This window comes from Lithobates pipiens, unplaced genomic scaffold (genome assembly GCF_037356315.1).
Source record: "Lithobates pipiens isolate NorthernLeopardFrog02 unplaced genomic scaffold, aLitPip1_a1.2 Scaffold_19, whole genome shotgun sequence".
NCBI lineage: Eukaryota > Metazoa > Chordata > Amphibia > Anura > Ranidae > Lithobates > Lithobates pipiens.
Window position 1 is genome coordinate 177,790,963 of NW_027507764.1, and position 1,153,433 is coordinate 178,944,395.

General features: G+C 43.1%; 2 protein-coding genes across 3 annotated transcripts; both read right to left on the reverse strand.

Moving 5' to 3' along the window:
* Window positions 1–31,692: 31,692 nt before the first annotated feature.
* Window positions 31,693–190,927, reverse strand: MRPL3 (mitochondrial ribosomal protein L3). The gene is made up of 10 exons (XM_077491510.1): window positions 190,755–190,927; window positions 181,473–181,654; window positions 162,017–162,108; window positions 150,749–150,847; window positions 138,170–138,269; window positions 130,328–130,388; window positions 77,573–77,681; window positions 74,466–74,543; window positions 68,518–68,595; window positions 31,693–32,138 (listed from the first exon to the last, which is right to left on the reverse strand). Exons 1-10 carry the CDS (start codon window positions 190,814–190,816, stop codon window positions 31,989–31,991), a joined length of 1,011 nt encoding a protein of 336 aa, XP_077347636.1. The 5' UTR covers window positions 190,817–190,927; the 3' UTR covers window positions 31,693–31,988.
* Window positions 190,928–283,198: 92,271 nt separating this feature from the next.
* Window positions 283,199–943,771, reverse strand: CPNE4 (copine 4). 2 transcript variants are annotated; one of them, XM_077491511.1, is made up of 17 exons: window positions 943,408–943,771; window positions 734,325–734,518; window positions 531,178–531,357; window positions 530,554–530,625; window positions 515,244–515,318; window positions 511,071–511,154; window positions 501,517–501,606; window positions 427,903–428,001; window positions 417,805–417,891; window positions 400,327–400,386; window positions 368,099–368,232; window positions 351,984–352,038; window positions 351,560–351,592; window positions 331,554–331,605; window positions 318,264–318,397; window positions 312,569–312,805; window positions 283,199–292,014 (listed from the first exon to the last, which is right to left on the reverse strand). In XM_077491511.1, exons 2-17 carry the CDS (start codon window positions 734,493–734,495, stop codon window positions 291,883–291,885), a joined length of 1,695 nt encoding a protein of 564 aa, XP_077347637.1. In that variant the 5' UTR covers window positions 734,496–734,518; window positions 943,408–943,771; the 3' UTR covers window positions 283,199–291,882. The 2 variants fall into 2 exon arrangements, with proteins under 2 accessions (XP_077347637.1, XP_077347638.1); XM_077491512.1 differs by lacking the exon at window positions 351,560–351,592 and having other exon boundaries at window positions 943,408–943,770.
* Between the last annotated feature and the right edge of the window lie 209,662 nt (window positions 943,772–1,153,433).

Consider the following 1,153,433-nt stretch of genomic DNA (forward strand, 5'->3'; position numbering starts at 1 on the left):
TTTGGGGGTGGGGGCAGATCACAGTGTATGCCCTGACCAGATAAGGGCTTCCTTTTTTTCTGTGTCTAGTATGCAGAACCTCTCTGGAATACAATTTTTTTTTGCCAAATACCAAAGCTGCCAGATTGCCAGACTGGGTATGTCAGATAGAAGCCTTAAAGTAGTACTGAACCAAAAAATGTACATGTTATATATTACAGCTTACCATTTCTTAAATCTGGTGGCTGCAAGAATTGGTAAGCTGCAATATGGGGTTTAATGCCATATTAAGAATTATTAAAGCATACCTTCAGACGTCAAAGTAAGCATTTCATCAAGTCCCCTCACCTACACCTGGACATTGGACACGTTTTATTTATCTTAAAGTGGTTGTAAACCCTCACATATTCAGTGAAGTGAACAGCCCCAAATGATAGAACAGAGATGAAACAAATCCTCCTGCATACGTTTTACTTGTTTACCTGCAGTCTACTCTTGTCTACACCCCTTCAAAAGGGCAGATCATGTTACAGTGTGTAAGAGTTGATTGGAGGAAAATAACACACCCCCCTGCACACATCAGAAGAATGTGACTAGAAAAGCTCTGTTCTGAGCTCTCCCCCCAACACAAATTTATCTCATGTGTAGGGTAAACTTCTCAGAAGTGATTCATGCTGATAACAGAGGAACGAAGCACCAGAGATAAAGGACACTTAGAGCTTTGGAGAGAGATAAGTAAAAACTACAGATATATGTGCTTTGTTAACGTGGTTGTGAATAGTTACACCATTTTTACCTACAGGTAAGCCTATAATAAGGCTTACCTGGAGGTACTGGAAATATCTCCTAAACCTGCATGGTTTAGGAGATATTTACCATATACACTTGTGCCAACATCATCGGCGCATGCACACTGAAGAAAGGGCATGTTCGGGCCGTTTCTAAAGGGCTCGTGCCGTGGCCGGCTGCTCCCGAGCAGGATTGGCGTCAAGCGACTCTGACCAATCACAGAGCTGGAGTCTACAGCCCCAGAAGGAAGAGGGGTGAAGATGGATGCGGCCACCAGCGGGCTTTGTTTGCAGGTAAGTGCAACATAATGGGCTAGTATGTGATGCATACTAGCCCATTATGCTTCAACTTTGCAGTTGAAAAGAGAGGAAGTAAAACCCATCAGGGTTTACTTCCTCCTTAAGATTCCATGCGTGAGATTTATAGCCACTTTAAATTTCAAGCAAAATATTCTCTTTATAGTAACGTAAAGCAGCGGTCACAGGACTGCTCCAGTCCTATTCTTCTCCTTCCTGTGGTACGGTGGTAGGCAGAGAGCAGTGGCGAACCAAGGACCACAAATCCCAGAAGTCTTCGCATTTCAAGCTGCTGTGGGCATGGCTGTGCTACTGTTTGGATCAATAATAAAGACAACTGGCTGCAGTGGTTGCATCAACACATTAATTTTGTAGTACTAAGAACTACAAGGGACTTATTGTCCCTTGTAGTTCTTAGTACTACAAAATTAATGTGTTGATGCAACCACTGCAGCCAGCTGATGCTTTTGATTGCACAGCGGAAAGTTTCCCCAAAGCTATTGATGGTGGAAAGTACATAAATGTGCCCTGCATGCAGAACATGGAGTTGTAATACATAGGGTAAAAAGTGGTGAAGTCAGGATCCCCTCTCCAGCAAAAATATGTTTAAAAAAAATCTGTTTTGCTTTAAAGCGGTAGTAAACCGCACCCCCCTTTAGCGTTATGTCATATGTCATTTGCTAGTATACACCACATACTATCACATTATGACAGACTTACCTGCACATGGACCCCTCCAGCACATTGCTGGAACTTCCATCTTCATCCGGTCTTCCTTCTGGATTCGCAGGCTCCAGCTATATGAATGTAGACAAAAACTCACCCAAGCTCTACCGCATGTTTATAGGATGGTGAGCTGAATAACGGTGCTCAGGTCATTGTGTCCCATACACCAAAATTGCAAAAAGAATTCCGGCAACTCAATTGCTTCTTCTTAAATCTTTATTGAGCACAAACAGCAGTGCTACATCAAATCGCTAACATATTTCGGCAAAAGCCTTCCTCATAGCATATGAATGGCCGTGGCTGCGATGATGTCACTCCCGTGGATGCATGTAGAAGCCCCAGCACGGAGCTCTGAAGGAACTGCATGGGTATGCCATCCCTTTAGAGTGTATAGGCTAGTGACATCACTGGCTGCATCCCGTGTGAATATCTCCTAAACAGTGCAAGTTCAGGAGATATTTACTGTACCTACAGGTAAGACTTATAGACCTGCCTGTAGGTAAAAATGTAAAATACTTTACTTCCACTTTCATCTGTTTACCCTTCTCTAGCTCAATCCTCAAACGATTCTGGAAGCTGAAGAACGTTTCTTCACCGAGCAAGGTTTTGCATTAAACATTCAGGAGAGTGAGAAACAAATGTCAGCATGTTAGGCAGATCCTACGGTTATCACACAAGTATGTTATGTATTATGACACCGCTGACCCACTTATGAGAATACATGTTACATTCAGATAATTGGTATTGAAATGAGATATAACAATGTTCTTACATTCAAAGAGCGAAAAGCACTTTCATCAAAGCTTGCCTAAGTGTGACTTACGTTTGCTTAGTTACTAATCTTCAACAGGTAGAATAAACTGCAGCCCTCCTTTCCTTGATGTTTCAGGTTTATTTTATTAGTGGTTTACTTTTTATGTTTTTCAAGAATGCAATGAATCTGACAACAAAGACATATATCCTGCTAATTAAGGCATTGTGAGATTCCTTTTAGGTCAGCGAATCTCTATGGACATCCTTTCCACTACATGCATACCATACATTTGTTAATAGGTGAATAATATATTGCCGTTGTACCTTCAACTACAACTTCTCTTGGTATAATGATCATAAATTAGAACACAAGATGTGAGATTTTGGGGAAATAGGGAATGTACGGAAAGTATTTAGGTCATATTACCTAAAGCAGTGACGGGACAAGGTCATCCGGGGTCCTGGGCAAAGGTGTCAAACTACGGCATCTGTCTCCACCTTGCGAAGCATGTTCGAAGATTTCCCTATTAACCAGAGCTGGAAAATAGTGCAGATGTTTTGCTTGCAATATTTGCACACTAATCTATATTTATTTATCCAGATTTTTATTTCAAAGCATTCTAAGCAAGAATGAGTTCAGGGATGTTCAGAGAGGAGTCCAAATCTGCCTGAGCTATTCCACCAGGAAGCTGTCAAAGAGAACATCCAGCCATAGGTGGCGGAGGCATTCCCAAGCCCGCAGTCACATGTATACATGCCCTTTGTATGGCCCTGCCACCTATAATTGGCTTTTTTTCATTGACAGTTTCCTGGCAAGATAGCTCAGTCAGCTTTGGACTTCAAACCAACCTGAGCTCATTCGTAATTCTCACCTCTCTTTAATATGTGCTCAGACTAGGCACACCGGAGTATTTGCATATGCTGAAAAGGCAGTAAATCCATTTTAATGGCTCGTTAACACACGCCTTAACCCAAATTCATTACTACCACACCGCAATCATATACATTGCACGCGGTTGTGTGGCTGTTGTGGCGTGGCCCTATTAACTTTCACTGGTCATGTTTGGAAGCAGCAACGTCTGCCAAATGAGATATGCTGCTTAATTTTTGCTGCAGCATGTGTACAGCCCTAAGCAGTTGCATGCCCAGGTTCAGGTGAGAAGGCAATAAAACTCACCCTAGATTTACCAAACCCTATCCACATATGTGAACAAAGCCTACAACAAACCCCTTTTCACCTCTGTAGCTTCAGGCATTTTGGAAAAAAATGTCCTTAAAAACCACATCAGCCCCGGAAGATTTTACCCCTTAATGACCAAAGCATTTTTTGTGATACGGCACTGCGTCGCTTTAACTGACAATTGCGCAGTCATGCAAAGCTGTACCCAAACATAATTGATGTCGTTTTTTTCCAACAGATAGAGCTTTCTTTTGGTGGTATTTGATCACCTCTGCAATTTTTTTTTCTTTTGCTCTATAAACCGACAATTTTGAAAAAAATAACTTTTTTTTACATTCTGCTATAATAAATATCTCCCAAAAATATATAAAAAAACTAATTTCTTCCTCAGTGTAGGCCAATATGTATTCTTCTACATATTTTTAGTAAAAAAAAGCAATAAGTGTACCGTATATACTCGAGTATAAGCCGAGATTTTCAGCCTCTTTTTTGAGGCTGAAAGTGCCCCCCTCGGCTTATACTCGAGTCATCGCTGTCTGCCTGCTCGATCAGCGTATCGAGCAGACAGACAGCGGCCATTCTAACATTCAAACGCCGCGCCTCCGCCTTCGCCTGTGATAGGCGGAACACTGAATTTCCCAGCAGCCTGTGTTCCGCCTATCACGGACATCGTCTCATCCTCGTACTACGGACGAGGATGAGACGATGTCCGTGATAGGCGGAACACAGGCTGCTGGGAAATTGAGTGTTCCGCCTATCACGGACATCCGATAGGCGGAACACTCAATTTCCCAGCAGTCAGTGGGAAATTGAGTGTTCCGCCTATCACCGACGGAGGCGCGGCTTTTGAATCCTAGAATGGCCGCCGACGAAGAGCTGAAGGACGGAGGCTCGGCTCGGGACGGGACGGGCCCGGACGCAGGCTGGACGGGACGCAGGCTGGACGGGACGCAGGCTGGACGGACACAGGCTGGACGGACACAGGCAGGCTGGACACAGGTAGGCTGCACGGACACACACACACACACACACACACACACACACACACACACACACACACACACACACACACACACGGATGCATGGACACACACACACACACACACACACACACACACGGATGCATGGACACACACACACACACACACGGATGGATGGACACACACACAGGGATGGATGGACACACAGGGATGGACGGACACACAGGGATGGACAGGCATGTCTCACCCTCGGCTTATACACGAGTCAATAATTTTTTCCAGTTTTTTGGGGGTAAATTGGGGGCCTCGGCTTATATTCGGGTTGGCCTATACTCGAGTATATACGGTATATTGATTGGTTTGCACAAAAGTTATAGCATCTAAAAAATAGGGGATAGATTTATGGCATTTTTATTTACTTTTTTTTCATTAGTAATGGTGGTGATCTGTGATTTTTATCGGTACTGCGACACTGTAGTCCCGATCGGACACTTTTAACACTATTTTGGGACCATTGACATTTATACAGTGATCAGAGCTAAAAATAGCCACTGATTACTGTATAAATATCACTGGCAGGGAAGGGGTTAGACACTAGGGAGTGATCAAGGAGTTAAGTGTGTTCCCTCAGCGTGTTCTAACTGTGGGGGGGGGGGGGGGTGGGCTACCATTGACATGACAGAGATCACTGTTCCCAATGACAGGGAACAGAAGATCTCTGTCATGTCACTAGGCCGAACAGGGAAATGCCTTGTTTATTCCTTGATTCCTCACCACAATCCTGGGCCGCCAGCGGACACTGTGTCCTCAAGCACACTGCCATGTGCCCTCTATCCTGCTTTTGCGGACCGACGTACTACGTCAGTTTGCGCAGGAGTGCCATTCTGCCGGCGTATATCGGCGTGAGCTGGTCGGCAAGTGGTTAAATTTCACAGCAGAGGCATTAAAAATTCAGATTCTTTCCCCTTTATTTTCTGTGGAGAGCAGAATTTTGGCACCCTGACAATTTTTTACTCTATGGGCACAATAAACTGCATAGGCTAAAGCCAGTTTAGGTATCCGAGGACGACTTCTTGTAGTTAGAGGTCCGGTTGCATGTCAGATTAGAAACTGATAGGGAGTGACTTAAGTGCAGTGTAGATGCCTGACTCTGTGCTCCAGTGCCACAGCACAGTTTCTGCATGTGAGAAGCTGTGTTCCAGGCTGGTTGGACAGTAGTTGAAGGATCTCCCCATCATTGTTAATCTGGTCTTCGGGTATCTGACACAAAAACAGATACCGCCTTGTATATATGCACAATTCTGCCAAGACTTTTGTTGGGCCCTTTGCTGATATCCATTTGTCCACTGCCTGTATTTATGATTATAATTCTTTTCTTATAAAAAAAACTTGTATTATTTCCATACTGGTATGCAGCTATATACCTATGGTTAATGTTTAATGCTGGTTGCAGTATTTCCTTTGATCCCAAGTGCTTTGATTAGATTACTGGCTAATTTCCCAGGAAGGAAATCTCCTCTGTTCTGATTGGAAGTGCTGCAAACTTTATTATTAAACCCATGCCTCCACTAAGTGAAGGTTCTGGTTCTCCTGTTCACCGTCAAGTTTGCCAAAATATTCTGTTTGGCGCAGGACATTTCTCCTAATCCCCACCAGAAAAGAGGTATACCCAACTCCCAACTGTCACTCATTTGGAGAAACAGTCCTTTTTTGGAACCAAATCCCAATGTCCCTTTTTTGTCCTTAGTTGTCTCTCATTTTGGACAGATGTGTAGGCCTCTATACAGTGGTGTATTATGGTTTTGTGCTGCCCTAGGCAAGACTAAAATTGGGTGCCCCCCCATCTAAATTTGCCCCACCCCTTCATGCTTAAGATCCACCTCTTCACCTGTAAACCCCACCCCTTCCTCTTTAGGCGCAGCTCCTTCCTATTAGAGTCCCACCTCAGGAGTTGGTTAGAGAGTGCAGACATGATACAGGAGATGGTTAGAGACTGTGGACATGACTCACCATGGTCATCATGGGGAATAGAAAAGTCTCCAGCCATTCACTGTAATCACAGTGGAGAACAGCTTAAGTTCTAAAACATGACAACTAAGATAAGTTACAGAATCTTCTGTAACATGATCACCGCCCTTCCTCTTCTAATAAATTTGCCTATTACCATTAACTCACTGTAACTGTGCCATCCGCCCAAGACCGTTCGCACCCCCCTGCTTGAGCCCAGCAGAGCCGAACCATGCCCCCGCCCAAGCCGAGACCGCCGCCCCTGTCCGAGCCGAGACCACCCCTCTGCTTGAGCCCAGCCGAGCGTGGAGACCACCCCCTGCCAGTCACTTTATGAGCTTTATGGGAGTGCCATTCCCCACCCTGGCCAAGTACGCCCCATAAAGGGCACCAGTTCCTGCCCAGAATGCCCCATAAGCAGCGGCGACTGTATTTGTGCAAGAGCCAGGAGGAGGTGGGGGGCTTTTTTTGCTGCCCCCCGCAAAGTGCCACCCTAGGCCTGGGCCTTGTCGGCCTAATCCAAGACACAGAGCTGCCTTTATAATAATATAATAAATGCAATAGTTAAGTACCAAAAGTGTTACCATAAACCTTTAACACAAACCTTTTAATTATCACATTTAAAAAGCCAGTATAAAGGAAATCTAGTGGTGACATTTTTTTGGGGTTTAGACCAGACCTGGGCAAACTGCAGCCCACAGGCCACATCTGGCCCTTCGCCTCTCTCTGTCCAGCCTACGATGATTCCACTGTCAGCATCCCTCTCTCAGCCTATTAGCCAAATGTTTGCAGCTGCACATTCAGTCTCCCCCCCCCCAGGGGCAGCAGTGTTACATCCCAGCCTGCCATTGTACATACAGGAAGGAGCCAGTCAATTAATATTATTTTGCGCCCCCCCCCCCCCCCCCACAATAGTCCAGCTTCTCATGTGACCTCTAGGAGTAAATAATTGCCCACCACTGGTTTAGGCAATTATTTTTTGCTTATTAATATTTCATGGGCTACATAATGGGGGGCAGCGTGTCCTTTGCCTACATGCTTTGTACTAAAGGTTGTCCCTGTTTCCCAATGCAGAAGGTTGGGGTATAGAGTTCGTTTAAAAATAGTATTATTATAGATAAAGGCATACATTGTAAATTACACTAAAATTGTGATTCTGGTACAAAGGCTTGCAAAGTTATTTACAAATGAAAAAGAAGCTCTTAAAAAAAAGGGAACAAAACTTATAAAAAATAAAATAAAGTAATTAATAAAAATTGACATTTTTCATGGAAGGTCTGCTTTATTAGCAGGAAAGTTAGTTCTGTATCCGGTTGTTTTCACACAAATTATTAGGAAAGGTTTGTTATTGTCACACACTTGGTAAGTCACATCTCCTAGTGCCAGCCCTGACAGCACTAACTGAATAATGAGATGCTATGTGATGGATGACTCTGTTTAATGCACTCTTGCTCCCTATTGGGCTTTGCCAGGAGAATCCGTAACAAAGTTCCTTGCACAGCGGCTGACTGAGATGCTGAATCTAACTCTTTGTTCATGCTTTCAAGACACAATATCAGCATCAGAGGACCACCTAAATGTGTTTGCTAGAAATGCATACCTTCTCAATGCTTAAAGTAATATTAACCCCTCAGTTTTTTTTAAGCACTTTCAATAACTGATTGAATCACTTTATCTGTTATTGCTTACCTACAGTACTGTATATTTCTGGAGGAAAAAGCTATTACCCCAATTGCACTCTTTATCCCACCTATGCACATAGTTTACATTGTTCCCTTTCAACATTCCATTCTTTTTTTCACACAGATCCCAATATGGGGTCCTACACTAGGATCACTCCATGGACACACACTTTGGATGCTGTCCTGTTTTGGTTGCTGTCGTAATGCACACCTCCACAGTTCCCAGAAATTATGTCCTCGGTTGGCTCACAATCTTCAATGCTGCGCTATCAACACACAGTTATTTCAGTAAGTTAAACAAAGTTTATCCCTTACCTATATATAATTTTTTTTTTTTTTTTTTGTTTTTTCCATTCAAATTTTTTATTGAACATACTTGAAAATACAGATCATTAAGGTACAACCTTATAGACAAAAAGAATATAATGATGGATATACAAGCATGTCATACATATGCCAGAAATAGAGTCAGTACATAAAAATACTCTAACAATAATAACCATGTGCTGTAAACGATCTAAAGCAAGATTGACATGAAAGCTCTTTATAACAGACCTTAGATAGTGTTTGTAAATACAGTGCACCAGGGATTGTCTGCTTTCGTGCTCCTATAATCGTGCGTGTAAGTCACCCCATTCTCGACACAAAGTCTTATGTATAAACATACAACACAACAATCAGCAATGCACGGTTCGAGAATTAGGACGTGTAAGTGTCCATCCGGGTGACCCGCTAACGTCATGTATATCTTTGGGGTCGTAAGTATTTTAGAAGTTATTAGATAACCAGACCAGCTGGTTTCTGTAGTTGTACCTACTAGAGGGGGATATGGGAATAGGATTAGGAAGGGGGAGGGGAAAGGGAGGGGAAAAAAAAAAAAAAAGGGTTTGGAAAACAGTGTGTATGGGGAATCTGTTACACTTGAGATTCGAATTTGTAAGGGGGTATATATAATTTTTATTTTTTTTATTTTGTCAGATTAGTTATGTATACTGTTCATTCATAGATGTGTACTACGGTCTTGCTCCTGAGGAGTGGCTAAAAGCCACGAAACACGTCAAGATATTAACTACCGTATTTTATATCAATCATGGGCTGACAAGATTTTTCATAACATTTTGCTTATTTAATATATGTTTATTTTCTATGTAATTTTTGACATCATACTCAATTTTCTTTATTCATATTGACAGAAATCAATAAATTTAACAGGCCGCATAGGTACTAACTGCATATGTGTACATATGATGTTTTATTGGATTGTAAATTATGTAATGCTATTATTATTATTATAAAAAAAAGTGCTTAAATTTTACATTATGAATTAACAAATACATTTTTTTCACCAATTTGTTCTATTTGCTACCATGTGCTTCATATAAAGTCCTGCTCCTCAATTTTCCCCCAATATTGATAGGGATGTAGGCATTGGACCATCAGGCCATTGCCTCATTTAAAGTCCCAAAAAAAACCTTCCCTTTGTAATACAGTATATTTCTTTTTAAGCTAGTGCCATGACTGCTGCCCCAGGTTTCCCATTTCTCTTGCAGCATCCCATGAAGCAACCTTTGCATACAGGGTCTAGAGTTGCATGTCCCTACACTGTGTGTATCAATAGAAACACAGTCCCCTAGCCTAGGATGGCAAGGCATTGCTTTGCTTCCCTTTCCTGCTCCCACTCTCTTCTACAAGCTAACATGCTGGCTGGAGACTGCATTGGTCAATATTAACCTGGCAGAAAAGGCTAATTATAACTATTCTAAAAATGTCTAACTTGTATACAAAAGATGTGTGTACTGCCTACATTTTTATATATCCTGCAGCTCTGGTCCCCCTGTGTCAGTGGTCGGTGGCTGCATTGGAGAGGAGGAAGCGTTGACAAGAGCTGGGTCATAGGAGCCTATGGGTGACATCACAGGTCCAGCAATTCACAGCCATTGTCAAGTGCTCCCTTACACAGAGTTGCAGGATCGATCACATGACTGGACTGGAGCAGATTGAAAATAGTTCAAAACAGGTATGGGAAGGAGGTCAGCAGCAATTATCAAAAGTAACGTACTAATATCCCTAATAATGATAAGGCACAAAGATTTGAGGAACTGGGATTTTAAAGGTACACCATATACACAAACAGACAACAATGTAAAAAAAACAATATATAAATCATTTATTAAACATAAACAAGATAAAAGTAAGGACCACAGTTACAGTCAACATTCTGGGTATAACACACATCTCAACCCTAACTGCTGAGAGAACTGGGGTCACATACAGGTTTATTCTCTTGTCCTACTATTTCAACATGTTTCGCCTGGCCGGCTTCATCAGGAAAAGGAGGAAAATATCCAATAGACATAAAATTACAAGATATGCAAATCCTTAGGTGTGTAGAAGGAAAAAATTAAGAGAAAAGCATAACAATTAGCGAATAACAATTCAAATATTAAATACAATAAATGTACAAATATGGCCTACAGCAATACAAAAAAAAAAAAGAAAGAAAGAAAAGGAGAAGAAAGGAGGAAAATTCAGATTGAAAATAGACACACACTTTTTTTTATACAGATTAGGTAGGAAGGGAGTGGGAACTTTTTGTTTTAATTAGTTAGGGTTTTCTTCCTCTTTAACTCTTTCCTGTGAAACCAGAAATTCAGGGAAGCCCCACTGAGAGACCAAGAGCCAGCTGCAGGGAACACTGTAAACTGCAAGTGATGGGATAAATATTTTAACACTTTGTTCTGCCCCACTTATGTCTTTTTCCTGTGTTGCATTGAACTGCTACAGGTTATTATTGTGCTGTGGTATGCTGACATCTAGCGATGGTTTTGAGCCACCACAACTTGTTTACTTATGTGATTTAGTGTCTACCTCTGTACACTCCTCCTGTTTAGTACTAGTTAGTTCAGTTCTAGCCTCTGTTTCTTCTTGTTCCCTCAGTCAAGGTTAATATTTTGCAGATACAAGGTCTAGGAAAGTCATTGTTTTTCTATATTTAATAAATGACTGTAAAAATCCTCTGTGTTGCAATTAACGGAAGCAAAGACGTGTGTGATTAAACTTCTGTGTCCTATTGAAAAGTTAAGCTGCCTCTGGATAGTATCAAGTCAGCAGGTGACCATGCTCTCCAAACAGACTGGGTCTAAGGATGTATGTGAATGCATAAAGTGGCATTTAAAAGAGAACACAACTAGTTTACCGGGGCATGTTAATTTTATTGTGCTCAGTGTGTTCAACTAACTAAGAAACACTGAGGGTAATTGTTACAAAAACAAGCCTTGGATTATGCAATGTTATTTCCTTCAACCCTGGGTTGAAGGAAAGAAAATCACTTAAAAAGTGTTACTAAACCTACAACAGTAAAATCAGTCTGTCAGTCAGTCGAGTGGAGGACGAGCCGCTCGCAGTGCGGGGAGACATCGCTGGATCAGGGGGATAAGGTAAGTAAGCTCATCCTGGATCCAGCGATGGAGTCTGGCTCGGGGTTACCGCTAATGGTACTGAATTTTTACCCCGAGCCAAACTCGGGAATACCGCCAGGGGGGTTAAGAGCTATAGGCGGAAGTGACTTTTTGACATTGCTTATGCCCTGCAATGTCAGGGAGACGGGTGGGGGCCATCTTCCCCTCACTTGTCTCCATGCCCAGCTAGTGATAGCATCGGATTGCCTCCTCTGCTGCCAGCGGTTCCGGTAAGCGGCGGGGGGCCCCCTCCCGCCACCGATAAAATAATCTCATGCCAAATTATCTTGAGGCAGACCGCCGACCGAACAAGAGAACAACGATACCCCCCTATAAAAGTATATCGGCGTGCGGCGGTCCGGAAGTGGTTATGTATTTTCCACCTGGATCTATCCTGACATTTAGAAGTTGGAAGGGAAGGGATCCGTTGACCAGAATGCTCACACCCCCTAGAGTAGCTAGCATGATAATGACAGCTCACCCAAGCTTTTTTAAGACCAAGGACTTGGGAACCCACAAGGCTTAACAGCTGAATTCAGTCTCCGGACATTCCAGGAGAGTACTGAAAAATTTGCCATAAGGGGTAAGAATAAAGCATGGACACCGGAGAGCAGCATGGTAGCCCCAAATCACAAGGAGCTCAAAACTTATCTGGGCGGAAGACCACTTTGCAGTATAAACAGTACCATATAAAGCAAAGAGCTTGGAGATGTATACGTTGAGAACCAATTAGTAAACATTGGGGAATAATGTGAGAAAAAAAATGTGAAAAATAAATCCAAAACTAAAGCAAAAAAAAAAAGTCAGCAACTGGAATCATGCATATTTCCCCAAACCAGTCTCTTAGAGTAACCAAACCTGGGAGACGTGTGCCAATCAGCAGGGGACAGCAAATTACCCCTCTTCATCTGACTCACAGAGGGGGGACTGCAACCCTGATTGAAAAGGAGCGTGCATCAACATCAATAAGGAGCCTTATTGTTGTCATGTGTTTGATCGGCTATGTTTTTTGCTGCATTAACATAAGATAAATTTATACAACGCGCATGTATTCCTGTTTGGTAATCAGGTTGCTTTACCTCCAAGTCACAAATCCTGAAAATTTGCTGACTATAGACCGGTTGCTACCAAAAAGAAGACTACAGTAGCTTTATATAGCGAACTACCCATTATCAGAAACAGGCATAAAAGGTAAATTAAAACGGCATAATCAAACAAATCTTTCTTTTTATTTACCATGCATATATATCCAGAGGTTTGGGGACCTCTACCTACGCACCTACAGTATCTCACAAAAGTGAGTACACCCCTCACATTTTTTTAACTATTTTATTATATCTTTTCATGTGCTAACACTGAAGAAATTACACTTTTCTACAATGTAAAGTAGTGAGTGTACAGTTTGTATTACTGTAAATTTGCTGTCCCCTCAAAATAACTCAACACACAGCCATTAATGTTTAAACCGCCGGTAAAAAAAAGTGAGTACACCCCTAGGTGAAAATGTTCAAATTGGTCCCAAAGTGTCAATATTTTGTGTGGCCATTATTTTCCAGCACTGCCTCAACCCTCTGGGGCATAGAGTTCACCAGAGCTTCACAGGTTGCCACTGGAGTCCTCTTCCACTCCTACATGACAACATCATGGAGCTGGTGGATGTTAAAGACCTTGCGCTCCTCTACCTTACATTTGAGGATGTCCCAAATATGCTCAATAGAGTTTAGGTCTGAAGACATGCTTGGCCAGTCCATCACCTTTACACTCGGCTTCTTTAGCAAGGCAGTGGTAGTCTTGGAGGTGTGTTTGGGGTCATTATCATGTTGGAATACTGCCCTGCAGCCCAGTCTCTGAAGGGAGGGAATCATGCTCTGCTTCAGTATGTCACAGTACATGTTGCCATTCATGGTTCCCTCAATGAATTGTAGCTCCCCAGTACCGGCAGCACTCATGCAGCCCCAGACCATGACAATTTTGCCACTATGCTTAACTGTAGGAAAGACACACTTGTCTTTGTACTACTCACCTGGTTGCCGTCACACACGCTTGACACCATCTGAACCAAATATGTTTATCTTGGTCTCATCAGACCACAGGACATGGTTCCAGTAATCCATGTCCTTAGTCTGCTTGTCTTGTGCATCATCTTTAGAAGAGGCTTCCTTATGGGATGACAGCCATGCAGACCAATCTGATGCAGTGTGTGGAGTATGGTCTTAGCACTGACAGTCTGACTCCCCACCCGTTCAACCTCTGCAGCAATGCTGGCAGCACTCATACATCTATTTTCTAAAGACAACCCCTGGATATGATGCCGAGCACATGCACTCAACTTCTTTGGTCAACCATGGCGAGGCCTGTTCTGAGATGAACCTGTCCTGTTAAACTGTTGTATGGTCTTGGCCACAGTGCTGAAGCTCAGTTTCAGGGTCTTGGAAATCTTCTTGTAGTCTAGGCCATCTTTATGTAGAGCAACAATTCTTTTTTTTAGATCCTCAGAGAGTTCTTTGCCATGAGGTGCCATGTTGAACTTCCAGTGACCAGTAAGAGAGAGTGAGAGTGATAACACCAACTTTAACACACCTGCTCTACATTCACACCTGAGACCTTGTAACACTAATGAGTCACATGACACAGGGGAGGGAAAATGGGTAATTGGGCCCAATTTGGACATTTTCACTTAGGGGAGTACTCACTTTTGTTGCCAGTGGTTTAGACAGTAATGGCTGTGTGTTGAGTTTTTTTTAGTGGACAGCAAATTTACACTGTTTTACAAGCTGTACACTGACTACTTTACATTATAGCAAAGTGTCATTTCTTCAGTGTTGTCACATGAAAAGATATAATAAAATATTTACAAAAATGTGAGGGGTGCCTTTTGTGAGATACTGTATATGAGCTTGTTGGACAACCCATTCCAAAGCCATGGGCATTAATATTTAGTTGCCACTACCTCTTTTGTGGCTATAATAACCTTCATTCTTCTGTTAAAACTTTTTACAAGATTGTGGAGTGTGTTTGTGGGAATTTGTGCTTATTCAGACAAAAAAAACAAAACAAAAAAAAACAGGTCTGGTACTAATGTTGGACATGAAGATCCACCTTGCATTTGGCATTTGGTTCATCCTAAAGGTGTTCATTAGAATTGAGGTCCAGACTCAAGCCATGACCTTGTGGACCTGGCATTGTACATAGGGACACAGCTGTAAACAACTGAAAATAGATGAAACTGAAAATAGATGAAACAGAAAATAGCTTTTCCCAAAACTGTTGCCACTATGTTGGAAGCGCACATTTGTCCGAAAGGTCTCTCAGCACCATTTACTGGAAATATCCTAACTCAATAATTTAGAGACATCTCATCATTTTGACCATATAATTTACACACCTTTCTGTAAAGCACAGTGGCTGTTTATTACAGCTTTTTTTTACACACTTTGTCTTCAAGAATATTGCGGCATGGATCTTAACATTCCTTTTTTTCAGGTGGACGCATTCAGGGTATGAGTAATGAATCATTGCAATTAGTGGAAAAAACAAAGCTTAGCAGTTGTTTCACGAATGTTGTACAGGTGCTGGTGATAAATGGACATTTTAATTGGAAGGGAACATTTGTTTCTAGGTATATTTGTTTTCTGACTCATTGCTTTTAAAATATGTGCACACCATGGACAAGAAAAAATACTGACAATTAAACCTCATATGTATCTGTTACAAATAACTTCTCTGATTTAAAAAAAAGCAAAAAAACAAATATCCATGCCGTGTTCACTAAACAGAACAAAGGGTATGTTTTTAAAGGCATTCACCACATGTATTGGCAAGTGAGTATTACATTTAAAAAGCACATTTGCCATATAATTTTGCCAATATTGTTTTTTTTCAATGGGGAATGGTACTAACATTACTCATTATCCACTTTAAAAACCAACAACTGTCACAAACACTGCATTCTTGCTTCACATTCACCGAAAACCTTTACCTCCGAAGTAGCAAATACCCAAACTTTAAAATGCAAATGAAATGGGGTTGATAATGCTCTTACACGAGCTGAAGCTTGTGTAAACGTTGAACATCCAATCATGTCTGCGGGAAGATTAAATGATTGGTTGATTAAAGTAAACATAGTCTACCTACAACCGAATTTACTAAGCTCCGTTAACATTGAATTTACTAAGTGGGCAGCTTCTACTCCTTTAGGCCTTGTTTACACATGCTTTAGTTCAGTATGTACAGCAAGATTTTACAAAGCAGTTGCAGAGCTTTCAGCAAGCTTTGCTGAATACCATTTGGCTCCAGTTTGGAAATTTTAAGCACAGATCTTTATGGGAGTGCTGACTGTCACTTTAAAAAAAAATATTACTAGCAGCCTTCAGTAAGCTTCAGCATTGCATCACGTTTGTTGAAAGGCTGCACAAGCCTGTTTAATGTGACATCGATCATATTATGATCTGTGTTGGAACAACATGTAACATTTGGGTGTAACATGTTCTAGCTCTTGTACTGCTCACCCCTTCCATGTGACAGTAGGTGGGGGATCCTCTCCCCTGCAGCCATTGTCACATTTTAATATCTGTGTGGCTGTGCAGGGCTTGACCCACACTGCTGCTTTATTCATTCACTGGGATCGGTGAATGAATAATGAATGAATGGATCGCCGGTGCAATGCCCGGCTCCTGCACACACTGCCTGGAGCTCTGTTGCCTGTACCTCTGTACAGGCTTTTTAGTTACAGAGCTATAGACAGTGTGAATGGATTGCGAGCATGCTGATCGGCATGCTCCTGGTCCATTGAACTACAAGCCATCTACGGCGGTGAATGAATGATGAGGCTGTGTGGCCACATCTTTTTTTAAATGTGACAGAGTGTGCAGGTAGAGGATCCTCCCAACCAAGATATGGATGGAACATGCTCCAACAGGTGAACTTATCCTTTAATAATAGTCAGATCAGGGGATAGTCATTACTATTTATCTCCAAATGAAGGCCAAATTTGTCCAGAGGAAAAAAAAAGACACAAACTTCGGATTGCGAGTAACGTGGTTTACAAGTGTTTTTCGCAATACAAGCTGTTTTTTTTTTTTTTTAATCCTGATTCGATTTGCGAGCTTTGTCTCGCAAGATGAGCAAGATTCAAGTCTCTGGGGTGTGCAGTACCGCAAGTGGCCAGAGGTGGGCGGAGGGGGCACCAGAGACACTCAGAACCAAGTGTCTCAGAGTATCTCTGAGTGGTCTATGAGTGTTTCCAAGTGTCTGCGGCACCCCCTACCTCTGGTCACATGCGGTACTGCATACCCTAGCAGTGACACTGGAACAAATTATCTGAGTTTCCTTTGATTTCTTTGGGGAAACTCGCTTTTATATATGAGTGCTTTGGATTACAAGCATGCTTCTGGAACTAATTATGCTCGTAATCCAAGATAATACTGTATAAATCACTTGGATACACAAAGTAGCTTCCAAGATATGTACAGTTTTATTACAATAAGCCAAAGTTACAAAACTGGATTCAAGCTTTAAGATTTGTTTGGGCCTTTGTTCTTAAGAGGTTAAACATTCCCAATTGGAAATGAAGAGTTCTTGCTTCAAAAAGCACTTTCCGACAGTATTCCAAATGCTTTACAAACACTTGCTGTACACAATGCTTTGAACAAAGCTTAGTAGAGCAACCCCTCAATGACTTAAAGCCTAACTCCAGCTTTCTGTCACATTAAAATAGTTTGGACCAAGCTTTTGCAAACAAACTATTACATTCACTAACAGATGTGCCTGCGGCGAGCACTGTGAAAACTTTATGCCGTCAGCTACATACAGTTTTGTGTTCTGGCATTGGAAGGAGGACTTTCCATTCCAATCTTCAAACAAAATTGAGTCAGACTGAGCGCTGCTCAGCCATTCACATGAATTCAAGTCTTCCTCTGATTGGGTGAGATGGAGAGGCTGCCAGAAAATGTCCCGATCTTCACATCAGCCAATCAGAGGAAGCCTTGTATTTATTCCGAAAATACAAAGCTTCCAGAGAATGGCTGAGCAGTGCGCAACCCGAGCAGGATGAGAACATTTAAAAAAAAAAAAAAATGAATTTGTAGTGATTGTGGTTTGGTAAATCCCATTCGTTCCAAAAATCGATTGTTAAAAGCAAATACAATTCAAAAGTGCTTTCAAATGACATTCATCAAGAACTTGCTGAGAATTGTCGGACAAACGTTTATATGAATGTTTGTCTAAAAATCTACTAGTGTATAGCCACCTTTACTATCTTTGGTGCTGATCATGGTGCACAAATTAGAATGTGAGTTGGCAAGCAGTCGATCACGATCTACTTGTCGACCTCGGGCAGCCGACGGGTAGATCACAAAGACAGAGGACTTTTCTGATCCTCAACGCCCCCCCCCGCGCGCTCTCATCTTTACTGCAGAGTGGAGAGCGGGAGGCAGCACAGTACTGGATGGAGGGCAGGAGAGGAGCGGGAGCTGCCTCAGTTAATGTTTTGAGTTAGCAAGTAGGTGATTGGTTGATAGGAAGCCGGGAGATCCTCACAACCAACCAATCACCAGCTTTTTAAAAAGAAAAGTTAACTCCAGCAGCTCCTGCTGCCTTCCACTCTTTGCTGTACACCTGTGTAAGATAAGAAAGTGCTACCTACAGTGTTTCTGTGTGTGTGGGGGGGGGGGGGGGGGTGATGTGAAGGAACACTGTTTGGGGGGGGAGGAGGAAAAGAACACTACAATGTTGGGAATGGAGGGTTTGAAGGGGGATGGGAGGCAGATGGGCAAAGGACACTACGGGGGGGGGGGGGGGGGGGTGATGTGATGGGAAGGAGAGGACACTACTGTAAGGGGGGAGGGTGATGTGAAGGGGACAGAGGACACTACTGAGGCACACTGGGGAAGATGTACTAAAACTGGAGCACATAGAATATGGTGCAGCTGTGGGGTAGCCAATCGGCTTCTAACTGCAACTTGTTCAATGATGTTTTGACAATAAAACCTGGAAGCTAATTGGTTTCTATGCAAAGCAGCACCAGATTTTCACATGCTCCAGTTTTGGTAAATCTGTGCCGCTGTGTTCTTCATGTGGCCTATTTATTGGGGGCTTAGATAGTTATTATTTCAAGAGCGATACCACCCCCACTTCCCAGGGATCTTTGATTTCTTCCATGTTGTCAGGGAGATCCTAAACCCCTGAATGGTTGCTTGATTTAGAGCATGGGTCTTCAAACTATGGCCCTCCAGTTGTTCAGGAACTACAATTCCCATCATGCCTAGTCATGTCTGTGAATGTCAGAGTTTTACAATGCCTCGTGGGATGTGTAGTTTCGCAACAGCTGGAGGGCCGTAGTTTGAGGATCCATGATTTAGAGCGTATTTTTTTTTTTTGCTTTAAAACTTTTTCTTAAAAACAATGCAAAACTCTGAATTTATCCCCTATGATTGAGGCCTCTGCCCCTCTATGTGAAGTTATATATATATTATAACTGACCATTGCCCCTAGGATTTTACTAATATAATATAAAAAAAAATCATCTTTTATGACATGCTGTTTTTTCCACTTATTGAATTTATTAATTGAAAATATGAATTGAAAGATGTAAAACTTAAAAATGACATATCCCCTTGTAGACACTACAAGACCACCACACATGTAGTCGCATATCACCCCTTGGCAAGAATAGAGCAAGTAAGCAGCCCCCTGACTTGATATCAGTGAGCATGGGAAAAAAGAAAAAGAAAAACGCCTGTTTAGTAAATTGCCTTCCTTGTACAGTAGATTTATCCTCTTTTGTAGCCCATGTGATGTGCTATATTAATGTCATTCTTTCCTTGTCATCTTGTCTGAAAATCATCAGCCAGACAGTATGTTAAGTATTGGAAGAGAGACCAAAGCATTTATCCATGTGATCAATTTCAATTGAATCTGTATTCACTGCCAATTGATTACAGCAGCAAATGTTGCCATTGCTACCACTGTTCATCACTTCATGACAAGTCAACAGTGCATTGGTGAAGTTTTAACAAGGTCTAATATATTACCAATCAGAAAAGAGCTAAGGGTTAGCATCATTCTAAAACATAAATAAGCTGAATCAGAAATATATCATTTGGATTCACATCTTTGTGCTTTTTGTTGGCACATTTTTTTTTTTCTCAAATAAATTGAAACAAATCAAAGCGCATGTCAGTGCACTGTAAAGTGCAAGTGTTGACATGTGTTTTAATCATTTTAATAGAAAGTGTGTCATAAAATGTGCACCAATAAGCAAAGGCGTAATGTAGCCTAAGGCTCGAATCACACTAAATGCGTTTCTTGATGCTGTTTGCATTTCGCAGAAATGCAGGAATTTTTTTTTATTTTATTTTTTTAACATGGGTTCCAATGTTTTCTTTACATTCACTGTATATAGCCGTTTGCTACGGAGTGGGCCGGGAAACCACCGCGTCTTTAACAACTTAGTCATCAGCTGTCAGCGGGCTTCCCCACTGACAGCTGAATGTAAAAATAAATACATATCTTCATTTTAAATATAAATAAAAAAACAGCATGGGGTCCCCCCCAAAGACCAAACCAGACCGAAGGGTCTAGTTTGGATTAGGAGGGGACACAGCCCCACGCCAAAAAAAAAAAAAAAAACCATACCACTCTTATCCGAGCATGCAGCCCGGTAAGTCAGAAAAGGGTAACGACACAAGGGCCAGGCTCTCCGGGTGACATCATTGGATGGCCATGCCCAATAGCTATATAAGAGATGTCAGACAGTGGGGGATGTCACAAAGGAGAAAGACAGCCTCAGGACAAGAGTGGCCTTTTTGTTTTTTAGCAGGTAACCGGCGACGAGGATGAAGACAGGGACGGCGGCATAGGAGAGACAGCAGTGGGAGAAGACAGCTCAGAGACATTTTTTTTAAAATAAAGGACTTGTCAAATACCGGCTCTCGTTTTTTTTCTTTACATTTCACCAATTTTTTTAATGAATGGGTAGGGGTACGATGTACCGGATTCCCATTCACATAGGGAGGGGGGGAGGGATCTGGGGGTCCCCTTGTTAAAGGAGGCTTCCATATTCTGATCCTGACCATCAGCCAAGGTTGTCAGGAACAGGGCCCTTGTCCCCATCAACATGGGGGGCAGGGTTCTTTGGGGTGGGGGTATGGTTCAGGAGGGGGGGTCCCTTTTTCTTTTTTTTACATTCAGCTGATAACGCATCGGTTCACTGCTTCAGCCACTGAAGATTTGGCTGCTGAATGACCAGGCCATTTTTTGCTATTCAGCACTGCGTCGCTTTAACTGACAAATGTGCGGTCGTGCGACGTTGCACCCAAACAAAATTGACATCCTTTTTTCCCCCACAAATAGAGCTTTCTTTTGGTGGTATTTGATCATATCTGCGGTTATTTTGTACTTTCTGCTATAATAAATATCCCCCTTTTTTTTTTAAAGCTAATTTTTCTTCAGTCTAGTCCAATATGTATTCTTCTAGATATTTTTGGTAAAAATAAAAATGTTAATAAGCGTATATTGGTGGGTTTGTACAAAAGTTATAGCGTCTACAAAATAGGGCATTTTTATAGTTTTTTTCACTAGTAATGGTGGCGATCTGCGATTTCTATCGGGACTACAACATGGCGGACACATTTTTTGGACCATTGGCATTTATACAGTGATCAGTGCTATAAAAACGCACTGATTACTGTAAAAAATGTCACTGGCAGGGTAGGGTTTAACTAGGGGGCGATCAAGGGGTTAAATATGTTCCCTGGTGTGTGTTCTAACTGAAGGGGAGATGGGACTGTCTAGGGGAGATGACAGATAGCTGTGCATATTTTGTATGAACACACAATCTGTCTTCTCCCCTGGGTTACTATTTGTAATGGAGCATATTAATGACTGTGTAAAGTGAAGGAAGCAAAAGTATTTATTCTCAACTTTGTTCGGGTCATCAGCAGCCCACAAAAACATAATAGGGCTTAGGAGTGTTGGGACTTCATTTCCATAACAGGGAAGGGCAGTAGTAATATTGGAGAGTTCTGATGGTGCTGTCTGCAAAGTTGTTTTTTCCCCCAATAATGATGCTTGAATAGAGCTCTCAGCTATGAAAGGTGCATCCGATGGCAGTACCAATTGCACTGCAGAAGCTTTTTGTTTTAGCTAATAATCGATGAGGGCACTTAAACAGAGCTCAGCTTTTGCTGGTGGAGCCCACTGTATCATTTGTAGATGAACCACTTGCCTACTGTCCACTTTTACCCCCTTCGTGGCAAGGCCAATTTACAGCGCTGTCACAATTTGAATGACAATTGTGAGGCCATGCAACACACTACCCATTTGACATTTTTATCATTTATTTCACAAATAGAGCTTTCTTTTAATGGTATTTAATCACCACTGTTTTTTTTATTTTTTTTGCTAAACAAAAAAAGACCAATAATTTAGGAAAAAAAAAAAAAAAACTTTATTATTATACAGGATTTATATAGCGCAAACAGTTTGCGCAGTGCTTTACAACATGAGGGCAGACGGTACAGGTACAAAACAATTCAATACAGGAGGAATCAGAGGGCCCTGCTCACTAGAGCTTACAATTTAGGAGGGAGGGTCAAGTGATACAAAAGGTAATAGCATTGGAGGAGGAGGTGATGGAGAAAATTAAAGTAAAGTACAGTTGTTAGGTTGGGGAAGGATAGGCTTCTCTAAAGAGATGGGTTTTTAGGGATCATCTAAAATTATGGAGCTTCATAGGATGGGAGAGACTCTGGAAAAGTCCTGAAGACGAGTGGGAAGAGGTGAAATTTTATAAAATTTTGCAAACAGGTAATTTTTCTCTTTCCCTGATGTGCGCTGAGGCGGCTGCACTGATGGGGACTGATGAGGAGGCACTAACTGGCACTATTGGGACTGCAATGATAATCAGTGCCCTAATTATCAGTGTATATGTCCCTTTTACACAAGCGGGTTAGCGGCTCTCCTGTCCTCACAGTGTGAGGAAAGGAATGCTGATATCCGGCTTGTGTTTACATCGTGATCAGCTGCGATTGGATACATGGTAAAAGCCACTGATTGGCTCTTTACCCTGTGTCCCTGATGAAGTCACGTGTGTTGTGAAGCAACGCTGACGTCAACCCACATGTCACGGCCGGATGGGGAGTTTTCCTTGCAGTGGAATACATCGTATCACACTTTGCTGATTATCCTTATTGGTGAATGCGAGTGTTACTTTTCAGTAAATAAATGATGGTTTTACACTATGGAAGGCTCTTCCATCCTTATATGACCTTAGCTGTGAGGTAATTGGCGAGGAGTTCCTGAAGAAAAGACATATGGCTAGAGATCCAGTGATATCAGCATGGAAGAGAGGTGCGCTAACAAGCGTGCTTGATCTATATGAAAATATAGATCAAGCTTAGAGGTGACTTGCGACCCTCACAATATATATTTCAACTAGTGGGGGATATTGCCGGTGTCCTGTTGGATAGTGTCCCCCGTAGGATAGTGTCTGCCTTTTACTGTGCATGCACAGTACACAGGACAAAGTTATACACCAACAATATTGCGCAAATGAAAAAATTAAAGAGAAAATCGAAAAATATGGAAATATATAAGTGATGAGCTGCCAACACGCTAAAATTAGGGATTTTTTAGCTGGAGAACATGTCAAAAATATAGTGTAAGCGCTCAACTTGTATATATTTCTTATAGTGCTACAAAATGATATGTGCTCAAATGTATATATAAGGTTACCCAAAGGAAGAAGGTTAATACTCTATTATAAAAATAGAAAACATATAGAAATATAAAAAGTGACTTATACATATATATACATAAACCAAAAAATGGTGACTAGTAGGATGTTTTATCCCAAAGGAGAAAACGGTGACTGTAGATTTATATAGGAAATAATCACAGTGATAAAGTCCATAAATGGATATATAGTCCAAAACAATCGTGCAAAGTGTCAATAACAGCCAGGGTTCTGTGATGTTATGACCGAAGAAAACAATATTACACCATGTGACGATCCCAACACCGTATAGGGTACAGGCTTACCGGATCTATATGACCCTAGCAGACATACGCCTCAGGGGTCAATCAAAGCTTGTGATCCCAGCCAAAATGGTCTCAAGGATTGGATGTATCAGTCATGGCATATACGATCCCAACAAATGACTAGATGTGGTCACTATTCCTCATGTGCATATACAAGTCCAACAACGACTCAGGCATGGAAGATGAAGAAACAAAGCCAACATGGCATAATAACGTTTTTAAAAAAACTTTAATAAAAAATTTTTATTTGCTAAAACTCACATTTCCAAGATGAACAATCAAGCATGTCAGAGAGAAAAAAATGGCAGTAGCGGAGTCCTCCCGACGCGTTTCGACCCACCGGTCATCATCTGGGGTGGACTCACACTACTAACCTACTGCCTTATATAGGTACTCACACAGTAAAGTGATGGCATTCCCCCATGTGTTGTAATTGTGCCCACTTCCGGTATACCCAAGATGGCGGACGGGCGTGCGTTCCACGCCTCGGTTAATATGCGTTCCACCCATATGTCAAAACCATTTGAGCCCAAAAATCATAATTGGAAGTGATAATAATTCTACTTCCGGTATCCGAAAAAATGGCGGCCTGGCGTGCGTTCCACGCCTCGCAACGGGTGCGTTCCACCTATTCATGTTAATGTATAGAGAAAAAGGGGGTGTGGAAACGGACCTGTTTCATATAGTAAATATGCAAGAAGGACCTATATGAGACTTTAATTGTTTTGGGCTTACAAATAGACATAAAAATATGTCCAGAACCCTTTTACGAGTGGTGACCAGGAACCGGAAGTGCGCATCTACAAACACCGGAACCGGAAGTGAATGTACGTCACTTCCGGAACGGAATGGGGATGTAAACAAGACATGAGTGCAAGAAGATCATTGTCTATTCTCTAATACTCATAAGAAGGTGGCGCTAATGACACCTAGTGGCCACTAGTAAAATTACAACTTGATAATACAGAAACTATACAAACAATACATCACGCTGTACCCAATATAAATCACATGCTATGGGATAGTGACTTTATGATCTAAATAATTATCTTACCATAAAACATAAAAATAAATGGATATATATATATATGCAATGAATAAAATCATTCAAAAATGATAAAAATGAAAATATAAAATATAAAATAGAAGCTACTTAATGAATTGTGCCCACAAATGCCAGACTGCACATCGCTAATATTGCGAGAAGGTCCTATGAATCGTCTATGAAAGCATTAATGTCCCACTCCACATTCATACCGAATGGGGAGTGGGACTGAAGCTCATATATCCAGAAAGTCTCAAGCCTGGAGACCCCACGAGTGAGGGGCCCCCCTCTCCATGGTGGGATGTATTTATCTATCGCGATAAATTGTGTGCCACGTAGATCATTATTATGGCATTGCCTATAGTGTTTCGGCACCGTGTGCTTGGATAATTTACTTCTAATCAGGGAAATATGTTCGCCGACCCTCGTGGAAAAAGGTCTAGTGGTACGGCCAACATATTGCTTTCCACAGGGGCAGGTTATTAAATAAACCACATATTTAGTTTTACAGGTGCAAAAGCATTTAATTGAATATCTTTTTCCAGTTACTGTAGATGTAAATTCTGAAATTTTTCGTTGTGTTAGTGCATTGTGCTGACATACACTGCATTTTTTGCACGGGAAGTAACCTACCATGTTATGAAAAAAAGTGGGCTCTATTGGAGGATTAATGATGTTGGGGGCAATTTTGCTTTGCAGAGTCGGAGCCCCTCTAAATAGGACATTCGCTCTTTCAGGAAGATTAGGACCAAGCACAGGATCCTTTCTCAAAACCTCCCAATGTTTACTAAAAATCTTTTTTACTTGCCTATGTTGCATATTGAAGGTGGTTATAAAGGACCACTTAAATTTCTCACTATCATTCCGAGGGGTTTTTACCTGCAGGAGGGTGTCCCTGTTTATATTCGAGACTTCCTGTAGTTGTTTTTCCAAAGTAGGTGCATGATACCCCTTATCTAAGAACCGTTGTTTTAAGCAGTTTGCCTGATCCACAAAAGTATGATCATCAGTACAATTACGACGCAGTCTAATGAATTGACTGCGTGGAACGGAGGTAAGCCAACTTTTATGGTGGCAGCTATCAATGGCAATATAGCTGTTACGGTCAGTGGACTTAAAGTGGGTTTTGAAACTGAAACCCCCTGATGTAATTCCAATCTCCAAATCTAGAAATTGTATTTTATCAGTGCTGGTCTGGTAGGTTAATGAAATTCCCCTGTCATTATTATTCAAACCCCTAAAAAATTCAAAAAGGGCATCGGGGGTGCCCCCCCATAGGAGGAGGATGTCGTCTATGTATCGGACCCACAAAATCAATGATGGGCTCCGCTGAGCATAGACGACATCCTCCTCCCATTTGGCCATGAAAAGATTGGCCAGACTGGGCGCAAATTTGGCCCCCATGGCCACACCCCTTTGTTGTGAGTAATACTGACCATCAAACCAGAAATAGCTATGGCTGGTGGCAAATTCCAATAATTCTATAATGTAATTACGTTGACAAGGGACTAGCGTATGTTCCTGATCGAGGAAGAAACGTACCGCTTCTATTCCTTTATCCTGTGGGATACAGGTGTATAGGGATGCAACGTCCGCGGTAGCTATAATGCATTGTCCTTGGAACTGTATACCTTCCAATTTTCTGATGGTATCCCCAGTGTCCTGTATGTATGAGGGCATCTTTCTCACGAGTGGTTGAAGATAAAAATCTATGTACCTACCTATGCGTGCTGTAACAGAATTGATGCCACTCACAATAGGTCTACCGGGGGGGGCTGTCAAGCTCTTGTGGATTTTGGGCAGATAATAGATGGTAGGTATTCTGGGGGATGCCGGGACCAAGAAGGCTTTTTCTTTTTTATTCAAGATTTTTTGTTCGTAACCCTTGTCAATAAGGGCTTTTAGTTGTTTTTTGTAAACATTGGTGGGGTTGTTAGGTAATTTCTGATATGTGTCTGGCTCACTCAAAATATTTGCCATTTCCTCCTCATACTGGATCTTGTCAAGTACAACTATGCCCCCTCCCTTATCAGCTGGGCGTATTATAACTTGCTTTTGATCACAGAGAGACCTCAATGCGACTTTAGGCAAAGAAGTGGAGTGATAATTTTTAACTGGTAATTTGGCTAAGTCGCTGAGTACTAAATCCCTAAAAATTTTCACTGCGGGAGCAGTGGGTACTGGAGGAGAAAAGAGGGAGGGATTAGATAACCCTGAGTGGACAGTGCCTGACGTGCTGGCATGGTAGTCTGTGCGATACGGATTGGATGTGAGATATCTTTGAATATTCATCTTCCGTGTGAATTTATGTATATCTATGAATGTGGAAAATTTGTTGAGTTTGTTAGGAGGACAAGCAGATTCCGAAAATAGCCAAAGATGAATGCCGCCTGAGCCGTGAGTCTAGGTTCTAGCCCCACCATCCAAGTGGACATAGAGAGAGTTAGAATAAAAAAAGCCGAGCGAAGCGTGGCCATGCCTGAAGAGTGGCGAGCGAAGCGATCCTGCGAGGGGCCCTCTAATATGTGCAGCCCTATGTCCACTTGGATGGTGGGGCTTGCACCTGGACTCACAGCGCAGACGCCGTTCATCTTCAGAGATTTTCCGAATCTCCTTCTGCTCCGTACTGCACAATCGCTGCGCCTGACTGTATATGTCACAACACCGGCATTGGATTTAATGAGTGATACATTAATGTTAAGTGGAAAAAAAAAAAAAAAAAACAGCATTTGAACAAACTGTAGCATGTTTGAGGACTACCTTAGGACCGTTTAGATATCTATAGAACGGACAAAACGAATTGGACATTCAATTTCCCTTCTATATATTAGTGTGATCACATTAAGCAGCCAGCTCAGTGCATATATTTTTAACATTAACACAGAAAGCGTTATTTATGTTTAGATGCACTATCACCTGGCTGATTCATATGAATGTATATTTATGATTTTAGCAGCACCTTATCTTACATGAATTAGCACAGAGTGCACTTTATATATTGGAAGCACGGTAGATGCATTTATATTTTATGCGTTTTTACTATAGAGCAAGAAGAGTATTTTATATACAGTGCCTTGCGAAAGTATTCGGCCCCCTTGAATTTTTCAACCTTTTGCCACATTTCAGGCTTCAAACATAAAGATATAAAATTTACATTTTTTGTGAAGAATCACCAACAAGTGGGACACAATTGTGAAGTGGAACAAAATCTATTGGATTTTTTAAACTTTTTGAACTAATAAAAAAATTAAAAGTGGGGCGTGCAAAATTATTCGGCCCCCTTGCGTTAATACTTTGTAGAGCCACCTTTTGCTGCGATTACAGCTGCAAGTCGCTTGGGGTATGTCTATCAGTTTTGCACATCGAGAGACTGAAATTCTTGCCCATTCTTCCTTGCAAAACAGCTCGAGCTCAGTGAGGTTGGATGGAGAGCGTTTGTGAACAGCAGTTTTCAGCTCTTTCCACAGATTCTCGATTGGATTCAGGTCTGGACTTTGACTTGGCCATTCTAACACCTGGATACGTTTATTTGTGAACCATTCCTTTGTAGATTTTGCTGTATGTTTGGGATCATTGTCTTGTTGGAAGATAAATCTCCGTCCCAGTTTCAGGTCTTTTGCAGACTCCAACAGGTTTTCATCCAGAATGGTACTGTATTTGGCTGCATCCATCTTCCCCTCAATTTTAACCATCTTCCCTGTCCCTGCTGAATAAAAGCAGGCCCAAACCATGATGCTGCCACCACCAGGTTTGACAGTGGGGACGGTGTGTTGAGGGTGATGAGCTGTGTTGCTTTTACGCCAAACATATCTTTTTTTATTGTGGGCAATAAGTTCGATTTTGGTTTCATCTGATCAGAGCACCTTCTTCCACATGTTTGGTGTGTCTCCCAGGTGGCTTGTGGCAAACTTTAGACGAGACTTTTTATGGATATCTTTGAGAAATGGCTTTCTTCTTGCCACTCTTCCATAAAGGCCAGATTTGTGCAGTGTACGACTGATTGTTGTCCTATGGACAGACTCTCCCACCTCAGCTGTAGTTCTCTGCAGTTCATTCAGAGTGATCATGGGCCTCTTGGCTGCATCTCTGATCAGTCTTCTCCTTGTCCGAGCTGAAAGTTTAGAGGGACGGCCAGGTCTTGGTAGATTTGCAGTGGTCTGATACTCCTTCCATTTCAAAATGATCGCTTGCACAGTGCTCTTTGGGATGTTTAAAGCTTGGGAAATCTTTTTTTATCCAAATCCGGCTTTAAACTTCTCCACAACAGTATTACGGACCTGCCTGGTGTGTTCCTTGGTCTTCATGATGCTCTCTGCGCTTTCAACAGAACCCTGGGACTATCACAGAGCAGGTGCATTTATACAGAGACTTGATTACACACAGGTGGATTCTATTTATCACCATCAGTCATTTAGGACAACATTGGATCATTCAGAGATCCTCGCTGAACTTCTGGAGTGAGTTTGCTGCACTGAAAGTAAAGGGGCCGAATAATTTTGCACGCACCACTTTTCAGTTTTTTATTTGCTAAAAAAGTTTAAAATATCCAATAGATTTCGTTCCACTTCACAATTGTGTCCCACTTGTTGGTTATTCTTCACAAAAAATTTAAATTTTATATCTTTATGTTTGAAGCCCGAAATGTGGCAAAAGGTTGAAAAGTTCAAGGGGGCCGAATACTTTCGCAAGGCACTGTATTAAAGAGGAAGTAAACCCTTCCAAACAACTTGGACCTATAGGTAAGCCTAGATTAAGGCTTACCTGTAGGTCCAAGCAATATCTCCTAAACCTATATGGTTTAGGAGATATTTGCCCGAAAATGGGCACCGCTGTCTACGGCGCATGCGCCGTAGACAGCGGCGCGCATGCGCACTAAATGCGGCAAATCCAAGAATGGATTTGCCAAATTTGTCGACTCCCGTGCGCATGCGTGGGAGTGACGTCATCGCGGCTTCGCCGTATGACAGCGGCGGAGCTGCGAGGCGCGACTCCCGTGCGCATGCGCGGGAGTGACGTCATCGCGGTTGCGCCGCTGTGATTCGTCGGAGCTGCGAGACGCCACAAGCAACATGGATGCGGCGGACTACAGGGGACAGCGGCGACTTCGCTGGCTCCTGTGTCAGGTAAGTGACACATAATGAGCTACTATGCGATGCATAGTAGTCCATTATGCTTTACCTTTGCAGGGAAAAAAAGAGGAAGTAAACCCATCAGGGTTTACTTCCTCTTTAAGCACGGTATATGGATTTATATTGAGTTGAACACACACATTGGTATTTCACTTGTTGATAGATATATTCCTTTTATTTATTTAGACACACATTTCATCTTGATTTTTTTTTTTTTTAACTACACGGAATTAAATAATGTAAATAATGACGTAAATAGCAAAGCGCTACATCATTTAATAGCATCGATCACAGGAGGATGTCTTAGGACACCCTTCCAGAACTGGCCAGCCACGCTGTAGGTTGAATGGTGGTTGTGATATGAAGAGGTTATAACTTCACTATTCCCCTATAAATTAAGTAAAATATAAAACAAGTTAAAGATGATCTGTGTCTGGTATCAGTATGTGCCAATTATATTTTTCCAGAAGTACACCCAATTCAATTCTTATTAACTTTGAATGTTTAAGCTAAATATACAAGACTTAAGTCAGCCATAAATGTTTCAAATCTTGGCTGGTTCAGCAGGAAACAGCTGAGATTCGGTCCATCTATGGGCAGGCTGAGTTGATCCATTAATGGACTTGGGTACAACCAGCATGCAATTATGGGAATTGAGCGATTTAGCAGGAAAGAAAATTGTATAATCTATGGTCTGCCTTAAATATTTTTTTTCTGCTAGTCACCATGTTTAATGGTCGAGCCACTCCACCCCATGCAAGCAGGACTGTGACACCATTACTATTCTTTGTAGGTTGTTTCACCTGCCTTGTCACTAGACCATCAAAGTGCATCCCTTGAGATGTTAACATCCTCACAGAAAACATAATGGTTGAGAAGACCTGAGCAATGCAATAGAGACCGATATACTTACATCGTATCTATGATTTTTCGCTCTACAATTCTAGTATGTGGGAGATTGTCAAAGAATAGGATAATGGCAAGTTGTAGGTGGTTAGTTGCATTTTAAACCGAACCCATGCTTTTCCCAAATATCTCCAAGGTGAGAAAGACTGGTGACTGGCTGTTCATACACCAAATACTGCATTATGAGAAGGGGAGAAAGCCACAAGTATTAGGGGGCTGCTGCACACAGAAGGTTTTTTTTTTTTTTATCTTAATGCATAGAATGCACATGTACAACCACTTTAATATGGTTGGATGCTGGAAAGGCATTTGTTTTGACAACAACTGTAGTTCCACTAAAGGATGAACCAAATGATTAAAAGATTAGAAATCTGCTGTCCAATAGTAGCTTCCTTATTTCCTTCCCCCACCCTCATTTCCCTATGTTGACAGGAACCTAATTGAAAGCTATGAAAAATTGGAGAGCAGAGTTATTTCAGAAACTAAATAAATGAGTTAGTATAGGATCACAAGGAGATTAAAAGGTGTAATACTTCAGTCAGGCTTCTATTTTTTTTATCAGAACCACCATTAGCTTAGTTTGAGAAGGAATATAATTATGTCTGCAGATACTAATTAAAACTACAACTTGGATCTCCTGACTTATTAATAAAATTAGAAACATAATTGGAGTATCTTCTCCAGTAGGCAAGCAAACAAGCTATTTAATGAATAAAGTCCAAAAATGGTTAAACAAGTCTTTATTTCAAAAAAACATGTCATACCGGATAATGTTAAGTCATGACACAAGTGATTTAGAAAAGCCCTGTGGATCCACAAGATCCATAACAATATAAAGCAAATTGTAGGTACAGAAACCATTGTAGTTGCGTTCAATATGAAAAACATGTTTATGCCCTTGTGTCTTTCAGGATAAGACTGGCGGCAATGGGAGGGAATCCTTTCTGTAACCTGGGCACCTTATTCAGTAAGCACTGTGATTGATGACAACACCTATAGGAATGGAGATGTCAGAAATGCTAAGAGTATTCGACAGAGGGTTCATTGAACTGGAACACTTCATCATCATAAAGGTCTTCTGGCAACTCTTCATCTCCATCAGCGAAAAAAGTAGGAAATGGAAGGTTTTCAAAGCCTTTTTGTTTGACAAAGAGTTTTGTGTCAGTGACCTAGAAAATAGGATGGGAAAGGATGACATTTGATTATCAACCAAATAAATGTCTTTATTTTACACATAAGTTGACCAAACCTCTGCATCTGTTTTGGATAATTTACAGCCATAATTAACTGGGTTTAATAATCTATAAAAGAAAGGCATGCAACCTTAAAAACAATTAAGGTTTTGTACAATATTACTTAAATTTAAAACTTCAGCTTCTTTAGTTAAGATACAAAAATGAAAGATAGACGCTGACTGGTAGCTATGCACATTTCTCCTCATTAAATTGGGGGCAAAATTTGAAAGGTGAAGCCTGCATGAAATCATAGCAACTGAATGCCAATAGTCATTTTTTTCTAGCACAAATTAGAAAACAAATTGATGTGTCTGTGGGCAAAAAATCTATTTCCTAATGTTATTGACATGGACAAGCCTACTGGAGAGTAATGCACAGCAAAGAGCAGGGCTCCTGTGCAAAGTACCCATAGTAGCCAGATTATAGTTTACCGTAGTCAGCTTAACCACTTCCCGACCGACGTACATTCTGCCGATGTACGTCGGCAGAATGGCACGGGCAGGCAAATGGGCGTACCTGTACGTCCCTTTAAATTTGCTGCCCTGCCATCGCGAGCGTGCCGTCGGCGGCGACTGTCTTTCCGACTGACTTTCGGCAGAGTTCCGACGGACTTTCCAAATGAACGGACTTGGTCACACACAATCACACCAAAGTCCGACGGATTCAAACGTGATGACATACGACCGGACTAGAATAAGGAAGTTCATATCCAGTAGCCAATAGCTGCCCTAGCGTCGGTTTTTGTCCGTCGGACTAGCATACACGCGAATGGATTTCTCAGTCCCGCTGAGTTCCGGTGGAAAAATTTAAAACATGTTTTATTTCTAAAGTCCGCCGGATTTTTGGCAAGCAAAGGTCCGATGGAGCCCACACAAGATCGAATTGTCCAACGGACTTGTTCCGTTGGACCTTTGCTGTCAAAAAGTCCAGTCGTGTGTACGTGGCATTAGACTAACTGCTAGGAAATCTCTTATTCTTCTGTGTCTAAAGCGGACCTGCATCCGTGTATGTTAACCCCCGGTAGGGAAAAGGCTCTCTATTAAAGCTGGAGTAGAATTAGATACTTATAGTATATTATATATATATTTAATTGTATTAATGTATATTGTCATGGATTGCATAGGAAATCTATTTGTTTTACATTTTCGAATATAATGGACATTTGCACTTTTTCCAAGTTGTGCTATATTGCACTAAAATGTATTTCTTTGAAGCTATAAGAGACATCCGTGTCACCTTATACTTTAATGAATCACATTACATTGCACTGTTAAAGGAATTAGTAGAATTTAGCACTGCACTTGATATAGTTTGAGATTTAGGTTATATAACATTATAGTACAGGCAGTTCCCGAGTTATGAACGTCCCGACTCCTACTTACGAACGGGACGTCTCTGACGTTCTGCACATGCACAGCCACTTTTTGACATCAGAAAATGATGTCTGCGCATGTGCGGCTACTTGAAAGAACATCGAAAAACATCGGAAAATGTCTCTGCTGTTCTGCGCATGCACGTTCGACTTACGAACATTTTCGACTTAAGAACAAACCGGCAGTCCCTATCCTGTTCGTAATCTGGGGACTGCCTGTAGTTGCAAGCTTATTTTAGGGTACAATTTTATAAGGAGCGTGCAAATGCTTTATTATTTGCAGATATACAAAGGTCAGTAAAGAAATATTTGTGCAGCTGAGTACGGAGTGTGATAGACATACAAAACCTGTAAAAAAAGGATGCAAATTATTTTAGTGGGGAAATGCAGTTTTATGAAGGGCATCACAAAACCTTAGACTCAAACATGTACTTATCAGTGGCAGTTTGTCTGATTCTAAGCAGTGGCCACAAATACAAGTACGTTTTATCTGTGGAGATGGTCTCTGAACTCTGATTTGTATTCCAGGCTTCGTTTTTCTTTTTTTTTTTACTACAGGAGATGGAAGGCTTTCTGAACAATACTTTAAGCTGGATTACTTGTATACCTAAATCCTGCTCTGGGCATTTCCTTAGCCTCACATTTCCTTTGTTGTATGTCGCAGTGCTCTGCTGCTGGAATCGTGCCCTGTGAATCATTTGAGAAGCTTTTTGTCTCCTTTAGTGAGATTTCCTAAAGTATTGCACACTGTGCTTCTATGGCCTCTTCAGAAATTCTACAGCAGAGCAGAAGATGTTACTGCATACGTCTTTTATAAATGAGATGTGGGGATTGCAAAGGAATAGGGGGCTTGAAATATTGAATATACCTAGAAGAATATAAGCAAATAAGCTAGGCCTGGGTAAGAGAACATTAAGAAAAAATATTATGGTACAGCAGAATGCTCTCAGAGTAATATTAGTTCTCCCCGAGGCCTTAAGAACTAAGCACAACAAAATTACCACAATTAGATATCTACATTAAATTCCTTCCTCAGCTGTCCTTATCTGCACTCCAAAGACATAAAGAGGCTGCACAAGCAAAAGATGACTAATGGACTGATAGAGGTTAGTGGACTAATGCCGCGTACACACGTAGCAGACTATCTGGCGGACTTTCCGAAGGAGCTACTTGCCCACACACAGCACTTTTTCAGCGGACTAATACGGCGTACTAAGTCCGCCAGACTATCCGCCCTACTTTTGAAATGAACGGACTCGCCCACACACGTGGAGGAAAGTCCACTCACTTTGAGCGCGTCTCCAGGTAGCCGGGGCCAGCGAAGGAGGCGTCGCTGGCCCCGTCACCTGGTATGGACTTAAAGGGGAACCCCTACGCCGAAAAAACGGCATGGGGTCCCCCCTAGGACCATATCAGACCCTTATCCGAGCACGCTACCCAGCCGGCCAGGAAAGAGGGTGAGGCCGCGCGGCCCCTCCCACCCCAAAGCACCTTGCCCTCATGTTGATGAGGACAAGGGCCTCTTCCCGACAACCCTGGCCGTTGGGTTGTCGGGGTCTGCGGGGGGCTTATCGAAATCCGGGAGCCCCCTTTAATAAGGGGGCCCCCGGATACCGGCCCCCCACCCTATGTGAATGAGTATGGGGTACAATGTACCCCTACCCATTCACCTGTGAAAAAAAAGTAAAAAAAAAAAAACACAACACACAAGGGTTAAAATAGTTTATTGCACAGCTCCGGGGGTCTTCTGTCCGTCTTCGGGGGTCTTCTCGCTGGACTCCTCCGCTATCTTCTGCTAGCTCTTTTACTAGCGGAGGAGCCCGGCTTTCGCTGCCGCCCTCTTCTTCCGACTTCGGGGGTCTTGTCCCCCTCTTCGGTTCTTCTTGCCGGGCCACTGCGCCTTCTTCTAGCTCTTTTACAAGCGGTGGCCCGGTCTTCTGTCACCGTCTTTTGTTCTTTCCTTCTCTTCAAATGTTGCCTCGTCGCTGCCTCCGCTCACAATGGCAGGGACACGGGGCGCGGTAACTTATATAGGGATGTCGCCGGATGATATCCCCGCCCATTATGATGTCACGGTCCCAGCATCCTCTGGGACTGTGACATCATAATGGGCGGGGACATCATCCGGTGATGTCCCTATATAAGTCGCCGCGCCCCTGCCATTGTGAGCGGAGGCAACATCTGAAGAGAAGAAAAGAAGAGCAGAACAGAAGACGGCGACAGAAGACCGGGACAAGACCAATGTACCCCTACCCATTCACCTGTGGAAAAAAAAAAGTAAAAAAAAAAACACAACACACAAGGGTTAAAATAGTTTATTGCACAGCTCCAGGGGTCTTCTGTCCGTCTTCGGGGGTCTTCTCACCGGACTCCTCCATTATCTTCTGCTAGCTCGTTTACTAGCAGAGGAGCCCGGCTTTCTTCTTCGCCGCCGCCCTCTTCTTCCGACTTCGGGGGTCTTGTCCCCCTCTTTGGGGGTCTTGTCCCCCTCTTCGGTTCTTCTTGCCGGTGCCTTCTTCTAGCTCTTTTACAAGCGGTGGCCCGGCAAGAACCAAAGAGGGGGACAAGACCCCCGAAGAGGGGGACAAGACCCCCAAAGTCGGAAGAAGAGGGCGACGGCAAAGAAGAAAGCCAGGCTCCTCCGCTAGTAAAAGAGCTAGCAGAAGATAGCGGAGGAGTCCGGCGAGAAGACCCCCGAAGGACAGAAGACCCTCGGAGCTGTGCAATAAACTATTTTAACCCTTGTGTGTTGTGTTTTTTTTTTACTTTTTTTCCACAGGTGAATGGGTAGGAGTACATTGTACCCCATACTCATTCACATAGGGTGGGGGACCGGTATCCGGGGGCCCCCTTATTAAAGGGGGCTCCCGGATTCCGATAAGCCCCCTGCCCGCAGACCCCGACAACCAGGGTTGTCGGGAAGAGGCCCTTGTCCTCATCAACATGGGGACGAGGTGCTTTGGGGTGGGGGAGGCGGCGCGGCACCCCCCATGTTGAGGGCACGCGGCCTGGTACGGCTCAGGAGGGGGGGCGCTCGCTCGTCCCCACCCCCTTTCCTGGCCGGCCGGGTAGCGTGCTCGGATAAGGGTCTGATATGATAGGTTCCCCTTTAAGTCCATACCAGGTGACGAGGCCAGCGACGCCTCCTTCGCTGGCCCCGGCTACCTGGAGACGCACTCAAAATGAGCGGACTTTTCTCCGGGCGGGAAAAGTCAGTTCATTTCAAAAGTACGGTGGACTGGCACACACACGGCCGGATTGTGCGCGAAATGCGAGTCCGGCGGACAGATTGGAGTGCAAAAATACTTTTAGTCCGCCAGACTTTTGGGTAAAAAAAAGTCTGCCGGAGCCCACACACGATTGTCCGGTGGACTTGAGTCCGCCGGACTTTTCCACCGGATTGTTTGATCGTGTGTACGAGGCATAAGCACACCTTTGTTTTTAGCTTAGGTGTGTTTTTAACCACTTGCCGACTCAACAGAATTCTGTCAAACTTATACATGTCTTTCTCACTGTGACGCATACAATCCCTATGTCCTGGAAAGAACAGACCATTCCTTTCAAGAAACCTATATCCCCACTAACCTTGGCATGCCTGTTGAGAAACCCGCTGCCCAAACTCAAAATCTGGGATACCTGGATCACATGCACTACTTAATAATGGATTTTGATTGCTTACTCTTCACAATGTGAGCCCACCATTCTTTGAACTATGTGGTTTCCGCGAGCTGGCAGTGAAGCCCCCAGCCCCTCATCCATCATTATTTTCTGCTCTTCATCTTGTTAATTCTCTCTCCCTCCACTTGCCAGATACCCATTTCCCTAGATGTCCAGAGGATTACTATTCTTCGTTTAAAACATGGATCTTAAAACAGGACATATACACATAGTACTGTAGTTTTAGGCAGGTGGGAAGAAATGCAGTAAGAATGCTTTAAATAAGATATACTTTGGTTCTTTTTTTTTATAATTTACAAAATGGAAAAGTGAGAGAACAGAACATGAATCCAAATCAAATCAACATTTAGTGTGGCCACTCTTTTGGCTTCAAAACAGCATAAATTCTTCTAGGTACACTGATGCCGCGTACACACGGTTGGCATTTCGGCCGGCAAAAGAACAATGAGAGCTTTTCGTCGGAAAGTGCGACCATGTGTATGCTCCATCGGAATTTTGTTGGCTGAATTTCCGCCAGCAAAAGATTAAGAGCAGGTTCTCGGAAATTTCCGATCCTGTGTATGCAATTCCAAAGCGCAAAAACTCACGCATGCTCAGATTAAACTACGAGAAAGAAGATATTGGCTACTGGCTATTGAACTTCCTTTTTCTAGTCCCGTCGTATGTGTTGTACATCACTGCGTTCTTGACAGTCGGCATTTGGTGTGACCGCTTGTATGCAAGACAGCTTGAGCAAAATCCCATCGGAATTTTGTCGGGAAAACCATTAGAGCTTTTTCCAACCAAAATTCTGATCGTGTGTACGGGACATTACAGTTTTTGAAGGAACTCGGCAGGTAGGTTGTTCTAAACATCTTGGAGAACTAACCACAGATCTTCTGTTCACTTTTCTTTTTTTAGTTCATTGCAATTGATAAAAAATAAACTATTAACAATTCTATTTCTAAAAGCTTTCTTAATTCACAGCATTTTGAAAACGTATATATTTTTGTTAACTTGCTTGAAAACCTAAAAAAACTAAATAAAATAAAAAATAAAAAACACTTTTCTAAAGATACACTTTAGTTTAAATAAGCCTGTCACTACAGTAATCTTAGCAGTATCACAGCAATAATTTATATTCAACAGCTTTATGTTCTGTTGGAGGATTAGCACATTCCATAGAGGAAAATCTGAACAAAAGCAGTTTTTTTTGTATTGTTACAATCCACAGCAATCTCTACAGCTGTGTCTCTTTGCAGCTCCCAAGACCCGACTGCCTAGAATGCAACAGCAAAGGGAAGCCACTTTTCCCAGCTGCCAGAGGTCAGGTCAGGAACTTTCATATGCTTGTGAATGCAACAAATGTATTTCTCTATAAGGCACGATGACAACTACAGAACCCTGGAAGGCTAAAAATAATGCCATGCAAACACTGCAACAAACAGCACACCAAATGATCACAAACATACAAGAATTGCCTACAGAAATGGTTCAATCCGTGTGTGTGTGTGTGTGTGTGTGTGTGTGTGTGTGTGTGTGTGTGTGTGTGTGTGTGTGTGTGTGTGTGTGTGTGTGTGTGTGTATATATATATATAAAATATAAAACACATATAAAGTAGATGATTGTGGTGAAAACCTTCAGATGTGTTCTGACTGATCTAAGGAAGGGCGCAAACAAATCAGCCCGAAACTTAATCTTTGTCTGAACAGATGATTGTAACGATTTTGTCTGGAATGACTCTACTTGCTTTGTAATCTTTTTCCAAAGAGTTGATGGAATAAAGCAACAAATTTTTAAGTGCAGCAACCTGCACACACATATATATATATATATATATATATATATATATATATATATTACACACACACACACACATATATAAATAATATGGTCCCAGTGGAGACTGGGGTGCTTTAAAATCGTGCATATTTATAATCGCCAATGTTGCCTCAAGCAGTACACGACCGGACTTTCTGGGAGACTAGGTCCAACGGTCTTCCCAACGGACTTTCCAAACGGACTTGGACACACACGAATGGACTAAGTCTGTTCGAAAGTCCGTTCGCTTTGAACATGATGACGTAAAGCGGGACCAAAAAACAAAGTTCAATAGCCAGTAGCCAATAGCTTCCCTTGCGTCGTGTTTGGTTCATCGGACTAGTACACAGACGAACGGTTTTCCTGATAGGAATTGAGTCAGTCGGACAGATTTGAAACATGTTTTATTTCTAGGTCCGTTTGATTTCTTTTAATGAAAAATGATTGGATTAGCCCACACACGATCAGATTGTCCAACGGACTGATTCCGTTGGATCTAGTCTGCCGTCCGGTCGTGTACGCGCCATAAGGCCTCATGTTCACAGGGTAGTTAAAAATCTCCTCTGAACGCTGGAAACTGACAACTGAGTTTAGCAGCAGTTGAGGTTAGAAGCTTTTTTAAATATAACCTCAGGAGACCCTCCCAAATGTTCACAATGCAGGAAAAACAAGTAGTATTAACTATTTCAGCTATTCTGTGACAGAAGAGAATGCCTGTCTCTCTCGCTCTGTGTACCTGTTTCTCTGCCTGCCTCTCTCTCTTTGTGCCTGTCTCTCTCTCCCTCTCTCACCACTATAAAGTAACCTGTGTACATGTACTGATAACATAAAACAGAGGAGAGTTCAAGGGCAGCTGAAAAAAATACCCAACTGCTTCTGAACGTCCATTTACAAGCAGCAGTGTACATGAGGCCTAAGGCAGAGAGACACTGGCAGAGAGAGAGAGAGAGGACGGCAGAGAGAGACTGTCAGAGAGAGAAAGAGAGAGAGAGAGACTTTCAGAGAGAGAGAGAAAGAGAGAGAGAGAGAGAGAGAGAGAGAGGGGGGGGCTGTCAGAGAGAGAGAGAGAGAGAGAGAGAGAGAGGGGGGGGCTGTCAGAGAGAGAGAGAGAGAGAGAGAGAGGGGGGCTGTCAGAGAGAGAGAGAGAGAGAGAGAGAGAGAGAGAGAGAGAGGGGGGGCTGTCAGAGAAAGAGAGAGAGAGAGAGAGAGAGAGAGAGGGGGGCTGTCAGAGAAGAGAGAGAGAGGGAGAGAGAGAGAGGGGGGGGGCTGTGAGAGAGAGAGGGGGGGGGCTGTGAGAGAGAGAGAGGGGGGGGCTGTGAGAGAGAGAGAGGGGGGGGGGCTGTGAGAGAGAGAGGGGGGCTGTCAGAGAGAGAGGGGGGCTGTCAGAGAGAGAGGGGGGCTGTCAGAGAGAGAGGGGGATGAGAGAGAGAGAGGGGGGCTGTCAGAGAGAGAGAGAAAGAGAGAGGGGGGCTGTGAGAGAGGGGGCTGTCAGAGAGAGAGAGAGAGAGAGAGAGAGAGAGAGAGAGACAGAGAGAGAGACTGTCAGAGAGAGAGACAGAGAGAGAGACTGTCAGAGAGAGAGACAGACTGTCAGAGAGAGAGACAGAGAGAGAGACTGTCAGAGAGAGAGAGACAGAGAGAGAGACTGTCAGAGAGAGAGACAGAGAGAGAGACTGTCAGAGAGAGAGAGACAGAGAGAGAGACTGTCAGAGAGAGAGAGAGACTGTCAGAGAGAGAGAGAGAGAGACTGTCAGAGAGAGAGAGAAGAGAAGAGGAGAGAGACTGTCAGAAGAGAGAGAGAGAGACTGTCAGAGAGAGAGAGAGAGAGAGACTGTCAGGAGAGAGAGAGAGAGAGAGACGGTCAAGAGAGAGAGAGAGAGAGAGAGAGAGAGAGAGAGAGAGAGACTGTCAGAGAGAGAGAGACAGAGAGAGAGACAGAGAGAGAGAGGAGAGAGAGAGAGAGAGAGAGAGAGAGAGAGAGAGAGGAGAGAGAGAGAGAGAGAGAGAGAGAGAGACTGTCAGAGAGAGAGAGAGAGAGACTGTCAGAGAGAGAGAGAGAGAGACTGTCAGAGAGAGAGAGAGAGAGACTGTCAGAGAGAGAGAGAGAGAGACTGTGTCAGAGAGAGAGAGAGAGAGAGAGACTGTCAGAGAGAGAGAGAGAGAGAGAGAGACTGTCAGAGAGAGAGAGAGAGAGAGAGAGAGACTGTCAGAGAGAGAGAGAGAGAGAGAGACTGTCAGAGAGAGAGAGAGAGAGAGAGAGAGAGAGAGAGACTGTCAGAGAGAGAGAGAGAGAGAGAGAGAGACTGTCAGAGAGAGAGAGAGAGAGAGAGAGACTGTCAGAGAGAGAGAGAGAGAGAGAGAGAGAGAGACTGTCAGAGAGAGAGAGAGAGAGAGAGACTGTCAGAGAGAGAGAGAGAGAGAGAGAGAGAGAGAGAGACTGTCAGAGAGAGAGAGAGAGAGAGAGAGAGAGAGAGAGAGACTGTGAGAGAGAGAGAGAGAGAGAGAGACTGTCAGAGAGAGAGAGAGAGAGAGAGAGAACTGTCAGAGAGAGAGAGAGAGACAGAGAGACAGACAGAGAGACAGAGACAGAGACAGAGACAGAGAGAGAGAGACACACACATTTGGGTGGGTCCCCGGAGGTTAGATTTAAAAAGCTTCTAAACCCAGAATGTAAAAGCTGTTAAACTGAGGTTTTTCACTGTAGTTTATCAGCTGTCAGTTTTCAGCATTCAGAGAAGATTTTCAACTGCCCTGTGTACATGAGGCCTTTAAGTCAAAAGTTTTTTTTTTATCTGAATGCATTCTATGCATAAAGATAAAAAAACTTCTGTGTGCAACAGACCCCTCAGCCCCCCCAATACTTACTTGAGCCCCATCTCTATCCATCGATGTTGTAGGATTGTCTCGGTTGCCCGGGACTCCCCTGCTCAATGGCTGAAACAGCAGCATGGTGCCACTGGCTCCCGCTGCTGTCAAAGTCAGTCATCCAAAGAGGAGAGAATGGTAGGCTGCACCGGTGGGCAATAGTAGGCTGCATTGGTGGGCAATGGTAGGCTGCACTGGTGGGAAATAATACACTGCATTGATGAGGCAGACCTGATAAGCTGCACTACTGGGTGTAGCTCCTGACGGACAGCACAGTGATGTAGTGGCTAGCACTTTCACCTAGCAGCAAAAAGGGTCGCTGGTTTGAATCCTGACTACGACACCATCTGCCTGGAGTTTGCATGTTCTCCCTGTACCTGCATGGCTTTCCTCCGGGTACTCCAGTTTCCTCCCACTCTCTATAAAGACATTAGGTTAATCGGATATGGTCTAAACTGGCCCTAGTATGTATGAATGCGTGTTAGGGACCGTAGCTTGTAAGCTCCTTGAGGGTAGGGACTGATGTGAATGTATAAAGTATATGTAAAACACTGCGTAAGTACCTGAAATAAATAAAAATAAATACACCGATAAGGCTGCACTGATGCGTACTGATATGCTTTATGTTAATATTGTTAAAGAAATTGTTAGTTCATGAGATAATTTAAGAGAGCGTGTTTAGGGGCGGACCTAGGGGCGGGGCAGGGTAGGGTAGGGGCAACTGTTGGCGACTGGGGAGTAACTCTTAAGGTCTGGCTAGTGGCTCAGGACTAGAAATTTTGAGCCCTGTGTTTATTATTTTTAATAAAAAAACAAGACTTTACAATCACTTTAAACTGCCTTTATTTGAGAACAGAACAAGCAACTATATCACCAGAGAGTCTGGTTCAAGTGACTTTATTCTACCAACTAAAGCAATTTTGTAGTCAAGCTGGGAAATGTTCCTCAACCAAAAAAAATTACAAAAAAATCTCTTCAGCTACTGGGCTTAGTGATGGGCGCCAGCTGGGCACTAAGAGAACCCCCAAGTCCTGGTGCTGTCTTAAAATGGCACTGGGCCGAATCGCCCCTGTCCTTGGATTCAAGTGGTTTGCAGATCAACAACTTGATGTCTTAAAAAACACATCACCGGGTTGCTGCTCCTCCACTAGTTCTAGGTTATAGGAGAATTCCAACTGAAAGTATGCCGTTTTTATACAGAACACCGTGGGGTCCATTTTTAAATGAAAGTTTGCTGGACATTCATACAGTATCCAGGTACCATTTTCAAGTATTTGTCTATCAGCATACAAGATGATAGAACAATTCCATTTACAAACAAGATTAACCTGTCATAATTAAAATTAAACAAGATTTGCTTATCCGCATACGCATACAGCATAATAGAGATTCACCCATCACATTTAAATTTAAACACATTTTGGCCAATAAAATGCACCAATTACTTACAGACCAAATCTTAATATGAAATTGAAATGATATTCGAATGCCATAAAACGCAGATGGATAATATCCGGCAAACATTTACACAGTGAATCCTTTATAATTAGGGCCTTACTCCTTTTTTCAGTTAGTGCAAAAATACAAAATAAATTCCACTTTAAAAGACTCAGTATCAAAATTTGAGGGGTCCTGAAAACGGAACATTCCTTTAAAGGGAAAATGTAACTTTTTATTATGATTTATTTTAGATACATATGAAATGCAAAAGAGGTCAGTTTAAAGTAAAAATGGGGGGATAAAAAAAAAAAAAAAAAAAAAAAGACACTTGCTGTAATCTGTTAAGGACTGACAGCTAAATTTTAAATGTAAAAAAAAATACAAAAACCCAAAATCGATACCAGACCCTTATACAAGTCTGCAGCCATACAGGTCAGGAAAGGGAGGGGGCTAGTGAGAGCAAGAACCATACCTGGCCTAGCAGGGACTTTCCATGCTGACTTACCTGAACTAATGATGTCCCTGTGTCTACAATCAGATTGTGTCGTCCTCCATGGAGACATGAATATGTAGGCTGGAGGATGACACAAGCTGTAACTCCCAGGACCTCATAGGTGACCTAGATGGCCTCCACTTAACACTGGCATCCATCATGATTACACACACACACAAAGGGCCATATGCTAGATGCCCCTTTTACTCATGACGTGGAAGTTTTCAATGTTAAAGCACATGAGGTGGGGTGGTCAGACCATAGTCTGGTCACCTTTAACCTCTTGGATTTTTCACCAATAAAAATCTCCAAAGGAAATTGTATGACAAAATCTGCTCCATTTCGGAAACTAACAAATATAACAGTCGAAGACTTTAAAACATGCTATGACTACCATCAGGGACAGCCACTCCTAGTAAATGAAGAGAGAGAAATCGGAATTCTGGCTTTAGAAACCTAGATGAATTTGAGTTAAGAATCAAGGCCTTGGTGCTGCTGGACCTCTCCGCAGTCTTTGACTATTGATCATCAAATTCTGGAAGACCGCATGAAATAACTTTTTGGATGTAGTGGCACTGTCCTCCGTTGGATTAACTCCTCTCTCACTGTCAGGACCCATCAAGTGCAGATGAACGCATGCAGCTCGCCAATTGAACCACTTCTCTATGGAGTCCAGCAGGGCTCGGCATTGTCTCCCCTGCTATTCAACTTCTATATGCGCCCACTCGCTGACATCATTGCTACAAACTAGCATGCCAGATCTACGCAGATTCTGGCTGATGCGGACGATTGGCCAAATATGCACCTACAACTGAGAAATGGACTCTTTCACATTTAAAAATGGATGGCCGATAACAAGCTAGGCCTTAATGAAGCAAAGACCAAGGTGATGCTGGTGGGCCCTCAATCAACCACCAATTTTCTCTTGGCCTGGCCCACTTCATTCTACCCCATCCCAACGCCGGCAATAACTCCAACTTATATATACAGAGACTCCGGAAAATTAAAGATCTGTTTTCACACAAAAACCGGCTAACTCTTGTACAACCCTTGTGCATTTCTGGTTGGATTGCTTCGACATCTTTTTTTTGGACTTCCATTGAGCTGGCAAAGAAAATTGTAAGCAATTCAGAATCAAACTGCTCGCCTGGTCTCCAGATGTGCCAGAACAGACCAGATCTCTCCCGTTCTGGAAAAACTGCACTGGCTTCCTAGCGCCAAGCGAGTACTATTCAAGGCAATGTGCTATATGTATAGGGCACACCAGAAACTGGGCCCAATTTATCTGTCTGAATGGGCCTCTCACTATGTACCGTCAAAACCACTCCGATCGGCCAACTTACTTCTCACAGAACCGACAATCAGCAGACTAAAATTTACTAGTAACAGGCCCCTGCTTACAAAGGGCAATGAGCTGTGGAACTCCCTTCCAACATCTCTAAGGATTTTACTGTCCCTCCTTAGTTTCAGGAAGGGTTTAAAACCTTCGTCTTTATCCAGGCCTACAGATAATCTGATGAAGAATAGGAATCGTATAAAGAACATGGATTTTGTATGCTCTTTTTCCTCCCCCACCTGGAGGGTTAGCCCCCCCCCCCCCCCCCCCGGTTTATCTCCGTTTTACTTTACCGCTTTCATTCTTTCATATTGGGTACCCTAGGCTTTTTTTAATGTTCTATTGGAAATCTCAACTTGATTTTAGGGTCTCTGTGCGCCTAGATGCGCATTCGGCGCAGTACAAATCCCATATCAAATCAAATACTAGGCAGTATGCATTATAACATGACATGAGGGAGGGGTGCTTTGGCGTAGGGGGGGGGGCTCTGCGCCTCCCCCATGCTAAAGCATCTTGCACAGATGTTGACAAGGGTCTATTCCCGACAACCCTGACTGGTGGTTGTCATGGTCTGCGGGTGGGGCGCTTATCGGAATCAAGGAGCCCTAAGATCCCGGGCCCCCCCATATGAATGAGTATCAGGTACATACTACCCCCACCCATTCACCAAAAAGGCAGTGAAATGCTTTAATAAAAAAAAAAAAAAAAAAAGGAACAGGTTTTTGACAATTTCTTTATTACTAGCTCCTTCTCTTCCTCTCTCCACTGGCATCTCTCCCGATGCCTTCTCTCACACTACCGCCATTTTCTTACTCGCCAACGCCGAATACCTGCTAAAAAAGCCGCTGTTCTTCTCTTGCCCTCTTCCTTTGCTGTGTTGTTGTCTGCTGTCTGGCATCTGTTATATAGCCATGGCGTTGCTATCCGATGATGTCACCCGGAGGGCATGCCCTTGTGACACACGGGAGGGGGCACTCCAGGTGACGTTATCTGATGGCCACACCCCATGGCTATATAACAGATGCCAGACAGCCTATGACAACACAACAGAGGAAGACAGCAACAGAAGAAAAGCGGCCTTTTAATTTTTTTAGTGGGTAACCAGCGGCGGGAGAAGGCACTGGGAGTGATGGCGGCGGAGAGGCACTGGGAGAAGACAGAGCGAATAATAAAGGAATTGTCAAAAAACTGCTTTTTTAAAAAAAATATTTCACTGCCTTTTCAGTGAATGGGTAGGGTAGTATGTACACAATACACATTCTGATAAGCTCCCTGCCCACAGACCCCCGACAACCCTGGCCATCAACATGGGGGCATGGTTTTTTGGAGTGGGGAGGTGCAGAGCCCCCCCTGCCCTAAAGAACCCACCCCCTATGTTGGGGGCATGCGGCCTGATATGGTACAGGGGGGCCTTGCTCATCCCCTCCCTTTCCTGTCCTGCCTAGCTGCATGCTCGGATAAGGGTCTGGTATGGACCTGGGGAGGGGGGATCCCACTCCATTTTTTTTTCGCAAATTTTCTTTTGCCGGAAATGTCTTCTATTTTTTTTTACATTTAGCTGTCAGCGGGAAACCCTGCTTACAGCTGATGACTCATCAATTATTAGGGATGTGGCGACTGGCTTCCTGGGCCCCCTCCTTAGCAACCAGCTATATACAGTGTGTTTAATGAGGGGGAAAAAAAGGGTTTAAAAACAGATGTCAGTGGACAGGATGTAAGCAGATCATCCACTAACAAATATTTTTTGTCCGTTACATTTTTGTTTACGGATAAAAGAAAAAGGTTTTCCTTCTGTCATAAAAAAAACAGACCTTCCGATCTTTCGCTATCCCATAGAGATACATGTGTATCCATTTTTCATCTGTCAATGGATGGATGAAAAACGGACATATGGAACACCCGTGTGAAAGGGGCCTAAGGGTCAAAGATATTTCTTCTTGCAGCAGGTTGTGTTTTTGGTTCCATAAACTTCAAAGGAAATGCATCAAAAATCCAGTGCTTGAGCTTTTGAAGCATTTCTGCTGTGTTTTTGCATCTCCCATAAGATAACAGACACCTCACAAAAATGCAAACATCAAAAATGCACTAAAAACACGTGTGGAAAGAAATGCAACACGGACCGGGAAAATGCATCAACTGCAACCCGTGTGAACCAGGCCTAACACATTAGTATAGATATTTTTCAAAGATCCACCTGAAAATGTTTATTTTTACCTGCCGATTTTGCCAGTAGATTGGTTGGACTTCAACTTCCTGTAATACAATGACAAAACTATTCTGCACTGAAATCACAGCGGCCCTGTAATCCTGTGGACAGGGTAGTCTTAGATGTAGATTTAGACTCTGGCCCATTCACCCTAGGTACCTTGGGAATGCACTGGGCAAAGAAAAGCAAAAAAAAAAAAAAGCCTTACCACTGCACTACATAAAAAAGTACTACTTTGTTTTTCATTTAGAAAGAAAGAACTAGATTGGTTTGCTGAAAAAAAAATGATTTGGTGAGACCCACATGTAGTCAGGTTGACTTGTAAAGTTTGAATTTTAATGATAAAAGAAAAAGTGCAGGAATATAAAATAAAAAAACATTTATACTCACCTAGATGGTCAAAGCATGGATCCGATGGTGCAGCTGTCCTCCGCTGGCTCTACACTGAGAACTGAACGATAAAAGGCCGCTGATCGCTCAGTTCTTAGTCTTCAGTGAGCATGAAGCCAGTGGCTGTCAATCACTGCTCTGTGCACTGGAGCGCTAGGCTGTGGAGGGGGTGGGATCGGTTGGCTCAAGCTCTAAGCGGCTTGCTGAGAGCCTGAGCAAGCTGCCAATCAAGCATCTGAGTGCATCCCGACATTGTTGGACTGGTTCTGTGAGGTCAGCCGACATCGCAATCTAGCCTGTGGTTGGCTCAATCTGGGTCACAGGAGAGCAGAACTAAGTGCACTTCTGTGGCCTACCGGAGAGAGCTTAGAACTTACTTCTCCTTTAAAATTGCAGGTACAAAATCTTCTCTAATGCAGTATATTTAAGTATTAACTGGTAAAAGAGCAATTTTAAAAAGAAATGCAGGTCTACCTGGTGTAAGTGATAATCTAAAAATACATTTAAAACATATGCTTTCACTACACTGGTAGCAGTGAGAAGGTTGGGAGGTCAACAGACATACTGTACTAACGATACATAGGTTGGCTTCATTCTCACAGGCAGGAAAGTAAAATCAATTCATCATCCCCATCAAATAGCAAAGCTCAACATATCACAGAATGGAGAGAAGAGAAATTCTGCCTGTATGAAGAATCAAAAGAAGGGGAATTTTCTTACAGAACGCATCTTCTGACGACACATAGTCTCCAATAACCGGAAGAGTCCTGAACTGTCACTCACAAAGCGAAGGTCTGACGGGAGATTGACAGCTTTGTATTCATGACATGCGTCTGAATAGAATGCGGTACTCCGGCACAGCTATCAATTTATACACTTCAACATTCAACATTTACCAGCTCTAGCAGATGGAACGGTATCAAAACAATGAAGGTGTGCAATCTGTACACAGGCTGGCCTGATTTATAGATTTAAACAGAGGATATTTTTAGGAGAGCGGTCAGTTATTCTGACATATATATTTTTCATTACAAGCCTGTTTCAATATTTCCCAGGTTCTCTGATCCACAAGCAGACAAGTACACAATACCCATGAAATGTATGCCCTGGCACAGAAACAGAAACATTCTCTAAGGCTGACTTAAAATAAATGTTTGCAAAGGGAAAAAATAGGACAATTGCCCATCGTAACCAATCAGGTGAAATCTCTCACGTCATTAAATGGAAAAGTTGATTAGGTATCTTTTCGACTAGAAACAGCATCTCTAGTTTAAAATTAGTAGGATTCATTAGTGGAGTGACTGATCCAGCAAATTAATCTGGCTGGGAAAGAATTATTTTTCCTACTGTGAGGACACTTTGGAAGATATTTTGCTTTGCCTCCTTTACCACTCAAATTAAATTCAAACACATGCTGAACTTGATTTAGCCCCTCTAACGCCTGGTATACACGATGAGATTATCGAACGAATGATCGTCCGTTTTGTTTTGCATGCAAATCTCAGATCGAATCTGATGAGTTTAGTAAAGTCACAAAAATTTGTGTACGACAGAATAAAAATTCAGAAGTGATATCATGTGTTGTAATGCATTTTTAAACAGCTGTACTGATTAAGCGAAAATTGTACTAAAAAAAAAAATTGTGCTTCTCGATCGGATAATATCAGATGAATTCTGCTGATCAGCTCTCAAAAGCTCTGTACGAACGATCAACTTATCCCACAACTGCTTCGAAATCTGTATTCTTGGTACGATTTTACGATCGTATGTACCGGGCATTAGGCTGGCCATAGATGGATTGTGTTTTTTTTTTATTTTTTTTTTATTTAGCCAGTCGGCTGAATGAAAAACAAAAAGACAGAAATAAACAAAATGAATCCCCCATGGAACAGGTCCTTCATCAATCCACAAACCAGGTGGATAGAGGAACCCTCCTCGCTGAGCAGAGTGGATAAAAATCAATGATTTAAAAAAATAAAAAAAAAAAGAAGATTAGTGTGGTTTAAATCAGATTTTTTTTTATTTAAATCAAATTTATTTTAATAAAATGCTTTTGGAGTAAAAATAGATCCAAAAGATAGTTTTCTATTTAAGATACATTAATAATTTAGTTTTATTCAGCATGAACGAAAGCTTGGCTATATAGCATGAGGCTGTATATTCCGCAATATTTACATTTTTTGTAAACTCATTAAATAAATCCAAGCTCTGCAAGCTGAGATAACATGCACTGCATTAATGCATTCACACAATTTCACAGTAAGCTGGAGATAAAACAAAGCTCAGGAATATTCCTTTATCCCATTGTTTTGCAAATCTATGTACACTACAAACTTTATGATTGAATCGGTTTTGATATTGCTGTTTTACTAATCTGACAGATTATTATTCTAAATAGGAAGCCTTCATTTTGTTTGCAAATATTAAAGATTCTAACTACCAGCAAGAATAAGTCCTTACATTTAAAGAGCACCTGTAATTTCAGATCCATCATGGCAGCACCTGTTAGTGGGCATCCACTCACCTGCTGCCACCACCTCCCTCATCTTGTTGTGTCATTACTTTTTACTATAATAAATATCCCCCCAAAAAATATAAAAAAAACATTTTTTTCCCTCAGTTTAGGCCGATACGTATTCTACATATTTTTGGTAAAAAACAAAACAAAAACGCAATTAGCGATTATTGATTGGTTTGCGCAAAAGTTATAGCGTTTACAAAATAGGGGATAGTTTTATAGCATTTTTATTAATATTTTTTTTACTAGTAATGGCGACGATCAGCGATTTTTATTGTGACTGCGACATTATGGCGGACACATTGGAGATTTTTGACAAATTTTTGGGACCATTGTCATTTATACAGCAATCAGTGCTATTTAAATGCACTGATTCCTGTGTAGATGACACTGGCAGTGAAGGAGTTAACCACTAGGGGGCGGTGTAGGCGTTATGTATGACGTTATGTTTTTTTTTATTGTAGAGGGCGTGGCCTGGCATGTGATGTCACTGATCGTCTTTCCCTATAAAAGGGAACAGTCGATCGGTGACAGCCACACTAGGAAGCACGGGGAGAGGTTTGTTTACACAGACCTCTCCTCGTTCTTCAGCTCTGTGACCCGATCACGGGACACCAGCGGAGATCGGGTCCGCTGGTCCCGCGGCCACCATCACGGAGCTCAGCACCGGGCGGTGCGCTCCCGGCCCACGGCTGGGCACTTGAAGAGCCATGTACAGGTACGCGATTGTGCCCAGCCGTGCCATTCTGCATATCGGCGTGAGGCGAGGGCCCATAATTCATAACAAACAAAACCAAAGAAAATGCTATACTCAACTTACCGACCAGTCTAAAACCAAATTAACCTAACAGTATGCGTTTAGTTTGCACACATTTGCAAATACATGCAAAATCTGCAGAGCCACTTAACGGCGCCCCAATATTTTCTGCAGTCCTAACGCTAACTTGTGAGAGCCTTAACAGTGAAAGCACATGCATTATAATGGATAGGCAGAGGGCAGGTGAGCTGGGAGGGAGCCCACCCGGACAGGGGCACACTGGACAACCAGCACATAGCACAATGGCAGTGAAGCTGTCCAGTGCATCCCCTCACCAGTATTCCAACAGTAAAAACGCACTGGATACCATTGTACTATATGCTGGGTGACCAGTGTGCCCCTGTGCCTTTGAGGGGTGGACTTCCCCCATCCTCGCCTGCTCTCTGCCTATCCATTATAATGCATGTGCTTCCACTGTGGAGGCTGTCAAAATGTACAGTTAGGATAATATTGAGTTGCCATGAAGTGGCTCTGCAGGTTACACGCGTTTTTACAAATGTGTGCAAACTAAACCCCTGCTTTTTAACACATAATTTGGTTGGTTGCAGACTGGTTGGTAAGTTGAGCTGGGAATTTTCTTTGGTTTTGTTTGACATGTGTCACCCCTCCATGTGCTCCTTGCTGTAAAGGCCATTTATAGGTGGGGGCAGTGGCCATTTGTTTGTTCCATAATTCATAACACTGATGCATTCAAAGGCGGGCAATTATAACTCATTTATGTCTTATTTTATTTATCTAAAAATCAGACAGCTGCCTCATCCAGTTACAATGCTCCAGTTACAAAAAGTCCCCTATGTGATGATTTTTTGGTGACAGGTTCTCTTTGACCTTCCGGATCAGGAACAAGATGGGGAGGAGAGCGGATGTCCACTCTCCACCCTCCCCCTTTAACTCTGTGGCGCCCATTGTTCCAGATGGGCAAGCAGAGCCTGGAATACATAGTGAGGGGGGGGGGGGGGGGTGTTAATTGTAGAAATAAAAATAAATAAATACCTGCCCAGCGGCCTGAACTGCATGTCTCGGGCATCAGGCGACACAAATTGTGCATCCCTAAGAAAGTGAATGGACTGACAAGAGCCCATACACCAGACCAGGACGCAATTTCTAGTTGCTATGGCGACCCGGCACCTGGGATTTGTCGAACCCTGCTATAGTAATCTGAATGGACAGTTTTTTATTTTTTATTTTACACTTATGTATTTTATTTTACAACTATATTAGCCTTACTGTTAGCATTCCTTATACTGAACAGGGATAATAAAGCAAGGCTGTTTCCTTTTTAATGCACTTTCAACCCATCTGCCTGAAACAGTTAAAAATGTACCTGCAACGAACTTATAAAGAGGGTTATCCAAGAACACTGATGTAAAGCCAGGTCTCAGTGCAAAATATTAATTGAGGTCAGGTAATATTTTATTATGACATATCTCACACACTCAATGCCTCACATAATAGAACATAAAAAGAAAAAAAATGCTATTCCTTGAGCTACACCACTGCAAATGCTAGATGCCCACTTATCAAATTCTAAAGTGCTTTCTAAAGGGAAAATAAATTTGCAGATAAAAGACCTTTGACTTTACGTGCTGCATGCTTGTTCCAGGTGAGTAACTCAACGTTTTAAAGACCGAGATAGCCAAACGGCTAGCATTTTCAGAAATGGGTCAGCAAACTACATATTTCTCTTAGCATGAGTTTTGTTTCTTATTTTTATTTTCTCCTTTGTAGCTCTGAGATAAAGCTCATGGCATTGATTATTTTCCTCCTGATCTTGATAGGTTCTTAATGTAAATGTATCAAACAATGTGGATTTGAATTAATCTGCATTGTTGCCTGTTTTTAGCAGACATCATGACCGCCATGATCTGTTGAAGTGCATCATGTGTGTTGACAGCAATGCGGGTGAGGGTTTGTTTCCAGGGCCACTCATCCCCATGGCTGTCAAATTGGGACCAGCCGCTGTGTCTGTGTAGCTGGTGCGCCCCCAACAGAGTTGACTGGGCTTCTTCCACACAGCATCTGACAGCTGAAGTTGCATAAACAAGGCGCTCATTCACAAGCGATGGGTGTCAGCACACATCTGAATGAGGCTTTAGTTCTTCTGGCCACATAGGCAGGAATTTTACGTCAAAGGCATTCTCCGCCTACTTTTGCTTCTCAATTACACTAACTGTGTAATCAGAGGGTTGATCAGGAAGAGCTGACTGGTGATAGCATAGGAGCTGCTTCATTGCTGATGACAAAATGGGCTTAGGCAAACGTGTAGATAGGCAATGTTTATGAAGGAGCTATATCATTCACAACTGACTATCTCACACTGTTTGGAGTTTTAACTCCAGTAACCTTATTCTTCAGTTTAAATCTATATGCAGACTGAATTAATGCAAAGTAAAATATGTAGATTTGGGTGTAAAGATTATTTTTCGCCACCACACTCTGGAAGCGCTTATGGGATACAAATTAGTGACTCTCCGCACATCTAACAGATTTTGTGTCCGCGACACTTGTGCTTGTGTCAGCAGCTCAACAGAACACACCGGAGAAAGCAGGGAGGCCTGCTCTTTGTAAAATCTGGTATCAGCAAGATTTCTACAGACACATACCATATTTACTTATATAGATTCAGCATTGACAGCTAGAAAATGTGCAATAGGCAGTCCTTGAGAAGGTAAAAATGTAAAAGTATAGGGGGAAAAAAAAAAAACACTAAGGAAAGAATAGGGAGGAAAATATTCAGTCGTCGGTCGCTCAAGATGACACGTGGCCACCCAATTAAATTTTTGAAGCTCAATTGGTGGTATCCTCGGGAAGTATTGATAATTTCAAAAAGCTTTTAGATGGGCATCTCATTGAACACTATATACAGGGATATGGAAAGCGGTAAAGCCAAAAATACACACAAACCCACACTGGTTGAAGTGGATGAACTGGTGTTTTTATTCCCCCTCATCAACTGTGAAACAATGTAACTATGCAACCCCCAACTGCACCAGATGTTAGGGTGTGTCTGATGACTTTACATATGTTATGGAAGTGCCCTTAACTATACTGTATAGGTACTGGAAGCTACTTGTAAATGCTATAAATAATATTATTGGGATTACGATTACTCTAAACCTATAATTTGTATTTTGGGGGCAACAGATGATGAGGCACATCCCCCAGAAATACTGGTATCAATATGTATTTTGTGGCCCAAAAGCAGATAACTCTGAAATGGACATCCCTTAATTACATGTTTTTACCAATTATTAATTTCTTTGTTAATATCATACAGCTGCCTTCTTTATTTTGTTTCTTGGGTCATTAATAGTACAGTCTTATTTACACTGAAGTGCTGTGTAATAAGTGCCTGAGTAACCAAACCAGGTGTAGACAAATGTGGGTCCCATAATATTAATTTAGGTTCACCATTCTTCAAAGGTGGGCAGATTAAAAGCATTTTATGTAGTTCTTGAAATGGGTAATTTATAGTTAGTAGGTAGTCTTCTTCAAAAAACACATACACTAATTATACAGGTTGGTCTGGAAGGACTATTATCTTTATTCAACCTTACCAACTATGAAACTAGAAAAAAGGTGGCGATACCAATAGATTTGCATGAAACCTTGGTAGAAAAGACCAATCTCCTAATTTATATATACAGTAAACTGTACTATGACAATTGGATTTGAACATGTCACTGTGGACATGTTGTAATATGCTACGATAACTAGCAAATTTGTGGACCCTTACTAGAATGTTTCTTTACCGTAACGAGGTTTGCAAAACCATGTGCTGTTTGTAGATTGTGAATGTTAATTGTGTAAAGCCCGATAAATAGTATTTGATATTGATGATGAACTGTTTTTTTTTTAATGTGCCAAGGAAGACAACCAGGAGTACAACCTCTCAAAATGTAAATGTCCCTATGGCCCCTGGGGAATTGGGAACAGTGTCACCAGCTATAAACTCATGCATGATGTGTTATTTATTGGATAGACAGATGACGAATGTCTCGAAAGAAAAAGGTGGAAGCTATAGACCAGTAGTGTCCAACGTAAAGGACCCAAGGGCCACATTTGTATGCAAGTCATGTGGAGGGCTGCATCTACAGCAAAACATGAGCCTGTATAAAAACTCATAGTAGTGCTGAGACAAGCTCCTCTGACAAGGCGAGGATGCTAAAGGGCCCCTGAACTTTTTATTTCAGGGCCACTATTTTTTTTTTTTTAATACATACGTGAAAAAAAAAAAAAAAAAAAAAAAAAAGGATTTTTGACTTACCGAAAAATCTGTCTCTCTGAGCTCATTGACAGACACAGCGCTTCCTTATTCAGAACCATAGGGTTATATTGCCCACTACATGAGTAGGACACTAGGCAGAAAAAAGACTTGGCTACGCTTATGGGCAGTCCTAGGTAATATACACCCCCCTCTCTGCTTTAGGCCTTCAGTTTGGTCCCAAGCAGTATCAGAAGCATTACATACTCCATAAAGGGGTGGGTGCTGTGTCTGTCAATGAACTCAGAGAAATGGATTTTACGGTAAGTCAAAAATCCTATTTTCTCATTCGTTCATTGACAGACACAGCGGTTCCTTATTCAGAATCATAGGGACGTCCCAAAGCAGTGCCAAACATGGGTGGGACAACGAAATATCCCAAGGCTAACACAAGAGCCAACCGGGTAACAGGAGCTCAACACAGAAACAAATTGGAGCCCAACCTGAACAATACCCCTTCAAGAGGGAATAGACCCGCTAAACAGCAGCCTGTAACACCTTGTTATCAAAACAAGAATCCTCAGATGCTAGCATAGCCATGTTGTAGAATTTTGTGAAAGTGTACACCGACTACCAAGTAGCCGCCTTGCAAACCAGCACAGCCCCAGAAGCAATACACAGCCAACTAGAATGCGCCCTAACAGGTAAAGGAGGAACCCAACCCCTGATAGACCAGAATCATCGTCTCTCTGAGCCATCTAGAAAGGTCACAGAAGAAGCAGACAGTCCCCTTTCTGGCCCATCCGTGATCACAAACAGCAAGTCTGATCTCTGAAAAGGCCCTGTGACTGCCAAATACACCCGAATCGGCTGAACACATCCAGGGCATGAAAGGTAAATCTTTTAGGACATTTTGACCTGGGACACAGTGAAGGTAATACAACGCCCTTAATCAAAAGGAATCAGAGGAGGGAACCACAGACAAGGGCAAAGAACCACTTCCTCTTTATCTGCAAGCATAGGTGATAGCAACCAAAAAAGCCACCTTCTGGGACACAGCAAGCAGAAGAACCTTTTGAATATTTTCAGGAAGGCTCCCGTAGAAACGGATGCACCAAGAGTAGATCCCACGGTGGTAGAAGCGACAGCACCGGTGGAGGCAGGTGTCGAACCCCTTGATTAAGAGTATGCACTAGGGAGTGCAAGATCAAGGGACACCGTGGGTACTCAAGGCCAAGTTCTGCTGCTCAACCCCCCCGTGAAGAAAAGTCAAAATCCGAGCCACCAAGGAAAAAGTAGCCTCATCCCAGGATATGTTTGCTATCCATGTCCGGTGGTAAATCTTCCCAGAGGAAGGCTTCCTAGCCATCAGCAGCGTCGTAACTTTAACACCTGGCTCATAACAGCTAGGCCTTCAAAAGCCAGTGACTGAAGGAGGATGGAAGATCGGCCCTTGGGACAGTAGAACCTCCCCAAGAGGCAATCGCCAAGGGACGTCAGTGACCAAGTGTACCAGGTCGGTGTACCAGGACCGACATGACCATCCGGGCCCACTAGAATGACCAGAATCCCTTCGGCCTCAATCCTGCGCACAAGCTGCGGCAAAATTTTGAGAGGAGGAGAGGCGCAGATCCGACTATATTGGCCCCACCAGAGTGTCTGCAGTGTCGACCAGAGGAGACCGTGACCTTGCCAGAAATCTCAGTACCATTCTGTTAAGCCAGGATGCCAACAGGTCTACCTTGGGAGTGCCCCACTGGAGACATATCTGATGAAACATGTCCTGGTAGAAGGACAAACACTAGCCGACTGAGGCAACCGTCTGCCATTTTTACACTCCAAGAAAAAGTACAGCGGAGAGTGCCGGAACAAGGTGTTCTGCCCACTGGAGGATGCTGGCTACTGTCAGGGCTGCCAACATACTCTTCGTTCCACCCTGGTGATTGACATAGACCACCGCCGTGGCATTATTCGAATGGATCCATACACGAAGCCACCAAAGTCCCAGGATAATCGATTGGCAGTCCGGATTCCTTCAGCATGACCCAAAGCAGAATTCTCTCCCAGGACACCATCCCACCTAGACAGACTGGCATTGGTGGTGATCACTGTCCAATACAAGGGGAGAAAGGATGTGCCCTGTCCAAATCTCGGAGAGCGAAGCCACCAGACCAGCCCCCCCCCCCCCCCCCCCCATTTGCAGCCTCACCGAATCTGATAGCTCAGAGACCTCGGCACTTTGCGTCAGGATCTGACTTGAAAGGATCTTGTATGTAATTGTGCAAACTAAGCACCACTGCAGAAACAGAGAGCTTAGCAACCTAGGGAACTGCGTCCAAGAACTCAAACTGCAGCCCCCAGACCAACTGGTCCACCAACTCCGTGAAAGCAGTGGGAATCTACTCCCGTTCCAGATATGTCATCCGGATTCTTAAAAGCAGTTTATGGGTGCCAAGGATACCGGCACCCCCGCAGCAGCATCCTCCATCTTTAAAGTTTCCTGCACATATATAATAAGGGCGACAACCAGCACATTGTTGTCCGCCATTGCAGTTGTGGAGGAACAACCTCAATGACAGGACAGGGAGTGTGGCCAAAAACCCCACAAGGTGGGCCACATCCACGACAGCATAGGAGACATAAGATCAGTTGAGACCGATGAGGCAGGGGAGAGGGGGGAATGGCGCAATTTACTAGCCTATATGTCCAAGCGCCACCTGTGAAAATGCAAAGAACACAGGGGGGAGCCAACTGAGACCTCCACCGCCTTAGGCCACCCGCACAGGGGCGTCACGAGGTCCCACACAGGGGACGTCAACCGAGGCCCCGCACAGTGGGCGCTGACCCAGGCTCCTCACAAGGAGCACCGTCCGAGACCCTGCACTGGGGTGCCTACTGATACCCCGCACAAGGGGGCAACATTGGACCCCTCACAGGGAGCACTGGCTGAGACCCCACACAAGGGGCACCGGCTGAGACACCGCACAACGGGCACCTAAGGAAACCCCGCACAGGGGACACTGGCTGAGGCCCCTCATGGGGGGACATCCACCAAGGCCCCTCACAGGGGGCTCCTATGGAGGGCCCACTTAACCCCCCTAAAAGGGGTCACCCTCAGAGCCCCCACAGCACCGTCCCTCTGGAAGAAGGCATCCGGAGTGGCTGTGCAGAGTAGCAGGCCATGGGCTAAATTTTCGTCTGCCCGCAAGTGCACAGGACTGAGGGGGAGCCGGATCAGGCTAGAGCCGAGGAAGGAGGGCAGATGCCTGCAACGGAAAGTGGCAGGGATATGTATTAGTTATGCTAGTGTATTTGTAGAATAAATTACCTGTGTAGGTACAGCTTACATTTCAAACTGATCCTGAAACAAGCACACACAATACATCTGAGTTATTATCTTGATCCATCCATATTAGCTGGCTGTATGCATAATAAAAAACACAATTTTGAACAATAAAATCTTCTTTGTGCTTTTGGTTATATAAGGATGTTTGCAACCATATGGAGGACAGGAAATTAGCAACATCGTAAATAATGCTGCTCATTTTCCATCCGCCACATGATTGCAAATATCCTTGTATATCCAAAAACAGCATAATGAAGATTATATCATTACAAATCCAGCATATTTTCTTATGTGAACTGTCACTCAACATGAAAATGAACAAAGTTATTACCCAGATATATTATGAATTACTACCAATTAATACACAGTATATACAGCTGCACTCAGCTTGCCAACATATGCCAAGATAAGGATATTGTTTATGGGGTATTGGAGTAGAAATTAGCCCTAACTGGGGTTTTACCTGCCAAAACATTTGTTTTTATGTCAATTAAGTTCTGTCCTGATTTCCTCTGCTGCAGTTTACTAACACAGGTCTTGTCCCAAGCTAAGCCTGTGACTGGACTGTGAAAGGAGAAGCAGTAGACCGATGATAAAAAGAAAAAACTGTAAGCGCAAATATTAGTGTACTTGAAGTAATACAGAAGGCAATAAGAGAGCAATAACAGCTCAATAGTCCACACAGCAACAGTTCTTAGGGTGAGGTGGCAGGAGGCAGCTATCCTCATAGAAAAGCCAGCTCTGTAAGCAGATTGTGTAAGAGGGAGACACACAGGAATCGCCAACCTGAGTGTAGTATATTAGATATGATTTATCAGCAAAGTAAGTAATGCACTTACAGGGACTAACATAAAAACAGACTCATCCATAAACGGTGATGTCTGCGTCTGTAGATTTGCATCCACGGATCCGGCAGATGACTGGGGGAGCCTCAATCTGTACTGTGGCCACCAGGAAGTCGGTCTAGGCCGCCGTGGAGTGCAGGGAGATGATGTCACCAGGAAGCAGAGACACACCAGGGGAGAAACAACTGGATAAACGAGGTCGCGGCAGCCTAAACCAACTTCCTGGTGGCCACAGAACAGACTGAGGCTCACCCAGTCATCTGCCAGATCCATGGAGGCTCGTTTTGGATGCCGATTTACACCTGCAGACACCACCATTTACAGATTACCCTGTTTTTATGTTATTTCCTGTAAGTGCATTAATTAGGAGAAGGGATCTCACCGTTCCAGGAGCACACATGAAGGCTGTAAACTGTCTCTTCAGCTGGGAAGCCACAGGTGCGCTGGCTATTACCACTAGCAACAGACGAAAAACAAGCTCTGGACTGCCGCACTCTTCAGAAGACCACTTTCTTTTATTGGAAAATCACATCAAAGCTCAATAAACATAGCGAACAAGGAAAAATTGCTGATGTTTCCCACTAGCTGTAGTGCTTATTCATAGCACATAAGCACTACAGCTAGTGCGAAATGTCAGCAATTTTTCCTTGTTCGCTATGTTTGTTGAGCTGTGATGTGATTTTCCAATAAAAGAAAGTGGTCTTCTGAAGAGTGCGGCAGTCCAGAGCTTGTTTTTCATCTGTTGCAAGTGCATTACTTACTAATAAATCGTATCTAATATACTACACTCAGGTTGGCGCTTCCTGTCTCTCCCTAGTAGACTGATGAGCTCATCACTCTGCCCTCTCCTCCTATCTGAATGTTACTTTTAAGAACACAGGCAATACAGCACAACTGGTTTGTGCCTTGTGCTGCTTCTCTCTCTCCCAGTATTGTGCTCTGCTGTACAAAAAACACTGCACAAGGCTAATACAAGAGCAAATTCAAATAAATGCACTGCTTGCATTTAATTAAAATACATTGTCTATATATTACATCTGCTTGGTGTCTAGCTTTAGGAAGATTAACAAATGTAATTTTTCCCATAACATATGGTTTTCACATTTTTTTTTTTGTCCATCTTAGTGCTGATGAGCCTCTTTAACTACTTGCGGACTTGTCCACTATACATTTACTGTCCTCCAGGAACCAAGCTCCTGTAATCGTGCCTGCATGCGCAGTGTCTTGTGATCTTGCTGTGATTGGGCACAGCGGATCACAGGCAAAAACTGGGTCACATGCTCTCACTGGGTCTGTACCAGTTGATCAATGTAACCAATCACAGAAAGTAAACAAAGGCTGCCATTAGCAGCCATGTCTCACTTCCTGGCTGGTGATCAGGAAGCATTCTTTACACTCACACACCGATTGATGTGTGAGCAGAAAGAAAACCACCTGCCCAGTACCAGTGTAATCCAGTAACAGCACCAACACTATTAAAACCTACCCCTCTACTGTCATTCATCCCACTACAATATACTGTATGTCAGCCTTATCCTGGCTCTGATCTGACCTGTATAATAAACCCCCCCTTAACCTATATAACGGTACATTATCACCTTCATCGCCATCTTTCCACTATATGTTACTTGTACATTAACCTCCCTGGCAGTAATCCTGATAGCGTCTCGGGGTTAAATTTCAGTACCATTAGCGGTAGCCCCCGAGACACACTCTGGATTGCACTGCAGTATCCTAGTACAGGTTACTTACCTTGTCTCCAGGATCCTGCGATGTCCCCCCGCTGTGCCTGGTGGACGAATCCTCCGCCTGATGTACTGTGTTCCGGGCTCCACTCCCTGCGAGCGTCTCAACGCATTGGGACAGAGCCGGCGGGAATTTCAAAACATTTAAAAAAAAAACATAACACAACACATACAGTACTCTGTAATCATACAGATTACATTACTGTATCAAATCATTTCACCTCCCTTTTGTCCCAAGTGCTTTGTCCAGTGCCCTGCATGCAGTTTTATATTATATATACTGTTCTTTCTGCCTGGAAACTTGAGAATGTCCATGGCAAACAAAAAGCGACCCTTTATGTGATAAGCGGTTTTAGACCAGCTAGAAAACAGTGATAGTAAATTAGAATCACTTGCAGAATTCAGCTATAGTGATTAGTGGGGAAATCCGTCACCAGACACTGAAAGTAACGACAGCGACAATTCTGCGACTGAGCAAATTTCAGTGTTTTTGATTTGATATTATTGAATAAAATGTATTATTTTATTTTTTCTTTAACAACAAGCGTGTTATACTTCTTGGGTCCCCTGTTGAAGCTCCTAACTTGTCCTCTTCTAGGTGTGCCACCATAGAAAGCCGCTTCCCGTTGTAGCACACCTGCAGGCTCGATCCCGAGGTGCGAAGTCTGCATCCATCGACACAGACAGTAAGGCTCAGCCCTACCAGACCACAGAATTTAATTGACAGCAGCGGGAGCCACTGGCTTCTGCTGCTATCAATCTTGCCCTGGGAGGAAAGAGCACAAGCTCTGCTCTTATGCACAGCACTGGATCTTGAATGGGGTCAGGCAAGTATGAGGAGGGCTGGGGAAGCTGCAAAAAGAAGGATTTTTAACTTAATGCATAGAATATATTACAATTAAAAAAAAAAACTTCTACCTTTACAATCACTTTAAAATTAAGTAAGTGAGGCAGTGCTTATTTGTTTGGGAGGCCATGATTCTACTTTAAGCCACTTCTTGTGCACAATATCCTGTTCTAACATCAGTTGCACATGATTGTTCTGCACTGGCTTTCTAACCACCAGAGCAATGTGTGTCAACATGATTGCTTAAAACCTCAGCTAGTGGCACACACAACAGGACGACAACACACAATCACAACTGGGTGACAGTTGTCACCCACATAACAGAAAATGCCTGAAAAAGGGCTATCAAGGTATACTCACCAAGTATTATTTTAATAAAAGGTGCAATTGAAAAAAAACTGAAAATACATTGTTAAAATTATATTAACATGTTAAAGTTCTTATGACATTTTAGTGATTAAACTTGATTTACATACATTTTATAAATAAAGTTGAATGTGTGTAATACCTGTCGGACATTTTCGAGTTTCTTTACCCAATGATTGATTGATGCGTAATAGTGGTATAGGAAAATCAATTTAAGATAAATTCACAGAGAATGCTTTGGTATTTATATAGCCATATAAATCTCCACAAATATATTAATGTACCAAAATACTGTAGATGTTTCACTTTGCAGAGGATGGTTAAATATAGTCAGTGATCAGCCTCTAAGCCCCATTTGGCTTGGCATGCTGCCTACAAGAGTGAATAACCTACTTGCCCAAGTGACATCCTTCTGTGGAAATGTAAAACTTTGTAACTTTTTTCTATAAGCCAAGCTGCTGCAGAACATGCCCGGTCCACATTATTGTGAAATCTTAAAACAATGTACAGGGATGGCAAAGCAGATTTTAGCATCAACAACAGAAATATCCTAACATTGGAGCTTCAAAAGACTAAAGTGGTCCACCCTGAGAAATGAATTCTGCATTTTAAGATGCGCGGTCATTGTCACAGAATGTAAAAGTATAAAGCTACAATAACTAATAACCAATTAAATAGTCAGGTTCAAAAAGAGTCAAGTCTATCTAGTTCAAGCATTAAAAAAAATAAAAATAAAAAAATATATATCATACAGTCCCATATACCCAATCCTATACCCACAGTTGATCCAGAGAAGGCGAAATAAAAATAAAAATACATATAACAGTTCGTTTTTTTGGCCATATTATAGTGAGGCTGCATTGATCTCCTGTAGCATGCCCCAGTCTCTGACCATCTCCTGTAGCATGTGCCCAGTCTCTGACCATCTCCTGTAGCATGTGCCCAGTCTCTGACCATCTCCTGTACCATTTTCCCTAGTCTCTGACCATTTCCTGTAGCATGTGCCCAGTCTCTGACTATCTCCTGTAGCATGTGCCCAGTCTCTGACCATCTCCTGTAGCATGTGCCCAGTCTCTGACCATCTCCTGTACCATTTTCCCTAGTCTCTGACCATTTCCTGTAGCATGTGCCCAGTCTCTGACTATCTCCTGTAGCATGTGCCCAGTCTCTGACCATCTCCTGTAGCATGTGCCCAGTCTCTGACCATCTCCTGTAGCATGTGCCCAGTCTCTGACCATCTCCTGTAGCATGTGCCCAGTCTCTGACCATCTCCAAGTCTATCTAGTTCAAGCATAAAAAAAATAAAAAAAATATATATATCATACAATGACCCCCCCCCCTCAGAAAAGCAGGATCCAATTTTCTACAGCAGTGGAAAAAAATTCCTAGCTTATCCCAGAGAGGCAATCAGATTTCCCCTGGATCAACTTTACCAATTAGAATTTATTTTCCTCTGCTCTCGCTACAAAAACAGAATGGTTAGTATGGGATGCCACTTTTAATTGCTCTATTGCACCATCCTCACACAGAGAAGAAAACGGATTCAAATTATTTAAAAACACAAATGTTATTTTCCAGTCTTTAGAAATAAAATACATATAACAGTTACAGTTTTTTTTTTGCCACATTATCCTCTCGCTCTCTTTTCAAGTGAGATCAGGTTTCTATACCATATGTATATCCAGTTCCCAGAACACAAACAGTAAGCATTTATGAGGTCCTTGAAAAGGCAAAGATACTCCCCTTCAGCAAAACCGCATGTGAGGAAGGAGATTTGCTGAGCTGAACCTCGTTAAAGCGGACCTTGTACTAAAATGCAAGGTTCGCATATGTGGCTGCCGCCCACCCCCCCTGCTCACAAAACACTGCACTACGGAAAAGGAAAAAAAAAAAAAAAAACACATTGGAAGAAAGTGCATTAAAATACTCTCCTTGCTTCAGATTCCTGTCACTGGGCATCACAGAGGGATCCTGGGAAAGCTCAGCAACCCAAGTCTTGGAAGAGGACACTACAGTAGTGTGTTCTTGCAGGATATGGGACCCTTATATTTTTCATTATCCCACGAGAATTCCCACTTGCATCACCTGACCTAGGCAAGCCCACCGGAAGCCTGAGAGTAAGGCAAGTCTTTGTTTTTGATTCCCCCCTCCCCTCCCCCGGTGTTTTTTTTTAAAAATTACTGTAATACAGCATTTTGACAGCAGGGAAGGGCAGCACATAAGTGTACCTTGAATTTTACTGCAAGGTCAATGCAGAATTACATTACAGTTTGGGATGCACCAAAATTCCAGCTACCGAAACATATCAGCTAAAAATGGCCCTTTCGGCAAAAAGCCGAAAGAGAATTTTTGCGGATGCCGGCGCTGAAATGGGGCAGGGCCTGCTGGGCTTGGCCCCGCCCCTGATGCTGCCCATCAAGGGGGTGTCATTCTGGAGTGTCCATCTTTACTCTCTCCTTCTCCCCTCCCTCCTCACCCATGCTGCAGGCGGCACGTGGAGTCTAGGTGTAAAGTCCCCCCCTCCCCAGCGGTGGCTGCATATGGATCCTCAGCCGATGTGTAAATCGGCTGTGCAGGAGCTCAGTCACGCTGTTTACTGTAAAAGTGAAAGCAAGGGAGAGATGTCTAGCAGTGTGTGCTGTGCTCTCTGCCTCCCCCTACAGTGCAGTATCCAGCATGGAGATTGAAGGTACAGTGCTGCAGCTGCCAAAAGACTGTCTATATATATGTTTGTATGCATGTGTGTGTGCTTGTGTGTGTGCTTATATGTGTGCATGTGAGTTATGCGTGTGTGTGCGTGCGTGTGTGTTTTATGTGTGCATGTGTGTTATATGTGTGTGTGTATGTTATTATGTGTGCATGATATGTGTATGTTTATATGTGTGCATGTGTGTGTTATATGTGTGTATGCTCGTGTGTTTTTTTAGGTGTATGTTTATATGCACTGGTGAGGCACAGGCAGGCTACATGACGGGCACTGGTAGGGTGCTGGGCACAGTGAGGTTGCATTGATCTCCTGTAGCATGTCTGCAGTCTCTGATCATCTCCTGTACTATCTACGCAGTCTCTGACCATCTCCTTTACCATGTCCCCAGTCTCTGGGGACATGGTAAAGGAGATGGTCAGAGACTGGGGACATGGTAAAGGAGATGGTCAGAGACTGACCATCTCCTTTATCATGTCCCCAGTCTCTGACCATCTCCTTTACCATTTCCCCAGTCTGACCATCTCCTTTACCATGTCCCCAGTCTCTGACCATCTCCTTTACCATTTCCCCAGTCTCTGACCATCTCCTTTACCATGACCCCAGTCTCTGACCATCTCCTTTACCATGACCCCAGTCTCTGACCATCTCCTTTACCATGACCCCAGTCTCTGACCATCTCCTTTACCATGACCCCAGTCTCTGACCATCTCCTGTAGCATGTTCCCAGTCTCTGACCATCTCATATAGCATGTCCCCAATCCCTGACCATCTCCTGTACCATGTCTGCGGACTCTGATCATCTCCTGTACTATGTCCGCAGTCCCTGACCATCTCCTGTACTATGTCCGCAGTCCCTGACCATCTCCTGTAGCATGTCTCCAGTCTCTGACCATCTCCTGTAGCATGTGCCCAGTCTCTGACCATCTCCTGTATAAAAATATTTTTTTTAAAACAGTCAATTTCGGTATCGGTGCTGTTTCAGTATTGCTTTCGGTACCAAAAAACCCATTCGGTCCATCCCTAATTACAGTGTATGGTCAGCTGAAAAGAGAAGTATAGTCAACGCCTTTTGGGACACAGGAGTGCACATAGTTCTGCACTCTTGCGATCTAGATTCAGGCAATAGAGGGCTAAAGTCCGTTGTTAGCAGACATCACAAAGGTGGTCCAGGCTCTGCAGGGATCCACCTAGATGCCTGACTGGCAGCTGGCTCAGCCCCTCAGTTTACTGCCGAGAGCCTGAGCCAGCTGCTCCCGCCCCCTCCCAGTTAGTACAGGAGGGGTAGAGGAGAGAGCTGGTGACTGACAGTCAACGCTCTCCACTTCGTGAAGAACTGAGCGACCAGCAGCCATGTGATCACTCAGTTTTTAGCCTTAGAGCTGACACTGGAACAGCTGCAGCCATAAAGGTGAGGATGTGTGTTATTTTTTGCTATCCCACAATTCTCTATTAAAGTCCCATACACACTATCAGATTTTCTGCTGATTTTTTTCCTTCAGATTTACCAAAACCTTATAATATGAGGTCAAGCCTTGGGAGTTTCAATTTGTATGCAATCAGGCAGGCCCTTGCACTACATGGTTTTTGTAAATCTGAAGACAAAAATAAACATAAAATCCGATAGTGTGTATGGGGCTTTGGATGCAAATTTCCAGAGGGCTGGAGTCCGATGCCACCTATATACCGCAGTTTGGGAGTACAGTATCTTACAAAAGTGAGTACACCCCTCACATTTTTGTAAATATTTTATTATATCTTTTCATGTGACAACAATGAACAAATGACACTTTGCTATCATGTAAACGTAGTGAGTGCACAGCTTGTATAATACTGTAAATTTTGATGTCCCCTCAAAATAACTCAACACACAGCCATTAATGTCTAAACTGCTGGTAACAAAAGTACACCCCTAAAGTGAAAATGTCCAAATTGGGCCCAAAGTGTCAATATTTTGTGTGGCCACCATTATTTTCCAGCACCGCCTTAACCCTCTTGGGTATGGAGTTCACCATAGCTTCACAAATTGCCACTAGAGTCCACTTCCACTCCTCCATGACAACATCATAGAGCTGCTGGATGTTAGAGACCTTGCGCTCCTCCACATTCCGTTTCAGGATGCCCCACAGATGCTCATTAGGGTTTAGGTCTATAAACATGCTTGGCCAGTCTATTACCTTTACCCTCATCTTGTTTAGCCAGGCAGTGGTTGTCTTGGAGGTGTGTGTGGGGTCGTTATGTTGGAATACTGCCCTGCGGCCCAGTCTTCGGAGAGAGGGGATCATGCTCTGCTTCGGTTTGTCACAGTACATATTGACATTCATGGTTCCCTCAATGAACTGTAGCTCCCCAGTGCCGGCAACACTCATGCAGACCCAGACTATGACACTCCCACCACCATGCTTGACTGTAAACCATACACACTCATCTTTGTACTCCTCACCTGGTTGCCGCAACATACGCTTGACACCATCTGAACCAAATAAGTTTATCTTGGTCTCATCAGACCACAGGATACGGTTGCAGTAATCCATAACCTTAGTCTGCTTATCTTCAGCAAACGGTTTGTGGGTTTTTTTGTGCATCATCTTTAGAAGAGGCTTCCTCCTGAGATGATAGTCATGCAGAACAATTTGATGCAGTGCGTGGCGTATGGTCTAAGCACTGACAGGCTGACCCCCCCCCCCCCCCAACCCTTCAACCTCTGCATTACATTGTAGCAAAGCGTAATTTTCTTCAGTGTTGTCACATTAAAAGATATAATAAAATATTTACAAAAATGTGAGGGGTGTACTTACCTTTAAAAGATAATGTATGTGCAGGTTCAAACTGGCTATAGAGGCCTGCTGTGTACTTAGAAGAGAAGGTGTAACCTCTCCTATAGAACAATGTTTTGCAAAATTGTTCCTCCTTACCATTGGCAGAGGCAAGTACTTTTTCTATCTTGTAGGTTTCGGAAATTTTGCATAACCACACACACACACCAGGGGTGGGCTTGTCTGCTGCCAGTACAAAGGAATGCATGCCTTCTCTTGCATTCAGAAAGTGCTTTACAAGTGATCATTTGTACCAATTGGATGACACGGGAGCCAGATGGTAAGCTGTTGGATCCTCTCCTAGTTCTTCCATAATAATTCTACTGATCTTAAATATTGATCTGTGGTTTCACTAGGGAAAACCGAATATACATATTCCTCATATACATGTACATACTAAAAAATATATAAACATATTAGATAATGGGTATGAATATATTACATAATGGGTATGTCTAATGGCATTTTTCATAATGGACTGCAAATTACAATCTCTGGTAATTCTGGTGAAGATGAACACTTACCTTAACTAAACAGTTGCTGTGCCCAGGAACAGAGCCATTCACATAAATTATGTTTTGTTTTGTATTTATTCTCCACACCTGTTATGAACATATAGCATTACTAAACAAAAATGTGGCATATTGAACAATGGCAATGTGCAAAGTACAGTAACCCACAGCAAAGACATGCAAAAAGACAGCAGATTCCAGCAGATATAGATTGAGTCTCGGATAACAATAATTGCAAATACAATTTTCTTCAAGTATAAATAGCAAGTCTAATAAAAAAAAGAAGTTTGGGAATTCTGAAAAACAAACCTACATACTCACGTTGATGGCTGCAGCATCGATCCAATGGTGTAGTTGTCCCTTGCCAGCTCTACACCGAGAACTGAGTGATCAAAGATGATTGTTGAGTTCTTTAGGTATGCTCTGAGCACAGATCAGTGACTGTCAGTAACTGCTCTGCCCTCCAGCACTCACTGGAGTGCCGGACGGTGGAGGGGGCGGGAGCAGCTGGATCAGGCTATCAGTGCGTCACTGAGACAGCTACTGCTTAGGCATCTGGGCGAGATTTTGACACTATTGCCGGAATCCCTGTGCAGCCTCGACCTGTTCTGTGACGTCAGCCGACAGCGGACTTTAGCCTGCTGTCAGCTGAATCTGGGTCACAGAAGTGCAGAATGAAGTGCACTCCTATGACTTACGGGGGAAGAACAGCCAAAACAGCTAAAGCCATACTTCTCCTTTAACTACCAGAGGCTCAATCATGCCCCCATATTGTGACAGATAACTGATAACCTGGTGTTTATGCACTGACCCACAGGAACTACATTTCAGATTCCTGTAGAATAGTTAAGATTACTGAATAAGAATTGCTTGTAGGTCATTGTTGGTTTGTGTCTGGTGAGCCAAATCTGGCACAGATAAGATTTTGCCAAAACCTGTTAATAACCTAATGTTCAAAATAAAACAAATTCTGGTTCTCATGATAGGTGCTAGTGAACAGAATAACATTCCAATAAAACAACTGTAAAGTCTTAATTAAATAGGTTGCATTTTGATGGCTGCAACGCCACCAAGGTATGATGCGGTTCTCAAAACAAAAAGTATTAAAAACGAAATTAACGGTGTAGAGATGGCGATGGACACGTGAGGACGTGATGTTCCTTGCGGAGGGAGAGACCTGACCGTGCAGCCGAGGAGGGAGCACGACGTGACCGGGGAAGAGCAGAGGGGGACATGCAGTGTGAGAGGCTGGGGTGTCTAGGTGGATAATGACCGTGAACTCATTTGGTACTCGAAAATTAGCGGTCAGTCAGCGTAAAAGGTGGGAGACTGACGAACGATGGACCGCCGGAAGAGTGAGACATTTTGCTTCCCCCCTCATCCTGCCAGTACACGTGAACAGATGATCTGAAATAAGTGGCAGTTGCAGAGAAACTGTGTGGAGGATACCCGGGGTGTCCTGGCGGGAGAGAGATGAGGCGGACGGCTGAGCTAGCTGATGGAGGTGAAAGTAAGGAAAAGTAGGACGAAGAGGATGCGGCAAATAAAGAGGTATTACTACACTCTAATTTGTACATGAATCGTATAAGAGTCTGGGCTTGCATACACCTGCTTGCCTGCATCCCTGCTTAAATGCACATTTGCCAGCCAAAGCCCTGAGCCAGTGAACTAATCATACACCCAAGAATGTTACCATTCGATATCCCCTTAGAACTGTGTGTGGAGCTACAGGCAATTTAATCTGTTCTTGGATCGTATTAGAGCATGCATATGTATAAACCTATTAGTCTGCATCTCCGTACTGCTGCACTTCTACTATATTGAACTGTACTGTGTCGGCCCCTGCATATACCAGCTTATCTACATCCATGCTCAATTGTATATCTACCAGCTGATACCTTGAGTAAGTAAACTAACCATAGGCTTGGGACTATTATTTGCTATCCCTCGAGTACTGAAGTGTGGAGCTATTGCAACTTAACCTGTCTCTAAACTAAAATAGAGCCTGTATATGCATAGGTTTGCTAGTTTGGATCTCAGTTTCACTGCATTTTTTTCCACACCGAAGTGTATTAGAGCTTGCTTATGCATATACCTGCTTATCTACATTCCCAACTACACTCCTGTTCAACTGCACATTAGCTGATGATCTGAGTAACTGATCTAGCTACATAGCCAGGACTGTGATTTTGGCTACCCTGCTAGTGCTGAGTGTGGAGCCACTGCAGCTTAATTTGCTCCTGAACTGTATATGAGCATGTTTAGGTGTAAAACTGTTAGTCGGCATACCTGCTCTGCTGCTCTTATATCATACTGGGCTGTATTAGAGACTGTATAAAGGAACTAACCATACACTTGGAGGTGTTACTCTTGCTATTCCCCGAGTACTTTGTGAGGAGCTATTGTAATTTAATCTGTTCTTGGACTGTACTTGAGCTTGTTTAAACATAAACCTGCTAGGTTGTATAATTGCCCAGTTGCACTTTTTCTACACTGAACTGAATCAGTCTGATTTTGCAAATAAATAAACTGCTTGCTTACATTTCTGCTTAACTATACAAGTACCAGCCGAGGCCCTGAGATACTGAACAAACTATAAACCTGGGACTGCAACATTGGCGACCCTCTTAGGGTTGACCACAGAGCTATTGTAACTTACCCTGTTACGGAATTATATTAGAGCCCGCTTTACTTTAGCACTTCAAGTACTTAATGAATTGGCAGAGAAAAAAAAGTACCCCTGTTCTGCTATTTTGTTTTCTCTTAGCCGATTCATTAAGAACTTGAATCTACTAGAAACTTGGGACGGCTTATTCTGGTACCCCTAATTGGGCTGGGTGAGGTACTATTGCAATTTGATCTATACCTGAACGGTATAAGTTTGTTTGGGTATACTTTAACTGCTTGCATCCCTGCTCAGTGTACTAACACTTGATGAATTTGTGGGTACCTGAACTAGCTGGATACTTTTTTTTATTTTTTTATTTTATCTAATAAGGGAATATAATTTGCTCCATATATTTTCCCTAAGGACGTCGCTAGCCGAATCCCCAAATATTTTACCTCCTTCCTCCATGGGAATTGGAAGTCCTTTGGCAGGTTCTGTTCTTCCTGTTTACTTATATTTATATTGAGTATCTCCGATTTTGTAAGATTTATTTAAAAAGTTTGACAACTCTCCATATTGTTTTAGTGTTTTTATAAGATTTGGCATTGTCGTCCTAGGGTTCAATACATAGAACAGCACATCATCGGAAAATGCTGCCAGTTTATGTTCTTCCTCCCCTGTATTAATACCTTTTATATCTGAGTTACTTCGGATCATAGCAAGGCGAGGTTCTAAGGACAGCTCCAAAAAGTGGAGATGGGGGACATCCCTTTCTTATCCTATTTCTTGTTTCGAAGGAGGGGGGTGGCATCCCGTTGATGTTTACTGTCGCAGTTGGTTGTTTATACAGTACTTTTATCCATTGGATCATTCTTGGGCTCACTCCCATAGATTCCAGTGTTTCTATCATGAATCCCCAGTCTACCCTGTTGAAAGCCTTTTCGGCGTCCATCTTCAGGAATAGAACTGGGGAGCCCCCTTTTTCTATTTTCTGGAGGAGAAGCAACGTTCTCACTCCGTTGTCTCTCCCCTCCCTCCCTGAAATGAGCCCCACCTGGCCCGGGTGCACCAGGTTATTCGTTGAATCCTTCATCCTTGTTGCTAATACTTTAGCATGCAATTTTGTATCAGCATTTAACAAGGATATTGGCCGGTAGTTAGAACAAAGCGTGCCCTCTTTCCCCTCCTTCAAAATGACTGTTATTGAGGTCGCCAGGGCTTCACCACTCATCCCTAATTCTGTCCCCAAGCCATACATATAATGACATAGCTTGGGGACTAAAATCTCTTTACACTTTTTTAAATAAAGTCGTAAAACCGCCCGGTCCTGGACTTTTACCCAATGGCGATTAATTCCCTGACCTTAAAAAATATTATAATGCAGTGGTGCCATCATGAGTAGTTAAATGGGTAAAAGTTAAAAATGATAAAAGATAGGTTAATTTAGAGAATATATGTGGTGCACAACTAAGAAGTATATTATGGAACCCCCCACAATGCAAGGCACTGGATGTTAACACGTATGAAATGACACCTAACGCACTTAAAATTTGGGATTTGATTCACAAGCAAAATAAATGGACGTACAATTCACCATTAATTTAGTTGAAAGAAAATTATTAATTTTAAACCGGTTAAAAGGATAATAGGCAGGAACTGGATAATAAGGGATAATGCACAACTAAGACATATAATAAGAAAGGGGAAAATAAGCACATTTCAAGAGGTGCAAAACAGCACTGATAAATAAATGTTGCTACCTCCAGCTGAAGCACTTTATAGAAAACTTGCCTCAACCAATAAGAACAGGAGAAGAACTAACGCCACTGGAACGGTTATGTACAGAGATGAATAAAATAAACAATATCTCTAAGATTTATAAAATCCTAATAGAAGGGGAGGAACTGGAGGTCCCGTCATGCGTTAATAAAATGGGAAAAAGAATTGAGGATATGGAGTAAGAAACATAATATTGGAACAATTTTAACACTAAGACATAGCTCCGCTGTAGATAAAAGGACAGCCAAAATTAATTATAAATGCCTGGTGAGGTGGTACGCAACTCCAAATAAAACATGCAAATTTCAACTGGGAAAATCCCTGAAGTGTTGGTGAGGATGTAAGGCAGTAGGAACGATGGTCCACCTGTGGTGGGAGTACCCTAGATCAAAAAATATTGCAAAGAGGTTTTACATCTCCAGGGTTTTTTTTATTTAGCAGCAGAGAATTTGTATAAAAACGGTTGATGTAAAAAAAAATGTAATTTATTTAACAGACAATAGTAATTTCAAATGAACAATAATAAATCATCCATATAGGTAGTGCGACACAAAAACAAACATGGAACATCACTCGTAGCAAAAAACACTATGTACAAGCATGGTTTGCCAATTGTATTTGTAACATACGTATCCACATGAAGTTCCTAGAATACAAATCCCCCTGAAGAGACCAGAAATCGCAAGGGTCAAAATGCATCAGGGTTTTTCATGTGGATACATATGTTACAAATACAATTGGCAAACAATGCTTGTACATAGAGTGTTTTTTGCTATGAGTGATGTTCCATGTTTGTTTTTGTGTCGCGCCACCTATATGGATGATTCATTATTGTTCATTTGAAATTACTATTGTCTGTTAAATAAATGATTTTTTTTTTTTACATCAACCGTTTTTATACAAAATTCTCTGCTGCTAAAAAACCCCTGGGGAAATTTCTTGTGTTTTTTGTATATTTATGGGTTATGCAGCTTTGGGGGCTCCCTTATTGTGCTTTCCTTTTTATATAGAGGTTTTACATCTAATAATGGAAATTACTAAAAAAATAAATCCCGGAAGAACCGTGGATATGTTTATTCCAGAAGGCTCAGTAAAAAACTACAAAGAGTCAATACCCCACCTGTTGAATGCCGCAAAAAGCCTTATACCCAAAAAGTGACAAGAAGTAGAAGGCCCTAGGATCTGGGAATGGACAAATGCTATAGAAGATACATATAACATGGAGCAATTGGGAAATAGCCGGGAGGAAAAAAGTGACGAGGTGATTGGTAAATCAGAAAGCTGCAAAGAGTTCAAGACGACGTGGAAATATGTGGAGGTAATAAGTAGGAGAGAGGGAGGAGTCCTGCTCTAACAGCTTAAACAAAATGGAATCAGTGTGGTCAGAGGCGGAAGGGAGGGGAGGGTGTGGAGGTGGTGAGAGGGGGAAGGGCGAGGAGGGTGTGGAGGTTGGGAGATGGGGGTGGTTGGGGAGAGGGAAATTGGTATATATTCAGATGTAAAGTACGATGCAGAATGTACATTGTATGGTTTTTTTTTTTATGTAAAAAAATAAATAAATTAACCAACAAACCTTGAGAGCATATTCTGTCCTGTAGAAGTTCCCCAAAGGTCCGGGCAGTTTTGTTCCTGGAAACACTCGCGCTGGATTCTATTTCAAAACATTAATATATAAACTTCTTGAGTAACTTATTAGTAAAGAATTAACTGCAATACAGTTTTGCAATCCATTTTTTTAAATTATTTTCAAAAGGAAACCTCTAGAAAAAAGAAGCACTTTTTTTTTTTACTGTGAACCAAAAGAAGTTATGTGCAATCCTTTGTCCCCATTGTTACCCTTCCTCCGGTGTGAATGGGCCGAATGTTTGTAAACACAGCTGGAAGGAGGATTGGTAGATTTAGGCGGGGTTCACACCATTGCCGCAACAGTTGCACAGCAGGGGTCGGGTGCATACCCGTTCACTGTTTCAGGTCCGATTTCAGCACGAAATTTGGGCCGAATTCATACCCGAGAACGGACCAAAAAAGGTACACATTTTTTCGTGCAAAAAGCACCAGACTTTCTGCGGAGATATGTGAACCAGCTCCATAGAGAGCCAGTCACATTCTCCTGATATGCAAATCGGATGCATCCAATTCGGAGAGGTGTGAACACAGCCTGAAGGTGAAAGTTGGGGGGGGGGGGATCTTATAGTACCCCCGACCACTAATGATGGCCTTTTTTTTCTTTTTTTAATTAACCACTCAGCCTCTGGAAGGTTTTACCCCCTCCATGACCAGGGCATTTTTTTTCTATTCAGCACTGTGCTATTTTAACTGGCAATTGCACGGTCATGGAACACTGTACGTAAATTTAATTAACATAATTTTTTTCACACAAGCCCTGAGCTGTGTGGTCATGTGACCACTAGGAAACAAGGGGTTGATTTACTAAAACGTGAGCACACAGAATCTGGTGCAGCTCTGCATAGAAACCAATCAGCTTCTATTGTCCAAGCATAATAGAACAAGCTGAAGTAAGAAGCTGATTGGTTACTATGCACAGATGCACCAGATTCTGTGTGTTCCAGTTTTAACAAAAATGGCTAGAGTAAAAAATACTCAATTAAAACAATCCTTTAACATTTTTTTTTTTTTAGTTTTTAATTGGGAGAATGAGAAAAGATTACAATCTCTAGCAGTTCCTTAGTCTACTTGGGGAGATTTAACATTTCTCTGCGAGTACCCTTTTTTGGCACTTGTACCTACAGGTAATCCTACAAAAAGGTGAATAATACAGTGAACATCTCCTAAATCTGCGCGGTTTAGGTTATATTTACACTGCATTCAGCTGGTGACATCACTGGCGAATGCGCTCTGAAGGGACGGCATACCTGTGCTGTGCCTTCAGAGCTCCATGCTGCGGTTCGTGACTCGGGAGCAAAGTCATTGCGGCGCAGCCAACTAGACGGCTGGAGGACACAAACCTGGAAGGAAGACTGGGTGAAGATGGAAGCATCTTCAGCAGTAACAGAGCAGAGCTGGAGGGCTTAGTTCTAAGGTAAGTACCTCATAATGTGCTAGTATGCAATGCACACTAGCACATTATGCCTTTACTTTGCAGGGTTTGAAAAATAAAAATAAAAAATAAAATAAAAAAAAGTATAGGTGTGATTTCCTAACACTTTAAAGCTGAACTCCAGCTTTACCTTTAGTCTTGCACAGAGCTATATTCCTGTACTTAAGTTGCTTACTCTGATTTCACTGTACACTGTGGCTTCTCAAGGTCTGCATTAGAAGCTGCAGAAATTCAAATAGAGACAGCTCCACTTCCTTGCTGGAGAACATCTAGCATAATCCAGCGCTTTACTCCCAGTCCTTCTGTCCCTGGCCTGTGCCTTTCATTCATGGGATTTCAGTTGTCAATCATTGAGGCACTACCTAGGGTGGTCTGCATGCCAATGCAGTCTGCCTAGAAACAGCCAATTTCTGCAGACTGACATCCACCCATCAAGGTATTTCTGATATTTGCATAACCCCTTCCAGGAGTCAGCCCACTGCATGCATCTGGGGTGACAGTTTGGTAGATGAGTACTGTGGCAGGTTGATGTGATATGATTTGAAGCTAATTACAGTACTCTTCCGGTACTTCCCACCAGCCATAATCTGCCTGCATTGCATATACTGAACAATTAAATGGTTTTATTAAACATTTCCTTATTATATTGATGAACGGGGAAATGAAGAACCAAGGAAGGCAAAATATAAACAGGCTAAAGGTCAACTGCAACACTGACAGGCTCAGCTTACCCAAAACTGACAGATCAATGATGAAAGAGGAAAGCCTTGTGTCTTATTTCTTAGTTCTATTTATCTTCAACGGACATGCAAACCAGGGTCATATTTACACGGGTCTCTATTTTAAAATATGGAAATATTTAAAAAAAAGGAGCAACACTCCACCCTTGCTTGGCTTTTTAGGACTGACCATAGATTAAAAGCTGGAGTCCGCCGGGAATCCGCGTATTTTTTTTTTTTTTTTTTTAAAAGCCAGCAGCTACAAATACTGCAGCGGCTGACTTTTAAAATAGTGATACTTACCTGTCCAGAGCGCCCGCGATGTCGGCACCTGAAGCCGATCTCTAGATCGTCTCTCGGGTGCTGCCGCCGCTATCTTGGGTATGGGAATCAGGAAATGGAGCCTTTCGGCTTCATTTCCCGGTTCCCTACTGCGCATGCGTGAGTCGCGCTGCGCAATAAGGACGGTCCCCGCTGCCTCTGGGATCTGTGTGTTTCCCAGCAGGCAGCGGGGCACTTGCGGAAAGGGGCGTAATCTACGCCCCTTTCCGCAGAGAGCTATCCCGGAAGTGGGTGCAGATACCTGTACTGTACAGGTATCTGCACCCCCCTCCCCCCTGAAAGGTGCCAATTGTGGCGCCGGAGGGGGGGAGGGTTCCGATGAGCGGAAGGTCCACTTTAGGGTGGACCTCCGCTTTACACTGGCGATGAGAAATAAAAGCTAGCCTCGAAAACGACATGTTAGCGATGGAACTCACAAATGCCCACTCATAACTGAAATATCAGTTTGGAATGAACTTAACTTTCACAAGCTTAGAGAAAGCACTACTGAAACATTACTGGTATATAATTGGTTGTTCTCAGTATGAAATGTAAAAAGGATAAAGCAAATGCTTTACTTACTCCACCAGCAATAGCACCAGGCCTACGATGTGTTTTGGTTTGTCCATGCGATGCTGGTTGTCCACTAAATCCCCATCTTTTCATCACTCCTTGAAATCCTTTACCAATCCTGCAATAAAAACAGACACAAAAATTAATAAAAAAGCACAAAAAAATTAAATAAAAAACATCTCTCTACAACTTCCCTTTTAAAATAATGGCTCAAGTTAAACAGATATTCCAGGCAATCTTTATAAAATGCTGATGGCTAGAGTAATGGAAAAACAAATAGATATTTTAAAAATGCAAATTTTTTTGACTGCGCTTTACAATATTCCATTTGCACAAATACAAAACAGATAAAGTTAAAGGGTGATGCCCACTTTTATGGATTACTCTTTAACACCAATTAATTACGTTCAAATGTATTTAAAAAGATCAGGTTTCGGAACAGGCAAAAGGTTTAGCTTAACTTTATAGTTTGATGCTTAATGCGACCATCATTAAATTCAAAGCTTACATAAAAGATCTCTCTGCAAAGATAGTAGATACAGTAGGTGCCGCCGATATTGTGTTTCTAGTGCGATCCCGTCGCGCTGGTTCTCGGTGACAGACTTCTCTAACCAGTGCAACCCCGTTGCACTGGTTCTCACGCTGGTTGCAATAGGAAAAGGTCACATTTTCCTATAGCAGCAAGCGCGAGAAATTTCGCCTCTCTAATGAGACCTGCATGCCTTCAGGGGCATACCAGGCCCTTAGGTCTGGTAGAGATTTTAAGGGGAACCCCCCTACACCGAAAAAAGGCATGGGGTCCCCCCAAAATCCATTCCAGACCCCTATCTGAGCATGCAGCCCGGCCGGCAAGGGGGTGGGGACGAGCGAGCACCCCCCCTCCTGAGCCGTACCAGGCCGCATGCCCTCAACATGGGGGGGTGGGTGCTTTGGGGAAGGGGGCACCCTACGGCCCCCCCCACCCCAATGTACCCTGTCCCCATGTTGATGAGCACAAGGGCCTCTTCCCGACAACCCTGGCCGTTGGTTGTCGAGGTCTGCGGATGGGGGCCTATTGGAATCCGGGAGCTCCCTTTAATAAGGGGGCCCCCAGATCCCAGCCCCCCCACCCTATGTGAATGAGTATGGGGTACATGGTACCCCTACCCATTCACCTGGGGAAAAAGCATTAATAAAAAAAAAACACACACAACACAGGTTTTCAAAGTAATTCATTAGGGAGCTCCGGGGGTCTTTTACCGCTCTTTTGCTAGCGGAGGAGCCCAGCTTTATCCTTTGTCGTTGTCGCCGTCCGGGGGTCTTCTTCTGATTCCTTCGCGCTTTCCGGCGTCTTCTCCTGGGCTCCGCCGCTATCTTCGCCCAGCTCTTACTAGCGGAGGAGCCCGGTCTACTTCGTCCTTCTTCCCTCTTCTTTCGATGTCGACACGACACTCTCTTCCACTGTAAAGCCGTGTGAGCGCTGCGCGATCACTTATATAGGCATGGGGTGTGGTCACTGGGTGATGGCACATGATGGCCCCACCCCTTATGACATCATAGTCCCAGCATGCCCCGGGACCTGACGTCATAAGGGGTGGGACCATCGTGTGACATCACCCAGTGACCACGGCCCATGCCTATATAAGTGATCGTGCAGCGATCACACGGCATTACAGTGGGAGAGAGCGTTGTGTCAACATCGGAAGAAGGACGGAGGAGACTGGGCTCCTCCGCTAGTAAAAGATCTGGAAGAAGATAGTGGGAGGAGCCTGGGAGAAGACGTCAGAGAGTGGGAGAAGACGCCGGAGAGCGCGGAGAAGAACCGGAGAGCGCGGAGAAGAACCGGAGAGCGCAAAGGAGTCGGAAGAAGACCCCCGGACGGCGATGAAGGAGAAAGCCGGGCTCCTCCAGTAGCAAAAGAGCGGCAAAAGAACAGAAGATAGCAGGGGAGCCCAGCGAGAAGACCCCTGAAGTCAGAAAAAGTCCCCCGGAGCTGCCTAATAAATTACTTTGAAAACCTGTGTTGTGTGTGTTTTTTTATTAACACTTTTTCCCCCAGGTGAATGGGTAGGGGTACCATGTACCCCATACTCATTCACATAGGGTGGGGGGCTGGGATCTGGGGGCCCCCTTATTAAAGGGAGCTCCCGGATTCCGATAAGTCCCCCGCCCGCAGACCCTGACAACCAACGGCCAGGGTTGTCGTGAAGATGCCCTTGTCCTCATCAACGTCGGGACAAGGTGCTTTGGGGTGGGGGGGCCGCAGGGCGCCCCCCTTCACCAAAGCACCCACCCCCCATGTTGAGGGCATGCGGCCTGACCGGCCGGGCTGTGTGCTCGGATAAGGGTCTGGTATGGATTTTGGGGTAACCTCCACACCGTTTTTTCGGCGTAGGGGGGTTCCCCTTAAAATCCCTACCAGACCTAAGGGCCTGGTATGCCTCTGAAGGGGGAACCCATGCCTGTTTTTTATTTAAAATCTGGCGTGGAGTTCTCCCTTAAGACTCATACTAAATGCAGTGCCTGGTATTGGCGGGAATCCAATTCCATTACCCGCAGCAGTGTGAATCCAGCCTCAATGTCAGCGATGCTTGTCACTCATCGTGAAAGGAAAATACATTTTTTTCCTTTCATGATGCGAGCCAGCTGGTTCCCGCGACGGGGCTCGCAGGGTGTCAATCTCGCTGATAAAAGTGTTGAGATTGACACAATATCGCGGGCACCTACTGTATGTACCTCTCTTGCTGCCTGCACCACACAACTTCGGTGTAATGCACAAAATGTAGAGTTTATGTTGTGGAACCACTGAGGTCTGAGATTTTAGTATTTGAGGTCAGCCACCTCAAGGTTCCTACAAATGCCTTTTTGTCTCCATAATCAGTTTTTGCACCCTCTGGGCACACCCAAACCAAGAAAAATCTAAATTTACATATCAAGTCTTAAGTCAGCCATTAATGGTTTGAATCTCAGCCAGTTCAGCACGGCCGGCCCAGATCTGATGCATCTTTGGGCAGGCTCATTGATCAATCGACTTGGGTACAACCAGCACTTGCAGGTTTCTAGCATTTGATTATTGCCAGCTATGGCTGCTAGCAATAATCGAGGGGCTCCCTGAGCCCCCCTGCCGGGACAACACAATAGCTCCACGGGGGATTCCCCCAACAACACTAACTGTGTAATTATCTTGTATGTAGTATTTATCTTGTAACTTACAACAAAGCATGCACCTCTCTGCCTCCCAACAAGACTTACAGAGCAACAGGCATTATGAGATGCTCAACTTGATCTGCATTCCTGACATGATCTACAAGTCAGTATTTGAGCTCAGTAAATGTTGACTTCCCTAGAAGTCGATATTTGCACTCATTTTAGGATTGCTTGAAAAGTGCAGGAAGAGAAAACAGTAAAGTCTTCTCAGGGTGCCATATAACAAACTATAGTGCACTGTATTTAGAAAGGGAATCCAAATATACAGCACCATCTAATGTGTTTTTTTTTCCTTTTTAATAAATTCATAAATATTATACTATATTTAAAAAGAAATCCAAATGTATAGCACCATATAATTAAACACAAGATTCATTTATTTTTATTTTGTTAGCTAAAGCCTGACATCTTATTTGTGCAATTAGCTCTTTGCACTGGTGTCCCTGGGGATCATGGTAAAAAATAAGTAGCTGCTTACACGCATTTCCTTTATCAAAAATAATACAAGTTCACGCAACAAATTGCACATACATTTCTCAGGTGTAGCGACGCTAGTATCAGGTGTCAGAAATTAGGTCAATGCCAAAAAATGCAATCAATAAAATGCTCATTGCATCATCATAAATGTGTTGTCAAATGAACTTTATCCTCTGGCTGGCACTGAACTGGAACAGTCCTGGGCAGCAGAAAACTGGCAATTAAGAGACTCACTGGCCATGGTAGTTAGCAGCTGCTTCCTAAAATTTATGGATGCGTTTTAGCAGGCATGATGCCCAGTGGGACAGCTCACCTGATGATGCCAACCTAAGCAAAAAGTACATGCTTTTTTATGTAATATTACAAACATATCAAGTGGAAAGTAGGTTACCAAACAGCACTTGTCACCACTTAATTGGATCTCTCAGTGGCTTTGTTCTTAAAGTCTCTGCTGAAATGTTCACGTGTATTAGGCTTTGGTTCATGGCCTTTTTTAAAGATAACCTTGCAATACAACCGCATGAAAATGCTTTCAACTTATGTAACTTCCCTAAAATTCCACTAAAACTGAACCCTGGGCTGGAGCATACCACCCTAACCCGCACGCACTGCAATGGTTAAATGCTGGTTATAGCTAGAGCTGCCAGAATAAGGAAAGTTGTCTCGTAGGCTCCCATATGTCTAAGTGGAAAACTGACCTGGGGAAAACTTTGGACCTAATCTCCTGGAATCGAATTTGGCTGATCTCTTCTAAATGCTCCAGGAACGTTTCTGCTCAAGAGAATCCCTACAAGCTAGTTTCCAGTTGGTATATGACCCCAGTGCAAGTGGCCAAGTTTGTTCCCTCTGCATCCCACTTCTGTTTAGAGGGTTGCAGGGGGCCAGGCACCCTTCTCCACACCTGGTGGTCCGGTCTGAAAGCTTTACGATTTTGGACCTAGGTCTACTCCATGATTATATCTGTTCTACATATCACATTAACATGCGATCTCTGGGAAGCCTTGTTGCCTAGTCTATCCCATCCTTGACTAAAGCCCAGAGGAAGCTGTCAGAGTTTGGCTTGTTGGCAGCATGGCAGACCATAGCCAAGGCCTGGCATCAACCGTCCCTTCACTTTGCTCAGGGTAAACAGTGCCTTATGGGAACCATAGTGCACAAAACGCTCACGTTCTTTCTCACCAACACCCATTTCAAAATACCTGAAGGTAAGGGACCTTGGCTCACGGATAATGACAGTCTGGGCCTGGACCGCTCCCTGTTATCGATTTGATTGCAATAGATTGCACCTTTCCTCCTGATTATTTCTCCCCCTTCTTTCTCGGGGCTCTTCTTTACCCCACTCCTTCTCCTTGGCCTTCAGTTCCATTGCCAGGACTTATCGCCTTGGTCCCTTCCCTCACTTTCCTTAAAGTGTTATTAAACCCACAACAGTAAAATCAGTCTGTATATGCAGTAAAGCATGCTTGTTATATCCCCCGGGGAACCTAAGGGGTTAACCCTCTGCATTTTGTAAAAGGGCTGCTTGGTCCTGCCTTCTTTGTTCCTGCCCTTCTTCCACTGTCCCCAATCCATTTCCTGATAGAACAGAGGCTAGGGGACAAGCTGCACATACTCACGTTTGGTGTATATTGCTAGAGTTTTTTTTTTTCCTTGGGAGAGATCATGTGATCAGCACAGGCTCAATCAACACTATCTGGACAGAGGGTCAGGCGTCCTGAATGCTTATAGGACAATCATGGGATAATAAAAACTCCTCCTACAAGATTTAACCAGAAACTGCTAGAAGTCACAAGACTGCTATATACTGCTGATGAGAAAGGGTATTTAGCAGTTTATAGTTACTAAAATTTTTGCATTTCCATATTCTGTGTACTGTGGGAGACCAGATATAGTGAATGCAGGGTCCTGGGTTTAGTAACACTTTAAGGTGTACATTTTCATTGGCAATAAATTTCCCCATCTACAGTAGCTGCCACCAATATCGTGTCAATTTCGCCGTTAACAGCGGCGAGATTGACACCTGCGAGTCCCGTTGCGGGAGCCAGCACCTATGGATATGCGGCATCTCGTGGGGGCGGCGAGCGTGAGAAGCCCAGCCTCGCAGCAGTGATTTCCAGCGCGATCCCATCGAGCTGGAAACACAATATTGGCGGCAGGCACTGTATGTGCCTTGAAAGACATAATGCTGCTGCTTACAATTTCAAAGCCCATTTTCAGTCTGTGAAGAGCTCTTGTATACTTATGTTTACATGGGCCAGTTGGAATGTACATGTTACAATTTATGAGTTTTGGTTTTCCTATGACTGCAAATGTGCTAATTGGTGTTCAGTCTTTTGTACCTTGCTATAAAACTTTGAAAAACCCAATAAAATCTTTGTAAGGTAGAATAAGGAGAATTACCTTAGTCTGTGTTCCAGCACGCTCCCTCTATCTGTGTGACTAGTCCAGCACTGCCACCTCTCTGAGTTGTCCCCCTTTACGTATAAAGCAGGGTTAATAGCTCTGAAATTGTATGAGATGATACCTCCCAGGCTGGAGCTTCAGGGATAAGTGGTGAACGCTGGAATCTTACAGTAATGCCTTGCAGTAATGGGGACTGTATTGCAAGGGGACATTTTCTTTCCAAGCCCAGAGTTCAGCTTTAAGAGTTGGTAGTGACACTGTCTGGTCCACAATCTCCTTACATTACATGTACAATAAAACCTTGGATTGAGAGTAACTTGGTTTGAGAGAGTTTTGCAAGACAAGCAAAATGTTTAAATAAATTTTGACTTGATATACAAGTAGCGTCATGTCACAACTGATTATAAAACCAAACAAAGGCGCCTCTAAGTGTAGCAATATGGTTACATTTAGCAACTCACATGGATGATGATTAAAACAGGCACATGCAAGTATGCAGGCATCCAGAGTAAAGATGTCCATATAGATCATCCTCCACACCACTATCGACACCATCCCTTCCACCCTGTGCTCCATGAGTGATTCAAGCCTCACTTTTAAATCCCTCTACTGCAGGGTAGTCTTCCCAGTCACGATTGCAGACTGATAGTGGTGAGAGCTGGTGGTGTGGAGGATGGTCTATGTGGACAGCTTAACCCCTGATACCTGCATACTTAGATGTGCCTCTTTTAATCATCAACCATGTAAGTTGCTAAATGTTGCACCTTCATTAAATGTAACCATATAGCTACACTTAGAGGCGCCTCTCTTCTCTTTTACATTCTGTAGCTCCTGTTGCTTCTAATCCCCTTGTGGAAGCTTCCATTTGTGGATGGACATTTTATGGTTACACAACCTGGCCACATCACTACAATCTTTTTAAATGGACTATAAACTGAAGGACTTCTGAATAAATGGTTGTGGAACGAATCATCAGAGTTTCCATTATTTCTTATGGGGAAACGCGCTTTGATATACAAATGTTGTTGATTACAAGCATGTTTCTGGAACAAATTATGCTTGCAAACCAAGGTTTTACTGTATACATTTATTATGGAACAGTCACATTTGAACATACACAAAGAGCATAGTTTCCTCTCTCCTTTTATGTGCCCTCCCTGTTCTGAAATTCCAATAATCCGCAGACAGAGACATCAAGTAGAAACACTAATGGAGATCACATGTCACATGATAGGCAAAGAAAATTGCTGCAAATAGGTTGTTTTAACAGTTTGCCATTTAGGCCAGATTCACAAAGTTGTACTGCAGTAATGCATTGCATGTTATGCATTTTGAAGCAGCATGGCACCTCAACACACCTCAACAACCTGCATCGCTTAAAAAAAGTGTAAGTATCTTTTTTTAGTGCAAAAATAAATTTAAATGAAATACATAAATGGGCTATTTATCTGAGCGCAACTTCTGGCAGATTTAACCACTTGACAACTGGGCACTTAAACCCTCCTTGTGACCAGACCAATTTTCAGCTTTCGGTGCTCTCACACTTTGAATGACAATTCCTCAGTCATGTAACACTGTACCCAAATGAATTTTTTGTCATACAAATAGAGCTTCCTTTTGGTGGTATTTGATCACCTCTGGGTTTTTTATTTTTTGCACTATAAATGAAAAAAGACCGAAAATTTTGAAAAAAAAACAACAACAAATTTTTCTTTGTTTCTGTGATAAAATTTTGCAAATTATAAATTTTTCTTCATAAATGTTGGCCACAATTTATACTGCTACATATATTTGGTAAAAATAACCCAAATTAGTGGATATTATTTGGTCTTTGTGAAAGTTAGAGAGTCTACAAGCTGTGGTGCAAATCATAACAAAATGATCAGACCTGATGTACTGGTGGCCTATCTCATTTCTTGCGACCCGAACAAGCCAGGAAAGTACAAATACCCCCCAATGATCCATTTTTTGAAAGTAGACATTCCAAGGTATTTAGTAAGAGGCATGGTGAGCTTTTTGATGTTGTTGTTTTTTCCCCACAATTCTTTGAAAAATTAAGATCCCCCCCCCACAAAATTGTCATTATAATAGGTTATTTCTCTCACATGGCATGTGTATACCACAAATGACATCCCAAAATACATTCTGCTACTCCTCCTGAGTATTACGATACCACATGTGTGGGCACTTTATTTTTATTTTTTTTACACTCACTGCTGCAGCCATTTCGTCTCTCCCTCCTCACACGCAGTCTCTGTGTGAGGAGGGACAGCCAGCGATGAGAGATGATCTCATGTTTACATATGAGATCATCTCATTGGAAGCTCTGATAGCACTGTAAACGGCCGCTGTGATTGGCCATTTATAGTGATCTGTGACTGGCTGTGTCCAAGGGACACGGCCAACACAGAATTTCCCCAATGCGCGCTCATGGAAGTGCGCATCGCAGAAGTAAACAGGAGGACGTCCAGGGACGCCCTCCCGGCAATTGGCGTCTGCGCTGTAGCCGTCTTTCGGCTATAGCGTGGGCGCCTAGTGGTTAAAAAATGAAATCAATAACTATGTACACATTAAATATGGCTCAATGTAATTTTACACATAACCAAGAACCCAAACCCGTCTTAAAATTGACCCCCTGTAATCCTTCACATGGGCACTAACATTGGCAGAGGGAAGGGCTTCCTTCTGAGACAATCAAGGATCTACTGCCTTGTACAGGTCTGTCTGTGGAACGTACAGGGCCATAAAAAAGTATTCATACCCCTTGAAATTTTCCACATTTTGTAATGTTACAACCAAAAACATAAATGTATTTTATTGGGATTTTATGTGATAAGACCAACACAAAGTGGCACATAATTGTGAAGTGGAAGGAAAATGATTAATGGTTTTCATTTTTTTTTCCAAATAAATATGTGAAAAGTGTAGCATGCATTTGTATGCAGCCCCCCTGAATCAATACTTTGTAGAATCACCTTTTGCTGCAATTAAAGCTGCATCTTTTTTGGTATGTCTCTACCAGCTTTACACAAAATGTACCCGAACAGGCAGCACAGCCCTGCCAAAGCTCGGAGCCCCCCCCAGAGGACCCCCGGCCTAGGTACATACACCACACCTCGTGCTCACTTACCCAGCATCCCCTGCAGGGGGAGAAGGGAATGAGGGATAGGGAGAGAGGAAAGGGAGAGTGAGAGACCCCCTAGTCAACCTCCCAAGGAATGTCCAGCTGCTCTATACTGCCAAGGCACTCACACTTTCTGTCGGGATTGCTAGACGCATTCCACCACAGACCCATCACCCGAGCAGTATGGGGTGGCTGCTGGCCACGGCACACTGTGACATGGATAGCAGTAGCCCGGTCATATGTGCGTCCCGGAGCATATAGCTCACCGGCCTACCCTGGAGCAGAAGGGGCATGTCGTGGCCGACCCAGCGCATAGATAGGGTCTGCTCACGCTCGATGGCCAGGCTGGGGAGATGGGGAGACTACAAGGATCTATATTATCCAGCCTGTCACCCAGCTGGCTGTTGATAGTAGATTACAGGATCAAATTTTTTTTAGAAAAAAATTTAAAAAATCCCAGGACCAATGGTCCCCTTAGGGAGCCAGTGGTCCTTCTACACTAGGCAGAAAAAAACTGAGCTGCAGGAAGCAGGGTGAGGGGTTATAGCCAGAGGGATCACCACCCTGGGCGGTGCTGTGCAGTCTTGCTGTTTTTACATGTGTTACATGTTCTGCCTAGTCCTCTCCTGAAGTGGCATGATAACCCGAAGGTCAAGAATTAAAGGAGCTGTGTCCGTCAATGAACGAAAGAGAAAGTTAAATTTTGGTCTCATCTGAGCAGAGCACCTTCTTCCACGTTTGCTGTGTTCCCCACATGGCTTCTCGCAAACTGCAAACGTGCTTTCTTTCAATAAATGGCTTTCCTTTTTGCCACTCTTGCATAAAGGCCAGATTTGTGGAGTACACGAATAATAGCTGTCCTGTGGAGAGATTCTCCCAGCTGAGCTGTGGATCTCTGCATGTCTTGGTAGGTTTGCAGTTGTGCCATACTCTCTTCATTTTCAGATGATAAACTGAACAGTGCTCCATGAGATGTTAAAAGCTTGGGATATTTTTTTTATAACCTAACCCTGCTTTAAACATCTCCACAACTTTATCCCTGAACTGTCTGGTGTGTTTCGAGGCCTTCATTATGCAGTTTGTTGACTAAGGTTCTCTACCAATCCTCTGAGGGCTTCACAGAACAGCTGTATTTATACTCAGATTAAGTTATACACAGGTGGACTCTATTTACTAATCAGGGGACTTCTGAAGGCAACTGGTTCCACTACATTTTAGTTAGGCCTCTTTCACATGAACGATCCGTTCAGGTCCGCCTGTCAGTTTTTTAGGCGGACAAACGGATGCTCCATAGACCTCTATGGAGCGTCGGATGTCAGTGGTGACATGTCCGCTGACATCCAAACCGCTTCAATCCAAAAAAAGTGTGATGGTGGAAAAACCTACTTTTCCATCCGTCATCGGATCGGGTGACGACGGACTCTGCAGTCCGTCATCACCCGATCTCCCATGAGGAAGAGTGGCACTCTGACAGGTCCATCCCTACACAGTGTGCAGAGACGGACCTGTCATCTTCCTTCTCAGCGGGGATCGACGGAGCGATCCCCGCTGAGCAAGCGGATGTTCATGGGGTGGATCATCACGTATCCGTCCCGTGTGAAAGAGGCCTTAGGGGTATCAGAGTAAAAGGGAATGAATACAAATACACACCACACTTTTCATATATTCGTAAAAAAAATATATATCATTTTCCTTCCACTTAACAATTATGTGCCACTTTGTGTTGGTCTATCACATAAAATCCCAATTAAATATAATACATTTGCATTTTTGGTTGTAACTTTACAAAATGTGGGAAATTTCAAGGGGTATGAATACTTTTTCAGGCACTGTACAACAGGGGATAACAGATAATTTGAGTAGTTCTGCTGCTCCTTAATTATTCAAGCACCAGAGTGGGGCCGGTCACTCAATGTTAGGTCCTGTTCCTGTGTTGATTTCCGTTGGGACTGCATGGGCTTCAATCTTCAATTATGTAGAGCAGTGGTCTCCAACCTTTTTGGCACTGGGGACCGGCTGCGTGGAAGAAAATTGTGCCAAGGCCGGTTGGGGGGGGGGGGGGGGGATTAGAATTAGTGGGAGCCCTGAGTGTGTCACTTGCCACCTCGCCTGCCACCAGATGCGGAATATCACTTGGCACTACCTGCCACCAGATGTGGATTGTCACTTGCCACGTCACCTGCCAAGTTGCCTGTCACCAGATGCGGAATGTCACTTGCCACGCTGCCTGCAACTGCATTGGTGGCAGCACCGGTCCCCCCATCTCTTGCTCATAAATACATTTTTACAATATAAAAGTACACCAGCAAGTTGTGGTAAATGAACAAACATGTATCCAAGAGGGGTGCAACTATTTCTTTCAGAGCGTTGTACCCCAAATTCATTTTAAGTGCAATTATGTAATAAAAAAAATGTTGCTTTTATAAATATGTGTTCGCTGTAAGTTCATTCTGTGAGAGGGATTTAACACCTTAGGGCCCTTTCAAGAGGGCTGTCCGATCAGGTCTGCCTGTCAGTTTTTCAGGCGGACCTGATCGGACCCTCTGGTCTCCCCTATGGAGTGGCAGATGTCAGCGGACAAATGTCCGCTGACATCCACCACCATCCAATTCAGTTTTGCCTGCAAAAACCAGACGAACGATGGTCCAATTTTCCATCCGTCCGGGGGATTGGATGGAAACGGACAGGCGGGACTGTGTCTGCTCTGCACAGCAGAACAGACGTGGCCCTTTCATCTGCCTGTTCAGGGGGACCAGCAGAGTGATCCTACAGAGGCACCCGTGTAAAAGGGGCCTAAAAAATCCAATTTTCTTTGGTTTTTCTAAATATTTTTGGGATGTGGCGTTGACCAATTCAACTGAACTGATTATCGGTTTTGTTCATATGTAGAGAGCATTGCTCTCTGCATCATTACACTGTAAGTGCCAGGTGCTTAGGAAATGCCCCCTCAGGGGATGAATCCATGGTGCACTGCACTTACAGTATGTTCTCAGTCTTCTGGGTTGAATGATGTCTGGCTTCATTTCACAAGGAAAACTAAGCACATCTCGTAGTGAAAAATAACTACTTCAAAAGACATCTTCAAATTGAATGTAAGAATTGCAGAATGAGCTAGGACCCTTTTAATAGATTAATAAAATGACCACAAATGAGTTTAGCTTTAATAACCTAGGACTAGAGGTAAATAAGCAATCTGAAGCAAAATAAACCCCCAAAAAACACTTTGTCCATTTTGTTTGTTGGAGTTGAGCAGCTCACACATGAGTTTTGGTCCTTCGAACAGAAGGTTTAAGGAAAAAAAAAAAAAAAGACTCGACTCCCCCACCCACTCACTATTTGGATACTCTCCACTGAGCTACTGTATTCTGACAGCAGGGAAAACTCCCCGCTTTCAGAATACATTGATCAGCTTTACAGGCCATAGCTGGCAATGCTGATCGAGCAGCAAAAACTCTGACAGGGAGGTTGCACAGGTTGTTAACCTCCCTGGCCATACATGGATTGAAATTTCCCTAGTCCCTCTTCAAACAGCCAAATTTCGATCCATGTATGGCCAGCTTTATAGTTCTAGTAGGTTAGGAAAGACCTACTAGACCAGCCTAACTTTATTTGAGGTTAATCAGAGGCACTTTAAATGACGACAGGTGTGTACTGACTATTTAACATGAGTTTGAATGCAATTGCTTAATTCTGATCACAGCTACATCCCCGGTTATAAGAGGGTGTGCGCACTTATGCAACCACATTATTAAAGTGTTTTACTTTTTCTCCCCCCCCCCCCCATTTTAGTTTGTTTTTCAATTAAGTTGTACAGTTTATAGGTCACATTAAAAGGTGGAAACATTTCTGAAATGATTTATCTTTGTCTCATTTTTTTACATCACAGAAACCTGACATTTTAACAGGGGTGTGTAGACTTTTTATATCCACTGTATGTATAGGCGTATATATATATATATATACACACACACACACACACACACACACACACACATATACATATATATATATATATATATATATATATATATATATATATATATACATATACATATATATACACACACACACACACACACACTATATATATATACACACACACACACACGTGATTTTGTACTTCCGCCTAGCAAATCTGATCTGCGGGTGCTGAGCACTGGATGTCCACTGGCACCCACCGATGGTTGGGCAGAGACACAAAACGGAGCTCTACTGTAAAGTTCTTATGCGCTGCGTGTGAATGATATAGAGTAAAATGTTTATAGGGAAACTGCTGCACCATTAACAGTGTAACTCCTGCCACTCAAAAAGCATTAATAAAAAATAAAAAAAGGAATAGTGCGCTGTTCAACAAAGGAAAAACAAAAAAAACAAAAGCATAGAATACTTTTATGGATCCCTTATATAGATCCCACAAACAATATAAAGCGCTGGTGTAGACATATACACTGAAAAGAGGATTATATCTAAATAGAACATCCAATGATCAAATTAAAAAAAAATGTCCACTTCAAAAAAAAAAAAAAAAGACTTCAAAAGTGAAAAATGTGACATGTTATATCCATCCATGCAAAGACAGCTATGTGTCAAATGCCTTCACCAAACACCTTTGCCAATGCCTGCTCACCTCACTCTATGATCTACCACAAGCCATGCTGCGCCTTTTGACAGATTTTGAGTTGTTAGCGTAATATGCCTCCAGATAGATGACCTTTCTTGTATTCTGCCCTTTTGGTTATGCAAAACTCCACTAGGGATTGGGTGCTCAGAATACACAAAGGAATAGTCTCATAGCGTATTATGCTTTCTAAATACACTATATATATATATATATATATTATATATATATATAACAAACACACAGACCTTTCTTGCCATGAGAATTTAAGACACTCACTCGGGTATCAGAAACATTGGAAGTGACATCACTGGCTCCACCCGATGCATTGCGTCACTGGTCACGACTTCCTCAGGGTAGGGCTATGTAAGGTAAGGCTATAGGCTTTGTAAACAAGGCAGATCTCCGACCTAACAGGGGGTGTAAGGGATGGATCTTGTGTGCCTACAAAGCAGGGATTTAAATCACTTCCTTGAGTAAAAGCCGCATACGTACTACAGTAAAACACTGGCTAGGCACACAGGTAACCCTTTGATTAACCCTTTTCCAGCCAGTGTCATTAGTACAGTGACAATACATATTTTTAGCACTGATCACTGTAGTGTCACTGGCTCCCAAAGTGTCAAAAGTGTCAGTGTCCAACTGCCCGCCGCAATATTGCAGTCCTGCTATATGTCGCTGATCGCCCCCATTACTAATATATAAAAAAAAAAAATATTACAGTATATATACATATAAGGATTAACAAGTCTCCATTTTGTTATACTGTCATCCATTTTAAAACTTTGTATGACCAAGCTAGAATTCTAACTACTTTTGACATAGATGCTTGCTATTTGGAAAACATGCTGTTTTCTTTGAATGCCCTTGGCCGCGAGAGTTTGTACAGAGAAAGCCAAGATATGCAACTATCTTATATCGTCTATGACCTAGAACGTCTGGACCACAGACTATTAGCACAATATTGTTGAATATTGTTAAATATCGTAGTCTTATTCTTATCTCGTGTGAAGGTTAATGACGTGCTTTGCCGTGAAGACAATTTCTGCTTATTTTGCTTGTTCTGTCAATAAACCTGTTACTAGGAAAAGCTTGGTGTATAGCTACGAGCGGGTCCCTGATTGGCTACTCCACAGGGCGCCACCCCAACTGTTTCAGCATATAACCTGTTGTATTCAAAACATTAAATTGTAATCATTATTTGCATACATCTCGTGTATGAGTTTTGGTTATCTCACCAGTGAATGGGACTCCTAAGTACATCCAGACCACGGCCTAGGAAAGATAGGAAGAGGGATATCGAGCACCTAACAGAGCAAGGACCTACCTTTACAGCTGGTACCAGAAGTGGGGTCATCGATTCGGCAGGTGAGTGACTACTGATTTATTTACCTTATTGGTGAGGATCTTTTGGTGTCACTCATACTGCCGCGGTGACCGCCACGTGCGGGACCTGTATTGCTGCTGTGCCTCCGCGGTGGGCTAGGCTGGCCCATCGGGAGAAGTAGAGGGCTCGTACCTAAAAAAAAGAGAGTCCGGCTAGGTTGGCCTGACTTAAAACTATTAAGTAAAATAGATTAAAGAGGAACATTACAGGGAAGGGAAGCAATAGATTGCGCCCTCCCCAAATAAGGTCGGATGTTCAAGGGACGCCCGAAGGGTAATTTGATCAAATCAAACACAGTGCACATTTTATCTAGTCATGTAAAACGATTGTATGTGATTTAGTTGTTCATATTTTTCATTTTATCTGGTCATGTAAAACGATTGTATGTGATTTAGTTGTTCATGTTTTTCTTTCCAGGTTACGTAAGTATTTCAAACTTGCCTTTTCAATAGTTTTTTTGTATTTTGCTGTTCTTTCAATGTCGTTACCTTGTGATCCAGATTGCTGTGAAATTGTTAACCCTTGCCCTCACTGTACTGTTGGTTTATTGTTTCTTAAACAAATTGATATCCTGATATTGATAGCCACTCGCCCAGGGGGATATTCCACTAGACTAGGAGAACGTCCCGTGTACCCCCAGGACGAAATTTCTCCCATTGTCCCGCTAGTCAGAATAAACCTGCATAGCCCAGTCAGTGAAACCCACCTCCTTGCTGAATCTTCCCTGGAAGAAGTTCAACAACAGGTGATTCGTGCCACTGGCTGCTATCACCTCTGCCCCCTTACCAAGCATCTCCTAACACCCCCCCATAATGGGAAATACTGTAGGCAAAGACGGGACCCCTCATGAACAACCTACTCCCTATCAGTATGTGCAGACTATAGTGCCCGGTCCCTATGTAGAACCATTTTGGAGTCAGGTTAGGGAAAGGTGCCAGCAATTAGGGATCCATGATATAGGTCCCGCGGGCCCCTGCAACACAGAAGATTGGCATGTAGTAAAAAAGATTTGTCAGTTACATAAGCACTCATACCCCCCCGGGAAGTGGGATGTAGATTACATGAAAAAATCTTGCAAGATATGGGAAGCCCCTCTAAAAATTTATAAAAAAAACATGCCAAAAATCATGCCCTCACAGAAGGAAAACCAATACCCTCGGCCCCTATAACTACACCCCTGAATGCCCCAGAAATACCCCCTCCTTATGTCCTTGTCAAAACTGACGAGGGCGAGGTTGCCCAGGCCTTGGCCATCTACCCCAGCCTTGGGGTAGACATGGCTGCCATATCCGCTGCACTGTACAACGCCTCCACCCCGCACCAAAGACAACTATGGGACAGGGAATCCCAAGCCAAAAGTGGTGGAATGGACGGAGGAAATGTTACACTCGTTTAACACCCTCCTCACCTCCCTTGCCTCCGCCCCGGCCTTAGGACTAGTGGACTACAGGAAAAATTTTTATCTATATTGTGTAGTTAATGGATCTGCCTTTGCAGCAGTTCTTGCCCAAGAGCACGGTAATTCTTACCGACGGCGGCTTTCCTTTCAAAGAAACTCCCACTTCAGGTCCAGGGCATGCCTGCTTGCCTCCAGAACATGGCCGCATGTGCCATGGCCATCCAAGAAGCCAACAAGCTAGTTCTGGGACACCCCCTAACTGTATACACCACCCACTCAGTCACTCACCTTATACAAAACCTCAATACACAACATATGACCACCCAAAGAGCCAGCGGGTATGAAATCATTCTTCTAAACACCTCCAATCTGACCATCAAACACACCTCTGACACCTCCCCCATCCTCAGGCTATTACATTCTCTGCTCAAACTCATGAATTATGGTGAACCATCCAAAATGCATGACTGCACAAAAGTGTTGGACCAAGTCACCTCCCCACGTAAGGACTTAACAGACGTACCTCTGGCCGGTGCAGAGGAAGTTTTTGTGGACGGCAGTTGCTCGCGCCCTTCGGATTCCACTTTCCTGACAGGATACGCGGTAGTACAACTCCCAGATCTGGTTCTGGAGGCTAAGCCACTTCCGCCTTCCTCGGCACAGGTCGCGGAACTGGTAGCCCTCACCAGAGCATGTATCCTGTTCACAAATAGGGATGTCAATATTTACACTGACAGTCGATACGCCTTCGGCGTGGTTCACGATTTCGGGGTGATCTGGGCTAACAGGGGGTTTAGAACGGCTGACAACTAAATTATAGCCAACAAGGAGCATATCCTGGCCCTTCTCCAGGCTATACTACTGCCCAAACATTTGGCGATTATTAAAGTCAAGGCTCACACCACCACTGGTAGCTACATTGCCCGAGGCAACGCCCTTGCGGATAGATGCGCTCGAGCGGCGGCAAATTCCTCCACACATCCACCCGCCCCTACCACGATATTTTTCCAACAAGATTTTTCAGCGCCAGATTTCCCCTCAGTTGCAGCCCAAATCCAATCCATGGCCACAGACGCTGATGTCCTTTTCTGGGTCCAGCAAGGATTGTCCAAAGACCAAAGAGGCCTTTGGACAAATGGAGGGGTCATTGGGATCCCTGAAGCCAGCTCGGCCCTCATCCTTTCCTACCTGCATGGTCCCGGACATATAGGGTCCCAACCCTTGCAACAGCTGTATGAAAAAACTTTCTGCACAGTTAATCTAAAGAACCATGCAAAGACCCTAACAAAGTCATGCCTCACATGCGCTCAAAACAACACGCAGGGTAAGCGACATGGTATACACGGCCAGTTGCCCCCACCCCTAGGCCCACTACAGGAACGTTAAAAAACTGGATAGATTTCCTTCCAGGAATATTGTTCCAAATCAGAACCACCCCCCACTCTAGGACACGTTTGTCACCATTCGAAATCCTAATGGGTGTCCCAGCACAAACACAACTAAAAGCATTAGATGCACAGACTGACATTAACCTATATTCTTTACAGGAAGAGTACGTGAAACATCTGGTAAGTACAATAGAAGAACATAATGAACAAGTTGCTGTCACCTTTTCTCCTCTTCCAACAGAACCTACTCACCCCTTCATCCCTGGGGATAAAGTGTTGATCAAGCAGCTTGCCCAACGGAAGCACGTGGGGCCCATCTACTCCGGTCCATGGAACGTGGAGAAGGTCTCCAGGACTGCTGTCCTCACAGACTACACCCCTCAGTGGATCCATGCCAGCAGACTAAAAAAATGCCCCGAACCTCCACCGACTCCAGAACACCCCCAGAGGACACTTGCCCAAGACCAACAGGAGGACGCCACCACCAAAGGGACCCCAGAGACAAACCTACAGACCCTCCAGGAACAGTTTGTCAGAATCTCCCTGGACTTTCCTCCTCCTCCCACCAGCTCGGACTGAAGTCTTTGCAAAAAGAAAGAGACAGGGGCTTAGAAGATCAGTATGTACTACACACCATTTTGCTCTGGTCGATAGTATTGACTTTTGTGGTTTTTTCTATAGTCATGATGACATGTATCATGACAGGGTCGTGTGGGTTTACAAGAAGCCCAAAAGGTACTGAGAACCGATCACTAGACAGAAGAGCATTAGTTCCAAGGCCCAGTAATAATAATAATAATAATAATAATAATAACAACAAAGGTTTAGGAGTAATGGTAGCACGGAACGAACTACCCCCCCAGGACAGTAAAACGTTTTCTTTAGCCCCAACAATACCACATCATTTTTTATGGCAATACGCGTTTGGTCAAGTAATGGGAAAAGGGGCATCCTGTTGGGTGTGCTCCCACATGGGAACGGGTAGGAATCAAATCCCAGTAGTGGGAATCCCCCTCCCAGTAGAGGACCTGTTTAACGAGACGACACAAGACCATATGGCCAATATAACGACCAGACCCTCCCCCCTTATTTTCTCTGGTTTCACACAACCCCCATCCTTCTGTTTCCTAAATGGAGCTTGGAAAGAAAACGGGGAAATCCCCAATGGCCAATTCTGTAGAAACACACTAGTAAATCTTACCCTTAGAGACTTAGGGACGTTTCTGCGGGATGGGACGTTTGACATCCAGGGGTTGAATACTTCCACCATTGGAGATAGTGACGAAAGGATAGGGAACATGTCTTTATATAACATAATGGACTGTGTACTATCATCAGAAACATTTGACGATACTGACCTAAAAGACTGGTTAGAGTCCTACCACATGAATGATACTTTACTAGAGTACAGTAGCACCGCGAGTTTAGGAGATTGGTTATGCCTAGTTGGACTCAGGTCAGGCATATCCCAACCCCCTGATATAATACCAGCACCTCATCTGCCTCATGGATGGATGGTGTGTTGCGGTCTAATATGTCACACCACCATACCTTACCCTCTAGATTCCTCTACAGGTGGTTGGTGCACCATTGCCAGGATGGTACCATATATGGGTATAGCCTCTGACAATCAGTACATCAAAATGACCCCTGCCCATGGGCATTTAGAGTTTGGGAGGGCTAAGAGACAAGTAACATCATGGTGGGAAAAATTAGCCGCCTCCATTGGAAGCCCGGGAATGTGGAATGCCCTAGATAAAATAGATCTTTTTGCTGAAATAATCTCTGGGGTAGTGAACTCTACTTCCAGAGATGTTTCTCTGCTAAACGAAGAAACTCGGAAGATCCGAACTGTGCAGGAACTGATAAAAATGAGGCAGGAACAACTTTTGGCCGCCATCACTGGGATTTGTAACCTCATGGCCAATTCGGAGATGTGTTGCACCTTCATACACAACTTCACCGTTCCTGTGGAAAGTCTGTCGGTACCCGATTATTACGATATTATCAAAAGCCATTCAGCCCAAAGACAGACCCTCCTACAGAAAGCAAAAAACTTGGGAGATGATTGGAACCTTTTCTCGGGTACAGGAGGGTGGTTTGGAGGTATTTGGGGGGGCATACTGGGATTTTTCAAGAAAATATTTCTCGTATTAGTGATGATAGTGTTGTTGATAGTAATGTTCTATGTGATCGCCAAATGCTGCTGCATAGCAGCCTCCAAGGTTTCCCATCCAACAATAGCAACCAAGCCCAATGACGAAGAGAAAGCACTTATGGCTTTTTCCAAGAATGTCTGGTATAGAGGATGATCGATAACTTTGTGCCAAAGTTATGATCACAGGAGGGATTATAAGGATTAACAAGTCTCCATTTTGTTATACTGTCATCCATTTTAAAACTTTGTATGACCAAGCTAGAATTCTAACTACTTTTGACATAGATGCTTGCTATTTGGAAAACATGCTGTTTTCTTTGAATGCCCTTGGCCGCGAGAGTTTGTACAGAGAAAGCCAAGATATGCAACTATCTTATATCGTCTATGACCTAGAACGTCTGGACCACAGACTATTAGCACAATATTGTTGAATATTGTTAAATATCGTAGTCTTATTCTTATCTCGTGTGAAGGTTAATGACGTGCTTTGCCGTGAAGACAATTTCTGCTTATTTTGCTTGTTCTGTCAATAAACCTGTTACTAGGAAAAGCTTGGTGTATAGCTACGAGCGGGTCCCTGATTGGCTACTCTACAGGGCGCCACCCCAACTGTTTCAGCATATAACCTGTTGTATTCAAAACATTAAATTGTAATCATTATTCGCATACATCTCGTGTATGAGTTTTGGTTTATTATCGATGCACCTAACAGAGCAAGGACCTACCTTTACAATACACACCATATTTTGCGGATGCTATAACTTTTGCGCAAACCAAATCGATAGATGCTTATTGGGATTTTGTTTTACAAAAAATATGTAGCAGAATACATATTGGCCTACGGTTATAAAGAAATTCATTTTTTTTTAATCATTGGATATGTTTTATAGCAGAAAGTAAAAAATTGTTGTTTTTCTAAAAAAAATTTGTTTTGCGCTATAAACAAAAACATAAACGGTGATCAAATACCACCAAAGGAAAGCTCTATTTTTGGGGAAAAAAAATTACATTTTTCTTGAGTACAGTGTTGCATGACCGCGCAATTGTCAGTAATACTAATGCAGTGCCATTGCACAAAAAAATGGCCTGGTCATGAAGGGGGGTATTATCTTCCAGAGGTAAAGTGGTTCACACAGGGAGTCGCCCGACTCTGAAGTCGCCCTGTACAGCACGACTTTAGCGCAGCTTGCAAAACGACGACTCCTGTATAGAAGTCAATGCAAGCCTCTCTGAAGTCATCAAAATGTAGTGCAGGAACCTTTTTCTAAGTTGGAGTGACTTGAGTCACTCCTATTCGAATGGTTCCATTGTTCAGAATGGAGCGTGACTTGTCAGTCGGCCAAGTCGCCTGACAGGTCACCCCTGTGTGAACCGGGTCTTAGGCGTTTAGTATTTTATTAGCATTTTTACAGTACATAAAAAAAACCTCTACAAAAAATGCTTTCTGCTCCTAGACACTGAAGCTCAGAAAATACTAATAGCCCAAAGTAGTGTGCATGGACACAATAACATACTAGGATAACACTATTTAGCTTCTAGGAGCAGAACAAATACTAATAGCTTGCAGGAGCTTAAAAAAACACACTAGTGTGCATTTTGCAAATGGAGAACAGGGACGCAGAGTTCCCAATCTTCTTACCCCTGTAAAAGTGCATTCACAGTAAAAGAACTAATTTAATTAGTTCCAATGGACCAAATGTATTGTAATAACATTAAGAATTACAATTATATGCCATTGGATTGCTTATTTAATATAAACTGCATACCCGATTACAAAGAAAAAATATGCTCTAAAAGCCTTGGAGTTTATGTAAATCATTTTTTTTCCACGGCATCACCAAAAAGATAGTATAACCCTTAGACACAGCAATCTCAAAGCTTTCAATACAGTATATACAATACATATCAGAGAGATTATGTCCTTGCTGCAAAGATCCACCAGGGAAATAATTTGCTGTTCCAGAAAAATTCCCCAACGTTTCTCAGCGATGGGTCCAAAATGGTCCTTAATCAGAAATGAATTTATCAGTGAGAAGTTATTACTGACGCTTTGATCTGAATCCCCAGCCAATCACACCACCAGACTGCAAGAACTTGACATTGCCACAAAGTGGGAATCTGTGCCTCAGTAACATATAGTAGAACTAAACTCTCATTATAAAAAAAAAATAAAAAATGTAAATGTGTGTATATATATATATATATTATATATACACACACACATATACACACACATTTATCTATATCTATATCTCATACAATACTGCACTTCCAATACATTGGTTCAGCTTTTTTCCCCAATAAAGCATCCTGGGGGTCTCAAAAACCGGGGGTGCTCAATTAAAAAAAAAAAAAAAAAAAAAAGCCAGAGGTTTCTACTATACAAATTAACCTGTACGGTTTAGGAGATATTTTTTATTTTTTTTTGGGCACACAACCACTTTAACTGGGAAGGCTATGCTGGCCTCAATCTCTCTCACCCGTCACTTAGTTAAGCTGGCCATACATTAGTAGAATTTTTTGTATTAGGAGGTTTTCATCTGAGAAATTACATTCATTCAAAAATTTAAATTTTTGTGCCGGCTTCTGGTGTATTGGTACTTTAAAATGTGATCTTCAAAAATACTTTTATTCAAGTACAGAACCTCCACTTTCTAACTGCTATACCAACTACCATTCGAATTTGAGCTTGTCTACTTTTTGTTTTGATTAAAGTGTCTTCTCTTGTGTCTAGAGTGGTTCTAAGCATTAAAAAATACAATTCATATTTGCAAATCAAGCTTCCTGTGGTTACAGCAGTCCAAAATGTGATGCGATTAATTTTCTTTTTTTTTTATATCACAGACAAATGATGGCCCAGCCAGACATCTACTGAGTTTTGTATTTTGTCTCTGTTTAACAATAAAAGTTGTGTTTCTTTTGCTATTCAGCAGCTCTTTACGTTTATATGATGTTTATAGGTATAGTAGGTATATGAATAGCTATGGTCTAGGACAAGGGGTCTCCAAACTGCGGAACAAGGGCCAGGTGCGGTCCTTGTTTTTATCTGGCCCTTGGGGCGCTAGTTCATCCACTCATACCAATAATGGGGCATAATTCCCCTCACTGACACAAATGAAGGGTGTACATTTCCTTCCAATGACACCAATGATGGGCCACAATTCTTCCCAATGACATCAATGATGGGGCACATTTCCTCCCACTTACACCATTTATGGGGCACAATTAATTTCACTGAAACAAACAATGGGACATAATTTTTTTCCCCACCGACGTTGGGTCAGAGGGTCAGAGAGGGCTGCACACATCTATAGGTAGAGTAGAATACCAGGTAATATAGAATATCAATAAAAGGTAACAGCGTACACCGCATATTCTCTTAGGACCCACAATCCAACTACCAGTGGTTGCAGCCTTTGCATATGTGCAGTGTTGTTCTGTTTAGCAATTCCAAATTATAGAACAGAGGTAGGCAACCTTTGAAAGGTGGAGATCTGCCTGAACAACATAAAAAAGATCCCCGGGGTGCGCTTTTTTACACATTTTTTAGAGAAAAAAAAATTACTAGCAAGATCCCAATAAACTAAAGCATTGTGTCCACAGCATATGTACACCCCCGGTCGCTGCCTTTGCAGCTAAAGGATGAGTGGTTGGGAGGTGGTATAACTGTGGGTCAGCTGAGGGGTTTTACTGCCCCTCAACTGCTAGTGTTAACGAGCCCTAACACATAGACCACCAAAGGCTTTGTTTAGACTTGCGGTTTGAAGGCAGCAAAAATATGCTGCTGAGACATGTTTTTGCCTCCCGCCAAGCCCCCCCCCCTTAAGCTACAGTAGGCAGCGGATGGACACGTTTACATGCTGCGGATGCAAAGCTCAAAGTTCGACGTTCACCAAACATGTGGCTCGCCGCCCGCCAAATGCTACACATTCAAGTCAACAGGGAAGGGCTGCAAATACCTTACAACTGCGCGCAATGCATGTGGTTGCGGTACTTTTGTCGGCAGAAATGTTTCGTGCATTACACAGCACTAGAAAAGCTTTGCCAGCCCCAGCACCTCCACATCTGCTGATTCTTCTCCCCTGCTGCCCCAGCTATAGAAGAACATTGTGAACCCTCATGTACATGTGAAACAGGATTCTCCATGTTAAATGGATACATTTTCACAAATGCATTTAAACATTATGTGTAAAGTGCTGCGTAAATTGACAGCTCAATACAAGTACCTGTAGTAAATAAATAAAACAAAAATAAAAAAAAAAGAGTTTAGCCAGCCCAGAACACAGTCAGAAATATTTTGCAGTATAGCCACTTAGTGAGAGATCGTCTGCAGCTCAAAGAGAATTATGTTACGTACAGTAGTAGAGACCACTGGATTTTTTCACACAAATCAACACCATCCCTAATGCAAAAAAGATCAGTCTATGGCCACCAAGCACAATGCTGGCCAAACCTCAAGTTAACATCTCCAATGCCAAAGGAAATATTGCGCTTGACATTTGAACTAAAAACCACAAGGCCTGTAAATAAATGGATTACTTAAATTAATGTAGCAAACACTTGTATCAGATTTGAGTGCCACTTGAGTCTAAAGCTCCAGGAAACAGAAAGCCACTAATTTGCAACATATCTCAAGATGATCTTTTGATGGATTTGGGAGGACTCCATGCACAAACGTTAATAGCAACTAATGTTATCTATTAGACAGTACACAGAATGCACATCTGCTCTGCTCTGAGTGTACGTTGTTTTTTTTTGTTTTTTTAATATAATTTTTTTTTTACAATGTTCCTAACCCTAGAAATTAGTGAATGCAAACAGAGCATATTTTCCAAATAAAAAAAATTATATACCTAAAAAAAAAAAAAAAAACATATCCACAAGTATCAGCCTTCAGGCAAACACTATGTATACCTACCCTTCAAGGCCACGTGATGTGTTCCCTTGTCTCCACAAAGACTCCACACATAGTATCCCACTCTCCCATTACCAACACCGGTTAGAAACTGGTTTATCTTGGTATGGATTAACACATGTCACTACCCCCTGCTTTCCCAAAGTGCAGTGCCTTAGTGGTCAAATGAGATGATGGCTGTTACATGGAAAGGGGTCTACTATGTTAATCCAGGGTTTGTCATCCAGGGTTCCTCCAGAGATTGCTAGGGGTTCTTAAGGTCATAGTCCGCATTTTTATTCCTTCAAACACAGCGAGTCCCCCTCAAGAAGGCACACGTCATTCCAATGAACATATAAGGATTGGGAGAAAGTGCTGTGGTCAGATGAGATCAAAATTGAGCTCCTTTCTGTGAGGACGGGGCAGAGACACCTACAGTATATCGTGTAGGGTCCATGTTATGTTCCCCACCCATGCAGTAGTTCAAGTAGAGCTGATAAAGGAGGCGTGGCTGTGTCTCTGAAATGCGTTCGGATTGACCTACCACATCAGTAGGCGGAGCCCGTGTCTGAGAGCTCCGAACTTCCGTACGGAACTACCCGGCCGTCATCCTCCCGAGTTCCCTCGAGGCTGCGGTTCCCGCTGCTAGATGGCGCCTGTGGATCCTTTGATCTTCCATCCCAGGCATTCAAATGGCAGTGTGTCATCTTGATAGACCGGAAAGCTTCCACCCACTGAGCACTATAAGTGCATTTTATACTGGAATTGCCTTTTATAATAAATGATGTTGCACAAGGACCGGCCTGGCGCTTCTCTCCTTCCCCCCCCCCCCCCCCTTTCTCATATAGTAATTCAATACCTGCTAGCTAGTGTTTTTCTTTGTTTTTCTGGTATGTTCATGACTATTGAGTTTCAATATTTGTTTTCTGCCACACTACAAGACCGGATACGGGATATATTTTTTATAGAGGCTACTGCCCACAGTTTACAGATATTCTATATTGTAATAGTGGAACCTTGTCTGTTATTTTTTTGATATCCATTTATACCTGTTGTGGTTGTATTGTTGTTTACATTTGGATTTCATTGACCGTGATTGGTCATGTCATACTGTTATGTCCTACTGCATACCTTAACCACTTCAGCTCCGGAAGGATTTACCCCCTTAATGACCAGGAAATTTTTTCGTGATATGGCACTGAGTCACTTTAACTGACAATTGCACGCTGCAACCAAACAAAATAGAGGTCCTTTTTTTCCCACTAATAGAGCTTTAGTTTGATGGTATTTGATCACTGTTGCAGTTTTTATTTTTTACGCTATAAACAAAAAAAGACCGACATTTTATAAACAATATTTGTTTACTTTTTGCTATAATAAATATTCCCCATTTTTTTTAAACAAAATTTCTTCATCAGTTTAGGTCAATAGGCCAATATGTATTCTCCATATTTATGGTAAAAAAAAATAAAAAATCACAATAAGCAATATTGATTGGTTTGCGCAAAAAGTGCCTACAAAATAGGGGATATATTTATGTCATTTTTCTTTACTAGTAATGGCAGTGATCATTGATTTTTAGCAGAACTGCGACATTGCAGCGGACAGATCAGACACTTCTGAAACTTTTTTGGGACCAGTGATATTATTACAGTGATCAGAGCTAAAAATAGCCACTGATCGCTGTATAAATGACATTGGCAGGGAAGGGGATAAAACTAGGGGGCGATCAAGGTGTTCCCTAGGGAGGTCTAACTGTGGGGGGAGTGGACTGACTGGGAGTAGAGAGAGATCGCTGTTCCTAATCATTAGGGACAGACTATCTCACTATCCTCCCGTGACAGAATGGGGATCTGTGTGTGTTTACATTGACAGATCCACAGGAATGGCGATTTATGTAGCCAAGCCATTCTGCCCCGGTATAACTGCGGTGGCTGGTGAGCAAGCAGTTAAATATAGATTTTTTTTTAAATGGAGCTCTTTGGCATTAACTGGACACGCCGTGTTTGGAGGAATCAAAATGCAGACTATGCCCCAAGAACACCATCCCTGCAGTCAAGCACGGAAGTGGAAACATTATGCTTTGGGGCTGTTTCTCTGTCAAAGGTACATGCCGACTTTGCTACATTGAGGGGCCAATGGACATGGCCATGTATTGCAAAAATCTTGGATGAGAACCTTCTCCCAGAACACTGAAGATGGGTCATAGATGGGTCTTCCAGCATGACAATGATCCAAAATATACCACCAAGGCAACAAAAGAGTGGCTCAAGAAGAAGCACATTAAGGTCATGGAGTGGCCTAGTCAGTCTGCAGACCTTAATCCTATAGAAAATTTATGGAGGGAGCTGAAACTTCGAGTTGCCAAGAGACAGCAAAGAGACCTTAAGGATTTAGAGAAGATCTGTAAAGAGTGGACCAAAATCCCTCCTGAGAGGTGTGCAAACCTGGTAACCAACTACAAGAAACGTCTTACCTCTGTGCTTACCGACAAGGCTTTCACCGCCAAGTACTAAGTCATGTTTTACTTATTTTACTCACTAAACTGCAACTTAAAGAGGGATTCCACCTAAAAAAATAAAATAAAAGCCAGCAGCTATAAATACTACAGCTGCTGACTTTTAATAAATGGACACTCACCTGTCCCGGGTTCCAGCGATGCCGGCAGCCGAGGCTGATCGATCGCTCGGCTCTCGGCTGCTGCCGTCACCATTCTAGGTGAGGGAATCACGAAGTGAAGCGAATCGGCTTCACTTCCCGGTTCCCTACTGCGCATGCGCGAGTCGCGCAGCGCAATAGGAATTGTCCGCGCTGTCACTGGGGCCCGCGTGTGTCCCAGCAGACAGCGCGGCAGGACAGGAAATGACATAGACTCCCACGGGAGTCTATGTCCGGAAGTGGGTGTAAATACCTGTCTTTGACAGGTATCTCCACCCCCCTCCCCCCTGTAAGGTGCCAATTGTGACACCGGAGGGGGGGAGGGTTCCGATCAGCGGAAGTTCCACTTTAGGGTGGAACCCCACTTTAATTTATAGTATTTGTTTTATGTATTTTTTTTTGTTGATATTCTGTCTCGATCATTTAAAATACACCTATAATAAAAATTATAAACCTTTGGTGTCTTTGTAAGTGGGCAAACATTCTAAATCTGCAGAGGGATCAAATATTTTTTTCCACTGTACCTACTTTCAGCCCACGCTGCTGCCCTCACATGATCTGGACCCCATGTCATGCTGGCTACAAGGGAAAGGAGGAAGCGTCAACAACAGATAAGCCATTGAAGCCTATGGGTGATGTCACACTCCTAGGCATTACAAGTCATTGTCGGAGCGTTCTTGCCTTTTTCTGCAGCCACTGTTGGCTGAGAGATTATGTGACCGGACTGAAGTGGCCTTAAAATAAGTATATACTGTACATCTTTCTTACACAGGTAAGTCAGAATAGATGTTAGGGGGGGTTGGGTAAGAGACAGTTTATGGTTAGAGTTTGCCTGGAATTCTACTTTAAGAAGTGTCAGTAATCAGTTTTGATATTATGGCTCACTGTACACAATTTTCTCAAGCAAATCATTTTTGTGATTTGTTACATAGCTTTTTACCGGAAGATCCTGCCAGTAACAGCGTTTCCTGCTGCAGACTAACAACTTCCAGTAGCAGCCCTGCAAATAGCAGAAGTGTTGTCAGCCTGCGGCACTCAATCCTTTGGCTGGCCGATGGGCTTCAAAGGCCAACAAAGACCACACAAGGCACATGAGTCAGTGTTATGCAGTTAGGTTTCTGCTGAAATTCTACTAAGATAAACACATTTCTGCTAGACCTGGTTTAGCATTATTTCTTCCTAGGTCAGCTTTACTTCTTCCTAGGTCAGCTCCTTGTTTACTGAAAAGAGGTGATGATGCCGATTCGCTGTGCAGGTGGAGAGGTGACATAGGAAGCTGCATTGCTGAAGTAGGAAGATGAATTGCTTAATCAATGACTATGTGTGTCATCAATTCGGCTTTTGCAATGTGGAAGAAGTGTGTCTAGATTCACTTTTAGTTAGAAGTACTACATAAAATCATGTTACAAAGCAGAATCAACATTTTTAACTTGTTAAAGGTATTGCAATTTGCACTTATGCAATCTATAAAATGATATACAGCATAAAGAATTGTGCACATCTATACGAAAAGAAAAGAATGCATAATTTGGAGTGTATATTAGCATTCTATCACTCTGTCAGCTAGACATATATTATATGATATTTCAAGGAAACCAGGGTTGTTATACAAATTGCTGACAGGTCCACTTAAAGTGCAGAATGTTAAATTTGTAAAAATCCATATACTTGATATAACCTGGGAGAACACAACAGCCTAATCAATTACTGTCAAGCTTTTTTTTTTTCCCTCCCCATGAGACAGGCTAAATAGGCTCCCCAGGGCACTAAATGCATTTAGATTTAAACTTAAACTAACCAGACCTTTAGACAAAATGCACTGACAGCTATATGGTACACGCTGAATCGTTGGGGCCAACTTTAAATTAAGTGGAGGAAATTACACCGCAGAGTACAAAACCATGTATAATATGCATTGAAGTGATTGTAACCCCTTCCATATAACCAATGAAGTGACTGGCCTCAGGTGATACACAGAGATTAAACAAATCCTCCTACATTAATTGTATCTGTTTATCTACAGCCGTCTTTCCCCTAAAGGCCCACATCCATTTAAAGTGCAGAATGTATGCAGGATCTTTCAGCTCTGAAAAGCAGGGGGCGGAGAGATAAAGTTACTTCAGTGAGAGCTCTGGTAGCTGATTGGAGGGAAGGGGCACCCCCAACCCACAACATAGCAACAGAGCTGGGGCTGTCAATCAGCTGGATTTCCCTCCCCTGTCACCATTTTTCTCTTGGTGTCAGGAAAACTTGTCAGAAATGACTCATGCAGATACCAGCAGTTGTTATTAGTAGGATATTCTTACTTGCTATAGCTGTAGACTACTATCAGAAAGAAACAAAAGGCTGTAATGTACTAGTTTCTGATACCACTATATTTTAACCCAGGTCCAAGGTAAAAACTACTGTTTGACTGTAAACTATTAAAAAAAAAAAAAAAAATTATATATATATATATATATATATATATATATATATATATATATATATATATATATATATATATATATATACATATACACACACACATACACACACACACACATATATATATATATATATATATTTGTCATACAAAACATGACCATAAATCGTTCCAATAACCCATTTTGTTGTCCACAGTGAGGTTTTGTCGTTTATTGCGTACACATAGGCACAGTTGGCTGATTTATGGCTGTGTATTGTAAATATTGTCAATTTGCTGCCTACATATCGTAAGAGGTGGCCGATTGTTCCCTGTATAATGTACACGATCGCCCATTTGGGCACCCAGTCAGGATAGCAATTGTTTGCCAACACAAGTGAAGTTAATGCTGTCACTTTCAAAGCATGCCGTTATTATATAGATGTTTTGCCATAATGCACAACATTCACCACTTTTAAGCCTACATCAGAGGTTCTTTACCGAGAACGGTGATGTGGTGTGTCAGACTGACACACCACACCAACGATCGCCACGCTGCGTTCCCCTGCGGGTGCATGAGCATGGCTTATCCTGCTGGACGTCCTATGAAGTCCAGTCAGGATAACTTAACCACTTTGCGCACATCATTCTGTTATATGGCGGGCTGGAAGTGGTTAACTGCTGCTTACCCATGTATCTTCCAGCTACCTATATAATCATGTGCAGGTTGTATAGCGTTGGCTCCTCGTTCCTACATGCGAATTGCCCAGACATAAACTAAAGTATATAGTATATGTAAGGCCAGAACACTCACTTTTTAATAGAATGGGAATGGTTAAATCTTATTTTTTTATTGCTAATGTGTGTGCGCCATTGAAAACATTTCTATTCATAGTCTGTTCTGAAAACACAAGACATTTACATTTAGAACTCTTTGCCACCAGTCCCTATGTTATACTTTATGATTCAGCACTGATACAGAATATACCACCTTTTCACTTTTAGTGGCATTAGTATTTTTGGCTTTTTCATTTACCTTTTAGTCTGGGTTTTTTTGATTATATTGTGACAGTACAGTTCCCTGTCCTAGTGACTGTCACCCAGGATTCTCAAATAGGCAGGTTGAGAGGCTCCAGTTAGGAGCCTGGAGATTTCATAGCGATCTGGGTGGGATGGAATCTCCAATCCTGGGCCCAGAACAGCCAAGAGTCTGGCTTGTTGATTGCACAGGTGAGTCCTGGGCTAATAGAGTCAGGACCAGGGTTCTGGGTTCCACCCTCCCGCGGAGTTCAGGTGTGCAAGGCAGAAGCGTGCCTGTCAGCACAGGATAGTCCGACAGAGCAGAAGGAGGGCCCAAGCTGGTGGGCCGTAGCAGCAAGGAAGCTGTAAAAGTGCCAGCAGGGGTACAGAGTAGGGACCAAACAGGGATACAGTTACAGGGTCAAGAGGGCCGAGGTCAACACCTGAACAGCAGTACTGACCAGAGAGCCAGGTGGCTCGGTATTTTCCATTTGTTATTACATTATTGCTTTGAAGTTGAAACCCCTGCGTGGGAATTCTGGATGGACATTTTCTTTCTTTAATAAAGGTGGGCCAGCAAGTCCGGCATATCTAGTGTGGACTACGCTCACTGGTAGGCTATACATACATACACACATACATACACATATATACTATTTTGTTTTAATTCTTTTGCACAGGCATTGGTCAAACCTAATTTACTGGATGTGTGGTGGTGTTATTTGTGCTAGCGAACTTTGTAATTTTGTATTATCACATCTATGCATATATTTTATTAGGCATGGGCTTGTTAAAATGAGCCTCGCCCTCTGAAGAGAGTTTTGCAGAAGATCGCTTTTCAGATGTGGTTTGACAGTGATTAGGCGGTATGTTGTCTTCTCAATGCCTGTACCACAATTGTGTCCATTGTTGCGGATCACTTTTGCAGTGCCATAAAGCACTGTTTCATTTGTACGACCCCCCCGTCTGCTGCCTTTGCATCTCAAAAAGGGAGTGATTGGGGGAAATAAACACTCACTCTCTCTCTCTAATGAAAGCTCAAATTGATCAAATCTTTTTATTTCTATATCTGCTTGAATTTCAGCTTTCACGCATGGGGCATTAGATATTTGCTTGTGTCAAAGTAGCAGTGCTCCACATTAATGTCCAAGCCAAGCATCTGCAAAGTTACAACAGTTAATTAACAATTACAATAAGGCCATGGATGGGTTAAGAGTGAGGAGTGCTCTGCAAAGCCAGCATCTTTGAGTGCTTTGCAAGTAATTTGTGTTGAGATGGAAATGGGTGAATTATTAAAAACTCTTACAAAGCAATTCTCATCAAGCGATTTTTCTTCTGCTTAAGTGGCTAGCAATTCATTGTTCTAAAATACTGCTTGCTTATCCATTTCATGCCCCTCCATCTCTTCAGTATTTAGCAATAATGGCCACTACAGATATTTTTCATTGGGGACTGGAGGGCTTAGCTACAGCGATTCACCAATTTGGTTCTCTGTAAGACTGTTTTTTAGAATTACTCATAAATTGTACATTACAATATTCTCAACTATATCCTTTATATAAAAAGGGATTATTGTCTCTCTTATATGAAATATTATAAATATATATTATATTATATTATATTATATTATAAGGATCCTGCTGTCATAGCCCTTGCTCCACAGATTTGCGCTGCCATGATGGGTCGCAATCAACCCCAACCATAACAATAGAGAGCCCCTCAAGAATTACTATATGTAAAGCCTTAAAAAACAAAACAAAAAAAAAAAAACACACTCATAAAACATAATTCAACAATACCAATTGAACTAAATATGCTGTGAAAAGTGTCCTATGCATTCAAACATTTATTTTTTTTAGCTTTTCAAACACAGCAATCACAAAAGAGATCATAATTTCATCGCTTTCTTGCCCAGACCTATTTTCAGCTTTCAGTGCGGTCGCCTTTTGAACGACAATTACGTGACCATGCAACACTGTACCTAAACTAAATTTAAAAACATTTTTTTATTTTTTTTTTATTTATTTTTTTTAGACAGAGCTTTCTTTTGGTGGTATTTAATCATCCCTGGGTTTTTTTTTTTTTTTTGCTAAGAAAACTAAAAGACTGAAAATGTTGAAGAAAAAAAAATGTATTATAAAAGTTGGCAAATAAGTAATTTTTCTTCTTCACGGATGTGCGCTGATGAGGCGGTACTGATTGGGATGCAGAAATAATCTGATAATAAACCAGTGATCAGTGCCTTGATTATCTGTGTACATGCCCCTGTGACACCGGCCGCTTACCAGTTCTCTCCTCACACTGTAACCGGCATTTCTGTTTACATGTGATCAGCTGTGATTGGACACGGCTGATCACATGGTAAAGGGCCACTGTGATTGGCCTTTTAACCCAATCTGCGATCAGCTATGTCCGAAGGACACAGTGATCACAGAGCACGCTGGATGTATGCCACAGGGGGCATGTGTGGTTCTGGGAAGACATCCATGGATGCCCCCCCAGAATGAGAGAACCACGCTGTAGCCATCTTTCAGCTATAGCGCAGGTCTTAAGTGGTTGAAATGTATCTAAACCCAAAACCAAAAATGTAAAATATTGCAGCTTACTAATCCTTTGTGTGCTGGCTGCATTCGTTGTTTTTTCCAGCATTTCTTCAAGCTTCTTTTGCTTTATATTCACCTTCAAAACACATGTCCACTCCCTGGGCGGTTACTCCTACACTGCATCTATGGAGGGAGCCATGGTTGTCATGCCTTCCTGTTTTTATGATATAAACTGTAAACATACAACTTTCTCTTCATGACCATTATATGGGGGGCAGGGTAATTGGTAGATTACAGAAGATGGTTCGGAAGGGAGAAACTCACCAGAAGTGACAAGGACACCCCATTCTAACCAGCATTTTCTCTGTTTGCTGAAAATGTTCTTATCTTGGAAAAAAAATAAGGCAGACAGCACATCCAAGGTCTGTATGTTGCAATATAATGCATTTTTTGTTTGTATGTGTTTAGTAATTCTTTAAAGTGTCACTAAACCCACAACAAAACTATCAACAAATGCTGTATTAAATGCCGTTCATACGGACTTAGTCACTATGAGATTCATATTTTGTATTCTGCACAAAACATGGTTGATCCCCCTCCTCTCTATCTGCACCTTCTGTTCATGTCCCCAATTCAGCTAGGGATTTTGCAGAGTAGTGTTGGCAGCTCTGCACATGCTCAGTTTTCAGCGAGTTTCTATGCCGAGCATCTCCTGCCTATCACATTTAAGCAGCCCATGTGACTACAGAGTCACACATATGGGTGTATACACAGTGGTAAATGACAGCCCACACCCTCCCTCCTCCTCCATGCCCACTAACTAGCTAAACATAACAGGGGTGGGATATTACATGTCAATTGATAGAGGGTTCGCCTCCATCTTATTCTAAGACACAGGCTGGAGGACCTGTGACTGGCAAAAATCTGCCCGCACTATATTATTGCCAAAAAATAATAAAGGTTTGATCTCAAATTATATTTATATGACAATTTAACACCGTTGATAATATTTATTTTACTCTGTATTCCAAAGGCTGTTTTTTGGAACATGTGACCAGCAGCACAGGACTAGAAGCTCCTCCTGCTTATGTTTCCCTGCAGACAGGCTGGGAAAGATCAGGGTCATGTGCCAGTTGTATATGGATTAGGAAATTGTTTTTTTTTCATTAAAACAATTACAGTGCCATCATCCACATACACAAATAGAAATGACAATGTAATTGAAACAGTGCGTGTTTCGTATCACTCCTGGATATTAGGGCTCTGTGTGCTTTATATTTTGTAGTTGCCCAAAAAGAACATATATTGCTCAAATTTACTGAAAGTAATGTCAGCAAAACAGTCTCCAGTAGCATAATAAGCAATTCCTAAAGTATTGACCTCCCAAAGAACATCTCTCTGCATTCTGTCAGTACTTCAGTCCACAGTATATGATCCTTAATCAGATATAAAAAATACAAGTTTTTACCCTCCAGCTACTTTGACAAAGTTGTTTACAAGATTCATGCAAGTAAACAACTCCAGCAGTGGCACGCAGGGACAGTGATCTTCTGTGCTGCTGTACATCAAAGATGTTACCTGCTAAATGTCACTTCAGTGCTATCACAATGTTTCCAAGCACGGCATGAAGCTGGCACAATCACACTCGCCCAGAAAGAAAGAACCACCACAGGGATATGACCTTTCTGTTTTATGCCTTCGCTGTAAATAAACATCTGCTACATAGAAAGGAAATGAGCAAAAGAAGTATGCACATTTATAAATGTAAAAAATATATATATATATATATATATATATATATATATATATATATATATATATATTCATCAATAACAAACATTTTTTACGTTATATATTTAAAAATGGATGCTTTATTTGTATTTTTACTATTTATGGAAAATTCTTTTAAGAAATAAAAAAACAGTCATGGTGTATGACAGGATTCACATAGTATTGCTTTTTTTATTTTTTATTTTTTTTTATTATTTTTTTTTTTTAATGAGAGATTGGCACAGAAGTAGTTCACTTTCAGGCACCCTGTCACCTATTCAGACTTGATGCTGGACTGGGCTGAAGAGTGTGGAGTTAAGCAACTACTCTGCCTGAACTTTGCATGTAAAATTCAGCTAGAGGTACACAGGTTTTTTTGTTTTTTTTCCTATAGGTACAACTTTTTCTTGTACCTTTCTTTTTCAGCAGAGATTGAAATCAATGCCCACTGGACTGGACAAGAGACGCACACATTCCCCTCCCTCCTTACTGGATTTAACTGGCAGCAGCATGAGCCAATGGTCCCTGTGTGAAAGGGAGAGGGAGGAGAGAACACTGTTACTTTAATTTTTTTTTTTAATCACTTTTATTCCTATTACAAGGAATGTAAACAACCCTTGAAATAGACATAAAAATGGAATGTCTTCTTTATGGTGAGATCTGGGATCAAAAAAAAAAAAAAACATTTTTTTTTTATATTTTGTTTAAAAAAATAAAATAAAAATGCTTTACTTCCGCCCTGGACCAGAACGACAATGCTCCGGTCCTCCAAGGCCACAGAGGTGATCAGAGATGATCTGGTCTCAGGTAGCAACTGACTAGCCGGTCACACCGTTGGATGGTTTCTCAGGCACGCCAGTGAAAACTCTAAGCCTGAGAAACACCGGCGAGCAGCGGGAGGGGGTATTGTGGGGCCTAACTTCTGTAATTCTTGCCTAGCTAAGAAATGCAGAAATGGGAGCTGGTACCTTCTCTCAGAAAAAATAAATAAATAAAAATCTGTCAATAATGGTAGAGGAGAGGAAAGGAGGATAGGTGGAAGTTTCACATTTCTAGTACCATCGATTGCTAGTAAGGATTGGCTCCACGCTGGGAAAAATACAAGAATAAACATTGTGAACATGTAGAATCAAACAGTAACCCCAACATGGTGGGCTGGTTGATAGATGGGTAGTAAAAATCGTACAGATGATGGTACACAGCAACATACTGTACAATTTAACCACTTGTCGACCAGCGCACGCCGATATACATCCTAACTTTGAGGACGGATATAGTTTTGGCAGCAGCTAGCTGCCATAACCTCGGTATCCTCGTATTCGGCGGGCGGTCTGCAACAGGATAAAAGTGGTCTCTGTGGCAGATTTTCCATGAGACCACTTAACGGTGGCGGGAGAGGGGCCCCTCACCTTCCCGCCGCACTCTGGTGCCCTCCGCTGCTTACTGGAGCAGTCGGCTACAGCGGAGGCGGTCCAGTCTTTCTCCTGGCTGGGCATGAAGACGAGTGAGGGGAAGATAGGCCCTACCCATCTCCACAACATTGCAGGGCGGAAGCGTTGTCAAAATGTCACTTCCGCCCATAGCTCTTAAAGGGACAGTTTTTTAAATGGCAATTTGTTTTTATTGCATTTTAGTGTAAATATGAGATCTGAGGTCTTTTTGAACCCAGATCTGATATTTAAGAGGTCCTGTCTTATTTTCTATTACAAGGGATGTTTACATTCCTTGTAATAGGAATAAAAGTGACATATTTTCTTTTTTTTTAAAGTGTGAAAATAAAAAAGGTAACAAATAAGAAAAATCTTTTTTTTTTTTTTAAACTCGCCCCGTCCCAACGAGCTTGCGCGCAAAAGCGAATGCATATGTGAGTAGCGCCCGCATATGAAAACGGTGTTCAAACCACACATGTAGAGCGAGAACAATAATTCTAGCCCCAGACCTTCTCTGTAACATGCAACCTGTGGAATTTTTGAAACGTCGCCTATGGAGAATTTTGAGGGTAAAAAAATTGCGCCCGCTCATGGAATAGCTATTCCATGAGCAGGCGGAATTTTGCAGCATGACATGTTGGGGTATCAATTTACTCAGCGTAACATTATCTATCACAATATAAAAAATATTGGGCTAACGTATTTTTTAATTTAAAAAAAAAAAGTGTATTTTTTCAAAAAAAAAGCGCGCTTGTAAGACCGCTACGCAAATACAGTGTGACAAAGTATTACAATGACCGCCATTTTATTCTCTAGGGTGTTAGAAACATTTTTTATAATGTTTGGGGGTTCTAAGCAATTTTCTAGCAAAATAAAACAGTTTTTAACTTGTAAACAAAACTCAGAAAGAGGCTCGTCCTCCAGTGGTTAAAGATAACGGAAGCTAGAAAGCAGACAATGGAATGGTCCACCCCAGCCATGACCCTCAGAATAGTGGGGAGCAGGCAATGTCGACAATATATGCAGCAAAGCTCAAGTCAATAAAAGAGGGGGGGGGGTAGAAAGATAGGAAGAAAAAAAGGGGGGCGGGGTTAAGGAAAGGAAATTACTCCAGAGGCTGAACCAGCAACGGTCCAAATAACGCAATCAAAAATGCTAAGTCAATTAAGGCTCCATAACGGAGGTGACAATATAGGAGGTAAATAGTCGTCAACCCAAGGTTGCCAAATTTTAGTGTACCGTTTCACCCAGTCCTGAAGCGTTGCCTCAATCTTGGCATGCATCATTGCCTGAGTGACATGATTCTTTGCAGCTACTATGCAATCTTGGAACTTTCAATTTTAACTGAAGTTCCGCTTTAATATGTTAAACCTTCTATGAGATTGTAGTAATTGTGTGGGATAAGAGTATCAAACTGTAAATGTTTAGTAGAATGGGTTTTAGAAACAGTTAGGGCACTTTCACACTGGGGTTAAGTGCCGCTAGGTTAAACGTGCCCCGCTAGTGGCCAAAAAAGGGTTAAAATCACCTGCAAAGTGCCACTGCCAAAGCGCTTTGCAGGCACTTAGGCAGCGCTGGCCACTGATTTCAATGGCAGGAGCAGTGTATTCACTGCTCCTGCAACGCCCCAAAAGATGCTGCTTGCAGGACTTTTTTCTCCCCATCCTGCAAGCGCACAACTCCAGTGTGAACGCACTCAGGCTTTCACACTGGGATGGCAGGGGAGGCGTTTTTCAGGCGCTTTACAATCGCTATTTTTAGCCCTTTAGCGCCTGAAAAATTCCTCAGTGTGAAAGTAGCCTTATGCACATTTCCAATAGCTGGGAGACAAGAAGTCTCATGAATACTTGATGCCTAACAAACAAATGGATCTTTCCACTGCAGTCCTGTAGTGTGACGGATACGAAAGAAGCCACGATATTTTCTTCTCACTGGTTTATACCATGCATTTAATCCAACAATAAGGAATATCAAATGAATTACTACATATACACATAGTTAGACAAACATATCTGCAAAGCTTTTTGAATGAAAATCAAATTCCTTTGGGCTCAGATCTTCCTGAACCATCTTTACTGTGTGATTTGTCTGGTTCGCTTAAGAAAAAAAAAAACTCTGTAAGACTGAAAACCTTCATAAAATAGAAATGATCTGCCAGACTCAATCAATCACCAGACCCTGCTTACTGCTGCTCTCGTCCTGTGTGATTCAGGGATAATAATCAAGGAAACAGCACGGAGCCAAGAATATTCCAAGAACCGGTGATAAAATGTTCACATCAGAAATTAAGGCGGATTTTGGATAAAAAAATAAATGTTTTTTCCTTTTGAATTATAGCAGACGTATCTGAAATTGTAACTGCATTAAAGCAGAACTTAAAGCGGACCTTCAGTCATTTTTTCATCTTTCCATCTATTAAATATTTTGCCCTTGTTGTTTTAACTTTGGACAGTAAAATATATTTTTTCTGCCAGTAAATACCCTATACAGCCCCACTACCTGTTTCTTGTCTGGTCAGTAGCCTAGGCTTATGACATCATGCACAGTTCTCTCTTGTGAGAGTTTGCTAGGAAGGGAGGGGGGGGGGGGGGGGGGAGAGTCATAAGAAGGCCAATGAGAGCTGCATAGCTGGGGGTGTGCCTCTGTGTGTCTGTGTAAATCCAAGACCTGAACAGGCAGCAGCTTCAGCTGCCCTCAGTTAAGATAGTTGCAGCCAGACTCAGTGGAGGGAGATTTCTGCAGCATATCTGCAGCATATTTGGCAAGTACAGAATCACAGTATATATAAAATATGTAAAGTGGTTGGAGGGAAGCTTCACAATGGCACAGATGTTTTTATTACAAATTATGTGAGTAGACTGCAGTTATTCCAAGTCTGCAAATATCTCTGTTGGAGCAATGCAATGTCAGCAAGCTACCTTGCCAACGCCGACATCCACTACCTGGCTCCTTCCAGGTGTGGGGTCTTCGGCTGTCTTGATTGGCATGCACACAGGGTTAATTCATCTATGCGCCTGGCAGATGCCAGAATGGCATACTGTGTAAAGAGGATTGCGAAGAGGAAGCTATGAAGTCTTTATTGCAGAAGAGACCTGATATGTCTCTTCTGTAATAAATTTCCTTCCTGCTAGCCATGTTTGTTTTAAGGCCATAGTTGTGCTTTAACAAACAAACGCAAAGGGCTCAGTCCTGTGCATTAAAGTGTTAGCTTGCCTTTTCAGAAAAAATGAAGAAGTGAACGCCATATCCTCCCCCTTTCCCCAGGTCCCCACTGAACTTTCCTTTTTTCGGAATGCCGAGCTACACAGCAGTCCGAGGATTTTAAATCCCTGCTCTTCTCCCTCTTTTCTATGCAACACTGGTCAGCACAGGCAGGGATCCATCCCAGGAGGCAGTGGGATTTCAAACCCCCAGTCCGCTGGATTGGCTGAGTGGGCACTTGTCGGGAGGTACGTTAACCTGTATGGCACGCGTGTCCGGAGTGACACCTAGGAAGGTGATAGAGTGTTGCCGGGCCTTCCACGTTATGCTCGGCTATGGGCACATTGAGATTGCTATTCTCAACCTGTCTAGATCTGCTGGTGGTGTGATTGGTAGTTCGATGAGCAGGAAGTCATCGAGGTGGTGGATAACCATCTGATGGTGGGCCTGGTGTGACATTCCCTGAAATGAACTGGCTCACACCTGTCATGCGACTTACCCTGGTGAAGATGTGAACTATACGTTCTTCCCCTCTTTTTTTTTTTTACCTGTGGAGATAAAGTCCAACGTGGTGCCAGATGGAAACCTGAACTAACCTCAGGGAGAAAGACAGAGAAAAGATGAGTGGTCCACGTGCCACTGGAGATGAATGGCCAACTGGGTGCCGCTGTGTGTTTGTGTGGCTGATTGTTTGCCACTGAGCAAGTTAGTTTTTATGTAGATTTGCACATAGATGCGTGGCGTGAAGTGTTTTATACTACTGGAGACTAAATTGCGTGGTTGCAAGGGTGTCAGGTTGCTGGGACAATATTGAGTGGTTGCAGGGGTCTCGTTCAGTATGAAGGTTTGTTTTTGAGACAACATTGCATGGTTGCAAGGGTCCCAGTCTGCTTTGCTAAGACGATATTGCGTGGTCGCAAGGGTCTCAGTCAGGTTGCTTAGATGTTATTGCGTGGTTGCAAGGGTCTCACTGAGTGCCAGGTTGCCGAGACGATACTGCATTATTGCAAGGGTCTCAATGAGTATGAGTTTTTTTTGTTTTTTCCTTTATGACGATATTGCGTGGTTGCAAGGGCCTTGACGAGTGAGGGGTTGCTGAGACAATATTGCATTTTGCAAGGGTCTCAATTGAGTGTCAGGCTGCTGAGACGAGATTGCGTGGTCGCAAAGGTCTTAGGCGAGAGTGAGGTTGCCGAGACGATATTGCGTTTTGCAAAGGTCTCAAATGAGTGTCAGGCTGCTGAGACAATATTGCATGACTGCAAGGGTCTTAATGGGTGTCGGGTTTGCAGAGACAATATTACGTTTGCAAGATTCTCGATGAGTGTGAGCCTTCTGAGACGACATTGCGTTCGCAAGGGTCAACCAGTGTCAGGCTGCTAAGACAATTTGGCTGGTTGTAAGGGTCTCAACGAATGTAAGGGTCTCAACGAATGTAAGGTTGCTGGGGCGGGATCGAGTGGTCACAAAGGTATTGATGAATGGGAGGTTGCTCTAGACGGTATTGTGTGGTTGCAAGAACTCGATGAGTGTTAGGCTGCTGAGACGGTATTGCGTTTGCAAGGGTCTCAACAAGGGCGTCAGGCTGCTGAGACAATTTTGCATGGTTGCAAGGGTCTCAACAGGTGTCAGTTTGCTGGGATGCCGAGATGACAAAGGAGGGAGCTTTACTAAGTAAGAGTGAGTGAGCCAGGAGGCTGAAGTTTTCTGTTGTACAATGATGTGAAGTTTGTTTTGTTTAAATAAAATTGGGCTACCACTCCCTAACGAATTGATAGGACATAAAGAATGTGGTAACAAATCTTACTTGCGACAGAGGGCCATGCGACTGAGTTTGCGGTGTACTGTGGCTGGAGTGCAACATATCAGGAAGGTGTGGCGTGATAACGTGCATGAGGCAAAACAACAAGGTTTGGTGTAGAAAATAGAATATGAGAAGTGCGTACAAAAGACTTGCGAGTTTCACTGCGGGAACCGAACACACAGCAACACAGCAAGTGGCCACAAATTTTGACATGACTAACACAGTAACGAATCCTACCTGTGACAGTATGCGTGCGGACTGGAGCGGGTGTGAAACACATCCAAAGAGTGTGGGTGGCGCCATGCATGACGCACAGAAAATAACTTTGGTTTGGTAAATAAAAGAGAAGAACCATGTACAAATGATTCGTAAGTTCCGCTGCGGAAACTAAAACACACGCTCATGGGGGAAACAACGAATGGCAACGGTAGAAAGTATGCAATGAATCTGATACGAATCGGTTGTAGAATGTATGAAATTAATCCGATATGAACCGGTAGCAAGGAGTATTAAATTAATCTGATCTGAACTGGTTTTAGAGTAAGGATGAGCTCAGGCGTGTTCGCACAGCCCACGTGCAGAGCCTGCCAGGAAGTTGGCACTGCGCTAATGACAGGCAGTGAGACATTTCCTGATCTCCGCAGCCAGACAACGTCTCACTGCCTGTGATTAGCACAGTGCAGTGCCGACTTCCTGGCAGGCTCTACATGTGGACTGTGCGAACACGCCTGAGCTCATCCTTATTGTAGAGTGTATGCCACCCCTTGCTCTGAAACTGAATACCTATACACCACCCACCCCCCCAGGCTAATCAAGTGCAGACAGGGCACCAGTGGGTCTAATTACCACCTCAGTCAGCCACAGAACAAATACAAACAATACAAGTTAATCTCTAAATGGACGAGACGGCAACCCCATGGACAGTGAATCTTATAACTAGTGAAGCCTATGACGAGTGATATCGGACAACGACAAACAGCAGCTTGGAGGCTTGGATTTACAAATGAATCGTATGTTTGGCAGAAGGAACTTATGAATGTATGACGCCTGTGTCCAATGATGTTGTGACATGAGCGACAACAACTCGGAGGTAGGTGGCAGCCATCAGTGCCGCCTTTCAGTGCCACCCATAAGTACCCATCACTGCAGCCATTCAGTGCCCAGTGTAGCCTATCAGTGCCCACCAATACCATCTATGAGTGCCCATCAGTGCTGCATATCAGTGCCATCTCATTGGTGCCGCCTTATCAGTGCAGCTTATCAGTGCCCATCAGTGAAGGAGAAAACTTACTTATTTACAGCATTTTATAACAAAAACAAAGAAAACCTTTTTTTTTCCCCAACATTTTTGGTCTTTTTTTATTTGTTTAGCAAAAAATAAAAACCGCAGAGGTGATCAAATACCACCAAAAGGCGGCTATATTTGTGGGAACAAAATGATAAAAATGTAGTTTGGGTACAGTGTAGCACGTCCGCGCAATTGTCATTTAAAATGCGACAGCGCTGAAAATTGGCCTGGGCAGGAAGGTGTGAAAGCGCCCTGTATTGAAGTGGTTAAATACCCTCCGGGCTCCTCCCATAAATTCAGGCCACCATACTGGCCTTCCTATATATACCGACATAGCTGTCATTAGTCATATAGGAAGACACATATGATGTCTCTATAGCACAGGAAATGAAGATACATGGGTGAAAAAAATTATCTGCAGTATGCAGCTAACAGCCCTCATTTATCTAATTAGAATGGACACGTCATAATCAGCAGAATATACAGTAATAAATGGCTCTCCTTTTCAATGTTAAATAAATGTTAAGCTGGTTAATTATCAACATTGTGGGCCTGGCAGGAAGATTTATATTGAGAACACTAATAGACAGAGACATTTAAACAACAAGGGAAAGGTGGAAACCTTTGGATTCTGGAAACAAGGTGGTATATTTTTGTCTTGTATTTCTTAAAACATCTTTCAACACTATTGATTTTAGAATATCAGCAACCTTCAAAAACTGTTGGAATTTCATCAGTTTAAGGGCAAAGAGACATGAAAATCTATATTGCAGCTTCAGAAAGAATATGACTCCAATAAACTATAGTAAATCACTGAGCAACTTAACCAAGATAAATGTGACGTTCAGACCTACCTTAGAATAATACACAGAAATAAGGGCATAGGAGTTGATTTACTAAAGACAAATAGACTGTGCACTTTACAAGTGCAGTTGCACTTATTTTCCCCAAAGCTTAGTTAATGTAGTGAAGCTCCTCTTTGAAAAAATACCCAATCAGGTGCCAGGAAAAACAACAAAACAGCACGATTGGAGGATGGAAATCACCACATTTACTAAACTCTGGGGGAAATGAGTGCAACTGCACTTGCAAAGTGCACAGTCTATTTGCCTTTAGTAAAATTGAGCCAAAAGCAACATGAGGTTTAATTGCTGTTGCAAAGCATTGTAGCCATGGCATGCGTACTCTCCCAACTGCTGCCTCTGCAGCTAAAGGGGGTAGCACTTTCTTGGCAGTAAAAGTATGGATCAACCATGTGATTTAACAGCGACCCAAATGCTAGTGTGACCCCTTACAAGTATTTATACAGAGACAACAATTGCACATTACATATATTATACAGTGGGTTAAAAGTATTGAGCATGCCACCATTTTTCTAGGTAAATATTTCTCTAAAGGTGCTATTGACAAGAAATTTTCACCACGTCAGTAACAACCCATGCAATCCATATATACAAAGAAACTAAAACAAATAAAGTTCAGAAATTAAAGTTGTGTAATTAAGTATTATGTGTAATAAAAATGAAATAACACAGGGAAAAAAGTATTGAACACATTAAGACCCCTTTCACACTGCCGTGCCCATAGCGTCAGCGGTAAAACGCCACTATTTTTTGCGGCGTTTTACCATCGGATTTTCAGCGCATTTCGGCCTCTAGCGGGGAGCTTTTACCCCCGCTAGTGGCCGAAAAAGGGTTAAAACCGCCCGCAATATGCCAGCGGTATTGCAGCGCTGCTCCATTGATGTCAATGGTGAGCAGCAGTGGAGGAGTGGTAAACACACCGCTCCTAAGAAGCTGCTGGCAGGACTTTTCCGGACGTCCTGCCAGCGCACCGCTCCTGAGTGAAAGCCCTCGGGCTTTCACACTGGAGACAATGGTGCAGCAGTTTGAGGGCGGATTGCAGGCGCTATTTCTAACGCTATAGCGCTGAAAAACGCCCTCGGTTTGAAAGGGTGGTGCAAAAAGGCATGGAAAGCCATGACACCAACTGGAATCTATCAGTAATTAGAAAGCAATCCTGTCCCTTGTCAGTGCAAATAATATCAGCTGGTTCAGTCTCAACTGATAGCCTAAAAAAAGTGTCTCATTACCATTTATTGACAGAAATATCTCATGATGAGTAAAAGCAATAAAAGTATTATTGCAAAGCATACTAATGGCATTCGTTACAGAAGGATTTCTAAACTTCTGAATGCTCCAGTGAGCACTGTTGGGGCCATAAACCAGAAGTGGAAAACAATTTTACCATAAACTGGCCACAACCAGGTACTCCTCGCAAGATTTCTGACAGAGGCGTGAAAAGAATCACAAGAGTTGTCCAAAAGCGAAGGACCACTTTTGGAGAGCTTCAGAAAGACCTGGAATTAGCAGGTACAATCATTTAAAAAAAAAAAAAAATTAAGTAATGCACTCATCTGCCGTGGCCTGTATGCAAGCTCACCACCCAAGACTCCGTTGCTGAATAAAAAGCTGTCGAAGCTTGTTTAAAGTTTGCTGCACAACATTTAGACAAGCCTGTGAAATACTGGGAGGCTATAGTCTGGCCAGATGAGACCAAAACTGACTGTTTGGAGGTCAAATGGCATTGCACATCACCCCAAAAACACCCCCATACCAACAGTGAAGTTTGGAGGGGGGGAAATCATGGTGTGTGGCTGTTTTTCAGCAAACTTCACGTAGCGCCCTAGGGTTTAGTCAGGAAGCTCCTCACTAAATTCCTTGTCAGTGGTAGCTACCATAATTAAATTGTTAGAGATCAATTGATTTCTCCCTAAGTTTGGTCTTGTTGTCCTTTTCTCTTCTACCACTAGGTGGCCAGGCACTTGATGGTACTAGATATGAGATGGGCAACCCAAGGTCAGGTTATGGGTATGTGGGTGTCCCAGCCAATGGGAAGGGGTTTTCTTTAAATCTTTGGCCTGCTGGGAGAGCCTATATATTCAGATGAGATCAGGTGGTTTGTGTTCTGTGCCATCCAGGTGGAGTTATGTCATCTGCCCAAGGCTGCTAGGCCAGAGATTTGGCCTATCCCAGGGGTATCTACCTGCCAGGCTGTGTGAGGGCCTATCCTGAAGTAAGAGGGCAGCACAGGGTTGGGACTGCTGTTTGCAGTCCAACCAAAAGTGATGGTTTTCTTGGCTGGAAGAACCTGTCAGTGGTCGGAGGTAGAAGGGAAGCTGTTGCCACAAAGGGACCAATCGCCTTTACCAGGGACCACAGTGAGTAAGGGGCATGGTGGAGAATCGGGAATCTTCAGGTGATGATCAAGTCAGAGACCCAACCAGCGGGGGAGACTCTTGCAGAGCAGCCTTGTGTGTCAAGCCAGAGACCGAGCCGATTAGCAGGGGTGAAGTTTGAGGAGTGTCTGGCGTGCCAAGCTAGGGACCCAGCAGAGAAGCGTGGGTGACACTCGAGGGGATACCACGTCTACTCAAATGTACGGGACGCCTTTAAAGCATACACTCGAGGACAATATATATCTACCATTAAGGCTGTTAATAGGGCTCAGAGCATGAAGACTTACTTTGATACTTTGAAGGCTTTAGTGGAAGAACAAATAGCTCAATATGTAATGGATCCATCAGAGATCAATTTTAATGGTCTATTACATGCAAAACGAGCTCTACATCTTCATATGACAGAGTACGAGGATGGATCTTTATAAAAGATAAATAGAGGTCCTTTGAGCAGGGGGACAGAAATGGTAGTTTTTTGCGATGATGACCCAACATGAGCTTTCTACTACTTTAATTTCTCTTCGGGGGATATAGCTTCCTCACAATCCAATATCCTAGAGGCTTTCCGCCAATACTATCAGACATTGTATACATCCCAGCTGACTCCAGATTTTTTTGCCCAAAGATATGGCGGTTTAGTTGGATATGGTAGCACTTGCCTGGTTGTCGGACATGGAGAGAGAGGCCTTAGTAAGGCCTATAATACCAGAGGAAGTTCTCCTAATTATTGGTTCTTTCCCTATAGGGAAGTCACACAGGGACAGAATGGTCTCCCTTTTTTCATTTTTAAGGCTCATGGAGACCTTCTTGCCCCTTTTCTTGCTTCTTTATACTCCCATTGTTTGAAGGAGGGGGCACTGCCGGGTTGAAAGAGCCATGTACATATAGTTTTGATTGATAAATTACAAAAAAATCCATCCTTTTGCGCATCTTATAGACCTATTGCTCTCCTGAATACCAACTTTAAGATGCTGACAAAAACGTATTGCCCGATGACTACAGCCTATTTCGCCCACAATTATTGATTCGGACGAGACTGGGTTTATGGCAGGGAGGTCCACAGATGTGAATTTACGTGGGTTATATACTAACATCCAGGCTTAACAACTTAATATGGGCACCAGGGTTGTGGCCTCCTTAGACATAGAGAAGGCCTTTGACACTGTTGAGTGGCCTTTTCTGTGGGAGGTACTTTCCTAGGATGGGTTTTCCACTGGTATTTATCAAGTGAATACAGGTCCTATATAGATATTCTACAGCTGCAGTAAGACTGCCATCTTTGTTTTCTTTATATAGGGGTACTTGGCAGGGCTGCCCTCTATCCCTGGCCCTCTTTTCCATTGCGATGGAGTCGGTGGCAGAGGCTCTTAAAATATCTCCAAATATTAAGGGACTGAGAACTGGTTGGCTGGAGGAGAGGGTAGTCTTTTATGCAGCTGTCCTCCTATTGTTCCTAAATGATGCTGGACCTTACCTACAGGGGGCTTTACAGATATTACTTCTCATTCATTACAGGGTTGGCTGGACAAAATCTTTGCTATTGCCAATAGATATAGAAGCTCAGAATAGAGCTCCTTCTGACATTCCATTACAATGGGTAGAGAATTTTAAGCATCTTGGAGTGGTGATATCTAGACAGGCTTCAGAGTTAATTTCTCAGAATTTGACCCCAGTCTTGAGGGATATGCGGCTGAAATTGAAAGCATGGAAATCTTTACCATTATCCTTATTGGGATGAATCAATCTTTTAAAAATGAAAATTATTTCAAAATTCACATATTTCTTTAGACATTCTCCTCGGTGGATCCCTAGCTCATTCTTTGTAAGACTCGATCAATTACTTTGCTCCTTTTTTATGGGGCCCAAAAAAACCTAGCTATAAACTGACAACTTTGATGCGCCCCTGTAATCAGGGTGGTCTAGCTTTTCCAGATCTTTATAAATATTTTTTAGCTACTCAGCTGGTGACGGCCGCATGGTGGTTATGCTCAGATTTATCAAATCCTTCCACTTGGTTGGAAGCAGCAGAGGTGAAGTCTACAGAAGCTCTTAAGTTTTTATTATTCAGAGGCTCTCAGGCACCCTATTATTTGACCCTCTCAGTGCTTACCACTATCCGAGCTTGTGGGGCTGGGCTTAGATGTGAGAACTATCCCAGAGCAGCAATCTCTCCAAATGCCACTTTATGGCTGAATCCTACTCTACCCCAGTTCTAATAACTACCGGAAACGATTGTATGGACGAAGTATAGTGTTAAGTTGGTTCCTAAGGTTGTAAGTAATCAGAAGTTATCCTCTTTTTCTTTACTTACATTAAATTTTCATGTACGGTACCTAGTTCCCATTTGTTTAGATATTATCAGCTTACTCATGTCTTCAATGCCCAGTACCCACAAACTAATCCAATGAATGAACAATCTATTTTGGAAATGGTACTCCGGTCTGAGTGTTTGGTGAAACCTACTTCTAGATTGTATTCTCATTTTATCACAGTTTCTCTCCTGGTGTTAGAGGGACTTAGGGTGAGATGGCTGTGGGACATTCCTGATTTAGACAACGATGACTGGGATTAAGTGTGGGATTCTCCTTTTTGATCTTTGATCTCATTAAGAGACCGTTTGATTCAATTTAAATTGGTACATAGAGTTTATTTTATGCCACATCGACTTCACAGGATGAACCCTACATACTCTCCTGACTGTTGGCGGTGTGGTGCGGCTCTGGGAGATTTCACACACATCTTCTGGACTTGTCCCTATATTTCAGGATTTTGGATGAAGGTGGTGGCTTTGTTAAACTCTATTTTATACGTTCACATGCCAGTCTCCATGTCAGTGTGTTTGTTGGGCCTGGTTAAGGATATTCGTTAATATTACTTTGTTTTATGCAAGAAAAGCTATTGCCCTGTATTGGAAGAACCTTTCCTGCCCACATTAGTACAACTGGTTAATAACAGTGTACATATATATATATATATAGAGAGAGATAGAGATATATATATATATATATATGAACAAAGGCTGTCCTTGTAAATACAAAAAAATTTGGGCTAAGTGGTTGGAGGAGACCTGTATTGCATCCCCCAACAATATACATTTTTAATTTTCAATATAAAATTTCAGATATGATACTGACACATATATTGCTATAGATGATATGGTTTATTTGTGAAATGATTTACCAAGGATATTGTGGCAGCGGAGGGGTTTTAGGTATTAAATAATAATTTTTCTACTTATTAGAAGAGAGAGAAGGAAAAGGGGGGGAAAAAAATTATATTGTGATCCGATGAGGATCCCAATGAGGAATGTATACTTTGACAAAAGTGTATTTTTTTTGTGTGTGTATTGTGTTTTTGTAGTGTGTACTGTATTTGTGCTAGTGTTGTTGATTTAAAAAAAAAAAAAAAAAAAGATTTACAAGAAAAAAAAAAAACAAAAATGAAGCAAGGGAAAACTACTTGCAAGAACATTAAGAGGACAACAATCCACGACATCTATAGTAAAGATCTTAAAGATAAACGGGGAAATAACATATGATCCAACCGAAATTGTAAAAACATTTCAAGAATACTATGATAAACTATATAATATAGAAATACAACAGGAAAATAAAAAAGAGGAAAGGGCAGAAAAAATTAGAAAATATATTAACGAAACAGCGTTACCAAGATTTCCTAAAGAAATAACTGAGAAAATGGAAGAAGAAATTACAACAGAAGAGATCCAACAGGCAATTGCCGAACTGGCCCTGGGAAAGAGCCCAGGACCAGACGGTTATACAACAAGGTTCTATAAACGGTTTCAAGAACTAATCATACCCATACTTAAAAAAACATATAACTCTATAACGAAAATACAGACCTTTGCACCACAGAGTACAGAAGCTCACATTGTATTAATCCCCAAACCAGAAAAAGATCATACATTAAGTAAAAATTACCGCCCTATTTCATTAACAAACATAGATATTAGACTATATTCAAAAATTATTTCTAATAGATTAACCCCTATTTTGCCAGAATATATAAAGCTGGACCAAACGGGTTTTACAAAGGGGCGGGAAACTAGGGATAATATAATGAAGACCTGTACTCTGTTGGAATATGCCCAGAGAGCCGCCATCCCGGCCTGCTTATTAACCATAGACGCTGAGAAAGCTTTTGATAGGGTGGGATGGCGGTTCTTAGTGGAGGCACTAATACAGTTAGGATTAGGCCCAAAAATGTTAGGTTGGATTATGGCACTATATGCCAATTCAAGAGCCAAGGTAAGAATAAACGGAATACTATCAGAATACATAAAGATATCGAATGGTACCCGCCAAGGTTGCCCCTTATCCCCTTTATTATATATAATAGTGATGGAACATCTAATCAATGCAATTCGGAAAAATAAAGATATACAAGGGATTAAAATTAAGGATAAAGATTATAAATTGGCCGTATACGCGGACGATCTATTATTATATATAACAAATCCAATCATAACAATTCCTAATATAATAAAAGAATTAGATCGATTTGGGGAACTAAGCAATTTTAAGGTAAACTATGAGAAATCGGAAATGATGAACATCACAATAAAAGAAGAATTACAGATACTCTTGCAGGAGGATTTTCCGTTCAGATGGCAAAAAGAGGCAATCAAGTACTTGGGAGTCATGATTCCGAAGGATTTGAAACAAATACAAGAATTAAATCATAATACGATCATACGTAAAATAATAAAACAAATGCAAAAATACGAAAAAATAACATATTCTTGGTTGGGTAGAATAAATATAGTAAAAATGGAGATACTGCCAAAGATATTATACATATTCCAAACATTACCTATTGTTCCATCTAGGAAAATAATGATAGATTTAAGGAAAGCTATAAGTAGCTTTGTATGGGCAAAAAAAAACTGCCGAATAAAAAGAGAAACATTAACTAGAACAAAAGAAGATGGAGGGCTCGCATTGCCCGATTTTGTAAAATATATGCAAGCTGCATCACTGGTTAGAATTATAAATTGGCAACATGATAAAGAAAAAAAACAATGGGTAACGTTGGAAGAGACAATTACGGGAATACAACTTAGATTTTTACCTTGGATAAAACCTGAATTAAGAACAAATAAAAAGGAAATGCCAATTTTCGTGAGAGCTACTCTAAAAATTTGGGACGCAATGCTGAAGAAGGGAAAGCTATCCTCCAGAACTGGACCATTGACTCCATTGATGTCCAACCCAGAATTTAAGCCAGCTTTGGAAGGGGCAAGATATTTAAATTGGAATAAGATGGAGAATGTAAGACTAGTACAGATTCTGGTGGATGGAAAAATGCCAAGTTTAATTGATCTCGGATTGGAAGTCAAAAATGATTGGTTGCAACATTATCAATTAGAAAAATTTATTGAGCTAAATAAAAATTTAATAATTAGACCATTAACTAAATTTGAACAAATAATATTAAAGGACCAAAACCATAAGAACAAACTATCTAAAATATATGAACTATTGCTACCCACGGGGGACATTAAAGACCTAATAGAAATTAGAAAATGGGAGGAAGAATTAGGAGAGACAATTACAGAAAAAGAATGGAAAAAAGTTTTAGGGATAATACATAAAACCTCAACGGCATTAAAACATCAAGAAAGAAATTATAAAGTGGCATTGAGATGGTATTGGAGCCCAGTTGCGCTAAAAATAGTAAATAAAGGAAACACAGATAAGTGCTGGAGGTGTGGGATAGAAAAAGGAACACTGGAACATATTTGGTATAGATGTACAAAAGTGAGAAATTTTTGGTTAAAAATTTTTGAGATATACCAAAAAGTGACGGGAAAAGAATTAATCCCAGACGTAAAGGTAGCATTGTTTTCTCTTACGATAGATACACTGGATAGTATGAAAAATGGGATAATTCAACATATGACAACAGCAGCCAGAACAATAATAGCACGTAAATGGAAAGAAACAACTAGTCCAACAATATCAGAATGGATATGCGAAATGAACGAGATATGTTTTATGGAAAAACAAACAAGAGAAGAAGGCTATGTAAAAAAACATACCAATAGTGTGGAAGAAATGGGAAGAATTTCGGTCCTCAAAAGGAATGGTAGAATATTTATAATTTAAAGAAAAGGGGAAGGAGGGAGAGGAGGGGGGAGGGGAGGGAGAAAGGGAGGATTATTGTTTTCTTGTTTTTTTTTTTTTTTTTTTTTTTTTTTTTTGTGATAAATGATGAGTAAAGTGTTTTGTGTTTTGGGAATAATGGTGTATGATGTTGTTGTAAATGGATATGTTTGGTTAATGTTTATTATAAAAATAATAAAGAATGGATTTGAAACAAAAATGAAGCAAGGAAGCTAGAGGAAGACTTACGTTTTGGCGGTGACATCCACGTACTGACCAGGACGGAAATGTGCCGCATAAAGGGGAGTACCTGAAAGTAAGAGACGAAGAGGAAGAATTTGATCACTAAATCCTTTGAAAAACACTGTCACTGTAATTTTGGCATGGATGAAGACTTGATTAAGTGTACGTAACTCTGATCACTAAAAATTCCATATACAGTAAGCTTAAAGGAAAAGTCCAGCCTAAGCTCGTTTGGCTGGTCTTCTCCTCTGGGTCACAAGAGTGCAATTCGTTTTGCACTCCTCTGACCCATTTTCAGCAGAGAGCAGTCTGAAGTCCGCTCTCTGCTGATGTCACGCAGATCAGTGCAGGCACTGCGTCATCCTGTCCTGAGAGTCTGGATCCACCAGGTGCCTGGATTAATAACCCTCTCAGCAAGATGCTGAGACGACCGCCATCTGCCCCTCCACAGCTCAGCGCTCCAATGAGCATGGAGGAGCAGATAGGAGAGCTGCTGTTTAAAGGCAGCAGCTCTCTGCTCGGGGAGCCGAGAGAACTGAGCCATCAGCGATGTTCGATCGCTCGGTTTTCAGTGCACAGATGCAAGGGGACCGATGCTGCATCCACCTAGGTACGTATGATGGCAGAAAAAAAACATCAAACTTGCACTTCTCTTTTAGACACAATAATATAATTGTAAACAGAAGAAAACCATGCTGAATGCCCAAAGAAAAACTGTAATATACAACTGCTGCCACAATACCCTAATACAAGGCATACATAAAATAAAACACAATTGTGCAGTGCTCATGAATTATAATACATATAGGAATTGAATATAGTACTTAAACTATACAAAAAGCTAAAACATAAATGTAAATGTATCAGTGCTTAAAATTTTACTGAACCCAGAACAGTAAAATTAGTCTGTATGTGCAGTAAAGCATGCTTGTTATACTCACTGTGGAAACTAAAGGGTTGATCCTCTGCATTGTGTAAAAATGCTGTTTGCTCCTGTCTTCTCCAATCATCCAATCAGTTTTATTTTTTTTCTTGTAAGAGTGAATGTGATCAGCACAGGGCTAATCAGCACTAACCAGAAAGGGAGTTAGGGGTCCTGCAGCCTCATAGGACAGTCAGGGGAGAATGAAATCTCCTCCTACAAGTTTTAACTAGTGCTCTGCTGGACACTGATAGAAGTCACAAGACTGCTCTAACTGCTGATGAGAAAAGGTATTTAGAAGTTTATATTTACAAACATAATTGCATTTCCATGTTTGAATAGTGAATGGAGGGTCCTGGGTTTAGTAACACTTTAAATACAAACAAAATGCGTAAACAAGAATATGCAAAGTCCCACAATAAAAACCAAAAGCTGTCAATAGTGATTTCTTGTGTATATAACAGATAAAGAGGTGCATTCCAAGGGAAAACGTCTGAATTCCAGTTGTTAGAGCCGCTCTATGAGTCACCCCAGTGCGTGAGGAGTGGGGAGTTACCGGATTCCAATGACCTTCATTTAAGGTCACAATGCATTTTTGTATATGCTTTGGCTCCACAGAACCTCAGATCATATCACTGGGATCTCATCAAGGCAGTTAAATCAAACTTTCGGAGAGATCGGTGCATGGAGTTTCAGGCTGGGTTCACACTGTTGTGATGTCAGACATCGCATGTGATTCGCACCACACATGCTGTGCAAATCACATGCAATGTCTGTGCGATGCAAATTCAGCCATACAGATTTTATGGCTGAATTTGCATCACATTCGGACCAAAGCTGTGCAAGACCCTTTTTGGTCCGCACCAGAATCCTATTGCATGGGCGTTCATGCTCTGTGACATGGCAACAAGCTATACATATAGTTTCCTGGTTTATGATCGAAAAGATAGAAGCGTGGAGCCTCGTGACTGCCCAGACTATATAGGGAGCAGCAGCAAGATTGTTTGGGTACGGGGTCACCCTTGTTTGGAAAGGGGTACCATTTATACAAGCATGCAACTTTTTAGACACCACCTTTAATTAGGAATTGTCTCATCTGCCAGCTTGCGATCTAATCGCCGGGGCTTCCCCCAACGGCTTGTAGATACTCAACTTAAATGGGGGAGGGGGGCTGCATGAGATCCAATGAATTGCTTGCAGTTCGTTCTGTCTTCCATTCATGCAGACAAGTCAGTCCAAATTACTACGGTGACTAGTGTTGTTGGGAAGCCCCTCTGTGTCCACAAATACAACCTTAAAATGGGAGGGCCAGATGACCAGATGAAGGCACTGTATTTAATTGCCTGTAAGGTCAGACGCTGGTACAAAAAAAGTGTCTGTATACCTATTCCAATTGGCTCTGTTCAACGGCTTCTGGATGAACTGGATCCTTCATAAAATTCCAGGAAGAAATCACAGCCCTTCTGTATCCAGAAGGTGCTGTGGCCCAATTTCCCAATCCAAATGCAGTGAGCCCGCGGCATGAGAGGCATTCTCCGGATCTCGTCCCTGGTACCCCTACACAAAGAAGATGTGGTTGGGTCTGTAAAAAATGTGGACATAGGCGTGACACCTGCTATTACTGTCCCTCCTGTTCTGACCAACCTGTCTCTGCAGCGAAGACTGTTTCCATCGCCCAATACTAATCGGAGTATTAGCATAGGGTACAGCATGGCACAGTCCTAGGCCACACTTTTCACAGATGGACAGACATTTTGAGAGACCCTAACCCGGGAACCTTTACAGTTACAAATAAAAGTGTAAAAAAAATAAAATAAAAAAGTAATAATTATATTATATATATATATATATATATATATATATATATATATATATATATATATATATATATATATATATATATATATATATATATACACACACACACACACACACACACACACACACACATATATATATCCAAAAATAGTTGGTTTTATTATTTGACTGTCTTACTGTATTTTATGCTATACTGTAATGTTTTATTGTGTTTGCTTTGCAGGTATGTCATTCTGTTTTACTGTACTGTTACTGTTTTATTGTTAACCATTGTTTGCTTTGCAGGTACGCCATTCAGCTGCAGCACAGATTTGTTTATTTTGACAGCAACAGGGTTTGCTCTCACGCTATGCAAATCAGCGATTTCAGCGCTGTAGGAGGTGATTTCACCACCACAGTTAAAAAAAAAGAGCATGTATGCCGAAGCATAGGCGCAGGAGAGGACATAGGGGCACATCGCCCCTATGCTTTGGCATATATTTTTATTTACTTTCCTTGGCAGAGAGTAGGTGGATGCAAGGTGGTATTCTAATGGTGGGCATCCCACTGATTAATCAATGTGAATGGAGGAATCTGTTGTTCTTTATTCATTTAACCCACAGGCTGCATGAAAAAAAACATTACAATATATGCCCAACAAGGACCAGTGATCACCACCGGGGAACCCCTGAATGCAGCCAGTGGTTACGCCAACTGACCATAGAGCTCCAATCATCTCTATGGCCTAAGAAACCAAAAGCTATGAGCATATCATGACTTCGGTTTTGCAGATATAAACAGTGCCATTGGGAAAGCATCTTATCACACCAATCTTAGAATCTAATAGACCCCAAAGTAAAAAATAAATAACAAGCGTATCTGCCACTACCTATTGCTACCATAGGGGGTATTTACATTCCCTGTGATAGCAATAAAAATGCAAAAAAAAAAAATGCAAATAAATTAAAGGAACAGTGTAAAAAAAAAAAGAAAAAAAAAAAAAAAAAAAGGAAAATAAACGATAACAAAAAATAAATAAAAATGAAAGCACCCCCCCCCCCGCCGTGTTCACGCGCAAAGGCAAATGCATGTATTGGTCATGTGTCATACAGTCATGGCTCAGAATTTTTTTCCAGAAAATCAAGTATTTCTCACAGAAAAGTATTGCAGTAACACATATTTTGCTATACACGTTTATTCCTTGTGTGTATTGGAACAAAACAAAAAAAAGGGAGGAAAAAAAGCAAATTGGACATGTCACACAAAAAAATGCCCTGGTCAAAATTCTTTGCACCCTTAACTTAATATTTGGTTGCACATCCTTTGGAAACAATAACTGAAATCAGTTACTTCCTATAACCATCAATAAGCTTCTTACACCTCTCATCCGGAATTTTGTACCACTCTTCCTTTGCAAACTGCTCCAGGTTTCTCTTATTGGAAGGGCGCCTTTTCCCAACAGAAATTTTAAGATCTCTCTACAGGTGTTCAATGGGATTTAGATCTGGACTCATTGCTGGCCACTTTAGAACTCTCCAGCGTTTTGTTGCCATCCATTTCTGGGTGCTTTTTGACTTATGTTTGGGGTCATTGTCCTGCTGGAAGACCCAAGACACAAACCCAGCTTTCGGACACTGGGCTCTACAGTGCGACCCAAAATCCTTTGGTAATCCTCAGATTTCATGATGCCTTGCACACATTCAAGGCAACCAGTGCCAGAGGCAGCAAAACAACTCCAAAACATCATTGAACTTCCATCATATTTCACTGTGGGTACTGTGTTCTTTTCTTTGTAGGCCTCATTCGGTTTTCGGTAAACAGTAGAATAAATATGCTTTACCAAAAAGCTCTACCTTGGTCTCATCTGTCCACAAGGCATTTTTCCCAGAAGGATTTTGGCTTACTCAAGTACATTTTGGCAAACTGTAGTCTTGCTTTATGTCTCTGTATCAGCAGTCCTCCTGGGTCTCCTGCCATAGGGTTTCATTTCATTTAAATGTTGACGGATAGTTCGCGCTGACACTGCTGCTCCCTAAGCCTACAGGACAGCTTGAATTTCTTTGAAACTTGTTTAGGGCTGCTTATCCACCATATGGACTATCCTGCATTGCAACCTTTCATCAATTTTTCTCTTCCGTCCACGCCCAGAGAGATTAGCTACAGTGCCATGGGTTGTAAACTTCTTGATTATGTTGCGCACTGTGGACAAAGGCCAATCTAGATCTCTGGAGATGGACTTGTAACCTTGAGATTCTTGATATTTTTCCACAATTTTGGTTCTCAAGTCCTCAAAGAGTTCTCTTCTCCTCTTTCTGTTGTCCATGAACTTCTCTCCTTTTTATCTGCTTTCAGGTGTGATTTTTATATTGCCCACACCTGTTACTTCCCCCAGGTGAGTTTAAAGCGGGATTCCACCCTAAAGTGGAACCTCCGCTGATCGGAACCCCCCCCCCTCCGGTGTCACAATTGACACCTTTCAGGGGGGAGGGGGGTGGAGATACCTGTCAAAGACAGGTATTTTCACCCATTTCCGGGCATAGACTCCCACGGGAGTCTACGCCATTTTCTGCCCTGCCGCGCTGTCTGCTGGGACACACACGGGTCCCAGTGACAGCGCGGAGATTTCCTATTGCGCGGCGCAACTCGCGCATGCGCAGTAGGGAACCGGGAAGTGAAGCCGAATCGCTTCACTTCCTGATTCCCTCACCTAGAATGGCGGCGGCAGCAGCCGAGGCCCGATCGGTCGATCGGCCTCGGCTACCGGCATCACTGGAACCCGGGACAGGTGAGTGTCCATTTATTAAAAGTCAGCAGCTGTAGTATTTATAGCTGCTGGCTTTTAATTTTTTTTTTTTGGCGGAATCCCTCTTTAAAGTAGCATCACATGCTTGAAACAATCTTATTTATTCACAATTTTGAAAGGGTGGCAAGAATTTTGACCAGCCCATTTTTGGAATTTTGTGTGACATTATGTCCAATTTGCTTTTTTCCTCCTTTTTTTGTTTTGATTTTCTGGAAAAATTTCTGGGGTGCCAACAATTTCGGCCATGACTATATGTAAACAGCAATTGCATCCTGCATGTGAGGTATCACTGTGAACGTCAGATTTAGGGCAGTAATTCTAGCAGTAGACCTCCTCTGTAAATTTAAAGTGGTAACCTGTAAAGGCTTGTAAAAATGTATGTAGTTTGTCACCGCTGCATGGGTGTGCATAATTTTAAAGCATGTCTGGTATCTATGTACTCAACATGAGATCATTTTTTTTTTTAACCAAACATTTGGCAATATAGTGTGTTTTTGTTCATTAAAATCCCAAAAAAGATATTGCAACACCTATCATTTTAATCTGTAGCGCCCCGGCTTTAAAAAAAACACATATATAATGTTTGGGGGTTCAAAGTAATTTTCTAACAAAAATAAATACATTTTTTCATGCAAAGTGTCAGAAAGGACTTGGTGGTTCAAGTGGTTAGAAGAGTGGGTGAGGTGTGGCATACGCTTATAATGTTGGGCATAAAATGCCAGGACAGTTCAAACCCCCCAAATTACCCCATTTCGGAAAGCAGACACAAGCTATTTGCTGAGAGGTACATGGAATATTTTAGATTTTGCTACAAGTTTCGGGATAATTACAATATATTTTTTTTTTTTTTACACCAAGTTGTCACTTCAATGATATATTGCTCAAACATACCATGGGTATATGTGAAATTACACCCAAAAATACATTCTGATGCTTCTCCCGAGTATGGGAATACCACAAGTGAGACTTTTTGGCAGTCTAGCCGCATACAGGGCACTGAAAACCCACCGCTTTCAGGCTTCCAAAAGGCGTAAATTGTTGATTTCACACATCACTACCTATGACAGTTTCGGAGGCCATAAAATGCCAAGACAGCACAAAACTCCCCCAAATTACCCCTTTTCGGAAAGTAGATACCCCAAGGTATTTGCTAAGAGGCATGGGGAGTATTTTGCAGCTGGAAAATTAGGAAAGAAAAGGAAAATTTCTTTTTTACATTTTCAAAACTTTGTGATAAAAAGCGAGAACTGAAAAATACTCAACATGCCTCACAGCAAATTGCTTGAGGTGTCTACTTTCTGAAAAAGAGTAATGGGTGGGGGGGGGGGTTGTGCTATATTGGCCTTTTTATGCCCTCCGAAACGGTGGTAGGTAGTGAGGAGTAAAATCACCATTTTACACCTAGAAAGCCTGAATGTGGTGATTGGTTTTCAGGGTCCTGTACTCAGCTAGGCTCCCAAAAAGTTCCACATGTGGTATCCCCATACTCGGGTGAAGCAGCAGCATGTATTTTGGGGTATAATTTCACATATACCCCATGGCATGTGTGAGCAATATATAATTTCAGTGACAACTTTGTGTAAAAAAATTTTTTTTTTAAATCTCAATTTTCAATCACCGGTGACAAAAAAATTAAAACATTCAATGGGCTCAACATGCCTCTCAGCAATTTCCTTGGGGTATCTACTTTCCAAAATAGGGTCATTTGGGGGGTTTGTACTGCCCTGCCATGTTAGCACCTCAAGAAATTAGATAGGCAGTCATAAATTAAAAGCTGTGTAAATTCCAGAAAATGTACCATAGTTTGTAGACACTATAACTTTTGCACAAATTCAAAAATATACTACACTTAAGGTTTTTTTTTTACCCAAGACATGTGACTGAATAAATGTTGGCCTAAATGTATTGAGTTTATTGGATTTTTTAAAATAAAGTTGAAATGATAAATTGTTTCAAAACTGTGGGTCTTTTTTCGCCATCACAAAAAAAAAAAATCCCAGAGGTGATCGAAAATATCACCAAAATAAAGCTCTATTTGTGGGGAAAAAAAAGGAGCAAATTTTGTGTACAGCATTGCATGACCACGCAATAACCAGTTAAAGCAGCGCAGTGCCAAATTGCAAAAAGTGCTCTGGTCATGAAGGGGGTGAAACCTTCCGGGCCTGAAGTGGTTAATACATGAATCCAAAAGTGTCAACAAAATCGATTTTAGATAAGACTGTATTTAGGTTATCTGAACCTATCTGTATCTGAAATCACAAAAGCATTCCTAGTTGAGGGTAAAAAGTAATTTTCAAGATGAAAACGGCAGTAAGTTGGATAATACCTGGCTTTAGTATGGCATTGTCCGAAACCTTGAATTCACTGATTTTCTGCTTTGGTGGTACCGCAGCTTCCCTGTAGAACTCCATAAAACTTTCTGGTTTCTGCAAGATAAAAAAAAACAACTGAGTGGGAAGTTCAACAATGTGGAGCACTGAGTGTGCATATGGCAACCCAATATACAGTAGGTACTGACACTTACAGTATCTCACAAAAGTGAGTGCACCCCTCACATTTTTTTGATTTTTTTTTTATATCTTTCCGTGTGACAACACTGAAGAAATGGTACTTTGTTACAATGTAAAGTAGTGAGTGTACAGCTTGTATAACAATGTAAATTTGCTGTCCACTCAAAATATCTCAACACAGCCATTAATGTCTAAACCACTGGCAACAAAAGTAAGTACACCCCTAAGTTAAAATGTTCACATTATGAATATAGCCAATTACTTTACATGCAAAATATATATTGTTCTATTGAGGGTTTAGTACTATGCTAAACTTCCACAGTGAGTTATTGAGCCCATGTATCCGGAATTGGAAGCAGAGCAATCCTAATCTTACAGAAAGCAATTTAGTGGGCCGTCTGTAAAGTCACACTTGGATAATCCCATTTATTAGGTGAGGTCACAAAAAAGAAAATCCCATTTTATTTCTGCAAGACCATTTTAAGACATAATAGAACTTGTTTATAAAACTGAAAGCCAAGAAAACATAAGCCATTTCCCATAGCAACAAATTAAATTCTAGCTATACCTAGTTGTAGATTTTCAGTGCAGGTTAGAAAATGAATTTGAACACTTGAACAGCCTCATTATTTTTCCTTTGCAAAATGTCTAATAAATGACGTCAAAAAACATTTATGGAGCAATTACATTGCGGAAGCAAACATGGCGACAAAATAGTAAAAACAATAATATTATAAAAACTGTAAAAGTGCCATGCTATTTTACAAAGAACTTAAACAGTGTGAATTTTTTTTTTCTTTATATTTTTATTAGGTTTCTTTTTCACAATTACAAAACAATCCATTCTTTCATTCACTTGTGTTTTAAGATAGGAAAACGACAAAAATAAATACATTTATATATATATATATATATATATATATATAAAAAATTATATATCACATAGGGAGAAAACAAAGAGAACCCTACAAAAAGGAGGGAGATTATGCAACTTCAAATAACTCTATATCCCAATCTTTACCCTCTACCCTTTCTATTCCAATAATCCCTCATCTCACATATTTACATATTACCTAACCCTTTTTCTCTCTACACCACTCTCCCTCACATTCATTCTTTACTATTCTCCTTTAATTTAACAGCCCTTTTGCTTTTATATATTGCTATTTTCCCCCCTTTTTTTTCTAACCCCACCTTTTCCAAATCTTATTGAATTTCTTGTCTAATATATGATGTCCTTTCTTTAAGAATAATCACACTCATATTTTGTTCCCATTCCCTACTAAGAGGGAAGAAGATTGCCACTTCTGGGCTATAAGTTTCCTAGCCTGCAAGAGGCATCTCAAAATTGCTACGTTGATATCTTTTGGGTTACCCTCTCCCTCTACCCACCCCAGTATACATACCATGGGGTCCATATCGATGGATACCTCAAACACCTAAACTATATTATCTACTACTTCCCTCCAGTATCGAAATAGCTTGGGACATCGCCAAATCATATGGATTAAATCTCCCTCTGTCTTACCACATCTTGGACATTTAGCGTCATGTCTTCTACCAAACCTAAACAGTTTTTGCGGGGATAGAGAAACCCACGTTGCCAATTCAAGGATCCTTGCCCATTGTAGTTCTGATATATTTCCCACGTCCTTTTCCCATTTCTGCCTATGCGATCCTTTCTTTATTTCCTTCCGACTCCCTTTATGTAGATGTGGGTAGGTTTTGGAGATTAGGCCTTTCAATGATTTGGCTCTAAAAATGTGTTGTAAAAACAGAATAGTACACCATTCTATTGTCTTCTCTCTAAATTTTTCTGCCATTGCATGTCTAATTTGTAGATATCTAAAAGAGGATCTCTTTCAAAAATTGCAAAATCTTCCCTTAGTTCTTGAAAAGACTTGAACTTTCCATTTTGGAATAGCTGATAAATATACTTTATACCCAGTCTTTCCCATTCCCTAATTGGCCCCATTTGTTTGCAGCTCTACCAACTTGTTGTTTTCCCATAGGGGGGAGTATTCTGTGAATCCCCTATAGTCCAAAATTCCCTTTGTCACTTCCCACACTCTTGTCATTAAGTCAAGAGTGGAGAGTCCGGTAAATGGGTCCCTGATTCCACAGCCTCTACCACCGAATTACTGTATGTAAAAAACTCTGTAAGAGTCCCATTTTCTTCTCTTCCCCCCTCCGGCTGGCAACCACTCATATGTTGAAGCTGTGCCGCTAGAAAATAACGAACGTGATGTGGAAGAGCAACTCCTCCTTCCTTAATTGGGAGTTGTAAAGTACTTAAACTAATACGTGCTGATCTCCCTTTCCAAATTAATTTCCTGAAAATGGTATCTATCTTATTAGAACCATTTCTTGTGGATCCAAACCGGCGAGTTATGCAAAACATATAAAAGTTATGGTAAAAATATAATTTTAATTAAATTGCAATGACCTGCCATGGATAGAGGGAGTTTTTTTCCAGATTTTGACTTTTCCCTTAAATTTAATTAATAGTGGTTCCAAATTATCAGCTATATATTGACTAGGGTCAATCTAGCGGGTCTACTGGTAATGAGATGGATTTTTCCCAGTTCATCCTGAGACCAGAAAACCAACCAAAGTTACTAATTGTACACAGTCTCCTTCAATGATTGTTGTACATCCCCTAAGTGTATAAGGAGATCGTCCGCGAACAGTAATACCTTTTCTTCCTCCACCCCTCTTTTATAACCTTTAATCCCTAAGGAAAACCTAAGAGATACAGCCAGGGGTTTGATCGCGAGGGCGAAGAGAAGAGGGGGACAAAGGACACCCCTGTCTCGTCCCCCTACGCAATCGAAACCTGGCAGAATGTTCATTATTCACTCTTACCCTTGCTTCTGGTGAAGCATATATAAGCTTCACCCATTTAATGAAGGTCGGCCAATCTGAAATTCTCTCAGAACCCTCCAGAGATATCCTCACTCCAGGGTATCAAAGGCCTTGGCGGCGTCCGAGAGTATAGCTCTATGACCATCTTCATCAGAGGATACTTAAAGATTTAAATAAACCCATCGTATATTTATACTGGTAGACCTACCAGGAATAAATCCTGATTGATCAGGGTGAACAAGTTTCTCTATAACTCTATTTAGTCTGGCCACCAAGACCTTTGCTAAGATCTTTATATCTGAGTTCAATAAGGAAATGGGTCTATATGAAGAGGGGTCAAGCAAATCTTTGTTTTCTTTAGGAATCACTATTATGGTAGATTCTGTCATAGAACGCGGAAGTTCACCTTTCATTGCCGCCCCAATTAAGAACCTTCAACAGTTCAGGAAGTAGCACCCCTCCATAGCGACGATAAATCTCAACGGGCAAACCATCTGGGCCTGGGGACTTCTGTCCTAACATTTCCTGCACGATCCATTGGATCTCCACTAGCGTTATCGGGCTGTCCAATACAGCCCTATCCTCCCCGGAGAGACAAGGGATGGTCAGATCATCAAAGAAACCATCCATTATTTCCCCCATCTACTCCTTTCCAGAGCTATATAGATCTGTATAATAATCTCTAAACCTATCTACTATTTCCGGTGTATATGTAGATGTCCTGCCCTCCCTTATGGTGATCATTGGCACAACTGAGGATGGGGAATTCGTTCTAGCTAAATGAGCCAGCATTCGGCCTATACTTTCCCCCTCACCGAAGGCTATTTGTTTTTGAAAGATAAATTTGTTCTCAGCTTTGCTTAGCATTATCAACTGGTAAATCTGCTGCGCCTCCAACCAAACTCCCAGGTTGCCTGGTGTCAAATCATTGACATATTGTTCTTCCGTATATGTCACTCTTTCTGATGCCCGTTGTTCCCTATCCTTAGGCTGTTTCTTGATTTTCGATATTTGCTGGATCAGAAGTCCTCTAGGGAAAGCTTTCAGTGTATCCCACACTACGCCCTGTGGAGCTGTGCCAGTATTCAAATCTATACACATTCTCTAAGTGCAATCAAAACCTCCTGTGAATCTCCCATGAGTTCCAGCCAGGAGGGACTAATTTTCCACTCCCGAAGGTATTCTCCCTCCCCTATTTCCAATGAGGCTATCCTTGGGGAGTGGTCCGAGAGGCCTCTTGGCATATATTTCAGACCGCTCACCATCGTAATCGCCTCATTGTTCCCCAGTATCAGATCAATCCTTGATAAAGTGGAGTGTGACCTGGAAAAACAGGAGAAACTCAGAGTTTCTGGGTTCTGTAGACTCCAAATGTCTTTCAGGCCCACCTCTTCCATGAACTGGGATAGTCGACCATCTACTATACCTCCCCGTTGTATCCTCTCGGGGAACCTGTCCAAAGTCTGGTCAATATTAAAGTCCCCTACAACCAATAATGGAACTCCTGGCTTGTCCAATATAAACTCTACCAACTCATACAAAAACAGTGTGAATTAACCGCTACAAAAACGTGGGTTAAAAGTGCAAACACCAAGAAAAAGCTTGAGGAGTTCATTCATTATCCTCATAAGGACTCAAGTGATGAGTGATGTCAAACAAACCAGAAAAATCCTCATTGACCACACATAGCCGCTTACCAGATACCCATGACCACTACAAAGAAAGCGGTCAACAACCGCAGTAGATATCAGTGATTGGGATTGGCGTTTTGTCTTATGACGCCCCCGACGACATCTTATGATGGTGAAACAGTTGGGTGGAGCCACAATGTAGGACATTGTCACGTACCGGAATAGACTGCGGCCATCTTATTGGTCATCTTTTTTGGTTTAAAACAAAAGCTATATCAATATGTTGGGCTTCTTTTATCCTATGAAAGTGCAATACTTTAAATAAGTGTTTCTCAACCTTTTTACCTTGGAGGAACCCCTGGCAAAAAGTTTGAGATCTCAAGGAACCCCTGAAATAATGTTTACATCTACAGCCCACGGAACATTGGTATGATCAGCGAGCTGTTAATAACAAAACATATTTGTAGAAATAGCATTAAATAAAAGAATAAATATTAAAACGTACTTATTTAACGTGAAACTCGTGCTTTCTTTTCCTGCAGAGCCGATCCATTCAGAGCACATTACAGGGGACATTACATGGGACAGGGGACATGACAGGGGACATTGCATGGGGCAGGGCACATTGCATGGGGCAGGGCCCATGACAGGGCACATTACATGGGACAGGGCACATTACATGGGCCAGGGCACATGACAAGGCACATTGCATGGGGCAGAGCACATGACAGGGCACATTGCATGGGGCAGGGCACATTGCATGGGGCAGGGCACATTACTGGGCACATTACATGGGACAGGGGACATTACATGGGTCATACTTCACAAGCTCTAGCAGCAGGTCTGTCCTCACTCTGGTGCAAACAGACAGGCTCAGACTAAGTCCAGCAGACATTAACCTTCATAGACATACATGTTGCAGTGCTCCGGTAAGGACTACCATTCTCATAATCCTCCTCGTCTGCATGCAAGTCCTCTCTGCTACCCCTCTCTTGGTCTTTTATCCTCTGATTTGATCAGATTCTTAACTGCCAGGACTCAGAGGGTGGGGGAGAGCAGAGAGTGACCAGACCATGGCTTTTGCTGCAGGATGTGACAAAGAAAAATATCAGGAAAGACCTACTAGAACAGCTGAACTTTATTTGGGGTTAATCAGAGGCACTTTAAATCATGGCTCGACAAACCCTAGGCACCAGGTCGCCAATGCGACCAGAAAACGAAACCTGGCGCCTACGCTGCCACCAGCCCACTCACCATTGATGCCCCAGACATGCAGCGCATTAACACTGACTGCTGTCCTCCTCCCTCCTCCACACTCAGCGACTCTGGCAAGCATCAAGCGCTAATCAACTGAGAGAGGAGAGAGGAGGATCTGTCAGATTTCAGCTTGATGTCGGGGTGGGCGGGACCCGGCCGGAGAGGGCGGGATCCAGCAGCTATCAAACACCAGCCAATGGGATCTGGGCGGGCCGCTACTTGTATGTGGCCCGCCTCTTTTCTTAAGCAGCCCAATCGTTGGCTGATGTTTGATAGCTGCTGAGTCCTGCCCACCGCGGCCGGACCCCACCCACCCTGACATTAAGCTCAAATCTGACAGATCTGCCTCTCTGTTACTTGTCAGTTTCACACCCAGGCTGGGTCGCGCCCACCCTCAACATTAAGCTCAATTCTGACAGCTCCTCTGTTACTTTTCAGTAACAGAGTGCTCAGTGTGCCACCTGCCAGAGCCACCGCCAACCAGCGCCACCTGCCAGTGCCACCTGCCAGTTCCACCTGCCAATGCGTAGTGTCTCTGCCAATCAGTGCCACCTGCCAGTGCCAAGCAGTGCCACCGCCGAATGCCATCCCCAATCAGTGCCACCTGCCACCACCTGCCAGTGCCGATCAGTGCCACCTGCCACCGCTAATCAGTGCCAACCAGTGCCACTGCCAATCAATGCCACCTGCAACCGTCTACCAGTGCCACCTGCCAATCAGTGTCACCTGCCACTACGAGTGCCACCTGCCACTACCAATCAGTGCCACCTGCTACCACCTGCCAGTGCCACTGCCAATCAGTGCCACCTGCCAGTGTCACCGCCAACCAGTGCCACTGCCAATCAGTGCCACCTGCCACCAACCAGTGGCATCTGCCGCCACCAACCAGTGGCACATGTCAGTGCCAACCAGCGTCACCTGCCACCACCAACCAATGCCACTGCCAATCAATGCCACCCGCAACCACCAACCAGTGCCACCTGCCACCACCAACCAGTGCCACCAGCAATTAGTGCCACCTGCCAGTGCCCCCTGCTACCAACCAGTGCCACCGCCAATCAGTGCCACCTGCTAGTGCCATCCAGTGTCCCTGCCAATCAGTGCCACCTGCCAGTGCCGTGTGCCACCGCCAACCAGTGCCACCGCCAATCAGTGCCACCTGCCAGTGCCAACCAGTGCCACCTGCCACCACCAACCAGTGCCACCACCAATTAGTGCCACCTGCCAGTGCCCCCTGCTACCCACCAGTGCCACCGCCAATCAGTGCCACCTGCTAGTGCCATCCAGTGTCCCTGCCAATCAGTGCCACCTGCCAGTGCCGTGTGCCACCACCAACCAGTACCACCGCCAATCAGTGCCACCTGCCAGTGCCAACCAGTGCCACCGCCAACCAGTGCCACCTGCTAACGCCAACCAGTGTCACCTGCCAGTGACAACTAGTGCCACCGCCAACAAGGACCCCCTGCCAGTTCCAAACCAGTGCCACCTGCCAATCTCCTGCCAGTGCTAATCAGTGATACGTGCCAGCGCCACCTGCCAGTGTCAATCAATGTCACCTGCCAGTGCCATCTGGCAGTTCCACGTGCCTGCCAGTGGCAACCAGTACCATCTGTCAGTCCCAAACCAGTGCCACCTGCCAGTGCCACCTGCCTAAGCCAACCAGTTCCATCTTTTGCCAGCCTTACTCTTTCTGGTCCGCCCATAACCCTGATGTAACAGCTTAACATTGGAGTTATTGACTGGGTGCTCCGTTGTGAGTTAGGGATAGGGGGTGAAAATGGCTGGCCTTATCCCGGGAGCTGACAATCCATACCACTCTTAAAAAAAAAAAAAAAAAAAAAGAAACTGGCTCCTTAATTCAAAGCAAATTTGTCAACCCCTGCTTTAAATGATGACAGGTGTGTACTGACTCCTATTTACCATGAGTTTGAATGTGATTGCCTAACTCTAAACACAGCTACATCCCCAGTTATAAGAGGGTGTGCACACTTATGCAACCTAATTATTTTTGTTTTTTATTTTTACCCCCCCCCCCTTCCTCAAAGATTTCAGTTGGTTTTGTACAGTTTATCGGTCACATTAAGGGTGGAAAAAGTTCTGAGATTATTCATCTTTGGCTCATTGTTTTACATCACAGAACCCTGACATTTTAACAGGGGTGTGTAGACTTTTTATATTCACTGTACAGTGCATCCTGAAAGTATTCACATCGCTTCACTTTTTCCACATTTTGTTATGTTACAGCCTTATTCCGCAATGGATTCAATGACAACGTGAAAGAAGTTTGTTTGAAATCTTTTAAAAAAAATAAAATAAATCACATGTACATAAGTATTCACAGCTTTTGCCATGATACTCAAAATTGAGCTCATGTTTTCAAACAAAATTTCAAACAAAATTCTTTCATTCAGCGAATGTACAAAGATTTTTCGTCTGAATATTCTCATCTGAAAATGGATCTGTGTGACAAACATAAGGCTTGGTGCACACCTATGCAGTTTTCTTTTGATCTGTTTCTGCCGTGCTTTTTGCTGTATGTTTTGATTTTTGCGCACATGATTATACTGCAATTTGCTTTTCTTTAGGCAAATTGCTGCAAAAACGCATTACATGCTTTTCTGCAGCTTCTTCTTTGAAGTACATTGAACCAGTAAAGCACCATTTTGCGTTAAAAGTCCCTGAACCTTTCAGATGTGAACGTGTGCCATAGGAAACCATGTAAATGAACTGTAGTGCATTCCTGAAAAAAGCACCAATAAACACATAGATGTGTTTAAGAATAAGTATGCACAATTAAAAGATATTATTAACCCCTTCCCGCTGAGCATACGCAGATGTGCATACTCAGCTTCCGGGGGTTATACCGGGATGATGCCCGCACCTGCAGCCATCATCCCGGTACAGTTGTTTTTTTATAGCGGACGATTGGCTATCCAGCCATAACAACCAATGCGGCTAAAAGCCACTCTGCTGTTATGCCGGAGGAGCGGGAGGGGGCTCCCCCCCCCCCTTCCGACGGTGTTAACGGTGCTCCCGCTCAATCGGGAGCACCGATTCACGATCCGCCACTTCTGACTGCTGGGCAGGGACTGAAATGAAGCATTAAGCGGCTTCATTACAGTCTCCTAATAGTGAACACGGAAGCGACGTCATGACGTCACTTCCTGTTTACTCGGCTGCCAATGGCGCCAGTTTTAAAAAAAATATACACTATTCAGAATCGCCCTTTTCGGTGATCTGAATACATTGAAATGTAAAGGAGGGATCGGGGGTCTTTCAGACCCCCGATCCCTCCATAGAGAGTACCTGTCACCACCTATTACTGTCACAAGGGATGTTTACATTCCTTGTGACAGCAATAAAAGTGATCAATTATTTTTATTTTTTTAAACAATTTATTCATTTTAAAATAAATATATATAAAAAAAATTGTAAGCGCCCACCGTCCCCGCAAGCTCGCGAAGCTAAGAAAACGTAGAAGGAAATCGCACCCGCACATGCAAACGGTGTTCAAATCTCGCATGTGAGGTATCGCCGCGATCATCAGAGCGAGAGCAATAATTCTAGACCTCCTCTGTAACGCTAACCTGGTAACCGTAAAAAAAAATTAAAGCGTCGCCTATTGAGATTTTTTGGTACCATACTTTGTCGTCATTCCACGAGTGCGTGCAATTATAAAGTGTGACATATTTGGTATCTATTTACTGGGCGTAACATTATCTTTCACATTATGCAAAAAATTGGGCTAATTTTACTGTTTCGTTTTTTAAAATTCATGAAAGTGTCCCTTTTCCCAAAAAGTTGCGCTTATAACACCACTGCGCAAATACCGTGTGACGTAAAATATTGCAACAATCGCCGTTTTTTTCTCTAGAGTCTCTGCTAAAAAAATATATATGTTTGGGGGTTCCAAGTAATTGTCTAGCAAAAAATATGGATTTTAACTTGTAAACACCAAATGCCAAAAATAGGCTTAGTCATGAAAGGGTTAATAAAGGCAAAATTTGTACGTCTCAGGAACTAAAGATGAAAAAAAGAGGTGTTAGATACAGTGGTGTGAAAAAGTGTTTGCCCCCTTCCTCATTTCCTGTTCCTTTGCATGTTTGTCACACTTAAGTGTTTCGGAACATCAAACCAATTTAAACAATAGTCAAGGACAACACAAGTAAACACAAAATGCAATTTGTAAATGAAGGTGTTTATTATTAAAGGTGAAAAAAAATCCAAACCATCATGGCCCTGTGTGAAAAAGTGATTGCCCCCTAAACCTAATAACTGGTTGGGCCACCCTTAGCAGCAACAACTGCAACCAAGCGTTTGCGATAACGTGCAATGAGGCTTTTACAGCGTCCTGGAGGAATTTTGGCCCACTCATCTTTGCAGAATTGTCCTAATTCAGTTACATTAGAGGGTTTTCGAGCATGAACGGCCTTTTTAAGGTCATACCACAACATCTCAATAGGATTCAGGTCAGGACTTTGGCTAGGCCACTCCAAAGTCTTCATTTTGTTTTTCTTCAGCCATTCGGTGGTGGACTTGCTGGTGTGTTTAGGATCATTGTCCTGCTGCAGAACCCAAGTTCGTTTCAGCTTGAGTACACGAACAGAGGGTCGGACATTCTCCTTCAGGATCTCTTGGTAGACAGCAGAATTCATAGTTCCTTTTATCACGGCAAGTCTTCCAGGTCCTGAAGCAGCAAAACAGCCCCAGACCATCACACTACCACCACCATATTTTACTGTTGGTATAATGTTCTTTTTATGAAATGCAGTGTTCCTTCTACGCCAGATATACTTGGACACACACCTTCCAAAGAGTTCCACTTTTGTCTCATCGGTCCACAGAATGTTGTCCCAAAAGTCTTGGGGATCATCAAGATGTGTTGTGGAGAAACTGAGACGAGCTTTGATGTTCTTTTTGCTCAGCAGTGGTTTTCTCCTTGGAACTCTGCCATGCAGGCCATTTTTGCCCAGTCTTTTCCTGATGGTGGAGGCATGAACACTGACCTTAACTGAGGCAAGTGAGGCCTGCAGTTCCTTGGACGTTGTTGTGGGGTCTTTTGTGACCTCTTGGATGAGTCGTCGCTGCGCTCTTGGGGTAATTTTGGGTGGCCGGCCACTCCTGGGAAGGTTCACCACTGTTCCATGTCTTCGCCATTTGTGGATAATGGCTCTCACTGTGGTTCGCTGGATTCCCAAAGCTTTGGAAATGGCTTTATAACCCTTTCCAGACTGATAGATCTCAATTACTTTCTTTCTCAATTGTTCCTGAATTTCTTTGGGTCTCGGCATGATGTGTAGCTTTTAAGGATCTTCTGGTGGACCTTACTGTGTCAAGCAGCTCCTATTTAAGTGATGCCTTGATTGTGAACAGGTGTGGCAATAATCAGGCCTGGGTGTGGCTAGAGAAATTGAACTCAGGTGTGGACAACCACAGTTATAGTATGTTTTAACAAGGGGGGCAATCACTTTTTCACACAGGGCCATGATGGTTTGGATTTTTTTCACCTTTAATAATAAACACCTTCATTTACAAATTGCATTTTGTGTTTACTTGTGTTGTCCTTGACTATTGTTTAAATTGGTTTGATGTTCCGAAACACTTAAGTGTGACAAACATGCAAAGGAACAGGAAATGAGGAAGGGGGCAAACACTTTTTCACACCACTGTATAAACTGGTGTAGGTATGCTCAGTTGAAACATAGGATAATATTTTGTATACACATGTACATTGTGAGAACACTTGTTTTTAGCCCAAGGGGCAAAAAAAATAAAAACCCCACATTTATGTAATAGATAATGCTACAATGATGATGAAATGAGATGGGACTACGATAAAAAGGTAGAGTTGATTTAAGTCTCTCGAAAGTGCTCACTGATGTGGCAAAAAAAGAAGGAAGAAAAAAAAAAAACCACATAGATGTGAACCAGGTCTAAGACGTTTAGTAACATAATGGGGTTAAAAAAACTAAAATTAGCCCTTTATAGTACAAAACAAAAAGCAGATAATCACTACTGTAAGGGGTTCATTTTTTTACAGTAGAAAAGTGAAAGTAATATTTACAGTAGCGATTATTTGCTCTTTTTGTACTATAAAGGGCTCATTTTAGTTTTATTTTAACCCCATTATGTTACTGGCCGATTAATCGATTATGAAAATAGCATTCATTCGATTCATTTGATAATCGATTAGTTGTCTGTAAAATCAATTAGTTGTTTCAGCCCTAATGAAAACCCTGTCCACAGCGCTCTGAACCTCAGATCGGGGCGGAGGTTCATCTTCCAACAGGCCAACGACCTTAAACACACAGCCAAGATAATAAAGCAGTGCCTAAGGGACAACTCTGTGAATGTCCTTGAGTGGCCCAGCCAGAGCCCAAATTTGAACCCGATTGAACATCTCTGGAAAGATTTGAAAATGGCTGTACATCGACGCTCCCCATCCAACCTGATGAAGCTTGAGAAGTCCTGCACAGAATGGGAGAAACTACCCACAAATAGGTGTGTCAAGCTTGTAGCATCATACTTAAAAGACTTGAGCCTGTAATTGGTGCCAAAAGGTGCTACAACAAAGTATTGAGCAAAGGCTGCGACTACTTATAGACATGTGATAAAAACTAAAACGCACATGTTTAGACTTACATAGAATGGGGATACATTTTTCCCTCCAACTGTAAGTCTGGCATTTCTACCACCAGCCTCTTCTTTTGGCGTATACTTAATCACATGGCAGTCTCGAACCTGAAAAAAATAAATAAATAAAACACACAAAGATGAGATGTACTTCACTGTTATCAGTAAGTATTGTAGACAAGACACAGAGAAATGTTATTTTACTCCAATTACAGCCGTGGCCAAAAGTTTTGAGAATGACACAAATATTAATTTTCACAGTCTGCTGCTTCCATGTTTTTTAGATTCTTTTTGTTAGATGTTACTATGACACACTGAAGTATAATTACAAGCATTTTATAAGAATCAAATGGCTTTTATTGACAATTATATTAAGTTTATGCAAAGAGTCAATATTTACAGTGTTGACCCTTCTTTTTTAAGACCTTGGCCATTTGTCCTGACATGCTGTCAATCAACTTCTGGGCCACATCCTGACTGGCGGCAGCCTTATGGCAAGGTGCTCTATCATGCTGGAAAAGGCATTGTTCATCACCGAACTGTTCTTGGATGGTTGGGAGAAGTTGCTCTCAGATGAGGTTTTTGTACCATTATTTATGGCTGTTTTCTTAGTTAAAATTGTGAGTGAGCCCACTCCCTTGGTTGAGAAGCAACCCCACACATGAATGGTCTCAGGATGCTTTACTGTTGGCATGACACAGGACTGATGGTAGCGCTCACCTTTTCTTCTCCAGACAAGGTTATTTCTGGATGTCCCAAACAATTGAAAAGGTTATTCATCAGAGAAAATAACTTTAACCCAGTCCTCAGCAGTCCAATCCCTGTACCTTTTGCAGAATATTAGTCTGTCCCTGATGTTTTTTCCTGGAGAGAAGTGGCATCTTTACTGCCCTTCTTGACACCAGGCCATCCTCCAAAAGTCTTTGTCTCAATGTGCGTACAGATGCACTCACACCTGCCTGCTGCCATTTCTGAGCAAGCTCTGCCCTGTAGGTGACCTGATCCTGCAGCTGAATCAACTGTAGGAGACGGTCCTGGCACTTGCTGGACTTTCTTGGGCGCCCTGAGGCTTTCATAACAACTAAATCTCTCTCCTTGACGTTCTTGATGATCTGATAAATGGCTGATTTGGGTGCAATCTTAGTAGCCGCAATATCCTTGCCGGTGAATCCCTTTTTGTGCAAAGCAATGACTGCATGCGTTTCCTTGCAGGTAACCATGGTTAACAGAGGAAGAACAATGATTTTAAGCTCCACCCTCCATATTCTAACTTAAAGCGGAGGTCCACCCTAAAGTGGACCTTCCGCTCATTGGAACCCTCCCCCCCTCCGGCGCCACAATTGGCACCTTTCAGGGGGGAGGGGGGTGCAGGTACCTGTACAGTACAGGTATCTGCACCCACTTCCGGCGTAGATTCTGCAGAAGGAACGCCCCTTTCCGAAGGTCCCCCGCTGCCTGCTGGGAAACACACGGATCCCAGAGACAGCGGGGACCATCCTTATTGCGCAGCGCGACTTGTGCATTCGCAGTAGGGAACCGGGAAATGAAGCTGAAAGGCTCCACTTCCTGATTCCCATACCCAAGATGGCGGCGGCAGCACCCGAGAGACGATCGAAAGATCGGCTTCGGGTGCCGACATCGCGGGCGAGCTGGGCGGGTAAGTGTCATTATTTTAAAAGTCAGCAGCTGCAGGCTTTAAAAAAAAAAAAAAATACGGCGGACTCCCGCTTTAATCAGCATTACAGAGTGATTTCCAGCCTTGTCAACACTGACAAATGTATTAACGAGAGCATCCCTGACACCATGTCAGCTGGTCCTTTTGTGGCAGGGCTAAAATGCAGTGGAAAGGTTTTTTTTTCTTGGGATTGGGTTAATTTTCATGGCAAAGAGGGACTTTTCAATTAATTGCAATTCATTTGATCACTCTTCATAACATTCTGGAGTATATGTATATTGACGTCATAAAAACCGAGGCAGCAAACTTTGTAAAAATTAATATTTGTATAATTTTCAAAACTTTTGGCCACGGCTGTAAATTTGGTCTCTAGATCTAGGTATAACTTCTTGACTGGTTAAAACCTTTTAATACATCTCATAGTTACTGTACCCTCCCCCCCCCCCCCCCCCTTAAATCTACAGTTATGCAGATGCTACTCCTTGGTACACATTTTATCTCCCTTACATCTACAGTCCAGACATTCCAGAGTTTTGCCTAAGGCATAATATGGACAAATGGATTTTGAGAGTACTAGCGTATCTGTATTATCCTTTAAAAAAAAAAAAAAAAGATTCTGTAGTACTTTACAATGCTCTGAGGCGTCATTAAAAAAAAAAAGCTTACAAAAAAAATAAAAAAAATAAAAAAACAATAATAATGTTGCCACTTCTCGTTGCCAGAAAAGAAGAAATGACACATTATATAAAAAAATGTTTTTAAAGGTTATATAGTCATACAAGGGCCAAGGCATAGAAGTAGTTTTAAATCTCAGGTACCGGTGTCAAACATTTGCTAGTATAGGCAATATACAGCTCATTATTTGTAAGAAATCCAAACAATTACTTTTTACTTAATTACTTGCAACAATATGCAAAAGCAGAACTATGCCTCAAAATGAAAAAAAATAAATGCACTGTATTACTGTACTATGTATCTTCTACAATAAAACCTTCTTACCTGCCTGTACACAATCTTCTTTAGAACGTACATTGAGCTGCACAAGTTCAAGATGACCCATGGGAGCGGGGGATGTGTATTGTTCTTTTTTAAAGAACTATAATCCAAGTTAATTTGAGCACTTGTAAAGTTCCTGGAAAATCTTAGTTATTGCACTTTTTTTTTTTTTTTTTAATAATCGTACCTGTACATCACACTGGTAATATCTGAATGCTGAGGTTATGATAGTACCACAGTCTGAGTGAGGATTGCTAGTTATGTCACTTTCTAGAATTTTCAGTAATTGGTCTGCCTTGTTTGACCTTGCCTGCAGTAGTCCAACCGTGCCAGCAGAAGAGCAATAGTGAGAAAAGAAATTATCCTTTAACCACTTCTGGAGTGCCCACTGTTGTTTTACAGGATGACTTTGAAGGAGGATATCGTTATGGCAGCAGCTAGCTGCCATAACTCCGGTATCCTCCTTTTCAGTGGGCGGTCCGCTACAAGATAAAAGTGGTCTTTGCGGCAGATTCGCCCCAAGATCACTTTTATTGGTGGCGGGAGAAGGCCCCCCCCCCCCCCCGCAGCGATCCGGTGCTCTTTTTAAATGACATTTTTTTTATTTTTTTTTATTGCATTCTTTTTGACCCCAGATCTCATATTTAAGAGGTCCTGTCATGCTTTTTTTTCTATTACAAGGGATGTTTACATATACTTTTTTGTGGACCAATATGACTGCAACGTACTAAACTATGCCCATGTCGAGGGATAGGCCCAGAAAGGTCTTAAATTCGGAAACCGCAATTGGTTTCCAATCTCTGCCAAGGGATGACTGGGGATTAGCGGCAATGTATTGACCAGCATACAATTTACTTTGGTCCACAATAGAGATCTTCGGTGAAAAACAGCGAATAAAAATCAAGTGACGTAAAATCAACTGTTTGCATCTGAATGCCGGGTTGGCCAGTGAATGGGGAAGTACAGGTGCTGCAGAAGTGTTGGGTTCCCAATTAGGATTGGTGAATGCAGCAGGAAGGGCACTATTGGCTCGACGGGCCTGTCTTTGTCTTCTCTTCACTATCTGTCATGCTCAGAAATGTGTAGGCCTCTTCACTAGTGTACCTTCGATTTGCCATTTTGGGCTTTAAAGGTACTGGTACACTAGAAGCTCCTAGGCTGTCAGCAACTTTAACAAACGATACCAAAAAAAAAAACTGTTAGCAATCGCAGGGTTTAGGCCTGACTCTGCGAACACTGCAGTTATATGTGATGTGTTTTGTAAGTGACAGTGATCGATCAATACTACACTTGGGTGGGATGGGGTGGGATGGGGTGGGCTGGGCGCGGAGGGGCAAAACACAGGTGCAAGCAGGTATCTGGGCTGATCCCGCTAACACTGCATTTTTGGGAACCCTAAACTGCTGGGAACGCTAGTATAAATCTGATCAGATCAGATATTGATCTGTTCAGATACTATACCACTAAGGGAGGTGTATGCTGCGTGCGTGGGCGTTAGCAGTACTGGCACTAATCTGACACTGCCTGGGGTGACGCAGACCCTAAAACCTAACTTACAACTGATATCACCCGCCGGGCAATCGGGAAGTTAAACCTTTACTGGGTAATAAACGGCGGGTATAAAAAAAAACTAACCAGTGTCACCTGTAACACTTATAAGGTGATCACTGGTGAAAGGGTTAACTAGGGGTAAATTAGGGGGTTAAAACCTTTATTAGGTAGTATATGGGGGTACCTGACGCTCTAAAAAGTTGACAGTGAACCTAAATACCTATCTGGCTAACTAGTGTCACCTGTGACACTAACACGGAGATCAGAAAAATAGATTGCTTTGTGACACTGGAGACAGGGGATGAAAGGGTTAACGGGGGTGATAAAGGGGTTAAACCTTTATTAGGGAGGGTTAGGGGGTACCCTAGACCTAAAGGGGCCTACCACTAACTGTCCTAACACTTATAACAGTCACAAATGACACCAATGCAAATAAAAACTGCAATTGGTGTCACTGACGGGGTGACAGGGGGTGTGATGGGGGTTTGTGTGCCTATGTGTACTAGTGTTAGTGTAGTGTTGGTGCAGACTCACTGTAGATGTATGCTCTCCTCAGAAGCCGTAAGGAAAAGGAGAGGTTTCATCACTTCCTCTGCTTCTGTTTACAGTACATAAGCAGGGGAAGATGCTCATTTGCCAGGAATGATCATGAGGGAGAGGCCATGAATCAGTGGCCTCCCCCTCAGGAAAGATCCTTCCTGGAACGATGCCGACCACCTCGGGCACCCGGGGGAGGAGTAACATACCCCTACGTTGCTCTGCCTGCCCATGCCATTCTAGTATATCTGCGCAAGGCGGTCGGTAAGTGGTTAAGAAGTTGTCACAGGAACACCCACCCCCCCCCCCCACCATTCGAAGATTTTCCTTAACCACCTCCATACCACCGAACATCATATGATGTCCTCGGCTTTCAGTGGAGATATCTGAATGATGCCTGAAGCTATAGGCATCATCCAGATATTGTTTTTTTAGAGCTGGCGATTCTAAGCACAATAAGAACAATCATTGTGGCTCAGCGACTTGATCATTCCAAGCAGCAATGGGAGGCGACGTCCATCCCCCCTCCCCCCCGGGCTCTCCCATGCGATTGGGGACTCCGAGAATGAATCTACCACCGGAAGAGAGGCAGAGAGATTTCCAAGGAATAGGTGGTCCCCAACAATCTCTATGATCCTCGGAGGCCCGGGCACAATGTTATGACATCATGTCCGGGCTGCACAAGTAAACAATTCCGAGATCTCGGCTGGAGAAGCATCAGATCGTCAGTTTTTTTTTTTTGATCTGATGCTTTCCAGCCTGGAGGAGAGATGTGGAGTCTTATAGACACCACATCTCTCTATAAAGAGGATCTGTCACGCACCATTCCTATTACAAGGGATGTTTACATTCCTTGTAATAGGAATAAAAGCGATCAAAAAAATAAAATTTGTTACAGGGAAATTGTAATTTTTTTTTAAATAGAACAAACAATAAAAAAAAAAAAAATTAAAGCGCCCCCGCCCCTGCGAGCTAGCATGCATACATAAGTCACACACGCCTATGTAAACGACGTCTTAACCACACAAGTGAGGAATCACCGTGAAGGTTAGAGCGAGCATAATATTCTAGCACTAGACCGCCTCTGTAACTTTAAACAGGAAACCTGTAAAAAATGTTAAATTGTCGCCTATGGAGATTTTTAAGCACCGAAGTTTGGCGCCATACCACGAATGTGCGCAATTTTAAAGCGTGACATGTGTTAGGGTCCTTTCACACAGGGCGGATCAGTGCTGATCCGCCCCGTGGATATTCACTTGCTCAGCGGGGATCGCCGGAGCGATCTTCCCTGAGCAGGAAGATGACAGGTGTGTCTCTGCACACTGCGCAGGGAAGGACCTGTCACAGCGCAGCTCTCCCCTATGGGAGATCGGGTGACGATGGACCCGATCCGATGACGGATGGAAAAATAGCTTTTTCCTCCGTCAAAATTTTTCAGATCGGCTCGGCTCAGATGTCAGCGGACATGTCAACGCTGACATCCAGCGCTCCATAGAGCTCTATGGAGCATCCGTTCAGGTCCGCCTGAAAAGCTGACAGGCGGACCTGAATGGATTGTCCATGTGAAAGGGGCCTTACTCAGCGTAACATCACCTGTCACCTGTTTGGCGCCATACCACGAATGTGCGCAATTTTAAAGCGTGACATGTGTTACTCAGCGTAACATCATCTGTCACATTATACGAAAAAAAAAAAAAACAGGCTAACTTTACTTTTTTTTTTTATTCATGAAAATTTATTTTACCCAAAAAATTGCGGTTAAAAAAATTACCGCGCAGATACCGTGTGACATAAAAAGTTGCAATGACTGCCATTTTATTCCCTAGGGCTGCCTGGAAATTTTTATATATATATATATATATATATATATATATATATATATATATATATATATATATATATATATATATATATATATATATATATATATATATATACCGTATATATACCGTATATACTCGAGTATAGGCCGACCCGAATATAAGCCGAGGCCCCCAATTTACCCCCAAAAAAACTGGCAAACTTATTGACTCGTGTATAAGCCGAGGGTGAGACATGCCTGTCCATCCCTGTGTGTGTGTCCGTCCATCCCTGTGTGTCCGTCCATCCCTGTGTGTCCGTCCATCCCTGTGTGTCCGTCCATCCCTGTGTGTCCGTCCATCCATCCCTGTGTGTGTGTGTGTCCATCCATCCATCCATCCATCCCTGTGTGTGTGTGTGTCTCCATCCATCCATCCATCCATCCCTGTGTGTGTGTGTGTCTCCATCCATCCATCCATCCATCCCTGTGTGTGTGTGTCTCCATCCATCCATCCATCCCTGTGTGTGTCTCCATCCATCCGTGTGTGTGTGTGTGTGTGTGTGTGTGTGTGTGTGTGTGTGTGTGTGTGTGTGTGTGTGTGTGTGTGTGTGTGTGTGTGTGTGTGTGTGTGTGTGTGTGTGTGTGTGTGTGTGTGTGTGTGTGTGTGTGTCCAGCCTACCTTTGTCCCGAGCCTCCGTCCCGTGCCTTGCCTCCTTGCCTCCGTCCCGTGCCGTGCCTTGCCTTGCATCCGTCCCGTGTCGTGCCTTGCCTTGCCCCCGTCCCGTCCCGTCCCGTGCCGTGCCTTGCCTTGCCTCCGTCCCGTGCCCTCTTCGTCGGCGGCCATTGTAAAATTCAAAAGCTGCGCCGCCGCCTTCGCCTGTGATAGGCGGAACACTGAATTTCCCAGCAGCCTGTGTTCCGCCTATCACAGACGTCGTATCATCCTCGTCCGTAGTACGAGGATGATACGATGTCCGTGATAGGCGGAACACAGGCTGCTGGGAAATTCAGTGTTCCGCCTATCACAGGCGAAGGCGGAGCCGGAGGCGCGGCTTTTGAATAGAATGGCCGCTGTCTGTCTGCTCGACACGCTGATCGAGCGGGCAGACAGCGATGACTCGAGTATAAGCCGAGGGGGGCACTTTCAGCCTCAAAAAAGAGGCTGAAAATCTCGGCTTATACTCGAGTATATACGGTATATATATATATATATATATATATATATATATATATATATATTATATATACACATACACACACACACACACACACCGTATAGTATATATACGTAATGTTTGGGGGTACGGAGTAAATTTTCTAGCAAAAAAAGGATGATTTTTACATAGGACGTACATAAAAGACAAAAGTGTCAGAATTTGTGCGGTATTGAAGTGGTTAAAGTAATTATAAAGGTTGTGTGTTTTTATTTTTTACTTTTTTTTTCCAACAACATGTTATACTTAGAAGTATTTGGAAGGGCTGTTTTTTTTACCATAAAGCATAGAATGCAATAAAAAGGTAAAAAAAAACCTTGTGCCTTTAGAACCTCTTTACCCTCTGGTGACAATTCAAAACTTTTGTATCATCGCTTTCTTCTGGCTCAGTGACAATGTTCATGAAGCCAAACAGAGACGTGAATTTTCCCAGCAGCAACAAAGACAGCAATAAAAACCTGAAAGAGGGTCTGACCCTTCTCCACTCTATACAAAAAAAATGATTGCCCTTACATACAGAGAATTCTGGTTCAGTCCCCTGACTCACTGTAACAAAGCCATGAGAAAGGATAAAAGCTCTGGAGCATATATCATAGAAAGAAGTCAGCACTGGCATCCCCAAAATTCCATCCTGAGATGTTCTTTCTACCAAGAATGTCTGCTCTGTTCTGCAATTAAACTCCTGATGATTTTTCTGACCACCATCTATGTCCACTGAGGCTCCAGGAACACAATAAGCGAAAAAAATTGCTAAAAAAAATAAAAAAAAATAAAAAAAAATAAAAAGAGATGCTCATGATAGTGATTTTGTGCCAGCTATTAGCAGCAGTTACGCGCAGTCCCCATTTTTATCTGCTGGCAAATAGCTCCCAAAAACATAAAAACAGTCATTTTTCTGCTCCTAGAAGCGAAAGTTTCAAAAACACTTCTAGACTAAAATAATATGGATGGACACATATGATAACAGTATTTGCTTTTAATAGAAAAAAAATAAATAAATAAAAAAAACACGTTCAAAAGCTGCTGCTAGGAGTGTCTTCTAAAACAAAAGTAAGACTTTCCACTGAAAAACCAACCCGGGTAACAATGCAAAGTCACACTTGTAACAGTGTAGGAACAAAATAGCATGTTATAGTTAAGCTCACATTCAGGCCTTTTACTAACAGTAAAGCAGCATTCAAATAATTTTTCACATAAACATTTATTTTAGAACCAGTTCTGAACACAGATCATACAGGTAGGGGGCGCTGCTGCTATATATACCAGTATATATATATATATTGTTAGATGTCTCTGAATTAAAACAAAATGTGACAAAGCCAGATTACCATTAAAGTAACTTTGAATTCAATTTTGAATAAAAAAATTTTTTTTTATATTTTACACAGTGTGTACGTGAACACAACTAATAAAAACAGACTGCCACTCATATTCAGTAAGTGGCATGCATTGAAACAGTTATTTAGTCTTGCAGTAAACAAACTTGTCATCTTTAATTATTGTTTATCATAGTCAAGCCTTCAAAAATGTATTTTACTGGTTTTTAAGGCATACCTTATCAAATAACCAGGATAATCAATGAATAAATGAATGGTTCTCCAATTCAACATCTGTTTCCATGGTGAAATTACAGACCTACTCCTTCTATGCTTATTACAAATGGCAGCAAAAACAGCCAATAAAAGAATAGCATGAAATACACAAATTATGAAAAATGTACTATGGCGAAAGAAGCAAGAAACAACTCAAGCTGGCCATACTGTACATGGATTAAACTTCTGCTGGTTCTGCTGGGAAGGGACACATTTTGACCCCTGTATGGGCACCCGGGTTGTACAAAAGTCGATCTACTTCTATACAACCAACCTGTCAGGTTTTTCCAGTTTGATCAATGCCGCTGGCTATAGCCGGCAGCACTGATCATTGTATTCTGATGGCGGGGAAGGCTTCATACAAAAGCACAATGAGAGGGAACACATTTGAGGTGGATAGGGGAAATATGATTTTTTTATTTTTTTATTCTATGGGCTGCCTCAGTTTGGGCAATGGTGCGCTTTGGATTCAAGCGATTGTCCTTAAAGTTTGAGCAAACTTATTAAACTAACACCACATTATTTAAATTTAATAGGAATATGACACACTGTGCCAGCCCCAGCAAATGCTCCTGTAAAGTCGCATCGATTTGAACAGTTTCACTGCCTACAATAGGGTGCTACTTGTCATGCGATTTGACCTGTCAAAGTCGCATCGGTGTGAACGGGGATTAAAGGCTTAAAACAAACCATTTACAACTGACAGGGATGTTTACAATGGTCAACTGTAATTCATTTGGGTAAAACCTTTATCCAAAAAGTAAAAAAATACACACACAATACTGTAACTGCTTAAAAGTGTCAGTTTTAATTTGTTAGTCCTTTATGTGAAGTCCATCTAAATCTACTAATCCATCTAACCCTACCCTCTTCAGACAATGCTGTGCCAGAGTATCTCCATTGCTCATCCACAGATATAGACACCCTAAGACTGGAAATGTGTTACTGGCCAGATGAAAAAAAAAAAAGAAATAAAAGCCAAAAATTTGTGAGTGTGTGTGGGGCATGCGACTTGGGTCAAGCAAGCACAGTGATATGAAACAGAGGGTGACATCATCACTTCCTCTAGGTTCTGACACCAGGCGACACTGGTAATTTTGGTGCCTAGCTGTGACAGATAAAAGTGGAACCCAAATGGGTTTTGCATTTACATAAGCAGCCTTGAATTAAATCACTGCTGTTTCTCAGATCGAGCCATTTTAAAGCAATTTTTACAATCAGACTCAGAGCTGCAATACTCACGTACTGCTAGTGTGTGAAATAGGATCGCGATTAGTAACAATTTCCTGCTTCTAAGGTTCCTTTCACACTGGGGCGGGAGCGGTATTGGCGGTAAAACGGTGCTATTTTTAGCACCGCTTTACCGTTATTTTAGCAGCGGTAATCAGCCACTAGCGGGGGGGGGGTAAGGGTTAAAACCACCACAAAGCGCTGCTACAGCAGCGCTTTGCCGGCGGTATAGCCACGTTGCCCCATTGATTTCAATTGGCAGGAGCGGTGTATACACCGCTTTTTCACCACTCCAAAGATGCTGCTAGCAGAACTTTTTTTTACCATCCTGCTAGCGCACTGCTCCAGTGTGAATGCCCTCGGGGCTTTCACATTGGAGAAATATCAGCAGCTGTTTCAGGTCGGTTTGCAGGCGCTATTTTTAGCATAATATCGCCTGCAAAATGACCCAGTGTGAAAGGGGTCTAAGCAATGTGGACCTTCTTGAGCGGCCCATCCACTAACATATGTGGCGAAAAAGTAATCACTGGAGTGTCCGCTAGCAGAAACAAACAAGCATCTTTCAGCATGTGAAATACTTATTTTTTTAATTAAAAAGTTCAAGGCTGGATAATTCCACTGCTAAAAGAGAAAATCCCTATCAAGGAAAAAAAAACACAAACACCTTGACCAAAACTTTACCTGCAACATGGTAACAGCACGTTTTTGACCTGATTTGGTCCACAGAGGTACCATTCCAATCTTAACTGCTATTAGACCAACCCGGTTTGAGCCTAGAAGAAAAGACACCGAAAACGCGTGTGTTATAAATTGTCAGTATATATACACGTACAACACAGTAATAAAATACTACATATACATCAGCACGAAAAAAAAAACTGCAAAAAAAAAAAAAAAAATGCAAAAACGGTGCAAGAATTGTTCTAATCATACCATTTAAAATGATGCCATAATATATGTGAATGAGGATTATATTTTATTTTTCAGTTGGCCATATAAAAAAACTGAAAAATGTATGGAAATCTTAAAAAAACAAATTAAAAAAAAGTGTTTTTATGCATTCTATAGAAGAAACATTCTTTTTTTCAGAAACAGTTGTACAGTCACTGTCCATATATGACAAAATGAAAGGTCGGGTTCTGGTAAAGGGTGCAAAGGAAATCACGAAAGCAGTTTTGTATTTATAGATGGCCTTTGGGGATTGTTATTTTTTCCCCCCATTTTCAAAATGTTCTTATTGAAAGAATTTGAAGAACATTAACATACCGTAGTCAGAGAGTTAAACAGTCATAAATTTGATAATAGTTCCGTGCCAATGACCAGGTCGTTAAACGAGGAGCCACAAGTAATCAATATCAGTATTCCTAACTACTGTACTGTATTGCGGAAAAACAAAAAAACAAACAAAAATAAAACCCCACAAAACTCCAGCTCAATAATGTTTTCAATTTGCATAAGTACATAAACAGAAAATTCTGTACTGTACAATACAATGACGTTCCGGTGGGGAGAGCCGGTCCTAAGTCCAAGTGGTCGTTAACCACTTCGCGCCCGCTCTATAGCCAAAAGACGGCTACAGAGCGGACGCCATCTGCCGGAAGGCCAACCCTGGACGTCCTCCCATTTACTTCCCCTCTGCGCACCGCCGCGGGCGTACATCGGGGAAGTTCTGTGTTGGCCGTGTCCCTCGGACACAGCCAATCACAGATCGTGCTAAATGGCCAATCACAGCATGTAAACATATGAGATCATCTCTCATCGCCGGCTCCCCTCCTCACACAGAGACAGCTTGTGAGGAGGGAGAGCTTCTGTGCTGCAGCTGCAACGCCAGTGAGTAAAACACACACACACACACACACACACACACACACACACAGTGAGTAAAACACACACATACAGTGAAAACACACACACACACACACATGCCCACCTGTCCCCAGTGCCACCTATCAGTGCCATCTTTCCCCAGTGCCACCTATCAATGACACCTGTCCCCAGTGCCACCTAACAGTGTCATCTGTTCCCAGTACCACCTGTCCCCAGTGCCACCTATCCATGCCACCTGTCCCCAGTGCCACCTGTCAGTGTCACATGTCATCAGTGCCACGTATTAGTGTCATCTGTCATCAGTGTCACATGCCATCAGTGCCATGTATCAGTGCCATCTGCCATCAGTGCCATGTCAGTGTCCTGGTGCTCCAGGGCCTTCAAAAGTGTAATAGGTAGTCAACAAGTTAGATGTGTAATTTATGCTCCTAGAACACGTGACAGCGCTCCCTGCATGTTGGGTCTCTCCAAGTGGCCAGGCTGTGAAAAAGTACCAGACATGTGGTATCAAAATACTCAGGAGTATCAGAATTTATTTTGGGGTGGCATTTGTGGGGTATACGCATGCCATGTGAGAGAAATAACCTATTACAATGACAATTTTGAGGGAAAAAAAATAAACAAAAAAAAATCTTAATTTTGCAAAGAATTGTGGGAAAAAATGACAACACCAAAAACCTAACTATGCCTCTAACTAAATACCTTGGAATGTCTACTTTCCAAAAAGGGGTCATTTGGGGGGTATTTGTACTTTCCTGACTTGTTCGGGACTCAAGAAGAGAGATAGGCCACCAGTACATCAGATGTGATCAATTTTGTATGATTCGCACCACAGCTTGTAGACTCTCTAACTTTCACAAAGGCCAAATAATATCCACCAATTTGGGTTATTTTTACCAAAGATATGTAGCAGTTTAAATTATGGCCAAAATATATGAAGAAAAATTTATAATTTGCAAATTTGTATCACAGAAATACCGAAAAATTTGTTTTTTTCCAAAATATTCGGTCTTTTTTCATTTATAGCGCAAAAAATAAAAAAACCCAGAGTTGATCAAATACCACCAAAAGAAAGCTCTATTTGTGGGAAAAAAGGACAAAAAATTTATTTGGGTACAGTGCTGCATGACTGAGTAATTGTCAAATTGTGAGAGCATCGAAAGCTGAAAATTGGCTGGGCAGGAAGGGTGTTTAAGTGCCCAGTAGGCAAGTGGTTAAACGAGGAGTATCTGTATGATTAATATGGGGACATTCTTATAGTTGTAGTAACATGTCTCTTAAAAGCTTGGGAACCCAGCAGTCAAAGAATGAGTATAAAAAAAAGGTACAAAAAAAGTATATAGGAAAGAATAGGGTTGCGGGTTGGTGTGATAGAGAGTTGTATTTCTTCAGAAAACAAATAGAGAAGGTAAATCTCTTTAGCAGTAAATACATCTCAGTACATATTATTCATAAATTCTACTATTTTAAGCCACACTTTACTAGTTATTTGATATGATTTTTGTACGCAATGTTAAATCTTTTTTGTGGCCTGCACATAAGGACAAAGACACTGTCAAACAAAGACTGTAGGCAAGCTCAAGAAAACGGCTACTACTACCACTACCAGCATGCCTTAGTTTGTAGCAAAGCAGTACCCACATCGTGATTACAAACAAAGAGGGATGTATCCCTCAATGGACTCCAAGAAAAGGATTTTACAGCGAGTACAAAGATCCTTTATTTTTTTCCATTCTGTGAATTTAGGGACATAGGAAAACAAAGCCATTAAGATTACACTGGATGTCAGAGGCAAGAATCAGCAGTTTTTTGTGGCTGGGATCATAGGTGTATGAACAGTGGCACTCGCTCGGCCAATTGCCAGCTCCCATCTCTCTCCACAGTTACTAAGCTGTTGATGATCCTGCTCGTCAGTCCTGCCTACTTAAGCCATCCAGCCCAGAGGAGCTCTGCCTTCGCCTTGGTCACATCACAAGAAACTATCTCCTGCGTTCCTGTTGAAAGAGTGGCTTTGCTGACATCCCTTTTGGCTTGGCTGACTATCCATTCTGGTTACTGAAATTTGGCTATGTTTTGACTATGTTTGTTCTTTTTACTTTCATTACTAAATAACTGTGATTTAACTGTACTTCTGTCTCGGTCTGATTTCATGGTTTCTGACACGGAGACAGGCAGAGGGATAGAAGAACATTGCCTTGATTGGAGTAAAAGGCAGAAACCACCTTAGGAAGTAAAGAATTTCTGTTCCTCAATAACAACTTGCCCCTATGCAAGACCAAAAAAATGGTTCTGTGCAGGGTAAGGGCACCAGAGAGATGATAGTTATAATGAAAAAACCTTATGGGTGTTAAAGTGTGAGAGAGGATTGGATTCAAATGGTGGCTTTTGAAATGCATAGAGACCTAGATTCAGATCCCAGAGAGTCACTTGGAAATGAATGGGGGGTGGGCACATTGGATATCACCTGTACAAAAGGCATAATACAAAAAGAGTAAGCAGCCAACAGTCACTGAAATAAAATGCAAAGGGCAGAAACCTGACCCTTGCTAGTGCCAGACGCGGATCCAGGCCCAGCTGCAGGAAGGGTAGGGATTCAAGAGGATTAATCCCACGGAGAAGCTCCTGGAGTGAATGTACTTAGAGTCGCACCAAGTGAAGCAAGCCTTCCACATCTGATGACAGATCTTGTGGGAAGTATAATTCCTAGCCTTAAGCATCGTGGGATTTACAAAATACCACTGTCCCCTAGAGCTTGGGCTTCAGCAGTCATGCCATTAAAGCCAGCAACTTTGAAACAGGTAGGCAAATCAGTACTAAGGACCACTCTCCTGGGTCCAGGCACTGACAGCTGAAATAGTCAGCCTGCCATTTGTCTACGCCTGGAATATGCAAGGTTGGAATGTTCAGTTTTGCCCTGGACATTATTGATTCTGCCTCCTATGTCAGATTTCTGGTTCCTTTTGGATGCTGACTCCGCCAACGTGGCATTGTTTAATTGAATCTGGACTGGATAACCCTTCGACAGTGTCCAGCTCTGAAAACAAAAAACTGAAAAACAAAGAAAAGGCACCTCTAAGTGTATAGATAAAAGCTGTTTAATTTCCCCAAAAAGGGTTAAAAACACTTACAAGATATGTAGACTGGCAGAGCATATCATTAATATCCATGTTGGTGGTCCGGCATGAATGCAGTGGTCACTGGCATATACCAGTTCTTTAGGCTGTGTGTGTCCAGTAGTAGGGAGGTCCAGGGGATGCCAACGGGAAAAACAGCATGGAGCTCCAAGAGAACTGACAGGCCAGCCCGCAATCACAGTCTCAAAACACGAGGATGCCGGAAGTGATGTCAGCAGCAGGAGAAAATAACCAGCAACCAGCGTGGACCACAAACAGGAAACAGTCATCAAAGAGGGACGCGTTTCGGAATATCTCATTGGTTCCTTTATCAACCTGATGACTGTGTGTGTATGGGACTAATTTATACTACCTGGGTGGACCTTAGGGGCGGGAATATGTAAATGGAGCGTTATCACAATATAAAAGGTATAGGACAGGAGGAGAAACAGAAACAAAATCCCTATCCAAACAAAAAAATATTTATGATTTCATACAGAACAACAACCAATAAGCGACATTTAAAAATAAACATAAAATGAAAATGAGAATATTTTTACACAATCTCCAATAATGTTTAAGATTAGGCATATAATTATATATATATATATATATATATATATATATATATATATATATATATATATATATATATATATATATATATATATATAAATATAAATATATAAATAAAAGACTGAAGGGGAGGGAGTAGGCAAAAGAAGAATGGGAATAAAGGGGCAAAGAGAAGATATTTTGAAAAATATCTAGGGAAAAAATATTTTAAAAAAAATATATAGCTAAGGCAAAAAATATGTATAAATATATTATCTAAACATATTTTAAAAATTTAATATTGATATATATATATATATATATATATATATATATATATATATATATATATATATATATATATATATATATATATATATATATATATATATATATATATATATATATATATATATATATATATATATATCAAAATGGTTACAATTATTTAAAAATATTTACCATATTTAAAATAATATACTAATAGAAAATGATATACTAATAAAAAAATCCTGCACGAATATATTAGGAAAGGAGGAATCTAGAGAATGGCACTAGTTTCAAAGTCCTCGTTCAACCCTCCAGGGGCAAGAACATTTAAAGTAAAAATGCAAAACATTTCTCTATGACAGAGTTTTCAGAAAACTGGTAGTCATGTTCCCTGTATTGCCTTTTTTTATTACGTGATCACGTTTTTATTCAATCTTTTTATTTTGCATTTGCTGATTTTATGCCAATAAACAGCTACCTTTATATTTTCATCTACACTATGGGAAGCTGTTTTTCTTTTTTGTCTCATATGTGATCCCCTGTGTGAGTTTGGCCTCGTTTGTCACCCCGTTTTTTTTTGGTTGGAGTTGGTTCTTCTCGTCCATTCCATCGGGACCTTTGAGGAATTGGAATTTCGTGGATAATACAGACTTCTTCTTTGACCAGAGGACCCACAGTAATTCCAGTGGAGGATAGACCTGCAGGGATTCATCTATCCATACATGCGTGCATGACCTTGTGTACATACACAGGTCCGGTGGTTTCGGTAAGAGTACCCATCTTCTTTTTACCTACCTAGATGTCACTGATGTTAGATGTCTCCAAGACCACTTTCTAGTTCTTACGCCATGTGAAACACCACATTTCGTATCCTTCAAGGACTATTGTATTCACTTAATATTTGGACTTTACTAGTCTCTTCTTCTTTTTAAAGTTTTTACTACACGTATTTTCACAGCACTTTTTCTAGCGCTACATTATATTGTTTAGTTTATTTATGAATTTGGTCATATTCGTATGTAGCTGCTTGTTTTCACTTTATTGGTTAGTGCAATATTTTTCCTTTTTATTAATTTTATTCAGAAGACCTAAGAGTTCAATGGAGATCTGCTTGTCCACAAGGAGATAACCCTGGACATCACCCGCACCCAAGCATCTGGAATACAAGCGGTCATTATACATGTCTAACATGCTGCAAGAGACAGTTAAAGAAGTCCTAAAATACACGCTATCAGGCCATTCAGCCCTACCTACTAGCAGTAACAAATAAAAAAAAAAAAAAAAAATGCTCCCTGACAGTAATTTCCCCTATGATGACGTTTCCTGGTCTATGCCCAAGCAGTCAGCGAACGTCAGGACCCAGTGATATAGTGAAACGAATTAGGAGGGGCACAAAAAAGCCTTTTTAGATAATAAGGTAATAGCAAGCAGTATCTGGAGTTTAACCACTTAAGGACCAAGCCTATTTTTTACACTTGGCGTTTTGTTTTCCAAGTTAAAATCTTTTTTCTTTGCTAAAAAATTACTTAGAACCCCCAAACATATTTTATATTAAAACATAATATTATACAATATCTCCCCCCCCCCCCCCCCGACACCCTAGAGAATAAAATGGCAGGCGTTGCAATACTCTATGTCACACCGTATTTGTGCAGCAGTCTTACAAACACAATTTTTTGGGGGAAAAATAAACGTATTTTTTTAAATGAAAGAAAATCAGTAAAAGTTAGCCCTTTTTTTTTTATATTTTAAAAGATAATGTTGTTACCGCAAGTAAATTGATACCAAACATGTCATGCTTCAAAATTGTGCCCACTCATGGAATGGCAACAAACTTTGACCCTTAGTCTCCAAAGGCGACAGATTACAGAGGTGGTCTTTTGCTAGAATTATTGCTCTCGCTCTAACGATCGCGGCCACACCTCACATATGTGGTTTGAACACAGTTTACATATGCATGCGCAACTAACATAAGCATTCAATTCTGCGTTGAGCACGGAGGGATGGGGCGTTTTGAAATAATGAAAAAAATCATGACAGTGCCTCATTAAATTTGAGATCTGGGGTCAAAAAGACCTTTCTTTGAAATTCAACACCAGTCTTCTGGTGAATCACATCTAAAAATGGTGAAAGGTGAAAGGGTGAAAGGTGAATCACATCTAAAAAGGGATGAAGACCCTGCAATTTTCCTCAGAGCCCTGCAGGTGCAGCAGCCAAATTATACTTATAGAACCACTCCCATAGATTCACATGGACACAAACAAAAAGCAGTTTCTCTAGAAAAACAAAAAGGTAGGAATCTAAAACACAAATTTTTTTAAACCCCTTGCAATGTACATTGATACAGGGGGGAATATTTTTTTCCCCCCAACAAAATTGGAGTTACTCCTTCAATTTTAGGCTAATGTAGTAGCTGGCTGTATTCTCAAGAATTACCAGCAATCTATGTGTCAGGTATTTCCCTTCACCCCCACAAGCTGAAAGGAGCAAACTAAAAGACGACTGGTAAGTAAAAAAAAAAAAAAGAAAAAGTAAAGGGTCACTTAACCTAGTTTAGCTCTTTGGATGTGTCTGGTACGCCCATAGGGTTACTAAGCTAATAGGATAAACATTCTGTTTTAAATCAGCGGGCTTTGGGCCTTTACTGTAAAAAACTGTCCTGGGTAGCTGTGGTGCTGCTTGCTTATTTTTAAGTAGGTCACGGCTGCCCATCCTCCCTTCAGTGGCACTTCCCGGTCAGTGGTTCCCAGGCTCTTCTGTTCCTCCCAGGACCACAAAAAATACTGTCAGGATGGTGAGTGTGAGGAGCCTGATCACTTCTGCAGAAGTGTAATGCAGAAGCGATTAGATCTGGGCACTTACAGTTCATAGCTGCCTGAATCCCAGCTAGAAAGCTGATGTTTAATCGATCCACGATGCCTATATAAAGAGAGCCTGTCACCTGCCCAATGCAATAACATTGGGGGGGCTTGTTAGCATCCTTGTAATAAAGAGAAACGTAAAAAATAAAAGTGTAAAAATTGTTAAAGTGCAAGTTCACCATTACAGAAAATCTGTAAGGTGAACTTGCATTAGACTCCTTTCCCATCACACTCGGTTCCCTTTAACCTGAAGAGTAATAATCATCCATTCCGACATCTCGTATCACCTCTTTAACAGTCAGTGGATTTGAAAACCTTGCGGCTTTCTCTCTTCTTCGCCTGCGGCGACAGGACGGGCTACGCAGGTTCTAATTGGTCAGCACCGCCCATGTGACGGCACCTTCCAATCAGAATGCTCCTAAATGTACCTCCCGACGAGATACGTTTTGGAGATTAAGCCGAGGGGATTTCTAACCCCCGGACCGGTGATGCAGCTATACGAGGTGTCAGAAAGGGTGATCACCGCACTCCAGGTCAGCAGGACCAGGGGGTTGAGGAGGGGGTCCTGTGTAAGTTCACCTTACAGATGTTTCTGTAGAGGTAAACTTACCCTTTAAAGATATAACAAATAAAAAACAAAGTTTCCAAATACCCACTTCTTTACTTTTCAGGACTTGCTTTCAAATAATAAATATGTAATATTATATTATATTATATTTATATATATATATATATATATATATATATATATATATATATATATATATATATATATATATATATATATATATATATATATACACATATACATACACATATACATATATATACACACACACACACACACACACACATACATATACACACACACACATACATACATACAGGGGGCAAAATAAGCCCTGAATACATCACCATTTTTCTAGGTAAATAACATTTATAGCACATGTCAGTTACAACCCATGCAATCCATACATACAAAGAAGCCAAAACAAAGAAGTTCAGAAATGAAGTTATGTGTAATAAAATGGAATGGCACAGGGAAAAAGTATTGAACATGCCAACTGAAATGTATTTAATATTTCGTACAAAATCCTTTGTTGGAGATGACAGCTTCAAGATGCCTCCAATATGGAGAAACTAGTGGCATGCAATGCTCAGATGTGGTTTTGGCCCTTGTTCTACACAGTCTTCAAATCTTGAAGGTTCTGTGGGCCTCTTCTATAAACTCTGATCTTTAGTTCTATAGATTTATATAGAGTCCATAGATTTCTATTGGATTCAAAATCAGGTGATAGGCTGGGTCATTCTAGAAGCTTTATTTTCTTTGAAATCAATTGAGAGTTTCCTTGGCATTGTGTTTGGCATCATTGTCTTGCTGAAATGTCCACCCTCATTTCGTCTTCATCATCCTGGTAGATGGCAGCAGATTTTTATGAAGAATGTCTTTGTACATTTTTCCATTCATTCTTCCTTCAATGACAAGAATTTTGCCAGTACCGTATGCTGAAAAACAGCTCCACACAATGATGTTTCCACCTCCTTCACTGTTGGTATGGCGTTTTTGGGGTGATGTGCAATGCCATGTGACCTCCAAATATGTATATTTGGGCATCCAAAGAGTTCAATTTTGGTCTCATCTGACCAAACTATATTCTCCCAAGTATGTCACAGGCTTGTCTTAATGTTGTGCAGCAAACTTTAAACAAGCTTCAACATGCTTTTTCTTCAGCAATGTTGTCCTGTGTGACGAGCGTTCATACAGGCCATGGCGGTTGAGTGTAATACTTATTGTTTTCTTTTAAACAATTGTACCTGCTGCTAATTCCAGGTCTTTCTGAAGCTCTGCACAAGTGGTCCCTGGCTCTTGGACAACTCTTCTGATAATTCTTTTCATTCCTGTCAGAAATCTGGCCGTGGCCGGTTTAAGTTGAAATTATGTCATTCCACTTTCAGTTTATGGCCCCAACAGTGCTCACTGGAACATCCAGAAGTTTATAAATCCTTCTATAACAAATGCCATCAGTATGTTTTTCAACAATACGGTTGTCAAGGTATTGACAGAGCTCTTTGCTTTTATCCATCATGAGAGGTTTCTTGTGAGACACCTTTTTATAGGCCATCAGTTGAGACTGAACCAGCTGATATTACTTTGCACTGACAAGGAGCAATATTGCTTTCCAATTGATAGATTTCAGCTGGTGCCTTGGCTTTTCATACCTCCCAAGTCATTCCATTTTAATACACATAACTTAATTTCTGAACAAATTTGTTTTGGTTCCTTTGTATGTATGGGTCGTTGCCAACATTTACCTAGAAAAATGGTGACATGTTGATAGATGCACATGCGTCTGTGCATATATAATATTCGAGGAGGTTTAAATAATTATCTAGTCAAAAAGGAAGATTTTAATGTCTGTGAAAAAAGGAATTCATTGCTTTAGAGGGGAAGTGGTTAAAGGATATGCATTTTTATGGTACACATCAAAATCACGTATACACCGCTCCTCCACCGCCTGAAATATGCTGCTTGCAGGACTTTTTCTAAAGTCCTGCAAGCGCACTGCTCCAATGTGAAAGTATGCAGGCTTTCACACTGGGGCTGCGGGGAAGGTGTTTTTCAGGGGCTATTTTTAGCCCTTAAGTGCCTGAAAAACACCTCACGGTGAAAATAGGATTTTTTGTACTCACCGTAAAATCCTTTTCTCTGTAATTCACCGACTGACACAGCTCCTCTCTTAGCCATTGGGTTGTTACGACACCTTTAGCAGTAGACTAGGCATAACATGTTATGAAAAACACAGAACTTTTAGTTCTGCACAAGGGGTGGTCCCTTAGGCAACAACCCCCCCAGCCTGCCATGTAGCCATCAGTACCTCAACAAGCAGTATAACGTAAATAAAATTAGGAGGAGGGGCGGGTGCTGTGTCAGTTGGTGAATTACAGAGAAAAGGATTTTACGGTGAGTACAAAATTTTTTTATTTTCTCTTATATTCACCGACTGACACAGCTCCTCTCTTAGCCATTGGAATGTCCCCAAGCAGTGACAAAACAAGGGATGGGAAAACAGCATAAAAACTTCATCCACCATGGCAAGTGGGAACTAGTATGAACTTTACCCACAAAGCGACAGTGTATGACAAAAACACCACAAAAACCAGGGCGCTCCTCAACAGAGACCCTACCTTCAAACCGCACCAAAAACTGCGGTAACAAATGCAACAGCGCATTAACTTAAAAGGTACTGCGTTTTTACCCCCAAAAAAAAAAAAAAACAGGAAAAAAAGGAAAAATTGCATATGCAATTGCAACTATACAGCCGCCTGCAAAACTTTGCAACCAAAGCAGGCATCCGCCGATGCACTGACATCTACCTTGTATAAATTTTATTTTGTAAATGTGAGAACAGAAGACCAGGTCACCGCCTTACACACTTGAGCGGCAGGCGCTTGATGTCGGAAGGCCCAAAACGTTCCGACTGCCCTCGTGGAGTGGGCCGTGTCCGGAAAGGGGGGCACCTACCCCTTCAAGGTATAGGCTTGTACTACAATATGCCTGATCCACCTGGAAATGGTGGCCGACAAGATCGCCATGCGTTTCTTTGGACCAGCCACCGAAACAAACAGTGAGTCTGACTTCTGGAAGGGAGCCGTGGCAGAAAAATACACCTTCAGAGCCAGAACCACGTTCAGGGCATGAAGGGCCTCCTCCTTAAGATGTGTCGGCTTAGGACACAGAGATGGCAACACAATGTCTTCAATGATGTGAAACGCCGAGACCACCTTCGGCAGAAAAGGTGGTTGCGGACGCAACACCACCTTATCCGTGTGGATAACCAGATAGGGCGACTTGCAGGACAAGGCCGCCAGTTACAAAACCCTCCTGGTCGATGTAATGCCCACTAGAAAGACCACTTTCTGGGAAAGAGTCAACAGAGGGATCTCTCTGATATTTTCAAATGGCAGTTTTTGCAGCGCCGATAACACCAGGTTCAGATCCCACGGGGGTAATTGTGGACGCACTGGAGGAACTACATGTCGGACCCCTTGGACAAAAGTGCTCACTAGAAAGCGAGACGCCAGGGGTCACTGAAAAAGGACAGCCAAAGCTGATATTTGTCCTTTAATGGTGCTCAAAGTCAATATCTGGTCTATTCCTTGCAGGACCCTGGATATAGAAAAGGAGTGCGGATGCCATCCTTTCTCCTCACACATGGAGATGTAGGCCTTTCAGGTACAATGATATATCTTTCGAGAAGAGGAATTACATGCTCTCAGCATAGTTGGGATCACCGAGTCCGAAAGACCCCGGTTCCTCAACACCAGGCTCTCAATAGCCATGCCGTTAAAACCAGCGATGGTAAAGCAGGATGGAGAATCGGACCTCGAGACAGAAGGTCTTCTCATAACGGCAGCCGCCAGGGAGTGTCTGCCACCAGGCGCACTAGGTCTGCGTACCAGGGACGCTGGGGCCAATCTGGGGCAATCAGTATTACTGGGATTCCCTCGGCCTCCACTCTGCTTAGCAGACGTAAGTGTTTCAGTGGAGGAAAGGCATAGATCACCTGGTACTGATCCCATGGAGCCACCAGCGCGTCTGCCCGCGGATCTCTTGTCCTGGACACGAATCTCGCAACCTTCCGATTGAGACGGGAGGCCAGAAGATCCACGTCTGGTGTGCCCCACCGCAGGCACAGTAGCCTGAACACCTCCGGATGCAACGCCCATTCTCCGGGGTCCAGCATCTGGCGACTTAGATAGTCCGCCTGCCAGTTCTCCACTCTCGGGATGTAAATGGCCGGCAGGGCCGGTACATGTCGCTCTGCCCACCGCAGTATGTGAGCAACCTCCCGTGAGGCAGCCTAGCTTCTTGTTCCTCCTTGGTGATTGACGTATGCCACAGCCGTGGCGTTGTCTGACTGGATCCTGATCAGATGCCCTTGCAGTCTTATCGACCATGTGGAGAGGCATAGCCTGATCGCTCTCAGTTCGAGCAGATTGATCGGCAACTTGGATTCCTCCGTCGGCCAGAGTCCCTGGGTCAACTGAACTCCCATTACTCCACCCCAGTGATCACTGTCCATTTCAGGAGGTAGGAACGACTTCCCGGACTGAAGTGTCGGGGACCTCAGCCACCAGAGCAGGGAATCTCTGACTAACTGGCTCGTCTGAATCTGCCAATCCAGGGACAACGGAGATTTGTCCCATTTTGTCAAAATCTCCTTCTGCAGGACTCTGGTATGGAACTGGGCATATGGTACTGCCTCGAAGGAGGCCACCATGAGTCCCAGGGCTCGCATGCAGAAGCGTAGCGATGAGCCGATGACCACTGGCGGTTCATCAGCAGTTTCACCTCGGCTCTGAGAGTCTGCAGCTTGTCTGAAGGGAGAAACACTCTCGCTTTCATGGAGTCCAGCAGTAAGCCTGGGTACACCAAATGCTGAGTCAGCGCGATCACCAACTTCTTTAGGTTCAACAGCCACCCAAATTCCTGCAGAGTCTGCATGGTGATCGCTGCATCCTCCTCTAACTCTGAGGCAGAAGATGCTCTCAGGAGGAGATCGTCTAGGTATCCCACTATCGCGACCCCATGTTGCTGTAGCAACACCAAAACAGGAGCCAATACCTTAATAAATACTCGGGGGGCTGATGCCAAACCAAAAGGGAGAGCCACAAACTGGCAGTGGGCTTCCCCGACTGCAGAATCGCAGAAACTTCTGATGCCGGAGGCATATGGGTATGTGCAGGTACGCATCCTGGATGTCTAAGGAAGCCAGGGAGTCCCCTTCATGGAGTGCAGCAACTATTGAGCAAACTGATTCCATTCTGAACCTCTGTACTTTCACAAAGTAATTGAGGGCTTTTAGATCCAAGATTGGACGTACCCCTTCCTTCTTGGGGACTACAAACAGGTTTGGAAGAATCTGTTTTGCGGCCAAGAGAGGAACTCTATCTTGTAGCCGGAGGAAATCAGATCGCAGACCTATAGGTCGGATAGCCAAGAAGTTCACCGGGCTGCAAACTCCCAAAGGTGACCCGCCACCCAAGTTGCGGGTGGGGGCAAACCTTTATGCTGTAGCACTTTAGCTTGTAGGCGTGCGGTTCCAGGGACACTTTGGTCCTTCAGAGGTCGTCCTGTCAGGCTGGGGACGCTTGGCTGAAGCTCCGGGCGGATGAAAAAGCAGTTTGAGCGAAAAAATGAGGGCCCTTGCCTACGGCGTGGCTCCTTAGCCTTCCTGGCCTGTGGGAGTAGTGTACTCTTCCCACCTGTGGCATTTTTAATAATGTCATCCAAAGAGCCGGTCGCCAAGGAAGGGCAGATCCGTCAGGGCTTTCTTAGATGCCTGGTCAGCAGACCAGCATTTTAACCAAATCAGGCGCCTCAGCACCACTGCTGACACTAAAACCCTTGATAACAGGGGAAGAGTATCCAGGGCCACATCACAAACGTACTTAAAGCCTTGCACTAGTTGGTCTGCTAGTTCCACGCAGACAGGAGATGCCTGTTTTTCTTCCAATTCACGGTGCAACAGTTTTGCCCACTCAGTTAGTGTCTGCAACACAAGTGCGGATGCTAGTACTGGTCGCATGGTTGACCCCACAACCGTAAACAAGGAACTAGCCACTGCCTCGGCCTTACTGTCTGTGGGATCCTTAAATGCAGGAGCCCCCTCTACCGGGATCGTGGTTACTTTGTTTAACCTGGATACTGTGGGGTCCACGACCAGAGGCACCCACCGAGGCAAGGAGAGCTGTACTTATCAGTCCTGAAGAGCTGGGAGACATTCCATCAAAGACCCATTCTCCGATCAGTACGGGGTGGCTGTTGGCCTCGGCACACTGTGACGCAGACATCAGTAGCCTAGTCATATGTGCGCCCCGGAGAATAAAAGTTCACTGACCACCTCTGGAGCTCAGGTATATCGTGGCCAGCCCATCGCGTTGCTCTGACCTGCGCAGGCTTGCTGGCCAGGCTGGGGAGACTACAAGGATAAGGGTATCCAGCCTGTGATCTGTTGATAACAGATCACAGGATCTTTCATCTTGCGCAAAAAGCAAAGCTTCTGCAGAAAAAACACAGAACGATGGGCCCGTCAGGGTTCCTAGGTCTTTCTCCTTCACTAGGCAAAATAAAACTGATGGCTGCATGGCAGGCTGGGGGGGATTGTTGCCCAAGGGACCGCCCCTTGGGCGGAACTAAAAGTTTTGTATTTTTCATAACATGTTATGCCTAGTCTTCTCCTAAAGGTGGCGTAACAACCCAATGGCTAAGAGAGGAGCTGTGTCAGTCGGTGAATATAAGAGAAAGTAGTCTTAAATGGAGAAAAGTAGTCACTCTGCTGTTTAGTATCAGTGTGTGCATCACTTTGAACATGCACCAGAAAAAGTAATGGACAGAGTTGCCTAAGGAGATCAGAAAGACAATTATAGACCAGCATGACAGAAGTAAAGGCTATGAGACCAATTCCAAGCAGCTTCATGTTCCCTATGGCTAGAATTGCAAATAAAGCCGCGTACACACGGGCGGACTGTCTGGCCAACTTAGTCCGTCGAAACACATTTCAGCGGACAGTCCGCTCGTGTGTGGGCTTCAGCGGACTTTTTCAGCGTGCAGTCTGGCGGACTAAGTATTTCGGAATTTCCGTAATATTGTCCGTCATACTTTGGTTTCAGCGGACAATCCGCTCGTGAGTAGGCTAGTTCGACGGACTAAGTATGGCGCATGCTCAGAAAGGATTTACACGGCGAAAGGTTGCATTGCTGTGTATTGGACTTCCTATTTCTAGTCCCGTCGTACGTGCTGTACACGTCATCGTGCAAGCTTTCGACGGACTGTTTGTGCATCCGTGTGTGGTCAAGTCCGTTCATTTGAAAGTAGGACGGACTGTCCATCGGATTGTCTGACGGACTAAGTTGGCCATACAGTCCGCCCGTGTGTACGCGGCTTAAGAATTTTAAAGTCCATAAAGTGTAGCCAACCACCCTGGACTTATGCACAAGAGGAAAAACAACCCCAGGTTGGATAGGATAATGTGAATGGTAGACAAGTAGCCAAGGAAAGCTTTCAAAGAAATACCAACTGAAATGCAAGGTCAAGGTAAATCAGTGCGATTCTACCATCTGTTGCTTTTTGAGAGAGTGTGCTTAAAGAAAGAAGACCCAGGAGGTCTTTACTGTTGAAGGAAAAACATAAAAGCCAGAGCGTAATTTGCATACTGACAAGCTACGATGCTTCTGGGAAATGTCCTTTGGACAGATCAGACAACACAAGCTTTTTTGGCAAGGTACATCAGCTCTATGTTTACAGATGAAAAAAAATAAGCTTTCAAAGAAAAGAACATTGTTCCTACTTTGAAACACGGAGGCAGCTTGGTCAAGGTTTGGGGCAGCAATGCTGCATCTGACACGGGGTGCCTTGTATCTGTGCAGGCACAATAAAATCTCAAGACTGCCAAGAATTTCTGGAGTGAAACATACTGCCTAGTGTCAGGATGCTGTGTTTCAGTCCCAGGTCAAGTGTTTTCCCACAGGATAAAGGGGTTGATTTACTAAAACTGGGGAGGGTGCTAAATCTAGTGCAGATCTGAACAGAAACCAGTCAGCTTCCAAGTTTTTTTTTGTTTTTTTTTTGTCTTAGGCTTAATTGAATAAGCTGATGTTAGAAGTCGATTGGCTACCATGCACGGCTTCATCGGATTTTGCACTCTCCGTTTGTAGCAAATAAACCCAAAAAGTCGAAACACAGCCAAGAATGGCTAAGAACCACAACACTGGACTATTCTGAAGCAGTCTTCTATGAGCCATAATCTGAATCAACCATGGAAAGAGCTGAATCATGCAGTCTGGAGAAGGCACCCTTCAAACCTGAGAAAGCTGGACAGTTTGTCTAGGTTCCATTAATTTTTGTTCATCCCATTTTAATTTAAGACAGAGCCTCGTTTCGAGATTTGGCGTTTACTGGAAAATTACTTTGAACCCCCAAACACCATATATATGTGTGTTTTCTAACACTCTAGAGAATAAAATGGGGGGCCTTGGCAATACTTTCTGTCACACGTATTTGCGCAGCGGTCTTACAAGCGCACTTTTTAAAGGCAAAAATATTTTTTTAATTAAAAAAAGTGTAAAGGTGTAAAAAAATACTGAGCTGTGAAAAGATGTGTTCTACCCAGCTGCCAACACTACTGAAGACTACACAGTAACATGCAAAAATTAAAACAAAAAAGTGTGGCGCTTAGGTGGCAACAAACCACATGAACCAGTAAGGCACTAATTCAAGCAAAGAAAATTACATACACTTCAAAAAAAGAAAATATGTGTAAATTCCGTTGTATATCAAGAGATCCATCTTCCAGGTGGAAGAGTGCATGAACCTCATGCACACAAAAGGTTAAGGTAAATAAGATTAATTTAACATATACAGTCCATCAAGTGAACGTCTAACAGTCCTTGAAATGTGTAATATCAATCACAATTCCAAACTTGAGGTGCCTTACTGGTTCATGTGGTTTGTTGCCACCTAAGCGCCACACTTTTTTGTTTTAATTAATTAAAAAATAAGACAACAGTAAAGTTAGCCCAATTTTTTTTTATATTGTGAGATGATGTTACACCGAGTAAATTGATACCGAACATGTCACGCATCAAAATTGCGCTTGCTCATGGAGTGGGGACAAACGTTTACCCTTAAAAATCTCCATAGGCGATGTTTAAAAAAATTCTACAGGTTGCATGTTTTGAGTTACAGAGGAGGTCTCAGGCTAAAATTATTGCTCTCGCTCTAACAAATGCGGCAATACCTCACATGTATGGTTTGTGGGCGCTACTCACATATGCGCTCACTTCTGTGCACAAGCTTGGCGGGACAGGGCGTGTTAAAAAACATTTATTTTTTCTTTAAGAAAATGGTTAAATACAGGCAGTCCCCGAGTTACGAACAGGTTTGTTCTGAAGTCAGATTTGTTCATAATCCAGACGCGCATACGCAGAATGGCATTTCCGATCTTTTCCCACGTTGTTTTCCGCTGTGCCCGCCGACGCCGCCTGCCGTCCGTAAGTAGGATGTTCGTAACTCGGGGACTCCCTGTAACAATTTGTCACTTTTATTCCTATTACAAGGAACATCCCTTGTAATAGAAAAAGAGCATGACATGACCTCTTAAATATGAGATCTGGGGTCAAAAAGACCTCAGATCTCATATTTACACTAAAATGCAATAAAAAAAAAAAGTTTTCTTTTCAAATGTCCCTTTAAGAGCTATGGGCATAAGTGATGTTTTGATGTCATTTCCACCCTGCAATGGTATGGAGCTAGGTGGGGGCTATCTTCCCCTCCCTCAGCTCCATACCACACACGGAAAAGGATCCGATCGGCTCCGGTAAGTGGTGGAGGGCACTCTCCTGCCACTGACAAAAGTGATCTCGTGGCAAATTCTGAAAGTCGACCGCCCACTCTTGAAGAAGATACCGGGGCTAGCTGCTGCCATAACGATATTGCTCTTCAAACATCTGACGTATAACAGCGGGCAGGCGGTAAATGGTTAAAATATTCTATTGAATCAAAGTCAACATCAGTTTTTTATTTTATTGAACATGGAAAATGATGGATGCCAATTACTTGTCCGTTTCAAGTTATTTCAGAGAATATTGTGGGTTCTAATTTAATGGAGGGGGTACCAAAAAAAAAAAAAAAAAAGAAAGGATCCCTTGACATTGTTTTAACAGAAATCTATTTCCTTTACCTTAAAAAGTGTTTCGAAGAAGAGCACTCAACCTTACAACACACCCTGTAGGCATGCAGATAAAGTTAAGATTTCTACTTGAAATGCATTTTCATATGGTAAAATGCATGAGTTTTGCTGCATGGAAATGAAGAAATTTAAAAAAGGTCCTTAAATTGCTGGTCACATGACCAAAACTAGAGGAATTCTGGGACAGCAAAATACCCTGGAAGTATTTGAGCTTCTATTCATCTCCTAGCAAGACTGTTAAAAGTTTTAAAATAAGAATGGAGTATACATCTACCTCAAGCTAAACATTTATTTCATCCATCAGTATATACAACGAACGGTAACATGTCTAACATGCCTTCAGTAAAGTTGTGAGGAAAATTACACACCATCTTTTGCACCTCCTATGGTAAAATATTTGTCAATTCCCCTTTACCCTTGTCGCTGTTAAAATTCTCAATAAGCCTGTGCTGCTGCACGCCTGGCCCTGGGCTACCATCTTTCTATCTTTGTGATGTCATTGAGAGTCGGCTAATTTTGTTTTCAGATTCGTGCAGCTGGCCAACTGATGTTGGGATGCAGGATGTGAAGTTTACACAATGAAATGGTGTTGGCAAAGTCAGTGTGATCCCATGTAATGACACTTTGGCTGTAACTAGTAAATGCAATTTTCATAAAAAAATGATGCAATAGTACACTAAGCAAGCCGCTAAGAATGAAATTTGTTATATTTATTAAAATATTTGTTTCATTAACATAGTTATCACTTCTCCAAACTTACCAGGCTCCCATGGTTTAATAGGCCAAGGCTCATCTTTGAGGGGGTTCAGTTTGCTAGCAGTCATGGCATTATATTCCTGTCCTGCTGCACGTTTTAGATCGTCTTTGTTTTCCTCAGTAAGGTGTTCATCCCACCATGTGGCAGTCTGTTTGCATCGTACAAACACCACAGTGGGCATACGGCTGTTGGCAAACAGGAAAGATCAATTTTAAATGAAGGCTTATTTAATGAAGTAGCACAAAAGAGGTACATTAATGCATGTAACAGTGACCTAAAACATGCAGTAGGATTCAATGCTTCACCAGCCTAGATTAAATAGATGTAACTTAAAACAGATTGTGAAAAATCCTAAAGTCATAAGCATACCAGGCACTATAGTAGATGAAGCCACTTCTTGCCTAAGGCGTAAGAGCCCAGCTACCAGCATTCCTACGCACATTTCTTTTTTTTGAAAATATATTTATAAAATTAGTGCAGCACATTCCAAGCCACAATGAGAATATACAATATCAGTATAAAATCAATTCAGACGCTATAAAGGTGTCTGTATTGAGCTAGCACTTATAGGGAAACAAAACATAAAAACATAATAAAAAGAACCCAGAAGAGAAAGTTAAAAGAGGAAGCACATTCTTACTCAAAGAGCATCCTCACACATAGCATGTAAGGCGTCATGTTCTGCTGCTAAACGGACGTTTAGACCTCATGTACACTGCTGCTGGTAAACGGACTTTCAGAGGCAGTTGGATGCTTTTTTCAACTGCCCCTGAACTCATCCAATGTCATCTTATGTGTACATGTACACAGGTTCATTTAAAGTCGATTTTAGGCAGTTGCGTTTATAGGCTTTTCTTTGAAGGCAAAAGCAATTAGTTCAGACGTCAAAGTTTCAGATGTTTTAGATGCCAAACACGGCTAAACGTGGTAACTCACATTTAGCCGCATTTCGTTTCCAGGCGTTTTTCATTTTTGGCTATTTAAAAAAAAAAAGTGGCAAAACTGACGTTTTAAACGTGGGTTACTATCTGTCAAGTTAAATTGTTCAGGAGAGGTTGTAAAAACGTCCCATGTACATTAAAATTAAGGAGCAGTTGGGCATTTTTTTGAACTGCTCCTGAACTCTCCTCTATGTTATCTTATCAGTACATGTACACAGGGTCCTTTAAAATCGTTTCTAGGCAGTTGAGTTTAGAGGCTTTTTTTGGAAAGCAAAAAAATGGGTTCGGAAGCTGCGTTTAGAGACATTTCAAGGAAAATAAAGAAAGAAAAATACGGCGCCGTGACAATCAAATTTCAAATATAGAAAGCAGCAAACATTACCGTAAGACAAAACGGTTAAATATAAAGCGCATATAACACTTTTGTGCACTTTATTATAATTTTGGCAGTTTATTGAGATTTTACTACTAAGTCAGTCTATGTTATACTTAATAAGTCAATAGGCACTGATGCACTTTATTATAGAGATCTTTTGTCAATAAGTTGACACAAGTCACTGCAATATTTGTTAGCGCAACATTTTTCTTTTTTCATAGAGACATTTCAAGCACCAAATACTTCTAAACACGGTAATTCATGTTTAGCCGAGTTTCGTTTACAGGGTTTTTTTTTGGGTTTTTTACACGCTTCTAAACTTGGCAAAACGGACATTTTAAAACGTGGTTTACTATCTGTCAAGTTAAATCGTTCAGGAGAGGTTGTAAAAACGTCCCGTGTACATGAAGCCTAAAACTGATATAAAGTAGTAGAAGTGTGGATGAATGTATTTTAGAGCTGCCACGACGAGTCAACGTAAATCGATTACGTCGACTACAAAAATACGTCGACGTGCGTGCAGGGCATCGATGCGTCACAGTGGTGGCAGTGCTTAGTATCTACCGCTGCCCTCCGTGCAGCCGCCCCCCTCTCTTCTCCCACTCTGTGCTGCCTTCCCCTCTCTTCTCCCCTTCCGTGCCGCCATCCCTAGGGGTGCAACAAATTGTCACCGATCCGAGTGCACATGCCGCGATCCACGGAGCGCTCCGCGGTCTCGGCCTTAGGAGAGGACGCGGTTTCGGCCTAGCTCCGAAGCAGCGGCCATCTTTCTACACCCAGGCGTTTACAATGTGATCGCTCCGACGGAGCGATCACTTGTAAACAAACCATGACGCCAGTTTCTCTCTCCCCTCTCTGTACTGATCTGTGCAGTGGAGGGGAGAGGTCGGATGAAGCAGCCATCCCTCCATACCCAGCCAATACTCTGCCATCCCGATACTCTGCCAGCCAATGCAATACAATGAATACTCTGCCAGCCAATGCAGTACAATGAATACTCTGCCAGCCAATGCAGTACAATGAATACTCTGCCAGCCAATGCAGTACAATACTCTGCCCGCCAATACTCTGCCCGCCAATACAATACTCTGCAATACAATTCAATACTCTGCAATACAATTCAATACTCTGCAATACAATTCAATACTCTGCAATACAATTCAATACTCTGCAATACAATTCAATACTCTGCAATACAATTCAATACTCTGCAATACAATTCAATACTCTGCAATACAATTCAATACTCTGCAATACAATTCAATACTCTGCAATACAATTCAATACTCTGCAATACAATTCAATACTCTGCAATACAATTCAATACTCTGCAATACAATTCAATACTCTGCAATACAATTCAATACTCTCAAGGTTATCCAAAGGATTAATTAGCTAATCAAAAAACAAACACTAGATTCATTAAAAAATAAAAATAATCGGATAGTCATTGACTAATCGAAAAAATAATCGATAGATTAGTCGACAGACAAATTAATCGTTAGTTGCAGCTCTAATGTATTTTAGTTTTAAAAAAGGGAGAGAAGTTGTATATAAATAAACAACCATTATCGACTGACTCCTAGGGTAATTCTGAATATCTAGATAGATGCTAATAAGGGGCTGAATTACTAAAACTGGGGAGCGCAAAATCTGGTGCAGCTGTACATGGTAGCCACGTTCAGCTACGAACTTCAGCTTGTTCAATTAAGCTGTTGACAAAAAAAAACCTTGAAGCAAATTGGATTTTGCACTCTCCAGGTTTTAGTAAATCAACTCCCAAGTGTCTTTCTCGAAATCTAAGATAAAATGTGACCAGACATCTAAGCAGTATCAGGGATCTTTAGCCTACCCAAAGAATTTGTTAAAACAGCCTTCAGATACCATTCAGTATATTGAAATGACTGCATGAGCAATTTCTCAGGATGAAAAGGTATGATCGATAAATTGCCTACAATGAGTAAAGAAGCACTTGACAGGCCCATAATTTTGGACAATGCTGTCAAGTTTCTCAAAGAAGCAAATTCAGCTCTGTTTTTATGGCCGATACAGTTGGAAGAGATACAGAAGTCCAGGATTTAAAAATAACATAGAGAACAGTGAGTAGACACAGATGTGTCCATTGTGGTAATCTTCTGGCTGGAGAGGGTGACGGGGAAGAGGGTCGTTCATCGTGGCTAAATAGGCATTGACAGGGAACTTTAGGAAGTTGTATGGAGGGAACACCATAAATGTAATTGAGAACCAGGTCCCAGCAAACAGAAATTTGACTGCACATCCAAAAATGATGATACAGTGAGGGACGAGGAAAGCCACACCAAGAGCACTCGGATGTAGCAGGATTCACTTCATCATTTAGAAATGGGAGATAGGTTTTATGTATCAGTTTAAACCAGTGATGGTGAACCATGGCACCCCAGATGTTTTGAAACTACATTTCCTATGATGCTCATGCACTCTGCGGTGTAGTTCAGCATCATGGGAAATGTAGACCCAAAACATCTGGGGTGCGTTTGCCATCACTGATTTAATCTATGTTTCCCTCCCATGTCTCATTTTCAATGAGTTTGTGAATCCTGAAGTAGCCCTCAACAAAAACTTATTTGCAACCTTTGCAACTGGAAGGTCCTTCAACAAAGCTTTGAATAAAGTCAGTGGACAAGCCTTTGTCAGTTGAAGAACCAGTTGTGAGTAAAGACCTGAGATAGAGTAAACCCCATGGCGTATTGTCGAATAAATAATTAAACTTTAAAGAGGATCCTTCTGGTGGTGATAACATGACTTGGCATAACCTTCCATCTGATAATGAAAAATATGGTGGAGAAGTAGGTGATACTCCTTCGATAAATCAGAGAAGGAATTAATCATTCCGGGTCAAGAAGTAAACAGAGAGGGCAATATTTTTAACCTAGAAGTTTTTTTTTTTTTTATATATAAAATGTTGGTATTCTCACAGCTTGTGCTTAACAATATAGGTCAATTATGCACTAAGCATTGAATTGTAGGACTGGATGTGCTTTTTGTATCTATTTTCAAACGTTTAAGTTTTCTCCAGTGGTCCACAGCTTGTCACTATTTAAATAATGTTACCCCAACATTTCATATTCCTGATACATGTCTGCTGTACCATGTACTTGTATGGCAAAGTTCTCTTTATATATCTTTTTTGTGTGAAATCCCTGGCGTTCCTGCCAGTTCCTCTTGCTTTATCATTAAAAACTGACCACATAATCCATGAGAAAAGTGTGTTCAGTTTTACGGCTGTGCTGGGAACTCAGCCTATTTTCCTCCAATGATTAGACTTCTGCTTACACACCCAACACAAAGCTTGTTCACAGCTCCACCCTCTACCTCTGCAAGCCCCCTTTTCAGCTGAAAACAGAGGGAATGTGATCCCCTTTAAAAAAAAAAAAAGGGGGGGGGGGGGGGTACTGTATTTATAATTTTTTTTTTATATCTATACACAAATATTTTGCCTTTCATCTCAATTTTAACCACTTCAATACCGTGCCATATCCGAAAGATGGGTACAGTGTGGCTCTCTAGTTCTGGAAGAGTGTCTATGGATGTCATCCCAGAACACTCCCCACATGCTCTGTGACCGCTGTGTCCTTTAGACACAGCTGATCACAAATTGAGGTAAAGGGTCAATCACAGTGGCTCTTTACCGTGTGATCAGCTATGTCCAATCAAAGCTGATCTCATGTAAACAAACTTGCAGGTTATCAGCATTCCTTTCCTCACGCACTGTCACTGTGTGAGGAAAGGAGCGCTGATAAATGGCAAGACTGACAAGGCACATTTACACTGATTAGCAGTGCAGCCTCATCAGTGCCTCCTTGTCAGTTCCTCATCAGCACAGCCTCATCAGCACCAATAAATCTTATAACAGAAATGAAGAGAAAACATTTTTATTTCAAAACGTTCTGTCTATTTTCATTTGTTTAGCAAAAAAAATAAAAATAAAAACCCAGTGGTGAATAAATACCACCAAATGAAAGCTTGGCTTAAAAAAAAAAAAAAAAAAGCTAAAAAAATTAATTTGGGTACCATTTTGCGTGACCGCAATTGTCAATGTGCAACAACTCTGAAACCTGGGCAGGAAGGGGGAGAAAGTGCCCAGTATTGAAGTGGTTAAACTGAGTAGTTTTACAAGGTGAAGGTTCACATATACTTCCTTTGACCAAGAAGTTTTCTATTATTTCCAAATTTCGAAATGTCAGGAAGACATTGGAGTTTATTTACGAAAGGCAAATGTACTTTGCAGTACAAGTGCACTAGGAAGTGCTTTCGCTGTAGATCTGTGGGTGACATGCAAGGAAAAAAAACAGTATTTCAGCTTCAACACGATTTTATGATAAAATCAGCAAAGCTTCCCCTCATTTCAGATCAGCACTCTCCATCCTTAGTAAATCAACCCCACAGTTTCTCTGTGGAAACAAGCTGTGCTCCTTTTTTTTCCCCGGTATTTCAGAGGCAAGGATGAGCTCCGGCGTGTTCGCACACCCCACGTGCAGAGCCCGCCAGGAAGTTGACATTGTCCTGATGCGAGGCTGCAGAAATCGGGAAATGTCTCACTGCCTGTGATTAAGGCAGCGCAGTGCCGACTTCCTGGCGGGCTCTGCACGTGGGGTGTGCGAATAAGATGGAGCTCATCCTTTTTCAGAGGATTCATACAGAAGAACAGAGCAGCAGGTGAGCATAGCTAAAGTAAGTATCAATGGGTAGGTACCTTCACAAGAGAACGTATCCTTCACCCTAAATCAGGGATATGCAATTGGGGGACCTCCAGCTGTTGCAAAACTACAAGCCCCATCATGCCTTGGCCTTTGGGTGTCATGCTTGTGGCTGTCAGAGTCTTGCTATGCCTCATAGGACTTGTAGTTCTGCAAAAGCTGGAGGGCCGCTAATTGCATATCCCTGCCCTAAATGGTAAAGTGACAGATTTTGCAGCAGATTAGAAGAAAAAAAAAAAAAGCACAAAATTAGCACAAGGGATATTACAATTGATACCATGTGTCCCTTGTGCTTCCGTCTACTCTTTTAATAGATATCCTCCTACTTCAATTCCCATCACTGCCCCCACAATCCTTCTGGTGCAGCATTAATGGAGCTGATGGAACTGTGATAGGCACTTCAATGAATGAAATACAATCTATAAATAAAGGATGAGTAGATGACTGAAATGTCTATTTCCTCCATTCGTAGATCATGTAATACAATACGTAATGTAATACAGCTTCTATGAATGTAGAAGGGGGTCAGAAAGGGCAGACACACTTGGGTACTCTTGTTGAGTGCCTGTCACAGCTTCATGCACTCCAATAATCCCAATACCCCAAAATTTACAGACGCGGGGGTGGGAAGAAATTAAGAGTTAAGATTTATTTTAAAGATTTATAAAGGCAGAAGGTTTTTTTTTTTATCTTAATGCCTTCTATGAGTACCCGAGCTTCTTCTCTCTTCAGCGATGTCCACGAATGTCTAAGCTGTCCTGATTGGCTGAGACACAGCAGCAGCGCAATTGGCTCCCGCAGCAGTTAAAGTCAGTCAGCCAATCAGGGGAGAGAGGGGGCAGGGCCAGGTTGGGGCTCCGTGTCTGAATGGACACATAGAGCTGTGACTGGGCTCCAGTGGCCCTATAGCAAGCTGCTGTTCCCCACGTCAGAGTTTAACTGATAGCAGTGGGAGCCAATGGCTCCCGCTGTTATCAATCTGCCCAGTGAGAAGGGGGACACCCAAGTGAGCTGCTGAATCGAGATGGGTCTCAGGTAAGCATAATGGGGGGGGGGGGGGCTGGGGGGGTGGGCTTTGCCACACAGAATGTTTTTTACCTTAATGCATAAAATGCATTAAGGTGGTAGTAAACTCTGTTATACCACTTATACCTAGAGGTAAACCTATAATAAGGCTTACCCATAGGTACTGTGAATATCTCCTAAACTTGCATTTAGGATAGAGCAAGGGAGGGGTTATAACCCGTCAAGATTTTTTTTTTCCATCTGTGTCCCATTGTGCAGATTTCCCTTCACTTCCTGTCCCATAGCCAAACAGGAAGTGAGAGTAAATTCCTGCAAATTAAGGGAATTCCTTAGGAACTCCCCCATGTCACCAGAACTAGTGTCCCCATTTGAAAATGTCCCCTCTATTACATTTCCGGGGAACAACCCAAAATTTGGGATTTTCTTTTACTTTCAATGGTAGACAGAACAAATAGAGAGAATTTTCTTAACGGATGAATAGACAGCAATAAAAACTGACAGGTGTTCTAATCCATCTCCACTCTATCTAAAACAATGGGCCGGCATGTCTGCCACTTGACACAGGAAGCAACTCAGCAATGGCAGCTTACTTTAAAGTGACCCTGTCACTGAACACAGGAACAATCATGCTGCCTGGAAAAGAAGCTGTATAATGCTTAAAGCGGATCTCCACCCAAAAGGGGAGTTCCACTTTAAGGACTCGTCCCCTGCTCCTCTTGCACAATTGGCACTTTTGGGGAGCGAGGGGGTAGAGCAGGTACCCGATTTTGACAGGTACCTGCTTCCCACTTCTGTTCCAAGGGCCGCTCCCTCCCTTCTGCAGTCTTCTGGGACACCGACAGGTCCCAGAAGACTGCATCCACCTATCAAAAAGTTGTAAAGCCGCAAGATGTCAGCGAGTACACCGCTGGATCGTGGGACAGGTGAGTGACTGTTTTGTTTTTTTGTTTTGTTTTTTACAAGTTAGCAGCTTGTTTCAGTAGCTGCTGCCTTTTTTTCCTACAGATAGCTGAAACTCCTCTTTAAAGCGAGAGTTCGGCCGTTTTTATTTACTTTTTTAAGTCAGCAGCTACAAATACTGCAGCTGCTGACTTTTAAAATGTGGACACTTACCTGTCCAGCGCGCCCACGATGTCGCTACCCAAGGCAGATCAGCTCTTGGGTGCTGCTGCCACCAACTTCGGTATGGGAATCAGGAAGTGAAGCCTTCACTTCCCGCTTCCCTACTGCGCATGCGTGAGTCGCTCTGCGCAATACGGATGGTCCCTGCTGTCTCAGGGATCCATGTGTTTCCCAGCAGACAGCGGGGGATGACAGGAAGCTAGCCGCAGAATCTGTGGCTATCTATGCCCGGAAGTGGGTGCAGATACTTGTATTATACAGGTATCTGCCACCCCCTCCCCCTGAAAGGTGCCAATTGTGGCACCGGAGGGGGGAGGGTTCTGATGAGGGGAAGTTCCACTTTAGGGTGGAGCTCCGCTTTAAGCCCCCGTTCGCATGACAGGTCGCAGCCTATTTCCGGCAATTGAACTATTCAAATTGTGCAACTCTGATTTTAAAAAGTAGTTCCTGTACTACTTTTGGGTACGGCTTGCATAAACATCTGTGCATAAAGCCACACAGATGTCTTCCAAATGGCATACGAAGTCCCACTGACATGCGGTTTCGAAATTGTGCGATTTCAGATGAAGTCGCAGTCAATTGGAACAGGGGCTAAATGGTCTGCCTTGTAAGGATGAGCTTCGGCGTGTTTGCACAGCCCATGTGCAGAGCCCGCCAGGAAGTGAGCGCAGTGCTGCGCTAATCACAGGCAGTGAGACATTTCCCGATCTCTGCAGCCGCAAAGCGGGACAACGTTTCACTGCCTGTGATTAGCGCAGTGCAGCACTGACTTCCTGGCGGGCTCCGCACGTGAAGTGTGCGAACATGCCTGAGCTCATCCTTAGCCATAAGCGTGCATATTGTGTGTGGTGGGGCACACACTGTCACAGGAGGGAGCAGTCTGGGGTGGGGGTCTGATCTGCACCATGCTACATCCTAAATATGTGTGTAACATGGTCTAAAAGGTGGAGCTAGCCTTTAAGACACCTCTAGCATTCTCTGTAAAATGTAAACATCACAGTGGATGTGACAGCAAAGCATGCATCTATATACAGCAGGACACACCTATCCCTCCATACCCGGGCAGAGCCGAGCACTCACCCACCTGTCAGTCACAGGGAAGCCCCGGACAACACACACCAACCTCCGACCCAGCACTGCAGCCATGATCACCCGATACACAGGTACAGCGCAGCCCTCCACTGACAGCACTCAGAATTGTCCTCTGCACAAGCATGAGAATGTCACTAAGCACTTCCTGTACGCAGCTAAAACTTCCCTCCGGAAACATTCAGTGTAACAAGAGTTCCGAGTTCCGGGGAGCTCAGCGTACTGAGAACGCTCCCACTGTGTAACTACTATAGAAGCTGTCCTAAAGTCAGTTCTGCTCATATAGCGACGTTCCAATTTAATGTTTTCATCTTTTATTTTTATTTTTTTAGACAAAACGTGGTTAGTTGCTACTGGCAACAACTTCAGCTTTGAGGTCTTTTCACTAGTTTTTTTTTAACCACTTCAGCTCGGTAAGGTTTACCCCCCTTCCTGACCAGGCCATTTAGTGCAATGAGGCACTGTGTTACTTTAACCACTTTCAGACCGGACCATTTTGCTGGTAAATGACCAGAGGTCTTTTTACACTTTGGCACTGCGCTGCTTTAACTGGTAATTGCGCGGTCATGCAATGTTGTACCCAAACAAAATTTGCGTCCTTTTCTTCCCACAAATAGAGCTTTCTTTTGATGGTATTTGATTGCCTCTGCGATTTTTATTTTTTGCGATATAAACGTAAAAAGACCGCAAATTTTGAAAAAAAATGATATTTTCTACTTTTTGTTATTAGAAAAATCCAATAAACTCAATTTTAGTCATACATTTAGGACAAAATGTATTCAGCCACATGTCTTTGGTAAAAAAAAAGTCAATAATTGTATATTTATTGGTTTGCGCAAAAGTTGTCACATCTACAAACTAAGGTACGTTTTCTGGAATTTACGCAGCTTTTAGTTTACGACTGCCTATCTCATTTCTTGAGGTGCTAAAATGACAGGGCAGTACAAAACCCCCCCAAATGACCCCATTTTGGAAAGTAGACCCCCTAAGGAAATTGATAAGAGGCATGTTGAGCCCATTGAATATTTTATTTTTTTGCCTCAAGCGATTGAATAATGACAAAAAAAAAATTTTTTTTTTTTTTTTACACAAAGTTGTCACTAAATGATATATTGCTCACACATGCTATGGGCGTATGTGAAATGACACCCCAAAATAAATTCTGCTGCTTCTCCTGAGTACGGGGATACCACATATGTGGGACTTTTTGGGAGCCTAGCCGCGTACAGGGCCCCGAAAACCAAGCACCGCCTTCAGGCTTTCTAAGGGCGTAAATTTTTGATTTCACGCCTCACTACCTATTACAGTTTTGAAGGCCATAAAATGCCAAGATGGCACAAAACCCCCACAAATGACCCCATTTTAGAAAGTAGACACCCCAAGCTATTTGCTGAGAGGCATGTTGAGTCCATGGAATATTTTATATTTTGCCACAAGTTGCGGGAAAATTACAAACTTTTTTTTTTTTTTTTTTTTTTTCACAAAGTTGTCACTAAATGATATATTGCTCATGCATGCCATGGGCATATGTGAAATGACACCCCAAAATAAATTCTGCTGCTTCTCCTGAGTACGGGGATACCACATATGTGGGACTTTTTGGGAGCCTAGCCGCGTACGGGGCCCCGAAAACCAAGCACCGCCTTCAGGCTTTCTAAGGGCGTAATTTTTTGAGTTCACTTCTCACTACCTATTACAGTTTTGAAGGCCATAAAATGCCAAGATGGCACAAAACCCCCACAAATGACCCCATTTTAGAAAGTAGACACCCCAAGCTATTTGCTGAGAGGCATGTTGAGTCCATGGAATATTTTATATTTTGCCACAAGTTGCGGGAAAATTACAAACTTTTTTTTTTTTTCACAAAGTTGTCACTAAATGATATATTGCTCACGCATGCCATGGGCATATGTGAAATGACACCCCAAAATAAATTCTGCTGCTTCTCCTGAGTACGGGGATACCACATATGTGGGACTTTTTGGGAGCCTAGCCGCGTACGGGGCCCCAAAAACCAAGCACCGCCTTCAGGCTTTCTAAGGGCGTTACAGTTTTGAAGGCCATAAAATGCCAAGATGGCACAAACCCCCCCCCCCAAATGACCCCATTTTAGAAAGTAGACACCCCTAAATTTAGGGGTACACTAGTGAGACTAGGTAATAAATGGCGGGTGCCCTGAAACTATAAAAAAATAACTAACCAACCAGCGTCACCTGTAACAGTTATATGGTGATCACTGGTGAAAGGGTTAACTAGGGGGCAATCAGGGGGCTTTATGCGGTAGTATATGGGGGTCCCTGGCGCTATAAAAAGCTGCGGCGAACCTAAATACCTACCTGCCTAACTAGCGTCACCTGTGACACTAATACAGCGATCAGAAAAACGATCGCTTATTAGGCTGGGTTCACACTGGAGCGATGCGGGAACGCCACGAATGCGCGGCGGGTTCCCGCATCGCATGCCTCCCGGCGGCAGTTCACACTGCCCTATGCGAACTGCTGGGAGTGTCAGTGAAATGTTAATGACACCCCCAGATCAGTTCGCATATCGCAGTGCGATCTGCAAACTTGGATCGCATGGTGTGAACACCCATGCGATCCGATTCTGCTGCGGACCAAAAAAAGGGTCCCGTGCGAGTTTGCGGCGGGTGCGGCGGGTGCGACACGAATTCAGCCATACTATCTGTATAGCTGAACTCGAATCGCACAGAGATCGGATGTGATTTGCACTGCAGTGCGGTGCGAATCACATCCGTTCTCATAAACCGCTGCAATGTGAACCCAGCCTTAGTGACACTGGCGACGGGGGGTGATCACGGGGTTAAACCTTTATTGGGGGGGTTAGGGGGGTACCTTAGAACTAAAGGGGGCTAACCCTAACTGCCCTAACAGTTATTAGTCACAAATGACACCTGCCGGGTGATCAGGGGGTTAAACCTTTATTAGGTAATAAATGGCGGGTGCCCTGAAACTATAAAAAAATAACTAACCAACCAGCGTCACCTGTAACAGTTATATGGTGATCACTGGTGAAAGGGTTAACTAGGGGGCAATCAGGGGGCTTTATGCGGTAGTATATGGGGGTCCCTAGCGCTATAAAAAGCTGCGGCGAACCTAAATACCTACCTGCCTAACTAGCGTCACCTGTGACACTAATACGGCGATCAGAAAAATGATCGCTTATTAGGCTGGGTTCACACTGGAGCGATGCGGAAACGCCGCGAATCCGCGGCGGGTTCCCGCATCGCATGCCTCCCGGCGGCAGTTCACACTGCCCTATGCGAACTGCTGGGAGTGTCAGTGAAATGTTACTGACACCCCCAGATCAGTTCGCATATCGCAGTGCGATCTGCAAACTCGGATCGCATGGTGTGAACACCCATGCGATCCGATTCTGCTGCGGGCCAAAAAAAGGGTCCCGTGCGAATTTGCGGCGGGTGCGGCGGGTGTGGCGGGTGCGGCGGGTGCGGCGAATGGCTGAACTCGAATCGCACAGAGATCGGATGTGATTTGCACTGCAGTGCGGTGCGAATCACATTCGTTCTCATAAACCGCTGCAATGTGAACCCAGCCTTAGTGACACTGGCGACGGGGGGTGATCATGGGGTTAAACCTTTATTGGGGGGGTTAGGGGGGTACATTAGAACTAAAGGGGGCTAACCCTAACTGCCCTAACAGTTATTACAGTCACAAATGACACCAATGCAAAAAAAAAAAAAAAAAAAAAAAAAATGACATTGGTGTCACTGTGACTGGGGGGCAGGGGTAATTGGGGGGGTGATCGGGGGGTAAAGGGGGGGTGTGAGTGTGCCTGGCATGTTCTACTGTGTGTGGGATGTGTTGGTGCAACTCACTGATCCGCTCTCCTCCGTGTCGGAACGAAAAATACCGACACGGAGGAGAGAATACATCACTTCCTCTCCTGTGTTTACATTACAGGAGAGGAAGTGATGTCACCGGGGATTTCCATTCGTCGGGAGCGATCGCGAGGGGGTGGCCATGAATGAATGGCCGTCCCCTCGTCCGGGATCGCTCCCGAACGAAAACCGACCGCCGCAGGCACCGGGCGGGGGCCCGATCGGGCCCCCGACCCGCGGGAGGCAAAACACGTACATCTACGTGCTTATGCCTGCCCGTGCCATTCTGATGACGTAGATCGGCGTTAGGCGGTCGGCAAGTGGTTAACTGACAATGGAGCAGTTGTACCCAAATTAAATGTCCTTTTTTTCCCCACAATAAGAGCCCTTTCACACTGAATTAATATGTTTAGCGCCATTTTAGCGGCGTTATTCGGTTTTAACCCCCGCTAGCGGCCGAAAAAGAGTTGAAACTGGTAGGGGTGGTATAAGAGCGTTGTATTCAGAGCGTGCCCCAGATCCGGAAGTGCCAGACCATGTACTAGGTAGATGATCTGGTGTAGAGCGGCCGTCCTATAAATCTATGGTGGGTGATCCACAACTAGGTAATCTAAGCTCTAAGAGAAAAATGCAATATATTGCAGCTTACCATTCCTAAGATGTGGTGGCTGTGTTTGTTTTCTTTTTACAGGCCTTTTGCCCTTTGATTTCATCTGGTGATTTTGTAAATAATACCGCACCTCCCAACTTTAGAATTTGAGGTTGTTGCTTGGTTTGTACAGGAAACTGAGGCCCCTTTGGGCATCCCAAAGAGAGTGACAATAGGTAGCAGGCATTGGGTGTGGCCAAGCTGGTAACAGTGGGAGGGGCCTAAGGGCATGTATAAACAAAACCTGGGCTGCATTATGCCTAAAAATATATTTTTAAAGCTGTGCATAGCTCCCAACTGTCCCACTCCTGCGTTCATTGGCCCCGCCCTTCTCCCGTGACTAATTTGATTGACAGCAGAGGAAGCCAATGGCTCCTGCTGCTATCAATATGTTCAATGAGGAGAGTGACAGCAGCTGGAGCCGCTGTGCTAGTGCACATCGCTGGATCGAATCGGGCTCAGGTAAGAAAAAAAGGGGGGGGCTGCAGCACAGAAGGTTTTTGCATAGCGTAGGGTGTGCAGAGTGAGAGCTCAGGCTAACAATATCTCCTTCATATTATCCTGGGGGGTAATCCTGCCTCTTCTACACAGACAGGCTGTCCATAACACCCTACACTAAGCTGGACAAATTCCACCGAGAGAAACGTGACATGACGGAGGAAGATGGCATCGCTCCCTCTCCAGAGGTGGGGGAACCGCTTATGTAGGAAACCGCCAAAATCCTAGAAGCAGTCTTACTATGCCAGACAACCCTCACCTCTAAAATAGAGGAGGTAAAGATCGAAAATATCCGTCATTCATCAGGATATCGACAAGCTGAGGGAGAGAGTGACTGAGACGAGGTGCAGAATCGGACACGTGGAAGATGAAATGCCGCTGCTGCAGGTAACCACCGATTGGCTACAGTATCAACTCAATGCTGTCCTAAGTAAGCAGGGTGACATGGAAAACAGGCTCCTTAGATGCAGCCTACGGTTTGTGGGTCTGCCTGAGAGGGCTGAAGGCTCAGAACCCCCCAGATTTCTTGAGAACCTGCTCATCAAAACCTTCAGCAGAGAGGCCTTCTCGTCTACATGTGTGGTGGAGTGCGCTCATTGTCTGGCTGAGCCCCCTCGAGCACCTTCATAGCCAAGCTCCTGAATTATCGTGACTGGGACACCATCTTATGCCTCAACCGCGAGAAAGGCAATATCCTTTTTGGCAACATCCATGTCACATTATTTCCAGACTTCTCCGCCAAAGTAAAAAAAAAGGGCACAGTTCACGAGGCAAAATGGCAGTTGCGCACCCACCACCTGGCATATGCTATGCTGGTCCCAGCGCGACAATACGTAATTCGGGATGGTAAAGCCCACTCCTTCAAAGGTCCCTCTGCTGTCCTGTCCTTGCTAGAGCACCATGACGAGGCTGGCCCTGTGCCCGCCTAACCCTTCTGTGGACATCAATCTTACTTTCCTATGTGAACGGATCCCCCTGGCCTAGGCCGTACAGATTGTGGAGTGGTCACTCTCTTTTGAAACGTTAGTCAGATTTTCTTTCCTTTCCCTCCTGTGCTTACTTTGATATACCCAGATCAGCTCCCGAGTTACCTACACCCCTTGTCTCCGCTCCCCCCAATCGGATCAACCTCCCGATATCCTATTTTTATTTTAATTTCTATTTTTTTTACTTTCATCCTTTACTGCCCCCCACCCAAATGACCCCAACCGCTCTCGGACTAATGTCTGCACCCCCTTGAACTGCTGGCCGTTTTTCTACTTCGCATCATTGTGCGCTTTTCAGTTACTGATCTTCCCCCCCGAGACCAGTGAGGGTACACCTGGACATATGGTACTTTTTCCCCTTTTTTTTCCTTTTTTATTCTGGCTGGCGTACATTGCTGATTTTTCAAGATATGTTTCCCTGGCCAGCTGCTGCGTCCACGGCTGTGGCGGGCTGCTATTTGTTCACTCTGCCAAGCTGGTCCAATGTAGGCAAAGTTTATGTGTGATGCCGTGTACACACAGTCAGACTTTCTGGCAGAAAAAGTCAGACGAAATCATTTCATCGGATATTCCGATCGTGTGTGGGCAATTCTGACAGACCTAGAAATGGAACATGTTTTAAATATTTCAGACGGAATCAATTCCTATTGAGAAAACGATTCATCTGTATGCTATTCCGATGGACCAAAAACAACGCAAGGGCAGCTATTGGCTACTGGCTATTGAACTTCCCTTTTCTAGTCCCGTCGTACGTCATTACGCTCTAAACTAACAGACTTTGGTGTGATCGTGTGTAGGCAAGTCCATTTCAGCGGAACTCCATTGGAACTCCGTCGGAAAGACTGTCAGAGTTTATTCTGACGGAAAAAATGGTTGTGTGTACACGATATTATGTGTATTGGTACAGTATACCTTTGCTTGACTTTCCTCATACTTCAACTTGTTTACTTCCATTGGATGCTATAGATTCATGGTCATTTGTCCTTCTCTCTGGCTGCCTGTGTGACCAGTGCTTGCACACTGCTGAGCCCCACAGCCTGCTCACACAGACCTGCCATATATCTCTATGTTATGTTTTCATTGAAATGCATACTGCCCTGTACTGTGTCTGAGATGTTTACATGTGCTACTGGAGGCTGCTCCCTGCTGGTCCGACTGCGAACTTCTATACCCCCAACAATGTCATGGCCTAGAGGCGATTCAGTTCGCATTGTGCGATATACAAGTATTTCATTCATTCAAATTAGTCACATGGAATGCGCGCGGGTTACGAGCCAAACCTAAATGTGTGGCTGTCCTTTCCCACCCCAAATCTCTGCGCGCAGACGTCTTTGGTCTCGTGGAAACTCATGTCACAGGGCATATGCAAATGGCGATAAAAAAACCTTGGGTCAGTTGGTTATATCAAGCCCCCTATACTTCTAGCTCCCATGGTGTTGCTATCATAATTGCTAAATCAGTACAATTTACACTCCACCATCTGCAGTCGGACCCGCAGGGTTTGTACCCGTTCCTCCGCGCCGCCATCGGTGGCCTGGAGGATCTCCTTATGGCTTTTTATATTCCACCACTGTTTCAATTTTCTGTCCTACAGGAATGTGTGACCTTTATGATCCAGCACCCTGTAGTGCCTGCTATCTGGATGGGGGACTTCAACATGACGGTTGAACCTACCCCCGATGGACTCCACTCCCCTGCTCCTGCTCACCAGATTTGGGAGGTTCCTTTTAGAGTTTGCCATGATAGATACTTGGAGACACAAGTACCCGACCACAATTGCTTACTCATGCTTTACCCCCTCACAGTCTGCTATATCCCATATTGACATGACTATGATCACCCCTACCCTGGTGCCTGACCTCCTTGATGGGGGGTTCGGCGTCAGGGTCCTCTCTGATCATTCACCCTACTGGATGACCCTGCAATTGCCCTCAGTCCCTCCGACCCTCATGTGGCGGCTGAACCCATTTTGGTTCACCATCATGCCGAACATAGAGACTATCCAGCGAGAATGGGCCAATTTCTTCCACTCCAATTTAGGGTCGACTTCTGTAGGGGCGGTATGGGAGGCTTTCAAGCTGCATGCCCGCATAATTCTCTCTAAACGCATCAACAGACACAAAGCCTCCTCTAAACTTGTCCTACAACAACCTGAGGACCGACTGAGTTCTCTTGAACAAGTGTTCCTCTATGACCCATCCGGGAATAACTCTGCCCAGCTGCACCTACAATATAGACTCATTGACCAGCTATACTTTGAGAAAGCCAAACAGGGAATTTTTTTTTTCAGTAAAATATTAATCTTTGAACACGGTGAACATGTGGGCAAACTATTAGCATATATAACTCACTTGGATCATAGGCCCCCAGTGGTGGTCCAGCTACAATCAGCATCTGGAGCCATTGTCACAGATACGGTCAAGGTGGCGGATGAGTTTAAGTGGTTTTACTCTGACCGTTACACCTCTACTGCTAGTCGCTCCCAGGACAAACTGACTTTATTCCTTCAAGATGTTACCTTCCCCACCCTTACTCAATTTCAAGTCAATCAACTGGAAGCGCCCGTTACCATACAATGCATAGCAGAGGCACTGGCAAGTCTCCCGCCCTCAAAGGCCCCTGGCTCCGATGGCCACCCCCTAGAATTCTGTACTCAGTTCCAAGAGGTCCTCATTTCTAAGCTGCAGGCATTATACTTGCACATCTTTGACCCTGCTGCACTGCCATGGGTCTTCCCAGAATCATACCGTCCAATATCCCTCCTACAATTAGACGTTAAGATTCTTTCTAAAATTCTTGCCCTGCAGCTTAATAAGGTTATACTCAGTCTTATACATGCGGATCAAACGGGATTTATGTCCAACAAGAATACAGCATTCAACCTCTGGAAACTCCTCATGAATCTCCAGGCTACACATGACAACATTGGATCCAGGGTAGTGGTCAGTAGTGATGGACGAACGTTTCGCCCGGCGGTCGTTTCGCGGCGAATTTCCGACATTCGCGGTCCGCACGTTCGAACGCCTTTTTCCGTCGTTCGCCGCGGCGGACTTACGTGTTTAATGTATACAAGAACTTTAACCTTTGGTGACACGTTTATCATGTGATACAGGACAGCCAATTGAGACATGACAGCACATGGACACTTGGACATTCCCCCTAACCTATAAATACACCCGATCCGGTGGCCATTTTACATTCTTTCTTCTGTTACGATAGGGACAGGTTCCTGTGTGGAGTAGGGAGAGATAAACCACTAGCTATTTGGTACACAAAAGTTCTTTTCAGGACTGGTATAGGTGTTAGGTGTTGATAGGTTTGCTGTGCTGCTGATTCTTGCAGCAGCCTGAGTGTCTTTTGTTAGTTTAGAGAAAGGGAAAGGACGGTGTATGCTACAGGGACAGCCAGATTAGTCTTTCATCATCATCATCATCATCATCATCATTAGCTGTTACTATCAAGGTCCACAAAAGAGCTGTTCCAGTAACCACTAATCGTTCTCTTTTTTTGCCAATTTGTATAGGGACAGGAAGGAAGCAGTGTTGTCAGGCAGTGAGGGTAATTTTAAAGACTTGCTGTTATTATTAGTTCCACAAAGGTTCTTTTCAGGACTGGTATCAGTGGTACAGTAATAGGCTTGTACATGTATAATATTCTTTCTTCCAAATATAGAAAGGATATTATACTTGACTGCTGCCCTTCTGCTGCAGTCTGCTAAACATTCACAACTCACTTGTTCCACAAAAGTTCTTATAAGGACTGGTAACTTGGTATAGGGTGCTACGGTACATAGGCTTGAGTGCGGTACAGTCTGCTGTTCTGTAAGGACCGCTATCGGTCCACAATAGATAGGGTTGACGTGCACCACTGCTGACCGCTGCCCTATACTGCAGCAGTCCTTCAGCGGTATAGGGACTGACGTACAGTCTGCTAATCACTAACACACAACCTGCTTGTTCCACAAAAGTTCTTATAAGGACTGGTAACTTGGTATAGGGTGCTACGGTACATAGGCTTGAGTGCGGTACAGTCTGCTGTTCTGTAAGGACCGCTATCGGTCCACAATAGATAGGGTTGACGTGCACCACTGCTGACCGCTGCCCTATACTGCAGCAGTCCTTCAGCGGTATAGGGACTGACGTACAGTCTGCTAAACACTAATACACAACCTGCTTGGTCCACAAAAGTTCTTATAAGGACTGGTAACTTGGTATAGGGTGCTACGGTACATAGGCTTGAGTGCGGTACAGTCTGCTGTTCTGTAAGGACCGCTATAGGTCCACAATAGATAGGGTTGACGTGCACCACTGCTGACCGCTCACCTATACTGCAGCAGTCCTTCAGCGGTATAGGGACTGACGTACAGTCTGCTAATCACTAACACACAACCTGCTTGTTCCACAAAAGTTCTTATAAGGACTGGTAACTTGGTATAGGGTGCTACGGTACATAGGCTTGAGTGCGGTACAGTCTGCTGTTCTGTAAGGACCGCTATCGGTCCACAATAGATAGGGTTGACGTGCACCACTGCTGACCGCTGCCCTATACTGCAGCAGTCCTTCAGCGGTATAGGGACTGACGTACAGTCTGCTAAACACTAATACACAACCTGCTTGGTCCACAAAAGTTCTTATAAGGACTGGTAACTTGGTATAGGGTGCTACGGTACATAGGCTTGAGTGCGGTACAGTCTGCTGTTCTGTAAGGACCGCTATCGGTCCACAATAGATAGGGTTGACGTGCACCACTGCTGACCGCTGCCCTATACTGCAGCAGTCCTTCAGCGGTATAGGGACTGACGTACAGTCTGCTAAACACTAATACACAACCTGCTTGGTCCACAAAAGTTCTTATAAGGACTGGTAACTTGGTATAGGGTGCTACGGTACATAGGCTTGAGTGCGGTACAGTCTGCTGTTCTGTAAGGACCGCTATAGGTCCACAATAGATAGGGTTGACGTGCACCACTGCTGACCGCTCACCTATACTGCAGCAGTCCTTCAGCGGTATAGGGACTGACGTACAGTCTGCTAATCACTAACACACAACCTGCTTGTTCCACAAAAGTTCTTATAAGGACTGGTAACTTGGTATAGGGTGCTACGGTACATAGGCTTGAGTGCGGTACAGTCTGCTGTTCTGTAAGGACCGCTATCGGTCCACAATAGATAGGGTTGACGTGCACCACTGCTGACCGCTGCCCTATACTGCAGCAGTCCTTCAGCGGTATAGGGACTGACGTACAGTCTGCTAAACACTAATACACAACCTGCTTGGTCCACAAAAGTTCTTATAAGGACTGGTAACTTGGTATAGGGTGCTACGGTACATAGGCTTGAGTGCGGTACAGTCTGCTGTTCTGTAAGGACCGCTATCGGTCCACAATAGATAGGGTTGACGTGCACCACTGCTGACCGCTCACCTATACTGCAGCAGTCCTTCAGCGGTATAGGGACTGACGTACAGTCTGCTAATCACTAACACACAACCTGCTTGTTCCACAAAAGTTCTTATAAGGACTGGTAACTTGGTATAGGGTGCTACGGTACATAGGCTTGAGTGCGGTACAGTCTGCTGTTCTGTAAGGACCGCTATCGGTCCACAATAGATAGGGTTGACGTGCACCACTGCTGACCGCTGCCCTATACTGCAGCAGTCCTTCAGCGGTATAGGGACTGACGTACAGTCTGCTAAACACTAATACACAACCTGCTTGGTCCACAAAAGTTCTTATAAGGACTGGTAACTTGGTATAGGGTGCTACGGTACATAGGCTTGAGTGCGGTACAGTCTGCTGTTCTGTAAGGACCGCTATAGGTCCACAATAGATAGGGTTGACGTGCACCACTGCTGACCGCTCACCTATACTGCAGCAGTCCTTCAGCGGTATAGGGACTGACGTACAGTCTGCTAATCACTAACACACAACCTGCTTGTTCCACAAAAGTTCTTATAAGGACTGGTAACTTGGTATAGGGTGCTACGGTACATAGGCTTGAGTGCGGTACAGTCTGCTGTTCTGTAAGGACCGCTATCGGTCCACAATAGATAGGGTTGACGTGCACCACTGCTGACCGCTGCCCTATACTGCAGCAGTCCTTCAGCGGTATAGGGACTGACGTACAGTCTGCTAAACACTAATACACAACCTGCTTGGTCCACAAAAGTTCTTATAAGGACTGGTAACTTGGTATAGGGTGCTACGGTACATAGGCTTGAGTGCGGTACAGTCTGCTGTTCTGTAAGGACCGCTATCGGTCCACAATAGATAGGGTTGACGTGCACCACTGCTGACCGCTGCCCTATACTGCAGCAGTCCTTCATCGGTATAGGGACTAAGAGTTTTGTCACAGGGTCATTTAAAAAATGACAGGCAGAGGAAGAGGCAGGCCCTTCCGCAGGGGTGGTAGGGGTAGGGCAGGAGCAACAGGCTTGAGCCAAAGTGGGAAGTTGCAGAAGGTGCGTTCAATTACTTTAAAGGATGCACCAGACTTGGTTGAGTGGCTCGCTCAGCCTTACTCTTCTGCACCCTCCTCATCCTCTCGATCTGCACCCTCTTCTTCACTCTCTGCTATGTGCACCCCCAAAGACACTACCACCAACAACACGACCACCACCACCACCACCACATACCTTCCGCTTGAGTCACTGGAATTATTTTCCGATCCATATCAAGAGGACATTTCTGATGCGCAGCCACTCTTGGTATTGGATCAGGAAGAGGAGGTAGCAACAAGCGCTACTCAGCAGTCTGACGCCAGTACCCAGATCAGCCCAAGGAGGAGGTTGGTCCCCGGTGTTGCTGCCTACTCCGAGATCTCTACTTATAGCGGTGGGGAAGGTGACGTTGATGATGACGTGTCTAGTGATGTCACGTGGGTGCCCACAAGAGAGGAAGAGGAGGGGAGTTCAGAGGGAGATATGGACCAGCAGATAGGGAGGAGAAGCAGCAATGACTTACATTGCACAGCAGGGACAAAGCAGACTGCAAATGTATCAGGAGCGAGTCATCGACCATGTACGGTCACATCTGGCGCTCCCAGGACACCGGCACATGGCTCCGCAGTGTGGGCTTTTTTTAACGTGTCCGCTGCTGACAATAGCGTTGCCATCTGCAATCTTTGCAGTCAACGCGTTAGTCGCGGTAAGCCCAATACTCACCTAGGGACGACCGCCTTAAGAAGGCACATGAGCAGCCATCACCGAGCCCAGTGGGAGCAACGGAACACACAAAGCCACACTGCAGGCTCTCACCGTCCAGCCTCGTCTTCTACTTCTCCTTCTCCTCTCTCCTCACAATTGTCCTCCACTCCACCTTCCATCACGCCAAGCTCACATTTTTCTGCAAAAAGGCAGGCTTCCGTGGGCCTAATGTTTGAGCGTAAAAAAATGATGACGCCGGATAACCCTCTTGCCCAACGGTTGGCGGCTGGCTTGTCAGAACTCATAGCCCGCCAACTACTGCCATATAAACTGGTGGACTCGGAGGCCTTTCGCAAATTTGTGGCCATTGGAACACCACAATGGAAGGTCCCAGGAAGGAAGTATTTCTCAGAGAAGGGCATCCCAGAGCTATATGGCCATGTTCAGCGGCAAGTGAATGTATCTCTGGCACACAGTGTCGGTGCCAAGATACATCTGACCACAGACACGTGGTCTAGCAAACACGGGCAGGGAAGGTATATCAGTTTTACTGCCCACTGGGTGAACCTTCTGACGGCCGTCAAGCATGTAACCCGTGGCACCCGTGTAGATTTGGTTTTACCGCCACGGATTGCATGCAGGCCTGACTCTTCTTCTCCTCCTCCTACTCCATCCTCCTCCCTCTCCTCCTCAGCTGCCTCCTCCTTTTCCGCTGCTAGCGTCTCTTCCACTGCACCGCCCAAGCTCCCCAGAACCTATTCCACATGCCAGGTGAGACGTTGCCATGCCGTGCTGCGTCTGTTGTGCCTGGAAGCAAAGAGCCACACTGGCCCGGCACTCCTTTCAGCTTTGCGTTCACAGGCAGATGAGTGGCTAACACCGCTCAATTTGACAGTTGGTAAAGTGGTGTGTGACAACGGTGCCAATCTGCTTAGCGCATTGAAACAGGGCAAAATCACGCACGTGCCGTGCATGGCACACGTCTTAAACTTGGTCGTGCAGCGATTCCTTGTCAAATACCCTGGGGTCCAGGACATCTTGCGGCAGGCAAGGAAAATCTCGGCCCATTTCAGAAGATCTTACACGGCCATGGCTCGCCTTGCTGACATTCAGCGGCGACACCATCTGCCGGTCAGACGTCTTATTTGCGATTGCCCGACGCGATGGAACTCAACCTTCTATATGCTTGATAGGCTGCTCCAGCAGAAACGTGCAGTTAACGTCTACCTGTATGAACTCTGCGAAAGAAACGGTTCTGGGGAGCTGGGTTTTTTTTCACCGCGCCAGTGGCTGCTCATGCGCGACACATGCAGACTTCTGCGGCCATTTGAGGAGATCACCAAACTGGTCAGTCGCAGCCATGGCGCCATCAGTGACATGGTACCTTATGCCTTCTTTCTGGAGCGTGCATTGCGTCGTGTCATTGATCAGGCTGTGGAGGAGCAGGAGCGGGAAGATGAGGAAGTCGCAATGCTGGATGAATTCCCAGGGGGGGCTACTCTATCTGAGACAAGTCAACAACAGGAGTCTGATGAGGAGTCAGAGGAGGATGGTGCCGGGGCGGATGAGCAGGAGCAAGAAGAGCATGCTTTAAACCTTTCTGGGATCCCTGTTGTGCGAGGATGGGGAGAGGAGAATGAAGAGGACGACATTATCCTGGATGATGAGCAGGAGCCAGGCCACCACACCGCTTCCACTTTAGTGCAAATGGGGGCCTTCATGCTCCAGTGTTTTAATAGGGACCCCCGTATAAAAAGCATGAGGGTCAAGGACCAGTACTGGGTGGCAACGTACTTAGACCCCCGGTACAAACACAAAATGGCGGAAATGTTACCGCCGTCGCAGAGGGCTGTCAGAATGCAGCACTTCCAGGCCTTGCTTCGAGAAATGCTGCATTCTGCTTTTGCGTGCGCTGGCAGAGGAGCAATTCCCACTCCCAGAGAAGGATTTGCGGGTACCAATCCAACAGCGCCTGCAAGAAGAGGCCGGTTTGAAGATGTGTTGGTGACTTCGGATATGAGGTCATTCTTTCAGCCGACCCATCGACAGGTGTCATCCGGATCCAGCATCAGGGAACGCCTAGACCGTCAGGTGTCCGACTACATTGGGTTAACGGCCGATGTGGACGCTCTGAGGAGTGATGAACCCCTAGACTACTGGGTGGGCAGGCTTGACCTCTGGCCAGAGCTTGCCCAATTTGCAATCGAACTGTTGGCTTGCCCCTCATCCAGTGTCCTGTCCGAAAGGACGTTCAGCGCAGCAGGGGGGATTGTGACCGATAAGCGTACTCGCCTAGCTCACCACAGTGTTAACTACCTCACATTTCTAAAAATGAATGAGGCATGGATCTCGGAGGAATTCAACACATGTGACCAGTAGACCATGTATATGTCTATAAACTATTTTTTTAATCAAGCACACAGACCTTCTTAATTCATTTGGCTCACTTCCTTGACCCAAAAAAGCACACCGTACTATATGCCCCTACCCTCCTCTTTGAAGAGGTTGAGCGGTGTCATATTTCTACTGGGGCTGCTTATGATATCCCTGTGCTGTGCTGACTTCCTCCTGGGGGTTCTTATTATGAAGGGATCACACTATCCCTGTGCTGTGCTGACTTCCTCCTGGGGGTTCTTATTATGAGGGGATCACACCATCCCTGTGCTGTGCTGACTTCCTCCTGGGGCTGCTTACGGTGCTGCTGTCAGTGCTGTATGTCACGGTGCTGCTGTCAGCGCTGTATGTCACGGTGCTGCTGTCAGCGCTGTATGTCACGGTGCTGCTGTCAGCGCTGTATGTCACGGTGCTGCTGTCAGCGCTGTATGTCACGGTGCTGCTGTCAGCGCTGTATGTCACGGTGCTGCTGTCAGCGCTGTATGTCACGGTGCTGCTGTCAGCGCTGTATGTCACGGTGCTGCTGTCAGCGCTGTATGTCACGGTGCTGCTGTCAGCGCTGTATGTCACGGTGCTGCTGTCAGCGCTGTATGTCACGGTGCTGCTGTCAGTGCTCTGTATTACGGTGCTGCTGTCAGATGCCTCTATCACGGTGCATGTGTCATTCCGGTATGTCACGCTGCTGGTGATCATCTCCTGCACCCTCTTCTTTGCCTACCCTGGTCCCTGACCTTCCCTCTCCTCCATTGCCTTCATTAGCTCCATAGTCCTGAATTGTTAGAACAATTTCCCAAATAAAATAAAAATGCTTGTAGTTATCGATCCCAAATTCACCTCATACATGTATTATGTCATTGTCCAGATGGTGGGACTACGTTTTACCCCCTAATAATTACCACGTGGCCGCAAATTCGACATGAAGGTTTGCAAAGTTCGCCTCCCATTGAAGTCAATGGGGCCCGCGGCGAACGTTCGGTTTCGCGAACGTTTGGGTCCGTTCGCATTTCGCTTTCGCGAAACGTCCCGTCGGAAGTTCGTCCATCACTAGTGGTCAGCCTGGACACCGCTAAGGCATTTGATTCTGTGGAATGGAGCTATTGTGTGAGTGTCTCCGCAGGTTCAGCTTTGGCTCCAAACTCATTAAGTGGCTTCAACTCCTCTACCAGGCTCCCACTGCCCGGATCCAAGTCAACGGTAAGATATCGGACTCCTTCTCATTGTCCCAGAGTACCTGCTATATTCCCTTTACTGTATGCATTAGCTGTGGAGCCTGTGGCCATTGCCATCAGGGCACATCCCAACATCAGGGGCCTCTGCAGGGGACGCGTGATCGAGGTCCTCAGTCTATATGCAGATGATAGGCTCTTATATTTGGAGGACGCCGACCCCTTTCTGATGGCAGCTCTGCAGTTAATAAAACAGTTTGGAGCCTTTTCGGGACTACAGATCAAATGGTCCAAATCTTAAATTCTCCCAATATATGTCACTGTCTCTACAGCTGACCAAGCAGCACTGCCTTTGGTATGAGCGATCAAGATCAAATATCTATGTGTGCAATGCTCCAGAACCCTTATCGACTATATAGACTTGAACCTAGAACCCCTCTAAACCAAAACCCAAGTCTGGTCCAGGCTACCCCTTGGAGTCATGGGCCGCATAAACTTGGTAAAAATGATTCTCCTTCCCAAGTTGCTCTATCTATTTTGGCATGCTCCCTTATATATTCCTGCCCGTATCTTCAAAATCTATGGAGTCCATACTCAACACTTTTATATGGGGCCCCTCCTGTCATAAACTGTTGTGGCGAACTCTGAAATGGGTGGGACCTTGTTCGCTGCTAGTGTTGAAACTATAGGTTAAATATATCTCAGCTGCTGACACTTCCCACACCTCCCTACCATGTGAATGACTGAAACCTGAATGTATTATACACCTGTGTGTGTACACATATGTATAGAGTGTAGCACGACACTCTATACATATGTGTACACACACAGGTGTATAATACATTCAGAACTCTGAAATGCCCTATCCACCTGGGAGGTACTGCCTTACCAGATCTTGCATTTTACTACATTGCCTCACAACTGTGCCATCTCTTCTATTTTAATCAGTAGGATAGGGTTAAGTATTCCATTCTGTTATGCTCCTCTTTTGCCAATGTGGTGGCCCATTCTTTCCAGATCCTGTTTTGTAGTATCTGTGGGTCTTCACATATTGGCAACAGACATCATATGCTGTTCCATCACTGCCCTCCACACCCACACATCATTGTGGGTCAACCCCCATCTGCCCGAACTGCTGAACGTTCCTGATTACAACCTATGGGTTGACAGGGGTATCATATTCCCGTCACAATTTATTGCCAACGGCACAGTCAGATCATTCCAAGTCCTCAAAGATGACTCTGGCCTACCTAACCACATGCTATTCCGCTACCTCCAGGTCCAGCAAGCTCTCCACTCCCACTTCAGCGACTCTATTCCTAGACTGGAGTCGATGTCCCTTGTTGATGTGGTCTTTAGCCAGGACCCCAAGAGATTGATCTCCTTCCTATACAAGCACCTTACAAGCTCCCTGGCCACCACCCATGCTTACCAACTAAAAGCCAAATGGCAGATGGACCTGGGGGATGTTGATGATAAAGAATGGGATGAGGTGCTGGCATCCTGTAAAAAGGTATCCCCTAAACTGTCAGATCGCCTTACACACCTTTTATATCCTTCATAGGTCCTACCTTAACCCAATTCGCCTCTCCAAATATAACCAGACCGTAGCTCGGCCTGTCCAATATGTGTGACCCCCAGAGGTACATTCTATTATCTACTTTTGTCCTGCCCTCCCCTCCCCTCCAAGAGTATTGGTCACAGGTGATTACATTTCTCCATGATTGCATGGGCTCCCCCCTGACACTGTGCCCTCGTCAGTGTCTACTGGGCCTTTTCCCTATCCCAGAGAAGGAACAACTTCTAATTGTATTCCTGCAAGAAACTGTGTTCACGGCTAGAATGCAGATAGCCCGGTCGTGGATCAAAGAGTCGCCCCCCCCACTATTCAACAATGGATTAGGACAGTGAATGCTACAATCCCTTATAAAAAGTATTGTACTCACATAGGGCATGGGATAGATGAATGGAAGACTCCTCTACTTGCACAGATGAGGAATAACCTCCATATAACAAACGGTCCTTGATATATCCCGTGCCACTGCCCCCCACTTTCCTCTTATTTTAAGTAATTGTTTGTTCTCTCTGTATCACACTTTGTTATTTCTCCCATCACACTCACACAGCCGGAGATTAACTCCACATATAGACGCATTTGATCCTGCCAGATCGATCTCTGACCTTATATAGACAATATGACCTGTTATACTTCACACTTATGGTTTTGTCACATGCTTGTTGCACTTTACATTTGAATGTATACCCTGTTTTTTTTTTTATGCTCAAAAAACTTTACTCTGATTAAAAAAAAAAAAAACTGTACAATGTTTACATTTTGAGTTCAGGGCCACTTTAAATCCCCCTTAAAGCCCCGTACACATGATCGGACTGTCCGATGGGAAATGTTGGATGCCAAGCTGTTGGCGGAAAATCTGACCGTGTGTATGCTCCATCAGACAATTGTTGTCGGACTTTCCGCCAACAAATATTGGCTAGCATGTCTTCAAATTTTAAGCTAACAAATGTGTGTTGTCGGATTTTCCGATCGTGTGCACACAAGTCCGTCAGACAAAAGTCCAAAGTACAAACACGCATGCTCGGAAGCAGAATCGGGTGCTCTTGTAAACTAGCGTTTGTAAAGGAGAATTAACATTTGTGACGTGGCAAATTCTGAAATCTCCAAATGCATTGCACAATTCTCTTCTCTAACCACTTAACAACCGGCCCATAGCCGAATGACGGCTACAGGGCGGTTGTTTAACTCTGGGAGGCCGTCATATGACGTCCTCCCAGAATTCCGCTTTCGCGCGCCCCCTGGGACGCGCACTCGAGAGCATCCGTGACCGCCGGGTCCACAGGACCCAGTGCATCACGGATCATGGTAAACGGCCGCTCATCGCTCCGTCAAATGACGGAGTGATCACTTGTAAACAAACCGGCGTCATAACATGACCTCCCTCCCCCTCTCTGTACCGATCGGTACAGCGGAGGGGGAAGAGATCAGTGTCAGCAGCGATGTGGGCTGCATCTGCAGTGCCCACATCGCTGCTCACCGAAAATGAACTCCTCAATTCCCTGCCAATACTCTGCAATACCCTGCAATACTCTGCAATACCCTGCAATACTCTGCAATGCCAGCTAATACTCTGCAATACCCTGCCATTACCCTGCAATACTCTGCAATACCCTGCAACACTCTGCAATACCCTGCAACACTCTGCAATACCCTGCCATTACTCTGCAATACCCTGCAACACTCTGCAACACTCTGCAATACCCTGCAACACTCTGCAATGCTCTGCAACACCCGCCAATACCCTGCAACACTCTGCATTAGCCTGCAACACTCTGCAATGCTCTGCAACACCCGCCATTACCCTGCAACACTCTGCAATGCGCTGCAATGCTCTGCAACACTCTGCAATGCTCTGCAACACCCGCCAATACCCTGCAACACTCTGCAATACCCTGCAACACTCTGCAATACTCTGCAATACCCTGCAACACTCTGCAATGCTCTGCAACACCCGCCAATACCCTGCAACACTCTGCAATACCCTGCAACACTCTGCAATGCTCTGCAACATCCGCCAATACCCTGCAACACTCTGCAATGCTCTGCAACACCCGCCATTACCCTGCAACACTCTGCAATGCTCTGCAACACTCTGCAATGCTCTGCAACACCCGCCAATACCCTGCAACACTCTGCAACACTCTGCAATGCTCTGCAACACCCGCCAATACCCTGCAACACTCTGCAATGCTCTGCAACACCCGCCAATACCCTGCAACACTCTGCAATGCTCTGCAACACTCTGCAATGCCCTGCAACACTCTGCAATGCTCTGCAACACCCGCCAATACCCTGCAACACTCTGCAATGCTCTGCAACACCCGCCAATACCCTGCAACACTCTGCAATGCTCTGCAACACCCGCCAATGCCCTGCAACACTCTGCAATGCTCTGCAACACCCGCCAATACCCTGAAATGCTCTGCAACGCAATACTCTGCAACGCCATACTCTGAGATACCCAGCCATACTCTGAGATACCCTGCAATATCCAGCCATAGACATCCCGCCGCCCTCCGGTGCTTCTACCGACTCACCAATACGATCAAAGCCAGAATCTTTTTTTTTTTTTCAGGCTTCCCAGCTTAGAGGTGAGATGTGGGGTCTTATTGACCCCATATCTCACTGTAAAGAGGACCTGTCATGCCATATTCCTATTACAAGGGATGGTTCCTTGTAATAGGAATAAAAGTGATCAAAAAATTTATTTTTGGGGAAAAAAATGTCAAACTAAAATAAATAAAGTAAAATGAACAATAAAAAAAAAAAATTTTTTTAAAGCGCCCCTTTCCCCATGTGCTCGCATGCAGAAGCGAACGAATACGTAAGTCCCGCCCACATATGAAAACGGTGTTCAAACCACACATGTGAGGTATCGCTGCGAACGTTAGAGCGAGAGCAATAATTCTAGCCCTAGACCTCCTCTGTAACTCAAAACATATAACCAGTGAAAAAAAATTTAATCGTTGCCTTTGGGGATTTTTAAGTAGCGACGTTTGGCGCCATTCCACAAGCGTGTGCAATTTTGAAGAGTGACATGTTAGGTATCGATTTACTCGGTGTAACTTCATCTTTCACATTATGCAAAAATTGGGCTAACTTTACTGTGTTTTTTTTTTAAGCACAAAACTGTTTTTTTTCCAAAAAAAAGCATTCGAAAAATTGCTGCGCAAATACCGTGCGAGATAAAAAGTTGCAACGACCACCATTGTATTCTCCAGGGTGTTTGCTAAAAAAACATATATAATGTTTTGGGGTTCTATGTAATTTTCTAGCAAATAAATGATGATTTTTACATGTAGGAGAGAAATGTCAGAATTGTCCTGGGTGCTCCAGAACGCCTGATGGCGCTCCCTGCATGTTGGGCCTCTGTATGTGGCAATGCGTATGTGTGTAAAAGTCTCACACATGTGGTATCGCCGTACTCTGGAGTAATAGCAGAATGTGTTTTGGGGTGTAATTTGTGGTATGCATATGCTGTGTGTGAGAAATAAACTGATAATATGACAATTTTGTGAAAAAAAAAAAGTAAAAAAATTTTGATTTTGCAAAGAATTGTGGGAAAAAATTACAACTTCAAAAAACTCATCATGCCTCTTACTAAATACCTTGGAATGTCTTCTTTCCAAAAAGGGGTCATTTGGGGGGTATTTGTACTTTTCTGGCATGTTAGGGTCTCAAGAATTGAAATAGGCCGTCAGTACTTCAGGTGTGATCAATTTTCAGATATTGGCACCATAGCTTGTGGACTCTATAACTTTCACAAAGACCAAATAATATCCACCAATTTGTACTTATTTTTACCAAAGATATGTAGTAGTATAAATTTTGGCCAAAATTTATGAAGAAAAAATTACTAATCTGCTAAATTTTATAACAGAAACAAAGAAAAATTCATTTTTTTTACAGAATTTTCGGTATTTTTTCTTTTATAGCACAAAAAATAAAAAAACGAGCAGTGATTAACCACTACAATACAGGGCACTTTCTCCCCCTTCCTTCCCAGCCCAATTTTCAGCTTTCATCGCTCTAGCGCTTTCAGTGACAATTGCGCGGTCATGCTACACTGTACCCAAATTAAATTTTTATCATTTTGTTCGCACAAATAGAGCTTTATTTTGGTGGTATTTATTCACGACTCCGTTTTTTATTTTTTGCGATATAAGCGCAAAAAAGCGGAAATTTGGAAAAAAAACTATATTTTCTTTTTTCTATTTTAAAAGAAATCCAATAAAATCAAATTTTGTCATAAATTTAAGCCAAAATGTTTTCTGCTACATGTTTTTGGTAAAAAAAATTCCGTTAAGTGTATAATAATTGGTTTGTGTGATCACGGACATTTGTACGCAAATGATCATGTACATATGTGTGCAGGTGATCACGTACATATGTGTGCACATAATTATTGGGACAAGTGATTTTAGTGGGACATATGTGGGGGACATGTTTTTATTATTAGGGACATGTGTTTTTATTTTTTGGGGACATGTATGTTTTGGGGACATGTGTGTTATGGGGACATATGTGGGGACTGTGTTTACACTGTGTGGTGTGTTGTGTGGTGACACTAGACTGAAGATCAGTGAGTAAAAAGCTGTAAAAAACAGCTCATACTCACTGATCATCAGCCGGCTGCAGCAATCTGCTCTCCTCTCCTCAGCGATGACTTCTGTGTGAGGAGAGGAGGAGCCGATTGCCTAGCAACCGGCTGTTTGTTTACATCACATGACGGCCGTGATTGGACACGGCCGTCATGTGATCAGGAGGGCCAATCACAGAGCCCTCCTGCCGATCTGAGATGCGCCGTATCCGGGTGACACGGGCACATCGGGATCGCACCGATGCGCGGGCACGCGCGCGATCCCGCTCCTCCTGATGGACGTTCCTGAACGTCCTATCAGGAGTAGACGGCTCCCACCCGGCCGTATATGTGCATTGGCCGGGTGGGAAGTGGTTAAATACCACCAAAAAGCTCAATTTGTGTGAAAAAAGGACAAAAATTTCTTATATGTCCAGTGTTGCATGACTGAGTAATTGTCATTCAAAATGTGAGAGCACCGAAAGCTGAAAATTGGTCTGGTTATTAAGGGTGTTTAAGTGCCCAGTGGTCAAGTGGTTAATGGGATAATAATGAAGCTGCTTTGCTAGTGATACCAATGCAGTTTTATTTTTTGTTTTTTTTGTGATATCAAGAATAATATTATTATGTTTTTTATTTTTTTATTTGTGCAAGTCACCACAACATCATTATCTCCCAGTTTTTAAGATCAAAGATACAACTATGTTGGTGTCCCTTGTCAATTTTACATTGTATTTTTTAACCACTTTCAGACCGGACCATTTTGCTGGTAAATGACCAGAGGTCTTTTTACACTTTGGCACTGCGCTGCTTTAACTGGTAATTGCGCGGTCATGCAATGTTGTACCCAAACAAAATTTGCGTCCTTTTCTTCCCACAAATAGAGCTTTCTTTTGATGGTATTTGATTGCCTCTGCGATTTTTATTTTTTGCGATATAAACGTAAAAAGACCGCAAATTTTGAAAAAAAATGATATTTTCTACTTTTTGTTATTAGAAAAATCCAATAAACTCAATTTTAGTCATACATTTAGGCCAAAATGTATTCAGCCACATGTCTTTGGTAAAAAAAAAGTCAATAATTGTATATTTATTGGTTTGCGCAAAAGTTGTCACATCTACAAACTAAGGTACGTTTTCTGGAATTTACGCAGCTTTTAGTTTACGACTGTCTATCTCATTTCTTGAGGTGCTAAAATGACAGGGCAGTACAAAACCCCCCCAAATGACCCCATTTTGGAAAGTAGACCCCCTAAGGAAATTGATAAGAGGCATGTTGAGCCCATTGAATATTTTATTTTTTTGCCTCAAGCGATTGAATAATGACAAAAAAAAAATTTTTTTTTTTTTTTTACACAAAGTTGTCACTAAATGATATATTGCTCACACATGCTATGGGCGTATGTGAAATGACACCCCAAAATAAATTCTGCTGCTTCTCCTGAGTACGGGGATACCACATATGTGGGACTTTTTGGGAGCCTAGCCGCGTACAGGGCCCCGAAAACCAAGCACCGCCTTCAGGCTTTCTAAGGGCGTAAATTTTTGATTTCACGCCTCACTACCTATTACAGTTTTGAAGGCCATAAAATGCCAAGATGGCACAAAACCCCCACAAATGACCCCATTTTAGAAAGTAGACACCCCAAGCTATTTGCTGAGAGGCATGTTGAGTCCATGGAATATTTTATATTTTGCCACAAGTTGCGGGAAAATTACAAACTTTTTTTTTTTTTTTTTTTTTTTCACAAAGTTGTCACTAAATGATATATTGCTCATGCATGCCATGGGCATATGTGAAATGACACCCCAAAATAAATTCTGCTGCTTCTCCTGAGTACGGGGATACCACATATGTGGGACTTTTTGGGAGCCTAGCCGCGTACGGGGCCCCAAAAACCAAGCACCGCCTTCAGGCTTTCTAAGGGCGTTACAGTTTTGAAGGCCATAAAATGCCAAGATGGCACAAACCCCCCCCCCCCAAATGACCCCATTTTAGAAAGTAGACACCCCTAAATTTAGGGGTACACTAGTGAGACTAGGTAATAAATGGCGGGTGCCCTGAAACTATAAAAAAATAACTAACCAACCAGCGTCACCTGTAACAGTTATATGGTGATCACTGGTGAAAGGGTTAACTAGGGGGCAATCAGGGGGCTTTATGCGGTAGTATATGGGGGTCCCTAGCGCTATAAAAAGCTGCGGCGAACCTAAATACCTACCTGCCTAACTAGCGTCACCTGTGACACTAATACGGCGATCAGAAAAATGATCGCTTATTAGGCTGGGTTCACACTGGAGCGATGCGGAAACGCCGCGAATCCGCGGCGGGTTCCCGCATCGCATGCCTCCCGGCGGCAGTTCACACTGCCCTATGCGAACTGCTGGGAGTGTCAGTGAAATGTTACTGACACCCCCAGATCAGTTCGCATATCGCAGTGCGATCTGCAAACTCGGATCGCATGGTGTGAACACCCATGCGATCCGATTCTGCTGCGGGCCAAAAAAAGGGTCCCGTGCGAATTTGCGGCGGGTGCGGCGGGTGTGGCGGGTGCGGCGGGTGCGGCGAATGGCTGAACTCGAATCGCACAGAGATCGGATGTGATTTGCACTGCAGTGCGGTGCGAATCACATTCGTTCTCATAAACCGCTGCAATGTGAACCCAGCCTTAGTGACACTGGCGACGGGGGGTGATCACGGGGTTAAACCTTTATTGGGGGGGTTAGGGGGGTACATTAGAACTAAAGGGGGCTAACCCTAACTGCCCTAACAGTTATTACAGTCACAAATGACACCAATGCAAAAAAAAAAAAAAAAAAAAAAAAAAAATGACATTGGTGTCACTGTGACTGGGGGGCAGGGGTAATTGGGGGGGTGATCGGGGGGTAAAGGGGGGGTGTGAGTGTGCCTGGCATGTTCTACTGTGTGTGGGATGTGTTGGTGCAACTCACTGATCCGCTCTCCTCCGTGTCGGAACGAAAAATACCGACACGGAGGAGAGAATACATCACTTCCTCTCCTGTGTTTACATTACAGGAGAGGAAGTGATGTCACCGGGGATTTCCATTCGTCGGGAGCGATCGCGAGGGGGTGGCCATGAATGAATGGCCGTCCCCTCGTCCGGGATCGCTCCCGAACGAAAACCGACCGCCGCAGGCACCGGGCGGGGGCCCGATCGGGCCCCCGACCCGCGGGAGGCAAAGCACGTACATGTACGTGCTTATGCCTGCCCGTGCCATTCTGCCGACGTACATCGGCGTGAGGCGGTCGGCAAGTGGTTAAAATGTAACTGCCTACTCCCAAACTGTCATTTGAAGTAAAACACATAGCTAAGTATTATTCTACACAATTTTTTTATTATGCATTTAAAAAAAAAATTAGACATGCTATCCACCAATAACTTAACCAAAAAGTGCATTCTATGCATCCAAAAATATAGAAAATATACCAAATCAAATCATTATTCAACCAAAAACATAATGTTAAAGCAATAACTCCAAGGCCAATAATAAATAACACTTTTGTTGGCCAACAATCCGATCGTGTGTATGAGGCATTAGCCTCATACACACAATCGGATTGTTGGCCAACAAAAGTGTGGAATTTTGTCCGAAGGGTGTTGGCTCAAACTTGTCTTGCCTACACATGGTCACACAAATGTTGGCCAACAATTACGAGTGTAGTGATGTATTAAGCCGCGTACACACGGGCGGACTGTCTGGCCAACTAAGTCCGTCAGACAATCCGACAGACAGTCCATCCTACTTTTGAATGAACGGACTTGACCACACACGATGAACAGTCCGTTGAAAGCTTGCGCGATGACGTGTACAGCACGTACGACGGGACTAGAAATACGACGTCCAATACACTGCAACCTTCGGCCGTGTAAATCCTTTCTGAGCATGCGCCATACTTAGTCCGTCCAACTTGCCTACTCACGAGCGGACTGTCCGCTGAAACCAAAGTTGGACGGACAATATTACGGAAATTCCGAAAGACTTAGTCCGCCAGACTGTCCGCTGAAAAAGTCCGCTGAAGCCCACACACGAGCGGACTGTCCGCTGAAATGTGTTTCAGCGGACTAAGTTGGACAGACAGTCCGCCCGTGTGTACGCGGCCTTAGACGTACTACATGGTTTTTAGACGTACTACACGGGCTGTTGTCCAAAGGGCGTTGAAGGTCTTTTATGACAAAGCTCACCGTGATGGGTGAAGATTAGACTCCTGTTATGTTCAGAGTGCTGCAGCAGGAATGGTAAGTCTGCATTTATTTGCAGTCTTTGCTTAAACACATGCTAGCATGATTTCATTTGTATTGCATACCTATATTTATTACATTAAACTGTATACATATGTACTTGTTTTTCTGGGACTATTTGTATTTATTTTACATAGGACTACATGCATATAGGCCTGGGTGCCTGGGTGCTTGTTTGCCTGAGGGTACAAACCAACATCTTTTAGGCCTGCATCCTTGGAGGACTGTTTATTACCTGTTATACCATTTAAATTGTTCCAGAAAAAAGAGGCAGCTGAGGGAAGCAGGAGTGCTGCTCTCAGCTTCAGGAATCTGGCGGTATCCACATTCTCCGATTGACAGTGGTTTCGGGTGCATCTGAGCCACTGTGGTGTTTGGCATTGCAGTGTGTCCTGGCGCATACATTTTTTTAACAGACTGCGGCCACATCACCTTGATCATGCCTGATCTTGGTTGGTTGAAACCTAAGCAGGATCAAGCCTGGTTAGTATACGGATGGAAGATTGCCCGGGAATACGAGATGCTGTAAGTTTTCCCCACTGGGGTGAAGGAAGCATCTGAGACTGCTAGTTTTCCACACTGGGGTGAAGGAATCATCTGAGACTGCTGGGTTTTGAGTGTATTTCAGACCAGTAAGACTTATGCCGCGTACATACGACCGGACTTTCCGTCGGAATGAACTCTGACAGACTTTTCGACTGACTTTTTGATGGAGTTCCGCTGAAACAGGCTTGCCTACACACGATCACACCAAAGTCTGATCGTTTAACGCGATGATGTACGACGGGACTAGAAAAAGGATGTTCAATAGCCAGTAGCCAATAGCTGCCCTCGCGTCGTTGTTGGTCTGTCGGACCTGCATACAGACGAGTGGTTTTCTCGATAGGATCTGGTTCTTTGCTGTCAAAGTCCGGTCCAGTGTACACTACATTAAGGTAGTCTCTGAGGTGATTTGTTCCATCTTTTTTGCCGGCAAAAGACCTGGTAAGTTAAGTGTGCCTCTTCGGACTGACTGGGTCTCTCAAAGAGTTGTCAATCTTTGCCTTACATCTACTCTTGGAGCAGTTATGGGCTCATTATTGAGAGACAATTAAATGGTGGCCCCAAATTCAAATAGGAACATCACGTCTATCTTAAAGTCTCAACCCACTGAACATCCTTCTGTTTTCAGATAGGTTAGATGGTTCAGGGATGACCTCTCTGCAAGAGGTAGATTTGAGGGTCCATAATCATCTATAAAGGTTTGTCTCCAGGTTCATCAAATGTTTCTGTAATTGCACTGGAAAGCCAGTTTTGAATCTTCCCTTTGGGTTGACCACAGCTCAGGAGGATTCTTAAAGCATCTCCCAGTGCTGGGCTTGCTGAAGACACCTCATTAGTCTTTACCTCAAACTCAATCTTGGCTCAAGAAGCAGTCAATTCCAGGGGTTCTTTCGATATATTTCTACAGGAGGAAGATTTGTTTAGGTCAAAGCACATTCTCTACGTACAGCCCTACTCCAGGTCTTGGTAGAGGTTCATTCTCTGTCGGGAACTTGAGGAGCCAGGCATTGCATTGCCGGAAGGCTCTGTTTCCGGGATGTTGCAGATTAACCACTTGGGATCCGCGCTATTGCCAAATGACGGCATTAGCGCGGACCTACTATTCCGGGACTACGTCTATTGACGTCGTCCCGTGCACGAGCGGCCTGCGCCGCGAGGCTCGCCTGATCACCGATCCGAGCAAGGGGTCGATCCCGACCCCTTATCACGTGATCAGCTGTCAGCCAATGACAGCTGATCATGTGATAGAACGGAGCCGGTAATCGGCTATTATTCCTCCTCGCGCTGACAGCGCGAGGAGAGAAAAAAAGAGCCGATCACCGGTGGCCGTGATCGGGACATCAGTCCCGATCATGGCCAGCCCTGCTAGTGCCCACCTGCCCCCTGCCAGTGCCCACCTGCCCCACCTGCCCACCAACATTAATAAAATGTTAGTGCCACCCAGCAGTGCCCACAGTGCCACCCAGCAGTGCCCACAGTGCCACCCAGCAGTGCCCACAATCTGCCTCAACAAAGGTGCTGCACCCCAGTGCCACATATCCGTGCCCATCAGTGTCATCTACCAGTGCCCATCAGTGCTGCCCAGCAGTGCCACCTATCAGAGCCACCTATCAGTGCCCATCAGTCCCATCTATCCGTGCCACCCATCCGTGCCACCCATCTGTGCCACCCATCCGTGCCATCTTATCTGTGCCCATCTTTGCCCATCAGTGCCGCCTTATCTGTGCCTATTAGTGCCGCCTTAACTATGCCTATCAGTGCCCACCAGTGCAGCCTATCAGTGCCCACCAATGCAGCCTATCAGTGCCCACCAGTGCAGCCTATCAGTGCCGCCTCATCAGCGCACTTCAATGAAGGAGAAAAATGACCTGTTTGCAAAATTTTATAACAAACTATTAAACATGATTTTTTTTTTTTTTTTGCATCTTTTTTTGTTTGTTTAGCAAAAAATAAAACTCCGAGCTGTAATTAAATACCACCAAAAGAAAGCTCTATTTGTGGGAAAAAAATGATAAAAATTTAATTTGGGTACAGTGTTGTATGCCCGCGCAATTGTCATTCAAAGTGCATCAGCGCTGAAAGCTGAAAATTGGTCTGGGACTGAGGGGGGTTTAAGTGCCCAGTAAGCACGTGGTTAAAGATTGGTGCATGATATTCTTCCTTTTCAGGAAATTGGAAAACAACCACTGATGCCAGTCTCTCTAAGCTGACTTAAGGCTGACTACAGTTCAGTGGGCTTGGTCTCCACAAGTCTCCATCCGTGCTGCCTATCATTGCCCATCTGTGCCACCTATCAGTGCCCATCAGTGCTGCCTATCAGTGCCCATCCATGCTGCCTATCGATGCCCATCCGTGCTGCATTTCAGTGCCACCTATCAGTGACATTATGGTGAACACATCGGACATTTTTGACACATTTTTGGGACCATTGTCATTTATACAGCTACACAAATGCACTGATTCCTGTATAAATGACACTGGCAGTGAAGGGGTTAACCAGGGGGTGGCAGTGTAGTGGTTAAGTGTGTCCCAGGGGCGTGTTACTAACTGTTGGGGGCATGGCTGTGTGTTAGTGAACACTAATCTCTGCTCCAATCACAGGGAGTAGAGATCAGTGTCACTTGTTGCTAGACAGAACGGGGAGATGCTGTTTACTTCCGCATCTCCCCATTCAGCCTCCTCGTGAGACGAACGCGGGTATCCCCATGTCGATCGAGTCCGCGGGACCCGCGACCAGACTCACGGATGTCCCGACCGGCATGCATGTGCGCTGCCGGCGGCACGCACGTGATGGCAGGGCGGCAATTTCAAATGGACGTACCTGTACGCCAATTTGCCTGACCGTGCCATTCTATTGATGTACATCGTCGTGCGCCGGTCGGGAAGTGGTTAAAGGCTTATATGCATTGTATTGTCATAGAAAGTGTTTGGGGACCTGGGTCCTGCCCCAGGGGACATGTATCAATGCAAAAAAAAGTTTTAAAAATGTCTGTTTTTTCGGGAGAAGTGATTTTAATAATACTTAAAGTGAAACAATAAAAGTGTAATATTCCTTTAAATTTCATACCTGGGGGGTGTCTATAGTGTGCCTGTAAAGTGGCGCATGTTTCCCGTGTCAGTCTGACAGGAAAATTAAATTTCGAAAGGAAAAAAAAGTCATTTAAAACTATTTGTGGCTTTAATGATTTGTCGGTCCGGCATTACACATAATAGTTCATTGATAAAAATGCCATGGGATTCCCCCACAGGGGAACCCCGAACCAAAATTAAAAAATAAAAATGCGTGGGGGTCCCCCCAAATTCCATACCAGGCCCTTCAGGTCTGGTATGGATATTAAGGGGAACCTTGCGGCAAAATAAAAAAATAAAAATGGCGTATGTATTTAAGGGGAACCCCGTGCCAAAAATTAAAAAGAAATGTCGTGGGGTCGCCCCGAAAATCAATACTAGACCCTTATCCGAACACGCAACCTGACAGGCTGCAGGAAAAGGGGGGGGATGAGAGAGCACTCCCCTCCTGAACCATACCAGGCCACATGCCCTCAACATTGGGAGGGTGCTTTGGGGTAGTGGCCCCCCCAGAGCACTTTGTCCCCATGTTGATTGGGAGAAGGGACCAAAAAAGAAAAAAAAGCCACAAGTCGCCCTAAGAGCTGCCTCCATGGGAGGCACCCACCATAATGACGGGCCACTCTCAGGTGACAGTTCTTTTTTAACTGAGGGCGGGGCCACACAATGACATCACCTGAGAGCGGCCCGTCATTATGGCGGGTGCCTCCCATGGAGGCAGATCGTAGGCAGCTTGTGGCTTTTTTTTTTCTTTTTCGGTCCGTCGGAGTGCGAGAAGAAGAAGAAGACTCCGTAGGACAGTTTTATTTTTTATTTTCTTAATAAAGGACTTGTCCCAAGGTGTGTAGTGTCTTTTTTTTTTTTACCATTTTCACACATTTTTTTGTGAAATGGTAGGGGTACATTTGTACCCCGTTACCATTTCACACGGGTGGGGTGGGATCTGGGGTTCCCCTTTGTTAAAGGGGGCTTCCAGATTCCGATAAGACCCCTGCCCGCAGACCCCCACAACCACCAGGCAAGGGTTGTGAGGATGAGGCCCTTCTCCCCATCAACATGGGGACAATGTGCTTTGAGGGGGCCGCTACCCCAAAGCACCCTCCCAATGTTGAGGGCTTGTGGCTTGGTACAGTTCAGGCGGGGGGGCACTCTCTCGTCCTCCCGTCTTTTCCTGCGGCCTGCCAGGTTGTGTGCTCGGATAAGGGCCTGCCAGGTTGTGTGCTCGGATAAGGGTATGGATTTTTGGGGGACCCCACGCCGTTTTTTTTTCTAATTTTGGTTCGGGGTACCCCTGTGGGGGAATCTCATGCCGTTTTTATCAATGAACTTTTATGTGTATTGCTGGACTGACAATTCATTATAGCCACGAGTGGTTTTAAATTACTTTTTTTCCTTTAGTAATGTAATTTTGCTGTCAGACTGTTCAAAAATGCGCCAATTTACAGACATACTATAGACACCCCCAGGTACGAAATTTAAAGGAATATTAAACTTTTACTTTCAATACATTTTTATTGAGTATACATAGAAGCAAACAGAATACCAAGAACATTGCCAAGATTAACAGACAGTATTACACAGGTCACCTCCATATCGCTCCAACTCTCTATAGAAACTTGCATACTGGGCCTGATAGACCATCTAATTCCCACTGTGGCTCGGCGCACCCTAGCTGGGCTACTTCTCTTCTATGCCCGCAAGGCCATTGCACTCAGCTGACGTAAGCCCACTCCTCCTCCTCTCTCCCTGTGGAAAAAATTGGTGAACGAAAGCCTGCCTCTCTACAAGGACTGCTATGTTAATAGGGGTTGCCCGCAAAAATATGACAAGGTCTGGTCCAGCTGGCTGGTGGATGCCTCCACGGCCTTGGACCCACAGCCTACTTAACGCATTATCGTTTGTTAATGAATAGAAATATGCACTAGTGTAAATGTTGTATATCTGAGTAGCATGGTTTAGTTCCGAGTCGTCCTACTGCACATGGAGATGGCTCTCTGTGGCCGTTGAGATGCCTTGAATTCTCTGACATGTTTTGTATGTAACACACTGTCTTATATTGCAATTCTATACACGTCACGCCTGTAACACTAATTGTGACCGATGTATGTGTTTTTGTTTTTGTTTGTTTTGTTTTGCTTTTGGTTGCTTGTTTACTGGCTAAGGGCCGGTTCACACAGGGGGCGACACGAGGCGACACTACTTGTGAAGCCAAGTCGGATACGACTTGTATCCGACTTAACAGCGCGACTTGGGGCGACTTACAAGTCGCCTCCAGGACAGGGAACTGTACAAGTGAGCTTTCACCCCTTGTGACATCATTCCTGTTCCTGTCTTCTTCCTTGTTCCTGTTTTTGCCAGTTGTTCTGTGTCCAAAATGCTCTCTGTGCGTTACCTTATGTCAGCTGTCCTAACAGCTGGTTTGGCAGTACTGATGGAAGAGGAAGAAGAAGAAATGAAGCGGAGGAGGAGGATGGGAAGAAGACGTCGCTACTGGATCCATCCAATCATTGCCAATCGACATAACAGAGGGCAGTTCTGGGCTATGTATGAGAACTTGCGTAGTTTTGATGACAAGTTTTTCAAGTATACACGGATGTCGATCACAAGGCAAGTACATATGCTGTATGTCATTGTCCACTTTCCACGTCACTTGCCATACAGACTTGGCATACAGACACCTTCTCTCCCGAACAAAGCGTATGAGGGACTCATTGTCCACTGGTTCTCTCCTGTTCATAGCAGACATTTTGCAGGACTGAGCTCTTGGTCTGTGTGAGTTCAAGATAACCAGGAAAACGAAACTAATGTGTATGGAAAGGAGGGGCTGCCTGCAGTGGGGGCTGGGTGACTTCCTGTCAAGTAGCCTGCAAGTAGCCTACAGATGAACAGGAGAGGCGACTTACATTGACATGAATGGGTACAAGTCGCCTAGAAGTCGTTTCCAAGTAGTACAGGAACCTTTTTTAAAAGTCGGAGCTACTGCAGTAGTGTATATTAAGACAGCTCCATTGACTATCATTGTTTTTAATGCAGCGCGACCTGGAGGCGACTTGAGGCGACCTAGACCGACCTGAAGTCGGATCGCAGTCGCCCGCAGTGTGAACCGGCCCTGAATCCCAATAAACAGATTTGCAAAAAAAAAAAAAGATTAACAGACAGTGGTACAATGTTATCCACAAACATTTGCTGTCCCAGAGACCAAAAGTAGTAGTCAGGGAAAACAGAGGACCAAGAGAAAAAAATAACAAGTAATGATATTCCCCCCTCCTCTCAATTGTGGGCTGCTGGGTCTAGGCATCTAACAAACAGTAAAACTGCGAATAGGAGCACTAAGCATCTGAACTAATCTACCCCAAACCGATCTGAATCAGGCTAGGGGGCAAGTTCCCAAGTCCCGACACCGCTAATGGGAGCTAACTGTGCCGGGAACCCAAGAACCCCACCCCCCACTTCAGAAACCCTCATAGAGCACCATAAATCATCATCATCTGGAGAGGGTGTTAGTGTTCAGAGCTGCAGAAGTGGCTAGCGTTAATATGTGGTAAACCATGAAGAGGAGAGGGAGAGTCAAGAACTTGTTGTTAGTGAAACAGTTTTGATAAACTAGACCTCTCAAAAACCAGTGTGGTAACATAGTGAACCTGAGGTAAGCAATGTTGATTAAAAGAGACCTAGAATAGGGAAACAACAGAAAATAGGGAGAAGAAAAGATATAGAAAGAAGAAGCAAAAGAAGGGAGCTGCAGCAAAGCTGCTGATGAAGTGGTTCTCTCTCATCCGCTATCAGACTGGTGGCGCGGCAGCTTGTGTAGACCCCATAAGGTATCTAGACCAGGGAGCCCACACTGCATCATGTCTGTCTACTGTGTCCAAGAGGATACTGACCGTTTTTTCTTGGGCCATAATCCAGGATATCTTCTGCTTGACCTGCCGCAAGGATACTGTGGGTTGCTTCCAAGCCCTCGCAATGGTCAGTTTGGTTCCGAGTAGAATGAAACGAATGAGATCTTGCATTAGTTTCGGAATGCCTGGTTGGGGGAAATTAAGCAAGGCATACTGGGGTGATTTTGGGATGGGTATGGGTGCGATCTTGCAAATAATGTGGAAGACTGAATATTAAACTTTTATTGTTTCACTCAGCCACAGTAAGACATTTGAATGGTGTAAACTTTTCAAAGATGGGGAAGGCTAGTATTTTATGAATCGCATCATTACATGTGACGAAACCTGGGTACATCATTTCACTCCAGCATCAAAACGAGCATCAAAGCAGTGGAAACATGCGGGCTCACCACCACCAAAAAAAAATTCAAACAATTGTGTCTGCAGGTAAAGTGATGGCAAGTGTTTTCTGGGACTAACATGGCGTTATTCATGTGATTTTTCTACCCTGTGGTGCCACAGCCTGGTTTGATCACTAAGGGCATCCTGTTCCTCGAGGACAATGTACAAGCTCATACTGCTACGTGCACAGTACAGAAACTCGGCTGGAAGGTATTGTCATTAGGGATGAGCCGAACACCCCCCGGTTGTGATCTTGTGATCCCTAGATCACAAGAACTTTCGAACGGACCCCACGTTCGTTACGAACGTTAGAACCCAATTGAAGTCTATGGGACTCGAACGTTCGAAATGGAAAGTGATAATTTTAACGGCTAATATGCAAGATACTGTCCTAAAAAGGGTTTGGGGACCTGACTCCTGCCTCAGGGGACATGGGTCAATGCAAAAAAAGTTTTAAAAACGGCCGTTTTGGCGGGAGCACTGATTTTAATGACGATTAAAGTGAAAAAAAAAGTGAAATATTCCTTTAAATATGGTGCCTGGGGGTGTCTGTAGTATGCCTGTGAAGTGCCACGTGTTTCCCGTGTTTAGAACAGTCCCTGCACAAAATGACATTAAACGGAAATAACACCATTTAAAACTGCTTGCGGTTTTAATGTTATATCTGGTTCCTGCAATATGGTTGAAAATCATTGAGAAAAATGGCATGGGTAGCCCTCCCTGCCCATTACCAGCCTATTTGGGTCTTGTACGCATATTAAGGGGAACCCTGTACCCATATTAAAAAAAGGAAATGCGTGTGGCCCCCAGGCCCTATATACTCAGAACAGCAGTATACAGGCGGTGCAAACAAGACAGGGACTGTGTAGGTTTGTTGTGTTAAGTTGAATCTGTTTGTAATTTTCAACTGGTACATTTTTAAAGTGTAGCTCCAGTCAAAAAAACTATTTTTAAGCTTTTTGGAAAACATAGGGAAGGGTTATCACCCCTGTATAATTTGTTTTGTCGTCCATCTTTTTTCATCTCACTTGCTGCTGTCTGATGTTTGTAAGTTGGATGTTTGAAAGTAGGGGCCTGCCCTATATGCTCTGCAGAAACGGCGGAACAAGGTGTTGGTTTTGCCACAACATTGTAAGCCCTCAAAGTGACTCTTGGTGGGCGCTGGAGCGCCCTGCTGTGAACGATTATATCAAGAATTGTAATTACATGCCATTGTTGAACAGTGGTAGAAAAATTGACCTTTGGTGGTTGTGGTGCTGGTGCCACAACACTATAAGTCCTCACCGTTACTCTGGGTGGGCACAGGAAGGGGCCCTCCTGTGAAATATTATATCAAGAATTGTAATTACATGTCCCTGTTAAACAGGGGCAGAAAAATTTGGCCTTAGGCACTGCTGCTGCCACCACACTGCAACCTCTTCCATATACTCTAGTTTTTTTGCTGGAATTAGCCCTGCTGCAAAGCATTGCATCAAAAATTGTACTTAAACGCCCCTGTTAAACAGGGGCAGAAAAATTGGGCCTTAGGCTGAGGTGAATATCGCGGTGTATACTGCGGTCAGGGCACGCAGACAATAACCAGAAAACAGCAGCGATAAAGGGGTATATACAGATGTATACTGTGCTGTGCTGGAGGCACACACAACTTCCAATAACTCCTGCAGATGGCAATTGGGCTCAAATAGAGAACAGCTATGTAGGTGGATTATAGCGGTATGTACTGGGTACAGAGCACGCAAACAGCACGCACTATCTCCTAACACTACTGACTGCAAGCTCTATTATTAAAGATGGATCACTAGCTATATAGGTGAGGTGAATATCACGGTGTATACTGCGGTCAGGGCACGCAGACAATAACAAGAAAACAGCAGAGATAAAGGGGTATATACAGATGTATACTGTGCTGTGCTGGAGGCACACACAACTTCCAATAACTCCTGCAGATGGCAATTGGGCTCAAATAGAGAACAGCTATGTAGGTGGATTATAGCGGTATGTACTGGGTACAGAGCACGCAGACAGCACGCACTATCTCCTAACACTACTGACTGCAAGCTCTATTATTAAAGATAGATCACTAGCTATATAGGTGAGGTGAATATAGTGGTGTATACTGCGGTCAGGGCACAGACAATAACCACTACACAAGAGCAAGATAGGAAATCAGCCAAAAACGATCGGTGTGTAACTGTGTTGAAGGTACACAGAACACCCACTGCTTCAGATGCCAACACACTACACGAGGCCGCCTCAAAGGCGGCCTTATATAGTGTGGGGCGTGCACTACACAGCCTGAGCTATGATTGGCCACAGGCATCCTGCCTGTGGCCAATCATGGCTCTCCTCGCTGCTGGCGCTGCGATTGGCCAAGCATGCGGGGTCACAGTGCATGCTTGGCCAATCATGAGCCAGCAATGCACTGCGCCATCGCAGTGCATTGTGGGCCGTGCGCGCCACACGAATTTTGACGCGAACGGACCAAGAGTTCGGATTTCGCCGAACGGACGAACAGCCAATGTTCGAGTCGAACGTACGTTCGACTCGAACACGAAGCTCATCCCTAATTGTCATATTCGCCTTACAGCTCGGACCTGGCGCCAAGTGATTTCCACCTGTTTGGACCAATAAAAGAGTTCCCTCGGAGGTCAGAATTTCAGCACTGATGACGAAGTGAAGCAGGTTGTCCTAGGATGGTTCAGGCATACTGACAAGTCTTTCTATGCCTAAGCTTTCCAGGCATTAGTTAAACACTGGGACAAGTGTATAAATGTAGCAGGGGAGTATGTCAATAAATAAATGCAGTTTCAAATCCTTGAAATATATTCTTTGATTATAAAAACACTAGTCCTAGTTTGACTTGAACTCCCCTTGAAAAGTAACACACATACATGTGTAGCACTGACCCCCGAAGGAGCTGCTGGTTTGATTTGGCTTATCGTTACCTTCTTGACCTCGTCTCTGTCTAGGGTTTCCCGTGGTAGATGGTCCAAAGAAATGCAGAAACTGACACTGGATCTTCTTTTGGGTTATTTATTTAGAAGATAAAACGGTCTCTTAATGAAGGGTAGAGGGTAAGGAAGAAGTTCAGGTACTTTTGGACTGTCTCTTATAGAAGAAATCCAGAGAATACCCATTTCACAGCTGGATTCCCACAACCTCTGGATAGACCTCCTCCCACTAGGCCTAGCAGCCCGTAGGGTGTTAAGTAAAGCAAAGTCTCTGCCACAGACTTGGATGTGAATTACTTGAGAAAAGTCTCTGCCACAGACTTATGCGTAACTGAGGGTCATAGACTAATTTAGAAAACTATCATACGGTACCAGTATCTCTCAGCCAGTCTAGTGATACCGTAAGATTGTAAGTCCATGACGTGTCCTTCAACTGAGCCTCCAGGCTCCTTCAGAGAAACCAGCCTTGTGCATGGCCTTCTCCTGAAGAGTCCTCCCCTGGATGCTTCTCCAGTTGCTGGGCCTCACTGGTCCACCTTTGAATCCTCAGACCTCGACATCCTTTCAGGCCTTTCCCTGCAGCTACTTCGCCTTAGGCTTTACAGCCCGAGACTTGGATTTGTATGGATTAGCTCCCCGGGCCAAGAGGGCCATGGGGGCTGGTCAGGAGGACCAGGACCAAACAGACAGAAAATATCTTCTGGACCGGAACCCTGAAGCACGTGATGTCAGTACCTTAAATACCACCTCCCAGAGTGCACAGCAGGAGAACACTCCCACTGGGCTGGTTTCCGAGAAAACGTGGCACTCAATACACCCAGCTAAACTGCGTTCTACCACTTGCCGGCAGTGACAGCGACACCTGCGGTCCAGGAGAACTCAGTGCAATCCAGCTAGACTCGTAATGAAACCATAATTTAGCAAAATTGGCCCTAAAACCCAACTGGGGTTTTAGGAATATTAATTTTCAAAACATATAGCGCATGCTTGTCAGGAGCCGGCGCTACACACGTGAAGGATTAAAAACTGACTCTAGAGAGGACAGAGCAACTATGTGCTTTTCTTCTTCTTTTCAGGGTGTTATATGCTGAATATAACTTACATATGTTAGAGACACACACCAACAAACATTCATATATATATATAATACATAATGTATTCTTCATCTAAGCCCATCAGTGTATCTCTTCTTTGCAAGGTAATAATCTTTTCACAAAGTAGGTCAGTGAGACATATGTGTCGGGTTTCAGGCAAGCTGCAGGCAGCGTACGTAAATTTGCGGGTACAGATAAAAATATATTTTCTCTGTATTTTCACCTCCTGTTACAAGTCAGTTCATCTGGTGTGGAATTAATTGTAATATGCTCTTGTTTCAGAAATGATTTTTATAAAACTAACACCTCCTGCATAATTTTTGTTTCCCCGCCAAATGTTCCCATTGCAGAAAATATGTATATTTCAAACTCATAGCTGACTTTGTCTTAACCAACTTAATCTTCATAAGTAATAATTTGAATAATCTAAATGACAGAAAAATAAAGTAAGACATTATATAGTCATTTTCTTTTCTTTTTTGTTAGATGAAAATCAACTACACAAGAGTTCTTACACTTGGTCCAAGATCTCTTGTCTATTGAAATGCTATATGGCCTATACCTTGTGAATATTCTTGGCAGATGTCAAATGAAATCTTGTGATGTCTGTAACAACTCATCTATTATTCTAGTAATCATGCCAACTTTACTTGTTCCAGGTTAATGCCTCAGAAAGTATTGAAGGCTTTAGACCAGCATTAGCCGACCCCCTACTTTCTCAGAATGTTTTTCTTTACAATATTTAACATTAATAATCATAATAGGTTAAACTGATTGATGGGTCTTATTATCACATGCCAATAACATGAGTATCAACAAGATTAGGACATTATGAGGGACTTCACCGATACCAGAAAAGGAACACTATATAATTTTCCAAAATATTTTTTATTACAAATACGTTACAAAAAGAGATTATAAAAAATATTAGCACAAGATAAAAGCAAGAAAATGTAAGCTCTTATTGATATAACCACATAATGTAAATATCACATTGGATCCATATTACTGTTGAGTCAAAGAGGGCGACGTTTTGCTTTATGCTTCCTCAGGACCTTATTTCCTTGACTGTAAAAAAGGGGATTCTGCATAGAAAATAGAGGAGGGAAACATCATATTCCAATCAGATGAGAAATGCATCATAACATTTAAATAATATAATCCCCATATATAATATGGAGATCAATGTACTAGGAGTGCCACTCACAAGTCATAGAGAGCCCTCATATGTGTAACATGCCATGTGCTATCCAGAAGCGGTTAGATCAGTGATATCATCCCTAGATCAATCAGCCAATAGACCAAAAGGCCCCATTCTGAAAGGAACAAGAGGAAAATCAGCCTCTAAAGAAATATAAGCATAATATTTACTAGCCATAATGGGCAGAACTACACTGGGATACAAATCAACTGCCAGTTCACAATATCATTCAATCTGGCTACTTTATCCAATTAGCTCCTAAAGAAAGTATGAGACACATGGAATGATCGGTATTACAGATAGCAGAAACCCCCCTTGCCTAACAATAGACGTCAATAGAATCAAATAAAACAAAACCATAAATACCTTGATGGTATTCAGATAAAAATCAAGTAGTTTATTGGAACTTTAAGTATCCTCCAGAAAAAGACATTAGATAAGGTGAAATCAAGAAATATAGATCATAATGTGTTATCAGATAAACCATGTTAATCACCCACCACGTAATTGCAGATTAAAAAACTGTTCCACTAAGGGGCAGCAATGAGCTGCAAACTTAAGAACAGATCAGTGTTAGAAGTCAACATCAATTACCATGCATTGCATAGCCACTGATGTTCTCACATCCACTAGTGACAGCTTCAGACAGATAGTCTAAGTAATGTAAATATAGATGCAGATAGGCTTCAGTTACACAACACACTTCAACAGCGCTGATAAAAATCATCATCATCATGGATAACTCACACAGACTCACCTAACAGTTCTTCCCCTGAATAACACCACAGTAGCAATTGCTGCCAACACAATCAGCCTTAAATAGGAGGAAATAGTGGCGCCAAAAACCTGCCAATTACTTAGCCTGACTTAAATCAGCTGTGAGGAGATACACACAAGGGGCCGAGACAAGGGGCCCCACCCTGTGTAATGTATCAGAATACCCATACAGTGCAGATGAGCAGCTCCGCAGCATGCCGCGCATGCGCCGTAAGGACATCGGAGCCTGCATCAGAATTGAAAGTGCATGCATGCGCAAGGGCTAGCAGCAGGTATTCAGAGAAAATGTAGAGTGACAAACCTCCGATAATAACGGTCCTACACAGATCTGAAATAGCAGAGGTGCTTCTACCCCAATACAATTACCGCATCACCATTTAAACCTACTTGCAGGGGGTTAGAATGGACACAAGCACAGAAACCTATTGTTATTAAATAATAAAATATATACAATAAATGTTCATGGGGGGATTTCCCCCTGCTCCAACCAACGCAACACCACCACCATGGACATGCAGGGGCCATAGATAAGCCAACCTGCTTCCAGATTTTTGCCATGCAGGGAATCACCCTAGCATATGAAGAGAAAGAACACCTGATCAAAACTGCATAGAGGAAGCTCCATGGCATGTCACAAAAGTGTACACTTAAGATAGATCTTCAAAAACAAAAGGAAAAGACAAACTTATCCCATGTATAGAATTAACCACTTCAATACAGGGCACTTTCGCCCCCTTCCTTCCAAGCCCAATTTTCAGCTTTCATCGCTCTCGCACTTTCAGTGACAATTGCGCGGTCATGCTACGCTGTACCCAAATTACATTTTTATCATTTTGTTCGCACAAATAGATCTTTATTTTGGTGGTATTTATTCACGACTCCGTTTTTTATTTTTTTGCGATATAAGCGCAAAAAAAGCGGAAATTTGGAAAAAAAACAATATTTTCTTTTTTCTATTTTAAAAGAAATCCAATAAAATCAAATTTTGTCATAAATTTAAGCCAAAATGTATTCTGCTACATGTTTTTGGTAAAAAAAATTCTGTTAAGTGTATAATAATTGGTTTGTGTGATCACGGACATATGTACGCAAATGATCATGTACATGTGTGTGCAGGTGATGACGGATAGTGATGGACAAACTTCCGACAGGACGTTTCACGAACGCGGACCGCGAACGCGGGCAATAGTTCACGAACCAGAACGTTCGCGGCGGGCCCCATTGACTTCAATGGGAGGCGAACGTCGCAAACCTACAGGTCAAATTTGCAGCCACAAAATAATTAATAGCTGTGCAAACATAGTCCCACCACATGGCCAATGACATAACACATGTATGAGGTGATCGACAACTACAAGCATTCTTTTTTTATATGGGAAATTGTTGTGACAATACAGGACTGTGGAGCACATGAAGGCAATGGAGGAGAGGGAAGGTCAGGGACCAGGGTAGGCAAAGAAGAGGGTGCAGGAGATGATCACCAGCAGCGTGACATACAGCAATGACACCTGCACCGTGATAGAGTCATCTGACAGCAGCACCGTGATAGAGAGCACTGACATCAGCAGCGTGACATAAAGCACTCACACCAGCACCGTGATATACAGCACTGACAGTTCAGACTGTACCTCACTCAACCCTATGTACTGTAGCACCCTAGACAGACCAAATTACCAGTCCTTATAAGGACTTTTGTGGACCAAGTAGGTTGTGTGTGAGTGATTAGCAGACTGTACGTCAGTCCCTATACCGATGAAGGACTGCTGCAGTATAGGGCAGCGGTCAGCAGTAGTGCACCTCAACCCTATGTATTGTGGACCGATACCAGTCCTTATGGAATGGCAGACTGTACCTCACTCAACCCTATGTACTGTAGTACCCTATACCTTACCAGTCCTTATAAGGACCTTTGTGGACCAAGTAGGTTGTGTGTGAGTGATTAGCAGACTGTACGTCAGTCCCTATACCAATGAAGGACTGCTGCAGTATAGGGCAGCGGTCAGCAGTAGTGCACCTCAACCCTATGTATTGTGGACCTATACCAGTCTTTATAGAATGGCAGACTGTACCTCACTCAACCCTATGTACTGTAGCACCCTAGACAGACCAAGTTACCAGTCCTTATAAGGACTTTTGTGGACCAAGTAGGTTGTGTGTGAGTGATTAGCAGACTGTACGTCAGTCCCTATACCGATGAAGGACTGCTGAAGTATAGGGCAGCGGTCAGCAGTAGTGCACCTCAACCCTATGTATTGTGGACCGATACCAGTCCTTATAGAATGGCAGACTGTACCTCACTCAACCCTATTTACTGTAGCACTCTAGACAGACCAAGTTACAGTCCTTATAGGGAGCTTTGTGGAACAAGTGGGTTGTGAATGATTAGCAGACTGCAGCAGAAGGGCAGCAGTCAAGTATAATATTCTTTCTATATTTGGAAGAAAGAATATTATACATGTACAAGCCTATTACCATACCACTGATACCAGTCCTGAAAAGAACCTTTGTGGAACTAATAGTAACAGCTACTGATTAAACTGACCCTCTCTGCCTCACACACTGCTTCCTGCCTGTCCCTATATAAACTGACAAAACAGAGGCTACTGGAACAATAACTGGAATAGCACTTTTGTGGACCTGATAGTAACAGCTAATGATGATGACTAAACTGACTGTCCCTACAGCAGACACAGCGTCCTGTCCCTTTCTCTAAACTGACAAAAGACACTCAGGCTGCTGCAACAATCACTAGCACAGCACTGCCTATCCTGAACTACACCTAACACCTATACCAGTCCTGAAAATAACTTTTGTGTACCAAATAGCTAGCGATTTGGGTCACTGTAATCTCTCCCTGCCCCACACAGCAACCTCTCCCTATAGTGACAGAAGAAAGAATGTAAAATGGCTGCCGGATCGGGTGTATTTATAAGTTAGGGGGAATGTCCAAGTGTCCATGTGCTGTAATGTCTCAATTGGCTGTCCTGTACCCCATGATGGATGTGTCATCATAGGTCAAAGTTCTTTTACACAGTAAACACGGAAGTCCGCCGGGCGAATGGCGCCAATAGTCCGCCGAACGGGCGGACCGCGAACAGCCGAAATTCGCCGCGAAACGACCGCCGGGCGAACCGTTCGGCCATCACTAACGATGGACATATGTGTACAGATAATCATTGGGACATGTGATTTTAGTGGGACATATGTGGGGGACATGTTTTTATTATTAGGGACATGTATGTTTTGGGGACATGTGTGTTTTGGGGACATGTGTGGGGACTGTGTTTATACTGTGTGGTGTGTTGTGTGTTTACACTAGGCTGGTGATCAGTGAGTAAAAAGCTGTAAAAAACAGCTCATACTCACTGATCATCAGCCGGCTGCAGCGATCTGCTCTCCTCGGCGATGACTTCTGTGTGAGGAGAGGAGGAGCCGATTGCCTAGCAACCGGCTGTTTGTTTACATCACAGGACGGCCGTGATTGGACACGGTCATCATGTGATCAGGAGGGCCAATCACAGAGCCCTCCTGCCGATCCGAGATGCGCCGTGTCCGGGTGACACGAGCACATCGGGATTGCGCCGCTGCGTGGGCACGCGCGCGCGATCCCCCTCCTTCTGAAGGACGTTCCCGAACGTGAGGAGCAATCTGCTTGTTGGGCTGATCCTGAATGGGAGGAAACAATTGAAAATCCTTCTCCTTTATACTCTTCGAGATAGCCCCCGGGTTAATGGGAATATTAGTATATACTTGCGTAGATGTTTGAGGGATCATGGGAGTACGATTATCTGAACCAGTGGCACCTCTGCCATTCAACTATTCACCACCATCTCCCATTCAACTATTCACCACCACGTGACCCATCACTAACCATATTATCAGTGCCTACATATGATTCAGAATATTTATCATAAGTGTGTTCCTTTGTTTTCTTTCCCTTACCACCATCATTATGATCATCAGACCGTGTTGTGTCTTTTTCTATGATTTCTATGATTTTCTATTATGTTCTCTATTTTAAGATTTCACCTTGTCTAATGTCCTTTTGTGGCGGATACCTAAAGTTCCAATATACTACTTCATCATTGATTTCTACCTGAATACCATCAAGGTATTTATGCTTTTGTTTTATTTGATTCTATTGACTTCTATTGTTAGGCAAGGGGGGCTTCTGCCATCTGCAATATTGATCATTCCATGTGCCCCATACTTTCTTTAGGAGCTAATTGGATAAAGTAGCCAGATTGAATGATATTGTGAACTGGCAGTTGATTTGCATCCCAGTTTAGTTACTCTGGGGTTTTTTTTTCTGTCCAGTAAGTAGAAAATTATTATGGCCAGTAAATGTTATGCTTATATTTCTTTAGAGGCTGATTTTCCTCTTGTCCCTTTCAGAATGGGGCCTTTTGGTCTACTGGCTGATTGATCTAGGGATGATATCGCTGATCTAACCACTTCTGGATAGCACATATGAGGGCTCTCTATGACTTGTGAGTGGCACTCCTAGTACATTGATCTCCATATTATATATGGGGATTATATTATTTTAAATGTTATGCTGCATTTCTCATCCGATTGGAATATGATGCTTCCTATCTCTTCTATACAGAATCCCCTGTTTTACAGTTAAGGAAATATGGTCTTGAGGAAGCATAAAGCGAAACGTTGATCTCTTTGACTCAACAGTAATTGGGATCCAATGTGATATTTACATTATGTGGTTATATCGATGAGAACAATAGAATATTGGCATGTATTAAAAAGGGAATTAACTCCAGAGACAAAACGATAATTCTCCCAATCTACAAGACTCTGGTCCAGCCGCACATGGAGTATGCTGTCCAGTTCTGGGCTCCAGTCCTCAGGAAGGATGTGCTGGAAATGGAGAGGGTACAGAGAAGGGCAACAAAGCTAGTTAAGGGAGTGGAGGATATTAGTTATGAGGAAAGATTACAAGCACTGAACTTATTCTCTCTGAAGAAGAGACGATCAAGAGGGGATATGATTTAAATGTACTGGTGATCCCACAATAGGGATAAAACTTTTCCGCTAAAGGGAATTTAAAAAGACTCAATTCACTAAAATGAGAGGAAAAGCGATTAAACCGGAAACAGCACAGAGGGTTCTTTACGGTAAGAGCAGTAAGAATTCTCTTCCAAAAGTTGTGGTTTCAGCAGGGAGCATAGATAATTCCAAAAAAATATTAGATAGGCACCTAAACGACCACAACATACAGGGATATACAATGCAATATTGACATAAAAGCACACACACACACAAATGGGTTGGACTTGTCTCTTTTTTCAACCTTACCAACTATGTAACTATATGTAATATGTAATTAAGATCTTACACTTTAAAATATTTTTCTGTGGTCACAGATACCCCAGACTGTGTTTTTGTCTGTCCTTTAATTAAGCTGTTTTGGGGTGATGTCACCATATATATTGTTGTGTCTACAGAGGTAGGACTGGTTACTAAATGCACCCCCATTTGGTCCAATGGTCTTGATTTTAAATTATCTGATATGTAAAAAATAAATAAATAAAATAAGGGTTTTGTGGCCAATAAAAAAGTAGATTTTTTTTTATAATTATTATTATTATTTCTCTGCTGCTTGCACTTTTTGGCACTCTAGGGCTTATTTACACTTGCTTCAACTTTAACCACTTTCAGACCGGACCATTTTGCTGGTAAATGACCAGAGGTCTTTTTACAATTTGGCACTGCGCTGCTTTAACTGGTAATTGCGCGGTCATGCAATGTTGTACCCAAACAAAATTTGCGTCCTTTTCTTCCCACAAATAGAGCTTTCTTTTGATGGTATTTGATTGCCTCTGCGATTTTTATTTTTTGCGATATAAATGGAAAAAGACCGCAAATTTTGAAAAAAAATGATATTTTCTACTTTTTGTTATTAGAAAAATCCAATAAATTCAATTTTAGTCATACATTTAGGCCAAAATGTATTCAGCCACATGTCTTTGGTAAAAAAAAAGTCAATAACTGTATATTTATTGGTTTGCGCAAAAGTTGTCACATCTACAAACTAAGGTACGTTTTCTGGAATTTACGCAGCTTTTAGTTTACGACTGCCTATCTCAGTTCTTGAGGTGCTAAAATGGCAGGGAAGTACAAACCCTCCCCAAATGACCCCATTTTGGAAAGTAGACCCCCTAAGGAAATTGATAAGTGGCATGTTGAGCCCATCGAATATTTTATTTTTTTGCCTCAAGCGATTGAATAATGACAAAAAAAAATATATTTTTTTTTTTTACACAAAGTTGTCACTAAATGATATATTGCTCACACATGCTATGGGCATATGTGAAATGACACCCCAAAATAAATTCTGCTGTTTCTCCTGAGTACGGGGATACCACACGTGTGGGATTTTTTGGGAGCCTAGCCGCGTACGGGGCCCTGAAAGCCAAGAACCGCCTTCAGGTTTTCTAAGGGCGTAAATATTTGACTTCACTCCTCACTACCTATTACAGTTTTGAAGGCCATAAAATGCCAAGATGGCACAAAACCCCCACAAATGACCCCATTTTAGAAAGTAGACACCCCAAGCTATTTGCTGAGAGGCATGTTGAGTCCATGGAATATTTTATATTTTGCCACAAGTTGCGGGAAAATTACAAACTTTAATTTTTTTTTATTTTTTTTTCACAAAGTTGTCACTAAATGATATATTGCTCACACATGCCATGGGCATATGTGAAATGACACCCCAAAATAAATTCTGCTGCTTCTCCTGAGTACGGAGATACCACATGTGTGGGATTTTTTGGGAGCCTAGCCGCGTACGGGGCCCCGAAAGCCAAGAACCGCCTTCAGGTTTTCTAAGGGCGTAAATATTTGACTTCACTCCTCACTACCTATTACAGTTTTGAAGGCCATAAAATGCCAAGATGGCACAAAACCCCCACAAATGACCCCATTTTAGAAAGTAGACACCCCAAGCTATTTGCTGAGAGGCATGTTGAGTCCATGGAATATTTTATATTTTGCCACAAGTTGCGGGAAAATTACAAACTTTTTTTTTAATTTATTTTTTTCACAAAGTTGTCACTAAATGATATATTGCTCACGCATGCCATGGGCATATGTGAAATGACACCCCAAAATAAATTCTGCTGCTTCTCCTGAGTACGGGGATACCACATATGTGGGACTTTTTGGGAGCCTAGCCGCGTACGGGGCCCCGAAAACCAAGCACCGCCTTCAGGCTTTCTAAGGGCGTTACAGTTTTGAAGGCCATACAATGCCAAGATGGCACAAACCCCCCCCAAATGACCCCATTTTGGAAAGTAGACACCCCTAAATTTAGGGGTACACTAGTGAGACTAGGTAATAAATGGCGGGTGCCCTGAAACTATAAAAAAATAACTAACCAACCAGCGTCACCTGTAACAGTTATATGGTGATCACTGGTGAAAGGGTTAACTAGGGGGCAATCAAGGGGCTTTATGCGGTAGTATATGGGGGTCCCTGGCGCTATAAAAAGTTGCGGCGAACCTAAATACCTACCTGCCTAACTAGCGTCACCTGAGACACTAATACAGCGATCAGAAAAATGATCGCTTATTAGGCTGGGTTCACACTGGAGCGATGCGGGAACGCCACGAATCCGCGGCGGGTTCCCGCATCGCATGCCTCCCGGCGGCAGTTCACACTGCCCTATGCGAACTGCTGGGAGTGTCAGTGAAATGTTAATGACACCCCCAGATCAGTTCGCATATCGCAGTGCGATCTGCAAACTCGGATCGCATGGTGTGAACACCCATGCGATCCGATTCTGCTGCGGACCAAAAAAAGGGTCCCGTGCGAGGGTGCGGCGGGTGCGACACGAATTCAGCCATACTATCTGTATGGCTGAACTCGAATCGCACAGAGATCGGATGTGATTTGCACTGCAGTGCGGTGCGAATCACATCCGTTCTCAAACCGCTGCAATGTGAACCCAGCCTTAGTGACACTGGCGACGGGGGGTGATCACGGGGTTAAACCTTTATTGGGGGGGTTAGGGGGGTACCTTAGAACTAAAGGTAGCTAACCCTAACTGCCCTAACAGTTATTACAGTCACAAATGACACCAATGCAAAAAAAAAAAAAAAAAGCAATTGGTGTCACTGTGACTGGGGGGGGGGGGGCAGGGGTAATTGGGGGTAAAGGGGGGGGTGTGAGTGTGCCTGGCATGTTCTACTGTATGTGTGGTGTGTTGGTGCAACTCACCGAACCTCTCTCCTTGGTGCCGGAACGAAAAATACCGACACGGAGGAGAGAATACATCACTTCCTCTCCTGTGTTTACATTACAGGAGAGGAAGTGATGTCACGAAGGATTTCCATTCGTCGAGAGCGATCGCGAGGGGGTGGCCATGAATGAATGGCCGCCCCCTCATCCCGGATCGCTCTCGAAGGAATGCCGACCGCCGCAGGCACCGGGGGGGGCCCGATCGGGCCCCCCACCCGCGGGCAGGCAGGGACTTATATATACGCCCATATGCCTGCCCGTGCCATTCTGCCGACGTATATCGTCGTGCGGCGGTCGGCAAGTGGTTAACACACATTATGGGCCCTTTAACACTTGCATTAAATTTTAAAGCAGCCTAAATGTGTTGTACAGGCGTTCATGTTGTGTTAGGCAACACCTCTCAAACATCCTATGTTTTGTTTTTATTTTTTTTTCTAGGGTGAAAATAATCACTTTTGAGGCTTTGCAACTGCACAGTAAACTCACTGTAAAAACCGTAGGCACATTTACAATGTGTTTAAGGTGTGGTTGTGGTGTGTTTCAATAGCGGTGAATGGAGGTATCATGTTTCCCCGAAAATAAGACCTAGCGTGGTTGTCGACGATGGCTGCAATATAAGCCCTACCTCCCCAAATAAGCCCTAGTTGAAGTCCTTTTGGGTCTTATTTTCAGGGTAGGGCTTATTATTGGGGAAACAGGGTAGGGCTTATATTGCAGCCATCACCAACAATCATGCTAGGTCTTATTTTCGGGGAAACAGGGTAGTGGCAAAGTCTCAACGCCTGCCAAACTCTACAAGCAGTGTTATTTTTACTTCTCAGCATTGCGAAGCAACGCTTACGTTGCAGTGTGAACATCCTTCATCCGCTCCCTATTGTAACAATTTTGAGTGCCATTGATAGGCCTTCAGGAAGAGTTAAAAACCTTAACTTAATCGCTTATTTTCAATGCGTGTGTGAAAAAGCCCTAAAGTGCCTATCGCTTCAAATTGCTTTTTCGATGTGTTTTTAATGCTTCTGTAATACTTCAGTTATGCTTTGATGATGCTTCAAAGATGCTTTGGTGGTGCGTTGTTGCAGCTTTAATGAAACTTGGCAAATGCCCTGTGTGTGTTGATTTTCAATTTGTTTTAAAGGAGCCCAGTAGAACCTCAGCTCAGCAGTAACCCCAATCAGCAGATCCCCAGCTTATTAGTACCCCTGTTCAGCAGATCCCCAGCTCATTGGTATCCTCGTTCAGCAGGTCCCCTGCTCAGTAGTACCCCCAGCTCTGCTGATCCCCTGCTCAGTATTAACCCCCAGCTGTGCTGATCCCCTGCTCAGTATTAACCCCCAGCTCTGCTGATCCCCTGGTTTGCTGATCTTATTCTCTCTCTCTGCTCCCCGCTCACCTCCCACTATATTGCTCCCATGCTGCGCACAATGTGTAAAATTTCTAGTTTCTTCTGCTCCAGTCCCCAGCTCTGCTTAGCCTCTGCCAATCAGTCCTCTCTCTCTCTCCGGTCTCCACTCACCTTCTGCTATAGTTTTCACATGTTGCACACCATGTGTGCTGTCTGCTAGTTGCTCTGCTCCAGTCTGGACCCCGCTCACCTTCCTGCTGCTCCACGCAGCACACCAGATGTGACATCTGCACCAGATACTGCCAGAATATATACACATGAAGCGGAAGTGACTGGTGATGTCATCTTTCCCGTTCGCTTGTTAGTTTACCAGTGCATTCTGGGATATCTCATATCTGCAATACCTACAAAACAAAGCTTAGCTAAAGCTGATAAAAACCTTTCAAAAGCTGTAGGTGCCGTAAGTGAGCATTGTTATAAATTTCTATGGAGACTTTGAAGATGCTTTGAAGGTGCTTTGAAGGCGCTTTGAAGCACCAAGAAAGCGACATGGGGTATAATTTTTGTAAGCAAAGCAAACACACAGTGTAAACAGGACTGTACAATTTTTTTGTGACCCTCCACCATCATAGGACAAATGATTTTATAGACTTTATTATAAGCTGCATTAACCACCCTGGTAGTATGATTATGCCAGATTTTTGCATCTCAAAGCGGTACATTGTTTTGCGTAGAAATTTGGCGTTTTATATTGTAGGCCTGTAATTCTTAGTAATGTAGCACTGACCCCCGAAGGAGCTTCTGGTTTTACTGGGCTTACCGTTACCTTCTTAAGGGCTTCTCTGTCTAGGGTTTCCCGTGGTAAATGGCCCAAAGAAATGTGGAAACTGACACTGAATCTTCTTTTGAGTTATTTATTTGAAGTAGAAACAGATTCTCTTAGTTTAGGGTAGAGGGTTATAAATAAGTTCCAGTAGTTTGGACAGCAAAAATAGGAAGTCTCTTATAAAAAAAATCCAGAGAATAGTAACCGTTTCACAGCTGGGTTTCACAACCCCCGGATAGACCTCCTCTCACTAGGCCTAGCAGCCCGTAGGGTGCTAAGGAAAAGTCTCTGCCACAGACTTGAGTGTAGAATACTTGAGTAAAAGTCTCTGCCACAGACTTAGGTGTAGATAGGGTTGCCACCTTTTCTTCAAGCCAAACCCGAACATTTTCACGGCGCACGGCAATTTTTTTGTAGTACACGCTATGGGATTGTAAAATACCTTGGGTTACCCAAAAAGAGTAGTAATGAAGTGTGCTACACAGAACAGTTGCTATAGCCAAATTGCATTAACAGTGGAGGGACTTAAATGGGCATGATTAAATAAAACAAAAGCATTTAGTGTACCCATAAAATATGATTCGATTAATAAAAGAAATGTCAGTGACAATAGCCTACCTTAAAATTGGACACTGTCAGCCAGCAGGGCAGTGGACAGTGTCAGTAGGGCAGTAAATGGTGTCAGTAGAGCAGTAAATGGTGTCAGTAGGACAGTGTACAGTGTCAGTAGGACAGTGTACAGTGTCAGTAGGGCAGTGGACAGTGTCAGTAGGGCAGTACATGGTGTCATTAGGGCAGTAAATTGTGTCATTAGGGCAGTAAATGGTGTCAGTAGATCAGTGGACAGTGTCAGTAGAGCAGTAAATGGTGTCAGTAGGGTAGTAAATTGTGTCAGTAGATCAGTGGACAGTGTCAGTAGAGCAGTAAATGGTGTCAGTATGGCAGTAAATGGTGTCAGTATGGCAGTAAATGGTGTCAGTAGGGCAGTAAATGGTGTCAGTAGGGCAGTAAATGGTGTCAGTAGAGCAGTGGACAGTGTCAGTAGGGCAGTGTACAGTGTCAGTAGAGCAGTAAATTGTGTCAGTAGGGCAGTAAATGGTGTCAGTAGGGCAGTGGACAGTGTCAGTAGAGCAGTAAATGGTATCAGTAGGGCAGTGGACAGTGTCAGTAGGGCAGTACATGGTGTCAGTAGGGCAGTAAATGGTGTCAGTAGGGCAGTAAATGGTGTCAGTAGGGCAGTGGACAGTGTCAGTAGGGCAGTGTACAGTGTCAGTAGAGCAGTAAATTGTGTCAGTAGGGCAGTAAATGGTGTCAGTAGAGCAGTAAATGGTATCAGTAGGGCAGTGGACAGTGTCAGTAGGGCAGTACATGGTGTCAGTAGGGCAGTACATGGTGTCAGTAGGGCAGTAAATGGTGTCAGTAGGGCAGTAAATGGTGTCAGTAGAGCAGTGGACAGTGTCAGTAGAGCAGTAAATGGTGTCAGTAGGGCAGTGGACAGTGTCAGTAAAGCAGTAAATGGTGTCAGTAGGGCAGTGGACAGTGTCAGTAGGGCAGTGGACAGTGTCAGTAGGGCACTAAATTGTGTCAGTAGGGTAGTAAATTGTGTCAGTAGAGCAGTTGACAGTGTCAGTAGAGCAGTAAATGGTGTCAGTAGGGCAGTGCGGTGCGGTGTGACAAGAGGGGGTGCGGTGTGACAGGAGGTGGTGCTGCGGTGTGACAGGAGGTGGTGCTGCGGTGTGACAGGAGGTGGTGCTGCGGTGTGACAGGAGGGGATGCGGTGTGACAGGAGGTGGTGCAGAGTGTGACAGGAGGTGGTGCAGAGTGTGACAGGAGGTGGTGCAGAGTGTGACAGGAGGTGGTGCAGAGTGTGACAGGAGGGGGTGCGATGTGACAGGATGGGGTGCAGAATGTGACAGGAGGGGGTGCAGAGTGTGACAGGAGGGGGTGCAGAGTGACAGGAGGGGGTGCAGAGTGACAGGAGGGGGTGCGGTATGACAGGAGGGGCCCGTGCAAATACAGAGGAGGGGTGCAATTACAGAGAAATGAGGGACAATTACAGATGAAAGGGGTGCAAATACAGAGGAGAGGGGAAATTACAGAGGAGGGGGGGCAGTTACAGAGGGGGTGGCAAACACAGAAGGGTCAAAACATAAGGGAGAGAGAGGCGACAGGCAGCTGCTGGTGCAGAAGTTTTTAATAAAATAAATGCTTAAAAGCAAACAATCCACTCACTCTGCATGTCAGAGCTGTATATGTCAGTCTGTGAAGTTGGCTGTCCCATCCTCCCCTCCGCTCCACGCTGCTCTTATCACTGAATCGGGAAACTCATGTGAACTCATGTGAACTGTCAGCCTCTGATGATGGAGGCGTGGTTAAGCCTCCGGAATGCTCCGATTGGTCACAGCATCCCAGGCTGGCAGCTCACTGCAGTCTCCCCGCAGCTCTGTATCCTCGGCTTCCTCCAGCGATTCAGTGATAAGAGCAGATCGGAGGGGGGGATGGGACGTCCAACTTCACAGACTGACATATACAGCTCTGACATGGAGAGTGAGTGGATTGTTTGCTTTTAAGCATTTATTTTATTAAAACCTTCCGCACCAGCAGCTGTCTGTCGCCTCTCTCTCCCATATGTTTTGATTGCTCTGTAATTGCTCCCCCCGCCCGCCGCTCCGATGCCCCTGCTGTCCAGGTCCCCCTGTGTGCTGGGGCTTGTAAAAGGAGGCCCCATGGTACCCCTGTCAGCTGTCCGGGTGTGAGGCAGAGGGAAACCCGGGCACAGCCTCCTAAACCCGTACTGTCCGGGTCAAAACCGGACAGGTGGCAACCCTAGGTGTAGAATACTTGAGTAAAAGTCTCTGCCACAGACTTGCGTGTAACTGAGGGACATATTATATATTATATATGTAACTGAGGGACATATTATATATTATTATATATGTAACTGAGGGACATATTATACAAATTTAAAGAGCTATCATACGGTACCAGTATCTCTCAGCCGATCCAGCGATACCGAATGAGCGAGATCCATGAAGTGTCCTTTAACTGAGCCTCCAGGCTCCTTCAGAGAAGCCAGCCTTGCGCACAGCCTTCTCCTGAAGAGTCCTCCCCTGGAGTTTCTCCAGTTACTGGGCCTCTCCCTTAGATGACATGGCACCGGACCACCTTTTAATCAATAGGCCCCAAGATCCATTCAGTCCTGTCCCTGCAGTTACATTGCCTCGCGCTAGCCAGCCCGAGACTTGGAAATGCATGGTTCCGCACCCCAGGCCAGGAGGGCCATGGGGCTGGTCAGGAGGACCAGAACCAAACAGACAGAAAATATTCTCCGGAACAGACCCAGAACCACGTGATGTCTGTACCTTAAATACCACCTCCCAGAATGCACAGCAGGAGGACACTCCCACTGGGCTGGTTCCAAAAGGAACGTGACATTCAATCCACCCAGCTAGACTGCGTTCTTACTCTTGCCGACAGTGACAGTGACACCTGCGGACAAGGAGAACCCAATGCAACCCAGCTGGACTAGCACTGAAACCATGAATTTAGTAAATTAGCCCCAAAACCAAACTGTGGTTTCAGGAAGTTTAACTTTGGAAAAAAAACATAGCGCCTGCTCATCAGGAGCCAGCGCTATAGTAATTACACACTTAAATATGTACAAACAAGAATCTAGTAGACGTCCCCGGTATGATAAAGTTTGAAACACAAAATCATAATTATAATATAATAAATAAATATAAAAAATTATAAAATATAATAATAATAAAATGAATTTCCTCACGATTCACTATCGCTGTTTTCTAGCTGGTCTAAAATCACTTTTTGTTTTAGACCAATATAAAACTGCATGCAGGGCACTAGACAAAGCATTACCGTATACCTGTCAAAGGGGAACATGGAGACTTCCATCCTTTAGCCTTCTATGTGAATACCTATTAAACTCAAATCAAACTTTTATTTTATTGCAGCTTACCAATGCTTAGATGTGATGGCTGCATTTGTTTTCTTTTTTTAAGCTTTCTTCTTTTTTCATTTGGTGATCTGGCCAGTAGGTCTGTTGTTCAACAGAAAAACAGTTACAGATTTGAGACAGACTATTCATCACTAGAAGGGGTTGCTTAACCTCCCTGGCCATATGATTATGTCAGATGTTTAAGTTTCAAAGCGGTACATTGTTTTGCATTGAAATTTGGTGTTTTATATTGTAGGCCTGTAATTCTTAGGAATTACTCACTTCAATCTGTCCAAACAAGAGTCTGGTAAACACCCTCGGTATGATAAAGTCTGAAACCCTAAATCATAAATTATAATATATAATATAATTATTAAAAATAATAATAATAAAATGTATTCAATAATGTAATCAAATCAAATACACTGAAATTTGCTCAGTCGCAGAATTGACGCTGTCATCACTTTCAGTATCTGATGACAAATTTCCCCACAAATCACTGTCGCTCAATTCTGCAAGGGATTTTTATTTATTATGGCTGTTTTCTAGCTCGAAAACTGCTTTTGACGTAAAGGAACACTTTTTGGTTGCCATGGACATTTTCAAGTTTCCAGGCAGAAAGAATGGCATATATAATATAAAAGTGTATGCAGGGCACTGGACAAAGCATTAGGGACAAAAGGGATGTGAAATGATTTGATACAGTAATGTAATCTGAAAGATTACAGTGTACTAGACATGTGCATGAGTTTTCGTCCGAATGCATTTTCGTCCGAATTTCAGCTATTTTCATTTTCGTTTTGACAAACAATAACGAAAGCACAGAATCCGAAAAACAAAAGATCCGACATAAATAAATGCTTTATTTTCGTTTTAGTTGTTACAACAGTTCGATATAGAATAGGAGATTCGACGTGACTCTGACAATAACAATCTGTGTCTATAGAACCTGTGGTTCGAATGTGCCTAACCTTACCTCTATTAGTCCAAGATTATATAGAGAAAATATTCGACAGAGAAAAAAGATTTGACAGAGAGAAAAGATTCAACAAGTTACTGTCCTAAAAAGTGTTTGGGGACCCGGGTCCTGCCCCAGGGGACATGTATCAATGCAAAAAAAGTTTTAAAAATGGCCGTTTTTTGGGGAGCAGTGATTTTAATAATGATTAAAGTGAAACAATAAAAGTATAATATTCCTTTAAATTTCGTAGGGGGGGGGGGGGGGTGGTGTCTATAATATGCCTGTGAAGGAGCGCATGTTTCTGGTACTTAGAACTGTCCCTGCAGAAAGTGTCATTTATGCAGGAAAAAAAGTCCTTTAAAATCACTCGCAGCTATTATGAATTGTCAGCTCCGTAATACAGAGAACACTCATTGAAAGTCATTGATAAAAAAAAAACGTGGGAGTCCCCCAAATCAGGTCTGGTATGGATATTAAGGGGAACCCTGCGTCAAATTAAATAAAAAATTTGACGTGGGGTTCTCCCTAAATATCCCCCTAAATATCCATATCAGACCCTTCAGGTCTGGTATGGATATTAAGGGGAACCCCGCGTCAAATAAAAAAAAAAATTTACGTGGGGTCCCCCTAAAAATCCACACCAGACCCTTTATCCGAGCACGCAACCTGGCAGGCCGCAGGAAAAGATGGGGGGACGACGAGAGCGGCCCCCTCCCTCCTGAACCATACCAGGCCACATGCCCTCAACATTGGGAGGATGCTTTGGGGGTCTGTGACCCCTCAAAGCACCTTGTCCCCATGTTGATGCGGAGAAGGGCCTCATCCCCACAACCGTGGCCGGTGGTTGTGGGGGTCTGCGGGCGGGGGGATTATCAGAATCTGGAAGCCCCCTTTAACAAGCGGACCCCCAGATCCCGCCCCCCCCCCGTTTGAAATGGTAAGGGGGTATAAAAGAACCCCTACCATTTCACAAAGAAAGTGTAAAAAATTGTTAAATAAGACAAACACACTTTTGAAAAATTCCTTTATTAAAAATAAAAAAAATAAAAAAAAGATTCCAGCGGTGGTAATCCACTCTTGCTATCCAGCGACGGATCTCCAGGGTCCAGCGATGGATGATCTGATCCAGCACAGCGAATCCATCCATCTTCTGTCTCCACGGAGGAGACACTGCGGGGATTCCGGCGGCCTGACGTTTGTTATATGTGGAGGACGGGGCCACCCGTCACCTGACCCCGCCCCCCTCTGACGCAAGGGGAAACCCGGGTTTCCCCGTGACGTATGGGTGACCCCGCCCCCCTGTGATGTAACGGAAACCTGCCTGTGTTACATCAGAGGGGGACGGGGTCACCATACGTCACGGGGAAACCCGGGTTTCCCCTTGCGTCAGAGGGGGGCGGAGTCAGGTGACGGCTGGCCCCGCCCTCCGCATATAACAAACGTCAGGCCGCCGGGATCCCGCAGTGTCTCCTCCGTGGAGACAGAAGATGGATGGATTCGCTGCGCTGATTCAGATCAGCCGTCGCTGGACCCCGGAGAGATGATCGTCCGTCGCTGGATAGCAAGAGTGGATTGCCACCGCTGGAATCTTTTTTTTATTTTTTTTTATTTTTAATAAAGGAATTTTTCAAAAGTGTGTTTGTCTTATTTATTTTTTACACTTTCTTTGTGAAATGGTAGGGGTACTTTTGTACCCCCTTACCATTTCAAACAGGGGGGGGGCTGGGATCTGGGTGTCCCCTTGTTAAAGGGGGCTTCCAGATTCTGATAAGCCCCCTGCCCGCAGACCCCCACAACCACCGGCCACAGTTGTGGGGATGAAGCCCTTCTCCACATCAACATGGGGACAAGGTGCTTTGAAGGGTCACAGACCCCCAAAGCATCCTGCCAATGTTGAGGGCATGTGGCCTGGTATGGTTTAGGAGGGAGGGGGGCCGCTCTCGTCGTCCCCCCCTCTTTTCCTGCAGCCTGCCAGGTTGCGTGCTCAGATAAAGGGTCTGGTATGGATTTTTAGGGGACCCCCACGTCAATTTTTTTTTTATTTGATGCGGGGTTCCCCTTAATATCCATACCAGACCTGAAGGGTCTGGTATGGATATTTAGGGGGAACCCCACGTCAATTTTTTTTAAATTTGACGCAGGGTTCCCCTTAATATCCATACCAGACCTGAAGGGCCTGGTAATTGAATTTGGGGGACCCCCATGATTTATTTATTTATTTATTTTTTTATTTTTTTATCAGTGATTTTCAATGAGTGTTCTCTGTATTACGGAGCCGACAATTCATAATAGCTGCGAGTGATTTTAAAGGACTTTTTTCCCTGCATAAATGACACTTTGTGCAGGGACAGTTCTAAGCACCAGAAACATGCGTCCCTTCACAGGCATACTATAGACACCCCCCCCCCCCCCCCTGTACGAAATTTAAAGGAATATTACACTTTTATTGTTTCACTTTAATCATTATTAAAATCACTGCTCCCCAAAAAACGGCCGTTTTTAGAACTTTTTTTTGCATTGACCCGGGTCACCAAACACTTTTTAGGACAGTAACTTCCATATTAGCCTTTAAAATTAGTACTTTCGATTTTGAACATTGGAGTCCCATAGACTTTAATAGGGTTCTAAAGGTCACACGAAGTATGCTATATACTAGCTCCGTCGAATCTTCTTTATACATTCGACAGACACCATAAGCCTTCAAAGAGAGATTCGACCGCAATTCATGTGGATTTTCGGACGAATGCAATTTTTGAACAAAAAACAAAATAAATAAAAACGAATTTCGGGGGTAACTAAATAAATTAATTTTTCGAACGAAAGCGAAATTACGAAACAAAATATTTTACTCTGCACATGTCTACAGTGTACTGTATGTGTATTTTTTTTTCACTTATTGCTACCAGGCTCCGCCCCCATGCCTTGCGACACTCACAGGGAACGGAGCCCGGCACACAGTACATCGGGCGGAGAACACAGTCCATAGACACAGAGGGAGGACATTGCAGGATCCCGGGGACAAGGTAAGTAATTATGCCTGGATCCTACCTGGATCCTGCCTGGATCCTGTGATGCAATCCCGAGTGTGGCTCGGGGTTGCCGCTTTTGGTTGTGAAAATGCACCCTGAGCCACACTTGGGAATACTGCTAGGAAGGTTAAAATGATCAGCTGTTATATACTTACATAAAACTTTTATTCCAAATAGAAAAAAAATGTTTGCTGTAATTGCTTATAACATGTTAGCTGTAGTTCAGCTTGAATTTGTTAGTGGATTTAAATCTGCTAATAAATTTAACACTCCCCTCCTCCAAGACTGACAATGCTGCTATCCAAATCTGCCACCTGTGCTCCTTCATCCAGAGTGTAGGCACTCTTAATACAGGAGGTTGGATCATCTGTGATCACCGATCTCCTTTGTATAGATTTTTAGCCTGCCAGCTAAAAAGCTATACAGGGAGATTGGTGATCACAGCTTTCCCTCCAGCAGCACCGATCATCCCCACCTGCTCTGTGTGCTCCTCCCAGGCCACCTCCATTTTCTTCTCTGCCTCTGTTCTCCTCCCAGGCCACCTCCATTTCCTTCTCTGCCCCTGTTCTCCGGCTCCCTCCATGTCCTTCTCAGCCCCCGTTCTCCTCCGGCCCCCTCCATGTCCTTCTCCACCCCCGTTCTCCTCCGGCTCCCTCCATGCCTTCTCTGCCCCGTTCTCCTCCGGCCCCCTCCATGTCCTTCTCCCCCCCGTTCTCCTCCGGCCCCCTCCATATACTTCTCTGCCCCCCTGTTCTCCCCCGCGACTGGCTCCCCTCCTCCCTTCTCCCACCAGCTGTGGGGGAGCTAGTCAATGGACACAGCGAGCGAGATCGCTCCTGTGTCCTGTGATAAATGAGCAGAGTAAACTGTGTTTACTCTGCTCAGTTTATGCATGGACAGGGGCCTCTCTCATTCTCCTCCGGCCCCCTCCATGTCCTTCTCCACTCCCGTTCTCCTCCGGCCCCCTCCATGTCCTTCTCTGCCCCTCTCTGTTCACCCCCGTGGCTGGCTCCCCTCGTCCCTTCTACCGCCGGCTATGGGGGGGCTAGTCAATGGACACAGCGACACTGCTCAGTTTATGAATGGACAGGAGCCTCTCTTATCTTTTTTTTTTTTGAAAATGTTTTTTATTGAGTTTTAGACAGACAAACGAACATTCAACAAAAAACAAAAACAGTGACATGCCACATTGTTATGGTTAGACCCACGCAGGGGTCGTCAAGTGATTCCAACAGAATAATCGACACCTGTAGCACATCCACAACAACAATCACTAACTTAGTGCTAGGTTGGCTCCCGCTCCATATAACAACTTAGGACCAATTTCTGTAGTCGGGCCGCAAGGGGCACCAGAATAAGTGAACTAGGCACATAGGATTGGTTACACTAAAAAACCTAAGACATTGATGTGGAGCAATGCCAGGGGGCCCTCCCCAACCACACTCTCATCTTCCCTCAGGATGACATCCCGGACATGTTAATCTGTAGTCACTGTGGAGGCATCAGCCAACCACTTAGACCACACTTTCATGTATTTTTTGGGGCAACCCCTGTTATGATACGTTTCCTTATAATGTGGTAAGACTTTATTGACATGGGATTTCCACAGTTGTAATGACGGCGGGGCCTGCTTTTTCCAGCATAAGGTGATCATTTTCCTGGCATAAAAGAGTAGAAGTCCTATCAGGGTTCTGTCTGCTATCCTGGGGGCCACCCCTTCCACCAATCCCAGAAGGCATATCCGCGGGGTCTGGGCTACATCTATTCCTACCACTTCATGAATTATGGACAGTACCTATGACCAGTAACGCTGAATTACCGGGCAGGACCAGAAGATGTGTATAAAGTCACCCGGATCCCCAGTACATCTCCAGCATTCCGAGGACAGGGAGGTTCTCATTTTATGTAATCTACACGGGGTAATATATGCCCGGTGTAGAATTTTGTATTGTATGAGGCGGTCACGAAGGGATACCAGGATGGTGAAGGGACAGTCCCACATGTCCTCCCAGTCCTCGGAATCCAGATCCGATATGTCTTGAGTCCATCTCTGCCGGAGCTTTGACAGATCTGGAAAAGAGACCCTAATAAGGTGCGCATACAGGACCGAAGTCGGCTTCCTAGTACATTCAGATCTTGTAATCTTTTCCAGGGCGGATTGCACAATTTGCGTGGTATTGGGTACCACTTGAGCATGGGATAGCTGCATATAGCGGAATAGATGCGAGGGGGGTACATTATTGCGAGATACCAGGTGATTAAAGGGGTGTATAGTCGTACCGGACGTGAGGTCAGATAAGAGTTTTATGCCACATCTGGCCCAAATTTTGGGGTCTGGTAGTGAGTAGAGGTGGGGTAAGGTAGGATTATTCCATAGGGGGGTGTGTGGGGAGATTGCAGTCCCCGGAAACCCCTCCAGTCCCAGTCCCGCCCGCCAGGCCCTTAGAGTTGTGTGCATAGAGGGTGTCAGGTCATAGGGGGCCCTGGGACCCCGCAGGGGTAAGTGTGTCAGGGCCTCCACGGATCGGACCACCGCAGCCTCCAGAACCACCGCAGTGTTGGACAGGTCTGGTGTCATCCACCAGACTACCGTGACCAACTGTGCTGCCAGAAAATATTTCTGGCAGTCAGGAAACGCCAACCCCCCCCGCAGCACCGGACGCATCAGCGTGGATAGTTTAAACCTATGGGGGCCGGAGCCCCAGAGGAAGGAAGAGAACAAACGATTCAATTTCGTAAAAAATGAGGAAGGAATCCATTGTGGGGAGTTACGGAATAGATAGGTAAATTTAGGGATTATCTTCATTTTGATGAGGTTAATGCGGCCTAAGAGGGATAGGGGAAGGTTTTCCCAGGCTTTCAACCTAGCCCTGACATTTTGAACCACCGGATCTAGATTAAGGGGGATAAAGCTGGATACGTCTCTCGAGACCCTCACTCCCAGGTACACCATGTCATCTACCCATTGCAGTTGGATATTTGGCGGGGCTAGTCGTTTTGCCTCAGGGTCAATAGCAAGTAACTGGGACTTCGTCCAGTTCACCCGCAGTCCAGTTATCCTAGAAAAGTCAGTCAGTACTCGCAGCGCTCCCCTAAGAGAAGGGCCTGCGTCATTCAGAAAAAGCAGGAGGTCGTCAGCATACAGTGCCACCCTCTCCTCCAGCCAGGCCATTTTCAGTCCCTTTATATGGGGCGAGACCCGCAATGCTTCCGCCACCGGTTCCATAGCAATGGCGAAAAGTGCTGGAGAGAGAGGGCAGCCCTGCCTGGTACCCCTGGACAACGGGAAGGGAGCAGAAACATCCCCCGCCAGCCTAATGGCTGCCTTTGGGGATCTGTACATAGTCTGCAGCCACCCAATAAAAACCAACGGAAACCCCATCCTCCGCAGAACCTCCCAGAGATAAGGCCACTCAATCGAATCGAATGCCTTCTCGATATCAAAGGAGGCAACCGTTCTAGTGCCCACATTATCATGTTTGGCATGGAGATTGGTGAAAAGTCTGCGGAGGTTGATGTCCGTCGATTTCTGGGCCATGAACCCTGTCTGGTCAGGGTCTATAACGGAGGGCAGAAGGGGGTTAAGTCTAACCGTGATTAATTTAGATAAAATTTTAAAGTCAGTGTTAAGAAGAGCAATGGGTCTATAGGAGGCGCATTGTTTGGGATCTTTATTGGGTTTGAGAATTAGAATGACATGGGCATCTGCCATGGAGGGTGGGAGCGCTCCCCCTTCCAGACACTGGGTATACAGGTCAGCCAGTAGAGGGGCCAGGAGATCCGCGTGGGATCGGTAGAACTCGACGGGCAGACCGTCCGGGCCCGGGGCCCTCCCAGCTGCGAGCGAGTTAATAACAGCATGCACTTCCTCCGCAGTAATAGGTCGGACCAGATGGGACCCCTCCTCATCTGAGAGCCACCCCAAGGCCAGGGGGTCCAGGAGAGGCGCCATCCCGCCCGGATCCACAACAGGAGGGAGCGTGGAAGTGTATAATGTCTGATAGAAGGCCCGAAACTCCCTTAGGATGTCCTCCCGGGATGTAAGAGAGTCCCTGGTAGGAGAAACCAATTCGGGAACCAGGGTCATAGGGGTATCATGGTGAGACATCATTGCCAGTAGCCTACCATTCCTATCACCCTGCTCAAAAAACTTTTGTTTAGAGTGAAAAACCTCCAACCGGGTAATCTCAGAGAGGTGGAGGTGGAGACACCGTTTTGTGGAATGAAGCCGATCGAAATTGGAGACCGAGGGGTCAGACCCATAGGCAGCAGCTGCCTCCTCAATCTCTCCCTCCAACTGGGTTTTTGTGACCTGCTGAGTTACCTGGACCGCCTTAATTTCTGACATATATTGCCCTCTAGTGTATGCCTTAAAGGCATCCCAAACTGTGGGAGGAGAGGATGACCCCGCATTAAGTTCCCAGTATTCTCGCAGTGCATGTGGGATTCGCCCCGCTATCTCTTCATGGGAGATCCACTGCACCCCAAGGCGCCATAGGGATCTGTTGCGACGCTCCGTCGCCCGCATAGTAATTTTGAGGGGGGAATGATCAGATAGCCCACTAGGCAGGTATGTCGCCTCTACCACGTCCGATAACATATGTTGATTTGCGAACGCATAATCTATTCTAGAGGAGGTTTTGTAGGATGTAGAGAAGCACGAGTAAGCCTTAGTACGTGGGTGCAGCCATCTCCACACCTCCGTAACCCCCGCCGCGTCTGTCCACCCCATCAGGTCTCCCCTAGAGGATTGCGACGGAGTGGGCCTATCAAGATCAGGGGAGAGGGTGTTATTAAAGTCTCCCAGGATTAGTAATTTAGCTGGACAATACGGGGTAATCCTCTCCAAAATAGTGTACAACACTTCCGGTCTAAAAGGTGGCGGAATATATACCCCCACCAAAATATACCTTTGTTGCCAGGCCGTGAGTACCACAATTACATATTTGCCATGAGGGTCCGTGTGAACAGCTTCCACTGTACACATAAAGGATTTGTTTATCAGAATGGAGACCCCCCTGGCATATGAGGAATACGTGGCATGAAAAGTCTTCTGAACCCAATGTTTTTTCAGAGTCAACAACTTACTCCCCATCAGGTGGGTCTCCTGTAGGACCAATATGTGTGGGTTGTGCGTCTTGATATACTGGAACATCAGTGCCCTTTTAAACTTAGAGTTTAGGCCCCTAACATTCCAGGACACCACCGACCAAGTACCCAGATCATGTGACGCCATGATTCCAGGGGGGAGAGTTTAGCAATCGGATGATTGAGTCCCACCTGAGACCCACCCGACAAGCAGCGAAAGAGCACGAGCCAACCGCACATAACATATACAAACTACAAAAAACTTTACAACTTCCCAAGCACTGGGTGCTTTTCCTACCGGTACCCGGTGCCCCCCAAAAACACTGGGGGTGGACCAGGAACCGGTCTATACCCAAAACTAGCCGTAACATTGTGGAGTGTGAGCCCAAACTCTAGGCCACACTACAGTCTTCCGCAGAACCGCGGATTCAACCTTTGAGGCGTGTATTCGGTACCAACACACTGATGTTCCCTTGAACCATGGAAGTCCGCCGAAGGGCCTGAACCGCCCCCCTTGGTATACAGAGGCCCCCTAACGTGGGGTGGGGGGGGGAGTAATATCCTTCCACGGCAAAAGGGTTCAATGAGAATGCCTCCAAGGGAGTGGAGAGCAGTTAGTTCCCAACTTCGTGTAGATGAACCCAATCGTAGGGGGTTCAGTGGGGGGTCACCTATTCAAGTACCTGTGAAGTGGCTCCGGTATTAAGAGGAGCTTGCGCCAAGAAAAACAAGCCAGGTCCAGGGTCACACAGTGATCGTCTCAAGGATAGGCCATCATTCTGTTTATACATCAATGCAAGGTGGTCAGCCAGGCGTCCGCGTCCGCTGGGTTATCAAAGAATCTGAGTGTTCCATCATGTTGGACCCGCAGGCGGCTAGGGTAAAGCATACTATACTTTATGTTCTTGTCCCGGAGCCGTCTACGAACATCATTGAATGTTTTCCTCTTCCGCTGCAAGTCAGCCGAGAAGTCAGGGAAAAGATGAATGGATGCGTTTCCATATGTGAGAGTAGGATGCTTGCGGGCCTCCGATAGAATTCTGTCTCTGTCTCGATAATTGAGGAAGCGGACCAGGAAAGGCCTGGGTTGGTTCCCAGGGATGGCACGTCCGGAGGGCCCCCGATGGGCTCTTTCCACCACATAGGTAGGAGGGACCTCGGTGAGATCCAGGAGATCTTTAAAGAACCCTTCCGCGAAGACAGCCGGGTGATCCCCTTCCTCTTTCTCAGGCAGCCCCAGGACTCTAACATTGTTCCGTCTGAGCCGGTTTTCGGCGTCATCTGACTTCGCGACAAGGGACTGTACTGTGCGCTGCAGCTCAGCAATGGAGGAGGTATGTGCAGCAGTAAGATCCTCCGTGGCGGAGACTCTGGTCTCAGTTTCAGTCATTCTCCCTCTGATTTTATCAAGATCATTCCTGATAAAGTTGCACTCCTCTGCCAGGTGGTCAATACGCACAAGCAGTGACATTCTGCTCTGCTCGATTGCAGCAAGGATGGTGGCCGTGCTGTCCTGCGGCGGGGGGCCGACCCCGTGGCTGCCGGTGCCTCCGTAGTGCCCATCTCCATCTCAGACAACAAGGCCCGGAGTCTCCCCACAATCAAATGGTCCGGCTGGCTAGGATCAGGAGATAGTGGAGGCAGGCGGGGTGGGGAGTCAGTCTCCACATCCTTGAAGTGCTTTTTCCCTTTTTTGGAGGGGGGTGATATCTGACGGGACACAAAAAGGGGGGGGGACCCCAACACAGGAGCACGGGGGATCACCGCTCACAGCCCAGGGGAGCACGAGGTACCCAGCCAGGGGGGGGGGGATGTCACAGTCCAGGCAGGCAGATAACAGTCCCTTGCAACCCCCCCACAGCAAACACCAGAGCAGAGGCAGATGGAGATGGAGATATAGCTGTTAGAATGGTCAGAGAAGGCCGCAGGCGGGGGGGGGTAGAATGGACGCTGGGGAGGGAGACACCAGGCCACAGTGCACACCCTGCAGCCCCCACAGCAGCCCCCTCCGCTCAGCACACTCAGTCACTACAGGAAGGCAAGTGGAGGAGAAGGTAGATGCAGGCCGGAGGATCCCCGAGCTCAATTTAGGGCTTGGCCGGCCGCGACACACTTCCGCGGGGCAGCCGTGCAGGAAACAGCGGTGTCCGGCGGGTCTCACTAGGCCGCAGTAGGCCGCAGCCGCCACGAGCGCGTCCAGCGGCCCAGGAGGTCCGCGATTTCGGCAGACGGGCGAAGGGGCAGGCAGGAGGGGGAGAGGGGCACCGGTAACTGGATGGATGGCAGTCTCTTACCCCAGGCCTGGAGCGGTTCGATGCAGGAGATCCGCAAGATGGCGGCGGTTGCAGGCCCGAGCGGTGCGCGGTCCCCCTCGACCAAAATTCCTCCCAATTTCACCTCAGGGCTCTGGAGGGGACAGAGAGGAGCAGTTTGCAGAGTCGGAGCAGTGTTTTAGGGCCAGTAAAAGCCGGGATGGCAAAGGATGGAGTGCAGGATTCCAGGAGCTCTTCACAAACACGTCTGTCGCCTCTCACATCCGGCCACGCCCCGCCTCTCTTATCTTTAGTGTCGAGTAAGGGACTGGGGAATATGTGTCCTCAATCCCTTTGTCTGTTTAGACCCCTGACACCTTACCAAAGCCCCCCATAAAATATAAAAAAAAAAATTCTAAAAAAAAAGAATGAGAAAGTGTAAAAAAAAAAAGAAAAGAAAAAACTACTGACACCACTCTCCCCTGCCCTACCAACACTGTCCATTGCCCCCTCCCCCCAAAAAGCATTGCGAAAAAAAAAATTTAATTGTAAAAAGAAATCAATTATTAAAAAAAAAAAAAAAACACTGACACCGTGCACATACCACCCACCCCCACCCCCTTCCCCAGAAGCACTGCAAAAAATTCTTGAAAAAGTGGTTTAACCACTTCCCGACCAGCACACGCTGATGTACATTGGCAGAATGGCACGGGCAGGCATATTGGCATACAGGTACATCCAATCTTTAATGCCGCCCTGCCATCGAGAGCGCGCCGCCGGCGGCGTACCCACGTGCTGGTTGGGACCCCCGCAGACTAGATCGGCGCGGGCATACCCGCGATCGTCTCACGGGGGCAGCTGAACGGAGACATGCCTTTGTAAACAGCATCTCCCCATTCTGCCTAGCAACAAGTGACGCTGATCTCTGCTCCATGTGATTGGAGCAGAGATCAGTGTTCACTAAAAGAAAGCCCAGCTACCAAAACAGTAAGTAACACACCCCTAGGAACACTTAACCCCTACACTGCCACCCACTGGTTAACCCCTTCACTGCCAGTGTCACTTACACAGGAATCACTGCATTTGTATAGCAGTGATTGCTGTATAAATGACAATGGTCCCAAAAATGTGTCAAAAATGTCCGATGTGTCTGCCATAATATCGCAGTCACAATAAAAATCGCTGAATCGCCGCCATTACTAGTAAAAAAAAATTATTAATAAAAATGCCATAAAACTATCCCCTATTTTGTAAACGCTATAACTTTTGCGCAAAACAATCAATAATTGCTTATTGCGATTTTTTTTACCAAAAATATGTATCGGCCTAAACTGAGGGAAAAAATATTTTTTTTATTTTATTTTTGGGGATATTTATTATAACAAAAAGTAAAAAATGCGTTTTTTTCAAAATTGTCGCTCTACTTTTGTTTATAGCGCAAAAAATAAAAACCGCGGGGGTGATCAAATATCACCAAAAGAAAGCTCTATTTGTGGGAAAAAAGGACGTCAATTTTGTTTGGGAGCCACGTCGCACGACCACGCAATTGTCAGTTAAAGTGACGCAGTGCCGAATCGAAAAAAGTGGTCTGGTCTTTGGCCAGCAAAATGGTCCGGGGCTGAAGTGGTTAAGTAATATTTTACATGTGGGGGTGGGGGGGGGGGGGCGTTTGCAGGCACAAAGTGCCACCTCCCTGAAATTAGTTTCTGCAGGTTGAGTTGTCTAACAGAGGGAAAAAGGAAATGAATGCAGCCACCACATCTAATGATTGGGTAAATTGCAATATATAAAATTTTTTGGGGGGGATTTATTACTGCTTTAAGCTGAATGGTAGTTTCTTTTCCCATTAAAACATTCAGATACTGGCCCAGAATAGGGAATATTGACAGAATCTCCAAACTTGTTCTGAGACTGCAAAAAGTATTAACCCTACGGCAGTGTTGCCAACCTCCTGCAGCATTTTTACTGACAAAATATGGAAATTTACTGACAGAGCACATTTTTATTGACAACTTGAAAAATGACAGAAGTCTTATTAAGAACTAAGACAATGGATTTTTAAACAGTATAAACACAATATGGTAACACTGACAATACCCATAACAAGTAATTTGCTTGGTTTACACTTAAAAAGTCAACACAGCACGACGAATTATCAGATTTTTACAAAGTGTCCGTAAATTTACTGACAGTTGGCAACCCTGCCCAAAGCTATCAGCATAACAGCCAGACAGCTAGCATTTCCATAATGGCAGCACTAATATTTCTGTTATGAAATATTACCTTAAAGCAAGCATATTCCAGAATAGGGATGAGCCGAACACCCCCCGGTTCGGTTCGCACCAGAACTTTCGAACGGACCGAAAATACGAACTTTAGAACCCCTTTGAAGTCTATGGGACTCGAACGTTCGAAATAAAAAGTGCTAATTTTAATGGCTAATATGCAAGATACTGTCCTAAAAAGGGTTTGGGGACCTGGCTCCTGCCCCAGGGGACATGGGCCAATGCCTAAAATGTTTTTAAAAATGGCCGTTTTGGCGGGAGCACTGATTTTAATGACGATTAAAGTGGAAAAAAGTGAAATATTCCTTTAAATATCGTGCCTGGGGGTGTCTATAGTATGCCTGTGAAGTGCCATGTGTTTCCCATGTTTAGAACAGTCCCTGCACAAAATTACATTTAACGGAAACTGCTTGCGTTTTTAATTTAATATCTGGTTCCGGCAATATGGATGAAAATCATTGAGAAAAATGGCATGGGTAGCCCCCCTGCCCATTACCAGCCCCTTTGGGTCTTGTACGGATATTAAGGGGAACACCGTACCCATATTAAAACAAGGTAAGATGTGGGGCCCCCAGGCCCTATATACTCAGAACAGCAGTATACAGGCGGTTCAAACAAGACAGGGACTGTGTAGGTTTGCTGTGTTAAGTAGAATCTGTTTGTAATTTTGAACTGGTACATTTTTAAAGTGTAGCTCCAGTCAAAAAATCTATTTTTAAGCTTTTTGGAAAACATAGGGAAGGGTTATCACCCCTGTATAATTTGAGACGTTTGTAAGTTGGATGTTTGAAAGTAGGGGCCTGCCCTATATGCTCTGCAGAAATGGCAGAACAAGGTGTTGGTGTTGCCACAACATTGTAAGCCCTCAAAGTGACTCTTGGTGGGCGCTGGAGCGCCCTGCTGTGAACGATTATAACAAGAATTGTAATTACATGCCATTGTTGAACAGTGGTAGAAAATTTACCTTTGGTGGTTGTGGTGCTGGTGCTGGTGCCACAACACTATAAGTCCTCACAGTTACTCTGGGTGGGCACAGGAACGGGCCCTCCTGTGAAATATTATATCAAGAATTGTAATTACATGCCCCTGTTAAACAGGGGCTGAAAAATTGGGCTGCTGGCACTGGTGCTGGTGCCCCGATACTGCAACCTCTCCCATATACTCTAGTTGTGGTGCAGGAATGAGCCCTGCTGCAAAGCATTGCATCAAAAATTGTAATTAAACGCCCCTGTTAAACAGGGGCTGAAAAATTGGGCCTTAGGCACTGCTGCTGGTGCCACGACACTTCAACCTCTCCCAGATACTCTAGTTGTGGTGCAGGAATGAGCCATGCTGCAAAGCATTGCATCAAAAATTGTAATTAAACACCCCTGTTAAACAGAGGCTGAAAAATTGGGCCTTAGGCACTGGTGCTGGTGCCACGACACTGCAACCTCTCCCATATACTCTAGTTGTGGTGCAGGAATGAGCCCTGCTGCAAAGCATTGCATCACAAATTGTAATTAAACGCCCCTGTTAAACAGGGGCTGAAAAATTGGGCCTTAGGCACTGGTGCTGGTGCCACGACACTGCAACCTCTCCCATATACTCTAGTTGTGGTGCAGGAATCAGCCCTGCTGCAAAGCATTGCATCAAAAATTGTAATTAAACGCCCCTGTTAAACAGAGGCTGAAAAATTGGGCTGGTGGCATCACCCAGAACCAAAAATGTTCTTCCAACATATCAGCGGAGGAGGAAGAGGATAGACAATCAACATAACATGACAGTCACTCAGCATCAGCATAGGCAGTCTTGAAGGGATGTGATATTTAAAAAAAAAAATTATTCGGTTACATCAGCTTCAGGTGCTTGGTAGCTGTGGGTGATCCAAGACTGATTCATCTTTATGAAGGTCAGTCGAACAACCGAGTCGGTGGACAGGCGCACCCTGTGATCGGTAACAAAGCCACCAGCAGCACTGAAGGTGCGTTCCGAAAGAACGCTGGATGCAGGACAGGCCAGTAGCTCAATTGCATACTGTGCAAGCTCTGGCCAGTGATCCATCCTCAAGACCCAGTAAGCCAGAGGATTTTCGGTGGGAAAGGTGTCCAAGTCTGACCTTGCCCCTAGGTATTCCTGCACCATGTAAATCAGACGCTGGCGATGGTTGCTGGAACCGATCATACTTTGGGGCTTTGGACTAAAAAATTGTCTGAACGCATCGGTCAGATGGCCACCTTCTCCACCGCTCCTTCTGACCGATGCCTCAGCAACACGTTGTCCAGGACCAGGAGTTTGTAACCTCCCAGTCTCTGGGAACACGTTGCACAGACCTTTCTGCAAGGCCTCCCAGAGATGTCTCATCCTCTGCTCCCTCTGCGATGGCAAGATAAGGTCGGCAACCTTACCCTTGTACCGTGGATCAAGGAGAGTGGCCAGCCAGTAATGGTCCCTCTCCTTGATCCGAAGAATACAAGGATGCTTCCGCAGGCTTTGCAGGATCAGGGAAGCCATGCAGCGTAGGTTAGCTGAGGCATTCGGTCCGGAGTCCTCTGGGTCACTAAGGACAACATGATCCGCAGCTACCTCCTCCCAGCCACGTACAAGTCCACGGGTTTCTTGGGACTGTAAATCATCACTACAAGACTGCTGCTGCTGCTGCTGATGCTGAGTGCCAGCCTCCACCTCCAGGCTGACACAATCATCCTCCTCCTCCTCCTCCTCCTCATCCTCTTCCTGTGTGATGAGTGGGACAGCAGGAACACTGTCTAGATAAAGGGGGCCTTGAGAGGCAAGGAAGTCCTCCTCTTCCTGCCTCTGTTCTGCCTCAAGTGCCCGGTCCATTATTCCACGCAGCGTATGCTCCAACAGGTGGACAAGAGGTACAGTGTCACTGATGCATGCACTGTCACTGCTCACCATCCTTGTGGCCTCCTCAAACGGTGACAGGACAGTGCATGCATCCCTGATTATGCCCCACTGGCATGGTGAGAAAAAACCAAGCTCCCCTGACCCTGTCCTGGTGCCGTAGTCACACAGGTACTCATTGATGGCCCTCTGCTGCGTGTGCAGCCGCTGCAGCATGGCCAACGTTGAGTTCCACCTGGTGGGCATGTCACATATAAGGCGGTTCTTGGGCAGGTTCAACTCCTTTTGGAGCTCAGCCAGCCGAGCACAGGCATTAAATGATCGGCTGAAATGCACACAAACTTTCCTGGCCTGCTTCAGGACATCCTTTAAGCCTGGGTACCTGCCCAAGAACCGCTGCACCACCAGGTTAAGGACGTGAGCCACACAGGGCACATGGGTCAGTTGTCCCTGTCAGAGGGCGGAGAGGAGGTTGGTGCCATTGTCGCAAACCACCATTCCTGGCTTAACCTGGCGTGGCGTCAACCACCTCTCGGCCTGCCCCTGCAGAGCTGACAAAATATCTGCCCCAGTGTGGCTCCTGTCCCCCAAACAAACCAGCGCAAGCACGGCAGGGCATCATTTTGCCTGCGTACTTGCGTAGCCCCTTGAACGCCTACGGAGCACCGCTGGTTCTGAGGACAGAGCACTGGAAGAGGCCATGGAGGAAGAAGAAGAGGAGGGGGTGGAGGAGAGAGGTGTGTCACAACCAATAGTAGCATTTTGGAGGCGTGGTGGCGGAACAACCTCCAACACTACTGCACCTTGTCCTGCATCCTTCCCAGCTGCCAGAAGAGTGACCCAATGGGCCGTAAAAGACAGGTAACGTCCCTGTCCATGCCTGCTGGACCATGAGCCAGCGGTAATATGCACCTACGCTGACCGCCTTGTCCAGCAAGGCAAGGACATTGCCTTCCACATGCCGGTAGAGAGCCGGAATCGCCTTCCGTGAGAAAAAGTGGCGTTTGGGGACCTGCCACTGAGGAACCGCACATTGTACAAACTCACGGAAGGGGGCCGAGTCTACCAACTGAAAAGGCAGCAGTTGAAGTGCTAGCAATTTAGCCAAGCTAGCATTCAACCGCTGGGCATGTGGATGGCTGGGAGAGAACTTCTTTCGACGTTCCAGCAGCTGGGGCAGGGAAATGTGCCTGCTATAATCAGACGTGGGTGTACTGCTAGCAGAGTGCCTGGAAGCACTTGGTTGTGACACACCTAATTCTATACCTTCATTCCTCTCAGAGCAGGTTTCAGAGAGGACTGAAGGTCTAGTGGGGTTGGAGATCCCAGCTGATGAGGAGCAAGGAGAGGTCCGCTTTGTTCTTTGGTGTGGGTCTTTGAGGTACGCTTGCCAACAAGCTGCATGGCAGGTCAACATATGTCTGGTCAAGCATGTGGTGCCCAAGCGGCTGATGTTTTGGCCATGTGAGATACGCTAGAGACATATATTGCAAATAGCAGCGGTGCGATCTGATGCACTCGTCTCAAAAAAGGCCCACACCAAAGAACTTTTAGAATAGAAGGCAGCGCCCTGTACAGGCGGAGCTCTGCGGTGTGATTCAGTCGGTGTGCTGCCCCTAAGCTGGCCCTGGGAGGGCATCCTGCCTTGTTGGACATGTGCCTCCTCCTCCTCCTCTCTCCTACCAGGCACCCACGTGGAGTCAGTGCCCTCATCATCCCCTCCCTCTTAATCGCTGGAGCAAACCTGGCAGTATGCTGCAGCTTGTGGAACATGACTGCCAGATTGCTGTCCTTCTTGAGCATCCCCTCTCTCTGCGCTCACACTACTGCCTTCCTCTAGCTGAGTATCATCATCAGAGCCTACAAAACACTGGGCATCCTCCTGGAGCATGTACCCAACACTGTGCTCAAAGAGTTCAGGAGACTCCTCAGGAGGACGTAGTGGGTCTAGGGAAGGAGTCACTGATGATGACATCGAGAGGAGGGAAGACGATGCGTTGGCAGCTGCTTTGCTAGTACCCTGAGCATGGGTGAGAGAGGATGAGGAGGATGAAGAGGGCTTGGTCATCCACTCTACCAAGTCTTCGGCATGATGCGGCTCAACATGTCCAGCTGCCGAAAAGAAGGACAAGCGTGTCCCATGGCCACGTGCTGATGATGACGATGCACCGCGTCCACGACCAGCACTGTTGTCTCTAGACACAGAGTCTACTTGTAGTCAGAGTCTTCAAGCGGGAAATGCGATACTCCTAAGAAACAAGGCCTGAGGTGTGCCTTGGCCTAGCTGGTCAGTATGCCTGAGAAGAGGGCATACCCTGAATGTAAGAATAAGAACAAAATACTATGAGAATGTATGAAACTGGGGAACGGGCGGGTGGGAACTCAGAAACCCTAAAGACACTGGCCCTGACAGAGGAGGAGGTTTAAATAGCCCTCTCAGGCTCCTCCTACAAATACAGGCTGGCCTGCGGCCAGCCTTCAACTTGTAGTCAGAGTCTTCAAGCGGGAAATGCGATACTCCTAAGAAACAAGGCCTGAGGTGTGCCTTGGCCTAGCTGGTCAGTATGCCTGAGAAGAGGGCAAAAAGACACAAAATTTAGGTGAAGAATGGAAGGTACAGAACCATCAAGGATAAAGGTGTGCTCCCGGACGGCAGCAGTACGTATCCAGCAAGTAACATGAAAGTGTTCGCAATGGCAAAAGAACACACCGACTCCTGACTTGGCGATGAGAAGGAACTCCCTATCGAACCTGTGACACTACCCTGACCCCAACTGAACATCCCCTTGAATTGAGCCGGATGCCCGTGACACCCAGACCCGAGAATGAACTGCTTGTGAAATGAGAGGATACGAGAGGGGAAAGGAACAAGGCCTGGCCCAAGGAAACCCCTGCAAAAGATGGCGAAATACCCCAATGAACACCAGTGAAATAGCCCAGAGACATACCCCCCCAAGAGGGTGAGTGGCAAAAAGACCACTAGCAGGAGTGTGAAAAGCTGGAAACCTGATGGATGTGATGGAGTAAGCGGATAAGGCCCATGCACCATGGCAATAATACTGTCAACCTGGAGAAAATAAACCGGACGCAGGACCCAGGTCCCACCGGATACGATCGGGTCATGCTACAGCCTGAACCCAACAGCTGGGACAGAAATCTGAACCACGGAGGGCCAAACTGCCTCCTGCGGAAATAGTCCCCATGGCATAATAGACATACCAAGCCCCCCCTACTTGGAACCAGCTGGGGATCGGAAAAGACGACTGGACTGATGTCCCTAAGTGGAACTCCAGGCAATAAGTTCAAACAAGATCAGAGCCAAGAGTGGAACCCAAAACCATTATGATAACTGCCAAACCTACCCCCCAAGGACTGTCACGGGACATGGCTAACAAATACCCTGAGAGAGACTATACACTCCTGGGCAGTAACCAGGGCCTCAACACAACAGGACATCAACTGAAGGAACATTTTCGACTGCTTCTGACCCAAGGGTGAGCCCAGTGGTGACAAGACACCAGCACCAATCAACTAGCCCCCCAACAACGGCCGGGCTGAAGGAAGTGATAGCAAGCATGGATGATATAGGTATGGATGCCAAGACGGCCCAACCTGACACACAAACTAGAGAAATGACAGACGACCAGACATGAGAACAACAATACCCCCTACCTAACTAAGAATGAAACATGAGCAGAAAAGTCAAGACCACTGCGCGTAAAAGAACCTGACAGACGGACCCCCCCCCCCACCCACATGTAAGTGGTAAGTGAGCCCGATTAACCTGCAGTGCAGAGACAGGTAACTAACTGAAACTCAGGGCTAGTGTACCCACAGGCAATGGTGGGTAGTCGTATATATGTGGTGGATGAACATGCAACGTATGACGTATGGTATACGGACGAGAAGATTGCGGACAACAATCAATTAATAAACGAAACCTCAGCCCGTATGGATCTGTAGACGTGACAGATCCTGACGTGAGAGCCCTAGCTACCTGACCCAGATACAAAACATGACACAGACACAATGGGACATGACAATCAACAAGGACGAACGACTACCAGAGTATGCCATGAGTGAACAACTCCCCTCTGAGAAACTCCGAGACTGAACACCAAGTCTGAAATACCATGACAGGCATGCTGGCAGCAACACAAAGACAGGAAAACGCTGAGACAGAAAAACGCTGAGACAGGAAAACGCTAAGACAGGAAAATGCTAAGACAGGAAAACGCTGAGACAGGAAAACGCTGAGACAGAAACACAACATGCCATGAAGAAAACCATGACAGAAAACGCTGACAGCAACAACCAAGACTGAAACGCTGAGGCATGAATGAAAAGCCAGAAATCCTGGTTCAGAACGCCACGACAGCAATCCTGGTCCAAAACGCCACAGGAGTCCAGGGGCAGCACACTATCCAGCAGTCCAGGGTCAGAACGCTATGACAGCAGTCCTTGGACAGAAAGCTACGACAGACATGCCGGGGCCGAACGCTATGACAGGCATCCAGGGGCAGAAATGCTATGCCAGACATGCTGGACATAAACGCTATGACTGAAAAGCTGGACAGACTGTTATGACGGTAATGCTGCACAGCATGCCGTGACAATAATGCTGCACAGAACGCCTTGATGGAAATGCAGCACAGAACGCTGTGACGGAAATGCAGCACAGAGCGTTGTGACGGAAATGCAGCACAGAGCGTTGTGACGGAAATGCAGCACAGAAACGCTGTGACGGAAATGCAGCACAGAAACGCTGTGACGGAAAAGCCGCACAGAAACGCTGTGACGGAAAAGCCGCACAGAAACGCTGTGACGGAAAAGCCGCACAGAAACGCTGTGACGGAAATGCAGGACAGAACACTTGAGACAGCACCGCTGAGACAGAAATGCTAGACTGAGCGCTGTGACAGAAATGTCACGTGGAGCTCAGGCGGGTGGGGAGACCCGCCACGTGGAGCTCAGGCGGGTGGGGGGGGAGGAAACCCACCACATGGAGCATGGGGGGGGGGGCCACCACGTGGAGCTCAGGAGGCCCACCAGGTGGAGCTCGGGAGGGGGGAGACCCGCCACGTGGAGCTCAGGCGGGTGGGGAGACCCGCCACGTGGAGCTCAGGCGGGTGGGGAGACCCGCCACGTGGAGCTCAGGCGGGTGGGGAGACCCGCCACGTGGAGCTCAGGCGGGTGGGGAGGAGGAAACCCACCACATGGAACCCAGGCGGGGGGGGGGGGGCCCACCACGTGGAGCTCAGGAGGCCCACCAGGTGGAGCTCAGGAGGGGGGGGACCAACCACGAGGAGCTCAGGAGGGGGAGAAACCCACCATGTGGAGCTCAGGAGGGGACCCAATGAAAATGTATAGAAAATGCATTACACAAACCCCCCCAAACATGTTATATTTTGAAAGGTAAAAACCCATTTAGCCTCCATTATGCCTGTGCCTATGAAAATAGCAAAAGGACCAATACCCCAAATTGTCCATACGTGACACTTTATAACGCCCCAATTAGGAGTTAACCATGAATGAGGATCCTAAAACAATTTCTCTCATTCATGCATGGTGTAGTGAACTGTTACTGTATGCAAAAAACGCCCACTAGAGATCATTGCCCTTCACAAATCAGCAGAGTCCTCCCTGTGTATGCTCCATACAGTATACTTTAAACCGGCATTTCCATAAAGACTGCAGGCTCCCACAACGACTGTCTGGCTGTGCCAGTATTTTGCAGGTAGCAGGAAACAAGCTTTCATTCTGCAACTCTCGCTGTTTAGTAGGATGCAGTTAAAGAATTAAAAGTCCTTTAAAGTCTATAGATAGCTTTTTCCATTGGCTTGTTTGTGCCCGTTGGATTATGCTAGATTTCATAGCAGAACTTTGACTGGACATAAAATATGGGGGGGGGGGGGTCCTGTTGCCTATAGCTGCAGCATAACCATGTTCCGTTTTTCTTTAATCCAGCATGCAAATTGGAAGTTAGAAGGATTTGATTAGTTGTGCCTATGTGAGGGGGGGGGGAGCCGGCGCGGCCGAATACCTCCCCCTCCCCTCGTCAGAGAATCGGCGGTTACCCTGCATATGTGAGGGGGGAGGGGGAGCCAGCACGGCCGATCACCTCCCCCTCCACGAGCAGAAACGGCGGGCGCTCCGTACCCGCGAGGGGAGAAAGGGAGCCAGCGGCAGCTGACTACCTCCCCTCACCAGGAGAATCGGCGGCCGCCCTGCCGATCACCCCCTCCCCCGCCGCCACGTGAACAAGGGAAGAGAGGATCTAGCGGCCGCCGAACACCAGAGGGGCTCTTAGCAGCTCCTGAAGATGGCCGTGTATGGGAGCGAAGCCAGCGGCGGCCGATCGCCCCCTCCCCCTCACACAGGGAGAATCAGACGGCCGCCACGCGGGTTTGTGGAGAGAGGAGCTGGCGGCCGGCTCTAAAAGCATGAGGAGTGGGCTGGCAGGGACAGATGCACCCCCGCTCCCCCCTGACATGAACGCGGGCGGCATGCTATTCAGAGGGAGCGCAGGGTGGTAAAGGATGGCTGGACTGCCGCCCCCCCCCCTCACCAACCGCGCAGCTGGAACATGGGCTGCAAATACCCCCCCTGGCAGCCGGCAGAGCGGCCTCCACCCAGGTGAACGCAGAGATGGGGGGGGGGGGGGGGGGGCGTCGCTCCAACCCAGAAACCGCCAATCCCCAGACAGACTCTTCTGCTGCCGCCCGCTCAGAAACCCTAAAGACACTGGCCCTGACAGAGGAGGAGGTTTAAATAGCCCTCTCAGGCTCCTCCTACAAATACAGGCTGGCCTGCGGCCAGCCTTCAACTTGTCCTCTTTTATCGGCTCGCGCCTGTCTGCCTCTCTTTGTTGGCCTTCCAGACATTGTAATGGCCTGAAGGGAGATGGGAAAACCAGCAATTGGGTAGTGTATATTGTGCTGGAGGCACACACAACACCCACTAACTCCTGCAGATGGCAGATGGCTCTAGAGAGAAGAGAAGAGCTATATAGGTGGATATAACGGTGAATAACGGTGTATACTGCGGTCAGGGCACGCAGACAACAGGCACAATCTCCTACAACTGACTGCAAGCTCTATTACAAAAGAGCAATATAGCTAGCTATGTAGGTGGATATAACAGTGTATACTGCGGTCAGGGCACGCAGACAACAGGCACAATCACCTACAACTGACTGCAAGCTTTTTTACAAAAGAGCAATATAGCTAGCTATGTAGGTAGATATAACGGTGTATACTGCGGTCAGGGCGCGCAGACAGCACGCACAATCTCCTACAACTGACTGCAAGCTCTATTACAAAAGAGCAATATAGCTAGCTATGTAGGTGGATATAACGGTGTATACTGCGGTCAGGGCACGCAGACAGCACGCACAATCTCCTACAACTGACTGCAAGCTCTATTACAAAAGAGCAATATAGCTAACGATGTAGGTGGATATAACGGTGTATACTGCAGTCGGGCACGCAGACAACAGGCACAATCTCCTACAACTGACTGCAAGCTCTATTACAAAAGAGCAATATAGCTAGCTATGTAGGTGGATATAATGGTGTATACTGCGGTCAGGGCACGCAGACAGCACGCACAATCTCCTACAACTGACTGCAAGCTCTATTACAAAAGAGCAATATAGCTAGCTATGTAGGTGGATATAACGGTGTATACTGCGGTCAGGGCATGCAGACAGCACGCACAAACTCCTGCAGATTGCTAACAGCTCAATTACAGAAGAGCAAGAACGCAAAATCGGCCGATAATGAACGGTGTATACTGTGTTGAAGGTACACAGAGAACACCCACTAACTCCTACAAACGCCAACACACTACACAAGGCTGCCGTGCTGGCGGCCTTATATAGTGTGGGGCGTGTACTACACAGCCTGAGCATCCTGCCTGTGGCCAATCATGGCTCTCCTCGCTGCCGGCGCTGTGCTTGTCCAAGCATGCGGGGTCACAGTGCATGCTTGGCCAATCATGAGCCAGCAATGCACTGCGATGGTGCAGTGCATTGTGGGCCCTGAGCGCCACACGAATTTGGTGCGAACGACCCATGACATTCGGTATTCGCCGAACGGACGAACAGGCGATGTTCGAGTCGAACGTATGTTCGACTCGAACACGAAGCTCATCCCTATTCCAGAAACCAGACTGAAATACAGAAATTGCTGGTATAAGGCTGTCAGAGAAAAATTATGCTTGATAATTCTTCTTGTCTGACTCACACTGTTGCCATGCATTAATAAATTCATCAAAAAAAGAAGGAAAAAAAGAACATTTATATGCTGACAAGACATATTGGCCCTAATTCATCAAGCTGCAATATCACAGCAGCTATTTGTCCCAGCACAGTTTTAAAAAAAGAATCGTGACTCTGTGGCTTCCTTGGCTCTCAGCAAATATTAGCACTGAAATTGCAGAGTCCAGTGACAACCGGGGTTCAGCATTAAGCCCAGAAGCTCAAGCTCAAACAATTAGCTCCATGGCTTCATTCGTAACAGCGCTCTGTAGCAGAAGGAGCATTGTGTTTACCTGTGTCCAATGACTTCTTCCATTCTCCACATAGGATATATACTGTGCATATATATATATATATATATATATATATATATACATACACATATTATATAGTATATAGTATATACACTATATTGTCAAAAGTATTGTGGCGGCTGACTTCACACTCACATTAACTTTTTATGGACCTTGCTTTGCGCACTGGTCCAAATCATTTGGTGGGGCGGGATATGTGTAGGATTGATTTTCAGGGGTTGGGCTTGGCCCCTTAGTTCCAGTGAAGAAAACTCTTAAGGCATCAGCATGCCAAGACATTTTGGATGATTTCATGCTCCTAACTTTGTGGGAACAGTTTAGGGATGGCCCCTTCCAACATGACTGTGCACCAGCGCACAAAGCAAGGTCTATAAAGACATGAATGAATGAGTTTGGGGTGGAGGAACTTGAATGGCCTGACCTCATCCCGATGGAACACCATTGGGAGGAATCAGAGCAGAGACTGCGAGCCAGGCCTTCTTGTCCAACATCAGGGCCTAACTTCACAAATATGCTTCTGGAAGAATGGTCAAACATTCCCAGAGACACACTCCTTAACCTTGTGGACAGCCTTCCCAGAAGAGTTGAAGCTGTTATAGCTGCAAAGGGTGGGCCAACTCAATATTGAACCCTACGGACTAAGGCTGGGATGCTATTAAAGTTCATGTGCGTGGAAAGGCAGGAGTCCCAATACTTTTGACAATATAGTCTATATATTATAAAAATAAAAAATGTAAAATATGTTATCCCATTCCCAGCTTAATGTCTAGTTTCCAGCAATTACAGCAGATGATCTGGTAGGTATTTATGTTTACTGTTAGCATTGAATGCTCGCCTAAGTAAATGCTCATTATTTCAGAGGTGGCACACCTATGAAAATGTTGCCAGTGTAATAATATGTGTGCTCCCCAACCTGATGGATCTTATCTTGATATGATACTAATAATTTGTGTGAACTGATTTATTGTTTTTTTTTTGCAAGAAAAAAAAGTTGTTCAACCAACTCTAAAAATGTTTTTTTTTTAGGTCTCCTACAATGTCCTTTAGTTTTGATCAACAAATAAACTCAACCATACATGGTCCCTATAAGGTGCTAAATTATTGACACCTACCTAATGGGAAGCTGCATTTTAACCACACCTTCTGCATCATTCTGCCAAGAGATGCTTCAAGCAGTTATGGTCTCTATTTCAAAACCCAGTAAGGACTATACTTTCCCCAGCAATTTCAGATTGATATTGTGCTTAAGGCTGCTTTCACACTGGGGCGGGAGCAGCGTCGGCGGTAAAGCGCCGCTATTTTTAGCGGCGCTTTACCGTCGTTTTAGCGGCGGTGTGCGGGCGCTAGCAGGGTGGTTTTAACCCCCGCTAGCGGCCGAAAAGGGGTTAAACCCGCCCGCAAAGCGCCGCTGCAGCGGCGCTTTGCCGGCGGTATTGCCGCGGTGTCCCATTGATTTCAATGGGTAGGAGCGGTTTAGGAGCGGTGAATACACCGCTCCTTCACCGCTGCAAAGATGCGGCTAGCAGGACTTTTTTCACCGTCCTGCCAGCGCATCGCTCCAGTGTGAAAGCCCTCCAGCTTTCACACTGGAGTTAAAGGGGCCGGTTTTTTTCAGGCGTTACACAGACGCTATTTTTAGCGCTGTAACGCCTGAATACCGCCCCAGTGTGAAAGCAGCCTAAATGTAGACATGAAGATTTATGTCAAAGCCTTTTCACAGAGACTTATAACCATATAACCTACTGCTATCATTTCTGACCAGGTGGGATTTATCAAAGGTTGACAATCCTCTGATGCTACCTGCACATTAAATTGTATTGTTAAATTTACTAGGCTTAGTAAAATGTTTGATCCTTGCTCAGAGAAGGCTTTCCATGGTGTACATTGGAAATTCTGAGGAAATACAAAAAAAATCAGCCTATCGGGATAGATGGATCAGCTTTTATGTCCCTCTGCTCACCCACTCAGCCATAGTATATACCTCAGGTATAATCACCAAAGAACTTGAAGAATGTAATGGTAGTAGGCAGGGTTGTCTCCTATCCCCATCTATACTTATAATGGTCATGGAACCCTTACTGAGAGTAGATAGGAAACCATCCCATCTTATAAAAACATCCTTTTCACAGTTTATGTAATACTACTCACAACAAACTCTTCACAATCTCTGCAAGCCATTCAGCAATAAAATATTGCCTTCAGTTCAGTCTACTATTATGAAATAAACATGACCAAATCACAACTTATAGGCATCAATATGCCGGGTGAACTAAACAACTCCTCTAACTATGCTTTCTATACAAATGACCCTCTAAATCTATTTCGTATCTAGACATCAATATACTGTATGTTCCAGCATATCCCAACTATATAAACTGAACTACAAAATGTTCCTTTTGAGTATTCCCTCAGGAAATTAAAAGTCTCTCATTCTCAATAGGAAGAAAAACTTATTTTTGAAGAAAGTTACACTTCCTAAGCTACTATATTTATTCCCAGCTGTCGCTATCCCCTGCCACATACCTTTCTTAAATCAAATACATTTGGTGAAATAAAAATCCAGATATAGACTTAAAGAAAAAGAACACCTTTTCGAGCAGATTTTTAGAAGTGTTTTCCAATTCCATTTCTGGCCCAGCCATCCCAATGTGCTTTTCTCTCACTTATCTTATCCACAGGAGGTTTAAAATCCTGTCAGTTTATTTGTATTTTTAAAATGATTTTCAGATTATATCACTTCCTGTAGATCATCTCTCAGTATTAATTTCCTGTAGGTCAGGTGGGTCCTCCGATTCAATAACTCTGGTAAATATGAAGAAAATTGTATGGAGATTATACAAACAGATTGCATAGTGCATGGCCATCTTACATAGTTCATAGAAGGCGGTGGACGGAGACACTCAGTTGTCAGGCCGCATTCACATCTCACGTAGTAAAAACTCAAATTGTGAAATTTCACATCTCACGTAGTGAAAACTCAAACTCAAAGTGTTTTTTTGGATGTTTTGGTGTATTTTCACTCATCGTGCATAGGGCAGTCCATTTACTTGAATGGGCTATCCTAGGCATGAGAATTGCCTCAGAGAACCTTCAGAACTTTTTTTGGAGCAGAGCATGGTGCACTGCAGATTTGGGTGTTTGCTCCACTTAGCAAGCCTTTAACATGTAATGACAACACAAACATGACTTACATTTTCAGCGTTTTGAATACGCATGGCAAAGCGTGCATTTTCTATTTGGTTTGCCATGCATTTGGACATACACAGTTGTGAATGGAGCCTCATTGTTCTTGTGTAAATGCACCAATTGCACTTTGAGGCTCCAGTAGTGGGAAGGCAAATTGTTTGGCTCATTTTTTCAGGGACACACATAGGGTAGCCCATTGGTGTTACTGCGCTGTGCTGCACATGGCAAAGTAGCTCATGGGACATTTTGGCTTGGTTCACTGCATTTGTCACCTGTTTTTTCATGTGGCATAATGTATGTCTGCTTCTGTGTTTGATGTACTATTAACAAATAATGACACTGGGAGTGCAATTCGTTTTTTTTAGGTGTATAAATGTGGCCATATGCTATCCAATCTGATTGTACACTCGCCATACAATCTCCTTTAGATTTACCAATGCTATATAATAGGAGGAATCACCATCTATCCAATCATTCTATATCCAATCAGGCAGGCCCTTGCACTGCATCTTGGGTGTCCCGTGGGCTGCCTGCGGCCCCAGGGAGTTCTGCATGTGGCCTGAGCTGGAGGGAAGATGGGGAAGCCCGGCAAATGCATGCATGGAGAGATGTTGGAGATTCTGTGCAAACATAGTTGATGGGTGAAGGGTGTGTGTGCTAATAAGGTCAGCTGGTAAACTCCTTCCTGTGTCTGATTGGTTTCTTTGTCACAAATCGACATAACAGCAAGTGATGAAGCTTTCTAAGAAATACACCAAGGGCTAAGGTAAGGCCTTGTTCTCAAATCAAAGAAAGGTTTTCTTTTTCTGCAATCGAGGTAAATGAACGGTATATTGGTACATAGGGGAGCTGGATTAAAAAAAAAAAAAAACTGAACTTAGCCTTTAACTTTATGTCAAACAATAAACTTACAGGAGGTATGAGCCTTCCAAATGTAGAACACTACTAATTTTTATTTACTGTACTAAACCAACTATAATATTGTAAGAGACCAGCCACTGACAAACTATAGGCTTCAACCCTTTGAGAGAATCATCCCCAAATATTATTAATAAGCACTTACACTGGATGCACCTCCTTCACCAATGCGTTATGAAACTATCTGAGCCACGCTGAACATGTGGAATAAATTTGACTGTACATCCACACATATATTTGCCTAAAAAAATACACCTACAAACACTGGACTACTTCTAGAATATTTCTAATTTCAACATTAAAACATGAGAAAGGTTTGGGATTACTAAACTTCTAATTTTTTTTTCCTCTTTTTTAGGTAATTTTTTCTCATTAATTTAATTTGAATTTTTGAGCATTTTCTAAATATTTTTTGTTGAATTATTGTTAAAGGCACTTGACTATATTAGATGTGTAATGATTTTGTCTCATCACTAGTGCTGGCTATAAATAATAATTTTTTCTAAAACATTTTTTTATAAAATGAAAAAATAATTAATTCTGCTGATTGCAGACTGTAATAGTTTGAATAATGTCGGTTTTGATATTCTTTTGGCTGACAGCATTATGCCGTGTCTCTTTTAACAAGCCTGTACGGGCTCTCAGGGGCACCCGAGGTGATCATCTCACTAATCCATTGAGTGCCCTAATGGTTTGGCCCCTCTCTGTGGCTCCTCTTTTGGCTCTTCTCGATTCTTGCTGAGTCTTGTCCTTACTTTAAGGGGTCAGGTGGGATGTCTGTCCTTTTGTTTTGGTCCATGCCCTCTCCTGTTTTTAGGTGTGGGCATGAGGACTTTCCAAGATGGCCACTGGGCTCTGATGACGCATGAAGCGTCATCGGCACATGCGCGGATTATATTCTGGGGAGCTCCACACACGACGGAGCCTCTCAGCTGCGCCCGCGGCTCGGCGGTGACGCCAGACGCCGCCGAGCCAGAGAGGGCTATAAATTACAGCCAGTTTTATGTGTTTCCCTGCATTTGACGGGTGAAATTGAATACGAAGGGACAGCACACATTTTTATTTATTTTTTATTCTGGATTGCTTTGCTGCATGGGATTACCTACTCTCAGAGAGGTAAAATGAAATTGTAGAAGCTGCTTAAACTATGCACTCTCTCTTATTCTGTTTAAGGAATCCAGAGCACTTGAGTATAATCTCATGAGATTTTCTCTGCTTCTGTGTATTCCTTCTATATAATTTAAATAATTAAAGCAATCTCGTTCGTTTTATTTTTTTGCCAGGTGCTTGTGGCTGTTGTGGACTTGGCTGGCAATATAGACCCTGACACTATCTTTTGCTGCATTGCATTCAAGCAATCATTTATGAGCAAATTCAGCTACTTATGATTGATTCTATTATTAATTATATCATCATTCAGGTATTTCCCCTTTTTCTTTATCTTTTTCTTTTTTTGATTATTGACAGGCTTTCCTCTTTCCTTAGAGAAAAACCTGTCAACACACCAAAATTTTGAGGATTGAATCTTTTCCTCTTTTTTTTGATTATAATTACTTATTGTCCCTCTCTACAGGCTTGAGTGGATGCGTCATTTTGCGGCGGCTGAACTATTCTTATTTTTTCAATTTCACCCTCAATATAAATTTCTGGTGTTTTTTACCAGCTTTATCATTATCATTGGAATCTAGTCATTGGAATCTAGTCTTATGTGGTGAGATTTGTTCTTTGCTACTCCTGGTCATGTGCCTTCTACATGCTTGTATTTATTACATTATCGATTGTTGTTTGTTTGAATATTCTTTTCTTCTGTGCATTTAAATAGACGTTTTCTAACTTGAATTTGTTATTTCAGCATATACAACAAGCTGCACCACCAATCTCCTGAGGAAGCTCGAACTAGCAAAACATGTTGAGAGTGGTAGCATTCTATAAATCCATGTTTTGAATAATGCATATATCTATTGTTATGTATTAATGTTTCTTATGTTTTATGATTTTTACTCTGTAAAAATAAAATAAAATTTTTATACTGTAATATTTTGACTTAATTAATTTGATACCGTTTAAAGTCCCGAGGTTGGTTACCTTCCAGCCTCTGTTTTCTCCCCCAGTTCTGGTTCTGAATATAATTCTCAATTTACAGACTTCAGTTGACTTCTCTCTTACAAAAACATGTCCAATAAAACCACAACCACAACAAGAATACCCACATTTGCCACTACGGTGAAAATACCTTGTCAACACTTTCTTTTCCATAGACTCAACTATCTTTCAATTTCTAATCAAATTTGCCCACCCACAAATTCTACCAAAGTGTAGGCAACAAAATACTATTTGCTACAATGCCAACTATGTTTAGGGAAAACTGGGAAACTGAAAATCCTTTAAACCCCTTTCACACTGAGGCAGTTTTCAGGCATTTTAGTGCTAAAAATAGCACCTGTAAAGCACCCGAAAACTGCCTCTCATGCCACCCCAGTGTGAAAGCCCGAGTTATTTCCCACTGGGGTGGTGCACTTGCAGGATGGGAAAAAAGTCCTGCAAGCAGCATCTTTGGGGTGGTGTGTACACCGCTCTCACACCACCCCTGCCCATTGGAATGAATCAGCACCGCTTTTGAATTGCCTGAAAAATGATTCGGAAGCTCCGCATCCCTGGCGCTTTTAAGCCCTTTTTAACCCCTTCTTGGTGCATTAATAGCACCCACTACCTTCCTAAAAGCGCCGGCAAAGACGTCGCTATAACAGCAGTAAGGCACCGCTAAAACAGCGTTACTTTACCGCTAATTCCGGCACCGCCCCAGTGTGAAAGAAGCCTTAGTAAAGCCCAGTGGAGGAGAGCTATTCAAATATCCTGAAAAGCTTTCCAATGCTCTAACCAAGTGAGTCATAGTTGGCACATGGGGGACATTTACTAAAGGCAAATCTACTGTTCCCTTCCAAGTGCACTGCATGTGCACTTGGAAGTGCAGTCACTGTAGATCAGGGGTCTCAAACTGGCAGTCCTCCAGCTTCTGCAAAACTACAAGTCCCATCAAACCTCTGTTTGTGGGAGTCATGCTTGTAACTGTCAGCCTTGCAATGCCTCATGGGAATTGTCGTTTTGCAACTGTAGGGCCGCCAATTTGAGTCCCCTGCTATAGATAAATAACCACTTGAGTCCCGGAGCCATTTTTTCATGCAAAAACTGACTGTTTGTTTTTTTACATCGATTTTTTTGTTAGTTTTTTGGGACTCAAGGTAAATAAAAAACAGCATTTTTGTTTGCACATGATTGGATGATCAAATCAGCAGAACTTCCCCTCATTTTGGATCTTTCCCTCATTTTGGATCTTCCCTTCAGATCTACAGCGACTACACTTCCAAGTGCACTTGTATTGCAGAATGGATTTGTCTTTAGTAAATCAACCCCATAACACCATACAAACTATCAAAGTTTTCATCTGCAAGCTCCCCTTGTTGTTGCATTGCAAATCCATAACTTCTGAATGAAATCAAGTATTTAAATTCCTATCTGAGATCTCTGGCACTTGTAAAACCCCTTCTTTGGAATTAGACAGCTTTCTTACAAAAGAATAACTATCCTTATACATTTTATTTCAGCAGCCAAGCTCAACATCATGAATAACTGGTATAATATCTCTCCACCAAGTCACATGGAGGTAATAAAAAATAAATCCTTCAACAAAAAATGGCAATTGGAAAGGATGATGGCACTTTAAAATGATAAGGCTAAATCGTATCATGATTGGACAAGATGGATTGAAAACCCTTGATGTTATATCTAAAAGGCAATCATATTCCTTTACTCACTAGTAAAGACTGATACTTTTCTCTTGTGGGCCTACAACAATGTTTCTAGTATGATCTTTTTTCTCAAACCTGTATTACTGTACTTATGACAATCATAATTTGACTATTGTCAAATGCAATGTTAACTTGATAGAATTTGACTGTTTTTAAAATATCATCAGACTTTTTGAATAATAATAAGGAAAACTGCATTTAAGAAGAATCATACTTATGAGATATCCTCTTAATCAGAATAATTGTTGGTTATATGTTCGGGTAAATATTTGGGGCTGTAAATATAATGTAAATTGTGCGTTAGAAAAATTTACAACAAGACTATATTTCGCTGAATCCTAGGAAATTTAAATGTATGTACGGTATAAATCTCTTTTTTTATCAAAATGATGCCATATTTCCTCAGAGAAAATAATGCATAATATTAGGGTAGACTCCAAAGATAATAGATATAAAGTGTGGTACATAGACATCTCCGAGACTAAAAGAATGCTCTGGGACTCAAGGGAAGTATAGTGAAAAAGGCTCAGTGGGCACAAGTGGCTGCAAAGTGCTAAATATGCCTTAAAGCAGCATTAAACTCCAAACTAAAAATTCAATACTGTATATTGCAGCTTACTAATCATTAGATGTGGTGGCTGCATTGGTTTCCTTTTTTTAGGATTTTTTCCCCTTTATTTTACCTGGTGATTCTGCCAGTAACACACTTCCTGTCCTCGGGTGTCTGCATTCTGGATGAAGTAGTAAGTTACACACCTTTGGACAGCAGCATTGTCAGTCTGGGGAGAGGATAGTGTTAGACTAGCAGATGACTAGAATAGATGGACTTTACTAACAAAGTGACACTGATCTCCAGATAATGCTTTATAAGCAATACTTGCTAATAAGAATTCTCAAGTGAAAACTAGAGGTTCTGTAACTTGCATGCATGTGCAAAAGTATTCTCAAGTGACGACTAGGGATTCCTGCCTCGCTAACGCATCTACACAAGTGCGCATGTGCATTAGCTTGAGCATGCGTGGATACTTGGTGCTCTCTTGCCTATTTAAACTGGCTCCATAGACCAGAAGTTTGCTGAATGGTTGTCAGCTTCTACCGTCTGTGATCTGAACCTGTGCTTGTTCCTGTGTTTACCTGGCCTATTTGACTCTGCTCGTTCCTGATACCTGATTGCTGACCCAACTCTGCCTTTTGCCTTCTGTTCTGGTGCCTTTTCTGCGCGATTGATACCAGCCTTGGCTTATCCCTAATTCTTCTCTGGATCTGATTCGGTACCTCTGCTGCTTGGCTGTTATTGACTTCTACCTGCCTGACCACCCGAGACCCTGCTTCCACCTGCTCTCCAGCTTGGTTGCTGTCTGCTGTCCTGAACATGCTGCTGTGTACCTGCACCTGCCAGTCCACCAGTCTGCTTGCTGTCCTGCACCTGTTGGCGTGTATCTGCACTGGCCAGTCCACAAACCTGCTTGGCACCTGCTGCAAGTACCTTCTGTCAAGGATCTCCAACCAGACACCCTTGCCACTCTGTGCCTTGTTATTTCCTGTCACCACATTCAGGAGAGACAGGACAGTAGATGTAAGGGAAAGCCCTCCCGTCAGCTTTGCCTCAAACGGGTAGGTGATAGCTATTTTATCTGGACAGCTTGGTCGGACAAAAAACAGATGTAAACAAACAGTCAATTTTTGCATGAAAAAACGGTGCCGGGACTCAAGTGGTTAACTGGAGGATGTAAAAAAACTGATTGAAAAATGGATGAAAAACTGATATAGACTTCATCCATTTTTCTTGTTAAAAAAAACTTTACAGAACTGATGAAAAAACAAATGGTCCCGATGTGTGAAAAGGGCCTTAGCGTCTGTATTGACAGGCTTTGGATTTGTCATATGGGATCAGTTTCACACCAGTTTTAAATGCTTTTGAGATCATTCAGAATTTATTGAAAGGTTTATTTGACTTACCTCTGAACTGTGATCCACCTGCTTCAAGCAGGTGTTGCATTCTCATAGGCTTCTATGAAAATGCAAACCTGCTTGAAGTGAACAAAAGCCATTGTCACAATTCCTAAGTCTGCAAAAAAATGTGAAGCATTCTTAGATAAAGTTTTTTTTTCCCCCAAAAGAATTTGATGCTGGAAGACTTTTCATTGCTGGGTGTTGTAATCATAGGTCTATATAGGAAGCAGATAGCTATATAAAGCTCAGCAAGTGTCACTGACGGTCCAACTCTAAGCAATGTCTGAATCATGAAATATCCCCACTTAAAGTGTTTGTTACCCCAACAATTCCTATTCCTGATATGTGCCTGCCGTACCATGTTTTCTTTATGAGAAATTCCTGGGTGTCCCTGCTAGTCCCCTTGCTTTCCTATTAAAACTGACCACATTAAGCAGGAGAGCACATATAGCAGGAGAGCACTGTATGTGGGGACGAGAGAGGCTTCTCTGAAGAGGAGGATTTCCAGGGATTGTCTAAAAGCAAACAGGAGATAATTGGACAGAATGGGGTACAGAGTTCCATAGGATGGGAGAGGCTCAGTTAAAATCTGAAGGCTAGCATGGGAGGAGGTGATGAGGGAAGAGCAGGATGTCTTGGGGGGAACCAAGAGAAAGAGTTGGTTAATCTAGGATAGTGATGTACCTGGCGGTCAAGTTGTGGATGGCTTTATACTTGGTATTTTGAATGCAATTGTGTGAGTGGAAGCCAGTGGAGAGATTAACAGAGAGTAGTAGCATTCACTGTAAGGTAGATGAGCCTGGCAGCAGCATTCATGATGTTGTGGTCAGTTCTATAGTTGTACTGGGAACTTGGCCTGCTCTCCTCCAATGACAAGACTTGTCCTGACACAGCCCTGCACAACTTTTCATTGGCAAGCTCAGTGTGCTGTTGCTTCTCCTCCCCTCAAATTTAATGCAGCTGAGAACAGAGGGAATGTGATCATTTATAAAAAAAGGAAAATAATATATTTATAATGTTTTTGATTTTATATCTATACAAAAATGTTTTGCCTTTCATTTTGTATTTTAAACTGAATGGGTTGTTTTACAAGGTGATTATTTGCAATCACTTTAACCTCCCTGGCGGTATGATTATTTCGGATTTTAGGTAAAAGCGGTACAATTATTTTGCATGAAAATTTGGCGTTTTATATTGTAGTCCTGTAATTCTTAGCAATAACTCACTTAAATCTGTCCAAACCAGAGTCTAGCAGACACCCCGGGTATGATAAAGTTTGAAAAATGAAATCATAAATTATAATATAATAAATAATTATAAATAATTGTACCAAATAATAATATAACAATAATAAAAATTATTCAATAGCGTAATCAAATCAAAAACACCGACATTTGCTCAGTTGGAGAATTGTCATTACTTTTCAGTATTTGATGACGGATCTCCCCACAAATCACTATCGCTCAATTCTGCGAGTGATTCCAATTTATTATCACTGTTTTCTAGCTGGTCTAAAACCATTTTTGATGTAAAGGGACAGTTTTGGTTGCAATGGACAATTTCCAGTTTCCAGGCAGAAAGAACAGTTTTCATAATATAAAACTGCATGCAGGGCACTGGGCAGACCACTAGGGACAAAGGGGATGTGAAATAATTACATACAGCAATGTAATCTGTATGATTACATTATACTGTATGTATACTGTGTGTTTTACTTTTTGAATTTGGCGCCGATCTCCGTCCCCGTGCGTCGCAACGCTCGCAGGGAACGGAGATCGGCTCCGTGATAGATCCGACGGAGGACGAGCCGCTCGTACAGTGCGGGGACATGGCTGGATCCGAGGGAGAAGGTAAGTAAACCTCCTCCTGGATTCAGCGATGCGGTCCCGAGTCTGGCTCAGGGTTACCGCTTTTCGTATAAAAATTCCACCCCGAGCCAGACTCGGGAATACCGCCAGGGGGGTTAAGTCCATCAACCCAACATATGTTAGTCATACTGGCCCAGGTGGCAAATGCCCTTCTGCCCTCTACCCTGTCCTCTCCTGCAGAGGTGATCCAAGTCATGCATGTTTTAAGATGAATTAATGACAGATCAGACCACAATCTAATGAAAGACACAACACCAACAGAATAACAGGCGTTTCATTTATTCATAAAATCCAACAATGGAAAATTATTGTAAATCTTTGTCACAGTATTATATCACCCCTAAATTTTACAGTACCCTCAAATGTGCTTTAACAGCCATCCCACTGATATGAAGATCCCATACATAGTTATTCATAAAATAAATATAGAAAAGAAAAAAATAAATAGTCAACATTTGCTTGAGACAAATACTCAAGCCAAAAATCACATTGTATTATAGAATTTTTAAATATATTCATACAACTCTTTTCTTTCATTATATAAGTTTTATTTACATGAAAAAGCATAGGCAGTTCAATAACCTCACAAAAATATTCCATGCCAAAATTCATCAAGGTATTGTTTCATGCAAAACTGTAATTGGATCAAAGCCACAAAAAAAGGATACAAATTTGTTGTTCACAGAACTTGACAACAGACTGCGATACATTCAAAGTAACCTACGTATTAGGGACCCATAAACCTATCAGGACCAACTTAAATCCAGGAGAAATTGTAAACTTGCTGGTCCTGTTTCTGGTCCAAACTAGTATCAAGGTGCGATTTAAGAGTCACTTTATACAGAAGTACCTTTATCTTATACCTCTCTTCTGTTTGGCAAACCAATGTGTTCGGCTAAAGGGCTCATTTATTCAATAGACACCATGCTAAACCATTGAAACATTTTTATTTTTTGCATGCAGGGCTTTTGTTAAAATCGATTTTTGCTGGTTTTCTAATTGGCTTACAGCTGCATGAGAATGGATAAGGAACTGGTGGACCAAGCTGTATGTTTAAAAATTATTGTGGAAACTCCTCCTATTATGTAATCATTCAGTGTACAGTACATTACTAACTACTTGTGCCAGCTATTGAAGGCAGGGTTTACTCAATAAATGTGAGCAAGATCGGTGCAAGTACAACATAACATAATGGATATGGGTTATATATACTATATGTAGTATTGTTCACTATTTGGAGGTAATATTTAAATAATTTCATCCAGAAACTTTTAATGTTGCATTGGGTTAAGGGTTATTAGAGCAACTGTTGCGTGAAATTGTACAGTGGTGAAGACCTGTCACCAGGAAGCCTTTTGTTGAATCTCTCCCTTGATGCTTACCCTTCCCATGCTTGTCAAATTAGTGTATCAATTCTACTGACATTAAAGGGACATTTTCATGTGCACAGATAAACTCAGCAAAGAGAGCAACAGAGAAAGGAAACTGACAGAAGAACTTTGATGAAGCTAATATACAATGACAATTTTAAACACCAGTTGTTCAAATACTTGTGTGGCCAAAGCCAAATTTATTTTTTCTATAGTGTTCTCGTTCAAAGCAGAAAGAGGTGAACCTCTGGTTTCCTATTCTAAATTAAAGATTAAATTAAATTAAATATTGCCTGGTGTTGGGGTGTAAAGCAAGCCTGAACTTCCACTTAACTCTTTTGAACTGAGCTTCTTCCTGCATACTAGGCAACATGAGCTACCAAATGGGAACACGTAATGACTGCCCCATAGCAGATTTACTGCTACAGGGCCGCCGTTCTGTGCAGAATCACGTATATCACGTATATACATGTGATTCTGCGGTTCCCCATGAGGAGACAAACCTTACAACCTGGATGTTGAGTTAGGCTGCTTTCACACTGGGGCGGTATTCAGGCGTTACAGCGCTAAAAATAGCGCCTGTGTAGCGCCTGAAAAAAAACGGCCCCTTTTTCTCCAGTGTGAAAGCCGGAGGGCTTTCACACTGGAGCGATGCGCTGGCAGGACGGTGAAAAAAGTCCTGCTAGCCGCATCTTTGGAGCGGTGAAGGAGCGGTGTATTCACCGCTCCTAAACCGCTCCTACCCATTGAAATCAATGGGACACCGCGGCAATACCGCCGGCAAAGCGCCGCTGCAGCGGCGCTTTGCGGGCGGGTTTAACCCTTTTTCGGCTGCTAGCGGGGGTTAAAACCACCCCGCTAGCGCCCGCAGACCACCGCTAAAACGACGGTAAAGCGCCGCTAAAAATAGCGGCACTTTACCGCCGACGCCGCTCCCGCTGCAGTATGAAAGCAGCCATATTTCAGAATTACCATTTGGCCAATATACTCTCTAGAATCCAGGGGGATACATTATTGTATTTACATGTACCATCTTACTATGCATTTATTATGATCTTGTGTGTAGAGATTACTTGCTTTTTTTCCAGAATTTCCTTATTTTATGTAAAAATAGATCTATCTGGTTCTTTAAAATGTTTGCCCTACAGTTTTGAATGGAGGATAATGCTAACAAAAAGGAACACACTATGGATCAGATTGCCTGACCAATTTTTTGTGGTTGGGTGTGCACATTTAGAGACATAACATATAAAGCCTTCTTGTAGGATATTGGATATGGAGATTAAATAGGTTGGCTTAGATAAGTCAAAGAGGTTGTAGGGAAAATATAAAAACAAATACATCTCAAAACACTCTTAGGGTTTAACATTGTGGCAAGTGATTAGAACACATAGTTCATGTCATTTGATAATTAACATAGCCCTTTACATCTGGCTATCATATTTTGTTAAGGTTTCTTCCATCAATGCCACCATGTATCACAGCCACCAGTGAGACAAGCTACAATGATTTTCCAATCTACGTGCAAAGAGTCACACAGAGAGCAGCAGTGGACTCTAAGATTAGATAACATGTAGCCTGAAAGAAAAATAAACCTCCAAAAAATAAATGATTCCGTCAGGACTAATATACTATTTTAACAGTATATAGGCACTCACTATCAGATGATGTCACATTTTGCATTTATTGTCTCATTATAAAATTCTGACAAAACATGTATTTGTCTGTTGGATCTACACTTTTCATCAATACTTTACTGTTTTTTGTTTTTACTTATCAGAGCTTTTAGAAGTCACTTATGTCATAATGACTTTAAATGTTATTTATTCCACACACTAACCCTTGGCAGCATCACTATTGTAATATTTTTTTTTTCTTCTTCATCAAAAAAAAAAAAAAAAAAAAAAAAAGACTAAGCCTATACTGAAATGGAAAAAAAAGTGTCACTAACAAAAAATAGGAGAATTTAAAGTGAAGCCTCACATTTGTTGAGTGAAAAAATATATTCCTCTACGTGTCCATTATGCACTATTCAAGGATTTAAGAAAACGTCATCGGTGATTCCTCCCTGCTTCTGTTCTGTGGACACTGAAACACAGGCTATTACACTTACTTCAAAAACTAAAGAAACTGTAATTGCAAAGTGGAAAGGCTTTCCTGCTATAATCAAATGATCAATCCCAGTGTTGTAATACAAAAAAAACTGCTGGGAAATGAAACAAGCCAATCAAATAAGGCGAAAATGAGATTTCTGATAGTGTTCTGTACACAAATAATGCATGGAACATCCCCATGTTGTCATGGTAGCCATGGCTCCAAGGAGACAACAGTTGATATTTTTTGGCAGTTATAGAACATCGTAGCTGGCTGCAGATTAAAACAGAAAGGTCATCTTTAATAACATTAAATTACAAAGTTAGGCAGCAATTATATCTGCAAATCCATATTTAACGGTGTAGTGGTTATTTTCAAAAGATTATACTCCTTCAGGTGTCTACCTGTTTAGCTTTGAAGGGATCAGCCTGTAGATAAAGTTATATTTTTTTTATTTCAGCCCTAATGTCAAAAATTTTGCACTACAAATTTTCTTCACTGATCTTTTACCCTTTGTACACTACCTACTGGAAGAATTTGGTGTCATCGCCATCATCTTCAAAGATACAGCTATGTACAGCAATAGAGGGACTTGATAGATTAAATCCAACAGTGCTATGTTTTGCACCGGGGCTTCTGATATGAATTTACACAAAGATTGGCTCCATCAAATTCCATTCAAAGCAAAATTAGTTTCTGGTAGAAGTGTTTTTTAACCATTCTTGCTTTGTAAGCCTATAAACACTGACTAATAGATAAACAACTTTTTACATTTCCATCAGAATATAGACCAATGGGGATATGGTCAAAATATATTAGATATTAGATCTACTTCTATATAACTAAAAGTCCTTCTAGACTTCTTTCCATTCTTGTTTTTCACCAGCTGGTCGTCTGCATAGTTCACCACATAAAATAATACTATGGTAAGCTTTCTTAAAAATCTGGAGCAGTAGAGTAGAAAAGCCTAAAATAGTGCAATATTAATATAAAACATATAAATCCAGCATGCTAAAATAAATAAAGTAAGTACAAACACACATAGCTGCATACAGATTTACCTTACATGTAATCATAATCCTATTGTTAGGAAAGGAAACATCTCGTACATTTCTGATATACGGGGAGGCAGTAGGGTACTAGTTGCAAAATAATAAAAAGTGATTTCAATGATAATGTTTACCTCCATCTAGTGAACAGGGATCTAGCAGAAGTGCTTACCTATTTACGGTCTTTAGTAAATAAGTATCTGATCTATTATTGCAGTGCAGATGTCACAAACCCAAAAAGAAAATAAGAAAAAGCAGCCTCGATGTTGTAGGCTCCTGTTGTGCATGTTTATGTAATCAGAATAAAAATGCTTTGAAGGATTAAAGTCTATGCACAGCCAAATTGTATTTAGTTTTGGATAGAGTGAGGAAGAGTTGATCCCCCTGGCAGGGCGTTTTTTTTGTCAGTGTACAACAGAGGAAGTTTTCCTTTACCTTCTGTCTCAGATATGCAACAGGAATTTAGAGGAAATTTACCAAAGTGAGGGGATGAGTTTATGATGTAATAGCCCATAGAAACCAGGTTGCTTTATTATTTTATACATTACTCTGATTGGTAAATATAGATGATTGCACTTTGTATATGGTTCATCATCGTATTGAATACTGAATATTTCAGTATTTAAATTTCTAACACAATTGTTATTTGTACATTCAACATTCTTTTAAGAATGCCACATCTAAACTTATTATATTCAATTTACTGATTATCCTCTTTGGGTCCCTTCACCTAAAGCTTAGCCTTGGGGTAGGAAGTCATATAGCTGCTGTTAGCCTTTTGTAAAAGGGAAATGACAGCCAATTAGAAGCTCAATGCTTTGTGCAGGTCTATCCCTTTCACCGTAGCCAAATGGCTCCCTGCTGCAGGTGTGATCTGCTTCTAGCCACTGAACAAAAGCCCAAAGCAACTAACAGGTAAGTATGATATAACTTTTAGCTTAGTTTATTTTTTTGTTAATTTCACCCTAAACAGGACAACGAGCTGTACATAGGTTATTTTTATCTTATCGAAACCACAAACCAAAAATGTAATATATTGCAGCTTACCAGTCCTCAGATATGGTGGCTGCATTAGTTATTTTTCAGGCTAAAAACATTTTTAGAAAGTACAGAAAATATCTGATCTTGCCAGAAAAAGCGTCCATGTCACTTCCTGGGAACTTAAAAGAAGCCCAAAGAACCATATCTGTAAACTACAAGTCCCATTAATCTCCCATGTAATGAAAATACACAAAGGCAGATATATTTGAAGTCCAGTTTGTGTGACAACCATGACTGCCACCAAAAGTGCAGTTGAGAAGTGAGTGTAGTCATGAAGGTTCAGAAAGTGTATGACTACCAAGTGAAAATAAAAGCCACAACATCTCATGTGTTGGGGCTTAGATAAGATTTAAGACTCACTAGGAAGTATAAATGTCCTTTAAAAGGTGCATTGTCTCTTGGTTTTGAATGAAAATATACATATTATACAAAGAGATAACAGAATGTTAAAATTGAGGAGACAGATAACAAATGCCTTTTTATTTTGAGGCCATGATTGATTGCCATGGCTTAAATTTTATCTGTAAGGTAACTAAAAGGAGCTATATTGGAAGCAAATCTGGCCAACCAACAATTTAAATTAATAAATAACTATATTTTACTACCTGTGATTTGCTTTCTTAGCTTTTTTCATTTTAGAATGATGAAATAAAAAAAGACCTAAAATTGTACAACTAATTCATCTTTCCATCATTTTATATGGAATTACCTATTCAATTGATGGAAAAAGTCAGAGGGCCAAAAGTCCATGACTTTGATTATAAATGTCAACAGATTGCAGCTGTGTACATTGCAAGTAATGGTGACAGGAGAAATTACTCATAATTTAAAGGTAATGAAAGGTAACTGGATTTACTGATGCATTTCCATTTTCAATATTCTATTGAGCATGGCAGGAAAAATGAATTTGCAATATAAACTTGTCTTTTGAAGTTCACTATAAAACAGCAGTAAACTTCAACTGACCTCTTCTGTGCTTTTTCTTTTTTTGTCTTGTGCTAAAATTACATTTTAAATACAGTATAATACAGATTGAATGTGCTACAGTGTGCTTGGGTATCAGGAAAATGATATATTTCACACAATCAGTAAAGGATCTACCAAAGAAAGAACTGTGGCAGAACATTTATAAGTATTGGCCTGGGGGCAGGACAGAGAGAGCTGCTGCATACAGCTGCTAATCAGATCATGGTTTTAATTTTCTGGTGCAGATTAGTAAACCTGATTGGTTGCAATTAACAACACCTCCAGTTTCCTCCAGTGTTTATGGTTTTATATCTATAGGTTTCCTTGTCATTTCAGTTTCGCTGAAATAATTCACTCAAAGTCCTGACGTTATTATCAAAATTGATAGCCAACACTTGTATTTCTTTTTGCCTGGTCTGGGTAGTTACAGTTCACTCTTTTATATAGTTTGTACAAATACCCTAATGGTAGTATTGACAGCAGTATACCTGCTAGGAAGTGCTGTAACTTTACAGTCATTCAGGTGCCACTGGATTGCGCATCTGCAGAAATATATTTGGAGTCTGTAGTAAACTTTAGAGATGGAAAAAAAAGCAAGTCCAGAAAAATTCACCTAGTATAACGTACATTAAATATGAAATTGATCACAACAATTATAGAAATATTACTTTAAACACTACCCGACAATTACCATAGGTCAATTAACCCTAGTGTCGAGACTAAATTTATTAGTGTAAAAACTTTCAAACCAATTGGCTTACCAAAATCATTTTTACATTGTTTTAGGTGCATATATGGATTTTATGGATGTTAATCAACTCCTTGCGTATATTTTACTATAAGCTGTCAAATTAATAAAAATCTTTAAAAAACCTCTTGCACTGAATAACTTATTGTAATAATTAAAACATATTTAATAAATTAATTTGTTTTTTGCTGTTCGTATTTCACTTTTACAGCTGAAGGCTGTGAGGTACAATTGCAGTTGAGACATATTGATAGTGACAGTTGAAACAAACCAATATGATCACTATGATTAGCTGTCAGTGGGAACAATATCTTAAAGCATTCAGAAAGATAACCAATCATTAGTGTCAGATCAATGCTGTTAGTGCATTTCCGAACTACTGCAGGCTCTTTAATCCAAGGCGCTTTAATCTATGAAATGCTGGCGTAAATAGTTAAGGATTGGTGTCTCAAAATGTATTTTATTTTTGACAACTGTATAGAGTTAGCACAAATAAAGAGAGTATTCAGTATATAGATTCTTTACATATTATAGCATGTGGTGACCCAGGAAACTGATACATGTGACTCACTAAACAGTAATAATTACTGATTATTATTGAGTACTTTTAAGAAAAAACTGTAATATCATTGTTTTCACTTTAATTGTATTACTATGAATATTAAAGACATTAATAAGTTAAGAAGTATGCGTTCCAAATAAAAGCAATGTTGGGCATCTTGACCACTCTCATTCTGTTGGTTGAAACAGGTGTGGTCTCAGTTGTACCTTTTCAAAGTGGAATAGCAGTTATCCTAAAATTCCCTGATCCTAACATCTCCCTTTTTCTTTAATATGACTTATTATATTGTCAATTTGATTTCTAGCAAATGCTAATTATAAATTAGGGATGAATACCTCTAAAAAGTAAGAGGGTATTTAACTGGGCATTTATATTAACACAGTGCAACATGTCTATTGGAATATGAGGTAATACATTTTTTTTGTGGAATACATATATACAAAATGTTAACCTAGTAAATTGAGTTAATTTTTAATATACAAACACTCCCAGGTTCTGTGTTTTTCTCTAACATATCAAGGTAGATAAAAAATACCTAGTGTACTAATACAAATATTCACTGCCATTAATGTAGACTTCTGGACTTGCTGTTAGAAAGCTTAATTGAAAAACCATCTTTTTCTTTCATTTTAAGTTGGATACAAAATTTAAAGTAGGTCACTAGCAGAGGTAATTTACTACGTATTACAAAAAAAAAAAATATCAATATAATTTCTGACATGCCACATACCAAGTGCATGCACCTGCCATCGAAACAGAAAAATAATTATTTTTTCTATTTTGTTTCCCAGCAGATAAAACTACATTTACCATTACCTTTCATAACATATTTTAAAAGATTTTAAAGTGTAAATGTGATTAGAAATTTAGCAAAATTTGAACAAATATGTATAAAAAAAAACATTAACAGATAACCCTTTTCTCCAAGATGACATGCTGTAATTTTTTGTTCCCATAAAAAGTCTTTAACAATACAACTGATATGCTGATTCAAGCTTTCAGCTATACATGCAAGAAGAAAATATAATGTTAGGTTAAAAATCACTAAAACGTGCTATATAGAATTATTGTAATTATTATTGTTTTGAGACTTTTTTTTTAAAGTGTGTGAAGAAGTTCAAGGTCCTACTGTCCTGGAAGACTCATAGTCTGACACACATTTTGGTTTGATCCCTTTGCCATTGTAATAGTCCACAACCTGGTTTGGAACTTCAGCCAGAACACTTTTTGCAAGGGCAGCTGGTGAGGCCTATGAAAGAAAAATATATGAATAAAGACATATATACACAAATGTTTTCTTGCATTATTTGATCAGAATACACTTGATTCATAAGCTACAAGGATTTTTATTTGGTTTGTACATACTGTATTTAATTTTATATTTGCTAAAATCAGAGCTAAAATAAATATTTCATTTTTTTAGTCGGTCAAATATGAAATGTTACTTATAGATATCGGGTTGTATTATAACCATCCAGCAGGTGGAGCTGTAGACTTATTTTCACACAATCTTTTGTATCTTTGACTACTTTGGTGTAAAAAAACAAAACAAAAAAAACTGTATTTTACACAGCTCAATAGTTCAAGCGGAAATTTGATAACACAAATAAAGTAAGTCAAAGGGGTAGCTCATTCATTATTGGATGGCTCTGTCCAGAGTTTCAATTAGACAGGGCAAGCATGAAGAGTACAAAATCTGTTGTACTCTCTCTTTTAACCACCTCCCGCCCACCCTATAGCCGAATGACGGCCGTAGAGCAGGTGGGTTCCTTCGAGCGGTCGTCCCTGGACGTCCTTGTGTTTACTTCCGCAATGCGCGCCGCCGGGGGCGCGCATCGCGGAAGTTTTGTATTCGCCGTGTCTCCCGGAGACAGGCAAACATAGATCGCCGTGAACGGCCAATCAAAGTGGCCGTTCACAGCGCGATCGCAGCTGCCAATGGGAGATGATCTCAAATGTAAACATATGAGATCATCTCCCATTGCCGTGTCTCTCCCTCCTCACACAGAGACAGCGTGTGAGGAGGGAGAGGATCTGTGAGTGACATATTTTTACCTTGACTAAAATCTGTCAGCCCCAGTGCCAACTGTCAGCCCCAGTGCCATCTGTCAGCCCCAGTGCCATCTGTCAGCCCCAGTGCCAGTGCCATCTGTCAGCCCAGTGCCATCTGCCAGTAGTGCCATCTGCCACTAGTGCCAGTGCCACCTGCCAGCGCCAGTGCCACCTGCCAGCGCCAGTGTCACCTGCCAGCGCCAGTGCCATCCGTCAGCCCCAGTGCCGTCAGCCCCAGTGCCGCCAGTGCCACCAGTGCCAGTGCCGCCAGTGCCAGTGCCGCCAGTGCCAGTGCCACCTGCCAGCACCAGTGCCACCTGCCAGCGCCAGTGCCACCTGCCAGCGCCAGTGCCATTCGTCAGCCCCAGTGCCGTCAGCCCCAGTGCCGCCGGTGCCAGTGCCACCAGTGCCACGTGCCAGTGCCACCTGCCAGTGCCAGTGCCACCTGCCAGTGCCAGTGCCACCTGCCAGCACCAGTGCCATCTGTCAGCCCCAGTGCCGTCAGCCCCAGTGCCGCCAGTGCCAGTGCCACGTGCCAGTGCCACCTGCCAGTGCCAGTGCCACCTGCCAGTGCCAGTGCCACCTGCCAGCGCCAGTGCCACCTGCCAGTGCCATCCGTCAGCCCCAGTGCCGTCAGCCCCAGTGCCGTCAGTGCCAATGCCGCCAGTGCCAGTGCCACCTGCCAGTGCCAGTGCCACCTGCCAGTGCCACCTGCCAGCGCCAGTGCCATCTGCCAGCCGCAGTGCCATCTGCCAGCCCCATTTGCCAGAGCAATTAGCCAGAGCAAATAGCCAGCACCATCTGCCAGTGCGCCTCTGTATGTGGCCAGGATGTGTAAAAGTCTCACACATTTGGTATCGTTATACTCAGGAGGAGTAGTAGAACGTATTTTGGGGTGTCATTTTTGCTATGTACATGCTATGTGTTGGAAATATCTTATAAATGAACAACTTTGCGTAAAAAAAATGCGTTTTCATTTTTTTTCCACATTTTCCCAAAACTTCTGGAAAAAAAATGAACCATTCAAACGACTCAATATGCCTCATAGATTATACGTTGGGGTGTTAGCTTTCCAAAATGGGGTCACTTTGTGGGCATTTCCATTGTCCTGGTGCTCCAGGGCCTTCAAAAATGTAATAGGTGGTTGAGAAATGAAATGTGTAATTTATGCTCCTAGAACGCCTGATGGTGCTATTTCAATATTGGGCCTCTGTATGTGGCCAGGCTGTGTAAAAGTCTCACACATTTGGTATAGTAATACTCAGAAGGAGTAGCAGAACGTATTTTGGGGTGTCATTTGTGGTATTCACATGCCATGTGAGAGAAATAACCTATTACATTGAAAATTTTGTGAGAAAAAAAAAAATCTTCATTTTGCAAAGAATTGTGGGAAAAAGATGACAACATCAAAAACCTCACCATGCATCTTAGTAAATACCTTGGAATGTCTACTTTCAAAAAAGGGGTCATTTGGGGAGTATTTGTACTTTCCTGACTTGTTCGGGTCGCAAGAAATTAGATAGGCCACCAGTACGTCAGGTGTGATCAATTTTTTATGATTCGCACCACAGCTTGTAGACTCTCTAACTTTCACAAAGACCAAATAATATCCACTAATTTGGGTTATTTTTACCAAAGACATGTAGCAGTATAAATTGTGGCCAAAATTTATGAAAAAAAAATTATAATTTGCAAAATTTTATCACAGAAACAAAGAAAAATGCGTTTTTTTTCAAAATTTTCGGTCTTTTTTCATTTATAGCGCAAAAAATAAAAACCCCAGAGGTGATCAAAAACCACCAAAAGAAAGCTCTATTTGTGGGAAAAAAAGGACACAAAATTCATTTGGGTACAGTGTTGCATGACTGAGTAATTGTCATTCAAAGTGTGAGAGCACCAAAAGCTGAAAATTGGTCTGGGCAGGAAGGGTGTTTAAGTGCCCAGTAAGCAAGTGGTTAATAATCCCTTGTCATGTATTAAATGTTTGTTGTGTCTATTTAGTAAAACAAATTGCATAAAATAAAAATGTATACATAAATGTATTTAAAAAATAATAAAGAGATAGATAAGTAAATAATTAAAATTAACCCCTAAAGGTTTCTTGGCTGTATATGTTTTATGGATTATTTGTCAGACTAATTAAATTGCCTTCAGGATTGTTTTACACAGTTCTGGAATCAGGGCAAAGACTTAAAATGATTGTAAAGTCTTGTTTTTTTTCTGTAAAAATAACATACATGTTATACTTACCTGCTCTGTGTAATGGTTTTGCACAAGGCAGCCCAGATTCAACTCTTCTCGGGTCCCTCTTTGGCTCTCCTGGCTCCTTCCTCCTGTCAAGTCCCCCCACAGCAAGCAGCTTGCTATGGGGGCATCCGATTCAAGTCACAGCTCTCCGTGTCTATTCAGACATGGATCCCCCCGTTTAGCCCCCACCCCCTCTCTCTCCTGATTGGCTAACTGACTTTGATTGACAGCAGCGGGAGCCAATGGTGCCACTGCTTCTTCTAAGCCACCCAGGGGAAGAGTCCCGAATGGCTGAGGCATTCGTTGACATTGCTGGAGAGAGATGGGGCTCGTGTAAGTATTAGGGGATGCTGGCACTGGCTGCTGCACACATAAGGTTTTTATCTTAACCTCCCTGGTAGTATTTCCGAGTGTGGCTCGGGGTAAATTTTCATTACCAAAAACGGTAATCCCAAGCCACACTCGGGATTGCATTGCAGTATCCTGGCAAAGTTACTTACCTTGTCCCAAGGATCCTGTCATATCCCCCCGCTGTGTCCGTGGGCTGTGTACACCACTTGATTCATCACTGTGACGGGGTCTGTTCCCTGCGAACGCTGCAATGCACAGGGGCGGAGCCCGGCGGCAAATTCAAAATAGTGAAAAATACAAAACACATACAGTACAATACTGTATCAAATCATTTCACCGCCCTTTTGTCCCTAGTGCTTTTTCCAGTGCCCTGCATGCAGTTTTTTATTATATAGTCTGTTATTTCTGACTGGAAACCTGAGATTGTCCATGACAACCAAAAAGCGTCCCTTGTGTTGATGTTATTTATTCTTTATTTTGGGGCAGGACTCAAAAGGAATGTTACAAGGTATTTATATTGCTTTATGCATGTATATTACCTGATTTTGTAATAATCAAACCTAAAAGGGACAGGGCTTCTTTTATAATAAAAGAAAAAAAAAAGCTGCCCCTCTCTGCCAATCCCTTCACTGGCTTCCCCTACCCCACCGTGTAAAATTCAAAATGCTAACCATAACATACAAGGCTATCCACAACCTCGCCCCCATCTACATCACCAACCTCATCTGCAGATATCACCCAAATCGCCCCCTCCGCTCCTCTGAGGAGATCCTGCTTTCTAGCTCCCTTGTTACCTCCTCTCATTTCCTCGCCTTCAAGACTTCTCCAGAACCTATCCCATCCTCTGGAACTCCCTGCCCCAGTCTGTCCGCTCAGCCCCTACTCTGTCCACCTTTAAGAGTTCCCTGAAAAATCATTTATTCAGGGAAGCCTATCCCACACCCACCTAACTGTCCCCGAGCCACCCCCATCAAATCATTCTCTGCAGCTATTACCTTTTGTACCACCACCCCCTCCCTTTAGAATGTAAGCTCTACGAGCAGGGCCCTCCTGTACCTTTTGTATTGTACTGTAATTGTGTTGTCCCCCCTATACATTGTAAAGCGCTGCGTAAACTGTTGGCGCTATATAAATTTATAATAATAATAATAATAACAGCTTCATTTGGCTACTTGGAAACCCTTGTTTTTTGATGCAATACTATTGTCGTCTGGTGATGAGTTTCTGTTTTCATGGACAAGGACCTTGGACCTTTTTAGCTAGTTTAGATTTACTGTTTTGTTAAAGCAAAGAGCTGGCTGAACATTTTAGCAATCCCCCAATAAAATTGGTACTATCAAAACTATGAGAAATCAATGCTGTCAGTTGCTGAAATTTTAAATTGCTCTTTGCCTCATTAAATACAGGCCAAAGCGAGACAGGGTGTTACATAAAAACCTTTTAAAATAAAAATTTTCAGGGTATGAAATGCAGTTATCTATAACGAATTATGAAATCTTCATGGATGTGTCAAGATAAACAGAAAATTAATTGGAAGGTTATGAGACCATTTTAATTAAGGCTCTTTAGTGACTGTTTAATTTCATATATTCAATGAGCAGATCTGAAAGTAAAGTGTACATTATGTGCTATTAAACAAGGAAATATCAAATTAGACATGTTTTTTTTTTTTTTTTTTCAAAAGAAGAATGTCTAATTGAATTACCCTGGTAATAATTAATTAAGCATGATAATTTGGCCTTGAAAATGCAAGTTTATACAATATGAATATACATGGGAGTACATATAGTGTCACAGCGGTAATATTCTGAGCCATTGCTCCACTACCTATCAATTTTCCATATGGAAACAACCAAATTCTAATACAGGTACAGCAATGTCTTATCTATCATACGGCAGTCATGGGCTAATGCCTATGGCTACAGGGTTAAGGAAACCAATAATAAAATATATTACATGTTTTCATTTTTTTCTCACATCTAGCCTGTTCTGAATTCTTCTGAATGAATCCAACAACAGATCTGTTAAGATGGTCTGCTGAAAAGAGATACAAAATTCTCTAAAGCTCTAGTAAGAAATGGCCATTTCTTTACTTCTGCTGTTTCCTGAATGCTGCACAATACACTAGCTTTGCACTTAAAAACATGCCATTTTTAATTATCTTTGCAGATAAACATTTAAATGTTTAATGCAAATGATCTTTTATAAAAAATTTATGTTTTAGAACTCCTGTTCCTATGCATAATTTGTCATTTTATATTTACAAGGGATAGCCATAGTTGCTCATTCTAAATTGAGGCTCCGCTTTCTGCCTTGCAGTGATACATATTGGTTTATTTCTCCTTTTTACAATGAAAGTCTATGAGTCGGCTGACACTTGAAAAACAATGCACTGCCTGTGTAGGTGATATTTTGGGGTTGATTCACCAAAATACAAGTATGTTTTTTACTTTTTCCCTTAGCTTAGTGAATGTGGTTAAAATTCACTTTGCAAAGAACACCTAATCTCACGTGCAGGGATTTTTTTTTTTTAAAAAAGGTAATTTTGCTTGCACACGATTGGATGATGGAAGCCAACAAATCTTTTTTATCTCATTCACTAAGCCGAGGGTAACTTCCTTTGCAAAGTAAACATTCCATTTACCTTTAGTAAATGAACCCCTTTATCTCAACAGTAAAAGAGTAACTACGCTAAGACACCCTTTTTGTTTTTAAATTTCCTACTTCTGATTATATTAAAGTGATCGTAAGGGTTCGTTTTTTTTTAAGCAATAAACATATCATACTTACCTCCACTGTGCAGCTTGTTTTGCAAAGAGTGGCCCTGAACATTGGCTTCTGGGGTCCCTCGTCGGCTCCTCCCGGCTCTTCCTCACATCAGATAACACCCTAGAAGAAGAGTTCTCCCAAAGGGGTTATCTTGCAGGCACACTCCCGAGTCCAACATTCGGCGTCCATACCCACCGAATGTATGAATTGCCCCCCCCCCCCAGCACCCATGCTATTGGATTTGGTTGACAGCAGTGAGAGCTAATGGCCATGCTGCTATCAATCTATCCAATCAAGAGCCGAGAACCCTGGGCAGAGAGACAGCGCATCCTCGTGGGTCAAGTTCCAGGGCTCAGGTAAGTAAAACAGGGGGGGGGGGGCTGGGGGGCCGGTCACTGTCAGGTGTTTTTTCACCTTAATGCATAGGATGCATTAGGGTGAAAAAACACAAAGGTTTACAAGACATCTCCAGCATGCTAGGTCTCATATTTTTGGTCACAGAGGGATTTGCCTTTGATACTGCCGTAAAAATATCAACTTTACCTTTAATCCTCTTGCTGCCACAGACATATAGTAAGTACTATATTCATAGCAGTACAGCCCTGTAAAATGTTGTTACTTATTGGTTAGAGGGGAGGTGGATTAGACCACCCGTCAGTTTTTATTGCTGTCTATGCCCTCGTTAGGGAGTTTCACCCTCTCTATTTACTCTGTTTACCATTATCATTGAAAGTGAAAGTAAATTCCAAATTTTGGGTTGTCCCCAGAAAAGAAATAGAAGGGAAATCTTCCAATGAGGACACTAGTTCTGGTGACCTGGGGACCCCCCAAGGAATTCCCTTAATTTGCAGAGATTTCCTCTCACTTCCTGTTTGGCTATGGGACAGGAAGTGAAGGAAAATCTTCTTAATAGGACACAGATGGTGAAAAAAAAAGCTCTGACAAAGGTTATAACCCTCCCTTGCTCTATCCAAAATGAAAATAAAAATGTGCCTATAGTTCTACATTAAGGTAAGAACATCCCACCAACTGTTTCCGCTACTGCCACCCCTCTCCCTCAAGCACTTACCTAAGCCTGTCAGCAATCCAGCACAGTTATCAGCTGCAGATCTTCTCCCTTAACTTCCTGGCCTCACAGGAGAATCAGGCAGCAGCAGGATCTTGCTGCTGTCAGTCAACTCCTGTGAGGAGGGAGTAGGGGGCATGTCCAAGTCTTGATGTATGTGTCTATGGATGGACACAGTCTGACTCAGGACTGTGCTTGCATGGGTTCCCCAAAGCGCACGGCTTGTTATGGGGGGCACTTGCAGGAAAGAAGACAGTGCCGGCAGGGGACTCGAGAAGAAAAGGTAAGGGACCACTCTGTGCAATATCACTGCACAGTGTATAATGTTTTTATTTTAGGGGAAAAAATTGCTTTAGAAGAACCTAAAGTGAAAAAACTAAAAAAAATTAGGTTTACCATAAATCATAAAAAAGAACACCACCCAACCACCCATGAACACATATGAATGTAAAGACATACGTCACACCTATTAGGTATCATGCAAATGTTGGATCGAGAGAAATAATGCTAGGATTATCATTCACAAGTAACTTTATTCTGATGACCTGTAAGGGCCATTAAAGGTCAGCTATGGTCAATTTGGGTTCCCAAAGTTTGCCGCCACCTCATGGATATATGCAATTTTAAAGCTTGACATGTTTTGTATTTATGCCACATAACCTTGTCATTTACACTTATCAACCACTTTATTAGATACACATTGAAGTCATTGCCATGTTCAAGAAACCAGTTTGAGATGATTTGAGCTTTGTGACATGATGTATTATCCTGCTGGAAGTAGCCATCAGAAGATGGGTACACTGTAGTCATAAAGGATGGGACATGGTCAGCAACAATCATAGACCATTGCATTTAAACGATGCTCAATCGGTACTAAGGGGCCTAAAGTGTGCTAAGAAAATATCCTTCACGTCATTACACCACCACCAGCCTCAACCATTAATACACCAAATTCTGACCCTACCATCTGAATGTCACAGCTGGAATCAAGACTCATCAGACCAGGCAACATTTTTCCAATCTTTCTATTATCTTTCTATCCAATTTTTCTATTGTCCAATTTTGGTGAGCCTGTGTGGATTGTAGCCTCAGTTTTCTGTTCTTAGCTGACAGGAGTGGCACCCAGTGTGGTCTTCTGCTGCTGTAGCCCATTTGCGTCAAGGTTGGGTAGGCTGTGCATTCAGAGATGGTATTCTGCATACATTGGTTGTAATAAGTGGTTATTTGAGTTACTGTTGTCTTTCTGTCATCTCAAACCAGTCTGCCCATTCTCCTCTGACCTATGACATCAAGGAGGCATTTTCGTCCACACAACTGCCACTCTTTTCAGACCATTCTCTATAAACCCTAGAGATGATTGTGCGTAAAAATTCTAGTAGATCAGCAGTTTTTGAAATACTCAGACCAGCCCATCTGGTACCAACAGCAATGCTATGCTCAAAGTCACTTAACCTCACTGGCGGTATGATTATGTCAGATTTATGCGTCTCAAAGCAGTACACTGTTTTGCATTGAAATTTGTTGTTTTATATTGTTTGCCACAAAATCATAAATTATAATATAATAAATGACTATAAATAATTATCAAAAATAATAATATAATAATAAAATGTATTCAATAATGTAATCAAATCAAAAACACTGAAATTTTCTCAGTTGCAGAATTGTCGCTGTCGTTACTTTCAGTGTTTGACAAATTGACAAATTTCCCTACAAATCACTATCTGTCAATTTTGCAAGTGATTCCTATTTACTATCACTGTTTTGGAGCTGGTCAAAAAAACGCTTTTGACGTAAAGGGATGCTTTTTGGATGCCATGGACATTCTCAAGTTTCCCTGCAGAAAGAACAGTATATGTAATATAAAACTGCATTTAGGGCACTGGACAAAGCATTAGGGACAAAAGGGATGTGAAATGATTTGATACAGTGATGTAATCTGTAAGATTACAGTGTACTTTATGCGTTTATGTCTTTTGCACTTTTTGAATTTGCCGTCGCAATGCTTGCAGGGAATTTGAACAATTGAACAGGTGTACCTAATAAAGTGGCTGGTGAATTATTTTGCCAAAAAGTGGACATATTAAGGCTAATTTACTAAAACCGAGAGGGCAAAATCTGGTACAACTCTGAATAGAAACCATCAGCTTCCAAGTGTACTTGTCAAAGCTTAATTCAACAAGCTAAAGTTAGAAGCTGATTGGCTACCACGCACAACTGAACCAGATTTTGAATTTTCCAGTTATAATAAATCAACCCCTTTATGTTTATGTGCTTTAAAATTAACACTTTCATATTTTATTAAAAATATGTTTTTTTTATAAATAATTTGTTCTGATATTGCATGACATATATTGTGACTACCACAATTTTATTCTCCAGGGTCTCTGCTTTCAGAAAAATTATAATGGGGTTTTAACTAAACTTCAGGCCTTAAAAATGCATTTTTACTATGTGTGCAAAAAAAAAAAAAAAATTATATATATATATATATATATATATATACCCACTATAATTTAGTATGGAAGCATACTGCATATACCTCCTGAAACCTTGGAGGCCACACACAATTGACCACAGGAATATTCTTTCTCTCTGTAAGCTGCAGTGAAAAAAAAGACAGCTTTCTTTTCTTTTTTTTTTCTTTAATTGTGTTTCACAGAATAAAAAGGGCACACAATATTATCACTAATACAAAACTTCTGCTGTATTAAAAAAAATGAAAACCATTAGTAGAAAATGTATATGAAAAAATAACCTTTTGCTAACTGAACATTTGCAACTTTTTAGCATAACAACCCCACAGAGTTGATGAATGGTAACGTTTGTGCTCATTCAGTAGTATACGACGGCTATTTTCCCTGCTAGCAATCCCTTCATCATGCAGCCTTTAAATACCTCAGGGAGATATTATCTGCACATAAAGAGGCAGACATTGGATTATGGATAACAGAGAACATCGATTTTCCACTGGTTGTCTCTGAAACACAAGAGACTTAAAGAGGGCTTCACATCGATGTTTAGGATAACGGATTATGAAGGAAAATATTGCAGTTCTCATTAGATAGGCATGAAATGTATGTCATTTATGAAAAGCTTCTGGCACATTTACAATACAGTTAGAGTCAATCAATGGGAATTTACTAGATGGCATGAACTCTGTCCATGGTGCTGATTTTAAAATACTGTTTACTTGTGCAAATAAATATAATCAAGTACACACAGCTGTGCGCGTACGTATACGTAAATAGGCATATGAAATACAATCAGAGGAGGCAAAATAACTGTTTATCTAAAATGGATTTTTATTCCTGGTCCCATTAAATGGAAACCTACATTTTACTTTCTTATTTTAAGGCTATGATGCATTAAAATATATATATATTATTACATTCAAGCTAATGTTTTTACATCTTTAATAAATATGCACACTTTCAGACAAAGTGTACTTATTCACTTATCCTTTTTGCCCCTATGATCTGACCTAAACCATCTCACCCTCCACAAATCTGTATTTACTGATATCTGTTGTCCATGACCAATGAGGATAGTTTACGTAGGGCTATCATCCTGGCTTGAAGATGGCATTGAATGAGCCAGCCAGGAGATGGAGTCCCGTGGCACAAGATGTAAACAATCCCCAAAGACCATCATAGCCAATGGATCTTGGAAAGTGGAAGGTTGAGGCACATGGGCAAAAAGAGTAAGTGCAATTTGTCTTAAAGTGAATTTCTTCTTTAAAGATTATATTGTTCACACTACACCCAGAGCAGACTAATACCCCACCCTAGTTAATGTCACTCCATCTGGTAGTGCACACTTTGAAATCCATTCACTAAGGGACTGTGTCAATGTTTTTTTTTTTTTGTTTCACGTAGTATATGGGAAAGTAAAACCCCATTAAAGCAGGTCAAAGCAAGTCAAAAAGAGGACAACTGAAGGTTAAGTGCACCTGTCAATGAGTTCTGAATGATCTCAGAAGCATCTCAAACTGATGTCAAACTAATGCCATCAACAAAAGCCCAATGCCCCTTAACAAAGGCCCTAGTATTGGTAAGTTCAAACACAAATTATTCATCAGCAAAGCTAGTACTATCGATGTCCACTTGCCGACCAGCGTCATACCTATACGTCACTGGACTTCAAACAGTTATACAGGGATGATGCCCACAGCTGCAGGTATCACCCAGGTACCCTTTTTTTTAGAGCTGGCGGTCGGCTCTAAAACAGTGATCACTCCACACATGTGAGGTATCACCATAAATGTCAGAGCATGGGCAGTAATCCTAGCACTATACCTTCTCTGTAAATCTAAAGCGGTAACCTGTAAAGGCTTTTAAAGCATTGCCTATGTATATTAAAACCTATGTTATTTGTTGCTGATAAACGGGCATGCACAATTTTAATGCATGACATGTTTGCTTTCTATTCAATGCAACATCATCTTTTATACAAAAACTGCTGCGCAAATACAGTGTGACGTAAAAAAATTCAAAACCCACAATTTTATTCTCTAGGGCCTCTACTTTAAACAGAATATATACCATATTTATCGGCATATAAAATGCACTTTTTCCCCCTTAAAATCAGGGGAAAATCGTGGGTGTGTGTTATACACCGAACTGCTGCTTCGGAGGGGAAGGAGGGAATGAGCGCCAACGAAATAGACAGAGCCGAGTGTACTGTGTACTCAGCTAGGCTCGGCTCTGCACACAGCCATGCCCAGTCCCGCCTCCTAGCATTTATGTCCCACCATTGGACCAGTGACTGCGAGAGGAGCTGAGTACACAGTACATCTGGCTCTGTCTATCTCGGCTCTCGTTCCCTCCTCGGCAGGCAAGAGGAAAGTTTATGTGTTGTTCACAGCAGCTAGAGTTATCTGCCTATTCTAACTAAAACACTTCACGATGCAAAGTGAAAAATTGAGTAACAATTTAAAACCCATCATTGATCATGCCGCAATTTTGGCAAGGCTGCAGATGGACACTGATAAGCCTGCATTGATGGGCATTTAAAATGTAAGTTTTTTTTTCCTTAAACTTCCCTCCTAAAAGTTTTTTCTTAAACTTCCCTCCTAAACTTGAGGTGCGTGTTATACGCTGGCACGTGTTATATCTAGTTCAACCATAGAGAAAAAAAATAGAAAATCTTCGTATACTATCCTATATCCACAGTTGTCTATTGGTCAAAAGTGGTCTATTCCACATTTTCAGCTGTTGCTGTGAAGAAGCTTTTCTGTATGTGGAGGTTGGATCTCTTTTCGTCCAGAAATAAAGAGTGCCCCCTTGTCCTCTGTAATGACGTGAAAGTGAATAACACTACAGCAAGTTCACTATATGGACCACTTATGTATTTTTTTACATCTTGATCATATCCCCCCTTAATCACTCCTTCTCAGGAGAAAATAAATTCAGTTCAGCCAATCTTTTCTCACAGTCAAGCTCCTCCATACCTCTTATCAGTTTGGTTGCCCTTCTCTGCACTTTCTCCAGTTCCCCGATATCCTTTTCGTGAATTGGTGCCCAAAACTGAACTGAATATTCCAGATAAAGTTTTACTAATGATTTGTACAGGGGCAAAAAACAAGAAAGTATTTTCCTAACTTCATAAACTTCAGCTTAGCATTACATGCCATTATTAAGTTGATGGTCTACTAGAACACCTAGATCCTTCGTGATCATTAAATCCCCCTAAAACAAAATCAGGTACAGGTATGTGGTTCACACTGAAGGGCCACCCTGCTGCAGTAAATATACGTGGGGCAGTCCAGAAGCAGTTAAACCATATTTGCCACAAAGTTGCCCAATTAAACAGTGCATTGAGGTCGGTTTGTAAGTTGGAGACATCTTGAAAGGACGTTATTCCACTGTATAGCTTGGTGTCATCTACAAACACTGAAATGGTACTTTTAATCTCAAACACTATATATCATTTATAAAGAGGGTCCCAACACTGAACCTTGGTGTGCACTGATAATAAACTTAGACTTTTTATATTATTACTAACCAATATATGATTAATCATGTCATTAATCACTACTCTCTGAATATGGTATTTTCTAGACTTGTGCACAACGGAAAATTTTGTTTCGTTTCAGTTCGTTGTCATTCGTAAAATACATCATTTTGTTCTGTTATATTCATTATGGTACGTTAATAAGTTTTTGGATAATTTGTTATTATTCGTAGAATGTCGAATTCATTCGTTCGTATTCGTTGAAATTCGTTATTTATGTATGTATAGACATTCGTGATAATGATTTGTAGTTTGGAAAGTCATTTGTTTATTGAATCTTTTAACACACACAATGACAACGTCTCTTCTCCTCAGCTCAAATACAATACAACACCCTTCTAACTCAGTTCTCAGGAATGCACTTTGCCAGTAATCCATCCTGCGGCACAAAATTAATTATCTGATTGGACTATAAGATTTACTTTGAGCTGACTTTTTGTTTCATTAGATCTTTAAAGAATTACCAAATCATGTCGAGTTCATTCGAATTCATTTGTTATATTTCTTTTGTATTCGTTGTTATTCGTTATTTTTTTATTCGGACATTCGGATGCATCCATATGTCCAAAAGATGCAAAATTCGGCCGAATTTCGATTCGCTACGAAACGAATTGCACAAGCCTAGTATTTTCTATCCATTAGCACATTTAATTTTCTATGACTGTAGGCATATACCGCGTACAAGCGACCAGACTTTCTGGCAGAAAAGGTCAGACGGTCTTCCTGATGGACTTTCGACGGAGTTAGAGTGACTTTCGAACGAACAGACTTGCCCACACGAACGGACTAAAGTCTCTTCAAAAGTCCGTTCATTTTGAATGTGATGATGTGCAATGGGACTAGAAAAGGAAGTTCAATAGCCAGTAGCCAATAGCTTGCGTCGTATTTGGTCCGTCGGATCAGCATACAGACAAACGGTTTTCCCGATAGGAATTGAGTCCGTCAGACAGATTTGAAACATGTTCTATTTCTAGGTCCGTCTGAATTTTTTAAAGACAAACAATTGGACTATCCCACACACGATCGGACTATCCAACGGAATGATTCCGTTGGACCTATTCTGCCGGAAAGTCCTGTCGTGTGTACGTGGCATTAGTTTACTTGTCAGCTGTGTGTGTGGGGAACTGTGTCAAACGCTTTGCAAAATCCATTATATTCCTCAAAATATTTACTTTCCAATAGATAAAACAAATAAAATGACTAATAATATTGAAATAGAAATGCATCAGATACTGTATGTATACCAAGGGGTCAGTTTTTAAAGTGGCAATCAGGTTGCTAATCATCGCTTCTTATTTGCTGCTAAATGCCCTTAGGATTTTGTAAAGAAAATATAAAGCACATTCATCTCCTGCATTTATTAGATTGGCCTGCATTCTTCTCACATATAGATTTCCAATACTTCAATAGGAATTTAGCCCTCATTGTTATTTGATGTATTTATAAGACTGGGATAACAGCAGTCAAATTAATTACACTACCACTCCCTAATGTTTCAATACCTACAGTATCAGTCCACTAAGAGTCCTGTTTATGAAGCTGGCTAAATCAAGCACATTCACCACGTAGATTCACTTGTGTTTACTGCACATTCACTGACAAAAATCATCCACTTTATCAGGCAGAAATGGTTCCTTTTTATTTTGAACTTAATATGATAAATGTCTTCATACCTCTCTTTAAAAATATCTAACAATCTTTATCTTACAATGCTATATTGTAAAACTGTTAATTCAGTTATATCAAGTTCAGTTTAATTAATGTTCATACTATTTAGTACATTTTTAGTATTCTTACTACTTTATTTCACCTATTTTCTAATATGAATTACATAGGAAACGTAATTAATTGGAATTCAGTTTCTCAACAGCCGTAATATTATAGTGAATACCAAGGTGACATCAGCATGTTTTGCCAAATGGCAGCGAGCTACTGAGAACGTGAGCCAGAAGCTCCTGCCCCCTCCACAGCCCAGTGCTCCAGTGAGTGCTGGAGGGAGCTCAGGGAGCTCTGAGAACTGAGCGATCGGTGGTGTAGAGCTAGCGGGGAAGAGAAGCAACATCGGACTGATGCTGCGTCCACCTAGGTAAGTATGATTCTAGAATGTTACAAAAAATACCATACTTCTCTTTTAAGGTAATTTCTAATGCTCTTAAATATATTTTATTTATTTATTTATTATGGTCTGGACTAAAAAATAAAAATAATAAAAAATAAAAAGTAGCATATTCAATACAAAAAATGTTCATGTGAATATTTTTTATCTTTCTTTCAAGCCAGCAGGTGGATCTCTGCACTGCTTTTCACGTGTTTATCTATGTATTCATTGCTGCTTTTTTGGAAAAAATCATGCTGCTTACAAAGCTCAGTAACCTGAATTTACATAGAGAGTTAAATAAGTAAAAGGCATGCGTTATCCATCTTTCATCTCCTCCCTTTCTACTCTGTCCTGAAAAAGCCATACAGAATTTCAATGAGAGAGAGAGAAAGAGACTGAAGGCAAACAGATTTTGTTGCACTGTTTCTTTAGAAGTCCCACAGACTCTGTGAAATTATTCTCATAGGTGCTCACTGTATGTAATGTTTAAATGAAATTCTCTCTCTCTCTCTCTCTCTCTCTCTCTCTCTCTCTCTCTCTCTCTCTCTCTCTCTCTCTCTCTATATATATATATATATATATATATATATATATATATATTATCTCACAAAAGTGAGTACACCCCTCACATTTTTGTAAATATTTTAACTTTTCATGTGACAACACTGAAAAATGACACTTTGCTACAATGTAAAGTAGTGAGTGTACAGCTTGTATAACAGTGTAAATTTGCTGTCCCCTCAAAATAACTCAACACACAGCCATTAATGTCTAAACTGCTGGTAACAAAAGTGAGTACACCCCTAAGTGAAAATGTCCAAATTGTGCCAAAAGTGTTAATATTTTGTGTGGCCACCATTATTTTCCAGCACTGCTTTAACTCTCTTGGGCATGGAGTTCACCAGAGCTTCAAAGGTTTCCACTGGAGTCCTCGTTCACTCCTCCATGATGACATCATGGGGCTGGTGGATGTTAGAGACCTTGCGCTCCTCCACCTTCCATTTGAGGATGCCTCACAGATGCTCAATAAGGTTTAGGTCTGGAGACATGCTTGGCCAGTCCATCACCTTTACCCTCAGCTTCTTTAGCAAGGCAGTGGTCATCTTGGAGGTGTGTTTGGGGACCAGGTGAGGAGTACAAAGACAAGTGTGTCTTGCCTACAGTTAAGCATGGTGGTGGGAGTGTCATGGTCTGGGGCTGTATGAGTGCTACCGGCACCGGAGAGCTACAGTTCATTGAGGGAACCATGAATGCCAACATGTACTGTGACATACTGAAGCAGAGCCTGATCACCTCCCTTTGGAGACTGGGTCGCAGGGCAGCATTACAACATGATAACGACCCCAAACACACCTCCAAGACGACCATGGAGGAGTGGAAGAGGACTTCAGTGGCAACCTGTGAAGCTCTGGTGAACTCCATGCCCAAGAGGGTTAAAGCAGTGCTGTAAAATAACGGTGGCCACACTAAATATTGACACTTTTGGTACAATTTGGACATTTTCCCTTGTGTGTGACAACACTCCAAAAAATGATACTTTGCTGCAATGTAAAGTAGTAAGCGTATGGCTTGTATAACAGTGTAAATTTGCTGTCCCCTCAGAATAACTCAACACACAGTCATTAATGTCTAAATCGCTGGCAACAAAAGTGAGTACACTCCTAAGTGAAAATGTCCAAATTGCGATGAAAGTGTAAATATTGTGTGTGGCCACCATTGTTTTCCAGCACTGATTTAACCCTCTTGTTGCTAGTGGTTTAGACATTAATGGCTGTGTATTGAATTATTTTGAGGAGACAGCAAATTTACACTGTTATACAAGCTGTACACTCACTACTTTACATTGTAGCAAAGTGTAAAGTTTTGTCACATGAAAAGATATAATAAAATCTTTACAAAAATGGGAGAGGTGTACTCACTTTTGTGAGATACTGTATATAAATATATAGAAAAGACATCTATAAAATATCATATACAGTAAAACCTTAGTTTGAGAGCATTTTGCAAGAAAAGCAAAATTGTTTAATACATTTTTACTTGATATACAAGTAGCGTCACGTCACAGCTGAGTATAAAAGACAAGAGAGGTGCCTGTAAGTGTAGCAATATGGTTACATTTAATGAAGGTACAACATTTAGCAACTCATATGGTTGATGATTAAAACAGGCACATCTAAGTATGCAGGCATCCAGGGTAAAGCTGTCCATATAGACCATCCGTCCCTTCTATGCTGCGCTCCAGAGGTTCAATCCCTCTACTGCAGGGTAGGCTTCCCGGTCATGATTGCAGACTGACAGTGGTGAGAGCCGGCGATGTGGAGAATATTCTATGTGGACAGCTTTACTTAGATGTGCCTCTTTTAATCATCAACCATGTGATTTGCTAAATGTTGTACCTTCATTAAATATAACCATATTGTTTCACTTAGAGGCACCTCTTTTCACTTTTATACTCTGTAGCTCCTGCTGGATTTTGCTTCTAATCATGCTTCTTGTGGAGTCTGCCATTTCTGGACGCCACGTGCCACATCACGTGACATCCGTGTGACGTCGAGGTGACGGAAGTGTGGCCTGCCTCGGCCGCATAATGCGTCTGGGGGCGAGCCTCCTCCTTCTCATCCCGGCCGCTGCCTGTGTGCGAAATCAGTCCTCCACATATGGGAGGAGATTTCCCATGCAGCAAAGTGAGGTGGATTGGCGTAGCTCTTTAGTGAGCTTATGCCTGTCCAAAAGAGTGATTAGGACTACGAGATTGTGGGATCCTTAGTGTATGAACCATGGAGTCATATTGCCATGAATACAGCGAACGTGCACTTCTCCCTCCCCCTTGGGTCACGGGATCTCCTGATTCTTGCCGGTCATGTGACTGTTGTGGGAGGTGAGAGCCTCGTAATTATAATGTATTCCGTGACACAGTCCCTCTTCCTTTTTACTATAGTGCTCATTTACTATAGCGCTCATTTATAGCGCTCATACGCTCCATATATATTTATATCTTCCATCGCTATAGGTTTATATATCCTTACAAGGTGCCTTTGGTATTCTGGCTTGTGATGATATCTAATCCAGTCACCCCGGAAGTATATCCTCAAACTTAGTTTTCAGTTGGGGACACAGTGGATAAAGGTTACAAGTTGAAGTATCTACATTGCTCAGGTTGAATATTTAATGCCATTTTTTTGTTTCTGTTGTGATCTTTGCCTACGTTTGGACCAGGTGATTGATTGTATTTGAAGGTTTACTTGCAGATATGGACATGCATTTGCCTTGACTGAAACAAGTTTATAAATGGGTAGTTCCATGCATATGTTTTATATCAGCATTTAATTAATTCCAATTTCCTGTCCCGTCCATTTCAGGGTGGACCAGGTTCAGAGTAATGCATTTATAGAGTAGCAATGTGGGGGGACAGAGTAAGCCCCTGTTGATGACCACTTGCGTGGAAACGCATCGGGCAGCATTATTTGCACCCCATATTGCTTTTTTCTTATCCTATTTGTCTTTCTCCTTTGTATTTGTCATCTCCTTGTGATCACTTTTTATATTTGTATAATATGTATTTTTTATTAAAACCTATCGTTTTTTTTTTACCTACACCATCCGGAGCCTTTTCTTTTTTCTTTTCTCCTGTTATACATGCCATCTGCACGAACCCTTGAAATTGGAGTTGGGACATATTGGGTCCCAGAGGTATCACCGCCCTCGAGTGTGGGAAACATCGGTTGGTAACTATCGGGCCCACTCACCTCCATCTGGGATCTTGGACGCCCATAAGAGGATTCTACACCGTGAATTTTTTCATCAGAAGTTGGAGTGCAATCCTCCGGGATTACAAGCTCTTTAGACCCACTGTCGTAGGGCATGTGGGTCCAACTTTTCTGGTAAGAGTATCCATCTTACATCTATAGAGTGTTGCATCCTCAGATATTTCTACAGACAAATAGATTATCGTGGTTTGTCTCCTTGCTGCCTTGATCCAAGGTCTACATGAGAAGATTGGTCAATCTTTTTCCAGACAAGAGGACTTTTGTACAGATTGATGAACTGATAATAGTTTATCCTTCAGGATTCACGTTATGTGATCCCACTGTTATTATATTGTTTATGCACTGCTGTATTTATATAGCACCAGTGTTTACACCTTGCACATAATGTTGTTTACACTTGTTTTATAATAAGTGCAAAATTTCCCCTTTTTTCTAGCACGGGTTACTCATACTCACTTAAAATTTGCCTTCAGGTTTCTGAGTATATTTTTTAGCGCTACATTTATTGTCCTCACATTTATTATAACTTTGTTTGAGTGTTAGCTGCTAATCTCATCCTAAGTAGCGCAGTGTTTTGCTTTTTTGTTACATTTCTGGATGGACATTTTATGGTTACTCAACCTATCACATTGCTATGATCTTTTTATATTGACTTTAAACTGAAGGACTTATGAATAAATGGTTGTGGAACGAATCATTTTAGTTTCCATTATTTCCTATGGGGACATTCACTTTGATATACAAGTGCTTTGGATTACAAGCATGTTTCTGGAACAAATTATGCTCGTAATCCAAGGTTTTACTGTATACTTCAAAATTAAAATTGACCCAAAGCTATTATTCCCACATTTACTACTTTAGTTTAGTGAATGTTTATTTAGTTTGGTAAATAAGGTGAATGTGTTCATTTAATGATCCAATCTTTCTCTTGCACATGATTTGGTATCCAAAGTGAGCACAACTTCACTTTATTTACTAATCTCAGTGAGCACACAAATTAATGAGTCAACAGCCTTTAATTGCTTTAATAAATCATTCCCCTTATCTCAGCCTACAATTTCACACTAGCCTACACTTATACCAATGAATGGTCTGCAGTTTCAAACTATACAAATATTATTTAAGCATCTACTACATGTCGCCAGACATTAGTCTCTCGCTAAAAGCAAGCTCATTTTATTTAGAGGAAGGTTTTGTATCACATGCAATCAATGCAGGATGACATTTCTGTACAGAATTGAGAATTATAGTAAGAGTAATATTAAAAATGGCAGTGTTAACATTTAGCATGCTACTGAATGTAGCATACAGTTTAAATATACATCATATATCTCATATGCTCAAAACATTCATTACTATTTCTGGAAATGTCACTGGATGACAAATAACTTCCTATAGCTGTCAGGTCTTGGAAGCTGTATATTTGAAAGATACGTACGTGTTTGAAATTCCTGAATGGCACAAACTGAACGATGTCCCGAAGCACCGGCTCTCCCTTAGGTGACCTCAGTATTCCATCATCTCCATCCAGCATCTGCATGTCACTGAAATCTGCATTGCCAACTCCGACAATAATGACTGACATGGGAAGATGTGAGGCATGAACTATAGCTTCTCTGGTGTCAGCCATGTCTGTGATTACGCCATCCGTTAAGATGAGAAGAATAAAGTATTGCTACAAACAAAAATAAAAAAAATGCTATCATATATGTCAGTATGGCATACCATATTCACAATGCATATGCTTCTGTCACAACATATTATTCCAACTGCCTAACTTAAAGTGATTTAAAAAAAAAAAAAAAACAACAAACATGTTATACTTACCTCCTCTGTGCAGTTGGTTTTGCACAGAGAAGCCCAGATCCTCCTCTTCTCGGGTCCTTCTTTACTGCTTCTGGCCCCTCCCTCCTATCAAATGCCCCCACAGTCAGCAGCTTCCTATGTGGGCACTGGAGCCGAGTCACAGCTCCGTGTATCCTTCCAGACATGGAGCCTGGACCCAGACATGCCCCTCTCCCCTGATTGGCTGACTGACTTTGATTGATAGCCACAGGAGCCAATGGCGCCGCTGCTGTGTCTCAGAGGAAGGTTCTGGATGGCGTATAAACTTGTGGGCATTGCTGGAGAGAGAGTAACCTTATTTAAGTAATTAGGAGGTGCTAGGGAGACTACTACACATAGAAGTTTTTTTTTATCTTAATGCATAGAATGCATTAAGATAAAAAACCTTCTGCCTTTACAACTCCTTTAAAGTGATATTAAACCTTAGTTTTTTTTAAATTAAAGTAAAAAAGATGTAAAGGAAATGCAAGGATATTTTGGTCCCCCCACAACTGCTGTCCGGTCCTCCTTTTCTCTGAATGCCCCCTAAGCAAGCTATGTGCTGAGGGGGCACTCATGCGGGTGCACTTCTGAGTCGGGCTGTGTGCGTCCATAGGTACACACAGTGTGGCTCGATCACGCCCCCTGCTCTCTCCTCATAGGATATGTTTTTTGCTCCTGCTGCTCTTTGAAGCCTGTGAATCCATGCAGAGAGAGCGCTGTGGTGCTTCAGACAGGCACAGAACTGGATCGAGAAAGAACTAAGGCAAGTATTTAGAGGGGGGGCGGAACAGTTAGTGGGGTCTTTTTAACCTTAAAGCAGGGAATGCTATACCTGCCTAGTCCCTGTGGAAGTGGAGAATCACTGTAGTAGCTACTGTTACTACACAGATTTCCACCGTCTTCAGAGACCCATAGGCAAATGCTCGGCACGAGTCCTGGAAAACAGTGGAAGGAAGTGTCATTGTTTGTCCCAACTCCTGTAACTTTCACTTTTGCTGGACAGCTGGGAATGTAAATTTAGCGATAAATATATACAGCAAAGGAAATTAAAAAGCAAATCATGTGGTGCATACTATAATTTCAAACTGTATGCTAAATGCATAGTTATAGGAGATCATTATTTTTTATGATGATGGTCTGTTTAAAATAATCTGTTAAAGGGCAACCTCTAGCAATAACAAAACAATCATCTTTCACTTTTTTAAAGCTTTCGACTGGTAAAATCCAATAGATTTTCGACAGTTGCAGAAAACTGTTGGTCTTGCAGTGCTTTATTAAAGTAGTTGTAACAATAGAACATTTTTTACCTTAATGCTCTGCATTAAGATAAAAAACCTTCCACAAGTTGCTCACCCAAAGCTCCCCCTGATATCACTTGAGCCCGATCTCAATCCAGCAATGTGCATGAGAGCAGCAGCTCTCTCGGCTCTCTGCCTCCTCATTGGCTCACGGACAGCAGCTGGAGCCATTGGCTCCTGCTGCTGTCAATCACAGCCAGTGAGGAGAGAGGGGTGTCAATGGACACGTAATGCGGGACTCCGGAGCAAGCAGGCACAAATGCCTATATAGTAAACAGGTTGCTATGAAGTGGGAGGGAGGACCCAGGACTGCCGGCAGGGAACCCAAGAAGAGCCGTATCGGGGAGGCTCTGTGAAATAGTTTGAAAATGTCTGCCCTACGCAAGGCAGAGTTTAGTTAAAGTGGTTGTAAACCCTTACAACACACTTTAGCCTACAGGTAAGCCTAGATTAAGGCTTACCTGTAGGTGCTGCAAATATCTTGTAAACCTACATGGTTTAGGAGATATTTACAATTCCCCATACGAAGACATTGACGGATGCACACTTAAGAAGGGTCACGGCGTGCCGTTTTTATTAAACGACATGCCAGGACTTGCGGCACGCGCGAGAGTGACGTCACGTGACTCCGGCCAGTCACAGAACCAGAGTCCGTGACCCCGGAAGGAGGATGGACTCTTCCAGCCGGTGAGGAAATCGGGGACATCACAGGCTCCTGTGTCAGGTAAGTGACACATAATGGGCTACTATGCGATGCATAGTAGCCCATTATGCTTTGCCTTTGCAGGTAAACAAAGAGGAAGTAAACCCATCAGGGTATAATTTTCTGTGATTGCTCATTCCCCATGCATCATCAATTTAGCTACTGAAAAAAGGCAAAGTAACTGTATTATATAAAAATATCTTACATTTGTCTCTATTTTAAATCAATTATTCAGGACAAAAAATGCCAGTCATTTAATGCTTTATATGTTTCTGATATGTCCTTTTATGAGCATTTATATCATTTTAATTAAATAAAAATGTGTTTCCAGCATCTACATTGCTTTGCAATCATCTGTACCCGAGTATGTACATTTCTGGGTCACATAACACATTTAGCAGGACAATTGATTTTCACAATTTCCACAGACAACTTTAAATGCCAAGGTTTGTCAAGAGTACTCTTTTAGGCCATATACACACTGTTATGGCAGCCAAACAACAGTGAAATATAACATTGAGATCCTTCTGTATTTGTTACGTCTACTGTAATCATTTCCCTGTCAAGATCTACTCTGTGCAATATATGAATAATTTAGGATAGATAATGAATGTTCGTAATGGGAATTAGCCACCAGAATGATTGATAATGGCTCCAAAACGAGCACAGAGACAATGAAACACAAGAAATGACAAACTCAGCTGGCAGCTCCGTGTGCAGTTGATGAATACATGGCACAATACAAGTACATTTCCCTTGTGACAATTTCCTAAAGCTCAATTAAACAATCCGTTTAAATTAGCTTAATGTATTCCATATATTAACTGTTAGACTTTGAACACCTTTTGTTTTCAAAAGCCTAACAGTCGGCTTTCTTAGAAAGCAGCCACAGCCAGAGTAGAAAAGCCTGTCACCTGCCAAGCATGCTGTAGCAAAAAAGATCCTTGCTTTCTGTGTGGAAGCAGTGGAATCTCTGTAAAGCTCCAACATGCCCTCTGCTGAGTCAGACCTATAGCTCTGCAACAAGTAACGCTCAAGCCTTCTGCAGATTAGAGAGTTTTAACTTTGAATCAGCAGGGGGCATGCTGGATCTCTGCAGGGAGCCAACTGCTTCCACGATGGCAGTGGACAAGTTTTTCTTCTCAGGCTGTGGCTTCTTTCCAAAGAAAATGCAAACCCTTAGTTTGAATGAACCTGGAATGTATTTAGCTGATTTAAACTGAAAGTTCAGTTGGGCTTTAAGCTGGCCACAAATGTTACAATCTGAATGTATAAGCTTTTTAAGAATTACCAGCAACTGTGTAGTATGAAGGTCTACCAGAATGGTTATAAACTGAATGAACTGTTTAGTTAGGCTTTGACACTACATCATTGTCGGCACAGTAAATTTAAAACTGTCAATACGTGGTTCCATCTAATTGTAGTTACCATAGGCCAGTGATGGGGAACCTTGGCACCCCAGATGTTTGGGAACTACATTTCCCATGATGATCATGCACTCTGTAGTGTAATTGAGCCTCATGGGAAATGTAGTTCCAAAACATCTGGAGTGCCAATGTTTGCCATCACTGCCATAGGCCATATACTTTATTAACCTCCCTGGTGGTATTCCCGAGTCTGGCTCGGAGTGGAATTTCAGTACCATTAGCGGTAACCCCGAGCCAGACTCGTGACTGCAATGCAGGATACAAGGAAAATTACTTTCCTTGTCCCCTGGATCCTGCAATGTCTCCCCGCTGTGTGTGTGAGCTGTCTCCTTACTCGATTCACACAGTGCCGAGTTCCGCCGGGCTCTGTTCCCTGCGACGCACGGGGACGGAGAATGGCGCCAAATTCAAAAAAGTAAAAGCACAGTACACATACAGTACACTGTAATCTTACAGATTACAGTACTGTATAAAAAAAAAAATACACATCCCCTTTGTCCCTAGTGGTCTGTCCAGTGCCCTGCATGCACTTTATATTATAAATACTGTTTTTTCTGCCTGGAATTTGGAGATTGTCCATGGCAACCAAAAAGTGTCCCTTTATGTCAAAAATGGTTTTAGACCAGCTAGAAAACAGCGATAATAAATTAGAATCACTTGCAGAATTGAGCGATAGCGATTTATGGGGAAATTCCTTATCAAACACTAAATCTAATGACAGTGACAATTCTGCAACTGAGCAAATTTCAGTGTTTTTGATTTGATTACATTATTGAATAATTTTTATTATTATTATATTATTATTTGTTATAATTATTTATAGTTATTTATTATATTATAATTTATGATTTTGTGTTTCAAACTTTATCATACCTGGGATGTCTACTAGACTCTGGTTTGGACAGATTTAAGTGAGTTATTCCTAAGAATTACAGGCCTACAATATAAAACACCAAATTTCCATGCAAAATAATTGTACCGCTTTCAGCGCCTAAAATCAGAAATAATCATACCGCCAGGGAGGTCAAAGCATGGCAAAGAGCTGTGTTGATGCGTCAAGTGCAGTAAACCTTAAAGTATAACTAAAGGTAAAACTTTTTTTTTACGTTTTGGATAGAGTGGAGAGGAATTAGAAAGCTTCTCAGTTTGTATTGCTGTCTTCGTCCCCTTTAAGCTAATTCATCCTATTTTTCCTGTTTATCATTATCATTGAAAGTGAAAAGAAAATCCCACATTTTGCATTGTCCCCAGAAAAGTAATAGGGGGGACACTAGTTCTAGTGACCTGGGGGCCCCCCAAGGAATTCACTTAATTTGCAGGGATTTCCTCTCACTTCCTGTTTGGCTATGGACAGGAAGTGAAGTGAAATGTCCATAATGAGCCACAGATTGCATTTTAAAATTAAAAATCTGACAGGGCTTATAACCCTCCCTTGCTCTATCCAAAATGAATAGCCTATAGTTTTACTTTAAATGTGCCAATAAGAATATAACTTACCGATGTCAAATCACTGAATGAGGATTTGAGGTTGCTGTACATATTTCCTTACTAATAATTCCTAAATTGTCATTTTCAGCACAATATTGGGCTGCTAAATATTAGAATACAAAGGTTTGGTCATATTTTACAGGCGCATAGTTGTAAACTTTATTTTGGAAATATTATTTTCAGCGAAGACACTCACTTGACAGCTGCAAATAGGAGGTCAAATGAGCTGGAGGGGAAGCAAATATTTGCTCAGCAGGCATTCATTTTTGTACTTCGACAATATAGCTAAGATACTGTATTATAGCGTGCACACATCTTAAATTCTCATTCCAGCCTAATCTCCTAAACTACCAAGTCCTCATCCTAGGAAAAATAAGCTCTTTGCCTTACCGTGGATTCCATAGTGTGGGTCTCCTCTGAGGCAGACTTGGCCACTTTCTGGATAATGGGAGCAATGTTGGTTGGTCCATAGAGCTGTAACTTAGGAAGGCAATTCTGATAGGCTTCCACTACACCTTGTATACCTGAAATAAACAATATGTAATAGCAAGGACATGTTATCTACTAGCAATGCATTTTTTTTTTCATATGTTGAAACTTGGTAAAATTCTGTATTTATTGTCTTCTTGCATATTTTATATCTAATAATCACCGTTTTGAAGTCAACTATTTATTGGGTTATTTACACTCAAACAAGCCAGTATAAGCAACCATAACCCCTTAATTTTAATGCATGTGCAAAGAACGTTGGGTCCTGCTACACAAACAGGTTTAGCTTTGTTCAGACTTTGACCTCTTGAGACCATTTTAGGTACCCACATACTTCATCTATTCACTTTATAATTCTGTTACATAATTACATAGTAGGTGAGGTTGAAAAAAGACACAAGTCCATGAAGTCCAACCTATGTGTGTGATTATATGTCAGTATTACATTGTATATCCCTGTATGTTGCGGTCGTTCAGGTGCTTATCTAATAGTTTCTTGCCCCCCGCTGAGACCACCACCTGTGGAAGGGAATTCCACATCCTTGCTGCTCATACAGTAAAGAACCCTCTACGTAGTTTAAGGTTAAACCTCTTTTCTTCTAATTTTAATGAGTGGCCACGAGTCTTGTTAAACTCCCTTTTGTAAAAACTTTTTTATCCCTATTGTGGGGTCACCAGTATGGTATTTGTATATTGAAATCATATCCCCTCACAAGCATCTCTTTTCTAGAGAGAATAAGTTCAGTACTTGCAACCTTTCTTCATAACTAATATCCTCCAGACCCTTCATCAGCTAATATAATATTAGTTAATATTGTAAATAAGTATGACAAATGTTAGCAGTTCCTAACAGGAGGGAAATCAATATGAAGGGTGCCTTATGTGTTATGCATGCAGGAATTGTATTGTATTGTATTATATGCAACTATTAAAAATAGTCGGCTTATTTTGGAGGTAACTCATCCATCTTTTTTTGTAGAATTTCATATTATACTGGGGGCTTAACTCTTTTTAAAGAGGTATTAAACCTAAAAGAAAACATTTACTGTATTACAGCTTGCCAATTCTTATATGTGATTGCTGCATTTGTTTTCTTTTTTAGGTTTTCTTTCTCTTAGTTTCATCCGATGATCTGGCCAGTGAGTCTGTTGTTATTCAAAAGAACAAGCTCTCTTGCAGATGCATCAGTTACAGGGATAAGGCAAACCATTCAACACTGACAGGGGTGCTTATAATGACCAGTTTTATTTTTTAATGTAAAACCTTTTTCTCAAAAGAATGGAAAAAAAAGCCAAAAAAAAAAAGAAAAAGAAAATGAATGCAGCCACTGCATGTAATTATTGGTAATTTTTGGTTTTAATCCAGCCTTTTAGGGAAAGCTATTTTTATTTTTCAGCGTTTGACCTTCCCACTCTCTGGGATGAGCAGTGTGACATAATAAATAAAGTTACATAAGGATAGTGTGTCTATGTAATTCAGAAGGCATTCATCCACTTTCCTTTGTTATGTGTATTGATTTTAAAACTCGTGTGATTAACTATATTACTTGCTGTTCCCTGTAGCAGATGGGGCCTGATTATATTTCATCAGCTACAGGAAAGGACAGATATTATACAATAAGCATAAATATGCCTATATTAAAGTGGTTGTTCCCCCTAATAAAACCCCCTTTGTGTGCCCACTGCTTACATGAAGGTAAAGTGCACTGTGGGTATATTTTGTTAAAAAACACTTGCCTCTGCTGGAAACTGCAGGTCACGTAATCGCTGTCTGCTCCACAGCAATCATGGACCTGCTGGTGGGCATTACATCAGAACCGGAAGTGACATTGCCATCAAGTTTCTGTGTAATGGAACACAATCAGACTCTGCAGTAAATGTCCCTCCCACCCATTTTTCTCATCCGAGAGCGGGGATTGGAGGAGCTGCACACTGACCACGGGAGATACAGAAGCAAGGGCAGTTTGGAGTGATGACACAAGATGTAGACTGCTTGGATCGGCTGCCATGCTACCGTAATCAGTTTACTTGTAGGTGGAGCAGCACAGGCAGGATCAACCAGGTATATTTCATGTTTGCATAGCATGAAATGCAGTGCAAGAATGATGACATTTATTTAATTTGAAGAGACAGTGCATTTTTTTTTTGACATTACAAACACTTTAACCTCCCTGGTGATATTCCCGAGTGTGGCTCGGGGTGAATTTTCATTACCAAAAGCGGTAACCCAGAGCCACACTCAGGGTCGCCTTGCAGGATCCAGGCAAAGTTACTTACCTTGTCCCCAGGATCCTGCGATGTCCTCCCACTGTGTGTGCGACCCGTGTACTCCGTTCAATCTATCACAGTGCCGGACTCCGTTCCCTGCGATCGTCACAACACATGGGACGGAGCACGGCGCCAAATTCGAAAAGTTAAAAACACATAATACATACAGTACACTTTAATGCTACAGATTACATTACTGTATCAAATTATTTCACATCCCTTTTTTTATGCTTTGTCCAGTGCCCTGCATGCAGTTTTATATTATATATACTGTTCTTTCTGCCTGGAAACTTGAGACTGTCCATGGCAACCAAAAAGCGTCCCTTTATGTCAAAAGTGGTTTTAGACCAGCTAGAAAACAGCAATAATAAATTAGAATCACTCGCAGAATGGAGTGATAGTGATTTGTGGGGAAATTCGTCATCAAACACTGAAAGTAATGACAGTGACAATTCTGCAACTGAGCAAATTTCAGTGTTTTTGATATGATTACATTATGAATACATTTTATTATTATTATTATTATATTTATTATTTGTTATAATTATTTCTAGTTATTTATTACATTATAATTTATGATTTTGTGTTTTTATCATACTCAGGATGTCTACTAGACTCTTTGTTTGGACAGATTTAAGTGTGTTATTCCTAAGAATTCCAGGCCTACAAAATAAAATGCCAAATTTCCATGCAAAACAATGTACAGCTTTCAGCATCAAAAATCTGACATAATCATACCGCCAGGGAGGTTAAAGAAATCTATGTTTTTGGTTTTTCTTTTCAAATGCATACTTACCTAGGTGGATGCAGCATCGTTCCGATGTTGCATCTGTCTACCGACGTCTCTAACATGAGAACTGAGCAACAGACATCGCCGATTGCTAGGTTCTCACAGCTCCGTAAGCAGAAAGCTGGTGACTATCAGTCAGCAGCTCTCTACTCTGTCTCCCCACTCTCACCAGAGCACTGGACTGTGGAGGGGGCAGGAGCGGTCGGTTCAGGCTCTTATCGATTTGTTTAGAAGTTGAGCCGGGTGGGCATGTGGGCGGATCCCGACTCCACTGTCACAGTCTTGCCCGAGCTCTGTGACGTCAGCCGCTATCCGCTAAAAACCAGTCACAGGAGTGCAGAACAAACTGCACTCCTGTGATCCATGGGAGAAATACAGCCAAACAAGCTTGGCTGTTCTTCTCCTTTAAGTATTCATGCAATGAGATTAAGCAGCTCACTCTAAATCATGGCTGCTCAACCTGTAGCCCTCCAGCTGTTCCCATCATGCCTCAGAGTTTGGGAGTCATGCTTGTAACTGTCAGTGGCTTGCAATGCCTCATGGGACTTGTAGTTTTTCAGCAGCTGGAGGGCCACAGGTTGAGCACCCATGCTCTAAACAAACGGACTGTCAAATCACCTCACCACACAAACACAGATCTTGTGCATTTTATTTGGCACAGGGCAATGCCATGCACAGTTCTGATGCATTACAGGCATACCCCACTTTTAAGTACACAATGGGGTTTGTTTACTAAAGCTATAAAGTGCAAAATCAGGCTCACTTCTGCATAGAAACCAATGAGCTTCTAACCCCAGCTTGTTCAATTAAGCTTTAGTAATAAAACCTGGAAGCTCATTGGTTTCTATGCAGAAGTGAGCCTGATTTTGCACTTTTCAGCTTTAGTAAACAAACCCCATTGTGTACTTAAAAGTTGGGTATGCCTGTATAATGTTGGCACATTGCAGTGTACTGTAGACGTGTGCTGAGGTGCAATTAACTTTTGCATTGCAAAGCACAGCAACACACATCCACTGTGCTTTGCATTATACTGAGTCACAAGGTCATAACAGGTGCTGGGTTGTGAAAGAGCCCTTAAGCCAGTTCAGGTGCGATTCAGGTCTGAATTTTTGCCTGAATTCACACTTGAACCAGACCCAAACATGCACAGGACCCTTCTGCAATCTGGACCGTGGCTGCCCCGGACCTGTGTGAAGAGGCTCCATTAAGAGCCGGTCATGCGAATTGGATGCGGTGAAACCGCATCCAATTTGCATATATGTGAACCCAGCCTTAATTTGAAAAAATAAAATAAAAAATGGAAGCACTTAGAAGGTATGCTGTGTTCCCTATATGCATCTTAAAGGGGAGGTTCACACAAAAATGTAACCTCTGCTTTTCGAAACCCTCCCCCCCTCCGGTGTCACATTTAGCATCTTTCAGGGGGGAGGGGGGTGCAGATACCTGTCTAAGACAGGTATCTGCACCCACTTCCAGGCATAGACTCCCATGGATTCCCTCTTCCTGCCCCGCCACGCTGTCTGCTGGGACACACACGGGTCCCAGAGACAGCGGGGACCATTCGGGTTGAGCTGCGCGAGTCGCACATGCACAGTAGGGAACCGGGAAGTGAAGCCGCGAGGCTCCATTTCCTGATGGCAGCATCCGAGGACCGAGGGACGGTTCGGCCTCGGGTGCCGACATCGCCGGACCCCCGGACCACCCCCATCAAATCATTCTTTACAGCTATTACCTTTTGTACCACCATCCCCTCCCTTTAGAATGTAAGCTCTACAAGGAGGGCCCTCCTGTACTTTTTGTATTGAACTGTACTTTAATTGTGTTGTCCCCCCCCTAGACATTGTAAAGCGCTGCGTAAACCGTTGGCGCTATATAAATCGTATATAATAATAATAATAATAATAATAATAATATATAAAAAAAAAATGCAAATACAGTAAAACAAATAGAAAAAAATTAAATAAAATCCCCTCCACCCCAGGCACACACACAAGCACAAATAAGCATGTAGTGTGCACAAGTTTGTCAATGACGACTGCGAAACACTTACTGGCCATCGATACATTGAGTCAGAGAAAAAAATCTAGGTCCCTCATTTATGGTTAACTCCAAACGAATGAACTGTACTGGCATTTAAATAAAGTGTTGCCTATCGGTCATTTTGGGTATGGTTGATTTTCATTGTTCTTTGGGGCATGCACATTTTTGATGTCTGGCATACTTGGTATTTATTTATTCGACAGACTCTTATCTTTTATTTTGTACTGAAAAATTGAGATTATTGTTTGTGTGCACTAAAATTACTTTTAGCTTATTTTTTACTGAAAATGTAGAATTGATAAACATATCGTGCAGCATAAAATATTGCAACTACCATATTTTTGTTCTGTAAGAAATATACAGGATTCATTATGTTTTGGAGGTTTTAATTTAGTCAAGAATGCAAAAATATGTACGTACACAAAATTGCTTTAGTGAAAGGGTAAATGCTAACTGCTAAGTTCGTTGATTAGCACTTCATTATTGAAAGGATTTGAATGCCAGGAGCAGTGAGAAAAAGACAGTATCTCTGTTTTCTGTTATTTTATCAGAATATTATAAAAACTGTTTTAGACGCAGTGGGGTTTATTTACTAAAACTGGAGGGTGCAAAATCTGGTGCAGCTGTGTGCAGTAGCCAATCAGCTTCCAACTTCAGCTGGTTCAGTTAAGGTTTAACAAAAAGCCTGGAAGCTGATTGGTTTCTATGCAGAGCTGCACCAGATTTTGCACTCTCCCGTTTTAGTAAATTAATCACACAGCTTCAGATTTTGGAACAATTCCAAGCAACCTACATACAACCAAAAAATGACTATTGTCCTTCCATCTGAACTATGCAGCATTTTTTTTTTTTTTTACTAAATGAGGATGTTAACCACTTCAGCCCTGAAAGATTTTACCCCCTTCCTAACCAGAGCACTTTTTACAATTTGGCACTGCATCGCTTTAACTGACAATTGCGCGGTCGTGCAATGCTGTACCCAAACAAAATTTTACCCAACAAAAGGAAAATCCACTTTGCACTACTAGTGCACTTGGAAATAAAGTCGCTGTAGATACCAGGGGGACATGCAAGGAAAATAAAAAACAGCATTTTAGCTTGCACATGATTGGATGATAAAATCAGCAGAGCTTCCCCTCATTTCAGATCTACCCCTTAGATTTAGAGCCACTGTACTTCCAAGTGCACTTGCAGTGCAAAGTGGATTTGCTTTTTGTAAATAACCCCCATTATCTTTTACTGTTTGCTATAATAAATATTCCACATTTTTTATCAGAAAAAAAAAATGTCCTCAGTTTAGACCGATATGTATAAAAAAAACAAAATAAGCGTATATTGATTGGTTTACGCAACAGTTATAGCGCGAACAAAATAGGGGATAGGTTTATGACATTTTTTTTTTTTTTTACTAGTAATGGTGGCGATCTGCAATTTTTATCGGGACTGTGATATTGCAGTGGACATATCGGACACTTTTGACATATTTTTAGGACCATTGACAATTATACAGCGATCAGTGCTATAAAAATTCATTGATTACAGTATAAATGTCACTGGCAGATAGGGGCTAAACACTAGGAGGCAATCAAGGGGTTAAGTGTGGACCGACTATTTTGAAAAAAATTTTTTTTTTTTACTTTCTGCTATAATAGATATCCACAAAAAATATATTTAAAAAAAGTCTTCCTCAGTTTAGGCCAATATGTATTCTTCTACATATTGGTAAAAAAAAAAAAAAATCGCAATAAGTATATATTGATTGGTTTGCGAAAAAGTTATAGCATCAACAAAATAGGGGATAGATTTATGGCATTTTTATTTATTAGTAATGGCGGTGATCTGCGAGTTTTATCGGGACTGTGACATTGCGGCGGACAGATCGAACACTTTTGACACTATTTTGGGACCATTTACATTTATATAGTGATCAGAGTTAAAAATAGCCATTGACTACTGATCGCGGGCCGTCGGTGGACATCAAGTGCGCAGGACCCACGGGCATACTCCCACGGCTGGTGGTGCCCACGTGCCCGCTATCTTGTTTTTGCGGACTGACGTACAGGTACGTCAGTTTGCGCAGGTGTGCCATTCTGCCGACGTATATCGGCGTGAGCCGGTCGGCAAGCAGTTAAGATTGCAGTCACATCTGTAAAATTCCAAGATTTATTCTACCATATTTTATTTTATCCGGTATTCCTAAGAGACTGATTGTATTCACTGAGCTCAGTGGGATCATTTTTACAGCTGCCAGGTGGCATTAGAGGAAGCATAAACGAATCAATATCTAATTAAAATTGAGAGGGCAATAAACTTTGTAATTTAGTACCTGTGACAAAAATGCAATAATCGTTTCTTTTCTAACTGCTTAACAGACCAAGGTGGTACAAAAGTTTTTGGGGAAAAAGCTTGAGAGCAAATAAGCCATATAAGTTTACAAAATGTTTGGGATATTAAAGCTGAACTCCAGGAACAAACAAATTCAATTAAATGTATCCATAAAAAAGTCACACAGGATGTAAATCCATGTTGTGTGCACGGAATGGCTTTGCAAACACAGATATTACCTGGTACATGTAGCGGTGACAACACCGCTGTAAAGCACATAGACTGTGTAGAGAAAAGAACTATTATTGGGGTAAGTCCTCCCCCTACTGGCTGCCTGCAGAAAACCACAGGGGTGGAAACAAGACCAGTAACTCTCCACAAAGAGAGAGAGCACAAGTGACTGGTCTTCGTTACAGGGAACCCCTGCAGAGAAGCAAAGTGCAGGATGAGTTTCATGTTGGATTATGGCACAGATCTGGAAGAAATACATAAAGCACAACAAGATTCAAAGAAGAATAAACATGCCTCTGTATTTAGAGATAATTGTTTAGAGTGGATTTTGGCTTTAAATGTTTCAGTTGTGGATGAGTCTTAACACCCCCAAGTAGGGACTCGCTCATAGTGCTCACTAATGCCTGCATTTACAGGCTGAGGCTGCTGTCACATGAAATTATCGTCAGGGCAGCACTCTGTCTTAGGAAATAGCATATTCCACTGGCATAGTTAAACCTTTGTGTATGTTTCACTTCTCGACTTTCCTTTAGCTTCTCCTAATGGATGCAGCAAGTGAGTACCGCAGAGCCTGTACCCCAGGGCCGTAGATAATTCATAAAGAAAAGGATTAACTATGGCGGTTATTTACTAAAGGAAAATCCACTTTGCACTGCAAGTGCACTTGGAGGTAAAGTTGCTGTAGATCTGAGGGGGGCATGCAAGTAAAATAAAAAACAACATTTTAGCTTGCACATGATTGGATGATAAAATCAGCAGAGCTTCCACTCATTTCAGATCTACCCCTTAGATTTAGAGCGACTGCACTTCCAAGTGCACTTGCAGTGCAAAGTGGATTTGCCTTTCATAAATACCCCCCTTTGTGTTGCTCATAGTAAGCAATCACATCCTTCATTCTATTTTATCAGGTCCTCTTGAAAATTGAACCAGATTTCAGTTTTGCCTTCTTCCAGCTTTTACGAATGTTGCCCAGTGAGGTTGGCTGTTGTCCAGTCTAAAGCCCAGTACATACTGCATGCAGTGTCAGTACAGCGATCTCCCCCGCTGTGATTGTGTGTTCTGACAGGGGGACTGCCCCCCCACCAGAACACACTGGTCAGTGCTCTCAGCCATTGGACTGCCTACCAGGGCCGCTGATAGGCCAGTACATCTGGCCCTGCTGTACCGGGCCTGACCAGCAGGGGGCCCGGGCAACCTGAACTGCAAAAAATTCTATGAATAAGAAAAAAAAAAAAAGTTCCTCCTCCACCGATCAGTGATCGCCCCATAAATAAAGCTATCAGCAGATAACATCCAGCCGAACAACATCGCGCCCACCCTATCCCCAGCCAACCCACCCCCCCCCCCCCCCCCCCGGTTCGGTACAGTTTTTTTTTTTTTTCAGATGTGCCCGACGCTTTGTATGCGGCTGTAGTGGGGAGGACTCTTTCTTCTATTTCGGGCGCGGAGGAATACATATTCTGCACCCGCTCCGCACACCGCACAGCTTTAGCATTGAAAGGTTACGTGACTACACGTGACTAACAAGGAGCAGAGAGAGCAGGGGCCGGGCGATCGAGTCCAGATCTTGAAGTTGTGGTGGACAAGGTGAGGGGTGTATTCATGAGGCATAAAAGATGACACAAACTGGACTGACCTGCTTTTGTGTCATACTTATAGTGATTAGAATCCTGTATTTTAAAAATCTTAAGCAATTTTGTACTTTAAGGCTGGGTTCACACTGCTGCGGCTAGGAGACCCGGATGTGATTTGCACCGCACTGCAGTGCAAATCACATGCGATCTCTGTGCGATGCGAGTTCAGCCATACAGATAGTATGGCTGAATTCGCATCGCACCCGGCCCACACTCGCACAGGACCCTTTTTTTGTTCCGCAGCAGAATCGGATCGCATGGGTGTTCACACCATGCGATCCGATTCCTGTCCGAGTTTGCAGATCGCACTGCGATATGCAAACTGATCTGGGGGTGTCATTAACATTTCACTGACACTCCCAGCAGTTCGCATAGGGCCGTGTGAACTGCCGCCGGGAGGTATGCGATGCGGGAACCCGCCGCGGATTCGTGGCGTTCCCGCATCGCTGCAGTGTGGACCCAGCCTTTTGAAACATAATTTTAATAATTGCACTTTAGGCTTGGTTCACACTGCAGTGATGCGGGAACGCCGCGAATCCGCGGCGGGTTCCTGCATCGCATACCTCCCGGCGGCAGTTCACACTGCCCTATGCGAACTGCTGGGAGTGTCAGTGAAATGTTAATGACACCCCCAGATTAGTTCGCATATCGCGGTGTGATCTGCAAACTCGAACACCCATGCGATCCGATTCTGCTACGGACCAAAAAAAGGGTCCTGTGCGAGTTTGGGCCGGGTGTGATGCGAATTCAGCCATACTATCTGTATGGCTGAACTCGCATCGCACAGAGATCGCATGTGATTTGCACTGCAGTGCGGTGCGAATCACATCCGGTTCTCGTAGCCGCAGCAGTGTGAACCCAGCCTTAATGAATTCTAGCACATGTAAACACAAAAGAATACCCATTTTTTTTTGTTAAATATAAAAGATGTTGCACCGAGTAAATAGATACCAAACATAGCATGCTTTAAAACGATGCCCACCTGTGGAATGGCAGCACACTACGGTAAATTTATATTATCCATAGACGGCGCTTTAAAAGCCTTTAGGCTGGGTTCACACTGCAGCGATGCGGGCACGCCGGGGTCTGGGGAGGGGCAATGGGTGGGGCCAGGGGTGGGGCTGGAGGAGGGACTAGGGGCGGGGCCAGGGTGGAGCTGAAGGGGGCCCCGTCAGGTGGGCTGTACGGGGCCCCATGATTTCTATCAGCGGCCCTGCTGCCTACTACAGGGTGGTGCACTGTAATAGCCAATCTTACTGGGCAGGTGCAAAGGGCACCATCTTGTGGACCACATCACACTCAGAGTCCATACATAAAGAACATACCTCCCAACTTTTGAGCTTGAGAATGAGGCATATGACAGGGAGATAGTGACCTATACACGTATAAACCTCAAAAGTCACTAAGGCACATGGAAGGCAGGGAGGAAGGATCACTATGGCACATAGAAGGCAGGAAGGATCATTATGGAACACGGAAGGCAGGAAGGATCACTATGGCCAATGGAAGGCAGGTGGGAAGGATTATTATGGCACATAGAAGGCAGTGAAGAGGGTTCACTATGGTACTTGGAAGGCAGGAAGGAAGGATCACTATGGCACATGAAAGGCAGGACTAGATGTAAGGAAGAGAGAGGGGAGAGTTCACTCACCCAAGGCTGGTTGCTCTCCACAATCTCAGGCAGTGATTGGCTACATGCTGGTAGATGTTGGTGAGCACAGGGGGACATGGGGAGGAGGTGGAGATGACCTAGCCTCCCTTCTCTCCCATTCGTATGGGTTGTAAAGTGGGCTGGCGAGCTGGCAGATGGATGAGTGGGAGGTGGGGGAGCTGTGCAGGCAGAACATTGAACGAGGCTCAGCGTTGACAGCTGAAGTACAGCATGGACTAGTAAAGTCAAGTGCCGTAACTTGTTCCGGAACTGGGCTCCACTGCAGGATTAAGCCCAGATTCATGAAAAAAACGTGATTTACTTAAAAACTCAGGATTGTCCTGAAGAATCTGAGATGGTTAGGAGGTATGGTACAGGGTAAGAACCAGTGGTGGCTGGTGCTCAAAATGTTGAGGGGGGGGGGGGAGGGCGCACACAAACTGCAAAATTCAGAAAAAAAACATCAGCTAAAGTCTCTCTGTGCCCATCAAATGCAGCCACTGTGCCCATCACACGTAGCCACTGTGCCCATCAAACTCAGCCACTGTGCCATCAAATGCTGCCATTGTTCCATCAAATGCAGCCACTGTGCCCCATCAAATGCTGCCACTGTGCCCATCAAATACCGCCACTGTGCCCATCAAATACCGCCACTGTGCCCATCAAATACCACCACTGTGACCCCCCCCCCCCCCTGTTTTTTTTGCCATGCAGATGATTTTCGACAGGATGCTTTGGGGGGGGGGGGGGGGTAAAACCCCCCTGCGCCCCCTTATCTATGTCCCTGCCTGTATCACACTCCACCAGCACAGTCCGACATGTCACCTCAGTTCCAGTGACATTATGCGACTTCTCTCTGATACTAAGAAGTCATGACTTCACATGTTCCCAAGCTTCTTCATCCCAAAGTGTCACACTCTCTCTACTCTTCTTCCATGACACGTCAGGCTAGAAACATGGGACACCCTGTGTTGCAATGTCGGTCCCTGTAACTTCTTCTCCTTCCACTGTACATTAGACCTTTATAATATATCTTCACTAATCTCTCTATGCGTGTACCCCTTTTAGTAACTTCAGACCTGGTACCTTGTTGAAACTTCAGAACATTTACTTGAAAACTTGTGCGGTTACAAGTCAGTATAAAACAGTCTCTCACAGATTTCCTCCATATGTGACTCTAGTTCCTCCTAACTTCAGGCTGCCCCAGGCCATACATTATAAATAGTACAAAGTCCATAGAATAAAGTCCATGAATCCACCTTTGGTACCCTGTCTGGGTACCAACCAAAGGCGAATCCAAAAAGTGAGAACAGAGTTGCGGCAGCAGTCCCCCAAACAATTTCCCATCCAAGGAACCAGCAAGGTTGCATCTCCTTGTATTCACAGCTGCCACAATAGGGCAGAGCCATGAGCATGAGGGAGTTGGCAGCATTACCCCTTTCTAACCTCTGGGCAGTTTGATAGCAATTTACAGCATAGGCATTTAACCAGTAAAAAGGCAGTACAAAATTAATAAGATGAGGTAGAGAATAGCCATTATTCTCCCCAAGTAGGCACCTGCCTACTCACTGACATGTAGTCCTTGTACTGGGGAAAAAAGCCTTCATTTTTATTTAAAAAAAATTCTTGACAAGAAATATAATATTCTTTATTGCCAAACGTTTCTCTAGGTACTACATATTTAAAGCAAGAGTCTAGTGAATCCATCAAATGTAGTGTTTTTCCTAATAAACATCATTGTCAAGTCCCTATTGGGCACTGAATCTGCCCAGCACAAAGAGGAGTTATGAAGATAAAGAAGGGACAGGGAGATGAGGAGAGGTCTATGTTTTGTGTAATATATCAGAAATTGGTGCAGGCTGACAACACATGTTTAGATATTAAAAAACAAAAATACACTGGGGGTTATTTACTAAAGGAAAAGCCCCTTTGCACTGCAAGTGCACTTGGAAGTAAAAGATTGGATGATAAAAACAGCAGAGCTTCCAATCATTTCAGATCTACCCCTCAGATCTACAGCGACTGTACTTCCAAGTGCACTTGCAGTGCAAAGTGGATTTTGTAAATAACCCCCAATGTGTTGTTAAAGAAAAAGATAGAATACTATATTTCTGGCATATCAACAGTTATTTTTCTACACTTTCAACATGTTTAAGGCGAAAATAATTTGAAAAATGTGCGTATATTGCAGAGATGTACTAAATGTATAGTAGATATACTATATTTTTGCCTTGATATATGCTTTAATATTACCTGCACATTCTGGGTTGTCTTCATTAAAATTTATTGCAAAGTCATGTGAAACCTTAATGAAAAAAGAGGAACAAAGCAGATATACAATAGTCATTACATTGTAAAAAAATGACTTTGTAAAAAATAATAATCCTATATTAAATTAAATACATTGAGTTGCTGCACAGAAAACTCAATAAACAGTAAAACCAACATGATAATCAAATTACAGAAAACATTAGAATCAACAATTTAGAGTTTATCACCAGTTAGTCTCTCCTAAGTTCTAACCATTGCTCATTATATAATACTGTATATATATCAGTGTTTGCCATTAACAATAGCCAAGGTGGCATTAACAGAAAAACTAAACGTTACTGCACTGAACATTCAAAATTAAATACAATGAGAAAAAGTTCATAGAGTGAAACAATTCATGCTGTTGTCCATAGTGACAAAATGATAACGGAAAATCTGAAACTCTCGTGTTATGTATCCAAAGTGAATGAATAAGGTAAATGGATATACTGATCACCCAGGTGCACCTCCACCATTTATTGCATAAATTGCCTTCTTACCGGAAACCTTCGACTCAAAATGGCACTGCTCACAAACCCACAAGGTCCAATCCCCCTCCTCTGTTATGGTAGTGAGGGTAATGTCATGGCTGATGAGGATCACTCTGTCACAATGACCATGGGAAACCGACAGAGAATGCCCACATAGTGTAAAATTGTAAAATGTAATAATACTAATAACTCACACTGTTCCAGATATGATCCAGCATGTAAACAACAGTAAAACATTCCCAGGAACCGATCCACATGTATTGTAACCTTGGCGTGAGTGGTGACATCATCGACATGGACTCCACCCTATACATTTTGTCAGAGTTGACGTCATCAGAGGCATCAGCTTCATCATCAGCCATGACATTACCCTCACTATCATAAGAGAGGTGAAGGTTTGGACCTTGTGGGCTTGTGAACAGCGCCTTTTTGACTCTAAGGCCGCGTACACACGGGCGGACTGTCTGGCCAACTAAGTCCGTCAGACAATCCGACAGACAGTCCGTCCTACTTTTGAATGAACGGACTTGACCACACACGATGAACAGACAGTCCGCTGAAAGCTTGCGCGATGAAGTGTACAGCACGTACGACGGGACTAGAAATACAACGTTCAATACACTGCAATGCAACCTTCGGCCGTGTAAATCCTTTCTGAGCATGCGCCATACTTAGTCCGTCCAACTTGCCTACTCACGAGCGGACTGTCCGCTGAAACCAAAGTTGGACGGACAATATTACGGAAATTCCGAAAGACTTAGTCCGCCAGACTGTCCGCTGAAAAAGTCCGCTGAAGCCCACACACGAGCGGACTGTCCGCTGAAACACGTTTCAGCGGACCAAGTCCGTCAGACAGTCCGCCCGTGTGTACGCGGCCTAAGGTTTTTGGTATGGAGGCAATTTACACAAGTTATAGTGGAGGTACACCTGGGTGATCGGTATATCCACTTACCTTATTCATTCACATTGGATACATATCACGAGAGTTTCAGATTTTGGATTATCATTTTGTCAATATGGAGAACAGCATGAATTGTTTCACTATATGGACTTTTTCTCATTATATTTCATTTTGAATGTTCAGCGTTGCAACTTTTATTTTTCTCTGTTATTTCACAATTTGTCCTATTGTGTTGTTGCCAGCAGCCTATATTACTATTTATATACCTGCACAATAGTGTGTTTCTAATAATTTTTAGAATGCAAGTGAACCTAAGGAATTAATAAAATGTATCCCCCTTCATAAAGTAAAAGGGTATTTATCTTAAATATGCTGGAACGGTAGTGTGTATTTTTTTGCTTCTACAGTGTTTGCCAAACCAACATTTGACAGGGGTTCTAGCCCTCCATCAACCTTTTAAAGATTTTTATTTCTGTATCCCTCTCTTCCTGTTTGGTAAAATGTTGTAAAAAGGACAGGATGTGGGGGGAAATCTTTCCAACAGAACACCACACTATCCAAAGCTAAGAGGTGCAGAAAGTGCTATGACGGCCATTTTAGAAGTGGTTACAAGGCGTTTTGTCATGGAATGTGTGCAAATGCATAGGTTTGAACAAATATATGATTTTATAGAGATTTACTGCACTATGGTCTTTGCATGATATTTTTGAATGGGAACCCTGAGGAGATGCTGGGGACTATTGGAAGTGGATGATTTTTGTGGAAAGTGATTTAAGGAGCGCCGATCTAGTGAGGTGTATGGAGTGATACTATTACACATTTGCGGGATTTGGAAAACTTAAAGGGATATGGGATATGCACTTTTTTTGGTGATAATGAAATGTGAGTGTTTTGAAATTTATTTTAGGTGTTATGTATAAGTGATATTACACTATATTAGTATTTTTAATTCTGGGGATTACTTGCACAAGTCATGCTGAAGAGCAGCAAAAAGAAGGAGTGGCGGTTTATTATTCACTCATCAACCCCCCTAGAGCAGTTTTAGTGCTACAGGGCAGACTCGTTGTGCAGGATCACGTATATATACGTGATTCTGCACTTCCCGGTATGGGGCCCGAGTGCGCATTGCTGCCGGCTTGCTCCTACTGTGATTCTACACAGCAGGAGCTGACCAGTGGGTCCCTCGGCTCCAATCTCTGCCGTCACTCGCTGATCACTCGGTACACAGGCTGAACAATGATCTTCCTATGTAAACAAGGCGGATCGCCATTCTGTCCATAAGGAAGGCATGGATCCTGTGTTCCTGCTAAGCAGGAACACAGGATCCATGCCTTCCCCTAGTAAAAGCACCTCTTCCTCACACTACAGTAACTCAACAGCTAGGCTCACAGTTAACCCTTTGATTGCCCGTGATGTTAACCCCTTCCCAGCCAGTGTCATTAGTACAGTGACAGTGCATATTTTTAGCACTGATCACTGTATTAGTGTCCCTGGTACCCAAAATAATGCAAAAGTGTCAGTTAGTGTCCAGTTTGTTTGCCACAATATCACAGTCTTGCTAAATCACCATTACTGGTAAAATAAATAAATAAAAATCCCATAAATATATGCCACATATATCCTGCAGACGCTATAACTTTTGCGCAAACCAATCAATATGCGCTCATTATATATATATATATATATATATATATATATATATATATATATATATATATATATATATATTGTGGCAGCACGCAGGTAAAATCACCTGGTTGTATTCAGGATGGGAAATATGTGTGTCCTAGATTCAGGCTTTATGCAGACTTTTACAATTAGAGGGGAAGAGTTAATGAGCCCAGCTGAAGTAAGTGGGCTCATTAAGACCTCTACAAAAAACCCCAGCATGCATAGGGAGATGCTCCATCCTGGAACCAGTTTTGTGTGTATAGACTGGGGAGTCTGAGATCTGTTCTGTGCGGTGAGTTAACGCCTGTGTGGAAAACCCTACAATAGAGACAGGGACTGGGGCAGCACAAGGCTGCACCCAGTTGTTAGACAGGGAGTCTACGTGTGTAGTTAGAGGTCAAGCTGACCAGGATTTATTTTCTTGTTTTATTTTGTTTGGCTGTTATATGTATCACTGCATGTAGCCTAAATAAACCGGACCTTTTGTTTTTTGCACCTACACCGCTGTCTGCTGTGCCTGACTTTGTGTTGTGAACCCATCCAGGGGGTCACACACACCCGCTACCGAGCGAACCCCCTCACAGTTGGTGGAGAATTTTGGCAGTTTTTTTTTTTTTTTTTTGTTAAGGCCAGCATGGAGGAGATACTGAGACAGCTGGCTCTAGCAAATGCAAACCAGCAGCAAGCAAATGCAAATCAGCAGCAAACAAATGCAGCTTTACAAAAGAGCCTTGCAGCTCAACAACAAGCCCAGCAGCAGGCAAATGCAAATCAGCAGCAGACAAATGCAACTTTGCAGCAGAGTTTGGAAGCCCAGCAGCAGGCAAATGCAAATCAGCAGCAGACAAATGCAACTTTGCAGCAGAGTTTGGAAGCTCAGCAACAAGCCCAGCAGCGATCTGAAGCCCGCTTCATAGACCTGTTGCAGAAGCAAGAGCAGAATTTTCAACAGCAAATAGAGACATTGATACAGCAACGTCCGCAGACCAATGAAACAAGTGGGTACAATAATACCGCAACCTTTGGTGTGAGCCGTTTACTGACAAAAATGACTGGAGAGGATGATCCGGAGGTGTTTTTGACCACATTTGAAAGGACTGCTGAAAGGGAAAAGTGGCCTAAGGAGCAATGGGCTGGACTGGTGGCCCCTCTGTTAACTGGGGAATCGCAGAAAGCTTATTATGACCTAGAGCCTGACCAAGCAAAAGACTATGTGGTACTAAAAACAGAAATATTGGCACGGCTGGGTGTCACCCTGGCAGTCCGGGCTCAGCGTGTGCATAACTGGACTTTTCAGGTTGGAAAACCTCCCAGGTCTCAAATGTATGATCTCATTCACCTGAGCAGGAAGTGGCTGCAGCCAGAGATTTTGACCGCACCAAACATTGTGGAACGTGTGGTTATGGATCGTTTCCTGAGAGCTCTTCCTACTGCCATCCAAAAATGGGTAAGCCATGGAGACCCAGAAAATGCAGATAAACTTGTGGATCTGGTTGAGAGGTACTTGGCTACAGAGAACTTGACCACCTCTTCCAGGGACTCACGGACTTTCCCCCCTAAGACCAGATCATCCCCAGTGGCGGGTAAGATGACTCCAAGGGGTGAGGGTGGAGAGAGTGAGAGGGTGGGAGTTCTACCTAAGGTCTGGCGGGAGCAGCCCAGGAAGCCCATGCTGCAAGAGGCAGCGAGAAAAATTATTTGCTACCGCTGCCGGCAAGAGGGACATATTGCAGCCAATTGCCCAGTTGTGGATGAGCCTATGCAATGTGACTTTATAAGGGAGAGACGTCAGTCGCTGTTTGCGACAGTTGTATGCACTGCCATTCGGGGACCTGAGAAACATTTATGTAAAATGTGTATTAATGGTAGACATGTTGATGTGTTGCTAGATTCAGGTAGCCTGGTAACATTGATAAAAGCTGAATTAGTTACTACAGAGGTCTCTGGGAAGAACAGGGTGGCTGTTATTTGTGTGCATGGGGACACCCGAGAGTATCCTGTAACTTCAGTGTTTTTTGAGACCCCCAAAGGTAACCTCTCTCATCAGGTGGGGTTAGTGTCTCAGTTACCACATGATGCTATTGTGGGAAGGGATTTTCCAAAATTCTGGGAACTCTGGGATTGTCCTGAGGCCCCCATTGGTGCCCCTATAAACCAGGAAGATGACCAGAATTCCTCTGGGAGTGGTGAGGACTCTCCTGAATTTCCCTTGTCGGTATTGGCGGGGGAAACTCGAGAAACTGGGGAGGAGCCAACATCCTCAGATGAAAACATGCCGTCTGTGGAGTTTTCGGATCTTGAGGTTCACAGGGAAAATTTTGCCACAGAACAGTTAAAAGACCCCACCCTAATAAAGGCACGGGAAAATGTGGTGAAAATAGATGGCGAGTTAGTGAACCCAGATAAGACTTGCCCTTATCCTTACTTCACTATGGAAAGGGACCTGCTATATCGAGTGGCTCAAAGGGCAGAAGAAACCATTGAGCAACTTGTAGTGCCCAAACCTTACAGGAAGTTGGTGTTAGAATTGGCTCATGGACACATTCTGGGAGGTCATCTGGGGACAGAGAAAACCAGAGAGAGGGTATTGCAGAGATTCTATTGGCCTGGGGTCATGAAGGAAATAGAAAATTATTGTTCCTCCTGCCCTGTGTGTCAGAAGTCGGCACCTATGCCACATTTCCGTAACCCACTGGTACCTCTTCCTATCATTGAGGTCCCCTTTGAGAGGATCGCAATGGATTTGGTAGGTCCGATAATGAAGTCTGCTAGGGGGCATCAGTACATTTTGGTTATATTGGACTATGCCACCCATTATCCGGAAGCAATTCCTCTCCGAAATACCTCGGCCAAAACCATAGCCAAAGAGCTATCCCTTGTTTTTAGCCGCGTGGGTATTTGTAAGGAACTGCTTACGGACCAAGGTACACCCTTTATGTCCCGGGTTATGAAAGAATTATGCAAGTTGTACAAAGTGAAGCAATTGCGTACATCTGTGTATCACCCCCAAACAGATGGGTTGGTTGAAAGATTCAACAAAACCCTAAAACAAATGTTAAAGAAGGTGGTGGATAGAGATGGAAAGAATTGGGATTGTCTAATACCCTATCTGATGTTTGCCATTAGGGAGGTACCCCAATCCTCTACGGGTTTCTCACCCTTCGAGTTGCTCTATGGGAGACACCCAAGAGGGCTGCTGGATATCGCCAAGGAAACTTGGGAAAATGAGAGTTCTCCTCACAGGAGTGTGATTGAGCATGTCGCCCTGATGCAAGATAGAATTGCACAGGTAATGCCAATTGTAAAGGAACATTTAACCCAAGCGCAGTTAGCACAGCAGAGAGTGTACAACCGTGGGGCCAAGACACGTACTTTTTCCCCGGGGGATAGGGTCTTGGTGCTAGTCCCTACGGTTGAAAGCAAATTTCTGGCCAAATGGCAAGGTCCATATGAAGTAATTGAAAAAATTAGTGAGGTGAACTACAGGGTTAGACAGCCAGGAAGGCGAAAGCCGGAGCAGATCTATCACGTCAATCTGCTGAAAGCCTGGAGGGATAGGGAATCCCTAGTCGCAGAGACTTTGTCACAAGTACAGCCTGATTGCTTAGTTCCTGAGGTTGGAATAGCAGACACCTTATCGAAACCCCAACAACAGGAGGTTAAAGAGTTTGTACTTCGTAACAAAGAGATTTTCTCTGAGCTTCCGGGACAAACATCTGGCGTAGAGCATGACATTATCACCCCGCCAGGAGAAAGGGTAAAACTAAAACCTTATAGAATACCAGAGGCCCGACGGGAGGCAATACGTGGGGAGGTTCAAAGGATGCTGGAATTGGGTGTGATAGAGGAGTCCCAGAGTGACTGGTCCAGTCCTATTGTACTAGTGCCCAAACCTGATGGGAGCTGGCGGTTTTGTAACGATTTTAGACAATTAAATAAAGTTCCAAAATTTGACACCTACCCCATGCCACGTATAGATGAGTTGGTTGACCGGCTGGGAATAGCCCGATATATGACAACTCTTGATCTCACCAAATGTATTGGCAAATTCCCCTGGCCGAGTCGGCCAAGGAGAAAACTGCGTTTGTAACCCCAGATGGGGCATTCCAATATAAGAGAATGCCGTTTGGGTTACAGAATGCACCGGCAACATTCCAGCGGAAAATGGATAAGATTCTGAGGCCCCATCATAAATATGCTGCAGCTTACCTGGATGATGTGATTATCCATAGCACAGACTGGGTCTCACATTTGCCAAAAGTACAAGCAGTCCTAGACTCTATCCGGGAAGCTGGGTTTATGGCCAATCCAAAGAAGTGTACCATTGGACAGGAGGAGGCCAAATATCTTGGGTACACTATTGGGAGGGGGGTGATAAAACCCCAAGTTAATAAAGTCGAGGCCATACAGAGTTGGCCACGTCCCAACAGCAAGAAACAGGTACGAGCCTTTCTGGGAATCGCTGGCTATTATCGACGATTCATTCCCCATTTTGCTTCTCAGGCTGTGCCCCTCACCAACCTGACAAAAGGGAAAGAGTCGGTTATGGTTAAATGGTCCCCAGAGGCTGAGGAAGCATTTCAGTCCTTAAAAACAGCCTTATGTAGCCAGCCAGTGTTGTACTCACCAGACTTCTCTAAGGACTTTGTTGTACAAACTGATGCATCAGACGTTGGGTTAGGAGCAGTGTTATCCCAGGTCTGGAACGGGGAAGAGCACCCAGTCATTTACCTCAGCAGGAAGTTGAAGTCCCATGAGGTAAATTACTCCACGATTGAGAAGGAATGTTTAGCAGTGAAGTGGGCTCTAGATTCCCTTCGGTACTATCTGCTAGGTAGGCACTTTGACCTGGTGACTGATCACGCTCCTTTAAAGTGGATGGCTCAAAACAAGGAGACCAATAGAAGGGTAAATAGGTGGTTCCTGGCCCTACAGGAATTTAACTTTACAGTTAAGCATCGCCCTGGTGTTAAAATGGGGAATGTGGATGCTTTGTCTCGGATACATGCGTGTCTGGCTGCTTGTGTTACAACCCCAAGGTTGAAACAAGAGGGGGGGGTATGTGGCAGCACGCAGGTAAAATCACCTGGTTGTATTCAGGATGGGAAATATGTGTGTCCTAGATTCAGGCTTTATGCAGACTTTTACAATTAGAGGGGAAGAGTTAATGAGCCCAGCTGAAGTAAGTGGGCTCATTAAGACCTCTACAAAAAACCCCAGCATGCATAGGGAGATGCTCCATCCTGGAACCAGTTTTGTGTGTATAGACTGGGGAGTCTGAGATCTGTTCTGTGCGGTGAGTTAACGCCTGTGTGGAAAACCCCTACAATAGAGACAGGGACTGGGGCAGCACAAGGCTGCACCCAGTTGTTAGACAGGGAGTCTACGTGTGTAGTTAGAGGTCAAGCTGACCAGGATTTATTTTCTTGTTTTATTTTGTTTGGCTGTTATATGTATCACTGCATGTAGCCTAAATAAACCGGACCTTTTGTTTTTTGCACCTACACCGCTGTCTGCTGTGCCTGACTTTGTGTTGTGAACCCATCCAGGGGGTCACACACACCCGGTACCGAGCGAACCCCCTCACAATAGATATATATATTTTTTTTTTTTTACCAAAAATATGTAGCAGAATACATATTGGCCTAAATTGATAAAGAAATTCTATGTTTTTAAATTTTTTTATTGGCTATGTTTTATAGTAGAAAGCAAAATATATATATATTTTTTTAAATTGTCATTTTTTGTTTATAGTGCATAAAATAAAAAACGCAGAGGCGATGAAATACCACCAAAAGAAAGCTCTATTTGGGGGGGGGGGGATTATTTGGGTACAATTGCCAATTAAAATAAAGCAGTGCCATATAGCAAAAAAAATGGCATGTTAAAGAGGTGTTCCCAGTTAAAAAAAAATAATAATTAAAAGTCAGCAGCTACAAATACTGCAGCTGCTGACTTTTAATAATCGGAAACTTACCTTTCCCAGGGTCCAGCGATGCGGGGGATGGTAGCCCCACTCATCTCCCCCTCCGTTCAGCGGCGCCGGCATTGTAACTGTGGGCGCCAGACTGTGAACCTGTCACGTGTCCCAGATGATTGACTAGAGGGAGGGAGCAGAGCTGAGCCCTTTCTGCACTGAGGGGAAGTGATTTACCATTTAGAGGTGAGTAAAAAAAAAAATTTAATTTTTTTTTTTAAGGCACATTCATGCATTTTTTTTTTGGGTGTAACTGGAACTGAAGTTGTTATAGCACATATTTTTGGAAGTCTAGAGTGTCTATGCTGAGGTGACTTACTTGGTGGAATTTTTCTATGGGTGTTAATAGGAAATGCACAGCTAATATATTATATCATTTTTGGAAAACAATATTGCACTATATTGGTATTTTTATTTTTGGGGAATCCGGTTGGATCGCTGCACGGTGGCTGTTGAAGCACAGACAGAAGGAGGCACAGAGTTGAGTAGAATCTGAAAGCTATTGATTGAACATACACTAAGTATATGAAGGGTAAGTGCCCGTTCACATAGGGGCGACACGACTTGCAGCACGACTCACAGACGCGACCTGCACACCACTTCAGCGGCGACTTGCAAGACGACTACTGTATAGAAGTCAATGCAAGTCGCCTGAAGTCACCCCAAAAATAGTACAGGAACCTTTTTCTAAGTCGGAGCGACTTGAGTCACTCCTATTAGAACGGTTCCATAGTACAGAACGGAGCGCGACTTGTCAGGCGGCTAAGTCGCCTGACAAGTCGCGGTAGTGTGAACGGGCACAAATACACATATGGTTATTTATTGACACATCATTTTATTGATAAGATTTGAGGCATGGTAGGTTGAGTATACTACACTATATTATATTACTTTTTTTTGAGATCACTGTAAAGGAAGATTGCATTCGGAGGAAGGGTAAGGAGAGCAATAACAGGAAGAATTCTATGGACATATGACAACTGATCTTTGGCTATACAGAGACACTATTGAACTAGTTATATTGGAGTTTGAGAGTGCTGGTTTTTATTAAAGAAAACATTTTGGCTTGACATAAACTTTACATTTAGGAAGTGAAGTCCGCAGAGATGTGAATGGGGCTTGACAGCTGAGTGTTTCCATTCACTCCCTCCTATCTACTTGTATAAAACTGGCCATACATGTTGCAATCTGATTGTACAATTTCCTTTAGATCTACCATCAGCTATGTAGTGCAAGGGTAGCGAGTGATAGGTGTCCCAGGACCCCCACATCAAGTCAAAGCCTGCTGTGTAATTGTGAATGGCAGTCTCAGCCTTGACCCCCGCCAGACAACACCCACAACGTGTTTCACTCCACCCACCGGAGCTTACTCATGGGGATCACTCTCTACCATTACTTGGAAGATAGACAAGCTCTCTTCCTGGCCAGCACTCACACCGGTGGGCACAGGACTTCATTCCCATATAGCATGAGTGGCTCACACACATATCCTGGTTAGCTATGTAGTGCAAGGGCCTGCCAGGTTGGATACAGAGTGAATGGATATATAAGTGGGTCCTCCTGATCCATAGTTCTGGCAAAGCTAAAGGAAATTATACAGATATTGTACAATCAGATTGCATAGTGTATGCCCAGTTTTATACAAGTACATATGAGGGAGTGGATGGAGGCACTCAGCTGTTAAGCCCCAGTCACATGACTGAGTACCTGAAACTCACATTCCTGCATGCGTTATTTTTTTTTTTTTGAGGGGGGGGGGGCATTTTTGAGTGCTTTCACTCATTACACATAGGGCAGCTCTCTCAATGCTAGTCAAAGCTCCTGTCACTAAATAAAATGGTTAGCTTAAAGTCCTGTTTACACCTTGCTTTTGCTTTGCTTCGGCTTCTTTTCAAAAATTATACCCCATGTAGCTTCAGTAGTGCTTCAAAGAGTCTTCAAAGCCTCCATAGAAGTCTATGGCAAAGCTCGCTTGAAGTGAATAATATAAAATTTAAACTTGTACTGAATAGTGAAAAAACGGTGAAACAGAAAACTAAAGCAGCTGCTATACACAAAGTGCTACTCACTCACTAGAAATGTAAAATTATGAAAATGTGGGCTCGCAAATGTTAATAAACATGTGTAACCAAGTGTAGATGAGTGCAGATGTGAATATACAAAGCAAAAAACAATGTAAATAAAGTCCAAATACATTTTCAGAACAATCAGCAAATTTATTTGGACTTTATTTACATGTTTTTTGCTTTGTATATTCACATCTGCACTCATCTACACTTGGTTACACATGTTTATTAACATTTGCGAGCGCCACATTTTCATAATTTTACAAAGCTCGCTTGAAGCCCCACCGAAGCCTCATCAGAGCCCCACGAAGCCTCACCGAAGCCCCACCAAAGCCTCATCGAAGCCCCACTGAAGCCTCATTGAATCACCAAGCAAAAGCAAGGTGTAAACAGGACTGTAAGCTAACCATTTTATTTAGTGACAGGGGCTTTGACTGGCGTTCAGAGAGCTTTAACAAAGCATGTCCGAAGCCATGTTTTGAAGCAAGTGTAAACTAGCCCTTAGTGTTGTGGGAGTTCATTTTTTTGGTGCATTTTACCCATGACATGCATGAAATCAATGGGCGGCGCTACAGGTGGCAAAGTACCTCATGGGACATTTTGGTGTGTTGTGGGTTGCACGTTTTTTACTGTGCATTTTGCTGTGTTTTTGTCTAGTTTTTTGTTCACGTGGCAAAACGTGTGCTTGCTTCTGTGTTTGGTGTGCCATTAACAATTAATGCCACTAAAAGTGCATTTTAGGTGCATCCATGCCACACTAGTGCTCATCCGTGCCACATCAAATGCCACATCAGTGCTCATCCATGCCACATCAGTGCTCTTCCGTGCCACATCCATGCCACATCAGTGCTCATCCGTGTCACATCCGCGCTACATCAGTTTTCATCTGTGCTAAACCCATGTCACATCAATGCTTATAAATGCCTCATCAATGCCACATCAGTTTTCATCCGTGCCACATCCATGCCACATCAGTGCTCATCCATGCCACATCAGTGCTCATCCTTGCCACATTCATGCCACATCAGTGCTCATTTGTGCCACATTCATGCAACATCAGTGTTCATCCATGTCACACCAGTGGTCATCTGTGTCACATCCATGCCACATCAGTGCTCATCTGTGCCTCATCCATGCCACATCAGTGCTCATCCGTGCCTCATCCATGCCACATCAGTGCTCATCCATGCATCATCCATGCCACACCAGTGCTCATCCATGCCACATCAATGCCACATTAGTGAATGAATGAAATACTTGTATAGCGCACAATGCGAACTGAATCGCCTCTAGTGCACATCCATGCCACATCAGTGCTCATCCGTGCCACATCAGTGCTCATCTGTGTTACATCCATGCCACATCAGTACTCATCCATGCCACATCAGTGGTTATCCATGCCTCATATGTGCCACATCAGTGCTCACCCACGTCTCATCCATGCCATGTTAGTGCTCGTCCATGCCTCATCCCTGCCACATCAGTGCTCATCTCTGCCACATCAGTGCTCATCCATATATCATCCATGCCACATCAGTTCTCATCCATGCCACATTCATGCCACATCAGTTTCCATCCATGCCACATCCATGCCAGATAAGTGCTCATCCTCGCCTCATCCATGTTACATCAGCGCTCATCCATGCCACATCAGTGATTATCCATGCCTCATTCATACCACATCACTGCTCATCTGTGCCACATCAATGCCACATCAGTGCTCACCCATGCCTCATCAATGCCCCGTCAGTGTTCATCTATGCCTCATCTGTGCCATATCAGTCCTCATCTGTGCCACATCAGTGCTTATCCATGCCCCATCAGTGCTCATCCATGCCACATCCATGCCACATCAGTGCTCATCTGTGCCACATCAATGCCACATCAGAGGTCATCCATGCCACATCAGTGCTTATCCGTTCCACATCCATGCCACATCAGTGCTCATCCATGCCACACCTATGCCACATCAATGCTCATCTGTGCCTCATCCATGCCACATCAGGGCTCATATGTGCCACATTAATGCCACCTCAGTGCTCATCCATGCCTCATTCATGCCACATCAATGCCACATAAGTGCTCAGCCATGCTACATCAGTTCTACACACATATGTATATAGTAATAATATTTCAACCAAAGTTATAAACAGCACTACTATATTAACAGTGCTAATAATTAATCTAATAATCCGCAAATATATATAATAAAACCTTTTAAATAAAAGTTTTAAAAAGGAGACAAAAAGTCCATAAAGTCCCCAAGCTGGTAATTCATAAAGTGCGAAAGTGCTCAACAGAGTCCCCAGATGGAAAGAAAAAAAATCCTTTCAGTAGGTTCACCACACAGCAAACATGTAGAAGAAACCTCGTGCTCTGTGTCTCCATGCCACATTAGTGCTCATCCGTGCCACATCAGTGCTCATCTGTGCCACATCAGTGCTCATCCGTGCCACATCCATGTCACATCAGTGCTCATCCATGCCACATCAGTGATTATCCATGCCTCATCTGTGCCACACCAGTGCTCACCCACGTCTCATCCATGCCACATGAGTGCTCGTCCATGCCTCATCCCTGCACATCAGTGCTCATCTGTGCCACATCAGTGCTCATCCATACCTCATCCATGCCACATTATTTCTCATCCATGCCACATTCATGCCACATCAGTTTCCATCCATGCCACATCCATGCCACATCAGTGCTCATCCATGCCTCACCCATGTCACATCAGTGCTCAATTATGCCACATCAGTGATTATACATGCCACATTCGTGCCACATCAGTGCTCATCTGTGCCACATCTATGCCACATCAGTGCTCACCTATGCCTCATCCGTGCCAAATCAGTACTCCTCTGTGCCACATCAGTGCTTATCCATGACTCATCCATGCCACATCAGTGCTCATCCGTGCCTCATCCCTGCTACATCAGAGCTCATCCGTGCCTCATCCATGGCACATCAGGGCTCATCTGTGGCACATTAATGCCACATCAGTACTCATCTGTGCCTCATCCATGCCACATCAATGCCACATAAGTGCTCATCCATGCCACATCAGTGATCATCCGTGCCGCATCCATACCACATCAGTGCTCATCCATGCCACATCAGTGCTCATCCGTGCCCCATCCATACCACATCAGTGCTCATCTGTGCCACATCAGTGCTCATCCATTCCACATCCACGCCACATCAGTGCTCATCTGTGCCACATCAGTGCTTATTTATGCCACATCCATGGCCCATCAGTGCTCATCCATGCCACATCAATGCCACAACAGTGCTCATCCATGCCACATCAATGTCACAACAGTGCTCATCCATGCCACATCAATGCCACAACAGTGCTCATCTGTTCCTCATCCATGCCACATCAGTGCTCATCCATGCCAAATTCATATCACATCAGTGCTTATCCGTGCCACATCAGTGCTCATACATGCCACACCAGTGCTCATCTGTGCCATATCCATGCCACATCAGTGATTATCCATGCCTCATCTGTGCCACATCAGTGCTCATCCATGCTATATCAGTGCTCACCCATGCCTCATCCATGCCACGTCAGTGCTCATCAATGCCTCATCCGTGCTACATCAGTTCTTATCCATGCCTCATCCATGCCACATCAGTGCTCATCCATGCCACATCAGTGATCATCCGTGCCACATCCATGCTACATCAGAGCTCATCCATGTCACATCAGTGCTCATCCATACCACATCAGTACTCATCCGTACCACATCCTTACCACATCAGTACTCATCTGTGCCATATCAGTTCTCATCCATGCCACATCAGTGCTCATCTGTGCCACATCCATGGCCCCATTAGTGCTTACCCATGCCTCATCCATGCCACATCAGTATTTATCTGTGCCTCATCCATACCACATCAGTGCTCATCCATGCCACATCAATGCCACATCAGTGCTCATTCATTCCTCATCCATGCCCTATCATTTCTCATCCATGCCACATTAATGCCACATCAGTGCTTATCCGTGCCACATTAGTGCTCATACATGCCACACCAGTGTTCATCTGTGCCACATACATGCCACATCAGTGCTCATCCATGCCTCATCCATGCCACATCAGTGCTCATCCATGCTACATCAGTGATTATCCATGCCTCATCCGTGCTACATCAGTGCTCATTTATGCCACATCCATGCCACATCAGTGCTCACCCATGCCTCATCCATGCCACATCAGTGCTCATCAATGCCTCATCCGTGCTACATCAGTGCTCATCTGTGCCACATCAGTTCTTATCCATTTCTCATCCATGCCACATCAGTGCTCATCCATGCCACATCAGTGCTCATCCATGCCTCATCCGTGCCACATCAGTGCTTATCCATGCCACATCAGTGCTCATCTGTGCCACCACAGTGCCCATCAGTGTCACTACACTGCCCATCTATGCCACTAACGTGCTCACCAGTGCCATCAGTGCCCTACAGTGACTTACAAAAGTGTAAAAGGTAGGTAGGGAATTAGATGTGTAATTTATGTCCTTCAAACACCTGACGGTGCTCCCTGCATGTTAGGCCTCTGTATGTGGCCAGGCTGTGTAAAAGTCCCACACATGTGGTATCGCCATACTCAAGAGGAGTAGTAGAATGTATTTTGGGGTGTCATTTTTTTCTATGTACATGCTATGTGTTAGAAAAATGTGTGTTGACAACAACACCTGTGTAAAAAAAAAATGCGTTTTTATTTTCTTTCCACATTTTTTCCAAAAACTTGTGGAAAAAATGATGAGTTCAAAAGACTCATTATGCCTCCTAGATTATGTGTTGGGTTTTTGCTTTGCAATATGGGGTCAAAATGGGATCATTTTTGGGCGTTTACATTGTCCTGGTGCTTCAGGGTCTTCAAAAGTGTAATAGGTAGTCAAGAAATGTGTAATTTATGTCCCTACAACACCTGATGGTGCTCCCTGAATGTTGGGCCTCTGTATGTGGCCAGGCTGTGAAAAAGTCTCACACATGTGGTATGACATACTCAGGAGGGGTATCAGAATGTATTTTGGGGTGTAATTTGTGGTATGCATATGACATATGATTGAAATAGCCTGTTAATATGTAACCTGTCTACTTTCCAAAATGGGGTCATTTGGGGGGTATTTGTACTATCCTGGCTTGTTACTGTCTCATGAAATGAGGGTAGGCCGTCAGTACATCAGGTGTGATACATTTTCTGTGATTGGCACCATAGCTTATAGACTGTATAACTTTCACAAAGACCAAATATTATACACTGATTTTGGTTATTTTTACCAAAGATATGTAGCAATATCAATTTTGGCCATGAAGAAAAATTACTAATTTGCATTTTTTCCAAAATTTTTGGTCTTTTTAAAAAAAAAATTATAGCGCAAAAATGAAAAACCCTGTGGTGACTAAATACTACCAAAAGAAAGCTCTATTTCTGTGAAAAAAGGACAAATATTTCATATGGGTACCTGTGCATGACTGAGTAATTGTCATTAAAAATGTGAGCGCACTAAAAGCTGAAAATTGGCCTTGTTAGGAAGGGGGTATAAGTGCCTTCAGGTTTGGTATGGATTTTAAGGGGAACCCCATGCCAAAATAAAAAAAAAACGGCATGGGGTTCTCCCCAAAATCCATACCAGACCCTTATCCAGGCATGCAGCCTGGCAGGTCAAGTCATACTCATTCACATAGGAGGGGGCAGGATATGGAGATACTGATAAGCCCCCTGCTCACAGACCCTGACAACCACAGCCCAGAGTTGTCGGGAAGAGACAGAGCCCCCCTGCACAAAGCACTCCCACCCATGTTGAGGGCATGTGGCCTGGTATAGTTCAGGGAGAGGGGCACTCGCTCACCCCCCTTTGTGACCTGCCAGGCTGCATGCCCGGATAAGGGTCTGGTATGTGTTTTGGGGGAGACCCCTTAAAACACATACTAGACCCAATGGGTCTGGTATGGATGGGGGGGACCCCACACCGTTTTTTTCTTATACTTTTTAATAACGGGTGCCAGTAATTGCAACCACAAGTAATTTTAAATGTGATTTGACTCATTTGTTTTTTCTTTGGAAATGTAATTTTTGCTGCAGTATGGTATATATATGTTACAGATGCGCCACTTTACAGGCAGAGGAAGGGGACCCCCCAGGCACTATATTTATTTATTTATATTAACAGGAACCTTTTTTTTTTATTTAGGTGTCAATCAGGAAACCCATTGACAGCTGATAACTCATCAGTTGTTAAGGATGCTGCAGCTGGCTTTCCGGCCGTGCTTCTTAAAAACCAGCTTATATTGCACCCTGATTGAGCAAAGCTTTGCCCAATCAGGGTGCAGAATGCACTGCGCAGCATGCAGTGCATTGCAGGGTATTTGGCAGGGTGGACACCCTGCAAATTCTGGTGTTCGGTGAATGATCAACCAGGCAAATGTTCAGCCTGAACTCATGCCCTGGCCAAATCGTTTGCCCAACACTATTCACTGATTACATTGGGAATGGAGACATTTTTTATACAGCCAGCTGGACACTGAGGTAAGGGGTGTGTAAGATAAATAGAAAGCAGTTTTTTTTTTTTTTTTTTTGTGAAAGTACATTAATGGTATATTGTTACATAGGGGAGCTGGAATTTAGAAAAAAAAGTGCACTTATCCTTTAAAAGTGTAAGTCAAATCAATCTGTTTGGTATCCTGATTCATCTGATCCTGTCTGCTCATTTATACCAACAAGCCTAACAAAATTGGTTTGCAGGGGTGTCCAAACTTTTTCAAAGAGGGCCAGATTTGATGAAGTGAACATGTGTGAGGGCCGACCATTTTGCCTGACATTCTTTGGACCATTAAAATTCGGTCATTCGAGCACTCATACCTGGCCCAACAAGAATTCTCTTGCCTTTGCCGTGCTCGTTTGCCCGACACACAGACGAATGCTCTGCTCTTTAGGGGTACCGTTAAGTCTTAATGGTACCCCACACATTGGAAACATGGGGTGCTTTTGGTGCAGTGCAATTTAAAAAAAAAAAAAAAGCTCTGGGACTTCTTTCCCTGCATTTGTGTGGGTAGGGAAGCCCATTGAAATGCATGGGCTGCCCTACACGCAGCATGCAGCCATGCAGATGTGAACCAAGGGCTTATTGGAGGGGCAGTAAAACTACATGGTTAAGCTGTTTTTACCACCCCCAACTTCTCCCCCTTTAGCTGCAGAGGGAGCAGCTGGAGGTGTACACATGCTGTGGCTGCAGCTGGAGGTATGCCCAGGGCCTGCACTGCAACTACCCCGCAACTATGTGGACTGCACAGTTGCGGTATAGTGATGCAACATTTACGGGCTTAAAACAGGTGGTGAGGAGGCAACATAATGCCTCTTTACCACCTTTCAAATTCCTCTGAAAAGTGATCTGTGTATGGATTGCTTTTCAGAGTAGCAGCAGTCCTGGCTGCTATCACACACACAAGCCCCACAAAAGCAGTTCTGATGGTACAAGAATGGGGGGGGGGGGGTCTAGATTAAAAGTAACACACAGACACATACACACATGCACACACATACAGACACATGCATACACATACACACAGACATGCACACATACAGACACATGCATACACATACAGACACATACATACATACAGACACATGCATATACTTACATACATACAGACACATGCACACACACACATACAGACACAAGCATACACATACATACAGACACATGCATACACATACAGACATATGCACACACATAGATACAGACACATGCACACACATACATACAGACACATGCATACATATACATACAGACACATGCATACACGTACATACATACATACAGGCACATACATACATACAGACATACACGCACATACATACAGACATACATGCACACACACACACACACACAGACATACACACACACACACACACACACACACACACATACACATACATGCACACACATACATACATACAGACAGACACGCATGTTGCACACAAATACAGACACACATACATGCACACACATACAGACAGACACACACGCACATACATACAGACACACATGCACACACACATACATACATACAGACATACATGGACACACACACATGCAATCACACATGCACATACAGACACACATGCACACACACACACACACACACATACAGACACACATGCACACACATACATACAGACAGTTATGCACACACATACATACAGACACACATGCACACAGACACATATAGACACACATGCACACACACACACACATACATACAGACAGACATGCACACACATACATACATACACACACATGCACAGACAAACATACATACAGACACACATACATACATACAGACACACATACACACACATACATACATACAGACACACATGCACACATACATACAGACAGACATGCACACACATACATACATACATACATACAGACACACATGCACACACATACATACATACAGACACACATGCACACACATACATACAGCCACACATGCACACACATACATCCAGACACACATGCACACACCCACATACAGACAGACATGCACACACACACATACAGACAGACATGCACACACACACATACAGACACACATGCACACACATACATACATACAGACAGACATGCACACACATACATACATACACACAGACACACATGCACACACATACAGACACACATGCACACACACACATACATACATACATACAGATACACATGCACACACATACATACATACAGATACACATGCACACACACACACATACAGACACATAAATAAAGCCTTTTTAAAACAAATCTAGCTTGTAGTACAGTACCTTTCCAGCTTCCTCATTCAGCCGGGTACTGCACTGTAGGGGGAAGCAGAGAGCACATCACAGTTCCCTGCATTTTACTTTCACTTTTGAAGCCGACGGAGCTTCACACAGTGCAGGGGATCGGCTCATCTGACAGCCCTGATCCCGCAGCACACCAGGCGGGCCGTTCAAAACCGGCCAATCGCGGGCCCGCGGGCCAGACTTTGGACATGCCTGACTTACAGGATAAAACCAAGATATGCAAAACATTAATTTATAATGAATTATAATATATATGTATATATATATATATATATATATATATATATATATATATATATATATATATATATATATATATATGTTTAGATTAGTTTTCAGAATTATTATTTTAAATCCAGCATACAGTAAATACAGTTCAACCATGAAAATATTAATGTTTTACCTTGTAATCTGGAGGTATTCTGGCACCAAAACCAAAAGCAGGGAACATTTTGTCACTAGGAAACAGGGAAAATGTAAAAATAAATTATTAGGTTAAAATGTTAAAGGTTAAAATTTAGATGAGCTTTAACAAAAAAAAGTAACAAAAAAAAGCTGGCAGTCATGGTACATTTGATTGTATGTGTTATGGTTCAGGCTATAACTGTCAACCATTTTATGTTGAACAATCACACAATTTATGACTATATTTTGAGTATTGCCTGATGACTTAATGACATTTTAAAAGAACCATGCTAACAGTCCTACCTGAAGAGGGATGGAAGACAGCACTGCTATGGTTACTAGAGAATTAGATTGAGAACTCTAAACACTATAGTAATATACAGTGCCTTGAAAAAAATATTCACGTAAATGTATTTTATAGGCATTTTATGTGATAGACTAACACAAAGTGGCAAATAATTGTAAAGTGAAAAGAACATGATAAATGTTTTTCAACATTTTTTGCAAATAAATATCTGAAAAGTGGGGCGTGCATTTGTATTCAGCCCCCTTTACTCTGATACCCCTAACTAAAATCTAGTGGAACCAACCACCTTCAGAAGTCACTTAATTAGTAAATATAGTCCACCTGTGTGCAATTTAATCTCAGTATAAATACAGCTGTTTTGTGAAGCCCTCGGAGGTCTGTTAGAGAACCTTAGTGAACAAACAGCATAATGAAGGCCAAGGAACACACCAGAAATGTCAGGGATAAAGTTGTGGGGAAGTTTAAAGCAGGGCTAGGTTATAAAAAAAATATTCAAAGCTTTGAACATCTCACAGAGCACTGTTCAATCCATCATCCGAAAAGGGAAAGAGTATGGCATAACTGCAAACCTACCAAGACATGGACATGCACTAAAATAACAAGCCAGACAAGGAGAGCATTAATTACAGAAGCAGCCTTGGTAACTCTGGAGGAGCTGCAGAGATCCAAAGCTCAGGTGGGAGAATTTGTGAACTACACAAATCTGGCCTTTAACCACTACAATACAGGGCACTTTCGCCCCCTTCCTTCCCAGCCCAATTTTCAGCTTTCATCGCTCTCGCGCTTTCAGTGACAATTGCGCGGTCGTGCTACACTGTAGCCAAATTACATTTTTATCATTTTGTTCGCACAAATAGAGCTTTATTTTGGTGGTATTTATTCACGACTCCGTTTTTTATTTTTTGCGATATAAGCGCAAAAAAGCGGAAATTTGGAAAAAAAAAAATATTTTCTTTTTTCTATTTTAAAAGAAATCCAATAAAATCAAATTTTGTCATAAATTTAAGCCAAAATGTATTCTGCTACATGTTTTTGGTAAAAAAAATTCTGTTAAGTGTATAATAATTGGTTTGTTTGATCACGGACATATGTACGCAAATGATCATGTACATATGTGTGCAGGTGATCACGTACATATGTGTGCACATAATCATTGGGGCAAGTGATTTTAGTGGGACATATGTGGGGGACATGTTTTTATTATTAGGGACATGTGTTTTTATTTTTTGGGGACATGTATGTTTTGGGGACATGTGTGTTATGGGGACATATGTGGGGACTGTGTTTACACTGTGTGGTGTGTTGTGTGTTTACACTAGACTGAAGATCAGTGAGTAAAAAGCTGTAAAAAACAGCTCATACTCACTGATCATCAGCCGACTGCAGCAATCTGCTCTCCTCTCCTCAGCGATGACTTCTGTGTGAGGAGAGGAGGAGCCGATTGCCTAGCAACCGGCTGTTTGTTCACATCACATGACGGCCGTGATTGGACACGACCGTCATGTGATCAGGAGGGCCAATCACAGAGCCCTCCTGCCGATCTGAGATGCGCCGTGTCCCGGTGACACGGGCGCATCGGGATCGCGCCGCTGCGCGGGCACGCGCGCGCGCGCGATCCTGCTCCTCCTGATGGACGTTCCTGAACGTCCTATCAGGAGTAGACGGCTCCCACCCGGCCGTATATGTGCATTGGCCGGGTGGGAAGTGGTTAAAGAGGAAGTAAACCATTACAAACCACTTTGACCTACAGGTAAGCCTAGATTAAGGCTTACCTGTAGGTCCAAGAAATATCTCCTAAACCTATATGGTTTAGGAGATATTTGCCCGAAAACGGGCACCGCTGTCTACGGCGCATGCGCTGTAGACAGCGGCGCGCAGGCGCACTAAACGCGGCAGTTCCAAGAATGGAGCTGCCGCATTTGTCGACTCCCGTGCGCATGCGCGGGAGTGACGTCATCGCGGCGTTGCCGAATGACAGCGGCGGAGCTGCGAGACGCCACTCCCATGCGCATGCGCGGGAGTGACGTCATCGCGGCTTCGCCGCTGTCATTCGGCGGAGCTGCGAGACGCCACAAGCAAGATGGATGTGGCGGACTACAGGGGACAGCGGCGACTTCGCTGGCTCCTGTGTCAGGTAAGTGACACATAATGGGCTACTATGCGATGCATAGTAGTCCATTATGCTTTACCTTTGCAGGGAAAAAAAGAGGAAGTAAACTCATCAGGGTTTACTTCCTCTTTAAGGAAGAGTGGCAAGAAGAAAGCCATTGTTGAAAGAATGCCATAAGAAGTCCCATTTGCAGTTTGTGAGACGCCATGTGGGGGACACAGCAAACATGTGGAAGAGGGTGCTGGTCAGATGCCAGAGTTGATGGGAAGATGGATGAAGCCAAATGGAGGGCAATCTTAGAAGAAAACCTGTTATACCCCGTATACACGACCACTTTCCCCTGTCGGAATAAACGCTGAAGGTTTTTCTGATGGAGTTCCGATGGAATTCCGTTGAAACTGTCTTGCATACACACGATCACACCAAAGTCCGATTTTCAAGAACGTGGTGACACACAGCACGTACAACGGGACTAGAAAAAGGAAGTTCAATAGCCAGTAGCCAATAGCTTCCGTCTCGTACTTGCTTCAGAGCATGCGTCATTTTTGGTCCATCGGAACAGATACAGACGAGTAGTTTTCCCGATAGGAATTGGTTCAGTCGGAAATATTTAGAACATGTTCTATTTCTAGGTCCATAAGATTTTTTTTTTTTAAAAAGTCCAATGAGGCATATACACGATGGGAATATATGATGAAAAGCTTCCTTCTGACTTTTTCTGTCGGACATTTCGCTCGTGTGTACGCAGCATTAGAGTCTGCAAAAAACTTGAGACTGGGGTGGAGGGTCACCTTCAGGCAGTACAACAACCCTAAACCTACAGCCAGAGCTACAATGGAGTGGTTTAGATCAAAGCAGTAGCAGAGCTACCAGGGTCACACCAGTCGCACTTGTAACTGGGCCCTGGTATTCTACCACTATGGGGGGGCCCGCTGCCAGAAGCTTTTTCTGCTAGTTACCCAGAGGCAATAATGGGAGAGTGTACTATCACTGCACAGCGGACTGATCACCCAGCCTCTCTGTCCACTGAGTTCGCAGCTGCACTGTGTACAGTATTATCCTTGCCACAGTAACTGCACAGTGGATTGCTCACCATGAGCCACTGAGTTTGCAGCTGCAAGCCCCCATAGCCACCGGGAGGAAGAAATGGGATACTTTTGTCAGCTGACCAAGTAGAGTGAAGGGGAAGGGGCTGGAGGAGGTCACATCTTAGGATAGTGACCTGGAGACATGTGGAGGGAGCCGGAGCATACACGCAACATGGATCATAGAGTCTTACGCTGACAATGGGAGAGCGAGTGAGTACCATAGATTCCAACCCCCACCAATGCTGCTACTGATCCCATCACCCTCCAGCACTGCCAGTTCCCCCATTACCCCAAACAACACTGGCACTGCTCCCATCCTACCACCACTGTCACACTGATCCCTTCCCCCAAACCAACATTGCTACTGATCCCACCCCCCCAGCACTGCCACTGATCCCATTCCCCCCCCAACACTGCTACTGATTCAATCCCCCCAGCACTGCCACTGATCCCATATCCCTCAGCATCTGCCACTGATCCAACCCGCCCCCCCATCTGCCACTGATTCCACCCCCACAGCATCTGCCAGTGATCCCACCCCAGCATCTGTCAGTGATCCCAACCCCCCAGCATCTGCCAGTGATTAGTCCACCGCCTCCCTCCCAGCACTGCCCTTGATCAATCCCTCTTCCCCAGAATTACCACTGATCACATTATCAACAGCACTGCTACTGATCCGTTTCCCCCCCCCCAGCAGAACTGCCACTGTCCCATCTCCCACACAGCACTGCCACCAGGGGCGTAACTATATGGGCCACAGTTGTGACCTGGCTCCATGCTCTAGGGGGCCCATGCTCCAATGTACACTTGGATAGGAGGAGCGGCATATAGAGGAACTGATCCCCTCCATTTTCCATGTAGAAAAATGGAGAGATTGATTCCTCTATATGCCTCCCCCTCCGTTCCTCCTATCCAGCTTCTTTCTGCTGCCCCTGTCCTCTCTCCGTGCCCCCCTCCGCTCCTTCAGCATTTCCGGAGGATTTGTTGGGATGGAGAGCAGGGAAAGTGCTGATAAATATGTAATTTAACGGCCCCTTCTTTGTCTGAATGGACAGAGTCAGTGATCTGTACCGAGGTAAATTAAATAAATAATAATAGTAATAAAAAATGACTGACACAAGTGGTGAAACTTCCAGGGTTGCAAAGGTCACACTTGTGACTGAGCCCTGATGTTCCACCACCAGGCTTTGGGGGAAGGGAAGGGTCCCAGGCCAATGAGAAAGAGCCCTGTCTGGGGGGTCGGGGGGCCCTTCATGGTTTCTTGCACCGGGACCCTGAAGGTTCTAGTTACACCTCTGGATCAAAGCATATTCATGCGTTAGAATGGCCCAGTCAAAGTCCAGACCTAAATCCAATTGAGAATCTGTGGCAAGACTTGAAAATTGCTGTTCACAGATGCTCTCCATCCAATCTGACAGTGCTTTAGCTATTTTGCAAAGAAGAATGGGCAAAAATGTAACTTTCTAGGTGGTAGAGATATACCCAAAAACACTTGCAGCTGTAATTGCAGCGAAAGGTGGTTATCCAAAGTTTTGACCCGGGGAGCTGATTATAAATGCACGCCACACTTTTCACAGATTTATTTGTAAAAAAAATTTGAAAACCATTTATCATTTTCCTTCCACTTCACAATTATGTGCTACTTTGTGTTTGGTCTATCACAAAAAATCCCAATAAAAATAAATTTACGTTTTTGGATGTAACATGACAAAATGTGGAAAATTTCAAGGGGTGTGCATACTTTTTCAAGGCACTGTAGTAATTAAAATAATACAATAAAACTGCCTTCATTAGTTTTATGGTCATCCTGCCAATATTTTTAGTTTTTTTTTAGTTACATTTTTAATATAGGCAGCATTTCTCAGCCAGGATTACATTGAACCCTATCTTTTTATTTATAGGTTTATAGGGGTTTGAATGATCCACTTCTGCCTGTTAGAGCAGTTTCCACTAACCCTTTAAGGGGGATTCTTCCCAGTGACCAAAAAATTTAAGGAGCATTCATCCCTGTGACTATGACACTAATGTACCCTGAGCTTTAGAAATGGAAATTATTAACAGGGGTTCCCAGAGATTGAAAGGTCATTTTATTGGCACGTATACACGACCAGACTTTCTGGCAGAAAAGGTCCGACGATCTTCCAGACAGAGTTCCGACGGACTCTTGATGGAGTTACGACGGACTTCCGACTGAATGGACTTGCCCACACACGAACTGACCAAAGTCCATTTGTTTTGAACGTGATGATGTATGACGGGACTAGAAAAGGAAGTTCAATAGCCAGTAGCCAATAGCTGCCCTCGCATCGTATTTGGTCCGCCGGACTAGCATACAGACGAACAGTTTTCCCGATAGAAATTGATTCCGTCAGACAGATTTGAAACATGTTCTATTTCTAGGTCCGTCTGAATTTTTGAAGAAAAAAGTTTGATGAAGCCCACACACAATCGCAATATCCGATGGAATGATTCCGTCGGACATTTTCTGATGGAAAGTCCGGTCGTGTGTATGCGGCATAAGTGCTCCTCCATGTTTAAAAGGTTGAGAAAGGATGGTTTTATCAGGCAGTTCTAATTAATATTCTGCACACAAAGGTACCTAATAAAATCAAGGTCTTTCATAGGATGTCAAATCTAATATTCAGCCATGAGTAGCTAAACAGGTGTAATGTCTTTTGGTGTTTTCTACCTGAACAACACAGAATGATTTTCCCTATGGTCAAAATGCTGTCAGTCGTCTTTGCTATGTGCTCTTGTGAAGCCATTATAATATCTATTATTGCTACTTCAGCTAATTTAATGTATGCTTCTCACAGCTTTTGCTCTGCGTATGGATGTCCTGTGGGGATCCAGTTCCTTTTATTTTGGTCACTGACAGATGCTTGGAACTCAGGATGAAGGATTTGTTATTTGTGACAGTGTTTGAACAAAATATGACTGAAACTGAGAATATCTAGGATGACCTTGCTGCTCCTGGAAGCCAAAGGAAGCATTTCTGCTTAATCAATACATGTCCTTGCTGTTTAATATGATCCTCTGGCAGATAGCCAAGGTTTATAGGAGAGAATTGTGATATGTAAAATGAAATGAAAGATGTTCTCTGTTTGAAATTCTGGTTTATGACCTGTAACACAGCCGGACATTTTTCTTCCTTACGAGAAAAAAAGTTACAAACAGAAAGCATAACAATAGCACATACAGTACATATGCAATTATAGAAGTAGAGACAGTGAAGCAAACATTCATGTATTTTCACCATCTTTTTGTCTCGTCCACTCATTGAACAAACAAACAGTAGGACATTTAAAGCTGAACTCCAGGCAAAAAGCTAAATATACAGATTAAATAGATTAATAAAATCTATTTTCTCTGCAAAGGATTTATATTTCTGTCTATTCCATCATGGGATTACATCTGCCAGAAACCATAGCCAGACTAGAGACCTGACTTTTCTTTGCTGCAGTATAGCAATAAATCTAGGTTTTGTCCCTGCCCTCAGCTAGTGATTGAACAATGATGGAGAAGCAACATACTGATGAGCTCATCTCTTGATCACTCTGCTTCATACTCCTATCATCATGTTCTTGATGATAGGGGTATGTCTACACCTGATTTTAGGAAGAAGAGACACACATGTGACTCTAAGACCCATTTCACACTGCGCCGCCCATATCGTCAGCTGTAAAACACTACTATTTTTAGCGGCGTTTTACTGTCAGATTTGCGGCGCATTTCGGCCTCTAGCGGGGCGCTTTTAACCCCTGCTAGCTGCTGAGAAATGGTTAAAACTGCCCGCAATGTGCCGTAATAACAGCGTTTTGGCAGTGATATAACTGCGCTGCCCTATTATTTTCAATGGGAAGCAGCGGTGGAGGAGTGGTAAACACACCGCTCCTTCACCGCTTCAAAGACATCCTGACGTCCTGCCAGCGCACCGCTCCGGTGTGAAAGCCCCGGGCTTTCACACTGGAGACAATGGTGCAGCTGTTTGAGGGCGGATTGCAGGCACTATTTTTACCGCTATAGTGCCTGCAAAACGCCCTTGGTGTGAAAGAGGTCCCATCTAATTACCGGCATCAGTAAAATACTGGGAATGGGCCAGGTTCTGGAGATGATATAACTCCTGTGCACAAACAATAGCCAAAGAGGATGCCTGAGAATCTGGAACTAGCAGAAGTGGAGATGGCAGCAGCAGGGAACATTGAAGGGTTGAGGGTGTCTGCTGTTAGTAAACCTTTACTTTTTTTATGTAAACCTGAAATAACCGTTTAAGGACAGTAGCGACGGCAAGTACGACCCTTATGCCGCGTACACACGATCAAACAAGCGGGTGGAAAAGTCCGGCAAACTCAAGTCCGCCAAACAATCCCCCCGTGTGTAGCCTCCGGCATACTTTTTTGACCCGAAAGTACGACGGACTTAGAATGCCGTGTTGCACTCCAATCTTCCCGCCGGACTCGCATTTCGGCGGACAATCTGGCCGTGTGTATGCCAGTCCGCCGTACTTTTGAAATGAGCGGACTTTTCCCGCCCGGAGAAAAGTCCGCTCATTTCGAGCGCGTCTCCAGGTAGGCGGGGCCCGCGAAGGAGACTTCGCTGGCCCCGCCGCCTGGTATGGACTTAAAAGGGAACCCCAACGCCGAAAAAAATCGGCGTGGGGGTCCCCCCCCCCAAGTCCACAACAGACCCTTGTCCGAGCACGCTACCCGGCCGGCCAGAAAGGGGGGCGAGCGAGCGCCCCCCCTCCTGAGCCGTACCAGGCCGCGTGCCCTCAACATGGGGGGTGCCTTGTAGGTTGATGTCACATGGCGACAGTCCCAGCATCCTCCGGGACTGTGACATCGTAAGGGGGCGGGGTCACCATGTGACACCAACCCATGTGACATAAACCCATGTGACACCGCCCCTTGTCCCTATATAAGTGGCAGCGCAGCGCATCCCTGGCATTGCGGCCGGAGAGATCGTCGAGTCAACATCTCCTGGAGAAGAAGAAGAAGAAGAAGAACGGAAGGCGGCGGCGGCGACAGATGACCGGGCCACCGCCTGTAAAAGTGCTATAAGAAGACGCGGCAGAAGAACCGAAGAGTGGGACAAGACCCCCGAAGTCGGAAGAAGAGGCCGCGGCGACGAAGAAGAATGCCGGGCTCCTCCGCTAGTAAAAGAGCTACAAGAAGATAGCGGAGGTGTCCGGCGAGAAGACCCCCGAAGACGGAAGACCCCCGGAGCTGTGCAATAAATTATTTTATCTTGTGTGTTGTGTTTTTTTGTACTGTATTTTACAGGTGATTGGGTAGGGGTACATTGTACCCCATACTCATTCACATAGGGTGGGGGGCCAGTATCCGGGGGCCCCCTTATTAAAGGGGGCTCCCGGATTCCGATAAGCCCCCCGCCCGCAGACCCCGACAACCAACGGCCAGGGTTGTCGGGAAGAGGCCCTTGTCCTCATCAACATGGGGACAAGGTGCTTTGGGGTGGGGGGCCGCGCGGCCCCCCTTCCCCAAGGCACCCCCCATGTTGAGGGCACGTGGCCTGGTACGGCTCAGGAGGGGGGGCGCTCGCTCGCCCCCCTTTCCTGGCCGGCCGGGTAGCGTGCTCGGACAAGGGTCTGTTGTGGACTTGGTGGGGACCCCCACGCCGATTTTTTTCGGCGTTGGGGTTTCCCTTTAAGTCCATACCAGGCGGCGGGGCCAGCGAAGTCTCCTTCGTGGGCCCCGCCTACCTGGAGACGCGCTCGAAATGAGCTGACTTTCCTCCGCGTGTGTGGGCGAGTCCGTTCATTTCAAAAGTAGGGCGGATAGTACGGCGGATTTAGTACGCCGTATTAGTCCGCTCAAAAAGTGCCGTGTGTGGGCAAGTAGCCCGTTCGGAAAGTCCGACGGACAGTCTGGCGGGAAGTCCGCCAGACTAAGTACGTCGGACATACCGCTACGTGTGTACGCGGCTTTACTGTCAATTTGGGAATTCTCTGACATTTATGGACCTGTGTAATCTTCTGTCTAAGTATTAATGATAAAAACTTACTAGCCCTTTAGACTTCTAGGGAAGTCCCCAATGGTAGATATTTGGCTGCAATGCAAATAGAAAAAATTGCTTGCAGTGACTAAAGAGTAGGTATGAGCAGTTTGGTTCAAGCAGTTTGGTTTGTTTGGATCAAGCCACTTGATCCAGGTGCTTTGTTCACTTCTATTTTGACTAAATATTTCTGGACCATATCAATTTTGTTAAGTTGCCAATACTATTCCCATTCTGGTCTTGAGCTCCCCTATTTTCCTTTGTAAACACAGAGAAGGAGAAGAAGTTTTTAATAAATTTGCCTTATCTTTGTCCCCAGTAACCAACTCATAATTATCTTGTAAAGGGCCTACATGCTCAGACCCAACATTTTTTACTGTTAATTTATTTTTCTACTCTCTTTTGCAACCTGTCATTCGTTTTGAATTTTTCGCTTTTGATTTCTCCTCTACACATTCTATTTTATTATTTGTAACCTTTTAAAAGATGATAGTGTTATTTTATTACTATATTTTTGAATGCTCTTTTCTTATTTATAGCTTTGGACATGAGCCACATAAGGCTTATTTTTAGCCTTTAACTTATTACCTATATATTTTGTTGTTTTGAATCAATCCCATTTCTATTCTATGTTCCTCAATAACAAAATCCCCGTCATGTCTAAATCTTGGAGAGCAGCCCCCCACCTTGGAAAATGTAGTGTTTTTATCTTTCCAGTATGTGCTTGTTGTTTTCAGCTAACATTACATGAAATCATAATAAAAAAGAAAAAGGCGATGACACCCGGACTCATCCAGTCTTGTCCAGATCGATAGGGTTATAAGGGATTAGACCACTCAACCACCCAGTCAAGCGATCTGTTCACACCGTCAGCTGGGGGCTATCAGTGTCAAACCAATAAACACCCCCCCCCCCCCCCCCCCAGGGTTGTAATTCACTGAACGAAAGCATATATTAGGAACAACAGGAAAAAGCTCCAAAAGATATTCTTCAAAGAGGATATACCGGATACAACAAGATTTTACTGATAACTATTCACGCCACAGATTAATTGTATAAATACATGTATAAATATAAAGTACCCCCTCAAAAACAAACCCATTGAAATTAAGAAAGTATCAAAAATGAATTAGTCGTTATAAAAAAATTCAATTGATTTGTCAATTAACCGGTTCCCAACCAGCGCACGCCGATGTACATCGGCAGAATGGCACGGGCAGGCATATTGGCGTACAGGTACGTCCAATCTTCAATGCCGCCCTGCCATCGCGAGCGCGCCTGCGGCGGCACGCTCGCATGCCGGTCGGGACCCCGTGAGTCCAGTCGCGGGTCCCACAGACTCGATCGCTGCGGGGATACCCGCGATCGTCTCACGGGACGGCCGAATGGAGAAATGCCGTTGTAAACAGCATTTCTCCATTCTGCCTAGCAACTAGTGACGCTGATCTCTGCTCCATGTGATTGGAGCAGAGATCAGTGTTCACTAAATGAAAGCCAAACCCCCCACAGTTAGTAACACACCCCTAGGAACACTTAACCCCTACATTGCCACTCACTGGTTAACCCCTTCACTGCCGGTGTCATTTACACAGGAATCACTGCATTTATATAGCAGTGATTGCTGTATAACTGACATTGGTCCCAAAAATGTGTCAAACATGTCCGATGTGTCCGCCATAATGTCGCAGTCACAATAAAAATCGCTGATCGCTGCCATTGCTAGTAAAAAAAAAAATAATAAAAAATTATTAATAAAAATGTCATAAAACTATCCCTATTTTGTAAACGCTATAACTTTTGCGCAAACCAATCAATAATCGCTTATAAATCTTATTAATCGCATACCAAAAATATGTAAACAATACGTATCGGCCTAAACTGAGGGAAAAAAAAAATTTAAATATATTTTTGGGGGATATTTATTATAACAAAAAATAAAAAATAATGCGTTTTTTTCAAAATTGTCGCTCTATTTTTGTTTATAGCGCAAAAAATAAAAACCACAGGGGTGATCAAATACCACCAAAAGAAAGCTCTATTTGTGGGAAAAAATGGACGTCAATTTTGTTTGGGAGCCACGTCGCACGACCGCGCAATTGTCAGTTAAAGCGAAACACTGCCGAATCGCAAAAAGTGGTCTGGTCTTTGACCAGCAAAATGGTCCGGTCTGTAAGTGGTTAACTCCAAAAAAAAGGAAAGTAAGGAGATGTTGCTGCAAGTGTCCTATTAATTTCCATTTAGGATTGAGGTAACTATACCCAGAGAATTTCTAATCCTAGTATATGAGAGAACCCCTGGTAAGGTTTCGTGGAGGCTAGTCTTCAGTAACAGATTTGACCAAGTATCGGTGAAGCAATAAACAAGGAAACAAACAGCTTCTCCTAGTGAACAGTCCTTTCATTTGTTATTACAAATACAACTCACCGTTTGATGTTTTGTTTCATACTTTGTTTCTTTTGCTTCCTTAACAATTTCCGTTCCTTGTACAGACAGCCACACCACATGTAGATTACAGCATAGATACCGACTTTGAATGAATGTCCAAATGGGTCAGGGTTCTATAATCTCAAAGCTTGGATAGTTGCCAGCAAATTTAATTACATTGTAACATTGTATGAAGACACCAGCCTTGCAATATTCTCCAGTCAGTGCAGATGATAAACATTAGTGGAGTCACGGAATGAAGGAACTATAGCGCTAAAAGAGTGAAAATGCCGGTTCTCACATCACACAAATGTAGTGATGTCTCGTTATGCTTACATGTTTCGCTTGTAACCAAGCTTCCTCAGAGCATGCTCTAACTGGAGAATATTGCAAGACTGGCATCTTTATACAATGACACAATGTGATTAAATTTGCTGGCAACTATCCAAGCTTCGAGATTATAGAACCCTGACCCATTTGGACATTCATTCCAAGTCGGTATCTATGCTGTAATCTACATGTGGTGTGGCTGTCTGTACAAGGAACGGAAATCTTTAAGGAAGCAAAAAAATCTAAGTATGAAACAAGATGTCAAATGGTGAGTTGTATTTGTAATAACAAATGAAAGGACTGTTCATTCAGAGCTATAGCCATTTGTTTCCTTGTTTATTGCTTCACTGATACTTGGTCAAATCTGTTACTGAAGACTAGCCACGGAATCTTACCAGGGGTTCTTTCATATACTTGGATTAGAAATTCTCTGGGTATAGTTACCTCAATCCTAAATGCAAATTAGTAGGACACTTGCAGCAACATCTCCTTACTTTCGTTTTTTGGAGTTAATTGATAAAGACTAATTAATTTTTGATACTGATTTATATATTTTTTTTCAGTACCATGCATGGTTTACATTTTTTCAAATAGATTTGGTGTGTATGGACTGAATGGAAGGTGTGGATGAGTGCTCATGATAGACACCGGTGTCTCATTAAGACCTTGTCTTAATTTAAATGGATTTGTTTTGGAGGGGGTACTTTATATTTATACATGTATTTATACAATTAATCTGTGGTGTGCATAGTTATCAATAAAATCTTGTTGTATCCGGTATATCCTCTTTGAAGAATATCTTTTGGAGTTTCCTGTTTTTCCTATTAAATGAAATCATGTTATGGTCACTCCTACCCTATATGGACATTAGTAAGGTAATCTTTACAATGTTTGAGATTAACAGGTCCAGCAGAGCATCTTTTCTAGTTTTAGGCTTCTATAAACCATGCCATACAATTATCTTGAAATAGATTTCTAAATTTCCACCCTGTTACTGTTCCAGCAGTGCCATTACTCTATTCAATTCAGGATAATTAAAATCAAAGTCTCAGCCCTCACAGTCATTTCTATCTGTGCAAGGAACTGAGTCTCCACCTCCTCATTAGCACTGGGTGGCCTGTAACAAACTCCAATAATTAACGTTGAAGTATGCACACCCATATGCAGCACAACCCATAATGCTTCAGCACCCTCACCATCAACAAAGCCCTCTTTCACACTCGCATTGAGATCACTTCTCACATTAGAGACAGACACTGACAATGTTTCATTTCACCCTGTCTCTCCAAAAGAAAGCATAGCCAGGAATTGTAGGAATCTATTCGTGTGAAGAATGAAGCCAGGATTTAGCAATACCAATAAATTAATATTTCTCTTCATGCACCAAAGCGTACAAATCTCACATTTTGCTTGGCAAACTTCTGCCATTGAACAAACACTTTAATTAATTCTCACATTTTGCACTTCTGTTTTGCATATCTTTATTACTGTAATTTACTTTACTAACTGTAATTGCCAATGGTTGTTTGTAACATGGGAAACTTCTTACCACATGCCAAATCCCTCCTCCAATCTTCCTATATTCCACCCTCCTTTAGTGTCTGACCCCTTTCTGACTTGTCTGCCTCATTATATTCTAATTCTCCCTCCACCCTATAAACTAGTTTAACTACCCATCTTTCCTATAAACCTCTCACCAAGCACAGTAGACCCCCTTCCTAATTAGGTGCAAACCATCTTTAGAATATGGGTTGTACCCCTATGAAAAGTCAGCCAATTGCTCTAGAAGCCCAAATCCTTCCCTTTTACACCAGGCTTTTAGCCATGCATTCAGTTCTCTATGTTCCCCCTGCCTCTACTGTATTGTACATGGCACAGGCAATATTTCATAGAATATTACCTTGGAGGTCCTTTCCTTCAACCAAAACAATAAGCCCATAGGTTTTTGGTGCTATTTGAAGGAAGCTATTTGTTGGTCAAAAAGGTACTGGATATTTTAAAATTGTATCTCAAAATGATCACTAGATACTGATACATACAGGTATGCAGCTAAGGTTACATGTAAATGCAAAGTTTTCCATTAAAAGTCATATGATATGCGGTTTTACAATCTCCCTATTCCAATGCTTCTTAGCATTTCATATGAAAGTCAGGATTATTCTTGCTCATCATAACTCCTATATCTCTTTGTTGATCATTAAGACCATCACATTAGCAGAAGGCATGAAAAAAAGTAAGTGAGAGAAGTGAAATTCTCAAAACAAGAAAAAGGTATCTGTGACTAAAGTCTGTCCCGTATAGACATAAATGGATCCTATATTAAACAGACTTGAGTTGCAGATACCACTTACTTGTTTTATAAACCAATCATTTGTTACCGAAGGTACTGAAAGTACTGTAGGTTTTTGCTATGTACCGGTATTTACTTTTTGTATGATATTTGGACATAATATGTCTCACTGCATGTACGTATTACAGATAAACCAACAGATTTTGTATGCACACATTATCAATGACCCAGTCCTGGGGAAGCAGCAATAGACCGCAAAATGCATTGAATAAGGGGTTTTTATACACATATCACTTTTGAATCTGTATTAGTATAAGTATGATGTAACTGACTATTGAGTTGTGAATGATTATACATGTATTTACTGTATATTTTATGAATGGAATAATTAAAACAATAGATTTGTCAGTTGTCACATTGTAATTTTGAGTTATAGTCTTTTTCTTGAGTAAATCTAGGAAGAAGAGACATACACATGGCTCTCATCTAATTACCAGCATCAGTAAAATACTGGGAATGGGCCAGGTTCTGGACATGATATAACTCCTGTGCACATACAATAGCCAAAGAGGATGCCTGAGAATCTGGAACTAGCAGCAGTAGAGATGGCAGCAGCAGGGAACATTGAAGGGTTGAGGGTGTCTGCTGTTAGTACACCCTTAGATTTTTAATGTAAACCTGAAATAACCGTTTAAGGACAGTAGCGATGGCAAGTACGACCCTTACTGGCAATTTGGAAATTCTCTGACATTTATGGACCTGTGTAATGTTCTAAGTATTAATGATACAGCAAAACTCACTAGCCCTCTATACTTCTAGGGAAGTCCCAATGGTAAATCTAAAGTTCTCCATTCCTTTACCTAAAAAATAATCCTTTGATTCTACATCATATTACCAACCTGAATTTACAGGAAAAAATTGGCACGCATATGTTAGAATATAACTTTAGCTGCCTATAACACTAGCCTTACTGATCATTGTAGCATACAGTTTTCACTGAAGGTTGATTTCAGTAGATACAGCAACTGCAACTAACCACAAGTATAATAAGTACATTTAATTATCAGACGCACCAATAGTTTAATTTAGTAAGTAATCATGGGAAGAATTCACAAATAAATTCCATGTTTTTACTGAATCCTGTAAATGTTTTGCCCATATATTATATTTTAACAGTCCTCTTAAAAATAGTGAATAGTAGTTAATATTATGTAAAAACAGTAAAACTGCTACTCTCAGGAGAGATCTTCACCCCCTGCATGCCGAGACTGTTATCAACTATAAGTTACGCAACATCAATGGATAGTAAATGTACTGGAGTTAGAGGAATAAGTATGCAGGCTGTTTTACGTTTTATGTAAACAGCTCAGTTAAATCTACGGGGACTAACTGTACAAGTACCAATGTGGATAAACATCTTGTTGCCTCAAGACTCTTGAAAATAATTACAAGGTAATCGACAAGCCAGTCATCAGAACCTGGTAAACAATTACAGAAAGACATATAATAGCATCCCCTGAGAACTGAGATGCCATAAACAGTATGTTACCTGTCATAATCTTGGCAAATTTCCCCAACAGCCACAAGTGCTTTTAGATACTCATTGGGCTGGTAAGGATGGATGTAGTGCAGAGAGCAGCTGTTCCGTGGGTCTCCATTAGATGCTGTGAAGTCAATTGCTACCTAGAATTAAGTGGAAAGGTATTATTATCCTTTAATTATATGGCATGCACATGCTCTGCAGTTCTAAACCATATCAGTACCTGTCACATTATATGTTTTGTTATTGTAAACATACACACGTATTCTGGGGACCAGTTTATTTGAAAATAAGTTAACTACATGAAGACTTAAGATATATGGTGTATGTCCTAAAACACTTTAATCAAATACCATGGCTGTGTGGTATATGCCCTGTTCCTCTTTCCACAGCTGCCGCTAGTGCTGTCAAATGCCTGCTGTCAAAACAATTGGGACTTACTTTGTAGCACAGAAGGGGTGGCAGCTGCTGCTAAGTAAAATTAAACTTTGAAGCAGTGTTTAAAACTGCACCTCTGTTAACTTATTGCTGTCTGGGTATCTGTTGCAGTGATTTGGACCTAACAGAAACAAAGAGCGATAAAGCGTTTTTTTTTTTTTAATAGAGACACTACTCATTCAATGTTATCCTATGTGACCATGTACACAGTCTCGTTTTTTGGCGTTTTTAGGCAGTTGCGTTTAACCTCATTTTTCCAGAAGCAAAAAAATGGGTTCAGACACAAACGTTTTCCACGTTTCAGATGCCAAATGTGGCAAAACGCTGGTACCGCATCTAGTCGCATTTTTGTTTATAAGCGTTTTTAAAGGTGCCCTATTTTTTTGACATTAAATATCTCAAAATTTATGGCAAATGATGAAAACCCATTAAAAAATATTGTAATTGCTTGCAATGATTCATAGACCATTTATATACCCTAAGGAGCCCTTGATCCAATCCAATACACCACTAGCATTGCTGTTATCCGAAGTATAATTGGAATTTGACCCATATGTTGTTAGATTTGAACAAGCAACTAGTGGCAAGTGACGTGGAAAGTGGACAATCCACAGCTTGTGGCAGGTGACATGGCAAGTGACGTAGCAAGTGACGTAGCAAGTGACGTAGCAAGTGACATGGCAGGTGGACAATCCACAACTTTTGGCAAGTGACGTGACACATGGACAATCCACAACTTGTGGCAGGTGACATGGCAAGTGACGTGGCAAGTGAACAATCCACAACTTGTGGCAAGTGACGTGGCAAGTGGACAATCAACAACTTGTGGCAGGTGACGTGGCAAGTGACATGCTAAATACAAGTACACTGCTGCTCTCACAGCTGTTCCTACTCACTCTGGTCTCACAAAATGGCCAAAATAGTTAAATAATACTATTTTTTGAGCTTGGGGGGGTCTCATGAGGTTATCTTATAAACGCTTCTAGACGCAAACGTGGTAAAACGCTGCTAAACGCAGCTAAACACGGCATGCAAACGCAGGCAAACGGGCGTTTATAAACGCCGGTTTCAGTTTTTTAAACCGTGCGTTCAGCAGAGTTTGCACCAGCGTCTCATGTGCATGGGGCCTAAGGGTTACTCTTATCTTAATGCTGTATTGAACCCAGCTGAAGATTTCTACAGGAAGAGTGGAGAGGGAGAATAGAGGTACAGACAGCAATTGAATATTGAATCCTTCCAACTCTATTCGAATCTGATCAAGAAAATGTTTTGACTTAGAACATACAAAAACCTACAGTCTAATTGTTAAAACTATAATTGGTCAATTATTAAAAAACCCAACCATAACAGGGAATAAAATGGCAATTGTTGCAATATTTATGGAAAAAAATGAATAAATGATAGTGTGGGCTAGTGACATACTAAATAGCGGCACCAACATCCCTGAATAAAGCATATACATATTGCAATCTTTTATGTTACACAATATTTGTGCAAAGGTTTTTCAAACACAATTTTTTGGGAACAAAAAAAACACTTTAATGAAGTAAAAAAAAACTTTAAAAAAATTGCGCACGCTAGTGCGACAAACTACGGTTCTTAAAAATCTCCATAGGTGACGCTTTAACATTTTTTACAGGTTACCTGTTTAGTGTTACAGAGGACATCTAGTGCTAGAATTATTGCTCTCGCCATTTACATATGCGTGCATGACCTACGTATGTGTTCATTTTTGCGTGCGAGCATGGAGGGAAGGGGAGCTTTTTTGTTTATTTTAACTGTCCCTTTAATTTTTTTGATTACTTTTTTTCTTATTACAAAAAAATGTAAATATCCCTTGTGATAGAAATAAGGATGATAGGTCCTCTTTTTGGATAGATCTGGAGCCAAAAAGACCCAAAATCTCTCCTTTACTTTTAAAAGCAAAAGCCCAAAAAAAAAAAAGTTTGATCTTTTTTCTTAAAAAAATAAAAATAAAAAATGTCTGATCTTTTTCCTTAAAAAATAAATAAATAAAAATGTTTACTTCTACCCTGGACTCTCCAAGGCCATAGACACAATCAAAGACGATCTGTGACCAGCCGTCTGCATCAGTCCCTGCCGATAGCTTCAGCCATAACCCCCCGGTAAACCACTTGCAAACCGCAAAGTAAATATAAGTGATTAAGCATCACTCCCCAAAAAGAGACAAAACATTTTTACACACACGAAATCCTAAGCCCTTGTACAGTGTTGTCGGATAATCCGACTGTGTGTGGTATGCATCTGACTGATTCCGTCTGAATATCCGTCGGACCCAATCTTCCAACATGTTGGAAATATTTCCCGACCAACTGGTTCGATCGGACATACTCCGATCATGTGTAGAGAATTTTGATTGGACCAAGTGCCACACATGCTCAGATCAAATTCCTACATCAAAGCTATTGGCTACTAGCCTGAACGTAGTCCCATCGTAACGAAATTACGTCATCACCTTCTGAATGATCGGATTTTTCGACAACTTAGTCCGACCGTGTGTATGCAACAGTTTCGGACAAGATCCGACGGACAAAATCCGAGGGGATTTGGTTGTCGAAATCTCTGACCGTGTGTACAGGGGCTAACAGGTATATATACCCCAGTAGGGGGCATAGTCCATGTGAACTATATGATTATATCATATGAAAAAGACCTCTCCTCCATATTAGCATCCACATATAGACCATTTCATATGGCTATATGGTGAATTCTTATCATTTAATGTATTGTAGATGCAACCCACATATGGACAGTGTAGAACCAGAGTAAATTATGGCAAATATATCAGAAATCACTGGAAAATTCCCAGGGCGGAGGTGCCCATATCAACACAAAAAATCCCATATATACTGTATGATCCTGATCAATTATAGTTTTACCAATTAGACAGTAGGTTTTTGTATGTTCTAATTTTTTTAATACAGAATTACTTTTATTCTAATACTTTTTATATGTGTCAAGCGATTAGATGGGTCTCTCAGTTATCTAGGGATACATTATGGATTTTGATACATTGAGGTTACACTTGAGTCTGGTTTTTACTACCCTTTTTTCTATGTATATGTATACCGAAAGTTCCCTTATGACATACAACAGTTGTGGGTTTTTTTTCTCTTCTTTTTTGAGATCTTGGGGACACATTTTATGTTAGTTTCCTGATTTATAGGTGACTACTACTGTGCCACCATTCCAACTAAGCTACCATGCTCTCAGAGGTTTTCCACTTGTTCTCCTGCAGAGGAAAATATCCATAGAATTCTGACACATAATATTTTTTTATAAACACACCAATTTGTACTGGATAACTAGTTTTTAATGTTGTTACTGGTAACTAATTAGATATGAAAATGTGTCGAATTGTACAGAAATTACAATACCAATGTCATAAAATCACAAAGATAATTAACAATTTAGTCATACTGACCATTCAAAAAATTGGCATATCAGTTCAAAGTATAACAGGCAAAAACACAACTATATTGTATGAGCCAACATTCCAAATCTACTTATAAATATGGCTGTATAAGCTGTTTCTGGCTATGATCACTATGATATGTAAAAGTATCAAGATTACCAAATTATGAATTAGGGAATAAGCATGGTAGACCCTTTGCACGGTTAATAAATCCAAGAACAAATCTGACATATATATCTCAAATATGGACTTCTGAGGGTAGCCAGGTTCATGACCCCTCTTCTTAACCATGAAGTTATTTTATGTAAAACCATTTATGATCTTCAAAATTATGATAGGAAAGCTCTTTTGTGGTTCGGAGAATCAATACATTGAAAATGGATGTTATTCTGAGATCTTTTATATGTTTTCCAAACGGTTCAATTACATATATCCCAGCCTCCTTTTTCTGTAAATTGAAGAGGGCCTTTACAGTTTTCATATGGGAATCGAAATGTCCCCGATTGAATCATAAGGTGCTTTCTTTGCCCAAGAATAAAGGAGGCATAAATGCCCCTGATGCAGCTTTGCATTATCAAGCATCCATTCTATAAAGGATTCTAGACTTGTTTCACCTTCGCCAAGGGAAACTGTGGGTTTGGCTCAAACAATTCTTATCGTCGTTGGATCTACAAGCTCTCTCCTGGATTCCACCCCCTAAGAGGAAGGATATTTGTACCCTCCCAGTGCTCACTAAACAGACACTGGGCTTATAGGACACCCGATAGAGCGTCTTCATATTTCTGCTCATATTGGCCCTATGACACCTCTATTTGATAATCCTTCTTTTTCCATAGGAGTACATGGTCACACCCTAGAACTGTGGATTAAATTGATACATCGTTGTTTGGCCTAATTCTTGTCGACAGCTCTTTTCCCAAATTCCATGGTTTCATATGGAACAGAAAATTGGTTTCTGCAACAACAGGCAAATTCATTTCTTGCCTCAATTGCTGACAAACAGAAACTTATTTCTCATCCTACTTCATTTGAAGATTTACTACTCAATGATTCAGCCCAAGGCAAGTACCGTATTTATCGGCGTATAACACGCACTGGTGTATAACACGCACATTCATTTTAAGAGGGAAGTTTCAGGCAAAAACTAAAATTTTTGTATTGGCGTATAACACGCACACGCTATTTGCACCCGATTTTCATGGTGAAAAAGTGAGTGTTATACGCCAATAAATACTGTAATTTCCTGAATTTATTCTATCCTGTTTATTCTTTCTCATCCAAATATTCCAGCTTATACTCTCAAGTGGGAGAAGGAACTAAAAACTCAAATTAGTGAGAAATATTTGGAGAAAGCATTTGTACTCTTTTTCACAAGCTCTCTTTAGCCAGTGCAGCACAAGAGAAAAACTTTAAAATGTTGACATGGCACAGGTGTGCAGATACTTTACATTGTCAATACCCCTCCTCATCTAATTTGTGTTGGTGGTGTGGGAGCCAAGAGGGTAATATGCTTCATATATGGGCTGAGTGCCCCCCCCCCCCCGATGAAGAGGTTTTGACCCTATTTTCTACAACTCTATTGTAAAGCGACAGGGACCTTCATCCCCAATATGCCTCAGATTATCATATTGCCAAGTTCAATTAGAAAAGCAAAATGTGACATACTTTGCCAATTTTTGATAGCGTAATAATCCCTAGACATTGGAAATTTACAGTGGTACCTACTTTGGGTGATTGGGTACTGGAAATGGATTTGCTCATGGATCTGGAATATTTACTAGCAGTGGAACATGACAGTCTGGATAAACATGTTGCGACCTGGGCTACTTTGATTACTTTTTGCAACACGCAAGGGTTTAGATCCATCTAGTTCTCCTTGAAGCTTAGTTAAGTTCATTAGTTGTTTATTACATTTTTAGGATATTTTGGGATCTGTACGGATATCATGGGGTACCTGGGTACCCTACTATCTATAATTATAAATTCAGAGATTAGGGGATCATTTTGTATATGTTAGGTTATGGGAGCTCTCCCAAAATCTCTATACCTTAATATGCAATTAATTTTCCTGTACTTGTTTGTCTTAATAAATAAGATTAAACACAAAAAAGATTATCAATGTACATAAACAAGAGAAGAAAAAGTAAAAAAAAAAGAAGTAGTAAGAGAATACAGCTTGGACAGAGTATAATTCAGAATATAATTCAGTTCATTTTCTGTAATTATGGTATCATTAATTTGTATTGTCACTATCCAAAGACTAGGGTAGGTGGCCTAATAAACCTTTTTGTAAGTCAATGCTTTAATCTGGTGCTCAGTTACTAGATTTACCAAATGGTAAATTCACAAGATTTACTATTTGGCTACTTCACCATCCAGGGAACTGAGTGACTCTCCCCAGCACCTGCTTGGTATATGGTATGTGGACCCAGCCTTTCTTTATATACCATTTGGGACAATGGCAATTCTGTTACTGACAATATTGTACATCAGTCTGTTTTAAACACGATTTTTAAACAAACTGTTTTATGTTTTTTTGCTTGACCATTATATTTTATATGATTACATAATTTTTTGGTCATCCATCTGTGTATCATTTGTATAGCTCCTGAATATTTAGTTTCTTGTGTAATTTCTTGCCCTCTGTATATATATATATATTTTTTTTTTTTTCAGGCCACCATACTGGCCTTCTTATTTATGGTTTAGAGCCCTATGGCCGATACGGATAAGGATGACATACAGGGTTAACATAAACTTACCACTTGAAATGGACCTGAAAATGTGCCTTGGTCTAATGTACGGTATACCAAAATAAGGGGGCAAAAACATTCAGGTAGGGATTGTTTTTTATTGACTTAAGCTTAGTCACTGTGTGAGTTTGACAAAGGCCTGGGCCATCTCCACTTGTGGATTGGGAATGTAGCGGGCAAAGCAGGCGGACTTCCATCTGTCTAGCTTATTGATTACGTGGTCCGGGACCCCTTGGCGGGAGGCTGTTGAGCCTCGATACGGAATGAGTGTCCGGAGTACTGCGTAGGGTTGAGATGAAGGATACGTACAAGTATCCTAATGTGTTCCATGAACCGAGCATTCAGGGGCTTGGTATGGAACGGTAGGAGTGGACTAGAGTCTGGTTGTTCGGGCAGTAATGACAACAGCCGAGTGAGAGTGGTGACTGGACACCAGCTGTTATTGGTTTTATAGTAATGGATATCCGTACCGGAGCCAACCTGCTGCGTTTTAAAGACTGCTAAATGTAAGATGAAATGGTCTTTGCAGCGGACCAGGTGGCGTTTGCGAAGCATGCGGTCTGTGGGACTGTTACAGGTGAATTCTCCTGGTCGTAAGAACCCGTAGAAGGCCAGATGCATGGCCGCCTGTAAGACCATGCTAGGGAGAATACCGAAAGGTGACGTGGCCAGGATATCTGACATACTCCTAAAGATATCTCCTGTAATGGGCAGGCGTTTGTTGCTGACCACTGGCTAGCGCTTCTGGACGCCACGTAAGACGGCCCGTACGGCATGGAACGTAAACAATGAGGGTTCCGTAGGGTCCTAGAGGGACGAGAAATGTTGGACCCCGGCTAAATACAGCCAGATGGTATTGTGGGACAGCGCAAGCTCCAAATGGCGGTAGGAGACAAAGGCCAGCACTTGTTTGATACGGAATGTCTCTCTGCCGTGACGTGTCAGGAATTTGTTGAAGGCCCTCCAGGCTGTCTGGTAGGCCTTGAGGGTGTTGCACGAGACAGAGGAGTTGATGAGCTGGGTTGCTGCTTGAAGGTGTGGGGCTAGTCCAGGGTCAGCTGAGACCAGGCTGGGATAGCTGCTGACATCGGTTCGGCTCCAGGCATCTGTTCGAAAAAAGAGACAAAATTAAATCGGGAGAGGGCATCTGCTGCAAGATTCCGCTTGCCAGGGATAAAGGAACAGTAGACATTAAACTGTAACTGTAATGACAGCTGAACCAGCCTACGTAGGAAGGACATCACCACAAGGGACTTGGACCTGCCTTTGTTAATGATCTCTGCTGTGGCCAGGTTATCCGTAGTAAAGGCCACGGTTTGGCCCGTCCAGCTGTGGCCCCAGAGGTGTGCTGCTGCTATGATAGGGTACAGTTCAAAAAGGGAAGACGTGTCAGAGAAGCCGGGTATTGCCAATATCTGAGGTGGCCAAGGAGCTGCGAACCAAAGGTGGCCAAAAATTGCCACGAAGCCTGTGGAGGCAGCTGCGTCTGTCACTACCTGGGGTAAAAGGGAAGACACAGTGGGAATGAACAAGGATAAGCCATTCCAGGACGAAAGGAACTCCTCCCACATAGAGAGGTCCACTATTGCTGCGGAGTCGAGGCTGAGGACCTGCTCGGATCCTGCTTGTGGGACAGGAACACCAGTAGGCGGGACACGAAGGAGCGACCCTGGGGGATGATACGCATCGCAAAGTTGAGCATCCCGAGAAGGGATTGCAGTTGCTTCTTGGTGCACCCTCTGGAGTGGGTGAAGTCTCGCAGAACTGCCCTGATGCAGGCCAATTTATCTGGGGGGAGTCTGGCCTGCATGGCGCAGGTGTCCAGGTTAACCCCCGAGGAAGGTGATGGGCTGAGCTGGACCATCGACTTTGTGTTCTGCGATAGGGACATTGAGATTCCTGAACACCACCCTTAACTTATCAAGGTCCCCGGGGGGTGAGCCGGGTGGCTCTATCAAAAGGAAGTCATGACCACTTGGCACTGGGCTTTGTGTAGGAGGATCCACGTAAGCGACTGCGCAAACGTGTCGAAAAGCCAGGGGCTGCTTGGTGGCAAAGTAATATAGCTCCCTCCATTTGATGCCATGCCAGCACCAAAGAGACGGGTGGATGGGAAGGAGCTTAAAGGCATCTGAGATATCGGCCTTGGAGAGCCAGGTGCCCATGCCCGTTTTGAGTATGGCCTGGATGGCCATGTCTACAGAGGCATACTTGAGTCAGCGCCTAGAGGCGATTCAGTTCGCATTGTGCGCTATACAAGTATTTCATTCATTCATTCATTCACTTGAGAGAAAACTCTTCGGAAGGGATAAGAGAATTCAGACTGGGGATGGTAGATGAATGAGGCGCTGACAAATCGTACACCAGACGCAATTTATTGGAGAACTTGCCCTTGACAAGCCCAATAGGGCTGACTCTCCAGGTGTTGAAGGGGGGCTGGGTGAATGGGCCTATCATGAAGTCCCAATCTAACTCCACTTGCAGGAGCTGGTCTATGGCCTGTTCGTCGGTGGCCGCCGACCGCAGGTTCCGGCATTCATGTGTCACGTGAGGTGTCACGTGAGGTAGAGAAATGAGACCCGTGTGGAAGCCTTCCGTAAAACCTTGCACGAGGTAGGTGGCCAGAGAGAGAGTGGGGTGTGAGTAAAGGTAGAAGTCGAGCCATGTGACGTTGACCCGGCTTAGTCACGCCTTTTTCAGCTGCTTGACCTCACACAGGAGCCTGGGGTGAGCCCTTTGGCAAAGGGTACAAATATGCAGCAGACGGCATTGGCTGAAGTTGCAGGAGCCGTAATTATAGTTATTGCAGATTGCTGCTCCTCCTACGGTCCGGACTGGGCACCCAAATTTGTCTAACTGAGGCAGGCGTGCAGGGGCCTGGTAGCCCTGAACTGCACCAGAGGTAGAGGACCTTTCTGAGGGATGGGCTGATGTCGAGTTGGCGCACCAAGTGGCAGTGTGGGTGGCCACCAGGTCATGGACGGAGATGAGCAGGGAGGCAAGGTTGACGTCCTTGCCCTCCAGGATGTCCTTCCTGACATTGGCTGGGACCAAATGGGAAGGGTACACCACGGAACTCCACCCTGTGGTACCTGCAGGAGGAGTAGCCACTGCCTGGGCTACCGCAGGGTCGGCAGGAGAAATGGGTGGGCGGGTCTCCAAGAGGGCCACTCTATTCTGGACTAAAACTTGTTGAACGTTCCAAATATCTGTCACAAACAACAGACTAAAATGGTGACTTTAATGGGGGGTAGTGAGTTTGAAATGAAATGAAATGAGACAAACAATGAAATGTTGCCTTAAATGAAACAAGCATCTGCCATGACAGAGGCGTGACTCGGTCATGTTGCAGATGCAGCTGACAACGAACCGGACTCTGGAGCATGTACTGAAATGAGGCAATTGGTGAAATAAGGCCAATGAGCAAGGCTCCCGGGGATGAATCGGAACATTGAAAAACAACTGGATTTGAACCGGGGTGCAGTACGTGACAATGAAATGAATGATTCTGCCATGACAGAGGCCTGGATCGCCATGCCGTAACTTGCGACTGAGCACAAAACGGACTCTGGAGCATGTATTGAAATGAGGCTTGTCCTGGGGCATGCCAGGACGAATTTATTGCATAGGTGTGACTATATTCATATCGGAGCGTGATAGGTGACAAAGAAATGATACCCATGACAAAGACAAAAATCAGAGAGTAAGCCCGTGATTGACAAATGACTCCTGTCTCTGGAGCATGTACTGAAATGAGGCCAAACAACTGGGCACACCGGAACGAATCGGTGCATCTATAAATGTGACAGGATTCGAATCAGAGCGTAATAAGTGACCAGAAACGATATGCCAGGACTGAGACAAGAATCAGCAACTGAACCAACGATTTGACAAAAGAATCCGTCTCTGGAGCATGTACAGAAATGAGGCCAAACAACTGGGCACACCAGAGAGAATCGGTGCATTCCTGAAATGCGACTGGATTCATATCAGAGCGTAATACGTGACAAGAAATGATATGCCATGGCAAAGACAAGAATCAGTGACTGAACCTGAACATGCGAGTGACTCTGTCTCTGGAGCGTGTACTAAAATGAGGCCGAAAACTGGGGCACACCGGAACGAATCGGTGCATCGGAGATGCAACTGGATTAGAATCGGAGCGCGGTACGTGACAGAAATGAATAAAATGATTAGCAATGATTTGCGAGCTTTTGGAATTGTTTCAAAATGATCCGGACTGATTAGAACGTGCTGACATGATAAACAAAGAACCAGTGACTTTAGAAATGATTCGAGCAATTCGAAATGTTTAGAAATGATTAGGGGTTGTACGAATAAATGACATGTTTGCGAAATGAACGCCTGAAGTGGCATTGACCGATGTGTCATGAACGAGTGACTACGAATCATTCGTGAAACAAAAAAAGGGGGCGACCAATGTTTTGGTAACGAATGCGTGCGGCATGATCGAAGCACGTTTTTGAGAAATGCTTGAGAAATGCTTGTGAGTAGTACAGTACAGGATATTGCAGTTTAGTGACATAATAAAAATGCATGAAATGAGAAATGGGAGTCGAAGCCCTACCTGTGACAGCCGGACCAGGTACGTTGTACGACAACGGCGAATCGAGTGTTGCAAAAACTCGGATAGCGACACTACACGAACGCTCAACTCATGGACACGAAGACAGACTCGTAACACAAACTCGCGAAGACGGGACTAACAAATATGGGAACTCACGAACACAGAACTCACAACGTATAATCTCGAATAGTCGGCCCTAGATCTCTGACGTAACAGATATCGTGCACAGGAACCAACAACACAGCCGAACGGGCGGATTAAATACCCCTCCGGGCACCTCCCATAAATTCAGGCCACCATACTGGCCTTCTTATATATATGACGGATCTCGGATACCCCTGCTGCGCATCTCCGCCAGACCTGTGTCTCCTGTCCTCCGCAACCTGCAGACGCTCCAAAACCAGTCCTTAACCCCTCAATCACGAGACAAGCCACAGGTGTTGAGGGTTAAACATCCAGAGCATAAACTGTTTATTAAAAACCAAACATGCACCTTTAAACACAGTTAGGGACACTCCTCTTAGCCTTGTCATAGAGGGGGTAGGGGACAAGGAAGAACCAATGGAAACTCAAAACTTGTATATTCAAACAACTACAGTTGAAACACATGAAGAGATTATTATAAGCAGGCAGCCCCTCCTTACACATCCTTTGCTGTGAGGTGTCTCCAGACCTTTGTCTACATGCCATGACCGAACACAATTAACACAGCAACAAGGGGGGAGGGAGGATGGGGAAGAAAGAATGTAGCATTAAATTACATTATCTCAATGCCGTTTTGTCCCCAAGTCTTGGAGCCCCACACTTTCGGAATACCGCCATCTTGTATATGCCTTTATCAGCTAAAAGCACATTGTGGAATAAAAGTATATATTTAGCCCAGCCTGGCCAATAGGTTTAGGTAGCCATAAACAACTCCAGGAGCTCTGCCACAGATACCACGTTTACCCGGTTCCGATGAACCGGCGACCGCAGACACAAATGTCTGGAGGTGGCATCTTCTCCAGGTGGTGGGAGATGGCAAATAGCCCTCCAAATCTCACATTCTCTGCTTGGCCATAGGCTGTGGGTAGGAGGCGAGCCCAAAGCCCCCTCCAAAACACACAGTGACAGTGGGTTCTGTCGTCACAATATATATATATATATATATATATATATATATATATATATATTGTGAGGGGTTAGCTCGGCAGCGGGTGTGTGTGACCCCCTGGATGGGTTCACAACACAAAGTCAGGCACAGCAGACAGCGGTGTAGGTTCAAAAAACAAAAGATCCGGTTTATTTAGGCTACATGCAGTGATACATATAACAGCCAAACAAAATAAAACAAGAAAATAAATCCTGGTCAGCTTGACCTCTAACTACACACGTAGACTCCCTGTCTAACAACTGAGAGCAGCCTTGTGCTGCCCCAGTCCCTGTCCCTGTTGTAGAAATTTGCCACACAGGCGTTAACTCACCGCACAGAACAGGTGTCACACTCCCCAGTCTATACAACACAAAAACTGGTTCCAGGATGGAGCATCTCCCTAAGCATGCTGGGGTTTTTTGTAGAGGTCTTAATGAGCCCACTTACTTCAGCTGGGCTCATTAACTCTTCCCCTCTAATTGTAAAAGTCTGCATACAGCCTGAATCTAGGACACACATATTTACCATCCTGGATACAACCAGGTGACTTTACCTGCTTGCTGCCACATACCCCCCCCCCCCCCTCTTGTTTCAACCTTGGGGTTGTAACACCAGCAGTCAGACACGCATGTATCCGAGACAAAGCATCCACATTCCCCATTTTAACACCAGGGCGATGCTTAACTGTAAAGTTAAATTCCTGTAGGGCCAGGAACCACCTATTTACCCTTCTATTGGTCTCCTTGTTCTGAGCCATCCACTTTAAAGGAGCGTGATCAGTCACCAGGTCAAAGTGCCTACCTAGCAGATAGTACCGAAGGGAATCTAGAGCCCACTTCACTGCTAAACATTCCTTCTCAATCGTGGAGTAATTTACCTCATGGGACTTTAACTTCCTGCTGAGGTAAATGACTGGGTGCTCTTCCCCGTTCCAGACCTGGGATAACACTGCTCCTAACCCAACGTCTGATGCATCAGTTTGTACAACAAAGTCCTTAGAGAAGTCTGGTGAGTACAACACTGGCTGGCTACATAAGGCTGTTTTTAAGGACTGAAATGCTTCCTCAGCCTCTGGGGACCATTTAACCATAACCGACTCTTTCCCTTTTGTCAGGTTGGTGAGGGGCACAGCCTGAGAAGCAAAATGGGGAATAAATCGTCGATAATAGCCAGCGATTCCCAGAAAGGCTCGTACCTGTTTCTTGCTGTTGGGACGTGGCCAACTCTGTATGGCCTCGACTTTATTGACTTGGGGTTTTATTACCCCCCTCCCAATAGTGTACCCAAGATATTTGGCCTCCTCCTGTCCAATGGTACACTTCTTTGGATTGGCCGTAAACCCAGCTTCCCGGGTAGAGTCTAGGACTGCTTGTACTTTTGGCAAATGTGAGACCCAGTCTGTGCTATGGATAATCACATCATCCAGGTAAGCTGCAGCATATTTCTGATGGGGCCTCAGAATCTTATCCATTTTCCGCTGGAATGTTGCCGGTGCATTCTGTAACCCAAACGGCATTCTCTTATATTGGAATGCCCCATCTGGGGTTACAAACGCAGTTTTCTCCTTGGCCGACTCGGCCAGGGGAATTTGCCAATACCCTTTGGTGAGATCAAGAGTTGTCATATATCGGGCTGTTCCTAGCTGGTCAATCAACTCATCTATACGCGGCATGGGGTAGGTGTCAAATTTTGTAACTTTATTTAATTGTCGAAAATCGTTACAAAACCGCCAGCTCCCATCAGGTTTGGGCACTAGTACGATAGGACTGGACCAGTCACTCTGGGACTCCTCTATCACACCCAAATCCAACATCCTTTGAACCTCCCCAGGTATTGCCTCCCGTCGGGCCTCTGGTATTCTATAAGGTTTTAGTTTTACCCTTTCTCCTGGCGGGGTGATAATGTCATGCTCTACGCCAGATGTTTGTCCCGGAAGCTCAGAGAAAATCTCTTTGTTACGAAGTACAAACTCTTTAACCTCCTGTTGTTGGGCTTTCGATAAGGTGTCTGCTATTCCAACCTCAGGAACTAAGCAATCAGGCTGTACTTGTGACAAAGTCTCTGCGACTAGGGATTCCCTATCCCTCCAGGCTTTCAGCAGATTGACGTGATAGATTTGCTCCGGCTTTCGCCTTCCTGGCTGTCTAACCCTGTAGTTCACCTCACTAATTTTTTCAATTACTTCATATGGACCTTGCCATTTGGCCAGAAATTTGCTTTCAACCGTAGGGACTAGCACCAAGACCCTATCCCCCGGGGAAAAAGTACGTGTCTTGGCCCCACGGTTGTACACTCTCTGCTGTGCTAACTGCGCTTGGGTTAAATGTTCCTTTACAATTGGCATTACCTGTGCAATTCTATCTTGCATCAGGGCAACATGCTCAATCACACTCCTGTGAGGAGAACTCTCATTTTCCCAAGTTTCCTTGGCGATATCCAGCAGCCCTCTTGGGTGTCTCCCATAGAGCAACTCGAAGGGTGAGAAACCCGTAGAGGATTGGGGTACCTCCCTAATGGCAAACATCAGATAGGGTATTAGACAATCCCAATTCTTTCCATCTCTATCCACCACCTTCTTTAACATTTGTGTTAGGGTTTTGTTGAATCTTTCAACCAACCTATCTGTTTGGGGGTGATACACAGATGTACGCAATTGCTTCACTTTGTACAACTTGCATAATTCTTTCATAACCCGGGACATAAAGGGTGTACCTTGGTCCGTAAGCAGTTCCTTACAAATACCCACGCGGCTAAAAACAAGAGATAGCTCTTTGGCTATGGTTTTGGCCGAGGTATTTCGAAGAGGAATTGCTTCCGGATAACGGGTGGCATAGTCCAATATAACCAAAATGTACTGATGCCCCCTAGCGGACTTCATTATCGGACCTACCAAATCCATTGCGATCCTTTCAAAGGGTACCTCAATGATAGGAAGAGGTACCAGCGGGTTACGGAAATGTGGCATAGGTGCCGACTTCTGACACACAGGGCAGGAGGAACAATAATTTTCTGTTTCCTTCATGACCCCAGGCCAATAGAATCTCTGCAGTACCCTCTCTCTGGTTTTTTCGGTCCCCAGATGACCTCCCAGAATGTGCCCATGGGCCAATTCTAACACCAACTTCCTGTAAGGTTTGGGCACCACAAGTTGCTCAATGGTTTCTTCTGCCCTTTGAGCCACTCGATACAGCAGGTCCCTTTCCACAGTGAAGTACGGGTAAGTGCAAGTCTTATCTGGGTTCACTAACTCGCCATCTATTTTCACCACATTTTCCCGTGCCTTTATTAGGGTGGGGTCTTTTAACTGTTCTGTGGCAAAATTTTCCCTGTGAACCTCAAGGTCCGAAAACTCCACAGACGGCATGTTTTCAACTGAGGATGTTGGCTCCTCCCCAGTTTCTCGAGTTTCCCCCGCCAATACCGACAAGGGAAATTCAGGAGAGTCCTCACCACTCCCAGAGGAATTCTGGTCATCTTCCTGGTCTATAGGGGCACCAGTGGGGGGCTCAGGACAATCCCAGAGTTCCCAGAATTTTGGAAAATCCCTTCCCACAATAGCATCATGTGGTAAGTGAGACACTAACCCCACCTGATGAGAGAGGTTACCTTTGGGGGTCTCAAAAAACACTGAAGTTACAGGATACTCTCGGGGTGTCCCCATGCACACAAATAACAGCCACCCTGTTCTTCCCAGAGACCTCTGTAGTAACTAATTCAGCTTTTATCAATGTTACCAGGCTACCTGAATCTAGCAACACATCAACATGCCTACCATTAATACACATTTTACATAAATGTCTCTCAGGTCCCTGAATGGCAGTGCATGCAACTGTCGCAAACAGCGACTGACGTCTCTCCCTTATAAAGTCACATTGCATAGGCTCATCCACAACTGGGCAATTGGCTGCAATATGTCCCTCTTGCCGGCAGCGGTAGCAAATAATCTTTTTCGCTGCCTCTTGCAGCATGGGCTTCCTGGGCTGCTCCCGCCAGACCTTAGGTAGAACTCCCACCCTCTCACTCTCTCCACCCTCACCCCTTGGAGTCATCTTACCCGTCACTGGGGATGATCTGGTCTTAGGGGGGAAAGTCCGTGAGTCCCTGGAAGAGGTGGTCAGGTTCTCTGTAGCCAAGTACCTCTCAACCAGATCCACAAGTTTATCTGCATTTTCTGGGTCTCCATGGCTTACCCATTTTTGGATGGCAGTAGGAAGAGCTCTCAGGAAACGATCCATAACAACACGTTCCATAATGTTTGGTGCGGTCAAAATCTCTGGCTGCAGCCACTTCCTGCTCAGGTGAATGAGATCATACATTTGAGACCTGGGGGGTTTTCCAACCTGAAAAGTCCAATTATGCACACGCTGAGCCCGGACGGCCAGGGTGACACCCAGCCGTGCCAATATTTCTGTTTTTAGCACCACATAGTCTTTTGCTTGGTCAGGCTCTAGGTCATAATAAGCTTTCTGCGATTCCCCAGTTAACAGAGGGGCCACCAGTCCAGCCCACTGCTCCTTAGGCCACTTTTCCCTTTCAGCAGTCCTTTCAAATGTGGTCAAAAACACCTCCGGATCATCCTCTCCAGTCATTTTTGTCAGTAAACGGCTCACACCAAAGGATGCGGTATTAGTGTAACCACTTGCCTCATTGGTCTGTGGACGTTGCTGTATTAATGTCTCTATTTGCTGTTGAAAACTCTGCTCTTGCTTCTGTAACAGGTCTATGAAGCGGGCTTCAGATCGCTGCTGGGCTTGTTGCTGAGCTTCCAGACTCTCCAGGTGAGCTTTCCGCTGAGTTTCCAGACTCTGCTGCAAAGTTGCATTTGTCTGCTGCTGGGCTGCAAGGCTCTTTTGTAAACCTGCATTTGTTTGCTGCTGATTTGCATTTGCTAGAGCCAGCTGTCTCAGTATCTCTTCCATGCTGGCCTTAAAAAAAAAACTGCCAAAATTTTCCACCAACTGTGATGGGGTTAGCTCGGCAGCGGGTGTGTGTGACCCCCTGGATGGGTTCACAACACAAAGTCAGGCACAGCAGACAGCGGTGTAGGTTCAAAAAACAAAAGATCCGGTTTATTTAGGCTACATGCAGTGATACATATAACAGCCAAACAAAATAAAACAAGTAAATAAATCCTGGTCAGCTTGACCTCTAACTACACACGTAGACTCCCTGTCTAACAACTGAGAGCAGCCTTGTGCTGCCCCAGTCCCTGTCCCTGTTGTAGAGATTTGCCACACAGGCGTTAACTCACCGCACAGAACAGGTGTCACACTCCCCAGTCTATACAACACAAAAACTGGTTCCAGGATGGAGCATCTCCCTAAGCATGCTGGGGTTTTTTGTAGAGGTCTTAATGAGCCCACTTACTTCAGCTGGGCTCATTAACTCTTCCCCTCTAATTGTAAAAGTCTGCATACAGCCTGAATCTAGGACACACATATTTACCATCCTGGATACAACCAGGTGACTTTACCTGCTTGCTGCCACAATATATATATATATATATGGTAATATATTTACCTTTGTGTTGAAATCTGTGTTTTAAAGAGCCTATATCAGCCACCATCAAATCACGTTTCTTCTATATCAAGCGTATTGCAAACATTAAACACTTAAGTCTGGGTGAGAATATCACAGAATAAATTTGTGAATTTGTATCCACATATCTAGACTATTTTCGAGCTCTGTGCCAAAGCTTTTCCTAGAAAGAGTTTATATTGATTGCAGGTGGCAGAGGATGCAGCTGCCAGGCTGCTATGCAATCCATCACACTACATTACCATTTTACAAGGATTCTTCTCAGGGTACGTTGTTTGCCTGTAAAATTTGTAAAATGGGAAGGAGGATCATTCAACCTTCTCACCTTAAGGCTGCTTTCACACTGGGGCGGTATTCAGGCGTTACAGCGCTAAAAATAGCGCCTGTGTAACGCCTGAAAAAAACCGGCCCCTTTAACTCCAGTGTGAAAGCCGGAGGGCTTTCACACTGGAGCGATGCGCTGGCAGGACGGTGAAAAAAGTCCTGCTAGCCGCATCTTTGCAGCGGTGAAGGAGCGGTGTATTCACCGCTCCTATACCGCTCCTACCCATTGAAATCAATGGGACACCGCGGCAATACCGCCGGCAAAGCGCCGCTGCAGCGGCGCTTTGCGGGCGGGTTTAACCCCTTTTCGGCCGCTAGCGGGGGTTAAAACCACCCCACTAGCGCCCGCACACCGCCGCTAAAACGACGGTAAAGCGCCGCTAAAAATAGCGGCGCTTTACCGCCGACGCTGCTCCCGCCCCAGTGTGAAAACAGCCTTAGAAAGCTACACAATCTGACCCAAGTTATTTAAGAGATCTCATGGGACCTTATAGCCCTTAGATACTAAACCGAATGCAAGGGGAGAAAGAAGTTTAAATGCAGAATTTATCTGAATATTACAAGAAAGTTATATGGATTGCCACTAATTGGAGACTGCTGAATGTAGCAGAATCCTCCTGGCCAATTTTAAGTGTTTAGATAGGGAATAAACAGTTCACGGGACTGTTCACAAGAGTAGTTTACAGTGTTGGGGAGTACTCTTAGCTAAAGAGTTTTCTGAGGTTGAAAGTAGCTCAGGAGCAACCTACAGGAGCCAGGTTGCCCCCAAATGCCCTATTCATTTTTTATATCCAGCTTTGACTGCAAAGAATGAATGAATGCTAATATGATGATGCAACAGTTTCACTCTGTTTTGCTCTCCCACTGAGAGAGATTGAAGGACATATAACCTGTGAGAAATGTCAGCTTATTACCACGTACAGGAGATGAAAGTCAGCTAATGATACATGTTAAAGTGGATCCCCAGTCAAGACTTTTTGCTTTAGTATTTGATACCATGGGGAAGGGTTGGAACCCTTTGTTAAGTTTGTATTGCTGTATTTGTGTCTCTACTGAGGAGATTCCCTCTCTCTGTTTATCCTGGTCACTGTTGTCATTAGGACAGAAACTGATGGGAAACCAAGTTTTTTTCAGTTGCCACTGGAGCAGAAACGTTTTCTTCCGAGTGCACCCTCAGGAAGCTGGGTGCTAAGGGGGCATCTATGCAGGCACATTCCCAAACCAGGGTGTCTGCATCCATACAGTGCCTTGAATTTTTTGTCACGCTCCAGCGGTCGTCCCTTCAGAGCGGAACACTTCCATCCACTCCAGCGAGTGAGGCGACCAGCCGTATTCCCTGCAGGTGATCGCGGTCATCCCAGCTGGAGACTCTGACTGTTTAAGATACTCAGTGATGTTGTGGACTGATCCAGGAACCCTTACCTCCCCGGAGCTTGTTACCCCTTACCCCATATGCTATTATATGTTCTGTATGGAAAATGATAAATGGTTTTCAATTTTTTTTACAAATAAATATCTGAAAATTGTGGCGTGCATTTGTATTGAAATTGCCTAATTAGTAAATAGAGTCCACCTGTGTGTAATTTAATCTCAATATAAATACAGCTGTCCTGTGAAGCCCTCAGAGGTTTGTTAAACAATCTTAGTGAACAAACAGTATCATGAAGGCCAAAGAACACACCAGACAGGTCAGGGTATAAAGTTGTGGAGAAGTTTAAAGCAGGGTTAGGTTATAAAAAAATCCTAAGCTTTGAACATCTCTCGGAGCACTGTTCAATCCATCATGGCAAAAATGGAAAGAGTAGGGCACAACTGCAAACCTACCAAGACATGGCTGTCCACCTAAACTGACAGGCTGGGAAAGGAGAGTATTAATCAGAGAAGCAGCCAAGAGGCCCATGGTATAGGAGCTGCAAAGATCAGGTGGGAGAATCTGTCCACAGGACAATTATTAGTCAAGCACTCCACAAATCTGGCCTTTATGCAAGAGTGGCAAGAGTGGCAAGAAGAAAGCTATTGTTGAAAGAAAGCCATAAGAAGTCCAGTTTGTAGTTTGTGAGAAGCCATGTAGGGGGCACAGGAAACACGTGTAAGAAAGTATTCTGGTCAGATGAAGCCAAAAATGAACATTTCGGCCTAAAAGCAAAATGCTATGTGTGGTGGAAAACTAACACTGCACATCACCATGGACACACCATCCCCACCGTGAAACACTGTGGTGGCAGCATAATGTTGTGGGGAAGCTTTTCTTCAGCAGGGTCAGGGAAGCTGGTCAAAGTTGATGGGAAAATGCATGAAGCCAAATGCAGGGCAATCTTAGAAGAAAACCTATTATGCCCGATACAGTTTTTCTGATGAGTTTTTCCTTCAGATTTACCAAAACCATATAATATGAGGTCAAACCTTAGGAGTTTCAATTTGTATGCAATCAGGCAGGCCCTTCTACTACATGGTTTTGGTAAACCTGAAGGAAAAACTCAGCAGAAAAACTGATAGTGTGTATGGGGCTTTAGAGTCTGCAAAAGACTTGAGACTGGGGCGGAGGTTCATCTTCCATCAGGACAATGACCCTTAACACACAGCCAGAGCCACAATGGAATGGTTTAGAACAAAGCTAATTCATGTGTTAGAATGGCCCAGTCAAAGACCAGACCTAAATCCAATTGAGAATCTGTGGCAAGTTTTGAAAATTGCTGTTCACAGATGCTTTCCATCCAATCTGAATGGGCAAAAGTTTTACTCTCTAGATGTGCAAAGCTGGTAGAGACATCCCCAAAAAGACTTGCAGCTGTAATTGCAGTGAAAGGTGGTTCTACAAAGTATTGACTCGGGGGGGCTGAATACAAATGCACGCCATACTTTTCAGATATTTATTTGGAAAAAAAATTGGAAAACCATTTATCATTTTCCTTCCACTTCTCAAATATGTGCAACTTTGTGTTGGTCTATCACATAAAATCCCAATAATGCACATTTACGTTTTTGGTTGTAACATGACAAAATGTGGAAAATGTCAAGGGGTATGAATACTTTTTCAAGGCACTGTAGACACACACAGAGCCAGTAAGCCACGCATCCACGCCGTCTTCACAGAAGTTTGACTGACAGCAGCAGGAGCTTATGGCTCGTGCTGCGCTTAGTGTCTCCTGTGAGACCAGGAACTGAGAAGAGCAGTGCTGCAGCTGGGAAGATGCTGGAATGGTGAGAAGAGTCAGGTAAGTGTTTAGGAATGGGCTGGGGGTTGCAGGAAAAGCTTGTGTATTTTTTTTTACCTTAATGACCACTTGAACTGAAAGTATATAATGTCTCTCTTCTGTTGATAAATAGCTCAGTTGGGGAAGAGAAAACTCAGTTTCTGAGGGAAGTTTAGGGAAGGTGCTCTTTAGAGGAAGTGTGTAAGAGGCTCCAAAATTCATGGCAAGTACAAAAGATAAACAACACTATTACTTTATTGTATAAGGCAGAATACATAAAGCCCTTGAACTCTGTGCATTGCAAAAGATTAAGATAAAAGCACACAGTTTCCTGAAAACATCACAGCACCCTGCCTTCCAAAAGCTCTTAGCCCTAATACAAGCAGTTGGCTGGCTTTTGGGAAGAGTTATTAAAGAGTTATTAATTATCAAAATAAGAGGCTGAACATCCTCCAGCCAAGAAACGAGGCGGGTTCTACTCATAAAGCAACTTCCACCTATGCAGGTATGATTAAGCCCCACATGGATAAAATGCATTTGGGGGTTCCTCCAACTGAAGCCAGTTCTCATGTTTTATTATCTTAACTTTATAGTTTTCTGATCATGTGTGTGGCCAGGTGTCATTTTCCTGTAGTCTCAGGACCTGATGATCTTCACAAGAAATATGTTAAAAGCTAACTCCACCTTTAAGACCCTGTTACATGTTACTTACATATTTAGGGTAGAAAAGTACATGTAAGGCGGTGAAAACTGGACTAACCAGAAGTACTAATCTACAACACAGGGAGAGCAGACAAGCAGATTCCTGGAAAACACACCTCAGCAGCACTTCAAAATAGGGAAGCAAATCTCCGTTAGGGAATAAACACAAACAGTATTATAAGGTTATTTTATTGCCTAAAAGGTTAAAAACACCTAATAGAAGTGAAAGATAAATAAGCTTATCAAACATCAAGTCCTGCGGTCTCAGCCCCAGACAGGTGTCTCAGCATGGATGGCAGTGCTGAATAAGGGACCCCGGCCAGCAGGGCCGCTGATAGGGCAGTACAACCAGCCCTGTTGTACCGGGCCTGGCCAGCAGGGGGGGGGGGGCCCAAGCAGCTTTCAACTTCTAGCTAAAAAAAAAACAAAAAACGAAATAACTATATTAACCCGCACCCACTTGATTACTAAGGTATATAAGGAATATATATTCATTTCCTGGGCCCCATCAGGTTACCAGAGGGGCCCAGGAGGTGAAAGCAGAAGAGGGACTTTTTTTCCATTTTCAGGTGCAGGGATACAATTCAGTGCAGCATGCTGCTCTCAGTATACCTGCACAAACTAAAGTTCTCCCTGCTCACTGTATGCCTCTCCGGCGGATGGATATTGCTGTTATACGGTTCCCTTCATTCAGTAAGTGCTGCAGCTTGAGGGACTTATCACTGAGGCGGCTGAGACAGACAGAGCAGCAGGAGTAATCTGGTCAACGGCAGTGGTGCACAGGCAAGCAGTCCCCTGCACATACTGTGTGCTCATGGTTATTATCATTATGATGATCAGGGCACAGTAGGTGCTGTATGGCTCTGTCAGTGTAACATGGCTGTTGGGTGCTGACTTTTCTGATATATGGCTGTACTGTGGGTTACAGACAATAACTCAACACAGCCATAACAAAGTCAGCACCACACAGTCATGTTACACTGACAGAGCCATACAGCACCTGCTGTGCCCTGATCATCATAATGATAATGACTATGAGCACATAGTGAGATGCTACTTTTACACATGTGATGGGGGGAAGGGACAGTAAAAACACACAGCCAAGCTGCATTTTTACCACCCCCAAACCACTCCCCTTTGATAACCTTTCACCCAAGCTTTGCAATTAGGTCCTTTTTCATGCAGACCTGATTGAAAGCTCCATGTAGGTTTACAGGTATGAACTGACTTGTGTGCATTTAGATCCACCTTCCTCCGTGTCCATTCAGGTGGGGAAAAAAAATGGAAAAGAATATCCTTTTCTATTTTTCCAGACCTAAATCTGACAGATCAGAGGTAGCCTGATGTAAATGGACACAAGTCTGTGGTGTATGAAGACACAAACTGAAAGGGCACAGATGTCAAAACACTGACATCTCTCCTATTCAGATGCAGATATGATTGGTGAGGCGCCATAAATGTTACATGTTCCAGCTCCTGCCTCCAGGCGCCCCCCCCCCCCCTCCCCACCATGACAGTGTGGAGGCAGGGGCGGAACGAGGGGGCGGAGCCAGGGTGGGTTGTGGGCGGGGCCAAGGGGGCCCCATGATTTCTAACAGCGGCCCTGCCGGCCAGCCATGGAAAGCTGTGTGCATAGTGTTTCAGAGCATGCGTGAGAGCCCTTTCTTCATGCCGACAGCATAAGGAAGGAGCACTCACGCATGCTCCAAAATGTGTCCCCCCGACTCTGACATCATTACTGAGTCCCTGCGTTCAACACTGGTCCTGACAGTACCACTGACCTTTCTGGAACAATACCATATGGCTTTCCACCGCTGGCTAGGATCCTTTATTCAGCGCTGCCATCCTTGCTGAGACACCTGTCTGGGACTGAGACTGCAGGACCTGATGTTTCATGAGTTAATTTCTTTCACTTCTAGGAAGAGTTTTTAACCTTTTAGGCAATAAAATATCCTGATAATACTGCACTTAGAGACGCCTTCTGTTTTTTTGTTTTACATATTTAGGGTGTAGCATGGTCCCAAGCAGATCTCCACCACCCCCAAATGGCCCCCTCTCTGACAGCCTGCAGGGGTTGTTCTCCCCAACAGAAGTTAGATTTGAATTTGGCACAGCTATATGGGACTCCAACTGCACAGCCACGTCATTCCTTCACAGAGATCTGTGAATGAATAAACTACAAGTCTCATCTGTACCGCAGGAGATTTGTAGCTCTCAATGGAACACACGTGCTTTGATCACCACACAGAGTCCATTGACACTTCCTTCAGCTTTCCAGCTAAAAGCCTGCACATTGGTATAGTAAAGGAGCTGCAGGAATAATCTAGTAGACATGGGCGCCGTCAATAAATTCGTTTCGTTCCGTTCCGTTCCGATTCATGTTAGAATTAATTCGTACTTCGTATTTCGTGTCCGAAATTCAATTTCAATTCGTACGGAATACGAATTGTCGTTAGGTTCGTTAACTTGTACGAACGTTCTTTACGATGAATTTAAAGGAAAAAATATATACCTCAATATGACAATATGTCCAAATTTCGTTACTACGGAAACAACACGTGACTTGGTTGACCAATCAGAGGTTTTCTTCTGCTGCTGAGGCCTACAGGGCAGGCCCGATCATGTGACTTCCCTTTGTGGGTTAGTAGTGTAGTGGAGCAGATCACACGATTATTTGTCTGTGCATCTGAGCGAATATCTTTGAAATCCTTAGCTTTTCATTGTTCATTTTAGTTTATATCAGTTGTAGTTTGCAAGTGTATCATCTCTTAGTGTTTAGTTTCTGGTTTTATTCATTTTTTGGTTGGTTTTGAGAGATCATTTTTTTTTTTCATTTCTTGTTTCATTTAGTTAATATTTTGTTATTTTCTGTTGGTATAATATTTTTTTTGTACATTTGGTAATTTTGGTGTTAGTTTGCTGCAATCAAAATCATATTTTTTTTTGTCTACATTTTTCTAACTTTTAATGGAAAAATGAGCAGCAAACAAGGCCAAAAAATCAGTAAGAGTGCTGCTGGGAGAGGGAGAGCTATGAGTACTATGTGTACATGAGCAGCAGGTGGGACGTTCTGTCTCTGCGCCCTCTGAGCTCAGCTCACCTCCCATAAAGCTGAGGCGACTGGGAGTGAAGACTGCTGGTGGTAAAGAGCCTGGCAAACAGCAGACATTTGCATGTCGCCAGCTGTTCCAGGATTTACCTCCTAGAACGTGTGCCCGATGTGCCCCAATGTGCTCCAATATGCCCTGATGTGCCCCAATGTGCTCCAATATGCCCTGATGTGCCCCGATGTGCCCTGATGTGCCCCAATGTGCTCCAATATGCCCTGATGTGCCCCAATATGCCCTGATGTGCTCCAATGTGCCCTGATGTGCCCCAATGTGCCCTGATGTTCCCCAGTGTGTCCCAATGTGCTCCAATATGCCCTGATGTGCCCCAATGTGCTCCAATATGCCCTGATGTGCCCCGATGTGCCCTGATGTGCCCCAATGTGCTCCAATATGCCCTGATGTGCTCCAATGTGCCCTGATGTGCTCCAATGTGCCCTGATGTGCCCCCACCATTCTTCTCATTTATACATATGACTGCTAGAACAGATAAAAAGACATTTAGGGAAATTGATCAAGCTTGAAGCGAACAGAATCTGGAGCAGTTGCCCATGGCAACCAATCAGCTTCTCTTCAGTTTGTTCCGTTAAGATTTGAAAATACAAGAGAGAAGCGGATTGTCTGCCATGCATCGCAGGTCTAGTTTTCGCCTGATCACCCCACACTGTTTGGGGTCACCGGGGATGTGCGGAGAGCACATGCTTGGTAACACCAAACAATTTCCAGTGACCCCGCATATCCCCACTGACCCCGTACAGTGCGGGGTATAAAAACTAAAGCAGCTGTGCATGGCAGCCATGTGCTCATTATGAGGGACTCCCACCATCTTTGTGCTGTGCTGACTTCCTCCTGGGGCTGTACCCCTGCTATGCTCAGTATGTCAGCACAGGAATGGTGGAAACCCCTCATAATGAGCACAGCAGAGGTACAGACCCAGGAGGAAGTCAGCATAGCACAAGGATGGTGGGAGCCCCTCATAATAAGCAAAATGACTGAGTCGTCGATGCGACAACAACTGATCCGAAATTCGTAAACAAAAGTTCGTATTGCGTACAAAATTCAGACGCATGGCAATTCGTATTCCGGATCCTCCCGAACGTACAAATTTAGGGAAATTCGTACGAATTTGCGATTCGTACGAAACTAATCGCACATATCTATAATCTAGAGTAACCTGAAATTGCACCTGCAACCCTCTAATCACAGTTGCAATGCTTTGCAGCCTTATTTGCAAAATAAATACACACACCTTTTATAGTAAATATACTGTTTGTGATTTTTTTATTTATTTTTTTAAATGTAGGCTAAGCCTTTAATGAACTGATCAGCAGGACTGATCAGCAGATCACTCAGCAAGAGATTTTGCAAGAGTGTATGGTTCACATTCCATAGAGAGGTAGAATGTTACCAGCCTACTACCTTCATCATACAGCCCAGACTTAGCACCCTAAAATTTTTAACAAAACTGAAAGAAAACCTTAGTGGACATCACTATGCACCCAACAAAGAATTTAAGAACGCTGAGGAATGTTTCAGAAGAAGAGTCTAGATGTTTACCATGATGGCTTTCCAAAATGTGTTCGTTGCTGGCAAAAATGTATAGTTGTCAGGTGACCATTTAGATTTAGATTGTACTGGTACAGTTTGTGGTAATAATACCTAACCATTAACCACTTCCTGACCACCTACTGCAGACGTTTTGCGTCAGGTCGGCTCTATTGCGTGAAATGACATACCTGTACCTCATTTTGTGCAACAGACACTAGGGGCACGCAGCTGATTGGACAGAGGGGGAGCATATTAGCGGGTCTGGCGAATGGAGAACTTGTGTTTCTGATAAGCACTTCCTCCAGTTAAGCCACCCCCCACACAGTTAGTAATCACTCCCTAGGAACACAATTAACCCTTTGATCGACCCTGATGTTAACCCCTTCCCTGCCAGTATCATTAGTACAGTAAGAGTTCATTTTTTAGCACTGATCACTGTATTAGTGTCATTGGTCCCCAAAAAATGTCACTTAGGCCTCTTTCACACTGGGGCGCTTTACAGGTGTTTTAGCGCTAAAAAGAGCACCTGTAAAGCGCCTAAAAAGCCACCCCAGTGTGAAAGTCCGAGTGCTTTCACACTGGGGCGGTAGGCTTGCAGGATGGGAGCAAAAAGTCCTGTAAGCACCATCTTTGGGGCGATGCGGGAGCGGTGTATACAAAGCTGGCTTGGTCATTAAGGGGGTAAAATCTTCCAGGGCTAAAGTGGTTAAATACATCACAAATGATTATACTGTATATTGTAAGAATTCAAATTATTAGTAGGCATAGAGGTATTACTTTTCATTCAACCCTTGAAATGTACAGTGTTGAGTGCATCATCTCACAAAAGCCATAAACTGGCCATATGCTAGTAGATTTTTGAGTTAACGTTTCTACGAACATTAGTATGCAAATTCTCAGTACTTCTAATGACTTGACAGATATCGTTCAAAAGTACTTAAACATTTAATTTGCTTTTAACATTAAATTTAGAAACAAGTGGACTCTGTTAGAAATTTGTTTGAGAAAAAAAATGATTTGACCCCACTAATGATTAGAAAATCAAACCAACCTTCTTCAAATTAAAAATTTCAAACAAAATTCTACTAGTGTCTGGCCAGCTTTACACTTTTTCCTATCAATAAAAACAGAATCCACACTTCCGATTCCCCTTATAGTTCTTATCTCAATACCCATATTAGACAAATGTGCTTTCTTTGTTTGTATACAATTTATAATCTATTTTTCAGGTTTGCTGTTCACCAGAAATATTCCTTTTAATCAAGGCGTCTCAAGTTTTGCAAGCAACAAGAAAAAAAAGTAGCCGGTTTCTGTGTTGTTATATAGCACATTGCACACAGCTGGAGACCCTTCACTAGGATGAAAACATCCATTAATGGCTAGGATCTGGAATGTCTCTGGAATCACTAATATTGATCAAATTCTTTTTAACATAAAAGCTTTAGGAAGACTCCTGAAACAAAATGGGCACATTAGTGGTGTGCTTAATAGTTAGTTATTATTACCGCAAACTGTACGCGCACAATAGAGCAACTGGAGAGCACAGCATGACAGTGAAGAAGTTCTCATTAATGCTTTAAATTAGCGGGAATGTCTTTACAGGCTCTTCAGAAACCTTTGCTTATCACCCTAGTTATTTTTCTCATCAAACGCCCTGTTCTGCGCAGCTGCTTCTTCTTCTATTACCATACAACTGTGCCGTTCCTTAACAGTAAAATTTTAAATAAATTGTCTATGCAAGCAATGTGCTACAAAGAAGAATTCAATGCTCTCACAGTGCAATTTTATCTGCAAATATAGCTACTTTTCAGATATCTCCATTCATTAGGGTAACTTCCTGCACAGTCATTTATAGTAATATCTGAACAGCTATTTGAATTACAGTGATTTAGTCTAAAACACAGTAGACCATTTTGCAAAGACTCTTTGAAGCAGACCTAGCATTAGACATACCTCCCAACATTTTGAGATGGGAATGAGGGACATCTACTAACGAATGTATATAGGCATAGGACATGCCCCCTGCCACACCCCCTTACAGGAGAATACATTTAAAAAAAAGGTTAATTAAATCCTCAAGGACTTTTTTTTACCACTATTATTCCTTTATATTGGCTTTTAAAATGTACAAATGCAGCAATCTAGAACTTGGATGAAAGGTTTAGCGCTGGGGAACACTTTTTGAAAGATAAAAAGTGCATTTTATATACAACTATATAGATCTGCTCAAAATGAGGGACAAATGAGGAGGAAAGAGGGACAGAGGGACATTGCTCGAAATCAGGGACAGTCCCTTGAAATCAGGGAGAGTTGAGAGCTATGCCTTATGCCCCGTACACACGGTCGGAAAATGTTTGATGGGAGCTTTTTGTCGGAAATTCTGACCGTGTAGGCTCCATCGGACATTTTCCATTGGAAATTCAATCGCACAAAATTTAAGATCTGGTTCTCAAACTTTCTGAAGTTCAACGCATGCTCGGTATCAAGCAGGAGAGCCACACTGGCTATTGAACTTCATTTTTCTTGGCTCGTCGTATGCGTTGTACGTCACCGCATTTTTGACGTTCGCAATTTCCGATCAACTTTGTGTGACCGTGTGTATGCAAGACAAGTTTGAGTCAACATCCGTCGGAAAAAATCCATGGGTTTTGTTGTCTCCACCCGCCTCCTCCTGTGTAGTAGGTGGGCCTGTTGGGTCCCTCCCACAGCTCTGCTCTCTGCACCAGTTATGTATAGCATATCTTTTAAAAGTTTTTTTTTTTTTTTATTGGTTTTGCAAATGCATTATATGCACACAAAATGGAATTATACCCATTGTGGCTATTTAGAAATATATGCAAATTAAAGCTTTTGTGGCTGGAGGTAGCCACTTGTCAACCGCTGCACGCCGATATACGTCTGCACAGTGACAATGGTGGGCAAATGGGCGTACCTGTACGTCCCCTTTTAGAAGGCGGGGAGAGCAGGCGCAAATGCGCTGCGTACAGCATGGCTGTGCCCACGGGACCAGCAGACTCGATGACCTCCAGTCTCCCGGTGATCATGTCACAGAGCCGCAGACCGGAGAAGTGCCTATGTAAACAAGGCATTTCCACGTTCAGCCTTGTGTCATGACAGAGATCACTGCTCCCTGTCATCGGAGTTGAAGCCCACCCCCCATAGTTAGAATCACTCCCTAAGACACCCTTAACCCCTTAATCACCCCTTAGTGGTTAATCCCTTCCCTGCCGGATCGCACTGATCGCCGTATAAATGACAATAGTCCCAAAATAGTGTCATAATGTCGCAGTCCTGATAAAAATCACAGATCACCGCCATTACTAATAAAAAAAAATAATAATAAAAATGCTATAAAACTATCCCCTATTTTGTAGACGCTTTAACTTTTGCGCACACCAATCAATATGCGCTTATTTTACCAAATATATATCGAAGAATTGCACAACCACACAATTGTCATTTAAAGCAACACAGTGCTGAATCGCAAAAAGTGCTCTTGTCAGGAAGGGGGTAAAATCTTTCAGGGCTGAAGCGGTTAAGCATTAATTTGACTACCTAAATACCTAAATCGTTTTTTGTGCACCCAGAGAGAGGCACAGTCACAGCTACAGCTCGCAGGTTCATTTGTGAACAAATGTCATGCCATCCCCATGTCTGGCTGTCATGGTTACCATATAAGAGGAGACCCCGCTGAGACCACCAGCTATCGGTGACCACTCTCAGAACTTGGAGTGTGCGCAATAGAATGAAGGGGACCATTTTCTCAGCTCAAGGCACCTTACAGATTGGAGTCATGTAGATATTAAATTACTTTAGAGGGCAATCATATGTATCCATTTAAGTGCTCTGAGGGTGAGGTGAGTTTAAAAGAAATTCTGTTTTATTATATTGTTATGCAGCACAATGCACCTTCCATCTGTATGAACAGTAGTACATGTATGATGCAGCTAAAGCACACTGCACCTAAAATACACAGGTATGAATGTAACCTTATAGATGTTGCAGTCAAAAATCCATGCGGCCAATAATTATAGCCCAAACTGGGCAACTAAAAAATGTTCCATTGCAGTGAGGCTGTGCCTGTACTGCAAATAGTTACTTGCTTATTTTGGTTTAGGGGAACAAAAAACAATTACTTACCTCTGAACCGCCACTTCTCGGTGCAGCTAGACCGTTCCTTGCAGCTTCTTCTCCTCCACGCTCCAGTGGTCTAGGGTCCTGACATCATTAAGACCAAAGCAGGGTCCATAGCCTTGCTTTAGATGTGATTACGCCAAGGGACAGTCCACCACCGGAGCATGGGAGAGCACCATCTGTAGGGGGAGTGGAGGATCAGGTATATAAAACTCTTCTCCTCTCCCCTAGACAAAAACCAAGCAGCTCCTCTGCAAGGGGATCATTTTCCCAGAGTTGGGCTTTAATTCACTGCAATACTGCATATGACTTAAAAGGGTTCTAAAAGCTTAAGGATTTTTACCCTAATATGTTCATTCTGAGTGCAGCTCCCTTACTCAGCCCCCCCTCCCCGACTTATACTTACCTAAACCCAATCTTGATCCAGCACTGTACACGAGAGCAGTGGCTCTCTCCCTCCTCATGGGTTCAGAGTGATTCACAGCCAGTGAGGAGGGAGCGGGGGGGTGGGGCCAAGATGCGATTTGTATGTATATGGACACACAGAGTTGGCTCAGAACGAGTGACCCCATAAAACTTAGTTTGCTATAGTGGGCATTTTGCGCGGAGGGGGGTAGGAGCCAGGAGCGGCAGCAAGGGACCCAAGAAGAGGAGGATCGGGCTGCTCTCTGCAAATCCATTACTCAACAGGTAAGTATAACATGTATAGTGGAATGGATCACCACTACTCCCAACCTGCCCAGGTGAATAAATGCTAAGGAGCAGCCTCAGTCTACATATCTCCACCAAACCACACACCCTGATGCATTTCACCCCACCCACCAGTGCTTAGTCATGGGGCATGGCCGGGAGAAGCAGTGACCCTTTCCTCTGTACATTTACCAGCCCTCTGAATTAGTATCAGGACAAGCCTGCACCCTATGCTCTGGGTCACAGGAATATGCGTTCACCTCTACTTTGAGCGGAGCGCAAATATAACAGGTCAATATAACATGTTTATTATTTTTTTTAAAAAATAATTATGGGTTTACAATCACTTTAATTTATATTTGATTTATTTATAGATATAATTAATAATATAAATGCTACAATTCGATCAGGTAAACCTGATAGCTACTTAACAAATATTCCAGCATGTACTTTGCAGAAAGCAAAAATAACTTCTTTCTATTCTAGGGATAGGGAATATGTTTAAAATTTAGCAAACAGAATTCCACATTTATATCCCCACTTCTGATTAAACCATATGTATGTCAAAACCACTTTATAATATTTTTACTGACAGTTTTTACTCCCTGGTTTGTCATTTATGCTAAACATTAAAAAAGAAAAACACAACTTACTGTAAACTGGATTTGACATCCACCCATGATATAGTCTAAAAATGAATGCATTTTGTGAATCTGGAAGAAAATGAAATAAATGCTAATCAAATGAGAATATCTAATTTTCATTTACATAATTAATTATGTAAAAACAGAAGCTAAATAGAGAATAAAGTGACAGTGGGACATAAAAATTACATAAAAACAGGCAGCAATAGTGCTATTATCAGTTCTCATCTATGAATTCTATTTACTAGATAAATTATAATTTGAGAAGAGAGTAAATTCTACAACAAAAGGATAACTAATTTCTATCAGAAATGCTGCACTTAATGCTGCACACAAAAAAAATGATTAAAATTCCTAAAAAAAAAAGCATTTGGATTTTTTTTTTAACTTACCTCTAAATGCCTATTGCTAGGGGGTCCCTCGTAGTCTGCCTCCTTTAGTGCCTGGGCTGGTGACATCACTTTCTCTCGGCACAGGAAGGGCTCAGCTCTGCCCCCTCCCTCCTGTCAGTCATCTGGGACACGTGACAGGTCCCAGATGACTGTGTGGCCAATCACGGCGCGTGACGCCGCTCGTGCATGCGCAGTGGGTGCCCACAGTTGCAATGCCGGTGCAGCCGAGCAGAAGAGGGGACGAGCGGAGCTTTGACCGCCCACGTCGATGGACCCTGGAACAGGTAAGTGTCCGATTATTAAAAGTCAGCAGCTGCAGTATTTGTAATTTTTTTTTCACATGGAAACTCCTCTTTAAAATGTGTTTTAAAATGATCCTGTTTTTAAAGAAATCATCCTTATTATTGTAAATTAACCAATAAGGGGCATCCCTTCAAGTGGACATTTCTCCCCTTTCACAGAACATAGCTCTGCATGCTGATATGAAATCATCTTACATTTATTAGTTGCTTTAACTTACAATTACTGGTTTTCCAAATCCTGGTTTCTTTAAGGCACTGGTGATGTTACCCTGGCCTTACATCTGCATCCTAGAAACTTCCTTTCACATATTCCAGGATGCAGAGCCAGAGTTCTAGGAAGACTTTAAGGAAGTAACGGGAGATGTAGTCATCTGCCCTTAGTAAAAATGGCCACAATGAGAATAATGTGAAGGAAAAGATAACTCAGTTATTCAATTATTTTTATGTTTCTGTTTGTGGATTTGTATATAGAATACTTGTGCGCTGCTATGTATGTAGTGAGTGATACGATTGCTCCTAAATTAGTGTTAAATTGAAACAGCTGCAACCTTTGAGTAGTGATCTCACACCAAAAAAATTGAACAAATTGTCAGATAATGTACTTCTCCACGACAGTATTACGGACCTGCCTGGTGTGTTCCTTGGTCTTCATGATGCTCTCTGCGCTTTCAACAGAACCCTGAGACTATCACAGAGCAGGTGCATTTATACAGAGACTTGATTACACACAGGTGGATTCTATTTATCACCATCAGTCATTTAGGACAACATTGGATATTTCAGAGATCCTCGCTGCTGCACTGAAAGTAAAGGGGCCGAATAATTTTGCACGCACCACTTTTCAGTTTTTTATTTGCTAGAAAAGTTTAAATAATCCGATAGATTTCGTTCCACTTCACAATTGTGTCCCACTTGTTGGTGATTCTTCACAAAAAAATACAATTTTATATCTTTATGTTTGAAGCCTGAAATGTGGCAAAAGGTTGAAAAGTTCAAGGGGGCCGAATACTTTCGCAAGGCACTATATATATATATATATATATATATATATATATATATATATATATATTAAACTAAATCGCACTCATATGCAGACCTGCCCCTGCTGGCACCGCAGCATAATATTATGGGAAACATATAATATAGTGTAAATCACACCCTAATATGAAAACAAAACTTTGGAAAACACAGTCCAGGTGATAGAGTCCCAAAGATATATAATAAAGCTGAAAGACTATTCTGTGGAAAGAACTTGCTCCAATGTGTGCCACACAGCAATTAATAAACAGTGATTTAAAAACCACTGCCACATCTAGGTGAATTGCCTGCTCACCTCAGGAAAAGACCCAATGGGTCAAATCATGCCTTTGGTACATAGATCTTCAACCCTCATGAGAAAAGACAACCGTCGTATCCTTTGTCCTCTGCAGTCCCCCTTGCATACAATGGAAACGGCCCCTTTAGAAGTTCAGAGCATAAGAGCGGAATTCATAGCGCAATATTGTTTAAATGTAGGCATTTTTATTTAACATATGTGAAATGCCCACTCGCATTACCAACATCTTGTAACATTGCTTAAAATAAGTTGTAAACCAAGAGCTTGTCTCGTCACCACTTCTTCTGGGTATACGAGACACCGGAAGTTACGCTATTGTCTCCGACTGACGCGTTGCATCGGGTGAAGCCATTGACGTCACTTCGGGTGTCTCGTATACCTGGATGAAGCATTGAGGAGGCAAGCTCTTGGTATACAATTTATTTTAAGTGATGTTACAAAATGTAGATAAGGTGAATGGGCATTTTCACATATGTTAAATAAAAACGTATATATTCAAGCAAAATTACGCTATGAATTCCTGTCTTATGCTCTTAGCAACTTCTAAGGAGTAGTTTCCATTGTATGCAAGGAGGACTGCAGAGGGCCCAGGATACAGCAGTTGTCTCTTCTCACGATTATTAAAGATCTATGTACCAAAGGCGTGAAAGGTCCTTTCCTGTGGTAAGCAGGCAATTCACCTAGAGGTGGTGGTGGTATTAAATCACGGTTTATTAATTGCTGTGTGGCACACATTGGAGCAACTTATTTCCACAGAAGAGTTTTTCAACTTTATTATATATTTTTGGGACTCTATCACATGGACTGTTTTATCACAGTTTTGTTTACATATTAGGGTGTGATTTCCACTATATTATATGTTTTCCACGCCTTCATAATACTATGCTGAGGTACCAGCAGAGGCAGGTCTGCATATGAGTGTGCGATTTAGTTGGTCTGTTTGTGTATTGCCATTACTAAACATTTTTAAAGGTGCCTTGTCATTTTTTATAATAAGGGGAAGTTCCTCTTTAAACTCCAAACTTTTGGAAGCTGGAAGCTGCTGTAAACACAATGCAGTGATGCATTGGTGAGAAACATTGTTTTATCACATTATTTTATGGTCCACATAGTTTTATTTTATATAAAGTAACAGAGGATGACAATAAAGAAATATAGATGTATTGTTCTCCACAGCAAAAAATAAAAAATAAAAACATGACATTGAAATAAAGGGAATGGAACAGATGATAACCTAAATATGATTCTTCTACTTCATAAACAACCTAATCTGATTTTGCTTTGTGATACAATTGACTATGGTTTTGCCAGATGATCTTGTTTTAAGCAACATGAAATCTCTATATATTATAGCAATATATATTCAGGTTCATAAATATTGGGACATCGACACAATGCTAATCTTTTTGGCTCAATACACCGCCACAATGGATTTGAAATGAAACAAACAAGATGTGCTTTAACATCAGACTTTCAGCTTTAATTTACATCCAAATCAGGTGAACAGTGTAGGAATTACAACAGTTTGTATATGTGCCTTCCACTTTTTAAGGGACCAAAAGTAATGGTACAGATTAACAATCATCCATCAAACTTTCACTTTTTAATACTTAGTTGAAAATCCTTTGCAGACAATTACAGCCTGAAGTCTGAAACGCATAGACATCACCAGACACTGGGTTTCATCCCTGGTGATGCTCTGCCAGGCCTCTACTGAAACTGTCTTCAGTTCCTGCTTGTTATTGGGGCATTTCCCTCGAGTTTTGTCTTCCGCAAGTGCAATGCATGCTCAATCGGATTCAGGTCAGGTGATTGACTTGGCCATTGCATAACATTCCACTTCTTTCACTTAAAAAACTCTTTGGTTGCTTTCGTTGTATGCTTCAGGTCATTGTCCGTCTGAACTGTGAAGAGCCATCCAATGAGTTCTGAAGCATTTTGCTGAATATGAGCAGATAATATTGCCCGAAACACTTCAGAATTCATCCTGCTGCTTTTGTGAACAGTCACATCATCAATAAATACAAAAGAACCAGTTCCATTGGCAGCCATACATGCCCACGCCATGACACTACCAAGACCATGCTTCACTGATGAGGTGGTATGCTTTGGATCATGAGCAGTTTCTTTCCTTCTCCATACTCTTCTCTTCCCATCACTCTGGTACAAGTTCATCTTGGTCTCATTTGTCTATAGGATGTTGTTCCAGAACTGTGAAGGCTTGTTTAGATGTTGTTTGGCAAACTCTAACCTGGCAAAGTCTTCTCTTGATTGTTGACTTTGACACACATACACCTACCTCCTGGAGAGTGTTCTTGATCTGGCCAACTGTTGTGATGGGTGTTTTCTTCACCAGGGAAAGAATTCTTCGGTCATCCACCACAGTTGTTTTCTGTGGTCTTCCGAGTCCTTTGGTGTTGCTGAGCTCACCAGTGCATTATTTCTTTTTAAGGATGTTCCAAACAGTTGATTTGGCCACACCTAATGTTTTTTCTTTCTACATGATGTGTTTTTTTTTTCAGCCTAATGATGGCTTTCTTCACTGATAGTGACCGCTCTTTGGGTCTCATATTGAGAGTTGACAGCAACAGATTCCAAATGCAAATAGCACACTTAAAATGAACTCTGGACCTTTTATATGCTCCTTGTAAATGGGATAATGAGGGAAAAACACACACCTGGCCATGGAATAGCTGAGTAGCCAATTGTCCCATTACTTTTGGTCCCTTAAAAAGTGGGAGGCACATATACATACTGTTGTAATTCCTACACCGTTCACCTGATTTGGATGTAAATACCCTCAAATTAAAGCTGAAAGTCTGCAGTTAAAGCACATCTTCTTTGCATCATTTCAATCCATTGTGGTGGTGTATAGAGCCATAAATATTAGAATTGATGTTGATGTCCCAATATTTATTGATCTGACTGTATACTGTATTATAGCAGCAGCTTATCCCAAAATACTAGAAAACCCAAGTGGTTCCTACCGGAGTGTTTTGGGTTGAAAGCCTTAATGACATCATGAAAATGGAACAAGTCACGATAGAACAGAAAATGTTAATGCCATATGGACTGCTCATTTTATATCTAAGAACCCTTCCAAATTTACAGCTGACTTCCCAACTTGGCCTTCTACCTTTGTGGAAGGAGGAAAAAAACAACGCATTTTAGTCAAATAACTATGTTTATTTTTCTTCTTGAATGAAGCTGTAACATTATATAACTTAAGTCGCACCTAGAACTACCTGTGTTTAATATTAAATAGCTTTGTCCTTCTGCCTAGAAGCCTTAACCACTTGCCATCCAGCTTATGCCGATATATGTCGGCAAAGTGGCACATGTGCGCAAAACCACGTACCCATACATCACCTTGTCATCAGTGGCGCGCACGCCGTGGGAGTGTGCCTGCGGACTTGTTGTCTGCCGGTGGCACACGATCGTGGCACTGAGAGGCAGAATGGGGAGATGCCTATGTAACCAAGTCATTTCCTTGTTCTGCCTAGCAACATGACAGGAAACTACTGCTCCCAGTGATCGGGAGCAGCGATCTATGTCATGTTCTAGTGATCCCATTCCCACTACATTTAGAACATGCCGAGGGAACACAGTTAACCCCTTGATCGCCCCCTAGTGCTTAACCCCTTCCCAGCCAATTATATTTACACAGTAATCAGTGGATATTTTTAGCAGTGATCGCTGTATAAATGTCAATGGTCCCAAAATAGTGTCAGAAGTGTCCGATCTGTCCACCGCAATGTCGCAACCATGATAAAAATCGCAGAGAACCGCCATTACTAATAAAAAATGATTATAATTAAAAAATGGCATGAATCTAGCCCCTATTTTGTAGACGCGATAACTTTTGAGCAAACCAATCAATATACTGTATGCTTATTTTTATTTTATTTTTTACCAAAAATATGTAGAATATATATTGGCCTAAACTGAGGAAAAAATTATTTTTTTTATATTTTTTTGGGGTATATTTATTATAGCAAAAATTACATATTTTTTTTCCAAATTGTCGCTCTTTTTTTGTTTATAGCACAAAAAATAAAAAACGCAGAGGTGATCAAATACTACCAAAAGAAAGCTCAATTTGTGGGGAAAAAAGGACGTCAATTTTGTTCGGGTACAATGTCGCATTACCGAGCAATTGTCAGTTAAAGCGTTGCAGTGCCGTATTGCAAAAAAGGGCTTGCTCAGGAAGGGGGTAAATCCTTCCAGGGCTGAAGTGGTTAAAATGTATAAAGCTACACACTTTTCTAGCACCAACTGTTTTTTTTTTCAATTTTTGTGTAGGATACCAAACGTTGCTCTGTAGTTCAGCTCTAAATATTTCAGTTTACCCTGGAATTGTTGGCATTATATTTTCACTTTTCACCTTTTATTTAGAAACCTACAACAAATGCACCTTCAGAAATGTTTGAAAATGGCAATTTACAATCAGATACTTACAGGCTTTTTATTCCTTACAAAACTTATTTTTCTTTTCTTCTCTGTTCTTCTCATGGGGCTGTTTTCATGAAGGGCAGATAATTATATAACCTCTTAATTCCTGGAACTCTGGGTCTGCCCCATGGAATAAGTGACAGTGCACAGATTTTGAAGTTAACAGACAAGATTTCCCAGGAAGTTTCTGGTGATGTCGTTTTTCCAGGATGTAAGATGATTTCATATCAGCATCCTTATGTGATTTTATTTTGTGAAAGGGGGAAAGGTCTATTTTGGGTATGCCGTGTACAGAGAGGGGGCAGATTAATAAACCTGGTCATCTTTAACATGTATTGCAATGTAAATAAACCAAAAATTCCTGTTATAGGCAAAACATTATTTTTTTTTTGGATAGAGTAAGGGAGGGTTATAACCTCTGTCAGTTTTTTTTGCCATCTGTGTCCCATCTGGGAGATTTTAATAATAAAAAAAAACTAATAGGTGTTCTAAAAAAAGTTTTGTCTTAAGTTATGTATTAATGCAAAGCATGTTAGAACAGTGTAATTATTTTTGTATGTAGTTTATTTGCATCTGAACTAATTAACCAGTACCTCTCAGTATACCGATTGGTAGGTCATCCACTTTTAGTTACGTTATGCTACAGCTGCGATATAAACGAATAGGTTGATTTACTAAAAGCAAATAGGCTGTTCACGTTGCAAGTGACGTTGCACATGGCATGGTAATTTTCACCAAAACTTAGTGAATGTGATGAAATTTCCATCTGAAAAGAAAACCCAATCATATGCAAGGCATGCAAAAAAAACAGAAAATGTATTATCAATACTTACGATAATTTTCCTTTCCTGATGGACTCCATGGCAGACTATGTGCGGGTTAACCCCGCCTTCTCTCCAATGCTATAAGACTCCACTTCCATAAATTTGAGCTCACCACTAGAGACTGCATTCCATAACTAGCAACTCTTTGACCAATGGCTGGGAACTCCGTTTGCTATATAATCCATCAGGAAAGGAAAATTACGGTAAGTATTGATAATACATTTTCCATTCTCCTGACAGACTCCATGGCAGACTAGCCAGTCCACACAGGTGGGTATGCTGATCAAAAGAAATTTAATTTAGCCCATCAACTGACAGGATTCTTAAACCAAATCTCACAGAAGATAGAGACACAGGCTCTATGTAAAAATTGTGACATAAAGGTATTAATGGAGGCTCAAGAGGCCAATTTACAGATGTCTGGAGCCGCATGCCGGGCTGTTGCCCACAAGGCCACCATACCCCTGGTGGAATGTGCCATCACCGCCTCTGAAAGGAGCCAAGCCTTTAGCTCTATAAGCTTGCTGGATGGACTGGACGATCCAGACCGCAATTTTATGAACGAAGCTCGCTTTCCTCTGTTATTGCCTGAGTGCAAGATAAACAGGTAGTCGGAGCATCTAAAGGAGGAAGTAACTTGAAGGTATTCCTTCAGTATTTCTCTCACATCCAGAGGATGAACTTCAGAGGACCCCGGGGTCCTGAATGTAGGTAGGACAATTTCTTGGTTCCCATGGAAAACTGACGTAACTTTCTGGTTTGAGCCGAGCATAGAGCTGAGGACTACCCTGCCTGGAAAGAAAGTCAGGAAAGGTTCATCATGACCCAAGGACCCGATCTCCGAAAACCCTTTTGACCAAAGTAATGGCAACTAGGAAGGCAACTTTGCAGAAAAATCTTTGATAGAAAGCGGAGCAGATCCTGCGGTACTGGGACCAGTCAGCGAGCCAAAAACAAGAGAAGGATCCCATTTGGGGATTCTAGGTCTTCTTTGTTGCCTGAGTTTTGTCGCCCCATGAAAGAACTGCCAGATTAAAGGGTGGATGGCCCATGATGTTCCAGAGAAGGCTGACAGAGCTGAGACTTGAACTTGAGAGCTGATGGATAGAGACAGATCTAGGCCGGATTGGAGGAAACCAAGGATATCCTGGACTCCTGTATACCTGAACGATCTGCCCATAGAGGATGAGGATTCAATGAACTTGGCCCATATCCTCTCAGACTTTATTTATGCTCGATTTTCTCAAGCTCATGAGGGTGGAAATCACTCTTGAAGTGCACCTGAAAAATTACAGCCTTTGCCTCTCAAGAACCAGACCATCAGTCTTAGTGATGCCGGACACGGGGGCAGATCTGCCCTTGAGAAAGAAGGTCCAGCCTGGGAGGAAGAGGCACTGGGTCCCGGAAGTTGAGCTGGGTCAGGAGGGGAAACCATGGCCTGTTCGGCTTGGAGTCGGCTGCCCATAGTGACTCATGAAAAGAAGGCAATGGAGTGGCAGGGGAGCAGAATTCTGTGTTAAAGTCACCAGAAGAGGTTGTTTCTCATCATTGAGGTTAAGTGAATGGACTGATTGCCGTCCCCTGAGCACCACTGACAGAGAAACCCTGTCTGGAAAGGGCATAACCTCCACAGGGGACCATTTGATTATGAGGGTCATAGAGACCATTGTGCCGATAATTTTTCTATGGCACTGTGAGGCCTTTATGTGTGAGGGGCTCAAAGCCTGTGAGATTCTCCATCGGGTGAATGGGATCTTCTTCACTGGGAGAGAGATGGTGGTTTCCACCAGGTCAAACTGGGCCTCTAGGTATACCAGGCACTGAACTGGTTCCAGATGGCATTTCTCTAAGTTTAGGAGCCAACCAAGCTCGAGCAGTGTGGTAATAACCTGCTCTCTGTTGATCAATAGCTGCTTCTTGTAATAGGACAGTAGCAGGAGGTCGTTGAGATAGTGGTACAACCGTATCCCTTTTGTTCCGATGAGGGCCACTACAGCCAGAAGAACTTTTGAAAAGACTCAGGGTGAGGTTGTCAACCCAATAGGAAGGCAAGTGAACTGTAGATGTTCTTGCCCAACCCTGAATCAGAGGTATTTAGTATCTTCTGCCACAGGCACATGAAAAAAAGGCATCTTTTAAGTCAATTGAGATTAGCCAATAGCCTGGCTGCACAGCTTGTTGGACGGTAGATAAAGTCTCCATTTTGAATCTTTCGTATTTTATAAACTTGTTTAGGTAAGTTAAGTCTATCACAGGGCGCCATGAACCGTTTTTCTTCTGCACCAGAAAGAGAGGGGAGTATACCCCCTTAAACTCTTCACCTGTCAGGACAGGCACCACGGCTCTTTGTACTATCAGTGAATCCACATAGGTCCGTAACACCTGCTTTATTCTTTCTGACCATGGAAGCAGGGTGGAGATAAAGTTGAGAGGAGGTGTACTGGTGAAGAACCATGTGTGGCCTATGGAGACCGTCTTGAAGGTCCAGTAGTCCGAGACTGAGGCCACCCGGACGTGCCGGAAGAGAAGCAGATGCTCTCCCGATCCACCTGGGCAGGCCCAATCTCAAAAAGACTTAGCCGGCTCTCGTCCACTGGATGCCTGGCTTTTAGCAGACTTTTGGAAGGATGTCTGACCTCTGATCCAATTCCTTCTGAAATCTCAACTGGGCTCCCCTTGAATGCTCAGTACTGCATCTTCTGCGCTGAGGCTTCTTTTGACCTAACAAACACCTATCCTGGGGCAGGAAACCCGATTTCCCATCCATGGCTCGGGCTATGGCGCTATCCAGCCTGTTACCAAACAATAAGGGCCCTTCAAAGGGGATCCTACACAGGCCTGCTTAGATGCTGGATCAGAGAAGGGAGCAACCATTAGGCCTGCTTAGCTGTGACCAAGGATAGCATAGTCTGGGACAACAGGTGGATCAGATCGATAGAAGCTTCCCCCAGGAAGGCCGCTGCCGGTTTCAATTCCTGGACTGCTGAGCCCCTGGCCAGATCTTCTGAAACGCCCTTGAGCACGGAGTCTACATTTTTTGTCCAGGCTCCCATAGCCTTGGACGTAGCCGCCAGGGCAAGGCAGGTTTGCAAGTCATACCAGCTAGCTCATAAATTCTGTTGAGGTATTGGTCTATCCTCCTCTTAAGCCTGTCCTTGAAGGATACAGTGTCCTCTAAAGGAAGAGTGACGTGTTTGGTCAGTCGCATCAATGCTGCATCTACAAGAGGTGCATTTTCCAGATATTTCACTTCCTCTGCCTTGAAGGGTATAATCTGGAGGTTTTACTTGACATAGAAGTCTTCTTGTCTATCTTAATCCACTCCTCGTCAATGATATCCTTCAATTCAGAAAGGAACCGGAAGACGGAACGTTCCTTCCCCAGGTGCTTAAAGAACTTTCTTTGCTTAGCCAGAGCAATGGAAGGATCATCCCACTTAAGGACCTGTTTGACCCCCTTAATTAGTGGGGAAACAAGGGTGAAGCCAAATGCCACCGACAAAATCATCTCCCTCCAATTCGCTATCTGAAGAGCTGGGGGAGGCATTATAAGGCTGGAATGGTCTCGGATCCTCCTGAGCAGTCAGCCAGGGAGCCAGATAGAGCAGTAGACTGGCTCTGTGTGCGGGTTTTATCCCACTCCTAGGGATTGCTGCACCACCCAATCAACAAGAGCCTCCATTTGTTGGTATTCCGTCTCTTTTTCCCCAACTGACTGGGCATAACATGAATCACACATTGACTTGCCCTCCGGGACTCGTGTCTCACATCCCCAGCAGGCTCTGTGATCAGTGCGGCTGTCATAGCAGTGGGTGTGGTGTCTGGAGGAGGAATTGGAACATCTTCTCTGTCTGGAGGAGGAATGGGAACATCTCCTCTGTCTGGAGGAGGAATGGGAACATCTCCTCTGCTGGTGGGTCCTAGATGGAGAATCACGTCTAGACCTGGATCAGGAAGGTTGATGTTGCGGCCTGGCTAGGTCCCTGTTGTTTCTGACAGTAAACTAACTGTCTGACCTGGAAGGGCTAAAAGAGAAGCAAATAAAACAGGACTTTAGCGGTGTGGACATGACATACCAGTGTGGACGTGGCCCCCCCTTCTCACACCTCACGTACCTAGAGCATGTGGGTTGGCCGCATGAGGCAGTGACTGGTCCATAGCAACCTGGCGGATGAATAGGTGATGATCCTGCAGCTTTGTAGGAACGCTTACTTGTCCTAGAAGAAAGAAATGCAAATGCAGTGTAGCTTCCCCTTTAAGAGCCATCTCAGACCACTCCTCACCCTGCACCATAGTCCCAGGATGGAGCTTACCTTCATCTGGAAGCCTGGTGCATGGAGGAGCTGTAGCAAGTTGCCCACAGGAATCCCCAATATGACAGGAGCTGACAGGGATTTAAATTTCCTGCGGTAATGACATCACCACTGTGCCCCATCCGCACCTGCGCATAAACGGTTTTGCCCAAGGATCGCGCAGTGCACTGGGCCGCAACCCAGAAGAGGAAGCTGTGTCCTGGAACGCACCTTGCAGAACCAAAAGCAAAAGAAAAAATTTGCAGGAAAGAGGGGACGTGAGGGGGAGACAGAAGATCACATACAAAAAATTTCTGCCATGGAGGAAAGATAAATCTTCAGACCTGACAGCCGATCCACTGCTTCCTTGCCTGGGCATACAAAAGGCCATCCCCAACACTGGACATAGGGGCCTGGAGCCGCACACCCGCTCATGGCTGGGCCCTGGGCTATCTTCACACCACTAAGACATATGCCCGGCAACAACTTCGATCGATTTGGACGTCTGAAAAACGTAAGTGCATTGTTTGTAGGTTCAAAGAGGAGGACAAAAAAGGAATGCAGTCTCTAGTGGTGAGCTCAAATTTATGGGAGTGGGGTCCTATAGCATTGGAGAGAAGGCGGGGTTAACCCACACGTAGTCTGCCATGGAGTCTGTCAGGAAAGGCATTTTTGTTTAAGCATAACTGGATGAAGCAAGTCGGCAGGGCTTCACCGCATTCACTAAGTTTTGAGGAAACTTATTTAAAGTAAAACTCTCCTAGAAAGTGAACAATCTATTTCCTTTTGGTAAATCAATCCATATGTACCGCTGTCTAGCGACTATAATCCATGACAAGCCAGATTCAAGAGTCTGCTCACTACTATACAAGAGAAGCAAAATCAAAAGAAGAGGTATATACATAGGGGTTGATTTACTGAAGGCAAACAGACTGTACACTTCGCAATGGAAGTTGTTCTTTGCCAGAGAAATTTCCCCCAGATCCCAATCAATGTGGTGAAGCTCTGCTGACTTCCATAATCAAATCAATTGTGAGCAAAAATGCATTGTTTTAATTGGGTATGCTTTGCAAAGTGAAACTTTATCACTTATACTAAGCTCTGGTGCAAAGTACAACTTCACTTCCAAAATGAACAGGGTATTTACCTTTCATAAATCAACCCACGTGAGCTGCATAAAAATATAAATTCTCCAATAACTTTTAATTCTATCTTTAACTCTCAAGAAGGCAATGAGTAAAGCTGCAAGTACAGTAAAAAGAAAAACAAAATCCCCAAATGCATTGATTTTGGAGCAGATCCATGCCAGCTGGCATTTTGGCTGGCTTCTATAAGTATATAACATATAGTTATATATAATAGTTGGAGTCTGATTGGTTGCTACAGACAGCACATCTGCTTTTCACTTCTTTCAATTCATAGCAAATCCCTATTACTGTCAGTCTTTAGTTAACAAAGATTTACTTATGCTTCAAATAGTAAGGAACAGTTCAATGAATTCTACATCCATACTTTGTACAGCATAGTCTACAGTAATATGAAATCCAATGTACAGTCATGAAGTTAGTGAACTGTTTTATTATATTTAACCCTACGAGACTACCATATTAAATTCTACCACATCACTGGGAATTGAAGAATATTTTTTCTAGGTCAGGCCAAAGAAGGGTTACATATATATTTATAGACTGTCTGAAAGATTAATGAGAACATTAATTGTGGCCTATAAATCCATAACTGTCATATCTCTTGGAAAAAAAAAATGGCGTTGAAATAAAAATGGTAAATACGATTGCAAAATGATCAGAGGCGATTTAGAAGTGTTTCTTTAAGACATAATTTCCCATAGAGCAAAGAATACAATAGAAAGCCCCACTCTTTATATGGGAGGAACAGCTGTATTGAAGAAAAAGGACATTAAGATTTTGTCAAGACAGTAACATGAGTCTAACAAATGACTCTACTCTACATTATTTCCTACTAGTGAAAATTTAATTGCTCTATAAAAGAGTGCTTGCTAGAGCATATTTGTTATCTTTGGGCATGTTTTTTAGAATCTCACAAGCATACTGTACTGCACTTAGATAACCAAGTCCCGAGTGTATACCATCTGTAAGCTGCCAATCTACTTGATTCTACATTTACAGGTAGTGCAGATGTAAGGAATAAAACTAATCATATGATGTCTCATAACTTTAATTATGAACTTTCGCAGTTAGTTTAGTATTAAAAGCAGGGGCTGCCCGTCCATTAGGAGTGCTGCACCCCCTATCCTCATCGCCCCTTATATGTATAATGGATAGATTCATGCATAGCATAAATCTATCCACTGCTGCCATGGCCACCCACTATTTAAGTGTTCGCCCCCCTTTTGGGACACCAGGCATATGAATTACAGCGGCCAGGGGTTTTTTTTTTTAAGCACTGATAGGCTTCAAAATAGGGTGGGTTCGGGATACTGAGCATTGTGTCTGGAGCCCACACAGGTGTATTTACACTGATCCTCCTCCCGGCCAATTGGGAAGCAAGTATGAAACCTGTTTGCCGATTGGCCAAAACAACTGGCAATTGGATACCTAGTGCCGAGAGGAGGAGAGAGGAGACACCGCGGAAGCTGCTCCAGGAGAGGACAGCTTTCCCTGAGCCCGCTACGCTCTCACTGCTCGCATCCAAGGTAAGGACAGCGGGTGGGGGAGTGTGTTAGTGCTGTGGGGGGGGGAGTAGTGCCGCTCCATTTTGGGGGGGGGGGCTGCCACCCCCCCCCAAAAAAAACAACAACAGCCACCACTGATTAAATTACACCATGAAAACACTAATGAATAGGAAAATAGCTTGACGAGACATGAAATAGGCTTCATGCACAAAGATGGCACAAATGTAATCCCAAAGTTAGCATTTCACCAGTCCACATCAAAAGATACCTTCATAGGTACCACAACTAAAGATTGCCTTTACATCTGTTTGATATGCTTTCTTAAACACATTATAACAATAAAAAAAACAGCATATATGTTCTACAGAGAGCTTCTTGTATTCAGAATTTTAGAAGCAAGCCCCGGGGCGACACGTCGGCGGCCTGAGGGGGAAGCGAGGATGGCTGCGGGGGATTCGTTCTCAAGTAAGTAATTCATAATGAGCTAGTATGCTATGCCACCAAAACAGAAGCAGAATGAACGCTAAAAACCTAAAAATGCGAAACAAGCTTCCTATTTTTAAAAGACACATGGGGTTGATTTACTAAACCCAAATACAATGTTCATTTTGCAAGGGAATTTTCCTAGAGCTTAGTGAATGAGATGAAGCTCTCTCTGCTGACTTTAATTAAAATTGCAAAAATGCATTTATTTTAAATTTTCCTTACATGTGATTTGGTATTCTTTGCAAAGTGAAACTTCACCACATTCACTAAGCTCTGCAGCCAATTCTCTTGCAAAGTCCACCTTACCTTGCAAAGTGAACATTCTATTTCCATTTAGAAAATCAATCTCGTGGGAACAGATATAAACACCTTTCTTGTGAGTTCCGCAAAGGCATTAAGCGAAGATGTCAACCTTACAGTTTGGTGACACTTTCTTAGATTCCTAATGTCCATAGTTTTTCCATCATTTGTACCTGTTTCTGCATATGTGCTAAACTTAACCACCTTCTTACAACAAATTACTTTGTTGTTCAGGATATAGAGTAGCTGCAAGTTCATACTTGTTATAAGTTGTTTTAGAATTGTTGAAAGCTGGTGTTCACACCTGAGAGTTCAAGTCTCATACCTTTAAACTCCTTATGGACCAGAGCAATTTTTACATTTCCACTAGGGGCCTGTCTATTTGGCAATAACTTTCTCATTACTTAAGATAACAAAGTAATATATGCTAAGGGAGAGAACAGAATTGGGACTTTAAATGAAGCACACATCAGTAAAGGAGTAAGTCAAGTGACTATGATATTTATTTTATAAAGTCCATGATATGTTATACAAACATTTTGAGCATCAACCTCTAAAATGCTCTGGGCATACAGCCTCCACACAATAACTCATGGACTAATATTACACGGTAAATTACAATCCAATACACATTCGCATAAAACACAAAAAGCAGTAAATGCAAGTATAAACGTATCCTACTGTGGTTGAACCCAAAATGGACAGGATAACCATGGTAAGTGAATAATAGATTCAAAAATCGATAAACAATGCGTAAATAATAAATGATAAAACGGAGAGAATCATATAAATCTTGATATTCCAAGGTTGAGATAAAGGATAATGGCTAACGGCTCTACGCGTTTCGCGGTATTCCAACCGCTCATCAGGAGCATGCAACATGGAATAATTCTGCAAATCATATATAAATATAAAAATATGATGAATTGAATTATTAGATAAAAATTGACAAGGTAATTTGATTATTATAATTAATTTCAAGGCTGGGCGTCCAACTCACGTCTGCATCTGCGGGCCAGTAAAACAGCATCTGGGTCCGCAAAAAGATCTTTTTGCGGACCCAGATGCTGTTTTACTGGCCCGCTGATGCAGACGTGAGTTGGACGCCCAGCCTTGAAATTAATTATAATAATCAAATTACCTTGTCAATTTTTATCTAATAATTCAATTCATCATTTTTTTATTTTTATATATGATTTGCAGAATTATTCCATGTTGCATGCTCCTGATGAGCGGTTGGAATACCGCGAAACGCGTAGAGCCGTTAACCATTATCCTTTATCTCAACCTTGGAATATCAAGATTTATATGATTCTCTCCGTTTTATCATTTATTACTTACGCATTGTTTATCGATTTTTGAATCTATTATTCACTTACCATGGTTATCCTGGCCATTTTGGGTTCAACCACAGTAGGATACGTTTATACATGCATTTACTGCTTTTTGTGTTTTATGCGAATGTGTATTGGATTGTAATTTACCGTGTAATATTAGTCCATGAGTTATTGTGTGGAGGCTGTATGCCCAGAGCATTTTAGAGGTTGATGCCCAAAATGTTTGTATAACATATCATGGACTTTATAAAATAAATATCATAGTCACTTGACTTACTCCTTTACTGATGTGTGCTTCATTTAAAGTCCCAATTCTGTTCTCTCCCTTAACATATTATTGATAGGGATGGAGGCAGGCATTCCTTTAGTGCCAGCCTCATTTAAAGTCCAGAAAACTTTTTCTTTTTTATTATTAAAGTTATATATGCATTTGGGTAAATGTTGTAAAACTGGAGCTGAGACTAACCAGAGCAGCTATGCATAGTAACCAATCAGCTTCTAGCCTCAGCTTGTTCAGTTAATTTTTAGGCGAAAACTAGGCATTCTTTTGGCAATACTCTTTTGAAAAAATAATTTCATGTTCTATGGAATCTATAGACAAAAAGAAATAAACAAATAAAAATTTGGACCAGTGTTAGTTTTTTTTTGTTTTGTTTTTAATAAAGTAGTTTTATCGTAAATAGAAACAATGCATTTTATTCTATAATGTGCCCCTTTTAAAATTGCACTAAAATAATGTTCTTGTAAAAAACATGGCAAAGTTATTTGCAAACAAAAGAAAGGCTTTTTTGCCTATTTTTTTGCAACAAGCAAAACTAATGAAAAAAACATTGGTACAAAGTAAAAATAAATAAATATATAGAAAATCAACCAAAAATGACTAGCTACAGGGAGAAAGGAAGGATGTATTAAATTAGGACTAACTCTGGGTTAATAATGGGAAGAAAAAAAATTGGATCTACATATGACTGAAATAGTAAATACAAACAGTAACTTGAATAGTAGATACAAATAAACAATATATTGCTTGCTACAAGCAATAAAAATAGCAATTCATACTAAATCAGTTTTGAGACCCAATGTGCTCTTAATATTTTTGCAGCTACAACCTTACCTTACACTGATTAAGGATTACAATGCCAGAATTTTTGTAGTTTTTCTTTTTCATTCTGTACTTTGGATTTATGCATTCCCATTGCACCTATAATGAAAGCAGACAATTATAAGATACTTACTAAATCAAAAAGCTTTTTGTATGTTTTATCAGTATCAAAACATTGCATCAAAATATTTTATTAACCTTGATGTGCTTTTTACTTAACCTCCCTGTCGGTATGCTTAGTTCTGGTTTTAGGTGCTGAAAGCGGTACAATTATTTTGCATGGAAATTTGGCGTTTTATATTGTAGTCCTGTAATTCTTAGGAATAACTCTCTTAAATCTGTTCAAACCAGAGTCTAGCAGACATCCCGGGTATGATAGAGTTTATAATATAATAAATAATATGAAAAATTATTCAATAATGTAATCAAATCCTAAAACACTGAAAAAGGGACACTTTTTGGTTGCTATGGACAATCTCCAAATTCCAGGCAGAAATAACTGTATTTATAATATAAAAGTGCATGCAGGGCACTGCACAGACCACTAGGGACAAAAGGGGGTGTGTAATGTTTTTATACAGTACTGTAATCTGTAAGATTGCAGTACTGTGTGTGTTTTTACTTTTTTGAATTTGGCGCCGATCTCCGCTCTTGTGCGCCGTAACGTCGCAGGGAACGGAGCTCGGCGGCATACGGGCACTGTGTGAATTGAGCGGAGGACAGCTCGATCACACAGCGCGGAGGACATCGCTGGATCCAGGGGACAAGGTAAGTAACTTCTCCCTGTGTCCTCCCTGTATCCAGCGATGCAATCCCGAGTCTGGTTCGGGGTTACCGCTCGTGGAACTAAAATCCCAACCCGAGCCAGACTCGGGATCACCGCTAGGGAGGTTAATTATGAATGGCGCGTGGGCTGCTTCCAGTTAGGTTTGCATTTTAGATGCAACAAAAATGGTACACAATCTCTAACAATATTATAAGCTAAATAAATACTATCAAACCTATAAAAATATAAAGTGGATGTAAACCCTTGCATACTGTATACCCAGTGAAATATCAGATAATACAAAGGTACGAAACAAATCCTCCTACATACGTTTAACATGTATATCTGCTGTCTTCAGCTTGCTATATTCTTTAGAAAGTGAACATTATGTTTGAATTTTTTCTTCCTGTTCCAGCAGTGGGAGTGGAATCTTGGCATACACTGTGTGACAGCTGATTAGAGGAAAGGCACACACCCCTCCTTCATATAAGCAGAGGAACGATGATACTTGCAAAGCTGTGATGTGAATAGACCAGTCCTCTGCTAATTTATCTCTATGCACCCACCTGACACAAATTTCCAGCTGCTTTTATCTCCTGTGTCGGAGAACTTGTCAGAAGTTGCCATGCTGATAACAGAAGAATGGAGCAGTAGAAAGACACAGGACTTAGGGCTTTGGAGAGAGAGAGATAAACATTACAGATACAGTTGCAAAAAAAGTATGTGAACCATTTTGGAATGATATGGATTTCTGCACAAATTGGTCATAAAATGTGATCTTATCTTCATGTAAGTCACAACAATAGACAATCACAGTCTGCTTAAACTAATAACACACAACAAATTAAATGTTACCCTGTTTTTATTGAACACACCATGTAAACATTCACAGTGCAGGTGGAAAAAGTATGTGCACCTTTGGATTTAATAACTGGTTGAACCTCTTTTAGCAGCAATAACTTAAACCAAACGTTTTCTGTAGTTGCAGATCAGAAGTGCACAACGGTCAGGTGTAATTCTTGACCGTTCCTCTTTACAGAACTATTTCAGTTCAGCCATATTCTTGGGATGTCTGGTGTGAATCGTTTTCTTGAGGTCATGCCACAGCATCTCAATCAGGCTGAGGTCAGGACTCTGATGTATTTTCTTCTGTTTAAGCCATTCTGTTGTTGATTTACTTCTATGCTTTGGGTCGTTGTCCTGTTGCAACACCCATCTTCTGTTGAGCTTCAGCTGGTGGACAGATGGCCTTAAGTTCTCCTGCAAAATGTCTGGATAAACTTGGGAATTCATTTTTCCTTCGATGATAGCAATCTGTCCAGGCCCTGATGCATCAAAGCAGCCCCAAACCATGATGCCTCAACCACACTTCACAGTTGGGATGAGGTTTTGATGTTTGTGTGCTGTGCCTCTTTTTCTCTACACATAGTGTTGTGTGTTTCTTCCAAACAACTCAACTTTGGTTTCAGCTGTCCATAGAATATTTTGCCAGTACTGCTATGGAACATCCAGGTGCTCTTGTGCAAACTGTAAACGTGCAGCAATGTTTTTTTTGGACAGCAGTGGCTTCCTCTGTGGTATCCTCCCATGAAATCCATTCTTGTTTAGTGTATATGCCAGAGACTTTTGTAAGTCTTTAGCTGACACTCTAGGATTCTTCTTCACCTCATTGAGCAGTCTGCGCTGTGCTCTTGCAGTCATCTTTACAGGACACCCACTCCTGGGGAGAGTAGCAGCAGTGCTGAACTTTCTCCATTTATAGACAATTTGTCTTAACATGGACTGATGAACAGCAAGGCTTTTGGAGATACTTTTATAACCCTTTCCAGCTTTATGCAAGTCAACAATTCTTAATCGTAGGTCTTCTGAGAGCTCTTTTGTGTGAGGCATCATTCACATCAGGCAATGCTTCTTATGAAAAGCAAACCCAGAACTGGTGTGTGTTTTTTATAGGGCAGGGCAGCTGTAACCAACACCTCCAATCCCATCTCATTGATTGGACTCCAGTTGGCTGACACTTCACTCCAATTAGCTCTTGGAGATCTCATTAGTCTAGGGGTTCACATACTTTTCCCACCTGCACTGTGAATGTTTACATGGTGTGTTCAATAAAAACATGGTAACATTTAATTCTTTGTGTGTTATTAGTTTAGGCAGACTGTGATTGTCTATTGTTGTGACTTAGATGAAGATCATATCATATTTTATGACCAATTTGTGCAGAAATCCATATCATTCCAAAAGGGTTCACATACTTTTTTTTGCAACTGTATATGTGCCCAGGTCAAATTTCATGAATCGGGTTTACATCCACTTTAAGGTACAATGTAGGCCCTACGCTAGGAAATAGGCAGATCATGGTCAAAATAGCACGTTTTTTATTTTTTAAGACTGCTCTTAGTACCTATGGAACTTTATATATGTATAAAGAATGCATTCCATAACAAAACAGGCTGTTTATTATATCTGGATCAAAAAAATTACTGTTATGAAACTGTCGAATAAAACTGGAATGCTTCAGTGGTTTAGGATGCAGGTGCAGCAGTAGCTGGACTGCAGATAGAGCTTAGACTGGGGTGCAGTAGAGGCTTAAGTTGTGAGTACAGTGGTTGGAGACAGGGATGTGCCCAACACCCCCCCCCCCCCCCCCGTTCGGTTCGCAACAGAACATGCGAAGAGGCAAAAAATTTGGCAAAACACACAAACACCGTTAAAGTCTATGGAACACGAACATGAATAATCAAAAGTGCTAATTTTAAAGGCTTATTTGCAAGTTATTGTCATAAAAAGTGTTTGGGGACCTGGGTCCTGCCCCAGGGGTCATGTATCCAATGCAAAACATTTTTTTTAAAACGGCTGTTTTTTTTTGCGGGAGCGGTGATTTTTTCAATAAAAGAAATATTCCTTTAAATATCATGCCTGGGGGGTGTCTATAGTATGCCTGCAAAATGGCACAGTTTTCCCATGTTTAGAACAGTACCACAGCAAAATTACATTTCTAAAGGAAAAATTGTCATTTAAAACTGATCGAGATTGTAAGGAATTGTCGAGTCTCGGCAATATGGATAAAACTCACTGAAAAAAAGAGCATGGGTCCCCCCCCAGCCCATTACCAGGCCCTTTGGGTCTGGTATGAATATTAAGGGGAACCCTGAACCAAAATGTAAAAAAAAATTGCGTGGGGGTCCCCCTAAAATCCATACCAGGCCTTCAGGTCTGGAATGGAAATTAAGGGGAACCCTGCTACAAATGTAAAAAAAAATGACGTAGGGTCCCCTCCAAAATCCATACCAGACCTGGGTCTGGTATGGATTTTAAGGGGAACCCTGCGCCAGAATAAAAAAAATAAAAGTAAAATCCATACCAGACCCTTATCCGAGCACGCAACCTAGCAGGCCGCAGGAAGAGAGGGGGATGAGAGAGTTCCCCCCTTCTGAACTGTACCAGGCCACATTCCCTCAACATGGGGAGGGTGCTTTGGGGTCTGACCCCAAAGCACCTTGTAACAAGGGGACCCCCAGATCCCGGCCTCCCCTCTGTGTGAATTGGTAATAGGGTACACCGTACCCCTACCATTTCACAAAAATGTGTAAAAAATTGTAAAAAAGACCAGAGATGCTTGGGACAAGTCCTTTATTCAAAAATAAAAAAATAAAAATGTCCCTGTTCACATCGAATCAAAGCACCCTCTCCATGCTGAGGACATGTGGCCTGGTACGGTTCGGTGGGGGGGGTTGTTCTCTCATCCCCCCTCTTTTCCTGTTACCTGCCAGGTAGCATGCTTAGATAAGGGTCTAGTATGGATTTTGGGGGGACCCCTACGCCATTTTTTAAAAATTTGGTGCAGGGTTCCCCTTAATTTCCATACCAGACCTGAAGGGCCTGGTATGGATTTTTAGAGGGAACTCCACTCGATTTTTTTTTTAAATTTTGGTTGGGGTTCCCCTTAATATTCATACCAGACCCAAAGGGCTTGGTAATGGTCTGGGGGGGGGGGGGGTGGTGGTACCCGACAATTCATTACAGCTGGGATCAGTTTTAAATTTTTCCTTTATAAATGTAATTTTGCTGTGGTACTGTTCTAAACATGGGATAAATGTGTCACTTTGCAGGCATACTATAGACACCCCCCAGACATGATATTTAAAGGAATATTTAATTTTTATTGTTTCACTTTAACCACTTCAGCCCCGGACGAATTTACCCCCTTCTTTACCACAGCACTTTTTGCGATTCGGCACTGCGTCGCTTTAACTGACAATTGTGCGCTCATACGACGTGGCTCCCAAACAAAATTGACATTCTTTTTTTCCCAAAAATAGAGCTTTCTTTTGGTGGTATTTGATTACCTCTGCCATTTTTATTTTTTGTGCTATAAACAAAAAAATAGCGACAATTTTGTTATAATAAATATCCCCAAAAAATATTTAAAATTTTTATTTCCCCTCAGTTTAGGCCGATACGCATTCTTCTTCTGTAAAAATTGCAATAAGTGTTTATCGATTGGTTTGCGTAAAAGTTTTAGCGCCTATAAAATAGGGGATAGTTTTATGGCATTTTTATAGATTTTTTTTTTTACTAGTAATGGTGGTGATCAGCGATTTTTATCATGACTGCGACATTATGGTGGTTACATCGGACAATTTTGACAAATTTTTTGGACCACTGGCATTAATACAGCGATCAATGCTAAAAAATTGCATTGATTACTGTAAAAATGTCACTGGCAGTGAAGGGGTTAACCACTAGGTGGCGATGTAGGGGTTAAGTGTGTCCTAGGGAATTTAAATGAAAGAATGTGTATCTATCACAGGGTGATGTCTGTGGATACACTGAAAAGTTTAAACAGAATGCCACGTCCTGGTTATCACTTTATAAATGTAAGCATTAACAGGGAAAAGGGAATTGGGGAGAAAAATAAAAATAAATAAAAAATATGAATAAAAGAATATGTTTTATATGTTTTTTGTATTTTATATACATGTATGTTTTCTTTTTATTTATTTATTCTTTCTCCTTACAATATAGAACACTGGAGCTGTTATCATCTCCTGAAGAAGCGTCATTTCCAGACGCGAAACATATAGAGCACCAGAATATATGTAACTGTTGACTGTATGGTTGATATCCTTGATTCTATATTCATATAGATATGTATTTTGTTTTTTTCCCTTTTGGAAATTTGAAGTGAATTTTACTACCTTTGATAGGATGTCAATTAGGTCTTAAATGTGTAGTTATAAGGAGGAAATATTTCTTTTTTTGTAAAAAGAAAAAAAAAAATTATTTATTGTTTCTACTTTTGTCTCAATAATAAATAGAAATAATCCCTTTTTGAATATATTGGTTGTGTTCACAACTTCTTTTATGCCTAAAAAGTCCAACTGAACCCACAATTTTTCTTTTGAGTGTCCTAGGGAATGATTCTAACTGTGGGGGGGCTGTGTGTGACACGTCACTGATCAGCGCTCCCGATTACAGGGAGAGCTGATCAGTGACACTGTCACTAGGCAGCACGGGGAGATGCTTGTTTACATTAGCATCTCCCCGTTCTTCTTCACCGTGAGACGATCGCAGGTATCCCCGCGGACATCGGGTCCGCGGGACCCGCGATCGCAGTCACAAAGCTCCCGGAAGGCGTGCACACGCCTGCGAGCCGCCTCTTAAAGGGCAACGTACAGGTATGTTAATCTGCCTGTATGTGCCCCTCTGCCGCAGTATATCTGTGTGAGGCGGTCAGGAAGCTGCTCCCAAAAAAACAGGGTGCAGCAGAGGCTTGGCTGTGGATGCAGCAGAGGTTTGGTTATGGGTGCAGGAGGGACTGGCCTGCAGATGCAGCATAGACCAGGCTGAAGTGCAGCAAATCCAGTATTCAAAAAACGACAGTAGCTCAGGGAGTGTATATTCGGATGATGACTGTGTGTCTTTTTTGAGTTTCAATAGAGGTAACTGTTATGTGACACATTGGAGTTGATTTATTAAAACTGGAGTGTGAAAAATATGGTGCAGCTCTGCATATAAATCAGTTTTTTTGTCAAAGCTTGATTGAACAAGCCAGAAGTTAGAAACTGATTGGCTACCATGCACAGCAGCACCAGATTTTGCTCTCTCCAGTTTTATTAAATAAACTTCATTGTATGTCACAGCTAAGACACTCCAAACCTGGAAGTGCCCATGGCCCCTGAAGGGGAACAAGGAGATGCTTGATTTGAAGTGTAGAAGGTAAATGACACTACCCCATCCCTCTGTCTTCAGCTCAGAGCAGACTGGGGTGCAGAAATGGTTTAGTCCAGTGGTGACTGGGCTGTGGATGCAGTGATGATCAGGCATGAAAGCAGACGAGGCTCAGGCTGTGAGTGCAGCAGCGGTTGGACTGCAGATGCGTAGAGGCCAAACTTGGGTGCAGAAGTGCCTTAGGCTATAGGGGCAACAGTGGTTGGGCTGCAGATACAGTGGAGACCAGGCTTGAATGCAGCAGAGGCTTGGCATGGGGTGCAGCAGTAGCTGGGCTGCAATTATATAGTGGAGACTAGGTGGGGGGTACAGCAGAGGTTACACTGCAGGTGCTCCAGTGACTGGGCTGCAATTATATAGTGGAGACTAGGTGGGGGGTGCAGCAGAGGTTACGCTGCAGGTGCTCCAGTGACTGAGCTGCAATTATATAGTGGAGACTAGGTGGGGGTGCAGCAGAGGTTACGCTGCAGGTGCTCCAGTGACTGGGCTGCAATTATATAGTGGAGACTAGGTGGGGGGTGCAGCAGAGGTTACGCTGCAGGTGCTCCAGTGACTGAGCTGCAATTATATAGTGGAGACTAGGTGGGGGTGCAGCAGAGGTTACGCTGCAGGTGCTCCAGTGACTGAGCTTCAAATGCAGTGGACACTAGGCCTGGGTGCAGAAAATAATTCTCTTGGGTAGTGACAACATGTTCAGCTCGAATTTAAATGGAGACTATTGTCATGTGACACATGGTGTAATGTGTGACTTGACTCGGCTGCAACACTTTGAAGCATGATAGGTAGGTAACTGTGACCCACACTGTCCATTGTATTGCTTGCCACATATAGCATGGCTAGTATCATATAAAATTCTAATAGTGATATTTACAATGCTAATTAATGACTCAAGTGAATATATAAGAAATAACATTCCTCCTTACTCCAAATTGTTAAAAACGTTTCAAATGATTTCATAGATTCATATTAGTGATTTGATATGTACTGTATGGTCTGGGATTCCCTTGCTACACCTGGCATGCTGAAAGTCAATTAGTTTTGAAAAAGGACATTTTGTCCTACATTACTTCTTCACAAACCACAGCTGCCAATTTCCCCTTTTGCCCCAAAGCTCAATTATCGGTCTTGTGTAATGGATTTTCTGACTGAGGTAGCAGACAGACATGACAAACATGTATCAGGGAAATTCTCAGCCAGCTGTTCCTTTACCTCTAGAGAGGATCCCTCTACCTTCAGAATACCATGTACTTATTGAGTGCGATAAACCACATTGCCACATTGTCAATGTTATCTGCAACTTAACAGATTGAAGCTCACTTAATTTACTGAATAAAGTGAGGTTGTGCCCATTTCTTTTATCCAATAAAGTGCAAGACAAATCCCCCTTTTTTTTAATCTTATGAAAATGTTTGTATATTCAAAGTGAACACAGCTTCTCTTTAGCAAATGAGCAAAGTGAATGGGATTACTAGACCTTAATGCTGCTTAACCTCCCTGGCGGTATGATTCAGTCTGGAATAAGGTGCTGAAAGCGGTACAATTATTTTGCATGGAAATCTGGCGTTTTATTTTGTAGTCCTGTAATTCTTAGCAATAACGTTCTTAAATCTGTTCAAACCAGAGTCTAGCAGACATCCCAGGTATGATGACGTTTATAATATAATAAAGAATAATAAAAAATATTCAATAATGTAATCAAATCCTAAAACACTGAAAAAGGGACAAGTTTTGGTTGCTATGGACAATCTCCAAATTCCAGGCAGAAAAAACAGTATTTATAATATAAAAGTGCATGCAGGGCACTGCACAGACCACTAGGGACAAAGGGGGTGTGTCATTTTTAATACAGCACTGTAATCTGTAAGATTACAGTGCTGTGTGTGTTTTGTGTACATTTACTTTTTTGAATTTGCCGCCGTTCTCCGCTCCCGTGCGCCATAACGTCGCAGGGAATGGAGCTCGGCGGCATTTGGCACTGTGAATCGAGCGGAGGACAGCTCGCACACACAGCGCGGCGGACATCGCTGGATCCAGGGGACAAGGTAAGTAACTCTCCCTGTGTCCTCCCCTGCATTGAGCGATGCGATCCCGAGTCTGGCTCGGGGTTACCGCTCCTGTAATTAAAATCCCAACCCGAGCCAGACTCGGGATTACCGCTAGGGAGGTTAAAGAGTTTTTAACCCTATCATTTCATATTCCTGATAGGCAGGGCCTTTTTCTATCACAGAATAACAGTGGGAGGATTCTAAAGGGCATTAAACAACAGGAGTATGCTACTGTATGTGCAAAGTTCAGGTATGCACTACATACAGAGTGCAGAGTTTCGGGGTGCCATGAACAGAGTGCAGAGTTCAGAAGTGCGCTACATGTAGAGTGCAGGTTTCAGGATTGCGCTATGTACAGAGTGCAGAGTTCAGAGGTGTGCTATGTACAGAGTGAAGGTTTTAGAGGTGCACTACATACAGAGTGCAGGGTTCAGGAGTGTGCTACATGCAGAGTGCAGAGTTCAGGGGTCTGCTATGTACAGAGTGCAGGGTTCAGGATTGCTCTACGTACAGAGTGCAGGTTTCAAGGGTGTGCGACATACAGAGTGCAGGGTTTAGGGTTGTACTACATATCGAGTGCAGGGTATGGGGTGTGCTATGTGCTATGTGCAGAGTGCAGGGTTGAGGGGTGCACTACATACAGAGTACAGGGTTCAGGAGTGCACTATGTACAGAGTGCAGATTTCAGGGGTTAACTACATACAGTGTGCAGGTTTCAGGGCTGCGCTATGTTTAGAGTTTAGGGTTCAGGGGTGCACTAAATACAGAGTGCAGGATTCAAGGGTGTGCTTCGTACAGAGTGCAGAGTTAAGAAGTGCGCTATATGCAGAGTGCAGGTTTCAGTATTGCACTACATACAAAGTACAGAGTTCAGGGGTGTGCTATGTACAGAGTGCAGGGTTTTAGGGGTGCGCTACATACAGAGTGCAAGGTTCAGAAGTATGCTACATGCAGAGTGCAGAGTTCAGGGGTCTGCTATGTACAGAGTGCAAGGCTCAGGATTGTGCCATGTACAGAGTGCTTGCAACATTATAGTGACTACATCTTAACATATGGTTATCCTACCTGCCTTCCTTCCATGGCTCCTCTCATTTCTTTAAACGTTGAAGTGAACTCTCCAATGAAGTCATGTTTTCCATTAGAATCCCAGTCCCAGACTATACACTAAAGAGAATAAATATTAACATTAATACTCATGACACAGTAGTATACAATGTACATACATAAATTAATTACAAGCTGTAACTTCATAAGTTCAAGTAGCAAACAACAGTCCAAACCGGGTTCTACCTCTAGGAGAACTACAGTGAGGTTAATGTAGGATATAGATTTATGTACTGTGAGTATACACACCCACTTTCAGTAAAACTAGCTTTCTATGGACAGGAAAGGAAGGGTTAGACACAGAAATGCACATAATATAAAGTTATGTTACAATGTACTGTTCATATAGTATGGGGTTAAACAATCTGCTAGGTTATTTCATTTTTTGTCATCTGTGTACCATTGGGGGGAATTTGACTTCACTTCCTGTATCAGAAAAGCAACAGAAAGTTATAGAAAATCTCTCAGTACAGGGACTCCCATTTTAGACAGTTGTCCCTGGAACAAATGTCCATGTTGGAGGTTCCACCTTTTGTTCCGGGGAAAAAAGTCACCAGTACAAACAGAGATGTGCATCTCCCCAATAAGTGCATTGACAGCAATAAAAAAACTTTTACAAAAGTAACAACTTTCCAAATGTACCAAACAACAATGGCAGTCACCAGGGCCGTCTTTAACGCAGGGCAAACGGGACACCTGGGTCCAATCTTTGTTGGGGGGCCCAAAGCATTGAGCCTGTGCTACCTGCAAATTGGGGCCCCCGATGATGGCTTTTCAGAGGACACAGGAGCTGTATTCCCAAGCTAGCCAGCAGAGGAGGGGGCGGGGCTGGGAGCTCCACTGATGCTCTTACCCCGCCCCATGCAGCCTGTATGCTCGGAACAGAGCGGCTGCAGTGAGAGAAGTAATCAGTGTGGGAGCGTCCGTGGAGCTCCTGGCCCCACCCCCTCTATACTGGCTGGGGAATACAGGGAGCTCCACTGATGATCTAACCCACCCAATGCCTGTATACTCAGGGGAGAGCAGTTGTAGTGACTGAGACAAAGTGGAAACCCCACTCCTGGACCTTATTCAACTGTAAAGCTGTGCATTGCTGAAAGTTCTCTGACTATCTCCTGTATAATGTCTGCAGTCTCTTATTGTCACCTGTAGCATGTCCGCAGTCTCTGATAGTCTCTTGTAGCATGTCTGCAGTCTCTGATAGTCTCCTGTAGCATGTCCGTAGCCTCTGATTGTCACCTGTAGCATTTTCGCAGTCTGATTGTCTTCTGTAGCATGTCTGCAGTCTCTGATTGTCACCTGTAGTATGTTTGCAGTCTCTGATTGTCACTTGTAGCATGTCTGCAGTCTCTGATTGTCTCCAGTAGCATGTCCGCAGTCTTTGATGCTTTCCTGCAGTATATTTGCAGGCTCTGACTCGCACCTGTAATATGTGTAATTATGTGCCACTTTACTTGCTCAATTGTTTGGGATTGCTCCAGTGCTCAGTGAGTGGTAATGATGTGCATTAACCTGTAGCAACCAATTAGTGAACAGTAATAATCTGCTGTAATCTATAGCAACCAATCAGTGAGTGGTAATGATGTGCTGTAACCCCTAGCAACCAATAAGTGAGCACTAGTAATGTGCAGTAACCTCTAGCAACCAGTCAGCAAGCAGAAATGATGTGTTGTAACCTCTAGCAACCAGTCAGTTAATGGTAAGGATAGGCTGTAACCTCTGGCAACCAATTGCAATCGCTGTGTGATCTGCTGCAGTAAACTGAGTCCACCTGCTATTTTTTGTATGTCTCAGAATGGGGGGGGGCAAGAAAATGTTTGCCCAGGGCCCACTCAATATCAAAGATGGCCCTGCCAGTCGCAGTTATTCTATGAGCACCCATAAAACATACATCCACATAGTCTAATAGGTCTGTCCTTACCATCAGTTCCAGACAGACATTAGACTGACCCCAGAATTTAACTTGGGGGCATAGTCCATAAAGCAACATCAATTGCTGGCAAAGTCAAAACCACCAATAAAGCTGTGCAAAATATCACAACAGGCGAGAGGGTGGGCAACTCTTGTGACAGCTGAATCTCCTCAGAGCAGTTTTTCCTAGAGTTCAGACTCCACCCAGTTACCGCAGGTCTTTTTAGCAAATCCTAAGGGAGCTACAGATCTTCCCTTTAAGGTTCACGCTAGGGTTGCACTGATACCACTTTTTAAGTACAAGCGCCAATACTTTTTTTCAAGTCCTCGCAGATACCGATACCAATTCTTTTTTTAATGTTGTGTGACAGTGGCACATATACGCAGCACTGATGGACACTGATGAGGTGTGGACTGTGCCAGTATTTAATTTTTTTTTTACAATTTAGTTTTATAATTTTTTACAATTTATATATATATTTTTATTTTTTTTGTGCAATGTTTTCTTCTTTTGGGGGGGGGGGGAGGCTAGTGTCAGTTTCCTTCCTCTGCTCTCTATCCTGACAGATCCAGGACAACGGGGACCGGAGGAGCACAATGGGGGACCAGAGCAGTACCCTGGCTGGGAGCCAGAGGGGGACCCGGGGATCCAGCGGAGGACACAGGGGACAGCCGGGATGATCGTGCGGGCAGTTACAGGCATTGATCTCCCTGTATAACTTCCAATAAAGCAGCTGACAGCCGCAGGAGGGAGAGGAAGAGAGGCACCTGTCAGCTGCTTTATTGAAAGGTTAGCGCAGCCCCCCTGGGGACTGCTGAGAATTACCTGCTCATCTGCATGGCCATGACCAAGTGAACCTTCCAACCCACCTGACACTCTGGGTTCAGACATTCTGTTAACACTATGAAGTAAGAATCAAACAACTTAGTAATATAAGGTTCTGAAATATTTACTTGAACCCAAATTGGAAAAGTTATTTCACAAATAGAAGGAATAGATCCGCTGAGCTGGGATAACAGCACCAACTCAGCAAACAGATTCTTCCCGAAGACACAGCAATGTTTAAACAATGGATAATGCTATATACACAAGTGTAGACTATATTCAGATCCAAAGTCAACTCCTGGTGGATGTTTTAGTTAACTACATATGTGGCCAAACTTAGATGTAATATAGACAGACTATGCTATTCTTATGAGAGAGCTAATCTCCCGCTGGTGTTTAATGGCAATAGAGTTCATGTTGCAGATCTGTTATTCTTCGCTAGCTAGTTGGAGCTCATTAACTGTAATCCATTTGGTTGTAGATGAAACAATAGGTTCCAAATGGTGAAGGCCTTAGGCATCTGAGCACAGTGTTCCAGCAATGCAGTAAAGTGTTCTTGGGTAGGGATGTGTGTGTGTGTGTGCACAGTGTTCTGTGCTGGTGGTAGTGAATAGATATCAAATCGATCTGAGGTCTTCTAGATAGCAACACAGATGGATCCTCTGTCTCAGCCATCTGTAGGGACTTTCCCCACACTTCTGCACTGTTGGGTAGGCACTGTAAGTGATGTTAGTAACAGGATGTCCGACAGCAGGTAAAAGGAGTAGGCCTCTTAGGCCTTGTGGTGGGAGTAGCGTCCCACATGGTAGGCCGCGACCTCTCTCTCTCTCACTATCATACAGAGAGGTCCATCTTTCATCAGCCCCAGGAGGAAGAGACTGTGCGCAGGCTTCTCAGCTCCTTTTATCATGTCTCCCAGAAAGCTTCAAGTCCCTGGGATTTATAGTCTTAGGTTACATGGATGGATAGCAGCAGATTCAAAGATACGCCCCATAACTTACTCTGTTGGCACACACATATGAGGTCACTGGCTGCATGAATAATCACAGGGACAAAGTTTAGAACACTGAAAGGTACGAAGCTTTCTGGTAAAAGTCCAAATCGTTACAAAAGCCACACTGGGAGACTGGTGTTTGTAACTGTCCACTCTGATCATCTGTGAGGCTGTCCAGTCCCCCCCTGCTATGCTGATGACACAGGTATTGGTTAAAGCATCAGAGCATTTTCACAAATACAAGTACTCATGCAAATGCTCTGTATTGGCACCAATACTAATACTGGTATTGGTGCAACCCTAGTTCACACCCACAGTGATGCCATGCTTCCAGCAGTCAAGGCTCCTTTTCCCCAAAGGAGAGTCAAGGGGCCTTCATTGTTTTCAGTCTGATACCCTAATGAAGTGGGTGTTTATGGGATCCCAAAACATGTTGGATACTCTTGGGTGTGTGTCCCTGACATTTATCGGAATAAAATAGTATCTGGACCTTTTAGCAGTGGTGAATTACATTCAAAAGAATGGGCTGCCTTAATGCAATGCACTTTAGCACATGGGATAATACGCACTAAGGCTGAGACTTATCTTGTTCTATCCACCTTTCTAAATGAATGAAATGCCGTAACATTCAACCTCAGGGATGATGCCTGGTGGGTGCCTATGTAGTTATACTGTACTCCATTCAGACCTTTATTAGTGTGGCCCATTGATGCAAAAACAACACATCCAATTGCTGCTGTCTAGTGTAAACAAAGAGTAGACTTAAGAAGCCTTTCACTACTCCCTTCCTCTGCTGGGCTTTGGCTGATGACACCATCTAATGCAGAGCCAGGCAGAGGAAGCTTTAGTAAATAAACCCCATTGTGTACTTAATAGTGGGGTATGCCTGTATATCCTTTTTTGAGAGAAGGGTTTGGGGGGGGGGGGGGGGTATCAAGGTGTTTGATGTAATTTTCCTGCAATATTTCTTCAGTTTTTCATTTAGACCAAAATACTGTATGTACTTAGAGGAAATTTTTTCCCAAGTTTTGAACAGTGATTGTTTTAAGACAAATAGTGTTACTGTAGATGCAAACCTAATATTTAATTCTGCATTTTTGGCCTGTTTATAAGGGCACTGCTAATTTTCACTATGCAAGTCAAGTCTAGGTGCCCAAATTTATAAGAGGAAATTAGTAAGAGTACAGTAACAATTGCAATGAAATTCATAGCCGTGCTTGTATTGCAGGCTCACATGAGTGTGCTGATGTTCATACACTGTGTAAGCTTGATCCCTTGAGCTCATCTGTTAAAGCTTACAATGCATACAGTACAACCCTTGTTTACACTGGGTAATGAATATGGGAATAATGTTTTGGTACTTTATATGCAGATAAGGTGAACTAAGTAACGTGCATACTAAGATTTTGCTGTAAATAAGCAAACTTATATGACATGTGCCAAAATGTATCAATAAAGTATGCATAATGCAAAAGGGGTAGCACCAAATAACTTTATGCTGTGCTCTTATAGAAAATAAGGCATATACATTTGGGTATTCATCATTACCTTTTGCATTATTAAACCACAGTAATTACATTTTACACCTGTTTGCCAAAGCATGCGTGTATGCATTTGCACTAGCATCCATGAAGCACGGACTATGGCCTGACTAGAAGTCCCCAAAGATTTTTAAATGTGTACAGTATACAGTTTTGTGTATATATATATATATATATATATATATATATATATATATATATAGTTCTGAAATTTTCCACTCGCCTACAGTGAGGGCTTGAGAGGAGCTTGGCTGCCTGGGAGAGGGGGTGTAAGCACCGCTGGTGGAAAGGGTTGATCGAAAGCCATTCTCCCAGCGATCACCCTGGGGGAACAGAGCATGGAGGAAGAGGAAAAAAGTGGGATTACAGAGCGCGGATAGCCTGCTATAACAGTTTACATTACAATTGCCTCCGCTCTGCTTGCCATCACATATAGCCCTGCCTCCTCCTGACCCCGCACCCGGTATAGACAGATTGCCAGTCCAATGCTGGGAAATGCGTTCTGTCTATCACAGGCGCAGGGTCAGGAGGAGGCAGGGCTGTGTGTGACGGCGAGTAAAGCGGAGGCAATTGTTCCACTGTTCCACTGTTCCAGTGTGCTATCCTGCTCTGTGATCCCGCAGCTTTCCTCTTCCTCCAGTTATGATCCAGCCATCCTCTTTCTTCCTTTGCCCAGGCGAGGCTACAATGGTGGGGACAGTGATGCTGCAATGGTGGGCGCAGTGAGGCTGCAATAGTCGCCACAGTGAGGCTACAATGATGGGCACAGTGAAGCTGCAATGATGGGAACAGTGAAGCTGCAATGATGGGCACAGTGAGGATGCAATGGTAGGCACAGTGAGGCTGCAATGGTGGGCACAGTGAGGCTGCAATGATGGGCACAGTGAGGCTCCAATGGTGGGCACAGTGAGGCTGCAATGGTGGGCACAGTGAGGCTGCAATGGTGGGCACAGTGAGGCTGCAATGGTAGGCACAGTGAGGTTGCAATGGTAGGCACAGTGAGGTTGCAATGGTGGGCACAGCGAGGCTGCAATGGTGGGCATAGTGAGGCTGCAATGATGGGCACAGTTACATAGTTAGTCAGGTTGAAAAAAGACACAAGTCCATCTAGTTCAACCACACACAAAAAAAAATAATAATAATAATATCATACTGTTAGAAAAGTTTTAAATGTTTATTGTGTGACTATTAGAAAAACAATAGTCCTGAGACTGATTTGTTAAAAAGCTTACTTCTGAACACATTATTGTATTAACTCATTGTATTGTTTTATCTTAATTAACTCCATAGCAAGTTGTAGAATCATTAGATTTAACTAAATATGATAGCCTAAGAATGTTCCCTCAGCCAATAGAAGCATAGAGATGTTATTCTTGTGGGGTATGTGAAGGCGGGACACTTTCTTTTGGGAGACATCTTTCTTCAGCTTTTGTTCTGTAAGCATGTCTCTCTTTTGTGGGCCACATCAGAAATAAATTGTCTGCTTCTCAACACATCTAGAGTTTTGACTGATCACAAGGGAAGTTCCTAACACATACAATCCCATATACCCAATTCTATATCCACAGTTGATCCAGAGGAAGGCAAAAAACCCCAGCAGAGCATAATCCAATTTGCTAAAGCAGGAGAAAAAAATTCCTTCCTGATGCCCCGAGAGGCAATCGGATTTTCCCTGGATCAACTTTACCTATAAATGTTAGTACCCAGTTATATTATGTACACTTAGGAAATAATCCAGGCCTTTCTTAAAGCAATCTACTGAGCTGGCCAGAACCACCTCTGCAGGGAGTCTATTCCACATTTTCACAGCTCTTATTGTGAAGAAACCTTTCCATATTTGGAGATGAAATCTCTTTTCCTCTAGACGTAAAGAGTGCCCCCTTGTCCTCTTTGTTGACCGTAAAGTGAATAATTCAACACCAATTTCACTATATGGACCCCTTATATATTTGTACATGTTGATCATATCCCCCTTAATCTCCTCTTATCAAGAGTGAATAAATTCAGTTCCTCTAATCTTTCCCCATAGCTGAGCTCCTCCATGCCTCTTATCAGTTTGGTTGCCCTTCTCTGCACTTTCTCCAGTTTCCCAATATCCTTTTTGAGAACTGGTGCCCAAAACTGAACTGCATATTCCAGATGAGGTCTTACTAATGATTTGAACAGGGACAAAATAATATCTCTCTCTCTAGAGTCCATACCTCTCTTAATACAAGAAAGGACTTTGCTCCCTTTGGAAACCACAGCTTGGCATTGCATGCTATTATTGAGCTTATGATCTACCAAACCCCCCAGATCCTTCTCCACTATGGAGAAGTGAGGCTGCATTGGTGGACACAGGTCATGCTGCAATGATGAGCACAGGTCACGCTGCATTGATGGGCACTGATGAGGCTGCTCATTAATAGGCACTGGTGAGGCTGTGCTGAGAGGCACTGATAATTGATAAAGTTGCTGTTAATATTTATTTTTGTAACTTAATTCTGCATAAAACATTTAAGTGCCATTTCATGAGATAATTTATGAGGGCATGTTTCTTTTCATTTCTTCCTGAATATTTGGGATGTAGGTGGCAAAGCAAGCAGACTTCCATCCGCCTAGTTTTTTTGATTATGTACTCTGGTACTTCTGTGAAGCTGTGCACTAGGAATATGGCCAGTGAGAGAGTGGGGTGTGTAGAGGTAGAACCCCAACCATCTGACATATATGCGGCCTAGTCAGGACTTACCCTCCTGTTTGACTTGACAGGTGGTGCTCGGATGAGCTTTATGGCATGCTGTGAAAATATGGAGTAGCCTGCACTGGTTATGGAAGCATCCGCCGTGATTAAAATTGTTGCAAATGGGGGCTTCTCCTAGACAAAAGATGCTGGTCGTGATTGACCGGGGGCCAGGAGGCCTGACTGGTGCCGGAGGAGAAAGGAGGGTAGAAGGGGTGAGTCACTTCAGAGCACCAATTCGCCATGTGGGTAGTGGACTGGCAAATGGTGCACAGCGGTGAGCAGAGGCCTGCGAAATGGCGTCAGAATAGCTCCGTGTCAGAAATGCTCCAGTTTGTCTTGACCTGGAGCTGGCTGACCTTGGCGGTTGCCTTGGCCGAAAATGAGCGGTGGTAGTCATAAAAGGTGTGCCATCCATACTTGTACCCTAGGTCTGTGACTGAATGGAGATATAGGTCCAGCTCATCCCTCCTGTGGGGGGCGGCTGAGCAGACAACATCCCTGAACATCCCAAAAGCCAAAACAAATTTGGTGACTGTAAATTTACAGGTAAGCCTGGGGTCTTTCGACTTAATGACCACCGAGACGTCCCCCCCAGGCATATGCTCTGTTGTCAGCCACATCGTGCACCGAAATCAGCAGACATGATACATATATCGTATATATATATATATATATATATATATATATATATATATATATATACGGTATATGTATAATATATATACACATTCTGAAACAAGAAAGAATAAATATCACTCCACAAGATCGCAATATTCTTGTTTTTTGATTTTATTGCAAACATATGCAAGCCAAGTCCCATGGCTTTTGACAGCACTAATCACATGTTATATATCAAGCTTAATAACATAGCTAACCATTCCACTTGATCACTAGAACCAATCAAAAAACCCAGAACTACTTTTACATACATTAAACAAAAAATGATATTCCATTAAATTGTATCAAACAATCCCTAAGATTTGTATCATATTTCTTCCAAATCAGACCTTTGTTAAATTATTTATTATACCTCTCATCACATCATATGAAATTCTTTTCAGCCTAGAAAATTGTAATAGCACGAGACAGAATACCTTTTTATTATGTTAAATATAAAAAATGATTATTTTACAATCAAATTAGACCATAGAAATAAAAGTGCACCATAGTTTAAAGTTAACTCCTTGGGGTGTAGGCATTGGACACGAATAATCTAATATACCCGCAACAGCTTCATTTTGAGTATTCTGTACCCTCACATTTAGGGACTATAATATGTTCCAATACATAAAACAAACTTGACTAAGGGAACATTCTTTTTCTGTAAAATATCTAGGCACAGTCAATTCTTTTCATTTTCTTGATAACAAGGTGTAGGATATAATATGACTTCCATGACCCCTAAAAACATGTTTTTTTTTTTTTTTATAATAATTTTTATTAGGAAAAAGAAAATACATAGACTCATGTTAAGGCACATTCATTACAGAAGAGGTACATATCCAGGTCAATCCCTGGGGCAAAAGAGAACCGTGAGTCATTGAAACGTTCAAAGACAGTGAAATTATGGAAACCGAGGGCAATAATGACCAGACTGGATGGATCAGCGACTGTTTTGAACCTTAAATAGAGCAGGCGATAAAACCGGCTCCCCAAGGGCCAAATGCCTAAAATTATTTTTAATATGTGCCACATTTTTAGAATATTTATCATTGTTTATGCCGAGTTCTATGTAATCTACAACTTTTTTTTAATTTAAAGTAGTTTCTAAACTATGCATTTTTGTAGAATACGTTTATCAGCCAGTTTCTATGTCATCTATCAATCTAAATTATTAATGGATTGCCTACTATCCTACTTTGCTGATGGATGACTACTGGAAATATAATATATTAAAGTGCAACTAAACTCTTCAATCAACATTAACTATTTGTAATTCTTATGCTGCTAGCATTAGTAAATAGATAAGAAAGTATATGTAAAGAAATAAGGAATGGGGCAGGGGGGATTTTTTAAACGGTACACATTGTAACAATATAATACGATAAGATAATAAGATAATAAGATAAGAAAGTATATTATATTTATTGTTTGAATTTTTTTTACATATCTCTACTTGCTTCTTGGTTCAAAATGATATCATACATCCCATGAGTCTTCATGGGCATTTTATTTTCTTTCATCTGGAGGAAAGGAGGGGATGAGAGGCTTTCTCAGCTAAGCACACTTTCCTGCCTGCATGCATGAGCTAAGGGCAGATGGATTCCATTATGCTACAATAATCATCTGCTCTTCCTCAAGATGGCCATGGCTAGAAATGGGAGCTGTTTTTTAAAGTAATTTCTCAACAAAATAAAGCATGGAGACATGAATGGATGGGTGAGTTTGCTTTAAATATAAATAATTTATAAAAATAGCATTTTCAGTTTGTGGGGCTCAGACACAATTAAGTTTCACTTTAATAACAAATTATCATTTACTTTAACAAGTGCATTACAAAAGAGCACCAGTTTTGTTCTACACTGATTCTAGGTCTAACCGTAATAGGTAATCTGTCCTAGTATAAGGTAAAGAATTAAATGTTGTCTATCGATTTGGCAAATATTTCATCTATAAACTGCCACCATGCAAGAAGTCTCCCATTCAGTCCAGGAGGTGGTAAAGGTGTGCACCCAAGAATAGCGGGTCTAACCTGAATGAACAAAACTGGTTATAAGGACTAGCTGCATGAACCCAAAGTCCAGCAACTGCTCATTTTTTGTATCAGAGGTTAAATGTCAAATTGAATGAGACACAAAATCCAGCTGCAAAAGTGCCATAGTCCCTGACACCTGAAACATAAAAGATAGGTGGAAGGAACTCTAACACCAGTTTAACATATCAAGAGCCCTTATCTTGATAAAATATTTGTGTGATGGATTCGGTACACAGGGTTGTGTACTGCGCAGAGGAAAATTCAGGAAACAAACCCTGAATTTCCTGTCTTTAACAATGACCCTCAACCACCAACAGACCCTAAATGTTGCCCTGCCTAACACCTGTGTGTGTGACAATAGAAATCATTCCATGATGGTCTGATGAGCTGATTTAAGTCAAATGTCCAGGTTTAGTGATGACACAATTCCTCCCAATAAGACACATAGAGGAGAGGATGGAAAGTCATGCCACACATGACTAAAGGTCAGCAAAAGTGGTGCCATGCCAGGCGCCACTAAAGGTCAGCAGAAGTGGTGCCATGCCAGACACCACTAAAGGTCAGCAGACTTGGTGCCATGCCAGATACTACTAAAAGTCATCAGAAGTGGTGCCATGCCAGATACTCCTAAAAATCAGGAGAAGTGGTGCCATGCCAGATACTACTAAAAGTCAGCAGAAGTGGTGCCATGCCAGATACTACTAAAAGTCAGCAGAAGTGGTGCCATGCCAGACACCACTAAAGGTCAGTGGAAGCTATAAATTAACACTATTTTTGAAGATTTCCAAACTGTGGAAAACAGCATAAGCTGGTTTAAATCCAATCCAGTTGATTTATTACCTTTCTTTATATTTTTGTTTGAGACAACAATAACCACCTACGTAATTTATCATAAACATTCAAGTGTTAAGGCAATACAAAGACATATCATTAATATGCAGTCACAGTGCATGAGGAAAAGCAGCTATCGCCCCATGTTGTAGAAGAATCTATCAACTTCAGTTAGACATCTATAGACTTAGACAGGATAAAAAATACTGTTACGAGTACAACAGGGACGCATTTTGGTTTACTCCAGAAAGCTGAACGGATTTGATCTATTATGTGTTGTTAACAAGGCATGAAGGGCATAATTCTTACCTGCACATTATTTCCTGTGTTTTTAATGCAGATCTTGAAAAGGTTAAGTCAGAATTATATGCTCATCCTCATTTATTAAGTGCAAATCATTCCCTCTTGCATGAATAATTTTTTTTTATATGCACATGAAAAGGGGGCTATTTTTAATCAGAACCATCTGGACAGCCTCACACACCTGTACACATAAAATCACAAATTCCCCAGAGATAATTTTTCTTTCTCTCATTAGTAAAAACAGAGAACAGCTGTACAGAGACAGCTCACAGTTGGTACAATGACTGCAAGCTAACATAATGTCATAGGCAATGAAATATAGGTAGACCATCAGTCAGAGCTACTAAGCATCACTGGTCATCTTAAATAGATGGTCTGTTCATAGGAAATGTTTTATCTGTTTTGAATTTTAGTTTGCTGGTTAGTATAAGACAACTATGTACCATACTGTTTTAGGATTACAAACTTTTTTAAGGGTTCAGTTGGTTGGTATTTTACTTTTGCTCCATTTGCTTAGATTGAATGGATCTCAAACTGGGTAGTTTGTAGGCTTCTTGGACCTCAAAAGGGGCACACCACTATGCACAGAACCTCCAGTATGATCTACTTAGGACCAGAATGCCTGACTTCTAAACTATTGACTGCCTACTGATTCAAGTCATCTGGGCTTAGTCAGTTAATTTTTGTGATAGGTTTTGCTGTGTTACACTGGGGGGGGGGTTTCTCTTCACTTCCTGTCCTGAGTTGCAGTTGGAAGAGCAAATTTCTGCAAAGTAAGGGAAATGCCCCTCTAAGAGCAGGTGTTCACATTGAAATATATTTACTCTCAGCTCATGTCCTGGTGACAACTTTAAAATGTGGGATTTCCTATCACTTTCTATTTTGGAGAAATTGATCGGCAGGGCAATTCGAAAAAGGGAATCTATCTAGCGGACATACAGACATCAATAACATACTGGCAAGAGTTCCCGCTTCCCTACCCTATCCAAATAATAAAAAAAAAAAGGTTTTACCTATACATATTTTTTAATTTATTTTCAATATTTCTTTATTAGTATTTTCAATAAAGTGAACAAGAAATACGTTTGTTACAACATGTCGGATGTTCCGACTGCAGCAAATTGAACCAGAAAAAAAGTAAGTAGTTTAAATGAAGCATAGTCAGTCTTGCAAAATTAACTAGACAGAGGTAAGTCATGCAAGATAGGTAGGCATGTTTGCTGTGTCGTAGCATGAGGTTGAGTAGAGGGTAAAAAAGAAAAGAGGAGATCTGAAAATGGGAAGAAGTTGTAGTATAGGGAGAGCATCAGATAATTACATACATATTTTTTAATGATGAAATCCAGACTAAACAAGTATTGTTCAAATTCTAAAGCCACATGTGTATTTAAATCTGAGTATGCTTTTGGTATTACAGACTATCCGGTGGACCAGAGTCCACTGGACAATTCGCCCGTGTGTGGGCTCCGGCTGACTTTTTCTTCCCAAAAGTCTGGCGGACTTAGAAAGAAATTTTGACTAAAAATTGTCCGTTGGACTCGGCAGTCTGGCAGACAATCTGTGTGCTAGTCCGCTGGACTTTTAAAATGAACGGACTTGCCCACACACACGTGCCCTGCGGGCCCCCCACCCCAAAGCACATTGTCCCCATGTTGATGAGGACAAGGGCCTCTTCCCGACAACCCTGGCCGTTGGTTGTCAGGGTCTGCGGGTGGGGGGCTTATTGGAATCAGGGAGCCCCCTTTAATAAGGGGGCCCCCAGATCCCGGCCCCCAACCCCTTGTGAATGAGTACGGGGTACATCGTACCCCTACCCATTCACCTGGGGGAAAAAGTGTCAATTAAAAAAACACAACACAGGTTTTTAAAGTTGTTTATTAGACAGCTCCGGTGGTCTTCTTCTGACTTCAGGGGTCTTCTCACGGGGCTCCTCCACTATCTTCTGCTCTTTTACCACTATTTTACTAGTGGAGGAGCCCGGCTTTCTCCTTTGTCGTCGCTGCTGTCCGGGGGTCTTCTTCCGACTTCGGGGGTCTTGTCCTGCCATTTGGTTCTTCTCCCGGGCCTCTGCTATCTTCTTCCAGCTCTTTTACTAGCGTTGACACCTTCTTCTCATTCGTCGCTGCCGCCTTCTTCTTCTTCTTCTCTTCTTCTTCCTTCCAATGTTGACACGACGTTCTCTCTGGCCGTAATGCCAGGGACGCGTTGCATGGCGATTTATATAGGCCTAAGGGGCGGGGTCACCGGGTGATGTCACATGGTGACCCCGGTCCTTATGATGAAGATGCCCCCCTTCACCAAAGCACCCACCCCCCCATGTTGAGGGCACGCGGCCTGATACGGTTCAGGAAGGGGAGGGCGCTCGCTTGTCCGGTCGTGTGTGGAGGTGTGTGGGCAAGTCCACTCGTTTGGAAAGTCTGGCGGACCTCCACTGGAAAGTCCGGCGGATTGTCCACCGGATAGTCTGATCATGTGTACGCGGCATTACAGATAATACATGCCAGTCAGTGCTATTCTCTCTTTTTGTGCGGAGTGATTTGTGTAGCCCCATCCCCCCACCTCCCCAATAGCTTTCCTGTTTATCTGAAGTCTTCTCTTCTCTACATCCCTTGGGAGAGGGAATGGACACCCCCCTCCACACAGAACACAGGAACAGAGCTGAGGCTGTCAATCAGGTGAAGCTTCCTCCCCTGTCACCTTTTTTCTTTTGGTGTCAGGAAAACTTTTCAGAAGTGCTGATAGCAGGGGAATGAAGCAGCAGACATAAATGACACTTAGTGCTCCCAATTAAGACAAGTACACACTATAGAGGAATATGCTTTGTTCATATTTCATGTCTGAGGTTTACAACCACTTTAAATTAAACCTTTTGTGCCTGGAGCTTAGCTTTAATTTGACTACCTAAATAGTTTTTTGTGCACCCACAGAGAGGCACAGTGACAACTACTTTAACAATATCTGGGTTATCAAACTGGTGCATACAAATTTGATGTATATCCATTGATTTTGGATTAAAGAAAGGCAGCTTTAGTTTAAAGTAAACCACATACAATACTGACATTTTAGAGTGCTTGCCATTTTGAATTACAGTACCCATTTTCTATCATGGGGACTCAAGTGGTAAACTATCTTCACCAGACTTCTTGGATCTGACTTACCATTCCGATTTATGTTTTAGACATTTATTAAGGAACAAAAAAAGCATAATAATTGTCTTATGATGGTGTGAAGATACAGCTAACCACTACTATGGAGAGCTTTCACTATTATTATTATTATTGTTTATGCAGCACTTTACAACATTAGGGCAGACATTACAATTACAATACAATTCAATACAGGAGTAATCAGAAAGCCCTGTTCATTAGAGCTTACAATCTAGTAGAGAGAGTCAAGTTATATAAAAGGGTAATAGCTGTGGGGGATGAGCTAATGGAGAAAATAGTGCAGTTGTTAGATGGAGGTAGGGTAGGCTTCTCTGAAAAGGAAAGTTTTCAGGGATCGCCTAAAAGCGGATACATGTGGAGACAGTCTGACAGATTGGGGTAGTGAGTTCCAGAGGATGGGCGAGGCTCGGGAGAAGTCCTGGAGGCAGATATGGGAGGAGGTGATGAGGGAGCTAGAGAATAGGAAGTCTTGGGAGGAATGAAGAGGGTGATTATTTTGGTATTTTGAGACTAGGCTAGTGATGTAGCTGGGGGCAGAGTTCTGTAACTTATTGTTAGTATTTTGAATTTAATTTGTTGGGCGAGTGGCAGCCAATGGAGGGATTGGCAGAGAGGGGTAGCAGACACTGTGTGGTTTGTAAGGTGGATGAGTCTGACAGCAGCATTCATGATTGACTGAAGGGGGGATAGTCTATTTAAATGTAAGCCAATGAGGAGGGAGTTGCAGTAGTCAAGGTGAGAGATAACCAGGGAGTGAATCAGGAGTTTTGTGGTTTCATTGGTTAGAACGGGATGTAGTTTAGAAAAGTTGTGGAAGTTGGGGCGGCAAGCTTTGCAGAGTGATTGGATGTGGGACCGAAAGGAGAGTTCAGAGTCCAGGATAACACTTAGCACACTGACATGTGGGGATGGATGGATGGTTGTGCCACTGCTCTTGGCAGATAAGTCAGGGGAAGGGGCATGTGAGGGAGGAAATATTATAAACTTGGTTTTGGACAAGTTGAGTTTGAGGAAGTGGTGTGACATCCATACAGATATGTCTGTTAATAAGTTACTGATGCATGAGGAGACTGATGGAGTGAGTTGAGGGGTGGAGTGGTAGATTTGTGTGTCTTCAGCGTAGAAATGATATTGAAAGCCATGAGAGGCTATCAGCTGACCCAGGAAAGAGGTGTAGATTGAAAATAAAAGAGGTCCAAGAACAGAACCTTGCGGGACCCCGACGGAGAAGGGAAGAGGAGTGGCGGAAGTAGAATTGTAAGTGACATTGAAGGTGCATTGGGATAGGTAGGATGAGAGCCACTGAAGAGCACAGTCAAGGAGACCAAGGAAGTAACGTTTTTTGAGGAGGAGGGGGTGGTCAACCGTGTCAAAGGCAGCTGAAAGGTCCAGAATAGTGTATGTTGGTTTTTGCAGTTAGTAGGTAATTTGTACGTTTTAAAAGAGCAGTTTCTGTGGTGTGTTGAGGGCAAAATCCAGATTGAAGGGGATCAAGAAGGTTATTCTTAATGAGGTGGTAACTCAGTTGGTTGTAAACCAGGCATTCAACCTGGTTTACAAACCAGAGGAAAAGGTGAGGAAGAAGATAGGTCATAGGTTGTTAAGATTGGTAGGGTCCAATGACTGCTTTTTAAGTATGGGGGTGACCAGGGCATGTTTTAGAGCATTAGGGAAGATGCCAGAGGTGAGAAAGAGATTGAAGATGTGGGTTAGAGAGTGTAGGATGGAGTCAGAGGGCGACCGTAGCATTTGAGAGGGAATAGGGTCCAGGTGACAGGTGGTTAGGTGGGCAATAGAAAGGAGTTTAGCAACTTTGTCTGTAGTAGCAGATTTGAATAAGGGGAGTGTCAGTTGTACCTGTTGACTGGGGGAGATACTTGTAGAGTGGAGATTTCATCACAGATTATATCAATCTTGTTTTTGAAGTGATTAGCAATCTCCTGGGCAGTGCGTGAGCCAGTGGGTGGAGGCGGTGGAGGACAAAGTAGAGAGTTGAAGGTAAAGAAGAGTTTACGGGACTGAATGAGAAGATGTTAATAAGAGTTGTAAAATAGGTCTGCTTGGCAGTGTGGAGGAAAGAATAGTATTTTTGGAGGGCAGATTTGTATCGGTTGAAGTCTTTGAGAGACTGTCTTGTGCCACAGACGCTCAAGAGCGCAACTACATTTTTTGAGAATTTTAGTGTCATCTGTTTGCCAGGGTTGTAGGGGTCGAGGCCTGATTCTGCATGTAATGAGGGGAGCAAGCTAGTCCAGGGTGGAGGACAGGGATTTATTGTTGATGGATGTGGCTTGGTTGGGGCAGGACAGGGCAGAGATTTTGTCATAGGGGTGGTCAATAACAGAATAGAGGAGAGAGGAGTTGAAGTTGCGAAAGTTTCTACGGGAGATGGTTAGGCGATTGGAGGGAAAGGTGGTGGAAGGCAGGGGGAGAGAGAAACTAATAAGGTGATGGTCGGAGAGAGGAAAAGGATTGTTTGAGAAGTTGTATGGGGTGCATAGGTAGGAGAATACAAGGTCGAGGGTGTTGACCTTGTAGTGTGAGTAGAAGCGGTTAGACTAAGAAGTATAGAAGTAGCAGTTTGTATTAGCAGGGATGTTGAAATCACCAAGAAGGATTGTGGGGATTTCCAAAGAGAGAAAGTAGGGCAGCCAGGCAGAAAACTCATCAAGGAAAGTCGATAATGGTCCAGGGGGCTGGTAGATCCCAGCAATTCTTAGTGAAGTTGGCGAGAATAGACATATACAGTGGGCTTCAAATGATGAGAGGGAAAAAGAGGGAGGAGAGTGAATAACCTGGAAGGTTCTCTGGGGGTATAGGAGGAATCCCACTCCACCTCCCTTGTGTCCATTAGGCTTAGGGAGTGAGTCCAGTGAAGGCCACCCTGGGAAAGGGAAGCAGGAGAAGGGGTGTCAGATTAGGGGAGCCAGGTTTCAGTGACAGCAAGTAGATTAAAGGAATTAGTGACAAAGAGGTCATGAACAGCGTTGAGTTTGTTGCAGACAGAGCGGGCGTTCCAGAGAGCACAGGAGAAGGCACTATGAAAGCTATATCATTTAGCCAGCTATCAGCCATCTAAAATGGAAATAATCATTTTTGTATTAAATCAGCTTGTAACTTAATTGAAACATGCACAATGTTATATCTACCTGGAAATGAATGTGTTATACTAAATAAAAAGGAAAAGGTTACTATAATAGTATTTGTTTTCAGTAGTTACACAGGGCAATCAGATGACAAATGGCTAATCATCAGTATTGCTTGTGATGTCCCTGCAGCTTTTTCCCTATTCACACTGTGTTTGTGTGGAAGTGGCCATCTTGGTAGATAAGCAGTGTTTTGCTGCCTCACATCAAAGCTGCTCCCTGATAATTGGTGATCTGATCTGGTGGGGGAATATTCAAGGAACAGTGGGAGAGGTGCAGAAACCATAGATCCACAAAATAAATGCAACAGAAACAGAGAGATCCCTGCACTGCAGGTCCTTAGCTTTCTGTTCATCATGAACTGTGTCAGAATTCATCATGAACATGTCAGAATTGTGAGCAGCACAATAATGACATCTCCAAATCTGGTGAGACTACCAGCCACAGGCAGCAGAGCCTGTCACATAGTGGATATACAGCTATGCCTACAGCCCGTAGGCACAGGAGAGCCTAGGTTAACCTCACGTACCAATAAATCCAAAACAATATGGTGTAGCACTTATCAATACTCTTATTCATTTTCCACATAAATACAAAACCATGCAAAGACTCCCGTGTGCCAAAAGGTCTCTATGCTTCTTCCCTTTAACACTGTTGTGGACAAATTATACTTTCATAAAATTTATATTATATTTCTATATTTATATTTCTGCCTTCCTTTCTTTCACCTTGGTGTATCACCACCACCAGTTGTGCTCTCACCTTCAGGATATGACCCACATATACACTATGTTATCAAAATTATTGGGACACCTGCCTTTACACACACATGAACTTTAATGTTCAATATTGAGTTACTGATGTTGGAAAAGAAGGCTTGGCTTGCAGTCTTCGCTCTAATTCATCCCAAATGAGTTCTATCGGGCTGAGGTCAGGACTCGGCAAGTTCCTCCACCCCAAACTCACTCATCCACTTCTTTATGAACCTTGCTTTGTGCATTGGTGTGCAGTCATGTTGGAACAGGAAGGGGCACTGCCCCAAACTGTTCTCACAAAGTTGGGAGTATGAAATGTCCAAAATGTCGTGGTATGCTGATGCCCTAAGAACTCCCTTCACTGGAACTAAGGGGCCAAGCCAAACCCCTGAAAACCAACCCCACACCATAATTCCCCCTTCACCAAATGATTTGGAGGGATGGCCTCCAATACTTTTGGCGATTTAGTGTGAACTTGACTGGCCTGCACAGAGTCCTGACCTCAACCCGATAGAACACCTTTGGGATGAATTAGAGCAGAGACTGGGAGTCAAGCCTTCTAGTCCAACATCAGTGCCTGACCTCACAAATGTGCTTCTGGAAGAATGGCCAAACATTTCCATAAACACACTCCTAAACCTTGTCAGTAGACTTCCCAGAAGAGTTAAAGCTGTTATAGCTGTAAAGGGTGGGCCAACGCAATATTGAACCCTATGGACCAAGATTGGGATGCCATTAAAGTTCATGTGCGTGTAAAGGCAGGGATCCAAATACTTTTGACAATATAGTACCGTGTTTCCCCGAAAGTAAGACACCCCCGATTGTAAGACGTATCGGGAGTTTCAGAGGGGTCGGCTAATATAAGCCGTACCCCGAAAGTAAGACGTATGTCTTACTTTCGGGGAAACACGGGGGTATTGCTGCCTCCAGTGGCGTACTAAGAGTGGGACGGGGGGTGCGGGCCGCACCGGGTGCCACACCCTGGGGGGGGTGCCAGGCCAGCGCCCTCCCCCTCCGACTGAAGAGACAGCGCCGTTCTGATCAGTCTCGGGCAGCAGCTGTCACTCACAGCCGAGCAGAGTGAAGCCGCCTCCCCCTCCTCTTGTATGGCTACACAGTGCTGTCCATAAAGGAGAAGGAGGGGGAGGCGGCTTCACTGAAGCCGCCTCCCCCTCCTCCTCCTCCTCCATACACAGCACTGTGTAGCCATACAAGAGGAGGGGGAGGCGGCTTCACTCTGCTCGGCTGTGAGTGACAGCTGCTGCCCGAGACTGATCAGAACGGCGCGACGCAACCACAGAGAAGGGGATTATTGCGCCAGGTCCCGGATCACTGACAACAGGTGTCACTGGCTCTGTGTCCTCCCGGTACAGGTCAGTGCTGATACAGAGAGAGACCAAGGAGGGGGAGGGGGAGGGGGGGTGTGAAGAGATTCTCTGCAGCTCTTACGGTATTACCGGTATGTAACCGCAAGATGCATCTGAGGAGGACTACAAGTCCCAACATACCGGGCTGTGTGGGCTTACAGTTCTCCTCTGCTGAGCATAGCAGCTTTGTATGCTTGGACTTGTAGTCCTCCATAGTGCAGCCTTGCATGCTGGGACTTGTAGTCCTCTGTAATGCAGTGCAGCCTTGCTTGCTGGGACTTGTAGTGAGGTGTTTTTACATTTTAAGGTGGGGGGGGGGGGGGGGTGCCAGGCATAGGATGTTAATTTTATGGTTAAAACAAAAAATTCGACAATTTTTTTCCAATATAAGACATACCCCGAAAGTAAGACATAGTGGGGCTTTTGGGGATAAAAAGAAAGTAAGACACTGTCTTACTTTCGGGGAAACACGGTATATATGTAAGGTTAAAAGGCTTGTGCCTCCTTTAAAGCAAATCCCTCTACCTCCAGTGAGATATGGACCTTTACACTCAACACCTCCACAACTGGTGGTGGTGATACATGGAGCTGAAAGGAAAGAAGAAAGAAATGTATTCATTTTATGAAAAAAGTATAATTTGTCCACAACAATGTTAAAGGGAAGAAGCATAGAGACTTTTGGCACATGGGACTCTTGAATTGAATGTCATTACTGTGTTTTAAATTAGGTTCTATGCTACAATTCCACTTCCATACAGCTGCCAAAAGCAGTCAAATTACTAAGCAAGCTGATTACTGGAACATTTACAGGATGGGTTTTACTTTCGCTTTTGCTCCCTGCAAACCCTGCAAATTAAAAGCATATTATATTATGTGACACTTACCTGCAAACTAAGCTTGCGATGTCCCCTGTGCAGGCCGCGTCCATCTTCACCTCTCTTCCTTCTGGGGCCGCGGACTCTGGCTCTGTGACTAGCTGGAGCCGCCTGGCATCACCTGCGCATGTGCGCGGGAGCCGCCAATCACCGCACGCGCCAGGGAAAAAACAGCACGGAGGTCCGTTTCTTCATAGCGCATGCGCAGATGACAACATTGGCGCACTACAAGTGAAATGTCTCTTAACCAGTTGCCGACCGCCGCACGCCGATGTACGTCGGTACAATGGCACGGGCAGGCATAAGGACATACATGTACGTCCCTTGCCTCCCGCGGGTCGGGGGCCCGATCGGGCCCCCGCCCGGTGCCTGCGGCGGTCGGTATTCGTTCGGGAGCGATCCCGGACGAGGGGACGGCCATTCATTCATGGCCACCCCCTCGCGATCGCTCCCGACGAATAGAAATCCCCGGTGACATCACTTCCTCTCCTGTAATGTAAACACAGGAGAGGAAGTGATGTATTCTCTCCTCCGTGTCGGTATTTTTCGTTCCGACACGGAGGAGAGCGGATCAGTAAGTTGCACCAACACTCACACACACAGTAGAACATGCCAGGCACACTCACACCCCCCCTTTACCCCCCGATCACCCCCCCAATTACCCCTGCCCCCCAGTCACAGTGACACCAATGTCATTTTTTTTTTTTTTTTTTTTGCATTGGTGTCATTTGTGACTGTAATAACTGTTAGGGCAGTTAGAGTTAGCCCCCTTTAGTTCTAATGTACCCCCCTAACCCCCCCAATAAAGGTTTAACCCCGTGATCACCCCCCGTCGCCAGTGTCACTAAGGCTGGGTTCACATTGCAGCGGTTTATGAGAACGGATGTGATTCGCACCGCACTGCAGTGCAAATCACATCCGATCTCTGTGCGATTCGAGTTCAGCCATTCGCCGCACCCGCCGCACCCGCCGCACCCGCCACACCCGCCGCACCCGCCGCAAATTCGCACGGGACCCTTTTTTTGGCCCGCAGCAGAATCGGATCGCATGGGTGTTCACACCATGCGATCCGAGTTTGCAGATCGCACTGCGATATGCGAACTGATCTGGGGGTGTCAGTAACATTTCACTGACACTCCCAGCAGTTCGCATAGGGCAGTGTGAACTGCCGCCGGGAGGCATGCGATGCGGGAACCCGCCGCGGATTCGCGGCGTTTCCGCATCGCTCCAGTGTGAACCCAGCCTAATAAGCGATCATTTTTCTGATCGCCGTATTAGTGTCACAGGTGACGCTAGTTAGGCAGGTAGGTATTTAGGTTCGCCGCAGCTTTTTATAGCGCCAGGGACCCCCATATACTACCGCATAAAGCCCCCTGATTGCCCCCTAGTTAACCCTTTCACCAGTGATCACCATATAACTGTTACAGGTGACGCTGGTTGGTTAGTTATTTTTTTATAGTTTCAGGGCACCCGCCATTTATTACCTAATAAAGGTTTAACCCCCTGATCACCCGGCGGGTGTCATTTGTGACTAATAACTGTTAGGGCAGTTAGGGTTAGCCCCCTTTAGTTCTAAGGTACCCCCCTAACCCCCCCAATAAAGGTTTAACCCCGTGATCACCCCCCGTCGCCAGTGTCACTAAGGCTGGGTTCACATTGCAGCGGTTTATGAGAACGGATGTGATTCGCACCGCACTGCAGTGCAAATCACATCCGATCTCTGTGCGATTCGAGTTCAGCCATTCGCCGCACCCGCCGCACCCGCCGCAAATTCGCACGGGACCCTTTTTTTGGCCCGCAGCAGAATCGGATCGCATGGGTGTTCACACCATGCGATCCGAGTTTGCAGATCGCACTGCGATATGCGAACTGATCTGGGGGTGTCAGTAACATTTCACTGACACTCCCAGCAGTTCGCATAGGGCAGTGTGAACTGCCGCCGGGAGGCATGCGATGCGGGAACCCGCCGCGCATTCGTGGCGTTCCCGCATCGCTCCAGTGTGAACCCAGCCTAATAAGCGATCGTTTTTCTGATCGCTGTATTAGTGTCACAGGTGACGCTAGTTAGGCAGGTAGGTATTTAGGTTCGCTGCAGCTTTTTATAGCGCCAGGGACCCCCATATACTACCGCATAAAGCCCCCTAATTGCCCCCTAGTTAACCCTTTCACCAGTGATCACCATATAACTGTTACAGGTGACGCTGGTTGGTTAGTTATTTTTTTATAGTTTCAGGGCACCCGCCATTTATTACCTAGTCTCACTAGTGTACCCCTAAATTTAGGGGTGTCTACTTTCCAAAATGGGGTCATTTGGGGGGGGTTTGTGCCATCTTGGCATTTTATGGCCTTCAAAACTGTAACGCCCTTAGAAAGCCTGAAGGCGGTGCTTGGTTTTCGGGGCCCCGTACGCGGCTAGGCTCCCAAAAAGTCCCACATATGTGGTATCCCCATACTCAGGAGAAGCAGCAGAATTTATTTTGGGGTGTCATTTCACATATGCCCATGGCATGCGTGAGCAATATATCATTTAGTGACAACTTTGTGAAAAAAAAAAAAAAAAAAAAAAGTTTGTAATTTTCCCGCAACTTGTGGCAAAATATAAAATATTCCATGGACTCAACATGCCTCTCAGAAAATAGCTTGGGGTGTCTACTTTCTAAAATGGGGTCATTTGTGGGGGTTTTGTGCCATCTTGGCATTTTATGGCCTTCAAAACTGTAATAGGTAGTGAGGAGTGAAATCAAAAAATTACGCCCTTAGAAAGCCTGAAGGCGGTGCTTGGTTTTCGGGGCCCCGTACGCGGCTAGGCTCCCAAAAAGTCCCACATATGTGGTATCCCCGTACTCAGGAGAAGCAGCAGAATTTATTTTGGGGTGTCATTTCACATATGCCCATGGCATGCATGAGCAATATATCATTTAGTGACAACTTTGTTAAAAAAAAAAAAAAAAAAAAAAAGTTTGTAATTTTCCCGCAACTTGTGGCAAAATATAAAATATTCCATGAACTCAACATGCCTCTCAGCAAATAGCTTGGGGTGTCTACTTTCTAAAATGGGGTCATTTGTGGGGGTTTTGTGCCATCTTGGCATTTTATGGCCTTCAAAACTGTAATAGGTAGTGAGAAGTGAACTCAAAAATTTACGCCCTTAGAAAGCCTGAAGGCGGTGCTTGGTTTTCGGGGCCCCGTACGCGGCTAGGCTCCCAAAAAGTCCCACATATGTGGTATCCCCATACTCAGGAGAAGCAGCAGAATTTATTTTGGGGTGTCATTTCACATACGCCCATAGCATGTGTGAGCAATATATGATTTAGTGACAACTTTGTGTAAAAAAAAAAAAAAATTTTTTTTTTTGTCATTATTCAATCGCTTGAGGCAAAAAAATAAAATATTCAATGGGCTCAACATGCCTCTTATCAATTTCCTTAGGGGGTCTACTTTCCAAAATGGGGTCATTTGGGGGGGTTTTGTACTGCCCTGCCATTTTAGCACCTCAAGAAATGAGATAGGCAGTCGTAAACTAAAAGCTGCGTAAATTCCAGAAAACGTACCTTAGTTTGTAGATGTGACAACTTTTGCGCAAACCAATAAATATACAATTATTGACTTTTTTTTTTACCAAAGACATGTGGCTGAATACATTTTGGCCTAAATGTATGACTAAAATTGAGTTTATTGGATTTTTCTAATAACAAAAAGTAGAAAATATCATTTTTTTTCAAAATTTGCGGTCTTTTTACGTTTATATCGCAAAAAATAAAAATCGCAGAGGCAATCAAATACCATCAAAAGAAAGCTCTATTTGTGGGAAGAAAAGGACGCAAATTTTGTTTGGGTACAACATTGCATGACCGCGCAATTACCAGTTAAAGCAGCGCAGTGCCAAAGTGTAAAAAGACCTCTGGTCATTTACCAGCAAAATGGTCCGGTCTGAAAGTGGTTAAATGGCACATGTTTAGGAGATATTTCTAATATCTATAAGTAAGCCTTATTCTAGGCTTACCTATAGGTAGAAGACAAACAAAACAGTTTGCAACCACTTTAAGTCCCCCTGACACTTATCTGTAGTAAAACAAATGCTTTGTCTGACTTGTGTACAAAATATCTGATATACTACTACTGTACACTCTAGATAAGGGGCTGATATAGAACAGAGGTATATAGCAGGAATTTTCGAAATTACAAATGAGACTCAATTCTTAAAGCCTTACACAAGGATAATGATGTTTATTTCAGTCACTGAAATGTTCAAATCTCATTTGTAGTTTAATTGGCTGTTGTCTAAATTGACCCGGGCATGTGTGTGGGGGTCTAAAAATCTCAACTGTAGACTCTTATGGCAGAACCTGGTAATACTTTGTTGAATGGCTAATACTGCTCTGGTACCCATTACAGGCATAGAACCTCAGAAAGACGAAGGTTCCAAGGTTAGAAGTGCACCAAAGCTCAGTCATGGTAGTAAAGGAAGGGATGAAATGGGATGAGCCTAGCTCTGAGGAAGGGGGTGCACCCCCGAAACGCATTAGCTGTAACACGTGTTCTGTGCATGTCCATGCACTGTGTTTATGGCCTTTTGTCAGTAGCATTTTGTGAGTACCCACTTTTATACAAAAATGTATTATTATGAAATTATCTTTGCTAATGCACTAGGTGTGCGCGCCTTCCATTTCTGTTTTTCTTGTAGTTTCTTTCGGATTACCCCATCTGAGGAAGGCAACATCTACCTAGTTTTGGGATACCCTATATTCCTTTCACACCATCATTTTATCTGACATCTGTCAGGCCCCTTGCACACTGGGGCGGGAGCAGCGTCCACGGTAAAACATCGCTATTTTTAGCCCCGCTTTACCGTCGTTTTAGCAGCGGTATTTGGCTGGCGCGAAAGGGTTAAAACCACCGAAAAGTGCTGCTACAGCAGCGTTTTGCTGGTGGTATAGCCGTGCTGCCCCATTGATTTCAATAGGCAGGAGCGGTGAAGGAGCGATATACACCCCACTCCTTCACCGGTCCAAAGATGTCAAAGATACCATCCTGCTAGAGCACCGATCCAGTGTGAAAGCCCTCGGGGATTTCACAATGCAGAGACAGCAGTGGCTGTTTCAGGTCGGATTGCAGGCACTATTTTTAGCGTAGTAGCGCCTGCAAAACGTCTTAGTGTCAAAGGAGTCTTATGCCACGTACACGCAATCGGAAATTCGGCCAGCAAAAGACCGATGAGAGCTTTTCATCGGAAAATGCGACCTTGTGTATGCTCCATCGGAATTTTGCTGTCCGAATTTCCACCAGCAAAAGATTGAAAGCATGTTCTCAATTTTTCCAATGGGAAAAGTTTTGATCGGAAACAATTCAACGCATTCTTGGAAGCATTGAACTTAATTTTCTCGGCTCATCGTAGTGTTGAACATCACCGTGTTCTTGACGGTCGAAAGTTCAACAAACTTGTGTGTGACCGTGTGTATGCAATGCAACTTTGAGCGGAATTCCGTCGGAGAAACCATCATAGCTTTTTTTGACGAGAATTCCAAACGTGTGTACATGGCATCAAGACCTATTTGTGCTGGAAGTGACTGTGTTTTTTGTATCTCTAGGATGGGAAAGGATAAGACTCAGCTGAAAATTAATCAATTTTGTAAAAATAAGGTTAATTATCCTAGTGTTTTAGTATTGTGAATTGAGCCAAATTCTCAGTTCAAAGTGAAACCAAATGTTTCCACAGAAAGCTATAGTTCTAAAAAAAGCTATTACTGACTTAGAAATTAAAGAAGACATAATAACTTTATTCAAGCATTGCTAGACAAACTGCTAGAAAAGTTAGATATGCAACTCTTTGACCAGAGTTCAATAAATTTGACAACCACATAAGAGAACCACATGAGAATTTCCTACAGGACACACAAAGCTGAAATTAACAGTTTCTCTCGCTAATTGCTTTGAATTAGAATATTAAACAGAGCTGAGATGACTGAACACAGGGCAGAATTTTAATTGCTAATGATCAAAGTCGTAGTAATTCTAATGAGTTGAACAAAAGAGGGGTCATTCAGTGCTTGTATTTCATTTAAAAGGTCTACTAACTGTATCTTGTTAAAATACATATGTTTCTAGACCTCATTATCGCCAGATTAAAATACTCTTCTAAAGCATGCATGTCTGTAGTGGCATGTGTTTAAAGCTGAACTCCGGGCACAAAAACCTTCATTTAAATATATTCCCCAAGGACATAAAACCTCAGATTTGAACTAAAATCTAAAAGTAGCAGTGACACCGCCACTGTGCTGTATATTGTTTGTGCAAAGACAGGAGCTGTGGGAGGGACCAAGTAGAACTATTATGCCACGTACACGCGACCCGACTTTCCAGCAGAAGAGGTCAGACCGTCTTCCCGACGGAGTTCCGACAGTATTCCCTACCGAACAAATTTGCCCACACATGATCACACCAAAGTCCGTTCATTTCGAACTCTATGACATACAACGGGACTAGAAAAGGAAGTTCAATAACCAGTAGCCAATAGCTGCCCTTGCATCGTATTTGGTCTGTCGGAACAGCATACAGACGAACGGTTTTCCCGATAGAATTTGATTCCGTTGGAAAGATTTGAAACATGTTCTATTTCTAGGTCCGTCTGAATTTTTAAAGAAAAGCCCACACATGATCGGAATTTTCGACGGAATGATTCCGTCTGACCTTTTCTGCCAGAAAGTCCAGCCGTGTGTACGCGGCATTACACTACAGGCTGCTTGCAGGAAAAACTGTCTAAACAAAGTCTTAATAAAGTCTAAACATATTGTACTTTAATGCATTCTTTGCATTAAGATAAAAAATATTTGGACATCAGTATCCTCCCCACCCCCCTTTTACTTACAGTGCCTTGAAAATGTTTTCCACATTTTGTTATGTTGCAATCAAACATGCAAATGTATTTTATTGCGATTTTAGGTGATAGACCAACACAAAGTGGCACATAATTGTGAAGTGGAAGGGAAATGATAAATGGGTTTCCACATTTTTATAAAAATAAATATGTGAAACGTGTGGCATGCATTTGTATTCAGCCTCCTTTAATCTGGTACCCCTAACTAAAATCTGATGATACCAATTGTCTTCAGAAGTCACCTAATTAGTAAATAGAGTCCACCTGTGTGTAATTTATTCTCAGTATAAATACAGCTGTTCTGTGAAGCCCGCAAAGGTTTGTTAGAGAACCTTAATAAACAAACAACAGCTTGAAGGCCAAGGAACACACCAGACAGGTCAGGGATAAAGTTGTGGAGAAGTTTAAAGCAGGGTTAGGTTATAAAAAAATATTCCAAGCTTTGAACATCTAACGGAGCACTGTACAATACATCATACATCATAAGGGATGCCTGCCTTTACACGAACATGAACTTTAATGGCATCCCAGTCTTAGTCCATAGGGTTCAATATTGGGTTGGCCCACCCTTTGCAGCTATAACAGCTTCAACTCTGTGAAGTCCAGTAAGTTCCTCCACCCTTAACTAGCTCATCCATCCATTTATGGACCTTGCTGTGTGCACTGGTCCAAATATTTTGCTGGAGAGGGGATTATGTTGTGGGGTTGTTTTCCAGGGGCTTAGCTTGGCCTCTTAGTTTCAGTAAAGGGAACTGTTAAGCCTCGTACACAAGATCAGATTTTTGTCTGGGAATTGTGTGATGACAGACTGTTTGCCTAAAATCTGACCGTTAGTACGCTCCATCAGACAATTGTTGGCCAACTTTGCGCCAACAAATGTTGGATGGCAGACTAGTACATTTTCGGCGGACAGCGGTTTGTTGTCAGATTTTTCTATCGCGTGTACACAAGTCCATCATACAAAAGTCCAAAGTACAAACACGCATGCGCGGAAGCAAGGATGAGCCAGAAGCGGTCGGTAAACTAGCATTTTTAATGGAGAATTAACATTTGTGACGCGGCAAATTATGAAATCTCGAAATGCAGCACACATTCTCTTCTTCTTTAATGGGATAATAATGAAGCGGCTTTGCTGGTGATACTGATGGAGTTATGGCAGACATATTTTCAAAGGCTTTTTTCTTCTAGTGATATCAAGAATAATATTATTAAGCTTGTTATTTTTTTGTTGGCGCAAGTTACCACAACACCATTATCCCATAGTTTTTAACCACTTAATAACCGCCCTATAGCCGAATGACGGGGCGCGCACTCGAGAGCATCCTGTGGACCCGGCGCATCACGGATGACGGTAAACGGCCGCTCGTCGCGGCCGTTTACCACGTGATCGCTCCGTCAAATGACGGAGTGATCACTTGTAAACAAACCGGCGTCATGTTATGACGCCGGTTCCTCCCTCCCCCTCTCTGTACCGATCGGAACAGCGGAGGGGGAAGAGATCGGTGTCAGCAGCGATGTGGGCTGCATCTGCAGTGCCCACATCGCTGCTCACTGAAAATTAACCCCTCAATTCCCTGCAAATACTCTGCAATACCCTGCCATTACTCTGCATTACTCTGCATTACTCTGCAATACCCTGCAATACCCTGCAATACTCTGCATTACTCTGCAATACCCTGCAATACCCTGCAATACTCTGCAATAGTCTGCATTACACTGCAATACTCTGCATTACCCTGCCATTACTCTGCAATACCCTGCCATTACTCTGCATTACTCTGCATTACTCTGCATTACCCTGCATTACTCTGCAATACCCTGCAATACCCTGCAATACTCTGCAATACCCTGCAATACCCTGCAATACCCTGCAATACTCTGCAATACCCTGCAATACTCTGCAATACCCTGCAATACTCTGCAATACTCTGCATTACCCTGCAATACTCTGCAATACCCTGAAACGCTCTGCAACACCCGCCAATACCCTGCAACACTCTGCAATGCTCTGCAACACTCTGCAATGCTCTGCAACACCCACCAATACCCTGCAACACTCTGCAATGCTCTGCAACACCCGCCAATACCGTGCAACACTCTGCAATGCTCTGCAACACCCTCCAATATCCTGCAATACTCTGCAACGCAATACTCTGCAATGCCATACTCTGAGATACCCAGCCATACTCTGATATACCCAGCCATACCCAGCCATAGTCGGTGATACCCTGCAATACCCAGCCATAGACACCCCCCCCTCCCGCCGCCCTCCGGTGCTTCTACCGACTCGCCAATACTATCAAATCCAGAATCTTTTTTTTTTTTTTCAGGCTTCCCAGCTTAGAGGTGAGATGCGGGGTCTTATTGACCCCACATCTCACTGTAAAGAGGACCTGTCATGCCATATTCCTATTACAAGGGATGTTTACATTCCTTGTAATAGGAATAAAAGTGATCAAAAAATTTATTTTTGGGGAAAAAAATGTCAAACTAAAATAAATAAAGTAAAATGAACAATACATTTTTTTATTTTTTTTTAAAGCGCCCCTGTCCCCATGTGCTCGCACGCAGAAGCGAACGCATACGTAAGTCCCGCCCACATATGAAAACGGTGTTCAAACCACACATGTGAGGTATCGCTGCGTACGTTGGAGCGAGAGCAATAATTCTAGCCCTAGACCTCCTCTGTAACTCAAAACATATAACCAGTAAAAAAAAAAATTAAATCGTCGCCTATGGGGATTTTTAAATAGCTATGTTTGGCGCCATTCCACGAGCCTGTGCAATTTTGAAGAGTGACATGTTAGGTATCGATTTACTCGGTGTAACTTCATCTTTCACATTATGCAAAAATTGGGCTAACTTTACTGTGTTTTTTTTTTTTTTAAGCACAAAACTGTTTTTTTTCAAAAAAAAAGCATTCGAAAAATTGCTGCGCAAATACCGTGCAAAATAAAAAGTTGCAACGACCACCATTGTATTCTCCAGGGTGTTTGCTAAAAAAACATATATAATGTTTTGGGATTCGATGTAATTTTCTAGCAAATAAATGATGATTTTTACATGTAGGAGAGAAATGTCAGAATTGTCCTGGGTGCTCCAGAACGCCTGATGGCGCTCCCTGCATGTTGGGCCTCTGTATGTGGCCGCACTGTGTAAAAGTCTCACACATGTAGTATCGCCGTACACGGGAGTAATAGCAGAATGTGTTTTGGGGTGTAATTTGTGGTATGCATATGCTGTGTGAGAAATAAACTGATAATATAACAATTTTGTGAAAAAATCTTGATTTTGCAAAGAATTGTGGGAAAAAATTACAACTTCAAAAAACTCATCATGCCTCTTACTAAATACCTTGGAATGTCTTCTTTCCAAAAAGGGGTCATTTGGGGGGTATTTGTACTTTTCTGGCATGTTAGGGTCTCAAGAATTGAAATAGGCCGTCAGTACTTCAGGTGTGATCAATTTTCAGATATTGGCACCACAGCTTGTGGACTCTATATCTTTCACAAAGACCAAATAATATCCACCAATTGTACTTATTTTTACCAAAGATATGTAGTGGTATACATTTTGGCCAAAATTTATGAAGAAAAAATTACTAATCTGCTAAATTTTATAACAGAAATGAAGAAAAATTCATTTTTTTACAGAATTTTATGTATTTTTTCTTTTATAGCACAAAAAATAAAAAACCCAGCGGTGATTAAATACCACCAAAAGAAAGCTCCATTTGTGTGAAAAAAAGGACAAAAAATACATATAGGTCCAGTGTTGCATAACTGAGTAATTGTCATTCAAAATGTGAGAGCACCGAAAGCTGAAAATTGGTCTGGTTATTAAGGGTGTTTAAGTGCCCAGTGGTCAAGTGGTTAAGATCAAAGATACAACTATGTTGGTGTCCCTTGTTAATTTTACATTGTATTTTTTTAAATGTAACTGCCTACTTCCAAACTGTCATTTGAAGTAAAACACATAGCCAAGAATTATTTTACAATTTTTTTTTTATTGTGCATTTAAAAAAGAAAACAAATAAAATTAGACTAATTTGCTATCTGCCAATAGAACTTTAACCAAAAAGTGCATTCTATGCATCCAAAAATATAGAAAATATATCAAATCAAATCTTTATTCAACCAAAAAATAAAATAAAAGCCTCATGCATGTGTCCTGTGCATGTGTCCTGCTTCTTAATATAGAGGGTCAACAATGCCAAGAGTTGGTGAAAGCAGGGGTCCGTCATCTGGAGATGATTCCAAAAATCATCTCCTGGATTATTCTCCTGGAGCTCCCGCAGCAAAGGCACATGATATAGTTGTTCACGATTAATAAAGCAACCCATTTTTGGTCCAAGAAATCCTCCTCCTGTTCCTGGACTGGACTTGGGTCAAAGCAATATCTCCAAGCCCAATAATAACACGTTATCTCCTCCGATTCCGCAACATGGCTGGTTGGCGAACGGCCGTTCAGAAACTAACTGAAAAGCACCACTGTTATACCAGTTAAATGGTTCGACAAAAGAGAGGCAGCCAGGGGAGAAAGGTGTATCGCTCTCAGGTTCAGTGATCTGATGGTGTCCACATCTCCCAATGGACAGTGGTGTCAGGTACATCTGAGTTACTGTGGTTTTTGGCATTGCTGTGTTTCCTGACACATTAATTTTTCGTCAGATGGACTGGGGCCGCATCACCTTGATCATGCCTAATCTCTGTTGATCGAAGCCTAAGCAGGATCAATGTGCATATACACATACATATATAAATAGTGCCGCGCTTTTTATATATGTATGTGTATAGGCACATATATATATATATATATATATATATATATATATATATATATATATACATAACATATACAGTTTTCAGTTTTTTCAGATTGTGGGAAGGTGTGGGAAGTGCCAGCAGTTTTTAGTCTTAGTTTTAGTTTTTAGCTTTGGCAGCACACAAGGTTTCACCCACTTCTAAGCAGGATCAAGCCTGGTTGGTATATGGATGGGAGACTGCCTGGGAATACCAGATGCTGTAAGCTTTTCCCCACCTGTATGAGGGAGACATCTGAGGTGGCTGTGTTTTGAGAGTATCTCAGACCAGAAGATTTTAGGGCAGTCTCTGAGGTGGTTTGCTCCATCTTTAGCAGGCAGAAATCTGGTAGGTTAAGTACTGCGCTTGGGGATGTCTAGGTCTGCCACAGAGTCATCAAGCTTTTGTCTCGCATTGGCTTTTGAAACATCAATTATGGGCTCATTATTGTAAAACAAGTAAATAATAATGGTTCCAAAACCAAATAGGGATATGAGGTCTATCTTGAGATCTCAAGCCACTGGGCATCCTTTTGTTTCAGATAGGCTCAGCCTGTTCAGTGATGACCTCTCATTAAGAGGTAGATTTCGGGGTCCATAATCATTAGTAAACACATATATTCATGTGCCGGTTTGTTTCCAGGCTCATCAAAGATTTCTGTAATTGCAGTGGAAAGTTGTGATTTTTCTTTTTTTTGTGAATCTGCCTTTTGGGCTGGCCACAGGTCCTAAGGCTTCACAAAGCTCTTAGCCCTTGGGCTGGATTTGCTGAAGACACAGGGGGTGTCAATCTCTGTACACCTCAGTAATCTTTGCCAAGAAGCAGTTCATTCCAGTGTTTCCTTTGATAAATTTATGCAGAAATGTATCTAGGTCAAAACATGTTCCCTATGTACAGTCCTACTCCAGGCTTTTTTTTAGAGGATCATTCTCTCTGTCTGGAACTTGAATATCCAGGCATTGGATTGCCAGAGGACTCTGTTCCTGGAGTATCACAGAGATAAAATTAGTGGTTGATTGCTAGAAATTCTTCCTTTCAGGGGTTTGGAAGACAACCACTGATGCCAGTCTCTCCATTTGGTTTGAAGTGGCAATTGTTCAGAAGACATGGTCTCCACAGGAGAGAATACTGCCCCTCAATATCTTGGAACCTTTGACCAGTATGTCTTGCTCCGGATTAGGGGACAAACCAGTTGTAGATTCAATCCGGAAATGCCGGCACCAGAAGTCATGTGGCTCAGGACGATAATCCGCATTCTGTCTGGAACAGTACAACAAGCGCTGTCTCTAGAAACTGTCCATAGGGGGCTGCCAGTTCCAAGTATAAATGTAAAAAGTGCTCTGAAAAAGACAAATAGAAGAGGAACGGCACCTTCTAAGTGCAGTAAAAGGGTAAATTTTAATAAAATTTTAAAAATCAATATACTCACAAAAGTGGTTCATAGATGGGCATTGTAATAATTTCAGCATCCGCTATTCGCCATCAGAGAGGAGAGGCCATCAGCTGTAAATCCGGCAGAGGAATACGATGTTTCCGGTGGTTGTGGAGCGCAAACACTAGGCACCAGCAATGGTGGGATTGGCGTCACTTCCGGGTTAGTGGGGAAGAGCTCGCGTTCGGGACATGCGTGTCCCTTCTTCAGGCTTTATATCTCAGCACTGTTGAGACCTTGGAAGCCAGCTTCGGGGAACTTCAGTTACAGGGCTGGGAAATATTTTATGCCTGGGGTGAAGCCAAGAAGTGGCATCCACAGAAATATGTGAGTGGGAAATTATTTTTGTTCTCCAATCGGTAGGGGAAAGGAGATTGGTCTTAAATACTGTTAAGGGTAAGAGTTCATCCCTATCCATTTTTTTCCAGAGGCCGTTGTTTCTCACTTCTCGAATCAGACTTCTTACAGCATGTAACGTAGACAGCCCCGCCTGTCAGGCCACTCTTGTGTCCTTGGGACTTGAATTTGCTCTTGACTGTCCTTGCAGAGGCCACGTTTTGAACCAAATGGGAGACTCTTGTCCTTTATCTCAGAAGGTGGCTTCTTTGGTTGCTATCACTTCACTCAAGTGGAGTGTCAGAGCTGATAGCTCTTCCATGCAAGAAGCTGTTCTTGGTCCCGCACCATGATAAGGTGATGTTGCGTCCTCATCCATCTTTATTGCCTAGAGTTGTTTCTAGTTTTCCCTTGAATCGGGACAGTGTCTTGCCCTTTATTTTTCTTCTAATCCACAGTCGGCAGGAGAAAGATGGCTTCACACTCTAGAGGTAGTTTAGGTGCTCAGGATCTACTTCAGTTGTTGGCACAGCTCAAGAATCCTGATTTGTGCTACCAGAAGAGCCCAGGAAGGACAGGTGGCATCCAGGTCAAATATTTATCAGTGGATCTGTTTATCATTGTAGCCTAAGGTTTAAAGGGCAAAATCCCATTTCTTTCTGGGGAGAGATTTTGTACAAGGTGTGTGCCATTTTGGGCCATCCGCCATCCACCATCAAGTGTCAGTGGCCCAGGTGTGCAAGACCACTATTTGGTCTTTGGTTTATACATCTACAGGGTTCTTACCAGGTGGATGTCAAAAACATGGAGGATACTGCCTTTGGGCTCAGCGTATTACAAACAGCAGAGTAGGTCCTTCTCTGGTGGCAGTTTCTGTGATGGTGTCTCCCTCTCCTCAAGGGCATTGCTTTGGGACATCCCACATAGTAATGGCTGCTTCCCTCTGTCCCATGATGTACGATAAAGAAAATTGTATTTTTAATACAGCTTACCAGTAAAATCCTTTTCTTGGGAGTACCTCATGGGACACAGCGGTCCCTCCCCTCTTTTTTGGGATATTTATTGCTTTGCGTCAAAACTTCCTGTGTAGGAGGGGTTATATAGGGGAGGACCTCCTGTTTTCATTCACCTATAGGTGGTGTATAACCCACATAGTAATGGCTACTCGGTGTCCTGTGATGTACTCCAAGAAAAGGATTTTACAGGTAAGCTGTAAGAAACATCCAATTTTTTTCTACCACTTTTCTTTTCATTTTTGTAACGGCGTTTCAAATTTTGGCTTTCATCAACATATTTACATTGCCTGTATTTAGAATGTTAACATGATGTACTGTATTAAGGAAATATTACATAAATTCTTTACATTTCTGCAAATATACAAATCCTTATTGACAATGATAACTAGTCCTGGTATCATTATTCATTTTCTAAACAACTATTTATACTATATGTCAATCCGCATAGCATTACCAAGCTCTTGCCACACCCACAGCTTACAGATTTACATGCCTGGGGTATTGCCCAAGTACTGGCTGTTATGCTGCGTACACAAGACAGGACTTTCTGCAGACTTCCGACAGACTTTCAGAATGTACGGACTTGGCCACACACAATCACGCCAAAGTCAGATGGATTCGACCGTGATGACATACGACCGGACTACAATAAGGAAGTTCATAGCCAGTAGCCAATAGCTGCCCTAGTGTTGGTTTTCGTCTGTTGGACTAGCATACAGATGAACAGATATTTTAACTGGACTCGAGTTCATCAGAAAAATTTGAAACATATTCTAAATCTAAAGTCCATCTGATTTTTTAACAGCAAAGGTCAGATCAAGCCCACACACTATCGAATTGTCCGGCGGATTCGTTCCGTCAGACCTTTGCTGTCGAAAAGTCCAGCCGTGTGTACATGACATTATACAACTTACCCAACTTACCCATTTTGAAGGCACCCTTGATTGATCAAACTAGCTGTATCTGGCACCATCTTGCATTCCCACGGCCCCCAGCCGTAAATTACGCCAGCTTTGGGACAATTGTTTGCCAAATTCACCAGCCAATAAAGCCAACTATTACTTCCACCCTTATTAGGGCAGGTACACCCATACTAGAGATGTGCCCAACCCATTGTTCACCAAAGAACTTAACCATCCCCGCCTTCAAAAACCCTATGACCTCTGCCTGCTGCTACGACACCATGCAATGACGACCATGATGACACTGACAGAACGGAACTAAATAAACATACCACTGCCCACCTATCACAATGGGGCGGAAGGACAGGAGAATCTTGTCAGTTGCTGTCCTACAGCCCAAGTGATACTAGAAGAACACCTCCCACCTAGCAACCCCTTAGGACCACCCTGTCCACACCCTGCCCCACCCTAATATCCTCAAATGATGTAACGCTAGTAATTATCCCTCCCTAATTATTATCCCTCCTATTAACTGACCTTATTTTTCAAACCCCCACCTTACTATAGCCTTTCTGTACAAATCCCATCATGTAGGCCCTACGCTTATGCTGCGCCTGAGCTCCTGGCTAATATCAGTGGCAATCCTCTTTTGCTAAAGGCCATTCCTATATCTCCTTTAAATGAATACTAAATGCACTTACTTAACATAAAAATCTATTAGCAGACAGCTTGAGGTTGGTGATCTTTCTGCAGTCAATAGAGAGGTTCCACTTCATTTTTGTGGCAGAAGAGCATTTTAAATGTTTGCTGTGCAGAAGAGGTATTTCATCTGCAAATATGCTGTTAACAGAATATACTTAATATGTGTCCATCTTGAGCCAAGCAATTAAAAGGTCATTAATGTGTAATGATATGCTCCAGCAAGCAAGCTATTTTCTTCTAATTAATATCTGTTGTTTTCTGGCTGCGAAATGACACATACTTTATAATGCCTTATGGTTTATGTGGTTTATGAAGTACAGGATCAATAACATTTTTAGGCAGGGGGTAATTACCTAGCAATGCGGCACTTATCAATTACACACAAAACAGCAGAGACTGCCAAATAAAATCATCTTAGAACTTGTTTGTAAATGTACCAAATGCAGGTAAATCCCAAATTCAATAACTAAAGCGTAACTAAAGTGTAACTAAATCCAAAAACAATAGTAATATATTGCAGCTTACTAGTCCATAGGTGTAGTGGCTGAATTTGTTTTCTGTTTTCAGGCTAAGAACATTTTCAGCAAATACACCTGTTATCTTACCAGAAATACAGTGCCCTAGTCGCTTCCTGTAAGCTGAACAGAAAGTACAAATAAGTTTATCTTTGTTGTGTGAACTACTAGTGCCATCAGCCATTATGTAATGACGAAGAACAAAGGCAGGATGTCCAGCCTGGGTGACTAAAATGGCTCCTTCAATAGACACACTGAAGGAGTAAATGTAGCCACCCAGGGACAGGAATTGTGTTATTTACAGGATTATAAATGGAAGCTTTGTGCCCTGCTCACTGCTCTATGCCAGCCTGGTTCATGGTGAAGTCCTCATAGGCAGTTCTTAAGCCAATAACTAGTTCTATTATTATGCAGAGCAACAGGCAGGGGACCACACTTGCCAGGAGTTGTAAATTAAAAGTGTAATTGAAGTAGTTACACAATAGACCAGTGATGGCAAACTTAGACACCCCAGATGTTTTAGAACTACATTGCCCATGGTGCTTATGCACTCTGCAGTGTAATTGAGTATCATGGGAAATGTAGTTCCAAAACATCTGGGGTGCCAAGGTCCGCCATCACTGTGGGCATATACTTACTGATGCAGAGGTTTTTTTTTTTTTTTTTACCAGACGTATTATTTAATTGTGGAAACTTCACCTGTGGTTTACTTACTGATTATGCTTATGCACATGTTGACTGTACAATCTTTTCTATCATCTCCAGTATGAACCTAAATTGGACATAGACATACCTGCTGCCACTTCCCAGCTCAATTACACATCTCAGACACAGCAAGAAATTCACCTCGATAATGTTATGCATATACATTATATTATGTTTTTTTGTCAGCATCAAAAGCAGTATAAAGTCATATAATTTTAAAACTCATTATAGAAAAGCTAAATACCACACTAAAACTTTAAATAAAATTCCTACTAACTTAATTCATGCATATAAAGACTGTACATTTAACAACAGTCCACAAAGTACTGATGTCTATATAGACTGTAAGCCATTAATGTACACAACCTTACACTATATGCTGTTACCTCGAAAAACAAAATTAGGCTAAAAGTATTGCAATATCCCAAAATTATTATTTGGTAAAAAAAAGTGCAGAAGGTATGGAAGAGCCCTGGGGCCATCAAAAAAAAAAATACAGAATGACGTTTTTGAAAAAAAATTTTTTTCAGAATTCTGAGTTCGAAAGTCAGAATTCTGACTTTAAATCTCAGAATTCTGACTTTGAAAGTCAGAATTCTGACGTTTAATCTCAGAATTCTGTAAAAAAAAAAAATTTAAATTTACAATTCTGTTTGAAAGTCAGAATTCTGAGATTAAAAGTCAGAATTCTGAGTTTGAAAGTCAGAATTCTGAGATTAAAAGTCAGAATTCTGAGATTTAAAAGTCAGAATTCTGAGATTAAAAGTCAGAATTCTGAGATTAAAAGTCAGAATTCTGAGTTTTGAAAGTCAGAATTCTGAGTTTGAAAGTCAGAATTCTGAGTTTGAAAGTCAGAATTCTGACTTTCAAACTCAGAATTCTGACTTTTAATCTCAGAATTCTGACTTTCAAACTCAGAATTGTAAATTTAAATTTTTTTTTTTTTACAGAATTCTGAGATTAAAAGTCAGAATTCTGAGTTTTAAAGTCATAATTCTGAGATTTAAAGTCAGAATTCTGATTTTCAAACTCAGAATTCTGAATTTTTTTTTTTTTTTAAAACGTCATTCTGTATTTTTTTTTTTATGGCCCCAGGGCTCTTCCATAAGAAGGTTTACAAGCATGACACACTAAAAAACAGATCTAACACCAAAACTGCTGCTCATTGAGCTGTAAGCATTTCAGTTGCTTCAACTGACCCTTGTTGTATTTGCATTGGAGGAACACACGGTAGCAATAAACTCTACAATCTTAGAAGAAAAGACTTCAGATCCCACCAAATGTGTGTAGTATAGCTATAAATTGCTTAACCATCCCACAAATGCAGTGTTATGCCTTGTACACACGGTTGGACATTCCGACGACAAAATCCGTCTGATTTTTTCTGTCGCATGTTGGCCAAAATTTGTCTTGCATACACACAGTTGCACAAAATTGTTGGAAAATACGATGGTTCAGAACGAGGTGACGTAAAACAAGTACGTCAAGACTATAAATGGGCCAGTAGCCAATAGCTTTTGCCTCGTAATTTATTCTGAGTATGCGTGGCACTTTGTGCGTAGGATTTGTCTACACACGATCAGAATTTAAACGATCGGATTTGTTGTCGGAAAATTTTAGATCCAGCTCTCAAACTGTGTGTGTCAGAAATTCCGACGGAAAAAGTCAGATGGAACACGATTGGAATTTCCGACAACATGATCCGATCACACATTTTCTGTCAGAAAGTGTGACCGTGTGTACAGGGCATAACAATATTAAGAGAAGGATGTACAGTATAAGAGTACAGTGCTTCCAAGGAACGATCCCTTTTCATCAGATATACCTGCATCCGGCACTTGTGAGGGGTTGCTACTAGAGATGGGCCCGATGTGAACATCAGGTGTTCATTTGCTCATAGAACAAACGAACATATGGGGCGCTCGCGGGACGTTCACCCTCTGCGATGCAGCCCATAGTGCACTACGAGATCGCTGTGCATTGAAGGCTGCTGATTTCCCAAATCATGCACCTGATCTGTATGCTTTGGCCAATCACAGCGCAATGTGCTGTAAGAGCCATGATTGGCCAAAGAAATTATGGCTCAGGGACTAAGTCCATGCCCCATACTATATAAGGCTGCTTGCACGGCAGCGTGTATAGTTTTCATGAATGGAGAGAGATTAGGCAGGTTAGTTAGTGGATTGAGCTGGCAGTCAGTGTAGTGTATATAATCATACAGTGTAGAGAATATAGTGAGTGCAGTCAATGTAGAATATATAATACAGTGCAGTCAGTGTAGTGTATATAACACAGTGCAGAGTATATAGTACAGTCAGTGTAGTGTATATAACGCAGTGCAAAGTATATAGTGCGGTCAGTGTAGGGTATATAATGCAGTGCACAGTATATAGTGGTCAGTGTAGTGTATATAACGCAGTGCAGAGTTTATAATGCAGTCAGTGTAGTGTATATAACACAGTACAGAGTATACAGTGCAGCACAGAGTATATAATCCAGTGTATTGAAGTGGTTAAGTGGAACCCTATGACAGAATTAAGAAAAAAAACAGCATGGGGTCCCCCCAAAATCCATACCAGGCTCTTGGGTCTGGTATAGATTTTAAGGGGAACTCCATGCCAACATTATTTATTAATTAAAAGCCAATAAAGGGTGTTGTTGGAATATTCCTTTCAGAGTTTCATCCTCTGTTATAATGGGTTAATGGGTCAAAGATTTACAACCCATTATAACAGAGGATGAAACTCTGAAAGGAATATTCCAACAACCCCCATTATTGGCTTTCAGACAACCACCCAACCTCAGACACAAATTAATCAGCAGGAAACTTCACTCTGATTATGAAGTCACAAAAAAGGAAGCAAACCGTGCAATAAAAAATGCTGCAAACTATGCAACCAGATCAATCTATATAAAAGTGTCACACACACAAATGGGACCTTCAATATCATGGGATATTACAACTGTACCTCCAGTAATGTTGTGTACCTCATCCAATGCAAAAGGTGCAGCAAAGGATCTTTTTATGTTGGTGAAACAGGACAGAAGTTGCAAGCAAGGATGAATTTACACAGACATACCATCAAGGAACATAAAGAAGACAGTTTATGCACACCTGTGGGACATCACTTCTCACAACCGGACCACACTATAGAAGACCTCAATGTTTTCATTCTTAAAGGCAATTTCGGAACTATCCAGGAAAGGAAAACTAAGGCCGCGTACACATGGGCGGACTATCCGTCCAACTAAGTCCGTCAGACAATCCGACAGACAGTCCGTCCTACTTTTGAATGAACGGACTTGACCACACACGATGAACAGACAGTCCGCTGAAAGCTTGCGCGATGACGTGTACAGCACGTACGACGGGACTAGAAATACGACGTCCAATACACTGCAATGCAACCTTCGGCCGTGTAAATCCTTTCTGAGCATGCGCCATACTTAGTCCGTCCAACTTGCCTACACACGAGCGGACTGTCCGCTGAAACCAAAGTTGGACGGACAATATTACGGAAATTCCGAAAGACTTAGTCCGCCAGACTGTCCGCTGAAAAAGTCCGCTGAAGCCCACACACGAGCGGATTGTCCGCTGAAACACGTTTCAGTGGACCAAGTCCGTCAGACAGTCCGCCCGTGTGTACGCGGCCTAAGAATGATAATTCTTTTTGACACAAAAAATAATGGCCTGAATTTAAATATAGGTTTCCTTACCCATTATACTAAAGTTTTACGACCCCCTCTGTGACTAGCATCCCCCCTCTATTCTATAGATCTCACTAACTCTGCTGCTATCTTTATTACCATTGATTTGTATGTGTTTTTTTTTTCTCTCTTTTCAGTCAGAGATGTGTTTTTTTTTGTTTTTACATTCTACTAAAAAATGTGTAAATCATACTGCTTGGACCTTGAAAAAGGGGACATACCCCAAAGGCTTGTCCTGAAAAATTGTATGTTAGTGCAAATAAAAAAAGTATCACGGACAGTACTCAGTTTTCTCTGTCACAATATTAACAAAACATTCTGGTCTGATAAGGCATTGAGTGTATTTTATAAGCCCATTTAATAAGAGTACTGAAATTAAATTGCATGTTTTTCTGGATTTCATTGGGATGATTTACAATTTTTTGAAAACCCCCCATTTATAGTACAGATTTTACCATCTTCCAAATACATAATTTAACAAGAATGCCCACTATTTCCCTTGCTGTTTCCCTTATTGTTTAAAGGACTTCTTGGAGGATTTTACTATGGGTTCTTGTGAAACAAAGTTTTTGGAATTTGATGTATGGCTTCCTATTTGCAACCCCAATATAGCACACCCCAATTATAATAAGGATTACAGATATTTTCTAAAAAGATCATTGGTGGCACTATAATTATGATAAACTGTAAAATTCTGCTAGGTTTTTGTAATAGTTGGGGGATACATTTCCTTTCAAGTGGAAAGAGAATTTATTACATAGCTTGGCATTTCCTTTTCAGACAGAGCAGGCAAGATTTATACACCTATCACGACCCCATGATCCAGACAATTGTGCAAGATGTTTCTGGATGTTTTCTAATAAAAATGATAAGCTTTTCTTAACTTTGATATTCTTTCATAAACTACTTATTCTTTAAAAAAAAAAAAAAAAAACTTAACCAATAGAATCTTTGGAATGTCCTAACTGATTAAACCATAGAACCTATGAACTGCACTCCCCTGTTACAGTCATGAATGTGCAAAATTTTACAGTTGTGAATATTGAAACTAAAGCAATGTTTTTACACTCTGTGATACACATACATTATATTGCCAAAAGTATTGTGATGCCTGCCTTTACACTACCATGAAGTGTGGGGATGGCCCCTCCCTGTTCCAACATGACTGCGCACCAGTGCACAAAGTAAGGTCCATAAAGACATGGATGAGCAGGTTTGGAGTGAAGGAACTTGACTGGCCTACACAGAGTACCGACCTCAGCCCGATAGAACACCTTTGAGATTAATTAGAGGGGAGACTGCGAGCCAGGCCTTCTCTCCAACATCAGTGCCTGACCTCACAAATAGGCTTCTGGAAGAATGGTCAAACATTCCCATAGACACACTCTGAAACCATGTGGATAGCTTTCCCAGAAGAGTTAAAGCTGTTATAGCTGCAAAGGGTGGGCCAACTCAATAGTGAACCCTACAGACTAAGACTGGGATGCCATTAGAGTTCATGTTTGTGTAAAGGTAGGTGTAACAATACTTTTGGCAATATAGTATATATGCTGCCACTCCATATGCATTTTATTAATACAGTTGCTCAATTAAAGTGACTTTCATATTGGCATTATAGAGCAAGTCACACAAGTAATATTTTACATGTAGATGGAGCTTTGTAGTTAGAGTCAGCCCTTGTCTTGTTCTATGTTTCGTATAATCCTATCCACATGGGAGGTTTGGATGTCCCCACCGCCTCTGCTAGTTTTTGCAAATTCTGTTGTATTTATCATATTGTTAAATACATAAAATATCCAATAGAGAAGGTAGGAACTTTTTCCACTGGCCACAGCTGGTGTGCAGACTCCAGAACCAATATATTCCCGACACACCAATACAATCCCCCGGGTGGTTCAGTTCACCAGTCTGTGCTCAAACCTAAAATATTGGTTTAAGGCTGAATATCTAAGACTCCCTGCTTCCAGAACGCAGAAGCAACACATTCATTGATTAGTTTAGCTCCAGTTGGTTGCTCTTATGCAACTGATTTAAAAAAAAAAAAGAACATGGTAGTATAATAAACTCTGTTCTTATTTTAAGTTATGCTATAAAAGTCAAGTTGAGTATTCCTTTGAAAGATTTATACTTGGCTCTCAAGCATAAATTATTCTAAAAGTATAGTAACTAGTCAAACCTACATTTCAATGAAGTAGAATCTATTGGCCCTGCAAAATGATTAAATAACTCTGCCCTAACTATGATTTTAAAATAACTTTTTCTAACAAATGCAAAATTAACAAATGCTACCATATATTAGTAACCAGAATATGTTAATCAAAAAGCATACATTATCGCACAGATACAATATAAAATGTCAACCTACTTATCTTTTCTATGTGCAAAATGTCAGCTGAAAGAAGAATATATTTTTCACTGTCAGTAAGCATGATCTACAATTAACTTATTAGGGGGAAAAGTTCATAAACATCTAGATGAATTTTATTTTATTCCAGAAAAGGTGTCACATTTTCATATATATGAATGTGTTTTTACAGTGAGGCAGCAACTTGAAAGAATTTCTTACACTGGTGGAATCAGTGAATACCTAAACTAAAGAACAAAAATTCAATAACTGCAGATTAGCAGTCATTGGATGTGGCAGCTACTTTAGTTTTCTTATTCAGGCTAAGAACATTTTCAGAAAGTACAGAAAATATCTATTGACCTTACTGGAAATGCAGTTTTCTTGTATATTCCTGTATCCAGTTTAATGGTGTACAATACCTTCAACTTGTGTATCTTGAGGTGAAGAAAAGTGATCCAATGAAATGCTCCAAGATCAGCCACCACACACCAGTGAAATGAACACTCACATCAACGGATGGCTGCTGTTACAGCAGCAAACGTGCATTTGGTAGGTATCGGTAATCCCATAAAATGGGCTGCCCAGTGGCATTCCTCAACAGAATAAGGCTAAGATAAATAAATCTCGCCAGGAGCCAGATAAAATCCTCATAGTGTAGTAGCTTTATTTCAGTTGCATCCACATCAAAAGCCAAACAATCCGTATATTCGTTGCCACTGCCGACCCGGAGTTGGACAGCGGTGTGACCTTAGCACTAGACTCTCCTCCTCAACGTGTTTTGTCCAATAGGATGTTATCAAGGGGTCCTCTAGTGTCAGACGTCGGACATGGTTATGAAGCTCTGAAACTACACAAACATGTCCAACGTCTGACACTATAGGACCCCTTGATAACGTCCTATTGGATGAAACACGTCGGGGAGGAGATTCTAGTGCTGACATCACGCCACTGTTCTCTAGTGTCAGACATCGGACATGTTTATGTAGCTGTGAAGCTACATAAACTTGTCTGATGTCTGACACTAGAGGACCCCTTGATTACATCCTATTGGATGAAACGTGGCAGTAAGGAGATTCTAGTGCTGAAGTCACACAGCTGTCCGATTCCAGGTTGGCAGCGGCACCGAATGTAAGGATTGTTTACTACATTCTGGCTTTTGATATGGATGCCATTGAAATAAAGCTACCACACTATGATGAGGATTCCTGGCAAGCTTTATTTATCTTATGCCGCATACCCATGATCGAAAATTCGGCCAGCAAAAGACCGATGAGAGCTTTTTGTCAGGAAATGCTCCATCGGACTTTTGCTGGCCGAATTCCTGCCAGCAAAAGGTTGAGAGCAGGTTCTCAATCTTTCAATCGGAAAAAATTTGGTTTGGGAATTCCGATCATCTGTAGCAATTCCAAAGCACAAAATTCCTACACATGCTCGGAAACAATTCGACGCATGCTCGGAAGCATTGAACTTAATTTTCTTGGCTCATCATAGTGTTGTATGTCACCGCGTTCTTGACAGTCGAAAGTTCAGCAAACTTTTGTATGACCGTGTGTATGCAAGCCAAGCTTGAGCGGAATTCCGTTGGAAAAACCATCCAAGATTTTTCCAACAGAAAATCCACTTGTGTGTACGGGGCATTAGCCTTATCCAGTTGAGGATTGTTGCTGGACAGCCCATTTTACTGGATCACCGATATTTACAGAATGTGTGTTTGCTGCTGTATCGGCAGCCATCCTTTCTGGTGAATGTTCATTTCACTGGGGTGTGGTGGCTGATCTTGAAGAACTTCATTGGATCACTTTCCTTCACCTCAAGGTACACCAATTGCTGTTATTGTACACCAATACACTGGATTTGCTTTCACATTTTTTTATCCTTTCATGAGGATTCTGTACATGAGCGTTTATGGTTCTGCTAAAAGGACTTTTTTGGACTTTATTTTTTTGACAGTTTGTCAAATATGTAATTGTTTGGTGCTACACATTTTTTTAAATCTAGTTTGATGTCTGCAAAGGGAAATGGGGTATTGGGAGTAAGGGTTAATGATCTTATCTTATATACCAATTTTGTAAAAAAAATGTTTTGGTTTTTCTGCCACATCAGTGATCTTATGCAGGAGACTTCATTCACCTTGCAGCTCATTTATGTCTCTTCACGGTTCTACATCATCGTGGCGTATTTATTTACATAGCTTTTTCTTTTTTTTCTTTTTTTTTCCCTTTTAATTTATACAAAGATTTCTTGTGATCACATAGAAAATTCATAACATTTACAAAAGGAAGAGAATAAAATAAACGGAAACCTCAACACCATTTAGCGTTCTCTAGATAGTCTCAATGGCTATTCCTAGTGCCCTGACACCTAATACCTATATTTTGTTTTCCTCCCCCTTCTCCCTACTCAATAACCCCCCCCACCCCCCCATCATCGCCATAGGATCATATCATATACCTAATTTAAGTCTAGCCTTCCTCTCCCCCCCTCTCCAGCTCTCTAGCAATCTCATTCGCTGATTATCAGAAGAATCATGGGGAGGCCAAAGGAAGAACCTTAGAAGAGAGGAAAACCAACCCAACACATAAAAAGAAAGGCGGAAGAGAAGAAAAAAAAAAAAAAAAAAAAGGAAAGACAAGGAACAAATGGGAAGAAGCTGTTATCTGTAGAAGAAACTATTACAGCCCGTCTACTTATAGGGGATTCCCCAACTTCCGCAACCAAGATCCCCATAACCTCGTAAACTTCTTGTTGTTACCTTGTTTAATAAAAGAGACCCTCTCATTACAAATTGTTGTTTTTATACTTGCTAGCCAAGTTTCAACTGACGGGCCCGAGTGTGACTGCCATTGTTGAGCAATTAGCTTCCTTGCTTGAAAGAGACATCTTATAACTGGTATAATAGTATCTTTAGAAATTGTGTGTCCCTCAGGTATAGCCAAAAGGCAGGTCCTGGCCGTTGCTTCTAATGTTAAATTAAAGATTCTATTGATCTGATCTATAACCTGTGTCCAGTACCTAAATAATTTCGGACACTTCCAAAGCATATGGATAAAGTCTCCAGTTAAGCCGCATCTAGGACACTGGTCGTTATCTCTCCAGCCCAGTTTAAACAATTTCTTAGGGGTATGATATACCCGGTAGAAAAAGAAAAGTTGAGAAGCTTTCTGGGAAGGGGAAATTGAAACACTAGTTCCCTGTTCAATTATCTGATCCCAGTCGGGGTTGGACAGTGGGCCCACGTCACTCTCCCATCTTTTTCTATTTTTAAGCAGGCCTTCGCGATATAACATTTTATCCCCAAATCTGGCATACAGATAAGAAATCAGTCCCTTGAGCGAATCAAAGGACATCATTTGTGAGAGCACAGGAATCTGGATCCACTGCACCCTTTGAGATCCAAATTGTGACTGTATTGCATGTCTGACCTGAAGATATTTGTAGAACGAACGGTTCGACAGCGAAAATTTCAACTTTAAATTGGCAAATGATTTAATGTCTGGACCTTGAAATATTTGAATTAGTTGGTTTATCCCTTGGTTCGCCCATTCCCTACATCTTTCAACTTTAGCTAGCTCAGCTTAGTTTCTATTATCCCATAAGGAGGTCAATACAGATACCCCCTGGTATCCTAGTGAGGCCTTTACTGTTTTCCAAAGTTTAACAATCTGATTTATCGTTGGACAACGTATGTCAAACGAGTTTGCCTCGGGGGCCTCATTGAGTGTGTTATGTGGGCATCCTAACATCATCAAACTATGGCGAGGCATACCCTCGTTTGATACTCCTCCCCCTGCTAAATGCTGCAACTGTGCCGCTAAGTAATAAAGTCTGGGATGTGGAACCGCAATCCCCCCTTCCTCCAGCGGCAGCTGCAACGTCCGTAAGCTAATCCTAGGCGGCCCCTTTCTCCATATTAAAGCTCTAAACAGAGATTCTATTCTCTTAAACCACCTCGAACCTATCCATATTGGCGAGTTGTGGAGGAGATATAGAATTTAGGAGAGCCATACCATCTTGACCAAATTAAAACGTCCCGCCATCGACAGGGGGAGGCGGCTCCAGATATCCGCCTTATGTTTTAGCTTCAGCAGGAGAGGGGCTAAGTTATCTTCCAAGTATAGATTTACATCCCTTGCAATCCAAACCCCCAAGTACTTAAATTTCTCCACCACCTTCAAGTTAGAGATATCCTGTGCTATATGGGTAACCCTAGTATCTATCGGAAGTAATGCGGATTTATCCCAAATGATAGTCAATCCAGACATTTGGCCAAATTCACTAACCGTTCCCATCGCCGCTTTTAACGAGGTTTAGATATCTCCTAGGAAAAGCAAAATATCGTCAGCAAAAAAATGCTTATATTTAGCTGACATGCCAATCACATTTTTTTAATTAAAAAAAAGGGTTAGGGCAGTGTTATGGCTAGGATTAGGGTACGTTTTTGGGTTGGCTTTATCAGCATTGTAATGGTAATCACGTGGATTTTTTTTTTAGAAAGCAGTCCATTTAAGCAGGTAAGTGGTAAAATATGAAGCTAGTTTTGATAAAAGTTTGAAGAACTAAAATCAGTCATTTTGATTCAAAATCACTTCACTGTCTACCTAAAGTACATCCTAAGAATACATGCACCTTGTCAATGAAACTTCCCTTTATAAATAGTTTATTATTTACCCAATCTGTGTAAACCTATCCTGAAAAAATATAAAGGCTGCCATTGATGACTTTTTATTCCGAAATTGCTAGATGCATGGCCTTCATGTTGAACTAATGGCTTCAAGGTTCTTCTGGTCTCTGATTCAGAAAAAGCATGCAAATCAGGAGATCCAGCTTAATTTTGATTTTCTAAATTGCTTGCCTCTGTCAAGGTAGTGAAATTAATAAAGACAGAGACGGTCAGGTAGCAAAGACAGAGACAGCCAGGCAACAAGAATTTATAAAATAATGTTAGGAATAGCAGCCTCTACATTTCTCTAAGAGCTGTTTCACACTGAGGTGGTTTTCAGGCATTTTAGCGCTAGAAATAGCCTCTAAATAACGCCTGAAAACTGCCTTCCATTAATTTCAGTGTGACTTTTAACACTGGGGCAGTGTGCTAGCGAACGTTAGGAAAAGTCCTGCAAGCGACATCCTTGGGACGGTTTGGGAGTGATCTTTGCCCATTGAAATGAATGGGCAGCACTTCCAAAGCACCTAAAAAGTGCTTCGGGAATTGCCGCAACATGGGTGCTTTTAACCCCTTCTTTGGGGTTAAAAGCACCCTGCTAGTGGCCAAAAAAGTGCAGCTTAAACAGCGCTAAATCGCCTCTAAAATGAGCGGCACTTTAGCGCTAACACGGCCCGGCTCAGTGTGAAAGGGGTCTTAGTGAAGATTTTCTTCAAATTGTCACTCTTCATAGTATAACAGCTGTGTGAATTAACCCACGTTAAATGTCACACTAGTACCCTCTTATATCTCAGGATTGTAAGTTTCAGGGAGACAGAATAATGAGGTTTTTAAACACTAACTCAATCTACACTACACTGCATTTTTTTCTGAATTAGATTAATTAGTTTGACCTTAGATGGCATGCCATATTTCATCTAATTAAAAAAGTGGTAGCCTGACTACATTATGCAATTTGAAAAATTGCTTGGTATGCTACACAGTGCAGAGCAAAAGTAAAGTCTGCTTTATGGAATATTTACCATTAATTACAGAACTGGAGAAAGATGTTATGCTATATGATTGACAAAATAGTTAAGAAGTTTTTTGAAAAGACAATTGAGTTTTATTAAATTATGCTAAAGACAATATTTTTTTTGGACAACATCATGCTTATAAAGATCGGTTATAGAGTATTTGTTTTTATGACAACTCTATTTAGCATGTATCCTAGTTTGTTGCGGTGTAGTAAATACAAGGAAATTGTTACAAAAAATGTAAAGAATCTGGGCCAATGGGCCTAGGTTTAGTATATGTATTTATTTATTGTTTATTTCAGGTACTTATATAGCGCAGTCAATTTAGGCAGCACTTATGGTAGCACTTACTTACTATACACATATAGTCTACATTCACATCAGTCCCTGTCCTCAAGAAGCTTACAATCTAAGGTTCCTAACTCACATTCATACATACACATACTACGGCCAATTTGGACAGGAGCAAATTAACCTACCAGCATGTCTTTGGAATGTGGAAGGAAACCGGAGTACCCGGAGGAAATTCACACAGTCACAGGGAGATACAATATGTCAATATGATAACTTCAGTATTACATTCAATATATTTACATTAGTGCTGACAAAAAAAAATGTATATAGTCAATATCCTATATCTATATTAATACCAGAGCTATAGTCTTAGAGCTTAAATTAGCATCAGAGTCAATATAACTTTACCCAACACTGTGACACTAGTAAAGTTGCATACATGTCACTGTAGGCAATACCATTTTATATCAGAGTGAAACATCACCAATGTTCAACTTGATTGCAGTGGGGAGTACACACTGCAGTGATCTGTAGTGTTGGGTATGCTGGGTCTTTTAGGAATAGGAGTTAGCACCTGCTAGTTAATGGTCCAGATGTGGGGTGCGGGTACCCTAGACAACATGCTATAGAAGCTGTTAATAAACAAGAAACTGAGCATGCTAAATGATGGGGTTCTCGTTAGTTTATCAGATGTGTTCTGGTACTCCCTTTTATTCCTTTATTCTGTCCAGCATGGGTGGGGTTCTAATCGCTCTAAGACGTCTTCAGAATGATGTAGAATTGTATAAACAAAATACAGTCAATGAGTATAGCGGGACCTAGCAGCTTCTCAGTTAGGAGGTACATTAATACCTCGTAGAAATTACCAATGATTTTCATCCCACTTGAAGGACACACTTTGCTACTTATGTGCTCACTGCTGCATGCAGGAACTGTAGAAGCCTTTACTTGTGTTTTTTTTCCCCTTCCATTAAGGGCATGCAGGCGCCGCCCCCCGTCCATCACCGCCTCCCCTATCCAATGCGCCCAACCCCTTTCAGGCCACCGGATGGATTCCAATGCAGAGGGGCTGTTTTTTTGAAGCACCAGTCAGAGGCTCTAATAGGCTTCAATTTAGGGTGGGCTCGGGTCACAGAGAATGCGCTCCAAGCCCACCCAGGTGTGTTACAACAGTGAATCAATATTCGCTGTTGTAACACTGATCCTCTTCCCTGCCATTTAGAAAGTGGGGCTTGACACCAGTCACCTGATTATAAACAAAGAAAATGCGGCGCACAAAGCAAAAAAATTATATATAAACACATTTAAAGTAACACATTCATGTGTAAAAGTCCAAAACAGGTAGTGAAAGTTCAGTGAAATCACAATAGATCTCCCTCCACCTCATTCAGCAGAGATAAGGATAGTAGGGGTCCCATCACCGTCACCCAACATGACAGATCCTTACCATCAGTGCAACGATAATGCACAAATAGAAAAACCACTCTGCTCCACTATTCCTCACAAGCAGTACGCTGGAACCAGATATTTAGATTCCCATGCAGTTCAGCAGTCATGTGGATAGAGAAAAATAACAACGCTCATTGCGCAAATATCTTAAGAAACGATGCCCAATTTATTAAGGAAAAACAGTTCCACTCACATTTAAGTTAATTAAAACAGGCAAACAACTGAAGCGTCCAGCGCTTCAGTGATAGTCGCTGTAGTGCAGTCTGTCCAGGTCCCACGTTAAGCCAGGCTCTGCCCAACGTTTCGTCACTCAAAGTGCATCATCAGGGGAATGATTGGCTGAAAGGACAGGCGATCGTACTGGACGCCTAGGAGGAGGAGGGGAGGAGCTGGAAGCCACCATGGAGGAGAGGACACTTGGAGCCAAGCCGCTGCACCATGCTACCTGCCACCCACCACTCACCACTATGGGGTAACTCATGTCTAAATTCTAATTCTTCTAATGGCTTATTAGCTCTTAACCTAGCTCCTCAAACTAAATTTCAGCCATTAATGTAACCATTAAAATTACCTATAAAACATTCCTAACCCATAATCACTTACAATTTGTTTTGGTTAAAATAGGAGATGTATAATCTCTTTATGGTTGTTTTTTTCTGTCTGTGTCCTCAACATTTTGATCTCATGTCTCATCCTGTCTCAGTGACCACAGAGAAAGAGCGATTAAAATATGACAGAGGTTTTAATCCTTCACCAATGTGAAATTTAAAACACTTTGGCTGTAGTTGGACCTTAGCCTAAATCCAAAGTATCCAGTATTTATTTTTTAAAACTGTTGTGTTCTCCCTCCTATTTGAAGAAAAAAGTTCTGAATGCACTTCTTTCTCCATACTCCATGCTTCAGCACTGCCCTTCATACCAATGAGGGCCATTTAACTTTTGGGCTGAATGACACCCAGTGCCATTCAACTACTTCATTCTAACCCAGGCTGTGGACTCCCAATACAAAAGAATTGACTTGAAAACAGTATTAGCCCAATGGAACCATGATTGACAGATTTCCTCCTCTGGTAGATGAGATTTTTTTTATGCAAATCTGTGCTGATCTGGCATCTATATTTAATGTTTGTAAAATGTTTACTATTAAATTAGCTTGTCTTGACTTACTCATTTAACCTTGACCGCCACTGCAGCCATTATCTTAAGCTGCAGATCGAGTGGCTTTTATACGACAGGGCAGTTAAACAGATGTTAATCAGTAGACTCCAGTGGCCAAACATGGATACATTTTTTTCCCGTCCCCTGCTGAAATCGGCAAATTTTGATCCAGCTATAGCCATTTTAAGCATACTTTTGTCTAATGCCGCGTACCCACGATCGGACTTTTGATCATGTGTGGGCTCCAGCGGACTTTTTCTTCCCAAAAGTCCGGCAGACCTAGAAATAAGACTGGCTTCAAATTTGTCCGCCGGTCTCGGCTTTTAGCGGACAATCCGTTTTGTGTGCTAGTAAAACCGACACTAGGGCAGCTATTGGCTACTGGCTATGAACTTCCTTATTCTATGTCATCACGTTCGAATCCGTCTGACTTTTGGAGAGATCGTGTGTGGTCAAGTCCGTTCATTTGAAAGTTCGGCGGACCTAGGCTGCAAAGTCCGTTGGATTGTCCGCCGGACCAAGTCCATCGAAAAGTCTGGTCGTGTGTACGTGGCATAAGCTGAACTGTAAGTTAGTAACACACAGAGAATTGATATAGTGAAAGGTATTATACTACAGAAGTATCATACAATGAAGTAACCTTTTACAAGACACTGTAACCACTAATATGTAGAAAGATTACAGTGTGCATATATTAATTCCTACGCTTTTTTCTGAATCAGGTCTATTGTCCTTTAACCACTCTGTGAACATTTTCTTACACATATGTCTCTGTATAGTCTCATGTAATTCATCTTCTATGTCAAATTCTAAATTATTTGAGCCATTATTAGTATTAAGAATTTACATAATATATTTAACGTGTATATAAACCCTAACAATGAAATGGTATTTGCTCACTTTTGGTCTGTTAAATATACCATTGAAAGTGTTTTGTGATGAGCTGGCAAGATGGCTGCTTAAAGAAATATAAATTTGAGCTTGTTTCTTTATCTTACATGTTCACTTGCATATTTGGCATATGGCATAAATAATCTGAGGACTACTGAAACATATAATTTATATTTGGAGAGCCCGTGACAAGGCAAGTTCCTGAAAACTCAACCAGATGGTCGTCTGGTGAATGATATCCAAAAAACTACAAACAATAAACATCCTTTGATGGTGACTTCTCAATGAACCATGATCACAAGACGATTAACTCTATGCTTGCAGTAGATCTTACTAATCTTTAATTGGTTAAACTATACAGTATCTCGACACAACCTACCTTTACATACTTAATTTACTGTATTTAGTCTGAAGCGCCAAAAATTAAAGCAGACCAACTGATTCAAATGTTTTGATTCTGTCTTGTCTCTATTTTGCTACATGTCACCCTTGAATTTGGTATCAATGACTAACAGGTTGTCAGGTATCTGTACCTTAACTGCAAGATTCCACCACAGTTAGATTTGTTTTAAAAGTGTAGAAAAATTGTTGATTTTTTTTTTCAGAAATTCGGAGCTCTTCCCTATCCTCTGCACATTTTCTCTGTTGTCTCAAAAGATCTCCTAGTTAACATCTTGGACTACAGAATGAGTAGTTTTTATGTTATAGAGATCTGAGAATGGGAGTGGTTAAGTAGCTTAGCAAAAGACCCTGGGAGAACTGACACAATTCAATCAGAAGCGGCTGGTCCTACAAGTTTTTATTTTAAAGCACATGATTAGAGCCCGAGGCTCTAATTGTCTTCAAAAAAGTTGTGCTTCGGGCGCAGAGCACTGCGCCCTGAGCCCAATCACTTGTGACATTAGCAAATCAACATTCGCTATTATCTTCGGCTTATCCTCCTGGCCAACCAGGACTGGAAGCGGGTGAAGAGGAGAAGCCAGGGAAGCCACCTGCGACCTGGATGGGGAAAGTACAGACCTGGCGAGGGCGGGGGGGATTGTTTGCCGCTCCCCCCCCCCAAAAAAAAAATAAAGCCACTGCATTTTATACACAAAATGCTGTGTGTTGCCAACCCACAATAAAGCTTAGGATCCGAGTGCATTTCTGATAAATCTGGTAGATCAACAGTTATTTTTATCAACAGGGTCTTCTAAGGCATAAAAAAATGGGTAAATGTACATGTATTACAGAGATGTACTGCATGATTTTTCGCCTTGACATATTATTTAACATATTATTTAACAGCTATTAAATCCTTATTATTATATTACGCTGCATAACTATTATTTAGGAATACATTTCTGAATATTAATCATTATTTTCTATAAACCAACGTATAATTTAGGTTGATAAGTCCTTTTATTCTCAATATAGCAAAAGTGTCAGTTTAGTAGACTTCCATACAAATGGATAATACTATCAAAATGACTTCTTGTAAGGGATAAGTGTTTTAATGATATTATAATTAAAGCACAAGGCTCCAACCTGCTTTATCTGCTTTTCTGAAAAGTTATGGAAGTAGAAACCTTTCCAGATGTTGTTTAGAACCTTCATTCAGTTAATTAAAAAGGCATCATTCCAGCAGCACTGGAATATGAAATGATGAATTGTCAAACAGTGAAAGGTAAATGTCGAGAATGGATAATTATGGTCCTGCTACAAAATTATCTACAGCACACAGGCATTTCACAGCATTCATCTAGGAAAAGCATTTCAGAAATTCCTTATTTCAAATCAGCTAATGTGTTCATTTTAAGAGTTATTATTTCTATTTACTCTTTTGAGTGGGAATAATTCATCAGTACTTTCTGACTATTCTCTTTAGATAAATTAAAGCTCCATTTCTGAGAAATATTTTTGTTGATTTTAGATTAGAGTGGGGAATAGTTAGAGCCTCTATCGGGGTTCTATTGCATTTGAGAAATATGGACGTGTAAAGCACTGGTTCAATACGTTTAGGTGAAAATCTCAATGGAGTGACATTCTTACATAGGAGGCAAAAATTTTTGTTTTTGTCCAGTGGTGGTTCATTTTAAATTTTGCATTCTCTAAGGAGCCAACATTTTTTAGGGGTTCAAAAGATCCCCTTCATCGGGGCTTACAAAATGTTAGTTTTCTGGGCAATGTATTTTTTTTCACATTTCTATACCTCTCCATAAAGAATCATACCATTCAAACCATAAAGAAAGTTGAGAATATTTGTGATAAACATAACCTTAATCAGTGGCACATAAATAAATAAATTAAATTGTTTATTTTTACACATAAAAAAGAGAACTGTCAAATATTCCCCCTTATTAAAAACGATGTGAAATAGTTACATGCCAAACATCATAGATCCTCTTGCGTATAATGTTTTTTATCATATGCATTTTTTTGTAACAAATACATTGTTTTAAGGATACATTTGCAATTGAAATAACAGAGATATTCTTTGTCTAAAGATAGATAAATACATTTGACCAATGCCACATGTATAACACTTACTACTATAATACTGATAACTTATTTGCAAGTTATCTGTGCCAGATCTTCAAATACAGATCTTATGCAATGGATCATAAACAATATAATTAATAGCACACCTCTGTACACAGGAAACATGTCTTCCAATGTATCTAAAGTTCCCCCTGAGTGAGGGCATATAAGGATGAAGGACCTTGAAAAAGGGGATAAAACAAGATTATACATTTTCTAACAAAAGACGGAAAGATGGCTGGTAAGGATTCCCAAATTTGGTAAAAGCCTTTAATATATGCCCCACAATGATACTAAGTCGCTAGCATGCCCCACATTAGGAAGGAGAAACTTAGGGTAGGGTGGGAGGCCATCACAGAGGACCAACCCACCCCTTTACTTTCACTTTCCAAGGTTAAGGGACAGTACAGCCATACACCTTTCTCTTTTTATCTTCAACCGGAAACCTTGGGCAACCATTTTTCTTTTTTTTTTTCCAGTTACCCTCTTTTTAAAATTGGCCTCCATTCTGACGTGTCCTCTTCGGAGGTTGATATTCATATATTTGGCCAATGACCTTTGGACATTTTTTTCAATGTATATGCATGTCCTACAATGTGTGTCACTAGCCTGTGTATATCATGACTACCCTGATTTTCTTTATGGATTGAATGACTTTATAACAAAGTCAGATTAAAGAACATCCCAGTTGGCAGTTTTGCCTTCACCTACTATGCTGCTATAAACAGTCAGAAAAAGATAAACACTGTCCTGTTTATATATTGTATAAGATAGAAAACATTTTGGCACTGGACTATGGTTGTAGATGACATATTAGTCATACTGGAGTAGCATCACTGTAAGAGAAAGGTGCTAAAGTTGTCTCCTGAAGAGGTACTTTTAGGCAAAGGTAGTGGGTGAATCTGCTATGGCTGAGCAGCTCAAAACCTATGCCACAATTACTGAGAAATACACTTATTTTCCATGGATTCTTCTAGAAATCTAGTTTTGTCAATAATTCTATTAATAAAAAAGGGAAGACGTTACAGTCAAACTTCAGACAGTTTTAATATTTTTGTCAAGACTTCCTTAGACATGTTCCCGCCCTAGGCAATATTCAGACTGTATGTAGAACATGCATTATTTTATAATGCATGTATCTAGTGGCTTCTGAGTATTACCTTGCTCCTCTAGATAATGTCTTCCAGGGAACAGAGAGTACTTGAGTTAATTATTGTTTCCAGGTGACATGGTTAATTGCACAGAGAATGTAATGCATGGCCAACACTGATCAATGAATTCAATATTTGCAGAAAATTACAAAGCTGTTTGAACTGTAGGCGAAAAATATTTACATATGGCAAAAGTAACTCATAAAACAGCAATTTACTTTTATAAATTGTAAAAATTATTTCATAGTTTATGAAAACGACTGAGGAAACCTGTCAGAATATATTAGAACAGATTATGGCAGATGCAACTTTCAACTTGCTTTTGAAGGTACAAACTTCAGTTTTTTTTTTGAACCATACTTACAGTACCTATATCATGAGTTCCTGACCAAGTAACTAGCCAATGAACTGTGGACTCGTACAATAGATCAAGGTCAATGGCTCACTAACTACTGAAATGAGGATGACAAACCAGGAATTGGCAAATTAAAAACAGACTAGTTATGACAAATATCATATCTGTACTTTAATAAATTTGACTTTTAGTCCAAATGGAACCCCCACAAATATAACCTGTTTTTCATGTTTATGTTTTTAAAGTCAGAATAAGTTGATAATTCTACATAAGCTATATCATATATATACCAACCATATATTGTAGTGTGTCTACCTAGAGGTAATGCAATGGATGGATTTCAAAATATTCAACACAGGTCATAGTTTAGGAAGGCTGTGTAGTGGCGTACAGCTATTCAGAAATCATTTTACTGACAGGAACGTATACTTCTGTATAATAGATCCTAGGCAGAAGCCTTGCCTGCCAGTGCAATCACCTGGGTCCTTATGGTTGCTGCCCCTGTATAGTGGAATTGTGTGCTTTTAGTCTATTCACTTTGGGAATGTACACCTTGAATTGACTTGTTAGCAGAGTGGCAGTGCCTCAATTTTCTAATGGTGTGATACTTATTAGTGTGATACTAAGGCTATCCAGTGAGATAGATGGGTAGCTATGCTATGCTGTTAAATGTCTGTTGCCATATCCTTTTAAACTTTTCTATATAATTGGTGATTCATTTTTACCTCCTTTTGCCTTTAGTAATCAAAATAATCAATTACCTTTCACGACTTTGGCCTGTGTCTGTGCCTGGTCTGTTTTTTTTTTTTTTTTTGTTGACAATCTCCTCTTCCATTCAAGTGTCTCAAATCAGATCCTAATTTTGATCAATTGACAAATGCTTGCCTGCTTCATCTTCCTATAAATTTAGAGCAGCTTATGGGGAAGTCACAGACAGGGGTCAGTGGCATGTTTCTCTTCTGAGGGTTTCTTTAATGAGCGCTATAGCAGTTTGAACAAAGCAGTTTAACGACTACAACAAGAACTCTGCTCCACTCTTGAAAGACGGCAAGCAAACCAACATTTGATATTTCATTTATTTTGAAGTCTGATTTTCACTCTCTTCCCACTAATATCCTCCCTCTACTCTTCCTTCTCACATTAGTGTTTCCTGTCCTCAAACTGTCCTTACTTGACCCCTCCTCTCTACCTCACAGCTTACAAATATCACCCTTACTCCTACCCTCTCCTTATTACTGCACCCATCACCTCCTGCAAATACTAAACCCATGTGCTGACCTAAACTCCAGGGCAATGAGTATGTGCGCTCATATATATATATATATATATATATATATATATATATATATAGCTCCCATCTTATTTTCCTCACCCTCCTTTTTCTCCTAATCTCTGGAGATAGTTCCCCCAATCCTGCCCTCCGTTTTGTAACTGCAACCCCCATATCCCCACCCTTCCCAACAGCCACAATCTGCTTAGTTTAATTTTTATCCCCCTGCTTCCAAAAACCAGCCCCCCAATCTCATGTGTCCTGTGGAATGCCCATTATTTTCCGTAACAAACTAATATCTGTGCATGACCTTTTTATCTCCTATTGCTTTATCATACTTGCCATTACTGAAACATGGCTTCAAGTTTCTGACTCTCTTGCTTCTCTTGCTGCCCTCTCACATGGTGGCCTCCCCCAGTGGATGGAAAGGAGGTGGAGTTGGATTCCTTCTATCCCCACAGAGCACCTTTCAAGTCCTTCCTAACCTTCCCTCTCTTTCCCTCTCTTCTTTTGAGACTCACTGTATTTGTCTGTTTTCTCCAATTTCTCAGAGGATTGCAGTGATTTATTGTCCTCCTGGACCTGTATTGCACTTTTTTGATGACATCTGTGCCTGGCTACCCTACTTTCTCTCCTCTGAAATACCCTCTATTATTCTTGGTTCTTTAATATCCCCATGATTAACAGCCCGGGTACAGTTCAACTTCTCAACTTATCCTCATCTTTTGATCACTTCACACAATGGACACGCACTTCAACTCACTCTGATGGTAATACCCTTGACCTTGTTTTCTCCCATCTCTGCACTTCTGCCAACCTTGCCAACACATCCTTTCCTCTTTCTGATCACAACCTCATCACTTTCACAGTATCCTTGTTTTCAATCACCACTCCTTCCAAGCAGCAAATGATTACTTGTAGAAACCTTTGCCACTTTAACCCTTCTTTTCTCTATTCTTCTACTGTCCACCTCTATGACAAAATCTCTCCCCTTTCCTATATTAACCTGGGTACTAGGTATAATCCTAAACTCTGACCTGTCCTTTCAGCTCATTGCTGTCATAAGCTTGTAGACTTCACCTCCGTAACATCTCTAAAATTTGCCCCTTTTTACTTAATGAAACCACAAAGCTACTCATTCATTCCCTTGTTATCTCTCACCTTGACTACTGCAACTTCCTTCTCATAGGGCTACTTCTATGCTTCAGTCTATCATGAATGCTGCTGTGAGACTTATCTACCTTACCAACCCTCTGTGCCAATACCTCTACTGGCTTCCAATTGCCCAGCGAATTAAATTCAAAATACTAACAACAACATACAAAGCCATTCACTCCCTGAGTTACATCACCCAAATCGTCCTGCCGTCTCCTCTGAAGACCTTCTGCTATCAAGCTCCCTTGTCTCCTCCTCCCATGCTCGCCTCCAGGACTTCTCCAGAGCCTCTCCTACTGCCTGGAACTCTATGCCTCAATCTGTCTGGGTATCTCCTACTCTGGCTGCCTTTAGGCAATCCCTGAGAACGCATCCTTACAGGGAAGCCTATCATGCCTCCAACTAACTGAACTTTTATCACTTCCATCCGCTTTAGTTATAAACTTTTGTACCACTTGCCCGATCCTAATAAATTGTAAGCTTTTATGAGCAGGGCCCTCTTAACCTTCTTGTACGTTATTGTATTGTAACAGTACTGTCTCCCTTAAAACTTTCACTTCCAGGTCCGTACGTTGTACAGACCTAAAAATTGCCTGCAGGTGGCCAAGTCCATACACCGTACGGACCTCCTTTCTCCCTCTACTTTAAGCTTATGGTCACTTTATTTTTTTTATTTTTTTCACAATCAAAGGTTTTATTAAGAATAAAGTCAGGTTTACAATTAACATAAGATTATAAATGTAGTCAACAATGGTATGTATACATACATTGGTACAGATAGATAGCATTTGTGTTGTAACCAAATAGCACAATTAGAACAAAAGATAAAGTATTATCCAATAGCTAAAGTGATAACTAAAGATACCACTGGGTAAATTGTGTATTAGAAGGAGGGTGAAAGAGGGTACAAGGTAAAGGGGGATGGAAGTCGAGGGGGGGGAGGGGAGGGGTACCATCGCACTGGGATTCAATTCCTTAAGGTAAGTGTACATCTAATAGAGGCATGTGTAGCTCAATCATTCTGTTTCTCCTTTCTATTTCCTGTTCTTCTGAGAATAATGGGGAAGGGAAGTTCAGCCCATAAGGGATTGGTAATCTGAAGAGAGGGTAAAAGCCAGCCAAGGTTGCCAAGTTTTGTTAAAGGAAGTGCTATTCTCTTTTTTCATTGCCACTATTTCCTCCATTTTATAAATATATTGCACTCTATTTAACCAGTCCCTAACTCCTGGGACTCTGGGGGTTTTCCAATAGATGGGTATGAGTGTTTTAGCAGCCACAAGTAAATGTCGAGAGAGTGATTTTTTGTAGCGGCTCAAGGTAATTGGGACAAGATTAATCAGGCACGCTGCTGCGTCTAGCTCGAGATTAGTTTCTGTTATATGTTTTATCCAGGTCCTAATTTCGTCCCAGTAGGTGCGGATGAGAGGGCATTCCCACCAGATATGTATAAAGGAGCCTACACAAGTTTTACATCTCCAGCAATCATCCGAGGCTGAATGAGACCATCTCCCGGTCTTTTGCGGTGTCAGATACCACTGGGTGAGGACCTTATAGGATATCTCCTGATATTTGGAGCTTAATGAGCATTTATGTGTCAAAATACACACCTTTTCCCATTGCTTCTCAGAAATTTTCAGTTTAAGGTCAAGTTCCCATTTCTTCTTGTGGTTATTATTATCCATGTGTGGCGTACTTATCAGCCATGAGTATGCAAGGGACGTGGTGTGTGCTACCGGTGATCTTTTTAAGCATATAGATTCCAGCTGTGTCAACGGGAGGCTAAATTTAGATTTATGCTTACTGTTCACCACAAAGTCCCGTAATTGCATGTAAAACCACAGACCAGGAAATGTCTCACCCACCTCGGAGCTAAGAGCTTCAAATGTTTTGATTTTCGAGTTTGCTATACAGTGGTAAATGAGGAGATCATGTGGTAGTTTATGGTGCATACCCGGTGGGAAAGCAGGATTATTGGTGAGCGGTGTCAGCGGACCCGGGACGGATGCGATTTTGTAAAGACTCGCTACTTTGTGCCAGATATTGATTGTGTTTTCAATCAGTGGGTGTCCTATCTGTTTGTCCTTCTTGGAGTGTATAGACCATGGATAGTAAAGTGTTTTATGTAGGGTTAGATTGCTTTCTAGTTGGACCCAGTCTTTGTTTGGGCCATGACAGTGCCAATCTATGAGTCTGGTGATATGTGCAGCCTGAAAGTATTTTTTGAAGTCAGGAAGACCCATGCCTCCTTCACTTTTGGGAAGCGTTAATAGAGTGAAACTAATTCTGGGTTTTCTATCTGCCCAAAGGAAGGCTCTCTGTGCTTTAAGGAGAGTGCTAAAAAAGGTTTCCGGAATTTTTATGGGTAGAGCATTAAATAGGTACAATAGTCTAGGCAGTATCGTCATCTTCAAGATGGACGCTCTGCCAAACCATGAGAATTTCTTTGGTTTCCATCTCATCAGGTCTTTAGTTATTGTAGATAATAAAGGTTTAAAGTTGTAGCGGTATAGAGTGTCAAGGCTGTTAGTTAAGTTTATTCCCAGGTATTTGAGTGTGGTCTGTTCCCATTTATAAGGGTAGTTGTCTTTCAGCCTCTTAAATTGATCAGGTGATAATGTAAGGTTGAGTGCTTCAGATTTCGACTGATTCACTTTAAAATTGGAGATGAACCCGAAGGTTTGAAACACTTTTTGAAGATTTGGTAAAGATATATGTGGGTTGGTGATGAAGAGTAAAAGGTCATCCGCATATGCGGCTATTTTGTATTCTCTATGGTTTACTACGAAGCCCTGGATATCTCTGTGTAGGTTAATTGTTCTTATTAGGGGTTCTAAAGTGATAATAAAGAGAAGTGGTGATAGGGGGCATCCTTGGCGTGTTCCATTGTGGATCGAGATGGGGTCTGAGAGTATGTTATTTACTTTAATTTGGGCCTGGGGATTTCGATAGAGGGCTGAGATCCATGATAGCATGTTCTCTTTTAGTCCAATGTGGGCACAAGTGTCCATCATGTAGTCCCAGGAGACCCTATCGAAAGCCTTCTCTGCGTCAGTGGAGAGCAAGATGCCGGCTGTTTTGGAGGTTTGAGCAAAGTGGATAAGATTCAGTGCCTTAGTGGTATTGTCACGGGCTTCCCTACCTGGCATGAATCCTACCTGCTCAGGGCCTACGATCTTTGCCAAGAGGGGTTTCAATCTATTGGCAAGTATCTTGGCCAAAATCTTGAGATCAACATTTAGGAGTGATATGGGCCTAAAATTTGCGCAGTCAGAGTGGTCTTTGTTAGGTTTCGGGATAACAGCTATGTGTGCCATTAAGAATGAGTTGGAGTTGTTTCTGTGTTTTGCTAGGAAGGTAAAGGCTGCCTGTAAAGGTTTTAGAAGGGAAATTACGTAAGTCTTATAATATTGGGACGTGAAGCCATCCGGTCCAGGGCTTTTACCTGTGTTTAGATCAAATATTGCATCTGAGATCTCTGATATAGCTATAGGGTCATCCAATTTGTTTGCCTCGTCACTTGCCAGAGAAGGCAAGTTACTGTTTTCCAGGAAGTCTTTAATTGCTTCTTGTTTTGTCTGAGTTATGTGGGACGGTTTGTGTTGGGCTGGTAGGTTGTATAATTTGGCATAGTAATCGTGGAACAGGTCTGCCATTTCTTTAGATTTGTATTGCAGTGTCCCCTTTTTGTCCTTTATAGCATGGATATGACTAGATAATGTTGCTTCCTTCAGGGCCTTAGCTAGTTGTTTCCCACTTTTGTCCCCATGTTCATAAAAAATATTTTTCCTGAAAAAGAGTGATCTTTTGATTTTGAGATCCAGCAGGAGGCGTAGTGCCTTTCTGCGTTCAGTCAGTTGCTCTTCTACCTGGAGAGATTGGGATTGTTTATGTTGTAGTTCCAAGTTAGAAATTTGTTGGGATAGTTTTGTAATTTCACCCTCTCTCTCCCTTTTCTTCCTGGCGCCCCATTTTATCAGTTCACCCCTCACCACTGACTTGTGGGCTTCCCAATTGTTTAGTGGGTTTGTATCAGCGTCAATGTTATTGCAAAAGTATGTATTAATAGTGTTTTGAATGTCATCTCTCACTATTTGGTCAGTAAGGAGTGTAGGGTTAAGTCTCCAATTAAATGCGGGTTTGCGGTGTGCACCCAGTTCAACTGAGATAGCCGTGGGTGCGTGGTCAGAAAGAGCAATAATGCCGATCTCAGCTGCAAGTAAGTTACCCAAGTCTCTTTGTGAGACAAAGATCATGTCAATTCTGGAGTATCGTTTGTGAGGTGCGGAGTAAAAGGTGAAGTCCTTCTCCGATGGGTGCATGGATCTCCACGCATCCACCAGAGTCAATGACTGCAGTAGTGTTTTCATTTGTTTAAGGAGCCTGTAACTGACATGGGTGTGTCCAGAAGAGGTGTCCTTCAGGGGTGAAAGAGGTATGTTGAAATCCCCACCTAGAAGAACACAACCCTCCGCAAACCATTTAAGTTCCTCGATTATTTTGCCACAGAATGGCACATGGGAGGTGTTCGGGAAGTACACATTAGCAAGTGTTATAGGGGATCCCTCCCAGGTGCCCTTCAGGAACAAATATCGTCCCTCAGGGTCAATAAGTTGGTGTTTTAGTTCAAAGGGTGCGTCTTTGTTCAGTAGGATGGACACTCCTTTCGTTTTGGCAAGGGGATTGGTTGAATGATAAGCTTTGGTGTATATGTTGTCAGTGAGTTTAGGAATATTTTTGTCCTTGAAGTGGGTTTCTTGTAGAAATACCACAGAGGGACGCACTTTCTTAAGTTCTCTTAGCAATCTAGACCGTTTCTCAGGGATATTCAGGCCATTCACATTATGTGAGACAAGAGTTGGCTTTTTCCCTAGAAAAGCATATGCCATCTTGACCGTTGGTATAGGATGGATGGGTTCTAAAAAAGCTACTTCCGTGAATGAATGTCACAGGAGTTGTAGGTGGTATAGCGTGGTAGGGTAGGGTGCTGTGGGTTAGAAGAGGAGAGTGCGTATGTGCGTGAGGTACGGAGGGGGAGTGGGGGAAGGGGGTGGGGGTGTAAGGTAAGAGGAGAGAGGGGGATGAAAGACTTAAGAATGTAAGGTATATAAAAAAAAAAAAAGAAAAATATAAGTACCCACCAGACACTAGTCGGTGGTGGGTCTGTTTGGGATTCAACCAATATGCGTTTGCGTTGGTATTTTCCCTTTGGGGGTTAGTGGGAGGTGATCAACAAGCAGTCAAACTGTGACTGTTTCTTTGGACTGCTCTGTGGCAGCGGTGTAGGTGACCAGAGGTGGGGCCCAGCGTAGTGCATTGTGTCTAATCCTCAACAAGAGGACATCTGTAAGTAAGGTATCTGAGACCAGTCAGTAGCATCTATAGTAGGCTATAGTGTATTTGAGTGATGGGGGAGGAGGGAGATGTACAAGTTATCATTAATCGGTTTGCTAGAAAGGTTAACAATATAAACACTTTATAAACCATTCAAAAGAAGCTAAGGCCTAGGCACCAAGCTGTAGAACGAAAACTTTCAGAGAAAAAGGAAAAACCCACCACACAAAAAAAAAAAAAAAAAAAAAAAAAAAAAATTATTTAACCCAAAGCCTAAGTGAGAAAGTGTTCAACTGTCAACTCTTCCGGATTGCATTACTAGGTCCAGGCATCTCCGTGTATTCTAGGGGTAGCCTAGTCCCTCGGCTGTTAGCCCCAACTATGCGGAAGGGGGCCTAGTCCAGATGGACTAAATAATGTCCACAGGGTCAGCCTGTTATTGCTTTCTGCTGCTAGTTGCAAGGGTATACTATCCCCCATGTTATGTTGGGGGGGGAATATACAGTAATGGGTCATGCAATGTAACTCACTGTTCTGTAGTCAGGTAAGATACACCATCTCTGGAGATGTAGGGGAGCATCTCATGCACCCATAGCGATATTTAGGTGCTTAGCCCTTTGCCCTTCTCAGAGCCTAAATAAAAGACAAAAGTTAAAGCATAACAGAATAAAAGTCAACGTTGTTGCTGCAGAATGTTATATTCTCTCCGCAGAGAACTGAAGTCTAACCATGTTAGGGGAGGGGGAGGTGAAAAGGGGGAGCCTCCAGCTTTTAGAGTTGTGTGCCGCTCTATTGCAACAGGATAGTGACAACTGAATAGTGGGTGAGTTTTCCATAAACAAAACAAAACAAGGTGGGTTGTTCCAGTTCATGATGCCGTACTAGAAAGCTGGTAGAAACTTGCATCAGGACAGGAATTATGTTGTGGAGGGTTCGGTCATTTCAGTAGCCTCTTGATTCTCTCCCTCTCAGGCTTCTAGCACTTTTGGAGGAGGCTGGGGACTCTAAATTGTGTCTGTCAGCGCTTCTGCGGTGTTTGCCTAGCTGATAAGGCGATTGTGCCTGGGTGAGACCTGCTGAGAATTGTGGGTTGTTGATCGCCGGCGGCACGAGGAATTCTGCATACCACTCCGGGAGTTCCACCGGTGTAATCTGTAGCTCCTCACAGAATTTTTGGAGGTCTTCAGGTACTTTTAGCATATGCTGTTTCCCCAGAAAGTTTGCTTGTAGTGCGAACGGGAACTTCCATCTGTAGTTGATTCCTTTTTGCTTCAGTACTTCTAGAAGCGGGCGTAACGCTCTTCTATTTTTAAGCGTAATGGGCGACAGGTCTTGAAAAAGTTGGATCTCAGCTTCTTCATGCACTATCCTTTCCTTCATCCGTGCTTTGTGGAGGATGTCTTCCTTCAGGCTGAAGTTCGATAGGCAACAGATGATGTCCCTCGGGGGTAGCCCATCTTGCGCTCTGGGTCTGAGAGCCCTATGCGCCCTGTCAAATTCAATGGGCGATTGCTCCGGCCGTTCGATGAGAGTGTTAAAGATGGCAGTTAGGGCTGGTCTGATCTGATCTGGGGGTACCGATTCAGGCACTCCTCTGACTCTGATATTGTTTCGTCTGCCTCGATTGTCCAGGTCTTCAATCTGCCTGTTCATAGCGATCAAATGTTGGGAATGCGAGTTAGTGATGTCGTCCAGCCTGATCAGTGCCCTGTCCCTCCGTTTCCCAGCTCTATCCGTGATTGCCATTTGCTCAGATAGTCTCATTAGCTCGGTTTTAATATCAGTAATTGCTGCAGCAAAGGAGCTTTTGATATCAGCGGCAATGTCTGTCATAGCTGCGTAGGTAAGGAGCTGGTCTGTCTTGCCATGTCCTGCGGTTGAGTCTTCAGATGCCGATAGGGAGACTTCATCATCTTCCATATCTTCCGCAATACTGTTTCTTCGTGACATTGCCATTTTAGAGCTTTTGCTCTCTCCACAATATTTAAATTTGCTAAGGTTTGCTGGCGAATTCTTTTTCTTCTTCTGGGGTGTCCCCACAGAGCGGAGAATATGGCTGTGTGTGCTTCTCTTTGATTGTGTGGACATATTCGTGTCAGGTCCGTTTTCAGTGCACAGGCCCTTCTGGTCACCAGGGTTTCTCTACATTACAGTCATGTGTGATGTTCACCAGGCCACTGCCCCTATGGTAGAGTTAGGCAGTTCTTGGGTAGGAGAACTGTATTGTCGGTGGGGTGTGCACCTGTGCTGGGGTTATGCTGAGGAGGGGTTGGGTGAGTTCAGTCCAAGCTGAGCTAGTTAGTTAGAGAGGTACAGGGTGTACTTGGAGTAGCAAGATGGCCGCCGTCTGCAGTAAATAGGCCTGAACCACAGGTTTTCCCTGCTCTGATGGACCTAGCTTCCTGAGCCCCCAAGGTCTGCCCCCAGATCTGTTTGTGGTACAGGTTCCCACTAAGAATGGTGGAATTAGTCCGCTGTGGGGGGGGGGGGGGATGCTGTACTGGTACTCACTGCGGCCTGGTGGAGATGGAGGCCGGATCCAGGGCCTGGATGGTCGCTCCGGGAGACCGCCGGACACTGTACTCTGCTGACCAGGCCGTGCTGTGTCCGGTTGGGCAGGGATGTACGTCCGCTGGGCAGGCTCCACACTCCGGCGGCGTGATGGCAAATGCTGGCGTGGTCCTGCGTTTCTGTAGGCCGCAATATGGCGCCCGGAGCTCTGCAATGCGGTCGGATGGAAGTATACCGCTCAGGATGGTTATTTTTCCGCCGGCAGCCTCCGGGAGACAGCCCCCCAGACCCCAGGTATGTTGTGGGTGGATTCCAGGGGTGGGTAGCGGTGGATGGCTGGCGTTCTTTGTCCGGGCTTCGCAGGCCCCAAGATGGCGGCGCCGCGTCCTCGAGTGGCGGCCTGCCACGGCCCAGGGGTCGGCGTTTGCGGCGGTTTCGGAGGACAATACTGGTATCAGGTTGTGCCCCGCACCAGCGACTACCCCGATGGGCGGTGGGGAACCGCGGAGAAGTTCGTCGGGCTCGGATGGCCAGCGATTACTAGGAGGCCTCGGCGGAGCTCCTCGGATTCGCGTCCGCTTACTTCCGCTTCCGGACACGCCCCTGGTCACTTTAATGACCATAAGCTTATATCTGAATTGTTTAGCAGACTCTGCTGAACAATTCTATAACTCTGAACAGCGGATTACAACCCACTAATAAGAGTTATTAATCCCTAATGTGTCCCCCCCACCCACGCTCCCTGTCCCCTGCCTCTCCACCTCCCACTGCTAACTTCCACTTATAACTACTCCCCCCACTCTCCTCTCTCACACCCTTCACCCCCTTCTTCTATCCCAACATTAATTATCCCCCTTCCACCCGATCCAACCCCCAAATAAACCCGCTCCCCCATAGCCACCATCATTAGCTGGCATCACTCTTCTGCCACTCCTGCCGGCTTCAGGTGGTTCATGGGGCCTGGGAGGGGGTCCAGATGTTTCCCCCAATACATCTGATCATCCTCACAAATGCCCCTGTGCCCCCGATCCACGGCTGCTCCGAGTGGCATCTCTCCTTCCCTCCTGCCACCTGCAGCTTCTCCCTGAGCTGTCAGGCTGGAGATCGCAGTGGGAGGAGGGGGGGATCGGTGCAGGTGGAGGTTAAGTTGTGGCTTGGGGGGCTTGGTATACATGTGTATACCAAACCCCCCTCCCTATACAATGGATATAGGCAGCGATCACTGCTATATACACTGACAGCCGATCATTGTAACCAGGAGTGTTACAATGTATCAGACTGTCATTTTATGAATGGATGGAATCATACAAACACGCCTGCACCCCTAATGCACCAAGCAGATCCACCTACTCATCTGGGAATCTGTCTGCTGATCCCCGCTGAGCAGGCGGCTGAAATGTCAGTGTCTGCTCCTTTGATGCAGAGCAGACATAGACACGGACACCGCCCGCTGTTCTCTACGGTGCCGTCGGATGGAAATGGACCAACTGTCCATTTCCATCTGATACCATCCGATCTGATCTGCTATATGGATGGGAAATAGAATTCCCATCCATCTGTTTTTAGTGGACTGGATCGGATGCAATTGGGTGTAAATGGACACATGTACATTTACATTAGCCTCTCCATAGAGAACACTGGGTGGTCCAGTTGGGCCTGCCTAAAAAATGGACAGGCAGACCCAATCGGTCTGCTTGTGTGAAAGGGGCCTAAGGCCTTGTTCACACAGGTAACACACAGCGTACCTTTACAGAGATGCACAGATGTTCCGTGCATCTCTGTCAAAGCAGTCCCATTGATGTAATTTGGGATGTAGCACCTGCACAAACAGAGCCATTGCTCCTAATTTTACATCCATGTAGGTCCGCATGCATGTCCCTGAGCTCACATTGTCTGCGTTTGGCATTGTGTACACACCCACACGAATGTCAGATTGGGAACAACAGCTATGCCTGTGCAGCTGTTGCATCCCAATTGACATAAATTAGACTACCTGTACAGGGATGCAGGGAACACCTGTGCATCCCTGTGCAAGTAAACATCGCCCCCCATGGCCCTCCATGGGCATACACTTTAGAATGCCATATGTGAACAATGTTTTAGTAGCAATATCACGCTACCTTAAAAATCAGAAGCACCTTCTTTTTACTCTACTTGCCATGTGCTTTCAGAAAATGTATGGTATGGTGGGTCTTTTACAAATTCTGAAAGCTGTAAGTGAAAAATTAAAACCTCCAGATTGTTAGAGAAAATTTTGAGTATGTTCAATTTTCACCATTTTGCAAAAAGGCGCAACTTAAAACTTACAAATATTTGTTATTTATTAACTCCATACAGGTTAAGCTTTTATATTTAGTAGGGATTTAGCAGGAATTTTATAAAATTTGCTGTGTTTTTGTCTGCTAATAATGGTTTTAGTGTATTTCTTGCAAATATATTGGTTTGATAAACATTTGCGCAAATACCGCAGGGTCTAAAAAATCTGTAGCACCTTATTTGAATTCTAGAGATAATAGGCTTTAAGAAAATATATGCTTTTGGGGGTCTTTCACAAATTCTGAAAGCTGTAAGGGAAAAATGAAAACCTTCAGATTGTTAGAGAAAATTGATATTTGCATTTTTGCGTACGTTTGATTTTCCCCATTTTGCAAAAAGGTGCATGTGAACATTTTTTTTTTGTTATTTATTAACTCCATACAGGTTAAGCTTTTATATTTAGTAGGGATTTAGCAGGAACTTTATAAAATTTGCTGTTTTTCTATCTGCTAATAATGATTTTAGTGTATTTTTTGCAAACATATTGGTTTTATAAACATCTGCACAAATACCACAGGGTCTAAAAAAACAGTAGCACCTTCTTTTTATTCTAGAGGTCATATGCTTTCGGAAAATATATGGTTTTGGGGGTCTTTCACAAATTCTGAAAGCTGTAAGGGAAAAATGAAAACCTTCAAATTTTTAGAGAAATTTTCACCATTTTGCAAAGAGGTGCAATGTAAAACTTACAAATATTTGTTATTTATTAATTCAATACAGGTTAAGCTTTTATATTTAGTAGGACTTTTATAAAATTTGCTGTGTATTTATCTGCTAATTGTGATTTTATTGGATTTTTACTAAAAATATTGATTTGATAAACATTTGCGCAAATATCATGGGACCTTAGAAATCGGTAGCATCTTATTTTTATTCTACTGGTCATGTACTTTCAGAAAATATATGGTTTGGGGGGTCTTTTTCAAACTTTGAAAGCTATAAGTGAAAAATAAAAAAGCAAAGGAAAAATAGCAAAAATGGTCTGGCCACCTGAGGGTAAAAATGGAGCACAGGCCTGGCAGCGTAAGGGTGAATATTGTAAAGTGCTGTTGACGATATATAAATCCTGTATTATAATAATAATAATAATAATAATAATAATAATAATACAAGACATTTGGCATGGGGGAGGATATAAATCCAGAACTGGATTCATCACCTGTTTTGTTCATTCTTGATCAAGTGTACAGGATGACAGAACATGTGTATTCTCCCATAATCCCTACATTTAAAACAGTGTATCTGCAGTGGCACTATTTAAAGCGGGATTCCACCCTAAAGTGGAACCTCCGCTGATCGGATCCCTCCCCCCCTCCGGTGTCACAATTGACACCTTTCAGGGGGGAGGGGGGTGGAGATACCTGTCAAAGACAGGTATTTACACCCACTTCCAGGCATAGACTCCCGTGGGAGTCTACGCCATTTCCTGCCCTGCCGCGCTGTCTGCTGGGACACACACGGGTCCCAGTGACAGCGCGGAGATTTCCTATTGCGCGGCGCGGCTCGCGCATGTGCAGTAGGGAACCGGGAAGTGAAGCCGATTCGCTTCACTTCCTGATTCCCTCACCTAGAATGGTGACTACAGCAGCCGAGAGCCGAGCGATCGATCGGCCTCGGCTGCTGGCATCGCTGGAACCCGGGACAGGTGAGTGTCCATTTATTAAAAGTCAGCAGCTGTAGTATTTTTATAGCTGCTGGCTTTTAATATTTTTTTTTTGGGTGGAATCCCTCTTTAAGGAGACAGTCAACTGAAAAACTAAGGAAAGACTAAATAGTCACATTGAAAGTGCTAGCTTGAATGAGTACTTAGTCCATTAGATAATCAGCAGTAAAGGCCAATTCTGAAATCTCTTTAAATAACCACTAGTATAAGGTGTACTGTTGCAAGCATGATAGCAGAACAACAGCAAATGGAAATCTAGCAGTTCAAAAACCTTCCTGGAATGCTTTAATGGCTTTAAACGATTACATTAAAAACATATATGTCAACGAACTCTAATCAACACAGCTGCACTTCCTTCTTATAATTTATTTTCTTCCCATTCCACAGCGCCACACCAGACTCTGAAGTACTGTTCAACGTTACAAATACCAAATCTCTATATTTGGATTTTTGACATTTTGAAAGTACACTCATACTGTAATAAGTATGAAACCAAAGTAGGCTTATGGATTTTTTTTTCCTTTTTAATGTAAGTTATGCTTAAATAAATGCAAAAAAGTTTAAGAAACAGTCATATATTCTGTATTAAGCTATCTACACAGTACTGTAATAAAGGATGGGCACTAATGGAGCTATTGCCCTAGACCTTCACCAGCAGCAGACTGGACCGATGAGGTATCTGCCCTCCAGGCCATGTTTGATTTCTATGGTGATTTAGTAGCTCCCTCCATTTACTGACCACTAGACCAATGATGGCGAACCTTGGCATCCCCAGATGTTTTGGAACTACATTTCCCATGATGCTAACCTACACTGCAGAGTGCATGAGCATCATGGGAAATGTAGTTCCAAAACATCTGGGGTGCCAAGGTTCACCATCACTGCACTAGACCTTGGATACTCTGGTAATAAGCAGCAAAATTAAATGATCATCCATCCATTCAGGCAAAGCAACAGCCTCACCCCCCACTTTTTCGCAGCAAACAGTTACTTTTCCTTTGGTATCCCATTTATCCAATCAGCGTTCAGAGATAAAGGAAATACTTGGTATTTCTGGTATGAAGAGCATATGATTCCTAAAAATATGGACTGATGTGTTGGCTGAGTCATGACTTACACAGGGCCATAGCCTACTTATGTAACACCACTGTTACATAAGTAGGCTATGGCCTTGTGTATGTCATGACTCAGCCAACTCATTGCTTATAGGATTCTTTCTCTTCACTCCTGGAGGCTGAACAGAGCAGCGGGGGAGAGAAAAGAAGATTGGGAGGGGTAATTATAGTGCCTCACATGGACAAAGCACAGGTTCACTTTACATTAAAAGTAAAATAAAATCAGACTAAAATATGTATAGTCCTACCTTTAGCTTTCGGTCATGATCACCACTGCACAGGGAGTTTACTGAGACTTTAAACGTTTTCCAGGCTGGGTTTAAATTATTCATGACAACCTACAATGAAATAATGAGAAAGATGGAAAAGTTTGTTTTATGAAACACTTTTACAATATAAGATCAATACAAGAAGTGTAATGTTTGTACTGACTGTTGATAAACCAAACACATGGTCAATGTAGACCAGTTTAGCGAAGTAGACAAGTTTAAGTTGTTTTTCTTTTACTCATGAAAACAATAATGGTGTGGATATATTCCTAAAAGTAGTAGGATTTATATTTTTTTTTGTATTAGTCACGTATTGTTTTCCTATTATTAAAAGGAGCAGTCATCTTAAAAGATAAGTATGGCTTTTTCTAAAAATAAACAATCATACTCACCTAGATGGCTGCAGCACCAATCCCACCTGCAGCTGTTCCACATCGCCTCTAAAGCCTTGTACACACGGTTGGAGAATCAGTCGGAATGCGTCTTATCGGACCGTGTCGTCAGATAATCCGACTGTGTGTGGTATGCATCGGACTAATTCTGTCCGAATCTCCGTCGGACCCAATTTTCCAACATGTTGGAAATATTTCCCGACCAACTGGGCCGGTCGGACCTAATCCGATCATGTGTAGTGAATTTTGATCGGACCAAGTGCCATGCATGCTCAGATCAAATTCCTACATCAAAGCTATTGGCTACTAGCCTGAATGTAGTCCCATCGTAATGAAATTACATCATCACATTCTGAAAGATCGGACTTTTCGACAACTTAGTCCGACCGTGTGTATGCAACAGTTTCGGACACGACGGATTTGGTTGGCAGAATCTCTGACCGTGGGTACAGGGGCTAAGACTGAGAATGGATCAATTAAACACATCTGATCGCTCAGTTCTCGGCCTTCAACTCTGCCCCTCTAGTGCTAACTGGTGCACTGGGCTGTGAAGGGGGCAGGAACAGCTGGTTTAGGCTATTAGTGGCTGAGTCAGGATCTTTCCTGAGCCTGGACTAGTTGAGCGACGTCAGCCAACAGCAGCCTTTAGCCCACTGTTGGCTAAAAATGGGTCACAGATGTGCAGAACAAACTGCACTCCTGTGATCTATAGGAGAAGCATAGCCAAAATAGCTTTGGCTATACTTCTCCTTTAACTGCTGTACCCAAATAAAATTGATGTCCTTTTTTCCCACAAATAGAGCTTTCTTTTGGTGGTTCTTGATCACCTACGTGTTTTTTATTTTTTGCGCTATAAACAAAAAAAGACTGATAATTTTGAAAAATAAAATAATATTTTTTACTTTCTCCTATAAAAAAACATCCAATAAAAAATGTAAAAAATTAAATGTCTTCATAAATTTAGGCCAATACAGTATGTATTCTGCCACATGTTTTTGGTAAAAAAATCAAAATAAGCGTATATTGATTGGTTTGCGTAAAAGTTATAGCGACTACAAACTATGGGATATTTTTATGGAATTTTTATTTATTTATTTATTTATTTATTACTATTAATGGCGGCAATCAGTTACATATATTAACATAAGGGGCTATCAAAGGGTTAAATGTGTCCCTAGGGGATGCTTGCTAACTGTGTGTGTGTGTGTGTGGGGGGGGGGGGTGCTTTAACTGTGGGAAGACAAGGATCTCTATCTTCCCTTTTAACAGAATGGTGATCTGCCTTGTTTACATAGGCAGACAACCGTTCTGCCTGTTGGGAACGATCGGTGGGTCTCGGCAGACATCGGGCCGCTGATTGGCTCCCGCTGTGTCTAATCACAGTGGGAGCGGGTTGCCGGTGGTGCATGTGCACGCCACAGATCCAGAAGTGCAGAATCACGTACCTGTATGTAATTCTGTGCACAAGAGCCGCTGTCCCGCAGTATATGTACGTGGTATGGTCGGCAAGGGGTTTAATAACATTTTAATAATATTCTAACCCTGGTTAAGACCAGAAAAAAGTAAATGTTTTGGCAACAGAGGTAATCATAAAGGGTTGTTACTTAGAGTGCCAAAAGTTGTGTGCCTGCAGAGTCCATTGATGGAAATCCAGCCCGGTTACTGTATATCAGGTAAAAATATCTTTCATGCCGCCGTATAACTTTTAGATAAAATGTAGAGAACAGAGTTTTAGTACAGTGGGGAAAGATTTGAACCTATTTCCAGTTTTTACTGTTTATGTTCCTATTGGGGAAATGCCTTCCTTTCTTCCTCTCTGTTTATCCAAGAGAACAGGAAGTGAAGAAATATCACTTCAAGGGAGACACACCACCAACTAACCACCAACAAAGTCTTGACAGAGTTTTTAAGCCTTTCGAGTGTCATTTACATACCTCAGCTGGAGCTGAGCTACAAAGCATTATTTAAAGCAGTATTAAATTCAAAAGCAAACATTTATTATATTACAGCTTACCAATTCTTAGATGTGGTGGCTGCATTTGTTTTCTTTTTTAGGCTTTCTTTCCTTAATTTTGATCTAGTGATACAGCTTGTAAGTCTGTTGTTTTTCAACAGTAAAGGTGTCCTGCAAATGTAGCAGCTAGAGTGTTGAGACAAACCATTTACCACTAACAGGGGTGCTTAAATGATCAGCTTTTATTTATTCATGTAAAACCTTTATCCCTAAAGGAAAACAAATAATGTGTAAAGGCAGTGTGAGCTGAAGTTTGGCATCAATTTTATAGTGTATCTTAATTTGCTAGTACATCTGATACTCCTCTCCCCCCAGAATAACATAGCTGCTTCCCAAAGGTGCCCCCCGTGCTCTTTCATCCAGAGTGGGGGCACTCTAATACAGGAGGTGTTACTGGCCAGACCACCAGGTGAAAACAGAAGGGAAAAAAAGCCATTACATCTAATGATTTAGTAAGCAGCAATATAGTAGATTTGTGGTTTGGGGTGCATAAAATATCAGCATTTGATAGATGCATAAAATATCAATTAGCATTGAAAAAATTATTTGCAGGTTCTCACAGCAACAAATGTTCCAAATAGACAATAAACTGTAATAGAACTATGAGCTGCACCATCACAAGCACAACATTTACATACTGATGAGAATTCGGAGATCTCAGTGGAAACAATCTGCCTATCAGTACGCCTGAGAAGGAAGTTGCTTTCTAATTTTATTTATTTCATAGTGTGAAGCCTAGTGTATATAATTGATGTATAAACTATTTGCTTTGATGTGAGTAATGAAAAGTGTAGAAAAAGAAGAGTGGGTGAGACGTTTCAGGAGGTGTCACTGAAAGATGTTTTGACAGTGAATCATTTCATCAGTACAATAACCATTCGAGATGTTCTAAAAATATTGTTGGGTCTTTCACACAAGAAATGCTAATACACAAATTCTAAATGATATTAAATATGTGCTACTTTACAGTATATGTACAATAACAGCTATAATCATGTAAGAATATTTAAAGTGAACCTGTGGTCAGACTATGAACATTCAAGTATTTACATACTCTTATGCCGCATACACAGGACTGGACTTTGACGGACTTGGTCCGGCGGACAATCCGACGGACTTTGCAGCTGAGGTCCGCTGGACTTTCAAATGAACGGACTTGGCCACACGCGATCACTCCAAAAGTCTGATGGATTCGAACATGATGACGTAGAATAAGGAGTTCATAGCCAGTAGCCAATAGCTGCCCTAGCGTCGGTTTTAGTCCGTCGGACTAGCACACAGACGACTGGATTTTTGGACCGGACTCGAGTCCATCAGAAAGATTTGAAACAAATTTTATTTCTAGGTCCGCCGGACTTTTGGGAAGAAAAAGTCCACTGGAGCCCACACACAATCGAATTGTCTGACGGATACCAAGTCCGTCGAAAAGTCCAGTCGTGTGTACGCGGCATAACACATAGTAAAATAATCTTTTAGAGGTCCCCACTGACTGCCATACCTCCAGGCACTGTGGACCAATTGAGCCTCGAAAATCACAATAGATACAGGTAAAGTATGAAGTAAAACTCTTTTCTTAGTTTTGGGTAGAGTGAAGAGGGATCAGATCAACTGTCAAGTTTTAATTGGTGTCTTGGTCTCTGTTAGGAAGATGTACCCTCTATTTGTACTGTTGATCATTATTATTGAGAGTGAAAGTGAAAGTGCATCCCAAATGTTGAGTTGTTGAATTGTCAACAGAACTGAGGCCCCATTCGCACCTGTGCATATCGTTTTCAGGCAGAAAATCGTGCGGTTTTACTGCGATTTTGCAGGGGTTTTTGCAGTGGTTTTTACAGCGATTTTGCAGCGGTTTTTTACCATGTTTTGCCACAATTTTGTGCAGGGAAAAAAGGTCACCAATGTAAAAGGAAGAAAAACACCCAAATCTGCTCGATTCGAGCGACAAAAGGGTCCAGAACTTGTTTGAGCTTCAGGCGTTCGGCTTCAGGCGACTTAGAGTGGAGATGTGAACCATCTCCATTGAGAATAATAGATTTTTTCCCCTCCAGCGTTTTGTAGCTTCAAGCTACAAAACGCTCAGGTGTGAATGGGGCCTGAAATAGAGGGCACATTTTGCAGTGGGAGGACCAGTTTTGGGGACCCTGGAACTAATCAGAGATTTCCTTCACTTTAAACAATTTCCTTTCACCTTCCTGTTGTGGCTATGGGACGGGAGGTGAAGGAAAATCTAAGACACAAAAGCAAGAAGAGTAATAAGGAACAGATACAAAAATACAAGCGTTTATTGAAATACATGATACACAGTTAATGCATTTACTTAAATAAAAACTCCTGCCAACCTCAGTAAAGGGAAATCTTCATAATGGGACACAGATGGCAAAAAAACTGATAGGGTATATATCCTTCCCTTGTGTGGGAAAGTTTAAAAATGTTTTTGCTTTAGTTCTACTTTAAGTCATTCCAGTCTTAATACTCTGCTGTCTCGCCTCCCAAAGCACATTCTCAAAGTTTACATTAGAGACTGACTGCCACGTAACCACTGAAAAGGGAGAAATGTATGAGTTGAGCTGCTAAAAATAAAGGTATTTTAGCTGCAGAGGTTGAGGATGAATTACAGCACAGTGCCTGTAGCTAAAAAGGTCAGTGAGCTCATCTTCTGCTTTTTAGGGATAATCAAATATGTAAATATCCATAGGCTGACCACATTTTCAAACGTATGAACCCAAGAAAGTGTTAAAATGTTTCTTCACCAATGCCAGAAGTATGCCAAGCAAAATAGGTAAGTTGGAGTCTTTGGTGCATGCAGAGAACTATGATTTAATTGGTATTGCCGAATCTTGGCTTCATTCTTCACATAATTCGGCTATTAATATTCCTGGCTATGCTGTCTTTTGGAGAGACAGGGTAAAACAGAAAGGTGGGGGTGTCTGTCTCTATGTGAGAAGTGATCTCAAATATAGTGTGAGAGAGGACCTAGTTGATGGAGAGTGTGATGAGGCTGAAGCATTATGGGTGGAACTGCATATGGATCTGCGTAGTACATTAGTTATTGGAGTTTGTTATAGGCCACCCAGTGTTAATGAGAATGTGGAGACTCAGCTCCTTGCACAGTGGAAAGGGTTGAAAGAGCTGGCACAGTGATAAAAATGGTGGATTTTAACTACCTAGAGAAATGGCACACTGCTGGAACGGCTAAAGGGCAAAACTGTATAAACCTACTACAAGACAATTCTATGGTACAGTTCATAGAGGCCCCAACTAGGAATGATGCTCTTCTGGACCTGGTAATCTCTAAGTATGCGTATTACTAATGTTCATATAAAACAACATCTGGGTACAGGTGACTATAACATGATTTCATTTGATGTTAGCTGTAAGCAACAAACACATACAGAAAATATAAAAACACTGAACTTTAGGAGAGCACAGTTTCCAAGGAATAGGGCTGCTCTTCAAGACTTAGACTGGGAAGCAGGACAAACCCAAAACTCTTCAAGTAAAGTTAATTGATAGTAAAAAGGTCAGGTCTGAGCATTTAGGTCCTTTACAAAATAATCTGGAGTGGGTGACTGGAGACAATGAGAAAGCTAATTTAATAAATACTTTCTTCAGCTCTATGTATACAAAAGAGCACAGGGGAGCTCATGCCCATAATGGGGATTATATTGAAACAGCCCCAAATGAACCACTATGTCTCAAAAATGGGTATGGTCCAAAAATATTTAGACAGAATAAAGGTGAATAAGGCTTTTATAGCTGGGAAGATACTGGAGTGCCTATGTAAACTAGGCATTTCCCTGTTCTGCCTAGTGACATGACATGGATCTACTGCTCCCTGTAATCGGATGCAGTGATCTCGATTAAATTAGGGGGTGCACGAGTTTAGTCAGGCTTAGGACAGCACAAAACCTAAAAACACCACTGAGTACACTGAGCTTGTGAATGAACAAAGGTAAAGGTGTTGGCGCTATAAAACATTATGAATGAATAGATAAGAATTGGTATGAATATACCATGTGCAAAAAACAAACGAATAAAGCCCAAAATGGGATGGTTCCCCCAAGGTTTTTTTTTTTAGCAGCAAAGTATTCCAATCAAAAAAAGCTATTTGATTAATTAAAATATTTTATTATACAATGTGAGATTCAAATATAGTGATAGAGTTTAAAATATGAGCTCTGGTTACAGACATGCATGAACATGTTCCATTAAGGCTAGCGAATATCACACAGTGGAACTATCAGTTGACAATCCATTAAATAATTGCCATACACATGAACACCCCTCCGAGCTCCGCTCATCCCTTCTGGGTCTTCTATGTGACATCCATCTTTCCAGTATGTCCAGAATTATTGGATCACATGCCACCGCAATTTCGATATACCAACCCACACATGCTGTAGACACCTTAGTGCTGGGCATAGCACAGTCACATGCGAGTGCAATCTTTGTAAATTTTTAAACCATTTTTAATAAGACCTACTACACTACAAGAGATCTTCTTCGTGTCCTTGGAGAAGTTTGTTCTCTTATCCTCAGCCCATCTTGGAGGTGGTCCCATAGCAGAGAGATGTCTAGTTGTCTACCTAGGATCCATTTGGGCCATTCAATCAAAGTGCAATTTGACCTACTGTAAAAAGTGGTGAAACACCTCTGGTGAGTTGGCATTCACCTCATGAGCACTAGTGGTGAAGCTTCTATAATATCCAATGATTGGTAAGCTGTAATATAATACATTTTTGGTTTTGGGTTTATTACTGCTAACCCCTTCCTGCCTAAGCCTTTTTCAGGCACTTGTTGCTTACAAGTTAAAATCAGTATTTTTTGCTGGGAAATTACTTAAAACCCCCAAACATTATATATATATTTTTTAGCAGAGACCCTAGAGAATAAAATGGCGATTGTTGCAATATTTTATGTCACATTATATAGCGCAGCAGCCTTTCAAATGCAATTTTTTTGTAAGAAATACACTTTCATGAAAAAAAATAAAAAAAGTAAAGTTAGCCCAATATATTTATATAATGGGAAAGATGATGTCATACTGAGTAAATAGATATCTAACATGTTACGATTTAAAATTGCGCACACTCGTGGAATGGCGAAATACTACGGTACCTAAAAATCTCCATGACGCTTTTATCATTTCTACAGGTTACCTATTTAGAGCTACAGAGGAGCTCTTGCACTAGAATTATTGCTCTCGCTCTAATGATTGTGTCGATTGCTCTCATGTGTGGTTTGAACACTGTTTACATTTTTGGGTGTGACTTACGTATGCGTTTGCTTCTGCATGCAAGCACGGAGGGATGGGGCACTTTAAACAATTATTTATTTTTAATTTTTTTACACTGTCCCTTTAGATTATTTATTTTTTTTGGATCACTTGCTGTTACAAGGAATGTAAACATTCCTTGTGACAGTAATAGGTAGTGACAGGTACTCTTAATGGATGGATCTGGGGTCTATAAGACCCCAGATCACTCCTTTGCACTTAAAAGCATTCAAAATGCCAAGTTTGGGTGTTTTGAATGCTTTAATTTTTTTTAAATCTGGCGTCTTTAAGTCTTCAGTAAAGTGGAAGTGATGCCATGACATCGCTTCCGGGTTACTAGATGGGAGACACAATCAAAGCCAATACCGGCATTGTTTGGGTCTCTGGCCAGCCAGTGGACATGCAGGCTGGTCGCTCGGGCCTTCCGGTGGGAGAGCCTGTGCAAGCCACGGGAAGGGGGGGGGGGTGGGGGATGTCCTCTCTCACTGTTTGTAATAACACCCGAGCAGCTGTTTAGCCACATTGGTTGTTATTACATGCGAGCCGACCGTCCGCTCTAAAAAACGGTGGACCGCCTAATTTCGTTACATTAGCGTGAAGTGGTTAAAGCGGAGTTCAAACGTCAAATAATTTTTTTTTTAGCAATTTTCAAGTTCATACAATCTAAATTTACCACTCACTTGTTTTTTCCAATATATCCCCCGATGTCCTGTTTCTTATAAAAAAACAAACTCATATAATATGTTGTTGGCAGTTGTCATCTTGCCTGTGGGCATGTGAAGCCCACAAGCAGACATTTCCGGGATATGGTGATGCTGAGCTACCAGCACGCACTGCCCGTTCCTGAGCATGCGCACTATGTACTGTGTGCAGCAACGTAAGCTTCAGACATTGCCATCACAATGGGCAGCGTCAGCGGAAGTGCCCGCCCCATTGTGATGGCAATGAAGATAAACAAAAGCACGCAGATGAATGAAGGTGTAAGAAACGCATCTAAGACATGCTGGCGTCATCGCATCACTTCCAGTTTTGGAAGATTGCGAAAATTTGCGGTGGCTAGCCACACTGACTCCTGGGAATATTGATTCCTAGCTCCCAGTAGAGAGTGTGCCACCCCAGAAGACAATGCGCAGCCGGATATGACAGCGATACCCATGGGTGGCTGAGACAGGAAACGCCACAACAATAAAGGCTAAAAAGGTAACCCTTTGGCAAAAAAACTAAAAACTATTTCCATTTGTTAATAATGTATATAATGCCAGCATGTTAATAAGATGAACTTTGGAAATTGTGTGGAACTCCACTTTAAGTAGTGGATGTGTATGGATTACTTTTGGAGAATAAGGATAATGTTTCGTGTTCCTTTGAGTAGCAATAACCTATTAGATAATCTTTGTGAACCAAATTTTACAGTCAAAATATCTAAAACAATTGATGCAATCGTGTGTTTGGGAAATTCAGCTTATTACTGTATTTCAAAAAATCTATTCATGGTTGAAAAATAAAAGCAATAAGGCAAGGTAATAACGGCGCTCCATGCGTAATGCTTTTGTGAAGTGAGCCTCTGATGTGGGGGTGTCAGGAATACAGCACACACTGAGTTTCAGCTTTGTTTCGGGACTAAAAATGATCGTAAATCTTTGCACATTTGACAAGTTACAAACAGATGCTAAGTTATGTAAATGAGAGAACAAAGGAGTTCATTTATTATACCTTATGTTTCTGACAATGCAAATAATTAAACATAACCGACATCAAACATTTGTTTCAAAACCATCATAAAACATTGACAAACAAAGACTCATGGAGCCATACTACATAATCCTGATGCATAATGACTGTAGGAGCCTACCTCGGTCCTGTGAACCAGCTGTTGTGTACCATCATCGTTCATTCTGAAAGCTTCCAAGAACGGGTCAGATTTGCTGAAAAAGTCCTGAAATATAATGTTATTCAATTTAGAAGTCTGGCAGATTCCATTTGGTCCCTTTGCTTCTATTGTGTGTGCATTGATAAAAGCGGTAGATTCAATCTTTGTTAGGTTTATTATACTGTCATCCTTCTTATAATATACGGTTTTGTTCAATTTCACTTTGCTCCGTGGGTATGGTTTCCAGATCTGAAAATGTGATAGCCTAACAATGTCTGGTTTATCATACACATTCATTTTAGGTACTCACACAAAAGATACATCTTTCTCTTTATCATTTTTAATCATGTAATGATCCGCTATTGTTGCTGCTTAAAAAGAAGAGCAGAGTAATAAAATCTCTTGATTTGACGGATAATCCTTCCATGCACTTGGCATGCCACAGGCAATAATTGTTTTGACACATTCAGACAATAACTAGGCAATGCATAGTGGGTATAAATGACGGCGAGGGAAAATTTTGAGATACCATCATTGCTTTGTATCAGTTAAGACCTAAGCAATACTTTGTAGTTCAGAGTCTATACTACTGACATATATGTGTGCCAGGTTCTTTTCTTCTCTAGTGATGATAGCTAGCTATCATCTATGGGTATTTGTACCGTGGTGAGATTCTGTCAGTCCTTTGTACAGAATAATGATCCCACTACTGTTTCTCTGCCTCTGTGGTTCCAGATTTGGTCTGATTCAAGCAGAGTACTATAATCATAATCCAATTAGAATAGAAGATTTATACAACCCTCTTGGCTTGGCATCAAGCCACAACTAGATTAGTCCAGGCAGAGGATCAAGTATAGACTTGCAATGCCCCTTAGTGATGCCAGAGGGTTGTAGTGCTTCTTTTTCTACATATGTAAAACACAATTACCTGCATGAAATAAACTAAATCCCAACACAGACTTGTCATTGCAGAGTGAACAAATTCTTTGAATGCATTTGCAGTTTCCTTCCTAAAGTCTAACAATAAAATTAGATCATCTAGCTTGTGACAGTGTAATGCCACGTACACACGACCAGACTTTTTCACAGCAAAGGTCCGATGGAACAAATCCGTCAGACAATTCGATCGTGTGTGGGCTCCATCGGACCTTTGCTGTCCAAAAATCCGGCGGACTTTAGAAAACACAACATGTTTTACATTTTCCCGCCGGAACTCCGCCGGACCCAGTTCCTAGTAGGAAACCTGTTTGTCTGTATGCTGGTCCGACAGACCAACCAAATACGATGCAAGGGCAGCTACAGCACCTGCCCGTGAGAATGTTTCAGGCGTGATCCTGGTTCTCAGCTGCAGGGTACTGTATACCTCGCACTCGCTGCAATAGGAAAAACACATTTTCCTTTTGCAGTGAGCGTGAGAGACAGGCGACAATGTCCCTTTTAGGTCTGGTATGGATTTTAAGGGGAAGCCCCTACCCCGAAAAAAACGGCGTGGGAGTCCCCCCAAAATCCATACCAGACCTTTATCCAAGCACGCAGCCCAGCTGGTCAGGAAAGGGGGTGGGGACGAGCGAGCGCCCCCGCCTCTTGAGCTGTACCAGGCCGCAGAAGAAGGAAGAAGAAGAAGACGACGACGAAGGAGAAAACCGGGCCACCGCTAGCAAAAGAGCAGCAAAAGAGCAGAAGATAGCGGAGGAGCCCGGGAGAGGAACCGTAAAGCGCGGAGAAGTCGGAAGAGGCCCCCGAAGTCGGAAGAAGACCCCGGAGCTGCCTAATAAATTACTTTTTTATTGACACTTTTTCCACCAGGTGAATGGGAAGTCCGGCAGGAAGTCCGTCGGACCTAGTCTGCTAGAAAGTCCAGTCGATAAAAGCGGCGATATTGACTTCCTTTTCTAGTCACGTCGTAACTCATCACGTTCAAAACGAACAGACTTTAGTCCGTGTGTCGGCAAGTCCGCCGGACATAGTCCACTGGAAAGTCCGGTCATGTGTGGGCAAGTCCGCTCATTCGGAAAAAGTCAGTCGGAACTCCGCCGGAAGTCTGGCGGGAAGTCCGTCAGACCTAGTCTGCTGGAAAGTGTACAGTGTCATGTGTACAGGGCATTAGGCTCTGCCACTATGGAAATGGATACAGGAATCACACAGGGTTTGCAGAGGGGAGCTGAGAAAACTATATATCTAGAGGCCAGGAGTGGGCCCATGCAGCAAGGTGCTGTAACTAAGGCTGAATGAGCCTGAGACCCCCTGGTCTGAGAGACCAGAGATGATAGCAGCACTGCTGCTGACAGGAGAGCCAGGTGTATTAGTATTTTTTGGTTGATTGTTTTGCTGGAGAAAATCCCCTGCGTGGGCAACTTTGTTTGGACTCCTCTTTCTTTTCCAATAAAAGTGGGCCAAAAAACCCTTAAACCACAGTTCAGACTGACACAACTCAATAAAAACGACGTACATTGGCGTGAGGCGGTCCTTAAGTGGTTAATAGAACATGTAAAAAAGCACTCACAAAGTTAAAAAGGGCCTCAGCATGACAGTCAGTTAGCCTCTGGGACAGAGAATGGACAGGCAAACAGGATGTCTTGCCTTGGCTGCTGGCAAGGAAGCAGACATGAAATGGAAGCAGGGAACCGCTGTCACTGCAGAGACAAATCTGTGGTTGGAGCACAGGGTCCAGAATTTGAAGCCACCTTCTGTTATTGGAGAATGCTGGAGATGGAACAGGAATGCGTTTCAAAGCAACCTTGCTTCTTCTTCAGCCTCTGGCCCTCTTAAGGGCCAGAAAGCCCTTAAACCACAGTTTGGACTGGCACAACTCATTAAAAATGCTCACCACTACTAAGTGTAATCACCTCTTTTTTTTTTTTAAACTCACCTATATCAAAACTGAAAAAGTGATTATTTTTTTTTTGTTACAGTCAAACTACATATGCTATGCAATGCCTATCTATTTTGTAAACTGGTCAATTAAACTAATAAATTATAGAAAAGGATCACTGAAATATTTACTTTTATTGCCAAACCATTGTTATAGGCTGCTTCTAGAACAGGTCATAAGGCCATATGTCTGAGTAGTAGTCACATAATTGCTGCTGAACCATCAGATCAGAGTACCAGCAGAGCTGCTTATTGGCAGTCTGTGCCTGAACTTCGGTCTCTTAAGACACAGCGCCAATTTCTGACAGAAAGGCAAATATTTAAAAAGGTTCTGTTATTATTTATTAGTTTAATAGACCCTCTACACAGGGCTGCATACAATGTGTTTCATTTTACAAAAAGTGAAAATGTGAATTGAGGTTAAAAAAAAAAAAAAACATTCTGAAACAAATTATTTTCTAGTATGTAATCGAAAAAGGCAGATGGAATTATATTGGTTGCTAGAGAAAGCATACACAGTTTTAGGAGGTATGTGTTGCATTTTGCTCTGCTGCTAGCTCTCAAACCTAAATCAGGTTCCCACTGACAATCACGAACCAATGAGAGTGGATCCCGATTATGTGATCACAATGTGCGCTTTGATGTACTGATCACATGCAGGCTGGAGGGTTTAGCCTTTACCTTTCAGATGCCACTCCATCAAAAAGGTGGCAGTGTACATCAGTTTAATACTATAATTCTTAATTGCAATTACTATAATAAAAACAGTTAAGCATTAATTTTTGTGCATCTTCAGCTTATAACAATTTTGTTTTGTTTTTTTGGTGTGGGTTTGTTTGGTATGTAATAGTCTTGTTGTTAATTGTTATTAAATCCTCTTAATAAAAAATTATTTGATTAAAAAAATAAAAATAAAAATCCTAGCATGTTCATATTAAATTTATTATGTTTGCTAATTAGTTATAGCGTTTTGTCAAGTTAACTGAGCAGTAAAGCTTCAATTACCTTCAGTAATGATAGAATGAAGGCATTCGTATTGCATTTCAACACATGGAAAAAGCACAGGTTGCTATCAGTGTTCTCTACAATAATGCTGTTTTACCTTATTTTTAGCCTATACATATACAGTTGTATTCAAATTTAATGGAAGAAAAAAACAATACAATGTAAACTTTTTTTTATTTTTATTCTCCGACCTACAACATAAAACTAAGCACCTTTAAAAAGAGATCTTACAGTTACTTATTCACGTATTCTATTGCATATTTCATTAAACAAATGTACCTTGTCATCTAATTTTCGGGCACTGAAGGACAGTTCAACATAGTCATCATTTCCAGATAACTCTTCAGCAATCACCTGTAATGAAAAGGAACATGTTTAATTTAGTTTATTATCTTAATGTAAGCTTGATAGCTGAAAATTGAGTAACTTTAATGGCTATTTCAAACGATCCCTTCGTACATCCCCTCAAATTTACATAGAACTCAGAACACATGGTTATGGCTTCCTGCTCCTGCAGTATAATTTTAGAGTCAGATTAGATGTGAGTTCACATAAGACAAGATATAACAATTTATTGTTTTGGATAAGTGATAAAGCTCCCTTCAAAATGTTTAAGAAGTTTTGAATGGAGTTTTGGAGAATTGTCACTCTTGTTTTGTTTATAACGCAAAAAATAAAAACCGCAGAGGTGATCAAATACCACCAAAAGAAAGCTCTATTTGTGGGGGAAAAAACATAAAATTCATTTGGTACAGTGTTGCATGACCGCGCAATTGTCATTCAAAGTGCTGAAAACTAAAAATTGGTCTGGACAATTGGTCTGGGCAGGAAGGGGGTGAAAATGCCCTGCATTGAAGCGGTTAAACATGCACAGGGAAGACCATGAAAAAACCGAAAGTCATACAAACAGAACCCACAAAGTCTTGTGGCCATTGGATGGTATAAAAAAGCAGGCTAATGCCTTGTACACACACGGTCTGACTTTCCGGCAGAAAAAGTCAGACGGAATCATTTGATCAGTTAATCTGATCCTGTGTGGGCTTCATCTGACTTCTTTCTAGTCCTGTTGTACGTTATCACGTTCTAAACGATTGGACGTTGGTGTGATTGCGTGTAGGCAAGTCCATTTCAGCAGAACTCCATCGGAACTCCGTTGGAAAGACCATCAGAGATTATTCTGATGGAAAAAACGATCGTGTGTACATGACATTAGAGGGCATATTGGTAAAATCAAACACTTCACATCTATTGGCAACGGAGATATTGAATATAAATAAAGCTTTCCCTGCAAGTGTCTATAACTATTTCAGTTGATGTATAACAGTGGTACTCTTCCTATAAACATTCAACATATGTATGTATGGAAAATACTAACCTGCTGATTGTTTCAAGGTGGTATTGGAGTTATATTCTTGTAATATTGATTTTGACAAAGTTTTTGTTCTTTTGTTTTTCTTAAATTGTATCAATGATCAATAATACATTATAAGTGCATCTCTTAGTCCCTCTGCAAAGATATCAGTTGAGTAGGGATGAGCCGATACCCACCGGTTCGGTTCGCACCAGAACCTTCGAACAGACCTAAAATTCGTACGAACTTTAGAACCCTATTAAAGTCTATGGGACTCGAACATTTGAAATCAAAAGTGCTAATTTTAAAGGCTAATATGCAAGATATGCAACAGACAACACCAGCAATAAGGGGTATCTTTAGGTGTATACTGTGCTGGAGGCACACAATGCCCACTTTAACTCCTGCAGATGCTTGTATTAGAGAACACCAGCAAAAAAGGGTAGATACAGGTGTATATTGTGCTGGAGGCACACAACACCCACTAACTCCTGCAGTTGCTTTTATTATGGGACACCAGCAATAAAGGGTAGATACAGGTGTATACTGTGCTGGAGGCATACAACACCCACTAACTCCTGCAGATGCCTTAATTAGAGAAAAACAGCAATAAATGGTAGATACAGGTGTATACTGTGCTGGAGGCACACAACATCACTTTAACTTTAAGATGCCTGAGAAAAGAACACACTGTCCCTGCCTATCTAGCTCTTTCCCTGCACGCCGGAACACACTACACAAGGCCGCCGTGCTGGCAGCCTTATATTGTGTACTAAACCCCCTGAGCTATAATTGGCCACAGGCATCCTGCCTGTGGCAAATTATGGCTCTCCTCGCTGCCGGCGCTGTGATTGGCCTGCAGAGTCACAGTGCATGCTTGGCCAATCATAAGCCAGCAATGCACTGCGGTGGCGTAGTGCATTGTGGGCCATTTGTGCCACACGAATTTGGTGCGAACGGTCCACAAAGTTCTGAATTTGCAGAACAGACGAACGGCCGATGTTCGAGTGGGACATGCGTTCGAGTCGAACACCGAGCTCATCCCTACTGTTGAGCCTGCTACTGATGTCCACCTAATAGAACTGTCTATGATGGTGTGGCAACCATGCTGCATTGCTCCTGGGTTTACAGCAGAGTTGCCACTCTCATATAGGCTGTGCTTGCTTGCACTACAGTGAGTGAAAACATTTTGCAGGGGATGCAGCTATCAACATTATTTCTGGTGATTCACAAGTATGTACAGTAGCTTGTCAAAAAGCACTTGGCAAAACCTAGTCCTGCCCACTGCTTTCTGGATTGACATCACTGCCTCTGTTGCAGTTAGGGAAAGTAAAGAAAGTATTCTGTTTACCTTAAAAGAGGTATGGGAATTGTTTTTATTTTAGAATCATACTTATCTAGGTGGATGCAGCATTGGTCTGATGCTGCGTCTTTAGTTGTACTTTATGTCGAAATGTTAATTGCTAGAAAATTCTGAATAGACAAACTTCATACCTAAATGAAAGTTGGCTGACTATACTTGTTCAACGACCAGTATATCTGTTTTTTCGCTCCAAACAGTGCTTAACTTGTGATATATCAATATCAAGTGATTCAGGAATGTAGAGGAAGCTGTCATGTGCTGGAAGCTAAATGAACAGATTGCTCTTGTGCTGTCAGGGTCAAGTGCTATGATTCAGTCCAGCTCCTCTTCATGTTGTCTAGAATAAACCCAACTGACATAAAGCAGAACTAATAAAGAAATGGACAGTAAAGCCTCTACTCCTTTTTGTAAATGCTTTATTTGCTGGCTGTTAGAAAGGACTTAACATTTTCAGTGTTATTACCAAAAGAGATGTCTCTTACACTGCATAGCAAAACAAAGTACACCAAAGAACATATTTCTTCTGGCAGTAACAAAATAGGAACATTCTCATTCTTCTACACGTTAATCTATTTTTCCTCCTCTCTTGTTTAAATTTTAACTCCAGGCTAGCAGCTAAATATGCAGTTAAAATACATACACAGTATCTCACAATAGTGAATACACCTCTTACACTTTTGTAAATATTTTATTCTATCTTTTCATGTGACAACACTGAAGAAATGACACTTTACTACAATGTTAAGTAGTGAGTGTCCAGCTTGTATAATAGTGTAAATTTGCTGTCCCCTCAAAATAACTCAACACACAGCCATCAATGTCTAAACCACTGGCAACAAAAGTGAGTACACCCCTAAGGGAAAATGTCCAAATTGGGCCCAAAGTGTCAATATTTTGTGTGGCCACCTTTATTTTCCCAGCACTGCCTTAACCCTCTTGGCCAATGGAGTTCACCAGAGCTTCACAGGTTGCCACTGGAGTCCTCTTCTACTCCTCCATAATGACATCAGGGAGCTGGTGGATGTTAGAGACCTTGCACTCCTCCACCTTCCGTTTGAGGATGCCCACAAATGCTCAATAGGGTTTAGGTCTGGAGACATGCTTGGCCAGTCCATCACCTATACTCTCTGCTTCTTTAGCAAGGCAGTGGTCATCTTGGAGGCGTGTTTGGGGTCGCTATCATGTTGAAATACTGTTCCTGTGGCCCAGTCTATGGAGGGGGGATCATGCTCTGCTACCGTATGTCACAGTACATGTTGGCATTCATGGTTCCCCCAATAAACTATAGCTCCCCAGTGCCGGCAGGACTCATACAGCCCCAGACCATGACACTCCCACCACCATGCTTGACCATAGGCAAGACACACTTTCTTTGTATTCCTCACCTGGTTGCTGCTACACACGCTCGACACCATCTGAACCAAATACGTTTATCTTGGTCTCATCAGACCACAGGACATGGTTCCAGTAATCCATGTCCTTTAGTCGGCTTGTCTTCACAAACTGTCTGTGGGCTTTCTTGTGCCTCATCTTTAGAAGAGGCTTCCTTCTGGGACTACAGCCACGCAGACCAATTTGATGCAGTGTGCGGCATATGGTCTGAGCACTGACAGGCTGGACCCCCACCCCTTCAACTTCTGCAGCAATGCTGGCAGCACTCATACATCTATTTCTCAAAGACAATCTCTGCATATGAAGCTGAGCACGTGTACTCAACTTCTTTGGTCGACCATGGTGAGGCCTGTTCTGAGTGGAACCTGTCCTGATATACCTGTATGGTATAACATCGCTGTATGGTCTTGGCCATCATGCTGCAGCTCAGTTTGAGGGTCTTGGCAATCTTCTTATAGCCTAGGCCAGTGATGGCGAACCTTGGCACCCCAGATGTTTTGGAACTACATTTCCCATGATGCTCTGGCACTCTGCGGTGTAGTGGAGCATAATGGGAAATGTAGTTCCAAAACATCTGGGGTGCCAAGGTTCGCCATCACTGGCCTAGGCCATCTTCATGTAGAGCAACAATTCTTTTTTCAGATACTCAGAGAGTTCTTTGCCATGAGCTGTCATGTTGAACTTCCAATGACCAGTATGAGAGTGAGAGCGATAACATCAAAATTCACACACATGCTCCCATGACACAGGGGAGGGAAAATGACTAATGGGGCCCAATTTGGACATTTTCACTTAGGGGTGTACTCACTTTCGTTGCCAGTGGTTTAGATATTGATAGCTGTGTGTTGAGTTATTTTGAGAGGACAGCAAGTTTACACTGTTATACAAGCTGTACACTCACTACTTTACATTGTAGCAAAGTGCCAATTCTTCAGTGTTGTCACAAGAACAGATATGATAAAACATTTACAAACATGTGAAGGGTGTACTAACTTTTGTGAGATACTGTATGTCTACTATAATACTTGCCAAAGGACTTCTAATTTTGGCCTGTCAGGATGATACATTTTCTAATTTCTAATAATAGAAAGGTACATCGCTGAATCATGAAATAAGTGCATTGCCCACATGGCTGCACAATTTGACAGAGGTTTGTAAATTTTAAGATTGGCTAAATGGAATTACAAATGATATAACAGGTAAAATAGAGAGCAAATACAGAATGTATTTCACCTGTGTACTAAACTATTTACTTGGGGCATTACTTTAAAGTTGAACTTCACACAGATATTAAAGACACAAAAGGATACAGGTCTGTATTTCTTATTAAATTGTTAATGTTTAATTGCAGTAAGTAGCTGCGTTTAACTTTGTACCAGGGTCATGCAATTTCCTGTACAACAGTACTCAGAGAGGGAGGGGCAAACCAATATTCCAATAAGGTGTGCTACATGCAAATATGTTGACAATTAACATGCTGATAGAGGGATAGTACAGGTTAAGCAATGGGGTGATCTTATCACTGTCTAGTCATAACTTTGGGGGTGAAGAGAGGACATCTATCTAGCTGTTCTATGTATTACTGGCAGCAATGCTTCCAGCATATTATAGGTTAAAATGACATTTCACTGAGCTTTAAAGTGATTCTAAAGGCTGAAGTTTTTTTTTACCTTCATGCATTCTATGCCCCCAGCGATCAAGCAAAGTGCATGAAAGCAGAAGCTCCCCCAGTTCTTTGCCTCCTCATTGGCTGAGAAATAGCAATGGGAGCCATTGGCCAAGGGGGACGGGCAAAGTCATGCTCTGTGTGTTTCATAGAGCAATCAGCTTGCCATGGGGGCACTCAACGAGGGGGGGCAGGATCACAAACAGGATTCAGGAAGAGGAGGATCAGGGTTGCTATGTGCAAAACCAGCAAGTATTACCTGTATGTTAGTATAAAAAAAATAGGATTTTTTGTACTCACCGTAAAATCCTTTTCTCTGTAATTCACCGACTGACACAGCTTCTTCTCTTTAGACCGTTGGGTTGTTATGCCACCTTCAGGAGAAGACTAGGCATTACATGTTAACATGTGATAATAAAACTAGAACTTTCTAGTTCTGCCCAAGGGGCAGCCCCTTAGCTAACAACCCCTCAGCATGCTACTGCAGCCTCAGTACGTCAACAAGCAGTATAACGTAAAGAAAAATATGAGGGGGCGGGTGCTGTGTCAGTCAGTGAATTATAGAAAAAAGGATTTTATGGTGAGTACAAAAAATCCTATTTTCACTTAGATTCACAGACTGACACAGCTTCTTCTCTTTAGACCATTGGGACGTCCCCAAGCAGTGCCAAAACGAGGGGTGGGAAAACAGCATAAAACTTCATCCACCATGGCATGTGGGAGCTAGTACAAACTTTACCCACAAAGAAACTACAGTGTGTGGAAAAACCACCACAAAAAAACAGGGTGCTCCTCAATGGAGAAGCACTACCCTCAAACCAAAACAAAACTGCGGTAACGAATGCAACAGTGCATTAACTTAAAGGTACTGCGTTTTTACTCAAAAAAACAGGAAAAAGGGAAAAAATTCCATATGCAATTGCATCTATACAACCGCCTGCAAAACTTTGCAACCAACTTCGTAAACAGATGACCAGGTCGCCACTTTACACAACAGACGCCTGATATCGGAAGGTCCAAGACATTCCAATTGCCCTCATAGAGTGGGCCGTGACTGGAAAGGGGGGCACCTGGCCGTTCAAGGCATAGGCTTGTACTACAATCTGTCTGATCCACCTGGAAATGGTGGCCGACGAGACCGTCATGCCTTTCTGTGGACCATCCACCGAAACATACAGTTAGTCTGACTTCCGGAAGGGAACCGTGGCAGACAAATACACCTTCAGAGCGCGAACAACGTCCAGAGCATGAAGGGCCACCTCCTTAGGACGTGTCGGCTTAGGACACAGAGATGGTACACAATGTCCTCATTGATGTGAAAATGCTGAGATTACCTTCGGCAGGAAAGATGGTTGCGGACGCAACACCACCTTATCCTTGTGGATAACCAGATAGGGCGACTTGAAGGACAAAGCCGCCAGTTCCGAAACCCTCCTGGCCGATGTAATGGCCACTAGAAAGACCACTTTCTAATACCAGGTTCAGATCCCACAGGGTTAACTGTGGACACACCGGAGGGACTACATGCCACACCCCTTGAGCAAAAGTACTCACTATAGAGTGAGACGCCAGGGGTCACTGAAAAAGGACAGCCAAGCTGATATTTGTCCTTTAATGGTGCTTAACGCCAATTTCTGATCCACCCTTTGCTGAAGAAACAGCAGGATCCTGGATATAGAAAAGGAGCGCGGATGCCATCCTTTCTCCTCACACATGGAGATGCAGGCCTTCCAGGTACGAAGATATATCTTCAGAGAAGAAGATTTCCGTGCTCTCAACATAGTTGGGATCACTGAGTCCGTCAGACACCGGTTCCTCAACACCTGGCTCTCAATAGCCATGCCGTTAAAGCCAGCGATGGTAAAGCAGAATGGAGAATCGGACCTTGAAACAGAAGGTCCTCTCGCAATGGCAGTCGCCAGGGAGCGTATGCCACCAGGCACACTAGGTCTGCGTACCAAGGATGCTGAGGCCAATCTGGGACAACCAGTATTACTGGGATCCCCTCGGCTTTCACTCTGCAAAGCAGATGTGGTAACAGTTTCAGTGGAAGAAAGGCGTAGATCAGCTGGTACTGATCCCACGGAGCTACCAGCGCGTCTGACGCGTCTGCCCACGGATCTCTTGTTCTGGACACAAATCTCGGCACCTTCCAATTGAGACGGGAGGCCAGAAGATCCACGTCTGGTGTGCCCCACCACAGGCGGTGGCCAAGCTTCTTGTTCCTCCTTGGTGATTGACATATTCCACAGCAGTGGCGTTGTCTGACTGGATCCTGATCGGAAGCCCTTGCAGTCTCATTGACCATGTGGAGAGGCATAGCCTGATCGCTCTCAGTTCGAGCAGATTGATCGGCAACTTGGATTCCTCCGTCGACCAGAGACCCTGAGACGACTGAACTCCCATCACTCCACCCCAGCCGAATAGGCTGGCGTCCGTTGCGATCAACGTCCATTTCAGAGGTAGGAATGACTTCCCAGACTGAAGCACCGGGGACCTCAGCCACCAGATCAGGGAACCCCTGACTAACTGGCTCACCTGGATCTGTCGATCCAGGGACAACGGAGATCTGTCCCACTTTGTCAAGATCTCCTTCTGCAGGACTCTGGTGTGGAGCTGGGCATATGGTACTGCCTCGAAGGAGGCCACCATGAGTCCCAGGACTCGCATGCAGAAGCGCAGTAACGACAACTTGCGGTTCATCAGCAGTTTTACCGCGGCTCTGAGAGTCTGTAGCTTGTCTGAAGGGAGAAATACTCATGCTTCCCTGGAGTCCAGCAGCAAGCCTAGGTACTCCAAACGCTAAGTCGGTACTATCACTGACTTTTTTAGGTTCAACAGCCACCCAAATTATTGCAGGGTCTGCATGGTGATCGCCACATCCTCTTCTAACTCTGAGGTGAAAGAAGCTGTCAGGAGGAGATCATATAGGTAACCCACGATCGCGATCCCGCGTTGCTGTAGCAATGCCAACACAGGAGCCAATACCTTGGTAAAGACTCGGGGGGCTGATACCAAACCAAAAGGGAGAGCCACAAACTGGTAGTGGGCTTCCCCGGCTGCAATCGCAGAAACTTTTGATGCCGGAGGCATATGGGTATGTGCACGTACACATCCTGGATGTCTAAGGATGCCAGGGAGTCCCCTTGATGGAGTGCAGCGACTACTGAGCGAACTGATTCCATTCTGAACCTCTGCACTTTCACAGTGATTGAGGGCTTTTAGATCCAAGATTGAATGTACCCCTTTCCTTCTTGGGAACTACAAACAGGTTTGAGTAGAACCCCTGGAAACGTGCCGATTCCGGAACAGGTACAATCACCCCGCGATTCAGCAGGTCCCCTACTGCCCCCAGAGGGCCTCCCGGCGAGCCAGGAGAATGGGTATGCTGGAGGGGAAGAATCTGTTTTGCGGCCAAGAGAGAAAATCTATCTTGTAGCCATAGGAAATCAGATCGCAGACCCATTGGTTGGACAGTCAAGAGGACCACCGGGCTGTAAACTCCCGAAGGCGACCCCCCACCCAAGTCATGGGTGAGGGCAAACTTTCATGCGGTAGCACTTTTGTTCGCAGGCTTGTTAGGCCTGCGGCCCCAGGGATGTTTCTGCCCCTCCATGGTCGTCCTGTTGGGCTGGGGACATTTAGCCGAAGCTCCGGGCGGACGAAAAAGCCACTTGTGTGTGGAAAAAGAGGGCCCTTGCTTACGGCGTGGCTCCTTAGCCTTTCTGGCCTGTGGGAGTAGAGTACTCTTACCACCTGTGGCATTCTTAATAATATCATCCAAAGAGGCTCCAAAGAGCCGGTTGCCAAGGAAGGGAAGATTCGTCAGGGCTTTTTTGGATGCCTGGTCAGCAGACCAGCATTTCAACCAAATCAGGCCCCTCAGCACCACTGCTGACACTGAAGCCCTCGATAACAGGGGGAGGGTATCCAGGGCCGCGTCACAAACGTACTTAAGGCCATGCAGTAGTTTGTCTGCTAGTTCCACGCAGACAGGAGAAGGCTGCTGTTCTCCCAATTTGCAGTGCAACAGTTTTGCCCACTCAGTTAGTGTCTGCGACACAAGTGCAGATGCCAGTACTGGTCGCATGGTTGACCCCACAACTGTAAACAAGGAACGAGCCACTGCCTCAACCTTCCTGTCCGTGGGATCTGCTAGCTCCTGAATCTTCAGGGTATAACGCACAGCTGTGATAAGTGCTCCAACAAGCGTTTTGTCATGTATGGACCCGGATTTCAAATAAATAAAGTGTAAGACCAGTGAAGGTGCGTCCTTTAGGGCGTACTGGCGCCGCCCCCTCTTTCCAGTCACCCCCCTCTATCACCAATAGATAAATTCATGCATTGTATGAATCTATCCATGGCTGCCACTACCACCCCCTGTTCAGGCTCCTGGCCCCTTTTTGGGCGTGGGGCACCTGAATTACAGTGGTGGTGGGGGGGGGGGGGGTTTAAGCGCATAATTAGAGCCATAGGGTCTAATAGATGTCATAAAAGGTAAACAATGCTCGCAGTTCACCCAGCTGTGTTAGAAAAGCTAATGAATATTCGCTTTCCTAACACTGATCCACCTCTCCGCCAATCAGGTGCTCAGGTCTGTTACCTGTCACCTGATTTGTTGAAACGACAGGCGCTGTGATTGGAGGGAGCATTGGCAGCATTTGATGGCACAGTGGGAGCATTTGATGGCACAGTGGGAGAATTTGATGGGCACAGTGGCAGCATTTGATGGCACAGTAGCAGGATTTGATGGCACAGTGGGGGCATTTGATTGCACAGTAGCAGCATTTGATGGGCACAGTGGCAGCATTTTTTGGGCACAGTGGCAGCATTTGATGAGCACAGCGGCAGTGTTTGATGGAACAGTGGCAGCGTTTGATGGGCACAGTGGCATCGTTTGGTAGGCACAGTGGCAGTGTTTTATGGGCACAGTGGCTGCGTTTGATGGGCACAGTAGTGGCGTTTGATAGCACAGTGGCCGCGTTTGGGCTGGGGGGGGCAGTGACAGCATTCAATGGGCACAGTGGGAGCATTCAATGGCACAGTGGGAGCATTTGATGGGCACAGTGGCAGCATTTGATGGCACAGTGGGAGAATTTGATGGGCACGGTGGCAGCATTTGATGGCACAGAAGCAGGATTTGATGGCACAGTGGGGGCATTTGATTGCACAGTAGCAGCATTTGATGGGCACAGTGGCAGCATTTAATGGCACAGTGGCAGCATTTGATGGGCACAGTGGCAGCATTTGATGAGCACAGTGGCAGTGTTTGATGGCACAGTGGCAGCGTTTGATGGGCACAGTGGCAGAGTTTGATAGGAACAGTGGCAGCGTTTTATGGGCACAGTGGTGGCATTTAATGGCACAGTGGCCGCAATTGATGGGGTTTTTTTGAGTTTGTTTGCCCCAAAATTGTGAGCACCAGCTGCCACTGTGTAGGACGATGGGGTTGATATACTCAAGGTAGACTGTGCACTTTGCAAGTGCAGTTGCACTCATTCTCATTAGTAAATGTAGTGTGGTAATTCTTCACTTTGTAAAGACTACCCAATCAGGTTCAAGAAAAATTTAAAAAAGCATTTTTGCTTGCTCATGATTGGATGATGTAGATCAGCAGAGCTTCTGCTCATTTACTAAGCTCTGAGGAAAATGGGTGCAAGTGCCATTTGCAGAGTGCACAGTCTACGTGCCTTTAGTAAACCCATCCCAAAGTGTAGCCTTTTATCAACCTAGGAGTAAACTGCATACCTTAAAAATCAAATTAATAAGCTTTTATTGTGCTAAAATATACACAAAAATTCCAAGAGAGAGAGTGTGCATTCTATCATATATGTTAGTGTTAACCATATATGTGAAGTGCTTGATTTTGCTGGCTTTTTAACTGCTAGATAGCAGTGTGTGATTACAACCTTAATGTTTATCTGCTGGAAAGCAGGACTTTTTTTTACTATAAAAGCTGGTATAAGACCGGTTTGTGTTGAAATGCATTGCTGCTACTGCCTATCCAGCGCTCGCTTTCAGCAGGAGCCAGAGTATTGTATATACAGCCGGAGGAGGATAAATGTCACCATGGATTTCCAGGAAGGGCTGATATTTAGATAAGACTAAGCACTTTTTTATGTATTTTGCAGCTGGGTTTTGCATATATAGGATCCAAGTTATAAGCTGCTGGAATAGTGAAGTACTGGCTAGATTGTATAATCACTGGCTCAAACATGAGGAAATAATTATGTGTATAACTGGGATATTATGCTGAGCATATCAGAGCACACGCTGAGCATTGAGTACTTTAGGTGTAAGTAAAAGACTAATTAATATATGTGGCTTGAACTACTTGAGTCTTAGTTATGGACAAAATATGTATACCACAGTTTAAATGTTTTCGTTTATATACCAATAAAGTAAGAAGTCATTTTTGATATACAATTATGCTTATTTTTAAAACATTGTTAGGAGACACCTAATGAATTATAAGCTTTTGCCATAATGGTGCTAGACTTTTTGACTCGAATAGTCATGATTGTGAGTCTCCTGCAAGCCTATAACTTGTCAGTGGTTGCCTATGTTCTAAGAATACCAAACCTGGTGCACTATGCTGAATATGAATACATTCTGCAATTTCTGAATCAAATAATCTTGTTTTTTGTGTTCTGAATCTGATCAGATCATGGTCATCATTTCCTATTTATTAAAATGTAAAATGTGACAAACTCACATGCATTTTTTATTATTATTATTTTTTTTTTGTTTCATGTCATCTTCAATAACACTCTATTGCAAATAAACCCCAACTACTTAAAGTGGTTGTAAACCCTTACAACCAACTTTGACCTACAGGTAAGCCTAGATTAAGGCTTACCTGTAGGTCCAAGAAATATCTCCTAAACCTATACGGTTTAGGAGATATTTACCTGAAGACAGTAACCGCTGTCTACGGCACATGCGCTGTAGACAGGGGTGCGCAGGCGCACTGGGCAGGCCGCAGATCGTGGCGATATCGCGGCTCTGACGAATCACAGCGCCGGAGAAGCAAGTCGCTCCGGGATACATGGCAGCGCCGAAGAGGAAGACAGAGGACTGCTTTGGGGGCTTCGTTCTCAGGTAAGTTATTCATAATGAGCTAGTATGCTGTGCATACTAGCTCATTATGCCTTTGCCTTACAGGGTGTGTTTTTTTTTTTTTGCCTTTACTTCCTCTTTAAAGTGGGCACTAAACTCTAGCTAAAAAAAATAATTTCAAGTATGTATTCTTAATTTAAAAAGTACTTTCTATTGCTCTCAGCCTCCAAATCAGCAAATTCCCTTTTCTTGCTGCTATGATCTGACTTAGTGCTCTTTTAGACAGGTGGCTGGAGGGAGGTAAAAACACACGGCAGAACCGTCGTCCATCGTCTGCTCATCTGAGCTGTCCCAATACCGCCAGATGGGGCTGTACAGATGCCACAGCCATGAAGCAAAGACATTTTCAACTCAGGATGGTACCACCTGTGAAACTCCCCCATTAAATTTAAATAGGGCTATGCTGCAACTGTGTTCAATGCACACGATTGCAGCTTGGTAGTGTGGCAATATAGGCATACATCAGGCTGTGAGGAGGCATTATAGGGCCTCCTCAACCCCTGTTAAAAGAGATCTGAATTTGGATCGTTCTTCAGAGAGCACCACAGGGCACAGACCTTACTAACAGAGGGTGGCTACATTCATTCTTCACGGTTCCACTGTATGTAGGAGCTTAGCTACCCTCTCTTACTTGCTCCTGTAATTGATTATGGACTATGGAATTTGCAGTGTGCATACAGCAGTGTACATGACTGAACTAACGCACAGAAATGTAACTGAGGGAGAAAAGGAAAGGTCTGGGAATTTACTGAGGATGTCAGACAGAGGCAAAAAAACTGTAAGAAATTATTTAACTGCTTGCCAACCGCCTCACGCCGATATACATCGGCAGAAGGGTTCGTACAGGCAAACTAACGTACCTGTATGTGGCTCTTTAAGAGGCGCGCACCCACGCAAGCTCCGTGGGTCGGGTCACGGGTCCAGCAGACTTGATCGCTGCGGGGATACCTGTGATCGTCTAACGGGGAGGAAGAACGGGGAGATGCTAATGTAAACAAGCATCTTCCCGTTCTGCCTAGTGACAATGTCACTGATCTCTGTTCCTTGTGATCGGAAGCAGAGATCAGTGATGTGTCACACATACCCACACTCCCTACATTTAGGAACACTCCCCAGGACACACTTAACCCCTACACTGCCCCCTAGTGGTTAAACCCTTCACTGCCAGTGTCATTTACACAAGAATCAGTGCATCTGTATAGCACTGATTGCTGTATAAATGACAATGGTCCCAAAAATGTGTCAAAAATGTCCCAAGTGTCCGCCATAATGTCACAGTCATGATAATAATTGCTAAATTATTAATAAAAATGCCATAAGATATACCTTTGGCACAGAGTGTGCTCATCAATGCCTGGGAGACTGCAATCATGTGAAGAATCTAGCATTAGGGCTGCTCCCAGACTTAGAGATGAGCCTTCACTGTGTGCAGTAATTAAAGTACACAGTTCCTCTGAAAAGTGCTGTCCCATGTCAATACACGGTAAATGAAGTATGTTGCATTAGGGGGGATGTGCCGAGCCTGCACCCACTCCACCAGTCCAGTGTGCCTCTGTTATCTCACTCCCAGTAACAGAATGGGATCCTGCTGAGCAGACCTCATGCAGGCTTATATTAACTCATTAACTTCCGTACCCATATGATCAGGTCATGGATCTCCATAATGCATGTTCAGTTCCAGTTGCTCCTGGAAATCAACCACTAGGGAAATCCTCACTACCGGAGAACCTGTCCTCTTTACCAGGTACTACGCCTAATGACTGGTTGCTTGGTGTCTTGGACTTGTGCTTGGTTACATTTAGCAACTTCATTCCTTCTCCTTGACTTGCAGAGTTAACCCTTTTGTAGTAGCTGTGCTTCATACCCCTCTACGCATTACAGACCCTGATTCTTTAGATATGCCAGAACCCACATGCACCCCTTTGAACAACTTTAGACCAGGCTTGGAACAGTTAATGTAACTTTACAGGAGGAACTTCAGCCTTATAGTCCAATGTGAACAAGTCCAATTCCTATCCTAACTATAGTTGTGTGGCTGCCAAGGCATACCTCCATGAGGTGGTAGTCTATGCTGGTTTTCTCCATTGCTTGGATGTCCTCCAAAATCCCCCATGGTTTCTGTGTACTGCAAGGTGCAGCATTCCCAGTACCACAAACCAAGAGCAGGAATAGTAACCAGGAAGAAGCACCTGGACCTCAGCCTTCCCGATTTTTAAAGCACTGGTGGACTGGACTGTGAAGGACCAAAAAGCCTGGAAACTGACCACACATAACTTACCTCTTTACCCCAGCCTGGATCAGCTGCTAAATCACTAAATTAGCATTAACTCAACCTGCTTGAACGGTGATTGTGCCCAGGATGCTACACATCAGAGGAACCAAACTCAACCATTGATTATACCTTCTAAAAGGGGATAAGGGAAGTTTCTGACTTCAGTATACTGACAAGAAAAGCAATAGCAACTCACTTACTTCTAGAGTTTTTTCTATCTGGTAGATCTTTCACAAGTATTTATGTTAAGAACTTAGCAGCTCTGTTGTAGATCATTTTTTTTTTTTTATAAAAGTGTAACCCAGAATGTTATTTGTAGGCACCTGCCCACGGCACATGAAAGCAGAAGCATCAGACATACTATAGAATAGAAGATATAAATAGGATCAGTCATTGAGAAGGTGTGAAATTCTCCAGAAGATATACCGTTATAGATGATTTCCCTGCTGTGTTTCCATGCTTCAGCAACGATTTTGACAGCTTCCTTTGTGATACAATCTGCACAGACACCGAGCAAAATAAGAACAGATTACTCATGTAAAAGAAGCATGTACTCATCATTTCAAAATAAATCATTGTGTCTTCATAAGATTTGTCATAACAGAATAAAAAATACTTTTTTGTCAATGCTTAGTAATTCAACATGAAAATGATCTGTAATGCTATATATTTGAGGCTTGGGGTGGCACATAATATACAATATAAAAAAATGGAAAATATGTATCCTAATGTATTCATCTATGTAATCTCAACACATTCAATACCACCTTACAAAATATATAGTGCATTAATATTACTGTTTTTAGAGAAAGGAACTTGATATTCCTATCCTAACCACAAAAATACATAATACTCACAAGCCATAATTTAAGCGAAAGGCAACTAACCAAAAGCAGTTACGAAAACAAATGATCTCAGAAACAAGTTAAACATGGGTAGAATCAAAGTCCTCCAACCTCCTCTTACCCAAAGGAACAAATATGGTTAAGTTGCAAAGTTTTTTTTTTTTTTTTACACTTACATAGAAATTCAAAAATGTTTGTTTCTTACTTGCCCCAAAGTGCACTCCATACCACCCAGGAAGTCGGCATCTTTCAGGCCATTGTGATTACTGCTTATGTCATGCACCTCAAAACGTAGGCGTTGAACTTCCTCAAAATAAAAGTCAACTGTGAAAATCTTTGAGAAAATAGGGTTGATGCATGTTCTGATGATTTCTGTTCGGTCTACCTGTGAGGAGAAAAAAAAAACAGGAAAAATTTTGTTGACTAACCATTTCAATTTAAAATACAGTTGAAAAAACAAAAAATAAATCAACTTTGCCACGAATCTAAAATGGCTTACTCCATTGATAATGCACTTTCCTTAGACTGACACATGCAACAGAACATTCTTGCAGAAATATAATAACAGTTAAACCACTTTTTAAGATTTTGTAAAGAAAACTTTTCAAAGAAGTAATTTTGTGGCTACCATTGCTAACCACTTATATTAAAAATGCTGGTTACTGAAGTGTATGCGTGCATTGGGACTGAGCTGAGGTCTGATGTCTATGCGTACATTTGGGTTGATCTGAAGTCGGAAGATACAGAAATTAGGTCTGATGTGAGATCTTTATGTGATGCTGTAGGGTTGTGTACAATAATTAATAAGTTTAACTTTTCATTAGCAGTAAAACTTGAACAAGGCAGTATAACAAAAAATGTTAAGCTAATGAAGACTACAGAGGGTTATTGATCATTGGCACACTGGCAGTCAGTGTCATTGGGGGCAGCCTGTCAGTGCTCAGACCATATGCCGCACACTGCATCAAATTGGTCTGCATGGCTGTTGTCCCAGAAGGAAGCCACTTCTAAAGATGATGCACAAGAAAGCTCGCAGTTTGCTGAAGACAAGCAGGCTAAGGACATGGATTACTGGAACCATGTCCTGTGGATCAAGATAAACTTATTTGGTTCAGATGGTGTCAAGTGTGTGTGGAGGAAACCAGGTGAGGAGTACTAAGACAAGTGTGTCTTGCCTACAGTCAAGCATGGTGGTGGGAGTGTCATGGTCTGGGGCTGCATGAGTGCTGCCGACACTGGGGAGCTACAATTCATTGAAGGAACCATGAATGCCAACATGACCCCCTCCCTTCGGAGACTGGTCCGCAGGACAGTATTCCAACATGATAACGACCCCAAACACGCCTCCAAGATGACCACTGCCTTGCTAAAGAAGCTGAAGGTAAAGGTGATGGACTGGCCAAGCATGTCTCCAGACCTAAACCCTATTGAGCATCTGTGGGGCATCCTCAAATGGAAGGTGGAGGAGCGCAAGGTCTCTAACATACACCAGCTCCGTGATGTCATCATCACGGAGCTCCGTGATGTCAACCTGTGAAGCTCTGGTGAAGAGGGTTAAGGCAGTGCTGGAAAATAATGGTGGCCACTCAAAATATTAACACTTTGAGCCCAATTTGGACATTTTCACTTAGGGGTGTACTCACTTTTGTTGACAGCGGTTTAGACATTAATGGCTGTGTGTTGAGTTATTTTGAGGGGACATCAAATTTACACTGTTATACAAACTGTACACTCACTACTTTACATTGTAGCAAAGTATCATTTCTTCAGTGTTGTCACATGAAAAGATATAATAAAATATTTACAATGTGAGGAGTGTACAAACATTTGTGAGATACTGTACATGGTTTTGAGCACATTGTATAACTTTGACTGCACTATAAAAGCTGCATACTATTACATTTTACTATTACTAATATACTATTATACTATTATAATACTAATGGCTACACTATTTACGCATTATTATTATGTTAAGGTGGTGTGGAATCACTTTTTTTGTGTACACTTGCAACCCACATCTGAGAGGTTAGTGACTGCGTGGATTGTTTTTTAGTTAATATGTCAGAATACAGTAGCTCAGCTGGGAGATGTGTCCATCTGAGTTGTATAGTGTGGATGGAGGAATCTGCAGACTGAACTAAATAAATCTATCAGTGTATGGCTAGCCTTAATGGTAATTTTTGTATATGTTGCCAAACAACAGGGTTGTTTGAAGTTCACACAGCCTGATATTTTATACAGTTAAAACTAATTGTTATGCTCATAGAGTTTTACTTTCATTTATATTCATGAAAAAAAGTCTTCCTTGACAAAATATGTTTTTTTACGGTCAATGCAAAATAGAGTGTAGGATAACTACAGCAGCATTGCTAAAGCACTAACCTATCTTAGTTCTGCATAAAGAATATACAAAGTATCCTGTACAGCAGAACTTCATTTCAACATACACATCTGAACCTTGCAATTATTCTGCTTTCTAGTTTGAAGTGGACACTATATCATTACAAGAGTGCTTGAGGTATGATTAGCTACATATAAAATATTGATATTTTCATATTGACAGCAAAGGCAAGTTGTTATGTTCACTCAGGACATACATGTGAAATTGTATAACTATAATTCATTGTTTCATCCACATCTTAAGTGTTCAACGTGAAAAGAAATCTCTTCAAGATAATATATTGCAATACGTTTTAGTGATTTTATTCAGGTAGAACATAAAGGACAGCAGGCTCTTTGTTTTAAAAAATGATATCATAATGAGCCCAGCACACTAAATAAACTAGCAATATAAATGTTATTTATACATGCTTCCACATAAACTAAGATTTTGTCATGCTCAGCCTAAGGACTTTATGGTGGCTGCTTCCATCATTACTAAGCGGTGGCTCCTTCCATCATTACCAAGTGGTGACTCCTTCCATCATTACCAAGTGGTGACTCCTTCCATCATTACCAAGTGGTGACTCCTTCCATCATTACCAAGTGGTGGCTCCTTCCATCATTACCAAGCGGTGGCTCCTTCCATCATTATTAAGTGGTGACTCCTTCCATCATTACCAAGTGGTGACTCCTTCCATCATTACTAAGTGGTGACTCCTTCCATCATTACCAAGAGGTGGCTCCTTCCATCATTACTAAGTGGTAGCTGCTTCCATCATTACTAAGCGGTGGCTCCTTCCATCATTACCAAGTGGTGACTCCTTCCATCATTACCAAGTGGTGACTCCTTCCATCATTACCAAGTGGTGACTCCTTCCATCATTACCAAGTGGTGGCTCCTTCCATCATTACCAAGCAGTGGCTCCTTCCATCATTATTAAGTGGTGACTCCTTCCATCATTACCAAGTGGTGACTCCTTCCATCATTACCAAGTGGTGACTCCTTCCATCATTACCAAGTGGTGACTCCTTCCATCATTACCAAGAGGTGGCTCCTTCCATCATTACTAAGTGGTAGCTGCTTCCATCATTACTAAGCGGTGGCTCCTTCCATCATTACCAAGTGGTGACTCCTTCCATCATTACCAAGTGGTGACTCCTTCCATCATTACCAAGTGGTGACTCCTTCCATCATTACCAAGTGGTGGCTCCTTCCATCATTACCAAGCGGTGGCTCCTTCCATCATTATTAAGTGGTGACTCCTTCCATCATTACCAAGTGGTGACTCCTTCCATCATTACCAAGTGGTGACTCCTTCCATCATTACCAAGTGGTGGCTCCTTCCATCATTACCAAGCGGTGGCTCCTTCCATCATTACTAAGTGGTGACTCCTTCCATCATTACCAAGTGGTGACTCCTTCCATCATTACTAAGGGGTGACTCCTTCCATCATTACCAATCGGTGGCTCCTTCCATCATTACCAAGCGGTGGCTCCTTCCATCATTATTAAGTGGTGACTCCTTCCATCATTATTAAGTGGTGACTCCTTCCATCATTACCAAGTGGTGACTCCTTCCATCATTACTAAGTGGTGACTCCTTCCATCATTACCAATCGGTGGCTCCTTCCATCATTACTAAGTGGTAGCTGCTTCCATCATTACTAAGTGGTGGCTCCTTCCATCATTACCAAGTGGTGACTCCTTCCATCATTACCAAGTGGTGACTCCTTCCATCATTACCAAGAGGTGGCTCCTTCCATCATTACCAAGTGGTGGCTACTTCCATCATTACCAAGCGGTGTCTCCTTCCATCGTTATTAAGTGGTGGCTCCTTCAATCAATACCAAGTGGGGGCTCCTTCCATCATTACCAAGCGGTTGCTCCTTCCATCATTACCAAGTGGTGGCTCCTTCCATCATTACCAAGCGGTGTCTCCTTCCATCGTTATTAAGTGGTGGCTCCTTCCATCATTACCAAGTGGTGGCTCCTTCCATCAATACCAAGTGGTTGCTCCTTCCATCATTACCAAGTGGTGGCTCCTTCCATCATTACCAAGTGGTGTCTCCTTCCATCATTATTAAGTGGTGGCTCCGTCCATCATTACCAAGTGGTGGCTCCTTCCATCATTACCAAGTGGTTGCTCCTTCCATCATTACCAAGTGGTGGCTCCTTCCATCATTACCAAGTGGGGCTCCTTCCATCATTACTAAGCGGTAGCTGCTTCCATCATTACTAAGTGGTAGCTCTTCCATCATTACCAAGTGGTGACTCCTTCCATCATTACCAAGTGGTGACTCCTTCCATCATTACCAAGTGGTGGCTCCTTCCATCATTACCAAGCGGTGGCTCCTTCCATCATTACTAAGTGGTGACTCCTTCCATCATTACCAAGTGGTGACTCCTTCCATCATTACTAAGTGGTGACTCCTTCCATCATTACCAATCGGTGGCTCCTTCCATCATTACCAAGCGGTGGCTCCTTCCATCATTATTAAGTGGTGACTCCTTCCATCATTATTAAGTGGTGACTCCTTCCATCATTACCAAGTGGTGACTCCTTCCATCATTACTAAGTGGTGACTCCTTCCATCATTACCAATCGGTGGCTCCTTCCATCATTACTAAGTGGTAGCTGCTTCCATCATTACTAAGTGGTGGCTCCTTCCATCATTACCAAGTGGTGACTCCTTCCATCATTACCAAGTGGTGACTCCTTCCATCATTACCAAGAGGTGGCTCCTTCCATCATTACCAAGTGGTGGCTACTTCCATCATTACCAAGCGGTGTCTCCTTCCATCGTTATTAAGTGGTGGCTCCTTCCATCAATACCAAGTGGGGGCTCCTTCCATCATTACCAAGCGGTTGCTCCTTCCATCATTACCAAGTGGTGGCTCCTTCCATCATTACCAAGCGGTGTCTCCTTCCATCGTTATTAAGTGGTGGCTCCTTCCATCATTACCAAGTGGTGGCTCCTTCCATCATTACCAAGTGGTTGCTCCTTCCATCATTACCAAGTGGTGGCTCCTTCCATCATTACCAAGTGGTGTCTCCTTCCATCATTATTAAGTGGTGGCTCCTTCCATCATTACCAAGTGGTGGCTCCTTCCATCATTACCAAGTGGTTGCTCCTTCCATCATTACCAAGTGGTGGCTCCTTCCATCATTACCAAGTGGGGCTCCTTCCATCATTACTAAGCGGTAGCTGCTTCCATCATTACTAAGTGGTAGCTCTTCCATCATTACCAAGTGGTGGCTCTTTCCATCATTACCAAGTGGTGACTCCTTCCATCATTGCTAAGTGGTGGCTGCTTCCATCATTACTAAGTGGTGGCTGCTTCCATCATTACTGACTATTCCATTTCTTGTGGAAGAATGAGTACCTAGGAATCACTATACAATTCGCAACATTCAATATACCCGAGGGTTGCTGTTAGAAATCACAGGGCTACATACAGCCTACCTGACAGGGCCCCCCACCCAACATATAACAATATTTTCGCAAAAAAATACACTAAAATCATTATTAGCAGACACAAACACAACATAACTTAAACAATTCTTGCTAAATCTAAAAGATAAAACTGTATTCAGTTAATAAACAAAGCTCTGCGTGTGAATGAGGTATTGGGGCTTATTCATGTGAGCACAGAGGTGCGTACAGTGTGGATCATTGTTTTTTTTTTTTTTATGTGGTTTGAGCTGTGTGTAGGCAGGCTATGTTACCCTATGAGGATGCAGCAGCTGTACAAACACAACCCCAGTTCCTAATCTGACAGGCACGTGGATACAGGTGTAGGGTCTAAACACAGACAGTGTGCATTTGGGCCAGTCACATACACCTGCACACCTGTCAAATTAGGACCTGTGGCTGTGTTCATAAAGCCGCTGGAACCTCATAGAGTAACAGAAGTCTCCAACCACACAAACCACTCCTTCACACTGTTTGGGCTAGAGAACCCATGTAAATGAGCTCTTAATTTTGTTATTTTATACTTTTTTTTTTTTACAATTTTTATTATGTTTTTACATTTTGTTTACTATATTTCATTTCTATTTTTCATAATGTTGTTGGGGTGCATCTTCAGAGATCTAAACAGATCCCTAATATCAAATTTTTGAGACACAGAAATGGGCCGACTAACATAAATTCCTCCGTCCCTTTCTCTGCAGCCTCACCTGCACAGTGAATAAACAGAAAGCAATATACAGATGCTCCTGTTCAATCACAAACTGAAGCATAGTAAACACATTTTCTATGTTTCAGTTATGAATGAAAAAGGGGAGTGATTGGTACAGATCGCTCACTGTGTTCCTTCTGGAAAGGAAGGGGCTTGTAAATATAACATATTTATCAGCTTCTTTCCCTGCTTCCCAACCCCGAAACATCCCCCTGTGTGCCTGTAGCAGCTGGTAGGAGACAAGACGAGAGGAGGGAAGCTATGGGGGAAGGGGAGAGTGTTATACAGGGGCCTAGGCAGCAGAGGGAAGAGGATCATCTACAGGTAGGGTAATTGGCACGGCGGCGGGGCGATTACTGGAACACATTCCCTATTTGGCTCTCCCTGCAGCACCTGAAAGGGAGGGAGGAGCCGACTTTCAGTTGCTGCAAAGAGCCATACAGGGGATGGGTTCCAGTAATTGCCCCCACACCGATCACCCTCCCCTATGCACCATCCTTTTTCCCCTGCTGGCCCAGGCCTTGTACAGGAGAACCAGTGGTACCCCTTTATCAGCAGCCCAGCCTTCTAGCTGATTGGTGGACATGCAATGAACAGAATAGTGATGCACCAATCTCTCACATTACACACTGAAGCTGACAACACCCAGTAAGTAAGCATGAATTTGTTAATGTTCAGCTAACAGGTGGATGGGGCGAGCAATAGGGAAGTCGACTGGTTGAAGCAGTTCTGACCCTTTTGGGTTACAACTATGTTTGTGGTCTAATTGGGATTTTGTGACCCAACTCACAGCAGAGGCTATGATTAATCTCTGGAATGAAAGGACTTTGTGAAGTCCCTGGTATTTGCAGATACCACACAAAGGGTAGCAGTTCCCGCCTAACCAAACAGTATTCACCAAGGAACAGCTGAAACTCCTGGTAAGAGAAGCAGTTCAACCACTGCAGGAAAGCATAAACATGTGCCCCAGTCACTAAAATTGGACTACTTTAATCTGATACTTGCAAACTAAATATAGTGTAGCGCATCCAAAAAGCAATAAATCAAGTCCACAAATTATAAAAATTCCACCGTGGTGCAACTTTCAGTGACAGTTCTTCATATCCTGTGACTCCAGTAACCACCACCTCTAGCTGGAATGCCTGCTCACCTCCAACAGTTGACGACCCCACTACAGAGTCACACAAACCTGGTTTTATATCTCTCAGGAAAACAAATCCTCCTCCTGGTGTTCCTGGACAGCACAGACCTCCTTGTGGGTTCTCCCAATGTAGACCCCATTACAGAGTCACACACATGCCTAGTATTATATCTCTCAGTATACCTTAGGAACACAAATCCTCCTCCTAGTGCCCCTGGACAGCTCACGTTATGCTCTCTGATGAGCTTCTTCAGCCGGTCAAGCTCATCAGAGAGCATAACGCATACTGGTGTGAGGTGTCGCCATTCAGGGCATTTTTCCCTATTTACATCAATGTTGATGATATGCATGTTTTACACATTTTTATGTGAGTATTTTAATCCCTTAGTTTTAAATAAACATTATTAGCAGAGAGCACTATGGTCTGCCTTTGTCATTATATGTCCACACATGACTGAGATCCCAGGAGGAGGTCTGAGCTGCCCAGGGGCACTAGGAGAGATATAACACCAGGCGTTTGTGACTCTGTAGTGGGGTCTACATTGGGAGAACCCGTGAGGAGCCTGGTCTGTGCTGTCCAGGAACATCAGAAGGAGGATTTGTTTTCCTCAGGTATCCTGGGAGATATAATACCAGGTGTGTGTGACTCTGTAGTGGGGTCTACATTGGGAGAACCCGTGAGGAGCCTGGTCTGTGCTGTCCAGGAACATCAGAAGGAGGATTTGTTTTCCTCAGGTATTCTGAGAGATATAATACCAGGTGTGTGTGACTCTGTAGTGGGGTCAACTGTTGGAGGTGAGCAGGCATTCCAGCTAGAGGTGGTGGTCAGTGAAGTCACTGGATTTTAAGAACTGTCACTGAAAGCTGTACAATGGTAGAATTATTTAAATATGTGGACTTGATTTATTGCTTTTTGGTTGTGCTACACTATATTTTGTTTGAAAGTATTTTATTGAGAGTCACATGTGGATACACTCCGAGAGGTGTTGGCAGCAATCACGTTAAGCCTATCAATAGGCTAATACACCGTATATTAAATGTATTTGATTGATTCATATTATTTTTGTATTGGCTGATTATAACTTTTTCATACTTTAATCAGATGTCCATGGCCACCGTTATTTAACACACATTGATTGAGGTTTGTTCAGTTAAAATTGCATGGCATGACCAACAGAGATTACCAGACTCAATATGTCATAGTGTTTTATCAGCAAGATGATCAACAAGATCTTAAATTAAAGTACATATGTGAACTTTGAGATAATCCCTTTTCACTTACACTTTTGGAGATTATAAGATATAAGGTCCATGATGTACAGTTTCTTTAATAAGAGATATGTTATGATAGGGCGCCTCATCTTCTACCTTCTGCAGAATAGCTACTGACCTCAATCAATAACAGAGCATCCCGTCTAACTGGCACAGCAAAAGAATGTAATGACTGATATAAGAGATAGAAGACACAGACTCAAAATGAATTACCCTGCCAGGCCTTTTCTCAGTGACAAAACTTTATTGGATGATGATGCAAACCAAGAAAAATAAAAGGGCAGAATGAATTCTGAGGACCTTGTTAACATTCAAATAATGTTTAAAGGAAACCTATCAAGAGACAACAAAGGAACCTGCCAATTCTGACCAACTGCACCTGAAAATGCTACTTTCCAGACCTTTTCTGAACATCTATCTTCAATTGGATGCAGGGTCAGGGGTGTTGCTAAATGTATGAAACTAGGGATGAGCTGAACAGCCTCCTGTTCGGTTCACAGAAGAACATGCAAACAGGCAAACAATTCAGCAGAACACACAAACACTGTTAAAACCTATGGGACACAAACACGAATAATATGCAAGTTATTATCATAAAAAGTGTTTGGGGACCTGGGTCCTGTCGCAGGGGACATGTATCAATGCAAAAAAATGTTTTAATAACAGATGTTAAATATGGTGCCTGGGGGATGTCTATAGTATATCTGTAAAGTGGCACATTTTCCCGTGTTTAGAACAGTAGCACAGCAAAATTACATTTCTAAAGGAAAAATTGTCACTTAAAACTGATTGCGGCTGTAATGAATTGTCGGGTCTCTGCAATATAGATACAGATAACTGAAAAAAAAGAGCATAGGATCACCGCTCCCTCCCCCCAGTCCATTACCAGGCCCTTTGGGTCTGTTATGAATATTAAGGGGAACCTTCGGGTCTGATATGGAAATTTAGGGAAAACCTGCACCAAATTTAAAAAAAGAAATGGCGTAGGGGACCCCCCAAAATCCATACTAGACCCTTATCTGAGCACGCAACCTGGCAGGCCACAGGAAAAGAGGGGGGATGAAAGAGTGGCCCCCCTCCTGAACTGTACCAGGCCACATGCCTTCAACATGGGAAGGGTGCTTTGGTGTAGCCCCCCAAAGCACCTTGTCCCCATGTTGATGGGGACAAGGGCCTCATCCCCACAACCCTTGCCTGGTGGTTGTGGGGATCTGCTGATGGGGGGCTTATCGGAATCTGGAAGCCCCCTTTAATGGCTTCCATGGCTTCCCCATGGTGTCATGGGGCACGGAGTCACCCGGTTACGTCACTGGGTGGCCCTGCCCTCTGTTATATAAGAGCTGCCACAGCAAAGATGCGTCAGATGGCAGGAGCCTCCCATGGAGGCGGGTCGGTTGCATTTTTTTTTCTTTCTTTTTGGTTCCGTCAGGCGGCGTGAACTTACACCATGGGACATTTTTATTTTTTTATTTTTTTTAATAAAGCACTTGTCCCAAGCTGTCTCTTGTCTTTTTTACCATTTTACAAAGTTTTTGTGAAATGGTAGGGGTACATGGTTCCCTGTTACCAATTCACACAAGGGGAGGCCGGGATCTGGGGGTTCCCTTGTTAAAGGGAGCTTCCAGAATCCAATAAGCCTCCCACCCGCAGACCCCCCACAACCACCGGGCAAGGGTTGTGAGAATGAGGCCCTTGTCCCCATCAGCATGGGGACAAGGTGCTTTGGGGGGCTACCCCAAAGCACCCTCCCAATGTTGAGGGCATGTGGCCTGGTATGGTTCAGGAGGGGGGCGCCCCCTCTTTTCCTGTGGCCTGCCAGGTTGCGTGCTCAGATAAGGGTCTGGTATGGATTTTGGGGGGACCCCTATGCCATTTTTTAAAAATTTTTGGCACAGTGTTCCCCTTAATTTCCATATCAGACCCGAAGGTCCTGGTATGGATTTTAGGGGGACCTCTACGCAATTTTTTTTCTAATTTTGATTCGGGATTCCCCTTAATATTCATACCAGACCCAAAGGGCCTGGTAATAGACGGGGGGGGATCCCATGCTCTTTTTTTCAATTATCTGTATCTACATTGCAGGGACCCGATTCATTACAGCCGCGATCAGTTTTGAATGACAATTTTTCTTTTAGAAATGTAATTTTGCTATGGTACTGTTCTAGACACGGGAAAAATGCGCCATTTTACAGGCATACTATAGACACCCCCCGTGCACGATATTTAAAGGAATATTTCATTTTTATTGGTTCACTTTAAGCGTTTAAAAAAAAAAAATTTGGATTGATACATGTCCCCTGGGTCAGGACCCAGGTCCCCAAACACTTTTTATGACAATAACTTGCGTATAAGCCTTTAAAATTTAGATTTTTCATGTTAGTGTCCCATAGACTTTAACGGTGTTCCGGAAGCTTTCGAAAGACCCGATGCATATGTGGGCACCCAGAGGAGAAGAATGGTGTGTGGCCAAATTTAAGTAACAGTGGGAGGAACATCAGGGTGCATGGTTAAATAAAACCTGAGTCTACTCACTGTACTGTATGCTTGGCACAAACACTGTATGCCACAGTCCTTTTGCCCACAAATAATGCTTCAGTTACTATTTCCCAAGTGAGAGTATAACAGACAAACCTTTAATAAACTAAACAAACCTCGTCCGTTACAAATGCTTTTCTGCACACAGCTACCACCCAAAAGAAGAAGTTCTGGAGTATGTAATGTACTTAAGAGTGCAGTGGTCAGGCGTAGTCATAAAAAAGCCCAGCATACAGAGTGCAGAGGTCAGTATGAAATGTACAACAAAGTTTATATAGGGATTGATTTACTAAAGGCAAATAGACTGTGTACTTTGCAAAGTGCAGTTGCTCCAGAGCTTAGTAAATGAGGTAAAGCTTCACTTAATCACATGCAATAAAAATGTAGGAGCAACTGCTCTTACAGGGGGTCATTTACTATAGCGCTAATATGCAATAGCGCCTCTAAATACTCTCAAAATATCGCTAATACACTAAGTAGCACTCAAATGAAATTCACTATAGCGCTGGTGAGAAAATATTCTCAAAATTGAAATCACTATAGCTCCCAGACAACAGATAGCACCCAATTGCTTACTCTGGTAGAACCTGGAGTAATGCACATGTTTAGAGCACGATATGATCGCCTAAATGGTACTTAAATATGTGGTATATTGTTTAACGATAATCTGCCTTTAAACTTCTTTGAAAAGTGATATATACACTGAAATATCTTTAAAAGTCTGAGAAGAGATAAATTCCCCCTCTCTTTACAACGATGAGCCAGCACAACTGAGCATGTTCAGACATGCAAACCACTCTCATTTTAAGTCTCATGCCTTTTTTACCAAGAGTTATAGTAAGGCTTCATGTACAATACTGCTGGTAAACTGACACTTAGGAGCAGTTGGGCAATTTTTTCAGCTGCTCCTGAACTCCCCTCTATGTTATCTTATCAGTGCATGTACACAGGGTCCTATATAGTCATTTCTAGGCAGTGCGTTCAGAAGCATTTTTGGAAAGCAAAAAATGTGTTTTAGGACAGATGTGCGGAGGCATTTGAAACAGCTTGTAAACGCGTTTAAATGTGGTAACTCGCGGTTAGCCGTGTTTTGTTTACAGGCATTTTTACTTTTTGACTATTTGGAAAAAAAATGCTTCTAAACGTAAACGTGACTAAACGCAGCTAAACGTGGCATGTAAATGCAGCAAAACTGACAAATGAGAGTTATGTAGCCCAATGGAAGTTTTAGCCATTGATTTAATGGTACAATTGTAACTTTCCCAAATAAATACTTTTAATGTTGAGATCAACTGTATCTTTGTCTGAAAAAAACAATGTTGCTTCTTCTTCATCTTTTTTGTTTTTAAGAATGCTAGAATGTAGAATGTTTTCATTATTTCGTAAAATATAATTTTCAGTGTCTGTCTCACTTGTTGCTGTCCATCTCACAAAAATATTTACCCAAACTCACACAGGTGTCTTTACAAACCACAAAAAAATACCATTACTGATGCAAATTTAAAATGAGTCACATTTGTGTGTGTTGCTTAGTATTTCCAAATTATCATAATTTGAGCCCAAAAAATGTGATATGTGTACCAACATCAGAAATAAAAATATCCTTCCCAAAATTCAGAGGGTAACATCACTATTCTACACTCACACACCAAGAACCACCAAATATCACAGAATAAATCAAGAAGAATAACTCCTGACTAATGTAACTCTACCACCTATATGTCCAAAGAAATGTAGTATATATGAGTATTTCTATATAGGCAGGTCCCTCATGTGGCAACACATTGGCTAACAAGTTAGCACTTCTGCCTAGCAGTTCTTGGTTTGAATCCCAAACATGCCAGCTCATGTAGAGAAGTTGTGCGTGCTCCCTATGTTGTTAAATGTAGGTTCTTACATAAATTATGTCTAAATGTAGTATTTATGTTTAGGAGGGTTCCACCACCATTGCAAATCGTGTCATATGTTTTCCATGGGCAAGGACTATAATCATCTTTAACATTTCCCCATCAGCACTAATTGCAGCCTGGGACTTAGGACTGTGACACCACAGAGATGCAGCCTACATACATGTGGAAGCATAGTGGCTAACTGATTAGCCCTTCTTCCTAGTAGCACCGAGGTGCTCGGTTCAAATCCTGCTACCTGGCTAGAGGTTTGTATCTTCTTCCTCTGCTGTGGTGTTAAAGTTTCTTTTTCACCAGTGATTACAGTTTTGATGGGTTTCACATAATGGAACCCCAAGAAATAACCTTACAAATCAAGAAAGTGTGGGTTTGCACCAAATCTAGAACTATGGTGTTTTGGACCACACATGGATGTATAAGTTTGATGTGATTCTGCACACATATTTTAATGCTGATGAACGACGAAGGTGCTTTGTCACCAATTTGTGAGAAGCAGCCCTCACAAAGTTGTCATTTCCTGTTTTGTACCATCCATATGCCCAACAACATACATGTTTCATTTGGAGATATTTGGGATCACTCATCATGGCTAGAGCCTTGGACATTTGTTATTTTGAGGTTTACCCTGCACAGATATCTATGCTGATGCATTCTTTTAAGAGTGTGCATTTCTGATAAACAGGTTTGAGCACTTGAGGCATACATGAAGAGACAGAAATAATTACACTGGTGGGTGTGTCCTTTACTGGGTGGGTCTAGGTGGGTGTGCTAGCAAACATAGCTAGGTTATTTAAGGCCTGCATTTGTGGCATGTGTTTGGCCTAAGAACATTGAGTTAAAAATAAATATGTTTTTAGTGGGTTTTTTTTTTTTGGGGGGGTGCATAATTCCCGACCCACAACCCTACTAAGGCTGTGTAATGGTTCCTGCTAATTCATTCCAGCTGTGTGTGTCAATGTAGTTTGTGCGCTGCCTTTTTGTCTGGTTTTGCTTATGATAATCCTGCCATGTAATGTTTTTGGGGTTTGGGGCGAGGACTTTTCATCACCAAAAATGTTATTCATGCTTGTTTTTAGCTTGATTTGTATCCCAGCTTTTTTAATGTGATTTTTTATTGTGTCCAATTTTTAGCGTCCAACCCTTGTAGACTGTAAGCTCTTTTGAGCAGGGCCTTTCTAACTATATTGTCAAATGCTGCAACATCTTTTCCATGCCTTTTATGTTTTTTGCCCAAGTACATTCATGGACCAAATGTTTATACTAACAGTGAAATAAAAAGTAGATTTTTTTTGCTTTGTTTGACTTTTTCAGCCTATAAATACATCTTTTCTAAGTGCAAACTATTTATACCCCTTGCAAACTGTATTAAATCTAGTTGCAAAAGTATTTGGTTGTGCACACATGCAAGTCCTTGAGTAGAAAGTGTAATGGGGGGAGGGGGAAGAAAACCCCCAACAAAAACTAAAAAAAACAACAAAAAATCCCTGCTCTAATGCTGAATTTCGTTTGTGGACTAATTCTTTTGTGAACAAGGTAAACCATGAAATATATCAACTAAATTAGAATTTTCTCTAAGCACCAAATTAAGAAACAAATACCCCAAAACTATTTTTTTTTAACAAAATTTGGCACGGGGTCACTGCCAAAATTGATACCAGGCCCTTAGGGTCTGGCATAGATTTTAAGGGGAACTCAACGCCAACATTTTAAAAAAAATTGGCGTAGGGTCCCCCCCCAAAATCCATACCAGGCCCTTTGGGTCTAGCATAGATTTTAAGGGGAACTCCACCCCAGAATGTAAAAAAAAAAATTGGCGTGAGGTCCCCCCAAAATCCATACCCTTATCAGAGCATGCAGCCTGGAGGTCAGGCTAGGGGGGGGACTAGCGAGCGCCCCTCTCCTGAACCATGCCAGGCCATATGTCCTCAACCTGGGGAGTGTGCTTTGGGGTCCCAAAGCACCTTGTTCCCATGTTAATGTGGACAAGGGCCTCTTGCCAACAACCCTGGCCGGTGGCTGTCGAGGTCTGCGGGCGGGGGGCTTATCAGAATCTGGAAGCCTTAAGTTTTCAGATTCCGAAAAGCTTTAACAAGGAAGCCCCCAGATCCCCCCCAGATCCAGATCCCGGCCCCCAGACCCTTATTCGAGCATGCAGCCTGGCAGGTCATAAAAAGGGGAGAGAAGAGGAAGCATTAGGGGGTTATTCCTGCGCCTAATCAGGGAAGAGAACAAGGATCTAATCTTGTACTGCTGCATACACTGGAAATGGGGTACTTGAACCCTTTTTACAGGAAAAATATATAAGAAGTAGTGTTGCGCAGTACTGGGTTGGGTGATATTATCCTGAGAGGTTAGTAAATTCTGTCCACATCACAATAATTAAAGTTAGATGTGTTATCGCCCAGACTAAAAGGGGATATATGGGCGGCTAAAATTGGCGAAATAATATGAAAAAAAAATTTTTCCCTGATGAAGTCACGTGACCGTGACGAACACGCGTCGGGACGCTACCGGAAGTGACGTAATCGAGCTCGAGGCTCGTTTTTACATTGCAAAGAAATCTCTATATGTTTGTGAGTATTTTATCCACTATATTTAAATAAAACTTAAATCTTGTTCAAAATTACTACACTATGGGGCTCCCCTTTTTATCTGCTTAACCCTCACATAACAACCACCGCTGAGGCAACCTAACAACCCCCCCCCCCTATGCTGAGTACCGCTGAACGTCCACTTAAGGAGACCAACACGGTGTAATAGGCAGGAGACGCCAGTTTCTGGGGCCATAAGGATAGGACCTCGAGGGATAAAAGACCACCAGGAAGCCTGAGGATACACATGTCAAACGCTGTTACCTTACAGCTGTAAGGTAAGGGGACATCCATACCCTGAGTACACAGGACCACGCGGGATATAGTCACCATCACTAATACCATCACTGTTTGCAACGTTACTTTACAGTGCACACAAAAATCTGATACCAGCACTTTATGCGTTTTTTGTTGCATGCGATTTTGAATATAATCGCCACCAGTTATCGCACATCTTGAATGGACACAAACCTGATATATGTGATTGTGCAATCTTTTTATCTATTGGTTGATATAGTTTTTTAAATCACTGTGCACATTTACTGAGAATATTTTTACAGAGATCCTTTTCTTATGTGTTGTTTTTTTTGACACGATTTTGTGTATGTCACATGATTTTACGTGTTCACCGTATTTACACAATTTAGCACATGGTATAAAGATATTTATACGCATTTATTTATAATAATTTTCGGCACTGGCACTTTATGCGATTTCCTAGCCACTAGCAAACCTGTTTCACATAATTCTTGTGTTTTTTAATGACTTTTTTATGCACATTGGTTTTTAGTTATGGTGTAGTTGATATTTCTATAGATTTATTCACTATCTAGCACTGGCACTTCTTATGCGATTTTGTTAATCGCATTAAGAATCACTATTTATTTTGCTTACCATTGGATATACTATGCTATTCACATTGTGACGTAGAAGTCACCCACTCATATTCGTTCACACTTGAGCATCATTTTTTTTCATATTATTTCGCCAATTTTAGCCGCCCATATATCCCCTTTTAGTCTGGGCGATAACACATCTAACTTTAATTATTGTGATGTGGACAGAATTTACTAACCTCTCAGGATAATATCACCCAACCCAGTACTGCGCAACACTACTTCTTATATAGAGAAGAGGAAGCGCCCCTTCCCTCCTGAACTGTACCAGGCCACATGCCCTCAACATGGGGGAGTGAGTGCTTTGGGGTGGGAGGACTCTGCACCAGCCCACCCCAAAGCACCTTGTCCCCATGTTGATGGGGACAAGGGCCTCTTCCCGATAACCCTGACCGGTGGTTGTTGGGATCTGCGGGCAGGGGGCTTATCGGAATCTGGTAGCACCTTTTATAAGGAGGCCCCCAGATCCTGCCCCCCATGTGAATGTGTATCAGGTACATTGTACCCCTCACTTCAAATTTAGATAACATATAGGGGGCGCTAGTTAGCAAACGATTATTATCAACGTGAATAGTTCCCCTCTTATTAATATTCAATATTCCCCCCTGAAGACGTTATACTAATGAAGCGTACATCGGAGGCAGTGCAAGGTCATGCAGGACATTCGGTCCTTCTGGCTAAAGGCGCGAGTGTGTGGAACGTACGAGATCTGCAGTGGATAGTGTGGACACTCTGTATCGCAGCTCGCCCCAGAATAAAGCCAGCAGCCCCAGTGCCGGGGGAAAGGCACTATTACAAGTAAGGAGCCATTTGGCTGAGTATTATTTTTAATTTTTTTAATAAAATTGAATTATGATATGGAGCCTCTCTATGCCCTTGTATACACGGTCGGAGATTCCGACAACCAAATCCGTCGGATCTTGTCCGTCAGATTTTGTCTGTCGGATCTTGCCGAAACTGTTGCATACACACGGTCGGACAAAGTTGTTGGAAAATCCGATCTTTCAGAACGTGATGACGTAATTTCATTACGATGGGACTACGTTCAGGCTAGTAGCCAATAGCTTTGATGTAGGAATTTGATCTGAGCATGCGTGGCACTTTGTCCGATCGGAATTCTCTACACATGATCGGAGTATGTCCGATCGGAGCATTTTGTCGGAAAATATTTCCGGCAAGTTGGAAAAGTTGGTCCAACGGATATTCCGACGGAAACAGTCCGATGCAGACCACACACAGTCCAAATATCCAACAAAACGCTCCGATCGGACACATTCCATCGGAATCTCCGATCGTGTGTAAAAGGGCTATCTGTTTTCTACATACTGCCCTTACCGTACTTGTCTGTGAGGAGGAAGGTTGAAACTATCTACAGGTTAAAAGCATGTGAGCAGGCACAACCCTGCAGAGGCGAATACTGACTAACTTTTTCAATAAAGTGGTCAATAAAATCTGGTAAGCTGAATCACATTACAATCACTTTTTGGGTGTGGATTATCAAGGCTGTGGTGAAGGATCACGTGGAAGGTTGTGGCTACTTTTTTTTTACACAAAAGATCTGTCATCACCTTGTGTGTGGCAATCACATCACGTTTTAAAGGAACTTTTAATTGGAACAGTTTAAATCACAATGACTTTTATACACTAGTTGTTGCAATAATTGATGTCATCGTGATATGTGTGATTTGTAAAATAATTTTTTTACGTATATATATGGTGAATTTACTATGAGTAGTTGCACATATGATATTTGTTGAAGAGTGGCAGAATATTTAATATTAATGAGAGGGGAACTATTCACGTTGATAATAATCTTTTGCTAACTAGCGCCCCCTATATGTTATCTAAATTTGAAGTGAGGAGCGTAGTCCTCTCTTTTTCAGGGGAGCAGCATTAGAATAATAATTTTTTAGGTCTATAGATTTTATTTTGTGGAGCGGAGTTATTTTGTAATTTTTCACATTGTACCCCTACCCATTCGCCAAAAAAGTGTCAAAAAGTAAAACCACAAGAGACAGTTTTTTGACAAACCCTTTATTATTATTATTTTAAAAAAGTCCAGCGATGTAAATCCATTGTCAATCATGCCGCCCAACGGACCTGAAAAATAGCAAAAATATGAAACGCTCCGCCTCCATGGGAGGCCTCCCACCGACTGCTGTCTCTGCATTTTGACAGCTCTTATATAGGCAAGCGCAGGGCCACCTGGTGACGTAACCAGGTGACTCTGGCCCATCTGACATCATGTGAGGTCATATTTTTTAGCCTGTTTTTTTAGCCAAAGGAGTGAATGTTGCTGTTTGCCTGGCCACTGCTACACAGAAGGAAACAAACCTAGGACACAGATCAGCAGCTCCTGTGGGCGTAGTGCTACACCTGTCAGAATATTTACCTGTTCTAAAAAGATTTGATAACCACTGGAATTCCTTTTCATGGGAAATGATGTTTTAATGAAATATGCCATATTTATAAGGCATCAAATATTACAGAATATACTGGTAACATTCACCACTTGGAACTAAGTTGACTTAAATTTTTTGATTATATTTTATGGTGACGTGTAGTGCTTTTTTTTCCTGACCACATTCAATGAAGATGTTTCCTGAAACCTTAAAGTAGATCTAAAGCCAAAACTTTTAAGCTTGTGTTTAATTTATTTTTTTGCTATCTGTTTCTCAATAGGGAGAATTCCATTCACCGTCTGTCCTTTGTGCCCAAAAGGAAGGGAGAGGAAATCTCTTCAAAGTGAGACGAATCCCCTCTTAGCACAAAACTATTATCCCCACTGAAAGATTTCCTCTTTTTGCTCTGGGTGACAACTTAAAAGTTGGGATTTTCCCCAACTTTCTGTCCACATGGCAAAGTCTCCAGGACTAGTGGGTTTCTCTAGTGTGGACACAGAGAGCAGTAAAAACATGACAGAGGTTCTAACACTAAAACAAAAAAGTTGCGCTTTTTTGTAAACTGTACAATTACACAACAGACGCACATTGCAGTCTGCTTTACAGGTTTGTAGTAGACACATGTAAGCAAACATGGTCAAATCTTGTTAGGCATATGTGCCTAGATCCACCCATCTCCTATAAATCGATCCCAGTGTGTTCTATGCTTTTAAAAGCTGCAGGATATGCACAACACAGGTGAGTGATGTGAAATGTACCTGACATCTGATGTTTGTTTTTATCTCCTATTAATTTTGTCACTTGAAAATATTCATGACCTAAATAAGGCAGCTGCTGCTCATTAAATAGCATTTAGTACTACTCAGAATGACATCAGTGTCATATTATAGAAATATTGCTATAATTTGATTATACACTAAATATACAAATCACTGGGGTAAAATAATAATTATTTTCCATAATAAACATGCTTTTTATGACGTACCATTTATGGCATGCATTAGCAAAATGATCTAACTTATGTAACCTGTGTTACTATCAGTAGAACTACAATCCTAACAGCCTGTTGAGCTTGTGGACACAGTGAGGTGGTGGAAGGTTATGTGATTCAGAGTGATACATGACTTTTTTTTGTGAGTGTAAGGTCTTAGAATGTCTATGTATCAATTTATATTTTAGTCCTTGAGAGCTGGATTTCAAATAAAAAAGGCCATTTTCCTACATATTGTATATTCTCAGATTACTATTAATTGCAAATTGAAATCTGTTTCCTATGTGAGTATGAAAGAGTCCTTCACAGAGATGAAACCAATCCTCCTACATAGGTTTTATCTGTGGTCTACTTCTCTCTAAACACTTTCCAAACCGCAGATCATTTTAATTTTTTTTATACATCTCTCAGCAGCACAGAGGAGGGGGCGGAGAGACTGCAGTTACAGTGTGTGAGAGCTTATTGGACGAAAGGAACACACCCCCTCCACATAGCAAAAGAACTGTGTTGTGAATAGAAAAACTCTGTTCTAAGCCCCCCCGATGCAAATGTATCTCATGTGTCGATAAAACTTCTCAGAAGTGACTCATGCTGGTAACAGAGGAAGGAAGCACCTGAGCGAAACTACACTTAGAGTTTTGGAGAGAGATAAGTAAAACTGCAGATATATGTGCTTTGCTCAGAATTAATGACTGAGGTTTACAACCACTTTCAATGGGAAGTGGGGGGTTTAAGAGCATCCCTCAACATCACCAAAGGGCTGCAAATAAAATTCAGTGAATCTTCATTATCACATAACACAATATAGTCAAAGACTATGAGCATCATACAAGAGACGGTAAGAGACTGTAGACATGTGTGTACATGGTAGAGGAGATCGTCAGAGCTTGCAGACATAATGAAAAATATAATCAGAGACTGCAAGCATAATATAAAGATGGTCAGAGACTGTGGGCATGCTTCAGAAGACTGTCAGAGACTGTAAACATGCAATCTGACTGGAGACATGTTACATAAGCCTGCTATAACAGGGCGATAGGGAAACACAGATTAGTGTCTGCAAGGGGCTTGAGCCACATAAAAAATAAGGGCTGCAGATTGGGCATCAGTTGTCTAAAACTTATCACGTGAAAAGAGAGAGAGAAAAAAAATGAAATAAATGTTGTTAAATGAGAAAAGACTGTTTTCACTTAGCAAAGTGATTGAATGTTAACTGAGCTTAGCTAATTAGGTGAAGCTGTCCAGTCCAATTCAATCACCCAATCCTGTCCTAGCAAAAACACAGTCAAATGGGCAGTGCCGCAAAAACTACAGTAAAGCGGCGACGCCAACGCCTGGGTGCTGGCAGTGTGAAAGGGCTCTTAAGCTTTGACAATAAAACCTGGAAGCTGATTGTTTTCTATGTAGAGCTGCACCAGATTTTGTATGTTCTAGTTCTAGTAAATCTTTCCCAATATGTCAGATGAAAGCTCCTATTTGTTTAGTAAATTAATACAAATATGTTTTACTCTTCTGAAAAACTGTGGGGCTCAGTTTATAAATGAATACAAATCAATCACTTAGTAAAGTAAATGATAGTTTCACAGTTTATAATTAAAGTGAAGCTATGTTCACTCTGAAAACACAATCAGATGTATGAAAATCTTAAAAAATTTATTCTGAATTAGTTTGGGGAAAAAGCATATTGTATACTTTCCACCAGCATTTTATTTTCTGTTTTTGTGTCTCCTGTTACATGTCCGTGTATCTTTGCTGTATAACTAGTCTTCCAATGAAATAAAACAGAACAATGCAACCTGGCATTGATGACTTGTTTTGTAAAGGACAGACCCCAATTTTTAAGCACAAATAGTGGAAATCACCTAAATTTTAAAATTCGCTGTGTCAAGTAAACATAATCAATATACAGTGTTTATAAAATGAATTAAATACACTCCCACCATTCAACATATAAGAATAACTGACTCAGTATACAGTATATGCAATGGGGTTGATTTACTAAAAGCTGTTCATTTTGCTTGGGAAGTTGCACTTTGCAAGGTGATTTGCCCCAGAGCTTAGTGTATGAGATGAAGCTCTGCTGACTTCCATCATCCGATCGTGTACTAGCAAAAATGCTGTTTTTTCATTTTCCTTGCACGTGATTGGGTATCATTTCCAAAGTTCACCTCTTTCACAAGGCTCTGTGGCAAATTCCTCTGCAAAGTGCAACTTTTCTTTGCAAGGTGAAAAGTTTATTTGCCTTTAGTAAATCAACCCGGATTTGTCTACAAACATCATCAATGAAAAAAGCAACGTTGTTTGCAGGTTTCCTTGATCTTCCAAATATTATCACCAAACTCCAAACCAAATGTGTTTCCCACATTAAAGAGGAAGTAAACCCTGATGGGTTTACTTCCTCTTTGATTCCCTGCAAAGGTAAAGCATAATGGACTACTATACATCGCATAGTAGTCCATTATATGTCACTTACCTGACACAGGAGCCAGCGAAGTCACCGATGTCACCTGTAGTCCGGAGCGTCCATCTTCTCGGTGGGTCTCGCTGCTCCGCCGCTGTCATTTGGCGAAGCCGCGATGATGTCACTCCCGCGCATGCGCACAGGAGCCACCACTCGCGGCATATCGCTGTTGACAGCGGCACGCTCAGTGCGCCTGCGCGCCACTGTCTACGGCGCAAGCGCCGTAGACAGCGGTGCCTGTCTTTCGGCAAATATCTTCTAAACCATGTAGGTTTAAGAGATATTTCTTGGACCTACAGGTAAGCCTTAATCTAGGCTTACCTGTAGGTCAAAGTTGGTTGTAAGGGTTTACAACCACTTTAATGTGTTATCCTAGATCACTCACCAGAGTTATTGACCTTTACCTTCATAAAGTCTGGACACGCTTGTTATTATGTACAAGGAGGGAAAAAAATATTTGATCCCCTGCTGATTTTGTACATTTGCCCACTGACAAAGAAATGATCAGTCTATAATTTTAATGGTAGGTTTATTTTAACAGTGAGAAACAGAATAACAACAAAAATATCCAGAAAAATGCATTTAAAAAAGTTATAAATTGATTTACATTTTAATGAGTGAAATAAGTATTCTATCCCCTATCGATCAGCCAGATTTCTGGCTCACAGGTGTCTTCTATACAGGTAACAAGCTGAGATTAGGAGCACTCTCTTAAAGGAAGTGCTCCTAATCTCAGCTTGTTACCTGTATAAAAAACACCTGTCCACAGAAGCAATCAATCAGATTCCAATCTCTCCACCATGGCGAAAAACAAAGAGCTGTCCAAGGATTTCAGGGAAAAGATTGTAGACCTACACAGGGCTGGAATGGGCTACAAGACCATCGCCAAGCAGCTTGGTGAGAGGGTGTCAACAGTTGGTGTGATTAATTGCAAATGGAAGAAACACAAAATAACTGTCAATCTCCCTTGGTCTGGGGCTCCATGCAAGATCTCATTTTGTGGGAGATTCAATGTGGGAGATTCAATGATCATAGTCACGAAGAAAACAATTGGTAACACACTACACCGTTAAGGACTAAAATCCTGCAATGCCCCGCAAGGTCCCCCTGCTCAAGAAAGCACATGTGCAGTTCCATCTCAAATTTGCTAATGACCTATGAATGATTCAAAGGAGAACTGGGTGAAAGTGTTGTAGTCAGATGAGACCAAAATCAAGCTCTTTGGCATCAACTCAACTCGCCGTGTTTGGAGGAGGAAGAATGCTGCTTATGACTCCAAGAACACCATCCCCTACTGTCAAACATGGAGGTGGAAACATTATGCTTTGGGGGTGTTTTTCTTCTAAGAAGACAGGACAACTGTACCACATTACATGGATGATGGATGGGGCCATGTACCATCAAATCATGGATGATCAGCCAGGGAATTGAAATTGGGTCGTGGATAGGTATTTCAGCATGACAATGACACAAAACACAGGGCTAAGGCAACAAAGTGGCACAAGAAGAAGCACATTAAGGTCCTGGAGTGGCCTAGCCAGTCTCCAGACCTTAATCCCTTACAAAATAAGTGGAGGGTGCTGAATGTTCGAGTTACCAAACGTCAGCCTCGAAACCTTAATGACTTGGAGAGGATCTGCAAAGAGGAGTGAGACAAAATCCCTCATGAGAGGTGTGCAAACCTTCAAGAAATGTCTGACCTCTGTGACTGCCACCAAGAGTTTTGATACCAAGTACTAAGTCATATTTTGCTGAGGGTTTAAATACTTATTTCACTCATTAAAATGCAAATAAACTTATAACTTTTTTTGAAATGAGTTTTTCTGAATTTTTTTGTTGCTATTCCATCTCTCACTGTTAAAATAAACCTACCATTAAAATTATAGACTGATCATTTCTTTGTCAGGGGGAAAACGTACAACATCAGCAGGGGATCAAATACTTTTTTCCTTCACTGTATCAGACCTCTCCCTTGGAGCCATCTTCACACATACATCAACTTCTTCCATAAATGCCAAAATATCTAAATAATTCCAAATAGTGTTTTATGCCGCGTACACACGATCGGAATTCTCGTCGGCAAAAGCTCTGATGGTTTTTCCGACGGAATTCCGATGGAGTTCGGCTCAAGCTGTCTTGCCTACACACGGTCACACCAAATTCCAATCATTTATAACGCGGTGACGTACAACACGTACGATGGGACTAGAAAAAGGAAGTCCAATAGTCAGTAGCCAATAGCTTCTATCTCGTAGTTCAATCTGAGAATGCGTGATTTTTGGCATGTTGGAATTGCATATACACGATCGGAATTTCCGATAGAAAGTTTTTCCGTTGGGAAAATTGAGAACATGATCTCAATTTTTGGCTGGCGGAAATTCGGACAGCTAAATTCCGATGGAGCATACACATGGTCGCATTTTCCGATGAAAAGCTCTCATCAGTCTTTTTCTGGCCGGAATTCCGATCGTGTGTATTACTGTTTTTTAAACTTTTATTAAAATTCAAATTCAAAGTTAAAACAATTTCACTCACATTTTATAGTGCTGTATCAGTACACCATTTATTGTATCACCACCTCTCATATACACTGCTTGGTCTGGGAACCACTGCTCCACCTCTGTCACATATCTGTGCTTCACCAGTTAAATTCCTACTCAATCAGCTGGGTATGCAAGCCATGCATAAAATCAATACTCCCCACTACCAGATAACACAGCCGCTACTTCATGTTTTTCCTCTGCTCATAACCCATGACTCTGTGCACCGGTAAGTAATGCACAAAGTGCAGGGGTCAGAATAAGGAAGATGTGGGGGACCCAAGGACCTGGATGAGGAAGCTGTGGGGGACTCAAGAGACACACACCCTCCAAAACAGAGCCATTACACAACATTCCCCATCTTGTTCAAAACAGATTGATAAAACGTTGGAGGCAATTGGACCATTTTGCCTCAACCAGGTATTTTCTTGGTGCATATCTTTGTAAAGAGAACTGTAAAAAGAGACTAAAAAGCTCTGTGAAATGATGCTAAACAACATCCAACCAAACCAATTGAGAACAGCCAAGTATAGCTGAGAATACTCCAAACACCAAGATAAACTGAGAGAGACCTGGGAACTATTTCAATTATTACAGTTGAGGACAGGGATATTGAGTTGTCACCCTATAACAGATAGAGCCAATACAAAGACCTTAATGGCAAAATCAGATAAGTTTAATACACTGCAAATTGAAATGTAAAACTATAGCATTCTCCCTCAAAGGAGCCACTGGTGATTGGGTTCCCACTCCTGCACAGCCAGGCAACAAGTATTCTTCACACTTTCTCCAGACTCAAGAAACAGTCTTTGGCTTGGTTTTTAGGTTTTATTAGGGGTAATATCTTGGATGGGGAATAGGAATTATGGGATGCCCAACTTATAGAAACAAATCCCAGGGACAACTTTCTCCCTATGTACACATTCTAGAGCTGTCTTTCTTCTTGAACACTGACAGTCTCTGATATAAAAGTCTTATGTCCAATTCACAAACAGACCAGAGTAAAAAAAAATTTGATATTTACCACCAGGGTTTTTGTTGGCGGTATCACATGCGGTATTTGTCAAGGGCCTGGTATGGACTTGTTTATTTAAACATTTTTCTATTGCTGACTAATGACTATGGTATTGTATTGCCAACAAGTTAAATGTCAAATGTAATTTCATTCTTTTGTTTTCATTAGAAATGTCAGATAGTATGGGGGGGGAGGGTAACCCGCTGACAGCTGATGAGTTATCCATTGTTATGGATGTGACAGCCGATTTCCCGGCCTGCGCCTTAGCAACCAGATCATTGCGATAAATTAACACATTAAATAATGCAGTAATTACCGATAAATCAAACAAGTACCACATTCAGTATTTTAAAAAAATTCTTAGTGAATTGCACTTTTAAAACTGATTTACTGCAGTCGTTATTTTACCGCATTTTTTTGGCCATTATTTAACTCTTAATGAATGACTCCAATGACTCCTATTTTGGGAAATGCTTTGGGGTCAATTAAAATTTTACAGTTTTAAACAAATTTTTGTAAAATATTTTATAAAGGGTGTGTGTGTATACAATATATATATATATATATATATATATATATATATATATATATATATATATATATATATATATATATATATATATATATATATATATATATATATATATATACACATACACACACAGTGCTGGGACAAAGCCATTTGGTGTCCAGGGCAAAGATGGCAAACTGCGCCCCCCCCCCCTCCCCTGTATTTAAGAAAGAATCAATGTCATTTCAAAACAAGAATATGCTTAAAACAATACAAATTCAATTAGGTTTAATGCAATAGAAACAGAGTTCACTCACATTTTAATTATATGTATTTTTATCGGAGGCACTTGGAAATAATAATACAACAAATGTGCAATATATATGCACATATTTTTGCCAATAAAAAATTTGGATTTGTTATTTTTTAAAACATTAGCCTACAAAGTATTGCACCCATGATCAGCAGACTGCTTGTGCAATGTTGGGCTCCTGCCTAACGCTCTGTGCCATCAGCCCCATAACGAAACCAGCACTGGGTCCTAATGTGCTGCTGCCATAGAGACAGAGACCAGCGCTGTCAATAGCCGGGACACCACAACAACCCTGATAGTTCTGCCGCTTGCTGGTCCACAGTGGGAGGATTCCTGCATCCACCTGGAATGTGTGGATGGGGGAATTGGAACATTCTTTTTTTTTTTCATTCAACCTAATAGTAGAATGAAAAAGTGATCAATGTATGGGCTGCCTAAGAACTAAGATCAGCCATAGATGGTTTAAATCTCATCTGGTTCTACAGGAACTGGCTGAGATTTGAACCATTAATGTGCAGGCCGAATGTACCAAGTTGATCGATCAAATTGGGTACAACCAGCCTGCCAGATTCTCTTATGATTTTCACTAGCGGTTGCTATATCTGCTATTGGTAATCACTCTTTGTCGGGAGAATACAATTTCTCAGCAGAAGGGATTCATGAAAATTTCTTTCCTGCAATCTGTGGACGCTGGAAAGACATTTGTACCATCTATTACCTGCCTAACTAGAAGTGAAAGTTAGAGAATGTCTTGAAAGAACATGGGGGTGGGGGGGAGACAGATGGGGGAGAGAAGGGAGGGGGATGGAGATAAGGACAGTTCAGTGATCACAGTGTAATGCAGTGTGCACGCTCATCCACAGGTCCGGGCTGGAAGATCATGCATCTTTGGCACACAGAGGAATCTGCAGCTGCTGTTTTCATATTTACCGCCCCCTCATCCCCTTTCTTCAGATACAGCTGCACACCGGGGATAGTGTGGGCGGGGCGGGAAGTCACTGGAGGAGCAGAGGTGGGAGGAGCTGTATTCCTTTCTGATCTCCCGTAAGTGGGGGGGGGGGGGGGGTGGTGTGTTCGCTGGGCTGTGTAAGTGTCACAGACACTCTTAGAGAGCTGCAGGCACCAGTCTCCAAATTTACTGACTGATTCTCCTGTCCTATGGACTGGAGAAATCAGTCTGTTTTTTTGACGGTTATTGAGATAATGGGAGGCTTGTCCGCCCCCCCACTGGTTCAGTCCTTCCCGAAAGTCACTCTCCTCCCTGTCAATGAGGATGCCGCGGGAGGGAGCAGATCGAGCGGCCGTGACAATGCAAGCAATCAGTGTCAGCGAGCAGAAGGATAGGGAGAAATCCGTCCCCTCTCACACTCCGCCCAGGGCACCCTCCCCTCCTGCCCACCCCTTGTACCGGCTCTGTATAAACATATATATTAAAAACCCCTCAACCCCTCCTCTTTGACTCTTCTATTCTGCAGAGAGCAGAAAGTGTGATGATGTTGACGCTGTTTTCTGCAAATACATTACACTGTGAATGCAGGGCACTGAGGAAACTCCCCCTAGGATCACCGGGAGGCCCCGCCCTCAGTTATATAAGAACTGTCAGAAGAACAGAAGCATCACACAGCGGGAACATCCCATGGATGCGGATCATCTGGAGAAGGAAGCAGGGAAGAAGACGCCAGAGGAAGATGTGGAAAAGAAGACCGAAGGAAGAAGCAGAGGATCGGAGGAAGAAGAGGAAGAAGCGGGGAAGAACAAGATGCAGGAAGAAAACCGAATGAAGACCAGAAGAAGATGGAAGAAGAAGCGGGGAAAGAAGAAAACATTAATAAAGGAATTGTCAAAAACCGCCTCTTGTCTTTTTTAACATTTTTGACACTTTTTTGTGAAATGGTAGGGGTACATTTGTACCCCATTACCATTTCACACAGGGGGAGTGGGATCTGGGGGTCCCCTTGTGAAAGGAGGGCTTCCAGATTCTGATAAGCCCCCCGCCCACAAACCCACACAACCAATAGGCCAGGGTTGTGGGGATGAGGCCCTTCCCCCATCAACATGGTGACAAGGTGCTTTGGGGGGGGCCGCTACCCCAAAGCACCCTCCTTATGTTGAGGGCATGTGACCTGGTATGGTTCAGGAGGGGGGTGCTCTCTCGTCCCCCCTCTTTTCCTGCAGCCTGCCAGGTTGCATGATCGAATAATGGTCTGGTATGGATTCTGAGGGGGACCCCCACTCCATTCGAAAAAAAAATTGGTGCGGGGTTCCCCTTAATATTCATACCAGACCTGAAGGGCCTGATATCGAATTTGGGGGGACCCCCACACATTTTTCTTTAAAATATTGGTTCGGGGTTCCCCTGTGGGGGAATCCCATGCCATTTTTATCAATGAACTTTTATAGGTATTGCCAGACCAACAATTCATTATTGCCGCGAGTAGTTTTAAATTACTTTTTTTTCCTTTATAAATGTAATTTTGCTGTCAGGAAACACGGGACACATGCACCACTTTACAGGTATACTATAGACACCCCCCGGTATGAAATTTAAAGGAATATTACACTTTTATTGTTTCACTAAGCATTATTAAAATCACTGCTCCTGAAAAAACATCAGTTTTTAAAACTTTTTTTGCATTGATACTTGTCCCCTGGTGTAGGACCCAGGACCCCAAACACTTTTTAAGACAATACCATGCATATAAGCCTTTAAAATGAGCACTTTTGATTTTTCATGTTCGTGTCCCTTAGACTTTAATGGTGTTTGCATGTTCAAACACATTTTTTGTGCAAACCTAACGGGGGGATTCGGCCCATCCCTAGTAAAGAGCACTGAACTGAGCTGATGTAACGGAAACCTGCCTGTGTTACATCAGAGGGGTGCGGGGTCACCCATACGTCACGGGGAACCCCGGGTTTCCCCTTGCGTCAGAGGGGGGCGGGGTCAGGTGACGGGTGGCCCCGCCCTCCGAATATAACAAACGTCAGGCCGCCGGAATCCCTGCAGTGTCTCCTCCGTGGAGACAGAAGATGGATGGATTCGCTGCGCTGATTCAGATGAGCCATCGCTGGACCCTGGAGAGATGATCGTCCGTCGCTGGATAGCAAGAGTGGATTACCACCGCTGGAATCTTTTTTTTATTTTTTTTATTTTTAATAAAGGAATTTTTCAAAAGTGTGTTTGTCTTATTTAACTATTTTTTACACTTTCTTTGTGAAATGGTAGGGGTACTTTTGTACCCCCTTACCATTTCAAACAGGGGGGGTGGGATCTGGGGGTCCCCTTGTTAAAGGGGGCTTCCAGATTCTGATAAGTCCCCCTCCCGCAGACCCCCACAACCACCGGCCAGGGTTGTGGGGATGAGGCCCTTCTCCACATCAACATAGGGACAAGGTGCTTTGAGGGGTCACAGACCCCCAAAGCATCCTCCCAATGTTGAGGGCATGTGGCCTGGTACGGTTCAGGAGGGAGGGGGGGCCGCTCTCTCGCCCCCCCTCTTTTCCTGTGGCCTGCCAGGTTGCGTGCTCGGATAAAGGGTCTGGTATGGATTTTTAGGGGGACCCCCACGTCAATTTTTTTTTCATTTGACGCGGGGATCCCCTTAATATCCATACCAGACCTGAAGAGTCTGGTATGGATATTTAGGGGGAACCCCACGTCAATTTTTTTTTTAAGTTTGACGCAGGGTTCCCCTTAATATCCATACCAGACCTGAAGGGCCTGGTAATTGAATTTGGGGGACCCCCTCGCTTTTTTTTTTTTTTTTTAATCAATGACTTTCAATGAGTGTTCTCTGTATTACGGAGCCGACAATTCATAATAGCTGCGAGTGATTTTAAAGGACTTTTTTTACTGCATAAATGACACTTTGTGCAGGGACAGTTCTAATCACCAGAAACATGCGCCCCTTCACAGGCATACTATAGACACCCCCCCATACGAAATTTAAAGGAATATTACACTTTTATTGTTTCACTTTAATCATTATTAAAATCACTGCTCCCGAAAAAACGGCCATTTTTAAAACTTTTTTTTGCATTGATACATGTCCCCTGGGGCAGGACCTGGGTCCCCAAACACTTTTTAGGACAGTAACTTGCAAATTAGCCTTTAAAATTAGCACTTTAGATTTTGAACGTTGGAGTCCCATAGACTTAAATAGGGTTCTAAAGTTCACACGAAGTATGCTATATACTAGCTCCGTCGAATCGTCTTTATACATTCGACAGACACCATAAGCCTTCTAAGACAGAATCGACCGTAATTCATGTGGATTTTCGGACGAATGCAATTTTTTAATGAAAAACAAAATAAATAAAAACAAATTCCGGGAGTAACTAAATAAATTAATTTTTCGAACGAAAACGAAATTCCGAAACAAAATATTTTACTCTGCACATGTCTAGTATCCAACGGTATCTTCATTGTTCCTATAGTGGAGTAGACACACTCTAAGGCAGGAACTGGCTGGATCACCAGGTGAAAATGAAGGGAAAAAAAAGAAAACACATGCAGCCACCATTTTTAAGATTTGGTAGGCTGCAAAATTATACATTTTTTAACCGTGTGCCGACCTTCTCACATAGATATTCTGTGGCAGAATGGCATGGCTGGGTGAGACGGCGCGTGCGCTCACTGCACAGTGGGGGACCCGATGCGTGTGGCCGGCAGGTGCGATCGCCGATGGCCACACGTGATCGTGTGCATGAGAGCCAGCACAGGAATATGTGTGTGTAAACACACAAATCCCTATTCTGTCAGGGGAGAGGAGACTTATTGTTTGTTTCTAATAAGTAGGAACAACTATATGTCCCCCCCCCCCAGTCAGTCCTATCCATGTACAGTTACAACACATCTAGGGATCACACATTTAACCCCTTCATCGCCCCCTAGTGTTAACCCCTTCTCTGCCAGTGACATTTACACAGTACTCGGTGCATATTTATAGCACTGATCGGTGAATAAATGTCAATGTGTAAAAAAAAAAAAAATTTGGCAAAAGTGTCTGATCTGTCCATCACAATGATGCAGTACCGCTAAAAATTGCAGATCACCATCATTACTAGTAAAAAAATAAATAAATAATAAAAATACCATAAAAATGCCATAAATCTTTCCCATAGTTTGTAGACACTATAACTTTTGCACAAACCAATCAATATACACTTATCGTGATATTTTTTTTACCAAAAATATGTATAAGAATATATATTGGCCTAAACTGATTAAGAAATTTGTTTTTTAAAAACATTTTTGGGGATATTTATTTATTATAGCAAAAAAGTAAAAAATATTTAATTTTTTCTCAAAATTGTCACTGTTTTTTTTGTTTATGGCACAAACAATAAAAACCGCAGAGGTGATCAAATACCACCAAAAGAAAGATCGATTTGTAGGAAAAAAGGAAGCAATTTCCTTTGGGTACAGCATTGCATGACTGTGCGATTGTCAGTTAAAGCGACTGGGGCTGAAGTGGTTAAAATGCAAAGAAAATAGACTCAACAAACAAAGTTTTAAGGAAAATCAATAATACCTGCCAGTATAATCTAGTAATACGTTTGCTTGGTATATTAAGCTGATTCTAAAACACGTTTGCAATTGATTTTAGAGAAGAATTATGCATTATTAGTCATGCCAGCAATTGACGTATGTAAAATTCGCTACTATCCCACAAAAGAAAATGAGCACACCATTTGCACTTTGCTGTCATTTCTTGGAACTAGAAATACAGCAAGTAATTATTGTAATATAACTAGGACTTGTGCAATACTCTTTTTTTTTTTCTTTTATCCTTTTGAAAATTATTTCAAAATAAAAGCTAGATGCATTATTGCTCACTTACATTCCATTCCAGTTAACTCTTGAAGCAAATGGCTATTTATCTTAATGACGAGTAAACATTTTAATTATCTAGTTATGATAAATGCTTTATGAAGGTTCATTTAACAGCTTCAGCCCTGGAAGATTTTACCCTCCGCCTGACCAGAGCACTTTTTGCGATTCAGCACTGCGTCACTTTAACTGACAATTGCGCGGTTGTGCGACGTTGCACCCAAACAAAATTTACATCTTTTTTTTCCCACAAATAAAACTTTCTTTTAGTGGTATTTGATCACCTCTGAGGTTTTTATTTTTTGCTCTATAAACAAAACAGTCATTGTATCCACAAAATATGCTTTAATTACTGTGCCACAAGCAACAGTCTAACAGACAGATATAAACCTCAGCACAATAATTTGTATCATATAGTGACTACTGAGCAACCAGCAACTGTTGTATAAAATAAAGGGTGCCATGGTCAACAGTATGTTATTTACAACCCTGTATATAAGGTGCAGTGGTCATGATTATACAGAACAGCATACACAGTGTAGTGGTCCAGATACAGAATGTAGTAGTCAGTGAAGTGGTCATGAGTATTTCTTAAACAGCCCCACTTACAGAACACAGTGGTAAGAATTATGTCATATACAGCTCAGCTTTCATAGTGCAGTGGTTATGAGTATGTCATTTCCAGCCAAGGGTATTGAATACAGTGATCTAGAGTATGTCATATAGAGCCCTGCATTCAGAGCTCAGTGGTCAGGATTATGTTATATATAGCCCAGGGTACAAAGTGCATTGGTAAAGAGCATGCCATATACAGGCAACGAGTGCAGAGTGCAGTAATCAGGAGCATGGTACAGTCAGCCCAGGATACATTGTACAGTGGTCAGAACTCGGAGCATGTCATATATTGCCAAGGATGCAGTGTGCAGTGGTCAGGAACATGTCATACACAGCCCTGTGTACTGCGTGCAGTGGTAAGGAGCGTGTCATAGAAAGTTATAATAAACGTAGCACAATATGCACATGCCAGAAATAACCTTGCAAGTACTATAGTCCTAGTATTCATATAAAATATCCATTAGGTGAAATCAAGGAATCAAGGAAACATGGAAGAATCAAAAAATCAAGGAAACGTGGAAGGACCAGATGTATTAAAACTGAAAAAAATTAATAAAACAGCAATGTTCACTTACAGTTGGGATAACAACAAAAATAGATACAGGGTATTCACAGTGTGAAGAAGCCATGGCACCCCAAGATTTGAAAGGGAAATCCCAAGGGTCCATGGCTCCATCACACTGTGAAAATCATGTGCCTGTTGATGTTTATTCTAATGTAAGTAAGAATTGTTGCTTTATTCATTAGAATCTTCAGTTTTAGCACAACTTTGCCATCCATGTTCTTCTCTTCCTTTACATGGAAGATTTTAATACACAAACCACCCTGTATTGCTGCTCTCCCTCCAGACCCTCTGGGATTTTGTCCTTCCTGCACAGCACAGCTAACTGTGTGCCTCTCATTGCTTCTCTTCCTGTACAGCAGATTTATCTCCTTTCCCCTTTCCCACCAAGGGCGTTTTGCAGGCGCTATAGCGTTAGAAATAGCGCCTGCAATTCGCCCTAAAAAAAGCTGCACCATTGTCTGTAGTGTGAAAGCCCTCGGGCTTTCACACTACAGCGGTGCGCTGGCAGGACGTCAGGAAAAGTCCTGTCAGCAGCTTCTTTGGAGCAGTGAAGGAGCGGTGTGTTTACCGCTCCTCCACCGCTGCTCTACATTGAAATCAATGGGGCAGTGCTGTAATACCGCCGGCAAAACGCCGCAATTGCGGCGTATTTCCAGCGGTTTTAACCCTTTCTCGGCCGCTAGCGGGGGCTAAAAATAGCAGCGTTTTATCGCCGACACTATGGGCGGCGTGGTGGGAAAGGGGTCTTAGGCTCCCTGCATAATGCACTGTGTGTCCAGTGGGCGGGGCTAAACATACAGCCATTCATACAGTCAATCAGGTTTCTCGTCTCCGTTCTCCCAGCCGAACTGTCCAACCAAGGCCTGAGGGAGGAGAAAAAAATGGAAGCTTGGCATATAGAGATAGAGGACTGACTTTGGCTGTTTGAGAATTCCTATGTCCCCAATGTATTTATTTCAATTATGAAAAGTATTAAGCTCTGCCCATCTTTGTGTTAACGAGGATGAAAAGATTTTATTCCGAGTCTTGGCTTTGTGGTGCTGATGCTGCTCTGATCTGTATGCAAAGCAATTTAGACTTTGCATAGTTATAACTGAGCAGTACTTTTCATCTGCTTCATCTCCAGTATAGAACAAATGCTAGAAAACTGGCCACAATGCTAAATTCTATATTCTTTCTGACTTTTTTGTGAAATCCCAAATTTTGTTTATTATATTTCAGGCATATACAAAACAAAATATGAAAGGACAAATTAAAACAAATGACCATTTTCAATTTCCTGGTAGATTTAATGATTAATAAAAAAAAAAACTTTATTAACTAAAAAAAATGGATTTTTACAAATAGAATTTTTATTGTTGGTTATGGAGTAAATTCTTATTTTGTATTTCCCCCTGTATTTTAAACAGTTTCTAGCATAGATGATGCAAGTAAGTTTTAACATGTAACCAGCCAAGTATTCAATGTATGTATACCATTAAAAACATACAAATCCTTTTAATAACATGCTTGGGGGATGCTCTAAAGCTGCATGTGGTGTTATAGAACAGTATGATTTTCAGGGACAGTATTTAAAAAAGAAAAAAATCATAATTAAATGGTGTGGGATTCTTCTTAGAATGCCACCCAGATTGTAAAAGCTGATCCACAATAGCAGTTTATTTTTTTCCGTTTAATCCAGCTGGCTGAACGGAAAACAACGGAACAGCTCGGGGAGGAGCAGTTGTATTGATAATCTGATGCTACTGTGCCACCCCCCCCCCCCCCCCCAAGCTGAACAGACTGGCATACTTATTTCTGTCATGGAGTAATATGTGGGGACCCTCAGATAGAGACTAACTGTCTCTATGTGCCACAGAAAGATATTCCAAGGATTCAGAGAATAATAATTTGTTCCAATAAAATCTTTATGCAAAGTCAATCTAGCAAGTGAACCTGTTATTTTTTGAAGAACTTAACACGATAAGAACTTACTAATGATCTTATTCATTATAAAGTATATGATAGCTATTTTTTATCTATTTACATTTAACTTCTGGCTGGCAGCACTAGGGTTGTTGGTTCTAATCCCAACTGTGGTCCTACCTGCACAAAGATTGCATGTTCTCCCTGTGCCTGCATGGGTTTCCTCCCACACTCCAATAACACGCTGGTAGTTAAATTGCCACTAGTAGGTGTATGTATGAATGTGAGTTAGGGACCTTCAATTTTATGCTCCTTGAGTCCAAGGACTGATGTAAAAGTACAATATATATGAAAAACAATGCATAAATTTATGGTGCTATATAAGTACCTATAATAAATAAAACGTGCCCCTGTACTAATTCTATTAGGAGTGAATGAAGGTCAACCTATTATAAAGGGGGATTCCAGATTCCTCTATATGTACCCCATGCCCAGTGGCATCGAGAGGGGGGGCTGAATGGGGCTATAGCCCCGAGTGGGCCCCCAAAAAGCCCTGGGTCTGATATTGGTCCTTTAAAAATATTAATCCCGAGTCCCAAGGCCTGGGTTGGCCAGGAACTTGGGGCTATATGAGGCCGGTGTCCTGACTACCCAGTGCATCCCAGTGACATAGGAAGTCCGCCTCCAGTGGACCATGGCTCCTATGATGGACCTAACACTGGTCCAATGCCAGGATGTGTGACGTCCATCATAGGAGCAGCCTTACCGTGACGTCCATCATAGGAGCATCCTTACCTGTGCATTGATGGGCACAGGTAAGGCTGCATTGATGGGCACTGGTGAGGCTGCATTGATGGGCACAGGTAAGGCTGCATTGATGGGCACTGATGAGGCTGCATTGATAGGCACTGGTGAGGCTGCATTGATGGGCACTGCTGAGGCTGCATTGATGGGCACTAGTGAGGCTGCATTGATGAACATCTGTGAAGCTGACCTTAAGACACTGATAAGGCTGCACTGATGGGCACTGGTGATGCTGCATTGATGGGCACTGATGAGCCAGCTCAAGTGAGCCCTAAGCTCAGACTCAGTGTGCTGTCACTGGGGCCCGCCGGACAGCACTGAAACGGGCCGCAGCCCAGTCAGGTTGTAACCAGCAAGTGAGCCTAAACCCAATTATGGAAGGCTTGGGCTGGACTTACTTTAAAATGTGAGAAGGGTTATTAAATTTACCTTCGGGCTGAAGCCCTTGGTCTTTTTCCCACCTAGCAACACCCCTGCCCACGCCCCTGCTTCTCAGGGCATCAGAGATAAAGAATAGGCTCTTGTATAGGTACATCTGCGCAAGAATGCCTTGCATGATGTGGAGGAGATTTTGCTGCATGCCTGAATAAGGGTCTGAGGGAGAATTATATGGAACTCCACACTGTTTTGTTGCCATTTTTTGTGTACTATCACTTTAATTCTTAAACATTATTTAACTCTGGGATTCAATTTTATACTTGTTTACACTTTTAAAGTGGAAGTAAACCCATAGATTTAAACAGTTAAAAAAAAAGGCATGCCAGGAATGCTAACTGCACATTGGCTGTGCTCTCAGCCAAACTATCAAACCATCCAATGGCTGGTGTCATAACGAATCACATGTGCAGCACCATAGCAGTTGAAGATTAAATAGAGGCAAAGATGGCAGCTTCCTTGGCTGAAAACGATAGGGGAGTTTACTTCCACTTTAATACACATTACTATAGGGGTCCAGGGGGTTTCAAACTGTCACTAAAAAGTAAGAGTGTGCATATAATAAAGCATAGTACTGGCCAGCAGCATAAGAAAAAAATAATTAACCCCTATGTACAACAGTGAAAATTGGTCAGCAGCAGGACAGTTTTATTCAGCAATATTAGGCCTAACTGGAGTATGCCTACCTTTTTTTAAAATATATATAGGGTTAGAGGATGTGTTGTATGTGAGTGATATAATCTGAATTGTTTTAGGTGCACAGTGTTTTTCCTCATAGTTTTCTTTTTCTTTTAAATGATGCAGAGGTATGCTGCGAACAAAAGGCAAAAGTCAGCTACAAGAACAGATGGTCAGGATCAAATGAATAATGTGCCATGAGCATCCTGTAATTAAAATAAGGCCTTATCAACATAATATAAAAATCAAGAGATGCCCAAAAGAAATGAAATCCACATAACACAACCAACCCCTGAAACAAAAGCCCCCCTCTTTCTTTTTTTTTAAAAAAAGGATACCTTGCAGTTTAACCTAAAAATTCCCAACCAACTTACATTAAAAACCATTGCATATTTAAAATAAAATCACCTACAAAAAAACACTTTGGAGTTGATTTACTAAAACTGGAGAGTGCAAAATCTGGTGCAGCTGCGCATAGTAGACATGGCAGCCGCTCCATTAGGGGCGCAGGGGCAATGCCCCCTAATCCATCCGCCCGGCCCCTAATTTACATGCAGGGCGCCTTACGCATTGATTTCAATGTGAGTTTTTTTTTTTTGGAAGCATATGATTAGAGCCTGAAGCTCTAATTGGCTACAAAAAAGGGTGGGCACTGCGCCCCGAGCCCACCCAGTTGTGTGACAATAGCTAATTAATATTTGCTGTTGTTGTCCTGATTCAGGAAGCCCTGAGACCCAATTGGCCGAGAGGAGAAGCGACCGTATTGGCCGCCGAGGAGGAGACCCAGTACGAAGATGCCAAGGGGGAGACCCGGGGGAAGCCGCCAAAGCTGCTCACAACCTAGATGCGGTAAGTGCAGGGCTGGTGGGCAGACGGGTGAGCGACAGGGGGGTTGTATGTTGTATTGACGATCAACCGAGCGTGGGGGGATGGGGGATTATGGCTGACAGACCAAGGAACAGACCGAATGGAGGGGGATGAGGGTTTGACTGACTGACCGAATGGGGTGGGGAGTGGTTGTGTGGTATGTTTCCCCCCCCCAAAAAAAAATGGAGCACCAGCTGACACTGTATGGTAAGCAATCAGCTTCTAACTTCAGCTTGTTCAATTAGGCTTTAAAAAAAAATGAACATGATTGGTTTCTATGCAGAGCTGCACCAGATTTTGCACTCTCCAACTTTAGTAAATAATACCCCATGGCTGTTCCATCCCCCCTTACAGCGGCAGGGCGGCCCGGCTGCGCAAAATCACATACCTATATGTGATTTTGTGCACAATATATGGGGCACACGCACCCACTGTGATTGGACATGGCAGGAGCCAATCAGCAGATCCTGTGGTCGCAGTGGCTGCCGGGACCCACCGATCACTCCGAGGAGAGGCAGAATGGGGGTCTGGCTATGTAAACAAGGCAGACCACCGTGCTCAGAAGAACAGAGGAAAATTGAGTCATGAAGGGGGGTGGGTAAACCTTTTGGAGCTGAAGTAATTAAATAGTAAAGGGGCTGGCAAATAAAGCTGCTATCATTGACTCGTTAACCAAAGTTCAAAGGCCCTTGTAGAACATTATCTTTACAGCATATTATGGTGGGTCAATTGGAGCATTATATTAACACATAGGCAAAATAGGCAAAAAAAAAAAGACAAATACTTTGTCCTATTAACAGGACTAGGCTGAGATACCCCTATAGTGTGTGTGTGGGGCATGCCATGTCTTTTTACTGGTGTAGTCTCCAAGGTCCAGCCTTCTGGTTCACAGCCACATGCTGCTCTGGTTTTTTAATTTATCTAGGTCCTATTCTTGTATCAGGAAAACTGACACTGAGGCCCCTTTCACATGTGCGGATCCATTTTCAGACATCCGCCAGATGGATGGAAAATATGGAAAATAGGGTTTCCATCCATCTGGATTTTGCAGACCAGATCGGATCAGGGTGGATCGGATGTCAGCGGACATGTCACCGCTGACACCCGTTGCAGAGATGTATGGAGCGACCGTTCAGGTCCGCCTGAAAAAACTGACAGGCGGATCTGATTGGTCCGCACCTGTGAAAGGGCCACTCCTGTGTAAATCAAGGCTTAATTTATAAATACATTGTAACAATATTGGTATGATGTATTTTAGTAACAGGCAATATGGATGAAAGTGGGGTTCTAGTCCCCCAATTAATTTTCTTTTAATAATCCGCTGTAATTGGGTCCACTTCAAATGTGACATTTAGATTCAGTATCATTAATGTATCATTTTTTATTTATGTTTAAATCTAAATGGATCTCAGAAGCATGGTCCATCTCTGCTATAGGCATCTGAAGCCCTCTTGTATCTATTTCCGGGATTCGGTTCAGCTGGCTACCCTGCATGCACCTCCTGATCTTGCGCTTGGGCAGTAATACCACTGCGCAGTGCTCCTTTTTCCTGGCACATTGCCATTGCAATGGCGGCATTGGTGGAAGTTCCTGCCCAGGTCGCTATAACAACCTCACATTTGCATCATTTTCAAACGGCAAATAGCTTGAGATTTTTTTATATTAGGCGACTCCCATGGACTCCTAGGATAGATGACGACGATATCCCAGGAGTCCATGGGAAACGCCTATTTACGTCATTGCCTAGGTGGCCAGAGCTGAAAGTGCTCCAGAAAATAAAGGAATAAAGGTATTTAAAAAATATATATTTTGCCATTCAACATAGAAATGAAGATGGACATTGGATTTATTGAAACAATAAACAGTGTTTGCATGTTTCCTTCAAAATACAATGTACCAGTGTTGTTGCACTGCATTTTGGTTAGTTCTAGCAAACCTACAAAACAAAAAAGTTGCTTCTATTTAACACTTATTGCCATTTAGTTACTTTCCTTAGCATTTTTCTGCAGTTTTAATTATTTATTTAGTTTATATTGTAATTGAAAAATATATTTTGTAAACACAGACAGCCAAATCTTGGCAAATCACACAACTGCTAAGGAGCCCAGAACTGTCAAGTTACACGGTGATTTATACAGGTAGTAACACAATTTGGTATATAAGCCTGGACCTCTTTACAACTGCAAAGCATTAGAAGCTTTTTAGATAGCAGCTGTAAGTCCTTGTACACACGGCCGGACATTCCGTCAACCAAATCTGTCGGATTTTGTCCGACGGATTTTGTCCGACGGATTTTGTCCGACGGATTTTGTCCGACGGATTTTGTCCGAAACTGTTGCATACACACGGTCCGACAAAGTTGTCAGAAAATCCGATTGTACATAACGTGATGACGTTATTTTGTTACGATGGGACTACGTTCAGGCTAGTAGCCAATAGCTTTGATCTAGGAATTTGATCTGAGCATGCGTGCCACTTTGTCCGAGCGGAATTCTCTACACATGATCGGAGTATGTCCGATCGAATCATGTTGTCGGAAAATTTTAAAGCCCAGCTGGAAAACTTGGTCCATCGGATACTCCGACGGAAACAGCCCGATGAAGCCCACACACTGTCGGATTATCCGTCAACACGGTCCTATCGGACATTGTCCATTTGGATGTCCGACCGTGTGTACAAGGGCTAAGAGTGCCTCTTAAAGCGGAACTCTAAGCAAACAGCTAAATACACATAGGAAGTACATATATGTGAGTTCTTTTAGCTGCCAAAGTATTTCAAAGTAAAATAAATCAATAAATGTAATAAATAAATGTATTTAATTTTTCTTTAAAGGAAACCATTTATTGGGATGGGGGGGGGGGGGTGATGAGGGGGGGGTTCCCCCTTATAGTGAATGTAAATGTTATTGGTTGACCTCCAGAAACCCATGCCTGGACCTGAAGTTAAGAGCCCCTGATCTATAGCATGTAGTTGTGCAAACATAAAGGAAAAAAGACAGAAAATAAATATTATTTATAAAACTGACAATTTCCTGACTCGAATTCAGCATTAAATAACTGATGAATTTGGGCTTTAAACATTCTTCTTATTTATTTAAGACAAATGGTAAATACACAGAAGTACATCTGTCGCAAGTGAAATAAAGAAACTTCAACTTCTGATTTTGTTCTGAAATTGCTAGCTGCCTGGATGCTATGCTAACCCCGTAGCTTCAGTTATTGAGCTGGAGAAGGTATGTGGATCACGATAGACAAGGAAAATTCTGGCAAACCTATCTATATTGTTGTTCTATGTTATAACTCAAACTATTGATGATAGAGAGTCAGTGTGGCGGCCAGGTTTTTCTCATTTGTAAAGGAGATGTCTACATTGGCAGCCTCCATATTTGCCTCTTCCATTAAATATGTAAAATCTCTGGTTGCTGGCAAAATAGGGTAAATACATATGTGAAACCCATTAGCTCTTATAAAAGATAACTTTTTTTTATAGCACATTAGATATTTTAAAATATCTAAGGAGACCAAGCAAGTTTGAAAATGAAAGAAAGCAGGTCAAGCCCAGTGTAAGCTATGCTTGTTTACAATTATTTCGCACACATTTTGAACCGTGTAGAGTGTAACATATCTGCAAACCTAGGATTGCAAGCAACAATAAAGCTCCATACCTGGAGCCATGAATTATTGTATTGTGCACTGCACTTATGTAATCACTAGAGATACAAACCACAAATTGCTGGAAGAATGAAGGCCTGCAAAAAAGCTTAACTAGGTCCTTGCCACTTGTCCTCCCATGCGATTCCAGACAGGCTTATAGAAAGCAGAATGTATATAGCGGAAACACTAATACCTTAATTGGTTTAGATGTGATGGTAGTACACAAATGAAAAAAAGAGTCATAAGTAGATAAGCTTTTGGATGAATTGAAAGACCATGTGTACTTTGCAGACTATTTGCCCTTTCCTTATCTGAACGCTGCGATCTTTAGCCCAGGCCAATATAAACATTGCTTTGTTTTCATACAGCCTATTTTTATAAGGCTTCATGTACACCCTGCCTACATTTACTGAGGCCACGGGAAAGTGCAAAATGCTACAAAATCGCAAAAATGTTGCTTCTGTTTTGATGCATTTTGCATTTTCCCACGGCCAGCTGTCAAAAAGGTTCCTATCCTGATTTTGATTCTTCTCCATTCAGGAGAGGGAGGTTGAACCTCATTGTACATTGACACATAGGCTTTTATGGAGTTGAGTTAATGGAGTTGGCAAAAAAACACCAACAGCTCCTACATTCAAGTTTAGGAGCTGCTAGTGTACGTGAAACCGCATACTTTCTAGCAGAAAAGGTCCGACGGTCTTCCCGGTGGAGTTACATCGGACTTCTGAATGAACGGATTTGCCTACATATGAAAGGACTAAAGTCTGAAAGTCCAATCATTTTGAACGCGATGACATATGACGGGACTAGAAAAGGAAATTCAATAGCCAGTAGCCAATAGCTGCCCTGGCATTGGATTTGGTTCATCGGACCAGCATACAGACGAATGGTTTTTCCAGATAGGAATTGAGTCAGTCGGACAGATTTGAGACATGTTCTATTTCTAGGTCTGTCTGAATTTTTTTAGAAAAACAATCGGATTATCCCACACACGATCGGAATATCCGACGGAATGATTCCGTCTGACCTATCCTGCCAGAAAGTCCGGTTGTGTGTACGTGGCATTACACTAGCATTCTACACAAAAAATGTATGCACAAAAGGGCTGAGGGCAATAATGGGGAGCTTTAGGAATATTTTTTAGAAGTAGATGTGAATAGGGAATGCGAATAGGGATGAGTCTTAGCTTTCAAAGCTCTAGTTGGAATTTGCTTAATTGAACACCCAACACCCAAAGGTAAGGGGGTTCCAATGTGCTCTATAAGAAAACTAAAGCCCGGTTTAGACACCTAAATGAAGACACTGCATGTTCAGTTTAACTCTATTCATTGTAGACTCAGTCTAGTCTATACACTCTATACATCCTCTAAAACATTTCCATTCTAAATATGCTCACCCATAGCTATTCAGAAGGACGTTATTTACATCACTAATCTGTTCACTCTGCAGGCTCCTTGTGTAATTGGCAATAGGCTGCAGTCCTGGCTACAGGAACATCAAGTCCTGTTCATTTTTATTACTAGGAATAACGGGAAAAGAAACATTTTGTATACCGTCTGATGTGCACATGGTGGTAAAAATGTTTTAATCGTATATAAGTGAGCTACTGAATGATATTATTATATATTTCCTAAATAAATCATTTAAATAAAAGCAAAAAAGATGGAATTTTAATTAAAAAGACCAAACTCTTATGAGCTACACCATATACAACAATATTGAATAAAACTAAAAATGGGGGTAAAATGATCAGAAATATTTCTTTGTATGACTCACCACAGACACCTTAAACAGGCTCACCAAAATAGAACAAAGCCATTTTATCCCATAGAGATACGGTGCAAAGTCTATATTAATTATGTGAAAAATAGCACATTGCACAGTGTGAATAATATTACTGTCACATGAGCTGTAGAGCTTATATGATGATAAATGAAAGGATGGGTTTGTACACTTGGGTGTTTATTTATGCAGGAACATTACTGTAACATAATAGTTTTAATTATTTTCATTCTACAGTTCTGCATTTTAAGAACAGTGTACTATATAGTCTAATGGCTTTAATTTTATTCAGACTGCTTTAGCTGTGTAACCAAAGCAGACTGCAGTAACAAATAAGATAATATAGCATGACAGAGCTATTTCCATGAGTCCCTTTAAAAAAAATTTATCAGAAAACAGTGAACACATGGCAGCTTTGCCATAACATGGAGCTAAAAATAATATGCAGCCATATAAATACTTTGCTATTGGGCTTAATGGAAAAAATCCCATATTATTCATTGCTGAATACCTATATTATACATGTATAATAACAAGTTCTTAGAAGAAAGCTACATTACAGATGTTACACAACTAACAAATGATAGTAGTGATAATGTATAGCTGTGATCAAAGCCCATATCAAGATTCTAACTTCTATATATGTTACCTAATTAGAAAAAGATCAATAAAACTATTTATACCGTTAACTAGAATTAAGTACCAATTGACTGAATTTTTTTTTTTTTTTTCAATTGTAATTTTTATTGAGAGAATTTTTTTTTACAGAAAATGAAAAGATACAGAACTGACAATATTCAAAGAAAATCTGGAGCATATCTTATTGGAGAGACTGATATAACCTCATGGTGACTACAGATATACAGTAGCAATGGAAGGATAAAAATAGATAACTAAAAGAAAACAAAGCAAAATAAAATGCAGAAAGGAAATAAACAACAGAAAAGTATTACGTAAAACCTTATTAAAATAAAAAGGCTTAGAGACAACACATATGTCGTAATGCAGGGGTTGGGGTCTTGAGCAGGTGCTTCAATAACGTGACTGATATCTGTCAAAAGAGGGCTACATACCACTATAAATTTCCTCAGGAGGTAAGGTAAGCTTCAAATGGCCGTTGGGCCAGCAGAAACAGACTTGAAGTACCGACAAGATACACAACATCGGGGAGTGAGAAGGTCAGGGAACACTAGGGGACGGACACCGACCGGGTGGCTAGGGGTACCAAGGGCACCTGTGGGAGCCCAAAAATTGAGGCATCCCAGGGGGCCCAAATCACGCCAAACCGGTCAATCCCATCCTCCACCATAGCCGTCAAATGTTCCATCCTGCGTATGTCCCCGACGGTTTGTATCAGCTGAGTCTGGGTTGGGGGCAGAGTAAACAACTAATTAGAGGGGATAGCTCTTTTAGCAGCAAGCAGCACATAGGAAGCTAATTTATTAGCTGCCTTCCCCAACTCCGGGAAGGGAAGGCCTAGGAGAAGGTGGACAGGATCCAATGGAATGGGGGTGTCAAAAATTTGCTGGAGCATGTGAGATACCATGGACCAGAAAGGAGTAATTAGAGCGCATTGCCAAAAGATATGATAATGCGTTCCCTTGGTCCTCCCACACCTCCAGCACATGGGAGAGAGAGAGGCGTCATACCGATGAATAACCTTGGGGGTCCTATACCAGAACAGTAGGACTTTATATGCTGTCTCTCTCTGTGCCACACATCTGGAAATTTTAGAGGTGGAGGACCAAATTCTGGACCATTGCGGGAGAGTGATTTGTTGATTAAGGAGCTGCGTCCATTTGTCCATGTAGGAGTGGGATAGGGCAGTGAGAGAGGACCTCTGCTGGAGTATATGGTAAATACTAGAGATAAGCTTTGCTTGGTAGGGGCCCTGGGAGCAGAGCAGCTCAAAAGGCGTCGGTGTGGAGAGGGAGAGAGAGGGGGAAAGAGTTGAAAAGTAGTGAGTTATCTGGAGGTATGAATACCGCATGTGGTTTGGGAGTTGACTGTCGGTTTGGAGGGCCGAAAAGGGCTTAAGTTTACGCGTGACAGGGTGAACGAAGTGGCAGAGTTGGAACAATCCCTCTTTAGCCCAGGGAAACATACGAACATGCGATAGACTGTCAGGAACTAAAGGATTAAACAGCACATTAGAGAGGGGGGGACAGGGTGATGACAATGCAAATTTGGAAGAGCAGGAACGCCACAGTCTAAGCGTGAACAACATGGGACCCAGGCATAGATCCAGAAGCCCGGGGTCCCTCATTGTCCCTGGCGACCACGCCAAGGAGCAAGAATGGGTCGGATATAGGGAACCCATCTCAATCTCTGTCCAGCGATTCGGAGGTCTCAGGCAAGACCAAGACACTATCGGGCGCAAATGAGATGCCAGATAGTATTTGTAGACGTCCGGTGCACCCATGCCCCCCTGATCTTTGGGGGCAAAAACCACCGAACCAGCCACTCTATGGGCCCTGCCATTCCAAATAAATTTCAAGAACCAGCGCTTAAGCAACTTAATCTGTGACATCAGGATGGGGACAGGCAAGGTTTCAAAATAATATAACAGTTTTGGCATGATGGACATTTTCAGCACATTAATTCGGCCTATCCAGGACAGGGGAAGGGAAGTCCATCGAGATAACATACTGTTGATAGACTTAAACAGAGGGATGTAATTGGTCGGGTAAAGGGCGGAGTAGGAAGTCGTTAGCTGAACCCCAAGATATTTGAGGGACGATGTGCACCATCGGTAGGGGAATGTATTTTGTAGACGCAGAAGTTCCTCCGGGGGAACATGGAGGGGGGGGGCCTCCGTCTTTGCCGTATTGACCTTATAGCCCGACAGGGAACTAAATTGAGTGAGTAGGGCATGCAGGGAAGGGAGGGAAATGTGGGGACTGGTTAGAGTAAGGAGGACGTCATCCGCAAATAAAGATAATTTATACTCCCTTTGCCGCATGGGCACCCCCTTGATATCAGGGTGAGATCTGATAGCCTCTGCCAGGGGCTCTAGGCAGAGTATAAAGAGGAGCGGGGAGAGAGGGCAACCCTGTCTCGTCCCGTTTGTCATAGGGAATGAGTGGGAGGTGAAGGACACTAATCGGACCTGGGAAGAGGGGTTGGAGTTTAGGGATTGTAGCGCGGAGAGAAAGGGTCCCCGCAAGCCAAATCTAGTGAGGGTCGCGAACATGTAGGGCCAGCTTAACCGGTCAAACGCCTTTTGGGCGTCCAGACTGAGAATCAGGGCGGGGCGACGAACCCTGTTCAGCATGTCAATTAGGTCTATAGTTCGCCGGGTGTTGTCACCCGCATGCCTGGTTGGAACGAAGCCCACCTGGTCTCTGTCTATGAGCTTCGTCAGGAATTGGGACAAACGGTTTGCAAGGATTTTTGTAAATAGTTTGTAGTCTGAATTTAAAAGGGCTATAGGTCTGTAGTTGTCTGGTAGGGTCGGGTCCTTGTCCTGTTTAGGAATGACCGTGATGAAGGAGTGAAGAAAATGTTGGTGAGGTGACTTACCTAGAAGCAGCGAGTTATACAGGGTCACTAGATGAGGCGACAGGATGGGGAGGAAATGTTTGTAATAGGAGTATGGGAGGCCATCCGGACCTGGGGCTTTGTGGGAGGGGAGAGCCTTAACAGTGTTATCCACCTCATCCTCTGTAAGGGGTGCGTTTAGTATATGCAGATCCGAATCTGACAACTGGGGGAGCTTCAGGCCCGACATGAACTCCTCAAAAGCAGCCAAATCAAAAGTTGGATGTTGTGCGGGGGTTAGGCAATTATAGAGTTTGTTATAGAAGTCGCCAAACACCTGGGTCATTGTCTGGGGGCAGAAAGTGGGGGACCCGTCAGGGAGTTTTATGTGGTCCGGGAAGGCGTGATAAGGCCTAGGGTTAAGTCTAGAAACCAACATCCTGTGGGGCTTATTCGAGTACTCATAGAACTTCTGTTTAGCCCACAGGATTGATTTGTCTACGTGAGACATGTCTAGGGATTTAATATGGTTCCGCATGCCCGTGACCGTGCGCAGCCGATCCACCGTGGGGGAGCGCAACAGAGCCCTTTCTGCTCTGTGAAGTTCTAGAAGCAAGGAAGTTTTCAAGAGAGCTGCATCTTTTTTCCTTCGAGAACCGAGAGCAATACATTGCCTCCGGAAGAAGGCCTTGTGGGCCTCCCAGAGGGTGGATGGGCTGGGCACGGAGCCCTTGTTCAGGAGAAATTATTCGGTCAGGGCCGCCTCGAGTTTAGCATTGGTTTCAGGGTGCTTGAGCAGGGACTCGTTGAGTCTCCAGTGACATTTCTTGGGGAAAGCAGCAGATAGGCATAAATCTAGAGTCAAGGGGGCATGGTCCGACCAGGTTATCGCACCCAGGTCAGAGGACACTGCGTGAGATATCAAGGGGGCCGTAATAAAAAAATAATCCAAGCGAGAGAACATCTTGTGATGAGGGGAGTAAAATGAGTATTGCCTACCCGAGGGATGTTTCAGCCGCCAAGCGTCGAACAAGTGGTGTGTACGAATAAGTTTCCTAAAGGAGGTAGCCAGGGTGTGAGAGGCCGGGGGGGGGGGAGTGAGATTAAATAGAGATCGTCTGTCCCGGGCGGGAGAGAGCACAGCATTAAAGTCCCCCCCTAGAACTGTAAAGGGAGTGGAAAGCTTATGCAGACGTGCCAAGGCATCTGTGAGAAATTTCACCTGGCCTGAATTGGGGGCGTAGACGTTCATGATCGTCACAGGATTAGAGAGATAGGAGCCCTGCAAAATAATATAACGACCATGAGGATCCACTTGAGAGGACCTAACCTGGAAAGGACATGAGTTTTTTATTAACAATTGACTGAATTTTAATGATTCTCAGATACATTAGAATAAAAGGATCCCACACATACACACACTTTATGAGTCAGATTATTGACTCCCAAAGGTTGTTAATTTTTTTTTTAAAGGGCCTATGTTATGTGGACAATTTCTATGCAAAACACGACTTAGGCCGCGTACACACGCGGGGACTGTTCGCTCAACTTTGTCCGTCAAACAGTTTCAGCGGACAGTCCGCTCAAAATTAGCATGGACGGACTTGCCCACACACGACGAACGAACAGTCCGCTGAAACCGTGCGCGATGACGTGAACGGCACGTACGACGGGACGAAAAATATGACGTCCTATACACTGCAATGCAAACTTCGGCGTGTAAATCCTTTCTGAGCATGCGCGGAACTTAGTTTGACGAACAAGCCTACACACGAGGGGACTGTTCGCTGAAACAAAGTTTCAGCGGACAGTTTTTCGGAATTTCCGAAAAACTTTGTTCAGCAGACTGTCCGCTGAAACTGTCCGCTGAAAGCCCACACACGAGCGGACTGTCCGCCGAAACACTGTTCAGCGGACAAAGTTGAGCGAACAGTCCCCGCGTGTGTACGCGGCCTTAAGAAACAGCTATATACATTGGTGAAATGGACAGTTACAAACTGCGACTTCTAACTAGTGATGAGCCAAACTGCCCTGGATTTGGTTTGGCGAAGCTCATATCCTAACTTGAACCCCATTTAAATTAATGTAAACTGATGCCCAATTTGTGGCCTAATAGGCAAGGGGGTGTCAAGAAATAGCACTAACAAACATAAAAACAAAAAACAAGAAGACTCTACACACCAATCTGAGTTAACTACAAATTTATTGATCAGTAGGCTCAAAAAGTATTCAAGCATATATGAAACCTAAATATCCCCATGTACTCCTAAAAGCCACCTGTATCCCCCTATAACTCCGTCCAGACTGGAACCATGACCACCCTCATATATATAGAGAGGGATGAGGATGCAGTACCAAATAGAGCTGAGCCCATCCTTCCCTAAACAAACCTCCCCCCACATACACCAATAAAGGGGAGCCTGACCCACCCCACCAAAAACCAAGAGTTACACTCGTGTCCACTGAGTGCGGTGTTCCACCTTAGAGCCACGATGGGCGAATGAAACACCCACACTAAATGGGTCAGAAATACAAGCCCAACCAAAGTGGCAGCTAGCCATGAACACACATAACCAAGTAATAGCATGGGGGTTGGGCACTGCCTTAGGAATAACATGTACCAATGAAACGGAAAAAGAAATAGTAAAACATTACACGTAGCAGGGAGCAGTGATTTTTCTTAGCGCTAACATATACAAAAGGAAAAAAGTTTTGAAACTGCTGGCAAATGACCGTCAGCTGACATTGACAGTTTCCATGCATCTCTGCGATGTACAGAAAGTGCTGCAGAAAAGTTGACATTTACAAAGGAAGAAAATGTTTAAAATTGCCGGCAAATTACATTCTATTCCTGGCTACAAAAAAAATAGCACACAGACCCCGTTATGTATTTTGGGAAACATTTGGAGGGATTTGTGTGCTTTTTTTTTTTTTTTTTTATAAAGAGGCTGGCAATTAAAGTGGTTGTAAACCTCTGACATGAAATATGAAGAAAACTAATTACAATAAATTACCCTACAGTGAGTACTTGTCATAATCCAGAACTGGTGCACGCAGAATCTGGTACAGCTGTGCATAGTAATCAGATTCTAGGTTTTATTGTCAAAGCTTATTTGAACAAGCTAGAAGCTTATTCTGTGTGCACTAGTTTTAGTAAATCTTCCCCTAAATGTGTAATTTCTGGTGCCTCATTCCTCTGCTATCACTTCTGCTCTGAGTCACTTCTGGCAAGCTTTCCTGACACCAAGAGGTAAAATGGTGACAGGGGAAGGAGCTCCAGCATACAGCATGTGATTGACAGCCTCAGCTCTGTTAGTGTGTGCTGTGTGAAGTGGGGTGTTTCCCTTCCCTCCAATCAGCACTCACTGAGCTCTGCAGAGTGTAACCTCAGCTCCCCGCCACCCGATTTCTGAAAGCTCTGAAAAGCTATATACATGTTGCACTTTGAATGGCTGTAGAGAAGAGGAGGCTGCAGATAAATAGATACAACTTATGTAGGGGGATCTGTTTCATCCCTGCGTATTACCTGAGGCTAGTCACTGGGTATATGTAAGGGTTTACAACCACTTTAATGGTTGTGCAATTTAATGTAATTTGCTAGCAATTTAAACTTAAATTTTTTTTTTCTTTGGAATTTTTACTGTAGCACATCCTACAGCAAGAATGAAAAAAAAAAGCATAGACTCCCCACCAAAATGCACAGTAGACCCTTGGAGTCTGGTATGAATTTGAAGGGGGTACCTCACAAAAAAATGTATTAAAAAAAGCAAGAGTTCCTCCAGGAAATTCATACCATACCCATTGAATCTCATACAGATTTTAGGTGAACTCCACATCAAACCCCCACCCCCCAAAAAAAAATTAAAGCATGAAGTCCCCCTAAAAATCCATACCAGACCCTTAATCCAGGCATGCAGCCTGGCTGGCAAGAAAATGGGGGGGGGGGGGGTTAGCGTGTGACCCCCCCACCCTTAAACCATACCAGGCTACATGCCCTCAACATGGGAGAGACTTAATATTGATGAGGACAAGGGCCTTTTCCCCACAATCCTTGCCTAGTAGTTTTCAGAGTCTACAGGCCTATCCGAATCTGAAAGTCCCCTTTAAAAACAATGGGAGCCCCAGATACCAACTCCCCTATATGAATGAGTATGGGATACAGAGTGATGCTTCTTTTAGAAGTGGAGGCTGGTGATCCAGCATCACAATTTGTGCCAGCTGTCAACCAACCCCTCATCTTGATGTCATTAGGCCACTGAAGTCTTCTGTGGTAGTGATGAGCTGAATACCTGTGGTTCATATTTGAGGTACGTTTGCAAACTTAACAAAAGTTTAGTTATCAGGTCCATTGAGGTCAATAGGAGCCAAATGTAAAAAAAAACATAATGTCCATTTTCTACGGTAATAGGCAAGGGATGATCAAACAAATGGCAGCTGGGCTGGGTACTGCTCTGGGAACATACCAAAGGAAAATTAATTCTGTTTAGTGGGAAGCAGTGATTTTTTAATGCATAAACAGCAACATTAAAAAAATGCAAAGTTCCCAAATAAACATGCTTGAGGGATACCCTGAACCTGCCAGTGAAGTGGCACATATGTAAAATGTATAAAACCTACAGAAAAACTGACACCTACAAAAAAAAAAGAAGTTTAACCTGCCAGTAAATGCTCCTGGCAGGTTACTTCTGTTAGTAAAGAAACAGCTAGGGATTCCCTTTATCTATGCCAGATTCTTCTGGATGAGGATCTGTTAACGGAGGCCCCCCCAAAAAAAATGGTGTTGAGTTCTTCCTAAAAAATACACACAAGATCCTTATTCTTCATGAAAGCCTGATATGGATTTCAAGGGCTACCCCACACACACACAAAAAAATGCAGATGCCCTGAGCAAAAAGCTGTTATGTTTAGCAGCAGTGGTAATATTGATGCTAAATACTTCACTTCCCGCTGCAGCTGGATTCCTATTTTGAAGCCTGGGAGGACTTTAACACGGGAAAACCAGTAGGAAGTATCCATTTCACCCAAGCCTTTCTTTGAGCAATTGGAGATTGAATTGCCCCACAGTGCCTGCAGCTTCAGAGATCAGAATGGGCTTTATTTAAGCTCATTAACTGCTTGTCCACAATGTAAATAGTTGAATGTCCGTAGCCTGGGTATATTTTACGTTTAACCGTACACTTAAGCCTCGTTCACACGATTGGATTGTTGTCCAACAAAACCGCGGACTTTTGTCCGAAGGGCGTTGGCCCAAACTTGTCTTGCATACAAACGGCAAGGAATTGTCGGCCAACAAATACGAACGTAGTGACGTACTATGTTGTTTTTCAGCTCTTTAGCACCACCCTTTGAGCTCCTTCTGCTAATTTCGTGTTAGTATTAGTAGAAGTTTGGTGAGTGTTGATTCGTGCTTTTCATTTCGCACTTTTCATTTCACACTTTTCAGTTGGTTTCTGAACAGTCGTTCGTCAACCAGTCATGTTGAGGAATTGGAGGAGATAATGTGTTATTTATTATTGGCCATGGAGTTATTGCTTTGACATTATTTTTTTGGTTGAATAATGATTTGATTTGGTATATTTTCTATATTTTTGGATGTATAGAATGTACTTTTTGGTTAAGTTCTATTGGCAGATAGCATGTATAATTGTATTTGTTTTCTTTTTTTAATGCACAATAAAAAAATTGTGTAGAATAATACTTGGCTATATGTTTTACTCCAAAACACAGATTGGAAGTAGGTAGTTACATTTTAAAAAATACAATGTAAAATTGCCAAGGGACACCAACATAGTTGTATATTTGATCTTAAAAACTACAAGATAATGGTGTTGTGGTAACTTGCCCCCCCCCCCAAAAAAAAAAAAAAGCATAATAATATTATTCTTGATATCACTAGAAAAAAAAGCCTTTGAAAATGCAGTTTGCAATAACTCCATCAGTATCACCAGCAAAACAGCTTCATTATTATCCCATTAAAGAAGAAGAGAATTGTGCACTGCATTTTGAGATTTCATAATTTGCCACGTCACAAATGTCAATTCTCCATTATGAATGCTAGTTTTACAACACCAACCGGTTCTGGCTCTTTCTTGCTTCCAAGCATGTGTGTTTGTACTTGACTTTTGTCTGACGGACTTGTGTAAACACGCTCGAAAAATCCGACAACACACATTTATCCATGGAACATTTTAAAACATGCTAGCCAACATTTGTCTGTGGAAAATCCGAGAACAATTGTCCGATGGATTGTATACACGGTCGGATTTACCGCCAACAGCCTGTCATCACACATTTCCCATCAGAAAGTCCGATCGTGTGTACGAGGCTTTAGCCTCCCCATAGTCGAGACCTAGACTATTCCCGGATCTAATCCCAGTGTTGCCCATAGGTCTAATTTCAACCCACAACTGTTGGAAAACAAACAAAAACTACCTTTAGAACAGCAGATGCCATGCCTGTTATCAATACTGTTCATGGAAGCTTGATAGGAACAGGAATATAAACACACAGAGCCTGGAAAGCACCCTTATTGTAGTTTTAAAAATGAATTAATACATTTGGTAGCAACCACAATCTTCAAAGTACTGTGTGCCATAGCAACCAATCATATCTTAATTTACGGTATTCATTTCAGGAAAATACGAGTTGTGATTGGTTTCTATGGATTACTGAAAATATCTTTTAGCCTAGGCATTCGGTTTTGCAGTTTGCTGTAAACGAATCAGCATTTTAGTTATGTTTACTCAGGTTCAGGATCTAGACTGTTGCTACACTAATAAGCATATTCAATAAGGTTAATGGTTTTTGCTCTGCTAACAGCAGCTTTGATACATCTCACTAATCTTTTTTTAATTGTTTGCTAATCCAAGAAAATGTCAGCATATAATTAGGTTGCATTTTTACCCCACCAACAGTGAACTGGGAATTTCATGACCTAGTAAAAAGATTCTGTGCTACAGATTTACCATGATTTATTAATATAAATATCAATAACATTAATAACATATTACATGATTGATATAATATGCAGAATCAGATAATAAATGCTTGTATGCATTTGTCATTGTTATAACATTACCTTGTGAATAAAAAACACAAAACAATGTTTTCTACTGACATTCTTTCTGTGCAATGTGTGCATATCTGTAATACCACTAACCTTTGTGGGCTTTCAAAGAAGGTAAAACTAAAATTAGCTGTAAAATGTCTAAAGGCTACTAAGTAGGTCCTGGAGCTAAATTTCTTCCCATGGGGGAGGAAGACTGACATTATCACAAAATAAAAAGTCTGATACTAAGTATTACCCCTTGTTGGCAGTGGTAGTGATGGCAGGATCTCTCTAAGCCCTTGTACACACGGTCGGACATTCCGACAAGCAAATCCGTCTGATTTTGTCCGACGGATTTTGTCCGAAACTGTTGCATACACACGGTCGGACAAAGTTGTCGCAAAATCTGATCGTTCAGAACGTGATGACGTTATTTCGTTACGAAGGGACTACGTTCATGCTAGTAGCCAGTAGCTTTGATGTAGAAATTGGATCTGAGCATGCGTGGAACTTTGTCCGATCGGAATGCTCTACACATGATCGGAGTATGTCCGATCGGAGCATTTTGTTGGAAAATTTTACGGGCAAGTTGGAAAACTTGGTCCGTCGGATACTCCGACGGAAACAGTCAGATGAACACCACACACAGTCGGAATATCCGACAAAACGGTCCGATCTGACACATTCCGTCGGAATCTCCGACCGTGTGTACAAGGGCTTAAAGTGGAACTGGACTCTCCCATCCTCTTATTCATGGAGAAGAGTGACATCTTAGCATCTATTGAGTTCTTCACTTGCCATGGTGCTGAACACATGAACCAGTTATGACTCAAGCCATTTTAGGGCTTAAATGTTCAGTTGAGAGCTGATCTGAGCATAATAGCTGCTATCCAACCCCGCATTTTAGCACGGTGTTCGATTATACTTTTGTAAAGTGTGGCCTCTTGCTCCCATACTACCAGGGCGATATCCAGCAGTCCCAGGGGACAACTATCATACAAAATTTCAAACAGGGAGAACACTTTTGTCTACACCTTCCAGGGTTCTAGAGATCCATTCTACCAAACCATTATTTTTGGGGTGGTACACGGAGGTGCATAGGTGAGAAATTTTCAACAACCAGCACAGCTTTTTGGTTACATTTAGAATGGAAGGGGTTCCCTGATCTGTAAAGTTTCCTTAGGAATACCCATATGAAGAAACATGTGGACAGACCTTTCCCAAAAACCTTAAAGGACGTGTTTCTGAGAGGGTTTGCTTCTGGATAACGTGTAGCATAGTTGGGATTAGCAATAAGTGCAGGTGCTACTGGTGGACTTCAACAGTGGCCTGACCAGTTTCATAGCGCCCCTTTCAAAAAATAAAAAAAATAAAGGCAAGGGTACTAGAGGACTTTAAAAATTCGGATGGGGTGCAATAATGTGACACTCAGAGGGAAGATTTACAATAGGCCTAAAAGGTCTTGGAAATATGAGGCAATAGACTGCTCAATACACCAGCAGGAAGTTGTTATCTGTGGCATAGGTATATTCAGGTAAAATAGTATGATCATTTACTTCAGACACATTTCCAGAAATGGTTATGATTTTTTTCCCCTCACTGTTCCTAAAACTGAGGTAAATCACAGCCCAGTATAAGTTTTCAACCACTCTCATGACATGCTTTTAAAGCTCCACTAGGCATCTCCACCAAGAGCACTGTTGTTAGGGAGTCTTTAGCATCTCTATGTATATAGAGTACTTCAAGTTCAAGTTCAGTTTGAGCTAAGCTAGACAAGGTCCACCTGGGCTTTTGGTGTCTAACAATGCCTTCACTAGGTCTCCTTCTATAGTAATAGGACATATGTGCCTTCCAATTACAGTTGCTAGGTGTGATGCATGGACAGGCTTGATAAAAAAGTGACAGCTACTGTCCCAGGTCACATTCCATAGACTCATGTAAAATAGGGCAATTGGCAGCCACATATCCCAGTCCTTAACACCAGCATTTATTAACCACTTAAGGACCCGGGCTCTTTTTTAGATGTGTTGTTTACAAGTTAAAAACTGTTTTTTTTGCTAGAAAATTACTTAGAACCCCCAGACATTATACTTTTTCCATTCTAACACCCTTGAGAATAAAATGGCGGTTGTTGCAATACTTTCTGTCACAACGTATTTGCGCAGCGGTCTTAAAACGCACTTTTTAAAAAAAAAAATACACTTTTTTGAATTAAATTTTTGAATTAAAAAATAAGACAGTAAAGTTAGCCCATTTTTTTTATATTGTGTTATTAAATTGATACCCAACATGTGCAAGTTTCAAAATTGCACCCACTCGTGGAATAGCGACAAACTTTTACCCTTAATGATCTACATAGGCGACACTTAAAAAATTCTACAGGTTGTATGTTTTACGTTACAGAGGAAAGTCTAGCTAAAATTATTGCTCTCGCTTTACCAGTCGTGGCGTTACCTCACATGTGTGGTTTGAACACCGTTTTCATATGCAGGCGCTACTCACGTATGCGTTTGCTTCTGCATGCGAGCTGGCGGGAGGGGGCACGTTTACATTTTTTTTCTTATTTATTTTACCTTTTATTTTTACACTGTTTTAAACATCCCTTGTAATAGTAAAAAAGCATGACAGGACCTCTTAAATATGAGATCTGGGGTCAAAAAGACCTCAGATCTCATATTTGCATTAAAATACAATTAAAAAAAAAGTTGTCATTTAAAAAAATGAAAAAAAAGGGCCCTTTAAGAGCTATGGGCAGAAGTGAAATTTTGACGTTGATTCCACCCTGTAGTGTCACTCATCTCCATGCCCAGCCACGGGAAGGATCGGAGGGCCCTCTCCCGCCGCTGATAAAAGTATTCTCCCGGCGAATCCGCCGCAGAGACCACTTTTATCTTGTACCGGGCCAAACACGGAGATACCAGGGTTTTGGAAGTTCGCTGCTGCCATAACAACGATATCCGTCCTCAAAGTGAGGATGTACATCGGCGTGCGGCAGTCCAGAAGTGGTTAAGCAGTATTTTCCTAAAAAAAAGAGACCCCTTTTGTGCAGGAACCCATTAATGCCTGGCATCTAAAGATGTAGAGTAGTGATGGACGAACTTCCGACGGGACGTTTCGCGAACGCGAAACGCGAACGGACACAAACGTTCGCGAAAACGACCGTTCGCCGCGGGCTCCATTGACTTCAATGGGAGGCGAATTTCGCAAACCTTTAGGTCGAATTTGCGGCCACGGGGTAATTATTAGGGGGTAGCACGTAGTCCCACCACCTGGACAATAGCATAATACATGTATGAGGTGAATTTGGGATCGATAACTACAAGCATTTTTTTTTTATTTGGGAAATTGTTCTGACAATTCAGGACTATGGAGCTAATGAAGGCAATGGAGGAGAGGGAAGGTCAGGGACCAGGGTAGGCAAACAAGAGGGTGCAGGAGATACAGAGCACTGACAGCAGCACCGTAATACAGAGCACTGACATCAGCACCGTGACATACAGCGCTGACAGCAGCTCCGTGACATACAGCGCTGACAGCAGCTCCGTGACATACAGCGCTGACAGCAGCTCCGTGACATACAGCGCTGACAGCAGCTCCGTGACATACAGCGCTGACAGCAGCTCCGTGACATACAGCGCTGACAGCAGCACCGTGACATACAGCGCTGACAGCAGCTCCGTGACATACAGCGCTGACAGCAGCTCCGTGACATACAGCGCTGACAGCAGCTCCGTGACATACAGCACTGACAGCAGCTCCGTGACATACAGCGCTGACAGCAGCTCCGTGACATACAGCGCTGACAGCAGCTCCGTGACATACAGCGCTGACAGCAGCTCCGTGACATACAGCACTGACAGCAGCTCCGTGACATACAGCGCTGACAGCAGCTCCGTGACATACAGCGCTGACAGCAGCACCGTGACATACAGCGCTGACAGCAGCTCCGTGACATACAGCGCTGACAGCAGCTCCGTGACATACAGCGCTGACAGCAGCTCCGTGACATACAGCGCTGACAGCAGCTCCGTGACATACAGCGCTGACAGCAGCTCCGTGACATACAGCGCTGACAGCAGCTCCGTGACATACAGCGCTGACAGCAGCTCCGTGACATACAGCGCTGACAGCAGCACCGTAAGCAGCCCCAGGAGGAAGTCAGCACAGCACAGGGATGGTGTGATCCCCTCATAATAAGAACCCCCAGGAGGAAGTCAGCACAGCACAGGGATGGTGGGAGCCCCTCATAATAAGAACCCCCAGGAGGAAGTCAGCACAGCACAGGGATGGTGGGAACCCCTCATAATAAGCAGCCCCAGTAGAAATATGACACCGCTCAACCTCTTCAAAGAGGAGGGTAGGGGCATATAGTACGGTGTGCTTTTTTGGGTCAGGGAAGTGAGCCAAATGAATTAAGAAGGTCTGTGTGCTTGATTCCAAAAATTGTTTATAGACATATACATGGTCTACTGATCACATGTGTTGAATTCCTCCGAGATCCATGCCTCATTCATTTTTAGAAATGTGAGGTAGTTAACACTGTCGTGAGCTAGGCGAGTACGCTTATCGGTCACAATCCCCCCTGCTGCGCTGAACGTCCTTTCGGACAGGACACTGGATGAGGGGCAAGCCAACAGTTCGATTGCAAATTGGGCAAGCTCTGGCCAGAGGTCAAGCCTGCCCACCCAGTAGTCTAGGGGTTCATCACTCCTCAGAGCGTCCACATCGGCCGTTAACCCAATGTAGTCGGACACCTGACGGTCTAGGCGTTCCCTGATGCTGGATCCGGATGACACCTGTCGATGGGTCGGCTGAAAGAATGACCTCATATCCGAAGTCACCAACACATCTTCAAACCGGCCTCTTCTTGCAGGCGCTGTTGGATTGGTACCCGCAAATCCTTCTCTGGGAGTGGGAATTGCTCCTCTGCCAGCGCACGCAAAAGCAGAATGCAGCATTTCTCGAAGCAAGGCCTGGAAGTGCTGCATTCTGACAGCCCTCTGCGACGGCGGTAACATTTCCGCCATTTTGTGTTTGTACCGGGGATCTAAGTACGTTGCCACCCAGTACTGGTCCTTGACCCTCATGCTTTTTATACGGGGGTCCCTATTAAAACACTGGAGCATGAAGGCCCCCATTTGCACTCAAGCGGAAGGTATGTGGTGGTGGTGGTGTTGTTGGTGGTAGTGTCTTTGGGGGTGCACATAGCAGAGAGTGAAGAAGAGGGTGCAGATCGAGAGGATGAGGAGGGTGCAGAAGAATAAGGCTGAGTGAGCCACTCAACCAAGTCTGGTGCGTCCTTTAAAGTAATTGAACGCACCTTCTGCAACTTCCCACTTTGGCTCAAGGCTGTTGCTCCTGCCCTACCCCTACCACCCCTGCGGAAGGGCCTGCCTCTTCCTCTGCCTGTCATTTTTTAAATCACCCTGTGACAAAACTCTTAGTCCCTATACCGCTGAAGGACTGCTGCAGTATAGGGCAGCGGTCAGCAGTAGTGCACGTCAACCCTATGTATTGTGGACCGATAGCGGTCCTTACAGAACAGCAGACTGTACTGCACTCAGGCCTATGTACCGTAGCACCCTATACCAAGTTACCAGTCCTTATAAAAACTTTTGTGGACCAAGCAGGTTGTGTGTTAGTGTTTAGCAGACTGTGCGTCAGTCCCTATACCGCTGAAGGACTGCTGCAGTATAGGGCAGCGGTCAGCAGTAGTGCACGGCAACCCTATGTATTGTGGACCGATAGCGGTCCTTACAGAACAGCAGACTGTACTGCACTCAGGCCTATGTACCGTAGCACCCTATACCAAGTTACCAGTCCTTATAAAAACTTTTGTGGACCAAGCAGGTTGTGTGTTAGTGTTTAGCAGACTGTGCGTCAGTCCCTATACCGCTGAAGGACTGCTGCAGTATAGGGCAGCGGTCAGCAGTAGTGCACGTCAACCCTATGTATTGTGGACCGATAGCAGTCCTTACAGAACAGCAGACTGTACTGCACTCAGGCCTATGTACCGTAGCACCCTATACCAAGTTACCAGTCCTTATAAAAACTTTTGTGGACCAAGCAGGTTGTGTGTTAGTGTTTAGCAGACTGTGCGTCAGTCCCTATACCGCTGAAGGACTGCTGCAGTATAGGGCAGCGGTCAGCAGTAGTGCACGTCAACCCTATGTATTGTGGACCGATAGCGGTCCTTACAGAACAGCAGACTGTAACGCACTCAGGCCTATGTACCGTAGCACCCTATACCAAGTTACCAGTCCTTATAAGAACTTTTGTGGACCAAGCAGGTTGTGTATTAGTGTTTAGCAGACTGTGCGTCAGTCCCTATACCGCTGAAGGACTGCTGCAGTATAGGGCAGCGGTCAGCAGTAGTGCACGTCAACCCTATGTATTGTGGACCGATAGCGGTCCTTACAGAACAGCAGACTGTAACGCACTCAGGCCTATGTACCGTAGCACCCTATACCAAGTTACCAGTCCTTATAAGAACTTTTGTGGACCAAGCAGGTTGTGTATTAGTGTTTAGCAGACTGTGCGTCAGTCCCTATACCGCTGAAGGACTGCTGCAGTATAGGGCAGCGGTCAGCAGTAGTGCACGGCAACCCTATGTATTGTGGACCGATAGCAGTCCTTACAGAACAGCAGACTGTACTGCACTCAGGCCTATGTACCGTAGCACCCTATACCAAGTTACCAGTCCTTATAAAAACTTTTGTGGACCAAGCAGGTTGTGTGTTAGTGTTTAGCAGACTGTGCGTCAGTCCCTATACCGCTGAAGGACTGCTGCAGTATAGGGCAGCGGTCAGCAGTAGTGCACGTCAACCCTATGTATTGTGGACCGATAGCGGTCCTTACAGAACAGCAGACTGTAACGCACTCAGGCCTATGTACCGTAGCACCCTATACCAAGTTACCAGTCCTTATAAGAACTTTTGTGGACCAAGCAGGTTGTGTATTAGTGTTTAGCAGACTGTGCGTCAGTCCCTATACCGCTGAAGGACTGCTGCAGTATAGGGCAGCGGTCAGCAGTAGTGCACGGCAACCCTATGTATTGTGGACCGATAGCGGTCCTTACAGAACAGCAGACTGTACCGCACCCAAGCCTATGTACCGTAGCACCCTAGACAGACCAAGTTACCAGTCCTGATAAAGAGCTTTGTGGAACAAGTGAGTTGTGAATGATTAGCAGACTGCAGCAGAAGGGCAGCAGTCAAGTATAATATTCTTTCTATATTTGGAAGAAAGAATATTATACGTGTACAAGCCTATTACCGTACCACTGATACCAGTCCTGAAAAGAACCTTTGTGGAACTAATAGTAACAGCAAGTCTTTAAAATTATCCTCACTGCCTGACACACTGCTTCCTGCCTGTCCCTATACAAATTGGCAAAAAAGAGTAGGCTGGAACGATTAGCTGGAATAGCTCTTTTGTGGACCTGATAGTAACAGCTAATGATGATGATGATGATGATGATGAAGAAAGACTAATCTGGCTGAGCTGTCCCTAAAATAGCAGCATACAGCGCTCTGTCCCTTTATCTAAACTGACAAAAGAAACTCAGGCTGCTGACCTAACACCTATACCAGTCCTGAAAAGAACTTTTGTGTACCAAATAGCTAGCGTTTTCTCTGTCCCTACTCCACACAGGATCCTTTCCCTACAGTGACAGAAGAAAGAATGTAAAATGGCCACCGGATCGGGTGTATTTATAGGTTAGGGGGAATGTCCAAGTGTCCATGAGCTGTCATGTCTCAATTGGTTGTCCTGTAACACATGATAAACGTGTCACGAAAGGTTAAAGTTCTTGTATACATTAAACACGTAAGTCCGCCGGGGCGAACGACGGAAAAAGGCGTTCGAACCCGCGGACGGCGAAAGTCGGAAATTCGCCGCGAAACGACCGCCGGGCGAAACGTTCATCCATCACTAATGTAGAGACTCCAGGGTTTGCATCTCTAGAGTCTGATGACATTCACATATAAGACCGGAGAGCATCCAGGAGGTGGATCAAAATACAAGAAAATAGAAAAACACAGGGTAGCGCACAATATAGTACAGGTAAACAAAAAAATTAATGAAATAAAATACAAATCAATTGCACTCAGGGGAGGGTCCCCCTTTTTCAGTTCAAGAGACTTGAGGAAGTTTCTTGTTGTCCTCAGCCTGTCAGCACACACTGGGTTGGATGATGGCGTGAGTGTCCTTTCTCCAACTATCGTCAGTGTCCTTTATCCAACAAAGTGTTTCCTTGTGATGACAACATGTGAGTGCAAGTCATTTGGATTTTTATAATTAATTTTATTAATGTGTTTAACTGCTCTACATTGTGCACGTCACTGTGATTTCTCGGTGCATTCCCTATACTGGGATAACTACAGAAGATCGATGTATGGTACTTTTTATGTGAGATTTGGGACTCTATCTTTGGATTATTGATGGGAGCTCTCTTAAAGGCACAAAGCGTGGTTGATGTTAAGTGTCTATTTATTAGAAGGGAATCAGAATCAGAATTTGTATACCTGCTTTCAAATGTTTACCTACATGTAAGCCCTTGTACACACGGTCGGACATTCCAACGGAAAATGTCCGATTGGACCGTGTTGTCGGATAATGCTACTGTGTGTGGGCTCCATCGGACTGTTTCCGTCTGAATATCCGACGGACAAAGTTTTAGAGCTGGGCTATAAAACTTTCCGACATCATGATCCGATCGGACTTTGTTCTATTGTGTGTAGAGAATTCCAATCAGACAAAGTGCCACACATGCTCAGATCAAATTCCTAGACCAAAGCTATTGGCTACTAGCCTGAACGTAGTCCCGTCGTAACGAAATAACGTCATCACGTTACGTACGATCGGATTTTCCGACAACTTTGTCCGACCGTGTGTATGCAACACAAGTTTTGGACAAAATTCAACGGATTTTGTTGTCGGAATGTCGGACCGTGTGTACAAGGGCTAAGGCTTACCCGTAGGTAAAATTATGATATTCACCTTGCATGCAGCCGCTGACGTCAGTGACACATGCGCTCTGAAGGTCCGGTGGATCCTGCCGAAAAATCTGAGCTCCTTGCGCACGGGAGTGACGTGATCGCGGCTCCGGCCACCCGTAGCTCCAAAGCCACACCGGAGCCACACCAGAGATGCGAACCCGGAAGAAACACCAAGGGAACTATGCCGTTGCTGCATTCTAAGATAATTATTTCATTATGAGCTAGTGTGCGGTGCATACCAATTCATTATGCCATTGCCTTACAGGTTTTATTTTTGCGGGCATACAACCGCTTTAAGGGTCTGAAATATGTGTTTCATTCTTCTCCTTCTTGTATTGTGCAGCTTTAGAGCAACAAATGTGAATGAATTGTAAACATGGGTGCATTGCTTCACAAATCTTTTTGGGAGTTGAAACATTTCCTACAAGGAATACTGATTCAAAATTGTATTTGGCTGTTTGGCTAGAGTTGCGCTTAAAACTGCAGCATACCATTTATTTATATCATTAAAAATTAAACACCTGATGAAGCATTTCAGTGAGCAACCATAAAAAACACATATCCAGTCAGCCTTACATACAGTCTAACAACCGAGTTACAAGAGTAGGTTATAAAAGCAATCAAAATCTATTTCTTCGTTCCGGAGTGTCATTATAATGGTGCTTATCCTCACTTGCTGGGGGCACCTGACTCACGCATTTTACAATGCTGTCTTCTATCTCCCTTCTTTTGAAAATTGCTTTCCTTCCTGGTCCACTGCTCGGCTAAGGATTGTAAAACCCTGAGGTGTACATTATCACAACATTGAAAAGACTAGTCACCACAAAAGCCTGCTTTCAACCAGCTTCTAACATTGTATTGCTGCCAAATACAGCTACTTAGGATTGAAAAATGTTTACAGCAGATTTCATTTATCACAAACTGGATCCATTCTGTTCTGCTGTTTGTTTATACTTGATTTTGTATTAACGATACTTAATAATTATTATTTATTAATAACATTAATTTAACATTAATTTAGCATTTAGCCCTTTATTTATTTTTTGTATTTATTGATCTATTTACATCCATGGTCAAGGTACATTGGGGTGCAATTTAGAATGATGGCAGTGCAGCACACCAACATGCAAAATGAGTTGCGGCACTATAAATAACTCAATATGTTTATTGAAGATTTACAAGAAACCAATGCGCTTTTGGGATGGGGACGGGGGTGTTTGGGGGTTAGTCTGCTGTGTCCCCTTCTTCAAAACGTTTACAACATAAACATATTCTGTGACTAGTTAGACCATTGGGGGACAGGGTAAGTTGACATGGGGGGGGGGGGGCAAAATGAGGTTTCACCTGGGGTGTCAAAAATATTTGCACCATCCCTGACTGTAGACTAGGTTGTCTCCTATGATAGGGTCTACGATCTGGGCAGCCATCTTGGAGGGGTTGGTATCTCTTATTGGATGCCAAAAGAGTACAAGACATGGACGCTCATTTTTAAGACAAAAGTGCTTAAATAGAATTCTCTTTTTCATTAAGTGCACTTTCAGTGTAGGAATCCAAAAAATGGTGCTCTGGCTCGGATGTTCTCCAACCATCAGTAGTATTTGAAACAAATTATAGAGTCAGCAACTCCAAAATCCATATACATTTCTTTATTGCTTACATGATGTAGAGTATAAAAAGGGCTAAAGCGCTTTGGCAAATAGGCTTTTGCCGAAATGTATTAGCCCTCTTTATACTCATGTAAGTGTAGCACCCTCTACCAGAAGGTAGGTGCTAGTAAGGGTTGTTTTACTAGGTTTGTTCAGCACAGGCAAATTTAGGTAGGCATATGCTGCAAGTTAGGCCTGTCTGTTTTGATCTGGGGCTGGGAGTGGTTAGAGTAGCAGTGGGTGTGATCACCTGCATTTCAGTTCTGAGGCGCCTTCCCTGCTTCCAGGGAGAATGTTCTGGAAGAGGAGGCTGGGCCTAGAGCTGGAGTGGCAAGCAGCACATGTGGGAGCCCTGACCAATCCCTAACTGCCATTGGCAGGGGGTGGGATTCCTATATATGCTGAGGTCACATGCTGCTAGGGAGGAGAAGTCGACTGGGTGACATGAGGAATGGAGTGCAAGACAGCCGCAGGATTACACCCCCATCTGGGGGGGGGGGGTGTGGAATCACAGGAGGAGGCCCAGGAAGAACTGTGAAGGAACATTGTCTTTACACGGTCACTGTCAATGTCTCTGTCAACACAGAGACATCGTCACCACAGAGTGGCAGGAGTTCCCTGCCACTCTGTCACCACAGAGTGGCAAGGAACTCCTGGAGCAGAGGGGCAAGGAGAAGCTGTCGGAATGCATGGTCCGGGAAAGTTTGGCATCAAGAACTCAGGGCTGGAAGGTTGGAAGGTCGGTGAGTGTTACCACACATGGCTGGAGGTGCCAGGCATTCTGTAAGGGAACTCTGCTTCTACACGGTCACTAGCAGAGTCTTTATCATGCACACGTGGATGGTGAAGAGTCCTGGATCAGAGAAGAGACTGTGGGGATGTGTGTGTCAAATCAGTGTGGCCGGGGAACACATGATTTGCAAGTCAAAATGGCTGGGAGCAGTAGTCAATTTCCTAGAAGATAGACTTTAACCTACTGGGCCTCCGGGGAAAGGTTCTGCAGGCCTCAGGCCTCAGGCCTAGTAGCAGCAAGTCACCAGAGCCAGTAGAAGGAAGAGGATGTGTTATACCCTAATGTAATTACAAGTTGTACAGGAGGAAACAAAGTGTGCAAGGAGAAGCAAGTTTGGGCAGGTGGCGAAGATAACTTAGACCATTACTTTTACACTGTCAAAATTGATGTTTCTGTCCCTCACACGTTGATGGATGGAGAACTCTAATGCCTCGTACATGACGCGTACATGCGATCGGACTATCCGACGGACTTAGTCCGGCAAACCAGATTCCGATAAGCCCCCCACCCACAGACCCCAACAACCAATGGCCAGGTTTGTTGGGAAAAGGCCCTTGTTCTCATCAACATTGGGACAAGGTGTTTTGGGATGGGGGGCCGCAGGGCGCCCCACATCCCCAAAGCACCCCACCATGTTGAGAGCATGCGGCCTGGTATGGTTCAGGAGGGGGGGCTCACTCGTCCCCACCCCTTTCCTGACTGACCGGGCTGCATGCTCAGATAAGGGTCTGGTATGGACATTGGGTTGACCCCACGCCGTTTTTCGGCGTAGGGGTTACCCTTAAAACCCATGCCAGGCGACGGGGCTCGCAAGGTGTCAATCTTGCCGATGGAAGCAGCGTCATTGACTTCCTTCTCTAGTCCCGTCGTACCTGAAGTCACAGTCAAAATGAACGGACTTTAGTCTGTGTGTGTGCAAGTCCGCTCGTTCGAAAAGTCTGGCGGACCTACGCTGCAAAGTTCGTCGGATAGTCCGATCATGTGTACATGGCATTAGTAACAGCAGTCTGCGTGGAAATTGCAGAGGGAGCAATAGCATGCATGGAGATGCAGAGGGAGTAACAGTGCAGCGAGCCGCAGGCGAAGATTTCTACTTAGTCAAGTGGACACAGTCAATCTTCAGGCTCTAAATATGATTAAAGTATACTGTATTTGAAAACTGTAAATATGATGGCAGTGATTAATTTTATGGGCATCCCGTATCCCAATCCCTATCCAAGTTGTACCCCCCAACAAAATTAAAGCTTGCAAATGACTGTTAATTGTCTCTGGAAAGGATGCATGAAGTCTGGAAGGGGGGTGATTTGGTGGATTGCTTGTCAGTACTGCTAACGCAATGGCTACATAAGTAATAAGGAAATTCATATGGATTTCGGAGTTGCAGGCTCTATCATTCATTTCAAATGCAACCTGTCATATTCCAGTTGTAATTCAATTTCTATATCATAAATCTTTACACATCAATGTGGTGTTTACTGCTCCAATTAATTTTGGGGTGCACTTGGCAAGCCCCACTGACAACCATATATCAGTATATATCAGCAAATAAATATTTTGAAGCATTGACTGGCGGGATTATAGATTGTGCATATGAGTCACCTAGATTTCTTACGAACACATGATGAGGGGCTTCAGGACTTGTGCATTTTGGTTTTCTCAGATCTTAACAAGTTTTGTCTGGGTCCTGGAGGCTTTGAAGGGCTTTGGATGAGATATAGCCTACATTCCTAGGCCCACAACATGTTAGCCAGATCCAATTAATTAGTCACTGCTGTCCACAGGGCTTTAAAATAATACCTGGTGATCTTGCCGCAAAAGTGCTTGTTCAGAAACTTCTAGTTATAGGGTGACACCACTCTATTCCTATCTCTCAAATGTGTTCTTCCTTCGTTACCCTGTCATAAATTCTTCTGATGGGGGCTAAAAGTGGCTATTTCAATTTTCGTAAACGTGGTACACTGCTGTCACCATTGGGAAACCTGCCCTGCAAAAATGCCATGTAGTCATCATTGGCGTGCATGCATATTGACAGGAAGCAGCTTAAAAACTTAGCAGGATATCAGGAGCGCTGAGATACAACAGATAAAAAGGCAAAAACAATTTTTATTAAAAAAAAGAAAATGGCAACTGTTTATAATACACAATGCATTGGCAAACTAAGTATCACAGACTGCATAATACATTAAATTAGTATTTTGAAATATTACTCCTTCTACTATACTATCTTCAGCTTAATTATAAAAGTTTTTTCTAATTACATCCTGACGCTATTAAACATCTTCTTATATAACCAAACTTACAATGTTCTTTTCCATTCCTCTTCCAAAATGATGGGGAACCAGTTCTAATTTATACTGTAGAAAAAGATGAAGCGCTGTCTGTATGTGCATACTTCGATAACGCGTGCTAAGAACTAAATAAAAAATATAATTCATTTAAGTATAAAGTGCAAAGTGCTTCAAAATCACTATATAAATAATTCAAATGTGTCCATGTCATTGACCACCAATTACTCCCTGCAGTTATACAAAGTGCAATGTGCCACAAACAGTAAAGTGATAAAGGTCCGTAATTAGAAAAAGTGATGTTTCACTCAAATATCCATAATGACATCCATGTTGTGTCACCATAAATGTGCCATGCTCCCACAGGTGAGAATAAGCTCCTTACCAGAAATATGCAACCTTTGCAAGTCAGAACCGCATCGATGGATACATATCCCCAAAGGAATGATGCTGTTGTTACTGAATTCTTGTAATCTTACTGTTCTTTTGAGTAATAAATTGTTGATATCAATCATTGTGCAATGGCGTTTGCCCTTACTCTTTTTGAGGGTACTATGCTCCATTTGCACCTCTGAAAATACCATTGGGTCACATTACTGTGGAGAGGAGGACATTGTATTCAAGAGGTTGACCTTCACATTGATTTTCCTGCTGAGAGCCATTCCTTTGGGGATATGTATCCTTTGATGGGCTTCTGACCACGGGTCGCATATTTCTGGTAAGGAGCCTATTCTCACCTGTAGAAGCAGAGCACATTTCTAGTGACAGAGCATGGATGTCATTATGGATATTTGACTGGAACTTCACTTTTCCTATTTACGGACATTGGAACTGATATCAGTTTACTGTTTGTGGCACATTGCACTTTGCATGACTGCATGGAGGAATTAGTGGTCAATGATATGAACATATTTGAAAGATTTATATAGTGGTTCTGAAGCTCTTTCCACTTTATGCTTATATGAATTATATTTTTTATTTAGTTCTTAGCACGCTTTATCTAAGTATGCACATATAGACAGCACAACATCTTTTTCTACAGTGTTTAGTTAATATTGGTGTGTGCAAAATTGTGAGTGCAGCTGCCAACTATATTGATTATCAGCATTATCATCACTTAGTGTGTAATTTATTCAGTTCTTATTTATGCCTTAATTATGTGCATGAAGTACAAATCCATGAAATCTATCAAAGTCACATTTGTATATATCGCCTTTTATGTACAGCAAACATTAAAAAAAGTCTGAGAGATGCATAAGAAGTAAATAAGAGCAATGGACTTGTAAAAAGAGGATTGGAAGCATATCCATACCCACATCTACAAAGGGACAACCAACATTTCCGCACAGGATAATAGATATAAAATCTACTTAAGGCGGTATAGGACCCCAGATAAAATTCATAAATATCATCCCAGTGTCTCTCCGCTGTGTTGGAGATGCAGCACGGCCCAAGGTTCCATGCTCCACATGGTGGGAATGTCCATTGTTACAATCTTACTGGAAATAAATAAACTGCCTCACCTCCCATATAATAACCTACTCCCCAGACTTCACCCCAGCACAATACCTACTCCATCACACATCCATACCCCAATCGGCCTACAAAAGATCTCACATCCTCCATCTCATCAATGCAGCCAAAATGTGTTTACCCTTACATTGGAAAGATAGCACCCCACTAACATCTCAGAGTGTCTCCAACAAAGAGGGAGGATTGCCGAAATGAAAGACCTAATACACCAGGCAAGAGAGACTCCAGCAAAATTCCATAAAGTCTGGGCTTGCTGAATACACTTCACAAAAACTGATGAAATCTGCAGTCTATCAAACATAACACCATAGTTTGGCCTGGGGAACACCCACAAGGTACCAGATGACCAATCTAGAAAATCCAATTACACATGTTCTCTTCCCCTCCCCCCTTACCCAGCTTTGCCCTTACCCTTCCCTCCCCCCAAAACAGAAACAATGGTTCCTCATCAAGCCTTAGAGCTACACCAGACAAACGGCATTCTAATCCACTTCAATATGATGCTAGGCACTTTCCCCTTGAAGTATATCTAAGACACCAAGGACCGATATACAAGCTTATAGAAATGTAGAGACTTGGCTACAACCCCCCGCAGAAACGGATAGATAATTAGACAAGTATCGATTACAAGTTCCCCCATCCACTCACAGTTTGAGCCCAATAGGGATGTTTGGGTGTTATGGTGGCAGACCCGGTTTCTCTGTAAGCTCATCATATAGCCCATCTTATGTTTTACCTTACTACCCTTTGGGTCCGACCCATTAGAATGTATTCAAAAGCTTTAGCTTGTTTATTAGGATATTGCTAAAGTAATCTTTATCCTTACAATAAGTGGAATTTAACATTTATGTACAACTGTAATGTGCTCTTTATTGTTATTCTTGTGCATTGAAAAACCTTAATAAAAACATTGAAAAAGAAATAAATAAATAAGAATTTAAACTGATGTGTTACAGTTTTATTAAGTGTAAATATGCCTTTTGGCAATAGCAGCTCTCTTTTCAGGCAGTGTCATATCTTAATCAGACTATACACTAGGGCCACATATATTATAAATGCTGAGGAGTTTGGAAATTTTATACTTGTGCTGTCGGATAAAATAGATTTCCATTGAGAGTGCTGTCTTGTTTTGGATTATCAGAAAACATTTCACAATAAAATGCAGAAATGAACGTCTTCAGCCATTCAAGATTCTGGGCTGACATGGGCATTTCATTTGCAGCATTTTACAATTGGAAATACCCCTCACAACAAAAAGTATCTAATGAAGTTAAGCCAAAAAAGATGCCTGGTGGTACAGTTGGATGAGACACAGCATCCCAGGGCAAAAAGAGGGAATATGGCAAAATATCTGCATCCATAGCTGTGAATCCATCCTTGTATGGATGTAAATAAATAAGAAATTGGCCCCTTTGCAAAACATCACTTAGTACTTGGTAGCAAAATCCTTCTTGGCAATCACAGAGGTCAAACGTTTGTTGTAGTTGGCCACCAGTTTTGCACACATGTCAGGAGGGATTTTGTATCACTCCTCTTTGTAGATTCCCTCCAAGTCATTAAGGTTTCAAGGCTAACGTCTGGTAACTCGAACCTTCAGCTCCCTCCACATATTTTCTATGGGATTAAGGTCTGAAGACTGGCTAAGGCCCCTCCAGGAACTTAATGTGCTTCTTCTTCAGTCACTCATTTTTCCCCTTGGCCATATATTTTGAGTCATTGTCATGCTGGAATACCCATCCACGATTCAATACTGTGGCTGAAGGAAGGATGTTCTCACCCAGGATTTGATGGTACATGGCCCTGTCCATTGTCCCTTTTATGCAGTGAGGTTGTCCTGTCCCCTTAGCAGAAAAAAACCCCCCAAAACATAATGTTTCCAACTCCATGTTTGACGGTGGGGATGGTTTTCTTGGGGTCATAAACAGCAATAGCCAAAGAGCTCGATTTTGGTCTCTACTGACCTCACCCACTTTCACCCAGTTCTCCCCTGAGTTCATTAGAAAACTTCAGAGGGGCCTGTACATGTGCTTTCTTGAGCAGGGGGACCTTGCAGGCACTGCAGGATTTCAGTCCTTCATGGCGTAGTATGTTACCAATTGTTTTCTTGGCTACCATGGTCCCAGCTGCCTTGAGACCATTGACAAGATTCTCCGTGTAGTTCGGGGCTGATTCCTCACCATTTTCAAGATCATTGAAACTCCACAATGTGAGATCTTGCATGGAGGCCCAAACCGAGGGAGATTGACAGTTATTTTGTGTTTCTTCCATTTGCGAATAATTGTACCAACTGTTTTTACCAATTTTTTTAATTATTTTTTTTGACTGCCTGGCTATGGACGGGCCACCACTGGTATTCAGACCCTTTGCTCAGTATTTAGTAGAAGCACCCTTTTGATCCAATACAGCCATGAGTCTTTTTAGGAAAGATGCAACATGTTTTTCACTCCTGGATTTGGGGATCCTCTGCCATTGCTCCTTGCAGATCCTCTGCCATTCCTCCTTGCAGATCCTCTCCAATTTTGTCAGGTTGGATGGTAAACGTTGGTGGACAGCCATTTTTAGGTCTCTCCAGAGATGCTCAATTGGGTTTAAGTCAGGGCTCTGGCTGGGCCATTCAAGAATAGTCACGGAGTTATTGAAAAGTCACTCCTTTGTTATTTCAGCTGTGTGCTTAGAGTCATTGACTTGTTGGAAGGTAAACCTTCGGCCCAGGCTGAGGTCCTGAGCACTCTGGAGAAGGTTTTCATCCAGGATATCCCTGTACTTGGCCGCATTCATCTTTGCCTCAATTGCAACCAGTCGTCCTGTCCCTGCAGCTGAAAAACACCTCAACAGCATGATGCTGCCACCACCATCATGCTTCACTGTTGGGACTGTATTGGACAGGTAATGAGCAGTGCTTGGTGTTCTCCACACATACCGCTTAGAATTAAAGCCAACAAGTTCTATCTTGGTCTCATCAGACCAAAAAATCGTATTTCTCACCATCTTGGAGTCCTTCAGGTGCTTTTTTAGCAAACTCCATGCGGGCTTTCACGTGTCTTGCACTGAGGATAGGCTTCTATTGGGCCACTCTGTCATAAAGCCACTACTGGTGGAGGGCTGCCATGATGGTTGACTCTCTACAACTTTCTCCCATCTCCCGAATGCATCTCTGGAGCTCAGCCACAGTGATCTTTGGGTTCTTCTTTACCTCTCTCACCGAGGCTCTTCTCTCCCTATAGCTCAGTTTGGCAGGACAGCCAGCTCTAGGAAGGGTTCTAGTCATCCGAAACGTCTTCCAGGATTATGGAGGCCACTGTGCTCTTAGGAACCTTAAGTGCAGCAGAAATTTTTTGTAACCATGGCCAGATCTGTGCCTTGCCACAATTCTGTCTCTGAGCTCTTCAGACAGTTCCTTTGACCACATGATTCTCATTTGCTCTGACATGCACTGTAAGGTCTTATATAGACAGGCGTGTGGCTTTCCTAATCAAGTCCAATCAGTATAATCAAACACAGCTGGACTCAAATGAAAGTGTAGAACCATCTCAAGGATGATCACAAGAAATGGACAGCACTTGAGTTAAATATATGAGTGTCACAGCAAAGGGTCTGAATACTTAGGACCATGAGATATTCCAGTTTTTCTTTTTTAATAAATCTGCAAAAATGTCAACAATTCTGTGTTTTTCTGTCAATATGGGGTGCTGGGTGTAGATTAATGAGGGAAAAAAATGAACTGAAATGATTTTAGCAAATGGCTGCAATATAACAAAGAGTGATACATTTAAGGGGGTCCCCACTATATATATATATATATATATATTTCTAATTATATTTATGTACATGATGAGTAAACCTTTAACAACAAAGCACATTCTAAAGTTATAAGGATAATCAGAGTCAGCACTCACTGGTAGTATTGATAATTAGGAGACCTCACAGCTTTCATCCCCAGTCTTTAATGAATCAGCATAGCTACTTAGGAGAACACAAATGCGCTTCATGCTAGCCATGGACTCATTTGTATTATATTTGTCTTTTAATACCATTATAAAACAGTAACCTTGGCATGCATCTTCACTTTAAATAGTCAATACTTTACAATTACTGTATTATAAATGGTCAGTGTTGTAAGCCCAAGTGAAAAAACATACTAGTATTACTTATTACATGTTTACTGGCATAAAGCAGAACTGCAGAGGAATGGCTAACTCTGACCCAAAGGGGTGATAAAAACCCATTAAGATGCAGTGTAAGTTTGAAGTATAGCTCCAATTTTTATGTAAATATTGTACATATATCACAGGTTGCACATGGATGCATTATAAAATTCCGTTTTACTTTTTGTGGCTCTATTGCTGTGCCAGATGAATAATAACTTAAAAATATTAATTTAAGCACTGTATTGTTTTCAGTCATTCTGAGCAGACTTTATAGTAGACCAAAAGTAAAAAAAAGGTCCTGAAACACTTATCGGTTTGCTCTAAAGAAGTAAATATTTCAGGATTCTTTGTACTTGTAGAGAATAGAGATGAGCAAACCAAGCAAAACTCGATTCAAAAGATGCTTGGCAAACCCAGTGGGAAATCTGCGAAGCCCAAACATAGCACCTGAACTTTATTGATCTCTATGGGAGGTGAATCTTGTTATTTTTCTCTGCCTTTTTTTAAACTCTATTTTTCAGGCTTTTGTTAAAAAAAAAGGCCATGGGCAGCTGAGCACTGCCTTATGGGACAAGGCAGTGCAATACAAAAACCTTTGGGTTGAAGCCATGTTCAAAACTCATCCCTGTCATGGAGCATCTAAAGGAAGCAGTGCACCTAAAGCCAGTTTTCAACTTTGGATCCATTTTAAGGCTTACACTGGGGGAAGAACAGTCAAGAAAAAAAAAAAAAACACTGTAAAGAGGAACTCCTTGTGTATTTATCATGGTAATCTATTTAAAGTTAAAGAATAGCCATTCAATTTTTGTAACCATCTATACCCTGTGTTTAGGATCCTAACTTTACTTGTTGCATAGTAAAGTCCCCCACACACGTCGGACATTTCGAACACAAAATCCGTTGGATTTTTTCCCACAGATTTTGGCCAAAGCACGGTCGCACAAAGTTGTCGGAAAATCAGATCGTTCAGAACGAGGTGATGTACAAAACGTACGGCGTGACTACATAGAGGCCAGTAGCCAATAGCTTTCGTCTCCAGATTTTTCAGACAGGCGGCTGGCTTTCAGATAACAGTGGTCCCAGTAGCGGATTCAGGCAGATAAACAGGATTTTTTTTTTTTTAAAGGCATAATTATTTTATTTTTTTGCTTTTAAAGGTAAATGAAAGATCTGAGGTCTTTTTGACCCCATATCCCCCAATAAAGAGAACCTGACAGGCTTATTTCTATTACAAGGTATGTTTACATTGCTTGCAATAGGAATGAAAGTGATTAAAAAAAAAATATTAAAAGGGACAGTGTAAAAATAAAAAAGTAAAATAAGTAAGACTTTTTTTTTAAGCACCCCATCCCTCTGAGCTATAGTACGCTATATGCTATATGCACCAACATAATGACAGAGAAGTCAAAGCTAGCATTCCATTCAAACCTAAATGTTTTAGTACTTTATTGCATAGCCTTGGTGGGCTCTATGTCACTTCTAAGGTGGTGTCTCTGGCTCCAGCACCACTTACCTCACTCCTACTTTCACAGGGAAAACTGAAGGCAACAGAGCCATAGGCTCCTGTCTGCATCAATCAAACTCCTGTGATAAGGAAGTGGAGGCATGGCTTACTAGCGCTGTGTGTGGATCTATGGATGCACACAGCCTAGCTTGGTAGCGAAGCATGCATGCACGAATACCTCCTTAGCATCCAGTTTGCTACAGGAGGCACTCAAAGGTGGGAGGAGCTGACTGGACTGCCATAACAGGAGGAATGTGGCATTTCTGTGCAATATTGTTGCACAGGGCTGGAACATATAACCTTTTCTTTTATTGAGTTCTGTGTGTGAACACAGTTCACTATGCGTCTGATATGAATAAACACAATACCTATCACTCACTGTATTCATTCATAAAAGGAAGGGGATGGTAAATGAAATGTTAACCAGCCCCTTCCATGGCACCCAATCCTAAACAAACCCACCCCCATGATTCCACAGAAGCCAGCTGGAGAGGGAAGCTGGCAGCATGGGTGGGGCACACAGCAGTGGAAATTAGATATGGGCAGGGCAGAGATTATAATATGTCTGGCGGGGGTGCCATTACAGTAACGATGCCCTGTGTGTCTCTCCCTGCAGCAGCTGAAAGCAGGCTAGAGGAGGGGAAAAAGTCTTTCAGCTGCTGCAGGGAGAGATACAAAGGGCATTGTTCCTGTAATTGCACACCCCCACCGCACCGATCAGCTTCCTAGTCTTGCCCGCATCTGATTTCCCCTGCTGCCAGGGTCCTCCTGTGTGCCCAGGCCACGTACAAGAGGACTGGCGGTACCCCTTTATCAGCAGATTGTGGTTCCTTCTGCCAGCTAATACATCCTGTAATAACTTACAGGAAAAACACTGCCTGAGGTGGGGAAGCAGTTATTTCACTCACCCAAAAATGTAGAATACATGCAGCAACCTGGGAGCCACCCGAAAGCTAAGTAATTGACTCTCTCTTTTACAGGTTTGGGTTTGTATAGTCATATTAAATTACAAGATACTTTTTCTAAGTGAAAAGTAATTTTGATGTTTCACAGAAAATGTAGTTGAAATACTAATAAAAATAGATGGCCTGAAATTTTCAGCTCCTCAAATAGAAACATTTGTGATATAACCTTCTGTTTGGACACTTATGTCAACCCATTTCAGCTAGTGGGGGTTAGCCTTTTAAGATTTTGTATAATTGGAGTCATTAAATGGACTTCCCGATCAAGCAATTGACTGTCGAAGTGATCCCAAAATTGGGAGCCCGCCCTACGGGCTTGCCACTACCCCCTTCAGGGTATCTTTTCAATGTTGTGGGCTTGATATGGTACATGAGTGGGGAAGGGGGTCCACGCCTGAATAAAAGTATTTTATGGATTGCTGGGGGCAGAGTGGAGGACATTATACTGCCCTACAACTTAAGGCATTCCCTAAGCCTGTTATTTAAAGGATTTGTGTGTTTTTTCTTTTATTCTTTTATTTATTTTTTGCCATCTGTGTCTCATTAGGAAGATTTCCCCTCTATTCCTGTTCTGCAACTCAACATTGTGGATTTAACCTCACTATAATACTCAGTGACAATGGTGATCAGGTCAGAGCAATAAAACCTGTCAGGGGGTCCAAACCCACACCACTCACTTTATCTCAAAAGTTGTGCCCTTAGTTAACAAAATCTCACAAACTGAACTTTGTGGGTTTTGGAACTATGTTCGGGTTTAGCGGATTTTTTCCTTGGTTCACCAAACCTCCTGTGCCTTCATGTCTTGTTAACAACTTCTCTACTATTTCTTGTTCTGGTGACATAGAAACTGATAGTAAAGGAAGATCCTCCAAACGGCTTTACAAGGATAAAAAAAAAACTGACAGCATTGATAACTATTCTCTACTCTATCCATGTAATCACAATACTGCTTTGTGGTGATGCATGCACTACCATGCACCATACCACAACATGTGTTATCGCATGCAACATACGTTTCTGTGCCATTCATTTTTAATTACATCCCAACACACCTGCATTGTATGCTACAAAGCATGGCAATGCAAAGTAGTGCTTTGCCATGGATTGCATTACAATAAAAGGGTTTGTGCAATTTTAGGGTGCGTTGGCAGCTCATTCAATTTCAAAAGGCTGCTTTAACATAACGCATGCGAATGTGCAACATAATGCATCACAACACGCACCACAAATAAATCCATGGGCCCTAAAATAAATAAAAATACAAATATAGTATAACCTACACTGTAAATGAAAAGATTACAACTTTATAAATTAAGAGGCTAATTATTACGCATAATCAGCTACTGTACATAGGGCAAAATGTGGACTTTGGGTATAACAATACAACTTAACTAAATATATTTAAAAACCAACAGGAAACAACATCTCTGTTTTCAAAGTCTGCCTAGAAGCAGGCTGATTCAAATGATCTAACAATTCCATGATTTTAATGACTTGCAGCATTCAAATGATTTAGTTTCCATAGATACAACAGGGAAGATAAATGCCACACTTCTGTTTTTTGTAGTGCAGTTAAGGAAATCCTGCTTGATACTTCCCTGCATCAGGTATGAAAATCAAGGTGCCTGGAGGTGGTCTTCAATGGAGCAGAAGGTACCCTTACATTAAGGATGGGAGGATTCCGACAAGTTTACATATGAAGAGCATACAAGCTTGCAGTCCAAGTAGGAACAATATTTACAAAATGCAATAACCTGTAGAGTCCAAACAGATGTCACCCTTCCTCATTTTAGAGCACCAGAATAGTTAAACTGATTCCGAATTGGTCATTATTAGGGTGTGCAAATCTTCCTTTGCTTGATTTGTTAAGGGGTTGTGATATGTTCTGGCCATTTTAAGGATTAATAGGCAAACTACTGTCAAATAGGGTATAGGAAGCTAGGTACTGCCATTGGGATTAAAAAAACACCTACACCAGAGAGGGCAACTTTAAAGATATACACATTCTTTAAATAACATGCCTGGGTTTTTATTTTGTTTTGTTTTTTATTTGTTACTTTAGTATGCAAAACAAATGATTTTCTTGTTATCACATAAGGAGCCAATAGCCCCTATTTGATAGCATTTTTCTGATGACAGGTCCTTTTTTAGGAGACACCAGCCTTTATGACCCTTTATGTTATTTAAGGACCCCAATGAAGCTAATCAAGCACAGATTGACAATTTTCTATAAAACTTTTAGAATTAAGAAGCGGCAGAGAATTCCAGACTGTATTATTGGCAACAGGACTGGCCAAAATGTACACAAGAGATAGAGTACAGGCAGGTATTTTATTATATACATTTAGAAATCACAGAGGATACAGAGGACACATCAGTGTAAAATTGGCCAGCAGAAGGTCAGTTTTAATGAATAAGGCTAAACCCAAATTTACAACACAGGCTGGGGATTTAGTAGGATATTAAGATATATTAAGAATTAAGATACTGCAGGGGATACATCAATGGAAAGTTGGACAGTAAAAAGGCCCTTTCGCAGTGATGGCAAACCTTGGCACCCCAGATGTTTTGGAACTACATTTCCCATGATACTTATGCACTCTGCAGTGTAGTTGAGCATCATGGAAAATGTAGTTCCTAAACATCTGGGGTGCCAAGGTTCGCCATCACTGCCCTATTGACATAAAATTTAAACCTTTAAATAAAATAAAAGCTCCAATATAGCATCCCTAAAACAAAATCTGATATTTCTTATAAAGGGAAGCCAGTTATTTAATAAACAGTTTATAAACCCCAAAAATAAATAAACACCCCAAAATATTACCATTTGAGTAAACAAGTCTACTTATTTTTTAGGGAAATCCTTGATGAAAAAAAAGTTTAACCGTAAATATGGGCCATATGAACATAAAACAAAAGATAGTATACTGTACCCCCAAAATGTATGGAACACCCAAAACACCACTCCAGCCCCCCTCCCCCCGCTTCACATACAGTAAGTAGGCCAGGACAGCGAATCTCCAACCCACAGATTCCAAACCTAATCCCTGGTCATTATTCATTATTACATTCATCATTGCTACATACACTACATACACTAGTGTCTTATTCTATAACCTTCATAACGCATGATATGCCTTTGTATAAAACACATTTTTGTTCTAATCCTTTCTTTAACAAAAACACTTTCTAAGCACTTTTTGCAGAATTTTCTAAATGTTCACTAATTTCCCCATAAAAAGAAATCAATTTGTTTTCACTAATGTGTGTCTGGAAGCTATACTCTGCCATCTCATGCTTGTAATATATATCTGATGGTTCTTCAGCAATGTGCTAACTTGGGACTAAATAACATATCCTCGTGGCAGCTTTCTCAAGCTCATGCCAGCGTTAAATTTAAAAAATGTTGGGAGAGAATATTAATATCAGGTAATATGGCATTGCTGAACAGACAGACCTTAAGTCTAATCAATGTAAAAAACAAAGACTTACAGATTGCAACAAACATGTAACCATTCTCAAAAAGAGAACAAATTATTTTAAATGAATAAAAATAGCTTTTGTTCTTTGTGAATACCTATTTGGCAGCAACAGTGAAAATCTAACCTCACTAAATATAGCACACATTGTAGAGGAAACGTGTGTGGTTTCATAAGAATTACTACATGTCAGCATAATAAAACTAGACTATTCATCAAGCTCCAGTTACTGAAGCAGTGAAGCACTACTCTTGGCTTCAGAGGTATCAACAAGATACTATTTTTAATGGAAGGGAAATGACATTTGTAAGATGAATGTTTACTAGAGTATTATACAGAAAAGGCTTCTAGGCTTGCAAAAAAAAAAATGAGCCTGCAATACAAGTTAGAATTATTGTGCAACGTCCATGCTTATAACGATTAAAGGGCTGGTCCTTCCAAAATAGAATAATTTATTTATCGGTTAAATCTGGTGGGCTAAGTCAGTCTTTGGCTTCTTGTATGTCTTGAATAATCTGACAGCAAGATCTCCCTGCAATAATTCCTGACTATGTTCCTGTCTCCGTGGAAGTATTGGGTGTTTCCACAAAACTTTACACCAGGGGTGTCCAACCTGTGGCCCAAGGGCCACATGCGGTGCAAGATGGCTATGGATGTGTCCCAACACAAAATCGTAAACTTACTTGAAAATGTTGATTTTTTTAGTGGGGAGAGGGTTTTGTAAAAATGCGTTTACACTTAGCAAACACATGCGGCCGAGGAAAAATGTGACAGTGTCTCTTTACTGGACTTTTAAAATGTTATCTTATCGAAGAAAAATATCCCACTCTTCACAATCCCACCTTATTCATGCCATCAGTTTTTGGCAGAACTTATGTTTGTGAAAAACAATTTTCAAGGATAAAGCACACAAAGGGCGAAATTAGAACCAAAATATCTGATGAGCACCTTGAGAAGTCATTGAGAATTGCTACTACAGCCGTCAAACCAGATACTGATGCGTTAGTTTATCAAAAGCAATGTCAAACGTTGCACTAGTTTTATGTTGCACTCTTTTACTTTTATAACAAAAAATATTACAAAAAAATGCAGTATTATTACTCAGATAAGTACTATATATATATATATATATATATATATATATATATATATATATATATATATATCTCAATGATCGTTAGCTTGTAATCTGCATGACATTTTCTACTCATCAGCTATCCTTATTGTTAGTGTATTTTATGTGTCGCCCAAGAAAATTCTTCCTATTGCAATTTAGACCAGAAAGGTCAAAAGGTTGGACAACCCTGCTTTACATGTTAATGTACCTCCTGTTGCATTCTGCACATTAGGTATTAACACTCTCTGTCTCAGGGAAGGGCTCTAAAAACCTCAGAAAGAGAAAGTGAAGAGAGAGGCAGAAAAATTTGCCACATGGCCCTATACACACAGGGGCTATTACTGCTGCTGCATTTTCACCCATACCAGAAGAAGAGACCAGAAGAAGAGAAAAGTATTCCAATTCCAATTCCAATTGTCTAACTGCACCTGCCCATAGCTCCTTGAGTGTATATCTGAATCCTTGTGACAGATGCATCTCTGTCCTATTGTTATTATCTCACATGCACAGTGCCAGATAGCTAGGGCTGTGCAATCATATACAGTATCTCACAAATGTGAGTACACCCCTCATATTTTTGTAAATATTTTATTACATCTTTTCATGTGACAATGCTGAAGAAATAACACTTTGCTACAATGTAAATTAAGGAGTATACAACTTGTATAACAGTGTAAATTTTCTGTCCCCTCAAAATAACTCAACACACAGCCATTAATGTCTAAACCGCTGGCAACAAAAGTGAGTACACCTCCAAGTGAAAATGCCCACATTGGGGCCAAAGTCTCAATATTTTGTGTGGCCACCATTATTTTCCAGCACTGCCTTAATCTTCTTGGGCATGGAGTTCACCAGAGCTTCACAGGTTGCCACTGGAGTCCTCTTCCACGCCTCATGATGACATCACAGAGCTGCAGGATGTTAGAGACCTTGCACTCCTCCACCTTCTGTTTGAGGATGCCCCACAGATGCTCAATAGTGTTTAGGTCTGGAGACATGCTTGTCTGCGGCCCACTCTCCAAAGGTAGGGGATCATGTTCTGCTTCAATCACAGTACATGTTGGCATTCATGGTTCCCACAGCAAACTGTAGCTCCCCAGTGCCGGAAGCACTCATGCAGCCCCAGACCATGACACTCCCACCAACATGCTTGACTGTAGGTAAGAAACACTTGTCTTTGTACTCCTCATGTTGCCGCCACACACGCTTGACACCATCTGAACCAAATAAGTTTATCTTGGTCTCATCAGACCACGGGGCATGGTTCCAGTAATTAATGTCTTTGGCCGCGTACACACGGGCGGACTGTCTGACGGACTTGGTCCGCTGAAACGTGTTTCAGCGGACAATCCGCTCGTGTGTGGGCTTCAGCGGACTTTTTCAGCGGACAGTCTGGCGGACTAAGTCTTTCGGAATTTCCGTAATATTGTCCGTCCAACTTTGGTTTCAGCGGACAGTCCGCTCGTGTGTAGGCAAGTTGGACGGACTAAGTATGGCGCATGCTCAGAAAGGATTTACACGGCCGAAGGTTGCATTGCAGTGTATTGGACGTCGTATTTCTAATCCCGTCGTACGTGCTGTACACGTCATCGCGCAAGCTTTCAGCGGACTGTCTGTTCATCGTGTGTGGTCAAGTCCGTTCATTCAAAAGTAGGACGGACTGTCTGTCGGATTGTCTGACGGACTTAGTTGGACGGACAGTCCGCCCCTGTGTACGCGGCCTTAGTCTGCTTGTCTTCAGCAAACTGTTTGTAGGCTTTCTTGTGCATCATCTTTAGAAGAGGCTTCCTTCTGGTACGACAGCCATGCAGACCAATTTGATACAGTGTGCAGCGTATGGTCTGTGCACTGACAGGCTGACCCCCCCCCCACCCCTTCAACCTCTGCAGAAATACTGGCAGCACATGTCTATTTCCCAAAGACAACTTCTGGATATGACATTGAGCATGTGCACTCAACTTCTTTGGTTGTGGCAATCTTTCTATAGCCTAGGCCATCTTTATGTAGAGCAACCATTATTTTTTCGGGGAGGGAAAATGGCTAATTGGGCCCAATTTGGACATTTTCATTTAGGGGTGTACTCACTTTTGTTGCCAGCAGTTTAGACATTAATGGCTGTGTGTTGAGTTATTTTGAGGGGACAGCAAATTTACATGGTTATACAAGCTTTACACTCACTACTTTACATTGTAGCAAAGTGTTATTTCTTTAGTGTTGTCACATGAAAAGATATAATAAAATATTTACAAAAATGTGAAGGGTGTACTCACTTTTGTGAGATACTGTATGTGTGTGTAGTGGTTGTTGTCCAGTATATTAGTAGGTGAACCTGTTTATTGCATTATAGTTTTTATGCAGCACATATTATTCTAGTTAACCCTGTCTCTTCTGGTCTGCGATTCTATAGCTAGTTTTAGCTTAGGGTTCATAAACCAGCATAGGCTAGACTCAGGTCAGGCATCTGATAGCCACTTCTGGTAGTTAGAGGTCTCGTTACACATCAGATTACAAACTATTATGGAGAGACTAAAGCACAGAGTAAATAGGCTGACTCTGAATTCCATTGACAAACCACAGTTTCTGCAAGTGTGAAACTGCGCTCCAGGCTGGTTGGACAACAGTTGGAGGATTCCTCCATGACTGCTGATCTTGCCTTCAGGTCTCTGAAACAAAGACAGATACCACATCATCCTCAGGGGCCCCTACATTTGGCTTTGCTGCAACATTCATCTGGGGGTATCTCTCTTAATAACTATATATACAGTACCCAGATATACTGTATGTGCACAATTCCACCAGTACTCCTATCGGGCCCCTTTGCTGATAATATCTGTTTGTACATGGGATATAAGTACTGTTATTAATCTGTTCTTATATAACGCTTATGTTATTTCTAAACTGATGTGCATTCGTATACTGATGAGTTCTTCTACCCCAATTACTTTGTTTACATTGCTAAATGATTTTCCATTAGGGAAATCACCTCTGTTCACAGATGCCCTGTCCTGGTTGGAGGCAATGCCAACTTTATGATCAAACCCTCTCTTCCACCTCTGGTTTTCTTATTTACCTACAGGTTTAGCGCAATATCCTGTTGGGGGAGGGTCATTTCTTAAAACCTGGGTCCCCCTGTCAGAGCACAATAGAACAGCAGGGGAGATAGTGGTACCAACACTGGATTGTTAGTACAATGGCTCCTACCTGAGCTGTCAGAAACTTTAGACTTTCTTTGTATAGGTGTAATTATTTCCTTGAGGGTTATTTAGCTTTGCCCTGGATTGCTCACTATATTGTCTTCCCTCCTCAGCACCAGTAAAAACTGATCTTCTGCTTGCTTAACTACTGCCACCTTTGCTTAACCAGGAGCAAAGAGAGAGAAAGCTCTGTGTAGTCTGGTTGCGATTTAAAGCTGATTCTCATTCACATGAGAGGAAGGGGTGTAATTCATATACTCCTCCAAACCTGGAAAAACTGGGTATTTTTCCTGGCCCTCAGCAGGTGAAGGGAGCAAAAGGGAGGTGAGTATGTGCGACTGGGAAAGGCAGCATTTAAGTGAACTGTGAACGAAGAATGGGCAAAGCACTGGTTCACATTCTCAAAAGCAGAGCCTCAAAAGCAAGTATAACTTCAAACAGCTAGTATGCAAATCTCCTCCTAAAATTGGTTCAATATTTTTCTAAACCCAGTAGAAGAGCTTGAAAAAATAACTAAGACAAAAATATGTTTAACAGCCTAAATACTAAATACAATTAATAAATGAGGGTTAATAGTATCACTGGTTGTCTCTTTTAACCAGCATACATTTTTAGTCCAGTCAGCATTATTCATAAATCACATATGTCTAAAGGCAAAGACCTAGTTAAATATTAACCTAAATGTTTTAACTTCAAAGGATACCCTGCCAATCTCAAATGCAATTCAGACAGCAATATACGGTGGCCTGCCAGTTAAGGTATCTTTTTGAATGAATTAGCTGAAGGGCAATAACTGAGATCAAGAGCAATATAATTCAATATATTATACCAGGCTGCTTTCAGGGGATTCCACAACTGCAAATAGCCCCAGAAGCAGAGGTAAACACTTCAATAACAGCAAATCACAAGATGGCAACTTTATACTGGATTGGGTACCTCCACTTAAAGCGGTGTTCAACCTAGATTTATTTTTTTTTTTTTTAAGTCAGAAGCTACAAACACTGTAGCTGCTGACTTTTAATAAGGACACTTACCTGTTCAGGGAGCTGTCCGATGTCGACCCCCGAGGCCGATCCGTCCATCGGTTCAGGTGCAGCCACCACCATTTTAACTTAGGGAAACTGGCAGTGGAGCCTTCAGGTTTCACTGCGGGTTTCCTACTGTGCATGCATGAGTCGTGCAGTGCTTCCTGAGTTGCCTCGTCATCTTGTGGGACACACACAGGTCCCAGAAGACAGCGGGCGAGCAGCAGGAAATGATGCCTTGGGCCACGGTGATGCTGGGGCGGAAGTACACAATGTTCTTCAATAAAGGTAGGAAGGAGCAATAAAAAAAAATCAATAGCCAAAAACCAGTTGTGAAGAGGTAGGCTTCCCTTTAAGATCTAGTTTAAAAAGTGGACAGAACTCTGCTTTAAATTTCCTTATGAGTCCAGGCAGGAGGAGAGCAGAAACATTAACCTCTCTTATGCCAGACTTCTGTCTTCTGTCCCCTGACACCACAGGCCCAACTATAAATAATGTACCTAGCTCAGTGTTCAGTGGCGTAATTCCCAAGTCAGACTATCCCACAAATACACTACATATACAGAGCCCTGAGTATGTGTGTGTGTGCCCGTATGGCACCAGTAACTTCAGTCCCTTGGAAGAAGAATGAGGCCTTAGATCTTCAGCTAGCTACTTTAGTTGGTGCACTTAGAACTCCTGCTTTGCAAAGTGTAACTGTGGTATGCTGACAGTATCCAGATAGCAAGGTGGACACTGTGATTGCTTAACAGTGCGTCAATGAGACCTAGGTTCTGGTAAGTGTGGGCAAAGTGAAGCAACTCTGTCTGTGTACAGTGTCCTTGTTTCCTGAAAATGTTCAAGTGCCCTCTAACTAATCCTCCAGTCAAGGCCCAAACAAACATCCTGGAATAGGGAGGCTTTCCTGGTAACCTGACTGGTCACCTCACACTGGAACGCTTCATACTGTCGGTGCAGGTGTGCCTGGATATGCACCTGGTATCCCCCCTCTCTCAGGCTGAATGTCCATGACAGGCCGTGGATGGCTAGAACAATGCAGTGGAATGACTTGGGAGGCAGCACCTCTACCCTGGATCCAGTCTCTTCTCCTGCCTCATGGTGACTCCCTTCTCCTCAGCAGACAAGATGGTGTCCTTGTTTCTTTCCTTGCCAGAAAATACTGGGGTGTGTAGTCCTGTCCCCATACAAGGCTATAGGTGCATTTTTTTGTGGGGACTACATGTCCCAGAATGCTTTGCTGCTGATGATGATTGGTTCCCAATGAGGATGTAGAGGAAGGTGCAAAACAAGCAGAGTCAGTGAGGAGGGGGTAGAAATCTCCCACAGGGGCTGACAGGTGCACTCTTCCTCAGTGAGAGCCTCAGCCCGCTTGACATGGTCGTGGGAGATGCGGGCCTCGGTCAGCTTGGCATGGCCATGGGAGACGCGGGGCAACCGCTACAATATAATAAATATTAACATAATATTGTAACTGCTTATATATAATACATATTAACAGTACTTTTCCACACTCAGGCACCCCATACTGCCCGCTGACATTCATCAAGGAACAATGTACAGAAAAAAGTGAAAACCCTTTTAACCATGGGCTGAGCAAACAAGTCCACTATTTAGACAGACTGCTGCAGACCTCTCAGGTATCTGAATGTGCTTGGAAATTCATAGAGCCATCAGTGAAGTTTAGTGATCTGTTTTGAAAATGAATGTGATCATTCATTCTTTTATATCCACATATAGAGGATCAGCTACATATCCATCACCAATAAGTAGCCCAGGCAGAGCAAAGAAAGAGGTTTTAATGACCTGATGCTTATATTTTGCTTCCCTTTGCTTCCTCACCACAATGTTTTTGCATATGGGAGTGCAGAAAAAAAAAAACTTCACTGATGTAAGCATACCACACACACTGTGTTTTTTTTTCTTACAACTGATTTAAGTGAACACAGCTTCACTTTACTTACCAAGCTCATTGAACAGGGAAAATTGACGTTCACTTGAACAGTGTGTGCTGCTTTAGTAACTCCTTCTCTATGCCTTTTAGCATTAAAAATGGCAATAGCAGAGCATTGCTTAGTTTTGCTTAGTATCTTAGAAAAAAGCTTTCCCTACACTAAAATGCTCCCACTTCAACCTTCCCCTAGCATCTAACTACCCAAAAGAACCCATAAACTAGTGTCGTAACTAAACTACTAATTAATACTCACTTTTGCCCATGTTTCAGTGAACATATGAGGCAGTTTGAGTTGAAATATTATCCCTAAGCCAGACCACAATCCTAAGTATCTTATAGAGCGGGGAAATAGGGATAAGCTCAGTATTTAGTCTGAATGTAAGTTTGGACCCAACATTAAATGTTTGGATGCTGAACATTTAGGTTGTTTGGTGGGGAGAGCTTCTGGCTGTCAATGATCGCTAAGGAAGCAGCGGGGGCTCCTCCTGCATCCTTACCAACCACTGACGTCACCCAACCTGTTCACTTTCATGACTGGGAATCCCCAGCCATGTAAGCAAATGAGCAGGAATAAGTTAACTTATTGCCTATATATGGCCACATAACCATTGCATTTGGTGCAATGATGTCACAACTATCCCTGTCCCTTCCTTTGCATAGCTGAAGACAGCTCAGGAAGCTGTCACTCGACTTTGTATAAAAGTAGAAAAGAACAATTGAGTGTATCAGGTCGTGATTGTTTTTTCAGTGGGTTGGTGGGTTTGGGTGTCTTTATTTGTAGGTGCCATTTTTTTTTTTTTTTGTGAATGAGTAGAGGTGGCACTATCTGGGGGCCTCATTATTCAAGAGAGATTCCAGATTCCAATAAATATCCCACCTCTAGACCCCCACAACCACTGACCAGGATTGTGGGGAAGAAGCTCTTGTCCTCATCATCCCTGGAATGGGGTGCATCCCCCTATGTTGAGGGCATGTAGCCTGTTAGGGTTCAGGAGAAGGGGCACAAGCTTGCTCCCCCTCCTCCTTCCTGACCAAACAGGCTGCATGCTCAAGTTAAGGGTCTGGTATTGATTTCTAATGAGACATGCTTTTTTTTGGTACCCCCTTAAAATCAATGCCAAAAACAAAGGGCCTGGCATGCATTCTGGGGTGACTTGGCGCAATTTTTTTTTAATTCTTGCTGTAGGATGTGCTACAGCAAAACTGACATTTATAAAGAAAAATATATAGCAGACCATTGGATGGGCTCTGTGTACTGTTTTGTTTTTTGCCAGTAATTGTAAACACTTTTTTCCTTTGTAAATATCAGTGCTGTTGCAGCACTTTCTGTACATCAAAGAGATGCGCCTCTTCACACGCAAGGTTATGGCACACCCCCAGGCATGGTATTTAAAGGAATTGGGCCTTTTGAATGTTTCTGTTTAACCTCTTGTAACGCATACCCTATATTACCAAAAGTATTGGGACACCTGCCTATACACGCACATGAACTTCAATGTCTTTGTTCGTAGGGTTCAATATTGAGTTGGCCCACCCTTTGCAGCTAAAATAGCTTCATTTTTTTCTGGGAAGTCAGTCCACAATATTTAGAAGTGTGTCTATGGGAATATTTGACCATTCTTCCAGTAGCGCATTTGTGAGGTCAAGCACTGATGTGGATGAGAAATTTAGGCAATTCATCCCCAAGGTGTTTCCTCAGGTTGAGGTCAGGACTCTGTGTAGACCAGTCAAGTTCCTCCACCTCAAACTCGCTCATCCATGTCTTTAACTACCTTGTTTGTCCACTGATGCACAATCATGTTGGAACAGGAAGGTGCCTTCCCCAAACTGTTCCCACAAGTTGGGAGCGTGTAATTGTCCATAATGTCTTGACATGATGATGCCTTAAGAGTTCCCTTCACTGTAACTAAGGGGCCAAGCCCAACCCCTGAAAAACAACCCCACACCATAATTCCCCCTCCACCAAATGATTTTGACCAGTGCACAAAGCAAGGTCCACAAAGACATGATTAAGCGAGTTTGGGGTGGAGGAACTTGACTGGCCAGCACAGAGTCCTGACCTCAACCCGATAGAACACCTTTGGGATGAAATAGAACGGAGACTGTGAGCTAGGCTTTCCCATCCAACATCAGTGCCTGACTTCACAAATGCGCTTCTGGAAGAATGGTAAATATTCCTATAGATACACTCCAAAACCTTGTGGACAGCCTTCCCAGAAGAGTTTAAGCTCTTAGAGCTGCAAAGGGTGGGCCAACATATTATTAAACCCTATGGACCAAGTCTGATATGCCAATAAATTTTATGTGTGTACAAAAGGCAGGTGTCCCAATACTTTTGGTAATATAGTGTATGTGTGGCAGCAAAGAGGTGGGCTTTAAAGACCACACACCGCACATACCCATCCATGGGCAGCAGAGATTTCTGTGCTGCGCACTCCCAGCACAGTGACCAAGCTGTCAAAGACAGCTCTTGGTCCATATTAATGATTGGGAGGGCTGACTCACGATCATATAATCACTGTGACAGTCAATCACAGTGGTCATGTAGTCGATCGATCTTTCCCAACCCCCTGGATGAACAGACAATATTTAAGGGACAATGGGCCTGGACAGGAAAGGGTTAAGCATTTTTTTTGACCACCCCCCTCCATTAGCCCAGAAAATGGGCATTTTTAATTTGACAGATTGAGCTCACATTGAATTTAATGGAGCTTGGGTTCAGCATCCTAGCTTTTTAAGTTTGCAAAACCCGGCTCAAACCGAACCCAGGGCAGGTCGGCTCATGCCTATCAGGAAATGCCTACCCTCACCCATTATTCTTGTACAGACTTTATGAATTACAGCATTTCTGCAGGCTTAGGCATGGTATTGCTATAGCCATAAGTCTACCCCCCATTCACCTAAACACAGGTGAACAAAAACCACATTGTAGGGTGGAAAGGGGCTGTAGGTTCCTGCTCCATGCCTCTGCAGCCAGCAGATGTCAGGAAACTTCAGCAGCAGGCTGAGGATAGTTACGGCAGTTTTACAAATAGGATCTTATGATGCTGATTATAAATTAAACTATTACCGAAAACAATAAAATATTTAAATCACTGTATATACTGAACATAATACAGTCAATCTGCCTTGCTTGTGTGTCAGCACCCAGATTGCCTTGAGGTACAGTATTCTGGTTGGCTAGTTGGGATTTTATTGTAAACCATTAAAATTACATATCTGAATTTACGGTACTGTCATCCCGTCTGCACAGATGTGGGTAAGTAGTTAATGTAATTTTAAACTGTGTTAATTAAAATCACTTTTCATTGAAATCTGGAAGCAAACCTATTTCACCATTTGTGTGGTTATTTATTCTCATATTTAATGTTATTCTGTCTGTAAGAACATATGCCTCTGGATGACAGAATGTGCAACTTAAATATTTGTTGTGGTTATTTGGCAGAAAATCTTCAGTGATTGTTAATCTTCCATAGTAGCTGCATTGGCTATGCTTTGCTGTTTTCCACATTCACTGAATAATTAAAGTATTCATTAAAATTTTACATTTAAATTCAGCTGTCTTAATAGTTTATAACAAGACAAAAGGAGGGCGTCCCCTAAGTGGACTTTAAAGGCACTATCATATTTGATAGAAAAAAGTATAATTTATTAAACGTGATAAACAATATAAAAAAAAATACATTGAAATGGTTATGGTACGAAATCACCACAAAGATTGACTGTAAATTTCTTGTAATTCACACTACGCGTTTCAGAGTATCAATGTCTCTGTCTTCAGTAGTGTTATGAGGAGGTCAATCATATATGTATGTTGTGGAGATATCACAAGTGAAGCATTCCAATAAAGCTATTTAAAAACAATGAACATAGGCGGAACTGTTTCTCCGAAGATTGCCTGTTTAAAGTAACTGTCTGGATGCCATGACTTGTCTCCATACTGTCGTTCTTTACTTATTAAAGTGATTGTATATCTTTTTTTACCTTTTACCTACAGGTAAGCCTATAATAAGGCTTACCTGTAGGTAAAATGAATATCTCCTAAACCTGTACGGTTTAGGAAATATTTACTTTGCATGCAGCCGCTGACATGAGCGACGCATGCGCTGTGAAGGCCAGGCTGAAGGTACGGCAGACGATGTGGAACTTGCCGGGAAAAAGACTCCAGTGCACATGTGCGGGAGTGACGTAATCGCAGCTTCCGGCCACTCACAGTGCCGGATCCGTGATACCTGGAAGAAGCCCCAAAGGGACATCTCGGTGTGGACCAGGATCAGATGTCGGGACCTCGTTCTAAGGGAAGTATTTCATAATGAGCTAGTATGCACTGCATATTAGCTCATTATACCTTTGCCCTGCAGGTTTTTTGTTTTAAAAAAAAATAGGTGCGGGTATACAACTGCCTTAAGTACACACCAGCTGCATAGTTTTATACCACCCTTGCATCAATAATCTGCTCCCACTTGATACAGGGCGACACCCTTCTTTGGCTTCAGCGTTGTCAGCTGTGCAATGCTCCCTATGGTAGCCCACCTCTATTCAAATTCAAATCTGTTTGGTGCAACATCAATGCATGCTGTGAAGACCATTTAGTTTAAACAGGCAATCTTCTGAGAAACAGTTCCGCCTATGCTCTTTGTTTTTAAATAGCTTTATTGGAATGCTTAAATTTTGATATCTCAACAACATACATATATGATTGACATCCTCATAACACTCCTGAAGAAAGAGACAATGATACTCTGAAACGCGTTGGGCGAATTACGAGAATTACGAGAAATTTACAGTCAATCATTGTGGTGATTTTGTACCGTAACCATTCCAATGCATTTTGTTTTTATCTTGTTTATCATGTTTAATACATTATACTTATTCTATCAAATATGTTGGTGCCTTTAAAGTCCACTTAGGGGACACCCTCCTTTTGTCTAATTAGTTTGGATGTGACACCCTATAGGGAATTATTATTATTATTCACCAATATAAATGATTGCTTTAATAGAATAAACTAGTCTCCTCCAAGCAAATAGCATACATTCCAGGATTTCAGCAAACTCTATTGCAGGTTCTTACTTTTTTCTATTCTTGAGGTATGTAAACCATAACCACTAGCTGACCAGCCGCCGTCATACTATGACAGGTCAGCGGGTTCTCGTAAATCGGTGTATGTTGGCATCTTTAAGGGAGATAGAAGGCACCTGCTGCACAGCGGGGGACCCGGTGCGTGTGGCAAGAGGCCGCCATGTCCGCCGGCCATCCGCGATCGTGGGCATGAGAGCCAGAACGGGGATGTGTGTATCTAAACCCACACATCCCGTTCTGACAGGAGAGGAGAGACAGATCTGCTGTTCCTACTAATCAGGAACAGCGATCTGTCGCCTCCTCTAGTCAGTCCCATCCCCCCCACAGTTAGAAACACACATGATGGAACACATTTAACCCCTTGGTCACCCCTAGTGTCAACCACTACCCTACCAGTGACATTTACACAGTAATCAGGGCATTTTTATAACACTGATCATTAAATAAATGGTCCCAAAAAGGTGTCAAAAGTGTTCGATCTGTCCGCCACAATGTCACAGTCCCGTTAAAAATCGCAGATCGCCACCATTACCACTAAAAAAATAAAATAAAAATGCCATAAATCTATTTCCTATTTTGTAGACCCTATAACTTTTGCGCAAACCAATCAATATATACTTATTGCAATTTTTTTTAACCAAAAATATGTAGAAGAATATATATAGGCCTAAACTGCTGAATAAATGTAATTTTTTTTTAAACATTTTTGGAAATGTATTATAGCAAAAAGTATAAAAAATATTTTTTTTCAAAACTGTCGCTCTTTTTCTGTTTATAGCGCAAGAAATAAAAAACGTAGAGGTGATTAAATACCACCAAAAGAAATCTCTATTTGTGGGGGAAAAGGACGTAAATTTTGTTGGGGTACAGTGTTAAAGCGATGCAGTGTCGTATTGCAAAAAATGGCCTGGTCATTAAGGGGGCAAATCCTTCTGGTCCATAAATGGTTAAAGCGGTGTTCCACCCGCAAATTTTTATTTTTAAAAGTCAGCAGCTACAAACACTGTAGCTGCTGACTTTTAATAAGGACACTTCCCTTTACAGGGAGCCTGCGATGTCACCCCCCCAAGGCTGATGCGTCCATCGGATTGGGTGCAGGCGCCGCCATTCTAATTAAGGGAAACAGGCAGTGGAGCCTTGCGGCTTCACTGTCTGTTTCATACTGTGCATGCACGAGTTGTGGGCACTTTATGAATGGCCGGCTGTCTTCTGGGACACACATATGTCCCAGAAGACATCGGGGGGACTCACCGAAGAAGAAGATATGACGTCCCGCGCCATGAACCAGATGGATCGGAAGTGCAGGCTGTACTTTATAAAAAGGTAAGTTAGAAGAAAATAAAATGTTTTAACTAGCCAAAAACGAGCGGTGAAGAGGTTGTCTTTCATTGAGGACCACCTCTCAAAAGTGGATGGAACTTTAATGACAGGGCCATTTTTTCCGGCACTGCATCGTTTTAACTGACAATTGCGCGGTCTTGCTACACTGCACCCAAACAAAATTTACATAATTTTTTCCTATAAATAGAGCTTTCTTTTGGTGGTATTTGATCACCTCTGCAGTTTTTATTGTTTGCGCTATAAACAAAAAAGAACAACATTTTAAAAAAATATATATATTTTTTTTACCTTTTGCTATAATACATATCCAACATTTTTTTGAAAAAACATTTTTTCATCAGTTTAGGCCAATTCTTCTACATATTTTTTTTCTACATATTTTTGGTAAAACAAATCGCAATAAGTGTATATTGATTGGTTTGCACAAAAGTTGTTCGCATTTAGACGTGTGCAATTCATTTCATGCCAATTTGTTCTTTCCCGAATTTCAACAAATTTGTTAATTCTGAAATATCCGAATTAATGAAAACCCATTTAACAAGTTTTTCCGAATATTCGTGAATTCAAATATTCAAAAATTCTTAAAATTTAAAATTCGGAAATTCGAAAACCCTAAAATTCGAAAATCTGAAATAATAACTAACTAAGGCCGCGTACACACGTGGGGACTGTCTGCCAAAACTAAGTTCGTCAAACAGTCCGCTCAAACTTTTGAATGAACGAACACGCCCACACACGGCACTTTTTGAGCGGACAAATACGGCAAACTTTGTTCGTCGTACTAAGTCCGCGCAACTTTTGAAATGAACGAACTCGACCACACACGAGGCAACAGTCCGCTCATTTCGAGCGCGTGTGCAGGTAGGCGGGGCCCGCGACGGAGACGTCGCGGGCTCCGCCGCCTGGAATGTACTTAAAGGGGAACCCCAACGCCGAAAAAAATCGGCGTGGGGGTCCCCCCAAAGTCCACAACAGACCCTTGTCCGAGCACGCTACCCGGCCGGCCAGGAAAGGGGGGCGAGCGAGCGCGCCCCCCATCCCGAGCCGTACCAGGCCGCGTGCCCTCAACATGGGGGGTGCCTTGGGGAAGGGGGGGCCGCGCGGCCCCCCCACTCCAAAGCACCTTGTCCCCATGTTGATGAGGACAAGGGCCTCTTCCCGACAACCCTGGCCGTTGGTTGTCGGGGTCTGCGGGCGGGGGGCTTATCGGAATCCGGGAGCCCCCTTTAATAAGGGGGCCCCCGGATACCGGCCCCCCACCCTATGTGAATGAGTATGGGGTACAATGTACCCCTACCCATTCACCTGTAAAATAAAAGTACCCAAAAAAAAAACACAACACATGAGATAAAATATTTTATTGCACAGCTCCGGGGGTCTTCCGTCTTCGGGGGTCTTCTCGCCGGACTCCTCCGCTATCTTCTTGTAGCTCTTTTGCTAGCGGAGGAGTCCGGCTTTCTTTCTCCCCGCCGCCGGCCTCTTCTCCCGACTTGGGGGGGTCTTGTCCCCCTCTTCGGTTCTTCTACCGGGCTACCGCGCCTTCTTATAGCTCTTTTACAGGCGGTGGCCCGGTCTTCTGTCGCCGCCGCCTTCCGTTCTTCTGCCGGGCCACCGCGCCTTCTTATAGCTCTTTTAGAGGCGGTGGCCCGGTCTTCTGTCGCCGCTGTCGCCTTCCGGTCGCCTTCCGTTCTTCTTCTTCTTCTTCTCCAGGAGATGTTGACACGTCGCTCTCTCCGGCCGGAATGCCAGAGCCGCGCTGTGCGGCCACTTATATAGTGACAATGGGGCGGTGTCACATGGTATATGTCACATGGGTTGGTCACATGGTGACCCCGCCCCTTACGATGTCATAGTCCCCATGTGACATCAACCCATGTGACCAACCCATGTGACATATACCATGTGACACCGCCCCATTGTCACTATATAAGTGGCCACGCAGCGCGGCTCTGGCATTCCGGCCGGAGAGAGCGACGTGTCAACATCTCCTGGAGAAGAAGAAGAAGAACAAGAAGAAGAACGTAAGGCGACCAGAAGGCGACAGCGGCGACAGAAGACCGGGCCACCGCCTCTAAAAGAGCTATAAGAAGGCGCGGTGGCCCGGCAGAAGAACGGAAGGCGGCGGCGACAGAAGACCGGGCCACCGCCTGTAAAAGAGCTATAAGAAGGCGCGGTGGCCCGGCAGAAGAACCGAGGAGGGGGACAAGACCCCCGAAGTCGGGAGAAGAGGCCGGCGGCGGGGAGGAAGAAAGCCGGACTCCTCCGCTAGCAAAAGAGCTACAAGAAGATAGCGGAGGAGTCCGGCGAGAAGACCCCCGAAGACGGAAGACCCCCGGAGCTGTGCAATAAAATATTTTATCTCGTGTGTTGTGTTTTTTTTTTGGGTACTTTTATTTTACAGGTGAATGGGTAGGGGTACATTGTACCCCATACTCATTCACATAGGGTGGGGGGCCGGTATCCGGGGGCCCCCTTATTAAAGGGGGCTCCCGGATTCCGATAAGCCCCCCGCCCGCAGACCCCGACAACCAACGGCCAGGGTTGTCGGGAAGAGGCCCTTGTCCTCATCAACATGGGGACAAGGTGCTTTGGGGTGGGGGGGCCGCGCGGCCCCCCCTTCCCCAAGGCACCCCCCATGTTGAGGGCACGCGGCCTGGTACGGCTCGGGAGGGGGGGCGCGCTTGCTCGCCCCCCTTTCCTGGCCAGCCGGGTAGCGTGCTCGGACAAGGGTCTGTTGTGGACTTTGGGGGGGCCCCCACGCCGATTTTTTTCGGCGTTGGGGTTCCCCTTTAAGTCCATACCAGGCGGCGGGGCCCGCGACGTCTCCTTCGCGGGCCCCGCCTACCTGGAGACGCGCTCGAAATGAGCAGACTTTCCTCCGAGCGGGAACAGTTTGCTCATTTTGAAAGTGGCCTACACACGGGCGGACTGTCCGCTCAAACCAAGTTTCAGCGGACAGTTTTTCGGAATTTCCGAAAAACTTTGTTCGTCAAACTGTCCGCTGAAACTGTCCGCTGAAGCCCCACACACGAGCGGACTGTCCGCTGAAACACTGTTCAGCGGACAAAGTTGAGCGAACAGTCCGCCCGTGTGTACACGGCCTAACAATAACTTAACTATTAAATTATTGATATTGGAATTTCCTTTCAAATTTGGTTGTTATAGAATTTAACGAATACGAATTCTTTCAAAGTTACAAATGATTTGAAATAACAAATGCCGTATCTAAATGAATGGAATGTAATGAATTAATAATAAGTACCAATAATAATAAAAACGTTTTATTATTATTGTTATTATTATTTATTATTAATTCGTTCCGCTCCATTTGTTTATATACGGCTTTCGTTATTTTGGATAATTTGTAACTTTGGATAAATTTGTATTCGTTACGTTCACTAACAGTCAAATTTGAAAGGAAATTCCAATATTTATAATTTATTAGTTAGTTATTATTAGTTAGTTAGTTATCATTTAGAATTTTTGGATTTTCCTTCTTTCGAATTTTCTTTCTTATTTTCAGATTTTTGAATTTACTAATTTTCGAACGAATTTATGAGTTGCGATCATAAAGAATGACCCAAAAAAAAACAAAAAAAAAACAAATGGAATGAAAATGAACAAATTCTTCAGCAGTGCACGTCTAGTCCCATTCATAGTTTAAGCCATGTGGGATGTAGGTTTTAAGATGGAAAATATAGAAAACTTGCCTCCTGCATAAATGGGAAACACATCCCCATCCCATTTTGGGGACACATTTTTTTTATAATTTGAACCCCCTACTGCAGATAAATCACTGACATGGCAGTTATTAAAGTGGGACTTCTTCTGGCCATGCCACTTGGCCACACCTAGAGTATATGCATGACATTGTCAAGTCCAACAAACCTACAAATATGGCATCCTCATCAAGCAGCAGCATCAGAGAAGTGAATAGAGTGGTTTATAAGAGAGGGCATCTCCTTCATTCTTGCCCACCAGGCCAACTCAGGACCACTGGCACGCCTCAGGGTCTAAGTTTATCAGCAAATCCACCTACCCCTCCCCTTACGCTTTAGCTATAGCCCAAAAGTGGTAAGTAAGCATTTCATATTGGCCAATAGACAGGGTCACACCGTGGGCAAGTAGAACTATTCTCTGTCACCTGGAGACTGCATGAACCAGTTCCACCCCACAGTAAAATATTACATTATTTAACCTGTTAGTACAGAATTGCACTCCTTAAAATACTATATTTGATGCTAGTTCCATATATATTTAAATGATATATTAATATATACAGTAAAACACTTAACAGCATTTTACAGAAATCAGGTTGTGTGAAGGAGGGTTTATTTTTTATCTTCAAAAATAGATGAGTTCCTTTAGGATTTTCAAGAAAATCTAAAATGTGACGGGTCTTAGAAAAAAATAATAGAATTGCTTCTTATGATCATAAGAACTCAGCAAGCTTGAATGTTTTATTGAAATGAGTGATATGGTTTGAAAATATTATTAAAGCGTATTGCGGTCTGATCATGGAGAACTTGAGCTAACATCTGCTATTGCTGATATGATTTGCTTTATGCTTCATTTATATTTAAATCATTTTGAGTCAACCAGATTTTAAAGGAAATAAAAAATGACTGCTTTTATCATTAAATCATTCATCCTTCGTTGCTAAATTAATATGCAGATTTTTTTTACAAATTCAGCCACTGTAAAATTATTCTATATTTTAAATAAAATGTAAAAGTATTAGCGGCTTTATATCCATTTTAGCTGTCATTTTGTTTCAGCATATTATAGTTAATTACACACTGTTTCTCTAGCATGATTCTTTTTTGAAGCATGTTTTATTGGTATTTCCCTACAAAAACTGATTTGTGTTAATCATGCTGACACTAGACAAACCCCACTAATAAACTGCTGTTCATCTGTATTTTCCATTTTCTAACACCAGTGAGATCAAACTATATTATTATTCTTTCCAAATAACACAGCAGTTGGTAGAAAACATATATCAATGTATAATATTTTACTTAAAGGAAAAGTACAGCCAACACTTGTTTGGCTGTACTTTTCCTGTGGATCACAGCAGTGTAGTTCGTTTTGCACTCCTGTGACCCATTTTCAGCAGAGAGCAGGCTGTCTGCTGACGTTACAGAGTCTGTCCAGGCTCGGGCATCATCATGACCATAGAGTCGGGATCTGCCCACATGCCTGGATCGGCACCTATCTCAGCCTCTCAGCAAGCCGCTGAGAGCCTGAGTCAGTTGCTCTCGCCCCCTCCACAGTCCAGTGCTCCAGTGAGCGAGGAGGGGGCAGAGCAGAGAGCTGCTGATTGACAGTCATCAGCTCTTTGCTTACAGAGCTGTGCGAACTGAGCGTTCGTGGTGTTCCATTTCTTGGTTCTAAGTGTTAGCCCTTGTACACACGGTCGGACATTCCAACGGAAAATGTCCGATCGGACCTTGTTGCTGGATAATACGACCATGTGTCGGCTTCATCTGCCTTTTTCCGTTGGAATGTCCGACCAACAAAATTTGAGAGGTGGATATAAAAATTTTCCGACAAAATGATGTTTGTAGAAAATTCAGATTGGACAAAGTGCCACGCATGCTCAGATCAAATTCCTAGACCAAAGCTATTGGCTACTAGCCTGAGCATAATCCCATCGTAACTAAATAACGTCATCACGTTACGAATGATCGGATTTTGCGACAACTTTGTTCGACCGTGTGTATGCAACACCAGTTTCGGACAAAATCCATCGGAAAAAATCTGTCGGATTTTGTTGTCGGAATGTACGACCGTGTGTACAAGGGCTTAGAGGTGCCAAGGGAGAGTTGCAGCATCAGAGCGATGCTGCATCCACCTAGGTAAGTATGAATCTGAAAAAACAAACAAAAACACACTTCTCTTTTTGGTAGATGCTGGAAACATAAACCATATGACAATTTATTCTATCTCTGGAGGACACTGTTGGTGAGATCTCTGAATGCAAGTTCCTGGGTCTGCACATCTGCATAACTTCTGTGACCATTGTTATTTTAAGATCTTTCTCCTAAAAAGTCTTATTTATTATATATTATCAAGTGCAACAAGGAGGAGCTGGAACACACAAAGGTCAAAGGAAAGATCTCAAGACAGAAATAGGGTAGAAATGATGACAGAGAATATTACTGTTGGAGTATTCAAGACATATAAGAAATCAGGAGCTGACTCAGTACAAGATTCCACCTCTACCTAATCTATTACACTTTTAGAAGGTCATTCTCTTTAATAATGCCCAACATTCCATTATATATATATATATATATATATATATATATATACATATATCGATATATATATATATATATATATATATATATATATATATACATATACATATATATATATATATATATATATATATATATATACATATATCGATATATAGATATATATATCTTAAGCACCTTTGAACATCTGTTCTTACATTCTTACAGGTATAACGCTCATAGATCTTCAATATATGCTGTTGTTTGCAGTACCTTCAGCATCCTTGGCAATCACTCTTACGGGTATCTGAATGATAGCAAAGCATGGGAGTCATTTTCTGTTTTTTTAATAGATAAGCACATATTTAAAGTGGTTGTAAACCCTTTACAACCACTTTTTACTAGAGGCAAGCCTATAATTAGGCTTACCTGTAGCTACACTGCATATCTCCTAAACCTGCACGGTTTAGGAGATATCCCTGTATTTGCCTGTACCGACGTCATTGACACTTAAGCAAACTGAAGCAAAGGCACGTACGTGCATGCACGGGAGTGATGTCATTGTGGCTCTGGCCAATCACAACGCTGGACTCGTGATACCCGGAAGTAACCCCCGGGAGCGATGTCGGCTGCCGGAGCAGTGAACGAGGACTGCTGCGGGGGCTTCGATCTCAGGTAAGTAATTCATAATGAGCTAGTATGCTATGCCTTCGTCATTTTTTTTTTTTTAGGGTTTACTACCATGTTAAAGACTCTGGGCTCTCCCAGTCTAGTTGTCTCTCCTAACTCCCTGCAGGCCTTTTATATCCTTACCTTTTCAAGATGTTTTCAGGTGGGTCACGCAACATGTAGGAATTTTCTTCTGCAGTTGGTGGTCCTCGCTCCAGTGGTCAGCACTGACCTTTAATTCTGTTCAAAGTTTATTGCCAAATTGTATTCACAAAGGGCAAGAATCATATACAATGAAAAGAATACTTACATGCATACTCACATGTTAAATACTTAACATGAGGTTGCATTTTGCATTTGTTATGTGATGAAGTTAACTCCGCTCTCAGCATCATTGTATGTGATTGCAGGGTGCCATGGAAACTCCGAGGCTCATTTATGACACTCTGCACTCACAGGATATGTTCAGACTTCCAGGTTTATTGACGCTGGACATCATTGAACCCTGAAGCCTGAGATAATGTAGCGGCTATAAGGAATTACTGCAAGAAACAATGCTGGAGAGGAGGGTGAATATTACAGCTAGAGTTGTTTTCTTTTTCAACCTGTGCAGCCTTTTTAAAAAAGAAGATTTTCCAAAGTTGTTTTTTTTATTTTATTTACCAAGTTTCAAGTTCATAGCAGAAATTAACAGATGTCCCCGAATAATCATAAATCCACTGGACCTTTTGGTCTTATACTTTTTTTGTAAATTAAACAAACCATGTCCTCTTCCCCTAAACAATTCCAGCCCAACATATGGATTGCTATCCATGTTGCCAAGGACCATAGGGCAGCACAGTGTTGTAGTGGTTAGCCCTTTCACCTAGCAGCAATAGCATTGGCGGTTCAAATCCCAACCATGACATCATCCGCCTGGAGTTTGCATGTTCTCCCTGTGTCTGTGTCTATAAATTGGCCCTAGTATATGTGTATGTGTTTGTAAGAGCATCAGGATCCTGCAGGGTACAGGATTGCACTATATAAAGATTCAACTCCATTCATAAAGGTGTGCTGAAACCAACCTGTTTGCCCTTCACTATGAAGTTAATACTTTAAAATAGGAGGAAAAAAACACAGGCTGTTTTGACAATGCCAATGTTTATAGGATAGCTAATCACATTTAACTCAATTTGTTCTGTAATGCTGAAGACATTTTACAAGTCATTTAACTGGCTTTCACGGTTCTAATGAGTATGTGAACAATGCCCGAGCATCTCCCTGTATGTTGATTAGTGATGAAACAACTTCATTACAGAACAAGTCCAGGTAAATGTGACTAAACTATTACTAGTGATATCATAACTTGGATACATGAGAACCCTCACTAACACAAATGGGATGATTTACTAAATGTAAATGGACTCTTCACTTTACAAGAGAATTTGCACTCTGCAAAGGGAATTTTCCTCAGCACTTTTTGAATGAAGTGAAGCTCTGATGACTTCCATTCTCCAATCATGTGCAAGCAAGAATGCTATTTTTTTCCTTGCACATTGGGTATTCTTTGCAAGGTGAAATTTTTAAGGCATTCACTAAGCTCTTGGGAATATTTTTCACTTGCCAAGTGCTTCCTTTGCAAAGGGTACAATCTACTTGTCTTTAGAGAATCAAGCCCAATGTGGATAAGGTAATACAAGAAATAACGCTTTTTTGAATTAAAAAATAATACAACAGTAAAGTTAGCTCAATTTTTTTTTATATTGTGAAAGATAATGTTACGCCGAGTAAATTGATACTCAACAAGTCATGCGCCCGCTCGTGGAATGGTGACAAACTTTTACCCTTAATCTCCATAGGCGATGTTTAAAAAATTCTACAGGTTGCATGTTTTGAGTTATAATTATTGCTCTCATTCTACCGATCTCAGCGATACCTCACATGTGTGGTTTGAACACAATTTTCATATGTGGGCGCTACTCACACGCAATCTATCACGTTGTTTATGCTAGCTGCTGATTTGTATTTATTTTCCTTCCTTAGTGATTCACCAGCAGCGCAACTTCTTCACATATTTTTTATATACACCAGAATGACAATACAAACTGTAATCAGAAACCTAATTAACATGAGCTAATTAACTAACTGTTTAGACAGCCTAGGTGACTCAGAGTTATGAACTTTCAGGAAAGACTTGCCGTCTTTTAGCTCAGAAGACACAATCAACATTATCATAAATATAAGCACAGGACACCTTCTCACAATAGCAAAAGCTAATTACAATTAACAATACAAACATCTCCCCCTTCCTCAGCCTAGTAGGCAACAAACTATAGTAGGAGTAGACTGTCCATCTCCTAAACAGTTCTAGAGGCCTGTAGTCAGCTCTTTTAATTAACTTGTCGAGTTCAGAGTCAAACAAACCAAGAATAGTCTTTAACCCTTTCATGACTAAGCCTATTTTTGGCATTTGGTGTTTACAAGTTAAAATCCCTATTTTTTGCTAGAAAATTACTTGGAACCCCCAAACATTATATATATTTTTTAGCAGAGACTCTAGAGAATAAAACGGCAATTGTTGCAATATTTTATGTCACACGGTATTTGCGCAGCGGTGTTTTAAACGCAACTTTTTGGAAAAAGGGACACTTTCATGAATTAAAAAAAACAGTAAAATTAGCCCAATTTTTTTGCATAATGTGAAAGATAATTTTACGCCGAGTAAATAGATACCAAACATGTCACACTTTATAATCGCACGCACTTGTGGATTGTCGACAAAGTACGGTACCTAAAAATCTCAATAGGCGACGCTTTCAATTTTTTTTACTGTTACTAGGTTAGCGTTACAGAGGAGGTCTAGTGCTAGAATTATTGCTCTCGCTCTGACGATCGCGGCGATACCTCACATGTGTGATTTGAACACCGTTTACATAAGTGGGCGCGACTTCCGTATGCATTTTCTTTGCTTCGCGAGCTCGCGGGGACGACGGGCGCTTTAAAATGTTTTTTTAAATTTTTTTATTTATTTTATTTATTTTAAAATGACTAAATTGTTTTAAAAAAATAAATAAAATTTGATCACTTTTATTGCTGTCACAAGGAATGTAAACATCTCTTGTGACAGTAATAGGTGGTGACAGGTACTCTTTATGGAGGGATCGGGGGTCTAAAAGACCCCCCACCCCCCGTTTACACTTCAATGTATTCAGATCGCCGAAAACTGTGATTCTGAATACCGTATATATTTTTAAAACCAGCGCCATTGGCAGCCGAGTAAACGGGAAGTGACGTCATGACGTCGCTTCCGTGTTTACTATGAGGAGACTGGAACGAAGCCGATTAGGGCTTCGCTCCAGTTCCTCCCCAGTGGCCGGAGGCATCGCACATGGAATCGGTGCTCCCGATCGAACGGGAGCACCGGTAACAGCGGCGGGAGGCGGCGGGAGGGGGACGTCCCCTCCCGCTCCTCCGGCATAACAGCCGAGCGGCTTTTAGCTGCATCGGTTGTTATGGCTGGAAAGCCAATCGCCTGCTGAAGAAAACAGTACCAGGATGATGCCTGCAGGTGCGGGCATCATCCCGGTATACCCCCCGGAAGCCGAGTACGCAGATCTGCGTACGCTCGGCGGGAAGGGGTTATATACAGTGCCTTGTGAAAGTATTCGGCCCCCTTGAACTTTTCAACCTTTTGCCACATTTCAGGCTTCAAACATAAAGATATAACATTTAAATTTTTTGTGAAGAATCACCAACAAGTGGGACACAATTGTGAAGTGGAACGAAATCTATTGGATTTTTGAAACTTTTTTAACTAATAAAAAAATGAAAAGTGGGGAGTGAAAAATTATTCACCCCCCTTGCGTTAATACTTTGTAGAGCCACCTTTTGCTGCGATTACAGCTTCAAGTCGCTTGGGGTATGTCTCTATCAGTTTTACACATCGAGAGACTGAAATTCTTGTCCATTCTTCCTTGCAAAACAGCTCAAGCTCAGTGAGGTTGGATGGAGAGCGTTTGTGAGCAGCAGTTTTCAGCTCTTTCCACAGATTCTCGATTGGATTCAGGTCTGGACTTTGACTTGGCCATTCTAACACCTGGATACGTTTATTTGTGAACTATTCCTTTGTAGGTTTTGCTGTATGTTTGGGATCATTGTCTTGTCGGAAGATAAATCTCCGTCCCAGTTTCAGGTCTTTTGCAGACTCCAACAGGTTTTCATCCAGAATGAACCTGTATTTGGCTGCATCCATCTTCCCCTCAATTTTAACCATCTTCCCTGTACCTGCTGAAGAAAAGCAGGCCCAAACCATGATGCTGCCACCACCATGTTTGACAGTGGGGATGGTGTGTTGCTTTTACGCCAAACATATCGTTTTGCATTGCGGGCAAAAAGTTTCGATTTTGGTTTCATCTGACCAGAGCACCTTCTTCCACATGTTTGGTGTGTCTCCCAGGTGGCCTGTGGCAAACTTTAGACGAGACTTTTTATGGATATCTTTGAGAAATGGCTTTCTTCTTGCCACTCTTCCATAAAGGCCAGATTTGTGCAGTGTACGACTGATTGTTGTCCTATAGACAGACTCTCCCACCTCAGCTGTAGTTCTCTGCAGTTCATCCAGAATGATCATGGGGTTCTTGGCTGCATCTCTGATCAGTCTTCTTGTCTGAGCTGAAAGTTTAGAGGGACGGCCAGGTCTTGGTAGATTTGCAGTGGTCTGATACTCCTTCATTTCAAAATGATCGCTTGCACAGTACTCCTTGGGATGTTTAATGCTTGGGAAATCTTTTTGTATCCAAATCCGGCTTTAAACTTCTCCACAACAGTATTACGGATCTGCCTGGTGTGTTCCTTGGTCTTCATGATGCTCTCTGCGCTTTCAACAGAACCCTGAGACTATCACAGAGCAGGTGCATTTATACAGAGACTTGATTACACACAGGTGGATTCTATTTATCACCATCAATCATTTAGGACAACATTGGATCATTCAGAGATCCTTGCTGAACTTCTGGAGTGAGTTTTCTGCACTGAAAGTAAAGGGGCCGAATAATTTTGCACGCACCACTTTTCAGTTTTTTATTTGATAAAAAAGTTTAAAATATCCAATAGATTTTGTTCCACTTCACAATTGTGTCCCACTTGTTGGTGATTCTTCACCAAAAATTAAAATTTTATATCTTTATGTTTGAAGCCTGAAATGTGGCAAAAGGTTGAAAAGTTCAAGGGGGCCGAATACTTTCGCAAGGCACTGTATGTCCAGGGAGATATTGTGGATAAATATTACCTTCCCATTTTAAGTAATCTAAGCCACATATTCTCAGTCACCCTGTGCCCCTAATGGACACAGGGTGACTTAGACATAGGGGGTGCATGGGGAGCTGAAACAAGGGTTTTCCAACCTACCCAAGGGATTCTGGGTTCCACGGGCTCTCCCATTACAGTTTAAAAAAAAGGTTTTGGCTAGGTTCACATGTGAGTGGCTGTGGGAAAGCGTGTAATCACATGCCTTTCCACACCTGCAGAGAAAAAACATTCTGTTGCTTAGGAAATTCATGGGAGTAGCATTAATCCTAATGGCAACCCCAAGCACTGGAAGCTACAGTATGGTTTTCTGTACTGAGAACTGTACTATGTAGTTTTTGGAAAGGGTAAAGGGATGTTTTCTCCAGCATTTCCAGGCAGTACAGCAGTCCATTCAGATGAATGGGATTCTGTGCATGAACAAACGCAGCCCCGGACATTGCATACAATGCCTTGAAAAAGTATTCATACCCCTTGACATTTTCCACATTTTGTCATGTTACAACCAAAAACATAAATGTATTTTATTGGTATTGTATGTGATAGACCAGCACAAAGTGGCACATAATTGTGAAATGGGAGGAAAATGATATATGGTTTTCAATTATTTTTAAAATATTTGAAAATTGTGGTGTGCATTTGTATTCAGCCCCCTTTACTCTGATACCCCTAACTAAAATCTAGCGGAACCAATTGCCTTCAGAAGTCACCTAATTAGTAAATAGAGTCCACCTGTGTGTAATTTAATCGCAGTATAATTACATATGTAATGTGAGGCCCTCAGAAGTTTGTTAGAGAACCTTGGTGAACAAACAGCACCATGAAGGCCAAGGAACACACCAGACAGGTTAGGGATAAAGTTGTGGAGAAGTTTAAAGCGGGGTTAGGTTATAAAAAAATATCCCAAGCTTTGAACATCTCACAGAGCACTGTTTAATCCATAATCCGAAAATGGAAAGAGTATGGCACAACTGCAAACCTACCAAGACATGGCGGTCCACCTAAACTGACAGGCCAGGCAAGGAAAGCATTAATCAGAGAAGCAGCCAAGAAGCCCATGGTAACTCCGGAGGAGAGGCAAAAATCCATAGCTCAGGGGGGAGTACCTGTCCACAGGCTAACTTTTAGTCGTGCACTCCACAAATCTGGCCTTTATGGAAGGATGTCAAGAAGAAAGCCATTGTTGAAAGAAAGCCATAAAAATTCCAATTTGCAATTTGCGAGAAGCTAAGCGGGGGACACAGCAAACATGTGGAAGAAGGTGCTCTGGTCAGATGAGACCAAAATTGAACTTTTTGGCCTAAAAGCAAAATGCTATGTGTGGCAGAAAACTAACACTGCACATCACCCTGACCACATCACCAAACTGTGAAACATGGTGGTGGCAGAATTATGTTGTGGGAATACTTTACTTCAGCAGAGATAGGGAAGCTGGTCAGAGTTGATGGGATGATGGATGGAGGAAAATACAGGGCAATCTTAAAAGAAATCCTGTTAGAGTCTGCACAAAACTTGAGACTGGGGTGGAGGTTCACCTTCCAGCATGACAATGACTCTAATCATACAGCCAGAGTTACAATGGAATGGTTTATATCAAAGCATATTCATGTGTTAGAATGGCCCAGTCAAAGTCCAGACCTAAATCCAATTGAGAATCTGTGGCAAGACTTGAAAATTGCTGTTCACAGATGCTCTCCATCCAATCTGATAGAGCTTGAAGTATTTTAGATAATGAACTGAGAAAATTCTCAATTGTATTGTATTTTCTCTGATAGAGCTTGAAGTATTGTTTTTGCAAAGAAAAATGGGCAAAAATGTCACTTTCTAAATGTGCAAAGCTGGTAGAGACATCCCCAAAAAGACTTGCAGTTGTAATTGCAGTGAAAGGTGATTCTACAAAGTATTGACTCAGGGGGCTAATACAAATGTACGCCACACTTTTCAGATCTTTAATTGTAAAAAAATGTGAAAACCATTTATAATTTTCCCTCTACTTCACAATTATGTGCCACTTTGTGTTGGCCTTTCACATAAAATGCCAATTAAATACATTTACATTTTTTGTTGTAACATGACAAAATGTGGATAATTTCCTGGGGTTAAGAATACTTTTACAAGGCACTGTAGATGTGAACCAGGCCTTAAAGAGGAGGTCCGGCCATTTTTTTTTTACTACAAACACTGTAGCTGCTGACTTTTAATAAGGGCACTTACCTGTCCAGCAAGCCCGCGATGTCAGCCCCCTGAAGCCGATCCGTCCATCAGATCGGGTGCCGGCACCACCATCTTAACTAAGGGAAACAGGCAGTGACTGTCCGTTTTCTACTGCACATGCGTGAGTCGTGCAGCACTTTGTGAATGGCACTGTTGTTTTATGGGACATACACATGTCCCAGAAGAAAATGTGGCCGCTTGCCGAAGAGGAGGAACTGAAGAAACAGCGCCGCAGAATAGGAAGAGGCAGATTAGGAACACTGCCTAGCAACAGGGGTTTCTGGTAAGTAATATTAATAGTAAGAATGTTAATGTAATTTTTTGTGTTAGGGTGGGCCTCCACTTTAAGTGAGTAAACCAGGCACAACATGTTTATTAAGTTTCTTTTGTATATGCACTGTTCTTCAGTGTCTTCTATTTTCAATATATTTTTTAAAACTTTTATACTTTCCTTCTTCTCAAATTTTCATTACCTGCCAAATCACACCTGTAATCATGGTGGATTTCTGTCCAAAATGTTTTTTAACTTGTAGAGACCAGGAAATGGTTAGAACGTCTGCCACTGTTAAACCTTATTCTTTTAAAAGCTTTAGAATCTGGCTAAAGCTTTACTTAAATTAAGGAGGAAAGTTAACAGAGCTTTCTTTACTTATTATGGTCAAACTTTTTTTAAACTTTTTTAAAACTTTTATACTTTCCTTCTTGTCAAATTTTCATTTCCTGCCAAATCAAGCCTGTAACCATTGTGGATTTCTGTCCAAAATGTTATTTTAACTTGTAGAGACCAGGAAATGGTTAGAACTTTTGCCACTGTTAAACCTTATTCTTTCCAAAGCTTTAGAATCTAGCTAAATCTTTACTTAAATTAAGGAGGAAAGTTAACAGAGCTTTCTTTAGTTATTATGATCAATATAAAAAGATAAATGATTTGAAAAATGTGTTTGTAGTTCAGTAAATAAGAAATATTGCATTTGAACATTTTATAGTTTCCCCTTAAAATGTTCTATCATATTATAATGTATGTACTGGTGTTTCACTAAATGGTTTTAAAACTGATATTATTAGTAAAGATTATAAACGAGGTTAAGAATCACTTTGCTATGCAGGAGAAATCGTTTCAGATAATCCGTATTGTCCTACATCAATCAGTCAGTTACTCCCGTACGTCTAATTGATTATTGTGGTGAACCATAAACTGTCTGAGGAAATTCTTCTCTCTGTAATGCAATATTTAACCAATTAAATTTAGTTTTTAACATATATAATATTAACTTTGGATTTAAGAATGAATGAAGCTATATTATTCCAACAATATTTCTAATCCTGCAAACACTATAGTGTTTTACTTCAAAGCTTTGTTGTGAACACGTACAACTGATTGTTCATCAAGCTTCAAAATATGACAGTTTGGTGCACTGTGATAGCTTTTTTCTAGCTATCTCTCTCCTCTGCCTCCCATAAATAACATTCCATGCCTTCTCAGAAATATTCTGCAATGGAGAAAAAAATGTGAAATCGCACCTAACATTATTTCTTTTCAGTTGTTTATGGCTTTGATGTTCCATTATAATAGTAATGGTGTTCATATAGCACCTTGTGCAAACAATACATAGCCACAGCTGGCATGCTAGAAAACATTATAGCATTCATTCACATGTCAGTGTTATAGAATGCCTTTATTTAACTCAAATTTGCTAGGAGTTTATAGAAATCCTTGCATTATCATTTTTATACCTTATTTATAACATACATGCAGTCTTGCTAGAGAATAAATCTTTTTTATATGGCATTTTTCTTACCATGTAAACCTTTAACAGAACAGTGCCCTTCAGGGACAAATTATCATATAAATTGCCATACCATGCGCTGGCTTTGCTTTCACAAGCAGAACCACATATTTCATTTATTTATTTATTTATTTATTTTTTATTGTCACATATGCAAAAGTATACAATGAACATTTGAAAGCTGACATATTTACAGATACGATTCATATACACCCCAACATATTACTCCAAGAATAGAAATATAATCACGACTTCTCAATCATATACATTTATTTTATTATCCCGTTTAAATAAACACATATACATTTATAACACTGAACATAAAATAAAAACAAAGAATAGCTAAAAAACAAACAAACAAAAAAAAAAACAACTAACAGCTCCTCTTAAACAAACCTAAACATGTTACCAGTGTGTACTCCCCTCCTCCCTCATTAAAGTCAATGTTCATTAATGTTTTTATATCAAACCAATGCTGAAGAAAAATGTCCTGGGAACCCCACAGAGTAACCCAATACAGGAACTGCCCCCCAAGTGCCTCAGATGTTAGATGTTATGTATGGGTTTATAGCCAAAATATCAGAAGAGTCTACCCATCTATACCATATTCTTCTAAATTTCTTTTGGCATCCTCTAGCCTCATACGTCATCTCATAGAGTATAATATCAGAATTAACTAGTTTCTTGCCACCTATTACCTTAGTACCTAGCCAATTTATCACTACTAATTTTCTAACATAGAAGTAGAGGACCTCAAGAAAAGCTTTGTGGCCATATAGAACCACATATTTCTGATTACAGCATTTATCTGTCTATTTATCTATCTATTTATCTATCTATCTATCTATCTATCTATCTATCTATCTATCTATCTATCTATCTAATTAATCTGCTGTTCTATTTTAATATACATACTTGTATCCCAAAGTATGTATTTAAATATACTGTACATCATTTTGACTTAAAACTGAATAGTTCAAAATGGTTAGTACAATAAAATATCAGTATATGATTGGACAGTTACCTTAATCTGCCATTGATGTTTAAAGAATGTTTAAATGTCTTCAGTAGCTATGTTTTTAAAAAGGTTTTAAACAAGTACTTAAAATTCTGCACATTGTACCTGGTGGTTAAGGCATAGCTCACAACTGTCCCTGATTTGGAACAAAGTCCCTCTGTCCCTCTTTCTTCCTCATTTGTCCCTCATTTTGATCTGATTTTTATAGTTGTATATAAAATGCACTTTTTATTTTTTTTAAAGCGCTTCCCAGTGGTAAACTTTTTATCCAATTTCTACCTTGCTGCATATCTAAAGGAATATTAGTAGTAAAAAAACGCAGTTGTGGGTTTACCAATTTTTTGAATTTTTTTATTCTACTTTAAGGGGGCATGGTAAAGCGTGTGTCCTATGCCTACATAGTTTTGCTAAAGAGTGTCCCTTGTTCCCATCTCAAAAAGTTGGGAGATTTGGGTAAGGGCTTGGTTGCTAAAGCATGTTGACATGAAGGAATTACATGGAAACAGCTCCAAAATTGAGAGGTAATTTGGCCAAAAAAGGACATTTTATTTCTTAGCAGCATGACTGAGCGATACTAAAAGAAAGAATAAGCACTCTGTGATTTGTTTTGTAGAGTCTTGGAGATTTGAGTGTAGGGTCTTGTTGATGGAACAGCCATTGTATTATGTAGACTTGTGCACGCCGGAAAGTTTCGTTTCATTTATAAAATACATCACTTTGTTCTGTATATTCGTTATGTTATATTAATTAATTTTTGGATAATTTTTTATTTCTGTAGAGTATAGCTAATAGTTAATCGTTATATATTGGTTTTATTTTTTTAATTGTTTTGTTTATGGATAATTTGTTATCTATCTATGTATATATATTCGTGATAACGATTCGTAATTCAGAAAGTTGGACTTACTCCATTTGATTTTCTCTGTGCCAGTAATCCAGCCCCCAACACAAAAGGAATCAACTGATTGGACTAGAAAACTGTAACTCATATGGATCAATTCCTTTCCACTTGCTCAGTTAAGCACTAATAGAATAAAAATTAAATGATATGATAGAATTCAGATCATTTGTTATGCCATTACAAGTCGACCTGCTGTTTCCTTAGACCTTTAACAAACAGACAAATCATGCCAAATTCCTTTGTTATTTTCATTATAATTTATTTTGTATTAGTTGAAATTCGTTATTTTTTTCTTTGAACGTTTGGATGCATCCGAATGTCTGAAAGATGCAAAATTCAATTTGTTACTAAATTAATTGTGCATGCCCAGTATTATGTTCACCTAGTCTGAGCAAACTGATGGACTAATGAACTGACTTAGGGGCAACAGTAAAGCATATTCATTGCGCAGTACTACTAAATACGAAAGCATGGGGCCAGAGGTGTATTTACCAAAATCACACTTGTAGGTCAATGTCCAGAGCAGCAAGATAAGGCGTAGTACCAAGTCTCACAATGTATAGACCATGGTCATTTTCTTTTCCTGTTCTAGGACAATAACCCAGAAGAGAATAAGCTTTACAGCAAGCATTTTGAATTTTCACACTACGGCAATACAAATGTCCTTTGGATACAATGATCAACTCATATCTTGTAAACTAAAACCTAAAAAATAATTGGTGTTGGATTTATATGTATGTAGATGTAGCAGGTTTCTCCTGGGTATCTTCAGTGGAAATAAAGTCTCCTCTATGCAAATTCCTATTCAAAAATATAGTATTCTGGCAACCATGGGTATTCAACAAGCACGGCAGCAACCCAAGCAGTATGATTTTACCATTTAACAGATAGACTTTATTGTATGAGTCATTTTATTTAAATATGTATTTATTGTTATATTTGTTTTAAAGAAACAGAGGATTCAGCAGTGTCAACAACACAGAGGAGGGCGTCCCTTTATATATACAGAGATCTGACTATATACACCATATACAATAAATCTGTAATATCAGAGAAAATACAGAAGTCTTTTTGTGAGCTCTTTCAATTGCATAGCCTCTTGAAGATCCTACATATAGGAATGTTCAAAGTGATAATAAAGCATTGTCAACTTCATCACATCATAGTGTCTGTATTTGGAGGGCAGTGAGTGGTATTATGTCTAGGATAGAAGTAGCGGGGGAGAGAAGCACTTCAGGAGGGGAAAACCGGTTATTATCAAGAAGGAGAAGAAAAAGTGGTAGGGTAAAAGGGTAGGGAGGTAAGGGGTAAGCTACCCGGTGCTTACTGCCGTATTAAGATTCTGGATAAGAGTCAGCGCTATTTTGGATCATGTAAGTGTCCCATGTACTCCATATATTGTTTAAGTGGTTGTAAACCTCAGACATTAAATATGCACAAAGAATATGCCTCTATACTGTGTACTTATCTCAATTAAGAGCACTAAGTGTAATTGTGTCTGCTGCTTTGTTCCTCTGCTATCAGCATGAATCAAACCAAGAAAAAAAAGGTGATGGGGAGAGATCTCCATCTGATTGGCAGACTCACCTCAGTTCCTGTGTGCTGTGTGAAGGGGGTGTGTCCCTTTCTTCCAATCAGCTCTCAAATCTCTCCTCACTGAGCTCTGCAGAGTGTGACTTCAGCTCTCCGCCCCCTATTTTACAGCTCAGACAAGCTTTATAAAATTATCTAGGAGGAGGTGCTTCATCTCTGTGTGTCACCTGAGGCCAGTCACTTCACTGGGTATACTTAAGGGTTTACAACTACTTTAAATTTGTCCAAAGTTCTATGCTGTCTTTCTGTCAGTTTTTTAAATTATTTTAACTTCTTTGAATCACCTATGTAGGTCGTGTTAATTGGGGGTGTTGCTCTTTCAATTTAGTGATGACTAAACAGTGTGTTGGCATGAGGATGTGGGAGAGGAGTTTTTTCAGGTTCATCTATATTTTTGTAAAGTGATAGCAGGTGTGTTAGTGGATGAATATAGACTTCTTGATAGAAGGGTGAAATGTCTGAGCATGACCAAAAGAATGATTAAACAATTCTGTTATATAATACCAGCATATTAATATTTTATATGCATTGTTTTCATACTGTTAATTGTTTATATTGAACTCTTGTGGGTCTGAGACCACAACAAGGCTACAGATCTAATTGCAATTGCAATTCTCACCCCAAAATCCACTAACATTTCCTTATATATAGATTTTTGGGGAAGGGATTTTCAGGCAGCATGCTTAGTATCTTACAGATATCAGAAACCAAAGATATTTTCGATGGGTGTTCAAAAGCCTCATATAGCAGAGAAGGTTAAAGGGTAATGTTTAGCTGCAAATGCATTTGTATCTGTGTGATCTAGGTGTGTTTACTTTTAGTGTTAGAACTGAACCTTTGACATTTAGGAATGGAAATATGTTGTTGTTTATAGGGTTTGTGTTAGGTACCACATTCCAACCAGCAGTGTTAAATGCTGTGGAAAGCAATTCAGTGAATTGGTAAATAAGAAAATGGCTCGAGGGAGAGTGGGAGAGGCACATGTGTAGTTGGAAAAGAGGGAAAAACTGTGAGTATATACTGTATATGACAGTAAACAATAAATATCATTGGTATTGCAAACATTTTCTGGAATGGATTTCTAGATGACTACTGGGGTCCTAAAGACTTAAATGGCCTGGGTTCCACATGACATTTTGAAAATGAAGTAGTCAATACAGGTCATTGAGAGCACATGGAGTTTATCTAGAAGAGTACCCAGGCAAAAGAATAAAGTAGTCACTCAAGTTGTTAAAACCAAAGGGTAGATAAAACATTTCTAGTACTTAACCAAGCTTTTCTGGCCCTAACAGTGTAAAGCAAGTGGGGCTCACAGCCCCAGGAGCTAAAGACCCAAATGGCAAGGATTATTATGTGGATTAATGTAACAAAGGGTAATTCTGAACTACCTGTCTGTATTTTGGTAGTGTTAAGGGTATTGGGCAGCTGTAGCAGTCATTTTATTATCATGGAAGGGATTTACTTAGGAGTTGTCTGTGGGAGAGGTCACACTGCAACAGTTATAATGGTGCCACTTAACATTATAAGGCACAGTCCTTGCAATTATGTTTAAAGAAAGCTTAAATTGACTGTGGTGGGTGGGGTTCATGGTATAAAAAGGTGTTCAGTTGAAAGTGAGGGTAAGCGTGGTCTAGTATGATAGATATCCATATTGATAGCATTATTCAGTCAGATACATGATAACAATATCCAGGAGGCAAAGGGTAAAGTTTATTTCATAAGATAGGATTAGGGTTCCTAGGCCACTTATGGGGCTTCACTTTATGTTGGTTTGTGTCATTCAGATGAAAAGCAGGAATGAGGTCCCAGCCTGAGATAGCTGGGCATGTTATAATGAGTTCTTTTCAGAACTGTTGAAGGTCTAATGGAAAGCAGAAAATAGCTGATTTGTCATCTCTTTCAGTGATCAGGCTCAATAGGAAGCCCCATCAGTAAGCAAGGGAATTGTCGCATAAGACAGTAATTAGCGATTTAAGTGTATATTTTTGCTGTGAGGGGACATTTTGGTGATATGCTTTGCGATCCCCAGGGCATAGTTACTATTGTGGTCTTTGTGGTGCCAATGTTTGCCCTAGAAGATTGTGGGCATTGTGCTAAAATGGGAGCTAAGCTAAGATGTGACTGTCCCATGAGCTATTCAAAACTAGCTCCTGCCAGAGTCATTTTTAAGTCTGAGATACTGGTGATTATAATATATAGATGTCTTATAAGAAAGTATATTTGTCTAAGAAGGAACAGTAAAGAAAAAAGTGTAAAAGCTATACTGCAAAAGGAATTTCATAACCACTGCCAATGTGACATAAAGTCACCACTACTCTGCATAACTAATCATGAGTCTTGCCAGCCAGTGAAAACTGATGGAGAAATCACTGACTTCTCTTGTCAGTTACAAGTAAATACACCTTGCCTAACTGGTTCCCGACTGGCTCACGCCGATATACGGCAGAAGAATGGCACCGCTGGGGAAACCCTGTACCCGTACTGCTCTTGCTCCCATGGGAAGGGGGTGCTCGCATGCCCTCGCCACGCCCACGATGATCGGATTAGTTCCAGAACCGATCAATCTTCAGGTCCAGGCCAATGATTTCTGGCCTGGACCCGCTGATTGGTTCTGGCAAATGGAATGCTTCCCTTGCCTGTATATGTAAACACAGGCAGGGGAAGTGATGTCATCTCCCCTCCTGGAATTCTTTTTGGTTCCAGAGAGAGGAGAGAGGACATCTAACTGTGAGTTGCACCAACACTACACTAACACCAGTACACGTAGGCACAATTTTCACCCCCTGATCTCCCCCCAATCACCCCCCAGTTAACCCCTTCACTCCCTGTCACTGTGTCACCAAGTGCAGTTTTCAGATTTTTCATTGATCACTGCATTGGTGTCACTTGTAACCCTAATCAGCATTAGGGCAGTTAGTAGAAGGCCCAGGTAGGTTTAAGGTACCCCCCTAAACCCCCCTAATAAAGGTTTACCCCTTGATCGCCACCAGTTAACCCTTTCACCCCCTGTTACCAGCCTCGGTAGTAGATCTTTTTTTCTGATCGGCATATTAGTATCACGGTGACGCTAGTTAGCCAGTTAGTTGTTTACTTTCACCATCAGGTTTTTTAGCGTTGGGCACTCCCATATATCACCTAATAAAGGTTTTAAACCCCTGATTGCCCATAGTTAACCCTTTCACCCCCTGTCACCAGTGATCACCGTATTAGTGTTATGGGTGACACTGGTTAGTTTTGTATAGTGTCAGGATACCCGGCGTATATTACCCAATAAAGGTTTAACCCCTGATCACCCGGCAGGTGACATCAGTTAAGTTTTAGGGTCAGTTAGGCTCAGTGCCAGTCCCAGGCAGTGTCAGGTTAGTGCCAGTAGCGCTAACACACACACATACATACCACATACCTCCCTTAATAGTATAGTGTCTGAGCGGATCAAAATCTTTGATCTGATCAGAACTATATTAGCGTCACAAGTAGTTTAGGGTTCCCAAAAATGCTGCATTAGCGGGATCAGCCAAGATACCTGATAGTACCTGCATTTAGCCCATCCAGCCAGCCCAGCCCACCCAAGTGCAGTATCACTCGATCACTGTCACTTACAAAACACAACACACATAACTGCAGTGGTCGCAGAGTGAGGCCCTGCAAGCGCTAACAGTTTTTTGGTAGTGATTGAAGCAGGCTCTGACAATTGGGTGCTCTTTTTGCCTGTGAGTCGCACTAGTTGTACCAGTTAATTTAGAAGCCATAATGTCCAATCAGAGGTACACTAGTGAAGAGGCCTACACATTTCTGAGCATGACAGTGAAGAGAAAGTCACCCATCTGTCAAATTCAGGATAAGAATACGAACTGGCAGACAGCAGTGGCACTCTGATAGATAGCTCTGACGACGGAGTAATGGTCCCTGCTAAGGTCAGGCGTACCCGACCCCATTCTTCTTCTGTTGTTGAGGTGCAAGGAGCACAGGGCTCTCGTATGGAGTAAAGAGCTCGTACTAGTGCCGCTCATCCTTCTGGTGAACTGGCAAGCACCAGCGGCCTAGAACATCCTGGTCGTACATCCAGCACTGCAGTATCACGTGGTGACGTGGCGAGTCCCATAAGTGTAGGTCAAGCTGGTGCGGTGGCTAGCACAAGTAGTTTCCTGCAGCCACCAAGAGTTCAAACACAGGCTCGTGGAGCCCATAGTGCCCTTCCAGCTGCATATGCCAATCCTAATTGGGAGCCCATCACTTCTGCACCACCCGTATTTCCCCCATTCACTGGCCAACCCGGAATTTAGGGGGAAACAGTTGATTTTACATCACTTGATTTTTATTCACTGTTTTTCACGGAAGATCTCTATAGATCTATTGTGGACCAAAGCAATTTGTATGCTGGTAAATTCTCCGCCGCTAATCCCCAGTTGACTCCTGCTAGGAAATCTATTACGGTTTCCGAATTTACGACCTTCCTCGGCCTGACAATTATTAATTCCTGACAATTATTACACGAGCGTGCCACTTTTTAGTCACTTGTTTGATCATGGAATTGGCACATGTGGCACCATGTGTTCTAATTGCCAGAGCTTACCCCAGCAGCTTGTAGAGTCCTGACTTAGACCGGGGTAGAGAGCCTGCTTGAGAAGTAATAAATAAAAAAAATGGTGCACCATTAGAGTGGGTGGATGCAGGGCGGTATTCTAATGGTGGGTATACCCACCAATCAATCTCTTTTTTTCATTCAGCCCACAGGCTGCGTGAAAAAAAAGAACATTACAATATATGCCCAACAAGGACCAGCAACGTACTGGTATGTTGCTGGACTTTGATTGGTTATACCAGAATGATGCCTGCAGATTTAGGTATTATCTTGGTATTGTTCTTTTTGGCCAGCAGTCAGCTTTCATGTAAAAGCAATCCTAGCAGCTAATTAAGTACTAGACTGCTTTTCCAAGCAGTGGGAGGGAACGTCCCATCCTCTCGCCATCTTCCATGGTTTTCTCAGGCTAACCTGAGAATGCAGGCGGTGGTTCCGCCAGCTGACCATAGAGCTGATCGAACACCAGATCAAGAAAGTCAGGGCAGTAATTTTAGCAGTAGACCTCCTCTGTAAATCTAAAGTGGTAACCTATAAAGGCTTTTAAAGGCTTTTAAAAATGTATGTAATTTGTCGCTGCTGCACGGTTGTACGCAATTTTAAAGCATGTCCTGTTTGGTATCTATGTACTCGGCATAAGATCATCTTTTATATTTTACCAAACATTTGGGCAATGTAGTTTGTTTTAGTGCATTGGAATTCAAAAAAGTGTGCGCAAATACTGTGTGGAAAAAAAATCCAACACCCACCATTTTATTCTGTAAAGCTTTTGCTTAAAAAAATATATAATGTTTGGGGGTTCAAAGTAATTTTCTAGCAAAAGAAAAAACAATTTTTCATGTAAACAAAAAGTGTAAAGGAAGGGCTTTAACTTTAAGCGAACAGAAGATTGGGTCATTTGTGGCATAAGCTTCTAATGTTGTGCACAAAATACCAGGACAGGTCAAACCCCCAAATGACCGCTTTTTGGAAACTAGACACCCCAAGCTGTTTGCTGATTGGCATATTGAGTCCATGGAATATTTTATATTTTGCCACAAGTTTTGGGAAAATTACAGTAAGTTTTTTTTTTATTTCACAAAGTTGTCATGATATATTGTTCAAACATGCCATAGGCCTATGTGAAATTACACCCCAAAATACATTCTGCTGCTTCTCCTGAGTATGGGGTTACAGCATGTGTGGGACTTTTTGGCAGTTTAGCCACGTACAGGACCCCAAAAACAAAGCACCGCCTTGAGGCTTTCTAAGGGCTTGCATTTTTTATTTCACTCCTCACTGCCTATCACAGTTTTGGAGGCCATGAAATGTCCAGATAGCATAAGCCTCCCCCCTCCCAATTTACCCCATTTTGGAAAGTAGACACCCAAAGCTATTTGGTGAGAGGCATGTTGAGTCCATGGAATATTTTATGTTTTGCCAAGTTTCAAGAAAATTACAATAATCTTTAATCTTAGTTGCCACTAAATGATATATTGCTCAAACATGCCATGGGCATATGTGAAATTACACCCCAAAATATACTGCTTCTCCTGAGTACAGGGAACATTTGGTTGTGTACAGGTCCCAAAAATCAAGCACCGCCTTCAGGCTTTCTAAGGGAGTAAAATTGTGATTTCACTCATCGCTACCTATCACAGTTTTGGAGGCCCTGAAATGTCAAGATAGCACAATACCTCCAAAATGACCCCATTTTGGAGAGTAGACACCCCAAGGTATTTGCTAAGAGGCATGGTGAGAATTTTGCAGCACTCATTTGTTTTTGAAAATGAAGAAAGTAAAGGAAAATGTCACTTGTGACAAAAAATAAAATATTGAATGTGCTCAACGAGCCTCTCAGCAAATTCCTTGGGGTGTCTATTTTCCAAAATGGGGTCATTTGGGGGGGGGGGGGTTTACTGTCCTGCCATTTTAGCACCTCAATAAATTAGATAGGCAGTCATAAACTAAAAGCTGCGTAAATTCCTGAAAATTTACCCTAGTTTGTAGACGCTATAACTTTTGTAGATACTAAGGTGGTAGTTACGGCGCTCACCTGTTGTTAATTGTATTTGCAGGCAAACACGCCTGCTAATGCTTGTGCCTAATTGTTTGCAGGAGTAAGTGTAAAAATTTAAATAAAATAAAAATGAAAGTGAAAAGTATAATGTAAATACAATTTTTTTGCATTAAGTGCTGTGTTGACAATATCTCTCCCCAAGAGAAATTTTTTTAGATGAAAAACAAATAAATAAAAAGATGAATGTGTATATCTCTACCAATATGAAATATGCAAAAAAATGCTCAAACAAACCTCTTATTGCAATATTAAAGTGCTTATATAAGTTTGTATATGCAGATATGCAAAAAGATGCTCAAACAAACCCCTTATTGCAAATTTAAAGTGCTTATATAAGTTTGTGCAAACCATACAAGAAAAAGTGCTACGTGCTTAACAAAGTGCCATAATAACAATGTAGGCTGTGCAAAAAAGTGTCACGTGCTCCTAAAGTTGCCACAGTACATAAATCCAGTCTATTATGTTCATAAAATTGCTAGATAGAGGCATGCGATTTTTTCAAAATCGCTAAATGGATGTGTGCGATTAATTGCACATTTGAAGTTGGTATAAAAAACCCACGGCAGAAGAACAGTAATGCTCAAATTGGAAAGTTCTGCTAGAAGAAAGTGACAGTGTGCTTCCGTGTTAGTGAATTCCTGGATTGCAACCGGTGCGACTTCCGTGTGTAAGACAAATGACCGCATTCACCAGCTCCCTCTCCCCCTAAGGGGTTAATGCGCCTTCACAGTGTGAGCCCCTGTGCCGCTTTGCAGAGCTGATCTGGTTGACATCCAGTAATTTTCAATAATTTATCCTCATTGAAAGCAAGAAAAAGGCAAACATAGTGTAATCCAGTTTATAATTGCATTTTATTAAATGCATAAAATATTACTCACACAGTAAAAGGTAAAAAATAGCGTCTCTATTTATCCAGGTCACAGCGTATTTTGAATCCACCGCCGTCGCCGCTGTATGAGAGTGTATTCACCTTAGGCCACGCCCTATGCATTTCGTCATTGGACATCATCTGGAGCGGCCATCTTGGTGCTCCACTCTCTTTATATAGGGTGTACTGTCATAACGGCGCATGCGCGAGCGCATAAACGCCATTTTCCTTACTGGAATAGGAAGTTTTAATGCCATAATAGGCTAGTAATTGAGTGGTGCTTGCGCAAACCACCAACTCTCCTCCTCTGTAAAAAGAGAAAGGCAGGAATAAAAACATCCGGTGTGTCATTATTTAAAGAGCGGCTTGTTATTTTTGGTGCAGCGGAGGTTAATACAAGAAGGTCACATACATATCAAATGGAACCGAAAACATATACAATTAAAATAAAATAAATTAAAATGTGTGATTTGAATTAAAGTTAAACATAAATTGAAATACAGGATTCCCATTAAAAATTTCCAAGAATATAAATATGAGAAAACACTGACTAAATGAAACTGAAAATAAAATAAAATAAAATAAATTGAAATAAAATAAAATAAAATAAAAATAGAAATAAAAAAAAAATTTAAATGAAAATGAAAGCAAAAATGAAAATGAAAATGAAAAAGAAACATGATAAAATAAAAATGGCAGTCATAATGATTAAGGAAGTTGGGGCGAGGTATAAAACCCAAAGGATATGTAAGAAATATATAAAAGATATGGAGAAATATATAAAATGTATATGATAACACACTATGGTGTTCCCTATTATGCAAGCGGGACACTGTGATTTGCAAGCGGGAGGTCAATTCCTACCGAGAAAATATATTTTTTTATATTCATGTAGGCTGAGTGTTAACAGTAATATCGGAAGTTGGAAAAAAGAAAAAAGAGGAAGGAGGAGCCACTAATCAGATATTTATCTTTTATGTTGCTCATGTTGTATATTTTGTGTTTTGTAAATTGTATATTTTGTATTGGGGGAATTGCCATATCCATATTAGTGTCATAGACCTATTCTTAGTTATTACCTATTGTATGATCTTGTTTCTATTTAATGCTTCTATTTCTTAATTTCCATTATTATTCAATGGGCAAGAAAAAGAAAAAGAAAAAGAAAGAAGTGAAGAAAAATGCAAACTCATATATTGTATGTAGTAGGAATATTGAAGTGGATATTTTTAAAGTGGATATTTTTTTTTATCTCACTAATATACTACATTTGGCCTAGTAGAAAGGGTTGCCTTCAATCCTATTCTCCAAAGGGAATTTGGAAAAAATATATTAATAAAAGTAATGAAAAATGGAGGAAAGATCCAGGTTTAAAAATGGGCTAGTAATTGGTTAAAAAACAGTTGAGATCCAGATCTATATTTAGGCCTACTGGTTGCAACGTGTCTAAGAGGAATATCCATTTTGTCTCGTTCTTTTATTCTTCTATCTTCACCTCTCCAGTGACCTTTGATTTTGTCAATGCCATAGAAGGTCATAAGATTGGGATCTCGATTGTGGTGCTCTCTGAAGTGTCTAGAGACACTATGGTTGTGGAAACCTTTTTTTAATATTTTTTATATGTTCCCTGATTCTTATGTGCAGCTGTCGTGTGGTCCTGCCGACATACTGTTTTCGGCAAGGACACTCTATCACATAAGTTACATGAGTGTTATTGCATGTAATAAGTTCATTGATTTTATATTTCCTCCCATTCGAAGAGGATACAAACTGAGTTACTTTCTTCTGAGTAGTTTTTGAGCTGGTTTTACAAGGGAGACATCTTCCACATTTAAAGAAACCTTTCAGGTTTTCAAAGATTTTTATCTGTGAAGGCGCATTAACCCCTTACGGGGAGAGGGAGCTGGTGAGTGCGGTCATTTGTCTTACACACGGAAGTCGCACCGGTTGCAATCCAGGAATTCACTAACACGGAAGCACGCTGTCACTTTCTTCTAGCAGAACTTTCCAATTTGAGCATTACTGTTCTTCTGCCGTGGGTTTTTTATACCAACTTCAAATGTGCAATTAATCGCACACATCCATTTAGCGATTTTGAAAAAATCGCATGCCTCTATCTAGCGATTTTATGAACATAATAGACTGGATTTATGTACTGTGGCAACTTTAGGAGCACGTGACACTTTTTGCACAGCCGACATTGTTATTATGGCACTTTGTTAAGCATGTAGCACTTTTTCTTGTATGGTTTGCACAAACGTATATAAGCACTTTAAATTTGCAATAAGGGGTTTGTTTGAGCATCTTTTTGCATATTTGCATATACAAACTTATATAAGCACTTTAATATTGCAATACGAGGTTTGTTTGAGCATTTTTTTGCATATTTCATATTGGTAGAGATATACACATTCATCTTTTTATTTATTTGTTTTTCATATAAAAAATTTTCTCTTGGGGAGAGATATTGTCAACACAGCACTTAATGCAAAAAAATTGTATTTACATTATACTTTTCACTTTCATTTTTATTTTATTTCTATTTTTACACTTACTCTTGCAAACAATTAGGCACAAGCATTAGCAGGCGGGTTTGCCTGCAAATACAATTAACAACAGGTGAGCGCCGTAACTACCACCTTAGTATCTATTTATGTCTTTCACCTTTTAGGTGAATATATTAGGTAGTGGCATCCCCTTTCACTATAATACACAGTTTATTTGCATATTGTGTTTTTTATATTTGGTATAATTTATTTGTCTACTGGTTTTGTTCCATTAGAACAGCCCAGGGTCCTTAGCGCACCTTTACCCCCCTTTTTTGCTATAACTTTTGTGCAAACCAATAAATATACGCTTATTCAATTTTTTTTTACCCGAGAGATGTGGCTGAATGCCCATTTTCATTTTGCTTGTGGGCATGTGAAGCCCACAAGCATCCTGTTCTGGGATACGGTAGCCGCTCTCTCCCCAATCTTGCGCATGCGCGCTGTATCATCTTCTGATGAGAATAATGTGCACCGTGTACTGTGCATGCGCAGAGCTTACGTATTATGGAGCCGCCGAACAGTGGAATCTAATGTTTGGAGGCTTTCGGCGGCTTCGTACTGCGCAATCGCTGCACATGCATAATACTGGGCAGGCATTATTTGACAGGGGGCATTTTTCGACAGGACACCGTCAACTAATCCGGTTGCCATCACAACGGGTGGCACCGTCGGAAGTGCCCACCTCGTTGTGATGGCAATGAATCCCTCTGCGTTTCCCACTGACTCCTGGGAATTGATAATACACATCTCCCAGGAGCAGTAGCGAGCAGAGGCACTGGGGGAAGTGATATCAGGAGCCGAGGTGATGAAGGAGGCAGATTTCAAGAGACCACATAGCAACAGGCATAAAAAGGTAAGTAAAACATTTTTTTTTTTTTTATTTATTTCATGCACATTAATGACATTTTTTTTTTTTGGGTGGAACTCCACTTTAAATACATGGTGTTGGCAGAGCTCAAACCTAGTGATTGCCTGCTGAAACGAAGAACAGTTTAACATGGTAGGAGGTCTCATAATCGTCCATGCCTGGAACTTGGAAGCATCAGATATTTCAGAATGGCAGTCATGTGAGTGGCTACAATGGGAGTTGTTAAAAAAATGCTAGAGTGGTGAGTATGGGGTAGTCCAGGGTGGTCTTTACACAGAACCACTTACTGTACTTTGCCCTGAGTTTGTAACTGTGGCTTTTCAGATATTTACATATTTTTATAAGTTGTATAAGTCATTCTCTCAGTATCTCTGCTTCCCCCTCCTAGATGTCCATTTATATCAGAGATTGGAAGGCTTGAAATCTATAATATGTACAGTAAATGTATATAGCCTGGCCTAAGTTTCTCTTCTGTTTGGACTGGGAAAAGTACAAGTAAATAGTCAACAATCATGTAATTTGTGTAAAAAAGAGTTTCACTATTATAACAATTCAAGAGTGAAGATTCAGATTATTCCAAATGCCCAATGGTGGGTGGTCAGGTTGGTAGAAGGAATAACCATATTCATGATGTGTAAAGTGCCTTAAAAGCAACCAGTCAGATTTTGGTTTACTCAGATTCGCGAGAGTTGAATAATGTCTGATTGTTACTGTGGCTTATATATTGATCTCCCTTATTACATAATACCCACAGCTTTTACATAACAGCAATGTTTATGCCTACATGGGCTTCATTCATTAAACCCAAATGTTATATGCCTGAAACTTCAGAATTAAAATCATTTTCCTTGCAGAACACTGGGAGGAGGAAAATAATCATCTATAACCATTTGTGACAAGACAGCAATGTGCTGCCTCCAGTAGTATCCTCGCTCGGGACTAAGAAAGCTGTGTGCTCCCTAAACTCAATATGTGGTTGTTAAAATGTAATTGCTTGACACATCCATTTGTAATGTGTACATTTATATTTAGTTGAGCTAAACACTGACAAACAAAGAAAATCACAGAAAGCACTCTGTAATTATTTATCATCTCAACTACAATGCAGAACACAGTTATTCTTGGAAATTAAGGAATTCAGAAATGTTTGTAAGCAAATTTTTTTTCACAGCATTACTTCAAAAAAGCTTGCAATGAGACTGCTGGAAAGCCTCAGTTTCTCTCTCTCTCTTTCTCTCTCTCTTTATATATATATATATATATATATATATATATATATATATATAAAGAGAGAGAGAAAGAGGATGGACATGGTCAGCAACAATACTCAGGCGGTGGCCTTTAAATGATGCTCAGTTGGTACTCAGGGGCCCAAAGTGTGCCAAGAAAATATCCCTCACACCATTACACCAATACCACCAACTTGAACCATTGATATAAGGCAGGGTGGATCCTTGCTTTCATGTTATTTACGCCAGATTCTGACCCTACCACCTGAATGATCCAATTTTGGTGAGCCTGTGTGAATTGCACCCTCAGTTTCCTGTTCTTAGCTTGCATGAGTGGCACTCAGTGTGGTCTTCTGCTGGTTCAATGTGTTGTGCATTCATAGATGATATTCTGCATACCTTGGTTGTAACAAGTGGTTATTTGAGTTACTTTTGCCTTTCTATCATCTCAAATCAGTCTGCCCATTCTCTTCTGACCTCTGACCTCAACAAGGCATTTTCGTCCACACAACTGCCATTCACTGGACATTTTCTCTTTTTCAGACCATTCTCTGTAAACCCTAGAGATTAGTGATGGACGAACTTCCGACGGGACGTTTCGCGAACGCGAAACGCGAACGGACACAAACGTTCGCGAAAACGACCGTTCGCCGCGGGCTCCATTGACTTCAATGGGAGGCGAATTTCGCAAACCTTTAGGTCGAATTTGCGGCCACGGGGTAATTATTAGGGGGTAGCACGTAGTCCCACCACCTGGACAATAGCATAATACATGTATGAGGTGAATTTGGGATCGATAACTACAAGCATTTTTTTTTTATTTGGGAAATTGTTCTGACAATTCAGGACTATGGAGCTAATGAAGGCAATGGAGGAGAGGGAAGGTCAGGGACCAGGGTAGGCAAACAAGAGGGTGCAGGAGATACAGAGCACTGACAGCAGCACCGTAATACAGAGCACTGACATCAGCACCGTGACATACAGCGCTGACAGCAGCTCCGTGACATACAGCGCTGACAGCAGCTCCGTGACATACAGCGCTGACAGCAGCTCCGTGACATACAGCGCTGACAGCAGCTCCGTGACATACAGCGCTGACAGCAGCTCCGTGACATACAGCGCTGACAGCAGCACCGTGACATACAGCGCTGACAGCAGCTCCGTGACATACAGCGCTGACAGCAGCTCCGTGACATACAGCGCTGACAGCAGCTCCGTGACATACAGCACTGACAGCAGCTCCGTGACATACAGCGCTGACAGCAGCTCCGTGACATACAGCGCTGACAGCAGCACCGTGACATACAGCGCTGACAGCAGCTCCGTGACATACAGCGCTGACAGCAGCTCCGTGACATACAGCGCTGACAGCAGCTCCGTGACATACAGCGCTGACAGCAGCTCCGTGACATACAGCGCTGACAGCAGCTCCGTGACATACAGCGCTGACAGCAGCTCCGTGACATACAGCGCTGACAGCAGCTCCGTGACATACAGCGCTGACAGCAGCTCCGTGACATACAGCGCTGACAGCAGCTCCGTGACATACAGCGCTGACAGCAGCTCCGTGACATACAGCGCTGACAGCAGCTCCGTGACATACAGCGCTGACAGCAGCACCGTAAGCAGCCCCAGGAGGAAGTCAGCACAGCACAGGGATGGTGTGATCCCCTCATAATAAGAACCCCCAGGAGGAAGTCAGCACAGCACAGGGATGGTGGGAGCCCCTCATAATAAGAACACCCAGGAGGAAGTCAGCACAGCACAGGGATGGTGGGAACCCCTCATAATAAGCAGCCCCAGTAGAAATATGACACCGCTCAACCTCTTCAAAGAGGAGGGTAGGGGCATATAGTACGGTGTGCTTTTTTGGGTCAGGGAAGTGAGCCAAATGAATTAAGAAGGTCTGTGTGCTTGATTCCAAAAATTGTTTATAGACATATACATGGTCTACTGATCACATGTGTTGAATTCCTCCGAGATCCATGCCTCATTCATTTTTAGAAATGTGAGGTAGTTAACACTGTGGTGAGCTAGGCGAGTACGCTTATCGGTCACAATCCCCCCTGCTGCGCTGAACGTCCTTTCGGACAGGACACTGGATGAGGGGCAAGCCAACAGTTCGATTGCAAATTGGGCAAGCTCTGGCCAGAGGTCAAGCCTGCCCACCCAGTAGTCTAGGGGTTCATCACTCCTCAGAGCGTCCACATCGGCCGTTAACCCAATGTAGTCGGACACCTGACGGTCTAGGCGTTCCCTGATGCTGGATCCGGATGACACCTGTCGATGGGTCGGCTGAAAGAATGACCTCATATCCGAAGTCACCAACACATCTTCAAACCGGCCTCTTCTTGCAGGCGCTGTTGGATTGGTACCCGCAAATCCTTCTCTGGGAGTGGGAATTGCTCCTCTGCCAGCGCACGCAAAAGCAGAATGCAGCATTTCTCGAAGCAAGGCCTGGAAGTGCTGCATTCTGACAGCCCTCTGCGACGGCGGTAACATTTCCGCCATTTTGTGTTTGTACCGGGGGTCTAAGTACGTTGCCACCCAGTACTGGTCCTTGACCCTCATGCTTTTTATACGGGGGTCCCTATTAAAACACTGGAGCATGAAGGCCCCCATTTGCACTAAAGTGGAAGCGGTGTGGTGGCCTGGCTCCTGCTCATCATCCAGGATAATGTCGTCCTCTTCATTCTCCTCTCCCCATCCTCGCACAACAGGGATCCCAGAAAGGTTTAAAGCATGCTCTTCTTGCTCCTGCTCATCCGCCCCGGCACCATCCTCCTCTGACTCCTCATCAGACTCCTGTTGTTGACTTGTCTCAGATAGAGTAGCCCCCCCTGGGAATTCATCCAGCATTGCGACTTCCTCATCTTCCCGCTCCTGCTCCTCCACAGCCTGATCAATGACACGACGCAATGCACGCTCCAGAAAGAAGGCATAAGGTACCATGTCACTGATGGCGCCATGGCTGCGACTGACCAGTTTGGTGATCTCCTCAAATGGCCGCAGAAGTCTGCATGTGTCGCGCATGAGCAGCCACTGGCGCGGTGAAAAAAAACCCAGCTCCCCAGAACCGTTTCTTTCGCAGAGTTCATACAGGTAGACGTTAACTGCACGTTTCTGCTGGAGCAGCCTATCAAGCATATAGAAGGTTGAGTTCCATCGCGTCGGGCAATCGCAAATAAGACGTCTGACCGGCAGATGGTGTCGCCGCTGAATGTCAGCAAGGCGAGCCATGGCCGTGTAAGATCTTCTGAAATGGGCCGAGATTTTCCTTGCCTGCCGCAAGATGTCCTGGACCCCAGGGTATTTGACAAGGAATCGCTGCACGACCAAGTTTAAGACGTGTGCCATGCACGGCACGTGCGTGATTTTGCCCTGTTTCAATGCGCTAAGCAGATTGGCACCGTTGTCACACACCACTTTACCAACTGTCAAATTGAGCGGTGTTAGCCACTCATCTGCCTGTGAACGCAAAGCTGAAAGGAGTGCCGGGCCAGTGTGGCTCTTTGCTTCCAGGCACAACAGACGCAGCACGGCATGGCAACGTCTCACCTGGCATGTGGAATAGGTTCTGGGGAGCTTGGGCGGTGCAGTGGAAGAGACGCTAGCAGCGGAAAAGGAGGAGGCAGCTGAGGAGGAGAGGGAGGAGGATGGAGTAGGAGGAGGAGAAGAAGAGTCAGGCCTGCATGCAATCCGTGGCGGTAAAACCAAATCTACACGGGTGCCACGGGTTACATGCTTGACGGCCGTCAGAAGGTTCACCCAGTGGGCAGTAAAACTGATATACCTTCCCTGCCCGTGTTTGCTAGACCACGTGTCTGTGGTCAGATGTATCTTGGCACCGACACTGTGTGCCAGAGATACATTCACTTGCCGCTGAACATGGCCATATAGCTCTGGGATGCCCTTCTCTGAGAAATACTTCCTTCCTGGGACCTTCCATTGTGGTGTTCCAATGGCCACAAATTTGCGAAAGGCCTCCGAGTCCACCAGTTTATATGGCAGTAGTTGGCGGGCTATGAGTTCTGACAAGCCAGCCGCCAACCGTTGGGCAAGAGGGTTATCCGGCGTCATCATTTTTTTACGCTCAAACATTAGGCCCACGGAAGCCTGCCTTTTTGCAGAAAAATGTGAGCTTGGCGTGATGGAAGGTGGAGTGGAGGACAATTGTGAGGAGAGAGGAGAAGGAGAAGTAGAAGACGAGGCTGGACGGTGAGAGCCTGCAGTGTGGCTTTGTGTGTTCCGTTGCTCCCACTGGGCTCGGTGATGGCTGCTCATGTGCCTTCTTAAGGCGGTCGTCCCTAGGTGAGTATTGGGCTTACCGCGACTAACGCGTTGACTGCAAAGATTGCAGATGGCAACGCTATTGTCAGCAGCGGACACGTTAAAAAAAGCCCACACTGCGGAGCCATGTGCCGGTGTCCTGGGAGCGCCAGATGTGACCGTACATGGTCGATGACTCGCTCCTGATACATTTGCAGTCTGCTTTGTCCCTGCTGTGCAATGTAAGTCATTGCTGCTTCTCCTCCCTATCTGCTGGTCCATATCTCCCTCTGAACTCCCCTCCTCTTCCTCTCTTGTGGGCACCCACGTGACATCACTAGACACGTCATCATCAACGTCACCTTCCCCACCGCTATAAGTAGAGTAGGCAGCAACACCGGGGACCAACCTCCTCCTTGGGCTGATCTGGGTACTGGCGTCAGACTGCTGAGTAGCGCTTGTTGCTACCTCCTCTTCCTGATCCAATACCAAGAGTGGCTGCGCATCAGAAATGTCCTCTTGATATGGATCGGAAAATAATTCCAGTGACTCAAGCGGAAGGTATGTGGTGGTGGTGGTGGTGGTCGTGTTGTTGGTGGTAGTGTCTTTGGGGGTGCACATAGCAGAGAGTGAAGAAGAGGGTGCAGATCGAGAGGATGAGGAGGGTGCAGAAGAGTAAGGCTGAGCGAGCCACTCAACCAAGTCTGGTGCATCCTTTAAAGTAATTGAACGCACCTTCTGCAACTTCCCACTTTGGCTCAAGCCTGTTGCTCCTGCCCTACCCCTACCACCCCTGCGGAAGGGCCTGCCTCTTCCTCTGCATGTCATTTTTTAAATGACCCTGTGACAAAACTCTTAGTCCCTATACCGCTGAAGGACTGCTGCAGTATAGGTGAGCGGTCAGCAGTGGTGCACGTCAACCCTATCTATTGTGGACCTATAGCGGTCCTTACAGAACAGCAGACTGTACCGCACTCAAGCCTATGTACCGTAGCACCCTATACCAAGTTACCAGTCCTTATAAGAACTTTTGTGGACCAAGCAGGTTGTGTATTAGTGTTTAGCAGACTGTACGTCAGTCCCTATACCGCTGAAGGACTGCTGCAGTATAGGGCAGCGGTCAGCAGTGGTGCACGTCAACCCTATCTATTGTGGACCGATAGCGGTCCTTACAGAACAGCAGACTGTACCGCACTCAAGCCTATGTACCGTAGCACCCTATACCAAGTTACCAGTCCTTATAAGAACTTTTGTGGACCAAGCAGGTTGTGTATTAGTGTTTAGCAGACTGTACGTCAGTCCCTATACCGCTGAAGGACTGCTGCAGTATAGGGCAGCGGTCAGCAGTGGTGCACGTCAACCCTATCTATTGTGGACCGATAGCGGTCCTTACAGAACAGCAGACTGTACCGCACTCAAGCCTATGTACCGTAGCACCCTATACCAAGTTACCAGTCCTTATAAGAACTTTTGTGGAACAAGCAGGTTGTGTGTTAGTGATTAGCAGACTGTACGTCAGTCCCTATACCGCTGAAGGACTGCTGCAGTATAGGTGAGCGGTCAGCAGTGGTGCACGTCAACCCTATCTATTGTGGACCGATAGCGGTCCTTACAGAACAGCAGACTGTACCGCACTCAAGCCTATGTACCGTAGCACCCTATACCAAGTTACCAGTCCTTATAAGAACTTTTGTGGAACAAGCAGGTTGTGTGTTAGTGATTAGCAGACTGTACGTCAGTCCCTATACCGCTGAAGGACTGCTGCAGTATAGGTGAGCGGTCAGCAGTGGTGCACGTCAACCCTATCTATTGTGGACCGATAGCGGTCCTTACAGAACAGCAGACTGTACCGCACTCAAGCCTATGTACCGTAGCACCCTATACCAAGTTACCAGTCCTTATAAGAACTTTTGTGGACCAAGCAGGTTGTGTATTAGTGTTTAGCAGACTGTACGTCAGTCCCTATACCGCTGAAGGACTGCTGCAGTATAGGGCAGCGGTCAGCAGTGGTGCACGTCAACCCTATCTATTGTGGACCGATAGCGGTCCTTACAGAACAGCAGACTGTACCGCACTCAAGCCTATGTACCGTAGCACCCTATACCAAGTTACCAGTCCTTATAAGAACTTTTGTGGAACAAGCAGGTTGTGTGTTAGTGATTAGCAGACTGTACGTCAGTCCCTATACCGCTGAAGGACTGCTGCAGTATAGGGCAGCGGTCAGCAGTGGTGCACGTCAACCCTATCTATTGTGGACCGATAGCGGTCCTTACAGAACAGCAGACTGTACCGCACTCAAGCCTATGTACCGTAGCACCCTATACCAAGTTACCAGTCCTTATAAGAACTTTTGTGGAACAAGCAGGTTGTGTGTTAGTGATTAGCAGACTGTACGTCAGTCCCTATACCGCTGAAGGACTGCTGCAGTATAGGTGAGCGGTCAGCAGTGGTGCACGTCAACCCTATCTATTGTGGACCGATAGCGGTCCTTACAGAACAGCAGACTGTACCGCACTCAAGCCTATGTACCGTAGCACCCTATACCAAGTTACCAGTCCTTATAAGAACTTTTGTGGACCAAGCAGGTTGTGTATTAGTGTTTAGCAGACTGTACGTCAGTCCCTATACCGCTGAAGGACTGCTGCAGTATAGGGCAGCGGTCAGCAGTGGTGCACGTCAACCCTATCTATTGTGGACCGATAGCGGTCCTTACAGAACAGCAGACTGTACCGCACTCAAGCCTATGTACCGTAGCACCCTATACCAAGTTACCAGTCCTTATAAGAACTTTTGTGGAACAAGCAGGTTGTGTGTTAGTGATTAGCAGACTGTACGTCAGTCCCTATACCGCTGAAGGACTGCTGCAGTATAGGGCAGCGGTCAGCAGTGGTGCACGTCAACCCTATCTATTGTGGACCGATAGCGGTCCTTACAGAACAGCAGACTGTACCGCACTCAAGCCTATGTACCGTAGCACCCTATACCAAGTTACCAGTCCTTATAAGAACTTTTGTGGAACAAGCAGGTTGTGTGTTAGTGATTAGCAGACTGTACGTCAGTCCCTATACCGCTGAAGGACTGCTGCAGTATAGGTGAGCGGTCAGCAGTGGTGCACGTCAACCCTATCTATTGTGGACCGATAGCGGTCCTTACAGAACAGCAGACTGTACCGCACTCAAGCCTATGTACCGTAGCACCCTATACCAAGTTACCAGTCCTTATAAGAACTTTTGTGGACCAAGCAGGTTGTGTATTAGTGTTTAGCAGACTGTACGTCAGTCCCTATACCGCTGAAGGACTGCTGCAGTATAGGGCAGCGGTCAGCAGTGGTGCACGTCAACCCTATCTATTGTGGACCGATAGCGGTCCTTACAGAACAGCAGACTGTACCGCACTCAAGCCTATGTACCGTAGCACCCTATACCAAGTTACCAGTCCTTATAAGAACTTTTGTGGACCAAGCAGGTTGTGTATTAGTGTTTAGCAGACTGTACGTCAGTCCCTATACCGCTGAAGGACTGCTGCAGTATAGGGCAGCGGTCAGCAGTGGTGCACGTCAACCCTATCTATTGTGGACCGATAGCGGTCCTTACAGAACAGCAGACTGTACCGCACTCAAGCCTATGTACCGTAGCACCCTATACCAAGTTACCAGTCCTTATAAGAACTTTTGTGGAACAAGCAGGTTGTGTGTTAGTGATTAGCAGACTGTACGTCAGTCCCTATACCGCTGAAGGACTGCTGCAGTATAGGGCAGCGGTCAGCAGTGGTGCACGTCAACCCTATCTATTGTGGACCGATAGCGGTCCTTACAGAACAGCAGACTGTACCGCACTCAAGCCTATGTACCGTAGCACCCTATACCAAGTTACCAGTCCTTATAAGAACTTTTGTGGAACAAGTGAGTTGTGAATGTTTAGCAGACTGCAGCAGAAGGGCAGCAGTCAAGTATAATATCCTTTCTATATTTGGAAGAAAGAATATTATACATGTACAAGCCTATTACTGTACCACTGATACCAGTCCTGAAAAGAACCTTTGTGGAACTAATAATAACAGCAAGTCTTTAAAATTACCCTCACTGCCTGACAACACTGCTTCCTTCCTGTCCCTATACAAATTGGCAAAAAAAGAGAACGATTAGTGGTTACTGGAACAGCTCTTTTGTGGACCTTGATAGTAACAGCTAATGATGATGATGATGATGATGATGATGAAAGACTAATCTGGCTGTCCCTGTAGCATACACCGTCCTTTCCCTTTCTCTAAACTAACAAAAGACACTCAGGCTGCTGCAAGAATCAGCAGCACAGCAAACCTATCAACACCTAACACCTATACCAGTCCTGAAAAGAACTTTTGTGTACCAAATAGCTAGTGGTTTATCTCTCCCTACTCCACACAGGAACCTGTCCCTATCTTAACAGAAGAAAGAATGTAAAATGGCCACCGGATCGGGTGTATTTATAGGTTAGGGGGAATGTACAAGTGTCCATGTGCTGTCATGTCTCAATTGGCTGTCCTGTATCACATGATAAACGTGTCACCAAAGGTTAAAGTTCTTGTATACATTAAACACGTAAGTCCGCCGCGGCGAACGACGGAAAAAGGCGTTCGAACGTGCGGACCGCGAATGTCGGAAATTCGCCGCGAAACGACCGCCGGGCGAACCGTTCGGCCATCACTACTAGAGATGATTGTGCGTGTAAATCCCAGTAGATCAGCAGTTTTGTTAAATACTCAGACCAGCCCATCTGGCACCAACATCCATATCACCTTCAAAGTCACTTAAATCCCCATTCTGTTGCTTGGTTTGAACTTCAGCAAGGCGTCTTCACCACGTCTAGATGCCTAAATGCATTGAGATGCTACCATGTGATTGACTGATTAGCAATTTGTGTTACCAAGCAATTGAACAGACGTACCTAATAAAGTGGCCGATGAGTATAAATGTATAGTGAAAGTGCAAGACTCTGCCACTTTGTATATAAATGTAAAAAGCACATAGGGTTCTCACAAATGCAGAGTGAGGGGCTCTGGAATGTTCATGCTGAGCAGAGAAAGGCTTACAGCTTTCTACAGGCTTTGATATTCCCGGATTGGGTTCAAGAGTTTGGAGTCTCCAAAGAGCTTTTGGATGGAAGAAGCCCCTATCCCAGATCCAGGTTTAGCAGAAATAAACAGACTGAATGTGCAGGGGTGCACAATCATTATAATCAATAAGTTGTGTGCATTTCCGTGCTCCACCTTTCCTAGGAGTCCTTGAGGCTGCAATGGAGTAGCCAGAGGTGTGCAAATCTGCACAGTGAGCCCAGTGAGCTGTGAAAGGCACAGAGATGTATGCAAGCACTGTGGTGGTACTGTGTAATGGACAGAGGCACACCAAAGGGTCTAATGCCACGTACACACGATCAGAATTTTGGTCGGAAAAAGTTCTGATGGTTTTCCCGATGGAATTCCGACGGGATTTTGCTCAAGCTGTCTTGCATACACACGGCCACACCAAATTCCAACTGTCAAGAACGCGGTAACGTACAACACATCTGATGGGACTAGAAAAAGGAAGTTCAACACTCAGTAGCCAACACCTTCCATCTCCTAGTTGAATCTGGGCATGCATACACACAATCGGAATTCCGTCTGTAATATTGAGAATATGCTCTAAAATGTTTGCTGGTGGGAATTCGGCCAGCTAAATTCCGATGGAGCATACACACAGTTACAATGCTGGCGCTGTAGAGTGGAGGGGGAGACGAGTGGGGCTTTGATCGCCGCATCGCTGGACCCTGTGGCAGGTAAGTGTCTGATTATTAAAAGTCAGCAGCTGTAGAATTTGTAGCTGCTGACTTTTAATTTTTATTTTTTTTAAGCAGAACTCCACTTTAAATGTCATTTTTTCTTTCATGTCTGCATGAAATGGTGGAAACTCCTGTGTCTACCCAATTATGCAATTGTACCAGCAACCGGAATGCCACACACAGAGATGCAATCTAATATTCTTTTTGTATTAAAATAGTCAACAGGAACAAGTTATTTTATGACGTCCTATGCACAACTATTGGTGTGCACCCCTTTATTTAGCTTGAGTCAGATGATGACTCTTATATCTGTGGTTCAGATGTGAAAGGCTTCCTGAGGCCTCATAGTTACTGCCCTGCCGACAGTCTTAATTTATGTTGATGATAACACATGTTGTCTTCCAGCTCAAAAGTGAAATAAAGAGATAAATCCTGTTATTAACACTCAGGAGGTGTGTTGTATCAAAACTAAGTCATTCAGTTGGCAGATCCGCAATTGTCAGGCAACAAGTGACCTAATTTGTTTTTTCGCAGGCTAGTTGGTAAGTGTGCTAGGAATTCTTTTGTTTTTTGTTGTTTATCAAGTGACCTTTAACCTCTGATACCCAGTCATTCTCAGAGAGTAAAACGAAATAAAGGGGGCAATATAAATCTTTCATATGTAGGCCTGCACATTTATGATGGTTTAAGATGGCCTCTCAGAGGCCAATCATGTATGATTATCTATAAACAAAAGAAACCTGATTGCGCTTAACCTCTTGCCATCCATATAATGCAAATATGTGGTGGCGAAGAGGGTGGGCTTTACCTCAACATGGCACATATGCTTGCATGGATGGTCAAGGTTTATGTGCTGAGAGTGTGCACTCACTGTGCCCTACCAGCACAGTATCTAAGCTGTCATAGCTCTCAGTCTTTAGTCATGCTCAGGAGCTGGCTGGGTAGGCTCTCAATCATGTGACCACTGTGACAGCTAATCACAGTGATCATGCGATTGGGAAATCCTGACCCCCTCCTGCCAAGGTGTAAACACTCATTTTAATGGACACTGGGCAGGAAGGGGTTGAGGTAATTGTAGCCATATCAGTGTATTTGCAACAAAACAATTGAGTACAACCTGTGCATTTTATTTATTTGTGTCTAATTTTTTTTCTTTTTTTTTGCAGGGGGGTTCTATACATTGTTTCACATGCATCTTATGACATAGCAGCATTCATTGCAAAAGTATCTCATATGGAATACACATTAGTAACTCTGACAGCTTATAATAACTTCAATACCTCTTTGGAGGGCTCCTTCTATTGGTACACATGTACTGGAGGAGATAAGGAACCAGTTGAAATGCATGTAGGAGGAGGCTTGGGCAAGAAATCTGAAGCCGCAACCTGATAACGGCCAGACAAAAATAGTACAGTAAAACCTTGGATTGTGAGCATAATTTGTTCCAGAAACATGCTTGTAATCCAAAGCACTTGTATATCAAAGCAAATTTCCTGATAAGAAATATTGGAAACTCAAATGATTCGTTACACAACCATTTATTCATAGGTCCTTCAGTTTATAGTCCATATAAAAAGATTATAGTAATGTGACCAGGTTGTGTAACTATAACATGTCCATCCACAAATGGAAGCCTCCACAAGGGGATTAGAAGCAAAATGCACAAGGAGCTACAGAGTATAAAAGAGAAGAGAGGTGCCTCTAACTATGGTAATATGGTTACATTTAATGCAGGTACAACATTTACAGTAGCAACTCACATGGTTAATGATTAAAAGAAGCACATCTAAGTATGCAAGCATCCGGGGCAAAGCTGTCCACGTAGACTATCCTCCTCACTGCCAGCTCTCAGAGCTGTCAGTCTGCAATCATGACCAGAAAGACTACCCTGCAGTAGACTGATCTGAAAGTGTGGCTTGAAATGCTCCTGGAACACAGTGTGGAAGGGATGACATTGATGGTGGTATGGAGGATGGTTTATGTGGACAGTTTTACCCGGATGCCTGCATACTTAGATGTGCCTCTTTTAATCATCAACCATGTGAGTTTCTAAATGTTGCACCTTCATTAAATGTAACCATATTGCTACACTTAGAGGCGCCTTTCTTCTTTTATACTCAGTTGTGACATGACGCTACTTGTATATAAAGACATCGCTTGTATATCAAGTCAAAATGTATTCAAAAATGTTGCTTGTCTTGCAAAATGCTCTCAAACCAAGTTACTCTCATACCAAGGTTTTACTGTAATTTGTTACAATGAAAATATATCACCATGCTACAGTAGAACCCTATGGCTGCCTGAAGGAGATACATATGAAAATTTACATGTTTTTACCAGCTTTAGGTGCACCAGCCCTTCTGACCCCTGCAAACAAATGAGGCCTGAACATAACCTAAACAAATATCCAAAATACATACCTTATTATATATTTTAATAAATGCACACATACAAGTAAACTAACATCTGGGTGTGGGGTTGGTGGCTGTAGTAAGTGGTGTCAAAAGTCACCAATAAAGGGGGAGGGAAGGTACTCTCTGGTGATACTATGTATGACATTTTTGACTCTGTGTTAGGTGGTGATGGTGATCTGGTGGTAGAAAGGAGTTAGGATGTCGATCAGCGTTAAGAGAAGAAGACATTGAATGGGGCCATATATTTTCCAAATTCTGAAATTATGGTAGAGCTGATTCTAATGCAGACAGCTCTGGTGCTAGTGATGCTGATTTTGCCCCTCGCTCACAGTGTGCGTGGGAGTTCATATTTAGTGTGCAGAAACACCAATGTGTAAGCCCATCTTCATTTCTTATACTTGGGCCATGTGTAAGTAACACAGCTTCTCTAACTGACTGCAATAGGCAAGGTTTACAAAAGCCCCCCTTATCAATAATACATTAAATATTAGCTACTATTTTATTACTGTTTTGCATTTTGGTATTTGTGTTGCATTTAGAGTTTGCCATATGGTATTCATATTTTAAAAAGCAAATTATAATAATGAAAAAAGGGAATGTTTGATGTTAGACTTCAATTACTGTTTTTAATTGGGATAAATTTCTGTAGGGACCCATAAATAAACACCCACATAGCAGAGGAATAGGAAAGTCATCTGCGTTAGTTATTATTCATTTATATTATTTAAAAAGGGCAGGGAATATGTACATTAAGATTGATGCCTCAAAATTAAATATTAGCATTCTGGAATTAAGCTGAACATTTTATATTCTAAGGAAGAAGCAGAACTGCATGAAAGATTAAAAAAACAAAAAAAAACAAAATATGCATTTTTAATGTATAACAGCAGTTTTCTGTTAGAAGGCTATGTTAAAAATCAGCTTGCCTGGTATGTCTATGGGTCTATAATATCTTGCACACACAAAAAGGTGCTTCGAAATTAGACTTCTAATGTGCTAAATTATAGCTGTTTTTGTTGTGTCCACAGTTGAAAATAACTGTTACAAATGACTTGTGGAGAATAGACATTAACAGAACAATTTCAGTAAACAGCATGTACAGATATAACACATCACTACAAAGATAAATTAATGTCATGGTTATATAAATGTAATTTCCAGCTACCATGTGCAAACATTGGGCACATTTTTGAAGTATCTATATACATACAAGCTGTTTATTTTGTGAGTTGTGTGGGCCACCAAAGTGTGTATATGTGTTTTTCCACTGAGCAACCATTCTAAGCAGCTGCCAGGCCATAGGAGGTAAATGTATTAGGGCAGCCTTGTGCGCCCATTAAGCTCAACTCTGGGCAACAAGTGAAACAGTTAATGATCAAATATTGCTATCTGAAACAACGCTGCAATTTTGCCAAATTCTGAAATTTCCTTAATCTGATTTTTCTGTAATTTATTGAAATCACTTTTCATTCTGCTAGCTCAGGGTGCAATGGGAGCATACTTCCTGCAAAATGTGATCTGTAAATTCCTTTCTTTTTCTGCTTTTTGTGTTATCAATCACTTACAACCTTTCAAAGTAATTTGGTGGCTGGAAGAAAACACTGTAATAATAACACCATTTTATAATAGGCTTTATAGCAGTGGTCTCCAAACTGCGACCCTGGGCCCAAATGTAGCCCTTTGCTTGCCTTTATCCGGCCATTGGGGCATGATTTCTCCCACTGACACCAACGATGGGGCATAATTTCTTCCACTGACAACAAAAATGGGGAACTTTTCCTCCTACTGGCACCAACTTCCCCTATTACCAAAGTTCAGGCATGGTTTACTCCCAATGGGCACTGTCCGGCCCCCCTAAAGTCTGAAGGACAGTAAGCTGGGGCTTTCTTTAGAAAGTTTAGAGACCCCTGCTTAGGCCTATATATGGGCAAGGCAACAAGGAGCCTGTAGTGGACTTCAGTTTACCAGATTACCAACAAAAGTCGGTGGGGGGGACTACAGTGATGCCTGGATCTTGTATGCTGACAGCTATGTACACAGAAGATTTATATACTGTATATACAGTATTGTGCAAAAGTTTTTGGTAGGTGTGAAGAAATGCTGTCAAGTAAGAATGCTTTAAAAAAAAATATTTTAACTGTTTGTTTTTATTCATTTACAAAATGCAAATTGAGTTAACAGAAAAAAAATCTAAATGAAATCAATGTTTGGTGTGACTACCCTTTTGGCTTCAACCCACCATCAATGCTTACACTTGCACACTTTGTATACTTGCACAAAGTCAGGGATTTTGTAGGATTAGAGTCAGATGTATGATTAACCAATTATATCAAGCAGGTGCTAATTAAATGATCATCAATTTTATATTAAGGTTGAAACACAGTCATTAATTGAAACAGAAACAGCTGTCAAGAGAGCTTAAAACAGCCAAACTCTGCTACTAGGGTGAGTTTGTGGAAGACAGTTTCATGTCACCAGCAACAAGAGACAATGTAATTATATTGCATCAGCAAAGTCTTTTCCAGACAAAGCAGACTGGGGTTTTAAGATGTGCTGCTCAAGCTCTTTTGAAAAAGCACAAAGAAACGGGCAATGTTTAGGACACCGTGGTCCACCAAGGAAACTTAATGCAGAAGATAAAAGGCATAGCATGCTTACTTTGCTTCAACATCGGAAGATGTCCAGCAGTGCCATCAGCAAAGAATTGGCAGAAACTAGTGGGATTCAGGTACATTCATCTACTGTTCAGAGATGTCTGGCCAAAAGTGGTCTTCATGTAAGAATTGGGGCCAAAAAACCATAACTGAATTATGTACAAAAATATAGGAACTGGGGTGCAGAAAAATGGCAGCAGGTGCTCTGGGCTGATGAGGTTAAAAGTTTTACATTTTTGCTGTAGCAGGAGGTAATTTGTTTGCAAAGGGCTGGAAAGCAGTACAATAATGGCCATTAGGGAGGCATGAGATTGGTCCCGAATTTATTCTGCAGCAGGACAATGATCCCAAACATATAGTCAATGCCATTAAGAACGATCTTCAGTGTAAAAAAGAACAAGAAGTCTTGGAAGTGATGGTTTGGCCCCCACAGAGCCCTGATCGCAACATCATTGAGTCTATCGGGGATTACATGAACAAACAGAAGGATTTGAGGCAGCCTACATCCACAGAAGACATGTGGTTAGTTCTCCAAGATATTTGTAACAACCTATCCATCAAGTTCCTTTAAACACTTTGTGCTAGTGCACCTAGAAGAATTTATGCTGTTTTGAAGGCAAAGGGTGGACACATCAAATATTGATTTGATTTGGATTTATCTTCTGTGCATTTACCTTCCATTTTCTTAATTGATAAAAAATAAACTATTAACGCTACTATTTCTGAACGCATTCTTAATTTTAATTTATAGCATGTTTTGAAACCTGCCTAAAACAGTACGGTATGTGTGTGTATATATATATATATAGATATATATATTTATTTATTTATTTATTTATTGCATTTAGTAATTCAGTACATTTAATTATTTATTAAATAAATACACACAATTGCCTATCAATACATTGCAATAAAGTATTAGATGGTGTTTTCTGCCTTTAGTACAGCTTTAATCTTCAATTAATTCCCAAATTATTTCCCAAATTAGATAGAATGGAGAAAAGTTATGACCTATTTCAGGTGTCGTTGTCCTTTGTTAGAGAGATTGCCCTTCATTTTCTGTCACTTACTGGCTGACAAACTCTTGCCAGTCAGTAAGTGAGAGGAAATCTAACAATAAAAAGCTGACAGGGCATTCTCCTACCTATATTCAAATTGACAATGTTATTATTATAGGCCTGCAGTTTAAGAATAAAAACCTAAGTCAATGCTTCTGGGCTTATAAATGATGGCCACATATTGATTTACAGCACCAGGGTCTGTATTGATTAGAGATACTGCCTAGTTCAAAATCGGTACGGCCAGACTGACATTAATAAACTGCTCTGAGATATAAAAAAACAAGATAATATTTAATTGTTTTGGTGAATAGCATTTGTCTGAAAAACGTGAGAGAAAACGTATTTTTTGTAGAAAATAAACTTAAATAAAAAAATCTAACTTACCGTATATACTCGAGTATAAGCCGAGATTTTCAGCCTCTTTTTTGAGGCTGAAAGTGCCCCCTCGGCTTATACTCGAGTCACCGCTGTCTGACTGCTCGATCAGCGTATCGAGCAGACAGACGGCGGACATTAAAATTCAAAAGCCGCGCCTCCTTCTCCGCCTCCGCCTGTGATAGGCGGAACACTGAATTTCCCAGCAGTCAGTGTTCCGCCTATCACGGACATCCATTCATTCTCATACTACGGACGAGTATGAGAGGATGTCCGTGATAGGCGGAACACAGGCTGCTGGGAAATTGAGTGTTCTGCCTATCACAGGCGGAGGACGGAGGCGCAGCTTTTGAATCGTAGAATGGCCGCCGAGAAGAGCGGCGATCCATCGGCACGACACGGGACGGAGGAGGCACGGGACAGAGGAGGCACGGGACACCGGAAGGCACGGGACAGAGGAGGCACGGGACAGAGGAGGCTCGGGACGACGGCGGCTCGGGACGGAGGCTTGGGACACAGGTAGGCTGGACACACACACAAGGCTGCACGGACACACACACACACACACACACACACACACACACACACACACACACACAGGGATGGATGGATACACACACACACACACACACACACAGGGATGGATGGATGAATACACACACACACACACACACACACACACACACACACACACACACACACACACACACAGGGATGGATGGATACACACACAGGGATGGATGGACGGACACACAGGGATGGATGGATGGATGGATGGATGGACACACACACAGGGATGGATGGACGGACACACACACAGGGATGGACGGACACACAGGGATGGACAGCCATGTCTCACCCTCGGCTTATACACGAGTCAATAAGTTTTCCAGTTTTTTGGGGGTAAATTGGGGGCCTCGGCTTATATTCGGGTCGGCCTATACTCGAGTATATACGGTACATGTCTAAATGCCAATTAAATTGATATAAACCAAATGCTATCATGCAGCCCTGTACTTATTAATACAGCATAAAATGTATTTTGAATCCAATTAGTATAAGCATCTAACTTTGACTTGGTTTCAGCACCTTGCAATCCTCTATACCAGTGGTTCTCAACCTTATTGAGATCAAGGACTGTTCAATTTGTTTAAAAAAAAAAAAGAAAGAAAAAAAAAGTTCAAAATGACGGGAATGCAAAATTTGTATTGTAATTGTAGAATGCTCTGGCTGTGTTGGGTGTCACTGCAGGAAGGATTGGGGTTCTGAAAGGGTTAAGGGACTCTACAGCAGACCTGATGGCCCTGTAGAGGATGAGGTTTCTAGAAGGGCCTGTGGTTAGAAGGCACTGTGGGAGGTCGGGAGGCACTTAGGGGGCTGGAGGCTCTGCAGCTGGTTTTGTGAGAGGCTTCATGGCACTGTGACAATTTGGGGGGCATTGTGGAGACTGAGGGATCTCAAGGGGCCTTGGGGCACTGTGAAGGTTTAAGGAGCGCTGTGAGCAATTATTGGAAATTAGGGACACTATGGGAGCTTGAGGGAACCATGGTAGGCTAGAGGATCTGCAACTAGCTGGAAGCCTGATAGAAGTTAAGCTGTGGCCCAACACTGGGCCCTAGCCTGATGGTTTAAAATCACTGCTCTGTATAACAGCATTCTGAAGCTAAGGAAGAGAGAGCCAAGACTTAGATCCAGGTAATTGTGCTGCATTTAAATGTACTGACTAGAAACACGATGAAGGGATGCTAGAGAGAACAAACAGATGACCTCATTAAGCTTCTTTCTGGCTAGTAGGCTCCAGAGAGAGGACACTACTGTGTTTCTTCTACAGTCTACAACATATAAATGAAAAAAGAGGAAGTGGTGTCTGCCTGGCTGTGCTTTGTGATGGGACACTCAGCACTGGACCGACAGAGATGCACGCGTTCATACGGGTAAAACAGCTTCTTTATATGCTTGTTATCTGTGTTTAGCTATTTGACTGGAGTTCAGTTATAATGTCATTCTGTATGTATTTACCTTTCCTCAACATGATTACAAGAGGGGAACAAATACAGACACCTTCTGTCAGTGTACTGTTGCTTCTCTTTTGTCCAATCAGCAATGTGCGGTGGGTGTTGAAAAATATGTATAGAGAAAAAGAAAAAAGGGCCATGACCCGGTTCTGTGGTGTGACCGGATAGTGATTATAGAGGCTTAACGTTGTTGCAAAGGCTAAAGGTTTTTGTTGATGCATTTTGGCATTAAAGTTAAAAAAAAATTTTTAGGTTCAGCTCCTCCACCTATGTCCTCCCAAATACTTACCTGAGCCCAGTGCTGTGCCGAGTGCAGTGGTACTGGTCTTTCTCTCTCTCACCTCACTTGACTCAGTGAGAGCAGTGAGAGCCATTGGCTTCTGCTGCTGTCAATCAAATCCAGTGATGAAGGAACACACGGTGGGGCTGAGCTGCACTGTGTGTGTCAATAGATAGACATAGTGCAGCTCAGGATTGCTATGGAGCCACTCAGAAGGCAGGAGGAGCCAAGAACACTAGTGGAGACCCACAGAAGAGGAGGATTGGGCTGCTCTGTGCAAAAACATTGCACAGAGCAGGTAAGTATACTTTTTTGGTAAAAAAAAACAAAAAACCTTTACAACCAGTTTACCAGAATTACAAATTTTCTGGTAGGTAAGAGAGGTTGCATACTTTTTATGTTTTTCAACTTTAAATATCTGCCTGGAGTTCTCTAAAAGTGTGGTCACTAATCTGAATAAGCAGCCTTTAAGAGATGTTGTTGAAAATCTGTTATAGGGTATACAGATGACAAAGAAAATATGTCAAAAACATGGTGGAAGAACATATTTTGGTAAGTTTCCTTTGTTACCTGTTTTGTTAAGCCCTCACTAAAAAATTAAGGTGCATTATAGGGTGCTGGCTTTTTCTATTTTATGAGCAATACAAACTTGACAGGGGTTCTAACCTCTCACTATACTATTAAAATCTAACATAGTTGCCTTTAGTTATACTTGAAGTAAGGGTGAAATACAAGTCTTTCACAATTGAATGTGCAAAGTGATTTACATTTAGAACTGAACATTCAGATTCCTGTATATGCCAAAATCAGAAATGGTTAATTTTAGGGTTTTGATATTCTGTAAGTTCTGTGTACCTACATATATTGCTCCTCCAAGAGCTTGACAATAACGACTGCAAATCACTTTCCAGTTGTAGTTGCAGACGTCTACCAGTCAGGTAAACCTCAGACATGAAATATGAAGAAAGCATATCCTTCTATAATGTGTACTTGTCTTAATTAAGAGTACTAAGTGTTATTTCTGTCTGCTGCTTTGTTCCTGTGCTATCAGCATGAATCACTTCTAAAACGTTTTCCTGACACCAAGAGAAAAATGGTGACAGGGGAGGTATCTCCAGCAGATTGACAGCCTCAGCTCTCTTCCTGTGTGCTATGTGAAATGGGGGTGTGTCTTTTCCATCCAATCAGCTCTCAGACCTCTCCTCACTGTCCGTTTCAGAGTGTAAATTCAACTCTCTATCCCCTTTTCTCTGAACTCTCAGACAAGCTTTATAATTTCAGCACTTTGAACGGATGTAGAGAAGAGAACACTGCAGATAGACAGGTACAACTTATAAAGAAGGATTTGTTTAATCTCTGTGTATCAATTGAGTAAAGTCCCTTTACTGGGTATATATATGGGTTTACAACCATTTTATTTCTATAGAACGGCCGCCCACCACTGGGGACACATAATTAATGGTCTTTTAGTAGCAATGCATAGAGATTGCAATAAACATGCATAGAAGCAAGAGGGCGAGTGTAGGAGAGTTCTGGAGCAATAGCTATGTGGTGTACAGCAGACTAGGCAGAAAACAGCTCAGAGGAGCATGGGCAGGAAACACCTGGACAGCTTTTTGACATTTAAGAAATAATTGTGTAGAAAATACATATATGCTTATAGGAATGATTGAATTATAGTAATATTAAAGGAGAAGTCCAGACTAAGCTCATTTGGCTGGGCTTCTCCTATGGTTCACAGGAGTGCTTTTCGTTTTGCACTCCTGTGACCCCTTTTCACCAGAGAGCAGACTGCAGTCCACTCTCTACTGAGGTCACAGGAATCAGTCCAGCCACCGCCTCATCGCAAAAATAAAGTCTGGATCCACCAGGTTCCTGGATTGACACCCGTCTCAGCCTCTCAGTGAGCTGCTAAGAGCCTAATATGGCCACTCTCGCTCCTCCACAGCTCAGCGCTCCAGTGAGCATAGAGGAGCAGAGCAGAGAGATGCTGATTGACAGTCAGCAGCTCTCTGCTTGGGGAGCTGTGAGAACCGAGCCATCGGCAATATTCAATCACTCAGTTCTTAGTGTAGAGGCGCTGGAGGACAGATGCAGCATCGGACCGATGCTGCATCCACCTAGGTAAGCATGATAGGGGAAGAAAAACCCTACTTCTCTTTTAATATTTACCTTAAAAAAATAATGAAATAATTAAATAAAAACAAACTGTGCTATATGTCCTCAAATAGCAAAAGCAGCAGCTCTTCTGTGAGATACATACATTCATAGAACACAATTAGAAAAATAGAGCTGGGCTAAACATCCACCTAAATATAAAAAGAGAGTGAAACTACCAACAGTAAAAAACTTGTTAAAGTCCATAGTAAACATTAGCACCACTCGTGTAGAGAGGTGTGAAAAGGTGTATATATTTTTAAAAGTCCTCGTGATGTTGGTGACTCACAACATGACCAGAACTGTACCTCCCCCACATAAAATACACCAGACAGCAAGCACTTTGACGCTTGTGGCTTAATCCCCAGGCAGAGTCTTTGTCCTCAAGGGAGAAGTCAAATGGCAGCTCACATCAAGAAAGCTTTACATGTAGTAGAGCAGAGTAGATGATCTAAGCCCTTTCCCAGAATCCAAAGGAGCCAAAATCTTTAATTGGTGTGCTCAGAAGGATGACCCAAAAAATGAAAGCTCGCCATAACGTAAAACCAACTAATGTTTTAATTAAAAAATAGTATTGCACTTTCATTGGAGGCACATAAAACAGCATGTGTATAAAAATCTTGCCAGCTAGTGTAAATGCCAACGTCAGCACGTCCCTCCTCCCAACACGTTTCATCACAATCTGATATTGTCCTTTGGATCCCGGGAAAGGGCTTAGATCATCTGCTCTACTCTACTACATGTGAAGCTTTCTTGATACGAGCTACCATTTGACTTCTTCCTTGAGGACAAAGGGCCTGGCTGGGTATTAAGCCACAAGTGTCAAAGCGCTTGCTGTTTGGTAAGTGTGTATTTTATACGATGGAGGTACACTGGTCATGTTGTGAGTCACCAACATCATGAGGAGGACTTTTAAAGTGATATACACCTTTTCACTTCTCTCTACACGAGTGGTGTTAATGTTTACTATGGACCATAACAAGTTTTTTACTGTTAGTTCACTCTCTTTTCATATTTAGGTGGATCTTTAGTGCAGCTCTATTTATCTAATTATGTCATACTTACCTGCTCTATGCAATGGTTATACACAGAGCAGCCAAGATCCTCCCCTTTTGGGTCCCCTGCCTGGGTTCCTGGCTCCTCCCTCCCAATCAAGTGCCCCCATATTGAGCTGCTTTCTGTGGAGAACTTGTGTGTGCTCACTCTTGAGTGCTGCTCTGTGTGTTATGGACTTAGCCCCGCCCCCACTCCCTCATCACTGCCACTGCATCTGAGCCAATGAGAAGTAAGAAAGTTGGGAGAGTCTCGGCTCTCGTTCACATTGCTGGATCAAGATCGGGCTCAGGTATGTATTTGGGGGAGTGCAGAGGAGGCTGCATACAGAAAGTGTTTTTACCTTACTGCATGGGTCTTCAAACTATGGCCCTCCAGTTGTTCAGTAAACCACAATTCCCATCATGCCTAGTCATGTCTGTGAATGTCAATGCCTCATGGGATGTGTAGTTTCGCAACAGCTGGAGGGCCGTAGTTTGAGGATCCCCGCCTTACTGCATAGAACGTAGTAAGGTAAAAAAACCTTCTGCCTTTGCAACCAATTTAATGGTACAGAAGCAAGTGTCAACACACAATTAATATACACATACGTGAATTGTTTTACCTGTTAAAGAATTTACAGTGGCTGCATATTATGGACACAGTTTGCTGCATATGATGGGCACAGTTGGCTGCATATAATGGGCACAGTTGGCTGCATTTGCTGGGCACAGAGGCTGGATATGATGAGCACAGTGATTGCATATGATGGGCACAGTGGCTGCATATAATGGGAACAGTTGGCTGCATATGATGGACACAGTTGACTGCATATGATGGGCACAGTGGCTGCATATGATGGGCACAGTGGCTGCATATGATGGGCATAGTGGCTGCATATGATGGGCATAGTGGCTGCATTTGGTGACACAGTGGTTGCAATTGATAGCACAGTGGCTGCAACTGATGTTTTTGTTTAAGTATTTTTCAGTATTTTTGAGCACCAGCTGCCACTGATATCAGAATTTATTTGGTTAGGAGATAGGGCTTAATATTGACATTTCAAATTAACCTGAACCTTTAAAATAATACTTTTCTCCAACACCACACAGGCAGTTTAATATTTTATGCCTGTCAAATGAATTTACTGTTCTATTAAAGCCCTTTACCTTACATACAATTCATGTTTGGATAACAAACGTTTACTTCCATGTCATTGATACTATTACCAATTTTATGTATGTGGTGAATATCAAACATTTACCTGAATATAACATTGAACGGCTATTCATGCATCATTTTTTCCCAGGCTTTGCTCCCTGACTGCTAGTTACACATTTTATATGCTGTCAAGATAACAGAGGAGCAAACACATAATAAAAACCGAGCATTTAAGGCTTTGAATTTCACTGACATGACAAGAACCAATGGAATATAATTAAATTTTATCAATTAACAATTTGATATACTTGAAAGCATGGTCATCCAAGGAAGATAAACTGTCTCTCTCGTGTGATGAGAAAGGAATTTGCCTTAGATGCTTCTGTTACTTTTATCAAAGCAAATATTTTAGTATCTTGATCTACTCAGAACCTGAGGACAACTTAACACATTGCGGAAGTGAGTTCATGGTAACACAGCTTGCAGGAAACTGTACACATGATATTTTTGAGCCAAACACAATTCTCAATGAATATGCATAGTTAAATGTTCAATGTAAGTGAGAAGTAGTAATTTATTCAGCGTTGGATATTTCAATGTATTCGTTCAGCTCCTTAGCAACCAAATTCTCAAATAGATTCATGGACTTTATATTCTAAATTTAAATAGATGCTTTGTAAGCACATGAAAAAGATGATAAAACACAATTTTTCCAATTTAATAACGCCAATCTTGTACCTGTATACTTCTTATGGACCAGAGCAATTTTATACATATCTATTATGGGTTTGTTTATTTTATAATAAATTTTCCAACTAAAGATAACAAAGTAATAATTGTTTTTGTTTTTTTGGGGGTGGGGAAACTATGCTTTTTTGGCACTTTTTTCTAGACTCTATAGACAAAAATATGTAAAAGCATGAAAAAAAAATTTTTTCTGTTTTTAAAAGTGCTAGATTATAAAAAGTTTACTGTAAATGTATATATTCTAATCTAGCATTTGCCCCATTTAAAAAATTATACTAAAATGTTGTTTCCCATACAAAGCATGGCAAAGTTGCAAGTAAAAAATGTTTTTTCAATTTTGCGCATTTTCTTGTTATGTGGCACTAAATAGAAGTAACAAATGAAATAGATGCAAATATTTAAAAAAAAATCTATTAATGTTAAAAAATTTAAAAAACAAAAAAAAAATCATCAGAAAAATAATGAATAATTAATGTGGGCTACTGGCGCTACCTCAAATATACATATGTTCAAAATATTAGAATTATTAAAATCACCATTACTGGCCCTCAGACCTAAAATATATCCAAATTATATTTAATACACCTTATACCTACTAGTGTGAGTGAACTAAAATAGTTCCTCAATATTTTAACCAAAGGAAATGAGTGATATCTAAACCCCAATAAAAGGGTTGTGTATCAGGAAGGGAAACCTAATTTTTATTTTTTTGCAAATATAATTTTTATTCATAAATTTTCACACACAGACAGGGTAAGGCCCTGAAACAGGAAAGTACAACATAAACTGTGAAGGTCGCAGCCTCCCGAATATGCATAACAGTAACAGGTAGTACGACTAAAAGCCATGCATTTTACCGTGAATAGTAAGTTGACCCTACGAATAGCATCCCCGTAGCCAAATTCGGCCAGGGGGCAAAAGATAAACCAAGTCTAAACGATACCACCAGGTTTGCACCCGTGATCATAGGTCGACTTCGTCGTGAGCCGGCCTTGAGGTCGTAATTGTAAAAAGAGGGAGGAAGTAAGTGCACAACCAAGAAGGAGAGAAAAAGTGGGGGGGCAGGGGGAGAGAAATGTGGGACAAAGAAGAAAAAAAAAAAAGGGGGGGGGAGGGTAGAATATAGGGAAGATGCGGGTAAGGGAAGGAAGGACGGGCAACAGGATAGAGGAGGGGGAGTGGTGGTGATCTGGTGAGCCCCTCATGGGCTCCTGTGAGCCAACCCATTCCCCCCTATGTGCCAAAAAGGGAAACCTAATTTTCCCTAATGTTACAACATAAAATAATTTATGTGTACCAATTATCTATGTTTACCAATTAAATGTGAAAAACATTTTCAAAAACATACAGATTAGTGTAAAATACCAAGCTTTGTGATATTCTAGAAAAAAATCCCCATACATGGGGGTGTAACAGCTTAAAGACCCAATTGATTAAAATTAGACCCAAACAACTAAATAAAAGTACCATAAACTAAATACAAAAAGTCCAAGAAGCAATCCTGTGAAAACCCTAGACCAGTTTTAAACAAAAATAACAGTGAAAAAATGAAAAAATATATAAAAGTAAAAATGAAAAAAATATAAAAATAACAATAAAATTAAAATGTAAATAGCAGAAATAGTCCACAATAATTCTTCTATCAGATATCCACAAATATGCAAATTTTCTGCTTCAGGAGACAAGGAGGTGACTTTCGTGATTATGAATGCTTATTGGTGACTTCCGTGTTCATTCCCCCTCATGGGTCCCCACTCACCAAATCCACACACCCCCTAAGGGGTTATGGGCATGTATGCTGTATTTCACTTTATTGTTGAGGATTCCACTGCTCGGCTTTATCTTCCAAACTCCTCCACAGGGTTTTGTTCATTATAGGGGAAGAAATCACTCTTGTATCCGGTGGTGGTTCCTTGCTTGCTTGATTCTGGGCTTTCTCTTCTTCTTTCTGGCGCCAAAAGGCACAGAAATCACGAAAGTCACCTCCTTGTCTCCTGAAGCAGAAAATTTGCATATTTGTGGATATCTGATAGAAGAATTATTGTGGACTATTTCTGCTATTTACATTTTAATTTTATTGTTATTTTTATATTTTTTCATTTTTACTTTTATATATTTTTTCATTTTTTCACTGTTATTTTTGTTTAAAACTGGTCTAGGGTTTTCACAGGATTGCTTCTTGGACTTTTTGTATTTAGTTTATGGTACTTTTATTTAGTTGTTTGGGTCTAATTTTAATCAATTGGGTCTTTAAGCTGTTACACCCCCAATGTATGGGGATTTTTTTCTAGAATGTCACAAAGCTTGGTATTTTACACTAATCTGTATGTTTTTGAAAATGTTTTTCACATTTAATTGGTAAACATAGATAATTGGTACACATAAATTATTTTATGTTATAACATTAGGGAAAATTAGGTTTCCCTTCCTGATACACAACCCTTTTATTGGGGTTTAGATATCACTCATTTCCTTTGGTTAAAATATTGAGGAACTATTTTAGTTAACTCACACTAGTAGGTATAAGGTGTATTAAATATAATTTGGATATATTTTAGGTCTGAGGGCCAGTAATGGTGATTTTATTAATTCTAATATTTTGAACATATGTATATTTGAGGTAGCGCCAGTAGCCCACATTAATTATTCATCCTACAACACGAGCTGTTGAATATAGCCCGTGTATTTTAGGGAGGCAGCAACCTCTTGATAAAAACAAAAATAAATGAATAAATAAACATAAAAACTTTTTCTGGTAGTGCGGTAGCATGTATTTATCTTCCTATATATTGTGTTCCATTCCATAAGCGCGGCCCCTTTCTGTTTAATTATCAGAAAAATAATGGCTAAGTGGAGAAGGGAATGGGGGCTTAATTAAGGCTGAATAGAGTTAACTAAATAATTAAAAAAGCTTCTAAGGTTTCTTAAACAGATGCAAGTCACACACATTCATGTGTAGATCACATACAGTAGATTGATTTTATTTACCTTGTGACAATTGTAGACTGTATTTTGACAGCTGCTCCTTTTATGTAATATAAAGCAATTCCTGACTGTCAAACTAATAATAGTGGATGTGGGATGACAATCAAAATCATAATAGTTACAGAAAGAGTGGCAGCTTGTAGGTAGGTTGAAGTGGGGCCCACTATGTGGCCCACTTAAAAGTTTTGCTCTATTAAATACTTTTAGGATGGAGGAAGAGTCAATGTCCTTCCTGGCAGGATTATTATTATTATTATAATACAGGATTTATATAGCACCAATGGTTTTCACAGCATGTTACAACATGAGGGTAGACAGTACCATTACAATACAATCTAAGAGGGGTGGTCAAATGGTACAAAAGGCAATAACGGGGGGGGGGGTGATTTGATGGAGATAGTGGAAATACAATTGTTAGGTGAAGGCGGGATAGGCTTCAACTGGAGAGATGGGTTTTGAGGGATTGCCTAAAAGTGGACAGAGAAGGAGATAGCCGGACAGATTGGGGTAGGGAGTTACATAGGATGGGAGAGTCTGGGGAAAAGTCCTGGAAGCACGGGGTATGAGACAGAGCTAGCAGGAGGTCTTAGGAGGAACAAAGGGAATGATTTGGTTGCTATTTTGAGACAAGGTTAGTGATGCAGCTGGTGGCTAAGTTGTGGATGGCTTTTTTAGTATTTTGAATTTGATTTGGTGGGTGAGTGGCAGCCATTGAAGTGATTGGCAGAATATATACCTTAGGAGGAGCTTGGGACAGGGCATATTGCTACTGGCCATGGGAAGAGAAGCCATGAGGGAGAAAATCCCCTACGGGACAGAGACTTAACCTTTTGTCCCCTTGAAGAGGGCTCCCCTGGAGATGGGCACATCAGATGCATCCAGCGCCATGGAGACTGTGACCTATGTTCGGATAAAAATGCTATGCTTAACTATGTTGGGATCTAAGACCCTTAGAATATATGTGCAGCCTTAGTGTGCAGGTATTTGGGTATCACAGTAGATGTGGTGAAGAGAAGAATCATAGTTATCAGTGATGTCACCTGGCAGTTGAGCCCTGGAAAGGTGAGGGCCTGCATCTGGATACTTCAGGGAGTGAGGGGATAAAGTCACGCAACCAGGATGGTGGAAAAAGGGTCCGGTCTTTGGGCATGACCTGCACATCAAGAAAGAGTTAGAACTACAGGGCTAGGTCTGGTGTGCCTGGAAGGTTAGTCTTTGTTAGGGATGCTCTGGCTGCTCGCTGTGGCCACGTGTGTCAGAGACCGTCACCTGCTAACAAACAGAAGGGGGCTCGGAGCTGGACGTAATATGTAATACATGTGCTGCTAGCTCAGACGGTTGTAGACTAGGCATTCTGTGAGTTTGAAGATAATATTTCCAATGGATACACAGACACAAATAAAACTGTGATAAAAGTTATAACTCTCTCCCACCTTATGCTAAAATCAATAAAAATGCTTTGGTTGGAGTTGACTTTAAAGAGGAACTGGAGTCCTGTGGGTCCATGGAAATGTGTTTGCAGGACATGCACCTTTATCAAAGCTAAAGCAGGCCTAAATGATAGCATATGAAAAATAAATATTTCTGGCACATTTTCCCCTCAAATCATCTGGTTGCTATGGAGATTCATATAATCTGTATAAGGTGACTCAGAACTGCCAAGGCCCTAAGAATTTGAAGTGTCACAACAGGCAGCTGGAAGGAAGCAGTTGGCATGTAATAGATTCTCTAAGGAGCTTTGCAGCAGAGCATCAATCCATGCTACTTTCTTATGACAGAAGTGGTACAATGGAGGATATCTGCAGACCGCAACACATTTCCTCAGTGACCCCCAAGGTACTTCAGGGATACATCAAACTCTTTGAAACGTTGGTTCTTGTAATATATATTTAAAAGTGCATTTGCTGGGATAATTCAAAGTGAGTCTGTGTTCTTTCTGTACTACGGTCACATGATCAATGCCTGTGCTGTAATATGACTGTCTACAGTGAGCAGGTAGTGCAGAAAAAAACAATGTTGGAGTGTTTGTATTCATCTTGGTCTTTATAACAACTAGAAAGTTAAGAAACTGAGAGCACATCTGTATCACAAGAGCAGCATATGCTAAAAGTAATGTCCCTGGAGGTCAACAACATGATTGAAGTATCTGAAACCAGTTGCGGACGTATTTCACAAAAAAAAAAAAAAATGCATTCATCAGGATACAGTACTGAAATCCCAACCTGTAAAAATGAATTTCAGGGAGGTGGCTACAACCCCCCCCCCCCCCACCGGTGGCGAAATGTGGGCATGGCTTAAATTGCACTAAATATAGGGCATGGCTTAAACAGTGTGTGGTTTAATAGTCTGAGATGACTTACATAATGCAGAATGCAGTAATATTAAATAGGGAATGTACAGTGCGGAGTGTATGGGGGTGGGTAGTATGTGCAGGAGAGAAGTGCAGAGTGTATGTAAGTGGGTATAATGTGCAGGCGAGTTCTGCATGTACAGTGGTGGGTAGTATGTGCAGTATGGTGTCAGTAGGGCAGTGGACAGTGTCAGTAGTTCTTTATTTTCTTTATTATAATTTTCTTCTTATTTTTTTTACAATTTAATTTTTTTGTATTTTTTTTTGTTCAAAATGCTTTTTAGGGGTCAGTGTCAGAATTAATTTTATTTTTATTTATTTTTTTACAATTTTATTTCTGGGGATGATTGGGATGATTGGGATAGGGGGGGGGGGGGGGGTAGTGGACGGTATCAGTAAAGCTGTGGATGGTGTCAGTAGTTTCTTATTTTTACGTATTGATTTTTCTACAAATTCATTTGTTTTTAATTTTGTTCTCAATGCTTTTTGGGGGGGAGGGGGTTGGAGCAGTGGACAGTGTTGCTATGGCAGGGTGGAGTGGTGTCAGTAATTTTTGTTTACCTGTTCTGGGGCGTTGGTGAAATATCAGGGGTCTAAACAGATGCCTGACATCTTCCATTTGAGACAAAGAAATTGACTGAGGACACATATTCCCCAGTCCCTTTCAGCACTGAAGATGAATAGAGAGTTGAGTCTAATCTCCATTCATAAACTGAGCAGAGATCACACAGGTTACTCTGCTCAGTTTTCACAGGACACAGGAGCGATCTTGCTCACTGTGTCCCATTCAGAACAGGAAGGGGCTAGTAAATGACACCAAAGCACCCTCCCCATGTTGAGGGCAAGGGGCCTGGTATGGTTCAGCAGAGGGGGGCGATCGCTAGTCCCCCTCCCTTGCCTGCTCAGATAAGGGTCTGGTATGGATTTTGGGGGGGACCCCACGCTAATTTTTTAAAATTTTGCCATGGAGTTCCCCTTAAAATCTATGTCAGACCCAAAGGGCCTGGTACGGATTTGGTTGGTGACTCCATTCCGGTTCTTAATTCTGTCATAGGGTTCCCCTTAACCACTTTAGTACACTGTACACTGACTGCACTGTATATATATATATATATATATATATATATATACATACAGTGCAGGCAATTTAATATATATACGTTCGACTCGAACATCAGGACCATCCTTAAATCCTTAATGCCCAGATCTGCTGTGCTGTAGCTACAGGCTGTACGAGATTACATCTGCCTTCTGGAACGCACACACACAGACAGGGAATGTACTTCAGATCACACAATGGGAAAGGTAAAAAGAAAGGAGACTGATAAAAGATAAAAATAAGGAGATAATTATTTTAGATAAAAGTAAAGGCAAATTGAGTTAGTGATATGAGTTTGATGTCTAACTATTGACTTGACTATTTAAAATGCAGCGTTTACGAATACTTTATACCTAAAGTTAAAACTTTTTTAGTTTAGGATAGAGTGGGGGGGGGGGGGGGGTGGGGGGGGGGGGGGTCAGGTTTTTGTTGCTGGCTGCGGCCCCATTAGTGAGACAAATTTTCTCTATTTTTCAAATTCACCATTGTCACAGAGAGTTAAAGTGATTGTAAAGCCTCAAGGTTTTTCACCTTAATGCATTCTATGCATTAGGGTGAAAAACCTTCTGTGCTGCAGCTCCCCCCCCAGACCCCTCCTTTTTCTTATCTGAGCCCGATTTGATTCAGCAATGTACACAGGTGCAATGGCTTCAGCCGCCGCCTCTCTCCTCATTGGACAGATTGATAGCAGCACAAGCCATTGTCAATCATATTCAATAACACGGATGTGGGGACAGGGCCAAGTCAAACTGTCTGTGTGGCTTTCCTTCGGGGAACCCGATGAAGAAGAGGGGCCTGGAGCGACAGCGGGCCACCCCAGAAGAAGAGGATTGGGGCTGCTCTGTGTAAAACGATTGCACAGAGCAGGTAAGTATAGGCATGTTTGTTATTTTTGTTTACAACCCCTTTAAAGTGAAACAATCCACATTTCGGGTTGTCCCCAGAGCAAGAATAGATGGGAAATATTTCAACAGGGTTACAGGGTTACTCTCACTTTCTACCAAAACCCACAAAGTATGAGATCCTGGAAGTGCAGGTAGGTTACAGTGCCCAAACCCTAAATATGCAAAAACCCTGCATTCCTCTCACTTGTTATTTTTGCTATGGGACAGAAAGTGACCCGAAACCTCCCCAATAGGACACAGATGGTTAGAAAAAAACTGAGTTGGATATAGTTCTAGGAATGGACAAAGCAAAATGTATTCTAAATCATTCTAATGATTTATCACTTCTAAGAGAAAGAAAATGTTCTTGGGGGATTTTAACAAAATTAACTCATTGCCATTCCCAGAACATTAGCATGCTAATACATGTCAAAATAAAGGACAGTTCAGGATGATGCCTCCAAAGAAGGGCTTGGTGTTATGTTCATGCTACAAGAAAAGAAAGCATTCATTAATGCTTCCCACACCAGTAATGGAGACAGATATTAGCAATGCCTAACAGGAAAATAAATGTACATAAATATCCTAGAATCTGAATGCTTCAGTACAGAGATTCAAAATAATAGAGAAACAAAACAGCTTATGCCACTCAACTGTTGTCATTGAAAATGTCAGATTTAATAGCTGACCAAAGGCAAAGTGTCAGGAAGAGTTAGTCATTATAGTGGTCTGATCTGACCTGCAAAGGTAAAAGGTTGGTTGCTCTCAAATCCACGAGCGCTAAATTGAAAATCAAATACACCAAGGGCACATGAAAGCTGATAAAAAAAAGACACTGGAGTATATTCTGCTGGGAAGAAATGAATGCTCAAATTGAGAAAATTGTCGACCAGATACAATACCCTCATTCCCATGACTAAAAGTTAAATCAGTTCTAGACAATGCAAACTATATCCAGGTTGTGGACTACTGTGTTGGCACTTTTAGAAAGAGACCCTTAGAAAAGTACCTTTACATCCACTATAATTGAGAAACTGAAAGAGCTTTTTAAAGATTTAGAGTTCGATAGGAGCTTTTTTTTATTAGACAATGGCCCACAGTAAGCTTCAGTAGAATCTAAAAGGATTTTTAAAAAGCTTGTGACTTTCAGCATATACCTTCTAGTCCAAACTATCCATAGACATACTGAGAGAACCATTCAAATATCAAACATTTACTTATAAAGGCAAAGAAAAGTGAAGAAGATCCAAAGATTACCCTTCTGAAGTATAAGAAAACACCTATCGATGGCACAGGATCACCAACTCAGCTGCTCAAGAGCCAGTAATTATTCTCTACTGTTGGTATGGCAAGCAACTAGCTGCAACCATAGCTGTGGCAGTCTAAGTGAAGAGTAGACAATATAAAGTACAAACTGGCTCTTCAAACATCAGAAACAAAAACTGATTCAACAAACACAAGCAGTGGTAAAGCCACCGCAATGTCCTTTTTTATAAATAAATGTATTAATGCAGTATATTCTAACTTTCTCAGTTTGTTTTACTTGTTTTCAATTTTGTTTTGGAGAAAGTGAGATAACATATTGAGGATGCAAATTGACACTGTAATAAGTCAATGTGTGTAATGCTATGCTATTAAATATTTTTTAAGGATGGGTTAGAGACATTTTGATTAATAATAGGTTGCAAAAGACAATTATCTATATGAGAGTAAGCCCTTGTACACGCGGTCAGACATTCTGACAACACGGTCCTATCAGACATTGTCCATCGGAATGTCCGACCGTGTGTACAAGGGCTTAAGATTGGTGTGTCCTACTGTACAATCAAAGCTGCATTGCTGGGATGTTTGCCCTGTGTGTATTACAGCCTACAAGTCAACACACGTTGGAGACCCAAGTAAATAATTACCTTAGGGACAATCATGATTTTGGGGCACTGTGCAGGATGATGTGTCTGCAGGAATAGAAAAATTGTGTGTAAAGGTCCTCAGAGTGAACCATTGATCAGGATTTGAACATTCAAGTATTTATGCATTCTTAAAATACTGATCTCTGTAGCTGTAGCTTGGAGCAGTTCATCCTCATAGGTTACAGAAGAAGTTCTTTTCCAAGAAGCTCAGCTCCTTCTGCACCACTCTCATCCCAGAGCATATGCTGCTTATTGATATTAGAGATTAGATGGCTGCTTGACCTGTGGTCCTCCAGCTGTTACGGAACTACAAGTCCTATGAGGTATTGCAAGGCTGTCAGTTAATCAAGCATGACTCCCAAAGACAGAGGCTTGATGGGACTTGTAGTTCTGCAACAGTTGGAGGGCCGTAGGTTGAGCACCCATGTTAGCTATTGGAAGGCTGCCAATTTAGTGTTGGGAGGTGGGAGATATGGATGGGCGAACGGTTCGGCTGAGCATAAGCTCGGGGCGAACCTTGGTTGTTCGTATGTTCTGCAGAACACCAAACAATATGCGTTGTTCGGGGGAAAATTCAAAGGCCCCTGGAACACCGTTAAAGTCTATGGGACATTAACATGAAAAATAAAAATTGTTCATTTTAAAGGCTTATATGCAAGTTATTGTCATGAAAAGTGTTTGGGGACCTGGGTTCTGCCCCAGGAGACATGTATCAATGCCAAAACAAGTTTTAAAAATGGCTGTTTTTAGGGAGCAGTGATTTTAATAATGCTTAAAGTGAAACAATAAAAACAAAATATTTCTTTAAATTTTGTACCTGGGGGTATCTATAGTATGCCTGTAAAGTGGAGCATTTATCCCGTGTTTAGAACAGTCCCTGCACAAAGGGCCTGAAGGGCCTGGTATGGAATTTGGGGGGACCTCCACGCAATTTTTTTTAAGTTTGGATCGGCGTTCCCCTTAATATTCATACCAGACCCAAAGGGCCTGGTAATGGACCCCATGCCATTTTTTTCAATGACTTTTATCTGTATTGCTGGGACTGACAATTCGTTATTGCCGCTTTTCTTTTAAATTACTTTTTTACCTTTAGAAATGTAATTTTGTGCAGGGAGTGTTCTAAACACAGGAAAAATGCTCCACTTTACAGGCATACTATAGAGACCCCCCCCCCCCCCCCCCCGGTACAAATTTAAAGGAATATTTCACTTTTATTGTTTCACTTTAAGCATTAGTAAAATCACTACTCCCGAAAAAAACAACCGTTTTTTAAACTTTTTTTGCATTGATACATGTCCCCTGGGGCAGGACCCGGGTCCCCAAACACTTTTTATGATAATAACTTGCATATAAGCCTTTAAAATGAGCACTTTGGATTATTCATGTTCGTTTCCTATAGACTTTAACGGTGTTCGTGTGTTCTGCCAAATTCTTTGCCTGTTCGGTATGTTCTGGTGCGAACCAAACCATGGCGTGTTCGGCCCATCCCCAGTGGGAGACAGATGAGCTAAGCTGGCTTAGTGAACAGCTTCAATGCCTCTACTGTGAAATGTGGTGATGAATTACCCCACAATATCTTCAGCTACAGAGGTCAGTGAGAATGTGTTGTAAAATCTGCCTGCTGCTTATTAGTAATATACACATACTCGGTTCACTGCATAGCCATAGCTTCATAATAAGGCCTAAATTACACCAATTATGAAGGAGTTAAGGTGTAAAATGTCTGGTTAAAAGTACGCTGATCACGCCGCTTCCATTAATTGACTTGTTAAGTGCATTTGTTTGCATTAGATGAAAACTGTACAGTATGTTGCCAAACTTCTTAGAAATTCCGCACCATGCTTCATATGTAAATGATTGGACTCCACTGGGTACTTCAGACTTTCAAAGTCAGCCACAAGGCTTTGCGCTTGTTAATTATTATTTAATATTGTGAAATCCCAAGGCTGCTAGCGGAGCTTTCTACAATTTGGCAAAAGTGCTCTTTGCAATATGCTACTTTCGCAGTCAGCAAAAAGAAATTATTGCAGCTATCTTAGGAGGAATCCTTGTGGGACAAAGGAAAAAAAAAAACTTGAGATTAAGCTTTACTCTTTCTTGTTAATCACTTGTGGGATGACTGTATTTAATGGAACAAGGATAACACATTTAAAAAGCCACAAACAATAGATCTGAGTAAGATTCACGTTTCTTGCTGTGAAGGCACTTCATGTACTATTTAAGTGCTTTTTTTTCACTAAGAGTTACCTGAGCAATCTCCAAGTGTTATTAATCCCACTGAAAAATTTGCATGTAGAATGTAAAATAAGATGCACTTATTTTTGGGGAAAATAATAGGGAAGGAGGAGATTCAGTTATCATTAAAAAACGTATTCAAGTACAATACAATATAATGTAACCCAATTAATTGCTAGTATTAAAGGAGCTGCCTGAATATAATAGGAAATACTTTTCAAAGATGGCTACAGCCAAACGCTTTGCCCAATCTGATTATACAATTTCTTTTTGCCCCCATTCACCCTTCATCATTTTTCCGATTGTCTCCCTCTACCATACTATTGCTGACTACCTTCAAAATTGCAATATCTCGAATTTTCCCTGTGAACACTTGTACACTCAGTCACCCTATTCATTGTTTTTGACCTCTAAGACTTCAAGGAAAGCCCCTGTAAACAAGGAATATGTACATTTTCGCACAAGTTTTTAGGCCTGAAAAACTTTTCTAATGCACGGACACACAAGCATAGTTTTCGTCTGAAAAATCTTGGATGGTTTTTCCAACAGAATTCCACTTGGCTTGCATACATACGGTCACACAAAAGTTCTCTGTACTTTCGACCGTCAACAATGCGGTGATGTACAACACTATGACGAGCCGAGAAAATTAAGTTCAATGCTTCAGAACATGCGTTGAATTGTTTCCGAGCATGTGTAGGAATTTTGCTAGTCAGAATTGCTACAGACGATTGGAATTTCCAATCGGAACTTTTTCCGTCTAAAAAATAGGGAACCTGCTCTCAATCTTTTGCTGGCAGAAATTCCGCCAGCAAAAGTCAGATGAAGCATACACACAGTCGGAATTTCTGACCAAAAGTCTCATCGGACTTTTGCTGGTGGGATCGTGTGTACGGGGCTTAAGGCTTTTTTCCCTGTTTTCACCTGGTGATCCACTCAGTAACACACTTCCTGTGTTAGAGTGCCCCCACTGTGAATGAAGGAGCACGGTTGGTACAGCAGACAGCGGCATTGCTAGTCTTGGGGACAGGGATTGGTATATAAAAGTGGTCAGCCTTCGCGCCGCTAAGTGGTAATAAGTGACTAAAGTGGAACAAAATCCAAAATCAGATATAATGAAACACAGATGCTGTGAAAAAGAGCCTGAGTGATATAAAGTGCAAATGCTAACTAAAAAAATGAGGACGAACCGGAAGTAGAGTAAGGCGGGAGGAAGTTGTCATTATACCCTCTTCCTGATTGTGCTTGTTTTTGCAATTAAAATGTGAGAGTCTTTACTGCTTTTTAATAAATCTACCTGCCGTTTTTTAAACTACTACACTATGGAAGTCTCCTGTTTCTCTCTCTCCCCCTCCTCTCTCTTATTTTGAGCCATACACTGTGAAATAGAAGTGAAGATCCATTTCACCTGTTCTGGAAGCTGGGACTGGCCCTCTAGTGGCGGAATTGTATCATTGCATCCCTCCTTTGGATTACCTGATGGCTATTATTTATTATTTATGAATGAAATAAGAGAATCCTGGAGTTTGTTTGATTTGCTTATTCACTTCGTTTAAAGGTGAGAGTTCTGGGAGCCTTGAGTAGCGGACATTTTATTATTGTTCTATCATTAAACCTTTTTTCCATTTTTTTATATATTTTTTTTATATATTTTTATGCGTGCTGTTTTTTGGACTATATATTTTTTTTCACGGCATTGTATGTATGCACATATTTATATTATTTTGAATTTGTGTATTTTATTTGAGTGGCACGATTTGCGCAGGACCCACCCCTTTATAGGGATTGGTATATGTATTAACAGAGTTAGATACAGGTGATCATTATAAGCACCCCTGTCAGTAGTAAATGGTTTGTCTCATACATTTTGCTGAGGAGCTTGTTGTTTTGAAAAACAGCAGGTTTACTAGCTGGAACACCAGATGAAAATAAAAAGCCCAAAAAGAAAACTAAAATAGCCATTACATCAAAAGAATTCATACACTGCAATATAATAAATATTTGCTTTTGGATATAATACCACTTTAATGTGTTGCCTGTAATATTGTCCTGTTTTTATTGGAATGTTGTCTACCATTCTGTTCATTTTACTCATGTTCTAACCTCTGGTGTAGAAACATTTCTTTCTGCCAGGGCTTCATATTTTCTCTAGAATTATTTTCAGAACATGCTTCTTAACTCAACGTTTTAAATTCAACTTCTCGAAATTCTCCCCTCTCCCTCCAGCAACAACTACACAAAAAAAGGAAGTTTTTAACATATACATATATAAAAGCCAAATGGGGTCATCTGCACTTCTGGCAATATGTAAGCTTCCAGGATATACTTTTGGAGGCTAGAAATGCAAACGGGGTCATCTGTACTCTTAATAACGTGTGAGCTACCTGAATTTACTCTTCAAGGGAAGGAAAGTAGGAACATATCTTATATGGCTGAAGTTCAGCTGCTGCTGCTCTCTGTTTTATCTCATATATAACCAAACCTGTCAGTCCTTGTTAGCAATGTGCTTGTCAGCAAAGGTAAAAACATTACTACAAAGTGCTGTCTTATCATCCCTTCTCTAATACCTCCCTAGCGTGTTTCCTTTTTTTCTCTTTGGTTGCATTAGTGAGGGTGTTTAGTCCCATGGACTCCACTTGGCCTGCATACAGTGGTGTATGCAAATCCTTTTATAGAAAAAAAACGTTGTTTCTTGTGTAAACCATTTCTCAAAAAAACAATTGGTAGCTGTCGGTTGCTACAGGAAATTTTCATAAAGATCCAGTATGTTCTATTGCTGTTTCATGGATCTTAAAACTTATACATCAACATTTCATCCATATAAAAGTGAATGCACACAATCAATGGGAAAATATAGAAAGAAATGCCCCAGGGAGGGTAGGAAGCATATGAAGCAAGTAGGAAATCAATGGGAAATAGTGACCCCCAATTTATTCCACTTTGTAAGACTGATATTAAACATTACAATGAAAAATTATTATGTAGAAAATGCAGTGAGTCCACAAATCAATGTTAATGTGTGATTTTATCACTCTGAATATGTAATTAATTACCGCTTGGATTATTTCATGGCATTGGAAAGACTCTGATTATGATGAATTGGCACTGGCTGAGTTTCTATCCGGTGTGTGGTAGCACTGGATGAATGATATTGACAATCATGGTCAGGTCACTTGGTTGTTCACCCCATTGTGGATGCAACAGTGTACATGTGTTGATGTGATCTTAGACTGCTCAAAAAATGCTGTGTTGGTGCTATTAGCCCTTGTACACATGGTCGGACACTCCGACAACAAAATCCGTTGGATTTTGTCCGAAACTGGTGTCGCATACACACGGTCGGACAAAGTTGTCGGAAAATCCGATCATTCGTAACGTGATGACGTTATTTAATTATGACGAAACTACATTCAGGCTAGTAGCCAATAGCTTTGGTCTAGGAATTTGATCTGAGCATGCGTGGCACTTTGTCCATCGGAGTAGGCTACACATGATTGGAGTATGTCCGATCGGAGCATTTTGTCGGAAAATTTTACCGGCAAGTTGGAAAAGTTGGTCCGTCGGATATTCCGACGGAAACAGTCCAATGGAGACCACACACAGTCGGAATATCCGACAAAACGGTCCGATAGGACACATTCCGTCGGATCCGATCGGATCATGTTGTCGGAAAATTTTATAGCCCAGCTCTAAAACTTTGTCGGTCGGATATTCCGATGGAAACAGTCCGATGGAGCCCACACACGGTCCGATTATCTGACAACACGGTCCGATCGGACATTTTCCATTGGAATGTCCGACCGTGTGTACAAGGGCTTAGAGGTTGTCCTGTGTTTTTATAGGTGAAGAAGGAACATCACAAGATTTGATGCTGGTGTTTTCTATATCCAATTGCCAGTCTTCACAGATACCAGTCCAAGTCTAATGACAGGACTTCTATCAAGCCCTAAAAAATAGAAAGCCCATATTCCCCCGAAACATACGTTCTGCGTACCAGCATCTTAGCTAAAGTAGGCTATAATTAAATAACCAAGTTGTATGAATACCTGTACTCAATTTTAAAGCATGACATGTTAGGTATCTATTTACTCGACCATCATCTTTCACATTATACAAAAAAATTGGGGTATCTATTGCTTTTTGTTTTTTCTTAATTCATTAAGGTATATTTTTTCCCCCAAAAAAAAGCTTTTGCAAAAACCCTGCGTAAATACCGTGTGACATTAAAAATTGCATTGCCATTATATTCCCTATTGTCTCTGCAAAAAAAAATGTATAATGTTTCGGGGATTCTGAGTAATTTTCTAGCAAAAAATACTGATTTAAATTGGTAAACAAAAAGTGCCAGAAAAAAGCCTGGATGGCAAGTGGTTAATAGTGGTTACTGATAAATAATAGCATTGGGCAGTTTGGTATCATATTTAGCAGGTGGCTGCTTATATCTTCCAGTCTTTTGTCAAATTTGCCATCCAGAAATTCTCCCTGTGTTTAATTGCATGAAAAGGAGCACTTAATTTAATGAATTAGAAAAAAATAAAATGCAATAGCTACCCCAATTTGTTTATATAATGTGCAAAATGATGTTACGCCGAGTAAATAGATGCCTAACATGTCAAGCTTTAAAACTGCACACACTCGTGGAATGGTGACAAACCATGGTACTTAAAAATCTCCATAGGTGGCACTTTAAGTGCCTTTACAGATTACCTGTTTAGAGTTACAGAGGAGGTCTAGCACTAGAATTACTGCTGTGCTCATAAGTTTACATCCCCTTTCAGATCAGAATTTATGATTTCTTGACCATTTTTTCAGAGAATATGAATGATAACACAAACACATTTCTTTCACTCACGGTTAGTGTTTAGCTGAAGCCATGTATTATCAATCAACTGTGTTTACTCTTTTAAAATCATAATGGCAACAGAAACTACCCAAATGGCCCTGAACAAAAGTTTACATACCCTGGTGATTGTGGCCTGATAACATGACACAAAGGTGTTTGAATGGCTATTAAAGGTAACCATCCTCACCTGTGATCTGTTTGCTTGTAATTAGTGTGTGTGTGTGTGTGTGTGTGTGTGTGTGTGTGTGTGTATAAAAGGTCAATGCATTTCTGGACTCCTGGCAGACCCTTTCATCTTTCATCCAGTGCTGCACTAACGTTTTTGGATTCTGAATCATGGTGAAAGCAAAAGAATTGTCAAAGGATCTGCAAGAAAAGGTAGTTGAACTGTATAAAACAGGAAAAAAGATATAAAAAGATACCCAAGTAATTGAGAATGCCAACCAGCAGTGTTCAAACCCTTATCAAGAAGTGGAAAAATTAGGGGTTCTGTTGAAACCAAACCACGGTCAGGTAGACCAACTAGAATTTCAGTAACAACTGACAGGAAAATTGTTCAGGATGCAAAGAAAAACCCACAAATAACTTCAGGTGAAATACAGGACTCTGAAAACATGTGGTGTGGCTGTTTCAAGATGCACAATAAGGAGGCACTTGAAGAAAGATGGGCTGCATGGTCAAGTCATCAGAGGAAAGCAATTACTACACAAATGCCACAAAGTATCCCACTTACAATACGCCAAACAGCACAGAGACAAGCCTCAAACCTTCTGGCATAAAGTTATTTGGAGTGATAGGACGAAATATGAGCTTTTTGGCCACAACCATAAACACTACATTTGGGGAGGAGTCAACAAGGCCTATGATGGAAGGTACGGAGGTGGATCGCTGATGTTTTGGGGATGTGTGAGCTACAAAGGCATAGGAAATTTGGTCAAAATTGTTGACAAGCTGAATGCAATTTTTTTTAATCAAAAAAAGGAACATTTGCATTTATCACTCAAGAAAGCTGCGCATGGGACGTACTTGGACATTCCAACATGACAATGATTGAAAACACAAGGGCAATGCAACCTGTCATTGGTTACAGCAGAATAAAGTGAACGTTCTGGAGTGACCTTCTCAGTCTCCTGACCTCCATATCATTAAGCCACTCTGGGGAGATCTCAAATGTGCAGTTTATACAAGACAGCCCAAAAATGTACAGGAACTAGAGGCTTTTTGCCAAGAGGAATAGGCAGCTTTACCATCTGAAGATAAAGAGCCTCATTCACAGATAGCATAAAAGACTTTAAGCTCTCATTAATGTTAAAAGTGGCAATACACAGTATTAAGAACTGTATGTAAACTTTTGATCAGGGTCATTTGGGTAGTTTCTGTTGCCATTATGATTTAAAAAGAGTAAACACAGTTCATTGATAATAAATGGCTTCAGCCAAACACTAGCCATAAGTGAAAGAAATTAGTTACCTACCTGACGCACACTGACCTACCTTACATACACTGACCCACACTGACGCTCACTGACCTATCGGACCAGATTTGAGATGACGTGACCTCCTGTAGCTCAGCCGTAGTGTGTGGCATGCCCATCACAGTAGAGTAGACAGTAGAAGCAGGCACTCCAGGCAGCCAGAACCAGAGCCATGACAGGACAGAAGAGGACAGGAGAGGAGAATCGTCCGCCCGAGGGCCAAGTGGGGATCTTCTCACAGTGACGTGGCGCGGTGACTGCATTGTAATTACCGCCTTCTGGAGCCTGCGGCTCCTATGATGGACATCACATAATAGGCATCACATGTCCCTCGGTGCCGGAATTGGACCAGTGGAACATTCATCACACTCAGGGTCAGATTGGTCCCTGGGCTCCTGGCTAATAATAGAATTGTGCATGCCAAGACCTGGGGCTTTTTGGGGACCCACTCGGGGCTCTAGCCCCCTCCCGACTCCATTGATTGACAGGTCCTCTTTAAGGAAAGATCTAGGGTTAAAAAGAGCCCAAATCTCTTCTTTACCTTTAAAAGCAAAAGATAAAAATAAATACATACGTATTTCAGTCAATAAGTTGTTAAAAAAATTAATATATAATCATCTAGAACATGCTCTGATTCTCTGTCTCTAATTCACACTCTCTCAATTAGAGGGAGACAAAATGGAGAAGCTACTTCTAGGCCATCATTTTAAAAGGCCTAGTATACTCTGTACAAAATGTTTTCTTTTCTTACTAAAGCTGAAGAGTGCAAAATGTGGTGCAACTCTGCATAGAAACCAATCAGCATCCAGGTGTTTTTTTTTTTTTTGTCAAAGCTTAAAAACCCTTCTGCCATGCAAGACCCCCGTTTTACTTTCCATGAACCCATTCTTTCTAGCCCTGTGATCGAGCACACCGTGTCCTGATCGTATAGATTAATAGCAGCCGCTGCTGTCAATCAAATCCAATGGCGCAGGCACCGGGGGGGCATGGCAGAGTCATGCTATCTGTGTCAATAGACGCAGCAGCAGGACACCGGAGCACGCCCGCACGGGTGTCCCGAAGGAGAGTGCTTCCCTGACAGGGCACTTGAGAAGAGGAGGAGCCATGAGCGTCGCCAAGGGATCCCAGAAGAGGAGGATCTGAGCCACTCTATGCAAAACCAACTGCACAGAGGAGGTATGACATGTTTGTTATTTTAAAAAAAAGGGTTTAGTTACCCTTTAATTGAACAAGCCTGAAGTTAGAAGCCGATTGGCTGCCATGCACAACTGCACCAGATTCTAAGTGCACCAGTTTTAGTAAATCTCCCCCAAGGAGTAACCTTACATTAAATGGTTATTTACAACTCCAACCAGACTTTTTGATCATCTTATTATTTGGTATTGCACTTTAAAAATACAGGCTTTCTATGATTTAAACCAAACTGACTTGACATTAACTTTATTTGTATATGGCTAATCTATTATCTCTTATTTTTCCTTTTCTTGTTTGTCTTTCCTTTCTTACTCCTTGCTCATACCTTATTGATTTGAGAATTTATTGCTGAGCCATTGTTCTTTGGACTCTAAAGATATTGTTGGTATGCAAACATTTTGTATTCAGTAGAAAATGTGTACTCATCCCCCCTCCCCTTTCTTCTTTTCTCTACCCCAAATTGCTTTAAATTACTTTTGTAATGTTATGAAAAAAGAAAATGTAATAAATGTATTCAACCTAAATGGGTATTTCTACACTAAATATTTTAGAAAGTGTAAAAATTGACATAAAAGGTCAGTTTATATACTTATTAATAGGCATGTGCAATTTGCTTCGTAACAAATTAAAATTCAGCCTAATTTTGCATCAGTCAGACATTTGGATGCATCCAAAATATCCGAAGAAAAAGTAACAAATGTAAACTAATACGAAATTAATTATAATGGTTGACTCGTAATGGCATTACGAATTATCTGAATTCATTCATATCAATTTTGTTTTTATTCTATTATTCAGCAACTGAGCAAGTGAAAAAGAATTGATCCATCCGAGTTACAGTTTTCCAGTCCAATCATCTGATTCCTTTTGTGTTGAGGGCTGGATTACTGGCACAAATTAAATCAAAATGGAGTAAGTCAAATTACTTTCCGAATTACGAATCGTTATCACGAATATATATACATACATAAATAACGAATTATCCGAAAACAAAACAATTCAATAATAAAATAAATCGATTCGTTATAATAAATATCTATACTTTACTGAAATAACAAATTATCCAAAAATGAAATTAATGTCACATAACCAATATAACAGCACAAAATTATGTATTTTACAGATGAAAACTAGACTTAAAGTGGGAGTAAACCCAGTTTAAAAAAACACTAACATTCTCGGCATGCCGGAAATGCTAACTTTCACATTGGTTGTGCTCTCAACCAAACTTTCAAACCATCCAATTGCTGGTTTCATAACTTATTATTATTATTATTATTCAGGATTTATATAGCGCCAGCAATTTACGCAGCGCTTTACGTCGTAATGTGAGAGGAGACTGAAGGAGTGAGGTGAGGAGTAGACAGATAGATTTGGGTGTCATCGGAATATAAGTGGTATTGGAAGCCGTGGGCGGTTATCAAGTGACCAAGGGAGGAGGTGTAAATAGAGAAGAGAAGGGGTCCAAGAACATAGCCTTGGGGGATCCCCACAGAAAGAGGCAATGGAGAGGAGGATACAGAGTTGTACGTGACACTGAAGGAGCGCTGGGATAGATAGGCAGAGAACCAGGAAAGAGCAGAATCTCGGAGGCCAAGGTAGTTTATTGAGGAGGAGCGGGTGGTCAACAATATCAAAGGCAGCAGAGAGGTCAAGTAGTAGGAGTATGGAGTACTGGCTGTTGTTATTAGCAGTTAGTAGGTCAGTAAGTTTTAGTAAGGCAGTTTCCGTGGAGTGCTGCGAACGAAAGCCAGACTGTAATGGGTCAAGAAGGTTATTTTCACTGAGGTAGGAGCTAATACGGTTGTAGACTAAGCGTTCTAGAAGTTTAGAGGTGAGTGGGAGCAATGAGATAGGTCTTAAGTTGTTCAGGTTGGTTGGGTCCAGTGAGGGTTTTTTAAGTATGGGGTTGATCTGCGCATGTTTTAGAGGGGAGGGGAAGGTGCCACTTGAGATGGAGAGATTGAAGATATGAGTGAGGGAGCATAGGATAGAATTAGAGGGGGACCTTAATAGTTGTGAGGGAACATGATCCAAGGGACATTTGGTTAGGTGAGCATCTGAGAAAAGTTTTGCAACCTCTTCAGTAGTAGCCAATTCAAAAGAGGAGAGTGTTGAATGTGCTATTAGGCCAGGTATGTTGGGTGGGGAAGATGTACACACAGCAAAGGTGTCCTCGCAAATTGCATCAATCTTGTCTTTGAAGTGATTGGCAGTGAGTAAGTTAGTGGGTAGAGGGGGTGGGGGACGAAGCATAACTGATCACATGTGCAGCATTATGGCAGTTGAAGAATCATTAGAGGCCAAGATGGCAGCTTCCTTGACTGAAAGCGATAGAAGGGTTTACTTCCACTTTAAGAAAATTTCCATCGTGCACAAGTCTACTTGTTAACATTCCATAAAAATTAAATAGAATTTTCCAACTGATATTAAATCTCAAAACACAAAAAAAATATTTTTGAAAGGTCAGTTCTGAGCTGATATTTTAGTTGTGTGTAAATACTGGCAAGCTCAATTACTTCCCATATTTCTTGGTATTTAGTGTAAGTGGTAAGATATCCCAGTGGGAATTGTTAGTTCTTCAAAAGCTCCATAATCATTAAAAAAAATCCAAAAGATGACACCACACACCTCCTCTGGGGTATACTCAATTAGGTTTTGGGAACGTGTAGCTGAATAATCTCATTTTGTGGGGGGGGGGGGGGGAATCTCACAGTAATATTCCTGATATGAGACTCTAGCAGGTCATTCAGCCCAGCAGTGCCTACTTAAATCTTAAATATGTTCCAAGTAAGTTATTATGTAGACCGAAAGCATACAGGCAAATATGTGTTCATTCAAGTAGACAGTGTAAACAACCATGCCAACACGCAGTGCAAGTAAGATTTATATTTATTCGTTTTTGCACTTGGCATATCAAGAATATTTTTTTAAATGGTGTTTATGGTCAAGTTCCACTAAGCATATCTCTCATAATTCTCGAGTTACTGATCACACACTTTATACCATTTTAAAAAGCCATATAATGATATAACTTTACAGTCATTTAAAGGGATTAGTATTCTTAAACTACCAGAGATTCCCGCAACCTTTATAAATTCAGAGAGCTGCTTTTTTTTTTCCAGAGGCTGTAATTTACAGTGAATATATTACCTTCCTTTTTTTAAGGTCACTGCTGTTTCTCATATTTTAATAAATCAAGGTGATGACATGGCAAAGTAAATCACAGTGATTTGTAGAAATGCCAGTAGCAAAGCATGAATTTAATATCATTCAGTATTACATTGATAATCAGGGCTCATGCAGAAAAGACACTCTCCTGCTGGTATTACATCTGGAAAGCTAGAGCGCTAGTTGTTTGATGTACAGTGTTAGTGTTGTGTAACAGATGGTCCTCTAAGACCCCAACACTCTAAAATATATTTAATAAAACATAATGCAAAGGATATAGTTCATGGACTCTTAGGGGTATATTTAAAAAGTAGTAAACCTGACATTCAGCAAACATTCTCTGTAGGTGAATCTTCCAGGTGTATGTGGTTTGATCAGTCTTATTTTGTTGAATTTTTTAAATAAAGATTACAGGTAAAGAGAACATGTATCCATTAATATAGTGTTACAGACTCAAATAATTGGAAGAAGAGATTGGCATCACAAACAGTTTGTAACATTGTCACATTAGCAGTAGCACCATAGTTAGGACACAAAGTCTTAACATGTCAAAATATACAATAACAACAATAATTCAATAATGCTCCTGTTCCCCTGATGACGCAACTGTGATGCAAAACTAGTTGGGCGGTGCCATGAACGTGTGGCCTCTGTCACGCCCACTGATGCCAGCTGTCAGCGAAGCTCCATGTGGTTTGAATGATTTTTATTGTTCTGAATTATGTGAATACCTTGTGGTGTTTTTAACAATAAATGTGTACAGCTGTGGCCAAAAGTTTTGAGAATGTAAGAGAAGTCCATGAAACAAACGTGCATGGGTGTGCATGCGCAGGCACACTAGCGTGTGCACAAGAAGAAACATCTGTTTGTGAAGGCATGCACACACGTGCACGTACTAGCGCCAGGCAGCCTATTTAAACCAAGCAATGACATGAATACATTGCTGAGTGGTCTTTCAGCTTGTTCCTATATGCCTGTGCTCTGATCCAGCTCCTGCCTACCTGTACTGACCCGGATTTACCTGAAATCTCCTCTGAACTTCCGCCGGCCTACTTGTGAACCCAAGCTGTGTTTGACTCCTGCTTTATGCTCTTGTACCTGCCCGACTGTGTACCGAACCTGGCTTCCTGGCTGGTATCCTATTCCTGTTTCAGTCTCACATTCCTGTACCTGCACTGCCCAGCTGTTGATGACCCACTGGTTTATGTTCCAGCCAGGCCCGGATTGGCCATAGGGCAAACTGGGCAATTGCTGCCGGGGCCGCCATGCTGCAAGTACATTCGGGGACAAGGCTCTTTGAACCCACGCCGCTCATGCAGCCTCTCCGCGGCCGCCGAGCTGCCAGCTAAAATCGGGAGGATGTAAACATAGAGGGGGCGGAGCTAGAAGTGAAGCCTTCGGCCGTATAGGTCGGCCATCGGAGCCAGCCGGACAGAGGGCGTGACTGTGAAGGGGGAGGAGCCAGAGCAGACACCTGCTGCTGAGTCCTGGCAGAACACCGGACAACAGTAAACGTGAGTTGCGCGCCGTGCTCTGCACTTACCCCCTTATAACCTGGATAGGAGGAGCGCTGCTTATAGAACAATCATTCACTCTATCTTCCTCCTGCAGTATCGGAATGCCGGTGAGAGGTAGAGGAGAAGCAGGAGACTGCAGGAGGAAGATGGAGAGAATGATTGTTCTATATGCAGCCACCCCCACCGCTCCTCTTATCCTGCTTATTACTGCTGCCCCCCCCCACGGCTCTCTACACCACCCATACTCTTTGCCTTCTCGTGCTCTGCCACCACCTCCCCCATGCCCTCTGCCACCCCCACCCCAGTGCAATCCACCTCACCCATGCTCTCTGCCACCCCCCCCAGTGCAATCCCCCTCACCCATGCCCTCTGCCACCCCCCCCAGTGCAATCCACCTCACCCATGCCCTCTGCCACCCCCCAGTGCAATCCACCTCACCCATGCCCTCTGCCACCCCCCAGTGTACTCCACCTCCCCCATGCCCTCTGCCACCCCCCACCCCAGTGCAATCCACCTCACCCATGTCCTCTGCCACCCCCCAGTGCAATCCACCTCACCCATGCCCTCTGCCACCCCCCAGTGCGATCCACCTCCCCCTGCCCTCTGCCACCCCCCAGTGTGCTCCACCTCCCCCATGCTCTTTACCACCCCCCCAGTGCAATCCACCTCACCCATGCCCTCTGCCACCCCCCCCCCCCCCAGTGTACTCCACCTCCCCCATGCCCTCTGCCACCCCCCCAGTGCGCTCCACCTCCCCATGCTCTCTGCCACCCCAGTGCAATCCACCTCACCCATGCCCTCTGCAACCCCCCCAGTGTGATCCACCTCCCCCATGCTCTCTGCCAGCCCCCCAGTGCAATCCACCTCACCCATGCCCTCTGCCACCCTCCCCAGTGCGATCCACCTCCCCCATGCCCTCTGCCACCCCCCAGTGCGCTGCACCTCCCCCATGCTCTCTGCCACCCCCCCAGTGCAATTCACCTCACCCATGCCCTCTGCCAGCCCCCATGCAATCCACCTCACCCATGCCCTCTGCCACCCCCCTATGCAATCCACCTCAACCATGCCCTCTGCTACCACCCCAGTGCGATCCACCTCCCCCATGCCCTCTGCCACCCCCAGTGCGCTTCACCTCCCCATGCTCTCCACAGCCCCCTCCCTGTGTTCTCCACCACCCTCCCTGTGCTCACCACCTACCCAATGCTCTCTGCCGCCCTCCCTGTGCTCGCCACCTTCCCACATGCTCTCCACCACCCTCCCTGTGCCCTCCACCTCCCCTATGCTCTTTGCTGCCTCCCTGCGCTCTCCATCTCTCCCGATGCTCTCCACCAGCCCCCCTGTGCTCTCCACCTCTCCCCATGCTCTCCGCTGCCCTCGCTGCACTCTCCACCTCCCCCCATGCTCTCCACCGCCCCCCTCCCTGTGCTCTCCACTACCCTTGCTGTGCTCTCCACCTCCCCCCATGCTCTCCGCTGCCCCTTGTGCTCTTCTCTTCCTCCATGTGCTTTTGCCCCACCCCATGTTCTCAAGGTTCTTCCCTGTGCTCTCCATCCCCCCATGCTCTTTCCTGGTCCCACCTCACCCCCCCACACCTTTGCTGAGTTCCCCCCTCCCCTCTCTCAGGGGATTTGTCAGGGTGGAGAGAGGGGAAGGGGCCAGTTAACATGTCATGGGCTGCTCAATCCAAAATGCCCGGGCCTATTTTTTGTCCCAGTCCGGGCCTGGTTCCAGCTATGCTTCTGCCTACTGATCAAGCGTCACAGACTACCAGTACCTGTCTGGTGATCTACGCCCATCGAGCTCCTGTGAAGCCCCAGCTGGTGTCACCTGCTAAACCGGCCCTCCTGCCACATCTCTATCAGGGGCATTGGACAGCAGGTGCAAGAGAAGCCCCTTCTACAGCTCGATCTCCACCAGGTATGTGACAGTACCCCTCAGCCAGATGTTAAAGATTGAGAGTGGGGCTTCGCCTCTGGAGACACTGTGCGAGCAACTTGCCTCTCTTACCCAGGCAGTTAGCACCCTGCAAGAAAATTACTTCCAGCTAGAGGGTGGCATCCTTTCTGTGGCTTCCATCTCCGTAATCTCCGCAAGTGGTGCAGCTCCTAGCCCCTTCACATCTGAACGGACCTCATCTTCACCTACAGTGTTTATACCAGAAGCCCAGGTACCTGTCCCGGAGTGATTCTCAGGTGATTGGCACAAGTTCCAGGCATTTAGGAACTGTTGTGAACTTTGCTTTGCCCTGCAACAAAGGATTTTTTTGCTTGAAACCACCAAGGTGGGTTTTGCCATATCCCTGCTTTTTGGAGAACCATGGTCATGGGCCCTTCATCTTCTGAAACACAACAGTACGGTCCTGGACTCTATCACATAATTTTTTGAAGAAATGGCTCAGCTCTACGATGACCCCTAGCGATCTGCCACTGCTGAATCTACCCTCCATATCATGGACCTGTTGAAGACTATGTTGTAGAATTTTGCCAGTGGACCACTTATATGAACTGGAATGACTCCGCATTGGCCTGTCTGAAGGCCTCAAAAACTAACTTGCTAGAGTGGGTGTTCCTAGTTCCTAGTTCCCTCAATAGCCTCATTTGTTTTGCTATTCACAGATTCAGGGAGAGGAGAACTGAAAGTTCTCAAGTACCATTAGCTCCTGACCCTTGTCCCTCTAGCACTATTCCCACAAATTCCAGGGTAAAGCCCATGCAACCCATGCAACTGGGGCTCTTGAGCTCTCCCTTCACTAGCGAAGAAGGGCTGCAATAACTTGTGTCTGTATTGTGGAGAAGCAGGACATTACCTTCAAAACTGCCCTGTAAGGCCACAAAGTCCAAGTCTGCTCCCCCTACTTACCTTGCCAACAGTTCTGTGGGAAATAAATCTGCTCATAATACCTTGTCTCTTTCACTTCAGACCCCCAGAAAGAACATCCAAGTGCCAGCTATTATTGATTCTGGATCTTGCAGCTGCTTCATGGAAAGACTTTGCTCAGCATTAAAGATGGGCGAACGGTTCGATCCAGGGCATAAGTTCGGGCCGAACTTTGGTTTTTTGGATGTGCTTTAATATGCTGATTTAAACTGTCATTTTTTCGGGAGCAGGGATTTTTTTTTTAATGCTTAAAGTGAAACAATAAAAATGAAATATTCCTTTAAAAATTGTGTCAGGGGGTGTCTACAGTATGCCTGTAAAGTGGCACATTTTTCCTGTGTTCAGAACAGTACTGCAGCAAAATGACATTTCTAAAGGAAAAATTGTCATTTAAAACTGATTGTGGCTCTAATTAATTTTCGGGTCTCAGCAATATGGATAAAACTCATTGGAAAAAAGGACAAAGGTTTCCCCCCAGTCCATTACCAGGCCCTTTGGGTCTGGTATGAATATTAAGGGGAACCCCAAACCAAAGATGTAAAACATAAATGCGTGGGGGTCCCCCCAAAATCCATACCAGGCCCCTCAGGTAAACGGGTGACCCCACCCCCTCTGACACCACGGGGAAGCTGCGGGGAAGCCCCCATGGTATCAGAGAGGGGCGGGGGTCACAGGGTGGCCCCGCCTTCAGCTATATAATAACTGTCACCCAGAAGAAGCGTCATTCGGCGAGAGCCTCCCACAGTTGCACCTTTTTTATTTATTTTTTTGGTCCATCGGTCCAATTTACCTCGCTGGACTTTTTTATTTTTTTTATTTTTTAAATAAAGGACTTGTCCCAAGCTGTCTTTTTTTACCAGTTTTAACACTTTTTTGTGAAATGGTAGGGGTACAATGTAGCCTGTTACCAATTCACATAGGGGGTCCCCTTGTTAAAGGGGGCATCCAGATTCTGATAAGCCCCCTGCCTGCATACCCCCACAACCACTGGGCAAGGGTTGTGGGGATGAGGCCCTTGTCCCCATCAACATGCGTACAAGGTGCTTTGGGGGGCTACTCCAAAGCACCCTCCCCATGTTGAGGGCATGTGACCTGGTACGGTTCAGGAAGGGGGTTGCTCTCTCGTGGCCTGCCATTTTGGGGGGGCCACTATGCCATTTTTTTTATTTGGTGCAGGGTCCCCCTTAAATTCCAAATCAGACCTGAAGGACCTGGTAATGGACTGCCCATGCCCTTTTTTTCAATGAGTTTTATCTATATTGCCGAGACCCGACAATTCATTACAGCGTGATCAGTTTTAAATGACAATTTTTCCTTTAGAAATGTCATTTTGCTGTGGTACTGTTCTAAACACGGGAAAAACGTGCCACTTTACAAGCATATTATAGACACCCCCTAGGCACGATATTTAAAGGAATATTTAATTTTTATTGTTTCACTTTAAGTATTAAAAAAAAGGCTGCTCCCAAAAAACAGCTGTTTAAATAAAATTGTTTTGCATTGATACATGCCCCCTGGGGCAGGGCCATTTATTCAGAAGTGTATTTGTGAGTTCATGCACTGATGTTGGTCGAGAAGGCCTGGCTCGCAGTCTCAGCTCTAATTCATCCCTGTTCTATCAGGTTGAGGTCAGGACCCAGGCCAGTCAAATTCCTCCACCCCCAACTCGCTCATTCATGTCTTTATGGACCTTGCTTTATGCACTGGTTCAAATCATTTGGTGGAGGGGGGATTATGGTGTGGGGTTGTTTTTCAGGGGTTAGGTTTGGCCCCTTAGTTCCAGTGAAGGGAACCCTTAAAGCGTCAGCATACCAAGACATATTGGACAATTTCAAGCTCCCAACTTTGTGGGAACAGTTTGGGGGATGGTCCCTTCTATTTCCAACCTGACTGCGTACCAGTGCACTAAGCAAGGTCCATAAGTGCGTTTTGGATGGAGGAACTTGACTGGCCTGCCCCTGATAAAACCCCTTTGGGATTAGAGTGGAGATTGTGACCCTTACCTTATCATCAACATCAGTGCCTGACCTCACAAATGCGCATCTGTAAGAATGGTCAAACATTCCCATAGACACACTTTTAAACCTTGTGGACAGCCTTCCCAGGAGAGTTGAAGCTGTAATAGCTGCAAAGGGTGGACCAACTCAATATTAAACCCTACGGACTAAGACTGGGATGCCATTAAAGTTCATGTGCGTGTAAATGCTGGCATCCAAACTTTTGACCATACAGTATATATATATATATATATATATATATATATATATATATATATATATATATATATATATATATATATATATATATATGTACATGATAACAGTGAAAACAAAATCGCTATGAAAAAATCAATACAGACACTGTGGTTGAGATTTACAAGAACTGGTGCACAGAGAATCTGGTGCAGTTGCACAGAGTAACCAACCAGCTTTTAACTTCAGCTTGTTCAATTAAGCTTTGACAATAAGGGTACGTTCACACTGAACGTGGGTTTGAAATCGTGTGGGTTCAGCTGAACTTGCATGATTTTAAACCTGTATTTCAGTGCAAGTTCGGGGGAGATTTGAAAGACATCTGTGTGGGTTCATGCACAGATGTCTATTGAAATTGTCTCTAAAGTCACCAAAAGTAATGCAGGAACTACTTTTTGAAATCTGTGCAGCGGCGCAAAGTCAGCCAGCAATAGGCTGCTATTTGACATGTCAAATCACATAGCAAATTGCGGCGATGTGAATGGAGGCTAAAACATAGAAGCTGATTAATATGTACAGCTGCATCAGATTCTGCGTGCACCAGTTTTAGTAAATCTTCTCCTGTGTGTGAAGTTGCTTTTCCATACTTAGTACAGTAGAAGTTTGTTAAATCGGCATCATATTTGTCAAATGTGTCAAAAGTGTCTGATCTGTCCGTCGCAATGTTGGATTACTGCTAAAAATCGCAGATCACCGCCATTATGAGTAAAAAAATAATAATAACAAAAAGGCCATAAAAATGCTATTAATCTTTCCCATAGTTTGTAGACGCTATAACTTTTGCGCAAACGAATCAATATATGCTTACCATGATTTTATTTACCAAAAATATGTAGAGGAATACTGTATATATTGGCCTAAACTGAGGAAGAAATGTGTTTTTTAAAAACATTTTTGGGAATATTTATTATAGCAAAAAGTTAAATATTGTTGCTCTTTTTTTGTTTATAGCGCAAAAAATAAAAACCGCAGAGGTGATCAAATACCACCAAAAGAAAGCTCTATATGTGGGAAAAAAAGGATATCAATTTAGTTGCTGTACCCAAACAAAATTGATGTCTTTTTTTTCCCAAAAATAGAGCTTGCTTTTGGTGGTATTTCATCACCTCTGCGGTTTATATTTTTTGCATTATAAACAAAAAAAGAGCGACAATTTTTTACTTTTGCTATAATAAATATCCCCAAAAATGTTTTTAAAAACAAATTTCTTCCTCAGTTTAGGCCAAAATATATTCCTCTACATATTTTTGGTAAATAAAATCGCAATAAGCGTATATTGATTCATTTGCACAAAAGTTTTAGCGTCTAATAACTATGGGAAAGCTACTACAACAACAATTACGGTATCTTTTTAAGAAAAAAAAAAGGAGTCTAAAATGCTGGCAAATGACAGCTTTGGCTGCTTTACTTCAGCCAGAAATTCCCTTCATTTATACCAAACCCTTTATCCTTGATGAGGTGTGGTATGGATGTCCAGGGGGATTCCCAGGCAGAAAATAATAAAATAAAAAAAAATAGGCATGAGGTCCTCCCAAAAATCCATGCAAGACCCTTATGTGAGCATGCCACCTGGCAGGCCTTGAAAAGGGAGGTGAGCATGCAATCACGATAAATGATGTCCATCATCAGATCTCATTGCTGACCAGTACTAAATCTCACGGTCCTAGGGCTAAACGACCTCCACCTTGTTCAGTCAGGACTGGACCTGGAAGTTTTCTGCTAACCCTGGATTGGTCAGGTATGAGGTTTGCATACTTACATTGGTCCAAGATGGACCAATGTTGCTATATAAGAAAAATCATACCAAAACTTCAGCTTTAATTTTTTTTTCCATCCCGGCCAAAATAAATATGTACAAAAACACTTTATCACTCATTTTAGGAAAGAACTTCGATAGTGGCATACATGGATCAGGGGCTATATATATATATATATATATATATATATATATATATGGAAAGGCCAGTATGGTGGCCTGGAATTATGGGTGGAGCCCGGTGGAGTATATAACCAGCCCGTTCGCCTGGCTCCCTCGTCGGTTCCGGTGCGCGATATCTGATACGTCAGAAATCAAGGGCCGACTATCCACGAGACTTTACAGTGAGCCGGGTTCGTGAGTTCCTACGATTTCGTCCGCCTCGTGTCGACAAAGCCTTGTCGTTCGTCAGCGTCCGTCTGGTCGCCGTCTGAGTCGCTATACTCTAATCGAAAGTTTCCGTTGTCGTACAACACGTCTGGGCCGGCTGTCGCAGGTAGGGCTTCGGCACCCTTTTCGTTTCATGTGTTATTAAGTCACGTAAACTAGATTCCTGAACTCACGAACCACTCACTCTAGGTCACACGAACGGCTTAACCGCGACACTTGTATTCGGTACCTCAATGTCACTACCCCTTCTTCGTAGAAGTCGTTGTCACCTTTTCGGTACATGTCGTTCGTGCCAACAGGCACTTCATTTCGTAGCACGTCATTGCTAAACCGAACGACTCTTTTGTTGTGTTCGAACCGATCGAACCATCTCGAAATCACAGCCGTCTGCTTGTCGCGCTAAATTGAGCAGTCCGGGCAATGTCAATCTCAGGTTGTTCAAAAACCAAAAAAAAAAATAAAAAATCATGTCATACCGTTTGTACTATGTCCGTCATGTCATTTCCTTTCATGTCAATCATTTCAGTCATGTCAGTCGGTGATGTCGGATCATTTCATTTTCTGCCATTTCTAACCATGTTATCATTGCTGCCACTTACCGCGCTCCGATTCGAATCCCGTCGCATCTCTAACGCACCGATTCGCTTCGAAGTGCCCCAAGGTTGGCCTCATTTCTGTACATGCTCCAGAGACTGAGTCACTCGCAGGTCCAAGCATGGTCCTTGTTTCTAGTCTTTGTCATGGCATATCATTTCTGTCACTTATTACGCTCCAATTCGAATCCCATCGCATTCCTCATGCATCGATTAGTTCTGGTGCGCCCAGCTGCACGCCTCATTTCAGTACCCCCCCCTTTTTGCCTGAGCTCCACGTGGCAGGGTCCCCCCCCCCCCTGCCTGAGCTCCACGCGGCGGGGTCCCCTCCCCCCCCCTGCCTGAGCTCCACGTGGCGGGGTTCACCCCTCGCCTGAGCTTCACGTGGCAGGGTCCCCCCCCCCCTGCCTGAGCTCCACGTGGCGGGCTCCACCTCCGCCTGAGCTCCACGCGGCAGATCCCCCCCCCCTCTCCCCTGCCTGAGCTCCACGCGGCGGGGTTCACCCCTCGCCTGAGCTCCACGCGGCAGCCCCCCCCCCCTCCCCTCCCCTGCCTGAGCTCCACGTGGCGGGCTCCACCTCCGCCTGAGCTCCACGCGGCAGATCCCCCCCCCTCTCCCCTGCCTGAGCTCCACGTGGCGGGGTTCACCCCCCGCCCGAGCTCCACGCGGCAGCCCCCCCCCCCTCCCCTGCCTGAGCTCCACGTGGCGGGCTCCACCTCCGCCTGAGCTCCACGTGGCGGGTCCACCTCCGCTTAAGCCCCACGTTCTATGCGCATTTGCGTTGGAAAGAAAAAAAAAAAAAAAACGGGGAAGGGAAGGGAAAAGGAAATTTTGCATCTACGACGCAACCAAGTCACGTCTCGGTCGCCATATGCACGTTATTCTAAATTCGGTTGTCTGCTCGTTTCATTATGCAGCTCGTTTCAGTTATGTCTTTCTTCACATTTTCCAGTCTTACCTCCACGATTTAGCTAGACATCTCTCTGCAGGTATAGGAGTCTCATACAAACTTACCTTCATCTCCTCAGATCAGTCGAGTTTTCAGTAGGTCCAACCTGCACCGGGTCGGACGGTGCCTTCTTAGGTAAGAGAATCTTCGGGGAGGGAGACGCCCACAAGCGGTAGTATCCTTCTCATAAAAAAAAAAAAAAAAGGAAAAAATGTTTACTTAGGAGTCTCCTACGAGTCTTGTAATCCATGTCACCCTCTTAGGTTTCGTATAGGAGAAAAACCCGGTCCCAGGGATTAATAGGCTCACCAAGCCTGGATTTTGCCACCATGTCCCAGGCTGGCAGCGAGGACTACACGGCTCCGTTGTCTCCATCTCTCGTCTCAGAGAGCGGTAGCCAAAGGTCCTTCAGAACATGGACCATCCCCAGGCTGACGGCCGAGTTGAGGCGTAGGGGTGTACCCTTCCCAGCTACAGCCAGAAAGGCCGAGCTTTTCGGGCTCCTCTTTCCTCCCCCAGCCGCGGTTGAGGATAGTGCCCAGCAGGCCTCCCTGGGTTCTATCGCTGCTTCCATCACGCAGCTTCACACGCTGGTGTCATCCCTGACGACCTCAATGTCAGAAGTTCAGAGTCGGGTGGCCCTCCTCGAGACCCGCCCAGTCGTTTCTCCTCCTATACCAGCTTCACAAGCAGTGGAGAACACCAGCGCAGGTACCCCCGGGTGTACACCAGTAGTGTACCCTTCTCATTTAATATCAGCCAACATCAGGAAGGACATCCTAGAGGGAAAGGACGTCAATCTGGCTTCGCTCCTGATATCCATTCATGAGCTGGCAGAAAATAAAGCTTACACTTGGGGGGACGTGTCGGTGGTCCTCAAAGCCAAAGACCCCAGGCTGGACAGGAAGCTTTCAGTCACCGAGTTCACCTTGGCCTTCGGCATGCTGAGGGATGTCATCTGCTCGGCCTCCCCCGGCAGGAGGGAGGAACTGGATCGTTACCTCCACGTAGTAGTTGACCTGGGGTACAAATACGGCGGTTTTGCATTTTATGACTATCACCGCTCCTTCTCCGCTAAGGCGGCCGCCAGGCTCTCTCAATTTCAGATACCTACGGATTGGAGTGTCTTGGACACCGAGTTGTTCTGCCGACACTTCGCAGGGCTGCGGTCTCCTCTTTGTGCCATTTGCCAGTCGGCTACTCACACCGCGACTTGGTGTGCCAGCTCAGTGGCAACCCCGCCCGTAGACGGTCCATCGACCTCAGGTACTGCCCAGGCCCTACCGGCGCCAGTACGCCTGCCGCAGACAGATAAACTGGGGCGCCCGGTCAAGACCTTGGGAGGCGCAGCCATCTGTAACAACTACAACAGCGGGTCGTGCAATTTCAGCCAGTGCAGGCTGCTCCATGTATGCTCACGATGTAATAGAGCTCATCCCAGGCTCATGTGCGAGGTCAAGCAGGCTAGAAAATCGTGACTAAGCCGGGTCAACGTGTCGTGGCTCAGTGTCTACCTCGCCAATCACCCCACCCCCTCACTTGCCACCTACCTAGTTCAGGGCTTTACGCAGGGCTTTCATACAGGACTTATTTCCCTCCCTCACCTTACACACGAGTGCCAGAACCTGCGGTCAGCAGCCACCGACGTACAAGCCATCGACCAGCTATTACAGGCAGAGCTAGACCGGGATTTCATCATAGGCCCTTTCACGAAGCCCCCATTTAACACCTGGCGAGTCAGCCCTATTGGGCTTGTCAAGGGCAAGTTCTCAAATAAACTTAGGTTGGTCTACGATTTGTCAGCGCCTTATTCTTCCTCTGTCCCCAGTCTCAATTCTCTTATCCCCTCTGAGGAGTTCTCCCTTATATACGCGTCCGTAGACATGGCCATCCAGGCCATTCTCAAGTCAGGCACAGGAACATGGCTCTCCAAGGCCGACATCTCGGACGCCTTCAAGCTCCTTCCTATCCATCCAACTCTCTGGTGCTGGCATGGCATCAAATGGAGGGAGCTCTACTATTTTGCCACTAAGCTAACCTTCGGGTCCAAGAGTAGCCCCTGGCTCTTCGACTCGTTTGCGCAGGCTCTCGAATGGATCTTGCTGCACGTAGCCCAGTGCCAGGGAGTCATACACTATTTGGATGACTTCCTGCTGGTCGAGTCACCTGGCTCCCTTCCAGGGGATTTGGATAAACTAAGGGTGGTCTTCAATAACCTTGACGTCCCGATTGCTGAGCACAAGGTGGAGGGCCCTGCGCAGGCAATCACCTTCATCGGGGTCAGCTTAAATACCAGCACTATGCAGGCCAGCCTCCCCCCGGATAAACTAAGCCGCATCAGGTCGGTCATGAGGGACTTCACCCGCACCAGAACTTGTACCAAGAGGCAGTTACAGTCCCTTCTCGGTATGCTTAATTTTGCCATGCGCATCATCCCTCAAGGTCGCGCTTTCATATCACGCCTGTTAGTCCTACTGTCTCATTCACAAGACCCGGAGCATATCCTCAGCCTGGACCCCGCAGCTATAGCAGATCTTGCCATGTGGGAGGAATTCCTGACATCCTGGAATGGTGTGTCCCTGTTCATTCCCTCCGTGTCTTCCTCCTCACCGCAGGTCGTGACCGACGCAGCGGCCTCCACGGGTTTTGCGGCAATTTTTGGCCACCTCTGGCTCGCAGCCCCTTGGCCTCCTCAGATACTGGCTATTCCGGGCTTCACCGAGACGTCCTCCCTATTCGAGTTGTACCCCATCGTAGCCGCTGCCCATACGTGGGGCCGCAGTTGGTCCGGTCAAACAGTGACCTTTTCAACGGACAATCTCGCCACTGCGGAAATCATTAACAAAGGCAGGTCCAAGTCTCTGGAGATTATGTCCTTCCTGCGGCGACTGGTCCAGCTCTCGTTATTGTTTCAATTTAATGTTCATTGTGCCTTTATCCCCGGTAAATGTAATCGGGCAGCGGACGCCCTCTCCCGCTTTAACTTAGTTTCCTTTTTTGATCAGGTGCCCGGAGCCGGACCAACGTCAGCAGTTATCCCGGACTGGTCTCAACTGACCCTGGATTAACCCCTCACCTAGTAGCCGCGACTCAACTCATCAATCACTCCCTCGCAGACAATACCCGCAAGGCCTACCAAACAGCCTGGAGGGCCTTTAACCGTTTCTTAACATCTCACTCCACAGAGACCTCCCGGGTCAAGCAAGTTCTGGCCTTCATTGCCCATTGCCACTCGGACTTGGCGTTATCCTTCAACACGATCCGACTATACCTGGCCGGGGTACAACATTTTACGTCCCTCCAGGACCCTGCTGAACCCTCCTTGTTCACTTTTCACGCCATTCGGGCCGTCATGCGTGGCATCCAGAAACGCCAGCCTGCGGCCTCCCTCAAACGCCTGCCTATCACAGGAGACGTTTTCAGAAACATGTCCGATATTCTGGCCACTGCACCTTTCGGACTCCACACTAGTACCATTATACAAGCAGCCATACACCTGGCCTTCTACGGCTTCTTGCGGCCAGGCGAGTTTACCTCCAGTAGCCCCTCAGCTCGCACGCTATGCAAGCACCACCTGGTCAGGCACGGAGACCATTTCATCCTACATATAGCAGTATCCAAGACGCAGCAGCTTGGCCCGGGGACGGACATACATTTTTATAAAACTAACAACCGCTGGTGCCCGGTCGCCATGCTCACCCGCTTGTTGACCCTTCTGGCCGATCAACCAGGAACTGGCCCGCTTCTGCCATTCCACGGTAAGCCACTGAACGCAGCCCAGTTCATGGAGCATGTCAGGATACTCCTGGGCATCCTTCACCTCAATCCGGCTCACTACTCCGGACATTCATTTCGGATCGGAGCGGCTTCAACTGCCTCCCGCCAAGGGGTCCCGGTCCACGTTATCAAAAAGTTGGGTAGGTGGAAGTCCGCCTGTTTCGCCCGTTACATACCCAATCCGCAAGTAGAGATGGCCCAGGCCTTCGTCAAGCTCACCCAGTAACAAACTCGAATCAATAAAGGCATTCCCTACCTGTATGTTTTTGCCCCCTTATTTTGGTATACCCTACGTTAGGCCAGGGCACACTTTCAGGTCCGGTTCAAGTAAGCGAGTTTGTGTTAACCTTGTTTGTCTTCCTTATCCGTATCGGTCAGAGGGCTCTGGGCCATAAATGGAAAGGCCAGTATGGTGGCCTGGAATTATGGGTGGAGCCCGGTGGAGTATATAACCAGCCCGTTCGCCTGGCTCCCTCGTCGGTTCCGGTGCGCGATACCCACCCACCCATCCCCTGTCAGGGCATTTCTCAAGCATTGTACTCCCGGGCGAGTACTCATTTCACTCCATTTCATTTTCATTTCATTTATTACTCATTTCTCTATCAAGGGTATGCCCCCTTATTTTGGTATACCCTACGTTAGGCCAGGGCACACTTTCAGGTCCGGTTCAAGTAAGCGAGTTTGTGTTAACCTTGTTTGTCTTCCTTATCCGTATCAGTCAGAGGGCTCTGGGCCATAAATATATATATATATATATATATATATATATATATATATATTGTCACGGCATGTAAGGTGAGGTAATGGATAATCTGTATATTTCACCTCGGTTGTAAGAGACTGAACCAGAATCTAGCCCAGGTTTCTCCAGCCTCGGTGGCAAGCTTGATTCCGATCCGGATGTTGTGGTCCACTTGAGTTCACACTCAGGTGGGCTTTAAATGAGCACGAATAGAGCACAAGAAAGCTCTAGCCTAAGACTCAGAAGGGAATCTGAGAGAGAGGAGCTCTGTTTGTATTTAAAAAGAAGGTTTGCTTTACCAGCCCCACACCATATAGAGAGGAGTCTATTGTATAGCTTAGCGCCGAATGGCAAGGATTTACTTTACTGTTTGTTTGTTTTCATGACTTTGCAAACCTCTTCTAAATAAACCTGGCAACCGCCAGATTTTAAAGAAACTGCTTGTACGCTGACCTTATTTTCCAAAAAAGGTGATCCCCATGAGCTAATCTCCCCCAATATATATATATAAGAAAAAAAGAAATAAAGAAATTTATGATGAAGGAAAAAAAAAATACATACCCACATGCATACAAAAAAAATAATATATATATATATATATATATATATGTATATATATATATATATATATATATTTTTTTTTTTTTTGTATGCATGTGGGTATGTCATTTTTTTTCCTTCATCATAAATTTCTTTATTTCTTCTTGCCCTTCAGAGTGAAAAAATAAACATGGTATGCATTTATGCATTTTTAATACACTGCTCATATAAATATGATTGAGTGTTTAGGATGATAATTTATGCATAAACAATTATCACCAGGAGATATTCCTGTCTTACACTCCTGCTGATACCTTATGAATAAAATGTTAAATTAAACAATAAAAATAGCTGTGAATGTTGCTGGACTAAATTTATTCAACACAAGAACTCTTCCTAATTCTATGTAGCATCCGTACCATGGTACACACAGTTTCTACATGTGACCTCTCCTCCCTTCCAATCTTTTTTACACGATTCACTTAGCATCATGCCTGGAAACGACACCTTTATCCTTTACACCTTTATCCTCCGATTAGATGGTAAGCCAACGTTGCCATGACAGGCATTTAAGCCATTACAATTGTGTTCCACTGGGACAGCTGAAGCAACTTGGTATATTGAGCAATGATAATTAATTAATTTATGAAGGTAAGATGGGAGGGAACAATATAAAAATTCTACTTTAATAAGCTGAAAAGGACAGGAACTGATTGACTGAATGGTTAATACATAATTGAAGGGAAACTACAGGGGTTTAGGGTAAATTCTTATTTTTCATGTAAATGTGACTTTATTCAAAATTAGTTTTTAATAAATCAGGGAATGGTTAGAACCACTATCAAGTTTTTTGCTGTTGTTGGCATTACTGTGATTGAAATTTCCTGTCACTTCCTGTCAGTATTATTGACATGACAATGGTAATTTTGACATCCATGTCTTCATTTCCCAGAGACCAATTTACACCCCATTTCTTCCACAAGCTTCCCAGGAACAGGAATTGGGGAAAAATCTCCCAAATGGGGTAACAGACAGAAAAAAAAATCTGACAAAAAATTTAACTCTTCCCCACTTATTCCTAACTTTAAAAACAAACTTAAAACTGCTGCTTCATATTTTTTGATTAAAAACATTAGATACGTGACAAAGGATCATAGGTTAGCCAAAGAGACATTTTACTTTGTGTGATCAAAACCTCCTACTGAGCCATTTGATAAAGCACTCATTCCTGATCTGTAAACAGCCAGTTTGCTTTAAAGAAGAAGTCCAGTCTGAGCTTGTTTGGCCCAGGCTTCTCCTAATGCCCCGTACACATGATCGGATTATCTGGCGGACTCGGTCCGGTGGACCAGAGTCCGTTGGACAATCCGCCCGTGTGTGGGCTCTGGCGAACTTTTTGTTCCCAAAAGTCCGGCGGACTTAGAAAGAAGTCTTGGCTCAAAATTGTCCACCAGACTCTGCTGTCTGGCAGAAAATCCCTTCTGTGTGCTAGTCTGCTGTACTCTTGAAATGAATGGACTTGCCCACACACGGAGTAAAGTCCGTTAATTTTGAACGTGACTCCAGGTAGACGGAACTAGCAAAGGAAGTCAATGTCGCTGCCTCCATCAGCGAGATTGACAGCTCGCTAGCCCCGTCACCTGGTATGGATTTAAAGGGGAACCCCTATGCCGAAAAAACGGCGTGGGGGTCCCCACATAGCATACCCTTATCCGAGCACGCAGCCTGGCCGGTCAGGAAAGGGAGTGGGGACGAGTGAGCGCCCCCTCCTGAGCTGTACCAGGCCGCTTGCCCCCAACATGGGGGGGTGCTTTGGAGAAGGGGGGCCTTGCAGCCCCCCACCCCAAAGCACCTTGTCCCCATGTTGAAGAGGACAATGGCCTCTTCCTGACAACCCTGGCAGCTGGTTGTCGGGGTCTGCGGGTGGGGGGCTTATCAGAATCCGGGAGCCCCATTAAATAAGGGGCCCCCAGATTACAGCCCCCTGCCCTATGTGAATGTGTATGGGGTACGATGTACCCCCACCTATTCACCTAGGGAAAAAAGTGTACATAAAAAAAACACAACACAGGTTTTTAAAGTACTTTATTAGACAGCTCCGGGGGTCTTCTTCCGTCTTCGGGGGTCTTCTCAATGGACCCCTCCGCTATCTTCTGCTCTTTTGCTTGCTCTATTACTAGCGGAGGAGCCCGGCTTTCTTCTTCATCGCCACTGCCTCCTGGGGGTCTTCTTCCGACTTCGGGGGTCTTGTCCCGCTCTTCGGTTCTTCTTGCCGGGCCTCTACTTTCTTCTTCCAGCTCTTTTACTAGCGTTGGCCAGGTCTTCTGTCTGTGTCACCACCGCGTTCTGCTTCTTCTTCTTCTGCTTCTTCTTCTTCCTTTTACTTCTCCTTTCAGATGTTGACACAACGCTCTCTCTGGCCGTAATGGCAGGGACACGTTGTATGGCGACTTATATAGGGATAAGGGGCGGGGTCACCGGGTGATGTCACATGGTGACCACGCCCATTATGATGTCACAGTCCCAGAGTGTGGAGGAGCAGAGCAGGAGAGCTGCTGATTGACAGTCAGCAGCTCTCCTCTTGGTGAGTCATGAGAACCGAGCCATCGGTGGGGTTCAATGGCTTGGTTCTCAGTGCAGAGGCGACGGGGGACAGATGCAGCATCAGACCAATGCTGCATCCACCTAGGTAAGTATGATTATGGGAAAAAAGCCAAACCCATACTTTTCTTTTAACACAGCAGAAAAGCTGAATGTGAAAGGAGACCAGAGCCCTCTGTGCTGGCTGGGGAGAATGAATATTAATATGTCATAGTGGTGAGCCAAACACCCCCTGGTTCGGTTCGCACCAGAACTTGCGAACAGGCAAAAAATTTGTTTGAACGCGAGAACACCGTTAAAGTCTATGGGACACGGATGTGAAAAATCAAAAGTGCTAATTTCAAAAGCTTATATGCAAGTTATTACCATAAAAAGTGTTTAGGGACCTGGGTCCAGCCCCAGGGGACATATATCAATGCAAAAAAAAAGTTTTTAACGGCCGTTTTTTTTCGGGAGCAGTGATTTTATCCACTTCAACCCCGTAACAATTTAACCCCTTCCTGACCAGAGCACTTTTTGCCATTAGGCACTGCGTCAATTTAACTGACAATTGCGCGTTCGTGCAACGTTGCACCCAAACAAAATTTATGCCACTTTTTTCCCCACAAATATAGCTTTCTTTTGGGGGTATTTAATTACCTCAGCGGTTTTTCTTTTTGCGCTATAAACAAAAAAAGAGCGTCAATTTTGAAAAAAAAGCATTATTTTTTTCTTTTTGCTATAATAAATATCCCCCAAAAATATATAAGAAAATCGTTTTTTTCCTAATTTTAGGCCGATATGTATTCTTCTACATATTTTTGGTAAAAAAAATCGCAATAAGGGTATATTGATTTGTTTGCGCAAAAGTTATAGCGTCTATTTTTTTCTAGTAACAGCGACAATCTGCAATTTTTATTGTGACTGCGATAATTATGACAGACACATCAGACAATTTTGACACATTTTTGGAACCATTGGCATTAATACAGTAATAAGTGCGATTAAAAAGGCATTTATTACTGTAAAAACGTCACTGGCAGAGAAGTGATTAATACTAGGGGGCGGTGAAGGGGTTAACTGTGTTCCCTGGGAGGTTATTCTAACTGAAGAGAGAGGGACTAACTACAGCAAGTGACAGATCGTGGTTCCTAGCTAATAGAAACACACAATCTGTCACTACTGTCAGAACAGAACAGGGAAGTGTGTGTTTACACACACTCGTCCCTGTTCTGTGTCTCCAGCTCACAATCGTTCCTGACCAGTGGTCATCGCGACCATTGGTCATGAGCATTGGCACTGCTGCTGTGCAGCATGCACGTGCACCTGCTATCCGGACCCGCAAGCCCACTTACGGTTATGTGGTTTTGTGCAGGAGAGACAACCAGCCACTGTAAAACTGCGACGACTGGCCAGGAAGCGGTTAATAATGCTTAAAGTGATACAATCAAAATGAAATATTCCTTTAAATATCGTGCCTGGGGGGTGTCTATAGTATGCCTGTAAAGTGGCACCGTTTTCCTGTGTTTAGAACAATACCATAGCAAAATGACATTTCTTAAAGCAGAGTTCCAGTCCCCCAAACATTTTTTTTTTAAGGACAGCTCTGGAATTGTCATAACATGTAGATGAACATTTCTAACATGTCATATTTTTTGCACTTTTACTTTTTTGAAAAATATTTAATTACTCACTGATCTCGGAAGCAAGCAGGAAGCCCTCCTGTGTTAACTTCCTGGATTTCTGTGCAGTTGATTACCCAGCATGCATCTCTAAATCCCGCACCTATTCTTCCTGGTGGGTTGCTATAGCAACGTTAGCGTCGGCGCAAGTTTCCGCCCAATTGCTATAGCAACCTGTTAATCAAAGGACAGGAGAGGAGAGGAAGTTTACAAGTCTCTCCAGCTGCCGTCGAGTTTACTGTGTACTCCGGCTGTCAGAATGTTAACCCCGATCGCCCCCTCCTCCTCCCATTCTCCTATCAGCAGAGAAGAGAGCGCAGCTCTCTCATTAGGTTCACTGCTCCGGTTTCCTGCAGGATATTTTTTTCTCTCCCCATTGCCTACAACTCCCAGCATGCACTCAGCTGGGCTAATTCCCATTCATGTCATTTCCTACTTCCAAATGAAGTGAGATTTCAGCAGTAGGTTATTTGCAAGGATTCCTGGGATACATGACGCTGCTATCCCAGGAACCCTTGTGAATCGCTTAGAGATGTAATCGCCTAGGCAGCTGGAAAGGAGGAAGTAATTGGGAAAGACTAAAATAAGGTATTTACGAGCAAAAAAAAAAAAAAAATTCCCATTGTGAAAAGTGCTGATTGTCCTTGTCCTCATACAGACAAAGTGGAAAAAATGGGTGGAATTCAGCTTTTAGGAAAAAAAGTAATATAATACTGCTTGCGGCTGCAATGTATTGTTGGGTATATATACAGTATATAGATGAAAATCATTGAAAAAAACGGCATGGGTCCCCCCCAGTCCATTACTAGGCCCTTTGGGTCTGGTATGGATATTAAAAACTGCTTGCAGCTGTAATGTTTTGGGGAAAACCCTGCAAAAATGGCGTGGGAGTCTCCCAGGCCCTCAGGAACTATATACCCTGAACAGCAGTATATAAACTATACGGCCTGCCCTATATACTCTGCAGAAAATTGGGCCTTTGCTGGTGCTGGTGCCACAACACTGTAAGCCCTCACAGTTACTCTTGGTGGGCGCAGGAAAGGGCCCTGCTGTAAAATATTATATCAAGAATTGTAATTACTTGCCCCTGTTAGGGGCAGAAAAATTGGGCCTTGGGTGGTGGTAGTGCCACAACACTGTAAACCCTCACAGGTACTCTTGTTGGACTCAGGAATGGGCCCTGCTGTGAAATATTAGATCAAAAATTTTAATTACATGCCCCTGTTAAACAGGGGCAGAAAAATTGGGCCTTAGGTGGTGGTGCCCTAAACAAAAATATTGTTGAAAGCTAGCATCATTAAGTTTGAGGAGGAATAGGATAGTCACTCAGCATAGGCAGTCTTCAAGGGATCCCACATCTATAGAAAATTCAATCAGTTACATCAGCATCAGGTGCTTGATAGCTGATGATCCAAGACTGATTCATGTTTATGAATGTGAGCCTATCAACAGAGTCTGTGGACAGGCGCACTCTATGATCCATTAAAAACCCTCAAGCATCACTAAATGTGTGTTCAGAAAGAGCGCTGGATGCAGGACAGGCCAGTAGCTCAATTGCATATTGAGCAAGTTCTGGCCAGTGGTCCATCCTCAAGACCCAGCAACCCAGTGGATGATCTGTTGGAAAGGTCTCCAAGTGTGCTCTTGCCCCTAGATATTCCTGCACCATGTAATGCAGACGCTGGCAATGGTTGCTTGCTCAGACCTTGGCGCTGAGAAATGCAAAATTGTCTAAAGTTATTGGTCAGACGGCCACCTTCTCCACTGCTCTTCCTCTGACTGAACAAAGCCTCAGCAACACTTTGTCCAGCACCAGGAAATTGTAACCTCCCAGGGTCTGGAAATGCATTGCACAAACTTTTCTTCAAGGCCTCCGGAAGATGTTTTATCCTCTGCTCCCTCTCCCAAGGCAGAATGAGTTCTGCAACCTTACCCTTGTAACGTGGATCAAGAAGGGTTGCCAGCCAGTAATGATCCCTCTCCTTGATATCACGAATCCTAGGGTCCTTTCGCAGACTTTGCAGAATCAGGGAGGCCACGCAGCGTAATGTTGCAGAGGCATTCGATTCTGAGTCCTCTGGGGCACTAAGGATCACATAATCTGTAACAACCTCCTCCCAGCCACATACAACTCGTCGGGTTTCTAGGGACTGAAAACCATCCCTCAAAGACTGCTGCCGGGTGTTATCCTCCATGTCCATGCAGACACAATCCTCCTCCTCCTCCTCTTCTTCCTGTGTATTTGGTGGAATACCCGCAGTAATACTCTAAATACTCTAAATAAAGGGGGCCTTGAGAAGTAAGGAAGTCCTCTTCCTCCTGCTGTTCTGCCTCAAGTGCCCTGTCTATTATTCCACGAAGCATGTGCTCCAACAGGAAGACAAGAGGGACAGTGTCGCTGATGCATGCATTGCCGCTGCTCACCATCCTCATGGCCTCCTTAAATGGTGACAGGACAGTGCATGCATCCTTGATCAGTAGACACTGGCATGGTGAAAAGAAGCCAAGCTCCCTTGACCCTGTCTTGGTGCCATACTACCTCTGCTGCATGTGCAGCCACTGCAGCATGCCAACGTTGAGTTCCACCTGGTGGGCATGTCATAAATGAGGCGGTTGGTGGGCAGGTTGCACTCTCTTTGAATGTCAGCTAGGCGAGCACTGGCATTGTATGACCGGCAGAAATGACCACAGACTTTTCTGGACTGCCTCAGGAGATCCTGTAAGCCTGGGTACCAGCTCAAGAACTACTGCACCACCAAATTCAGTATGTGTGCCAAATATGGAACATGGGTCAAGTGTCCCTGTCAGAGGGCATAGAGAAGGTTGGAGCCATTGTCTCATACAACCATTCCTGGCTGAAGCTGGCTTAGCGTCAACCACCTCTGAGCCTACAGAGCTGACAGAATCTCTGCCCCAGTGTGGCTCCTGTCCCCTAAGCAGACCAACTCAAGCACCGCATGGCATCTTTTTGCCTGACTGCTTGCTTAGCCCCTTGAATGCTTACAGAGCACTGCTGGTTCAGAGGACAAATCTGAAGAAGAGGGCATAGAGGAAGAAGAAAAGGAGGGGGTGGAGGAGAGAGCTGTGGCAGAATCACCACTAGCATTTTGGAGGCATGGTGGCGGAACAAGCTCTAACAATACTGAACCCTGTCCTGCATTCTTCCCACCTGCCAGCAGAGTTACCCAGTGCACCGTGAAGGAAAGGTAACACCCCTGCCCATGGTAATATGCACCTTACTGCTGACCGCCCTGTCAAATTATGCCAAACATTGCCTTCCACGTGCCAGTAGAGAATGGCCTTCTGTGAACATAAATGGCGTTTTGAAACCTGTCACTGAGGTACAGCACATTTCACAAGTTCATGAAGTGAGGCAGATCTGGCCAAGCTAGCATTCAGGTACTGAGAATGTGGACCAAATTTCTTTTTATGGTTCAGAGAAAATTGAGTACTGTCCATGATACTTTTTTTTATTTGCACTAACATATCATTTTTCCTGGACAAGCTTTCGGAGTGTGTCTCCTTCTTCAAGGTCCAAGCAGTACTGATTCACAAAAGTTTTAGCAGAAGGTAAAATGTAAAAAAAAAACTCTGAGGGAAAGGAAAAAGAAAAACAAACACATACAAATCAATAGTATGGCAATGGCAATAAAGCTATCAACAAGTGAGATAAGACAGAGGGAAAGCTATAGACTGGAGGGGGTGGGGAGGATGATAATCACAGAGGGGTTCATAAAACTGTAGTATAGTGGGTGAGGAACCCAATATCTAAATTTAGGCCATTGTTTTTTGTGTCAAAAAGAAGTATCATACTTAGCTCAAAGGTTTTCCTTTCCTGGATAGTTCTGAAATTCCCTTTAAGAACTAAAAAATTGCAGTCTTCTATAGTGTGGTCCGGTTGTGAGAAATGATGTCCCACAGGTGTGCAGAAACTGTCTTCCTTATGTTCCTTGATGGTCTGTGCAAATTCATCCTTACTTGTAACTTCTCTCCTGTTTCACCAACATAAGCTCCTTTGCTACACCTGTTGACGCTTTTGGTCCTAAGGCTCTCTTAGGACCCTTGGTAAAGTCAGCAAGGGGGCACCAATATACATTAGTCATCCTAGATTATGTTACTAGGAATCCAGAAGACGTCCCTTTAAGGAAAACTTCCTCTAAGGCCGTGAACTGTTTCACATATTTTCAAGAAATGGGTTCCTAATACTGATGGAGCAGGGCACCCCTTTTCTACTGAATGTGATGGCAGACTTGTGCAAACTGTTTCAGATCAATCAGTTGCGGACGTCTGTCTATCACCTGAAGACAGGCGGCCTTGGTGAGCGGTTTGAAAAAAAAATCAATGTTATAAAGAGCAGTCCAGAAGGATGGGAAGGATTGGAACATGTTGCTCCCTGCCTTGTTATTTGCCATCCGGGAGGTTCTACAGGCATTTCGCAGTTTGAACTGGTATATGGGCGAAGACCCCATGGTTTGCTAGATCTAGTAAAGGAAACATGGGAAGAGTCCTCACTGCACAAAACCATTATAGACCACATCTCCCAAATGCGAGAGATGGTGGCTAGAGTGATGTCATTAGTAAGGGAGCGTCTCCATAAGGCTCAGGATGCCCAAAGGAGGCTGTACAACCGGTCAGACAGTTTCAAGTGGGAGACTGGGTGGCTGTTCTGATCCCCACAGAAGAGAGGACATTTTTTGCCAAGTGGCAGGGTTCATTTGAGGTGGTGGAAAAAGTGGGTAATGTAAACTGCAGGGTACATCAGCATGGGTTCAGGAAATTGTACCAAACTTATCATATAAAACCCTGAAGAAAAACTATGCTGTGGTGGGGTGGGAGTTTATCCCCAACAAATGGGCTCTGGACTCTGTGGTACTTTTTATATAGGTAGGAGGTTTCGCATGGTGTCAGATCATGCCCCATTGACCTGCATGAGACAAAACAAGCAGAACAATGCCAGGGTGACAAGATGGTTCCTTACTCTCCAGGAGTTAAATTTTGTAGCAAAGCACAGACCCAGGAGACATCAAAATGCATATGCCCTCTACAGAGCGCATTATATGTTGGCAAACCTGCCTCATCTTGTGTGGAACCATGGAGGTCGGTCTCTGTCCCAAGAATGAGGGACATAGAGAAATGGCGGTGCCAGGCCTGGAGACATACCTGGGCACAACCCTCCAGCACATGTCCCTCCCACTACTCCACCTTCTAGCACAAATCCACTCCCCTACCAAAGCGCCCCCAACACATATCTGATCTCCTCCTCCATCCTACCTTCTAGCACAAGTTCTCACCTCTCCCAAAGCATCCTGCAGTGCATATCTGACCCTCCTCACCCCACCATCTAGCACAAGTCGTTTCCCCACTCAGAGCAACCCTCCCAGCACATATCCGACCCATCCTCCACCACACCCTCTAGTACAAATCCTCTCCCCTCCCAAAGCACCCTCCAGCACATATCCGAAGTTTGAGTTTGTTTAACCCTACCTCTTAAGCCGCTCTCCTGGCCACAGCCACTTTTTGCCACAGCGAGCTACATGTGCAAAAGGTCTCCACATCCCTCGAATGTCCCTCATTCTCAAGTTTGGAACTTGGTAGGTATGGATTTCACTGGTGCCATTCTTTCATATTTGTCTGAATTTTTGGTCTAAGATCTAACATGGGTTGATGTATCTCATTTGTAAGCTAATTTAAACTCATGTGGAATGGCATGTAATTGCCATCATCCCTTGACATATGTAAAAAAATGAGTACCTCCAATAATGGGATTTTAAAGGCAATATGAAGAAAATTTCAAATATATATAGAAAAAGTAAATTATTTATTAACCACTTCCCAACCAGCGCACGACGATGTACGTCGACAGAATGGCACGGGCAGGCATATTGGCGTACAGGTACGTCCAATATTCGATGCCGCCCTGCCATCGGGAGCGCGCCGCCGGCGGCGCGCTCCCGCGCTGGTCGGGACCCCCGTGAGTCCGGTCGCGGGACCCGGGGACTCGATCGCCGCGGGCATCCCCGCGATCGTCTCACGGAGCGGCCGAATGGAGGAAATGCTGTATAAACAACATTTCTCCATTCTGCCTAGCAACTAGTGACGCTGATCTCTGCTCCATGTGATTGGAGCAGAGATCAGTGTACACTAAATGAAAGCCCAACCCCCCCCACAGTTAGTAACACACCCCTAGGAACCCCTACACTGCCACCCACTGGTTAACCCTTTCACTGCCAGTGTCATTTACACAGGAATCACTGCATTTATATAGCAGTGATTACTGTATAAATGACAATGGTCCCAAAAATGTGTCAAAAATGTCCGATGGGTCCCCCACAATGTCGCAGTCACAATAAAAATCGCAGATCGCCGCCATTACTAGTAAAAAAAAAAATAATAAAAAATTATTAATAAAATTGCTATAAAACTATCCCTATTTTGTAAACGCTATAACTTTTGCGCAAACCAATCAATAATCGCTTATTATTTTACCAAAAATATGTAGAAGAATATGTATCGGCCTATACTGAGGGAAAAAAATGTTTTTTTATATATTTTTGGGGGATATTTATTATAACAAAAAGTAAAAAATAATGCGTTTTTTTCAAAATTGTCGCTCTATCTTTGTTTATAGCGCAAAAAATAAAAATCGCAGAGGTGATCAAATACCACCAAAAGAAAGCTCTATTTGTGGGAAAAAAAGGACGTCAATTTTGTTTGGGAGCCACGTCGCACGACCGCGCAATTGTCAGTTAAAGCGACGCAGTGCCGAATCGCAAAAAGTGGTCTGGTCTTTGACCAGCAAAATGGTCCGGTCTGAAAGTGGTCAATACAAAAACATGATAATAGTTATACAATTTATACAAAGAATCATTAAAAAATATACAATTTGTACATATAATAGGCAATAAGATACAAATCAATAGGTAGGTAGTTGAAAAAATTCCGAAGCGTTTCGAATAGTGCATATAAATTCTTCCTCAGGGAAGCCACTCTCTAAAAACACAAAATGTAAAATCAATACAAAAGAACATAGAAAAATATTTATTTGAACATATATGTACTGTATTTATTGGTGTATAACACTCACCTTTTCACCATGAAAATTGGGTGCAAATAGCATGTGTGTGTTATATACTTAAATTTTAGCTGCCTTATTAAAAATGTACATTTTTTCCTGAAACTTCCCTCTTAAAATGAATGTGCGTGTTATACACCCGTGCATGTTATACGCAGATAAATACGGTATGTATTTATATATATATATATATATATATATATATATATATATATATATATATATATATATAGGCGTATACAGAAACTCCCCTACACAAATACTCACATATCCACCTATTGATCCAGGATGAAGACAATCCCCACCCCAGGCACACAACTTGGCAAAGTCAGAATCTATTTCACCGCAAACAAGGGGCCCAAGAGTAAAAAAACTCCACTTAAAAATGCTCCACCAAATAGGTCTCAGACCCCCAGATAGGGACAAAAATCTGGGCAGGAAAAGGGTATATGGGACCTAAAAGATATATATATATATATATATATATATATATATATATATATATATATATATATATATATATATATATATATATATATATATATATATAAAATACAATTAATTAGGTGAAAGATCCATCATATATAAAAAATATATTAAAATTTTTTTTCCGGATGTATGGCCATATATATCAGTACGCCTATACAGATGCACATTTTTTTTTATATATGATGGATCTTTCACCTAAATAATTGTATTTTTTATATATATATATATATATATATATATATATATATATATATATATATATATATATATATATATATAGATTTATCTTTTAGGTCCCGTACACCCTTTTCCTGCCCAGATTTTTGTCCCTATCTGGGGGGTCTGAGACATATTTGGTGGAGCATTTTTAAATATCCTCGTAGAGATTTTTACTCTTGAGCCGGTTGTTTGCGATGAAATAGATACTGACCTTGCCAAGTTGTGTGCCTGGGGTGGGGATTGTCTTCGTCCTCGATCAATAGGTGGATATGTGAGTATTTGTGTAGGGGCGTTTCTGTATATGCCTATATATACATACCGTATTTATCTGCGTAAAACACACACAGGTGTATAACACGCACATTCATTTTAAGAGGGAAGTTTCAGGAAATTTTTTTAATTTTTAATAAGGCAGCTTAAATTGAAGTATTGGCATATAACACGCACATGCTATTTGCACCCAATTTTCATGGTGAAAAGGTGAGTGTTATACGCCAATAAATACAGTACATATATGTTCAAATAAATATTTTTCCATGTTTTTTTGTACTGATTTTACATTTTGTGTTTTTAGAGAGTGGCTTTCCACATCCGTGATCAGGTTTGTATTGTTGGTAATCAGTAAATCCAGTAACACTTTATTTCTAGTTGGTGTGTCTACCATCTGAACTATAAAATTGTCCTGCAAGACTTGGCGAGCCTTAGACAAATGCGTGGTTCCCTCTGCCAAGTCTATGTCTGGATAATTAAAATCCCCATTATGATAACACTTCCCTGCCTTGCTGCTAATCCAAATTGTGATAGGAGATCTGTCTCCTCCTCCTCGCTCAGGTGAGGGGGCCTATAGCATACTCTCAGTATAATTTCCCCCTTAGCTTCATCCCTTTATAGCGCTACCCATAAGGATTCCACCACCTCCCTAGCCCCCTTAGTGATATCATCTCTCACATTCACTTGTATATTATTCTTGATATATAGGCATACCCCTCCCCCTATTTACACTTTCTATACTTGGGTATACCCCTGAATGGTTGCCAGCCAATCATGCAAGCTGTTGTACCAAGTCTCTGAAATTCCCACAAAATTTCTGCATGAGCAAACAATAAACACACATCAAAAGAAAATACATTATATGCAAAGCAGACACGGATAACACAATGTGCCCTGTTGTTTTTATTGAGTTACAAATGTATTTTCTTTCTTTCCTTTTAGCTAGAGAAAATGTTGACTGGTGATTGAAATAACATCATTGATGTTTTCTTAGTGATGTAAACGTCCACTGCCAAATCGATTGCCATGAAAACAGATGGATATTTTTCTAGAATACTGCTGGTTCACCTTTTTAAAGCTGGAATCCCAAATGAAAGCCCTATTGATCTGGGACTTTAGAAATATGCTGCCCTCAATACAACATATTACAAATCTGACCACTTGAACCCCCTGTGGTTTCAAATCCATAGATATAACACTTCCTCTTCCAGAAAACATACTCACAAGTTGCAATTTTACAATGAAATGCCAAAAGCTAACTCCAGATGAAAATGTCTCAAAGAAATGCAATGAATCAATAAATAGAATTTGACAAAAAAAATGCAATGAGAACAGAATTAAACTCAATCAAGGAAAAAGTTATAATTACTTTACAAGTACAGAGAACAGAAGTTTGATTAAATAAGATGAAAATTCATTCAGCTTGAAGAAAATTAATATTTTCTGGATGTGGAAAGATCAGCAGCATATCAATATTAATATAGATCCTTCTTGAGGGAATTAAAAACACTGATTTGCCTTTGGAGTTAATGGTGCATCAACAACATTTATCAATATTTATCATTTCAATTGAAAAAAAAAAGAATACTTTCTGATTGAAGATAGAATAGGCAAAACTAGTAGTGGATGCAAAAATTAGAGGTGTCAAACCTAACTTGGAAACCAACATACAGTATCTCACAAAAGTGAGTACACCGCTCACATTTATGTAATTATTTTATTCTATCTTTTCATTTGACAACACTGAAGAAATGACACTTTGCTACAATTTAAAGTAGTGAGTGTACAGCTTGTATAACAATAGAAATTTGCTGTCCCCTCAAATAACTCAACACACAGCCATTAATGTCTAAACTGCTGGCAACAAAAGTGAGTACACCCCTAAGTGAAAATGTCCAAATTGGGTGCAATTACCCATTTTCCCTCCCCGGTGTCATGTGTTACTCTATGCAAACTGTTGGCTCTATAAAAAATCCTGCACAATATTAATAATAATAACAATTATTATTATTATTAATCATTGGATTTTGTTGAAATGTAAAGGCTCAGTACATCTTGTACAAAAACTTTTCCATGCAGACACAGGGCCCCAGTAGTTTGAAATACTCTGTTCCATTTGTAAAAAATATTGTTTGATGCAAATGCTGTACCTGTAGGTCTTTTCTGTCCCCCATGAAGCCAGACTAAAATACTTCCAATATTTACATTCCTGCATCCTAGTTTATTTCCAGGGCATGAGCTACAACAAAATGGCTGTTGAAACGTCTTCCTTGAGCACAACTAAAGTGATAATATTCTTAGCTGTCCTCAAAGAATGAGGTTCAGTGACTATTTTGCTGTTGCCCAGAGTATGAGGTGGAAAGGGGCTACAGCCATTTAAAAATCCTGGTGGGAATGTGCAATTTGAGAGTCTTTTCTGTTATGGGAGAAAGCACAGTGTGAATATGCAGATTTCAAATCAGGAAGTACACTTGCTCTTTCAATGCTTGGGGCTACCGTGTCCTGCAAAAAAGCCAGGATATAGTAAGATATAACATTGGGTATGTTTTGGCCAGGCTACATGGGTGGCAGAAAATGCCTACAGATATGGCATGTGCATAAAACTTTTTTTTGTCTTTTTTTTTTTTAGATGCAGCACCCTGGTGTTAGACGGGATTGCTTACAAATTTTCTTGGCCTGCTGGGAGAGCCTATTTATTTGGGGGAAGTCAGGTGATCAGGGTTCAGTGCCACCAGGCTTGTCTGGGTGGAGTGTGTTATGTATATGGGTTTCTAGGCTGGATTTCTTCTTGCATCACACCCACCATGCCTGGCAACCCACTCTAAAAGGAAGGATGTCAGTTCTCCCTAACCATCGAGGTCACCATTAGGCCTCTGGGGCCCGGGGACCTTGCTACATACAAATAGAACATTGTATTTTAAACTGCTTGGCCCCTTGTCTGCATGGGCCAGGTTATGTAAAAAGTCAACTTTTTTGTTTTTATTTTTTATTTTATTTGCTGTATTCACAGATTCACAGTCTGATTCTTCCTGGATCTCGTACACATGCATTGTTTTACTTAGCTCAACCTGCTTGAACATATATCTAGTTTTCGGATAAATGGTTTGGTTGTTTGATATTCTCAATTATTTTAAGACAACAATGTATACAAATCTTGATTCAGACTGGGGTAAAGGGATTTGCCCACCTATCTCCCTTGGGATATCCCATAATGCAGTCAGATATACTGTATGTAGCTCGGACAAGGCACCTAATCTGTTCAAACAGTGTAATTGTGCACATTCCTTTTTTTTTTATTTTTTATTTTTCTTTATGCAGTATTTTGATAATTACATCATGGAAAACTTTGGGGAAGACAAAGATATGATAAAATACCCAGAAGGTAGGTTCTAAACTTGCTGTACACTTTTTTATATGCAGCATCTTCAACAGATGTCTGCTGTATTTTATGATGGCCCTTTTTTCCTAACTTGGCTTTAAGTTTCTTTTTTTTCATAAACAGAAATACAGATTGTGCAGAGGCTAAACCTGCAGCTAGTCTTGGGGATCCTAGGAGAATTCAAATAATCTTTCTGAACACTGTGCAGAAATGGTGCAGAATTTAGTCAGTTAAACTTTTATTATATCCAAAAGCCTAACGGCTACATTTTCCCTCAGTCATGTCCTTCATTGCAATATATTCTTATCTTAGTTATCTCTTTCACTATGGCCTGAAAGGTACACTTCTAAATCACACTATCACTTTTTAATAAGTAAACTTTGACAACTTTGACAACAGGAGATGAGTTTGAGAATATGCTCTTTGGTCTTACCTCAAACCACTGTCCATGTGACTGCATTTTCAAGATGACACAGGGATCCGGCTTGGAAAGCGCATCTCTGTCTGATATTCCTTTGCAAGAAACTCTTAGTTCCACCTTCGCGAGACATGGGCTATTGAAAATTCCAAGGGTATTGGCTGCTGATTCATAAATGTTGCTCATCTTCGCACAGAAATATATTGCACCTATGTGAAAAAAAATCAAAAAACGATTAGAGTCCTAGTTATAGTACATACTGTACATGTATGTGTTCAACACAGGCTTTTTCAATTTTTCCTCTGAATCTTACTCATCTAGCAGAAAAAGCAGATTGATCGAATCATGATTTTCAGCCGCCCGTACAACACAATTTTAATGAGATTTTGTGCTTCATATCAATCCCATTAAGTTAAATATGACAGACATTGCTAGAACATGGCCACCTTTACATGTACAGAGTCCTTTCCCATGAGGGTGCAATAGAAAAACAACGTCCCAACAAGATGTCAATCAAAAAAACATATCTAAAATATATTGGAGATCTCTAATCTTTGATGCAATGTACAGACTTTTACTTTATGCTGCTTTAATGGGAGCAAAATAAATCAGTATTTATTAGTGGAACAGGGTAGCATAAAATAACATAACATAACCACAGTTAAAATAAATTTGATCTTACTTTCAAGCAATTTAACAATTTAAAGTGACTCAGAAAAAAAATAATAAACAGTGCCTGTAATAAAAATGGTTAATACTTATCTGCTCAATGCTGCCAATCTACTGTTGCCTGATAATTATTTTGCATGCAGCACTTCTAGGATTGTCAGATGTCTGGTGCCACTCTGTAGTAGGGGTGACATATTAAAGGCTAAATAGACTGTGCCCTCTGCAATTGCAGCTGCTCCAGAGCTTAGTAAATGAGGGGGAGCTCTGCTGACTTCCATCACCCAATTATGTGCAAGCTATTTTATTTATTTTGTGGTCAGTTTTATTAGATTGTAAGCTCTTCTGAGCAGGGCCCTCTTAATCCTCTTGTATTTTATTGTATTGTAACTGTATTGTCTCCTTTTTATACTGTAAAGCGCTGCGTAAATTGCTGGCGCTATATAAATCCTGAATAATAATAATAATAATACCTCTATTGGTTAGACTTGTACTGGCACAACACCCCCCCCCCCCCACCATTTCCCATTTCTCCTTCCTCAGCCCTCTAAACTCTTATGCCTTGTACACACAGTCGGACATTCCGACAACAAAATCCATCATTTTTTGTCCTAAACTGGTGTTGCATACACACGGTCAGACAAAGTTGTCGGAAAATCCAATCGTTCGGAGCGTGAAAAAGTCCGATAGAGCCCACACATTATCGGTTTTTCCGACAATATAATCTGATCGGACCTTTTCCGGCAGAATTTCCGACCATGTGTTCAAAGCATAAATATAGCTGAGAACAGAGTCATAGCCATGCATACAACGTGTGCCAAATGTGCCTGACATGTGCCACCCCCTATTGTAACCACCCCCAGATATGGGAGGGGGGTAATCAGTGCAGCGAGAAGGGGAATTATATGAACTGATTGTGTGTCTGTCCCTGCAGCAGCTGAAGGTCTTCTTAATCTCTCCCTCCCACCAGCTTCAAGTTACTGCAGGGGGGAGATGCACAATTGGATCACTTCTTATAAATGTTCCCACCCCTGGCTGCACCGATAACCCTCACTATGCTCATGCAACTCACTGTGTTTATTCATAACTGAAGCATAAGAAACAGTGTTTACTATACTTCACTTTGTGAATGAACCAAAGTCTCTATAGTCTCCAGAGCAGCTGAGGCTGCAGAAAAAGAGTCTGAGGAATTTATATTCTCAGCCCCTTTCTCTGTCTCAAAAGTGAGACCTCAGGGGAATGTTTATACCCCTAATATTTCAGCCCCCGCCCCCAACAAAATCCTAAAAAAATAAAAATAGTTATAAAGCAATGTAAATTTTAAAAAAAAATAATAATAATAATAAAAAAATAAAATAAAAAAAAATAAAAAAATTAAGGGCTCCTTCACATGGGTTCTCTAGCATGAGTGGTTTGTTTGTGCTACTGGAGCCACCTGTTACTCTATGAGGACACAGTGGCTGTATGAATACAGCCACAGGTCCTAATTTGACAGGTGTGGAGGTATGTCTGAGGGGCTCCAAATGAACACTGTCTGTATTCAGGGCCGTACCCCTGAATCCACAAGTCTGCAAATTCGGACATGTGACTGTGTTTGTACAGCTGCTGTGTTTTCATAGCATAACATATGCAGCATGCACACAGCTCCAACCACATAAAAACACTGATTCCCACTGTAGAGGTCACAGTACCCATGCGAATGAACCCCAAGAGCTCATCCATATACAGCACTTTTGTGTATCAGTATGTGTATGTGTTAATGTCGGGATCCACCCAGATGTTTGGACTGGCAGCTGTCTCAGCCTCTCAACGAGCCACTGGGAGACAGAGCCAGCCGCTCCCAACTCCTCTACAGCCCAGCACTCCAGTAAGTGCTGAAGAAGCAGAGCAGAAAGCTTGCTAATCACTGAAGACCAAGAAGTGCATGATCAGTGGTCTTTGATCTCTCAGTTCTCAGTCTTAGAGGTGGCAGAGGATATATATATATATATATATATATATATATATATATATGAGGGGGGATATGGGGATATATATATATATATATATATATATATATATATATATATAGTATGCATGCTTATTTTTTATTTTATTCCGGTGCTTCTCTTTTAAGACTAAATCAAAGTTCTTCTTTCATCAAATGTCATTACTGAATTGTTCAACTTCTGATTTGCAGAAATTGTGAAAGGAAGCCAATGTAACGAGATACAGTAGCTCACAAAAGTGAGTACACCCCTCACATTTTTGTAAATATTTTATTATATCTTTTCATGTGACAACACTGAAGAAATGACACTTTGCTACAATTTAAAGTAGTGAGTGTACAGCTTGTATAACAATAGAAATTTGCTGTCCCCTCAAATAACTCAACACACAGCCATTCATGTCTAAACTGCTGGCAACAAAAGTGAGTACACCCCTAAGTGAAAATGTCCAAATTGGGTGCAATTACCCATTTTCCCTCCCCGGTGTCATGTGTTACTCTATGCAAACTGTTGGCTCTATATAAATCCTGCACAATATTAATAATAATAACAATTATTATTATTAATCATTGGATTTTGTTGAAATGTAAAGGCTCAGTACATCGTGTACAAAAACTTTTCCATGCAGACACAGGGCCCCAGTAGTTTGAAATACTCTGTTCCATTTGTAAAAAATATTGTTTGATGCAAATGACACTTTTGCTACAATGTAAAGTAGTGAGTGTACAGCTTGTATAACAGTGTAAATTTGCTGTCCCCTCAAAATAACTCAACACACAGCCATTAATGTCTAAACCGCTGGCAACAAAAGTGAGTACACTCCTAAGTGAAAATATCCAAATTGGTCCCAATTATCCATTTTTCCTCCCCGATGTCATGTGACTCCTGAGTGTTACAAGGTCTCAGGTGTGAATGGGGAGCAGGTGCGTTAAATTTGGTGTTATCGCTCTCAATCTCTCATACTTGTCACTGGAAGTTCAACATGGCACCTCATTCCAAAGAACTCTCTGAGTATCTGAAAAAAAGAATTGTTGCTCTACATGAAGATGGCCTAGGCTATAAGAAGATTGCTAAGACCCCGAAACTGAGCTGCAGCATGGTGGCCAAGACCATACAGCTGTTTAACAGGACAGGTTCTACTCAGAACAGGCCCCGTCATGGTCAACACCTGTTCAGTGTTTGCATGTGGTGTAACAGAACTTTGGCTGGGTTAGACAGAATTGTTGCAGCAGCTCGTTATAGCATCGAATTCGCTTATGGATGAGCACACTGTTTTTCTTAACTGTATATCTTTCTTATCAAGCATACACCCTTATATATAGTACATCTTGGGTGTAGATAGCAGCTGTGATTCTGGGGTAAAGTAAGTGCTTATGCCAACAATTTGTAAAATAGTTGTATTAAGCCCCATACACACTATCAGATTTTCTGCTGATTTTTTCCTTCAGATTTACCAAAACCATATAATATGTAAAGGAGTTTCAATTTGTATGCAATCAGGCAGGCCCTTGCACTACATGGTTTTGGTAAATCTGAAGGAAAAAATCAACAGAATATCTGATAGTGTGTATGGGACTTTACAGATTACAAAATAAATAAATAAATAACAAAAGAGAATAGTATAAGTGATTAAAATATTCATCAAGAAAAACCTGTATAAACGTCTGTACAAATGAGTTAAATTATAAATATAATTATTTAAAATGTAAACTACATCTAAAACTCTTGTTTTAACCCCTTCACAATGATGTAACGCATATATGCGGCCTTCAGCTTCATGTGGTTGTGCCAGTAGCTGCAGGCATCACCCCCAGGAACCGCTTTTAGAGCGGACAATCAGCTTTCTTGTAATAACAACCGATGTGGCTAATTAGCTGCTTGGATGTTATGACAAGCAGCGGGAGTGGATGTCCCCCCCAACCCACCCCTTTCGCGCCTTGTGAAGTCTCTCCCGCCCCACCAGGAGGCCCGTGTGACCAGCCGGCACATCCGTTGGCTTTCCGGAGTCCCAAACAAAGCTAGAATCGGCTTTGATCGGGTCTCAGATCTAATAACCCAGAAACTGTCCTGACATAATTTGCGGGTTGATACAGCCTTAAAGGTGCAAGATTTAAAGAAAATGTCAATATTCAAAACAGCCAAACTTGATGTTTTGAATGCTTTTAAGTGCAAAAGAGGGATTTGGGGATCCCTCCAAAAAAAATACCTGACACGTGACTATTGCTGTCCCAAGGCATGTTGACAGCGATAAAAGTGATCAAAGGCAAATAAATTTAAAGGGACAATGTACACATGTTTTCGCGCAGGAGCGAACACATGTGTACGTCGCGGCTGCAAATGTAAACAGTGTTCAAATTACACATATGAGCTATTGCCACAATCATTGAGTGAGAGCAATAATTCTAGCACTAGATCTCCTCTGAAACTTGTCACCATTCCACAAGTGTGTGTAATTTTAAAGCATGACATGTTAGGGATCTATTTACTTGGCGTAACATCATCTTTCACATTATACCAAAAAATTGCGTTTTGAAAGACTGCTGCGCAAATACAGTGTGACATAAAATATTGCAAGGACGACCATTGTATTCTCTAGGGTCTCTGGTAAAAAATATAGTTATAATTTTTGGGGGTTCTAAGTAATTTTCTAATAAAAAATACTGATTTTAACTTGCAAGCAACAAGTGTCAGAAAACGGCTTAGGCTTCAAGAGGTTAAGTATTGAATGTATGGAGGGCACTTTCTCTATTTGACTTGGTGACCAAGTGAGAGAATATCAAAAATGTTATGTACCTTTCAGTGATAAGTGTCTAAAAGACGTTTTCCCATGCTTTGGGGGAAATCCTTTCTCAATGCTTCTAGTGTCTTAAGACAATAGTCAAAGAAAAATCTGACCACTTAGAAAATGCAAAAAAAAATAAAAAATTGTCAATGGGTAATCATTTTATACTACCCTCCTCTCCCCCTTCATCGATAACTATTGACAAATGTACTCCTGGGAGCTAAGCATCTGGCTCCTCAATGGACAGTGGGATGGTTTAATTTTAGGGTGGGGATAATCACACAAGATGGAGAAAAAGAGGTCTATATATATATATATATATATATATATATATATATATATATATATGTGTGTGCTGGAAGGCTTAATCAGAGCACTGATGAAACATAGTAGCATGAACCTTGTTGGGCCTAATTGTCAGGTCACCTAGAGCCCAGGTGACAGATGCACACCGTAGGGTTAGGGGTGCACCGCAAGTTTGTGGACCCTACGGCTGACTGCTGCAGACGGGGGACAGATCCCACTGGGGTTAGAACGTAAGATTCCCCGGGGCGCGGAGTCTAAGAGCCAGCAGGTGTTCACCAGAGCCTCGAGTGGTGAGGATGGACTTGGCTGCAACTGTCTCCAGGTCGCGACCCCCAGGGTCCCCCAGCTCACACCCACAGTAGGCAACAGGAGGATAGGGATGGTGAGGGACAAAGCCAAGGTCGGGGCCACAAGCAGAACAGAATAGTCAGGTACACGACAAAAGGTCAGGGTCACAGGCAAGCAGGGATAGTCAGAACACGCCAAAGTCGGTAACGGAAAACAGTAGCAGAGCACACGGCAGGAAACAGGAAGCTAACACACAAAGGTTGATCACAAGGATAAGCTAGCAGTGCACAGGTTAATATAGAGTTGTCTGATAGGAGCTAGGGTGGAGCCATGCCAGAGGAAGGAAATAAAAGCAGTCAGGTGAAGCTCGGCTGGTCTCTAGAAATGAACACATGCAGACAGGTAAGCAGAACAACTCTATTGCATAACCATGACACTAATTTTAGGAGACCTTCTGGCTTTGAAACTTTAAATAAGCAGCCAGATTTGCTTAAGCAAAACAACAAGCCATTCCTGTTGGTAGTTGCTTGGGGTTTTAATTTTTGGAAAGATAAATAGATAGGGAAATTTTACAAACTGGGCACTGGTGTGCAGGAATGGATGCACAGCCCCAAGCTAACACTTTCTGCATTTAGGGCTGTGTATTGTCCCTGTATACCTGTCAAACCTGGATATGCAGGTGAGTCCATACAGCTACTACATTGCCAGCAAGCAGCTCCACATTTCTCCAGATGCAAAATAAATGGCTCCTGACCCCTGTACAGACTAGACATGTGCGCCATCAATAAATTTGTTTTGTTTCATTCTGTTCCGTTTCATATCAGAATTAATACGTACTTCCTAATTTGTGTCCTAAATTTTGCGCGAAATACAAATTTTCTTTAGGTTCGTTAACTTTGCATAACAATTACGAATGTTCGTTATGATGAATTTATCATTATGAGGGGCTCCCACCATCCCTGTGATGTGCTGACTTCCTGGGTTTTTAACTTTTAGGTTGGTTAACTTTTCGTAACAATTACAAATGTTCGTTAGGAATTTGGATCCGAAATTCATAAACAAAATTTCGTAATTCATACAGAATTCGGAAGCGTAGCAATTCGGAAATTCGTACGAATTTTTGATTCGTACAAAACTAATCGCACATGTCTAGTACAGACCATAACTTTCCAATAACTTTACACATCAGGAGTTTCTATACTGTTAGAAGCTGATTGGAACTGACTGTAGAGTATTTTGTAATATTTGAGGAGTTTTGATTATGTACAACTTCACCGTGCATGCAAATAGGAAAGTTGAGTATGGCTTGCTTTAACGTTTCATGCTGCTTGCTGGGAATAAGTTAAACATTTTAATGTCCATTAAGCAAATTGGGAGAAGAAATACAAATTTATAGCCTCGTAGCTAAGTGCACACCCAGAATTTAGGATTCATGGCACAGATACAGTCTAAAACAGGGGTCTCCAAACTTTCTAAATAAAGGGGCAATTTACTGTCCTTCAGACTTTAGGGGGGCAATTGGAAGTAGAAATTGTTCAGGCGTCAGTGGGAGTAAGCAATGCATTTTTGATACTAGAGGGAGGCATAGTGTCCCATTGTTGGTGTTAGTGGATGGAATAGTGCCCCATCATTGGTGTCTGTAGAAGGAATAGTGTTCCATCATTGTCAGGGGAAAGAATAGTGCCCCATCGTTTGTGTCAGTGAAAGTAATAGTGCCCCATCGTTGGCGTCAGTTTGAGGAAGTTTGAGGGAATTAGTGCCCCATTGTTGATGTCAGTAGCAGGAATTACGCAATATTGTTGGTGTCAGTGGGAGGAATAGTGTCTAGTATCACTGGGAGGAAAGGGCCAGAAAAAGGGAAGCAAAGGGCCACATCTGGCCCCTGGCCACAGTATGAAGACCACTGGTCTAAAATATGGAAATCATCATTCAGCTGTTTCAGTAAAGTACATCACCAAGAACCCTTTAATGTAATATTACTTCATAGACACCATGTTGTTTATACCATTAACATAAATGGATTAATATATAGTTTTAATAATGTTAAATAAACAAATCTGTATTATAAATTAATGTTTCTAAATTCAGAGATGGACACTGGTGAACATAGAAATGTCTTTCATTTCACCACCTAACCCCCTTTTCATTTGTCATGGAAGACTTGTGACCACTTCTGTTCTAATAAAGTAATGCCGCAATTAAAGTTATGTTACTGGAACTGCGTGCTGGTTATAAAGGGACAAAATAACACCTGGTGTTGCCACAGCAATTGAAGAAAAGACTTTAATCTTCTGCTTGCTAGTAGGGTATAAAAGCATTTTTCAGACGGTCGAGGACTTTGTTATGTTCAGCTGAGCACAAGCCTGACTTATATTTAAGTTATCCTGTGAATTGCCTGTATCCAGCTTCCTCAGAGATAAGAGATGTAAACAAGTAATTTCACACTCTGTTACAGAGCAGGATTCATATTAAATCTTGATAGCTGTGTATTTTCACTTGGTCAATGTTCCTTCCCCTCCTAGTTTTCTTCTCAAAGTTCTGAAACGATCACTATCTTTTTGACATGTTATTATACGCCATGTTATACTTTTGGCAAAAATATATATTTTTTCTTACAAAAAAATAATGTTTATTAAAAATGTGAACTGTTGGTCCTATAGAAGGTGACCTTACACGCACTACTGAAAGAAGCTCTAAGAGAAGAAAAATCCCAGCCTATCTAAAGAGAAGGAACAATTATTTAGAAATTAGGTCATGTTGGCATCACTATGTACGGCTATTTACCATGTTGTCTACGTTTGTGGCAACAATAGGGTAATGAGTATAAAAACCTTGTGCCCAATACCTATATATATATCTATACCAGCCTTTTTTTAATATACATTTTGACTTGATATACAAGCAATATCCTAATATACAAGTAGCGTCATGTCACAACGGAGTATAAAAGTGAAGAGTGGTGCCTCTAAGCCCTTGAGATTCCGACAACCAAATCCGTCGGATTTTGTCCGACCGAACTGTTGCATACACACGGTCGGACAAAGTTGTCGGAAAATCCGATGTGATGACGTTATTTCTTTACGAAGGGACTACGTTCACGCTAGTAGCCAATAGCTTTGGTGTAGGAATTTGATCTGAGCATGCGTGGCACTTTGTCCGATCCAAATTCTCTACACATGATCGGAGTATGTCCGATCGGAGCATTTTGTGGGAAAATTTTACCAACAAGTTGGAAAACTTGGTCCGTCGGATACTCCGTCTGATGTAGACCACACACAGTCGGAATATCCGACAAAACGGTCCGATCGGACACATTCCGTCGGAATCTCCGACCGTGTGTACAAGGGCTTTGTGTAGCAATATGGTTACATTTAATGAAGGCACCTCTCTTCTCGTTTATACTCTGGAGCTCCTGATGGATTTTGCTTCTAATCCCCTTATGGAGGCTTCCATTTGTGGATGGACATTTTATGGTTACACATCCTGGTCACATTGCTATAATCTTTTTATATGGACTATAAACTGAAGAATCTATGAATAAATGGTTGTGGAATGAATCATTTGAGTTTCCATTATTTCTTATGGGGAAATTTGCTTTGATATACAAGTGCTTTGGATTACAAGCATGTTTCTGGAACGAATTATTCTCGCAATCCAAGGTTTTACTGTATATAAAACCACCCAATGTAGGTATAATTATTAGCAGAGACCTGAAAAAACATTTCAAGGGTTTCTCTGGAGTAAAAAGACTTAGAAAGGCTGCCCTATACCATGTCTATGTCTTCCCATACACTGCATGCTGACTTCTGGTAAGATCAGGGAAAATCACTAATTTAGTGTAGTTTTTCTTCAAAGGTACAGCCTTGATAGAAAATGCCATGTACTCTATAGTAACTGGATCATCTAATGCAAGAAAACCTAGTTCATCATGTGGTTTTTAAGCTGGTAAATCCTGCTAAAAGAGAAAAGAGACACGCAGGTATGTAATGTCTGTAAGTTTCTTACCTAACATCTTATCCAAATTGTTTACCATGACTTCTATACTGTCACTTCATACTCCATATAAATTTATTATACCTGATGCTTAAAACATGGATTTAGGTCTCACAGAGGACAGTACACTTCCATCAAAAATCAAATAAAGCTGAATTTATTCATTATTAGAGACAACTCTGTTTCTCCTTGAAATAAAGCAGCTGCCAGGTAAATTTGTGCACCTATCTAGAGGTGCTTGAACATACCAGCAGCAACCTCAAAGCCCTCTTAACCACTTGACCCGGGAAGAATTTACCCCCTTCATGACCAGACCATTTTTTTGCTATATGGCACTGCATTACTTTAACTGACAATTGCACGGTCATGCAACGCTGTATCCAAATAAAATGTATGTCCTTTTTTTTCACAAATTGTGCTTTCTTTTTGGTGATATTTGATCAGCTCCGCGTTTTTATTTGTTGCGCTATAAACAAAAAAGACCGACAATTTTACTAGTAATGGCGGTAATCAACGACTTATGCCGTGTACACATGACCGGACTTTCCGGCAGACTAGGTCCGCCGGTCTTCCCGACGGACATTCGGCAGACTTCCGACTGACTTTCTGAATGAATAACAAAGTCTAATGGATTTGACCGTGATGACATATGACCGGACTAGAATAAGGAAGTTCATAGTCAGTAGCCAATAGCTGCCCTAGCGTTGGTTTTTGTCCGTCGGACTAGCATGCAGACAAACAGATTTTTTGACCGGACTCGAGTCCGTCGGAAAGATTTGAAACATGTTCTAAATCTAAAGTCCGTCTGATTTTTTGACAGCAAAGGTCCGATGAAGCCCACACACGGTCGAATTGTCCAACGTTTATTCGTTCCGTCTGACCTTTTCTGTCGAAAAGTCCGGCCGTGTGTACACGGCATTATAGTGCGACTGCAATATTGCGACAAACATTCTGACACTAACTGACAATTTTTTGGGCACCAGTGGCACTAATACAGTGATCAGCACTAAAAATATGCACTGTCACTGTACTAATGACACTGGCTGGGAAGGGGTTAACATCAGGGGCAGATCACCATTCTGTCTCTCTTCCTAATGATCAGGGTGTGCCGGAGGACATCAGGCAGCGTGCATCCACCGATCGGCTTCCGCTGCGTGTCCCCTACCCAAAAGAGTCAGATCACATATATCTATGTGATCCGGCGCAGAGGTGCTGCCCTGTAGCAGTGAAACTGCTATAGGGCGGACCTTAAGTGGTTAAAAAGCACACATATAAACACTGAGTCCAGTATAGTCTGACAATGGAAGGTCCACTCTCTATCAACATAACATTTTACTGGAACCCTTCACAAAATATATATGTAATTACATAGTAGGTGAGGTCGAAAAAAGACACAAGTCCACCAAGTCCAACCTATGAAAGACCTTTCTGAAAGATCTCTCAACCTACAAAAATTTAGATTAAATATCAGGATTGAACAATAGTTGTCTATAGCACAAACCTCCAACAAGCAAGAAGGCTGTGTTCTGGGCCTTCGGTCCTGGACGGGTACAGTCCTAAATATTCATATTGTAAGGTGCCCCATCTAAGCCCTGTCCAGCCACAGCAGCTTTAAGTCTCTCACATAGTTTGACAAGATGCCAGCAGTGGGCCTGAATGGGGCACCTGTGCTCTGAGCCTGCAACTAAATGCCCAGTGTGCGCTGGGCCTCTAATTGTGCACGAAGGGGGGTCTTTTATTGCTGAATAGCAAAATCCATAAGATGTCTAAAATGCCATTTTTCAACTCCTCTGACTCTAATAAACACTGGAAGGCAATATTAAAATGACAGCTGTGAAGAAATATTAATGTTGCCTGTTAGCAGCTAAGCAATAAAGCGCCTAAATAAAATGGCACAGCAAAAACCTTGTTTGTATGGAAGCAACAAAAAAGATGTATGTGAGAAATATCTGTGAACAGGCAATGCATTTAGACAGAAGGCTAAGAGGTCATAGAACAAAGTGGCAACAGCGTAATTGGAAATATACCGAAGCTGACAATCCTAAAGGCCTCATTATCATACAACCAGCTGGTTCAATTACAAGGGCATGTGAGAGAACTGTACTGAGGAGAAATTAGGAGATCTGACACATGACAGACGGATGCTTAAGGCTATATGTGAAGCACTGCAATGCAAGGCTTGGAATCACTCACTACGTATATACGCAGAACAGATTTAAGCTGTTGGCAAAGCCAAAATATATCCGTATAGTACACACTTCACTAAAGGCCCTTACAGAATTTTGCCTTTGTTTGGCCTGTAAATAATAACAGATGTATCCTTGTGAATTAATTTCATTTGCAGTGTTATAGTTAAGCAAAGTTGACAACAAGATAAGTAAAGCATGTGGATTCCTTAATTAACCAGAAGAATTCATGACGGTAAAAGTGGGATCAGTGTGAGAAAACACACTTCAGACCATAGCTCCCAATTGTCCCCCATCTGGAGTGACTGTCCTACTATTAGAAACAAATGCTCCTGTCCCTCTGTTGTGCCTCTTCTAGGTCTAATTTATAGACTTCTAATAATGTACTGTTCATAGTGTATTTACAGTCAAAACTGTTGACCTGCCAACATGTTACCAGACAGGCAGTGAAGGGAAATCTTCATTGGCAATGCACAGAAATAACATGTTTTTCTGAAAAAAAAAATAGAATCCATGTCAGATTTTTATCTCTGTCTCTGTCCTCATTGCAAATTTTTCATTACTGCCTGTCTGGTGAAACTATTGTCAGCAAGATAAGAAAATATCTCTAAAAGTAAGTCTCTAAAGAGCCCAGGATAGCAGTAAAAACTGACAGGTATTTTATACCTTCCTCACTCTATGCAAAGCTAAATAAAATGTTGGGCTTGAAAGACCAAAATGCAGAACAAAACTTAAAGCAGAACATAACCTCTTTGACAAGTTATTGCTCTATGTGTTTTTTTATTTTTTTACAATAAAAAAAAAGCAGCTTAGATTATCCTGCTCCCGTAGCCTCCTGGGAAACCCCTATTACATATCCCGGGAGGCTGTAGGAACCCATTCATAGCTCAGGTGCTGAGATGCTGCTTCATCAAGGGCCAGGCTGCCTAAACCCAGAAGAGGTGACCAGCTGAAGAGGACCAAGATGGCGATGCACAACACATGAACAGACACCTGAACTTCGAATCTCTGCAGGACAACGCTGGATGCTCTGGACAGGTGGATGTGTATTTTTAATTTTCATAAGAGGTAAGGGGGTGATGGAGGGGGTATCTGAGGGGTTAGGTTGCATACTAGCTATTCATGAATTGCATAACTGGAGGTGTGGCAGGGGTGTGTACTTTTGACATAAACTTAATGCTAAAGGTGTCAGTATTTCTCATCTTATAAAGTTGTGAGACATGCTTTTAGACCTAAGTAGTATTTGAAGCTCAACTGCAGCTGAAGCTTGTTTGTGAGAGAGTTACAACCTCTGGAATTGAGGCATTGCTTATCAATTCCTAGTTGACAAGTATCAGACATAATAGGAAATGAGGAGAAATGCTAATTATTTTTTGAAGCCAGGAGAGTTTGAATCTTTGTCAGGACTTCATTGCTGTTTGTTTCCCTTTTCATCTCACTTCCTGTACAGGGGACAGGATGGGGTATAATGGGCAGCTGTGGTATAATGTAACGACCAGGTTTTATCGAAGATCATGCAGGAAAACCAACATCCACTCAGCGCTTGCAGCCAATGGCTGTGAATGCTAATCAATGTGGGGTGGGGGATTGTCGCAGTCCCCCTGTCAGAACACAATAGCTCATCGGGGGGATTGCTAACATCGCTTGGGTAAGTATAGCGATCTGTCAGTTCTTTTTTGTTCAGCCTGCTGTGTACCAGGCATTAGGAAGAGGGGTTTCGTACAAGTATAATCAAGTTAAAAAGCTAAGCATGAAACTAATTAACCTCTTGTTTACTAGTATCTGACCAATAATCAGCTACAAAAGTTATTTTGTTCTACAGCTTTTATTCTAATAATTTATTACATAAACAACTGATAAATATGGTGTTAAGCGTTTGGCATTTGAGTAGACTTAAAGAGACACTTTACTTCTTCAGTTTTTTTGTTTTGTTTTTTTTGGAGGGCGGGGAGGGAGTACCTGGTTTTGACAGGTACCTGGTCCCACTTCCATTTAGATCACCAAGGGGGTCCACTGGATGTTTTCCAATACCCCGTCGCAACTTTCTGGGACCATTTAAAAAGCACACCGGGCAATAGATAGTAAAACAGCTGAGATTAACTATAAATGCCTTACCAGATGGTACTATACTCCAGATAAGATGGCAAAATTCCAGCAGGGAAGATCGGCGGAATGCTGGCGAGGTTGTAAAATCAAAGGCACGATGGCACATTTATGGTGGACATGCCCAAAAATTCAATCTTACTGGGGGAAGATCTTACTAAAAATAAGAGAGATAACTAAAATAAAGTTGAAAACAGTTCCCTGGATTATATTGTTCCATGCCACAAAGAGTAATATAAGACAATATCAAGAAACCATAATCCCACACCTCCTTAATGCAGCGAAAAAATTAATTCCTAAAAACTGGCAGGAAAAGGAAACCCCATCGATGTGGGAGTGGGTAGATGCGGTCGAAGCGACATATAAGTTGGAAAAACTAATTGGTGGAGAGGATACCGAAAGAGAAGTTGTAGAAATAAAATGGAAATGCTGGAGGGATTTAAAAAAAAACTGGAGCTATGTAGAATATTTAAGACCATAATCCATATAAGAGGAGGAATAAAAGGAGGAAGAAAAAACACTGACAGATAATTAGGGAATTGGGTGGGGGGGGGGGGTGGGAGGGGATGGGGAAAAATAATAAAGAGTTATGAGGAATAAATGATTTGTATTTTTCTATTAAAAAAAAAAGAATTCTCTATTTTCCGATGATAATGGGAAAAAATATATATTATGCCACAATGATGTGAATATATGAGGAGACAATATTGAACGGAAAGTTGATTTATGTCTCATTAGAGAAATTCGCTGATGTGTGCAAAAAAAAAAAAAAAAAAAAAAAGCACACCGGGCAGCTGGCTGTCAAACCACAAGGTGCCAGGGACCCAAAGACCAACAAAGAAGCAGTTCAGATGAGTATGGTGCTGGATCCCTAGACAAATGAGTGTTCTTTTATCAAAAGTCAGCAGCTACAGTATTTGTAGCTGCTGACTTTTTTTTTTTTTTTAATACAGGGCGACGAACTCCTTTAAGTTTGGACTTGGACTCATTTCACATGATCGGAAATTCGGGCAGCAAAAGACCGATGAGAGCTTTTGGTCGGAAAATGCGATCGTGTGTATGCTCCATCGGACTTTTGCTGGCCGAATTTTTGGCCGGAGAAAGTTCCTATTCGAAAATGCATTCATGTGTATGCAATTCCGACACACAAAAAGTCACGCATGCTCAGATTCAACTACAAGACGGAAGCTATTGGCTACTGGCTATTGAACTTCCTTTTTCCAGTCCCGTCGTACGTGCTGTACGTCACCGCATTCTTGACGGTCGGAATTTGGTGTGACCGTGTGTATGCAAGACAGCTTGAGCGAAATCCCGTTGGAATTCCATCGGGAAAACCATCAGAGCTTTTTCCGTCCAAAATTCTGATTGTGTGTACGCGGCAAAGGTGTATCTGAACCAAAACACAAACAAATTATATTGTTGCACCAGCTGTATTTCTTAATCCTGCCTTGAATGAAATTATCTCAGTAAGATTTATCCACACGCACTTCCTTTTTCAGGATGACCACTGTTACTCAGCTCATTGCAGCACTTTTACCCTTTCCTGTGCACTTCTGAGTTGGACTACAAACAACCCTGATTGAGTTACCACAGTAAAACTGTGATATTCAGCTGCTGCTGGAGAGTGCACTCATCTTCAGAACGTCCATACAAAAAGTCTACAGAATGTGCACAGCACAGTGAGGGAAAATATAGGAATATATGGTAAACTGTGACAAAAATCAATGCAATCTTGTTTAAATATTCTTTTATGTGAATTAAGTTCAACTTAAAATCTGTAGCCTGATTTTTTCTACTCTTAGACAGAGTGATTAGAGGCTTATGCCGTGTACACACAGCCAGACTTTTCGACGGACTGAACTCCGAAGGACTTTTCGACAGAGTTCGGACGGAGTTCTGCCGAAACGGACTTGGCCACACACAATCACACCAAAGATGGTTTCGACAGTGATGACATACGACCGGACTAGAATAAGGAAGTTCATAGCCAGTAGCCAATAGCTGCCCTAGCGTCAGTTTTCTTCCGTTGGACTAGCATACAGACGAACGGATTTTTCGACTGGACTTGAGTCCGTTGGAAAGATTTGAAACATGTTATAAATCTAAAGTCTGACTGATTTTTCGACAGCAAAGATCCGATGAAGCCCACACACAATCAAATTGGCCTACGGATTCGTTCCTTCGGACCTTTTCTGTTGAAAAGTCCGGCCGTGTGTACACGGCATTAGACCTGTGGTCAGTTTCTTATTGCTCCCTGAGCTCTTCCTGGGGAGGTACATCTCCGTTCTCTGTCCTGGTGACCATTGTAATTTTAGCATATAGTTAGGGGAGGTCCAAAATTATACATATTTACCAGAACAGGAGTTATGTGAAAACATTCTAGTAGAGACGCCTATACCTTTGTTAACTAAGTGGAGATTTTCCCTTACAATGAAAAATTACTGTTATTTCACACTGATTGTGTTTATGGGACTGAAAGTGAAGGACAATTTCCCCAATGGAAATTCCACAAAAGAATAAAATAAATTATTCCTAAAAAAAGTTTTGGCTATAGATATACAATATAAATATCAGGGTTGTTGCTGGTTGTGATTCCTGTGGAAATACTTCTCTTCATTTTCGTTCCCAGGGACATAATTAAAAATATGAGGAGGGGAGATCAAGCAGTATATTTTATATTAATAGCAGGTTATTGTTTTAAAATATTGGTGACCGCATATTTTTTAAATTCAGGCTTGGTATTAAATGTCACGCAGCAGAAGCATATTATCTCATTCAGGGGGAATATGTCACCCAGCAGAGAGCAGAGACCTGCAGGTACACTGGCTGCAGGTCCAGGGGGGTTGCTAGACAGCAGAGAGCTCTGAACTGTGCTTAGTATTCCTGTCTCAGTTCTTCTGGCAATATGAGGGTTTGAAAGGTAAGATGGGCAAGGAGTGAGAGAAGACACATCAGTCCAAGTGGCATGGCTGTACATAGTGCATTTGGTCGGAGCGGCCTATCTCTTTTGGCATCAATAATAAACAGTGATCTACATAGGGGTAGGTTGTTGGGGCGTAGAAATCAGATTCTGGCTGAAATTGTCACTAAGCACTGCTGTAATTATGGAGTATTGGGAAGAGATAGGGTTGCCACCTTTTCTTCATATCAAACCTGAGCACTTTAGTAATGCACGGCAATTTTGTATTTAGTATACACTATAGGATTGCAAAAGACCTTAAACACCTTAGAGTAATGTGGCGCACTACACGCACCAAGGCAAACAGTGGGTGTGGCCAAACTGAGTTAACAGATGGCAACAGATTTGTGCGGGATTATCTCTGTTACTTGGGATGTCACAGTTCACTCTGAATAATGCGTCTGGGTTTCAGGCGGACTGAAACCCAGACACATACGTCAAAACCTGAACTGTTCTAGTGAATCCCAGAGATAGGTGGCAACCCTACATGGTGCTCCAACTTCCTTGGGTTGCTCTAATATCTATGGGTTACTCAGTTTATTGGGGCACTCTAATCTTCATGGGTCACTCTAATATCCATGGGGTACTCTGCTAATGGGGCATTCTAACCTCCATGGAGTGCCTCTATAGAATGCTCTAGCATCCATGGGGTAATTTGTCTATTGGGTTACTGTAGCATCCATGGGGTGCTCCAAAGGTTATGGGGCACTCTAACCACCATGGGTTGCTTTGTCTATGGAATGCTCTAGTGTCTATGGGTCACTCATTATGCAAATATTTATCCAAAGGTCTAAGAAACCATACATTTGATTGGGTTAATAAAGATTAACGGTGTTGCACTACCCTTTAACCATGTGTAGTAACAGATATTTTAAACACATGCCAACCACCGCACGCCAATTTACATCGGCAGAATGGCACGGGCAGGCAAAAGGGCATACTCGTACGCCCCTTTCAAAGCCCTGCCGCGTGCCGCAGGAGCGTGCCTGCAGGTCCCGTAAACTCGATGTTTGTTGGCGGCCCGCGATTGCTGTGAGGAGAGGCAGAACTGTTCTGCCTAACAACATGACAGGTATTTACTGCTCCCTGCCATTGGGAGCAGTGATCTCTGTCTTGTTGTAGTGAGCCCACCCCCCTTACAGTTAGAACACATCCAGGGAACACATTTAACCACTTGATCGCCCCCTAGTGTTTAACCCCTTCCCTGCCAGTGACATTTATACAGTAATCAGTGGCTATTTTTAGCTCTGATTGCTGTATAAATGTCAATGGTTCCAAAATGGTGTCAAAAGTATCCGATCTGTCTGCCACATTGTCGCAGTCATGATAAAAAAATCTCAGTTTGCCGACATTACTATTAAAAAAAATGATAATAAAAATGACATAAATCTATCCCCTGTTTTGTAGATGCTATAACTTTTGTGCAAACCAATAAATATACACTTATTGCAATTATTTTACCAAAAATGTGTAAAAAAATACATATCAGCCTAAACTGTGGAAGAAATTAGTTTTTTTATATATTTTTTGAGGATATTTATTATAGCAAAAAGTAAAAAATATTGCTTTCTTTTTCAAAATTTACGCTCCTTTTTTGTTTATAGCGCAAACAATAAAAACTGCAGAGGTGATCAAATACCACCAAAATAAAGCTCTATTTGTGGGGAAAAAAGGATGTCAATTTTGTTTGGGTACAACGGCTCATGACGGCTCAATTGTCAGCTAAAGCGACGCAGTGCTGAATCGCAAAAAATGCTCTGGTCAGGAAGGGGGTAAATCTGGCTGAAGTGGTTAGATTATATTAAAAAAAAGTAGTAATTGAATCCACAATCCCGGTGCTGCAAATCTATAAATAACAATAAAAATATACTCCAAAATATTACCACATATGTTGAAATAAAAATTAACATGTTGAATACATATACCAATGTTGTAAATTACATAAAGAACATCCAAAATAATTAAATGCACAATCTCAGTGCAGTGAATCATCAATAATATGTAAAGTGCATGCTACAAATTTGTGGTTTCACACATTTTTATTTGTAGAATACAGCTTATTAGTATCGTAGTTTTTCACCATTCCACGAGCATGCACAATTTTAAAGCGTGACATATTAAGTATTTATTTACTTGGCGTAACATCATCTTTTATAGTTTACCAATAGATTAAAATTCATTACAGTGTATTTTTTCCCCAAAAAATTGTGCTTGAAAAACCGCCGCGTAAATACAGTGTGACATAAAAAGTTGTAACGATCGCCATTTTATTGCTCTATGCTAAAAAAAATGTATAATGTTTGGGGGGTTCTAAGTAATTTTTTTAGCACAAAATACAGATTTATACTTGTAAACAAAAAGTGACAGAAATGGCTTGGTCCTTAGAGTGTATGTAAACCCATCATTTCATATTGCTGATATGTGCCTGCTGTACCATGTACTTGTACACAAAAGTGTTCTGTTCTCTTTGTATTGCTTCCTTTGTGTGAAATCCCTGGTGTTCCTGCCAGTCCCTCTGATTTTCTATTGAAACTTACCACATTAGGCATGACAGCAGAGCATGGACTATTCTCTAGCTGTGCTGGGAACTCAGCTTGCTCTCCTCCAATGATCAGACTTGTCCTGACATGCCCCCCCCCCGCCCCCTGCAAAGCCATTCACTAAAGAGATCAGTGTACTGCTGTTTCTTCTCCCCCGACTCTTATGCAGCTGAGAACAGAGGAAATGTGATCACTCATAAAAAGGGGGGAAAAATATATTTCTTGTGCTTTTTATATCTATACACAAGTGCTTTGCCTTTCATTTCTATTTTAAACTCAATGTGTTGTTTCACAAGATAAGGGTTTACAATAACTTTAAGTGGATATATTAACATTTTAACATTTTGATATTTATGTATTGGTTATATTTCTGACTTAATAAAATATTTTTAATGCGTAAATCAATCTTAAGTTATTTTTTTTACTTCTAAACTTTAACTAAAAAAAATTACAACATGACCTTTTAAAATTAATAACTTAGTGTGGAGCATGAAGTTAATTATTTGAATCAAATTTCTAACAATACCACAATATAACAATATTCCATATGGTATCCAGCAACTTGGCACATGAACAATATTGGCACATTAAGTGTAACAATAGCATTGTCACTTAGTGGTGGACAATGTGAAAAAAACTTCTCAATTACCTTACTAAATTGCTAGTCTGCTGATTAAAATGAAATCACATTAGTGCAACTATTTTGCAGCATAGCAAAATAAAAAAGTTCAATTTGAGTTTTACTTTAGAAGAGCTTAATTCTCCTTTCGACACTAAACTGTGATGGCACACAGGGGGAGAAATGGTTCGCATAAATTGTTATCATAACATTTAGATAAGATTAAGTCAGGGTGACGATGGCAAACGTGCAAAATAGCAACTTTTTTGTGATTGCTAAAAATTTTAATGACACTGCATTTAGTTACATAAGCATTTGATGCTTCCTCGGTAAACACAAATGTTATTCAGATCATCTAACATTATTGTTGCAACCTAATCATTCATTTTGGGATGGAAGAACTTTTTATTTTTAGTTTTGGAAATGATAAAACCTGCTTTCAAGACCTCTGCAACTGAGGAATTTGCCCTCACTTTGGAAAGACGTGTTCTCACTTCCTGCTGTGTCTCTTGGACAGTAATTGAGGGCAAATCTTCCCAATGGCACCCAGACAGCAAAACAAAAAAAAAATCTTGAATATTTTTAAAACGATTTTTCACAGTATCAACAGAAAAACTAAAAACAATGTATTTGCTTGTAAACTTAGTCAACTGCAGGACTCTATGGTTATAACGTCATTATATGAGCCAGTGCAGACATTGCCAAAGAAATGGCTACATGTAGTGATGGCCGAACGGTTCGCCCGGCGGTCGTTTCGCGGCGAATTTCCGACTTTCGCCGTCCGCGGGTTCGAACGCCTTTTTCCGTCGTTCGCCCCGGCGGACTTACGTGTTTAATGTATACAAGAACTTTAACCTTTCGTGACACGTTTATCATGTGTTACAGGACAACCAATTGAGACATGACAGCTCATGGACACTTGGACATTCCCCCTAACCTATAAATACACCCGATCCGGTGGCCATTTTACATTCTTTCTTCTGTCACTGTAGGGAAAGGATCCTGTGTGGAGTAGGGACAGAGAAAACGCTAGCTATTTGGTACACAAAAGTTCTTTTCAGGACTGGTATAGGTGTTAGGTCAGCAGCCTGAGTTTCTTTTGTCAGTTTAGATAAAGGGACAGAGCGCTGTATGCTGCTATTTTAGGGACAGCTCAGCCAGATTAGTCTTTCTTCATCATCATCATCATCATCATCATTAGCTGTTACTATCAGGTCCACAAAAGAGCTGTTCCAGCTAATCGTTCCAGCCTACTCTTTTTTGCCAATTTGTATAGGGACAGGCAGGAAGCAGTGTGTCAGGCAGTGAGGATAATTTTAAAGACTTGCTGTTACTATTAGTTCCACAAAGGTTCTTTTCAGGACTGGTATCAGTGGTACGGTAATAGGCTTGTACACGTATAATATTCTTTCTTCCAAATATAGAAAGAATATTATACTTGACTGCTGCCCTTCTGCTGCAGTCTGCTAATCATTCACAACTCACTTGTTCCACAAAGCTCTTTATCAGGACTGGTAACTTGGTCTGTCTAGGGTGCTACGGTACATAGGCTTGGGTGCGGTACAGTCTGCTGTTCTGTAAGGACCGCTATCGGTCCACAATACATAGGGTTGCCGTGCACTACTGCTGACCGCTGCCCTATACTGCAGCAGTCCTTCAGCGGTATAGGGACTGACGCACAGTCTGCTAAACACTAATACACAACCTGCTTGGTCCACAAAAGTTCTTATAAGGACTGGTAACTTGGTATAGGGTGCTACGGTACATAGGCCTGAGTGCAGTACAGTCTGCTGTTCTGTAAGGACCGCTATCGGTCCACAATACATAGGGTTGCCGTGCACTACTGCTGACCGCTGCCCTATACTGCAGCAGTCCTTCATTGGTATAGGGACTGACGTACAGTCTGCTAATCACTAACACACAACCTGCTTGGTCCACAAAAGTTCTTATAAGGACTGGTAACTTGGTATAGGGTGCTACGGTACATAGGCCTGAGTGCAGTACAGTCTGCTGTTCTGTAAGGACCGCTATCGGTCCACAATACATAGGGTTGCCGTGCACTACTGCTGACCGCTGCCCTATACTGCAGCAGTCCTTCATTGGTATAGGGACTGACGTACAGTCTGCTAATCACTAACACACAACCTGCTTGGTCCACAAAAGTTCTTATAAGGACTGGTAACTTGGTATAGGGTGCTACGGTACATAGGCCTGAGTGCGTTACAGTCTGCTGTTCTGTAAGGACCGCTATCGGTCCACAATACATAGGGTTGCCGTGCACTACTGCTGACCGCTGCCCTATACTGCAGCAGTCCTTCAGCGGTATAGGGACTGACGCACAGTCTGCTAAACACTAACACACAACCTGCTTGGTCCACAAAAGTTTTTATAAGGACTGGTAACTTGGTATAGGGTGCTACGGTACATAGGCCTGAGTGCAGTACAGTCTGCTGTTCTGTAAGGACCGCTATCGGTCCACAATACATAGGGTTGCCGTGCACTACTGCTGACCGCTGCCCTATACTGCAGCAGTCCTTCATTGGTATAGGGACTGACGTACAGTCTGCTAATCACTAACACACAACCTGCTTGGTCCACAAAAGTTCTTATAAGGACTGGTAACTTGGTATAGGGTGCTACGGTACATAGGCCTGAGTGCGTTACAGTCTGCTGTTCTGTAAGGACCGCTATCGGTCCACAATACATAGGGTTGCCGTGCACTACTGCTGACCGCTGCCCTATACTGCAGCAGTCCTTCATTGGTATAGGGACTGACGTACAGTCTGCTAATCACTAACACACAACCTGCTTGGTCCACAAAAGTTCTTATAAGGACTGGTAACTTGGTATAGGGTGCTACGGTACATAGGCCTGAGTGCGTTACAGTCTGCTGTTCTGTAAGGACCGCTATCGGTCCACAATACATAGGGTTGCCGTGCACTACTGCTGACCGCTGCCCTATACTGCAGCAGTCCTTCATTGGTATAGGGACTGACGTACAGTCTGCTAATCACTAACACACAACCTGCTTGGTCCACAAAAGTTCTTATAAGGACTGGTAACTTGGTATAGGGTGCTACGGTACATAGGCCTGAGTGCAGTACAGTCTGCTGTTCTGTAAGGACCGCTATCGGTCCACAATACATAGGGTTGCCGTGCACTACTGCTGACCGCTGCCCTATACTGCAGCAGTCCTTCATTGGTATAGGGACTGACGTACAGTCTGCTAATCACTAACACACAACCTGCTTGGTCCACAAAAGTTCTTATAAGGACTGGTAACTTGGTATAGGGTGCTACGGTACATAGGCCTGAGTGCGTTACAGTCTGCTGTTCTGTAAGGACCGCTATCGGTCCACAATACATAGGGTTGCCGTGCACTACTGCTGACCGCTGCCCTATACTGCAGCAGTCCTTCAGCGGTATAGGGACTGACGCACAGTCTGCTAAACACTAACACACAACCTGCTTGGTCCACAAAAGTTTTTATAAGGACTGGTAACTTGGTATAGGGTGCTACGGTACATAGGCCTGAGTGCAGTACAGTCTGCTGTTCTGTAAGGACCGCTATCGGTCCACAATACATAGGGTTGCCGTGCACTACTGCTGACCGCTGCCCTATACTGCAGCAGTCCTTCATTGGTATAGGGACTGACGTACAGTCTGCTAATCACTAACACACAACCTGCTTGGTCCACAAAAGTTCTTATAAGGACTGGTAACTTGGTATAGGGTGCTACGGTACATAGGCCTGAGTGCGTTACAGTCTGCTGTTCTGTAAGGACCGCTATCGGTCCACAATACATAGGGTTGCCGTGCACTACTGCTGACCGCTGCCCTATACTGCAGCAGTCCTTCATTGGTATAGGGACTGACGTACAGTCTGCTAATCACTAACACACAACCTGCTTGGTCCACAAAAGTTCTTATAAGGACTGGTAACTTGGTATAGGGTGCTACGGTACATAGGCCTGAGTGCGTTACAGTCTGCTGTTCTGTAAGGACCGCTATCGGTCCACAATACATAGGGTTGCCGTGCACTACTGCTGACCGCTGCCCTATACTGCAGCAGTCCTTCAGCGGTATAGGGACTGACGCACAGTCTGCTAAACACTAACACACAACCTGCTTGGTCCACAAAAGTTTTTATAAGGACTGGTAACTTGGTATAGGGTGCTACGGTACATAGGCCTGAGTGCAGTACAGTCTGCTGTTCTGTAAGGACCGCTATCGGTCCACAATACATAGGGTTGCCGTGCACTACTGCTGACCGCTGCCCTATACTGCAGCAGTCCTTCATTGGTATAGGGACTGACGTACAGTCTGCTAATCACTAACACACAACCTGCTTGGTCCACAAAAGTTCTTATAAGGACTGGTAACTTGGTATAGGGTGCTACGGTACATAGGCCTGAGTGCGTTACAGTCTGCTGTTCTGTAAGGACCGCTATCGGTCCACAATACATAGGGTTGCCGTGCACTACTGCTGACCGCTGCCCTATACTGCAGCAGTCCTTCATTGGTATAGGGACTGACGTACAGTCTGCTAATCACTAACACACAACCTGCTTGGTCCACAAAAGTTCTTATAAGGACTGGTAACTTGGTATAGGGTGCTACGGTACATAGGCCTGAGTGCGTTACAGTCTGCTGTTCTGTAAGGACCGCTATCGGTCCACAATACATAGGGTTGCCGTGCACTACTGCTGACCGCTGCCCTATACTGCAGCAGTCCTTCAGCGGTATAGGGACTGACGCACAGTCTGCTAAACACTAACACACAACCTGCTTGGTCCACAAAAGTTTTTATAAGGACTGGTAACTTGGTATAGGGTGCTACGGTACATAGGCCTGAGTGCAGTACAGTCTGCTGTTCTGTAAGGACCGCTATCGGTCCACAATACATAGGGTTGCCGTGCACTACTGCTGACCGCTGCCCTATACTGCAGCAGTCCTTCATTGGTATAGGGACTGACGTACAGTCTGCTAATCACTAACACACAACCTGCTTGGTCCACAAAAGTTCTTATAAGGACTGGTAACTTGGTATAGGGTGCTACGGTACATAGGCCTGAGTGCGTTACAGTCTGCTGTTCTGTAAGGACCGCTATCGGTCCACAATACATAGGGTTGCCGTGCACTACTGCTGACCGCTGCCCTATACTGCAGCAGTCCTTCAGCGGTATAGGGACTGACGCACAGTCTGCTAAACACTAACACACAACCTGCTTGGTCCACAAAAGTTTTTATAAGGACTGGTAACTTGGTATAGGGTGCTACGGTACATAGGCCTGAGTGCAGTACAGTCTGCTGTTCTGTAAGGACCGCTATCGGTCCACAATACATAGGGTTGCCGTGCACTACTGCTGACCGCTGCCCTATACTGCAGCAGTCCTTCATTGGTATAGGGACTGACGTACAGTCTGCTAATCACTAACACACAACCTGCTTGGTCCACAAAAGTTCTTATAAGGACTGGTAACTTGGTATAGGGTGCTACGGTACATAGGCCTGAGTGCGTTACAGTCTGCTGTTCTGTAAGGACCGCTATCGGTCCACAATACATAGGGTTGCCGTGCACTACTGCTGACCGCTGCCCTATACTGCAGCAGTCCTTCATTGGTATAGGGACTGACGTACAGTCTGCTAATCACTAACACACAACCTGCTTGGTCCACAAAAGTTCTTATAAGGACTGGTAACTTGGTATAGGGTGCTACGGTACATAGGCCTGAGTGCGTTACAGTCTGCTGTTCTGTAAGGACCGCTATCGGTCCACAATACATAGGGTTGCCGTGCACTACTGCTGACCGCTGCCCTATACTGCAGCAGTCCTTCAGCGGTATAGGGACTGACGCACAGTCTGCTAAACACTAACACACAACCTGCTTGGTCCACAAAAGTTTTTATAAGGACTGGTAACTTGGTATAGGGTGCTACGGTACATAGGCCTGAGTGCGTTACAGTCTGCTGTTCTGTAAGGACCGCTATCGGTCCACAATACATAGGGTTGCCGTGCACTACTGCTGACCGCTGCCCTATACTGCAGCAGTCCTTCAGCGGTATAGGGACTGACGTACAGTCTGCTAAACACTAATACACAACCTGCTTGGTCCACAAAAGTTCTTATAAGGACTGGTAACTTGGTATAGGGTGCTACGGTACATAGGCTTGAGTGCGGTACAGTCTGCTGTTCTGTAAGGACCGCTATCGGTCCACAATAGATAGGGTTGACGTGCACCACTGCTGACCGCTGCCCTATACTGCAGCAGTCCTTCAGCGGTATAGGGACTGACGTACAGTCTGCTAAACACTAATACACAACCTGCTTGGTCCACAAAAGTTCTTATAAGGACTGGTAACTTGGTATAGGGTGCTACGGTACATAGGCTTGAGTGCGGTACAGTCTGCTGTTCTGTAAGGACCGCTATCGGTCCACAATAGATAGGGTTGACGTGCACCACTGCTGACCGCTGCCCTATACTGCAGCAGTCCTTCAGCGGTATAGGGACTGACGTACAGTCTGCTAAACACTAATACACAACCTGCTTGGTCCACAAAAGTTCTTATAAGGACTGGTAACTTGGTATAGGGTGCTACGGTACATAGGCTTGAGTGCGGTACAGTCTGCTGTTCTGTAAGGACCGCTATCGGTCCACAATAGATAGGGTTGACGTGCACCACTGCTGACCGCTGCCCTATACTGCAGCAGTCCTTCAGCGGTATAGGGACTGACGTACAGTCTGCTAAACACTAACACACAACCTGCTTGGTCCACAAAAGTTTTTATAAGGACTGGTAACTTGGTATAGGGTGCTACGGTACATAGGCCTGAGTGCGTTACAGTCTGCTGTTCTGTAAGGACCGCTATCGGTCCACAATACATAGGGTTGCCGTGCACTACTGCTGACCGCTGCCCTATACTGCAGCAGTCCTTCAGCGGTATAGGGACTGACGTACAGTCTGCTAAACACTAATACACAACCTGCTTGGTCCACAAAAGTTCTTATAAGGACTGGTAACTTGGTATAGGGTGCTACGGTACATAGGCTTGAGTGCGGTACAGTCTGCTGTTCTGTAAGGACCGCTATCGGTCCACAATAGATAGGGTTGACGTGCACCACTGCTGACCGCTGCCCTATACTGCAGCAGTCCTTCAGCGGTATAGGGACTGACGTACAGTCTGCTAAACACTAATACACAACCTGCTTGGTCCACAAAAGTTCTTATAAGGACTGGTAACTTGGTATAGGGTGCTACGGTACATAGGCTTGAGTGCGGTACAGTCTGCTGTTCTGTAAGGACCGCTATCGGTCCACAATAGATAGGGTTGACGTGCACCACTGCTGACCGCTGCCCTATACTGCAGCAGTCCTTCAGCGGTATAGGGACTGACGTACAGTCTGCTAAACACTAATACACAACCTGCTTGGTCCACAAAAGTTCTTATAAGGACTGGTAACTTGGTATAGGGTGCTACGGTACATAGGCTTGAGTGCGGTACAGTCTGCTGTTCTGTAAGGACCGCTATCGGTCCACAATAGATAGGGTTGACGTGCACCACTGCTGACCGCTGCCCTATACTGCAGCAGTCCTTCAGCGGTATAGGGACTGACGTACAGTCTGCTAAACACTAATACACAACCTGCTTGGTCCACAAAAGTTCTTATAAGGACTGGTAACTTGGTATAGGGTGCTACGGTACATAGGCTTGAGTGCGGTACAGTCTGCTGTTCTGTAAGGACCGCTATAGGTCCACAATAGATAGGGTTGACGTGCACCACTGCTGACCGCTCACCTATACTGCAGCAGTCCTTCAGCGGTATAGGGACTAAGAGTTTTGTCACAGGGTCATTTAAAAAATGACATGCAGAGGAAGAGGCAGGCCCTTCCGCAGGGGTGGTAGGGGTAGGGCAGGAGCAACAGGCTTGAGCCAAAGTGGGAAGTTGCAGAAGGTGCGTTCAATTACTTTAAAGGATGCACCAGACTTGGTTGAGTGGCTCGCTCAGCCTTACTCTTCTGCACCCTCCTCATCCTCTCGATCTGCACCCTCTTCTTCACTCTCTGCTATGTGCACCCCCAAAGACACTACCACCAACAACACGACCACCACCACCACCACCACATACCTTCCGCTTGAGTCACTGGAATTATTTTCCGATCCATATCAAGAGGACATTTCTGATGCGCAGCCACTCTTGGTATTGGATCAGGAAGAGGAGGTAGCAACAAGCGCTACTCAGCAGTCTGACGCCAGTACCCAGATCAGCCCAAGGAGGAGGTTGGTCCCCGGTGTTGCTGCCTACTCTACTTATAGCGGTGGGGAAGGTGACGCTGATGATGACGTGTCTAGTGATGTCACGTGGGTGCCCACAAGAGAGGAAGAGGAGGGGAGTTCAGAGGGAGATATGGACCAGCAGATAGGGAGGAGAAGCAGCAATGACTTACATTGCACAGCAGGGACAAAGCAGACTGCAAATGTATCAGGAGCGAGTCATCGACCATGTACGGTCACATCTGGCGCTCCCAGGACACCGGCACATGGCTCCGCAGTGTGGGCTTTTTTTAACGTGTCCGCTGCTGACAATAGCGTTGCCATCTGCAATCTTTGCAGTCAACGCGTTAGTCGCGGTAAGCCCAATACTCACCTAGGGACGACCGCCTTAAGAAGGCACATGAGCAGCCATCACCGAGCCCAGTGGGAGCAACGGAACACACAAAGCCACACTGCAGGCTCTCACCGTCCAGCCTCGTCTTCTACTTCTCCTTCTCCTCTCTCCTCACAATTGTCCTCCACTCCACCTTCCATCACGCCAAGCTCACATTTTTCTGCAAAAAGGCAGGCTTCCGTGGGCCTAATGTTTGAGCGTAAAAAAATGATGACGCCGGATAACCCTCTTGCCCAACGGTTGGCGGCTGGCTTGTCAGAACTCATAGCCCGCCAACTACTGCCATATAAACTGGTGGACTCGGAGGCCTTTCGCAAATTTGTGGCCATTGGAACACCACAATGGAAGGTCCCAGGAAGGAAGTATTTCTCAGAGAAGGGCATCCCAGAGCTATATGGCCATGTTCAGCGGCAAGTGAATGTATCTCTGGCACACAGTGTCGGTGCCAAGATACATCTGACCACAGACACGTGGTCTAGCAAACACGGGCAGGGAAGGTATATCAGTTTTACTGCCCACTGGGTGAACCTTCTGACGGCCGTCAAGCATGTAACCCGTGGCACCCGTGTAGATTTGGTTTTACCGCCACGGATTGCATGCAGGCCTGACTCTTCTTCTCCTCCTCCTACTCCATCCTCCTCCCTCTCCTCCTCAGCTGCCTCCTCCTTTTCCGCTGCTAGCGTCTCTTCCACTGCACCGCCCAAGCTCCCCAGAACCTATTCCACATGCCAGGTGAGACGTTGCCATGCCGTGCTGCGTCTGTTGTGCCTGGAAGCAAAGAGCCACACTGGCCCGGCACTCCTTTCAGCTTTGCGTTCACAGGCAGATGAGTGGCTAACACCGCTCAATTTGACAGTTGGTAAAGTGGTGTGTGACAACGGTGCCAATCTGCTTAGCGCATTGAAACAGGGCAAAATCACGCACGTGCCGTGCATGGCACACGTCTTAAACTTGGTCGTGCAGCGATTCCTTGTCAAATACCCTGGGGTCCAGGACATCTTGCGGCAGGCAAGGAAAATCTCGGCCCATTTCAGAAGATCTTACACGGCCATGGCTCGCCTTGCTGACATTCAGCGGCGACACCATCTGCCGGTCAGACGTCTTATTTGCGATTGCCCGACGCGATGGAACTCAACCTTCTATATGCTTGATAGGCTGCTCCAGCAGAAACGTGCAGTTAACGTCTACCTGTATGAACTCTGCGAAAGAAACGGTTCTGGGGAGCTGGGTTTTTTTTCACCGCGCCAGTGGCTGCTCATGCGCGACACATGCAGACTTCTGCGGCCATTTGAGGAGATCACCAAACTGGTCAGTCGCAGCCATGGCGCCATCAGTGACATGGTACCTTATGCCTTCTTTCTGGAGCGTGCATTGCGTCGTGTCATTGATCAGGCTGTGGAGGAGCAGGAGCGGGAAGATGAGGAAGTCGCAATGCTGGATGAATTCCCAGGGGGGGCTACTCTATCTGAGACAAGTCAACAACAGGAGTCTGATGAGGAGTCAGAGGAGGATGGTGCCGGGGCGGATGAGCAGGAGCAAGAAGAGCATGCTTTAAACCTTTCTGGGATCCCTGTTGTGCGAGGATGGGGAGAGGAGAATGAAGAGGACGACATTATCCTGGATGATGAGCAGGAGCCAGGCCACCACACCGCTTCCACTTTAGTGCAAATGGGGGCCTTCATGCTCCAGTGTTTTAATAGGGACCCCCGTATAAAAAGCATGAGGGTCAAGGACCAGTACTGGGTGGCAACGTACTTAGACCCCCGGTACAAACACAAAATGGCGGAAATGTTACCGCCGTCGCAGAGGGCTGTCAGAATGCAGCACTTCCAGGCCTTGCTTCGAGAAATGCTGCATTCTGCTTTTGCGTGCGCTGGCAGAGGAGCAATTCCCACTCCCAGAGAAGGATTTGCGGGTACCAATCCAACAGCGCCTGCAAGAAGAGGCCGGTTTGAAGATGTGTTGGTGACTTCGGATATGAGGTCATTCTTTCAGCCGACCCATCGACAGGTGTCATCCGGATCCAGCATCAGGGAACGCCTAGACCGTCAGGTGTCCGACTACATTGGGTTAACGGCCGATGTGGACGCTCTGAGGAGTGATGAACCCCTAGACTACTGGGTGGGCAGGCTTGACCTCTGGCCAGAGCTTGCCCAATTTGCAATCGAACTGTTGGCTTGCCCCTCATCCAGTGTCCTGTCCGAAAGGACGTTCAGCGCAGCAGGGGGGATTGTGACCGATAAGCGTACTCGCCTAGCTCACCACAGTGTTAACTACCTCACATTTCTAAAAATGAATGAGGCATGGATCTCGGAGGAATTCAACACATGTGATCAGTAGACCATGTATATGTCTATAAACAATTTTTGGAATCAAGCACACAGACCTTCTTAATTCATTTGGCTCACTTCCCTGACCCAAAAAAGCACACCGTACTATATGCCCCTACCCTCCTCTTTGAAGAGGTTGAGCGGTGTCATATTTCTACTGGGGCTGCTTATTATGAGGGGTTCCCACCATCCCTGTGCTGTGCTGACTTCCTCCTGGGTGTTCTTATTATGAGGGGCTCCCACCATCCCTGTGCTGTGCTGACTTCCTCCTGGGGGTTCTTATTATGAGGGGATCACACCATCCCTGTGCTGTGCTGACTTCCTCCTGGGGCTGCTTACGGTGCTGCTGTCAGCGCTGTATGTCACGGAGCTGCTGTCAGCGCTGTATGTCACGGAGCTGCTGTCAGCGCTGTATGTCACGGAGCTGCTGTCAGCGCTGTATGTCACGGAGCTGCTGTCAGCGCTGTATGTCACGGAGCTGCTGTCAGCGCTGTATGTCACGGAGCTGCTGTCAGCGCTGTATGTCACGGAGCTGCTGTCAGCGCTGTATGTCACGGAGCTGCTGTCAGCGCTGTATGTCACGGAGCTGCTGTCAGCGCTGTATGTCACGGAGCTGCTGTCAGCGCTGTATGTCACGGAGCTGCTGTCAGCGCTGTATGTCACGGTGCTGCTGTCAGCGCTGTATGTCACGGAGCTGCTGTCAGCGCTGTATGTCACGGAGCTGCTGTCAGTGCTGTATGTCACGGAGCTGCTGTCAGCGCTGTATGTCACGGAGCTGCTGTCAGCGCTGTATGTCACGGAGCTGCTGTCAGCGCTGTATGTCACGGTGCTGCTGTCAGCGCTGTATGTCACGGAGCTGCTGTCAGCGCTGTATGTCACGGAGCTGCTGTCAGCGCTGTATGTCACGGAGCTGCTGTCAGCGCTGTATGTCACGGAGCTGCTGTCAGCGCTGTATGTCACGGAGCTGCTGTCAGCGCTGTATGTCACGGTGCTGATGTCAGTGCTCTGTATTACGGTGCTGCTGTCAGTGCTCTGTATCTCCTGCACCCTCTTGTTTGCCTACCCTGGTCCCTGACCTTCCCTCTCCTCCATTGCCTTCATTAGCTCCATAGTCCTGAATTGTCAGAACAATTTCCCAAATAAAAAAAAAATGCTTGTAGTTATCGATCCCAAATTCACCTCATACATGTATTATGCTATTGTCCAGGTGGTGGGACTACGTGCTACCCCCTAATAATTACCCCGTGGCCGCAAATTCGACCTAAAGGTTTGCGAAATTCGCCTCCCATTGAAGTCAATGGAGCCCGCGGCGAACGGTCGTTTTCGCGAACGTTTGTGTCCGTTCGCGTTTCGCGTTCGCGAAACGTCCCGTCGGAAGTTCGTCCATCACTAGCTACATGTAAATAACAGTACATAATCAAAAAATTACTCACTAGATAGCTGTATGCTCATGCACAAGATTTGGAGTGTTTATCATCAAAATCCTAGCTATAGGATCCAGAAAGAAGCTGATTTCCAATTACTGTATATTGAAAAACGAGAGCAGCACAGACCAAGGGAAAAGTCTGGAGTAGAAGTCCTGGGGTGTAGGAGGGTCCATAAAACATAAAAAGGCTGGTGAGTACCTAATAATATGTGGGTGCCTATATACAGTATAATATAAAGTCAACATCACAAAACTCCTAAAATAACCGGACACCTTATATTTGTCACCTTCAATATGCTGCAAATTAGGATTTCAGTCTGAAAGTCAAATTTCAATATTGTGGTTGTTGTTCTAGCATGCAACATCAAAAACTGCTGTTACATTGCTCACTAGATTTGGAGATACACTATATTGTCAAAAATATTGGGACACCTGCCGGGACACACACATGAGCTTTACAGGCATCCCAGTCTAAGTCCGTAGGGTTCAATATTGAGTTGGCCCACCCTTTGAAGCTATAACTGCTTCAGCTCTTCTGGGAAGGCTGTTCACAAGGTTTAGGAGTGTGTCTATGGGAATGTTTGAACATTCTTCCAGACGTACATTTGAGAGGTCAGACACTGATGTTGGAATAGAAGGCCTGGCTCACAGTCTTTGCTTTAATTCACTCCAAAGGTGTTCTATCGGGTTGAGGTCACAGTTGGGAGCATGAAATTGTCCAAAATGTCTTGGTATGCTGACACCTTAACAGTCCCCTTCACTGGAACTAAGGGGCCAAGCCCAACCCCTGAAAAACAACTTTACACCATAATCCCTCGCCCACCAAATGATTTGGACCAGTGCACAAAGCAAAGTCCATAAAGACACGGATGAGCGAGTTTGGGGTGGAGGAACTTGACTAGCCTGCATTAGCTAGTCAAGTTGAGTCCTGACCTCAACCTGATAGAGCACCTTTGGGATGAATTAGAGCGGAGACTGCGAGTCGGGCCTTCTTGTCCAACATCAGTGCCTGACTTCACAAATGCGCTTCTGGAAGAATGGTCAAACATTCCCATAGACACACTCCTAAACCTTGTGGACAGCCTTCCCAGATGAGTTGAAGCTGTTATAGCGACAAAAGGTGAAACTCTGCATAGATTCAGTTTCAGCACTTTGGACAGCTCTGTCTGGCACACTTTGCCCGCCATACTGTAGCTGCTAAAAGAAGCTACTGTACTTTAAACATTTGCTAGACTTGCTTGTAAATACCAGATAATGGGCAACAGGCTAACCCACTTTTAAACATTCACTAGCAAATGTTTCCATTCAACCAAAATTGGCATAGAAAATAATATAGTGCTCAGTAACTCAATGTTCCAACATTCAATTGGTGTGGATACTTTTGCATATATAGTTCTTTTTCACTTAATGCTTCATGATCCATTAAAGCTGAACTTTAGGCAGATATAAAATACCCAAATTATTACAAAGTTTGAATATGCTAATACAGTTAATACATCAACCGGAGTTACGTTTTTAAAGACAGAGCTGAATGAGCACTAGTACAATCTTTATTATTAAAATAGAAAGAAATCCTGCGAGCCACCACTGTCTAGATGCTTAAAGTGGTTTAAATAGCCCAAAAACTAATGATATTAAGCCTGTCACATGTATCGTGAAAGATAAATGATCTAAAAGCTGCTAGCGTTGAACACGTCACATATATTGTGCAAAGATAAATACATTAATTGAATAAGCTGCACTAAAAATGATATAGATTGTAATGTATACTATAACTATGTAAAATTAATCAAATTAATATAACTAGTAAATGGATATGATATACACACAAAACCAATTTAAAGTGCTTCGTGCATAACTGTGTTTAAAACCATAAACATAAACAAATATTATATAGAAAAAGTGGTCCTGTGCAATGTATAGTGTCCAAATATGTCGTAAATGACCGTGCTGAAAATAAACAACACTGCAGGGAATGTGTGATTCGGATCATAAGACAAAGTGCTCATGTGCATATAAATCGCATCCAAATCGAATCCGACTGCGTCTCTAGTAACGTGATAAAAGTTTGTGCGATTCAGGAACAATAAAAAGTGTGATCCAAGACATGCTGGGGTGTCTTCACTCAGGTGCCCCCCTTAGGTAGTAAACGCTCACCTTGGAGAGTGTGACTTTGCGATTAAGCTTAAGAGGTGGTTCACATGTGAACCACCTCTGGGCTCTTTAAAATGTTAAGGTCCTGGGTTCCTCAGCATACTTATCCGGGGTATGTGAAAGGAAAAACTCAATAGTGCAGTGACGTTTTAAACAATTTATTTGACTAAAGCAAAGATTCCTATCTGGGGTACTCACATTTATCTGTGACGAACATGTAGAAGATTCTACCAGGGTGGTATCAGGATGATACGAGAGTCCTCCTTAGCTTACAAGATGTCTTGTCGTGCCGTCCTGACCCCTTCCCCACTAGTGTTGATACAGGGATATCGTATCTAATTCAGGGGGAAGTTACTAGAGACGCAGTTGGATGCGATTTGGATGCGATTTATATGCACATGAGCCCTTTTCTTAAGATCCGAATCACATATCCCCTGCAGTGTTGTTTATTTTCAGCACGGTCATTTACGACATATTTGGACACTATATATTGCACAGGAGCATTTTTCTATATATTATTTGTTTATGTTTATGGTTTTAAACACAGTTATGCACAAGGCACTTTAAATTGGTTTTGTGTGTATATCATATCCATTTATTAGTTATATCATTTTGATTCATTTTACATAGTTTTAGTATACACTACAATCTATATAATTTTTAGTGCAGTGTATTCAATTAATGTACGTTCTTTATTATTGTCTGGACTTGTTTATAAGTATTTGGGGGAGCTTAGCTCATGCTGCATGTACTCACACATACTGTATAGTACCAGCTGTTACCATCTGCCTGTAATGGCAGCTTTTGAAAAAAAAAAAAATATATATATATATATATATATATATATATATATAAATAATAAATAATGAATGCTCTAATATTCATGAGAATCCAGACTATTATCCATGTATACTCAAGAATGTAAGACAAGCCATAGTAATAACAGGGCAGGTAGCAGATCTTGAAATATGAGAGATTATCCTGTTCTTGTACTATCACCATGCACAAAATATATATCAAGACATCTACCCAAGGGAAAATCTATCTATGAACAGTGACTTGAAAGACAAAATTCTTACTTGATTTCAGATATTTTCCAGGGTGTTACAAAAAATAAAAAAATAATAATTTTCCTATTTTTAGGCAATATTTTGAGGAATCCTTGTCTCTCTGCTCCTATATTTGGCTTTCTCATATACTGTCAATGGGAGACAGCAAAGGACCCCTGTACAGGAATAATTTTGATCCCCCTTCCCTACTCATGAGCATGGGGCATCATCAAGAATGCCTCCCAATCCTCATCAGCCCCAGAAGTGAGTAGTGTCTTTATGACAATGCCATGCGTACTAGCAGCTGCATTTTATATAAATAGGCCCCCAAATCCCAGATAAATGCCCAGCCCGTGCAAATGGCGCATCAACCATTTTTGTATTGAGAGTTTCATTCTCTTTTGAAATTCTTGTCTAAAAGTATACTGGGGATGTATTGATTGATATTACATCAATACTTTCTGCTTATCATCCAAATAGATTTGTAAAGCCTAGTTCAATGAGATTGTAGCTTTTATAAAGCCTTTGCAATGCATTTGCCTTACCCAAAGGGACTCTTTTTCATAAAATACAATCAGACTGATTGTATTGCAAGTAAAAATGAATAGCGGGGTCAGTGCCACTCATAAGTATAGTACCACTGATGCAACCAGAGCTTAGAAGCATCAGCCAACCCCCATAATGAAATTTTTTTTCAGCACCTGAAATGTTTTCTTTAACTACAATAGCAACAATAAGGAAAAATCCATTTCTTCTCTTAAAGCAAACTTGTTAAAGTTGAACTCCAGGAAAACAGCTGATCACACAGATAAAATACTATGCTGCTTTACTTTTCAAAATAGGATTTTGGACTTACCAGAAAATCCTGTACAGTTCACTACACAGGACTTTTAGCCCTGGTTTGCACTTTTGTGAGCTGCTTGAGCAGTCAGAGCAGTCCATTCATTTGAATGAGTTGCCCTGCCTGCATTTCCCTAAAAAAAAAAAAAAAAGTGCTTGCACCTTATATAAAACATTCCCATGCCTGCAAGCACACTGCGGGTTGAGATGCGTGGGGGCACCATTAAGAATGAACGGCAGCCCAACACGACTCTGCAAAGCTGCACGATTCTGGCTGCGGATGGTGATTCCCGCAACCGCAATCACCTGCTTTTATACGAGCAAGTGTGAACCTAGCCTTAATCTTTAACCATGAGTTACAGTATATGGAAAAAGTTAAATAAAACTGCAGGAACAAAAACTTGCACACGTGGATAGCCTCATTTTTGTAGAAAGCAATAGGGAGATCATAATGGACAAAGGGGAGTTCTTCTAGAATGGATTTTATTGGTAAGTAAAAAATGCTATATTTTTAGTTGTACAGTACAGGACACAGAGAAGGGAATTACTTAAGATTGGGGCAGAGAGAATATGGAACAGCTGTGCATGACAACCAATCAGTTTATAGCTTTCATTTTCAAAGCATGAGACCCCTTTCACACAGTGTCTTTTTTTTTAGGTGGACCTCATTGGACCACCCATTGTCCTCTATAGGGTGGTGGATGTCAGCAGACATGTGTCTGCTGTCACCTAGTGACATAGTGACATAGTTAGTACGGTTGAATAAAGACACCGGTTAAACCTGAGTGAGTGTCTACAATTGTCCCTATACACTGACATCAGTCCCTACCCTCAAAGAGCCCACAATCCAAGGTCCCCACTCATATACTAAGGCTAATTTTGGACAGAAGCCAATTAACCTACCAGCATGTCTTTCGAGTTTGGGAGGAAACCTTTAGTGCCCATGGGAAGCCCATCCAGGCACAGGGAGAACATGCAAGCTCCAGGCAGGTGGTGTTGTGGTTTGAAACAGTGACCCTTTTTACTGCTAGGTGAGAGTGCTAACCACTACACCACTGTGCTGCCACCTACCAGCATCTGGTCCGGTCAGTTCCGCTAAAAAACAGATGGATTGAGATATATTCGCTATCCATTGGGCAGATTGAATGAGAATCTGTTGGAAACAAAGATGCAGTCTATTTCCATCTGATTGCCCCATAGAGAACAGTGGGCTGTGTCTGTGTCTGCTCTGCATAGTGGAGCGGACATGAACCTGTCATCTGCCTGCTTAGCGGTTATCAGAGTAGAGATCCCCTGCTGAGCAGGTGGATTTGCTTAGACGGATTCCGCCCCTGGTGAAATGGGCCAAACTGAGCAAGTTGAAATGAGAAGCTGATTACTGGCTACTATACTATATACTATAATATACTGGTTACTGGTTACTATGCACAGCTGCTCTAAATTATGTCCCCCCCCCCAAGATCTTCAACCCTATCCTTTAGAAGGCTTGAATGATGACTTGTCCAATCCACCTAGAAATAGAGAAGCAAGAAGCAGGTAACCCGTTGCAGAAGCATTTAGAAATTACAATGGGGGAATCTGATTGTCTAAAGGTTAAAGCTGAGAGGTATATTCTTTTTAACAGTTGCGTTTATTAAACGCGTTCAGCAGCGTAAACAAGTAAAGGTACATAAAAACCAAATTAAGCAATCAATAAACAACAAAATAAACACCATAGTTAAATGGTAATACAAACAGTAATCCAAAACAGTTCCGATAGGTATATTCTTACAGCGCATATTACCTTAAAGCAGTAGTAAACCGCTGAAAAAAGAAAAGAAAACAAAAAAACCCCTGCAAGACAATAGCATAGTGTGCTAGTGTGCATCGCATACTAGCACATTATGAAATACTTACCTTAGAACGAGGCCCCCGCAGTGTGCCTGGTCATTGCTGAGGGTGCTGGCATGTTCCTTCCGGGTTTGGTGGCTCTGGCTCTGTGAGTAGCCGGAACCGCGATGACGTCACTCCCGTGCATGCACATGGGAGTCCTCCTTTCCAGCAAGGAGCTCTGAATTTCTGGCACGATCCACTGGACCTTCAGAGGGCACGTGCGGCTGACGTCAGCAGCTGCATGCAGGGTGAATATCTCCTAAACCATGCAGGTTTAGGAGATATTCATTTTACCTACAGGTAAGCCTTGTTATAGGCTTACCTGTAACTAAAAATGACCAGGCAGGCAATGCAACTGCTTTAAGACAGTGGAAAGAAAGTACCGTATTTATCGGCGTATAACACGCACATTTTTCCCCTTAAAATCAGGGGGAAATCGCGGGTGCGTGTTATACGCCGATCCTCCACTACTTTGGAGCCTCTGGGAGCCCTTCTCGGCGGCTTTCGGTGGCGTTCGGCTGCCTTTGGCCCTTCTCGGGGGCTTTCGGCCGCCTTCAGCCCTTCTCAGTGGCTTTTGGCCGCATTCGACCCTTCTCGGTGGCTTTCGGCCGCCTTCAGCCCTTCTCGGTGGCTTTAGGCCACCTTTGGCCCTTCTCGGCGGCCGAAAACCGCAGAGAATGGCTGAGAGCGGCCAAATGCTGACGAGAAGAGCCGAAGGCAGCCGAAAGCCGACGAGAAGGGCCAAAAGCCGACGAGAAGGGCCGAAGGCAGCCGAAAACCGATGAGAATGGCCGAAGGCGGCCGAGAACTACCGAGCGCCGCCGACATACACAGGACATCTCGACAGCACCATTTTTAAAAATAAAACCTGAAAATAAAACTGACAAGGCTGAAAATGACACTGACAAGGGGACAACGATGGACAAGGCTGCAATGATGGACAAGGCTGCAATGATAGACAGACTGCATGACAAAGCTGCAATGATGGACAAGGCTGCATGACAAGGCTGCAATGATAGACAGGCTGCAATGATGGACAAGGCTGCAATGATGGACAGGCTGCATGACAAAGCTGCAATGATGGACAAGGCTGCATGACAAGGCTGCAATGACACTGACAAGGCTGCAGATGGACACTGATAAGGCTGCATTGATGGGCATTTAAATGTACGTTTTTTTCCTTAAACTTCCCTCCTAAAAGTTTTTTTCCTTAAAATTCCCTCCTAAACTTGGGGTGCGCGTTATATACGCCGGCGCGTGTTATACGCCGATAAATACGGTATCTTTGGTATGTTTCAGAGCAGGATATAAGCAGGGAAGGACTTTGAGGCTGGAGGCCTGAGCGATACGAAAGGTACTTTTCCTAGCCTCAGGAGTAAAAGGTCTACATATATAACTGTGAGCCTTATTTTTATGGGGAGAGTACCCTTTCCATCATGACTTCCTTGATTTTCAATGACAAATCCCCACCATGCAGCTGCACAGTGCACATATACATTTTTTGAATAAGTGAGGCTGCAGAACGAGGAATGTTTTGGCTGCCTATAGTTGGGCAAGTACATTGACTGCTTTTTGGTGCCATTTGTCCCATTTGTCCCTAGTCAACCCCCAATCGCTTACTGTAAAGCTCCTTCTTTGCACAACAAATTAGTTTGCAGTGAATACAAAATCACTAAACAATGCGGCACCAAACCGCTAGGAACATTCAGATGTGCCAATTGTAACTATTGTCAATATATGGATATTGGAAAGAACATACACCTACCTAACCGGGAAAAATTTAAACATAATTTTGTCAACTGTCGCACTGCAGGGATAGTCTATCTGCTGCAGTGCGAGTGTGATGCCACGTACACATGACCGGACTTTCCAGTAGACAAGGTCCGGCGGTCTTCCCAACGGACTTTTGCCGGAATTCCGATGGCCTTTCCAAACTAACGGACTTGGCCACACACGAATGGACTAAGTCAGTTCGAAAGTCCATTCGCTTTGAACGTGATGACGTAAACGGGACTAAACAAGGAAGTTCAACAGCCAATAGCTGCCCTTGTGTCGTATTTGGTCCATCGGACTAGTACACAGAGGAATGGTTTTCCCGATTTTTAGTCCGTCGGAATTGAGTCCGTCGGATAGATTTGAAACATGTTCTATTTCTAGGCCCATCTGTTTTTGTTTTTTTTAAATGATCGGACTAGCCCACACGATCGGATTGTCCAGATTGTCCGACGGGCTGACCCCATTGGAGCTAGTCTGCCAGAAAGTCTGGTCATGTGTTACTATGTGGGTAATGCACAAACTGCAACTTTTCTCAGCTGTGAACATTTACAAACAACAATGAAGGTCCTCCTTATTATGCTTAGCAATAAATTTGAAAATAAGAATGAAAATAATAACATTGTTATCTTGTATACATTACTGTTGTCACACGCACACAAATATCACAATCCTAGCGTCCATAGCTGATTGTTGATAGATGTTTGCTATTTGGTTACACTTACTGTATGTTTCAACTAGAGCTTGCATCTTAAAGTGGATGTAAACTCAATTCATGAAACTTGAACAAATATCTGTAGTGTTTTCTTATCTCTCTTCAAAGCAATAGGCTTTTGTCAGCCTGATAACTTCTGACAAGTTCTTCCACATGTGAGATAAAAGCAGCCTTAAGTTTGGGTCGTGGAAGGTTGCTATAAATATATTAGCACAGAGCTGCTCGGATCAGAGCACAGCTCTGCAAGTATTTGCCTCTGTGGAATGGGGTGTGTGCCTCTCCTCCAATCAGCTGTCTTGGCTGTATGCCAATAATCCACTCCTACTGCTGAACAGGAAGAGAGGTAGAACCTCCACAAAAAAAGATTATGTGCCCTTAAAATATTTTATATAGCATTTTCTATTATTTTTCCACAGTTTCATAGTTTCAGTGTCCACAAATTGAACACACAATCACAACACTTTGGTCACTGTCAAGCTCTGATTTTGCATACTTTCATTTGTTTTACAGTACATTTATTTGGTGACTTTACACTGGGTCTCTGTCTGTTTTTGTACTTGATTCTACATTCCTGGTGCTGCAGGCTGCTCTGCAGCACCCCCCCTTGTACTTTTTCCTGTACATATAACATGTTCACCATGCTCTCCTACTCCAGTTCTGCTTCATCATGGATGGTCATCTTGCCTAGGTATAGTTGCATGATACACTGTCATGCAGTTGTTTGTCTTTAGCGCCTGGATTTGGCGCCTTCCTTTATTAATGTCTATTTTGTAGGTGTTTTTGTTTTTTTCTGTTCTCCTAAATTTGGATATTTTCCCATGATTGTTTTTAGCTGGAACTTTGAACTGTACATTTGCTGTCCTCTCAAAATATCTCAACACACAGCCATTAATGTCTAAACCGCTGGCAACAAAAGTGAGTACACCCCTAAGTGAAAATGTCCAAATTGAGCCCAAAGTGTAAATATTTTGTGTGACCACCATTATTTTCCAGCACTGCCTTAACCCTCTTGGGTATGGAGTTCATCAGAGCTTCATGGGTTGTCACTGGAGTCCTCTTCCACTCCTCCATGATGACATCATGGAGATGGGGGATGTTAGGCCTTGCGCTCCTCCACCCACAGATGCTCAATAGGGTTTAGGTCTGGAGACATGCTTAGCCAGTCCACCCCTTTACCCTCAGCTTCTTTAGCAAGGCAGTGGTCATTTTGGAGGTGTGTTTGGAGTCGTTATCATGTTGGAATACTGCCCTGTGGCCCAGTCTCTGAAGGGAGGGGATCATGGTCTGCTTCAGTATGTCACAGTACATGTTAACATTCGTGGTTCCCTCAATAAACTGTTGCTCCCCAGTGCCGGCAGCACTCATGCAGCCCCAGACCATGACACTCCCACCACCATGCTTGACTGTAGGCAAAACACACTTGTCTTTGTACTCCTCACCTGGTTGCCTCCACACACACTTGACACCATCTGAACCAAATAAGTTTATCTTGGTCTCATCAGACCACAGGACATGGTTCCAGTAATCCATGCCCTTAGTCTGCTTGTCTTCAGCACACTGTTTGCGGGCTTTCTTGTGCATGATCTTTAGAAGAGGCTTCCTTCTGGGACAACAGCCATGCAAACCAATTTGCAGTGTACAGCATATGGTCTGAGCACTGACAGGCTGACCCCTTACTCTTTCAACCTCTGCAGCAATGCTGGCAGCACTCTTATGTCTATTTCCCAAAGACAACCTCTGGATAAGCTGAGCACGTGCACTCAACTTCTTTGGTTGACCATTGCGAGGCCTGTTCTGAGTGGAACCTGTCCTGTTAAACAGATATATGGTCTTGGCCACTATGCTGCAGCTCAATTTCAGGGTCTTGGAAATATTCTTATAGCCTAGGCCATCTTTATGTAGCGCAACATTTCTTTTTTTTAGATCCTCAGAGAGTTCTTTGCCATGAGGTGCCATGTTGAACTTCCAGTGACCAGTATGAGAGATTGAGAGCAATAACACCAAATTTAACACACCTGCTCCCCATTCACACCTGAGACCTTGTAACACGAATGAGTCACATGACACCAGGGTGGGAAATGGCTAATGTGGCCCAATTTGGAAATTTTCACGTAGGGGTGTACTTACTTTTATTGCCAGTGGTTTAGACAATAATGGCTGTGTTTTGAGTTATTTTGAGGGGGCGGCAAATTTACACCGTTATACAAGCTGTACACTCACTACTTTACATAGCTAGGTGTAATTTCTGTTATCACATGAAAAGATATAATAAAATATTTACAAAAATGTGAGATAGGTACACGTGTTTTTTTTTTTTTTTTTTATAAATTTGCAAAGATATCAAACAAACGTCTTTCCTGTTGTCATTATGGTGTATTGTTTGAAAAATTTTAATTTAATCCCTTTTGGAATAAGGCTGTAACATAACGAAATGTGGAAAACAAGAAGCAATGTGAATACTTTCCGGATGCACTGTACAGACTGATTTTTACCGTTGTGGGTTTAGTAACACTTTACGCCTGGTGCCCTATGCACATGCCCACAAGAAATGTCCAATGCCACAGGCGATACACATCTTGCATTGCTTGTATAAAAATTGCCCACGCAGCCTCTTTTCATATGGAGGGATAATGCTGCTACTGTAACATCAAGAACAACCTTAAACCTACTGTACCAACACAGGTAAGCATGATTTTACCAAATATACAAGACACACATACTACAATAACTGGGGTTCTTAGAAAATCCTCATTAAGTTGAGTATTCTGTCATTCAGTATGTCCAACACTATCAATTTGCAGCAGCACAGAGATCATTTTTAATAAATGTACATATTACCTACCTAATTGAATCCAACATTTTAATTTGTATCCATAGTTTAATTATCTAATCCATCCTGACAGCAAAAGTCTGCCTTATTCAATGTATTTTTAGATTATTGCACAGTTCTTCGATAAGGTGAATTTTTTAACTAGTGGAAAATGTGTTCAAGCCAGAGAAAAGAAGAAGTGACAGAGATGACAAAACTGCATGGTATCAGCTAGATCCCCCTAAAGCTACGACTATGGAGCAACATTCTGCTTTAATGAAGTCTGGCAGATTAATCAACACCTTTTAGCTGAGCTATAGGACCTTGAGCATTGCAAAAACGCACAAAATGAAAAAATGTGCAATGTTTGAATTTGGAAGTTCAAGAGAAGCCTCACCAATTTGTAGAAATACATTTTTCACTTGAACTTTTTAAATGATTTAATACACACCCTATAAAATATATAGACAGGGATGCTACATTTCATTTTTAATGAGCTAGGGACATTTAACTGATGCATTTTGTCTTTACATGTTTTGTGTAGACGCAAGGTTATTATTGCAACACTTAAAAAAATGTATTAAATATATGAAGGACCATGCTAAATACTTAAAAGATAAAAAGTACAGCTTCCTTTTAATTGCAGGGCAAATTATCCAAACCCAATACCTGTAGGTCCACATTCAACTGAGATAATCACTTTGGTGCCTCTGGGTGTCTCACAACATTCTCCCAGTAAGTCTCTTGTCCTCCTGCGTACTTGGAGGACCTGCTGGAGGAGGCCCTGCATTTAAAGGGCAATTGTGCTAAAGCTACTGTAACATTTCAATTAGAATTTAAACCCTGGAATTCATAAAGACTGGTGCAGACAAACTTTGGGAACATGTCTCTCAATGCGCCAAGTTCAAGTACCTGTCTAGAACTTGTACTTGAAATTGAATGTACTTGATGATTTCACTCTCCATTCAGCATTGAACATCGAATGAACCTAACATTAGCCATTCAACATGGAATGTACTCAATATATTTTACATTGAATGTACTTGACTTCCTTCATCACCCAACAAAGTAACTTTGGTTGTTATCTATCCCCCCTATATGTGTGTATGGACAGGTACATATATATATATATACGCACGCCTCCATCTCATTATGCGCTAATCCCGCTCTAACCCTGTCTGTTCCTCCAGGGACGATTAAGACCAGACACACACTAAATCTAATGTGCTCAATATGTCACATGTCCAGTCACATGACTCTGGCCCTTTATGAAACATCCATCAACAGTTGTTATGCAGTTTACTACCACTTTAAATTAGCAATCAGCAAAGCATATTCTCACAGACTGTGTACTTGCCTCAGATCGTAGCACCTAATGTGGATCCTGAACGGCTTTCCCTTTCCCCTGCAATCTGTATCTATCATTTTATGACAGTTTCCCCAACACCAGGTAATTTATGGTGACAGCCTGCTTCCCCCTCTCTTTGCTATGTTTCCCTATAAGACCATGTGGGGGGGGGGGGGGGGTGGTGCGTTCATCCCCTCCACTCAGGTGTCAGATTACACTCAGTTCTGTGATGTGCAGGATGTGATGTCAGATCCCTGCCCCCTGCTTGCCTTCTGCTGAGAAATACCATCTGATTTTTGTACTTTATTATTCCTTTGAGCTCGGTCCTCTGTCCTTGTTGTCAGAGAGGCCACCAATCACTAAGGTGACTAATAGGGAGGCTTTTTGCCCTTTTTTGACTGAAGGTAACTGCTGTTTATCAGTTTAGTTCATCATTTTCTCAGTTTGAAATGTCCAGTTTTCTGACAAGTTTATACGAAGAACGCTTTTAACATATTCTATATTTGTTCTGCTTGCCACTGTGAAAATAAAAGCTGAAACCCAAAGTTTTTATTTCTTGCAAGAGATTAATAATTAATTACCTTCATCCCTGTAAATGTAGATACTTACAGGGTATCTCTCAGAATTGAAACATAAAATCTGCTCCTGATATCTAGTTTTCAAAGGTGCAGATCCCAAGTTTGTCATTCTTTATGCTTCCTTGACTGCATAGTTGCGAGATGTAAGGACCCTGCTCTAAGCAGGAGTGTCCCTATTCTAAATTTAGGGCTGTAGTCAGCCTAAGCCTGAATTGAAAGTTCTGCTTTCTGTAGGTTCGCCAATAAAGTACCAGTTATTGTTTGCTTCTATCTGCTGTTGGGAAGTGTCCCTGACAATAGTGCAAGAAGATCCAATAGCCTGAGTTTTAAATATTTACATTTTCCCTGGCTAACCACTTAGGCCCCTTTCACACATGCGGATGGAATGTCCGTATTTCATCCATCCGTTTGCGGATGAAATACGGGCATACATTCATCCCTATGGGATAGTGGGTGTCTGCGGATGAACATCCGCAGACACCCGATTTCCTCCGCCTCCGCAACAGTCCGATTCTGCAGACGGAGGAAAATCCTATTTTTCTATCCGTCTGCAGAGCGGATCGGATGAGCACGGACACACGGTCCGTGCTCATCCGATCCCCATAGAGGAGAGCGGAGAGCTGACAGGGCGGTCCCTGCACAGTGTGCGGAGACCGCCCTGTCCGCCGCCGGCTGAGCGGGGACAACGGAGCGATCCCCGCTGAGCGAGCGGATCATCACGGGGCGGATCATTACTGATCCGCCCCGTGTGAAAGAGGCCTAAGGGGTTTATTGCCAATGGTGCATGCTGAGGAAAAGTATAAATATCTGAGGGAACCTTCTAGAAGCTATATTGTTTCCCAGGCCTGCTGCTTGGGAAGGACACATGTGCTTGAAGAAGGGTTGCATGATGATGTCACAAAAGGCTGGGTCCTTTCCTGACAGTGATGGCAGGCACAACTCTAGCTTGTACATCTAGAGGATATTTAATAGAGGGAGAGTCCCTAACATGGCCTCTGCACATTTGGGGAGGGCATGGAGATGGAAACATGGGAGAACTGGTAAAATATACACTATCTCACAAAAGAGTACACCCCGCACATTTTTGTAAATATTTTATTATATCTTTTCATGTGACAATGCTGAAGAAATTACACATTGCTTCAATAAATGCAAGGTTAGCACAGGTCCACAGTACTTACCAACATATAGTGTAATCCTAAATACAATTCTAAATATGATTGCATATCTTCTGTGCAAATGTGCAAAAACAATTGTGTGCAATTCAGCAATAAAAACTGGTTAATGAGTGATTATATAAGTAATATTAATTTGTGTAAATATGCAAAATAAAGTGCAAAGTGTATATCTGTGCAAATGTGCATGAAGGTCATAAATGATGAATATTACACTGATACAGTATAACTAGGGCTCTGTGGAAATGAAAGATTAATTTCTCGATTACTCGATAAATTTTTTTTTTAATTCTTTTGATCGGTACTCACCTCTCTGCCGGCTTCCAGGTCTTCAGGGAGTTCTGTCGGAGATCCGGTGACGTCAAAGACATCTACGTCACTGGAGGAGTCCGGTGACGTTAAAGTTCTGATTGAATGTAACACGTACGGGGGAGGAGCTATGCATGACATCACCCGCAGCTGCCCTACGGAACTAACGTGAATGTCGGCTTTACATGCTGTGTTTTTATCATCTTTATGTGAGTAGTTTGTGTTTGAACACAAAAATCAAATCTTATACTTAAGCGGTGAGCACTTAGGTCTTTTCTTTCTACCCATGACCTGGCGTTCTTGCTGAGATCTAAGGAGACATGAGAGAAGTTTATGGTCCGTGTTAACCCTTTTGATACCCGCTTGCATGACCACCTGTTTACACAGGGGTCCATGCCATAAGGTGAGAGTGATTAGTTAGACCAGAGGTGGACGGTGTGTCACGCTACTGTGGAAAAAAAATGACTTACGTCAGTGCTACAGTTTGAATTTAAAACGTATTTGTGTGAACTGTGAAGTTAAGTCATGGATTGTGGAAACTAACTAGTGTCGGGTGATTGTATATAGTGTATACCACATTTACCACTGACTAATGCAGAGTTGCAATGCAAGGAGATCAGACAAAAGTAGTTGGATCTGTATGTGCGTTATAATTAATCACAATTAGTCGATTAATCGATAAAAAAAAACTATTAAACGAACACGAAAATTTTAATCAGTAACAGCCCTAATTATAACAAAAGTGAATCAATATTGTAATGTTCCAACAATTGAAAAACAATAATATCTGTAACAATTGTGCAGTGTTTGTATGAAATGATGACTCTTCAGGTTAATTAGACACCCAGTGTTCAAAAACACAAACGTAAATCCTTCACCAATCTCACCAATAAATGTGCTGTTTGAGATTGTGAACCTTCCAATAAGCTTCAAGCACTGCTCCACTGTATTTCTTAATCAAAGACACATCTCCCCATGGGGTATATAATGATTGAGGAGAAAGAAGGAGAGATATTTCTCATAGCGTAAGATAGTTCCGACAGGTATTGACAATTGTGATTCCACTCACATTTTCCAAATGCCCGCTCTGCACTAAGGATAACACTTTGTGAAGACGTCAATCAGACGAAACGTGCGTAGAGTGAGGCAGGGACACTGAGGATATTGTGTGGTGAGTGGTCGGAGCCTGTGTTGTGTGATACTGAGCTGAGCTTGTTATCCTTAGTGCCGAGCAGGCACTCTGAACATGTGCGTGGAATTACAATTGTTTTTATCAATACCTGTCAAAACTGTTTTGCGCTATGAGAAGGAGGTGGGGAGATGTGTCTTTGATTAAGAAATACAGTGGAGCAGTGATTGAAGCTTATTGGAAGGTTCACTATGTCAAACAGCACATTTATTGATGAGATTTTGTTTTTGAACACTGGGTGTCTAATTGACTTGAAGAGTCATCATTTCATACGAACACTGCAAAATTGTTACAGATTTTTATTGTTTTTCAATTGTTGAAACATTTCAATATTGATTCACTTTTGTTACACTTTCTGGTTTAATGTATCAATGTGATATTCGTCATTTATGACATTCATGTACATTTGCACAGATATACTTTGCACTTTATATTGCATATTTACACAAATGAATATTACTTATATAATCAGTCATTAACCAGTTTTTATTGCTGAATTGCACACATATGTGTCAGTTTGTTTTTGCACATATGCACAGAAGATATAAAATCATGTTTAGAATTATATTTAGGATTACACTATATGTTGGTTAGTGCTGTGGACCTGAGCTAATCTTGCCTTTATTTTACTACAGACCTACTTTAATATTTAGTAAGCTGTGGTCCATTGTGATTAATTACATACATCTGTGGCGCTTTTAAAACCTTTTTTGCATTTACTTTGCTACAATGTAAAGTAGTGAGTGTACAGCTTGTATAACAGTGTAAATCTGCTGTCCCCTCAAAATAACTCAACACACAGACATTAATGTCTAAATCAATGGCAACAAAAGTCAGCACACCCTTAAGTGAAAATGTGCAAATTGGACCCAAAGTATCAATATTTTGTGAGGCCACCATTATTTTCCAGCACTGCGTAACCCTCTTGGGTATGTAGTTCACGAGAGCTTCACAGATTGCCAGTCTTCCACTCCTCCATGTTGCCATCACGGAGCTGGTGGATGTTAGATGGTGGATGTTGCACTCCTCCACCTTCAGTTTGAGGATGCCCCACAGATACTCAATAGGGTTTAGCCCTGGAGACATGCTTGGCCAGTCCATCATCTTTACCCTCAGCTTCTTTAGCAAGGCAGTGGTTGCCTGACTGTAGGCCACACACACTTGACACCATCTGAACCAAGTAAGTTTATCTTGGTCTCATCAGACCACATGACATGGTTCCAGTACTCCATGTCCTTAGTCTGCTTGTCTTCAGCAAACTGTTTGCGGGCTTTCTTGTGCATCATCTTTATAAGAGGCTTCTTCTGGGACGACAGCCATGCAAGACCAATTTGAAGCAGTGTGCGGCGTATGGTCTAAGCACTGACAGGCTGACTCTCCACCCCTTCAACCTCTGCAGCAATGCTGGCAGCTCTCATATGTCTATTTCCCAAAGACAACCTCTGGATATGACACTGAGCACGTGCATTCAACTTGTTTGGTCGACCATGGCAAGGCCTGTTCTGAGTGGAGCCTGTCCTGGTAAACCACTGTATGGTCTTGGCCACTGTGCTGAAGCTCAGTTTCAGAGCCTTGGCAATCTTCTTATAGCCTAGGCCATCTTTATATATAGAGCGACAATTCTTTTTTGCAGATCCTCAGAGAGTTTTGTCATGAGGTGTTGAACTTCCAGTGACCAGTATGAGAGAGTGAGAGTGATAAAACCAAATTTAACACACCTGAGACCTTGTAACTCTTTTGAGTCACATGACACTGGGGAGGGAAATTGGAGAATTGGGCCAGATTTGGAAATTTTCACTTAGGGGTGTACTCACTTTTGTAGCCAGCGGTTTAGACATTAATGGCTGTGTGTTGAGTTATTTTGAGGGGACAGCAAATTTACACTGTTATAGAAGCTGTACACTCACTACTTTACATTGTAGCAAAGTGTCATTTCTTCAGTGTTGTCACATGAAAAGATATAATAAAACATTTACAAAAATATGAGGTGTGTACTCACTTTTGTCAGATACTGTATTATATATACTGTAGTTTGCAGACCTTTCACACAATCTAATAAGTAATGTACACTTTTTACCAAAGAAATGTAGCAGAATACATTTTGGCCTCAGTTTAGAAAGATTATTTATTTGAAAAGTCTTATAGCAGACACTAAGGGGGAACAGTAGTGATTAAATGCCATCAAAAGAAAGGTCTTTCTGTGTAAAAAAAAATATATAAAATTAATTTGGGTACTGTGTTGCATGACTGACTAATTGTTAGTCACAGTTTACAGTGCTAAAAACTAAAAAGTGGCCTGGACAAGAAGGGGGTCTAACATGCTGGTCTTCAAGTGATTAATCAACATTTATACAATTGCATGTGCAATTTATGGGGATCCTTTTAAAATCCTAATATCATTATTTTTGTTTTTAGTATTTATTTGAAGAAGGAAGACCTGAGTGTGGAGGTTCAAAGTTTGCACTTCCTGGCCTGAGACGTTGGCTAGGAGGACTGAAGTTGGAACCTGAGCAACAGGCGTAAAGTTCAGCTGCAGGAGTGTCCGGAGAACCAGAGTAAAAGCTTGGACCCTGCAGGAAGTCTGATGGTTCATCCAATGGATGTGTAGCTGTTACTTTAGGCTGGGTTCACATATATGTGAATTGAATGCAGGTTTCCCCCCGCATCCAATTCGCATGACAGGTGAGTGCGACCGGTTCTCCATGGAGCCGGTTCACACAGGTCCGGGGCTGCCACAGTCCACATTGCAAAAGGGTCCTGTGCATCTTTGGGTCCAGTTCAGGTGCAAATTTAGGCAAAAATGCATACCTGAATCTCACCTGAACTGGTGAACAGAGATGCACCGGACCCCATCCTGGAAACCACAGCCGCACATATGTGAACCCGACCATACAGTGCAAAAATACAGAATGCTGACATCACTCAACTGGTCCAGGCTCTGGAAGGATCCCAATTTTATTGTCAGGGTCCACCCAGATGCCTGGACTGGCAGCTGGCTCAGCCTCTCAGTGCACCGCTGCGGGCCTAAGCCAGTTGTTCCACCTCCTGCACAGTTCAGCGCTCCAGTAAGTAGTGGATGAGCAGATTATTTATCGATCTTAGAGGTGGAGGGGAACAGATGCAACATCAGATCGATGCTGTAACAACCTGGGCGAATATCAGTTTTTTCCTTTTCTTTTTGTATCCTGAACTTCTCTTTTAAAGAATAAATACCAATGTCAGTCTAGACATAATTCCATCACCTTCCTACCTATTTACTAATGTTAGCAGCACTAAGATTAAAAATAATCAATGTTGATAGAGAGTGTGAAGTTCCACATTATGTTTTGGATAGAATGGAAGGGTTTTAACCCCTGATAAGTTTTTTTTTTATTGTTTTCTTCTGGGATTTAATCTATTTAATCTATTTCTACTGTTGCCCAGGTGGCCATTGTCTCTGGGACTGAAAGTAAAAAACAATCAAACATTCTGAGTTGTCACCAGAGCAGAAATAGAGGTGAAAAAATGTCCAACTGTCTCAAAAGATTAAAAACCCAAGAAGGAACTTTACCCTTCCATACTCTATACCAGGAGTAGGCAACCCCTGGCACTGGTGCCACAAACAGCACTTGAAGCCTCTTTTGCCAGCACTCGACTCCCTCCCCATCAGCAGAACAGTGCAGGGAAGTTTCAGTGAGACACTAATGAATTCCAATTTCAGAATTCCCCACACCGTACCTGCACTGAGAAGGAAACATTGTTTGGTTCTCTAACTTTGCTGTAATCATCAGCTTTTGTGATGGGGAAGAGATTGGGTGCAGTTCTGCTGGGGGGGGGGGGGGGGGGGCGGTCCCTGTTTCCAGGAGGAGGAGGATTGTCATTGGCCACTGCTAAAGCCAATCACAGTCCTGTTAGCCCTGCCCACCATCTGGAGGAAGATGACTAGCTTGGTTGCCACTACCAATCTCAGAAAGAAGATATTTCACTGTGATTGAGAAAACCACAATCAGGTGACAATTTGTGGAATTACTGTTGAGCTTCTGAGAACTTTGTTGAAATTATTCCTGAACCTTTGCGTCACTTACTACTGAACCCCTGCACTCTGTGTCCCTTTAAGTCCCAGCCAGTATTCAGTGCAATGAAAATCACACCCAACTTTTCCTGTGGTGCAGGGTGCCGCACTTTTTCCCAGCTACGGGGGGCCCAACTTATGATCATGCACACAGGCCCACTGCTTTCAGAAAATGCCCCTGACCTGAGCTTATCATTGCGCATCCATTCCAGATGCTTGTATGTGACATCACATACATCACATACATCACATATGTATCCTCTTCTCAGAGATGAGAAGAGGGTACAGCGGTGGAGCAGATGAGTAGGAGGGTGCAACTGTGGGGAAAACAAGTAGAAGGGGTTCAGACGTGGGAAAGATGTGCAGGGAGGTACAGTGGTGGTAGAGATGAGAAGAGAATTTAGCAGTGGGACAGAAGAGCAAGGGGGTACAGTGTTGGAGCAGATGAGCAGGGGGGTACAGTGTTGGAGCAGATGAGCAGGGGGGTACAGTGTTGGGGCAGATGATAAGGGGGATTCAGTATTGGGCCAGATAAGCAGGGGGTTCAGTGTTGGGGCAAATGAGAAGAGGGTATAGTGGTGGGACAGAAAACAGGGGGGTAGAGCAGTGGGGCAGATGAGAAAGGAGGTGTATTGGTGGGACAGATGAGCAGGGGGTTACAGTGGTGGGGCAGAAGAGCAGGGGGTACAGAGGTTAGACAGATGTGCAGGAGGTACATTAGTGGGGCAGATGAGAAAGCGAGTTACAGTGGGGGGGGGGCAGATGAACAGATGTGCAGGGGGTACAGTGGTGGGAGGGATGAGAAAGGAGTTCAGTGGTGGGACAGAAAAGCGGGGGGGGGGGTTCAGTGTTGGGACAGATGAGAAGGGGGTTACAATTGTGGGAAAGATGAGCAGGGCAGGTTCAGAGTTGGGGCAGAGGAGAAAGGAGGTACATTGGTGGGAAAGATGAGCAGGGGGTTACTGCGGTGGGGCAGAGGAGCAGGGGTTAAAGTGGTGGGACAGTGATCTGAAGTGTGGAGTTGCAGGAATTGGGGCTGATCTGAGGTGTGAGAGTGCAGGATGTTAAGTTCTCACTACTAAAGTAGTTTACGCATTTACTTTATAAAAAATCCTTTTCGTGATTGAGAGTGTGAAGTTGACATTTTTTTGTTATAACATCATCACGCTCAATTTCTTTACAAACATTTTTCAGGACAATGTGCTCAAAAGGTTGCCTTCCCCTGGTCAATACTGTACAAAATAAAAATAAAAACGTTTGGTTTAAAAATACGTGAACTACCTCTAAAATATATTTTCCTTTAAACGCTTCAAATCACCCAAAGACACAGAGGTAACGCAGCATATACAAACAGCATTGGCTTTAATAAATTTCCTATGACTAAAGTTTACTAAAATGTAGATAAAAGTATAACAGGTTAATGTATGTGGGGATAGCAAATGTGTGTTTATGAACTATATGGGAGTTCTGTCAATGAGTAACATGCGTAAAATAATTGCCCATAAATGAGTGCATCCTTAATTGATATTTAAATTGATAATTAAAAATAGGTGCAGGTTTTTTAATGGGATTAGGCCATTTAAGTTGGATAGTTAACGGAGGCCAGGGAAGATCAACTTTGTAAGCTTTCTAAAATTAACTTACAGAAAGAGGTGCAGTAATAGGTCAGAACATAATTAAAATGAAGGTTTAATCATAAATTTAATGGGGGGGGGGGGGGATTTGTAGCCTCTGATTTTGCACTAGGAAAGGGATATAGAGATCCTGAATCCTACTAATGAGTTTTTTATTAATCTTAGCCTGCTGGATAATCAGATACAAGAAACGAAAAAAATAAAAAGGTACATTTGCTACGCATTTAGATGTATTTTAGGACATAAAACAACATTTTCTACAAAAATAAATTCTCACACACCAGGGTTGGTTATAATTAAACACACACATATACACAGGAGTTGGTAATAATTAAACAGATAGGGACATTTATTACATTTTGATCTACATCAAGTCTAAGCAGCACATGAAATATCTGGCACTGGTCTCTAAATGTCCCATTTACAGTAACAAAGTACATCATTTATTATTATGCACAGCTTAAATTTTTCAGCAAATTTAAATTTGAGCGTGTTGGCTACATGCCTGGAGGAGCACTATTTCCACCAATTACACTACAAAAAAATAGGTTAATACAGCATGGGAAAAACACACTAGAATTACCAGACAGTCTTTAGAACAATTGGTCAACAGAGAGAATTCCCAAGTGTGCTAAATGCCCTGTACACACGACCGGTTTTCCTGTCGGAATAAACTCGGAATTCCGCTGAAACTGTCTTGCGTACGCACGATCACACCAAAGTGCGACCGTCAACAACACGGTGCCGCACAGCACGTATGACGGGACTAGAAAAAGGAAGTTCAATAGCCAGTAGCCAATAGTTTCCGTCTCGTACTTGCTTCAGAAAACAAGTTGTTTTTGTTACGTCGGAACAGCATACAGACAAGCGGTTTTCCCGATAGGAATTTGTTCCGTCAGAAAAATATAGAACATGTTCTCTATCTTGGTCCCTCAGAATTTTCAACGTAAAAAGTCAGATGAGGCATACACACGATTGGAATATACGATGAAAAGCTCCTGTCTGAATTTTTCTGTCGGACATTCCGCTCGTGTGTACATCTGTTGCACAGCATCTTTGGCATCACTGCCATTGTATAGCAACTGGCTGAAAGTTTCACTGTGTGTGCACTGTGCTGTTACAGAGCACAGAGAAGGGAAAATCCTCTCCTTGTAATTATTGGGGAAAATACTAGAGATGGGTATCTAATTATACTGTACCAGTGGCTCAGAGCATGAGAAGAACTGTAGTACATAACAAGCATGTGTGAACAAGCATTAGGTGAATCATAAGCTTATCCTTCCAGAAGAGAGGTTTGGCCGCTCTGCTAAATAATGATATTAGCAGCCAGCCCTTTTGGAGGGTTAAGGAAAGGTTTTGGCATATCACATTGTAATGTACCAAAATGTTGTATCTGAAATAAGGATGAGCCGAACAGACCTAAACTTCGTGTGAACTTTAGAACCCTATTAAAGTCTATGGGACTCGAACGTTCAAAATCTAAACTGCTAATTTTAAAGGCTAATATGCAAGTTATTGTCCTAAAAAGTGTTTGGGGACCTGGGTCCTGTCCCAGGGGGCATGTATCAATGCAAAAAAAAGTTTTAAAAACTGACGTTTTTCCAGGAGCTTAAAGGGAAAAAACAAAAGTGTAATATTCCTTTAAATTTCGTACCTGGGGGGTGTGTATAGTATGCCTGTAAAGGGGAGCATGTTTGCCGTGCTTAGAACTGTCCCTGCACAAAGTGTAATTTCTGCAGGAAAAAAGTCATTTAAAAGCACTCGCGGCTATAATAAATTGTCGCCTCCCCGTAATACAGAGAACAGTCATTGTAAGTCATTGATAAAAAAAAAAAAGCGTGGGGTTCCAAATTCAATTACCAGGCTGTGACAGACCTAGCCAGGACACAGGCTTTTTGAGAGGACTGAGTGCGAGCCTCTTGCCCTTTGTTTGTGCTAATTACCCTTTGTTTGTGCTAATTACCCCTTTGTTTATGTTTATAGTAATGTTTATTGAATTGTGAGCTAGGAGTCGAAAAGTCTTATCCCTTCAGTCAAACTAGTCTGAGTGTTGATTAGATAATTAGCTCATGCTAATTAGGTTAGGTTTTAGTCACTCCGCTGTATATATATTTTGTGTGAGATCTCAAATAGAGGTCATTCCTGATGTCCTCCAAGACTGGTGTCGTCTAGTCTCTTGGGGGTTCCTATAGCCAGATCCATTGGACTTGTGTTCCAGAACGTAGGAAGCGGTATATAGATGGAAGCACTCAAGCAGAGTGTGGGTTCGGTTCCATCACACAGGCCCTTCAGGTCTGGCATGAATATTTGGGGGGAACCCCAAGTCATTTAAAAAAAAATTGATGCAGGGTTCCCCTTAATATCCATACCAGTCCTGAAGGGCCTGGTAATTGAATTTGGGGGGAACCCCACACATTTTTTTTTAATCATTTTATCAATGACTTTCAATGACTGTTCTCTGTATTATAGGGAGCCGACAATTCATTATAGCCGCGAGTACTTTTAAATTACTTTTTTTCCTGCAGAAATGACATTTTCTGCAGGGACAGTTATAAACATGGGAAACATGTTCCCCTTTGCAGGCATACTATACATACCCCCCAGGTATGAAATTTAAAGGAATATTACACTTCTATTGTTTCACTTTAAGCATTATTAAAATCATTGCTCCCGAAAAAACTGCCTTTTTAAAACTTTTTTTTGCATTGATACATGTCCCCTGGGGCAGGACCCAGGTCCCCAAACACATTTTATGACAATAACTTGCATATAAGCCTTTAAAATTAGCACTTTATATTTCTCCCATAGACTGTTAGGCCGCGTACACACGGGCGGACTGTTCGCCCAACTTTGTCCGCTGAACAGTGTTTGGGCGGACAGTCCGCTCGTGTGTGGGCTTTCAGCGGACAGTTTCAGCGGACAGTTGGACGGACAAGGTTTTTCGGAATTTCCGAAAAACTGTCCGCTGAAACCTTGTTTCAGCGAACAGCCCGCTCGTGTGTAGGCTTGTTCGTCAAACAAAGTTGCGCGCATGCTCAGAAAGGATTTTCACGCCGAAAGCTATAATGCAGTGTATAGGACGTCGTATTTTGCGTCCCGTCGTACGTGCTGTTCACGTCATCGCGCACGGTTTCAGCAAACTGTTCGTTCGTCGTGTGTGGCCATGTCCGTCCATGCTAATTTTGAGCGGACTGTTTGCCGAAACTGTTGGACGGACAAAGTTGGGCGAACAGTCCACGCGTGTGTACGCGGCCTTACAGGGTGTTCCGCGGCTTTTCGAATATGCCGTGAACACCCCAAATTGTTCGCTGTTCAGCGAACGGGCGAACAGGCAATGTTCGAGTTGAACATGAGTTTGACTCAAACTTGAAGCTCATCCCTAGTGGGGACCCATACAGACAGGTGTGTCACAAAAACTCCTGCAGTGGAGAAAGGAGGCTGCGCCTGCCTACACAGGCAAGGATAAACATGGATCAAAAATTGTCTGGTCCCTGCTAAACCGATACATTTTGATTGATCTATGGCCATCTTATGGGAGGATTTACCTTAGTTCTGAGATATCTCCTCTTACTTCCTTATTGTGTTTACAGTGATAACAATTTCATATTGAAAATGTGATGTGTCAACAAAAAATATTATTATCAAATAAAATTATTTTTTTTCAAAAATTGAGTTAATCTACATACAATGCAATGGATTGTTATCAATTAAAGTTCTTCACTAAACCAAATAATCTGTAGTATCCATGTGTGCTTACACACATATACTCATTACCACGAACCTTCCAAACTGGGGCGCACTATACATTTTTTAAACAATGAGCGATGCCTTTTTTTTCTAGCTACAGCTTTTTCACAGTCAATGTTCTCCAGTAAATTATTCTATTTCCCAGAAAACTAGGACACACAATCTGATCACACTTCAGATTTACACCTATTCAAATTCAACATCCTGCCACATAACACAGGCTAGGCAGCAGCTACACGACAGATGGTGCTCTGTAGTACTATTTAAAAAGGTTATATAAAATGCAATATTAACCAAAACTTGGGGGTCGATTTACTAAAACCGCAGAGTGCAAAATCTGGTGAAGCTGTGTATGGCAGCCAATCAGCTTCTAACATCAGCTTGTTTCATAGTTAGTAAGGTTGAATAAAGACACCAGTCCATCCTGGGTGAGTGTCTACAATTGTCCCTATCCCTGTACATTGCACACTCACATTGGTCCCTACCCTCAAGGAGCCCACAATCCAAGGTCCCCATTCATATACTAAGGCAAATTTTGGACAGAAGCCAATTAACCTACCTGCATGTCTTTGGATTGTGGGAGGAAACCCATGCAGGTACAGGGAGAACATGCAATCTCCAGGCAGGTGGGTAGTGTTGTGGTGGGGATTATGAACCAGCAACCCTTCTTACTGCTAGGTGAGAGTGCTAACCACTACACCACCGTGCCGCCCAATTGTTCAATTAAGCTTTGACGAAACAATCTGGAGGCTGATTAGTTTCTAAATAGAGCTACACCAGATTTTGCACTCTCCAGTTTTAGTATATCAACCCCTTGGACTGAAGGTTGGAGCACTGGAACCAGAGTAACAGAGCTGTATTAAATACCTATATTCTGGGGAAGGAACCATTGTCACTTTGACCATTTAAACTGAATTGACAGTGCTTGTGTAAAGCCTTACCACCTAACCAAGTGATGATACCTCTCCAGCGATTCCCCACCACTCCTACTTCCACTACAGCCCAGGTAGGTGGGAAACCTCTTTCCTTGGTGCATATGTCAGAAAGAATGATGCTTCTACTCCCTCTAGGCTCTAACAGCAGCCCACACCAGGCATCTTGGTGGCACCTATGAGTAAGGTATCAGCAGGTTGCACAGGCACTGTCACTTTGCCCTCAACAGTGTCCTTTTAAATGGAATCTAATATTAGCTTCAAACTACCTATAAGTGTCACTGATATGACATAAGTATGCATGACTGGAATTCAGAATTTTCTAAATGAACTAGCTACACGTTAGTTCTACGTAATTGATTAGCAATGCCAGTGAAGTCTCTAAATATCTCTAAATATATAAATCAGCAATGGAAGTTCTCCTTTTCCATATATTCACTAAAATGTGTTTTATAATTAAAGTAATCCTGTGAGATACTGTAAAATGTAGATTAGCAGACTAGTTTATTTCAACCATTTGCAGTTTTTTTCTAAAGTGTATTTTTTCAAAGATACTCCTAATTTTTAACGCAAATGTGTATGCTATATTAATAATAATAATAAAAACGGTATTTTCCCCCTGAAAGATAAATGTCCTTAATTTATGCTTTGACAGTTCAATATATTATGCTGTTTGAAGAATTACCAAATGATCTGTTCATAAATTCTCATATCCATGACCTGTTTAAGCCTGGCTTGGCCAGTAACCTATTTATCCAGCAAGATCAATGGCCCAAACCAGTCCACTCTGCCAGTCAGGTGCAAAGGGCTTTGCAGGCAATATCAGCAGCTTGTCAGTATCTCTAGCATTTGGCACTATTTGCCAATCCTGTGCTTCACAGTGGTATATTTCAATGATCGACTCCTTATGTATGATAATGACATAAGAAGCAGCCTTCACATCTGCTGATATTATGATGCAATGGGGGTTATTTATGAAAGGCAAATCCACTTTGCACAACAGGTGCACTTGAATGTGCAGTCGCTCTAAATCTTAAGCCCCATACACACTATCAGATTTTCTGCTGATTTTTTTCCTTCAGATTTACCAAAACCATGTAGTGCAAGGGCCTGCCTGCAGTGGCGTAACTAGAACCTTCAGGGCCCCGATGCAAGAAACCATGAAGGGCCCCCCTGAACCCCAGCCGGGGCCCTTCCCTCCGAGTCCGGCGGTGGAACTCCAGGGCGTGGTCACAGGTATGACCTTTGTGAGCCCTGTAGTTCCACCACTGGCATCAGTCGTTTTTTTTATTAGTTTTTTTTAAATTTTTAGGTGCCCCATTGGTGGACTGTCCCTAGGCAGGATGGGGTCCCCGTCCCCAGAAGACATGAGGTCCTTTTCTCCAGGGCAGATGAAGTTACTGCCCCCAGGTGAGAAGGGGTCCCTGTCCCCAGGGGAGATGGGGGTCCCTGTCCCCACATGAGAAGGGGCCCCTGTCCTCAGGGGGAGATGGAGGGGGTAAGTAATGGTGTGTGGGGGATGGGGTCCTCTCACTCACCATGACCAAGCTGCAGACCGCGCACTCATCCATGTTGGCCTGGGCTCCATCCAGTGTGCTGGACGGGTGATCAGCATATCTCCCAGAAAGACCTTTCATCATCTGTGTATGACGGGGGAGGAGGGGGGCTGGCAGGCAAGCCTGCAGTGTCCTCCGGGAGCCGGCTCTCATAGAGCTGCACTGCATCTGTGTGCTTAAAGTTTGTTTACCCGGGAGAAGTATACAGTGCAGTGTGGGCCAGACTCGGGAGGGGTGAGACTCTGGCTGGGGAGAACAGACATCGGACTGAGCGGCAATGCATGGAGCAGGAGAGGGGTACTCTGAGGAGCCAGCCGAGGCCACAGGTCATGCGGGGAATGCACAACTAAAGAGCAGTCAGTGCGATAGTCGAGCATGGAGCTCTGCTAGTCACCCTCCAGCCTCCCGTGTGCATGGTGCACTGGTACCCCTAGCTGCCTATGCTGCTGCCGGCCATATGTAGAGGGGGCTGCATGGGCCCCCTGCAGCACAGGGCCCAGTTGCAGTCGCGACTGCTGCACCCCCTATAGTTACACCCCTGCCTGCCTGATTGTATACAAATCGAAACTCCTAAGGTTTGACCTCATGGTTTTGAAGGAAAAAATCAGCAGAAAATCTGATAGTGTGTATGGGGCTTAAGGGGTAGATATGAAATGAGTGGAAGCTCTGCTGATTTTATCATCCAATCATGTGCAAGCTAAAATGCTGTTTTTTATTTTCCTTGCATGCCCCCCTCGGATCTACAGCGACTTTATTTCCAAGTGCACGTGCAGTGCAAAGTGGATTTTCCTTTAGTAAATATCCCCCAATGTCTAATGGCCTGTATATGGAACTGTGTTTACTATCAGGCACTTGTAAGTAAATGCCCGTGTCTTTATGGACCTTGCTTTGTGCACTGGTGCGCAGTCATGTTGGAACAGAAAGAGGCCATCCCCAAACTTTTCCCACAAAGTTGGGAGCATCAAATTGTCCAAAACATCTTGGTATGCTGACGCCTTAAGAGTTCCCTTCACTGGAACTAAGGGGCCAAGCCCAACCCCTGAAAAACAACCCCACACTATAATCCGCCTTTCACCAAAAAATTCGGGCCAGTGCACCAAGCAAAGTCCATGAAGACATGAGTGAGTTTAGGGTGGAGGAACTTCACTGGCCTGCGCAGAAACCTGACCTCAACCCAACAGAACACCTATGGGATGAATTGTAGTGGAGACTGTGAGCCAGACCTTCTTGTCCAATATCAGTGAACCCTCCGGACCAAAGGCAGGCACCCCAATACTTTTGATAGTGTATGTGTAAATGTCTTTCTCTGTGATTGGCTGTAATAGAATTGCAATACCAGTCCGAAATATAAGGCTGCAGAGAATGAGTGCTGTTGTCTCTGTGTATGTAGGTAGCCAACCCGCTAGAGTGGTCCGGCATGCACCCCCCCCCCCCCCCCCAAGTCAAGCTGGAGCTCTGTAGAGAGTAGAGCTTGAACTTTAGAGACTACATGGGGCATTGAAACTAGTCAGAAGATTCTTGATAGTTCAGGGAATGTGAAAAAGTATTTCCTTCCTATGATCTGGTGGTCTTAAAAGTATATATTTTACATATAAATCAAAGTAACTATACTGGCATTATGTCTTCTGCCTTCCCTGCAGCTGTAATAATATCTTACCACAGAGATATTTGTAGCATACATCTGTGGTTAAACATACTAGAACTACAGGGATGAGAAGTATACAAGCATAATGAACAGTGTTAATTTCGGCAATTAAAAATATTTTCATTAACTAAATTAACATTATTTTAGTCAACTAAAATATGACTAAAACTAAAACAATTTAGATGACTAAAATAAGACTAAAACTAAAATGACATTTCAGTCAAAAGAGTAAAATACAACTAAACATAAAATAGCATTCAAGTCAAAAGACTATGGGGGTTATTTACTAAAGGAAAATCCACTTTGCACTGAAAGGGCACTTGGAAGTAAAGTCGCTGTAGATCCGAGGGGGACATGCAAGGAAAATAAAAAACAGCATTTTAGCTTGCACATAATTGGATGATAAAATCAGTAGAGCTTCCACTCATTTCAGAAATATCCCTTAGATTTAGAGTGACTGCACTTCCAAGTGTACTTTCAGTGCAAAGTGGATTTGCTTTTCGTAAATAATCCCCAATGACTAAAACTAAATTGAAATTGCACATCAAAATTGACACTGATAATGAAGCGTGGGAACTAGCCAAACCCAGATCTATGGAATGTACAAGAACAGGAAACATTATTAACAGGTAACACAATATTTCTGACTGTAATGCAGAATATCATTTACTCCATTAAGTAACTGAACATAACAAAACCAAACATAAGGATGCAATATGTCATTTAAAAGTCAATATACTGCACCAAGGCCCACAGTAGTCTATTAATCAAATCCAACAGAAGCCTACTGTGTATTTTCTGGAATTTATATTGCACTTAATTAGAATTCCTTATATTTCTGTTAATTGAAAAAAGGCTCTCTAAATCGCATGGACTCACTTAAATAAACATTATCTATCCATATTACCGTGGGCTACCATACCTGGTACAATGCTCTAAAGTCAATGTAAACCTAATCAAGAAGACTTCATATTATCTTTAATGTTCCTTGCCCTTAATTACCACCCTAATGCATAATCTCCCAGTGGAGACTATAAGATCCCTTTCACACCGAAGGTGCTTTTCAGGCTTTTCAGCACTAAAAATATCGCATGTAAAGCACCTGAAAAGTGCCTCTCAATCCTTCCCACTGGGGCGGTGCTCTTGCAGGACCGAAAAAAAGTCCTGCAAGCAGCGTCTTTTGGGTGGTGCGGGAGCGATTTATACAGCACTACTGAAATCAATTGGCAGCGCTGCCGAAGTGCCTGCAAAGCACATTGGCTGTGGCGCTTTGTGGGCGGTTTTAATCCTTTCCTTGGCCGCTATAGGGGTTAAAATCGCCCTGCTAGTGCCCAAAAAAGCACCACTATAACACTGGTAAAGTGGCGCTAAGACTAGCGGCGCTTTACCTCTAACGCGCCCCACACCTCAGTGTGAAAGAGCTCTAAGAGTCCATGCCAGTGCTCATTGTGCAGACACTCTCCACTGTCTACACTGAGCAATGGACATGTAGCTAATGCTGGAGTGAGTGCATGTAGACAGGAACCCAGATAGCAAGCAATTGTGCTCCAAGTTTAAAAATGACTTGCTAATCTAATGCTAGACTTGTCAGGCTTCACAAGTTTGTTTCACAAATTCAGCAGCAGGTCCACACTGCATGAGTCCAGATCAACTTTCTTTGTGAACATTCTGCTGCAAGTTATGGGTCAGTTATGTTGTGCAATAGTCATCCCACCACAGGGGTCACTGTGGTTGAATTTTCATGCTATAGACTTGCTGTAGACTCACCACTGCAACTTTGCTCTTGCTAGAGACTTGCCACACAAATTTGCTACAAATTGGAAGAGTGTCAACTAGAACTTGTGCTTCAAGTGCCCTGCAAGTATACAACTTGCCAGTGAAAATGTGCAGCACGTTAACAGAATTACAATTCAAAACTGCCACAAATTTTGGCACATTAGCCTGGAGGAGACCAGCAGCACTTAAACACAGAGGTCGTAAAAAGGAGAAAACAGTATTTTCACATAAAAGAAAAAAAATTGCAAAGATTTTTAATAGACAGCTTTAGCCAACTGAATTGTCGTCTGGTTGGAATTTGCATTTACCTTAAGTAGTAAGTATGCAGATGCTCTTAAACCAGTCTTGCTTAAACTGGAACATTAGTATTTGTGTAAGGCCGCGTACACACGCGCGGACTGTTTGCCCAACCTTGTTCGTCAAACAGTTTCGGCAAACAGTCCGCTCAAAATTTGCATGAGCGGACTTGCCCACACACGAGCGGACTGTTTCAACGAACTGTTTGCCAAACAGTCCGCTCAACTTTTGAAATGAACGGACTCGCCCACGTAAGGCGGAGGCAAATCCGCCCATTTCGAGCGCGTGTACAGGTAGGCGGGGCCCGCGAAGGAGACGTCGCGGGCTCCGCCGCCTGGAATGGGCTTAAAGGGGAACCCCAACGCCGAAAAAAATCGGCGTGGGGGTTCCCCCAAAGTCCACACCAGACCCTTGTCCGAGCACGCTACCCGGCCGGCCAGGAAAGGGGGGCGAGCGAGCGCGCCCCCCCTCCTGAGCCGTACCAGGCCGCGTGCCCTCAACATGGGGGTGCCTTGGGGAAGGGGGGGCCGCGCGGCCCCCCCACCCCAAAGCACCTTGTCCCCATGTTGATGAGGACAAGGGCCTCTTCCCGACAACCCTGGCCGTTGGTTGTCGGGGTCTGCGGGCGGGGGGCTTATCGGAATCCGGGAGCCCCCTTTAAGAAGGGGGCCCCCGGATACCGGCCCCCCACCCTATGTGAATGAGTATGGGGTACAATGTACCCCTACCCATTCACCTGTGAAATAAAGTACAAAAAAAAACACAACACAGGGAAAAAATATTTTATTGCACAGCTCCGGGGGTCTTCCGTCTTCGGGGGTCTTCTCACCGGACTCCTCCGCTATCTGTGTGTAGCTCTTTTACTAGCGGAGGAGTCCGGCTTTCTTCCTCCCCGCCGCCGGCCTCTTCTCCCGACTTCGGGGGTCTTGTCCCCCTCTTCGGTTCTTCTGCCGGGCCACCGCGCCTTCTTGTAGCTCTTTTACAGGCGGTGGCCCGGTCTTCTGTCGCCGCTGTCGTCGCCGCCGCCGCCTTCCGTTCTTGTTCTTCTTCTTGTTCTTCTGCTTCTTCTCCTGGAGATGTTGACTCGACGAGCTCTCCGGCCGGAATGCCAGAGCCGCGCTGTGCGGTCACTTATATAGTGACAATGGGGCGGTGTCACATGGTATATGTCACATGGGTTGGTCACATGGTGACCCCGCCCCCTTACGATGTCATAGTCCCCATGTGACATCAACCCATGTGACCAACCCATGTGACATATACCATGTGACACCGCCCCATTGTCACTATATAAGTGACCGCACAGCGCGGCTCTGGCATTCCGGCCGGAGAGCTCGTCGAGTCAACATCTCCAGGAGAAGAAGCAGAAGAACAAGAAGAAGAACAAGAACGGAAGGCGGCGGCGGCGGCGGCGGCGACGACAGCGGCGACAGAAGACCGGGCCACCGCCTGTTAAAGAGCTACAAGAAGGCGCGGTGGCCCGGCAGAAGAACCGAAGAGGGGGACAAGACCCCCGAAGTCGGGAGAAGAGGCCGGCGGCGGGGAGGAAGAAAGCCGGACTCCTCCGCTAGTAAAAGAGCTACACACAGATAGCGGAGGAGTCCGGCGAGAAGACCCCCGAAGACGGAAGACCCCCGGAGCTGTGCAATAAAATATTTTTTCCCTGTGTTGTGTTTTTTTTTGTACTTTATTTCACAGGTGAATGGGTAGGGGTACATTGTACCCCATACTCATTCACATAGGGTGGGGGGCCGGTATCCGGGGGCCCCTTCTTAAAGGGGGCTCCCGGATTCCGATAAGCCCCCCGCCCGCAGACCCCGACAACCAACGGCCAGGGTTGTCGGGAAGAGGCCCTTGTCCTCATCAACATGGGGACAAGGTGCTTTGGGGTGGGGGGGCCGCGCGGCCCCCCCTTCCCCAAGGCACCCCCCATGTTGAGGGCACGCGGCCTGGTACGGCTCAGGAGGGGGGGGCGCGCTCGCTCGCCCCCCTTTCCTGGCCGGCCGGGTAGCGTGCTCGGACAAGGGTCTGGTGTGGACTTTGGGGGAACCCCCACGCCGATTTTTTTCGGCGTTGGGGTTCCCCTTTAAGCCCATTCCAGGCAGCGGAGCCCGCGACGTCTCCTTCGCGGGCCCCGCCTACCTGTACACGCGCTCGAAATGGGCGGACTTTCCGAGCGGGAACAGTCTGCTCATTTCGAAAGTACAGCGGACAGGCCCACACACGGGCGGACTGTTCGCTCAAACACAGTTTCAGCGGACAGTTTTTCGGAATTTCCGAAAGACTTTGTCCGTCCAACTGTCCGCTGAAACTGTCCGCTGAAAGCCCACACACGAGCGGACTGTCCGCCCAAACACTGTTCAGCGGACAAGGTTGGGCGAACAGTCCGCCCGTGTGTACGCGGCCTTACTTTACAGTTTGGCGACCATTAATGGGCTTCATCTGCTGCTTCATGTAGACCATACTAGTGTAGTGTAGTGGCTTTTGCCTATCCAGGAATTCAAGATGATTCAATGTTCAGCGTGTCAGCTCAGCGGGGTATGCTGAACTTAATAATAATAATAATACATCCCTGGCACGTTTACTCAACAAAAGCTGGTCCTCATGTCCTTCTAAAAACATAATTTATTACTATTTAGTACAAGGTTTTTGTGAAAGAAAATCACCACTAAATGGCGCGGGGGGGGGGGGGGCACATAAATTAAAGTGTCACAAAACCCACAGTCTGTATATGCAGTATTGTTATACTCACTGTGGAAGCTAAGGGATTAATCCTCCGCATTGGATAAAAATGCTGTTTGATCCTGTCTTCCCTGATCTACCCCTTCTTCTAGAGTCCCCAATCCATCTACAGAGGCTAGGGGACAAGCTGCACATTATCAGTTTGGTGTGTATTGCTAGAGAGTTTTTTTTTCTTGGGTCAGCACAGGGTCAATCAACACTTTTCAGAAAGAGGGTCAGGGGTCCTGCATCCTCATAGAGCAATAATGGGAACATGAAAACTTTTCCTACAAGTTTTTACTAGACACTGATAGAAGTTATAAGACTGCTGTAACTGCTGATGAGAAAAGGTATTTAGCAGTTTATATTTACTACAACGATTGCATTTCCATATTCCATGTACTGTTGGAGACCAGATATATTGAATGCAGGGTCCTGTGTTTAGTAACGCTTTAAATCTAGCCTTGAAACCAGCTCAACCATCACAAAAGGAACTGTTCTAAAAATGGTGAGCTGATAGGTAGGACAGATGAGTGAGAATCTTTAGTTTACACCTCATAACAGCTCACAGGTTCTAGGTTGAAATTCATTTTACAACATTTCTATCCAGGATGTCTAGAAGACAAGTTGCCTTTGCACCCGCACACATCTTATAACCTACAGCTTCTTTTCAGAGGAAAACAAAAACACAAAAATAATTATAAGGGAACATTGCAAGAATAAAAAACTAGATTGTACACTTGTCAGATCTTAGTGCCTGGTTATTACAGTCACATGGAAACATTATTATTTTCCTGAATGGACTAGATTATTATAGTTCTTGGAGGGAAAAATCATAGCTTGCAAGAGAATGCAAATGAAATGTACTTTGCTACAGGAAAAGCATACAGTCGCTCCATAATTATTACAGAGCATGAATAGGGGTCTTCATCACACAAGACCTATAATTTATAAATGTTTCACACCAGGCTTTGAGGATCTGAATAGAAAGATCTTTGCTTCCATAACGAATTGCTTTACAGATACAAAAAAAAAAAAAACCTATGCCCAAAAATAGCTCAAAACTTTATGTGCATACTCTAGACTAAAAGCTTACAATAAGGATATGTCCTATCACAATCAAAAGTAAAAATTTTACATTTCTGTACACAAGTTATCATACATACCTTTAATTTTCAAATCAGTACATACTGTAATAACAATACAATATATATGTGCCATTTTTTTTTTTTTCTCCCATGTGTAACACCAAAGACAGTTAGGGGGTTGATTTACTAACAAAGCTAATAAAGGGTCTGGAGGATATTAGTTATGAGGAAAGGTTGTGAGCACTAAACTTATTCTCTCTGGAGAAGAGACATTTGAGAGGGGATATGATTTCAATTTATAAATACCGTACTGGTGAACCCACAATAGGGATAAAACTTTTTTGCAAAAGGGAGTTTAACAAGACACGTGGCCACGCATTAAAATTAGAAGAAAAGAGGTTTAACCTTAAACTACTTCTATACTGTAAGAGCGGCAGGGATGTGGAATTTCCTTCCACAGGCGGTGGTCTCAGCAGGAAGCATTGATAGTTTCAAGAAACTATTAGATAAGCACCTGAACGACCACAACATACAGAGATATACAATGTAATACTGACATATAATCACACACGTAGGTTGGACTTGATGGACTTGTGCCTTTTTTTCAACCTCACCTACTATGTAACTATGTAACTATGTATTATTGGCAAATAAGCTGTTCACTTTGCCAGTTAAGTTGCACTTTGTAAGTGAATTTCCCCCACTCTGATGACTTCCATTTATCAGTGGGTGCTGATGGGGCACTCTGATGTAAGGGGGCTGGTAATAGGACATTCTGATGTAAGGGGTGCTGATGGGACACTCTGTTGTAAGGGGGCTGGTGATGGGACACTCTGATGTAAGGGAGTGCTGATGGGAAACTCAAAATGTAAGTGGGTCAGTCTGGATGAAGTCCAGGGCCAAATTTCTGTCCCAGTCCAGCCCTGGCTTCACCTCATTCCCTAAGCACGCTGGAAAATTCCCTTTAAAAGGGAAACCTCCCTTGCAAAGTGAGCAGCCTATTTCCCACTACTAAATCAAAACCCCTTTGGGTTTAAAGTGGTTTAACCACTTTCAGACCGGACCATTTTGCTGGTAAATGACCAGAGGTCTTTTTACACTTTGGCACTGCGCTGCTTTAACTGGTAATTGCGCGGTCATGCAATGTTGTACCCAAACAAAATTTGCGTCCTTTTCTTCCCACAAATAGAGCTTTCTTTTGATGGTATTTGATTGCCTCTGCGATTTTTATTTTTTGCGATATAAACGTAAAAAGACCGCAAATTTTGAAAAAAAATGATATTTTCTACTTTTTGTTATTAGAAAAATCCAATAAACTCAATTTTAGTCATACATTTAGGCCAAAATGTATTCAGCCACATGTCTTTGGTAAAAAAAAAGTCAATAATTGTATATTTATTGGTTTGCGCAAAAGTTGTCACATCTACAAACTAAGGTACGTTTTCTGGAATTTACGCAGCTTTTAGTTTACGACTGCCTATCTCATTTCTTGAGGTGCTAAAATGGCAGGGCAGTACAAAACCCCCCCAAATGACCCCATTTTGGAAAGTAGACCCCCTAAGGAAATTGATAAGAGGCATGTTGAGCCCATTGAATATTTTATTTTTTTGCCTCAAGCGATTGAATAATGACAAAAAAAAAATTTTTTTTTTTTTTTACACAAAGTTGTCACTAAATGATATATTGCTCACACATGCTATGGGCGTATGTGAAATGACACCCCAAAATAAATTCTGCTGCTTCTCCTGAGTATGGGGATACCACATATGTGGGACTTTTTGGGAGCCTAGCCGCGTACGGGGCCCCGAAAACCAAGCACCGCCTTCAGGCTTTCTAAGGGCGTAAATTTTTGAGTTCACGTCTCACTACCTATTACAGTTTTGAAGGCCATAAAATGCCAAGATGGCACAAAACCCCCACAAATGACCCCATTTTAGAAAGTAGACACCCCAAGCTATTTGCTGAGAGGCATGTTGAGTTCATGGAATATTTTATATTTTGCCACAAGTTGCGGGAAAATTACAAACTTTTTTTTTTTTTTTTTTTTTTACAAAGTTGTCACTAAATGATATATTGCTCATGCATGCCATGGGCATATGTGAAATGACACCCCAAAATAAATTCTGCTGCTTCTCCTGAGTACGGGGATACCACATATGTGGGACTTTTTGGGAGCCTAGCCGCGTACGGGGCCCCGAAAGCCAAGCACCGCCTTCAGGCTTTCTAAGGGCGTAAATTTTTGAGTTCACTTCTCACTACCTATTACAGTTTTGAAGGCCATAAAATGCCAAGATGGCACAAAACCCCCACAAATGACCCCATTTTAGAAAGTAGACACCCCAAGCTATTTGCTGAGAGGCATGTTGAGTCCATGGAATATTTTATATTTTGCCACAAGTTGCGGGAAAATTACAAACTTTTTTTTTTTTTTTTTTTTTTTCACAAAGTTGTCACTAAATGATATATTGCTCACGCATGCCATGGGCATATGTGAAATGACACCCCAAAATAAATTCTGCTGCTTCTCCTGAGTATGGGGATACCACATATGTGGGACTTTTTGGGAGCCTAGCCGCGTACGGGGCCCCGAAAACCAAGCACCGCCTTCAGGCTTTCTAAGGGCGTTACAGTTTTGAAGGCCATAAAATGCCAAGATGGCACAAACCCCCCCCAAATGACCCCATTTTGGAAAGTAGACACCCCTAAATTTAGGGGTACACTAGTGAGACTAGGTAATAAATGGCGGGTTCCCTGAAACTATAAAAAAATAACTAACCAACCAGCGTCACCTGTAACAGTTATATGGTGATCACTGGTGAAAGGGTTAACTAGGGGGCAATTAGGGGGCTTTATGCGGTAGTATATGGGGGTCCCTGGCGCTATAAAAAGCTGCAGCGAACCTAAATACCTACCTGCCTAACTAGCGTCACCTGTGACACTAATACAGCGATCAGAAAAACGATTGCTTATTAGGCTGGGTTCACACTGGAGCGATGCGGGAACGCCACGAATGCGCGGCGGGTTCCCGCATCGCATGCCTCCCGGCGGCAGTTCACACTGCCCTATGCGAACTGCTGGGAGTGTCAGTGAAATGTTACTGACACCCCCAGATCAGTTCGCATATCGCAGTGCGATCTGCAAACTCGGATCGCATGGTGTGAACACCCATGCGATCCGATTCTGCTGCGGGCCAAAAAAAGGGTCCCGTGCGAATTTGCGGCGGGTGCGGCGGGTGCGGCGAATGGCTGAACTCGAATTGCACAGAGATCGGATGTGATTTGCACTGCAGTGCGGTGCGAATCACATCCGTTCTCATAAACCGCTGCAATGTGAACCCAGCCTTAGTGACACTGGCGACGGGGGGTGATCACGGGGTTAAACCTTTATTGGGGGGGTTAGGGGGGTACCTTAGAACTAAAGGGGGCTAACCCTAACTGCCCTAACAGTTATTAGTCACAAATGACACCCGCCGGGTGATCAGGGGGTTAAACCTTTATTAGGTAATAAATGGCGGGTGCCCTGAAACTATAAAAAAATAACTAACCAACCAGCGTCACCTGTAACAGTTATATGGTGATCACTGGTGAAAGGGTTAACTAGGGGGCAATCAGGGGGCTTTATGCGGTAGTATATGGGGGTCCCTGGCGCTATAAAAAGCTGCGGCGAACCTAAATACCTACCTGCCTAACTAGCGTCACCTGTGACACTAATACGGCGATCAGAAAAATGATTGCTTATTAGGCTGGGTTCACACTGGAGCGATGCGGAAACGCCGCGAATCCGCGGCGGGTTCTCGCATCGCATGCCTCCCGGCGGTAGTTCACACTGCCCTATGCGAACTGATGGGAGTGTCAGTGAAATGTTACTGACACCCCCAGATCAGTTCGCATATCGCAGTGCGATCTGCAAACTCGGATCGCATGGTGTGAACACCCATGCGATCCGATTCTGCTGCGGGCCAAAAAAAGGGTCCCGTGCGAATTTGCGGCGGGTGCGGCGGGTGTGGCGGGTGCGGCGGGTGCGGTGAATGGCTGAACTCGAATCGCACAGAGATCGGATGTGATTTGCACTGCAGTGCGGTGCGAATCACATCCGTTCTCATAAACCGCTGCAATGTGAACCCAGCCTTAGTGACACTGGCGACGGGGGGTGATCACGGGGTTAAATCTTTATTGGGGGGGTTAGGGGGGTACATTAGAACTAAAGGGGGCTAACTCTAACTGCCCTAACAGTTATTACAGTCACAAATGACACCAATGCAAAAAAAAAAAAAAAAAATGACATTGGTGTCACTGTGACTGGGGGGCAGGGGTAATTGGGGGGGGTGATCGGGGGGTAAAGGGGGGGTGTGAGTGTGCCTGGCATGTTCTACTGTGTGTGTAGAGTGTTGGTGCAACTTACTGATCCGCTCTCCTCCGTGTCGGAACGAAAAATACCGACACGGAGGAGAGAATACATCACTTCCTCTCCTGTGTTTACATTACAGGAGAGGAAGTGATGTCACCGGGGATTTCTATTCGTCGGGAGCGATCGCGAGGGGGTGGCCATGAATGAATGGCCGTCCCCTCGTCCGGGATCGCTCCCGAACGAATACCGACCGCCGCAGGCACCGGGCGGGGGCCCGATCGGGCCCCCGACCCGCGGGAGGCAAGGGACGTACATGTATGTCCTTATGCCTGCCCGTGCCATTGTACCGACGTACATCGGCGTGCGGCGGTCGGCAACTGGTTAAAGTAGTTTTATTTGCATATTTTAGTTTTCAGTAAAACAGAGATTTCAAAATACTAAAGTGAAGGAATGCGTGTTAGGACCATATACATGATCCGAATATCATATGATTTTCGGATCGTGTGTACACTACTTTCGAGAGCTGATCACGACAGTTCATCTGATATTATTCGACCAGACAAGCACCAAAATTTTCCTCGTACTATACCAGATAATACGATTTTAGTTTAGTCAATATAGTTGTCTGAAAATACAATAGAAATACATTACAACACATGACATCACTTACAATTTTTTTCTGTCGTAGGAGAATTTTCATGACTTTATTTACCTATTCAATTTCTACTTGAAACTATTAACCTCCCTGGCGGTACGATTATTTCGGATTTTAGGTGCTAAAAGCGGTACCATTATTTTGCATGAAAATTTGGCGTTTTATATTGTAGTCCTGCAATTCTTAGGAATAACTCACTTAAATCTGTCCAAACCAGAGTCTAGCAGACATCCCGGGTATAATAAAGTTTGAAAAATGAAATAATAAATTATAATATAATAAATAACTATAAATAATTATATCAAATAATATTATAACAATAATAAAAATTATTCAATAATGTAATCAAATCAAAAACACTGAAATTTGCTCAGTTGCAGAATTGTCACTGTCATTACTTTTCAGTATTTGATGACGGATCTCCCCACAAATCGCTATCGCTCAATTCAGCGAGTGATTCCAATTTATTATCGCTGTTTTCTAGCTTGTCTAAAACCATTTTTGACGTAAAAGGACAGTTTTGGTTGCTATGGACAATCTCCAGTTTCCAGGCATAAAGAACAGTTTTTATTATATAAAACTGCATGCAGGACACTGGGCAGACCACTAGGGACAACGGGGATGTGAAATATTTACATACAGCAATGTAATCTGTAAGATTACATTATACTGTATGTTTACTGTTTGTTTCACTTTTTGAATTTGGCGCCGATCTCCGTCCCCGTACGTCGCAACGCTCGCAGGGAACGGAGATCGGCGATGTGATGCATCGAGCGAGACACGGCTCGCTCGTACAGCGGGGAGACAACGCTGGATCCGAGGGAGAAGGTAAGTAAACCTCCTCCTGGATCCAGCGATGCAGTCCCGAGTCTGGCTCGGGGTTACCGCTTTTGGTATGAAAATTCCACCCCGAGACAGACTCGGGAATACCGCCAGGGGGGTTAACGGGCCATAAGGCCAGTCTAGGTCTTGGATTTAGTGTAACTAATCAGGCCTAATTATTTACTGGTGTGGTTACCCTTTTTTTGGACAACTGTCTTCATGGTGCCTCTAATGCCCCATACACACGATCGGACATTGATCGGACATTCCAACATCAAAATCCATGGATTTTTTCCTACGGATGTTGGCTCAATCTTGTCTATCAAGCACACGGTCACACAAAATTGGTCAGAGATTGCGAATGTCAAGAAAGCAGTGATGTACAACAGGTACGTCAAGCTGAGAAAAACTAAGTTCAATAGCCAGTGCAGCTCTTCTGCTTGATTCTGAGCATGCGTGGAACTTTGTGCTTTGGAATTGTGTACACACGATCAGAATTTCCGACGGATTTTGTTGTCAGAAAATTTGAGAACCAGATCTCAAATTTTGTGCGATGGAAATTCCAATGGAAAATGTCCAATGGAGCCTACACACGGTCAGATTTTCCGACAAAAAGTTTCCGGCGGAAAATCCGACCACGTGCATTAGGGTCCATTTACACTGGTGTATTATGGCAACAAGCTAAAAGCAGCAAAAAACATGGCAATGTATGTACAGTGACATTCAATGCATTTTACAAACCGCAGTACATCATAGTGAACATACCATGTACTGTGGTACACTGCACTGCTAAAGAAAAGGCTTGTGCAAGTTTTTTGATCTATTGCGATGCATTAGCAGTCCATTAGCAACGATTAGGCTGCCTTGAAGCAATGTAAGACGCATTAACGCACCACAACAGATCAATAAAGTGTGAATCAGGCCTTAATGTTTGGGGACAACCAAGCAAGGTTGGTGGCCTGCAGAAAGAGTGTTAAGGCATGTACAACGCTTTTGCTTTATGGAGCTGGACACCAGGTGTATGTCCCTTTTCGCATACATATCTTTTTATCTATCTGCCTATCTATCTATCTATCTATCTATCTATCTATCTATCTATCTATCTATCTATCTATCTATCTATCTATCTATCTGTTTTCTTTTTTACAGAGATTAAATATTTCTAGTCTTTGATATTTGCATTATATAATTTTTACTAATACAAATACTAAACTTTGATACATAAGGTTAAAGAATTAGGCTTCAGCATGAAAATGGTATGCCAAATGTTGTGCATTGCTTATACCTGATGAGAGCTACCTGTCACCTCAGATCCAATATATACAGTATAGTAGTGAGCCAAATTATTTATTAGCCTTCTATTTAGTTCCAATGAATACTCTACTGCTTTGTAAAGTTAAGAAGCTGAAAAATATTGCTCTACCGCACAGGTGCATGCTTATTCATTTAGTGAGGAAGTATTTATGATGATGAAGCCAAGCCAAGGACGGGCACGGGTGCATATTTCTAAAAAGAACTTAAAGCAGTGTTAAAGGCAATATTTTATTTTCAAATTACATACATGTTATACTTACCTGCTCTGTGCAGCAGTTTTGCACAGAACAGCCCCAATCTTCCACTTTTCTGGTCCCTCCCTCCTGCCGAGTGCCCCCGGAGCAAGCAACTTGCAATGGAGACACCAAAGCTGGCACACAGAGCCATGGTTCAGCCCTGCCCCCTCTCTCTCTTCATTGGCTTACTGGCTGTGATTGACATTGAGGAGAGAGAGGCCCAGCAGAGCCGAGGCTCCTGTGCACAGCATTGGATAATGATCAGGCTCAGGTAAGTATTAGGGGGGCTAATGCACATAGAAGGTTTTTTTACCTTCCGGCATGGAATGCCTGAAAGTAAAAAACCTTGAGCCATTAGGACCACTATTCAATATGTGTGCATTGGAACAATTACTTTTTAAATTTCTTTTTTGTCAATTTTCAGTCTTGCTCCACTGGTGAAGCATTGTTGACATGGATTTCCCATCCATTGGTACAGGGGAGAAACTCCAAGACGTATAACCTTCCTCGATTATAGATACAGAGGGAGATTACATATTACTTTTCTGTTGCAGAGAGCCGCCATGAAAAAACTGAAAATCCTTACTTTGACTGCCCTTCTAGAGGATTGGTAGCATAAAACCACACATCCCACTCTCTAAAAGAGAGGGCCTGTGTTTTATAGTCCCCTACCAATGACAGAGGAGGGAGACCGTCTTTAACGCCCTTCTTCTGCTGGAGAAGACACACAATCTTGTTGCTGATAGAGTCAGGGCTGGTGCAAGGATTTTTGACACCCTAGGCGAAACCTCATTTTGGCGAAACCCCCCCCATGTGCTCAATCCCTGACTCCACCCCCTTTTCCATGCCCATGTATACCCCACCTTTTTAATGAAGCGCCCATCAAATGCAGCCCACCAGCACCCATCAAATGCAGCCCATCAGCGCCCATCAATGCAGGCTCACCAGCGCCCATCAAATGCAGCCTACCAGCTCCCATCAATGCAGCCTACCAGTGCCCATCAATGCAGCCTACCAGTGTCCATAAATGCAGCGTACCAGTGCCCATCAATGAATGTTTGCATGCTTCTATTTATTTGGGAGTCGGGACACTGTCCTGTGTGAACGGGGCGGCGGCTGCCTTCTGATGTTGAGACTTAGTTGCTTGCTGCAGAGAGAAGAGATGACTAGAAACAGCAGTGGCCGGGTACCCCCTAGGCAGCAGTGCACCCTAGGCGGCTGCCTAGTTTGCCTAGTGGTAGCACCAGGCCCTGGATAGTGTCAAACTGTAGATCAGCTCTTTGTTGCTGAAGTGATATGCATTAAGAATCCATACCCTTCTGTTGAAGGGAACACTATTATATACCCCCCCCCCCAATTCTTTTTAAGGGAGGTTATAATTAAGAAAGATATTACTAGCACTATCAAGGTAATCAATAGTAGGGATGAGCCGAACACCCCCCGGTTCGGTTCGCACCAGAACTTGCGAACGACCCCCGCGTTCGGCACGAACGTTAGAACCCCATTGAAGTCTATGGGACTCGAACGTTCGAATTGGAAAGTGCTAATTTTAACGGCTAATATGCAAGATAGTATGCTAAAAAGGGTTTGGCGATCTGCCTCCTGCCTCAGGGGACATGGGTCACTGCAAAAAAAAGTTTTAAAAACTACCGTTTTGGCGGGAGCACTGATTTTAATGACGATTAAAGTGAAAAAAAAAAGTGAAATATTCCTTTAAATATGGTGCCTGGGGGGTGTCTATATAGTATGCCTGTGAAGTGCCACGTGTTTCCCGTGTTTAGAACAGTCCCTGCACAAAATGACATTAAACGGAAATAACACCATTTAAAACTGCTTGCGGTTTTAATGTTATATCTGGTTCCTGCAATATGGTTGAAAATCATTCAGAAAAATGGCATGGGTAGCCCTCCCTGCCCATTACCAGCCTATTTGGGTCTTGTACGCACATTAAGGGGAACCCTGTACCCATATTAAAAAAAAGGAAATGCGTGTGGCCCCCAGGCCCTATATACTCAGAACAGCAGTATACAGGCGGTGCAAACAAGACAGGGACTGTGTAGGTTTGTTGTGTTAAGTTGAATCTGTTTGTCATTTTCAACCGGTACATTTTTAAAGTGTAGCTCCAGTCAAAAAAAATATCTTTAAGCTTTTTGGAAAACATAGGGAAGGGTTATCACCCCTGTATAATTTGTTTTGTCGTCCATCTTTTTTCATCTCACTTGCTGTTGTCTCCTTCCGTTTGCAAGTAGGAGATGTTTGTAAATTGGATGTTTGAAAGTAGGGGCCTGCCCTATATGCTCTGCAGAAATGGCGGAACAAGGTGTTGGTTTTGCAACAACATTGTAAGCCCTCAAAGTGACTCTTGGTGGCCGCTGGAGCGCCCTGCTGTGAACGATTATATCAAGAATTGTAATTACATGCCATTGTTGAACAGTGGTAGAAAAATTGACCTTTGGTGGTTGTGGTGCTGGTGCCACAACACTATAAGTCCTCACAGTTACTCTGGGTGGGCACAGGAAGGGGCCCTCCTGTGAAATATTATATCAAGAATTGTAATTACATGTCCCTGTTAAACAGGGGCAGAAAAATTGGGCCTTAGGCACTGGTGCCATCACACTGCAACCTCTGCCATACACTCTAGTTTTTTTGCAGGAATTAGCCCTGCTGCAAAGCATTGCATCAAAAATTTTACTTAAACGCCCCTGTTAAACAGGGGCAGAAAAATTGGGCCTTAGGCACTGGTGCCATCACACTGCAACCTCTGCCATACACTCTAGTTTTTTTGCAGGAATTAGCCCTGCTGCAAAGCATTGCATCAAAAATTTTACTTAAACGCCCCTGTTAAACAGGGGCAGAAAAATTGGGCCTAGCGCACTGGTGCCATCACACTGCAACCTCTGCCATACACTCTAGTTTTATTGCAGGAATTAGCCCTGCTGCAAAGCATTGCATCAAAAATTTTACTTAAACGCCCCTGTTAAACAGGGGCAGAAAAATTGGGCCTTAGGCACTGGTGCCATCACACTGCAACCTCTGCCATACACTCTAGTTTTATTGCAGGAATTAGCCCTGCTGCAAAGCATTGCATCAAAAATTTTACTTAAACTCCCTGTTAAACAGGGGCAGAAAAATTGGGCCTTAGGCACTGGTGCCATCACACTGCAACCTCTGCCATATACTCTAGTTTTTTTGCAGGAATTAGCCCTGCTGCAAAGCATTGCATCAAAAATTGTACTTAAACGCCCCTGTTAAACAGGGGCAGAAAAATTGGGCTGCTGGCATCACCCAGAACCAAAAATGTTCTTCCAACATATCAGCGGAGGAGGAAGAGGATAGACAATCAACATAACAGGACAGTCACTCAGCATCAGCATAGGCAGTCTTGAAGGGATGTGGTATTTCAAAAAAAATTATTCGGTTACATCAGCTTCAGGTGCTTGGTAGCTGTGGGTGATCCAAGACTGATTCATCTTGATGAAGGTCAGTCGATCAACTGATTCGGTGGACAGGCGCACCCTGTGATCGGTAACGAAGCCACCAGCAGCACTGAAGGTGCGTTCCGAAAGAACGCTGGATGCAGGACAGGCCAGTAGCTCAATTGCATACTGTGCAAGCTCTGGCCAGTGATCCATCCTCAAGACCCAGTAAGCCAGAGGATTTTCAGTGGGAAAGGTGTCCAAGTCTGACCTTGCCCCTAGGTATTCCTGCACCATGTAAATTAGACGCTGGCGATGGGTGCTGGAACCAATCATACTTTGGGGCTGCGGACTAAAAAATTGTCTGAAAGCATCAGTCAGACGGCCACCTTCTCCACCGCTCCTTCTGACTGATGCCTCAGCAACACGTTGTCCAGGACCAGGAGTTTGTGACCTCCCAGTCTCTGGGAACGCGTTGCACAGAGCTTTCTGCAAGGCCTCCCGGAGATGTCTCATCCTCTGCTCCCTCTGCGATGGCAAGATAAGGTCGGCAACCTTACCCTTGTACCGTGGATCAAGGAGAGTGGCCAGCCAGTAATGGTCCCTCTCCTTGATCCGAAGAATACGAGGATCCTTCCGCAGGCTTTGCAGGATCAGGGAGGCCATGCAGCGTAGGTTAGCTGAGGCATTCGGTCCGGAGTCCTCTGGGTCACTAAGGACAACATGATCCGCAGCTACCTCCTCCCAGCCACGTACAAGTCCACGTGTTTCTTGGGACTGTAAATCATCCCTATAAGACTGCTGCTGCTGATGCTGAGTGCCAGCCTCCACCTCCATGCTGACACAATCATCCTCCTCCTCCTCTTCCTCCTCCTCACCCTCTTCCTGTGTGATGGGTGGCACAGCAGGAACACTGTCTGGATAAAGGGGGCCTTGAGAGGCAAGGAAGTCCTCCTCTTCCTGCCTCTGTTCTGCCTCAAGTGCCCTGTCCATTATTCCACGCAGCGTATGCTCCAAGAGGTGGACAAGAGGTATAGTGTCACTGATGCATGCACTGTCACTGCTCACCATCCTTGTGGCCTCCTCAAACGGTGACAGGACAGTGCATGCATCCCTGATCATGCCCCACTGGCGTGGTGAGAAAAAACCAAGCTCTCCTGACCCTGTTCTGGTGCCGTAGTCGCACAGGTACTCATTGATGGCCCTCTGCTGCATGTGCAGCCGCTGCAGCATGGCCAATGTTGAGTTCCATCTGGTGGGCATGTCACATATAAGGCGGTTCTTGGGCAGGTTCAACTCCTTTTGGAGCTCAGCCAGCCGAGCACAGGCATTAAATGATCGGCGGAAATGCACACAGACTCTCCTGGCCTGTTTCAGGACATCCTGTAAGCCGGGGTACCTGCCCAAGAACCGCTGCACCACCAGGTTAAGGACGTGAGCTACACAGGGCACATGGGTCAGTTGTCCCTGTCGGAGGGCGGAGAGGAGGTTGGTGCCATTGTCGCAAACCACCATTCCTGGCTTAAGCTGGCGTGGCGTCAACCACCTCTCGGCCTGCCCCTGCAGAGCTGACAAAACATCCGCCCCAGTGTGGCTCCTGTCCCCCAAACAAACCAGCGCAAGCACGGCATGGCATCGTTTTGCCTGCGTACTTGCGTAGCCCCTGCAACGCCTACGAAGCACCGCTGGTTCTGAGGACAGAGCACTGGAAGAGGCCATGGAGGAAGAAGAAGAGGAGGGGGTGGAGGAGAGAGGTGTGTCACAACCAATAGTAGCATTTTGGAGGCGTGGTGGCGGATCAACCTCCAATACTACTGCACCTTGTCCTGCATCCTTCCCAGCAGCCAGAAGAGTGACCCAATGGGCCGTGAAAGACAGGTAACGTCCCTGTCCATGCCTGCTGGACCATGAGTCAGCGGTAATATGCACCTTACCGCTGACCGCCCTGTCCAGCGAGGCAAGGACATTGCCTTCCACATGCCGGTAGAGAGCCGGAATTGCCTTCCGTGAGAAAAAGTGGCGTTTGGGGACCTGCCACTGAGGAACCGCACATTGTACAAACTCACGGAAGGGGGCCGAGTCTACCAACTGAAAAGGCAGCAGTTGAAGTGCTAGCAATTTAGCCAAGCTAGCATTCAACCGCTGGGCATGTGGATGGCTGGGAGTAAATTTCTTCCGCCGGTCCAGCAGCTGGGGCAGGGACATTTGTCTGCTATAATCGGACGTGGATGTACCACTAGCAGAGTTCCCGGAAGCACTTGGCTGTGACACACCTAATTCTACACCTTCATTCCTCTCAGAGCAGGTTTCAGAGAGGACTGAAGGTCTAGTGGGGTTGGAGATGCCAGCTGATGAGGAGCAAGGAGAGGTCCGCTTTGTTCTTTGGTGTGGGTCTTTGAGGTATGCTTGCCAACGAGCTGCATGGCAGGTCAACATATGTCTGGTCAAGCATGTGGTGCCCAAGCGGCTGATGTTTTGGCCACGTGAGATACGCTTGAGACATATGTTGCAAATAGCAGCGGTGCGATCTGATGCACTCGTCTCAAAAAAGGCCCACACCAAAGAACTTTTAGAATAACGCGCAGAGGAAGCGCTCTGCGCAGGCGGAGCTCTGCGGTGTGATTCAGTCGGTGTGCTGCCCCTAAGCTGGCCCCCGGAGGGCATCCTGCCTCGTTGGACATGTGCCTCCTCCTCCTCCTCCTCCTCCTCCTCCTCCCTCCTTCCAGGCACCCACGTGGAGTCAGTGCCCTCATCATCCCCTCCCTCTTCATCGCTGTAGCAAACCTGGCAGTATGCTGCAGCTTGTGGAACATGACTGCCAGATTGCTGTCCTTCTTGAGCATCCCCTCTCTCTGTGCTCACGCTACTGCCTTCCTCTAGCTGAGTGTCATCATCAGAGCCCACCAAACACTGGGCATCCTCCTGGAGCATGTACCCAACACTGTGCTCAAAGAGTTCAGGAGACTCCTCAGGAGGACGTGGTGGGTCTAGGGAAGGAGTCACTGATGATGACATTGAGAGGAGGGACGACGATGTGTTAGCAGCTGCTTTTCTACTACCCTGAGACTGGGTGAGAGAGGATGAGGAGGATGAAGAGGGCTTGGTCATCCACTCTACCAAGTCGTTGGCATGTTGCAGTTCAACATGTCCAGCTGCAGAAAAGAAGGACAAGCATGTCCCATGGCCACGTGCTGATGACAATGCACCGCGTCCCCGACCAGCACTGTTGTCTCTAGACACAGAGCCTGCTTGCCCTCTTTTATCGGCTCGCGCCTGTCTGCCTCTCCTTGCTGGCCTTCCAGACATGGTAATGGCCTGAAGGGAGTTGGGTAAAACAGTAGTTGGGTAGTTTATATTGTGCTGGAGGCACACAACACCCACTAACTCCTGCAGATGCCTTTTTTATAGAACAGCAGAGTTAAAGGGGTATATACAGATGTATACTGTGCTGTGCTGGAAGCACACACAACTTCCAATAACTCCAGCAGATGTCAATCGGGCCCAAATAGAGAACAGCTATGTAGGTGGATAATAGCGGTATGTACTGGGTACAGAGCAGGCACACAGCACGCACTATCTCCTGAGTGACACTGCTGACTGCAAGCTCTATTGTTAAAGATGGACCACTAGCTATATAGGTGAGGTGAATATCACGGTGTATACTGCGGTCAGGGCACGCAGACAATAACCAGAAAACAGCAGAGTTAAAGGGGTATATACAGATGTATACTGTGCTGTGCTGGAAGCACACACAACTTCCAATAACTCCAGCAAATGACAATCGGGCTCAAATAGAGAACAGCTATGTAGGTGGATTATAGCGGTATGTACTGGGTACAGAGCACGCACACAGCACTGCACGCAGCATCTCCTGAGTGACACTACTGACTGCAAGCTCTATTGTTAAAGATGGACCACTAGCTATATAGGTGAGGTGAATATCACGGTGTATACTGCGGTCAGGGCACGCAGACAATAACCAGAAAACAGCAGAGTTAAAGGGGTATATACAGATGTATACTGTGCTGTGCTGGAAGCACACACAACTTCCAATAACTCCAGCAAATGACAATCGGGCTCAAATAGAGAACAGCTATGTAGGTGTATATAGTGGTATGTACTGGGTACAGAGCACGCAGACAGCACGCACTAACACTACTGACTGCAAGCTCTATTATTAAAGCTAGATCACTAGCTATATAGGTGAGGTGAATATAGTGGTGTATACTGCGGTCAGGGCACAGACAGTAACCACTACACAAGAGCAAAATAGTAAATCAGCCAAAAACGATTGGTGTGTAACTGTGTTGAAGGTACACAGAACACCCACTGCTTCAGATGCTAACAAACACTACACGAGGCCGCCTGAAAGGCAGCTTTATATAGTGTGGGGCGTGCACTACACAGTCTGAGCTATGATTGGCCACAGGCAGGATGCCTGTGGCCAACCATTGCTCTTCCCGCTACTGGCGCTGCGATTGGCCAAGCATGCGGGGTCACAGTGCATGCTTGGCCAATCGTGAGACAGCAATGCATTGCGCCATCGCAGTGCATTGTGGGCCACACGAATTTTGCCGCGAACGGCCCAAACGTTCGGAATTCGGCGAATGCACGAACGACCGATGTTCGAGTCGAACGTGCGTTCGACTCGAACACGAAGCTCATCCCTAATCAATAGTTATGGTTTACTAGTTTAAAGTAGGGATGAACCCGATGTTACGTTCAACACGATAATCGGGTGTTCACCCCAATCGGTTCAAGGCAAATTCAATATCTGCGGAACACTGTTAAAGTCTATGGGACATTAACATGAAAAACCAAAAGTGCTAATTTTAAAGGCTTATATGCAATTTATTGGCATAAAAAGTATTTGGGGGCCTGGATCCTGCCCCAGGGGACCCAGGTATCAATGCAAAAAAAAGTTTTAAAAACTGTGTTTTTTCAGGAGAATTAATAATGCTTCAATTGAAATAATAAAAATGAAATATTTCTTTAAATATCATGCCTGGGTTAGTATGCCTGTAAAGTGGTGCAGTTTTCTCGTGTACAGCAAAATGACATTTCTAAAGGAAAAAAAAGTCATTTTGTCAGGTCTCGGCAATATAGCTAAAACTCATTGAAAAATCTATTACCAGGCCCTTTGGGGCTGGCATGAATATTACGGGGAACCCCAAACCAAAATGTAAAAAAATATATTTGCATGGGGTCCCCCCAAAATCCACACCAGGCCTTTCAGGTCTGTTATTAATATTAAGGGGAACCCTATGCCAAAAGTAAAAAAAAATTGGTGTAAGGTTCCCTCCAAAATCCATACCAGGCCCTTATCCGAGCATGCAACCTAGCAGGCCGCAGCAAAAGAGGGGGGGTGGACGAGAGAGCGGCCTCCCCACTTCTGAACCATACCAAGCCACATGCCCTCAACATGGGGAGGATGCTTTGGTGTCACCCCCACCATGGGACAAGGACCTCATTGCCCGGTGGTTGTGAGGGTTTAGAGGCGGGGGGCTTTTTGGAATCTGGAAGCCCCCTTTAACAGGGGGGCCCCAGATCTTGGCCCCCTCTATCTGAATTGGTAACGGGTACATTGTACCCCTACCAATTCACAAAAAAAGTGTCAAAAATAGTAAAAATTACAGGAGACACTTTGGGACAAGTCCTTTATTAAAAATAAAAAAATGAAAACGTTAAAGGGGGCTTAAAGAGGGCATCCAGATTCTGATAAACCCCCACCCGCAGACCTCCACAACCACTGGGCAAGGGTTTGGGGGATGAGGCCCCTGTCCATATCCACCGGCCTGGCATGGATTTTGGGGGGACCCCCATGCAATTTATTTAAAAAAAAATTGGCTTGGGGTTCCCCTTAATATTCCTACCACACCCAAAGGGCCTGGTAATGGGCTGGAGGGGCCCATGCTATTTTATCCATATTGCCATTTTATCCATATTGCCGGGACCAGACAGTTCATTACTGCCGCTAGTAGTTTTAAATTATGTTTTTTCCTTTAGAAATGTAATTTTGCTATGGTATTGTTCTAAACACGAGAAAACTGCGCCACTTTACAGGAATACTATAGACACTCCCCAGGCATGACATTTAAAGGAATATTTCATTTTTATTGTTTCACTTTAAGCATTATTAAAATCACTGCTTCCGAAAAAACTGCCTTTTTAAAACTTTTTTTTTTGTATTTATACATGTCCCCGGGGGCAGGACCTGGGTCCGCAAACACTTTTTATGACAATACCATGCATATAAGCCTTTAAAATTAGCACTTTTGATTTTTCATGTTCGTGTTTCATGGACAAACACACAGTGTTTGTCCAAATTTTTTGCCTGTTCGCAAGTTCTGGTGCAAATCGAACCAGAGGGTGCTCGGCTCATCCTTAGTTTAAAGTAATATTTATTACTTATTAAGGAATTTGGACTTTCATAAATTTTTTTTGTAATGCACTTTGTAAGAAACTGACCATACACATTCAGTTTGAGTAATTAAAATACAAAATGTTTTAAAACAAATATCCAATTAGTGCATAACATGCAGTTTTCATTGTTTTATATCAATGGATTATGAACAGCAAATTTATAAATTAAAAAGGGCAAGAGTTAATTATGATTTTCATGCAGATAGGGGGTTAAAGATTTATAATCCTGCTTTTTAATTTGAATTCTGTTTCAGGAATTCCCAGGATTTTATCTAATTAGAAAGCACCATATAATTAATCACTTTGCTTGATGTAATACAGGATGGAAGAGCCACATGGGGAGAACCCAGGCTGCTTAGTGAGCAGGAGGTTCCTGCTAGGTGCTTCAAAGCACTTTTCTCTAACAATTTACTTGTTTTTTTAAAGATATGTTAAAGCTAGAAAACAAGCAAACTATGTATTTACATTTTCAAAGTTGAATTTATCATTGTAGAAATATACATTACATTGTATTAAATGACATAGCACAACTGTTTATATAAAGTAGATGTACTGTATATTCAAATGGTGATTTAATGCTATACAGTAAAACCTTGGATTGCGAGTAACGCGTTTTTTTTTTTTTTAAACCTGACTTGATTTGTGAGCATTGTCGCGCAAGACGAGCAGGATTTAAGCCTCCGGGGTGTGCAGTACTGCATGTGGCCAGAGGTGCAGGGGGTGCAGGTGTTGTTTGCAGACACTCAGAGACGCTCGGAGACACTCTGCAACACTCAGAAACACTCCGTTCCTGAGTGTCTGAGCGTCTCTGAGTGGTCTCCGAGCGTCTCCGAGTGTTTCTGAGTGTCTCTGATGCCCCCAAACTCTGGCCACATGCGGTACTGCATACACTAGAAGTGACACTGGAAAAGATTATCTGAGTTTTCATTGATTCCTATGGGAAACTCGCTTTGATATACGAGTGCTTTGGATTACAAGCATGCTTTGGGATGGAAATATTTACCTTTCCCAGAGAAAGCAGAGCATCTGGAGCCAAACGTGACCAAAAACCTATCTCTATTACAGGGGGGATCAGAGATCTGATTCAGTGCTCCTTTCCTTAAAGTTGGAGAAAAACTCCCATTTCTGACTTTTACCTATAGGTAAGTCAATATTAAGGTTTACCTAAAGGTACTGTAAATATTACCTAAACATGCACTGTTTAGGAGATATTTACTGTACATGCAGCAGATGACATCACCGACACAAGCGCTCTGAAGGAACAGTCACACGGCTTGTTCCTTCACAGTCCTGTGCCGTAACCAGTGGCTCCCGCAGGCATGCACGGGAGTAATGTCATCGTGGTTCTGGCGAGTCACACAGCCAGAGTCTACAACCCCGGAAGGATGACCAGGTGAAGATGGGAGCACCAGCAGCAGTGACAGCGTGACGCTGGAAGGCTACATTTTCAACTAAGTTTAACTTAATGTGCTAGTATCAAAGATGACTTAACAAATACCATAACATGGATTGAAAGAAAAAAAAACAATTCCCCCATCAACATACAGTAGTCAGTGTTGATGTGGGAATCCCTACTACTGTGCTACTGTACTCTGACAGCAGGGGGTTTCCCGCCATCAGAATACAATTATCACTGCTGACAGCTGTAACCACCAGCAGTGATCGTTTAAAAAAAAATAAAAATACAGTACTGAAGTCATAGCTCCCAATTGTACCTGATGTCGAGGACCTGAATTGGAACAACGTCCCTCTGTACCTCTTTCATCCTCATGTGTCCCTGACTTTGGTCTGATCTACATAGTTTTATATAAAATGCACTTTTTATCTTTCAAAAAGTGTTTCCCAGTGCTAAACCTTTCATCCAAGTTCACTTTGCTGCATTTGTAAATTTCAAAAGCCAGTATAAAGTAATAGTGGAAAAAAAAAGCACTTGAGGGTTTAATTTTATATATATATATATATATATATATATATATATATATATATATATATATATTTTTTTTTTTTTTTTTGTTTTGTTTTGCTTAATTCTCCTTTAAGGTGGTGAGGCAGGGAGTGTATCCTATGCTTACATACTTTTGCCAATATGTGTCCCTCGTTCCCATCTCAAAAAGTTGGGAGGTATGGGGATCAATAGATCGACTTCATTACAAACTGCCTGCTAATAGATGCATTGACATTTAGCCCGTTCCTGCTGAACTGGCTGAATTTTGATTAATCTATGGCTGGCTTAAAGCTGATCTCCATGTTTCCTGTCACTTTAACCACTTAATAACCGGCCTATAGCCGAATGACGGCTACAGGGCGGTTTCTTAATTCCGCCCTTTTCCGCCCGGTTTCTTAATTTCTTAATTCCGCTCTCGCGCGCCCCCTGGGGCGCGCACTCGAGAGCATCCGTGACCGCCGGGTCCTCAGGACCCGGCGCATCACGGATCACGGTAAACGGCCGCTCATAGCGGCCGTTTACCACGTGATCGCTCCGTCAAATGACGGAGTGATCACTTGTAAACAAACTAAGCTCACCGAAAATTAACCCCTCAATTCCCTGCAAATACTCTGCAATACCCTGCAATACCCTGCAATACTCTGCAATACCCTGCAATACTCTGCAATACTCTGCAATACTCTGCATTACTCTGCAACACTCTGCAATACCCTGCAAGGCTCTGCAACACCGCCAATACCCTGCAACACTCTGCAATGCTCTGCAACACTCTGCAATGCTCTGCAACACCCACCAATACCCTACAATGCTCTGCAACACCCGCCAATACCGTGCAACACTCTGAAATGCTCTGCAACACCCTCCAATATCCTGCAATGCTCTGCAACGCAATACTCTGCAACGCCATACTCTGAGATACCCAGCCATAGTCGGTGATACCCTGCAATACCCAGCCATAGACACCGCCCCCCTCCCGCCGCCCTCCGGTGCTTCTACCGACTCACCAATACGATCAAATTCAGAATCTTTTTTTTTTTTCAGGCTTCCCAGCTTATAGGTGAGATGCGGGGTCTTATTGACCCCATATCTCACTGTAAAGAGGACCTGTCATGCCATATTCCTATTACAAGGGATGTTTACATTCCTTGTAATAGGAATAAAAGTGATCAAAAAATTTATTTTTGGGGAAAAAAATGTCAAACTAAAATAAATAAAGTAAAATGAACAATAAAATATATATATTTTTTTTAAAGGGCCCCTGTCCCCATGTGCTCGCATGCAGAAGCGAACGCATACGTACGTCCCGCCCACATATGAAAACGGTGTTCAAACCACACATGTGAGGTATCGCTGCGAATGTTGGAGCGAGAGCAATAATTCTAGCCCTAGACCTCCTCTGTAACTCAAAACATATAACCATTAAAAAAAAAATTAAATCGTCGCCTATGGGTATTTTTAAGTAGCGAAGTTTGGTGCCATTCCACGAGCCTGTGCAATTTTGAAGAGTGACATGTTGTGTATCGATTTACTCGGTGTAACTTCATCTTTCAAATTATGCAAAAATTGGGCTAACTTTACTGTGTTTTTTTTTTTTTAAGCACAAAACTGTTTTTTTTCCAAAAAAAAGCATTCGAAAAATTGCTGCGCAAATACCGTGTGAGATAAAAAGTTGCAACGACCACCATTGTATTCTCCAGGGTGTTTGATAAAAAAACATATATAATGTTTTGTGATTCTATGTAATTTTCTAGCAAATAAATGATGATTTTTACATGTAGGAGAGAAATGTCAGAATTGTCCTGGGTGCTCCAGAACGCCTGATGGCGCTCCATGCATGTTGGGCCTCTGTATGTGGCCACACTGTGTAAAAGTCTCACACATGTGGTATCACCATACTCGGGAGTAATAGCAGAATGTGTTTTGGGGTGTAATTTGTGGTAGGCATATGCTGTGTGAGAAATAAACTGATAACATGACAATTTTGTGAAAAAAAAAAAAAAAAGTAAAAAAAAATCTTGATTTTGCAAAGAATTGTGGGAAAAAAATGACAACTTCAAAAAACTCATCATGCCTCTTACTAAATACCTTGGAATGTCTTCTTTCCAAAAAGGGGTCATTTGGGGGGTATTTGTACTTTTCTGGCATGTTAGGGTCTCATGAATCGAAATAGGCCGTCAGTACTTCAGGTGTGATCAATTTTCAGATATTGGCACCATAGCTTGTGGACTCTATAACTTTCACAAAGACCAAATAATATCCACCAATTTGTACTTATTTTTACCAAAGATATGTAGTGGTATAAATTTTTGTCCAAAATTTATGAAGAAAAAATTACTAATCTGCTAAATTTTATAACAGAAACGAAGAAAAATTCATTTTTTTACAGAATTTTCTGTATTTTTTCTTTTATAGCACAAAAAATTAAAAACCCAGCGGTGATTAAATACCACCAAAAGAAAGCTCCATTTGTGTGAAAAAAAGGACAAAAATTTCATATAGGTCCAGTGTTGCATGACTGAGTAATTGTCATTCAAAATGTGAGAGCACTGAAAGCTGAAAATTGGTCTGGTTATTAAGGGTGTTTAAGTGCCCAGTGGTCAAGTGGTTAAATGGACCAATCTGGACCAAGCAAACAATTCCCTTCACTAACTGCTGCATTGGCTCCAAGCACTACATACAATATACAGTGCTCGTTTTCCGCTGTGAGACAGAGACTTCCAGTCTCACACTCGGAGCATCCCCTCATAGGCAGCTTTGTATTTGGTGAATGAAAACAAAACTTCCTCTGATTGACTGAGCAGAAAGGTGGGCTGATGATGTCACGCTCTCCGACTCAGAAGACAAAGCTGCCTGTGAATGGCTGAGTGCCACTCAGACCTACTCTGTTTTTGTTCCGGTGTGAGATGGGAAGTTTCTGTCTCACAGCCAGAACCCAACACTGGGTACTTTATGTAACTGAAGCTACATACAGTTCATGCAGCACTTAGAGCAAATGCAGCAGTTAATAAGTAATAAGTAAGTAAATAGTTCTTTGGACCAGCTTGGTCTAAAGGAACTATTTAAAGTAACAGGAAACCTAGAGATTAGTTTTAACTTTCTGGTCATCTGATTAGCAATGAAACCTGGAGCAAGAGGTAAGTATTTTGACCCTTCTTTTACTCTTCACCCCTAGGAAGACAACTAGAATAATTTTAAATGAAGGGAGCTCTATGATCATTGCGTATGCTCCCTTAACTGCTTAAAATGAAAGCAGTTTATGCTTTCATTTTAGAAAATTGGTATTGTAATAGCAATATCAACAATAGTTAAAGCGGTTGTTCACGCAGGAAAAAAAATTAAGACTCAGCAGCTACAAATCATGTAGCTGCTGACTTTTAATAAAAGGACACTGTCCAGGTATCCAGCTCCATCCTCACCCAGGCTAGTTCTTCACTAGGCTACAGGTTCCCAGTGCTGGCATCCTAATGCCTTGTACACACGGTCGGACATTCCGACAACAAAATCCATCATATTTTTTCCGATGGATTTTGTGCCAAACTTGTGTTGCATACACACGGTCGGACAAAGTTGTCGGAAAATCCGATCATTCGGAACGTGGTGACGTTCAGTGTGTACGACGGGACTACATAGAGGCTAGTAGCCAATATCTTTGGTCTCGTAATTTAATCTGAGCATGCGTGGCACTTTGTCCGTCGAAATTTTCTACAAAGGGTCGGAAAAAGTCAAATCGGATTTTGTTGTCGGAAAATTTTAGATCCAGCTCTCAAACTTTTTCCGTTGGTATTTCCGACGGAAAAAGTCCAATAGAGCCCACACACAATTGGATTTTCCGACAACATAATCCGATCGGACCTTTTCCGTCGGAAAATCCGACCGTGTGGGCAGCCGGTTCTGCTGTTTTTGGCTTCACAACTGCCCACTGCACATGTGTAAGCTGATTATGAGTGATTATTTTACTGGCTATGCCTTATGTAACGCCTTCTTTCAGCACCTATGTGGGTCAGAAGGCAGGCTCTGTAAAATGTATGACATGACAGGGCCTATTCACAGGGCAGAGTGTGTGTCACAGAATTCAAGAAAGTAAATGTGTGGGGATCTTTACAAAGTAAGTTTACAAACGTCAAGATCATTCCAATTAATAGGAGTAGGCTAGAAGGACACCCATAGGAGGGATGAAACAGATTGGGTGGATTTTCCGGTTCCGCTGACGTCAAATCTGCCCCATGGAGCACATGCCAGCAAAGGCGCTTCCGGGTTCTCTTCTGTCTTCTGCCTATACAGCACAAATGTGTGTGTTTTAATAATAAAATGGAATGACATTATTGAGAATTCACTTTCCTCTGTTTGCACATGTGGTGAGAGCCAAGATTCATGAGGAGTGATACAGAGTCCTAATAAGTGAGTTAGAGGGGCAGAAGAAGATGGAGAGGAGAAAGGCGCTCAAGAGAAAGCATCTTTTGTAGGTGAGTGTGAGTACACTTAAAGGGGGCACCACACAGTGTCTAGTGAACATAAAAGTGGCATGTGAATTGGCACTAATTGCACAGTGTATGGTGGAAAGTGCACAGGCTATATATTTGAGCACAAAGCACTTTATGTTGGAAAGACTGAGAGACATATGCACTTTTATATCACTGAGAGCTTTATTTGATGAAAAAGACTATTGGTTTATTGCATTTATAATATTGATTGCACTTTATTTAAGCCCCATACACGGTGTCAGATTTTCTGCTGTTTTTTTCCTTCAGATTTACCAAAACCATGTAGTGGAAGGGTCTGCCTGATTGCATACAAATTGAAACTCCTAAGGTTTGACCTCATATTATATGGTTTTGGTAAATCTGAAGGAGAGAATCTGATAGTGTGTATGGGGCTTAAAGGTCATTGTATTTGAGGATAGTGCTGTGAGATTGTATATGTTTGTTTTTAAGGGAATTTGAAAACCTTAAAGCGGGGTTCCCCCCCTCCGGTGTTACAGTTGGCACCTTTCAGGGGGGAGGGGGGTGCAGATACCTGTCTAAGACAGGTATCTGCACCCACTTCCAGGCATAGACTCCCATGGGAGTCTATGCCTCTTCGCGGGACACACACGGGTCCCAGAGACAGTGCGGACCATTCCCATTGCGCTGCGTGACTCGCGCATTCGCAGTAGGGAACCAGGAAGTGAAGCCGCAACGCTTCAATTCCTGATTCCCTCACCGAGAATGGCGGCGGCAGCAGCCGAGACCCGAGCGATCGATCGGCCTCGGCTGCCGACATTGCTGGACCCTGGGACAGGTGAGTGTCCATTTATTAAAAGTCAGCAGCTATAGTATTTATAGCTGCTGACTTTTAATATTTTTTTTCCAGTGGACTCCCTCTTTAAGTAGCAGCAGTAGTCGCCTCCCCCCCCCCAAAAAAAAATAAAAAACATATTCACTTATTTGTTTATTCACTTTATTAAGAATATACATTTTAGCTGTTTGGAATTTTATTTAGAACTAATTGATATTCCAAATGGAAATTAATATAGTGATTTAAAATTTTGACCATAGATTATTTAACATGTAATATTTGTCCTTTTTGAAGAAACTCTTCCTGACACAGTTTCCTGCCACTTCATCCTTCTGTGAGCACCTTGCACAAAATCCAGTGTGTCTGGGTATGGGGCGCATACTTCAATTCAATGCAACTCCACTAGCTCAAACATTGCCGTGTTAGACCTGGTTCATACCTACGCATTTTTCAGTGCATTTTCAGTTTTGGAGAAACACACTACAGTCTAATTAACATGGTTTCTATGGATGTAGTTCACATCTGTGGAAACATTTGTGGAAAGGACCAGAGACGTTTTTCTGGTTTTTGATTCCATAGACTTCAATGGGTCAAAAACATGTACTGAAAAACACAAAATGCACCGGGAATATGCAAACAGCAACCTGCAATTATAAACCCTGCCTAAGGCTAGATTCACACCTATGCAGTTTTAGTGCTTTTTGCATTTTTCAGATTTGCACTGCAGTCTATTTAAAATGGTTTCCTATTGAACACGTTCTTTAGAGCAAATCTGCAAAATGCACAAAGCACAAAAAATGCATAGATGTGAATCCAGCCTCAGCTTCAATACCATACAACATTAAATATGCACATGTTTTGACTTAGGCTGGATTCACACCTATGCATTTTTAGTAGACATGTGCAGAGTAAAATATTTCGTTTCGGAATTTCGTTTTCGTCTGAAAACTTAATTTATTTAGTTACTCCCGAAATTCGTTTTTATTTATTTCGTTTTTCGTTCAAAAATTGCATTCGTCCGAAAATCCACATGAATCACGGTCGAATCTGTCTTTGAAGGCTTATGGTGTCTGTCGAATGTATAAAGAAGATTCGACGGAGCTAGTATATAGCATACTTTAGAACCCTATTAAAGTCTATGGGACTCCAACGTTCAAAATCTAAAGTGCTCATTTTAAAGGCTAATTTGCAAGTTACTGTCCTAAAAAGTGTTTGGGGACCTGGGTCCTGCCCCAGGGGACATGTATCAATGCAAAAAAAAGTTTTAAAAACGGCCGTTTTTTCGGGAGCAGTGATTTTAATAATGATTAAAGTGAAACAATAAAAGTGTAATATTCCTTTAAATTTCGTAGGGGGGGGTTGTCTATAGTATGCCTGTGAAGGGGCGCATGTTTCCCATGCTTAGAATTGTCCCTGCACAAAGTGTCATTTATGCAGGAAAAAAAGTCCTTTAAAATCACTCGCAGCTATTATGAATTGTCGGCTCCCGTAATACAGAGAACACTCATTGAAAGTCATTGATAAAAAAATAAATAAATAAATAAAAAAAAAGCGTGGGGGTCCCCCAAATTCAATTACCAGGCCCTTCAGGTCTGGTATGGATATTAAGGGGAACCCTGCCTCAAATTTAAGAAAAAATTTGACGTGGGGTTCCCCCTAAATATCCATAACCAGACCCTTCAGGTCTGGTATGGATATTAAGGGGAACCCCGCGTCAAATTTAAAAAAAAATTGACGTGGGGTTCCCCCTAAAAATCCATACCAGACCCTTTATCCGAGCACGCAACCTGGCAGGCCGCAGGAAAAGAGGGGGGGACGAGAGAGCGGCCCCCCCTCCCTCCTGAACCGTACCAGGCCACATGCCCTCAACATTGGGAGGATGCTTTGGGGGTCTGTGACCCCTCAAAGCACCTTGTCCCCATGTTGATGAGGACAAGGGCCTCATCCCCACAACCCTGGCCGGTGGTTGTGGAGGTCTGCGGGCGGGGGGCTTATCAGAATCTGGAAGCCCCCTTTAACAAGGGGACCCCCAGATCCCGGCCCCCCCCCTGTTTGAAATGGTAAGGGGGTACAAAAGTACCCCTACCATTTCACAAAGAAAGTGTAAAAAATGTTTAAATAAAACAAACACACTTTTGAAAAATTCCTTTATTAAAAATAAAAAAATAAAAAAAAGATTCCAGCGGCGGTAATCCACTCTTGCTATCCAGCGACGGACGGTCATATCTCCAGCGATGTCTAATGTCATCCAGCGCAGCGCAGCATCCTTCTTCTGTCTCCGTGTAGGAGACATTGCAGGCATTCCGGCGGCTGACGTTTGTTATATACGGAGGGCGGGGCCACCCGTCACCTGACCCCGCCCCCCTCTGACGCAAGGGGAAACCCGGGGTTCCCCGTGACGTATAGGTGACCCCGCCCCCCTCTGATGTAACGGAAACCTGCCTGTGTTACATCAGATGGGTGCGGGTCACCCCTACGTCACAGGGAACCCCGGGTTTCCCCTTGCGTCAGAGGGGGGCGGGGTCAGGTGACGGGTGGCCCCGCCCTCCGTATATAACAAACGTCAGCCGCCGGAATGCCTGCAATGTCTCCTACACGGAGACAGAAGAAGGATGCTGAGCTGCGCTGGATGACATTAGACATCGCTGGAGATATGACCGTCCGTCGCTGGATAGCAAGAGTGGATTACCGCCGCTGGAATCTTTTTTTTATTTTTTTATTTTTAATAAAGGAATTTTTCAAAAGTGTGTTTGTTTTATTTAAACATTTTTTACACTTTCTTTGTGAAATGGTAGGGGTACTTTTGTACCCCCTTACCATTTCAAACAGGGGGGGGGCCGGGATCTGGGGGTCCCCTTGTTAAAGGGGGCTTCCAGATTCTGATAAGCCCCCCGCCCGCAGACCTCCACAACCACCGGCCAGGGTTGTGGGGATGAGGCCCTTGTCCTCATCAACATGGGGACAAGGTGCTTTGAGGGGTCACAGACCCCCAAAGCATCCTCCCAATGTTGAGGGCATGTGGCCTGGTACGGTTCAGGAGGGAGGGGGGGCCGCTCTCTCGTCCCCCCCTCTTTTCCTGCGGCCTGCCAGGTTGCGTGCTCGGATAAAGGGTCTGGTATGGATTTTTAGGGGGAACCCCACGTCAATTTTTTTTTTAATTTGACGCGGGGTTCCCCTTAATATCCATACCAGACCTGAAGGGTCTGGTTATGGATATTTAGGGGGAACCCCACGTCAAATTTTTTCTTAAATTTGAGGCAGGGTTCCCCTTAATATCCATACCAGACCTGAAGGGCCTGGTAATTGAATTTGGGGGACCCCCACGCTTTTTTTTTTAAATTTATTTATTTATTTTTTTATCAATGACTTTCAATGAGTGTTCTCTGTATTACGGAGCCGACAATTCATTATAGCTGCGAGTGATTTTAAAGGACTTTTTTTCCTGCATAAATGACACTGCAGGGACAATTCTAAGCACGGGAAACATGCGCCCCTTCACAGGCATACTATAGACAACCCCCCCCTACGAAATTTAAAGGAATATTACACTTTTATTGTTTCACTTTAATCATTATTAAAATCACTGCTCCCGAAAAAACGGCCGTTTTTAAAACTTTTTTTTGCATTGATACATGTCCCCTGGGGCAGGACCCGGGTCCCCAAACACTTTTTAGGACAGTATCTTGCAGAATCTTTTCTCTCTGTCAAATCTTTTTTCTCTGTCGAATATTTTCTCTATATAATCTTGGACTAATAGAGGTAAGGTTAGGCACATTCGAACACAGGTTCTATAGACACAGATTGTTGTCAGAGTCATGTCGAATCTCCTATTCTATATCGAACTGTTGTAACAATGAAAACGAAAATAAAGCATTTATTTATGTCGGATCTTTCGTTTTTCGGATTTTGTGCTTTCGTTATCGTTTGTCAAAACGAAAACGAAAATAGCTGAAATTCGGACGAAAATGCATTCGGACGAAAACGAATGCACATGTCTAATTTTTAGTGCTTTTTGCATTTTGCAGATTTGTACTACAGAACATGTTCCATAGGAAACCATGTTAAATGGACTGTAGTGCAAATCTGCAAAATGCAAAAAGCACTAAAAATGCATAGGTGTGAATCCAGCCTTAATGGAGTAAAGGATTTGTAGGAAAGTGTGTTTTTTTTAACGGGTTGGGAGTGAATATTTAACTTGGGAAAGTGTAAGTTCACTTTGCAGAGTAAATGATAGTTAATTATGCAAATTAGGCTTTATGTACATGGGATGTTTTACAACCTCCCCTGAACGATTTAACTTGACAGATAGTAAACATTTAAAAACTTCAGTTTTGCCACGTTTACATGCTGCATATAGGCGCCTTTAGTCGCGTTTGCGCTTAGGAGCGTTTTTATTTATTTTTTTAGTTTTTTTACGAATAGTCAAAGATATATCTCCATTGAAAACACCTGCAAACAAAATGTTGCTAAACTCAAGTTACCATGTTTACAAGCTGTTACAGGCAATTGGCGTTTCAAATGCCTCTGAATATCCATCCTGAACGCATTTTTTTGCTTTCCAAAAAATGCTTCTAAACTCAACTGCCTAGAAATGACTATAAACGACCCTGTGTACATGAACTGATACGATAACATAGAGGAGAGTTCACGGGCAGCTGAAAAAAACGCCCAGCTGAGTCTAAACGTCCGTTTACCAGCAGCACATACATAAGGCCTAATAGTGCAAAGGTGAACCTTTGTTTTCTTTAAAAAGCCAATTATGTGCTAGCAAAAAAATGTTTTATTGAGAACAGAGGTTCTGCTGGTTCCAACATTTAATTTACCCATGATTCATAAATGTTTGATCCACTGGGTAGTCCAATTGTTTTTATGAGAAACTATGCTTCATACACCTTTACAAGCACACATGAATCTTAAACTATATACCTTTTAGTTCGGACTGAGCAGCTAATTTACTCAGATGATATTGTTTAAATTACTTGGGATGCTGAATTCTTATCATTGGATACTATGTGCACATAAAAAATTGTGAACAGCATTTTTTTTTTTTTTTAGACAGAAGCAAATGCAAATATACCTCTTCACAATTTAATTATACAATTAGCAATTATTGTTTTTTTTTGTAACCCACAATCATTTAATTTATCTGCAGTCCTCTTGTAAAGCAAGAAGGCCAAAAACCAAAATAATTGCAAAGAAATTCATGTTAGAAATCCTTAAAAAGAAAAATGATCTTCCTTTAAATGACACCACGCAAAGTACCAAACAGCTTTATTGCTCGATGAAAATAATAGTAAACCTATTAAAATACAAAATCTAGTTGTAGCACTGACCCCCGAAGGAGCTGCTGGTTTTATTGGGCTTACCATTACCTTCTTGACTGCTTCTCCGTCTAGGGGTTCCCGTGGTAGATGGCACAAAGAAATGTGAAACCTGACACTGAATCTTCTTTTTGAATCTTCAGTTTAGGGTAGAGGGTTATGAGTAAGTTCAGATACTTTAGACTGCAAAAAATGATGAAGTCTCTTATAAGAAAAATCTAGAGAATAGCAATAGTTTCACAGCTTGATTTTACAACCCCCAGATAGACCTCCTCTCACTAGGCATAGCAGCTGGTAGGGTGTTAAGTAAAGTCTCTGCCACAGACTTGAGCGTAGAATACTTGAGAAAGTCTCTGCCACATACTTGAGCGTAGAATACTTGAGAAAGTCTCTGCCACATACTTGAGCGTAGAATACTTGAGAAAGTCTCTGCCACAGACTTGAGCATTACTGAGGGACATAGACAAATGGGGGCATATCATACGGTACCAGTGTCTCTCCGCCGATCTGGCGATACCGTATGAGTGTGGATCCATGTAGTGTCCTTCAACTAAGCCTCCAGGCTACTTCAGAGAAGCCAGCCTTGCGTATGACCTTCTCCTGAAGAGTCCTCCCTTGGGGTAGCTGCAGGGTAGCCACAATTGGATTCTGAAAATAGATTCACCTCCCCCCAGCCTGCTGCTTCAATGCCCCCTCCCGTATTCCACCGTCGCTCAGGGATTGCCTGGCACCCCCTTCCTGCAGCAATGCTGGCTGGTTTCCCCTCCTCCTGCTAGTAGAAGCTGCAGCTGGGGCGGCAGAATGGTGCCATGTTCAGGATGGAGAGTACTTTAGTACTCACCACATCAACGAGGCCTTAGTAGGAATTTAACAGAAATTTTGTGAGTTGTGTTTATGTGTGCTCATAAAGATTTTAGTTAATTTTTAGTGAAAACGTGATAAACATTTGCACAAATATTGCAAGGCCTAAAACCAACTAGTGCCAGGATTTTTCTGGGGGTCGGTCTATCCCCTAATATAATCCCCCTAGGTCAGTCTGATTTAGGGGGATTGCACTATTGAAAAGACTGGCCTGGGGGGATTATAATGGAGGGTAGATTGACAGATTGACTTGGGGGGATTATACTGGGAGACAGGCTGACCTGGAGGGATTATACTTTGGGACAGACTGATTTGGGGAGGGAAGGATTTTAACGGGGTCAGACTGACCTGGGGGGGTTATACTGGGGGGAGAGACTGGCCTTTGGGGAATTATACTGTGGGTAGATTGACCTCTGGGGATTATACTTGGGGACAGACTGACATGAAGTGGATTATACTGTGGGGCAGACTGACCTGGGGGGATTATATTAGGAGGCTGATTGACTTGGAAGGGATTATACTGGGGGACAGCCTGACCTTGTTTCCTTTAACTACACCCCTTAATCCCCTTCCACCATTAACATAATTTGATTACACACACTGTTTGCCACGGCACGCTGTTCACACTGCATTACTCTTCTACAGTCCTAGCAACATCCCTGGTGCAATGAAAACCATGCCCATTCTTCACTGTGGTAAACTAAGCACAATGCATTTTTTTTCAAGCAACTTATTATGTTGCATACATACCCACTGACTTTATAACACACCCAGATTATCAATATGAATTTGTACTCATATAAGGATTATGACATATAATTATAACACAATTCCTAGACCAACAGTACTGTAACAAAAGACAAAAGAGAACCCTACTATTAAGAACTCTAATTTTATGGAAGAGGGGAATCCAAGGGATGTATAATTACCTTTGAACATATCTAGACAAAACATACTTCAAACAAACAAACAAATAAACAAACAACCCTGGAGGCGAATTATAACAGATTTTTAGTCTTTGTTCACACTAGTGCAGCTCCAAAGTCGCCCGATTTTGAAGCAGCGCCGCACAGCGAGACTTCATCGTGGCTCGCAAATGACTTCTTTAACTGAAGTCAATGCAAGTCACTCTGAAGTTGCCCCCAAGTAGTGCAGGAACCCTTTTTTAAGTCTGAGCAACTTGAGTCGCTCTGATTAGAATGGTTCCATTGCAATAAATGGGGCGCAACTTGTCAGGGGATTAAGTCACCTGACAGATCATCCCAGTGTGAACCAAGCTTTAAAGGCAATTGTCTGACATTAGGCTGTTTGTAAAAAATATTTTACTAATGCTAAAATGGTCACAAACAGACACTTTTTAACAGTCAAAAAGGGCCAGAAGAGTTTTTTTTTTACCTTCTATGCCAGCACAACTTTTTGAAACTATAACTTATCCCCTACAGCAAGGTACAAATTGTCTTGACCTTAGTGGCAGCAGATTTTAGATCTCCCCATCAGGAACTCTGTGAGTGGCGAGACACTATGGAAATATATTCAGTTGCTATCTTACTATAGGGCAGAGGGTAGCAAAAAAAAAAAAAAAACATCTCAAATATTGTGGGAGAGTTTATTAAAAATAAAATCTGCTTCATAATTCAGTTTCATTGCTACAATTTTAGGACACTGTTGGGATTGGTGATACTTGCCTTGATAGCATACTAATTTTGTGCACACATTTATACATGGTATACACCTAACACCTAAGGCTCAGTATAGGTCTGGCCACTGATGGTAGCTTGTAGCTGTCTGCAAAACGTGTTCATTTATTTGAAAGGATGATTTCTCTTCATATATGCATACACATAAATATAATAAAATGCATAATATTTGTGTTGTGTTCATATCCTTGACAGACAATGTACTCTCCTAGATCAGGTATATGCAATTAGTGGACCTCCAGCTATTGCCGAACTACAAGTCCCATGAGGCATAGCAAGACTCTGACAGCCACAAACATGACACCAAAAGGCAGAGGCATGATGGGATTTGTAATTTTGCAACAGCTGAAGGTCAGCCAATTGCATATCCTTGTCCTAGATGCAATTGCCCCCACATGCAATGAGCAATCTCACTTGTCAATTGGAAGGTGTGGAGTGGCAAGCCATAGAACAGACAGTAAGGCCAGCCATAGATGGTTCGAGTCTCAGTTCCTGCTAAACCGGCTGACATTCGAACCATGTATGGGCAAGCTAAATGGAACAAGTTGATCGATCGTTCAACTTGGGTACTACCAGCCTGCCGGATTTTACTTGTGATTATCGCTAGCGGCTGCTATAGATGCTAGCAATATTCACTCTCGTCTCCCAGTAGGGATGACTTCTCTGCCCCCACCCCATGGTGGGATTCCTCTGTCAGCACTGACTGTGTTGATGGGGGAATCATGCAATGGTTGCAGGAAACAAATTTGCACAGTCTATGGCCTGCCTAAGTTATGGTCACTATTTGCAACTTGGAGGTGTCTTCTATAAAGATCAGGGCCATTTTTGGAAGTGAGAACCCCTGCAGGTTTGCTTAAGGGCTCATTCACACTTATGCATTGCCGTAGTAAAGTTAAATTGGCAACATATATTAGCACAAAACTGTGTTGCAGTGCGGTGCCTTTGCATTTAAAATGGGAACCCCAACAAACTATTGGGTAATACACTCACACTGCAGTGCACCACAATGTACTACCTTTTTTTTGTGCATTACCATCCCATTTAAAATAAACAGGCTATAGGAAAATAAATAAATAAATAAATAAATAAATAAACAGTCTATCTTAATGCATGATAGCACAACAGTCAACTTTTATTTGCAAAAAAAAAAGTGCAGAGAGGAGCTGCTATTTTATTCTGGGGAAATTAGACTCATGTTTTAGTGCATTTTAACGTATGCATTCAAATGTAACAGTGTAAATGTCCTGTAAATATATGGATTCTTGCATAAGAGCATCTGTGGCTAGATCTCTTTAAAATACAAATCTGTCTTCCTATACATTTGTTAGAAAATGTTTACTGTGTTTGCTGTTCCTTTATTGTGCAACTTCCTAAGAATACACATACAACACTTTATAGCTAAGTACAAGCATGACTGGTGCTAAATTCCATTTACCTTATAATATCAAATGTGGTAAAAAGGAATTGTAAGAGCTGAACCTTAAGCTTGTCATAGACAGATCAAAATTTGGACAGGTTCAGTAGACACAGGACCATCTCGATCCGTCTATGGGCAGGCTGGTTGTAACCAGACTGTGTTTTTTTTCCACCTAATCACTGCTATCGGCTATAGCCACCTGCAGGGATCATTGTATTCTGCCGGTGGGGAATCACTCCCCATTCACAGAACACAATGGAAGCCTCGGGTGTGCTGAATCAGTGTTGATGGGGGAGCCAAGCAATTTTCTTACCTTCAACCCATGGTTGAAGGAAAAAAAAATTGCATATTGTAAGGCCTGCCTCAGATGCCAAGCAGCAAGTGGAAAAATGTACGTGCAGTAATTACTTTCTAGGATTTATTATATCCTTTTGCAATATAAGGCAATTGTTTTCCAATAAACTTTATGATCTGCTTAGCAACCAGTTTTCTTGCTGACTTCATCTTGCTATGCACTAATATCAAAAGGATGTCAAGCTTGTGCCTGGAGCAAAGTAAACTAATTGTGAATCACTAATAAGAATTTGTACGTTTCAACCCCAAAGCATTACTGCTGTTTACAGATCCCCCACTACTTCACACTGTGCTAAAATCAATGAATTTCTTTATATGTTGCTAATGCAATAATTATAGCAATAAAACTACTTGTCTCCCAACTAACTTCAAATAATTGTACAACTTCATAAAAATGAAAACATAGTAGAAGATATATTAGAAACAGCAGTCTTAAGAATATAAAAGTAATGTTTTGCTGGTAACATTTTAACACACTACATTGATTAGTTTTATAAAACATAACTCTTTCTGTACATCTTTTGCAATCTTAGAGTCAAACTTTTTTCAGTAGTTATTGGTTTTAGACCCTTAAATAATTCTGGGTTCATTTTAAGGTACCCAGTAGGTGAATGTCTTATGCCACGTACACACGGTCGGAATTTCGGCCAGAAAAAGACCGATGAGAGCTTTTCGTCGGAAAATGCGACCGTGTGTATGCTCCATCGGAATTTTGCTGGCTGAATTTCCGCCAGCAAAAGATTGAGAGCAGGTTCTCAATTTTTGCAGACCGAAAAAGTTTCCATCGGAAATTCCGATCATGTGTATGCAATTCCGACGCGCAAAAAATCATGCATGCTCAGATTCAACTAAGAGATGGAAGCTATTGGCTACTGGGTATTGGACTTCCTTTTTATAGTCCCATCGTACGTGTTGTACGTCACCACATTCATGACGGTCGGAATTTGGTGTGACCGTGTGTATGCAAGACAGTTGAGCGAAATCTCGTCGGAATTCCGTCAGGAAAACCATCAGAGCTTTTTCCGACCAAAATTCTGATCGTGTGTACACGGCATAAGGCTTGGTTCACACCTATGCAAATTGGATGCGGGTTTCCCCGCATCCAATTTGCATAGCAGGAGATTGTGACCGCCTCTCTATGGATCTGGTTCACACCATCATCGCAGCGGCTCCAGTGCAAATTGCACTGGAGCCCTGTACGTCTTTTGGTCTGTATCCAGTCCAAATTCAGCCAAAAATTAGGGGTTGAAATGGGCCCTGAAACGGTGAATGGAGATGCACCAGACTCACCCCTGCGTTGTCAAGTGTGAGCCTAAAGAGCAGTAGCCCTAATTTCCATTTTACAAAAAGCTACTGAAAAACACAGGTATGTCTGCAGGACCTGAAACTGTTGTTCCTCACACTTAAAGTGAAACTAAACCAAAACATTGAATATATTTTGGCTTAATACCCCCTGACATACACATAAGTGTTGATGGCTAAAGATAATGACAGATGCTGCTGCTCTGGAATGGAAAGGAATTAGGAGGCACACACTCTCTTGCAGGGTACTTTATTTTGATATTTTTATAACCACTTGAGACCCGCGCTATAGCCGAATGATGGCTACAGCGCGGATCTCCTTTTCCGGGACTACGTCTATTGACGTAGTCCCGTGCACGAGCGGCCTGCGCGCCCCCTGAGGGGCGCGCGCGGCGCGCTCTGTGATCGGCGAGTCTACGAGACTCACCTGATCACCGATCCGTGCAAGGGGTCGATCCCGACCCCTTATCACATGATCAGCTGATCATGTGATATAACGGAGCCGGTAATCGGCTATTATTCCTCCTCGTGCAAAAAAAAAAAAGCCGATCACCGGCGGCCGTGATCGGGACATCAGCAAGCAGAGATAAGTGTGTAGTCCCCTGCAGTTGCCAGAGTGGATAAACCTGCCTCCTTGTCCACATATATTCCTGCCATAGCCCCAACATTCACCATTGAGGAGTCAGTTGAGTTATTTGACCACAGCGTCAGCCACTTGCTCCTTGATGATTCCCAGTCATTACTGGATTCAGATGTTGGTTCTGAGGTTGAGGATGACATGAACATGAGCCTAGAGAGAGGGAGGAACACTGGTAGACAAATTGGCATTCATGTTCACCAAGCCACAGGGTATTGCCAAGTTGTCTCCAGTAGTAATGATGAACATGGAGGAGATGGAGGTGAGGCGGCACAACCCCAAGGAGGCGAACATCAAGAAAGAGTAGAGAGCAGCCACCCTATTCCATCGCATTCTGCTGTTGTTATCTCCCAACCCACTCTCCAAAACTCAGCTTTCTGGGCCTTTTTCAGCACATCTGCAGCAGATCGCACTGTTGCTATCTGCAAACGGTGTCTCAGGCACATCAAAAGTGGCAAAAACACCAACCATTTGGGTACCACATGCTTAACAAGGCATTTAACGTCCAACCACTCCTAAAAACCACACAAAAGGGACACAAATCATGCAATGCATGAATTTATCTATTGGTGCTAGGGGGGGTGGTAGGTGGTAGGAGAGAGGGGGGTGGCGCCTGTGCACCTTTATGGACGCACTGCCACTGCTTGCAGCTCTGCAGGGACAGGCCCAGAGGTGGTTCACACCATGCCAGCTGGAGCTAGGAATGGTGGTGTCTGATAATGGCTAAAACCTCCTGTCCGCCCTTAGACAGGGAAAGTTGACACATGTGCCATGCCTGGTGGTGCAGTGTTTCCTAAGTATGTACCCAGGGTTGCAAGATGCAGTAAAGCAGACCAGAAGAGTCTGTAGCCATTTCAGGCAGTCATACACAGCCAGTGCTCAGCTGGCTCAAATTCTGTGGGAATTCCACCTGTTCGTAAACCACCTGATTTGTGACATGCCCACCAGGTGGAACTCAACTTTGAGAATGCTGCAGTGGCTATACATGCAGCAGAGGGCCATCAGTGAGTACCTATGCCAGTGCGGCACGACTACAGGCTCAGGCCGTCTCAGATTTTTATCCCCACGTCAATGTCTGATCATTAAGGTTGCATGCACTGTATTGTTACCATTTGAGGAAGCCACAAGGATGGTGAGAAGTGACAGTGCATGCATCAGTGACACAATCCCTATTGTGTATCTGCTGGAGCAGACTCTGCATGGCATTATGGGCAGGGCACTGGTGGACGATTACCATGGGGTCAAAACAGAGATGGAGAGCTTTCCAGCTGACGAACACTGACTTACTGGGTCATGAGAATAGACCCCTGGCCAGAACTTGCCCAGTATGCTATTGAGTTGTTGGGCTGCCCTGCATCCAGCGTGCTTTCAAAACGAGAATTCAGTGCTGCAGGAGGTTTTGTTACTGATCATAGAACGCGTCTGTCCATAGACTACGTGGACTGTTTGACTTTTATAAAAATGAACCAGTCCTGGATTACCAGCTATGAAGCCCCTGATGCCGATGCCACTGATGAAATCATTTTGGGATGTGGAATCTCTGCAGGACTTCGAGGCTGCCTAGCTTTGAGGGTGTGCAATCATTTCATCTGGAAGAATGAACCTGGACCCCTATAACCATTGTATGCCCAATTACTTGCATATAAGCCTTTAAAATGGGCACTTTTGATTTTACACATTTGGATCCCATTGACTTTAATGGGGTTCGTTATTCCAGTCCGAACTTTCTAGGTGTTCGAAAGTTCTGGTGAAAACTGAACAGGGGTCCATTCGGCCCATCCCTACTCATCAGACCACAGGACATGATTCCAGTAATCCATGTCTTTAGTCTGCTTTAATTCAGCAAACTATTTGCGGGCATTCTTGTGCATCATCTTTAGAAGAGGCTTCCTTCTGGGATGACAGTCATGCAGACCAATTTGATGCAGTGTGCAGCGTATGGTCTGAGCACTGACAGGCTGCCCCTTCAACCTCTGCAGCAATACTGGAAGCACTCATACATCTATTTCTCAAAGACAACCTTTGGATATGACTCTGAGCATGTGCACTCAACTTCTTTGGTCGACCATGGCGAGGCCTGTTCTGAGTGAAACTTATCCTGTTAAACCGCTGTACCATTGCGCTGCAGCTCAGTTTCAGGGTCTTGGCAATCTTCTTATAGCCTAAGCCATCTTTATGTAGAGCAACAATTTTTTTCAGATCTTCAGAGAGTTCTTTGACATGAGATGCCATGTTGAACTTCCAGTGACCAGTATGAGAGAGTGAGAGTGATAACACCAAATCTAACACACCTGCTCTCCATTCACACCATAGACCTTGTAACACGAATGAGTCACATGACATCGGGGAGGGAAAATGGCTAATTGGGCCCAATTTGTACATTTTCACTTAGGGGGTGTACTCACTTTTGTTGCCAGTGGTTTAGAATGGCTGTGTGTTGAGTTATTTTGAGGGGACAGCAGATTCACACTGTTATACAAGCTATACACTCACTAATTTACATTGTAGCAAAGTGTCATTTATTCAGTGTTGACACATGAAAAGATATACATAAAATATTTACAAAAATTTGAGGGGTGTACTCACTTTTGTGAGATATTGTGTGTGTATATATATATATATATATATATATATATATATATATATATATATATATATATATTAAACATTTAAAAAAATACTTTTGTAAAGTAAATTTTAAAGTGAGCTGAGTATTAGATGTATTTTAACAGGAATTTATTACCTCTCACAGAGATCACAGTATCCCCCCTGACAACACCTCTGTATCTGTTTTTCAGATAGAACTAAGGAATTCTTGTTTAAACATCATCCAAATTACGTTTTAGAAGAATTGATATGTTTCTCAATGTGTTTGGCTACACATCCTGTGCAGCATGTCATAACTGAAAAGTTCTGGAAAAAAAAATCAGGTCTCACACTACATCTGGGGACTTTTTACTATGTGTCTAAAGTCTAAAGTAGGTTAAAAAGTAGGTTAAAGCATTAATCAGTTGTATCCAGTGATTTGATAAGCTCCTTGCTGTAAAACAACACTAGGATTTCTCCTTTAAAGTACACCTGTAAGAGATGGTGTACACTGATACACAATTGCCTGACTGTGTCTGGCTTTAGGTTTTTGTTTTGTTTTTGTTTTGTTTTTTTAAGGCTCTTACCAGGGGCGGACTGACAACTCATGGGGCCCCCGGGCAATAGAAGATCATGGGGCCCCCCTTGGTCTCCACACTCAAGCCAAACCTGCACAGGGAGACACTGGAGAGAGAACATACACACAGGGGGACATGAAAGGGAGAACGTACAAACACACATGGGGACACCAGAGGGGGAACACACACACACACACACACACACACACACACACGGGGACACTGGAGGGAGAAGGCACACACACAGGGGGACACTGGAGAAAGAAGGCACACACACAGGGGGACACTGGAGAAAGAAGGCGCACACAAAGGGGGACACTGGAGGGAGAAGGCACACACACACACACATGGGGACACTGGAGGGAGAAGGCACACACACAGGGGGACACTGGAGAAAGAAGGCACACACACAGGGGGACACTGGAGAAAGAAGGCGCACACAAAGGGGGACACTGGAGGGAGAAGGCACACACACAGGGGGACACTGGAGAAAGAAGGCACACACACACACAGGGGGACACTGGAGGGAGAAGGCACACACACAGGGGGACACTGGAGGGAGAAGGCACACACACAGGGGGACACTGGAGGGAGAAGGCACACACACAGGGGGACACTGGAGGGAGAAGGCACACACACAGGGGGACACTGGAGGGATAAGGCACACACATAGGGGGACACTGGAGGGAGAACGCACACACACAGGGGGACACTGGAGGGAGAACGCACACACACAGGGGGACACTGGAGGGAGAACGCACACACACAGGGGGACACTGGAGGGAGAACGCGCACACACACACACAGGGGGACACTGGAGGGAGAACGCGCACACACACAGGGGGACACTGGAGGGAGAACGCGCACACACAGGGGGACACTGGAGGGAGAGCACACACACACACAGGGGGACACTGGAGGGAGAATGCACACACAGGGGGACACTGGAGGGAGAATGCGCACACACACACACAGGGGGACACTGGAGGGAGAATGTACACACACAGTGGGACACTGGAGGGAGAATGCGCACACAGAGTGAGACACGCACACAGGGGGACACATGCGGGACACGCACACAGGGGGACACGCACACAGCACACGGGCACATGCACACGGGGGACACGCACAGGGGGACATGCACACATGGAGACATGCACACAGGGGGACACGCGCACACAGGGGGACACTGGAGGGAGAGCACACACAGGGTACACTGGAGGGAGAGCACACACACACACGGGGACACTGAAGGGAGAGCACACACACGGGGACACTGAAGGGAGAGTACACATACACAGGGGGACACTGGAGGGAGAACGCACACACACAGTGGGACACTGGAGGGAGAATGCGCACACAGGAGGACATGCACACAGGAGGACACGCACACAGGGGGACACTCACACAGCACAGAAGGACATGCACACAGGGAGACACGCACACAGGAGGACACATGCACACAGGGGGACACGCACACAGCACAGGGGGACATGCACATAGGGGGACACACACAGCACAGGGGGACACGCACACAGGGGGACACACACACAGGACACTTACACAGCACAGGGGGACACTTACACAGCACAGGGGGACACTTACACAGCACAGGGGGACATGCACACAGGGGGACACATGCACACAGCACAGGGGGACATGCACACAGGGGACACGCACACAGCACAGGGGGACACTCACACAGCACAGGGGGACACGCACACAGCACAGGGGGACACACACAGCACAGGGGGACACGCACACAGGAGGGACACACACACAGGGGGACACGAACACAAGGGGACACGCACAGCACAGGAGGACACGCACACAGCATAGGAGGACATGCACACAGGACACTTACACAGCACAGGGGGACACGCACACAGGAGGACATGCACACAGGAGGACACGCACACAGGGGGACACTCACACAGCACAGGAGGACATGCACACAGGGAGACACGCACACAGGAGGACACATGCACACAGGGGGACACGCACACAGCACAGGGGGACATTCACACAGCACAGGGGGACATGCACATAGGGGGACACACACAGCACAGGAGGACATGCACACAGGACACTTACACAGCACAGGGGGACATGCACACAGGGGGACACGCACACAGGACACTTACACAGCACAGGGGGACATGCACACAGGGGGACATGCACACAGGAGGACATGCACACAGCACAGGGGAACATGCACACAGGAGGGACATGCACACAGGGGGACATGCACACAGGGGGACACGCACACAGCACAGGGGGACATGCACACAGGGGGACACTCACACAGCACAGGGAGACACACACACAGGGGGACACGCACACAGGGGGACACGCGCACAGGGGGACACGAACACAGGGGGACACGCACACAGCACAGGAGGACACGCACACAGGGGGACACGTACACAGCACAGGAGGACACGCACACAGGACACTTACACAGCACAGGGGGACACGCACACAGGAGGACATGCACACAGGGGGATATGCACACAGCACAGAGGGACATGCACACAGCACAGGGGGACATGCACACAGCACAGGGGGACATGCACACAGGAGGACATGCACACAGAGGGACCTGCACACAGGGGGACATGCACACAGGACACACACTTACACAGCACAGGACATGCACACAGGACACTTACGCAGCACACAGGGGGACATGCACACAGGGGGACATGCACACAGCACAGGGGGACATGCACACAGGGGGACATGCACACAGCACACAGGGGGACATGCACACAGCACACAGGGGAACATGCACACAGCACAGGGGGACATGCACACAGGACATGCACACAGCACAGGGGGACATGCACACAGCACAGGGGGACATGCACACAGGACATGCACACAGCACAGGGGGACATGCACACAGCCAGGAGGACACTGTGGGATTGGGGGACTCGGGCCCATGCATCTGTCTGTACCCCCCCATCATGTGTGGTGGCCCTGGTGTCTCGGCTTCACTCACCGAGTCACTGGATGCTGAGCCTGAGAAACTTCTAATGGTGCGCTGCTCCCCGCCAGCCCCTCCACTCTTCTGGTCCATCCCAGGTCAGGTGATGTCACGACGCATACAGTACAAGCACCTGGCCTGGGATGGACGGGGGGGAAGGAGGGGCTGGCGGGGATCAGCGCACAGTTAGCATCTGCATCGCGGCATGTAATTCAGCCGCTGCAAGTGGCCTCTCATATGGCCGAGTCCGGGCCCCTAATGTCCGCGGGCCCTCGGGCGGCGTCCGAGTGACCGACTGGTCAGTCCGCCCCTGGCTCTTACTAAGTATTCGGCGAATATTAGAGAAAAACTAAATTCGTCATCCCTTTTTTTATGTAGCATCTGTTTTAATGGTATCATTTGAATCAGGCACATTAAAATGACCAAGCTATAAATGATGTCTAGGTTCCCTTCAATATCTGAATGGAAAGAAATTTGGGATTAAAAATGAAGGTGGTTGTGGATATGCATCAGGCTGTATGTCCTTAGTACTGCAAATGTGAGAAATCCATATGGCATCAGTAATAATCTCAAAATTTACCCTTAGCATGAATCCCTTTTTTTTATGTAGTAAAATTAACAGTAAAAAATTAGGTCTTGTTGTTATAGATTTGATAGTACCTAACCATCTCTGCCGAAATAATGTGTATCACTCCTCTTGCAGTGTGCAAAACTGGCCATACATGAGGCAAATTTTACCAATGTTTGATCCACAGTGAATACATTTAAAATATTTTCCAGAAAATAAGCAATCTACCACTCATACATTTGATTGACCACCAGCATTTGGTTAATTGTGAAGTCAAAACTGGTCTTGCATCAACCATTTGGATATAGAAACAAAATAGAAACAACCTAAGCATTTTAGTCAAAAGGGATCAGATTTTTATTCCACATTTAGTCGAGGTATTCTCTTTTCCATCTCCTTGTGGCTGATTACCATTTTATGTCCTCTGTTGTTTTGTGAAAAACAAAATTAAAATTTCAAACACTTGTGTATTACTAGTGTAAATGTAACCCTAAAAGCCCAATTTTGGGCTTCGGAATTGTGCTTTAATTTAATTACTTTGAATAGCAATAAAAGCATGTTTAGTCTAATATAATCTCTAGTTTTTAAATTGTTACTTGTCCTCTTTTCCTAAGGCCTAAGAAAGCAGTAGAACATTGCACTAGTAGGTGAACCAACCAGTTTATAAGCCTTTACCTTGCTTCCAGAAAATAGTGGGATGTTGGCATACCGTAAAGAAGTACAACAAGGTTTGCCAGTATGATGTTTTCTACAGTATCAATGGTTAACTGATTACCTAAGGTTCATTTCAGTATAGTTATGAATGCATATTTTAAGATATAGAATCAATTTTGGATACCAGTGGTGGGATCAATAAAAAATAGTTTTATATGGTAATGTACAATGCACCGTTCATTTTGACAAAGCATCACTATTCTAAATCAAACAGTAATTGCGTCAGTCGTGCTCAACTTAAAGTGTTGTATCAGACAAATAATAAGCACTGTTCCAGCAGTTTAGTTCTGCACTAGTTTCTTTTGACCTGGGGTCAGCCACTTTGGTGGGGATCAAGCTAAGTATAAAAGAGAATATTCCTGCGCCTAATCAAAGAGTAATCTAATTGTTGCACCGCTGCACACACTGAAATGGGGTACTTGAACCCCAATTGGAGAAGACAAAAGGTAAAAAGGTAGTGGTGCGCGGTACTATGGTGAAGAATCTAGTTAAAACAGGTTTAATATATTCAATAGGTACTCAAAAGATTAGAAGATAAATGTAATATCGTCTCCACTACAGGTAATAAATGGAACGTAGAAAAAGAAAAGACAATATATGTATATAAAAAATATAAAAAATATATATATATGTATATATAGTGAGGGACCCTCACTCCTATGCGTAGTAGTATTTTGAGTGGTAGACAAATGGATAAGAAAAACAATTAATGATAAATAAGACTGGTGGTCCCAATGCGATTTTTTAGGTAGCAGAGTTGCATAAAGTGGCAGTGCTGAATATAAAGAAGGTCCGTGAAAATAACTACTACTGTATTTGTTTCAGTGACTAAAGTACTATACATAAAATAGTGGACGAAATAAAAAATATATAAAGTGAATCACCATGCGATTTGTTAAAAATGACGAAAAACGCATACAAAGTGCTAGTGCTGAACAATAAATAGATCTGAAAAGAAAATCTGCTAAATCAAAGTATATGTGTAACAGTGTACAAAAGTAATCATTAGCTAGATAAGGCAAAAGATGTAAGTAATGCTTGCCTTGTGACTAAAGAAATCGCATATGGTGTTAAAGCCAAGGGAGGGTTAAGCAAAGTGACTCTGTGCGGGTGTCTTTATACCATAGACTTAAATATCGGTGCAGTGCACTAAATTGAATCATACAATCAAAGAAAATAAATCAAATTGTTGAATCAAAACAAAAACGCATAAACGATCCAAGTGTTGGTGAGAGGGAAACAACCCTCTGGCAATAATCCAAAACAGAAGGAAAAAAGGTGCACAGTGTTTGAAGCTATAAAAAATATAAAAAAACAACAATGGAACAGTAATCCTAGTTAAAATTGTCCATTCAGCTGGTGCAACAACAAGTGGCGATTAGCCCAAAATCGCATGTAACAAGACAGTCGCCTGCAATGCTGGTGCTTAAAATATATGTGCACTATAAGGTAGAGATTTAAACAGTGATAATGGTGATGGTGGATATCTCCCACGTGGTCCTGTGTAATCAGAATATGGGTGTCCCCTTACCTTACAGCTGTAAGGTAACAGCATATGGTATATGTATCCTCAGGGTTCCTGGTGGTCCTTATCCCTCGAGGTCCTATTCACATGTCCCCGGGTCCTGGCGTCTCCTGCCTACTGTGCCGTATTGGGCTCTGTAAGTGGTCCCTCAGCGGTACTTCAGCGTGGGGGGGGGGGAATTGGTGGTATACCTCGGCGGTTTTATGCAAGGGGTTAAACAGATAAGGAGGAAGGGAGCCCCATAGTGTAGTATTTTTCAACAGTATTGAAATTTATTTATAAAAACAGCTTTGGTACTCACAAACAGACAGAGTTTTTGTATGGTGTATAAACGAGCCTCGAGCTCGATTGCGTCACTTCCGGTAGCGTCCCGACTAGTGTTCGTCACGGTCACGTGACTTCATCAGGGGAATGAAGTCACGTGACCGTGACGAACACTAGTCGGCGACTGTCTTGTTACATGCGATTTTGGGCTAATCGCCACTTGTTGTTGCACCAGCTGAATGGACAATTTTAACTAGGATTACTGTTCCATTGTTGTTTTTTTATATTTTTTATAGCTTCAAACACTGTGCACCTTTTTTCCTTCTGTTTTGGATTATTGCCAGAGGGTTGTTTCCCTCTCACCAACACTTGGATCATTTATGCGTTTTTGTTTTGATTCAACAATTTGATTTATTTTCTTTGATTGTATGATTCAATTTAGTGCACTGCACCGATATTTAAGTCTATGGTATAAAGACACCCTCACAGAGTCACTTTGCTTAACCCTCCCTTGGCTTTAACACCATATGCGATTTCTTTAGTCACAAGGCAAGCATTACTTACATCTTTTGCCTTATCTAGCTAATGATTACTTTTGTACACTGTTACACATATACTTTGATTTAGCAGATTTTCTTTTCAGATCTATTTATTGTTCAGCACTAGCACTTTGTATGCGTTTTTCGTCATTTTTAACAAATCGCATGGTGATTCACTTTATATATTTTTTATTTCGTCCACTATTTTATGTATAGTACTTTAGTCACTGAAACAAATACAGTAGTAGTTATTTTCACGGACCTTCTTTATATTCAGCACTGCCACTTTATGCAACTCTGCTACCTAAAAAATCGCATTGGGACCACCAGTCTTATTTATCATTAATTGTTTTTCTTATCCATTTGTCTACCACTCAAAATACTACTACGCATAGGAGTGAGGGTCCCTCACTATATATACATATATATATATTTTTTATATTTTTTATATACATATATTGTCTTTTCTTTTTCTACGTTCCATTTATTACCTGTAGTGGAGACAATATTACATTTATCTTCTAATCTTTTGAGTACCTATTGAATATATTAAACCTGTTTTAACTAGATTCTTCACCATAGTACCGTGCACCACTACCTTTTTACCTTTGGTGGGGATGTGCTATCTTATTTCTGACAGATCAAAGGTTAGATATGATGCATACATGGCAAATTCTAACTGGAACGAAAGGCTCATAAGTTAGGGGAAACCCATTTACAATAAAATGAGAGCTCCTCCAACTGAGTTCAAAGAAATTTAATTTTTATCATTCATGATACCAAAAAACATATTGGCGAGTTATTGTGAAAGCAAGAAAAAAGAGTAGCCTTGGGGGGAAAATAAGTTGTTGCAATATATTTAATTTTTATGGAATATATCATTTTACTTACACATTGGCAGGCAGATATGAAATATCGTTTTTGAATCATTTGGACCTTCATTACCACACAGCAACTTGAGGTCCACGCTTCTTTTCATGTGTTTACCTGTCTATTTTTAGCTGCAACACTAAAAAAAAAGCAATGCTTAACCACCAAATGACGTACCACGCAAAACGATGTACCCGTTTCAAGGAGAAATGTATTTATTCATTTTTTTCAACTGACTTTTTTTTTATTGCATTTTTGTGTAAATATGAGATCTGAGGTCTTTTTGACCCCAGATCTCATATTTAAGAGGTCCTGTCATTCTTTTTTTTTTCTATTACAAGGGATGTTTACATTCTTTAAATTTTTTTGATAAAAAGACAGTGTCAAAATAAAAAAATTAAAAGTAAAATAAATAAGATTTTTTTTTTTAAAGTGCCCCATCCTGACGAGAAACGAATGCATATGTGAGTAGCGCCCGCATATGAAAATGGTGTTCAACCTACACATGCGAGGTATCACTGGGACCGTTAGTGTGAGAGCAATAATTCTAGCCCTAGACCTCCTCTGTAACTCAAAACTGGTAACCTGTAGACATTTTTAAACATCGCCAATGGAGATTATTCAGGGTAAAAGTTTTGCCATTCCACGAGCGGACACAATTTGTTGGGTATCAATTTACTCGGTGTAACATTATCTTTCACAATATAAAAAAAAGTTGGGCCAACTGTTGTCTTATTTTTTTTAATAAAAAAGTGAGTTTTTTCCAAAAAAAGTGCACTTGTAAGACTGCTGCGCAAATACGGTGTGACAGAAAGTATTGCAACGACCGCCATTTTATTCTCTAGGGTGCTAGAAAAAATATATATATAATGTTTTGGGGCTCTAAGTGATTTTCTAGCAAAAAAAAAAAAAAATGATTTTAACTTGTAAACAAGTGTAAAAAAGAGGCTAAAAAGAGGTTAAAAAAATCAATAACTCATGCTCAAATTTACACATACAACTGATTGATTAGTGTGGTGCCCCACCCCCACCCCCCCCACACACACACACACACACAGACACACACACACACACACACACACAAATACACTTCCCCCTGTGTTGTATCCAGGCAGGCTGCAATAAATATCATTCAGACAAGGAGAGTGTAAACAAAAAAAAAACAGCTCCTGCTGTGTATAACATTTATAAACTTAAAAAAATGAAACCTAAAATGTAGAACTTAAACCATTGTAGTTTTCTTTGAATTCATATAAAAGAGGATGGAATGGAAGGAACATGCTGTACTTGTTAAGCTCTTAGCATAAATTGGGATTTTTTTGTTTAAGACCTCCTCTACTTCACTGTGCAATGTGCTCTTTGCATGCTATTGTGACAGCACTCAGTTGTCATACCACATCCTAGTATATAACTATCAGTGCCAGCAAACTATTCCATATTCTAATGCATACAGAGAATGGAGAGCTTAAAATAAATATGTTGTATGTGAGATAAGATCACATTGTTGTAGAGCAGAATTAGATACTGCAAAATCACTTTGATATCAATGGCCTTGTATTGAAAGATTGACTTTGAGAAAACAGCTAATTGCACAGTTAAAATACATATACATTAACTTTTTTTCTCTGCCAAAGGATTTGAAATCGTGTTTAACCATCCTTGTGATTCAGAAACCCTGCCAGAGACCACAGCCAGGTTGGTGACCTCACTTTTCTCTACTGCCGTTAAGCAATACAGTTTGGTCACCAAAATGCCACCAGGATGTTACTGAAAAAAAAGAAGCAACGTATTGATGAGGGCATCACTCTGAGCATTCTTTTAATAAGCACATGAAAAATGCTAACAGTACTATCAATAGTTCTTGGAGTGCTGCTCTTTTCACTAAATGTATGGGTTAATGTGCATGGGTTTATAGAAAGCTATAATAGAACATTCATTTTTTTTATGCTAGTCCTATATAAAAATACTTTCATGGTTTTTTATATAAATATATAACTGGATTAACCTCCCTGGCAATATTCCCGAATGTGGCTCGGGATGAATTTTCATTACCACGTACAGATTACATTACTGTTTCAAATAATTTTACCTTTCTTTTGTCCCTAATGCTTTTCCCAGTGCCCTGCATGCAGTTTTATATTATATATACTGTTTTTCTGCCTAGAACCTTGAAACTGTCCATGGCAACCAAAAAGTGTCCCTTGACGTCAAAAGCGGTTTTAGACCAGCTAGAAAACAGGGCTAATAAATGAGAACACTTGCAGAATTGAGTGATAGTGATTCGTGGGGAAATTCGTCATCAAAACACTGAAATTAGACAATTCTGCAACTGAGCAAATTTCTGTGTTTTTAATTTAATTACATTATTAAATACATTGTATTACTAATGGTGTTTTTTCTACTTGCCCGGTGTCCAGTTTTGCACTTCCAGAAAACACAAAATCACCAGTACAGACAATGCATAGGAGCTCTGTGGAATCTGACCACTGATATTACTACAAGCCAGCACCAATAGATTGGTCCTGATCACACGCTCAGTCAAAAACCCACCCTGAAATACTTCCAGTACTGATATTTGCAGTATTTCTCCTACCTTCAAAACCCATGTTATACCCTTTTTTATGCAGCATACTTTGATCTCCATATTCTGATCTATGGTATTCTTTCCCTGTTACACCCAACTCATCCTCATAACTCCTCATAAGTCAGTTTAATACATCCTATGATCCTATAATAATCCTAAATTTCTTTTGTTCAAACAAATCAGTGGCTCTGAACCAATCCAATCATGACACTCCCCTCAACTGCAATATTCCATAACCAAAATGTAACTTTCTGAAAGTATACTCAAGTGCAGTCTTCCATTGAAACCTGCAACTTCCACATCACCCCCACCTCTGATAATCCCAATAAATCATCCTTCACCCTTCACGTTCAATATACTCCACCTACTGAACACAATCCATTTACTTCTTCTTTTCCCAGCTTCTACTTCTAAGACTGGTTTGTCTGTCCCCAACATCCGATATACTCAACAACTACACTCCATTGTCTATGCTTCAATAAGCTAAGTAGGCTGCGGAGAGATGTGCTGGAGCTGTGGGGAGGGTGGTTGGGACAATTACAAAGGAATGTGCTGTAACTGGGGGGAGGGGATGTTAGGTATGTGCTGGCTGGTAAGGGATGTGCTGTGTTGGATGGTGAGGAGCCTGGATAGGAGGCATAGAAGGGTGCAGTGTGACTAGGGGTTGAATGGGAACAGCGGAGCAGCAAAAGGTAGAAAAGGAGACCCCTCCTACATGCTTCCTCACCCTTACTTGCAGTGGTGGACTTGTGCTTGCTGCTGGGATCCTTAGCTTCTGGTTTGAGTATATGGCCTAGAAAGCTTACTACTGGAGTTGCTGGTATATCTCGCTCTATTGGCGTCAGTTTTTCGGGAGGGAACGTTTGTTCTCCTGTTCCAACAGGGAGGCGGCCTGTACTTCCCGAATGTAATTAGGTAGGAGTGATGGGAGCAAGGGTGAGGCCTGGTGGCAAAGGGTCTCACTAAGCTCCTGGATCTCCATGCCTTTCTGGCTGGGGTGGGGGCTGTCGTGGTCTGGGTTGGGGGTCGGGGATGCTTCTTTGAAAAAGCCTATGGTGATGTGCCCCTGAAGTGGCAGTTCAGGGGTGCCTTACATTCACTGTGATTTATCACTTTGAATTCTGGCACCACGGACACTTCACTGTATACACACTTTTTCACACCTGCCTATAGGGCCCAGCCTTTTGGCTAGGACCAGAGGAATTTTTGATTCCTGGCCGGAGGGCCTGGCCATTGTGTTGCACAATAGCCACCTTTTTCACTCTCCTCTTCACCTATCCCTTTCCCCACTTTTTATTTATTTTATTTGTGTGGTTTGTCACTTTTTGTGTTGTCACTTGCACGTTTGATGAGTAGGGTGTCGGTCCTCGGACCAATCCTGAAAGTCTTGTGGGAGAGTGGACAAAGGCCTTCTGGCTTGGTTCGCCCTCTCTTGGGGGGTCTTCCTTCGGGGGAGCCCCTACCCTAGTACCTGGGTGGGTCTGTTTCGGCAGACCTTCCGGAGAAAGACGGTCGTCCGTCTTCGGCTGGATGGGCCATGATTATGGTACCTTAGTTCCCGTCTGGAGCCTAACGCCCCGGGGGATCAGGGTTAGGTCCTTCCTTGGGAGGACAGCAGACACCCGTGGCACGGTTTTGTGTTTCACTCTTTATGTGTGTGCACTTTTTTTGGCACCGGGTGGAAGTTTTTTGGGGTGTGTTTTGCACGCCATAGGCTTTTAAAAAAAAAAATAAAAAAAAAATCTTGCTCTATTGGCGTTAAAAAGTTGTCAGAGGAAGGCCTCAGCTACATCTTGAAGAAGGGCATCCATGCCCAGTATATCTCCACCGCAAAGACTTTCTGCTCCTTGGATTAGAATTGTTCCACAGTATAACCGCACATGGCAATGGTGCATGTCCTCTTTTTATTTTTCATACAGCCACTGCAACTAGCTTTGTGGCAGAGATTTTGGATTTGTATATGGCCCTATCCCACCGCCATTGCTACAAAAATTTTCTACTGTGCATGCACTATCCTCCCAGTCCAACTTCTACATTTATATTTAATTTCTTTTATGTAGGCATAAGTAAGTTCTTCACCACTATTTATGCCCACATAGAGCTATTGAAACTTGTCCATTATTATTTTAAACATGCAGTCTGTATATCAGGTTGAAGTTAAGGGTGAAACAAAAACTCTGTATTTCTCTTTTACAATAAATATAACATTCATATAATAAATAATGCATAATAAATACGGTATATGACAATGTTCAGCACAGTATGCAATGTTGTATACAAAATAGCAGTAATTATTTAAAAAATTTTATTAGACATATTAACCGGTTCCCGACCAGCGCGCGCAGATGTACGTCAGCAGAATGGCATGGGCAGGCATATTGGCGTACAGGTACGTCCAATCTCTAATGCCGCCCTGCCATCACGAGCGCACGCTCGCGTGCTGGTCGGGACCCCCATGAGTCCAGTCGCGGGTCCCGCGGACTCGATCGCTGCAGGCATACCCACGATTGTCTCACAGGGCAGCTGAACGGAGATATGCCATTGTAAACAGCATCTCCCCATTCTGCCTAGCAACTAGTGACGCTGATCTCTGCTCCATGTGATTGGAGCAGAGATCAGTGTTCACTAAATGAAAGCCCAGCCCCCAGCAGTTAGTAACACACCCCTAGGAACACTTAACCCCTACACTGTCACCCACTGGTTAACCCCTTCACTGCCAGTGTCATTTACACAGGAATCACTGCATTTATATAGCAGTGATTGCTGTATAAATGACAATGGTCCCAAAAATGTGTCAAAAATGTCCGATGTGTCAGCCATAATGTCGCAGTCACAATAAAAATCGCTGATCGCCGCCATTACTAGTAAAAAAAAATATTAATAAAAATGCCATAAAACTATCCCCTATTTTGTAAATGCTATAACTTTTGCGCAAACCAATCAATAATCGCTTATTGCAATTTTTTTTACTAAAAATATGTAGAAGAATACGTATCGGCCTAAACTGAGGGAAAAAATTATTTTTATATATTTTTGGGGGATATTTATTATAACAAAAAGTAAAAAATAATGTGTTTTTTTCAAAATTGTCGCTCTGTTTTTGTTTATAGCGCAAAAAATAAAAACCGCAGGGGTGATCAAATACCACCAAAAGAAAGCTCTATTTGTGAGAAAAAAAGGATGTCAATTTTGTTTGGGAGCCACGTTGCATGACCGCGCAATTGTCAGTTAAAGCGACGCAGTGCCGAATCGCAAAAAGTGGTCTGGTCTTTGGCCAGCAAAATGGTCCGGGGCTGAAGTGGTTGAGCGAGCTGTCCCCATATTTTTCAGTAGTTATGTTTTGTAGCAAGTAAGCAAACAGAACTGTACTATAAATGAAAGGACTCCTTGAAAAATGTTAACGTACCTGTAGCCAGCTCACCCCCCAGCCCTATTTTATGCTGCATAAAAATTTCTGCTCTCCGTGGCATTTAGTTTTTTAGTTTGTGCGGCTGTTAAAATTCTCTAATGATTCCTTGAAAAGCCTCAACATGCATATCCCCAAATAACTGGTATAAAAATAATTTTTATCTTGAAAAGCGCTATACCTGACTTCAGAAAGCATGAAATACAGTATTACTGGTTTTAGTACAAATAACAGATATATGCATTTCTAATACATTGATTCGAGTCTAGGTATAACACATACTTGATTTCCACTCATGTTTTTGAACAAAAGAAAACACATAAAATCTCTTCTGGTACACTCACAGTGCAAGAACGTAAGCAACTCCAGGACTGAAGGTGAGATCCCTTGCATCACATTGAGATCCTGCAATGCTGGAAACTGCCTGTAATTGCCAGCATCACAAGATCCCTATGCAAGACAAAGAAACACATGGAGAATCTAGGCCAAAGAGAAGCATAATTCAAACACAAGTCATTTGATCACTTGATCTACTGTCCAGGACAGATTGTGTGAAGAAGTTTGGTACGGAAATATTGTTCTCTAATACTTGCACATCTGTATCATCATTTGCATTAAGTGGAACTCAAGGCATTTTTCCCACTGATAGCTAATGTAACCCCTAGTTAATGTGCCTTTCCATCTTATATTTGCTCTGCATCCAATATTCCCAACAAATAAGATACTAAATCCCACCCCCCAATATGAAAGTCAGTTCCTATGGGCTACTGTCATGACATTAAGGGCATTCTTCTTGGCGGCTCAGGGTGTGTACTGCAGATCGGCTACTCCAGTGACTTTAGTGATTCTCCACCTCTCCACCCATAAAGGCTGAGTGATGGCACAGTGCCCCTCTGTGTTATGCCTACTAATGCCGCATACACACGATCATAATTTTGGTCGGAAAAAGATCCTGACGGGATTTCGCTCAAGCTGTCTTGCATACATACGATCACAACAAATTCCTATCGTCAAGAACGAGGTGACATACAACATATACGACAGGACTAGAAAAAGGAAGTTCAATAGCCAGTAGCCAATAGCTTCCATCTGGTAGCTGAATCTGAGCATGCGTGAGTTTTTTGCACGTCGAAATTGCATACACACGAACGCATTTTTGGATAGGAACTTTTACCAACCGAAAAATTGAGAACATGCTTCCAATCTCTTGCTGGCCGAAGTTCGGCCATGAAAATTCCGATGGAGGATACACACGATCACATTTTTCGACCAAAAGCTCTCATCGGTCTTTTGCTGGCCGAGTGTACGCGGCATAAGTGTTCTGTGAGAAAAACTTTTCCCAGTGTCATGGGACTACAAGATGTGTTACCAACTAGAGCCCGTGTCCTAATCTGTCCTCATAGCCTGCAGTCCAGCTGGATCTTGTAACCTGATTTATTGGCATAAATTTAACTTTGTAAGTGAAGGTTATGATGCATGTGCCAGGGGTTTCTTAACTGAACCATGTCTTAATTATTGTGCCTTGAATTCTACTTCAGATAAAAATTTTATACAGTATAGATAAATCTGCTTGTGACAATGTAAAGACAATTTCATTTTGTACAGTATATTTTTCCATTCACTGCAGAAGTGTGTTGGCTAAGAAGCTCACAGTGTTTAAACACCCAGATAGTGCCTAACCTGCAACTCACCTATTAACCTTAAATAGCAATTCTCAGTTGCCAATAACAGGTAATATTGATCATGTCCCAGTAAGGCTCCCAAATGTGAAAATTATTAGAACCTAAAAGTGTAACTTTAGAGATGTTAATTCTTGTAAGCTGGCATCTGGAGTTTATAGCAGACACTTACAAGTGTTTGCATGCAATTTCATATCTTTGTTTAAGCATTCCCTGAAAGCTGCAACACTGCAACACCTGAAGTGTGCATTTATGCAAATATTGACTCCCCTTAGGGAAATGTCCTGAGATGCTGCCAAAGAAAATTTAAAATTTTCCTATATGCCTATTCTGCATATCAGTTAATTAGCATTAAAGAAAATGTTTTTATTACAGTGCTCTATCCTGCAGAGGACAAAGTACATATAGTACTATGTCCCATCTTACTTGGTGCTGTGGAAGTCCAAACTACATGATTAGACAGTACACTCCTCCTGCCCCCATGGCTGTCCGACAATGCAGCTAGAAAAGAGATGGTTACTTTGATACTAGTCATTATCTCTAGCTGTAAGGATGTGCCTGAGTACATGTTGAACTTTGTCCCATCGCTCTAGGGGCTGTAGAAGGCCAGCTAAATGGTTGGACAGGACAGCCCCCCTGCTCCCATGAGGTCCAACGATGCAGTTTGAAAAGAGACAGCTGCATTAATACCCAGTGATTAACTTTGGCTCTAAAATATTTACCTGAGTACATGTAGTACTTTGTTTCATCTTCCTAGGTTCTGTGGAAGGCTAGCTACAGGATTAGAAAGGACATCCCTCTTCCCCCCATGGCTGTCTGAAAATGCAACTAGAAAAGAGATGGCTGCATTGATAGCTGGAACTTATCTTTGGGTCCAAGTGTCAGCCATGTCAGCCAGTGGCTCCTCTACATTCCTTTTGCTGGCACTTGTCTCGGCAAAGTGCTTGGAACCCTTAGCAGCCACATCTTTGTTAGCTGCATTGTCAAATGGCTGTGGGAGGAGGAGAGGTGTCCTGTCCTAACACATAGCTGCCTTCCATAGTACATAGGAAGTTTGTACTACATCTACTTGTCCACTGCGACATAGAGTATTTTAATAATAAAAAAAAAAAAGATACTTCTGCTTTAAAGTCAATAGTAGGACAGTTTGACTTTTTAGTTTTAATTAACACATCTGGGCCCCTATGTGGAAATGAGTAAATATGACCTGTTAGTAGCAACAATGAAACAAAAATAACCAACATAACACATTAGTATAGTCTTATTGCATGTGGGAATGCATACTATTTAAAACAAAGCTTATTTTATTTGTCTCTGAATTCCCATCATGATTTCTTGGTCTTTGGTAAATCAGTTGCACAGTTGTTACAGCTGGTGGTGCTGCCAGATGAAGATTATGTAATAGAAATCTTGTTATCACAATCACACAATGGTTAAAACTAGAAGACATTCGACCCATCACCGTAAACTTTGGGTTGCTACTGCCTGTACTCAGATTATGGACTAATGTTAATGTCTAATTATTATTAATTAATTCTAAATTAAATAAAAAAAAAATCATGTTGTAATCTTATTATTTTAAGCTGCGCCGTTTAACCATAAGATAAGTAAAATGTTAATATCAGAGTTTAACTCCAGTTTAAATTCAGACCAACATTAAAATACACCAATTAATTCAGTTATGTTTCTTTAAAAAAATTATTAGATGTATTTCCAAATGCAACAAGTGTAATTTATTTATACTTGACATGATTTCAGCTTTCTGCAATTGTCTATACAGCACTAGGAGTAGTGATGGACGAACTTCCGACGGGACGTTTCGCGAACGCGAAACGCGAACGGACACAAACGTTCGCGAAAACGACCGTTCGCCGCGGGCTCCATTGACTTCAATGGGAGGCGAATTTCGCAAACCTTTAGGTCGAATTTGCGGCCACGGGGTAATTATTAGGGGGTAGCACGTAGTCCCACCACCTGGACAATAGCATAATACATGTATGAGGTGAATTTGGGATCGATAACTACAAGCATTTTTTTTTTATTTGGGAAATTGTTCTGACAATTCAGGACTATGGAGCTAATGAAGGCAATGGAGGAGAGGGAAGGTCAGGGACCAGGGTAGGCAAACAAGAGGGTGCAGGAGATACAGAGCACTGACAGCAGCACCGTAATACAGAGCACTGACATCAGCACCGTGACATACAGCGCTGACAGCAGCTCCGTGACATACAGCGCTGACAGCAGCTCCGTGACATACAGCGCTGACAGCAGCTCCGTGACATACAGCGCTGACAGCAGCTCCGTGACATACAGCGCTGACAGCAGCTCCGTGACATACAGCGCTGACAGCAGCACCGTGACATACAGCGCTGACAGCAGCTCCGTGACATACAGCGCTGACAGCAGCTCCGTGACATACAGCGCTGACAGCAGCTCCGTGACATACAGCACTGACAGCAGCTCCGTGACATACAGCGCTGACAGCAGCTCCGTGACATACAGCGCTGACAGCAGCACCGTGACATACAGCGCTGACAGCAGCTCCGTGACATACAGCGCTGACAGCAGCTCCGTGACATACAGCGCTGACAGCAGCTCCGTGACATACAGCGCTGACAGCAGCTCCGTGACATACAGCGCTGACAGCAGCTCCGTGACATACAGCGCTGACAGCAGCACCGTGACATACAGCGCTGACAGCAGCTCCGTGACATACAGCGCTGACAGCAGCTCCGTGACATACAGCGCTGACAGCAGCTCCGTGACATACAGCACTGACAGCAGCTCCGTGACATACAGCGCTGACAGCAGCTCCGTGACATACAGCGCTGACAGCAGCACCGTGACATACAGCGCTGACAGCAGCTCCGTGACATACAGCGCTGACAGCAGCTCCGTGACATACAGCGCTGACAGCAGCTCCGTGACATACAGCGCTGACAGCAGCTCCGTGACATACAGCGCTGACAGCAGCTCCGTGACATACAGCGCTGACAGCAGCTCCGTGACATACAGCGCTGACAGCAGCTCCGTGACATACAGCGCTGACAGCAGCTCCGTGACATACAGCGCTGACAGCAGCTCCGTGACATACAGCGCTGACAGCAGCTCCGTGACATACAGCGCTGACAGCAGCTCCGTGACATACAGCGCTGACAGCAGCTCCGTGACATACAGCGCTGACAGCAGCACCGTAAGCAGCCCCAGGAGGAAGTCAGCACAGCACAGGGATGGTGTGATCCCCTCATAATAAGAACCCCCAGGAGGAAGTCAGCACAGCACAGGGATGGTGGGAGCCCCTCATAATAAGAACACCCAGGAGGAAGTCAGCACAGCACAGGGATGGTGGGAACCCCTCATAATAAGCAGCCCCAGTAGAAATATGACACCGCTCAACCTCTTCAAAGAGGAGGGTAGGGGCATATAGTACGGTGTGCTTTTTTGGGTCAGGGAAGTGAGCCAAATGAATTAAGAAGGTCTGTGTGCTTGATTCCAAAAATTGTTTATAGACATATACATGGTCTACTGATCACATGTGTTGAATTCCTCCGAGATCCATGCCTCATTCATTTTTAGAAATGTGAGGTAGTTAACACTGTGGTGAGCTAGGCGAGTACGCTTATCGGTCACAATCCCCCCTGCTGCGCTGAACGTCCTTTCGGACAGGACACTGGATGAGGGGCAAGCCAACAGTTCGATTGCAAATTGGGCAAGCTCTGGCCAGAGGTCAAGCCTGCCCACCCAGTAGTCTAGGGGTTCATCACTCCTCAGAGCGTCCACATCGGCCGTTAACCCAATGTAGTCGGACACCTGACGGTCTAGGCGTTCCCTGATGCTGGATCCGGATGACACCTGTCGATGGGTCGGCTGAAAGAATGACCTCATATCCGAAGTCACCAACACATCTTCAAACCGGCCTCTTCTTGCAGGCGCTGTTGGATTGGTACCCGCAAATCCTTCTCTGGGAGTGGGAATTGCTCCTCTGCCAGCGCACGCAAAAGCAGAATGCAGCATTTCTCGAAGCAAGGCCTGGAAGTGCTGCATTCTGACAGCCCTCTGCGACGGCGGTAACATTTCCGCCATTTTGTGTTTGTACCGGGGGTCTAAGTACGTTGCCACCCAGTACTGGTCCTTGACCCTCATGCTTTTTATACGGGGGTCCCTATTAAAACACTGGAGCATGAAGGCCCCCATTTGCACTAAAGTGGAAGCGGTGTGGTGGCCTGGCTCCTGCTCATCATCCAGGATAATGTCGTCCTCTTCATTCTCCTCTCCCCATCCTCGCACAACAGGGATCCCAGAAAGGTTTAAAGCATGCTCTTCTTGCTCCTGCTCATCCGCCCCGGCACCATCCTCCTCTGACTCCTCATCAGACTCCTGTTGTTGACTTGTCTCAGATAGAGTAGCCCCCCCTGGGAATTCATCCAGCATTGCGACTTCCTCATCTTCCCGCTCCTGCTCCTCCACAGCCTGATCAATGACACGACGCAATGCACGCTCCAGAAAGAAGGCATAAGGTACCATGTCACTGATGGCGCCATGGCTGCGACTGACCAGTTTGGTGATCTCCTCAAATGGCCGCAGAAGTCTGCATGTGTCGCGCATGAGCAGCCACTGGCGCGGTGAAAAAAAACCCAGCTCCCCAGAACCGTTTCTTTCGCAGAGTTCATACAGGTAGACGTTAACTGCACGTTTCTGCTGGAGCAGCCTATCAAGCATATAGAAGGTTGAGTTCCATCGCGTCGGGCAATCGCAAATAAGACGTCTGACCGGCAGATGGTGTCGCCGCTGAATGTCAGCAAGGCGAGCCATGGCCGTGTAAGATCTTCTGAAATGGGCCGAGATTTTCCTTGCCTGCCGCAAGATGTCCTGGACCCCAGGGTATTTGACAAGGAATCGCTGCACGACCAAGTTTAAGACGTGTGCCATGCACGGCACGTGCGTGATTTTGCCCTGTTTCAATGCGCTAAGCAGATTGGCACCGTTGTCACACACCACTTTACCAACTGTCAAATTGAGCGGTGTTAGCCACTCATCTGCCTGTGAACGCAAAGCTGAAAGGAGTGCCGGGCCAGTGTGGCTCTTTGCTTCCAGGCACAACAGACGCAGCACGGCATGGCAACGTCTCACCTGGCATGTGGAATAGGTTCTGGGGAGCTTGGGCGGTGCAGTGGAAGAGACGCTAGCAGCGGAAAAGGAGGAGGCAGCTGAGGAGGAGAGGGAGGAGGATGGAGTAGGAGGAGGAGAAGAAGAGTCAGGCCTGCATGCAATCCGTGGCGGTAAAACCAAATCTACACGGGTGCCACGGGTTACATGCTTGACGGCCGTCAGAAGGTTCACCCAGTGGGCAGTAAAACTGATATACCTTCCCTGCCCGTGTTTGCTAGACCACGTGTCTGTGGTCAGATGTATCTTGGCACCGACACTGTGTGCCAGAGATACATTCACTTGCCGCTGAACATGGCCATATAGCTCTGGGATGCCCTTCTCTGAGAAATACTTCCTTCCTGGGACCTTCCATTGTGGTGTTCCAATGGCCACAAATTTGCGAAAGGCCTCCGAGTCCACCAGTTTATATGGCAGTAGTTGGCGGGCTATGAGTTCTGACAAGCCAGCCGCCAACCGTTGGGCAAGAGGGTTATCCGGCGTCATCATTTTTTTACGCTCAAACATTAGGCCCACGGAAGCCTGCCTTTTTGCAGAAAAATGTGAGCTTGGCGTGATGGAAGGTGGAGTGGAGGACAATTGTGAGGAGAGAGGAGAAGGAGAAGTAGAAGACGAGGCTGGACGGTGAGAGCCTGCAGTGTGGCTTTGTGTGTTCCGTTGCTCCCACTGGGCTCGGTGATGGCTGCTCATGTGCCTTCTTAAGGCGGTCGTCCCTAGGTGAGTATTGGGCTTACCGCGACTAACGCGTTGACTGCAAAGATTGCAGATGGCAACGCTATTGTCAGCAGCGGACACGTTAAAAAAAGCCCACACTGCGGAGCCATGTGCCGGTGTCCTGGGAGCGCCAGATGTGACCGTACATGGTCGATGACTCGCTCCTGATACATTTGCAGTCTGCTTTGTCCCTGCTGTGCAATGTAAGTCATTGCTGCTTCTCCTCCCTATCTGCTGGTCCATATCTCCCTCTGAACTCCCCTCCTCTTCCTCTCTTGTGGGCACCCACGTGACATCACTAGACACGTCATCATCAACGTCACCTTCCCCACCGCTATAAGTAGAGTAGGCAGCAACACCGGGGACCAACCTCCTCCTTGGGCTGATCTGGGTACTGGCGTCAGACTGCTGAGTAGCGCTTGTTGCTACCTCCTCTTCCTGATCCAATACCAAGAGTGGCTGCGCATCAGAAATGTCCTCTTGATATGGATCGGAAAATAATTCCAGTGACTCAAGCGGAAGGTATGTGGTGGTGGTGGTGGTGGTCGTGTTGTTGGTGGTAGTGTCTTTGGGGGTGCACATAGCAGAGAGTGAAGAAGAGGGTGCAGATCGAGAGGATGAGGAGGGTGCAGAAGAGTAAGGCTGAGCGAGCCACTCAACCAAGTCTGGTGCATCCTTTAAAGTAATTGAACGCACCTTCTGCAACTTCCCACTTTGGCTCAAGCCTGTTGCTCCTGCCCTACCCCTACCACCCCTGCGGAAGGGCCTGCCTCTTCCTCTGCATGTCATTTTTTAAATGACCCTGTGACAAAACTCTTAGTCCCTATACCGCTGAAGGACTGCTGCAGTATAGGTGAGCGGTCAGCAGTGGTGCACGTCAACCCTATCTATTGTGGACCTATAGCGGTCCTTACAGAACAGCAGACTGTACCGCACTCAAGCCTATGTACCGTAGCACCCTATACCAAGTTACCAGTCCTTATAAGAACTTTTGTGGACCAAGCAGGTTGTGTATTAGTGTTTAGCAGACTGTACGTCAGTCCCTATACCGCTGAAGGACTGCTGCAGTATAGGGCAGCGGTCAGCAGTGGTGCACGTCAACCCTATCTATTGTGGACCGATAGCGGTCCTTACAGAACAGCAGACTGTACCGCACTCAAGCCTATGTACCGTAGCACCCTATACCAAGTTACCAGTCCTTATAAGAACTTTTGTGGACCAAGCAGGTTGTGTATTAGTGTTTAGCAGACTGTACGTCAGTCCCTATACCGCTGAAGGACTGCTGCAGTATAGGGCAGCGGTCAGCAGTGGTGCACGTCAACCCTATCTATTGTGGACCGATAGCGGTCCTTACAGAACAGCAGACTGTACCGCACTCAAGCCTATGTACCGTAGCACCCTATACCAAGTTACCAGTCCTTATAAGAACTTTTGTGGAACAAGCAGGTTGTGTGTTAGTGATTAGCAGACTGTACGTCAGTCCCTATACCAATGAAGGACTGCTGCAGTATAGGGCAGCGGTCAGCAGTAGTGCACGGCAACCCTATGTATTGTGGACCGATAGCGGTCCTTACAGAACAGCAGACTGTACCGCACTCAAGCCTATGTACCGTAGCACCCTATACCAAGTTACCAGTCCTTATAAGAACTTTTGTGGACCAAGCAGGTTGTGTATTAGTGTTTAGCAGACTGTACGTCAGTCCCTATACCGCTGAAGGACTGCTGCAGTATAGGGCAGCGGTCAGCAGTGGTGCACGTCAACCCTATGTATTGTGGACCGATAGCGGTCCTTACAGAACAGCAGACTGTAACGCACTCAGGCCTATGTACCGTAGCACCCTATACCAAGTTACCAGTCCTTATAAGAACTTTTGTGGACCAAGCAGGTTGTGTGTTAGTGATTAGCAGACTGTACGTCAGTCCCTATACCAATGAAGGACTGCTGCAGTATAGGGCAGCGGTCAGCAGTAGTGCACGGCAACCCTATGTATTGTGGACCGATAGCGGTCCTTACAGAACAGCAGACTGTAACGCACTCAGGCCTATGTACCGTAGCACCCTATACCAAGTTACCAGTCCTTATAAGAACTTTTGTGGACCAAGCAGGTTGTGTGTTAGTGATTAGCAGACTGTACGTCAGTCCCTATACCAATGAAGGACTGCTGCAGTATAGGGCAGCGGTCAGCAGTAGTGCACGGCAACCCTATGTATTGTGGACCGATAGCGGTCCTTACAGAACAGCAGACTGTACCGCACTCAAGCCTATGTACCGTAGCACCCTATACCAAGTTACCAGTCCTTATAAGAACTTTTGTGGACCAAGCAGGTTGTGTATTAGTGTTTAGCAGACTGTACGTCAGTCCCTATACCGCTGAAGGACTGCTGCAGTATAGGGCAGCGGTCAGCAGTGGTGCACGTCAACCCTATGTATTGTGGACCGATAGCGGTCCTTACAGAACAGCAGACTGTAACGCACTCAGGCCTATGTACCGTAGCACCCTATACCAAGTTACCAGTCCTTATAAGAACTTTTGTGGACCAAGCAGGTTGTGTGTTAGTGATTAGCAGACTGTACGTCAGTCCCTATACCAATGAAGGACTGCTGCAGTATAGGGCAGCGGTCAGCAGTAGTGCACGGCAACCCTATGTATTGTGGACCGATAGCGGTCCTTACAGAACAGCAGACTGTAACGCACTCAGGCCTATGTACCGTAGCACCCTATACCAAGTTACCAGTCCTTATAAAAACTTTTGTGGACCAAGCAGGTTGTGTGTTAGTGTTTAGCAGACTGTGCGTCAGTCCCTATACCGCTGAAGGACTGCTGCAGTATAGGGCAGCGGTCAGCAGTGGTGCACGTCAACCCTATCTATTGTGGACCGATAGCGGTCCTTACAGAACAGCAGACTGTACCGCACTCAAGCCTATGTACCGTAGCACCCTATACCAAGTTACCAGTCCTTATAAGAACTTTTGTGGACCAAGCAGGTTGTGTATTAGTGTTTAGCAGACTGTACGTCAGTCCCTATACCGCTGAAGGACTGCTGCAGTATAGGGCAGCGGTCAGCAGTGGTGCACGTCAACCCTATGTATTGTGGACCGATAGCGGTCCTTACAGAACAGCAGACTGTAACGCACTCAGGCCTATGTACCGTAGCACCCTATACCAAGTTACCAGTCCTTATAAGAACTTTTGTGGACCAAGCAGGTTGTGTGTTAGTGATTAGCAGACTGTACGTCAGTCCCTATACCAATGAAGGACTGCTGCAGTATAGGGCAGCGGTCAGCAGTAGTGCACGGCAACCCTATGTATTGTGGACCGATAGCGGTCCTTACAGAACAGCAGACTGTACTGCACTCAGGCCTATGTACCGTAGCACCCTATACCAAGTTACCAGTCCTTATAAAAACTTTTGTGGACCAAGCAGGTTGTGTGTTAGTGTTTAGCAGACTGTGCGTCAGTCCCTATACCGCTGAAGGACTGCTGCAGTATAGGGCAGCGGTCAGCAGTAGTGCACGGCAACCCTATGTATTGTGGACCGATAGCGGTCCTTACAGAACAGCAGACTGTAACGCACTCAGGCCTATGTACCGTAGCACCCTATACCAAGTTACCAGTCCTTATAAGAACTTTTGTGGACCAAGCAGGTTGTGTGTTAGTGATTAGCAGACTGTACGTCAGTCCCTATACCAATGAAGGACTGCTGCAGTATAGGGCAGCGGTCAGCAGTAGTGCACGGCAACCCTATGTATTGTGGACCGATAGCGGTCCTTACAGAACAGCAGACTGTACCGCACCCAAGCCTATGTACCGTAGCACCCTAGACAGACCAAGTTACCAGTCCTGATAAAGAGCTTTGTGGAACAAGTGAGTTGTGAATGATTAGCAGACTGCAGCAGAAGGGCAGCAGTCAAGTATAATATTCTTTCTATATTTGGAAGAAAGAATATTATACGTGTACAAGCCTATTACCGTACCACTGATACCAGTCCTGAAAAGAACCTTTGTGGAACTAATAGTAACAGCAAGTCTTTAAAATTATCCTCACTGCCTGACACACTGCTTCCTGCCTGTCCCTATACAAATTGGCAAAAAAGAGTAGGCTGGAACGATTAGCTGGAACAGCTCTTTTGTGGACCTGATAGTAACAGCTAATGATGATGATGATGATGATGATGAAGAAAGACTAATCTGGCTGAGCTGTCCCTAAAATAGCAGCATACAGCGCTCTGTCCCTTTATCTAAACTGACAAAAGAAACTCAGGCTGCTGACCTAACACCTATACCAGTCCTGAAAAGAACTTTTGTGTACCAAATAGCTAGCGTTTTCTCTGTCCCTACTCCACACAGGATCCTTTCCCTACAGTGACAGAAGAAAGAATGTAAAATGGCCACCGGATCGGGTGTATTTATAGGTTAGGGGGAATGTCCAAGTGTCCATGAGCTGTCATGTCTCAATTGGTTGTCCTGTAACACATGATAAACGTGTCACGAAAGGTTAAAGTTCTTGTATACATTAAACACGTAAGTCCGCCGGGGCGAACGACGGAAAAAGGCGTTCGAACCCGCGGACGGCGAAAGTCGGAAATTCGCCGCGAAACGACCGCCGGGCGAACCGTTCGGCCATCACTAACTAGGAGGAGAAGAGCCAGCTCTACGAGCCACTGTCTGGAAAACAATACACTAGGATGGCCTCATCAGCAGTCAAGCACTTTGTATTGAAAAAGCTGTTCTGCAGTAGGAGAGGTTAATGATCCCACAGTGCTGTCTGGCAGACGAATGTGTCTAGATCACAAAACTATCTGCACAAAATTTAAATTTTTTGATAGATAAAACAATTCTGTCATAGGAATCAAAAATGGCAGTTTGTCTGGATTCAGCTTTAAGTTGAATAGAAGAGGTGAATGAATGTGCACTGTAAAAATAAATGACCACTGATAAAGAATGTGACAAGTGTGGCTGCTGCTGCATTACTGAAAAAGAAGATATTGCAACAAAAGCTGAATTTTTTAAGGTGTTAGCTACATGTTTTTCAATGTATTTGGTAAAGCTAGAGTTGGGCTTTTAGGGCTTGTCTACAAATATCTAAGGAACAATAAGAAAAATAAAATGGTGCCCCTTAGTGCTGCTACTAGTGCTATACAGTCAGCTGCTGCCATCAATTATGGTGCATACCCAAAATGTTTCTATAATAAATGTGTTGAGGCGCTAAGTTCATTGAAAAAGTGTAAATACAAATGACCATATATGATAAATGTGAAAGAACATAAATAGATCCGTGAAACCAATAATACTTGATAAAAAACAATATGCAATAAGAAAGTCTTTAGAATAGTGAATAGTTATGCAGGTAAAACAACTTTTAGTCCACTTCCTCCTTACCCCACGTGTCTATTAGTGATGCATGTTTTTTCCAATTGACAGTGCTCCTCTTAAGTGATATGTTCCGCTACCTAATGTAAGGCGAGCCACTCACCAGAAAGCTTTGGGCCACCAGGACCCTCACCGATTTGTAAATCCTATGCTTGATATGTACTTGGCGTCCACTTCCACTACTTCAATCTCACCAGACGCTGAAATGCAGAGAATCCTAAGTGATAAGACCACATAAAAAAAAAAGCTAAAGGGGGATCCTACTAATAAACTGAAGAAAAAACAAAGTGAATGGATAAAGTAGGGAACTAGATTGGGAATTATGGATAAAAAAGACATTATCTAAACATAAAAGCTCCTATATTATCAGTACTATACCAAGTGCCCAAGGTACATAAAATAAAAACCAACCTCCAAGAAGGCAAGTTGGATAAACTCTCTTTATTCACGAGTAAGAGAGTACTGAGACATATATCTTCAGCCATTAGCGTGCAATGGGAAAGCTTTCCTAAAAGCTAGTAAGGACGTCATTACATCATTACAACAAATCAAGGTGAGTGAATCCACAATACTAGCCACAGTAGATGCGGAATCGCTCTATACTAACATTAAATAAGATGATGCGTTAGAAGAGGTTAGATGGGCGATAGAGCGACAAACTGCTCTCAAACAAGCACAAATAGAGTTTTTGTTAGAAGGTGGACTAATGGCTATGTCAAATAATTATTTCTGGTAAAACAAAGAGTATTTCAATCAGGTTAAAGGAGTCATTATGGGGGCTAGATATGCCCCCATTGTTACTAATTTGTTTCTTAATAAATTTGAGGAGGAAGAAATTACACGATTATTGCATTATTGTTCTTTCATTCTGGGATTCACCTGCTGGTAAGATTGGAGTAGAGAAAGAGGACACCAAGTACATATCAAGCATAGGATTTACTATTAAAGTGGTGATGGTCCCGGTGACCCAAAGCTTTCTGGTGAGTGGTCCCCCTTACATTAGGTAGTGGAACACATCACTTAAGAGGAGCACTGTCAATTGGAAAAAGCATGCATCACTAATACACATGTGGTGAAAGGAGGAAGGGGATTTAAAGATTTTTTTGCCTGCATAACTATTTACTATTCTAAGGACTTTCTTATTGCATATTGTTTTTTAAATATCAATTATTACTGGTTGCATGGATCTGTTTATGTTCTTTCACAGTTATCATACAGTATATGGTCATTTATATTTACACTTTTGCAATTAAGCTAACACTTCAACACATTTATTATACAAATATCTGCCTCTACACAAACACTTAAGTCAGTATTTCCGAACATAACATTCTATGCCACAGACACAATCATTTTTGAATACTACAGTGGCTAAGTGATTAGCACTTCTGCCCCGCAGCCCTAAGGTCATTGGTTGGTTTGAATCCTAACCACGGCCCTACCTGCCTGGGCTTTGTATGTTCTCCCTCTGCCTGTGTAGGTTTCCTCCCACACTCCAAAGACATGCTCCTGTCTAACTTGCAACTAGTATGTGTATGTATGAATGTGAGTTAGGGACCTTAGATTGCAAGTACTTTGTGTGCATTCAAACCTTTATTTTGATAAAATAAAAAAAGATTGCAAGCTTCTTGAAGTCAGGTGATGTGAATGTATAATAAATATGTAAAGCGCTGTGTAAATTGATGGTGCTATTTAAGTACTAATAAAAAGACCAGACAAAAGGAAAGACTGCTACAGTAATTTTCAGCTTTGCATTCTCTTCTCTATATTAGAAAATGAAGCTGGAATTCTAATTAGCTGTGCAACACCTTCATTTTCATTTTCTCTAGTTTTCACTGACTAGTCAATGTGTGAAGATGTGTCCACTACAGACACAACTGTTATGTAGGATGAATGTGCTGCTAGACACACTTAAAGTGGTTATAAAGCCTAAACATGTTTTAACTTAATGCCTTCCATTAAAGTAAGAAATATTTAGATAGTAGTACCCCCCTCAACCCCCTCCCCTCTTCACTTTCCTGAGCCCTTATTTAAACCAGAGCTATGCGCATCTGCAGCTCTTCTCTCCCCTTAACATCCTGGTGTCTCGGGCTTTGCTGAGGGAGTGGGTGCCATTGGCTCTTGCTTCTGTCAATTAAAGCCAGTGACAATCAAGCAGGGGGCAGGGTAGAATCCCACTGTCTGTGTCAATAGATGCACAGAGAGAGGCTCCGGGGTAAGTCTGCACAGGTGTCCCCATAAGAAGCGCCTTCCTATGGGGGCACTCGGTGGGGGGAGGGACTAGAAGCACCGGCGGGGTACTCAAGAAGAGGACATTTGGGGATGTTATTTCATTGCACAGAGCAGGTACGTATGTTATTTAACATTTACAAACACATTGGAAAGCTATACTAAGAGTAATGCACAAACTACCATTGTTCATGCAAAAGCTAGGCAACTGCACTGATAAATATGATTCTGTTGGCTTGTAATTTTAACATAAAAATGTTATAATTTTCAACAAATAAATAAATGTTAATTAATTTACTTTGATATTTTAAGTACCTTACTTCATTTTCATTTGTTCTTAAAACACACCTTTTAAATTTACAAAAACAATGTATAATATTAAGTAATCTAGACAAAACTTTTAAGGTAAGTACATTTCCATATTCTAATTGAGTTACATTTACTTAAAAAAAATTATATTTTCATTTCACTGAAATGTAAGCATATGTTGGCCAAACGTGCAATTTTAAAGTTTGACGTCTTTTGGAACTTCAAAAACTGTACAACTCAGTTTCCATACGTTTGAGGCCCATGAGGACAAAAGAGGGCCACCAGTGCCAATAATTTTTCCAAGTCACTAAAAAGCAATGCAATTGCTTTGAAAGGTAAAAATGAACATTGAACACATTATCATTCACATGCTTTAAATGTTGCTTAACATACTATCCAAAATGTTTATTTAATTTGTCGATTAATATATTTATAATAAATTGACATACGTCCATTTTATACACCTATTGCGATAAATCACTTGTGCGCACGCAGTTTGCGCTTACTGCATTCGGCAGAACGCAACCAAGAGGCAGGCTGAGGTACTGCCGGCTGTTGAGCTTAAAAACTGTTTTGTGCCACAAAAATGTATGTTTCTGCCATTCGGTTTTGAAGTTATTGCATATTAAATTTTAGATTATGTGACCGCTATTCAAATTTAAAAACAAAGATAGCATTATTGTGCTGCAAAAATGAACATTTGTGCCATTTGGTTTCAGAGATATTACTCATAATAGCTGATGAAGCCCCTCCCACATTGCACCTCATGCTATTAAATTTTAAAAACAATTACACCATTTGTTGTGCTGATTTGTGCCACAAAAATGAATGTTTCAGCCGGTTTGATTTTTGAGATATTGGAATTCAACTTCAGATTATGTAGTATCAAGCCCCACCCATTTTGCACCCAATGTTATTAACATTTTAAAACAAAGATAGCATTAGTTTTCACTGCAAAAACAAACGTATGTGCTGGTTTGGTTTCAGAGATATTGCGCATTATAGTTGATGAAACCTCTCCCACTTTGCACCACATGTTATTACATTTTAAAAACAAATTTTGTGAGGACCTGGACTAGAACCTGGGAGCTCAGCTGTGTCTGGCAATGGCTCTGCTAGCCAAGCCACCTGGAATGCTGGAAGTTTCTCTGGACAATTCCTTGAATTATTCTGCAGTGAATCTTATTTGCCTTGAACTTTGAACGCTTTGCTCCTCCCATGAACTTCCTGATTTAAGCCATGTCTCTGCACTTCCTGGTTGCCAGAATATTGTGCCTTTTCCAGCCAATATCTATTTTTTGTCTCTCCTGCTGCTGTCGGTATCTTCGCTACTATTTGTTACTGACATTTGGCTTGCTCCTACACTTCTGCTTGATCCCTACCTATCTGCTATATCTGCTACTGGACCCCGGCTTGCTAACCTCCTGGTGGGACAATCCTGAGAACCTGGTGCTAACATGCAGCAAAATCCATCTCCACCATCAGGAGCTATGGTGAACACTGGTTATGGCTTAGATTTGGCGCCTCAAGTGAGCCTGTGCCATCTTGGCCTGCCTGTGTTCCTATCCTGCTGGTTCCTGTGTGCATTTCCACTGTTATAGCTGGTCTTTGGAGCCTGACCCCTTGATCATGACAATACCATTTGCTTGTGCTGCATTTGTACTAATTTGTACCACAAAAACAGACTTTCTGTTTGTTCGGTTTTTGAGATATTGGACATTCAACATACACACTTTAAAGTGCAAATTAGATTTTTTACTAGTAATGGTGGTGATAAGCGATTTTTATCATGACTGCGACATTATGGCTGACAGATCAGACACTTTTGGCAGTATTTTGGGACCATTCACATTTATACAGCGAGAGATTAAAAATACACTGATTACTGTGTAAATGTGAGTGGCAGTGAAGGGATTAACCAGGAGGGGGCGCTGCCTAGGGAGTGATTCTAACTGTGGGGGGGGGGCTGTGTGTGACATAACACTGATCACTGCTCCCGATTACAGGGAGCTGCGATCAGTGACAGTGTCACTAGGCTGAATGGGGAAATGCTTGTTCACATCAGCATTTCTTCCTCTCCGTAAGACAATTGCAGGTATCCCCGCGGATTCGAGGGGATACCTGCGATTGTCTCACCCGTGGTCAGACACAAGGAGCTCGCTTGCTATCCAAGCCTCGCGAGATCACATACAATAACGTGATTTCACACAGTGGAGCCAATCTGCCACAGTAAAACTGTAGTGGCTGGTCCACAAGCAGTTAAAAAAAAAAGATGTTTACATTTACATTTGATACTGCTTTCAAAATATTACATTTGTAACACTTTATAAATAATAAATGTTAATTTGTTTTGAAAGTCTGTTTCACGATTCCTTTTTTTTTTTTAAAACATATTATTATTATAATATAAACACCTTCAAACATATATCAAATACATTTGGAAAATACATTTTACCAACATAAAAAAATTAGTAAGTTACAAGAAAAAATAAGTTAATATCACTCAAAACTATGGTTCCAGACAAGTTAATGCACTGTAAAAAATATTGTTCTAAGTCTACTGAAAAAAAACTGAGGCAACTATTTGCATCAGCTTTTTAAGTACTATCAACTAAACTTATTTTTGTCAGACTCATTAGACTTTTCATGCTTTCAACTTTGTTGTTTTAAGTAAAGCCAATTAAAATTTTCCAGTTTATAGACCATAAGTTTATGTACAGCCTACTCAATATTTTCAGTTTATAGAGAATAGGTTTAAGCTAGGATTCCTAACTTAAACCTATGGTCTATAAACTAAACATATTGAGTAGACTTTACTATAAACCTATGGTCTATAAACTGGAAAAATTTAGTTGGCTCATTGTTACTTGGATAGAGCAACAGAGTAGAATTGCTTTAGAATTTAGAGTAGAAACGTCTGAAGGCACGAGTGCATGCAGATAAATACAATTCTTTGTTCATTTTTACATATCACCAAGCAAAAATCTCAGAATAAACTGAACATCTCCTACTCCCTCTAATAGGGTTAATAGTCTCAGCTATTTATGTTGTTCTAAAGCCTTTACTCAACAGTTTATCTGCTTTGAAAACTGAAAACTGGCTCTCTCCCTCAGCAGCAGCGGCATATGCCCACAGTGCATACATAAATGAAAGCATAAATGTAATTAATAAACCTGGAGGTAGTGGCATGAATTATTAAAAGCAGTAACGGTTTGAAATAATATGCCTGTATCCCTCTTCCCACTCCCTGTGACCCAATGTGTTAATTGCATTATAATTCAGGAAGAAGAGGAGAGGAGAATGTGCCGGATGTAATATTTCAGCATTGCTCCGCGCAGTTTACAGTTTCCTAATATAATCAGAGAATCTAATTTAAGTTTTATGTTTCACCCAACTCTGTAAAATAAGAAAATCTAATTAGGGATGACAAACATTTTGTCTGTTTTAGATTTTTATCTGACTACAGGTGGTAGATGGTCTAAAATTAATTTAGGAAATAATACTTTTATCAGTACAATAAGTAAATAAAATAAGTGTCAGCAAATGTGTAATAACTATTATTATTGCCTTCAACATCATCAGGATTTCTCTGACTCAACTAGCCCAGCACACCATTTTTAAGAAAAGAAGGAAGGAAGGTAGGAAGAAAGAAAGAAAAAAAAGAAAGAATGAAAGAAAGGAAAAAAAGAAAAAAAGAAAGAAAGAAAGAAAGAGAAAAAGAAAGAAAAAGAAACATAGAAAGAAGAAACTGTCAAGTGGTAAAATGAAAATAATCAATTTACTCACACCACTCTACCAGAACAGCACACATTTTTTTAAATAAAAAGGAAGGCCCATGGAGTCCCTGAAAAGCACTATCTTTTTATAGTAAAAAAAATAAAATTTTATCTGGACGTTACACAATTTGCTTCCAGCATTTTCCACCATGCATACCAAAGTCATAAAAACCGTGATTCCCTCACTCTTACTGTTTATGCTAAGTGACAGGAAGTGATGGGAAATCTTTGCATTTGGACACAGATTGCAAAAAAAAAAAAAAAAACTGAAAGGGGTTATAACCCTCCCTATCCAAAATGAAAAGAATAGAGGTTTAAGGTTAATTTAGGACTCAATAATAACTCAGGTTTGTGTGATTTAAATTAATGATTCCAAATGTAGCTTGATTTTCTGACCTTATAGACAATATAATTAAAGGAAGATATATTTTATGACAAAACAATGATTAAAGGATAATTAAACCCAAGAATAAAAAGGTCCTTAGTAAAACAAATGTTAATGCCTGAACACAATTTTGAAGCTTTTATGTGCATTAGTAAAACTGTACTTTGATTGACTACTTTGTGCATCTAGGTGAATTAAACCTTTTTTTGGGGCAATTTGGGCTTTCTTTTGGTGGTAAATGGTAATGGATAACTCCTGATTTTTTTTTAATTAATAAGTAAAATTGGCCGAAAAAAGTAAAAAAAAAAATATATTTTAAAATTGATCTGAATATTACTTCATAATATTTTTATTGAGAAATGATTTGCATACAAAAGAAAACAGTAAACAAACATCAGGGCCAGCGGTGATGAATATCATAAAATCAGGTTGTCCGCTCCACAATTAAGTGGGACCAGTATATGCCATAGACAAACAAGTAATAACGAAGTTAGGTTATCAGTATACTAGTACATTCCACTATGGAGACTAGTGGAGTTAAAACCCCTCAACAATCAGGTGCCTAGGGAACAGGCAGTATGAAATCCAAAAGATTCATAGAACACAAATACAGTAATCGAAACAGCACCTGAGGTCAACCAGTGGAAATATGATGTGGGCCAACGGCCAGGCCAGAAATCAAGGGGGCTATCATGAAAGCCTTGCTATACTATATTTGACAGCAAAACAACCTGACCAGGAGTTGTGATAGTGGCTATGAACAAAATATAATGCCCCGGAATAACCAAGAGGTGAAAAAAATGGCCCGACATGTGGGCGAGGGACAGTATTTAACAAAACAGATTATAATAAATAGAAGACAAGACAGGATAGAGGCAAGGAAAGAAAAACAAACTGCGGAGTCATAGGGAAGGGGTGGGCCCCTTCCCCATTAGTCTGTGGTGAACAAGGCAAGGCATGAAACAGTTCATGTAACTTTGCTGAAGCATTCAGCACACTGTACACAAAAATGGAGTCCATCCCTAGCTAACTAATGCAGGCTTCCCAGGTTCATACCTTCCAGAGAAGCAAAGTCCATTCAGCAAGAGTCCAGTGATGGTAGGTTCCTAGTCCAGTGAGAATTCCAGTACGGCGACCCAGGAGGGGGCCAAATGCTCCAGTGGGACTACATGGAGTTGCAGACTTTCCTCTGTAAATCTCATGTGGAAGAGAGAGCTTGAGTCCTCCGCTGGGATTTATGTGGCTTGCAGCAGGGGGCAGGACTCAAAAAGCCCAGGAAAGAGTCTAGACACAGTTAACTCCTTCCCATTCGTGCAGTCTGTAACTATCTATATAACTACACAGTGCAATTAATACAATAGCAAAAATACATTCAATGACACCCCACAAGCACCTGCTTACATGCTCCAAGCACAAATAGAGATAGGCAGATGTGTGGCCTCACAGATAAAGTCCCACTTCCATGAGACTGCATATCTGGGTACTGTCGGCTGGAAAGGGGCTAAAAATCCTTACATGAAGTGGTTACATTTGTTTTCTTTCTTCAGGCTACAAACATTTTAAGAAGTTACAGAAAATATCTGCTGTTATTTCCAGAAAAGCAGCGTGTCACTTCCTGTGAGATGAACAGTATACATAAAACTATCTTATCTTCCTTCTGTAGTGTTTGCATTCAAGATCAACAGGCAGACATGTTTGAACTCAACTACAGCTCCCTGCATGGATACAGTAGTAGCCGCCTAGGGACAGGAACTGCGTTATTTGCAGGATAATTAGGTGAAAAAGAGAAAAAAACAAAAAAACAAATCCTAAAGTAACAAATGCAAACACGTCATCTTAGAAATAAGCGACAAACTATTAAATATGTTCTGTTTTAAATGTCAATATATGCAATGACATTCTTCTATAGACCCAGTCTGTATGCATAGTATGGCCACTTGTGGAATTTGCAAAATCCACAGGCAACTTAACTCCAATGTAGTTTTACCACAAACATGTTCAGTAGAGATAATGTTTCCAGTCTGAGGCTTCATGTACACTTGAACTACTTTGACCGACGACCGTGGGAAAACGCAAAATGCAGCAAAATCACGGTTAAAACACTCCTATCCCGAACGTGATTCTTCCTCATTCAGGAGAGGGAGGTTAGGGGAAGTTAAACCTCCTCTAACCTCAGCAGCTCCTAAACGATCCTAAAAGCCTATGTGTACATGGTCACATAGGCTGTTATGCAGTTGAGTTTAGGAGCTTTGGAAAACAAGCTCCTAAACTCAAGTATAGGAGCTGCTAGTGTACATGGAGCCTAAGTGTAAGGCCGCGTACACAGGGGCGGATTGTCTGCCCAACTTAGTCCGCTGAACCGTGTTTCAGCGGACAATCCGCTCGTGTGTGGGCTTCAGGGGACTTTTTCAGCGGACAGTCTGACGGACTTTGTCTTTCGGAATTTCCGTAATTTTGTCTGTCCAAACTTGGTTTTGTCCGTCCAAACTTGGTTTCAGCGGACAGTCCGCTCGTGTGTAGGCAAGTTGGACGGACTAAGTATGGCGCATGCTCAGAAAGGATTTACACGGCCGAAGGTTGCATTGCAGTGTATTGGACGTCGTTTTTCTAGTCCCTGTACACGTCATCGCGCAAGTTTTCAGCGGACTGTCTGTTCATCGTGTGTGGTCAAGTCCGTTCATTCAAAATTTGGACGGACTGTCTGTCGGATTGTCTGACGAACTTAGTTGGGCAGACAATCCGCCCGTGTGTACGCAGCCTAAGAAAATGACTTTTGGAAGCCCTTTCTCTGCTTTAAAAGTGAAACTAAACTGAGCAATAGTGTGATAGGCAAGAAGGGTCTAGTGCAGCCTTTCTCAACCTTTTCAACACAGAGGAACCCATGAAATAGTTCTCCGGTCTCGGGAACCCCTGCTAAAAATTAGAAATCTACAACTCATGATACAATAGTGTAATGGTCAGTGGGAAGAATGGTCCTTACACTTGTGGTCATTGGGAAGAATTACCCATTACAGAGAGCTAAAAAGATCAACGGTGTCAGTGGGAACTTATCTGAGAGGCATAAATTGCCCAATGCTGAAGGAACCCGTAGCAACCTTTGGAGGAACCCTGGTTGAGAATCACTGGTCTAGCGTAAAGGTGTCAAACTGGCGACCCTCCAGCTGTTGCGGAAATACTAAAAGTCCCATGAGGCAGTTCAAGGCTGACAGTTACAAGCATGATTCCCACAGGAAGCGGGACTAACTGACTAAGGATAAAACAGGAGGGGAAACAAGAACAATAAATAAGGCAACAGAGAATGCTATAGGAACACAAAATGTTTGTTTTTAGGTTTAGATACACTTTAAGTAACACTGTCAGGTGGTCACTATCTCTATGACCATCAACTGGGGGACAATATTTGTGATTCCATGTACATATGACTATTATGGACATTCATGAATACATTACCATACCAACTTCTAAGCTCCTGGCTCTTTCATAAGTATGCTTATACCTGAATGTTCGTGCAAAATGAAAAGCCTAACTAGGAACTTAGACCAACACCCTAATATGGTAGTCCCACCGTATTAGGGTGTAGAATTGGCAGGAAGACATTAGGAACAATGTGTTTGTAATTTACATGGTATATGTTAAATTATATATACAGACTTATCTAATTTTAGACATCCATTTTATTTTTTTTAACAAAATTGCAAAATGGCAACTTAAATCTTTCTGTTTGCAACAGGCATACCGTTTCCTCGGCTTTGTTTTTTTTTTATAAATAATCCTTGTACCATCAAATGATGAAAATACATTCTGCTTGTGGTATTGTGTGAAGCAAATGAAAGATATTTTCTCGAATTAAGAATGTACTCTGGAATATTGTGCTAGGCAAGCAAAGAGCTGCATTGCAACACTCAACTATAGAACTGTCAAATCCATTACCTTGCAGGGGGTAAGCCAAGTGCAGCTAAAACACACAGCATGATCAATGGCCAGTCACTGCTTAGAGAAAGGGAGATCATGCATAGGGATGAAACGGAGCAATATTTTTTAATTAATGGGAAATCCTTCATTTATCTCTTTTTTTCAGATGAAAGATGCCTTATCTTCATCCATTACAGCAAACCTCCAGGCAAACGGAATGCGCCGTTGAAATATACAAATATTTTATGTGCCAAATAATTTGTTTAGCTAGTTTGTGTTTCTCTCAGCCGTGAAGACTGCATGTGCAGGCATGTGAAACCCTGTTCATCCGTTTGGCTTTGGAGCTTTGTTTATCTTTAGCATTATCACAACTGGACTACCGGGCAATGAATTAGCCATGTTGCCAATGTATTGTCCCGAGAAGGCAGGTGACACCAGGAAATAGTGGAGTCATTTTACAGGCTGCAGAAGTGGGTAAATCACAAAACTGGCTGAACAGAATTACAAAATAATTTTAAATATGTTTACTTTAAATATGTACAGTATTTAGCTGTTTGTCTAGCATTTCATGTCCAGAATGTCCTTTTCTGCCATTACAGACTCCTAATTTTCTTTTACAGAATTGTCCACGTCTATAAGTAAAAGACTCAGAATAGCGTACACGAAGACTGCATTCACACTATGGGGGTTATTTACTAAAACTGGAGAGTGCATAATCTGGTGCAGCTCTGCAAAGAAACCAATCAGCTTTCAGGTTTTATTGCCAAAGCCTAACTGAACAGGCTGAAATTAGAAGCTGATTGGCTGCCATGCACAGCTGCACCAGATTCTGAGTGCACTAGTTTTAGTAAATCTACCCCTATGTGAGATGACTGCCATTTTACTGCATCGTAAAATGCCAGTCACTGCCAGGACACACTGAAAATAATTTTTTGTGTGTCCCATTCACACTGGAATGCAGCCTAAAACTGAGCTGCAGTGAGCTGCAATAACACTGCAGACATGCTTTATTTTATTGCAGCATACTGTACAGGAAAACAGGTCAGGAACACGTTGTTTTTCTGTACAGTGGCATACATGAAGTGTACTTTTGTACACCTTATTTAAAGTTCAGTGAAAAAAAGGAGCTGTGTCATGCACTGAGTTGAGCACCATACCATAGCTGAAACACACAGCTGCAGGATAGGAAACCTCTTCTCTCCTGCAGCTGTCCATTCTGTTTGATTTTCCCAGTGTAAAAGATTTAGGTTTCAGCTTGTTGGAAAGGCTCTGCAAAAGTGATTGTGTGCAGAACTGTGCTGTTTAATGGATACTCCAATTAAAAATAACTTTACTTTCAAATATGTATCTTTTACAAGTGGCTACACTGATAGACACATCGTCTAAATGCCCCAACAGCTAAGCTTGTGAAAATATAGGCCACTGTGTTCCATGGTTGTAGCATTAGAAATCAAGCAGAAGAGCCTAAACTTCTGTCAAGTGTCCCATTGTGGAAATTTTACCCCAGTTCACATTCTGAGGTCTGTGCAAAAATTGGAGATTTTACCCCAGTTCATACTCTGGTGTTCCTGCAAGGTTTACCCCAGTTCACACTCTGGAGTTCATGCAAGAGGTGGAGATTTTACCCCAGTTCATACTCTGGTGTTCCTGCAAGGTTTACCCCAGTTCACACTCTGGAGTTCATGCAAGAGGTGGAGATTTTACCCCAGATCACACTCTGGTGTACATGCAAAAAGTGGCGATTTCACCCCAGTTCACACCGTGGTGTCCATGCAAGAATTAGAGATTTTATCCCAGTTCACACTATAGCGTCCATGCAAGAAGTGGAAATTTTACCACAGCTTACACTCTGGTGTTCCTGCAAGAAGGTTTACCCCAGTTCACACTCTGGGGTCCATGCAAGAAGTGGAGACTTTACTCCAGTTCACACTGTGGTGTCTCTGCAAGGTTTACCTCAGTTCACACTCTGGGGTCCATGCAAGAATTGGAGATTTTACCCCAGCTCATACTCTGGTGTCCCTGCAAGGTTTACCCTAGTTCACACTCTGGGGTCCATGCAACAATTGGAAATTTTATCCCAGCTCATACTCTGGTGTCCCTGCAAGTTTTACCCCAGTTCCCACTTTGGTGTCTATGCAAGAATCAGAACGTTTACCTCAGTTCACACTATAGTGTCCATGCAAGAAGTGGAGATTTTACCGCAGTTTACACTCTGGTGTCCCTGCAAAAAGGCTTACCCCAGTTCACACTCTGGGGTCCATGTAAGAAGTGGAGATTTCACTCCAGTTCACATTGTGGTGTCTCTGCATGTTTTACCTCAGTTCGCACTCTGGGGTCCATGCAATAATTGGAGATTTTACCTTAATTCACACTGTGGTGTCTGTATAAGGTTTTACTCAGTTCGCACTCTGGGGTCCATGCAATAATTGGAGATTTTTCCCCAGCTCATACTCTGATGTCCCTGCAAGGTTTACCCTAGTTCACACTTTGGTGTCTATGCAAGAAGTTGAAGTTTTGTTGTCAGAGTATTGAGATAATGCATTGTAAGCTTCTTGTATACAGCAATACGCTTTACTTTCATGGAGGATTGCAGAACATGTCTTTACAGCATGCAAACAGGAACATGATACAAACAAGTACACACTGGACATAGACAGACCATCCTGTGATTACATTACCATTGAATGCACACTATAAAACTGCAGTGCCACCTGCTGGATAGATATTTATAATGCATACATATAGTTCACAGTATAAAAAGCTACTTGCTGTTGCTTTTCCAACTGATTTTATCCCAGTTCACAATCTGGGGACCATGCAATAAGTAGAGATGTTACCCAGTTCACACCCTGGTGTCTCTGCAAGAAGGTTTACTCCAGTTCACACTTTGGTGTCCATGCAAGCATTGGAGATTTTACCCAGTTCACACCCTGGTGTCTCTGCAAGAAGATTTACCCCAGTTTACACTCTGGTGTCCATGCAAAAAGTGGAGATTTCACCCCAATTCACACTCTGGTGTCCATGCAAAAAGTGGAGATGTAATCCTGGTTCATGCTCTGGTGTCCATGCAAGAATTGGGAAATATACTCTCAAGTGGGACAATTTGGTAAGAATTATTTTTCCTACTATAAAACGGAGTGTCCTTGTAGAAGAGATTGGTATCTACTTCTGTTTCTTTTGCCCATACAGAAAGTATAGGAAAATCAAGCCAATTGAGATACAGGCAGCAATAAAAAGCCATCTGAGGTTCTAACCCTTCCCTACTGTAGCAGGAATGCCTACTGTGTTTGCTGAAGGATATTTAATTTGAATACCTAAATTTGCTTTTAACCTCCCTGGCGGTATGATTATTTCTGATTTTAGGTGCTGAAAGAGGTACCATTATTTTGCATGGAAATTTGGCGTTTTATATTGTAGGCCTCTAATTCTTCCAAACAAGAGTATAATAGACATCCTGGGTATGATAAAATTTGAAATATGAAATCATAAATTATATATATATATATATATATATATATATATATATATATATATATATAAAATAAATAAATAACGATAAATAATTATAACAAATAATAATATAATAATAATAAAAATTATTCAATAATGTAATCAAATCAAAAACACTGAAATGTGCTGAGTTGCAGAATTGTCGCTGTCATTACTTTTAGTGTTTGATGACGAATTTCCCCACAAATTACTATCGCTCAATTCTGCGAGTGATTCTAATTTATTATCGCTGTTTTCTAGCTGGTCTATAACCACTCTTGATGTAAACGGACATTTTTTGGTTGCTATGGACAATCTCCAGTTTCCTGGCATAAAGAACAGTATTTATGATATAAAACTGCATGCAGGACACTGGACAAACCACTAGGGACAAAGGGGATGTGTAATTATTTGATGCAGTACTGTAATCTGTAAGATTACAGTATACTGTATCTATACTGTGTTTTTTACTTTTTGGATTTGGCGCCGAACTCCATCCCCGTGCGTCGCAACGCTCGCAGGGAACGGAGCTCTGCACTGTCATAGATCGAGCGAGACACGGCAGCTCGCTGATCACAGTGGGGAGACATCGATGGATCCAGTGGACAAGGTAAGTAACCCCTCCATGGATCCAGCGATGGGATCCCGAGCCTGGCTCGGGAATACCGCTTATGGTAATTAAATCTCACCCCGAGCCAGACTCGGGAATACCCCCAGGAAGGCTACACATCCATTTTCTTCTTCCACAGTTAGGACACTTTGAAGTGCACTTCTAAAGAACGTCATTGTATCTAGTTATAAACATGCATGGCTTTAATTAGATTTCAATATAATAAAGTTTTATGTGGTTATGTTGATTCTTTGATAGGACACTCAAGGGGATCACCTCCTACTGTTAAAGAATTTTAAACCAAGTTCATTAACAGCCACGAGGTCTGGAATTCTCCCATAGCATGCTCAATAGGGACTAATTGTTCTCAACTGAGGATTCAGAACTTTGAATTGCTGATCTCTACTGTACAAATTGATTAATACATTGATGAGTAGTACTGTACATTTTATTACCACTGCAGTGTGTGTTTTATTAAATCAAACCTAGTCATGAAGTTTCCTGTTTTAAAACGGTGTTCTTTGTACACCAACTGTTCAACACAAATTAATAAATAAGAATCAAAAGTTGAACTTTAAGCAAATATTAATTAAAAAAACATGAATTAAATAAATAATTGCTTTACATGAAACTAGCATAAGTGTCCTAATTGGTTCTAAAAACTTCCTGCAATTATTTGTAGAATAGCCCCCACTCTGGGAGAGAGAGGAAAAGCCAATTATAGCTCTACTGCATACCCCCGGAGGGTCCACCGGTAATAACTGGCTCCCTAAATATACAGAGGCTGCCCACCACGCAAGCACCAATCCATTCACACGGCTTTAAAGAGGAAGTAAACTCTATCACTCTGATGCTTCTTTTCATTTAGTCCATTATAATAAGTAATTATCAGACTATAGCCACTGTAATCCAGCCCAAATCGCATATTACTTACTGTTTAAAGAAACTTTAAAAAAACTTGTTTCCAGGGGTTAGGCAGCGCCATCTTAAGTATTGTTTTCTGAGTCCACAGTGGAGTGTATTTCTGCCCTTACATTGAGCACTTCCTGTACTGTTAACCAAGCCTCCTTCTCAATCTGTTTCTATGGCAACCCTGCTTCCATGTTCATAGCTTACTTGTTTATTTCATAATATTTACTTGTGCCGATGTCTAATGTTTGCCTTTGTCAGACTTATCAGCTTCAGCTGATAAGACTGCAGTAATGGGCAAGTTTAGACTGTATGTCATGTCACATGGTCACATGGTGTGTAGGTGGGAAGCTCTGAGTGATTAGCAGAGTTCACTGTTGTGCCATAGGAATTCCTGATAACAGATAGATAAGCACATAGAGAGTGTGCTGTAAATCAAGGGAGATCTGGGCATGCTCAGTGACTTCATTCTACAGAACAACAAGGATTACAACAATACTAAGCAAGTAAGGAGATATCTACAAGCAGTGTTCATTAGGGTTTTTGATGCTGATTTACATGGGACAAAGTTGCGGGGGAGGCTTTACAACCACTTTAATAATACAGTCTAGGGAATGCATTTTTAGTATTTATTGCTTGAATAAACTTTAACAGGAGAGGGCTTTAGGGTCAAACGTTACTCCACAATGATCAATAGCAATAATAGGAGGACAAGCTTCTCATTCTTCTTCTTACAGCAGCCTCACCTGAAGCTGACAAGGAATGGCCATTATATCTAGGACTTTACCAGAGCAGCCCCATGCCATGTAGCAACCTCTGGCACTTAGATCCCTTCTAGCACCAAAATCCCGAGCTAGGTCTTTATCCTTGAAACTGTCTGCTACCCAGTCTCCACAAGTACATCCTCAGTGAGGGTAATAAAAAGATCCTTCTCCAGATCTAGGACCTCAGATTTTTTTTTCTTATAACCTAACCCTGATTTGTACTTCTCAACAACAATGTTCCTATGTCACAGGTGCATATGAGCAGTGCATGCCTGATTTTGGTAGGCTTGCTAATTGCACACCTGTGCACTGGCTTCATAATAATCCCAGGAATAGAGGTCAGTGCTCATCCTTAGAGACAGCGCCACCCAGCAGACATTAAGTCTGGCCTAAGAGTCAGGAGGGAGCCAGTGCAACATGAAGCTGTCAGGTCTGGGGAAGACAGACCAAGGCCTGAGGTGTAAGGCCTGAGCAGAAGTGCTGCTTTTTTTAGCCAGGAAGGCTGAATGCTATTTGTTCTGAAGCAGAGCTGTAATGCTGAATACCCCTGCGACACAATTTCTTCAATTCACATGCACCACTAGAGCTTAATCACCTTGGATTGTCATAGTTGGTGGAGAAATTGCGCTGGTCGGGACCCCCGTGAGTCCGGTCGCGGGACCCGCGGACTCGATCGCCGTGGGCATACCCGCGATCGTCTCACGGGACGGCTGAATGGAGGAAATGCAGTGTAAACAGCATTTCTCCATTCTGCCTAGCAACTAGTGACGCTGATCTCTGCTCCATGTGATTGGAGCAGAGATCAGTGTTCACTAAATGAAAGCCCAACCCCCCCACAGTTAGTAACACACCCCTAGGAACACTTAACCCCTACACTGCCACCCACTGGTTAACCCTTTCACTGCCAGTGTCATTTACACAGGAATCACTGCATGTATATAGCAGTGATTACTGTATAAATGACAATGGTCCCAAAAATGTGTCAAAAATGTCCGATGGGTCCCCCACAATGTCGCAGTCACAATAAAAATCGCTGATCGCCGCCATTACTAGTAAAAAAATAATAATAAAAAATTATTAATAAAAATGCTATAAAACTATCCCTATTTTGTAAACGCTAAAACTTTTGCGCAAACCAATCAATAATCGCTTATTGCGATTTTTTTTACCAAAAATATGTAGAAAAAAACATATCGGCCTAAACTGAGGGAAAAAAATGTTTTTTTATATATTTTTGGGGGATATTTATTATAACAAGTAAAAAATAATGCGTTTTTTTCAAAATTGTCGCTCTATTTTTGTTTATAGCGCAAAAAATAAAAACCGCAGGGGTGATCAAATACCACCAAAAGAAAGCTCTATTTGTGGGAAAAAAAGGACGTCAATTTTGTTTGGGAGCCACGTTGCACGATCGCGCAATTGTCAGTTAAAGCGACGCAGTGCCGAATCGCAAAAAGTGGTCTGGTCTTTGACCAGCAAAATGGTCCGGTCTGAAAGTGGTTAAAGAATTACTGAATCATGTTGAATTCATTCGTTATATTTCTTTCGTATTTGTTGTAATTCGTTATTTTTTTATTTGGACATTCGGATGCATCCGAATGTCCGAAAGATGCAAAATTCGGCCGAATTTCGATTAGTTACGAAATTAATTGCACAAGCCTAATACATATATCTATGCAAGTATATGCAAGTTATTGTCATAAAAAGTGTATGGGGACCCGGGTCGTGCCCCAGGGGACATGTATCAATGCAAAAAAAGTTTTAAAAATGTACGTATTTTTTTTCCCCGAGCAGTGATTTTAACAATGCTTCAAGTGAAACAATAAAAATGAAATATTCCTTTAAATATCGTGCTGGGGGGGCGGGGTCTATAGTATGCCTGTAAATTGGTGCAGTTTTCCCCTGTTTAGAACAGTACCACAGCAACATTTCTAAAGGAAAAAAGTAATTTAAAACTGATCGTGGCTGTAATGAATTGTCGGCAATATAGATAAAACTCATTGAAAAAAATTGCATGGGCCCCATGCCAAAAATGGAGCCCCCTCCCCCCCATCCATTACCAGGCCCTTCAGGTCTGGTATGGATTTTAAGGGGAACCCTGTGCCAATTTTTTTATAAATGCCGTATGGCCCCCCAAAATCTATACCAGCCCCTTATCCGAGGACTCAAAGCTAGCAGGCCTCCTCGTGAACCGTACCAGGCCACATGCTCTCAACATAGGGAGGGTGCTTTGGAGTAGCCCCTCAAGGCACCTTGTCCCCATGCTGATGGGAACAAGGACCTCATCCCCACAACCCTTGTCTAGTGGTTGTGGGGGTCTGTAGGCAGAGGGTTTATCAGAATCTGGACACCCCCTTTAACAAAGGGACCCCCAGATTCCGGCCTCCCCCCTATGTGGATTGGTAATGGGTACATTGTACCCCTACCATTTCACAAAAAAGCGTCAAAAATAGTAAAAAAGACAGGAGACACTTTGGGACAAGTCCTTTATTAAAAGCTAAAAAATAAAAATGTCCCACGATGTAAATCCATCTCACGCCGCTCATCCCTAGAGCTCAATGATAGCTTTAAGGTATAGTTTAAAAAAAAAACAAATGTGATATTGTTTTATATATTTTGACATGTTTGAAATGCATTTCAAGCTTGTAAAGTTACAGAAGTCCACTTTAAGTACAATGCCCTTTCATACAAGTATTCTGGACAGAGCCATCTGGTAACACTTGTGGAAACAAGTACAGTCAAGTAAGACATTCAGCAGAAGACTGCTGCCGTTATAGACATACCGGCAGAAAGCCGGAAAGCCCGAACTAGTCTCAAACGATGATCCTTTAACAAGCTTGTAAAATGCCTCTCAGAATTTGCACACAATCAAACCATAATTGTGAGTTGTGTCAAACACACCAGGATTTCTTTGTGCGCTTTTTGTGCTGCCATTACCTTTGTTTTACGTTACTGTAAGCATAGGATTTTTCTGTTGCTTTCTGAAAACCCGGATTCCCTCAATCTCTGTAAAATATTTGGACAGAAACAAATTGTTTGTCAGCGGGAAAATCTTGTTGTTTGGTTTAGCTGCTAGAATGTGTGATTATTCTGTTAAAGCAGCAGCATGAATGTCTGCAAAAAGTTTCTTCACTAAAATATAGAGCTTTCACCCAATCAACTGCTTCCTATATGCAAAAACATAGACACACAATAGAATAATTACGTATCTTTCTAGGAGTATATTATAATGTCATATATATGTTAAACTGGAAGAGAACTTTAACTATTCCTACACATGTTTCCTCCCCCTCCTCCTTCCTATCTCATTTAACCTGTATAAAAAGAGATATGCATACTATTTGTGTACACTATGTTTATTATATTTGCATGCACTAAATTTTTATATATATATATATATATATATATATATATATATATATATATATATATATATATATATATATAATTACAATTTGTTTATTATGTTATTTATTTATTTATACATATATTCTATTATATATTTATTATATTGTTTGTTTTAATGCACTACTTTTTTACTATTTAAAAAAAGATGTGTATACTATTTGTAATCTGCTCTGGTCCAGTCTCATAATCCTGCAACTCTGTGCAGGGAAGCATTCGACAATGGCTGTAAATTCCAGGAGCCATGATGCCACCCATAGGCTCCCATGGCCCAGCAGTTGTTGGCGCTCCCTCTTCTCCACTGCAGCAGCCGTTCACTGACATAGGGAAGTAAGAGCTACGGGATTACATGACAGAACAAGAGAAGATTAACCCCTTGCCAACCAGTGCACAAGGTTATACGTACAGGTATGTCCCCTTTAAATCGCGGCATAGTGGACGCACACATGTTGCCGATGGGGGTGCTCACGCGCCTGCCGCCTACTCCGTGAGCGTGCCCAGGGACTTGATGTCTGCCGTGGGACAGGGATCATGTCACAAAGAGGCAGAACAGGGAAATGCAAACAAGGCATTTCCCTGTTCTGCCTAGCAACATGACAGAGATCTACTGCTCCCTGTCATCGGGAGCAGGGGTCATGTTGTAGCGAGCCCACCCCCCCTACAGTTAGAATCACTCCCTAGGACACACTTAACCCCTTGATCGCTCCCAACTGTTTAACCCCTTCCCTGCTAGTGTCATTTACACAGTAATATGTGCATTTTTATAGCACTGCTCACTGTATAAATGACAATGGTCCCAAAATAGTGTCAAAAGTGTCTGATGTGTTCGCTATAATGTCGCAGTCATGATAAAAATCTCAGATCGCCACCATTACTAATAAAAAAAAATTATAATAAAAATGCCATAAATCTATCCCCTATTTTGTAGATGTTATAACTTTTGCGCTTATTGCGTTTTTTTTTTTAAACCAAAAATATGTAGAAGAATATATATCGGCCTAAACTGAGAAAGAAATGTATTTTCTTATATATTTTTTGGCGATATTTATTATAGCAAAAAGTAAAAAATATTGCTTTCTTTTTCTAAATTGTCATTCACTTTTTGTTTATATCGCAAAAAATAAAAACCACAGAGGTGATCAAATACCCCCCAAAAGAAAGCTCTATTTGTGGGAAAAAAGGACGTCAATTTTGTTTGGGTGCAATGTCGCACAACCGCACAATTGTCAGTTAAAACGACGCAGTGCTGAATCGGAAAAAGTGCTCTGGCCAGGAAGGGTAAAGGTAAATCCTTCTGGGGCTGAAGTGGTTAAAAATCTGTAAGTATACAGATCTTTTTTATAGAAGTTAGGCAGGATAGGCAGGAATTGGGAGGGACATTTTTGAGAATATTTAGGGTTAGTCTTTTCTTCCCCTTTAAGGAAAACTCTAACTGAAATGATCCTGTTTTAAAATACACCTGTCATAAGAAACAGGAAAACTGCCATTGTTGGCCTCTCCTTCCTAACCACCTCCCTGCTGTCATATTGGAAAATATTGTTAAATAAACTGCAGAAGTGGACACAATATGAATTCCTGGAGCGACATTTGTAAATATCACTCTAGAAAAGACCTTTGGGAGGCAAATGCGATTGCTAATGGCTATGCGTATGAGCCAATGAAAGAAGTGCTTTACCATGTGATTGCTGTGATCATAGTCATCACAGTCTCATGTTTACACCTGTAAGCTCTCTCCTTTCTCTTACAATAGAACCAAGAGAGAAGGCGGAACTAATGATTGAGCCATTCCTAACATCAGTAGCAGCAAATTCTAGTGAAAGGTCGTAATTTATTTTGGCATAATTTCTTTTTAACTCTTTCAACCTCCTCCTCTCCTGTACATCTGATCTCCCTGCTGCCTCTTTCTTTGACCTATAGCCCTTTATTTCCCTTACCTTAAACATTAACCTTCTCCTCTCCATTCCACCCACTGTGTGACCTGTACATTAACCCTTCACCTCCAGCTATTTCTGTGAATGACCATCACTCACTATAACGATTTGTCATATCTACTGCACCATTAGCAAACCCCATGTTTTAACCCCCTCAATACTAACATGTTTCAAATTGTGGGCAAAAGAATTGAGATCACTTTGGAGTGTCCACTTTCCCAAAAGGAGTCAATTGGGTGTTTTGCGTACTATACTGTCATTATTATGTATTATTTACTTTCATAATAGAAAATAAGGATATTAAAAAAAAAAGCTCTTACTTTTTCAAAAAATTATATAAATTCATTTGGTTACACTATTGCATGGCAGCTAAAACATTTTAGTCAAACTATTGCAGCAATGCTAGTTTTCTGGCTATCATGCTGAGTATGCAAATATGAGCTGCTTTTCCCCATTCTGCAGACTTGTTCCAGGTCAGAAAAAAAATAGGGATGGTTTTATCAATCTGAAGAAATTTAGAGCTAAAGCTTAGCAGTTGCTCAATAGGACCAATCATTTTCCAAGTTTGTTTTTTTCCACAAACAAATATATAGCCTGTTTGGTTGTTTTAGGCAGATTGCACTTTTTTTTAAAGAAGATTCTAGTTAATTATGAAAAAAAGGTGAATTTAAACAGCACAGCATATTTTCTGGAAGTCGCCAAATCCTTTATCCTGGCATTCAAGGCTCAATCACAATGCCTGCATTAACCAGTATATTACAATGCCAGGAAATGCATGGTTGTTAAAAAATACCTTCCATCAGAGCATGTTCTAACATACATACTGCAATTCAGGCACTTTGTGAGAATACCCAACATGCTGCAATTTTGGATGCACTGAATCCTTTAAAATTACAGTCCATGTTTCATAGTTAACAAGGTTGAATAAAGACACCAGTCCATCCTGAGTGAGTGTCTACAACTGTCCCTATCCCTTCCACACTCAAATTGGTTACTACCCTCAAGGAGCCCACAATCCAAGGTCCCCATTCATATACTAGGGCCAATTTTGGACAGAAGCCAATTAACCTACCTGCATGTCTTTGGTTTGTGTAAGGAAACCAGAGTACCCGGAGGAAACCCACACAGGCACAGGGAGAACATGCAAACTCCAGGCAGGTAGTGTCGTGGTTGGGATTCAAACCAGCGACCCTTTTTACTGCTATGCAAGAGTGAGAGTGCTAACCACTACACCACTGTGCCGCCTGGTGTTCTGGTGAGAAAAATTCCTTGTTCTTACCAAACCTATTGAGCTCCATTTTTCTTTAGGCCTCTTCCACAAGAATGATCTGTTCAGGTCTGCCTGTCAGTTTTTTAGGTGGACCTGAACGGATTCTCCATAGACCTCTATGGAGCGCCGAATGTCAGCAGTGACATGTCCGCTGACATCCGACCTGATCTGATCCAAAAAAGTGTGACGGAGGAAAAACCTACTTTTCCATCCATCTGCGGATCAGATCGGGTGACGACGGACTCTGCGGTCCGTCCTCATCCGATCCCCTATAGGGGAGCGCAGCGCTCTGACAGGTCCGTCCCTGCACAGTGTACAGAGATGGACCTGTCATCTTCCTGCTTAGCGGGGATCAACAGAGCGATCTCCCGCTGAGCAAAGTGGGCTCCGTAACACGGACACGTCCGTGTGAAGGAGCCCTTACACTATTGCATGTGTATGGTATGAACAAGGAATACAAAAAAACAAAGGACAAGATGTGAACAAGCAATTTAATTCCTGGCTTGGGCCTTACATTAGGTAAAACTAACACTTTTGTTTTAGCCCACAACAACCTTGCTGACTTACAGTACTTATGTAATAGAAGGTTATTGTCCTGAGAATTCCTAATGGCCATAATTCCAAGAGCATTATTGCCCGGTACAAACAGTGAGATTATCAGACGAATGATCATCCATTTTTTGGGGGTTTTTTTTGCATGCAAGTCTCAGATCGAATCTGATGAGTTTACTAAAGTCACAAAAATTCCCGTACGCCAGAATAAAAATTTGGAAGTGATGTCATGTGTTGTAATGCATTTGTATTGCATTTTTGAACCATAGCTGTACTGATTAAAACGAAAATCATACGATCTAGCATCGTACGAAAAAATAATTTGTGCATGTCCGATAATATAGGAGGAACTGTCATGATCAACTTTCAAAAGCTCTGTACTAACGATCTGATTATTGTACGATCGCTTCGAAAGCTATATTTTCTGTACGATTTTCATGTATACGAGTATAATAATAACACTCTCCCACAATGACATATTTCTGCATCTTGCTGCATCTGTTCTCACCAGCCTTGAGGAACGTTTTTTCTTCCTCCCTAAAAAAAACCATTAAGTTAGGGAAAAAAAAAACTATTCCTATAGCCACGTTTTTTTTTTTTTTGGGTGGGGTAGAGATTTTACCCGTTTACACTGTGGTGTCCATGCAAGAAGTGGAGATTTTACCCCAGTTTACACTGTGGTGTCAATGCAAGAAATGGAGATTTTACCCCAGTTTACACTGTGGTGTTCATGCTAGAAGTGGAGATTACACTCTGGTGTCCGGGGCAGATAGAATAAGGATTTTTTTTCTTTAATGATTCCTATTAGGGAGAATTCCCGTCACTTCTTGTTTAAAAGACATGACAGGATGTGAAAAGAAATCTTATGCTCTGTACACTTTCCGACCACAAAATCCGTCGGATTTTTTCAGATGGATTTTGTCCCAAACTGGTGTTGCATACACATGGTCGGACAAAGTTGACAGAAAATCCGATCGTCCGAAACGTGGTGACGTTCGTTGCGTACGACGGGACTATGTAGAGGCTAGTAGCCAATAGCTTTGGTCTCGTAATTTTATCTGAGCATGTGTGGCACGTTGTCCGTCAGAATTCTATACAAACAATCCGAAAAAGTCTGATCGGATTTTTTTGTCGGAAAATTTTGGATCCTGCTCTCAAATTTTTTCAAACGGAAAAAGTCCGTTAGAACCCACACACGATTGGATTTTCCAACAATACAATCCGATCGGGCCTTTTCCGTCAGAATTTCCGACCGTATGTACAAGGCATGAGGCAGCTGTCATTGTAACAGGTGTCTCCATTGGAAGATTTTCCCTCACCTCCTGTTTAGCTGAAAGCTGTAAGATTTTGAACTTCTGTATGGGCGATTATGAATATCAGGACAAATAGAGAAGGAGTCTCTCACAGACAACAATGAAAAAATTACAGGGGTTTACAAAACTTCCAAACAAAAAATAAATTAAATAAGTTTGCTTTAGATAGCCTCTTACAAGGGTTTAGTGTGATTAAAAAGGTGATGCAAACCACTCCTATAGCTTAGTAGATTTAGCAAATAAAGCACAGCACAAAGGAAGATGGTAGCTATGTGCGGCTGCAGTTTTTCCACTATGCGTATTGAATTTAGCATTTTTTTTCCCCATAATACTACTAAATTTGCACCGTTCATTACTTCTATATAATATAGATCGATTCATCCCCGCAGAACTTGCCAGGATAAACTAAACAAGCAGAATAATTAAAACTAATCCCACTGTAAATGACATAGTTCATCAATGTCAAATTGAATGTGACCACATGAGATGGTAATATGACTATAGTGATCTGCCAAGGAAACTGAAAACCAAGAGTGGTAAACATCAAATATACCACATAAATCACAATGTATGCCTTTTATAAAGCTATTAATGCACCGGAAATATCTACCTGTATTTTTAGCACTATTTACTTGTAAATGACTTCTATTCCAACCATTATTTGAATGTTTTATATGAATCATATAGCATTGCAATAAAGGCTGATGTAACAGCGCCCTCTAGTGTGCACTTCTTCATCCTTCATACCACCAGCCAGCGCTATAAGACATCAGACTGCATTCTATTCTATGAAAGTATTTGCTCCTATTATTATTATTATTATTCTAATACAGGATTTATATAGCGCCAACAGTTTGCACAGTGCTTTACAAAATCAGGACAGACAGTATACTTACAATACAAATCAATACAGGAGGGATCAGAGGGCCCTGCTCAATAGAGCTTACAATCTAGAATACTGTTTGATGTATGCTAGACTACAGCTGAAATATCACTATTGATCAAAGTATTGGAAGCCGGTTTCAACCCAGTCTGACATCATTTCCAAGAGTACTAAATTCTGGAACCACTAAAGGGAAATTTTGTAAATGAAGCTTCAGGTCAAGAGGAGTCCTAATCTATTACACTGAAATAGATATCTAGAAAAAAACACCTTTTGCGGAAATGCTGTTACTACAGATTTCACTAGCAATAGCTTTTTAAGGCAATAGGATCCTCAGTTCCAATCACAGCCAGGACACTGAATGCATGGAGTTTGCATGTTATCTATGTGCTTGCAAGGGGGAAGGGTTTCCTCTTAGTACACTGGTTTACTACCACATTTAAAAAAAAATACATACTGGCAGTGGTAGGTTAACTGGCTCCTGTCTAAAGGGGTCCTGGTATGTGTATGTATGCACTTCCACTGGCTAAACAAGCTCTTGTCTACAGCAGGACCTGTGAGCTGTTTAGCCGGATCCCAGCTTTCATGTAAAAGAGATCCGGGCAGCTGCAGCTCCCTTAAAATAGCAATAAAGTTAAAGTGGTATTAAACCCAGAACCAAGAATGTAATGTATTTCAGCTTACCAGTCATTAGATGTAGCAGCTGCATTTGTTTTCTTTTTTCCCTTTTACTTGGAGATCCAGCCATTAACACACCTCCCCTGTATTGTGCCTACAGGATAAAGACGCAACAGCGACACCTTTGGACAGCAACATTGTTAATTCGAGGGGGGAGTGTTAGCTGGACTAGTATTTTTTAATACCCTAAGGTATTGAAGCCAAACTCCAGGTCACACTTTTAAGCAGTTATAGCTAAATTTTTCTCCCTTTGGGACAAATGTTTTTCACAAATAAAAGCTGATCTTAGTGTTAAATGCTTTGTCTGAACCTGCTAACTTCTTTTATATCTGCAGGATAGCTTGTTCTTTTGAAAAATAACAGATTTACTGGCTAAAGCCTCATACACACATTTTCCTCAGACAAAACCTCAGACTTTTGTCCGAAGGAGTGTGCCTGGATTTTGGCTTGCATACAAACGGCAAAGAATTGTCAGCCAACAAAAAGGAATGTAGTGACGTACTACATGTTTTTCCAGCTCTTTAGCACCACCCTTTGGGCTCCTTCTGGTAATTTCGTGTTTGTAGAAGTTTGGTGAGTGTTGATTTGTGCTTTTCTTTTCACGCTTTTCATTTCATGCTTTTGGCTACTTTCACACTGATGCGCTTTACAGGTGCTAGAGCGCTGAAAATAGCATCTGTAAAGAGCCTCACCTGTCTGTCCAGTGTGAAACCCCAAGTGCTTTCACACTGGAGCGGTGCGCTTGCAGGACGGTCAAAAAAGTCCTGCAAGCCGTATCTTTGCAGCAACGCCAAACCGCCGGCAAAGCGCCGGTGCAGCGGCGCTTTGCCTACAGTTTTAACCCTTTTTTGGCCGCTAGCGGGGGTTAAAACTGCCCCATTAGCGGCCGAATAGCTCCGCAATGCCGCCGGCGTATGCCCCCCTTAGTGTGAAAGTAGCCTAACAGTTTGTTTCTGAATGGCCGGTCGTCAACCAGACATGTTGCGGAAACGGAGGTGATGACGTATTATTTATTATTGGCCTTGGAGTTATTGCTTGAACCCAAGTCCAGTCCAGGAACAGGAGGAGGAGGAGTTTTTGGACGAAAAATTGGTTGCCTTAATCGTGACCAATTATGTCATATGCCTTTGCTGCGGGAGCTCCAGGAGAATAATCCAGATGATCCAGATAAGATGACGGACCCCTGCTTTCACCAACTCTTGGCATTATTGACCCCCTATATTAAGAAGCAGGACGCATGCATGAGGCTTTTATTTTATTTTTTGGTTGATAAAATTATTTGATTCGCTATAGTTTCTATATTTTTGGAAGCATAGAATGCACTTTTTGGTTAAGTTCTATTGGCAGATAGCATGTCTAATTTTATTTGTTTTCTTTTTTTAATGCACAATAAAAAAAAATGTGGATAATAATACTTGGCTATGTGTTTTACTTCAAATGACAGTTTGGTAGTAGGCATGTACATTTAAAAAAACTACAATGTAAAATTGGCAAGGCACACCAACATAGCTGTATCTTTGATCTTAAAAACCACGGGATAATGGTGTTGTGGTAACTTGTCCCCCCCCCCCCCCACCCCCGAAAAAAAAAGCAAATCATATTATTCTTGATATCACTACAAAAAAAGCCTTTAAAAATTTGTATGCAGTAACTCCATCAGTATCATCAGCAAAGCAACTTCATTATTATCCCATTAAAGAAGAAGAAAATTGTGCGCTGCATTTTGAGATTTCGTAATTTGCCACGTCACAAATGTTAATTCTCTATTACGAACGCTAGTTTACAAGACTGACCGCTTCTGGCCCATCCTTGCTTCCGAGCATGCGTGTTTGTACTTTAGACTTTTGTCCGACGGACTTGTATACACATGCTCGGAAAATCCTACAACAGAAATTTGTCCTCGGAAAACTTTAAAAACTGCCATCCAACATTTGTCCACGAAAAATCCAACAACAATTATCCAATGGAGTGTACAAACATCACACATTTCCCGTCGGAAAATCCTATCGTGTGTATGCGGCTTAAATCACAAGCTTAAAATAAAGGAAAGTAAGGCCAAAAAAGAAAATGAATGCAGCCATCACATCAAGGGATTGGTAAGCTGCAATATAATAAATGTTTGCTTTCTGGTTTAATACCACTTACTTAAATGTTTTTTTTAAATGTTAATTATGTGTAAATTCTAATAAAAAAAAAATAATCATCCAACCCCATCACCCTGTGCACACATATGAATGCATACACGTCTATAGGGTGTACATAAACAGCATTTTCCTCACACTTGTTAGGTATCATCGCAAAAGTCAGAATGAGAGCTATAATTCTAGAACTATCATTTATGGGTAACTCTAAACTGACAACATGTAAAGGCTTTTAAAGCGTTGTCTATGCACAATTTTTGGTAACACAGTTGCTCCTCATTTATTGGGAACACTCAGTTTGAAGAATTGACATGTTGGGTATCTGTTTACATGATGCAACCACATTGTTTATATTTTACCAAAACATTGGGAATTATATTGTGTTTGTATACATAAAAAACAATGTTAGTGTTTTTCTTTTTTTTTTTACCCAAACATGCATTTGATAAATAATAGCGCAAATATCAACATCAAAAGCTGGCACTAAAACCCTTTTATTCTACAAGACCTCTTCTTTTAGAAAATACAAAGTTGTTTTGAGTTTTTAACAATTTTCCTGCACAACAAAAATAAACCTTACCAAATAGCTCAATGTAACCCCTTTAGGATTCCTACATACCCATCCTGGAAGAAGCCAAACCACTCCTGTGTTATGCAGGCCATACACGGTCGAATTTCGAACGAATTTTCTTTTCAAAATCAGAAAATTCGTTTTTTTTGTGATCCGATGATGCCACCATTGATTTTCGAAATTCGGCCGACCAAGCCTTCAATTTCACCTCATGTTGCTACAGAAAAGAATTTTCTTGGCTGGGAATCTTCTTTTCTCTCCGTACATTTTCTTTTATCTCCGTACATTTTCTTTTATCTCCGTACATTTTCTTACGTTTCTCGCACGATTCTCCCATCATTGATCAGAAAATCGTTCGTTTTTCTAAAAATTTCCAACATGTCCGATTCCTCAAATTTTATTTCCGCACGAAAATCGGCTGTTGCTGCAGCCCACTAATGGTGCGAAATTCATACGAAAATTCTTAGATACGATTTTCGAAAGAAAATTCTTTCGAAATTCGAACCGTGTATGGCCGGCATTAGGTTTCTTTAATAATTGTTGACAGTAGCTCATCTGAACTTTTATATAATTACATAGAGAGGTGAAAAAAAATCCACAAAAAGTTAAAATAAAAAAAACTTGAATCCCCAGAAACTATAAACCCTAGATGATCCAGAGTAAGCCAAAAACTACTTATGCTGTGTAGTCTAATTTGTTTTAACAGGGACAAGAAATCCTTTCTGACATCCAAAATCTATTGGATAAATCCATGGATCAACACATCACTATGTATTTTTATAAATGTAAGTACACCTTTACATTATGTTCTTTTGGGGAACTATCGAGCTTTAAACAATCTACTGAATCTTTAGAACCAATCCCTGTGAAAGACAACTTAAAATTTAATACCATAGCCTTTATAATAGCATATACGTTGAAGTTAAAGGGGAACCCTCATGAACATTAATAAGTAAATAGAGGTCCATACATATAAAGTATCTCACAAAAGTGAAGAAATTACACTTTGCTACAATGTAAAGTAGTGCTTGTATAACAGTGTAAATTTGCTGTCCTCTCTAAATAACTCAACACACAGCCATTAATGTCTAAACCGCTAGCAACAAAAGTGAGTACACCCCCTAAGTAGAAATGTCCAAGTTGGGCCCAATTAGCCATTTCCCCTCCCCGGGGTCATGTGACTCATTAGTGTTACAAGGTTTCAGGTGTTAATGGGGAGGAGGTGTGTTAAATTTGGTGTCATCGCTGTCACTCATACTGGTCACTGGAAGTTCAACATGGCACCTCATGGCAAAGAACTCTCTGGGGATCTAAGGATCTAAAAAAACAAATTGTTGTTCTACATAGAGATGGCCTAGACTATAAGAAGATTGCCAAGACCCTGAAACTGAGCTGCAGCACAGTGGCCAAGACCATACAGGTCGACCAGAAGTTGAGTGCACATGCTCAGCGTCATATCCAGAGGTTGTCTTTGGGAAATAGTAGTATGAGTGCTGCTAGCATTGCTGCAGAGGTTGAAGGGGTGGGGGGGTCAGCCTGTCAGTGCTCAGATCATATGCCACACACTGCATCAAATTGGGCTGTCGTACTAGGATTACTGGAACCACGAAGATAAACTTGATTGGTTCAGATGGTGTCAAGAGTGTGTGGTGGCAACCAGGTGAGGAGTAGAAAGACTGTCTTGCCTATAGTCAAGCATGGTGGTGGGAGTGTCATGGTCTGGGGCTGCATAAGTGCTGCTTGCACTGGGGAGCTACAGCTCATTGAGGGAGCCATGAATGCCAACATGTACAGTGACATACTGAAGCAGAGCATGATCCCATCCCTAAGGAGACTGGGTCAGAGGGCAGTAGTCCAACATGATAATGATCCCAAAACACCTCCAAGAAGACCACTGCCTTGCTTAAGAAGCTGAGGGTAAAGGGGATAGACTGGCCAAGTATATCTCCAGACCTAAACCCTATTGAGCATCTGTGGGGAATTCTTAAAGAGAAGGTGCAGGAGCGCAAGGTCTCTAACATCCACGAGCTCCATGATGTCATCATGGAGGAGAGTGCTGACATCACCAGTGCTGGAAAATAATGGCAAAATATTGACACGTTGGGCCCAATTTGGAAATTTTCACTTAGGGGTGTACTCACTTTTGTTGCCAGTGATTTAGACATTAATGGCTGTGTTGAGTTATTTTGAGGGGACAGCAAATTTACACTGTTATACAAGCTGTACACACTACTTTACATTGTAGCAAAGTGTAATTTCTTTAGTGTTGTCACATAAAAAGATATAATAAAATATTTACAAAAATGTGAGGGTTGTACTCACTTTTGTGAGATAATGTATGTCTATGTTAGCTTCACCAATGAAGCAGTATTGAAATGAGAAGGAGATCACTTCTATACTCTTTTCTTTCCAGCTTCTCTGTTCCTCCCCTAATAGAAGCCCAATTTGTGAGTGTTAGTGAGCACACCAAGGAAAGGGACAATATCAGTTAAAGGCTACCACCCAATTTCTCTGTTCTACCCCCTATATCTATATTTTTATATGTTGTTATGTGTACAAGTTGAATAGCCTCTTCTCGAGGGAAAAAACAATTAGGTCCTTTCAAGTAAAGCCTTCATGACCTTTATTAATTAAATTACCCTTCTTTGCACTCTTTCCAGTTCCTGGAATACTTTCTGGCAACTAATGCCCAAAACTGAACATCAAAAAGTCCAGGTTATCCTAAAGATATGTACATTATATAAGGAAATTTCTCTCTTTCTATAAACAAAATTGGACTCTTTTTGGTACTTTATTTGAAGAGATGATGATGGTCAGCATTTTTCTACACCCCGTTGAGCTGATGAAAAAGCTGATCTGGGAGTCACAGTAGGATGCTATGGGCAAATTAGAAGACCAGTCAGCTTATTTAGCCGAATGTCTCCCAGATGTCTTCCACTTCTCTATGCAATGGGTAATCCAAACTGCTTTTCTATGGCACTTCATCGACTTCAGGGACTCTGAAATTATCAGGTACTAGTACCCGATATCCACTGGTACTAGGCCATTAAAAACTAGAAGGGTTAAAACAATGGCTTAAAAATACCTGGGCTTAGCTCTTTGAGAACCCGTGGGTGTAAGCCATCTGGCCGGGAGTTGGAAACACTTTTATTTAATCAAATTATTTTTAGACTATGTCAACATTTTGACACCTACATTGTGTGTGGGAATGTGGATATGGATAAAGATTAGTAATTTAGAAAGAATACTAATTGGTTTGATACAATTTTCAATTAATTTACCATTGTATGTTTGTTTTATCTTTTTCTAAAAATGTCATGTCTTTTTCCAATTTAGGTTCGTAAAAAAAAAAAAAAAAAAAAGCTAATAAAGTATGTTTTACATTTTGTGTATGTGCAAGGTTTTATATTCAAAGCAATGTAAAGGTATACACCTACTATTTGGTGGGTTTATTTCTTTACAGTAAATATACTTTCTAGAAGAAATTGGGGAGACCTAAAACAGATTCATATAAAGTGAAAAAACAAGTCACTCCCCCTCCTCACAATGGGGTCTAGGCAAATTGACTGTGCGCTTTGCAAAGTGCAGCTCCACTCTGCAAAAGCAGTTGCGCTAGAGCCTAGTAAATGAGGTAAAGATTCACTTTGCAAAGAATACACAATTATGTGCAAGGTAAGTAAAAAAAAAAAACAGCATTATTTCTTGCATATGATTGGATGATGGCATTCAGCAGAGCTTCTGCTTATTTACTAAGCTCTGGAGCAACTGCTCATGCAGAGTGCAACTGCACTGTTATTTAGTAAATCAACCCCAATGCTCACTCTTTTTTTTTTTAAAGCAGAACTCCAACTTCCCCTGAGTTCTGTGTTAGCATAATAATATTTATGCACTTACATACATCTAACATCTCTAGTCACATATGTTCATTAGGCATCAGTCATATACTACAGAGAGTATAGAAAGGAATCGCTGCCTTTTAAATAATCACATTTTGTTGCTTTGCAGCCTGAAATGAAGACAGATACATTTTTTTTTTAACTTATAATATCCAAATAAAAGATAAAACACCAACATGTCAGAAAAAAAAATCAAAAATAGAATCACTGAGTTTGAGATGTGATTAACTGCTTGCCAACCATCGCACGATGATATACATCGGCACAAGGGCATGGCTGTGAAAATGGGCGTACCTGTACGTCCCCTTTAAGATGTGCCTTAGTGGGCGCGATCATGACATGGAGAGGCAGAATAGGGAGATGCCTATGTAAGTAAGGCATTTCCCTGTTCTGCCTAGCAACATGACAGGGATCTACTGCTCCCTGTCATCGGGAGCAGTGATCTCTGTTATGTTCTAGTGAGCCCATCCCCCACAGTTAGAATTACTCTATAGGACACACTTAACCCCTTGAGCATCCCCTAGTGTTTAACCCCTTCCCTGCCAGTGTCATTTACACAGTAATCAGTGCATTTTTATAGCACTGATCTCTGTATAAATGTCACTGGTCCCAAAATAGTGTCAAAAGTGTCCGATGTGTCCTACGCAATGTCGCAGTCACGATAAAAATCGCAGATTGCCTCCATTACTAATAAAAAAATAAAAAAATAATAAAAATTAAATAAATCTATCCCCTATTTTGTAGACGCTATAACTTTTGCGCAAACCAACAAATATATGCTTATTGCGATTTTTTTTACCAAAAATATGTAGAAGAATATATAGCGGCCTAAACTGAGAAAAATGCGTTTTTTATATATTTTTGGGGGATATTTATTGTAGCAAAAAGTAAAAAATAATGCTTTTTTCAAAACTGTCACTCTTTTTTTGTTTATAGCGCAAAAAAATAAAAACTGTAGAGGTGATCAAATACAACCAAAAAAAAAGCTCTATTTGTGGGGGAAAAAAGGACGTCAATTTTGTTTGGGTGCAAGGTCACACGACCGCGCAATTGTCAGTTAAAGGAATGCATTGCCGTATCGCAAAAAGTGTTCTGGTCAGGAAGGGGGTAAATTCTTCCGGGGCTGAAGTGGTTTGCCCCATCCTTCCTTCTATCCTAACAAGTGCTCCAGTCCCTGCTTCAGTGAACCACCCCCATAACAGGATAATAACACCTCCATGCTTTACTGTAGGAAAGGTGTTATTTGGATGGTGAGCTGTATTGGATTTCCACCAGACATATCATTTAGTATTGAGGCCAAATAATTACATTTTTGTCTCATCTGACCATAACACCTTTTTCCACGTGGCTTCAGAATCTTCAGGGTGCGTTTTGGCATAGCTCAGTCGTGATTGCATGTGGCCTTTCTTGAGGAGTGGATTTTTTTCCTGCAACCCTCCCATACAAGCCACACTTGAAGAAGTTGTGGTATTGGCATCACATTATTGCAACTGCTTCAGAGTTTCTGTACGCATCTTGGTAGCCTCTCTGATCAGTTTCCTCCTTGCTCTTTCACCCAGTTTGAAGCAACGTCTGATCCGGGGAGGATCTGTGTTGTACCAAATACCTTCCACTTTTTAATAATAGACTTCACTGTGCTTCTAGGCATTGATAAAGCCTTTAAAATATTTTTGTATCCATCTCCTGACTTGTGCCTATCCAAAACGTTATTCCGGAGATCTTTTGACAGTGCCTTGCCACCCACAGTTGACTGTTTGGTTCAGTTGTACTACCAGGGACTTAAATACTCCAGAAAAGCTCTTTTCATGCTGAGCCTCAAAATGTCCACAGCTGATCACAGTTAAAAGCCAAAAGGCTTTGTGTGCCATTGAGAAGGTGATTAGCTTCACCTGATTGAGTCATTTTTAGGAGGTGCGTGATCCCTTTTCCAACTGAAGTGATTCTGTTTTTGTGGTTTTTTTTTTTTTACAATTTTTATCTGACATGCTAGTGTTATATCTTTCGCTTGGATGTTATAAGTTGCTGGATTAAACAAAAAACTGTGTCTGTCTTAATGTCAGGCTGCAAAAGCAACACAATGTGATTATTTTAAAAGGGGGGAATTATTTTCTATACTTGTTGTCATTGAATATCCATTATTTGTTGCCCTCACTACATCACACTCGTTACCTTGCAGAGCATTAATATAAAACATAAGGCATATTGGTTGGTGATAAGAATAGCTATACTGTAGATGAGAAAAAACTGATTTGACCTCCACTTAAAATATACTTACACATGTCTAGTGTTTCCATATCCATCCAATCTTGATCATTGGCAATATTTGTGAATTCTAATAATGGACCTTATGCTCATGAATCACATCTTCCAGAATTTGATGTATCATAGTAACTGCACTGTCCAAATCACTCACCGCTGTCTTGATGTATTTAGTAACATTCTTCAGTGGTGTTTAAACAAAAAATTCATCCTTTAGCGACATGAATCACCTCTTTCGGTCTCATTTGCATATTATTAACCATTTGCTTACTGGGCACTTAAACCCCCCTCCTGCCCAGACCAATTTTCAGCTTTCAGCGCTGATGCTCTTTGAATGACAATTGCGCGGCCATACAACACTGTACCCAAATGAAATTTTTATCATTTTTTTCCCACAAATAGAGCTTTCTTTTGGTGGTATTTAATTACAGCTGGGAGTTCTATTTTTTGCTAAACAAACAAAAAAAGATGCAAAATAAAAAAATAAAAAAAATCATGTTTCATAGTTTGTTATAAAATTTTGCAAACAGGTCATTTTTTTCCTTCATTGAAATGCACTGATGAGGCGGCACCGGTGGGCACTGATAGGCTACACTGGTGGGCACTGATAGGCACAGTTAGGGCGGCACTAATAGGCACAGATAAGGTGGCACCGATAGGCACAGATAAGGCAGTACTGATGGGCACAGATAAGGTGGCACTGATGGGCAAAGATGGGCACAGATAAGATGGCACTGATGGGTGGCACGGATGGGTGACACTAAGGGGCACTGATAGGTACCACTGATAGATGGGACTGGTGGTCACTGATAGGTGGCACTGATAGGTGGCTCTGATAGGTGGCACTGATGGGCGGCACTGATGGGCGGCACTGATGGGCACTGGTAGATGGCACTGATGGGCATGGATATGTGGCACTGGGGTGCAGCACTGTTGTTGAGGCAGATTGTGGGCACTGATAGGTGGCACTGTGGGCACTGATAGGTGGCACTGTGGGCACTGATGGGTGGCACTGTGGGCACTGATGGGTGGCACTGATGGGGGCACTTTTTTATTATTTGGGTGGCACTGGCAGGGGGCAGGTGGCCACTGATAAGCTGGCCGTGATCGGGACTGATGTCCCGATCACGGCTGCCGGTGATCTGCTTTTTTTTTCTCCTCTTGCTGTCAGCGCGAGGAGGAAAAATATCCGATTACCGGCTCTGTTGTGTCACATGATCAGCTGTCATTGGCTGACAGCTGATCACGTGGTAAGGGGTCGGGATTGACTCCTTGCTCCGATCCGTGATCAGGCGAGTCTCATAGACTCGCTGATCACAGAGTGCGCCGCGTGCGCCCCTCAGGGGGTCTGCAGGCCGCTTGTGCACGGGATGACATCAATAGATGTAGTCCCGGCACAGCAGGTCCGCGCTGTAGCCGTCATTCGGCTATAGCGCGGATCTCTAGTGGTTAAAGATAGTAGAACAGTAGATAAACCAACAATTTTCTAAAACTTGGCAATGACATTGTTCTATTTCTACAGCACTTGAAAGGCTGAGAGGCTCTCCCTTGGCATTCCCGAAGGTGCAAGTAAACATTTGTTTTAGACAAGTTCTGATGACATCAGGCTGTTCTAGTACAGTAATTCAGCTACATTCATTTCTTTTGTAGAAACCGACCAAGTTAGAAACTTTAGACCACGGTTCTCCATAGACACAAGAGCAAAGCTCTAGTTTACATTTTTTCTGTTCCACTATGTGTCAGTCTCATATATTAGTGGCCTCCACTTCTTTATCACTAATTCAGAAAATAAGAACAATTGATGGAAATCTAAGCCCTTGTACACACGGTCAGACATTCCGACAACAAAATCCGTGGATTTTTTCAGACGGATTTTGTCCGAAACTGGTGTTGCATACACACAGTTGGACAAAGTTGTCAGAAAATCCGATCGTTCGTAACGTGATGAAATTTTTTAGTTACGACGGGATTAAGTTCAGGCTAGTAGCCAATAGCTTTGGTCTAGGAATTTGATCTGAGCATGTGTTGCACTTTGTCCGATCGGAATTCTCTACAAAGTCCGATCGGATCATGTTGTTGGAAAATGTTATATCCAGCTCTCCAACTTTGTTGGTAGGACATTCCAACGAAAAAAGTCAGATGGAGCCCACACACGGTTGGATTACCCGACAACACGGTCCGATCAGCCATTTTCCGTCGGAATGTCCGACCATGTGTACAAGGGCTAAGAATAATTTTAGTGTTTCCGCAAATTCTCTCTTCTTTGGTTTTGAATGACTAAATTACTACTGCCCCTAAAGGAGCTGCTGATAAAGATGGGCTCTCTGTTCCTTGCCACCCAATTCCCAGGTCTCCACCCTACTGACACACCCAGTCTCATTTCCAATTTCTTTGAATAGTAGATTGAACACACATACATATTTCTCAACACTCTGTATCCAGCTGTTACAAAAAGGGACAAAAGGCATCGATAAGGGTGAACTTATTGATTATTAATTATCAGAGTGGTTGTTTCGACAAAAGGCAGTCAAAGTCAATTACCATTACCCAATTAAGCACTCTGGTGAGCAATAGTTATGACAGGGAAGTGAAACACACACCTGGTGTATACAGATAGCTAACATTGTAGCCCCGATCAGCATAAACAGTAGCCTGAGTACCTGGCAGGCAAATGGATAACTGGGAGAAGGTGGTTTTGAGACAGAGAAAAGAAGGAACTATACTGACTGCGTTCCCAGGTGGTAACAATGCTAGACCTGGACTTTAGAAAGGTCATTGGAAGAAACAAAGGGAACAGCATAAGTCAACCTAGTAATGGTAATTCTATCCAAGTTTAAGTCTATAAAGTAGATCTTCCCCGACCAACATTGGGGCCCTGTGGACAACCATTGGTGCACTAAGAATGTAAGTTGAGTTCTGCAGTCAGTGAAACTGAACTGTGGGCTCCCATTATAGAGCTGTACCCACTCACTCTAGGGATGCCAAGTGGGCCATGATGTGGCTGCACCTTAGGAGCAAAAGATAGCACAGGTGTCCAGAAACCTCTGATTGTACTGACCGGACTATATTAGATGTTAAAGACAAGAAGCCTGGTAGCTGGCTCCCAACTCATCAAGAGATAGTAGATAGTCATGATAAAAGGGGGCCCCCTCTTGCGAACAATTTCCCGAGATGGTGTCCATGGTAGTGGCAACTTGCTTGACAGCTAACCTGGTTTGAACAATCAGGAGGGCTTTAGGTTGCAGATGAAACAGTAGGTATGGAGGCTGCAACAATCTCACAGCAAATGCATTTGTCAGTGGATTGTACAATAATGCTCTGGGCCTGGCAGCTTAGGCCTTTATCCAGGTCTACTCATTCCAACAGGTCTGAACCACTCGACATCCATGGTGCCAAGAGAATAGGCTTTTCCCAGGCGAAGCATATAATTGCTCCCCTTGGCTTCTCCTGCTGCACAGGCCCCATGATTTTGTAGTCCGTAGTAGCTCTAGTCCCATAATATTGAGGGCAGCAAACCAAATGTATTCCAAGGCAAGGTAAGTCTGGCTCCGGGCTGCACAGGAAAAATGTTCTTGAAGAAAAAACAACAAATACCTCTGCTAAGCAAACTGCAGTTAGTTTACTTATATTAGAAAAGGTAGCATATCTTCTTCCCTGCCAAGGGAGGTCTGAGCTAAGGGACAGGGAGAGAAGAGAGTGGAAATGTACCCCTGGTTCAGTCCTTATAGGATATTTTGGGCTGGTGGCTCTGAGTGGTGATACTTCACCATACAGATATTGACTGGAGTAGTACTCACTGGTAGTGACACATTATATCTCTATCTGGTCCTCATTTGGACCTGTTATCCCAGCATCTGCCAAATAGAGGTCTTCCAGCACTGCTCTGAGATGTAATGCCAAAAGCCACAAAGGAAGCTGATGCTGGAATAAAAAATGTATTGCAATAAACCATCCTTTTCCCATGCCCACCACTGTGGCACCATGGCACATTTTGCCCCCATAATGAAAGGGCCACATAGTTGTATCTGCCCCCAGTCCTTCCCTAATCCTTCTTCTTCCCCCCCACACAGCTAGATACTCCTCTCACAACCACCAAAGGCAAACATAGCCAGATCTTTACTGCAAAAGACATAAGACAAACTCAGATACAATAAATTGTTAACATTAAAAGTGATAGAGCAGTGGAGAGGTTTTATATATATATATATATATATATATATATATATATATATATATATATATATATATATATATATATATATATATATATATATATTATATCTTAGGAAAGTTTTCGCATGTAGTTAAAAAGGAATTGACCTTACTGTGAGAGGCAGGCCTAATAGCAAAGTTGATTCATCACATTTAAAACCCCTTGATGAAATAGCCTGCAGACCAAGAGAAGCCCCTGAGTTTTGTGTTTCTGCTGTGTGCAAAAAATATAAAGAAAGCACATAGCAGTAAAAACGTGATTTACTGCATGTATAGACAAGGCTTTAAGTTGGTATCCCCTGTGGACAACCCTTTGTTTTCTAAACAGGTCAGAAGTTGTTCATTGCACAGAGGGCAGTGTGAAGCCAGCTGAGATTGGCAGCTTCCATTAGTGAGATCTGCACACATTGTAAGCAGAGAACTGTGGGTTGACTGGCAACATCTCAGTGTACCGGTAGGCATGCTTCTCTATTTGGAACTGTGTCTTATAATAACGGTACTATATTTATATAGATGGCTAAACTAACTCACCCCATGAAAACATTTTTGTAATGAGCAAATCTGCACTTGTTCAGCCACATAATTAAGTTTCAATACATCTCCTAAACCAGATATTTTTATTAGGTATGTCAAGGAGGGACAAGGTGACAAATAAAATGGTTAAAACTGTATATTAAATATCATCTAATATAGGTTCTATTTACTGAGCAGAATGAGTTATTTTAATTTCATTTGTTACTTTACCCTGTGATAGTCTTTCCTTTACAATGTTCAATTCAGGATCAAAGATATGAAATGAAAAAAAAAATTGTTTTTTTTTTTCTATCGTTAAATGAGAATTTAACTACTGATAGTCTGTTTCTTATAAATTCTCAATAACAGATATCATGTCAACAACAGTGGTACAATAGTGGGTGTCAGATCAGTGCGGTTGGATCATTGTATAACTATACCATATCAAGGTTACCAACCATAACCATCCCTGTCCCGAAAAGAAGGTGGTGATTCATGAGATGCCTACAACTCACTGAGCGATTAAAACTGTTCACTGTATACTTAACAATATTATTATTAACATTTATAATAGGTCAAGGCTATTTTGCTTGTATGATTCCAAAAAGCCTTGTATAGAAGACAATGACCATACCCGCGGAGGGACTCTCGTGAACCAGATTTTCCAACTTAGAGTCACAATAGAAAACTCATTATCTAATATAAGATAGATTTAATGTAACTTTAGAGGCCACTATCAAATGTGTGGGGACCCAAAATAGGGCAAAGTGAGAGTTTGTATGAAGGAATAAAAGAAGAAAAAAAGGGAAGAAGTGGAAGAAAAAAGAAAAGAGAGAAAGAAGAGGTTTGTGGTTGATCACCGCGCTACAGACTACTGGCCCCTCCCCCCGCCCCATCCCTCACAGTGACTGGAGATATCTAATCCAGGGGTTCCAAACCCTTTTAAACCAATTTTGTTGATCATGAAGGATACTAGTACATTTTTTAATTTATCATGATCCAGGAAATGTTATTTTTCACTAATGCTAAATATATCAGAGAGGTTTTCCAAGCTCGCGCTATGGTGGTCTTAGCTGCCAAAAAAGGTAAAAAAGATGAGGATCCTGAGATGTCTAAGCAGTTTTTTAGGTTCAACTCTAATGAATTTTGCTTCTTCAACAGACACCTCCAAGACCTACCAGAAAATGTGATAAAATGTATGAATTGACTATATGCAATCTGTTGCAAAAGCATGGTATACCAATCTGTTCTATATTTGCACACATACATTATGATTTATAGAGATAGTACCCAGCTGTGCAGACAATTTAGCAGTCTTTACACCAGAGGTTAAAGTGCTACTAAACCCACAACAGTAAAATCAGTCTGTATATGCAGTAAAGCATGCTTGTTATACTAACTGTGGAACCTAAGTGGTTAATCCTGTTCATTCAATAAAAAGGCTGTTTGAGCCTGTCTTCTCTGATCCTCCTCTTCTTCCACAGTCCTCAAACCATCTCCTGATAGAACAGAGCCTTCGGGGGAAGCTGCACATGCTCAGTTTGGTGTATTACTAGAGAATTTTCTTTTTCTTGAGAGAGTGCATGTGATCAGCACAGGGCCAATCAGCACTATCCAGACAGAGGGTCAGGGGGTCATTCAGCCTCATAGGGCAATCAGGGTGGAAAGAAAACTCCTCCTACAAGCTTTAACCAGACACTGATAGAGGTCACAAGACTGCTCGAACTGCTCATGACAAAAGGTATTTCGTAGTTTATAATTACTAAGATATTTGCATTTCCCAGTTCTGTGCACTGTGGGAGACCATATATAGTGAATGCAGGGTCCTGGGTTTAGTAACACATTAAGTTGAGACTCTTATGTGGTGTCCTCAAATTTTGAATGCTGCATTACATACTAAATCTTAAAGGAAGATGGTGTTACCTTATTCTTGTTAGTGTGCATTATCTATATATAAAACCATCTTGTGTCACCCCCCCCCCCCCCCCACACACACACACACACACACACACACCACTACTCAATTTAACTGGCTAGCCTCAGTAACATACTAACAAGCATCTTAGCCACAAAGAACATGCTGGATCTAGACGTATGTGTCATGTTCCCCAAGGCCACAAGGCCAACTATCTTCCACTGCTCTCTTTCCTTTACCAGTTGCCTAGCCAGCTTCTTACATCAAAGCCACACAAGGCAAACCAAGGCTTGGAAAAGAAGGGCTGAGAGAGACAGTTTGTCCACTTTGCATCAGTTTACTTAAAACTGATGAGGGTGAAAGTAGGGCACACCATTGTAATACACTGCTAGCAGTCCAGTGCATGGACAGAGAGTGGGCATTCTGCAATATTGTCTCTCAGAAATAGTGAGGACCTATACAGATTGCTCAGTCAGCAGCAACATGATTTGTGAATGGCTTTGTAGTGCTCCTAACTGCCTCGCCACTTCACGCCACAGCCTGTGTTGGTTAAGCAGAAATTTGCCCATGAAGGTATACCAAGGCTGGAGGCAGAGTGATTGTAAGAGGCAGTGTGCCTAATCCATGTCCAGACACCTACAAATTAGGTGAACTGTAAGCATACGGTACACTATTCTATTATTGGAACTGCACATACTGTACAAGGGGCAGTAACAATGATGACCCAGCTAGATGGTACTGGCAGGCAAACCTATATTATATATGAGAATGTGTTATAACAGTAGCATGATTGCTGGGTGATTTGTGTTACTCTTGGCCATCCTGTCATCCTAACTTATGTTTTCCATGCAGAAATCCAGCCGTATGTAGAAAGCATATGAGATACATAAGGGACAACTAAACAGTGCCATGTCATCACATTGGTTTTTGCACCTATGTAAGGTAGCAGCAGAAATACGTTGTTCCTTTGTATACAATTATACAGATGCTTCTACATTAAAAAATAAAGATGAAGGATAATTCCGTTAACCCGAAGTGAAACTTTATCATGCAACCGGAATGCATCACTGCTCACTAAGTCCAATTTCTGTTGCGTGACCTAAAAAACAGGAATGCTCAGGGAATTCCCTCTGGATCATCAACTTGACCTGAGTGTCTAAGAAAATAATATGCAATAGGAAGATGCCACAAATAATTCAAATTTCTCTGGAGGAAGGGATCTTTTTCCCAAACTCAGCACATTTCATAGCCTGATCATTAATTTTGGAGTTAGTCTCCTCATTATTGACCGTGTAAGGTTTCCATGGTCACTGTGTACTGAATAAAGAGTTAAATGGATTTTTTTATTGTCTCAGGAAAACGAAACACATTTTTTTTGTATTAGCAGCGGCGTAATAACTCTGAAAACAGCATTATTGGCTGAATTTAGAGATTCCCTTTGTCCTGTTGTCAGCTTCTTCAGAATTACTGCAGGAACATGAACATTTCGGGAACAATAATAAATACTGGAAGCCTCAAAAGTTATACTTTTAAGCTTTAGTGTTCCTGTTTTATTAATAGAGAGTAACTCTGCAGTGTATACTGTATACACTTGTGTGTAACTAGTCACTGAACTTCAATAGAAGGCAAAACACAAGCACTGAACTATAGTGCACACAAATAAATCTAAAAAGTCCAAAAATATGACACTGTGAACAATTCTTCTATATATATATATATGCTCCAACACCGTGCTTCTAAAGTGTTTGTGCTCCAAAATCTCAGCTCAATAGTGCTTCACCAAGCGCTCACCAACATGTGGCCATTAAACATGAGATATAGGAAACTCCTCATCAGGCCTTGCTTCAATGCATTTCACGCTCAAGCGCGTGTCGTCTTCCTGATGACGTGCACTTGAGCTTGAAATGCATTGAAGCGAGGCCTGACACGCACACCTACAGGAGTCCTCCACTTCCGCTTGGGTAGCTGAAATACACGCCGCATGATGCTAGCTACATAGCAATGACGCATCGGCTTCTGCTTTCCCTGAAATGTTTTTATGCCTGCTGCTTCTTGTACTGGACTATGTACCATATTTATCGGCATATAACACGCGCCATCGTATAACACGCACCCCAAGTTTAGGAGGGAATTTTGTGGAAAAAACTTTTAGGAGGGAAATTTAAGGAAAAAAAAACTTACATTTAAATGCCCATCAATGCAGCCTTATCAATGTCCATCTGAACCCTCATCAGCGTCATTTGCAGCCTTGTCATGCAGCCTGTCCTCATTGCAGCCTTGTCATGCAGCCTGTCCTCATTGCAGCCTTGTCATGCAGCCTGTCCTCATTGCAGCCTTGTCATGCAGCCTGTCATCATTGCAGCCTTGACATGCAGCTTGTCCGTCTTAGTGCATTGTCCGCTTATGTTTTTAAAAATGGCGCCGCCGAGATGTCCCATGTATCTCGGCGGCATCCGGAAGTTCTTGGTGGCTTTCGGCCGCTCTCGGACCTTCTCGGCGGCTTTCCGCCGCCTCGGCCCTTCTCGGGGGCTTTCGGCCGCTCTCGGAGGCTTTCGGCCGCTCTCAGACCTCGGCAGCTTTCGGCCGCTCTCGGACCGCCGAGAAGGTACGAGAGCGGCCGAAAGCCGCTGAGAAGGTACGAGAGCAGCCGGCTATAAAATTTTCCGACAACATGATCCGATCGGACTTTGTCCGATCGTTTGTAGAGAATTAGGATCGGACAAAGTGCCACGCATGCCCAGATCAAATTCCTAGACCAAAGCTATTGGTTACTAGCCGCAGCATAGTCCCGTCGCAACGACCAAACGTCATCACGTTCCGAACGATCGGATTTTCCGACAACTTTGTCCGACCGTGTGTATGCAACAACAGTTTTGGACAAAATCCGTTGGACAAAATCCGACGGATTTTGTTGTCGGAATGTCCGACCGTGTGTACAAGGGCTAAGAATTTTTTTTAAAAAAAGCAATATTACACTATTCCTGCCTTTTGTAGCTCTTTGTGGCGGAGACAATTCTACAAAGTCCTGTGATGTGAGTTAGATGTATCCACTAGAGGATATATGAGGCTGAAGAAAGTCACATCTGTATACCATTGCATATTGGATTGGATTTGTTTTTTATTTACATATAGATGATTGATTGTGATGAGATTCCTGAAGGGGCTAAATCAATGAGACAAGGAGTTTCCTATATCACACGCTTAATGGTCACTTGTTGGCCGAGGCTATCTGGTGAGCACGTTTGATTATCACTTCGGGTGAAGCACTATTGATCTGAGATTTTGGAGCACAAACACTTTAGAAGCACGGTGTTGGAGCATATATAAAATAATTGTTCACAGTGTCGTTATTTTGGACTTTTTAGATTTATTTGTGCGCAGTTTATTAATTAAATCTAAACTGATTATGAATTTTCACTTATTATTACTGCTAATTGCGCCCTCTATAAGTAATTGTTCATGAGTTATTAGTTATCACTAATTTTAGGTGCAGCATTAGAAAATTTTGATATTTGTACTTGGTGCCGTTACCCCGTTCCCTTTTTCTATAAACACTGAACTATGTTGGGTTTGGTTTATCCTTATTTTTTACTGTAAATTATGAGAGTGTTGCAATGTTCCATCATGACAAATGCATGCAACATGACATATATTGATATTGGAATTCATTTTCTTAACTGCCACCATATATCAATGTGTGAAAAAAATGCCACAGACAATATATATAGCTCAGTCCAATCAGTCTGGTTCTACCAATAATTCTCCAGTGTTGTTTGAGAGATAAAAAAAAAAAATAGTTGGTTGCTAAAGGCAACACTGATTAACTTAAACATTCCTATTTCTCAGATATTTTGATAAATGAGGCCATTCAATTATAGCAGGAAGTCTGCACAGCAGAAAAATCTTTTCTCAGGCTAAAGATCTTAAAGTGGGCCTTCACCCTATTTTAGTACCTTAGTACCTAAAGGACAGAAGTATAGATTTAATATGAAAGCAGTTGTAAATCTTAACAAGATAACCTTTAGTTTGTTAAAGCACAGGGGAGAGATTAACTAAAACTTGCGCACCCTGAATCTGGTGCTGCTGTGCATGGTAGCCAATTAGCTTCTAACTTGAGCTTGTACAATTACGTTTTGATAATAAAACCAGGAAGCTGATTGGTTTCTATATAGAGCTGCACCTGATTTTGCACTCTCCAGTTTTAGTAAATCAATCCCTCTGCGTATTAAAATTACCATTTTGTTTCAAAAAGTACTGTTTTTAGTCTGGCATATGAGTGCTGCTGATCTCCCTCAATCATTTTGAAGCTATTTTCTATCTACCTGCACTCTCTCCAATGCCTGCTACACATCATTGCTGAGGCCTGGCTTCCTGAGTGCAACAATGAAAGATCATACCTATATAATGTAAACATTTTTAAAAAATGGCGTGGGGTCCTCCAAAAAATCCATACCAGACCCTTATCCGAGCACGCAACCTGGCAGGCTGCAGGAAAAGAGGGGGGATGGGAGAGGGCCTCCCCTCCTGAACCGTACCAGGCCACATGCCCTCAACATGGGAGGGTGCTTTGGGGTAGCCCCCCAAAGCACCTTGTCCCCATGTTGATGGGGACAAGGGCCTCATCCCCACAACCCTTGCCCGGTGGTTGTGGGGGTCTGTGGGTGGGGGGCTTATCGGAATCTGGAAGCCCCCTTTAACAAGATCCTGGCCCCCCTGTTTGAAATGGTAATGGGTCCCCACCCCCCAGTGACGCACAGGGACTTCCCCATGGCTTTCCTGGTGTGTCCGAGGGGGGTGGGCCCATTTACGTAACCGGGTGGCCCTGCCCCCTCTGACATCACAGGGAAGCCATTGGGAAGTACTCGTGCGTCAGAGGGGGACGGGTCACCCGGGTACGTCACCGTCTGGGCCCTCAGTTATATAAGAACTGTCAAAGTGAAAACGCGTCATATGACGGGAGCCTCCCATGGAGGCGCGTTGGTCGCGGCTTTGTTTTTATTTTTTTATTTTTTGGTCCATCGGCAGAGTATTTTTTATTTTTTAATAAAGGACTTGTCCCAAAATGTGTCCTGTGTTTTTTTTTTTTTTTACATTTTGATACTTTTTTTGTGAAATGGTATGGGTACAATGTACCCGTTACCATTTCAAACATGGGGGGGCTGAGATCTAGGGGTCCCCTTGTTAACGCGGGCTTCCAGATTCTGATAAGCCCCCCACCCACAGACCCTCACAGCCACCGGGCAAGGGTTGTTGGAATGAGGCCCTTGTCCCCATCAACACGGGGAAAAGGTGCTTTGGGGAGCTACCGCAAAGCACCCTCTCCATGTTGAGGGCATGTGGCCTGGTATGGTTCGGGGGGGGGGTTTCTCTCTCACCCCCCCTTTTCCTTCATCCTGCCAGGTTGTGTGCTCAGATAAGGGTCTGGTATGGATTTTTGGGGGGACTCCCAGACCATTTTTGTTTTAATTTTGTGTGCGGGCCCCCCTTAAAATTCATACCAGACCCGATTTTGAGGGGGACCCCTACACCATTTTTGAAAAAAATTGTCGCAGGGTTCCCCTTAATATCAATACCAGACCTAAAGGGTCTGGTATGGAATTTGGGGGGACCCCCACACAATTATTTTTTTGGTTTGGGGTTCACTTTAATATTCATACCAGACCCACAGGACCTGGTAATGGACTGGGGGGATTCTGTGCCGTTTTTTCAATGGCTTTTATCTGTATTGCCGGGACCGACAATTCATTATAGCCGCGAGTACTTTTAAATTACTTTTTTTCCTTTAGAAATGTCATTTTGTTCAGGGACTGTTCTAAACATGGGAAAAATGTGCCACTTTAAAGGCATAGTATAGACCCCCCCCAGGTATGAAATCTAAAGGAATATTTCACTTTTATTGTTTCACTTTAAGCACTATTAAAATCACTGCTCCCAAAAAAACAGCCGTTTTTAAAACTTCTTATGCATTGATACATGTCTCCTGGGGCAGGACCTGGGTCCGCAAACACTTTTTATGACAATAACTTGCATATAAGACTTTATAATGAACACTTTTGATTTTTCATGTTAATGTCCCATAGACTTTCGTCCGGCGGCTTTGAATTTGCCCCAAACACCGCATGTTGTTCAGTGTTCGCAGAACATCCGAACAACTAAAGTTCGGCCCAAACTTATGCTCGGGCCGAACCAGTCGCCCTTCCCTAGTTTTGACATAACTATACTATAATTAAATCTGATTTACTTTTTTAGCTTACTGAACACTTTAGATTTTTAGGTAAGCCCTTACTAAATAAGGGCTTATCCAAAATGGTCCAGAGATTTTGATCAAAGAACATATAAAATAAAAGAAAATTGTTGAATGTATTTTAGTTTAGCTGTATACTGCTGCCCTAGGCATAGACCAACTGCTACATTAGCACATATAGCCCTAGGGAACTCGGAGTAAACATTGCTACTAGGATCTATTCCTACCTTTGCTCACAATTGATTATTATAGAGTAGGAAGCTAGCTATCTCATCTTTTTCAATAGTTCCTCAATTACTAATCAGAGCAGCTTGGCTTCTGCCAAAATGAATGCTTTTCATCTAATGTGCTGCTAGAACTGTGAAGATTGTATGGACTATGATTTGAAATTAGATTTCCATTTGGCTTCCTGGCTACTAGCAGTCACAGTCGGGATTCTTTAATGATTCCTGCTGCACCTCCTATACACCTTGCAGACAGAACTAATGCCTGGAGCAAAAGGTAAAGAATAAAGGCATTTAGTAAAGTTGCATTTAGGGGGTTTAAAATAGACTTCACTAAAGTAAGGTGTGAACATTTTATTGTAAATAACAAAGATCTATCAAACAGCCCTCTTCTACGCTATATTCCAGTTGTGCCCCGGGCAGCCTTTTTCTTGTTCAGGCACTACTAAACACTTGACTAGGGGACGTGCTTATTTGTGAGGCTCTTCTATAACCACTTATACTCTATATTACTTATCTAACAAATGACCAGACGACACGTTATCCTCTTTGGAGTCGAATGGCCATAGCAGCCCATTTTTTATTACAAACATATGAAAAAATACAAAAATACTCTGAAACATAACTTAAATGCATATAAATACATTTTCAACAAACATTATAAACCAAATATATATACATCCAGCATTAACGCATTTTTTGATCTAGAGGTCTTTGAAGGTAAATTAGAATTTTAACCCACCAGTTGTATCGGTAAACCATAAACAGGCCCCCCGCCGTGTAATTACGCAAGCTCAGGGACAAACCAGCAACTTCCTTCCAGATACAACCTCCTCCATTCCATTATTAACATGTTAAGGGAGAAAAAAAGGACACCCATACCTCCATCTGTGCCCAACCCCCTTAAACCTCCATTATTTTTTCCAGCTCCACCTTCAAAGACCCCATAGACCTAACGCTGCTACGACAACTAATTTCCCCTAACCTACCCAAATAATTAAAAATGAAGCAAACCGCCATCCTGAAAACAAGAAAAAACACACCCCGTATACCACTACACCTTGACTCACTGAAAATCACAAGTAGGGAGGGAGGGTGGGAAAAAACTCTCTTCCTGCTTTCTATTCCTCGGCGTGAACTGAAACTCTGCGCGCCGACTCCGCCCCCTTCTCACGTCACCCCCCCCGCTTAAGGGCCCGCCTCCTATTCATTTTTTCTTTCACCCAGCCGATCCTCACAGCCCCCGCCCTCGTCATGTCGGCCCTCCCCCTAATTTTAGTGTCCGGGTCATTTCTAAACAGCTACAAATTCCTCTTGGTTGACTCCAGAATAAACTTTAGACATCTTGCTGATATCAATGACTGCAAAGGTATTACAGATTCTAGAATATAAGTTGTACAAATGTTCAATAAAAATAGCAACCAATCTCCAGATTCACCACTATGCCTTATCTATTGCACCTAATCTGCAATTCTCCCCTCCCACCTCTTTTGAGAGCTTGGTTTTAGCAGGCTCTGCTCAAAAGGAATCTATATCCAACATATATAAAATATTAAATACACGCTCCTCGGAGCCCCAATGCAAGCACGCTTATATGGTTAAATGGGAGAAGATTCTGGGCGAGGAGTACCCCGTGGAACAATGGCAAACGATCTGGTCGCAGGCGGCGAAGAGCTCGCTCTGTACCCTATACAAAGAAAACATGAACAAGATCCTGTACTTTTGGTATATGACCCCAGAGGTGCTGCATGCCATCTACCCTTCTAGTTCAGATCACTGCTGGTGGTGTCAAGGGGACTGGGGCACCCTCCTACACATATACTGGAACTGCCCGTTGATAGTCCCCTATTGGACTTCGGTCCAACAATTACTGTCCCGTCTTGTAGGAGGATCGATTCCTTTTTCCCTAAAGTTTTTTCTCTTAGGCTGGGCCCCATTTAAAATCCCGGTGCCCCATAAGAAGCTGGTATGTCTCGGTCTCACATCAGCTTGCTGTCTGGTGGCATTAAACTGGAAAAGGCGCTCACCTCCCTTACCAGAGGCCCTCCACGCCAGAGTTAAGGACGTGGAGTTTATGGAAAAAATGACTGCCAGAATTCAGGATCGATTGGAAGCCCATAATAAGGTCTGGGAGCTGTGACATCTTCGGGAGGACATCCCATGAACAAGTAGGCTGAGCCAGTAATGACAATCTCTCTTCTTCTTCTACTTTTCTTCCTTTATTTTGCCAATCCAGAGTCCTCTAGGGATCCCTTGGATTGGTAGAGTATGTTAACTTGCACTGTTAATGACTAATGTGAAGTAAAAATAATGTACAGATAGTTCTATGACACTTTATATTTCTGTATTGCTATGCATTCGTTTTTGTCATGCAATGTGCGGAAAAACGTAAATAAAATAAAAATTGTTATTTGGAAAAAAAAAAAAATAGCAACCAATAAACAAATGGCTTGATCGCCCTGATATTGCATGGAGATTGGAGAAACTGCAAAATTAGACCCCCACAATGGTCTACTAGGATTATTGCACTTGAGCATGATAGCGGGCATATACCGTATTAATTTAGCTAAACAATTTTCTGTAAACTAACCCTTTCATTTTCTTCATAGAAAAACTGAACTGAATTACTTAATACCAGATTTCATGTCAGAGCTGTATACTGTATATAAACAGCCGCGGGAAGTAAATGAAAACATGCATTTTCTCTAATGCACTAAAAAAAAAAGGTATGTTTTCTTTTCAATAGTAAGCTCAGCAAATACGTATTATAATAATACGCAGGAGTAGAGTATAATTGCTGGGCCAGGAAATATATTCTTCATTAGATGCTGAGAAAATGCTCTACAATAGGAAAATAGCTAGTTTGATGAACAAATGGATCTTCTCTGTGATATAAAAATGATGTAGGTTCATAGCAGCAATATGCGAACAATCCTGAATTGCTGAGGCTTTCAAGGGAATAAGTGCCAATATCAATTATTTGGTAATTTTGCTAGAGGCTAACACCTTTAATCTTTGGCCCCAAAGTGCACATTTTATGACTTCATAGAATTTGATATCATTAAGTTTTGTGAGAGGAAGAAAACAATTCAAGTAAGTAACAAATCAAAAGAAAGATATTCTAAAGACAGGGTAGAACAAGATGTGCAATAAGAAGAGATTCGGACCTCCACAGAATGGAATACCTTGATGGAACAGTCCCAGCCACAGCATGATAACTACATGACTACCACATAAGTACCAATAGAAGGAATTAGCACAAGCCTCCCCGACTACAACACCCTGTGAAAGCTAACTTATTAACTATAGGTGATCACAGCTCTGGCTTGGTGCAGATTTGGAACTGGGTATAACTTACAATTGTTGAACAGGCTGAAGGTTTTTTACCTTCATGCATTATATGCATGAAGGTAAAGAACCTTCTGTGGGCTGCTCCTCCCACAGCCCCCCTTATACTCACCTGAGCTCCCTCTCGATCCAGTGATGTGCATAAGAGCCTCAGATGTTCCTGTACTCCCTCTCCTCGAAGGCTGAGACAGCAGGGGGAACCATTGAATCCCACTGCTGTCAATCGCAGCCAGTGAGGAGAGAGCTGGACGGTGGCTGAGCCGCTGCACTATGGGGTTGATTTACTCAGATAGTCAGACAGTATTACAATTTGATGACTAAGCAGAATCTATAGATAGCTTAACTCTTTAAAAGACACAGAAGTGAGTCTAATAGTTTTAGTTCAGAAAGCACATCTCAGAGGATGATTGTTCAGTCTTTTAAAGTGTAATAAGACCATGACTTTCCTAAGCCCTGTCTCTGCAATGAAAGTAAAACTATATCTGAACATGAAAATGCAAGGAGTCTCTAACTAGTAACTATACTAATTAGAGGCAAAATAAAAAGGCTGCTGTGGCGGCCTATCCACCTGGATCAGTAGATACCACTATATTAATAATACAATAAAAGACATAGCAACAATGATAAATCACATAATATGTGAGACACAACAACTTGGAAATACTCAACATGTTTCATCCTATATAGACTTCATCATGTGTGAAAGCAGAGTAACTATGTATGAGGCCAAGAAGCAAGTTAAGAATTTTTACATGAGGGCTATATGGCCAACCTGTGTGTGGCCATGAGTCATTGAGCAAAGGAAGGAAGCTGTCAGTGTCAGTTCCATAAGCTGTGGTCATGGCACATTCTCTACTCTGAAGCGTGGGGATGCTTGTGACATCATTGACCCAATATGGCCCCATGGCCATATTAGATAGATGGCATTGCCCTAATCTGGCACTGAATGAATGAAATACTTATATAGCGCACAATGCGAACTGAATCGCCTCTAGGCACTGGCAGCTTCTTCTTGGGTTCAGCCAACCATGGGTTTAGACTGAGCCCAAGCTAATCCTTAGTGAAATGTAGATTTAAATAAAACTGTGTGTTTGCCCTTCATGTGGGTATTTAATGGAAGTCACTGAACTTAGAGCGAGGCTTTAAGTAAACAGCCTTGCATCGGCAAAGCACAGGTTCACTTTATATTCAGATTTTTAAATGTTCCCGTCTAATGATCCTTATTTTATCAGGGATTCAAGGCTTATGAGTGCTGAGATATCCATTATGGTTGATTTACTAAAACTGGAGAGTGCAAAATCTGCTGCAGCTGTGCATGGTAGCCAATCAGCTTCTAAATTCAACTTGTTTAGTTAAAGGGGCTGTAAAGGCAGAAGTTTTTTTTTGTCTTAATGCATTTTATGCATTAGGATAAAAAACCTTTTGTGTGTAGCAGCCACCCAAGAACCTGAATGTCTAAGCCTTCTGGGACACTCCTCCTGATTGGCTGAGACACATCAGCAGCACCATTACCTCCCGTGTCTGTTAATCAAAGTCAGTCAGAAAATCTGGGAGAGAAGGGGCAAGGCCAGGTCAGGGCTCCGTGTCTGAATGGGCACAAGGAGCTGTGACTCAGCCCCAGTGCCTCCATAGGAAGATGCTGGCTGTGGGGGCACCTGATTGGAAGGAGGGGCCAGGAGCAGCAAAGAAAGGCCCAAGAAAAGGAGGATTGGGGCTGCTTCGTGCAAAACCATCTGCATAGAGGAGGTAAGTATGACTTTTTTTTGTTTTTGTTTTTTTTAAACGAGGCTTTGCAATCACTTTACGCTTTGACAAAAAAATAAAAATAAATGGAAGCTGATTGGTTTCTATTCAGAGCTGCACCAGATATTGTCCTCTCCAGTTTAGTAAATCAACCCCATTGAGTCTCATAGTGAGTCTAGTGTTTTCTTTCTCTGTGACATGCATTGAGTCATTATGAAATCCACTAAGCAGGAAGAACAGCCCTCGTATTAAATTATCCGATATCACTGTTATCATGCACATAAATGTATACAAATCAACACAAAAATATTACATAGTTACACATGTTGTTGAAAAAGGCACATGTCCATCTAGCTCAATCTTTGTGTATGTGTGAATTTGTGTTTTACTCATATTGGTGATGATAAATCCCTGAATCCAACTCCTATGACATTTAAGAATTCTCATGCCCTGTATATTATGCTGACTGAAGAAAACATCTAAACAATTTCTGAAATGATCAACACTCTCAGCTAATACCCCTTCCTAGGGAAGAGTATTCCACCTTTCACTGCTCTTACAGTAAAGAACACATTAAAGATTAAACCTCCTTTCATCCAACCACTTCTCTAGAGTGAATGAATGTAATGTTTGTATATGTTCCTCATAAGTGAAGTCCTTCAACCTCCTTTAATAATTCTGTTGCTCTTCGTTGAACTCTTTCTAGTTCAATGCCAGCCTTTCTATGGATTGGTGACTAAAACCAATCTGCTTATTCAGCGTTAGTCACCAATCCACGAGTAAGGATTGTTTTAATAACATTAGCAGTTATTCATAATATTATTTACAATAAAGTGTTACTAAACCCAGTAATATGAAAATAATTCATTCTACCCCCGCAGTGCCCACAGCTTATAAATCTTCTTTTTTACATAAAATACTGCCACTATATACCTTTTTGGCTGATCTGTATACTATAGTCATGTGATAAACTAAAGGGTTTGCTCGAGTGCTGAGTGTTCACGTAGGAGGAGATTTCCACTACAGCCTGTGTGCTCATGCTGTTATGGGAGGCAAATCATCCATCAATCAAGATGTGACATCTCACCCTTTTTCTTTTTTTAGTTACTGGGCATGGAGGAAGAGGGATGGACTGGGCTTTCATTTAGGATCTGTATACACATCCAAATGTGTGATGTCAATACCATGTGATCTGAAAAGCTCAGCTCAAACAGGAAATGTTCTCTCCAGCAATAGAAACCAAACTGATCATGCGCAGCATTACTACTCTTACTGTGTCTTATCTGGACTTGCCAAGAGAGACCCTCGTAGGAGGGGTTGGATCTGTCCATAAAAGATCAAAGAGCCTTTTTACACAATACAGAGGATAACCCTTAACTTCCAAAGTGAATATAACAAGCATGCTATTCGCCATATACAGACAGATTTTAAGGAAGTAACACTTTAAGCTGTGTGAGGCATGAGGCTTTATCTGAAATATGCTATGGTGTGACGGACTGGGTGTTGGGTGCAGCCGTAGATACCACAAACTGATGAGTTTTTATGGTAAGTCATTAAGTCCTTGGCAGATATTTACTCTCAGAATGGTTTCAAAACTAGCTCTGGACTTCACATAGCTTTTTCAAGTCCTACTAGTCAACCAGTTTAGTGTGGCGCCCTCCTCTAGTTAGGTTGGTAGATTAAATTTAGTTTTTGGCCACACTATAGTAAGTGGGGCAGTGATCAATTGTATTTGTCTGGTGAGGGTTTCCTTGGCTGGCTGATTGATTTTCACCTACTTGTTTCTTGGAGAAGCTTCCAGAATATAGGACAGGGAGTTATTATGTCTCAGCTCATCCCTGGAAGGGGGCATCCATAAGGCTTCATGCACACTGGCGGAAAAAGCATTGCTTCTACAGGAGTTTTGTGTTCTGCCTGGAGAAGCAACTCAATGTTATCCTATGTGTCCATGTACATTAGGACGACTACAGGCATATTTTAAGATCAACATTTAGAGGCAGGAAAAAAGACCTTCTCATTCGCGTTTCTGATTAAATAAAATTTGTCTAAACTGTACAAAAAATGCTCTATATGAGTGTTTTTTACTCTAAAGGGAACAAACTTTTTTAAGCCCAGTGTGCATGGAGCCTAAGGTGTCTGGGGAGGTGATAAATTGCTTGGAAGACCTTTCTTAGAGTGTTATTCCTGTGCTGGTTGGGTTCCATTTTTCCTGGGGCTCCTGTCCCTGGGAGCCAGCTATACCATTACCAGAATTGCTGCCTGGGCCTCAGCAGGTGCTGGACTGGGGACCTGAGGAAAATTTATTTCTAATATATTTTGCTGGGGGAAACTGTTTCAAAGTCCTGGTCTGCAGAAGGATCTCCCTCACTGAGGAACTACTTGTGCAAGCTGGGTGGCAGTCAGTTGCCGGGACATTGTGAGTAAAACCTACTGTGTGACTTTTGCGTGTGTCTGCAGCAGAATAACTTGTGGTAGAAGTTTGTCGTCCTGTTGATCATTTTTTCTGAACCCCTCTACTGTTTTAAGTTACTCAGCAATAACTTATAAAAAATATATCCCCTAGTTTGAGCCTGTGCTGTTAGTGTGCATAGAGTTATGCTTGTGACTGACAGCTTCTGTACTAGCAAGGGAGCTTCGCCAGATTTTGCACTGTCTGGTTTTAGTACCTCAACCCGTTTGTGCCCTTAGGGGCTACATGGGGTCTGTTGTCTCCAAACAGGCCCTACAGTGAGCCATGAGGATCAGCAATGCAAAATGATGACTGCTCCATGTGCATATATCATTCCAACCAATACCTAGAGAATTGTTTTTAAATCATTACATAAAGCGATAACAATATTTACAATGATTTGATTTCTTTCAAATGGATATCTCAAAAAATGATATCTTAGAATATATAATTATTAAGCAGTTTATATTTTTGTTACTAATTTCAAAGCATAATTCTAGGAGGAGAGGGGATGTGACTATGGAAGTAGAACAAGACAGTCCTTTTGTCCCCCAGCTTCTCATGAAATGGACAAGTAGTATTACTATATTCTCAGGGAGAGAAGGGTGTGAGTTGTGCACATTAAAAAGAAACTTGCAAAGTAAGGTAAGAAAAATATGCTTGGCATATATATTAGGGATCCTTAGATTCAGATTTTTTTTCCCTAGACCTTCTCTTTACTTGAGGAACACTGCACTTCTACCAATAATTTTTATCCTTCAATGATGGACATTAGGTGTATATTATGTAATGGACTAACTTCTCCTCATACATAATGCACAGGATACAAAGCATGGATGGTAAATCTAAAAGCTTTTTTAATGCTTTGATGAAATATGTTGGTTTAAAAAAAAAAAAGAAACATCATGTATATAGAAGACCCTGTTTCTCCATATCTAAAGGTGCATTCACATGCAAATTCACTATCTGCAGCAACACCAATGAAAATAAACCAAGCCTTAAAATTGAGTTTGTTTTGAATGCAATTATTGACCATGAACTGATTGGCCAGCTGCAACGAACTGGTAAGTCTGCCATCTTAATAGTATAAATAATATGCTACTATTGGTAGTAAAGTTATTGAAAGCATACATAGCCAAATCAAGAAACTCACCTCTGACAGCGTGCCCATGGTTTATACTGTAAATGCAGATATTACTCAGAAGAGTTTCTAAAACTTTTTGCATAGCCCCTGTACCTATCACCTCTTTGTTTTCTTTTTTGATTTTGGCAATTTTAAGGAGTCACTATAAATACTTCATAAAAAGACTGACCAATAGTGTGAAGTAGAAGGGTAACAAGTACTGAGTCACTCACTCCCATACATATCAGTACAATGCTGTATACAGAAGAAATCAAAACTGCATTATGTTTTCAATAAAGATCCCGTGTACTTTTTCTTACTGTATTTTAACCGCTTCCTGCCCGCCCTATAGCCGAATGCCGGCCTTCGGGCGGGCGGCTTCCCTCGCCTGGCCGTCCCTGGACGGCCAGGTGTTTACTTCCGCAATGCGCGCCGCCGGGGGCGCGCATCGCGGAAGTTTTGCACTCGCCGTGTCTCCCGGAGACAGGCGAATACAGATCGCCGTGAACGGCCAATCAAAGCGGCCGTTCACAGAGCGATCTAAGCTGCCAATAGGAGATGATCTCAAATGTAAACATATGAGATCATCTCCCATTGCCGTGTCTCTCTCTCCTCACACAGAGACAGCGTGTGAGGAGAGAGAGGATCTGTGAGTGAAACATTGTATCCGTATTGAGTACCAGTGCAAATTGTCAGTCCCAGTGCCAATTGTCAGCCCCAGTGCCAATTGTCAGCCCCAGTGCCAATTGTCAGCCCCAGTGCCAATTGTGAGCCCCAGTGCCAGTGCCATTTGTCAACCCAGTGCCATTTGTCAGCCCAGTGCCATTTGTCAGCCCAGTGCCATCTGTCAGCCCAGTGCCATCTGTCAGCCCAGTGCCAGTGCCGCCAGTGCCACCTGCCAGCGCCACCTGTCAGCGACAGTGCCAGCGACAGTGCCATCCGTCATCCCCAGTGCCGTCAGCGCCAGTGCCGTCAGCCCCAGTGCCGTCAGCCCCAGTGCCGTCAGCGCCAGTGCCGCCAGTGCCACCTACCAGCGCCAGTGCCAGCGCCACCTGCCAGCGCCAGTGCCACCTGCCAGTGCCATCCGTCAGCCCCAGTGCCATCACCCCAGTGCCGTCACCCCAGTGCCGTCACCCCAGTGCCGTCACCCCAGTGCCACCTACCAGTGCCAGCGCCACCTGCCAGTGCCAGTGCCAGTGCCACCTGCCAGTGCCACCTGCCAACGCCAGTGCCATCCTTCAGCCGAAGTGCCGTCAGCCCCAGTGCCGTCAGCCCCAGTGCCGTCAGCGCCAGTACCGTCAGCGCCAGTGCCGCCAGTGCCACCAGCGCCAGTGCCAGTGCCGCCAGTGCCACCTGCCAGCGCCATCTGCCAGCCGCACTGCCATCTGCCAGCCCCATTTGCCAGAGCAAATAGCCAGCACCATCTGCCAGTGCCATCTGTCAGCGACATCTGTCAGCGACATCTGTCAGCGACATCTGCCAGCGACATCTGCCAGCGACATCTGTCAGCGACATCTGTCAGCCCCATCTGCCTCCAGTGCCATCTGCCTCCAGTGCCATTTGTCAGTGCCACGTGTTGTCAGTGCCACCTGCCACGTCAGTGTCACCTGTAATCAGCGTCACCTGTCAGTGTCACCTGCCACATCAGCGTCAGGCTGTGTAAAAGTCTCACACATTTGGTATCGTTATACTCAGGAGGAGTAGTAGAACGTATTTTGGGGTGTCATTTTTGCTATGTACATGCTATGTGTTGGAAATATCTTATAAATGGACAACTTTGCGTAAAAAAAATGCGTTTTCATTTTTTTTCCACATTTTCCCAAAACTTCTGGAAAAAAAATGAACCATTCAAACGACTCAATATGCCTCATAGATTATACGTTGGGGTGTTAGCTTTCCAAAATGGGGTCACTTTGTGGGCATTTCCATTGTCCTGGTGCTCCAGGGCCTTCAAAACTGTAATAGGTGGTTGAGAAATGAAATGTGTAATTTATGCTCCTAGAACGCCTGATGGTGCTATTTCAATATTGGGCCTCTGAATGTGGCCAGGCTGTGTAAAAGTCTCACACATTTGGTATCGTAATACTCAGAAGGAGTAGCAGAACGTATTTTGGGGTGTCATTTGTGGTATACACATGCCATGTGAGAGAAATAACCTATTACATTAAAAATTTTGTGAGAAAAAAAAAAAAAAAAAAAAATCTTCATTTTGCAAAGAATTGTGGGAAAAAGATGACAACATCAAAAACCTCACCATGCATCTTAGTAAATACCTTGGAATGTCTACTTTCAAAAAAGGGGTCATTTGGGGGGTATTTGTACTTTCCTGACTTGTTCGGGTCACAAGAAATGAGATAGGCCACCAGTACATCAGGTGTGATCAATTTTGTGCGATTCGCACCACAGCTTGTAGACTCTCTAACTTTCACAAAGACCAAATAATATCCAATAATTTGGGTTATTTTTACCAAAGATATGTAGCAGTATAAATTGTGGCCAAAATTTATGAAAAAAAAATTATAATTTGCAAAATTTTATCACAGAAACAAAGAAATATGTGTTTTTTTTCAAAATTTTCGGTCTTTTTTCATTTATAGCGCAAAAAATAAAAACCCCAGAGGTGATCAAATACCACCAAAAGAAAGCTCTATTTGTGGGAAAAAAAGGACACAAAATTCATTTGGGTACAGTGTTGCATGACTGAGTAATTGTCATTCAAAGTGTGAGAGCACCAAAAGCTGAAAATTGGTCTGGGCAGGAAGGGTGTTTAAGTGCCCAGTAAGCAAGTGGTTAATGACAGGTAAGCTCATTAGAAATGTATTTTCAACCAGACATGGCTCCTTTAAGTCAAGCTGTGCAATGCTGAGCACATATAGCGAACTAAATGTGCAATGCAACTGTAAATTGTCTATCCTATTAACATGGTAGGAATATTTTTCAAAAAGGCATACTATTTTATTAGAGTAACAGTCTTCTGATTTCTTCTATGACTCAATCAGGGAATTTAAAACAAGGAAATAGAGAAACGAAGTTCATAGTTATCCATAACAAACATGTTTACACACAGGGGTGAAAGACCCCAATTGCATGTATAGCATGCTGAACATATTGTGCCCACACACCCAACAGCAGAAGAAAGGTACTATAGGGAGAGGGGGGATACATTTAATAGCAAGTGTAATATTTACAACAATTAAGCAAACAAGTGCTAGGGCTTGTTCACACTTGACTAAATTTCTAGCGCTTAACAAGCTTAGCAAGCGCTCTTATAGCGTTTGTATAGCGTTAGTATGGATGTCAGACTGGTGTCTATGAGCTTTAGTATGGGGTGTTTTACAAGCGTTAAAACTCTCCCTAAATGCCCTATGCGCAGTTTTGAAGCGATTGATGAGCGGTAAGGCGCGTTAAAACTGCTCCACAATGGAAAGTGTCAGAAATAAACAAATTTAAAAACCCAGCGCAACTGCACAGCAAATGCTGCCAGAGCGTTTGCTGAGCGTTACCATAGACTTGAATTGTAGGTGTTGAAGGGCTTCAATTGCCTCATGGCTCGAAATTAGTCTTCAATTTTGAAGTGGCGTGATGCTAATGCTTCATGTTTCTTATAATGTGAACAGCAGTATGTGCTGTCCATTGTATTATTTGCATAATAAACACCTGCTTTTAAAGTGTTACTAAACCCACAACGGTAAAATCAGTCTGTATATGCAGCATAACATGCTTCTTATACTCATTGTGGAATTTAAGGGGTTAATCCTCTGCATTGTGTAAAAAAGGTTGTTTTATCCTGTATGCACAGATCCTTCCCTCATGCACTGTCTATCTAGGGAAACCAGCTGACACAGGCAGTGTAGCCAACCTGCACATGCTCAGTTGTGTCTTTTATGCTGGAGAGAACAGTTTATTGTTCTCAGAGATAGCCAGGTCACATGATATTGACATGGGCGTGTATACAGCTGCAGTGAAAATCTCCTCCTTCTTGAACGGTCAGCACTGGAGAAACTGTACAGTTTATGATGTAACTGTGGTGTACAGATCATCCAAAAAGGTATATAGTGGCAATATTTTAATGTAAAAAGAAGATTTTTAAGCTGTGGACACTGTGGGGGCAGGGGGGTGGGGTTGAACTATTTTCTTTTTGCTGGGTATAGTAACACTTTAATACCAGTAGGAACTTATCCTTAATGTGGCAATATGTAGTGAGACTGTGTCCTTCTAAGCTGACTTGGATCCAGAAATAAATAAACACAAATGCACACCAAATCATGGGGTGAAAGATTTCATGGTGGATTTTCATAGTTTGTAATTCGGCAATAAAAAACAGCCAATGCATTAACAGGGTCACAACACTACCCCTTCATCAGGGCTTAGCAGATGATATATATACACACCTGAACAGACTCAAAAAGATCTATAACTGCATGGATCTATAATCAATCTGGTGAAAAGTTCTCCTTTATGGTACTTTCACACAGGAAGCCAGGGAGAGGTACCTTTTTACCTTCCCCGAACTGCCCACCCACAAGCAATGGTGGTACCCCTCGGAGCAATACATATTGCCCGGACCACGATACTTTGCATGAGGGTGCGGCAATTTTAACATTACATGCAAAGTTTGACAGGCGCCACCACCTGTCAAGCTCTCTCATGTAAATTAATGTTGCCTTGCCTCAATCACTTGGCTTGAATTTGTGGCGCATTCATGCAATGTAAAATTGCTGTTTAGCAATAAAAAAAAAGAAAAACTTTAAAAGTAGGCATTAGAAGGCGGCAGTATTGCCTCCTGAACACCTGCTTAACCTCCTTTCACTATCCTTCGGGAAGTGATCCACTGCGGACTGCTTTTCAAAAGGGGCAGTAAATGATGCAGTTAGGGTTAGCAGTAAATATCATGCAGCACTTCCACAAAATTAACATAAACAACATAAAAATTAATTGTTTAAAACCAATAAAAGTCCTAGTTACCTTAACTTTTCCAGGGAAGTCCAAGTATAACACCTGTGTGCTTCAACACCAAGCAGCAGTGATCGTCATGGTCAAGCCCATTACCGACAATTGGAAGGCTTACCAAAGTAAAAACCTCACTTACTTACAGAGGAAGGCTCCATGCACACTGAGCTTTAAAAAAAACCTCAGTTCTCTTGGGAGTAATAAACGCTCATATAGAGCATTTTTTGTACAAAGTCTAGATGAGTTTAGAAGAATTTTACACTTTTTCTCCCAGTAAGCTACAATCAGAAATTCGAACCAGAAGGGTTTTTTTTCTGCTCTAAATGTTGAGCTCAAAATATGCCTGCAATCATCCTAATGTCCATGGACACCTAGGATAACATTGAACAGCTTCTACAGGCAGAACACAAAACTCCTTTAGAAGCAATGTTTTTTAAGCCAGTGTGCATGGAGCCAAATACTGCACTCAGCATGTATTAGCCTGGGGCCACATCAAGGTACTTCTCTCTCTCTTTACCAACAAGGACACAGATAAAGGAATAGAATCTAATGAGCAGATTTTACAAGCACCAGCAGATCTTGGATACAACACCCTCAATTCTCTCATCCATATCAGACATCCCCAATATAATACATATCATAAAAGGCAAGACAAAACACTCATACTGTAGTAAATCTCAACATTTATTTGTGTAAACACATAAAATCAAGTATAAAAATAAGCCTTCACAAAGGAACTTATACAGAAGTTCACAGCAGCCATAGATGTTAATGTGCACAACAGACTACACCCAACATGTTTCGTCCAATCAAAAGTCTTCAGGGGTTCAGTTAAAAACAAAACAGGCATCAGAAGGAGGCAGTATTGCCTACTGAACACATTCTAACTTCCTTTCACCATCCTCTGGAAAGTGATCCCATGCAGGTTGCTTTTTAAATGGGTGGTAAAAGAGACCACTAGTGTGAAAGGTGCCTTAAAACTGCAACCAACATCATGTGGTCAGTGACAGTTTTTTTCTGGTATTCTAATAAGACTCACATTTTAGGCAACCTGACCATATAAACATATGTATGAATCTATAAACTCTGGATGTTTTAGTAAGCAAAACATGTAATTTATAGTATGTAATCAAATTTATTATACAATGACTCTATAAATGTGCTAATGCTATAAACATAAGTCATGGAATTTGTGAATTTTGTCATAGATCCCATTTAGAAATCTGTCACACAGTAGTGAAACAAATGGTGTAACTTGTGACAGATTCCTTTATGTGTTGGTAAGGTGGATATGAATCTTAGCCAACTAAAACTGTTGTAAGCATCTCTCTTGCAAAGTGGTGGAGTTTACAGGCAAAGAAGCTATTCACATAAGTTGGGTGAGTGAGGGGAAATATATTAAATGTCAGTTCCAGAAGAATTTAACCTCTTCAGATCCGCGCTATAGCTGAATGACAGTTTCAGCGCGGATCTACTTTGCCGGGAGGCCGTCAATAGACGTCCTCCCCCCTAAAGGGGTTGATCCCGGCCCCTTACCATGTGATCAACTGTCAGCCAATGAGAGCTGATCACGGGATGTAAACAAAAGATCGGTAATGGGTTTTTTTTTCTTCTCACGCTGACAGCATGAGGAGAAAAAAAAAGGCGATCACCGGCTTCTGTTGAAGGGACATCGGCCCTGAAGAGGAATAGGAGAAGCCACCTCATCTGTGCCCACCAGTACCTCCTGCCAGTGCCACCTGCCAGTGTCCACAGTTTCACAAATTAGTGCCCACAGTGCCACAAATCAGTGCCCACCAGTACATAACAGTGCAAGGAATGAGTGCCACCTATCAATGCCCACCAGTGGTGCCAATCAGTGCCTCATCAATGCCACCTAGCAGTGCTGCCTATCAGTGTCACCTACCAGTGCCAATTAGTGCCCATCACTGCCACCCATCAGTGCCAATCACGGCCACCCATCAGTGCCCATCACTGCCAGCTATCAGTGCCACCTATTAGTGCCCATCTGTGCCGCTCATCAGTGCCACCCATCAGTGCCACCTCTCAGTACACACCAATGCCACTTATCAGTGCCCACCAGTGCCACCTCATCAGTGCCCACCAGTGCCGCCTATTAGTGCCCATCAGTGTCCCCTTATCAGTGCCCATCAGTGCTACCTTATCAGTGCTCATCAATGCAGCCTATCGGTGCCCATCAGTGCAGCCTATCAGTGCCCATCAGTGCAGCCACATTTGTGTTCATCAATGAAGGAGAAAAATTACCTGTTTGCAAAATGTATTAACAAACTATAAAACGGTTTTGCATTGTTTTTTTTTAAATCTGTCTTTTTTTAATTTTTTTAACAAAAAATAAAAAAACCCAGAGGTAATCAAATACCACCAAAAGAAAGCTCTATTTGTGGGAAATAAACTATAAAAATGTCATTTGGGTACAGTGTTTTATGACTGCACAATTGTCGTTCAAAGAATGACAGCGCTAAAAGCTGAAAATTGGTCTGGGCAGGAGAGGGGTTTAGGTGCCCAGTAAGCAAGAGGTTAAAGATACTGTACATTAATATATATATAATATATAATATTATATTATGTATTATATAACATATAATACATGCACACGAGCGATGGTCTTATACCGCCTTCCCCCCTCTGATAAGTAGAGCAGCGGCTCCCAGGCACTTCCCGAATGACTTTTCCATTTAAAGCTGGACATTTATATTGTAATACAGCTCTGTAACCGCAAGCCAAACACAAAGTGAAGCATTACGGCAAACCCCCACCAGCTGCATGTTACCTTTAAAATGGGCTGTTGGGGTGGGGCGGCAGTAAAACCACAGCTTTACTGTCTATTTTTACTGCTCCCTGGCCTCCTGTGTAAATGAGGCCTTACATTCTTGAAAAAAAGAATTTGTATTACATGTTAGCAATGTTGCACATTTTTCATGAATTCTGCCAAGGCTTCTAACTGTGTACATACTGCCAGGAATATGTTGCAAATACATTATTAAATCATCCCCAGGATGTTTTACATACCAACATTTTGAGATGGGAATGAGGGACACCTACTAACAAACATATGTAAGCAGAGGACACGCCCCCTGCCACACCCCCTTAAAGGAAAATTAACCAAAATTATATCCAAAAGGACTTTTTTTTAGCACTACTATTCCTTTATATTGGCTCTTAAAATGTACAAATGCAGCAATTTAGAATTTAGATGAAAGGTTTATTACTGGAGAACACTTTTTGAAAGATAAAAAGTACATTTTATATACAACTATATAGATCAGACCAAAATGAGGGACCAAAGAGGGGCAGAGGGACATTGCTCCAAATTAGGGACAGTCCCTCAAAATCAGGGACAGTTGTGTTTTATACTGTCCATTTAACAACTAAGAGAATGATGATTGGTCACTGGAGAGGTCAATACCCCATGTGATGTCAGCACCAAGTTAGTTTGACAGTGTTCTAATCCATGTGGTAATGGGCTTGATTTACTACAGGTAAACAGACTGAGCACTTTGTAAATGCTGTGGCATTCTGCAAGAGCAGTTACTCCAGAGCTTAGCAAATGAGCAGATGCTCTGCTGTCTTCCATCATCCAATCATGTGCAAGCAAAAATGCTGTTTTTATTTTATTTTTATGTTCCTTGTATGTGATTGGGTATTCTTTTCAAAAAGAAGCTTTCTTCATTTACAAAGTCCTGGAGCCCACTGCCCTTTGCACAGTTTATTTTATACCTCCCAACATTTTGAGATGGGAATGAGGGACACCTACTAGCAAATGTATGTAGGCATAGGACACGCCCCCTCCCACACCCCGTTAAAGGTGAATTAACCCAAAAAAAAGTTAATTAAATCCACCAGGCCTTTTTTTACCACTATTATTTCTTTATATTGGCTTTCAAAATTTACAAATACAGCAATTTAGAATTTGGATGTAAGGTTTAGCACTGGGGAACACTTTTTGAAAGAAAAAAGTGCATTTTATATACAGCTATATAGATAAGACCAAAATGAGGAGGAATGAGGGACAGAGGCATACCTCCCAACATTTTGAGATGGGAATGAGGGAATGAGGGACACGCACTAACAAATGTACATAGGCATAGGACATGCCCCCTGCCACTCCCCCTTAAAGGGGAATTAACCAAAAAAAAAAAGGTTCAATAAATCCACAAGTGCTTTTTTTTTTACCACTATAGCTCTGTGAACATTTTTTGAAAGATAAATAATGCATTTTATATACAACTATATAGATCAGACCAAAATGAGGGACAAATGAAGAGGAAAGAGGGACAGAGGGAAATTTCTCCAAATCAGGGACAGTCCCTCGAAATCAGGGACAGATGGGAGCTATGCAGAGGGACATTGCTCTAAATCAGGGACAGTTGGGAGCTATGCAGAGGGACATTGCTCCAAATCAGGGACAGTTGGGAGCTATGCAGAGGCACATTGCTCCAAATCAGTGACAGTTGGGAGCTATGCAGAGGGAGATTGCTCCAAATCAGGGACAGTTGGGAGCTATGCAGAGGGACATTGCTCTAAATCAGGGACAGTTGGGAGCTATGCAGAGGGACATTGCTCCAAATCAGGGACAGTTGGGAGCTATGCAGAGGCACATTGCTCCAAATCAGTGACAGTTGGGAGCTATGCAGAGGGACATTGCTCCAAATCAGGGACAGATGGGATCTATGCAGAGGGACATTGCTCTAAATCAGGGACGGTTGGGAGCTATGCAGAGGGACATTGCTCCAAATCAGGGACAGTTGTGAGCTATGCAGAGGGACATTGCTCCAAATCAGGGACAGTTGGGAGCTATGCAGAGGGACATTGCTCCAAATCAGGGACAGTTGGGAGATTTGCAGAGGGACATTGCTCCAAATCAGTGACAGTTGGGAGATTTTCAGAGGGGCATTGCTGAAAATCAGGGACAGTTGGGAGCTATGCAGAGGGACATTGCTCCAAATCAGGGACAGTTGGGAGCTATGCAGAGGGACATTGCTCCAAATCAGGGACAGTTGGGAGATTTTCAGAGGGACATTGCTCCAAATCAGGGACAGTTGGGAGCTATGCAGAGGGACATTGCTCCAAATCAGGGACAGTTGGGAGCTATGCAGAGGGACATTGCTCCAAATCAGGGACAGTTGGGAGCTATGGTCTATTTGCCTTTAGTAAATCAACCCCAATACATCTGTACTGTGTATGGGTAGCTTATGCTTAGCTAACCCAGTCAGGACAGGGGACAGATCTGTGTTGATATTTTCCTGTCTCATTAAATATATGCCATGCTTGTTGAGCTGTTATGAACGTTACGCTCTTCAATAAATCACCCCCTGCTCTGCAGAAAATGGAGAAATAATCCAACTTCAAGCACTGTTAATAATTTTCTTTGCAAGCTAAAGTTTAAAAAACACACCGAGTATGAGCACATTTCCAGAGCTACGTCTCAGCAAAAGGCGCAATGTAAATTTCCTGTCACTGAGCACTAATTGCTAGTGACAAGCGCGCAGACAGCGAGCGCGAGGGAGGGGGAGAGAGGGGGAGAACACGAAAGGCTTCGCTTCCCCAGCACTGTGTGATACCAGTGAGAGCTGAGACAAGCACTAATGTCTGATTCACCTGGATCACACTCCGTTCTCACACATCCCAAACTGTGATTCACTCCAGCCATGTGCATTTTCTATTTGTAGCCTCTGATCTCACTACACTTACATGACTTTAAAAAGGGAGGTGGGTGGTGTGAGGTATGACACTACACTGCGAACAAATCTGACTTAGAAAATGTATACAACTAGGATTTCTACTATAAAGTACATGCATAGCTCCCAACTGTCCCTGATTTGGAGGGACTGTCCCTGATTTGGAGCAATGTCCCTCTGTCCCTCTGCCACCCTCATGTGTCCCTCATTTTGGTCTGATCTATATAGTTGTATATAAAACTAACTTTTTATCTTTCAAAAAGTGTTCCCCAGTGCTAAACCTTTCATCTTAATTCTAATTTGCTGCATTTGTACATTTTAAAAACCAATATAAAGGAATAGTAGTGTTAAAAATAAAGCCCTTGTGGATTTATTTAACCTTTTTTATTGGTTAATTCTCCTTTAAGGGGGTTTGGCAGTGGGCGTGTCCTATGCCTACATACCTATGCTAGTAGGTGTCCCTCATTCCCATCTCAAAATGTTGGGAGGTATGCATAATATATATATTCTGTTATATAGAATGCCAACTATTATTTTAAAGAGGAGCTGCAGTCTACTCACATCATTTGTAATAAAAACATCTTTGCTATTCTGAAGCTTCCCTCTCAACCACTTTGCATATTATTTTATAAATACTGGGATTGTGTACTTGCCAAATATGCTGCAGAAATCTCCCTCCACTGAGTCTGGCTGTAACCAATTTAACTGTGGGCAGCTGAAGCTGTTGTCTGTTCACCTCCTGGATTTACACAGACACACAGAGGCATACCTCCAGCTCTGCAGCTCTCATTGGCCGTCTTATGACTCACCCCCTCCCTTTCCGGTGTTCTGGCATATTCAGTCTGGCCATCATATAGCGTCCGCCCCGTACTGCGCATGCGCATTTACGGGGCAGAAGAAGCTTCGTAAAATTTCCGAAGCTGAATGGCGTCTGTGCCGTGAGTGGAGGTGGTAGCCCCACCATCCAAGCGGACATAGGGTTGTGAAAATTGGACGGCCCCTCGTGGGCGAGCTTCGCTCGCCACGCTTCGGGCTCGGCCTCACTGCGCTCGCCTCTTTTTTATTCCTACTCTATGTCCACTTGGATGGTGGGGCTAGAACCTGGACTCAGTGCGCAGGCACCGTTCATCCTCGGCTATTTTCGGAATCTGTGTTGCTGTGTACTGCGCATGCGCAGTACACAGCGGACGCTATCTGATGGGGGACCTTATATGATAAGACACCGGCAAACTCTCACAAGAGTGAGAGAGAGAGCTGTGCATGATGTCATCAGCCAATGACCAGACAAGAAACAGGAAATTGGCTGTATAAGGTATTTACTGGCAGAAAAAAAAAATGTTTTACCATCCAGAGTTAAAACAAGAAGGGCAGAGGCAGATGAAAAAAATGACTCAAGTTTCACTTTAACCTTAATTAGATGTCGTGTACTCATTTAAAATGTGTTATGTCTAAAGCTTACCACACACCTTACAATCTGATCATAGAATCTCCTTCATGGATGGATGCATAGATGTATTTATATGTATGTGTGTGTATATCTATATATATTTATATCTATCTATATATATATATATATATATATATATATATATATATATGTATATGTATATATATAGAGAGAGCGAGAGAGAGATATCTATCTATCAAACTATATATATATATATATATATATATATATATATATATATATATATATATATATATATATTTGTATATTTGTTTGTGTGCGTGTGTATATGTATTTATATATATATATGTATACATGTATCAAAGATGTAATGCAAGGTTCCACTTGATTGGATACAGGTTGATTGGATAGTTTGATTTATCCTCATATTATATAATGTTGGCAATCAGATTGTAACGTTTGACATTCTTATGAATACTATCCCTATTTTAGAGAGGGCACATGACACTTTGACGCTTTTGGCTTAGCTTTTCATAGTTTCTCCACGAATAGTTTTCATAGTTCAGTGGTCGCTGGTTCTCTATTTTTTTGGGGGGGTGCCAAACAATAGCCCCAGCCCCCTCATTTGGTCGAACCCCCCGTCACTCAGCGTAAAAAGACCCTCCCCCCATCACTCACCCGTCTGTCCACCCATCAGCCCCACATTTACCCCATCCAGGTCGCGGGCAGCTTTGGCGCCTCCCCCTGCTCCCGGCCAATATAGTCGCTTCTCCTCTAGGCCAATCAGGTCTTAGGACCCACTTTCTGATTGGGTGGGAGGAGCAGCAGGAAGACAATATCAAATATTAATTTGCTATTGTCACACAAATGGGTGGGCTCAGGGCGCACTAATTGGCTTTTTTTTAAGCGAATTAGAGCCTCAGACTCAGGCTTACGTGCTTCAAAAAATACCAAAAAAACAACCGGCACCTTGCATGTGGATTAGGGGCTGGGCGCATGGATTAGGGGGGCAGCACACCTGCACCCCTAATGGAGTGGCCGCCATTGTCATAATTTCTCTTATATGGGCTTTGCTACAGTATTTTGCACTTATTCCTGTGAACAGCCTGTGGTTAGTTTGCTAATTTCATTTTTCTTCTGCAATGTGATAACTTGCCAATGGTCTATGCAATAAATTCCTTGTGTTTATGTTATATTGCACAGACTTTGGGGGATGGGGGGGGGGGGGTGGGTTACTAAAACTGGAGCACTCAGAATCTGGTGCAGCTGTGCAAGGTAGTCAATCAGCTTTTAACCTCAGCTTGTTCAATTAAAGTGGTAGTAAAGCCCACTTTGGGATTTTTACCTACAGGTAGGCCTATACTAAGGCTTACCTGTAAGTAAAATGAATATCTCCTAAACATGCACCGTTTAGGAGATATTACTGCTGCACGCAGCCAGTGATGTCACCAGCACATGCGCTCTGAAGGGCCAACATGCCGTGCTGGAGACCTTCAGCGCTTCATGCCGAAACCTAGGACTTTTGCACGCATGCAGGGGAATGACGTCATCGCACCTTTGGCCATTCACACTTCTGGAGCACACAAACCCGGAAGAAAGACTGGGGGAAGATGTCAGCCCTCTAAGCGGTGACAATGCTCCACTGGAGGCTACAAATCACACATTTTTTCATGTCTTTTGTATGTACATTTTATACTGTTCTCTCTTTTTAATGACTTTTCAATACTAATAAATACAACATATTTAATACTATTTATATTTGACTTTTATACATTTCTTGAGCCTAAAAATTCTCAGTTGCTTAGGGGGAGATTCCAGTCTCTGTAAGGTTGCGCCAGAGATTGGAATCTCCCAAAAGCTACCAGTATCGCGAGGGATCCTACCCATCCCTCCCACAGTCTCTTTCAGCTCTTGCCATCAGGTAGAAGGTACTGGAGTATCAAAACCAGGGCCGTCAGACTGCTCAACAGTTTTTTCCCTCCAGGTTGTGAGAGCCCTCAACTCCAATCCTCTTTGAAACCTCTTCTACAACCTATAAATTGTGACCAGGAACGTCTCACGTCCCCTCCTTTGTCCACTAGACACTTTTATAAACACTTGCTGCTACAAAGACGTTTGGAAACATATAGTAAATGTACAGTTACGTAGTTCCCAGATGTGTATAGGTTTTTTTTATTGGTGTTTTTATTCTTTGTATATTTATTTATAATTATGTTTAATTTGTATGTAGCACCATGGCCCTGTGAGATACGACATTTTGTTCTACTGTATGTTCTTACGTGTAGTAGAATGACAATAAAGCTTGACTTGACTTGACTTCCAGATCACAGTAAATGAGCAAAAGCTCTGCTGACTTCCATTATCCAATCATGTGCAAGCAAAAATGCTGTTTTATTTTTATTTTTCTTGCACATGATTGAGTACGCTTTGCAAAGTGAAGCTTTACCTCATTTACTAAGCTCTGGAGCAACTGCCCTTGCAAAGTGCAAGTGCACTTTGCAGAGTGCACAGTCCTTTTGCCTTTAGTAAATCAATGCCACTTGTGTGTGTATATACATAGGTAGCCAGGTGGCTTAGCGGCTAGCATTCCTACCTTGCTGTACTAGGGGGAAATCGCATGATATATGCATGGAGTTTTCATGCTCTCCCTGTGCTTGTAATAAAACACACCAGAGCTAATCCAAGTGAGCCACTTGCAATGATGATCTAAGAACAAACACCAAAAATAACAAATAAAACAAAACATTTAGCGCTATACAAAAATTATTAAAGTCCAAATTGTGTAAAATCTCCCTGTGCTTGCATGCATTTCCGCACACATTTCAAAGACTTGCTGGTAGGTTAATTGGCTGCTGCCTAAATTGATCCTAGTTTATATGCATCTTAGGTAGGGACCTTAGACTGTAAGCTTCTTGAAGACATGGACTAATGTGAATATACGATGTGTAAACTTGCCGGCGCTATATAAATAAATTCCCACGTTTTGGTAAACTGGCTGAACCGTGACTCCGTAGTACACCTCCTACATACAATTCTTAACACTTGTAGAGGACACTTACACAGACAGTTCCAGGACATTACAATCCATTATAATACATGTACTGCAATTAGGCAATCTTTTACCCTTGTATAGCTCACTTATATTGTGTATATTCCATTAAGCAAAATGGTTAGATTGATTTACTAATGGCGTGCGTTTTTAGGCAGCCCGAATAAGCTGTATTCACTTTATGTGCATAGTTATATGACTTTTCTTTTTAAATTCCTTGATACATAAATTGGGCGTTATCAAAAGCTCAAAAATGTACTCCTTTAGTTAATCACCCCCCCGCCCCCCCCATACATTCTGTTCTAATTACGCATACATTCTTTTACTAGAGATCTTGTAACAATTTAGTTGATTTGATATTTGACATGAAAAACACGCTGCAAAAAAAAAAAAAAAAAATTCGACATAAATGAATGTCATCTAAACAAATTAAAATACAATTAAAAATAACAATAACAAATTAAAATAACAAATGAGCCTATACACATACATTCAACTTTCAGTGTTTTTAATAGTTCATCACCACTTCCACCAATAAAGATGTATAAAAAGGATATTTACTAAAGTTTGTAAACTCAGTTAACCCCATGTTTAAACAGCCAATCGGGTTATGGGGAAGTTGCTGTTTTTTTTTTTTTTTTTTTTTTTATCTACCATTAAACTGATCAGTGCTTGAATCTGGTTTAGTTGACAATGCTTTGGTAAGTCGTCCACTTATTGTGTAAAACTGACCATACACCGACGCAATTCAGTTGCACAATCTACCAGCAATTATGTAGCATGAGAGCCTTGAATACGTATAAATGGAATTGGTTGTGTATGTAGAACATCTACTACTTTAGTTGATTTATTGAAGATTGCACTGAGATCAGGTCGTAACGTGTATTGTAGTATTCCTGACCACATATTCCAAAGAAGGATTATAGAATTGAACTGTATGAACACCTTTATGTCTAGGGCCATACAAGATAAAACATAGTTGTGCTGGTAGGTTATTTGGCTCCTTTCCAAATTGGTCCCAGCAAGTGCATCCGTAAGTATACACATGAGATGGGGACTTTAGATTGTAAGCTCATTGAGGGGGCGGCTCTGATGCAAATGTACAATATATGTAAAGCGCTGTATAAATTGTAGTGCTAAATATAAATGCCTGTAATAAATAAATAAAATAACGGATCAAGATGTATGAAAACACATTGGAATACATTAAATATTTATGAATAGGTATTAACACTCTCCCTGTGCCTTTGTGGGTTTCCTCCAGGTACTCCGGTTTCCTCCAACACTCCAAAGACATGCTGGTGGTCTAAGTGGCTCCTGTCTAAATTGGCCCTAGGGTGTGTATGTATGAATGTGAGTTAGGGACTTTAGATTGTCAGCTTCCAAGTTTTTTGTCAAAGTTTAATCAAACAAGCTGAAGATGGCAGAGCTGCACCAGATTTTGCACTTTCCAGTTTTAATAATTCAACCCCAAAGTCTTTTTAATAACCGTACAATTATTCTAGTGTTTCTCAATGACAGACACTAGTACTAGACATTCACAATCTTTATGTGTATGGGATGATCTTACAGTCTAGAGCTCACCACACATGTTACAAATCTGATTGTACCATCTCGTTTTTATCTGCCAACAAGTATGCTAATTGGATACTAACTGATTGAGTAGATTAGGTAGGTCCTCATATTACATAGTTTTGGTACATGAGCAGTTTCCACCTCTCAGATATGTAACCACTTACACTGATGATCTTTTAAGGGGGTATTCTTCCCACTGACCATCATGCTAATGTACCGTGAGCTTGTATGTAATTAATATAGATGTAGTAATTAACGGCGGACACCTGAAAGTTATTTCAAGGGTTCCTTCTTTTTTTAAAAAAGCTTGAGAAAGGCCGGATAAAAGTCACTTTTATGACAACCTTTCAATTTTACAGAACAAAAATAAAGGCTGGACGGCCGCACTCCGATGCAATCTCCTTTATTCCATGTAAAATAAAAGCATGTACAGCACAACTGGTGAACTAACAGTCCCAGCTAACGCGTTTCACATCTAGAACCGATGCTTAATCAATTTTATGCATGATAACAATATAGGAGACGGAAAAAAAGACATAGTGGATGTGGCTAGCCTAAAACATAAAGTGCACTTGCAATAGAATGATCTACACAGCAAAGCCATATTACAAAGAAAATGAATCCAATAAGTGGATTTTAATGCAAAAAGTTTTATACTTTTCGAGTTACTGAAACTTATTTTAACGTGACAGCTATTCCGAAGGGAAGCCCTAGTTCTAGCAACGTAGCGATTGGCAGTAAACTACAACTTATTGCTAGCACAGATGTCGCATGCCTTTACTATGTGCTACTGACATGACGCACTCAAGCCGTCTATGCACATTATATATTAATCTGTTTCAGCTGTTTACTGTTAGTGGTGCCTTTATTGTGAATTAGGTTAATTCCAGTTTATATGCCTTCATTTTATTTCTTTCTAACTCTTATTCTATGCAAAAAAAAAAAAAAATCATTTTTTTTTTTTAAATATTCAGCAGAATCTATATGAAATCAGATGCGAGCATTGGGCTTTCTATACTGATACTGTATGTTTTATTCATATTACAGCATAGGGATCCCCATGTTAAAATCTGTAATAGAGAATACTTAAATTAGAAATAATGTTCCTAAAGGTGCAAAAGGTCACTTTTGTAGTAGATTGAGATTTCCCTATGGGTAGCCACTAATCTTGCACCTTGTAATAGCTTCAGAAAATATTTGAATACTGACACATAGCCGTTAATCTTTTGTGACAGGTACCCACGATGATATATACAGAATGTCAGCTGTCATTCAGCATCCACTTTTAATTAATAAAAAGAATGCCTAGACCGGCTGTAGGCTGTGGAAGTGTAATGTAACCAATAATAATAATTATTATTATTTTTTATATATACATCCTGATAAATGTAGACAAATATTTCTATAAAGTTACAATAGGCAGAAAGAAAAGTGCAGTTAAAGTGAGATTTGGTGCTGATGTTGGAAAGGTTACATTAACGATCCAATTACACAGCAATGCCTAGGATGCAATCAGTTATCCTATATGTCCTTACAGAACAGGGGTCAGGTGGGGGCAATACAATTTCCATAAAGTTAAAGGAGAAATCGCAACATTTGTATCCATTACCTGTCAAAGGAAATACTATAATAAAACAAAACCCCATCTAGATATGTGAATAATTGGAAGCACCTACCTTAATGCAGAAGATCACTGTAGGTTTGACTAGTCCAGATGCTATATAAAAAGTTCCTTTCCTTTAGATCTCTTGCAGTCCCTTTGGCTGTAGTTACATAAGGAAGATGGTTTTGTAAGCTGATGAGTTTGAGGGTACCTCTGAAAATCCCAGCTCCATCCTCAGTGCCCAAGGAAGTTGAAGGTTGCCTGGGGGGTAGGATGCTGTGCCAAGATCTTATCACTTGGATGGAGGACTAGTCAGACGAGGGGAAAAGGAGATGTGGAGTGGTGAAAGTGGGATGAAAGGAGTGAGAGGTCTGTGACTAGGAGACTGCACACACAATGAGAATAATCCACCTTCTCTGGCTCATCACAGTCTCATGCTACATCTAGCTACTGTCTAGATCACTGAGCCCAAGCGCCCTCTAGTGGCTGCTTTTTATCATCACGACTCACGGAGTTCCCATGGGTTCTTAGTGAAAGTTCACATTCATTAATCTGACTTTTAGCCTTTAAAACTGCAGCTAAAAAAAATAAAAAAAATAAAAAAAAATATATTTTTAATATTGTCAGTGTTACATGGAACCAAAAATGTGTTTTCTTTCTTTTTTTTTTTTTTACCAATTTAATGCTATTTTCTTTTTAGTTTAGATAAAGCAAAATGTATGTATTACAGAGATTTATATAGGACTGACTGTACTTTTACATCAATCCATTCCCAGAAAGAGCTCACAATCCATGCTCACTAGCTCACATACACATACTATGGACAATTTAGACATTCAACAATTAAAGGGTATGTTCACCTTTGTAAAATAAATAAATAAATAAATAAATGCACATATTTTTGCTGAAAACAAAAGGTGCATTTATTGTGTTTTGTATAGAAGCCTGCAGAGCATTGCACTTACAATCAGTGGACCATGCAGTGGCGGCTGGTGGTATGTTTGGGGGGGGGGCGGCGGCAAACAATGCACCCACAAAAAATTCCCCAGAGCAGGTCGGGTTACCCACACCCCCCACCTGTGCGTCTGTCAGTCGGGTCCGCACACAATCACCACAACCATCGGTCGGTCAACGTGCCTCGCACTTACCCACAGGCAGCGTTTCCCTCCGGGTGGCGGCTTCGTCCCCTGTGTCTCCTCCGGAGGCCTCCACGTCTCCTCCCTTCTCCTCTCTACTCGCCATGGTCCTATAGGATCACTTGTCATTTTAGCCAATCAGGAAACAGGTTTTAGGACCCGCTTCCTGATTGGCGGGGAGGAGAGTCAGTGTGACAATAGAGAATATTCATTTGCTATTATCACACAACTGGGTGGGCTGGGAGCGCAGTGCTCTGCGTCCCGAGCCCACCCTCTTTTGAAGCCCATTAGACCCTCTGGCTCTAATAACATGCTTTAAAAAACCACCCCCTCCATTGGAATCCATGCATCCGGCACCCCGAATGCAGATTAGGGGGCCGGAGGCATGTATAGGCTCCTGCACAGGAACCCCACAGCTCTCTGTCTGCTCCTCTGTAAGGGCTGTCAGTTTGAAAGCTGCAGGGCTTGTGAATGAACTACAGGGGCGCTCATCAACACCCTCGCTGTTCATTGAGAACTAACAAGCTGTCTAATGTGGTCAAAGATGGGACTTGTAATTTTCTCATTCACAGATTGTTGCAAATGAATTGTTCAGCTGTGTGGGCAGAGCTCCACATAGCCGCACCGATTTTGAAATATGACGGCGGGTGAGGGAAGATGAACTCCCTGCCTGCTGTCACAGAGAGGTGGTTTTGGTGAAATGAACCATGGGAAGAGATACATGTAACATGCTCCTAAAGGTGAACCTATGGCGGCTGGTGCTCCGTCGGGGGGGGGGGGGGAGGTGGCCAGCAAACTCCCTCCCCTCCGTTGCTCAGCTGATTGCCTGTGATATGGCCTATGGTGGGATATGATCCCAGTCCCCCCCAGTACATACCGGTATAAAAGAATCCAGCAGCAGCCAGTTGCTCGGGGCTGAGCCCAGTGTTTTGCGACCAGTTGTGGAAGGTCCCCATGTGGCTGATCATGTATAATAGCTTGGGGTAGACGGTGGGGTTGTCGTTCTACTGCCCGGGCAGTCGGCACAGCCTCAGCTCAGTGTCTGTCCTGTAGAACCAGATGCTGGGGGATGGGGACATTGCTGGGCTCAGTTCCCCGGAGGAAGGGACGGGTAGGGAAATATTTGTGGTGCCCTTATCAGCCAGTCCCCGGGCTCCCAGCTCTGGATGATCCCCCCGCAGGAGAAACACTGGACATGGTGCCCAGAAAGAAGAAGCCGGCTCAGGCCAGGTGATGGGGGGACACCGAGCCTGACCAGCCACTGGAGCAGAGGATGTTCTGGAAGAGACCGGACAGCCGCTTCTCCTTCTGGCCACTCAAAATTAAGACTCACTTCCCGATTGGTCAGGAGGAGAAGCAGGAAGACAACAGCAAATATTAATTCGCTATTGTCACACAAGTGGGTGGGCTTTATGACTGCCCCCTTTAGGGCAAGTGGCATCTCTTTGATTTGAAGAATGGGGGGTATGTGCTGGGGGGGTGCTTTGGGAGGGAAAATTACTTGTGCTAGAAAGTAGGGTGGGGAGGATTTCAAATCCGACCTCCCCCACCCCCTCTTTCCTTCCAAAGCATCCCTCCAACACATATCTTTTTACCACCTTCCTATCACTCTTCCAGCTAGGTGTATACCTTGTTACCTACCCCCTCCCCTCCTCTTCCCGGTTACTGTGCCCCCCTCCTCTGTATATATCCATAAACTAAACACAGATCTCAGATCATCTGTGTGGCTCCTGCAGTTTAATAGCTCTTAGATCTTTGTGGTCAGTGTACATGCCAGGTAAGTATCCTTTGCCTACATGCAGTTTGAAAATTTTCTTTATTGTCAGAAAATTGGGAGGTATGTGTAGTGGCGGCTCCTGAAGAGCATGCACTATGTGTTTTTCAAAGTTAAGGTTATACCTAAACTGCAGTTTGGTTAAGGTACAATTGTCTAAATTTGGACTATGAGATGTTCAGCCTAGCCACAGGGGGCACTGTCTCTTCTGGCAGGCATGGAACTATGGTCTGGTTAGGTGCTTAAGCTACTCTCTCTCGGAGCCCGCCCAGTGGGAGTGGTGCTCTTGCTGTGCTTTATGGGGGAGGGTATTTAAGATGCAGATGTCACGTGGTTCAGGGTTCCGGTCCAGAATGATGTACTGACTTCACGGTCTTGGTCCTCCTGACCAGCCCCCAGGAAGGCTATGGCCTGGGGTGCAGATCCACCTGATATTGATGTCTCGGGGCTGGCTAGCCCGAGGCAAGGAAACTAAATTAGGATTCTGAGGTGGTTGGGTGCCGTCTCCGGTTTGGGAGAGACCCAGTGACTTCACGCTATCCAGGGGAGGACTCTTCAGAAGAAGGCCACGTACATGTTGGTTTCTTAGTAAGAACCTGGAGGAGCTGGAGTACCCAAGAGAATCCGGTCTCGTGGATATCGCCAAGCTGGCTGAAAGATGCAGGTATCCCACGAGTGTTCTTCAAGTTTAGTTTCCCTACGTTTTCTACAACAACGCCTGTGGCAGAGACATATCTTGTATGTTCTACAACAATGTCTATGGCAGAGACTTGTTCCTGAGTAAGCACCTTGTTGGCTGCTAGGCCTTGTGAGAGAAGGACTGTCCAACTTGAGTGAACATCCAGTTGTGAATGGCTATTCTCTGGATGCAGTCAAAGTAAGCAAGTTCTTCAACATTTCGACTTTGACACTAAGAGTACCTGAACTTCCTTTCCAACCCTCTGATCCCAATTTAAGAGACTGTTCATTGTCTACGTTTTTGCAAATAAAATCCATTCAAGTGGATCTGTTGTCAGTCTCTCGAGTTACTGGGCGATCTACCACAGGACACCCCCAGACGTGAAGCGAGGAAGAAGAAGGTAACGGTAAGCCCAAATCTAACCAGCAGCTCCTTTCGGGGGTTAGTGCTACATATGCTTTAAATCATATGCTTTTGTAACCTTTATTTTTTCTTTATATTGGCTTTTCAAAATAGGAAATACAGTAATAGAGAGATTGGACAAAATGAGTGCATAATAACACTTTTAGTAGTATAACATATAACATCAGACCTAAAAAGGGACAATTGAGGCAATGCGAAGGATAGATGGATTTGATCTTAAAAGAGGAGTAGTCCCTCCAAATGAGATATAGTTAGGAACGATAAACTAACAAAAAACAAATATGTAAACTTTGTGCAGACAGTGTCCTGATGGGGGTTCAAACCAGGGACCCCAGGACTTCAAGACAGAAGTGCTAACCAATAAATGCTCATTCAGTATGTGGTGGGGTATGAATTGAGTGACCTCAGTCAAACCGGAACCTCATTCCTTAATTTATTAGAACATAAATATAGGATTATAGCAGTGCCCAATATATTATAGAAAACAATATTGTTTATAATATAAAAATATATTTTATTACATAAAAACATCAGACAAAACATTCATGGGTGCATAAAATACAGAGTATCCAAGTAATAAATACTGAGAGTATCCATGTGTCAATGGCAATTACTAGTAGCGATCCCTACATGTTTCGCCAAGCATTGGCTTCTTCAGGAGAATATGTAATTGCCAGTATATGACAGTGGCTCTAATAACTTGTTCAGTATGATTCACTGGGATTGGCTCTGTGTCTTCCAGAGCACACCATTGGCTGTATGATCAGTGTAGGTCACTGGTATAGACAAGCCATAGGTCACTGTGTAAAATACTATCTGCTTTAGATTTATTAACAACTATGTAGTGCGTACCTAAACTAACCAATTCTTTTTTATCCAGTCAAGAAGTTCTTACCCTACATCATTTTTGAAAAATCTAAAGACGATTATACAGGCGGTTAGTAACATATGTGACCATCTTAAGTCACATAATCCCTTGAGTCAGAATACATTCACAATAATCCAGTGACATTTATGGATTGATATAACAGAGATATTTAGCAAAAAAAAAATGGTGCTTGTTACATAAGGAAAATAATATTTTATAATACTTGCTTCCAAATGTACATTATGCATGTGAAAAGTGACACATTATTTGTGATCTGAAAACTGAAAAAAAGAACGACTGGATGTGCAACTGTTCCCTGCAACTGTATATTTATTGAGTCTGTTCAGTCTAAAGCTAAGTACACTATAAAAAAATTGGGCTAACGATCATCTGGTTTTCCTCGATGTTTAACAGCATGTCAAAACAGCGGATGGTTCTAATTGCACAAAAACTCTTCTAAGACAAAGGTTTTTTTTTTGTTGTTTATTGTTTCTGATCATATCCGATTTTTCTTGTTTGAAAACTGTGAAAACCGTACGAAACCAATACACATTAAATGAAAATAGTTATTTCTGTTTATGTGCGAGAAACATTTTGCAGATTGTCCCTTCAAAAATTTTTGTTTGGAAAGTTTGAATATTGAATTTTGGATGTTAAATTTGTGTACACGTGTAGCAGCCACACTTTGGACAAGGTGTCTGCACCTGTACAAATTATTTTTTTTTTTCTCAGAACAGTAAAGGGGTTCTGAGGACTGATTATGTAGCTTTAACTTTGGCATCAGTTTGGCTGGGCTGTTTTATGCCGCGTACACACGATCGGAATTCCGGCCAGAAAAAGACAAATGAGAGCTTTTCATCGGAAAATGCGACTGTGTGTACGCTCCATCGGAATTTAGCTGTCCGAATTTCCGCCAGCCACAAATTGATAGAAAGTTTTTCCATAGGGAAAATTGAGAACATGCTATCGGAAATTCCAATCGTGTGTATGCAATTCCTACATGCCAAAAATCACCCATGCTCAGATTCAACTACGAGATAGAAGCTATTGGCTACTGGCTATTGAACTACCTTTTTCTAGTCCCGTCGTATGTGTTGTACGTCACCGCGTTATAAACGACCGGAATTTGGTGTGACCGTGTGTAGGCAAGACAGCTTGAGCCGAATTCCGTTGGAATTCCATTGGGAAAACCATCAGAGCTTTTTCCGACGAGAATTTCGATCGTGTGTACGCATTAGAGTTCTGCCTGGTCATGCGTAACCTTAGGTGCACATGACAGGCCCAGAACCAGGCCTGGTTGGACGTTTTGGGTATCAGCATTCCCCGGAGCCAATCAGTGGGTGCGTCTGGCCCCACTGAGGAGTCTGGGGAAGGGTAGATGTTGAAGTCAAGGTTCGTCCATGAGGCCATAGTTGCCTGTTCTTGGAGCTGGACCGGGGTAGCCCCGTGAGGGGTCCCGGTCACGGGAGCGTGTGCCGGCCCGCAACTTGGTCAGTGTGACTAGCCTACGGTGTTGTGTATTTGTTAGGTAGTTGGCTTGCCTAAGTCGAGGAAAAGGTTACCCGTTCCCAGGCTTTTTGTCTTGGGGCGACCATCCACCAGTTGTTATATATAAATAGGGGGAAGGTCCAGTCCGGGCATGCTTGCGAAAGCTGAGAGTCCGATGGTAACTAATAGGAATAGAAATAGGTCTGAACTCACAAATGCGCTTCTGGAAGAATGGTCAAACATTCCCATAGACACAGTCCTAAACCTTGTGGACAGCCTTCCCAGAAGAGTGGAAGCTGTTATAGCTGCAAAGGGTGGGCCAACTCAATAATGAATCCTACAGACTAAGACTGAGATGCCATTAAAGTTCATGTGCTTGTAAAGGCAGACATAGTTACATAGATACAGACAGTGGCGGCTGGTGCTCAAAATTTTTGGGGTGGCAGACAAACTAAACAATTCTGGAAAAAAAAACATGCTATCAATCGCAGCCATTGTGCCCTTCAAATTCAGCCACTGTGCCCATCAAACGCAGCCACTGTGCCCATCAGTTGCTGCTACTGTGCCCATCAATTGCCACCACTGTGCGATCAATTGCTGCCACTGTGCCCATAAATTGCTGCCACTGTGCCATCACACGCAGCCACTGTGCCCAACAGCCACTGTGCCCATCAAACACAGCCGCTGTGCCTTCAATTGCCACCACTGTGCAATCAAACGCAGCCACTGTGCCCATCAATTGCCGCCACTGTGCCATCAAATGCCACCACTGTGCCATCAAATGCAGCCATTGCACTCATCAATTGCCGCCACTGTGCCATCAAATGCAGCCCTTGTGCCCCATAAAATGCAGCCACTGTGCATATCAATTGCCGCCAGTGTGCCCATCAATTGCCACCACTGTGCTCATCAATTGCTCCCACTGTGCCCCATCAAACGCAGCCACTGTGCCATATCAAATGCTACCAGTGTGCCCCCCACCGTCCCACCATCTGCACTTACCTGCCACAGTGGGACGGCTCCTCAATGACTTCTCCTGTCCTCTCTTCCTGTCCTCTGCTATGATTGGACACCTGGCATCCGATCACGGCTCCTGTAGTTTCAGCCAATCAGGTAACGGGTAACAGATCCGAGCACCTGATTGGCGGAGAGGTGATTTAGTGTTAGGAAAGCGAATATTCATTCGCTTTTCCAACAGAGCTGGGTGACCTTTTTTGACGTCTATTAGAGCCTATGGCTCTAATCAGGTGCTTATAAAACACCCCCCTCCCCTGTAATTCAGGCACCTTGCACCCGAAAAGGGGCCGGACGCCTGAATAGGGGGTGGCGATGGCGGCCATAGATAGATTCAGGCAATGCATGAATTTATCTATTGGTGCTAGAGGGGGTGGCAGGCTCGTGTGCCCTTATGGATGCACCGCCACTGGTTACATAGTAGATGAGGTTGAAAAAAGACACACGTCCATCAAGTCCAACCTATGTGTGTAATTTTATGTCAGTATTACATTGTATATCCCTGTATGTCGTGATTGTTCAGGTGCTTATCTAATAGTTTTTTAAATGATCGATGCTCCCCACTGAAACAACTGCCTGTGGAAGAGAATTCCACATCCTAGCCGCTCTTACAGATGTCCCAATACTTTTGGTAATATAGTGTATATTGGTATTTTATATAAATGAGGTAGGCAACAATTAAAACAAAAATCAATTCATTTACACATATTTTTTATGAAAGATATTGTGTAACAAAATATAAACTTTGATGCACTTATATGTAAATACACAGCTTTATATATTGTGAAGCTATCTATGGTCTTTCTAAGATGCAGCATACTGTCACGTGTATAAAAACCAATATACTCTTGGATTAGGTGTATATCAAAATGTCATTTTCTATTATTTTTGAGATGTAACTTACACTTCTATATAAACTCATTGTGAAGCACATATGGGAAACCCTTTTCCTTGCCATGTATCAAATATGCGTCTCTGTTCCCAGCTGCTCCACTTGTACCATGTCCCCTGATGATGTCCTGCTGGGAGCAGTGGGTTCAAGCTGGCTGTTACAAAATCCTATTTGTGTTAGTCAGTTTGAATCTTCTCACAGCGGCACAAGGGCACAATCGTAGGAGGGAGTGACAAGATTCCCTGACAGGAGACAGTCTGTTGACAAATCTGCCCCTGGAAGGTGGAAGGCTTTATGAAATGCACTTTGTTTGGTGATTTGTACATGTAACCACAATGTGCATAATATTAACACAGTAAGTAAGGCCTCATTCACACAGCCGCAAAGAAGAGCATATACTGTAAAAGCAATTTTTAATTACATATTTGAACACAGCTACATCGTTTTGAATGGAGCCATTCACATAGGTGTATAAATAGCAGCTGCTTTCAGATACATAACACAGAATCCAAAAAATGCGTGTAAGAACATGCACTTTGTACGCTTAGTTGTATAAACATATGTATATGCATTTGTAAGCTCCTAAATTTAGCCTAAACAAAAGGGAAAAAAATAAAGTATCTTAACTCATGCCTAAACCTTTTTCTAATACTTGTTGCTTACAAGTTGAAATCCGTATTTTTTGCTAGAAAATGACTTATGCACACGACCGGACTTTTTGAAAGCAAAGGTCCAACGGAACGAATCCGTCGGACAATTTGATCGTGTGTGGGCTCCATCCAACCTTTGCTGTCCAAAAATATAACGGACTTTAGAAGTAGAACATGTTTCAAATTTTTCGTCCGGAACTCCGCCGGACCCAGTTTCTATCGAGAAATCCGCTCGTGTGTGTGCTAGTTCGACGGACAAAAACCGATGCTAGGGCAGCTATTGGCTACTGGCTATGAACTTCCTTATTCTAATCCGGTCCTATGTCATCATGTTAGAATCCGTCGTACTTTGGTGTGATTGTGTGTGGCGAAGTCCGTTCATTCAGAAAGTCCCTCGGAACTACGCCGAAAGTCCGTCGGGAAGACCGTCGGACCTAGTCCGTCGAGAAGTCTGTTCATGTGTACGCGGCATAAGAACCCCCAAACACGATATCTATTTATTTGGCAGAGACCCTGGGGAATAAAATGGCGATGGTTGCAATATTTTATGTCACACTATATTTGCGCAGCAGTCTTTTAAATGTATTTTTTTTGTGGAAAAAATACACTTTCATGAATGAAAAAAGAAACAAAAAAAAAGTAAAGTTAGCCCAATTTTTTGTGTAATGTGAAAGATGATGTTACGCCGAGTAAATAGATTCCTAACATGTCATGCTTTAACCACTTCACTTTATGTTAGACTGTATTTGCACAGTGGTCTTTTAACCACTTTGAATGACAATTGCGCGGTCATACAACACTGTACCCAAATGAATTTTTTCCCACGCATAGAGCTTTCTTTTGGTGGTATTTGATCACCTCTGTGGTTTTTCTTTTTTGTTAACAAAAATTAAAAATACCAATTAAAAAAAAAAATTATATTTTTTTATATTTTGTTATAAAATTTTGCAAACAGGTAATTTTTCTCGTTCGCTGATGAAGCGGCACTGATTGGCACCGATAGGTGGAGGTAATGGGCACTGATGGGTGGCAGTGATGGGCACGAATGGGTGGCAATAATGGGCACTGATCGGCACTGGTTGGTTACACTGATATGCAAGCACTGCTAGGTGGCACTGATTGGCACCACTGGTGGGCATTGATAGGTGGCACTCATGGGCACTGTGGACACTGGCAGGTGGCAATGGCAGGTGGCACTGGCAGGGAGTACTGGTGGCACATATGAGGCCGATGTGCCTCCTTCCTCTTCTGGACCGATGTCCCTTGCAGATAAGCCAGTGATCGGCTTAACTGTCAGCGTGAGGAGAAAAAAAAACGATTGCCAAATTGCTTAGATCATGTGATCAGCTGTCATTGGCTAACAGCTGATCACGTGGTAAGGGGCCGCCCTGCAGGGGGGACCCGGGGTGCGTGCAAAGGGGAGGCCGTCATATTCAGGTCCGCGCTGTGGCCGTCATTCGGCTATAGCGTGGACATCAAGAGGTTAAATGTCATTTTTTTTGTAAGAAAATCACACTGGCAACCAGTTAAAATGGTGAAAAAATCAATTCAATTGTTCTGTTGTGTGTCACTGTGTGCCACACGCAGTATAGAGAAGAGAAAGAGCAGCAAAGAATTGTCTGAGGATTTGAGGACAAAAATTGTGGAAAAGCATGGACAATCTCAAGGTTACAAGTCCATCTCTAGAGATAATGTTCCTGTGTCCACTGTGCACAACATTGTCAAGAAGTTTACAGCCCATGGCAATGTAGCTAATCTCCCTGGACATGCATGAAAGAGAAAAGTTTATCAAATAATATGTCATAACTGAAGAAGTCAAATTCCTTGGGAGAATGTTCTGTGGACAGATGAAACCACTTTTTGATAAAACCAATCATTCTTCTCAGAAAAAAAAATGAGGCCTTTAAAGAAAAGAATACAGTCCCTACAGTCAAACATAAAGGAGGTTCATTGATTTTTTGGGGTTGCTTTGCTACTTCAGGCATTGGATGTCTTTACTTTACGCATGGCATTATGAAATCTGAAGACTACCAATGAATTCTGGGGTGCAATGTAGAGAACAGTGTCAAAAAGCTGGGTCATCATCAGAGGTCATGGGTCTTACAACAGGACAATGACCCAAAGCACACATCAAAAAGCACCCAGAAATGGTTTAAGACAAAGTACTGAAGAGTACTGAACTGGCCAGCAATGAGTCCAGATCTAAATCCCATAGAGCACCCATGGAGAGATCGCAAAACAGCAGTTGAAAAAAGGAACCCTTCCAATCTGAGAGACCTGAACCAGTTGGCGAAAGAAGAGTGGTCCAAAACTCCAGTAGAAAGGTGTACCTATGTAATGCTGAAGCCTGGATGTATATTACCCTCAGATGGTGGGAAGAGTCATTGCCTGGCAAAGCCTAAGATGTACAGTGGTGTGAAAAAGTGTTTGCCCCCTTCCTCATTTCCTGTTCCTTTGCATGTTTGTCACACTTAAGTGTTTCGGAACATCAAACCAATTTAAACAATAGTCAAGGACAACACAAGTAAACACAAAATGCAATTTGTAAATTAAGGTGTTTATTATTAAAGGTGAAAAAAAATCCAAACCATCATGGCCCTGTGTGAAAAAGTGATTGCCCCCCTTGTTAAAACATACTATAACTGTGGTTGTCCACACCTGAGTTCAATTTCTCTAGCCACACCCAGGCCTGATTATTGCCACACCTGTTCACAATCAAGGCATCACTTAAATAGGAGCTGCTTGACACAGTAAGGTCCACCAGAAGATCCTTAAAAGCTACACATCATGCCGAGACCCAAAGAAATTCAGGAACAATTGAGAAAGAAAGTAATTGAGATCTATCAGTCTGGAAAGGGTTATAAAGCCATTTCCAAAGCTTTGGGAATCCAGCGAACCACAGTGAGAGCCATTATCCACAAATGGCGAAGACATGGAACAGTGGTGAACCTTCCCAGGAGTGGCCGGCCGCCCAAAATTACCCCAAGAGCGCAGCGACGACTCATCCAAGAGGTCACAAAAGACCCCACAACAACGTCCAAGGAACTGCAGGCCTCACTTGCCTCAGTTAAGGTCAGCGTTCATGCCTCCACCATCAGGAAAAGACTGGGCAAAAATGGCCTGCATTGCAGAGTTCCAAGGAGAAAACCACTGCTGAGCAAAAAGAACATCAAAGCTCGTCTCAATTTCTCCACAACACATCTTGATGATCCCCAAGACTTTTGGGACAAAATTCTGTGGACCGATGAGACAAAAGTGGAACTCTTTGGAAGGTGTGTGTCCAAGTATATCTGGCGTAGAAGGAACACTGCGTTTCATAAAAAGAACATTATACCAACAGTAAAATATGGTGGTGGTAGTGTGATGGTCTGGGGCTGTTTTGCTGCTTCAGGACCTGGAAGACTTGCCGTGATAAAAGGAACTATGAATTCTGCTGTCTACCAAGAGATCCTGAAGGAGAATGTCCGACCATCTGTTCATGTACTCAAGCTGAAACGAACTTGGGTTCTGCAGCAGGACAATGATCCTAAACACACCAGCAAGTCCACCACCGAATGGCTGAAGAAAAACAAAATGAAGACTTTGGAGTGGCCTAGCCAAAGTCCTGACCTGAATCCTATTGAGATGTTGTGGTATGACCTTAAAAAGGCCGTTCATGCTCGAAAACCCTCTAATGTAACCGAATTAGGACAATTCTGCAAAGATGAGTGGGCCAAAATTCCTCCAGGACGCTGTAAAAGCCTCATTGCACGTTATCGCAAACGCTTGGTTGCAGTTGTTGCTGCTAAGGGTGGCCCAACCAGTTATTAGGTTTTGGGGGCAATCACTTTTTCACACAGGGCCATGATGGTTTGGATTTTTTTCACCTTTAATAATAAACACCTTCATTTACAAATTGCATTTTGTGTTTACTTGTGTTGTCCTTGACTATTGTTTAAATTGGTTTGATGTTCCGAAACACTTAAGTGTGACAAACATGCAAAGGAACAGGAAATGAGGAAGGGCGCAAACACTTTTTCACACCACTGTATGCTGTCATCCTGGTGATGAAAAGTGTTACAACTTACCAAAAACTCAAAAGTACTGAAGTTGAAGTGGTCATCTTTAGTGTATGCACATTTCCTGCAGCTTAAAAGTCGGTGATTGCATAAAGGTGGAGGTACAACAAGTGGTGTTTTCATTTTACAATTGGTGGAAGATACACATGGACACGTCTTTTTATGTTTTAAAGTAGACTTTAATTCAATTAAGGTGGACTTTGTTTTGTAAATATAGTACAGTTATGATACAATTGTCACTTTTGCACTATTCTATATATATATATATATATATATATATATATATATATATATATATATATATATATATATATATATATATATATATATATATATATATATATATATATATATATATATATATATATATATATATATATATATATATATATATATATATATATATATATATATGTCCTAAACACTGAAATTCTAACAAAAACCATTTATGGTAGTGCTTCACGATTTTTAACCTACAGGTATGCTTATAATAAAGCTTGTCTGTAGGTTAAATTTAAGCTTTACTATCGCTTTAAGGTGGCCATAGATTGATCAGAATTTGGCTGGTTCAGCAGGCTCCCGCTGCTCTCTGCATCTCCTGTGAGACTAGGAAGTGGGGGAGCAGTGCTGCAGCCAGGATTGTGCTGGATCTGTGAGAGAAGCCACGTAAATGTTTATAGATGGGGAAGTAGGTAGTGGGGAGTTTTTATACCTAATGCAGGGAATTAAATTAGAACTCTTTAACCACTTGCCGACCGTGGTCAGCATATATATCTCAGCAGAATGGTGCGGCTGGGCAAAGTATCTTACCCATACGTTAGTTTGAATTTCCCGCCGTGCACGTGCGTGCGCCTGCCGCGAGCTCCGTGACCGTACCTGTGGGACCGGCAGACTCGATCGCTGCTGGGATACCAGCGATCGAGTCACAGAGCTGATGCCGATGTAAACAGCATCTCCCCGTTCTGCCTAGTGACAGGACACTGATCATCTGCTCCCTGTCACCAGACAGTTAGAAACACTCCCCCAGGACACACTTAACCCCTCCCCGCCCTCTGGTGGTTAACCGCTTCACTGCCAGTAACATTTTTACAGTAATCAATGCAATTTTATAGCATTGATCGCTGTATTGATGCCAATGGTCCCAAAAATGTGTCAAAATTGTCTGATGTGTCTGCAATAATGTCGCAGTCACAGTAAAAATTGCTGATCGCCGCCATTACTAGTAAAAAAAAAATATTAATAAAAATGGCATAAAACTATCCCCTATTTTGTAGACGCTATAACTTTTGTACAAACCAATCAATATACGCTTATTGTGATTTTTTTTTTACCAAAAATATGTAGAAAAATACGTATTGGTCTAAACTGAGGAAAAAAATGTTTTTTATATATTTTTAGGGGATATTTATTATAGCAAAAAGTAGAAAATAATGTGTTTTTTTAAAAATTGAGTGTGCTTTCCAAGCTGGGCTGTATGTATCCATAGACACACACAGCGCTGGCAAGCCACACTTCTGCTCCCTCCTCACAGGAGTGAGTGGCTCTCAGTGTCTCCTATTAGACCAGGAAGTGAGTGGAGAAATTCTGCAGTGGGGACAGCAATAGTGCGGTGAGAGCATACAGGTAAATGTTTAGAGATAGGGGAATAGAACAGGTAATGGGGCATATTTTTACATTTATGCAGAGAACGCATTAAAGTAAAAATGTTTTGATGTTTAGAACAACTGTAATTGTTAATGAGAATTTGATAGAAATTAGCCAGGCACAAGGCAATTTTGCATCAGAGAATAGGGGCAGCCACAGGCAACTACTGACGCATTTCTATCTGCCGGGCAAAGCAGGTCTATTACGAATTGATGAAAAAGCATTGTCACTGCTGAAGCTGCCTGAAAAAAAGGCACTTTTTCCAAGCTGAAATTAATCAGATTGTGGTGCTGCTGCTGTATATAGGCCAAGCTAATTGTAGAAGAAAACAAATCAATGCCACAGTCTAATTAGCCTGTGTACGCTGACACTGAGTGTGTTTGTGAAAATCATACTGTTCTGCAACACCACATACAGTTTTAAGAGATGCTATTTAGAGGATTTCTGCATTTCAGTGTTTATTTTACATGCCTTTTTTTAACGCTAGTTTTGTCTATTAACAATCCCTTGGTGAATCAAACCTGGACAGATTCACCTATTACTAGCCAGAACACAAGCAACAGGATTTACATACTTATGTCATCACTAAGCTAGCATATCAGTCCAGGAATGATATGCTGCCTGTAATATAAACATGTATGTACACACAAATGCAAACTCCTCACACATATAAACACATATGGACACACATACGCCATACGTACATAGGAATTATATGTTGGCCTGGATAAAGCCCTTACAAAAATGGCTCCATCCTTCTGGAGCGACAAACAGATTAGTGACATTTCTTAAAGCTAATAAATACCTGTAAATATTACTTAGTTAAAATCTATGCAATTAATATTAATAAATAAATATGACCAAATCTCAAGTGAGATAGACAGTGGAACTCTTGCAAAGGCTTGCATAGGGCACAACATGGGTAAATGATATCATGTTTCCACTGTTAGTTTCATATGACAATCTATGGGTGTGTATAGGGAGATGTTTCAAGCTTAAATTTAGATATGGAAATTTGTATATATTGTGATACCTCGGTTCACAAACGCTTCTGTTCATGAACAACTTGGTTTGCAACCAGAAGAGTTCACAAAAATGTGCTTCGGTATGCGAACTCCGCTTCGGTTCAGGAACACTTACAGTGTTGAGAATCTTTTTGGTGTGCTTTTTAGCACATACTGTACAGTACTGTACCATACATCCCTGTGCACACTTGCTGTAAAGCTTTTTTGTGTGCTTTTTATCACATACTGTACTGTACTGTACCAGACATCCAGTATGGCTCCAAAGAAAATTCAGAGCAAGCATGGTGGTAATAAGAATGTGCGGAGCAGTAATGAAGGTGACAAGAATGTGCGGAGCTGTAATGCAGGGGAGAAGAATATGCAGAGCTGTAATGAAGGTGACAAGAAAGTGCAGAGCCGTAATGCAGGTGACAAGAATGTGCAGAGCATGCATGGTGGTAAAAAGAAAGTGCAGAGCGATAATGAAGGTGGCAAGACTGTTCAGAGCATGAATTGTAAGAATAAGGTTGTAAAGAAAATAACCATTGAGCTGAAAAAAGAAATTGTAGAAAAGCATGACTTTGGTATTCGCGTGACTGATTTGGCCTGGGAGTACAAGACGGCGAAGTCAACAATCTCGACTATTTTGAAGAAGAAAGGTGCCATCAAAGAAGCTGATGTGGCAAAAGGAGTAATGATGTTAACAAAGCAGAGGACGCAAGTGCTGGAAGACGTGGAAAAACTTTTGTTAGTGTGGTTGTCGGGGCACAAGTCCATGAAGGACAGATTGACTCTTTTGTTGTGTGCGAACGCAAGAGCCAATCTGAAGATTAAGCCACTACTGGTTTACCATTCCCAGGCCCCTCATGCATTCAGGGAACAGAATGTGAACAAGGCCAGACTGCCTGTCATGTGGAAGGCCAATGCGAAAGCTTGGATCACAAGGCAATTGTTCGTGGACTGGCTGCACGAGGTGTTCGCACCCACCCTAAGAAAATATGTTTCTTACAACCAACTGCCTTCTTCTGATGGACAATGCCCTGGCCTCCAGCCTTGGTGAATGATATGGACACTGAATATGACTTCATGAAGGTCAAGTTCCTCTCCCCTGAACACAACACCTCTTCTGCATCCCATGGACCAGCAAGTGATCTGCAACTTTAAGAAGCTGTACACAAAGGCGCTCTTTACTTGATGTTTTAATGTCACTGAAGAGACGTCCTTGAGTCTGAAAGAATTGTGGAAGAAACATTTAAATGTTCTCCACTGCATTAACCTCATTTACAAAGCCTGGGAAGATGTCACTCACCGAATGTTAACTCAGCCTGGAGGAAACGGTGGCCAGAATGTGTCACTGAATGTCACTTTGAAGGGTCCGATGCAGAGGTAGTTGAGATTTTGTCCATGGGCAACAGTATGGGTCTGGAAGTCAATGGTGCAAAGGAGCTTGTTCAGGAACATAAGGAGGAGCTGACCATGGAAGAACTTTCTGAACTTCACAGTGAGCAGTAGAAGGCGCTTATTGAGGACCATTGCACTGAGGAAGAGGAAGACGGAGGAGGTTAGCAGTGATGCCATAAAATCTATTAATGAAGAATAGAATGAGTGCCATGATTTTTTTTTGAGAAAAACCACCTCAACATAACTGCAATGAACAGAGTGTTAAATCTGATGAACGATAATGTGGTCTCTCATTTTCGGAGGGTTATGCAGCGCAAGAAAAGACAAGTGACATTGGACAGATTTTTCACCAAAACTGAGCCTGTGGCTAAGAGTCAAAGAAGAGAGGTAACCCCTGAAGGAGATCTCAAGAGATCTCAAGGAGATGAACAATAACCGCCCCTCACCCACCTTCCTCCATGCCAGAAGTTGTCTCAAGCAAGGTTAGTGTTCTCTCCCTTCCTACTGTACTGTACTTTGTTTCATATTTATGTGGTTCAAAAAAAAAGTTCAGAATGAATTAACCTGATTTATATTGAACCTTATGGGAAAATTTGCCTCGGATTGTGACCAATTTGGTTCATGAACCGAGGTATCACTGTAGTTACATTGGTCCATTGTAAGCATGTACAGCATGTGCTGTACCTGTAAGATGACCCTGGAAGCTGGAAGTCACTGTAATAGGCACCACTATTACAGTGGTCTCCACTAGCTTTTGGGTTCTGTGCCAAGCAGCTTCCCTGTTTTTAATAAACAGAGGAGCTTAATTGCTCAGCACAGTCAGCATTTAGGAAACACTTTGCATTTTCTCACTGAATGCAAAGTGTTCTGTGATTGTACAAGGTGGAGAGACAGGCAGTTGATGTCAGAATTTTAATCTTGTCCAATCAGGGCCAGTTCTCACTGCTGCGATTTCAGACATCAAATGTGATTTGCACCGCACTGATGTGCAAATTGAATGTGATGTCTGTGTGATGCAAATTCAGCCATACAGATTGTATGGCTGAATTAAGATCACATTTGGACCTTCTATTCTGTGGTCACCAGCTTGTGCTCTTGGCTCCTCCTCTTGGTGTGCCACCACATGAAGCAACTTTCTACGGTGGCACACCTGCAGGCTCAATCTTGAGCAGCGCTTCCTGCATCCATAGATATATACAGCGTGGCTTTGCCCCACCCCCGCTCCCTTGTCACTGGATTTTTCAGCAGCAGGGACCAATGGCTCCTACTGCTCTCAGTTAAGCCTGCGAGAGCAGGGAGAGCTACTACAGATGGGTACAGCACTGGATCAAGTGAGGGCTCAGGTAAGTGGGGGGGGGGGGGGTGGGATAAGGGGACATACAGCTACCTAAATATTTTTTACCTTAAAGTGGGAGTAAACTCCTACTAATAAGGCTTACCTACAGTGGGGAGAACAAGTATTTGATACACTGACGATTTTGCAGGTTTTCCTACTTACAAAGCATTTTTATCATAGGTACTCTTCAACTGTGAGAGGCGGAATCTAAAACAAAAATCTAGAAAATCACATTGTATGTAATTAATTAGCATTTTATTGCATGACATAAGTATTTGATACATCAGAAAAGCAGAACTTAATATTTGGTACAGAAACCTTTGTTTACAATTACAGCAACCATACATTTCCTGTAGTTCTTGACCAGGTTTGCACACACTGCAGCAGGGATTTTGGCCCACTCCTCCATACAGACCTTCTCCAGATCCTTCAGGTTTTCGAGGCTGTCTCTGGGAAATACAGACTTTCAGCTCCCTCCAAAGATTTTCTATTGGGTTCAGGCCTGGAGACTGGCTAGGCCACTCCAGTATCTTGAGATGCTTCTTACGGAGCTACTCCTTAGTTGCCCTGGCTGTGTGTTTCGGGTTGTTGTCATGCTGGAAGAGCCAGCCACGACCCATCTACAATGTTCTTACTGAGGGAAGAAGGTTGTTGGCCAAGATCTTGCGATACATGGCCCCATCCATCCTCCTTGCAATATCGTCCTGCCCCCTTTTCAGAAAAGCAGCCCCAGAGAATGATGTTTCCACCTTCATGCTTCACGGTTGGGATGGTGATCCTTCTTTTTTCTCCAAACACGATGAGTGGAGTTTAGACCAAAAAGCTCTATATTTGTCTCATCAGACCACATGACCTTCTCCCATTCCTCCTCTGGATCATCCAGATGGTCATTGGCAAACTTCAGAGGGGCCTGTAGATCTTGTGCAGATCTACAGTTTTATCCCTGATGTCCTTACACAGCTCTCTGGACTTCACCATTGTGGAGAGGTTGGAGTCTGTTTGATTGAGTGTGTGGACAGGTGTCTTTTATACAGGTAACAAGTTCAAACAGGTGCAGCTAATACAGGTAATGAGTGGAGAACAGGAGGGCTTCTTAAAGAAAAAATAACAGGTCAACTCTACATGCTTTGTTAGTAGGAAAACCTGCAAAATCAGCAGTGTATCAAATACTTGTTCTCCCCACTGTATAGGTACAGTAAATATCTCCTAAACGTGCATAGTTTAGGAGATATTTACTTGTGAAGTGTAAATAGTGTTTTGATTTTAACCTACAGGTATGCTTATAATAAAGCTTATCTGTAGGTTAAATGAATATCTCCTAAACGTGAATAATTTAGGAGATGTTCTAGGGTGCCGCAGGTGGTGACGTCACTGGTGCGTGCGATCAGAAGGAGCGGCCTACCAGTGCCGCTCCTTCAGAGAGTGCTGTGAACAGCGGCTCCCACACATATGTGCAGAAATGACGTCATCGCGGCACGTCCGATCAAAAGATCGGAGCCCACCAACCTAGAAAGAAGACTGGGTGAAGATGGAAGCCCTGTCATCGGTGACAGCTCTCCGCTGGTGGTCTTCTTTTTAAGGTAAGTTTCACAAAACGTGCCAGCATGCAATGTATACTAGCGCATTATAACTTTGCCTTGCAGGTTTTAAAAAACAAGCAGCGGTTTACTACAGCTTTAGTGCAAGGAATGCATTAATGTAAAAAATGCTTTAGAACCACTTTCAGCTTTAAGTGGAGTAGAGTTCAGTGGGTTTCAGACGTGGAGCTAAGAGAAACAATATCAGCCTCAATTTTTAGCCTCATATTTTATGGAGAAACCGTACTATTGCAAAGAAGGACATTGAAACAACCAATGACTGGCTTTGCAGGAAGATTTTGCATAACCAAAGACACCATTATATTGAAATAAAGGCCATATATTTGATTTTGTTTTGCCATTTGTTTTGCTGGTGTTGTCTATTAAGCCTATGTTTATTGAGCATCACTAGTTGGTCCCATAGATAGTAATTATCTGAACTGTCAGACAGAGGAATTTGAGTGTCCACATGGAATTGTCAGTCTACACAGTAGAGTTTGCTAAAACCTTGGAGCCCTGAAGCTTTAATGAAGGATCTCGAGGAAACTACAGGCGGTGGAAGAGTCACTTATGTCAGTATCACATTACAACATTCTGGACATCAGTACTGTAGGCTGTATTGTACTAAAACATTAACAAGCTGTGTTCTTTTTCAAATATCTTGTCCTTTGAGTGGTGAGATAGGCATGGGATTACTATTATATGTCTCGTGTTAACATTTGAAAGAAGCTTTACTTGTGTCTATAATAAATGCAAAAATGCTATCATTGCAGCGTTGTTTAGTTTAGATCAGAGGATGGGTAGGATGTAAAAATATCCCAGGAGGTTGTGAAAGGTTAATGTTATAACCCTGTATGTGTGTCCCTCATTCATATCTCTTTTCACAGTGTTCACAGAGCCTGTCAGTCAAAGGATTCATAACCCACCAGCCTTGCAATTCATTGTCATACATTGTATAACAAGCACATAGGAGAGAAGGAGCGGCTGCAGCACACATTGCCCTCTAGGGAGGCAAATAAGTGGGGCAGAGGACAGTAGTGAACTGCTTTGAGATCAGATCAGTCTGTTCATTTTGGCCTTTTCTCTTCAAAACACATCATCTAGATCAACATTTCTTAACCTTTTCTCAGTCACGACAAACCTTTAAAAATACGCAAAATCTCAAGCTGCTCCTGATGTAAATGTTACGTACCGCGAGTGGGAAACCTAAGCCTAGGACAATGCATACAATTGCTTTGTTGAAATTAACTTCACATCAGAAGCCACTCTTCACATCAGAGGTCCCTTATCACGTCAGAGCCCCCCCCCCCCCATCACATCAAAGTCCATTCCATCATGCCAGAGCCCCCCTCCCTATCACAGCAGCAGTGTCCCCCACCATAGAATATTCCCATCACTTAAAACCCCCCCCTCTATAATTTGAGATCCAACATCTCTGGTAAACGGCGCTGATAGTTTTTTAAGGAGCACTGGGTGAACACATCGAGTTTGTTGCTTACTATTATACGCACATTGAGGAGCACCTATGGGTTTTTTATTTGTATAATTTTGTGAATTTATCAATAAATGTCACTGAATTTATTCCCTTTGTATTAAGGTAAATGTTTTCTCTGGGATGCACACTTTTTTGTTTTTTACATAAGTGCCCAGTAAGCAAGTGGTTAAAAAAGGCCTAAATTCTTTCCTAAATTTACATAATAGAACTGGGTACTAAAATGTATAGGTAAAGTTGATCCAGGGAAAATCCGATTGCCTCATGGTGTCATGTAAGTTGCACAGTAACCTCCTCGTCTGACATGCTTATGTTGATGACATGTCGATGTCCATTTTATGGGACATTGGAGTTTAAACAGATCCCTGATGTCTCCCGTGTATGCTGCATGTGGAGATTGGAGGAGATCAAGAGCCACCATTCTCACTGGGACAGTGATCTTGAACCAAGCAGTGCTCACATTAGTTCTCTTCACAGTACATTAACCACTTCCCGCCCGGCCTATAGCAGAATTACTGACTGGGTGTCATATGACATCCTGCAGGATAACAGCCATTGTGGGCCCATGGGGGTGCACATCGTGGCGATCAGTGGGAACACATCAGACTGACACACCGATACACTGATCAGCTGTGTCCAATCAATCTGATCACGATGTAAACAGGAAGAGCCGTTGATTGGCTTTTCCTCCCTCGCATCTGACAGACGCGAGTAGAGGAGAGCCGATCGGCAGCTCTCCTGACAGGGGGGGTCTGTGCTGATTATTTATCAGTGCAGCCCCCCCTTGGATGCCCACACTGGACCACCAGCGAAGCCGCCAGGACCACCAGGGAAGCACATAACATGTGGATGGACAGGTACATCCCCCATAGCCATCCACATGTGCAAATTAATGCCCAATCTATGCCAATCAGTGCCCAAAAATGAGCACTGACTGGCACCATTAAGGAACAAATTAATTCAGTGATGCCCAGCAGTGCCACCCATCAGTGTCATCAGTGCCACCCATCAGTGCCCACCTATCAGTGCCCATCAGTGCCCATGCATGCCACCTATCAGTGCCACCCATTAGTACCCATCAGTGTCACCTACGAGTGCCCATCAGTGCCACCTATGAGGGCCCATCAGTGCTGTATACCAGTGCCACCTATGAGTGCCCATCAGTGCCGCCTATCAGTGCCACCTCATTGGTGCCCATAAGTGCCGCATTATCAGTGCCTGTCATTGAAGAAGAAAACATACTTATTTACAAAAAAATTAACAGAAACAAAGAAAACCTTTTTTTTTCAAAATTTCCGGTCACAAAAAATAAAAATTGCAGAGGTGTTCAAATACAACCAAAAGAAAGCTAAATTTGTGGGAACAAAATGATAAAAAATGTGTTTGGGTACAGTGTAGCATGACTGTGCAATTGTCATTCAAATTGCGACAGCGCTGAAAGCTGAAAATTGGCTTGGGCAGGAAGGTATATAAGTGCCTGGTATTGAAATGGTTAAAGCGTACATAAACCCAATATTTCATAATCCTGATATGTGCCTGTAAATGTATGAAAAAGTATCCTCTCTTTGTATTGCTTCATTTGTGTGAAATACCTGGTGTTCTGGTGTTCCTGCCAGTCCCTATCCTTTTCTATTAATAACTGACCACACTAAGCCACCACACAGCCTTTCACTGGGAAGCTCAGTGTACTGTTGCTTCTCCTCCCCCCAGCTCTTATGCAGCTGAGAACAGAGGGAACAGAGAGAATGCAATCACTTATAAAAATGGGGAAAAGGTATTTGTCATTTTTTTTATATCTATACACAAATGTTTTACCTTTCATTTTTATTTTAAAGTGAATGGGCTGTTTTACAAGGTGATTTTTTACAATCACTTTAATTACATAATTTTTATAAAATAGTTTATTACACAATAGGTAACTCAGAAAAGCAATATGCATAGCACTGTTACACAAATCTCCCTTATCTTTTTCATATACTGCACATTTTATATCTTTTGGTACATCTTTTAAATGACACATATTTTCCTAACTTAAGTCAAGAAAATATTAGTTTTATTGTTCACTGTGAAATAAAATATCCTCCTTTCATCAAAGTGTATTGTAGAAATCCGCAAGATGTTAAAAAAAAAATACAATACGAGTATTTCAACATAATAAAACCAACAGTGATGTATTTTATTATCTCTACAATCTGGCCATATGTATGTCATGTGCAATCAAATGTTTATGAAGGAGATAACAGCACCACCAGATGTGAATCTTTAATTCGTGCAGATGAGCGACGATTTCTAAGGGATTTATACAGTCATTTAATATTTAAAGCCTGTAACATTTGCTTAAAACGTATCCAGTCCATTGTAGAGAAATCTAAAATCCTCAAAGGTTGCTGTATTTACAAAGCATTGATTAAATGCCATGAGAATTATACAGTAAATTTAAACTCCAGGCATATAAAAATACTATAATACTATTTAATGTTATTGCTTTTTTTTAATTGTATTTTATTATTATTTTTTATTATTTATTTTATTATTATTTTTTATTTTATTTTTTTACCTTTTTTATTGCTATTAGTAATGCTATTTACACCACCACAGATAAGGTGAGGGCAAGGCAGCACTGTACGCCAATCAACTTCTTTTTCATGCACATACAGTATCAGACATGGAACATGAAGATAGGAGAAGCCAATAGACTTCATGACCTGCTCCCTCACCAGGTGGGAAGATGATACAGCTGTTTTCCATAAAGCCTACCATATTTTAAATAATTCCCCAGCAGGAGTTTAAAATTTAAAAGCAGCTTTTGCTGCAAAACTCAGCCCCTTATCCAGCACTGCCCCCTCACCCCCGGTAATTCCCTTCTGCTATTAGGTGTCCTCAGATGGCTTTAGTCTTCTCAATACCGAAGACTGAGGACATACTGTGGGTGCAGGATGTCATGGACCTGTCCCTTAAGAGAAATTAAGCAGGCGGTGGCACTAACATTGTCTACATTGCTGGTGCCCAACCTGTGGCCAGGGAGCTGCATATGGCCTATTTACACGTTTTGTTTGGCCCTTGGGGCTTATGCACACATTAATCCATGTTTCCCTATTGTCCTATCCTGAAGCATGTCCCCAATATTTAACAACTCCTATAGCATGTTCACAATCTCTGTTCTGCCCCATGTTCATGTATTTTTTATGTCCGTATTGTACCGCATGATGTTATCAGTTTTCTGTAGTCTACTGACATCTAGTGATGGGTTCTGGGCACTACAACTTGTTAAAAAAATTTGATTTTGGCATTGTCCTCTGTCCTTCCCTTCTGTTTAGTGCTAGTTAGTTTAGTCCTAGGTACACCCTCCACACTTCTTCCATGGTCCCTCAGTCAGAGTTAGTTTTTCACAGAGACAGGGCTCAGGAATGTCATTGTTTTCTTACTTCAAAAGACTGGAAAACATCCACAGTGCTGCAATTAGTTGAAGTAAAATTGTGTTGTATTCTGTGTCTTATTGAAAAGTTAACCTGCCTGTAGATGGTGCCAAGTCAGCAGGGGACCATACTGTTTGGACAGACTGGGTCTAAGAATGTATGTTCGAGTAACATTAAAGCTTTTTTTTTCTTTTCTTTAAAATAACTAACATGTTATACTTACCTGCTCTGTGCAATGTTTTTCTTTCCTCTTCTTCTAGGGTCCCCCACCGGCGCTCCTGGCTCCTCCTCTTCAGCGAGTGCCTATGGGGGCACTTGTGCGGGCTCACTCCTGAGCTGCCTTGTCTGTGTCCCTTGAAAAGCAGAAAAGGACACACGGCTTCTAGGCTAACTTCGGGTACAAAGATAGGTACCAGGTGCAGACCTCGGCTCCCCACTGTCCACAATGGATAACAAACGACAAATAGTCACACATTGGAAGTCAAAAATCTTGCTTGAATATATTCTTTATTGCCAAAAATTTGCCAGACAAACACAGGGATTGCTGTTAACACGTTTCACAAGAGTGTAGTTTACTTGTTCACAACAACAGACAGTGCAGCTTGGCCCAGCCCCTTGTCACAGAATTTGATTGACTATCTGTCCAGTAAGGAGTATATCACTGGATCAAAATCAGGCTCAGGTAACTATTAGAGGGAGTTGGGGGTACACATGCAGCACAGAAGGTTTTTTTTCACCTTAATGCACAGAATGCTTTAAGGTGAAAAAAAAACCCCTAAGGCTTTAGAACCACTTTTAAGCATTAAGCGGCATTTGAAACAGAACAATCTCAGACCCTCCTGCAGCATGTCCACAGTCTCTGACCATCTCCTGTATCATGTCTGCAGTCTCTGACCATCTCTTATGTTATGCCCATAGTGTCTAACCATCTTTTTTATCATGTCCGCAGGCTTTTAATATATCCTGTGTGTTTGCTGTCTCTGACGCTAAATATTTACAGAATTTTATGTGTAGCCCTTGGATGCACTTGAGGCCCCCAGTATCAAGAAAGTTGACCACCACTGCTCTACATCATGAAAACTGCTCTATAACATGAGGACTGCTCAGCGCCAGAAGATCTGAAGAGAAAGAAGACTAGGCGTACCAACTAGGCAGCCTGACAATATCTAGAAAAGGTCAGGATAACAAATATAAAAGTGTGAAGCCTCCAGTGGAGCACTGGAGGTCAGGGACTCTGAAGTGAGAATGCAGACCAATCAGGAACCGCGTAGCCTGTCCTCTCAACAGGGAAGAAGCCGCGTGAATCCTGAGGGGATTTCTAAGCCCTGGAGCCTTGAGGCGGCTATACCAAGGCTCAGAATGGGAGATTGCCACGCTGAAGGTCAGTGGGACTGGGGGGAGGGAGGGCATGAGGAGGGGGTCCTGTGTTAGTTCACCTTGCAGATTTTTGAATGTACACTTTAAAAATGTAATGTTTAGAAAAGTTTACTAAGGTGAGTAAGAAAACTAAGGGAAGCTATATATTGACCAGGGACTTCCGACGTTTCTACTGCAATTAGTTGTAGATGTTTGTAATATCTCTCGGTTGATATGTGCTTGAATAACAGTAATACCATCTACAATACTGTCATAGAATTTAAGAACTCCAGGACATGTTATTGGAAAGGACTGCAGGAGGTTAATGCGATATGTTATTACACCTGTGTGGCATCCCTTTATGAGATACCGCCCCATAAAAACACTGCTGTCAGTGTAGGTGGTATCATAACCCAATTATTGCTGGTCCCTGAATGTTACAGCTTAGGGACCAGCTAAAATAGCCACGCAATAACAGTTCATGGGACCCGATACTTTACAATGTTTTTTTTATTTTGTATATTTGTACATTGTAAAGATATAGGGGGATATTGCGCCTTAAAGTTAAACATACACCTATAATACTATAAGAAAGTCATAGATGCTTCCTGTGTACGTGCCATATTTAAAGGCTCACCTATGTATCAATATAGTAGAGCCACACGATTCTGGCCAAAATGAGAATCACATTTTCCTTAGAATAAAGATAACAATTCTTGTGGTGTAACATCATCTTTCATGTTATACAAAAAAAATTGGGCTAACGCTACTGTTTAGTTTTTATTTTAATTCATTAAAGTATATTTTTTTTCCCCAAAATTGCATTTGAAAGACCGCTACGCAAAAAATATAGTGTGACATAAAATGCTGTAACAACCACCATTTTATCCTCTAGGGTGGATAAAAAAAATATATATAATGTTTGGAGTTCTAAGTAATTTTCTAACAAAAAATAATAACTTTAACTTGAACCAACAAGTGTCAGAAAAAGGTTTAGTTTTTAAGTGGTTAAATGTCCCTCATGTACAGACCAAAGTTAATTCCTTTGATCTAAAGAACAAAATGTTACAATGTTTATCGTTAGCTCAGGGCTGAGGAATGTTGTGATACTTGGCAGACTACCTGTTTTTTTGGGGGGGGTTTTTGACAGCTGTCGGCTTGAGCAGAGAATTCTTTGCATAGAAAGAATTGGAAAAAATGCTTTAAGATCGCGAGGGGAAAAAAATTGCGATCTTGGTTCTTAACGATTAATCATGCAGCTCTACAATATAGTATTAATGTACTTCTTTTGCAAAAATAGCTTTCCATTTATTCTACACACGATTACCTCACTGTCCTCATGGCTGTATTACTTCTGCCTTGCTTCCTGTACAGACTTTAGAGACATACCCAAAAAGACTTGCAGCGAAAGGTGGTTCTACAAAATATTGACTTAGGGGGGCTGAATACAAATGGACACCACACTTTTCAGATATTTATTTGTAAAAAAAAATGGAAAACCATTTATCATTTTCCTTCCACTTCACAATTTTATGTCACGTTGTGTTGGTGTCAGGAACCATAAATCAGACTGAGACAGAAGTGCAGTGAAAATCACACTATTCAAAATTTTTTTTAAAAATGGCATAAACAGAGCAAACGTAGTCAAAACATAGCCAGAGTTCAGTAACCAGGATGGGTAGTCAGAACAAGCCAGAGAAACAGTGAGTCAGAGTCCAGAGATCAGCGAAGTTGGGTGCAGAAAACAGGATCAGGAACCAGAAGGGAAGTCAGCCAAGCAAAAGTCTATCAAAGAAAAACACAACAGAGACAGTCCAGATATGTTGACCAAGGCGAAGGCACAGAGGATTTGATCCATGCACTTTAAATAGCTAGCAGAGCTAGCTGACAAGCAGGAAATGAAGACCAGGTGAGTCACTGTGGAATGAAGAGTGCTGGCAATTAACTGACTGAGCACAGAGCTTTGAGAAGGAAGGGCTACGTCCAATTGGTTAAACAAAATCGTAATAAGAGTATATTGATTGGTTTGTGCAAAAGTTATAGCATCTACAAAATAGGGGATAGATTTATGGCATTTTTATTATTATTTTTTTATTACTAACGGTGGTGATCTGCGATTTTTATAGGGACTGAGACATTGCGGCGGACAAATCGGACACTTTTGACACTTTTTTGGGACCATTGACATTTATACAGTGAACAGTGCTGTAAATAGCCACCGATTACTGTATAAATGTCACTGGCAGGAAAGGGGTTAACACTAGGGGAGCGATGAAGGGGTTAACTGTCTTTCCTATGTGTGTTCCAACTGTGGGGGGAATGTGGCTGACTAGAGGAGTAGAGAGATCCTTGTTCCTACTTAGTAGGAACAAGGATCCCTCTCCTCTCCCCTGACAGAACAGGGATTTATGTGTTTACATACACAGGTCTCAGTCCTCGAACCTCGAACCTGCTGGATACGTGCATCTGCTCCGGGGACATGCTGCGGGGGCACGCACTCACCTGCTACAGTGTCTTAAAGAGCCGACATATAGCTACGATGGTTCGCGCAGTGGAGACAACCTGCCGTAGTATAACTGTGGCGGCTGATCGGGAAGGGGTTAAAGTGCATCTAAAACTAAACATTTTAAATACAATTTGAAAGGATTAGAACTTTTATTATGTTTTTATATTGCTTTCTGCTGTCTGAGATTCTCTCCCTTCTCTTTGTCTGGTGACCATTGTCTATAGGCCGGTTACTGATGGAAAATTCAAACTTTTATGGTTGGCACCTAAACAAGAATTAAAGCGGTTTTGTACCTAAAAATTTAACTTCTTGTTATTAAAAGCACATGATAGCATACTTACCTAAATGAACCCTGAAAAAAAAAATATTCAGTACTTACCTTATATTTCAGATGTTGTGCTGACTTCCGGGCTGTCCTCCCGTGGGAGTAGGCGTGGTTATCATCCTCGCAATGGTCCCTGGGAAATTTCTAAGCTATTTCCCCAAGAATCTATGGGGGACAATGAAATTGCGAAATCTCGTGAGATTTCGGGAGGACGCCGGTCACGTGACGAGGGCGTGTCCGAAATTGCCATTTTTAAAGTGGGCAGGCAGCTGTATCTGCCATTACCACCGGAGCATGCTGGGAGCCGAGCGTCATAGAATAGAGGAAGTAAATGCCTGTGGGCTTCAGACGCCCACACTTAAAATGGAAAACACCTGACTACTTTTTTAAAAGTTATCTGAAGCAAAAGAATCGTCACGCCGGGGGTCAAAAACACGCCAATCGTGAATGCTAACCGACGGTAGCAATTGCCCACCAGTGACACAGGTAAGGAAAAAAAAAAAAGCAGTGGAATCCCGCTTTAAGAGGAAATCGTCCTGTTGACGTGGATGTTTCCTAAAAAAAGAAGCACCAGCACACATCATACTAACTGTAAGCTATGTAAATTTTTTATGTTTTGGGTTTTAACTAAACTTAATCTTTAAAAGCAGCAAAACAAGCAAAAGAATTATGCCAGAGGGTTATAAATGAAAGATTCTATCTCCTGAATAAGAGTTCACACCTTTTTTTTTTTTGGGGGGGGGGGGGGGGGGAATATATCTTGCCCGAATTAAATGCGCACTAAAGTTTCCACAAAAATAATTCATATCTAAGCACTCTCAAGATGTCCTGCAATACTGATGATGATAACATCTGCTTGCCCACCATCACTGAGGAATTAATGGATAGGCTGCAACCTATGCTGACGTAGGTCAAAGAACCTACCTGCAGTATGACTGCGCCATCTGCAGGAGGCATTGGTGAGTGCAGTAGAGTCATATGAAAATGTGGATGGATAAAAGGCCCTTAAGGGGGTTGAGGGTACCAAGGTAAATGGGTGGCTGATGCATCTTAATATGAAAGTGTATTATAAGACCAGTAGCCAATATCTCTCTCTCTCGCCCCAGCCAAGATACAGAACTTCAAGCAGAGACTTTCTGCAAAACATGTTAAATACTGTATATTGGCTATCAAGAGGAAATAAAAGAAGTTGATTAATTGTACTGCTAGCAATTATTTATACCTATTCTTTTCTATTATTTCGTTTTTTTTTTATTCTTTATTTTCAATCTTGCAATGCTAAATTTCAGACCAAAAACCACCTATGAAAGTCAAAATTGACGAGAGATACATAAAGAGTTTTTACTTTACTTGTAAGGGTCAATCATGTGTTAATAAACCCCAGATAAACTTCAAGTGTCTGCTACTGGTGTTTCTGTGTACTTTTGGTCTAGTTACAGGGTGGGTCATCACTGGAAACATTGGGGAACCCAACATTTCCAGTAGCTCCTGCAGGGATATATGTATACAATCAGAATTCAAGGGTCATTTGTCCAGCAGAGATTAGGCTATGAGAGACAGTACCTGGCTGGTTGCAATGGCAACTTGTTTCCACTGGTTGAATGACACAATAGATACATTGATAATGGCAGACTGTTAATAATATTATACACTGTAAATAATAGACATATAATAATATAATAGACATATTTGTTAATGGCTTTAATACAAAGTGCACAACATCAAAACCTTTTATAACAGACCCTGACCATACATTAATTTGCTTAGGAATCATACAGAATATGCTTTGGATGACTGTATTTTCTATAGCAGATTGATTAATAATGCAGTAGACTGACATTTTCTGAATACAAGGAGCTCATAGTATCTAACCCACTTTATAGATCAGTTTTTTCGACTATTGTCCTTAACTTGTACGCTACTCAAGTGGCCAAAAGACTAGTGCAACAGCTCATTAATAATACGTTTAAATCTAATTAGGTAAAGGTTTAGTTTGCTTCATCCCACTAGACAAGTTGATTAATGGTGCCCTAACGTCTTCAGTAATACTTCAAGACCAATATGAAAACATGACTCTACAGATAGAGAAGGCTAAATTACTAGGCTTGAAATTATTTTGTGCGTTATCTGACTTGGTTTAGCACTGCACTTCTATTAGCCACCATCCATTACTATGAGATCTTTGAAAGCAATGAAAGTCATTCTATAGATCACACTGATTTGTGCTGATAGATGAGGGAGACCATGATGATCAATAAGGTTCTTGTGTTGATAAGCCCTTGGAATGAAGTCAGTAAAATTGATGAAGCTACGTTGTACAGGACGTGGATCTTGCAACTTTTAATTACCAAGCGGTTCAAGAAAGGATTAGCTACACACAACACAAAACTAAAAAAGATTTATATGCAGAGTTAAAGCCCAACTTGGCCTAATTTTATTAATGTCCCAAGGAAGTGGTTAAAAAACAGCTCTCAAAAACAAACCAAAACTCGCACTTAGTGGAAAAATGTAAAGTAAAAAATGTAATTAAAATTACTTGAGAGACCACAGCTGCTGTTGCAAAGGTACTGAAACCTTAATGGATGAAATATATAGATAATAACAGCGCTAGAGGAATAAAGTGCTACCATATAAAACAATATAACACACTGAACAATGTGAGAAAATATTCAAAGGTGCTTCCAATATGTAAATATAATATCAGCACTAGCAGAATAAAGTGCTACTATATGACACAATATAACACACTAAACAATGTGATAAAATATTCAAAAAGTGCTGGGTGCTTCCAATAGTCATCAGTATTACTGGATAAGTGCTTCCAATTAGATGATCTCCCCTCTTGTGACCCCACTCACCAGAGTTAATGGACCCTCAGCTTTGCAGTCCAGGGGTCAAACAGGCTTAGAGGTTTGAGGAGGTGTAATGTAAATATCCAAGTTTCCAAAGGTGATAGATCTCAGAGGAATCCAGGATATTGATATACAACAAGGTAAAAAAAGAGAAACATACATGTGAAATACTGCCGGTACAAAACACACTGCGATGCTAACATATGTCACTCACGAGGCAATGGGCAAAAACAGGCATCAGCGTGTTTCCGGGTTCGCACCATCGGCGTGCGTTCCACGGAAACCAGAAGTAGCGTCACTGGTTCACTGTACCGGAAATACAACGTATTCCCAAAGTAAGGTGAATCTCCTCTAAGCCCTTGTACACACGGTCGGAGAATCCGTCAGAATGTGTCCTATTGGACCGTGTTGTCGGATAATCCGACTGTGTGTGGTATGCATCGGACTGATTCCATCGGAATATCCGTCGGACCCAATTTTCCAACTTGTCGATCGGACATACTCCGATCATGTGTAGAGAATTTTGATCGGACCAAGTGCCACGCATGCTCAGATCAAATTCCTACATCAAAGCTATTGGCTACTAGCCTGAATGTAGTCCCATCGTAACGAAATTACGTCATCATGTTCTGAAAGATCGGATTTTTCGACAACTTTGTCCGACCGTGTGTATGCAAGTTTCGGACAAGATCCGACGGACAAAATCCGACGGATTTGGTTTTCAAAATCTCCGACCGTGTGTACAGGGGCTTAGACAGTTGCCACCAGAATTCACAGATTTCACCTCCCTTGTTCTGGTAAAAACTCAAATTTTGGAATTTTCACATACTTTCAGTCCAGTGACAACAGAAAAATTAAGTAGGGTGAATCTCCCCAGTGGGGGCACAGGCAACAGACCTAACAGAGGCTCTAAGCCTTCCCTACTGTATCCAAATTGTAAAAAAAAAAACTGCTTCATATACTCCATATTTTAAAAATCACATGAGGGAGCTTGAAAACAACAGATGTTTTAATTAATCAAAGAATGAGGTGCTCATTATTACGCAAATAAAATAAAATAAATAATGTAATATCAAAATGCTGATATGTACCCTTATGATTGGGATGCGCTCAATAAGAGTACTTCAAAAAGTTGAGTTGTATTTACTATGATGAGGATTACCAATCTGTACCCTTATGTGAGGATAAACAGTCTATTATGTGAAAAACAGTCCAGTTTCCAGGCAATATCCTCAGGTTTAGATACATATTAATGTACTGGAAGCAAATCCCTTGGGTAAACCACAATGAGGGTAGATCTACAAAATGTATGCACAGCCATTTTTCAAATTCTTCTTATGCAGAAAAGGAGGAGTATCATTTTGTCTTAACAGAAAAGTTAGAGTAGATGTGTAGGTGGAACTTATATGAGAGAATGAACTTCCCAGCCTGATCAGCAATTTAATAGGGATGGCCATGTAGAGCTTCAGGCATGACATGTACTTGGCTGAAAAGGCAATTGCATAATAGGATGTGAACATCACTTCCTATAGTCACATACATCTACTACTTTAGCAATAATGTGTTACTAGAGTGCTTTTATATTGTAATCTGACAGCATTTCACTTGCAATATTGGGGAATGCTTATTGCTTAACTAAATCCCATTGTGTATAACATTTAATCATTTCCTTATATTGTTCCTTTCCTGCTCCAAGCTACATAAAAGATCTTGCTTTGCAGCTTTTCTATATAATGAAATAGACAGGAATAAGTCATTTCCATCTATTCAGTTGCTAGAAGGAAAGGGTGGGTGACATGGCTCTAGAGTCTCGGTTCATAACAGGTGCCCATATTAGCTCTACTTTTTTCTACTATGAACTTAAAAAAAAAAAATATGGTTATTATGAGCTAAGTGACATCTCAGATCTAATTTAAACAATATAACTTATATTAGTTGTTAATACAAAATTAAAAATGGGAGTGGAGATTTAGGTCTTCTGGATTCAACAATGGTCTGCTTCCTCCTCTTATCAGCATGCTCCTTGTCAGCACAAACTGATTGCCTTCTTATGATGCCCATTTCTTCTTCCAGTCTAAGCTCTGCTTTACAGGACCTGCAAGAGACTAATATCAAAGCAAATTCAGTTACATACACACTACCATATAAAAGAATTAATATGTATTAATAAATACAAAAACAACATCTATATACATACATTTCAAAGTCCGATATGCATTTGTACATATCGCATCAAACATTTGCCCACCCGAATACAGTTTGTTTCTCTCATATAGCCATCTAGTCTAAGCTTCTTAGCAGTCAAATAGTGCAACCAGCATTAAATGTACTAAACATAATCATTGTGTGGGACGCTGAAGAATTCTTGAAATGACAAGTTCCTTCTGAATTATTCCTAGTGTATCAAGCCAAGGTGCCCAAAGTCTTTCGAACTTGCCAGGGTTTCTCCTATGCTGATAGATATACCTCTCCATAATGAGGGTATTTCCCATATGCGTTATCCAGGAGGTAACTGCAGGTGGATTCGATTATTACCATTTCATAAGGATGACCTTTCTGGCCTGGAACAAGGCCCAAGACAAGGCAATCCTAACCACCTCCTCCAGGATACTCAACAGGCAACAAATCAGGTCCAGAGGCACGGCTGTCCGAAATACCTGATTGAGTGTCGAGAGTACCCTACTTCAATAACGATGGTGTTTCGGGCAACACCAGAGGAGGTGTATGACCCCGTCTACACCTACACAGAACTACTTTCATTTGTTCATCTGTCTAGAGACCATCTTCAAATTAAACATTTAACACATTTAAAAGTGGAAGCCCCACCCTCTGCACCACACTTTCACAGCTCCATATCCAAACTTCCATACCCAATCACAAATGGAGGAAGCTGATTGGGCACACATATGGGAAACAATATAATCAGGTTTACCAAACAGAGCAACTATAGAAACCAGTTATGAGATATTGGGGTTGATTTACTAAAATTTACAGTCCAAAATCTGGTGCATCTTTGCATAGAAACCAATAAGCTTTCAGTTTTTTTTTTGTCAAAGCTTATTTAACAAGCTGAAGTTAGAAGCTGATTGGCTACCATGCACAGTTGCACCAGAGTTTGCACTCTCCGGTTTTAGTAAATTAACCCCATTCTCTTCTTGGTATGTAGTTGGTATGTAATAAAGACTACTAAATACAATCCATTTTCCAGGGATGCGAGGAGATAGGCAGCTTCTTATGTATATGGTAGGCATAACTAGTTAATACTCACTTTTCAACCAAAGTTATTTGTATACTCTCCAGTGGTGGCCCATAATGCAGACCGTAGGGGTGCTACACCCCTAATCCCTGCATTCGGCACCCTAATCTACATGAGTGGCACTAGACACATTCTTCCCAATAAGGTTTTTTTGTTTTCAGAGGCACATGATTAGAGCCAGAGGCTCTAATAGGCTTCAAAAAAGGGTGGACTGGGGACACAGACCATTGCGCCCCCAGCCCATCGAGTTGAGTGGCAATAGCAGTTAAATATTCAATACTGTCCTCTTGATTAGTGATGGACGAACTTCCGACGGGACGTTTCGCGAACGCGAAATGCGAACGGACCCAAACGTTCGCGAAACAGAACGTTCGCCGCGGGCCCCATTGACTTCAATGGGAGGCGAACTTTGCAAACCTTCATGTCGAATTTGCGGCCACGTGGTAATTATTAGGGGGTAAAACGTAGTCCCACCATCTGGACAATGACATAATACATGTATGAGGTGAATTTGGGATCGATAACTACAAGCATTTTTATTTTATTTGGGAAATTGTTCTAACAATTCAGGACTATGGAGCTAATGAAGGCAATGGAGGAGAGGGAAGGTCAGGGACCAGGGTAGGCAAAGAAGAGGGTGCAGGAGATGATCACCAGCAGCGTGACATACCGGAATGACACATGCACCGTGATAGAGGCATCTGACAGCAGCACCGTAATACAGAGCACTGACAGCAGCACCGTGACATACAGCGCTGACAGCAGCACCGTGACATACAGCGCTGACAGCAGCACCGTGACATACAGCGCTGACAGCAGCACCGTGACATACAGCGCTGACAGCAGCACCGTGACATACAGCGCTGACAGCAGCACCGTGACATACAGCGCTGACAGCAGCACCGTGACATACAGCGCTGACAGCAGCACCGTGACATACAGCGCTGACAGCAGCACCGTGACATACAGCGCTGACAGCAGCACCGTGACATACAGCGCTGACAGCAGCACCGTGACATACAGCGCTGACAGCAGCACCGTGACATACAGCGCTGACAGCAGCACCGTGACATACAGCGCTGACAGCAGCACCGTGACATACAGCACTGACAGCAGCACCGTAAGCAGCCCCAGGAGGAAGTCAGCACAGCACAGGGATGGTGTGATCCCCTCATAATAAGAACCCCCAGGAGGAAGTCAGCACAGCACAGGGATAGTGTGATCCCTTCATAATAAGAACCCCCAGGAGGAAGTCAGCACAGCACAGGGATATCATAAGCAGCCCCAGTAGAAATATGACACCGCTCAACCTCTTCAAAGAGGAGGGTAGGGGCATATAGTACGGTGTGCTTTTTTGGGTCAAGGAAGTGAGCCAAATGAATTAAGAAGGTCTGTGTGCTTGATTAAAAAAATAGTTTATAGACATATACATGGTCTACTGGTCACATGTGTTGAATTCCTCCGAGATCCATGCCTCATTCATTTTTAGAAATGTGAGGTAGTTAACACTGTGGTGAGCTAGGCGAGTACGCTTATCGGTCACAATCCCCCCTGCTGCGCTGAACGTCCTTTCGGACAGGACACTGGATGAGGGGCAAGCCAACAGTTCGATTGCAAATTGGGCAAGCTCTGGCCAGAGGTCAAGCCTGCCCACCCAGTAGTCTAGGGGTTCATCACTCCTCAGAGCGTCCACATCGGCCGTTAACCCAATGTAGTCGGACACCTGACGGTCTAGGCGTTCCCTGATGCTGGATCCGGATGACACCTGTCGATGGGTCGGCTGAAAGAATGACCTCATATCCGAAGTCACCAACACATCTTCAAACCGGCCTCTTCTTGCAGGCGCTGTTGGATTGGTACCCGCAAATCCTTCTCTGGGAGTGGGAATTGCTCCTCTGCCAGCGCACGCAAAAGCAGAATGCAGCATTTCTCGAAGCAAGGCCTGGAAGTGCTGCATTCTGACAGCCCTCTGCGACGGCGGTAACATTTCCGCCATTTTGTGTTTGTACCGGGGGTCTAAGTACGTTGCCACCCAGTACTGGTCCTTGACCCTCATGCTTTTTATACGGGGGTCCCTATTAAAACACTGGAGCATGAAGGCCCCCATTTGCACTAAAGTGGAAGCGGTGTGGTGGCCTGGCTCCTGCTCATCATCCAGGATAATGTCGTCCTCTTCATTCTCCTCTCCCCATCCACGCACAACAGGGATCCCAGAAAGGTTTAAAGCATGCTCTTCTTGCTCCTGCTCATCCGCCCCGGCACCATCCTCCTCTGACTCCTCATCAGACTCCTGTTGTTGACTTGTCTCAGATAGAGTAGCCCCCCCTGGGAATTCATCCAGCATTGCGACTTCCTCATCTTCCCGCTCCTGCTCCTCCACAGCCTGATCAATGACACGACGCAATGCACGCTCCAGAAAGAAGGCATAAGGTACCATGTCACTGATGGCGCCATGGCTGCGACTGACCAGTTTGGTGATCTCCTCAAATGGCCGCAGAAGTCTGCATGTGTCGCGCATGAGCAGCCACTGGCGCGGTGAAAAAAAACCCAGCTCCCCAGAACCGTTTCTTTCGCAGAGTTCATACAGGTAGACGTTAACTGCACGTTTCTGCTGGAGCAGCCTATCAAGCATATAGAAGGTTGAGTTCCATCGCGTCGGGCAATCGCAAATAAGACGTCTGACCGGCAGATGGTGTCGCCGCTGAATGTCAGCAAGGCGAGCCATGGCCGTGTAAGATCTTCTGAAATGGGCCGAGATTTTCCTTGCCTGCCGCAAGATGTCCTGGACCCCAGGGTATTTGACAAGGAATCGCTGCACGACCAAGTTTAAGACGTGTGCCATGCACGGCACGTGCGTGATTTTGCCCTGTTTCAATGCGCTAAGCAGATTGGCACCGTTGTCACACACCACTTTACCAACTGTCAAATTGAGCGGTGTTAGCCACTCATCTGCCTGTGAACGCAAAGCTGAAAGGAGTGCCGGGCCAGTGTGGCTCTTTGCTTCCAGGCACAACAGACGCAGCACGGCATGGCAACGTCTCACCTGGCATGTGGAATAGGTTCTGGGGAGCTTGGGCGGTGCAGTGGAAGAGACGCTAGCAGCGGAAAAGGAGGAGGCAGCTGAGGAGGAGAGGGAGGAGGATGGAGTAGGAGGAGGAGAAGAAGAGTCAGGCCTGCATGCAATCCGTGGCGGTAAAACCAAATCTACACGGGTGCCACGGGTTACATGCTTGACGGCCGTCAGAAGGTTCACCCAGTGGGCAGTAAAACTGATATACCTTCCCTGCCCGTGTTTGCTAGACCACGTGTCTGTGGTCAGATGTATCTTGGCACCGACACTGTGTGCCAGAGATACATTCACTTGCCGCTGAACATGGCCATATAGCTCTGGGATGCCCTTCTCTGAGAAATACTTCCTTCCTGGGACCTTCCATTGTGGTGTTCCAATGGCCACAAATTTGCGAAAGGCCTCCGAGTCCACCAGTTTATATGGCAGTAGTTGGCGGGCTATGAGTTCTGACAAGCCAGCCGCCAACCGTTGGGCAAGAGGGTTATCCGGCATCATCATTTTTTTACGCTCAAACATTAGGCCCACGGAAGCCTGCCTTTTTGCAGAAAAATGTGAGCTTGGCGTGATGGAAGGTGGAGTGGAGGACAATTGTGAGGAGAGAGGAGAAGGAGAAGTAGAAGACGAGGCTGGACGGTGAGAGCCTGCAGTGTGGCTTTGTGTGTTCCGTTGCTCCCACTGGGCTCGGTGATGGCTGCTCATGTGCCTTCTTAAGGCGGTCGTCCCTAGGTGAGTATTGGGCTTACCGCGACTAACGCGTTGACTGCAAAGATTGCAGATGGCAACGCTATTGTCAGCAGCGGACACGTTAAAAAAAGCCCACACTGCGGAGCCATGTGCCGGTGTCCTGGGAGCGCCAGATGTGACCGTACATGGTCGATGACTCGCTCCTGATACATTTGCAGTCTGCTTTGTCCCTGCTGTGCAATGTAAGTCATTGCTGCTTCTCCTCCCTATCTGCTGGTCCATATCTCCCTCTGAACTCCCCTCCTCTTCCTCTCTTGTGGGCACCCACGTGACATCACTAGACACGTCATCATCAACGTCACCTTCCCCACCGCTATAAGTAGAGATCTCGGAGTAGGCAGCAACACCGGGGACCAACCTCCTCCTTGGGCTGATCTGGGTACTGGCGTCAGACTGCTGAGTAGCGCTTGTTGCTACCTCCTCTTCCTGATCCAATACCAAGAGTGGCTGCGCATCAGAAATGTCCTCTTGATATGGATCGGAAAATAATTCCAGTGACTCAAGCGGAAGGTATGTGGTGGTGGTGGTGGTGGTCGTGTTGTTGGTGGTAGTGTCTTTGGGGGTGCACATAGCAGAGAGTGAAGAAGAGGGTGCAGATCGAGAGGATGAGGAGGGTGCAGAAGAGTAAGGCTGAGCGAGCCACTCAACCAAGTCTGGTGCATCCTTTAAAGTAATTGAACGCACCTTCTGCAACTTCCCACTTTGGCTCAAGCCTGTTGCTCCTGCCCTACCCCTACCACCCCTGCGGAAGGGCCTGCCTCTTCCTCTGCATGTCATTTTTTAAATGACCCTGTGACAAAACTCTTAGTCCCTATACCGCTGAAGGACTGCTGCAGTATAGGTGAGCGGTCAGCAGTGGTGCACGTCAACCCTATCTATTGTGGACCTATAGCGGTCCTTACAGAACAGCAGACTGTACCGCACTCAAGCCTATGTACCGTAGCACCCTATACCAAGTTACCAGTCCTTATAAGAACTTTTGTGGACCAAGCAGGTTGTGTATTAGTGTTTAGCAGACTGTACGTCAGTCCCTATACCGCTGAAGGACTGCTGCAGTATAGGGCAGCGGTCAGCAGTGGTGCACGTCAACCCTATCTATTGTGGACCGATAGCGGTCCTTACAGAACAGCAGACTGTACCGCACTCAAGCCTATGTACCGTAGCACCCTATACCAAGTTACCAGTCCTTATAAGAACTTTTGTGGACCAAGCAGGTTGTGTATTAGTGTTTAGCAGACTGTACCTCAGTCCCTATACCGCTGAAGGACTGCTGCAGTATAGGGCAGCGGTCAGCAGTGGTGCACGTCAACCCTATCTATTGTGGACCGATAGCGGTCCTTACAGAACAGCAGACTGTACCGCACTCAAGCCTATGTACCGTAGCACCCTATACCAAGTTACCAGTCCTTATAAGAACTTTTGTGGACCAAGCAGGTTGTGTATTAGTGTTTAGCAGACTGTACGTCAGTCCCTATACCGCTGAAGGACTGCTGCAGTATAGGGCAGCGGTCAGCAGTGGTGCACGTCAACCCTATCTATTGTGGACCGATAGCGGTCCTTACAGAACAGCAGACTGTACCGCACTCAAGCCTATGTACCGTAGCACCCTATACCAAGTTACCAGTCCTTATAAGAACTTTTGTGGACCAAGCAGGTTGTGTATTAGTGTTTAGCAGACTGTACCTCAGTCCCTATACCGCTGAAGGACTGCTGCAGTATAGGGCAGCGGTCAGCAGTGGTGCACGTCAACCCTATCTATTGTGGACCGATAGCGGTCCTTACAGAACAGCAGACTGTACCGCACTCAAGCCTATGTACCGTAGCACCCTATACCAAGTTACCAGTCCTTATAAGAACTTTTGTGGACCAAGCAGGTTGTGTATTAGTGTTTAGCAGACTGTACGTCAGTCCCTATACCGCTGAAGGACTGCTGCAGTATAGGGCAGCGGTCAGCAGTGGTGCACGTCAACCCTATCTATTGTGGACCGATAGCGGTCCTTACAGAACAGCAGACTGTACCGCACTCAAGCCTATGTACCGTAGCACCCTATACCAAGTTACCAGTCCTTATAAGAACTTTTGTGGACCAAGCAGGTTGTGTATTAGTGTTTAGCAGACTGTACCTCAGTCCCTATACCGCTGAAGGACTGCTGCAGTATAGGGCAGCGGTCAGCAGTGGTGCACGTCAACCCTATCTATTGTGGACCGATAGCGGTCCTTACAGAACAGCAGACTGTACCGCACTCAAGCCTATGTACCGTAGCACCCTATACCAAGTTACCAGTCCTTATAAGAACTTTTGTGGACCAAGCAGGTTGTGTATTAGTGTTTAGCAGACTGTACCTCAGTCCCTATACCGCTGAAGGACTGCTGCAGTATAGGGCAGCGGTCAGCAGTGGTGCACGTCAACCCTATCTATTGTGGACCGATAGCGGTCCTTACAGAACAGCAGACTGTACCGCACTCAAGCCTATGTACCGTAGCACCCTATACCAAGTTACCAGTCCTTATAAGAACTTTTGTGGACCAAGCAGGTTGTGTATTAGTGTTTAGCAGACTGTACGTCAGTCCCTATACCGCTGAAGGACTGCTGCAGTATAGGGCAGCGGTCAGCAGTGGTGCACGTCAACCCTATCTATTGTGGACCGATAGCGGTCCTTACAGAACAGCAGACTGTACCGCACTCAAGCCTATGTACCGTAGCACCCTATACCAAGTTACCAGTCCTTATAAGAACTTTTGTGGACCAAGCAGGTTGTGTATTAGTGTTTAGCAGACTGTACCTCAGTCCCTATACCGCTGAAGGACTGCTGCAGTATAGGGCAGCGGTCAGCAGTGGTGCACGTCAACCCTATCTATTGTGGACCGATAGCGGTCCTTACAGAACAGCAGACTGTACCGCACTCAAGCCTATGTACCGTAGCACCCTATACCAAGTTACCAGTCCTTATAAGAACTTTTGTGGAACAAGCAGGTTGTGTGTTAGTGATTAGCAGACTGTACGTCAGTCCCTATACCGCTGAAGGACTGCTGCAGTATAGGGCAGCGGTCAGCAGTGGTGCACGTCAACCCTATCTATTGTGGACCGATAGCGGTCCTTACAGAACAGCAGACTGTACCGCACTCAAGCCTATGTACCGTAGCACCCTATACCAAGTTACCAGTCCTTATAAGAACTTTTGTGGAACAAGTGAGTTGTGAATGTTTAGCAGACTGCAGCAGAAGGGCAGCAGTCAAGTATAATATCCTTTCTATATTTGGAAGAAAGAATATTATACATGTACAAGCCTATTACTGTACCACTGATACCAGTCCTGAAAAGAACCTTTGTGGAACTAATAATAACAGCAAGTCTTTAAAATTACCCTCACTGCCTGACAACACTGCTTCCTTCCTGTCCCTATACAAATTGGCAAAAAAAGAGAACGATTAGTGGTTACTGGAACAGCTCTTTTGTGGACCTTGATAGTAACAGCTAATGATGATGATGATGATGATGATGATGAAAGACTAATCTGGCTGTCCCTGTAGCATACACCGTCCTTTCCCTTTCTCTAAACTAACAAAAGACACTCAGGCTGCTGCAAGAATCAGCAGCACAGCAAACCTATCAACACCTAACACCTATACCAGTCCTGAAAAGAACTTTTGTGTACCAAATAGCTAGTGGTTTATCTCTCCCTACTCCACACAGGAACCTGTCCCTATCGTAACAGAAGAAAGAATGTAAAATGGCCACCGGATCGGGTGTATTTATAGGTTAGGGGGAATGTACAAGTGTCCATGTGCTGTCATGTCTCAATTGGCTGTCCTGTATCACATGATAAACGTGTCACCAAAGGTTAAAGTTCTTGTATACATTAAACACGTAAGTCCGCCGCGGCGAACGACGGAAAAAGGCGTTCGAACGTGCGGACCGCGAATGTCGGAAATTCGCCGCGAAACGACCGCCGGGCGAACCGTTCGGCCATCACTACTCTTGATTCTCCTGCCGACCAATCTGGAAGCGGGTCTTGAGTCCCATCAACCGATTGGCCAAGAGGAGAAGCGATCCTATTTGCCGTCAAGGAGGAGGAGGGAGCAGATGCAGGGGAAGCTGCCATGAAGCACCAGGAGGAGGAGACACCACCCAGAGGAAGCACTACCCGCGACCTAGATGGGGTAAGTGTGGGGCTGGTGACTGACTGACCAGGAGGGTGCTTGTGACCCGACCAACTGACCAAGGAGCAGAGGGGTGAAGGCTGGTGGATTGTTTGTCCCCCCAAAAAAATATGCCGCCACTGATACTCTCAGTACTCATGGGGCAAACCCTAACTAAAAATCCATGCCATGCATTACTAAATAGAAAAAGCTCATGGTGTCAGCAGAAAATTACTAAAGTTGGGAGCATAGGCACATCAACCTAGCAGAGACTAGAAATGAGACTAGAAATGAGTTACAAAGTTCACAAAAAAATCTGTGCTAAACTAGCTGGCAAAATGGTTATATTTCTATACATTTGGCTTCCCTGAATATCTGGACCTTTCTTTCAATTTTTAACATACTCTGTTATAAATACTGCTACTTTACTATAATTTCAGGGGGGAAAAAACAGATAGTGCCTACCTTGTGGGCTCCAGTAACATAAACAGGCTGTTGTTATTCTGCCTTCTTTTACTTGGTTGTCTGACACCTAGTTCCTATTATTTTTTGCCCCCATTAAACTCTTCTCCCTGACCGCTATGCGGCTGTCTGCTCCCACCCACTGACTGCTGGACTCCACAGTCTGAATATTGGAAGATCTCTTAACAACAACTGTGTTGGTTACTTTCCTTTAGGTTTGAATTTTAACTTTGGTTTATCTGTGATTACATGTCTAACCCTGCTGGTACCCAGTCTGTCTATTTGGTATTGACCTCAGCCTTTCTGGCTATAGTTACCCTTTGTTTCCTTGTGCATTCTCAATGGGGAAAGGCCCCATTCCTAAATCTAGGTTACCCATGTGCCAGACCCCAGACAATTATGCCCTGTACACACGGTCGGACTTTCCGACAGAAAATGTGCGATTGGATTGTGTAGTCAGAAAATCCGATCGTGTGTGGGCTCCATCTGACTTTTTCCATCAGAATTTCCGACACACAAAGTTTGAGAGCAGGATCTAAAATTTTCTGACAACAAAATCAAATTGTTTAAATTCAGATCGTGTGTAGACAATTCGACGGACAAAGTGCCACGCATGCTCAGAATAAATTACAGGATGAAAGCTATTGGCTACTGGCCCGTCTATAGTCCCGCCGTACGTGTTCTTCGTCACCGCGTTCAGAACAATCGGATTTTCAGACAAAATTGTGCGACCGTGTGTATGCAAGACAAGTTTGAGCCAACATCCGTCGGAAAAACTCAGATGGATTTTGTTGTTGGAATGTCCGACCGTGTGTATAGTGCATTAAAGTCATATATAGTGTATTTTCAGTGAGTGCATATTCCAGTTATTTTTGTAGTTTTTATTTTAAAGTAATATTAAAGGATTTTATTTAATTGTCTTACAATAAAAAATGTTATACATACTTGCTTTGTGCAATGACATGCAAAAGACCCTTACCTTCTTTTTGGCAGTTCCGCACCGGTGATGTCCACTTCTCCTTGCTTCATGTGTCTCCTTAGCAAGCCAGGTGCTAACGGGGCACCCATGCTTGTGTGATACCAAACCAGGCTGTGTGCATCCAAAGACACACACAATGTTAGTAAACCATGCTACCTGCTCCCTCCTCCTTGTAGTTTAAGCAACAAACTATGCAGCACTCGGTGTCTCCTGTGAGACCCGGAAGTTAGGGGAGTAGTGCTGCAGCTGGGACAACGCTGGAGTGGTAAGAGGAGATAAGTAAGTGTTTAGAGATGGGAGTAGAACAGGTGGTGGGAAGATGTTTACCTCAATTCAGGGAATGCATTAGGGTAAAAACATTTTGAATTTAGAACCACTTTAAAATAATTTGTTATATGACCTTCACATTTTTACAGGTTTTTCTCCAATTAGTATTTGGATAATAAATACAGGGACTGGTACATTAGCCTCAACAAGCTCTTAGTGGCTCTGTGAAATGACTGTGACCCTCTTAACAATTGTTCAGTCTAGATTAGCCGCATTGGAAGTACGTTGATTTCAGTGAGTCAGTCAATTCATAGACTTCTATTGTGAGAAAGAGAAAAAAAGGAAAATCAATTATTGTGCACCATTGCAAACGAGGGAGTAGAGACTGTATATGCAATGAGCAATTTTTGATGCCCCCATGTATTTATATAATTACTAATTAAACATAGAAACGAGTTTTTTAAAACACTCACAAACTTGAAGAAAATGATTTATATCAAGGAAATCTCTTTTACATGGGTATCTAGAAAACGCTAAAAACATTATCGCCTTTACTAGCTGATTCATTAAAGTGCAGCTAACTTTTTAGCTTTAGAAAGGGTGGAGAGGTATTAGAAAACCTGTTAGTTTTAGCTGCTGTCTGTCTAAAAAAATGGAGATGAGCTTAACACCCCCCTGTTCAGTTTGCACCAGAACTACCGAAGAAAAAGTTCTGACCCAAACAGCAAACCCTATTAAAGTCTATGGGACCTGAACTTGAAAAATGAAAAGTCCACATTTTGAAGGCTTATACGCAAGTAATTGACCATAAAAAGTGTATGGGGGTCTGGGTAGTACCCTGGGGGACATGTATCAATACAGACAATTTTTTTTATTTGTTTTTACATGAGCAGTGATTTTATTGATGCTTAAAGTGTAACAATAAAAATGAAAATTCCTTTAACCACTTGCCGACCGCCGCACGCCGATGTACGTCGGCAGAATGGCACGGGCAGGCATAAGCACATACATGTACGTCCTTTGCCTCCCGCGGGTCGGGGGCCCGATCGGGCCCCCGCCCGGTGCCTGCGGCGGTCGGTTTTCGTTCGGGAGCGATCCCGGACGAGGGGACGGCCATTCATTCATGGCCACCCCCTCGCGATCGCTCCCGACGAATGGAAATCCCCGGTGACATCACTTCCTCTCCTGTAATGTAAACACAGGAGAGGAAGTGATGTATTCTCTCCTCCGTGTCGGTATTTTTCGTTCCGACACGGAGGAGAGCGGATCAGTGAGTTGCACCAACACATCCCACACACAGTAGAACATGCCAGGCACACTCACACCCCCCCTTTACCCCCCGATCACCCCCCCAATTACCCCTGCCCCCCAGTCACAGTGACACCAATGTCATTTTTTTTTTTTTTTTTTTTTTTTTGCATTGGTGTCATTTGTGACTGTAATAACTGTTAGGGCAGTTAGGGTTAGCCCCCTTTAGTTCTAATGTACCCCCCTAACCCCCCCAATAAAGGTTTAACCCCGTGATCACCCCCCGTCGCCAGTGTCACTAAGGCTGGGTTCACATTGCAGCGGTTTATGAGAACGAATGTGATTCGCACCGCACTGCAGTGCAAATCACATCCGATCTCTGTGCGATTCGAGTTCAGCCATTCGCCGCACCCGCCGCACCCGCCACACCCGCCGCACCCGCCGCAAATTCGCACGGGACCCTTTTTTTGGCCCGCAGCAGAATCGGATCGCATGGGTGTTCACACCATGCGATCCGAGTTTGCAGATCGCACTGCGATATGCGAACTGATCTGGGGGTGTCAGTAACATTTCACTGACACTCCCAGCAGTTCGCATAGGGCAGTGTGAACTGCCGCCGGGAGGCATGCGATGCGGGAACCCGCCGCGGATTCGCGGCGTTTCCGCATCGCTCCAGTGTGAACCCAGCCTAATAAGCGATCATTTTTCTGATCGCCGTATTAGTGTCACAGGTGACGCTAGTTAGGCAGGTAGGTATTTAGGTTCGCCGCAGCTTTTTATAGCGCTAGGGACCCCCATATACTACCGCATAAAGCCCCCTGATTGCCCCCTAGTTAACCCTTTCACCAGTGATCACCATATAACTGTTACAGGTGACGCTGGTTGGTTAGTTATTTTTTTATAGTTTCAGGGCACCCGCCATTTATTACCTAATAAAGGTTTAACCCCCTGATCACCCGGCAGGTGTCATTTGTGACTAATAACTGTTAGGGCAGTTAGGGTTAGCCCCCTTTAGTTCTAAGGTACCCCCCTAACCCCCCCAATAAAGGTTTAACCCCGTGATCACCCCCCGTCGCCAGTGTCACTAAGGCTGGGTTCACATTGCAGCGGTTTATGAGAACGGATGTGATTCGCACCGCACTGCAGTGCAAATCACATCCGATCTCTGTGCGATTCGAGTTCAGCTATACAGATAGTATGGCTGAATTCGTGTCGCACCCGCCGCACCCGCCGCAAACTCGCACGGGACCCTTTTTTTGGTCCGCAGCAGAATCGGATCGCATGGGTGTTCACACCATGCGATCCAAGTTTGCAGATCGCACTGCGATATGCGAACTGATCTGGGGGTGTCATTAACATTTCACTGACACTCCCAGCAGTTCGCATAGGGCAGTGTGAACTGCCGCCGGGAGGCATGCGATGCGGGAACCCGCCGCGCATTCGTGGCGTTCCCGCATCGCTCCAGTGTGAACCCAGCCTAATAAGCGATCGTTTTTCTGATCGCTGTATTAGTGTCACAGGTGACGCTAGTTAGGCAGGTAGGTATTTAGGTTCGCCGCAGCTTTTTATAGCGCCAGGGACCCCCATATACTACCGCATAAAGCCCCCTGATTGCCCCCTAGTTAACCCTTTCACCAGTGATCACCATATAACTGTTACAGGTGACGCTGGTTGGTTAGTTATTTTTTTATAGTTTCAGGGCACCCGCCATTTATTACCTAGTCTCACTAGTGTACCCCTAAATTTAGGGGTGTCTACTTTCTAAAATGGGGTCATTTGGGGGGGGGGGGGGGGGGGTTTGTGCCATCTTGGCATTTTATGGCCTTCAAAACTGTAACGCCCTTAGAAAGCCTGAAGGCGGTGCTTGGTTTTTGGGGCCCCGTACGCGGCTAGGCTCCCAAAAAGTCCCACATATGTGGTATCCCCGTACTCAGGAGAAGCAGCAGAATTTATTTTGGGGTGTCATTTCACATATGCCCATGGCATGCGTGAGCAATATATCATTTAGTGACAACTTTGTGAAAAAAAAAAAAAGTTTGTAATTTTCCCGCAACTTGTGGCAAAATATAAAATATTCCATGGACTCAACATGCCTCTCAGCAAATAGCTTGGGGTGTCTACTTTCTAAAATGGGGTCATTTGTGGGGGTTTTGTGCCATCTTGGCATTTTATGGCCTTCAAAACTGTAATAGGTAGTGAGAAGTGAACTCAAAAAATTACGCCCTTAGAAAGCCTGAAGGCGGTGCTTGGTTTTCGGGGCCCCGTACGCGGCTAGGCTCCCAAAAAGTCCCACATATGTGGTATCCCCGTACTCAGGAGAAGCAGCAGAATTTATTTTGGGGTGTCATTTCACATATGCCCATGGCATGCATGAGCAATATATCATTTAGTGACAACTTTGTGAAAAAAAAAAAAAAAAAAAAAAAGTTTGTAATTTTCCCGCAACTTGTGGCAAAATATAAAATATTCCATGGACTCAACATGCCTCTCAGCAAATAGCTTGGGGTGTCTACTTTCTAAAATGGGGTCATTTGTGGGGGTTTTGTGCCATCTTGGCATTTTATGGCCTTCAAAACTGTAATAGGTAGTGAGGCGTGAAATCAAAAATTTACGCCCTTAGAAAGCCTGAAGGCGGTGCTTGGTTTTCGGGGCCCTGTACGCGGCTAGGCTCCCAAAAAGTCCCACATATGTGGTATCCCCGTACTCAGGAGAAGCAGCAGAATTTATTTTGGGGTGTCATTTCACATACGCCCATAGCATGTGTGAGCAATATATCATTTAGTGACAACTTTGTGTAAAAAAAAAAAAAAAATTTTTTTTTTGTCATTATTCAATCACTTGAGGCAAAAAAATAAAATATTCAATGGGCTCAACATGCCTCTTATCAATTTCCTTAGGGGGTCTACTTTCCAAAATGGGGTCATTTGGGGGGGTTTTGTACTGCCCTGTCATTTTAGCACCTCAAGAAATGAGATAGGCAGTCGTAAACTAAAAATTGCATAAATTCCAGAAAACGTACCTTAGTTTGTAGATGTGACAACTTTTGCGCAAACCAATAAATATACAATTATTGACTTTTTTTTTACCAAAGACATGTGGCTGAATACATTTTGGCCTAAATGTATGACTAAAATTGAGTTTATTGGATTTTTCTAATAACAAAAAGTAGAAAATATCATTTTTTTTCAAAATTTGCGGTCTTTTTACGTTTATATCGCAAAAAATAAAAATCGCAGAGGCAATCAAATACCATCAAAAGAAAGCTCTATTTGTGGGAAGAAAAGGACGCAAATTTTGTTTGGGTACAACATTGCATGACCGCGCAATTACCAGTTAAAGCAGCGCAGTGCCAAAGTGTAAAAAGACCTCTGGTCATTTACCAGCAAAATGGTCCGGTCTGAAAGTGGTTAAATATAGTGCCTAGGGGGGGTAACTTTAGTCTGCCTGTACCGTGTATAGAACATGTTGTAGCAAAAATGACATATCTTCGGGTCTGGTATGGATCTATAGGGGGACCACACAACAAAATTAAAAAAAAAGCGTGGGGCCCCACTACAATTCATAGCAGACCCAAGTAGACCTGTGTAATTGCCCCCCCCAAACATACCAGGTCACATGCCCCCAACGTGGATGCTTTGGGGTGGGGGCATGTGGCCTGGTATGGTCGCCATGTTGTCCATGTTGATGGGGACAAGGATCTCTTACCCACAACCCTGGGCTGTGGTTGTGGGGGTCTTCGTGCAGAGGGCTTATTGGAACCTGGAAGCCCCCTTTAAGAAGGGGGCCCCCAGATCCTGGCCCCCCTCCATGTGAATGAGTATGGGGCACTATGCCTACCCATTCACCATAAAAGTATCCAACAGTAAAAAAAAAACAGTTTGACAATTCATTCATTAAAAATAAATAAATAAAAAAAACAATGTCCCCCGCCATTGCCACCGCCAACCCAGAAAAAAAAATCACTCTGCTGTCAACTAAGGCAAACCATTGAATTCCTTGTTTACTGTTTGACAGCTCTTATATAGGTAAGGGTGGGACCACCTGGCAACGTTACCTTGGTAGCACCAGCCCCTTGTGACATCACCGACCCAGCATACATCGAATGGATTTACAGTTGATATGTTTATAACTTTAGGTATATATTTACACTGGCCTAATCTGTTTAGGTTTAGTAGCTAGAAATATTTAAATCATTAAAAAAAGGGTTTATGTGTTACATATGTAGCAAGCAAAAAAGATGTTGTGCCATGTTAGCCAGGATTAAATACAAAGGAAAAGAAGGTAGCAATAAAATGTCAAAGTGATACCCTAACTGATTTTACATGCGATTATTGCTCCCCCCCCCCCAGCTGGAAAAACACAATGGCTCCGTAGGAGAGATTCCACCATCCACACTTTCTGTGTTGATGGGGCATTTGAGCAATTTTTTTTGCTACAACGCATGGTTGCAGCAAAAAAGAATCGATCTGTCTATGGCCTTAGTGGCTGCACAAAATATTTAAAAGCACAAGGTTTTGGAACTATAAAGCCCCTTTTCAGGTATTATAACACAATTGAAAGTGATTTTTTAACATTTAATTAGCCACTAATAGGTATCAATAACATATTTTTTTACCTTTCTTACCTACCGTATGTCCTTTCCGTATTAGTGGCTTTATAAACGTTCTGCATTGGCTGTACAGTGTCACAGGTTTGTTTTTTCAATTCAAATACAACGTTTTCTATGCAGAACAGCTTACATGTATATACTGTATTCTGTGAATCTTGATTTGAAAATTATGGGAAACACATTAACGGCATTATAAAGTGATGTTAAGAAGCTTAATAAACCTTTAGTGTGTAATGATCAGACGTGCGCTGTGCTTAAGAACACAGCTTTAAGTGCACTTGAGAGACTTTGGGACTACTAGAGAAGATTTTATGGCTGGTCAAGAGCTTCTGTTTGCGAACTACTGATCTGTAATGAAAAGTGTAGCTGTCGCTTAATTGAACAGTGTGGGTAACATGTATTAAAGTAATATTAAACTTAAATTATGTTAGAATATAAAGAGGTAACAACATCATCCCACATGCATACTCTGTATATATTTAGTGGCATACCTGAACTCCAAAGGCCTAATGGTGACCTCCAAAGTCAGGGAGAGCTGACACATCTATATTCACAGTTTGGGTTACTAGGCATAGTGGGCGTGGTGTAGATAGAGTAATGCTGTGTACACACGAGCGGACTTTTCGACAGCAAAGGTCCGACTGAACGATTCCGTCAGACCATTCGATCGTGTGTGGGCTTCACTGGACTTTTGATTTTCAAAAATCCGACAGACTTTAGAAAAGGAACATGTTTCAAATGTTTCCGCCTGAACTCCGCCGGACCCAGTTCCTATGTAGAAATCCGCTTGTCTGTATGCTGTTCCGACAGACCAAAAACGAAGCATGCTCTGAAGCAAGTACAAGACGGAAGCGCTCGGTCTGGTAAAACTACAGTTCGTATTGGAAGTAGCACATTCCTCATGCTGCAAATTCGGTGCTCGTTTAAATGCAGCGCATCTTCTTTATAATGCTAGAAGAACGAAATTGCTTTGCTGCTCATATTCACACTGAGTTCTCACAAACACATTTCTGGATTATTTCTCCTGCTCTCATGAATGATATTGTGTTTTTTTTTAAAGCCCCATCTCAGTAATAATGTATTTTAAACTATTTTTTTGTAGTCCTCTTTTATTATTTTGGATTTCATCCAGATTTTTAGTATGATTATTTCAAAATTATCTCCATATTTTATTTTTCTGTCAAGTTAACACAGGTCGGTTGTACAAAACCCTTTTACCAGAGTTGATCCAATATTATATTTTGTATGATTAAATGGGATTTTTGTGCCCCCCCCCCCTCCCCCCTGTGAAGGCAGACCCCTTTATTGCTTTTCTCTTGTTATATTGCTGTAATGGGTCTTTTTGCCCCCTTGATATCACTTAGGGGCCATTCCGACTCAGGTTTTTAGTTCTCTCTCCTCCCTCTCTTCCCCTTGCTCCTATCCTCGCTGAGCCAGACAATGCCCTTGTGCACACACATTCAATGTCTTTATCTTTTTAGATTCAAGCTTTTATTTGTTATTGTCTGCTTAAAATGCAATTTTCATTATTGCGAGCTACTGTCCTTTTGTCACATACACTGTTGACTGAGGCTATTTGTATATCATTCTGCTATTTCTACTGGTTGTATGCTAAAACCTTTCAATAAATATTAGGGGAAACAAAAAAAATGCTGCTGTTCCTGGAAATGCTGGCAGTGTTTTTTTTTTTTTTACTCCAAACTCCTCTACACATCTACAGTCCATGGACACATAGGCTTGTATGCAGGAGTATTTAGAGGCAGAAAAAAATAATAATAAAAGACACCAGGTGACACTAGTTCATTTACTAAAGGCAAATAGACTGTGCACTTTGCAAAGTACAGTACCTCTTTAAGGGCAGTTGCTCCAGAGCTTACTAAATGAGGTAAGACTTCACTTTGCAAAGAGTACCCAATCACGTGCAAGAAAAATAAAAAATAAACTGCATTTTTACTTGCACGTGATTGGATAATGGAAGTCAGCAGAATTTCTCTCTGAGGCAACTGCACTTGCAGAGTGCAACTGCACTTTACAAAGTGCACAGTCTTTTTCCCGTTAGTAAATCAACCCCATATGCCCAGTGTGCATAAGGCCTAAAAAATATTGGAACATTGGAAGAAACATAATAGGGTTGATTTACCAAAGGCAAATCCACTTTGCACTACAAGTGCACTTCCAAGTGCATTTGCTGTAGATCTAAGCAGGGGCATAACTATAAATCACAGGGCCCCATAGCAAAATGTTGTATGGGCCCCCCCCTTCAAACAGCCCCCCCCAAAAAAATATGGCAGGGCTTAAATTAAAATGGCGTGGTTTAAAATGCATGGCTCAAAGGGGGTGTGGTTTGAGCCTGAGATGAATGAGGAAGGAAAGAAGGAAGCAAAGAAAAGGGATGGAGGGACAACAGGCCCAGATCCTACACTACAATAGCAATAAACGTATTCCAGAAAGTTTAACAATCAACAGATAAAGATACTCCAAAAAGTGGTGTTAGCATTTCAATAATCCTCACCTGTACCCAATGTGGCCTGCCTGTTCCCAATGCAGCGTGGCCTGCCTGTGCCCAATACTGCCTCACCTGTGCCCAATACTGCCTCACCTGTGCCCAATTGTGCCCAATGCAGCGTGTCCAGTGCCAATACAGCCTCACCCGTGCCCACTTGTGCCCAATGCAGCGTGTCCAGTGCCCAATACAGCCTCACCCGTGCCCAATGAAGTGTGGCCTGTGCCCAGTGCAGCCTCACCTGTGCCCAATGTAGCGTGACCTGTGCCCAATGCAGCCTTACCTGTGCCCAATGCAGCGTGACCTGCATGTGCCCAATGCAGCATGTCCAGTGGCCAATGCAGCCTCACCTGTGCCCAATGCGGTCTCACCTGTGTCCAATACAGCGTGGCCTGCCCGTGCCCAATACAGCCTCACCTGTGCCCAATGCAGCCTCACCTGTGCCCAATGCCTCGTGACCCATGCCCGATACAGCCTCACATGTGTCCACCTGTGCCCAATGCAGCTTCACCTGTGCCCAATGCAGCGTGACCCATGCACAATGCAGCCTCACCTGTGCAGAGGAAGAGGTGAGCCAGTGGCGGAACTACCGGGGAGGATGAGGAATGCATACTGGAGCCCTCAAATGGCTGCTGGCAAGCGTGGGGCTGCCTCAGAGTGGGGGGGCTCTGGCTCTACATCCAACCCCTGGCATGTCTCTTACAGAGCTTTCCACTGTGATTTCCACTCACCGACACCTGGCCTGGATCCCTCCTGAATGACTTTACTCAGGATGTGCTGACCAGCTGTCCCTTCTGGCTCCTGTTCCCAGACACCTCTCCATAGCCGTGTAAGGAGAGGCTACCTCCCAGCCCCGAGCACCCTGCCTGAGGTACACCCCCCCCCAAGAAAGGGGGTTCCCTCAGATACAACAGTCTAACACTCCGTCATCCAGTTCATCCAGCCGACAACTCCTCACCAGCAGGTTGACCATGGGTATATGAAGGAGTCCTAGTTGGGGATTGGTCGGAGCTCCCACATGCACCACATGGAGCTCCAGCTCTCTGCCATACCCCTTTTCCAGAACCTTCTCCCTGGAAACAGAGGAGGCACCCATAGGCCTGCTTAAATTTACCTGCGCTGGCAGCTTACACAAAACCTACACCTAGCACATACCTACCTAAGGTTGAGGGTGCTACAATATAAAATTAATAAAGGAATTACTAAATCGTAGCCTAGCACAGGATTTGTCAACTAGGGTTATTCCAGAGGTTGCTAGGGGTTCCTTGATTAATTTCTGTCTCAGATAAGTTCCCACTGACACCATTGATCTTTTTAGCTATCTGTAAGGTGGGAATTCATCCCAATGATCAACCTAGCGATTTTTTTTCTTTCCTTCATTCTCATTCTAAGTGAAAAATTAAGTTATCGTTTAAAAACGCAAACACTAATACTGCTACCTTTATAGCTGTAAAAAAATCAGATAGATAATTCCTACATGCAAAAATGCACTGTACATTACATGTTCTTTAGACATAAATTTTTTTTCAAACATAGGTTTCTTTGCCAATTCAAAAAATTACCATATAGCACAAACTAAAAGATCAGCATTTGTAAAGATCTGAATGATCTGGTAATTTTCCTTTATGTAACCAATGACTAATGTTAGAATTTAACAACTAGAGAAATGCTGAATGAATGTGCAGTCACAATGCAGCCTCACCTGTGCAGAGGAAGAGGCGAGCCAGTGGCGGAACTACCAGGGAGTATGAGGAATGCATACTGGAGCCCTCAAATGGCTGCTGGAAAGTGTGGGGCTGCCTCAGAGTGGGGGGGTGAGCACTGCCTGCATGGTCCCCCAGCCAGGGGAAGCGAGGAGAGGAGAGGCAAGCTGTCTGTATGAGCAGAGAGCTGTAATAGCTTTCATTTGAATGACCTGTGTTCTGTTCTCTCCTGTGTGCTCACCATCACATAGCCCCACCTCTTGGCCCGGACCCTTTGATGACGTCACATGTCCCGCATTGGACCGGTGTTCTGTCTATCAAAGGCGCTGGGCCAAGTGGTGGGGCTATGTGATGGTGAGCCCTGGGAACACAGGACATTCAAATGAAAGCTATTACAGCTCTCTGCTCGTACAGACAGCCTGCCTCTTCCTCTCCTCACTTCCGCTGTCTGAGGGACCTTGCGGGAGGTGCTCGCCCCCCCCCCCCCCTGCAGTATGCATTCCTCATCCTTCCCATTGGCCCCTCTCAGCTCATGTGCAAGCTAAAATGCTGTTTTTTTATTTATCTTGCATGCCCCCCTCAGATCTACAGCGACTTCATTTCCAAGTGCACTTAGAGTGCAAAGTGGATTTGCCTTTAGTAAATAACCCCCAATGCTATAATGTTTCAAAATTAGTAATAGTTGTTTTTTTCAGTATTTACAAGTTTTCTTGCAGATATGTTTTCTGAAATACTGTATGATGCAATGTTGTTTGCTGTTTGAAAATGGAAATGCTTATTGAAAACAACAGCTACAGGATGATGTTGATTTTAGCAGTTGTTGAATGACATGCTGCTTTTACCATGCAGGTTTGCTAAATTGCATCTTTGAACATCAAGCAGAAGAGTGAAATGTTGGGCTGGGTGGGTGAGGCGATTCCTTCTTGCTCTATGAACAGTTCTCTTTATCAGCTCCACAATAGGGCAGCTCACAATCTACTGGCAGTTTCTGCATAGTTCTAGAACAATCATGGGGCCACATTGTTTTTGTTACCTATGAATGATGATTATCAATTTAAATAAATGAATTATTAAAGCTCAGTTGCGGGCTTAGGATAGGGTTACCTTCTGTCCGGGATTCACCCGGACAGTCCAGAATTTGCATCACTATTCTCCTTAGTGTGCCCCAAGTCTGGTACAATCCTATAGTGTATATTCCATTTTTTTTTTATTGCTGTTCAGGTTTGGCTTAAAGAAAAAGTGGCAACCCTAGCTTGGGATCTTTGTCCCCCTCCCCTATGGCCCCCTACCTCCCTCGGAGCACCCCAAAACCCTTTACAAGCATACCCCCCTTTTAAGTACACAATGGGGTTTATTTACTAAACTAGAAAGTGCAAAATCAGGCTCACTTCTGCATAGAAACCAATGAGCTTCTAACCCCAGCTTCAATTAAGTTCAATTAAGCTTTGGTAATAAAATCTGGAAGCTCATTGGTTTCTCTGCAGAAGTGAACCTGATTTTGCACTTTCTAGCTTTTGTAAATAAACCCCATTGTGTACAAAAAATTGGGGTATGCCTGTATATGAAAACATATGAAATGTGATACCATTTTCTATGGATAAATTCATATTTATGTCATCAACATCACTTTGTAACCAAACGAATTTTCCTAATCAGATTCAAACAAACATATTTGTTAGCTTTAGCTTGAGAGCTACAAATATTTCCCTGCAGCCCCATGAAAATTATAAACAGGCACATCTGATAAAGATTCTTTAAAAATTTTCTTGGACAGGACATATTTTTTAAAGCGATTTATATATCACGCTGGGGGGCATTAATAATAGATTTTATTGCGTTTTTAATTATTCATGGTATAAGCACTTGTACAGAATATAAAATATAGAAAAAAAAACATGGTTTAAACAAAAGTTTCTTAAAATCAGTAATGTCATTTTCACACTAATTATGGAGTTACCCTAATGGGACACCCACATTTGAAGGTAAATCACAGCATATTAGACTACTCTACAAGATAAAGGATTTTGTGCAACCTTCTGCATGACTGATCAGCATTCTAATGAGATGAGAAGCTGAAAATTATATTTTACATTTTCAATATTTTGAATGTTTATTAAAACTTTTTCAAATGTGTAATCTCTCATAGCTAAAAGATCTTATTATCAATTACAATGCGATGGAAAATGTCTGCACACAACCAGAAAATTAGAAGTTAGTAAGTTTATAACACAAAAGAAAACCTAAAAAAAAAAAATTGAAAACATCGAAAAAAAAATGTTTAACTCAAATGTTTCAAAATGTAACACTAATGCCACGTACACACGAGCGGACTTTTCGACGGACTAGGTCCGACGGACTTTCCGAATGAACGGACTTAGCCACACACAATCACACCAAAGTCCAATGGATTTGAACGTGATGACATACGACCGAACTAGAATAAAGAAGCTTATAGCCAGTAGCCAAAAGCTGCCCGAGCTGCCCGCCGGTGATCTGCTTTTTTTTTCCTCCTCGCGCTGTCAGCGCGAGGAGGAAAAATAGCTGATTATTGGCTCTGTTGTGTCACATGATCAGCTGTCATTGGCTGACAGCTGGTCACGTGGTAAGGGGTCGGGATCGACCCCTTGCTTCGATCCGTGATCAGGCGACGTCTAGCATGGATCCCTAGTGGTTAAAGTAACCTTGAATGCCCACATAGTAACACAATTAAACTGTGTTAGAAGTAAATGGATCATTTGTTACATAGTAGGTGAGGTTGAAAAAGGGCACAAGTCCATCAAGTCCAACCTGCTGTATGTGTGTGATTATATGTCAGTATTGCATTGGATATCCCTATATGTTGCGGTCATTCAGGGGCTTATCTAATCGTTTTTTTAAACTATCGATGCCCCCCAATGAAACCACCGCCTGTGGAAGGGAATTCCACATCCTTGCTGCCCTTACAGTAAAGAACCCTCTATGCAGTTTAAGGTTAAACCTCTTTTCTTCTAATTTTAGTGAGTGGCCACATGTCTTATTAAACTCCCTTCCACAAAAAATGTTATTCCTATTGTGCGGTCACCAGTATGGTATTTGTAAATTGAAATCGTATTCCCTCTCAAGCGTCTCTTCTCCAGAGAGAATAAATTCAGTTCGCAACCTTTCTTCATAAGTAATATCCTCCAGACCCTTTAATAGCTTTATTGCCCTTCTTTATACTTGCTCCATTTCCAGTACATCCTTCCCAAGGACTAGTGCCCAGAGCTGGACAGCATACTCTAGGTGAGGCTGGACCAAAGCCTTGTAGCGTGGGAAAATTATCGCTTTATATCTGGAGTTAATCCCCTTTTTAATGCCTGACAATATTCTGTTTGCTTTGTTAGCAGCAGCTTGGCATTGCTATTGCTGAGCCTATCATCTACTTGGACCCCCAGGTCCTTTTCCATTCAGAGGTTCACCCCCTAGTGAGTATATTACATTCATGTTTTTGCCACCCAAATGCATAATTTACATTAGTTCTACATTAACTAGTTCCGGACCAGCCACCGCAGTTGCATTGCGGCAGGTTGGCTCGGCCGGGGGCGAAGTGACGTTACTGTATGTTGGGGGTGCGCTCAGGGTAGGCTGTGACGATCGGATTCGCTTCAGAACCGATAAGTCTCCAGGCCCAGGCCAATTATTTCTGTCCTGGACCTGGTGATTGGTTCTGGCGAATTAAATCCTTCCCCTGCCTGTGTAAGTGTAAACACAGACAGGGGAAGTGATGTCATCTCACCTCGTGGAACTCTTTTCGTTTCAGAGAGTGGAGAGAAGACATTTCACAGTAAGTTGCACCAACACTACACTAACACAGTACACATTGGCACACTTGTCACCACCCGATCACCTCCCGATCGCCCCAGTTAACCCCTTCTTTCCCTGTCACAGTGTCACCCAGTGGAGTGTTCATATTTTTCTTTGATCACTGTACTGGTGTTATTTGTGACAATAATCAGTGTTGGGGTACTGTTCAAAACCATAAAATCAGACCAAGACAGAAGTACAGTTAAATCACACTTGTTTAATAATAAAAGTAAAAATAGCAAACATAGTCAAAACATAGCCAAAGTTCAGTAACCGGAATAGATAGTCAGCCAAGCTAGAAGTCAGGATTCAATGTAGTGGAACAGCAAGCAGGATCTGGAGCCAGAAGGGATGTCAGCAAAGCAAGTCTTTAAACAGGAACGCAGGAGATGACTCTGTGATATTGACCAAGGTTAAGGTAGAGATCCACTGGGCTGAATAGCTTAAGTAGGGAAGACTGATGAGCAGGATATCATCAATAGTGATGGACGAACGTTTCGCCCGGCGGTCGTTTCGCGGCGAATTTCCGACATTCGCGGTCCGCACGTTCGAACGCCTTTTTCCGTCGTTCGCCGCGGCGGACTTACGTGTTTAATGTATACAAGAACTTTAACCTTTGGTGACACGTTTATCATGTGATACAGGACAGCCAATTGAGACATGACAGCACATGGACACTTGGACATTCCCCCTAACCTATAAATACACCCGATCCGGTGGCCATTTTACATTCTTTCTTCTGTTACGATAGGGACAGGTTCCTGTGTGGAGTAGGGAGAGATAAACCACTAGCTATTTGGTACACAAAAGTTCTTTTCAGGACTGGTATAGGTGTTAGGTGTTGATAGGTTTGCTGTGCTGCTGATTCTTGCAGCAGCCTGAGTGTCTTTTGTTAGTTTAGAGAAAGGGAAAGGACGGTGTATGCTACAGGGACAGCCAGATTAGTCTTTCATCATCATCATCATCATCATCATCATTAGCTGTTACTATCAAGGTCCACAAAAGAGCTGTTCCAGTAACCACTAATCGTTCTCTTTTTTTGCCAATTTGTATAGGGACAGGAAGGAAGCAGTGTTGTCAGGCAGTGAGGGTAATTTTAAAGACTTGCTGTTATTATTAGTTCCACAAAGGTTCTTTTCAGGACTGGTATCAGTGGTACAGTAATAGGCTTGTACATGTATAATATTCTTTCTTCCAAATATAGAAAGGATATTATACTTGACTGCTGCCCTTCTGCTGCAGTCTGCTAAACATTCACAACTCACTTGTTCCACAAAAGTTCTTATAAGGACTGGTAACTTGGTATAGGGTGCTACGGTACATAGGCTTGAGTGCGGTACAGTCTGCTGTTCTGTAAGGACCGCTATCGGTCCACAATAGATAGGGTTGACGTGCACCACTGCTGACCGCTGCCCTATACTGCAGCAGTCCTTCAGCGGTATAGGGACTGACGTACAGTCTGCTAATCACTAACACACAACCTGCTTGTTCCACAAAAGTTCTTATAAGGACTGGTAACTTGGTATAGGGTGCTACGGTACATAGGCTTGAGTGCGGTACAGTCTGCTGTTCTGTAAGGACCGCTATCGGTCCACAATAGATAGGGTTGACGTGCACCACTGCTGACCGCTGCCCTATACTGCAGCAGTCCTTCAGCGGTATAGGGACTGATGTACAGTCTGCTAAACACTAATACACAACCTGCTTGGTCCACAAAAGTTCTTATAAGGACTGGTAACTTGGTATAGGGTGCTACGGTACATAGGCTTGAGTGCGGTACAGTCTGCTATTCTGTAAGGACCGCTATCGGTCCACAATAGATAGGGTTGACGTGCACCACTGCTGACTGCTGCCCTATACTGCAGCAGTCCTTCATCGGTATAGGGACTGACGTACAGTCTGCTAAACACTAATACACAACCTGCTTGGTCCACAAAAGTTCTTATAAGGACTGGTAACTTGGTATAGGGTGCTACGGTACATAGGCTTGAGTGCGGTACAGTCTGCTGTTCTGTAAGGACCGCTATAGGTCCACAATAGATAGGGTTGACGTGCACCACTGCTGACCGCTCACCTATACTGCAGCAGTCCTTCAGCGGTATAGGGACTGACGTACAGTCTGCTAATCACTAACACACAACCTGCTTGTTCCACAAAAGTTCTTATAAGGACTGGTAACTTGGTATAGGGTGCTACGGTACATAGGCTTGAGTGCGGTACAGTCTGCTGTTCTGTAAGGACCGCTATCGGTCCACAATAGATAGGGTTGACGTGCACCACTGCTGACCGCTGCCCTATACTGCAGCAGTCCTTCAGCGGTATAGGGACTGACGTACAGTCTGCTAAACACTAACTAACTAAACACTAACTCACGGTGCTGCTGTCAGTGCTCTGTATTACGGTGCTGCTGTCAGATGCCTCTATCACGGTGCATGTGTCATTCCGGTATGTCACGCTGCTGGTGATCATCTCCTGCACCCTCTTCTTTGCCTACCCTGGTCCCTGACCTTCCCTCTCCTCCATTGCCTTCATTAGCTCCATAGTCCTGAATTGTTAGAACAATTTCCCAAATAAAATAAAAATGCTTGTAGTTATCGATCCCAAATTCACCTCATACATGTATTATGTCATTGTCCAGATGGTGGGACTACGTTTTACCCCCTAATAATTACCACGTGGCCGCAAATTCGACATGAAGGTTTGCAAAGTTCGCCTCCCATTGAAGTCAATGGGGCCCGCGGCGAACGTTCGGTTTCGCGAACGTTTGGGTCCGTTCGCATTTCGCTTTCGCGAAACGTCCCGTCGGAAGTTCGTCCATCACTAATCATCAACAGTTGAGTAACTCTGGAGAGATAGAATCTGGCAATTAGCTGACAGCTGAGCAGCCAGCTCTGAGAAGGAAGGGCTGAGCCCAGCCCTGACAGGTACTTAGTAGTAGGCCCAGATAGGTCTAGGGACCCCCCCTAACCCCCCTAATAAAGGTTTAACCTCTTGATCACCCCGTCACCAGTGATCACCGTATTAGTGTCACAGGTGTTGCTGGTTAGTTTGTTATTTTTTAAAGCATCAGGGCAGCCGCCGTGTATTACCTAATAAAAGATTTGGCCCAACAAATCAGGGAAGCCCAACAAATCAATAGCAAACTGGGCAAGTTCTGGTCAGTGGTCTATTCTCATGACAAAGTAAGTCAATGGATCGTCAGCTGGAAGGCTCTCCATGTCTGTTTTGGTCCAGAGGTAATCATCCACCACATGATGCGGATGAGGAAGCTGACAGCCCTGGGTCGGCGAGAACTAAAATAAATTCCAAAATGCCTCACTTGCAGATGCCTTCTCCAACACTCCAACACCAACAGAAGACTCAAAACTACGTTCTCCACAATACTGTAACCTACTGGAGTCAAGAAAAATGTTCAATAAAATTCTCTTTAACGTGTTCTCAAGAGATTTTATCTTCTGCACTCTCTGTGGTGACAGGATGAGTTCTGTGACCTTCCACTTATAACGGTGGTCAAGGAGGGCTGCCAATCAGTAACCATCCTTCTCCTTTATGCCACGTATTCTTGGGTCCTTTTCGCAGATTTTGAAGCACGAGGTTGCCCATGCATCAAATTTGCAGAGGCTTGAGAAGCAGACTCCTCGGGGTCACTCAGGTGGACAGGCTCATGTTCCAGTCATCCTCAACCTCAGAACCAACATCTGAATGCAGTAATGGGCATCATCAAGGGGCAAGTGGCTGACGCTGTGGTCAAATAACTCAGCTGACTCCTCAATGGCTGATGTTGGGGCTATGGAAGGAATAGATGTGGACAAGGAGGCAGCTTTATCTACTCTGGCAACTGCAGGGGACTGCACACTTGTCTCTGCTAGCATGACAGAGGATGGAGAGGATGAGGAAGGTTTAGTAAGTCAGTCTATCACCTCCTCTCTCTGCATGCTATGGCTGGATAGCTTGGGCAATCTCACTAAGCAGAGAAAATGATGCCCTGAACACCACGTCCACCTTTGCCTGTGGGCACATTTGTTGCTGGTCCCGTTACAGTGCCAAGGGAACGTCTGCTTCTTCTTGTTGTCCTCCCAGTTATTATTGGGAGAGAGGGGGCAGTGCTTATAAGCAAATGTAAAGAAGTAGAAATCTGTATATAGATGCACTTTAATCAATGTAAAGAGGTGTCTGGTGCACTTTAATTTGAGTGCTCACACTACACAGACACACTCCACAGATACACTATAATATACTGCAATATAATGCGCCAAATGTACAGTGACACACAGAACTATATGGCATTAAACTGGCAGCAACATACACAGAAGTAAATGGAGTTAAACTGGCAGTAATGCACAGAACTATATGGCATTAAACTGACAGTAATGCACACAGAAGCAAATGGCATTAATTTGGTAGTAATGCACACAGAAGTAAATGGTATTAAACTGGCAGTAACGCAATCAAATAGATGGTGTTCAACCATCACTTCACTGACACTATCTGAACTGTCCCTAATCTAGCTATACACTAATGTCAAGATTACTGACACAGTCTCACTACACTACACTGAAACTATATGAGCTGTCCCTACTCTACACTCATGTGTGTATGAATGACATGGTCTCACTCAAGGGCAGATCCAGAGTCTAGTCTCAGGAAGGGCACTGCCAGCAAATAAGGTTTTTTGCAGGCAATTTATCGTGGAAATGGCTGGTGTTGGCGCTTTAATCAGCATGGGACCATGGTTGTTATGGTGTCAGGATGATTGAAGCTTACTATTTCTATTATTACATTGGAATATAAAATAAAATAGTTCAACTCACTCTAATGTAGAATCAGCGGGAGCCCTGAGTGTTTTACTTGCCACCGTCGCCTGCCACCAGATGCTGATTGTCACATGTAATGTCACCTGCCACAAGTTGCGGATTGTCACTTGCCACACATTGCAAATTGTCATCTGCCCTCAGATGCAGATTGTCACTTGCCACGTCACCTGTCACACATTGCAGATTGTCACTTGCCACGTCACCTGTCACACATTGCGGATTGTCACTTGCTGTGTCACTTGCCTGCTACAAGGTGCGGATTGTCACTTGCCACGTCACCTGCCATACGTTGCAGATTGTCACTTGCTGTGTCACTTGCCACATCACCTTGCCACCAGATTCAGATTGTTGCTTGCTGTGTCACTTTCCTGCTACCGCTACATGTCCCAGCTTGAAGGCAGGCAGCAGAGAGATGATGTAATCTCTCAGCTGCCCACAGCTGCACAGTGAGGGCAGGAGAGTGGTAATGCAGGGTGGGCCGTGAGAGATGAGGTCATCTCTCTGTTCTCCCACATGCCTGCTTACCTGCCGATTGGCCTGTTGTGTCGCTCACCCACCGGCCCGCTGACTGATCCACCCACCAGCCCGCTAACTGATCCGCAGCCCCCGCTAACTGATTCACCGGCTCTCCTGCTGGCCCCTTAACTGATCCGCCAGCTCACCCGCCGGCACCGCTAACTGATCCCCCAGCTTACCCACCGGCCCCACTAACTGATCCACCCGCCTACCTGCCTGTCACTAATTTCTGGGGAGGTCAGTTGCCCCATTGCCCCCCCCCCCTAGATCCGCCCCTAGTCTCCCTAGACTACAGTGAAACTATCTGAGCTGTCCCTACTCTAGCTGCACACTATGCAAAGCTGAATCATGGTCCTCCTCACTACACTCACACTATCCTAGACTGACACTAAACTAATATTCTACACTGCCAATTGAAGCAAACTAGCACAGTATAGCACACTAACTGATAGCATTGAACAGAGCCCCATTCTATCTCTCTCCACGCCAAAATCACATTGAAAATGGCTGCCATTGAAAGAATACTTTTATACTGTGGGGCGGGAATGAGCCATGGTTGGATAAAGTCACGATGACAGTGTCCAATCATGACTCTGACAGTGCTCTGTCCCCTGATTGGCTGAGGCTTTCACTGCTTCAGCCATTCAGGGCTTGCAATGCACTGTTCAGCACCACAATGCATTGTGGTTGGTCCGGGGGGCCAAACAAGTGGTCAAAAAAACGGTTTGTTAGACTGTTCGCGGAGCCTCTGAACAACAAAAGTTTGGCTGGGAACTTATACTCAGGCCAAACCATTCACCCATCCACAATTGTCATAGATGGCAGACATGCTAAAGGAGATGTTCAGAGGCTGCAGGATTGATAAAAGAGATTAGAGAATGTTAGAGAATTTGGTAATAGTACAGGAGATATTCAGAGACAGCAGACATGATACAAGAGATGAACAGAGACTGCAGACATAGTACAGGAGATGTTTAGGGACTGCAGGCATGATACAAGAGTTGGTCAGAGACTGCAGACATCACACAGGAGATAATCAGGGACTGCAGACATATATTAGATATGGTCAGGACTGGGAACATGCTGCAGGAGATGGTCAGAGACTGCGAAAATGCTAAAGACTGGGGAAATGCTTTAGTAGGCACTCATAGACTGGAGACACATGACATGAGGCTTCTAGAAATCACTGCCATAATAAGGCAATAGTGAACCACAAATTAACGTCTTCAGGGACCCTCAGGACACCACAGATAGTGCCAAAAGGCTGCATACAGCCCCCAGGCCACAGGTTGGGCACCAGGGTTTTAAGAAAATCATGCTACTGTAAATAACATGATATAATGACAATTGCTGTCCATGGGTCTGCAAATGTGTTAAACGGTGTTTCAGCATAGTGCATAGCAAATTCTAGAACCCCCACTATTATAATACCAGCCCACATGCTGGGAGAAAAGAAGGACAGCTGAGCATGAAACAGAGTGAGAGAAAACCCTTTTCATCCAACTGCCAAATTAATGGATTTTGTGGCTAGCAAAGCCTCTGCTATTTGATATTTGAACGACAAAGCAAGAAATCTGCCTAGCTGCCAGGGTACATAACTTGGGCATAGGATGCAGGGACCTACTTTGGCACAAATGAGAATACGTGTCTGCACTTTTTCTGTAATATAAATTTTTTAACACCTTGGTCAACCTGACATGTTCATCTTCAGTCTATGTATGGTCATTATCCCTTATAAACTAATCAAGATGACCCGTACAGTACGTGTTTAGATATATGCATTTGGAGTTCCTCTTACCTTTAGAACCTGCTCCTAAGCTTTGAACAGTGCTACTACTGTTGTCTGGTCTTTGCGGGAACACAGAGTACACTGCATCAGCATTCTGAGAATAACCTTCACCTGTCATGTGCCATTTTAGCTTTGGGACCAGACTACAATTGCTAAAAAAATGCTGCTAATGAAATTCTGACCTACAATATGTTGAAGAAAGGCATAAATTAAACATTTGGCTATGAGGGATTCTTCTGGCTTGCTAGCCTTAGTGGCTAATAGACTACATTACAAGGTTAATTTCACATTTCCTTATGGTATCAAAGCTCTTTAAATTAGTTGAAAAGATAGAAAAAGGTTGCAGGGTATGAAGAGAAAAAATAAATTAAAGTCTCTATATCAGAGAATGGTTTAATATCAAATTTAGGGTTGGAGATATATCTAGTGGCAAAAGACAATAATATTACAGTTTCAAGTGGTATTGAATTAGTATTTTTATCTTTATACAAAAAGTTATTTCCAAAGATATAACTAAACTTACTTGAAAACTTACTTGAAACCTCAATTTAAAATAACACAATTATTTTTAAAGTGTAACTGCAGTTTCTCTTAAAAATACACTTGCAGGGCAAGCTGTGAGGGTTTGTTCTTCAAATATAACTCTGATTTTCTACATTTTGTCATGTTACAATCAAATTGTACATTTTTGGGGGGGATTTTAGGTGATAGACCAACACAAAGTGGCACAGAATTGTGAAGTGGAAGGAAAATGATAAATGGTTTTCAAAATGTTTTACAAATAAATATGTGAAAAGTGAGACATGCATTTGTAATCAGCTCTATGACTCAATACTTTGTAGAACCAACCTTCGCTGCAATTACAGCTGCAAGTCTTTTTGGGTCTCTATTAGCTTTGCACATCTAGAGAGGGACATTTTTGCCCATTCTTCTTTGCAAAATAGCTCAAGCTCTGTCAGATTGGATGGAGAGCATCTATGAACAGCAATTTTCAAGTTTTGTTACAGATTCTCAATTGGATTTAGGTCTGGCCTTTGACTGGGCCATTTTAACACGAATATGCTTTAATATAAACCATTCCATTAAAGCTATGGCTGTATGTTTAGGGTCATTGTCCTGCTGGAAGGTGAACCTCCACCCCAGTCTCAAGTCTTTTGTAGGCTCTTAACAGGTTTTCTTCTAAGATTGCCCTGTATTTGGCTCCATCCATACTCCCATCAAGCATCCCCACAACATGATGCTGCCACCACCATTTTTCATGATGTGGATGGTGTGTTCAGGGTGATGTGCAGTGTTAGTTTTCCGCCACACATAGCATTTTGCTTTTAGACCAAAAAGTAAAATGTTGGTCTCATCTGACCAGAGCACCTTCTTCCACATGTTTGCTGTACCCCCCACATGATTTATCGCAAATTGCAAATGAGACTTCTTATGGCTTTCTTTCAACAATTGCTTTCTTCTTGCCACTCTTCCATAAGGGCTAGATTTGTGGAGTGCACAACTAATTGTTGCCCTGTGGACAGATTCTCCTATCTGAGCTGTGGATCTCTGCAACTCCTCCAGAGTTGTCATGGGCCTCTTGGCTGCTTCTCTGATTAATGCTCTTCTTGCCCGGCCTGTCAGTTTAGGTGGACGGCCACTGAGTGGCATTCAGAGTCGTGGCAGAACAGAGGACCCATCATCAACAGCGGTACCTGTGGGGTATCAGTTAGTACTCAGTTAGTAATTTTTTAACCTATGCCCAGTTCTCTCTGTGGACTACAAAACACTTTCCCCCCATGATTTGGCGATAAGGAGAGTCAGTACACACTCCCCATTCTAGGGGCGCAATTCACTAAAGAATATCTCATGAGATAATTGAATAATGTGACACATGTTCTCCAAATATGTCATGAGATGCTGAAAATGTAAATTCACTATTACCTCATGAGTTATTTACCTCACAAACCAAAAACATGAGGTAAATAACTCATTAAATGGTGTTAAAGTCAATTCACTAAGGAAATAAATAAATAAATGCATGAGTTAATTAAGCAGTGGTCTAGGCATGAGGTATTTAACCCCTTCCCGCCTGCCGTATGCAGAATGATGGCCCTGAAGTAGTTCTGTCACCCTGACTGGGTTTCATATGACATCCAGCAGGATAACATGCTGGCACACGGCCGCGGGGGTGCGTGTCTGTCTAACACGCCGCATCACTGATCGTGATAAGGAGCCTCTGTCAGGGGCTTCTTACCATGTGATCAGCTGTGACCAATCACAGCTGATCATCGCGTGAACCAGAAAGTGCTGGTAAATGGTATTTTTCGGTTCACGCTTATAGGGAGAGCCAATTGGCGGCTCTCCCTGTCAGGGAGGGTCTGTGCTTATAATCAGCACATTGATTATCAGCACAGCCCCTCAGTTGTGCAAATCACCTGTAAATCAGTATCCAGCAGTGTCCCAACAATAAAGTGTGCCAGTGCCCACCACAGTGTCAATCAGAGCCCATCACAGTGCCAATCAGAGCACACCACAATGCCAATCCGTGCCCAGCAGTAACACCTGTCAGTAATCTCTCAGTACCTCATCATCAGTCCTGCCTATCAGTGCCACCTGTAAGTGCCCATCACAGCCGCCTGTCAGTGCCCATCAGTGCCGCCTATCAGTGCCCATCAGTGTTACTTATCAGTCCTGCCTATTGGTGCGCATCAGTGCTGCATATCAGTGCCGCATATGAGTGCCCATCAATTCTACATAGGGATGAGCTTCGTGTTCGAGTCGAACGCATGTTCGACTCGAACATCGGTCGTTCGTGCGTTCGCCGAATTCCGAACGTTTGGGCCGTTCGCGGCAAAATTCGTGTGGCCCACAATGCACTGCGATGGCGCAATGCATTGCTGTCTCACGATTGGCCAAGCATGCACTGTGACCCCGCATGCTTGGCCAATCGCAGCGCCAGTAGCGAGGAGAGCAATGGTTGGCCACAGGCATCCTGCCTGTGGCCAATCATAGCTCAGACTGTGTAGTGCACGCCCCACACTATATAAAGCTGCCTTTCAGGCGGCCTCGTGTAGTGTTTGTTAGCATCTGAAGCAGTGGGTGTTCTGTGTACCTTCAACACAGTTACACACCAATCGTTTTTGGCTGATTTACTATTTTGCTCTTGTGTAGTGGTTACTGTCTGTGCCCTGACCGCAGTATACACCACTATATTCACCTCACCTATATAGCTAGTGATCTAGCTTTAATAATAGAGCTTGCAGTCAGTAGTGTTAGTGCGTGCTGTCTGCGTGCTCTGTACCCAGTACATACCACTATATACACCTACAAAGCTGTTCTCTATTTGAGCCCGATTGTCATTTGCTGGAGTTATTGGAAGTTGTGTGTGCTTCCAGCACAGCACAGTATACATCTGTATATACCCCTTTAACTCTGCTGTTTTCTTGTTATTGTCTGCGTGCCCTGACCGCAGTATACACCGTGATATTCACCTCACCTATATAGCTAGTGGTCCATCTTTAACAATAGAGCTTGCAGTCAGTAGTGTAACTCAGGAGATAGTGCGTGCTGTGTGCCTGCTCTGTACCCAGTACATACCGCTATTATCCACCTACATAGCTGTTCTCTATTTGGGCCCGATTGACATCTGCTGGAGTTATTGGAAGTTGTGTGTGCTTCCAGCACAGCACAGTATACATCTGTATATACCCCTTTAACTCTGCTGTTTTCTGGTTATTGTCTGCGTGCCCTGACCGCAGTATACACCGTGATATTCACCTCAGCTATATAGCTAGTGGTCCATCTTTAACAATAGAGCTTGCAGTCAGTAGTGTCACTCAGGAGATAGTGCGTGCTGTGTGCCTGCTCTGTACCCAGTACATACCGCTATTATCCACCTACATAGCTGTTCTCTATTTGGGCCCGATTGGCATCTGCTGGAGTTATTGGAAGTTGTGTGTGCTTCCAGCACAGCACAGTATACATCTGTATATACCCCTTTAACTCTGCTGTTCTATAAAAAAGGCATCTGCAGGAGTTAGTGGGTGTTGTGTGCCTCCAGCACAATATAAACTACCCAACTACTGTTTTACCCAACTCCCTTCAGGCCATTACCATGTCTGGAAGGCCAGCAAGGAGAGGCAGACAGGCGCGAGCCGATAAAAGAGGGCAAGCAGGCTCTGTGTCTAGAGACAACAGTGCTGGTCGTGGACGCGGTGCATTGTCATCAGCACGTGGCCATGGGACATGCTTGTCCTTCTTTTCTGCAGCTGGACATGTTGAACCGCAACATGCCAACGACTTGGTAGAGTGGATGACCAAGCCCTCTTCATCCTCCTCATCCTCTCTCACCCAGTCTCAGGGTAGTAGAAAAGCAGCTGCCAACACATCGTCGTCCCTCCTCTCAATGTCATCATCAGTGACTCCTTCCCTAGACCCACCACGTCCTCCTGAGGAGTCTCCTGAACTCTTTGAGCACAGTGTTGGGTACATGCTCCAGGAGGATGCCCAGTGTTTGGTGGGCTCTGATGATGACACTCAGCTAGAGGAAGGCAGTAGCGTGAGCACAGAGAGAGGGGATGCTCAAGAAGGACAGCAATCTGGCAGTCATGTTCCACAAGCTGCAGCATACTGCCAGGTTTGCTACAGCGATGAAGAGGGAGGGGATGATGAGGGCACTGACTCCACGTGGGTGCCTGGAAGGAGGGAGGAGGAGGAGGAGGAGGCACATGTCCAACGAGGCAGGATGCCCTCCGGGGGCCAGCTTAGGGGCAGCACACCGACTGAATCACACCGCAGAGCTCCGCCTGCGCAGAGCGCTTCCTCTGCGCAGAGCGCTTCCTCTGCGCAGAGCGCTTCCTCTGCGCGTTATTCTAAAAGTTCTTTGGTGTGGGCCTTTTTTGAGACGAGTGCATCAGATCGCACCGCTGCTATTTGCAACATATGTCTCAAGCGTATCTCACGTGGCCAAAACATCAGCCGCTTGGGCACCACATGCTTGACCAGACATATGTTGACCTGCCATGCAGCTCGTTGGCAAGCATACCTCAAAGACCCACACCAAAGAACAAAGCGGACCTCTCCTTGCTCCTCATCAGCTGGCATCTCCAACCCCACTAGACCTTCAGTCCTCTCTGAAACCTGCTCTGAGAGGAATGAAGGTGTAGAATTAGGTGTGTCACATCCAAGTGCTTCCGGGAACTCTGCTAGTGGTACATCCACGTCCGATTATAGCAGACAAATGTCCCTGCCCCAGCTGCTGGACCGGCGGAAGAAATTTACTCCCAGCCATCCACATGCCCAGCGGTTGAATGCTAGCTTGGCTAAATTGCTAGCACTTCAACTGCTGCCTTTTCAGTTGGTAGACTCGGCCCCCTTCCGTGAGTTTGTACAATGTGCGGTTCCTCAGTGGCAGGTCCCCAAACGCCACTTTTTCTCACGGAAGGCAATTCCGGCTCTCTACCGGCATGTGGAAGGCAATGTCCTTGCCTCGCTGGACAGGGCGGTCAGCGGTAAGGTGCATATTACCGCTGACTCATGGTCCAGCAGGCATGGACAGGGACGTTACCTGTCTTTCACGGCCCATTGGGTCACTCTTCTGGCTGCTGGGAAGGATGCAGGACAAGGTGCAGTAGTATTGGAGGTTGTTCCGCCACCACGCCTCCAAAATGCTACTATTGGTTGTGACACACCTCTCTCCTCCACCCCCTCCTCTTCTTCTTCCTCCATGGCCTCTTCCAGTGCTCTGTCCTCAGAACCAGCGGTGCTCCGTAGGCGTTGCAGGGGCTACGCAAGTACACAGGCAAAACGATGCCATGCCGTGCTTGCGCTGGTTTGTTTGGGGGACAGGAGCCACACTGGGGTGGATGTTTTGTCAGCTCTGCAGGGGCAGGCCGAGAGGTGGTTGACGCCACGCCAGCTTAAGCCAGGAATGGTGGTTTGCGACAATGGCACCAACCTCCTCTCCGCCCTCCGACAGGGACAACTGACCCATGTGCCCTGTGTAGCTCTCGTCCTTAACCTGGTGGTGCAGCGGTTCTTGGGCAGGTACCCCGGCTTACAGGATGTCCTGAAACAGGCCAGGAGAGTCTGTGTGCATTTCCGCCGATCATTTAATGCCTGTGCTCGGCTGGCTGAGCTCCAAAAGGAGTTGAACCTGCCCAAGAACCGCCTTATATGTGACATGCCCACCAGGTGGAACTCCACGTTGGCCATGCTGCAGCGGCTGCACACGCAGCAGAGGGCCATCAATGAGTACCTGTGCGACTACGGCACCAGGACAGGGTCAGGGGAGCTTGGTTTTTTCTCACCACGCCAGTGGGGCATGATCAGGGATGCATGCACTGTCCTGTCACCGTTTGAGGAGGCCACAAGGATGGTGAGCAGTGACAGTGCATGCATCAGTGACACTATACCTCTTGTCCACCTCTTGGAGCATACCCTGCGTGGAATAATGGACAGGGCACTTGAGGCAGAACAGAGGCAGGAAGAGGAGGACTTCCTTGCCTCTCAAGGCCCCCTTTATCCAGACAGTGTTCCTGCTGTGCCACCCATCACACAGGAAGAGGGTGAGGAGGAGGAAGAGGAGGAGGAGGATGATTGTGTCAGCATGGAGGTGGAGGCTGGCACTCAGCATCAGCAGCAGCAGTCTTATAGGGATGATTTACAGTCCCAAGAAACAGGTGGACTTGTACGTGGCTGGGAGGAGGTAGCTGCGGATCATGTTGTCCTTAGTGACCCAGAGGACTCCGGACCGAATGCCTCAGCTAACCTACGCTGCATGGCCTCCCTGATCCTGCAAAGCCTGCGGAAGGATCCTCGTATTCTTCGGATCAAGGAGAGGGACCATTACTGGCTGGCCACTCTCCTTGATCCACGGTACAAGGGTAAGGTTGCCGACCTTATCTTGCCATCGCAGAGGGAGCAGAGGATGAGACATCTCCGGGAGGCCTTGCAGAAAGCTCTGTGCAACGCGTTCCCAGAGACTGGGAGGTCACAAACTCCTGGTCCTGGACAACGTGTTGCTGAGGCATCAGTCAGAAGGAGCGGTGGAGAAGGTGGCCGTCTGACTGATGCTTTCAGACAATTTTTTAGTCCGCAGCCCCAAGGTATGATTGGTTCCAGCACCCATCGCCAGCGTCTAATTTACATGGTGCAGGAATACCTAGGGGCAAGGTCAGACTTGGACACCTTTCCCACTGAAAATCCTCTGGCTTACTGGGTCTTGAGGATGGATCACTGGCCAGAGCTTGCACAGTATGCAATTGAGCTACTGGCCTGTCCTGCATCCAGCGTTCTTTCGGAACGCACCTTCAGTGCTGCTGGTGGCTTCGTTACCGATCACAGGGTGCGCCTGTCCACCGAATCAGTTGATCCACTGACCTTCATCAAGATGAATCAGTCTTGGATCACCCACAGCTACCAAGCACCTGAAGCTGATGTAACCGAATAATTTTTTTTGAAATACCACATCCCTTCAAGACTGCCTATGCTGATGCTGAGTGACTGTCCTGTTATGTTGATTGTCTATCCTCTTCCTCCTCCGCTGATATGTTGGAAGAACATTTTTGGTTCTGGGTGATGCCAGCAGCCCAATTTTTCTGCCCCTGTTTAACAGGGGCGTTTAATTACAATTTTTGATGCAATGCTTTGCAGCAGGGCTAATTCCTGCAATAAAACTAGAGTATATGGCAGAGGTTGCAGTGTGGTGGCACCAGCACCAGTGCCTAAGGCCCAATTTTTCTGCCCCTGTTTAACAGGGGCGTTTAAGTACAATTTTTGATGCAATGCTTTGCAGCAGGGCTAATTCCTGCAAAAAAACTAGAGTGTATGGCAGAGGTTGCAGTGTGATGGCACCAGTGCCTAAGGCCCAATTTTTCTGCCCCTGTTTAACAGGGGCGTTTAAGTAAAATTTTTGATGCAATGCTTTGCAGCAGGGCTAATTCCTGCAATAAAACTAGAGTGTATGGCAGAGGTTGCAGTGTGATGGCACCAGTGCCTAAGGCCCAATTTTTCTGCCCCTGTTTAACAGGGGCGTTTAAGTACAATTTTTGATGCAATGCTTTGCAGCAGGGCTAATTCCTGCAAAAAAACTAGAGTGTATGGCAGAGGTTGCAGTGTGATGGCACCAGTGCCTAAGGCCCAATTTTTCTGCCCCTGTTTAACAGGGGCGTTTAAGTACAATTTTTGATGCAATGCTTTGCAGCAGGGCTAATTCCTGCAAAAAAACTAGAGTGTATGGCAGAGGTTGCAGTGTGATGGCACCAGTGCCTAAGGCCCAATTTTTCTGCCCCTGTTTAACAGGGGCGTTTAAGTACAATTTTTGATGCAATGCTTTGCAGCAGGGCTAATTCCTGCAATAAAACTAGAGTGTATGGCAGAGGTTGCAGTGTGATGGCACCAGTGCCTAAGGCCCAATTTTTCTGCCCCTGTTTAACAGGGGCGTTTAAGTAAAATTTTTGATGCAATGCTTTGCAGCAGGGCTAATTCCTGCAAAAAAACTAGAGTGTATGGCAGAGGTTGCAGTGTGATGGCACCAGTGCCTAAGGCCCAATTTTTCTGCCCCTGTTTAACAGGGCCGTTTAAGTACAATTTTTGATGCAATGCTTTGCAGCAGGGCTAATTCCTGCAAAAAAACTAGAGTGTATGGCAGAGGTTGCAGTGTGATGGCACCAGTGCCTAAGGCCCAATTTTTCTGCCCCTGTTTAACAGGGGCGTTTAAGTAAAATTTTTGATGCAATGCTTTGCAGCAGGGCTAATTCCTGCAATAAAACTAGAGTGTATGGCAGAGGTTGCAGTGTGATGGCACCAGTGCCTAAGGCCCAATTTTTCTGCCCCTGTTTAACAGGGGCGTTTAAGTAAAATTTTTGATGCAATGCTTTGCAGCAGGGCTAATTCCTGCAATAAAACTAGAGTGTATGGCAGAGGTTGCAGTGTGATGGCACCAGTGCCTAAGGCCCAATTTTTCTGCCCCTGTTTAACAGGGACATGTAATTACAATTCTTGATATAATATTTCACAGGAGGGCCCCTTCCTGTGCCCACCCAGAGTAACTGTGAGGACTTATAGTGTTGTGGCACCAGCACCACAACCACCAAAGGTCAATTTTTCTACCACTGTTCAACAATGGCATGTAATTACAATTCTTGATATAATCGTTCACAGCAGGGCGCTCCAGCGCCCACCAAGAGTCACTTTGAGGGCTTACAATGTTGTTGCAAAACCAACACCTTGTTCCGCCATTTCTGCAGAGCATATAGGGCAGGCCCCTACTTTCAAACATCCAACTTACAAACATCTCCTACTTGCAAACGGAAGGAGACAACAGCAAGTGAGATGAAAAAAGATGGACGACAAAACAAATTATACAGGGGTGATAACCCTTCCCTATGTTTTCCAAAAAGCTTAAAAAATTTTTTTTTGACTGGAGCTACACTTTAAAAATGTACCAGTTGAAAATTACAAACAGATTCAACTTAACACAACAAACCTACACAGTCCCAGTCTTGTTTGCACCGCCTGTATACTGCTGTTCTGAGTATATAGGGCCTGGGGGCCACACGCATTTCCTTTTTTTAATATGGGTACAGGGTTCCCCTTAATATGCGTACAAGACCCAAATAGGCTGGTAATGGGCAGGGAGGGCTACCCATGCCATTTTTCTGAATGATTTTCAACCATATTGCAGGAACCAGATATAACATTAAAACCGCAAGCAGTTTTAAATGGTGTTATTTCCATTGTCATTTTGTGCAGGGACTGTTCTAAACACGGGAAACACGTGGCACTTCACAGGCATACTACAGACACCCACCAGGCACCATATTTAAAGGAATATTTCACTTTTTTTTTTTCACTTTAATCGTCATTAAAATCAGTACTCCCACCAAAACGGTAGTTTTTAAAACTTTTTTTTGCAGTGACCCATGTCCCCTGAGGCAGGAGGCAGGTCGCCAAACCCTTTTTAGGACACTATCTTGCATATTAGCCGTTAAAATTAGCACTTTCCAATTCGAACGTTCGAGTCCCATAGACTTCAATGGGGTTCTAACGTTCGTACCGAACGCGGGGGTCGTTCGCAAGTTCTGGTGCGAACCGAACCGGGGGGTGTTCGGCTCATCCCTAATTCTACATATCAGTGCCCATCAGTGCCACTTTATCAGTGCCAACTCATCAGTTCCCATCAGTGCCGCCTCATCAGTGCCCGTCAGTGAACGGGAAAACAACATTTTATGACAAAAACTAAGAAAAACATTTTTTTTTTTTTAAATGTTGGTCTTTTTTAGTTTGTTTAGCAAAAATAAAAACCCCAGAGGTGATCAAATACCACCAAAAGAAAGCTCTATTTGTAGGAAGAAAATTATAAAAATGTAGTTTGGGTACAGTGTTGCATGACCGTGCAATTGTCATTCAAAATGTCATTTTGGATCAGTAATACATAGAAACCTAAATATGGAAATACACAGAATCATTGGGGCCAATTTACTTCAAGTATAACTTGCTGTGGCAGCACGCAGGTAAAGTCACCTGGTTGTATCCAGGATGGGAAATATGTGTGCCCTAGATTCAGGCTTTATGCAGACTTTTACAATTAGAGGGGAAGAGTTAATGAGCCCAGCTGAAGTAAGTGGGCTCATTAAGACCTCTACAAAAAACCCCAGCATGCTTAGGGAGATGCTCCATCCTGGAACCAGTTTTGTGTTGTATAGACTGGGGAGTGTGATATCTGTTCTGTGCGGTGAGTTAACGCCTGTGTGGCAAACCTCTACAACAGAGACAGGGACTGGTGCAGCACAAGGCTGCACTCAGTTGTTAGACAGGGAATCTAAGTGTGTAGTTAGAGGTCAAGCTGACCAGGATTTATTTTCATGTTTTATTTTTGTTTGGCTGTTATATGTATCACTGCATGTAGCATAAATAAACCGCATCTTTTGTTTTTTTGCACCTACAACGCTGTCTGCTGTGCCTGATTTTGTGTTGTGAACCCATCCAGGGGGTCACACACACCCGCTGCCGAGCTAACCCCTCACACTTGCAAAACTTTTTTTTTTTCGTTTTGGATAAAGTGGAGATGGATTAGCATACCTGTCAAGTTTTTATTGCTGTATGTGCCCCCATCAGGGTGATTCACCCTCTCTATTTGTCCTTTTTACCATTATCATTGAAAGAGAAAGAAATGCTAAAAGTTGGGTTGTCCCCATAAAAGTAATAGAGGGGAAATCTTCCAATGGGATACTAGTTTTGGTGACCAGGGGGACCCCAAGGGATTTCCCATATTTGTAGGAATTTCCTCTCACTACCTGTGTTGGCTATGGGACATAAGTGAAAGGAAATCTCACCAATGACAAAGCTGTCTTTTTTTTGTTGGTGGAAAAATGGTATTTATATACAGATATGTGTGTGATTTTTAAAACTATTCTCATTCAATATTTGACATTTATAAAGATATTTTGTATTTATTTAATTTAACTTGGTTGTTTTTAATACGCCATGTGTGTCCTCTGAAAGCATATTCCCTTTGGTATTTTAGTCACCTTTTTTCCTTTGTATTAATATATATGCTCCAGGGACCGCACTGACTTAGTGAGTTGGTATATTGCTACAGTTTAAACCATTTTGCCCCTTTATGTCAATCTCTCAACTTAGTGAGTTGGTATATTGCTACAGTTTAAACCATTTTGCCTCTTTATGTCAAGCTCGCTTATATCGGCGAGATTGACAGCTTGCGAGCCCCGTCGCCTGGTATGGATTTTAAGGGAAAGCCCCTATGCCGGAAAAAGGGTCCCCCCAAGGTCCATACCAGACCCTTATCCGAGCATGCAGCCCGGCCGGTCAGGAAGGGGGTGGGGATGAGCGAGCCCTCCCCTCCGGAACTGTACCAGGCCGCATGCCCTCAACATGGGGGGTGAGTGCTTTGGGGAAGGGGACACCCTGCGGCCCCCCCACCCCATAGCACCTTGTCCCCATGTTGATCTGGCCTCTTCTCCAGGCCTCCGGTTCTTCTGCCGGGCTCCTTCTGCTCTATCGCCACTCTTTTGCTAGCGGTGGTCCAGTCTTCTCCGTCGTCTTGATTCCTCTTCTATTCTTTCGATGTTGACACAACATTCTCTCCCGCTGCAATGCCGCGTGCGAGGTCCGCAACGACTTATATAGGCATGGGGCATGGTCACTGGTGATGTCACCCGGTGACGGCACAGTCCTGGGGCTCGTCCCCACCCCCTTTCCTGACAGGCCTGGCTGCACGCTCGGATAAGGGTCGGGTATGGATTTTGGGGGGCCCCATGTTGTTTTTTCAGCGTAGGGGGTCCCCCTTAAAATCCATACCAGACCTAAGGGCCTGGTATGCTCTTGGAGGGGAATTCCCTCTCACGCTCACTGCAATAGAAACATTTGTTTTTCCTACTGCAGCTAGCGCAAGATGTACAGTACCCTGTCGCCGAGAACAAGGATCGGATTGCGCTGGAAACATTCTCGCGGGCAGGTGCTGTAACTACCCTCCCTTGCGTTGTATTTGGTCTGTCGGACCAGCATACAGGCGAACGGGTTTCCTGCTAGGAACTGGGTCCGGCCGAGTTCCGGCGGGAAAATGTAAAACATGTTCTATTTCTAAAGTACGTCGGATTTTTGGCAAGCAAAGGTCCTATGGAACCCACACACGATCAAATTGTCAGACGGATTCGTTCCGTCGGATCTTTGCTGTCAAAAAGTCCGGTCGTGTGTATGTGTCATAATCCTTCTCCACTGTATCCATCCCATCATGTCATGAGATAAAATACTACATGGTTTCATGAGAAAAACACTTCACATTTTAATGAAATAATTCATGCTTTATTTCTGTAGAGTTTTTGTGCATTGCAAAGAAATTTGTGAAAAAAATATAGTTATTTTATCTAAAATTTTAGGAGTAAAAAAACCCCTTTGTGAACTGAGCCTTGGAGCACAATGATCCACCTTAAATGCACTATACAGTAAGATACTTGTCATGGTTATGCAGTGATCTTCCTGTGTTTGCTTACCTTCCCTCATGTCTTCAGACTAAGAAGCCAGCCACTTCCACCTGGTGGTTTTTATAACCTCTTCTCTAAGCATGGCTCCACCCCAGGCCTATCAGGGAGCCCTATATTAACCTGTGCACTGCAGGCCTCAGTGCTGATCAACCATTGTGTATTCTTTGTGTGTTAGCTTCCTGGTTCCTGCTGTGTGCTCTGCTACTGTTTTCCGTTACCGACTTTGGCGTGTCTGACTATCCCTGTTTGCCTGTGATCCTGACCTTTTGGCGTGTACCCAACTACTCTTGTCTGCTTGTGGCCCCGACCTTGGCTTTGTCCCTCACCATCCCTATCCTCCTGTTGCCTACTGTGGGTGTGAGCTGGGGGACCCTGGGGGTCGCGACCTGGAGCCAGTTGCAGCCAAGTCCATCCTCACCACTCGAGGCTCTGGTGAACACCTGCTGGCTCTTAGACTCCGCGCCCCAGGGAATCTTACGCTCTATCCCCAGTGGGATCTGTCCCCCGTCTGCAGCAGTCAGCCGTAGGGTCCACAACCTTGCGGTGCACCCCTAAACCCTACGGTGTGCATTTGTCACCTGGGCCCTAGGTGACCCGACAATACTGCAGACACATAGCCACATGTGAGGGGAGAGGGGGACAGGAACAAACTGCAGAGACATAACCACACATAGAGATACAGCCACACATGCAAGGGGAAAGGTACATGGGGGGGGGGGGGAGATGGGGACAGAGGCAGACTGTAGAGCCATAACGGAGCACGTGAGGGTAGAGAGAGACAGTGGCACACTGCAGAGACACAACCAGACATGTGAGGGGAGATGTTGAAGTATCTGTTGAAAAATGAACAACGATTGCTCTCCTCACCCAGTCAGTCCCCTCCCCCCACAGTTATAATCACTTCCTAGGGAACACAGTTAACCCCTTGATCGCCCCTTATTGTTAACCCCTTCCCTGCCAGTGACATTTACATAGTAATCAGTGTATTTTTTTTATAGCACTGATCGCTCTATAAATGCCAATAGTCATAAAAATGTGTCAAAAATGTCCGATCTGTCTATCACATAATGTTGCAGTCCTGATAAAAATCACTGATCACTGCCATTACTAGTAAAAAAAATAATAATAAAAAATGCCATTAATCTTTCCCATATTTTATAGATGCTATAACTTATAAACCAATCAATATACGCTTATTGTGATATTTATTACCAAAAATATGTAGAAGAATACCTATTTGCCTAAACTGAGGAAAAAATTAGCTTTTTTTAAATAAAATTGGGGATATTTATTATAGCAAAAAGTACAAATTATTGTGATTTTTTTCAAAATTGGCACTCTTTTTTTGTTTATAACGCAAAAAATAAAAACTACAGAGATGATCAAATACCACAAAAAGAAATCTCTATTTGTGGGGAAAAATTGTCTACAATGTCACATGTCCGCGCAATTGTCAGTTAAAGCAGCGCAGTGATGTATCGCAAGAAATGGCCTGGTCATTGAGCAGCCAAATCTTCCGGGCTGAAGTGGTTTTTCAATGTGCCACTTTCTCCCTGGTTGAAGAGTACAGATACTTTGTTTCCTTCATTGACTCCAGAAGGTATTGGCAAGGGTTTGTACTTGTCTCCACTGACGTTTGTAAAGGTCCTTTTCACAAAACTCTCCAGCTGGAGCGCCAACAAGGCCAGTCTTTTGAGTGAGTAACATTCCACAAAGTTTACGGCAGATAACACACTTGGAAAGAAACCTGCTCACACATCTCTTAGCCCTTGTACACACGGTCGGACATTCCGACAACCAAATCCGTCGGATTCTGTCCGTCGGATTTTGTCAGAAACTGTTGCATACACATGGTCAGACAAAGTTGTCTGAAAATCCGACGTGATGACGTTATTTCGTTACCACAGGACTACGTTCACGCTAGTAGCCAATAGCTTTGGTGTAGTTATTTTTTACCTGAGCATACGTGGCACTTTGTCCGATCAGAATTCTCTACACATGATCGGAGTATGTCCGATCGGAGCATTTCGTCGGAAAATTGTACCAACAAGTTGGAAAACTTGGTCCGTTGGATACTCCGACGGAAACAGTCCGATGGAGACCACACACAGTCGGAATATCCGACAAAACGGTCCGATCGGACACATTCCATCGGAATCTCCGACCGTTTGTATAAGGGCATAGGTTAAACTATCCACAGTCCAGCAGCTTGTAATGCTCCTTCAGTAAACAGTTGGCCCTGGTGTCTTGTTTGCTCATGGTAGTGTTGAATGAGTAAGTAGGCAATGGTTGATGGTGACTTGGGATCACTAAAGGATGTTTCTCAGAAAACTCTAATGCTGTGTATACACAATCGGAATTCTCGTCAGAAAAAGCTCTGATGGTTTTCCCGACGGAATTCCAACAGAATTCGGCTCAAGCTGTCTTTCCTACACACGGTCACACCAAATTCCGATCGTTTATAACGCGGTGATGTACAACATGTACGACGGGACTAGAAAAAGGAAGTTCAATAGCAAGTAGCCAATAGCTTCTATCTCGTAGTTGAATCTGAGCATGTGTGATTTTTGGCGTGTCGGAATTGCATACACACGATCGGAATTTCCAATAGAAAGTTTTCCCGTCTGGAAAATTAAAAACATGCTACCAATTTTTGGCTGGTGGAAATTCGGACAGCTAAATTCCAATGGAGCATACACAAAGTCGCATTTTCCGATGAAAAGCTCTCATCGGTCTTTTCTGACCGGAGTTCCGATCGTGTGTACGCGGCATAAGTTGCCTTCTTTTAAACAGCCTCCTACACTCAACAGGCCATTTACATCAAAGATTGGGTCAATCTTCTTTAAAACGCTATCTTTAGGAATAGGTTTATGGTTGGCAATGCAGCTAATTTCTTTGGTAAAGATTTTTCTCTGTACAACAGAGATGATCCTGTTTTTTAGATTGTTCTAGGTCAGCTACTGTGCAGACCTTTTTACAGTGGTGCCAACCTCTGCAGTTGTCATGAGATAGTTGATCACTTTTGTAGGACTGAACTATGTGGGTTAAGCAAGTGATAGCTTGAACAAGTAATTTCCAGTTGGAGAACCTGCTTTAATGGTGGGTTTTAACCACTTGACAACTGAGCACTTAAACCCGCCTCGTGACCAGACCAATTTTCAGCTTTCAGTGCTCTCACATTTTGAATGGCAATTACTCAGTCATGTAATATTGTACCCAAATTAAAATTTTGTCCTTTTTTCCATACAAATAGAGCTTTCTTTTGGTGGTATTTGATCACCTCTGGGGTTTTTTTTATGCAATATAAATGAAAAAAGACCGAAAATTTGGAAAAAAAAAACCACATTTTTCTTTGTTTCTGTGATAAAATTTTGAAAATGATAAATTTTTATTCATAAATTTTGGCCACAATTTATACTGCTACATATCTTTGGTAAAAATAACCCAAATGAGTGGATGTTATTTGGTCTTTGTAAAAGTTAGAGAGTCTACAAGCTGTGGTGCAAATCATAAAAAAATGATCACACCTGATGTACTGGTGGTCTATCTCATTTCTGGAAACCCTAGGCCAGGAAAGTACAAATACCCCCCAAATTACCCCTTTTTTTAAAGTAGACATTCCAAGGTATTTAGTAAGAGGCATGGTGTGGTTATTGATGTTGTCATTTTTTCCCCACAATTCTTTGCAAAATTAAGATTTTTTTTTCACAAAATTGTCATTATAATAGGTTATTTCTTTCACATGGCATATGTATATCACAAATGACACCCCAAAATACATTCTGCTACTCCTCCTGATTATTACGATACCACATGTGTGAGACTTTTTCACAACCTAGCCACTTAAAGAGGCCAAATATGCAGGGAGTACCATCACGTGTTCTAGGAGCAACAATTACACATCTAACTTGTTGACTAACTATTACACTTTTGAAGGCCCTGGAGCACCAGGACAATGACATGTGACACTGATGTGGCACTGATGACAGGTGGCACTAATACGTGGCATTAATGACATGTAACCCTGATGACAGATGGCACTAATATGTGGCACTGATGACAGATGGCACTAATATGTGGCACTGATGACAGATGGCACTGATACGTGGCACTGATGACATGTGACACTGAGAACAGATGTCACGTGGCACTGACAGGTGGCACTGATAACACTGATACATGGCACTGATGACATGTGACACTGATGACGATGGCGCTAATATGTGGCACTGATGACACATGGCACTGATTACACATGACACTAATACGTGGCACTGATGACAGAAGGCACTAATACATGCTACTGTTGACAACATATGACACTGATGACAGATGGCACTTATATGTGGCACTGGGGACAGATGGCATGGACAGATGGCACTGGGAACTAGACATGGGCGCCGTCAATAAATTTGTTTCGTTCTGTTCCATTTCGATTCGTATTAAAATTAATTCATACTTCGTATTTCGTGTCCGAAATTCCGTTTCGTTTCGTACGAAATACGAATTGTCGTTAGGTTTGTTAACGTGTATGAACGTTCTTTACGATGAAAGAGAGAAGCGGATTGGTTGTCTGCCATTGTAGTGTCATATTTTTCTCCCCATCATAGAATGCTCCGGAAGTGACGTTGCGGCCAGAAATTTTGCACTGCGCATGCGCGATGCGTTCCAAATGCTTGCACCATGCATTCCAGAGGATTTCCGACAATGTAGTTCAGTGAAACCGTCAGATAATGTCACGGGAGTGAGGGGAGGTAATCGTGACATTAACTTTAGACAGAGTAGGGAGCGGCGGAGAGAGGGCGGGTAACTGTGGCTCAGGGAGGGGATCACCTCCCCTCACTTCTCTGACATTATCTGACGGTTTCACTGGTCTGCATTGTCACAAATCATTTGGAACGCATGGCGCAAGTGTTTGGAACCCATCACGCATGCGCAGTGCTAAATTTCTGGCCGCAACGTCACTTCCGGAGCATTCTATGATGGGGAGCAAAATATGACACTACACCATGCACCGCTGGTCCAGTTTGCGCCTGCTCCTCCTGGGGCTGCTTATGCTTATTATGAGGGGCTCCCACCATCCCTGTGCTGACATAAGCATAATGACGACAACTGATCCGAAATTCGTAAACAAAAGTTCGTATTGCGTACAGAATTCGGACGCACGGCAATTCGTATTTCGGATCCTCCCGAACTTACGAATCTTGGGAAATTCGTACGAATTTGAGATTCGTACGAAACAAATCGCACATGCCTACTGGGGACAGAAGGCACTGGGGACAGATGGCACTGGGGACAAAAGGCACTGACAGATGGCAGTATTTTTTTCTTTCGTTTCTTTTTCTAACACTCACACTGCAGCTGTTCGCTCTCCCTCCTCACACGCTGTCTCTGTGTGAGGTGGGAGAGCCGGCAATGAGAGATTATATCATATGTTTACAAATTAGATCATCTCTCATTGGACACTCAGTTCGAGTGCTAAATGGCCACTGTGATTGGGCATTTAGCATGCTCTGTGATTGTCTGTGTCCCACGGTGGCGCGCAGAGCGGAAATAAACAAGAGGACATCCAGGGACGCCCTCCCGGCAATTGAAGTCCGCGCTGTTAACCGTCTTTTGGCTATAGTGTGGACGCCTAGTGGTTAAATTAGTTGAGAAAAGTTGTTGTAACCGATGTAGAAATTTCCTGATCCTTGTCTACATCTACTAAATCAAATGTGGCAAAGTCATTAGTGTTGCAGTCTGGACTGTGGAGAAAGGTGGGACCTGTAAACCATGAAGTACTTTCAATGCGACTGGCTGCAACAGATCTGGTTGCTAAGTCTGCAGGATTGTAGTCTGTAGGCACAAAATGCCATTATTCTGGGTGGGTGGACCTCCTTATCCTCAACACTCTGTTATTGCCATAGACATAGAAATGTCTAGTTCAATTGTAGATGTAACCTAGAACTTTTTACTGTCCATGTAGAACTCAGCCTCTTGAATCTGTATGTTTGTCTTCATTGCAAGTTCAGCTAGCTCTATAGCCAATACTGCAGCACAAAGTTCCAATCTAAGTATGATGTGTTCAGGGAGTGGTGAGAGTTTTGCTTTTTGAGGCAGGCTATGGCAGGAATTTCTTTAACAGAAGCATCAGAAAACACACAAAGTCTATGCATCTGAACTTCTGTAGATGGTACGAGGGCATATGGGCATGGAACTTTGAAGTTAGATAGAGCTGTTAATGAGTCCTTCCACTCTACCCATAGGTTTTTCCTGTCGGTTGGGAGAGGGTTGGCCCAGTCTAATGTCTCACATGTTAAGTCTCTAAGTAGTACTTTACTCCAGATGGTAACAGGTGCTGCAAAACACATAGGATCATACAGGTTGTTTATGGTAGACAGGACACCTCTATGGGTAAAGGGCTTTTCCTCCGCATTTACTTGCAAGGTAAAGGTGTCAGATTTTAAATCCCAAAGCAAATCAAGGCTGCGTTGCATAGGAAGTGAGTCTGTACCCAAATCAAAATCTTTTAACTCGCTTAAATGATCTTGGTCAGGAAAGGCTTCTATAACTTCCCTACTGTTGGAAGCAAACTTATGGAGTCTTAAGTTGGAGCAAGCAAGCAGTGCCTGAGCTCTTTTGAGGAGATTGATTGCAACTTTATTGGTGGGTAGTGATCTACATAAAAGTCCTTGTCCACAAATTATCTGACATCTGAACCATACTCTGACTCTCCAACTCTAACAGAGTGTTTAAGACCATAAATAACAACTGCAGGGTAAGGACTATTGCTAAATATGTGCCCCCTCATGCAGTATTCTGTGATGTCTCCACAGGGGTCATTCTCAGTGAACCAAAGGAACCTCAAAAAGTTTCTGTGTTCTTCTTTAACAAGAAAGCAATGGAACATTTGTTTTATGTCTGCCATGAATGCAACTGAATCTTTGCAGAAGCAGAGGAGTACTCTTAACAGTCAGTTGTTAAAGTCAGGGCCAGAGAGAATGACATCATTTAGGGAGACACCCTCAAGCTTGCCACTAGAGTCAAACACTACTCAGATCTTGCCTGGCTTCTTAAGACGATAGACTCCAAATTTAGGTAAATACCAGCATTCCTCTAATGCCATGTACACACGATCGGAATTTTGGTCGGAAAAAGCTATGATGGTTTTTCCAACGGGATTCCACTCAAGCTTGTCTTGCATACACACACTCACACCAAATTCCGACCATCAAGAAGGCAGGGACGTACAACACGTATGACGGGACTATAAAGAGGAAGTTCAATAGCCAGTGTGCCACAATTTGGACTCCTTCTTCTAATCTTGTGTTTATCTCATGTTAATAGAAGTTTGGTGAGAGACGATTCACGCTTTTCAGACTCGTGCTTTTCAGATTGCTTTACTGCTGTTCAGTTTGTGCTTGTTGGTTTTATCTGTTTTTCAGTGCGTGTAGTCAATTCATATCTGTTTTTCAGTGCGTTCTTTTCTGCTCGCCCTTCACAGGCTTTGCTGTTCTTCAGTGCGTTCTGTTAGTTCGTTCTGACCAGCCGACCATTTTGAAGCCATGTTGCGGTTACGTACTCATCGTAGAGTTCTTGCTGTGCGGGGGCTTGGTGATGGGGTTCTTGCTTTGACCCAAGCCCAGTCCATGAGTAGGGTGAGGAAGAGTTCATGGACCAAGAATTGGTTGCTCCAGCGTAACCAATTCTCGCATATGCCTTTGCTGCATGAGATCCAGGAGAATAACCCTGATTATTTCAGGAATGTTCTCCGGATGACGGACCCTGTTTTTCACCGTCTGTTGGCTTTACTGACCCTATATATTATGAAGCAGGACACCTGCATGTGGCAAGCCATCACTCCTGAGCAGAGGCTAGTCGCCACACTTGGCGACAGGGAGAAGTCTACAGGACCTCAAGTACTCTACAGGCATCTCACCCCCAGGCTCTGGGGATCATTATTCCAGAGACCTGTTCTGTCATCATTCAGGTCCTGCAGAAGGACTATATTAGTGTAAGATTTATCCTTTAACATCACATTCTATGTATTTCTAGTTCTTCATGCATATTTGCCTTCACTAACCTCCCCAGCATGCTATGCTGGGCCCATACACACCCTAGTCACTTAACAATTTATTTTGTCAGCTCCATTGTAGTGCTTTACCCTAAACACCCCCTAAAATGTGTACAAATGTTATTGTTGTCCTTAAAGTCATGCAGAGTGCCAGAGACTTTTTTTTTTGGCTCACAAACTAATTTAGAACCCCCCCTAAAATTTTTACAATGGGCCATTAGAGCTGGTGAGGACACTTATAAGTGGACCATATACTTTTGTCTTTAAATACTCCTTAAAATAAATGTTATACAGATGTTGGCCAAGAATGTTTGTGTTTAATCTACTTGCAATGTTATGTGCAAAAGTACTAATTTTTTTTTTTTTGACTCCACAGTTTCCTTCGATGCCACAGGAATGGCAGACTGTGGCCTCCCATTTTGCGGAGTGTTGGGACTTTCCTAACTGCGGAGGGGTAATCGATGGGAAACACGTCCACATCATCCTACCACCCCACTCTGAGTCATACTATTTTAACTATAAGGGATTTCATAGTATTGTGTTAATGGTGGTGGTGTCAGTGACATATGAGTTTCTATATGTGGACGTGGAGAAGAATGTTCGGATGTCGGAGGGTGGAGTCTTTCTGCAGATTGAGTTCTACCGACGCCTCCAGAGTGGTGGCTTGGGATTGCCACCTGCAGAAGAGAACGTCGAAGGACTCCCATTTTTGTTTTTATCACTGATGAAGCATTTGGTCTGGGTGATCACATGATGACGCCATTCCCCCAGAGGACCCTCACCCCAGAGAAGAGGGTTTTTAAACACCAACTTAATACAAAAAGTGGTATTGAGCATTGAAAGAATAAGCCACACATTGTTGAGTAGAAAGCCTTTTATTCCGTGCACATGTGCGTTCTAAAACATTTTGGGATAAAAAATACACATCTTGGTTTTTTAAAGGCATGTTTGCAAACATAACATACACAACTCTGGAACTTACAAAGTTCAACATTGAAAAAAAAAAGGTAACATCAGACATTATAGTGTCAAAAATGTCTTGATATTGCCTTCATCAGATGGGGTGATGACACCCCTGTAAAAGCCAAATTTAGAAGATGCACACAAATTGGGAGTCAAACTGGGGATTTCCCCTTCTGGTCCCATGCCTAATGTCAACATGTGCTATCTCCCATCATGGGGGATCAATGGATGTGTTTTAGAAGTGCAACCACTTCCTCTCACCTACTAGAGTTGGGAGGAAGGGGTTGCACCCACAAAACACATACATTGATATGCCCTGATGGCAGATAACACACGTTGACACACTGTGTGCATCTTTCAAATTTGGCTTTTAAATTGTATTAAAAGTTTAGTTAAAAGCTGTACTATTTTTTGGATTTAAATTTTCCCCAATACATCAATCATGTTCTTTATTCTTTGTTCAATCTCCTTCTTTTTTTTCCTTTATGATGTCTAAATCCTGACAACACACCATTATGTTTATTATTTGTGCGCTTTCAGTGGTGAAATTAGGAGATTGTTCTTCCACAACATGCACATCACCTCAAATAAAAAAAACACACCATGTATTATAAATATTCAGGCATCCATCAATTACCTGGATCTGTGCTGTCAGACACTGACCTGTTGTGCTGACAAATTCAACCACTTCTTCCACCTCTCCTTCCTCCACCAGGGGTCCCTGGTGTCCTCCATCATCCAGAGTCTTTTCTCCCCTATGAGAATGAAACAAAAGGTATACTTAGCACACAGATATTTGAGGCCAGAAATAGGAATATGAAACATTGCTTGGAAATGGGGTACAATTGTCTGTTTTGTCAGAGTTCCAAGCTGAAGACATGATTTTTTCCTTTAACAAAGCTGGAATACTTACCTTTTTTGGACAAGTTTCACACCTGGAGATACCCTAAAAAGTTTGTTCTGGTGTTCCACACTAGTGCTCCTGAATCCAGCTGCTGAGTGTCCTCTCCTTGCATTACACTGAATCAAGTTTGCAATTCATTCTAGATTCAAACATATCTAGACAAAAATGTCGTATACTTCTTTTAATACAAATTAGCATGACCAAATGTAGTTAACCCTGTATATGCCAAAAAACATCTTATTTAGTTGTCCAACGAACAATGTTTCCTATGATCGATTACTGTGCCCACGAACATGAAACTAGCCATTTTAAACTGTACAACAGTAAAGAAAAGCACATAGAGCAGCATGCAAGTAATAATAATAATAATGACAACTACTTCCTTTTTAGAAGAACTCTCTTGATCCTTCAGTACTGATCTTGCTCCCTTAATTTCAGGTCTGACCAGTGTTTCCTCAATTGCTCCTTGGATCGCCTTCCCCCAAAATTCCGGCGCAGACTGTTCACAACTTTAGTACGGTCCATACTTCCCATCATAGTCGTCCCTCTTCAAGATGTCCACCATCTCACCAAAGGACATATTTGAGGCTTTAAATCTTCTACTCCGGGATTGTGACATTTCTGGCTCCGGGCTTTCCACCTTGTTACTGCTATTATGCACCTGCTGTGTCTGGGTGAGGGGGTTAGCTCGGCAGTGGGTGTGTGTGACCCCCTGGATGGGTTCACAACACAAAATCAGGCACAGCAGACAGCGTTGTAGGTAAAAATAAACAAAGGTGTGGTTTATTTATGCTACATGCAGTGCAAAATATAACAACAAAACAAAAAGAAACATGAAAATAATTCCTGGTCAGCTTGACTGCTTACTACACACGTAGATTCCCTGTCTAACAAATGGGTGCAGCCTTGTGCTGCCCCAGTCCCTATCTCTCTGTTGTAGAAGTTTGCCACACAGCAGTTAACTCACCGCACAGAACAAATGCCACACTCCTCAGTCTACACAAACACAGAACTTTTTCCAGGATGGAGCATCTACCTAAGCATGCTGTTTTTTTTTGTAGAGGTCTTAATGAGTAGTGATGGACGAACTTCCGACGGGACGTTTCGCGAACGCAAACCGCGAACGCGGCCGATAGTTCGCGAACCGTAACGTTTGCGGGGGGCCCCATTGACTTCAATGGGAGGCGAACTTTATAAACCTACAGGTCAAATTTGCAGCCACAAAATAATTACTAGCTGTGCACACATAGTCCCACCACATGGCCAATGACATAACACATGTATGAGGTGAATCTGGGATCGACAACTACAAGCATTCTTTTTTTATATGTGAAATTGTGACAATTCAGGACTGTGGAGCGCATGAAGGCAATGGAGGAGAGGGAAGGTCAGGGTAGGCAAAGAAGAGGGTGCAGGAGATGATCACCAGCACCGTGATATAGAGCACTGACACCTGCACCGTGATAGAGTCATCTGACACCAGCACCGTGATAGAGAGAGAGCACTGACATCAGCACCGTGATATAAAACACTGACATCAGCACCGTGATATAGAGCACTGACACCTGCACCACGATAGAGTGATCTGACACCAGCACCGTGATAGAGAACACTGACATCAGCAGCGTGACATAAGGCACTGACACCAGCACCGTGATATACAGCACTGACACCTGCACCGTAAGAAGGCCCAGGAGGAAGTCAGCATAGCACAGGGATGGTGGGAGCCCCTCATAATGAGCATAGCACAGGGATGGTAGGAGCCCCTCATAATGAGCATAGCACAGGGATGGTGGGAGCCCCTCATAATGAGCATAGCACAGAGATGGTGGGAGCCCCTCATAATGAGCATAGAACAGGGATGGTGGGAGCCCCTCATAATAAGCAGCCCCAGGAGGAAGTCAGCACAGCACAGGGATGGTGGGAGCCCCTCATAATAAGCAGTCCCAGGAGGAAGTCAGCATAGCACAGGGATGGTGGGAGTCCCTCATAATGAGCATAGCCCAGGGATGGTGGGAGCCCCTAATAATGAGCATAGCACAGGGATGGTGGGAGCCCCTCATAATGAGCATAGCACAGGGATGGTGGGAGCCCCTCATAATAAGCAGCCCCAGGGGGAAGTCAGCATAGCACAGGGATGGTGGGAGCCCCTCATAATGAGCATAGCACAGGGATGGTGGGAGCCCCTCATAATGAGCATAGCACAGGGATGGTGGGAGCCCCTCATAATGACATTGCACAGGGATGGTGGGAGCCCCTCATAATAAGCAGCCCCAGGAGGAAGTCAGCACAGCACAGGGATGGTGGGAGCCCCTCATAATAAGCAGCCCCAGGAGATAGTCAGCATAGCACAGGGATGATGGGAGCCCCTCATAATGAGCATAGCACAGGGATGGTGGGAACCCCTCATAATGAGCATAGCACAGGGATGGAGGGAGCCCCTCATAATGAGCATAGCACAGGGATGGTGGGAGCCCCTCATAATGAGCATAGCACAGGGATGGTGGGAGCCCCTCATAATAAGCAGCCCCAGGAGGAAGTCAGCACAGCACAGGGATGGTGGGAGCCCCTTATAATAAGCAGCCCCAGGAGGAAGTTAGCATAGCACAGGGATGGTGAGAGCCCCTCATAATGAGCATAACACATGGATGGTGGGAGCCCTCATAATGAGCATAGCACAGGGATGGTGGGAGCCCCTAATAATGAGCATAGCACAGGGATGGTGGGAGCCCCTCATAATGAGCATAGCACAGGGATGGTGGGAGCCCCTCATAATGAGCATAGCACAGGGATGGTGGGAACCCCTCATAATAAGCAGCCCCAGGGGGAAGTCAGCATAGCACAGGGATGGTGGGAGCCCCTTATAAGGAGCATAGCACAGGGATGGTGGGAGCCCCTCATAATGAGCATAGCACAGGGATGGTGGGAGCCCCTCATAATGAGCATAGCACAGGGATGGTGGGAGACCCTCATAATGAACATAGCTCAGGGATGGTGGGAGCACCTCATAATGAGCATAGCACAGGGATGGTGGGAGCCTCTCATAATAAGCAGCCCCAGGAGGAAGTCAGCATAGCACAGGGATGGTGGGAGCCCCTCATAATAAGCAGCCCCAGGAGGAAGTCAGCATAGCACAGGGATGGTGGGAGCCCCTCATAGTAAGCAGCCTCAGGAGGAAGTCAGTATAGCACAGGGATGGTGGGAGCCCCTCATAATAAGCAGCCCCAGGAGGAAGTCGGCACAGCACAGGGATGGTGAACTTTACAAACCTACAGGTCATATTTGCAGCCACAAAATAATTACTAGCTGTGCACACATAGTCCCACCACATGGCCAATGACATAACACATGTATGAGGTGAATCTGGGATCGACAACTACAAGCATTCTTTTTTTATATGTGAAATTGTGACAATTCAGGACTGTGGAGCGCATGAAGGCAATGGAGGAGAGGGAAGGTCAGGGTAGGCAAAGAAGAGGGTGCAGGAGATGATCACCAGCACCGTGATATAGAGCACTGACACCTGCACCGTGATAGAGTCATCTGACACCAGCACCGTGATAGAGAGAGAGCACTGACATCAGCACCGTGATATAAAACACTGACATCAGCACCGTGATATAGAGCACTGACACCTGCACCACGATAGAGTGATCTGACACCAGCACCGTGATAGAGAGCACTGACATCAGCAGCGTGACATAAGGCACTGACACCAGCACCGTGATATACAGCACTGACACCTGCACCGTAAGAAGGCCCAGGAGGAATTCAGCATAGCACAGGGATGGTGGGAGCCCCTCATAATAAGCAGCCCCAGGAGGAAGTCAGCACAGCACAGGGATGGTGGGAGCCCCTCATAATAAGCAGCCCCAGGAGGAAGTCAGCATAGCACAGGGATGGTGGGAGTCCCTCATAATGAGCATAGCACAGGGATGGTGGGAGCCCCTCATAATGAGCATAGCACAGGGATGGTGGGAGCCCCTCATAATGAGCATAGCACAGAGATGGTGGGAGCCCCTCATAATGAGCATAGAACAGGGATGGTGCGAGCCCCTCATAATAAGCAGCCCCAGGAGGAAGTCAGCACAGCACAGGGATGGTGGGAGCCCCTCATAATAAGCAGTCCCAGGAGGAAGTCAGCATAGCACAGGGATGGTGGGAGTCCCTCATAATGAGCATAGCACAGGGATGGTGGGAGCCCCTAATAATGAGCATAGCACAGGGATGATGGGAGCCCCTCATAATGAGCAGCCCCAGGGGGAAGTCAGCATAGCACAGGGATGGTGGGAGCCCCTCATAATGAGCATAGCACATGGATGGTGGGAGCCCCTCATAATGAGCATAGCACAGGGATGGTGGGAGCCCCTCATAATGAGCATAGCACAGGGATGGTGGGAGCCCCTAATAATAAGCAGCCCCAGGAGGAAGTCAGCACAGCACAGGGATGGTGGGAGCCCCTCATAATAAGCAGCCCCAGGAGGAAGTCAGCATAGCACAGGGATGGTGGGAGCCCCTCATAATGAGCATAGTACAGGGATGGTGGGAACCCCTCATAATGAGCATAGCACAGGGATGGTGGGAGCCCCTCATAATGAGCATAGCACAGGGATGGTGGGAGCCCCTCATAATGAGCATAGCACAGGGATGGTGGGAGCCCCTCATAATAAGCAGCCCCAGGAGGAAGTCAGCACAGCACAGGGATGGTGGGAGCCCCTTATAATAAGCAGCCCCAGGAGGAAGTTAGCATAGCACAGGGATGGTGAGAGCCCCTCATAATGAGCATAGCACATGGATGGTGGGAACCCCTCATAATAAGCAGCACCAGGGGGAAGTCAGCATAGCACAGGGATGGTGGGAGCCCCTCATAATGAGCATAGCACAGGGATGGTGGGAGCCCCTCATAATGAGCATAGCACAGGGATGGTGGGAGCCCCTCATAATGAGCATAGCACAGGGATGGTGGGAGACCCTCATAATGAGCATAGCTCAGGGATGGTGGGAGCACCTCATAATGAGCATAGCACAGGGATGGTGGGAGCCTCTCATAATAAGCAGCCCCAGGAGGAAGTCAGCATAGCACAGCGATGGTGGGAGCCCCTCATAATAAGCAGCCCCAGGAGGAAGTCAGCATAGCACAGGGATGGTGGGAGCCCCTCATAGTAAGCAGCCTCAGGAGGAAGTCAGCATAGCACAGGGATGGTGGGAGCCCCTCATAATAAGCAGCCCCAGGAGGAAGTCAGCACAGCACAGGGATGGTGAACTTTACAAACCTACAGGTCATATTTGCAGCCACAAAATAATTACTAGCTGTGCACACATAGTCCCACCACATGGCCAATGACATAACACATGTTTGAGGTGAATCTGAGATCGACAACTACAAGCATTCTTTTTTTATATGTGAAATTGTGACAATTCAGGACTGTGGAGCGCATGAAGGCAATGGAGGAGAGGGAAGGTCAGGGTAGGCAAAGAAGAGGGTGCAGGAGATGATCACCAGCACCGTGATATAGAGCACTGACACCTGCACCGTGATAGAGTCATCTGACACCAGCACTGTGATAGAGAGAGAGCACTGACATCAGCACCGTGATATAAAACACTGACATCAGCACCGTGATATAGAGCACTGACACCTGCACCGCGATAGAGTGATCTGACACCAGCACCGTGATAGAGAGCACTGACATCAGCAGCGTGACATAAGGCACTGACACCAGCACCATGATATACAGCACTGACACCTGCACCGTAAGAAGGCCCAGGAGGAAGTCAGCATAGCACAGGGATGGTGGGAGCCCCTCATAATAAGCAGCCCCAGGAGGAAGTCAGCACAGCACAGGGATGGTGGGAGCCCCTCATAATAAGCAGCCCCAGGAGGAAGTCAGCATAGCACAGGGATGGTGGGAGCCCCTCATAATGAGCATAGCACAGGGATGGTGGGAGCCCCTCATAATGAGCATAGCACAGGGATGGTGGGAGCCCCTCATAATGAGCATAGCACAGAGATGGTGGGAGCACTCATAATGAGCATAGAACAGGGATGGTGGGAGCCCCTCATAATAAGCAGCCCCAGGAGGAAGTCAGCACAGCACAGGGAGGGTGGGAGCCCCTCATAATAAGCAGTCCCAGGAGGAAGTCAGCATAGCACAGGGATGGTGGGAGCCCCTCATAATGAGCATAGCACAGGGATGGTGGGAGCCCCTAATAATGAGCATAGCACAGGGATGGTGGGAGCCCCTCATAATGAGCATAGCACAGGGATGGTGGGAGCCCCTCATAATAAGCAGCCCCAGGGGAAGTCAGCATAGCACAGGGATGGTGGAAGCCCCTCATAATGAGCATAGCACAGGGATGGTGGGAGCCCCTCATAATGAGCATAGCACAGGGATGGTGGGAGCCCCTCATAATAAGCATAGCACAGGGATGGTGGGAGCCCCTCATAATAAGCAGCCCCAGGAGGAAGTCATCACAGCACAGGGATGGTGAACTTTACAAACCTACAGGTCTTATTTGCAGCCACAAAATAATTACTAGCTGTGCATACATAGTCCCACCACATGGCCAATGACATAACACATGTATGAGGTGAATCTGGGATCGACAACTACAAGCATTCTTTTTTTATATGTGAAATTCTGAAAATTCAGGACTCTTGAGACAATGGAGGCGAGGGAAGGTCAGGGTAGGCAAAGAAGAAGGTGCAGGAGATGATCACCAGCACCAGCACCGTGATATAGAGCACTGACACCTGCACCGTGATAGAGTGATCTGACACCAGCACCGTGATAGAGAGCACTGACATCAGCAGCGTGACATAAAGCACTGACACCAGCACCATGATATACAGCACTGACACCTGCACCGTAAGCAGCCCCAGGAGGAAGTCAGCACAGCACAGGGATGGTGGGAGCCCCTCATAATAAGCAGCCCCAGGAGGAAGTCAGGACAGCACAGGGATGGTGGGAGCCCCTCATAATGAGCATAGCACAGGGATGGTGGGAGCTCCTCATAATAAGCAGCCCCAGGAGGAAGTCATCACAGCACAGGGATGGTGAACTTTACAAACCTACAGGTCATATTTGCAGCCACAAAATAATTACTAGCTGTGCACACATAGTCCCACCACATGGCCAATGACATAACACATGTATGAGGGGAATCTGGGATCGACAACTACAAGCATTCCTTTTTTACATGTAAAATTCTGAAAATTCAGGACTCTTGAGACAATGGAGGCGAGGGAAGGTCAGGGTAGGCACAGAAGAGGGTGCAGGAGATGATCACCAGCACCAGCACCGTGATATACAGCACTGACACCTGCACCGTAAGCAGCCCCAGGAGGAAGTCAGCATAGCACAGGGATGGTGGGAGACCCTCATAATGAGCATAGCACAGGGATGGTGGGAGCCCCTCATAATATGCACAGCATAGGGTGCAGAAGAGTAAGGCTGAGTGAGCCACTCAACCAATTCTGGTGCTTCCTTTGACGTAATCATTCCTTTGACGCACGCACCTTCTGCAATTTCCCACTCAAGCCTGTTGCTCCTGCCCTACCCCTACCACCCCTGCGGAAGGGCCTGTCTCTTCTTCTGCCTGTCATTTTTTAAATGACCCTGTGACAAAACTCCCGACAGAAGTGCAGTATGTATGTGGAAGAAGGTATATAACACCCCGCTTCAATCTATTGTTTTTGGGGGCCACTGGTCTATCACACCAGTTACAATACTTTTTTTTTGGATTGCGTTTGTCACTCTTTGTAGTATCGCTGCAGAACCGCTCAGCAGTCACAATGCTGGACAGTGGAAACGCACTATACAATGCTTTCTATATGTACAAGTATTTTATATGTGTATTACACAACTATATACTGCACACCAAATATTACACCTATACCAGTCCTTAAGGACCAATGTGGATCTAGTAGGTTGTGATTAGCAGACTGTACCTCACTCAACCCTATATACTGTAGTACGCTATACCTTACCAGTCCTTAGAAGGACCTTTGTGGAACTAGTAGGTTGTGATTAGCAGACTGTACCTCAGTTCCTATACTGATAAAGGACTACTGCAGCAGAAGGGCAGGGAAGAGGTGCAACCCAGCTATTAGACTCATCTTTATCTATGCTCTTTTCCATAACTTCCAAGAAGAGTCTATCCTCAATGGACATTGCTACCTGATTGTCCTTATGTGTTCTCCTGAACACTGTGCATCCTAGGTTGTCTTGGTCACTATCATAGGTATTGTTGTCACAGAGGGAACTTGCGAAAAGAAGAGGTACATGGTTGCTGTGTGGTAGCTTATTTATGAAGATGTGAGTTTGACAGGGCTGGAAAAGAGGGCAACCATTCTCTAGTGTGCTAGTGAGCAAGTTATTGACAGATGTCAGTTTGTGTGCGCCTCCAAGTCAAACATCACCTATAATGACCCACCCAAGGTCAAGTTTTTGGGAATAGGGGGCTTTGTGAGTGCCATTAATCTGCTTTCTTGCTTTGTGAGCTTGCAATATATCTCTCCCTATAGGAGAAAGATTATCTGAGCCTGATCTAGTTCTGGTATGAGATGTGCTATGTGATTCAGGTGAGTCTGGTGAGCTGCTGTATCTGGTGTAAGGATCTCAGATCTGTTGTCTCGGATCTGATTGCATTCTATTATGGTCAGTAAGGGTAGACATATCTTACCATTCATCTATTTGTAGGCCGTCAACCCATCTCCCCGCTGTCTCCACTGTACCTGCACAGGTCCTAAGGGAGCATGGACTGCTGGGGCCCTTAATGTTTAGAATATCAAAAACCCAGATCTAGCTATTGACTTATTACTCTGATCATCTAAGATGGTATAGAGCTTGACTGCTTTGTCTCTGCATCCTTTTGGCTAAACTCTTACTAGACAGATTTTGGAACAGGATTTGCCACCTGTAATTGCTTTGCAGACTTCAGTGCACTGTGAAGTGATTGCTATTGCATCTCTACTAGAGTCCTTGGCCTCCTCGCCATGTTCATTGGCACTATGGGCAGGTGGGAAGGTTCTTGGAGCTGATCCTGGATACAGAGCTGTGTTGTGATCTGTGCTGCCACACTCTGTAAACTTAACACTGACCTTAGTCCTTGGCGAAGTGTGTTGATGAAGAGCAGCACTTGTAACCAATGTTGTTCTCTTTGAGGAAGGCCTTGCGGTCCTGCATGGTCTTTGATCTGAAGGTTCTGCATTTCAGAAGAGATTGTGGCACCTTATGCAAAGGGCAGCACTTAGCAGGATCACTGTCTTGATCCTCTGGCTGAGACTTTGCAGATCTTTAGGAAGAGATGTTAGTTTTGTGCACTGCTACTGGAGCCCTGTGTTGCTTAGGGTCAGAAGAAGTGACAAAGGGCACTGGGAAAAGGAAGCTGGGATCATCTTTCATTCCTGCTTGTATGTCTACAAAGTCCATAAACTCTCTAAAGGGTGGAAAAGGTAAATTGTGTTTTCGTTTGTAGTTACAGTCATGAGTGATCCATCTTTTGTGCAACTCATAAGGAAGTTTTTTTTGTGCTAAGGAGTTAATACCTCTAGCTGAGTCAGGAAAAGAAAGGTCAGGTAAGTCTCCTTCTGCTTTAGCAACTTGTAACTCCATACACAGGTCACTGAATTCTCTGAGTCTCTGGTAACTCCTGCTAGGTATTTTTGGGAAGTCCTCTATCCTTTTAAATTGTGTACTCTCTATGGCCTCTGGTGAGCCATAACATCTATCTAGTCAGTTCCAGATGTTTGTAAGACCTATTTCTGGGTGGTTTATATTAATGTTTCTTATTCTTTTGGCATGCACAGATTTATTGCCAAGTCACTTTATGAGGAGATCTATTTGTTCCCTGCAGGATAGATCTAGACCAGGGATATGCAATTCGCGGACCTCCAGCTGTTGCAGAACTACAAGTCCCATGAGGCATTGCAAGACTCTGACAGCCACAAGCCTGACACCCAGAGGCAGAGGCATGATGGGACTTGTAGTTTTGAAACAGCTGGAGGTCCGCTAATTGCATATCCCTGATCCAGACCTTTGAAGGTGCTCTGGAAAGAAGATCGCATACTCTGTAATGTTGGGGGCGGTCACTGAATTTGACAAGTCCTTGGGTTACTAATTCCCATTTTGCAGGGAACCTGGCAATGTTTACAGTGGCCTGATTAGCACTTGGGTAGGCTGCTGGACTATCGTGGTGTGGTGTATAGGCATACCCGGTAGAAGTCTCTTCTTTAGGTGGGCTGGGGTCAAACTTGCTTAAGGTTGGCGGCTTGTACCAACTTGTTTCATATTCCAAGAGTTTGCTGCCTGTATGAAGGCTGAGTATCTTGATGTGTAGGTTTTGGTTGGAGCTGGATAACCTGGATTTCTTGCCCGGTGGGCAGAACAGGCATCCCAGGAGTGTGTTTTTAGAAGGACAACATTGTCGTTTTAAATTTCATTGCCATCCCCATGTGAATGTTCACCTATTGTTTATTTGTGTGCTAATTTTCCAAAAAAGTGTACAGTATTTTAGGCATACTCCACTGTATGTTCCCACCTTTCTTTTGGAGGGTATGAACCCCTTTTCATGAGGATATCTTTCCTCGCCCTTTGCCTGTTTTGAACACAACCAGACGTAAGGGGAGAAGGGGACAGACTCACATTGCATAGACACAACCAGACATGTGAGGGAAGAGGAGGACAGTGACACACTGCAGAGACACCACCACACATGTGGCGGGAGATGGGGACAGGGGCACGCAGCAGAGACACAAACACACATGTGAGGCATGAGGGGGATAGTTACACACTGCATAGACATAACCACACATATGACGGAAGAGGAGGGCAGTTGCGCACTGCATAGACATAATCACACGTGACAGGAGATGGGGACAGTTGCACAATGCATAGACACAACCAGACATGTGAGATGAAGGGGGGACAGTGGCACACTGCATAGACACAACCAGACATGTGAGATGAAGGGGGGGCAGTGGCACACTGCATAGACACAACCAGACATGTGAGATGAAGGGGGGACAGTGGCACACTGCATAGACACAACCAGATATGGGAGGGGAAAGGGGAGCAGTGGCACACTGCAGAGACACAACCAGATGTGAGGGGAGAGGGGGGTCAGTAAATGGCTGAAGACAGACACTTATGAGAATGGGAAGGGTAGGTGCATTAAAAAGTTTCAGAGATACAGCCACACATGAGAAAGGAAATGAGTTGATCACTATGTGATGAATGGGTTTTGAGTGAAAAACTGTAGACTGGTTACACAATAGTTGTTGAATGTTATGCGATGCACTTTCATCACACCTGCTTGTCTGGTATACTTCTGACCATCATCCCACTCGAAAACACTGCTACATGCATACAGTAGTAACAGTTTATGGGATCTGTGGCATCAGCACCACAGGTGCAGTAACATTCATTTTGAACTGGAAAGTTTCAGTAGTAATCACTTTTGTGTATTGTGCCACCCGTGAGTGCAAGAGAGGTCATCAGTGTACCAGGTACAATAGTTGAGCTCTCCTTTAAATACATAGGTTTATGAAACCTTATTAAATAGGTCTGCAGTGTGTTGGAAATTTGCATCATGCAATATTTCACAATAGAAAAAGTCAGGCATCACTGGCAACAAAGCCTAAAAGAATCAGGTATAAAAATTAAAAAAAACTGCAAACCCCAAATTGGTGGCAAAGAAACGTGCAGTGGGGTTGATTTACTAAGGGCAAGTAGAATGTGCACTTTGGAACGTGCAGTTGCTCCAGAGCTTAGTAAATGAGGTAACGCTTCACTTAGCAAAGAATACCCAATCACATGCAAGGAAAATAAAAACAGCATTTTTGCTTGCACGTTATTGGATAATTGAACTCCACAGAGCTTTTGTTCATTTGCTAAGCTCTAGAGCAACTGCTTTTGCAGAGTGCAACTACACTTTGCAAAGTGCACAGTCTATTTGCCTTTAGTAAATCAACCCCAATGTTTTCCTTTGACTTATGCCAAAGGTTGATAGTTCCACTTTTCTTCTGAGTAAGTTCATAAACATTACAGCACTACAGGGTGTTGTTATGATCTGTCCTGTGCTCAGTCACCGAAGCAACATCTAGTTCAGCAAATGTAAAGAAAACAAGCTGTTATTACAGGTTGTAAAAACAAATGCACGCTTTATTTGGTCTCGAGTGACTTCTGCTTCAGAAATAATTATAATTTCCTCCAGAGGGCTCATGTCGTCTATGCTTTTAGTAGACGCATAAAGTATATGAGCACAGGCATGTCTTTCAAGGGATGTACTAAACTGCCCATCTCTCAAGCTTTGTAATGAACAGCACATACAATTGAAGGAATACACTAAGCTACATAATTTTTAATTGTTAAACCCATTTTTAAAATAATATTGTTTTGGCCACCTCACCTTCCGCCTGGAAAATGTCTTCAGGAGACCTAAACATTAACCACTTGCTGACCACAATACATATACATATATATATATATATATATATATATATATATATATATATATATATATATATATATATATATATATATATGTATATTTTGCGGTTTGCAAGTGGTTTATCAGGATTATGGCTGAAGATATCGGCCATAACCCCAGTATCGTTTTTTGCAGCCAGCGGCTGGCTTTCTTATGAAAGATGTCCGAGCAGCTCATAAACCACTGGAACGATTTCAGAAGCGTTTGTCGCCCCCTCCCACAGGAGTTTCTCGGGCTTACTATTCCTGCCGGTTTCCCCCGAGAAACAATCCGACGGTGCACCTGGCTGCTCCCATAGGCAAATTAATGAGTAGATCCTCCATGGCCTTGGAGGACTGGAGCGACGTCATGATGTGACTTCTGGTCCAGGCCGGAAGTAAAATAATAATAAAAAACAAAAGATCAAAAAAGTTGTTTTTTTTGTTTGTTTTTTACATCTTATGCTTGTAAAGGTAAAAAATAGTTTTGGGGTCTTTTTAACCCCAGATCTCTCCATAAAGAGGACCTGTAATAGGAATGAAAGTGATAAAAAAAAATAAAAAAAATAAAAGGGACAGTGTACAAATAAAAAGTAAAATAAATAAGGGAAAAAAATGTAAAGTGCCCCCATCCATCCGTGCTCGTGCAAAGAAGCAAACACATACGTAAGTTGCAAATGCATATGTAAACTGTGTTCTCACCAATCTTGTGTGGTATCGCCGTGAATGTTACAATGAAAGCAATAATTCTAGTGTTAGACCTCCTCTGTAACTCTAAACAGGTAACCTGTAAAGGGTTTAAAACATCGCCTATGAAGATTTTTAACCGGTTCCCGACCAGCCGCCGCAGTTTTACTGTGGCAGAATAGCACGGTTGGGCGAAACGATGGCCTCTTCGATGACTGCAACAATCGGATTTGTTTCAGAACCAATAATTTTTGGCCTGGACCTGCTGATCGGTTCTGATGAATGAAATGCTTCCCCTGTATGTAAGTGTAAACACAGGCAGGGGGAGTGATGTCATCTCCCTCTCTGGAATTCTTTTCCATTCCAAAGAGAGGAGACAGACCATCCAAACATGAGTTGCACCAACACTACACTGACACAGTACACGTAGGCACATATTTCATCCCCCGATTGCCCCCCCCCCCCCAGTTACCTCCTTCACTCCCTGTCACTGTGTCACCCAGTGCAGTGTTCATATTTTTCTTTGATCGCTTTACTGGTGTCATTTGTGATCAGCATTAGGGTACATAGTAGTAGGTCCAGATAGGTCTAGGGACCCCCTCTAATAAAGGTTTAACCCCTTGATTACGCCCTGTCACCAGTGATCACTGTATTAGTGTCACGGGTGACGCTGATTAGTTAGCTATTTTTTATAGTGTAGAGGCATTGCCGTACATTACCTAATAAAAGGTTTACCCCCCTGATCACCCGGTGGGTGATATCAGTTAGGTTTTAGCATCAATTAGGGTCTGCGTCACCCCAGGCAGCGCTAACACCCAAGCACACACCATACACCTCCCTCTGAACAGATCAATATCTTTGATCTGATCAGAACTATATTAGCGTCCCCAATAGTTTAGTGTTCCCAAAAAATGCAGCGTTTGTGGGATCAGCTCAGATATCTACTAACACCTGCGTTTAACCCCTCTGCCCAGCCCAGCCCACCCAAGTGCAGTATCAATCTATGACTGTCACTTACAAAACACTAAACATATAACTGCAGCATTTGCAGAGTCAGGCCTGATCCCTGCAAATGCTAACAGTTTTTTTGGTAGCATTTGAAGCAGTCGCTGACAGTCAGGTGCTCTTTTTTCCTGTGAGTCTCACTAGTTGTACCAGTAAATTAGAATCCAAAATGTCCAATCGAAGGCACACTAGTAAAGAGACCCCCAGACGACCCTCCTCCGATGCTGTGGGTGCTCCGATGGGGTGGGGACATGGCTTGTGACGTCACGGACCCCTCATGCCCCGGGCCGTGACATCACAAGGGGACGGGGCCTCTGGATAATGTCATACGATGTTCATGCCCCCACCGTTATCTAAGAAATGCTTGACACTGGTCAGAACAGCGGGACACAGCATCATAACTTGCTTGTTCCCCCCCCTCTTTCCTGACCTGCCAGGTTGCATGCTCAGATAAGGGTCTGGTATAGATTTTGGGGGGACCTCAGGTCATTTTTTTTAATGTTGGCATGAGGGGTCCCCTCCGAATCCATACTAGACCCAATGGCCTGGTATGGACCTGGGGGGACCCCATGCTGTTTTCACAATTTTTTTTTTTAGCATTCAATTCTATTTTTTACATCCAGTTGTCAGCGGGGGCCTGGTATGGAATTTGGGGGGACCCCCATGCAATTTTTTTTTTTAAATGGGTTTGGAGTTCCCCTTAATATTCATACCAGACCCAAAGGGCCTGGTAATGGACTGTAGTGGAATCCTATGCCATTTTTTTCAATGACTTTTATGTGTATTGCCGGGCCAGACAATTCATTATAGCCGCAAGTACTTTTAAATTACTTTTTTTCCTTTAGAAATGTAATTTTGCTCTTGGACTGTTCTAAACATGGGAAACATATGCCACTTTACAGGCATACTATAGACACCCCCAGGTATGAAATGTAAAGGAATATTTAACTTTTATTGTTTCACTTTAAGCATTATTAAAATCACTGCTCCCGAAAAAGACGGCCGTTTTTAAAACTTTTTTTTTGCATTAATACATGTCCCCTGGGGCAGGACCAAGGTCCCCAAACACTCTTTATGACAATATTATGCATATAATTTGCAAGAAGTATTGCCATTTGCTCACATCAGACCCCACAATAGGCCCCTTTGTGCCCCCAACTCCGATAATCACCTACAGACAGGCTACCTCTGTGGGTAATATGTTAGTCAAATGTGAGTTTCAAGGCTCTAAGTGAGTTTCATGTGGATCATGCTCCTACTGTAAATATATGGATACCAGAAAAAACATTTATTTACCTAATGGCGTGCATTTCATCCCCAGACATTGTTCAAATTGTCAGACCATGGGGGTGGTCTACCTAATTTTGTGCAGCTGTAACTGCTTTTATATAGGGAAAACTGTACAAAAATTATGGCAGAGACTATATCGCCATATCAGGGCTATGCAAACTGCCAACCCTGATCTCACATTGGGCAGACACATTGCCCAGACGCATGGCGGGGTATGCCCAACATTGTCTGTTCTAGTACTGGACCAAGTACACCCAAGCCCCCGCGGCAGAGATTTAGATAAATATCTCCTGCAGCGAGAGCTTCAGTGGATATCTAATTTAAATGCCACTTTTCCGCCTGGCCTTAATGAGGCGTTTCATTTAAAACCCTTTTTTGCCAGGCTTCTCATCAGGAGGTTTTCGACAAGGAATCATAGGTTCTTTTTCAGAGTTTCTGTATTTTTGCTTTTTTTTTTCCCCCTCCTCTTTCTCTTCTCTCATTCATTTTTCCTTACTCTCTTATATTTTTTTCGATGTTACCCTTGGTCTGGTTAAAACAGACAATACTACATTGATTGACAATTTTTTGCTTCTATAATGATAATGTTGTTCTGTTGTTACAATATTGTCCATGTTCATGGCTTTCCATGTTCTAATGTTATCTCTGTTCCTCTTTTTCTTTGCAGATGTTCTTGCTATTCCTAAATTGCATACAATATATGGATGGTGATCCCATCTCCTTCTCATCCAGCATCAGATGTTGTATTATAGCTTACTATTTAGGCATACATTCTATCCATTTTTAGATATGTTTGGGGTAGCCAGATTGTGTTTATTCTCTTTACCCCCGTGATGTGGCTCGTCGGAGCTCCCTGGCACAAAGCGGCCTCCATACTGCACTTGTGGGTTGGAGGCATTCCCCTTGCTGTGGAGCATGCAATTGAAGGGACATTTCACGTCCCACACATGCGCACTGGCCTCTCTCCTCCATCTGCCAGTAGGTGCCGCCCACTGGACGCGTTGGCGGCCTGCGTCGGTGTCTGATGTCATCGTGTTATCAACATTTTCCAAAACCAAAAACCACTGCGGGACCCAAATTTGTACCATACAAGGCCTCCGGTCGTTTAACAGCCCGGAGACAACCCCACCTTCCCGCAGTGTCACCAAACCCGTATCCCAGCCTACCCTTCCGCTGGGATACACCAAAAGGGGCACATACCACCTATGAGCCCCCCACACCGTTCCATCACCTAATTTCCTTTACCCCGTCAAAGACCAAAGACACCGCCTTCCACTGCTATGACGACCTCCTCCACCGAACCTGCAAGAAAAATGAGAAACCCGACAGCAACCGGAAAACAAAACAGCACAACAACTTAACCTAAAGGGGCGGGTGGGCGGGCAACTTCCAACTTGTGACCCCACGCTTCCTGTTGTAGCTCCTCCCCCTCCTTATATGGCGCTCCGCCCTCTCCTCTCTCTCTCCTGCCGCTCCACCCCTCCCTCTTCCTTCTCTCTAAGTTTAACCCTATAGGGGCTACCTAGCATTTGTCATGCCAGCCCTGCACCTACGTCCAGCCTGCTTTTCCGGGCTTCCCTTGACCTATGCATTCGGTAATTACCCCTTCCGTAAATATTCCCTTTAATACCCATACCTGTATCATTACCATTTTACCTTTCCCATTCCCAATAAATAGACCACACCGGAGTTTGGAGTATAAATTGGCCATAGCAGCCTTTTATTTAACCAGAACTTTAACCAAAATAAAATAAATAACTTTAATGTTATAATAGAAACATACTTATATATATATTGCAACAGCAATTACAACTCCCAGTCGTTTGGTCTTTGACGGTACCTCGGTTCCATTTAACGTTACCATTTTCCAAAACCAAAAACCACTGCGGGACCCAAATTTGTACCATACAAGGCCTCCGGTCGTTTAACAGCCCGGAGACAACCCCACCTTCCCGCAGTGTCACCAAACCCGTATCCCAGCCTACCCTTCCGCTGGGATACACCAAAAGGGGCACATACCACCTATGAGCCCCCCACACCGTTCCATCACCTAATTTCCTTTACCCCGTCAAAGACCAAAGACACCGCCACCGCCCACAAGGATGACCCCTTAGCCTTAAGGGCCCCTCCACACCCACAGAGCCCGCTCAATCCCCTCCTGCACCCCCAGAGTCCACAGGTCAGTACCCACCGCCGTGAGATGCACGCCATCCCCCCTAAGGTACATGCCCACATTCACCTCCAACTCCGTGTGCCGTATCACCAACCCCCCATTCCGGGACACAAACCTCCCCAGGGCCTTATTAACCTTAATTCTAGCCTTATTAAGTCGAACCACAGAGCGAGCCATACGCCACGCGGTCCGTGCAACGATGTCCGACCAGATCAGCACCATACTCGCAAAATCTCTCCGAAGCATGAGAAAATCCCATTTTACATCCGAAACGATGTCCCTGGTGGACCGGACCCCCAAGTCGTTACCCCCCACATGCAGCACCAACACATCCGGGGGCCTATCCAGCCTGGCGTACCGAAAAAATTCCGGCACCACCCTGTTCCATTTAAGCCCGGGAATCCCCAACCACCGTACACTCGCCTCCCCCGGGAAATCCCCAGCTGCCTTCCCTCCGGCCTGACATCTGCTCTCCTGGCACCCCAAAAAACGTAGGAGTGCCCCAATATCCAGACGAGGCGTTCGCGACCTCCATCTGAAAGGAAAAACAAAATACTAAAGCAACTATACCAAACCCAACCACGACCCCACAAAACATCCACCCCCCCCCCCGCCATCTGTAAAACATGAACCAAAAACCCCCGAACTCCGCCTACGTCAAGTGTGGCCGCACGTACGACCTAAACCGCCGTGATTACCAGCGCCCAATCCTCTTGACCACAGCCTCGTCCAACACGCACCTGGCCGCCTCAGTGGCTGCCCCGATGCGGAAGGAGTGGGAGGCGAACTGAGTGCAATCCAAACCCCCGGCCCGCAGACACCTCCGAAACACCGCCACAAATTGAAAACGGGATAAAAAGGTGCCGTCTTGATGCACCAGCAACGGGCCCACCCCTTGCGGCCGAACCCCCAGGAACTCCGAAACCACCCTCACCGGGCATAACCCCGACCCCGGCAGCGCGAACAACCATACATCCACCCCAGTCCCAGTCTGATCTGTCTTGGACCTACGCAGCCGCAAACGCACCCTATCAGCCCCCAAGGTCACATCCTGACCCAACAAACCCCCCCCAACAGTCTTTGCCGGACTGACCAACTCCCCAACCCGGAAAGCCCCAAAGAAGGCCAACGAAAAGGCCGCTCGGAACAACCGCACCTCATAACCAGAAGTGCACTGTTCCCCCAATCGCTCGCAGATAACCTGCAGGACCTGGAAGGTCACCGGCCTCCGCATATCCCTCCGCGGATTGCCTTTCTTGTACCCCTTAACCACCTGCTTGACCCAAAAACCTTTAGTGTGATCAACCTCCCCACGCAATTTAAACCAAAAAGCCAGTGCCGCAAGCTTGCGCTCAATCAAGGACACCGACCCCGCGCGTTCCATGACCCTAGACACAAAGCACAACACCAAAAGCCCCTGATCACCACCCCCACCCAGCTCAGCGTCCGCTAGCCGTGTAAAATCCAGCCATTCCTTCCACACTTTACTGTATGCCGCCCAGGTCGCACTGCTCACCGACCTCCTGATCCAGTCCTTGGCGATTCCAACGCAACCTCCCAGAGCCACCCCGGGCAGGGGATCCCTTCTCTCGCCGCCTCCGGAGCCAACGCCCGAAACCTCTCCCACTGGAATCGAGATAAGGCATCAGCCACGTTATTGTCCACCCCTGGTACATGAACAGCATACAAAATTATGTTCGCCTGCAAACACCTCAGCACCAGGTGGCGCAGCAGCCGGATCACCGGCTGCGAGGACGCCGACATCCGATTGATCACCTGCACCACTCCCATGTTGTCGCAGTGCAACCTGATCTTCAGATCCCGGCACGACCCCCCCCAAAGCTCCATCGCCAGCACCACCGGAAACAATTCCAGCAGCACCAAGTTCTTCGCATACCCCGCCTCCACCCACGACCTGGGCCAAGCCTCCGCGCTCCATTGTCCCCGAAAAAAGGCCCCATAGCCCGCGGACCCCGCCGCATCCGTCACCAACTCCACGTCAAAATTACTCACCGGCCCCCTCATCCACACCGACCATCCATTGAAGCCTTCCAAAAAAGTCTGCCAAATCCGCAAGTCCTCCCTAAGTTCCCTCGTCAACCGAATGAAGTGGGTCGGAACCAGAACACCTGCCGTAGCCCCCGCCAGCCGGCGGCAAAATATCCGCCCCATCGGAATGATCCGGCAAGCAAAATTTAACTTACCCAGGACCGACTGCAACTTCCGCAGTTGCACTTTCCGCACGCCGACCAACTCCCGCAGCTCCTGCTTCAGTCCCTCGACTTTGTCCTCCGGCAAGCGGCACTCCATCACCTCCGTGTCTATTTCAATGCCCAAAAAACTCAAGACCGTGGCCGGCCCCTCCGTTTTATCGGCCGCCAACGGCACCCCAAAGCGATCCGCAATGTGTTGCAACGTGGCCAAAAGGATCGCACACACATTGGAGGACGGGGGGCCCACGACGAGAAAGTCATCGAGGTAATGAATCACGACGCCCAGCCCGACACATCGCGTACCACCCATTCCAAGAATGAACTAAACAGTTCAAACAAGGCACAGGACACGGAACAGCCCATGGGCAAGCACTGGTCCACGTAAAACCGGTCCTGCCAATAACACCCCAAGAGCCAAAAGCTCTCCGGGTGCACTGGCAACAGCCGAAACGCCGCCTCAATGTCAGACTTCGCCATAAGGGCCCCCTTACCGTAACGCCGCACCCAGCCCACCGCCGCGTCGAACGACGTGTAAGACACCGTGCAGGCCTCGGGATCGATGGCATCGTTCACCGAACCCCCTTTTGGGAAGGACAGATGATGGATAAGCCGGAACTTGTTAGGCTCCTTCTTAGGCACCACCCCTAACGGCGACACCACCAAAACCGGCAACGGCTGTTCCACGAACGGGCCACACATCCTCCCCAAGGAAACCTCCTTAGCCAATTTGTCGCTGACCACCCCCGGATGCCGCAAGGCGGACCTCAAGTTCCTAGCCACCGGGGGAACTACTTCCAACGAACACGGAATCCGAAAACCCACCGCAAACCCCTCCCCCAGCCCCCGCGCAGCCCCCTTGTCCGGGTACCTATTTAGAAAAGGACGCATCCTTTCCACCCTCACCGGGGTTGCTCCCCTTGAACGCAGGGTCCCCGGCACGCTTGCCCTTCTTAAAACAACGGGAGAGGGAGTGAGTGCCACCGCAACCGGAACACTCATGTTTAAATCGACAGGACCCCCCGAACTTGCAGGCCCCTTCGTTAAATTGCCAGCACACGCCCATCTTTTTCCCGGCCGGAAGTCCAGAGGCGGGGGTTCCCCCGGCCCCCCCCTGAAAAAACTACGAAGGCGTCCGCGCCGACGCCATCAACCGCATCCAAAGGCTGATATCCTTGTGATCCCACCGAATATCAGGCTGCACCGCCCGCCGTTGCCTAAACTGCTCGTCGTACCGCAGCCAAGCCGTACCCCCATACACCCTATGCGCTTCCCCGATAGCGTCCATGTAACAAAACAGGGCCGAGCAATGCTCCGGCGCCGTCTCGCCAATCACGCTGGCCAGAATGGCAAACGCCTGCAGCCAATTAGGGAAAGTCCGCGGTATCAGCTGATACCGCCTCTTCTCCTCATCATCCTTCTTAGAGCTATCAGGCTTGACCCTATCCAAATTGAACTTCTCCAAGGGAAGCAACGAAAAGATCTCCACATACTCACCCTTCTTGATCTTGTCCCGTACCTCCTGCTTGTGATGCGCCCCCAATGGCCCTTCATAACAGACATAAACCTCACACCTAGCCGCGTCAGCCAGCCGAACCAAATCAACCCGAACCGCGGCCTCTTTCTCTGCCACATCATCCCCCGTACTTACCGAGGATGCTCCAGCCACCGGCGTCTCCTGTCGCGAACTTACCTCCACACTCCCGGACACCGGCGCCTGAAACCCTGAGGGTGAGCCCAAATCCAGCGACCCGAATGCCCCAGCCCCTGGCCCCTGTAAGGCACCACCTCCCTGGGGCACCCCGCCCCCCAGAAGGGAACTCGAACTTGACACAGCCCCCAGACCACCCACCCAAGGCGCAACCTGCGGGGGGCCCCCGGAAGCCCCGTCAGCAAACCTCTGCAGCAGATCCTTCAAACCCCCCAACAACGCCTGCAACGATTCCTGGGTCCCGCCGGAGGCAGGCAACCCGCCCGCCTACCGCGGCACCTCCCCCGCGCGGCCCCACGCCGCGCCCCCAACCACTCCCCCCGACAGACACCCCACATCATCAGGCAAAACATTAGAAGGAAAGTGAAGCCCCTTACCTGGCTGCGTGGGTCCCCTCCCGTCAGCCGTCCCTCCGGAACCTCCAGCCGCCTCCACTCGACCAAGGACCTCCTCTTCGGAACCCGACAGCTCCCCCTCGGAACGCACATCTGCCGCGGATGGCATAGGCGTCGCAGACCCTCCGGCCGCAGGGCAGCCCGGGGGTGTGGCAGCGGTGCTGGTAGACGCTCCGTCGTCGCAATAGGCCCGACCAACCCTCCTGCCGAGCAAGGCGCCCGCACCGCGAACACGTGCAGGCCCCGTAGGCCTGTCCCCGTCCACCCTCACGGCTCCACTTCCACTCCTCTCCGACCTGCCCGCCGCGTCTGGTAGCGGACGCGCAGGTGTGTCCCTGGAACTCCTCCGCCGTGTCTCCCCCTGCGGCGGCAGCACCGCGGCCGCAAGGGGAACCGTGCTCCTTCCGTCACCTGACCGCGCTGGTGGGGAGGGGGTGACCGCAGGCTCCAATCCCCCACTCCCCAAGCCCCGCCCACGAAGAGGATTCTGCCCGGACCCCCCCGAGCCCCCGCAGACGACCGTTTTGCGGGGGGGCCGGCGGGTCCGCTATCGGGCTCCTGGTAGGGCGCTGGACTCTGGTGGAGGGGCCAGGCGAGAAGCGCTCCGAGCGCGTGGTGTGCCATCCCCCCCTCTACAGGCCCCCCCGCCGCCGCACGTGTAATGGCCGCCACCTGCTCCTGCAGCCAGTCTGTCCCGCGTGCTCCCGCCGCCGCACGGAGCCGCTCAAAAAGGTCCTCAACATCCCCCATCGTAGGCAATGTCCTGCAGAAGCCCCCGTGTGCTAAAAAACCCACCCGTCCCGCCCGCAATACCGCCGTGCAGTCCGCGCTGGTCCTGTGCTTCCTGCTTGCTAGACAACTTCCAACTTGTGACCCCACGCTTCCTGTTGTAGCTCCTCCCCCTCCTTATATGGCGCTCCGCCCTCTCCTCTCTCTCTCCTGCCGCTCCACCCCTCCCTCTTCCTTCTCTCTAAGTTTAACCCTATAGGGGCTACCTAGCATTTGTCATGCCAGCCCTGCACCTACGTCCAGCCTGCGTTTCCAGGCTTCCCTTTTCTGAGCACCTCATTAGGTATGTATATGCACATATTTATACAATGTGTATATATATACCATTTTTTGTTGTCTTTTTATTTGCTAGATCTGTGCTTTCCATGCACGCTTCCCCCTTTTCTTGGTGGTCCCTGTGAGCTCTGACTTCCCGCCCTGCAGGAGTGGAAATTGTTCCGGTCTCCTATACAGATCCATTTAATACCAAATTCTTGATATCCTTTAGTCAGTAGCACGATCATAGTGATTAGGGCAGTTTTCTATCTATGATTGCTATACAATCTAGTGGATTTTTGGAAGTGGGACACCATCCGTTTGCAATGATGCTGTGTACTATCTTTTTTTTTTTTTTAAAAGGAACATGTGATTTGTGAGTATTTATCTTTATCAACATTGCATGTATTTGCCTTTCTGAAAACAATTGTTATATTACATATATTATATTACTGTTTAAGTATTGCTTGTTTATTTATACATATACTTCTCTTGATAGAAATATATCAGCAAGCTCTTATCCAACCACAGAAGAAGGAAGTAGAAATATATTTTTAATGCAACCTGTGCCTAAAATATATATATGCCGAAGCATGGGGGCATCCGCCCCAAAAGTTAGGAGCAAATCGCATCCACCCCTGCTGCCCCTATGCTTCAACATAAATGCTCTTTTTTTTTTTTAAGTGTGGCGGTGAAATCACCTCTGACAGCGCTGGAGTCACGGCTTTATGTATTGTGGGAGGAAATGCTGTTGCTTTCAAGATAAATAAATCAGTGCTGCAGCTGAATGACATACCTGAAAACAATAAAACTTTGCAGAATAGAATACAGAAAAAAAGAGCAGAACAATAGAGAGAGAATAGAGAGATAGAGAACAATAAAACGATAACTATTTTTTTTTCTTTTATATATATATATATATGTGTATATGTGTGTGTGTGTTTTTTTTACTTTATTTTTTTATTTTTTTACACTTTTATCTGTAACTGTAACTGTAACTTTAATGGTTCGGATCTCTCAAAACGCAATGGCATCTTGGGAGACCCTGTGAAAGTGTGTCCTAATCTGTGTAGGGCTGTCCCCTACGTTAATACTCAACTAGTGTATGGTAGCATTCAAAACATTCACCAATGCAAAGGCCAGGATTGTCAGGACAGGAGGGACAAAAATAACGGGTGTCACGCCTATAAATGCGCTTTCTACAGACACAACATTTCCTTTGGGGGGCTCGTTGGGTAGGGGGATCTGCTCTTATCGTGCCCTGGCCATGGAAGCAGAGAACGCCGGCATATGGTGAATTGGGTCAGTGGATCAATATGACCGCAACTCACTCTTTTTAGTTATGCCCATGTCGAGGGATAGGCCCAGAAAGGTCTTAAATTTGGAAACTGTAATTGGTTTCCAATCTCTGGCAAGGGAGGACTGGGGATTAGTGGCGATGTATTGACCAGCATACAAATTGCTTTGGTCCACAATAAATCTATAGAGATCTTCGGTAAAACAGCGAATAAAAATCAAGTGACATAAAATCAACTGTTTCCACCTAAATTCCGGGTTGGGGCAGTGAATAGGGGAACTACGGGTGCTGCAGAAGTGGTGGGTTCCCAATTAGGATTAGCGAATGCAGCAGGAAGGACACTATGGGCACGAAGGGCCTGTCTTTGTCTTCTTGGTGGCAGTGGGACACTACTTGTGCTTGCCACCTCACCAGCTTGAACTGCACTTATAGGACTCTCCACGTCACAACGTGTAACTGCAGTGGTGGTTTGACTACAACCAGGGTGTACTAGGCTGCCAGTTCACCAGAAAGAATAGCTGGGCTAGTACTTCTCTGCTCCATCTGAGAGCCCTGCGGTTCTTGCACCTCAACAGCAGAAGACTGGGGTCTGGTACGCCTGACCTTGGCAGGGACCACAACTCCGTTGTCAGAGCTATCTGACATGGAGCCACTGTCGTCTAAAGGATCGAATTCTGAACCTGAATGTGACAGATGAGTGAATTCCTCTTCACTATCTGTCATGCTCAGAAACATGTAGGCCTCTTCCCTAGTGTACCTTCAATTTGCCATTTTGGGCTCTAAATTCAGTGGTACAGTAGTGAGACTCACAGGTAAAAAAGCTCCTCGGCTGTCAGCGACTGTATCAAAACGCTACCAGAAAAACAGTTAGTGATCGCAGGGATCAGGCCTGACTCTGCGAATGCTGCAGTTATGTGCGTTGTGTTTTGTAAGTGATAGTGATCGATCGATACTGTACTTGGGTGGGCTGGGCTGAGCTGGGCGGAGGGGCAAAATGCAGGTGCAAGCAGGTATCTGGGCTGATCCCGCTAACACTGTGTTTTTGGGAACCCTAAACTGCTGGGGATGCTAGCATAGATTTGATCAGATCAGATATTGATCCATTCAGATACTATACAACTAAGGGAGGTGTATGCTGTGTGTGTGGGTGTTAGCGGTACACTAATCTTATGCTGCCTGGGGCAACGCAGACCCTAACTGACCCTAAAACCTAACTGATATCACCCACCCAGTGATCAGGGGGTTAAATCTTTACCGGGTAATAAACGGCGTCCATAAAAAACAAACTAACTAACCAACATCACCCTTAACGCGTATACGGTGATCACTGGTGAAAGGGTTAACTAGGGGGCAATCAGGGGCTTAAAACCTTTATTAGGTAGTATATGGGGGCACCTGATGCTATAAAAAGCTGATGGTGAACCTAAATACCCACCTGGCTAACTAGCGTCACCTGTGACACTAATACGGCGATAAGAAAAAATATTGCTTAGTGACACTGGCGACAGTGGATGAAACGGGTTAACTGGGGGGGTAATCAAGGGATTAAACCTTTATTGGGGGGGTTAGGGGGTACCCTAGACCTAAAGGGGCCTACCATTAACTTCCCTAACATTTATTACAGCCACAAATGAAACCAAATGCAGTGATCAGTAAAAAATAAACACTGCAATCGGTGACACTGGGGGTGCAGGGGGTGATCGGGGGGTAATCGGGGGGGTTATATGTCTATGTGTACTGGAGTTAGTGTAGTGTTGGTGCAGACTCACATTGATGTCTTCTCTCCTCGGGCACAGGAACGAAAAGGCTGCATGAGGAGAGATGACATCACTTCCTCTGCTTCTGTTTACATTACAGAAGCAGAGGAAGCTTCTCCTTCGTCAGGAGTGATCACGAGGGGGTAGCCATGAATCGGAGGTCTCCCCCTCAGCACGGATCGCTCCTGGAACGAAACTGACCGCCATATGCCTGCCCGTGCCATTTTGTCGACGTACATCGTCATGCGGTGGTCGGCAGGCCAACAAGGTATAGCATAGGCAAATGTGAAGTTCTTACCCTCAGTACAATAAACAGAATAATTGTGTATAAAGAATATCAATGAATCTCTTTGCAACAGCAACTTGTAACCTGAATAAGGCCTATGACCACAGGTAAGAAAAGGGGAAGGAGAATGACTAGCTTAGTGTCAGACTACTCCCTTCTGCCCCTGGTGCCACAACCCCAGAATGAACACAAATGTTTAGTAATGATTCACAGATTATTCACACATTATATGACACTGGTCTACAAAAGAATAAGTGTCCTTGAAGCTATGGGCAATAGACATGTGCAGAGTAAAATATTTCGTTTCGGAATTTCGTTTTCGTCTGAAAACTTAATTTATTTAGTTACTCCCGAAATTCGTTTTTATTTATTTCGTTTTTCGTTCAAAAATTGCATTCGTCCGAAAATCCACATGAATTACGGTCGAATCTGTCTTGGAAGGCTTATGGTGTCTGTCGAATGTATAAAGAAGATTCGACGGAGCTAACTATATAGCATACTTTAGAACCCTATTAAAGTCTATGGGACTCCAACGTTCAAAATCTAAAGTGCTAATTTTAAAGGCTAATTTGCAAGTTACTGTCCTAAAAAGTGTTTGGGGACCCGGGTCCTGCCCCAGGGGACATGTATCAATGCAAAAAAAAGTTTTAAAAACGGCCGTTTTTTCGGGAGCAGTGATTTTAATAATGATTAAAGTGAAACAATAAAAGTGTAATATTCCTTTAAATTTCGTAGGGGGGGGTTGTCTATAGTATGCCTGTGAAGGGGCGCATGTTTCCCGTGCTTAGAATTGTCCCTGCACAAAGTGTCATTTATGCAGGAAAAAAAGTCCTTTAAAATCACTCGCAGCTATAATGAATTGTCGGCTCCCGTAATACAGAGAACACTCATTGAAAGTCATTGATAAAAAAATAAATAAATAAATAAAAAAAAAAAAAAGCGTGGGGGTCCCCCAAATTCAATTACCAGGCCCTTCAGGTCTGGTATGGATATTAAGGAGAACCCTGCCTCAAATTTAAGAAAAAATTTGACGTGGGGTTCCCCCTAAATATCCATAACCAGACCCTTCAGGTCTGGTATGGATATTAAGGGGAACCCCGCGTCAAATTAAAAAAAAAATTGACGTGGGGTTCCCCCTAAAAATCCATACCAGACCCTTTATCCGAGCACGCAACCTGGCAGGCCGCAGGAAAAGAGGGGGGGACGAGAAAGCGGCCCCCCCTCCCTCCTGAACCGTACCAGGCCACATGCCCTAAACATTGGGAGGATGCTTTGGGGGTCCGTGACCCCTCAAAGCACCTTGTCCCCATGTTGATGAGGACAAGGGCCTCATCCCCACAACCCTGGCCGGTGGTTGTGGAGGTCTGCGGGCGGGGGGCTTATCAGAATCTGGAAGCCCCCTTTAACAAGGGGACCCCCAGATCCCGGCCCCCCCCTGTTTGAAATGGTAAGGGGGTACAAAAGTACCCCTACCATTTCACAAAGAAAGTGTAAAAAATGTTTAAATAAAACAAACACACTTTTTAAAAATTCCTTTATTAAAAATAAAAAAAGATTCCAGCGGCGGTAATCCACTCTTGCTATCCAGCGACGGACGGTCAGCTCTCCATCGATGTCTAATGTCATCCAGCGCAGCGCAGCATCCTTCTTCTGTCTCCTCCACGGAGACACTGGAGGCATTCCGGCGCTGACGTTTCTTATATACGGAGGGCGGGGCCACCCGTCACCTGACCCCGCCCCCCTCTGACGCAAGGGGAAACCCGGGGTTCCCCGTGACGTATGGGTGACCCCGCCCCCCTCTGATGTAACGGAAACCTGCCTGTGTTACATCAGAGGGGTGCGGGTCACCCCTACGTCACAGGGAACCCCGGGTTTCCCCTTGCGTCAGAGGGGGGCGGGGTCAGGTGACGGGTGGCCCCGCCCACCCTATATAAGAAACGTCAAGCCGCCGGAATGTCTGTAGTGTCTCCTCCACGGAGACAGAAGAAGGATGCTGCGCTGCGCTGGATGACATTAGACATCGATGGAGAGCTGACCGTCCGTCGCTGGATAGCAAGAGTGGATTACCGCCGCTGGAATCTTTTTTTTATTTTTAATAAAGGAATTTTTCAAAAGTGTGTTTGTTTTATTTAACCATTTTTTACACTTTCTTTGTGAAATGGTAGGGGTACTTTTGTACCCCCTTACCATTTCAAACAGGGGGGGGGCGGGATCTGGGGGTCCCCTTGTTAAAGGGGGCTTCCAGATTCTGATAAGCCCCCCGCCCGCAGACCTCCACAACCACCGGCCAGGGTTGTGGGGATGAGGCCCTTGTCCTCATCAACATGGGGACAAGGTGCTTTGAGGGGTCACGGACCCCCAAAGCATCCTCCCAATGTTGAGGGCATGTGGCCTGGTACGGTTCAGGAGGGAGGGGGGGCCGCTCTCTCGTCCCCCCCTCTTTTCCTGCGGCCTGCCAGGTTGCGTGCTCGGATAAAGGGTCTGGTATGGATTTTTAGGGGGAACCCCATGTCAAATTTTTTTTAAATTTGATGCGGGGTTCCCCTTAATATCCATACCAGACCTGAAGGGTCTGGTTATGGATATTTAGGGGGAACCCCACGTCAAATTTTTTCTTAAATTTGAGGCAGGGTTCCCCTTAATATCCATACCAGACCTGAAGGGCCTGGAAATTGAATTTGGGGGACCCCCACGCTTTTTTTTTAAATTTATTTATTTATTTTTTTATCAATGACTTTCAATGAGTGTTCTCTGTATTACGGGAGCCGACAATTCATTATAGCTGCGAGTGATTTTAAAGGACTTTTTTTCCTGCATAAATGACACTTTGTGCAGGGACAATTCTAAGCACGGGAAACATGCGCCCCTTCACAGGCATACTATAGACAACCCCCCCCTACGAAATTTAAAGGAATATTACACTTTTATTGTTTCACTTTAATCATTATTAAAATCACTGCTCCCGAAAAAACGGCCGTTTTTAAAACTTTTTTTTGCATTGATACATGTCCCCTGGGGCAGGACCCGGGTCCCCAAACACTTTTTAGGACAGTAACTTGCAGAATCTTTTCTCTCTGTCAAATCTTTTTTCTCTGTCGAATATTTTCTCTATATAATCTTGGACTAATAGAGGTAAGGTTAAGCACATTCGACCACAGGTTCTATAGACAGATTGTTATCGTCAGAGTCATGTCGAATCTCCTATTCTATATCGAACTGTTGTAACAATGAAAACGAAAATAAAGCATTTATTTATGTCGGATCTTTCGTTTTTCGGATTTTGTGCTTTCGTTATCGTTTGTCAAAACGAAAACGAAAATAGCTGAAATTCGGACGAAAATGCATTCGGACGAAAACGAATGCACATGTCTAATGGGCAATACTGTACCCAATATCTTTTTAGTGGGGGGGGGGGACCTGTTTTTGACGATGAGGACCCACGGCAGAAGTTAGGCCCCCCTCCTCCTTCATCCGCAACCAGGACAGGTTTCCGGGTTTCCTTATCACAAATTCCGGGGGCAGCACCTGATCAGAAAATCGGCTGGGGTGCTAACATCGAGGGATCCCTGAACAAGTATGTGCCCTAATATTGAAAGTCAGCTCCTACAGTATTTGTATCTGCTGACTTTTAATTTTTGAAGGGGGAGCTGGAACTCCGCTTTAAATAGGCTTTAATGAGAGAAGCAAAGTAAATGTGTTTCTTTATGGGGCTTTTATGAGAGAAGCAAAGTAAAGGTGTCCGCATGCAATGTCTCTTGGGGTGCAAATAGGATGGGCTTCTGCCTCCTCACCAATGTGAACGACACCAGGCTTGTAGGACTACAATGCAAGACTGGCCCCATCAGACTACATGTTCCATGATTCTTTGCTCCACTCTCAAGTCTTTTTCACTCTGCTTTAGGATGTGACAACAGAGTCCAGGCAGAGCACTAGGGAACAGCTGCACTGTAGCAAGTGCTGCAGAGTGTCTCCTAATAACGCAGGCAATTTTAGCCAGCTCATGGCTACACTATACTACCAAAAGTATTGAGACGCCTGCATTTATACACAGATGATCTTTAGCGGGGGGGGGGAATTGATCATTTCAAAAAGCTTTTAGATAAGCACCTGAATGATCACAACATACAGCAATATACAATTTAATACTGACATACGGTATAGGTTGGACTTTATGGACATGTGTCTTTTTTCAACTATGTAACTATGTAATTGTCCTATCCTCAAGTTATGATTTTACTGTAAAAATGCATTCGTTTCTAAAAAAAATTCAAAAAGTGATATTTTAGTTATAGGTGAATGATGCTGGCTCAGTTAGCACGTGGATTCCTACATTTCTTAGATACTCAATTCTGCCATAAGTCCTACCGCTATTGCTTTCCACCTTGGGAATTTGAGTGTTTTTGCTCACCTTTGCATGTTCATGTTCTCCGTTTACATTATTTATTATATAAAATAAAAAAGAAGCATTACACAAAAATCCCTACAGGAAAAAAAAAAATAACTGCGACAGCTAGACTGAATTGGATAAATCTTCCAAAATTCAAAACAGTAAAATTTCAGTCAGTGCTCGCAATAAACTTATTAGCCCTTGTACACATGGTCGGACATTCAGACAGAGAATGTCGGATAATCCGACCGTGTGTGGGCTCCATCAGACTTTTTCCGTCCGAATGTCCGTCCAACAAAGTTTGAGAGCTGGATATAAAATTTTCCGACAACATGATCCGATCGGACTTTGTCCGATCATTTGTAGAGAATTCTGATCAGAAAAAGTGCCACGGATGCTCAGATCAAATTACGAGACCAAAGCTATTGGCTACTAGCCTGAACGTAATCCCGTCGTAATGAATGAACGTCATCACGTTCTGAACAATCGGATTTTCTGACAATTTTGTCCGACTGTGTGTATGCAACACCAGTTTTGGACAAAATCCGTCTGAAAAAATCCGACGGATTTTGTTGTCGGAATGTCCGACCGTGTGTACGAGGGCTAACAGTCATTGGTTGCTGTAACTCATATATTGACTTTGGATTCTGCAGTACCAAATTTTTCATTACTGGAAACAGTGAATTTTACAACCAGTTTATTGTTAGCACTGATTGAAATTTTACTGTTAAAAAGCTTAAAATAAAAAAAGCAATCTGCCAGTTCATAATCATTTGTTTAAATGTTTTAAACATAACATAAATGAGCAACGTGAGAAAATCCGAGACCTTTAATAATAGTTTTTTTTTTCTCCCCTTAAATTTAAAAATTTTTTAAAACAGTTTTCTCTGAAATGTACAGACCTCTTACAGCGTATGCCATTTTTTTTTTGTAAAACAATTTTGCACAATTACAAGACTAGATGGCTGAAATAGCTGTCAGATCCTATAGTCCCCATGGTCTGGAAAATGTAGATTTTTTTTTTTTTCTCCCCATACAAATCACATTTTGCTATTTTTATACCTTCATGATCACTTGGAAGAGAAGAGATGGGATAAAAAGACAAGCAGCATTGCATGCTTTAGTGAGATTTCTCGGTGCACTTCCAGTTTTGTCAGTGATTAATGCCAAGAGCAATTTTTATGCTTTAATGATTACTGGTGTATGTTTGTCTATTATCAAATTTAGTCCTATGCAAATGATGTGCCTTTGTGACAATGTTCTGAATATGTAATGCAGAGGAAGACTATGTCCTATATTCTGTTACACAGCACTATACAGTTATACTGTAAGGGCATATTATTTTGCTCGGATTAAAATGATCTGTAACTCCATATCACTCTCATTAACAAGATCCATCACATTTTCTAAAACTGTGGATATTTTCTTGGCCTATCCAACTTTTAGTAATACACATAAATAAATAGGTTTAATAATAATAAAACAGTATGACATACACAATGAACCCATTATGGAGGCTATTTAAAAATTAAAGGAAAAAAAATCGCAAAGTTTCTCAAACATGTCATGATGGTATGCTACATCAACTCTAGACTCTCCGTTAATCCTGGAGGCCCCCAGTGTGTATTATATGTCTTTTTTTTGTGCTTAACCGCTTGCCAACCAGCCAATGTCAAGTTACTGCGGCAGGTCGGCACAATTCAGTGAGCCGTCGTAGCTATACGTCGGCTCGCAGAAACGGAATAGCAGGTGCACGTGCGTTTTGCACCGTGGGGATGCTGATGCTCGTGGCCGACGGTCACGATGACCGCCGGCCACAAGCAATCGCAAAGGACAGAACACGGAAGTGTGGGTGAAACTCACATATCCGTGTTCTGTTCTGAGAGGAGTGACAGATCGTGTGTTCCTATTAGCTAAGAACCACGATCCTTCACTTCCTCTAGTCAGTCCCCTCCCCCTTCAGTTAGAATCACCTCTCAGGGAACACAATTAACCCCTTGATCACCCCCCTTAACCCCTTCACTGGCAGTGACATTTTTACAGTAATCAATGCATTTTTATAGCACTGATCGCTGTATAAATGCCATTGATCCCAAAAATGTGTCAAAATTGTCCGATGTGTCCGCCATAATGTCGCAGTTACGATAAAAATCACAGATCTCTGACATTACTAGTAAAAAAAAAAATAATAATAATAAAAATGCTAAAAATCGATCCCCTATTTTGTAGACGCTATAACTTTTGCGCAAACCAATCAATATACTCTTATTGCGATGTGTTTTTTTTTTTTTTTACGCTCTTTTTTTGTTTATAGCGCAAAAAATACCACCAAAAGAAAGCTCTATTTGTGGGAAAAAAGGGCATCACATTTTGTTTGGGTACAGCGTCACATGTCCACGCAATTGTCAGTTAAAGCGACGCAGTGCCGAATCGCAAAACATGGCCCAGTCATTCAGCAGCCAGATCTTCTGGGGCTGAAGTGGTTAAAGTAGATCAAAAGGCACAACTTTTTATTTTTTCATTTTGGATCGAGTAAAGGAGTGGATAACCCCTGTCATTTTTTTTTTCCATCTGTATCCCATTGGAGAGATATTTTTCTTCACATCCTGTCCCATAGCCAAAAAAGAAAGTGAAAGGAAATCCCTTCAAAGTAAGGAAGTACCTGGTTGCCACCATTTGTAAGATTTCCTATCAGTTACAGTTCTGGGGACAACTTAAAATGTGAAAAGGTACATATCCCTAATGGGGAAGGGGAGGCACAAACAGCTATGAAAACCTTTTAGGTGTTCTAATCCATCTCCACTCTATCCACAAAAAGAAAACATTGCCTTTAGTTATACTTTAAACTTTCAACACGTCTTCAGTAGGGATGGCAGAAAACCCCATGGTTCGGTTCGCAGCAGAACATGCGAACAGGCAAAAAAAAAAAAACACTGTTAAAGTCTATGGGACACGATGGTGAAAAATCAAAAGTGCTAATTTTAAAAGCTTAGTTTAATTTTTGTTTATTTTTTCCATAAAAAGTGTTTGGGGACCCGGGTCCTGCCCCAAGGGACATGTATCAATGCAAATTTTTTTTTTTATAAACTTCAGTTTTTTTGAGAGCAGTGATTTTAATAATTCTTACAGTGAAACAATAAAAATGAAATATTTCTTTAACCACTTGACCACTGGGCACTTAAACACCCTTAATAATCAGACCAATTTTCAGCTTTCGGTGCTCTCACATTTTGAATGACGATTACTCAGTCATGCAACACTGAGCCTATATGAAAATGTTGTCCTTTTTTTCACACAAATGGAGCTTTCTTTTGGTGGTATTTAATCACAGCTCGTTTTTTTTATTTTTTGTGCTATAAAAGAAAAAATACAGAAAATTCTGTAAAAAAATGAATTTTTCTTTGTTTCTGTTATACAATTTAGCAGATTAGTAATTTTTTCTTTATAAATGTTGGCCAAAATTTATACTACTACATATCTTTGGTAAAAATAAGTACAAATTGGTGGATATTATTTGGTCTTTGTGAAAGTTATAGAGTCCACAAGCTATGATGCCAATATCAGAAAATTGATCACACCTGAAGTACTGACGGCCTATTTCAATTCTTGAGACCCTAACATGCCAGAAAAGTACAAATACCCCCCAAATGACCCCTTTTTGGAAAGAAGACATTCCAATGTATTTAGTAAGAGGCATGATGAGTTTTTTGAAGTTGTCATTTTTTCCACAATTCTTTGCAAAATCAAGATTTTTTTTACTTTTTTTTTTTCACAAAATTGTCATATTATCAGTTAATTTCTCACACACAGCATATGCATACCACAAATTACACCCCAAAACACATTCTGCTATTACTCCCGAGTACAGCGATACCACATGTGTGAGACTTTTACACAGTGTGGCCACATACAGAGGCCCAACATGCAGGGAGCGCCATCAGGCGTTCTGGAGCACCCAGGACAATTCTGACATTTCTCTCCTACATGTAAAAATCATAATTTATTTGCTAGAAAATTACATAGAATCCCAAAACATTATATATGTTTTTTTAGCAAACACCCTGGAGAATGCAATGGTGGTCGTTGCAACTTTTTATCTCGCACGGTATTTGCGCAGCAATTTTTTTAATGCTTTTTTTTGGAAAAAAAACAGTTTTGTGCTTAAAAAAAAAAAAAAAACACAGTAAAGTTAGCCCAATTTTTGCATAATGTGAAAGATGAAGTTACGCTGAGTAAATAGATACCTAACATGTCACTCTTCAAAATTGCACACGCTCGTGGAATGGCGCCAAACGTCGCTACTTAAAAATTCCCATAGGCGACAATTTAATTTTCTTTTACTGGTTATATGTTTTGAGTTACAGAGGAGGTCTAGGTCTGTGTGGTTTGAACACCGTTTTCTTATGTGGGAGGGACGTACGTATGCGTTCGCTTCTGCATGCGAGCACATGGGGACAGGGGCGCTTTAAAAAAAAAAAAAATTATTGTTCATTTTACTTTATTTATTTTAGTTTGACATTTTTTTCCCCAAAAATAAATTTTTTGTTTACTTTTATTCCTATTACAAGGAATGTAAACATCCCTTGTAATAGGAATATGGCATGACAGGTCCTCTTTAGAGTGAGATATGGGGTCAATGAGACCCCGCATCTCACCTCTAAGCTGGGAAGCCTGAAAAAAAAAAAAAAAAAGATTCTGGCTTTGATCGTATTGGCGAGTCGGTAGAAGCAACGGAGGGCGGCGGGAGGGGGGGTGTCTATGGCTGGGTATTGCAGGGTATCACCGACTATGGCTGGGTATGGCTGGGTATCTCTGAGTATGACTGGGTATCTCAGAGTATGGCGATGCAGAGTATTGCGTTGCAGAGCATTGCAGGGTATTGGCGGGTGTTGCAGAGCATTGCAGAGTGTTGCAGGGTATTGGCGGGTGTTGCAGAGCATTGCAGAGTGTTGCAGGGTATTGGTGGGTGTTGCAGAGCATTGCAGAGTGTTGCAGGGTATTGGCGGGTGTTGCAGAGCATTGCAGAGTGTTGCAGGGTATTGGCGGGTGTTGTAAAGCATTGCAGGGTATTGCAGAGTGTTGCAGGGTATTGCAGAGTGTTGCAGGGTATTGGCAGAGTGTTGCAGGGTATTGGCAGAGTGTTGCAGGGTATTGGCAGGGTGTTGCAGGGTATTGGCGGGTGTTGCAGGGTATTGGCGGGTGTTGCAGAGCATTGCAGGGTATTGGTGGGTGTTGCAGAGCATTGCAGAGCGTTGCAGGGTATTGCAGGGTATTGCAGAGTGTTGCAGGGTATTGCAGAGTGTTGCAGGGTGTTGCAGGGTGTTGCAGAGTGTTGCAGGGTGTTGCAGAGTGTTGCAGAGTGTTGCAGGGTGTTGCAGGGTGTTGCAGAGTATTGCAGAGTATTGCAGAGTATTGCAGAGTAATGCAGAGTAATGGCAGGGAATTGAGGGGTTAAATTTCGGTGAGCAGCAATGTGGGCACTGCAGATGCAGCCCACAGCGCTGCTGACACCGATCTCTTCCCCCTCCGCTGTACCGATCGGTACAGAGAGGGGGAGGGGGGAACCGCCTTCATAACATGACGCCGGTTTGTTTACAAGTGATCACTCTGTCATTTGACGGAGTGATCACGTGGTAAACGGCCGCGATGAGCGGCCGTTTACCGTGATCCGTGAAAATCATTGAAAACACAGCCTTGGTTCCCCCTCCCCAGTCCTTTACCAGGCCCTTTGGGTCTGATATGGATATTAGGGGAACCCTGCACCCAAATAAAAAAATGGTGTGGGGTCCCCGCAGGCACTTTACACTCTGAACAGCAGTATATATACTATACGGCCTGCCCTATATACTCTGCAGAAAATTGGGCCTTAGGTGTTGGTGGTACCAGAACACTGTAAGCCCTCACAGTTACTCTTGGTGAGCACAGGAATGGGCCCTGCTGTGAAATACTGTATCAAAAATTGTAATTACATGCTCCTGTTAATCAGGGGCAGAAAAGTTGGGCCTTTGGTGGTGGTGGTGCCACAACACTGTAACCCCTCACAGATACTCTTTTTGGGTGCAGGAATGGACCTTGTGTTAAAATATTATATCAAAAATTTTAATTACATGTCCCTGTTAAACAGGGGCAGAAAAATGTGGGCCTTGGGTGGTGGTGCCCTAAACCAAAAACATTGTTGGAAGCTAGCATCATTAAGATTGAGGAGGAATAGGAAAGTCAGCATAGGTAGGCTTCAAGGGATCCCACATCCTTAGCCAATTCAATCAGTTAGATCAGCTTTATGTGCTTGATAGCTGCTCATCCAAGACTGATTCATTTTCATGAATGTGAGCCTATCAACGGAGTCTGTGGACAGGTGCACTTTTTGATCCATTACAAACCCTCCAGCAGCACTGAATGTGCGCTCAGAAAGCACATTGGATGCAGGACAGGCCTGTAGCTCAATTGCATATTGAGCAAGTTTTGGCCAGTGGTCCATCCTCAAGACCCAGTAACCCACTGGATGCTCTGTTGGAAAGATCTCCAAGTCTGATCTTGCCCCTATGGTTGCTTGAACCAATCAGACCTTGGCACTGAGGACTGAAAAATTGTTTAAAGGCATTGGTCAGCTGGCCCCCTTCTGCACCGCTCTTCCTCTGACTGAACAAAGCCATAACAGCACGTTGTCCAGCACCAATTGTAATCTCCCTGGGTCTAGAAATGCATTGCACAAACCTTTCTTCAAGACCTCCTGAAGATGTTTCATCCCTCTGCGAAGGCAGGATGAGTTCTGCAACCTTACCCTTGTAACATGGATCAAGAAGGGTTGCCAGCCAGTAATGATCCCTCTCCTTGATACCACGAATCCTAGGGTCCTTTCGCAGGCTTTGGAGGCCATGCAGCGTAAGTTTACAGAGGCATTCACTTTTAAGTACTCTGGGTCACTAAGGATCACATGATCCGTAACTACCTCCTCCCAGCCACATACAACTCCTTGGGTTTCTGGGGACTGAAAACCATCCCTTGAAGACTGCTGCTGAGTGTTATCCTCTACATCCATGCTGACACAATCCTCCCCCTCTTCTTCCTCCTTCTCTTCTTCCTGTGTGTTTGGTGGGCCTGCAGGAACACTATCCAGATTAAGGGGGCCTTGAGAGTTAAGCAAGTCCTCCTCTTCCTCCTGTTGTTCTGCCTCAAGTGCCCTGCCCATGATTCCATGAAGCGTGTGCTCCAACAGGAAGACTAGAGGGACAGTGTCACTGATGCATGCATTGTCGCTGCTCACCATCCTTGTGGCCTCCTCAAATGGTGACAGGACAGTGCATGCATCCTTGATCAGTAGGCACTGGCGTGGCAAAAAGAAGCCAAGCTCTCCTGACCCTGTCCTGGTGCCATACTCGCAGTGGTACTCATTGATGGCCCTCTGGTGTGTGTGCAGTCGCTGCAGTATTGCCAATGTTGAGTTAGACCTGGTGGGCATATCACAAATGAGGCGGTTGATGGGCAGATTGCACTGCCTTTGAATGTCAGCCAGCTGAGCACTGGCATTGTATGACCGGCGAAAACTACCAGAGACTTTTCTGGCCTGCTTCAGGAGATCCTGTAAGCCTGGGTACCTGCTCAAGGACCGCTGCACCACCAAATTCCGGACGTGTGTCAAACATGGAACATGGGTCAAGTGTCCCTGTCAGAGGGCAGAGAGAAGGTTTGTGCCATTGTCACATACAACCATTCCTGGTTGAAGCTGGAGTGGCGTCAAACACCTCTGAGTCTGCCCCTGCAGAACTGTCCACACCAACAACACTACACACGGCCGCCGTGTAAGCAGCCTTATATAGTGTGGGGCATGGACTTTCTCATGCAGAAATGGAGTTCTTCAATGAAGACAATGGGACTGAGTCTGAACCGCAGGGGTCGGCCCTCCCTGATATCCATAAACCAGTCGCAGAACTCGGGCAAACAGAACTGGTGGCCCAAGTGGCTCAGGCTCAAACTCAAATGTACCATGCTCTGATGCAAGTGATGGAGAACCAAATAAAGGTCCAGGAGCAAGGGACCCGTCCAAGTGAACAGGAGCTGTACCAGGAGCTAGAAAAGAGATGTTATGGATGTGGAGAGGTTGGACATTTCCAGGCTAAGTGCCACAAGTCTGGCATTAGCCATCAATTACTCACTGAAGTCCTAAGAGCTTTACAAAAATTCCTTCTCCCAAAGCCGTCGAGAAACTTCAAGGGACCTCAGTGAAGGAGCTAATTGGGAGTCCCAAGGGAAAACGGTGCTCCAAAGAGAAAAGACCAGAAGAAAAGAGACTAGAAGAGAGCAAACAAGAAAAGGGGATTCAAGCCACCTGTCCCCTATAACCCTCCAGTGCCTAAGCACGCTACAAAAATGAAACCCTCACAGAATGGAAAACGGGGACAGGAAATCAATGCACACCTTGCTAAGCGAGCAGTTAAACCAAATCTTCCACCTCCAACATGGCCGGTTAGGGTACAAACCATAGAGTCACCTGTGGAGAAACCTACTCAAGAACCTAGTGGGGCCTTCAGTTCAGTTAGAAGGCATCTACAGTGCCTTGCAAAAGTATTAACCCCCCTTGGCTTTTTACCTATTTTGTTACATTACAGCCTTTAGTTCAATGTTTTTTAATCTGAATTATATATGATAGATCAGAACACAATAGTCTAAGTTGGTGAAGCAAAATTAGAAAAATATATACTTATCTTTTTTTATTTCTAAAAAAATAGTTATAATTGACCTGTGCGTATGCATTCAACCCCTTTGTTATGAAGCCCATAAAAAAGCTCTGGTGCAACCAATTACCTTCAGAAATCATATAATTTGTGAAATGATGTCCCCTTGTGTGCAATCTAATGCCCTGTACACATGATAGGATTTTATGACAACAAATGTTGGATGTGAGCTTGTTGTCGGAAAGTCCGACCGCGTGTATGCTCCATACAACATTTGTTGTCAGAATTTCTGCCAACAAATGTTTGAGAGCAGGTTCTCAAATTTTCGGAAATTCCGAATGGGTGTACATAAGTCCGATACACAAAAGTCCAGGCATGCTCGGAATCAAGCAGAGGAGCCGCACTGGGTATTGAACTTAATTTTTCGTCGTACGTGTTGTACGTCACCACATCCTTGACGTTTGGAATTTCCGACAACATTTGTGGGATCGTGTGTATGCAAGACAAGTTTGAGCCAGCATCCTTCGGAAAAAAAAACACGGTTTTGTTGTCGGAAAATCCTATCGTGTGCAAGTGTCACATGACCTCTCATTACATATGCACACCTTTTTGAAAGGCCCCAGAGGCTGCAACACCTAAGCAAGGGGCACCACTAACCAAACACTGCCATGAAGACCAAGGAACTCTCAAAACAAGTAAAGGACAATGTTGTTGAGAAGTACAAGTCAGGGTTAGGTTATAAAAAAATCTTTGATTATCCCTAGGAGCACCATCAAATCTATCATAAACAAATGGAAAGAACATGGCACAACAGCAAACCTGCCAAGAGACGACTGCAAACCAAAGCTCACAGACCGGGCAAGGACGGCATTAATCAGAGGCAGCACAGAGAACTAAGATAACCCTGGAGGAGCTACAGAGTTCCATAGCAGAGACTGAAGTATCTGTACATAGGACAACAATAAGCCGTACACTCCATAGAGTTGGACTTTATGGCAGAGTGGCCAGAAGAAAGCCATTACTTTTAGAAAAAAACAAAATCCCATGTTTTGAGTTTGCGAAAAGGCATTTGGGAAACTCTCTGTCAGGAAAGGTTTCATCTGCTCCTGGCACTGTCAGATCTTTAGGCCACAGCACTGGTGTCTCGCAGCAGTCTCCTGGAATCAAACGTCACCTGAGACTGATTGCAGGAGGTGTGTATTTATACCCGGCAAATGCTCATACATCTGCCTTTGTGATCCTGCTATCCTGAACCCTGCATCCGTCCCTAGACACCCGTCTTGCTTACTTTAATCCTTCCTCCTGTTGCCCTCTCCCTGTCCTGTCCTGCTCCCTGTTCAATCTGACTTATCTCTTGTATATGACCCTGGCTTGATTACGTTTATGATCATATCACATCCTGCACTCACTTTTGGTTTAGAAAGTTATTTTTGTGTGTCACTGTAGTTGTTTACTTTATTGTTTATACTTATCCTTTTAATAAATAATACTTTTTCACTTTACATGCATTTAGGTCTTCCCTATTGCAGTCCACACATTTCTGGTCACACCTTGTTTATGACATAATACCAAGGCCAGTCCTGACCAGAAGTGGCTGCTTAGGGAAGCCATCATGGTTTTGTTTTTGCTAACAAGCATCCAGAGGAAGTTACTTATTATTCTCTGCTGGTGACAGAGGATGGTGAATACTGCTGCCAGATATTGAAAGAGTGGAGCAGTGACCAGCTACTAGAGTGTATCCGACTGGCTCATTCCCTAGTTGATCAGGGCCATATGCTGTTTGGGGTTGTTCAGCCTCTGATTCAGGTGTGTACAGAGCTAGCCTTGTCCAGTACTCCAAGAGGCAGTGATGATTTTTCTCCCCCCTTCAGTTTTGATTAGGTTGAGTCTCTGGTATGGTTATTAGAGGATGACCCGATTTCTTTCTTTGAGCATCATTCCTCACGTTCTCAGCAGGTGTTATTAGAGTGCGATCTCTTGTCAGACTGTCATAAACCGGATGCAACCAGAACTGTATGACTGCAAGAGAGTAAACCAAACATAAGTAGGTGAAAGTGATGTTATTAAGATAAATGCAGAAAACCAAATAACAGTGACAACCAGCCAGTATATATAACAAAGGAGATACCAGAATCGTAGTTAAGCCTGGCCAGGGTCATAAACAGGAGGTCAGCAGATGGGGGACAAGGAGAAAGGGATCAGGTTGCAGGACAAGGTTCCAGGGATGCAGGAATAGACATGATCAGGTACAACAGGTTCAGGATGCAGGAATCAAGGTTCAGGATCAAGATAACAGGATGCAGGTCAGAGCTCAAGGACAAAACCAAGCCACACATGTGAGTGCTTGCTGGGTATTTTTAGGCCTGTGGATTGGCCTCAAGTGACACATGATTGCAGGAGGTGCTGTCTGCTCCACACTGCCAGGATCCATCTGCTGGTAGATGCCAGTATCGCAGCCCAAAGATGACATAACATCTGCAGGGAAAAGCTCTCCTGACAGTTCCAAACTGCCCGGAGACACCTGCTAGTGGACATCAGTACTGCACACCAAAAGACAGATATTACCAGCAGATGGAACATTTCCTGACACAGACAGGCAGCATGTAAACTGGATTTTGTTCAGCCATTACTCCAAGCATGGTCAGATATATTGCACTCAGCCTCAGTCCGCTTACAACAACCCATTCCTGCTACTAGACACCTGCCTGTTCAAATGTCTCTCTCGCCATCACCCATGGCAACCCCAGTCTCACCTTAATATACCTTGCTTCCAACTAAATATCAGTACCCTGTTTCCACTTGCTACACCTATCCTACATTTTATCCACCTGCCTCTTCTCTGCTGCCTGCAACAATCTCACAGGAATTTCCCCTAACTGATATTCCCTCCAATCACAAAACTCTGTGAATTAATGATGTGATTGTGTGTTAGGAGCCATGCACTGCTGGGTCGAATTTAACAAATGACAGAAGCCTGCGGGGAGAAGAATCTCCCCGCAGGCTTCATGAACACGAAATGTGGTCAGAAAGCCTCTTGATAATGTTGATGTGACGAAATGCATCGGGGTGGGACCGGAAGTGACGACATCACACAGCATACACCCGGAAGTAGTGATTAGTACACCCTGGTGGATTGGGAAACGAGACATCGAAAGTGGTATGCATACTTAACAGCTAGCATAAAGAGGAAACTACTGTAGACTGCAGTGATTTTATGTAATTTATGATGGACACCCCTTGGTGCGAGGTATAGCACCAAACAATGCGAGTAGGAGGATATTGGTATAGCACCACACATTGTGAGTAGGAGGAGTGGAAGTGTTTGTGGTTTTAATAAAAGTTCAAAAGGCTTTACATTATATTGATTCCCCCTGCCTTTCTATATAACATCGGAATAACCTATGTAAAAGAGATACTGACTAACAATATATAAAGGAACAGAAGCCTCTGATGGAAATTGAAACATAAAACAGCTAATGGGAACTAGACATGTGCATTCGTTTTCATCTGAATGCATTTTAGTTCGAATTTCAGGGATTTTCGTGTTCGTTTTAACAAACGATAACGAACACATAGAATCCGAAATAAAAAAATGTTTGATTTTTGTATCCATTATATTTTCGTATCGTTGCAACAACAGTTTGATATAGATAGATAGAAGATTCAACATGACGATGACAATAGCGATCTGTGTCTTTCGAACCTGCGGTTGAATGTGCCTAACCTAACTCTATTCATCCAAGATTATTCGACATGGCATTATAGAGACACGAAGATTCGACAAAACAGATAAAAACATACGATTGCCGTGAGTGGACATTTACGGTCAAATGCTCCGCCCATAGGCTATAGAAGAATTCTAATGTTGTTTGACTAGTAATAATAATTAAAAATTATTACTAGTCAAACAACATTACAATTCTACTATAGCTTGTGGGTGGAGAATTTGACCGGAAATGTACAATCACAGCGTCATACAATTTAGCTGCTTCGTTGAATCTTCTTATAACATCCGCCAGACACCATAAGCCTTCAATTGACAGATTTGACCTTAATTAATTTGGATTTTCGGACTAATTCATTTTTTAATGAAACAAAATAATTAAAAATTAATTTCGGGAGTAACTAAATAAATACATTTTTCTGACAAAATATTTCAGTGTGCACATGTCTAATGGGAACCCTCTGATATAAATATGTCTTACATGACTCATTTCTAGTGGGTGTTCATGGCAATCTGGTAAGTTCTTTAGCTTGGAAAAGATGGTGGAGCACTGAAGCACTTTTCTGAAGCACTCTTTGTTTTTTTCTGGATAGCACTTTATTTACAAAGCACGTTGGCATTTGTTTGAAGGACTGTGGAGCTTAATTTGCACTTTTTGTGGACTATTTCTCTTTGTATAGTAATATTTTTATTATTTTTAATTTTTCTATTTGCACTTTTTCACTTTAGGTGATTGTATGAATAACTGCACTTACATCTGGTATAGCACTGTTTGATTATTCCAGGTCAGTGCTGTTTATAGAGCAAAGGTATATGGTCATAAAGCCTTTAATGTATGTGCTCCTAACAGAAAAGAGATATCTAATACTACTTCTGCTTAAATGTAAACCACATGGCTGTGCTGTATTTACTGGAGGTATTGTGTGATGGGGGAAAAAAAAAAGCAGAGGTTAAAGTAATATGGAAATATTTTCTTTTTGGCAATTAGCCTTTCCACTTCTTGCCCCCTAGGTCTTCCAATTAATCAATGAGGCTACCCATCATAATAAAAGGCTAACCGTGAGTATCAGGAGGTGAAAGGTGATGGATTAACAGTGCATAATGATGATGCAAAAAGGATTTCTATCTACAATGTATCTGTAGACCATCAAGCAGTTGACTGATCTTCCATGAATGATGTTTGGCTGCGATTGTATGAACTTTCCTCCTAAGCTGGAAAGATTGTGAATAGAGGCCGTACGGCTCCAGACAGGAGCATAAGAAAGATATATGTGGATCTAAGGTTTCATTTACTGTAGACACACTCCATGTGAATCACTTTTCAGAAAGAGGTACTGTACAGGAGCAGCTGACAGGCTTTCAGGGAGGTGATACTGTTACCAACTGAATGCCTGTCTTTTTTGGGCAGTTGAACAAGGTCTTTTATTGGGAATACCATGCTGCAACCACAAGCCTAATGTTTGGCTCATATTTGTAGCCTCATTCACTCGAATGGGTCTTGTTCAGCTGCAGTACTACAAACAGGGGGTATCGTTTTTGATGGGGCAAAGCATTCTGGCTGCATCATGTGTACAATTTCATTTGGCTGCCAAGTTATTTCAAGGTGAGTGGTCAGAGGGCGGCAAAACCATGGCTTGGCCACCAATTATTACTTCCACCCAGATGCAAGTGTAAACAGGTCTTTAGAAAATTCTGTATTTGCTAAGGCTAGACACGCTGCTAATACATTTAAATTGAATAAATAAACCACTCACTCTCAGAAATATATATGACATTCATATTTTGATAGTAGTTGACATTTGCTACATTGTTTAAAATTCCCTTGTGGGGATTATTGGAATTTTGATTTTATGTTTGCACATATACACTATTTAATAACAAAGATAAGGGCTATCAATCAATGCATTAATCCTTGCATTCTGTGTACTAGACAGAAAGATCAATTGGTGAATAAATCATACCACTTCTTAAACATTTGCATTGGACATCTGTTCTTAGGCAAAAGGGTATTGGAATTCCATCAAATACAAATGAAGGTCAAAAGCGGATTGATTAAACTTCTAGGCAGCAGATGTCAATTACATTTTTAAGTCATAAATGATGTGTATGTAAACACCAATCAGGTCTGAAATGAAAAGTTTTATGCTTAAATGTCATGAATAAATAACTCTGTTTACATCACCTGTGCATCCATGTAAATAAAGGATAACAGTATTTTCAGAGAAAGCACAGTTATTCTTTTTGCCCTATCCTAAATTAAGCCCCCCCTTCCTCACCGGTAATGTATTCCTACCTAAATTGGATGGCCACATCACATAATGATCCCTATGCAATCACTCTCCTGAATGCTGTGGAATCTCCCTTACTACCCCCTTGCTGGCTTGGCTAGTATGGAAGCTTCTCCGAAGAAACAGGTTACCAGTTTTTAAGGATCCTTTTGCTCTGTGAATTCTTTCCAGAGATAGGATTGCTCATGTGTATAAGGGAATACTTATTAAGGTTGCCAAAATATATACTGTACTAGGTTAAAGGTCTAAGATAATATGCTTAGGCGTGCATTTCACTAAGTTCAGAATTAAGATGCAAGATGTTGACATATTAGGATGCATCTGTCTGCGGTAAGAGGTACAAAGCTAAGATAGGACTGGTTACGCAAGAATATGGTCAGTCAGCAGATGTTGAAATGACGAAATAACTATCAGAAGACTGTATTTCACCTTTGACTTAGATAATGTCATGAGTTTAAGAAAAATGTCGATGTATGTATGAATTACCTGATTGGTTAAACCACAGGGCTGTCCTTCTGTTCAAACTAAATAAAATTGTTGTGTGTGCTTCAATAGGCACATTCATTATTCACGTACAATAGCGTGTATGTGTAATGTTTTGTCCACCGGTGAAAGGGACCTCCGCCCTTCAATCCTAGCCTAGGCTACCAGGGGTTACTTACAGAAGACGAGCAACCTAACAGTTTTGGTACCAGCAAAGTGGGGTTCGTCTCGTCTTGCGACAGGTAAGTCACTTTACTCTTTTTTACCTGATTGGTGAATGGTGTAAACACTTACTCTGTCCGGGCGGCCGCTACGAACTTAGTTTAAAATTAAAAGAAGTAACTGTGCCTTCGCGATGGACTAGGCTGGTCACTCGGGAGGTGAAAAGGGCTCGCAAGGAATTTATAGGTTTAGGGGAGTCCGACTAGGTTGGTCTGACTTAAAACTATTGGTGATAGTATTTTTAACACGGGAAGTAGTAGATTACGCCCGTGACAAAGGGATTGGTGGAGTGGACGCCCATTTGAAAAAAATTTTTTTTAAAAAAAAAAGTGCACTATAAATTGATAAATGTATTGCAATACGGTTATTTCATGTCTTAAAGTATATTAAGAATATGTCTGTTTCTCTCTAGGTACACGTGTAAGTATATAGAGTATAAGTTTTAATATAGAGTATAAGGAAAATAATTGTTGTTGTTTAAATGAGTGCAGAATATGAGGAGCCCTCTTGTAGTGACATAGCATCCGCCTGCCCCCATTGCACGTTAGGTCTACTCTTCCTAAGAATAGATGACAAGTGGATTTTACTGACCACCAGACCAGGGGGGTTCTCTTGCAGACTTGGTGTAAGAGGGGTATATCCCGCCACCAGGAAAGATTTACCCTTCATCGTATATTAAGGGTAAATCTTCATAGTTTTATATAAGTCCATCTGCCCCAAAAAAGATCAGGGATCCTACTCCCAGACCAGAGACCGGATTGTTGGACAAACCGGGTGTTATCACCTGTGTCCTGCCACTAGACACACACTGCCCAGACTACTAGATGGGGAATACTGCAGCAACCCAAGCCATGGCCACCCCATCACCCTATGAATTTGTCAGTAATATGATCCCTGGCCCCCAGGTAGAACCATTTTGGACACAAGTCCGAGAAAGGTGTCAGCAATTGGGAATCCATGACCCAGGACCCCAAGGTCCTTGTTCAGAGGAAGACTGGCAAGAAGTCAGTAAAATTTGTCAGGTACATAAGCATTCTTATCCTCCCTGCAAAGGGGCTGACCCACAATACATGAAGGATTGTTTCTGTGCATGGAACAAATGCCTTGGAAAATATAGGCAATTGTGGACAGCAAGGACATTGGAAATCCCAGTGCCCTTATAGGACTGGACAGATTAGAGCAAGAGGCAGAGGCAGGGGATTTAACCCCCAGACCCGCCCACAGTATCCCCGTTATCTGCCATACCAGAACCCTCGTCAACCACTACCCCAATATCCTACACAGCCACAAATAATGCACCGAGGGAAACTCTGTTGGTATTAATGGGACACCTGTCACCCATCCCATCACTCCACCACTGACTGTAGCCACTCCAGAAGGACAGAAATTATGTACCCAAACTTTTGCCGTCTTGTCCTCATGCCCTGTGCCCCTTATGGGACGGGACCTCTTGGCACAACTGTGTATTACCATTAAGTTTAATAAAGAAGGTTCCCTTACCGCTAGTTCACCATTATGTGACTTACATGGCCCTAAGCGACATGCACACAGAGGGTTCCCAAAAAGACATGCACACAGGAGTTTCTTTCTAATGATACCTTCCTCCCTTGACCATCACACAATTTGGGCAGAAAACAAAGGTAGTGTGGGCTTTATTAATTGCACACCATATGCACCCCAAATGCGGTCAGATGCAGGGATACAATATCAAAAACAGTATCCCCTACCCCCAGAGAAAGTCAAAGGCATCTCCCCTCAAATTAATGATTACATATCAAAAGGTATCCTGAGACCAATCATCAGTCCCTGGAACACACCCATTTACCCTGTAAAGAAGGCCAGTGGCGAGTGGAGACTCGTCCAAGACCTCAGAGCAGTAAACAAACAAGTGATTCCCCTCCCACCCCTAGTCTCAGACATCACTTTTATTTTCTCATGCATACCGGCAGACTCTCTATGCTACACAGTAATTGATTTAGCGAATGCTTTCTTTAGCATTCCCATTGCAGAGGAAGCCCAACCTATGTTTGCTTTCTCCTGGGCCGGGGGCCAACTAACCTGGCAAGGGTATGTAGACAGTCCAGCCGCCTTCTCTATGGTACTCAACGAGACTGTCAAGTCTTGGACATCTGAGCGAGGGTCGGTACTGATACAGTATGTGGACGACTTGCTCCTGTGCAGTCGAACTGCTGAAGAATGTGCGGTCGATTCAACATCACTGTTACAACACCTAGCTCACGCCGGGCATCTAGCCTCAAGGAAGAAAATACAATGGTGCCAGCCACAGGTAGAATACCTAGGGTGCATTCTAAAGGAAGGGACAAGGATAGTGTCCCCCAAACGTGCCGCAGCCCTTCGAGCTCTCAGTCCCCCAAAAGACAAGGCCGCCCTACTCTCATTTTTGGGTGCAATTGTATATTGCCGCCAATGGATCCCTGACTGTTCTCATTATGATAGTATCCTAAGAGAGGCTACTGGCTCGACAGCCCCTAAATTAATAGATTGGACTGAAGACAGACTACAAGCTTTTCAAGCTCTATTAAACAGTCTGTCAAATGCTCCCGCCCTAGGGTTGGTAGACTATGGTAAAGCTTTTCAACTATACTGTGTAGTCTCGGGGACCTCTTTTGCCGCCGTGCTAACACAACAGCATGGAACAGGCTACCGCCCTGTCTCCTACCTATCTAAAAAAAACTCCCCATCCAAGTACAGGGAATGCCATTCTGTCTCCAAAATCTTGCTGCCTGTGCAATGGCTGTACAAGATGCAAACAAATTAGTGCTAGGTCACCCATTGACTCTCTATACCACTCATTCAGTCACGCATCTTATTCAGAACATGAATACCCAACATATGACCTCGCAAAGACTTAGTGGTTATGAGATAACACTGATGAACACTGATAACCTCACACTCAAATATGTGCCTGCCAGCAACCCCGCTGTGCGCCTTTTGCATTCCATGTTGCGTTTACCACATGACCCAGACATTATACATGACTGTTCGGAAAAGGTTGCTGCTATTACCAGTCCCAGACCGGATCTCACTGACACCCCTATCTCAGGTGCAGAGGATGTTTTTGTGGACGGTAGTTGCTCCCGTCCCTCTGATTCCACCTTCCAAACAGGATATGCAATAGTCCAGTTGCCAAACAAGGTATTAGAAGCCAAACCACTGCCCCCTCTTCGGCTCAGGTGGCTGAACTGGAAGCCCTCACTAGGGCCTGCATTCTATTCACCGGTAAAGAGGTGAACGTCTACACAGACAGTAGATATGCTTTTGGAGTGGTGCATGATTTTGGTGTGATATGGGCCAATAGAGGTTTTAAAACAGCAGACAACAAAATAATTGGCAACTCCACACAGATTAGTGCTCTCCTCCAAGCCATTCTTCTTCCAAAAAAGGTAGCCATAATTAAAGTAAAGGCACACTCCTCTGACAGCAGTCGTGTTTCAAAAGGGAATGCTCTTGCTGACAGAGAAGCTAAAAGAGCTGCTGCCTTTTCCCCTAACCCCCCTGCCCCCACAACAATGTTTTTCAAGGAACACTTCGCAGCACCTAACTTTAAAACTGTCATAGCACAGATGCAATCAATGGCCACAGAAGATGATGTCCATTTTTGGACAAAGGAAGGATTGACCAAAGACCCTGAAGGTCTTTGGTCAAAAGAGGGGAAGATCCACATGCAAGAACAAAACTATCACCCTTTGAGGTCCTCATGGGAATCCCCGCAAACATAGAATTACCCCCATTAGACCAAGACACTGATATTGACATTTATTCCCAACAGGAAATGTACGTGAAAAACCTGGTAAGTATGCTTCATGAAATGAACGAACAAGTTTCTGTCACCTTTTTTCCCTCTTCCCACAGAACCAACGCATCCCTTCATCCCTGGGGATAAAGTGCTGATCAAACAATTAGCACAAAGAAAGAGTATCGGACCGGCTTTCTCAGGACCATGGAAGGTGGAAAAGGTATCCAGGACCGCAGTGTTAACAGACCTAGGAAACACCTGGATCCACACCAGCCGTCTTAAAAAGTGTCCCCAGCTTCCCTCGACTCCAGAGCCCCTGGCAGTGACAGAGAGCAGCAACTCCCAAGAACAAGATCTACAAGAAGTTCAGAGAGGCATAGAACAAATTTCCCTGGAAGATCCCACACCCCCTCAAAAGGACAAAACAGAGCCAACAACTGCCGGGATGAGAAACGAAGAAGAAGAACAGAACTCTTAGATAACAAATAATCAGAACTTTAAAAAAAGATGCTTTCTCCATCAGTGTCAGGGAAGGCTGTATGCCTTTGGGGTAGTCTGGTACTATTTGTATTCCTGCCCACATGGTTGATAGCTAACTGTATATATCATCCAGAAGATTTAGGTTTATTAAAAGGGATATGTGGACCACCTAAGATGAATAATACCCCCGGCCAAAGACATAGTAGAAGTATTGTACCCGTTAATGAGTCACCTAAGGGACTGACTAACAAGATGTTACTACTAAAATTCAAATATAGCTATGCTCAAAAATCTGGTTTTGAGAAATGCTGGATTTGCAGCAAGCTACATCCCAGTACAGCTAGAATCCCTCTCATGGCAGTCCCCTTGAATTTTACCCCCCTCCTTAATGGAACACCCCCTATCGTCCTAACGAATGTTACTAGGACCCGTCCAAATAAAACCCTCACTTTCCAAATTATAGGTAGAAGCCACTTCCCAGACTGGTGTTTCCGACTGGGAAACACCACAGATGGAGCCGAGGTTTGCAAACAAGCAAAACTTAACATTTCAATGACATCATTTAACAGTCCTTCTTTCTTCCATACTTCAGATCCCACCCTAAATGCCACCTTTTTAGACTTTCTTAGCTCCAGTACCAAGACTACAATACACCAATTAATGTCAATTCTGGTGCTCTCTGGCCTTTCTGATACTCTTAGGAACGTGTTCCATAAACGACCCCTAGCTCTAGGAAATACCATATATATATGCTGCGGCAAACTCTGTCACCCCTGGATCCCAACCAAACCCCAGGGGTGGTGTTACCTTGCAGCCCTGGTTCCTATTATGGGGGTATTAGGGGATAACAAGGGAAGTCACCTCCTTGAAGCCAGCATGCATCCTAGATATCCCCTTAGACACCGTAATAAACGAGAATTGTTTTTAGAAAAAGATATGGCCTGGGCATGGTTCCCTTCCTGGACAGGGTGGGGAATTGACCTAATGAAAAGATTAAATAATTACACTGGCATAATTGATGAGATTCTGGAGGAAAATTCTGATGACATAACCAAACTAAATCTAGAAACTAGGGCAATTAGGAAGCAACTAGAACTACATGAGTTGGCTATAGAAAGTATGAGTGCAGCCCTTACTGGCCTCTGTGAGACTACTGAGGATTATGAGTGCTGTACCTGGATTCATAATACCAGCATCGAAGTCCCAGACTACTATGACGTTATTGCCCAACACAGGGAAGAGGTAAATAAACTACAGAAAGAGGCAAGGAACATAGGAAAAAACTGGGATCCCTTCTCGAGCAGTTTTAGTTTTGGGGGATTAATATCTTGGCTCCGAAATGCTGCCATGACAATTGTCACTGTGATTCTCTTCATTCTATTTTTATATGCCTGTTATAAGATAATCAAATGTTTATGTAAAAAGGGAAACACGGTCGCTCCGAAGGATCTGAAACTCACTTCCATTGTTAAGGATCCAACGGTATGGTATAGAAACCAAGAGCACAAGGGTTCGGAGTATGAAGCCTGTGCTATTAAATTAGAAAAGGAATGATCATTATGTAAATCACAGAATGATCAAAGGAAGGATTATAAGGGAATACTTATTAAGGTTGCCAAAATATATACTGTACTAGGTTAAAGGTCTAAGATAATATGCTTAGGCGTGCATTTCACTAAGTTCAGAATTAAGATGCAAGATGTTGACATATTAGGATGCATCTGTCTGCGGTAAGAGGTACAAAGCTAAGATAGGACTGGTTACGCAAGAATATGGTCAGTCAGCAGATGTTGAAATGACGAAATAACTATCAGAAGACTGTATTTCACCTTTGACTTAGATAATGTCATGAGTTTAAGAAAAATGTCGATGTATGTATGAATTACCTGATTGGTTAAACCACAGGGCTGTCCTTCTGTTCAAACTAAATAAAATTGTTGTGTGTGCTTCAATAGGCACATTCATTATTCACGTACAATAGCGTGTATGTGTAATGTTTTGTCCACCGGTGAAAGGGACCTCCGCCCTTCAATCCTAGCCTAGGCTACCAGGGGTTACTTACAGAAGACGAGCAACCTAACAATGTGATATTGCCCTAGATGTTGTTGAGCCCCCCAACAATACCCTCCTTTTGCCCAGACCACTGCTTGATGGTAAATTGCAAAAGGATCATAAAGTTCAACAAGTTTCAGAAATGTGAAAGGTTTGACATAATCTAAAAAAATAAGATTATTCATATGAAGTCTGTGGTGTATTAAAATGAAGTTCAGTGGCATACAGTATAAAACTTTGTGGAGACCCCTAGCAGTCGAAACTTTGGAGCCTCCCTTTGCAGGTTTCTGGAGGTTTCTCATGAGCACGGTCTAGTGGGATAACTTTGAACTACTGTAAGTAGCGTGCACGTCGGCCGAGATGATCATTACTACTGTACATTACACGTATGTAGGTTGCAGAAAGGTTTTTAAAAAAGACAGCTGAAAGAAGGTAAGCTTTATAGAGAGAAATTGTAATGTGAACCTACTGTCTATAGTTTATGTACTTCATGTTGTTATTGGGTACATTACATTAAAAGAGAAGTATGAGTTTCTTGAAAAAAAAATATACTAACCTAGGTGGATGCATCTGTCCCCTGCAGCCTCTATGAGCAATTAAACACTGCTGGGCGCTCAGCTGTCTTCGGGCTGCATAGAACTGGTGATTGTCAGTCACTTGCTTTCTACTCTGCACCCCCCCACCTCCTTGCACTTGCATGAGCCCTGGGCTATGCAAGGGGTGTGAGCATCTGGCTCAGGCTCTCAGCAGCTTGCTGAGGGTCTGAGTCAGCTGCCAGTTCAGGATCCTGACAGTGAAGTCGGGATCTTTCCCAATCCTAGATTGGTCCTGTGACATCAACCAACAGTGGGCTTTAGCCTGCTGTCAGCTGAAAATGGGTCGCAGGAGTGCAGAATGAACTGATCCATAGGAGAAGTACAGCCAAAAAAGCTTTGGCTTTGCTCCTCCTTTAATACTAAGGATGAGCCGAACACCTCCCGGTTTGGTGCGCACCAGAACTTGTGAACAGGCAACACTTTCGGATGAACACACGTACATCGTTAAAGTATATGGGACACGAACATGAAAAATCAGAAGTGTTAATTTTAAAGACTTATATGCAAGTTATTGTCATAAAAAGGGTTTGGGGACCTGGGTCCTGCCCCAGGGGACATGTATCAATGCAAAAAAAAGTTTTAAAAAAGTTTTTTCGGGAGCAGTGATTTTAATAATGCTTAAAGTGAAACAATAAAAATGAAATATTCCTTTAAATATCGTGCCTGGGGGTGTCTACAGTATGCCTGTAAGGTGGTGCAGTTTTCCAGTGTTTAGAACGGTACCACAAAAAAATGAAATTTCAAAAGGAAAAAAGTAATTCAAATCTGATCGTGGCTGTAATGAATTGTCGGGTCTTGGCAATATAGATAAAACTCATTGAAAAAAATGGCATGGGTCCCCCCCCCCCCCCAGTCCATTACCAGGCCCTTTGGGTCTGGTATGAATAGTAAGGGGAACCCCGAACCAAAAATTAAAAAAAAATTCTGTGGGGTTACCTCCAAAATGCATACCAGACCCTTCAGGTCTGGTATGAATTTTAAGGGGAACCGTGCGCCAAAATTAAAAAAAAATACCAGACCCTTATCCGAGCATCCAACCTGGAAGAATTCCCCCCCCCCCCTCCTGAAATGTACCTGAAATGTACCAGGCCACATGCCCTCAACATGGCAAGGGTGCTTTGGAATAGACCCACAAAGCACCCTTGTCCTCATGTCCTCATCCCCACAACCCTTTCCCGGTGGTTGTGGAGGTCTGCGGGCGGGGGCTTATTGAAATCTGGAAGCCCCCTTTAACAAGGGGACTCCCAGATCCTGGCCTCCCCCCATGTGAATTGGTAACGGGTACATTGTACCCCTACCATTTCACAAAAAGTGTAAAAAATTGTAAAAAAGACAGGAGATACTTTGGGACAAGTCCTTTATTAAAAAATAAAAAAAATAAAAATGTCCCACAATGTAAATCCATCTCACATCGCCCAACGAGTTGAAAAAAGAAAAAGCTGCAACCGCTCCGCCTAGTGACACTTCTTCTCATTGACAGCTGTTATATAGCTGAGGGCAAGCCACTCAGTGACGTAAATAGGTGACATCCCCTTCCTCTGAGGTCACATGGGACCAGAGGGGGGGCGGGGTCACCCCCTCAGATGGATTTACATTGTGAAAAAAATATGGTGTAGGGGCCCCCCCAAAATCCATACCAGACCCTTATCTAAACACACAACTTGGCAGGCCCCAGGAAAAGAGAGGGGGTCGAGAGAGCAGCTCATTAATGTACCCATTACCAATTCACATAGGGGAGAGGCTGGGATCTGCGGGTTCCCTTGTTAAAGTGAGCTTCCAGATTCCGATAAGCCCCCCGCCCGCAGACACCCACAACCACTGGGCAAAGGCTGTGGGCATTTTTTTCCCCGTTTTTTTTCAATGAGTTTTATCTATATTGCCGAAACCCGACAATTCATTACAGCCGCGATCAGTTTTAAATGACTTTTTTCCTTTTGAAATTTAATTTTGCTGTGGTATTGTTCTAATCACAGTAAAACTGCACCACTTATTATAGACACCCCACCCCCCCCCCCCCCCCCCCCCGGCAGGATATTTAAAGGAATATTTAATTTTTATTGTTTCACTTTAAGCATTATTAAAATCACTGCTCACAAAAAAACAGCAGTTTTTAAACTTTTTTTTGCATTGATACATGTCCCCCGGGGCAGGATACAGGTAACCAAACACTTTTTATGACAATAACTTAAGCCTTAATATACTGTAAGCCTTTAAAATGAACACTTTTTATTTTTCATGTTCGTGTCCCATAGAGTTTAACGTGTGTTCTTCTGAATTGTTTGCCTGTTGTCATGGGGCCCGGCCTCATACACACAGGACATTTATTTAATTCTCCTACAAGCCAGCAGCCTTTTTGCAGAAAAAAAGCCTGACACTTGTAAAAAACGTTTACAAGCTTTTAGGAGCTTTTACAGGCATCAAGCTCTTGGACGTTAATTCATTTTATTGGCCAAATAATTTATCTTGGTCGATAAAATAAATTAATGCTCAAGCACTAACATTTAGCAGCTTTTAGAAGCTGTTAGCGGCTTCTAGCAGCTTTTAGCTACTGTTAGTAACTTCAAACATTTTTTCTGTCCTAGCGTTGCTGCTCCTGAACGCACTGGCAGTGGGGGGGGGTTTTCTGGCCTCTAAAAGCCTCTAAAAGCTCCTGCCACTAAAAGCTGTTAAAAGCTTATGTGTGCATGGGCACATATTCTAACATGGAGGAGCGTTTAGAGCAGCAAAATGTCTCCATAATTGCTGTTCCTTCTTCTTCTCTTTTTTTTTTGGCCTTTTTTCATTTTTTTTTTTTTTTACATTTTTTTTATTTATTTATTTTTTTGCAGCAGCAGCAGCAGTAAAAAAAAAATCTGCACAATTGCTGCACCATATGTTCTTATTAAAAAAAACTATAATAAAACGGTTTATAGTGCACCAAGCACAAAAGTATTGCACCCGAGCAACATATTTCCATCTCACACTGTATAATAAAAAGTTGTAAAAATCCCTGCCAAAAAACAAAAACAAAAAAACAATAATAAAATGGTTTATAGTGCACCAAGAACAAAAGTATTGCACCCAAGCACCATATTTCCATCCCACACTCTATAATAAAAAGTTATAAGAATCCCCCCAAAAAATCCTCATTATATCCAAAAGGCTAACAAGGAGAGGCAGATGTATGTAAAAAAAATGGTGTTGGGGAACCCTTTTGGTCTGGTATGGATTTTAACCACTTTAATACTGGCGCATTGTAAAATGACAGCAGCAGGATCACTCCCTCCTGCAACCCATCAGAGTACCCAAGTACCTGTTTCTAGCCCATTAAACTACCCAAGTGCCTATCTGCAGCCCATCAGAGTACCCGAGTACCCTATCTGTAGCCCATGCTTTAAAGAATATACATTGGGGTTTTTCTTTCCAAAATGGGGTAATTTTGTTGGTAATTCCACTGTCCTGGTGCTCCGGGACCTTCAAAAGTGTGATAGGTAGGAATAAAATTAGATGCGTAATTTATGCTCCTAGAATGCCTGATGGTGCTCCCAGCATGTTGGGCCTCTCTATGTGGCCAGGCTGTGAAAAAAGTCTCAGACGTGGTATCCCCATACTCAGGAGGAGTCTGAATGTATTTTGGGGTGTAACTGGACGTAAGCATATGCTGTGTGTGAGAAATAACTTGTTATTATGACAATTTTGTGTAAAAAAAAAAAAAAAAAAAAACATTAATTTCCCTAATCCTCCCAAGAATTGTGTGAAAAAATGACAACTTCAAAAAATTCACCATGCCTCTTACTAAATACCTTGGCCTGTCTACTTTCCAAACAGGGGTCATTTGGGGGATATTTGTACTGTCCTGACTTTCCGGGGGCCTCAAGAAATGAGATAAATACATCAACCACCAGTTCATTGGGTGCGATACATTTTTTTTGATTTGCACCATAGCTTGTAGACTCTATAACTTCCACACAGACTAAATAATATCCACTAACTTGGGTTATTTTTAACAAATATATGTACTGTATCTATATAAATTTTGGCCGAAATTTATGAACAAAAATTACTCATTTGCAAAATTGTAGTCGGACAGAGAATCCGCTGGCCCCGGATGGTGATCATAGAGATTTCCGGCGGACCAGATGGTCGCCGGAGTCTCTATGATCGTTCGGAGGCCGGGCACAATGTTATGACGTCACGCCCGGCCTCTGCATTAAAAAAAACGGCGCCGCCTCGGCTGGGAAGCCGTGATTATTATTTTTTTATTTTTTTATTTTAGGCTTCCCAGCCTAGAGGTGAGATGTGGGGTCTTATTGACCACATATCTCACTGTACAGAGGTCCGATCATGCCATATTCCTATTACAGGTTATGTTTACATTCCTTGTAATAGGAATAAAAGTGATCACTTTTTTTTCAAACTAAAAAACTAAAAGTTTCAAACTAAAAAAATAAAATTAAAATTAACAATAAAAGAAAAAACTTAAATCGCCCCTGTTCCCGTGAGCTCGTATGCAGAAGCGAGTTAGAGCAATAATTCTAGCCCTCCTCTGTAACTCAAAACATGTAACCAGTAAAAAAAAATTTAAGCGTAGCCTATGCGGATTTTTTAAGTACCAGAGTTTGGCGCCATTCCACGAGCGCGTGCAATTTTGAAGTGTGATATGTTGGGTATCTATTTACTTGGCGTATCTTCATTTTTCACATCATGCAAAAAAATTGGGCTAACTTTACTGTTTTTTTTTTGTTTGTTTTTTAAAGCATGAAACTGTTTGTTTTCTGAAAATAAGTGTTTGAAAAATTGCTGCGCAAATACCATGTGAGATAAAAAATTGCAACGACCGCCATTGTATTCTCTAGGGTCTTTGCTAAAAATATATATATATAATGTTTCAAGGTTCTATGTAATTTTCTAGCAAAAAAATTATGAATTTTACATGTAGGAGAGAAATGTCAGAATTGGCCCGGGTGTGAAGTGGTTAATATTTGTACGCTAATGTGGATGGTGTATCCTTTTTTGAGGAATCTTTTTTGAGAAATCCTTTTTTTTAGGAATCTCCCCATTGTGGCTTATTTTTTTGTTTATTTTCCTTTTTCATGATGCTATTTGATGGAAGGATATGGTTGTCTGTAGTCTAATTTGGGTGACTTTATGGGGTTATTTGATATTTTATCACAGAGAAAAGTAACATAGAAGTATTTAGTAACGTGATGTTTGTAATCACACAATTATATGGGTATATATCATTGTTAAGGAATGTCTGTTTCCTCTCTAGCAGATCTGACATTCATTGAGCTACATGCGCCGGTATGAATACACACGGGGAGACGTTTTTTCCTCTTCTCTAGTTGTATATTTTTGGATGCATGGGAGTTTTTATTACATATGAGAATTTTATATATGTCATGTCTTTCTTTTTTCTTTTTAGGTTGTACCTGTGCTTCTTCTTCCTAAATATAAGATTGATCATGTTTTTCATTATTACTACCGTACATGCATTTCAATATGTGAGTCTTTAGTAGGTGGGGAAGGCTCTTTCCATCCACTTAATGGTTAAATTTTGGACTCTGGATGTTCACAGGTGCTTTCCATATCATTATCCATGATGTACATGTTTTATCTATTTGTCTAATTACTTAGGTGTGTATATAGCTTTGTATGTATATTCTGCACTTTAGCTATGACTAAGAACCGTGTCTGGTGTGAAATGTGTCAGCAGCTGTGCAGTTAGTCTGTACTTAGATGTTTTGATTTTAACTTTTTTCAATAAAGGGGAATATTTGGAGTGCGGCTATCCTGCTATATATTTTTTTCAAGGATGAGATAGCAGCCTGAGATATACCCACTGAGCTGGAGAGGTTGATCACGTTTGCCATCCTCATGAACTCTAGACTCAGAGAAAGACTTTCTTTTAAGGAACGCTTGCCTCTTATACATTTGTCTCCAAGCTTTGCAGTCCCACCCTTGCCTCCCTCACCTCCCATGCCTCCTGGTAACGAGTCGGTCAGTGAAGGTGAACCCATGCACTTGGGCTTCACGTGTCTCTCTGTGGATGAGAGAACCCTTAGAAGGAGGGAGAGGTTGCGCCTTTATTGTGGCCAGGTAGGTCACATTTTAAAGTCTTGTCCTACCCGTCCAGGGAACGCCCGAACCTTGAGGTCCTGTCATGGACAGACCTTAGGTGGCGTTGTTTCGTCCCCAGTTATCCAGAAAGATAAGCCCCTGGTTTTGGTTACCCTTTCTTGGTCTGAGTCGGCCGTCGAGATACAGGCTCTAATCGACTCTGGGGCTACAAGCCTGTTCATTGATGCTGACTTTGTATTGAAGCACTTGATTCCACTGCAGCTGCGTGATACTCCACTTGCCATTGAGGATCTTGATGGGATACCTCTACAGCCGGCCCATGTGACTCATGAAACTGTTCCGTTATGTGAGGGGAGTCACTTTGGGTGGGGGGTTTGTGGAACTCAGCATCCCTTGGAAAGCTCTGGAAACTTCGTGTCCAGCACCCCTGGCCCCTCTTATGTGTAAATCACCCTGCGTCCATTAGGGGCACAGGGTGACTGAGAACCCCATTAGGATCTGTGCTATTTAGACACACTCTGCAGCCACACTGGAATGTTGTATATATGTACATATTGTGTGTTGTCTCATGCAGTTGTGAACTCTTTGCTGTGATTGTTTGGGGTGGGGTTGTATTCCACTGTTCTATTGTGTCTGTCTGCCTTGGATATTATGGGATGTGTATGTAGATTAGCTGTGAGATTGTTGGGGGCAAATTCCTCCAACAGCTTTCTCTACTGATAAGACTGTTTACTGATGACAAATTTCAATACACCTGACCTGTGTGTCTATTGTGATTGGACAGTTTACCAAGCCCTGAATCCAATGGTGGGTGGGAGTGTCTCTTAGTTGTATATCTGTGGTAACATGTGCTGGAAAAAAGGAGTTTGATATTGTTGTTCACCCTATACTGAGTTATAACTGGTGACTGGGTGGGCTAAAAGGTCTTGGATCGTGTGGTACTGGACAGAGAAAGTATTTACAGCGGACATAATCCTGTTGAGGACAAGGGTTCATCACAGTTATCCACAGCTGTATGGGCTCTTCACCATGAGATAATCCAATTCCAAGTTATTTCCTCACCTAAGTTTCCACTGTTTATTGGTTATCCTTGGTTACAGAGGCACAACCACTCTTTTGATTGGCTCCGTGCTGAGGTTCTCTTCTGGTCACCACAATGCAGTAAGACATGCTTCCAGAAGGTAGTCAAGGTCCTGTGCACCTCTTCACTCTCCTCCCTGCTGGAGGAGCAGGCCCGTCTGGCCATAGGGCAGACCGGGCATTTGCCCGGAGGGCCAGAGCCGCCTACTTTGTGGCATGTTAATAATCAGGCCACGCAGTAGGAAGTGAGCAGTGACCAACACAGAGTTAACACAGGCCGCGGCTGCCGTGGCTGCCATGGCTACCACCTAAGTGCCAGGTCCTACAAGTTGAGAACCATGAGGAGTATGAACTACGGTCCGTTGTTAGGTTCCATTGGCGCTGTCACGTACCTTAAGGCAGAGCCCGGAATGCAAGGAGCGGCCTCTCGTAGACCCCTGACTCGGGAACCCCTGGTAGAGATGACAGGGGCTAAAGAGCACAAAGGAGCACAGGTGCCTGACTGGATGGCTGGTGTAGAGAGCAGGAAATCATAGATAGCAGGGAGGTGTCCTGTAGTCCAGCAGCAGGATGCAGATAGCAGGCAGGACACAGCAGGCAGCACAGGCAGGATTGCAGGGAGGTGACTTGTAAGCTGGCAGCGGGATGCAGACAGCAAGCATGATGCAGCTGGTGACAAGCAGGTGCCCTGTAGTCCAGCAGCAGGATACAGCAGGCAGCACAGGCAGGATACAACGGATTGCAGGGAGGTTCTTGTAGCCCAGTAGTGGGGTTCAGACAGCAGGCAGGATACAACGGGCAACAAGGAGGTGTCCTGTAGTCCATCAGCAGGATGCAGGTATCTGGCAAGTTACAGAGTAGGTAAGACAGTCCGGGTCAAATACAGGCAGGCAGATCAGGTACCAAGGCGAAATCCAAAGAATAATCAAGTCCAAATCCGGAATCGGGGCAGGCAGCAAGAAGAGGTGTCAGTAACAAGCCAAGTCAGATACGGATCAGGTAATTGAAATAACAGGTAGCAGGATGCACAGGAAACACTGTTGATCAGGCAGCAAGACAGCAAGGAATGGGTCCCCTTTAAATAGCGCACCATGGCGCCAAACGCCACCATGACAGACGCACGTGCTCCCACGCGCGCCAGTGCGCCGCTAATTGCGCTATTGTGCATAAGGCCGCGTACACATGGGCGGACTGTTCGCCCAACTTTGTCCGCTGAACAGTGTTTGGGCGGACAGTCCGCTCGTGTGTGGGCTTTCAGCGGACAGTTTCAGCGGACAGTTTGACGAACAAGGTTTTTCGGAAATTCCGTAAAACTGTCCGCTGAAACCTTGTTTGAGCGAACAGTCCGCCCGTGTGTAGGCTTGTTCGTCAAACTAAGTTCCGCGCATGCTCAGAAAGGATTTACACGCCGAAAGTTATAATGCAGTGTATAGGACGTCGTATTTTTCGTCCCGTCGTACGGGCCGTTCACGTCATCGCGCACGGTTTCAGCAAACTGTTCGTTCGTCGTGTGTGGGCATGTCCGTCCATGCTAATTTTGAGCGGACTGTTTGCCGAAACTGTTTGACGGACAAAGTTGGGCGAACAGTCCCCGCGTGTGTACGCGGCCTCACAGTTAGCATTATCAGTTTTTGACATCAGAATCTCCGTTGATTTGGAGACATATTATTTAATTTGTTTGATTATTAGTCCCTGATATTAGAATTTCAGTTCTTGAAACCAGTATTCCTGCTGTTTTGGAGACATATTACACATATTGTTTGATATAACATTTTCTGGGTGCAGCTGTTTTTCCTGCATTTATTCCTGGGTCCATTAGCATAAGGTTTAGGGAGGCTACTGGGTTCTTTGGATAAAAACCATGGTTTTCACCTACATCTACCCTTTATGAGTCCAGATGGAATGAGAGCCTGGTTTTAGGCAGCGCCATTTTACCCCGGTTGCTATATTATATTATTTTCTTAAAAGAACCCCTATTAGGGGATTCCTTTTCTTCGGGGGGCAGCAGCCTACATAGAGTTTTACATACAGGTATACTAGACATATAGAGGATTTATAACTATCCGGCTAAGGCTTGGGTTTATCTACTCCTGGTGGTGAATAGCGCGGTTCTTCCATTCTTGCTATTGTGCATGTGCATGCGCAAAACAGCTTTCCTGTGCACAGACATTCTTCTGGCCCTCAGACTATTTTGACGTTTGCTGGAAAGCCTTTCCTGACAGGCGCATACAGTACCTGGTGCATTGGAAAGGGTATGATCCGGAGGAACGCTCTTGGGTCTCACCCTTGGACATACATGCACCTGTCCTCCGTGATTTCCTTAGATATTTTCCCCTCAAGCCTGGTGGTCCTCCGAGGGGGGAGCAGTCGTTGAGCAGGGGGTACTGTCAGGGCAAGGCTCAGCCCTTCCTTCTCTGAGCTGGCTGCTCAGCTGTCAGCTAATTGCCAGCTCTTATGTCTCCACAGTGACTCACCTGTTGATGATATCCTGTTTGTCAATCCTTCCTACTTAAGACATCCAGCCAAGATGATCTCTGCCTTTGCCTTGGTCAACATCACAGAGACTATCTCCTGCGTTCCTTTTAAAGACTTGCTTGGCTAAAATTCCTTCTGGCTCCAGATCCTGCTTGTTGATCCCTGGCTTCCTGACTTTCTGGCTTGTCTGACTATCCATCTCGGTTACCGAACTTTGGCTATGTTTTGACTACGTTTGTTCTATTTACTTAGGGATACCAGGCCGCATCACCCGGTGACCACGCCCCATGCCTATATAAGTCGTTGCATACCGCTCACACAGCATTACAGTGGGAGAGAGCATTATGTCAACATCAGAGAAAAAGAAGAGGGAAGAAGATGACGGAAGAGACCGGGCCACCGCTAGCAAAAGAGCTGGAAGAAGATAGCAGAGGAGCCAGCAGAAGAACCGGAGATCGGGAGAAGAAGCCGGACACTGGGAGAAGAACCAGACACTGGGAGAAGAGGCCAAAGAGAGCGGAGAAGTCGTAAGAGACCCCTGAATTTGGAAGAAGACCCCTGGAGCTGCCTAATAAATTACTTTAAAAACCTGTGTAGTGTATTTTTTTATTGACACTTTTTCTCCCTCAGATGAATGGGTAGGGGTACGATGTACCCCATACTCATTCACATAGGGTGGGGGGCCGGGATCTGGGGACCCCTTATTAAAGAACCCACAAACCCCGACAACCCGAAGAGGCCCTTGTCCATCAACATAGGGACAAGGTGCTTTGAGGTGGGGGGCCACAGGGTGCCCCGCTTCCCCAAAGCACCCACCCCCCATGTTGAGGGCATGCGGCCTGGTATGGTTCAGGAGGGGGGGCACTCGCTCGTCCCCACCCCCTTTCCCGACTGGTCGGGCTGCGTGCTCAGATAGGGGTCTGATATGGATTTTGGGGGGACCCCATGCCGTTTTTTCCCCAGGTTTGCCCCTGGAGGGGAACCCTTGGCAGTTTTTATTATTAGAGAGGCGACTTTTCCTGTAAAGTTGCTTTAACCACTTGCCGACCGCCACACGACGATGTACGTCGACAGAATGGCACGGGCAGGCATAAGGGCTTACATGTACGTCCTTGCCTGCCCGTGGGTCGGGGGCCCGATCGGGCCCCCGCCCGGTGCCTGCGGCGGTCGGTATTCGTTCGGGAGCGATCCCGGACGAGGGGACGGCCATTCATTCATGGCCACCCCCTCGCGATCGCTCCCGACGAATGAAAATGTCCGGTGACATCACTTCCTCTCCTGTAATGTAAACACAGGAGAGGAAGTGATGTATTCTCTCCTCCGTGTCGGTATTTTTCGTTCCGGCACCGAGGAGAGAGCATCGGTGAGTTGCACAAGCACTACACTACACAGTAGAACATGCCAGGCACACTCACACCCCCCCTTTACCCCCCGATCACCCCCCAATTACCCCTGCCCCCCCAGTCACAGTGACACCAATTGCTTTTTTTTTTTTTTTTGCATTGGTGTCATTTGTGACTGTAATAACTGTTAGGGCAGTTAGGGTTAGCCCCCTTTAGTTCTAATGTGCCCCCCTAACCCCCCAATAAAGGTTTAACCCCGTGATCACCCCCCCTCGCCAGTGTCACTAAGGCTGGGTTCACATTGCAGCGGTTTATGAGAACGAATGTGATTCGCACCGCACTGCAGTGCAAATCACATCCGATCTCTGTGCGATTCGAGTTCAGCCATACAGATAGTATGGCTGAATTCGTGTCGCACCCGCCGCACCCGCCGCAAATTCGCACGGGACCCTTTTTTTGCCCCGCAGCAGAATCGGATCGCATGGGTGTTCACACCATGCGATCCGAGTTTGCAGATCGCACTGCGATATGCGAACTGATCTGGGGGTGTCATTAACATTTCACTGACACTCCCAGCAGTTCGCATAGGGCAGTGTGAACTGCCGCCGGGAGGCATGCGATGCGGGAACCCGCCGCGGATTCATGGCGTTCCCGCATCGCTCCAGTGTGAACCCAGCCTAATAAGCGATCATTTTTCTGATCGCTGTATTAGTGTCACAGGTGACGCTAGTTAGGCAGGTAGGTATTTAGGTTCGCCGCAGCTTTTTATAGCGCCAGGGACCCCCATATACTACCGCATAAAGCCCCCTGATTTCCCCCTAGTTAACCCTTTCACCAGTGATCACCATATAACTGTTACAGGTGACGCTGGTTGGTTAGTTATTTTTTTATAGTTTCAGGGCACCCGCCATTTATTACCTAATAAAGGTTTAACCCCCTGATCACCCGGCGGGTGTCATTTGTGACTGTAATAACTGTTAGGGCAGTTAGGGTTAGCCCCCTTTAGTTCTAAGGTACCCCCCTAACCCCTCCAATAACGGTTTAACCCCGTGATCACCCCCGTCGCCAGTGTCACTAAGGCTGGGTTCACATTGCAGCGGTTTATGAGAACGGATGTGATTCGCACCGCACTGCAGTGCAAATCACATCCGATCTCTGTGCGATTCGAGTTCAGCCATACAGATAGTATGGCTGAATTCGTGTCGCACCCGCCGCAAACTCGCACGGGACCCTTTTTTTGCCCCGCAGCAGAATCGGATCGCATGGGTGTTCACACCATGCGATCCGAGTTTGCAGATCGCACTGCGATATGCGAACTGATCTGGGGGTGTCATTAACATTTCACTGACACTCCCAGCAGTTCGCATAGGGCAGTGTGAACTGCCGCCGGGAGGCATGCGATGCGGGAACCCGCCGCGGATTCATGGCGTTCCCGCATCGCTCCAGTGTGAACCCAGCCTAATAAGCGATCATTTTTCTAATCGCTGTATTAGTGTCACAGGTGACGCTAGTTAGGCAGGTAGGTATTTAGGTGCGCCGCAGCTTTTTATAGCGCCAGGGACCCCCATATACTACCGCATAAAGCCCCCTGATTTCCCCCTAGTTAACCCTTTCACCAGTGATCACCATATAACTGTTACAGGTGACGCTGGTTGGTTAGTTATTTTTTTATAGTTTCAGGGCACCCGCCATTTATTACCTAATAAAGGTTTAACCCCCTGATCACCCGGCGGGTGTCATTTGTGACTGTAATAACTGTTAGGGCAGTTAGGGTTAGCCCCCTTTAGTTCTAAGGTACCCCCCTAACCCCCCCAATAACGGTTTAACCCCGTGATCACCCCCGTCGCCAGTGTCACTAAGGCTGGGTTCACATTGCAGCGGTTTATGAGAACGGATGTGATTCGCACCGCACTGCAGTGCAAATCACATCCGATCTCTGTGCGATTCGAGTTCAGCCATACAGATAGTATGGCTGAATTCGTGTCGCACCCGCCGCAAACTCGCACGGGACCCTTTTTTTGGTCCGCAGCAGAATCGGATCGCATGGGTGTTCACACCATGCGATCCGAGTTTGAAGATCGCACTGCGATATGCGAACTGATCTGGGGGTGTCATTAACATTTCACTGACACTCCCAGCAGTTCGCATAGGGCAGTGTGAACTGCCGCCGGGAGGCATGTGATGCGGGAACCCGCCGCGCATTTGTGGCGTTCCCACATCGCTCCAGTGTGAACCCAGCCTAATAGGAGATCGTTTTTCTGATCACTGTATTAGTGTCACAGGTGACGCTAGTTAGGCAGGTAGGTATTTAGGTTCGCCGCAGCTTTTTATAGCACCAGGGACCCCCATATACTACCGCATAAAGCCCCCTGATTGCCCCCTAGTTAACCCTTTCACCAGTGATCACCATATAACTGTTACAGGTGACGCTGGTTGGTTAGTTATTTTTTTTTATAGTTTCAGGGCACCCGCCATTTATTACCTAGTCTCACTAGTGTACCCCTAAATTTAGGGGTGTCTACTTTCCAAAATGGGGTCATTTGGGGGGGGTTTGTGCCATCTTGGCATTTTATGGCCTTCAAAACTGTAACGCCCTTAGAAAGCCTGAAGGCGGTGCTTGGTTTTCGGGGCCCCGTACGCGGCTAGGCTCCCAAAAAGTCCCACATATGTGGTATCCCCGTACTCAGGAGAAGCAGCAGAATTTATTTTGGGGTGTCATTTCACATATGCCCATGGCATGCGTGAGCAATATATCATTTAGTGACAACTTTGTGAAAAAAAAAAAAAAAAAAAAGTTTGTAATTTTCCCGCAACTTGTGGCAAAATATAAAATATTCCATGGACTCAACATGCCTCTCAGCAAATAGCTTGGGGTGTCTACTTTCTAAAATGGGGTCATTTGTGGGGGTTTTGTGCCATCTTGGCATTTTATGGCCTTCAAAACTGTAATAGGTAGTGAGGAGTGAAGTCAAATATTTACGCCCTTAGAAAACCTGAAGGCGGTTCTTGGTTTTCGGGGGCCCGTACGTGGCTAGGCTCCCAAAAAGTCCCACATATGTGGTATCTCCGTACTCAGGAGAAGCAGCAGAATTTATTTTTGGGTGTCATTTCACATATGCCCATAGCATGTGTGAGCAATATATCATTTAGTGACAACTTTGTGAAAAAAAAATAAAAAAAAATTAAAGTTTGTAATTTTCCCGCAACTTGTGGCAAAATATAAAATATTCCATGGACTCAAAATGCCTCTCAGCAAATAGCTTGTGGTGTCTACTTTCTAAAATGGGGTCATTTGTGGGGGTTTTGTGCCATCTTGGCATTTTATGGCCTTCAAAACTGTAATAGGTAGTGAGAAGTGAAATCAAAAATTTACGCCCTTAGAAAGCCTGAAGGCGGTGCTTGGTTTTCGGGGCCCCCGTACGCGGCTAGGCTCCCAAAAAGTCCCACATATGTGGTATCCCCGTACTCAGGAGAAGCAGCAGAATTTATTTTGGGGTGTCATTTCACATATGCCCATAGCATGTGTGAGCAATATATCATTTAGTGACAACTTTGTGTAAAAAAAAAAAAAAAAATATTTTTTGTCATTATTCAATCGCTTGAGGCAAAAAAATAAAATATTCAATGGGCTCAACATGCCACTTATCAATTTCCTTAGGGTGTCTACTTTCCAAAATGGGGTCATTTGGGGGGGTTTTGTACTGCCCTGCCATTTTAGCACCTCAAGAAATGAGATAGGCAGTCGTAAACTAAAAGCTGCGTAAATTCCAGAAAACGTACCTTAGTTTGTAGATGTGACAACTTTTGCCCAAACCAATAAATATACAATTATTGACTTTTTTTTTACCAAAGACATGTGGCTGAATACATTTTGGCCTAAATGTATGACTAAAATTGAGTTTATTGGATTTTTCTAATAACAAAAAGTAGAAAATATCATTTTTTTTCAAAATTTGCGGTCTTTTTACGTTTATATCGCAAAAAATAAAAATCGCAGAGGCAATCAAATACCATCAAAAGAAAGCTCTATTTGTGGGAAGAAAAGGACGCAAATTTTGTTTGGGTACAACATTGCATGACCGCGCAATTACCAGTTAAAGCAGCGCAGTGCCAAATTGTAAAAAGACCTCTGGTCATTTACCAGCAAAATGGTCCGGTCTGAAGGTGGTTAATATAGATGACTTGAAGGCAACTGCCATTGAATTCTATGGGTACAAGTTGCCTAGAAGTCGGATTGAAGTAGTAATGGAACCTTTTCTGAGCGACTCTTCGAAGCGACTGCAGTATTGTGCATTAAGACGGATCCATTCACTTACATTGATTTTTTCATGTAGCGCGACTTGGGGTGATTTGGGGCGACTAGAAGTGTGAATGGACTCTGACTGTATAAGCTTTTTCTTATATAAGTGTGGAAGAGATAACAGAATATAAACTACCTGTATTTCAAGGGTGCGGGTTAATGTTAACAGTCCTGAATTTTGAAAACAACTGTTTAACATGTTGATGTTATAAAAAAACAATAAATACATGGGTAAGAATCGGCATATGCATTCCACGAATTAATGTGATTATTTATTTGTTCATTAAAGATATGGTAATGCAAAATGTTGAATATCACAATAGAATGCTCTTGTATACAAACATATTTCCACGTATTTTACTTTTATTAAAATCATGCTATTAAATGATTTGTTGACCTCATTTTAATGTAGCCTGCTTAGTGGCATAATTATAGGCATAGTAGGCCATGCAGGTGCTATGGAGCCCAGGGAAAGGGGTTGGAGGTTGGAGGATACACTAGGGAGGTTGTTGAGGATACTTAAACATAGAAAATCAGTGTGCATTTAATGAGAGCACAGAACCAGTATTGTATCCTTGACACTGATGCTCTGAAGTCTCCATTTTAACACAGCGGACTGTACAGGAGAGTCTTTGGGGTCATTCTGTCTGCTAGTCACACACCCTTGCTTCCCCCTTCCGTGAGGAGATTAATTGCCTTCGGAGCTTCTGATCATCCAGGCCAGCGCTTTGATATTAACCCTTTATGCCTAACACTGTCTTACTGAGGCTACAATCAATAGCATCAACAATCCCAGAGTGTCTCCTAAGCAAGTAAAAAACCGATACACCATATGAGGTTTGTAATTCTGCAAAGCAAGCTATGGTTTAAAGGTAAAGTTTAGCTATGCAACATTTTGCATAGTTACATTAGTCAAGCTTGAACCAATGTAAGTATGAATGTGTCATACCTGGAAGGTCTATTATAGCCTCTGGTAGAATTAAACTCCAGGAAGGGTGTTTATTCCTTTTCCAATCCATCTAAAATTAAGAAAAAATATTTTAGCTAGATATACAGTCCATTTAAACATCGATAACACTATTGTCCAAATCAACACTGCCAGGTGCCACACAGAATGGTCACTGGGGAGTCTCATTAAAATGTTGCTATGGGCCCACATGATTTGTAGTTATGCCCCCACTACATACAGTATACTGTACAGACCAGGGATGGACTGACCATTCAGGCATTGTCCGAGGGCCCAGGGCCAGTGGGGAGCCCTTCTTATATATGCATCAATGTAGTGTACAAACATTGGTGCTATACCACATTCTGCAGCTTGGAGTCAGTGCAGCCATTCATGTGGCTCAGAAAAGGTAGGTGGGATCAGGAGACCAGTGGGGGGCAATGATCCATCCACTCTCTCTCCCTCCCTCTCCTGGCTGCTCATCTCACTCCGCTCATTCAGCACTCCTCCCCTGGTCTCACCCTGCAGCCCTGCCCAGCCCCCTCCCCCCCCAGGCCAAGCATGGCACTGCTCCCAAGGATGGTGAATGCCCGCAGGTGTGCTGGCTCCTCGGGGCTGAAGGTATGCCCTCCCCCAGCAGCACATCTGACCTGGTGTACCCATCCATCCTCTCCCGGAAAGAATGCTGGTGGGTGTGAGGACCAATAGAGCGCCACCAGGATCTGCCCTTCCGGTACCCAAAATCGTCCAACCCTAGGGGTGCAACACTGAGGATGGCACCAGGAGCTTCTCCAGGCTGTCGAGGCTGAGGCTGCAGAGACCCAAGGTGGTCAAAAGCAGTGACTACACCCACCAACTGACTGACTCATCTACCTACCTACTGTGGTGATGAAGGGTTTAATGGGATCAGACTTTGGATATTGAGATTACACGGGGGGGGGGGGGGGGATCAGGACACGCTAGGGGCAGGGGAAGACTGACAATTTGGGCACTGCTCAATGGCCCATGGCCAGTAGGGGGCCTCATTCCCAGAATCCGGCAGAACCAGGCTGAAATCCCAGAGCCCAGTGCTGAATGAGTTTCTCAATTCGCCTCCCACCCAGGGGGATATGCACTGGTGGGGGGGATTTGCACTGGGGAAATACATTGCTGAGAGTACACTGGGGGGATTTACACAGAGGGGGGATTTACATGGGGGGAATTACACTGGGGGGATTTACATGCAGGGGTTACATTGTTAAACAGGGGGGATTTGCACTGGGAGAGTTACACTTGTGGAATTATGCTGGGGAGATTCACACTGGGGAATTTACACTTCGGGGATTACACTGAAGGGAGTGCACGGCAAAGAGTACACTATGAGAAACACTGTGGTAATTGCACTGTAGGACATACGCTGGGGGGGTTTCAAATATATATGCTACATATATATTATATTAAAAATATAAATATTACACGCAGACAAATATAGATAGCATTTGTGCAGCTGCTACTAGCAATATGTTTAAGGTATAACAAAAGTCAAAACCATATTTCTCCATTTACATGAAGGTCAGGTTAACCATTTCCCATCCGCCATATGCAGAATAAGAAGTGGTTCTGTTATCCTGACTGGGCGTCATATGATGTCCAGCAGGATAACATGCCGCCATGCGCCTGTGGGTGCTCATCAGTGAAGCCTATCAGTGCCCATCAGTGCTGCCTATCAGTGCCCATCAGTGCCACCTATCAGTGCCACCTATTGGTGCCAATCAGTGATGCATATCAGTGCCGCCTATCAGTGCCCATCAATTCTACATATCAGTGCCTTCTCATCAGTGCCTTCTCATCAGTGCCCCCTCATCATTGCCCATCAGCGAAGGGAAAAAAAATTTTTTATGACAGAAACTAAGACAAACTATTTTTTTCCTGAAAATTTGCTCTTTTTTAGTTTGTTTAGCAAAAAATAAAAACCCCAGAGGTGATCAAATACCACCAAAAGAAAGCTCTATTTATGGGAAGAAAATTATAAAAATGTAGTTTGGGTACAGTGTTGCATGACTGCGCAACTGTCATTCAAAGTGTGACAGCGCTGATAGCTGAAAATTGTCCTGGACAGGAAGGGGCATAAGTGCCTGGTATTGACGTGGTTAATATAACCCAGCACAGAGTTCCTCCTTACATTAGAGTGTGCAGGATTCTCCTTTACAGTGCAAGGGGGAATTTGATGTAAGGGGGAATGTTGCAAACTTTGGTGTAAGGGGAGACTCTGATGCAAGGGAGGCTCTGGTGACTAGATCACCTTTTATCAGAGTTCCCCTTTATGTCACCTGGTCACCATAGAGCACCTTCTGCAAAGTGAATGCTAAAGGGGGGGGGGGTTACTGATATAAGCGGGAACCTTTATATGCATGCCTCCTTACCTTATTGTGTTTACTGCCTCCTGCATTAGCGATTCCCCCTCAGACTGGCCTTGCTATGCTGTTACTGACCACCACTCAGGCGCACCATGCAGGGCTCAGTCAGATGGTCCATTCTGGGCTCCAGCTTGATGGCTTTTGCTTCATCCTATATTACACTGTGAGGACATGATAAAAGAGATGGCCAGAGACTGTGTGGCCATAATACAATAGATGGTCAGAGCCTGCAAAAATACTACAGGAGATGGTCAGAGAGTGTGTGGACATAATACAGGAGATAGTCAGAGACTGCAGACACACTACAGAAGACGGTCAGAGACTGCAGACACACTACAGGAGATGGTCAGAGACTGCAGACACACCACAGGAGACGGTCAGAGACTGCAGACACACTATAGGAGACGGTCAGAGACTGCAAACATACTACAGGAGACGGTCAGAGACTGCAGACATGATACAGGAGATGGTTTGAGACTTCAGACATGATACTGGAGATGGTTCGAGACTGCAGACATGATACAAGAGATGGTCAGAAGCTGTATACCTGATACAATTGATGGTCAGATGCTGCAGACATGATACAGAAGATGGTTCGAGACTGCAGACATACTACAGGAGATGGTCAGATGCTGCATACATGATACAAGAGATGGTCAGAGACTGCAGACATGATACAAGAGATAGTCAGAGAGTGTGCATACATGATACAGAAGATGGTTCGAGACTGCAGACATACTACAGGAGATGGTCAGATGCTGCATACATGATACAAGAGATGGTCAGAGACTGCAGACATGATACAAGAGATAGTCAGAGAGTGTGCATACATGATACAGGAGATGGTCAGAGACTGCATACATGATACAAGAGATGGTTAGAAACTGCAGACATGATACAAGAGATAGTCAGAGAGTGTGCATACATGATACAGGAGATGGTCAGAGACTGCATACATGATACAAGAGATGGTCAGAGGCTGCATACATGATAGAAGAGATGGTCAGAGGCTGCATACATGATAGAAGAGATGGTCAGAGGCTGTATACATGATACAAGAGATGGTTAGAAACTGCAGACATACTACACGAGAAGGACAGAGACTGCATACATGATACAGAAGATGGTCAGAGAGGGGGCGGACATGATACAGGAGATGGTCAGAGACTGCAGGAATACTACAGGAGATAGTCAGAGGCTGCATACATATTACAAGAGATGGTCAGAGAGTGTGCGGACATAATTGGGCTGAAACTGCACCCGGGTCACATGTGCATTGCACAGATCGCACAGCGTATTCCTGTGTTTTTCACTTTGCTGCACTAACTTGCCTGAAAGGGGGGCACTAGTTTGGGCACCTCGAGCAATTTTGCACATCTCTTGTGGGGTGCCAGGGGCCATTCCCTGTGTGGCAGACAGCATCTCTATGATTTGGGGGAGGATATGTGATAAGGGGGGTGGATTTCATATTCAAGCCCCCTTGTAGCACAAGTCCTAAAGTGCCCCCTAGAACATATCCTCTCTCCTCAAATCACTCAAAGTGAACTGTAGGCTTGTTCTCCCCTCCTCTAGTCTGGAAGATGCACTCTGCAGTCTGCAATGATTGCATGTGTGTCAGGGTCAAGCAGCCGTGGACTACATTGGGAGATGTCGGCTGACTTGGCTCTCTCTGTAGTAAAAAGTGGAGCTTGCAAGCGGCATGCAGGAATGAAAATAGCCCGCACAAGCTGCAGGCATTCCAGATGACTTTGATTTGCCGGGAAAGGGTGAGGTACTGGCAAATTAGGCGGCCACACAGGGCCCCAGGGATTTGTGAGGCCTAAGGCGGCTGCCTAATTTGCCTAATTAGAGAGCCGCCTCTGGGTGGGAAATTTGGGAGTGGAAAAGGATTTGTGCTGCAGGGTATTTTGTGCTGGGATGAAGAATTTTGGGTGGGGAAGAATGATTTGTGCTGGAAAGGGGAGATTGGGGGGAAAGAGGTTTTATGTTGGGGGGATTATGTATTTGGAGGGGAAGATGATTTGTGCTAGTAGGGAGATTTAGAGTGATTGTAGGGGGATTTGTGTTGGGAAGGGGGATTAAGAGGCAAAGGATTTGTGCTTGGGGGCAAACATTTGTGCTGGGAGGGGTGAGAGTGTAGAATAGTGCTTTTTTTTTTTTAATTTTTTTGAAGGGGAAGGATTGGGGACTTTTGCTTAAAGGGTAAAGTGGGGGGGGCGTGGCCTGACCTTGCATGGAGTAGGACGTGTGTCTCCGGAGCTCCGCCGCATAATCCTGTCTCCCACGCTGATCCTGTGACACCACAGCACAAATACTTACCTGAACACGTCTGGAAGGCTTCCCTTCATCCCGGTGGACATGTCTCCCTCGAAATCCCAGCGATCGGCGGCAGCGCGGCTGTCTCAATATCGCCGACATGTGAGTGAGGAGGGGGAGGAAAATGGCGGCGCAGAGGAGACGGGAGGGCCGCGTGCAGCGGGAGACACGGACAGGCTTCTTGAAGCCATTACATTGTGCCGCACGTCCCTTACATCCCAAATTGAAGAAGTGCAAATGGACATCTCTTTAATAAGGCAGGATTTTCAGAAGCTGCGTGACCGGGTGAGGGAAACTGAGACCCGTATTAGCAATGTGGAGGACGCTCTCCCGCCACTGCAAAATGATGCTGACCACATGCAGAAGCAAATAGACCTCCTGCTTGCTAAGCAGGACGAAATGGAAAATCGCATATACAGATGCAATATCCGACTGATTGGTCTTCCGGAAGGGGCTGAAGGTAAAGACCCTACAACTTTTCTGGAACAATTGCTGATAACTACCTATGGCCGGGAGTCTTTTTCCCCAGTGTTGACGGTTGAGCGCGCGCATCGTATGCCTGCCAGGCCTCCACCTCAAGGTGCACCTCCGCGCACATTCATTGCAAAACTCCTGAACTATAAGGATAGAGATGCTGCCCTGCGCATGGCTCGGGAAAAGGGTAACATCCCTATAGGAAATACTAAAGTTGCAATCTTTCCTGACTTTTCTGCGGACGTCCAAAAACGCCGACAGAGTTTCCTGGAGGCTAAAAGATTGCTACGTGCACAACAAGTGAAATACTCTATGCTATTCCCAGCGCGCCTCATGGTGGAGGCAGGGGACCGGGCACTCTTCTTTGAACAACCCAGGGAGGTCATAGCATGGTTGGAACGCAGAGCGCCTCGGGATAGAGCTGTCTGAGAACCTGTGGGACGGGTGAGCTTAAAACTTTTTTTACTTTTCCCCTGGTGTCCTGGAAATATGGCATGCTACCTGATCCCTTTATCCTGCTCCAGCATCGCTAGGATGCTTGCATCTGTGGCGTCCGATACTCTTATGCCTTTTCTACTTTGAGATATGCTGGACTTTCCGATTCTGGAACTAATAGGGGAAGAACTTTTACGCCTGCTGATGGTGTCAACGTTCATGGAACGAATTTTTTCCTTTTTTCTTCGTGTCCCTCTTGAGGGACTTTTTCTGCAATACATGCCTGTTAGTTTATTTCAACGATTTTGGGTTTTTTTTCCCCTTTTTTTCTCCCGGAGCAAGGGGAGACATGTTAGTCCTACGGACTGATTGCAGGGTGCAGCGGAAAACTGCTCTATTGTCTGCTGGGACTTCTTATTGCCATGGGGGAGTTGGTCACTGGGACTGGACAGCAACTGACACTTTTGCCTCTCTACCCAGGTCACCGCTGTGTGCTGTTATGCAGGGTGCTCTACTTTACCTGGCCTTCTGGTGCCGGTGGCCACGACCCTTTTTCAGATTTATTGTTCTAGGTTTTCTTTCTAATTCACTGAAACTGGTTTTCCCAGCCAGGCATGTTTGGTTTTTGAGGGAATATACCCGCACAAGTTGGGGAAGGTGCAGGGTAGGGTGGGGGGAGGGGGGTGGATTGGTTTGGGTTTACATACAGAAGAGTAATATGAACAAGTACGTAATTGGATTATGTGTTGCCTTTGACGACTGTTTTTTGCAACTACTGACTAAGCAGTCCCTGTATGGGCTCGATCAAGCACAATTGTATTGGGGTGCGCTTACAGGAGGGCTGTTAGGGGGAAAGCTGAACGCACTCATTACTGTATATGACTCTATATGGCATCTATACGATTTTTTGTTTGGAACGTGAGGGGCCTGCGTGATAGAATTAAGCGCGCGGCAGCCTTCACGTTCCTCAAGAAGCAAAGGGCGGAGGTGATGGTGTTGGTTGAGACGCATGTGGAGGGTGGACTGCAGATGGCCCTTAAGCGCCCTTGGATTGGGTGGGCATTTCATTCCACCTACACGTCTCACTCGAGGGGAGTTTCGGTACTTGTAGCTAAGTCTGTCCAATTTGAACTTTGCGAAGTTCTTACTGACCCGCAGGGCAGGTTTGTTTTTCTGCATGCTAAATTGTATGGGGAACCCTACCTTATTATGGCCTTTTATATCCCCCCTCCATTTAACATGACGTTGGTTGTTGAGGGACTGTCTTTTATGTCCAGACACCCGGCGGTTCCTGTTATCTGGCTGGGGGATTTCAACACTACGCTTAATCCTTCCCTGGATAGGCTCAAACCCCCCGAGTTGATGGTGGGGCAGGCTGGGACCACTAGGCTGGCCAGGCTCTTAGCCACCATTCATCTTGTGGACACTTGGAGACACAAATTCCCTCAAAAGAAAGAGTATTCATGCTTCTCACCCACACATGGTTCTCTATCACGTATTGACTTTATATTAATATCTCAACAACTCACTCCCAGACTCAGGGAAGCATTGTTTTGCCCCAGACTGCTTTCGGACCACAGCCCCTACTCTATAGTGCTTGATGTACCCCTGGGTAGGCCTCCGCGGGCGTGGCGGTTAAATCCGTTCTGGCTGACATTATTACCCGACGATGGCACTATTGAGGCGGAGTGGATAAGATTTTTTGAGGACAATGACCACACGGCCTCGGATCCGGCCGTGTGGGATGCATTTAAATTACATGCTCGTTCGGTACTGACTACCCACATTAATAGGCTCAAGGCTGATTTGGCTACTGCCTTTGCTGAGGCTGAGGCGGCTTTGAGCTCCATGGAACACACCTACATAAACGACCCGTCTACGGCAAACGCCGATGCACTTAGACTACAGTCGAGAGTGGTTTCCCAACTGCACCATGACAGGGCCCGACAGAAACTTTTTTTTAACCAAACAAAAATATTTTGAATCTGGGGAAAGAGCGGGTAAGTTGCTAGCATACTTAGTGCATAAGGAAGACAGACCCCCGATTGTTATCTCTTTGCGTGGACAAGGAGATACAATGATCACGGACCCTTCTGAGGTAGCGGCTAGATTTCGGGATTTTTTTGCGGACTTATACACCACTACAGTATCCGACGACACCACTCAGATGGACAGCTTTCTAGCTCAGGTTTCCCTCCCCCAAGTCACTGAGGAACAGGTGCAGGCTTTGGAGGCCCCCCTGACCACTGATGAAATAGTGTGTGCTATTGCGGAATTTGCAAGATCCAAGTCACCGGGGTCAGATGGTCTTCCCATTGAATTTTACTCCTGTTACCAAGAAATACTGGCGCCTCGGCTTCTCGCCCTCTACAGGAGTCTTTTTGATACACTGACACTGCCTCCATCCATGAGGGAGGCAACGATAGTTTTAATACCCAAGCCTGGAAAAGATCCAGGTTTCCCAGAATCCTACCGCCCAATCTCCCTATTACAGGTTGATATTAAGATTTTAGCTAAGCTACTTGCTACTCGATTGAACGGAGTGATCCTTACCCTGATCCAGGCTGATCAAGCGGGCTTTATGCCGGGTCGGAATACGTCGTTCAATCTACGCAGGCTCTATATTAATTTACAGGCAACGCATGAGGCGGTGGGTGAGCGGGTGGTGGTGTCACTTGACACGGCCATGGCATTTGACTCTGTGGAATGGGGGTATTTGTGGAGGTGTCTCGAAGGATACGGCTTTGGCCCTAACTTTATTCGGTGGGTGAAACTATTGTATCATCACCCAACGGCCAGGGTGGTGGCAAATGGGTGGTCCTCCCGGGCGTTTGACCTCAGTAGGGGTACCAGGCAGGGGTGCCCACTGTCCCCACTACTTTATGCCTTGGCTGCAGAACCTTTAGCGGTGTCGATCCGTACAGACCCTGAGATCAGGGGACTGACGGTGGGTCAACTAACGGAGAAAATCAGTCAATACGCTGATGACACGCTGTTATACTTGGCAGACTCTGGCCCTTCCCTCGCAAAGGCCCTGCACATGATAGAGTGGTTTGGTAGCTTTTCCGGTCTTCGTATAAACTGGGAAAAATCCCAAATCTTACCTATTGACAGTTTTCCACAGTCAGAATCTCAGGCCAGCCTGCCTCTTCAGCGAGTGGGAACTATTAAATATCTGGGTGTATATATCTCTAGGACTCTGGCAGATTATATTGTACTGAATATAGAACCTTTATTCTCCCTAGTGCGCACCAAGCTTCAAGCCTGGTCTCGTCTCCCCCTTGGGGTTTGGGGGCGCGTTAATCTTATTAAAATGGTTTTATTACCTAAAATACTGTATGTGCTGTGGCACGCCTCGGTATACTTACCGCTAAAATATTTTAAATCCCTTGAAAGTCTTCTTAGACCCTTTGTATGGGGGAATAATAGGCACAAGCTTGCTTGGCAGGCTTTGAAAAGCCCGACTGATATGGGGGGCATGGCTCTTCCAGATCTAAATCACTACTATGTTGCCTCACAACTGTCTCAACTTTTTCATGTGGACAAGACTGATAAACAACGGTTTCTTACCCTTCTCTGCCCCACCTGGGCTCAAATTGCAGATGATCCGATAGCTGCTGTCTCGACGGGGGCTGGGAGCTCTGCACTAGAGCCAGGTAAACACTCCATGCTTTTTCACTACAGAAGGATTTGGGATCTGGCATCCACTAAATTGAATGTTATGTCCCCAAATGACTATACACCACTTTGGCATAACAAACAATTGCCAGAACTTCAAAAGATCCAGAGTGTTCAGTTATGGGTATCGAGGGGCATATACTACATGCATCACCTGCTTCACCATGGCACTATTAAAACATTCCAGACGCTGCAGGAGGAATTTGGTATTCCAAACACTATGCTATTTCAGTACCTTCAGGTTCAGCATGCACTTAGGGCACAATTTCCGCAGTCATTGCCTCAGCCTGCTCCCAACCCTATTGTCGCCATAGTGAAGGATACTGATCCCAAAAAGCTTATCTCGTGCTTCTATGGTATGCTTGCGGCCCCCGTCTCGGCGAGACTGGCATATGCTCTAAAGTCCCGCTGGGAGGGTGATGTAGGTGAGCTGACAGATGAGGAATGGGAGGAGGCCCTGGAGACGTGCAAGCTGGTGTCCCCTAGGCTCCAAGACAGGCTTTCCCAAATTTACATGGTGCATAGAGCGTACCTCACCCCCCTTAGGACCGCCAAATATAATACGAATCAATCTGTGTCCTGCCCGATATGTACTGTTGAGACTGGGACATTTTTCCACCTTATCTGGTCTTGCCCCAAACTGCAGGAACTTTGGATACAAGTAGTATCATTTCTACATGACGTTATGGGCTCACCCTTGGCCCTCGAACCCCAAACCCTGTCTCCTAGGGATATTTCCCGAAGTATTGGATACATTTACCAAAACTTTTCTGCAGGAAACCTTGTTTTCTGCTCGAAAAGTAATAGCTAGACAGTGGATGAGACCACTTCCGCCCAGGGTGGAGGACTGGAAACGGGAAGTTAATTCCACGCTCCCATATAAAAAATTCATATATAAAAATAGGGGATGCCCAGCTAAATACAATAAAATTTGGGATAGGTGGTTGCAAGAGGCTGCCACGTGTGATCAGGAACTTTGATGTAATGTTGAAGTAAATGACATGTATGTGCTATGACTTTGTTTAGCTGTGATCCATACTGTCTACTGCAACGGAGAAATGTTTTTTTATTTACTGTTATGGTTATGACGCAACACCTTTTGATTGTTCGGTGTTTGCCACTATGATTGTACTCTCTGCAATAATGTTCAATAAACAATACATGTTTAACCCCCAAAAAAAAGGGTAAAGTGGGGAAGCGTATTGCTTGAGGAGAGCATTTTGTACTCTCCTGCCCCCTGTACTGTGTTACACTACCCTCACTCCTGCACTCTTTTTGTTGTCTACTCCCAACCTCCACCATGCATTATATACTCCTGACCCTGCTCTCTGTGTGTTATGTACTCCTAAACCTGATACTGACTGCAGCACTCTGTGTGTTATAAACTCCCGACCCTTGTATTCTGTGCATTGCACACCTCATTCCTCTGTACTTTGACTTACAGGCTGCTGCACTATATACACTATATTGTACATTACATATCTCTCACCAAAGTGTTCATTGTCTTAACAGTTGCTGGTTGCTAAGCACTCCTTGAATATTTTAATGAAGTTCTTCTTTAAAGTGGAAGTAAACTCCCTTATCGTTTTCAGCCAAAGAAGCTGCCATCTTTGCCTCTGTTTAACTGCTATGGTGCTGCACATGTGATTCGTTATGACACCAGCCATTGGATGGTTTGATAGTTTGAACAACTTCTGTTTAAACAACCACCTGTTTGAACAACTTAAGACTCATCTCCCTGCTCCCGTTTGCCTCCAAGCTCATCGAATGCCTTGTCCATGACCAAATGAGTCGCTACCTCATGGACAACAACCTTCTTGACCCCTTACGTTCTGGCTTCTACATTCTACTGAAACTGCCCTACTAAAACTCACCAATGACCTACTAACTGCTAAAACCAATGGCCACTACTCAATACTCATACTTTTAAACCTCTCTGCTGCCTTTGACACAGTTGACCACCTGCTCCTCCTCAGCAAATTACGCTCCCTTGGCCTCTGCGATTCTGCTTTATCCTGGTTTTCCTCCTACCTATCTCAGTGCACTTTCAGTGTCGCTTACAACTCCATCTCCTCTGCTCCCCTTCCTCTTTCTGTTGGGGTACCCCAAGGTACTGTCCTTGGGCCCCTCCTATTCTCACTCTATACCTCTTCCCTGGGCCAGTTGATAAGCTCCCATGGTTTCCAATACCACCTCTATGCAGACGACACCCAGATCTATCTCTCCACCCCTCAACTCACCCCCTCAATCTCCTCACAGATCTCCAACTTACTGAATGACATATCAGTATGGATGTCACACCACTTCCTTAAACTCAATCTTTCTAAAACTGAGCTTGTTATATTTCCTCCTTCACGATCCCACCCCCCCGTGACTTCACCATTAATATCAACAACACAACCATTGGTGCCTCCACTCATGCCAGAGTCCTGGGTGTAATCCTTGACTCTGACCTCTCCTTCAGCCCCCATATCCAATCACTGGCTAAATCCTGCCGCCTTCACCTCCACAACATCTCCAGAATTCGACCCTTCCTGACTAATGACACCACAAAGCAACTTGTTCACTCCTTGATTATTTCCCGCCTTGACTATTGCAACTCTCTCCTTAATGGCCTACCCTTAAGCAGGCTATCCCCCTTCAGTCTATTATGAATGATGCTACTAGACTAATACGCCTCACTAAACTTTCCGTGACTGCTGCCCCTCTCTGCCAATCCCTTCACTGGCTTCCCCTACCCCACCGTGTAAAATTCAAAATGCTAACCATAACATACAAAGCAATCCACAACCTCGCCCCCATCTACATCACCAACCTCATCTGCAGATATCACCCAAATCGTCCCCTCCGCTCCTCCGATGACCTCCTGCTTTCTAGCTCCCTTGTTACCTACTCTCATGCTCGCCTTCAAGACTTCTCCAGAGCCTCTCCCATCCTCTGGAACTCCCTGCCCCAGTCTGCCCGCTCAGCCCCTACCCTGTCCACCTTTAAGAGTTCCCTGAAAACTCAATTATTCAGGGAAGCCTATCCCACACCCACCTAACTGTCCCCAAGCCACCCCCATCAAATCATTCTCTGCAGCTATTACCTTTTGTACCACCACCCCCTCCCTTTAGAATGTAAGCTCTATGAGCAGGGCCCTCCTGTACCTTTTGTATTGTACTTTAATTGTGTTGTCTCCCCTATACATTGTAAAGCGCTGAGTAAACTGTTGGCACTATATAAATCAATAATAATAATAATAATAATAGTTTGGCTGAGAGCACAGCCAATGTGCAGTTAGCATTCCCGGCATGCCTTTTTTTTTTAACTGTTTAAATCCATGGGTTTACTTCCACTTTAAGGTTGGCTCAGATAAAGTGTTAGCTCTCTGTCTATTTTCAGTGTGCACAAAATGAGGTTTATACTGTATACAGTACAACAAGAAGGGAAACAATAATTGGCTTCCAAAATACATACCAGAGCCGATTTATTTAAGGGGGATCTCCATGCAAAAAAATGTGTGAGGTTCCTGTAAAAATCCATACCAGATTCTTAATCTGACTATGAATCCTGGCTGTCCAGGAAAAGGGGAGACAAGCATGAGTGACCTCCTCCCAGACCGTACCAGGACACATGCCCTCAGAGTACCTCGCACCAATGTTGATGAGGACAAGGACCTCTTCCCCACAACCCTGGCCAATGGTTGCTGGGGTCTGTGGGGAGAGGGGGTTATCAGAATCTGGACAGGCCCTTTAATAATAAAGTGGCCCCCGAATACCACCCGGTAGGCATACTAGTTTTATATATATTTATATATCATCAAACAGGGGGCAGGACTATCAGTTCATCCCTACCTATCATGACAGGAAGCGATGGAAAATCTATGAAATAGGTACAAAAACAAACATTTTCAGTAGAAGGTGGAACACTTCTTCTGACAATGTTTTAATTGCTGTCATCGCCTTCCTGTCCCAGTAATAAACACACCACACATTTTGTATGCAAGTGTCACAAGGACAGGGAGTGAGGAGAGCCACTGAGTGTTTATGCTACAATCTCCTCTGTTATAGTAAATTATGTGCCCCAGTATATGTGTTTTGTAAAAAAATAAGTAGCTATAAACCTTATTTTATAGGGCTGCTCGGCGCTCACGTGACCCGCCACCTCTCTCGATCTGGCCACAAAGGGGCAGGGCTGAGAATCCTTCACTTTCATAGGCTTCCACTTCTACGTGTAACCATTCCCAGAAACAGCTTCTCTTTGGTGTTTGTTTGTGGAATTTTGCAGATAGGAGATATTATTATTATTTTTTTATTATGGTTTTTCTTATGTGGGGGATTTAGATATTTTATTGATAGTGCTGCTATTTTTGTTTCGGATTTACTTCAATATCTATTAGCCCTTGTACACACGGTCGGACATTTCAATGGAAAATGTCCGATAGGACCTAGTTGTTAGATAATCCGACCGTGTGTGGGCTCCATCTGACTTTTTCCATCGGAATGTCTGAACAACAAAGTTTGAGAGCTGGATATAAAATTTTCCGACAACATCATCCGATCTTTTGTAGAGAATTCCGATTGGGCAAAGTTCCACACATGCTCAGATCAAATTACGAGACTAAAGCTATTGGCTACTAGCCTGAACATAGTCCCATCGTAACGAACGAACGTTATCACGTTCCGAAACTGTTGGATTTTGCGACAACTTTTTCCGACCGTGTGTATGCAACACCAGTTTCGGACAAAATCCGTCTGAAAAATCTGACCATTTTGTGGTTGAAATGTCGGACCGTGTGTACAAGGGCTTAGATATTTGCACAGCAGCTAAGCAGCTAGATAGATTAAAAAAAAAAAAGAAAAAAGAAAAATAATTTTCCTCGCAGTTCTATTTTATTACTATATAATAAACAGACTGATAAAATATTTTGTGTTTAGCACAGCAGCCATCTTGGAAATGGCATCTCTGAAAATCATACATCCTATCAGTAAGCCCACAAGCCAATTCGATATGCCATATAGCCATCTGCAGCATTTACTGTATCAGTACAACAATAACAGAATATACCAATTTTTATTGTATAGTACATCTGGGAGGCAGTGATGCAGTTCATAGAGTATTATCACTTAAGAGGACACAAGCACAAAGCAGGTTTGAACTAATGTTTGATCACTATTGTTTGTGGAGTGAAAAGGGGAACTGCACTTTGCTATCTATTACACTCGCCTGAAAACTAAATTGACCTTGGCTGCTAATAACTACTGTCTTATTATGTGAACAAAGCCCACAGGTGCCCAAATTATTCCAACAGCATCCGCATCTGGCCAGGATACAAAGTCCCCTGAGAGACTGAGCATCACTAAGTGTCTATTGCATGTGCTGCCCTTGCCAAGGGGAGGGTTTACATAATGCAGTTCAGCCGGAGATTTATTTTTTGTCATTTTTTCCCATTGCTGTTAGATATAGAGGTATCAGCTGACTTCTTTCTTCTTAATGACAATGAAGAACTTGATGAACTCTGACCATATTTAGACTCAGAGTGGATCTTTATTGGTTGCTAGAGGGTACATTGAAGTAGAACACAATCTACTTGACATTTATGCAAATATAAAATAGAACGATTTCCTCTATATTTCCTCTAAGGCAGAAACTCCTTGACAATCAAGATGTATTTGAAAATATATTCATATTTTTATTAGAAAAGTTAAAATTGAGGATATAACTTTAAAAGTCAAAATTGGATGCTTATATATTTTACAGGTTAGATATCAAAAAAAGAAAAACATGTATGTACAAACTGTCAGAAACCATGAAATCAGGCTGAGACAGAAGTACAGTTAAATCACACTTGTTTAATAATAAAAGTAAAAAGAACAAACATAGTCAAGACATTTCAGTACCCGGAACAAGTAGTCAGCCAAGCTAGAAGTCAGGGATCAATGTAGTGGAACAGCAAGCAAGATCTGGAGCCAGAAAGAATGTCAGCAAAGCAAGTCTTGAGCAGGATCGCAGGAGATAGTTTCTGTGATGTTGACCAAGCAGAAGGAACCTCTGGACCAAGCTGAAGGAACCTCTGGACTGGATGGCTTAAGGACTGAGGAGCAGGATATTATCAACAGCTGAGTAACTGTGGAGAGATGGGAGCTGGCAATTAACTGACAGCTGAGCAAAGTCCTGACACAAACAAAATAACTACTTGACTCTGTCCAGTGAACAGAACTTGGGCAGAGAATGCCCGATACATTTCAAGGTTAGTAACAATAGAACCTTTTCTTCAAGGGCTAGTGGTTCAGTAATTGTTTGTCTACAATTAAATAGAAAACACAAAGAAGCAGTAAGCATTCATCATATAACATATATAGGTAAACTTTGCAGTAAACATGTTAAAATATATTTCTTGAGAATCACCAATACTGCAGCCTTTTAAATAGAAAAAGGGAGAAGACCTGCTGCCAGAGGTCCACCAGATTTAGGAGAGCTGCTGAAGGGGAAATCGGGGGGGGGGGGGGGGGGGGGGATTTTTCAGGCCCAAACTTGAGGTCAAACTCAGAGGGCGCTCTCATCCAGAAAACAGCCCAGAGCTATCAATATTAAGGCAAAAGTCCCCTCAAAATTCTCAGATCTAAGAAAGAGAGAGGGAGCGAGAACGGTGATAAAAAGCCTGTTTGTTTTAAAGTATGCACAACTGTTATAGTAAAATAATATATATTGTTATATAGAGAAAGTAATCCTCTATTTGGAGCACACACCTTTAAATAGGCTGGTGGGTTGATAGCGGGCAGTCCGAAGAAGGATATATCTAATACCAAGACAGGACAACAGCTAACATTAATAAAAGAATTAACAAATAATGTGTCACACACAGGGTACAGTGTCGAAAGCAGAATTGCATCTCCAAGAAAATTGAGTAACAAAAATTCAAAGAATGGTTTGTAAATTTAGCATACAGAGAGCTGGTGTTTACCCGTCATCTGGATTAAAGAATGCTTGGTCTGCACGGTGCTGGGAAGAGCATAGAACTGACATAGAACTGAACACCCAGGTGTTTGCCTTATATAAGGCATATCCTGCTAATCAGCTGTATCTTTCACAGATGTGAGTAGGAAGGAGAAAGGGCTGAAGGGAGGTGGTGCCCTCCGAGTCCCTGGCGCGCAGACCTACCCCCCAGAGCATCATCTCGTCAAGACTTGACGAGGTATAGAGTGCCGCTCGGAGATAGTGCCATGACATCACTCACTCGATGGAGAGGGGTGGGGCGTGATGCCCAGGTGACTGGCGTCCACGTCGGTGTGTGCGTTGGTGGCCCGCGGTGCATTATGGGCGCGTGGCAATGAGAAGAACACTCGGCCAGGTACGCCCAGAAAAGTAGAGGCCAGGCGCATTAAAGGGGAAAGATGCAGGTGGCTCCCGTGGGCCGAGTGAGGGGCTAGGACATGGGCCCAGTGCGACCTGCCCCCAGTGGCTGTATTTGCAATGACGGGCAGCAGAAATTAACTCTAAAAATGCAGAAAAGAGCCAGAGAACGTAAATAGAAATAGATTATATAGGTCAGAGGAAATATAAAGGGGATCAGAAAAGAGGAAAAAAGATCCGATAAATTATGATCCAAAGATGTGCAGTGTATAACAAACCCACATTAACTAAATGCATCAGATAAGAAATTGCAAAAAATACATACCATTATTATATATCATTCCTTCTTACAGCTTAATATAATGACAGATAGTTTTTATTCTTCAAAAGACAAACATAGCGTACCGAAACACAAAAGCCCGTTAATGGGTAAAACTCGCGTCATTGACACCCCATTCACATCCCCTTGATGATTCATTCAGGCCTGGGTTTTTTTTTGTGTTTAAGTGAAAGATCCATCTCTGTTTGTATTGCAAGAGGATCTTATTCCAGTCACCTCCACACATACCCAAATGTACACGATCAAAAAGATATCTTTGGAAAATCACCATTATGCATGGCCGAAATATGTCTACCAAGGGGAAGTATTCACTTGTGACTAGTTGATCTCTTAACGATTTAGCCCATTTGAATGTGAATGAGGGATTATCTGATACGAATGGGCCAATAGTTGGATTGACTTGTAGCACATGCCAGTATTTTTTAATGATATTCTTAAAGGTCTTGTGTTGATTTAAAAATTTGGTGATGAACCGTATGGTCTTTTTAGCAGACACGGCATTATAAATAAGCTCATGTCTCGTTCTTAGGCAAGCTCTTTTGTAGAATTTTTTTAGGCAGGTGGTGGAATATCCTCATGCCAATAGCCTTTCTTTCAATGAGTCAGCTTCTTTTTTTAAAGCGTTGTCATTCGAGCAATTTCTTCTGACCCGTAGGTATTGACAGTAGGGAATCAAGGAGATTAAAGGATTGGGGTGGAAGCTATTTCATGCAGTATAGAGTTCCCGGCTGTGGATTTCCAGAAAGGAGCTGGTTAGCAAACCATCTTGATCTTTGTGGATTGCTACATCCAAAAAGGCAATGGAGCTATGGTTATAGGCCATGGTGAAGGTTAAGTTGAATATATTAATATTCAATTCACAGAGAAAATCCCATTCCCCCAGCTACAAGTTGGCATAGGACGAGACACAAGATGTCCCTATTGCTACTCCCTGTACCTGGAGGAAATGTGCACAATTAAAAGAGAAGTGATTATGATGAAGTATGTGTCAGAAACCATGAATCAGACCGAGACAGATGTACAATTAAATCACACTTGTTTATTAAATAAAAATAAAAAGGTAAATAGAAAAAGCGTGGTCAAAGCATAGCCAAAGTCCAGTAACCAGATCGAGTAGTCAGCCAGGCCAGAGTTCAATAACCAGATCGGGTAATCAGCCAGGTCAGAAGTCAGGGATCCAAGTAGAGCAGCAGCAAGCAGGATAGGAGCCAGAAGGGATGTCAGCAAGCCAGTCTTTAAACAGAACCGCAGGAGATGGTTTCTTGTGATGAGACCAAGGCGAAGGCAGAGGTGAAGTGAACTGGACAGCTTTAAGTAGGCAGGTCAGACAAGCATGATCAGGAACACCTGGTAACTGTGGAGAGAGATGAGAGCTGGCAATTAGCCGACAGCTGAGCAGCCAGCCCAGAGAAGGAAGGGCTATGCCAGCCTTGACAGTACCCCCTCCTCAATGACCCCTCTCCCTCGGAGGGCCACCGGGCTTGAGAGGAAACCATCTATGGAACTTGCGGAGGAGGACAGGGGCATGTACGTCCAAGGATGAAACCCAGGAGCGTTCCTCCAGACCGTACCCCTTCCAATGCACCAGGTACTGTATGTGCCCACGGAACCTACGGGAGTCAACAATGGATTGTACCTCATACTCCTCATGGTTCTCAACCTGAATAGGGTGAGGGAGTGGCACCGAGGTGGTAAATCGGTTACAGACCAACGGTTTCAATAAGGAGACATGAAACACATTTGAGATACGCATACTAGGAGAAAGGTCCAACGTGCAAGCCACTGGGTTAATCCTGCGAAGGATGCGAAAAGGCCCAATAAACCGAGGTGCAAACTTCAGTGAGGGAACACGAAGCCGGAGGTTGCCAGATGACAGCCAGACCCTGTCCCCAACCTCGTAGGAAGGCACAGACAGGCATCTGCGGTCAGCATGGAGTCTGTATCTATCATTAGCATGACGCAAAGCCTCATGGACTTGTACCCAAGTGGAACGAAGACCACGGAGATGCTCCTCTAACACAGGAATACTCTGTGGAACAAACGAGTCAGGCAACATGGAAGGTTGGAAACCATAATTCGCCATAAATGGAGACAATCGGGAGGCAGAATTCAAGGCACTGTTGTGAGCAAACTCTGCCCATGGTAATAGGTCTGACCAGTTGTTATGTGGTCAGAAATATAGCAATGTAGGAATTGCTCCAAGAAATGATTGGCTCGCTCTGCGGCCCCATTAGACTGTGGGTGATACGCAGAAGAGAACGCAAGCTGGATTCCCAACTGTGCACAAAAGGCTCACCAGAACCGGGAGACAAACTGACTTCCCCTGTCCGAGACAATCACCTTGGGTAGCCCATGTAAGCGAAAGATCTCCCAGGCAAAAATGTAAGCCAGTTCCTTAGAGGTAGGCAACTTCTTAAGTGGAATAAAATGACACATCTTTGAGAACCGGTCAACCACCATAAGGATAACAGTGTTGCCTTGGGAGTTGGGCAACTCCACAATGAAATCCATTGACAGGTGAGTCCAGGGCCTCTCCATTGGGTATGGGTTGTAGGAGGTCCACTGGAAGGTGTCGTGGAGTCTTACTCTGAGCACACACGGGACAGGCAGCTACGAAGGCAGTAACATCAGCCCATAGACTAGGCCACCAGAATTGTTGGGAAATGGCCCAAATGAGTTGATTCTTCCCAGGATAGCCAGCTGCCTTGGGAGAATGGTAAGTCTGGAGCACAGCAGTACGGAGACTCTCTGGGACAAAGCAGCGGTCACAAGGTTTCTCAGGAGGAGCATGGACCTGAGCAGCAAGAATTTTGTCACCCAAAGGAGAAGTAAGACTGGTGCGAACCGTAGCCAAGATACGATAAGGAGGAATCATAGGAACCGGAACCGACTCCGACTCCGACTCCAACTTGGAAGTGGAGGAAAATTGTTGTGACAAGGCATCAGCTCTTACATTCTTAGTACCGGGTAAGAATGAGACAATGTAATTAAAGCTGGACAAGAAAAGAGCCCATTGCACCCTTCTGGGAGAGAGTCCCTTAGCCTCAGACAAGAATGTAAGATTCTTATGGTCAGTAAGAATAAGAACAGGCACAGTGGTACCTTCAAGGAGATGTCTCATTCTTTCAGGGCTAAAATGATCGCCAACAGATCTCTGTCACCAATCTCATAATTGCTTTCAGAGTTAGGACGTTGAGACAGAAAGGCGCCAACTCCAGTCTCAGAAGCATCATCTTCTAGGATAAAAGGCAACATAGGATCAGGATGTGCCAACACAGGAGCAGAAAGAAAGGCAGACTTGAGAGTCTCAAAGGCCTTAATGGACTCCGGAGACCAACTCTGTAGGTTACCGTCCTTTCTGGTCATATCAGTCAGGGGCTTGATTAGAGACGAGAAGTTATGAATAAATTTCCGATAGTAGTTGTCAAAACCCAGGAAATGCTGCAGAGGACGTAAACCCATGGGTCGAGGCCACTGTAGGACTGCTGACAGTTTCTCTGGGTCCATCGAAAAACCAGCAGTGGAAATTACAGCCCAGGAATGTAACCTGTTCACGATGGAACTCGCACTTCTCCAGGTTACAATAGAGATTGTTCTCTCTTAGTTTCTGAAGCACACAACAGACATCTGTGTGGTGGCTCTCCAGGGACTTGCAAAATATGAGGATATCATCGAGATAAACCACCACACATAACTGCAACAAATCTTGGAGGACATCGTTAATAAATTCCTTGAAAACTGGCGGGGCGTTACAAAGGCCAAAAGGCATTACCAGGTATTCATAATGGCCTGTTCTGGTATTTATTTATTTTTTTCTTAGCCTGTACCATTTTATTTTGAATTCACGCCAACTCTTCCATTTCAGCATAATATTTTTATTACTTTTCTCCTCCAGATTGCACCATAGGCACTCCATCCTATAAGTTTCTTCGACAGCATCGACCCATTCCCACATTGTAGGGGCTTCACTCTCCTTCCAATTTTTAGGAATACATTTTTTTCCAGCATTTAATAAATGGGGGACTAGTGACGCCTTATATTGTTTGGTTCTACCCTTTATACCGTGGAATAATACTACCCAGGGCTCTGCCACCACCTCGGTTTTAGTTATCTCCTTGATGTGGGATAGGATTTTTCTCCAAAACATATTAATTTTCGGACAGCCCCACCACAAGTGAGCCATCGTACATACTTCATTACACCCCCGCCAGCACTTCCCACTGTCCTCTGAGTGGAATTTATGACTCCGGTCTGGGGTATAATACCACCTTGCCAGGCACTTATAGCTCATTTCTGCCGTCATGGAATCGACCGTCGAATCGTGGACCAGTTTGAATATTTTACCTAATGTTTCCATCTCTATATGTGTACCCAGTTCCCTTTCCCACGCTTTGACGAATGGTGGGACACCCGGCCCCTCTTCCGCCAGCAACAGCTTATACCACCTTGAGACTATCCTCCTTGGGTTCTGTGTTATAGTTAGCTGCTCCAAAGGTGTTAGATCCTTACCTGATCGAATTGGTTGGGGTAGTTTTTTTATGAAGAGAGAGAGCTGGGTGTATCTCCACTCGTCAATTGCCATAATTTTTATTTTTTGCTTTAAATCGTGAAACGATGCCAAGCCTCCACCCGTGATTACGTCTCTTAACTGTGCCTCTATCTTCACCCATTTACCTCCAATCTCCTCACAACCAATCAAAAAGTATTCGTTCTCCTTTAGTGCAATAAGGGGTGAGTTATATTTCCCATTTAAATGTTTATAAACCTTATCCCATATCCTAAGTGTATTACGTGTTATAGTATTGCCATCTAGGATCACTGTCCTCTTGTGCGGGGGATTCCAAATCTGTTTACCTAATTGTGCCTTACAACTAACGTGCTCTAATTTAACCCACCTTTTTTCTTTATTCTCCCTTTTGGTCCATTCAGTCGTTCTTGACAGGACGGCCGCGTTATAGTACAATTGAATGTCTGCCATTGCTAGACCACCCTTTATTTTCGGTTGTCAGATGCTGGACATTGCTACTCTGGGTTTTTTATTTTTCCAAATAAATTTCGTTAAAATCAATTTTAATTTCATGAAATATACCTGAGGAAGGGGGATCGGCATCATCTGAAACTTATACAGAATTTTCGGGAATATTATAATTTTTACCGTATTTATCCACTTTCAGACCGGACCAATTTGCTGGTCAAAGACCAGACCACTTTTTGCGATTCGGCACTGCGTCGCTTTAACTGACAATTGCGCGGTCGTGCGACGTGGCTCCCAAACAAAATTGACGTCCTTTTTTTCCCACAAATAGAGCTTTCTTTTGGTGGCATTTGATCACCCCTGTGGTTTTTATTTTTTGCGCTATAAACAAAAATAGAGCGACAATTTTGAAAAAAATGCATTATTTTTTACTTTTTGTTATAATAAATATCCCCCAAAAATATATAAAAAAACATTTTGTTCCCTCAATTTAGGCCGATACGTATTCTTCTACATATTTTTGGTAAAAAAAATCACAATAAGCGATTATTGATTGGTTTGCGCAAAAGTTATAGCGTTTACAAAATAGGGATAGTTTTATAGCATTTTTATTAATAATTTTTTATTATTTTTTTTTTTACTAGTAATGGCGGCGATCTGCGATTTTTATTGTGACTGCGACATTGTCGGGGACCCATCGGACATTTTTGACACATTTTTGGGACCATTGTCATTTATACAGTAATCACTGCTATATAAATGCAGTGATTCCTGTGTAAATGACACTGGTAGTGAAAGGGTTAACCAGTGGGTGGCAGTGTAGGGGTTAAGTGTTCCTAGGGGTGTGTTACTAACTGTGGGGGGGGTTGGGCTTTCATTTAGTGTACACTGATCTCTGCTCCAATCACATGGAGCAGAGATCAGCATCACTAGTTGCTAGGCAGAATGGAAAAATGTTGTTTATACAGCATTTCCTCCATTCGGCCGCTCCGTGAGACGATCGCGGGGATGCCCGTGGCGATCGAGTCCGCGGGTCCCGCGACCGGACTCACGGGGGTCCCGACCAGCGTGGGAGCGCGCCGCCGGCGGCGCGCTCCCGATGGCAGGGCGGCATCGAATATTGGACGTACATGTACGCCAATATGCCTGCCCGTGCCATTCTGTCGACGTACATCGTCGTGCGCTGGTCGGGAAGTGGTTAAACGTTCTAACCAGGATAATGGTCTATTACCACATCTTTTGCACTCAGCTTGAATTTCATGTAGTAATGGTATGTAATTTATTCTATACATTTTCTTCTCAGAGTTGGCTAGTTTAATACCCAGATATTTAAGTTCTTTTTGCCAGGGGAACTTCCATTTTCTCATGAGCGGTTGTTCCTCGGCTTTACTTATACTAACATTTAACATCTCTGATTTCGAACAATTTATTTTGAAATTTGAGAGATCACCATACTGTTTTAATGTCTTTACTAAGTTAGGCATACTATTCTTAGGGTTACAGACGTAAAATAAGATGTCGTCCGCGAATGCTGCAAGCTTATGTTCCTCCATTCCGATTTTTACTCCTAAAATATCTGGGTTTTCCCTGATCGCCACGAGGAGAGGTTCTAAGGACAATACAAAAAGGAGGGGAGACAACGGGCACCCCTGCCTTGTCCCCCTTTTCAGTTCAAAGTAGGGCGATTCAAGTCCATTAACTTTTATCTGAGCGCCAGGATGAGAATATACAATTTTAATCTTCTGCAACATTTTTGGGCCTAATCCCATACTCTCTATCGTCTGAAACATGAACCCCCAGTCTACTCTGTGGAAGGCCTTCTCCGCGTCCATCAACAGTAGCAGACTGGGGGTCCTCCCCCTTCGCATCCTCTGGAGCAGCAAGAGTGTTCTTATCCCATTGTCTCTACCCTCTCTCCCTGGTCTCTCGGGGGAGAGAAGGCTCATTTGCTATCTCCCCTACAATCTCCCATCTCCCCCCGGCCACTCCCCCCCTCCCACTCTCCTCCTCCAACCTCTGCCAGATCAGTGACTATGTTCGATCCCCCCCATCATTAGTCCACCCTGGCAAATCCGGTATGCGCAGATCGAGCTTGTTACAAAAGGCCTCTAAATCTTCCTGAAATCGCAGCCTTGTCATTCTACCATCTTTGACCCCCAGTAAACATGCTGAGAACCCCCAGTTATATTTGACTTTCTGAGCTCTCATCTCCTTTAGCAGTGGTTGTAATAATCGCCTCCTGGCTAATGTCTCACTCGATATATCAGAAAAGATCTGCACCTCTGCTCCCATATACTGTAGGGGATCCCTCCCTCGTAGCTTTTTACAGAATGCTGCTTTTTGCCCGAAAAAGGTGAATCTCACAATTATGTCCCCTGGTCTTTCTGTGTCGGAAGATCTTGCTTTGCCTATTCTGTGTATCCTGTCAATTTTTGGGGCTTCCACCCTCTCATTGCTCCAACACTGGGAAAATATGGTTTTAAAAATTTTACTCAGATCCTCACCTTTTACCTCCTGTACTGACCGAATCCTTATGTTTTTCCTTCTACTTCAGTTCTCCTGGTCTTCCAATTTATACAAAATATCATTCTGCATGCGCTGTGTTGCTTTTAATTGCTCTTTAACTTTACTTAACTCCTGGGCCTGTTGGTCTATACGATTTTCTGTGGCCTCAACTCTCTCCAATAAGCTCCCCAGGTCATCTCGTATCCCCATAATATCGGCTTTAATTGCATTTTCCAGTTTCTGCAACATCGCATCCCCACCTTTGGTGTTTTTATTTGATTTACTCATCTTATTCTGCCCGGTTCGCTTTTTGTGTCTCCCCAGTTTCGTATATGTACCCCCTTTTTTTTTTTTTTCCAAGACTAACACATTCGGAAGCACATTCCCCTACCTTCAGGCCTGCAAGCTGATATAAAGTTATTTCACTTGTATTGCAGGATAGGTGTCTCTCCTGTCGGTGGTCCAATTGATTCCCTGGCCATCTTCAGACACAATGTCCCTGTAGAGTTGTTGCTTATGTGGCAAGGGGACTTACTACCAAACTAAAGGCGAACAATAATATTTAGGTACACCTTGCTTTTTTTTTTTTTTATGCTTTCTGTGTTACCGTATAGGTGACAGAAAGTAGCAATTGCCCCAATCTGGGTGCTTCTCTGTAATGGTTACCTTATTGCACTCAGGCTTTAATCTGAGAGGTCCGAGCGAGGGAATGATTTTTTTTTTTCCTTCCCCTTTTTTTTTTTAAGACCCAACACAGCAAGGCGTCTTCCAAACACCCCAACACACGTCTTTCCTTACTCTCTGTCCATAAGACTAGTAACACCCAATCCAAGCTACTCTATATCACGAGGCCCTTACAAAGTAAACTTTTGAATGATAAATTGCTAATAGGATACAGCCAGAAAATTATGATAATATTTGCGTTAGCATAGCATTCTCTTCCATGTGTTCTTGTACCAATAAACAATACTCCACAACCACGGATTGAGGGGGTAGATGCTAATGTCCAGCTAGCAGATTATATACAAACATACATAGAGCGATCACAGTATAGCAATGGCAGTATAATGATTCAGGCACATTTACAGTCAGTTTTGTTTCCCTCCTTAAGCATGTTCGTTTCTCTTGTGCTGAATCCCGAGAGAATAGATACTACTATCCTGCTAGCGCGTTGTATATGAACACGCTTGGAGAGGCCTCCATAGAGCATAGCAGTATAGTAACGCAGAGCAATTTTAAACACTTAATGTCACACTCTTTTTTTTTTTTTATATGCCCAGTGAGATCCAATCCGGGGTATTCTATATTGCGTGGCCCTTTAAGGGTAGACTTTTAACTAATAAGTTGCTGGAAAGATTCAGCCCATATGTCATGGAAACATTAACGTTTGCATATCATTCCAATTACTGTGCTTTTCTTCCTTTAAAAATACTTTACAACCACAGATTGGGGGGAAAATGCTATTATCCAGCTGGCAAATTATGTACGAACACACATAGAGCAGTCCCAGCACAGCAATAGCAGTATGATAGCTCAGACACATTTACAGTCAGATTTGTTACCCTCCTTGTGCATGTTTGCTTTTCTTGTGGTAAGCCTTGCTGTGCTGCTGTACTCCGCGTCAGTCCGTCACCTCACTGATGTAAAGGGAGGGGAGCCGGCGTGGAAGCAGAGTGGGGGGGGAATGGCCGGCCGGAGATCCACTCACTCCTTCGTTCCTTACCCACGGCGGGGGTGTAGGGGGAGAACGAGCTGCGTGGGATCACGCTATGACATCGAAAGGAAGGCTGTCCTGCCCGTTCTTCCAGCTTCTCACCACGCCACATCGCTTGCTCTGTCCCGCCGCACTAAGCGCTGGTCAGCCCCTCCCCCTCGGGCGGCCGTGCCTCACGTCCTGCTCCCGCCCATCTGCCTGTTCTGGTATTAAACACAGTTTTCCACTCGTCGTCCTCCTTAATGCGCACGAGATTGTATGCCCCTCTCAAGTCAAGCTTTGTGAAAACCGTTGCTCCCTTGAGGCGGTCAAATAACTCTGTAATCAATGGAATCGGGTAGGAATTCTTAATCGTGACACGATTGAGACGCCTATAATCTATACAAGGTCTCAGTTCACCGCTCTTCTTCTTCACAAAGAAGAAACTAGCACCAGCAGGAGACGAGGATTTGTGGATGAAACCTCGAGAAAGTGCGTCAGCAACATACTCCTCCATGGCCTTATCCTCTAAGACCGACAAAGGGTAAACCCGGCCACGAGGAGGTATGGCACCAGGTTGAAGGTCAATTGCGCAATCATAAGACCGGTGTGGAGGCAAACTACCAGCTTGACCTTTATCAAAGACATCGCTAAAATCGCGGTACTCCTCCGGCAGGGAGGGGAGTGAAGAGGTGCACAGGACCTTGGATACCTTCAGGAAGCATGTCTCACTGCATTGTGGTGACCAGGAGAGAACCTCAGCATGGAGCCAATCAAAAGAGGGGTTGTGCCTTTGTAACCAAGGATAACCAATAACCAGCGGGAAACCAGGGTGAGGAAATAACTTGGAATTGGATTATTTCATGGTGAAGAGCCCCTATGGCCATGGACAATGGAACCGTCTCATGAGTCACATGGGCAAGCTGTAAAGGCCTCCCATCAAGAGCCTCAATGGCAAGTGGAGTGTCATGCAGCTGCAGCTGCAGAGGAATCGAGTGCTGTGAAACAAATGCAGCATCAATGAACAGGCCTGCAGCCCCAGAGTCGATTAGAGCCTGTATCTTGATGGACGACTCAGCCCAAGAAAGGGTGACCAAAACCAGGGGCTTATCCTTCTGGATAACTGGGGAGGAAACAACGCCACCTAAGGTCTGTCCATGACAGGACCTCAAGGTTTGCGCGTTCCCTGGGTAGAACAGGACTTCAAAATGTGACCTGCCTGGCCACAATAAAGGAACAATCTCTCCCTCCTCCTAAAGGCTCTCTCCTCCGCAGAGAGATGTGTGAAACCCAAGTGCATTGGTTCACCTTCACTACTCGATTTGGTACCAGGAGGCATGGGAGGTGGGGGAGGCACGGGGTGGACTGAAAAGCTTGGAGACAAACGTACAGGAAGCTTCCACAAGCCCTCCTTAAAAAGAGTCTTTCTCTGAGTCTGGAGTCAATGAGGATGGTAAACATGATCAACTTCTCCAGCTCGGGCTGCTATCTCATCCTTGATGTATCCGAGACACCATGAGAAAAAGCAGCCATGAGGGCCTTATTTTTCCATGCAACCTCTGCTGCCAGAGTACAGAATTCAATGGCGTAGTCAGCAACAGTTCTCGTACTCTGTTCAATGGACATGAGGCACTTGGCAGCAGAAGCGCAGTGTGCGGGAACATCAAATACTCTTTTAAAGGAGGCCACAAACTCAGGGTAACTCAAGACAACAGGTTTTTGCGTCTCCCATAGAGGGTTTGCCCAGGCCAGGGCTCTCTCAGAAAGCAAAGATATCACAAAACCTACTTTGCATCTGTCTGTGGGAAACGCCGGGGGCAGCATTTCAAAGTGTATCTCAACCTGGTTGAGAAACCCTCTGCATTGGACTGGAATGCCCCCAAATCACTGGGGAAGCGGAGTGGAACCAGACATACCTCTAATAGAGGTAATACTCAAGGTGGGTGCCTGCACAGAGACTGGAGCAGCAGCAGGGTTGGCCTGCAACATAGGTTGTACCAGGGCGGCCACAGTGGGAGATTCCAGGTGAGCCTTGTGACTCACGAGTGCTTGTAACGCCATGGCGAACTAATCCATGCAGTGATCCAGTTCATCCAATCTGCAAAAAATATTACCAACAAGTGGATTGACTGCATCTTCTGAATTCATGGCCTTCGCCTACTGTGAGAAACAATTAAATCAGACCGAGGCAGAAGTACAGTTAAATCACACTTGTTTAATAATAAAAGTAAAAAGAACAAACGTAGTCAAAACATAGCCAAAGTTCAATAACCGGAACAGATAGTCAGCCAAGCCAGAAGTCAGGGATCAATGTAGTGGAACAGCAAGCAGGAACTGGAGCCAGAAGGGATGTCAGCAAAGCCAGTCTTTAAACAGGAACACAGGCAATAGCTTCTTGTGATGTGACCAAGGCGAAGGCAGAGCTCCTCTGGACTGGAAGGATTAAGTAGGCAGGACTGATGAGCAGGATCATTAACAGCTGAGTAACCGTGGAGAGAGATGGGAGCTGGCAATTAGCCGACAACTGAGCGATCAGCTCAGAGAAGGAAGGGCTGAGCCCAACCCTGACACCAATGAAGGAGAAATGGGGGGGGGGGGATTTTCCAGGCCCAAACTCAAGGTCAAACACAGAGGGTGCCCTCATCCAGAAAACAGCCCAGAGCTTAATGCAAAAGACCCTTCAAGATTCTACAATACCTACAGGTCAGAAGAAATTGCTATAATGACAACGCTTTCAAAAAAGAAACTGACTCATTAAAAGAAAGGCTATTGGCACGAGGATATTGCACCACCTGCCTAAAAAAAAAACCTTCAAAAGATCTTGCCTAAGAACGAGACATTATTTATATTTATTTATTTATAATCCCATGTCTGCTTAAAATAAGACCAATCTGATACGGATCATCACCAAATTTTCAAATCAACACAAAACCTTTAACCTTTATCATTGAAAAATACTGGCATGTCCTGTGGGGGCTGTAGCCATTGCCAGTTTAGAAACTGATAAAATAAGATTGCCTAAAGGTGAAAAGTATCTACCAAACCATTATGCAAATTGTCGAATGTCTGAAGTTGTATATCTTTTGTCATTGTGCATGTTTTTATGTAGGCAAGACAAGCCTTGAATTTTTGAAGCGAGCGTACCGACACATAGCATCCATGAAATTCGGTAACCCAAGTCTTCCCCTTGGTAGACATGTTTCAGCCATACATAATGGTGATTTTCCAAAGACATCTTTTTGATTCTAGATTGTGTACATTCGGGTATGCATGGAGGCGACTGGAATAAGATCCTCTTGCAATACGAACAGAGATGGATCTTTTGCTTAAACGCAACCAGACCCCCAGGCCTGAATTAATCTATTTCATTCAGGCCTTTCTTGGAAGGATTCACGTCAGGGGGATCTGAATGGGACGCGAGTTTGACCCATTAACAGGCTTCTATGTTTCGGTACGCTATGTTTGTCTTTTGAAGAATAAAAACTATCTGTCATTATATTAAGCTGTAAGCCCTTGTACACACGGTCGGACATTCTGACAACCAAATCCGTTGGATTTTGTCCGACGGATTTTGTCCGACGGATTTTTTCTGAAACTGTTGCATACACATGGTTGGACAAAGTTGTCAGAAAATCTGATCGTTCAGAATGTGATGACGTTATTTCATTACGATGGGACTACGTTCAGGCTAGTAGCCAATAGCTTTAGTCTAGGAATTTGATCTGAGCATGCGTGGCACTTTGTCCGATTGGAATTCTCGACACATGATTGGACAAAGTCCGATTGGATCATGTTGTTGGAAAATTTTATAGCCCAGCTGGAAAACTTGGTCTGTTGGATACTCCAAGGGCTAAGAAAGAATGATATATATTAATGGTATGTATTTTTTTGCAATTTCGTAACTGATGCATTTCTTTAATATGGGTTTGTTATACACTGCACATCTTTGGATTATAATTTATCATCTCTGTTTTCCTCTTTTCTGATTCCCCTTTATATTTCCTCTGACCTTTATAATCTATTTGTATTCTTGTTCTCTGGCTCTTTTCTGCATTTTTAGGGTTAATTTCCGCTGCCTGTCAATGTGAATTCAGCCACTGGGGGCAGGATGCACTGGGCCCATCTCCTAGTCACTTACTTGGCCCACGGGGGCCCCCTACGTCTTTCCCCCCTAATGCGCCTGGCCTCTATTTTTCTTGGCGTACCTGGCCAAGTGTTCTTCTCATTGGCATGGCACCCGTTATGCACCACGGGCCGCCAACGCGGATGCCAGTCACCTGGGCATCCCGCCCCTCTCCTTTGGGCGGGTGATGACATGATGCTGTCTCCGAGCAGTGCTCTATACCTCATCAAGTCTTGACGAGATGATGCTCTGGGGGGTGGGTCTGTGCGTGAGGGACTCGGGGGGTGCCACCTCCCTTCAGCCCTTTCTCTTTCGTACTCACAGCTGTGAGAGATAAAGCTGATTAGCAGGATATGCCTTACATAAGGCAGACACCTGGGTGTTCAGTTCTATGTCAGTTATATGCTCTTCCCAGCACCGTGCAGACCAAGCATTCTTTAATCCAGACCACAGGTAAACACCAGCTCTCTGTATGCTAAAACTGTAAACGATTCTTTGAATTTTTGTTACTCAATATTCTTGGAGATGCAATTCTGCTCTCGCACTGTACCCTGTGCGTGACACATTATTTGTTAATTCTTTTATAGATGTTAGCTGTTGTCCTGTCTTGGTATTATATATACTGTATGCTTCTCCTTCGGACTGCCTGCTATCAAGCCACCAGTCTATTTAAAGATGTGTGAATAAAAGGTTCTATTGTTACTAACCTTGAAACGCGTCAACCAGCCCCAGTTCTGCTCACTGGACAGAGTCAAGTGGTTATTTTGTTTGTACATGCATGTGTTTCTTTTTTGATATTTCACCTGTAAAATATATATGCATCCAATTTTGACTTTTAAAGTTATATCCTCAATTGTAACTTTTCTAATAAAAATATGAATATATTTTCAAATACATCTTGATTGTCAAGGAGTTCTGCCTTCCAAAGTCCCATAGAGGAAATTGTTGCATAAATGTCAAGTAGATTGTGTTCTACTTCAATGTATCCTCTAACAACCAATAAAGTTAGGGATGTGGGCAGCAACTCCTTTTCCATGGATCTATGGCACAACCATAATATACTTGACATTTATGTGCTCCTTTTTAAGAATAAGTCCAATGCCAAGTAACATATGCTGTGTTATATAATAAAATTTTATAGCTGCTTGTTTTTTCATTAACTTTTTGAAATATGGTAAAATATAGTATTTCTGCTTTCTCTTGCTTTACAGAACTAAAACTATAACATTCAACCAAAGTTTTTTTTTTACAACATAAATATACAACATTATTTTTGTTTATATACTTGTATTTTCCTGACTGCTTTGCATGTACTTACGTTTAATAATAAAAGTGTATGCTGGTAAATTACCTAAAAAGTGGAAGTAGAGTCTCTCAATTAACATTAATTATTTTTCCACTTTAACCACTTCAGCCCTTGAAGAATTTACCCCCTTCCTGACCAGAGCACTTTTTGCGATACAGAACTGCTTATCTTTAACTGACAATTGCGCGATCGTGCGACATTGCACCCAAACAAAATTGATGCTTTTTTCCCCCACAAATAGAGTTTTTTTTTTGTGGTATTTGACCACCTCTGCGCTTTTTATTTTTGTGCTATAAACAAATAAAGAGCAACAATTTTGAAAAAAAAGCAATATTTTTATATCACCAAAATATATATATATATATAAAAAAACAAATGTTTTCCTCAATTTAGGGCGATATGTATTCTTCTACATATTTTTGTTAAAAAAAATTGCAATAAGCATATATTGATTGGTTTGTGCAAAAGTTATAGCTTTTTCAAAATAGGGGATAGACTTATGGCATTTTTATTATAAATTTTTTTTTATTAGTAATTGGCGATTTTTATTATGACTGCAACATAATGGCGGATACATCGGACACTTTGGACACTATTTTGGGACCATTGTCATTTATACAGTGATCAGTGCTATAAAAATGCACTGATTACTGTATAAATGACACTAGCAGGGAAGGGGTTAAACACTAGGGAGTGATCAGGGCTTATGTGTGTCCTATGGAGTGATTCCAACTGTTGGGGGGATGGGCTACCTAGGACATGACAGCGATCACTGCTCCCGATGACAGGGAGCAGTAGATCTCTGTCATGTCACTAGGCAGAACAGGGGAAATGCCTTGTTTACATTTTGATTTTGTTACATCTCCCCGTTCTGCTGCTCCATGACACGATCGCGGGACACCGGTGGACATTGAGTTTGCGGGACTCATGGGCAAGGTCACGGAACACGCGGCAGGTGCGCGCCTGCCCACAATGCTGCGTCCTAAAAGGGACATACCTGTATGCCCATTTGCGCAGCCATGCCATTGTGCCGATGTATATCGATGTGAACTGGTCGGCAAGCGGTTAAAGAGCCTGTCAGGTCTCTAAAGTTACGAAAATGCCAGTACCCTGCAATAGAAGATAAAATATAGACACCATCAGGCCTAAAACCTCCCTGCAAACACACAGGGAAGACCATTAACAAGTAGACATGTGCATTCGTTATCGTCCAATTGCATTTTCGTCTGGATTTCGGGGATTTCATGTTTGTTTTAACAAAAGGATAACGAACGTGCAGAATCCAAAAATCTGACAGTTCCAAAATAAAAAAATGCTTTATTTTCATATCCATTATATTTTCGTATCATTGCGACAACAGTTCAATATAGATAGATGGAAGATTTGACATGATGGTGACAACAGGAATCTGTGTCTATCGAACCTGCGGTTGAATGTGCCTAACCTAACTCTATTAGTCAAGATTATTCAACATAGAGAGAAAAGATTTGACATTATAGAGACATGAAGAATCGAAGCAGCTAAAAACATATGATCGCCGCGAGCGGACAATTATGGTCAAATGCTCCCCCCATAGGCTATAGAAGAATTCTAATGTTGTTTGACTAGTAATAATTATAATTATTATAATTATAATTATTACTAGTTAAACAACATTATAATTCTACTATAGCTTGTGGACGGAGCATTTGACCAGAAATGTACGATCGCAGAGTCGTACAGTTTAGCTGCTTCATCGAATCTTCTTAGAACATCCGACAGACACCATAAGCCTTCAATTAACAGATTCAACCTTAATTAATTCAGATTTTCGTACAAATGCATTTTTTAACGAAACAAAATAAATAAAAAATTAATTTCTAGAGTGACTAATTAAATCTATTTTTCAGACGAAGCCAAAATTCCGAAACAAAATATTTCAGTGTGCACATGTCTATTAACAAGACAAGAGCTGCCAACCAGAGCTTCCGGAAACTATCTAATGGGAGGAACACCTTGAAATGCTCTGACTGTGCATCAGTTCCAGATACTGCAAGCACAGTGATGACGTCAACACAGAGTTCACAATCAGGATCCTACCGAAGTCCTGCAGGAAATGCATAGTGATCTCCACCTGTCCATCAAACCAAGCAAATCTTTGCATGCAAAAGCAAGTTGCACAGAAAACCGAGCACAGCAATCCCTCGTTGCCTCAGCAAAGGCTAGGCCCGAGGGCCAAGACCATCTGGACACCCAAAGATCAGTTTTCGGCATCTACTATTTCTATGAATGTCAAATGCCTGTTCGCTGCCTTACACTATGGTTCTGTTCTCCAACCTGATGTCATGTCTATAGTCTTATAGTGCTGTAGGGTTTGGAAGTTAGAAGCACTGTGTGCAGAGGGATAGAATCCAACATTATAGGTGTCAAAAGCTGAAGAGACTGACAAAGTCTGCATCGCTGAAACAAAGAGAAGGTATGGCACACAGGCCTCTGGGATGGGACTATACTATGTTCTTTATTGCACGGTGCTGGCCTTTTTCATCTTTAGAGGCCTAACAATGTATTTGTAATAGCTGATATTAGTATTTAGTATTTGAGTGCTGGTCATATACATAGAGTTGGAGCACATAAATACATTTTATTACACTCAGCCCACTTTCACATGAGAGGTCAGACAGACAAGGCGTGATTCTTTTCTATACCCACTGTATGTGCGTCACAAGATAAATAAATCTATGGCGCAAGAGTTTATAAATGTCCTGTTTGGTACACCAAGGGTTAAAGCTTGCTTGTTCTAGTACAAACCAACATAAAGATTGAAGAAATGTGTAGGATAAAAGTTTATTTATTAGTAAAAATACAAATGGCAAGTCACATATAAATACATAAAAAACACTTATGCATTTTGAAGACACCCAGTCTCTTTCTCAAGCCTGCCCCTTCATTGCAAGACCAACCTTAAATATCTCAATAGACTCCAAGGCTCTGCATTCCTAGAACAACATAAGGCACTACAAAACTATTATAAGTATGTTAAAACAGTAAAGAATCAATAGTGGGGTTAAAACTAAAAATAAATGAGATAAAGGGTGTAGCACTGACCCCCGAAGGAGCTGCTGGTTTTATTGAGCTTACCATTACCTTCTTGACCTCGGCTCCGTCTAGGGTTTCCCATGGTAGATGGCCCAAAGAAATGCAGAAACTGACACTGGATCCTCTTTTGGGGTTATTTATTTAGAAGACAACACAGTCTCTTAATGGAGGGTAGAGGGTTAGGAGGATAGTTCAGGTACTTTTGAACTGCAAAAACAGAAAGTCTCTTATAGAAGAAATCCAAAGAATAACCGTTTCACAGCTGGATTCTCGCAACCCCCAGATAGACCTCCTCTCACTAAGCCTAGCAGCCGGTAGGGTGTTAGGTAAAGCAAAGTCTCTGCCACAGACTTAAGCGTAACTGAGGGACATAGAAAAATTTAGAGAACTATCATACGGTACCAGTATCTCTCAGCCGGTCCAGCGATACCGTATGAGTGTGGATCCATGAAGTGTCCTTCAACTGAGCCTCCAGGCTCCTCCAGAGAAGCCAGCCTTGCGCATGGCTTTCTCCCGAAGAGTCCTCCCCTGGATGCTTCTCGTGTTGCTGAGCCTCTCCTTAGATGAGATGGCACCGGACAACCTTTGGATCATTAAGGCCCCATATCCATTCAGGCCTGTCCCTGCAGTTGCTTCGCCTCGGGCTATCCAGCCCCAAGACTTGGAATTGCATGGATCCGCACCTCAGGCCAGGAGGGCCATGGGGGCTGGTCAGGAGGACCAGGACCAAACAGACAGAAAGAATCTTCTTGACCGGAACCCCGAAGCACGTGATCTCAGTACCTTAAATACCCCCTCCTAGAATGCACAGCAGGAAAATACTCCCACTGGGCTGGATCCGAGAGAAAGAATGGCATTCAATACGCCCAGCTAAACTGCATTCTCATACTTGCCGGCGGTGACAGCGACGCATAAACCTGGGATATTTAATTAATTCCTGTGAAAGCCTATAGTTTTGTGCACTAATACTGAACTTAATATTGAGAAGAATTAAGTTTAGCCTATTGGCTCAGCCCTCCACAAGAGTCCCAGTACCTTATGTGGCCCCTTAAGAAATACAATTACCCCCCCTGTTCTAGAGGGCAGTCGATACGGCATAGGTGACAAGCCATCCTGTCAGCATCCCATGAAACAATATGTATCATCCACTTGAGTTAACAACATTGCTAACCTAACTTAAAGTGGTTAAGAGTGGTAACTTAGAATGGTAAACTCTTACATATACCCACTGAAGTGATTAGCCTTAATGTTTAAAAATAACAAATATTTAAGCTTACCTGCTCTGTGTAATGGTTTTGCACAGAGCAATCTATATCCTCCTCTTCTTGGTGCTCCTGACCCCTTCCTCCTGCTGAGTGCCCTCACGACAAGCAGATTGCTAAGAGCGCACCCAAGTTGTTACTCTGTGTGTCCACCCCCTCTCTCTCCTCATTGACTCGCTGACTTTGATTGACAGCAGTGGAAGCCAATGGCGCCCCACTGCTGTCTCAGCCAATGAGGAGGGTAGTCCTGGACAACAGAAACTCTCGTGCAGCATCGCTGGATCAAGATGGGGCTCAGGTAAGTATTAGGGGGCTGAGGGGGACTGTTGCGTGCAGAAGGTTTTTAATCTTAATGCATTGAATACATTAAGATAAAAATTCTTCTCACTTTAGAACCACTTTAAGTGATACACAGTGATGAAACAAATCTTCCTACATAAGTTGTTCCTGTTTATCTGCAGCTCCATCTCCTCTACAGCCATTTAAGTGCACATTTTACACATAATTTCTGAGTTTCAGGAGGCAGAGGGTAAGGATCTAATGTCACACATTGCAAAGGACAGAGAGGAATACGAAGAGTACTCCGAGTGGAGAGAATGGGCACACCCACCTCTACACAACTTTATAGGGAAACATGCACTGTTGAGGTAATTACCTGCTGTGTGGTTTTGGGCTAAATGATTAGAAGTGACACATACAGATAGCAGAGGGGGGAGAGAAAAGCTAGTAATCACACTAAGTGCTTTGTATTGAGGCTAGTACACATTATAGAGCAGGGGAAGGCAACCTTTAAGACGTGGAGATCTACATGGACATTATGGAAGAGATCAAAGATCACCAGATTGCCATGCCCTTTTTAAAAAATAATCAAAAAAAATTAACTAGCAAGCTCCCAATAAAAAAGATAGCATGCAGAAGCCCTTTTACACACGGTCAGAAATTCTGATGGAAAATGTCCGATCGGACCGTGTTTGTCGGATAATCCAACCGTGTGTGGGCTCCATCAGACTTTTTCCGTCGGAATATCCGACCAACAAAGTTTGAGAGCTGGATATAAAATTTTCCGACAACATTTTCGGACTTTGTCTGATCGTTTGTAGAGAATTCCAATCGGACAAAGTGCCACGCATGCTCAGATCAAATTACAAGACCAAAGCTTTTGGCTACTAGCCTGAACATAGTCCCATTGTAGCCAACGAACGTCATCACGTTCCGAACAATCGGATTTTCCGACAACTTTGTCCGACCGTGTGCATGCAACACCAGTTTCGGACAAAATCCGTTGAAAAAAATCAGACAGATTTTGTTGTTGGAATGTCCGACCGTGTGTACAAGGGCGAAGACTTATGCCGCGTACACACGACTGGACTTTTCGTCAGCAAAGGTCCAACGGAACAAATCTGTTGGACAATTAGATTGCGTGTGGGCTCCATCAGACCTTTGCTGTCCAAAAATCTGATGGACTTTAGAAATAGAACATGTTTCAAATTTTTTCACCGTAACTCCGCCGTACCCAGCTGCTATTTAGAAATCCGCTTGTGTGTATGCTAGTCTGATGGGGGCAGCTATTGGCTACTGGCTATGAACTTCCTTATTCTAGTCCGGTCCTACGTAATCTCGTTCAAATCCGTCAGACTTTGGTGTGATTGTGTATGGCCATGTACGTTCATTCGGAAAAGCCGTTGGAACTCCCGTCCGTCGGGAAGACCGCCGAAAAGTCTGGTCGTGTGTATGCAGCATTAGAAAAATCTAAAAAAACAAATGCCACTGTAAAAATATAAAAACTTAGCCTACCTTAAAATGTAGATTCAGTGAGATACTCGGCATTCACTTCCATTCATAATTTTTTTTCATGTCTGGAGTGTAAATGGTCACCACACAAGACTGATTCTGGAGTCCATCATGGATGCAGAACTTTTAGTAATGCTGATTTGCTCAACTAATTTCAGGCCTGGCTGGCAAGTGTAAGTAGTTTGTATACAAGTTTCAAGGGGTCAGTGGTATGTAGGAAAGTGTACAGAGGTCAGTAGTATGTAAGACAGTGTCTAGGGGTTAGTAGTAAGTAGGGCAGTGTATAGAGTTCAATAGGATGAAGAAAAGGCCTCTTCAGTGTAGGACTGTCTGAGCCTGCACGGCTCCCCAACTCTGGGGAAGGCAAAGCAGGGACATGTTTGTAATCTACCCGCTAACTGCCTGCGGTCAACAGGTAGATCACGGTCGACATGTTGCAGACCCCCCACTATAAAAGGGTATGCATTTTTCATTTAAGAGATTTACAACCGCTTTAAATATAAAAGGTCTTGGAGAATTATCTGGCTTGGGTTCCAGATCACATTACAGACACAATAAGAGATCAAAGGCTGACCGATAACTCTAAAATTTGATTTGAATTAACTTTCCAAATACATTTATACTTGTACATACAGAATTCTCTATATGAAAATCTCCTATTTAGTGTGAATCAATTATTTGCATATAATATTAAAAAATATATATACGGAATTGTGCAATCTTAATATAAATTGCCATCCACAACATTAAGGATAAACTGTCCAGATTTATAAATAATATATAGAGCTTCCAGTGTTCTTTAAAAGTAACAAGTACTGTGCTCCTTTCAGAAGCAGTTGCACCATTTCACTTATCACTGCTTCATTATAAGTGTTGATAAATCACACGATGCTTCACAACCCTCAGTGCTTCTGTGTATCTGCACCTCCATCTCCGAAAACTCACCAGAATGCCTTCACCCCTTTTCTGTACCAAAAAGTGGGTCTAATAGCACTTTTATCCTCCATGGGATGTATCTCAGATGCAACTTCCACCTCATCTCTTATTACATCTTATACCACACAGGTATTGCATGGAAAGAAGATAGGCCTCCATGGCAAAAAAACAAAACATTTATTAAAACAAACCAAGCCAAAAAGTACACACTCACATATTGCTGTGCATCAATTCTGTACTAGGAACAAAATGATAATTCCTCTCTGGTCACTGGTTCCACACTCTCACAGTGCAAGTGTGGTTTCCAGCTCCCCCACATCACTGGCGGGTGTACCACGCAATACATGGGTGTACCTTATGAGATTATGTCAGTTCCTCGCATTTCCTTGATAGACGTCTTAAGGGAGCAATGGGTTAGAACTGTTGATCATGTTGGAAATTCAGAGCTGAACTGTGTCTTATAGTACACATGTTCTACATTATCTTAAAATTGAACACCCGGATAGGCAGTTATTGTCCAAATATAAGAGGCATGTGCATTTTTATTTGAATCGTTGGGGGGCTTTGTGTATTTTTTTTTTTCAGATCTGTGTATTATTCCAGTGTGAAACATTTTTAGTACACTTTATAAAATATTTTATGCGGCACTAGACACTTTATCCTTGATGTGAATGTCACCTTATTTTATTAGGATTGTACAGTCATTTATATACCGTACATTTTTTTGTATTAAATACCACCAAATAGTACTAATGGTACTAAATAGGAGGTTTTTATGTAGAGAGTGCTGTATATAGTATAAGTATAAGTATAAATTTAAGACACTTACAGACATTTGACACAACTGCTGTGGAAGTTATATTCCATTAAGCGCAGGTAAATAGTAATTAACTTACCAAGTACCCACAAACATTATTAGTAAATATTCACTTAACATTTCCTCTGTTGTTATACCCATGATGTTGGTACTAATTAGTCCACAGTGCGCAGTAGTTATTGGCATTGTTACAACGTTGTATTATTTTTTTACCTGACTGGTAGCAGTGTCATGTATTAGCCATCCCCTAATAAAAGCTTTTTTTAATTTACTTTTACACATTAACCTGATTATTTTTTTTTCCAAGGCTAGAATACCCTTTAGTAACTCCTTTAGATTTCATGACACTTGATATAATTACCTCATTAGTAAGAACATTAACAATGTAAATTGGGATTTTGTTAATTATATATTTTTTTTCTTGATAGCTACAGGCTATATATCATTTATTTGGCTACCATTATATCTTATTAAACTAGTAGAAAGGCAATGCACAGTGCCTTATGCCCCGTACACGCGATCAGACTTTCCGACAACAAAACTGTGGATTTTTGTTTGAAGAATGTTTGCTCCAACTTGACTTGCATACACACGGTCACACAAATGTTGCCCAACAATTACGAACGTAGTGACATACAAGACACATGATCTCTCCATTACGAACGATAGTTTTACAGGACCGAGCACTTCCAGCTCATACTTGATTCTGAGCATGCGTGGATTTTGTCCGATGGACTTGTGTACACACAATCGGAAAGTCCGACAACAAACATTTGTTGATGGAAAGTCCGACAACAAATATTCGATGGAGCATACATACGGTCAGACTTTCTGCCAACAAGCTCACATCCCATGTGTACGGGGCATTAGGGTGTTAAGGAAAGCCTGAAAAAGAAAGTGAATTAAAACTAAACAAGAAGGAGTATAGAAATGCCATACCAAAATCCTAAAGATGGAATCACTTTATTGTAGTGTAGACTAGACATGTGCATTCGTTTTCGTCCGAATGCATTTTCGTCCAAATTTCAGGTATTTTCGTTATCGTTTTAACAAATAATAACGAAAGTGCATAATCCGAAAAACGAAAGATCCGACATAAATAAATGCTTTATTTTCATTTTTGTTGTGACAACAATTCGATATAGATAGGAGATTCGACATGACGATGACAAGAACAATCTGTGTCTATCGAACCTGTGGTCGAATGTGTCTAACCTTAACTCTATTAGCCCAGGATTAGTCTACATAGAGAGAAAAGATTTGTCAGAGAGAAAAGATTCGACATAGAGAGAAAAGATTTGACAGAGAGAAAAGATTCGACAGAGAGAAAAGATTCGACAGAGAGACAAAAGTTTGCTGCTGGAATTGGGTGGGGGAAATAAAATAAAAATGATGATGATGATGAATGTTATTGGCTGATTGTAACCAGAGAGTAGGAGCAGTAAAATAGCTAGAACCAAGTACACACGTACAGCCAACTTACTGACAATTGCTAGCAGAGAGAGAGACACACACACACTGAATCATTTCAGAAGACAGTCAATCTTATGCCGCGTACACACGAGCGGACTGTATGGAATACTTAGTTCGTCATACAATCCGACGGACAGTCCGTCGTACTTTCCACTGAACGGACTTGACCACACACGGATGCACAAACAGTCTGTCGAAAGCTTGAGCGATGACGTGTACAGCACGTACGACGGGACTAGAAATAGGAAGTCCAAGACACAGCAAAGCACCCTTCCGCCGTGTAAATCCTTTCTGGGCATGCGCCATTCTTAGTCCGTCGAACTAGCATACTGACGACCGTACTGTCCGCTGAAACCAAAGTACGACGGACAGAATTTAGAAAAAAACGAAATACTTAGTACGCCGGACTGCGCGCTGAAAAAGTCCGCTGAAGCCCACACACGAGCGGATTGTCCGCTGAAATGTGTTTCGACAGACTAAGTACGCCATACAGTCCGCTCGTGTGTACGCGGCATTAGCTGGTCTGTTTGTCAGAGAACCTAAATTATTTAGCAATTAAGCATAAGCACAGCAGCAGAACAATAGTGAAGCAAGCTACAGTTCAACTTAACTTTTTCATCATAATCTGCTGCTATTATGTTAGTGTTGTGAACTTGATAGTGATACTAGTGTTGCTAGTGTTGTGATAGACTCAGAGGCTGCCCGTGTTGTGGGGGGGGGGGGGGGATTTATTATTATAGATTCTATAATATAGATTGAGATTCTATATAGATTCTATATACCCGTCCATTTTCTGTTTGAACTATATACATTCAACATAAACAACAAAGATTCGACAAAGTAGCGAAAAACATACAAACGTTGAATCTTTGGCTTATGGTGTCTGTCGAATGTTCTAAGAAGATTCGATGGAGCAGCTAAACTTTACGGAGTCATACAGTTTAGCTACTCTGTCGAATCTTCTTTGAACATTCGACAGACACCATAAGCCTTTCCAAGATAGATTCGACCTTAATTCATTTGGATTTTCAGAAGAATGCATTTTTTAATGAAAAACTAAATAAATAAAAAACAAATTTTGGGAGTAACTAAATAAATGTATTTTTTGGACGAAAACGGAATTCCAAAACAAAATATTTTAGTGTGCACATATCTAGTGTACACTGTGTTTTAGCTAACGCTAGAATATAAAATAACATAATCATCTTCCTGTGCTTTAGTTGATTTGTTTTTAGCTGACTGCAGAGACATTCCAGTAAACAACAAATGTTAAATCATTTATATAGAGAGAAAAGTGTACATGCGTAATTTTAATTTGTGTGGGCATTTAAGGAAAAAAACATTAAATGTGTCTTTTAGGTGAATAAACATGAATTTACAGCACCCGGTGACCCTTTCCTTAATGCCTATATAAGTCGCCGCACACCGTGTCCACACCATTAGAGCGGGAGAGAGCATCATGTCAACATCGGAAGAACAGAAATCAGAAGAAGACAGCAACAAAGGAGAAAGCCAGGCCATCGCTAGCAAAAGAGTGGCAAAAGAGCAGAGGATAGCGGAGGAGCCCAGTGAGAAGAACCAGAAAGCATGGAAAAGTCAGAAGAAGACCCCCGAAGTCGGAAAAAGACCCCGGAGCTGCCTAATAAACGACTTTAAAAACCTGTGTAGTGTGTTTTTTTATTGACACTTTTTCCCCCAGGTGAATGGGTAGGGGTATGATGCACCCCATACTCATTCACATAGGGTGGGGTTGTTGGTAAGAGGCCCTTTTCCTCATCAACATGGGGACAAGGTGCTTTGGGGCGCCTCCCTTCCCCAAAGCACCCCCCATGTTGAGGGCATGCGGCCTGGTACGGTCCAGGAGAGGGGGGCGCTCACTCGTCCCTACCCCCTTTCCTGACCGGTCGGGCTGCGTGGTTGGATAAGGGTCTGGTATGGACTTTGGGGGGACCCCCACGCCGTTTTTTCGGCATAAGGGGTTACCCTTAAACCCATACCAGGCAATGGGGCTTGCAAGGTGTCAATCTCGCTGATGAAGGTGGTGTGAGATTGACTTCTTTCTCTAGTCCGATCGTACCTGGAGTCACATTCAAAATGAACGGACTTTAGTCCGTGGGTGGGCAAGTCCGTTCATTAGGAAAGTCCGTCGGACCTCCGCCAAAAGTCCGTTTGTGTGTGTGCAAGTCCACTCGTTCAGAAAGTCTGCCGGACCAAGTCTGCCAGAAAGTCCGATCATGTGTGCGCGGCATAACAGTTAGCCCTTGTACACACGGTCGGACATTCCGACGGAAAACCGATTGGACTGTGTTGTCGGATAATCTGACCATGTGTGGGCTCCATCGGACTGTTTCCATCTGAATATCCGACCAACAACGTTTTAGAGATGGGCTATAAAATTTTCCGACAACATGATCCGATCGGACTGTAGAGAATTCCGATTGGACAAAGTGCCACGAATGCTCAGATCAAATTCCTAGACCAAAGCTATTGGCTACTAGCCTGAACGTAGTCCCGTCATAACGAAATAACGTCATCACGTTACGAACGATCGGATTTTCCGACAACTTTGTCCGACCGCGTTGTTGCATTTTGTATGGAATTCGGGGGGATGCTATGCCAATTTTTTTTTGTGGGGTCACCCTTAAGATCCATACCAGACCTTAAGGGGTGACCCTATTTTTATTATGTGCCAGATACCCCCCCCCCCCATACATCTGTGTACATTCAGCTGTCTGACACAATCCACAGCTGAATGGGCCAGGCAGGGATGACTCCCCGATTTTAAACATGACAATGGCTGCATGGAGGTATGGGAAGGAGATCAAGGGGAAAGGGAGGTAGAAACTTGAAGATGTGACATTTTACACCTTTCTGGAAGATGCCTATAACACAGAAAAAAAGAATACTTTTTTAGATTATGTCCACTTTACATTTTTCTCTCACATATTTTAGTATTATATTGGATTAAAAAATCTAGTTAAAGTCCAGTATTTTTAATTACAAGGTTGCAGGTTTTTCTGTTTATTTGTTCATAGTGATGATTGTTTTCTTTTCAATGTATTAATTAATGCCCATTTATTAATATTTAAATAATACCTAAATATTTCCTTGATTAATCAATACTTTTTTTGATTCTTTTGATCGGTACTCACCTCTCCACTGGCTTCCGAGTCTTCAGGGAGTTCCGTCGGAGATCCGGTGACGTCACAGACCTCGACATCACTGGATTCCTCCCCCTTCCCCAAGTGCCTTCATCTGCTAACAAAGGGAAGGGGGGAGGAGTCCGGTGGCGTCTAAGTTCTGATTAAACGTAACACGTATGGGGGAGGAGCTATGCATGACATCACCCGCTGCTGCCCTACGAAACTAACACGATTGTCAGCTTTACATGCTGTGTTTTTATCATCTTTATGTGAGTAGTTTGTGTTTGAACACAACAATTTATTCTTATACTTAAGCTGTGAGCACTTAGATCTTTTCTTTCTACCCATGACCTGGCGTCCTTGCTGAGATCTAAGGAGACGTGAGAGAAGTTTATGGTCTGTGTTAACCCTTTTGATACCCGCTTGCATGACCACCTGTTTGTACAGGGGTCCATGCCATAAGGTTAGAGTGATTAGTTAGACCGGAGGTGGAGGGATTGTCATGCTACTGTGGGGAAAAAAATTACTTACATCAGTGCTACAGTTTGAATTTAAAACGTATTTGTGTGAACTGTGAAGTTAAGTCATGGATTGTGGAAACAAACTAGTGTCGGATGATTGTATATAATGTATACCACATTTACCACTGACTAATTCAGAGTTGCAATGCAAGGAGATCAGCTAAATGTAGTTGGATCTGTATGTGCGTTATAATTAAACGAAATTAGTCGATTAAAAAAAAAAAAATCGATTAATCGAACACAAAAATTTTAATCAGTAACAGCCCTAATTTAAATTGTAAATTTTAGGAAAAAAATACTTTTACAACTGCAAGAAATGTTTCTACTTTTGAACTTAGCTATTATTTTTTCATTTGTTTATTTATATACATTTTTTAAGCAAAGACATACATTAGATTTCTATTGAAATCACAGTTATGACTGCTCAGTTCATCTTTTCTGAAAAACGTATTTTAATATACTGTATTATTTTAGGTTACAATCACAATATGCCATCACCATATTGTAGTAACATAGCAAGAAATGTGTCATCACATTACCTACTATGTTATGAAAATATTAAAAGTGACATTACAATAATGACTCATAACATAATATTTTTTGTGACATCCCACTAAGTACTATGCCATCATAATATTGACTGAGACATCTCTGTACTATTTCTGCCCTCATCAGTAAATGTGGCATGCTCACTTCCAATAGACTGATTTCTCCTGGAGACTTTTTTTTAGCACACCCAAATTTGTCTCTGATGAGCTCCTTTGAAAAGTGTGAAAGGGGACATGGCATCAATATGCAAAGAATTGTTGGTGAAGGTGTCCCCAGGAAGCAAAGTACCCATTCATCCACCCCCTCTGGCACTGACTGACATTACTCTCATTTATCAACCCAATACCAACTGTCAGGCAGTTTATGTCTTCAGCATTTACCTGAAACTGAAATATTAGATCTGAGTGGACCAACTCTTTGGAAGGTAGTGTTTGTTAACCCAGCATTTTATATTCCTGATATGTGTCTGTTGTACCATGTACCTCTTAAAAAGGATTATGCTCTTCTTTGTATTTCTTCCTTTGTGTGAAATACTTGGTGATCTTGCCGGTCAAGCATTCCTATTTCAAACGGACCACACTAGGCATAGAAGCACATTCATTCCAAAGTGGTCACCATTTTTTGGCTGTGCTGGGAGAGTAGCCTTCCTGAAATCCAATGGCCAAGACCTGTGCTGAGACTCCCCCCTGCACAGCTCTTCACTGGGAAGATCAGTGTACTGCTCTTTATCTGCCTCTGTTTGCAGGCCCCCTGCAGTCTCCACCCTCACCTCTCTATGTGCGTTAATGCACAATAAGTCAAAACACATTAACACGTGTTGCGTTCAGGCAGCCAATTGAACTGATACCCTAATGTGCTGAAAATCAAATGTGAATCTTTTTTTGTATGAAAGTATAAGATGAAGAGCTGGAAACTTGTCCTCCCGATAAAAGTACTTTATTGATAAAGGGTACAGTGTGCAAGTTACAGCAGGTTACGCGTTTCGGTAAAAAAACAAAAAAAAATCATATAACTATAAAACTACTCAGAACAATCATTTTTAAATAATAGACACCAAGACAAAATCTGTAAAAACTCCTCCCACTACATATGGCTCCATCAATTTAATTAATTAGTCCATTATACATCAGGGTCCTCAGGTGTTATTTGCAGATGGGATAATCTGTATTTAACACCAGAGAAACTGTTTATTTAATAGAGTCTATATACAGCTCTTGTTATTTTAGTTAACCCTGCCCCATCTGGTCTGGGAGTCTATAGCTAGTTTTAGCTAATGGCTCAATAACCAACATAGGCTAGAACCAGGTTATGCATCCGGCGGCAACATAATAGATGTCTGGTTGCACGACAGATTAGAAACTGGCAGGGACTAATGCCGCGTACACACAACCGGACTTTCTGGCAGACTAGGTCCACCAGAATCATTCCGTCGGATAATGTCATGGTCGTCTCCGGAATCCAGTGGCTCATGGAAGACCCATCAACGGAATCCCTTCGTTGAGCGTTAATAGGTTTCCATGGGCGCGGGTTGGCGCGAACGGACGCACGCGGGTGCGAGCAGGTACGAACGGGCGCGCGAGGTTGCGAACGAGCGCACGCGGGTGCGCGGGGTCACGAACGGCTGCACGGTTTCACGTGGGTGCGCGCGGGCACGCCGTGCGACCGTTCTTGGCGCCCAGAGGGCTTCTTAAGGAATCCGTTCCAGTGCCTCGGTGCTGTCCAGTCTACAGCGTTCCGGTTACTTGCCTTTGCTTACCTGATTGTTCCTGTTCTGTTCTACCCGGCCTGCTTCTGACTATTCCTGCCTGCTGCCAGCATTGACCCTCGGACTGTTTGACCTCGCTTCTGCCTTCTCCTGTGTACCGCTGCTGCCCGCCTGTTGACGACCCGGCTTGTATCTGACCCCGCTTGTTCTGCCAGCTGTTCCAGTCTGCCATCCGTGCTGCTGCTGTCTGCTGCCTGCCTGCCAACTGTTCCAGTCTGCCATCCGTGCTGCTGCTGTCTGCTGCCTGCCTGCCAGCTGTTCCAGCCTGCCATCCGTGACCGCTGCTGTCTGCTGCCTACCTATCAGCTGTTCCAGTGTTATCACCTGTACCCGCTGCCAGCCGCTGACTGCTTACCAGCTGTTCCAGAACCACCTACCAGTGCCTGCCGCTGTCTGCCGCCAGTTCCAGGGCCAATCCTACTATCACCTGCTTGGCACTTGTGCCCTCTGAACTCTAGAATCCCTGACCCCACTTCCAGGGAATCTCGAGCCAGAGGCTTACGAGAGGCCGCCCCCTGCACTCCGGGCTCCTTCCACCAGGTACGTGACAGTACTGGACAGCCATGTCCGAGCCCACGCAGGGAGCCTCTCCTATGGACGAGCTCTGCCGCCACCTTGCAGGACTCACTCAAGCGGTGAAGAATCTACAGGAGGGCTATAGCCAGCTGGAGGAACGGGTTCTGGCCCTGTCTACTTCCACTCCAGCTGCTTCCGGGACTTCTGTTACCCCTTCCGTGGTGATGTTGCCCCCTGAACCTAGGGTACCCACACCCGAGAGATTCTCAGGAGACTGTGGAAAATTCCGGACTTTTCGCAACTCCTGTGAGCTTTTCTTTGCTCTCCAACCCAGGACCTTCTCCCTTGAGGCCACCAAGGTGGGATATGTAATTTCTCTATTAACTGGCGAACCTCAGTCCTGGGCTCACCGCTTACTAGAAAAGAAGGATCCTTCCCTTGAAACCCTGGACATCTTCTTTCAGGCCATGTCGCGGTTATATGAAGATCCACAATTAACCGCCACCGCTGAAGCGGTCCTGCACTCACTACAGCAAGGCCGTCGACCCGTAGAAGACTATGTGTCGGAGTTCCGACGCTGGAGTTCTGACACAGATTGGAACAATGCGGCACTACGTTACCAGTTCCGTATGGGTCTTTCGGAACCCTTGAAAGACGAGCTAGCCCGAGTGGGCATTCCAGAGACTTTAGAAGCCTTGGTGGAGCTCGCTATCCAAATAGACAGACGGCTAAGAGAACGTCGTTTGGAGCGGTCCACGACAACCCCTCGTCCAGTGTGGATGCTTTCTCGGGTTTCCAGCTCCCCTCATCCAACCTCTTCTGCTGCCACTACGGTGAATCAGGATCCCCCTGAGCCCATGCAGTTGGGCTTACTTAGGCCTTCCTTGACGCCTGAAGAACGCCAGCGCCGTCGGGTGGGAAACCTCTGTTTATACTGTGGAGAACCAGGACATTTCGTGCGCACTTGCCCTGCCAAGCTCCGTAAGTGCCTCTCCGTGTCTCCTGCCCTTACTTCTGACTTACCAAGTACTACTTCCCATCTGACTGTGTCCATTTCCTTGCAGCTACCAGGAGGGAACGTCCGGACCAACGCCATTATTGATTCGGGAGCTTGCAGTGGCTTTATAGACTTATCCTTCGCCTCAAAACATAACGTTCCCCTTCGGCCCAGGGCAAAGGGACTTTCTATACATCTGGCCGATGGTTCCACTCTCAAGTCCGGTCCTGTAACCCAGGAGACTCAGCCCTTACTGACTTCCATTGCCGGGATCCACCAAGAGTTGCTGTGTTTGGATGTCATCACATCCCCTCTTTTCCCTATCATTCTCGGCATGCCCTGGCTGAGGGCACATAACCCCCAGATTGACTGGTCCACTGGAGAATTAAAATTCTTTTCACCTTACTGTCTCCAGCACTGCTTGTCGGGAACTGACCAGGCCTCCTCCTCCTTGCTCTGCCTGGAAGTTGACGCAGAAACCCGTCAGGCTGTACCTCCTGTCTACCACGACTTCCTGGATGTGTTTAGCAAGAAGGGTGCAGAGACCTTACCCCCTCACAGGCCATATGATTGTCCTATAGAACTGCTTCCAGGGGCAGAAATTCCCTTTGGGAGAATCTTCCCACTATCAGAAACGGAGTTGGTGGCTTTGAAAACTTACCTGGATGACAACCTAAGGAAGGGATTCATACGTCCCTCCACTTCACCGGCGGGTGCGGGAATCTTTTTCGTGGAGAAGAAGGACCAAACCTTACGCCCCTGCGTTGATTATCGGGCCCTCAACAAGATAACTATTAAGAATCGTTATCCTTTGCCACTTGTGCCGGAACTCTTCCAAAGACTGGGGTCTGCAGCAGTGTTTTCGAAGCTGGATCTTCGGGGTGCCTATAATCTTGTTCGCATCCGTGATGGTGACGAATGGAAAACTGCCTTCCGTACTCGCTTTGGGCATTTTGAGTACCTGGTTATGCCCTTTGGTTTATGTAACGCCCCTGCTACATTCCAGCACTTCATCAACGACATTTTCAGAGACTATCTAGATCTGTTTGTCATCACCTATCTGGACGACATCCTGATCTTCTCCTCCTCCCTGGCTGAACATCGGGAACATGTCAGGAACGTATTATCCCGACTCCGACTTCACGGGCTATACGCCAAACCGGAAAAATGTACCTTCGAACAACAAAGTATTCAGTTTCTGGGGCTGATAATTTCCGTAGATGGCATCGAGATGGACCCTCAGAAGATCTCTGCCATTCGTGATTGGCCCGCTCCCACGGACAGAAAAGGGGTCCAGCGATTCATCGGATTTGCAAATTTTTATAGAAAGTTTATTAGAGGATTTTCTACCATTATAGCTCCCATCAGGAGATTGACTAAGCAGGGCCTGAAGTTCCAATGGTCCCCAGAGGCTCAAGAGGACTTCACCATTCTGAAGAACTTGTTTGTGTCGTCCTCTATTCTTAAACACCCTGACCCGACTCGGCCTTATATTCTGGAGGTCGATGCCTCTGAGATAGCGGTTGGGGCGGTTCTATCACAAAGACATGGACTTAGATCTCGTCTGCATCCAGTCGCGTTCTTCTCCCGCAAGCTATCCGAGGCAGAGGCCAATTATGACGTCGGAGACCGGGAGCTATTAGCCATCAAAGTGGCTCTCGAAGAATGGCGCTATCTACTGGAAGGAGCCACGGATCCAATCCTTATTTACACGGACCATAACAATCTGGAATACTTAAAGTCCGCCAAGAGATTGAGACCACGTCAGGCCAGATGGGCTCTTTTCTTCTCCCGATTTTCATTCCACATAACTTTTCGCCCCGGGTCAAAGAATACCAAGCCGGACGCTCTGTCCCGAATGTTTAACGAGCCCGAAACTTCCCCTCATCCAGATACCATTCTGACCTCAGGGAATTTCCTCCTTCTCCAAGAAGATCTGCTGTCTCTGATCAAGCAGGCTTCCGCTAGTGCTGCTTCCCCACCTGACGTCACTCTTCTGGCCAAGGACGAACTCCTCTGGTATAAAGACAAAATTTTTGTTCCTCAGGAAACCCTAGTTCCTGTCCTCAGTTCGTGTCATGATCATCCGCTGGCCGGCCATTTTGGAGCCCTTAAGACCTCCGAACTGGTCCAGCGAACCTTCTGGTGGCTGCAGTTAAAGTCAGACTGTAAAAAGTACGTGGAGGCATGTGTCACCTGCATCCGGAACAAAGGCAACAAGTCCAGGGCCTGGGGTCTGTTGAAACCACTACCTGTCCCAGAGAGGCCTTGGCGGATGATCTCGATGGACTTTATTGTTGAGCTACCACCTTCAGAAGGCTGCTCCACAATCTTTGTGGTAGTGGACAGGCTATCTAAGATGGCCCACTTTTTGCCGATGAAGGGCACCCCCTCTGCCGCGGAAACAGCCAAGGTATTTATCAAAGAAATAGTGAGACTACATGGCATCCCTGCAAATATTACATCGGATCGGGGAGTACAATTCACGTCCAAATTCTGGAGGGCACTTTGTGGGGCCCTGAAAATCGATCTCTGCCTCTCGTCTGCTTATCACCCTCAGACCAATGGGCAAACTGAACGGACGAACCAGACGTTGGAACAGTATCTGCGCTGTTTCTCGTCATTTTCTCAGGATGACTGGGCTCCTTTGCTTCCACTAGCGGAATTTACATACAATAACTCCATCCACTCTGCCACAAGACAGTCCCCGTTCTTCGCTAACTACGGCTTCCATCCCTCATTTCTGTCCAACGACCTTCCAGAAAGCCCGGTACCAGCGGTTCAGGAGAGTATTGACTTCTTCAGCTCCAACAACAGACTTCTGCAGGAGACCATGACAAGAACCCAGAGGTATAATAAGGAGGTTTTTGACAAGAAGAGAAGGGGAGAGCTTGAACTCAAAGTCGGGGATCAAGTTTGGCTCTCCACGTTGAACCTGAAGATGGCTTGTCCAACCAAAAAGTTGGGGCCAAGATTTGTGGGTCCTTTCCCAATCGTGAAAAAGGTGAATGACGTGGCGTACGAGCTGAAATTGCCAGAATCGTTCCGGATTCACCCTGTATTTCATGTAGCTTTTCTCAAGCCAGCCGTCCCAGATCCCTTTGACAGCCGGAGGGTTGCTCCACCTGAACCTGTGATCATCGACGGTGAAGTCGAGTATGAGGTGGAATCTATCCTGGACTGTAGGCGTAGACGCAATCAAGTCCAATTCTTGGTGAAATGGAAGGGGTACGGGCCTGAAGAAAATTCTTGGGAACCTGAATCCAACATTCACGCCAGAAGACTGATACTCGCCTTTGAGAGGGCCCATCCGGGTAAAATGGCTCAGTTGGGCATCCGGAGGCTGCCCCTTGGGGGGGGGGCAATGTCATGGTCGTCTCCGGAATCCAGTGGCTCATGGAAGACCCATCCACGGAATCCCTTCGTTGAGCATTAATAGGTTTCCATGGGCGCGCTTTGGTGTGAACGGATGCACGCGGGTGCGAGCAGGTACGAACGGGCGCACGCGGGTGTGCGAGGTTGCGAACGAGCGCACGCGGGTGCGCGATGTTGCTAACGAGCACACGCGGGTGCGCGGGGTCACGAACAGCTGCACGGTTTCACGTGGGCGCGCGCGGGCACGCCGTGCGACCGTTCTTGGCGCCCAGAGGGCTTCTTAAGGAATCCGTTCCAGTGCCTCGGTGCTGTCCAGTCTACAGCGTTCCGGTTACTTGCCTCTGCTTACCTGATTGTTCCTTTTCTGTTCTACCCGGCCTGCTCCTGACTA

What these genes read in the sequence shown, in the direction of transcription:
- MRPL3 (XM_077491510.1), bottom strand. Translation starts at nt 190,816, where the DNA reads ATGGCTGCAGTGCTGGGTCGGAGGTTGGTGTGTGTTGTCCGGGGCTTC. An exon ending in TATTAAACCATGGGAGCCTG is followed by an intron (nt 162,109 to 181,472) that starts GTAAGTTTGGAG and finishes CTTTTCTTCTAG; the next exon opens with GCTCAAACCGGGTTGGTCTA. An exon ending in ACAGCAACTGTTTAGTTAAG is followed by an intron (nt 32,139 to 68,517) that starts GTAAGTGTTCAT and finishes CCTATTTTCTAG; the next exon opens with GTCACTGACACAAAACTCTT.
- CPNE4 (XM_077491511.1), bottom strand. Translation starts at nt 734,495, where the DNA reads ATGAGCAACATTTATGAATCAGCAGCCAATACCCTTGGAATTTTCAAT. An exon ending in ATCATGACCGAAAGCTAAAG is followed by an intron (nt 428,002 to 501,516) that starts GTAGGACTATAC and finishes TATTCTCTTTAG; the next exon opens with TGTATAGTCTGGGACTGGGA. An exon ending in GATGTCAAATCCAGTTTACA is followed by an intron (nt 368,233 to 400,326) that starts GTAAGTTGTGTT and finishes ACTTAATTCTAG; the next exon opens with GTAGCAATTGACTTCACAGC.